General features: G+C 44.0%; 2 protein-coding genes and 1 long non-coding RNA gene across 4 annotated transcripts; 2 read left to right on the forward strand and 1 right to left on the reverse strand.

The window, feature by feature from the left end:
• Positions 1 to 6,402: 6,402 nt before the first annotated feature.
• Positions 6,403 to 311,100, reverse strand: CABCOCO1 (ciliary associated calcium binding coiled-coil 1). 2 transcript variants are annotated; one of them, XM_085608790.1, is made up of 8 exons: positions 311,008 to 311,100; positions 253,696 to 253,808; positions 178,195 to 178,364; positions 153,142 to 153,286; positions 78,169 to 78,241; positions 37,126 to 37,257; positions 22,039 to 22,164; positions 6,403 to 7,267 (listed from the first exon to the last, which is right to left on the reverse strand). In XM_085608790.1, exons 1-8 carry the CDS (start codon positions 311,035 to 311,037, stop codon positions 7,193 to 7,195), a joined length of 864 nt encoding a protein of 287 aa, XP_085464916.1. In that variant the 5' UTR covers positions 311,038 to 311,100; the 3' UTR covers positions 6,403 to 7,192. The 2 variants fall into 2 exon arrangements, with proteins under 2 accessions (XP_085464916.1, XP_085464915.1); XM_085608789.1 differs by lacking the exon at positions 311,008 to 311,100 and adding an exon at positions 310,234 to 310,501.
• A 132,137-nt stretch (positions 311,101 to 443,237) lies between these two features.
• On the forward strand, positions 443,238 to 970,979 carry TMEM26 (transmembrane protein 26). The gene is made up of 6 exons (XM_085608791.1): positions 443,238 to 443,879; positions 814,453 to 814,531; positions 865,893 to 866,018; positions 873,677 to 873,897; positions 889,584 to 889,660; positions 968,572 to 970,979. Exons 1-6 carry the CDS (start codon positions 443,689 to 443,691, stop codon positions 969,015 to 969,017), a joined length of 1,140 nt encoding a protein of 379 aa, XP_085464917.1. The 5' UTR covers positions 443,238 to 443,688; the 3' UTR covers positions 969,018 to 970,979.
• Positions 970,980 to 1,130,675: 159,696 nt separating this feature from the next.
• LOC146868024 (uncharacterized) lies at positions 1,130,676 to 1,132,213 on the forward strand. The gene is made up of 3 exons (XR_014966173.1): positions 1,130,676 to 1,130,729; positions 1,131,292 to 1,131,575; positions 1,131,868 to 1,132,213. It is a non-coding gene; the product is annotated as an uncharacterized LOC146868024 (long non-coding RNA).
• The last annotated feature ends 21,220 nt before the right edge of the window (positions 1,132,214 to 1,153,433 follow it).

Raw genomic sequence — 1,153,433 nt, forward strand, 5'->3', positions numbered from 1 at the left:
TGCCTCCCTGGCAACTTTGAGCATTCGTGCCTGACCTAGAAGTATTCTTTAGAGCACACCCCTTTGTTGAAATCTCAAAAGCCCCATCATTCCTCTTTGACTCTTTGTTGTGCAACCCACTCCTCCTCGGGTGGGGTGGGCATGAAAGAGCTGGTAGCGTATTGTCAGGCCACTGCCAGTAAATATTGTTTTTCCAAATTTTGCCACACCCTTCGTGGGCGGCCAAGTCTGTTTCCCTCCATGTTTCGTCCACATCAAGGGCCATGGGTGCCCTGTATTCATCATCATATAGGGCCCACACATACCCCCCCCCAACTGTGATTTGTGCTTTACGTATGATGTCCATGTATTTAAATATGGCCACACTCCGTTCAGGATACTTTTCATAGTATTCACTGGGGTAAATTAAAAAGGCTGCCGTCCAGTTCTCTATTGCCATATGCACCTGTAGGCATTTTCCCAGTTCATGTTCTTCTTGTATAGAGCCTTCCTTGGCCCTTAATTCTCTGTGTAACAACTTAAACATTTTAACATACTAGCCCTTCCAAATATTCTCTTTTTTGGACAACATAAGATTCACCTGTATGGATTGGCCACTCCTATATAGGGGAGGTTTGTTTTATCTTCAGTCCGTTGCTGTCTTTATCCGTTGACCCCTCTGCCTTCCCTTTCTTGTTCCCAGTGTCTGTTACCGTAACCTTGCCCTTCCCTACCTGCTGCCGCCCGCCCATGGGTGTTCCACTCACTGTGTTATATGCCCCCTTCACTTTTTGTACCCTCAGTTCCTTTTATATCTGTGTCAGTGCTGACCCCTGTATCCTTCAAATACTTACCCTTTTGTAGTCTGCCCTCATTCGCACCACTCATACACCCCAGCTGACACCCTTATAAGGGCTGTTCCTGCAGCTCATATGTTCTTACCTGGTGTTAAGGACGGTGTGCGCTCCAAAGCCTGTAGCCTTGCCTGTGAAGACCTCCTGTCTGCCAACCGGGTGTTGTTAGCTCTTGCTGGTACCATGGGCGTGGCCTGTAAAACACTAGTCAACATTGATTGGCACAAACCCCCCAGCTGATTGCCTTGCACCTTGTTGCCACCACCTCTGTTCCATGTCACCCGGCACATCACTGTCCACAATCTCACCCTCCTCAAGACTGTCCTCCTCATAATCCAATTCTATAAAATCCACCAATTCATACGCCCATTCATTGTGTGTTGGAACCACTACCCCCTGTGGCATATTGCGCCCGACCATGGGGTAACCGCCTACTATCTCCTGAGGGGTTGTAACAAGCCCTCCCAGGCATTCCTTCACTGCAGGTTGTCGTGACCTCCGGATGCTGTCACCCGACGATGCTCTGACCTTGTCCGCTCTGACAAGGCCTCATTGGACCTTCTTGTGTCAGCTAAGGCAAAGTCCCACAACTCCGTCCGTCCTGCCACTCTGCGCCATCCCTTCTCTTAACCTCGGGTGGATGAGCCGCACTGTGCTCTACTGAGTCTGCTTACGTCCTGTAACCTGTAAAAAGGGGATAGATCCAGTGTGCGTGACCCCTGAACCCCCACAATATGAGCTTTGCCACTGAACTCCTCACTACCCTGCATGTCCGTGCTATCATGCCCTCTGTCCTAAATTCCCCTGTCCATCATGAAATGTAAAGGCTCAATGCACCTGCTGGCAATCCCCACTTCAACCTCAGACACCCTTGGGAGCCTGTCCTAACGCTCCCCATGACCCCCACAGGAGTACACTTGTTGGGGCCTCTTCCTCAAACCACTTGCCTCTTCCCTTGACCTTCATTCTCACTCCATTCCAACATTGCAGCCCCTATCGCTGAACCTGGACCCCTTTTCGCTGCTGTGGGGGCAGTCCACGGCGAAAAAGTCTCCGGCCCCCTTGATGCCCTACTTCCTTCCTTTACTGCAATTTCCTCACCTGCCGTGGCAACCCCTCCGGCCACTAAGCCTTAAGGCCTCTAAGAGTCCTCTCTACCCAGTCCCACATTCCTAGGGAGACCTGGGACCAGGCCCCAGCCCCCCTGGCTCTCCGAACGCAGATGCAACCTGCCCCTTTCAGACCACATGCCAGGGGCCGGCCAGCTCCTCAAGCTCCAGCCCCTTTGCTCCCTCCTGCTCCAAGGCACCTACAAGATCGTCCTGGAAATCCCCTTGAAACCCTGGTGTCCCCAGTCTACCTCCTCAGCTTGCATCATATAAAACAGGGCCTGATGCCCCTCCCCTCTTGCCTGCCAGCATGTTCCATGCCTTCAATATCGCCTAATGTGTGCCCTTCTCCCTCCAGGCCTTGTGCGGTTCTCCGACCATCTTGGTCCCACCCACCATCATCGCACAATCCCCCGCGGGCGGCATGCCCTAGTGGGGGGGGGAGACACTTGCACTACGCCTGTTGCTTTTTCCTTGCCGCTCATGCTCTGCGGCTTCACCCCCAAACCGCCCTGACCTTTCCTAGGCCTTGGGGCTGCTCTGTGCAATCGCGAGCGGCCCGCATGCCAGACTGGGCTCCTGCACGCCTGCCCTGATGTCAACAGGGCGGAGAGCAAGTCAATACAGGCACGGCTACCTCGTCCGACAAGCACCAAACCGTCCAGCCTAGCACATTTGCTGCTCCTCCACTGACAGTAAGATGCACGCACCCTGTGTCCTCCAACAAACAAAGCACCTGCCTTACTTTTTCTTCTGCCATACTAAATCGAAATGCTAACTGCGACACAACTGCCAAACCAGAAAAACTTCCTCAAGTATTTTACTGTTCTCTAGAACGAAAAGGGGCAACCCAGTAAACCAGGGACCTGGGCTAGATAATATATATGTAAAGCTGGTCCCCACAGGGGAAGTGTAGCCCTTGACTTCCACTGCAATATTATCAAAACAGAGATAGAGTAAACCCCTTATAAGAGTTGGTTTTCTATAATGCGTTTAGTGCTTTTATTTTTATGTATCTTCTCAGTTCTGAATATATTTATATATTCATTTTTAGCGTTTATTATACATTACTCATATCATCCAAAAGATAAGGTGGTCCTATAAGTGATGGACGGCGCAGTGAGAGATCAATAGTGAAAAAAGTGCATAGGTGCTATGTACAAAAATATATACATGTGGCTGATAGGGATAATAGAGTGTTTGAAGTCAATTGCACCGCTTCCCCAATAGCCCTGTGGGACAGACCTCCCTACGGTCGGCTGTCCCCCAAACCCCTATTCTGAAATATTTATCACACCTTTGGCTTCTTAGTCAGTTGGCAGGGAAACTGATCCGAAAATGATTGCCCCCACTTTCTTAAACTTTTCGGTGAGTAAGTAAACCCCAACACTACTAGGTAGGGTCCAGCTTGCTTTGGCATTCCATGACAATGTTGAAATAATTCATGAGAGCTCCTTCACTGCCTATGCCTTTCTATCTTATTTCCAAAACAATTTCTCAAGAGAGAACCTGATCTACATCTGTGCCCTAGCGGAGGAAGATGTACATCATTGCTTCTTTTGCTGAACTTTGTGGTGGATAATTACAGCCCACCACATTCAAAGATTAGCAGTCGCCACTAATAGTGGGGTCTCCGACATTCTATTTAACCTCTTCATGTGACTGTTCTCACTGAAGTTGCAAGTGTTGTGCAGAGGTGGGGAAGGCAACTAAACCTCCAGTCTGGTTAAGGCTCAATGACTGTCGCTCACTTGGCCCTTGAACTATGGATAATGGCAAGCCTAAATAGAGCTGAGACAAGTCTCCCAAGCATTACCTTTGTCTTTCCCTGTGGCAGTTTTAAAAAACAAAAACGCTAGGCACAGACAGCATAGAGCTCACGGAGCAAAATTTAAAAAGGTTCTTTTTTGCTAGATGTGTGTATCTGCAGCTGAACTAAGCTGCAATTCGCATGTGTCTTTCTCAGCGAAGCCCTGCAGGAAGCCAGTGTGCCCTTTGTCTTGCTGAACAATGGTGCTCACCCACTCCCTCTTTACTGTTATGTCATGGGAAGGCAGAAGTATTAACATAAAAATAACAATAACCCAATGCCTTCCATTAGGCTTAACGTCGTTCAAGAAAGACGATTTGACATGTTATACATATATTGAGTCAGAGACTATTAGCATGTGATACTTGCATTTATTAAACATAGTGCACTTTTTTACTTTTAAGAAATAAGTGAGCATAAAGCATTGTCTTTAGGTGGTAAAGGCACAGACATGGAGATACTCATCCATTAGCTGAATAGTGCAATGCCATTTTTACCCAGGAAACCTGAAATCAGATCAGTTTCCTCTGACCACATTGTGTGAGCCTATGTAAATCAATTTACTTCACTGTACCTCATTGTAATTCTATGTCAAATCTGAAACCACCTGGAAGAATGTCTGTTCATTGTGTTTGCCATATGAAACACACACTTACCTATGGTTCACTGAGCAATAAAGTCAGTGGCAGCTAGTGACATTTGAAAGTGGTGAGGCGTAAAAGCAAATACAACACACAGCTGGAGGTGCCCAATGCACTTTGTTTGCATACACAATGTCACTAACCAGACTGCTCGTATTAAGTTGTCAGCATTAAGCACTTTGTGAAAACTTGCAGCTTTTGAAGTTGGTAATTGAACATTGAGCGGTTCTGTAAAGGCAGTGTTGGAATATAAAAATAAGGAAAATATCACAACTACACCCTACAGGTGAATTGTATGGGCTGATTCAGCAAATGTCTATGGCACCTTTTTTGACTTATATTTCATGGTCACCAAAATAAAAGATGCCTTGGCAAAATCAACAAATCTGGCTACTTCCTAAGCATATGTGCTTCTTCATTGATTGATAGCAGGTCATAGCCTGATAGATTTATGTTTGCGGTTGCGTGTGTAATTTAATGGGTGAATGTGAGAATGAGACGTTAGTTTGGTGGAGGGATGAGCTGGTAATTGAGTACATAGTAACTGGATGAATGACTGAGTGAATGAGTGGAAGAATAAGAGGATGAGTGCATGGATGATGGTTGAATACATGATGAATGTCTAGATCACTGGATGGGTACATGCATGACTGAGTGAGTGAGTGCAGGGATCGATAGAGACATATTGCTCCAGTTGTACAAGCTACAGCATCAGACAGCAATAATAACGCAAAAAAATGCAACGAATTACTAATATTGGGCCACTTCCAGTATTACACGGAATCTAGACACTAATGTTCCACGATTGCCCACAAAAGTTGTATAAAAATACCGTCATTATTACAGTTCACCAATTACACCTGTGATGGGCACCATCAGGTCAGGCATGCCTATAATTTATTCTAATATATGTGTAGCAGTATTTTTTATATATCAGGTCCTCAGCAAAACAGACCTAAGCACGAAACCTGTATGACATGGAGCATCTTAGAGCCTATAAACGGATACAGGGGGGCACAATGATGATACATAAGGCACAGACTCACACATTTTGTCCCCACTCTCGGTTTACTGTCAGCTGAACTATTTAGTCCATAAGAGTGAGGCAAAAGTGCTGGAAGGCGGATCCGTAGTGCTCTTGCCAGGCAGCCTCAAACAGAAGTTGTGTTTTCACACAGGCTGCACCCTCATGACCATGGTTTCAGCACAAGAGCAGCGCCAGGACTGGGTGGAGTAGGCTAAGCCAGCGTTCCTTTTGTGACAGGAGGCCTGTGTCTCCCATCTGTCTGGCTGTTTAAAACAGCTTGGATTTGTGTGTGCATGTCAGGCTGGCCGTGAAGAGACCCAGCCAATCTGACATGTGCACTTTAAGCTTTCATACAATGCTGCTGTCAATCAGCAGGAATAGCTCCGCCCTATCACTCACACTTGAGCTGAAACAGCGGCACAATATTAATCATGGTGAAGTCATCATGACCAGCATTTTATTAATTTGCTTTTGCTGCCTGCTGCTTTTGCAGCAGGTGGGGGCAAAGCTCCTTCGCCCTACAGGAGGAACCGCCGCTGAATAAAGTTACTCCAAGTACAAGAAAAAAATATGGATAATTTATAAAGTTCAAATGGCAGACTGGAAGCTCTCGGTTCACTCATGGCAGCGTTTTCAGGGCACCAAAGGAGGGAATATGAATATGCTTAAAAACAATTATTTTTAACAGATGTCAATGAAGTGATTTACTGTAATGTACTAAAGTGAGAGGAGATTATGAAATAACCTATTTTTAATCAGAAAGAGACTTTGTCAAGTTTCTACAGAACCTCTGCAGGTACCATTTATATGGCAAATCTTTATCTGGCTTGACTAGAATTTTGGCTCCGTCGAGCCAAGCCAGACCCCTATGTCGGACTTCCTTGTGAATACCATGGCTTACCCAACTCTACTTCAGGTTTCATCCCTAGGTATTATAAGCAAATTAGATTGCAAAAAATGAAGACAACTGAAAGCTATCAAATATATGTAAATTACATGCTCACTTTATTGACTCGTTACAGGGCGTTTCAAACTAACCACATACAAACAATATTCACAAATGCACTAAAACAGAGACTTTGGAAAGGCTTTAGGATATTAAAAAATAACAAAATAAATACATGTTAAACAAATGGCAAATAGGATGCATACAGTGAAAATATGAATTAAAAATGTGAGTACAGAGTACACTAATGGCAGACTGATTGTAACTGCACACAATTCTATTATTTTAATTTATACTGATCTGCAACAACTCTGAAATCCCAGATAACACGGCCTTTTGTTAGTCACAAGGCGTTCCTTCCTACCACAAGAGGGACATTGGCCTAGCGTTCTACAAATGTTCACTCTCTTGTGTTCACATCTGTGTAATTAGTATTTCGTATAACTCTTCCTATGATCCTCTTAGCAAATAAAAAAAAAATCACAAACCGACTCATATTTCTGGTTTTCTTACTGCTGCCAAAACGACAAATCAATTTTAAATTATACTATCTCTTTTTCGTCGTGTATTCCCTGGCCAAAACAAACGCCATCCGATTTTCATTCATGCAAACTTAATATGACCGCATTCAACATATTTATTCCCAGTAAAATAAGCACAGCTGTAGCCAGAGTGCAAATCATAAATATTTAAATCATTCTTTAACGTTCGAAAAACAAAGCAGAGTCTATTATTTGACGTGTTCAAAATAGTCTCAGAACATTACTTTAATTTACTATTAATGTTTCCTGCGTATCACATCAATGGAACCACTTTTCCAGAGCTTTCACGGCTTTTTCAGTTTTTCTATCCTTGCAGTGTACGCCTCTTCCTGCATCCGCAGCTTTTCGTTTATCTCAGTCTGCGAGAACAATCATAGAACAGTGGTTATGAAGAGGTTATCTGGTTCTGCACATTGTGTTTAAGGCAGTGACATAAGTGTAGCACAACAAACCAGCCACTATCATGCCCACAACTTCCTGTTCTGCCGACATTGCGCTGCCCAAGACTTAATTCTTGAGATAGCGCGTTCTCGTACGTGTCTACACGCATGGCACCACGCATGGCGCGCCGGACGTGCACAGGAAGTTGTACTGGAGGCAACCAGTTATTGTTGCCGCTTTGCAGTCTGAGATAACCGTGCTAATCGAAATTCCAAAACATAAATTGATCACTGACACCTAATCAGAAACACAACTTTGCGATGTTATCTTTTACGTAATTTCCTTTTGCTTCAAGGGTGGCGTTTTCCATAGAATCTGTAAAAAAGTACCTCAAGATTAAACACTGCTGGGGCTGAAGTGTATCTTTTAAAAACTGTAAATTTTTGATGCTTTACATCTTAACAAAATATCTTTTTTTAAATATGGATTTTGTGGGCAACAGGTCAACGTGATGCCCAAAAAAGCACATGTTTGCAAGTAATGCAGAAATGTATGAACCTTTGGCAATATGAAGCTAGAGGTTGGCATGTAATATTTATATATTATCACCTATGCCTCTGTTATAGTAACGCTATTGCATGAGTAGACAGTATTTATTAGCCCATGTAATTAAGCCAAGCCCCTTGACATATCAGATATAGAATTTATTTACAGTAAGATAAGCACACTGTATTCAGTAGGCATAATACTGATGGTGTGCTCAGGAGTGCAAGAGAATATTTATGAATCAAATTATCTAGTCACACACTTGCGGTGTACATTTAAACCGTGAATGTTGGCTCGTAACAGTATGTTTGTCATGCAAGTTCCCCCACCACGAAATTCAGGGAGGACTTGGCCAGGCCTAGAGACGGTTTCTCCAGGAAACCCATGATCTACCACTTCTGGGAGCTCAATAAAATGCCACATACTCTATCATGGGGTAGCGAGGATGAGTGTTAGACCTGATATCCTTGGCGTGGTTTTCCCATCCAACGTTTTGCCTTCACCCTCCTTTGCCAAATTAGTTTTTGTTGGCCTAAGGACTCGCCATACTTTCCCATTGCTAACCAGTGCTAAAGTGCTTGTGGTCACTCCTCTAAACATGGTAACAATTGGCTTACACCCAATTGGCACATTTAATATACTTGTCCCTACAACAGTGATATTACATGTACCCAGAGCCTGTAAATTAAATGCCACTAATGGGCCTGCAGGACTCATTGTGCCACCAACTTAAGTAGCCCTTTAAAACACATCTCAGATCTACCATTCCAGCCTGTGTGCTGTTTCTATCTGCCATTTTGACGTTGCAAAATAAACCTCTTGCCAGGGTTAACTCTTCCTTTTTAATACATACAAGTCACAGCTAGAGTTGGCCCTAAACAGCCCATAGAACAGCCCATAGGGAGGTGATGTATATTTAAAAAGTTGGGCATATACTTTTAAGTTTTACATGTCACAGTAGTGAAGTATTCTTCAATTTAGTTTTTCCTTACTTTAAGGTCTATCTCTCCCATAGGATAACATTGTGCTACTTTGTTACAATCAATTCAATATAATAGCTTTTCTTTGGGAACAGGTAGAAATATCATGTTTGGTGTCTCAGGAATTGTAATTTTAAACCCTCCTTAATGGTAAAGTCATATTTTAAGCCACAATTCTGAAAATGCCACTTTAAAAAAGTTACAACAAACAAATGATGGACGGAATGCTGACAATGCAGACATTCTCCCCCAGTCAAGAGATCTGGGTTAAATCCATCGTTCTTTTGCCCACTACACCACCCCAGTTTAGACATGGCCATATGCAAATCAGTCTTGACCCTGTGCCTCATGGGAACAGTCCAGCCCGAACTGCCAAGCCATGTCTTCCCTGGACCGGAATCAAGCATCCTAGGACCGGTTTCTGGCTATCAGCCGTCATCGGCCAGGATAGCTTGACTCCAGTGGCGTAGTGAGCACGGGTCCCACGTCTGGGAATACCCATCCCACTTAGGGCGAAAAGCGTTACAACAAACAAATGATGGACGGAATGCTGACAATGCAGACATTCTCCCCCAGTCAAGAGATCTGGGTTAAATCCATCGTTCTTTTGCCCACTACACCACCCCAGTTTAGACATGGCCATATGCAAATCAGTCTTGACCCTGTGCCTCATGGGAACAGTCCAGCCCGAACTGCCAAGCCATGTCTTCCCTGGACCGGAATCAAGCATCCTAGGACCGGTTTCTGGCTATCAGCCGTCATCAGCCAAGATAGCTTGACTCCAGTGGCGTAGTGAGCACGGGTCCCACGTCTGGGAATACCCATCCCACTTAGGGCGAAAAGCGTTACAACAAACAAATGATGGACGGAATGCTGACAATGCAGACATTCTCCCCCAGTCAAGAGATCTGGGTTAAATCCATCGTTCTTTTGCCCACTACACCACCCCAGTTTAGACATGGCCATATGCAAATCAGTCTTGACCCTGTGCCTCATGGGAACAGTCCAGCCCGAACTGCCAAGCCATGTCTTCCCTGGACCGGAATCAAGCATCCTAGGACCGGTTTCTGGCTATCAGCCGTCATCAGCCAGGATAGCTTGACTCCAGTGGCGTAGTGAGCACGGGTCCCACGTCTGGGAATACCCATCCCACTTAGGGCGAAAAGCGTTACAACAAACAAATGATGGACGGAATGCTGACAATGCAGACATTCTCCCCCAGTCAAGAGATCTGGGTTAAATCCATCGTTCTTTTGCCCACAACACCACCCCAGTTTAGACATGGCCATATGCAAATCAGTCTTGACCCTGTGCCTCATGGGAACAGTCCAGCCCAAACTGCCAAGCCATGTCTTCCCTGGACCGGAATCAAGCATCCTAGGACCGGTTTCTGGCTATCAGCCGTCATCGGCCAGGATAGCTTGACTCCAGTGGCGTAGTGAGCACGGGTCCCACGTCTGGGAATACCCATCCCACTTAGGGCGAAAAGCGTTACAACAAACAAATGATGGACGGAATGCTGACAATGCAGACATTCTCCCCCAGTCAAGAGATCTGGGTTAAATCCATCGTTCTTTTGCCCACTACACCACCCCAGTTTAGACATGGCCATATGCAAATCAGTCTTGACCCTGTGCCTCATGGGAACAGTCCAGCCCGAACTGCCAAGCCATGTCTTCCCTGGACCGGAATCAAGCATCCTAGGACCGGTTTCTGGCTATCAGCCGTCATCAGCCAAGATAGCTTGACTCCAGTGGCGTAGTGAGCACGGGTCCCACGTCTGGGAATACCCATCCCACTTAGGGCGAAAAGCGTTACAACAAACAAATGATGGACGGAATGCTGACAATGCAGACATTCTCCCCCAGTCAAGAGATCTGGGTTAAATCCATCGTTCTTTTGCCCACTACACCACCCCAGTTTAGACATGGCCATATGCAAATCAGTCTTGACCCTGTGCCTCATGGGAACAGTCCAGCCCGAACTGCCAAGCCATGTCTTCCCTGGACCGGAATCAAGCATCCTAGGACCGGTTTCTGGCTATCAGCCGTCATCAGCCAGGATAGCTTGACTCCAGTGGCGTAGTGAGCACGGGTCCCACGTCTGGGAATACCCATCCCACTTAGGGCGAAAAGCGTTACAACAAACAAATGATGGACGGAATGCTGACAATGCAGACATTCTCCCCAGTCAACAGATCTGGGTTAAATCCATCGTTCTTTTGCCCACTACACCACCCCAGTTTAGACATGGCCATATGCAAATCAGTCTTGACCCTGTGCCTCATGGGAACAGTCCAGCCCAAACTGCCAAGCCATGTCTTCCCTGGACCGGAATCAAGCATCCTAGGACCGGTTTCTGGCTATCAGCCGTCATCAGCCAGGATAGCTTGACTCCAGTGGCGTAGTGAGCACGGGTCCCACGTCTGGGAATACCCATCCCACTTAGGGCGAAAAGCGTTACAACAAACACTTTTCGCCCTAAGTGGGATGGGTATTCCCAGACGTGGGACCCGTGCTCACTACGCCACCGGAGTCAAGCTATCCTGGCTGATGACGGCTGATAGCCAGAAACCGGTCCTAGGATGCTTGATTCCGGTCCAGGGAAGACATGGCTTGGCAGTTCGGGCTGGACTGTCCCCATGAGGCACAGGGTCAAGACTGATTTGCATATGGCCATGTCTGAACTGGGGTGGCGTAGTGGGCAAAAGAACGATGGATTTAACCCAGATCTCTTGACTGGGGGAGAATGTCTGCATTGTCAGCATTCCGTCCATCATTTGCTTGTTGTAACGCTTTTCGCCCTAAGTGGGATGGGTATTCCCAGACGTGGGACCCGTGCTCACTACGCCACTGGAGTCAAGCTATCCTGGCTGATGACGGCTGATAGCCAGAAACCGGTCCTAGGATGCTTGATTCCGGTCCAGGGAAGACATGGCTTGGCAGTTCGGGCTGGACTGTCCCCATGAGGCACAGGGTCAAGACTGATTTGCATATGGCCATGTCTGAACTGGGGTGGCGTAGTGGGCAAAAGAACGATGGATTTAACCCAGATCTCTTGACTGGGGGAGAATGTCTGCATTGTCAGCATTCCGTCCATCATTTGTTTGTTGTAACGCTTTTCGCCCTAAGTGGGATGGGTATTCCCAGACGTGGGACCCGTGCTCACTACGCCACTGGAGTCAAGCTATCCTGGCTGATGACGGCTGATAGCCAGAAACCGGTCCTAGGATGCTTGATTCCGGTCCAGGGAAGACATGGCTTGGCAGTTCGGGCTGGACTGTCCCCATGAGGCACAGGGTCAAGACTGATTTGCATATGGCCATGTCTGAACTGGGGTGGCGTAGTGGGCAAAAGAACGATGGATTTAACCCAGATCTCTTGACTGGGGGAGAATGTCTGCATTGTCAGCATTCCGTCCATCATTTGTTTGTTGTTACGCTTTTCGCCCTAAGTGGGATGGGTATTCCCAGACGTGGGACCCGTGCTCACTACGCCACTGGAGTCAAGCTATCCTGGCTGATGACGGCTGATAGCCAGAAACCGGTCCTAGGATGCTTGATTCCGGTCCAGGGAAGACATGGCTTGGCAGTTCGGGCTGGACTGTCCCCATGAGGCACAGGGTCAAGACTGATTTGCATATGGCCATGTCTGAACTGGGGTGGCGTAGTGGGCAAAAGAACGATGGATTTAACCCAGATCTCTTGACTGGGGGAGAATGTCTGCATTGTCAGCATTCCGTCCATCATTTGTTTGTTGTAACGCTTTTCGCCCTAAGTGGGATGGGTATTCCCAGACGTGGGACCCGTGCTCACTACGCCACTGGAGTCAAGCTATCCTGGCTGATGACGGCTGATAGCCAGAAACTGGTCCCAGGATGCTTGATTCCGGTCCAGGGAAGACATGGCTTGGCAGTTCGGGCTGGACTGTCCCCATGAGGCACAGGGTCAAGACTGATTTGCATATGGCCATGTCTGAACTGGGTTGGCGTAGTGGGCAAAAGAACGATGGATTTAACCCAGATCTCTTGACTGGGGGAGAATGTCTGCATTGTCAGCATTCCATCCATCATTTGTTTGTTGTAACGCTTTTCGCCCTAAGTGGGATGGGTATTCCCAGACGTGGGACCCGTGCTCACTACGCCACTGGAGTCAAGCTATCCTGGCTGATGACGGCTGATAGCCAGAAACCGGTCCTAGGATGCTTGATTCCGGTCCAGGGAAGACATGGCTTGGCAGTTCGGGCTGGACTGTCCCCATGAGGCACAGGGTCAAGACTGATTTGCATATGGCCATGTCTGAACTGGGGTGGCGTAGTGGGCAAAAGAACGATGGATTTAACCCAGATCTCTTGACTGGGGGAGAATGTCTGCATTGTCAGCATTCCGTCCATCATTTGTTTGTTGTAACGCTTTTCGCCCTAAGTGGGATGGGTATTCCCAGACGTGGGACCCGTGCTCACTACGCCACTGGAGTCAAGCTATCCTGGCTGATGACGGCTGATAGCCAGAAACCGGTCCTAGGATGCTTGATTCCGGTCCAGGGAAGACATGGCTTGGCAGTTCGGGCTGGACTGTCCCCATGAGGCACAGGGTCAAGACTGATTTGCATATGGCCATGTCTGAACTGGGGTGGCGTAGTGGGCAAAAGAACGATGGATTTAACCCAGATCTCTTGACTGGGGGAGAATGTCTGCATTGTCAGCATTCCGTCCATCATTTGTTTGTTGTAACGCTTTTCGCCCTAAGTGGGATGGGTATTCCCAGACGTGGGACCCGTGCTCACTACGCCACTGGAGTCAAGCTATCCTGGCTGATGACGGCTGATAGCCAGAAACTGGTCCTAGGATGCTTGATTCCGGTCCAGGGAAGACATGGCTTGGCAGTTCGGGCTGGACTGTCCCCATGAGGCACAGGGTCAAGACTGATTTGCATATGGCCATGTCTGAACTGGGTTGGCGTAGTGGGCAAAAGAACGATGGATTTAACCCAGATCTCTTGACTGGGGGAGAATGTCTGCATTGTCAGCATTCCATCCATCATTTGTTTGTTGTAACGCTTTTCGCCCTAAGTGGGATGGGTATTCCCAGACGTGGGACCCGTGCTCACTACGCCACTGGAGTCAAGCTATCCTGGCTGATGACGGCTGATAGCCAGAAACCGGTCCTAGGATGCTTGATTCCGGTCCAGGGAAGACATGGCTTGGCAGTTCGGGCTGGACTGTCCCCATGAGGCACAGGGTCAAGACTGATTTGCATATGGCCATGTCTGAACTGGGGTGGCGTAGTGGGCAAAAGAACAATGGATTTAACCCAGATCTCTTGACTGGGGGAGAATGTCTGCATTGTCAGCATTCCGTCCATCATTTGTTTGTTGTAACACTTTTAAAAAGTTGGCCTCTTCTTGCCCTAACCATTTGGTGCCTGCAGCCTGTTTACCGGGTCACATGCCTAGATGTTGTTGGAAACTGGCCTTTTTTTATTCCTTTCAGACAGCCACACAATAGGTAGACTGGGTGTTGGCAGGATGGGAGGGAAGAAGCTGAGCACAACCTCACTTGAACTTCAAAAACACTACTTCAGCGCAAACACAAAGAACTTCACCCTAGCCTTTGTCACTCCAGACATCCTGGGACCAGGGCAGGTAGGCATGAAATTCCAGGTATATTTGTGGGTGCTTCCAGATGCTTCTTTCACTTCAAAGCTGGCACCAGGTATAAAAACAGAACTCTCAGACCTACGCTTAAGTACACCCCTGGACCTGGGGATACTGCAGAACAAAGACTGCCCTGCTTCCAGAGGATTGCCCCGCTGCCTCAGACTGCCCTACTGTCTGAGAAGGATGACTGGACCTGCTTCCTTCATTGCAGGCTACCTAAAGTGACTTCAAGGGTAGGCTGACTGACCGTCTGTTCAGAGCTACACAACAAGCTCCAGAGGCCTCCCTGCAACTGCCTAGTCGACCTGCTGTACTGGACCTGCCCGGGCCTGGAACTAGACCTGACTGACCTCTGTTGGCCTTTCTACAAGAGTGTGCCCCTGATCCCCAAGAGGCACCTCCCCAAGTCCCAGGGCCCTTGGTAGGCATCAGAGTGCGCTCCTCTGACAACATAGGAAACATCGTGAAGTTTTGGGCTCTTTGCAACCACAAATGGGCTTTTTCATGCCAAGATCTTGCTGCCCATGATGACCACCAATGCAAAGCTCTGTGAACTAAAGTTTTCATGCTACAGCAACTGCCAGCAATTACCTGCAATGCAAGATCTGCACTTTGCGCAACAGCGTCGACAGTTTGTGGTGAATGGCAGTGTGAAACTTACACAACGACTGTCCGCGACTGACCACTATAGCGATGATTATCTGTGAAGCTCTCCCTGCTCCTCACTGCCTCCTCCACTGCGTTCTGGACTCTTCCCATCGGACATTGAGAAGGTAACGTTTTTCAGCTGGACTAGCCTGGTCACTGTATCCACCTCGTGCTACATTACTGTCCACCTGAACCTGTGACTTTCACTCAGTCTCGCATTACCAGATAACCAAGAGTGTTGCTATATGCTTTAAGGTGCTAATCTTACCTAAAATCTTTGAAATTGTCAAATAATTGATCAAACTTTACTCTATTTTTCTAAATTGGAGTGGATCTTTCTTGTGTTGTGATTTCCCTTTATTACTGTTTGTGTGCTGCATAAATACTTTACACATTGTCTATAAGTTAAACCTGACTGCTTTTGCGCCAATCTACCAAAGGATCAGCATCAGGTTAATTCAGTGACTCTTTGTGTTTCACCCTGACAAGCATTGTGGCTGTTGCTTGAGAAGGGCTCACTCCCCCACAACGAACAACCCAATTTCTCACAATGAGCAATTGAGGCTTACTGTTGTAGGGTGATGTAGCTTGAAAAGATCTGATATAGGTAACAAGTAAAGAACGCAGGAGGAGCCTATACGTCAGCTCATACACCTGGTAAGAGTTAGCCAGTTCCATAATGTAGCATTGAACATCAAGAAGAAAGACAGGAACCCATCACTAGTATGATAGTTCTCAATTTTCTATGATTTTGTCCTGCTGTTCTTGAACTGGACATGGAAACTGCAGTCTGAACCGGTTCCTTTGTGTTAGACCCATCGGTTTCCGGCTGGCAGGGACGCATTGAAGCCAGTCAGAATCCACCGCTCTAAATAGGATGAGTACTATACACATGTCTGATAACCTGTGCTCACCCTTAGGTAGCTTGGCACTGATAATCAGGCTTATGCTTAGGGCCCAATTGTAAAGTATCGGCACAACACCACCCTCGCACCACACAGCGTATGCCACAAAAAGACTCCACACAGTATGTATAAAACACTTGTCTTTGTATTACACACACACACACACACACACTAAAATCAAAACGAGATACACATTGTATATACACTTTACAATTATATGCCATTGTTATACTTCCCCATTGGAAAAAAAAATGAAATACAAATTGTATATACACTTTACAGGTATATGCAATTGTCAAACTTTCCCATTCGCCGAAATATCAAACTCACAGGTCTTTGACTACACCTTGTGACCCAGACCCTCAGTCACTCAACTACACCAACCAATAATACTTGTTGCACCTGACTAGACAGTCAGAACTACCTAACATGGAAAGAAACCGTTACCTAGTTTCTTTCATCTGGATTAGACCTCCAGGCACCCGACAGCACCTGCACGAGTGCGGGATCACAACCCCCCTGAACACGCTTCAAAGTAGTGTGATCTGCTTTAGCCCTTGACAGAAGACACATAAAACCCCTTCGGCCTCGTCATGATGATCTTTACAGCAAAGTATCATGTGGCATGGATCCTGGGAGAGGGAGCCAACGACCTTGGACAGAGGCTGCAATGTCAGGCACTGTTGTCTTCCCGATCTGGAGGTCAAAGACAGTCTCAGCTCCCAGATCAGGTTCCTCCAACACCCTTTGGACAACACACGCTCTGGAGTGCAAGCTAGCACTGGTCCCCCTGATTGCAACTACAGGTCCCTTAGACTCTGCAAGCTTCCCCCACACTCCTCGAACTCCTCATGCCTCTCCACCTCAGGTGGCTGCTGAGCTTTACAAGCACACTCCTCTGCACAGTATGATGATGGTGGTCATCCCAACCAACAATCATTTCTACCCCTTTCCAGTTCACCCAGTCCGGACCTTACAATTGCATGGAAACTGTGCAATCCTGTGTGCCCCTGAGATCTCATTTACAGGAAACTGGAACAAGATCTCCGACGATCAGCTAACTGCTTTCCTCAGCAGCTCCGCCTAACCACCACGGATGACGACCCAACCACTGCCGCCCGAACCCTGCACAATTGGATCACCGACTGTGCCAACACCATCGCCCCCTTCAAGAAAACTACCAATACACATGCCAAGAGAGCCAGCTAGTTCTCCACCGAACTCCGAGAATCCAGAAGAACCTGCAGACGCCTCGAAAAGATATGGAGAAATTCCAAAACTACAGCAGACCTTGACAACTTCAAAGTAGACACCGCCGCCGACCACAAGCTCATCAGATACACAGGAAGAAAGCACTCCAGGATAGAATCTCAGCCCATGCACTCAACAGTAAGGAACTTTTTGGGATCTTCAAAGAGTTCGCCTATCCCAACAGTGAGAAAAATGACATCCCCCCTCCCATGACCTCTGCGACTGACTCAGCTCCTTCTTCCACCACCTAATTAAGACCATCTACGACAACTTCGAGGACAACAAACAATATGCAGAACCTACACCCTACACCCCCCATTCCCGACACCACACAGCCAACACTTTACAGCTGGACCGCGCTCACCATCGAAGAAACCCTGAAGACTATGAAATCAACCCACTCCGGGGCCCCAACGAACCCCTGTCCCCACCACATCTACCACAGAGCCGCCAACATCATCGTCCCTTAGCTTTGACGAATCAGCAACCGCTCCTTTAAGACCGCCTCCTTCCCCGATGACTGGAAACACACTAAGATCAGCCCTCTCCTTAAAAAACCCTCGGCGTAACCATCCCAGAAATGCTGCTCAGAGTCAGAGGTCTGCTGTTTCCCTTGTGCCCCTAGTTTATGGCCTTCAATCAAGAATGCACAGATGTAGCCGTCCCCCTAGCACCCAGATGTAAATTGGAGACAGGCCGACAGGCACACAGAGCCACAAGCATCAAAATGCCCACTTTCCCAAAGGTGGCATTTCCACACACATAATGTCGGGTCCACTCGCACTATTAGAGAGGATTTGCCATTATGAACTCATTGATATCAAACACGATACTGATACCATTCAGCCAGTAGGAAATACTGCTCAAAGGCCTTTCCCTACATTCCCCCATGCTAATCCAATGTGAGAAGCAGGCCCCGTCATACCAAACACACCACCCCGTACCATTCACGACCTTTGCATGTAACGCACACCCACACATGCCCTACCTCTTCCCAAAACGGCACCCTGTCACCAGGGAGAACTCCGATATAGCGAGAGTCATGCTGAACCTTGGCACATAACTTTTTAAATGCCAACCCAAGTAACAGTAAACTGTGCACACAAACCCCACCAGGGCAAACCTGTTGTACAATCGATGCGCTACCTCTGTGGATGCACAGCCAATTATGCATGCCCTTGGACAAGCATTCTGGATACATGCCCTGGGTATATGTCTTACCCTTTGACAAGGGACTTACAGCTAACTTGAATCAGCCAATCATGTATGATGACCACAGTGCTTTGGCACTGATTTGCAGTGTGAAATGCACTCAACGTCCTAAGGCTAGCATCCAGAGCAGCGGAAAACTGGGAAGGAAAAAAGCAAAATGTCAAGTGAAAGCGCCATAGAAATGGCCATTTCCAACACCTTGCAATTGGTGTTTCCATGGCATATGCTCCCTTAACGTCAGGGGCACAAATGGCTCTCTCATCCATACAGTAACCTTTAAGACTATCACTAGGAGTGTGAAGGATCCCATAATAGGGTTATACCACCGCTAACAAGGAATAAGGGGCCCTTGGGCATTAATAACTCCGTGCGTGCTGATGTATTTTTGAGTGCTCCATAGAACTTCACACACCTTTACCAAGACCCTACTGAACTTCCAAGCAACTGGGACAGCTGGAAGTGGTGTGATATTCTATAGCTATAGTTACCAATTTGGATTCCTTACAGGTTGTGTAATATCTGTTGCCCTGGAGTTCCTGGCACCTAGATACAGGTTTTACTCAAACTAACCCTCTAGAATAATACTCTTTTGCACTGACCAATCTTTATCATTTGGAAAGGGAGCCTTTCTGCCCATCTGGTGCATTAGGGCTGAACGACTACGCTCCCTTCAGTGAAATTTAATTTTCCCCGAAACATAAGGATAGATTCATCATCACCGCTGCTAACCTGCAAGGAAAACATGTAGAGGGTAACTTACCAATGCAGTGTGTAGGGTAATATTTTTCTTAAACCTATCTATTTCTAACATTGTTTCTCAAAGGTGTGACCAAGGTATGAATTCATTATCTTGAAAGAATCTGCACTCCTGCTTTCTTTGATAATGTGTGAAAAATGTGCAGTGTGGTATTAACTGAAATGAGCATTCTGCTAATGAGTTCTGCCTCCCTGTTTGCACGGTTGCACTTTGGAATATCAAGGAGGGAATATCACAATACTTTAATATCAAAGCCAAAATATTGAGGAGCAAAATATCCAAAGATAAGTATAAATTTATCATTCTTAAATCTAAATCTAGGTCCCTTGAAAATATGTTTTTCATACAAGTACATATATGTGGAGTCAGGTCCGGCGTTAGGCATGATCAGCATGGGCAGATGCCCAGGGCATTGTCCTCAGCCCACCAACATGGGGCTTAACACCAGTGTCCCCCTTTATCTGGGACTTGCACCTGTGCTCCAGCACTGTGAGGCCTAGGGAAAGGGCACTTCTCTCTGTTCCTCGCATGCATGTTAGTCCCAGCCCCCTGATACACCTCTGTAAAAAAATGGTGTCCATAAATATCTTTTTTGATTTATATTGTTGGATTATTTTAGAAGAAATTCAGCTTGGGTAGACATTGCTGATCCGGGTTGAATTTTTCTGGATGACATTTTTAAACATGGAGGATGTGTTGCACTGATGATGTAATATTTTAGGGACCATGAGAACTATATTTTTCATTTTGGTGTCAAAACATAGGTTTTGGGGGTCAAGTAGTCTTAAAGACACAGAAAATAACTCCTCAGAACATCCCTTCCGTCATTTTCTAAAATGGCAGCTATAATACAGGAAGAAGAGACATACATAGAACTGAAACAAATAATAATATTTTTTAAACCTTTTATGTATACACCAAAGTTTATAAATTGAATATTTAAAAATGAATTTATCACTCCTGTTTTAGATACATCTTCCTAGTTCACTTTATTTATTTGTCTCGGCAATCGCTCACGTTTGCAGAATGTTGAACATTTGAGAAGAGAATATTGACAGGGACATCATTTTTTAGCACAGGATTTACAAGTACATGTATAGGAAAATTCTGTGGGTACAGGCTTTAGAAATGTTATAGGTTTTAGCACCCCATCAATATCTTCCCAACCAAATTAACACGGATTGTTCTCTACATATGCATTATACAAAACATTTACACATCTTCTAATCAAGTAGAATGCTCGTTTAATGTGCCCACACACAGAATATGACTTTGGTGGAAGGTCACTTAGCGGGACTGATCTCTTCAACTCACTGTACCGAAGATCGTCAAATGTATGACAGCCAAAACTCATGTTTAGCCTACTTTCGGCTTGTTTGCGCTCTATAAATACTGAATACACATATACGTATGTAATGAACTAATCAGGAAACACATTTTTAACATTTGATTGAATTTATAAGTTGTGACTAATATAATGTATTTCCACTTAATTGGGCCCTCACACATTTCCTTTCTGCCCTAGAATCGGCACTGTAAAGAGTCTGTAAAGAAAATCTATACATCCTGGTTAAGGTTTTTCCCTACGATACTAAGATATAACAATCCACACCTAGCGACCATTTTAATAATATTTTTATTATAAAACGGGGACTGCATTTTACGTTCTATTGTCAGCTCTGGTTCATAGGAGAAATATGTTTTTTCAAAGTTTTTAACAGTTGCTCAGTTGGTAAGTCTTTGAGCTCACCATGCCATTTGCCCTCCCTAACTGCTGGAACTGATGTTTAATCTGGCCCGGAGCAGCATTTCTTGGTCTTTGATAAACTAGATATTAATTACTGCTATAACTCTTTTCCAAGCGGGAGAGCGAGCATTCTAGGAGGTTGCAAAAACCCTTCTCCGCACGCAGCAACATAACCCTGTCGACAACGATCAATATAACATTTAATCTGAGCGAATATGTTTTCTTCAGTGTGTAGGGAATATTTGGTCTAGTACTAAATGTGATCTTAGCATTATGAAATGCTCGGGTCAATTTTCATTCTTTTTTTTCTTTTCCTACAGTCGTGAAAAGTATGGTCCCTATAGCTCCTCCAAACATAAACATGAATTTCTGGCCTTTGGCCAGGAATAGCCAGAAAGACTATTTCAGGAAACAGAATCGAGTTACAATGGATATGTGTGTCCTACAACATCCATTTTAAAGTGTTCTCTCCATCTTATCTCGGGTCTCATCTAAAACATTTCAGAGTTTGAAACTCAGGAATCCCGCTCTCATCAGCTTAAACTCACACGCTCTCCCTCTCACTTGCTGGTGCAGTGAGCTTGAACCATGAACAGGTTAGGGATTTAAGGCCACAGGCAGATGGTTTTCATAAACCCACATGAAAACTATTGCAACAGTCACACTGCGGCATGCAGCGTGCGCTGTCTCACACTAGGAATAAACTGAACTGACATTTATTAGGTAGAAACCCCCCAAGTGCTGCGACTGTTTTATAAACAAGAACTTTACTGCGCACGAACTGAACACAATGCTGACAATATAATTTTATAACTATTGCATTTGTAAATTTGAGTGTAAATTGATTGTGAATCGATATACATTTTAAAAAGTGCAAACGCTTGGATCTTAAGGTGAAAATATTGAAAAAATATGTCACTCAATGTGATTTTAGCATGCTTTAGACGAAGGAAAGTTCGAGCTAGTAAAAATGCGCCCCTTGTTAAAATACTTGCACCAGCACATTATCATGACGTGAATGAATTGTATAATCTACTACCCAAATTACCTCAAGATTCCCAATAACTTCCTTTGTCACTTGGCCCAGGGCCGACTTTACATCTTCGATGGTGAATCCAGCAAGAGGATCAATTTCTTCAGCTGCTTTTTGCGTTTTTACATAGTCTTGACTTTCCTAAGAACAGAATTCAAACACAGCAAAAATAGCATTATTGTTTAACATTATTTATGAGGTGTCCCCCTGGAAATAATGCTTTAGACATTTTCTATTATTCATAATGGTGTGAATGAAACAGAAACAAAAAATATAGTTCCGTCACATTTTCTGAATAGGTAAATGTTGATAATCTGTTTAAAAGTAAACATCAGAACAGCAGTACCTACAGAGTAAAGAATGGGCCATGCCAAATTGGCACTAAGCACTACATGTCGAATTTGGACAAAAGCTGAATGCAGAAGAGCTCCCCACAGTAACCAGAGGGCATGGGGTCTGAAATTAGGTCCATTGTCTTTAGCCATGCTCTGTAACAATCAATCATAGGTGTGCCAATCAGTGTATAGGAAATGTTACATAAGACTGATGACTAAAATGTGTCACATGTCATCCATACTGGTGGACAGTATAGTTTAATTGTGCTTTGTCTGTAGAAGCACAAACTCAGAATTTAAAACTTAACACCGTGATTGGGGGTTCTTTTTAGTAACCAGAAAGGATTTCTATCCAAATGAACCCCTTTTCCAACATTAGGATAATGAAAGAATGGAGAAAAAATCATAACGCTCTAATATATACCTTGCAGTTTGCATGCAGCTCTTTGATGACAGTTAATAACTCACTGTTCTATGTTAAGATTCTTCTAGACACTTCTAGACACTTGTTGGACCTGCTGCTGGGGTTGCAGAGTCAGTACTCACTCTGCAAATACGACAGGATGTCCATCAAGAGTATATGAGTCCAGAATCTCCAACACAAGGGCTACAAACTCTGTGTGCACAGCTGTAGTTGTCTTCCCAGGTTTAATTGGCTACATACCGTGTCCAGTTGGGCAGGGTCTGTGAAAACACATACACAGAAATCCTTTTGGAGAAAACAAAACAGGGCCTGGTCATAGGACAGGTCCTAGGGCCAACCCCTGCATGGCAAAGTTGAAGGCCAAGCGCAGTGAGAGTTGGATATCCTTTGGTCAACCTCAGCAGAATGCAGCCGAAGGCTGTGTGTAGTCGAAGTTGACGACTAGTGAGGGTTGGCCAAAAACTAGGCACAGCAGCCAACCCTCACAGCACAAGGGGAAAAGACAGTGTGAAGCCGGTCTTGCCAACCAAGGCGTATTGTGTGCTGAGAACCGTCAGATGTGGTATATGATAAAAAACACAGAACATTTCACAGAAAAAAACAAAGGTTAAACTATGTTTTGTTCAGTGAATTTATGAGCTTTTTGGCTAGTTTGGATCATACTCTCACATAACCCACGCAACTCAAAACTAGAAACTAGAAAATGTAATCTCTCTACATATTTCTGCATATACTGAGCTACAGTGTTTTTTTTTGTAAATTTTGAATTACATTTAACTGATTCTAATGTCGTTGCAAAAAATCACTATGTTTTGGTGTGCTTAATTTTGCACGGCTTAACTGTTCATGTCTACAACCAAATTACACGTGAAAGAGCAAGGCACCAAGGATTTAAGCAGTTTGTGAGTATGGTAATTGTGTAACCATGTATTATTAGGAATAAAATACCCTAGAATGTACATTAAAAGGATATTGCAAATTCCCCTTATTTCCATTACCCCACAAAGAAAGGTAGCCTTTAGCCTAGTTTGTTTTAATGGCCAAGGATCTCCTCAGTGATTTGCTATATCCGTATAATGTATGGAGGGGATTCTTTATTGTGTATATGTGTGTGTGTGGGGGGGGGTGTATACACCTACAAAAAACAGAAAAAGTGTTACTCAACTGAGCACCCAATGTATTTCTGTTGAAGAGCATGCCAGCTGGTCACAAAGGGGTCCCTTTTGAGGACATGTATCCTTGGTTGAGGTGGCTAGAGTGGTCAGCTGTTTTCCATGTTCAGCCCTATTTCACAAGCTCAAAGGGCCCATTCTATCAGAATGACAGGTTGCATGACTTACATTAGTCAACAGGTGAGGATTCTACTTGTGGTGTCATAAGTGGGCTTCCATCTGACAGTTCAAGGAGCGATCACCTGTCTCAGACTAACAGTAATCTGATTTGCTATGTAGCTCTGGGCATAGTTCAACCAACTCAGCAGCCTTAGTAGGGAAAGTTGCAGAAGTCACAGCCATAGAGGCCCAATTGTCAACTGCAATCAAAGGGGAGGCTGAACCAATAGATAAAAAAGAAGCCAGTGAGTGATAGATCAATTCGTTTGTCTATTTACTTTGCCAGGGAAAAATATGTAACTAAATTATTTAACCAACTCATCCCCAACTGCAGATAGTAGGCGACATTTTTTGGTGCCAGACCATCATCATAATATATTATCTGAAACAATTGTAAAGAGATTGTTTTATCTATCCAAGAGAGTGAGAGAAGTCTAAATGAACATAAGGTAAAGAACCCTCCTAGGCGTGCTGCTTGTATTACAGGGGTGGAACTGGATCTCATGGCGGATTCGGGTTCTCCTTGGACCATTACCACCAGAGAGTATTTTTAAGGAGAAATTTAGGGATGTTTTGGGCACAGAACGGTTACAGCTGTCTGATATAATAGTTTTGATAGCTCTACGATTGATATGGATGGATATATATGTGCTAAGTTAGAATTTAAGAGTAGATGTGCTCAAATCAAGCTGTATGTGGCTGTGAAAGAAGTGAATGTGTTGGGTTGGAGAGACCAGTGGAAGTTGGGACTAATGTTGAATCCTCATTGTAAGGAGCCTTTGCAACTTTGTGATAAATTTTATGATGAACAAGTGTTGTTCATTGAAGAGGGCAGTGGGGAAAAGTTGGTAAAAGAACGTGTAAAAAAAGTCTTCACTGACAATTTGGGGAAGTTGAAAGATTTTGCGCACAGAATCAAATTGAAAAGTAACACTATACCGGTGAAGCAAAAGTTGAGGGGTGTACCTATCAGTGTCAGAGAAGAGTTGATGAACATGCTTAATGAGTTAATCAAAGATGGATTAATTGAGGAGATTGAGTCAGCTGAGTGGGTTTCTCGAATCGTTTTGGCTTGCAAGGCTGATCACAACTTTAGGTTATGTGTTGACTTGAGGTGTTTTAAATCAAATATAATAATTGATTGTCATACTTTGCCCAACATTAACCTTGTGGTGTCAATGCTAGAGGGTGCAAAACTTGTTTGGATATTAGGTCAACGCACCAACAAATTGAATTGGCTGAAGAATCTAAGCAGTTAACAGCGTTCATCACTCCAGAAGGATTGCATCAATTTACTAGGATGCCTTTCAGTCTGGCCGCTGCGGCCTCTGTGTTTCAGAGAGATATGTTCCATATATTTAGCGATATTGTATGTAAAATGTTTCCAAGATGACATTTTAATATTTCCAGGAATGAAGAGGAACACTCGCAACATATGATTTAAGTGTGCAACAGGTTGGGGAAACATGGATTGACTCTCAAAGGACACAAATGTAAAATTTTTAAGAAGTCTGTGGAATATCATGGCCACAGTCTATCCGATGATGGAGTGGTACTAAAAAATGTAATGTAGAAGCAATTGTGAATGTACTAACACCTACCAACATAGAAGATTTGCTTTTCTTTGCTGGCATGTGGGAATATTACAGCAAGTTCATAGAAATGTTTACTTCTAAAATGGAACTATTTGGAGAAAGTTTCTGAGGCAAGATGTGACTTATGTGTGGTTGGACTGGCAGCAGGTGGCATCTGAGAACATTAAACAAGGGATTGTCGGAGCTCCCACACTGAGACCATTTTGTATGAGAAAAGAATATGTAATCACAGTAGATTCTAGTATATATGGAGTTGGTGGTGTTTTGTTTCAAGGAGTGGCATGGAGGAGTGGAATGTTGCATTTGCTTCTTGCACTTTAAATGAGATGGACCGCAGATATGCTGTGAGTGAAACAGAACCTGTTTTTGGGCTTTTGAACACTTCAGAAACTATGGGCCTCATTTATGAAAACTGTTGCATCACTGTGACAAAACAGCAATGCAACAGTTTTCACTGCGCCCTCCTCGCGACACGATGGATGTGCCGTATTTAATGTACGGAGCTCCATGTCGCAAGAACTGACACATACGTCAGGAATCCTGATGTATCTGTCAGCGCAAAAGTCACGCATTGCTGGAGTTGTGTCAAAAGCATGACGCAACTCCAGCAAAGCATGGGGTAGGCCTATTCCCATTGCACTGCGTCACCCTTACGCCTGCCATGAGGCAGGCATATGGTTTTGACGCAGTGGAGTCCTAGAAGTGTCTCAGTGAAATCTCATAGATTTCACTGAGACACTTCTATGACCCTTTTTTACATGGGAACACCCATCCTGCATACATTATACCTGACACAGGTATAATGTGGCGCAGGGCTTTACAAGGTGACGCATCTGCCTAGATGCGTCACCGGGTAAATATGGCGTAACGTGGTGCATTGTCTACGCCAGTGCTGCATCATAAAAAGTGACGCAACAGCGGTGCAAAAGTGTTGCAAGGCCTTCATAAATAAGGCCCTATGTATGGGAAGCAAATTTGTTTGGAGGATGGATCACAAGCCGTTAGTTTATCTCATGTCCCCTGTATTGCTAGACTCACCTTGAGACTACAGGAGAGTAGTTTCAGAACAGGATATTCGCCAGTGAAGAAAAATGTGGCAGCTGATTTTTTACCACAATTGGCATGCCAGCAGGATGATATATGTGTCACAGGGGAATGTGAATTGATTGCTACTATTAAAGATATAGTGACAAAGGAGTTTGAGGCTATTTTGGAAGAATTCTGGAAGGCGTGTGAAAGGACAGACAAAGTATGGCAAGCTACAAATAGATGGGTTTTGGAGGGGTGGCCCAAGAGGAGAGAAGTCAAACCAGAATGGCTAATGTAGCATAGGAATTAGACGTTTAGGGTGATTTATTGTTTGAAGGCAGGAAATGTGTTCCCCCAGAAGGGGTACAGGACGGCTGGCTCATAAGTGACATCCTGGTATGTCTGCCATGAAACTGGTATTGTATTTACTTTTGGTGGCCTGGAATGGATAGAGTGATAGAAAGAACCGTGAGAGAATGTAAGGTGTGCTCTTGCTGGGAAAAAATGTTGAAAGTCAGTACAGCTCCATTAAAAAGTGTTGAATGGCCGGAGTTGCCATGGCAAAGAGTAGCTTTTGATATATCTGGCCCATTTAATTCACTTCCCATGGGCACTCGATTTGCTTTAGTCTTAATCGACTATCATTCTAAATGACCAGAGGTGTAGTTTGTGTCACAGGGAAGGCTGCTCCTCTATTTTGGTTACACACAATGGAGTTCAACTCACGTCTGTAGAAATGGAATCCTTTCTCATGCATTGTAACATCAAACATGTGACCACTGCATTATATAAATTGTATGAAAATGTGGAGAGGGTCAACCGTGTGTTAAAAGTATATGTGGTCAGGGACATCTTTATGATCTTGGGGGTCGTGGGCGAAACGTATTTTGGGGGCCTCTGTTCGGAACAGCTTTGAATTTATGATCCAGTTTCAGCTTTCATGCCCTTTTTGACTAGTTCACCGACATTGCACAGGCACACTTGTTCAAATTCTAAATGTGTTTATGTCTAATGTTCAGGGATAGTGATGCATGTTTTCAATTTTGTAACACAGCAGCAGCTCACTAATATTACTGCAAATAATCTCTGAAATCCCCTCCCATTTCTCATAATTGAGGTCCTGTTTTATTCTAAAAGAAACTTTTTTATGGATGTTGCATTAAACAAACACAATATTTCTCTGCAAAATGTATGTAATAGCATCTCAGAAAGAAAGAGTGGAGGAGATTGTGCACATCTCTTATTGTCTAACTTCTCTGTTTCAAACGGTTAGCGTGCTACGCTTTCTATGAGCCTGCCTGGCTTGGACTAAATATGTCTAAAGTACCCAAGTTATTGAAGTCAACTTGGACTAAAACGTGCACTGCTGGTGACCTCTAGTCACGAAATTCTAGAACCTGGTCAAGTCAGTTTTCTTGCATACTTTTCTTTTTCTTAGCATTATTTCTGTTCTTTATAATGCATAACCGTTTCTTTGAGTATAGTAAATCAATCACTTTCCCGCCATCAACTTATATCAAAGTACAATTTGTTACAACATAAGGTAAACAATACAAATCACAATCTTTTAAATAATGTTAACATCATTCAATTCTGACACTCAGTGCATTTCGGGACTGATGTCCCTTCATCAAGGGAAAACCTGTGGGGAACAAATTTATAACTAAATCAAACATATTAATGTGCAGAATAGTCATGTGCAAAATGTGGCTCCACCACATCTGGATGGCCTTGAAGCAGTAGAATGGGCACTCCTTGGACCCAATTTCAACACTGAGAACACTCTGCTAATTTAACTATTGAAGTTCTGTCTACAAAACAGCTACTTTGAATGGCGTGAATGGTATTCTTTGCAACCAAGTGGGACATCCATGGGCTTTCCTGGGGCACCAGCCTATGCAAACACCTCTATGGCAAAATTCTAAAATGAGAACATTTTGTCAAATTCCACTTGGATGAATGATGTGATTTTTTTTTCTCGCAGATTCATCGATTATATCTTCCTTATTTGGAAAAATACGGAAGAATCTCTAATTGAAAACATTAGAGTGCTGAACACAAAGGACTCCAGGATACAATTCATGCACAACATCAGCAACAAAGGACTGGCATTTCTGTACGTCTGGATAGAAGTAGAATCTAACAGGATAACAACAAGTATGTACAAGAAACCGACAGATATAAATAACTCATTACTATTTCAAAGTTTTCACCCACCAAATTTAGTCAGAAACTTACCATATTCACAATTCCTAAGAACAAGGAGATTACCCTCAGAAAATTCCACATGTGCAATAACGATGGAGGCACAAAAGAAATGTTATGTTCAACGAGGGTATCCACCAGAGTTGCTGGAAAGCCGTGCACAACAGGCCACAGCTATGGACAGAGAGTTATTATTGCAGAGGGAACATAAGAAAGATACCAAAAGGATGGTGTTTGTATCTAGGTATTCTACAGCGTCTAAGGAAATCAAAACCATCATACGCCCATGTTGGGAATTACCGTAGGAAGAACCGGATTTTATGGGATTATTTGCAGAAAAACCATGGTTCGCATACACAAGATCACGCAATATCAGGGAAATTCTATCAAGCAACAGGACAAAGGTTCCATCAGGCAAAGCAGGCACAAAAAATGCAGCAATTACATTAATTGCAATAATGTTATCTTGGGGGACACACTCTTTCCCCCGAGAACAGGAGAACGCATGAAACTGAATCACTCTACGGATTGTAATGCTACCAACGTAGTATATGCAATAAAATGCCCATGTGGCCTATTATATATAGGCAAAACTGAACGAAAAATGAAGATACATTTGACTGAACACAAAAGCAAGATGCGGAAAAACAACATCAACTCCAGCTTGGCACTACATTGGAACCAGAATCGACATACAATCGCACAAATGCGATTTCAAATTATTGAACATACACCAATTTTACAAGGCATTGATAACTCAAATAGACTACTGCAACAAGAAGCTTTCTGGATTAGAAAATTAGAAACTTTACCCCAAAAGGGTTAAACAGCAAATTCAAGATGGCTTGTTTCCTGTAATAGCTTCCCTTCACAACACCATCGGCATGAACTCTTAAATTGATATCAGGCTTCACATGGTCCATATTAAAATAAGCTCCTATTTAGCATCTCCAGCCAAAACACTCAGCCCTTATGTCAGACAACACTATAGGGCATGGAACTGATAGTTTATACTAGGCTTACAAGGTGTATATTCAATTAGGTCGACGATGACCACCAGCCCCAAATGGGCATAACACATTGATTCTGATGATGTTGTTGTCAACAAAGAACGTATTGTGAAGCGTGTGACTTCTGTAAAGCACTATTGACAATGTTCTACTTAGACTTATTTCCTTGTCATGCTTGGACCCCGATATGCACACTCAGGACTCCAAAGGCCTGCTACTGGTAGATATCAGTGTTGACACAGACACCAGCAGGCGAGTTTTTTAATTTCATGAGTTGTGAGGCACCATTCCAAGATGGCGCTGCCGTTTTGACACCGGGGGATTGCATGTTTTGCTTTGCAGGCACCTAAGCAAGGACGTTACCATGCAAAGATGTTTCATCGGCTACAGGAACTAGAGGACAGGATATGCATGGTATGGATTTAGTGGGATATGATACAACACCAGTAAGACATGGCGCTCAAGGTTTTGACGGCGAACTCCAGCGAGAGCTCGCCATTATGAATAGTTTCGATATGGAATAGACGTCTTGAGCACAGGCAGTAAAGATAACATGACAGGCCATGGAGCAGGTAGCCAGGGACTTGAAATGGAGGCTGACGATAGGTAATGGGCTTAAGCTGACTGTTGGAGAGTCTTATGATGACTAATGGGTTCCTCGGCTTGTTTTTTGTTACAGTAAAAGAGGAGCACTGACATCCTGCTATGTGACTGCGTGTAACAGGTATGATTATGTTGATAGGATTTTCTGGGTCTTGATTGGAAGGCTCAGAAGAGACACCTAAAGTTTGTGATTTTCCCTACATTATAGGTTCTGGTGCTTGACATTTAGTCGTGGCTAATGACAAACACTGAGTGAGTAGCGGCTTGTTTTCCATGCATTATATTGGTGATAAGGTTGTCACTATTAATGTGGTAGTCTGAATTTTGACACCCTCTGTAGGGGTATGCACAGAATTTCGGTGGCATGAGCTTTGAATCATGCGTTTTGAATCAGGCGTTCAAATGGACATGATGGCGAAATAAGAATAAGTCGTTAAATAGTTGCCAAAAAATTTCTTGAAAGTATCTTGGAACCACATTTTCCACATGAATATTCAGCACATGAATATGTTTGATTTAGTTATATATTTGTTCCCCACAGGTTTTCCCCTGATGAAGGGACATCAGTCCCGAAAAGCATTGGGCGTCAGAATTGAATTATGTTAACATTATTTAAAAGATTATGATTTGTCTTGTTTGTCTTATGCTGTAACAAAGTGTACTTTGAAAGAAGTCGATGGCGGGAAAGTGATTGATTTACTATTCCTAAAGAAACTGTTATGCATTATAATGAACATAAATAATGCTTATAAAAAGAAAAGCATGTAAGAAAACTGACTTGTAGAGTTTCGTGACTAGAGGACACCAGCAGTGCACTTTATAGTCCAAGTTGACTTCAATAACTTGGCCACTTTAGTCATGTAATGGCATCTCAGACACATTACTCACACATTTTCTTTTTTTTAAGGAAACAGTATTTCAAAACAATCTCTAAGAATTATTCAAGGTCATCAGTTCAAGACTTTTCATTTCAAAGCTGGCTCTTTCAGGGGGGCCCCCTGAAAAGATGGTGCTCTGGGCCAGAGCCCACTTTGCCCAGGTCTTAAAACATCTCTGTATGTGGTAGAAGCACATGGACAAGGAGGTGACTGTAAAAATGCGTTGAGAGAAAGATTATGGTTGTACCGCATAACTCCCCACACTCTCTCTGAGGTTAGTCCTATCAAATTTATAAAAGGCACAGATCCTGCTTCCAGTTTATGTCCCTGGTGGTTTAAAGATAAGTGGGTAGGAGTAGAAGAAAGATGTAATGTGAAGGATGTAGCGAACAGAGTGAGAAAGAAACAAAGTAAATTCAAGGAGTGGTATGATGCTAAGTGAAAGGTGAAGCTACATGAGATAAATATTGGAGTCTGGGTGAGGATCCTAAACTCGGGATTCAGTAACAAAGGTTTGTCCAAGTTTGGGAAGGCTATGAATGTACTGAAGGTGTTCACTAATTGTGTGATTGTGTGATTACCCAAGATGGGAAGGTATGAAACATGAAAAGAGTAGCCAAATGTACAGGAGAGGGTTTGGATGGTAATGATAAGGAAGAAAGTGAGGATACAGTGGAGGATGACAATGGATTTCTTGTGAAAGTTGATAATAAAGTCCAGCATAGTTACCAGAGTGGAAGTAATAATGATTGCACTAGCTCATTTCACAATTTAGAATATTTTGGTGATTCTGTGGCTTTTAGAGTCAATGAAGCAGGCAGAATCAGACAACCACCTGCGAAATTTGCTGAATTTGTCAAATAGGAAATTAAATTTTCTGAGCCGTATTTTGTTTGCAATTTTACTGGTTTCTGGGAATTTTATTTATTGGGTATAAAGTCAGTGGTAGTTTTAGTACCTGAATTAGTATTTCATCTTCTTTATCTTCTTTGTGTTTATGAGGGAGATGTGTTATATTTGTATTAACATATATTCTCTGCACATGACATGTTATGTTTGGTAGTGTGTTTTGCATTCCATGAAAGTGTTGATCATGGAATGCAGAGGGCACTGCAGTTGATTTGGGGGACGTCCTGCTTGGAGGATGCATTGCTTTGCTGCCGCAAATAAACCTGTTAACCTTATTGGTGTGGATTGGACTTTGTAACAGTTGCACTGCTGCTCCTGCCCTTTACATGTCTGTGTGCGAGCAAAGATGTCTTGTGTGCACTTTGAAAGTAGTTATTGGACCTCTTTGGGAGGGCAGACTCCAAGCTCATTAAACTATTGGTGTCTTTGCTGAGACCTTACACTGCCCTTGATCCCCATACCAGTGCCCAAAACACCTGTTCCGAGGTGCAAAAGAATGCCCAGGCTCTATGCTCATTCAAACATTGGATTTCGAAGTTGAGACATAACATTGCCTTGTGCATGCCAAACCGTTATCATTCACACCTACTTTGTAGTGCAAGGAGAAGTTAGACATCATGCCCATTCAAACATTTCTTTGCTGAGACTTGATGCTCTCTTGCATACCATTATCCATCACACTTTGTCCAAAATTTAAAAAGGGAGCCTAGACTCCAAGCCAATTCAGCCACTGGAATCTTTGCTGATGCCCAATTCTGCCATATGAAAACTATGTCACTGTCCATCACAACTTCCGTGGGGTGTATAAGTGGAGGTAAGTCTCCATGCCCATTCAGCCATTGGTCTTCTTAGTCAGAATGGAAACATCTGTCAGGATTACTTTATAAAAGAATAATGTCCCTTGTCTGGCAATGTCTATTAAAAAATAAAACAGATCAGCTATGAGCAACTGGCGCTGTCAGTTTTTAAAAAATGTACCTGCTATGTCGAAGAGCTCTGTACCATTAAAGATATAGAAACATTTTGAAAAGTGACAGTATTGTTTTAGTAATTTTATAGTAGTCTTGCTAAAAGTGCTAATAAAGTGATTTTGAAAGAGTAGCCGTGCACCAAAGTATTGAATGTTCTTTTTGATTGTCCTACTTAGGCGTCCTAGAACCGGTCCATGGTTCAATTGTCACGTGGCCTGACTAAAAACAATGCCATCTTTGTGCTCATGTTTCTTAAGTTGCCTTCTTTCTGCAACATGGTGACTTTTGCCATACATTTGTGTACGTGTTAGTGCAGGATAGAATTATCCAAAACTGCATTTGCTTACCTTAAAACTTCGTAGGCACACTGTCATGACAACGTGAATATTCAGTACGATGTATAGAGTTCACAGCACAAATGTCATGACTTATTGTTGCCCAGCAGGTGGCTACGCTATCTAGCTAAAATAAACAATTATGGCCTGACAAAGACCTTGAAATACCAACATGTGCACTGTTTATTATAAATACAAATTAATTCTTGGTTAAATCAGAGCAGCACTCTGCTAACACTTCGAGGTAACAGTACGTCAAAGTTCCAGCTCAGCTGATTCTTGTCCTCTTCACGAGGGATATCCCGCTCTACACCAAGACGGACAGCCTGATGGCACTTGCCCACAGGTAATGGGGAGTTCGATCACCCTGTAAGGATTCTTTTGCAGATCAGCCATTCTAGGTCAAACTAGGTTAGGGAGCTTTAGGTAGGAGCACATTACATTATACTATATTAGACTATGTATTCTCCAGCATATATTCATTGTTTAAGCACAATGGTGGAATTATTCATTCTCTCCACTGTTCATGTATTGCTAATTATGGTGATAAGTTTTGTTCTATTATTAATTGCAGTGCCCGTATTTTACTTAAGACTCTCACTGCTCCAAGAAATATTGAAACTACAGGTTGTGTATTTCTTGCATATTTCATTTGGGTATGCATCAGAGTCTGAACGAAAAGGTTCTAGAATGTTACCACGATTCCTTGGGGAGTCAGGGTTATCATGTTCTGAACACATTTGTGACCCTGTAAGGTTAGGGGTGCAGTTGGTGCACTGTGAGCTAGCAGGACTATAGGCCAACATCTCCTGAGGGAGTGAGGGGAATCAGACTTGCACCATCTCAACGTTCATGTTGTCCAACAAATGCACAGTTTTTACTGAGAAAGTATAAAGACGTACGACACCATGGTAGCCTTAGTGGGCATATAATGGCTAACATATGGTTTGTGGCTCATATTCTGGTTTTAAAAAGGTGGCTGCCCCGACATGGATGGGAAGTATGATAAAGATGCCAGGAAGTCTACATGTAACTTGTTAGTTGGGGCAAAGTTTGCAAATGGGGTTCGATGTTCTGAGTGGTTCGCTTAGTATATAGGGACCATGGGCTTGGGCAACCCTTGACTGCTGGTTCTGGTAAGGAAGGCCAGGGTTCATGCTACTCCATACTCTTGGTGTGTGAGCTGCAACGCTTTGTATTGATTCTGCGGAGCAGATGCATGAGTAAGTTGCAGTGGGTGGTGGGCACAACTTCAGGGTATTGCTGAGAGATGCCTAGGTTGTCTCTCTCTGGGATTACTTGGTGAAGTTTCAGGGTTCTGTTGATATCGGTGACGTCTCAGACTTCTGCTGTCCAATGGGCCAATGGGGTTGGAGATTTTTACCTATAAATGCACAATTTATGCGTCATTTAAAGAAATATTTCCTATGGTGGTCTCTCAAACATCCCTTTACATTTGTCTTTAATCCCTTTCCACTTACGATGCTTGTGTGGGGGCGACTTCTTTTTAACCAATTCCAATTATCTATTTTAAAGGTTTATTGAGATTTGAATTATACCGTTCATGATAGTTGTCTTTGAAGATTACGCTGTACCAATGTGGTGGGTGATTTTGACTTCAAGATGCACTGTACACCAAACATTTTTAGAAAAGTTGCTTTGGAAATGACCCCCAAACAAAGAAGTGTGGGGTTACGGTCACAATTTAGGTTTGATCAGAACTTCACAATGTTTAAAGGAAATCTTCACAACTTCACACAGACCCTTCCATAAATCTCCATTTGGAGTTCTTTCTGAAGCCCATGCACTTTTTTATTTTCCTATAATAATGCAGACTTTAGCCAAATCACAGCCTGTTTTTGGCCCAGAGTAAATGTTTGCGAGTACCAGTTGAAAAGATAATTGATTCATAACGTTGATACTTGCTTAGTATTACCTAAGTTTAGGAGTGGAATCATGAATAAGATCTCCTTACACATTTTCAGATTTCAGCACTCCACTTTCTCTCCATTTCAAGGTTGTAGGGGCAATGATCCCAACGCTTCTGTTGGGATGGGTGAATACGATGTCAATGAATGTCATGATATGTGCAGGTCAGACAATTGCAATATCAGTATATGCAATGTGAACTTATGCCACAGCCTGTGCCGACATAACCTCGACAATGTATGTCAATGCAATGTCAATGTATACCGTAATTTGTGTTCATACAGCAGCGCAGACATCAGCATAATGATACCAATTTATGTCATAATCCAAGCTTATACCATAATGTTATTGTTGCCAATATGAACACTGTCAATGTACACTCAGACCAAAGCAAACATACCTTTGACTACATCAGTAAGAGCAATATCAATGTGCAAGATGGCTGTATGCACAATGTTAGTAATGTCGATAAAAATGATACCAGTGTCTGCCGTATTATTCTTAGGAGTTCCAATAAACTCACATCATTGCTGTTAGATTCCCCCAAGATGACCTCCCCATCAACCCTGAGTCAGAGGTCAAGCAGGTACTGCGACCCATGCACACGCTTATTGAGTAATGAGTCACCCGTGGGATCCCCATAAATTACAAGCAAACACACACACAGAGAAAACCCTAATACAGATAGATAGTTGCACCACAAACAATTCAGAGGTTATCCAATTACCAACCCAATAAAAACTATTTGGCTAAAGGCTTGCGTGCCCCAGACATACCACAAAACTAGATACCACATGTAGATCGGTACACTCAACCAATCAGAACACAACATGCACACCACACGTAGCAATCACACGCTTCTCACACCAGACATCGGGACATAAACACACTGGCCCACATTAGCTCTCCCGTAGGTCAAAAGCCATCTGTGTCCCTATCAGATACGCACATTGATTTATGACTAAGATGCTTTTAAAGAATGCAGAGAACATTTTATTGTACCTCTGAAGTGTATAAACTGCCAAAACATTGTACATCGAGAATTTTTTGCAGATGCATTCTGTCCATGCTCTCCCGGCCACAGCATTTAATTAAGCCAACTTGTTCCTGTTTTGCCAAATGCCTCGTCTTTTCATTTATTTGAGATAAATTCATATCTGAGCAACACTTCAATTTGCGTGGTATTATCTAAGTTTAGGAGTGGGATCACGAGTAATATCTCTGTACACATTTACAGATTTAGGTACACTACTTTCTCTTCATTGAAAGGGTGTAATGGTAGCCATTCCAACCCTTCCACATTTGTAGGTTCTAAGCTAATTTTCCTGGCTTTATCTATTTTTCATGGCAATTTAGTAGACTAAATAAATACAGTAGATATACATCCACCCAGTACCTTAAAAGGTACAGAAACCAAAATAAAAGTAAACACTTTTTGTTTATTATTTATTCAAATGTAACTACTGTAAACAACCAGTGGTGTTGCAATGCTAAATTAAGGTAGAAAGCAAACATATTCAAAATCAGAGTATCAAAATAAACTCTTACCTCTCCTTCTGGACTTTCTATTGGTGATGGAGGTTCTGGTGCTATGAACATTGAATATATTTCATAAGATATACCTTCCTCTAATGGAGCTGGGAAAGTAGTGTCTGCTGCTTGGACAACTTCAATGACTTGCTGTATGAGAAAAAACATATTGTGAATGTTATAAAGTATAATTTCATGTTGTGTATATATGTATATATATATATATATATATATATATATATATTAGTTAGGTTCAGATTTTATACACACACAACAACAGAAAATCAGCAGTTAAAGTTATCTTAAGTAACTATAACTCATGCTCTAAGGGATCCATAACTTGGCCCTCCACATGCACAGTTTTCTCATCAATAATGTCACTGTACATGTTGCAGTGATATTATCAATGATGTCATAGAAGGTGTCATCAATGATGTAATATATGGGGTAATTAGCAGGGCATGGCTAGGACGCGAGTTATGGTTACCTTAGAGCATGAGTTATGGTTACTTGAGATAACTATAACTGCAGAATTTCTATGGTTGTGTGCGAGTAAAATCTGCACCTAACTATAATGTCCATGTAGCCTTTGGCTTTTTTAGTGTATGTCTAAAGTTTTTTAAATTATATTTCCTAACTATACCTTCCCTGTAACCTTTATTTTTTTCAGTGAAATTCTACGGTTTTTAATGCTATTTCCTAACTATAACGTACTTTTTTTAAATTTGTTGTGTCTTTGTATACTATATCTTGCCTTCTTATGACCTGTAAAGCGCTCCGATACTCGCAAGAGTCTTGTTCGCGCTATATAAAACCTTCAAAATTAATAAATAAGTAAATAAATAACATCCCTGTAACATTTTTTTTGTGTGAATTTCACTGTTTCTTTAGGACACATTGTACTGTGATTTGACCCATGAGTTCAATTTACTAATATACATTTTCACAAGTTTATAAATACATTTTATTCACACATTCATTCTAGGTATATAGTTTAAAACAAAAAATTAAGGTAAGATAACGTATGTAGTCTTTCTTTATGTGCAATGCACCAAGTCTTTCTATTTTTAAAATTAATTTTATGGCTCTGATGATCCCTCGTGAATCCTCTGACAAATAATGGGTCTGCCAGTAATATTGCACACATTCAGTACGTAATACAACAACACATTTTAAACAATCATATGCTATTGCAATTTCTTTAAGTGTATCACTGCCTGTGTGTGGGTGTATGAGTGGCTGTATGGGTGTATGAGTGGTTGTGTGAGTGGTTGTGTGGGTGTATAAGTGGTTGTGTGAGGAGATGGCTGTGTGGGTATGTGAGTGGTTTTGTGGATCTGTGAGTGTGTGTGAGTGGCTGTATGGGTGTGTGAGTGGCTGTATGGGTGTATGAGTGGCTGTATGGGTGTATGAGTGGGTGTGTGAGTGGTTGTGTGGGTGTGTAAGTAGTTGTTTGAGTGAGTGTGTGAGTAGGTGTGTAGGTCCATAAGGATCCAGGCAGATCCAGGTGGATCAGAGGATCCTCGCGCTAAAAAATAAAAACATTTTTGGACAGTTTCGTGTTCATGAGGGGTTCCTCAGAGACCCATCCATCATTCCCATGGGGTCAGGGTACCTCTACCCTGACCCCTTCTATCACCTTTACATTTTATTTTTCCCCGGGAACTGTGTCCTGAAGCACAAAATGGCGGCCTCAACTTTCCTCTCAGGTTGTGGCCCGCCAGTCACAGCTTTGCTGTTGATGCATGGATCAGCGTATCCATCCAGATCCACTGCAGACCCGCATCTCTAGCTATACATAAATGTTTTTACATTAATAGCTCCAAAACTACTTAGGAAATTTACACCAAATTACAAACAAAGGACTCTTTCTGGACAAAGATCTAGCTTTCTGCCAAATTTGATATAGTTCTGTTCAGCAGTTCAGGATGTAGTCCTGTCTAAAATCCCTATAGGAAAATGCATGGGGAAAATGCTTTTTGGTACCCCCCTTTTTCTGGGTTCCCACTTGATGGCTCACCTCAAAACTTTCCAGACAGCAGCTGATGTGACTGACAAGCTAGTTCTGAAAGGTTTGTGAAGATTCATCAAAAGGCACCAAAGTGATTAGCAAAATATATATATATATATATATATATAAATTCACTTAAAAAACCATAGGTTTCACATATGTTATAGTTAGCTGGGCATTTCCCTCGTAAAAAACCAATGAAATTCCCCCGTTATAGTTAGTGCAGGCAACTATAACTCACGCGACCGCAATCCTCTGCTGATGACGTCAGATATTACATATTCGGGCACCGTGCGCCCACTTTACGCAGTTCGCGCCGTGCGCGCACGGAGCGCTTTGCGCACCGTGTGTGCACGGTGGGCACACGGTACGCTTCGCGCACCTCCCGGCCTCTTTACAAAGTTTGTGCCGTGCGCGCATGGAGCGCTTCGCACCCAAGGGCCAAATAGATTTTTTTTTTCGATAAATCGCGGAGTGCGCGCACGCTGCGCGAACTTCACAGAATTTTTTCTGTTTGGGTGGTGCGCGCAGGGTGCGCGCACTCGCCGATTTTTCGAAAAAAAAATAAATTGTTTTTTGGCCCTTGGGGGTCCTTCTGGGACCCCCTGACCACGGCTAGGGGGTCAGGAACTGTCCACCGTGCCCCCTTTTCACGTTCTCCACATTTGTTTTTCACCCCCTCAGAGTGCGAGAGACAAACTGGTGGCCGACACTTCCTGGTTTCGACCGATTCGAATGTTTACTAAGATCTAACAACCAATCAGAATTGCGCTCGCGCACGTCAAGGTACGCGCGTACAGATACATATATATTGATTTAAATGCTATTTTCTCTGGAAATACTGAACAGATTTACACCAAACCTGCAAAAGGCACTTCATGGACCTTATGGCTACCTCTCTGCCAAATTTCACATAATTCTGTTCAGCCGTTCGGGCTGTAGCTGCGACTAAAGTCCCTATGGAAAAATCCATGGGGAAAACGCGTTTTGGGACCCCCCCTTTTTCTCGGCCCCCGCTTGACGAATCACCCCGAGACTTTCAGGGTAGGAGCGGAGCGTCCCATTAGTTTTGAAAATTTCGCGAGGATTCGTCAATCGGCGCCAAAGTTATTCAAAATTGAATTTTGAGATTTCCTATGGAAACTCGGTCCTAACTATAACTATCTACTGGCAACCGCCAGTAGATAATATATATACACACACACACACACATATATATACCAACAAGATGCCCTCATAAGGAACAGACCTCTCACAAGAAGGCAAGTTTCCAGCGCTTTTATTAGTTGCAGCAACAGCGCTCATTTGGAACAGGAACACCCAAAAATAAATTAATGTCAATGTGCCCTACGCGTTTAGTGCGAAAACTGCACTTCCTCATAGGCTGACTCGGGCATGAACAGCAAAAGTGATCCCAGCTGAACAAGTACTTGTGACGCTCTCCCAAGTGGGCGGAGACAGTGTGCTGCCTTCTGGTCTCTGTAGTGCTGGGTGATGTATCCACTTAAATCGTTTGCATGTTGCCCGAACATTTCAGAGCCCCAGTGGGTTGGTGAAGATGTCCAAAATTGAGGGCTGCTCAGTGCAGATGCAACCAGCGTGACTTCTTGTTCCATACATCACAGCGTAGGTTATGCTGGGATTGGGCCGCAAAAACACGGCGGGGCTGTTTCTGCGACCGGAGAAGCCGCCAACAAATTACACCAACAAGTTGCCCTCTTAAGGAACAGCCTCTTACAAGAAGGTAAGTTTCCAGCGCTTTTATTAGTTGCAGCAACAGCGCTCAATTGGAACAGGAACACCCTAAAATAAATTAAAGTCAATGTTCCCTACGCGTTTCGTGCGACAACTGCACTTCCTCATGGGCTGACTCGGGCATGAACAGCAAAAGTGATCCCAGCTGAACAAGTACTCGTGACGCTCTCCCATGTGGGCGGAGACAGCGTGCTGCCTTCTGGTCTCAGTAGTGCTGGGTGATGTATCAAACGGCCCCAAAGTGATTAGCAAAAAATATATATATATGTACACATATATATATTCACTTAAAAAACCATAGGTTTCACACACGTTATAGTTAGGAATTAGCATTTAAAAAACCTTGCAAATTCACTTAAAAAACCATAGGTTTCACACATGTTATAGTTAGCTGGACATTTCACTCGTAACGTCACATATTACATCACTCATGACATGGTCAGTGGCATCACTCATGACATCACTGATGACATCATCCTTGTGATAGAGTGGCGGTCGCGCGAGTTATAGTTATCTGAACTAACTATAACGGGGGAATTTCATTGGGTTTTTACGAGTGAAATGTCCAGCTAACTATAACATGTGTGAAACCTATGGTTTTTTAAGTGAATTTGCAAGGTTTTTTAAATACTAATTCCTAACTATAACGTGTGTGAAACCTATAGTTTTTTAAGTGAATTTGTACGGTTTTTTAAATGCTAAGTTATGTATTTATTAATTTTAGTTGCAGCAACTGCGCTCAATTGGAACAGGAACACTCAAAAATAAATGAAAGTCAATGTGCCCTTGAGGCGAATGCAAAGAAACACGGGTGCTGGCAATTGACTTTGGGACTGCCTATAAGAACTTAGCCCGTGATAAAGTGCTCAAGAAGCACGAAACACGTAGGGCATATGCTAAAAGGAGGACGCTGCTCTGACTTGTTAGCTGCTGCTTTCTTCCCTATTAAATCGCTTATGTGGCACCTCTGGCCGAGCGGCTTCATTCAAATGGCCACCTTGTTTATATATATATACATAACATTTTTCAATACCTTAATCAGATTGTTTCAATTACCAAATCAATTTACTTCTTATATTGAAAAATTCCAAATTCATCAATTGATGCATAATTCATATATTCATATCAACTATAGCAATTTGAGAAATCAATAATACTCTAAAAGTTCTAAAATCGTCTAAATTATGGCCAAACAAGTAAGATATGACAGTCTCTCTTATACAACCACTCAAATGACACCTTCTCTCTTGTAAGCTCAATTCCTTCCAGAAGTTGTCCTAAGCGAAATAGCAGTCTCAAAGCCACCACCCCACAACAAAGATTTGTAAACGTATTTATAAACATAACTGAAATTATTATAAAACTACTAGCTCCAATGGAATGCATTCATGAAAAGAACATAGCTTGTTTGCAGAATGAAACACACTGTCAAATAAATGAAAATGAACTGAACATATGAAACAAAACAGAGGTCAACCAATAACATTACCATAAAACATAGTAAGTACACATATTTGTGAGACATTGACCTGAGCTCAACCCTCTGGTAGCTTAACATAGAGCAGTCAGGCTTAACTTAGAGGCAATGTGTAGAGTATGTGTGCAGCACTTCAAACAGTAATAAAGTGAAATAGAACAATATAAAAATCTAATACCAATTTAGAAAAATAGAGCAACATTTAATTAATAAATCAGGACCAAAACGACAAAAATACAATCAGTAGAACCAGAGATATGCGACTTTAAATATTTAAGTGAAAATAGCACCAAAACACCCAAAAAGCCATTTGTGGCTATCAGGTCGTGCGATACCAGGAGAAAGTCACAAGTTCAGGCCAACCACAATGGCGCACGGTCCGGGTAGAGGGATCAGGTTAGTTCTGCTGGAAAGTTACTTTCTCAGTCAAGCACAAAGAATTTTGTTGGTTGCGGGGGGGTCATGAGGAGCAGAGAAACGTCATAGATGGTCATCATTATGGCACAAAGAGCAGGCCGGTCATCACAGACAGGCCTCACTGCAGCGAGAAGATCCTGTTTTTGTCGTGGACAGTTGGGCCAAAGCTTTGTGTTGGAACTCCCCACAAGAGATCGATGCTGTAAGACGAAGGGTCAAGTTGACGGAACTCTGCATTGGGGGGCTGTGCGAACGACAAGTTTTTTATACCAATGGTCCTGCAAAGAGCTCAAAATATTCAACTCAGCTCCACTGAGGCCACTCCAATAATCAATGACCTGAGGGGCACCACTTGGGGGTCAGAGGGTTACTCCAGCTGGATTTGGGTGCTGGTTCATGTGGTTGGGCGCCTGTTATGTCCCTTAAGCTTTGAACATGAGGCTAGCAACCTAGTCGTTGGAGTCACTCTGGGAGTCCTGGGTTCAGGTGGAGGTCCTAATCTCGGACTCAGGCAGGAGGGCAGCAGGGCAATAGGGCAGCAATCCAACAAAGCAACAGTCCAGCAAGGTATTAGTACAGCGGGGCAGAAGTCCAGCAGAGTGGCAGTTCTTTCAGCAGCATAGCAGTCCTACTTCCTGACAGTCTCCACAAGTCCAGAAGTGTACTGAAGAGTTGATGTCTGGGATCCAATATTTATACCAGATGCTTCCTTTGAAGTGGGAGAAGCTACTGGAGCTTTCCCTTTGAAGTGCACAGGTCTCCTGCCTTCCCTGCCCTGGCTCAAGACTAACTACAGGGGGTATGTAGCCCTTTGTATGAAGACAGGACACAGCCTACTATAGTACACGTAGGACTGTGCCCGGCTCAACCCTCCCATTCTGCCAATGATGGCCCATTCAGGCGCACCTAAGTTCTCCATTATGTGTTTTTGTTTACGAGGAATACACAAAGTCCACTGCCAACTATACCCTGTCATGTGACCTATAGACAGGCTGCATGTAGTAAATGACTAAGGCAGGAAAATTACAACTTTCTAAAATTGGCATTTTCAAAATTGTAATTTCTTCACCATAGGAGAGGATTTTTCATTACAATTCAGCAAAACAGGAGGGTTGAATGCAAAAAGTTAGGGGAAATACCATTCCAAGGATGCCAGGCCTAACAATATTCCAAGGATGCCAGGTCTAACAATATTCATAGTAAGAAAAATTAATACAAGGAAAAATACATATGGTAAACAAACCCACCAAACATATGTTCAACAATGCCAAAGAGCTAAAAGCTCCTAACACTAGAGCAAATTACTTTCAACCTTGCACAGTGCAGTCCTTTTCACTCCACAAATGTTTCATTTTTCAAATTTCTCGCAAATGACCATCAACTTTGAATTGAAGGTAATTTGCGTTTCTTAATTGCAAAATCACAATTTTTTTGGGGTAGTTGCATTGCATTTATAGAATCGCAATTTGCGATTCCATAAATGCAATCGCAATTTAAGTAATCGCAATTTTAGCAATTACTTAAATAGCATCTCAAATGCAAAAATTGGGGTCGCAAAGGGGCAGATTCGCAGAATTTGCAGAATCTGCAATTTACAATGATGCATGTGGCCCTAAATATACAAATTGCGAATACTGTAACAAATACTTAATTAACCAACCATTCACCTCAAACACAAAATATGTTGTTTAATAAATGTAACCATAGGACCTGAATTAGCCTTAAAATTGGTTCAAATGGAAAAGTTAGTTTTATATAATTTGGGAGGAGTTGGAGAAGATGTAAAAGATGTGGTCTACATTTATAACTGAACATTTGTTTATTGTTTTAATAGTTGTGAAAAACTGATTATTTTGTTGAATAACAATGAAATAAATTAGTATTCATTTCTTCTACACCTGGATGTTTAATTGGTAATTTGTCTGTTTTATGTGTTAGGTAGCTACATTTTACACAAGGACGCTCATTATTTTACAGTACAATATAGAGAGCTTCCTAGTGACCTATATTTCTTTCACGAATCTAGAACTGAATTCAGCATGGGCTAACCAACAATGTCATGACATTAACAAAATTCAAAAGAAAAAATTGATTTTATCATTGTTTATTTGGCTTCATTTTTTATATATCAAAAATGTCTTTACCCGTTTCGCTGGAGAACGTCCCCGTGGCATCTCCGCGATCCGGCCTACCGCGATATGCTCCATACAGCGATTACTACTTATTTAGCAGAAAACAGCCCCTCGGCTCCCTCGAACATTATCCTCAGGGAGGCGCTCAAGCCAACCGTCCATGGTTATGAAATTAGCTATCGCACACAGGAGAAACGTACACGTCGTGCACAGCTCGACGCCCTAGAAACGCGCCAGGCGGGTGTGGCTTCCCAACTCAGTACCAATCCCTGCCCCATTATTCATCGCAATTTAGTCCTAGTCCAACAGGAATTGCGCCAATATTTGCTGAGCGAAGCCAAAGAGATATGGGAGGCTTCGCAACATCGGATATATCAGTGGGGGGATAAGTCCAGTTCAATGCTACACAGATTGTGCCAGGCGAACGGTGCCCCGGCCGTCATGCCTACTATTCGAGGCTCGGACGGGTCCTTGCATACATCACCGGTGGGGGTCACCGAAGAATTTGCAAATCACTTTACCTCACTCTACGCCCGGAAGGAGCAGATCTCTGCGGAACTCATAGCAGAATTTGTAGCGGATATCCCGCCTCGTAGGCTCTCGGACTCCATCCGGGAGCGCCTGGAGCTTCCAATTACATTGGAGGAATTCACTGGCGCCCTCAGCGTGATCCAGGCGGGCCGGGCCCCTGGTCCCAATGGGTTCCCCATGGAATTCCTCCGATCCCATATGCCTCTCTTGGGGCCACATCTGCTGGCGACCATTGCAGATGCTTCGGACATGGCAAGGCGCCCGAGGGACTGGCGTCACGCGGAAATCGTGCTTTTTCTAAAACCTGGCCAGCCCCCCGAAGACCCGTCTTCCTACCGTTCCATCTCCCTAATAAATTTCGAACCGAAACTGTTGGGGAAAGTCTTGGCCGACCGCCTTCGGGGGTGCATTACCGACTTGATTCAGTCTGGCTTCATGCCACAAAGGGCCACTAGACATAACATCAGAAGAGTTCATGATGCCATTGCGGCAGCCCCCATGTTAGGCCGTCCAGCCGCCCTATTGCTAGCCGATATCGATAAAGCATTCAACTCGCTGAGCTGGGTTTACCTTTTTCAGCTGCTCGAAACTATAAACTTTGGACCCCGGTTCCTGTCATACGTACGCCTACTATACACAGACTTGACGGCATTGGTTAGAATCGCGGGACACCGTTCTCGCCCCTTCCCGATACAGAGGGGTACACGCCAGGGATGTCCACTGTCTCCATTGCTGTTCGCTCTGGCGGTCGAGCCCCTGGCGGCCTGGGTCAGGAGTGACCCAGTGCTCAGGGGATTCGAGTGGTTCCGCTCACGACCAGATCGTATCGCATTATATGCCAATGACGTCCTTTTCTTCATGATGGACCCGTGGTATTCTGGCCCCCGTATATTGGAGATTCTCAGGGTGTTCGGCGGCACCACCAGCCTCCACGCCAATCCTGCTAAATCTATCCTGTTCCCAGTCTGTGGACACCAAGGCCGTGAATCGTGGGCAGTACAATTATCCCGGGCCTCAGAGGGATTTAAATATCTAGGGATTTTTATCTCCCTGTGCCCCAAGATTTCTTGGGCACACAACATCACCCCACCGTTGACCAGCCTAAAAAATGTAACGACGATATGGTCTGCTCTTCCATTATCCCTTTATGGGCACTCAGCCATTTTTAAAATGGTCTCTCTGCCTCTGATCTAATATCGCCTCCAAACTTTCCCTTACCCTATTCCTCGCACGTGGTTTGCCCAGGTGAACGCCATACAAAACAATATTCTATGGGGCGGGGGAGCTGTTCATGTGGCGCTCCGCACCTGCGCTCAGTCTACGTATTGTGGGGGGATCGCGGCTGCAGACATTTACTCATACTACGTTGCATCTCACATTCTCATAATCAACGAACTTTGGTATAATTCTCCCACGGATCCGGCCTATGCTATTGAAAAGGACGCAATGGAACAGGTCCCCCTGCTCCATTTACTCTACAGCTACACAAAGCTAGATCATTTACCGCCTGCTAGTAGACAAGTTATCCAGTTATGGAGGGCCAAGACCAGACAAATGGGATGGAAGGGGCGTCCTTATGCATTGGTACGTACCTGAGAACTGCTGACACTTTGGGAGGGTTCCGGGGCTGGGACCTGGTGGAGATCTCTACTCTGGGTGATGTTGTGAAGGGCAAGACTTTAAAATCATTCCAACAACTACAGGCCTCCACAAGTCGCAATTTTATAAATTTTTACAGCTCCGACACGCACTTTCTCTCCAGATCTGCAATATGGAGGCCCTCCCTGAGTTTCAACCCCTGGAGAGACGCCTGTTGATGGGGGACCTTGGAGTGCACAAAATCAGGCATATATATCAAACGTTGACGACACACACCCCCACCACTCTGGACAATACACAGCTAGCCTGGACGGCAGACATTCCCGAATTGACGGATGACGATTGGGCGGAGGCGATTGCAAGTCCGCGGGGCGCGGCTATTTCCACCCGTTACAGGCTCATCCAATTCAAATACTTACACAGAGTTTACTACACAAGGGTCTGACTGTAGCGAATGGGGGTCATTCAGTCCCCTGAGTGCATGCGTGTGGCAGAGAGGAAGGATATTTCTTCCATACGGTGTGGACTTGCACAGCTATACAGCCCTTCTGGAATAGTTAGGACATGTCTCAATGAGGTGCTGGGGTGGATGCTCCCACTGAACCCTTGGCTGTTCTTGCTACACTCCACTGATGATATTGGGGGGAATAGATACAAACAGCACCTACTGTTCCTCGCCCTTACTATAGCCAAACGGGACATAGCGCAGGGATAGAAGGCATCATCTCCTCCGACTATAGGTAAATGGAAGTCCGAATTGGATAGGTGTAGGGGGTGCCGAGAATGCTGTATTTGAGGCTAGGGGCTGCCCACGGATAAATCGCAAAGTATGGGTGCGATGGACATCTTACCGTGGAATTGACCTGCCCCCCGTCCCTGAGGATGACCCCTGAGTTGCTCTCCCTGCTCTTTGCCATGTGCCTCCCAAGGCTGTATCGATGGACTGCTTTATTATTTCACTTGGTTGTATACTGTGAATCTGCTGAATCATGTATTATACCTAGACACTGGTCCACTGGCTGCATAGTGTTTAGATTATTATTTTACCTGCATGTTCTGCAGGGTTTGTCTCTCTTTATGGAAATGGTTATCGATGCACACATTGTTCAACTGCTTCATTGTGCCATTGAGGGGCCGCGGCCCAATGTATCGGAAAATGACCAAATAAAATTTGTTATTAAAAAAAAAATGTCTTTACTTTTTTCCTCCTTTTTTTAATATAAATATATGTTAGTATACATGTACATACAAATTAACAAAATTGTTAAATAAAATTCAAATTTGAATGCAATACAGTATACATAGGAAAGAAATTCATGCAAACTACAACACAACCATCCAACCTCATACAGACTCATACAGCATTCGCAAATACATATATCTGGAAAAAGGGAGACAAAAGATTACACAGTCTCCACGACCATATTGAATAGATGTGTTCAGCAGGATCTGCAAATATTGGTCGACGCGTGTTTTGGTGGCATATAAGGGATGGTGCCGTCACCTTCCTCAGGACCTTGCCAGATACCAGAGAAACACTAAAACACCCAGGGGATACCTAAAAGGTATGAACAGAATATATTCAGAGCCAATACACTAGAACAGTACAATCAATTGGACCTTAATGCTGGACATACAATTCGAATATTAATCGAAACTATGGAGAGAAGCTCGAAACACCGAACATTGTGCAATTCACACAACAGGAATGTTGAATATGTATCTCCTCATACCTACTGTGGGAGAAATTAAAGGCAAAGTATTTTAAAGGGTACACAAACAGAGTAGATAAGTGAACCAACCACCTTATTGCATGATAGAGAGCCAAGAAAAAAACCACACGAACAAAGAATGAATAAATAGAGTGAAAGACAGGAGCCGCCCTGTGTCTGTCAATGACTGCTATGTATGGGATTTATTTAAAAGTGTACTTACTAGTAGTGTCAATGCAACAGTTGTGTCAAAAGGGATGGCCACTAACTGTAATTATAACATGTAGTAGTGTCTTTTACTGGTAATACACGTTCTGTCAGGACAAGACAAATGGTACAGAGAGTATTGTGAGCAATTGGGGCCAGAGTCAATAAGTCAAAAGATGTTTGTAGGGGGAGCAAGTTATGCCTTACCTAGAACCCTTGCGTATTGTATCCAGTAGGCTAAATTTCATGTGTATAGTGCGTAACAACAGAAATAAATCTCCTGTAAGTAAATGAAACCACATTAGAGCCTGTATGGAAGGAGAGTAATATCGTGACTACATGAATGCAAGAACCCAGATACCAACAAACCTAATTGCGTGGGGTCAAGCACTTATTCAAATATATTGATCTCGTTGAGGTGTGCTAAACTAGACGGCTTCTCAAATGTTCCATTGGGGAATTTCAGCTCGTCAGGGTAAATGCCAGATAGGCTCTATAAGAAAATTACGTGAAGTGCATCACCCCTAAATAACTTAACTTGAAAAAAAATCTACACGAATTAAAAACGAAAAGAAAGTGGGGTAGCACACTGTATGGAAGTTGATAAAGACACAGTGCCATGACTTGACGCACAGCCTGTTCGTAGTCACATGACGTGTAATAAAAACTGAAATAGGGCAGGGGAGCAAAGCACCAACGCCATATTGGAATGGCCTACTCCACTACCATTCCAAGGCAGAGATAAGAAGGAAACCAATATAGGGTACAACTAAATGGAAGTGAATAAACTACCTAATGAAAGAATAATGATACTAGGTACAAAAATATGAAGGGGAAGTACCCACTTCATAATGTATATTGCAATAATGGCTAAACTATACCTTTGTGCAAAAGCCCCATAAAGAGGCTATAAGACGCATGCGCTATCTGCCTACCCGTCCGGGTATATGATGTAATAATTATCAAAAAAGAGATGTTTATAAGGGAAAAATGTTTTGTAACAAGGGGACACCCTGACTAAACGCGTGGGTAAGAGGTATTACAGCTGCAAATGACATCAGAAAAGGTGCCTTAACCAAGCCGCCATACTTTAGTAGGCCGAAAGATACATATAAAAGAGAATGCAAGTATGACGCCAAAAAGGATGCAGTATGTTATAAGTTAGTAATTCTCCTATTAATGGTGTGTTAAGGGTGGTTAATCTAGTCAATAGTGTGACGGACAATTACCATCAACACAGGGCGAAGTTACCAAGCACATATGTTATCCTAAACAGTGATCAAAAAGGAGATGCCAAAGAGTCATAGTGGTCACAGTGACCTATATCACGAGTGTATAGAAACATGAGAGGGGACCTGAGTAAATATAGTTCCAAGGTGAATGGACACAAGGATGGAAAAAAGATTGATAAGTAAAATGAAGGGTCCACTAAAAAGATAAGAGATGTACGGCAACAACCAATGAGGTGCTATGGGGGACTGAATTACCGGGTTCTGGTGACATTCCAAACAATGTCTTCATTGAGTCCACCCTTTACACTATTCAAGGTAAAAATCCAAAAAGATTCTCTTCTTTTTCGAGTAGTTTCTACAGGTAGGCCTACCTGACACTTCACTTTCTCCAGAATACACCACCTAAGGTCCTTTTCTGAGTGTTGTTTTTCTAAGAAATGTTGAACTATATGGGTCGTGGTCTTGCGCGTACGAATAGCAGATTTGTGCTCACCAATATAAGCCAGATCACATGGACACAGTAACATGTATATAATGTTGTGGCTCCTGAAGTTAGTGAGATCTCTTAGCTTTATGTTATTACCCTTATAGGTCAGGAAATCCGTGATTAAGGCCGTGTCACAGACGTGGCATGATCCACATTTGTGATTGCCTAAAACTCGTTTAATCCAGTGATGGTGGTCTGATGCTGGGTACTAGGTGGTAGAGGTCTTGTTTGCACCAGTATATCACGCAAGTTGCGATTTCTGCTGTAGGCCACCAAAGGTGGTTGAAGTTGTGGTTCATTCTCATTCGTATTCAAGATCTTCCAATTCTTGTGAATGATATTCTTTTTTTTATTTATTTTTTTTTTTTTTGAAACCGTTTATTGCAGTTCGTAAAAGTTACAGGTATGGGCCTACAACCATCCGGCCGGCCGCTAGAATGACAAAAACATATTGCACACATACAGTAAAAGTCTCTAGGCAGTGCAGAGCAGTGAAACAGGAGTAATCAATGGTGCAGGCCACACAGCTCCAAGCCCACAGTACGGTTCCCTTTTCTTGAAACAAAACAACACCAAAAAACCACACCCGCAAGGCAACCCGCGATCCAAAATAACAGCACGTGCTCCATAAGTGGGGGATCCAAACCAGTAGCAGAACTCTGGAGGGGGGAATGGGAATAGATCAGGGACTGGGGGACCGCGCGCCCGCGGCTGAGGGAGGGGGGCCGTCTAGGGAGATGGAGCAGGCGAGGCAGCCGGTAGCAGTGGTGGCTCACAAATACCCCCGCGGTAGGCGTTCCAGGGGCCCCAGAGTTTCACCCACGCCCCAGGCTTACCTCTCGCCACATACACCACCTTTTCACGAAACATACACCAATCCATATGCTCTTTCCAGGCCGACACCGCAGGGGGCCTCTGGGATCCCCACAATTGAGCAATGTCGCGCTTGGCTATCATGTATCCCAGAGTCACCCACCGCGTCTGCGGGACCGAATAGTCATTCGGTTCCCATACATTCAGCAAGCATCTCCTCGCTTCAGGCAGCAGCGCAACACGCGTCACCACACGCAGGACCTCATGCACACCACGCCAGAATCGCTCCACCTTCGGGCACTCCCACAGTATATGCATGAAAGTCGCCAACGCACCACAGCCACGCTTACACATTCCGTCACCAGCAAAACCCATACGCAGAAGCCTTGGCCCCGTCACGTAAACCCGGTGAAGGATCTTGAGCTGGACGAAACGAAGGCGAGCCGGCATGGCCACCTCTTTCGGAGAGGCCACCGCGGAAATCCAATCCTCATCGTCCAGCTCCAGCCCGTCGGCAACCCAAGCCTCGCGGAGATTGGTCAGCAGGCACGATCTATCGTTGATCAGTTTTTTGTATATGAGGGAGATCGTGCTGTCCGGGACATGGCCATCTAGGACTCTGTCCTCCAGGGGGGAAGACTCCGGAATGGATGCGACATCCGGGAAGACGGAGCCCAGCGCATGCCGGACCTGTAGGTACCGAAAGTACTCACTGCCCTGCAGCTGGAACTCCGCCTGCAGCGTCTCAAAAGTTTTGAATCCCCCCCTCGTCCAGAGATCTCCCACCGTGCTGATTCCGATCGTGTCCCACTTCTCGAAGCCCTTCGACGTCCACAGGGAGCCCAACCTCTCAGACGCATACAGCGGTGACGCCCGGGTCAAACGGTCCTTCCACCCCATAGCTGCATTAGCCGCGTGCCAGACACGCACCATGACACGCGTCGGTCCCGTCAAACGGGAGTCGGGCGCGCCAGCGTAGAGCGCTCGATTGTAATCGCCACCGGGCAGGAGCATCTTATCCATCTCAAATGCCGGGTTCAAGGCGGGCCCGTAAAGGCCATGATTAATTGCAGCTAGTTGGGAGGCCCAGTAATACCGTTTAATGTCAGGGAGGGCGACCCCCCCATCGTACCACGGGAGCGTCAATTTAGCCAGAGCAATGCGCGGCCTCCCGTCCCAGAACAGGCGCCGCTGGAGGCCCTCCACCTCACGGAAATAGCGTGCCGGGACCAAGTCCATAGTATTCTGGAGGGTGTAGAGGAAGCGTGGCAGGGACATCATTTTAAACAAGGCCGCTCGGCCGAGCGGCGAGAGCGGCAGACGCCGCCAGCGCACCACGTCCTCCCTCAAACGCCGGAGGGGGGGTAACAAATTCCGCTCATAGCGGGCCTCCGGGTCAAGAGTGATATAGATACCCAGGTACCGAAAACCTTGGGAGGCAATCTGGATCGGACAGTCCCGTGGTAAGGCCGGAGCCTCCCCGGAAAGCACATATACACAGGATTTCGCCCAGTTGATGACCAGGCCTGAGTTGCGACCGAATGAACGCAAAACATCAACCAGGACGATCAGTGATTTACGCGGGGAGGCGAGATACAGAAGGATATCGTCAGCATAGAGGGACACACGGTCCTCATGCTCGGGGGTCCAGCGGAGACCACGGATAGAAGGGTGCCACCGCAGCCACTCCGCCAGGGGCTCCAGGGCCAGAGCAAACAGGAGAGGCGACAGGGGGCAGCCCTGTCGCGTACCCCTCCCCAGCGCGAATGGGGCCGAGACTCGCCCATTCACTACCACCTGCGCCAATGGGCCCGAATATAGCAATTTGACCCAGCTAATGAAACCCGGGCCAAACCCGAATTTTGCCAGCATCGCCCAGATGTATGGCCATTCAAGCGTATCGAACGCCATGGTGGCGTCCAAGGACGCCAAGATGGCCGGCTCCCGCACAAATGGGACACGCGCGAGCACCCCGTGCAAGCGCCGCAGATTGAGCGCCGTGTTGCGGTGCGGTATAAAGCCAGATTGGTCTTGGTGGACCAAATCGCCCACCACGCCAACCAACCTGTTGGCCAACACCTTGGCGAGGATTTTGGGCTCCGCGTTCAAAAGCGAAATCGGCCTATAGGATGTGACCCGTTCACGGGGCCTCCCCTCCTTGTGGATCACCACAATTGTGGCTAGACGCTGGTCCGGCGGGAGGGAACCCCGCGAGTGGGCCGCCAGGAACATCGCGCGCAGGTGGGGCGCCAACACATCCGGGCGTAGCTTGTAGAGCTCGATGGGAATACCATTGGGGCCCATGGCCTTGCCGGATGCAACCGAGCGAATAGCCAAGGCAATTTCGTCCGAGGTGGGAGGGGCGTCCAGCGAATCCCTGTCCTCCACCGTTAGGGAGGGCAGTGCGATGTCCCGAAGCAGGGCATGGGAGTCTGCCTCCGAGCAGGGGGAAACCGGGGAGTAGACTTCGCGGAAATAATCCGCGAAGCAGGAGACAATGGCTTCCGGCTCAGTGACACACGCACCATCAACACTCTCAATCAAAGGCACCACACGGCTCGCTCTCTCCCTCTTATCCAACCACGCAATCAATTTGCCCGCCTTATCACCCACATCATACAATCGCCCCTGCTGCTCTCTACTGAGGCCCCTGGCCGCCTCCGTGACGAGGGCCCGATAGGCCGCCTGCTTTAGGTGTAGAACATGCAACTTGTCGTCTGTTACCCCGCTTCCCAGGGCACCCTCCAGTTCTGCAATCTCGGCCTCTACCCGGGTCACCTCCTCCCGCTCGCGCCGCCGGGCATGGGAGATAAAGGAGAGGGCCTCCCCTCTAAGGACTACCTTGAAAGCCTCCCACAGGGAGATGGCCGAAGAGACCGACCCCACATTCTCATCGAAATATCGCTGTAGGGATTTGATCAAATCGGCACGAATGGTGGGGTCGCGCAAATACCATGCATTGATTGGGGCCACCCTGCCATCCCCCCTCGGGAAGACATCGAGGTGCAACAACAATGGGGAGTGGTCTGAGATACCCCGCGCCAGATGGCGCACCTCCCCCACCCTCCCTGCGTGGGCCGCCGGGACAAGGATGTAATCAAGCCGCGAGAGGCTACCATGGGCACCCGAGTGGAAGGTGTACTGTCGCAATGCAGGATGCTTTAATCGCCAGCAATCCACCAGGCCAAGCGTGTCCAGAAGGCCGGGCAGCCACGCCTGTGCCCGGGGGAGGTCCCTAGGGGGATGGCGATCCATAGACCCAGAGGCTACCGCATTAAAATCCCCTCCAACCACCAGCAGGCCACTCGGAAGGTCCAGAAGGAGGCGCCCCAGGTCCGCAAATGTGGTGGCTTGTAACCCAGGCGGGACGTACACTGATATAAAGATAAACACTCTACCCTCCATTCTTCCCACCAGAACCGTGTAGCGTCCCCTCTCATCATGGCGCACCTCATCAATCTCCAACGGGAGCGAGGTCTTGATCATAATACCCACCCCCCGCGAGCCCGAGGTGAAGCCAGAATGGGCCGCCAAACGATATCCCCGCCGGTTCATTGCATGAAAGGAGTTACCTCTAAGGTGCGTCTCCTGCAGAAAGACAACATCTGGTGAAATACGTTTTAAGTACTGCAGGACCACACCACGCTTAATCCTATCCCCCAGGCCGTTAACATTCCATGACAACACAGCCAAATCCCTACCCCCCATCATACGTCGAAACAATCGGTCGTCCCCCATCGAGCATCCTAAAAACAACTACATAGTAGCGGGTTTGCCCTGCGGTGTTAACAAACAACACACCCCCCCACCCCCCGGTCCCAACAAAACTCCCCCCTCCCTGCACCCCTGCATGAGCCCAGACAGCCCCCCCAAAGTGCAGTGTGCCTGTCGCCCCATAGCTAAAATACTAACTAGTCCCCCAGAGGAGGAGGGAAGCCCCCAACAGACCCCGCACGACCTCCATAGGAGGGAAAAATACGCAATCAATAAATGGTGAAGGAACAACGTCCAGAGCAAGGCCTATGCAGTCACCCCTCAATTCTGCTCCGGCAGGCCCTCCTCGCCAGCCGCGCCCACCCCGCCCCCCCGGCCCCGATCTCCAGGCAGAGTGTCCAGCCAGTCCCCAGCCGCCTCGGGCCGGTCGAAGAAGTGCGTGCGACCATCCACCTCTACCCTCAGCTTAGCTGGAAAGAGCATTGAGTACTTGAGGTTCAGGTCCCTCAGGCGACGTTTAACACCAAGAAAGCTCTGCCGCTGCTTCTGGACCGCCGGGGTAAAGTCTGGGTAGAAATGTACCTCCATGTTGTCAAGCTTGACCGGTCCCTGTTGTCTGGAGGTCTGGAGGATAGCATCTCTGTCCCGGAAATTAAAAATCCGGGCAATGAGAGGCCGCGGCGGGGCACCAGTCTTAGGTCTGCCCCCGGGGACCCGGTGAGCACGCTCCACCGCAAAAAGCTTACTCAGCCCCCGGGGCTGGAGATGGGTCAGGATCAACTCTTCCACGAAAAGATCCGCCGCCTCCGCCTCTCGGCCCTCCGGCACCCCCACAATACGGACATTATTCCTCCGGGCCCGACCCTCGGAGTCCTCCAATCGCCGGTCCATCAGGGCGCTCGCCTGGCCAAGCCGGCGCACCTCCTTCTGGAGGGCCACCACGTCTGTCGTGAGGCTCGTCGTGGTGTGGGCCAGGGAGTCGACTCGGTCGTTTGTTTTGGACAAGTCTGCCCTCACAAGGCTCACATCCACCAGGACCGAGTCTATTTTTTGCGCTAAGGTGTCGAAACGCTGGTCCACCGAGGCCTTCATCTCTGCGATGGCGCCCATGACGTCCCGGAGGGTCAGATCCACCGGATGAGCGGATGCCTCCGTCGGGCCCACCGGGGATGCACGCGATGTCTCCGGAGAACCCTTCTGGAGCGTGTAGCGGTCCATACTGTTGGCCTGGTGCGCCGTGCCACGGCGGGTCGTCTTCACCTTCGCCCGGTCGCCATCTTGTTTGGTGGACATGCTGGCTCTTCCACCGTCGTACCAAGCACCCCAAACGGGCCGCTATACCCAGTCACGGGTGCCAGGGGGGGGGCAGGGGCGACCACCGAACCGCGGGTCAACCCACCGCCGGCGGGTCAGCCGGGCTCCTGGACAAAGCCACACCACCACACCCCGCTCCGCAGTCCGACCCCGCTTGAGAGCTAGGAGGGCGCAAAAGCGAAAGTGAAAGTGCGGGGTACGCCAGTCGCCCAGCCCCGTTCGCCGCTGTTATTCACTTTGTCCCCGGATCGCCCCACTACTCCAATCCAGGGGGCCGGCGAGGAGAAGGCCACAACCTTCGATCGATGCTCTCACCGGCGTCCGGGGTCCGATTCGAGCCCAAAAAACGGGTGGCGCCTCAGCTCCGGTTCCCCAACACAGTCCCCTCAACAAGGACAGGATATCGCCAGGATTAATTCAGGAGGTCGCGGAGGTCCTCGGGAGCCTCGCACCTACGCGGCCATCTTGGTTGCGCGCTAGGCTCCTCCTCCCGTGAATGATATTCTTGATTTTGTAGTTGAGTTGGGAATGGTTGATAATACATGTGACTTGGTCTTGAGATGTGTGGTGCGTCCCTTGTAAAAGGGCATCACAATTGTAATGCTTGGCCCCTTGGAACGCATGAATTACTAACCTGTGAGGATAACCCCTGGCCAGCAGAGATAACTTAAGTGCATCTCCATGTTTTTGAGAGTCATCCATATTAGTGCAATTATGCCGCACCCGCAGAAATTCCCCAAATGGAATTGAATCTTTCTGACAGGTGGGGTGAAAGCTTTGGTATTGCAGTATGGTATTCGATCCAAAAAGCAGGATGTTCAAGTATTCAACCTGAACTGAATTTGGCAGTGAACTTTAGATTTCTATCGCTAGCGTTGAGACACAAAATGTACTCATGCAATTTGTCAATGTCACCTTTCTAAATGAAGAAAATGTCATCAATGAAATGCCTCCATGTGCTGTAATTTTCAAAAAAAGGAGCCGTTTCATTTTTCAACTTCCATTCACCCATGTAGGTGTTTGCTATGCTCGGCGCACAGGAAGCCCCCATACTGGTGCCCTTGACTTGTTGGTAAATAAGTTCATTGAAATCAAGGAAATTGTTCATAAGGGCTCTTTGTTTACATTTGCCCGGAGGGGCGGCTCTTCAAGGCACGCTCGCGCAGTTTGCTAGCGCGTTTTATTTTCTACTTACTGTTTTTATTAAGTGTGTTTTTCGATGTCTCTCTATCTCTGCTGTTAGACAGGAGTTCCCCCTTACTCCATATAAAACTGGTGAATCACCGCTCTTTTAGCGGGTCCGGGCTCCCGGGTGGTTTGGCAAAGTAGCGCTCCGACTTTGGGCGCCATTTTGGGATGGGCAGTGGCGCTCTGGCAGCGCCATCTTTAGCGTCCTTGTGGGGCAGGTAGGACCTCATCTGGAGGACCTATTTAAGGCGGTCCTCGTGTGTGCTCGCCCTCTTTGGTTACATTTGCCCGGAGGGGCGGCTCTTCAAGGCACGCTCGCGCAGTTTGCTAGCGCATTTTATTTTCTACTTACTGTTTTTATTAAGTGTGTTTTTCGATGTCTCTCTATCTCTGCTGTTAGACAGGAGTTCCCCCTTACTCCATATAAAACTGGTGAATCACCGCTCTTTTAGCGGGTCCGGGCTCCCGGGTGGTTTGGCATAGTAGCGCTCCGACTTTGGGGCGCCATTTTGGGATGGGCAGTGGCGCTCTGGCAGCGCCATCTTTAGCGTCCTTGTGGGGCAGGTAGGACCTCATCTGGAGGACCTATTTAAGGCGGTCCTCGTGTGTGCTCGCCCTCTTTGGTTACATTTGCCCGGAGGGGCGGCTCTTCAAGGCACGCTCGCGCAGTTTGCTAGCGTGTTTTATTTTCTACTTACTGTTTTTATTAAGTGTGTTTTTCGATGTCTCTCTATTTCTGCTGTTAGACAGGAGTTCCCCCTTACTCCATATAAAACTGGTGAATCACCGCTCTTTTAGCGGGTTCGGGCTCCCGGGTGGTTTGGCATAGTAGCGTTCTGACTTTGGGCGCCATTTTAGAATGGGCAGTGGCGCTCTGGGAGCACCATCTTTAGCGTCCTTGTGGGGCAGGTAGGACCTCATCTGGAGGACCTATTTAAACCGCTCCTGCCCGTCTGCGTCCGTCAGCGTCTCGGAGGCGGCGGAGCGGCGACAGTGCCTGGCTGTAATTCTGTAATTCTCCTCTTTGGGTAAAATGGTTTGCTACACTGCTAGGGAACTACGTGCTTTGCAAAGCACTTCTTGTGCTTGCCGCTCCGTGTTCCCGGGCCGTTACAGGGGTAAACGGTTGTGCCCTGGCTGCGGTTGGTCGCCTGGTTATGCCCCGGCCGCTCCATTTCAGAGAGACGAGGTTTGTGCTAAACAGCTCTGCTTGATGCTTAACACGAGATCGGTAGGTAAGCACGCCTTGGAGATCTTTGATCTCCTTGTCAGAGAAAATCCACTTTGTCTCCTGCTGACAGAAACTTGGTTGGGGGAGACGTCTAATCCGGACATCATGGCGGCATTTCCTTCAGATTATAAAATCTTTCGTCAAGATAGAGTGAAAGGCAGGGGAGGAGGGGTGGCGGTAGTAGTGAAAAAGTCAGCTACCTGCTCTATTTCTTCTTTGGATACCATTGCAGGAGCCGAATCCCTTGCCTTCACTATCAGATTGACCCCGCATCAAGCCTTGAAAGGGCTGTTGGTATATAGATCTCCCGGACCAGTGGGGTCTTTTTTTGACGATCTTCAGGGGGCCATATCTGCCATGGCTTTGAGTGCGCAGCACTGTCTTCTGGCGGGAGATTTTAATTTTCATATGGATGCCGGCGATGATCCGGATGTGAAAAAACTGCTTGACGTTACGGCCCCTCTTGGTCTTGTCCCTTTTTTGGTTGGTTCCACACACGACAAGGGACATACCTTAGATCAGGTTTTTTCCTCGGTTCCTCTCGTCGACGTTGAGCTCCTTCCGGTGCTTTGGACTGACCACAGGCTGGTCAGATTCTGTGTATTGGGTAGTGAAAAGTTACCCAACAGTGCCCCTAGACAGCATGGCGCTGTGCGAAGGGCTCTGCATAGAGTCACGCCTGAGTTGCTAGCCCAGGCTGCTATGGACCATCCTTGCTCTCTTTCAGGGGATTTAGAGCAGGATGTGGAGTCCTTGCAGGGGTGGCTGTTGGAGGGGTTGAATGATCTGGCCCCCGTAATGGCCCCTCGGGAAAGGGCTAAGAGGGTTTCAGCTCCGTGGTTCACTGAGGTATTGTGTGCCACCCGTGCCCAGTGTAAGGTGGCTGAGAGGGCCTGGCGCCTCCACTATGATCCGGAGGCCAGATTGGCTTATAGGACAAAGATCAAATCCTATTATCAGGATATTCTCCGGGAGAAAAAGGAATATCTGGCTAGGAGGATTGAGGCCGCCTCTAACTCTTGTAAAGAGATCTTTACTGTGGTGAGGGAGTTCACGGCGCCCAGATCCAACGTTTCCCACAGTGTTCCACCGGAGCTTTGGGTTTGTGATCTTGCTAAATTTTTCACGGATAAGATAAAGTCTATCCAGGACTCTTTTCCAGTGAGGTCCCCGAAAGTGAGTTCTAGTCCGAAGGCCGGATTATCTTCCCCGTCCATGCAGGGTGCGGTTCTTGCTGAGTTTCCATCTGTCTCTGCCGATGTTTCCCTAGCTCTTCTGGCTAATCTTAAATCGGGCTCGCCATTGGATTCTTGTCCAGCCAAATTTTTGGCCAAGATGGCGTCCGTGGTTAACCCATTGGTCAATTCTTTGGTGAATGTGTCCTTGAGGGAGGGGAGGGTCCCGTTGCCCTGGAAAAGGGCTATGGTGATCCCCCTCCTCAAAAAGCCTGGGTTGGACTCTGAGGTTTTGGCCAACTATAGGCCGATTTCCCTTCTGCCGGCCTTGGCCAAGATCACGGAGAAGCATGTACATGGCGTTCTCTCTAGCTTTCTCGAATCCAATGACTTGTTTCACCCATCGCAGTCCGGCTTTCGTCCTAACTTAAGCACGGAGACGGCACTTCTGGAAGTGTCTGAGATCATCAGGGAGACACTGGATTCTGGAGGAAGGGCCATGCTTGTCATGCTGGATCTGTCGGCGGCCTTTGACACCGTCCCCCATGAGGTGCTCCTCTCCAGACTCTACGACATCGGTCTGAGGGGGTCGGTGTTCAATTGGTTTACATCTTTTCTCGAGGGCCGCCGACAAACGGTCTGGGCCTCTTCGAGCTCCGCCGAGATGCCGCCATTGGGAGTCGGTGTTCCACAGGGTTCTGTGTTGAGCCCGACTCTGTTCAACATCTTTATGACACCTCTGGCGGCACTGGTGGAGTCCTTTGGGGCCCAGATCGTATCCTATGCGGATGATACTCAACTGCTCTTCACGTGTGGGAAAGATCAGGATTTTGATGGAGAGAACATCCGGGGTTGCCTGGAGATGGTCTTTAGCTGGTTCCAGCGAAACAGCCTTAAAGCAAACTCCAATAAATCGGAGGTGCTGTTCTTCGGCTGCTCTCTGGACCCCGATTGGCAGGCCTGGTGGCCGTTAGGTATGTGTCCCCCCGCCCAGGCATCGCTTGTGGCAAAAAATCTGGGAGTGAAGGTTGACAATAATCTGTCGCTGAGATCACATATTCTTGGCCTGGTGGGCACCTGCTTTGGCATACTCAAGATGCTCCGGAAGTTCCTGCCTCTGCTTACAGAAGAGCATAGAAAGATCAATGTGCAAGCCTTAATAGGCTCCAGACTGGACTATGCGAACGTCCTCTATGTAGGTCTTCCGGAGTATCTTGTTCAGCGGCTGCAGGTTGTGCAGAACTCCGCGGCCCGTGCTATTTTTGGTCTCCATAGGCGAGCAAGAGCTTCGGGTCTGGTGCGATCGCTTCATTGGTTGCCCATCCGGAAGCGGATTATGTTTAAAGCACTGACCTTGGCGCATAAAGCGCTATTTGGCGCCGGAGCAAAGTACCTACAACGGAGACTGGCTTTCTACCGCCCAGCTAGATCTCTGCGGTCGGAATCTTTGTTCCTGGCTGTAGTTCCCCGAGTGAGGAAGGCTCGCACTGGGGGACGCTCTTTTAGTTTGAGGGCCCCTCAGTTGTGGAACTCCTTGCCTTTGGACCTACGGTCCTCTTCTACTCTCCTTCTGTTTAGGAAGAGCCTTAAGGCTTGGCTTTTTAACCTTTAGGATGTTTCTTTTCTTTTGTTCGTTGTCTGTTTTATGATGTTATGTCTTATCGAGCTGCCCCGATAAAGCGTCGAGACACTCCTCTGGAGTAGCCGTGCGCTATAGAAATAAAGTTTTAACATAACATAACATAACATCTCCAAACTTTCGAGGATGAAGCCATCAGTTCTCGCTCCTGGGGACCTTTGAAGAAGAGATGCCACTGCCTGCAACGCTTGACACTGAGGGATGTTGGTGTACAACGCCTCAATGTCAAGCATTACCAGTATGTCAGTATTGGGGTTGTATGGCATGCCCTCAATTTTGTTTATGATGTCACCTGTGTCACGGATGTAGGAGGCATAGTTGTGAGTTAGGGGACTTAGATAAGAGTCAACATATTTTAAAAGGGGCTCTGTGCAAGAGCCAATGGTGGAAATAATAGGGCGTAATGGTGGATCAAGCACATTTTTATGGGTCTTGGGAACCCCATGTAAGGCTGGAGTTGTGGGGCACGGTTTGTTAAGAAACGTCTATTCTTCTTGGCAGATGAAATGAGTCCATGATCTAAAGCTCTGTGTGTCATTTCTTGGATTGTGGTGTTCAATTTAACTAGCTCTCTTGGGTGTGATTTTTTGTAATGTTCAGGAACTGCCAACATTTCCAAGATCTTATTGTTATAGTCAGTTTTATTCATAACAACTTCATGTAAAGAGTCAAGGCGCATACTGGGGGCAAATGCGAGGCCTCGGCTGAGGACAGCACGTTCCTCATTAGTAAGATTCACCTAGGAGAGGTTAAACATGGGTACGGTATCCTTTACGCCAGGGTCACAGCAAATGGCCATTCCTTCTATCGCCAATACTGTTGATTGCATGTCTTCAAGTATGGTTGTTGATACTGTGGGGCCATCTGTTGTGGCTACCCCCTGTCTTGTGCCCATCTTTTGTTCCTCCCTCTGTATTGGCCTCTCGGTAAAAAAGGAGACTGACCAGGGAAAGATTATTGTGCCAGTTGTCGGCCCCTATAGGGTCTGGGGTTGTATTGAGCTCCTCCAATTTCATGGGGGTTATCATTGTCCGAGTCTGATGAGTATGTATCAGAAAAGTTAATAATTCTTCTTCTATAGTTGTTAGTATTACCTTGTTGATTTGGACCTTGATTCCAATCTTGATAATAGGACGAATTCAGGTATGGGTATGCATTCTCTTGAGTATACCACCTGATGTCCTTTTTCAATTTTTCAATTTTTTATTGATCAGGTAGGTCTCAAAAATTTTCGTGTCAGTGCTTATGCTCTCCCGTATCGCTTTTGCTTCTTCAAGAGCTGTTGAGGTGTTCAGTTTATCTTCCAGTGCCGCTATTTCTTGGCTCTAAACAGCCATGACCTCTCTTGCTGTTTCAATGATTAAAATCATCCAGTCCCTGGAGCAACGGTTCGCAATAAGGAACCACCGCTCCAGGAACTTGCGGATTTCAACAAATAACGTCGGGACATTGCATATCCTCAAGCCTGACGGTATGACTCCCGCTCGTAGGTATTCAAGCATGTAATGCGCATGTGACTCCATGCGCTTGAGTTTTTTTCTAAGATTCAACAGGTTATTCCATTCCCTAATATCTCCATGTTGTAATGTAGATGAATTATCACTCAACATTGCCTGTCCTATCATTGTCGAAAAGTCCTCATCCGAGAGCCCAAAGGTTTTAAGCCCCTCCATGTGGAAGAGTGTAAAATCCAATTGGGGGAAAGTAAACTACTTCATCTAGCCTCGAAACTTTGATGTAATTTACTTTTGTTTGTTGCACCCTATTGTTCGAAGGGTGGGCACAGACATGGGCACACATGGGTCTTATTCGCACTGTGTCACAGGACTCAAGCTGCAACGCACTGCAGAAGTCTATGCAGTTTTAAACAAGCCTGAGGTTGCTTGCATTTTCATAAGTAGACTGATAGAGATACCTTCAGCTTTCCAGAATAATCACAAAAACACGGACACATTTACTCAAATTCTATTGGCCTACCTGCATTGACCCAGCCGAACATACATTCGAACGCAGCAGAAATCATTTTATTAAGATTTGACTGCAGTGGAGATAAATTATAAACATTTTGGAAATTAAATAAAAAAAATTAACAGAACATTCACTGCAGTGCACATAACTATGTTGCTTTGGATTGTAATGCGATATAGATGAACAGATGTGGGGCTTGAGATTAAAATTAGCCAAAGGTAAGATTGTTTTGCCTTATCGAGGCTCTCTTGAAGGGTTATTTCCCACTCAGGCCATTAAAAAAAAAAACTCAAAATTTAAAGAGAAAATCATTACAAGATTCCAAGATTTTTCAAAAGACAAATGACCAACACAAACTAGTAATGTAAATAAAAAGCAGTTTTATTATATGTAATTGGCTTTCTGAAGCTTTGCTTTACTAATGGAAATATAATATCCAAAAATGCGGAGGATACACAACAAACAATAATTGATAACGAAAGTAGACAAGAAAATTATAGTAAACGGGCGAAGCGTGTATTATAATTACGTTCAACCACTAAAACAATTTCTCTTTAAAAATATGTCAACATTTTTGGGTAAACAAAACACAGCAGGCCATCAGAAAACCCACTGTCGAACTATTTAATATGTTCAGAATTTCATCTTGGGAATCAAAGTGCGAGAATTCATTAACTTAACATTAGATTTCCATAACAAATGCATTCTAAAAACTTATGTTTACAAAATGCTTCTGCTGAAAGAACCATTTAAAATGAAATTACCAGTACTTTGGTGTTCAGTCAGTGCATAAATAATTTTAGAAATTAAGAACCGCATCGTTTAGAAATTGAGATAGTGACAATTGCAATCTAAGTGCACACTGGCTCGTAAACCTAACATTTCAACTGAAGTTATTGCGTGCTGGAATGGTTTCAGCTAGATCAGCTGTAATTTTTGAATTTCAGGAGCAATAGGAGTCCAATAATTCAAGAGTCCCACTGCGGCAGCAGAATTACTCTGCAGGGCGCTGTCTTTATGAATTGATTTGATTCAACCTCACATTCTAACGTTTATAAGATTTAGCCTACTGTTACCTGAAGCAGACAAAATGAGTTATATAAATCAATGGGCGACAAAAAGAATAACACCTTTAACTTGAAACATTTTTAATAGTGAAGTCCTGTACATAATGGGGAGGTTCAGGTGCCATGCACACATTTTCTACAACAGACTTTCATTTCATCATCTAAGCTGTTAAATGTTGCCATAATGTTTACATGCATAATTCAGCCACTAAGGTGTACATGCTTCAAACCTTTACGTAAAGTGCGCACAAACTCACACGCTCATTTATAGGATTTTGGCGTAGGGCAGAAATGAACCGTGTTTATGCAATACCGTGCATTTCTGTCCTTTCACCCCGCGCTGCCTCCTTTTCAGCAGCCTAGTGTCAACGTAGGCATCCTTGCTCCATGGTGCCTTCATTGCATACAGGATTGCTTTTGTGTAGGAAGGGTCACCTTCCTAAACAAAAAAATCTTAAGAGGTGTTTTCCCAATTTAAAAAGAGGAAAAAACGGGGAGACATAAGGATATTTTATCCCCTGGTTACGCCTCACATCGGGAGGCGTAAGGATAGGCACTTCCCCAAGTTTACATGATTTTGTAAATCTGGGGCAGCGCCAACCCACCGCAAAGCCCATGGGACATTGGCGGAAGTGTAAGGTGACACAGCGATATGCCCCGCGTTGCCTTACTCAAGATTTATGAGGGCACTCAAAGCTATGCAGGGTTGCTTTGTGTGGCTTGATAAATCTGATTTAGAACCCTGCGTCACACTTGTAGCACTTTGTGGTGAGCAGTTATCCTTTATTAAGGGTCTGCCATTGCGTGACATCACGTGTGGCACTTGTTTCAGTAACTTATGATCAGTGCTGGAAATATTTTTTGTAGCAAACAGTAAATTATGCAGCAGATAATGATTCAGCTGGCAAATGTGGTCGCCAAATAAATTAATTTCAGGGCTGTTTATGTTATGTTTCAGAGCTGTGTATAGTACTTTGCAGTATTGTCAGAGTTTGAGTGTATTCATGGACTGTTCTCCAGGATTAAGCACCTTATGACTGCCTATACACATATTTATACATATCATTAGAAGCAGCGTGTCAGGTGATAGTATATTTATGTTAAAGTGGTTTGTATCAATGCTTCATAGATCATTTTAAGGTATTAATGGCAATCAGTCAGTTTTGTTGTCTCTGTTATTGGAGGTGAAGTATGGATTAATACTAAACAAGAAATGAAGTTTATATTGGAGGCGCCGCTATGAAAGCTTCTTTCTTTATTGAATAACGGTAGGAAAATTAGAAACTTAACTGAATTACATTTCCCAATGAGAACACAGGAAGGGCGAACCAATAAGGAGATGTCTGTAGTCAGCCAAGCATGTAGGAGGTGATTTATAATCGTCAGCTACTGCCTTCATATTTCTTCTTAGCTTTTATTAACAGTATTAGTATTATTTTCTGTGCGAGGAAGTGGATCACTGGCTGAATCAAGCTTTTTTGTGATCCATTTACCAAAATCATAAAAAATCTGGACAAATACAGCCAATATTCCTCAGTGGATAACAGACAATCAGTGGCTACAGACAGTCACTCTGAATGGCCACTCCGTATAGCTGTGGAAAATTTGTAATATACGTTGACAAAAAACACAATGGATTTGACTATTATTTTACAGTTGATAATTTTACTTTCCTTTACTCTTTTTGTCTCACAGCTATGGATAGGCAGCATAAGCACACATTCTTTTCTGAATATTTAGTTTTGTTGTATTTATGTCTTTATTGAATTTTCAATATAAAAATGAAACAAATGTTCATTTTCAATCTGCGTATAGTAACAATAAATCAGGAAAATATATCAATGATTTCACTTTAACTATTAAAGTAAACAACAAAAAAAGAAAAAGAAATACAACTAACATCATGTGTTTTTTAGTAGGGATGGGCAATAAATTCCGCTCCACCTGCGGAGGTCACGGAGTTTTGCCCACTCCGCATTACACTTGTAACGAAAAGTCCCGGCAAAACTCTGCCAACCACAGGGTAGCAGAGTCTTTTCTTGAGCGCAAGCGAGAATTGGCATCACCTAGCGCTAGGATGGCAGTTGTGACCGTTCATGGTGAGAAAGCTGCAGCGTGTGTAGAAAATGTACTGGAGCGTCAACAAAGCCCTATGGCACACTGCGTAGTGCCTTTTGAGGCACGAAACAAGCTGAGTCAAAGTAAAGGTCAAATGGTGTGTGATGTCACTTCCACTATCCCTGGCATTTTGGTGAATTAACGTCCATGGGTGGCAGCACATGGAGCAGAGATGAAAGCAGAAGAGGAGTGTGCTGCTCGGTGAGCGCAACTCATCACCTTCTGTTCCTCTATTGATTGCTGCCAACCACCTCCAACAAAGACTGTCCTTAGAGAGGGATTTGCAAATTTTATAGCCTTATTAGAGTTTGATGGACAGAGCACTTTGCCCAAAAGGTGGTGGAGTACCCTGTCTACCAAACTTGTGTACTTCCATCTATTTAGTGTCCAGAGAAACAGCATGTTTCCAATGGGGGAGAACACCTAGCTCTGCCAGCGGAAACATTTTGTCTGATAGCCCGACTGACATTGGGCCATTAGTCAATGGACATCAGGCAATAGGGTGGTGGTGCTGACATCATTTTGTCTTGTGTATTAAAAAATGGTCTGTCGTATAAGATTCGTTATCAACTACCAAAAATAATATTAGCACAAATGATTGAGAAGTTGGAAATGTGGAATAATACAGAAATAAATCACACAACATGTAGGCCTGAATAACATAATTATTAGATAAAAGATGTATTTCATGGATATTGAGTACCAATACATCATTTGATCAAACAATAAGGTGGTCCATATGTGCTAAGTGAGAAGATGCTTGTGCAGTACATCAGAAAAAAACAGGTGACTGTACATATACAAAAACAAGACCATAAAACAGTCCAGATGCTAAGATGGGCCTGCCCACTAGATCCAATTTTTCAGTCTCTCAAGTTCAAGTTTCAAAGACTTTATTCGAATAATAAAAATCCATAAAAGCACAAAATACAACAAACAGATATACAGTATGCAGATATTCACAAGGTAAAAACAACAGTTCATTCATGATTTAAGACATAGTTAAGCGGGCACGAACCGCGATTTTTAAGAAGGAACCCACACGGAAAACAAGTTCAAAATCTTCCAGGGTTAATATCATTGAAAGTGCAAGATCCAGGCTAATCGGTTGTAATTTTTAAAAATACGGAGTTAAAAACCATTTAGTATATTTAATATAGAACTTTACAGAAAAATAAAAAATGTAAAATTGATTGGTCACTCCGGGAGTCGCATGGGCACGGCTCGGCAGTTTGAGCGTTATAATTCCATAGCGGGAAGCTCAGAGCATATTTGATGGTGCCCGCCCTGAGGCGAAATAAAAGGCCTCGCTCCCAGTGGCTCATTGGGAGAGTTAAATAACTGGGCATAGGATTGGTTAAAATATTACGGGCAAGATATCTAGTAACACTGGGTTTAGCGGACTCTCTCACAGCCCTTTCCTCACTAAACAGTGTATAGAGAGCTTGTTTAAGTGCGGACTTGGGTGGGAGCTGAGTGGTGGTAGGATTGGAAAAAACAGTTTGGAAATTCACGCTACCAAGAGCGCTCTGCACCCCGGACAGCCAAGGGATGGACATGCCTCTATCTCAACATAAACAATCCTCTATGATGTCCCTAGTCAATTTGGCAGCAGGGTTTTGCCAAATGGCCAGTCAAAAAAGAGCAGGGCGAGCACGAATAAAATCCTCAATGAAATGCAACCCCAATTCTTTATGACAAATATAATGGGGAGAGGAGATAGGGGCACAAAGAAGCTTCCTACAGAATCTATTTTCTTCTGCAAGGATATGCAGACATCTAGATATTCCCCAGACCTCGGCTCCATAAGTTGCAACCGGGACGCATTGGGCCTTATAAATTTTTAACATGGCCGCCAATGCGCCCGTCCTTTTAGGTCGGGGGAGGCTTAGGATGGAATTAATGGCCTTTGAGAACCTACCCCTGGAGTGGGCAATGTGCCCAGTCCAGGAGTTGTTCGCAGCAAAGACCACTCCCAAGTACGGGAAGCTGCTGGTAGACCCCAGTCTCTCTGACCCCACAATGATGCTTCCAATATATCGTTTCTTGGGGCCACAGGACATGACAAAGGATTTCTTAAAATTAGTCTTTAGGTCCAAGGAGTCCATATGGTCAACGAAACCACTCACTAGGATACGTAACGCGTTGGGGGTGCGGCCCATAAGGACCGCATCATCTGCATATAGCAGAGCGGGGAGGTAATTGCCCTTTATTTTGGGAACATCACAGGTTAGAGAAGCCAGGGACTTGTGTAGCCCATTAATATAGATGATAAATAAAAGAGTGGCTAAAACACAGCCCTGTCTTACCCCTCGTTGCACTCTAACCACATCAGTCACCTCACCCCCTTGACCAGTCCTGATACGGGCCTTCAGATCTCTATGCAGATAGGCCAAAAAATGGACCAGAGATTCATCCAGGCCATATTGCAATAGGGCCCTCCAAAGCATCGACCTATTAACAAGGTCGAAAGCGGTGGATAGGTCCATGAAGGCTAAGTAAATTGGAGATTTGCGAGCTACAGTGTATTTACCCAAAATAAGGTTGAGGTTAAGACATTGCTCTACCGTACCAACATTATTACGGAAACCCAGCTGGCAACTCTCCAAGATGTGGATTACGGAAACCCAGCTGGCAACTCTCCAAGATGTGGTTATCCTCGGCCCAGGTCAAGATTTTGTTATATAACACTCTACCTAGTATTTTTAGCGTGTTGTCAATAAGGGAGATAGGCCTATAACAGGATGGTTGCGACCGATCTCCCTTCTTAAAAATTGGCACTATAGTGCTCGATGACCAAGTTGGTGGTGGAGAGGTGAGTGTTATATTGTTAAAAACGTTCAACTAGAGGGGGCCCCACAAGTCAGGATAAGATTTAATAATGTCAATGGGGAGGCCATCCGGGCCTGGGGCCTTATTCCCCGCACACTGGGTGATTGCTTCTTCCACCTCCAGTAATGATATTTCTACCCGCGGGGGGTGGTTAAATACAGGGACAGCTGTTTCTGAATGCGGGGCGGCGTAGATCTTAGAGAAATGATCCACCCAGGCTGCACCAGAAATGGTGCAGTCCATAGGGGTCAGAATCTGGCCTGAGCATCGCAAGTCTTTGACCGCGCCCCAAAAGATGTCCCCCCTTACGCGGTCAGCAGTTCGTGCTAACACCTCCCAACGCTCTTCTAAGATCTCCTCCTTCCTTCTCATAATAGCCAATTTGCAACGAGTCCTGGCATTTTTCACGTCAATCGGGTTCCTTGGGCAGGAAGATAAAACACGCCGCAAATCGCGGTTGGCTAGAGAACACTCGTGATCAAACCATCTCGGGCCAACCGAGACTATGCTCCGCGAAGTCATGAGTTGGGCTCGGCAAGCTGAGCATATTTTGGCAAAGTCCTCAACTGCCTCGGGATTCGGAATAAGGTCAGACAAACATGAAAGGAAAAGGGGTAAGTTATCTCTGACCAGTGTCTGAAGTGTCCCCTTAATGTTAATGCCTCTCCATTTTAGTCTAAGATTGTTTGAAGATATGGAGAGGTTCCTTGCTCCGCATTCCTTATTATAAACCGGGCGGTGGATTGATTTTAGGCAAAGCTTAATGGGGTTATGATCCCCTTGAGGCATAGGAATTACTATGGCCTCACTAATGCGGTCAGCCAACCCAGGAGAAATGAAAATATAATCGATAATTGAAAAATAATCTCTGACTCTGAATGTGGGTACTAGGGGAGCTGTTAACAGACAATTGGCCATTATGTCCATTACATTCTCCAAATTGTGTGAATTCAAAATGGAGGTCAATTCCACACCCCTTTGACACCCAGGACGAGAGCTTCTTTCTTCCATGGAAGGACAAGCCGCTTTGAGTTTAGCATTAAAGTCTCCTCCTAACACAAGCCCGCTGGAATCATCAAAGTCGTGCCTAGATTCCAACGTAGTAATAAATTTAAAAAGATTTATAAAATTTATGTTTGGCGAAGAGCTAAAATCGTTATTATAAAAGTTAACCAAGAAAAAACTAAATTTCTGGGTAAATAATATAGCCTGGAAATTCTGGTTATGCGTTGGTATAACCCTGGTAATACCTCCTGCAGTGATGTTGACCCAGATAGATAGACCTCCAGAGGGACGACCCATTCTAGATTTGGTTGCCAGAGTGTTATAGCAATGGAACCCGTTGGCGTGCAGTTCCATAGTAGCCCATGTTTCCTGTAACATAATTATGTCATGAGTTTGAATTAAGCTGAGCCACTCAGGGTCGGATAATCTCTGCTGGAGGCCTGCTACGTTCCAGCTTAAAACGTTTAAAGTGCCCGCTTTTGACACAATTCTCCCTGGGTGGCTGTCTAGGCTATTTTGGGTAGCAAATACTGGTAATGGGAAAAGAGCAGGGATAGCCTCAATCTGTAACAAAGTAAAGGGTTCAGCAATCACTCTTGGTTGTCAGTCGGGAACATCTAAGTCTGACAAAGCTGAAAAACGATTAACCAGAGGTAAGATCTTGGGCGTGGGCACATGTGCATTGATAATCGGTTTATAAAAATAACCAAGGGTAAACATACATATGTTCGACTGTAGACCCGGCAATAACTCACAGGTTTGCATTAGAGACCGGACAGTGTGGGGGCTACAAAAATTGATAACAATGCAATCGCCTGTGATGTTCTTTGCAGATACACCCACCCATCCCACCCTTCGCACCACTGGGATTTCGTGCAGTCTGGCCGGGTCGAACCCTTTATGTTTCCTCAGCCAATCCACACATTTGTTTCGAAGATCTACCCATGACTCCTTCCTGGAACCTGACAGGCAGGGAACTCCTGCCAGAACTATCACATAAGGATAGGAGGCAGGAGGAAGATTCAAGACCTCAGATTTAGGAAAGGTCTTTGGCGGCAGTGGATCGGTAGTGGGTAGTCTTACTTCGGGATCTGGTGTTCGGGGGGGACAATCATAGAATGCTGTTGCTGTGAGCTACTAGATGGACGCTGAATCCTATTATTAACATTGGCCGACCCAAGACCTCGGTTTGCGAAGTCCCCCTGCGTGCGAGTAGTTGTGATTAGAGGAACTGGCTCCCGGGTTAACAATAGCTCCATACGTGCAAGTCTTTCCTGTAAACAAGAAAAATGTTTGTCAAATAAAGCCTTGGAATGGCTAACTATAGCACTCAGGCCCGACTCCAGGGCAACCATAATATCATCTTTACTTGAGTGGCAAGTTATGTCATCCGTTTGAGTTCCAACGGACGCGGTAGTGGGAGCAACTGACATTTCTGGGAAACCAACACTAAGTGCTCCAGAACGATTGTTACATTTGGATGTGAGGTTGGGTCCCCTTTTGCGTTTAGCTGGTGGTTCCTTAGATTTGAGCACTATAGAAGTTTTGGCGTTGCGGGACCGAGTCCGAGCTTTTTGTCTGCTTAAAGTGTTGACAGAGGGAGAATCCGAGTTTACTAATAAGGAGGATTGGTGGATGGAAGCCTCAAGCATAGGGGAAAGGGTAGGAGAAACAGAGAGCCGGGGATGTAACATGTCTCCCTGGGTTAGAGCTTCCATCGAGGAGCGTCTTTGTGCCGTTAATAGATCTAGGGACAATCGGCGCTCAGTTAGCGCGATCTCACTCGTAAGTAGGCTCTCTGCCCTAATCATGAAAGCATCCAGTGTCCCCACCGTTCCCTTACGTCGATTCATGCTTATGCAGGTCTAAACACACCCTAATGCAACAAGCAACAGTAATTTGCTATAACAGCCGCCCACGTGCATAAACCAGTCACCTGTAGGTATGGGATGTTTTGAACTGCAAGGTCATAGGGGGTGGTCCAGCCCGGCCTCCTCCGTCCGCGGACGGCCACCGACGGCCCGCCGTTTGCCCAGGCTTCGCCCGGCGCATCCCGCGAAGCGGGCCTCAGCGAATCTTTAATGCGCCTCCGGGCGCTGCCGTGGCGTGGACAGAGCGCACCGCCGCAAAGGACGGGCGGTAGGCAGAGACTCCTGGCGGTGTCGGCGGTATGCAGAAACTTCTGGCGGTGTCGGCGGTAAGCAGGGACTCCTGGCGGTGTCGGCGTTTTGTGCACTAATGATTTCCCCCGCTCCGCCGGCCTCAGCAAATCTTTAATGCGCCTCCAGGCTCTGCCGTGGCGCGGGCAGAGCGCGCCACCGCAAAGGACCTCGGGAATTGTATTCCCGTGGCGGCGGCGCTGTTGGCGGTAGGCAGAGACTCCTGGCGGTGTCGGCGGTATGCAGAGACTCCTGGCGGTGTTGGCGGTAAGCAGGGACTCCTGGCGGTGTTGGCGTTTTGTGCACTAATGATTCCCCCCAGTCTCTCAAAGACGGCCACATTTTTCATCTGAAACTGAGCTACCCAAAAGGTGGAGTTTTGGTATAGGCAATGCATGAACTGATGACATTTTTGCCCCCTAAGAAAGTGCGCGCCTTCTGTGCATCTAACAGGGTAATCATGACAAGGTATGGATCAACCAATAGAATGAAATGTATGACCTTCTTGGGACCCACCCAAGGAGCATTTTGATCCAATGGTGAAAAAAGTTGTGCTCTGCTTTCTATCAAATCTGACGGCTTCAGTGACGGTTTGACCCTCTAAGGAAGCGTGCGCCTTCTTTGCATCTAACAGGATCTTCATTAGACAACAATGGGGCAGCCGGTTGAATGACATGTATGACCTTCTTTAGATCCACCAAAAGAGCACTTTGTTCCTATTGTGACAAAGGTTGTGCTCCTCTTTCTAGCAAAAGTGTTGGCTTTAGTTTCTCATCAATTGAAGGGTTTGAATGTGAGGAAAACTTCAATTAAAGTGGAGATGCATGTGGATAAATGACATGTGCTGCACCACAATCAGCATTACTCGTACTAGCTTGGAGAGATCATGTATACTACAAGACCTCTCATAGCAAATAGGAGTAATGCTGATACTACAAGTCGTGAGCCAAAAATGTTAATGCAATGGTACATATTAGACCCAGGACCAACGCCAGACTTTTCCAGTGCACTTCCAAAGCAGTTTGTGCGTATGTGGTCTACTACATGCATGAAATACACTGGGCATGCACTAAAGACTGCCCAACATGGTAAAAGGTTTTCTTTAAGTGTTTGTGTCACTGGTCCAAACCTTCATTGTTCATGCCACCTTTAATGTAGTAAAATGTTTTTCCCAATTATAAATTGTAACATTATATTTACAATCCAGTTCAGAGACCGACATTTCAAATCAGAGGCATCCAACAAATGCACTAAAACAACACAAAGGACTTCAGACTTTTCCAGAGGAACCATGAAGGAAAAATGCATACAGCGTGTTAAGGTGTGAAGAACTGCTCCCATTTAGCTACCTATATAATTACAACAACCTAGGCAAGAGGGAACAGAAACTTTCAGGTGTGCTGACAGGGCAATAATGTTGTGCACTGCATGCAATGTAGCTGTGGATCCTGTCCAGAAGTGCACAGTGTATATGTAAATGTAATTCCAAAAGCACATAAAATGCTGTACTGATACCACATGCACCAACAATTCCACAAAACTTGCTCTTCAGACACCATTTTTATCCCTTTCACAAATAGTATGCCTTTGTATATGGTATATTACACTTGATATAGCGCTCAAATCACCAATAGGCATCTTGGCACTACAAGACAGTAACAGACAGCATCTACCAGAAGAGGACACTATTGGAAGAGGAGAAGCTTTCAAAAATTTCCTAAATTGGCAATACTTCGGACAGATACGGATATGCACAGAGAGCCTATTCCAATAGACAGGAGCCAGGTAAGAAAAGGATCACCCCCCCACATCTAACTAAACGGATGCAGGGGATGCACAACAGGGCTTTCTCTTTTGATCGTAGACTTCTGGTCTTTGTTGAAGATACCTAGGGATATTTCTCTTTAAGACCTTGTAAGTGAGGCAGCATATCTTGAAAATGCTTCTTTTTTTACTGGTAGCCAATGCAGAGTTCTCAATGAAGGGGCCGATGGGGTGCCCAAGGGAAGATTAAGATTAAATCTGGCTGTTGTGTTTTGCACCACCTGTAGTTTAGCAACCAGACACTCCTTAGCTGCAGCCAGTAGAGCATTCTGGTAGTCTAGACTGCTTACTACCGGGGCATGGACTAATGTTCTTCTGGCAGAAATTGGAAAATAGGGAAATATTCTGCGTAAAAGGTGCATAATATGGAAGCACATTCCCGATGAGCTTTCATGAAGACAGTCTGGTATCTTTTTATGCCAAGATTCTTCACTGATGGTTTAGAAGATGGGCAGATCCTAGATGAGAGTGCCACCATTCGCTTGACCACAGAAAGATAGCTTTGCCAAACAGCAGGAACTCAGTCTTACCTGTGTTCATTTGTAGGCAATTGTCAGTCATACAAAACAAAATGGCTAGCATTCCCTTTGCAAAGCAATCTTGGGTTAAAACTAGATCAGAATCAAAAGTGAAGGTCAGCTGAGTATCATCAGCATAAGATATAATTCCAAAGCTGAAAGGCTCAATGATCTTGGAAAGGGGTGTCATATATATATTAAACAAAGTTAGGCTCAAGCATGAGCCCTGTGGTACTCCCTTGTCCAGACGAATCTTGCAGGAGGTATAGGGGCCGAGAGTGATTGTTTGGAATCTGTCATCCAAGAAGTTGTCTCCTAAATGCCTATCTCACGCATTCTCTTTCTCAGCTTAGTATGTGAAACAATATCAAATGCTGCGGAGAGATCCAGGAGCACGAGGGTGGAGTATGGAGTGAGAGTCTCAATGATTCCGTGACTGCCAATAAGGTCATTTCCATGATATGGCCAGGTCTAAAACCAGGTGGCAAAGAGCCCAGAAGTTGATTATTTTCAAGGTAGGATGTTAGTTGGTTGTTAATTAGGCCTTCTAGCAGTTTACTTAAAGGGGTAGCAGAGATATCAGACGGTAATTCAATAAAATGATAGGATCCAGGTCAGCTTTCTTTAGGATCGGTAGGACATGCGCAACTTTCCATTCAGAGGGAATTGTGCCCGTTTCCACTGAACAATTGAATATAGCTTGAATGGCCAGAGCAAGAAGTTTAGATAGTAAAGCCATGACTTTGGGCAGGCAGATATCAAGGGGTGCCTGATTTCACCGAGCCGAGGGACCTCTGGGCCACCTCCAAAGAGAAGATTCAAACCGGATAAGTGAGGGTGTCTCAGCTCTTTCCGTATTTGTCGTATTATAGGTAACACAAGGGTCCATCATAGGCAGGGTATTTAAGTTGAAATAAATCTGTGAGATTTTCTCTTGAAAAAACGTAACAAGAGTCACACAATTCCTGTAACACTAAGGAGGGCTGCAGGCACACCTGAGGGCTTGTGAACTCATGAATAATCTTAAAAAGCGCTTTAGGTGCAATCATTATTTAATTATTAAATAATAAGCAAGTTGGCTAGTGACTGTGGAGTGCTGAACTTTCCATTGAGCAAAAGTGACCACTGAGTATTGTATGAATTTCTTTGATAGTGAGTGCAAAACAGTGGAGATATCATCAGCTGCTAGTGTGGTATCTCCAGAGATGTATATGGCAATCAAAATTGACCACAAACATTAACTGCAAAATAAAAAGATCAATGTCATATTTAATGAGCGAAGTCCCAGAAGTTGAAGGATGCTGTATTCCCTTTTCATTTTAGGGGTTGATTCGACGGATGACAGATGAATCCAGGACCACCTTGAATATATAGATTCCTTCCCACAGTGCAACACAGAAGAGTAGGTCAAGCAATTGTGAGATTCCTTGCTTATTACAACATGACCTTTCCTAATTCTATTTCTTTTAACTCAGACAATGTTGCTTACATCCTCTGAGCATAAAATACTCATCACATTTATACTCAAACACTACACATAACATGCTTGGCTAATATGCTAAGCCATATTGGGAAGTTGTTCCTTTTGTCGAGCTAAATGCTTCCTGTTATATTTCCCACAATGCATTGCATGGCTCATAATAGACAATGAATACTTTATCAACACACTGTCAACTGAATGAAATCCTCAATGACACCTGAGCTTTGCAATAACAAGTGGCATTATTAGTTCCTGCTGTACAGTACCACTGCAAGCAATTCGACAACAATTTGCACCTCAGCAAATTGCCTCTGACTCCTTGAAAAACCTTTATAGGTTTCTCAGTAGAATCAACAACTGCATCAATGTTTAACTGGACATAGTGACAGACAAATAGCAAACTATTCTAAGCATAATGGGCCTTTTCTAGAGTCAGATACAATTGGCTATGAAGGTGCATGATTTCCTAGAGATACGTCATATGACCTTCAATGCACTCTTTCTTGGACACTGATGCAGGGGTTACATTGACTATCAATTACATGAAACAGATCATGGCACAGCTCAATGAGGCATTGGAGAAGCCCCTATGACTAATGCACAACCATGACTGGCATTGCTAAAGCAAAGTTATCCTATTCAATTCCGCAAGGTTTGCCATCCTATCCTAGGACAACAGTGCATACTTGGCCCTGCTTTTATCATGGTTCCTGATGTAGAGCTTCACCTGTACTTTCGACATGTATGTCTTGAGGCTGGTCAATCATCAATTTTGAGGGAAATTGACACTGACCTCTTGGGTCCAATACAGTGTGTGAGTGCATGATGAGTTCAGCTGTGCTGAAATGATCATTCTATCTATACATTTCTTTTTGTCAGCTAAGCATTGTTCCATTACAAAGCAACCCATCCGTAACCAGGGTTTTTACACTAGACCATGTAGCAGGACATTAGATTGTAAGCAAGCTATTCTGTTGTGTTTTAACAATTACTCAAATGCCAAGATGAAAACAAGGCAGCAAACATTCATTTAATAAAGTCTTGGTTTATAGATTAAATGTTTTACATACTCTGCTAAAACAGGTACTTTTAGGCTGGCACTAAAAACTATGGCAAATCACTTATTAATAAAAGAACATTTTTGAAACCATGCTACCATTTCCTGCCGCTCTATATGGGGAATCCAGCTAGGCCACAGTTTCTCTTCGTTTGTCTTCTATTTCAAACACGTTTTCCTTCTACTTTGGCTTTTCTAATGCCTCGTAGTATCTGATATATAAGGAATGACATACATTGTTTACATTTGATTATTTTTTTGCCAAGGCGCTATTTTGGTGGTGAATCAAACTAAATTAAAAATAACTACCAGCAATCGTGGCATTTTTTAGTAAACATCGGTGAATATTTCTATTATTATTTATTATTTCTATAATAATATTTATTATTGTATACATACCTCGGTTCCAACCACAAGTTCATCCCTGGAAGAGCTCACCATGCATTCATACAGTTTATAGTGCTGAAAAAGGCTGCAAAATTACAAAGGCATTTGTGTATCATTTATATATTTTTATAATAAAATATTTTACATTTTTAAAAAGAGGAAAGGAGTATCAGCACTTATCTTCAAAGCGGCTGAAAGTAAAGAAACTGGAGCTTTGGACTAAAGTTAAATCAATTAATAATATATAAACCAATGGCATGCACATTATAATAAATATATAGTGTATATTTCAGCTTGGAACAAACCCAAAATGCAGGCAATAAAGGCAGGAACCTATTAGTATTTAAATATAGAAAAACAGGCAGTCATACCAAACATACTCAACGTGATTGAAGAATTCCCTGCAAATTTGCATTTAATTTACTAAAAAAGAGTTGCATTATTTTTTTCTAAAGCGCACATTGTGAAATGTCCCTCTTTTAGTTGCTGCTGCTCATAATAAAAACATAAAGAGACATTCAGAGCAGGAGGATGGCTCATACTGTACCGAATGGGTGTTCACATTCTCGCTAAGAGAAACCACAAAAGGCGGACAATATTGTCGGAGTGTTCCTGGAAAATTGCTTTTACAACAGAAGAATATCAATCTACTCAGATCACAAAGATTTCCCTCGAAACAGCTACAATTTACAATCCAGTGAAATATGTCTTAGTTGAAAGCGTTTGTACATTTTGTGGTACAATTCAGCTCCTCAGTGAAATTCCCAGAAAGACACACGAACATTAATTAACCAGCCTTGGCAAAACATTGAAAATCCACAGAAAGTCTGAAAGTGAACATTTAATGAACTCGTTTATAATAAACCAGAGCAACAGTATTGCTCACTGCAATGCTTACCACACGCTCACCACATGCTGTGAGAGTGGCCCTTCAAAGTTGGGGGTAAGGAAGTATATTAGGGTAGAAGAGGAGCTGACAAAAATAGATGTTAAGGATATCTGAATGGTCAATTGGTAGCAGTTTTAGCACATTTCAGAAAGGAAAGGGTCTCAAATTTAAGAAGCAGGAGCATGAATATGCTTTGTTGGAAATGTGCAGTTTCTACATTGTCACCCCACATTTTTCGTCTTTTGCTGGAGCCTATACTTTCGCTGACTTTAGAACAATGTACATTTTACCCATATTAACTAGTAGAAAAGTGCATGTGCTCTCCCTTTTAAACATAGTTGTATTGGCACACTCCTAACTGGCATATTTAACTATATTATATCTCCCTAGTGTATGGTACAAAGTGTATCCAGGGCCTGGAAGTTAAATACCACTAGTGGTCTCCAGTACCTATTGTGCCATCCCCTACAGTGGCAATGCAAACATGTTTGCTGGTCTACCCTTGTAGCCTAACCATAACACTGTAAAAACTGAAATTCCATATGTCAAAATAAACCATTTTGACAGGTAAAACCTCCCCTTTAAATATTCATAAGTCACCCCTGTAGTGACTTTTGTGTTATCAATGGCGGAACTCTTTTGGCTTCTGATGGACTCCGTAGAGTGTTAAAGTGGAATTAATTGAGGCTGGTTTAGAATGTTGAGTATGTAGTTACACACAGATGAATAAAGACGTGGAATACTAAGCTTCATGTGTGGTGTAGCCATTGGCATGTTCCAAGGCTGGGCAGGATGCTACAACTGGTGATGAGATAGGGGATACATAACCCGAAGATCGACAGTGGTCTCCAAGAGAGTTTGCCTTGGTCCAAGCAAATTGCTTGATGGATGTGGAGTCAAAGTGCAGCTCCAGCTGCTGTGAAACAGTTGAAGATAATGAAAGCATTGCAAAGAATCTACATGTTGAAGGGTGAGAACCTGCTGGTCAGGACATACATAAAGGTACCGCACTGCTACGCGAGATAACGTTTTATGGTATACAGAGTGTTAGCTTTTATGAAAGTGCTTCATACACGTGGATTTTGAAAGGAGCGATTTATTAGGTCCATGATGAACAACCCTTAAGCAACGATCCATCACCTTGATCAACCGTCCGCCTTCTACCCCTGGGATTCCACAATCCAGAACCCAGTGGAGATGGCACCCTGACGTTGCAAGGTTTTTAGGATGCAACATTAACACTGATACAACCAGGTTTTCAAAGAGCAGCCATTGATAATCAAAAATTGCAAAATAGTGCTGCGAACAGAAGCGCTGTAGGGCGGAGATCACCCTCCCTTTAATAATAACTACAAAGAAAACTGAGCACAAATAATATGATGCAAAATATACCCCAACAAAACAGTCTAGTGCCATAAAGAAAATCATGCACAAATGTAATCTTTCTTCCAGGCCGGTTTATATTTGATGCATTCCGCTCTACGGAGCTCTTGTTTGACATTAGCATCAACTATTGGGACAAAATTGAATTTCTCTTTTAACCACTTTTCACAATCCAACCAGTTACTTAAAGTTACTCTCCGTATGTTCCATGTTTTACCATCCTCCACCCACACTTACCACTTGTTTCGGTTTAGACCATTTTGACAAATTGTTTCCGGAATTCCCATGAGCGAAGTCCTCACCCAGTCACCCACTTTAAATCTAAGTACCTTCCCTTTTAACCTATCATTATGCCTGCACACATACTTTTCCTGCTAATCTTGAACTCTACGAGCTAACACTTTTTTCCTGCACCCTTCGAAATGGACTTGTCCATCCAGGCTGGTGTCACTAAAGTGCATGCTTGCAGCCCTTTGAGAAGGACAAAAAGGGTTTCTTTTGTGTCAGAATGCGGCGTATTCCGATAACTCCACAACATTTCTTTAACTGAATTCGTACACTCTTCTCCACATCCCTCAGCTAATTGTACACACTCTTTTAACACACAGTTGAACCTTTCTACTAAACCATTCTCCCTAGGATTATAAACAGCAGTAGTAATATGAGACACCCCTGACTTAGAGAAATATTTCTGAAATTCATTGCCATTGAACTGTGGCCCATATCAGTTATCATGCAGTCTGGATATCCTTCCCTGCGGAACACCTCCTCGTAGAAGCTTATAAGGGTGGATGACTTGATCTCTCTTACAAACGCTACTTCCAACCACTTGGAAAAATAATCAACAAGGACAATATCTATCCCCTTACAAAAAAAGGCCCACAAATGTCCATTGCCACTCTTTGCCACGGTCTGTCTGGCATTATAGTGGGTGAAATGGAGGACTCTTCACACTTATGGTACTTGTTGATACATATGCATGCCACACAATTATGTACAGACCTCTCAATATTCTTGCTCATGCCTGGCCACTGAAAGTCACTTCTAGCTCTTCTCTTCATGCCAGACATACTACTGTCTCCCTCGTGGAACAAATCCAACAACCTGGTGCTCAGGCCTGATGGTATAACCAATCTGTCAACTCTTCTAATGATGCCATCCACCACTGATAACTCAGCCCAACCCATGCTGTATTCCGCATACTACCTCTTCATAGCCAAGCACTGCCTAGAATCATTGACCAAATCCGACATCATCTGCTCCATGTCATCTTCTAACATCGCTTGCCTTCATTCATCCATGCTCACCGCACCTCCACACGTTTTTTCCACTCTTGCAACTAACCATTCTTCTTTATCATCATCCTTGTTACCGACTTCCAGATTTTGCAATGGTAACCGCAAAAGGCAATCAGCACTTACATTCTTGCAAACAGGAACATATACCAATTGAAAATCATACTCCTGAGGATGGTAAAGCCATTTTGCAATTCTAGGTGTGGCTCTGCCAGCACCCTTAGTAGTAAAAATATCTATAAGTGGGTCTGTGTTCAAATCTTAACTTGGGTTGGTTCCCCACAACTGTGTTTTAAGATAGCTGACGCCTCACCAGCACGCCAACCCTTCCTCCTGTATGACAGAATATGTACCTTCTGCACCCTTGAGAGTACATGAGGCAAATGCAACAACACCTTCCTTTGCATTAATACTGTCCATAACCCATACATACTGGCATCAACCACCACAATAGTCCTGTCACTAGGATCAAAAGGTTTGAGAACCACAGCCTTCACTATGTCAGATTTAATGTTGTCGAAAGCCAGTTGACAATCATTAGACCACACAAACTGGACACCTTTTTTCATTAAGGCTCTTAAACTGTGTACTTTGTCAGGAAAATGCAAGACAAATTTAGAATAATATTCTGCTAACCCGAAAAAGGAGCGCAGTAGTTCCTTATTAAAATGAGATAAAGCATTCTCGAAAGCGTCCAATAGTTTATGTTTTGGTCTGATAGCTTCACCTGACAGGGTATGTTCCAAATAATCAACCTTCAATACATCAAATTTGCACTTATCTGCACTTACAGGCATTACTGCATCTTGCAATCTCTTCAGAGCTTCATTCAAGATTCTATCATGAGTATTCCCATCCGTGGCCCATACCAAAATGCCATCTTGAAACACCCTTACGCTCACAATGTTGTTTAGAATACTGGACATGAGCCTCTGAAACACCGCTGAAGCGGACACTTAGCCAAATAGCATGCGTATGAATTGAACGTTCTTCCGGTGTTACAAATGACGTCAAACGCTTAGAATCCAAATGGCGAATAAAGACGTGTAATACTAAGCTCTGCGTGTGGCATAGTCATTGGTGGGTACCCAGGCTGGGGAGGACGCCGCAACACCCAGTGGCGGCTGGCATCTACAGGGACGGGGAACAGGCACGCGCGCTTGTGAAATAAAATTACAAAAATTAAAACTTACCTGAACGCGGTGTGACGTCCTCTTCTCTCCAGCGGAACTGAAAGCAGGAACTCCCTTGACCAATCAGTGCACTGCTGTCATGCAGGATGAGAGCAGTGCCCTGTTTGGAGGTAGCGGCCTCACTCGGCACTCCTTAGCGCTGTTGAGGCTTCGGCTTGCTGTAGCCCAGCTGTCTTAAGGGAGCTGGGTTAGAGATGTTTAAAGTGTGCATTTGTGGCTGGCTATCTCAAGACAGCCGGCCAAAAAGACATGCACACTTTAAACAGTTCCATACCAGCCCTTCATCCTCCCTGCTGAATGACATACTGCAGTCACTCAGCAGTGGCCCCACCCCCATCCTGACGCTCTGTTCGGGATGGAAAATAAAAATAAAATGGTAATAAATTACCATTTAATTTATCAGCGGTTTGAGGGGATTTTAAGTGGGGTGACACTCTTCCACGCCAATGGAGGAGCAGCCCCTTACAGCACCTATACAGGTTTTGTAGCCCACAAGGCAGGGTGCATGGTATTTAAAAGTAAGGTATGTAGAAATTTAACGTTAACATGTCATTATAGTGATTAGCACCCTAAAGCTATTTTCACTGTAGGCATTCTGGCCCATTGACAACCACCAGAAAGCGACATTAAATACTACTACTGCATTATGGGAATGGGCAAAATAATGAAACAACAATTTTTTTATAATTATTAAAGATCTATTTCAATGCTGAAATCAGATTTAAATAACTATTATGGAAAAGTAACTTTTAAAAAGTAACCCTTTACCTGCCTGAAATGTCAGAATGCTAAATAGCGTATGCCTCTGCCAGCTCTCAGCCTGTGCTCAGCATTGAATAAGTGTAGGCAAGGTGTGAAATGTCTCAGAGGAGCAAACAATAGGCTGATATGAATGGACAGATATTGTTCCTCTGAGCTCCACAGAATATGTAGGGTGAGGGCTGTGGGCATCCTTTGTGATACTAAACTGTAAAATCCTGCTTGAGTCTCAAATCCTGCTTGACAGGTTTACTGGGTTAACATATACCAGTGGGGGTGCACTTAAAAGGGAGAGAACTGGATGCCAAGACAATTCTTTTGAATCCACTGTCTGGTTGCAGAAGGATGTTGCTTTTGTCCTACCAGACTTCGTTCACTGGGCTTGTTGTGAGTACAGAGGCTGCTCCAAACTGGATTTCAGTATTAGGTGTGGGAGATCACAAGGATTTCCATAGAATACTCCCCACACACACACACCTAGCCTTCAGAGTCCTGGTTTAGTGTGGCAGAATACTCTTGCCACAGTGAAAATACCCAGACACATTGCATTTTGGGTGTGCTTGCAGTAAGGCAAAGAGGAACTACTGAAAAAGTGGGTAGGGTTGGACTCAATAAAGTATCAAGCATGCAAGAATGCACGATAAACATTCACGGCGGTCTGAATTATGTTCCACACCACAAAATGGAGACGTAGCAACAAACACAGCATGACGCAATCTTACATTCATAAATCATTAAAATACAAGGTTCCTGAAGAATGCTCATCTCCCCACATACCAAATTGTATGTCAATAGGACAAAATATGTGACATAAACTTGTTTATTGCCCATGTGTTATCCACTTCATCGTTGTTTTACTTCAGCACTGCTCAGTCACCACCAAGTTATAAACAGTACCTTTTGAATCAATAATACAATGTATTAAATGTGTTTATATAAATTCAAACTGCCATAACACTGTTTGTATCCTTAATTACTTGTACTACATTTCTGCGTCTGCATCTCTACAATTTTCTTTTACAGCCACTGTATTAAGCGAAACCTTTTTGTAGCATATTTTGGAAAACCTCCTCTAAAACACAATGTATTCTCCTGAAAACACTCCTATTAGTGAGCCTCTGGATGAGGATTTGTGAGAGGCAGAATTTGTAAGTAATGTTCTCCGGTGAAAGAGCAACAGTTCATTGGCACAGTCATTTGCTTTGACTCTGCTATCTGAGACCTTTCAAATAAACAAGTTATGGTAGAGAAAGGTGGCGAGGAAATTAGAGCTCTGTTATATTTTTTCTTGAATTGCTGCTTGAAAGTTGAGATGCCTGAAGGGGGGACCACATGATATGCCTCAACATCTAGGTGAACACAAATCTGGTAAACATTTATCAGTTTCAGTTTGATTTGTTATAATACGGAACATTACATGACATCATAATAAAACAATGATAAATAATACATATTAAAAACATTCATTGAAAAATATAAAACCTCCGGTCCAATACAAACATAATTTAGAAGCATTGACTGCTATCCTTTATAAAGTGATGACATGCATAGCATAGTACAATAAAGAATATGTTATATGACTTCAGTCCTATAAGTGCAACATTTGAACATGGCATCGTTCGTAGCACAATCAAAAATCATAAACATCACCTAACAATATACGAGACCATAAAAAACTACTTCATTGTATACTATGCAATCTAGCTTCAAACAAATCACTTGCTCCTAACCTCCATAAGGGGATATTGCGCACCATAATTAATAAAGTAAGCAAAGATAACATATAAAACTTGATCAATACATTCATTTTCAGGCCCTTAAAAAGAGCAATATGCATAGTGCAACATGTGAAGTGCAAATAATGCATACATTTGTGAGAATGCATGTAAACATTTAGTACTGGCCAATGAAGCAACTTGACAGCCTCACCCATCAGGTGACAGCATTATTTTTTAAAACAGCTGTACCACTTGATGTTTCTGACCTACAAGCCAGGCTTAGGAGTGTTCAGCTTACATTTGTCCCCAGAACGAGAGGGGCTCCCTGCCCATCCCAGTTGAAGATCTGAGGTAAGGTTATTTAAGTAGGCGATTTTGCATTCTCTCCTTTGCAAACAGCAGGACTGTGGTTTTCTGGTATCCTAGCTACATAAATTACATTAAGCCTTTAGTTTGCCAGATAAAATTCCTCAAAGGTATACAGCTAGTTTTACAAAGTGCAGTCAAGCTCCAGTGGCTGTCAGGACACTGTACAATTTGTGGGCAGATTAGTGGCAGTAGAAATAAAAAAATGCAGATAAGTCATACGTACATATTTTAATGTGACAATTTATTCACAGGACAAGAGCGCTATAAAGTAAGGGAGGGGGGGTCATCCCTCTGGAACAATTTATAGGCACACTATAATATAATTCTATGACCTAATGGAAGCCAACAAAATTAATTAGCAGAGCTAACTATATCTTGCGCCCCGCCATGCACTGCTTATGACCTCACAAATACATCACTCATGACATGTTCTATGATATCATTGATGATATCACCAATGACTTCATCCAAACTTCTTTTGTACACAGGTAAGTACAAAATAGTTCAGAATAATAGAAAGCATCATTCATGCCATCACAAACACAGCTCCCTTATAGCTAGCAAGCATGTGTTATGTGCAACATTAACACTATATCACACACTTCACGGGTAGCCTAGTTCATATTAAAAATCAACCACAGATATATGAGAGACCCTCATTGCACACAGTGTTTAATACGTATGCAACCGTTCATAGAATGCCGAGCTCCTCAAGATACTCAACTTCTGTTCCACAATGAATGCTCTATTACAGGCAGCTTTTATCTGTATCAAACCCCTCACAGTCACTGAACCTACATTGAGAAGTGAAGTTGATATGAGCAGAAAAGTAAAAAAAAGGGGAGTAGGTGTGTGGCCCCCCTTCACAAATCTCATTAGCCCCATGGGACCCGTCCCACTGGGCTGAGTAATTCATAAAGGGAGGAGACATGCGACCCCCTTCTTGAGCTTAATTATGCACTGGGGACCCGATATATATATATATATATATTCACTGAAAAAACCATAGGTTTCACACATGTTATAGTTAGCTGGACATTTTACTGATAAAAAACCAATGAAATTCCCCCGTTATAGTTACTGTAGGCAACTATAACTCACGGGACCGCAATCCTCTGCTGATGCTAATACTGTATTTAGACACTTATTTGCCCATGTCTTCTTCCATTAAATTTTAGCTATACATATATTACAAATATTTTTTTTTCATAAAGACACATATGTCATCAGCAGAGGATTACGGTCGCGTGAGTTATAGTTGCCTACAGTAACTATAACGGGGGAATTTCATTGGTTTTTTATCAGTAAAATGTCCAGCTAACTATAACATGTGTGAAACCTATGGTTTTTTCAGTGAATTTGTACGGTTTTTTAAATGCTAAGTTACTTTACGCCATTTGTGGTGTGCGCGCCCACTTAACGCAGTTCGTTCCATGCGCGCACAGTGAGCTCTCAGGCCCCCCCAGCCCCAGGGACCGCCACCCCTGGGGCTTCTTTAAATTAGGTGTGGGGGGCTTTCAGGCCCACCAGCCCCGGGGACCGCCACCCCCCGGGGCTTTAAGAATTTCGTTGCGTGCACTGCATCCCCAAATGCGATGCAGTGCACACAACAAATTCCGTTTTATTAATTTATATGTTAACTTACCTGTAAACCTCTGTAATCCATAGTTTACTAGTCCCCACCCTGCCCCACCCCCTCCCCACGTCACCGCCCTGCAGCTACTCCTACTACCGACCGCGGCTGCTCTCCGCACTGCCTAAGACGGAGCGATGTGTCTACACGATGTATTTTATGCAGGAGTGTCCTGGTGTAATACGTGCGGTGCAAAATCTTTAATTGCACTAATCTAGGTCGTGATGGAATTGCAGCCTCTCTGGGAGATGTGAGTGTCTCCTGCCAGTCAGCCTCGTCAATGTCTCCCACCTCCCTCTCCCATGCGGTCTTCAGTGACACTGTAGGGTCCGACCGGTTATTGATTATTTTTCGGTAGGTCAGTGATATTGCCTTTTTTTGAAGGTGGTCTGTTAATAGCCGGTCCTCCAGCGGGGAGGGTTCTTCGAGTCTCGTATTCCGTGGTAGTACGGCCTGAAGTACATGTTTAATCTGAGTGTATCTGAATAGTTCTGACTGTACTAAGCCATAGGTGGCCTGCAGATGGGCAAAGGGAATCACCTCCCCTTCTGCCACAAATCCCCAACCTTTGAGATGCCTATTAAGTCCCACCTGTGGAAGCCCTTGGTATTTCCCAGCATTCCAAGTTGCTTTGTATCCCATAGTGGCATTGCTTGTGTGACTAACCCTTCCCAGCCTAATGCGTGTTGCGCCTCAAACCAAATGCGTATCGTGTGTTGCGTTGGGCCCGTAATATTGCCTCGTCTCTTTTTGTTATATAGAGCACCCATGATCCCGGAGGGTGCTAGAAGGTGTCTGTCTAAAAGGAATGCTGGGTCCTCTTGGGGGGCATGGAGCCATTGGTTGACTGCTACTAGTTGGGAGGCCCAGTAATATACTTTTATATCAGGAAGCGCAATCCCGCCATCGTACCAGCTTCTGGTGAGTTTGTGTAATGCTATACGGGGTGTTCTCCCATCCCAAAGCAACGTCGTCACTTCTGCATTTATTGCTGTGAAGTATGTAGGGGGGACAGGGAACAGTGTGTTCTGCAGCGCGTATAGAAACCTGGGGAGTGTCATCATTTTAAAGAGGGCAGCTCTTCCCAGGAGCGTCAAAGGTAGGGTGCGCCAGTGTTTGACATCTTGAATCTTGTCAGGGGTTGGGTCAGGTTTTTCTCGGTGAATAGTGCGTGATCATGTGTTACAAATATTCCAAGGTATTTAAATCCATCTGTAACTATTTGAAGCGTACATCCATGTGGCAGCCACGGCGGGGGACCATGTAGGACATATAGTAGCGACTTTTCCCAGTTGATGGTATATCCTGATATCTGCCCATAAGCTGCGCAGATATCTAAGAGGCAATTGATGGATCGTGTTGGTGACGCTAAATATAACAAAATATCATCTGCGAAAAGCGAAAATTAACTCTCTTTCAATACTGAGGGCCAACTAGCCCAACAGGTATCTCCAGTATGCGCAAGGGAGCTGCGTTGCAGACAGGTGTTCAGAGGCCACGCCCCTTTTTACACCTTTCTGGAACACAGCTCTGTGGCGCTTACTGGAGGTACCTAGTGGGCTAGTTTGACCCTAGGGACCCTTAAGGTTCAAGGGGACTTAATCTCTCAAGTTAGAACGGCCACAGGACGCATTTACACAATGGTGAAGACAGGGGACGGGGCATGAGGTGACGTGTGCAAACACGCCCTGGGTTCGCGTTTTAGGTTGGGGAAATAATTCCCCTTCAATCCTGAGGGACCCTGGGGGCCAACTAGCCCACCAGGTGCTTCCAGTAAGCGCCACTGCGCTGCGTTGAAGAGAGGTGGTGCAGGCTGTGCCCCTTTTTACACCTCTCTGCAATGATGCTTACTGTATGTACCTAGTGGGCTAATTTGCCCCAAGGGACCCTCAGGATTCAAGGGGAGTTAATCTCCCAACTTAAAACGGCCACAGGGCGTGTTTACACAGTGGAGAAGGGAGGGGACGGGGCCTGAGGTGATGTGTGCAAACACGCCCTATGGGGCGTTTTAAGTTGGGGAAATAATTCCCATTCAATACTGAGGGCCCATGGGGGCCAACTAGTCCACCAGGTGCATCCAGGAGGAGCTACTGTGCTGCGTTGCAGAGAGGTGGTCCAGGCCTTGCCCATTTTTTCTGCAACGCAGCTCTGTGGTGCTAACTAGAGATAACTGATGGGCTAGTTGTACCCAAGGGACACTCAGGATTCAAGGGGACTTTATCCTCCAAATTAAAACGGCCACAGGGCGCATTTGCACATGTCAGCTCAGCTCCCCCCCTCCCTTCACCAGTGTGCAAACGCGCCCTGTGGCGCGTTGTAAGAGGTAGTTTTAATCCCCCTGCCCTATTATATACTAGGATCTTACAGGGGAGGTCATGCTGATAACAGGGGTACCCCAACGCATAGTGTTCCCTGATGTATGTAGGTGTTTTAACTGTATTCTAAGAGTCTTTTAGCTTCGCACTGGCTCTAGGACTGGTTAGTCAGAGTCAGTTACTACCAGTACACATCTGAAAAAGTTGAGGGTACAGGATGATTTTGCAACAAAGGCCTCTTTCTGCTCCTCTGTTTGTTCTTTCTGCACGTCTTCCTTCTTCCTGCACTTTTCTTCGTCTTTGAGGACTTCGGTTGCTTCTTTCTGCATTTCTTTTTCTTCTTTTTGTGTGTTTTTTCTTCTTTCTTCACATGTCCTACCTCTGTAGGCATAGTTAGAAACTAGCATTTAAAAAAGCTTTGAAATTCACTCAAAGAACCATAGGTTGCAGTTACATTAAAGTTAGAAATTAGCATTTAAAAAACCTTTGAAATTCACTGAAAAAGCCATAGGTTTCAGGCACGTTATAGTTAGGCATTAGCTTTTAAAGAACCTTAGAAATTCACAGAAAAAAACATAGGTTTCAGGGGTGTTATAGTTAGCTGGACATGTCACTCGTAAAAAACCATAGAAATTCCCCTGTTATAGTTAGTTCAGCTAACTATAACTCACGTGCCCGCAATGCACTGCTAGTGACCTCACATATTACATCACTCATGACATGGTCAGTGACATCACTCATGACATCACTGATGACATCATCCCTGTGATAGAGTGGCAGACCTCCTCTCACCCTAATATAACCTTTGATACACACATTCAAAAATAGAGACTAAAATTAAAAAAATAATAGACATACTAATACCAGTTACAACAACCTATTCAGTAATTCCAAGATCTACATACACATTCACTCATTCACCAACAGTCCTATATAGTCACTCATACATGTACTCACTCATCATATGTACTCATACACCTATACATCCTATTACACACCGCCACTCATTCATAGAGTTACTCACACACAGTCACTCATGCTAATAAAGAATCAAACATCCATTTACTTGCATATATCGTTATACACACACCACACGCACACCACACGCTGGAGGATCCGGTGTTTCGTGCTAACATTGGGTTAGCCATAGAGGACTATTTTCGAATTAACGCCAGTATGGCATCATCCCAGGTGGTGGAATGGGACGCCTTTAAGGCTGTAGTTCGGGGGCGCTGTATTGGCGAGGTAGTGGGAGTGCGCAGAGTGCTGTTGCAGGACGTCCAGTCGGCGGAACGACGGGTGCGCGATAGGGAGAGAGAGAGGCCGGAGCGCCCGGACGGACAGGCGGGGCTGCTTGAGGCTCGGGAGGCGTTAGAAGTCCAAACCGAGAAATTGCGCTGTTTTGACTATAAAGCCTACATGGATAGGGCGCATGTGGAACGCGATAAGGTGGGGGCATTGCTGGCCTGGCTGGCCAAACCGGCCCGCAGGGAGACCCCGATAGTGGAACTGAGGGGGCAGGGTACGGAGGTGGTTTGCACCCAAAAAGACATCAATGATCACTTCCTACAGTATTACGCCGAGTTATATCGGAGTGGGGCAGGCCCTGGTTGCCCGGAGGATGCAGAATTCTTGCCAGGGGCGGGGCTCCCAAAGCTTGTGGCTGCAGATGAGGCGCTAGGTCGGGATGTAGAAGCGGGCGAAGTACGTAGTGCTATAAAGCACATGGCTAGGAACAAAACCCCGGGCACCGATGGGCTCCCCATTGAGTTTTATGCAGCTTATGCAGATGTTCTATTACCCTGCTTGGTGGCGCTGTATAACGGGGCGCGCAGAGAGGGGACCCTCCCTGCTACCACGCAAGAGGCCCTCATAGTTCCCCTTCTTAAACCGGGTAAACCTGCATGGGTACGTTCCTCGTATAGACCTCTGGTGATGCTCAACCTCGACTACAAGATTTTGAGTCGTATTCTGGCTAGTCGGTTGATGCACCATATGTTGAAACTGATCCATGAGGATCAGGCTGGGTTCATTCCAACCCGCAATACTGCAATGAATGTACGCAGACTGATGCGTATCTTGGGGTCCGACTCTCATGACAAGGAGGAGCCCTGCATATTTGCGGTCGACATTGAAAAAGCCTTTGATAGCCTGGAGTGGCCTTATCTGTTTGACGTCTTGCGGGCTTTCGGGATGGGGGAATACTTTGTCCAGTGGACGGCGCTTCTTTATAGTGCTTCCACTGCTAGGGTGCGGACGGGGGGCTTGATATCTGGTGACTGCGCGGTCGCTCGGGGAACGAGGCAGGGGTGCCCGCTGTCCCCCTTGTTATTTGCACTGGCAATGGAGCCCATGGCCGCTCACGCTAGGTCAGGTCGGTATTTTCCAGGGTTATTAGTCGAGGGACGAATGCAGCACATAGCATTATATGCGGATGACCTACTTCTTTTCTTGCCGGATGCTGGGGAGGCCTTGCAGGGGGCGCGGGCTTTGCTGGAGACTCTAGGGAGGGTGGCGGGACTCCGGGTGAATTGGACCAAGTCTTGTCTGTTTCCCACGGGACCGGACGGGATGATTCGCCAGGGGGATGTCCCGTGGGAATCCCGGTGTTTGCCTTACTTGGGGACCAGGATTTATCACGCTCCCGCTGATTTGTTAGAGGGCAAGGTGGGGCGAGCAGTACGAGGGGTGAAAACCTGCTTTGAGTTCTGGGGGACTCTCCCATTGTCGGTGGCCGGCAGGGTCGCCTTGGTGAAAATGGTCATTTTGCCCAGATTTCTTTATTACTTTGGGACTCTCCCAGTCTGGATCCCAGGAAAGCTCTTTGCACAGTTGAACACTTTGATTACAGGGTTCATCTGGGGTGCGGGGAGGCGGAGGGTAGCGCTGCTTACTCTTCAGCAACCCAGGAGTGAGGGAGGCCATGCGTTGCCGGACCTGGAGTCCTATTACCATGCTGCGCAGTTCCAGTGGTTCACACAGTGGGTGGCGGGTCACATCAGGCGCCCAGAAGAACAAAGGAGGTCGGATCCGAGCTGGTCCCAATTATCTTGTGTGTTGCTCCGGGTGCCGGTGAGAGAAGCCTCACTGCCTCCGGACTTGAGGGTGGTTCGGCAGTGTTGGGCGCGGTTGGCTAGGAGGGCGAGTGTTGTCATTCCCTACGCGCCCGAGATCCCTCTACGAATGTGTGAGGCGTTACCCCACGGGGGAGACTGGAGCCGGTTGTTGGCCTGGGAGGAGGCGGGAGTTATGACACTGGGCGACCTATATGAGGATGGTAATCTGCTCCCCTTTGACGACTTTAGGGAGCGGCATGATCTCCCGCGGGGGGACTTCCTCTTATATGCAGCCTTGACTGCGGCCGTCAGGAAGCACTGGCGGAAGGGGATGGTAGAGCCGGACACCTCTCTTGCCTGTCAGTATGTAGTGATGGCGGTGGGTACCTTTAAGGCGGTGACTTGTCTCTACAGGCGGATTACTGGGGATATGCGGCAACCCCTGGCTGCGCTGCGCGTCAAGTGGGAGGCGGACCTGGGGGCGGCTATTGCGGACAAAAACTGGGAAGAAATCACGGAGCGCCCTTGGAAGTGTACACGTAATGCACGTTTCCAGCTCATTCAGTTTTATGTTTTCCATAGGGCATATCTTACACCTAGCAAAATAGCTGAGTACTTTAGGGGGCCGGATGCTTGCCCCCGATGTGGCCATGTTGGGGCGACTTTTCGTCACATGTTCTGGGACCGTTCGCAGGTGACAGGATTTTGGCAAGAAGTGGGGACATTACTCCTGACGGTGACAGAGAGGGATTTGGAGGTGGGCCCGGGGGTATGTTTGCTACATGGGTTTCCGCATACTGCAAAGACTAAGGTCACCAGTAGGTTTATTGACTTGGGGCTGGTCCTGGCAAAGCGGGAGATTACTTCCATTGGAAGGCGAGTAAGGGACCTAATTTCTTACGGTGGGCTAGGGAAATGGAGAAATGGGCGGGAAGTGAGGGGACTTATAGATTGTGTCTGGCTAGACGTAGTGAAAATGAAAGATCGCACGAATGGGCCCGGGCATGGTTGGTGCTCCTGGAATTGTTCAAGCGCTCGGCTGTGGGAGATGGGGGAGATCCGGTGGAGGATGATGGGGCCCCGGTTCCGTGAGCACCCTGTAACAGGCTTCCCCCTATGCTCTTGAGGCACTCTCTGCTGGGATAGCTGGGAGGCGGATCCGACGAGTGGTAGGTGAGGCTTTGATGCACATGTAATTATGATAAGATACTGGTTACATGCTTGGGTGGGTGGGCAGGGGGGGTTACGTTGGGGGGTTGCTGGGGGATGGGGCGGGGGCATATTGGTTTTATCGCACATTCATTGTGAATTACTCCTGTGGATGACCTACCTCGTAGCATAGACGCTGGTGGGGTGAATGTTGTACAGTTGTGATCAGTTTGGTGGACTGGTCACTGCACCACGTTCTGATTTGGTTGGAGGGCGGAGTACGGGGGAAGGGGATTGACTGCATTTTGTTTTGTGACCTAATAAAGTCTGTTTAAAAAAAAAAAAAAATCATAGCCATTGTGCTGCCACTAACCCTCCCGCTTACCATGCATGGTCTTCTGTGCTGCAATGGCCCCTCCCACCTTCCCTGTGTGGTCAGCTAGCTGCCCCTGACCCCCTCCCACCTTCCCTCCATGGTCTGTGTGTATGCCATCATAGTCTCACTGTTGCTCTCCATGGTGTGTCTTGTTTCTAGTGCCCATCCTGCCTGTCCTCCATAGTCATCTTGCTGCTCCTGCCCTGCCCCCTTGCCCCCACCCCCTCTGTTTCCATGTGCAGACCCCTATTCCCTCCCTCCTGGCTTGTCTGTTCCATTGTAATGCCCCTGATCCGTCCCTCCTGCCCTTTATGGTCTGTTATGCTGCAGCTTTCTCTCCTGTCTGTCCATTATGGTCAGCTAGCTACCATTGCCTCTTTCCCCATTGTTCTCTGTTGTCCATGTGCATGGTCCTGTCCCCTCCCTATTGCTTTCTATGGATTGTTGTGCTGCACTCCCATCCTGCATGCCCTGTGTGGTGTATTGTGCTGCTGCAAACCCTGATGCCTGCCCTGTAGGGTCAGTTTGGTGCACCTCTCCATGTCCCTCCTGTCCTCTGTTATCCGAGTTAATGTCCCTACCCCAATTCCTCCTGCCTACCATGATCCAATGTACCATACTTGCGAACATTTTAAACTTGGTAAGAGGGAGATTCTGAAAAAAAACTGGGGTATTGATTTTCTCCTTTGAGTTACATTGAAAAAGAGGAGATTGTAGACAGGAGACAGATCAAATAAAGCCCATTTGAGCTTAAAAACATTGGACGTTTCCTGGCTGAAACGGGTCTGTTGGCATGTATGGTTATACTACCACTGCCTCTTCCTTCTGCCCACAATGGTCTATTATATTGCCACAGCCTCTCTTGCCAGTTCTGTATTGTTGGTTTGTTGCCCCTGCCCCGCTTTCCACTGCCCTCCATAGTCTGTTGTGCTGCCACTGCCCTTCCTGCCTGCTCAGTGTGGTTAAATTGTTGCCTTTGCACCCTCCTACCTGCCTTCAATTTTCAGAGTCCGTGCCCCTGGCCTCTGCCTCTCAACAGTATCCCAATGAACAACTAGATTGCTAACATTCTATATTTATTACAAAAGTGTGGAACGCCTGATGTCATCGTTTAATTCAACGCTTGCAATTGGTCCAGAATGCGGCTGCGGGGCTGCTAATGCATATTCCATTCAAGCACTCTGTCTCTCCGCATCTTCAATCACTTCATTGGCTACCAGTAGCCAACAGGATCAAATTCAAGGCACTCACGTTAGCCTTTAGATCCTTGTTTGGCTCGTGTCCAATATATTTGAGAGATCGGTTGCCAAGATATACGCAGTCCCGCTCTCTTCGCTCCAACTGCCGGATCCAGCTAGCTGTTCCTCGAGTAAAAAAGGCTCGGTTGGGTGGTAGAACGTTCTCGGCCAATGTAGCGATGCTTTGGAATTCACTCCCCCCAGAGCTTCAGCTGGCCCCTTCTGAATCCCGCTTTAAACAAATGCTGAAGACTTGGCTCTTCACCCAACCTCGCTAATGACTTGAACTTCGGTACATGTATTCTCTGCTTGTGTTTAGCGACGGGACACCTCCCTGTGAGGTAGCTGTTCGCGCTCTACAAAATTCTGTATTATTATTATTATTATCTTGATGTAATCAAAACTGTAATACCTAGAGCATTTCCTTTCAAAATTACATATATGAGAGGGTCTTATTTGCATCAAAATTATGGTTAGTGGTCTAAAAAACTAAAATGAGGACATATTTTCTGAGTTTTCAAATAGCGACAAAGAACTTTTAAATGATTTGTAATCTTTATTTTTTTATCCAGTTGACCACTTGATTAAATGTTGCACTTAGGGGAGAGCATGTGGTGTTACTTCCAGAGCTGCAGACTTTGCAACTGGGGAACCAGGTTGGAGTTTCTCTTTCAACATTCTGTGATTCTGGTCAAATCACTTAATCTCCCCATGTCTACAACCAAAATGAATTTGATCTAGTGTGATGTAACCAATGCTCATGTAAAGCACTCCAATACCTGACAAGTCTGCACTATATTATAATGCAAATACATAAAAAATAAGTGTTTTGCACACTTCTGTCATTGGGCTACATGTGGGCTACATCTGGGTGATATTTGTGCTGCATTTGGGCTCTTTTGTCTCTGGTGCCCATCTTGGAAGATGTATTTGTTATGAAGTTTCCTAATTTCCTCATTTGCTGCAGTCTCCTCAGTAGGAAATGCTTTCAGTTTTTTACTTTGATTCCATCAAGAAGGTATTCAGATATGTCACACATTTGCCATAAATTCTGAATGTTAGCACTCTAGTTGCTCATTAGATCACTGTAGTAAATGAAATAGAAGAGGATTTGAGAAGTCACTCAAAATGTGCCCTAATTTTTTTTTCTTCAGCACTAATCATAATTTCTATGGCAAAATGAACCTCCTCATTGTGTTCCTTTTTAAATTAAATGTTTTAAGTGTTACCAGTTTATTCCAATCAAGATGGCTTCAGGTGTGCCATACTTTTGTCATAAGTAAGACAGTAAGCGCACTAGTTGTTCTTAAGAACACTCTGGGACATTCTGTCATTGGGCTATACTTGGGCTACATCTGGGTGATATTTGGGCTACATTTGGGCTCTTTTGTCTCTGGTGGCCATTTTGGGAGACTTATTTGTTATGAAGTTTCCTAATTTCCTCATTTACTACAGTCTCCTCAGTAGGAAATACTTTCAGTTTTTTACTTTGATTCCATCAAGAAGGCATTCAGATGTGTCACACATTTGCCATAAATTCAGAATGTTAGCACTCTAGTTGCTTATTAGATCACTGTAGTAAAGCTACTGCTCACCAGGGAAGTCTGCTGCTGGTATTGAAAGTGCATGTTTCAGTCTGCATGTCAGAATTTTTTTATCAAATAGAAGAGGATTCGAGAAGTCACTCAAAATGTGCCCTAAGTTTTCTTTCTGCAGCACTAATCATACTTTCTATGGCAAAATGAACCCCCTCATTTTGTTCCTTTTTAAATTAAATGTTTTAAGAGTTACCACTTTATTCCAATCAAGATGGCTTCAGGTGTGCAATACGTTTGTCATAAGTAGGACTGTTAGCGCTCTAGTTGTTCTTTAGAACACTCTGGGAAGCTGCAGTAGAACACAAAGGAATCAACTGACAGTCTCTGCCCTTGTTGGATGTACATGTTTTAATGAGAATGTCAGACTTCATTCTCACGACTTAGAAAGATAATGTGAATTTACAGAAGAGAGTTTAGGGGAAGGGGCATCACAACAGACCGTGCGGGGCAGGCAGGAGGAGCAGTTGCAGCACAACAGATCAGGGAGGGCAGAAGGGTGTGGCAGTAAAATGGACCATGGAGGACAGGAGGAAGGGGATAGGGGCATGGTATGTGGCAGGCAGGGTGGAGGTGGCAGGTACAGGTTACAGTCATCTGACAATGCTAGGCAGGTGGGAGAGGAGTGGCAGCTCAACAGAACACTCAGAGTAGATAGGAGTGGCAGGTCCATGGAACATGGTGGGCAAAAAGGATGGAGCAGGGGCATGCGCAAAGACATCGGAGGGCAGGGGGAAGGAGAATAGGGGCTGCAAGCTAAGCACAGAGGCTAAGCAGGAGGTCAATGATGGGCCATAGAATTAGGCAATGGAGGGCAGGAGGAGTGGACTGGTACATCATGCTAAATGGAGGGCAGTGGCAGCACATCAGACTATGCATGGCAGGAGGGAGGAGGCTAGTCCATGGATTCAGACAACAGAGGATAGGGAGAAGGTGGATGGGGCAGCAAGCTAACTGTTCAGAGAAGGTGGGTATTAGGAACTTTATTGATTTTAAAATGTGTGTCTGTGCGAACTACTTAAAATATGAATAAGTATGAAGCATAATCTCACTTTTATTCAGGAAGAAGAGGACGTTTGTGACTGTGACTCCGGGCTCACTTGGCAGAAACACCCCCTGACCCTCCACCCCCCATCGCAAAATGTAATGACCGCGAAAAGGATAAGTGGACGCAGTGGTATATAGAACATAGTCCTGAGAGCACGATTGAACATGAAAACTAGATATAGTATATGGTATAAACTATGCACCAAAAATTGTGATATAAGATGAACCGTGCGTGAAATATAATATGCAATACTTGTGCGCAATGACAGATTCATTGGAGAGCGCGAGATAGCACAGGCACTAGCGTGTGCTATGCGATATGCGCCTTGGAGTGTAATATGCACAGGGCAGTGTTGTGTAACCAAACTAGTCTCTAAAGTTGTAATATAAAATATGTGCTGGGGAGTGTAACGTTGCATATGCACTGTGACAAAGATATGGATCCCAGATTGTAATATGTATGGCATAGCGCTGTGCATTATAACATAGGCATCGAGGAAGGCACGTTAGATGGGGCAATATAAACCATGCAAAGGCAAGTGTGGCATGACATTCACGGGGTGGTGTTACAGTGCACATGGGCTAGAGAGTGTCATAGCATATGCACTAGCTGGTAGAATACAACACAGAGGTGTGAGGCACTCGGCGGTCACTGGTGGGTGTAACACAGCATTGGGCTCAGCCAGGAGCACGCTGTGACTCTCAAGTGAGGTTTGTCTCCTTTCCAGAGAGTAAAATAAAAAGTATTACCTATCCGGCGGTGGATGTGTGTTTTATTAACCGTGAGGGGGGTTTCTTGCATATTTGGTCGAATTTTTGTCGAATCCCCTTTGAATGGCTTGGTGTGCGTGTGTATTAAATGTGTCCGTCAATAGCTACCCATGTTTGTATAACTAAACGACAAGGGTGTCTACTTGGACAGTACCCACTGGCGGGGCGCCGGGATTAGGCACGGTAGGGCGTCAGACAAATCCGAGCTTCATTAGCGGTGTAAATACATTCCACGTGGATTCATTGTATGCATAGTCGCCTTTTAATGAATATCACGCAAATCGTCCTGGTGATAGGTACATACGGTTTGTCCAGCATGTCCTAGGTGTTTCTATAAATATATTTTAAAAACAAATAATAAAAAACAAAGGCCGGCCCCGGGGGATGGGGTCCCCGGGGCCATAAGTGCCCTGAGGAGGGGGGGCAACGCAGCCCCCCTCCTAAAGAATTTTTTAAAAAAAGGCCATGACCCGGGGGTTGGGGTCCCCGGGGCCGATTAAGGCCTTGGGAGGGCCAAATAAAGTTTTTTTCAACAAAAAAAATTAGGGTGCAGGTCCTGGGGGATGGGGTACCCAGGGCCAATAAATTAGAAAAAGAAGGGGGGCCACACAGCCCTCCTTCTTAAAAAAATTAAATAAATAAAAGACCGGCATCGCGCCGGAGGCCACACCCCCTCCTTGCATCACTCTGCAAACGCGCCCCCTGGCCAGTTGTAAGTTGGGGCATTAATTCCCCTTCAATACTGAGGGTCCCTGAGGGCCAACTAGCCCAACAGGTATCTCCAGTATGCTCCAGGGAGCTGCGTTGCTGACAGGTGTTCTGAGGCCGCGCCCCTTTTTACACGTCTATGCAATGCAGCTCTGTGGCGCTTACTGGAGGTACCTAGTGGGCTAGTTTGACCCTAGGGACCCTTAGGATTCAAGGGGACTTAATCTCTCAACTTAGAACGGCCACAGGGCGTGTTTACACAGTGGTGAAGGGAGGGGACGGGGCCTGAGGTGACGTGTGCAAACATGCCCTGTGGCACGTTTTAAGATGGGGAAATAATTCCCTTTCAATCCTGAGGGACCCTGGGGGCCAACTAGCCCACCAGGTGCTTCCAGTAAGCGCCACTGCTCTGCGTTGCAGAGAGGTGGTGCAGGCCGTGCCCCTTTTTACTCCTCTCTGCAATGGCGCTTACTGGACGAACCTAGTGGGCTATTTTGTCCCTAGGGACCCTCAGGATTCAAGGGGACTTAATCTCCCAACTTAAAAAACGGCCACAGGGTGTGTTTATACAGTGGGGAATAGAGGAGACGGAGCCTGAGGAGACGTGTGCAAACACGCCCTATGGCGCGTTTTAAGTTGGGGAAATAATTCCCTTTCAATCCTGAGGGACCCTGGGGGCCAACTAGCCCACCAGGTGCTTCCAGTAGGCGCCATTGTGCTGCGTTGCAGAGAGGTGGTCTAGCCAATGCCCCTTTTTATATCTCTCTGCAACGCAGCTCTGTGGCGCTTACTGGAGGTACCTAGTGGTCTCGTTGGACCCTAGGGACCCTCAGGATTCAAGGGGACTTAATCTCCCACCTTAAAACGGCCACAGGGCATGTTTACACAGTGGGGAAGGGAGGGGACGGGGCCTGAGGTGACGTGTGCAAACACGCCCTGTGGCACGTTTTAAGAGGTAGTTTTAATCCCCTGCCCGATTATATACTAGGGGTTTACAGAGGAGGTCATGCTAATCACAAGGGGACCCCAACGCATAGTGTTCCCTAGTGTATGTAGGTGTTTTCACTGTATTCTGAGTGTGTTTTAACATAGCACTGGCTCTAGGACTGGTTAGTCAGACTCAGTTACCACCAGTATCCGTCTGAAAAGTTGAGGGTACAGGATGATTTTGCAACAAGGCTTCTTTCTGCTCTTCTGTTTGCTCTTTCTGCACGTTATCCTTCTTCCTGCACTTTTCTTCGTCTTTGAGGATTTCTGTTGCTTCTTTCTGCATTTCTTTTTTTTCTTTCTGTGCGTTTTTTCTTCTTTCTTTACATGTCCTATCTCTGTAGGCATAGTTAGAAATTAGCATTTAAAAAACCTTTGAAATTCACTGAAAAAACCATAGGTTTCAGGGGCGTTATAGTTAGCTGGACTTTTCACTCGTACAAAACCATTGAAATTCCCCCGTTATAGTTAGTTCAGCTAACTATAACTCGCGCGCCCGCAATGCACTGCTGATGACGTCACATATTACATCACTCATGACATGGTCAGTGACATCACTCATGTCATCTCAAATGACATCACTGATGACATCACTGATGACATCATCCTTGTGATAGAGGGGCAGACCTTCTCTCCCCCTAATATAACCTTTGATACACACATTCAAAAATAGAAACTAAAATGTTCAAAACAATGGACATACCAATACCAGTTACAACAACCTATTCAGTAATTCTAAGATCCACATACACATCCACTCATTCACCAACAGTCCTATACAGTCACTCATACATGTACTCACTCATCATATGTACTCATACACCTATACATCCTGTTACACAACACCACTCAAACCATAGAGTTACTCACACACAGTCACTCATGCTAATAAAGAATCAAACATCCATTTACTTGCATATACATTTATAGACACACCACCACACTTACTTCTACAGAAACTTACACATACTTGGTCTTTTAAACAATCACTTATAGAAACACATACTTATTCATACAGGAACCCTTTCAATCTCTCTCACATATACTCACTTATATACACCAATAGTCACATATACTAGTTTAAAACATATGTAGTTACTCATAAAGACACTATTGAGACAGTCATTCACTCACTAAGACACCCATGCACACACTCATCCACCCATACAGTCCTGCACACATGCTGTCTTCAACACATACAAACAGTGAGTCACTCATTCATGCACCTATGCACTACGTAATACCCCCCACCAAACCATACAGACACTCATACTGATACTCAAAAAAAACAACTAATAACCTATATAGACACTCGTGTGGCTACTCACCAACCCATGCGGCCACTTATACACAAAGTGAGAGACTGATGCAGATATTTACATATTTAAACGTTACTCACTAAGCCATGTATTCACTAAGATACACTTAATCAGTCAGTTATACAATACATTTTTCAAAAACAAATCATCCATTTAGACACTTATATACCCCTTTATTCTTCCATCGACCTTGAGATATACATATATAAAACATATGTAATTTTCAGAAAAACACATTTACTGGATGATGTCATCAGTGATGTCATCAGTGATGTCATTTGAGATGTCATCAGTGATGTCATGAGTGATGTCACTGACCATGTCATGAGTGAAGTAATATGTGACGTCATCAGCAGTGCATTGCGGGCGCGCGAGTTATAGTTAGCAGAACTAACTATAACGGGGTAATTTCAATGGTTTTGTATGAGTGAAAAGTCCAGCTAACTAAAACGCCCCTGAAACCTATGGTTTTTTCAGTGAATTTCTAAGGTTTTTTAAATGCTAATTCCTAACTATAACGTGCCTGAAACCTATGTTTTTTTCAGTGAATATATATATATATATATATATATATATATATATATATACACTGAAAAAACCATAGGTTTCACACATGTTATAGTTAGCTGTACATTTTACTGATAAAAAAACAATGAAATTCCCCCGTTATAGTTACTGTAGGCAACTATAACTCACGCGACCGTAATCCTCTGCTGATGCTAATACTGTATTTAGACACTTATTTGCCCATGTCTTCTTCCATTAAATTTTAGCTATACATATATTACAAATATTTTTTTTTCATAAAGACACATATATCATCAGCAGAGGATTACGGTCGCGTGAGTTATAGTTGCCTACAGTAACTATAACGGGGGAATTTCATTGGTTTTTTATCAGTAAAATGTACAGCTAACTATAACATGTGTGAAACCTATGGTTTTTTCAGTGAATTTGCAAGGTTTTTTAAATGCTAATTCCTAACTATAACGTGTGTGAAACCTATGGTTTTTTCAGTGAATTTGTACGGTTTTTTAAATGCTAACTTACTTTACGCCATTCGTGGCGTGCGCGCCCAGTTAACGCAGTTCGTTCCGTGCGCGCACGGTGCGCTTCACGCACCGTGCGCGCACAGTGAGCACGCGGTGCGCTTTGCGCACCGCGCGTCCACTTTACGCAGTTAGTGCCATGCACGCACGGTGGTAACGCGGTGCGCTGCGTGCACCGCGTGCCCACTTTATGCGGGATGGGCCATGTACGCACGATGCGCTTCGCGCACCGTGCGCACATGGGGGACATATTATGCGCATCGTTGTGAAATGTTTGTTTATTATTTTCATTTGTTTGATATGCCATGCACAAATGGTGCCCTTCGGGCACCATTTGCATATGGGGTGGGGAGAGTGTGGATAATTTTTTTTTTTTAAACCAATTTTTACCGTACGCGTACGGTAAGCGTAATCGGCGATTTTTAGAAAAAAAAAAACTAATTTTTTTTTGGCCTAGGGGGTTGTTTGGGGGCCCGTATATCACTGCTGGGTGAATATTATCTAAATAAACTGCCCCTTTACACATTTTTGGGCTTCATTTATGCTGCCCCACTCAGAGTGCGAGAGAGAAAATGGCGGCCGCCGCTTCCTGGTTTCGGCAGATTCGAATGTTTACTAAGATCTAAGAGCCAATCAGTATCGCGCTCGCGCACGTCACCGTACGCGTACGGTAAGCGCACCGTAAGCGCACCGTAAGCTGGCTCAGATATATATATTGATTTAAAGGCTATTTTCTCAGAATCTACTGAACAGATTTACACCAAACCTACAAAAGGCACTTCCTTGACCTGAGGACTACCTCTCTGCCGAATTTCAAGTAATTCTGTTCAGCCGTTCGGGCTTTAGCTGTGTCTAAAGGTCCTATGGAAAAATGCATGGGAAAAACGCGTTTTGGGACCCCCCTTTTATCTCAGCCCCCGCTTGACGAATCCCCCCGAGACTTTCAGGGTAGGAGCGGAGCGTAGCGCCCCACCTATTTTGAAAAATTCGCGAGGATTCGTCGACCGGCGCAAAAGTTATTCAAAATAGAATGTTGCGGATTTCCTATGGAAACGTGGTCCTAACTATAACTACCTACTGGCGACCGCCAGTAGGTAATATATATATATATATATATATATATTATCTCCTGGCGGTCGCCAGTAGATAGTTATAGTTAGGACCGTGTTTCCATAGGAAATCTCAAAATTCAATTTTGAATAACTTTGGCGCCGGTTGACGAATCCTCGCAAATTTTTCAAAACTAATGGGGCGCTCCGCTCAGCTCCTACCCTGAAAGTCTCGGGGGGATTCGTCAAGCGGGGGCCGTGAAAAAAGGGGGGTCCCAAAACGCGTTTTCCCCATGCATTTTCCCATAGGACCTTTAATCGAAGGTACAGCCCGAACGGCTGAACAGAATTACTTGAAATTTGGCAAAGAGGTAGTCCTCAGGTCAGGGATGTGCCTTTTGCATATATGGAGTCAATCTGTTCAGTAGTTCCTGAGAAAATTGCAGTTAAAGTACATAAATATCTATAGCCGCGCACCGTGCGCGCACCCTAACGTGTACGAGCGTAATTCTGATTGGTGGTTACATGTCAGTCAACGTTCGAATCGGTCGAAATCAGGAAGTGTCGGCCGCCATTTTGTTTGTTTTGAGTGCGAGAGTGAAAAAGGAAGGTGGCGAACGTGAAAAGGGGGCAGGGTAGAGAGTTCCTGACCCCCTAGCCTTTGTCAGGGGGTCCCTGAAGGACCCCGAAGGCAGAAAAAAACATTTACATTTTTTTTTTTTTAAATCGCGGGGTGCGCGCACGGTGAAAAAACCATTAAAAAAAAACTAACGTGTGTGAAACCTATGGTTTTTTCAGTGAAAATATATATATATATATCAGTAGTCCTAACCAATACAATCGCTGACAGATGATACATATGTACAAACTGTCGTCCCATCACTTGCCGGAACCTATAGTCATGAGAACAATGATATTTTAAGCTTACATGCAAAAGAACCCTAAAACACCCACCATGTGTTTGGCCTGCTTCAGTCTCGAGAATCGCCTCATAGGCACACATCTGCTGTGTGAGGTTGCATTCTGCTCATTAAGTTTGACAGAATTTCAAGGACATCAGTCCGGTAGGGGGTCAATTCCATACTATATGAATAAAGTCTGGGGCCGTCTGGTTAAAGTCCTGAGCAGATGTTAGCCAGACGTGCTGGGAAGAGGTAAGAACAGTGCAAATAGTGGGGTTGTGTGTACTTAAATCGTGCGTTCCTATTCATAGTTTCTCTATATTTCAGTATCTTCCCCAATTCTTTGTCGGATAGGTCATGCCGAGTGCTTGCTGCCATTAGAGTTTCTTGGGGGTCAGTGGGATTGAAAAGAGAGAAGCATGGGTGCCATGCATCAGCAATGCTGCAGAACGCCAGAATGTGGCTGGTCTACTGTTTCTGCTCCCCCGGAAGCCACAGACCGTACCGCACACCACCTCATAGGTTAGAAGTGCCCTATGTGTAGACCCAAATCATATACCAAGGCATGAGTGGTTGACTGTAAGCATATATGTCACTCAGGGTGTTAACGCTCTTCTGTAGCCAGATCTGTGTAATATGGCATACCGCCATAACAGAAAAGCTCAGTAGTGCCCTCAGCAGGAGATAGGGAGAGTATGAGAGCCCCGCTCCCAGTTTCTTACTGTACCTGTCCCAGCATTCCAAGATGGCCCTGAGTGTCCTAGGATAGGTATGCCTCGGCTTAGGCCTCTCATTTGGGAATTTCAGTAGCATCCCCTTTCACAGTAGATGCTCCTGATGTTCTGGGCAGTCTCTACTACCAACTATTGCATCAGCCAGGCTAGTTGAGCTGCCACATAACATACTATCAGGTTTAGAACACCCATGCCTCCTCTGTCCATCTGGTGCATGGCATTATCTAGTGCTAGGCATCTTCGCTGTTTCCCATATCAGTTCTGAGAAGAGGTAGTGTTGCACCAGAAAGAATGCTTTCGGTAAATGGAGAGGTAAAGCCATGAAGAAGTACAACAATTGTTGTAAAACCACCATTTCGATAATGGCCACTCAGGCCAAGGGCTGATAGTGGCTTGCGGAGCCAGAACAGAACTGTGCCACTAATCCTTGCTATGCATTTATCAAGGTTTCTGCCTTTGAAGTTCGATTCTGTGTGGTACATTTGTATACCTAAATATTTAAAAGTGATGGAATATCCCCACGATAGAAGGGCCTTTCTGCCATTAATGATCTTTTCAGGGGAAACATGCAGGACTTTTCTCAGTTGATTTTGACCCCTGATATCTGTCTGAAATCCATCAGTAGGAGCAGTGACCACTCAAAGTCTCTAGGAAATATTAATGCATCATCTGCACAGCAAGTCGCTGCATGATATTTGTTTCCTCCTAAGATTCCTCACACAGGGTCCTTCACTCGTAGCAAACAGGCCAGCAGCGCCAGGGCAAGGGCAAACAGAATCGGGGACAGGGGGCAACCATACCAGGTGCCTCATTTTAAAAGCCATCCGCTGGAGTAAACTTTCCATGTACGAACCCTAGCTAGAGGTTGGGTATAGAGTAAGTTTATCAATTTCAGGAAGCCGCCTCCAAGCCCCATCACCGGCAACACTGTGAATAGGTGCGAACACTCGTTCCATTATGTGTAGGAGGTGGCGAATATTTACATGCGCGTTATGACCAGGGATAAACCCACATTGGTCTTGGTGTATTAACTGTGGTAAATAAGGTAGGAGCCTATTTACTCATATCTTCCCCAGTATTTTGTGTTCTGTGGCCAGTACGAGAGCGGTCTTCCGCCCCTGGTGTCTTGATTCACGCTAGTTGGTCTATGGCCACACACACTTCCGCCGTCAAAGCCTTGGTCCGTGCTGTGGTGAGTCCTGGTATCTGGGCTCCCAGAAAAAAATGTGAAATTGTGAAATCTTTCAGTGGAGTCTCCGTGGCTGAGTGGAGGGTGAGATGATATTCCATAAAGGTGTAATTAATGTCTCCCTGAGTCGTGGCCATATGCCCCCATGCTGATGGACTGCACCTATAAGTTTTCTGTGCAGTCTCTGACCTCAATAGCCAGGCCGACTCGTATGGTCCCCCTCTCCATGTTATCATGTGATGAATTATTTTTTGTGTAAGCAACAAAAGCATTTTATGAGTGACAGGTGTGTTTTCTACCGCCATTCGTTCTAGATCCCTGCGTCTTCGTTCTACACCTAGGAGTTCCCTCACTAGTGTCGTCTTAACTCCAGAGGAGGTTTTAATAAATTTTCCCCATATGACTACCTTGAAGGCATCTCATAATGATTGGGCTGTGAAGTTGAACCAACATTTTCCCTAAAGTAATTATCTATTGCCTCTCCTATTACTTCCCTGAATTGGGGCTCCAATAATGCATCTGGCTGTAAATGCTACATGGGTACAGCTCTTTGGCAGTAGCATCACCAGAAGGGGGTTGTGATATGATTCTGTTCGACATAAATACTCAGAGTGTTACACACCCATGATATCAGCTCAGGGAGGCTCAGTATTCTGTCTAGACGTGTGTGTAGGCTGTGGACACTTGAGTAGTAGAAGTACTCAAGAGTAATGGGGTGGAGTTTGCGCCAGAGTTCCGACAGGGTCTCACTTGTGTTCTATTGTAAAAAGCCACAGGCTAAATTCATGGCCGGGGCGGATGACAGTGAACGGTCCAGGATGCAATCCAAGACCAGGTTATAGTCACCTCCCCACACCCTGTGCATGGCAATGGTTCTGGTGAGATAAGAAGTTAGGGCCTCTATGAATCATAATTAGTCAGTGTTAGGCACATGTATGTTAGCTATAGAGAGGTCTATTCCACCCTGCGCCACCTTCAGTATTATTTATCTGCCTTCTGCATCTATATCAGTTCGTTGTGTTAACAATGGCACCCCCAGGCGCCACCCATATCAGTGTGCCAGTTTGCAAAGGCCAAGTATGTAGTACCATAGATTCTGTCTCTCCAGCATTTTTTCCAAATTGTGTAACTCCACAACTGTCATGTATGTCTCCTGTAATAGGGCTATATGAGTATGTCTGCGTTTCAGGAAATTGTGTTCCCTGTGGCATTTTGCAGGAGAGCTCAGCCTTCTCACATTCCAGCTAAAGAAGTTATATTTACTTGACATGTATACGTGACAGGGGGATATAGTTTCATATGTGCCCCTTTTCCATGGGGGCAGGTGGGGGAAAAGGACCTTGGCAGTGCATATTTTGGGTGAGCGTGTATGTCACATAGCCGTGTGAGTTCCCATACCCTTGTCCACGTCCAATGAGCTTTACAAAAAACAACAAAGAAAATAAAAACAAAAGCTCAGTGACAACAACTGATATAGAACTTGTGTGTTTTTGCCTGTTGGCACTCGTGGGGTGGGTGGAGGGTATGAAGATATAGCAGTGAGCCCTCAGCCACTCTCCTGATGTTAGCGTCTGTGCGCCAGTGCCCTAATGTAGTCAGTTTATATTCAGTAGGATCAACATTCTGTCAAATTTACAGGTGTCCAAGGAGTGACCAGTGTGCCAATCGTCAGTGATCCCCGGTCATCTGTGAGGAAAGCCTCTGTGTCCCCTTTCAAGTTGCTGGATCTCGATGGGGTGTCCTTCCTTCTTATCATGCAAATGTCCTCAATTAAGGATGCTTGGTCCGCTATGCAATTTCCCGTGAGGGGGCCCAATAGGAAGCCATAGGTGACACATCCAGGGCCAGCGGACTTGTTTTGGCTTCTGAGCTTGAGAACGAAGTCCCGAGACATAGTGGCCCTCAGCCTCCAGGTGGGACTAGACCTCCTTCTGGGGTCAAGTCTTATGGTTTGATGTGAGCCTCAGTTTAGTAGGGTGCCACAGGCCATAAGGTGTGCTCAATGCTCTCAATGCCTGTCTACCTGCACGAAAGTCCTTGAGCCATTACTGCACAGTGGGTGTGAAATCCGGAATTTGCATTTTCTGACCAGTCATGTCCCATGAGCCATGGGCTTGCGCCCACAGCAGGATGCGGTCTCGGACTCTGGAACCCAACAGCCACACCTCCATTGGTCTTTGGGTGGTGTCCAACAGAGGGGGCCTGGTTGGTACCCGGTAAGCCCTCTCCACAGTGAAAACCTCGGAGTGTGAAGGAGCACTGGCTAGAGCAGCCTGTCCTCAATGAAAAGTTCAGCTAAGCGCCCTCAGGCAGGCCCACCACCCTGATATTATTTCCCCCTCCGCGTTGTGTGGCCTCTCCTGAAGTGACTGCGCTTCTACATACAGTTCGGTGACATGGAGCAATTACCTCTGGCTGCAGTGTGGTCATGGTGGACTCTGTGTCCCCAACTCTGTCTGCAAATTTTCTGTAATCTGCGTGCAGCAGCCCCACATCAATGGCCATTACATCTATCTTCTGCTCCAGGGTGGACAGCAACAAAGTGGTCCACAGCTGTGTGGTCTCCCTCCTGTTGATGCAGTAATGCCGTAGACCCTGTAGTGCCATGACCTCCCGGCGGTACTCACACATTGTGAGCTGTTTTACTCATCACGTTGCCCATGAAGGGTGCCAAATGCAGCAGGTGCAGTCTTGGTATTATTCACTGCCCCCCTGTGAAGCCTTACCACCTCGCGTGGCTACTGGTTTGGGCCACGGAATCCCTCCTTTGGCTGCTGAGACTGGATCCCTTCAGAGGGTCCAGAGGAATGGCCCTGGGGCTGCCACATGAAGTTCCTCACTCTGTGGGAACCATACACTGCCTTAATGCCAGCATCCAAGTGTGGACACTGGGGAGGACAAAGGCGCAATCCCCACGTACCCCCTGATCAGTCAGCGGGAGTGCACCTCCTTACAGGGCCCAAGGTCAGGAGAGGCCAGGGGGGCTCCTGATGCAGATTCAGTAGCTTAGACACATAGAGGGATATGCAGCTTGGATGCCTCTAGGGCAGATTCTTACTTGTCTTCTCGGCTGCCCATTCTAAGCTGTCCCCTGGGCCAGTGGCTGGAGCTTGCTTCCTCTCATTGGTTTAAGTCAAGGGGGTCCTCAGTGCAGGGCTGCAGGCCTAGGCTTTGTGGGGAAGGGCAGGAAGTGCGGCCACGTTCAGAGCAGTCACTCGCATGTCAGTCATCCGTTCCAGTCTGTCCTCCGCTGTAGCCATTGTCAGAGCAGGGGCAGGGAAGCTAGGTCTCAGAGGAGTCACTCTGGATCTTCCCAGGTAATGTCCATACACAGCCACTGCTCGCGGAGTAGGTCTTCTCTCTCTCTGCTTGGCTTGCCAGCTCCTTGCCGTGCGGTTTTATGGCCCACCGTCCTGCATTTCTTGGCCCGGTGTTCACACTGGCGCTTCGTGTGTTGGGGTCATGCGGCACCTCTAATCGAGGCAGAGAGCGGGTTCACGGTCCAGCGAGCCTTCGGGTGCATCTCACTGCCCACACACATGCTACAGTCATGCCTCACTGCCGCTAGGCCTTGTCTCACTCCCAGGACCAGTTGGTGTTTGTGTGTACGTCACTTTAATGTTAGAGGGCCTGGTGTCCTCAGAAGGTTGCAGTCCCCATGCAAAGCCCTGAATGGCTGTCATGGGCGGCAATGCTGGCAGGATATATGCCTCTGGCTTACGAGTCCGCCATCTTATTTGGCAAGACCAGGCCACGGCCCGCATCAGTTATCGGTAGATTCTCCCAGTGCCCACCAGGAGCACCCACTGAGCAGCACGTTGGGGACCACAGGTGGAGCCTCAGGGCCCGTAGTCCTAGCCAGCACCCCAGGTGGTGCAGGAGCCAGCACTGCTACCGCCCAGAGGGAGCAACTGTTTAATCTGCTCCCCCCAGGTGGGAGTGATCTGTTGCTTTGTTTCCCTGCCTGCATCACTGCAGGCATGGAAACAGATCACACCAGCTCAAATCAAACTTAGTGCTTGCTCCTGTGTGGCAGGAGATTTGAAAATGCTCCTGGCCGGTGGAAGAAAGCAGAAGTTCTCCTGCCCAGGCCGGGGGAGGCAGGGAAACTACTACTGTGTCCTGGGATCGGCTCCCTGGGACACAGAAAGTTAGCCGGCCAGGGGGATGGGGTGTCAGGGGCCATTAAAGGTGGTTTTTATGTAATGGCAGCTGCCATTTGTTTGTACACAATCTTGTGGTTCACGTGCTGCCAATTTTTATATTTTGGTCCCTCTGGGTTCCCTCATGGGGCCTAGGGGAGCAGGGTATACCTACCCCATCCTTAACCAGCACTCTTATATTATTCTTATTTTTAAAGTTCGGGCCAGGTGGCTAAGTCCCCAAGTCCTATAACAGCTGCCAGCAACATTTTTCTCATGTTGCTGGCAGCCAATCAGAGCGCTTGCTCCTAGATGGCCAAAGGGAAAAAACTACCTGCAGTGGTATAACATAAGCCCCGCAGCCCTCACTGTGTGGTGGTCCCCGAGCTCCAGAGGGCCCACTCAGCAAAAGTGGTAGGTGGTGGGCCAGGTAGGGGGGCCGTCACGTTTCGCTATGCCACTGGCTCCCTGGGCCCATTGGAATGCTCCATTTTTAAACTGGCACTCCTGCAAGTTTCTCGAGAGACTCTCAAAGGCCCAAATGTCCAGATCTTCAAATATTTTTAAATCTCAATAACTAAAAAACTGCTCAACGGATTTACACCAAATCACAAAAAGCACAATTAGGATATGAGTGGTGATAGGCTAGTCCCTCAGGGAGTGGCATCACCAGTGTCATCCTTTGTCTTGACAGGTAAGTGCCACTGAATATTGGCCTGCAGTGTGCTTCCCCATCACTCATGCCCTGAATTATTGGGCAGTGTGCAGCACAGAAGGTAGTGATTTTGATGGGGCTTTATTGTCAAAATTACTTCAGTTTCATGGCAATGCTTCTTGGTTTTGAAGAACCGGGGTTTAACCCAGCGGCGTCAGGGGCACGCCTAAGATCTTCGAGTTCACCTGTCTTGGTATACAGAGACACGGAATACTTCTGGATGGCATCAGAGACCAAGTTTATTAGCTGCAGCTAGTAACAGTGATCCTAGAAATACATCTCGGTGTAAATTCTCAGGAGACTGCTCATTTTACTAAGGCGAGACGTCTCCTTTTATACCCAATATTCACATTATAAATGTACACCCACTGCACAAAATTCTAGCCATTAAGGTACATTTTCAAACAAAGTGTCACATAACAAAAACTCAATTTACAGTATCCCAACCCAAAAGTTAATTATTAGGAATGTCCCAAATTCAATCTCCAAAAGCCGGACAAACCTATAATTGAAAGCATAACCCATGTAATGAAGAAACACAAAAAAAGAAACGGTAACAGATGCTGAACAAGATAAGGCATGTGCAAGGAAACTAAAAGTTAACGATGTCCTGAACATTGATTGGCAATCTCAGACAAAGATCGATCAGGGAAATTGGCTTTGCGGGGTCAGTTTCAGGTGCAGAGGTCAGTTTCTTACATTTCATTTCAGAGTCAAAAAGAAACCTAGTTAATGTATACATGAACTAAGAAGGCCAGGCCACTTTATTCGCCAGGCTACCTTCACAGGCCTACGTGAGGGCAACACAAAATGGTGGCACAGAACAAAATGGAGTCAGACTCGAGAATGACAGAACCTCAGACCCTCCTTTTGCCATTACATAGGCAATAACCTAAGACTCATGTTAATCTGAATCTAGGTCTATGTCGATATTCATTAGGTCATCAAGGTGTTGCTGTAGCATCATCCTATTATTCTCTACTTCTCTCGGGACAGGTCTCCGAACACACATAGTAGCACAAAGACTACAAATGGCGGGACCACACTGGATGCAAAGACAACAAGAGAAAAGGATGGTTAAAACCATACCAAGGAACGTCAAAACCTTCCATCCCCATTTGGACAGCAGTCCCCAAAACCATCCCGTCAATGACCAGTCTCCTTCGTCTACATGGATAGACTCAGAGATTTTATACAACCTAGAGATGGCTTGGTACACTGTAGGGGCATTATCTGATATGTAAACACAGCAACTGGATCCAATCAATTTACCTATTCCTCCTCGATCTGCAAGTATGATGTCTAATACCATACGGTTCTGCAAAGTCATAAGGCGGTCCGCTTGATGCTCAACTGTAACATTACTAAGAGCACCTGTTGTCTCATTAATAGTAGCTTCAACAACGCCGACAAGCTATCGAATATGCCTACTATTGATCATAGGACCCCAAAAGGGCAAGAAGCCCTTGAAGAAATCTCCTACTTCGTGTGCTGTGGAATCTTCCTTATTGAAGACACCTCTACCATATCTCGTTCTATGATAGTCTGAAGCAGTAGTGTATGTAGGGGGAAGTAGAAACGCCACATAACACGTTCCTGAAAAATCAGGTGGCAACCATGTGTAGGCTCTGTCATGACAAACAAAATATGTGCCTTTAGCTGGCACAAACGGTGGAGAAGTCCGAGATGAATAGACATAGGTTTGAGCACACACACTCTTACCTAGCTGAGCTTTCGTATTCCGACCATTACCTTGAAAACAAAAGTGGCCTCGGTGGGGTACAATCCAAATAGGGGGAGACCTTTTTCGTCTCTCCTCTGTCAAACTGGTACTATATCCAGTCACGTTCCAACCAACGTAAGCCTGCACCTCATCCTTAGGGATAGCATTATATACATCAATATCTCGGATCAAAGCTACTATTCCCCTTATTAAGGTACTATTGCTCGAGTTATCTTTAAGGGAACGTAAGGGCGTACCTCATTTGCATAGATAAACATGGTCTGAAAAGCTCACACAGACCCATTTAAAGAAAAAGGCAAAACCAAATATGGCATACCTTTATCTGTCGTATGAGGCATAAGACCACAAACCCAACAATTAGTGGTATTTACTACTAACTGATGCTGATGCAACAACTGTATAAACGAGTTGTTGACAAATTCTGATCTCCTTGTCTGTTCATGTTCAGGCAATGTATAAAACTGGTGCAAAGAAACAGTAGTGAAAGAAAGCATAGGTTGGGAGGTGGGTGCAGATGTCTGTTGTGTAGCATAGACAGTCCAACCCACACAAGCTAATGTGATACTTAAAAACATCAAAAAGCACAATATTATTAAACATTTGCTATGTATCAATGTACAAACTCTTGTCTTAAGATCTATTCTCTCAACATCTCTTTCAGTTACAACAGACTCCATCCTCTAACGTGTTGCTCGCGGCAATTTTCCTTCTTCACTCAAGTGTGCGTCCAGGCGTCCTAGACGTCCCTAGAACCGCAGACCTTTCGTCAATACGCGGGCCACCCCTTAAGTTCTTATACCGCGACCCTGCAGCTGAACCCGGATGGTGGATCGAAAAAGAAAAAGAAAAATAGTCTCTTGTCTGAAAGAGTGTAATTCACAAAAAATTTCAAATTTTATTTGTCCTTTTTAGACCTTAAGTTGTAGCGTTCTTTACCAGGCACAGTTTGATCCTGAAATAGTGTCTCTGGGTGCGTAGTATCAAGTCTCAAACACGGCGGCACAGCTTCTTGCAAGACTTTATCATCCGCACGTTCTGACTGAGTCCATTCCAGATGTGCATCGCTAAAAGGTACAAATCTCGGAACCCTTTCACTCTCGGAATCGGCAACACCTTCCCGGACCCACTTATCGTACGGTAAGGGGAAAGGTATCTTCTTACAATGGGTACCATGTACCCAGTTTTTCTTGCCGAACACCTTAATAGCAGTCCGAGTTGATAACAGGACTTGGTATGGACCGGTCCATCTTGGTTCCAAGTTCTTTGACCTCTGGAAATTCTTGGTTAGAACCCAGTCGCCAGGTTGAATCGTGTGGCGTGCGTCTACAGAAACTGAAGGCAAAGTGTCATGGACCTGTTGGTGAAGAACACGTAATTTAGCAGTCAAATCATGTAAGTAGTCAACCAACATAGGGTACTCGATATCACTGTACTTCTTAGGCCTCGGCACACCCCAGACATTCACCGGGCGTCCAAAAACAATCTCGTATGGGCGAAGTCCCACGCGAGAATGTACTGTCGTTCTCGTGGACAAAAGTGCCAATGGTAAGGCATCGGGCCATGTAAGACCAGAGCTCGCTTGCACTTTGCCAACTTCAGCTTCAGAGTGCCATTATAGCATTCGACCAGGCCTGCTGACTGGGGGTGATTTGCAGCGTGATATTTCTGTTTCATACCCAGACCCGCACATACTTTCTTCATAATCTGACCCACGAATTCACTTCCATTATCACTACATACCATCCTCGGCAAGCCATATCTGGGAAAGAATTCTTTAAGCAAAACCTTGGCTGTAGACAAGGCAGTATTATCCTTTAGGGGGTAGGCCTCTATCCATCTGGAAAAGGCACAAACAACCACAAGGACATACTTCAAGTTATTGCATATTTCCTTATGAATATAGTCTATCTGCAGCACCTCGAACAGATACGTTGGATTAGCAAAATGACCTGCTGGAGTTGGGGTTCCCTTTCCAGGATTATGCATCAAGCAAATCATGCAGTGTTTAACCAAATTCTCAGCACACTTGGGAATTCCACCATTCTGCCATACCGGAGCCAACAACTTACATATCCCTTTTGAACTAATGTGAGACAACCCATGAGCCATAGTAACCACCAAAAGCACATATGCATCCGGCAACAACCATCGCTGGTGCTCTGACAACTCAACCCAACAGCCTGTTGAATCCAACATTCCCGTACTCTCTCTCCACATACTCAATTCTTTCTCAGTAGCTTCTACCTGAATCATCTTCACACTTTCTGTTGTATCTTCACACATTCCTCCTTCCACAACCCATCTGGCAGGACCTGCAACATACATCCGACTCGTCACATCTTTCGCCGTTTCTCTCGCTACTTCATCTGCAAACGCATTCCCTTGACCCACATCATCCGTAACCTTCTTATGCGCACTACACTTCACTATCGCAATTTGGGTCGGCAAAGTAAGTGATTCAAGAAGTTCACTCACTAATTGTCCATGCTGACTGGACGGTTGGAACATTCTGTTGGTCAAAATAATTCATAGAATTCTGAGGGGAAAAGCAACGTTCATTCTGGGGAAACGTACCACGTCCCCTACCCCTAGGTACTTGTTGGAAACCACCACGACCTCTCAGACCAGACATACCATTCGCACGCTGTAGCAAGATCGGGCAACTATTCTTGAAGTGACCTTCTTCTTTACAATAAGCACACTGATCAGGGCCTAGCGGGAGTCGTGAAGCAAAAGACTCAGGCTTCTGCAACAGTTTCTGAAACTGTGGGGGTTGCTGAAACTGGGAAGGTTGCTGAAACTGACGCTGATTAGGGCGAGGCGGATAAGCCTGCTGCAGAAGAACTTTCGTTTTTAATTCTCTAGTCTTCTTCTCTACTTTATCCTTCTCATCTTTATCTCTATTCTCATAGTATTGTGCAGTAGCCAATATCTGAGCCGAAGAAGAAACAGCCCATGAACTCTGAGTCCTTAAACTTATTAGAAAGTTCAGGAAGTAAATTAAAAACAAACTTATCTACAAACAACCTCTGACCACCTTCTGTACTCATATCCTGACCACTATGATCAATTAATGTTTCCTCAAACCTAGTGAAGAAATCAGACACACTCTCGTCTTTCTTTTGTTTGCATGCTGCTAACTTGTCCCAATTCACCCGCAGAGGAGGCATCATAGTTTTCATTAAATTAATAATCCTACCAGGTAGTTCTGCAACTAAGGGTTCAGGTTTGGCACCTCCTACCTGCCGACCATCTGCAGCAGTAATATTAACCCACGTATCTCCTAACTCTGGCACGTGATCCTCGTGACGGATCTTCGCCCACAAGGGTTGAGGAACTACATTACCCATCAACATATCTATGTCAGCTAAATTCATAACACACGCATCAACTGTCTGAGACAACTCCTTATAATAACCAGTAGGATTTTTACAGGGGTCAGGCAAAGTCTGCTTAAGAGCCAGGACCTCAGCTCTCTTCCAAGGGACATGCACTCACACTCGCTGAAAATGAGCCGGTGCAGCCGCAATACCATGAGCAGCATCAGCCACAACTGCCTCTCTCCATACAGGGGGAACCTCTCTCATAGGATACTGCTTCACTTTTCTCCTAATAGAAGGGTCAGGTTCGAACAATGACTGAGGTGGAAGTCTAGACCTAAAAGTGAGTAGTGTCTCTACCGCTTCCTCAACATCGGAACCCACTATCGTCCCTTTAGCAAATTCAGACTGAACATTAAGCAATTCCAGTGGAATTGAACCCAACTCATTATCTTCCCACTCCTGACGAAGGAAGGTACACATGACATCAAAAACATACCTTTGTTTTGGTGCCTCCCACCGTAGGAAGATATCCATAACCACTTGTGGACTGTACTTGGAGGTATTCAAAACCCATCTACGAGCAAGGAGATTTAACACTGCCCGCTCTTCGGGACCAGGGAGCTGACTACGTCTCTGCTTACGTTCAGAAACAGGGGTCATATTCAGTGACCCAAAGAAAGGAGACAAAAGACTAGTGACAGTCTCAGTCATTCGTTGCCGAGCAGAAGGAGAAGAAGTTGACATGAGGACAGGAGACAAAGTGTTTTGAGGTGACAGAGACGTAGGGACAGAAATAAGAGAAGTTGAAGATAAAGGAGGGTAAGGCAAAGGAGTTTGAGGCAAGGCTGGTGGCAAGGCTGGCGGCCCTGGAGGGGGCTGCGCCGGGGGAAGAAGAACCACCTGTGAAGCAACGGGTGGCTGAACAACAACAGGGGGTTGAACGACAACAAGGGGTGCAACAACTGGAGGTAACGGAGGTGCAGTAGCACCCTGCACATAAGGGGGTGGTAATCTCAGTAAATGTGACATCAAAGGATCCTTTTCAGGGTCTACAGTCACATTTGAAAGGGGAGGTGGCAAAGCCGGGTAACATTTGTCAATGGCCATGCAATGTTGTCTGACACTTCAATCGCACGATCTTCTTCATCTTCCTTAAAATGCCTAGCAGCTTGCATTACCGATATATTCCTTTCCTTCCTATCTCTCTTAGCTTGCTTAATTTCTCGCTGTTTGGCTTCCTTACGCCAAAGGCGGAAAGAGTCAAACATCGCCGGCCGGGCTTTCTTCTTAAATAGCGCAACTTCTAGGTTATCTAAAACATCTGATTCAAAACTACCATGTTGGGGCCATCGTAAAACACCATCTTTCCTTGTATAACGGACCCATACTTCATTAAGGGTAATGGGACCTACACCATGCTTTGAATAGAGCTCATAAGTTGGAGTTCTAACCGGAGGTATCGGACACAAGTCCTCCAATCGGGAATCCCTATTACAACTACAACAAAACCATTTCCTAAATTTGCTAAAAATAGGCATCTTTTAGCTCACTAGTCTTGCTTCAAACTTCAAAGGGTTATCAAAAATGATACACTCGCAAATATACGAACCCCCCGGCTTCGACTATTGCAATGGCCGAATCAAACCCAAGAAACAAAACAAAGTCGTGGGAGAGACCCACTTATACTTAACCAAAATGTCTGTCACGCCACCAGAAGACCGTCTAACGTCTCGCCTTACAAATCATCACAAGAGGGTCCAAGACAGGGCGACAGTCAGGGCAGCAGTCCTTCGCAGCCGTCGGAAAGGGGAAGCCTCGCAGAAAAAAACCTTCGGTCCACATCGACATGCAGGGGTCGATGAAGTGGCGACCGTCCACCAGAATTTCCTCATGGGGCTCCTCACAATCTTCGGGCTTGGACCAGTACTGCTGAAGTCGCCCCCCGTTGGGCGCCAGTTGAAGAACCGGAGTTTAACCCAGCAGCGTCAGGGACACGCCTAAGATCTTCGAGTTCACCTGTCTTGGTATACAGAGACACGGAATACTTCTGGATGGCATCAGAGACCAAGTTTATTAGCTGCAGCTAGTAATAGTGATCCTTGAAATACATCACGGTGTAAATTCTCAGGAGACTGCTCATTTTACTAAGGCGAGACGTCTCCTTTTATACCCAATATTCACATTATAAATGTACACCCACTGCACAAAATTCTAGCCAATAAGGTACATTTTCAAACAAAGTGTCACATAACAAAAACTCAATTTACAGTATCCCAACCCAAAAGTTAATTATTAGGAATGTCCCAAATTCAATCTCCACAAGCCGGACAAACCTATAATTGAAATCATAACCCATGTAATGTAGAAACATAAAAAAAGAAACAGTAACAGATGCTGAACAAGATAAGGCATGTGCAAGAAAACTAAAAGTTAACGATGTCCTGAACATTGATTGGCAATCTCAGACAAAGATCGATCAGGGAAATTGGCTTTGCGGGGTCAGTTTCAGGTGCAGAGGTCAGTTTCTTACAGTTCATTTCAGAGTCAAAAAGAAACCTAGTTAATGTATACATGAACTAAGAAGTCCAGGCCACTTTATTCGCCAGGCTACCTTCACAGGCCTACGTGAGGGCAACACAAAATGGTGGCACAGAACAAAATGGAGTCAGACTCGAGAATTACAGAACCTCAGTTTCTCCAGAAAAGTTCCCTCTCCTGTACCTGTGTTCACCTGTGGGTTCCAGGGAACAGTGTACCGCTCTCACGGAGGAAGCTCACTTACAGCTTACTCTGGCCTGCATCTCTGCAGGGTTGTTTGGCAGGCCCACAACAGCAAACACGGGCCACCATGTGGGGTGTTGTGTGTGGCACAGCAGTGAGGAGTTATGAGTAAAACACCTCCATGCTGCCAGCAATGATAGTCGCTAATAAGTCCTTTGGTCTGTGCAGCTGCCAATGTCTCGAAGAGAGCACTCACCTATTACAGGAGGGCTATGTCCGCCTTGATTGCCAATATAGTATCGGCGGCCTGTACATAGGGCAGCAGGAAGACACAAGATACAGCACTTTGGTTTGGATACTTTAATAACTACAACACTGTATTTTAAAATATAACATGTTACGAATGTTATCACATGTAATTTAATTTTAAAACATTGCATTATTTATATTTGTTGTTTTAACTGTTTAAATTGGATTTTCATATGAATTTTGTTTCATTGTAAGATTTTAATTAATCAAACAATAAAGAAATTGAATTGGTTTGGATACTGACCACCTCTTATGTCACAGGAACACTACAGACTCTTCCTTACAATTATCTTGGAAAGCAAGTATATCTGTCAGAGAGACAGTTCCTATGATGCTGGCAAAAACAGAATACATTTGAATGTTCCAAAAAAGTTAGGGCCCGATTCACAAAGAGCCTCTGCAGTCTTGGCAGAGGCTTCACAGTTGTGGCGGGATCACCGCGCTCGTGGCGGGATCTCAGCACTGCAGTTTCTCATTGTGGAGATCCCACCACAAGTTTGGAGATCTCGCCACGAATTTGGAGTCTCCAACACGACTGCGGAGGCTCTTTGTGTATTGCGCCCTTAGTGTTAAAAGATACAGGTAGATGCACTAAATGGCTAACTGAGGAAATCTGAGGCTAACTTTATGGAAGGACATTTACATAGTAGTACAAATGAAAGACTAAAACGAACACTAGAATTGGTTAAACATGTTGTATGTCATTGTATGTATCCTAGCAACACTTTTATTGCAAGACTGTACTAGCAGTGATCACTTATACATCCCTTTAGTCACACACACAATGCAGTCAAGAGACGTTTCTTTCCGTACCTAGTGTCAGAGGCTGGGAACACACCTTAGGTAATCTGACACTTTCCAAAAAAGGGTATCTTCTTGTCAAATGGTAGGGCAATTATGTAGACAGTGTGCTGTAAGTCTTTGTAAATTAGATAATCTGGCAAATTCAGGAAAGTGTACCGTGTTTTTCACCACTGGTCTTGGAACAAAGACTATTGCATGACAAACTGACCTTTGGTAGGTGGTAAATTGCGAGTGTTTTGCGCAAGTGCGGTCACAAAACAATAGTACATGGCATTGGGACATGCCTGGACCCTTTTTTGCGCTCGCAAACAGGTCGATCTCCCATTTGTGCCAGCAAAAAAAGGTTGTACTTCTGGCCCATAAAGGTCAAAATGCTTGTCTATAATTGAGAACAACTGATCTAGCAAGATCATGGTGTATCAGTAAAGAAAGAATGGCCCTCAATGCATATCACTTTTAACTCCATGGAGAGAAAAAACTTCCAACAAAGTTAAATGTAGACTTTGTAAAATATTTGGGATCCCTCTTAACATTAATTTAACAACACACACTGGAAATACCAAAGAAGAAGAATTAGGTATTGCCTGCATTTGTCCTGAGTAGACATAGATGGCAGAGATCTCTATTAATTTCTGCTCTGTTTGCACTTATGGTAGCACCAGTAACCAGTCTGATCAGGGCATGATACATGCACAAAGGGATATGTTTTAGTACAGAGGTTAAAACAACTTTTTCAATTTCATGGTAGCATATGCAAGAGATGCTGATGGATAAGAGTTGATCTTGCATCATTTGAACATTACTATTTCCTAATAAGTAATTGAGAGAAAGCAAATGTTTCTCATTGACAATATTCACCACTTTGGGCAAACGTAGAACCAGTGTTTCATTAACCTACATGATTACATATTTATGTCTATAATACTGTACCAGAATATTGAGTTTAAAATATTGTGGTACAAAAATATCTTAGCCAAAGTATCAACTTCCAAAATATTGTGATGGTAAGTATATGTAGTTAAGTATATATTTACTATACTTACCTTGATATATAGATGTACATTGACAATATTTATATCTTGATTGTATGGAGATATGGAGTTAAGAATAGTAAATCTGTAATTCCAGTATATCCTTACCTTCACAATATTTTTGAAGTTGATATTCTCGATGCAATATTTATATAGTGAATATTTTTATGCTCAAGATTCTTACATACAGTTAAATGTCCAAATGACACTGCATTGACTTTGTATTTCAATTTGATGCCATGAACTGCAACATCAAAAGATGGATTGGAGTCTAATCTATGGTTGCTACCAGATAATAACTAAACTGGCAATTCTTCATAAAATATTTTTTTTTATTTAGAGGGATGGGCTTCACTTATCTGCTTTATACTGATGCCTGAAAGCCCCATTTAAAACTCTGTTTTTAATTCCCTTACTGGAGTCCAGTTATGAAGTCTCTTGTGACCAGTAACAACAAAATGACGTGACTGTTCAACTGTAATAATTTACTACAGTTGCTTTCTCACTCATATGCTTGCTACCTGCAGCCAAGGTGAAAGGAGGGTCATAGATAATATTTACAGCACAGGTTCAAACAATGAAAATAAGAACTAGCTTTCTCTTCCTCTGATCCATTTTCGAAAATGAATAGTGATCAGCAAAAAGGTGATATTCAGTGGAACATGTTTATTTGTTGCAAACTATAGGTCATTACAGGAAGGACAGACTCTCTGTCATATGTGTGTATATTTTGAGCTAAGAATTTGTTTTAATCTGGTTTATATTAAACAGATTCTATTATCATTTTACAAAAAAAAGAAATCCAGTTGCTTTCCCATGTATTTAATTTCACAATACAGAATCTATGTCTATTCTTCATGTCTGCAAACATACAAGTGGTTTCTGGGAGGAATGATGGTGTGACCAGATATTATAAGGAACAAAGTACCTTCTGCGATATGCTAAATGAATAATGAGAGACACCGCGGTGTTCCGTGACCTTACAAAGGAATTTGCCCTTCAGCCACAATACTCTATATGGTCGCAGAACTCCTCTATGGTCTTTTCCTGCCTTATAATGTATTGTAGTGGGTACGAGACGCCGTCCCCCCATACAAGTGGTCTAGTAACATGGCTCAGTAATAAGGTGCTTGATATTTCTGTTAACGTTCAGTGTCACCACACCCTTGTCAGGCAAGTCCTACAGATTCCCACATTTTCTGTGCTGATTCTGACTTCATTCCCCATTTGTGGGTGTTTTCACCCAGCACTTTTGCCTTCTTTTTCAGTTGAAATGTGGGGATTAAAAACAGTGTGCCACTGTGTTATCAAGAATTTCACGCATCATGTGTAATCCTGATGTATCTGGTCATTTTGGTACCAGCCACATCAGGCTTGCCAGCCAATTTGTAATAAGGACCTCACTGGCAAAATGGAAATCTTTTGTCGGGGTTTCCAAATGGCTTGAAACTGTACCAAATAAGCTATGTGGCTTAGTTGCACATGTACAATTCACCTAGTTTCTTTACAGTCTAAATATGGAGGTACAACTTAACAAAACTAATAATATTGTGTAGGACACTCAGTAGCATTTGTGATGAATTAAATGAGTTCTACTAGTAGTAACAAGGCTAAACAAAATATTTAAACTGGGTACAATTGTAGCCTCAAAAAGCCTCCTATTGAAACAGGGAACAGCTGAGCCCTTTCTCCTGAGAATCCAAGTTGCATGTTTAACATATTTTGATATGTTCATAGATGTCTCGTTTACGAAGATGGCAAATTTCATGCAGTCTCAGGGATAAGTTGTAGCGACTTCCAAATCAGGATGTATCTCTAAATGATAATATTATTATATCTGCATTTCTATAAATACTTCAACTTAACAGGCCAACAGTGGTATGAGGTCAGCTTCATAACAAAGAAACAGCTATTTCAGTGTTTATTGTATAGAAGCTGGGCGGCTACCTATCCCTGAGATTTCCCACAGGTGTTATTTATGTAAAACAAGTTTATTGAACCATATTTTATCATGCGGTACACCTGTTGGATTCTGAGAAGCTATGGCAAAGGTGTAAGGTGCACTCACTGGATCCTTCTCTCCCTACCCCCCAGTCAACTATGCTGAGAAACCAATTGCAAAGAAACATTTTAAGAGCTTGGAAAAGCATGTTCTAACTTCACACTATAGCCCTTATTGGAAATTGATTGCACAGAATGTGAGCTGCCTTTTCCCCACCTACGAATGTACATATCTTGGGGTATTAGTAACTCCAGATGCTGGGTAAATCTGGCCATTATGAGTTGGACCCTGATGGTTCACTAAAATAACTTGTATTACCGGGGAAGTTGGTAAATCCTTCTCCTATTCCTCCAGTAAGTCCATATTTTTCCCCAAACTTTCAACTGGAGATTTTGGCTGCTGAAACAGTGAAAGTAAACAGATGGATGGTGTTCCAATGGATGATCTCATAATTCTGCTTGTGGTAATAACTGTTGACAGTATCTGACAGAATACTGCACTAGCAGGAGACAGCACCCTGAGAATATATCTATATCTATATATCTACATATCTATATATCTATATAAATATATACATATCTATCTATATACATATCTATCTATACATATATATATATATATATATATATATATATATATATATATATATATATATATTATCTACTGGCGGTCGCCAGTAGATAGTTATAGTTAGGACCGTGTTTCCATAGGAAATCTGAAAATTCTATTTTGAATAACTTTGGCGCCGGTTGACGGATCCTCGAGAAATTTTCAAAAATAATGGGGCGCTACGCTCTGCTCCTACCCTGGAAGTCTCGGGGTGATTCGGCAAGCGGGGGTGAGAAAAAAGGGGGGTCCCAAAACGCGTTTTCCTCATGCATTTTCCCATAGGACCTTTAGTCGAAGGTACAGCCCGAACGGCTGAACAGAATTACTTGAAATTTGGCAAAGAGGTAGTCCTCAGGTCAGGGATGTGCCTATTGCATATATGGTGTCAATCTGTTCAGTAGTTCCTGAGAAAATTGCAGTTAAAAGTACATAAATATCTATAGCCGCGCACCGTGCCGTGCGCGAGCGTAATTCTGATTGGTGGTTACATGTCAGTCAACACTCGAATCGGTCGAAATCAGGAAGTGTTGTCCGCCATTTTGTGTGTGACAGTGAAAAAGAAAGGTGGAGAACGTGAAAAGGGGGCAGGGTACAGAGTTCCTGACCCCCTAGCTTTTGTCAGGGGGTCCCTGAAGGACCATGAAGGGTGAAAAAAACATTTTTTATTTTTTTTTAAATAGCAGGGTGAGCGCACGGCAGAAAAAAAATCATAAAAAAAATAGAATTAAAAATCAAATTTAAGTGTTTATATGTTAGGTGGCTCTAAAAAGAGCCGTTGTGTTAATTGAGGGACAGAGGAACAAAAAAATGGCAAAAATTATAGGGTGCCGCACGTGTGCTGCTGTATCTTGCTCTCTATTAGGGGAATGCTGGTGTCCCCATAAGAGAGAAGAGCATTGCACGCATTGCACCGTATATGCACCCTTTTAAACAGAGGGTGTATATCCAGAGGAGCAGAAGCAGGTGAAGCTGCCGCCGCAGATGAAGTGCTCGGCTGAGCTGCCGATGATGTGCTCTGCTGAGCTGCTGCGGATGTGCTCGGCTGAGCTGCTGGAGGGTTTTCTCTAGCAGCTCGAGCATAAGCCACAGGATGTACATCTCTAACGTGCCTGATCATAGTGAAGATACTAAAAGAGTATTTCTTTTTAGGATCTCCTCTTGATAAGACACGATCACAAAGAGTGCAGGTGACTTTGGGAGCATTCACCTTCTTCTGCCCCACTGGAAAAGCGAAAAATTGCCATATCAAAGAGTTTTTCTGTTTCCTCGGTCTCTATGGCACAAGGGTCTCCTGCTCACTCCCAGAAGATGACTGCTGCTCTGCCATTCTCAAGTACTGGAAAAGCTGCTCAGCTCCTTCTCCCAGGGAATTAGAAGTAATAATGAGGGGAGTGGGTGTGGTGTTGGTGTGGAGCATGCGCGTACGCGCACGGAGCACGCATGCATGCGCGTACCGAGCACGCGCGCATGCGCGTACAGAGCACGCGCGTACGGAGCACGCACGACATACGAATGCGCACGTGGAGCACGTACGCATGCGCACACGGGGCACGTACGCATGCGTGCACCGTGCGTGCACGGTGCGCGCACGGACAGAAAACCCTTAAAAAAAAACAACATTTTTTTAAAGTGTTTATAAGTTTATAGAAGATATTAACTATGCTGTTCAACTCTATCCAAATAATAAAAAAAAAAAATGAGCCATTCCATATTACAGGATAAAGTTAATCTAAAACTATATATATAGGTAGCTTATTGTAAAATAAATATTTAAAAAATATAATAATACATTCAGAAATTACCATTTAAAAAACATTGCAAATTCACTTAAAAAACCATAGGTTTCACACACGTTATAGTTAGGAATTAGCATTTAAAAAACATTTGAAATTCACTAAAAAAACCATAGGTTTCACACACGTTATAGTTAGGAATTAGCATTTAAAAAACCTTACAAATTCACTGAAAAAACCATAGGTTTCACACACGTTATAGTTAGGAATTAGCATTTAAAAAACCTTGCAAATTCACTGAAAAAACCATAGGTTTCACACATGTTATAGTTAGCTGGACATTTCACTCGTAAAAAACCAATGAAATTCCCCCGTTATAGTTAGTGCAGGCAACTATAGCTCACGCGACCGCAATCCTCTGCTGATGACGTCAGATATTATATCACTCATGACATATGTGTCTTTATGAAAAATAAATATTTGTAATATATGTATAGCTAAAGATTAATGGAAGAAGACATGGGTAAATAAGTGTCTAAATACAGTGATGTAATATCTGACGTGTGAAACCTATGGTTTTTTCAGTGAATATATATATCTATCTATCTCCTACTGGCGGTCACCAGTTGGTAGTTATAGTTAGGACCTAGTTTCCATTGGAAAAGCGTTTTTTCTTTTCCCAATAACTTTGACGCCGGTTGACGAATCTTCGTGAAATGTTCAAAACTAGTGACCCGCTCTGGTCAGTTCCTGTCTTGAAAGTTCCGGGGTGATTCATCAAGCAGGGGCCGAGGAAAAAGAGAGGTCCCAAAATGCGTTTTCCCCATGTTATTTTCTATAGGAATCTTTAGACAAAGCTACAGCCCAAACTGCTGAACGGAATTACACCAAATTTGATAGATATATATATATATATATATATATATATATATATATATATATATATATATTTATATATATATATTACCTACTGGCGGTCGCCAGTAGGTAGTTATAGTTAGGACCCCTTTTCCATAGGAAATCCGCAACATTCTATTTTGAATAACTTTGGCGCCGGTCGATGAATCCTCGCGAATTTCTCAAAATAGGTGGGGCGCTACGCTCCGCTCCTACCCTGAAAGTCTCGGGGGGATTCGTCAAGCGGGGGCTGAGATAAAAGGGGGGTCCCAAAACGCGTTTTTCCCATGCATTTTTCCATAGGACCTTTAGACAGGGCTACAGCCCGAACGGCTGAACAGAATTACTAGAAATTTGGTAGAGAGGTAGTCCCTAGGTCAAGGAAGTGCCTTTTGTAGGTTTGGTGTAAATCTGTTCAGTAGATTCTGAGAAAATAGCCTTTAAATCAATATATATATCTGAGCCAGCTTACGGTACGCGTACCGTAAGCTTACCGTACGCGTACGGTGGCGTGCGCGAGCGCGATTCTGATTGGCTGTTAGATCTTAGTAAACATTCGAATCGGCCGAAACCAGGAAGCGGCGGCCGCCATTTTGTGTGTTTCACTCAGAAAAAAAAAGAGTGAAAACAAGAAAAGGGGGCAAGGAGGAGAGTTACAGACCCCCTTACATTTGTGAGGGGGTCAAAGAAGGACTGTAAAGTACAAAGAAAACATTTATTGATTTTTAAAAAAATCACGGGGTACGCGTACGGTAAGCTTACGGTAAGCGTACGGAAGAAAAAATAAATTAAAAAAGAAATGAAATGCAGATTTAAGAGTTTAGATATTAGGGAGCTCTAAAAAGAGCCGTTGTGTTTATGAAGTCATTTTTTTAGTGGTACCTACAAGTAAGTACCGATGCAGAGTCTAAGGTTCAAGAGGAAGACTCTGTTCCCTTCATCATTGAAGTGCACACCATCTCCTCTATAAATGTCTTGCATGTCATAACGCAAGTTGTTGTGGTAAATGGCACCCATACCATAGTCACGGAGGAAAGCAGAAACAGATTTGTTGACGTGCTTTCTTGCTTTGTCAATCTGCGGACAGAAATGATTGGACCAGTTCCATTTTTGCCTTTGGCATATGTTGGAAAACACAAAGGCAGTTTTAGGGAAAAGTGAAAACAGTTGTGCAAAGGTGTCCTTCATAAGCATTTCCAGACCTACCCCAGTCAAAGTGCCTAGGTCATTGCCACCACAGTGCACTATTATGAGGTCAGGGTGTTGGATTTGCATGAAGGATTTCACCAATGGCATCAATTGGTGCCACTTTAACCCTCTCTGACCAATCCATTTAATGTCTACATTTGGCAAAGCAAGGTCTCTCACCATACCTGTTTTCTCTGCAAACTTTTCACTCCAGAAGACATAGCTGTGCCCTACAATCCACACTGTGAACATCTTCAAAGGAGAACTGGATGCACTCAGGAGGTGTCTTTCAGTAGAATGGCAATATGAAAAGAAAGACAGTTTGGAAATGGAGGCATACATATTTTTTTCAAAACAAAAAGAACTGATTGGCTGTTTCATACCATTCTAGAATAAAAACTAGGCTGTATGTGTAAATTAATAGAAGCATGTTTTGTATTGGTACAAAAAAATGTGTTACCAAAGAACAGTACTATGGATTTGCTGTTAGGTTTGAAAAGTCAAGCACTCTTGCTCTGTGGAATTGAAACATTGTGTGGCGAACTTCTGACCTAACTCCACACAGCAGTGTTCCATGAGCTGTTGCTATGGTAGCAGGCAGAAGTCAAGTTGGGGGAAGGGTACTAGGCAGAAGTCAAGTTGGGGGCAGGGTACTTTTGGAAAAGGGTTGGTTTTCAACCAATAGAAATGTGTGATTACATTTGAAAAAAAGGGGGAAGCACTGAGATTTGAAACTTACATGTATATGTGTGGAAAAATAGAGGGAAAGTTTGCCATTATCTGGTTCTGCTGAGAGGAGAGAGGTGTACAGCTCTGAGATCCTGGCTCTGCTAATCTGCTGTTTGAGTGCCACATTTCTTTCACAACTAACTAATTTTAAAGGTGAGGTTAGAGTTTGAGAGGAGATGTATATGGTAAATTAAGAAATGAATAATAGAAATGGAAATCCTTTTGTTGAAGTTGCGTTTATCATTTTCTGTTTTGGGAGAAATTTAAATGTGAGGAACATGTAAAATAATATGGACTATGTTTTCACGATAAATTAAGGTGTACAGGAAAAAAAAAGAATAGTTTAAGGGTTTGAGGTTGGACTCAGTAATGCAAATACATTCAGCATCACTAAGGCTGGTTGCCCTTGCTGGAATGTAGGCAGCCACCCAGGTTACACATGGTGGTGGTCTGAAAAAGCAGTTTGGACATGTGCATTTAAAAAAATCAAAAAAGTGGATTCATAATGTGTCAGTCTGTAAAAGTGATTTTCACTTGCCAAAAAAAAAGAGCAGTAAGTGTGCTTTCAAATTGGCAAAGAAATTTCGTTTTGGGACTAATGTGAAAACATGACTCTGTGTGGAAATAGGAATTACAGGCAGAGATTTATTGCGTTTTTCTCTGGTGATTTCACAGTTGCATTAGTAGGAAAAAGGGGGAGCGATTTTTTGGGGGAAGAAGCAGACTCTTAGCACACACCCAGCTGCTTGCCATGTATAATCATGCACAGTATTTACAAGCGAGTGGGGTTTTCAGGTTTCAGACTGTAATGCAAATACATTCAGCATCACTAAGGCTGGTTGCCCTTGCTGGAATGTAGGCAGCCACCCAGGTTACACATGGTGGTGGTTTGAAAAAGCAGTTTGTACATGGGCTTTTTAAAAAAACTGAAAAGTGGTTTCATAATGTGTCAGTCTGTAAAAGTGATTTTAACTTGCCAAAAAAAAAGAGCAGTAAGTGTGCATTCAAATTGGCAAAGAAATTTCGTTTTGGGACTAATGTGAAAACATGACTCTGTGTGGAAATAGGAATTACAGGCAGAGATTTATTGCGTTTTGCTCTGGTGATTTCACAGTTGCATTAGTAGGAAAAAGGGGGAGCGATTTTTTGGTGCAGAAGCAGACTCTTAGCACACACCCAGCTGCTTGCCATGTATAATCATGCACAGTATTTACAAGCGAGTGGGGTTTTCAGGTTTCAGTCTGTAATGCAAATACATTCAGCATCACTAAGGCTGGTTGCCCTTGCTGGAATGTAGGCAGCCACCCAGGTTACACATGGTGGTGGTCTGAAAAAGCAGTTTGGACATGTGCATTTAAAAAAATCAAAAAAGTGGATTCATAATGTGTCAGTCTGTAAAAGTGATTTTCACTTGCCAAAAAAAAAGAGCAGTAAGTGTGCTTTCAAATTGGCAAAGAAATTTCGTTTTGGGACTAATGTGAAAACATGACTCTGTGTGGAAGTAGGAATTACAGGCAGAGATTTATTGCGTTTTTCTCTGGTGATTTCACAGTTGCATTAGTAGGAAAAAGGGGGAGCGATTTTTTGGGGGAAGAAGCAGACTCTTAGCACACACCCAGCTGCTTGCCATGTATAATCATGCACAGTATTTACAAGCGAGTGGGGTTTTCAGGTTTCAGTCTGTAATGCAAATACATTCAGCATCACTAAGGCTGGTTGCCCTTGCTGGAATGTAGGCAGCCACCCAGGTTACACATGGTGGTGGTCTGAAAAAGCAGTTTGGACATGGGCTTTTTAAAAAAACTGAAAAGTGGTTTCATAATGTGTCAGTCTGTAAAAGTGATTTTAACTTGCCAAAAAAAAGAGCAGTAAGTGTGTTTTCAAATTGGCAAAGAAATTTCGTTTTGGGACTAATGTGAAAACATGACTCTGTGTGGAAGTAGGAATTACAGGCAGAGATTTATTGCGTTTTTCTCTGGTGATTTCACAGTTGCATTAGTAGGAAAAAGGGGGAGCGATTTTTTGGGGGAAGAAGCAGACTCTTAGCACACACCCAGCTGCTTGCCATGTATAATCATGCACAGTATTTACAAGCGAGTGGGGTTTTCAGGTTTCAGTCTGTAATGCAAATACATTCAGCATCACTAAGGCTGGTTGCCCTTGCTGGAATGTAGGCAGCCACCCAGGTTACACATGGTGGTGGTCTGAAAAAGCAGTTTGGACATGTGCAGTTAAAAAAATCAAAAAAGTGGATTCATAATGTGTCAGTCTGTAAAAGTGATTTTCACTTGCCAAAAAAAAAGAGCAGTAAGTGTGCTTTCAAATTGGCAAAGAAATTTCGTTTTGGGACTAATGTGAAAACATGACTCTGTGTGGAAATAGGAATTACATGCAGAGATTTATTGCGTATTGCTCTGGTGATTTCACAGTTGCATTAGTAGGAAAAAGGGGGAGCGATTTTTTGGGGGAAGAAGCAGACTCTTAGCACACACCCAGCTGCTTGCCATGTATAATCATGCACAGTATTTACAAGCGAGTGGGGTTTTCAGGTTTCAGTCTGTAATGCAAATACATTCAGCATCACTAAGGCTGGTTGCCCTTGCTGGAATGTAGGCAGCCACCCAGGTTACACATGGTGGTGGTCTGAAAAAGCAGTTTGGACATGTGCTTTTTAAAAAATTTAAAAAGTGGATTCATAATGTGTCAGTCTGTAAAAGTGATTTTCACTTGCCAAAAAAAAAGAGCAGTAAGTGTGCATTTAAATTGGCAAAGAAATTTCGTTTTGGGACTAATGTGAAAACATGACTCTGTGTGCAAATAGGAATTACAGGCAGAGATTTATTGCGTTTTGCTCTGGTGATTTCACAGTTGCATTAGTAGGAAAAAGGGGGAGCGATTTTTTGGTGCAGAAGCAGACTCTTAGCACACACCCAGCTGCTTGCCATGTATAATCATGCACAGTATTTACAAGCGAGTGGGGTTTTCAGGTTTCAGTCTGTAATGCAAATACATTCAGCATCACTAAGGCTGGTTGCCCTTGAAGGAGTGTAGGCAGTCACTGAGGATACACATGGTGGTGGTCTGAAAAAGCAGTCTGGTCATGGGCTTTTTAAAAAAACTGAAAAGTGGTTTCATAATGTGTTAGTCTGTAAAAGTGATTTTAACTTGCGAGAAAAAAAAGAGCAGTAAGTGTGCATTCAAATTGGCAAAGAAATTTCGTTTTGGGACTAATGTGAAAACATGACTCTGTGTGGAAATAGGAATTACAGGCAGAGATTTATTGCGTTTTGCTCTGGTGATTTCACAGTTGCATTAGTAGGAAAAAGGGGGAGCGATTTTTTGGGGGAAGAAGCAGACTCTTAGCACACACCCAGCTCCTTTCCATGTATAATCATGCACAGTATTTAGAAGCGAGTGGGGTTTTCAGGTTTCAGTCTGTAATGCAAATACATTCAGCATCACTAAGGCTGGTTGCCCTTGCTGGAGTGTAGGTAGTCACCGAGGATACACATGGTGGTGGTCTGAAAAAGCAGTCTGGACATGGGCTTTTTAAAAAAACTGAAAAGTGGTTTCATAATGTGTCAGTCTGTAAAAGTGATTTTCACTTGCCAAAAAAAAAGAGTAGTAAGTGTGCATTCAAATTGGCAAAGAAATTTCGTTTTGGGACTAATGTGAAAACATGACTCTGTGTGCAAATAGGAATTACAGGCAGAGATTTATTGCGTTTTGCTCTGGTGATTTCACAGTTGCATTAGTAGGAAAAAGGGGGAGCGATTTTTTTGGTGCAGAAGCAGACTCTTAGCAGACACCCAGCTCCTTTCCATGTATAATCATGCACAGTATTTAGAAGCGAGTGGGGTTTTCAGGTTTCAGTCTGTAATGCAAATACATTCAGCATCACTAAGGCTGGTTGCCCTTGCTGGAGTGTAGCAGTCTGGACATGGGCTTTTTAAAAAATCTGAAAAGTGGTTTCATAATGTGTCAGTCTGTAAAAGTGATTTTCACTTGCCAAAAAAAAAAGAGCAGTAAGTGTGCATTCAAATTGGCAAAGAAATTTCGTTTTGTGACTATTGTGAAAAGAAATGTAGTAATATATTTAAATAAAATAAAGGAATTTTTTTTTTAGTTTTTTCCAGGTATTGCTGAAGAGCAGTGAACAAAATTTAAGATGCCTACAAAATCCAGAGTTCAAAAAACGCTAAAAAAAAACCTATATTTGAAGACAACTAGAGGACCAAAGTTAGTAGAAGATGCTGATGTTGGGAAAAAGAAAAAATCTTCTGGTAAGCACAAAAAACAATTTCTTAAAAATATATTCAAAAGAATGAAAAATGTACAAAATGTCTGTACTCGAAAGGATGTTTTTAAAAAAAAAGGAGAGGAAAAAGTTGACAATTTAGTTAATGCAAATATACCTTCAGCAACTGAAAAGATTTATATAAATAGAAAAACAGCGTTTAAAGAGATACGTAGAAAAATGTTTCAGAGAAGAGTTATGTCTAATTTGATGAAGGATGTGAAGAAATATAAGAAAAAGACAAAGTTTTATAAAAGAAAAAAAGAAATAGAAGCCATTGCAGCAAAGGCATTAGAATTAAAAAGGAAACTATTCATATTAATTTTGAATAGGATGCGTACATTAGACAAAATGGTTAATGTACTGAAATCACACAGCAAAAGGAAAAGAGTAGTGAACAGAACAAACTTTTGTAAAGTGTTTTTAGGCAAGTGGATGCATAGTTCAAGTAGTGAACCTTTTTTTAATGAAGAAAGCTATTTTCAAAGTAATAGTTTGCTGCATGCAGTTGACACCAGAGGTCGTTCATACGAAGTAAAAAATGGTTGCATAATGGAGAAGGAGATAATGGTTCCAAGAGATGAGGTACAAGTGATGGCAGATGAGGCAATGGGGAGACGTCCTAAAGCCCCAGTGTACACTTGGAATTGTAGTAGTATTTGCACTGTGCGTCAGGAATCTATTGACAAATTTCGAGAGTTTCTAAGAGAATATAGTAAAAAAAAGTATAAAACAGAAGATTAAGGTGCTTCAAAGTCTGGATCCATGCAGAGTGAGAGAGAATACTGGTTTGCAGGGTCATTCTCTGGCTTGTCTATCTAGAAAAGTGTGCAATAGTGTTTTCCATCATTTTAGGATGCTGGCTGTTCATCATACTGAAATGAGAAAGTTTGTGAGACGGTTGTATTTTGCCAAAAGTCCAGCAATAAAGTTAAATGAATTGAATAGGGCTCTGTTCCGAGGAACGGTATCAGATGTAGAGAAGGTTGTTGATGAAATTCAGTTTTGTTACTTTGGTCCTGAACAAAACAGTGCAGAGAAGGACACACTAAATGAGGAAGAAGTGGAAGAGAATGTAGAACCCTCTGTAAGTTACACATTTAATGATCACATTACAAAATTTGCAATTGTCTCTAATGAAAGACCAAATTTTACTTGTATTTGTTGCCGCAGAACTCATTATAGAAAACAAACTAGGAATGTTGATCTCTACAGAAAGAGTGAAAATGAAGATAATTATAAGTGGAAGGATTTTGCCACATATATTTTTCTAGAAAATTGTTTTGATTTGGGTGAAGATCAGCGTATTTGTAAATACTGTTACAACAAGTTAGAGGAAAATAGAATGCCGACCAGAGCTGTACATAATAATTTAGAATTGGATGCTATTCCTGCTGAACTTTCTGAATTAAATACATATGAGTCTATACTCATTCAATGTGTTCATCCGTTCCAGACCATAGTACGTATGGAGCCCAAAACTGGTAAATTACCTCCTTCTGATTTACTGAGAGGTTTAAAAGGTAGAGTGGTGTATTTGCCCTTGGATATGAAAAAAAATATGGAAACTATTGATGCGGATACTTTGGAAACTGAACCATTAGTTATTCTGGTTAATGGTGTACCTACAAAGAATAAGAAGATTTGGCAGGAGCTGGTAGATGTACGGAAAGTACAAAGAGCAAATTTGTATTTGAAAAGGAATAACAAATGGTATGAATCAATTTATATAGAAGAAGAAGAAGAAGAAGATTTACAAGAAGACACAGAAACACCAACTGGACAAATTGAAAAAGTGGACAAGTCAAAGGAAGAAGAAATTTATGAACATTTTAGCATACATCCTCTTCATTCAAAAGAAGTTATGGGAGACAATATTGATCTCTTTCAGATGAAGAAAGCAAAAGGGACTCCCGTGAGTGTATGGGAGGAGAGCTTGGAAGCTCGATGTTTTCCCCAGCTGTTTCCTAAAGGAAAAGGAGGACGATACGATGAACGTCCAGAACAGATTCCAGCTTCTGAGTATCGGACTACAAGACTATATGCTGAAGATCCCAGATTTCGACAAAGTATTCCTTATTTGTTCCATCTTTTATTTGAAAGCGACTTGTCTGCACTGTCTTATGCAGTAAATCACATTTTAAGTAGTGGAGTACATTTACAAAATGTGTCTGCTAAGGATTTTATGGAGAAAGTGCAGCACCGAGATGATCATTTGGAAACACAACTTATCAATCTGATGGCTTGTCAGCGTGGGACAAATGAATATTGGTACCGACGCCATGGTGAATTAAAATGCATGTTACGGAATTTAGGAACACCAACATGGTTCGTTACCCTAAGCTGTGCCGAGTACGCTTGGGATGATTTACTGGATTTTCTACGAGAGGCAAATTCAAACATTAAAAACATTGAATACAAGACAGCAGGAGAACTGTGCTCATTGGATCCGGTTAATGTTTGCAGATATTTCAATCATAGATTTGAGGCTATGATGTCCTTCATCTGCAATAAAAAAAATCCACCTCTTGGAGAAGTAGAGGATTTCTTTTGGAGAAAAGAGTACCAGGCAAGAGGTGCTCCTCATATTCATATGCTGTTGTGGATCAAGGATGCCCCAAAGTTTGGAACAGATACTGATGAAGCAGTGTTATCTTACATTGAAGAATATGCAACATGTGCTATACCAAAAAGCACAGAAGAGAAAAAGTTAAAGGAGCAAGTTTTACGTTTCCAAAGTCATCGGTGTGGAAAATACTGTCGACGGAAATACAAGAGCAAAGATAAATACTACACTAAATGTCGATTTGGATTTCCAAGACCTGTTCTTTCAAATGGAAGAGTCAACAGTTTTATGTCAGCTGTGAGACATACTATCACAAGAAAATCACCTAGGAATACCGACAACCTAAAAAGAAAAGAAGAATCAAAAAATATAAATGACTACAACCCAGTCATTTTATCCATGTGGAACGCTAACATGGATATACAGTATGTAGCTGACAATTCCATTGCTGTTGCTCGATATGTAACGTCTTACATTACGAAATCAGAAAAAACAGAATTGAAGGAAATGTGGGAAGAGATTTCTCACGAGAAGACTGTCAGTAAGAAGCTGTACAGTTTCAGTTTGAAGATGTTATCGCATCGAGAAATTGGATCCTACGAATGTTCAGATAGGTTATCTTCTGCAAGTCTCTACTCGAAGTCAAGAAGAATAATTTGGGCAAGTTTAGGCCTTGCAGCAATGAGAAATCGGGTACTGAAATCTGTAGGAGAAATTGAATATTTGGCCGAGAATGACCCAGAAAGTACAGATATTTTGAAAACAAACATGTTGGACACTTATTATCCCAAGAGAAGTCAACATCTGGAGAACATGTGTCTCTATGAAGTGCTGCAGAACTACATTTATTCACGGAAAGCCGCAGAAGACATCAACAATGGAAAATATAAAGTCGTTGGTGAAGAAGGATGTTTGGTGAAGCAAACAAAAGGAAGTTTGATAAATCACAGGAAGCTGAGTTGCGACACTACTGACAAGAAGGAATTTTACTACTTGGCTCTTTTACAGTTGTTTAAACCATGGCGTACAGAGGATGAACTACTGGGAGAATTTCAAAGCTATGAAGATTCTTTTAATGCTTGCAAAGACAGCATACAATGCAGTACATTCTCAACTTATCTGCAAATGTTAAATGAAGAAATTGAACAGGAAACTACAATTGCAGCAGAAATAGCTAGAGACAGTTCTCAGGACAGCCAAAGTTCAGGAACACTCAGTCAAGATCCCCTAGGACAACCAATCGTTGAAAATGAAGCATCAATAGCCATGAATGAAGTGGAAACGTCTATGAATCAAGCTCAAGAAGAATTTATAGACTTAGAAAATTTGGAAAGACAACTGAATCAAGAGCAGCAACAAATTTATGAAGAGATCAAAAACAAAATTGATCACGGATTTCTACATGAAAAAAAAGAGTGCTCATGCACATCATTTCATCCAATCAGGATGTATGTAAGCGGACAAGCTGGAACTGGAAAAAGTTTCCTTATAAAAGTCATCAGAAGCTACCTACAGCAAAAAACAGATTCTACTTTGTCTTGTGTGGTTACTGCTCCAACTGGGTTAGCAGCATATAACATAAAAGGAATCACTTTACATCGTTTGCTAATGTTACCAGTGGAGCATGAGAACAAAATACAATACAACAAGCTAACTGGAGAAGCATCCTTGGAAGTTTCAAGAATATTGAAGAAGATGCAAGTTCTCATTATTGATGAGGTGAGCATGGTATCAAACTTAATGCTTGCCTTTGTGCATTTAAGAATGCAGCAAATTTTGAAGACAGACTATGACATGTTATTTGGTGGAAAACACTTCATAGTTTTTGGAGATCTTTTGCAACTTACTCCAGTTAAAGGACAACCAGTGTTTAATACTGTCACACATGAAGACACGAAGAAGTCATTAAGAAGCATCGGAAATACAAATATTTGGTCCTTCTTTGAGTACAAGGAACTTACTACTAATATGAGGCAAGCAAGCGATGAAGAATATGGAAGTATTCTGAAAGATATCAGAATTGGACTACTCACAGAAGTTGGCAAAAAAGCATTACAGAGTCGGCTGCTACATAATTTATTTCCAAAGGAAGAAATAGTTGCAGAGAAAATATACAAGAATATTGCAGAAAACAAAAGTGTCATCTGCTTAATGCCAACTCTACGTGAATGCTCAATATTTAATGAGGAGCTTTTGAAATTGGAAAAGGAAGAGATCAGGAAATTGGAAGCAGTGGACAAAATTGAGGATGGAAGAATTACTGTCACAGTAACAGGCAAACTGAAAAATAAATTGGACTCACTAGAGAAGAACATCTCCAAAACAGCTGGATTAGAAAAAAATCTATATGTTTGCATGAACTGTAGAGTATTTTTAAGAAGAAATTTGGATGTTGAAAAAGGTTTAGTTAATGGAGCTATGGGAAGAGTTGTGGGTTTTATTAATTATCAGAAAAAAGATGGAATTGAATGTTTAAAAATGAAATTTGATCAGATAGAAGAAGTTAAAGATATTTGTCGTTGTACAGTTCGTTTCATGCTTGTGAAAGACTTATATGTACGTAGGAAGCAGTTTCCGTTTTCTCTAGCATATGCTGTAACTATTCACAAGTCTCAAGGATTGACTGTAGATTGTGCATTTGTGAACATTGGTTCAACTGTGTTCAAAGAAGGTATGGCATATGTTGCTTTGTCACGAGTGAAAACATTATCAGGTTTATTCATGATAGACTTTGATGATTCAAAAGTTAGTGCTGATACAAACTGTGTAAAGGAGTATAATAGATTAAGAAGAAGCTATGCTCCTCATTTAGGTCAGTATCCTGTGTTGGAGAAACGTGTAGTTTCTCGTAAAAGAAAAAATGAGAATATCTGTAATGAAGATGTAGAGAAGAGGAAAAAAAAGAGGAGTGATGTAATTGCAAGCAAAAAGAAAAAGGAAAATGAAGAACAGGTTGTAGGATGTCATTTTGAAAATAGCTCTGGTGTCAACTGCTACGCAAATGTAGTGCTGAATGTTGCATTTTATCTGGAAAGTTTGCAAGAGCAGATAATAGTAAATCAGGGAAAAAGATTCTGTTCTGAGCTGAGTCTCCTTTTTCAAAAGCTGAGTAAAGATAAAACTCAAATAGAAAGTGCTACTGAAATTAGAAAACTTTTAGATATATGTTCAGGACGAACACAGTTTTCTCAAAATGAACAGCAAGATGCACACGAATTTTTGATGTATTTTCTTCAGGTACTGGAAGAAGAAGGGGTTCCCATTGAAAATGTATTTGGTCTCTCTTATAAATGGGAACATAGTTGTGAAAACTGTTATAATATATGTGGCTCTAATGTTGATAATGAAAGGTTTATTTATTTGACATTGCCAGAGAGTAAAACAGTCACTTTTGCTAAATTAGTTAAAGATGCTAATCATAGCATGCAATGCGGTGAGTGTAAATCTGACATGTTTTCAACTTTAATTTTAAAGGAATACGGACAGTATGTAATTTTAATGATGCAACGATGTAGAGCTGATGGTTCAAAATTGGATACTTTAATAAAGAAGTTTACAGGACAGCAATTATCAATTTCAGGAAAAACTTTTGTAACTTTTGCAATAATTTTCCATGATGGACCTACTGTTACTTCTGGACATTACACAGTTTATCTTAAATGTGAAAAAGGCTGGACACTGTGTAATGATTCCCAATTGATTTTCAAACAACGTTTGCCTTTTGATTTAGCAAATTCCTATCTAATCTTCCTGAAACCTAAATTTTAGAGAGATTTGGCAAGATCTGGACAAAATAATTTTACCATTTTACTGGATTACCATTGGAATTTTGTAAAAAAAAGATTTTTTAAATTATCATTTGGCCTAATGGAAAGATAACCAATTGTAATGTGGACTTTTTTAATTTTTAATGAAACTTTCAAAAACCAATAATTTAGAGATAATCGGTAACATCTGCACAATTTAAATTTTGGAATGTTATTGGAGTGCCATTGGAAATTTTTTCAAAAATGATTTTAAAAATTACTATTTGGCCATGCGGAAAAGTAACCAATTCTATTGTGGACTTAATAAATTATTCAAAAAATTTTCGTGAACCAAAATGTTACAGAGAATCGGTGAGAACTGGACAAATTAAACTTTAGAATTTTATTGGATTACCGTTGGAAATTTATTCCCAAAAAAATTTTAAAATTACTATTTGGCCTAAAGGAAATGGAATCAGATGTATTGTGGAGTTATTTGAGATATAATATTATGATTACACTTCTGAAACAAACATATCAGATGGTATTTTAAAGAAATAAGTATTGGTATTAGATGATATTTTTTTAGAATATTATGCATTTCTATAATGTTAAGTTTAAGTAAAAAGAGATTCTGGGCTTTTTTAATACAATCTTTGAGATTGTTATTTTTTTTTGCCCGCTGTAAAATGATGAATGCAATTGCTTTCACAATTTATAGTGAAATGCAATATATTCTGAAAACAGCAAAAATAAGGCAAAAATATTTTTTGAAAAATATATAAATATGTGTACTGTATTATAAAATGTTTTAAAAATATTAATACTTTTTTCTTTTTTTTCAGATTGATATAGAAAAATTTCGAAAACTAGAACCATTTTTAAAGCAATTTTTTTTTAAAACAAATGAATAAATATTTTTTTGAGTGGGTATGGTAAGTCAATAATAATAATTGTAGTCTCTCAAGGACCTTGTAATGTGATAATTGATTTTTAGTGTTTTAAAAAAAAAAAAAAAAAAAATTACGCGTACCGTACGCGTACGGTAAAAAAAAAAAAAAAAAAAGTTTTTAAAAAACATATGTAAAAAAAAGATGAAAGATAAGGTTGGCTCTTAAAAGAGCCGTTGTGTTCATGCAGGGACAGAGGAAAGAAAGAATGGGAAAATTAGTCAAAGCGACAAGTGTGCTGATCTATTTTGTTGTTCACTAGGGAAACACTGGTCTCCCTATGACAAATTAGATCATGACAAGAGGCGCATCGAATATCAACCCTCAGAAATCGAGGGTTAATTTCCAGAGGGCCAGCAAAAGGAGATGCTCCCCCCACAGATGAAGGGCTCACCTGACCTGCAGAAGAAGGAGTCAGCCCTGCAGATGATGGTCCAGGCTGAGCTGCTGTGGATGTGCTTGGTTGACTTTCTGAAGAGTTACCTCCAAAAAGTCGAGCATGTGTCCTTCTGTGTACATCCTTGAGGTGTCTCTTCATGGTATGATTCCCAAAGGAATACTTCTTGTCAGGATTACCTCTTGAAAGTACACGCTTACACAGCTTGCAAGTCACTAAGGGTGCATTTACCTTTTGCTGGCCTTCAGGAAAAGTAAAATAATCCCATACATAAGAGGGCTTTTGTTTCCTCGCTCTCTGCCTCAAGGTAGTGCTGCTAGTGCTAGCCTCACTCTCAGAAGAGCTCTGCTGTTCTGCCATCGTATCACAAAGACAACCCAGCTCCTTCTCCTAAGGGATCACAAGCAGAAATGAGAGGAATGGGTGTGGTGTAGGAGAGTTCTAGAACTGAAAGTAGTTTCAACCAATCAAAAGTTGTGTTTCATGATCACATGACCTACCGTACGCTTACGGTACGCTTACGGTACGCTTACGGTACGCTTACGGCAAAAGTGCGCATGCGCGTAAAAAAGACACGCGCTTGCGCGCATGCGCATAACAGTCACTACCCGACACTTCCGCGTAACGTGCGCGTGTAGCGTACGCGCGCACGCGTCCCATGCGGAGTACGCGCGGCTACGCAAATTGCGTAACTATACGCAAGCAGCGTAGAAAAATTACGGGCGTTGCGTAAACCGTACGCTTACCGTAAGCTTACGGTACGCGTACTAAAAAAATAATAAAAAAATAGAAAAAATGTACTGCAAATAAATTTTACATGTTTATTTTAAAAAATATATTAAAAAAAACATATTAAAGAATTTTAAAAATTTAACCATAGTCTTTATAAAAGGTAAGAAAATTAAAAAAAAAATATGTTAAAAAAAATAGAAGAAAAAAAAAAAATTAGCATTTAAAAAACCTTGCAAATTCACTGAAAAAACCATGGGTTTCACACACGTTATAGTTAGGAATTAGCATTTAAAAAACCTTAGAAATTCAGTGAAAAAACCATAGGTTTCACACACGTTATAGTTAGGAATTAGCATTTAAAAAACCTTAGAAATTCAGTGAAAAAACCATAGGTTTCACACATGTTATAGTTAGCTGGACATTTTACTCGTAAAAAACCAATGAAATTCCCCCGTTATAGTTAGTTCAGCTAACTATAACTCGCGCGCCCGCAATGCACTGCTGATGACGTCACATATTACATCACTCATGACATGGTCAGTGACATCACTCATGACATCACTGATGACATCTCAAATGACATCACTGATGACATCACTGATGACATCATCCTTGTGATAGAGTGGCAGACCTCCTCTTCCCCTAATATAACCTTTGATACACACATTCAAAAATAGAGACTAAAATTTTCAAAACAATGGACATACCAATACCAGTTACAACAACCTCTTCAGTAATTCTAAGATCCACATACACATCCACTCATTCACCAACAGTCCTATACAGTCACTCATACATGTACTCACTTATCATATGTACTCATACACCTATACATCCTGTTACACAATGCCACTCATCCATAGAGCTACTCACACACATAGTCACTCATGCTAATAAAGAATCAAACATACATTTACTTGCATATACAGTTATACACACACCACCACACTTACTTCTACGGAAACTTACACATACTTAGTCTTTTAAACAATCACTTCTAGAAACACATACTTATTCATACAGGAACTCTTTCAATCTCTCACTCTCACATATACTCACATATATAAACCAATAGTCACATATACTAGTTTTAAACATATGTAGTTACTCATAAAGACGCTATTGAGACAGTCATTCACTCACTAACACACCCATACACACACTCATCCACCCATGCAGTCCTGCACACATGCTCTGTTCAACACATACAAACAGTGAGTCACTCATTCATGCACCTATGCACTACGTCATACCCCCCACCGAACCATGCAGACACTCAGACTAATACTCAAAAAACCAACTAATAACCTATATAGACACCCATGTAGCTACTCACCAACCCATGCAGCCACTTATACACAAAGTGAAAAAATGATACAGATATTTACATATTTAAACATTACTCACTAAGCCATGTATTCACTATGATACACTTAATCAGTCAGTTACACAATCAATTTTTCAAAAAGAAATCATCCATTTAGACAGTAATATACCCATTTATTCTTCCATCGACCTTGAGATATACATATATAAAACATATTTAATTTTCAGAAAAACACACATTCACTGGATGATGTCATCAGTGATGTCATCAGTGATGTCATTTGAGATGTCATCAGTGATGTCATGAGTGATGTCACTGACCATGTCATGAGTGATGTAATATGTGACGTCATCAGCAGTGCATTGCGGGCGCGCGAGTTATAGTTAGCTGAACTAACTATAACGGGGGAATTTCATTGGTTTTTTACGAGTAAAATGTCCAGCTAACTATAACATGTGTGAAACCTATGGTTTTTTCACTGAATTTCTAAGGTTTTTTAAATGCTAATTCCTAACTATAACGTGTGTGAAACCTATGGTTTTTTCACTGAATATATATATATATATATATATATATATATATATATATATTCACTGAAAAAACCATAGGTTTCACACATGTTATAGTTAGCGGAAATTTTACTGATAAAAAACCAGTGAAATTGCCCCGTTATAGTTAGTGCTGGCAACTATAACTCACGCGACCGCAATCCTCTGCTGATGCTAATACTGTATTTAGACACTTATTTGCCCATGTCTTCTTCCATACATTTTTAGCTATACATATATTACAAATATGTTTTTTTCATAAAGACACATATGTCATCAGCAGAAGATTGCGGTCGCGTGAGTTATAGTTGCCAGCACTAACTATAACGGGGCAATTTCACTGGTTTTTTATCAGTAAAATTTCCGCTAACTATAACATGTGTGAAACCTATGGTTTTTTCAGTGAATTTGCAAGGTTTTTTAAATGCTAATTCCTAACTATAACGTGTGTGAAACCTATGGTTTTTTCAGTGAATTTGTACGGTTTTTTAAATGCTAAGTTACTTTACGCCATTCGAGGCGTGCGCGCCCACTTAACGCAGTTCGTTCCGTGCACGGTTTTTATCAACTTTAATAAGCCCTGTACATTTGGTGGCCTTCGGCCACCAAAAGCACAGGGGGTGGGGGTCAATGTGGATAGTGTTTTTTTTTATTTCGATTTTATAATTTCATGTTGCCAAAATTTAGTTTTTTTTACCTATTAATAAGCCCTGTACATTTGGTGGCCTACGGCCACCAAAAGCACAGGGGGGGGGGGGGGTAAGTGTGGATAGTGTTTTTTTTTTTTTTTTTTTTTTTTACCGTACGCTTACGGTAAGCGTACGGTAAGCGTACTCGGCGAAATTGCCGAAAAAAAAATAAAACCGTTTTTGCTCTTGGGGGATGTTTGGGGACTCCCTCAACATGACTATGTGGGAGGGAGTTGTCAAAACAGCCCCGTAACATGTTTTTGGCCATCTTGTTTGATAAACAACACTCAGTGCGAGAGACAAAATGGCGGCCGCCGCTTCCTGGTTTCGGCCGATTCGAATGTTTACTAAGATCTAAGAGCCAATCAGAATCGCGCTCGCGCACGCCACCGTACGCTTACGGTAAGCGTACGGTAAGCGTACCGTAAGCGGGCTCAGATATATATATTGATTTAAAGGCTATCTTCTCAGAATCTACTGAACAGATTTACACCAAACCTACAAAAGGCACTTCCTTGACCTAGGGACTACCTCTCTGCCAAATTTCTAGTAATTCTGTTCAGCCGTTCGGGCTGTAGCTCGTTCTAAAGGTCCTATGGAAAAATGCATGGGAAAAACGCGTTTTGGGACCCCCCTTTTATCTCAGCCCCCGCTTGACAAATCCCCCCGAGACTTTCAGGGTAGGAGCGGAGCGTAGCGCCCCACCTATTTTGAGAAATTCGCGAGGATTCATCGACCGGCGCCAAAGTTATTCAAAATAGAATGTTGAGGTTTTCCTATGGAAAAGGGGTCCTAACTATAACTACCTACTGGCGACCGCCAGTAGGTTATATATATATATATATATATATATATATATATATTTTTAATCTTGATTGAAAGATACACAGGTATTTAGGTCAAAATAAAAGACTCTGAAGTTCAAAGATCTTTTGGTCTTTGATGACTACGTACTAGGAGTAATATCTACTTAGTTGCAATTGTTTGACCTCTGAAAACTTATTATAAGTAAACAAAATTGCTCCTGTGTATGTATTTGTTTTAAGCAGAACTGAGTGAGATAATCTTTTGTACCATTCTGTAAGTCAGTGTTTCTTAATTGGTGGTCTGAGGACCACTGGAAGTCTGTGACACCTCCTCAGGGGGTCCGTGAAGGCTTAGAAAATAAAAAAATATAATATTAACAGATTATTAAAGTGTATAGACATAAAAAAGAACATTTTGCATTTGTTTGATGATTGCTTGTTTCTTTAAATCTGAGATCGGTTTTGAGGCTCAAATCTTTGAAATTGCTTAGACTGCGGTCCCCGGATTACGATAATGACTCAGTACAGATCCCCGGATTCCAGTAATGATTAACTAGAGGGCAGCTGAAGTCAAAAGGTTAAGAATCACTGCTATAAGTTATTGCAGGCCTCCAGAGGTAGATGGACTGCATTTGAGGGGTGGCTGTCCCCAATATGTTGGGGGTCTGGTGGTGTAGAGAAGGGAGGATGATGTAGAATGTCTCTCTGAACAGGCTGTTCTTCAGGTTTCTTTTGAAAGCAGTCAGATTATGTTGATAGGGATGTAGCAAATTGCATGCTCATGGTCCATTTAATTGTACTTCCTTGCATCATTTGGTTTAATCACATCCTTTCCCTAACTACTTGCAATAGCCTTCCCTAGTTTTTGCAACTTGAAGCCAAAAAATAAAACTTATCAAGGTCACATCAGAGGGAGACCCTGCAGTGGGAAAACTGCAAGTGGGTGCCACCTCCATTTTCAATTGTCAGCAGCTCAGAAGATAGTAGAAGTGATAAACATACTCCACATGTGGAATGTGAGAGGAAATGGGAATTATGCAAGAGGGAGGTTGGAAATTTGTGAGAATCAGATAGAGGCCAAACTGACAGCAGAGGCCGGAATGACAGACTGTGTGGGTTGCAAGTGAGCTGAATGTTGGGTGACAGGCAGGTATCGCATGATTTTAGTCAGGGACAGCTAGAGGGACAGCTAGAGGCCCAAGAGGTAATGCCGCAGACTAAGAGCAAAGAGGTGCAGATTTAGAGGGTACAGGTGAAAAGTCCAGGTGTTTCATGTTTGATTAAAGGGGATGCAACAAGATAGGAGGCAAGAAGAAAGCACGGGGACAAAAGTTGAACCAACCTAAGGAGGAAAGTAGTAGACTTCTGACCCTGGAGAGGCAAACTGGAATCTCAGGACAGTCTTATTGGATCTTTAGTTGAGAAGACTAAGAGCCGAAGAAGGGACAGCCTTGGAGCGGAGGCATACAGTCCTTTAGTTCAGGTCAAGATAAGCATTTTGAAAGCAGGGCGGCCTGAGAAGAGCTGTGTGAAGCAATTTCAGGCTATGAGCTACTAAGGTGCAAGCAGTGCATCTAATGGGGAAAAAGAGACCTACCATTTGGGGATGATAAGGGTCACCCATCAGGCATAATTATAAAGGCAGACAACATTTTGGTCCGATTGAATGATGGGGCTTAACTTATTAAGACTAACACTCAAAGTATGAGTCCTATATAAGGTTTGTTCCCAATGAGCTTGACTTTACGCTTGATGAAGTTATATATCAGGGAAAGAGATGTGTACACTCAATGCACCAAAGAAAACATACCATAACACTCAGTTTCAAACCCTAAAGTTAAAGAAGTTTGGCAACTGCTTTGCAAAACCATTTAAAAAGATGTAAATCAACTTATTGTGTCTGCTCAACTGTGCATAGGTGGGGAGCGGCTTATAAATGGTCTGTAATTTTGGTAATGAAAATTGGGTTTAAATGACCCTCATTCAGCTTATTTAATGGGATTGTAAAAAGATCTCAGTCTCATGAATATGCCTACCACCTTTATTTGATAAGTTCATGAGTGTAAATAAGATGGTTCTAATGATATGAAAATTCTAAAGAAGCAAAATCATACATGGACAGGTTACATGCATATACTTTGGAACAGATATAATGTATTTTTTGTGGATAGTTAAATAGCATGGACATAGCCACATGTGAATCAAATTGCTTCACAAAATACTAGCTACTTTACGAGGAACAGTTGCAAAAGAACAAAAGTGGAAGACTATGGGATAACATTCTTCAATCTTCAAGTGTGGTTCAAATAGGAGGGTTTTAAGCCCTTGCAAAAAGCTAGCAAGTTCTGTTTGAATATGAGCTTTTCACAGATGTGGTTTCAAACTTTTGGGATCAAGGAATCAGAAATCATGATTGAGAGATTCTGTTTGTTTGATCTTTGATATCTTCTGTAGCTGAGTGGATTTGACTCTAGTCTCTCTTTCTCCTCCAATGTTGTGCCGTTAATTCTTTATGAAGCTGGGCTGTTCTCAGTTCAATTTTTTGTGCGTGATGCAATCTCCCTTCAAATCTCTTCTGGTCTCAAGGGACGCTAGTTAAGATGTTTCAGGATGCGTGTGATATATTAAGATTCTTTTGCACTTTTGATGAGGCCTGATGTTGCATTATGTATTTAAGAGGTATTAAGGTGGCACTGGGGAAACAAGCTAGAATAGCACTGATGCTGTCCAGCTGCAATAAAACTAGAGATTGTGAAACATTTCTTAAATCAGAAAAAGGGACAGTTGTCATGTGCCCGAGTTAGGCCTGCTAGGAAATAGTGCCAATTTACATGTACACAATCCCTTTCTAAAGTTGCCTTCTCTTTGTCACATCAAATTTTGACACACATTTGCATTTGTGACACTTGGGTTAGTTTCTAAGAAACACAGACCGTGTTGACACAAAGACCTTCATGAGAAAACTATCAGACTGCTTTAGCATTATGTGCAAGGCCCTCTTGGCAGACCATACATTCGCACCTTAGACACATAGGTTAGGGTTTGCATCGTAGGAGTGCGCTAGATTCTTATAATACTGTATATGTATGCATATATAAGTTGTCTCAACAAGATGGTGGAACTCTTTGTTTTATTCATTGTTTTGACACATTATAACTTTGGTCTGCTTCTGTCTATGAATCATTGCAGCACATATTTTCTATAGAAGAATCCTTATGGTTCAATAAATATTGAAAAACCTCCCTTTGTGTATTCTTTGATATATTTCTCTGAGTGCAAGAGAGCACGAGTGAGTGAACGGAAAGTTCTAGGTTTGTCACCATGGTTCCTGAGGGAACAGGATCGTCATGTTCCGTAATTGTTAGAAATGTCCTCTCCCTTTCTCAGTTAGGGGGGCTAACGTAAGGCACTGTGAGCTAGCTGGCACAAGGGGCAACCTATCCTGCAGGGTGCATGGAATCCGTCTGGTACCATCCTAATTTTATGTTGTCCGCAAATGTGCAGTTCCTACTTATTAGTGGAAACTACATGACATGGCACCGCCAACGTTGGTTGGTGTCTTATTTGTGTGGATCAACTGAGTAGTTCAATCGTGCTTACTCAGAGATCCTTACACAGCTTTTAAACTGGAGACGTCTGTGGTGGTTGGGAATATCCTCATCAGCTGAGTAGGTATACCCAATGTATTGGCTGTGGCTGAATACAAGCTTGAAAGAATATTATTCCCACTGTGTTAGCCAAACTCTGCCATTCATTTTTTACATAACATGGCTGAAAAAATCTCAGAGAACTGCAGGCATGGAGTTACACAAAATCTACAACAATTTGGTCTCACACTAGAAGGTAGGGATGTTACCTTTGTGCTAGAGGCATGTGAAGCATTTAGAACAGAGGTGTTTTACTCCTGGGTAAAATTCCTCACTGTAGAGGATTCTACACAGGTATTGCATGAATTTTAAGTAGGTGAAATACCAGAGGAATATTCTCCTTATAAGGAGATATAAAACCCTCTAACCTACCAAAGACATACTAATTGGTTTAAAGGTCCACTCCTCCATAGTATACAAGATGTGAGACTAGGACCACTCAGCAAGGAGGGGGCAACATGGCCAGTTCTAGCCATTTACACACCGCATCCTGGTGTTGATCGTTTGACCGCAGGTCAGCGGAAATCTCCTTAGTAAGGAGAGTTAAAAGGAGGCATTTTAGCACAGATTTTATGGTCAATAATGAAACCCATTGGTTTATGAATAGGACCAATATGAGTTAAATACGAAGTGAGGACAGATGTTCAAAACAGGTTTATATAAATGGATGGGACCACACCATGGGAGAAAATTCTTGTGGTGTGGAGGCCCTTACTTTTATATTTTTCAAAAACAAACTCCCGCATTGGGAGGTTTTTTTTCTAAATGTAAAACTTTGGAAAAGTTTGATGGCCAGCCGTCATGTTTGACAGTGGTTCCTGCCAATGTACAAAGATGTCAGTGAGGCAGACAACGCTCAATTATGGCAGGCAGACTAAAGGCAGGGTGGTGGACATAAAATCCTCTGCCACCCAGTCTACCTTTACTCCACCCCCCAAACCTTAAATCAGTCTTTGCTGAGTTTAATTTTGGGGAGGGGGGCTTAGCTCATGCAGTTCCTAGCTTCTTTTGGAAGGCTTTTAAAGTTGTTAAGTCTGATGACATGAGAGTCTCACATAAAAGTTACCAACACCAGCATATTGATGTATGTTGATTGTCTTTTCATGGATAACTATGTTGAGTCGTCCCGCATAAAGAATGAATAAATACAGAGGTGCCGATTACGATCCGGTAAAAAAATTCCCCGTACGACTCGTATCCGGTCTTTTTACCGTACGAATCGTACAAGTGCCGTACAAACTGCCAATTACGATTTGCATGGCAAAAAGTCCATACGAATCGCATTGGGAATTATTCCCCACACGTCCTCGGGTCGGAAAATGTGTCCGACACGTCCACGGACGATTCACCGTACAAATGTGAAAAGTGAAGTCCGATCGCGGAATCACGATCCATCCCGTGCGTTCGATGTTACAACCGTATGGAAAAAACACCGTCCGCACCGAACTCCCATAGCAACCATGGAGACATGTGCCCGCATACACGCCACCCACCCCCCCAGCCCCCGTATGTACGCGCCGACCCCCCCAGCCCCCGTACGTACGCGCCGACCCCCCCAGCCCCCGTATGTACGCGCCGACCCCCCCCAGCCCCCGTACGTACGCGCCGACCCCCCCCAGCCCCCGTGAGTACGCGCCGAACCCCCCGTGTATGTACACCCGTGTACGTGTCGTACCGCCGGGTATGTACACCCGTGTACGTGTCGTACCCCCCGTGTATGTACACCCGTGTACGTTCGAGTCGTACCCCCACCCGTGTATGTACACCCGTGTACGTTCGAGTCATACCCCCCGTGTATGTACACCCGTGTACGTTCGAGTTGTACCCCCACCCGTGTATGTACAGTGCGTACCCCCAGCGTGTAGCGCTGGGGGTACGCACCGTACATACACGGGTGGGGGTACGACTCGAACGTACACGGGTGTACATACATGGGGGGTACGACACGTACACGGGTGTACATACACGGGTGGGGGTACGACTCGAACGTACAAGGGTGTACATACACGGGGGTACGACACGTACACGGGTGTACATACACGGGTGGGGGTACGACATGTACACGGGTGTACATACACGGGGGGGTTCGACACGTACGTACGGGGGCTGGGGGGGGGTCGGCGCGTACTCACGGGGGCTGGGGGGGGTCAGCGCGTACATACGGGGGATGGGGGGGTACGGCGCGTACCGGGCCACCTACTCTGGTCGTTTCGCGCCGCACTTTGGGTGCCGTGAAAATATCGCCGTCCGGACTGCTGTCGGTTCGAATCGTACTTCCTGGGTCGTGAAACGCTGCCTGAAAGCGTACTGACGTCACGTCGCAGCATTCCCGGATCACATTTGTATGTATATTTTCGGCGGTCGGTGTTTTTTACGATTCGTACGGAAATGGTGTTTCCGTGTGAATCGTAATTCCATGTTTGTAAAGTTTTCCGACCGGGTACGAGTCGGACGGAGAAAACTCTCCGACCGACGGTTCGTACCCGGTTTTTACCGGATCGTAATCGGCACCAGAGTCTGAATCAATCATTGAGGAACACTCATTAATCCGTAATGTGGGAGGTCTTAATAATTTAATCTTTACAAAGTTGAATCTTGTTAACAGGAAGTATAATAACCGTTTCACGACTTGTCCTTCTATTCCAACTATGGAAGACAGGATGGTGAGAAGTATTTTATTGTCAACAGTGCCAAAAGTGGCTAACACATCAAACGTGACCAGCAAGAAAGACAAGGCATGGAATGAGGTCATCCATAGCTTGGAGAATACCATATAGTATTTATTATATCAATGCTACATTTGATCAGAGTCTAGATTGGAAAACATCAATTGGAATATACATGTAAGGAGCTGTAATGAGACAGATGGATCCTTGTACGTAAGAAGGTTCACTTAGAGGGATATGATCTGTCCAGAATTAAGCAAAGATGGGAAATTTATTTTTTGAAGGATGAATTAACAATTTTGAGAATTAGCATCACTATGTCTTGAGTACAATAATGTATTCATTTCAGTGGGATGGGTCATCTGTTTAGATTGATGTATTCAGGCTTATTAAAGACTGACAATTTAGTAGGGATCTTCCTGATATTACTGGAAAGATTGACATCAATTAGAGTTGTTTGTAATCAGTTTTGACTTTTTCATAACCCTCTAGGAGAAGTTGGAAATATGTGAGGTAATAGCTGGTGAGTATGAAATGCTACCTTTCAATAGGGTTGACATAGTGTTTTGTGTTTTGGAAGAACATTTTGGGATGGCTTGAGGCTCAATTGATATGTTTGGTCCTTTTGTGTTTTTCTTTGTAGTTTTAATGCTTGTTGTGATTCCTCAGTTTCAAATTTTCTCCATGCTTTTTAGAATCAAAGTTATCTTTTTGGTTGATTCTGTGTGTGTACCTTAGATTGAAGGTTTACTCTTTTTTGTAAGTGGTCCCATTCAATTTATAATGTTTAGAGTGGCTGATTTAAAATAGTTCAAAAGATCTTCTGATGGCATGTTCTAAAGCTATGGGTCTGACTTTTCTGAGAATTCAACAATGGAAATGTCTCTTATTTGTAAATTATGGTTCATAATTGTTGTTGTTTTTGTTTGTCCTCTTCTGACTTCAGAGGAGTAGTGCAGAAAGTTAGAGAGTAGTGATTGAAACTGTTAATTTTAATTGAGTTTTCAAGGGTAAAGGGATCTGGAAGAGTAATAATTAGGTAATCAAATTTCCATTGTTGTGGGTCAAGAATAATGTGAGTTAGAGAGGTCATGAAATGAGCAGAATTCTGATGGTCTTGAAGCATTTGGATTATTAATAAAATTCAATTTAATGTTAAGTACTCCGAGGAGGAGATTCCTACAACAGTGAATAGCACAAGAGACATGAAATCACTGAAGTTCAGTGGACAAAGAAGAGGAATTAAGTCCAGGATGGCAGTAGGTAATGTGGCATCAGATGCTTTTTTATTAAGTTTAAGCTTGATTGCTATTGATAGCAGTTTGATGGAGGGGAAGAAAGGGGAATCTGCTACATATGGTTCTCATGCATGGTTGGAAACCCCCTTCCATTTCTGTTAGGTCTGTCTTTTTAAACTCTATGTGAAGTATGCTGTAGTTGTATGGTAATAGAATGCCAAACACAAGTGTGGAAGTGATGATGAACAAGGTTTCAGATATGAAACATCAAGCAAGGATGTAAACATCATACAAGTCCCTACTCTACTAAATATGAGGAAGAAAAATAGAAAAATGTTTGTAATACTTGGTTTTCTTTAATTAAATAATACATTGTTGAACTTTAATAGTCAGCATACTAGAATCAGGAAATGTACCAACATATTCAGTTTTCATTGACTTTGTGTTTGTCCGTCTCAATGTCTAGTGACACTTTTAGCTCTTTATTTCACTATCTGTTACTCTACTGCATCTATCAGGATCAAACTCAAGAGACTTCTATCCCAGAAATGCAATAATGTGCTTTGGGTGAACTAACATTTATGAATTGCTTGTCAGCCACTATGGATAGTTTGTTGTCGAAAATCTGTTTATATTTTCTGAATGATGAAACAATGTCTTGTGATTCTGCTTGCATTTGAAAACTGACAATTTAAGACAATCATACCTGCTCTTTAGATAGGTTATTACATCCTTTGCTTGGTCAATGGTGAGAACGTCAAGTTCGTGTTCTTTTTCAGCTCCTGACTGCCCTACTCCAACCATTGCTCTTGCAAGTTCTATTATGCTGTCTTCTAATGACATTTTCTTTGCTGCAATGATAAACATTAATGTTAGTGGAAAATATGTTCCCCTTTATTCTTCAGAGTACAAACAAAGCAGTAGAAAGAAATACAATAAGAGAACCAAAGTGTTTTTATGATACTCTAGAGAGTAAATATTCTATTTGAGGTAAAGAGGTGATTGTATAAATATGATAGCACTTCGTTGTGACTGTAAGATTGCAGGTAAATGGTAACAAGGAGGTTGTAATAAGCATACGCCACTAAGTGATGGCATCCTTCCATTTTATTTCATCTGATAGCCACCAAATTCTAGCCTCCAGCTCACCACATTTGAAAACATCAAAGCATGCTCTCATGTAGTTCCTACCATTCCGTAGGACCTGCGCATTGTTCGGACAACATAAACAAAGGCTTGACTCGGGCATAGGCGTACTCGCCGACGCTGACCTCAGGGACCACTTTTTCATTGGGGGAACACGCTTGGTAGGTGTAGCAGTGTGCGACCAATCAGCTTTTACTTTATATTCAGGCTCCCTTGAGCCGGTGGGGCCGACGGGCTCATGGTGTACGCCCTGCGCGCTACGAGAGGTATTTACCTGTTATTGATTTTAGCAGCTTACACAGCAACCCCATACACTTTTCCTACTCCCTGCTGACGAGAGGCAACAACCTCGAAACACGTGTCCAGGGATGGCACACGCCACGCATACTCGCACTCATGACTCGGGCATAGGCGTACTCGCCGACGCTGACCTCAGGGACCACTTTTTCATTGGGGGAACACGCTTGGTAGGTGTAGCAGTGTGCGACCAATCAGCTTTAACATAAACAAAGGGCTTGGTGTCAATACTGATTCCAGACACACCTGCAGGATATATTGGCCTATAGAAAAGCTAGCTCTCAGTAACAACATAAGCTCCCCTAACCTACCAGGGAACGAATGGTTTCTGGAAACCACTGAACATGACAACACTGATTCCTCAGGAATCACGGAAACAGTACAGAACCTTTCGCTCAGTCACTCGTGCTCACTTATTCTCAGAGAAATATACAGAGAATACACAGTGGGACGTTTTCAATAATATTTATTGAACCAATGTTATTCTTGCATAAAATATGTTTGCTGCAATAATTAGTAGACAAAGGGAGATAAACGTGATTACAAGCACCAAGAGGGTAAATAGTAGATATAGTTCTACTGTGGTGCTAAACAATTGTATATATGCAGGCATATAAACAAGACAATAATCAAGTGTACTCCTACTATGCGAACCCTACTCTAAGTGTACCTGGAGTGTGTGTAGGTGTAAAGCCAAGAATCCCCCCAAGAGACGATCCAACCACACTCACAAGATGTCAAGTTTCTGTGTGGTGATTTCTCAGCCTGCAAGGACCCTCGTGTCAGCGGAAGTACCTCCTCTACTAATCTATCTGGATGCCTATCTTTTATAATAGAAAGCAGCCTTGCAATGTATGCATAGATTAGTGATGTTGTGGATATGTATTTAGCCCTGTCGCCCAGTGGATGAAGATAGTGATGACATTAGTACGTAGTAAGGAACGAGACCTTGTACGTGATGTTCAGGGCGTTCTGATAATGTTGTGTGAAGCTAGATGTAAAACAAGTTTAGTTTCAGAGAAACTAATCCAACATTGTCATGCGTGCAAATGTATGCTAAAGGTCACAGCTTGGAAATGTTATTTGTGAGTACAATGTAAGAAATGAGCTGCTTTGCTACATGGACCTAAACCGGGAATATAACACCCACTCCTCATACTAAGGGTCAATATCTAAAAAGCCAGCAGGCAGTTTTAAAAACGTTAAAAAACTCATCTTTAAAAGCGTCTAAAAGTGGCTTCCCAATAAAATATGTAAAAAGTTTTATAAGTAATTATATTATTTGCGATCCCAAGCACTGAGAAAGCCATGGTGCCTAGAAAAAAAAAGGTTTTGGTAGATTTTGTTTAAAAAGAGACCAAATTGTTCCTACACGGAAAAAGGCTAATTGTATATGTGTTCCAAGTGGTAGACACAACATAGTTGTTCCCCACATCCACAGATGTTCCCAGAGGCGCACCTCATAGAATGTTTATGGAGCAATGGTGTTTCCATCCTGTTCCCACAACAGCAGCTGAGGGTGGTGTTGTGTCCTACAAGTTGTCCGCAGAGGCGTTGTTCACATCACTAGGAGCTGAAGCATCCCAGGGTGGCTCTAAGAATGTGTTCATAATCAATGGAATACGCTGGGGACAGCAATACGCATGGGCCTTTAAGGGGTCCATCAATAATTCAATGTCCGGTGGCGCAACCAACTCTTATCCAAGACAAGTATCCAGGACACCTTCTTGGCTGCAAAGCCGGCAGCAGAAGACAGGTTAAATGCAGTCATGCCAGACCGGCCTGAACAACAAGAACCAGTGCTCATTCAGTTCTTTGAAGTCGAGGTGTGCCGAAGCAGTGTATCATGCGTTCATGGCAACGCAGCACTAACAGTGCCGTCTACATTCTGAGTTGAACTGGGACATCCATTACAGAGCGGATAGAATAAAATCAGTATTCTCGCCACAAGTAGCAGGACAAGCGGGAGCCCTTTAAAAACACCTCCCAACACGAAGAGTATGAAAAATTGCATAACTCCGAATATCATCTGAAAGGTGCTAACCAAACCAGAACCAAAACATTTTAAAAAGTGCACTATTCCTTTCTATTAGACATGTTGAAGATAAGATGGACCAGCTCCCCAAAATGCAGTGGGCAGTTAGTGTGGAGTAGTGTCTGTATCTCAGATGAGGACTTTGCAGCCTGGAGATCAAATTTCTCTTTGGCTGAAGTTAAGGTCACATCCTTCTGTAAAAAAATGGCTTTCAGTTTGCTCAGGAAGTCAAATTTTATGTTGGAAACATTTATCGAAGGACATAGGGCTGCCTCCCTAACTGTACGGGTAGGTAGAAACAGTACTTGTATACAACAAGTGACTATGGAATTAATCGTCACTAGATAAGCGATGCCCAGTTCCATTCCGCTGCAACCTTGATCATTCAGCATCAAATAACTCCCATTCGAGAGCAGCCTGAACACAGGATGAACCACAGCAGCTGGGGTACCCTTCAGATAACAAGCTAAGTTCGCCATTGAAGCATTGCATGCTCCACGGAGAGAAATGTCCTTGCAAACCAAGGAACCGCTTAATGCGTCTTCACATTCAGAGCCACTAAGAAAAACTTCTGGGTCCCCATTCATGCATCTAAATCTGAACTGCAATTCCAATACTTGTGCACATATACTTCCCCTAGCGCTTCATATCTACCTACCTGTTTGTATTGGTGACAATATTGGATTTGAAAGGTTATGACTGGTAGGGTGATGTAACAATGGATTATCCAGTAAGTGGATGGTATTTCTGCAATGGTGAAAGGTAATTGGTCTAATTTATCAATGTGGACCATGGTATATTTCCCATCTCTACGTGCCATTGTCATCTGTCTTTCTGTTAGATGGTATGCTGAAAACAGATTCGTACTGTTAATGTAACGAAAGGCACATGGCCAGAACGTAACAATTGTAACATTCAGTTCAATATTACTATTGACCATAATTGTGACTGTCCATGCTGTAATATAGACATGTCTTGTTGTATTATGTCAATTGCGGAATACTGTTGCCCAGTGAATAAATTCTGGATTACAAAGTGGTCATACCATTGTCAACCACAGCCAAAGCCTTTTCTAAATTAACCCTGGCAATCTCTCTCAGCAGCTTCCTGTTAAGGAATATTTCACAGCTCATTGTATGTTCCGTACACAAAACACTTTTGAACTGGGTTCCGGGGATCTAGTAAAAACTCTGTGAGATTCATGTCATCAGAAAGAAGGGACAAGTGTTGTTTCTCCGGGGACAGTGTTGAGGTCTTTAGGCAATCTAGGCATAACTTCCCAACACTATATGATATCACCACCCGAGTGTTCTGTCTGAACATATGTTTGATAAGGCTTATTGATCCTAAACCCTTCGCTGTTATCCAGGAATCTAGATAGACACCCACGGGCCAAACCTTCCCATTGGGGTCCGAAGAATTGAAAGAACCAATACGTATCACGGTGTCTTATGTATCCTGACTAAAGTGTATAAAGTGCTGCCAATTCTCAAAATGTGAGAATGTGGGAATACGAGGTGTGTTCAAATCCTTTCTTTTTTCTATACCTAGACATGAATTTTGTTGCACTGTCTTGTTCAGAAAAATCATTTGGTGCGGTATGAGGCATGCTTTAAATAAGGCCATGGTCATCTGAACCTGCCAATCTTTTGTCCCCCAGATAGATTTTGCGTCTATTGTGTCTTTCCAAAAGTCGAAGCCCTGTGTAGAAAGTTGGGAAATTAAGGAAGCAGAGTATATCAGCTTGGTGTATATTTGCATATTTTTCTTTGTAGGTGTATGGGCAAGCCTATAGTAGTATGAGGCTGGGTTTGATGTTTCAAAGCCTGAAAAATAAGCAATCTTCTGTGCAAAAGTCTTTGAACTACTTTTTGGCGGTGTTGCGCAGTGTTCCTATTGTGTGTAATTATAAACAGCTTATGGGATACTAGCTTTATGCAAAAAATGGTGACCATAATGCTGGTAACAGAACATGCCTCCAAAATTACTTGTACCATCATACATTTCATTGTTTAAAAACGCAGCTCTAAATCTGAAAGCAAATTATGCACAGTATCTGCATCCCAATCATCAGAGAAAGTACTAGAGGTGAATATGTAATTTAAAGAAATTTTGAACAAATAAGGAATTTTCAAAAGTTCAGTAGGACCATATACATCATACCATACCCTGTCCCATGCTATTCCTTCAGGAACTGGAACCACTGTAATGTTCACCAGGGACAAGTCTCTTAGTTCACGGTGTGATGATGTATGTGGCTTAAGAACTAAGTTCATAAGTTGTACTGCAGAGCGTTCTGGGAGAAAGCGTCCATTCAGAAGTAGGAAAAAGACAGTTACTACACCAATCCAAAGTACCAGGAAAAGTGAGCCAATTGTAATCCATAGATGAATCCAGGGAACAACTAAGTCTTTTTCAGCCAAAGATAGAAAGCATATATTCGCAGATTGAAAAGGAGAGGTGGTATCGGCAGCTTAGGCTCACTTGGATCCGTTGAGAAATTTTCATAATGCACGAAGTAGCCAGACACCATCTGATCTATTCTTGGCAGCTCAACAGATTTTGTAGAACTGGGAGATGACGTGATCTGTGGCATGTTGACATAGACGTCGTCACTTTTTTAAATAGAAATTCCTGTACTTGTTGACTGTACAGTTGTAGTAGTCTCAATAGAGGAAGCATTATTTCATTTTCATTGACAGCTTCTGTTTGAAAAGTGGAGTCTTCAGACATCATTAAAGCTTCCATCTGAACTTCCTGTACGATAGCAAGAGGAGTGCAGTGGGGACCCAGGAGCCTACATGGCCTCCTGTTGAGGCATGCTTTAAATAAGGCCATGGTCATCTGAACCTGCCAATCTTTTGTCCCCCAGATAGATTTTGCGTCTATTGTGTCTTTCCAAAAGTCGAAGCCCTGTGTAGAAAGTTGGGAAATTAAGGAAGCAGAGTATATCAGCTTGGTGTTTATTTGCATATTTTTCTTTGTAGGTGTATGGGCAAGCCTATAGTAGTATGAGGCTGGGTTTGATGTTTCAAAGCCTGAAAAATAAGCAATCTTCTGTGCAAAAGTCTTTGAACTACCTTTTGGCGGTGTTGCGCAGTGTTCCTATTGTGTGTAATTATAAACAGCTTATGGGATACTAGCTTTATGTAAAAAATTGTGACCATAATGCTGGTAACAGAACATGCCTCCAAAATTACTTGTACCATCATACATTTCATTGTTTAAAAACGCAGCTCTAAATCTGAAAGCAAATTATGCACAGTATCTGCATCCCAATCATCAGAGAAAGTACTAGAGGTGAATATGTAATTTAAAGAAATTTTGAACAAATAAGGAATTTTCAAAAGTTCAGTAGGACCATATACATCATACCATACCCTGCCCCATGCTATTCCTTCCGGAACTGGAACCACTGTAATGTTCACCTGGGACAAGTCTCTTAGTTCACGGTGTGATGATGCATGTGGCTTAAGAACTAAGTTCATAAGTTGTACTGCAGAGAGTTCTGGGAGAAAGCGTCCATTCAGAAGTAGGAAAAAGACAGTTACTACACCAATCCAAAGTACCAGGAAAAGTGAGCCAATTGTAATCCATAGATGAATCCAGGGAACAACGAAGTCTTTTTCAGCCAAAGATAGAAAGCATATATTCGCAGATTGAAAAGGAGAGGTGGTATCGGCAGCTTAGGCTCACTTGGATCCGTTGAGAAATTTTCATAATGCACGAAGTAGCCAGACACCATCTGATCTATTCTTGGCAGCTCAACAGATTTTGTAGAACTGGGAGATGACGTGATCTGTGGCATGTTGACATAGACGTCGTCACTTTTTTAAATAGAAATACCTGTACTTGTTGACTGTACAGTTGTAGTAGTTTCAATAGGGGAAGCATTATTTCATTTTCATTGACAGCTTCTGTTTGAAAAGTGGAGTCTTCAGACATCATTAAAGCTTCCATCTGAACTTCCTGTACGATAGCAAGAGGAGTGCAGTGGGGACCCAGGAGCCTACATGGCCTCCTGTTGAGAATTGGCCACATAGTGTGGTTTGATCTGATCAATTGAGACAAACCTTTTGTCTCGACGGGCAGCAAGAAGCGTAAGAAAGACAGTTCAGGTCTTGCCGTTATCGTTTTAACTTCCCCAGTGGTGGCGTGTTTTACTTGGCATTGTTTTGTAAAGCTCTGTATTCTTTTAGGTCCTGTAAAACATCCAAACGATCATTGATGTCAAATGGTGTTTCAGCCGCCACTGTGTTGACACAATTGAGGTCTGGCACCCTCAACCTTACCCCAAACAGGAGCTCTTTGCAGGGATTTTCTCGGCATGTTGTTAAGTCCCCTCTGGACCCCATATAGGTGATTGACCCAAGTGCCACCCAAGCCTAATAACCTTGCTGTTAAAGGACTGCTTTAAGTCACGGTTTTTCCTCTCAACTACCAAATTCTCAGGATGACAGGGGGAGGAGTACCGCAAGGCCACGCCCAAACTTCCCATGGCTTCTTTGTAAGCCCGAGAGCTAAATGCCGGGCCCCGGTCTGAATGTAGTGTGCCAATTGCAAATGTCCCAATAAAGACTAGCAGATCCTTTATAACAGTTCGAGCTTCAGCCGAGCACCGGCGCCAAACCCACAAGAATCTAGGGCATGAATCCACCGCCACCAAGATGTACATGTAAGCCCCGTTAGAGTGTAAGGGGACGCAGTGATCCAAATACACATGTGCAAGAAGTTTGTCTCAGATTAATAAATGCGTTTGTGGTCGACTTGCTACATTGGAGCCCTTCATCTGCTGGCAGATGTCACATTTGAGGACAAAGTCTTGGTCTGTTTAGTTAGACCCGGCCTCCAAAAGCGCTGTTTCAGTAATGAAACTGTGGCAGTGATCCCTGCATGTGTTGAACCCAGACCCTCATGTGCAGCTAGTATTAATCCCAATCTGACATCAGTGTTTAGTATTACTCTATCCCCCACTCCTGGAATTTGAGCATACAGAATGTTTTGCCCATCAAATTTGTAGGAGTGAAAAGTATTTCAGCAGGGCTGAGCTGTTGCGCATGGCATTGACAGCTTTTATAGCTGTTCTATCTATTCCCGGGCTAGAGCCAGTTATTGCAGCAACTGCAGCAATGTGCACTGTTGCCTTGGCAGCCTTATCCGCCATTGAATTCCCTTCAACATGAATGCCAACACGTTGATGACTCAATGTATGAATAACATGAGCCCATGACAGGCCTTCTTTCAGCTTCGCCACTTGTTCCCAGAGCATTTTGTGCTTTACTGTGCAACCTTTGGAATCCCTAAATCCATTCAGGCCCCAATAATGTAAATATTCATTATAGGACTGGACACAGTAAGATGAATCACGCACTCCCCCCTTTCCTCTCGGATCCTACACCAACCACCTGCGGAGTCCGCCAGGGGTCCTCCCTCAGCCCAACGCCCTTCAGCGTCTACATGGCTCCTCTTGCCCCCATCGTCAGAACCTACAGACTCAACATTGTTTCATACGCATCCTCTCCCTATCCACCGAAGCCAACACAGCCAAACACTACTTCCAAGAAGGCATGGAAGCGGTCGCCAAATGGATGAAAAGCAGCTGCCTACAACTCAACACCAACAAAACAGAAGTACTTATCATGGGCCCACACAACGATGCCTGGAATGACACCTGGTGGCCCACTGCCCTCGGTAGCCCACCAACCCCCACGGACCACGCACGCAACCTTGGAATCATCCTAGACTCCGAGCTCAAAATGGACCGCCAGATTAACTCCATCACATACTCCTGCTTACACATCCTCCGCCTCCTACATAAGACCTTCAAATGGATACCCCTAGAGCACAGAAAAACCGTCACCCACACCCTGGTCACCAGCAGACTCGACTACGGCAACACACTCTATGCCGGAATAAACAAAAACCTCACCCGCAAGCTACAAAACATCCAGAACGCCGCCGCAAGACTGGTCCTCAACCTACCACGACACTGTCACATCTCCCAATACCTGCGCACACTCCACTGGCTCCCCATCGAGGCTAGAATCACTTTCAAGATCCTCACCCACACACAAAAAACACCCCTCAACACCAGACCAGCATACCTCAACAGCCGAATCATCTTCCTTGCACCCCAAAGAACCCTACGATCAGCCCAGCTCTCCTATGCCGTGGTTCCCCACACCAGAAAGACAAAATCAAGAGGCCGCTCCTTCTCCTTCCTCGCAGCCAGAGCATGGAACGCCATACCGCTCCACCTCAGCCAAACAACATCACTCCTCATCTTCACGAGAAACCTCAAAACCTGGCTCTTCGAAAGAACCCCTCCTTGATGGACTGGAACCTGCAACTCCCCTCCTCCCCTGCACCTTGAGACCCTTACTGATGAGTAGTCACGCTTAATAAACCTGTGATTGATTGACTATGAGTGTGGGAAATTCATGTTCTGTATTTTGAAGAACTTTTAGTTCCGTCAGCTACGCCGTACAGTCTCTTTGAGACTGTTTGTGTGTTTTTCCAGAAAGAAACTTTCCGTCCTGCATGCACCCTTTTTAAATTGTGCATGCCGCAGAATATTGCTGTTCCATTCCTACAGCCGGCTGGGCAGATCCATCAGTATATATGATACATTCTTATCTATCTAGAGGCATTATTTCATTCGGTAGAGGAATTCTTGTTTGTACTGCAGGAATGCTTGTGTTTGTAAAGTAGAATCAAATCTGCAATCTAATTCTGTTACAGTGAGAGAGTTAGCTCATTGAACCCATTGTGGATGCAGTGCTTTAGCATTTGGAATGCTTGCCTTCGTAACGGCCTCTATGGTCCGTACTGGGGTTACGACAATTATGTGTTTAGCCTGTGCTAGTGCTCTCTCTCTCTCTTTGTATATTTTCTGTTGGTGCAAAACGCAGTTCAGTGTTTGTGTACAAATGTGATTTGTATGCAATAGGTACTCCATCGCCTTCATTAATAGTAATGTAGATGTACCTGGTTGGTCCAGCGACTAAGCAGATCACCAGATTAGTCATGTTGAATGTTTGGAAGCAATCATGTCAGCTTGCATGCAATGTAGGATATCAGTATGTTCCTGTGTCCAATGGTGTACTGATAAATCAGGTCTAACTAAGTCAAAGAAAGGTTTTACCCTTTCTGGGTAATCCAAAATGTCATGCTAAAATTGTAGAATCCTAAAATGGATTGTAGTCTTTTCAGAGTCGTTGGAGGATGGAGCAGAGCACATTTTTCTAAAAACTGTGCGTTAGGCTTTTGCCTTCAAATGACAACTAGCACCTTGGTAATAGGACAGTGAGGTGGGCAATTTTTGTTTTTTTTTAAATTGAATTTGTAACCCAGGTGAGAACACCTAATAGTTATATGGTTCACTCTAGCCACGTGTTCCATTAATTAATCGTCTGTCAGATAGATATCATCTACATAGGACAATGCCTCCTCATCAAAATTTTGAACTAACTCCGTTACCCTGGGGGGCGGAGCTTGCCCGGCCGAAAGATGTTCGCGATCTGCTAGAGCTCCGCTCAACACCGCCAAATATTTTGTCAGAATCCGCTCATAATCCTGCTGCAGCAGCATAGCTGCGACCTGCGCTGACTCCCTGGACAACAGTGCTCCCGGTGAGCGTGGTCCGCTCACAGCTGCCCTCCATATATCCGAGCACTGCGGGGGCTCGGACGCCGCGGCGTGGTTTGGCCTTGAATCCCCGGCCTGGAGTTTGGCATTACCCGAGGCCCCTGCCACCTGGGCCGCGCTTGCTGGTGCGGCACCGAGCGTCCCTGCGACAGCTGCTTGATCTGAAGCGGCGGGGGCTGCAGATCCGGAATCCGCACTTCGGGTGGCCCGAGATAGCTGCCGGATGCCTGCTGTGGCGCCCCCGGGTCCTGCTCCCGACTCGCCGGTGCTCTGCTGCCTGGACCTGTTTCCTCTGCCAGAGGAGCGGTTATTTTGCGCGTCGGACCGGTGAGGACTTGGGGCAATGCTTTACTCTTGCGCTCTGGGGCGGGGTGCTTCCCTTGGCTCGGCGCAGTGTTGGTGTCTCCCTTGCATCTGCCCTCATTCAGTGCCCGCCTGGTGATGCTCCTGACAGTTGGTGCCCTCACTCTTCGTGCGTCCTAGTGTCTCCTGAGTGGACGCTGCCTGCATTGGAACCCTCGTGGTCACGTCTAACGCGAAGGTCAGTTCTCCACCAACTGGCTGAGCTTCGATTCTTTTGCCCCTGGAGACGCTTTGACACTGTGCTGCTCCCCCGATTATGGGTCTTGGCCACTGGTCACGAGGTGGTGATCTCGCCCTTCCGCTCTGGGTTCCCTGTGCCTCCCCTATTGTGTACCACTTACCTGCTCGACTCGGCGATATGGGGAAGGTCGACAGGGCCCAGCCTAAGCTGCAATTTGAGCAACGCAAATCCCAGCGAAACGAGGAGGGCGTGGAGGGGGCCCCCTCCGAGACTGACGCCTCGACGGACGACCCTGTAGGTGACATCAAACAAATCATTGCCTCTATGCAGCGGGGCCTTACTACCTTTGACTCCATGATAGACGCGCTGGCTTATAGAATGGACCGGGTCTCTGAGTGCGTCGACAAACACTCTGAGCGTCTAGACATGGCGGCGTGCCTTATTACCGAGGTGGAGGAGGCCCAGACGAATGCAGGGGACACGCGGATGCAGATGGAGCATGTTCGCTTGTCTCTGCGAGACAAGGCAGAGGACCTAGAGGCCCGGTCGTGCCGCAGTAACCTGCGTATAACTGGGCTAGCGAAGTCCACTGCAACAGGAAACATGGAGCAGTTTGTGGAACGCCTTCTGACCTCCCTCCTAGGCGCAGACACTTTATCCCATATATTCGTGGTGGGGAGGGCGCATCGGTCGCTCGGGCCTCGACCCCAGCCCCTCCCCGTCCTATCATCGCAAAAGTTTTGAATTACCAAGACAGAGACGCTGCGCTGCGAAAGGCGAGAGAACTGGGCCCGTGCAATATGAGGGGTCGGCTATATCTCTGTTCCCTGACTTCACTCTTAAAGTGCAGGAGGTGCCCTCCCAGATTACTTAAACTTCTTCGAAAGGCTCCCACACAGATTACTTGTGTGTCACCCCTGAGGCGGAAGCCGGATGCTGAGAGTGTGCTAACACTTGGTTGTGTGTTTTTAATTTTTACGCTGTGTGCTGTGTTAACAGTCAGCCTGGTTTTTAATTGCATGCGCTTGCCCTCCTCTTAAAAGCGCTCCTTGTACCTGCTTATCGCCCTCTCCTTCCTCAGCGATTCTCCTCGCCCGGCAGATCTGGTGCTGGGTCGAGTCGAGGGTGGCCGCCATCTTGGGAGAAGGCAGGGGTAGCGCTCTAGTCGCGGCTGCCTCCCGCCCTCCTCTCCTCCCATAAAATGCACACTGCCCCCCGACAGCGCAGCGGACGGGCGCAGCGGGCGCGCCGGCGGCGCGCCAAAGGCAAGCCCGTCTGCGCCCGTCCGCAACCGGCCGGGACCAGGGGCCACAAACCCTGCCTCTGCTCTAACGTACACTTCTTGCCAGCTTCGCACTTATCAAGGTACTTGGCCCCTCAGCCCTTTCACGCACCATCGCATTCAGACCCTGAACATTGCTGCCCCTTCCATCCCCTCCCCCGTCGCCTCCTTGCCCAGTCAGCAAGCTACCGTTTCCCCTGTGTATTCTCCCCTTTCCCCCCCCCGTTCTCCGCCGGCGGCCTCTGCCTACCTTCTCAATACCCGCTCAGCAGGCAGGCATCAGCTGGAACTTTACAACCTCCTTGACTCCGAGCTCCCCGATTTCCTGTTTTTGACGGAAACTTGGTTCTCCGTTGATTCCCAGCCTGATGTCCTGTCCGCACTCCCCGACTCGTACTACATACTCCGGGCTGATCGCCCCGACGGTAAAGTCGGCGGGGGGTGGCATTGATCATTCGGTCTACTTTTCAGTTTCAGCCCCTGTCCTTCCCTCCCATACCCAAAATTGATTTCATAGTGGCCCGTTCGGTGAATATCTCCGCACCCCTCACTATAGTTCTTGTATATCGTGCTCCTCAAACAATGCCCCATTTTTTACCCGCTCTGCAAGAACTTTTAGCCACCCTTGTGATCAATAATTCGTCAGTCCTTCAGCTGGGCGATTTTAATTATTGGCCTGGCGACCCTAGGGAAGATCTGGCCTCCAAAGACTTTTCCGACACTCTCCGCTGTCTCAACTTTATTTCCCACATTCACGCCCCCACCCATGATCATGGTCATATTCTTGACCAAATTTGGTCGGCCAATCGGGCTCTTTCTCCGACCACTATTCTTCCCTGTTCCTGGTCGGATCATTCGATCATTTCCTTCTCTATTGATTTACCAGTTATTGACAAGTCGCCCTTGCCCAAGAACGTCCTTGCTGCCTCCATTCCTCTCTGATAACGTCCTCCCCGGATTTATCGGCCCTTCCCCTCGACCTTCAAGTGGACGCCATTAACACCTGGCTATCTACCGCTTGTGATCGGATCGCTCCTCTCAGGACGGTTAGAGCCGGTCGTCTCCATGAAGCCAATAAATGGTTTTCTAGTATCCTTAAAACCCTTAAACTGGCTCTTCATCAGTCAGAGCGCCAGTGGAGGCGCAACTACTGCCCCGCCCGGAGGGATCAATATAGGTCTCGTTTAAACAACTACAAGAGAGCTATTCTCTCGACCAAATCAGATTATTTCTCTGGCAAAATCTTATCAGCAGCTAACAAATCTAAGGAGATTTTCTCCATCGTTCATAATCTGGCCTTATCTGATAGAGTCAACCCCAATCCCATTCCTTCACATACTCTCTGTCTTTCCCTCAATGATTATTTCTTTGAGAAGATTGCTAATATCAAACTGAATATCTCTTCACCTTCTTCCCATCCTTCTCCCTTTTCTTTCCCCCCTCTGTCTTCTTCTCTCACTCACTCCCCCCCCCCCCCCATCTCGAAAGAATCCTTTCTGACCTTGCTCAGAAAGGTCAAATCTGGCTCCCCTGTCGATTGTGGACCGGCCCGCATCCAAAGGGAGCTATTTACTGGTTGTCCCGATCCCCCTTTGTCCCTCCTTAACTCATCTATCTCTCAGGGAACAGTCCCGCCTCAATTCAAATCGGCCATTGTCATCCCTATCCTAAAAAAACCTGGTTCTGACCCCACCCTCCCTGCTAATTTTAGGCCCATTTCTTTGCTTCCGTATTTAGGCAAGATCCTAGAGAGCCATATTACCTCCTGCCTGTCGACATACATCGAGGACAACCATCTTCTGGCTTCCCATCAAGCTGGCTTTCGTCCGGCTCATTCGACAGAAACGGTGGTCCTCTCTGTCCTAGATGAGCTTAACAGCAAGGCGGATTCCAACTGCCCTCAAGCCTTGGTGCTTCTTGATTTGTCCGCTGCCTTTGACACAGTCGACCATTCCATCCTTCTCGACCGTGTCAGGGCAGCGGGCATCCAGGGCACCGCTTTCTCTTGGCTCGCGTCTTTCCTCCAAGGCCGGTCGCAGGCTGTTCAGCTCTCTTGGTACTCTGCCCCACCTCGTACAGTGTCCTGTGTGGTCCCCCAGGGTTCCTCCCTTTCCCCCTCCTTTTTAACCTTTATATTCACCCCCTCATTGTTTCTCTGCTCAATATGGAGGTGTTAGACCTGGCACCTTGGCGTGAGTTTCCCTTCCACTTTTTGATGGTGTGCCTCGACTGTTTTGCTGGTGTTGTCCGCTCAGGGCACTGCGCCACGGCTAATCCGTGCCGCAGTGCAAGTGCTCCCTAAGTAAAGTGTACCTGTAATTGATGTCCATGATTGGTTTATTGGATTCACTGTCAGTCCCCAGTAAAGTGCACCAGGGGTGCCAGGGCTTGTGAATGCCAATGCTGCTGGTGGGCTTGCAGCGCTGGTTGCGCCACCCACGGAAGCGGCCTTGTAAAGTGTGTCTAGGGTCTGCCACCGCAGACCCTGTGCGCGGTCCCGGACCGTCGCGCTGACTGCGCAAGTGCCCCCACTTGCCAGTCCCTAAACCTTCCCGTACCTACATATTAGCCACCCCTCTGGTAGGCCCAAGGGCAGGGTGCATTGTAGGCATAAGGTAGGACATGCCCTGATGTGTGTGGCATGTCTTAGTAGTGAATTACAGCCCTTTCCGTTCTTCACTATTGAAGGCTACCTGCTCTCCATAGGCCAGGATGGGCTGCTGGGATCACGCCAACGCTGTGACCCCAGTGGACTCAGAGAGCATGGTAGAAGTGTCAAGTTTAGTATGCCTGAACTCAGGATGATAAAATACTTCTTGTAGTCAAGTCTATTTTAGTATCCTGGGTTTGTAAATACTACTTTTAGAAAGTTAGTATTTACTGACCTGACCATCTCAGTCCGCCTCTGCTGTGTGTATGTGTTCTGCCTGACAACAGTAAGGAGCAGGGTTGGGGAATCCCCAGAGACAGGTTGGCTGCCAGGTGGTGGGTAGAGAGATTACACCTGGATGGGTGGGAGGAGTACACCTTGACTCTTGAATAGACCTGTGCTCTGCCACCACAAAGCCGGCGCCACCCCCTGTGGGGCGGCTGATGTCTCTGCCCTGCTGCTGAAAGGAAAGAGCAGAGTCACCATAACAAAGTGCTCCAGAACTGGACTGAGCCAGGCCTAGGCCCCCTGGCGCTAAAGAACAAAAGAATCATGGTATAAAAGTAGGAGCCTGGCTCCTAAGAAATCAGAATCCTGTTTACCACAAAGAACCTCTGCCCGACTAGAAGGAGAAGGAGACGCTGGAGGAGCTGGCCTGCTGCCTGCCTTGCTGAGAAAGGAGAGGAAGAGACTATTGAAAAGACTTTGCTACTTTGTGCTTGAACATTCTCCAAGGGCTTGATCTGAGCTTGCCCCCTGAACTGAACCCCAGGACCAGTGGGTTCTCTGTGCTTTTGCTCGTCCTCCAATTCGAGCCGTGTGTGCATCCCGCTGGAAAGAGACTGCGCCCCTCATCGCCCCTCCTAGGGCCGTGACACTCAGAAGCTCGCCTGCCTCCAACCCGTGAGAGCCCCGCTCCGTCCCGAGCCGCTCTCTGTTCCCGGGCCAGGCCGCCTGCATCCCTGTCACCGCCTGCCATTGGAGTGCGCTGAACGCGCTATCACCCCTCCCGCCGGAAGCCGTCCGACGACTGTGATCTACGCCGGGTCATCCAGCTGCACTGACCGTGCCCTGCGACCCCGCTTCGCTCTCCCCGGACACCTCAGGCCGCGCCGCCCCCGCTGTGGAGACCCTCCGGCACCGCCGTGCTAAAGGGTCGCTGGCCGCGCCTGCCTACTTGCCCACACCTGCTGATTGAGGACCCAAGAACACTTCCCAAGCTGAGAGTCGCACCGACCTGTGCCGACTCTTCACATCACGAAAGAAGTTCCAGTATCGGGCTCGGGGCCCGCAACGCCTTATTTCCCCGTTCGCAGGAGCCGATCTCTGTGAGTACTGGAACCACAAGTAACATTTGCAAGAGACTACAAGGTCTCCATTTGAAACTACGAACAAAGAACATTTGCCTGCTTTACAACCTGGTGGCATAGCGAAAACGTTATTGGTCTTGTGATAAGTCTGCTGAGATATATATCCTTATTTTTACATAAAGAATCGTATTTTTATATATATCCAAGTCTGGTGTCCGTTTCTGGGGGGATTGATGTATTTACTGTGTGTACGATTGTAAGTGCTTAACCACCAACGCCTGAGGAATCGCCTTGGCTGCTCACGCCACGCACCTAGAGGGTGAGCAAGGGTCATTCGCGAGGGGTTATCCTGCGCCCTGACGTGGAGGAGAGGGTTCCTGCTTGACACAAGGGCAACCTTGCGCCAACCAGAGATCCCCGACTCTAACAGGAGGTCTCCGTTTACAATTACGCTGATGACCTTCAGTTAATATTTGATCTCTCCTCTTCCACCAATTCCCTTCCTAAATTCCAAACCACACTTGTCTTTATTTCCGATTGGATGAGTTGAAATCACCTTAAACTCAATTCGGATAAAACGGAGCTGATCTTGACTGGCGGGCCCTCCAGCCCCTGGTCTCTCTGCCTCAGTTAGAACCCTCGGCATTAAAATCAGCCAGGACCTCTCCATGCGCCCTCAGATCAGCTCCGTCGTCTCTTCTTGTTTTCTTTCTCTCCGGATTATTCGTAAGATCTCCCGTTTTTTTTCTTTCGATGCCCTTAAAATTATCATTTTAGCCTTGGTTCTTTCCCGCCTGGACTACGGCAACTGCCTGTATGTGGGCATCCCCGCCTACGAGCTGCCGCGCCTCCAGACCATTCAGAATCAGGCTGCCTGCCTTGTCCACCGGCTCCCTAAATTTCACCACACCTCCCCCCTTCTTAAATCCCTTCACTGGCTTCCTATCCTGTACCGTACCCTCTTCAAAATGGGATGCATAGTCTTTATGGCCCATGCCCGTACAGCCCCTCTCTTCATCAACTCGATGGTCACTCACTACTTCCCCAGTCGCAATCTCCGTTCCTCTAGCCAGGCTCTTCTCACTGTTCTTCGCTTCCGCAAGTCTAGAGCAGGTGGCACCAGATTTTCCACTCTTGCCCCTCGCTTCTGGAACAGTCTTCCATTTTCCATCAGATCTATTACCATCTATCTACACTTCCGGAAGGCGCTCAAGACTCACTTGTTCGCCCTAGCGTTTCCCTCTCTTTGATCACCCTTACTACTCTCTCCGCCTCCTGTAATCTCTTAGCGCCAGGAAACCGCTTGGTCACAGTGCACTCTACAAATACTTTCAACTTCAACTTCAGTGTAAACTGCGGGACCAGCACATCGAATGCGCTATGTTATATTCCGCAAGACTCAAGGTCCTCTTTGATGGGAAGCCGCGCATATTTTCAGACCCGCAAACACTTCAAAAGGCCTTCCGCGACTGGGAGAGGGCCAACAAACGCTCGAACAATCAACACGCTTCTCCCTCACAGAATGGAGACGCTGGGACTATGGATGATAACGACTGACTGTCTGGTGATAACTCTACTATATGTTATGTATCTTTCCCGCTTTCATAGTTGATGGTGCGGTCACTTGTCACTGTGCTTTTTGATGGTCTATAATAGCCCTGTGGCGAGTGTAGTGACCCTGACAACACATTGCCCTAGTGTCTGCTTTCTCCTCCCTTATGGAGCTCCTTAATAATATGCCCCTATTGACACCCATAGTGCGCAGCCGGGGTATCGCCCTTTTCCTCGGGAGTTTGCCTATCCGAGGCTATCCTGACTCCCCCGAGCAGAGTTGCTCTGTATGTTCCTTGTTCCTAAATGTACCACAGATAAGCTGCAGTAGGATGGGTAATGGCAAGCGGTGTTTGTGCGGGGGGTTGGCTCAGTTTGTGTAGCTGGGCAACATCTGCCCCACTGTGTTAACCGCTGTTTCACTTTTTGTTGGTGGGTGTTTTACAGGACCGATGGGTGGGACTCCCTCACTCTTGGTTTCCTTTATTGTGAGGGTTGGGTGGGTTGTGGCTTGCCTCTGCTGTGTTGGGGTTAGCAGGGCATGGGTGGGGGGTGGTGTGTTTTTATAGAACGTTTTATTTATGCTTGGATCACCTTTTTTCCTTTTCAGGTTGTAGGGGGCGGTGGGTGGGGCCTGCCTCTGTTTGGATGCTCCGCACTCCTTTTATGTCCTTCTTATGTCAGACATGCAATCCAGGGCGGTAGCACCATGGCGCCTGACCTTTTTGACATGGAATGTGAGGGGATTAAACGATCGTCGTAAAGTGCGTAAAATTCTTGCATACCTGAGGCGCAAGGAGGTAGACGTTGCATTACTACAGGAGATGCATCTGCAGCCGGGCAGTGCTCTCCTTGCAAATCACAAAATAGTAAGCACCTCTCATGCGGCTTACTTTACATCACACTCCAGGGGCATCTTAACTTGGATTAATCCTAACACTGGCCTCCGACTCGAGCCCTTGATTACAGACATGACAGGAAGATACACGGTGACACGATGTTATGGCTCTCACTGGGAATTCCTAGTTGTTAACTCCTACGGCCCTAACTATGATGACCCTGACTTCTATCTTTCCTTGTTTGAACTACTCCGGAGCCGAAGCTCCCTCCCGATTTTCTGGGGTGGTGACTTTAACTGTTTTCAATTTCCCTGGGGCACCCGCCAGGGTTGTCCGCTAACACCGCTGTTGTATGCGGTTGCAGCTGAACCGTTGCTGCAGGCCTTACGTGAATATCACGGTCATAGAGGACTCCGCTTCCCTCGATACAATCTCATCACATCTGCGTATGCTGATGATACCCTCCTCTATGCCAGGGACCCTGAAGTGAACCTTTCCCTGGTAATCCGGGAGGTCCTTCGCTTTGGAGACCTCTCTGGCTTAACGATTAATTGGGATAAGTCTCTCATCTTCCCCCTGACGCCTGCAACGCTGCAATTTCCATTAGAGTATCCACTGCAGTGGACTACGGAGCCCGTATGGTATCTTGACATCCAGATCCACTCCGACGCGGATGTGATCTTGAAGGCCAACTACGGGACAATGGTTGGAAAGCTCACTGTTGACATCGATCGCTGGATACGCCTCCCCCTTTCTTTGACCGGCCGTGTTGCCTTGATGAAAATGATTGTTCTCCCGCGCCTACTTTTTCTCTTCGTTAACATACCCATAGTCCTCCCGCAGCAACTGTTTTGCGACCTCCGATCACTAATGACAAAACTAGCGTGGGCGGGCAAGACCCCGAGGGTGGCGTTGGACACGCTTATGCTCCCATACTCCTCTGGGGGGCTAAATGCCCCAAACCTGGAACTGTATTATAGAGCTGCACAGGCCTCACATGCGTATAGCTGGGTCCACGGCCCCCCGGGATCTAGCCCATCTCCAAGTGGAGTGGGTTGCTGCTGCCCCGCATTCATTGCCACATTTTCTCACACAAGCCCCTTCGCGTAGATGTGGCATCCTTGATTCAATCAATTCTTTTGCTCATGCGTGCAACGTGCTCCTTGATATATATGATGGCGCACAGCTCTATTCCCCCCGACTGCGTGTTGAGTGGTGCCAATGGTTCGTGCCCAGTTCGGATCGGGGGACCCTTGACTCCCTATACAAGCTTCATATTCAGACTATGGGTGATCTCTTTTGGGGGGGGGGGGGAGGGGAGGGTGTGCTCCTGGGGGGAAGCGGCAAGCACTACTAACAAACACTCTGCTCTGACTAAATTTCATTTTTTTAGAAATCGTCATGCCTTGCTGGAAGTTTTGGGTGAGGAGCTACAGGAACCCCAAGATATCCCCCCTTTGTCTCTACTCTTGAGCGCCCAGAGCCCATGTAAATTGATCTCCAAACTGTACACTTCGGCTCTCATCACGAAGATACCCTCCCTAAACAAATCTCGTCAGGCTTGGCAAGTAGACATTGACACCCCCATCATGGACGATGTCTGGTTCTACTGTTGCACAGTGACCCGACAGATCTCTATCAACGGCCGACACCAGCTTGCCCATTTCAAATACTTGCATAGAGTGCATCATTCCCCCTTGAGCTTGTTCCGGTTTGGATTACGTGACACTGACGACTGTGAGCGCTGAAGATCCCCCCGAGCAGGTTTTTTCCATTTGGCATGGCTCTGTCCCCCAGTTGCACACTATTGGGCTGCGATCTTTCATAAACTTAGCGACATATTGGGATCTCCTTTGGCCCCGCATCCTTTAATGGCACTGTTAGGTTATACCAAACCTCTTAAGAAGGCTATGCGCAAATTGGTTGCTTTTGGCATCCTATTGGCTAAACGCAGACTGGCGATGAGATGGATGAGAGGACCGTTGCCAACCCTGGCGGAATGGGAGCGAGATATGTTATATTGTCATACTCAATGGGAGGTTTACAATGAGATGAGGCCTCCGAGTAATCTGGGGTCTCTTTGCTCAATACTGCGCTCTTCAAATGCCTAATACTGATGCCTCTGATGACTAATAACTGTTACTGGCTGTTTTCGGCTCATTTATGCTCTGTGGTGCTGTTGCTGTGGACCTTGCTCCCCTTTAGGCTGTCATCTTACTGTAAGGGTTCTATATGTCGGACAGGCGACCTGCAAATCACTTTGTGAAGTATCGCCTTCTCACCCCTTGGATTGCCACATCCCTTGTGATGCCTCTCCCCACCCACCCTCTCAGTGTCCCGAACTGCCCTCTGGATCATTATTGTTTATTTGATCCATTGATTATGAAACTTGTGATTTGCATCTGTTTTTTGTTGATTCCTGTTTTTCCATCCCTTTCAGATATGTATTGATTCGTGTTTTTATTCTTTTGTTGTGTATTTGAAAATTTAAAAAAATAAAATAATGTAAAATAAGGGGGGAAAAAACTGTTACCCTTGCTGGAAACAACCTGGGGCTGTTCTTATACCTATCGGGTAATCAACAAAATTGGAGTTGAGAGCCTAGCGCCACGAATGCTATCAAATATCTGCTTCCAGACGCTATATTTTGGCTGAAAAATCTATTTGAGATGTTCAGTGTTGTTTTGGACTTTTTCCGCACTATGTTATTCATTAGTGCGGCACTGTGTGCATTCTGTACTGCAAATGTGTGTGCGGATGCGTTCAAATGTCTGCAATCTAAGACTAGACAATATGAATTATCAGGTTTTATTACGGGAAACAAAGAATGTATTCATAGATGAGGTGAAATCCTCAATCACACCGTGGTATTCAAGTTGATCTAGGATCTCCCTGACTTGTTTTTGTGCCTCATGTTTAATTGGGTACTGTCTCTGAGGTTCAGGAATTGATTTTAATGAGATTTCGTGATGAGGTGACTCATCATCACACCCAACATGGTTGCAGTAAAGTGCAGGAGCTAATGCTAGTGCCCACTCCTGCACGTATGAATTTTTAACTGGCTCCGGTACAAGGTCAGAAAAAGCAGGTAAAATAAATTCTTCTCACATTAGGCAATACATTACTAAATCAAGTGGCAAATCCTTTTCGGACAGAAGAATGTCATAACCGTGGGTCAGGTTCTCCTAAAAGAGACCCTTCACTTTACTGGGTATGCCCCCTCCATTTGGAGTGTTATTTCGTATATAAACAATGCGGGACACTTACCCTCGTATAGGTGTTACTACGATGATGTACTCACTCAGCGCTACTACCCCCAGAAAGTCCATTAGGTTCAGGCAAACTATGGTGACTTCGGCCACACTGTCCAGCATCATCATTGCCCATTCCCCGCTCCGAAGCACAGTCCTCAGTAGCCTAGGCATTTCTAATTTTAATCCTGGCTACCTTCTTTTTTTTTTAAATTAATGTTTTGTCTTTTGTTTTTCTTCCTGTTTAAAGATGTAATACGAAGTGCAATGTGTCTCCCTTTTCCACTTGACTCGCTCTTCCGATCTGTACTCTGACCATCCTTCTCTATCCGAACACTTTTCCGATGCATCCTGAAAGGAACAAGATGAACGTGTATCAGTATCCTGATACTTATCAGGCTTTCTAATATTGTCACAGTTTCGCAAGTTATATCTCCAGTCGGTGTGTTCCTGTTCAGGAGACCCTCCCTGTGACCGTGTTTTGTTTATTTGATTTTTTTGTTTATTATCCCATTTCTTCGTTGAAGAATCAGGTGCTTGCTTAGAGTTATCTCTTTCAGATCTACTCTTTACTATTGGTTTCCCAGGTTTGGCTCCCAGATTATCTCTGTCTAGAGAGGCATATGTATCTTCGATAATCTTATGTAATTCGCACTCCTGCTGTGCTGGAGTGAATTCCCTCAGGCGTTGGTGTATGTCCATCACTGCTGCCTTCCATCTAATTATAGATACCTGGGCAAAATTGCCCATCAGTTTCATTCCCAGATCTAAGGCAGACTCTGCCCCGTACTCATTCATAAACTGTTTCAGTACATCTGGTATGACTGCTTTTGAAGGGGTACATGTGTTCTGGTGTATACTGCAGCTGAAGACTGTACCCCATTCCACTAATTGGGGAGCCATCCCCATCGGCAAGCAAATTGTCAGTATTCTGTGTTTTTCCTGTGGGCCTGTATGGGGAAAAACAGATTCAAGCTGTGCTGTTTTTGGTGTTACCCAGAACAGGATTTGCTCCCGGCTGGTGGGAACTTTTCCCATGATTGCATTTAGTGTTTGCGGGCTAATACCTGAGGTAGCCATGTGTGGTTGTGTAGCCTGAGCAGCCCCCACAGGTCTCATTACACATTGAGCAAGATTTCTGTCCATTTTTACTAGATCTCTGTAATGTTTGCGCACTCCTGCTGCTGTTAAGGCAGCAACGTCTGAATGCGGTGTGTATGATGCTAAGACCAGCCAAGACGCTCTGTCTCTGCTGAGCAGACCAAGTCTCACATGTTCTGTTGTATGGGGTAGCACGCCTTTAACCAATTAAGGTGCTCTTGGTATGTTAATGGGACTTCTAAGTCCACATATGGAAAATATTCATCAGGTGGTTCATCTTCAATGTAAAAACCAAAGGAAATGATGGACGGAGTGTTGAACATTGCAAGCACTCACCCCCAGTCAATTGATCTGGGTTTAATCCATCACCGTTCTTTAGCCCACTCTGCCACCCCAGTTCAGAGATGGCCATATGCAAATCAGTCTGACCCTGTGCCTCATGGGAACAGTCCAGCCCGAACTGCCAAGCCATGTCTTCCCTGGACCGGAAACAAGCTTCCTAGGACCGGTTTCTGGCATTTCAGCCGTCTTCAGCCAGGCTTGCTTGAATCCAGTGACAAAGTGAGCAAGGGACTCACGTCTGAGCATACCCTGCCAACTTATGGCGAACAAAGCAAAAACCAAAGGAAATGATGGACGGAGTGTTGAACATTGCAAGCACTCACCCCCAGTCAACTGATCTGGGTTTAATCCATCACCGTTCTTTAGCCCACTCTGCCACCTCAGTTCAGAGATGGCCATATGCAAATCAGTCTGACCCTGTGCCTCATGGGAAGAGTCCAGCCCGAACTGCCAAGCCATGTCTTCCCTGGACCGGATCTTCAATGTATTCATGAAATAACCTTGTGTGTGCATCTGCAGGCGGGAATTTAACACAAGAATAGAATACCTCTCTCCTGAATGCTTCGTGTACCTCAACCACCAAGGTAACATCTCCACCTGTTGCCGGGAGGCCATGTTGTAGTAGTTTCATGGGAACTGCCTGTCTGCAATTTTCGGAAATATTTAGTTCAACTAACTGTTCCCCAACGTCCTCATCTAGTTGTTCGGCCATTGTTAGAGCAGTAGTATTTAGTCAAATTGTTATAGAGATATGGTGTGCACAGTGTGGGGACCTATAATCCTCCAGCTTGATTAACTTTCAGCCAATACAGGGTATGCCTACTCAGCTGAGGCGGATTTGTTTCCCTTCTCACTACTGATGTCTCCAGTTAAAATGTGAGATGGGGTTTCTGAGAAAGCACAACTGAACTACTTATATTTGACCGCTAAATAAGAGCCTAACCAACACTGGCGGCACCATGTCGTGTAGTGCCTACCAATCTGTAGGATCTGCACATTGTTCAGACAACATAAACTAAGGGCTGGGTGTCAAGACTGATTCCAGACACCCCTGCAGGATATGTTGGCCTACAGACCAGCTAGCTCACAGTGCCACTGTAAGCCCCCTAACCTACCAGGGAGCGAATGGTTTCTGGCAACCACTGAACATGACAACCCTGATTCCTGAGGAATCATGGAAACAGTACAGAACCTTTCGCTCAGTCACAGGTGCTCACTTATTCTCAGAGAAATATACAGAGAATACCCAGTGGAACATTTTCAATAATATTTATTGCACCAACATTACTTTTGCATAGAATATGTGTGCTGCGATGATTAGTAGACAGAAGCAGATAAAAACAATTACAATCACCAAGAGCGTAAATTGTAGATATAGTTCTACCATGGTGTGAAACAATTGTATAAATGCAGGCATATAAACAAGACAGTAATCTAGCATACTCCTACTATGCAAACCCTACTCCAAGTGTACCTAAAGTGTGTGTAGGTGTAAAGCCAAGAATCCCCCCAAGGGGCGATCCAACCCCATTAACTGATAGGATAGAGTGACTGTTTTCTGACTGTAATGATGAGTAAACAAAATATGCCATCAAAGTCAATTTCTTGAAAGAACCATTATTTGAACCAATCTAAGAAGAAGGAAGCTAATTTTTACATGAAACAAATGCATGCTTTCAGACCAAGTAATTCATTCATATACACATAAATACACCTGTACCATATGTGGCCACAGGTGCATTTGTATTTAGTTGAATTACTTACTTTCCAGGTTTACCATCAAGGAATGCAATAGGTTCATGAATCCACATAGCTGTGGGGGAGCAAATTTCATGTCCTTGGCCCACCAGAATCCCGAGACATAGTAATCCAGCAGTACTGCTTCATACAAATTATACAGCGGTTCCTTAAATTTCATGAATTCTTCCAGTATCCTAAACGAAAAAGTTAAATATTAGAACATTTTGTTTTTCAAATTTACATTGAGTTCAAGGATTTAAAACGTGACTTGACAATTGTTAAACGTGTAACTATGGTGCATGCAGCAACAACTGCCACAACATATTTAAGGAACAAAAATCATTGGGCCTTATTACGATATTGGGTGGACTTCAGTCCGCCAGACATCGTAGCGTACTGGGATCGCCCCATCTTAGGTCAGCGGTTCTGACCTAAGTATTATAATGCGACTGCCCATAGAGCAGTGGCAAACATCCATTGCTCAATGGAAGCTTGTGCAACAGATGGAAAAGGGCCACAGCAAAAGCTTCCATTGAACAATAGATGCTTTTTAACCGCACGGTGCTTGCCACACACGGTGCTGGGGTGTTTAGGGGGCACCATAGTTGTCACGCAGTCCCATTAGCACATGGTCAGGGGGCGGGGCCCCTACTAGGGGCCCACAATGTCGCTTTCCGACAGCCTTCCCATGTTGGAAAGGCCGACATGGAATGGCTGTCGGGAGAAAAAACAAAGTAGTGCAAATACACCTCAGCGTTTTATTCAAATATATGGAAGTGTACAGGCATAAATTACCATATGTGGAAATGAAATGCTGAGGTGTATTTGCACTACTTTGTTTATTCTATTAAATAGGAGCTAATATTTCCGTGTGAAAACCTCTTCCACTAGATTCCAGCATATTTCGGATGTTTCCTCCCTTTTAACACCTTGAAAAACGATTTACTCTTGTGTCGCTGAAACACAGAATTACTTAAGCAACGAATTTTCAGAAGTGCTCTTAGAATTCTTTGCGAATTCCATGCAAGTCTGAATTTCACAACCTTTCACCTCAAAGGGTCCCTTTAGGAGTTGAATTAGTCCACAAGGTACAGTCTTAACCCCTGCAATTTAGAAATGACACTGTTACAAAAAACGTTAATGTATTTAGATGCCGCAAAGCTATATAAAAATATTATGTATTTTTCAGTTCAAAATCACAAGCAAAATAATCACCTGTGATTTTATTATAAGTGTAAAACAAATCTATCTTCTTAAGAGCAGATGTTCCAAAAATGTGTGAATCATTAAATAGCATCCTTAAGTACACGGCATATGGAGTTTAACTGTGTTGCCCACGTCCTACCTTGATTAGGGCATGATAATAAGGAAAGGAAAAAGATAGCAGATTAGTGTAAGTAACCATAGGTAACCGTATGGGTTTTGTTCGTATGTGGCTAAGTAGCTACGGAGAAATCCAGACTTACGACCTTCTCAAGTCCTAACTACTCCTGTTCTTATTTCTTGCCATTCACAAAGTTTCAAAGCATTGTTTGAAAATATCCGAAAACGTATCTCGTCAAAACACGTATCTTACACTGTTTGCATAAATTTTGCCAGTGGAAATCCTCAGAATACAAAATAATTCATTTAAAATACAAGGACAAAGAAATGAATATATCAATGTCTCACACGACATTTGTATCAAAATTGTAAACTGCGATTAACTAATTGCGATTTTCTGAGAATCGCAATTAGGTAATCGCAATTTTCAATGTATGAAACTCCATGAGTTTCAAATACCGATTCATAGTGGGTCGCAAAGCAACCTACCTCATCATTATTAATGAGGTAGATCACAATTTGCGACCCCCCTAGGAATCGCAAAAATCACAGGGATGGTGGCCTGCTGAGGTCAGCAGACCACCATGTCTGTGATTGTTTTTAAATAAAGCAATCTTCTTTTTCTGTAAAGCAGCCCGTCTTCCTTAAAGGAAAACGGGATGCCTTACAAAAAGAAAAATGAAAAGTTTCCCTTTCATTGTTTAAGAGCAGGCAGTGGTGGTGCATGGGACCACTTTCTGCTCTTGAAAAATGCTTTTACAAAAATTCACAAAGGGGAAGGCCATTTGCGAATGGGTTATACCACCAACTTGAAGTAGGTGGTAAAATGCGAATGTTTTGTGACCACATTTCGGTCGCAAAACATTCATACATATGGATACGATTCGGTATTAGGAAGGGACACCCTAAACACACCCCTTCCTCATACCGAATCGCAAACCCCAATTTGCAAATCGGTAACACGTTTACCAAATCGCAATTTGGGTTTGATGCATGTAGCAATAGCCTTTTTTAGCATGCGTAAACGTACTGATTCTGCAAATCAGCCCGCTTGCAAACTCAAAAAGGCTTCATGCATGCGGCCCTTGGTTGGAAAACAGACATTTTACAGTCAATGCCACCACATGGGTGCATGCCCAATTCCATACACATAGCACATCACCTGTCCAAGAATGCATGTTTATCACATCAGTGATACGTACGAACAATGATACACATTAGCAGCAATGCATAAACATGGGGAAGATGTTCAATCTCTAGAAAACATGAAATAGAAATCCCATGCTTAAAAAGCAAAGACGTGTATGCCATTTATTTAAAGCATCCGACACTGGTGCTTCCCTAATGTATGCTTATATAAAATGTGAATTACTGCACAAAATCTGCATTAGGAATATGTCTTCCATGCATTGGTGTGAAGGACATGCATCTAATCTTATCTAAAACTGCTTTATCAGAGAGAAAAGCAGCTTACCAAAGAGAGGGGACTCTTATGGCATAAATCTTCATATGTGCACACCCTCTATCCATGAGAGGTGAGGAGTGGGAATATGGTTATGTTATGAGATGGAATATTTTTTATACATTTTGTATCCGAATAGAAAAAAATATACATTCTATTCATAGTTTATAGAAAAATAAGAAAATACGTTTAAATATTATTCTTCAGCAGCATGAATGCAATTCTCTTAATTCATTCTGGAACAGATCTGTAAACATTTCAAAATCTTTGAATAATATTCCGTCTTAATGCATTCAATTATTCATATAACATAACCTTATAGATTTGTTCCTCTTTTTCTCACAGTCACTAAAAATGGTGCTAATGAAGGGCTCTATCGGTGCGTAATTAATAAGAATGCAACAGAAATAGCTATAAATATAAATCTCTTTTTTTGATGCTCTAAACCTGGTAGATGCAGTGAAGCATCTTGCAGAAATATATAAGGATCTGGTCTGATATGGTACCTTATTTGTAAGCTAATAGTTTGAAAACCATGAATTCAGAAAGGGTGTAGCTTGTGACAACATCCTATTATATGCCACCAGTCGCCAACAGAATCATCTTCACAATGAAAACAACTTGATTGGGTGTATAATTATATGTCAATTTCGCATACAATTATTTCACCAAAAATTGGCCCCTCAAAAGGATTCACTGCTGAACTGAGATATTTCCCATCCACATTTTGTCAGTTAATTTTATCCTGAAGTTTTTTTCCCATTTACTAACAAGCAGAGCCGGTTTTAGCGCTGGTGGAGCCCAGTGTGAATATGTTTGTTAGCGCCCCTCGTGACTTCCTTCTCCATTAATTCCCTCACTTACCACCCTTTAACAGTGACCCTCAAGTCTTCATAACCACTCTATCACATGTTTTTCTTTTGTTTAGAGCTACTTATACCACTGTAGAGTGTCGTAGCACTTTCCATCACACAGAGACAATGAATTCAACGCTTTAACCAATACGTTGAAGTTTCCATGCAGCTCTTTGATGTCAGTTAATAGCTCACTGTTCTATATTAGGATTTGAATTTATAAATTGCAAGCAATAAAAGAATCTCTCGGACAAAAGCAGTAACCCACTGAACTATTTACATTATATGCACTTCTGTGACCAGCATGGTGCACTTGCTTTGCGGCAGGTATATTAAACCTCTGTGCTACTCCCACTAGAAAAAACAAGATCGATCGCCAGCAGGTCCAATATTCACCAGAATTTTCTTGACATTTTTATTGTTGCCTGAAACTTGTTGAAGGCAAGGAACGAGGCAGCAGGTGCTTTAAAATCCACTAAATGTGTGACAAGACAGCACCCCATGAAGTCAGCAGCCGGTGCAGTGGCACCGATCGCACCACCCTAAAGCTGATCCTGCTAACAAGCTCAGTAATCACAGCTTCCTGGTCGACTTGTGCAAGAGCATGAGCTCATTTACCTATACTTAGGAGATGGAAAACTACTTTAGCTATTTCATGGCGATAATGCCGAGCTTTGTCAAAAAAGGGTTTTAAGAAGCCTCTTATCTTCTGGAAAGTAATATAACATCCAAAAGAATTTTGGGAAAAGCAGTTCTGAATTGCCTCCCAGGATTTAAGCATCTTGGGAGACAAAAAATCTGAAATCAGTTGAAAGCTGGCATCTTCCCATTTGTAAAGTACTCTTAATTCTATACTGAACACCATCTTATCACACTGTTGTATGGTGAAAATTTATTTATATAAGGTATTGAGCAAAGAAACGTTTTTTTCAGAATCCAATCATCTGCAACGTTGTACATATGTTTTTTAGGATATTGAGGAGATTTGATAAATAAGGATGCATTAACAGATGATTCGTTAAGTATTATATTTATCATGGCATTGTTGAAAACTTTAGTCTGGGTAGACAGGATAATGCTATGCAATCGAATTATAAAATTGGCCAGAGGGGATAAATAAAAAAGACTAAGATCCTGAGAGACAGACCATCATTCTGAATACCAAGCTGAATTTTACATAGTTTAATTTGAGGTCTTTGACCTTGCTCTCTAAATGTAAGCATTCGTTTAGGTAAAGAGTCATAACATTATTTTGTGATTTACTAGTGTACAGGACATATTAGAAAATAAAATGAAGGAGGTCTAAATTTACATTTTGATTTGAGCAATTCAACCTATTACCGTCAGAGGAAGATTTTGTCAACTTTCAAACATCTTTGTTATTAATACATACTTATTGCTATTGTAGGAAATTATATATTATATATATATATATATATATATTATATAATATATTATATTATATAATATATATCTAAATAATATATATCAGAGATAATCAGTGTGATCAAGGGAGCTTGACTCTCGAAACGCGTAACAGTGAGAATAAAACTCGTTACTGCATCTGAGAGTGCGTTGCTTATTTGCGAATCTTTTTTGAATCAATTTTGCCGGCGGTAACTCTACCGGCTTAACGCACCACCCAACTACGGGCGAGTTTCCCAGGAGGAGCCGTCTTCAAAAATGTGTATATATATATATATATATATATATATATATATACACATTTTTGAAGACGGCTCCTCCTGGGAAACTCGCCCGTATATATGTATGTATATATATATATATATATATACCGTGCGTGCAGGGTGTGCGCATAGTGAAAAACCAGAAAAAAATAAATAAATAAATAAATACATAACTTAGCATTTAAAAAACCGTACAAATTCACTGAAAAACACATAGGTTTCACACACGTTATAGTTAGGAATTATCATTTACAAAACCTTGCAAATTCACTTAAAAAACCATAGGTTTCACACATGTTATAGTTAGCTGTACATTTCACTCGTAAAAAACCAATGAAATTCCACGTTATAGTTAGATCAGGTAACTATAACTTGCGCGACCGCAATCCACAATGTGTAATTTCAGATGTCATCATTGATGTCATGAGTGATGTCACTGACCATGTCATGAGTGATGTACGATGTGACGTCATCAGCAGTTTATTGTGGGCGCGCAAGTTATAGTTACCTGATCTAACTATAACGTGGAATTTCATTGGTTTTTTACGAGTGAAATGTACAGCTAACTATAACATGTGTGAAACCTATGGTTTTTTTAAGTGAATATATATATATATATTACCTACTGGCGGTCGCCAGTAGGTAGTTATAGTTAGGACCACGTTTCCATAGGAAAACCTCAACATTCTATTTTGAATAACTTTGGCGCCGGTCGACGAATCCTCGCGAATTTCTCAAAATAGGTGGGGCGCTACGCTCCGCTCCTACCCTGAAAGTCTCGGGGGGATCCGTCAAGCGGGGGCTGAGATAAAAGGGGGGTCCCAAAACGCGTTTTTCCCATGCATTTTTCCATAGGACCTTTAGAACGAGCTACAGCCCGAACGGCTGAACAGAATTACTCAAAATTTTGCAGAGAGGTAGTCCCTAGGTCAAGGAAGTGCCTTTTGTAGGTTTGGTGTAAATCTGTTCAGTAGATTCTGAGAAAATAGCCTTTAAATCAATATATATATCTGAGCCCGCTTACGGTACGCTTACCGTACGCTTACGGTAAGCGTACGGTGGCGTGCGCGAGCGCGATTCTGATTGGCTCTTAGATCTTAGTAAACATTCGAATCGGCCGAAACCAGGAAGCGGCGGCCGCCATTTTGTGTATTTCACTCTGAAAAAAAAGAGTGAAAACAAGGAAAGGGGGCAATGAGGAGAGTTACAGACCCCCTAACAATTGTAAGGGGGTCAAAGAAGGTCAGAAAAGTTCCAAAAAAACATTTATTGATTTTAAAAAAAATCACGGGGTACGCGTACGGTAAGCTTACGGTAAGCGTACGGTAAAAAAAAAAAAAAAAAAAAAATGAAAAGCAGATTTAAGAGTTTAGAAATTAGGGAGCTCTAAAAAGAGCTGTTGTGTTTATGAAGTCATTTTTTTAGTGGTACCTACAAGTAAGTACCGATGCAGAGTCTAAGGTTCAAGAGGAAGACTCTGTTCCCTTCATCATTGAAGTGCACACCATCTCCTCTATAAATGTCTTGCATGTCATAACGCAAGTTGTTGTGGTAAATGGCACCCATACCATAGTCACGGAGGAAAGCAGAAACAGATTTGTTGACGTGCTTTCTTGCTTTGTCAATCTGTGGACAGAAATGATTGGACCAGTTCCATTTTTGCCTTTGGCATATGTTGGAAAACACAAAGGCAGTTTTAGGGAAAAGTGTAAACAGTTGTGCAAAGGTGTCCTTCATAAGCATTTCCAGACCTACCCCAGTCAAAGTGCCTAGGTCATTGCCACCACAGTGCACTATTATGAGGTCAGGGTGTTGGATTTGAATGAAGGATTTCACCAATGGCATCAATTGGTGCCACTTTAACCCTCTCTGACCAATCCATTTAATGTCTACATTTGGCAAAGCAAGGTCTCTCACCATATCTGTTTTCTCTGCAAACTTTTCACTCCAGAAGACATAGCTGTGCCCTACAATCCACACTGTGAACATCTTCAAAGGAGAACTGGATGCACTCAGGAGGTGTCTTTCAGTAGAATGGCAATATGAAAAGAAAGACAGTTTGGAAATGGAGGCATACATATTTTTTTAAAACAAAAAGAACTGATTGGCTGTTTCATACCATTCCAGACTAAAAACTAGGCTGTATGTGAAAATTAATAGAAGCATGTTTTGTATTGGTACAAAAAAATGTGTAACCAAAGAACAGTACTATGGATTTGCTGTTAGGTTTGAAAAGTCAAGCACTCTTGCTCTGTGGAATTGAAACATTGTGTGTCGAACTTCTGACCTAACTGAACACAGCAGTGTTCCATGAGCTGTTGCTATGGTAGCAGGCAGAAGTCAAGTTGGGGGAAGGGTACTAGGCAGAAGTCAAGTTGGGGGAAGGGTACTTTTGGAAAAGGGTTCGTTTTCAACCAATAGAAATGTGTGAATACATGTGAAAAAAAGGGGGAAGCACTGAGATTTGAAACTTACATGTATATGTGTGGAAAAATAGAGGGAAAGTTTGCCATTATCTGGTTCTGCTGAGAGGAGAGAGGTGAACACAACAGAGATCCTGGCTCTGATAATCTGCTGTTTGAGTGTCACATTTCTTTCACAACTAACTAATTTTAAAGGTGAGTTTACAGTTTGAGAGGGGATGTATGTGGTAACTTAAGAAATGAATAATAGAAATGGGAATTGTTTTTGTTGTAGTTACACATGGTGGTTTCATAATGTGTCAGTGTGTAAAAGTGATTTACACTTGCCCCGAAAAAAAAAAGAGCAGTAAGTGTGCTTTCAAATTGGCAAAGAAATTTCGTTTTGGGACTAATGTGAAAACATGACTCTGTGTGCATAGAAGAATTATAGGCAGAGATTTATTGCGTCTTGCTCTGGTGATTTTACAGTTGGATTAGATGGAAAGGGGGAGCGAATTATTGGGGGAAGAAGCAGAGGCTTAGCACACACCCATGTCCTTGCCGTGTATAGTCATGCACAGTATTTACAAGCCAGTGGGGTTTTCAGGTTTAAGTCTGTAATGCAAATACATTCAGCATCACTAAGGCTGGTTGCCCTTGCTGGAGTGTAGGCAGTCACAGAGAATGCACATGGTGGTGGTCTGAAAAAAAAACAGCTTGGACACGTGCAATTAAATAAATCAAAAATAGTGGTTTCATAATGTGTCAGTCTGTAAAAGTGATTTCAAATTGTAAAAAGAGATTTTCACTTGGCCCGAAAAAAAAAGAGCAGTAAGTGTGCATTCAAATTGGCAAAGAAATTTCGTTTTGGCACTAATGTGAAAACATGACTCTGTGTGCATAGAAGAATTATAGGCAGAGATTTATTGAGTCTTGCTCTGGTGATTTCACAGTTGCATTAGATGGAAAGGGGGAGCGAATTATTGGGGGAAGAAGCAGAGGCTTAGCACACACCCATGTCCTTGCTGTGTATAGTCATGCACAGTATTTACAAGCCAGTGGGGTTTTCAGGTTTAAGTCTGTAATGCAAATACATTCAGCATCACTATGGCTGGTTGCCCTTGGTGGAGTGTAGGCAGTCACAGAGAATGCACATGGTGGTGGTCTGAAAAAAAAACAGCTTGGACACGTGCAATTAAATAAATCAAAAATAGTGGTTTCATAATGTGTCAGTCTGTAAAAGTGATTTCAAATTGTAAAAAGAGATTTTCACTTGGCCCGAAAAAAAAAAGAGCAGTAAGTGTGCTTTCAAATTGGCAAAGAAATTTCGTTTTGACACTAATGTGAAAACATGACTCTGTGTGCATAGAAGAATTATAGGCAGAGATTTATTGCGTCTTGCTCTGGTGATTTCACAGTTGCATTAGATGGAAAGGGGGAGCGAATTATTGGGGGAAGAAGCAGAGGCTTAGCACACACCCATGTCCTTGCCGTGTATAGTCATGCACAGTATTTACAAGCCAGTGGGGTTTTCAGGTTTAAGTCTGTAATGCAAATACATTCAGCATCACTATGGCTGGTTGCCCTTGGTGGAGTGTAGGCAGTCACAGAGAATGCACATGGTGGTGGTCTGAAAAAAAAACAGCTTGGACACGTGCAATTAAATAAATCAAAAATAGTGGTTTCATAATGTGTCAGTCTGTAAAAGTGATTTCAAATTGTAAAAAGAGATTTTCACTTGGCCCGAAAAAAAAAAGAGCAGTAAGTGTGCTTTCAAATTGGCAAAGAAATTTCGTTTTGGGACTAATGTGAAAACATGACTCTGTGTGCATAGAAGAATTATAGGCAGAGATTTATTGCGTCTTGCTCTGGTGATTTCACAGTTGCATTAGATGGAAAGGGGGAGCGAATTATTGGGGGAAGAAGCAGAGGCTTAGCACACACCCATGTCCTTGCCGTGTATAGTCATGCACAGTATTTACAAGCCAGTGGGGTTTTCAGGTTTAAGTCTGTAATGCAAATACATTCAGCATCACTATGGCTGGTTGCCCTTGGTGGAGTGTAGGCAGTCACAGAGAATGCACATGGTGGTGGTCTGAAAAAAAAACAGCTTGGACACGTGCAATTAAATAAATCAAAAATAGTGGTTTCATAATGTGTCAGTCTGTAAAAGTGATTTCAAATTGTAAAAAGAGATTTTCACTTGGCCCGAAAAAAAAAGAGCAGTAAGTGTGCTTTGAAATTGGCAAAGAAATTTCGTTTTGGCACTAATGTGAAAACATGACTCTGTGTGCATAGAAGAATTATAGGCAGAGATTTATTGCGTCTTGCTCTGGTGATTTCACAGTTGCATTAGATGGAAAGGGGGAGCGAATTATTGGGGGAAGAAGCAGAGGCTTAGCACACACCCATGTCCTTGCCGTGTATAGTCATGCACAGTATTTACAAGCCAGTGGGGTTTTCAGGTTTAAGTCTGTAATGCAAATACATTCAGCATCACTAAGGCTGGTTGCCCTTGGTGGAGTGTAGGCAGTCACAGAGAATGCACATGGTGGTGGTCTGAAAAAAAAACAGCTTGGACACGTGCAATTAAATAAATCAAAAATAGTGGTTTCATAATGTGTCAGTCTGTAAAAGTGATTTCAAATTGTAAAAAGAGATTTTCACTTGGCCCTAAAAAAAAAAGAGCAGTAAGTGTGCTTTGAAATTGGCAAAGAAATTTCGTTTTGGCACTAATGTGAAAACATGACTCTGTGTGCATAGAAGAATTATAGGCAGAGATTTATTGCGTCTTGCTCTGGTGATTTCACAGTTGCATTAGATGGAAAGGGGGAGCGAATTATTGGGGGAAGAAGCAGAGGCTTAGCACACACCCATGTCCTTGCCGTGTATAGTCATGCACAGCATTTACAAGCCAGTGGGGTTTTCTGGTTTAAGTCTGTAATGCAAATACATTCAGCATCACTAAGGCTGGTTGCCCTTGGTGGAGTGTAGCACTGTGGACATGGGCTTTTTATAAAATCTGAAAAGTGGTTTCATAATGTGACAGTTTGTAAAAGAGATTTTCACTTGCCCAAAAAAAAGAGCAGTTTGTGTGCATTCAAATTGGCAAAGAAATTTCGTTTTGTGACTATTGTGAAAAGAAATGTAGTAATATATTTAAATACAAAAACAGATTTTTTTTTTTAGTTTTTTTCAGGTATTGCTGAAGAACAGTGAACAAAATTTAAGATGCCTACAAAATCTCGAGTTCAAAAAACGCTAAAAAAAAAAACTATATTTGAAGACAACTGGAGGACCAAAGTTAGTAGAAGATGCTGATGTTGGGAAAAAGAAAAAATCTTCTGGTAAGCAAAAAAAACAATTTCTAAACAAAATATTCAAAACAAAGAAAAATGTACAAAATATCTGTTCTCGGAAAAATGTAACAAAACATAGAGAACAGCAAAAAATAGAGAATTTTGTTAATGCAAATATACCTTCTGCAATTGAAAAGTTTAACATAAACAGAAAAACAGCATTTAAAGAGATACGTAGAAAAATGTTTCAGAGAAGAGTTATGTCCAATTTGATAAAGGATATAAAGAAATATAAGCAAAAGGCTAAATATTACAAGAGAAAAAAAGAAATTGAAGCCATTGCAGCAAAAGCATTAGAATTAAAAAGGAAACTATTCATATTAATTTTGAATAGGATGCGTACATTAGATAAAATGGTTAATGTACTGAAATCACAAAGCAAAAGCAAAAGAGTAGTGAACAGAACAAACTTTTGTAAAGTGTTTTTAGGAAAGTGGATGCATAGTTCAAGTAGTGAACCTTTTTTTAATGAAGAGAGCTATTTTCAAAGTAATAGTTTGCTGCATGCAGTTGACACCAGAGGTCGTTCATACGAAGTAAAAAATGGTTGCATAATGGAGAAGGAGATAATGGTTCCAAGAGATGAGGTACAAGTGATGGCAGATGAGGCAATGGGGAGACGTCCTAAAGCCCCAGTGTACACTTGGAATTGTAGTAGTATTTGCACTGTGCGTCAGGAATCTATTGACAGATTTCGAGAGTTTCTAAGAGAATATAGTAAAAAAAGTGTAAAACAAAAGATTAAGGTGCTTCAAAGTCTGGATCCATGCAGAGTGAGAGAGAATACTGGTTTGCAGGGTCATTCTCTTGCTTGTCTATCTAGAAAAGTGTGCAATAGTGTTTTCCATCATTTTAGGATGCTGGCTGTTCATCATACTGGAATGAGAAAGTTTGTGAGACGGTTGTATTTTGCCAAAAGTCCAGCAATAAAGTTAAATGAATTGAATAGGGCTCTGTTCCGAGGAACGGTATCAGATGTAGAGAAGGTTGTTGATGAAATTCAGTTTTGTTACTTTGGTCCTGAACAAAACAGTGCAGAGAAGGACACAGTAAATGAGGCAGAAGTGGAAGACAATGTAGAACCCTCTGTAAGTAACACATTTAATGATCACATAACAAAATTTGAAAAAATCTCTAATGAAAGACCAAATTTTACTTGTATTTGTTGCCGCAGAACTCATTATAGAAAACAAACTAGGAATGTTGATCTCTACAGAAAGAGTGAAAATGAAGATAATTATAAGTGGAAGGATTTTGCCACATATATATTTCTAGAAAATTGTTTTGAATTGGGTGAAGATCAGCGTATTTGTAAATACTGTTATAACAAGTTAGAGGAAAATAGAATGCCGACCAGAGCTGTACATAATAATTTAGAATTGGATGCTATTCCTGCTGAACTTTCTGAATTAAATACATATGAGTCTATACTCATTCAATGTGTTCATCCGTTCCAGACCATAGTACGTATGGAGCCCAAAACTGGTAAATTACCTCCTTCAGATTTACTGAGAGGTTTAAAAGGTAGAGTGGTGTATTTGCCCTTGGATTTGAAAAAAAATATGGAAACTATTGATGCGGATACTTTGGAAACTGAACCATTAATTATTCTGGTTAATGGTGTACCTACAAAGAATAAGAAGATTTGGCAGGAGCTGGTAGATGTGCGGAAAGTACAAAGAGCAAATTTGTATTTGAAAAAAAATAACAAATGGTATGAATCAATTTATATAGAAGAAGAAGAAGAAGAAGAAGATTTACAAGGAGACACAGAAACACCAACTGGACAAATTGAAAAAGTGGACAAGTCAAAGGAAGAAGAAATTTATGAACATTTTAGCATACATCCTCTCCATTCGAAAGAAGTTATGGGAGACAATTTTGATCTCTTTCAGATGAAGAAAGCAAAAGGAAATCCCGTGAGTGTATGGGAGGAGAGCTTGGAAGCTCGATGTTTTCCCCAGCTGTTTCCTAAAGGAAAAGGAGGACGATACGATGAACGTCCAGAACAGATTCCAGCTTCAGAGTATCGAACTACAAGACTATATGCTGAAGATCCCAGATTTCGACAAAGTATTCCTTATTTGTTCCATCTTTTATTTGAAAGCGACTTGTCTGCACTGTCTTATGCAGTAAATCACATTTTAAAAAGTGGAGTACATTTACAAAATGTGTCTGCTAAGGATTTTATGGAGAAAGTGCAGCACCGAGATGATCATTTGGAAACACAACTGATCAATCTGATGGCTTGTCAGCGTGGGACAAATGAATATTGGTACCGACGCCATGGTGAACTAAAATGCATGTTACGCAATTTAGGAACACCAACATGGTTCCTTACCCTAAGCTGTGCCGAGTACGCTTGGGATGATTTACTGGATTTTCTACGAGAGGCCAATTCAAACATTAAAAACATCGAATACAAGACAGCAGGAGAACTGTGCTCATTGGATCCGGTTAATGTTTGCAGATATTTCAATCATAGATTTGAGGCTATGATATCCTTCATCTGCAATAAAAAAAATCCACCCCTTGGAGAAGTAGTGGATTTCTTTTGGAGAAAAGAGTACCAGGCAAGAGGTGCTCCTCATATTCATATGCTGCTGTGGATCAAGGATGCCCCAAAGTTTGGAACAGATACTGATGAAGCAGTGTTATCTTACATTGAAGAATATGCAACATGTGCTATACCTAAAAGCACAGAAGAGAACAAGTTAAAGGAGCAAGTTCTACGTTTCCAAAGTCATCGGTGTGGAAAATACTGTCGACGGAAATACAAGAGCAAAGAAAAATACTACACTAAATGTCGATTTGGATTTCCTAGACCTGTTCTTTCAAATGGAAGAGTCAACAGTTTTATGTCAGCTGTGAGACATAGTATCACAAGAAAATCACCTAAGAATACCTACAACCTTAAAAGAAAAGAAGAATCAAAAAATATAAATGACTACAACCCAGTCATTTTATCCATGTGGAACGCTAACATGGATATACAGTATGTTGCTGACAATTCCATTGCTGTTGCTCGATATGTAACGTCTTACATTACGAAATCAGAAAAAACAGAATTGAAGGAAATGTGGGAAGAGATTTCTCACGAGAAGACTGTCAGTAAGAAGCTGTACAGTTTCAGTTTGAAGATGTTATCGCATCGAGAAATTGGATCCTACGAATGTTCAGATAGGTTATCTTCTGCAAGTCTCTACTCGAAGTCAAGAAGAATAATTTGGGCAAGTTTAGGCCTTGCAGCAATGAGAAATCGGGTACTGAAATCTGTTGGAGAAATTGAATATTTGGCTGAGAATGACCCAGAAAGTACAGATATATTGAAAACAAACATGTTGGACACATATTATCCCAAGAGAAGTCATCATCTGGAGAACATGTGTCTGTATGAAGTGTTACAGAACTACATTTATTCACGGAAAGCTGCAGAAGACATCAACAGTGGAAAATATAAAGTTGTTGGTGAAGAAGGATGTTTGGTGAAGCAAACCAAAGGAAGTTTGATAAATCACCGGAAGCTGAGTTGCGACACTACCGACAAGAAAGAATTTTACTACTTGGCTCTTTTACAGTTGTTTAAACCATGGCGTACAGAGGATGAACTACTGGGAGAATTCCAGAGCTATGAAGATTCTTTTAATGCTTGCAAAGACAGCATACAATGCAGTACATTCTCAACTTATCTGCAAATGTTAAATGAAGAAATTGAACAGGAAACTACAATTGCAGCAGAAATAGCTAGAGACAGTTCTCAGGACAGCCAAAGTTCAGGAACATACAGTCAAGATCCCCTAGGACAACCAATCGTTGAAAATGAAGCATCAATAGCCATGAATGAAGTGGAAACGGCTATGAATCAAGGTCAAGAAGAATTTATAGACTTAGAAAATTTGGAAAGACAACTGAATCAAGAGCAGCAACAAATTTATGAAGAGATCAAAAACAAAATTGATCACGGATTTCTACATATCAAAAAAGAGTGCTCATGCACATCATTTCATCCAATCAGGATGTATGTAAGCGGACAAGCTGGCACTGGAAAAAGTTTCCTAATTAAAGTCATCAGAAGCTACCTAAAGCAAAAAACGGATTCTACTTTGTCTTGTGTGGTTACTGCTCCAACTGGGTTAGCAGCATATAACATAAAAGGAATCACCTTACATCGTTTGCTAATGTTACCAGTGGAGCATGAGAACAAAATACAATTCAACAAGCTAACTGGAGAAGCATCCTTGGAAGTTTCAAGAGTATTGAAGAAGATGCAAGTTCTCATTATTGATGAGGTGAGCATGGTATCAAACTTAATGCTTGCCTTTGTGCATTTAAGAATGCAGCAAATTTTGAAGACAGACTATGACGTGTTATTTGGTGGAAAACACGTCATAGTTTTTGGGGATCTTTTGCAACTTACTCCAGTTAAAGGACAACCAGTGTTTAATACTGTGACACATGAAGACACGAAGAAGTCATTGGGAAGCATTGGAAATACAAATATTTGGTCCTTCTTTGAGTACAAGGAACTTACAACTAATATGAGGCAAGCAAACGATGAAGAATATGGAAGTATTCTGAAAGATATCAGGATTGGACTACTCACAGAAGTTGGGAAAAAAGCATTACAGAGTCGGCTGCTACATAATTTATTTCCAAAGGAAGAAATAGTTGCAGAGAAAATATACAAGAATATTGCAGAAAACAAAAGTGTCATCTGCTTAATGCCAACTCTACGTGAATGCTCAATATTTAATGAGGAGCTTTTGAAATTGGAAAAGGAAGACATCAGGAAATTGGAAGCAGTGGACAAAATTGAGGATGGAAGAATTACTGTCACAGTAACAGGCAAACTGAAAAATAAATTGGACTCACTAGAGAAGAACATCTCCAAAACAGCAGGATTAGAAAAAAATCTATATGTTTGCATGAACTGTAGAGTGTTTTTAAGGAGAAATTTGGATGTTGAGAAAGGCTTAGTGAATGGAGCGATGGGAAGAGTTGTGGGTTTTATTAATTATCAGAAAAAAGAAGGAATTGAATGTTTACAGATAAAATTTGATCAGATAGATGAAGTTAAAGATATTTGTCGTTGTACAGTTCGTTTTATGCTTGTGAAAGACTTATATGTACGTAGGAAGCAGTTTCCATTTTCACTAGCATATGCTGTAACTATCCACAAGTCTCAAGGATTGACTGTAGATTGTGCATTTGTGAACATTGGTTCAACTGTGTTCAAAGAAGGTATGGCATATGTAGCTTTGTCACGAGTCAAAACATTATCAGGTTTATTCATGATAGACTTTGATGACTCAAAAGTTAGTGCTGATACAAACTGTGTAAAGGAGTATAATAGATTAAGAAGAAGCTATGCTCCTCATTTAGGTCAGTATCCTGTGTTGGAGAAACGTGTAGTTTCTCGTAAAAGGAGAAATGAGAATATCTGTAATGAAGATGTAGAGAAGAGGAAAAAAAAGAGGAGTGATGTAATTGCAAGCAAAAAGAAAAAGGAAAATGAAGAACAGGTTGTAGGATGTCATTTTGAAAATAGCTCTGGTGTCAACTGCTACGCAAATGTAGTGCTGAATGTTGCATTTTATCTGGAAAGTTTGCAAGAGCAGATAATAGTAAATCAGGGAAAAAGATTCTGTTCAGAGCTGAGTCTCCTTTTTCAAAAGCTGAGTAAAGATAAAACTCAAATAGAAAGTGCTACTGACATTAGAAAACTTTTAGATGTATGTTCAGGACGAACACAGTTTTCACAAAATGAACAGCAAGATGCACACGAATTTTTGATGTATTTTCTTCAGGTAGTGGAAGAAGAAGGAGTTCCCATTGACATTTTTTTTGGTCTCTCTTATAAATGGGAACATAGTTGTGATAATTGTTATAATATATGTGGCTCTATTGTTGATAATGAAAGGTTTATTTATTTGACATTGCCAGAGAGTAAAACAGTCACTTTTGCAAAATTAGTTAAAGATGCTAATCATAGCATGAAATGTGGTGAGTGTAATTCTGACATGTTTTCATCATTAATTTTAAGGGAATACGGACAGTATGTAATTTTAATGATGCAACGATGTAGAGCTGATGGTTCAAAATTGGATACTTTAATAAAGAAGTTTACAGGACAGCAATTATCAATTTCAGGAAAAACTTTTGTAACTGTTGCAATAATTTTCCATGATGGACCTACTGTTACTTCTGGACATTACACAGTTTATCTAAAATGTGAAAAAGGCTGGACACTGTGTAATGATTCCCAATTGATTTTCAAACAACGTTTGCCTTTTGATTTAGCAAATTCCTATCTAATCTTCCTGAAACCTAAATTTTAGAGAGACTTGGCAAGATCTGGACAAAATAATTTTACCATTTTACTGGATTACCATTGCAATTTTGTAGAAAAAATATTTTTATAATTATCATTTGGCCTAAAGGAAAGATAACCAATTGTAATGTGGACTTTTTTAATTTTTAATGCAATTTTGAAAAACCAATAATTTATAGATAATCGGTAACTTCTGCACATTTTAAATTTTGGAATGCTATTGGACTGCCATTGGAAATTTTTTCAAAAATGATTTAAAAAATTACTATTTGGCCATGTGGAAAAGTAAGCAATTCTATTGTGGACTAAATAAATTATTCAAAAAATTTTCGTGAACCAAAATGTTACAGAGAATCGCTGAGATCTGGACAGATTAAACTTTAGAATTTTAATGGATTTCCCTTGGAAATTTATTCCAAAAAAAAAAAAAAATACTATTTGGCCTAAAGGAAATGAAATCAGATGTATTTTGGAGTTATTTGAGATATAATATTGTGATTATACTTCTGAAACAAACATATCAGACGGTATTTTAAAGAAATAAGTATTGTTTTTAGATGATATTTTTTTAGAATAATATGCATTTCTGTAATGATAAGTTTAAGTGAGAAGAGATTCTGGGCTTTTTTAATACAATCTTTGAGATTGTTATTTTTTTTTGCCCGCTGTAAAATGATGAATGCAATTGCTTTCACAATTTATAGTGAAATGCAATATATTCTGAAAACAGCAAAAATAAGGCAAAAATATTTTTTTGAAAAAAATGTAAATATGTATACTGTATTATAAATTGTTAAAAAAATATTAATACTTTTTTCTTTTTTTTCAGATCGATATAGAAAATTTTCGAAAACTACAACCATTTTTAAAACTATTTTTTAAAAAAACAAATGAATAAATATTTTTTGGAGTGAGTATGGTAAGTCAATAATAATAATTGTAGTCTCTCAAGGACCTTGTAATGTGATAATTGATTTTTAGTGTTTTTTTTAAAAAATAAAAAAAAGGTACGCGCACCGTACGCGTACGGTAAAAAAAAAAAAAAAAGGTTTTAAAAAACATATGTAAAAAAAAGATGAAAGATAAGGTTGGCTCTTAAAAGAACCGTTGTGTTCATGCAGGGACAGAGGAAAGGAAGCATGGGAAAATCATTCAAAGCTACAAATGTGCTGATCTATTTTGTTGTTCACTAGGGAAACACTGGTCTCCCTATGACAAATTAGACCTTTACAAAATGTGCAATGAATATCAACCTTCCGAAATCGAAGGTTCATTTCCAGAGGGCCAGCAAAAGGAGATTCTCCCCCCACAGATGAAGGGCTCACCTGACCTGCAGAAGAAGGAGTCAGCCCTGCAGATGATGGTCCAGGCTGAGCTGCTGTGGATGTACTGGCTCGTCTTTCTGAAGAGTTACCTCCAAAAAGATGACCATGTGTCCTTCCGTGTACATCCTGGAGGTGCCTCTTCATGGTGTGATTCCCAAAGGAATACTTCCTGTTAGGATTACCTCTAGAAAGTACACGCTTACACAGACAGCAAGTAACTAAGGGTGCATTCACCTTTTGCTGGCCTTCTGGAAAAGTAAAATAATCCCAAACATAAGAAGGCTTTTGTTTCCTCGATCTCTGCCTCAAGACAGTGCTGCTGGTGCTAGGCTCACTTTCAGAAGAGCTCTGCTGTTCTACCATCGTATCCCAAAGACAAACCAGCTCCTTCTCCCAAGGGATCACAATCAGAAATGAGGGGAATGGGTGTGGTGTAGGAGAGTTCTAGAACTGAAAGTAGTTTCAACCAATCAAAAGTTGTGTTTCATGATCACATGACCTACCGTACGCTTACGGTACGCTTACGGCAAAAAGTACGCGTGCGCGTAAAAAAGACACGCGCTTCCGCGCATGCGCATAACAGTCACTCCCCGGCACTTCCGCGTAACGTGCGCGTGTGGCGTAAGCGCGCACGCGTCCCACGCGCAGTACGCGCGGCTACGCAAATTGCGTAACTATACGCAAGCAGCGTAGATAGATTACGGACGTTGCGTAAACCGTACGCTTACCGTGAGCTTACGGTACGCGTACTAAAAAAAAAAAAAAAAAAAAAAAAAAAAAAATCTGGTAATAAATTTTACATGTTTATTTAAAAAAATATATTAAAAAAAAATATTTAAGGATTTTAAAAATTTAAGCATAGTCTTTATATAATGAAAGAAAATTAAATTAAAAATATGTTTGAAAAAAATGAAGAATAAAAAAAAAAATTAGCATTTAAAGAACCTTGCAAATTCACTGAAAAAACCATGGGTTACACACACGTTATAGTAAGGAATTAGCATTTTAAAAACCTTGCAAATTCACTGAAAAAACCATGGGTTTCACACACGTTATAGTTAGGAATTAGCATTTAAAAAACCTTAGAAATTCACTGAAAAAACCATAGGTTTCACACACGTTATAGTTAGGAATTAGCATTTAAAAAACCTTAGAAATTCAGTGAAAAAACCATAGGTTTCACACATGTTATAGTTAGCTGGACATTTTACTCGTAAAAAACCAATGAAATTGCCCCGTTATAGTTAGTTCAGCTAACTATAACTCACGCGCCCGCAATGCACTGCTGATGACGTCACATATTACATCACTCATGACATGGTCAGTGACATCACTCATGACATCACTGATGACATCTCAAATGACATCACTGATGACCTCACTGATGACATCATCCAGTGAATGTGTGTTTTTCTGAAAATTAAATATGTTTTATATATGTATATCTCAAGGTCGATGGAAGAATAAATGGGTATATAAGTGTCTAAATGGATGATTTGTTTTTAAAAAATTGATTGTGTAACTGACTGATTAAGTGTATCTCTCACTTTATGTATAAGTGGCTGCATGGGTTGGTGAGTAGCTACATGGGTGTCTATATAGGTTAGTAGTTGTTTTTTTGAGTATCAGTCTGAGTGTCTGTATGGTTCGGTGGGGGGTATTACGTAGTGCATAGGTGCATGAATGAGTGACTCACTGTTTGTATGTGTTGAAGACAGCATGTGTGCAGGACTGTATGGGTGGATGAGTGTGTGTATGGGTGTGTTAGTGAGTGAATGACTGTCCCAATAGTGTCTTCAGGAGTAACTACATATGTTTTAAACTAGTATATGTGACTATTGGTGTATATATGTGAGTATATGTGAGAGGGACAGATTGAAAGAGTTCCTGTATGAATAAGTAAGTGTTTCTATAAGTGATTGTTTAAAAGACTAAGTATGTGTAAGTTTCCGTAGAAGTAAGTGTGGTGGTGTGTGTATAACTGTATATGCAGGTGAATGTATGTTTGATTCTTTATTAGCATGAGTGACTATGTGTGTGAGTAACTCTATGGATGAGTGGCATTATGTAACAGGATGTATAGGTGTATGAGTACATATGATGAGTGAGTACATGTATGAGTGACTGTATAGGACTGTTGGTGAATGAGTGGATGTGTATGTGGATCTTAGAATTACTGAAGAGGTTGTTGTAACTGGTATTGGTATGTCCATTGTTTTGAAAATTTTAGTCTCTATTTTTGAATGTGTGTATCAAAGCTTATATTAAGGTGAGAGGAGGTCTGCCACTCTATCACAAGGATGATGTCATCAGTGAGGTCATCAGTGATGTCATTTGAGATGTCATCAGTGATGTCATGAGTGATGTCACTGACCATGTCATGAGTGATGTAATATGTGACGTCATCAGCAGTGCATTGCGGGCGCGTGAGTTATAGTTAGCTGAACTAACTATAACGGGGCAATTTCATTGGTTTTTTACGAGTAAAATGTCCAGCTAACTATAACATGTGTGAAACCTATGGTTTTTTCACTGAATTTCTAAGGTTTTTTAAATGCTAATTCCTAACTATAACGTGTGTGAAACCTATGGTTTTTTCAGTGAATTTCTAAGGTTTTTTAAATGCTAATTCCTAACTATAACGTGTGTGAAACCCATGGTTTTTTCAGTGAATATATATATATATATATATATATATATATATATATATATATATATATATATATATATTTCCACTTCAGTTCGCGCTGATCTCTGCCTCTTCGCAGGTGGCGGGCTACCGGCAGGGTCGCGACCCCTCCAAATAACGATCAATCTTTCATAGTGCAAAGACTGCGCCGAGCCCCAATTCTTTTTCAAAAAGCGTGCTTTATTTCAAGCAAAGACAAACACTGTCCCGACGCGTTTCGGAACCGTAGTTCCTTGGTCACGGGTCGTGAGACGTTTACGTGCATCACATGATATAGTGCAACAAAATAAACAATACAAATAAAGGACTACGGATACAACTCTCTTTGAGTAATGCATCACCGCCATATTGAAATGGTTTCATTGTATCACCTTACACGTTACATAAATTTGATAAAAGAATCTTCTCTGACATAAGAATATATTTCATCGTCAAATGTATCTTTTTACCCAAGTGGGTCGTGAATCAAAATTTGATGAAACATAAAAATAATAACAATATAGCTACGAAAATAACGTGGCAAAAATAACGTTCTCATGCCCCAGTGGGCTAATCACTACTAGTGTGTGATGCAAAAAGTGATACCACTTCAAGGCGTAATATTACTGCAATTCTTCAACAATCAGTTAGACACTCCGTCTCCTACAAAAATAAACCAAATGCACCTATCATTATAATGAACTTATTTTAGAACTATTAAAATTATTACACAAACATCTTACATACAAGGCAATATTTTCAGCTTCATAATATTAAAAATATTAAAAACATAAGATGGACATGTGGTGTTCAAGATCATACTGTTTTCGAGAATCTTCTAGCCAAGGTGGACTGACAATTCTTCATCTTTGTTTATGCCCCCTGGGACCATAGTATCATATTTAATTATCAGTCGAGATTCTAATCTGCGCAATTCTTGCGTTCTGTTTCCCCCTCTTTCAGATTTCACAATTCTGTCCAGGGCACAGAATCTCAATAACCTGCTATCTTTATTGTGACATTCCTTGAAATGTCGAGCAATGGGGTATTGCTTGTCTTCGTTGGTTATTGCACGCATATGTTCTAGAATGCGCAATTTCACCTGGTTGATAGTACTGCCGATATAAACTAACTGGCAGGGGCATATTAATGCGTAGACACAAAAATCCGATTTGCAATTCAGATGTTTCCTTATAGTAAATGGTTTCATAGTTTTGAATAAAATAATCTCCTTACAATTGAAGCTGTTTCTGCAAGCTTTACAGGAGGTACATGTAAAGAATCCCTGAATGGTGGATCTCCCTTCAGTCTCTGGAAGATTATTTTTACACAGTACATCCTTCAAAGCTGGACAGATGCGAAATGTTATTTTAGGAAACTCATCTGTACATTTAACGAAGGTTTCATCAATTCGCAACACTTTCCAAAATCTATTTAAACACTTTCTAACCCCCTTGGCTTGATTGCTGAAAGTGGTAATAAATCTTACTGTTGCGTCCTCCTCTTTAGTGTTCGTCTTAGTCTCAAACATTTCATCTCTTTTTATTTTGACAACTTTCTCACAGGCCTTTCTGATAACTTTTTTGGAGTAACCTCTTTCTTCAAACCTGTCTCTCATCTTATTCATCTCTTGTGTTAATGTGATATCTGAGCTACAATTTCTTCTTGCTCTTAATAGTTCCCCGTAGGGGATACTATTAATAAGAATAATCGGATGGCAGCTTGCCGCATGGAGCATGCTGTTACCTGCCGTGCTTTTACGAAACAGTTTGCTCTCCAAACAATTTTCAAAAGATGTTACTTCTACATCTAAGAACTCAATTGTGTTTTTATTCATTGTATAAGTGAACGTGAGATTGAGATCATTTTCATTCAGGGAATTTACAAATTCAGCTGCCTCTGTCTCATCACCCTTCCAAATGCAAAATATATCGTCAATATATCTTGCCCAGAGGACAACATGATGGTTAAAGGCACTGATGTTTTTCGCCACTTGCTCCTCCCACCAGCCCAAGTACAAACCCGCGTAACTGGGGGCAAAGCAAGTCCCCATCGCTGTCCCCTGGGCTTGACGATATATGACATGATCAAAAATAAAAAAATTATTTTTTAGACATGTTGTCATCATGTTCAGTAGCATCTCTGTGTGCATGAGATAGCAAATGGGTCGATCTTTAAGATAATATCTGCATGCTTCTAACCCCAGATCATGAGGTATGCAGGTATAAAGACTGTTAACATCTAATGTTAGTAATAGATAATCAGGTTCCCAAATTACATCCTTAATCATTCTTAAAAAATGACCCGTATCTTTGATATACGAGGGTAGGGTTTCTACATATGGCCTTAAGAAATGATCAATATATTTTGAAGTGTTTTCTAACATACTTCCTATAGAGGCAACAATCGGACGTCCTGGTGGGACCTCTTTGTTTTTGTGTACTTTTGGTAATAAGTACATTGCTGGTAATTTCGGGAATTTACAACATAGAAATTTATATTCGTCTTCAGAAATCAAATTTTCATTCTTCCATTTCACCAGTTCATTGACAAATATTTCATTACTTCTCTCATAACAGTTACTATCACTTTTGATGTAACTCATCTCATCATTTAGTTGACGTCTTCCTTCTTCCAGATACATATCTAAAGGCCAAACCACCACGTTTCCACCTTTATCTGCCTTTTTGATAACTATCTGTTTGTTACTCTGTAATTCCATAATGGCTACTTGTTGTTTTTTGGTGAGATTATTAGAGAACTTGGGTTTATGTTTGGCCAGTTTTTTAAATTCTTTAAGAACACCTTTTTCAAACACCTCTATAGACTCATTGTGAATCTGTGGTAAAAACACGGATTTTGGTTTAAACCCACTTTTGCCTGAGTCATCAATCAACAATTCCTCCTGTGCTAAGGTATTCAATGGATCATCAACCCAATCATCATCCACCAATTCTCTTAATGTGTGTAAGGTTTCTATATCTCCAATAGATAATGTGGGTTCCTTAACATAGGTTGTATGTGTCTTTGCTTGAAATAAAGCACGCTTTTTGAAAAAGAATTGGGGCTCGGCGCAGTCTTTGCACTATGAAAGATTGATCGTTGTTTGGATATATATATATATATATATATATATATATATATATATATATATATATATATATATATATATATATATATATATATATTCACTGAAAAAACCATAGGTTTCACACATGTTATAGTTAGCTGGACATTTCACTCGTAAAAACCATTGAAATTCCCCTGTTATAGTTAGTTCAGCTAACTATAACTCGCGCGACCGCAATCCACTGCTGAGGACGTCACATATTACATCACTCATGACATGGTCAGTGACATCACTGATGACATCTCCAATGACTATAACTATAACGGGGGAATTTCAATGGTTTTGTACGAGTGAAAAGTCCAGCTAACTAGAACGCCCCTGAAATCTATGGTTTTTTCAGTGAATTTCTAAGGTTTTTTAAATGCTAATTGCTAACAATACACTGCCTGAAACCTATGGTTTTTTCTGTGAATTTCAAAGGTTTTTTAAATGCAAATTTCTAACTATGTGACGTCATCAGCAGTGGATTGCGGTCGCGCGAGTTATAGCTGAACTAACTATAACGGGGGAATATATATATATATATATATATATATATATATATATATATTCACTGAAAAAACCATAGGTTTCACACGTTATAGTTAGCTGGACATTTTACTGATAAAAAAAACAATGAAATTCCCCCGTTCTAGTTACTGTAGGCAACTATAACTCACGCGACCGCAATCCTCTGCTGATGCTAATATTGTATTTAGACACTTATTTGCCCATGTCTTCTTCCATTAAATTTTAGCTATACATATATTACAAATATTTTTTTTTCATAAAGACACATATGTCATCAGCAGAGGATTACGGTCGCGTGAGTTATAGTTGCCTACAGTAACTATAACGGGGGAATTTCATTGGTTTTTTATCAGTAAAATGTCCAGCTAACTATAACATGTGTGAAACCTATGGTTTTTTCAGTGAATTTGCAAGGTTTTTTAAATGCTAATTCCTAACTATAACGTGTGTGAAACCTATGGTTTTTTCAGTGAATTTGTACGTTTTTTTAAATGCTAAGTTACTTTACGCCATTTGTGGCGTGCGCGCCCACTTAACGCAGTTCGTTCCGTGCACGCACGGTGCGCTTCGTGCACCGTGCGCGCACAGTGAGCACGCGGTGCGCTTCGCGCACCGCGTGTCCACGTTACGCTAGATGGGCCATGAACGCACGATGCGCTTCGCGAACTGTGCGCACATGGAGGAAACATATGATGAGCATCGTTGTGACAGGTAAAATATATGTTTTGTTTTGATCTGATAAGCCATGCACAAATGGGTGCCCAACGGGCACCATTGGCGCACGGGGTGGGGAGAATGTGGATATTTTATTTTTTTTTTATTATTTGCTACCGTACGCGTACGGTAAGCGTAATCGGTGAAATTTTCAAAAAAATTAAAATTGCCTTTTTTCTCTTGGGGGATCGTTGGGGACTCCCTCGACATGGCTAGGTGCTTGGGAGCTGTCTAAACAGCCCCTTTACATGTTTTTGCACTTTGATTTTCAACCCCCGGTCAGAGTGCGAGAGAGAAAATGGCGGCCGCCGCTTCCTGGTTTCGACCGATTCGAATGTTTACTAAGATCTAACGGCCAATCAGAATCGCGCTCGCGCACGTCACCGTACGCGTACGGTAAGCGCACCGTAAGCTGGCTCAGATATATATATTGATTTAAAGGCTATTTTCTCAGAATCTACTGAACAGATTTACACCAAACCTACAAAAGGCACTTCCTTGACCTGGGGACTACCTCTCTGCCAAATTTCATTAAATTCTGTTCAGCCGTTCGGGCTGTAGCTCTGACTAAAGGTCCTATGGAAAAATGCATGGGAAAAACGCGTTTTGGGACCCCCCTTTTATCTCAGCCCCCGCTTGACGAATCCCCCCGAGACTTTCAGGGTAGGAGCGGAGCATAGCGCCCCACCTATTTTGAAAAATTCGCGAGGATTCGTCGACCGGCGCCAAAGTTATTCAAAATAGAATGTTGCGGATTTCCTATGGAAACGTGGTCCTAACTATAACTACCTACTGGCGACCGCCAGTAGGATATATATATATATATATATTAATTCACTTAAAAAACCATAGGTTTCACACATGTTATAGTTAGCTGGGCATTTTCCTCGTGAAAAACCAATGAAATTCCCCCGTTATAGTTAGTGCAGGCAACTATAACTCACGCGACCGTAATCCGCTGCTGATGACGTCAGATATTACATCACTGTATTTACACATTTATATACCCATGTCTTCTTCCTTTTTTTTTTAGCTATACATATATATATTTTTTTTTTTCAGAAAGACACATATATATATCATCAGTGATGTAATATCTGACGTCATCAGCAGCGGATTACGGTCGCGTGAGTTATAGTTGCCTGCACTAACTATAACAGGGGAATTTCATTGGTTTTTCACGAGGAAAATGCCCAGCTAACTATAACATGTGTGAAACCTATGGTTTTTTAAGTGAATTTGCAAGGTTTTTTAAATGCTAATTCCTAACTATAACGTGTGTGAAACCTATGGTTTTTTCAGTGAATATATATATATATATATATATATTCACTGAAAAAACCATGGGTTTCACACACGTTATAGTTAGGAATTAGCATTTAAAAAACCTTAGAAATTCACTGAAAAAACCATAGGTTTCACACACGTTATAGTTAGGAATTAGCATTTAAAAAACCTTAGAAATTCAGTGAAAAAACCATAGGTTTCACACATGTTATAGTTAGCTGGACATTTTACTCGTAAAAAACCAATGAAATTGCCCCGTTATAGTTAGTTCAGCTAACTATAACTCACGCGCCCGCAATGCACTGCTGATGACGTCACATATTACATCACTCATGACATGGTCAGTGACATCACTCATGACATCACTGATGACATCTCAAATGACATCACTGATGACCTCACTGATTACATCATCCTTGTGATAGAGTGGCAGACCTCCTCTCACCTTAATATAAGCTTTGATACACACATTCAAAAATAGAGACTAAAATTTTCAAAACAATGGACATACCAATACCAGTTACAACAACCTCTTCAGTAATTCTAAGATCCACATACACATCCACTCATTCACCAACAGTCCTATACAGTCACTCATACATGTACTCACTCATCATATGTACTCATACACCTATACATCCTGTTACATAATGCCACTCATCCATAGAGTTACTCACACACATAGTCACTCATGCTAATAAAGAATCAAACATACATTCACCTGCATATACAGTTATACACACACCACCACACTTACTTCTACGGAAACTTACACATACTTAGTCTTTTAAACAATCACTTATAGAAACACTTACTTATTCATACAGGAACTCTTTCAATCTGTCCCTCTCACATATACTCACATATATACACCAATAGTCACATATACTAGTTTAAAACATATGTAGTTACTCCTGAAGACACTATTGGGACAGTCATTCACTCACTAACACACCCATACACACACTCATCCACCCATACAGTCCTGCACACATGCTGTCTTCAACACATACAAACAGTGAGTCACTCATTCATGCACCTATGCACTACGTAATACCCCCCACCGAACCATACAGACACTCAGACTGATACTCAAAAAAACAACTACTAACCTATATAGACACCCATGTAGCTACTCACCAACCCATGCAGCCACTTATACATAAAGTGAGAGATACACTTAATCAGTCAGTTACACAATCAATTTTTTAAAAACAAATCATCCATTTAGACACTTATATACCCATTTATTCTTCCATCGACCTTGAGATATACATATATAAAACATATTTAATTTTCAGAAAAACACACATTCACTGGATGATGTCATCAGTGAGGTCATCAGTGATGTCATTTGAGATGTCATCAGTGATGTCATGAGTGATGTCACTGACCATGTCATGAGTGATGTAATATGTGACGTCATCAGCAGTGCATTGCGGGCGCGTGAGTTATAGTTAGCTGAACTAACTATAACGGGGCAATTTCATTGGTTTTTTACGAGTAAAATGTCCAGCTAACTATAACATGTGTGAAACCTATGGTTTTTTCACTGAATTTCTAAGGTTTTTTAAATGCTAATTCCTAACTATAACGTGTGTGAAACCTATGGTTTTTTCAGTGAATTTCTAAGGTTTTTTAAATGCTAATTCCTAACTATAACGTGTGTGAAACCCATGGTTTTTTCAGTGAATTTGCAAGGTTTTTTAAATGCTAATTCCTTACTATAACGTGTGTGTAACCCATGGTTTTTTCAGTGAATTTGCAAGGTTCTTTAAATGCTAATTTTTTTTTTTATTCTTCATTTTTTTCAAACATATTTTTAATTTAATTTTCTTTCATTATATAAAGACTATGCTTAAATTTTTAAAATCCCTAAATATTTTTTTTTAATATATTTTTTAAAATAAACATGTAAAATTTATTACCAGATTTTTTTTTTTTTTTTTTTTTTTTAGTACGCGTACCGTAAGCTCACGGTAAGCGTACGGTTTACGCAACGTCCGTAATCTATCTACGCTGCTTGCGTATAGTTACGCAATTTGCGTAGCCGCGCGTACTGCGCGTGGGACGCGTGCGCGCTTACGCCACACGCGCACGTTACGCGGAAGTGCCGGGGAGTGACTGTTATGCGCATGCGCGGAAGCGCGTGTCTTTTTTACGCGCACGCGTACTTTTTGCCGTAAGCGTACCGTAAGCGTACCGTAAGCGTACGGTAGGTCATGTGATCATGAAACACAACTTTTGATTGGTTGAAACTACTTTCAGTTCTAGAACTCTCCTACACCACACCCATTCCCCTCATTTCTGCTTGTGATCCCTTGGGAGAAGGAGCTGGTTTGTCTTTGGGATACGATGGCAGAACAGCAGAGCTCTTCTGAGAGTGAGCCTAGCACCAGCAGCACTGTCTTGAGGCAGAGATCGAGGAAACAAAAGCCTTCTTATGTTTGGGATTATTTTACTTTTCCAGAAGGCCAGCAAAAGGTGAATGCACCCTTAGTTACTTGCTGTCTGTGTAAGCGTGTACTTTCTAGAGGTAATCCTAACAGGAAGTATTCCTTTGGGAATCACACCATGAAGAGGCACCTCCAGGATGTACACGGAAGGACACATGGTCATCTTTTTGGAGGTAACTCTTCAGAAAGACGAGCCAGTACATCCACAGCAGCTCAGCCTGGACCATCATCTGCAGGGCTGACTCCTTCTTCTGCAGGTCAGGTGAGCCCTTCATCTGTGGGGGGAGAATCTCCTTTTGCTGGCCCTCTGGAAATGAACCTTCGATTTCGGAAGGTTGATATTCATTGCACATTTTGTAAAGGTCTAATTTGTCATAGGGAGACCAGTGTTTCCCTAGTGAACAACAAAATAGATCAGCACATTTGTAGCTTTGAATGATTTTCCCATGCTTCCTTTCCTCTGTCCCTGCATGAACACAACGGTTCTTTTAAGAGCCAACCTTATCTTTCATCTTTTTTTTACATATGTTTTTTAAAACCTTTTTTTTTTTTTTTTTACCGTACGCGTACGGTGCGCGTACCTTTTTTTTATTTTTTAAAAAAAACACTAAAAATCAATTATCACATTACAAGGTCCTTGAGAGACTACAATTATTATTATTGACTTACCATACTCACTCCAAAAAATATTTATTCATTTGTTTTTTTTAAAAATAGTTTTAAAAATGGTTGTAGTTTTCGAAAATTTTCTATATCGATCTGAAAAAAAAGAAAAAAGTATTAATATTTTTTTAACAATTTATAATACAGTATACATATTTACATTTTTTTCAAAAAAATATTTTTGCCTTATTTTTGCTGTTTTCAGAATATATTGCATTTCACTATAAATTGTGAAAGCAATTGCATTCATCATTTTACAGCGGGCAAAAAAAAATAACAATCTCAAAGATTGTATTAAAAAAGCCCAGAATCTCTTCTCACTTAAACTTATCATTACAGAAATGCATATTATTCTAAAAAAATATCATCTAAAAACAATACTTATTTCTTTAAAATACCGTCTGATATGTTTGTTTCAGAAGTATAATCACAATATTATATCTCAAATAACTCCAAAATACATCTGATTTCATTTCCTTTAGGCCAAATAGTATTTTTTTTTTTTTTTTTGGAATAAATTTCCAAGGGAAATCCATTAAAATTCTAAAGTTTAATCTGTCCAGATCTCACCGATTCTCTGTAACATTTTGGTTCACGAAAATTTTTTGAATAATTTATTTAGTCCACAATAGAATTGCTTACTTTTCCACATGGCCAAATAGTAATTTTTTAAATCATTTTTGAAAAAATTTCCAATGGCAGTCCAATAGCATTCCAAAATTTAAAATGTGCAGAAGTTACCGATTATCTATAAATTATTGGTTTTTCAAAATTGCATTAAAAATTAAAAAAGTCCACATTACAATTGGTTATCTTTCCTTTAGGCCAAATGATAATTATAAAAATATTTTTTCTACAAAATTGCAATGGTAATCCAGTAAAATGGTAAAATTATTTTGTCCAGATCTTGCCAAGTCTCTCTAAAATTTAGGTTTCAGGAAGATTAGATAGGAATTTGCTAAATCAAAAGGCAAACGTTGTTTGAAAATCAATTGGGAATCATTACACAGTGTCCAGCCTTTTTCACATTTTAGATAAACTGTGTAATGTCCAGAAGTAACAGTAGGTCCATCATGGAAAATTATTGCAACAGTTACAAAAGTTTTTCCTGAAATTGATAATTGCTGTCCTGTAAACTTCTTTATTAAAGTATCCAATTTTGAACCATCAGCTCTACATCGTTGCATCATTAAAATTACATACTGTCCGTATTCCCTTAAAATTAATGATGAAAACATGTCAGAATTACACTCACCACATTTCATGCTATGATTAGCATCTTTAACTAATTTTGCAAAAGTGACTGTTTTACTCTCTGGCAATGTCAAATAAATAAACCTTTCATTATCAACAATAGAGCCACATATATTATAACAATTATCACAACTATGGTCCCATTTATAAGAGAGACCAAAAAAAATGTCAATGGGAACTCCTTCTTCTTCCACTACCTGAAGAAAATACATCAAAAATTCGTGTGCATCTTGCTGTTCATTATGTGAAAACTGTGTTCGTCCTGAACATACATCTAAAAGTTTTCTAATGTCAGTAGCACTTTCTATTTGAGTTTTATCTTTACTCAGCTTTTGAAAAAGGAGACTCAGCTCTGAACAGAATCTTTTTCCCTGATTTACTATTATCTGCTCTTGCAAACTTTCCAGATAAAATGCAACATTCAGCACTACATTTGCGTAGCAGTTGACACCAGAGCTATTTTCAAAATGACATCCTACAACCTGTTCTTCATTTTCCTTTTTCTTTTTGCTTGCAATTACATCACTCCTCTTTTTTTTCCTCTTCTCTACATCTTCATTACAGATATTCTCATTTCTCCTTTTACGAGAAACTACACGTTTCTCCAACACAGGATACTGACCTAAATGAGGAGCATAGCTTCTTCTTAATCTATTATACTCCTTTACACAGTTTGTATCAGCACTAACTTTTGAGTCATCAAAGTCTATCATGAATAAACCTGATAATGTTTTGACTCGTGACAAAGCTACATATGCCATACCTTCTTTGAACACAGTTGAACCAATGTTCACAAATGCACAATCTACAGTCAATCCTTGAGACTTGTGGATAGTTACAGCATATGCTAGTGAAAATGGAAACTGCTTCCTACGTACATATAAGTCTTTCACAAGCATAAAACGAACTGTACAACGACAAATATCTTTAACTTCATCTATCTGATCAAATTTTATCTGTAAACATTCAATTCCTTCTTTTTTCTGATAATTAATAAAACCCACAACTCTTCCCATCGCTCCATTCACTAAGCCTTTCTCAACATCCAAATTTCTCCTTAAAAACACTCTACAGTTCATGCAAACATATAGATTTTTTTCTAATCCTGCTGTTTTGGAGATGTTCTTCTCTAGTGAGTCCAATTTATTTTTCAGTTTGCCTGTTACTGTGACAGTAATTCTTCCATCCTCAATTTTGTCCACTGCTTCCAATTTCCTGATGTCTTCCTTTTCCAATTTCAAAAGCTCCTCATTAAATATTGAGCATTCACGTAGAGTTGGCATTAAGCAGATGACACTTTTGTTTTCTGCAATATTCTTGTATATTTTCTCTGCAACTATTTCTTCCTTTGGAAATAAATTATGTAGCAGCCGACTCTGTAATGCTTTTTTCCCAACTTCTGTGAGTAGTCCAATCCTGATATCTTTCAGAATACTTCCATATTCTTCATCGTTTGCTTGCCTCATATTAGTTGTAAGTTCCTTGTACTCAAAGAAGGACCAAATATTTGTATTTCCAATGCTTCCCAATGACTTCTTCGTGTCTTCATGTGTCACAGTATTAAACACTGGTTGTCCTTTAACTGGAGTAAGTTGCAAAAGATCCCCAAAAACTATGACGTGTTTTCCACCAAATAACACGTCATAGTCTGTCTTCAAAATTTGCTGCATTCTTAAATGCACAAAGGCAAGCATTAAGTTTGATACCATGCTCACCTCATCAATAATGAGAACTTGCATCTTCTTCAATACTCTTGAAACTTCCAAGGATGCTTCTCCAGTTAGCTTGTTGAATTGTATTTTGTTCTCATGCTCCACTGGTAACATTAGCAAACGATGTAAGGTGATTCCTTTTATGTTATATGCTGCTAACCCAGTTGGAGCAGTAACCACACAAGACAAAGTAGAATCCGTTTTTTGCTTTAGGTAGCTTCTGATGACTTTAATTAGGAAACTTTTTCCAGTGCCAGCTTGTCCGCTTACATACATCCTGATTGGATGAAATGATGTGCATGAGCACTCTTTTTTGATATGTAGAAATCCGTGATCAATTTTGTTTTTGATCTCTTCATAAATTTGTTGCTGCTCTTGATTCAGTTGTCTTTCCAAATTTTCTAAGTCTATAAATTCTTCTTGACCTTGATTCATAGCCGTTTCCACTTCATTCATGGCTATTGATGCTTCATTTTCAACGATTGGTTGTCCTAGGGGATCTTGACTGTATGTTCCTGAACTTTGGCTGTCCTGAGAACTGTCTCTAGCTATTTCTGCTGCAATTGTAGTTTCCTGTTCAATTTCTTCATTTAACATTTGCAGATAAGTTGAGAATGTACTGCATTGTATGCTGTCTTTGCAAGCATTAAAAGAATCTTCATAGCTCTGGAATTCTCCCAGTAGTTCATCCTCTGTACGCCATGGTTTAAACAACTGTAAAAGAGCCAAGTAGTAAAATTCTTTCTTGTCGGTAGTGTCGCAACTCAGCTTCTGGTGATTTATCAAACTTCCTTTGGTTTGCTTCACCAAACATCCTTCTTCACCAACAACTTTATATTTTCCACTGTTGATGTCTTCTGCAGCTTTCCGTGAATAAATGTAGTTCTGTAACACTTCATACAGACACATGTTCTCCAGATGATGACTTCTCTTGGGATAATATGTGTCCAACATGTTTGTTTTCAATATATCTGTACTTTCTGGGTCATTCTCAGCCAAATATTCAATTTCTCCAACAGATTTCAGTACCCGATTTCTCATTGCTGCAAGGCCTAAACTTGCCCAAATTATTCTTCTTGACTTCGAGTAGAGACTTGCAGAAGATAACCTATCTGAACATTCGTAGGATCCAATTTCTCGATGCGATAACATCTTCAAACTGAAACTGTACAGCTTCTTACTGACAGTCTTCTCGTGAGAAATCTCTTCCCACATTTCCTTCAATTCTGTTTTTTCTGATTTCGTAATGCAAGACGTTACATATCGAGCAACAGCAATGGAATTGTCAGCAACATACTGTATATCCATGTTAGCGTTCCACATGGATAAAATGACTGGGTTGTAGTCATTTATATTTTTTGATTCTTCTTTTCTTTTAAGGTTGTAGGTATTCTTAGGTGATTTTCTTGTGATACTATGTCTCACAGCTGACATAAAACTGTTGACTCTTCCATTTGAAAGAACAGGTCTAGGAAATCCAAATCGACATTTAGTGTAGTATTTTTCTTTGCTCTTGTATTTCCGTCGACAGTATTTTCCACACCGATGACTTTGAAAACGTAGAACTTGCTCCTTTAACTTGTTCTCTTCTGTGCTTTTAGGTATAGCACATGTTGCATATTCTTCAATGTAAGATAACACTGCTTCATCAGTATCTGTTCCAAACTTTGGGGCATCCTTGATCCACAGCAGCATATGAATATGAGGAGCACCTCTTGCCTGGTACTCTTTTCTCCAAAAGAAATCCACTACTTCTCCAAGGGGTGGATTTTTTTTATTGCAGATGAAGGATATCATAGCCTCAAATCTATGATTGAAATATCTGCAAACATTAACCGGATCCAATGAGCACAGTTCTCCTGCTGTCTTGTATTCGATGTTTTTAATGTTTGAATTGGCCTCTCGTAGAAAATCCAGTAAATCATCCCAAGCGTACTCGGCACAGCTTAGGGTAAGGAACCATGTTGGTGTTCCTAAATTGCGTAACATGCATTTTAGTTCACCATGGCGTCGGTACCAATATTCATTTGTCCCACGCTGACAAGCCATCAGATTGATCAGTTGTGTTTCCAAATGATCATCTCGGTGCTGCACTTTCTCCATAAAATCCTTAGCAGACACATTTTGTAAATGTACTCCACTTTTTAAAATGTGATTTACTGCATAAGACAGTGCAGACAAGTCGCTTTCAAATAAAAGATGGAACAAATAAGGAATACTTTGTCGAAATCTGGGATCTTCAGCATATAGTCTTGTAGTTCGATACTCTGAAGCTGGAATCTGTTCTGGACGTTCATCGTATCGTCCTCCTTTTCCTTTAGGAAACAGCTGGGGAAAACATCGAGCTTCCAAGCTCTCCTCCCATACACTCACGGGATTTCCTTTTGCTTTCTTCATCTGAAAGAGATCAAAATTGTCTCCCATAACTTCTTTCGAATGGAGAGGATGTATGCTAAAATGTTCATAAATTTCTTCTTCCTTTGACTTGTCCACTTTTTCAATTTGTCCAGTTGGTGTTTCTGTGTCTCCTTGTAAATCTTCTTCTTCTTCTTCTTCTTCTATATAAATTGATTCATACCATTTGTTATTTTTTTTCAAATACAAATTTGCTCTTTGTACTTTCCGCACATCTACCAGCTCCTGCCAAATCTTCTTATTCTTTGTAGGTACACCATTAACCAGAATAATTAATGGTTCAGTTTCCAAAGTATCCGCATCAATAGTTTCCATATTTTTTTTCAAATCCAAGGGCAAATACACCACTCTACCTTTTAAACCTCTCAGTAAATCTGAAGGAGGTAATTTACCAGTTTTGGGCTCCATACGTACTATGGTCTGGAACGGATGAACACATTGAATGAGTATAGACTCATATGTATTTAATTCAGAAAGTTCAGCAGGAATAGCATCCAATTCTAAATTATTATGTACAGCTCTGGTCGGCATTCTATTTTCCTCTAACTTGTTATAACAGTATTTACAAATACGCTGATCTTCACCCAATTCAAAACAATTTTCTAGAAATATATATGTGGCAAAATCCTTCCACTTATAATTATCTTCATTTTCACTCTTTCTGTAGAGATCAACATTCCTAGTTTGTTTTCTATAATGAGTTCTGCGGCAACAAATACAAGTAAAATTTGGTCTTTCATTAGAGATTTTTTCAAATTTTGTTATGTGATCATTAAATGTGTTACTTACAGAGGGTTCTACATTGTCTTCCACTTCTGCCTCATTTACTGTGTCCTTCTCTGCACTGTTTTGTTCAGGACCAAAGTAACAAAACTGAATTTCATCAACAACCTTCTCTACATCTGATACCGTTCCTCGGAACAGAGCCCTATTCAATTCATTTAACTTTATTGCTGGACTTTTGGCAAAATACAACCGTCTCACAAACTTTCTCATTCCAGTATGATGAACAGCCAGCATCCTAAAATGATGGAAAACACTATTGCACACTTTTCTAGATAGACAAGCAAGAGAATGACCCTGCAAACCAGTATTCTCTCTCACTCTGCATGGATCCAGACTTTGAAGCACCTTAATCTTTTGTTTTACACTTTTTTTACTATATTCTCTTAGAAACTCTCGAAATCTGTCAATAGATTCCTGACGCACAGTGCAAATACTACTACAATTCCAAGTGTACACTGGGGCTTTAGGACGTCTCCCCATTGCCTCATCTGCCATCACTTGTACCTCATCTCTTGGAACCATTATCTCCTTCTCCATTATGCAACCATTTTTTACTTCGTATGAACGACCTCTGGTGTCAACTGCATGCAGCAAACTATTACTTTGAAAATAGCTCTCTTCATTAAAAAAAGGTTCACTACTTGAACTATGCATCCACTTTCCTAAAAACACTTTACAAAAGTTTGTTCTGTTCACTACTCTTTTGCTTTGGCTTTGTGATTTCAGTACATTAACCATTTTATCTAATGTACGCATCCTATTCAAAATTAATATGAATAGTTTCCTTTTTAATTCTAATGCTTTTGCTGCAATGGCTTCAATTTCTTTTTTTCTCTTGTAATATTTAGCCTTTTGCTTATATTTCTTTATATCCTTTATCAAATTGGACATAACTCTTCTCTGAAACATTTTTCTACGTATCTCTTTAAATGCTGTTTTTCTGTTTATGTTAAACTTTTCAATTGCAGAAGGTATATTTGCATTAACAAAATTCTCTATTTTTTGCTGTTCTCTATGTTTTGTTACATTTTTCCGAGAACAGATATTTTGTACATTTTTCTTTGTTTTGAATATTTTGTTTAGAAATTGTTTTTTTTGCTTACCAGAAGATTTTTTCTTTTTCCCAACATCAGCATCTTCTACTAACTTTGGTCCTCCAGTTGTCTTCAAATATAGTTTTTTTTTTAGCGTTTTTTGAACTCGAGATTTTGTAGGCATCTTAAATTTTGTTCACTGTTCTTCAGCAATACCTGAAAAAAACTAAAAAAAAAATCTGTTTTTGTATTTAAATATATTACTACATTTCTTTTCACAATAGTCACAAAACGAAATTTCTTTGCCAATTTGAATGCACACAAACTGCTCTTTTTTTTGGGCAAGTGAAAATCTCTTTTACAAACTGTCACATTATGAAACCACTTTTCAGATTTTATAAAAAGCCCATGTCCACAGTGCTACACTCCACCAAGGGCAACCAGCCTTAGTGATGCTGAATGTATTTGCATTACAGACTTAAACCAGAAAACCCCACTGGCTTGTAAATGCTGTGCATGACTATACACGGCAAGGACATGGGTGTGTGCTAAGCCTCTGCTTCTTCCCCCAATAATTCGCTCCCCCTTTCCATCTAATGCAACTGTGAAATCACCAGAGCAAGACGCAATAAATCTCTGCCTATAATTCTTCTATGCACACAGAGTCATGTTTTCACATTAGTGCCAAAACGAAATTTCTTTGCCAATTTCAAAGCACACTTACTGCTCTTTTTTTTTTAGGGCCAAGTGAAAATCTCTTTTTACAATTTGAAATCACTTTTACAGACTGACACATTATGAAACCACTATTTTTGATTTATTTAATTGCACGTGTCCAAGCTGTTTTTTTTTCAGACCACCACCATGTGCATTCTCTGTGACTGCCTACACTCCACCAAGGGCAACCAGCCTTAGTGATGCTGAATGTATTTGCATTACAGACTTAAACCTGAAAACCCCACTGGCTTGTAAATACTGTGCATGACTATACACGGCAAGGACATGGGTGTGTGCTAAGCCTCTGCTTCTTCCCCCAATAATTCGCTCCCCCTTTCCATCTAATGCAACTGTGAAATCACCAGAGCAAGACGCAATAAATCTCTGCCTATAATTCTTCTATGCACACAGAGTCATGTTTTCACATTAGTGCCAAAACGAAATTTCTTTGCCAATTTCAAAGCACACTTACTGCTCTTTTTTTTTCGGGCCAAGTGAAAATCTCTTTTTACAATTTGAAATCACTTTTACAGACTGACACATTATGAAACCACTATTTTTGATTTATTTAATTGCACGTGTCCAAGCTGTTTTTTTTTCAGACCACCACCATGTGCATTCTCTGTGACTGCGTACACTCCACCAAGGGCAACCAGCCATATTGATGCTGAATGTATTTGCATTACAGACTTAAACCTGAAAACCCCACTGGCTTGTAAATACTGTGCATGACTATACACGGCAAGGACATGGGTGTGTGCTAAGCCTCTGCTTCTTCCCCCAATAATTCGCTCCCCCTTTCCATCTAATGCAACTGTGAAATCACCAGAGCAAGACGCAATAAATCTCTGCCTATAATTCTTCTATGCACACAGAGTCATGTTTTCACATTAGTCCCAAAACGAAATTTCTTTGCCAATTTGAAAGCACACTTACTGCTCTTTTTTTTTTCGGGCCAAGTGAAAATCTCTTTTTACAATTTGAAATCACTTTTACAGACTGACACATTATGAAACCACTATTTTTGATTTATTTAATTGCACGTGTCCAAGCTGTTTTTTTTTCAGACCACCACCATGTGCATTCTCTGTGACTGCCTACACTCCACCAAGGGCAACCAGCCATAGTGATGCTGAATGTATTTGCATTACAGACTTAAACCTGAAAACCCCACTGGCTTGTAAATACTGTGCATGACTATACACGGCAAGGACATGGGTGTGTGCTAAGCCTCTGCTTCTTCCCCCAATAATTCGCTCCCCCTTTCCATCTAATGCAACTGTGAAATCACCAGAGCAAGACGCAATAAATCTCTGCCTATAATTCTTCTATGCACACAGAGTCATGTTTTCACATTAGTCCCAAAACGAAATTTCTTTGCCAATTTGAAAGCACACTTACTGCTCTTTTTTTTTTCGGGCCAAGTGAAAATCTCTTTTTACAATTTGAAATCACTTTTACAGACTGACACATTATGAAACCACTATTTTTGATTTATTTAATTGCACGTGTCCAAGCTGTTTTTTTTTCAGACCACCACCATGTGCATTCTCTGTGACTGCCTACACTCCACCAAGGGCAACCAGCCTTAGTGATGCTGAATGTATTTGCATTACAGACTTAAACCTGAAAACCCCACTGGCTTGTAAATACTGTGCATGACTATACACGGCAAGGACATGGGTGTGTGCTAAGCCTCTGCTTCTTCCCCCAATAATTCGCTCCCCCTTTCCATCTAATGCAACTGTGAAATCACCAGAGCAAGACGCAATAAATCTCTGCCTATAATTCTTCTATGCACACAGAGTCATGTTTTCACATTAGTGTCAAAACGAAATTTATTTGCCAATTTGAAAGCACACTTACTGCTCTTTTTTTTTTCGGGCCAAGTGAAAATCTCTTTTTACAATTTGAAATCACTTTTACAGACTGACACATTATGAAACCACTATTTTTGATTTATTTAATTGCACGTGTCCAAGCTGTTTTTTTTTCAGACCACCACCATGTGCATTCTCTGTGACTGCCTACACTCCAGCAAGGGCAACCAGCCTTAGTGATGCTGAATGTATTTGCATTACAGACTTAAACCTGAAAACCCCACTGGCTTGTAAATACTGTGCATGACTATACACGGCAAGGACATGGGTGTGTGCTAAGCCTCTGCTTCTTCCCCCAATAATTCGCTCCCCCTTTCCATCTAATGCAACTGTGAAATCACCAGAGCAAGACGCAATAAATCTCTGCCTATAATTCTTCTATGCACACAGAGTCATGTTTTCACATTAGTGCCAAAACGAAATTTCTTTGCCAATTTGAATGCACACTTACTGCTCTTTTTTTTTCGGGCCAAGTGAAAATCTCTTTTTACAATTTGAAATCACTTTTACAGACTGACACATTATGAAACCACTATTTTTGATTTATTTAATTGCACGTGTCCAAGCTGTTTTTTTTTCAGACCACCACCATGTGCATTCTCTGTGACTGCCTACACTCCAGCAAGGGCAACCAGCCTTAGTGATGCTGAATGTATTTGCATTACAGACTTAAACCTGAAAACCCCACTGGCTTGTAAATACTGTGCATGACTATACACAGCAAGGACATGGGTGTGTGCTAAGCCTCTGCTTCTTCCCCCAATAATTCGCTCCCCCTTTCCATCTAATCCAACTGTAAAATCACCAGAGCAAGACGCAATAAATCTCTGCCTATAATTCTTCTATGCACACAGAGTCATGTTTTCACATTAGTCCCAAAACGAAATTTCTTTGCCAATTTGAAAGCACACTTACTGCTCTTTTTTTTTTTCGGGGCAAGTGTAAATCACTTTTACACACTGACACATTATGAAACCACCATGTGTAACTACAACAAAAACAATTCCCATTTCTATTATTCATTTCTTAAGTTACCACATACATCCCCTCTCAAACTGTAAACTCACCTTTAAAATTAGTTAGTTGTGAAAGAAATGTGACACTCAAACAGCAGATTATCAGAGCCAGGATCTCTGTTGTGTTCACCTCTCTCCTCTCAGCAGAACCAGATAATGGCAAACTTTCCCTCTATTTTTCCACACATATACATGTAAGTTTCAAATCTCAGTGCTTCCCCCTTTTTTTCACATGTATTCACACATTTCTATTGGTTGAAAACGAACCCTTTTCCAAAAGTACCCTTCCCCCAACTTGACTTCTGCCTAGTACCCTTCCCCCAACTTGACTTCTGCCTGCTACCATAGCAACAGCTCATGGAACACTGCTGTGTTCAGTTAGGTCAGAAGTTCGACACACAATGTTTCAATTCCACAGAGCAAGAGTGCTTGACTTTTCAAACCTAACAGCAAATCCATAGTACTGTTCTTTGGTTACACATTTTTTTGTACCAATACAAAACATGCTTCTATTAATTTTCACATACAGCCTAGTTTTTATTCTGGAATGGTATGAAACAGCCAATCAGTTCTTTTTGTTTTAAAAAAATATGTATGCCTCCATTTCCAAACTGTCTTTCTTTTCATATTGCCATTCTACTGAAAGACACCTCCTGAGTGCATCCAGTTCTCCTTTGAAGATGTTCACAGTGTGGATTGTAGGGCACAGCTATGTCTTCTGGAGTGAAAAGTTTGCAGAGAAAACAGATATGGTGAGAGACCTTGCTTTGCCAAATGTAGACATTAAATGGATTGGTCAGAGAGGGTTAAAGTGGCACCAATTGATGCCATTGGTGAAATCCTTCATTCAAATCCAACACCCTGACCTCATAATAGTGCACTGTGGTGGCAATGACCTAGGCACTTTGACTGGGGTAGGTCTGGAAATGCTTATGAAGGACACCTTTGCACAACTGTTTACACTTTTCCCTAAAACTGCCTTTGTGTTTTCCAACATATGCCAAAGGCAAAAATGGAACTGGTCCAATCATTTCTGTCCACAGATTGACAAAGCAAGAAAGCACGTCAACAAATCTGTTTCTGCTTTCCTCCGTGACTATGGTATGGGTGCCATTTACCACAACAACTTGCGTTATGACATGCAAGACATTTATAGAGGAGATGGTGTGCACTTCAATGATGAAGGGAACAGAGTCTTCCTCTTGAACCTTAGACTCTGCATCGGTACTTACTTGTAGGTACCACTAAAAAAATGACTTCATAAACACAACAGCTCTTTTTAGAGCTCCCTAATTTCTAAACTCTTAAATCTGCTTTTCATTTATTTATTTTTATTTTTTTTACCGTACGCTTACCGTACGCGTACCCTGTGATTTTTTTTAAAATCAATAAATGTTTTTTTGGAACTTTTCTGACCTTCTTTGACCCCCTTACAATTGTTAGGGGGTCTGTAACTCTCCTCATTGCCCCCTTTCCTTGTTTTCACTCTTTTTTTTCAGAGTGAAATACACAAAATGGCGGCCGCCGCTTCCTGGTTTCGGCCGATTCGAATGTTTACTAAGATCTAAGAGCCAATCAGAATCGCGCTCGCGCACGCCACCGTACGCTTACCGTAAGCGTACGGTAAGCGTACCGTAAGCGGGCTCAGATATATATATTGATTTAAAGGCTATTTTCTCAGAATCTACTGAACAGATTTACACCAAACCTACAAAAGGCACTTCCTTGACCTAGGGACTACCTCTCTGCAAAATTTTGAGTAATTCTGTTCAGCCGTTCGGGCTGTAGCTCGTTCTAAAGGTCCTATGGAAAAATGCATGGGAAAAACGCGTTTTGGGACCCCCCTTTTATCTCAGCCCCCGCTTGACGGATCCCCCCGAGACTTTCAGGGTAGGAGCGGAGCGTAGCGCCCCACCTATTTTGAGAAATTCGCGAGGATTCGTCGACCGGCGCCAAAGTTATTCAAAATAGAATGTTGAGGTTTTCCTATGGAAACGTGGTCCTAACTATAACTACCTACTGGCGACCGCCAGTAGGTAATATATATATATATATATATATATATATATATATATATAGGATGAACCTAGGTTGAATAAAGTCAATGTTAACAATTCAGTAAGGGATTTATTAAAAAAACTTGAGAAAAAAATGAAATCAGAAATGACAAAGTGGTGGGAATCTAAATCATTGCAAGGATATATCGATGTCAATAGGATCCCACGGGGCTTACGCATACTAACGGCACCGAGCTACGATGAACCCAACCCAGAATTAATGAAAGAATGGGCAGAGTGTAATTTAGAATCCTCAAGGAAACTAACTCTCATCCTAATCAAATACGCTGACATTGACAGAGCCAAACTACTGGGGGAAATTGATGAAATAAATGAGGAGTTGGAAAAACATGAATATAAGGATGAACAAAAGAAATTAAGAAACGAAATGATGGCCCGCTTATTAAAAGAGGAGGAAAAAATTAAATCAAGAAAAGCTTATAAATTCCAAAGAGACAGAACTGACTATGAGATGGGTCAAATATTTACCTTTGCCAAACGTTATGATGCACTGAGGAAGTCAAAATTCCGCAATGAGCAAGCACCAGCAGTCCCAAATTTGAATGAAAATCGCGGGGCCAATACCACCCAATCAGAAGGCAGCTCTGGGGCAGGCAGCGAATCAGAATCAGAAATGCGCACCGCTGCGATGATGGGATCAAAGTCGAAGCCATCTCCGGGAGAAGAACTTAATTTTTTATGTCAAGAACGCAGACAAACTCTGCGCCCAAGACCACAGGCAAATCTAGCTACACCAACTACTAACGGAGACAGAGGCGCAAAGCAAATACCAAACGAGCAAAGACAAGGCAAAAGGAGGGGACGGGGATATTGGAGAAACAAACAATAATGGATGAGCAGGCAGAAAATACCATAGTGAACCTATCTAACATCGAGCTCACAACACAGGAGAAAAACATTCTAAGATTGGGTCTATCGTTTGCTCCGCGCAATAACTTTGATTATGCAACAACAAGAATTGATGTATACAAAGGAGTACGCAAACTCAAACTAAAAAGCACTTCCTTATGAATACACCCAATCAAACAGCTATGGGTGAAATCTCTACTTCTGATACCCAACGGGGAACAAGCACATTAACCCAGTCAGACACATCACTTTTACAAATTATGCAAGATCTCAGCAATGAAAGCAACCCAACTGATCTAACTCTCAAAGCAAGTCCATTCAAACCCAAATCCTCCTTTAACCCAATCATGATCAGAGACTCCATCGATATTTTCCACGAAGCGGTGACCACTCAAATGAAGGATTTGAATAGGAAAATACAATCTAAAATGAAGCAATACAATAAAGTTGATCAGCAATACAAGCGGTTAACAGCTAAATTACAAAAAAACAACAAAGAGATTGTAATTCGCAACAGCGACAAAGGTGGAAACATTGTCATTTGGCCAATGAGTGCATATAACAAGGAAGCATACAAGCAACTCAACGATCGCACATGTTATATACGAACTACTATTGGCAACATGAAAATCACCTACAAAGATTTCCACCTTAAGCTCAACAAATGGAAAAATGCAAATCTGATCAGCAACGATTAATTTATATTTCTAAAAAATGACATTCCTACTACACCAACCATTTACTTCATCCCGAAGATTCACAAAAACTACAATGATCCTCCAGGAAGGCCAATCATCAGTGCCAGAAACAGTCTGACGGAACATACAACCAAATACATTGACTATTACCTGCAGGAGTTTGTACAAAAGTTACCATCTTATGTAAAAGATACCAGTGACTTCCTCAGAAAAATTTTGAACATTGTGTGGCAGGACAATTATTTGCTCATTGCATTAGATGTAACATCTGTATACACTAGCATTGAACATGTGTCAGGCTTAGCAGCGATCCAACATTACCTTTCACAAAGATCTGCGCAGCATCTAGAACATAATCGCATGCTGGTTGAAATGACTGAATTTTGTTTACGTAACAACATTTTTATGTTCAACAGTCAACTTTACCAGCAAACTAGAGGCGTAGCAATGGGGGCCAGCTTCTCACCGAGTTACGCATGCCTGCACATGGGCAGATGGGAGGAGCTGGTCCTCAAGAAAGAACACCATGAATATGTCAATACTAATGTCAAAGTATGGTTAGGATATATTGATGATCTTTTTGTTGTTTGGGAAGGTACGAGCCAGCAAGCTAATGACTTTATTGAAAAGATTAATGCTAACAACATGAATTTACAGTTTACTGCCACAATCAGTGCCACACAAATTGAATTCTTAGACACCCAGGTGTATATAAATAAGAACAAAATTGAAACCCGTCTATTCAGAAAGAAGACGGCAGGTAACTCCACACTTCATGCGTCAAGTGCGCATCCTAAACATCTTATCAATAGCATCCCCTATAGGGAAATGCTAAGGATTAGGCGCATTTGTAGCAATCATGATGATTTAATGGCAGCACAAGAAGCAAGCAAACTTCGCTTTAAACAACGTGGCTACCAATCACATGTCATTGACAATGCTATTAAAAAATCCATGATGTGGAGTAGAGATGAAGCCATAAGGGACAAGAAATCTGTAAACATTTCGACTAATGCAAGCTCCACTAATACCATGAGTATTAACACTAAGGAAGACAATGAATTTCGTCTGATTGTGCAATATAGCCAACAGCACAAAGCGTTAAACAAAATTCTTCAGCATAACTGGCCATTGGTACGAAGTGACCCAGTGATAGGACCCCTGCTACCGCAGAGGGTGTCCATCACTTACAGCAGGGCTCCCTCAATGAGGGAATTTACTTGTTAGAACAAGCCCTGAGGTGATTGATAGCAATAGTTGGATACAATCCATGAAAGGATTCTTTCGATGCAAAACATGTAAAGCATGCATCCAGGGAGTGAACACCAACTCATATCAAACTCCTTTCAGCGATCAAAATCACGTCATTTCCAAGCTCCTAACGTGTAAAACTGAATTCGCGGTATATGTACTCTCATGTCCCTGTAATCTGCGCTACATTGGCAGCACTAAGCTACCCGTGTACAAACGTATCCTTCAGCACCTCAGGGCCATCACAAATCAGGACAATACCTACCCTGTCGCACGACATTTTAAAGAACATCATCAATCCGACAATCGCAAAGTAAAATACTTTGTAATTGACACCGTACCACCAAGTAGGAGAGGAGGTAACCGAGAGAACAAACTTAGAAAACTTGAAACTCGGTACATTTTGCAGTTAGACACCAAGCACCCTGCCGGTCTTAACGCTACTGAAGATCTATACACATGCTTGATTTAACTTAAATAGAGGAAATATGTGGTCACCATGGGATTTGATTATATAAACATCCAACGCCACTCTCCATTAAGATCGAGAATATTTAGTTTTAGCACCCATGACTGACACTTGTATACAAAAAATATTTTTTAATTTTTTAAGTCCTACAAATTCGCAAATGGAAGACAATAATTTTTTATGTGGTTATGTATTTTGTACAATTTTTTATAAGGTATTAATAAGATTTTTAATTCTTAGTCTTTTATTATATTTATTGTAAATTTGTTCTTAAATTGGCACCTATCCACATGTCACATTACAGGGATAGGTCAACGGATAGATAGTATTTTTAAGGGTTTTTAAACACCTTTTATCTATTTATTAGCAATTTGCACTATTCTACGACACTGACTCATATGCACTTTATAAACGGCATTTAGTCTAACACGTTTAGTCGTAGATGAACCTTAGTTGAAACTGTACAGACTATGTAATAGCATTGATGCACATATTACATTCTTTTTGATCCAGGACTACATGAGTGTCAGGCAGTATTAAACTTCCAAATCAGAGGGCGAGTGACCTCATTTGAGCATTGGTGCATTAAGGAATGACTATTCTCTAAATAAAACAATTAAATATCAACAATAAATCGGCTATAACACACGAACCCATGGTGATATAATAATAATTCTCTCTACCTTTCCACTAGTCATTCTGCCTACATCAGATCGCACGGGTATTAAAACCATGAATCAATAAACATCAAGTATCCCTTGACCAATGAAACAAATAATTTAACCTTACTGAATCATCGCGCTATCGCGCAGCACATATACTAGGCTCTTTTGCACATATATTGCACTTTACACTTAAGCACTTTTTCAAGAACAATTGATGTTATTTATTGTTATTGATTTTACCATGATCGTGACGCAAATGACAGAAGATAAAACATTAATTATGTTTGAAGACAGCACACAGAGTGAACATACATATGATATAGTTTCTTAATATTTTTAGGAGATTGTTACAAAATATATATTTAGTTGACATTTTATGTAAATTTACCTGTCTCTTCACAAATGTACGCTGTTCTTGTTGTCTATGTCTATTACGAGATTACCGCAGTAAGCTGATCACGTGGTCACGATCACACTGGCACTGTCACTTTAAAAAGGTGTTATCTCTCTTAGGCCACTGTCATGTGATCAAGGCTCAGGCGAGCCGAAACGCGTAATGGCGACAGAGGAATAAAGATTTTTGCACAAACAAGTTGGGTCCGTGCCTTTCTCTTCAGGAGAGCCGCTAGTTTGGAAAGCTGCGGAGGAAAACTCGTGATATATATATATATATGAGAAACAAAATCCCACGGTGAGACCTCGCCGGGTCAAACAATGGGCACAGACTCCAATTGTGGTGCAAAAGAGGTTTGTTTATTTCACAAGCGTGGCAAGAAGGTGCGTTTCAACCGAAAGCCTGCGGTCTTGTTCACATATATATCTGTCAGAGTGATAAGAATCACAATTTGCCCATAGACTAGGAAGGAGCTCTTTTCTAGAAGCATTTAATAAAACCACTTTGGTTTTGTTCTGATTCTTTTTAAAGCCAAGGATTTGTAAAAAATTGATAGTGTTGGTCAAATGCATTATGTATATTCAATATATTCATAGTCTGCTTTTAAATATAAAATAACGTTAGTTTGGCTGTGCTGGTGAGGGATGCAAAAATATTATTGCCAGTACAAATTTTAATCGCTATAGATTTGATAAATAAGCAAACAGAACTGTAGAAGAGGGGAATCTTGCTGGGTTTCCCTAGTAACAGTTACTTTGCCAACCCGTAATACATTGATTATAAAAGTTGCTTGATGTTTCATAGCGTAATTAAAATGGCTTTGAATTCCATGGGCAAACTATGTCTTTCTAAAATAAAAAATGAAGCCTCCAAGTCATGTTATGTTATCCTTTGTTAAAGGATTTATACAGTGCATAGCTGCCCCAGGGCTAGTACTAAAAAAGCACACTGAAAAGCACACTGCAAAAATCAACCTATCACAAAGTGCCGCATGAAGCAGCTAAGAAGAGAATAACCAGGTCTTCAGATTTTTCCTAAACTCACCGCCTTCAACAATTAAAATCACTTTTGACTCAACTCAAAGTGGTTTCAGGAATGAGCACAGCACAGAGCTGGCTCTGATCACCACCAATGAGGAGATCAGATGCACGGTTGATAAAGGAGGTAACGCTGCATCAATTCTATTAGACCTCTCTGCAGCTTTTGACATGGTATACAATAGCTTATTGATTGACTGTATCCACAAGTTAGGAATCAGAGGTTTAGCTCTCTCTCTTCTGAAATATTTCCTACTGGAATGACAGCAATCTGTTGAACCTGGCAAATATGCTTTGCTTCCCTTTAGCATACCCTGCGGTGTTTCTCAAGGTTCTTCGCTCAGCCCTACCCTTTTTGACTTATATGTTAACCCCCAGCAAGCCTCATTAAGTCTTTCGGCTTTGCTATGTTGTCCTATGCAGATGACAATCAGATCGCCATCTCGGTAACCAGTAACATTCAGGACACAGCAGCCAGTTTTCATAACACGAAGCAACATATCACCGGGTGTATGATGGAGAACTGCCTGACACTGAACTCGGGTAAGACCAAGGTCCTTCTTTTTGGCCCCACGAACGTGGCATGCTCCCAACACTTTTCACAAAAGAAAATAATCTGGGAATAATCTTCAATAGAGCTCTATCCTTAAGCACCTGGTTAATGCCACCACTTCCTTCATTTTTTACACCCTAAAAAAGCTCAGGAAAGTCTTCCCATTTATACCTAACAATCTTCAAAAAACAGTGGTCTCCGCGCTTATCCTTTGTAAATTAGACTATTGCAATGCCCTCTTTGTCAGTCTGCAGAAGGAACTTCTTGGTAAGATACAGGTTTTCCAGAATTCCACGGCTGGACTTTTGGTAGGGATTCTCCGGCATCAGTCTGCCAAACAGTCTCCCATCACTGGCTCCCTATGAAGAAACTTATATATTTGAAAGCCTTGTGTAATGTTTTCAGGGTCTTGCTGAACTCTCAATAGGAGTACTTCAAACACCGATTCCACTGGTATACTTCATCTAGAGCTCTTTGCTCCTCCACTGCTAACCTTGTTGAGGATCCTAGATTTTGGTTATCAAACTGGGGAGGCAGAAGTTTTATTACCACTAGAGCTAAATTGTGGAACACCCTTTTCGCACATTTAAAAAATTCCTCTGAACTGCGCCCATTCAGGAAGGACCTCAAAATATGGATTTTTTCTCTTTAGGTATTGATCTGTAACAAATTATAGGATTTATATGCAACTCCTTCTTTCAGTCAGAACACCTCTTCTATCAGGGTATTAGTGCCTAAATGCCTTCGGGCAGTAGTTTGTGCTTTATAAACAAAAACAAAAATATCAAATCACACTAAATAAAATGCCCTTTTTGGTGTCAACCATAATTAGGGTTGTTTTGTAAAGATTAGAGGAAAGGTTATCGATTGCTTCAATCAAATAATTTGTATTTGCCATTATCTATCTACCTGTTAAAAAACATTTAGGTCTCCGTCTATCTTAAGCGACCTAGGTGAGGTGATTGGCTAGAGCTCAGGTAAATAATTTATAATCTGTTTTAAAGAAGCTTATCACTCGATATGCCCCTGTTTCTGTGGGAATGTTGCCTTTTACTTAGCAAGCTAATAAACATTGCCTCAAAAAATGAATTAGGTAAAAGGATGTTCCACTATTATTTCATTATATATATACAGAGCACTTTTTTGAATTGTGATACTAAATGTTTTAAAAATGGTACAGGCAGAGCATCATTGCTGCTTGCCTACTCATTGTTATGACTAGATGTCTCAAGCTGCAGCTTAGATTCTGAAATAGGTTTTATTAAAATTTTAGTTTGTTTAAATGATATTGTAGGTAGTTGATCCAAATATAGTAAAATTTGAGTTTTGGAAGCTTTACGATCAGCTTGACAGAGTGTATTATCATCACTATAAAAAGTGTGCCTATGCCTTGTTGATCATAGATTAGTTATTGAGTAACAGGATCTGTAATCAACTTCATGAAATTGTGATTAGAGTAGACCTTTGAGACAGAAGCTAATATTTTATCAATATGTTCATTCTCCTCATAGGCATCTTGGTCTGCAGTTCTGTTATTTATTATCTATTCTCTTTTGTAAAAATCTTTTAATGTTTGATGTGCTTTTCCCATCTCAATTCATCTTTATTGAATTCTGTACTCAATAACTGGAATGGTGCTAATCCAATGTTGGTCTGTATCTGCTTTAATTGTGATTAAAGCTGTGACTATTATCAAATTCTCCCTGATGTGCAGCCCTATGCTCAAGACAAATGTGTTGATGCCACCCGCTCCAGATTTTAGTTTTTTTTTTTATCTCTTGAAGAAATTAGGCTTAAGATCGTATAGCCATATAAATAATGCCTTATAATTACTAGCATATGGAGACTATTAATTTAGCATAAGATGATCTTTATGAGCACTATCTGAAATTACTATACACCACATGCTGCTTGGTAAGAAAATTGTTTTCTATCCATTTTATTACATTTCCCTCGCTTTCTTGCCCCTTTCCAGCCTGGAGCCAACCCAATGTTATATTCCCTTAACACAATCCTATGGGGCCTAGCCTGCTTAAGACCCTCAATAGCTACCCTGTTGTGAGTTAGTACTATATATTTGTACCTAAGCTTCTTTTCATTAACACTGCCCCTGCACCACACCCAATCAGTTCATGTAACATCTATTACATCAATAATTTATTGCATTGTTATCCCAGCTTAATAAATAACACGTTGACTTATATGATCTAAAATCTTTAGACAAAAGATGGGCCCCAAAGTTCCATTTCCCCATCAAATTCTACACCACACTCAAATTTTATACCAAGTTAATATCAACTTGTTAAACATTTGGAGATATAATTTGTGATGAATCTGATCCAGGAAGATTTGGGCATCTTTGGTGCAGGTGAAACATTACATTTTCATCTACGCAGCACTTTCAATTTTGCTTTTTGAATAATAGTAGCTTTGTAAATAGAGGAATTATGGATCTCCTCTGTGTTCGCTGTGAACTGAGTAAAATTTTCATCAACTGCCCCCGGTTGTCTCTTTAACTGTGAGGCCATATCATTTTGAAACTGCTTGATCTCTTTAATATTGTTCAAAATATTCTCCAGAATCACTGTGAATTTTGTTTGATTCTTGACTACTTAAAGGGCACATTGAACAGCTGCAGTGGATACCTATGATTCTCGTTGTTGTTCATTTAAGCCATCAGTCTCTGTGGCTGCTCATGATTTATGGATCAAAACTGGGCTCAAATGTTTCGTTATTGATTGGCTACTTCCAAAGGACATAAGAGACATAAATGTAAGTCTTTAGTAAAAACAGTCTCAATTTACACAGGAGGAGTTGTAGGTGATATGATTTCATGTGTGTTCAATGTTGCAGCACTTGTTCAAGTTGCTGGCCAGTATCTCTTCTACTTAGCCCTGTATAGAGATGATCAGAAAGAAACCTGCTAAAATGTTTTTGTAAGAATTGGGCTATATTATAGACTTCTAAAGTTTTCATATTAACAGACATTTCAGTATCCTCAATACTGACATGTTGCTGCTGGATTCACAATATTTGCACTAAATGTTGGAAGATCTTGCAGCTGTAAAAGAGTGCAACCCATTACTGTCTGGAGAGAGCTGTAATCCCCCTCACTGTTTATGAAATCTGCAGAGATCTTTTCAATAAGTAAATTGAGTTAATTGTTTAAATCTAATGTCTTTCTTGCTTACCCCAAGATTTGGAAGATTTACTTTCCTCGAAAGGTAGCATCTGTCTATTGGGGTTATTTCTTTAATGTTGCTGTCTGGGCTTGCTTCAACTTGGAAGAGGTTCTGTGAAGCTGGAAATTCAAAGATAAGAAATACTAATGGAGCTCTAGACCCAACCACCATCAGCAAAAAGAATGTAAAAACATTCCCTCTCTTATAGTGGCAAATTAGCATGACCCCACTACCAGCTACTTTTACCGCTGTGTACATTGTCAATCAAATCTTTTCAAGTCTTCTCTAGGTGTTCCAAGCAACCTAACACTTGTACAGCAATGATGAATAGATCCCTATGTAGAGTTTGTAATAACTGCTGCAGTTAATAGCAACTGTAGCAAGCTGTAAACCAATTTTTCACTCAATTCCACAGTTTAAGTAGCATAAACTACAAACCAGTGGCGGCTGGTAGAGGACGGTGGCATGGGGGTAGGGGGAATTAAAAATACTTACCTGTGGATCGCCAGCCGCCGCATCTCCTCCATCCATACTGCATGCTGCCTCCCGGAAGCACCCAGGCTCTCATACTCCTCTAGCCAATCATGACGTTGCCTTACAGTAGTTCTGTTATTGGTCTAAGCACTGTGATCCAGTGCTCAGAGAGGGAGTGGGAACCTGAGCATGTTCTCCACCCAGGCTGTACAATACAGCCGGTGGAGAACAAGCAAAGTGCGCCTGACAGTTTTGCCGGCCCAAGGCGACTGTCCAAACTGTCAAGTGCACTTATGGTGCAGCCATCACTCTTCCCCCTGCTGGCGTCATGCGAGCCCAGCCCCATCCCACCCTAACATGAAGTTTAAAGGCAGACTAAAAATTAAAATGATAATATAGTTTTGTTATCATTTTATTATTACTTTACTCTGCTCCTAGAGCAGTGGGGCGTCGCTTCTCTGCCTTAGTAGAGGAGCCGCTCCTGCTACAAACAATGAAGTAGTATTTTGAAGCAGCCAGAGCCGCATGGGTTAATGTAGCCAGATAATGTTTGTCCTAATTTTTTTAAACTTTTTAAGTCCTACAAATTCGCAAATGGAAGACAATAATTTTTTATGTGGTTATGTATTTTGTACAATTTTTTATAAGGTATTAATAAGATTTTTAATTCTTAGTCTTTTATTATATTTATTGTAAATTTGTTCTTAAATTGGCACCTATCCACATGTCACATTACAGGGATAGGTCAACGGATAGATAGTATTTTTAAGGGTTTTTAAACATCTTTTATCTATTTATTAGCAATTTGCACTATTCTACGACACTGACTCATATGCACTTTATAAACGGCATTTAGTCTAACACGTTTAGTCGTAGATGAACCTTAGTTGAAACTGTACAGACTATGTAATAGCATTGATGCACATATTACATTCTTTTTGATCCAGGACTACATGAGTGTCAGGCAGTATTAAACTTCCAAATCAGAGGGCGAGTGACCTCATTTGAGCATTGGTGCATTAAGGAATGACTATTCTCTAAATAAAACAATTAAATATCAACAATAAATCGGCTATAACACACGAACCCATGGTGATATAATAATAATTCTCTCTACCTTTCCACTAGTCATTCTGCCTACATCAGATCGCACGGGTATTAAAACCATGAATCAATAAACATCAAGTATCCCTTGACCAATGAAACAAATAATTTAACCTTACTGAATCATCGCGCTATCGCGCAGCACATATACTAGGCTCTTTTGCACATATATTGCACTTTACACTTAAGCACTTTTTCAAGAACAATTGATGTTATTTATTGTTATTGATTTTACCATGATCGTGACGCAAATGACAGAAGATAAAACATTAATTATGTTTGAAGACAGCACACAGAGTGAACATACATATGATATAGTTTCTTAATATTTTTAGGAGATTGTTACAAAATATATATTTAGTTGACATTTTATGTAAATTTACCCGTCTCTTCACAAATGTACGCTGTTCTTGTTGTCTATGTCTATTACGAGATTACCGCAGTAAGCTGATCACGTGGTCACGATCACACTGGCACTGTCACTTTAAAAAGGTGTTATCTCTCTTAGGCCACTGTCATGTGATCAAGGCTCAGGCGAGCCGAAACGCGTAATGGCGACAGAGGAATAAAGATTTTTGCACAAACAAGTTGGGTCCGTGCCTTTCTCTTCAGGAGAGCCGCTAGTTTGGAAAGCTGCGGAGGAAAACTCGTGATATATATATATACATGAGAAACAAAATCCCACGGTGAGACCTCGCCGGGTCAAACAATGGGCACAGACTCCAATTGTGGTGCAAAAGAGGTTTGTTTATTTCACAAGCGTGGCAAGAAGGTGCGTTTCAACCGAAAGCCTGCGGTCTTGTTCACATATATATCTGTCAGAATGATAAGAATCACAATTTGCCCACAGACTAGGAAGGAGCTCTTTTCTAGAAGCATTTAATAAAGCCACTTTGGTTTTGTTCTGATTCTTTTTAAAGCCAAGGATTTGTAAAAAATTGATAGTGTTGGTCAAATGCATTATGTATATTCAATATATTCATAGTCGGCTTTTAAATATAAAATAACGTTAGTTTGGCTGTGCTGGTGAGGGATGCAAAAATATTATTGCCAGTACAAATTTTAATCGCTACAGATTTGATAAATAAGCAAACAGAACTGTAGAAGAGGGGAATCTTGCTGGGTTTCCCTAGTAACAGTTACTTTGCCAACCCGTAATACATTGATTATAAAAGTTGCTTGATGTTTCATAGCGTAATTAAAATGGCTTTGAATTCCATGGGCAAACTATGTCTTTCTAAAATAAAAAATGAAGCCTCCAAGTCATGTTATGTTATCCTTTGTTAAAGGATTTATACAGTGCATAGCTGCCCCAGGGCTAGTACTAAAAAAGCACACTGAAAAGCACACTGCAAAAATCAACCTATCACAAAGTGCCGCATGAAGCAGCTAAGAAGAGAATAACCAGGTCTTCAGATTTTTCCTAAACTCACCGCCTTCAACAATTAAAATCACTTTTGACTCGACTCAAAGTGGTTTCAGGAATGAGCACAGCACAGAGCTGGCTCTGATCACCACCAATGAGGAGATCAGATGCACGGTTGATAAAGGAGGTAACGCTGCATCAATTCTATTAGACCTCTCTGCAGCTTTTGACATGGTATACAATAGCTTATTGATTGACTGTATCCACAAGTTAGGAATCAGAGGTTTAGCTCTCTCTCTTCTGAAATATTTCCTACTGGAATGACAGCAATCTGTTGAACCTGGCAAATATGCTTTGCTTCCCTTTAGCATACCCTGCGGTGTTTCTCAAGGTTCTTCGCTCAGCCCTACCCTTTTTGACTTATATGTTAACCCCCAGCAAGCCTCATTAAGTCTTTCGGCTTTGCTATGTTGTCCTATGCAGATGACAATCAGATCGCCATCTCGGTAACCAGTAACATTCAGGACACAGCAGCCAGTTTTCATAACACGAAGCAACATATCACCGGGTGTATGATGGAGAACTGCCTGACACTGAACTCGGGTAAGACCAAGGTCCTTCTTTTTGGCCCCACGAACTTGGCATGCTCCCAACACTTTTCACAAAAGCAAATAATCTGGGAATAATCTTCAATAGAGCTCTATCCTTAAGCACCTGGTTAATGCCACCACTTCCTTCATTTTTTACACCCTAAAAAAGCTCAGGAAAGTCTTCCCATTTATACCTAACAATCTTCAAAAAACAGTGGTCTCCGCGCTTATCCTTTGTAAATTAGACTATTGCAATGCCCTCTTTGTCAGTCTGCAGAAGGAACTTCTTGGTAAGATACAGGTTTTCCAGAATTCCACGGCTGGACTTTTGGTAGGGATTCTCCGGCATCAGTCTGCCAAACAGTCTCCCATCACTGGCTCCCTATGAAGAAACTTATAAATTTGAAAGCCTTGTGTAATGTTTTCAGGGTCTTGCTGAACTCTCAATAGGAGTACTTCAAACACCGGTTCCACTGGTATACTTCATCTAGAGCTCTTTGCTCCTCCACTGCTAACCTTGTTGAGGATCCTAGATTTTGGTTATCAAACTGGGGAGGCAGAAGTTTTATTACCACTACAGCTAAATTGTGGAACACCCTTTTCGCACATTTAAAAAATTCCTCTGAACTGCGCCCATTCAGGAAGGACCTCAAAATATGGATTTTTTCTCTTTAGGTATTGATCTGTAACAAATTATAGGATTTATATGCAACTCCTTCTTTCAGTCAGAACACCTCTTCTATCAGGGTATTAGTGACTAAATGCCTTCGGGCAGTAGTTTGTGCTTTATAAACAAAAAAAATAAATATCAAATCACACTAAATAAAATGCCCTTTTTGGTGTCAACCATAATTAGGGTTGTTTTGTAAAGATTAGAGGAAAGGTTATCGATTGCTTCAATCAAATAATTTGTATTTGCCATTATCTATCTACCTGTTAAAAAACATTTAGGTCTCCGTCTATCTTAAGCGACCTAGGTGAGGTGATTGGCTAGAGCTCAGGTAAATAATTTATAATCTGTTTTAAAGAAGCTTATCACTCGATATGCCCCTGTTTCTGTGGGAATGTTGCCTTTTACTTAGCAAGCTAATAAACATTGCCTCAAAAAATGAATTAGGTAAAAGGATGTTCCACTATTATTTCATTATATATATACAGAGCACTTTTTTGAATTGTGATACTAAATGTTTTAAAAATGGTACAGGCAGAGCATCATTGCTGCTTGCCTACTCATTGTTATGACTAGATGTCTCAAGCTGCAGCTTAGATTCTGAAATAGGTTTTATTAAAATTTTAGTTTGTTTAAATGATATTGTAGGTAGTTGATCCAAATATAGTAAAATTTGAGTTTTGGAAGCTTTACGATCAGCTTGACAGAGTGTATTATCATCACTATAAAAAGTGTGCCTATGCCTTGTTGATCATAGATTAGTTATTGAGTAACAGGATCTGTAATCAACTTCATGAAATTGTGATTAGAGTAGACCTTTGAGACAGAAGCTAATATTTTATCAATATGTTCATTCTCCTCATAGGCATCTTGGTCTGCAGTTCTGTTATTTATTATCTGTTCTCTTTTGTAAAAATCTTTTAATGTTTGATGTGCTTTTCCCATCTCAATTCATCTTTATTGAATTCTGTACTTAATAACTGGAATGGTGCTAATCCAATGTTGGTCTGTATCTGCTTTAATTGTGATTAAAGCTGTGACTATTATCAAATTCTCCCTGATGTGCAGCCCTAGGCTCAAGACAAATGTGTTGATGCCACACGCTCCAGATTTTAGGGTTTTTTTTATCTCTTGAAGAAATTAGGCTTAAGATCGTATAGCCATATAAATAATGCCTTATAATTACTAGCATATGGAGACTATTAATTTAGCATAAGATGATCATTATGAGCACTATCTGAAATTACTATACACCACATGCTGCTTGGTAAGAAAATTGTTTTCTATCCATTTTATTACATTTCCCTCGCTTTCTTGCCCCTTTCCAGCCTGGAGCCAACCCAATGTTATATTCCCTTAATACAATCCTATGGGGCCTAGCCTGCTTAAGACCCTCAATAGCTACCCTGTTGTAAGTTGGTACTATATATTTGTACCTAAGCTTCTTTTCATTAACACTGCCCCTGCACCACACCCAATCAGTTCATGTAACATCTATTACATCAATAATTTATTGCATTGTTATCCCAGCTTAATAAATAACACGTTGACTAATATGATCTAAAATCTTTAGACAAAAGATGTGCCCCAAAGTTCCATTTCCCCATCAAATTCTGCACCACACTCAAATTTTATACCAAGTGTTGGAAATACTCCACTCCCACACCGGAAAGGGGGGTGGTAACGGGGTATTTCCAGACACACACAGTGGTAGCTTGGCTCGAGTGGTCAGGAGTCAGGCACCGTGCTAAGCATACGTCATACCCATACAATAACCATGCGTGCATCCGTTCCAAAAACGACTCTACACCGTAAAAATTATGAAAATCTTTCTTTATCTTCTTTTTCTCTTAGTTGCTGTTGAAATAAATAATAATAATACAATCACCATATACAAGGCTTTTTCTGTGGAAGGGTACGCCAAATAAATACTGTCTTAATGATTCAATAAATAGGGGAGATCATAGATAATTAAGGCATAAATACAAGTGCATTACATACAGGCAATTAAATATTCTGAGGCAATAAATACTGCAAACCAATAAATATTGTGCGACAATAAATACTGTGGAACAATAAATACAGTGAAGCAATAAATAGGTTAAATACAATAAATACAGTGCTCTCAATACATAGTTAAAAGCTGACAGTGACACTCATAGAATCAGATCACATTTAGATTACTATGGGTTGATTTGGCCCAGGCACAGCTTGTGGTTAGGTGGATGGCTTGAGGGTGTCTATTCCCTGGCTTGGACAAGGCTGAGGCCCAAACTGAGGTAGATAAAGGGGAGGAATTCTAGAGATCTGGCTCTCTCACTCTACACAACCCCTCTGAATTAGTCTCAGCTCACCCCTGGCACAATCAAGATGGTTCCAGCACCTCTCTAGCCCCTAGAGTAGTCTCTCAGGATTCCACAGGGCCTTAGGCGCCCTCTATTACACTTACTGCCCTTTTTCTGAAGCTCCGACGCCGCTGGAGTCGTGTCGACGCCGTGAGGCGGTTCCGGTTCGATGTCGGCGGCCTCGGCGCAATGTCAGTTCTTGACGACGCCGGTAGGCGGTTCCGGTTCGATGTCGACGGCCTCGGCTCGATCTCGTCCTCCGGTTCGATGACGTCGGGCAGTCTTGGCTCGATGTCGACTTCGGCGGCTCCGGTCCGATGGCGACTTCAGTTTCGATGACGTCGGCCGGCCTTGGCTCGATGTCGACTTCCGGCGGCTCCGGAGTGCGATCTCCACTCCCGACCTCCGGTGCTCCTCTCCTCAGGTTCCGGCGACTCCGGAGTGCGACCTCCACTCCCGACCTCCGGCACGATTCTCTCAGGTTCCGGCGACTCCGGAGTGCGATCTCCACTCCCGACCTCCGGCACGCTTCACCTCGGTCTCCGGCGACTCCGGAGGGCAGACTTCACTCCCCCGTCGACGCCGCTCACTCGACCTCGGGTGACTTCCTCCTCGACCTCTGGTACTCTCTACGACCTCCGTCGGCGCCCTCTCTCGACCTCTGGTGGCTCCGGGTACGACGTCTGCTTTTCCAGTCAGCGCCGCTTCTCCACCTCGGGCTCCAGGTCTCAGGCTTCTCGACGTCGGACTCCAGGGAAACCAGTATCCAGGTCAGGATCTTGCTGTTCTTTGTTTCTAAGGCCTGTTCCTGCTGTCCAGGTCCTTAAGATGGTTTTTCTTGCTTCTTCCCACACAGGGCTCCAGGCTGGGCTCAGTCAGTAGGGACTAGTATCAAGGGTGGGTTTATGGACCCCACTCCAGGCACAAGTTTCCACCCCTGCTGCCTCACTCCTTCCTCCTTCAGGTTTCTGCTGCTCACTCCTCACCAGTCAGGTGCCAACTGCCAGCTCCAACTGCCAACTCTCTGTCTTAGCTTCCCAACATTCTAAACCGCCTCCAACTGTCACAGGGCTCCAGAATGTTGCAGAAGGTTCTAGTAGGTTCCAGTGGGTTCTGATGATGTCACAGATGGCCACCATTTTGTGCTCCAGGCCCTCAGACAGAAGTTCCAGGGGTAGATAAAATGGCTCCCTGAATCTGCATCAATACGAAAAAGTCTGGTGGTTCCCAAAAAGGAAAAATTCTAACAGGGTTTGAGGCAAAAGTGGGACAAAATAAATAATGATGAGGAGGGACCACCCAAAGGGCTGACAGGTCTAACACGCGTCCCCCCCAGCTGAAAGTGGGGAGAGCTACCCAACCCCTTGGGAGTTCTCATCAATAAGGCGGAAATACCTTGAGAGACCGTCTGCATTGGCGTGGTCCACTCCAGGCCGATGTTCCACCTGAAAGTCCATTCCCTGTAGGGAAATAGACCACCTCAACAACTTGGGATTCTCCCCCTTCATCTGCATCAGCCAACGAAGGGGTCTGTGGTCGGTCTGAACCAGGAAGTGCGAGCCAAACAGGTATGGCCGCAACTTCTTCAGAGCCCATACCACTGCAAAGGCTTCACGCTCTATTGCACTCCACTTCTGTTCCCTGGGAAGTAGTCTCCGGGATAGGAAGACCACGGGTTGATCCAGACCCTCTTCATTGAGTTGCGATAACACTGCCCCAATGCCATGTTCTGATGCATCCGTCTGGACAATGAACTCCTTGGAAAAGTCTGGGGCCCTTAAGACCGGGGCCTCGCACATGGCTTTCTTCAATCTCACAAAGGCCTGCTGACAAGCCTCCGTCCAGACTACCCGTCGAGGTTGTTTCTTGGACGTGAGCTCCGTGAGGGGGGCTACGATGGTACCGTACCCCTTCACGAAGCAGCGGTAATATCCCGTGAGGCCCAGAAAAGCTCGGACCTCGGTCTGTGTCTTGGGGGGTTCCCAGGCCATGATGGCCTCGATCTTCGCCTGGAGGAGTTGCACCGCTCCTCTACCCACCAAGTGTCCAAGGTACACTACCGACCCCTGCCCGATCTGGCACTTGCTGGCCTTGATCGTCAATCCAGCTTGTCTCAGGGCCTGGAGAACAGCTTGCAGGTGACGCAAGTGATCCTCCCAGCTGTTACTGAAGACGGCTATGTCATCCAGATAAGCAGCAGAGAAACTCTCCATTCCGGTGAGGATCTGGTTTACCAGGCGCTGAAACGTGGCAGGTGCGTTCTTGAGCCCAAAGGGCATCACACAGAACTGGTAGTGGCCATTGGGCGTGGAGAAGGCTGACCTTTCCCTTGCTCCATCAGTCAAAGAGATCTGCCAGTACCCAGAAGTAAGGTCAAAGGTACTTAGATATTGGGCAGCTCCCAGCCGGTCAATCAATTCATCCGCCCTAGGGATCGGATGAGCATCAGTTTTGGTCACTGAATTCAGTCCCCGGTAGTCCACACAGAACCTCAGTTCCAGTTGGGCACCCGGTGGTGCAGCTTTTGGTACTAACACCACCGGACTGGACCAGGGGCTGCTAGAAGGTTCGATCACTCCTAGCTCCAGCATCTTAGTGACTTCACCGTTAATGCTGGCCTTCACCTTGTCTGACATCCGGTAGATCTTGGACTTCACAGGTGGGCTGTCTCCTGTGTCCACGTCATGGACGCACAGGTGAGTCCTACCCGGGACAAGGGAGAACAACGAAGAGTACTGCCCCAGGACCTGGCGGCAGTCCTCTTGCTGTTCAGGAGTTAGGGAGGGGGAGAGAATCACTCCCTCCACCGACCCATCCTTCTCTTGAGACGCAAATAAATCGGGGAGAGGCTTGCTTTCCACGTCCTCTCCTCCGTCAGTCACCATCATCAAGATGACTTCGGGCCTCTCGTGGTGGGGTTTGAGGCGGTAGCCGTGCAGCACCCGTAGGGGCTGACGAGGGGTTTTCAGGTCCACCAAGTAGGTAGCCTTACCCTTCTTCTCCAACACTTCAAAGGGTCCTGACCAGCGATCCTGGAGGGCGCTAAGCTCTCCTGGTTCGATCACCCACACCTTCTGGCCAGGCTCCAACTCCACCGGGTGAGCATTGTGGTCATACCACGCCTTCATCACTGCTTGGCTGGCTTCCAGGTTGTCAGAAGCTTGCTTCCACAACTTAGCCATTTGGCTCCGGAAGGCCAGCATGTAGCTCACCACATCCTGGGGAAGCTTCCTGGGAGTTCTTTCCCATCCGTCTCTCACCAGGTTGAGAGGTCCACGTACAGGGTGCCCATACAGAAGCTCGAAGGGGCTGAAACCCACTCCCTTCTGTGGCACTTCCCTGTAGGAAAAGAGTAAACAGGGTAGGAGGACGTCCCATTTCCTCCGCAGGCTTTCAGGCAGACTTCTGATCATGCCTTTGAAGGTTTTGTAAAACCTCTCCACCAGACCATTGGTCTGGGGGTGGTAAGGAGTTGTGAACCGGTAGGTCACTCCACACTCCTTCCACATGGCCCGCATGTACGCTGACATGAAGTTGGTCCCCCTGTCGGACACAACTTCCTTGGGAAAACCCACTCGGGTAAAGATTCCCATCAGGGCCCTAGCCACAACAGGTGCTGTTATGGTCCTCAGAGGTATTGCCTCTGGGTACCGTGTGGCATGATCCACCAGGACCAGGATAAACCTGTGACCAGCTGACGTTGGCGGATCTAACGGACCCACAATGTCGATGCCCACCCTTTCAAAGGGGGTGCTAACGACAGGAAGTGGTTCCAGGGGAGCTTTTAGCTTCACCCCTGTTTTCCCACTGGCTTGGCAAGACACACATGTCCGGCAGTAGGTATCGGACGACACTTTCATCTGAGGCCAATAAAAGTGTGGGACAAGACGGGCGAAGGTCTTGTCTTGCCCCAGGTGTCCTGCCAATGGGATCTCGTGAGCCAACTCCAGAAGGAAGGCTCGATAACGTTGAGGGACTACCAAGGCTCGTGACGATCCGTGTAGGGGTGCCTTGGGTTCACTGTAGAGGAGGCCATCCTCCCAGTAAACACTGTAGTTCCCTTCAACGTTCCCTGCTGCCTGGGCTTGGGCCTGACGCCTTAGCCCCTCAAGGGTAGGGCACTCCCTCTGGCCCTGGCAGAATTCCTCCCTGGACGGGCCTCCCTCCACGTGCCACTCGGCCGGGATGGGTAGGTCCTCCAGTTTGGTAACGTCCCCCACCGCAGACTCCTGGTCCACCACCTCCGGTGGCCTATCCGTCCTACGGGGTGTGGACGCCGAGGCAGGCTCCTCCTGTCCTCGGTTCTTCCCTTGACTGGCAGCTGGCTGGGCCTTTGTTCCAGGCTCCAGCCGAAACGAACTCCCTCTCCGGGTAGTCGCGGACCTTGTGCTAACACAGGCCCAGTCAGGTGTACCCAGCATCTCAGTATGAGTCCGGTATTCCACCTCCTTCCAAGCATTGTGCTCCATGTCATTCCCCAGTAGACAATCGACTGGCACGGCAGGGCTTACGGCAACTCGAAGTGAACCTGCAACCCCCCCCCATTCAAAGGGAACCTCGGCCACCGGATAGTGGCCTGTTCTGCCGTCAGCCATCGCGGCTGGGTGGAGTACATCGGGAATTACCTGCTCTGGAGACACCAGTTGGCTACGTACCATAGTCATACTGGCTCCTGTGTCTCTCAGAGCCTCCCCTCTTTGGCCGTTGATGGTGACCCACTGCCCATACTTTACGGTATTTGCGGGCACCTGGATCTTAGGAACCATCTCCCGTTCTCCCAGGGACACTAAAGTGACACCCGCCCACTCCCTTCCCTTAGTTAAGGGCATCTCCTCCCCGAGCACTGCACTAGCTACTCCGGGGGTCTTTCCTCCAATGGGAGGGGGTGGTCGTTTCGAACACTTCGCGTCTCCCTTGTAGTGTCCAACGCCACCGCACTCGTAGCAATGGACAACCCTTGGCTGCTGACTCTGGCCAGGATTAGGGTTTCTGGGTGGGTTAGCCCTAGGGGTGAATCCTGTTCCCTTCCCTTGGAAGTTATTTTGGGGGCCTTTGGAGAACTCCTTTTTCTTTTCCCCTCCCTCTTTCTTCTGGGGGGCGCCCTGTCCGGCCTTTTGAGTATCCCCTCCAGTCCCCCTTGTGGACACCCGGGTACTAGCCCAAATGTCCCCCTCCTCAGCAAGCTTCCTGGGATTGGTCAGCTTGCTATCCACCAGGTGTTGACGCAGTTCAGGGAAACATTTCTCGAGCAGGTGTTCCTTCAGTACTAGATCAAACAACCCCTCGTAGTTCCTCACTTCACTGCCCTGAATCCAACCCTCTAGTGCCTTCTTTGCATAGTCCAGGAAGTCCACCCAATTCTGTGTGCCCAGTTTGTGACTACCCCTGAACTTCTGTCTGTACTTTTCGGGTGTTAGTCCAAACTTTCTTATGAGCGCCAGTTTCATGGTGGGGTAGTGGGTCTGCTCATCCTCCTCGAGGGCCAATAATGCATCCCTACCAGCTGGAGGCATGTACTTGTACAATCCCCCTCCCCAGTACTTCTCTGGAACCCCATGGGCCCTTAACGAGACCTCATAGGCCGCTAGCCACTTGGCGATATCGTCACCCGCCCCATAGCTAGCTACTATGTCCTTTGGCAGGTAGGGTTTGGGTTCCCTGGTGTACTCTCGTTCTTCGCTGCCACCGTTAGGTACAGGGTGTGCCCCGATTCTCAGGATCTGAAGATCTATCTCTTTCAGCCTTATCTCATGAGCCATCCTCTGTTCCTCCTTCTCTTTCTCCAGCCTTGCTAAGTCCCATGTGAGCTGTCTTTTCTCCCTCCGGTCTGTTAACTCCACTTCAGACAAGCCACCGCTAGAGGCACTGCTGCCCTTCCTGGAAAGTGCCCTGGGCCCCGCTAACAGGTTCCCCACCTCAGGTTGGTACAAACCAGCTCCCTCACTTTCGGGCTCTCTATCCCTGTCCTCCTCCTCAGCCTTGCTTTCTCGGCGTGCCTCCCCCCAAGCCCTTAAGCTGGTTTGGAGTACACCCTTCTTTGCTCCTGGGGGACAATACACCCCCTCCCGCTGACAAAACTCCCTGAGTTGGGCCACAGTGTACGTTTCTAAATCCTCCAGTACAAACTCCATCTTGCCCACTCAGGTCAGAGGACAGTTATTTGCAGTAACTATGCAGGGGGGTACCTTATATAATACCTCCTCCCACCACCAGAGTAAATTTGGAAAAAACAAAAACTCACAATTAGGAAGGCCGCTTTGAGAAAACTCCCGGTGTAGGCCTATGGACTACCCACAGTTATTGCTGAGTATACGCAGGCACAGCTCTATCCCACCACTGAACACCAATTATGTTGGAAATACTCCACTCCCACACCGGAAAGGGGGGTGGTAACGGGGTCTTTCCAGACACACACAGTGGTAGCTTGGCTCGAGTGGTCAGGAGTCAGGCACCGTGCTAAGCATACGTCATACCCATACAATAACCATGCGTGCATCCGTTCCAAAAACGACTCTACACCGTAAAAATTATGAAAATCTCTTTCTTTATCTTCTTTTTCTCTTAGTTGCTGTTGAAATAAATAATAATAATACAATCACCATATACAAGGCTTTTTCTGTGGAAGGGTACGCCAAATAAATACTGTCTTAATGATTCAATAAATAGGGGAGATCATAGATAATTAAGGCATAAATACAAGTGCATTACATACAGGCAATTAAATATTCTGAGGCAATAAATACTGCAAACCAATAAATATTGTGCGACAATAAATACTGTGGAACAATAAATACAGTGAAGCAATAAATAGGTTAAATACAATAAATACAGTGCTCTCAATAAATAGTTAAAAGCTGACAGTGACACTCATAGAATCAGATCACATTTAGATTACTATGGGTTGATTTGGCCCAGGCACAGCTTGTGGTTAGGTGGATGGCTTGAGGGTGTCTATTCCCTGGCTTGGACAAGGCTGAGGCCCAAACTGAGGTAGATAAAGGGGAGGAATTCTAGAGATCTGGCTCTCTCACTCTACACAACCCCTCTGAATTAGTCTCAGCTCACCCCTGGCACAATCAAGATGGTTCCAGCACCTCTCTAGCCCCTAGAGTAGTCTCTCAGGATTCCACAGGGCCTTAGGCGCCCTCTATTCCACTTACTGCCCTTTTTCTGAAGCTCCGACGCCGCTGGAGTCGTGTCGACGCCGTGAGGCGGTTCCGGTTCGATGTCGGCGGCCTCGGCGCAATGTCAGTTCTTGACGACGCCGGTAGGCGGTTCCGGTTCGATGTCGGCGGCCTCGGCTCGATCTCGTCCTCCGGTTCGATGACGTCGGGCAGTCTTGGCTCGATGTCGACTTCGGCGGCTCCGGTCCGATGGCGACTTCAGTTTCGATGACGTCGGCCGGCCTTGGCTCGATGTCGACTTCCGGCGGCCCCGGAGTGCGATCTCCACTCCCGACCTCCGGTGCTCCTCTCCTCAGGTTCCGGCGACTCCGGAGTGCGACCTCCACTCCCGACCTCCGGCACGATTCTCTCAGGTTCCGGCGACTCCGGAGTGCGATCTCCACTCCCGACCTCCGGCACGCTTCACCTCGGTCTCCGGCGACTCCGGAGGGCGGACTTCACTCCCCCGTCGACGCCGCTCACTCGACCTCGGGTGACTTCCTCCTCGACCTCTGGTACTCTCTACGACCTCCGTCGGCGCCCTCTCTCGACCTCTGGTGGCTCCGGGTACGACGTCTGCTTTTCCAGTCAGCGCAGCTTCTCCACCTCGGGCTCCAGGTCTCAGGCTTCTCGACGTCGGACTCCAGGGAAACCAGTATCCAGGTCAGGATCTTGCTGTTCTTTGTTTCTAAGGCCTGTTCCTGCTGTCCAGGTCCTTAAAATGGTTTTTCTTGCTTCTTCCCACACAGGGCTCCAGGCTGGGCTCAGTCAGTAGGGACTAGTATCAAGGGTGGGTTTGTGGACCCCACTCCAGGCACAAGTTTCCACCCCTGCTGCCTCACTCCTTCCTCCTTCAGGTTTCTGCTGCTCACTCCTCACCAGTCAGGTGCCAACTGCCAGCTCCAACTGCCAACTCTCTGTCTTAGCTTCCCAACATTCTAAACCGCCTCCAACTGTCACAGGGCTCCAGAATGTTGCAGAAGGTTCTAGTAGGTTCCAGTGGGTTCTGATGATGTCACAGGTGGCCACCATTTTGTGCTCCAGGCCCTCAGACAGAAGTTCCAGGGGTAGATAAAATGGCTCCCTGAATCTGCATCAATACGAAAAAGTCTGGTGGTTCCCAAAAAGGAAAAATTCTAACAGGGTTTGAGGCAAAAGTGGGACAAAATAAATAATGATGAGGAGGGACCACCCAAAGGGCTGACAGGTCTAACACCAAGTTAATATCAACTTGTTAAACATTTGGAGATATAATTTGTGATGAATCTGATCCAGGAAGATTTGGGCATCTTTGGTGCAGGTGAAACATTACATTTTCATCTACGCAGCACTTTCAATTTTGCTTTTTGAATAATAGTAGCTTTGTAAATATAGGAATTATGGATCTCCTCTGTGTTCGCTGTGAACTGAGTAAAATTTTCATCAACTGCCCCCAGTTGTCTCTTTAACTGTGAGGCCATATCATTTTGAAACTGCTTGATCTCTTTAATATTGTTCAAAATATTCTCCAGAATCACTGTGTATTTTGTTTGATTCTTGACTACTTAAAGGGCACATTGAACAGCTGCAGTGGATACCTATGATTCTCGTTGTTGTTCATTTAAGCCATCAGTCTCTGTGGCTGCTCATGATTTATGGATCAAAACTGGGCTCAAATGTTTCGTTATTGATTGGCTACTTCCAAAGGACATAAGAGACATAAATGTAAGTCTTTAGTAAAAACAGTCTCAATTTACACAGGAGGAGTTGTAGGTGATATGATTTCATGTGTGTTCAATGTTGCAGCACTTGTTCAAGTTGCTGGCCAGTATCTCTTCTACTTAGCCCTGTATAGAGATGATCAGAAAGAAACCTGCTAAAATGTTTTTGTAAGAATTGGGCTATATTATAGACTTCTAAAGTTTTCATATTAACAGACATTTCAGTATCCTCAATACTGACATGTTGCTGCTGGATTCACAATATTTGCACTAAATGTTGGAAGATCTTGCAGCTGTAAAAGAGTGCAACCCATTACTGTCTGGAGAGAGCTGTAATCCCCCTCACTGTTTATGAAATCTGCAGAGATCTTTTCAATAAGTAAATTGAGTTAATTGTTTAAATCTAATGTCTTTCTTGCTTACCCCAAGATTTGGAAGATTTACTTTCCTCGAAAGGTAGCATCTGTCTATTGGGGGTATTTCTTTAATGTTGCTGTCTGGGCTTGCTTCAACTTGGAAGAGGTTCTGTGAAGCTGGAAATTCAAAGATAAGAAATACTAATGGAGCTCTAGACCCAACCACCATCAGCAAAAAGAATGTAAAAACATTCCCTCTCTTATAGTGGCTAAATTAGCATGACCCCACTACCAGCTACTTTTACCGCTGTGTACATTGTCAATCAAATCTTTTCAAGTCTTCTCTAGGTGTTCCAAGCAACCTAACACTTGTACAGCAATGATGAATAGATCCCTATGTAGAGTTTGTAATAACTGCTGCAGTTAATAGCAACTGTAGCAAGCTGTAAACCAATTTTTCACTCAATTCCACAGTTTAAGTAGCATAAACTACAAACCAGTGGCGGCTGGTAGAGGACGGTGGCATGGGGGTAGGGGGAATTAAAAATACTTACCTGTGGATCGCCAGCTGCCGCATCTCCTCCATCCATACTGCATGCTGCCTCCCGGAAGCACCCAGGCTCTCATACTCCTCTAGCCAATCATGACGTTGCCTTACAGTAGTACTGTTATTGGTCTAAGCACTGTGATCCAGTGCTCAGAGAGGGAGTGGGAACCTGAGCATGTTCTCCACCCAGGCTGTACAATACAGCCGGTGGAGAACAAGCAAAGTGCGCCTGACAGTTTTGCCGGCCCAAGGCGACTGTCCAAACTGTCAAGTGCACTTATGGTGCAGCCACCACTCTTCCCCCTGCTGGCGTCATGCGAGCCCAGCCCCATCCCACCCTAACATGAAGTTTAAAGGCAGACTAAAAATTAAAATGATAATATAGTTTTGTTATCATTTTATTATTACTTTACTCTGCTCCTAGAGCAGTGGGGCGTCGCTTCTCTGCCTTAGTAGAGGAGACGCTCCTGCTACAAACAATGAAGTAGTATTTTGAAGCAGCCAGAGCTGCATGGGTTAATGTAGCCAGATAATGTTTGTCCTAATCCCAGAGAAAAAAACTTGAAGTTTTTGAGCTGGACTCTGGCTTATCTTGTCATTGATTGAATAATTACTAGATAACAGCTGCCCAACATGCTTACCGTGCTTTGAATCGGCTCGGACGTTCCCAAACTGGTAGAAAGTCATCACCACTAGTCTGAAGCTTACACCAATAGAGATAGTGTGTTTTAGCAATGTTTCCAGGAATTCCAATAGAATTTCTGGCGGTCAAAAGGCAAAGGAGCACAGTGGCATTTCTTGATTCGGGTGAGATGCAACGGTGGAGCAGAAGCTACTGGTGGGATGCAAGACAGGGGGCATCATCTTCCCATTCCGGGATAGAATGCCACCACTTGGCAGGTTAGAACTCCCAGCAGTGGAGTTCAGGGATGCAGCAGGTTAGGTCTTTGATGGCCCTGAGACTTCCAACAGGAGGAAAGTACACACAACCACTTGGAGAACCTTGGAAAGCAGGATTCAAAAAGCAAAGTCCAGTTCTATGGTAAGGCACTGTGTACTGAGTCCAGGCAACCCTTAGTGATAGTGTTTAGGTTCCTAATAACCAAAGCTCTCAAGGTGTAGCTGTGAAGAGCAGCTAAGGCTTATTCAGGAGGGTGTAATGTGGGTACATTTGCCACATAGTCAGTCAGCAAAGCTTTCACACAAGAAAGAACCACAAAAGAGTTTATAAAAATACTGCAGTATTTATAACACAACACTAGGAACTAACTTGGTATATATCCTACTTGGAGGTATCAAATACACATCAGAAATACTTCAACAAAAGGTAAGTAGCATAGAAGAACACATGGAACCATGGGGGGGGGGCAAACCATATACTAAGAAAGTGGTATAAGAGGTGAGTACCAAAACGTGACCTATACCTAAGGATTGAGAAGCTCAGGGGAAGTAAGGAACCACCAAAGATGAGTAGCTAGGGACCCTAAGGCACCCGGGTAAAGAGTGGTTACACTGGGTCAAACATCCATAGGATAACACAGGGTAAGTTGCAGTTGATATTTTCTTGTTCCAGGACCCTTCCCAAGGGACCCCGAAGACACTAACTTGATCAGAAAAGGTTGGAGAGCCACCCCGCCCGTGGATACCCACTGAACCATGATATCTATACCAGGGAGCACAGGTGTATAGGAGTGAATTGATGTTGGAACTGCCCATTGAAGCCGATGGAGGATCTTGGAAGTACAACGGCTGCAGCGACTCATGGACCAGGACAGTGGAACTCAAACATGAAATCTGGACGAGAATTAACTGAAAGCAGAGGGGACAGAGTACAAACCACCCGGAGGTGTCCAGGAGGCTCCGGAGCACAATGCCACTCCTTGTCAGAGGTACGGCAGTCTTGATGAAGCAGCTGTAGAGCCCAGACGATGGTGCAGGAGCACTGGAGCCGTCCATGAGCTGTCCCATGACACATGAAGAATTCTGGGAGATCAGTGGCTGGCAGCACCACCAACAAGCCTTGGCAACCGAAAAGTTGGGGCAATGGAAAAGAAGCTTGGTTGCAGACCAGCAAGGTCTGTGAGAATAACCCAGCAAGGGCTGGCCCTCAGCATGCAAGATTGCAGGCAGGAATCATCGGAACCCCCTCAAGGACCCTCTGGCAGCAAGCACAGGGAGTCGCAGGGAAGCATCAACAGCCCACAGAAGATGGAGGCCCACGGGGCAGAAGATGCAGGCAGGACATTGTTGTCAGAGCTGTGCGATGCTGGGACTTCTTGGAGCTCTCCTGTGAAGAGAGTCAACAAGCCTTGGCAATGGCAGACAGATGGGGTGTACAGGGAGGTGGTTCAGGTCGGCTTTAGAGGGATTACAGTCAGCCAAGTTGCAGGGAAGACCCAACAAACCACCACCTGTGTTGCAGAGCCGGGAAATGTCCATGAGACAACAGGATCAGCAAACCGATAGTGGACGCAGAGATGCATGTGGATGCAGGGAAGGGATTCCTTCAGTCCAAGAGAGATTCCTTCATGCAGATTCCTTGCTGACTCGGAGGATGCACGGCCACAGAGTTGCAGAAACTTGGAAGAGCATAGAGACAAAGTTGCGGCAAGAATCTGTCCACCAAGAGCAGTCTTGTCTTTGATCCAGCAGAAGAGTTCCAGTGTCCAACAGCAGAAGTATCTTCAGACAAGTCTTGACAAATCTTGGCAAACTCCAGGACTAAGCTAAGCACCCACCCTTAAGGGAGCCTTTAAGTAACCCTAAAAGGGGGAAAGATATCTTCTGCGGCAACCCACCTATTAGGAGAGGACAGAGATGGTACTAGCCAGTCAGATGCTCCCAGGGGCCACCTGGAGGAGCTCTGCTCACGTCCCTAGGAAGGAGCTGGAGAGGGAGGTGGACACTCCCCTGTCCTTTGTGTAGTTTCATGCCAGAGCGGAAGCCAATGGCTTCTGAACTGGGCCAAACTGGTTTATGCAAGGATGGCACTAAATGTGCCCTCACTCTGTCTAATTCTAAAGGAGAGGTGGTCACACCTCACCTTGGCAGAAAATCCATTGTTCAACTTCCCCTTCCTGAATTACGCTCATCAGCTATACAGGTAGGTATTGGGGGGGGTCCTCTAAAGAGCCCCCCAGTACATGGTATCATGCAACTAACACTGTAATCAGTGTAGTTGCATGATTCCAACATGTTTGATACCAAACATGACCATGACTATGTCCATCTACATAAGGAGCAGACATTATGTAGATGGACATCTCGACTTCCCAGTGTCCACTACATACCTTAAAATGGCTGCCCCACAATTACAAAACCCAGGGAATGGAGTCCAGGGTTAGTAGTGGTACCTCTTACCGTCCAAGGGTACCCACACTCTTAGAACCATGCACCTTGCCCTTGGACTGAAGGGCCTATCTTAGGAGTGACTTATAGGTTTAAAGTTCAGTGACCGGGATATAAGGAAAACCTTATATCTAAAGTGAAAGGTGCATGCACCATTTCACGCAGACTGCAATAGCAGCTCTGCAGACACAGTTTGTATGGACTCCCATGAATGGTATAATACATGCTGCAGCCCATGGGAGACCCCTGCTATACTAATGCTCTGGGTACCTCAGTATCATATACTAGGGATTACAGTGGTACCCCAGTATGCCACAGAGAACAAGTTGTCTTATGTGTTTTGAATATGCCATTTTCTTGTTTCCTTTTCGTTTTAACGTTAATCTGTATATTTAATGTTATTTAATGTTATTTGGAAGTCTGACACTTATATGCCAGTAAGTGTGATATACTAGTGAGAGGATTTCCCTATATTAAAATAAGAATTACACTATAACCTTTAACCATTGTTAGCATTGAGAGGTACAAAACCACTACGTAGGCTCTTTAAAATAGTGCATGCATCTACGGTATGAGGAGTCCCCATGTTTTATTTTCTATTTTGAATGATCCCGCCCCGGATTACCTCAACAGGATCTCCCCCTTTTTACGATACAAACACTTTCTAAAAGTGGCATTTTCAAACTTGCAATTTAAAACCCACCTTTACTAAAAGATGTATTTTTAAATTCTAAGCTCAGAGAGACCAAACTCCAAATCTCTAGCTGTTCCCAATTGAAAAGTGCACTTGAAAAATGTTACATGGCAGCTCCAATGATAAACTATGGGAGAGCTAGTCCTTGCAATAGTGAAAAACGAAAATGGCAATATTTCACTATCAGGACATGTAAATTAGGGGTGGGCGGAATTTGCAAATTATCGCGAAATTGCTTAAAATATCCGCGAGCACGCGGAACTTTCGCGAAGATGCAGAGATTGCTTTTCCCGCCCGTTTGCCATGTGTTTTTGCGTGCTCGCAGGGAAAATAATCTCCAACTTGCTCATGCGATGATTATTTCCTGTTCCGGGTCGATTGACGTGTTCGCGATCACAAACTCTCGAGGGATAGCGCGACCGGCTACCAACAATCCAACATCTCGTGGCGCATGCGAACGGATAGGAAAACTCGTCGGCGAACGCAGGGACCCGGTAAGTCGTGACCGCGCGCGCGAGAACGCATTTTTATAGCGCGAACAAGAAAAATACTTCAGTTTGTGAAAGTTTTGACATTTTCGCGCTCTCCGCAGAACACGAAAATGTCAAAATATCGCAAATACCGCGAGCGGAACGAAATTTACCACCCAGGCCTAATGTAAAACACATCAGTACATGTCCTACCTCTCACATACACTGTACCCTGCCCATCGGGGTACCTTGGGTCTGCCTTAGGGATGCCTTACATGTAGTAAAATGGAAGGTAAGGGCGTGGCAAATGGGTACACCTGCCAGGTCGACATAGCAGTTTAAAACTGCAATAACAGATGCTGCAATGGCAGTCCTGAGACAAGTTTACAGGGCTACTCATGTGGTTGGTACAACCAGTGCTGCAGGCCCACTAGTAGTATCTGATTTACAGGTCATGGGCTCACATAGTGCATTTTACTAGGGATTTACCAGTAAATCAAATATGCCAGTCATGGAGAACCAATAAGAATTGCAATATACACAGGGAGTATATACTCTTTAGCAACAAAAACAGGGACAGACAAATAGGAGGCAAAAGACAAAAAGTGAGGGGATAAACCTGCAAAAACGGCCAGGTCAAACAATAATATTGTTATAACTACAGTTTTTATTATTGCTATCATTATTATTATCGTCATTGATTTGATGACGAATAGTATCTATTCACCAAAGCTGAGCATTTTGTTAAAATTAATCAATGTGTAACGTCTGATTACCTGCTGCACTTTCATTGCATTGTGTGTTTTTGCAAATTTGGTGTGCTTGTATAAGTAAATTTGCATTGTCTGACTGGGAGGATGCTTGCAATAAATCTAACTACACGTTCAATCACTTAGGGTAGCATTCCAACACATTGTTATTTTGCCCAGCATGGCAGCTCAGTTTTGACACAGCCCTATGCAATTCAGTCTTGACCCTGCTCCAAAAAAAAAAAATAACAGTCCTGCCCACACTGCTAGACTAGGTCCTTCCTGAGCTGGAACACAAGCAACTCAAGACCAGTCTTGCCATCATTGGGGCTCTTCAGTTATATGTAGCTTGGTTTCAGTGGCACAGTGAGCACAGGCCCCACATCTGGGCTTACCCTTGGCTACATAAGGCATTACATAAAACAGACAAAAGGGGATGCCATATCCTCCCAGGACTAGAACACATGCAATCCAAGACCAGTTTTGCCATCTAAACCAGCCCTGCATTACTTGTTTTCCGGTTTCAAAATAAACGTTTCTTTTTAAAGGCATACCATTTTAGGAAAATGGACAGCCTTTAAAAACAAATGATTTATTTAAAAGCAATCACAGACATGGTACTCCGCTGACCTCAGCAGGGCACCATCCCTTTGTTGCCAGCTAATCGTAATGGGTCACAATTTTCAACCTACCTCATTAATATTAATGAGGTAGCTAGAATTGCAACCCACAATGATTCGGTATTTTGGAAATCAACCTAATAATACAGACATATCTACTTGTGTCTTTCATTTGGTATGTGGAAGGAACGCTCTGGCACATGTCTCAAAAATGCCATTTGCGATTCCTTATGAGCAAAAAATAAGGATTCGCTAATAAGGAATTGAATAAGCTTATGCATGTAGGAATCGCAAAAAAAATAGTGATTCCTACAAATTCCTTAATTGCAAGTCGCAATTAAGGAATGGCTTTCCATTCATTCCTATGGGCCTACAGGCCCATAGGAATGAATGGGAATTGCATGCGCAATTCGCGAGTACCCATTAGTTACTCGCAAATTGCGCATTCAATTTCAAGGGTGCAAAGGTGTCAAAAGGACACCCTGTTGCAGTCCTGAAATTGTAATGTGCACCCATGTTGCGCACACACATGCCCCAAGGGCATGTGTGTGTGTGTAACATGTAACTTTGAAAAATGCACGTTAGTGCATTTTTTAAAGTTTTTGCAAATTACTGACCTGTTTATTTTTTCGGTAATTTGCGACCCCTGATAGCGAAATCGCTATGTTATATTGCTTCTGGCATTGCATTTAAGGAATGGCAATTTGCGATTCCTGAACTGCAATCGCAATTTTCGATTTTTGCATCCCAAATGCAAAAAAACGGTCGCAAAGGGGCAGATTCTGAGAATCTGCCCGTTTGTGACCGATTTTTAGTTTGATGCATGGGGCCCTCTGTCTTATATTGGTGTGGGCACTGTCGTTGTATCAGTGTGGTGTCTGAGCGGCCTGTCCTTGAGTGCCACTATGTAAATCTCCAGAGTGTTCACAATGTTGTCTCACTTTTAGGAAAGGAGTTTGGGATATTTGCGTGGACGGGATTAGGATACTTCTCAGCGTTTTGAATGAAACTCTTTAGGACTTTTGCGTTTAATTTGAAAAAGTTGCTATTTAATGCCCCATGTGAGTTTTTGTCATATTCTGCTTTATAAAAGGGAAAAGTGGTTAGGAGAAGACACAGAGAGATTCCATAGCATGCCTACCATTACTTTGTTGAAAGGGTACATACGTTTGAACTTCATCCACATTCTGTTCTAATAGCATATTAATTTGTGGCACAGAAAATATAATTTCATCTGGAGAATCTTCGTTCTCGTCTGATGGGATTTCATCTTCCTGCAACTGAAAATGATTAAATTTGAGTATTATCTAACAATCAAAATCATGCTTTACATTTGCTGACAAGAGATAACGTAATTGTTTCATCAGAGAAATAAATGTTTACATTTCCAGTGGATTTCACATACATGCTTCAATATTTTATTTACTGAATATACAAAAGTGTGCCCTTAATAGCATGATAATCTACACATGTAAAACCTTACATAAAATATCTTGCATCTAATGTTCTAATCTTGCTAGATAGGAGGCAAATCAAAAACGAATAAGATAAAAAACACAATTCAAGAGTGATCTATTTGAATAATACAAAAAGGAACACAATGAATGAGCATAAAAACATAAAGCTTAATACAACTCATCAAAAACACCGGGAAAAAAACAAAAAAACGACAGGATTTATAGTTACCTTCACGTTTTTAGCAATATTATTGTATGTGTGTATATGGTGCTTGTGTAGCGCAAACCTAACTAAAAGCAGAGGAGAGCTGTACATGGATAAAGACAAGCATAAAGTCAACGAGTAACAGGAGAGGAAACGGAGTTGTGGACAGTTAGGGGTATATTCACAAGAACGTGTGATAATTACGGCAAGAGTAGCTTAACGCAACTCTCAACATCGCAGCCCATCGCGGGAAAATAACCCTGTGTCAATGTGGAATTCACAACAAGGCAGTACCATGCGATATTCTGCCTAAACCGCGGACAATGTCCGCGATACAACGACCTCGATTGAGATAAAAACACAAACCACAACACAAAAAAACCTGCGATGGGCCAAAGCGTGATGAGGAAATCAGCAATAAGCAGCGCCAGGCCTGCAACACACATCTGGCAGGCGGGAAAAATCACCATAAAAGTAGAAAAAACACCCAAACACAAGCTGACCAACATCCAAGCACCATGGAGGCAGCCGGAGCAGGCGCAGAGGGCGAGCGAAACCTCACAAGCTCCCCGGACAACCAGCCCGGGACCTCGGGGACAGGGAAGGGGAAGGACAAGAAGAGGAACACGAAGTTCAGTCCGCAGACAGGATCATAATCACGGAGGTGATGGATCACCATGAACAACTGTTCGTCACCTCCAACGTGTCATTGCACACCAAAACTGGAATATGGCGGGACATCGTGGACAAGTTGAATGCCATCGGAGAGCACAAGAGGACAATGGACGAGGTGAAGAGGAGATGGAATGACATCAAGCGGAAGACCAAGGAGAAACTCGCAGCCAACCAAAAGGCAGCAAGGCAGACTGGAGGTGGGGGCCCAGCACCACAGCTCGTGCTGGATGACATGGAGGAGCTGGTGTCGACAGTCAACAGTGTGGATACTGTAGCCGGAGTCGGGGGACCGAACACTGCTCGAGAGGACACAACACAACAGCAACAGGGTGAGTGACCACCAGGTCCTGGGGGGACGGGTGTAGATGGCCATGATGGCACAATGTACAATGCCATGCTGTCTCAATGTCAACATGTACCATGCGGCTACATACATGTGGACACATTGCAATACACCATCTCTCCTTCACATTGCAGGGCCACCGTCAACACCCCCTACAGAGCAGTCCCAGCCACTCTTCACTGATGACTAGGAGGACAACCCCAGCATCGACGCACAAGCCCTCCTAGACATCAATGACATAATTCGCGACTCACCTCCAGGATCAGGGCTGACCAGCTGCATTGAGGAGACCCCACCCACTACCCAAACCACCCAGCAGGAGGCACCCACGGCCCAAGACCCCTAGGAACAACACACGGCCTTACAACGCCGTGTGCTGGAGGCCGAGGGAGACGGCTGAGCAGGTGCGGGTGGGGTTCGACCTCATGGCCACCAAACTGAATGCCATCCATGGGTGTCTAGGCCCGCTCCATGGTCTCCAACAAGCCCTGACTGACATTGCTGGAGTCCTGACGCAGAGAGAAGAACACCTGTCCGCTCAGAGGGGCACCAGGGATACGAGCTGTGAGCTGGCACACATGCAGAAGCTCATGGAGGACATGGTGCAGATGGAGGCGGAAAGGATGGCAGCCACCGCTGCACATCAGCGAAATGTCGCTGGGATCTTCCATGCCCTGCAGATCATCATCATGGCATTGGCGTGGCACAGATGAATGCTGCTGCCCCCACACCATCCACATCTCCGCCCCCTGGTGTGCCATTGCCTCACAGTCCGGCAGACGTATTCACTCCGGCACCTGATGTGTCTGTGGCACACAGTGCCTCAGCCGGTACTGCAACACCCACAAGTGGGGCAGAGCACACATCCGGGGACGAGGACATGGATGGGTTTGTGATCAGGAGGCACTAGCATTCATTTCCGCCACCTGGCCTGTTTCTGCTTGGTGCCGCACATGGCCTCATGACCTTCCACTGACCCCCGATACACTCTGATGCACTCACCTTGGACACGACATGGACTACCATATCCTGTTTGATGACCAATGACACAGCGAACAGACTGCGGACTGTACCCTTCATCTTCCGCAGTACTGGTCATCCCTGGATGGACTCTGGCTGGCCCTCCATGGGCTCATATTGTGTAGTGTGCTTGGCATTGCTCTGTACCGCTCCATCTGCAGAACTGTACTGGATGTGCAATAAACATCCAGTGACGCACTGCTGTGTCATGTCTTTCATCATTCATGTATGAATGTGTGGATAAATGTAGGGACAGTGATTTCCCTTGCGTCAATGATGCTCAACCTGTGGGATGCCAGTCAGAGGGTGCTACATTGCATATTGTGTACCGGGTCCCGTGAACACTACAACAGGGACACACCCATCAGTCACTTCCATGTCCAGACATGGACTAAACCACGCCCAGAGCCCACGAGTCATTGTTGCAAGCCCTGTGCTGGTCTGGCGTACGGCAGGCTAGACCACTCCGCTTACGCTCCGAGGGGGGGCCCTCATTACTACCCGTCGCAGGCTTACTCGCTGGTGGTGTGCAGGCCACTGGTCTAGTTGTCAGCATGTCACAGCCACTCCCTGAGGGCAGGTTCGCACGCACACCACACCCATCCGGCACAGGCATCACAGTCCATGGGACTCCACCAACATAAGGGGCAGACAACGTCAGATTCCCCTCTGCCGGTGGTGACTGGATGATGGACGCTCCACAGTTCTCAATCATAAAGGGCCCATGAGTTGTTGCGCACAGGGTTAGTGGCACCCGAGGCCTTGCGGCCGTCACGGGCCTTCCACCACGTGGTGCTGACAGGGGTTGCATAGGGTTAGTGGCACCCAGAGCATTGCTGCTGGCAGAGGCACCCCGCCACGGGACGGTGACTTTGGGTGCACTGAGTTAGTGGCACCTTAAGCTGCTGAGCGGGTGTGCAGCCTGCGATGATACCCCGTCCTGGCGGTCCGGACAGCTCAGGTTTTGTGTGCCCTGCTGGACCGCAGTGTAGGCCAGATCCAGCGGGCAGCGGGGGCCTACCGCTACGTGGGGTCGCTTCCGGGATCCCACAGTTAGTGGCACCCATTGGGCTGAGCGGGTGTGCAGCCTGCGATGATGCCGGGTGCACTGGTATGTCCTATGCCATGGAGTAATCAAGACCCAGCACCAAACGTGAGACCTGGTGGCCTGCGGAGTGGGGCTGCATGGTGTGGAGGGTTCCATGTCCGCGAACCCTGGGCTTGTGGCTTGCAGTGGCACATGGTGGGACCTCCTGTCTACACACCGGTGGCGGAAGGTAAGCAGTGAGGCCTGGGTGTGCATAGGCGGGCATGCTCCGATGGGCGGCAGGAGGGGCTGGGGTGCCTCTGCCTGGGTGTGCAAGGGCAGGCAGGCGATGTTGTCTTGTGCAAGTTTGTGTACTGTGCCAATCATGTATCTGGACTCTGTTTCAGATGACAGGTCTGTCTCAGATGTATGACCTGTTGTACTGCTATACATACCAGCAAGTAGTTGGAGACACACCAGTGGCAGCAGGTGAGCTGTGTGGCCTGGGTGCGCAGGGGCGGCAGTCTCTCTCTCCACCTCTCTTCTTCTCTCTCTCTCTCTCCCCCTCTTCTTCTCTCTCTCTCTCTCTCCCCCTCTTCTTCTCTCTCTCTCTCTCTCCCCCTCTTCTTCTCTCTCTCTCTCCCCCTCTTCTTCTCTCTCTCTCTCTCCATCTCTCTTCTTCTCTCTCTCTCTCTCTCTCTCACCATCTCTTCTTCTCTCTCTCTCTCCCCCTCTCTTCTTATCTCTTGCTCTCCCTCTCTTCCTCTCTCGCTCCTTCACTCTGTTTCTGTCCTTTGATGTGCGCAGGACACAACTTCTCATCATGATTTTTGTCTTGCAGGCTGTGACCTACGGATTGTCCAGAGGAGAGCCGCCATGTGTCTCCATTTCATTTCAGTGTTCATTTTAATAAAGTTTCATTTGTTGCTTTGAAAGTGAATGAGTGATGCAAATTTTTGTGACGACACATGCATGTCACCAGTTGTGATTGTGCGACATCAAGCTGATTATTTTGTACATGTTTAGGTGCAGCTGATGTGACATGTCTTTGGTCGGTGGGTTGCCGGGGAGGGGGGGTCCTGGGGGGAGGTGGCGGCGGTTTTGTTGCCCTTTCGGCCCTCCGTGCTGCATGTTCAGTTGCCCGGGTGTATCTGTTGTTCTTCAGGTGTGGGGTCGGGGCTGGGCTCCCTTTTGTGGTGCAGGCTGTGGTCCAACTTTGCACCAGGTCAGAGCAGGTGTTATTTTCCTGCTGCTAACGCGCCTTATCACCTGTTTTGTGTTATTATCCCAGTTCTGGCTGGTCATTGTGAATGTTGTGGAGTGGTGTTGTCGCAGCTTTTGGCACAGGAACGCCTACTCTGCATCTCATTAGCGATAGTTGCAGGGGTCATCTGAGGCGATGTTTTTTGCAGCTGCTATTGCGGGTAAACTGGTGCTGTGGGCTGTTAACACCAGCTTGTGATTGGGGAGATAAGTTTATCGCAACTTTGGCTGTGATAATGTTCTGTTAACTCAGCGATAGCTCCTTGTGAATATGCCCCTTAATGTATTGTGATGAGGGCTGGCTTTAGGGCGGTGCAACCGCAGCTGCACCTGGCGCTGAGCTGGGGCAGGCCCTGTGTATAGAAGTAACATATGGGTTTGAAAGCACCTGATGCAGAGTTCCTTGCGTGTCCAGCGGTTTTCAGGCAACCATACAAATCTCAAGATAGCTCTGGTGATTCATGTTTCTACAGGAGAGAGAATAGAGTTTTATCTAGTAGCAGTTTGATTCACCATAAAGTAGAGCAGGCGGTTAATGTGCCTGCTGCAAAGAGAGTGTACCATGTAGATCAAAGAACTGTATCTTAGGTGGAAAACTCAGTAGGTTACTGGTTTTGTCACAGAGATCCTTTTGGTACATGCAGTTCATAAGTTACTATCCTAATATAGGACATTGAGCTATGAACTGTCATCAAAGAGCTACATGGAAGCTGCATGGTATTCGTTCGAATGTTATGTGCTTCCCAGTCTTTCATTACCATAATGTTGCTAAAAAGGGTTTGTTATGGTATAAATACATTCTTATTAGTAAAGCCAACCCCAACCACTGTGGTACGTTTTAAATCTTGAGTTTGTACTTCGCTAGATCAAATGCTCATAAAATGTACTGCCTAACAGTTAGTATGGATGACATGGGATTCCTTCGCCTTGTAATCCTCATTGTGTTATGTAACATTTCCTATAGACTTATTTACACATGCATGATTAATTATCTTTGTATAGTGTGTGTGTGACGTAAAGGGCTCTGTCACCCTACACTGGTATGAGTAGCGATATAAAACAAATGAAATGCATGTGAGGGAGGGGCGCTGAGGAGATGAGGGGAACTGTTGCAGGGTGGTAGTTAGGGAATCCTTGGAGAATACAGTCATTGGTGGGGTTCTAAAAAAGATTTTCACAGCTGTGCTAAAGGCAGCGCTGGTTGTAATGTAGCATTCTTTAAAGAGGTGAGTCTTCAACTCTTTCCTAAACTGGACCAGTTTTGGGATCTATTGATGTATATGGGGCTGTTTTTCCAGATCGTGGATGCATGGATGTAAAAGGTCTCCTGTTGGTAATTTTCTTTTTTACACTTCTTGGTCTACAGTTTGATAGTATCCAGGCTGCAGATGTGCCAAGAACCACCAGTAATGATGAGCTTGCCTGCAAGATTAGTAAGGGGTGCTGGTCGAGATGGTTTTTTAAATGATACAGCTGGATTTGAAGATGGTGCAGGCCAGCAAGGGGAGCCGATAGATTGCGATCAGGATGGAGGTGATGTGGTCATAATTCTTACGGCCATGGATGGGATTTGCTGCAGTGTGGAGGATGCCCCAAGAGGGGATCCTGTGTGGAGTCTGGGATGTCATGGAGTAAGCATTATCACTATCTCGGCTCAATAGTACAAGGGCTTGAACAGCAGTTCTAAACTTGCTTTCTGGAAAAAACTGTTTGGTTTTCCTTAGAAGTGAGAACTAGTACCAGTCCATTCATATTTTTGGGAAATGTGTTCCTTGAGGGTGAGCTCAGTGTCCAGGGCTAATCCAAGTGACTTTCATTCGGTAAAAGTTGGGGTTCGAAGTTGCTGTCACGGTTAATTTCTTTGAGTCAGATTTGCTCTGTATCTTATTTGCTGCTCTTGGTAAATAACAGGAATTTTGTCTTGGTTGGGCTGAAGTTCAGGTCGGTGGTGCACATCAAGGGCTGGATGATGTGCAATGGTTGTTTGAGGCTTGGGATGGTTAAAGAAGGAGACTTTTAAGAAGATTTGTGCATCATCAGCAAACTGGTGAATCTTGATGCTGTTATCTGTGAGTAGAGAACAATGTGGATCATTGTAAAGGTTAAATATTACAGGGGACAGTACTGAACCTTAGGGGAATGGTCAAGTGATATGGATCTTTTGTGACCTGCAAATGCCCATGTAAACAAACAAATGGACACCACGCCAGTTTAGAAAAATAACCAATCTTTCTCTAAAGAAACAGGACCATAACAACAAAAATCCAACATACATAACTTACAATATCACTTTTAAAAGGTTCAACCAACTCTGTCCATAGAACTCTATGGCTGTGGTGGTTTTACACAAAGTAACTTGGATGCATCAAAATCCACAAGGAAAAACAACCGCAGAAGAGGGAAACGTCGAAAAACACAGCAATGTGTCAGTTCCTGAGTCCCTGAGGAAGCGATGCGTCAGATCTGTGGACACAGAGGAAGTGTTGCTTCGGTTCCAGGCTGTAAGGGGAAGCAATGTGTGGAAATCTGGTCTGCGGGTGAGGGACTTGGTGTACAGGTGCAATGTGTGGAAATCCGGAAGCACTGGAGTTCGAGGCAGCCACAAACAGGTGCTGCATCAATTCTTTCAGCCACGGTCTGGTGATGCACCAATTCTTTCAGCCGCACAGTAGGGGCAGCATCGGAGTCAGTGCAGTGGTCTTGAATGCCGGAGACATGTACGCCAAACTCAGGCTGCAGTAGTTCTTTGAGACACAAACAGGCGCTGCACCGATTTCTTTGGCCGCACAGTGGCAGAGCGTAGAAACTTCTCTTGCATGGTGGTGCTGTGTCGAGAAAATAGGCGCTGGAAAGACAATGCGTCCATTTTGCAGTCTTTTGCAGCAGAAACAACCTCCAAGTGCCCAGAACTGGAATTTGCACCACTTGGCAGGTCAGAACTCCCAGCAGGGGATTTCAGGAATGCTGCAGGTGGAGTCTTTGATGGCCCTGAGACTTCCAACAGGAGGCAAGGACACACAACCCGCTGGAGACACTTGGAAAAACAGGATTGAAAAGCAAAGTCCAGTTGTTTCACTGCCTACAGACAAAAGCGGCAACTGCAGGCCAACCCAGCAAAGCAGCATACAGCAAAGAGGGAGTACTCCTGACAGCTCCACAGCTCTTCTTCTTGACAGCGTCCTCAATCCAGAAGTGTTTTAAAACTATCGGGTTACAGGTGCAATACTTATACCCCTTTTAGCTTTTGAAGTAGTCTTTGTTGTCCGCAAGATCTTGTCTTGCCCTGTCTTGGTTCTAGTCACACTACACTGGGGCAGAGTCAGCATTGTGAGAGTCCAGGCACAGACCTATTCAGGTGTCAGTTACAACTTCTTCCACCACTCTAGCTCAGGAAGGTCCATCAGCCTGGTGGTGGCCCATCAGGATATGCAAGGCCCCCCTCAGCTCTCTTTGTGTGAATCTCTAGAGTAAATGCATAAACAACCCAGCACTCGGTCTAAACCAGACATTGATTCCACAGGCAGGCAGAGACACAGAATGGTAAAGCAAGAAAATGGCCACTTTCTAAAAGGAAAATAAAATACCCCAGATATGTATCTGGGAATACCAGGTGCACTACTGTGATGTCACTATAAAGTGTACTTAATGTTATCAAAAAAAGCCATCAATTGTATCCTGTATTCATAGGTCAATAACAGTCCTCCATCCTGTATTCAATGGATCACAAACTGAAAATCAAATCTTCAAACCATGAAGTTGATGATAATCTGCTTTATTCTTGACAGTCGCAGAAAGTTCCACGTTCAAATGAATGCCAAAATATGTAGCTTATAATCAGCATATATCGCTCAAAACCTTCAAAAGTCCCAATGCATTTCGGGCTTTAAACATAAGCCCTTCGTCAGGGGAATCTGCAATATATCAATGAACTGAGAATAATGACCAGTATACAACAGCATTAAATTAAGCATCAAGCATGTAATCTTATGGATTCACAAGAGTGCGGAAAGAATGATCACCCTTTCATCAACTTCATGGTTTGAAAATTTGATTTTCAGTTTGTGATCCATTAAATACAGGATGGAGGACTGTTATTGACCTATGAATACAGGATACAATTGATGGCTTTTTTTGATAACATTGAATACACTTTATAGTGACATCACAGTAGTGCACCTGGTATTCTCAGATACATATCTGGGGTATTTTATTTTCATTGTGAATTAGGTAGCTTGCAGAGCCCCTGACCTGGTGCACACATTACTTTTGTTGAGATTTTATTGAAGTATTGATAATCGTTTAATTTGTTTGAATTAGATAATTTGAGTGCATTCCAGCTGCCCATTTTTCACTTTCTAAAAGGGGCATTTTCAAAACACAATTTAAAAACCACCTTCACTAAAAGGTATGTTTTGATATTTTGAGCTCAGAGAGCCCACACTCTAAATCTCTATCTCTTCCCAATTGAAAGTTACACATGTGAGATGTTACAAGGCAGGCCCAATGATTACCTATAGGAGAGCTAGTTCTTGCACTAGAGAACAAACATTTACAATGCAATAGGTCTCGCATTGGTGAAAGCTAGAGCTCTTGGTGTTGAAAACGACAATGTTTTTTACATCAGCTTTTTTAAATGCAGTGGAGTGATAATATTTTCATATCCACATCGCCATTCTTATGACCTGGCGGCACTGGAGAACCAGGAAATGAGAAATAGGTGATCAGGGAGGAGAGACGAGTAATATGCTGCCTTGAAAAAAAAAATGGTAACATCCTGTAAACTGCAAACACTCAGAGGGAATGCGAGATTAAAGCATCTGAAATGAAAGCAGTAACAATATATTTACCTTCACCCTGGTTGTGAATAAAAACAATCTGGCCACTTTGCGACCACTATACCTTGCTTCATTTAGTGATTTTTTTTGCATTCTTAACTTTCTTGTTTTCTCACTGCGCCGAAGCTGCACTTTTGAATAGAAAAATGTCTGGAAAAGTCGACACTTGCAGCAAAAGGTTTTGGATCCATTTCACAGGGGGACAAAGCAAGGAAAGCAGAGGAAAGAGAGGGAAAGAGGTGTTTGTTGAAGTTAGAGTTTTCAGCAAGTGAGGAAGAGCGAGACAGACGAAGAAAGTGAGGGGGGGGGGCAACTGCAGAGCAGGAGACGTGAACACTGACTGTTGTTGAAAGAAAGAAGAGAAAAAAAAAGACAGGGAGTCCAGGATAACACGATGATGAAGTTCCCAGCCCTCAGGTTCAACACACTTTTCAGATTTTAACACACAGCATGCCACGAAGATTTGCCTGTGCCAAAGCCTTCTAGATATTTAAAGAGGAAAGTGAAACGTAAACTCGTACAACGTTCACCGTGTGAATCCAGTAAATATAGGACGCAGTGCCACATTATACAAAACTGCGCCAATGCAGTTTTTATCATAAACACAAACAAGCATGCCTTTGATCGCATTCATTACTGTCTTTCATGCAAGGCACAGGCAGTCACAGAGTTATATATTAACATGAACACAAACGGCTGTCTGATAGCAAAGTCCGAGGAAAGGTGTTCAAATTAGTGGATGTGGAGACAAACCAGGAATGATGCGCGTTATCACCTAGCACTCACCTGTGGAAGGCACCTCAAGAATGGTGTAATCACAGTGAGTGCTGTAGGTTTCGTGTATCACAGTGTGCAAGATATCTATCTAAGTCTTCAGTTACAAAAGCAACAACAAAATGGTTTGAAGCTGCCGATGCGATATTATTTAGTTTAAATTCTTGGAACAGTAGCTATGAAAACATCTTAATGGAAAAGGACGGTCATATTCACTACAATTCCGTCAGGGAGGTTGTACTTTCAATTCCCTTTTGGTGAACACAAGCAGTGTATTGCTGCCTAATGAAAGAATACCCACGTTAGATCGCGGTCACGATCGCATGCAAGGTAGCGTTTCAATGTGGCCACATTTACTATGTTTTCGCCAAGAGGACATACTTGCAATTCCCTTTTGGTAATTGGTTTCAGGCAGTATATTGCCGATGAAATTATGTACATGAAACAGTACAAATAAACAAATCGTTGCAGGATCCCCATTCTCACTTACATGTGTTGTTAGCTGGCAAGCAGCGTGGTGCAGCCAAAAGCAGATTCAAGGATTCGCACCAGGGCAGACAGACACAATTTTTAAGCCCTCGGGGATTGGCAACACCTGTGGTTATGTTGAGATGGTTGTGACCATCTTAAAATGTATAACACCCTCACTTGCACATGTAGCTTGTACACAAACTAATCAGTATACGTTAGCCACTAATTAAGTTTAAACAATAAGTGCACTTATTCACAAACCATACATAGTGTATTTAATAAATTGACACGACCTGATCATTATTCGTCTGCTGCCGCCTTTGATGCTTGACCTAAAAACAATATCAGTCCTAACGAGTGTTGGTACCGGTCACCAGTTTAAACAAGAAAGTGCGGCACCGTTAATTAGTACGGTAAAACATTAATTAAGACGAATTCTAACAACACAGATTTCAGCCTGAAGAAGTAGCAGAAAGAACAAGCGGCAGGGATAGCATTAAAAAAAGCCCGCGAGTGGTGTGCGTGCGCCACTGCGAGCCCTGTGCTTTCAATTATCGCGCCCGTTTCTAGGCACGATAATTGAAACCACATGACGGCCTATTGGTGTCTATTACGCGCACCAAGCACGTAATAGACACCAATAGACCATGGGCAGAGCAATGGCCAATTGCGTGCAGTCTTTTATAAAAAGACGCATGCTATGGCCAATCGCATAGCTCAAAAGGAATCGCACACGCACGAGCGTGTGCGATTCCAGGGTCCATTTCTGAACCCCCGGACAAAAGGACCCTCACCTGCGCGAGCACTGCTGCGCAGTGCAACAAAGGTCTCGAGACCTAAAAACGAAATTGGCATTATTTCACTTTCAGGGTATGTAAAACACACCAGTACATGTCCTTCCTTTCATATCCAATGCACCCGGCACATGGGGGTACCTTGGGCCTAGGGGTGCTTTACCTGTAGAAAAAGGGAAGGTTTGGGCCTGGCAAGCGGGTGCACTTGCCAGGTCGACGTGGCAGTTGAAAACTGCACTCACACACACTTCAATGACAGGTTTACAAGGCTACTCAAGTGGGTGGCACAACCAGTGCTGCAGGCCCACTAGTAGCATTTGATTTACCGACTCTGGGCGCACACAGTTTACTTTACTTAGGACCTAACAGTAAATCAAATATACCACTCATGGATAACCAATCATAATCACAATTTACACAGGGAGAACTTACACTTTAGCACTGATCAGCAGTGGTAAAGTGCCCAGAGCACACAAACCAGCAAAAACAAAGTCCAGCAAACCATCAGAAATAAAAGTGGTAGAAGCAAAAAGACAGGACAAACCACGACAAGGATTCCAGGTTTAACTATGTTTGGAGAACAGCTAGCAAATTGAGGACAGGAATCTGGAGCTTCAGTGGCACTATCATCACATGTGAGAATGCAGAGTCAGACGAAAAACTACTGTAAGAAATTTTGATTCCAATGTATTCAATCCAGCGGTAATGTATTGTTTATTCTGACAGTGAGAACCCTGTTTAGTTTCAATGTTAAAATATATTTGGTACTCCTCATTTCACCCTCTTCATACACACCCTACTTCGTGTATGACCTCCCCACATGATCAATACACAGAAACATCTTACCCTTCCCGGTCATTCCAATGGGTGCAAACACAGGACTATTGCCCCAACTTTATTACTTTTTTTCTTGGATGCCAGCTAATGTCTTCACCAGCAAGGAGAAGGACACGCTTCTGACACCTGTTTGTAATATGCAGGGCATACTCACCCTTAATTCTTATCCTTAAACTGAAATAGAATATACTGGTTATGCTGAAAAGATATGCAGAAAGTAGACTGCACAGTTCATCGTTTATTCCTCATAAATGTAAGCAAAAGTGCAGGGACTAAAATATAGACTTTTTTTAGCCTACTTCACAGGGCATCCACACCTCGCTTGATCACCCACTTCCAAGATGCTTCCACCTACACAGAGCCACAATCTCAGTCCAGTCCTTGCCACCCACAGACACCTTGACAACAGCAGCCTTGATGTGGAACCAGGACCAGTGGTCCCTTGGAGTTTAACATTCAGGACATGGGCATCCTTGCCCAAAAGCAGAAGAAAGCCATCTTACCTAAGATGGAGAGAAATGGCAAGACGTTCCTGGCATCTTTCCCAATACCCCTGCTTTCTTGATTATTTGTTCTCCTGTAATGCTGATCCAAAAGCCCAAGTTAACCTTGTCTGAGCCCCTTCCCACCTGCGGGTCCTGCCATGAAATTGGCTCTGACTACCACAAGTTTTTCAGAGATAATAAAAAGGTAACATATACCTCTTATAAGTTATAGATAAACAAACCAAAAAGAAAAAAATATCTGTCTCACTGTGGGAGACAGAGGCCCAACAGCATTTAAAATCAGAGAGAATGGCAATAACTATATCTACACAGTATAATTGCAGAATAGGAGATGGTCCTGCTTCAATTAAGTGACAACTGTTTTCATGGCTTTGACCGAAATTTAAATAATTATGAATTGTGTGGATAGAGAAGATGAGTTTGCTCCACAGCTGAGGCATGAGAACATAAAATAATATTTTATGCCAGCACTGAGCGCATCCCCACAATGGGAAGCAGCAAGTTAGTCCCAGGAGCTAGCTGAAGATGATTTACAGCAATGCTACTTCCATTGGCGGAACCAGTTTTCTTAGTTAGTAACACTAACTATATTTTGTGCCCCACCATGCACTGCTTAAGATCTCACTTATGACATCGCTCATGACATGTTTTATGACATAATTTATAATATCACTGCTGATATCTCACATGACATCATTGATTATATCATTGATTACATTATCCAATCAGTGTACAAGTTTGATTCACAGTTTATATAGTTGCTAGTAACTACCATATTAATTTTATATAATGTTGTATAGCTTATGCAGCTAATGGGTGTAAGGATTTACAAAATGCGTGTGATCCTAATGCACCAGAGCTGTGTAGAGGTACTGAACACAGTATAAATGTTTGCATTTAAGAGTAACTCTGTGTGCAAATAAATAACAGTTGACTTGCATTCATTATGCTCCACACAACATTTTGATTCTGCATAAAAAGTTTCCAATAGGAGAAAAATGTTACATAGTAGATACTAACTTTTGTGAGCAACTGTTAGATTTGGGAGTCTCTAGTTGGCACAGGTATGCACTTGTGACAAATAGGGACCCTCTCCTCTAGTCAGGGTAAGGGGGTACACTCCTAAAATAACCCCTGCTCACCCCCTTGGTAGCTTGGCATAAGCATACAGGCTTATCTCAGAGGCAGTGTGTAAAGCATTTGTGAACACATACAGTAACCAAGTGACAACACTACAAATGGACACCACACAGGTTTTATATAAAAAATAAGTATTCTTTATATAGATTTACCACAAGACCATTAAACGACAAAAACACACAATACTGTTACTTTAGATGGTAGGATTTTGCTTAGTTCTCTTAAGTTCTTAAATGCGACACTAAGTCAATGTACCTTTTAGATGCGACACGCAGGGCAATGAAAGTGTTGCAACGATGTTGATGCGATGAAGTTTTTGGTGCAAAGAAATAAAGACGTGAAGATCTTCCAGATGCGGCACGCTTCTCCGATGCTGCGAGAAGACTTGACTCGATGCGTCAGCTGTAGCGACGACACCCTTTACACGATGCGATGACAGCGGCCTTGGCAGCGGCACTCTTCTACGACGTTTGCGAGACGCTTCCGCTCGATGCGATGTTGCAGCGGCGACACCCCTTTATGCGATGCGACGACAGCAGCTCCGGCGGCGGCACGCTTCTCCGTGGATGCGAGACTCTTCTCTTGATGCGGTGGCATTTTCAAACACAGAATGTTAAAACCAACTTTTCTAAAAGATGGGTTTTATCATCCTGAGTTCAGGCACAGTAAATTCGAATTTCTACCCTGAGTCAGTTAGGATTATAAAATGTAATAACCACACTGCCCATTCTGGCCTATGGAGAACAGGTAGCCTTGCAATAGTGAAAAACGAAAATGGCTGTAATTCGCTATTAGAACATGCCACACACACCAGGGCATGTCCTACCTTATCCTTACAATGCACCCTGCCCTTGGGCCTACCATAGGGGTGTCTGATATGAAGAAAAGGGAAGGTCTAGGGACTGGCAAGTGGGTGCACTTACCCAGTCAGCATGACAGTACCAGACTGCACGCAGGCTCTGCAATGGCAGACCTTAGACACATGTTTACAGGCTGCTTCTGTGGGTGGGACAACCAGTGCTGCAAGCCCACCAGCAGCATTTGGATTACTAGCCCTCGGCACTCCTGGTGCACTGTACTAGGGTCTGACAGGTAAACCAAACCAACCAATCATGGAATCACAAATCATACATGAATTTACAATAGGGAGCACTTGCACTGTGGCACTGGACAGCAGTGGCACAGTGTCCTGAGCAACTAACACCAACAAAAATACATGAGGCACAATGAAAAAATGGAAGGGGGACTCACGCCAATGTGCCAGGTCTAACATGTGTCCCCTCCAGCTGAAATGTGGGGAGAACTACCCTACCTCCTGGGAGTTCTCATCACTAAGGCGGAAAAATCTGGACAGACCATCAGTGAAATCCATCCGCTGTAGGGAAATGGACCACCTTCACAGCTTTAGATTCTCACCCCTCATCTGCATCAACCATCTGAGGGGCCTGTGGTCTGTCTGAACCCGGAAGTGATTCCCAAACAGGTAGGGTCTCAGCTTCTTCAGTGCCCAGACCACAGCAAAAGCCTCACGCTCAATAGCACTCCACCTCTGTTCCCGTGGAAGTAACCTCCTACTGATGAAGGCTACAGGTTGATCTAGGCCCTCCTCATTCATCTGTGCTGGAACAGCCCCCACACCATGCTCTGAAGTGTCTGTTTGTACTATGAACTCCTTGGAGAAGTTGGGTGCCAAGAGCACGGGCGCTGTGCACATAGCAGTTTTTAAGGCCTCAAAAGCTTCCTGACAGGTGTCAGTCCAAATCGCCTTCCTTGGCTGCTTCCTGGAAGTCAGCGCTGTCAAGGGTGCAACAATGTTGCCATACCCCTTGACAAACCTTCTGTAGTAACCCGTGAGTCCTAAAAAGGCTCTCACCTCTGTCTGGGTTTTGGGCGGCTCCCAAGCCAGGATGGTTTCAATCTTGGGCTGTAGGGGCGCCACCTGGCCGCTCCCTACCTGGTGTCCCAAGTACACAACGGAACCTTGCCCGATCTGGCACTTACTCGCCTTGATCGTGAGGCCTGCCCTCCGCAGCGCCATCAACACTTACCAGAGGTGGCGCAGGTGTTCTTCCCAACTGGTGCTGAACACTGCGATGTCATCCAGGTAGGCGGCACTGAACGAATCCAGCCCAGCCAACACCTGGTTGACCAACCTCTGAAAGGTGGCAGGGGGATTCTTCATCCCAAAGGGCATAACCCAGAACTGGTAGTGCCCATCTGGTGTGGAGAATGCTGACCTCTCCTTTGCCCCATCGGTCAAGGCGATCTGCCAGTACCCAGACGTTAAGTCAAACGTGCTGAGGTACCGTGCAGCCCCTAGCCGATCTATGAGCTCATCCGCTCTGGGGATGGGGTGTGCATCAGTCCTGGTGACTGTATTGAGCCCTCTGTAGTGCACAAAGAACCGGAGTTCGGGTGTGGCACCCAGTGCAGCAGCCTTTGGGACCAAGACAACTGGGCTGGCCCAAGGACTACTAGAGGACTCAATTACCCCTAGCGCAAGTATCTTTGAGACCTCCTCTTTGATGCAAGCCCTTACCCTGTCAGTCACTCTGTAGGCCTTGTGCCGCACAGGTGTACTGTCCCCAGTGTCCACCTCGTGGACGCACCAATCAGTGACACCAGGGACAAGGGAGAACAGATCAGAAAACTATCCCAGCAACTGGTGGCAGTCATTCTGTTGCTCAGGGGTCAGGGTGGAAGAGAGGTTGACACCATCCACTGACCCATCTTGCTCTTGGGTTGACAGGAGGTCAGGAAGAGGCTCGGTCTCCTCCTCCATCCCAGCATCTGTTGCCAAGAGCATGCCCACTTGAGACCTCTCCAAGTGGGGCTTCAGGCAGTTGACATGCAGGACCCTCCAGGGGTTCCTTGGAGACCGCAAGTCCACCAAGTAGGTAACAGGACTCTTGCGCTCCACAACCTCAAAGGGGCCGGTCCACTTATCCTGGAACCCACACCTTCTGTCCAGGCTGAAGCTCAACCAGAGTGGCCTTCTGGTCGTACCACCGCTTCATCTCCTCCTGGCTGGCTTCCAGAGTCGCCTCAGCGAGCTGTCTGAAACGCCTAGTCTGCTTCCTAAAGACCAGCATGTAGCTATATACATCCTGGGGAGGTTTCCTGGGAGATTGCTCCCAGCCTTCTTTGACCAGACTTAGAGGTCCTCTTACGGGGTGTCCATAGATAAGCTCAAAGGGACTGAACCCTAGAGATTTCTGTGGCACCTCACGGTAAACAAAGAGCAGGCATGGTAAGAGGACGTCCCATTTACGCCCCATGGGTTCAAGACCCATTATCATGCCTTTAAGGGTTCGGTTGAATCTCTCAACCAACCCGTTTCCTTGGGGGTGGTAAGGTGTGGTAAACTTGTAGGTTACACCACACTCTTGCCACAGGGACTTCATATACTTGGAAATGAAGTTGGTCCCCCGGTCAGACACTACCTCGCGAGGGAATCCCACTCGGGAGAAAATTCCCATCAGTGCTCGTCCCACCACGGGGGCCGTCACTGTCCTCAGAGGTATGGCTTCCGGGTACCGGGTGGCATGGTCCACCAAGACCAGGATGAACCTGTTGCCCATGGCTGTCTTGGTGTCCAGTGGCCCCACAATGTCAATACCCACCCGTTCAAAGGGGTTGCTGACCACAGGGAAGGGCTGGAGAGGAGCCTGGTGCTTCCTCCCACTCTTACCACTTGCCTGGCAAGTCTGGCATGTCCTGCAGTGAGTGTCTGAACTCCTGCGCAATTGGGGCCAATAAAAATGGGTGACAAGCCTTTCAAAGGTCTTGTCCTTCCCCAAATGTCCTGCCAATGGAACATCATGAGCCAGCCCCAGTAGGAAGGCTCTGAAGCGCTGGGGTACCACCAGCACACAGGCTGACCCAGGCTCAGCAACCTTAGGCTCTGTATACAGGAGGTCATTCTCCCCGTAGATCCAATGTGATCCTGACTGATCACCTGCTGCCTGGTCTGCAGCCTGTTGCCGCAGACCCACAAGAGAAGGGCATTCTTTCTGCTCCTTGCAGAATTCCTCCCTGGAGGGTCCTCCTTCTTGCTGCCAATGGGTCAGCTCGAGCAGGTCCCCCAGTTCGGCTACCTGTTCCCCTGTAGGCTCCAGGGCATGCCCCTCAGGGTCTGTTCCCTCCTGGACCATGGGAACTTCGGGGGCCGTCTTCCCGCGCCCCCTGCCTCTACTCTTGACGGCAGGTACCTGGGCCTCCCTCTCATGCTCCAGGTCCTCTTGAGCACCTTTACTCGCTGCCATTGACCGGGTGGTCACACACGCCCAGTCAGGCATACCCAACATTTCTAAATGTGCATTCCGCTCCACCTTCGCCCAAGGTGAGCTCTCCAAGTCGTTCCCTAACAAACAGTCAACAGGCATGGCGGGCCTCACAGCTACCTGAAGAGTACCAGAGACCCCCCCCCCACTCAAAGGGAACCTGAGCCACCTTGCAGTGACTCTCTGTGTTGTCAGCGGCAACGACTGGGTAGAATGCTCCAGGGACAACCTGCTCTTGAGACACCAGGTGACACTTGACAGCTGTCACACTGGCCCCTGTGTCTCTCAGAGCCTCCACTCTATAGCCATTGATGGTCACCCACTGCCTGTATTTTTTAGCGTTATCAGGCAGCTGGGCCCTCGGGACCACCTCACAGTCTCCTAATTTGACAAGGGACATCTCTGCGGGACCCCACCCACTTTGGGCCCCCCTTTTCTCACCCAGGGCTACTCGCCATCTGCCAGGGGGCTGCACCAGTGGGTGCTGGTTTTCCATAAAGGCGACACTTGGTATCATTGGCAAAATGACCCAGTTCACCACATTTGTAGCATCTCGGGGGCCCTCTTTGAACAGGTTGACCTGTCGGGCCCCTGACGGTTTCTGGGGGGGAGGCTGAGAACCTTTCCCTTGGTTCCCTTGGGGATTACTTTGGGGCCTCTTTTGGAACTTCCTCTGTTTACCCTTGTCCCCCCCACTCTTCTGCTGGGGACCATGTCCACCCTTGGAGGAGTCTCCCACGTGACCCTTGTGGACCCTGGTACTGACCCAACGGTCCGCCTCCTCAGCAAGCTTCCTAGGGTTAGTCAGCCTACTATCAATCAGGTGCTGGCGTAGCTCAGGAAAACCGTTACTGGACAAGTGCTCCCATGCAATTAAATCAAGAAGCCCTTGAAAATCATCAACCTTGCTACCCTTCACCCAACCTTCCAATGCTCTGCAGAAAAAAGGAACATACTCAACATACGTACTGTTAGGAATCTTTGTGCAACCCCTGAACCTTTCCCTATACAACTCAGGAGTTAACCCATACCTGGCCATCAAAGCATCCTTCATATGGGGATAAGAATTATAAACATCTGAAGGCAAGTCTAGCAGTGTGTCCCGCCCCTCACTCAGGAACCGTCCCCACAACCCCGCTCCCCAATCCTTCTCAGGGACCCGGTGGGAGGACATGGCTACCTCATAGGCCTTGAACCACTGCCCTATGTCATCATTTGAATGGCAGACCTTAGACACATGTTTACAGGCTGCTTCTGTGGGTGGCACAACCAGTGCTGCAAGTCCACCAGCAGCATTTGGATTACAAGCCCTGGGCACTCCTGGTGCACTGTACTAGGGTCTGACAGGTAAACCAAACCAACCAATCATGGAATCACAAATCATACATGAATTTACAATAGGGAGCACTTGCACTGTGGCACTGGACAGCAGTGGGACAGTGCTCTGAGCAACTAACACCAACAAAAATACATGAGGCACAATGAAAAAATGGAAGGGAGACTCACGCCAATGTGCCAGGTCTAATAGCAACCTTGAGTTATTAAAGAAAATTGTGTCACCATGATAATGTATACTTAACATGGAAGAGTGTGTAGACCAGGCTCTAACCTATGTAGGCATGCGTATCTTGCTTTAGAAGAAGGGTGCAGGTAGTATGATCTTTAGCACCTTCAAATTCTGGTTATTTTTAGCAAATCGTGTCTTTTTTGGCAACTGTGGCATGGACGAACACTGTGTTTAGTAGATTATTTTGAATACTCTGTGGTATATTTCTTCATTGATTGCAAACAGTGTGCTAAGAATGAACTCTCTCCATAGAGTGAAAACTGTTTACAGTGCTCAGTTCTCTACTGCTATCAACTTAATTTATTTAGGTAGCTTTGGTGTGTGTCAGCAGTTTGCTACAGATAAAAGCTGTCTGTAGTAGGGCATTTGTTTGGGAATTGGCATTCACTATTTGGCTTCCTCTGAATAGTTGTATACAGAATGAACAATGAGGGTAGCCCATATAGCTGCGGTTTATTTTTAATGTGAACTATGCTACATGTAAAGCCATAGCAATGTATACAGTAACATATGGAAAAAAGATGCTTGGATGATGTCATCAGTGATGTTATCATCCATGATGTAATTTGAGATGTCATCAGTGATGTCATAAATGATGTCATAGAACATGTCATGAGTGATGTCATATGTGATGTCCTAAGCAGTGCATGGCAGATGCGCAAGTTATTGTTACTGCTACTAACTATAACTGCTGAATTTCTGTGTTTTTTAAGTTTAAAACATTAACATTAACGTTGTGACTGAGGAATTCACCTAACTATAACGTTGCTTTAACCTTTGTTTTTTTCAGTGAATTTCTAAGTTTTTTTAAACGAAAAGAGATATTTTTTATTACACCTAACTATAACATCACTTTAACCTTTTTCCAGTGAATTTCTAGGGTTTTGTTTAATGTAAATTAATTGTTTTTGTGAGTGTATGTATGATAGAATGACTGTATTATATATGTTGTGTTCAGACATTATTTTAGTAAAGGAATGCTTTTTTTACTGTAACAAAACAGGATATGGTTCACAGTTTGCAACATCTTTGTAGAAATGTGTGTGAGAATTAAACAGATAAATAGTTCAATAGAAATTGTTTATTTCCTCAGTTATTTGAACTCTGATATCGAGACATGCCACCAGCAATCTTTTTCTGTGGTATCATTACTCTTGTGAGATGCTCGTAGGACATTCGCAAGATCGCAAAGTTCTAAAATTATTTATTGTCATGTACAGTATATGGTTCCGTATAGTGTTTTCAGTTACTAATTAATGCTAGGCTATAATACAGTAGTGAATAAAAGATAGTTGAATATTTTTTTTAAAGTGCGGTAGCCGGATGCACAATCCCCTGCGTGCACCCTTAGGGGGCTGCACTTCCTGTTCAGCTCTCCCAAACCCCTTGCAAGATCATACATTTAGAATTGAGTTAATTACAGTGTTTTACTATAATTGTAAATAAAAAAAGAACATTACACATGTTGTTTAAAGAAGAAAAAAGAATTGTGTACTGTTCTATAGAAGATATAAAGGAAGTAATTTTGTACAGTCTTGCAACCACCCGCATGACACTCAGCAGAGCTCCGGGAGAGGAAGCACACCATAAGCAAGGATTCTGATTGGATGTCTTTATTTAGAAGAAGAAGATTCCATCCTTTTTGCTTTGTTTCACTATTGGACTTTGGTGTGAGTACACATATTTGGCTTGCTCTCCTATCCTGTTCCCCTTTGAGCAGAAATATGCCTTTATCAGACTCAGATGAACAGCCAGGGGCTTCTGCACAACCTCAGCCTTCACAGCCACCTAAGGAATCTCTGGTGTGACAATTCTTCTAAATGAGGCCGGGTGCCTAGAAGGTATCTACAAAGTAGGTGCCCTGTAAACTTTGCAGCACAGAGGTCAGCCTGGGGAGCAGAAATAAACAATATAGTGTAAGTAACACAGGGGTGTAGAGACACCTTAGATCCATACATCCACATAGGCCTGTACAGGCAATGTTGGCTCGTGCTGAGGAGCTACACAACACTACAGGGCTTCGCCAACATTTGCTCCCGGAGATACTGTGCCATCGCAGGTTCTAAGTGCACAAGTGGGCAATAACCCTGCTTTTTTAAATAAAGCGCTATTTTGCTGCTTGTGCAAGCAGATCATTTTTTTCGTCAGAGAAGCAGGTCTGCCCAGGACACGCTTGCCCAACAGCACAAGTGCCCCATAGGCGGTAGTTTTTTTGGATCATTTTTTCATAAGTTTTTTTCCTTTTTGTTTTTTTAAGGAGATTCTGTTGGTGTTTATTAACACCTCCAATTCTATGTTTTTGTCTAACCCTATTAAAAAAATGTAAAATTGCAAAATTTTCAGAGTTACCCTATAGTTTCATGTTCTTTGTTGTTTGTTCTATGTTTCCCTTTTTTTTCCTTCTTTTCCAAACCTCTCGCAGGACTCTTGCAAGAGCTAGGAGGCAATCCCTTGTGTGCAGTCCAAGCGAGCAGTGCTTCCTGGTTTGCTCTCACAAGCCTCCCAGGAGATTGCATTTTTATAATGGACTTTGCACTTAAAGTGAATATATCCTGATGTAGAATGTATAATTTATATACGCAAGAATAGTAACAGTGTGTTTAGTTTAATCAAATGCAGTCGATTATATAATTTTGGAGGAAAATAAAATCACTTAGCTTTATGACAAACCCCCACTTGTTTCGTCTGCATGAGATGAACATTGGTCCACAGCATACATTGATACTCTTTTATTTACTTTAAATATTTTTGTATTATCACATGTAAGACCTTACTATTTCATAGTAAGTATAACAAGTGCTGGCCTCTCTACTGAGAACTCTCCCCAGGTAAATAACCTTCTATAGGATGTAGGACTCGATTTCAATGTCCAGTCACAGCTATCCCCAGGATGACAGACACATATAGTAGTGTGTAGGGAAACATTCTCCTCTCCAAAAGACAACATGTTTGGGCATTACAGTGTGGCCTCTCTGCTGACACCTATTCCTAGACAAACAGGGATCTGCAATGGTGTCTGAGAAGGGAGTGACATGTCTGCTAACACATCCTACAAGGGTGAGAGGTGTCTGTATTAGGGTTTGCAAAAAATGTATCTCTCTGATCATATGTCTTCCCAAGCTGACAGGTATGCATAGTAGGATGTTGAGAGGAACTGCCCTGTTTCCTAACAGATCTCTCTTGAATGATAAGTCTGCGTAGTAGATTGTGGAAAAAGACTGGCACTGTGTCTTGGATGATGGGTGTGCAAATTAGGGTGTGTAAAGGGGCTTCCCTCGCTGGTCACAGACCTCCCCAAGATGACAGATGTACAAATAAGGTGTAGGTATGAAATTACCTTTATGCTAAGAAGTATGTCTTCCAAAACAACTATAAAGACTATGGCATGGAAACACACTGCCCTGTCACCTGAGACATTTTCCCAGAGTAACATATGTGCAAAGTAGACTGTGGTTAAAGACTATTTTCTCTGTGCATACCTCTCTTCATAGTGAGAATAATCATTCACATAAAAAGCAAAACAGCTCCATAAAAACTTTTATGTTGAATTAGCACAAAAAAATGTAGGAAACTGTTGAAAGAAAACTACTTGATCAGGAAAACGTGCCATGTTGGTCAGAAGTATTGATGCTGGGCAGGCTGAAGCACAGTGGTGCTGTATCTAAGACTTCCGACCCTACATTCACTACATGATATACAAACAATGAACTCTTTTTCAACTGTCCCTAATAGTCAAGATATGATGTTCCTGCATATGCAACTGCTCCTCTTCTCACACACTCTGCAACACCTATGCTTATGTTCCACAACGCCATCATGGTAGTAGAACCTGGGGAGATACAGGGGGATTGTAAAGACACCTACACCCCCATTGGTTCATTGAGTGGCGTGGACACTGAGGACAATAACAGATTTTGTAGTGATAACTAAAGGTCAAATAGTAACATACATAATAAGTCTCTCTGAAGGTATGCTGCACATCACTTTAGTCTCCTTAAAGTGCTGTCACCAGAGGAGCAAACTGTGTGGGGGCTCTATGACCTCTTTATTTAGTTAATTTTTGTTATTGCAGTCATTGAAGGGTTGAGCCTTAACTAAAATAATTCTGTTTGGCAAGCCAGCAGAATAAGGGAAGGCGGTAAATGCTACTCTATGCCAATGGTATAGCTGGCTCAATTGACTGCGAGCCCCCACGAGTTTGCTCCTTAGATTACAGCTCCTCAGGCAGACGCTTACAAAGTGCAGCATGATATTAGACTGGCATGTTCTGCCACTGTGTTTGATCTTCAGTGTCTGTGGAAACATTTCAAACTGAAAAGCACACCTTTAAATCTTAAGCCTATATTCATATATATATGCATGTATAGCGTCAGCTTGATTCATGGAGTGGTAAGTGTATTTAGTGAACTCTATATACTAAAATTAATTGAAAGAATAATTGAGTAACTGAAAAAAAGGCGCTGACCTTTGGTCAGAGAGAAAGCTGTAACAGTACAGTCTCTGAACTGCACAATTTGCAATCTTGGGCTCAAATCCATGCTTCCCCACTTGACCAAATTGTGTGATCCATGGCCCCTCACTTCAAGTATTCATCATTTTTCTTAACCATTTAGTTTGAGAGCAGATTAAAATAATTAAATACAGGATTTGTGCTCTACCGAATTCTTACTGATATGCGGAGCAAGTCCCCTGACCTTGGCCAGGATACTGCTCTTCAATAATCCTAGTGAAAAAATAGGGTTTAAGGGAAAGAAGTATTTATAGACCTGCCCAAGTTCCAATCCCCTACTGATAAACTATACACACAAAACAAGAACTGGGGGTCTAATGCCAAACAGCACAAAAGTGATGAACAGAACTAAACCTACGTGCAACAAACCAAACCAAGCCAAGAGCAGAGCATGGATTACCATCAATCTTACTCGGAGGACAGAGCAAATAGTGAGAGAAAAGTAGCTCTCATGATCAATAATATCATCTGGTGATCCAACTATTGGCAGAGGTGTGTCCCTTGATCATGGGGACTGCCTCGCTAGTTTGAAGCTCTGTTGCTCAATCAGGCTGATGAGTATTAGCCAGTGAAACACCAGATGTAGAGAATTGTAATGAACAAGGATAGTAATCCTATAGTGTGCAGTGCAAAGAAAAGGAAACAGTGAGGACTAAAAAAAGGTTGTGTAGAGAGGATAAACCTTAATATTCCAAGTGCTCTGCACACCTTGATTAAAAGGGTGTAACAAAATTATAGCAGTGCTAACAAGTGACTGCTATATAGAGGTCAACATGTTTCAGCCATCCGGGTTTTACTGCCCACGGCTTTCATCAGGACCAAACTAGCGAGGCAGTCCCCATGATCAAGGGACACACCTCTGCCAATAGTTGGATCACCAGATGATATTATTGATCATGAGAGCTACTTTTCTCTCACTATTTGCTCTGTCCTCCGAGTAAGATTGATGGTAATCCATGCTCTGCTCTTGGCTTGGTTTGGTTTGTTGCACGTAGGTTTAGTTCTGTTCATCACTTTTGTGCTGTTTGGCATTAGACCCCCAGTTCTTGTTTTGTGTGTACAGGATACTGCTCTACCAGGCGCACAGTTCCACCTGAGTGCCTCTGTCTCCTGCTCCATGCCGACCCCGGTTCGAGGCCGGCACCCGCCCTGCCTCACATCCCTGCCTGCCTTTGCTTGATATTTCCTGGTATTTCGCTTGTCATTCTTGCATGGTATTTGTATGTATTTTTGGCATTTCTCTCTTTGCCTTTGTTTCTGCCCCCCCTGCTGTTTGCGGACCCCGACTCATTCCCGCTCTTTTCCCCACCGCTGCTGCCGCCCCTCCCCCATGCCGGTTTCTGCTACTGCCTCTCAGCTGTGTCTCCCTCCCTCCTCCCCTATTTAATGGCGGCACGCCAAAGGCAAACCTGTTTGTGCCCATCCGCGACCCGACCTCGACCAGCGCCACGACCCCTGGTCCTCTGGCCCGCCAGCGCTACAGCTCCTCAGCTCTCCACGAACTAAACCCCGGCAAGAACTTCAACTGCAAGCTCTCCTCACCTCTCGACACCCATGGACCCTTCATCTGCCATCACAGCCACCATTTCTTCACCTTCGCCGAGACCCAGCACCCTCCACCTCCCTCCAACAACTCCATCACACTCCAAACCCTGAGATGCATCCTCCTCAACGTCCGCTCCCTACACAGACAAGCCACGGAAATCTGGGAGCTCCTTGACAGCACCGCCCCAGACATCGCCTTCCTCACTGAAACCTGAACGAACGCCGCCTCTGGCCCAGACATCACGATCCCCATCCCTGAAGAATACAAGTTTACCCGGATGGATCGCCCCAACCGCCCCGGAGGAGGCATCGCCTTCGCCCACAAGCCCAATCTTTGGCTGAGCACCTATTCCAATGGGCCCACAGACTTGATGGAACACCTCCATTTCAAGATCCAGACCAACCCGTCCTCCACCCTCCGAGGAACCCTCATCTACAGACCCCCCCGGACCTGCGCTCCTTTCTCCGACTCCATCACCGACATCATCACGCCACATGCCATCACCTCCACTGATTTCATGCTGCTAGGAGACCTCGACATCTGCCGGAACCCCAACTCCGCCTTCCTCCTGGACAACCTCCACACCATCGGACTCCAGCAGATTGTACCCGAACCAACGCACTCAGCTGGGCACATCCTCGATCCTGTTTTCACAGCAGGGAACTCCATCACCTCTAGCCACACCTCCGAACTTCCATGGACGGACCACCGCTGTGCTCACTTCACCTTCAAATCCAACAGTCCCCGAGGTGGCCGCATCAGCTCCAACACAGGAATTGGAACAAGATCTCGGATGACCAGCTTAACCGCCGCCTTCAGCAGCTCTGCTCCCACCACCACAGACGATTACCCCACCACCGCCGCCTGCACTCTACACAACTGGCTCATCAACTGCGCCAACACCATAGCCTCCCTCAAGAAAGCCTCAAAGCCCCACGCCAAGAAAGACAGCTGGTTTTCCACCAAATTTCGAGATTCCAGACATACCTGCAGATGACTCAAAAAACAGTGGAGGAACTCCAAAACCCCGACAGACCTCGACAACTTCAAAACGGCTACAGCTGTCCACCACAAGCTCATCAGACTCTCCAAAAAGAAAGCACTTCAGGACAGAATCTACACCAACGCTCACAACAGCAAGGAACTCTTCGGCATCATCAAAGAGTTCGCCCAATCCAACAGCGTGTCCACAGACATCACTCGCTCCCAGAACCTCAGCAACAAACTCAACGCTTTCTTACATCACAAAATCAAGACCATCTATGACAACTTTGATGACAACAACCACCAAGACGAACCCCCTGCCACCGCTCCCAGCAGCACGCAACCGACACTTGACAGTTGGACCGCCCTGAGCATTGAAGACACTCTGAGAATAATGAAGACCACCCACTCTGGGCCCCCATGGACCCCTGCCCCCACCACATCTACCGCAAAGTCGCAGAAATCATCGCCCCCAAACTTCAACGTATCATCAACCGGTCCTTCGAGACCGCCTGCTTCCCCGATGACTGGAAACACGCAGAGATCAACCCTCTCCTGAAGAAACCTTCAGCGGACCCCACCAACCTCAAGAATTTCAGACCGATCTCCCTTCTCCCGCCAAAGTCATGGAAAAGGCGTCAACAGCAAACTTGCCACCTTCTTCAAAAGAACAACATCCTCGACTCATCCCAATGAGGCTTCAGGAAGAACCACAGCACTGAAACCACACTCCTTGCAGCAACAGACGACATCCGCGCCCTCCTTGACAGAGGAGAGACTGTGGCCCTCATCCTCCTTGACCTCTCAGCGGCCTTTGACACTTTCTCTCACCGCACCCTAGCCCACAGACTCCACGACGTGGGAATCCGGAACAAGGCCCTAGACTGGATCCTCTCTTTCCTCTCCAGCAGAACACAACGAATCAGACTTCCTCCATTCCTCTCAGAACCGACTTCAACCATCTGCGGAGTACCACAAGGATCCTCCATCAGCCCGACCTGTTCAACATCTACATGGCCCCGCTCGTATTCATCATCAGAGCACACGGACTCAACATCACATTGTAAGCAGACGACACCAAACTCGTCCTCTCCATTTCCAACGAACCCAACATCACCAAACGCAACTTTCAAGACGGAATGGAAGCCGTCGCCAGATGGATGAAGAGCAGCTGCCTTCAGCTCAACACGGACAAAACTGAGACACTCCTCATGGGCCCATAACCCGACGTCTGGAACGACACCGGGTGGACCCCTGCCCTCGGGGACCCCCCCTCCAACCCTACGGACCACACACGCAACCTCTGAATCATTCTGGACTCCGAACTCAAAGTGGACCACCAGGTCAACGCCATCACCTCCTCCTGCTCCCACACCCTCCGCCTACTCTGCAAGACCTTCAAGTGGATCCCCCGAACACAGGAAAACTGTCACACACGCCCTCATCAGTAGCAGACTGGACTACAGTGACGCACTCTACACCGGAATGACAAGAACCTCACCCGCAGACTCCAGAACATCCAGAACGACGACGCCAGACTAGTCCTCAACCTACCGCGCCACTGCCACATCAGCCAACACCTAAAAACCTTACACTGGCTCCCTGTCGAGAAAAGAATCACCTTCAAGCTTCTCACCCACGCACACAAAGCCCTCCACAACACCGGACCCACCAACCTGAACCACCATGGTCCCCAGCTCTCCCTCGCAACAGTACCTCAGATCAAGAAAAGGAGAACAGAAGGGCACTCCTTCCCCCCCTTTGCGGCCAAGGCATGGAACTCCCTCCCTCTCCACTTCTGACAGACTGCTTCGCTCACCAAGTTCCTAAAGTACCTCAAGACGTGGCTCTTCGATGGAACTCAGTGAACCTCCAAGATCTGCGGAACCCCTCCCCCCGACCCCCTCTCCCTTAGCGCCTTGAGACCCGTTCCGGGTGAGTAGCCTGCGCTATACAAACCCTTGATTGATTGATTGACTTATTGATATTATAAAATGATATTTCTTCAAGTTTAATAACAATGTAGGCTATAGAAGAAGAGAGCATGACAAACTGGCATATTTTGGGTAACTCGTGGCAATATTGTAAGGGCATGTTGAATTCTTGAATGTTTTAGGTTTAAAAAAATATTACTTTCATTAAATGTCACTCAATTCAGTAAAATAAGTGTATGTACTTACTTGAGACATTCAAAAATCCTGATTTTATTTGTTTACCTTTTAAAGCCTTCATCATATTTTTTCATGACAAGTTTTGCCTGATTTACATCTTTTAATAGCCCGGCTTTTGCTTTGGCTCTTAGTGCCAAGCCAGATGCCTGGCTTGGATTCCCCTAAAGCTGTCCTTATCTCCCTCAAAAATTAAGGGGCAGATTTATAAGCCCCTTGGGAAACTATTGCGCCTCTGTTACGTCATTTTTGTGACGCAGCGGCAGCGTAAACAATGCGGCCAATTTTCAACCTGACGCATCTAGGGAGATGCGTCACGTTGTAAAGCCCTGCATCACATTACACCTGCATCAGGTTTAATGTTTGCAGGGTGGGCGTTCCCCACAAAGTAAAGCCTTGTAAAAGTGACATAATGAAATCTACAAGATTTCACTGCGTCACTTCTAGGAAGCTACTGTGTCAAAACCTTACGCCTGCTTGAAGCAGGCATAAGGAGTGACGCACTACAATACGTATAGGCCTCAACATGCATTGCTGGAGTTGCGTTATGCTTGCAACACAACCCCAGCAATGTGTGACTTTTGGGCCAACAGATGCATCAGAATTTCTGATGCATCAGTCAATCCTTGCGCCATGGTGCGCCGTATTGTAAATATGGCGCATCCATGGTGGCACAAGGGTATCGCAGGCTGGAGCAGGGAAACTGACGCATCTACACAGGTGCGTCAGTTTCTTGTAAATCTGCCCCTTAGTTTTTCCTGTTTCCTTGCACATTATCAGCCAACATGCACCTCATCAACATGACCCATATTGACCAAACCACAAATAACACCCTTTGAACCATACACTTTGATGGGTGCCAAGACAAGGAACCCAATGTCAGATCGCTTCTGAGCATTTGATGACCTTGCAAAGGGCATTTACAGGGCCACTGGAATTATGTGATTTTGCAGCTACAGCGTTTTCTCCATAATTTTGGATTTGCCACATAATCCATCATCTGCTGCATAGTCTGTAGATTCTATTACAGGACCGGAGGCTTCGGATTATGCTTCTCTTTCTTTTATTTGCTACTCACAGCAGCCAATGAAAAACGTTTTGTATGCAAATAAAACTACATTTCCCATGATGCTCATCCATACATCACATCCTGTACAGCCCTATAAGAGCCACCGAGTCCTGTTTCTGCTCCTCTTTCTTTGCTGCTCACGCAGAAAGTTAAGTGCTCAGAACATTATATTGTGATTTATGTCTTATTTGACTGTTGGATTGTCTTTGACAATGTTACAATTATGTTTGCGCTTATATCGCGCTGGGTTGAATAATTGTGTTTGAGTATGTGCGTTTTTGTGCTGGGGGCAATTATGTGTTCTTTTCACGTTGCCATATGTTTTACCGTTTAGCGCTTGCTGGCGCTGTCGTAATCAGCCTGCGGGCGTCTTGAAGGGCTCCCGCTGGGAGCGGCGAGATCTATGGGGCGCTCCCGCTGGCAGCTTTGTACATAAGCATCGCGGGCGGCCCCTTCGGGCATGCTTTTCCTTCCCCGATGGCCTGCAGGTGCCTTGAGAGGCTCCCGTTGAGAGCGGCTTAATCGGTGGTACGCTCCCGCCCGGAGCAGGGCTTTTGATTTACATTGACGGCCCGACCGGGCTTCGCTCCACTCCCTGCTGGCCTCAGAGTACCGTGCTGCCTTTTATGCATGGCTCAATTGAATCATGCATAGGCGCGCGCCGCCATTTTATTACTTACATGCGCTAATCGCTTTGTTCTCGCTTACTCTGCCTTCCACGGGGGGCATAACACACGGTGTTGTCACGCGGCGTTTCTCCGGGCAAGGGGAGCAGGTTCGGTTCCGTCCTGGTTCCAGGAGGCAAGCCCACATTTATAATATATGTTACACGTTTTTACTGCAGCGAGCCATACTCTGTATTTAGACCATGCGCTCTTCAGTTCGGGCTCCCGCGGGAGCCGGCGATCTCCGCAGTCCGGGCAACGTTTGAACTTAGGAAGTTTCTTTGATTTCCCGCCTATGTCGGGATGAAAACTGACATCGCGGCCCGCTTGGTCTTCTTCATTCAGGTTCCGATTGGGGGTTTTAGTACCTGCGGCAGCGATCATCGGGTAATTAACTCGCTGAGGCTCCCCTCATTGGCCAGACGTGCCCTGCGCCTGCTTATTACATGTTTTTTCCTGTGCATAGACCTGCTGGGTTACTTTTTACTAAGATTGGGCTACGTATTTTTCTACAACAGTTAATAGACAATTTGTGTGCATAAGCGCGACCCCGCGAGGCGCACTTCGTAACTCTAATGCATCGTTGATGTGTTCCTCGGTCGCCTAGTGGCTAAGGCACAGGCCTCCTAAGTCAGTGCTTGTGGGTTGAGTCCAACTTGAAGTGCAAACTACTATCATCCTTCTTAATGCAGCACTGTTGCCAACAGCGTTCCTAACGAGTTATTATGATGTAGTGGTTGAGGTATCTGACTCTGATTCCAAAGGTTATGTTTTCAATACTGTGTTTCCATACTATTGTTTCTGAAGGTAGCACATTTTTAGGCAAGTTCTTTCTCTGATATATAAGCAATTTTTATGTACAAACTACTATCATCCTTCTTAATGCGGCGCTGTTGCCAACAGCATTCCTAACGAGTCACTATGATGTGGTGGTTGAGGTATCTGACTCGGATTCCAAAGGTTATGTGTTTTCAATACTGTGTTTCCATACTATTGTTTCTGAAAGTAGCAAGTTATAGTTATCTCAACTAACTATAACGGGGGAATTTCATTGGTTTTTTACGAGTGAAATGTCCACCTAACTATAACATGTGTGAAACCTATGGTTTTTTAAGTGAATTTGCAAGGTTTTTTAAATGCTAATTCCTATCTATAACGTGTGTGAAACCTATGGTTTTTTTAAGTGAATTTGTACGTTTTTTTAAATGCTAAGTTATGTATGTATTATTATATATTTATTTTAAAGATTTTTCACCGTGCGCGCACCGTGCTATGTTTTTAAAAAAAAAATAAAAAAAAATGTTCACCCTTTGGGGTCCTTTAGGGACCCCCTGACAAAGGCTAGGGGGTCAGGAACTCTCTACCCTGCCCCCTTTTCACGTTCGCCACCTCTCTTTTTCACTGTCGCACCCAAAACAAACAAAATGGCGGACAACACTTCCTGATTTCGACCGATTCGAACGTTGACTGACATATAACCACCAATCAGAATTACGCTCGCGCACGTTAGGGTGCGCGCACCGTGCGCGCACGGTGAGCGGCTATAGATATTTATGTACTTTTAACTGCAATTTTCTCAGGAAATACTGAACAGATTGACTCCATATATGCAAAAGGCACATGCCTGACCTGAGGACTACCTCTTTGCCAAATTTCAAGTAATTCTGTTCAGCCGTTCGGGCTGTACCTTCGACTAAAGGTCCTATGGGAAAATGCATGGGGGAAACGCGTTTTGGGACCCCCCTTTTTTCTCAGCCCCCGCTTGACGTATCACCCCGAGACTTTCAGGGTAGGAGCTGAGCGGAGCGCCCCATTAGTTTTGAAAATTTCGCGGGGATTTGTCAACCGGCGTCAAAGTTATTCAAAATAGAATTTTCAGATTTCCTATGGAAACACGGTCCTAACTATAACTATCTACTGGCGACCGCCAGTAGATAATATATGTTCCTCTTTACTAAGACTTAGCTCTTAGCCTCACAGTTTTCTGACTCCATATTAAGTATCCTTCTGTTTTGGTTTAGAACTTTCCAGGATTATCTTGTTCCCTTGCCCATCGCTGACGGAGTTCTGATTGGGTTATGCACTGTCAGTGTACTGGTGCTATTAGCATCCTTTATCAAAGTTTCTTCTCCCCCCTCCCTTTGTTTCAGTGCTTTCCCACACAGGTCTTTGACATATCCTACCCATTATGCGATGAGACATGGTCGTCTAGGGGATACGATTGCAGAATCAGACTCAAAACCTTCTTAGTTTATCTACACTTGTCCTCTTTGGCCTCTACTTCTTTCTTCACTGTTTCACATTCTCTGTCTGGGGCTCGCGCCGGAACACTCTTCTGAGTATTCACGCGCGTGAGAAATCGCTAACAACATAATGTATCATAAGGTGCAGACTTCTGCTCAAAGATCGCGTGTTCAATTCCTGATATTTTTCTCTGATTTTCAATTTCTTGGCGGTGAGGTCCGTCAACAAGTTGGAAGGTATGAGGTCATCTTCCTGGTGGAGATAGTGCAGGCCTTTAGACATTCTGCCTCAGTCATCTGAGTTAGGTCATAGCTGAATACATTCACAACAGTTGCCCTCTGTGGCGGATTGATATCCCAGGTATCTCCTAGATGGCAGCGGATGGCAGTTTCGAAAGAATGAGATTCAGTGATTGTTGGATTTTCAAGGTCTTTGTCCAATGATCTTTAGCGTCAAGACTACGTCGTCACTTACAACTGTTTTCATCTGAGACCGGATCCATCGGGAACCCGATGGACGCCGTGTCCCGCGATTGTTGGTGGGAATGATCTTTGCTTACCTCCGGGCACTCCAATGGTCGATGAGCGGATACAAATATCACGCCACCTAGTGGTGGCACTCTTAGCATCTCCCTTATGGATGCCCCATCTTGGTTTCCCGTAATCCTTATGACAGGCTGCGTCCTGCTCAGAGTGCTCCGTGCCCCTCCACGATACTCCAGGGCCTTCATGCACAGCGCCCAATAGTCAATGGGGCAGTTATTCCTTATGGCATAGAGATCTTTTCCGGCGCCAATGGCACTGGCCGGGTTTCGGACACGCTGCAAGCCTTCTTTTTTCTTCCTACATCTGAGTCCTTCCGATCACACGATATTCTTCAACGTGGGAAGGATGTTCGCCGGTAAGTACACGACGCGTGGTTCTGTGGAGGCTGAATTCCCCACATTGTGGATGATTTCTCAGCACTACGATCATAGGACTCGGTTCGCAGCGGCCGTTCGGCCGTTTTTTCCTGCAAGTCATCCTCGGATACTGCACAAACCGGTGGGCTTGCGCCGGTAGTCTGTTGGTTATTTAAAGGTATTAGAGTAGCGGATCTTGTTATTTACTTCCTGGATAAACGACCAACTAATATGTTGACAGCTTTTATCGTCCGTCCTACGTTTTAAACCTGGCTACCTGTCGGTATGTTTACGAGAAAGTCCTGGATGTTACAGGTACAGTATCTACTCTAGAGGGAATTTCAATTAGTATTAATGTCAGTACAACACTTTGTCATGAACTGTTACAGATTATGCATTCCAACTATGGCACTTATGTGGGGTTCATTGCCTTAAGGCTTACGAAGGAGGTTCACCCTGTTGGGTGATCATGTTACATGAGTTTCAAAACTGTGTCTGCGGTTTTTATAGGCAGGAGGGTAAGCTCAGCTGACAGAAGTCAGTACTCATACCCTAAGTTTGGGACATTCCCTGTTCGTGGTGCCATGGCATCTCCATATTCTATGATGATTTTACTATTCCAGATTACTGGAGACTTGTTGATTGTTTTTCTCAGCCTACGTTTAAACAGGTGTTATAAACCGGTGGGTGATATAGTTGTAGTTGTGTTTTTACTAAGCGTTAAACTAGCACAATCCGAAGCCTCCGGTCCTGTAATAGAATAAAAAATTAGCTAGCATTTGCGCCAAGAATTTTCAATTCTATTAAGGACAAGGAGGCGAGGATTATCCCACCCGGTTTTATTACAATGTTGATAATAACTTACCCACCCACATGTATTTGATATTCTGTATAAGCAGAAGTTATGGGTTTTTCCATGTCTCATTCCTTTGAGGTTCTGGAAAAGAAGACGGAGCAGATGTACTTCTGGTTTAGAAAATATAAACTTTCCAGTTTGGCTATGATTCTTTCATGTTGTAGGATGATTGTTGAGACTTATGTTCCTTAATTTTGGACTGGGATTGTTAATGTTACTGACCGTCAAGGTTCGAGCAAAGAAAGAGGAGCAGAAACAGGACTCGGTGGCTCTTATAGGGCTGTACAGGATGTGATGTATGGACGAGCATGTGAGAAGTTGGCCTGATATGTAGTGCTCACTATTCTAGTGATCACTGTGTATCATTCCAAACGACCCTTATTGATGATTGGTTGTAAGTCAACCTTATAGACCAGCTATCCTAGTAGCGTGGACAAGAGCAGTCTTCAGGCTAAACTCTAGAGGGCGTGTTAAGCCAGCTGTTTACCATCACATATACCCCTTGAACACCAAGTGAAAGGACACCACACAAGTTGTTATGAAAATAAAGGATATTTATTTATAACAAGACTACCCTGGCTCTTTATGAGTCAGGGAGCTAAGCACAATACAAAACTCTTAGGAGAATACTTCTAGTCGCACAATTCACACAAATGCCCGAAGGCACGAAACCATTTACACTGCAAGTGGAATGGGAGAGGTTAAAGAGTCTAAAGTTACTGATTCCGGAGGAATCCGATCAGTTGGACTAAACGGAAAAGGAGCTGGACACTTGTAGAGTGAACCTACGATGGAGCACCGAGATGCTCGAGTTACCTAGCCAGAGGCTGCGGCTGCGTGGGGTTCAGCAAGATGTCGGGAGTCCTTGTTGTAGTCTCGGGAGCCTGAAAGAAGAAGTTGCTGGCAGGCGACCAGTGTCGATGTTCAGCGAGATCCAAGCCTGGATCGGTGATGAAGGGAACCTGAAAGCAGAGGGGACTCAGTTCTCAACCGCTAACCAGCGATCGGGGGGGTACCAGGAAGGTACCGGCTGAAGTCACCTCGACCAGGTGAGTGGATGACGTCGGACTCGGCTGTTCCTCGGACCAGGAGGCGCGGCGGCGACCAGGATGGAGGGCGAGCTGTCCCACGAAGGTGTCTGCTGTCGATGATGCTGGGCCCAGGAATGGGGCAGCGGATCTTGGCAGTGGCAAGCCCACGCGGTGGAGTCAAGATGGCGTCTGGAGTGGACCAGGAGGGTCCGAGGTACTCCTCTGTTGAAGGGGAGCAAGAGCCAGTCTGGAGCAACCAGACCAGTGATGAAAACTGTCGTGGTGCGTCGTGAAGAGGGCCACAAGCCGGTCGGCGAGTGGTCGGACAACGCGGTGAGCAGCAAGGAGCAGAAGGGCCCCCCACGTAGATCTCGTGGATGCTGGGGAGGCAGACTTCGGTGCTGGAGCCGCTCAGGGTTAGGGCTTCTCAAACCCTAGGTGCACTCACTCGAGGGTCCCTCGGTGGGCGCGCTAGATAAGCGTTGTGCAGGTTCTGAAGATGGCCGGTCCCGCAGGTCTCGTCACACCTACGAATCTCAGCTGGGCTGACGATGTAGGTAGAGGTCAGAGATGGCAGGGAACCCGGGTCTCGTCGAGCTGGGCAGTCTTGTTCCGTAGGAGAGACGTACAGCAAACCGCAAGCGCTTAGGTGGTGCCTGCTGGTGCAGGGTGGCTACTCCTTAGCCACAAGGGAGAGTCTTCAGAAAAAGTCAAGAGTTCCTTTCGTGGAAAGTAGTTCAAGATTCAGAATTATCCGATTATCTGATTATCCAATTTGGGAAGGGGACCCGCTCCCACCTTTATTCTAGGAAAAGGGGCTGGCCCGTGACTAGGTCCTACCTATGGGTGGGGCCAGGAGGGGGGTGGTTACACCCCTATCCTTTGTCCGGCTTCGCCCCAGCTCAGGGGCTGGTGTGCCCCCGAAACTGGTTTGAGCCGGGCTATGCACAGTGAGCACCGGGGTGCCACTTGCAATCACCTTCCTTTCAGCCCTGCCTACCTGGGATACACAAACCCTGTCTGGGATGGTGCTAACACCGCCCTCGACAGGAAACCCTTTGTCCAAGCTCCCCTCGCTGGAAGGTCTCCCAGCAGCAGGAGGTCAGACTTGTGTCTGGTGGCAGCATCCATTTTGTGATGCTGAGGCTTGAGTCAACTTTAACCGGGGTTCAAGGTTACTTCCATGTCGTGTCCCTCTAGAAGGGTGGAATGCTAACCCCGTCGCCAGAATTGGCGAGGGGTTCGTATTCCAATTCGTATGACACCTTACTCGACATGTGTGGGTGATGCGATGCCAAAGTTAGCAAATAACCGCGAGGATTATAATGCATTTTAAGGTAGTTGGCCCGCGTCACCATGGAACGGCTATTAGGACTTGGTTCCGCAAGCCGTCGACGGGCTCAGCTCGCGCCAGAGCACCATCCCACATGATTCCCCGCACTCTGCCTTCAGGATTGATAAGGCCTGCCATAGGAGTGACTGATAGGAATCCATGTGTCCATTTTAGGGTTAGGTATAGGAATACTACACCTACAGCAACGGGTGATTACACCACCTTGCCCCAGCTGTCGTGCAGCCAGTTGTGTCAGATTTGGGTGGCCATCCAGGGGTGGCATAATACATGCTGCAGCCCCTGGTAGGCCCTGGGTACACCGATGCCCTGGATACCTGTGGTATGCTGATACAGGGACTGATAAGGCGGCCCAGTTCCAATTGGTGGATGCACCTAATGTACATGTGTGTTAATTTCGAGAGAGAACAGCTAGGCTGTGGGTCTGATTGGCAGGCCCACAGCCGGGGAAAGTCGTAAACCAATGAAGCAAAAGCAAAAAATCTGGGTGATCATAGGATTGCAGACCCTACTCTCCTACATGACCCCCCCCCCCCAAACTTTGGGACAATAAGCTAACCTTGACCAGGTGAGTCTTCTTGCTCTAAGTGGAAATACCTGGAGAGCCCATCTGCATTGCCATGATCAGTGCCAGGTCTATGCTCCACTGTGAAGTCCATCCCCTGTAGGGAAATGGACCACCTAAGTAGTTTGGGATTTTCACCCTTCATTTGATTTAGCCACAAGAGGGGCTTATGGTCGGTCTGAAGTGAGTGCCAAACAAGTATGGCCTCAACTTCTTCAGGGCCCAAACCACAGCAAAGGCCTCCCTCTCAATAGCTGACCAATTCTTCTCTCTGGGGGTCAGCCTCCTGCTAATAAAAGCTATGGGCTGGTCATGACCATCAAAATTCAGCTGAGATAGAACAGCTCCCACACCCAACTCCGAAGCGTCTGTTTGGACAATGAATGTTTTGGAGTAGTCTGGACTCTTTAGGATAGGTGCTGTGCACATGGCCTGCTTTAGGTCATCGAATGCCTTTTGACAGCTCGCTGTCCACTGAACTTTTTTTGGCATCTTTATACTTGTCAGATCGTTTAGCGGGGTCACAATGGATCCATAATTTCTGACAAATTTCCGGTAATAACCAGTCAGGCCCAAGAAAGCTCGAACCTGAGTCTGGGTGGTTGGAGGAGCCCAGTCCTGGATGGCCTGTATTTTGCTCTCCAATGGCTGAACCTGGCCTCCACCTACAAGGTGGCCCAGGTATACAACCTGTGTCTGCCCTATCTGGCACTTGGTGGCCTTGATAGTGAGGCCTGCCTTCTGCAGAGCCTCTAACACTTTCCTCAGGTGGACCAGGTGATCCTCCCAGGTGGAGCTAAAGACAGCGATATCGTCCAGATACGCCGCACAGAAGTCGTCCAACCCAGTGAGAACTCGATTCACCAGCCTTTGGAAGGTGGCAGGTGCATTTTTCAAACCAAAGGGCATTACCACGAACTGATAATGCCCACCCGGGGTAGAAAATGCTGTTTTGGGTTTGGCCTCCTCAGCTAACCTGATTTGCCAATACCCAGCTGGCAGGTCAAATGTACTTAAGTAGTTGGCCGAAGCCAACCGGTCTATAAGTTCATCTGCTCTTGGTATCGGGTGGGCGTCAGTCTTAGTGACTGCATTGAGGCCTCTGTAGTCCACGCAAAACCTCATCTCTTTCTTACCGCCCTGGGTGTGAGGTTTTGGCACGAGAACTACTGGACTAGCCCAGGGGCTGTCCGAGGGCTCAATGACTCCCAGCTCCAACATTTTCTGCACCTCTGTCTTGATGCAGTCTCTGACATGATCAGGCTGTCGATAGATTTTACTCTTTACGGGCAGACTGTCCCCAGTGTCGACCTCATGGGTACACCAATTGGTCTGACTGGGTGTCAGAGAGAACATATGTCGGAAGGATTGAAGAACCTGTTTACAATCCTGTTGTTGATGTCCAGAGAGGCTGCCACAAAAGACAACACCATCTACTGACCCATCGTCAGGGTTCTGAGAGAGCAGGTCCGGGAGAGGGTCACTCTCCTCCTCCTCCTGTCCCTCATCTGTGGCCATGAGCAAGCCCATGCCCTCCCTGTCGACATATGCCTTGAGCCTGTTTACATGGAGCACCCGGTGGGGGCTCCGGGGAGTTCCCAGGTCTACCAAGTAGGTGACCTCTCCCTTTTGCTCAATGATTGTGTGGGGCCCAGACCATTTGTCTTTGAGTGCTGCTGGGGCCACTGGCTCCAGCACCCACACCTTCTGTCCAGGCTGATACACAGTCAAGACAGCCTTTTGGTCGTGCCAAGCTTTCTGTAATTCTTGGCTCGCCTCAAGGTTTTTAGATGCCTTTTCCATGTACTCAGCCATCCGCGAGCGGAGACCGAGCACATAGTCCACAATGTTTGATGCCGGCTTTTTGAGAGGTCTCTACCATCCTTCCTTTACCAAACAAAGGGGTCCCCTTACAGGATGTCCGAACAGAAGTTCAAAAGGGCTGTAGCCAACCCCCTTCTGCGGGACCTCTCTGTAGGCGAACAAGAGGCAGGGTATCAGGACATCCCATCTCCGCCGAAGCTTTTCAGGTAGTCCATGAATCATCCCTTTTAGGGTCCTGTTGAATCTCTCAACAAGCCCATTGCATTGTGGGTGATAGGGTGTGGTGAATTTGTAGTTGACACCACACTCCTTCCACATAGCAGTCAGATATCCCGACATGAAGTTTGCACCTCTGTCAGAGACAACCTCCTTAGGATAGCCCACTCTGGAGAACACTCCAACTAGGGCTCGTGCCACAACAGGTGCTGTAGTGGTCCTAAGGGGAATAGCTTCAGGATACCTGGTGGCGTGGTCCACCACCACAAGTATAAACTTGTGCCCTGATGCTGTCTGGGGTTCCATTGGTCCGACAATGTCGATCCCCACTCGTTCAAAGGGTACCCCCACCACCGGTAGTGGTATGAGGGGGGCCTTTGTTGTGCCACCTGACTTACCACTGGCTTGGCAAGTGACACAGGAGCGGCAAAACTCCTTCGTATCTTTGGACATGTGGGGCCAGTGAAAGTGGGGAACAATTCTGTCCCAAGTCTTATTCTGGCCTAAGTGACCTGCAAGGGGAATCTCGTGGGCCAAGGTAAGAAGGAAACCTCTCAGAGACAAGGGGACGACCAGCCTCCTGGTCGCGCCAGGCTTGGGGTCTCTTGCCTCGGAGTACAGGAGTCCATCGTCCCAGTACACTTTGTGGGTACCTGTGGCGTTCCCTGCAGCCTCAGCAGCAGCTTGCTGTCTGAGGGGTTCAAGTGAGGGGCAGTCTAACTGTGCCTTCCCCAGGTCTTCCCTAGAGGGTCCCCCTGAGCCCAGAAACTCAACCTGACCAGGTTCAAGCTCTTTCGGCTCAGTTTCCCTCAGTTCTTTAAGGTCAGCCTCCTCAGAGACTTGATCCACGACCTGGGGCAAGGGGGGAGGCGAGGCCTTACCCTTACTGCTCCTTTTCTTAGATGGTGTCTGGTCCGTTCTTCCAGGATCCAGCACCTGTTCAGTGGGGCATCTTTTGGCCTGTGACCTGGTCACAGCAAGGACATGTGCTGGCAAGCCTAACATTTCCATGTGAGTCCTCTGCTCCACTTCTGACCATTGTGACGTTTCCAAATCATTGCCCAACAGACATTCTACGGGGAGGTCTGAACTAACCACAACTTTCTTTGGGCCACTTACCCCTCCCCAGGAGAAATCAACAACTGCCATACTGTGATTGGTAGTGACATTGCTGGCATTGGTCACTAGGTAATCGTTACCTAGCATGATCTGTCCAGGGTCCACAAAGTTAGGCGTCACCATGGTGACACTGGCACAAGTGTCCCTGTAGGCCTGAGCCACTTTTCCATTGATCAAAGGCGTCTGCCTGTATTTGCCCAAAGTATTGGGACTGGCATCAGGGGACATATCCATATCCCCTGTACAGACAAGGACGGCCTGAGTGAGTGTGCTAACTAAGTCGTCACACCCCTCAGTTCCCAAGGTTAACCCAACTAATGCCTTGGGAGGCGCACTACCACTGCTGACTGTACTAGGGGGTGCAGGTGCCTTAGGGGCTGCAGTGGCAGGAGTTTGCCCTCCTTTCTTGGTGCACTCACTAAACCAGTGAGTCTTACTTTTACAGTATTGGCACCACCTTTTTGACTGGCCTTCTGGAGTCTTCTTTTTCTGCTGTGAAGCCTGACCCCCACCCTCTTTGGTTTGTTGGGGGCCTGTCGAAGACTTCTGGTCATTTTGTTCGTTCTTGTTACTACCCTTTTGGTCTGCTTTCTTCTGACCACCCTGGTTCTGAGTCTGGTTCTGCTTGACCCTTGTTCTGACCCATCTGTCTGCCTTCTTTCCCAATTCTTGGGGAGAGGTCAGCTCCGAGTCGACAAGGTGCTGATGCAACAATTGGTTCTGACAGTTGTTTAAAATCTGTTCTCTCATGATAAGATTGTACAATCCTGTGTAATCAGTAACCTTGCTACCCAGTAACCAGCCTTCTAAAGCCTTAGTGGCACAATCGACAAAGTCAGTCCAATCCTGAGACTGAATTTTCTGGGTGTCTCGGAACAGCACCCGGTACTGCTCCTTGGTTAAGCCGAACCCATCAATCAGTGTATTCTTCAGGACTTGGTAGTTGTTAGCATCCTCAGCTCTCGTAGTGAGGAGCTGGTCTCGTCCTTTACCTTCAAAGGAGAGCCACAGTATAGCTGCCCACTGACTTGGGGGGACGCACTGGACAGTGCAGGCCCTCTCCAAAGCAGTGATCCACTTGTGGATGTCGTCCCCTTGTTTAAAGGGGGGCACTATTTTACTCAGGTGTCTAGTGTCTATACCCCTGTCTTTCTCTCTAATGAGAATGCTGCCACCAGTGGGATCTAACCCACTCAATTTCTGTTCTCGGGCCAAGGCAAGTCTTTCTTTGGCGAGGGCAAGTTCTTCCCGCTCGATCCTCAGATTGACTTCCCTCATCTTCGCTTCGTGCTCCCTTCTCTGAGGGGACGTCATTCCTCTCTGAGAAGATGCCTGAGAAACATGTGTTCGAACAGATCTGTTAGAGCCTCTCGAGAGAGACCTAACTCGTCCGTTCCCAAGGTTAAGCCTGCTTAAGCGTGGGCCCGGGGCTCCCCCAGTTCCATTCTCATGCCTGCTTAAGTTGGTCCTTGTGAGCCTACTGACTACTACTGGACCTCCGTCTGCCTCGTCCCCTGCTAACTCTTCTTCCTCTTCCTCCTCACCATGGAGGTCAAGGTCAGGGTCACCAAGGGTTCCCTCTAAGGGAGGCATGTCCCCATCAGGATTAGGGGGGCCTGCGTTAGAAGCCCTCCTAGCATCATAAGTCTCTAAGAGACCTATCAAAAATGTGATGGTAGGGTTAGAACCCTGGTTTAGCTTCCTGGAGGCACACAATTGTCTCATCTCCGTGAAGCTAAGAGCTGCATATCGTGACACGACCTGTGGAGGGTCGATGACCACTAAGGGAGTCTCTGCAGATTCTCCGTGGCCCGACATGCTTTCTAGTGAGGTGTAAGTGATGCACCTACCTACACTATGTGTTTCCCTACTGATCCCTTGCTAAGAGTTATAGTCAGGGTGTGCTAGTCCCTGTTTCACTACAACAGCTGGTTCAGTAGAACTCAGAGTATTCTAAGTTAAGTTATATGTACCTGGGTACTTATGTGATCTTTCAACTTGATATTCTTAGGATACGTGTGTGGTAAAACAACAGCAAGCTCAAATCCCAACCGCTGCTCACCAATGTGAGAAGTTGGCCTGATATGTAGTGCTCACTATTCTAGTGATCACTGTGTATCATTCCAAACGACCCTTATTGATGATTGGTTGAAAGTCAACCTTATAGACCAGCTATCCTAGTAGCGTGGACAAGAGCAGTCTTCAGGCTAAACTCTAGAGGGCGTGTTAAGCCAGCTGTTTACCATCACATATACCCCTTGAACACCAAGTGAAAGGACACCACACAAGTTGTTATGAAAATAAAGGATATTTATTTATAACAAGACTACCCTGGCTCTTTATGAGTCAGGGAGCTAAGCACAATACAAAACTCTTAGGAGAATACTTCTAGTCGCACAATTCACACAAATGCCCGAAGGCACGAAACCATTTACACTGCAAGTGGAATGGGAGAGGTTAAAGAGTCTAAAGTTACTGATTCCGGAGGAATCCGATCAGTTGGACTAAACGGAAAAGGAGCTGGACACTTGTAGAGTGAACCTACGATGGAGCACCGAGATGCTCGAGTTACCTAGCCAGAGGCTCCGGCTGCGTGGGGTTCAGCAAGATGTCGGGAGTCCTTGTTGTAGTCTCGGGAGCCTGAAAGAAGAAGTTGCTGGCAGGCGACCAGTGTCGATGTTCAGCGAGATCCAAGCCTGGATCGGTGATGAAGGGAACCTCATTGGTAGGTATACTTTATTTAGATATAAAAATATCTTTAAAAGGTCACCTCAAAATGAAGGGAACCTGAAAGCAGAGGGGACTCAGTTCTCAACCGCTAACCAGCGATCGGGGGGGGTACCAGGAAGGTACCGGCTGAAGTCACCTCGACCAGGTGAGTGGATGACGTCGGACTCGGCTGTTCCTCGGACCAGGAGGCGCGGCGGCGACCAGGATGGAGGGCGAGCTGTCCCACGAAGTTGTCTGCTGTCGATGATGCTGGGCCCAGGAATGGGGCAGCGGATCTTGGCAGTGGCAAGCCCACGCGGTGGAGTCAAGATGGCGTCTGGAGTGGACCAGGAGGGTCCGAGGTACTCCTCTGTTGAAGGGGAGCAAGAGCCAGTCTGGAGCAACCAGACCAGTGATGAAAACTGTCGTGGTGCGTCGTGAAGAGGGCCACAAGCCGGTCGGCGAGTGGTCGGACAACGCGGTGAGCAGCAAGGAGCAGAAGGGCCCCCCACGTAGATCTCGTGGATGCTGGGGAGGCAGACTTCGGTGCTGGAGCCGCTCAGGGTTAGGGCTTCTCAAACCCTAGGTGCACTCACTCGAGGGTCCCTCGGTGGGCGCGCTAGATAAGCGTCGTGCAGGTTCTGAAGATGGCCGGTCCCGCAGGTCTCGCCACACCTACGAATCTCAGCTGGGCTGACGATGTAGGTAGAGGTCAGAGATGGCAGGGAACCCGGGTCTCGTCGAGCTGGGCAGTCTTGTTCCGTAGGAGAGACGTACAGCAAACCGCAAGCGCTTAGGTGGTGCCTGCTGGTGCAGGGTGGCTACTCCTTAGCCACAAGGGAGAGTCTTCAGAAAAAGTCAAGAGTTCCTTTCGTGGAAAGTAGTTCAAGATTCAGAATTATCCGATTATCTGATTATCCAATTTGGGAAGGGGACCCGCTCCCACCTTTATTCTAGGAAAAGGGGCTGGCCCGTGACTAGGTCCTACCTATGGGTGGGGCCAGGAGGGGGGTGGTTACACCCCTATCCTTTGCCCGGCTTCGCCCCAGCTCAGGGGCTGGTGTGCCCCCGAAACTGGTTTGAGCCGGGCTATGCACAGTGAGCACCGGGGTGCCACTTGCAATCACCTTCCTTTCAGCCCTGCCTACCTGGGATACACAAACCCTGTCTGGGATGGTGCTAACACCGCCCTCGACAGGAAACCCTTTGTCCAAGCTCCCCTCGCTGGAAGGTCTCCCAGCAGCAGGAGGTCAGACTTGTGTCTGGTGGCAGCATCCATTTTGTGATGCTGAGGCTTGAGTCAACTTTAACCGGGGTTCAAGGTTACTTCCATGTCGTGTCCCTCTAGAAGGGTGGAATGCTAACCCCGTCGCCAGAATGGGCGAGGGGTTCGTATTCCAATTCGTATGACACCTTACTCGACATGTGTGGGTGATGCGATGCCAAAGTTAGCAAATAACCGCGAGGATTATAATGCATTTTAAGGTAGTTGGCCCGCGTCACCATGGAACGGCTTGGTTCCGCAAGCCGTCGACGGGCTCAGCTCGCGCCAGAGCACCATCCCACATGATTCCCCGCACTCTGCCTTCAGGATTGATAAGGCCTGCCATAGGAGTGACTGATAGGAATCCATGTGTCCATTTTAGGGTTAGGTATAGGAATACTACACCTACAGCAACGGGTGATTACACCACCTTGCCCCAGCTGTCGTGCAGCCAGTTGTGTCAGATTTGGGTGGCCATCCAGGGGTGGCATAATACATGCTGCAGCCCCTGGTAGGCCCTGGGTACACCGATGCCCTGGATACCTGTGGTATGCTGATACAGGGACTGATAAGGCGGCCCAGTTCCAATTGGTGGATGCACCTAATGTACATGTGTGTTAATTTCGAGAGAGAACAGCTAGGCTGTGGGTCTGATTGGCAGGCCCACAGCCGGGGAAAGTCGTAAACCAATGAAGCAAAAGCAAAATATCTGGGTGATCATAGGATTGCAGACCCTACTCTCCTACAGAGCATCATGGGAAATGTAGTTTTATTTGAATACAAAACGTTTTTCATTGGCTTCTGTGAGTAGCAAATAAAAGAAAGAGAAGCATAATCCTCGCCTCCGTGTCCTTAATAGAAAATTCTTGGCGCAAATGCTAGCTAATTTTTTATTGTAACTAAAAACATTTTCAAAAGGATCAAAAGTTAGTAAAAATGCAGTGACACATTTCGCCCTGCAGTGGAAGCCTTTTGCAAAGGTTGACTGGTCCACTTTCTGTTGCTTATTTAATGTATTTGAGTTTTAAATTGGTACTGATTTGAACCCTTTGCCACGACAATGTCAACTTGTGTATAAATGACAAAAATAAGGAATTAATACTATTACAAATTGTGAGGCATAGCGCCGCATAATTGAAATTTTTCAAACTCAGATATTTGGCTGCGTGCCATTTTTAGGTCTCGCCTTGCTATCGCGTAAGCGATCGCAAAGCGAGACTATTGAAAGCGGGTTTGAAAAGTGCTCCCAAAAAGCAGATTGCATTGCTAGAACGCGCACAATCACGCGCATCGTGCCGCCATGCAATCCGCTTTTGGGAGCACTTCAAAGGGTCCGCTCCCCCGCCTGGAATGCGCTCCTCCGCCCCCAAGCGCGCGCGCGCCACGCTCCGCAGGGCTTGATGCACTTAATTATCTTGTTTTCTTCTGCCCTGTGTGTATCCATTCTGTGCGCCTTTATTTTCCGTGCAACTTTTTTTCTTCTGCCCTGTATGTATCCACGCCCGCCACCACCACAGCAGCAGCAACAAACCTGGCAGTGGTGGAAGCTTACCCGTTCATCTATGGGGTGAAGTTTCCCGGGGCTAATCAGAGTGCAGAGCACACGGAGTACACAAACGACCGAGCGTGCGCCAAATGTGTCGTTACATGAGTGACGGCTGCAACTTCCTCTTTGTCCTGTATTTATGTTACACACAGTCAGTCGCCCGCTGCAGGGTACAGCATACATGCATGCCTCGCATTCTTTTTGTTGCTCTGCTGTGAACTTGTCGGTGTTGAGCTATCAAACCTGCTCTCACTCTGCTTAGCCTACTAGCGCCACAAGGATGTCTGTGTCTCGCCGTCCCGGCCTTCAGTGGGACCTCAGTTGTCATATTGCGCCCCAGGCAAATGACCAGTGCCTTGTCCAAGGACTCGCGCTGCACAGATGGTGCGCGCTGAGTCCGTCGTAATCATACTCCTTAAATGCGGCTGCCACTACCTCTAAAACAGCCATGGGTTCGAGGCAGTCTGGCAGAGGATAATAACTCTCCCTATCTTTGATGCTTACTTGTCTTGCTTCACCTCACTTCATATATCAGCACGGCACGCGCTTCTATGACACCGTGCTTCATGTTTTGGACAGCACGTTGCAAACAATGCTTGCTTATTTTGTCGCAGTTTGTTGAAGTGCCTCGCCTCCCTCGGAGCGCACACGGCCTCTGCAGCAGTGGTCCACCTCAATCCTTTGGCACCCTCTTTTCCGATACCGTACTTAATGGTTTGAGCAGCACGGTGCTAACAATGCTTGTAAATTTTAACACAGTTTGGCTAAAATAAACAGGCATTGTTAGCACTGTGCTGTCCAAAACATGAAACGCGGTAAACTAGGACACCGCCCTTCCATGTTTTGAGCAGCACAGTGGTAACAATGCTTCTTTAATTTAGCGCAGCTGCTGACTTCTACTGGCTGTACCTTAAATCTCCTTCACAGCTCCCATACTCCACTGCATTCACTATTCAGGCGGAAAAAAAGCTTAAGCTCGCAAAGCGCATTCCAGCCTCTTCATGGCAGCAAGAACCTGCTCAAACTGAACAGCTAGCAGAACTAAAATAACGGCTTTGCTATCAGGTAAGAAACGAGGAGTTCAGACCTAGTTGAGACCTAGGTTGCCTCCACGTTGTAAAACGGTGATTATTTCCTGAACAAAATCCTAAATTTCATTCCAGGTCCTTAAACACGTGTTAATTCTTCCTGGTATGCGTGAAGAATCATCCGTCAACATGATATAAAATCAGGCACATAAAAGGTGTCCCAAAAAATATACCAGTGATACTAAATATGCATGTAGTTACTACTCTTACTAAACCATCTCCCTATATTTACCGAAATCACTGCATTGTCAGGGTTTAAAATAAGAGGTGAGACGATGTGTCATAACGGCCAGAGGTGCCAACTTTGAAGTTGGGGAACTAAGTCCAGTCTCGCGCCACCTCAACATTTCTAGGCAAACCACTTATTCTGCCAGTGAATACAAAATACATGGATGTGTCTTGCTGTAATATAACTAGCGTTACAACAAACAAATGATGGACGGAATGCTGACAATGCAGACATTCTCCCCCAGTCAAGAGATCTGGGTTAAATCCATCGTTCTTTTGCCCACTACACCACCTCAGTTCAGACATGGCCATATGCAAATCAGTCTTGACCCTGTGCCTCATGGGAACAGTCCAGCCCGAACTGCCAAGCCATGTCTTCCCTGGACCGGAATCAAGCATCCTAGGACCGGTTTCTGGCTATCAGCCGTCCTCAGCCAGGATAGCTTGACTCCAGTGGCGTAGTGAGCACGGGACCCACGTCTGGGCATACCCATCCCACTTAGGGCGAAAAGCGTTACAACAAACAAATGATGGACGGAATGCTGACAATGCAGACATTCTCCCCCAGGGTCAAGACTGATTTGCATATGGCCATGTCTAAACTGGGGTGGTGTAGTGGGCAAAAGAACGATGGATTTAACCCAGATCTCTTGACTGGGGGAGAATGTATGCATTGTCAGCATTCCGTCCATCATTTGTTTGTTGTAACGTAATATAACTAGAGCTCCGATACCTTCGGGTCCAGCTCGCGCTATATAAAACTCCCAAAAAATTAAAAGTGACCCACCAACTTCCTGGCGTACAGCAACTTAGAACGTTACTTATTTATGTGTGTAAGGTATATTTTTAATATTTAGGGTGTTAAATGCATCCTGGGCTGTAACTATGCAATATCGAGTGCATGGTCTATAAACCTCCATACAAGTCCTGGTTTTACTCACATACACTTTCCAACCGTGGGACATCTGAGAATACATTTTTTATCAAGCCCCTTTGTGACAGTTCTCATTTTCATAATGCACAGACTAATTTAAAATTAGCACATGAAGCAGGGATCTCATGTAAGTTGTTAGCAGCAGGCAAAAACAGGCCTGGAAAAAATACATATCAGTATACTATACATAGATTTGTTGGCTTTCACAATGCTGGTTTGACAAAAAGTGTGAAATAAAAAGGGACAGACATATAGCACATGAGAAACAATTTCTGTATCTTCAGCTGGTTTTAAAGCACATCTATATACTACTGTGTGAAAGATGTATTTTTGGGTTTAAAATCAAGGTAATGTGCACAATAGCAACATTTTGTATGTATTAACAGCACCAGCATGCAGGGCTGGGAACCAAAACCGGCCCTGGTAAGCTACTCGGCCAGCCCACGATGGGAGGTAGGGGGGTGCGGCCGATATGTTTGCCAGGGCCGGTTTCTGTCGATTTTGTTACAGGGGGCAGATATTGCCGGCCACCAGTAACAACAAGCATTTGCAATGCAATAGGTCTCGCATTTGCAAAAGTTTAAGCTATTGGCATTGTTCATGACAATGCCTTTTTTAAGCTATTTTATAAAACAAACACATAATGGCATTTATTTATCATTTACAAAGCCAATAGCTAGTGTTGCATTATTATTAGCAATGCCAGCTGCTCACACTTTTATAATGTGAGACCTATTGCATTGCAAATGCCTGTTTTGTTAATCGCTGGCTTAAGAAATGACAGTCCGCATATGCATAATGTACATCCCACTTGCTCTATAACAGAATGTTAGTAAACATCGAACATCCCGTCTGGCTCTGTTACTGGGACAGGAAACCAGGGTTCGAGCCTCTGGGTCGCGTCCACATCCTGTGATTGTGGGCAAATCACCTAATCTCCCCGTGCCTGAATATGTAATGTAAATACGGTGCTCATGTACAGCGCCCCAATACCTTCGGGTCGAGTTTGCGCTATATAAAAGCTGCAAAAAAACATTTGTTTAAATTCTACGAGATGTGGAACGAAACGACACTGAACTGGCGACTTTACGGCAAGACAGGAAATGTCAGACAGAAAGCAAAGCGGTTGCAATATCCTTCCTCACTAACGGCTGGTAAAACAAGCATTTGCAATGCAATAGGTCTCGTATTTACGCGAGTTTGAGCTATTGGCATTGTAAATGACACTGCCTTTAATTTATGTGTTACTTATCAAATCATATAAATAAGACATTGCCATTTACAATGCTAACAGCTTAAAATCTCACAAATGTGACACCTATTGCATTGCAAATGCTTGTGTTATTAAAGCTGCCTTTCGTTTTCAAACCAAACCCCCAATTTATTCTGCCGCTGTAGGAGGTAAAAAATATGGTGCCTTTTAGTAAAATTTAAAAATTCCATATTACTGCGTCAGACATACTGGAAGGGCGGGGACACTGTCAGTTGCACGGGACGTCCTGCTTAACGTGCAGCTCACTGGCACTGTGAAATAGGAAAAAATATGGTGGCTTTTAAAGAAATAAAAGGAGATACAGTGTTAGTTGCAGGGCAAGTAGTACGTGACGTGCAGCTCATTGCCACTTTAACATTTCTCGTTACTGCAACGTATATACTGGAAGGGCTGGGACAGTGTCAATGGCACAGCAAGTCCTAATTTACCTGCAGCTGACTGCCACTAGCCCATTTCATTTTTCTAACATTTGCCAAAAATCAAGACGTTTCAAACGAAAGCATGTGCAACTGCAATCAATCAATCAGTACATTTATATAGCGCGCTACTCAGCCGCGAGGGTCTCAAGGCGCTGGGGTGAGGGGTGCTGCTACTGCCCGAATAGCCAGGTCTTGAGGTGTTTCCTGAAGGTGAGATGGTCCTGCACGCGCTTAATCCAATCCATAAAATATTCCAATTTAACACGGCCAAAAAGATGCGAACAGGTAGCCCGTTGGTGGACTCACATACTTGAACACTCTCCTTCCCCTAAAAATGCTGCCAAAAGCAGTAGATACCACGTTACTGCGTTGGGAAGACAGGAAGGGTTCGGCGATTGTCAGTAGCAGGGGAAGTCCTGTTTAGTGTGCAGCTGACTGCCGCAGTAAAGACAAAAAATATGGTGCCTTTTAGTAAAATGTAAAATTCCATAATAATGCGCCAGATATACTGGAAGGGCTGGGACAGTATCAATGGCTCAGGAAGTCCTGCTTTACGTGCAGCTGACTGCTACTGCCATATTTGATTTTTATAACATTTGCCGAAAAACGAGAAATTTCAAGATAAAGCATATGTAACTGCACGCGTTTAATGGATGAGCCATGACTGTGTGAAATAAAACAGTAGAAAAAGTAAATAATCCAGTTTTGTAGGGCCAAGAAGCTGTGAACAGCACATTGTTGGACTCCCGAACTCGAACACTTTCCCTCCCTTAAAAAAATTGGCAAAAGTAGCAGATGCCATGTTACTCTGTAGGAAAGACAGCAAGGGCTGGGACAGTGTCAGTGGCACGGCAAATCTTGCGCGACGTGCAACTGACTGGAGATGCCATGATACTGTATTGAAAAGACTGGAAGGGCTGGGGCAGTGTTAGTGGCACTGCAAACCCCTGCTTTATGTGCAACTCACTGCCACTGTAAGAGGTAAAAAATATGGTGCCTTTTAATAAAAGTAAAAAAAGGTCATGTTACTGCGTCGAATATACTGGAAGGGCTGGGGCAATGTCAGTGGCACGGGAAGTCCTGCTTAACATGCAGATTACTGGCATTGTAAAATAATAAAAAAATGGTGGCTTTTAAAAACTAGGCTCTGAGCCTGCCCACGAGCACACAGGTAGGCAGACAGCTGCTCTGTAACCTCTGCCTAACTCATCCACGTGGGCAAACACCAGCAGCAAGCAACTATTACCCAAAAAGAACACACAGAAAAACCTCCCTGCGCACTCATACCGGCACGGTGGTTTCTCGTCCACTTCAGACTGAAAATGAAATGGGTGGCAAAGTGTGATCTAGGGGCTTTCTAAGACGCCCTATAATGTGAATGTTACCGCCGCTTAAACATTATTCTTGGAACTCATTCACACGTGATTTCCTCGATCACGTTTTGGCTTGAGCGCGTCTCTGGAGCGTGGAATTACACGACTGACAAGGGGTGGACAGGTGAGGGAGCACGGTAGATGTGGGAGAAAAAACAAGAGCGAGGAAAGCATGGGAGAGCGAGGAAATCTTGTTCTGCGAGGAGAGGAAAACGCGAGGGAAGAGATTAGCCAGAGACGGCGTTTGAGGGATTGATGTTCGCCGGTGGCAGCAGGCCAAGAGAGGGTAAATAATACATGGGAGGAGGGGGGCGAGGGAGGAGGGGGAAGGGCTAGTAATAATAGACCCACGTAGATGAAGTGCGATGGGGGCGGGCGCAGCCAGCTGCAGACAGGTACACAGAGCAGAGTCCAGATGAGGAACAGACCCCCGCCCCCCTCCCCAACCCATGATGTCAGAGCACTGGGGATCCCTCCTGCGGCCTACACACGGCTGAGGCATGCACTGTGGGCTGGTTTCTAAGGCAACAACATCACAATAAATGCAAATAATCACAAGGCTCGGGGTTGCAAAGGGAGCCGGAAACGGTGTAAGAGTCACCGCGGGATGCAGCCGGGGAAACCCGGGCTGAGGGACGGAGTACGGGACGGAGTACGGTGAGGGGCGGAGTGCGGGGAAAGAGCTGTACACCCCCGTGAGATGACAAAGGACACCCCGCGAGAAACATTGAACCCAGGCTGAGGGAGACACAGGGGACCATGAGAGAGACGCAACACACAAGGAACACACTGTACCCGTTCCCAAGTAAACCAAGCTTTGGCAACGCGGCCGCGAAAGTGAAAGTGATCGCGATTACGATCGTGTGCAACGGAGGGCGCGCGTGCACGTTCACGTGCACTATAGCTTTAGGCCACGGCAGCACTTTGAAAAAGCCTGTTTACAAAATGTCTCGGCCAGATCAGCGCAAGCGCTGGATCAGGTGAGACCTAAAAAACAAGCATTTGCAATGCAATAGGTCTCGCATTTGCGAGAGTTTAAGCTATTGGCATTGTAAATGACAATGCTTTTTATTTACCTGTTTTGATAATTAACACATAAATAAAAGGCATTGTCATTTACAATGCCAATAGCTCAAACACTTGTAAATACGAGACCTATTGCTTAGAAAGTGAAAGCGTGCATGGCGCGCTGAATGTTGCAGGAAAGCATGTCGTCCCTGCAATCGTAGAAACTCATTAAAGAAAATAGTGCTTACAGACCAGGTGCTTTCACGTTCTTTGTTAAGATAAAGCTATATAAAGGTTTATATGATCAGCCACAGATCAGGTAAGTTTGAGTCATTACCAGCCTGTGTTCAGTTTTGTGTTAAATGCCAGGTGGGTTATTGGTGACTGAGGGCCAGACAGAAAAGTGGGGAGAACTCCACCCTCAAATGCCATGCGTGAGTAAATTCAACGTAAATGGGTTGGACGTTGGTCCAGGGTTAGGGGGTATACATGAATTGGCGGCATAAACAATTGGCGGTTGAAGTTTGTGAACTAGTACCTGTATTATAACACTAGCAGCGGTTAGACGATAGGGGAGAATCACCAGATGCTAGATTCCGAGAGCAGGCTTTAGTGGTGTTGAGTGATGTTGAGGTGGTAGTGGTAGTGGTGGTGGCTGGTGCTGAGATGATGCTGAGGTAATGCTGATTGATACTTAGGTTTTGCTGAGTGATGATGATGTGGTTGTGTACTATTGCAAATGCGATGCTGAGTGATACTGATGTGGTGTTGAGTGATGTTGTGGTGCTGAATGATGCTGTGGTAGTGCTGAGTGATGCTGTGGTGGTGCTGAGTGATGCTGTGGTGGTGCTGAGTGATGCTGTGGTGGTGCTGAGTGATGCTGCGGTGGTGCTGAGTGATGCTGCGGTGGTGCTGAGTGATGCTGCGGTGGTGCTGAGCGATGCTGCGGTGGTGCTGAGCGATGCTGCGGTGGTGCTGAGCGATGCTGTGGTGGTGCTGAGCGATGCTGTGGTGGTGCTGAGGGATGCTGTGTTGCTGAGTGATGCTGTGGTGGTGTTGAATGATGCTGTGGTGGTGTTGAATGATGCTGTGGTGGCGCTGAGTGATGCTGTGGTGTTGCTGAGTGATGCTGTGGTGGTGTTGAGTGATGTTGTGGTGATGCTGAGTGATGCTGTGGTGTTGCTGAGTGATGCTGTGGTGTTGCTGAGTGGTACTGTGGTGGCGCTGAGTGATGCTGTGGTGGCGCTGAGTGTTGCTGTGGTGGCGCTGAGTGATGCTGTGTCGGCGCTGAGTGATGCTGTGGTGGCGCTGAGTGATGCTGTGTTGGCGCGGAGTGATGCTGTGTTGGCGCGGAGTGATGCTGTGGTGGTGTTGAATGATGCTGTGGTGGCGCTGAGTGATGCTGTGGTGTTGCTGAGTGATGCTGTGGTGGCGCTGATTGTTGCTGTGGTGGCGCTGAAGGGTGCTTATGTCGCCTTGTCCTGTATTAGCTGCTTGTTTCAGGAGACAGCAAGCTTTTAAAAAGTTTGCTAAATAGATTACTGCCTTGAGCAAAAAAAAACTGTTATTTAATGATTATAACTATACAGCGCTGTAATAAGACCGCTTGAGAGACTCCTTGTCTGGTGTGTAAATGTTTACAACCTGCAGTCTAAAGAGGATGAAAGCGGAGGAGCAAATACGAGAGAGAGAGAGAATGGAAGAGGGAATGGCAAGTGGAGCGAGAGTGTGAGAGTGAGTAAGAGAGAAGAGTGAGCGAGAGGAGAGGAGAGAGAATAAAGGGGGAGAGAGAGAGAGAGAGAATGAAGGGGGTAGAGAGAGGAGACAGAATAAAAGAGAGAGAAAAATAGAGAGGGGGAGAGAGAGAGGGAAGAAGTGATGCGAAAAAAGCAACAGCCAATGTTGCCTTGTCCTGTGTGGAAAAAAGGCATAAATATTAACAGTAAATAATTTGTGAGCCACTCAGAGCGAATAAGGAGGGGATGGACTCTAACTAAGATGAATGCGCAGAAGTGTGAATGGAAGATTGACTGTGAATGGATCGATGGAATGAAAAATTACTACTTTATTACATTGTTAAATGCCTCTGCTTATGTTGCCCTGTCTTGTATCAGCTGCTTGTTTCTGCATAGTCCATACAGATTGTACATTGCATGCTTTTGTAGACTTAAGATGTTTGTAAACTGCTTCAGTCTACAAACACTGCAATTGTCTAGAAACGGATTCACTGTAGCGTAGGCTAGGAAGGTCTTGCATGCGAGGCTTTGCAAACCACCCTCTTGAATCCTGTAAACGGGGTGGGACTGGGAGGAAGGGTATAGGCCATCGTGGAATCCCGCCCAGCGCTACGCATGGCTAGGCCAAACGGAGGGTTTTAAATCCCTCCCCAATGCTTGCTTGTTTACTTTTGTTCGTGACTAATTGCAAGATTAGAGTTACAATTGGGCCGGTAGAGCCTCTGGAAGAGAATTTAAAACCAACCAAGACCAGCTAAAACGGACACACGCCTTGCACTGTCGTGAATTCCTCATTCTAGGAGTTCTCTGACGCATGTTATTATTACATGCAATCTTTCCCACAGAGACACAAGTAACGGATTATTACCACTAACGGTAAAGAAACGTGCTTAAGAGTACAACATACACGTGACATTTCGCGCTACTAAAAAAAAACGGAAGTCATAACTCTGTCTTCAAAGTATTTGTCTGATCACCGTGTACCATTTGTACTAACACCATTAAAGAAGGCCTGGCAAGTGTGCTGTTATCACAATAACTCCTGAGACTGTCTTCTAATTGGATTTGCAGCACATCAGTACTCACAAGCATGGATAACGTTAGACAAATGTCGGACACAATAAGTCCCCGCGGAGCCAACACAAACAAGCCTATCCCTCAAACCAAAACAATTGCAAAAATGTACAGGGGCAGATCATAATGTAAATGAAATGCGAAACTAGAAACAAACTTGTGAGACACTGCTACGCGAGGAATATTAAACGCATCAATGGTGAACCAAACTAAAGCAATTCCAGTAAAATTCCAGAAAATGTGCGTTTTTAGCCATATTCAAAATTACTTCAATCTCATTTAAACTGAATGCATTTTTTTCAACTTAATTGACATACCTCGTTTGATTATGCACAAACACACGCGTCCCTCCCCTCCATCACACAAGCAGCAGGCATCTATGTGTAAGCACAGGAGGGGAAGGTACAGTCTCAGCCGGGCTTCACTTTCAAGCAGTTAATCAGGTGTCAAATAAACCTTTTACTCCTGAACTATCCACTTGTAAGTGGAGATAAGGCGACTTGGACCATCGGGAAATGAAGAGTCACTGCCAATACAACTCGCTGTATGGCACAGGAACTCAACTCTGCTAAATAAGTGCTTACTTCAACGACAAAACAAAATGTTGCATTGAACGGATTAAATACAATACAAATGAAAGGTCTCGCTTTTGGGACCTTATAAGTGTTTAGTTATGCAACTGTTGCATGGCTAAACACTTATAAGGTCCCATAGGTGAGACCTATTGGCTATGCCAATGCTTGTTTAATAGTGCTCCTAATTAGGCTCGTCGGTACAGTTAGTAGTGTGAATTGAATAAGTATCTACCATAGTGAAAGATCCGGTGTCCCAAAATGCGCCGACACATAAATGTAAGAGCTGCATGACCTGCTTTGAGCTGGGTGGAAAGATGCGTCGCAAACTTAGGTTGCGGGTTTCCGGTGTCTGATCCTGTCAAACGTTAAGCACGGCAAGTGGGAACCTGTACGAAGGTGCAGCCCCCGGCCGCCAATCATAGCGCGACCCTAGGCGGGGGCGGACTCGTCCCCACGTGGGCTGAAAGACCCGTAACAAACAATGCGGACTGTGGCCGTCCCTAGTACGTTGTTTGGGCGTGACTGTGGCCACGTTCGTGAGGCTGGATAGGTCCGCGTCAGTTACTGAGACTGGGCGATGGGGCCAATCAATACAGGCTATCCCCCGTTACGTCGCTCCCTGTGTTTGGAGGGGACTAACCCTTAAGGTCGGGGTAAAATTGCAGTCTTGGGGAGAAAAAAGTTATTGTGGAAAAGATTTCCAACAACAGACTGGCCTCAATTGTGTATCAAAGTACATACAGGTTTTGTCAAGCGTAGGTTAAATATGGTGTTTCAAAGAAAATACAGGTTTGTCAAGCGCAAAATAAAAAAATGCGCCCTGGCTTCGGAAAACGAGGGCGAGAGAGGCAGGGGAGTGAGAGTAGAGCAATATAAACAAGCGCGCGTGACGACTTTAATTACAAACAGATGGTCCCTTTCTATAGGTCACTCCTAGAGCAGCGAATACGGCGAATTTTCAACAAAGCAGAACTTCTATTAGAGTTCCACATGTGGTGGCCAGTACCTGAATACTGCTCCTGCTCTTGGTCGCCATGCTGGAGTTGTTAGCTTGGGGTTGCCTCGGAAACCAAGAGGCGGGTGAGTGACAGCCGGAGAGCCTACCATTGGGCAATGGAAGTCACATGACGACAGACGAAGGCCAGTTATTTTTAGGTCTCGCCTGAGACAGCGCTTTAGCGGTGCTCTGGCGAGACTTATAGTAAGCGAGTTTTGGAAGTGCAAACGAGTGCTTTCAGGCCTCCAAATACAGTGCATGTTCGCCGGGCGCGCGCACCATTTGGAGGCCTGAAAGCACTCGTTTGCTTTCACTTTCGCAGGCCGCACGGTGATCGCGATTGCGATCATTTTCACACAGCGCGCGCACCATTTGGCAGCCTACGTGTACATTTCGCTGCCGTTTTGATGTTCTCAGTGAGCCGCGCGGCCACTGCGAACATCAAAGCGCCCGCGAAATGTACATGCCATTTGCCACCCCCTCCCTTATCCCACTTCCACTTATCTCCTTTTCGTGGAGCGAGCTGCATTTCTCTGCGCTTCAAATTACATTGAATATTGTTCTCAGTTTTCATCCTTGCCGTGGCGTGGGCATGGAGCGGGCGAATCCACAGCAACATCCGCTCCCTAGTTAAGTTTTCTGAGTACTTCCCTAATAAAGGCCTTCTTCGGGTTGACAAAGAACCGTCGGGTTCAAATCCTTTCTCGGTGTCAAATCCCTGACCTGCAAGAGGTGTCTGATTTTGGGTGATGCGTTTCCCTCTGGAACAAACGCATTCTAGTTTGACTGGAACAATTCCGGCAGCACTTTCTGCAACTAAAGAATTCTGCTAGAATATGGCTATAAATTCTATAATCCTTATTTAACATCGATGAAGGTCTGCACGCCATCCTGCCAGGTGCACCCACAGTGATTTTAGATACAGGGTCGATCAAGGCTTCACTAGTGGTGTTGGCATGGTGACATTCTGAACCGTAACTTCAGACACTGTCAGAAGTCTTAGGGCCAGTTGAGTGATATGTGCTTTAAAAAAAACCTGTGTCAAGCAGTAATGATTCCTCATACTTCTCAGAGGTTCACCCAGTCTCTGACGTCAATGGGCCTTTCACAGTCCTTGAAACATTGCCAGGGCCTGTCTTTCAATTACACATGACCGTTTATAACCAACTCTGTGGAAAACATAGCAACAAAACATCCTATTTTCAAGGAGCACGGCCGCTTTGATGTGATCGCGATCGCGTTTTTTTCTCCGCCCCTTTCAGCGGCTGCTGTTTCTGAAGCGAGTTGGGGAGTTCGCAGGCGTATCGACATACTCGATAAAGGATAAGGATTGCACGTGTCCCCCAGTTCCCTAAAGTGTGGATTATACGTTTATTTCCATTATAGCTGTAGAGTGAGAAGAGCGATTATTCCCTTTTAAGGTTCAGCCGTGATATACTGCAGACTCAGTCTTATAACAAAAAGAACATTCGGGAGATATTGAGTCTTTCACGTTATCATTTCTTTATTTATTTTAACAGGGAATTTGCGTTAAGTAACTGCGGCGAAAGTGTCAGTCAGTTGCTAGGATGGAAACCTGTCAGTCGCCCTGGAACCTCCAGAGGTGAATCACATGTGGCCCGTGCTACGTTCCCTTTGTTTTGCCCTCACTCACAGATGTTGACGATGTTGACTGTTTCTCCGTGCCAGAAACCGACACTCGAGCAAATAAAAGCTAGATACAGTGAAAACAAGCACCGGCAAAGCCAATAGGTAGGGCGTTGTCCTCCAGCCTTTTGGCAATACTTATTTTTCCATGACTTTTGCAAAACTTTATTGTTTTGGATGCTGCCAGGCTTTTTGTCAATCTAAAACAACAAGCATTTGCAATGCAATAGGGCTCGCATTTATAGGAGTTTGAGCTATTGGCATTGTAAATGACAATGCTTTTTATTTAAGTTTGGTTTTTTTAACACATAAATAAAAGGCACTGTCATTTATAATGCCAATAGCTCAAACTCGTATAACTGCGAGACCTATTGCATTGCAAATGCTTGTTTGTTTTTTGCTTTTAATGGAAATGCGGCCTCTAGGTCTAGGAAAACACGGGAAGTTTCTGAAAGCTAAGGAGGAGCCCAGCAGCTGACAAAGGAAACTAACTTGAGGGCAGACTTTACAGCTGTTCCGTGGTGTGTGGGCGAACCGTTCTTTCTAAATAGTATACGTTTGTAATCGCTAGCTGTGAATAAATGGGCACAGAGTAGTGCACGCATCGCTGAATCTAAACATTCTTTTCCAGGACGCTTTAGTGTGAAAGCTGTTTTTCACCGCATGCTTCTCAGCAAACACAATATTTACCAGTTTAAAAGTAAACCACTTGTGCCTACATGATGATTGTGATAAAAGTATTTCGGTTTATTGGCGATGCAAACAATCGACGGAAGAGGGGATGTGGTGTATGTGTTATGGCCAGAGCTTGCGACTTTGGAACTGGAGAACCAGATTCGAGTGTCTGCGTCCATACTGTGAATCTAGGCAAATCACGTAATCTCCTTCCTGCCTAACAAAATTTAGGAAAAAAAGTGTCCTTGTGTAATACCTTCGGGTCGAGTTTGCGCTGTATAATACTGGCCCCCCAAAATAAACGTTATTATTGCCTTGCTTAGTAGTGCTCATTTTATTGAGCTTAAGAGGATGGCATGCCGGGCACGCAATGAGAGTCCCATTGCCGCCAAGGTTTCTTTTTTATCTTTTTTTATTTTTAATCATTGAAAATTAACAAGTGGTCATGGCACGTGAAAAAGCAAATTATTATGTAAAAAAAAAAACGACAGCAAAATCAGGTAATGGAGCTCCCACAAATCACATTCCCACCACAAGAGAAAAGAAAAGAAAACAAGCATTTGCAATGCAATGGTCTTGGCAATATTATAGGTAGAGCTATTGGTATTGCTCATTATTGTTTTATCATTTTTGTATCCCTAAATAAATGGCAGTCATTTCTATTGGCATTAGCTTTTTTTTGCATATGTGATACCTATTGCATTAGCAGAGAGAGAGTGAGGTAGTGAGATAGAGAGAGAGAGTGAGGTATTGAAATAGAGAGTGAGGTAGTGAGAGAGAGTGAGGTAGATAGAGAGTGAGGTAGTGAGATAGAGAGAGAGGTAGATAGAGAGTGAGGTAGTGAGATAGAGAGAGTGAGGTAGTGAGAGAGTGAGGTAGTGAAAGAGTGAGGTAGTGAGGGAGAGGGATGTTGTGAGGTAGTGATATAGAAGCATAGAGTGATGTAGTGAGATAGAGAGAGAGGTAGTGAAAGAGAGAGTGAAAGTGAGTTATTGAGATAGAAAGAGTGAGGTAGTGAGATAGAGAGCGATTGAGGTAGTGAGTGAGAGAGAGTGAAGTTGTGAGGTTGTGAGCTAGAGAGTGAGGTAGTGATGTTTTGAGAGAGAGAAGTTGTGAGATAGTGAGGTAGTGAGATAGAGTGGAGTAGTGAGGTAGAGAGAGTTATGGAAAACACAAATTATCTAAGGTGAAGATAAATATATACGGGACCTGCAGCGTGGACTTAGATGGCCATAAGGATTTTTAACGTAGTTGTTGACGACTTAATCAGTATTGTAGAGCACGTCATCTGAGTTCACGTATCTGCATGTATAGCGCCAAAGAACATTCTTGAAGTGTTCGCAGAGAACAGCACTTCTTCGTTCAAGACCTCTTCAGTTTAAAGTTATTTATGTGGCAGCCGGGAACAGAGGGCCACAGTTCCACAAGCTCTCAACGAAAAGCGCGCACAAGACACAAACGACTTCAAGATAACAAATACAATACATTGTGCGGGATTACCATAGCTCCTATGACCAGAGACTGCAACTCCTAAGCGCTGTACAGACAGAGCAATAAAGTGTCATGCTCAGTGAATGATAGAAATGCCACAACCTCAAAAGGTATAAATAAAAACTATACCCAACTGGAACCTACTGTGCGTATACTTGTGAACGCCCGATGTAAGGAGATAGAGAGGGGATAGTAAGAAAGATAAGTAATGGGCTTGTACCCTGTTTTAACGAGAGTGATTGCCCTGAACTGTCTCTTATAAGTGTAGCATGGACTCTGCTTTAAACTGCATTATTCATCACTGGAAAGTAAACACAGGGCCTTCTATAAAGGTTGTCATATAAAGATGTGATAATGTTATGTATTTCGGATGTGGTGATCTATACTTTGATGTAAAGTCCAATGCATGAGGACATCTCGATGGTGAATAGTTCACGCATAAAATAGAGGTGGATGTAGTAATAATTTGTGGTAAGGTCAGGTCAATAATGAAGGATACTGCAATAGAAAAGAAACTGCTTAATGTTTGAGAGATGGCTACATGATGGGTCTATAACGAGTAATGGAACAGAATTCACCATTTGTCCTAAAGGATGTAAGAAAAAGATTAAAGGCCCCTAATACTTACATCGTATATTTTTATTTATGTCTGTGTAGATAAAATCGACATACAGGTGTCTGTTGATAAAAAGAAGGAGCCAGAAAATTGGTTTTCTTAGAGATCTGCACTACTGGGCACAAAAATGCACTGTATTCTTTACTCATCTTCCTGCCATCACACACCTTGGCTAATGACCCAAGACAACAGCACCAATCGGCTTGCTTACATAGAACCCTAACATGCTTCCTATGCAGGCCAAACTTGAATTTAACAGTCTCACAACAGAGAAATAGTCTGTAGTGTAGCGGGGTACCCGTTTACAGAATTACTTCAGCACCTCGCCAGGAGTTGGAAAGGTTATATAAAGCGACTACAACACAATAAATGAACCTAAAAAAGGTGCTAGAAAGTCATTACACAGTATACTAGAAGGCAGCTTTGGCAAAGCAACAGTCTAGAATGCTACTTGGCCCTTGCTGAGACTTTAGGTCTGAAGCATAACGGATTACGATACAAACAGCAGCATGTAAAATGGGGTTACACGTGAGAAATGGCGCCATTTATAAATATGAAAAATGGTTGCATCCTTTGTTAGCTCACAACTGTTGGGTCTTGAATACGTAAATGAAGTGGACTGTTCAGTATTAGAAGTATGAGCCTGTCAGAGCTATGGTGGCAGAGGTAGGTAGAGGCTGTGCAAGTTTGCCCCACCTAAATGTAAAATAGGAAACGGAGGGTGGGGTGTAATCCGTCAGCATGACATTGCCTAGATGGACAGCATCCTTATAACTCACGAAGGTGGATTCCAGTTGCCACCGATGGTTGCAGGGGAGGGAGGTCTTCATCAGTCCTCAGAGTATAGCAACTACTACCGCTGGGTGCAAATGAAGACAGTAGTCACTGGATACAGGGCAGATTAAAGGAGGTGGGGATTTGAAGTCATTGAAGGAAACAGGCCATGGGTGCAATGGGGGAATGACAGCAGCAGCCTCTGGGTACCGGTTGTGATTCTAGGGAAAAGCTCCTTAGAGCAGGTAGTAGAGTGGTTATTGAAGGCAGCAACCCTAGGTGCAAAAAAAAAAAATGGGGCAGGGGAATTGAATGCGGTGACCCTGGTGCAGAAAAAGGGGAGTGGGGCAACATTGGGGGAGGAGAATTTAAGGCAGCCACCCTGGAAGCGAGGGATGGGCGTTGATGGCAGTAGTCTCTGGTTGCAGGGGAGTGGGTGAACTGAAGGCTTCAGCTCGTGGGCGGAGGGCGGGTACTGAAAGAAGCAACTGGGGGGGGGGGATGAAAGGCAGCAGCCCCAGGGTGCAGGTGTAAGAGGAAAACAGCAGCCCCTGAGCGTAAGTGGGAGGAAGTAGTAAGACAGAAACAACCTTTGTGCAAGGGGGAGGAAGAAGAAAGTCAGTAACCATCTTGGTGCAAGGGAGAGGAAGAAGAAAGGCAGTAACCACCTTGGTTGCAAGGGAAAGGAAAAAGAAAGGCAGTAACCACCTTGGTTGCAAGGGAAAGGAAAAAGAAAGGCAGCAGCCGCATTGGTGCAAGGAGGCGTGTGGAAGGCAGTCCCCCCTAGGTGCAAGGGTATAGATGGAAAGCAGCCGCTCCTTGACATACAAGGGGGTATTCAAACCAGCTGTCACTGAACGCTAAGAGAGAGGCGAAACAAGGTCGCAGTCGGTGGGCGCAAGGGAGGAAGGTATAATGGGGGTGTGGAAGGCAGCAGCCTCCTGGGTCATGACTGGAGGATGGAAGGCAGAAATCTCTGGGTGCAGGAGAGAGGCTGAAAGACTGCAGCCCTAAGGAAGCATGAGGGGGGGGGACATCCAACCTAGACCGACCGACCCCCCCATCCCCTCCCCCCTTCCCTGGGACACAGACAGGGAGAGAAAGCAGCAGAACCCTGGGAGCAGAGAGAGTACAGCAACCGTGTGTTTAGTACAGCGGGCAGGTTCATGAGACAGTGGTAGGAACAGGTAGGACCCTAGATGGTGGGATGTTTGGTAGAGCAGAGAAAGATTTATCAGGATGAATAAGTCTTTTATTTATTCTCATTTTCCCTTCGTCTTGCCTTTTCTTATGGCCTCATGACACTGACAGTAAAGATGCACCTTACAGTGAACTAACTGCCATGAGGAGGCGGCGTGCCCCGTCTGTGATGGGCACGAGGGTCGTACCTTGCACACACCTCCTTACCTTCGGAAATCGAAGCCCATGGCGCCCCCTCTCTCTTGCCGGGTCTACTCCGCCTCTACCCGGATTCCCCTCTTCAAGCCTGCCGGCTACACACAGACTGCCGGATGTGACATCACGTAGAGACGCTCGGCTGCCAGACATTGGCCGGCAGTGATGCGGCCAGGGTGATAACTTCCGGCATTGATTTAAAGAGACTGCGGGAGGTCCACGTGGGAGCAGCCCATAAGGTACTGACAGAAATGGGCGTGTCTATGAACAGGGGAGTTGAGGACTTTTCGAAAACATGTGTTTACCTCAGTACAATTACACTCGGAGTTTACATTTAAACAACTTGTACCCTCGAGTGCATTGGTCGAAAAATAAACGATCGCTTTTATTTTAGATCTCTAATTACCGCATTTTCACACACGAGTATTCATCGAGTCCTGCTTTTATATTTCCATTGCCTTCTGATACTTGAATGGGCTGCGTTATAAATACAGGGCTACGAGTGAAGGAACATACAGGAACAAGGCAGAGCAAAAGGCAAGCACACCACTGCCTTTCTCCGAGGCAAAGCAGAAATGCCTCGGAGAAACGCAGTGGTGTTTTCAGATTCGGGGGCGTGTTTCTTTTTCTCTCCTCTTGCCATTGGCTGGAGGAGAGAAAAACACGCCTGAGAAAGGGCGTGGCTAAAAAGTGGAAAGAACAGCACGAACACGCCCCCGAATCTGAAAAAGACGGAGCCTATTTGGAGGGACGGCTCTCTTCTCCAATGGCTGGCCTCTGTTTAGGAAGCCAGCCAATGGAGGAGAAGCAAAAAGAGAGGCGGGCTAAATAGCCACTCTAAGAATCATTAAATCTTCGACTTCTGGTTCTGCCTTCGGCAGACCGGACGGTCCTCGACCTAAAAGGAGAGCAAAATCTTAGGTCACAAAGAAGCAAGGAGGAAAAAGAAATTAAGCGATAAAAATCTGGGCGAATATACAAATATACAAAAGGCCAAGCTTAAAGATATTTACCCGATCCAGCTAGCAATTGGCAACCAAATTTTCCTCCCCATTTCCCCTCTCCTGCGCCCTTTCAATCTGTAAACGGCTGACTCCATATTATAAGTAGCTAATAGCTTAGCCCGCCAAGTTATGAATGTAGGAGGGTCAGGGCTAATCCAGTGGGAATTAATGCATGTTCTGGCAATGGCCATTGCTACAAATAAAAATCCACTTTCAGATCTAGACCGAGCCATGGTCTCCTGGCTCCCTTTTACCCACAAGATAATCATATTGGATGTTAAAGAAACTGGTGTGCCGAGTATATGGTTCAGAAACAATTCGATATCCTGGAGGAATTTGGTCAAGTTGGGGCAGGAGAAGAACATATGTATCGTATTGACAGCCCATGCCCCACACCTACTGCATGACTTATCCCGTGGACCTGCCCATTGAGAGATCTTCCCCGGAGTATAATATAAATCAAATACCGACATGAAATGTTGGGTCCTCAGACTACCAGTAATTAAAATCTGGTTGGCAAATTCCAGAGACAGCTCTAAGTCAATACCTTCTTTACCAAACTTCCTTCCCCATCTGTCAGTCTGGGTAAGCAATTCGTCAGGGAGACCAGCCAGCAGCATTTGATAAATTGTCCCAATACGAGATCTATTCCCCATTGTGTCAACCATGGGTATTTTACCCATATTTGCATCTGTTTGAGCCAACGTTTTACCCAGGTAACTCCTGATCTGCAAGAATTTGAAAAAGTGTCTCATAGACAGGCCAAACTTTTCTTGTAAGTTAGAGGAGGAAGTGATTTGTCCCCCGCAACAGACATCTCCCAAAACATTAATCCCTAAATTGCCCCAGCTGGACGCGGTTGGATCTTGAAAGATTGAAGGTAAAAGTCTGAATGACGAAAACAGGGTACAGGCATTAATATTTGGGATGCCGAGCTTCCGCCGTAACTTTTTCCAGATAGAATAGGCTGATTGAATGATTTTAAATTTTTTTTTTTTTATAATAGCTCAGCTCTAGAATTTTTACTAAACATTGACCAGCAACCTCACCAAGTGCTACCTCATAAATGGTAGGTCTGGCAGCAGCGGGGACTACTGCGTTAGCCCCAACCAGCAATATCCCCATATGCTGTAGTAATGCAGCCCAGTGATAGAGGAGAAGGCTGGGCATCCCCCATCCCCCCCTTAGTCTGGGTAAGATAATCCATTTAACTGCTCTTCTGGCTGTGCGATACCCCCAAAGGAATCTAACACATACCCTCTCGGCCTTAGAAATACAAGATGCCGGGAATGCTAAGGGTATGGTCTGAAGTAAGTATAGAAATTTGGGATATGACCCTCATTTTGATGACATTGCATCGGCCGTGCATTGATAAATGCAAGTGATCTAGTCTCTCAAGTGTCTTGTTAATATTTCTTATTATTGGTGAAATATTTAACTCGGGTATATGCTCCACTGAGGCTATAATCTTTACACCTAGATATGTTGCTGCGGATACCGTTGGAACTTCTTCAGCCGCCAAGCTTTTAATTGCTTATGTGTGACATTTTCATAATTTCGGTGTAATTATGAGTGACATTCAATGACTATGAGTGACACTTTATTGTGAGCAAAATCAAGCAAGGAAGACGAGGGAAACATATAAACATTGAAGCAACGAGAAACTCTAAGAAGATCTTAAAAATGCTGCAAAGCACCAGAAATGGGAGGGCACTGACATAGTGCCCTTACATAGGGGTGCTGCATGGAGGCTGTGTGTCGTTGCAGCCAGGCCGCAGATTCAGGGGTTGGGATGGAAGGGGAAGGTGTGAGAAGGCTACATACATGGGCTTGCTGCCTGGAAATTGTGTGTCGCTGCAGTCAGGCCCTAGATTCAGGGGAAGTTAAGAGAAGGCTCCATACATGGAGTTGCTGCCTGGAGACTGTGTCGCTGCAGCCAGGCCCAAGATTCAGGGATTTGAGGAAAGGGGAAGGAGTGAGAAGGCTGCATACATGGTGCTGCCTGGACACTGTGTGTCGCTGCAGCCAGGCCCCAGTTTGAGGTGAGCAGAGGGGTGTGAGAAAGCTTCATACACATAGCTGCCAAGTTTATAGATTGTGTGACATTTCTATGGTTTCAGTACATGAGTGACACTCAACTGCCAAATGTGTGTCACTTAGTGTGACATTTTCCTGCGAGCAAAATCAAGCAATAAAGTGCATGGAAAGAGATCAATATTAGAAATTACACCCTTTTGATCAATGAGAAGCCCTAAAATAGCTTTCAACTGCTTCAGAACACCTGAAATAGAAGGTTAGAATACTGATACAAAACTATTTGAGTGCTAAGAAGATATAAAAGTAAAGCAATCATCATAAAACGTCCCACACCCCCATGCTATTGCACTTTATTGCGTCCTAATAATACAGTTAGGTACGTGCGGCAGAGATCAAATAAACATAGGGTTGATATTTTGATGTTGTACACGAATAAGCCAAAACACAGCTGGTACATATTTTTACAGTTTATCTGTATACCTCACAGAAAAAATATAAATAGAAAGCACGTTTAAATGTGTTCCAGGGCTAATACTTAATGTAAACAAACATAAATTGCATGTTACAAATGAATAAATACGATTTTGTTTCCAGTTAGTATAAGTCACGTCCAGGATCCAGGCCTTTGCAGACTTACCCGAGTGCTGCCATTCCACAGACAGCTGCAGTTTAAAGCTGTCTCAGCACATGGCGCCAGTGGCGTAACGAAAGCTGAGGGGGCCTCCCTGCAAGGGACACAGAGGGGCCCCGCTCCAGATTTAATCCGGAGCTCTAAGGCCTGAGTACTGTGCTGAGGGGGTCCCTTGAAGTTCGGGCCCCCCACCCTGCGGGGGATGTGGAGGCCTGTGTTAAGCCCCTGCATGGCGTGCCACACATAGGCAGCTCTCCTCAACAGTGTCTCACTCTGGCTGGCGGCAGTGATTAGGGGAACACCGAATGTTATTTCCCAGCAGGCCAGCCTTAAGCAGCAGTGATGCCTTCCTGATGGGGCAGGCAGGCTAGAAAAACAGGGGGTGCCAGCCACGCACGCCAAGGACCCTGTAAAGGCTTGTTTATGTGCACACCGAGTGCATTGCCAATTACCTGTTATAGGGACCTGAGCCTTGCACTCTCTCTCGATCTGCGGCGGGATAAGAAAGTGAAAGTTGAATTTGTTTGCCACTCATTCATTGGCTATAATGATCCCAGCACAAACTGATGAAAGTGCCAGGGTGGTGCCGGAGTTGCCAGAATTTAAAACCAACAACATAAAGAGCGGCCTCCCGATTCATTCAGTGCAGGCCTCCTGCAGGGTGATTTTCTCACTTAATAGAAACTGTTGTGTGTTGTTGTCTGTGGAGCCCTGCCATCTGTAACAGCCACGTCATGTGAGGCTGTGCCGTGGCCGGGCTGAGAGTTAGACTAGCTGATTGAATGCAGCCAGCCCCCAGGATGTAGCGCGGAGGATGCAAACTCTAATAAATGATAGTTAGTTATGTGTGCAGCAGAGTGTGGTATGACAGCACACAGTGTGTTTGCAGCACTCTGCCAACAGTGCACAGGCTCATGCTGCTTTACATGTTATTATTATAATACAGCCTACAGCTAGCATTTGGGCTTGACAGGCACATGCGCTAGTATGCGTGACTTCGCATTTCAGTGTGGTGATGCGGACCTCTACACTGAAATGCATTAGCCTAACACCTGATGCGTAGAGTAAGGTCTGTGAGAAAACAACTTAATGCTGCAGGAGGTTACTCCATACTAACTAGCAATAGATTTATACCATTATCTGGGCTGGACTATAATGATTGACTCTCCCCTAGCACTGTGCAGGACACAGCAAGGGGAGCTGCTGTATACCATTTTGAATGTAAAGAGTTTGAAGGTTTATCATTTACAGATGACCCTTAGTAACCATAATATTAAAACTACCCAAGTTACTTACCCATCCTTTCCAGGAATATTAGATTATACTGTCCCCCCCCCCCTCGATTGCTCCCTCAATTCCATTGTATGTTGTTTTAGACAGGGCTTCCCAGATTAGGTCCCTGTGCCAACAAGATTGATGTGACATATTACATATATAATGCATACTGTAGAACAATCAGGAATAGGACAGAATCACTGGTGGTAGAAGAACTGAATGAGCATTTACCTTAACTTCCAGCTTTATTAAGGAAAATAGTAGGGGGAGACTTTAATTGTCAATTTGAACCACCGAATATAGACTGCCATGCGCTGACAGCAGACGAGGATGCTAGCTAGTCTATACCAGTGTTGGAAATACCCCCATCAAGAAATTGTCCCCCTTAGCAGTCCAAATTAATGCCCTTACTTTGAGCCAGGGGCTCCGTGCTTGTAATGAAAGGTCAGTCTTTGATAAATCAGGTAATCACACGTTTAACCGAGTGAATCACACCAGCTTAATTGATTACATAATGTTGGATGTTAAGCTTTGTCCATTTTTTGTGGCCATGGCAGTCATACCACAACTGGACAGCAATCACAATGCCCTGACGAAGCTAAGTCTATCATTTAGTGCATAACATAACTTCTCACGGAAGCCCTTCTATAGAAGACTGAGAGTTACTAGCAACAGCCTCAGAGTCAAACAGAACACTCCCAGGAGACTATCAGTGAGATCTACAGGACGGTTGTGGTAGGTATGGAGAGTATGAGACCATTGATTAGCATAGGGAGGACTCCTGAGTCATTTGGGGAGATAATTGAAATCCACACATGGATGTTTCCAAATCTGAGGAGCTTATTTCTACCTGAAACAGGGTGTTCGGTTGGTAGGAAGCGCCCCAAATCTTGGTTTAACAAAGGATGTTGAGAATCTAAGTCTGCTTGGATCATTGCGATTAGACAGAGTGAAAGACTACTGATCCAGGCCGCCAGGTGGAGCGATAAGCTTGTGTTATTGAGGGCCAAAAAGGAATGGGAGCTGGGAATTTGGGAGGCTCTCCTAGACACTGCCAAAGCGAAAGACCAACGTTCCTTCCGGAACGTGGTAGCAACAGGAAGCAGCGATGGATATAGCATCATAGAAAATAACATCGCAGCAAAAGATGGTGGCACAGTTCACCAGTTTATACACGCAAGATAAACCGGGGGACAGTTGAAGGTAGGGGAAAACCGCAAGCCACTCAGTGTATAAGGTGTGGTGAGTCCCAAGATTGTCACCCCATGGCCCATCACCTATGCACATGAAGAGGAGACAACAGACATTTCCGTGGAGGAAATTAATTTGGCAATGAGGGAAATAGTCCCCAAAAAGGCTCCAGGGATGGACAAATTCCCAGGCGATCTATTCCTGAGTGAAACCAAACTCTGGAGTGCCTGTTTCTCATTGCTGTACTCAGCGAATTTGAATGGGGCACTGTTAGAAATGGGGGTCTCTAGTTGGCAGAGGTAGGTATCTTTGTCCAAGTAGGAACTCTTCTTCATAGTCAGGGTAAGGGAGATACACTTCTAAAATAACCCCTGCTCACACCATTGGTAGCTTGGCACGAGCAGACAGGCTTATCTCAGAGGCAGTGTGTAAAGCATTTGTGCATGCATGCAGTAACACAGTGAAAACACTACAAATGGACACCACACCTGTTTAGAAAAATAAGCAAACTTTATCTAAACCAATAAGTCTAAAAATGACAAAAATCGAACATACAATACTATTAAAATAGTTACTGTGCAAAATAACCTTTAAATTGGAGGAAAAACGTGGAAATACAGTTCCTCCAACTCGGTAGCTCCTTCCGGGGCTACTGCAATACTGAATACGACAGAGTCTAACAATTCCAGCCAACTGTGTCGATACGGGTTAGCAAAAGCGTCAACAGACTCAGAGACAGCACCTTTTGTTGTTGCTGCCGATACGATGGTAGAGCCGGTCCGGGGCAACCATCGCGGTTGTGATGTGTGATGGAAGCTTGCAGTGTGCAGTGTCCTCACGGCTCAGTGCAGGCAGCAGCTTGTTGACAGGGTCGGTGAGACCAAGGCTTGCATTGCAGGGTCAAGCGGTGCTCGATGCGGTTCTGGCAGGTCACGATGTGGCGACGGAGCCAGACGGTGTTCGAGTCGGGAAGCGATGGAGTCTATAACGTTGGTGGAAGCATTTAGCAAAGCGGTGCAGAGTGCGGTGCCCAACAGGGCGCGGTGCAAGCAGTGGCTCGTTGACGGAGTCGATGAGACCAGGGTTGCGTTGCAAAACAAGGCATGGCTTTTTACAGTGCCTTCAGGACACATAATCCTGCGACAGACTCAGTGACAGAGTCGGTTAGCCTTTTCTTCTCCAGGCAACTGAAACCAGCGGTTCCAAAGACGGTGCCCAGAGCTTGGTGAGGTCTTTGATGTTCCAAAGACCTCATGAACAGGGGGCAAGCTCCACTTCAAGCCCTTGTAGATCATACTCAAGCAGGGGACACCGCACACAGCAAAGTCCCTTTCTCCTTTACTTGGCAGCAAGTAGTCACTGCAGTCCATCCCCAGATAGCAACCAGCACACGGGCAGTATTCCTCCTCAGCTTCTCCAGCTATTCTCCTTGGCAACGCTTCCTCTTTATTCCCAGAAGTGATCTGGGCCCCAATATTTATACTACAAAATCCTTTGTTCTCTGGTGGCAAAGAAGCCCTGTTCTTGGTCTAAACCGGTTCTGTCCTCTCTCGTGCAGCTTCCTGGCAGGAGGTGGAGACAGCATTGTAGCAGGCAGACAAGGCCCATTCAGGTGAAAGGAAATCCCCTCCCCCTACCCTAAATGCAGCCCAGGTCTATTAGGCCCAGCCCTGACTCATCAGGCTCTCTGGAGCCACTGCTCCTCCCCAGCCCCTGTCATCCAAAAGCCAGACATGCAATACACAAACCAGGCAGAGGCATACTGGATGGCTCAGCAAACAAATACATTTTCAAACACAGAATGTAAAAATCACCCTCACTAAAAGATGCATTTTAGCATTCTATGTTCAGGCATATCCAACATTATTTTCCTACCTTGTTCCCAGCGTTAGTTATGTTTATAAGATGTTATAAACAAACTCCCCATGTTATCCAATGGGAACAGGTAGCCTTGTAATAGTGAAAAACGAAATTGGCAGTATTTTACTATCGGGACATACCACACACACACCAGGGCATGTCCTACCTGTCACAGACACTGCACCCTGCCCACAGGGGTGCCTTGTGCCTACCTTAGGGGTGACTAACATGTAAGAAAATAGAAGGGTATGGCCTGGAAAGTGGGTACACTTGCCAGGTCTACATGGCAGTACCAAACTGCACACAGGCTCTGCAATGGCAGGCCAGAGTTCCATTTACAGGCTGCTTTTGTGGGTGACACAATCTGTCCTGCTAGCCCACTAGAATCATTTGATTTACAGACCCTGGGCACACACGGTGCACTGTACTAGGGACTGACTAGTAAATCAATTAGCCAAGTATAGAAACACCAATCCATAGCAACAATTTACAGGGAAGCCTATGCACTTTAGCACTGAATAGCAGGGGTAGTGCCTAAAGTAATAAAACCAACAAAAACAGGTCAGAAACAGGAGGCAAAAAGCGGAAAGTCTGGGGATAAACCCTCCGAAAAAGCCAGGTCTAACAGGCACCCATCCCACATACTTGGGCTGGGTCGACATAATCCCCATCTTTAACAAACATTTGCAATGCAATAGGTCTCGCATTCACAAAAGTTTGAGCTATTGGCATTGTCAATGAAAATGCCTTTTATTTATGTTTTGCACTGCGAGAGCTATTGCGTTGCAATAAAGGGCCTTCTCATCAGCCTTAACTGTAATGTGTAAGTCATCAAGAATTTCGAGACAAAGACAAACACGCTTTAAGTCAACTCCAGACTTGTTTGTTACCAATGCGAATGATCAAAGTGTGAGCATAGGAGTAATAGAAGATGCAGAGACAGCTCCTAATGTGTTGCGGCGGCAGAAGTAGCAGGTGGAAAGAACATGGCTGTGCATAAATGTGGTGGAAGGGGTGACGGGCATTCCTAAAGAGATTGCGGGGCGTGGCTGACACCAAAGTTTTCTATAAAATAAGTACACTACAACGTACATAGCTGATGCACAAATCCCATATCTTTAATATGCATCCCAGCCACGCCCCTTCATCTTGTGACATCTGTGCCATTTTGCACACGTTTGTTGTGACTTTAGCGTCGTTCTGCATCTGTTTGGATCAGCGCCTTGTAATATCTGTGCCACCCAGCAACTGCCTCTTGTGAAATTATTTCCAATGAGCGTTTGTCCCTTGTGGTATTGGTTTCACTTTCCACCTGCTCGTGTCCACCTCGTGTGATGTCAGTGCTGCTTCTCTCCTGTGGATTGTGAATGCGCTCAGTTCGCGCTCCATCTTTCTGCACCTATTTATGGTGACATAAGAGCCACTGTCCACCAGTCTCTTGTGACATTAGTGCGACCCTACATGTTTTTGCATCTGACTCTTGTGATATCAGAGGCACCCTCCAATCTTCTGGATTAGTATGTCGTGAGGCCAGTGATACTTTGCACACATCTCTTGTGACAATAGTGTCAATCTGCACGAGTTTGCATCTGTCTCTTGTGACACCAATGGTATGCTGCAACTGTCAGCATTTGTTAGCATCATGTAAGGTCAGTGATACTTTGCACACATCTCTTGTAAAAATACTGTCAATCAGCACAAGTTTACATCCATCTCTTATGATACCAGTGACACGCTTCAATTGTCTGCATTTGCATCTTGTGAGAATGGATACACTTTGCACACATCTCTTGTGAAAATACTGTCAGTCTGTGTGAATAACACGCTGCAATTGTCTGCATTTGCATCTTGTGAGATCAGTCACACTCTGCTCAAACCTCTTGTGAAAACAGTGTCAATCTGTACGAATGACACGCTGCATTAGCATCTTGTAAGATCGGTGACAATTTGCACACATCTCTTGTGAAAATAGTGTCAATCTGTACTAGTTTGCACCTGTCTCTTGTGACACCAATGGCACGCTGCAACTGTCTGCATTAACGGTGACACTTTGTACAGATTTCTTGTAACAATAGTGTTAATCTGCACATGTTTTAAACCTGACTTTTGTGACACTAATGACCCTCTGCAACTATTTATATTAGCATCATAGAGATGTGATGCTTTGCACACATCTCTTGTGAAAATAGTGTCAATCAGCATGAGTTTACATCCATGTCTTGTGATACTAGTGACATGCTGCAATTGTCTGTATTTGCATCTTGTGAGATCGGTGAAACTTTGCACACATCTCTTGTGAAAATAGTGTCAAACTATACTAGTTTGCACTTGTCTCTTGCGACACCAATGACACGCTGAAACTGTCTGCATTAGCATCTTGTGAGATCGGTGACACGTTGCACACATCTCTGTGAAAACAGTGTCTATCTGCACGCATTTGCACCTGACTTCTGTGAAACCAATGACACTCTGCAACAGTTTACATTAGCATCATGTGAGAATTGCACCGCACAAAATGATAATATATTGCGATAGGAATCGAGTTGGGCGCTTCAAGTCCAGCGGTTTTCATCTCAAATTAGAGTATAATGATTCTTGGGACGAAATATGTTTTCTGTTTAATGGCACACCGTTGCTGCTCACACCTGTGACTCAAAAAATAACGAAGTAGTGCTTACATTGAAAGATACCGCCCTGCAGTGTAAGTTTACTGTAGTTGGTCTCGATGCTACTTACGGACTACACGGAAGTTATGAATCGGATCAACAGCCAACAGAAAGCAAGATAAGAATAGAAATGCCACTGTTAAACGAATCGCAAGCAGTATGACAAATTATACGGAGTTTCACCCAACATATAGATTATTTTATGTCTCGCTGAGACAGCGCATGCAGCGCATGCACTGCCAAGGCGAGACCTAAAAAGTACAAATGCTCAAGTGTTCCGTCTGCAAATGTTGTACTAGAAAACAGTTACACTGGGAGGGGGCACATTTTATGTCGTGTTTGTAGACCTCTGCTCTGCCTTTGATTTGGTACCAAGATTAACTCTCTGGTAGGTCCTTTCTGAGATGAGAGAGCTAAGCTATTTGTTAGACCCCATAGTCAGGCTGCATTTTAACAAGAATGTGCAGGCGGGACACGGCAGAGCATGAGAGCTAACCAATCCCTTCCCGTTAATTGTAGGAGTCAGGCAGGGCTGTGTGTTGGCACCCACACTCTTTGAACTCTACATTAATGGCCTCGTTATATTCCTGGACCAATGTGAAAACGACGCGCCTAGATTAGCAGACATGATGGTTCCCACCCTCATGTTTGCTGGTGATACCTTATTGATTTCCAAAACACTGATGGGATTCCAGAAGCTTCTGGATCAGTTTGATTGCTTCTGCAGGATGAGGGGACTGGCAATCAATGTGAGTAAAACTTAACTACATGGTGCTTTTTATCCTTGGTCTTCGACTATGACACACCTCACTCTAGCAGGGGGTCCATTAGAATGGGTGCGTACATATGTGTATTTGGGCCTCACTCTTACAGAAAACCTGGGTTGGCCAGCTCACATTTAGGGGTGGGCGGAATTAGCAAAATTAACTTTTGCAAACTATAGCGAAAATGCTAAAAATCTCCGCAAACACGCCGGAAATATCGCGAAGACACTGAAGTATTTTTCCCGCCTGTTCGCGGTATTTTTTGCGTGATCGCGGGTCGCCAACTTACCCATGCGGTTGCTCACGGGTGCGGCCATCTTGTTTTCACTTGTCCCGCCCTCTCGCGATGCTTACTTCCTGTTCCGGGTCGCGCAATGCATGTTCGCGCCCGTTCTCGGTAGATATTTCCTGTTCGCGACCGCTTTTACTTGATTGCGTTGCTTTTTGCATGCTGGGGGAGAAAATATCGTGCGAACTTGCGCACGTGGTCGCAATGGGCGCGGCCATCTTGTTTTTCACTCTATTGCATGGTTCTGGGGCCTGATTTTGAATTTTCCCTACATCTTTTCAATCCTTTGTTTAAAGCCACTTTTTTTTTATCTTTCTTATTTATTATTTCTCTAACTATTTTCCTGCTTCTATATTTTTGGTTTTTGTCAACTTTTTTGTTTGTTTTTTTAGCTACTTTTTCTCTCTTTCTATTGCCTGCTATTTATTTCCTTTACTTCTTTAATTTTATTACCTTTTCTTTCCCGCCCCGTCCCAGAACCATGTCTAAGGGTAGGGCTGGTCGCCGTTGCAGCCAGAGCCGCGACCGCCTTCCTTGCTGAAGGCGGCGCCCACAAGGGATGCAGGCACGGGCCTTATTTGGGGAGGTGGAGTTGGCTGCACTCATTTTCTTTGTGCAGCGCCACCTCCCCTCAACCCTGGCAGCAGGTGGCAGGCCTGGTTCCGGGTACGGCCTCCGGGAGCATCGGCAGCGGTGGGGGAAGGTGCGCCGGGCAGTGTCGCGCTTCTCTGGGGTCCGGCGCACCCAGGCGCAGCTGACGCACTGGTGGTCCGACATCCTGGACCGTGAGCAGGACCTGCTGGACCTGCTAGGAGTGGAGGTCCGGGGCTTGGTGAGTAACTATTTAATTATTACTACTTTGTGTCTGTTCTTCTGCTCTGTGTTATATATTGCGAATATCATTTTTTTCTTCCAACCAGCTAGAATGTTGCTGCTTACATTCCAGGTTAATTACGTTTAAAAATCTTCTGTGATTATGACACAGGTGCTCTTCTGCGCTACTACTAATCTTACTTGTTTGCAACTTTGCGTTTGCGCTCGCTTAGCGTGATTCTGTAAGAGTTTATTTTAGAGAAATTAAGTTACGTAATGCTACAGTGACTCTAGTCCACTCCTTACTTTGTCCTGTCACTAAGAGATAGGGGCTGATTGATACTTAGGTTTAGGTACTTTGTATGAGTTTCTAATTTGTTAGTGGTATGCGTGATGCCCACTCAGTTACATGACGTGCTGCTAGACTACGGCAGTCTTTATGAGAACCTTTTCTAGTTTGTTCAATGAGTGGTGGTAATTGGCTTAGCACTAGCAGAACATCAGCATCAATCAACCCAAAATTTGGTGTATACAAAAAATGTAGTCATGTGTCCTCCATTTGACCATATGCATTGTTGAGGAAAAAAAGAAGTGGAAATGCATACTTAATGTACAATTGGCATGCCTGGAATAGGTGGGCTAGGTCGGGTGGTACGTCATACTTAGGCTTAGTTGTAACTTAGTATTCTGGAATCAGAATACAAGACTGGATTACTGTTGATAAATAGTAACTTAAGTAGTCGATCCACGAATCCCCCAATACTACTTGTTGACCAGATGAGATCGGTCAATTTAGTTATTGCAATTGTTGTTTACATAAGTGTTTTTTGACCGTTGTTGAAAAATATTGTATTTGTTTGACACCATCCATCAATTTTTCTCTCTTTCTTATATCTTTCAGGGGCAGACAGACAGGGAGTGGGGAGTCGGCGGGACAACAGTCCGAACAGCACCACCAGGAGGACACCAATGAGGGCTCCTCTGCTGGCCCCAGTAAGTCTTCTTGTTTTTAATAATATTTCTTTTTTTTTTGTCCTCATTCACCTCAGAGAAAATATACATTGCAAGGTGTCCTATTGTTTCCACCCATTCCTTTTTTGTTTGAGAAAGGGGGAGTAGTGGGGTTAGTACAAAAGGCACCCGCTTTTCTGCGGCTTTCTCTCTCACACGGTGAAAACATCGTCTCACACGGTGAAAACACCGAATAATATTTCTTATTCCATAACTGTTACTGCACCATATTTTTCACGAACTATTGTTTCAGTTTCCAAATGCTATTTTTTTACCAACAATTATCCTTCGATCTGTACGGTTTCAAAAATCTTGTTATCCCTGCCTCTGCTATGATGACTCTCAGTACTACTACTACTATCAGTCTGTCTTTACTATAGTAGCTAAGCTTGCCCAGTTGGCCAGTGCCACTCTTTATGTGAAAGGTTGTAATAAAACTCAGATTCACCAGTAGCTCTAGCCATTGAGTCCAGTCATTTGGGTCGTCCTCTTGTACTACTTCTAGTCTTATTGATCTTGAGTCTTTGATAATCTTGAGGCTTTGAAAATTCACGGCAACAAATGCCCAACCAGATTTATTACTTTTTTGATATGATAGCCTATAGGACATACTACTACTGTTGTAGGGATCTTGCACATACAGACCTTTGCACAAGAAAATAGGATGTTGGTGATGGTAGGTTGGACCTTCCTCACACACCTCAATCAGAAATTCAGAACCCACCACAATCCCCTGCTCGACTATAGTACTGTCTTGTCATAACTATTAGGTCTCCGAACCCTCCCCCCCAAGATACCCAACAAGTAGACAACCCAGAACATAACACACCCAACCTCTCAGTCGTGGAAGCAATGCAAAATGCACACCCTTACTTTAGTTTGCTCACTCGTGTAAGTTAGTCCACACCAAATACCACCAAGTCTATGTAAGTTCAAAATGTTTATTTTGAATTGAGAAGCTCTGTACATTGTTCTATTATAAAATGCAGCACCAACCGGAAAATCAATAACATTAAAACAATAAACATTGTTACACTTACTTACAGTTGGTAATTAAATCATGATAACTGAACAGTGGTGGAAGGCAGCACCACCATCCCCTAGGAATTTAGTTTATATAAATTTATAAATGAAGATGTGAGTGAAGGGACCCCTCACCTTAGAAGAACCTAGTACTGGTAGTTGTTGCTTCATTCAGAAGCTCTGCAAAGCTCTGGTTCGTAGAAGGGAATCTTCCGTTTCTAATGCGAAAAATGAAATGGTGCGTGTTAGTATTTTGCAACTTGCAAGCATTTCTCAGCCGTGCCAAAAAGTGTAGCATTTATGGATAAGCAATATGGACTAACAGTACACCAGTACTTCATAAAAAAGTGGCTTGTTAATGTTTTTGTTGCCCGCTTGTACGCAGCGCGTAGACAGTAGCAGTGTGAGGCAGGTCATGTGGGCTCAAAGGTGTCTTATACAAAAAGCTGCAAGGTAACGTCACATGTGCAAAAATAAAAGACACAAAGGTAAAATGGTTGCATGATTCGGGCTAACTAAGCAAAGGCTAGAATGACCATATATAACTATTAGTGTCTACTCTACTACTACCTGATTTGTACTAGTGATGTATGTTAGTATTAACTCATTTTTCAACCTTGCTACTGATCAATAGGGGGAGGTGTATATGACGGCTAATAAATGTGTAATGTTTTCTAGGCGCACTTCTGACCACCATTGCCGGGGCCAGCGAAGGCGACGCGGAGGGAGAGGATGTGGCAGTTGCTGCAGATACCGACGGAGCGGTAGGGGGAGTGGCAGCACCAGTGGCGGGCGGTGGTAAGTTAGATTCATAATCCTTAACTATTGTTGAACTTGACAGTACACTCACTGCAAGGGTGTACTGTATGTATACTGTACTGTTGAGACTTAGGGCCCCATTAGGATGGCGGGCGTATTGCCCCCGCCGGGCCGGCGGTATTCACCGGCGACACCGCAGGGGCAAACCTCCCGCCATCCCTGTAGAAAAGAGTCAGACCCCCCACATGTCGACCAGGCGGAAAAGGGTTCAATATGGCGGTGGTGTGTCTCTGAACACACCGCCAGCCATATAATCTGCATTTTGGAATGCCTTTGCGTGGCGGCATTGCCGTCCGCCACGGAAAGGCATGCAGACATTGCAGAGTATGCTTGGGGGCCCCCATGGAGGGTACCTACCTATGCTATGGTACCCCCCCCTGCCTTTCAAAGCAAAACGTGACAGGCTCCGTGCAGGGCCTGTCATGTTGTGCTTGGAAAAGCAGCACAACATGTATTTTTAGCATTGCTTTCGGCACCGCCAACCAGAATGTAAAAAAAACAGGATGCCCCGCCACTGTGCCGGGCGCATAATCCTAATTAATTGTCCCCACGGGACCCCCACCCTTTTTAGTGTGAGGATGGCGAGCGGACAAAGTCCGCCCACCATCCGATGTCCTAAGTAAGTATGAGTTGTTGTGAACGTTTGAAGAGTGAACTAGAAGACTAGAATCTCTTTAATTGGCATAGGAGCGGGAGTATTGAGTAACCAATGGCCTCATCTATCTGATTTCAACTCCGCTTTGAAAGTTTTATGGAGAAGAGCTCCTTGTGCACTGTTCAACTAAAAAGTGAAAGACGGGTGGAAGGAAGAAGGACGGGCGAGATTTAAAATGTTATGTACTACTGTACTTTATAGTGCTACTCTACCATGCCACTATGTGTATAAATAATTAACTTGTCTTACTGTTTTTCTAGGAGTATATTTTAAAATTGTCTTGTTTTTTTCTTTTTGATACACAGCTAAACCTAAACTCAATCGAAAGGAGTTGGTCGCCAAGGCACGGCGCCGGAAGCTGGAGGCAATCCAGCGTGAATACCGCCGGCTGGTGGTCTTGGCAGAGGAGGAGGAGGAGACTGCAACAGCAATTGAAGCCTCCTCCAGTTCCCCGGGCCCCAGCCACCGCCCTTCAGCGGTACAGCACTACCGTCTGGCGGCTTGCCCGCCGCCACCGCAGTGCCATCTCTGGTGTCCCCCCACTGTGGCTGCAACTGCCGCGCCCTCAGACGCCGCGTCGCCCGTTTAGAAGAGCAGATGCGTGTCCTCCTTGAGTCCCGCCCCACACCTTAGTCCCTGTCATCAAGTTCTGCCCCTTTTTTAATTCTTGTTTGGGTGGGTGGGAACTGGTTTGGGCGTTGGGTTTTTGCTTTACGGACTTTTTCTCCTGGACTTTCCTACGGTTATTGGTTGGGGTTAGGGAGGGGGTGGGTCAGCTTTTGTTGGTTTAGTTTATTTTTGTTAGGGTAAATTAAATATATTTTTCTATGTTACATGCAATGTTGTTAATGTTTTGTAGGTGGGGTAACTGTTTTACATCACACTGTTTCCTTGCTGGTGCAGGGCCGCCCATAGCCTGTGTTTGATTTAAATAATTAGCTGACTATGTAAGACACAAACAGATAGATGCAACACACCTCACTGATTGACTTGTCCTTCTAGTACTTTCAGTCTGTCCTCTAGTCTATGCATTCTTTATCTGGACTGGTGTGTGAAATTGAAATCATTGAAAACATGTCCATTATTAATTCTGCCTCCCCCAAACTTGGACAAAGGCTAAGCACATTATCCATTCCAAACATAGCATTTTACAGTTTAAGTTAGTAAATCAATGCACCGCAGTCATCCCACCGCTACACTCTATTCCACTTCTACACAGACATTTCGGTCTGCTGTGGTTGTTGTTGACGTGTTTACCTTTAGGCTTTTAAGTTTTTTGCCACTCATGAAACGTCCTCCTGACTTCATCATCATCTCTGATACTTTTACTGACTGACTGTGAAGATCGGCCTGCAGTAGAAGAAAAATTGTTATTACACAACAAGAGTAGAAATATTATTGACTTGAGTCAGTCTTTAGTGTGTACAGAAAGATAGATTACTAGTACACTTTGACTTCACTTTGTGCACAACAAACAAACAACGAAAACACAAACACCAATCGCTCAGAGTCAGATGTCCAATGCATGCCATTAATTGTCATTACCTGTTCCTTCTCATCTTAAGTTAACGGGCCGTCTATTTCACCATCATCATGGACGGTGCTGTTGTGTCAATCATACTCATTGCGCAGATCGACTGAGTCCCCTTCCTGTATTGAATTAAAAGCAATGTATCACCAAGCTGCAGGAGAAGTACACATTTCTTATTTGCCAGAAGGGGAAAATTTAATTCACCTTGAGTTAATTTAGTGTGTTCTGTAGAAAGATGATTAGTGGCAGTGTACAATTACATAACTTCATGCACAACAAACAGAACAAAATCATTCAGTCTGTGACTCTGCGTACAATGCATGGCATCAATCATTACCTGTTCCATCTTATTTTCAGTTAATGGGCAGTCTCTCTCGGCTCTGAAAGGAGGATAGCTATAGTAGTCATCTGATTCATGCTCCACTTCTTTTGGCAGGACTAGGAAAGTTTGAATTTGTTCTTCTAGTTTACCATCATCCAATCATCATTCATGAGGGCAGGGCAATGGATTTGGGAGGGAGATGGAGCGGAGGAGCTGTATTCGGAGGACTGTACTGTCAAATTGCAGACACCTGAAACTTGTATATTAAATAAGAAGAGTAGAAGAAGGTGGTAATGGATTTGTTGTGATTCACAAGTTTGTAACCGGAACGACAGACACACAAATAAAGGGGGGAAAAAAGGGAGGAAGACAGTAAGTGCAAGCCTAATTGTCAGGGAAGTATAGCTCGTCCTCAAACTCTGGGGGGTCAGCCAGTAGTAGGTAATCATCATGTGACACATTACTTCCGTCACCTGAGCCGCTGTCCTCATCTTCCTCCATTGCTTCATGTATTGTGTAATTCGGTGGTATGAAGTGCTGATTCATTTTGATCATTGTTAACCTCTCCACGTTTTTTGGGCGAGAGACTGGTCCTTCTCAATGTTACAATGGAACCAGCAGCACTGAAAACACGTTCGGAAGTGACACTTGCGACAGGGCAAGCCAGATAGCTTATCGCCAGCCTGCTGAGCAGTGGCCATTCTGACCTTTTCCTATACCAATATTGCAATGGATTTTGATCAATGTACACCTCTGTTAGGTCGTCCAGATAGGCCTGGACCATACGCTCAATGTTCAGGGGTGCTGCTGGTAAGCTTTCGTGCTCTTTTCTCTGTGCATCAGCACTGTGCTTATAAATGCCTAACTGTACATACCAATCGTCTAATGATTGTACTGAGCCTAATGATTCAGTTATTTTTGCTGTTGTCGATAGTGATGGTGAGTGTTGTGATCCAAACGCACTGCCCTCAGCCGACGAAGTTGCACTTGATCCTGCATGGCCTGCTGCAGTACTTCTTGTGGGTTGATCTTGCGGGCTTTTAATTAGCAGCCGTTCGTTTTCCAACTTACTGGCTGCTTCAGCTATACAAGTTTTGTAGCGGGCAACATCAATCTCGGAAAAAGCAAAGAATGTCTTCAGTCCAAATTTTGCACGTGGATCCAGAATTGTGGCACAAATGTAATGTTCTTGTGACAAAATTTTATTTTGTATCCTTACATTTTCAGCTAAGCGACGGGCTAAGCTCTCCACCAAGTGATAGGCTTCCCTTTTGTCCTTTACACCTTTGTATGATTCAGACAAATTCTTCCGCTGATGCTCTGGCACTTGCAATAATGGGATAGCTTGGCCCATTGTACAGTCCTCCTTGCTGACTTCACGTGTGAAGACCTCAAAAGGACAAAGCATCTCAGTCAGGCATTTAATTAGGCTCCATTGCTCCATCTCAAGGTTCATGCCTATTCCAGACATATTCATGGAGTGATCTGTACTGCTCATACAGACGATCAAGCATGTAATACGTTGAGTTCCAACGTGTTGCCACCTCCTGGATGAGTGCCTTGACTGGCATCCTATGTTCACGTTGGATGATCCTCAGCTACTTCCGAGCTTTAAAAGAATGGCTGAAATGAGTGCATATTCTTCGGCAGATGGCCAGTAAATTGCTGACTATGGGTTCTTTTTCAGAAAGTCTTGAACTATAATGTTTATGCAGTGCGCCAAACACGGAACTCTGAAATAGGAACCAAGTTCCATGGCCTTAAGTACATTACTGCCATTGTCTGTGGCAACAAAACCAATACTAAGCCCTCTTGGCCGCAGCCATTCCAAAACCTTGCTGCGAAACTCGTGTAAAATGTTTTCAGCCGTATGAAATTTCTCCATGGCAAACATGGCTACAGTTGTATGTTTCCGAGTACCTTTAAAAATCGCAGCTGTGTCAACAGCACCTCGTGCAGATAGCTTATCTCTAACCCCCACAAAAGAGACCCAGTGTGCAGTGATGCACATGTAATCTGTGGCTTGGCAACTGGTCCACATGTCTGTTGTCAGGTGGATATTGTGAACAGCACTCTGCTGCAAAGCTTGTCCAACCAATTCCAGCACATCATGATGTAGTGCCAGAACAGCAATTCTTGCGAAATAGGACCGGCTGGGAAACTTCCATTTAGGGCAGATGGCTGACACAAATTCAAGGAAACCCACCCCTTCCACAAATGAAAAAGGAAGAAGGTCCGGCGCTAACATTTTAGCCAGCTTCGCATTGTACAACCGTGCCGTTGGGTGGTTGCGTTGGAACTGCCCCTCCAACCTAAACATGCTCTCAATGGTCGGCTGGATTACTTTCCTTTGTGGTGCTGTTTTCATTAACCCACTTAGGCTCAACAACACAGTTTGTCTCATTGCGGTACTCGGTCGCCTTGGTGTCTCAGCCTGACTCTGAGTATGGCTCTTACTGCGGTGCCACTCTGATGTTACTGAGGAGGATGTGAGCCGTACCACTGCACTACTGGGGACAGGGCTAGAAATGCTTCCCTCTGCTTCACCTTCCACCGCAATAATATCGCTCCCGATTCTTCCTGACCAACTTCAATGGGTTGAGTTTTTCTACTTTCTTTTAACTGAAGTAGGTGATTCTCCCAGACGATAGTGTGGTGTATTCTGAGATGACTTGCTTGTCCTCCGGTACTATAGTTTGTACCAAGCTTACCACGCCGAACACCTTGCCGACAAATTGAGCATATAGCAACGTTCTCCTCCTTGGTGCTAACAGAAAAGAAGTCCCAAACTGGGGAGGTGAACTTTCTGGCACTGCTGGATGTGCCACTTTCAATACCTGATGAACTGGAGAGTGTGCTTGAAATGTGACCCTGTGCACCTAGACTGTGACTTTTACTACCACTACCTACTGAGATGGTTGAGCTGGATGTAGGTCCCTGCCGGGCCTTGGAAAATATGGCAGCTGGAGGTAGTGGTGGTGTAACCTGTGTTGGTGATATCCGTGCTACATCCCGCTCAGTAGCAGCCTTTCTGGATAGGGTGAGAATGTTGGTCTCCAATCCCTTTGGGGCGGGAGTAATGTGCGTGATGACTGGCTCGTCTTCATCAACATCACCCCCTCTCTACATCTACCTCCATAACTCTAAGTTTTTCTGGGACCTTTCTTTTCAGAAGCATTGTCTTGTGGCGTATATCACTCTCAGACTGAGCTGATGGGTGCCAAGTGTCATCACGATCATCAGAAGCGGGGCTTGAAGAAGAAGATGATGGACTAAGCCTCCTTTTCCTTGCTGGTGGTCTGGAAGACAATAGATCTTCTGAAACAGTGGTTTGACTTTGCTCCACTTTGTCTGCAGGAAGCTCGATTTCCTGAAATGCCCCTACGTCAGGAGCAACAACTACTATGGTGGGCTGTTGCGGCTGCTGCTGTTCTTGTTGCGGCTGCTGCTGTTCTTGTTGCGGCTGCTGCTGTTCTTGCTGCGGCTGCACACTTATCTGCTGAGTTTGCACCTGCGTTGATTGTGTACTACTTCGCGCTAATGACATTTCTTCAACATGGCTGCTCGTTAGTAGACTGGCTACCTCTGCGACACTAAAGCCCTTGGGCCTAGGTTGGTGGGGTTGGACCGCTGTGCTGCTTCCAGCTTGGTTCCCGGACAACGCTGCTGCAGGCGTAACTTTTTTGGTGCCAAAAAAAACATTGGCCGGCACACCACCAGTCGTGGTTAATGGCACTTCCTTTTTCTGTTCCTTCTTCTCACGGGCAACTTTCTTGGTACTGGACCTGGTACCTTTCTTTGGGGCCATCTTCTTCAGATGTCAGGCAGGATGCAGATGCACAACAAGTTCTGGTCACACGTGGACGTGATGGCAGCAGGACTTCTGTCTGGCTGGCAGTACAACGGGTAGCCGGGTGATGCTGATGACACCTCCTCCTCTGTCTTTTGTGCACCTAAAAGCAAATAAGCCAGGAGAAGAACATCAGTGAAATGTTGCATTTGTTGTTGTGGTTCATTTACTTAGTACTGTACTAGTGCAAACAAAAGATATAGTCTAGCCATTTATGACTTTTTTTTAAACAAGGTCTATGTTATACTACTGTGTACAGTCACACACTACACACTCAGGAAGGATAGGAAAGTTAATAATAACCACCAAAATAAGAAAGTAATGGAAGTGGGGTGGACCCTATTTGCCAATAAATTATTTGAGCATCTCAGCATCCATGGAGCTGCTGCTGGCTAAGGGAGTGGATGGATGGAAGCAGTAAGCCAAATATCCAATAGGAAAACCATGCAGGCCTATGGCAAAAGCAGGATACTAATAACTCCCAGTCCAAACACAAAAAAGGGCCACCAGCCACATGGACACTGACAAATCACAAACAAGCAGGGGGCCTGGGAAACACCAGGAGCAGACAAAAGGCCTATAAAAGCCAGGTAAAGGATGCATGCTAAAGCACACTGCTCTGCCTTTTTAATGCAACAAAATGCAAAAACGAACATTCACAGGCCCCAAAAACGTCTGCAGGGTGCATGCATTGCACACCAACACACCAGACACATACAACAAAAGCATGTCTTTAAGACAACCAACCACAAAAAAACACATTTCCCCAACTCAATCTAATGCCATCCATGCCCTACATGATGTCTAAATTCAACAGACCACACAGAAAACACTTGATTAATAAAGCTGTGGCTACCTGCTCTGATCCTAGTGGATGAAAGCAGGCCTGTTGGCAGACAACGCCAGGCAAGCTTGCAGGCCTAGGCTTCAAAATGGCCACCAGCCACATGACCAGGCCCAACAACATCAGAAAGCCCACCCCAAAAAAACACACTTCCCCAACTCAATCTAATGCCATCCATGCCCTAAATGATGTCTAAATTCAACAGACCACACAGAAAACACTTGATTAATAAAGCTGTGGCTACCTGCTCTGATCCTAGTGGATGAAAGCAGGCCTGTTGGCAGACAAGGCCAGGCAAGCTTGCAGGCCTAGGCTTCAAAATGGCCACCAGCCACATGGCCAGGCCCAACAACATCAGAAAGCCCACCCCAAAAAAACACACTTCCCCAACTCAATCTAATGCCATCCATGCCCTAAATGATTTCTAAATTCAACAGACCACACAGAAAACACTTGATTAATAAAGCTGTGGCTACCTGCTCTGATCCTAGTGGATGAAAGCAGGCCTGTTGGCAGACAAGGCCAGGCAAGCTTGCAGGCCTAGGCTTCAAAATGGCCACCAGCCACATGGCCAGGCCCAACAACATCAGAAAGCCCACCCCAAAAAAACACACTTCCCCAACTCAATCTAATGCCATCCATGCCCTAAATGATGTCTAAATTCAACAGACCACACAGAAAACACTTGATTAATAAAGCTGTGGCTACCTGCTCTGATCCTAGTGGATGAAAGCAGGCCTGTTGGCAGACAAGGCCAGGCAAGCTTGCAGGCATAGGCTTCAAAATGGCCATCAGCCAGGCCCAACAACATCAGAAAGCCCACCCCAACAAAACACACTTCCTCAACTCAATCCAATGCCATCCATGCCCTAAATGATGCCTGAAAATGAAATACATACAAAAAACACCAAAGGAACAGTTGCTTCATCATGCAAACACCCATGAGGCCATGCCCATGACTAGCTCGGGCCCACTACTGACTACTACTACCCACAACATTTTTAAAAAAGGTGATGATAGTTACCAAAAATAAATTGTAGTTACAACAACTGCAATGCCCCCAATCAAACAGACACAGCAACCACTTACTTGTAAAATATCCAAATAAAAAAATCCTCAAATCCAATTGCAATGATGCAGCAGACAAAAAGAGTGATCTTTCCAGCTCAAAATCCAAAGGCAGAATGAGCAGGAGATGGACAAAGCACTGGGAGGAGCCTGCTGGACAGGAACAGGAAGTTGGAGATTCTGTGTCACTTTCTCCCTCTCCCCACCTTTTTAAACACGCATTTACAATGCAATGGTCTCGGCATTGTTAAAGTTAGAGCTATTGGCATTGCTCATGACATTATTTTTGTTTATGTTTCTGTTTTTAAAACATTTAAAGAAACGGCATTGTTATTTACAATGTCAATCCCATTCAGCTGACTAGATGCCAACGCGTCACCCTGTTCCGCACAATGATGTGTATGAAGCCGGCCGTTGGTGCTGCTATATCTCAATATCCCAACATGCTTCCTGTTGTCAGATATCCTTGCCTGCTTCCCATTCTTCATCACTTTTGTCACCGAATATGGGGGGGCGGGGTCACTTGACAGACATGACTAAGAGACATGGCCTCACCAGCAATTGTATGTAGGACCCCGCAACGCAATCCTTGAGCCAATGAAGACTGCTGGATGGAACCAGCGTGCTCAAAGGCCGAGACGTGTTCATGAGGCAACGAGCCGGTGCTGTCCAAGATATATGAATAAACAGGTCCGTTTTTTACCATAAATGACTGTAAAATGAGAGCCACTCTCTCCAGAAAAAGCAGGCCAAGGTGACATTTTGGTAATGCCAGGGTGATCCTGCATATTTTTGGGTATTTCACATTATGCTTGTTGCGTAAAAATCCCGAAAGTATGCCATTATGTCATGTTGCATAATTTCAAGTCTGTTCGGTTAAAAATCCTACTGTGAGAGCGCGAGCGTAACCTGAACGAACAAAACACGAGCTGCTGCTGTTTGCGCCACTTATGGATTTGGCACTGTTTTCTGGTCGCGAAATGCATTCACAATGGACAAGAGGGCGCATTTAAAGCATGCGAGATTTCCATTTTGCATAATTTTTCTAAAATTTTGTGCGATTAAGCAGTCAAAATTGTGTGAATTTTGCACACCCCTTCCTGATCACACAAGTGCCCTCCAACACTGCTTCTTTCTTATTATCCCCCTTTCGCCTGTCTCCTTTCATCTGTTGTCTCATATAATCGCACTGCCCTCAAGATGCCCCCTCCATCAGGCTTCTACAACTTATTTACCCTCAGGGCACCCGATGCCTCTCCTTACCTCTGGTAAACCCCTCGCCCACGTTTCCTGGACCAGCCAACACTCGACCCCTGGCCTGCTTAATAATCGTTGACAAGCGGCCTTGAATCATGTGAAACCGTCAGCCACTGTAAGATTTGTAATCAAGGACAGACTGCATTCTGGGACTTGTAGTTGAGCCTTTACTGTTACAACCTTGTGAGTAAATAGTCATGGTTGCAATACTGAACGACAGTGTGGCCTAACGCCAGAGATGCCTACGCTGCTGGCTTTGGAATTAGGGAACCAGGATCGAGTCTCAGCGTACGTGCAACATCCTGTGATTGCGGCCTAATCCCTTTTTCTCCCATGCCTACAAAAATGAATATGTGCGTAACTGGTGCTCGTGTAAAGCGCTCCAATACCTTTGCCTCAAGTTCACGCTATATAAAAACTGCAACAACAAAAAATATGCTGCAGGCTACAAAGTCATAACAATCTAATTCTGAAGGTGTAAGCAGGGCATGGGACCCCTCGAGAGCGATAGGGAGCAGGTGCCCCAGTCCCCTCCCCGGGTCGTTGTAACCCCCAAACATGTTTGTCACCTTCTCCCCCCGACTGCAGGCCGCCGCCCCTCACCTGCTCTCCATCCCATACAAGATCCTCTTCACCTCCTGTAGCTCCCGCTCAGGAAGGTGCTTCTCCAGGGGCCGTCCAACCGACTCCAGCTCTGCAGCCATGGCGAGGCACTCAGGGGGCTCAGTAGCCCTACAGCCAAGAGTGTGAGTCGAGGGCAGGGGGCGGAGCCACAGGAGGGAAACGGAGAACCCCTGGGGAGTCACTTGGGGCAGAGGCGGGCACGGGGAAGAGAGGGGTGACAACACGAGAGCTGAAGAGGGAGAGAGAGACGGGGACAAGGGTCAGAAAGCCTCGCGCTGAAAGTAAAAAAAAATGTCAACACTATTATCCGTATGCTGCGCGTTTTTTCGCTGATAATATAAGAAACAATGATAGCAGTCTGTAACCGAACCTCAAAAAAACTATTCATGGCGTCCAAGTATCCCATGTCCATGCGCTGAGCTGCTCCAGCGCTGGATTATGTCTCAGAATTTTAGAACTTGTAGTTCTGGTCTTATAATTAAATAAAGTGCAAAAGTGCCAGAAGTGAAATAAAAAAAATTAAAAAAAAGAGGACTGGAGCTGCTATTCATGTATGAGCATGGAAAACAGCTGGGCTGCTTGTTATTGCCACTTTTGATGTGGACCAGGCTGACTAGTCATTTCCTAAAATCGGAGCAGAATCCCATATCACCTAATATATTTCATGCACAGACATTACTATGCTATTTACCACCTTGGGAAACTATAGTTCGTACCTCTTTTAAGTGAAATTTGGTTCTTCTGTAACCCGGTTGCAATATGGCCAGAACAATAACACTCGTTCAGCAAGAAAAGCAGATCTGTCAAAATCTACTACTTCGGTCTGTTCACACGTTTCCGGTGCATCAGCATAACATTCCCATAACTGGATAAAACAAAACATGGCGGAACCCCTAAAAACATACCTTTTTAGTAATCAAACGAAACAGAATAATAACGCACAAAGCTAAATTCAGGAAGTGAAGAAAAGAGGAATACGAATCGGCGCACAGAGTGCACGAGCAGCGACTCCTTCTGCCTTGCCGAGACAGATCTCATGTAGGGACCTCGCCCGGACATGTTCACTTCTCTGGATCGGATCTGTGTGTACACTGACACTCGTCATTTGCTCCTCCCACATAGGGTGGAGCTTACCCCAGGCCGCGGCCGCCACATTTCAAACATTGATCAGTGACTGTGGGACAAGACAACACAACAGGTACAGTGTGTATACTAACCCCCCGCCCCCCTACCGCAACCCCTCCCTGCATTTATATAACATTTGTTCTCCCTCTCTCCGTTCTTGATTTTAGCTCTCCGGCCCCTGGGTGGTAACAATGGTTGAGGGACCCGGCTGTACGCTTAACGGGGAGAAGATCTGGGCGAGGGTGCGGAAGGGACAGGCTGTGCGAGATGTGCCTGATTTTCTTCTCATTCAGGAACATCCTTCAAACCGAGGGAGCCGAGAGCAGGGGGAGAGGACAAGCACACCACTGCCTTTCTCCGAGGTGAAGCAGAAATGCCTCGGAGAAAGGCAGTGGCGTTTTCGGATTCGGGGGCGTGTTTTTCTTTTTCTCTCCTCTTGCCATTGGCTGGAGGAGAAAATGAGAAAAGTAGCAAAAAACACGCCCCCGAATCCGAAAAGGACGGGGCCTGTTCGGAGAGACAAACCTCTTCTCCAATGGCTGGCCAGCATTCAAGAGGCCAGCCAATGGAGAAGAGGGGAGAAGAGGGGCGGGTTCAAGCCCCTCTTCTCCAAGTCATTAAATCTCGGAGCGAGACTGCGCAAGCGCAGCCTTCGAGCCGAGACCTAAAAAGGACTCCTTGCACAAAAATGGACAGCCAAATGTCAATCTGAGGAGTTGTTTTCATCCAAAATCATAATTTGCAGAAGGTTTCATGCTGCTAGAGCTGATATTCTTCTCCAAATTGAAAATTTTACATGTTCGAGTTCTCGAGCTTCACATTACTTCCGCCGGATGTCGATGGCGTGTCGAAAATGACTTAATCGCATTCTCTCGCTCCCTGTCGCGTTGGATATGATGTGTTCGGGGTCTCTTTCTCCTTTTCGCGTTCGATTACACTCACTCTCTCGCTCGCTGTGGAGAATGACGTATTCGAGATCTCAATCTTCTCATACTCGCGCGGTGCATGATCGCGAGAAGAATGACGTGATCGCGCGACAAATGACGTGATCGCCTGACAAGTGACGTTAATGCGGGCGCGAACTGTTGCAAGACAGCGCAAAATGACTACCAACAATCCAATATCTCGTGGAGAACACGACCGGGTCGGGAAAACTTGTCGGCGAGCGCGGGGATTCAGGTAAGGCGATCGGGCGCACGCGAGAATATTTTTTTTTACAGCGCAAGAAAGAAACAAATTACCGCTAAGATGCGGATTGCGGAAATTTTGACATTTTCGCGCTTTCCGCGGAGCGCGAAAATGTCAAATTATCGCAATATCCGCGAACGGAACGGAATTTTGGCCCAGGCCTACTCACATTACACAGCGACGATTAAAAATAGAGCAAGTAGGTGGAGGTATTTTAAAGATGTCATGCAGTTCACAGTATCGCCCTATCCTACCAGTGATTCAAATATATAACCTTAAAGCCCTAGGGAGAGCTGCCTATGGTGCCAAGTTGTGGGGGCATCAGGGTGGTAATTGTTGAAAAATCACTTTATGTAACAGCTGGTCGGTTTACGTGTAAGCACTTCCTTGCTCCCCCTTAGGCTGGACCTTGGGGCTAAAAATATCTCTGACATATTGACATTGTGCCCGTACTTTATTGGAGGAGGATTTGGGCCACCCTTGAACTATCTGCTTATTGACATGGGTTATAGGAAATCTTGTCCCCAGTAGGCTCTAGCAGAATTCCATGGCTAAAGCATTTAAAGCATTTAAAGAGTGAACTAATCACCAGTGACTTTGAGGGTCTTTGGAATGCTCCGGTCAAGGCTGTGGTCATTTCCAAATTACTTATCAAAACTGCATACTGGCAGCACAGAGATAATCGCATACATAGCTAGTTGAGCCATGGATCTGTAACAAATTCTTTTCTCACAGCTTAGGACTCCTTTAAGCTGGAGGACTTCCTGGACTAAATAGAATCCCCTCTAGCCAGGCATCTCTACTTGCAGTTCCAGATTGAACTTTACCCATCCTAGCTTTTACTGCAAAGTGGGAGCACGTACTTTGGGCCAAGGAGCTGCAATGCCCGGCCTGTAGGTAACAAAAAGAAACCATTAAGCACATTATTTTCTTCTGCCAAACCTACATGTCCCAAAGGAGGTGTCGGATAATTCCGCTTTATCAGAATTTGTGAGTTAAGGGAACACAGGGAAGCAATCAGGATTCTGAGATACGATATATGTAGATTGTCAGTCTTTGCTCTCTCTCTCTCTCTCGTTTTCTGATGGGTGTGTGGAGAATAAGGTACAAGCTGAGTATCTCTTAAGTAAACTTGTATGGTGGCGAACAGTAACAAGGCAGCTGGTACAATCGTTTAAGTATAGGAAGGCTATTATTTGTTGTATAACAGGATTCTTCTTAGAGTTTTTATATTCTTTTTTAACCTTTTAACAGTTGATTAACCTATTTAATGTTGAGAAAATTACGCCGCCTAGCTTCAGGACAGCTGGATATGCAATTATGTCTACGATTAATCTTTTGGGAGAGTATGTGGCCTCACAGCAAAAGCGATCGATCTTGACACTGGGGAACCAGGCTCAAGTCTCGGCAGGGATGCTCAACATTCTGTGATTCTGGGCAAACCACTTAATCTCCCCATGCCTAAAAAAAAAAAAAGTGTCCTTCTGTAAGCAACTGGTGCTCATGTAAAGCGCTCTAATACCTTCAGGTCGAGTTTGCGCTGTATAAAACCCAGAAGAAAAAAAAGCCAGGGAGGCACCAGGCGCTCCCTGACACACTGCATAAAACCTTTACCTTGCAGGAGCCTGCTTTATAGGTAGGAGTCATAGGATGCTTCATTGTCTATATTATTGCACACATTTTTGCACATTTATAATTTAAATGCTAATTGTTTTATGTATGTTTTATTTCATGTGCTTTTATGACATACAGCCCAAATAAAGTTTTAAAGTAAGGAAGGGCTTTAGTTCCCTCAATCCCTGTCCTCTCCAGTTGCCTGGGCGGTGGACTGCACAGGCAGTTTGTCATCTGTGGTGGGCTGGGACTAGGCAGGAAATGAAGACTTAGGCTCGGCCTTGCAGGTCTTCAAAAGATAATTTATAAATTCACAGGTCTTTGTGTTTTTTTATTTGCTACTGACCCGCCCTTTGTATCCACTCGTTATGGGCTGTTGCTGCCAGAGTGGGAGAAAGGATGAAAGGTTTTAATTTACAATGCAAACGTGGCCATGTAGCACATTAATGTAAAGTGTCCAGCCATTGGCCTGGTTTGACTCTAAGCTCCAAAACAGGAACCTAGACCTCTACGTGGTATATAATTGATCATTTAAAAATCTGCCAAAGGGGCAAACTCTGCTGATGGGTGGGTGCGTGGCTTGGCAAGCCGACATGGCGGACATGGGCTGAGAGTGCTCCGTCCAGCCCAACTATATATCCTTAAATATCCTGCCTCTCCGTTGATATCCTGAGACCCAAAGCTACCCTGCTGCTGAGTTATATTGGCGGCCCCTACTTGTGACGATTTTGGCTCCATGGATGCAGCTGGGGATGGCTGTGCGCAGGTGGAGAGTCGGTGAGGCCTATGGAGGATGCGTCCTCGTGTGAGGCTGGGGGCGTCGCCTGTATTCTCTACCGACCGGAGGTGGCACCGCTACAGCAGCGGAGTCACCGTGCTGCGGGGCCGAGGCAACTTCAACGCTGGTGAGTGTCCCCGGGTTGGGAGTCCCCCTGGGGGTGGACAGACCATCCCAGCGGCGGATCCCAGAGGGGGCTGCGACGCGGCTCGTCGGCCGTGTCGGGCCATGGCGGAAGTGGCGAGGTCCTGGCTGCTGCCATCATTGCTCCGGAGGTGGGTGTTCAGAACGGGTGGTGACTGCGGGGGTGCATCCTTCCCCCCCGACGCCTTCCTTGGGTCAGTGGCGGGCTGGGGCGCCTACTTGCATCGGCACCCTCCAGGAGTGGGGACCAGTTGACGGCCGGCGCTTAATTCATTGCCTTGACGCCCCGGAGCCTCTCCCCTCCTCCCACCCTGCGCGCCCATCCGGGGGACATCAGTGGTCGTATCGGACCGCGAGGGGGTGAGTAGTGGAGCACAGTAGCGGTTTGCAGACAGGGAGAGACGCAATACACCGGAGGCTTTGCTGGGCACGAAGGGATCGCCGAGCCACAGTCCATTCCCCTTTCCCCCCCCATCGATCCTTGGGGGGTGTGAGTCGGCAGCCTGTCTGGCTGGGCGGGGTATCCTGCTGGAATCGGAGTGTTTTGGCTGCCCCGCCATAGTGAAGAAAGGGTATTGGCCAGTGTCCGGCTCACTGAAGGCCCAGGGGCATTCTCGCATCGGCAGCAGAACCGGTCAGCGCGGGAATCATCGGCGGGGACCAGCTCCGGACATTGGGGTGTGGCCCACCCACCAGGATTGACGCGGCAGCTGTTCTTGATCCTTTCCCCCCCTCTCTGTGAGGTGCTCGAGGGTCTTGTGGTGCCACGGGGGTGAGCCTAGTGGGGGTGCTGGGCAGTGTGTATGCCGATCCGGGGGCCGTTGGATGTGACCATCGCTGCGGCCTGCTACCCAGAGTGGAACAGACCTTTTCTCCTGCTCCAGGAGAACATGCATCGGCGGCCTATTGGTCTCTGCGGGCTTCCCTCGGGTCTCGTGGCTGTGGCCCTGGTCCATAGTGTTTCGCCCTGATCTCTGGTGCCCCGTCGAGATCGATTGGAAGCGGGGAGGAGTTACGTGGCCAGTGTCGGACAGGGGTTCCCGTGTGGGGGCCACTGGGAGTCTGCCTTCTTTTCCATTCCTCCGCCTGCTATTACCTACTCCCGCTCTGCGGCTAAGTCGGGCAGCAGGAGTCCAGTGTGGGGCCCCCCTTTGTTGCACCTCCCGCCCTCCGTCCTATACTTGTACCATCGGACGTCTGCCCGGATGGTGCTAACGAACCCTGAGTCAGCCTTGACAAGAGACAAGGGTGGTGGTGGATCGTCTAAACAGGGCCCTATCGACAAGTTTACGGGCCCGGGGGCTGCTGCGGGATCCTCTTGGGAGCACAGGGAACCATGCCCGACAATGCGGCGCTCATGGCCGCCATCACCCAGTCCAGGGACATGTTGGACGCTAAAATCGGGGAGGTCAGGTCCGATGTTATGTTGTTGCGGTAGGATCTCCGGAACGCCGTATCCCGTATCTCTGAGACCGAGACTCGCTTATCGGGAGTGGAGGACAATGTCACCACGCTGAAGAAACGGGTGACCGCGATGGAGACCACCCAGCAGGGCCTTGCACTGCGGGTGGAAGACGCGGAAGGAAGGGCAAGACGCAATAACCTCCGCTTTGTTGGATTTCCGGAGGGCTGCGAGGGGGGCAACATGGAGCAGTTCCTCACGCAGTGGCTGAAGAGTTGGCTTCCACCGGAATTTATGTCCCGCTGCTTTGTGGTTGAGCAAGCCCAATGAACTCTCATGCAGAACCCCCGCCAGGGGCCCGCCCGAGGCCAGTCATCGCAAAGCTCTTGAACTATCATGACCGGGATGCCATCCTAAAGCAGGCGCGGATCAAGGAACCCCTACATTACAATAATGCTCGCATCCTAATTTTCCCAGATTACACAAGGCTAGTTCAGCAGCAGCAGCAATCATTCCTGGTGGCCAAGGCCCGCTTGAGGGATCTTAAACTCCCCTACGGATTATTATACCCCGCTCGCCTGTGAGTGGTTTACCGCTCCCGCACCTATTTCTTTGACTCGCCAGCAGAGGTGTTTAAATGGACTGGTGAAACGGTGCGAGTGTGTGCTCATACACCTGTGCACATACATAGTGGACCTGCGCTAACAGAGAGAGTGCCAACGATAGATGGGTTGTAAGTTGGGGATCCATTGGTTGGGGCGTGCCGGGTCCTCCTGTTGGGGGGCACGGGCTGCTCCCGCTGCGACAGATGATTCATCGTTTTTGAGGTATTGGGTGGGGGATTTGTTGTGTGGAGGGTTGTTTTGTTTGCTGATCGCACATTATCTGACCGACAGTAGGCTTGTACACACACCGGGTTAGATCCTGCATCCTCGCATTCGCGGACACAGTCCCACATGGTAGATACCCCTATAGGGAGCGAATATCCCTGGGTAAACTTCGCATCATTAGCTGGAACGTGAGGGGAGCCCTTGATAGGGTTAAGCATGGGGCCATACTCCAACAGGCCAAATGGGCGGGGCGGATGTCCTCATGCTACAGGAGACACACCTACTGGGGACAAAGACCCTCTGCTTTCAACGGTATAGGTTTCAGCAGGTGTTTCATTTGGGCTTTGTGAGAGGGTCACGGGGGGTGGCTATATTGTTTCACTGTTGAGTCCCCTATACACACATTAAGCAATGGACTCAGGGGCGCTAAATATTCCTGTAGGACAAGGTGGGGGAGTAATCCCTGGTACTAGGCAACCTAAATGCCCCTCCTCCATTACAGTGTAACCTGGTGGAGTGTCTCATGACTCTTTGGGTGGATATGCCAGATGGGGTGTCTGTGGTTGGCGGGGACTGGAATGATGTGATGGATATGGCCACAGATCGTTGGAGGGAAAGTTGGGCTCCTGAGGGTGGCTGCACCACGGAGCTGTATTCCTTAGTGACAGGGCTTGACTGGGTGGATGTATGGCGTCATTTGCACCGGGACGGCGGAGAGTTCACGTATCTCTCGGCAGTTCACGACTCCTATTCCAGAATTGACTATCTCTTTGTCCCCCGAGCGACTGTGAGCAGAGTGGAGGCGGCAGAGATTCTTCCAAGGGGTCTGTCGGACCATTCCCCAGTGGCCCTCACCACACAGATAGGGCGGAGGAGGCAACCGCTTAGGTGGCGCCTGTCGGTGTGGCACTTGAAAAATGATGACTATAGAGAACACATGTGCGACACCATAGATGAGTATCTGAGAGTAAATGTGGGGTCAGTCTCCGGAGCCGATTCAATGTGGGAGGCGATAAAGCCTACCTTGAGGGGAACGGACATATCCTGGTGTGGGGCAGCTTGCAGAACACGCAGGGAGGCGCTACTACAGGTGGAGGCGGGCATTGAAGATCTTGAGCTTGGAGGTCGAGAGGCCGGAGGCAGCCAAGCCAGGCGGCAATTGCTGTTTGGCCAACAAAATTATGCCGTGCTACTGCTGGACGAGGCCTGGCCAGCCTGGCTGGCGACGCCCAGCAGAGTATACCAGTGGGGGGACAAATCTAGCAAGATGCACCACCAATTCCGCCAGGGAGTGTATCATTCCGAGACCCCTCCAGGCATATTGGGCTCTGTAGGCGAGCCACTCACGGATCCATGGGCCCTGGCGGAGAGCTTCGCTGCCTACTATGCAGACCTATACGCCCCCAAATAATGTTTGCCAGCCATCACGATCGATCGTTTCCTGGCTGACCTCCCACCCAGGGCTCTATCGGATGTGGTGAGAGAGGAGCTGGAGCTCCCACTGGCAGACGAGGAGTTGGGAGCCGCACTAGGGGAAATTAATTCTGGGAAGGCTCCGGGGTCCAATGGGTTTCCTAGTGAATTTTCAAGTGGTATTTTTTGCAGCTGGGACCCCATTATCGCGCAAGACCGTGGCTCTCTCCCCCCGGACTGGAGGCATGCAGAGGTGGTTCTCTTTCACAAACCGGATAGGCCACCAGATCAACACGTATCATATAGACCCATATCCCTTTTAAATGTGGAGGCCAAAATCTTTGCTAAGGCCCTGGTGAATCGCCTACTGTCCAATATTGCTGCTCTGGTCCACCCCGACCAGGCTGGTTTTATGCCTCAAAGGGCAACGAGGCACAACATTAGGCGGGCGCATAAAGAAGTGGCGGCCATCCAGCGAATGGGTACACCGGCGGCGCTATTGTTAGCAGACATGGATAGGGCGTTTGACTCCCTTAGCTGTGTGTACCTCTTTGCCTTATTACATAGGCAGAACTTCGGACCGAGGTTTATATCCGATTTGACTCTTCCTTATACGGACCTCACAGCATCGGTGCAGGTATCTGGCACAGCCTTATCCGTGTTCTCTATTGGTCGGGGAACGAGACAGGGTTGCCCCCTGTCCCCATATTTATTTGCCATTGCAATGGAGTCGCTGGCCGCGTGGGTGCGAAAGGACACGCAGGTACAAGGATTTGAATGGGCTCAGGGATTGTCAAATAGAATTGCATTATACGCAGATGACGTCCTATTCTTCCTCACGAATGTGGATAGAGCGGGGCCTCGGCTCCTACGCATTATGCAAATCTTTGGGGAGACCTCTGGTTTGTATATGAACCCCCATAAATCTACGTTGTGGATGCTCGGAGGACAGGAGGGATTGGGCGCCTGGGCATCGTCGATTCAGTTGGCGACGGGAGGACTGAAATATCTGGGTGTATTTATAACGAACGTGCCCGCGGTTTCCTGGGAGCACAATCTGGACCAGTGTGGGAGCGAGTACGTGAAGATATTAAGACCTAGTCCCGTATGCCCCTGACCATCAATGGCAGATCGGCTATATTTAAGATGGTTGCGCTTCCCCGTCTTCTCTATCAGTTGCAGAACCACCCATAACCGATCCCCCCGATGGTTCCGGCAAGTAAATGCGGCTCTTGGGCAGTTCTTGTGGGACGGGGGCAAGGAGCGTGTGGCCCTGCGGACGTGCTTCTTATCTACCTATTGTGGGGGACTAACATCATCAGACATTCTGTCATATTATCAAGCATCCCACCTGCTAGTATTGAATAAATGGTGGTATGGCAATAGGGAGGATCCGGCTTACGCAGTAGAGCAGCGGCTCATGGGAGATCACTCGCTGCACAGGGTATTATACTCGGCACCGCTGCGGGGATCGTTGTCTTCGGCAACAAAGGTCGTGTTCCAGGTCTGGAGGCAGGCATTGCGTAGTACGGGGTGGTGGAACATGCTGATGCGGGAGACTCCCCTCTGGGACAACGGTCATTTACCGTAACTAGCTGCCTTGCAGGGATTCCGGGGTTGGGATCAGATAGGGATATCGGTCTTGGGGGATGTTATGAAGGGTCCAGTCTTGAAATCCTTCCAGGACCTTCAGACAGAATTTCATATGCCAAAGTCCCAATTCTTCAAGTATCTTCAATTCCGGCACGCCCTATCCCCCAGTCTGGAGGGCTTGGAGTCCGTAGCTAAGTTCAGCCCCCTGGAGGCCAAACTCTTTATGGGAGAACTCCAGGATTGTGAGATCTCCAGGATATACCAAACCCTAGTTATCCATTGATCCTCCACACTAAAGAAACTCCAGGAGGATTGGGAGGGGGATATAGGTCCCTTGGAAGAGGAGGACTGGGCAGAGGCCTTGGCTGCTCCGCGTGGGGTGGCCATAGCGGTGCGTCTGTGCCTGGTCCAATTTAAATACCTACATAGGGCCTACTACACACAAAAGCGTTTGTGGAAGGCAGGGTTGACTGCCTCTCCTGTGTGCCTTAGATGTATACGGGAGGAAGGTACGCTGTTGCACACGGTTGGCAGTGCCTCTTCCTGGATCGTTTATCAGAGGTCCTGGGTTGGGACCTTCCCCGCTCGCCGAAACTTGCCCTATTACACGTCATGGAGGTGAGAAGCGGCAACATCTACAAACGCCATTTACTACTGTTGGGTCTTACATTAGCAAAACGGGACATAGCGAGGGCGTGGAAAGGACCGAGGCCCCCTGCAGTAGCCGCATGGAAGAATGGTCTGGACTTTTGCATGGGCCTAGTAAAACCCATCGCCATTGCCAGGGGGTGTCCCAAAAACATTTTAAAGTATGGAAAAGGTGGGCAGACTATCGGGGATTGCTCCTTGAGCAGGTTCCAGTGGCACGGGACCCGCATTTATAGAGATTAGGGTTCCTCGGGGAGGATCCAGGGAGCGGGGTGGGATATGGAACTCCGGTGGATAGCTCTACTGCAATATTCAAATGGTTTTGTCAAGAGTGAGTGTGTAGTGCGATCGGGGGAAGGGGACGGGAGGGGTGGTTAGATTTTCATTGTATTATTTGTAATGTTTTACCTTGGGTATCACCATGAAAAATGTCAAAGTCAGTATTACATGCTCTGATTGTACAGACGCCTCTGGGTTACAGGGCCCTGCTGTTATTTATGTGCCATTTGACAAATAAAATTTGTTTAAAAAAAAATCTGCCAAAGACCCACATTTCAAAAAGCACATTTCTTTAACTTGTAAGCACTTCATTTATGTACAGTAAAATGAATTTCTGCATTAACTGACATTTATCAGAATTCACAGTTTCCAAATGTAAACTTTGAAACATTCATGCCTGCGATGAAGATGCTATTAGCAGGGCCACTGGAATTATGCGATTCAAGCGTTTTTCGAAAAATATTGGATTTGTCGCATTATCCACATAATCCTTCACCTGCTGCATAATCTGTAGCTTTTGACCAAAAAAAGTTTCTAGCTCAAACGAGTATAATTTACTAAAAACAGGGCGATGCATGCTCCTGCGCTCTGGAAGGCCCTTTGCAAAGGTTCAATGGTCATGTTTTGGTTTCTTAGGGCCTTATGTAGGTGGGCTGGCATTTACCACTTCATAAATACCGAATCATACCGATTCGGTATTTATGAAGTGGTAAATGCAATGTAGGTAATGAGTCGGTAAATATTACCGATTCGGAAAAATTTGGTAATTACCGAATCGGTATTTACCGATTCGGTAATGAGGCATACCTTCCCATTGATGGGAAGGTATGCCTCATTACCGAATCGGTAAATACCGATTCGGTAATGGGGGAGCACATGCAAGGGTGGCAGGGTGTCACATTGACACCCTGTTGCACCCCTGATTCGGCCATGTGTGCACATGTGGCGCACATACATGCCCTAAGGGCATGTATGTCTGCCACATTGCACACTTAAACGTGCACAAAAATGCTTTTTTTCACCTAATCGTCATTTACCACCAACCTTTAGTTGGTGGTAAATAACGAATCCCCACACCCACCACACACTCCCCCTACATCTCATTTCATGATTCGGTATTTACCGAATCGGTAAATTTACCGAATCGGTAATATTACCGATTCGGTAATTTTACCGATTCGGTAAATACCGAATCATGAAATTCTCCCCCTACATCTCAAAAGCCAAAATACCGGTCGGTAACGGTATAATTACCGAAAATCGGCCGTTACCGACCGGTATTTTGCTTCCTACATGAGGCCCTTAATGTTGTATTTAGATGTTAAATTGGTATTAATAAGTGAAATCTTTCAGAGACAGTGTTACCATGTGTAAAAATATCAAAATAATGAGGTGATACTATAAAAAAATGTGCGACATTACACCTAATAATTTGCCTTTTCTTGACGCATATTTTAGTCATCACTGAGCCATAATTTGGCCCTCCTCTGCTGCATAATTCCAGTGGCCCTGGCTAGTAGTGAACCAAGTGGCAAGTCAGTTGTCATGCAAACCCTGCTTTGAAATTTATAACATATGGAACAACAATAAATTCTATTAATACACATTAAAGTGAAGTTTTTGTAGAAGGCACATACTAAATTGACTTTTTTTTAAGGTACTTTTTAGGGCCTATAGAAGACATGGAGGCACAGTGAAATAAGGTAATCACCTAGAGTAAAACAGATTTTGTCTAGCAGGTGAACCATGTTTGAAACTAGGTTTCCTGGTTTAATGGTGCACAATTTAGTCAACAGATGAAGGGGAAGGGGCTTAGTGATTATATAAGGGCGTGGGTGTCAGAATCCACAAGAAGCCTTGGCTAAAAGTTCCAAGAGACTTCTTCGTGAGTCAGGGCTCAGCCTCTGACTCTGGCATTCAATGACTCTTCTACCTCTAGAAAAGTAACTTTCAGCATGTTTGAAAGGATGGCATTTTGTTGCAGGGTCAGCTTCAGAAACCATTGTTAGAATTGCACATGAATCCCCACTTGTCAACTGCCAATGATAAGGTGAACTACTTAGAGTGTCTAGGAATACATAATACTGCATTCACACAGCTCACACTGCACTCACATGGGTTAGCAAGGCACCCCCACTCACAAGGGCTCACTTTTTACTCTTCCCATCCACACACAATATCACACTGGTCACCAAATTCTCACACTGGTACATCACTCATCCTGCACTCTCACATTTCAACCTGTACTTAAAGAGGCATTCCATTCACTCTGCACTCACACTACTCACCCTGCACTTACACCACTCCCATTCACTCAGCACTTTCAGACCACACCTCTAACACAGCACACATTAAACTACTGACCACTTGTGAACATGCACAAATCTACAAAGCAGTCACAGAATATCTGTCCTTCCCACAGTACTAGATGTTTATTCATGTCCATCCGTAACTACAGGTACAATTTAAGAAGGTAGAGTGTACGTAGACTGTGGTATGGTATTGGAAAGGAGACTGAGCTGGGGTTGTGGGGGCTGGTGTGGGAGCCAGGATCAGTCTAAGGCTGTGGGCATCAGCCAAGATGGAGTGGTGAAAGCAGGTGAAGGATGCAGGACTGGGAGCAGCACAGCAGGGTAAAGATGAAGCACCGCAACTGTGACTGTGATACTTTAGGCTAAGGGTGTGGTACAGGTGGGGAAGAATGTACAGCTCCAGAGGCACTTGTTGGCCCTGCACAAAGACTCATTGGCCTTTTTAACAGTCACTATGAAGAAAGGTGGGACGGTCATCGGTGGCCAGAGAAGCTGGTTTTGCTTCTACTAAAGCCATGATGTAGAACAAGATCTGGGCCCTGTTAACCTGCATAGCAATAGAGCTCTGCAGGGGCTGATTTCTGAGGCGAGAGCAAGCTGAAGCTACAGCTGGTATTTAAGATGGGAGCAGTCTGTGGAGGAGCCACTGACATTGAGGAGAGTGAAGAGAGGTTGTAGGTTGATGTAGGAGGGAGTGGGATGAGACTGTTGCGATGGAGGACCACAGGCTAAGGCTGCAGTGAGAAGCACTTCTGGAGTGCAAGGAAGGTCAGGCAAAACAAACATTTTTGTTTTGAATATCACTAGTGCAAATGTGGAAGAGAAAAGCAAACAGCTTTAGATGCCACTGCATCATCACGCTGGACATAGCAACCATTTTGGATGGGAGGGAAATCCCTTGTTGGGAAGCTCTATTTCTCACTACATCTACCAGTTATTCTGCTGCTTGCACACAGATCAATATTCTTAGCTAATACTGTCACATCATTGTGGAGAGGTCTTCTTCTTGCCACGATATTGCATTAGAATGGGGTAGCCCTGATAGTTGAGGGGACACACCTCAGGAGTCAAAAGAAGTGCAACTAGCCATGCACTCTTTCTCGGTATCACCAAACATGTTCTGCCCAATCAAATGCTGTAATCAAGGTAAATAGATGGGAGGAGCCAAAGTCTCTGCTGGTTGTGTGTTTCTTAAACCTTTTTCTGCTGATCACACTTGGTATGGCAGATAGCCAGAACTAAAAAGTACATCTCAGAAGTATTGAAACACATTCAATATGGTGTTTAAAAACTAACATCATAGCACTATACATTAACTTAAGTACATTAAGGCTTCAAGAATAACACAAGGAGTACTGTCATTTGTTGTGGAGTACTGGCGATGATCCAAAAGTTAAGTGATTTTCAAAACAGTATCAGTTTTATAAAAAAAAAATGTTTTAATAATTTTTCTTCAATACCTTTAGTGTCTCTTGCACCATTCCTACCTAAACCCATTGAGTCCTTGACTCCAATTTAAAATGTAGTATTAAATAAATTACACTGACTATATAGACTTCAGTGGCATACAGTGTATAGCTGGTCACTCTGAATATATATCCTTTCTGCTGAGGGTAGATGTCAGATTCAGTTCAGGGGGCATGGGGCAAGCAGAAGCTTCTGGGTCTCAGACGTGGGGTCAGGGGTGGTTGAACTCGGATGTCCTAGAGTCTGCCTTACTTTGGCTTCCCAATCTGGTCCACGTACAACCCCTTCAGCACTTGACTCTCAATGGTAGCACTTTGGAGCATTCACACACTTCTCAGGAAGATACTGTAGGAGTATGGAAACTCAGATCACCCAGTAGAGCAATCTCAGATTGTCCAACCCAGTGCTTTATTTGGATAAGAAACATACTTAAATAGACATGCTTAAAGTGGTATACTGCTGCTGGACTACCAATTAGGCTACTGCACCTTTTGTCTTTACTATCTTCCTCTTCTCTCTTTCACATGAGTCCCTCCTCTTGTGATTCTAGGCAGGTACTTGTTAGATTTGTTTTGGGAGACATAAATCAAAGGTCAGGTACAGGTACCCCAGTTCAATGATGGTTGTGCTGTTCAGGACAGTCTATGTGGTCTGGGCATGCTGGACAGTTGCCCCTGGGCCCCATGAGCATAGGGGCTCCATGCAGACCAGAATTTAGCTCTAATTTTCTGGTAAACATTTTTGTTCCTTTGATTGGTTGTGTAGGCAGGGCCCAGTCCACTGCTTCGCCCGGGGGCTTATAATGCTGTTAGATGGCCCTGAGTACAGTCCACTTGATACAGCCTTACCACAATGCATGTTTCTATGCATTTCAGCATCAAGTGTCTCGTATCATGCCCACTTTTAGGATGAGATGGCATGGTTGCAGGAGTGGCCCTTGTTCTGGGTAGTCAAAAGCAGGCTGGGGCAGCCAGAGCTGCATCCATGAGTTCTTCGGTGAATGCACGTAATGGAATTCAGTGAGGGCTCATGGCAAGCATCAGACCTGATTCTGGGTCAATGGGACACTTACATGGATGTCACAAAAGCACATAAAGAGACATGGGATGCACTTTGTAAATGATGCAATGGTGACTGTCATGTGCACAAGTCTTGGCTACGACGGTGGCGTCTACCGTGGACTGGCGATGTCAGCCACAAGAACAGCTCTAAGTTTCAGTGGCTACTTTCACCATGAGCACAGCTCTTGATATAATCAGCACGGTTAACTGTGATTGTTCCTATTGCAGGGTCGGCTGCCTGCCCATGATTTTCTGGAGAGACTGCACCTACCCTCTCTGGACTCGTAGATTACTTTTTTGCAGTCTTCTTTCTCCAGTAGACCCTCTACACTAGAGTCTGGCAGTTTCTGGCACCACCCGGACAGTCCAGTCCCACCTGCTGCGGCTTGACAGGCTCATTCACTCTCTCAGCAGATAGGCCGGCTTTCAGGCACTTCAGGTCAGGGGTACAGCTCTTCCAGCAAGTAAAGACTCCAGTTCATATACCCTCTCCTCTGGAAAGCTCTCACACCCATCCCCAAGAAGCCCAACTTCCGGCGATCACCAACATCATGTCTTTAGCGAAACTGCTCGAGAAATGTGTTCACACACAGCTCTGCGACTACATCAAGAAATTTCAGTTGCTAGACCAACATCAATCAGGCTTTAGATCAGGTCATAGCACAGAAACAGCTCTAACTCACATTGTTGATGACGCCTTGAGAGCTCTTGACCAAGATACACCCTGTCTTCTTTGATATAGGATGGGGCTATCTGGCCCTGTCCTAAATTGGTTCTCCTCTTTCCTGCATAACTGAACACAAAGTATCAAAGTCAACCAATCTCTGGCTGCCAGCACCTCGGTTTCTTTTGGGGTGCCTCAAGGTTATGCACTTTCGCCTGCGCTCTTCAACCTATGCATGGAACCTCTAACTGCCATTCTGAATGACTCTAACATTCAGTAGCACATGTACGCAGATGACACTTAACTGTATTTGAAGATCTCCTCTCCAGATAAAATTATAACTCTTAAGGAGCGCTTCAAAAAACTCAACAATGGCTAACACATAACAATCTGTTACTTAATTCCCTCAAAACTGAATTTCTCCTGATTACCCCTCGCAACCACGAGGCCCCCACGCAAAACTGGATCAAAAAAATCTCCGCACTCAACTGCACCCCCCATATGGTGGACTCCACTTGCTCTTTAGGTGTCACCCTAGACAAATTTCTAAACATGCAAGGTCACATCAGTGCAACCATTAAGAGTGCCAACCATCAACTCAATACTCTTAGGAAAATCAAATCTTTCCTACCTCCCGAGGTCATCCAATCAGCAGTCCACTCCTTAGTTATCTCACGAGTAGAATATGGATTGGTGACCCTAGTTGGGCTTCCTAAATCTAGGTTAGCTCCGTTAAGAGCTACTCTGAACGCCTCTGCCAGACTAATCACAGGCGCCAGAAAGCATGATCATATTACACCTGACTTAATCCAGTTTAACTGGCTTCCCATTGAAGCAAGGATCCGCTTCAAGGTAGCATGTATGACACATAAAGCCATACATTTCAATAGCCCGGGTTACTTGGCAAAAACACAAGAGCTCTCCGGATCCAGGTGAAACTTAAGAAGTTCCAATACCCTACTACTGTAACCACCGAAATTCAACAAAAAAAGAACTTACAATCGCACCCTCTCAGTCCTGGCTCCAAGAATTTGGAATGCCCTTCCAACGGAGATCAGAGCCAACCCCTAGGCTGGTTCATTCAAAAAACATGTGAAATGGCTACTGTTGGAAGAACTTCATCAGCAATAGCCTCTATGTCATTTGCTAGACACTTACCTTCAGTGCTTGACAATCATTTTCACTTTGTGTGTTGAAATGTATGCTTGACAATTATTTTCACTTTGTATTTGAAATATGTACGTGACAATCATTTTTACTTGGGGTTTAAAACGTATTTTGTCGTTCTTTGGAAGTAACTCGATGAAGAAACTGCTCGCCCCATCTAGGTGTGCTTTTACTTTTTTGATCACTTGCTACCTCTTCTTCCCCTAGCACTCTCATTTACTTTATGCCTCAGGTTCCTCTCATGTTGCTTTATTGTATTGTACTTATACTGTCTCTGCACGTCAACGTCAGTTTTTCCTCTTTGTACATCACTCTGATACCCATCTGGGTCTTGTTGGTGCTTTATAAAACCTTTCAAATAAATAAATAAATAAAGCTGGCTGTCACATAAACACCCGTTCTGATTGCTGTACTGCAGTCCTCAAAGTATGCATGGTGAAAGACCTTGGACCTGGAGCAACAAAGATGTAAGTAACTCTTACTTCTATGATGTCCAAACAGATAAAGAATGTGGATTACCTGTCTGCCTTCTCAAAACAGTGTCCTCTCTAGGCTATTATCCAGACAGAACCTTTGTGTAGAGTGATGCTCTTCACAGCAGGGTAGTCTCCAACCTGAATTACTCACAATAGAGGCACAAAGAAGTGTGCAGGTTCTGCAACGGACATTTCATCAGCCACATTGAACAGTGATCAGGATGAAGACAAAAGATGGTTTTCACCTAAAAGATCTCTCTCAACCTGAACAACAGAGATGACAGTCCCACCCCAAACACCTACCAAATGACAGTACCACAGGAAAACTAACCAGCATCTCCACTCAGCAGGAGCTGCCTGAATTTTATAGGAACCTTGTCGCTTCCCTTCATTTTCAGGGATGACAGCAATACCCTTCCACTGTCTATGAAAACAATCTCACCTACATCTTGTGCACAGGAGCAGGCTAGGGGCTTCCAAAATAGGAATTTTGTTTAGTACATGCACATACTGCATGGACTACACAAGCCACAAATACAAACAATCCACTTGGATGTTCGTACTGGAATCTAGGTTACACATTGATGAAAAACTTTACACAAGTAGGGCCGGATACACAGATAGAAAGTCTGATCATGACTGTGGATTTACAAAGCACAGTATGCTGCACCACCACTGCACTTGCTTAACCCACCACAGGGGTGGTAGTCCACTGTCAGCAAAATTAGTGCACAATTGGTGCACTCCTTCAGATCACAGGAGAGTTGTATTTGTTTCAGGCACAGGGGTGATCCCCTGCACATGTTATATGAGCATGAGCCTAGAGCCAAAATAAAAAACTGGGATATAAGTTCAGAGTCAAGCACTCAGACCAGAGCAACAGGGCTGCACACCTTGCAGGGAACATTCTGAGTCCAACAGGCAATATTATATTTTTCCTAAATTATTATGGTTCATCTTACGATCTTTTCACTACATATATGTCTATTGACTCCTATAAATATGCTATTTTGTGGATACCAAACAAGTGCATATTTGTGGCTCAATATATAATCATGGATTTTAATCATTGTCCATCTCTACACAGTGCACACATGCTGGAATAGCCACACCTCACCCTCTTATTGGTGAGTAGCTTGGGTGTTTAGTGTTCTTTTCTTCACAAGAACTATGAGTTGGTAGCAAGGAAGGCTGATTGAAGCCAGTAAAGTTAACATTCCTTGTGACCTGGTGGGTGACTTGCTCAAGGAAGACCTGCCCTATGTCCTGGAGAGCTTACATACAGCCTGCAGAGCTGAGAGTAGCCACAAGCCCTTAGCACGGGGAAGAAGATTTGAATAGAGAGAGCTGTTGAGGGACCTTCAGACCTAATGAGAGGCCTTATGTTCACAAACAACAGCTTGCTAGAAGATTTCAGATGATAGAAGGTCCGCCAGCCATAATACCTGAAGTGGTAGTACATTAGAACATCCTGATTCCTTGGCAGTACAACTGAAATCCTTCTCACCACTGCCCCTTTGCTGTTTGGAGGGCAAACCTGCATTACGTCTCAACCACCAATTTCACTCTTCTTGCATCCCTTTCCCCTGCTCACTCTCAGTTCCAGAAGCTCAATACAGTTTACCAGATAACAAAACAGAAAAACATCTACAGTCAATCAACTTTAAACTCACCAAGGCTTCATCAATCCTTCATCAATGTTGCAAATGCCTGTGGACTAGCAGAATTGCCTGCAGACCCATGTCAATGACAAGGTCTGCAGCAAATGCAGTCAGAACAGACAACTCATCAATGATAGGTATTTTGTGCTTTACATAAACCCTCTGTAAACCAAACAGGCTTTGAGCCAAGATATGCTTCCAATCCCTGGCCAGTAGGAGACTGTTTTTAGTAAAAGAAATAGAACAATTGGAAGATCCACCTCAAAAGATATCTGCCAACATTCAAAGAAAATAACCTGCTTTTAGATTTCCAAAACAGATTCTAGTTTTGCAGAGGCACGGAAGCAGCATTGATTTCCACATGGAATGAATTTAAAACAACAGTGGATTGAAACTGGAGTACCTCTACACCTATTTCTTGAACTCTCCCTTGCATTTGATACTGTTCACCATCCAAGCTTCTACAGAGACTTGTCAACATCAGAGTGCCTGGCGTATAAATGAAGCAAATTGTATCTTTTCTCTGTGACATATGCCATCTCACTGCTTCCTTCATGTCAATTCCATTAATTCACATCTAATGTACCAAACATCTTTACACCCTCTTTAATATTTACCTTAGCTCTATTTTGCATCCAATCTGCTCCTTCAATCACAAGTGCTACTGTTAAGCAGATAATACATCATATTTACACATGAAAACTCATCTAACTATGATTCATACTCAACTGGACAGTATCTCAAAGCCAAATAGTGGATGATATCTATCTACTGAAAAATAAACATGTCACACGGATCAAACACCACCCATCAACAATATGCCTTAGCAATTAGACCCGCCACCAAATAACTTAGACTAAGGGGCATATTTACTAATAAAGTGATGAAGCGTGTTGTTAAGCCAAAAAGGCTAACAACACGCTCCGTCACTTTAGGAATGCAGGGCTGCACCATATTTACAAGATTATTGTGCAGCTCTGCTTAGTGCCAACGCAGGAACCCTTGTGCAAGGGTGTCTGCTATGCAGAGGAAGATTGTTTATGTGCAGGAAGGTTTTCCTTCCTGCACATAAACAATCTTTAAATGGCATTTTGTAACTTCTATGTGTGCTGCTCAAAGCAGCACACATAGAAGTTGCAAAACATCGTTTTTATAAACAATTGTTCATGTGCAGGAAGGAAAACGCTGTTTCCATGTGTGCTGCTGTTAGAAATGGGGGTCTCTAGTTGGCAGAGGTTGGTACCTTTGTCCAAATAGGGACCCTTGCTTCTAGTCAGGGTAAGGGGGATACACACTTTAGATAACCCCTGGTCTACCCCTTGGTAGCTTGGCAGAGCAGTCAGGCTTATCCCAGAGGCAATGTGTAAAGTATTTGTACCAACACTCACAGTAACACAGTGAAAACACCACAAATGGGCACCACACCAGTTTAGAAAAATAAAATATCTTTATCTAAACTTCACAAGACCAAAACGTCAAAAAATCCAACATACACTGTGAAAAATATGACTTTCAACAGGTTTCAAGAACATGTACCGTAGAAAACTATGGATGCATGACTTTTACACAGAGTACCTGCAGTTGCCTCAAAATTCACAAGGCCAAACAGCCAGAGAGTCGGAAACAAAGAGATGTGTCAAATCCTGAGACCTTGTGGAGGCAATGCGACAGTGCCGCTGCACACACAGAAAGGGTTGCGTGGATTCCGGTCTGTATGGGGAGTGATGCGCTGATACTTCATGACGGTTTTGGTCCGCAGGTGATGCGTCAGGAAAACTTCCCACACAGGTCTGCTGATCTCAGCAGGCCACCATGCCCGTGATTTTTGCGATTCCTAGGGGGTCGCAAATTGCGACCTACCGCATTATTATTCATGAGGTAGGTCATTTGCAACCCCATAGGAATCACAAAAGATGTACTATACACCTTCATACATGGCATTTTTGTGATTCTCTAATTGCGAATCCTTGTGATTCGCAATTAGGGAATCGCAAATAATTATCTTGATACATCTGGCCCTATGCCCCTAAGTGAGCGATCTAGGGATAGATACATACTCCAGTCTGTCACTCATATTTACATTGTGTTTGTCTAAAACATTTAAATTGCAGTTTCGCACTTCTTTTCTTCATATTGGCTATAAAGATATATCTGCCTACATTGCTTGAAATGCTTGTCCTGTCCACTGACTGAAGAGTTAGCACCCCTCCAAAAGTCGGGTCTTGTGGCGCCCCTGCAAACACGTCAGCATTTTAGAAGAGTAAAGAGGGAGATTCTAAAACAATTATCGGGAGAATGCATTTCTCTAATTGACTTGTATTAAAGTAGGGAGAACAAAGCAAACACTAAGATTTGATGGACGGAGCGCTGAAACATTTCCGACACTCACCCCCAGTCACAGATCTGGGTTTATCCATCATCGTTCTCTAGCTCGCTTCGCCACCCCAGTTCAGACCCAGCTATATGCAAATCAGTCTTGACCCTGTGCCTCATGGGAACAGTCCAGCCCGAACTGCCAACTTTTTGCATTAGTGAACTAAAAGTCAAGCAATTTGTCATGTAAACCCTAAACATGACCTACATTCTTATTATAGATTGAGTAACATTTTACTATATTAAATGAAAGATGAAAGTTTTTTGTACACAGCACATCCTGAACTCAAGTACTTATATGTGCTCTCATATGTGATAAAAACAAAAAACGAGGCTGTATGAAATAAAATATTTGCCTAGCATCACACAATTTGGACAAGCAGGGAAGCCGGTATTGATTCCAAGTTATCTGGTTTCATATTTGCAAATTTAACCACCAGACATATATCTCTGTCTCTCTGTCTGTCTCTTTCTCTCTCCTTATCTCTCTCCAATTTTACATCAAAGGTCACTGCTTTATCTTTTCTTCATGCCAGAAACAATATAACACAGACATAGAAGACCCGAATCTGGGACACCAAACCCAACTACCAAGCCAAGAATGCATATTTTTGGGGAGAGGGGAAGGGCTCACACCCCAAACAATAAAAGACCAATGAATGGGAGACGGAGTGTTTGGCTTGAAGATCACATGAACCAAAAGGTGAATGATAATTGTGGAATTTGAACATCACTTGCTACTAGAGTAACTTTAATCTAACATCAATGTACAATTATTGTCCAGTCAGTGCTTTTTCTTATAACAAGGAAAATTCTTTATTACACACATACTACTAAGCACTATGCATTATTTAAAAATATGTATATTTAGGTAGATGGAAATACCTGTGATGATACCCTCAAACAGTTCATATCTCCAGCAAGACCTGAATCACAGAAACACATTATCCAAAGATGAAAAGGAAGCAAAACTGATTTAGCCCTATATTTTGTCACAATCTAGATTGACAGGTGCTGGTTCAGTCGGAAAAATTTGAGTGCGTCTGTACTACCATACATATTGCAACTGCTGCCATTAGTCCCAGCACTCATAGTGTTGTTACCAGTACATCTAATGGTGGTAGTGCACAATATAGGGCACATACGATAGTGATAGCATAAAACAATATCACAACTCATTGTTCTCTGCTGTTTACCTGTCTTTACAGTGCAAACATCCCTTTAGCCAAGTTATGCGTGTACATCATCCTGTTTCCTGACATATATTTTTCACTCTTGACGTGTATTGGTTTGAGCTATTCTGAGTGTTCACCTAGTAGACAAAGAGATGAGTATCCGTCTCTGTTATGTCGGTGTAGCATCAATGCAGGAACTGCTGAGTGCAGGCTGGGGAGAGTGCTGGGCCCCGCAGCCTTTGTGTCACAGGGTGCACCCAACCCTTCAGCGGGCACCCCCAGTCCTTCAGGTGGCCCAGTTGAGCCCAAGGCTAGTGAATATCTGTGAAATAGGTGAGACTCAGAAGCCCCTCATCACATTCTGCAAGGGGCCTCATTATTTTGTGTTATGCAGCTGAGTGAGGAGAATTGAAATCTTCTTAGAGACACTGTGTGGCATATTTATGAGCCCCTTGTGCTGCCAGAGGCTCACTTTCTGTGGCCCTCTGGTGGCACAAACTACAAAATCATATTTATGAGGTCACCCAAAGTCACTTTGTGTGGCTTGGAATGGCCTCATAGATGTGGAATAAGGCAAGGCAGCGCAAGTCGCTGCGATGCCATACTCTGACCTAGGGAGGCATTCTATGGGTGTTGTGGTGGTTGTACCCGAGCAACACCAATTGATATTGAGGCTTCCCCAGATTTACAAAACAATGTAATCCTGGGGATGTGCCAAAACCTTATGCCTCCCCATGAGCAACAAGGAGAAATAACTTTATTTCTCCTCATGTTTTTCCTCTTTCTGTGTGTACTGCATTCATACACAGAAAGAGGAAAAATCCTCTCAAGATTGTTTTTGTGCAGGAAGGTTCCCATTCCTGGCCACAAACTATCCTACCGATAGCACAGGCACCCTTGCACCATGGTGCAAGGGTGCTTGCTTTGGCGCTAGGCTGCTGAAACGGCACCAGCACAGGGGGAAAGGACAGGAATGCACCGTATTGGATAAACACGGTGCATTCCTGCCCTTTCACTTTGAGTAGAGCAGTGCAGCAAGGTGACTTGCTGCGCTGCCCTACTCCAAAACCCCAGAAATAAGGCCCTGTGTGTGTTAGAAAGGGGACAGGATTAGCATATTCTTGAAAGAATTAAGCATCTAATCACACAGAAAATATTTTCATAAATACAATATGTTTAATCTACTGAATGATTCCAGTACGTGTGTGTGCGTGTGTGCGTGCGTGTGTGTGCGTGCGTGTGCACGAGCACGCGCATTTAGGCCGGGCTCATTTGCACAATTCTACAAGAAAATGGTTTACTTACAGTGGTAGCTTGTGAGCTCATTCTCATGTAACAAGATCAAAACACAATGTTCTGTCTGTTCCTTGACTGAAAGCACTGAATTAATAAAGAGGCTGTAAATTATGCTGGATGGAGCTTGTTGCCTAGAAACATGAAAAATTATATGAAATATACAACTTTTAAATGTCAAGCTAATGAGCCACTGGTTGAATCATGAAATTGTTTTTTAATTTTTAATTTGATTTGGAGAGAATAATTGACTAAGTACAATATGTATTCATTGTTTAAATACATTCCTCGCCTTAAATGGCTATACGGATGAATGAGATTTTTACATTATTTAATAATAAATCAGACACAGCAGTTGCAATATTTATTTATGCAATTATGACTCAAATTAATTTAAATTGTGCAAAGCAGAAGAGGACAAGACAGTCAACTAAACGGATTAGGCTACATTGCAGAATAAGGATGTCTGAACAACCGGGGCCTTTCTAATTTCTTTATGCGATTTGTCATCCTTGCAATTGCTTTTCGCAAAAGTTGTCATAACACAGAATAAGCACCTCATCCCGCAGTAACTATTTTATTATTCAGTCTCTTCTTCGTCAGTTTAATTACTTGCCAAACAGGCATAACTTTCTTTGCAAAAAAAATATATGCAATAAAGCAAACTCAAAAAACAAAGAATGTTTAGCAATAATATATTCTGATTCATTAAAATGTTCTATTTCTGGTCTGGCCTGTATTTTTAAGTACTTGTTTTCCTCAGTTCTCACTGTAGACGAATAGTCATGTCTCTTTATGTTGATATGTTGGCTAAGTGTCTTGTTGCTATGTGTAGCGCTCAGGTGCTAGGTTTGTGCTTTATTAAATCGCCCCCAAGAAATAAATCATTATAATTTATTCCATCATAGTCTCCTACAGATTTGTTTGGACTTTGTTGCTGATCCTCTTACACGAACTTCTTCTTGCATGTGCCTACGTTTACAATTTTTCTATGGTTAAATCAAGGACACAATTGTATTTTTTCTTTCCTGCTCAATATTTGTTTAATCCTTTTGGAATGTTCGATGATGCTAAAGGGCTTTCAAAGTCCAGGTTTCAAAATTATCGAGAGTAAAAAGCTGAAGATTTCAGGGCTTTATTAAAAGCCAGGCTTTCCGTGATTTCTTCCAAAAGAAGAGGAAGGCTGCTTGAAAAGGCCAGGACTCTCATTGTGATGATTCTATACTCCCTTTTTGGATTACTAATTGTATTGACTATAAATACAAAACAAAAACACGAAATGTTGAGCATCACTGAGAAATTTCGGGTTACTAGCCGGTTCCTAAACTTTATTCGGCTAGTTGAAACACCCATAAAAGTACATAAACATAAATAATCCTAAGAAAAATTACATTTTGTTAAAATACATCCATTTTATATCCATTAAATAACACGCATTTGCAATGCAATAGGTCTTGCATTTGCAAGAGTTTAAGCTATTAGCATTGTAAATGATAATGCCTTTTATTTATGTGGTTTGATAATTAACACATAAATAAAAGGTATTGTCATTTACAACGCAAATAGTTCAAGGTTGTACGATGGTACAACGTAGGCAATTACTTTGCATGCCTTTGACACGCACTTTTTAGCATGAATGTTTCTACCGCGAATATGCATTTAAAACGCATGCCAATACCACGCATTGTTTTTATAGTTATAAACAATGTATTTGTGGGGGGAGACCCCCCACCCCACCCAACTTACCTGAAATGCGTGTTTTTGGCATGCGTTGTAAATGCATATTTGCGGTAAAAATATGCGTGCTAAAAATGCGTGCTAAAGGCTGTTTCCCATAGCTCAACCTCTTATAAATGCGAGACCTCGGCCGCCATTGTCCCGGGCTGCTTGGAAAGTGAAAGCGCGCATGGCACACTGAATGTTGCAGGAAAGCATGTTGTGTCTGCAGTAGGAGAAACGCATTAAAGAAAATAGTGCTGGCAGACTAAATAAGACGTAATGTATAACAACCGAAGTAAAAGGGCCAGTACTCACGGAGGTTACAAATGAAGACAAGGCGGTACTAAAGAGGGACTAGCAAGCCTATTAACAAATCTTAAGCCAGCATTTACGAAGGACAATGACACAAGCCAATGAAAAATATGGGCGGAGAGTGGGCGGGGCTGCAAGTATACACTCGAATACAGCATGCCTCGCAGAGCAGCGCATGCGCTTGTAAGGCTTGACCTAAAAACCATACAAAAAAAAATGTAAGGTCAGGAGCTAGCTAATATAAAGACTTTTCCTTATATGAATAACTTTCAGAATAAAAAGGGCCACACTGTAACACACAGGTTTGCATAGTGCAATCAAGTATTTCAGTTTCATACGAACTGATGTTACGTCTAACATTAATAGGTTTTAGATAGAAACTCCTAAAATACTGATAAAATATACAGAACAATAAAAGTGTGTCGTGCTTTGCTTACTTCGTCCATCACATGGACATGGGGTCTGGCCTGATAGACAAAACTTCCTGGTTGGAAAACCCACTAAGTGGTGCACAATGACGCTTCTCAGTCTCACCAAGACAAAACAGTGTTGCATACTAGTTACACTAGATAGATAATCGGAACCACCCTCCTCAATCTCATTTGACATATAAAAAATTACCCAGGTTTTTGTAGTATTAGCAGCCAATCACTGTCCGATTCTATATTGAAAAAAAGTATTTTTAATAGTCCTCTTAGTCCAAGATCTGACCATGTGGGCACATTAGACTGCATACTAAAGCAGAAGTTAATATACGATAACCATGGGCTACTCGAAGCCTTATCCAAGGCAAATCAATCTCAGATAATAGATCTCAATCAATCAATCAATCATATAATTTGTAAAGCGCACTACATACCCGGGAGGGTTTCAAGGCGCTGGGGGGGGGGGGAGGGGGGGGGTGGGGGGGGGGGAGGTTGTAGCTGCTACTGGTCGAAGAGCCAGTAGCAGTAGATCTAGTAAAACTAACATCCTCTTTTGCCCATAGTGATAGCCATATTAGCAAATGTCTTATCAAAATAGAGGCATGCTGCTGCAGGTTACACACTTATAATTGCAATTCACATAATACACTTCTAATGCTCCAACAGCTATTGAACTGACAAAACAGCATAAATGTACTGCAACTTAGTCTTGGCGTAAGTGAAGCAGCACACATGGCCAACCATTGGTCCTGCAAAATAATCCAATTGAAATTAAATAACAAGACAGGACATAAACATAACACATATGGATACATATCAATTAAAATAAACGAACATATCATTTTAAAATAGACTTTATTGAAATTATTTTTACGTTTATTATTAAATGCTAATTTTTAGTATACATAATACCTTTTAGATCACAAATAAAACATTTAATATCTTTCATCTGCGCTTGTCACACATTCAACAGCACAAATAATCCTGTAAATGGTGGGGGAGTTAAAATTAACATTATTTAATTAAAACATAATTTAAATAATAAAATGTAATAACATGTTATGTTTTAGTGAAGGTGTGTTGTCCCTTTTTGCTGTGGTAGATGTAGTTAAATGTGAGTTATGGAAACATGTTTTAATACTTTTAATTTATAATTAAGTAATTCTTAGTTTTATAAATGTATTATTTATTTTCTTACAAATCCCTATTACTTTGTGCAGGGATAGCTGTGTGCCAGGTGAGGAGAACTGGTGTAAATCTCCACTTGGAAAGGTGAATTCCATCCATTTCCAGATCCAAAGGTAGGTTTAGATATGGACGTGAGGAGTTGTACACATTTGAACTTACCTTTGTAAATAAGGCCCATTCAAACTTTTCTTTGTCAATAGGATCCTTTGTATATAGGTCTCTCCTAGAGATAGCTGTGGCTTTCTTTTAGAGACCTAATTTGCCATGCACATTCGTATGTATGCATGAAAATAGTACAGAAGAGTGTGCAATGCCTGCTGTATTTTTATTTTACCGGCCCTTCACTCATGCTAGGTATAGCATGAGAGCAGCATCTGGATTGGGTGGGGAGCCTGTGCTTTGCGGCCCATGTAATCATGGGTGGTTCCATTGACACATCATTAAATAAGATATGCCAGGGTATCTACCTTTATACTACATGTCCTGGGGTGGATTGCGGATATTTGACATGTGTAATGAATGGAGTATAGAGTGCGAACAAGATCCTTGCGGATATCAGAGCGCTTTACATAACAAACAACTGTAAGTTTAGACAAACAATAATGTGCAGGTCACCATCATATAATAACAACATTTCATGCAAGAGATCATAGGAGGAATAATCATGGTAATGTATTATATAACAGGCTCTAAAGATAGCCGCGGCCTGTGGAGGGAGACCGTGGGGCGGTATGGCGGGGCGGGGGAGGGGCAGGGTGGGGGGTTCTAAAAACCGGAATATGGATAATTGCAGGTAAGTAAACAATTAACTAAATAAAACGAATTTCGTAGCACGCGCTGCATCGCATTTTGCCGAGTCTGACACATTTTGCTCCATTTGGTAGTGCCCGTTATTGCGTAGATGAAAGTGATCCATACAAGAGTTACTCAAAGTACACAATCTAGTATTCAGTCACTTTCAAACAAAAAGAATATTATATTCATTCTGACAAATCCGTTGAGTAAATATTGCTCAATGTCGTTTATTCTAGTGTTAAATATTGTATTGAGTTTTGTAACATAACATTAACACATACAAAAATTTCAGCAAAATAGTCATGCTACTTACTGTACATTTGAATTGATACTGAAGAAAGTGTTATTCAATACTATTCATTTAGTTTATTCTGGGCTGACATTCAGGGAAAAAAAAAGTCGGCCAGTGAATGAATTCCATACCTACAGCTTTTGTGTGAACTCTGTGGTGCAATACTTTCCAAAGAGACTTCAAGGGGTTTTGAGGTGTGCAAATCGCCTTGGAATGATAAATTTTCTCCTCCTGAGTATTGCAGTAGGTAGCCTGTATGTATGTTGTACTCTGTCCCCATCATGGTCGCGCTGATTTTAAAAAGGTGATTTTCACAGATCAAAACATGTTATTAAGGGGGTCTTTGTAAAATATATTGGCAGTAGCCTGTGCAAACAAGGGCTAAGCTGGAAGCCGTGTAGAATACGTGAGCTAAGGGTGGGGGATATTAACACTTTAATGCTACGTTCCTATCAATTTTCAGTTTAGAAAATGGAAAGAAATTGTTCTTTCGTGAATGAATCACACCTGTAAGTCTTGCAACACAGCCGCAGATACTTTCCATTGGATTAACCCGGCTCTCGCTGCACGACGCACGCTAGGTGGTGATTGGTGAACATTAGGGTGTGTCAAAGAACAAGTCCGCTAGCCATACAGGCGCAATAAAGGAACTGTAGTGCACATCATCTGAAAGTGATGCCTCCAGGCGCTTGAAACACGGGTGCCATTGTTCCGTAATTCCGTTGCATTTATTGGCTTTGCAATGATGAAGGGCCGAGTGGGCGCTTCCCGGACTCGTTTCTGCGACCTGCATGTTTCTGTGGGGGCGCTCAGCCCACTGAGGTATATCGGTGGATTCATGCCCAAACGTTTCCGACTTTCGTTCTCCGTATAGACAACTAGAGTAGACTAACTAGGCATGCTACTCCATTTATATGCACGAAGTCTTCCATCAACCCATAAAGTTCTGCTTTACAACAAGTGAAGCTAAGTGTAGAAGACCAGCATTTGCAAACATGGAGGGCAGCATAAATGGGCAACATGAACAGGCTTGGGAACCTCCTGGCATTTCCACTCAGAGTACAAATCGCGCTGCGAGAGCCCCCTTCCTCCGTGCACCCTCCAGGAGCAATAACAGGAGCGCGCCTCGAGGCGGAGCTGGTGGGCGCTGTATGTGGGCAGACGGGCCTCTGCTGCTGGCTCCTTGTTGGGTTCAGTTACCTTACTTCATGATCCGACCTCGAGCAAGCGGTTCCAGCTTGGAAATAAATGGCTCATACACGACGTGGGAGTTGCTTCTCTGTCGCTTGTTCCTGCAGATGCTTGAATAAATCACAGTTTGAACTTACGTTGTGTGGCCCCGGCCTCAGTGCTGATCACTGCTCACATGGACTCTGCACTGTGCTTGGTGCCTTCGAGTCATCATAGGACAGTAAGAATATCACACGTATTTGCAAAGCTGTGTCTTGTGATTAATTCATCACACAGCACAATTATACAACATCTGACATTGGGGTATCACGGTGAATGAGGGGCGCTAAGACGGGGGACATGGGGTAGTGACTGAGTAGAGATGGCGGGAGGGAAGGAGAAGGAAGCCTGGGGTCACCGGGCTAAAGAGAGGCCAGGGTAGCAGTTCTAAGGGGCAGTAGGTTGGAAAAGATGGGGCACGCAGGAAGTAGGGATGTGGGTTAGCAGGGCGAAGAGGTAGGAAGTGGCGATGGACCTGACGCCGGGGTAGGGAAAGGGTTAACTGCTGTGAGCTTTGTACATGCTAGAGTCCAAAGGGCTTGGAAGCAACCAGTTTAGTTGTTTGTTAAATAAAAAACATCTGTGAGTGAGGTACTCAGAAATGCATTGTATCCCGAAAGTCTGTTATGAAGCTCTGTGGTTATACTGAATAAGCAGCTACCTGTGTTATATGACATCTCTTTATTAATGTTATAACTGTACTTTCACAATTGCTTTATTAACCTTCCTGCTTTCTCAAATTTGCTTGAAAATGCACCATTTTTCTTCTCTTTTTTCAAAATTTTCTCGGGGGGAGAACTCCCTTGAACCCCTCTTATGGTGGTTCGGGATCGCTCGCAACGGTGCAGTATACCAATCATTTTACGCCTCACCACTTTCAAATGTCACCAGCCGCCCCTGGTTATAATAAAATCATTGATAGTTATAAATATACAAATATTTAAAAACCACAATTGATTTCAATATAATAAATAAATTAATAAATGCATAAAATGCAATGTCACAATACAAGCATTATGTTGTGACCTGATTCATGACGTCAAGTGTCGTTTTTACACCAGTTGGTATGTATACATTTTTTCTTCCTTAGTAGGATAGAGTATGTGCAAACGAGGCTTTGTCAATAGATCTTATTATTGGGTTAATATTGCCTAATAGTGGTCATGATTATAATGCCCAAGCCTTAAACTCCTAATTCTAATAATTGCAATATTTTTATAAAATTACATGTGTCTATTTGATTGTGACTGTGTTTCAATGTGCATATAAACCCTAAAAATGACTAAAACCCATAAAAACGACTGTTATAAAAGGGAAAAGGGAGGTAATTACTTAAATCTTGGCATTTTAAATTTATTTGTGCTGATATGTATTACTGATTTATTTTAATTTAAAACTCTTTAATTGTACAACATTTATTATAGGCATGTTTACAGATCCTCCGTTCCGTTGAGACCCGCTGGTTGTTTGCTATCCAGTTCCTAAAATATATCTGGTTTCTAATTTCCTAAGGGCTTTTTCTCTATTGCCTCCTCTTTTGTTGTGAGGTACGCAGTCAATTAGGAAATATTTTAGATCTTTTGAGTCTCCATCGTGTGACTCTTCAAAATGGTGTGCCACAGGGTAAGTCTGATCTTTGTTTTTTATGGCTCTTATGTCCTGGAGTATCCTCTTGTGGCCTTGGAGAACCGTGCTCCCAACATATTGTAGGCCACACGGACATTCCAATACACATAAATTACATATTCTGTTTTGCATGTCAAATTTCTGTATATGGATTTTTCTTTATCACTGAAAGGTGTTTTATAGGAAGATTTATTCTCCCCATGTTGACATGCTTTACATGATGTACATTTGAAAAAACCCTTTCTTTGGTTTAACCAGGTAGTTTTGTTGCAATTCCATGGGTCATTATGGACCAATTCGTCCCTCATCGAAGGCCCTTTACTATATGTAATTTCTGGTCTGCCTGATAATGAATGGCCTATAATAAGATCACTCAGTACGAGGGGCCAATTTTTCTTAATGATGTTGTTGATAAATTTGGCTTGTTTACTATATTCAATTATGAATCTAAACGTTTCTGCAGTTTGCGTAGATTCTTGTTGGTTATTCGTTATATTGGTAGTGTTGGCCCTTGTCTGTATGGTTAGAAGGCTATCTCTGCTAATTTTGTTGCTTCTTTTTATAGCTTTAGCGATTGTTTTCTTGGAGTATCCTCTCCCGAGAAATCGTTTTTGACTTGCTGCCTGAGCAATCTGTAGGTCTTCATCATTACTACTTATGCGTTTTAGTCTGAGCATTTCACCATATGGTATACTTAGTATAAGATGTTGGGGGTGAGCGCTGGTAGCATGCAGGATAGCATTTCCAGCAGTTTTCTTGTGGTATAATCTTGTGGCAATTTCTCTGTCTTTAATATAAACCTGTACATCTAAGAATTCGACTGCCTGATCACTTGTATTAGCCATGAACTCTAAATTCAGGTTGTTGGAATTAAGGTCTTTGATGAATCTTTCTGCCTCTGGCCGGGTCCCCAGCCAGATGATAAAAAGATCATCAATATATCTTAGCCAAACTTTGATGTTTGTATTGACTATTCTTGTATATTCCTTGAGGAGGACCAGCTCCTCCCACCAGCCCATGTGAAGACATGCGTTGCTGGGGGAGAAGCTGGCCCCCATTCGCAACACCTCATAATTGCTGATACAACATATTTCGATACATAAAGATATTATTATTCAAACAGAACTCTGTCATATCTCTAAGCATTTTGCTGTGGTGTAAACATTCTGGTGATCTCTGGTCAAGGTAATATTGCAATGCCTTCATTCCATCCTTGTGATTGATTGAAGTATATAGCGAGGAGACGTCCAATGTAATTAAGAGATAATCCTTATTCCATTTACAGTCCTTAATTTTGGATAAGAAGTCTCCTGTATAACGAATATAGGATGGTAGATGTTGCACAAAGTCCTGGAGGAAATAGTCCACATATATTGAAGTTCGTTCTAGGAGACTGTTTCTTGCCGAAATGATTGGCCTACCAGGTGGATTTTTGGGATCTTTGTGTATTTTGGGAATAAAATACATAATGGGTGTTACAAGATGATCATTTTGCAAGTATAGATATTCTTCTTGTGTCAATAACCCTCCATTTTTCCAAGCAATTAATTTCATCCTATAGATGTTATAGGTATTCCTCTTCCACAGTCCAACACTTTCCTTACTTTTGCTTATTGCCTAAGTTGGAGTGGAAATATTAAATCTGACTTTCCCTACTGTTCGTCAGGTTGGAGCAGGAGTATATATATATATATATGTATGTAGAGAGCGAGAGAGAGAGAGAGAGAGAGAGAGAGAGAGAGAGACACATTGCTACGCTGTTGCATAGACATAATTGACTCCACCACATCGGTACTGGGGTCCGTGGTGTGGGTATTCTTTATCATAAATGTTCAAAACAGTCTAGTAATCCACAGAAGACGGCACTCCATTGCATACGGCCCATTTGTTATGGTAAAGTTTTCGCTCTGCACCCAAAATAAACTGGTGTTCATGCTATAGAGTGTTATTTTCTGTGGATTGATCAGTAGCCTGTTTGGAACATATAGATAGATAGATAGATAGATAGATAGATAGATAGATAGATAGATAGATAGATAGATAGATAGATAGATAGATAGATAGATAGATAGATAGATAGATAGATAGATAGATAGATAGATAGATAGATAGATAGATAGATAGATAGATAGATAGATAGATAGATAGATAGATAGATAGATAGATAGATAGATAGATCCCAAATCCAAAACGAATTTGCGGCCCCTTCAGGTGATTTCTGTCAAAACCCTGTGCTTATTTCACCAACTCATGACGCGTTCCAGTCCCATCTGCAACCTTGATCCCATACATGGCTGTGCGTCACTTCCTTGTTTAAACTGCAAAGTGTGCAAACAAAAAGAGGGCATAGTACTGTAGCCCAAACAACCGCCATCTTTAAAATTGTAAATGTAATGGAAGAGTTTGTAAAGGCCAATTCAAGTAATAAACAATATAGACTATGTTAAGCCCTAGTGGCCACCTTCATTCTTGGAATCCATCAAATAATTTAAATTTCTTACAGAAAATATCATCTAAAACAGCTTACAAAGTAAACTTGTGGGTTGACAACACAAAAGCCATAAAGCTGCGCAATTACTGGATAAATGTCTGTAAAATATCTAACTGTGTCTCGCTGGTCCTCTGAATGAATACGTAAAAAATACATTTCTGTAATCCTTTAAATGCAGTGCAAGCCCCAATAAGATACTTATGTGGGCATCATATGTAATAACCACAGATTCGATGATCTTCAAATCAGACCAATCAAACTCCTATGTGTTCAAAAGACCATTCTAAACACTGACCCAAGAACACTATGTCCAAAATTTATAAACAGACAAAGTAAAGTCTTATCATCAATCCTGTGTTGAAAATCCAAGAAGAAATGGGTAAGGAGTACCTGCCCAAATGCTTTACCGCCTCTCATGCAACGATTGGAATTAGCTTGGTTGAGAGTCCGTTCCTCCTCTCCTGTACAATAAAAGAAGAGACAAGTTTGCAATTAAAAACAGAACTAAACATGTGCTGAACATGATGCCCATTGCTGATCACCATAAGCAGACTTTTTCAATCTCCAAATGGATATTCTTCTCATCAATTCTCTGTTTCCTCCAATGTTATCATATGGAATTTGTTCAATGGCAATGAAACTTAGTAGATTGCTATCACTATAGTGTGCTTCACTGAAATGTCTGGATATGGGATAGTGCCTATCATTATAGTCAATTGGGCTCATGTGCTCAATAATCCTTATCTTAACCGGGTGCATGGTGCTTCCATCATATGTCTTGTAACAGGAACAGACTAATTTATAGATGACAAATTTAGAACTACAAGTCAGGAATTGTTTTATTTCCATGAATCCCTTTCCTATGGTACAGAATAGCTTTTTACCCTATTTAGGGTGGGCTTTTTTCATGCTCACAACTGTCATGCAAGGCTGGGAAAAACCAAGAATGTCCTCATGTGCTGAGAGACAACTATGGGCTATGGGCATTGATGTTCTTTGTTTTCCAGAAACAAATCCCGGCTTTGGGGTTTGTTTCTGAAAAACCAAGAAATGTTGACGGACCTACCATGGCATGGCAGACCATCCAGCACTGCACAGTTGGTTAAACATTTTTCAAACTGAGGTAGCATGGTGTCCAAAATAACAATGGACTGGGATGCGGCCGGGGCAATTACTGGTGCTTTAGATTAATTTGAGCACTCCATCTAGCCATCACTTTTCTGTATTCTTCAGTGTGATGCACTAAGTAGCACAAGCTCTAGTTATCCCTCATGGGGAGTACGGAAGTGTTTCCTTATGTGGCCTCCCAAAAGCTGCTACAGCCCCTCTAAGAGCGACTATCAACGCGGCAGCTAGACTCATCACTGGCTCGAAAAGAAATTCTCACATCTCTCCTGACCTAAAATCCCTGAATTGGCTACCATTTGAAGCTAGAATCCATCTAAAAGTTGCGTGTATGACTCATAAAGCCCTACATCATAACACTCCCAGCTACCTAGCACAGAAACTGACGATCTCTGGTGGTCTAAGGTCCTCTAGCAATGTTGAAAAACTTCTACTGAAACCACAAAGGTTCAACAAGAAGAAAACTTACAAACGATCCTTCTCAGGGATGGCGCCCAAAATCTGGAACTCTCTTCCCCCTGAAACCAGACTGAATGCCTCTGCCGCTTCGTTCAAAAGAGAAGTTAAAGCGTTGCTCATGGTAAAATTTACATGAGTACCATCTAGTCAGGCCTGAGTTCTTTAGAGCCTGTTATATAATACATTACCATGATTATTCCTCCTATGATCTCTTGCACGAAATGTTGTTATTATATGATGGTGACCTGCACATTATTGTTTGTCTAAACTTACAGTTGTTTGTTATGTAAAGCACTCTGATATCCGCAAGGATCTTGTTCACGCTCTATAAGACTTTCTAAATAAATAAATGTATGCCTAGATGTGGGTCCTCTGCACACTGTGCTACTGGAACCAAGCTACACTTTGCTGATGAGCTCTGATAAGGGCAAAACCAGTTCTGGGTTGCTTGATTTTTGGGATGGCCTGGCCTGGCAGTTCAGACTGCACTGTACCCATTTGAGCAGGGTCAAGAATGAGTTGCACATGGTAGGGTGCAAACTGAGGTGGCATGGTGTGCAAAATATCAATGGACTGGGATGCAGCCCTTAGTAATTACAGGTTGAGATTAATTCCAATATCCCATCCATCGCTTTGTTGTATACTTCAAAGGACCAATTTGGGCACACAACAGCAGAAAATCAACACTGTTCAGGTGACAAGCCATACAGTAGATGAGGCCTGCAAGAAGTGATACCACCTATGGCCTCAAGAGAAAGAGAGGCTAGCCACCAGAAAGCTGGAGCCAAAGGAGCAGGCGAGGCACTAAGCACCTACCAACCACCATGTAGGAATTCATGAAAAAAAATGCCATTTCACCATACTGCTAAGTCCTGCTAGCTAATTCTTGATGTTGAGCCAATGCTTTAAGTTCTCTGCTCTAATTGCTTCTTTGAAGCCCGTATTTTAATATCAACATCCCACCTCTTGTTTTTAAAAATCGCCGTTTCCTTATAGCGCTACTTGCACATAAATGTATTTTTAACATTGCTATTTGCACAAATATACTTGGAAACTGTCTTTTGCACACGAGTACTTGCCGTGACCGGTAGCTCCTCCCCGTTCCACCGCGGGTGCAGTCCCGATTGATGTGGAGGGAGACTGCTACTTCCGGTGCTCAGGAGTTGTTGCTCTTGTTGTTGGACCTGTCATACGCTTAAAACGGATGCCCTGGCTAACGCGCAGCGGACGCGCGTAGCGGGCGCGCCAAAGGCAAGCCTAGGGCGCGCCAAAGGCAAGCCCGTCTGCGCCCGTCCGCGACCAGACCGCGGCCAGGGCCAGGCATGCTGCTTGTAGTGGCACATACAAGGAGAGGACCGTGTGGTCGCGAGTTGAACTGTGGAGGCTTAATACAGAGGTTGCGTGTTGCACTCACAGGTTTGACCCAAGTGCCGATCTCCTCGAGCACACATGCGAGACGTGTGGGGTATCGTGGGGTGGGCGGGGCAATGGAGAGGAGAAGGGGCTCTGTAAGTCAAGACCGCTCGGTAATAGTAGTCTAAGAGTTGGGTTGTTGAATTGCAGATCCCTCTCAAAGCATGCCAACGATATCTGGCTGCTACTGGAGGATCATGAGTGGGATGCCCTATTTTTGACTGAAACCTGGCTGAGCGATGACAATATGACTGCAATAGCCTTGGCAGTACCCCTGGGCTATACAATGTGTCTCGCTAATCGAGAGGGTGGAAAAAGAGGGGGAGGAGTAGCTGCTATATTTAAAGAGCAGTTCACATTAACATCCTCTGCCCCCACTCTGATCGCGGGTCTGGAAGGATTACACTTCTGCATTCAGGTGGGCGCTCAGATCTCCTTAGCAGGGCTAGTTATTTACCGCCCCCCTGGTGGGAATGATTCTAATCTTATAGCTCTGTTGGACGTGATAGTGCAGAGCTCCCTCCTCCATCCTTATTGTCTTGTAGTGGGGGACTTCAATATCCATATGGATAGAACGGACTGCGCCCAAGCAGAGATATTAAGAGCCACTCTAGATGCGGCCAAGCTGAGATTAATCAATGAGGGTCCCACACATAGAGCGGGTCATACACTCGATCTCATCCTCTCCAATATCGAAAAGGTGAGGATGGAGGGGACTCTGCCTTTACTTTGGTCAGATCACCTGCTTCTGCCTTTCACAATAAATTTGGCGGCTGACAGACCAGCGCCAAGCAAGCGAGTTTTTATGAGAAGACAATGGAGGAAACTAGTCCCTGCCGTTATGGGCCCAGTGTTGGCTCAGAACAAACCTACTTTAACCCTGAATGCCAACACTGACGCTCTGCGGTTTCATCACTGGATTGGGAACATGTTATCATCCATTGCTCCAGCTAAACGCGCTATGTCCAAGAGGGACTCTCCCTCTGCTCCATGGTTCTCACAGGACCTCAGAACTGAGAAGGCAAAATGTAAACGGTTAGAGAGGCTGTGGAGGGTAAACTATGGGGCCTTGGAAAAACACAATACAAGGTGGCCTCCCATAAATTTCAGAAGGCTGTCAGAAAGGCAAAAAAACTGTTTTTTGCAGGTGCTATTCAACAGGCAGAGCACTCCAGTAAATAATTTTTTAAGGCAGTTCAGTCCTTTTTTAAACCCAGATGTATTGAAAGGGAGATACCGCCTTCAATCACCTTTTGTAATACAATCTCGGACCATTTTGACCATAAAATTAAACGTGTCTATGATTCATTTGGCCTCGAGGAAACAACGGTGAAATCGGATCAGACGGTCAAAGAGTTGACAAGCGGACCGCTGGCTTTTTTTCAACCGATAACTCTGTCCACGGTCAGGAAGGAACTAAGCTGCTGCAAGTCTGGTTCGCCGGATGACCCTTGCCCCCCCAAATTGTGGAGCATAATGGCGGACTTTGTGGCCCCGTCCTTACAGCTCATTTGGAACACGTCCATCTCCTCCGGGGTCTTCCCGGATATATGGAAACATGCGACCCTCCTCCCTCTAAAGAAAAAACCCAATGGGGATCCTGCGGACCTCAGCAACCTTCGTCCTATCTCTTTACTGGCTGCCCCGGGCAAAATGCTTGAGAAAGTTATCCAGCGGCAGCTCAGTAAATATATAGAGGACAACAAGATTTTGCATGAGACACAGTCAGGCTTTAGACCTGGCTTTAGCACCGAGAAAGCTCTGACCGAGGTGGCAGAGTCGATAAGATGGTCGTTAGATTCGGGAGACTCAGCTTTGCTGGTGCTCCTGGATCTTTCGGCAGCGTTTGATACTGTCGACCATGCAAGGCTGATGATGCGATTGGCAGAAGCGGGCTTACAGGATCAAGCGCTGGACTGGATACAGTCGTACCTGTCCCAGAGAACCCAGAAGGTGGCCCTGGGGACTGTTTCTTCAACACCTAAGCCTTTATGCTGTGGTGTACCTCAGGGCTCGGCGCTCAGCCCATTACTATTTAATGTCTACCTGGCCCCACTCTTCACGCTTATTGCTAACTGGGGGGTCAAGGCAGTATCTTATGCCGATGACACCCAGCTTGTGTTTCCATATGCAGAGGTGTCAGCGGCGGCCATGTCTAGTTTTAAAGGCTGTCTTCAGGATGTTGCGCGCTGGATGAATACTAATAAGTTAAAACTTAATGCAGACAAAACGGAGGTGCTCTTTTTTGGTAAAGGTACCCCGCCCCCCTCTGAGCTCTGGTGGCCGAGGGCAATGGGTCCGGCCCCCTCCCCTAGCCTATCGGCAAAAAACCTGGGAGTGCGCTGGGACAACAATCTGTTGTTTGTCACGCACACACAACAGCTGATGGGAAGCTGTCTAGGTAAACTTAGGAATCTTCGCAAAATCCTGCGACTTCTCCCGGTGAACTGCAGGAAAACGGTAATCCATGCGACAGTGACATCTAGATTGGATTACGCGAATGGTTTGTTCCTGGGTCTGCCTAAATACCTAATTCAACGCTTGCAACTGGTCCAGAATGCGGCTGCGAGGCTGTTAATGCATATTCCATTCAAGCATTCTGTCTCTCCGCATCTTCGATCACTTCATTGGTTACCAGTAGCCAACAGGATCAAATTTAAGGCTCTTACGTTAGCCTTTAGATCCTTGTATGGCTCGTGTTCAATATATTTGAGAGATCGGTTGCCAAGATAGACACAGTCCCGTTCTCTTCGTTCCAACTGCCGGACCCAGCTAGCAGTGCCTCGAATAAAAAAGGCCCGTCTGGGAGGCAGAACGTTCTCGGCAAATGTAACGATGCTATGGAATTCACTACCCCCTGAGCTTCAGCAGGCTCCTTCTGAACCCCGTTTTAAAGAATTGTTGAAGACTTGGCTCTTTACTCAACCTTGCTAATGACTTGAATTTCGGTTATGTATTCTCTGCCTGTGTCTAGCGCCGGGACACCTCCGTGTGAGGTAGCTGTTCGCGCTCAATAAAATTCTGTATTATTATTATTATTATTATTATTTCCTAAACGAACTGCAGTAACTCAACGCTGTATCACATAGCAAGCTTTTGGCATTGGAATGCACTAAATACTCCATTCATTACACATGTCAAATATCCACAATCCACCCCAGGACATGTAGTATAAAGGTAGATACTCTGGCATATCTTATCTAATGATGTGTCAATGGAACCACCCATGATTACATGGCCCCAGTATACACATGGAACACGTAAATATTACATGTGAGTATGAATTGTCTGATACAAAATATGAGAGGAACAGCCCTTTGTCATCCGAACACACACAGAGTGAATGCATGCAATGGAAGTTGCACTGCCATCAGAAAGCCTTTTGATGTCCTTGCCATTCCAACTAGCCTATCAACCAATTATGATGCAGACAGAAGAAGAAGAAGACAGCTAAATAGCGTGGACAAGCAGAACTGTAGGAATGTCTATATCTGTGCTAATTGTAATTGCTATTTGGCCCATAACCATCACCAGTAACACCCCACCACCCTTGTCAGCAGAACCTGATTTGACACCAACAACTGTAGCCATTAGGCAGGTGACCCAAAACCAACAAAGGTAGACTCCAGCCACTGGCTGCTGATGATGATATGGTTATCACTTCAGTAGGAGAATGTAGATTCTCCAAGTTTGTGTAGAGAGAATCTGGATTTCATTAAAGACATGGAGTCTATCATTATGCATAAATACTTTTATTGCCACTCCTTGCAGCACTTTAAAGTAATACATCATCATACACAGAAACTCTAGAACATAAAATGTCCAACTCAATATAATCCACAATACAGCAGCCATATTCCTCTTTTAAGCTGCTTCTGAAGATAAATTCAAAACTATCCTCTGTTGCAAAATTCCATCATCTTTTGAACTATGAACATCTGGAAAAAAAACAAAATATTAATATAACTGATCTCCCAACTTAAATAAACACTTCCCAAACAAGAAATATACCAAAACATTCTGTAATACTCTCTCCCCCACCATAATAAAAGGGGAGGGATAATGATAGCCTCTGAGTCTTTAATGAAATCCAGATTCTCTCTACACAAACTTGGAAAATCTACATTTCATGGCAAGTCCGGAGGCTATCATTATGCATGTTCAAAGCTGTGATAAAACAACTGACAAACCATGACCCAAAGGTTTCAAATAAAACTTAGCAAAAACATCCGAACTCGACCAATCTGCTGCATGCAATATCTCCTCCAAACGACCACGAGATAAAAAAGCCTTACTCGCCATCGCACCCCTCACAGAATGCACACCAAACTCTTTCAAATCTAAACCAGCTTCAAACATACAAAACCTCACCTACCTGGCAATGGTGGCTGATGTAATTGGCCTTAATGGACGAACAAAAGAAATCAGCAATTGATCATCTCCATGCCTCCTGAATTCACTCATTCTACCCTCGTACTCTTTCAAGCACCTTACCACACATAACTTTGGATGATCATCAAATTTAGGATACAAAACTGAAGTAGACATACATTTAGTCCTTTTGGTAATGGTAAAAATATCCCCATCCGGTGAAAAACACCTGCTACTGATGTCTAAAGCCCTCACATCTGAAACTCTCCTAAACGAAATTAAACATAAAAGACTTGCCAATTTACCAGATAGCTGTTTCAAACTCAGAAACCTATTGGCAGGCCAACCGTCAAATAATGTTAAGATCTTTTTAACGTCCCACAAACCACGATACCTAGGCTTTGGAGGTCTCCTCAGCTTAACACCTTTCAATACTCTGCAAACTAAAGGTTCCCTACCGATAGAACAACCTCCAAACAAACTATGACCTGCTGCAACTGCAGACCTATAACAATTAATTGTCCTATAACTCAAACCTTTTTCAAACAGAGAAGATGAAAAATTAACCAACTCCATGGCAGAAGCCTCCACGGGATCCAAACCCCTTTCCATGCACCAACTAGTCCACTTCTTCCCAGCTCCCAAATACCATTTCGTTGTACCTGGGGCCCAAGATTCTCTGAGCAACTCTTGACCCTGTATCGAAAGCTCCTTGAACTGCTCTCCTCTCCTGAAATCCTCCATACAAGAAGGCTCAAAGCACCTTCTAGAACCATATGATGAAAAACTCCTCCCTCTCCCTGAAGCACGTCTTCTGAATCTGGAATCAACAATGGTTCCTCTACAGCCAGCACTAAAATACCTGGAGACCATGCCTGACCTGCCCAAAATGGCGTCACTAACACCAGCTGACACGTCTGTCTCCTCACCATCAACAAAACTCTCTATCAGTGCATATTGGGGGAAAAGCATATGCCCGAACCTTCCTTGAATCCTGCTGGAATGCATCCACCTCCTCTGCCAAAGGATCCGGTCTCCAACTGTAATAACGATCCAACTGAAAAGTCAGCCTGGATGCAAACAGATCCACTTCCAATGGTCCCCATACTTGAAAAATCCTTCTGAAAATGTGAACATTCAATTTCCAGTCACTGTAATCCCTTAGATACCTTGAATTCCAGTTTGCTACCACATTACACTGGCCTGGAAAATACACTGCCTGCAAACAAATTTTCTCTTCCAAACAAAAACTCCAAATCTCCTTCACCAACTGAGTCAGATTCTTCAATCTGCTTCCACCCAAACAATTTATGTACCACACCGCTGACATATTGTCCATCTTTAACAGACATTATAACTCTTCAATTTTCTTCCAAAACTCTTTCACCCATATAGCCCTGCCATCATCTCCAAACCATTTATGTGCACAGAAATCTCCTCCACAGACCATCTTCCACCTGTCTCCTGATCCTCCAGGCATGCACCCCAGCCAAAAAGGCTTTCCTCCGTCTCTAACACAAAATCTGGACATATCCCAAAAATCGCACGACCATTCCATGCCTCCAGATTTTCTAACCACCAAACCAATTCCTCCCGAGCCTCTTCTGAAATAAACACCTGATCTCCATACTACAATCCTCTCCTGAGTGAGTCTGCCTTCAACCTCTGCAATGCTCTGTAATGAAGAGGCCCTGGAAAAACTGCCTGAATTGAGGAGGAAAACAAACCAAATCACTCTTGCCAAAGACCTCAAAATAACTCTCTCCTTCTTTAACATACATTTCACTTCTGACTTTGGTTTCTTCACTTTCTTTTCTGGCAAACTTAAAGTCTTCTCTACAGTGTTTACAACGAATCTTAAAAACTCCAGACACTGACTTGGTACCAAAACTGACTTTTCTTTGTTCACTATAAAACCCAAACTTTCCAAAAGACCCATAGTTAAGACTAAATGGTCCTTTACATCCGTCTTGCTCTGAGACTTTATCAGAAAATTGTCCAGATACATAATCATTCGAACACCTCTTTCCCTGATAAACTTCGCCACTGGCCTCAACACCTTTGTGAAATACCTTGGTGCCGAAGCCAGACCAAATGGAAGGGAAGTAAATTGGTACAACTGACCCATCCACCTGAACTGCAAAAAGCTGTGCCTTTCCTCTGCTATCCGAATCGTGAAGTAAGCATCCTTCAGATCCAACTTCACTAACCAGTGCCCTTCCTGTAAAATATCCCTCAAAAGATGGATATCCTCCATCTTGAAATGCCTGTAAACCACATATTGATTCATGCCTCTCAAGTTTATCAGTGACCTCCAACCTTTCCCTTACTTTTCCACTAAAAATATTGTACTTACAAAACACTTCTTTTCCTCTGAAACTACCTCTATTGCACCCTTTTGCAACATCTCCATAAGTTCTGTTCCGTCCACATCTTGCAATTCCCTGTTGAATACCAATTGACTCGGTTCTTTTGATTGAACTGGCAGCTCCACCAACTCCAACACATAACCTTTCACTGTATTTAAAACCCAGCTGTCTCTTGTTATCAATTTCCAATTTTCCACATAAAATCCAACCTTCCCCCTACCTTGTCTGGGGTAGAACCAAAAACTGGCTTCATACTTACCATGTGATCCTTGAGTAAATTGAGCTCGACCTCTAGGTTGCCGACCTCTTCCAGCTGCCCTCCCTCTTTGGGGGTAAAAACCAGTGCCGGACTGAAATCCCCTAAAGGTGGCTCTTCCACCTGACTGATATTGTGCCCTTGAAAATGAGCGGCCAGGGAAATGGGCCCTGCCCTGTCAAAACCACCCCTTCCAAACACAATTTTACGGGATGTTTGATCTTTATCCAGGTTGGTGAAGGTTGAAACATAATTTCCAATCCCCTTCACCAAACCCTCTCCAAAGAGATATCCTTTTTGGATCATCCACTGGCTCTTTCTTTGAGAAATCACCAAGCTTAGGGCTAATTCTCATTAAAACAGCTTTACGTCTCTTTGACGTTAGGGCTGAGTTAGCGTTGCCTAACAAACATACAGCCCTCTGCGACCAGCCTTTTAATAGATCTAGATCAACATGAACTTCTTCATCTTTGCCTCCTCCGCCATATCTAGAATTCTGGCCAAAGGCCCCAAAACGTCCAGTAATCTATCCTGGCACTGCTTTAAAGCTTTTTCCAAACCCTTCTGAGGGTCACGTCCCATTTTAAATAGGTAATTTATCAATTCTGGATCAAGCTCAGGAGTTAAACAACATTTTCCATCTACAACAGGGCGGGAACATTCCGCCTTCATCACTGCCCTTGCTTCCTTCTCTAAAGGCCTCCTTTTCCAAAGCTTAATAAGCTCAGCAACATGCGGCAAAGGCCACCAATCAGCGCTCCTTGGGTGTCTAATAAACTCTGGACTAAACATATCCTCACCTTGAGGATCCTTTATTAAGCCTTTCTCCTTTCTTTCTCTTTCCACCTTATCCTTATCCATGTCCCATCCGTCATCACAATAATCATCCAGTATGAACTCATCTTCCTCATCCCCACTTTCATTATCCAATGAATCATCTTGTGATTCAATTATTTCTGTTGTGTCACCAAGGACACCTTTATTTGTGCCGTGAAGGACACCTTCTTTTGTGGCGCAAGGCTCACCTCTTCCTCCTTTTAAAAATCTGACACCCACTTCAAGATTATTAACTTTCTTTACTCTCTTTCCTCCAACTCTGTTCTCACTACTCCCTTCTTCATCTAAAGAAAACAATTCCTCCTCTGAATTCTCTTCAAATCTCCTTTACTTTTCATAACACTCTTAAGTACATCTTTCATGGAGCTCTTAATCTCCTCTTGAATAAGTTTCCTCCACTCTGCCTCACCTGAGCTTGAACCCTGAGTAATGTCACCAGCCTCCATTTTTCTCTTCTTCAAATATTTTCTTCTAAAACCAAAATATATATAACAGCTCTGCTACTAAACCATTATTTTTAAATATAACCTGTCAAGAATATTCAACCTTTTTAGTTAATAACCCCTAAAATATGCTAACCGCCAATAACCAAAGCCTCTCTCTCCTCATAGAAATCAGCTGATTTATCGCGTGCGCGACCTTCCAATGCTCTCAAAGCATCCAACCAGCTCTAGGCCTCACTCAAGATGGCTGCCATGCATCACCACGCACAAACGTGTGATGACGCACTTCGGCCCTCTCTCTTCAGCTCCGAGCCGCTCCTGACAATGCGCCTGGGAGAACAAGCTCCAATACACGCCGCGTTACAAAATTCAGACGCGCTCGCGGCGCAACGGTATTCCTAATTTTCTTCTTTACTCCTTTTTTTTTTTTAAACCAGCAAACAAAACAAATTATAACCCCAAGCTCACAAAATCGAGTTAAAACTAAACTACCTAAAAAATGGAATGAAACAATCCATAAATTGGGTATAAAGCTAAAAATTATCTAATGATACAAAAAACTACATACAAAGTTATAACCACACTACCCACATCACCCATAACCTTCAAACTCTAAATTAACAAACAGGTAAACTTAATATAAAACTGCTCATTACGAACACATAATAGTATACTTATCTGCAAAAAGCAGCCAATAAAAGAGGAAGATGGCTGCTGTGTTATGGATTATATTGAGTTGGACATTCTATGTTCTAGAGTTTCTGTGTTTGATGATGTATTACTTTGAAGTGCTGCAAGGAGTGGCAATAAAAGTATTTATGCATAATGATAGCCGGTCTTGCCATGAAATCAGGATGCTGGAGAGGGAATGCTGTGGCAACAAAGGAAACTGAGTGTTATTCGGTTTTGGGTAGGATTCTGGATGATATCAACACCAATGTAACAATGGTTCAGAGACCCTGGCATGCAGTGTGACTGAGATGTATGAAGTAGTAACAACCTTACTATGTGGAGCTGTACAGGTTGATTCTGTGGCAATCAAGCATCAATAACATTGTATTGAGAATACCCACTGGTGTGGGATGATGCAAAGAAACTGTGTAGGGGAACAGCCTGCGTGGAGAACATGTCCAGGCCCCCATTCCCTGGCTGGGTGCTGTAATGTTGTATTAGACCTCATGTGTGGGTCACTACGACCCGCAGCTAGAAGAACAACCAAGAAGAACCGGAAAGAGGAAGGGGAGGAAAGGGAGAAGCAAAAGGAATTAATGGTAGGAGTTAGAGATAAGGAGGGAGATAATACAATTCGACTGTATCTGATGCTGCTGTGTCTGTGTCATCTGTATTAGTCACTGAACATGACAACTGGTGATGAAGGTGGTCACGGAACCCCCTGTTGGCACCCATCGCATCCATGAAGCAGGCGAGCCGAGTCGGGAGCCCACCCCGAATGCGTGTTCACTCCACGGAGGAGCGGACTGATCTGCCGTAACGCGATCTCAAGAGTCCACTCCGGTCGTGCAAGACTGATGCTGCTGTGTGAGTAGTTGTTGCAGTGACACACCTTCAGGAGCCTACCCTTGGCACTTTTTGTTCAGCCCTTCAACGTCCTGCGACTTCGGGAACCTACCCTGGTTGCATGCCTTTCCTGGCAGCTGCCTGCTTGTCCGTCTGCCAGCTAGTGAGTGCAGCACTGTGTGCCTGCTGTCCCCGATGAGCCCTGAAGTTTCGCAAGAAGACAGTTCTCCTCAGCGGCCATCTTAAAATCAGGCAGACCACCCAATAGGCTTCCTGAAATCAAGTGTGGCCATTTGGAAGTCAGGCACCCCCGCTTCCCACCCAAGAAAAATTCAAATAAAACTTTACCCACTGGAATTTCTATCCCTCTGGGTATTCCTCCTCATCCTCCTTGCCGGCTTGCGACACATGCTCGCAGTTCAAGCTTCCTTCCATTAACACTTACAGGTCACCACTACAAACTGCACTTCCTGTCCCTGGTGATTTGCTTGTTCACTTCAATGTACCAGCTCGCTCCTTGACCAGCTATTAGTGGCAACGTTGCCTACGCACAGAGAAAAAAAATATGTTTAAATTTCCGACTTCAAGACGAAGTCATGATTCTCAGACAAGGAGAGCCAGGCTGGAGTCCCCTAACTCAATGTATCGGGTGGGGCACAGACCTGCTATGCTGGGAGTTCCTTTTCTGCACCCGCCGGAACCTCTGGCTCTTGTATCAGGTGGAGTTATGGGTCTTCGCTGGCAGCAATGGCAAGAAGATTTCAAAGACTTCATGAAAGGCTCTCTAGTCTCTGACCCCGATCAACAGCTCATTGCACTACGCAATCTTTTCGGGAAAGACGTTGGCCAAATCATCAAGGAATTTCCAGCTGATGTCGTGTCTTATTATCCAGATGTTTGCAAGGTACTCAACAGAAAATTTCTTCACAAACGGAACATTGATTGTGAACGATACACTTTAAATCTGGCCTCCCAAGAAAAAGATGAATCCATGGGAGAGTTAATTTCGTGCCCAAACAGCTAGCACGCAAATGCACTTTCAACACTTTCACGACTGAAGATGCTCTTCACTTACGAATCATTAAAGGATGTCAATCAGAGTCTCTGCACAGATGTCTTCTAAAGAAACGCTACTCCTTGGATAAAATTGAAGAAACAGGAGTCAATGATCAAGCAGATACCATTGGCGCACCCCACGCCATGGATGAGGTGCTGCGCTGACTTTTGGGCTTTTTCGACCACCTTGCATATACTGAGGTCCTGCAGATTATCGGAGTACCATTTATGCCCGCCTCAACGCTTGGGACACTGGCATCTTAATGTGTCCACCTAAGAGAGGCGGCTGCTTCCCTTTATTGCCTTAATTCTAATGTAGTGTAGGCACTGTCTTACATCTCCCCTTCCTTTGCCTGCTCATTTGAATCTGCGTTTGCAGAACTCCACCGTACTGCATACTGAAGTATTTGACCAATTGACCGTTCATCCTAATACGTGTCACCGGCTACCACAATTATAGGTCTTTTATAACTCTACTACCATAACGTTTTTATCATTTACTGCCACTGGTCAGACCATTCTTGGTATCCATTAAGGTTTCATTATTATTATTTACATGGCTTCCTGATGAAGGCACATCGCCGAAACGCGCGTAGGACACTGAATATTCAAGAGCCATGCCAAAGATGATTGTCCTTCAATGAATTGAAGTGATCTGTTTTGTATAATCTATGTTTCTCTTTTTATATAAAAAATATTTAAACTTTATATGACATCTTTACATATAATATTGTGTGCCATTGAACACAGTGTGAATGTATTAGTATGACTGAATATTCACCTTAAGAAATATGGATATCCAATGTAGCGAAATGTACTGAATACATCACCATTGTGCACATTGAGATATTATACTTAGGGGAAAATGTTTTCTCTTTCTTCTCCTTTTTACCATTTATATTCGGAAAAAATTGTCTATATGAATAAAAAAAAAAATATTTTTGTTACCTAATACTTGGGTGATTACAGATTGTTTATGTAAACTCTAGGTCCACGTTTGTAATCAATTTCCTAACTGTTTTGTTTACAACTGATATAGGAGTCAATGATCAAGCAGAAGAACATGCGAAGAAAATGGAAGCTGGAAAAGTGGAAAAACAGGAACAAGCCTTCTTTCTGGCTTCCATCTCGCCACGAGGACCGTCATTCCTCTGTAGGTCGACAACCATCCAAGTCCAAGGATTATCCCCAAAGACCAAGTCATCCTCGCAGTCCCAACCGGATTGACAAGAGATGGGAGAGCCAGCTAAAATCTTATCGCTGTGGACAAGACTTCCCACACACCGAGACATGTCCTGCCTTAGGTCAGAAATGTCTGCAATGTGGCAAAGAGAATCACTTTGAGAAGGTATGCAGAGCAGCACACAAAGGCACTCATAGAAAGTTGAGAGAATCCAGCTCTTGCCATCATGCAAAAGTGATACGTGGCCGAAGAGACACCTCCACCAGCTCATCACGATCAAGCCTTCTATTCACATTTCACCTACAGGTCGCGACGGTCTGAATCCCGGAAGTCGAGGTCTCTCACGCCGGTATCTCAAGACAGTGAGGAATACGTCTGCATGGTTCCAGATCCTGACAGACTAAAGAAATACTCATGACTACATCTCCAGATGTGAGAGCACCAGGCCAAGTTTGTGCTGGACAGTGGAGCATCCCTCAATTACATTTCGGTTGCAGAATAAAACAAAAGGAATCTACAACCTCACCTGCACAAAGCTGCTGCGCGAGTTTAACCCTTCCTTGTCTAGGACAATTTCAGACATATCTCACATACAAAGATAGAACCATTCCAGCTTGCATCCATTTTAAGGGGCCAGAAGCAGACTGACTCCTCAGCTTGCCTACAGCTGAACCACTTCAACTGGTAAAAATATTATACCAAGTGGATGATGAACCCGACATTATCCACATGTTCCCAAAGCTATTCACAGGACTTGGAAAAATGGCTCATTTTCAAGTTTGTCTGCACATCAATGAACGCGTGACACCCATATCCCAGCATCATAGGAAATGCCGTTTCATCTTCAACAGTCTGTGGAGGATGAGTTGCAGGATCTCCTCCGGGCAGACATCATTGAGAGAAGATCAGGACCTACTCCTTGGGTATCTCCAGTGGTCGTAATACCAAAAAAAGGATCTGAAGGCAAAGTGCATCTCTGTGTTGACATGAGAGCTCCAACTACTGCCATTAAAGGGAAAGACATTCGGGACTCCACATCAGTGACATGATCACATTACTGAATGGGGCAAAAATATTCTCTAAGCCAGTGTTTCCCAAACTGTGGTCCGCGGACCACCAGGGGTCCGTGACACATTCCCAAGAGGTCCGCAGGCAGCAGTTTTAAAAGCACTGCAAAGTTACTTCTATAATTAGCAGTTTTCAAGCAACAATAAACGTGTCAAGATAATACCAGTGATTAATGTACCTGCTGGAGAGAGAGGAGAGTTTTGTCCAGTGAAAGCTTTGAGTTATCTAATGTAGCACAGAGCGTTAATATGCCTATTGCAAAGAACGTGTACCATGCATTTTAAAAAACAGTATTTTATGTGCATAGGTGAGTGGCTTACTGCTTTTGTCACAGAGATTCTTTTGTTACTGTGCAGTTCATAAGTGACAACAATAATCTAGCACAGTGACCTGTAAACTTTCATCAAAGAGCTGCTTGCAAATTGCATGGTACACGTTAGTATCTTATGTTTTTTCCCAGTCTTTCATTATCCTGATGATGCAAAACAGATTTATTTGGGTGGAAATACATTTTTATTGTTAATGTCAATGCTAATCAATCAATCAATCAATCAATCAATCAATCAGGTGTTTGTTAAGCGTGAATACTCACCCGTAAGGGACGCAAGGCGTTGTGGGGTGTGGGGGGTTCGCAGGTTCCAGTCCATCAAGGATGGGGTCTGTCGAAGAGCCATGCTAACCAATGTGTTATGTTCTGAATCCAAAGTTTGTGCTTCTCCAGACCAAGCACTCTTTAACAATGCCTATCTTTATGAATGACACGTGAATCCTACACCTTGTAGTCCCCTTTGCCTTATGTAACATTTTGTTTACACTGATTTACACATATGATTCATTGTCTCTATATGTGTGTGATGTAAAGTCCTCTGGCATCCTACAATGGTACGAGAGATGCTATAAAACAAATGAAATACATGTGACAACCGGGGCTATGGAGAGATGAGAGGCACTGTTGGAGGGTGATAATAAGGGAACCATTGAAGAACCCCAAAAAAGATTGTCGTATCCTGGTGCATAGCAAGGACTTCATTTACTATTCGTTAAAAGCTTATACATTTCAATATATAATGATAAATGTGTTTTAGACTGCACCATTGTTTCCTAAATTTCTTAGGGGGAGAGCCTCCTAAAGCCCCCTTTGTAGTAGTCAGGCTCACTCACTGCACTTGGTGTGCACCGTATGGGGACTGGTCTGAAAACAATTGCCAGGGCTGCTTTGGGTTTCCAGTCTGGCCCTGTCAGGATGAGGAGCCTCGTACTGCAAAATAAAACCAATCATTTAAAAGTTAGTCACAGAAATGCAGCACCAATCTTCCCATTATTTTTTTTTGTTTTTTGCAAATTCTTTCAATAGAAAATACTAAGGGGGTTATTTACAACAGAAGTGGCGGAGCGTGTCGTGTCGTTAGCCTCCTTGGCTTAATGACATGCTCCGCCACTTCAGAAACGCAGGACTGCACCATATTTACAAGAATATGGTACAGCCCTGCGTTTCCTCCCGTGCTGGCGCTACACTTAGCAGTGTATCGGCAACGCAGGCACCCTTTGTCTGCGTGCAGGGGAAAATTGTTAATGTACAGGAAGGTCCCCCTTCCTACACATAAACAATCTTGAAACGCAGTTTTGTCACGTCTATGTATGCTGCTTAAAGCAGCACACATGGAAGTTACAAAATGCTATTTAAAAAAAAAATTGTTTGTGTGCAGGAAGGGTCACATTCCTGAACATAAGCAATCTAACGTGTTTTGCTTTATCCATGTGTGCTGCACAAGGCAGCACACATGGAAAAAGCAAAAACGAGGAGGAATAAAGCATTTCTCCTTGTTTAGCCAAGTTAAGACCTGCGTTTCCCTGGTCTTAATTTTGGCGCTGCCTCCTATTTACGCTGCGCTTGTAAATAGGGGGCAGCCTCAAAATCAATGGGTGTTGCAGTGGGACGCCCACTGCAATACCCACTGCCCACCCCTTTCACGCTAAGCATTGCGTGAAACTGGGCCTTATTTACAAAGCAGTGTTAAGCCATGTTAAGTGGCTTAACACTGCCTTGTAAATAAGGCGAAGCCCCTATCGCCACGGGATCATCGCATAAAGTGACGTTCCCATGGCGATAGGGGCTTGTAAATATGCCCCTAAAATCCTTAGTAATTTGAGTATTTGCTTTTTGTGCATGTGTGTTTATTTTTTTTTTAATTACTGTTTTAATGTTTGAAATTTAAATCATACAAATTGTTTGGGGGTCCCTGGCTTCCAGTGGTGACTCAATGGGGGTCCTCAGGAGTCAAAAGTTTGGGAACCACTGCTCTAAGCTGGATCTTAACAAGGGCTATCACTAGCTTCAACTTCACTAAACTTCGAGATATATAACCACTTTCTTGACTCATCAAGTCCTATTCAGATACAAACAGCTCAGATTTGGAGTTTCCTCTGCTGCTGAGATTTTCCAAGAGGCGATCAGAAGAAGCATTCATCATATTCCCAACACCCTTAACTACAGTGACGACATCCTTGTGTTTGGAGCGACTGTAAAGGAACACAACAAAGCCCTGGATCAGGTATGTCACGCCCTCCTGTAAGTAAACCTAACACTCAACAAAGATAAATGCGAATTTCACAAATAAACATTGAAGTTCTATGGACACATTTTTGGGGGGCAGGAATGAGACCAGACCCTGAAAAGGTTGCAGCACTGATGACACACCTCGACCTCGAGATGCTGGAGACAGTCGATCATTTTTAGGAATGGCCATCTACTGTGTGTGTTTTATCATGGATTATGCAACCCTCAGCTATCCCCTGAGTGAACTTACTAAACAAGGTTGCATATTCTAATGGACAACTGGATACGCTTAAAAGCATTTCACTCACTAAAAGCATCTGTTGAGTCACCAACAATCTTGCCTACTTCAACCCTTGTTTGAAGACCAAAATCACTGTGGATGCTAGCCCTGTAGGACTTGGAGCCATACTGGCCCAATATGATAAAGAAGGGGATCAACGTCAAAAAGTAGCTTACACCAGCCGCAGCCTGCCTGACACCGAGAAGGCATACTCACAGCCTGAGAAGGAAAGTCTGGCTGTGCTCTGGGCCTGTGGGCATGTTCACATCTTTATCTATGGGAAACACTTTAGGCTTATCACAGACCATGAAGCCCTGATAACTATCTTCAGAAATCACCAGGACAAGATGCAACCCAGAATAAAGCACTGGGGAATTCGTCTTCAAGAATATTCCTATACAATCATTCACAAGCCTGGACAAGCAGCGAATACAGCTGATTACATGTTGAGACACCCCAAGACATCCTCAAGCACAAAACAATCTCTAGCGGAGGAATATATACATTTTGTGGTTGCTAAAGCAAAACCACCTGCAGTTCCTCTTGAAGCCACTGCAGCGGATGCCACCTTGCAGGATGTGATACAACACATCCAAACAGATAGAGACACCTAGAAGAGCCCGGACACAATCGACAAGTCAACAGCCATGAATTAAGCTCTTTCTGACATGTAAAAGACAAACTGTCCATTGTCAAATATGGCCTCCTGCTAAGAGACAAAAGGATTGTTGTTATGTTCCATATAGGTACCCCAATATAGGCTCAGGTAGTCACCTAACCTTTCACCTATATTCTCCCCTACCATTACACTACATAAAGGTTCTTAGTACTGACCTTTTACCTAGTTACGGTAATGTCCAAAGATGACATGGGGTTTTCTCCAAAAAGCTTTAGCCTCATTCATTATGCATAAGGATTCTTGGAATCACAGCAGGACAGCAGGCCTACCATCTCCTGCATAATAACTATGTATAAGGGTCGTTCCTTCCGTCATCCTAGTCCAACATGACACAGCAAGATATATCCCCAGGGAGTTCCACTTTGGGTATATATACACCATATGCTGCTGAGGTAATCAGAGGAGAAAATGACTTCAATGCCGACACACTGAATCGAGACGCTGAGACTCCTGCACGCATTCTGTGAGCAGTCCGTGATGACAGACCTTCTCTGCTGTGTGCAAAAGGGAGCACAAAAAAGAATCATTCCTCCCTCCAGGGTCACATGTTCCTGGTTGAAGTGTTGGCAGTTTATCAGATCTCTGCACGAGATCGGGAAAATTCGTAGAGGGGTTGCATCCCTAGATATACCATTTTTTTTAATATCTCCAAAACTACTGAACAGAATTACACCAAATAAGGTACTCTTTATGGACCAAAAGCTAGGTTTCTGCCGCATTTGGGGTAATTCTGTCCAGCAGTTCGGACAGCAGTCATATTCAAAATCCCTACGGGAATTTACGTGGGAAGGGCACCTTTTTTTACTCTTCCCTTTTTTCTCAGCCCCCGTCTGACCGATCATCCCAGAACTTTCCATGCACAATAAGACCCACGGGTACACCTTGTTTGGAAAGTTTCATGAAGATTCGTCTACCAGCGCCCAAGATATAGGCAAGTCAAAAGACTCCTTTTCTATGGAAACTAAGTCCTATATAGATTCGTATTTGTAATTTGTAGTACTCTCAGACAATGTCATCATTGAGTACAGTTAAACAGTTAGCTGTGGTCATATGTTTCTTTTGCAATTGTGAATAAACAGGATCATTTTGTTGGTAATGGAGCACCTTTTATAGGTGCTTTTTTGTTACAGAACATTTTGCATACCTCAGGAATAGTTGGTGGTTATTTCTCTTCTAAGAGTCCTACCTCCTACAGTTCTCTCACCATCTGGTCCAGGGGAAGATGCATGAGGGGGTTGTTCAATCATCATCAGGTTTCCTTATCATCTATTACAGATGTCAGTCCCTTCTGGGATGCAACGTTATGCAACATTTGTAATGATTTTGCAACATGTGCCTTGGTTTAAGCATCAATGTCTGCCTTTTAGTATTCCGACCATAAGCTCTATTCAGATCTGCTCTGTTTGTGAGGTGTATTGAATCCTTTATTCCCTAAGTGGCTGTGGATTTAGGTATGATGTCAAGATGATCCATGGTCATACTGCATACACTCACTCACAATCAGTGACAAATGGCTTGCAAGAGTGGTGGACACTCTTCGGAGAACAGTGGTAGTGACTCAACTAACAACCAAACATCTCCAAACCCTTTTTCCGCAAGCCGGATGTATTTGGCGGACTGAATGAGCTGTGTGTGGTCTTTTGGCAATGTACTAAAAGGTCAATGATAAGGCATTCATCACTGCACAGCATTTGGAATCACAGGCGCTACGGGCGCTTATTACTCCTGCAGATGAGCTTGGCTTGGGAGGAGGGCAAATCAATATGTGTGTGTCATCCATACAGCTTATAACACCAGGAACGTTTGCAATCCTGAAATTCTCTTAGTGTGCTTGTGTAATGAGTCTCTCAGTAACTAGGAAGAGAATACTGGTGACACAGCTGCCTGCCTAAGATCACACAGAGAGTCAGAATAGAAATGGGATCCTAAGAGTAAACCCAACGCAAGTTAACAAAGAAGGTAAAAGCTCATGAATCACCAGCACTCAAGAGGAAATTTAGCATTCAGAATACTTGACATCTGGTATGTGCAAGACATAGAGATAACTACATTAATTCTAAAGGGGATGTGGGATACAGCATTTAGGAGCTCCACATGGTGCAACTGAAGCTCAGTTTGTTTCTCCTCACCCACAATCACTGTTACAGATTCTGTCTGCAAAATATCCATCTGTAGGACACAAAATGAAGGAGTTAATAACATTAGCTGTGTTTTAAAAGGGACCATAAAGACAATATACAAAGTGGCCCACAATCCTGGCAATCACACAGGAAAACAAAAAGCAGTACCCGCATGGGTAGGAAACTCAATTCATAGCAACAAAAGACAAGGAGCTACAGAGGAATAGTGCTTAGTTTGAAAGAAGGATACCTTCCTGCACAAAAACAATCAATTCAGGTGATTTCCTCTTCCAGTGTGTGCTTTAGAATGCAGCACGCATTGAAAGAGGAAAACAATTAGGAGAAATGAATGCATTTCTCCTCGTTGTGCCTCGCTACGCCACACCTGGGGTGGCATAGCATTCTGACACATTTCCAAGTTTACGATTGCTAGTAAATCTGGAAATGCATCAGTGGACATGGGTGGTGCATGGGAACACCCAACAGCAACACCTGTGTCACGCCCCTAACACGCAAAGTGTTGCCTGAAAAGGGGCGACATTTACAAGCACACGTAAAGCCGCGCAGAGTGGCTTTACGTATGCTTGTAAATATCAGGTAGCAGGTTGCGCCGCCGGTGTGTCACGCAACATGATGCACCAGCAGCGCAAGGGGCTTGTAAATAAGCCCCTTAGGATATTTTCCCAGCCATAGCTGTTATGGATTAGTAGATTCCAGAGAGTAACTGGAGCAGTGCACACGGATGCCTGGCCTCCACCTTGGGGGTGCCCAGGAGTGGACGCCTCACAGGGAAAGCCAGGATGGGTTCCACAGCGGTATTCGTACAAGCGCCTTGAGACCCTTGCGGGTGAGTAGTGCGCTATACAAGTATCAATTTACATTACATTTACATTACATTACATTACATTTACATTACATTACATTACACGGGACTTGAGCAAGTATGCATAGTGCTTGGCTGGTTAGTGTTTGTCTTTCTAGCACTAGCTGTAGCTCTTTAGTGAGGTTTTAGATGACTTTACTGCAGAGCTTGTACTCGCTTGAACATGCCATACGCTTCCTACCCTATTTGGCGAAAGTGTTTAACTCTGTGCTTGAAAATTCTCTCCGTCCCCTCCTTCAGATCTGCTGGCTCTTATGATTCATATCTGTTTCATCGTGGTGATGCGTGCTTCATTTGGTCCTGCATTTCGGGTCATCTTTTATGCTTTGCACCAGGTTACAACCCGATTCCACCTCATGGCAATGCGCGAGTGCAACATGCTGATTCTGTGACTTTGTGGCTATTCTCGAGTGCTTCATACACACATTTATCAAATTGCTAAAAGTTATTCAGAAATACAAATTGACACTTGCAATTTGCAGATTACTTATATTTTTGATACGCTGTGCTATTTTTATGAAACGGACTTTGGCACACTTCTGTATATTCAAAAACCAGTCACTGCCTGATATGTGATTTGCAAAACTTCGAACATCTGGCCTAAAATATTTGACCATAGTATTACAGATTCTGATCTCTATCACAAGAGGGCAGCAAAGATACATGTATCTGTATTCTTCAGTACTATATTTTAGTCCTATTGTAGCTACAACATTCATTTTCTTTTAGAAGAAGAACATATAAGTCCAGTCTTTACCACTGCTCATTCATTCATATTACCAACTATTGCGATGTGATTGTATTCCTCCTTCGTGTGTTTGACTTAGGTTTTTCAAAATTCCTTATTCTGTTACCAATTGCCTTGGTCTGGATTCAAGCTGTACAAGGCCTCTGTATAAATCCAGTTTTGATTGCTAGCAATCAATATCAAGTCATCTCGAGTTCCTTCTGCATCAATGACAGTTTCTTATTCCAAATAGTTGTATGGCAAATTTTACTGCTTTCTCACTGATGTATCTTTTTCATCCTAAGCACTCTCACACTGGTGAGTTGGGGACCGGGCCTGGATAAGATACTGCAGGCCTGCGTCCTAAGGATGGGGAAACATACCATACGTACGGTCACACCCAGGTTACTTGGTTCGATCTGGAGGCCACGCCTCCGATCCATTTATTTATAACTTCCCCCGCCCCCACGTCACGGTCTTGACCATCAGGGATTGTGTAAGGGGGACGCCACTGAAACACCCCTCTGTGGATTACAATGGTGGGTATGGTCCACCCACATGAACATAAAACACACCCCTTCAATAATGCCCTTTTTGGGGCTGCACCTCCCGATACAACACAGCCATTGAACAGACCTGATGAACTGTAGCTGGTTGCAGAGGAAGAGAGAACTGGATGGGATTCTTGTTGCAAACGCCGGGCTCTGTTTACGTCTCCCCTCAATTTAACAGTTTGATATCAACATCCTCAAACAAGAAGAAAATCAAAGAGTAAAGCCCTTCCATAGAATTACCCAAATTAGAATAAAAGACATAATGGGGAAACAATTACAAATTTACATTTGAGCAAAGGGGGCTCTTCCTCCCCTCCCCAAGCACAGGGAGAACCTAGTCGGTATGTGGTAAAGCTGCAGAAAATGTAAATGGGGAAAATTACATATGACTTACACTTTTAGGAATAATAAACTGTCTAAAAAAACATAGATAGGAAGATTGACATTCTAATCATCTGCTTACATCACATGAAAAAAGACCATATTTACACTAGCAGAACAGATGAGGTAGAATACCGCATATCTGATGCCGAAGACAGTACGAACACTGCGAGTGAGCAGATGCAAGGCATGTAAATCCAAGCCAACTCTAAAATTACAGAGATCGAGACATGGCCCTGTGCCCGACTGGAGGAAAAAAGAGGCTAGAATAACAAGGGAATCATATTCCACTGTTCCCAGATTTCACAGCTGCAGTACAGTAAGCTAGGAGAGCTCTCCTGGAAGTGAAGCAGCGCCTGAGAGCACAAAACATATAATACCCCATGCTGGACCCTTAAAAATGAAAGATCTCGTTGAAAGGTAAACCTCATCTGCTTGTGGATCGAGCAGAAGTGAACACATTCTTGAAAAGTTATCTTGAGAAGATGAAACAAACCAGACAGACGAAAGGGGCTAGCATTCCAGATGACACTGTGGATAACACAGGTATGAAGTAAAGAGGAAAAGAATAGGACATGGTGATGGAGGAGCCGGCATGATCTAAGATGTTAGAGTTTATTGGCAATCCAATGAGTGAGTCAATCATGTTGTCTCAGGCTTACCACTGATGAACAATGATCAGACTGGGTACTCACCATACATGTGAAAAACGAAGCAGTGTGTGCCATATTCTTCTAAGGAGTTGGGAGGGCAGTAGTTACCTAATTGTCTTCAGGTTAGCTGGCACAAATTCACATTTTTTAAGTGTCTATCACTTTTGGATTTCTAAAGTTTTTCCAGGTTAATTAAATGAGATGGCAAGACACGCTGATAGTAGGAGGAATCATTGTGTGTGTACAGGAGGGATGAGAAGCTACTTTTAGTATGATGTGTGGGAACATGGATATGGCATTCCACACTTCAGGTTTGGACCAATTATATGACCGATGAATACTATACTAATAGAACAGCAAACATGCTTGATGGTCACTAATGCAGATTGGATACTTATTAAACTCATATAAAAGAACTTACATGGCCTAAATAACCTAAAAGAATCTGTCAAGTTCTGACATAATTTAAAGGCATAATGATATTTTTATGCTGCCCATCAACACTTTGATATTTACTGGTATCACACTTCTTTACCAGTTTCCCATTTGAGGGTAGAACTGGATGAGGTTGAAATGGGGATTCTACAGGCCATTTTAGCAACCCATCTTGGGAAACTGATGACACGAATTGAGATGATGAAAGCCCAACAGCAATTCTCATGAGACTGGAAGGTAAACCAGGCATTCTCATCTCTACCTGCTTGCTCACCATCTCATAGTAAACAGTATTTGAGGCTTTTTCATTCTGCATTTTACATTTGAGAAATAAATGTTTCTTACTAGAATAATTCTGCATTAACCGATGCATACCTTGTATTTATTGTGATAACCAGTTCTTGGTTGAAAAAATAATGCTGAGTAGTGTCTCAGGCCTAGATTCACAAAGCTTATTTCGGTGTGAAGGTTTGTCTTACTCCACATGTGGGTGTGAAGCTATCCTGAATTTCCAGGTCTGATTCAGAAAACATTTTTGGAACGTAATTGTGTCTGATTTAGCTGTGACATACTAATGAATTTCCATGAGCAAGACTTGCTTCTTCATGGAAAATGTTTTGAGCATACCTGAATGCTCTAATATGTGATGGAGACAAAAATACTGAATGGGGCTGATAATGACACTCAGCATCATTCCAGGATCTGATGATGTGAAACCTAAAGTAAATTTAGATAATCTTTAAATGAAAACTCTGCTTGAACGGAAAAGCAAAAGTCTTCACAACCTTTGTATTTTTAATCTCCCCGAAGAAGTTGACAGAGATTAGTGTCTTGTATGCTTCCCATTCATTTTGCCAGAATTTCATAAATTGAAAATCATTCATCATTTTGGATGGATAAAACACAAACACAAATTTTCTTCGAAATCTCACCCTACCATAGCTAAAAATACACAAAGGGACCTTGATTTACTAAGGACTCGCATCTGTAAAAAGTTGCCTAAAGTGGTGCATTGTATTTGCCATTTTACGCAGGAAAAGTGCCTTTGCATTGCTTTGTGTCACAGGGACATTACTGGGGTGTTACTTGGGTGAATCAGAGCAAACACCCTTGGTTTTGATGCAAAGACCGATCTACTAAGATAGCGACACCGGGCTTTGCGTCAAAACAATGGTTCTTTGAAGCAGGCAGTAACAAGGAGATATGTTTTCATTTCTCAAAACACCCCACACATTGCATGAGTGCTGCTTTGCACAGCACGCACCCAGTGCATGGGATCCTTCTCTGTCTATACATAGGAATTTGTACAGGCAGGGTATGCTTTCTGTGCAAGTCCTATGCTACACAGTGACATCAGCAGCATGCCAATCTTAGTAGAAATGGCTCCGCCCTGTGTTTTCCCTTTGCACGTGCTGCACAGCAAATGTGGTTGCTGCGCCGCATGAAAATTGGTAAATCTGCCTCAGGATCGTCAAAAATTCTTAGGCACCAGTATGACATTTAGACATGTAAAGATTTTAGTTACACTCAGTGGCGGCTCGCTGTGGGAGTGCTGCGGGGTGGTGGAGTGGGGCTGGGGAGGTGCAGGGTGGGCGGGTAGTGGAGTTGGACATCCAAGAGTAAGGTAAGTAAATAAATAATTAAAACTATTTACCTTGCGCTCGCTTCATCGCCAACTCGGCCATGCAGCGAACGCAAGGTAAATAGTTTTAATTATTTATTTACTTACCTTACTCGTGGACGTCATATGTCCGACTCCACTACCCGCCCACCCTGCCCCTCCCCGCCCCACCACCCCGCAGCACTCCCACAGCAAGCCACCACTGGTTACACTTATTCTAATAGATAGTGTTGAAAAAAAAAATCATTGTAAATTATATGCGACCGGAGCAGTGACCAGGCACCAAGGCTTTTCAACAAGTAAAGGATGTGAATTACAAGTTTGGTTTACACAGCTCCACATTAAGCACGCCTCGAATACAGATGTTTACTAAACCTTTACTTACAGGGCCAGCTTTATCCCTGTTGGCGACCAGTGCGACAATCATTTTTGGTGCCCCCACATACTATGACCACCTTCTTGGATTCTCTCATTATCACTGGGCAAAAGTGCCCCTCTTCTCTCCAATCATAAGTTATTGCTGAACACAGTGCCCCCCTGAGGTCAACGCCTCTCCTGCACAGGTCGGCAACCTGTGCAGTCACACCGGTCGCACTGCCCTAAATCCGGCCCTATTTACTAACCCTGCTGAGCTACAAGTTTGCTTGCTGAAATTATAAAACTGAAATGGAGTTTTCTTTGCAACAAACATGCTCTAAACAATTGCTGTTTTGGTGCACATTCTACCTTGTAAATAACATAAACTATTTAACCGGCCTCATTTGGTTCACATTTATGTGATGCGTAGAAGTTGTCTATCAGGTCTGTTGTGGAAGGTGATGTCCGCACTACTCGTGTACAGAGATGTTTTAAGGCAAGGGCAAAGTGGGCAACTGCTCATGGCCTCCATCTCCCAAGGGCCCCCCTGGGGAAATGACGTTTCTCTAGCTCACTAATATATGTTTCTGCCTTAACCTTTAAGGTATAATTCAATATTTTTAGGCAACCTAGGGCTTGAATTAGTAAAACTTGGGTAATAAATTGAAAGTTGGCCCCCAAAATATTTCTTGCACGGACCCCCAGAATCCTTAAAGTGACTCTGCTCGTCTGATTATTTCTGTTTGGCGCGCGTTTAAAAATGTATACATGTCTTTGTGGTTTAGGTTCTATTGCCCACTAATTACTTTTTCAGTCAGCGTGGAATCTGTTTTCCACTTGTGTCCCTGTTTAATTCACATGTTCTTCTATTGAATAATCACAGAGAATCCAGTCGATATTAAAGTAGCATCAGTAAATGTTAATGCTCCTAAGTGTTCTCCAACGAGGAAGAATAATGTTTATATTTTCTCTGCTCTTCATTTTTCGAATTCTTGTGTTGATTGTTTCCAAACATCTTGAGTATTTTGTCTATAGTTTCAAATTTAAAACAATTGGCAACTGAAACAGTTTACTTATTCTCTTGTCACTTGACACTGTTCAAAAACACGTCGGCCTTGAATACAGCTTGGGGTTGTAGTGCATTAACACAAGGAGTAAGGAGACGGTGAACACACCGAGTGCGTGATACTGGACTTGTGCTCTCCGGGTCCTATCTTTTATTCACTAGGTGACGACTGTCGTCAGTGTGTGTGCAGTGCACTGAGAAGGGTGCGAAGTGGTGCCTTACATCCCTCTCCAACATATATTTATTAGACAGCATTCCGACGACCAACAGCTTTACAGGGACATCTGTCACTTACATCCTTACTAAGTTATTAATATGCAATAATGTTTTTCTGACTCTGAGGGGGCACGGTGTTCCCCCTAGAGCTACTGTGTTCTGCAACTTCTCAACATGTCCATTGGTAGGTTCTGGTGTCATCCGGACTTCTGACATTAGCACTTGGTCTGCTGATATAGGATTCCATGGTACTCATGTTGGAACATCTCCAGACAGCCAGCTTGAATTGTTTCTTCTACCTTTTCCTACAGATCCACTCTACTCCCCTCAACTCTACATCCCTCCTACTCCACTCCATGACACTCCAGTCCATGACACTGCACTCAACTCCACTCTTTGCCAATATACTCAACTCTTCACCACTCAACTCCACTCTTTGCCACTCCACTCTATGACACTAACTTTTAGCCATGCTGGCCAGCAACCACTCTGGTGTACAACATGGCTAAAACACATTGGCAAAGCTAAAAGCTCTTGCTTAGGCAAGACATATTGACTTTTCTCAATGCTTGTTTAATCATGGAGAAATTTAGAGTTACTTGCCTCAGACCATAGATGATATTGTTCCTTTTATGGTAGTTTCCATGCAAGGGTCACATGGAAAAGGTTTAAAAAATGTGCCCCCTCGAAGCAGGTATCTGACAAGCACTTAGCCCCAAATACTAATTTCAGGCTGTTTCGCCATTCATCTACAGCTTACTCAATCACTGTTCCTTCACCTTCTGACGTGAATGGCTTGTGGATATAGTGCCTGTGGATTTCATATTAGCTAGGCCTGGGTGAAATTTTAGTTACCCCCGACTAATTGTAGTAATTTCAGTTATTACTCATTACTCTTGTGAGCAAAATTACAGAAATGACATAATTACTCCACCTTGAGTAATTAAGAGTCATTTGGAGAAAACATCTTGTTGCAGGCGCATAGGAACAATGAACTAAGAGAGAGCAAGCGACTGCCAGCTACTGCTGTTTGAGTCCGTAGCATATAGTGCTATTGTCTTAGCGAAAATGCATTCTCTGGCCTATTTTGGATGCAAGGGTGATTTTTGCATAGTTAAATGCTGAATTATGTTTCTAATACAATTAACTGTAATTGTGAGTATTTTTGCGGTAATTACGTGTAAATTACACTAGAGAGAATTATACCAGTTATGCCAACCCCATATATTGGCACCATCAGCAACCTGTCTCAGCATGACCAAACACAACAGTGAGTACATTGGATGATGTATTGCGAAGTATTCTATTAAGGATGTAGCTAATTTTGTGTATTGTCCTTTCAATGTTTTCGCCCTGCTCCAATTAAATACAAATAATTTTATTCCTGCGCATAAAACGATCACCTACGCCTTTCGCTTGGGGCTAACTTGAGGTTATTGTGTGATGCTTTAGTGAATCCTGAAAATCAATTCCTGAAAAAGGAGCCCCATTTTCTGTTTTGAGGACCAAAAGCAGACAACTGTATTATTTTGACCACTGTGTATTTGAACACACATCTGTGAACAACTGCAGTTGTCCACCAGGTAGGAGGCAGTGATCCACCCTCACTTGGGACTAGAGCCCAGTACATGCAGCCACTGTAATAACAAGAGCAGGTCGGTTTGCCGCCTCTGATCAGGGGCGTAACATAGGCCCCTGCAGCGCAAGAGGGGGGCCCACAACCCTTCCAGCGGGCCAAATTCAGTCAAGGCCAATTCATTTTTGTGTGGTGTCAGAGACTTGAGGGCAGCTGATCACATTCTGCAGGAGGAGCCCGTCATTTTGCAGTATGCCACTTTCACTGGTGTTCGGCAAAGTCGATAGCTTTGCATAACTTCATCCACAAGGGCAAACATTTGGGGAAACCAGACTTTCACCCTGAGCTGGGTCTTGATTCTTGCAATGACCTGGCTCGTGGTGTCATGTTGACCAATTCATTCTTGGAGATCTCTTGGAATCACTATCATTTCAATTCTCAGCAGGATGGCTATGTCCAACATGCTTAGCTCATTTAGTACTCTCCACAGCTCTGTGGGCTTGCTACTGTAGCTGCATCCTTGTTGTGATGTCCAGCAAGAAAAGTCTTCCATGAGTTCGACTTAATGGTGGCTGCTGTTAGCTGTGTGTACTCATCATCCGCTGATGCTTGGGCTACCTCGTCCACAGACTCTGCTCTCACTCAAGCACTTCAGGTCACTAAACATAGGTTCTCCATAATGGCCATTGAATTCTTAACGTCCTAGTTGTTCTAAGCTAAAGGGTAGCGATTGTCTGATATTGGCCTGTAGCAGATCATAAAATGATACTTCAGGACTCTGTTTTTGCTGGTTTAGTCTCTCTGCGCACTTTCTCACTGCTGTTCAGTGTTAAAGTGCAAGTGCTCCTGTTGTAAATTGTTATTATGGATTGGTGTTTCCATGATTGGCTGATTTGATTTACTAGTCAGTCTCCAGTACAGTGCACCATGTTTGCTAGTGGGCTTGCAGCACAGATTGTGCCACCCACGCAAGCAGCCTGTGAATGTAACTCTGGCCTACCATTCCAGAGCCTGTGTGCAGTATGGTACTGCCTGGTCTACTTGACAAGTGTACCCACTTGCCAGCCTCTAACCTTCCCTTTTCTTACATATCTGTCACCCCTAAGGTAGGTTCAAGGTACCCCTGTGGGCAGGGTGCAGTGTATGTGAAAGGTAGGGCATGCCCTGGTGTGTGTGGCATGTCCTGATAGTGAATAACTGCCAAATTAGATTTTCACTATTAAAAGGCTACCTGTCCGCATAGGACAGAATGGGGAGTTTGATTATAACATCTTATAAACATAACTACCCCTGGGAACAAGAAAAAAAAATAAAGTTTAGTATGCCTGAACGTAGAATCTAAAGATGCATCTTTTAGTGAAGGTGATTTTTACATTCTGTGTTTGAAAATTCCACATTTGGAAAGTAGGTGTTTTCTTGCTTAGCCATCGAGTGTGCCTCTGCTCGGTTTGTGGATTGACTGTCTGGCTTTGGGATGACAGGGGCTGGGGAGGAGCAGTGGCTCCAGAGAGTCTAGATGGCTCATGGATGGGCTCAATAGACCTGGGCTGCATTTGGAGTAGGGGGAGGAGATTTCCTTTCACCTGAATGGGCCTGGTCTGCCTCTGACAATGCTGTCTCCATCTCCTGCCAGATAGCTGCACCAGAGAGGACATAACTGGATCTGGCTGGGCACAGACACTCTCTGCCCTCAGAGAACAAAGGATTTTGGGATTTAAAAAGTGGGGTCCAAACCCCTAAAGTATAGAACTCTTTTGGAACCAAGGAGACTGCCAAGTTGAAGAGCTAGTGAAGCTATGAGGAGAGACTACCAATTTGCTGTGTGCTTTGCTGTGTTGGCCTGCAGTGTCTGCTTCTGCTTGGGCAGTGAAAGGACTGGACTGAACTTTCAGCAATTTCTTTTTGTGAGTTTCTCCCAGGGCTTGAGGTAGAGCTTACCCCCTGTTCAAGAAGTCTCAGGAACAGCAAAGACTTCAAGTTCTTCTGCCATCAGCACTGGGGACTGTGTGTTTTGTGCTGCAACAGAAGAAAAAACAGCCCTTCTGTGGAAATGTACCTTTTTAGGGGTATACTGGTGCAGGGTCACCCTTTTGACCACGGGTTCAAAGACCAACAAAATAGAGATCTGCACTGGAGTTGGAAATAAATAACAAGTTTATTAATCACTCATGAGTGGGACCACATCCACACAGCACTCTCAAATGCTGCCTGAGGTAGTACACTGAATACACAGAACACAGCTCTTTTTATAGAGGTTTTCTGCAGTGTAAGCATATGAACAGAAATAGGAAGAACAAGTTTTAGAAATAGTTTTCATCAAACAAGGACAGATGAAAAACCACATGGTCAGCAAAGTGGGAGGGGGAGTAGGTGTGCTTATGGCAGCAGTAAATGATTGACAGTTAACATCTGAGACTAGGTGTTCTGGCAGCTCCAAACTCACTACGTACACTTTTTTTTTTTTGTATTATTTTTATTTGCATTTTTTTCCTTGTCACAAAACAAGAACAACCAAACAGACAGGTCATCACTGGTCATCACACCAACTTCACTACGTACACTTTTAGCTGAGTCAGGAAGACAACTAAAATAGATAGCAGAGGCAGAAAAAGACGAGCAGCAGAGGACGGGAGAATTACGAAGGAAACGAAAGGACATTGCAGCCAAAATGGATGTTGCTTATGCCAAGTAAAATATTACATGTTTTCCACACTACAGCATCTACGACGCCGCTGCTGTCTCTGTGTCCTGAAGGCACTGCAGAGGGCACCGCCGCAACGCCTCACTGCAACCCTGGTCTCACCGACGATGCTGCCTGACACCGCCACTGAGCCGCTACTTTCACACGACCTGTGGGCATCGCACTCGGATGCCGCCGCTCCAAGCCGACATCGACGCGCTGCTTGAACCATGGTTCGAGGGCACCACTTGTAAGTTACACAATGCGTTGTCCTCATCCTGCACCGCAGGATTGGCCTACCCAAGCCGGCATCATCGACTCCAGTTCGTCAGCCGACGACAGCTCTTCAGCAACGACACCGCCGCTGCTTGTTCCGTGACCTGCCAGCACTGCGACGGGCACCGCACCACAGCCCTGGTCTCACCGACGCCGCTGGAGGACCGTCACCGAGTCGCTGCCTGCACCGCAACCTGAGGGCACTGCACACCGCACCGCTGCAATTTGCACCACAGCCCTGACGCCTGCTGACGCTGGCGCTCCCGACATCAACTACGAGGAGTTCGATCTGCAACGCATGTGACTCCTGCATTGACCTCCAGAACCGATGCCTTCGGACGCCGGCCTTTCGGGGCTCAGCAAGAGGTCGCCAACGCCCGGCATTTCTAAATGTACTGTTTTGCGGGTCTTCCTGACACCGTAGCTGGCCCATGATGCCATGGTCAGCCAGAACTGTTTGGATTTGTTGTTCACAACACTGTGATAGCCCTAGATGGAGCTATCGACTTCAAGGAACTATATTTCAAGTAAATTTTGATGAATGAAGATATCTAAGTACTGTATTGTGGATTTGTATTGTTTTTGGTCTTGTTTTGGATATATAAAAATGTTGTGTCCTTTTGTAGTGCTTTCACTGTATTACTGTTGGTTATGTGCAAATGCTTTACACACTGGCTCTAAGATAAGCCTGACTGCTCATGCCAATTGTTAGAATTGGGGATCTCTGGTTGGCACAGGTAGACACTTGTGACAAGCAGGGATCCTCTCCTCTAGTCAGGGTAAGGGGATACTCTCTTACAATAACCCCTGCTCACCCTCTAGGTAGCTTGGCGCGAGCAGACAAGACTTATCTCAGAGCGTTACAGGTTAAGCATTTGTGACCATATACAGTAACTCAGTGACAACACCACAAATGGACACCACACTAGATTTATATAAAAAATAGTGATCTTTTATATAAAGACTTAGCACAAGACCAAATAACGACAAAAATGACATACACAGTTCAAGAATGTGATTTCAGAAAGAGTTCTTAGGTTAGCGACAAAATCATTCACCTTAGCGTCAGTTTTAACCCACAGTACCTGGTGATGCGATAAAAGTTCTTAGCGGCGGTCCGGCATTGAAAATCAAGGCGTAGCTTATCCGGTAGAAATTTACTCACTAAGGCACGATGCGATAAAATTCGGCCCGCTAACGAGCGGGGCGACAATTTCACCAGCGATTATCTTGGTTGGGCCTGCGACGATTTTCGCAGCGATAAAATTCCTCACGCTAACGAGCAGTGCAATGATCTTGGCTTGTTCTGCGACGATTTCACACAGCAGCTGCAGGCTCTTCGACGAAGTTCGCAGTGATAGAATTCTTCCCGCTAACAGGCGGAGCGGGGAACTTGGCTGGCTCTGCGGCGATGTCTGCAGCGATCAAATTCGTCCCGCTAACGAGCGGGGCGGCGATTTTTCCAGCGCTGATATGGCTCAGCGGCAGCAGGCTCTGCGACGATATTCGCAGCGATAGAATTCTGCCCGCTAACAGGCGGAGCGGGGATCGGGGCTGGTAGCGATCAAATTCGGCCCGCTAACGAGCGGGGCGATGATTTTCCAAGCGCTGATCTGGCTCAGCGGCAGCAGGGTCTGCGACGATTTCCTCAGCGACAAAATTCTGCACGCTAACGAGCGGTGCGACTGAAAGTTTCTCGCTAAGCCGGCTGTGCGTGAAAAAGTGGAGATCTTTGGTTTCTTTCTTCTTGGCCAGCTTCCCAACAGCAGGCACAACTTCCAGAGGCCCCACAACTGGTTCCAGCACTCTAGGAAGGGCAGAACTCACACAGCAGAGTTCAGGGGGAAGCTGGGGGTGAAGTCCTTTTGTTCCTGGGACTTCTTAACAGGAGGCCAGCTCTACTCCGGAGATCTTTTAAGCACAAGTTGAAGTAAAGTCTTTTGTAGTATTTCTCCTGTCCTTCAGCAGCAAGTCAACCACTGCAGGCCAATCCCCCAGGTCAGGGACAGTACTCCTCCTTACAGCTTTCCCAGTTCCTTCTCCTCATGCAGAGGTTCTTCTTGTCAAGCAGGATCTAGTTTCTTGGGAGCAGGGTCCCAATACTTATACCCCTAATTCCTTTGTTTCTCTGGGGTAGAGGGGCCTTTGCCCAGCCAGAACCAGTTCCTGAGCACTTTGTTGACATGTCTCTGACTTTTCATTCTGGGTGCAGGGCAGAGACATCAGACTCTCCACAGGAGGTGGAGCCAGCATTGTGGTGGCAGAGCACAGCCCTATTCAGAGTCCAGGTGCACTCCTCCGACCAATCTGGATGTAAATCTCTCTATTCACCACCAGGCTACCTAGCCCTGCCCTCTGGAATTCCCCAGCCCTGTCACTCACAGAAACCAGACAGCAGATACACATCATAGCAGAGGCGGGCTGAAATGGTTAGGCAAGCAAACACCAGCTTTCTAAAAGTGGTATTTGCAAACACAGAATATTAAAATAAACTTTACTAAAAGATGTATTTTATTATTCTGAGTTCAGGCATACTAAACTCGAATTTCTACCATGTTCCTTGGGTCTGTTAGGATCATAGAATGTAACAATTCTAACAGCCCATTCTGGCCTATGGGAACAGGTAGCCTTGCAATAGTGAAAAACAAAAATGGCTGTAATTCACTATTAGGACATGCCACACACATCAGGGCTTCTCTTACCTTATGCTTACAATGCACCCTGCCCTTGGGCCTACCATAGGGGTGACTCACATGAAGTAAAGGGAAGGTTTTGGGACTGGCAAGTGGGTGCACTTGCCCAGTCAGCATGACAGTAACAGACTGCACGCAGGTTCTGCAATGGCAGACCTTAGACACATTTTACAAGGCGGCTTCTGTGGGTGGCACAACCAGTGCTGCAGGCCCACTAGCAGCATTTGGATTTACAAGCCCTGGGCACTCCTGGTGCACTTTACTGGGGTCTGACAGTAAACGAAATAACCCAATCATGGAATCCAACTAACACAGCAATTTACAACAGGGAGCACTTGCACCGTGGCACTGGTTGGCAGTGGCACAGTGCTCTGAGCAGCTAACACCAGCAAAACACATGAGGCACCGCAACAAAAAGTGGAAGGGAGACTCACGCCTAGGTGCCAGGTCTAACACCAAGCTACCAAGGGGGTGAGCAGGGGTTATTTAAGGAGTGTAACTCCCTCATCCTGACTAGAAGGAAGAATCCCTACTTGGAGAAAGGTACAAACCCTTGCCAACTAGAGACCCCCAATTCTAACCAGCCCCGGGCGTAGTGGGCGTAGTGAGGCTACGTGAAGCAATACGGAGTGGGGGCAAATCTATGCCCACCCGCACACTTCACGTAGCCCCACTACGCGCCACCCGCCTCCCTCCCGCCCTCATTTTACAACTATTACAAAGGTTAGATAAAGAAAAATTATTTACCTGAGCTGCCGCGTCCCGGGGCTCCATCTTGCTGTTTCCTGGATATCTTCTTCCTCATGAATGCGCATGCGCGGGCGCCCGCGCATGCGCATTCGTGAGGGAGAAGCTGGCCCTGGCCCTGCACCTTTGTGACAAAGGAAATCTGTGTATAAGAGAAGGGGCTGTGACCCCATGAGTGGTATTCTTCTGTGCTGGTCCTGACGCTGGGGGCAGCTGCTGCTGGGCTCTAGGAGGAACCGCCACAAGGGACTGCCTCCCTGCTGAAGGGCCCTGTGTGCTGGCCTGCCTGAGCCCAGCCTTGTGCCCCCTGAACTTTGCCTTATTTGGAGGAGCGCTTTGTCTTCCATTGCCAAGGAGCGCTTTATTTTCCATTCTGAAGAAGCGCTTGATCTTCCTTTCCTGAGGAGCGCTTTATTGTGGTGCCTTTCTGTAGAGGAGCTGTGCTTCTACTTGTTGGCTGCAGCACGGAGCTGCGACCATTTTAAGGGAATCCCCGGGGTGGGGATCCCCCCCTGCAGTTGTGCCCTTCTCGAGCGGGAGCCCACCCCACTGAGTACTGCTTGAAAACGGAGCGGGAGACCACCCCGCATCGGTACCTCCATAGCGGGTGCCCACCCCGCGTTGCGCATCTTTGAGAGGAGCGGGAGCCCACCCCGCATTTGTGTGTCCTTGGCAGCGGGAGCCTAACCCGCTTTGCCGCACTCTTAAAACTCATTATTGGCGGGTGCCCATCCCGCATCGCCGCTTTGTAAGGAAGGAAATTCACCGCCGCGGGCCCGAGGGATGCCGAAGTGTTGACTGGCAACCGGGACTCCCAACCCTACGTCGTCGTGATTCAGAGCGGAGGCAGGAAGTCCCCGTGCCAGAGAGATCACAGGAACAGAATCAGCTCCCGAGAGCGAGGGAGAGCCCCGTAGCGCAGCGGAGAAGTGCTGCAGCTGCTGGCGGGGTTCCCGTGTTGTGAGGAGAGTCCCACGAAGTAAAGGCCCACCGGAGCAATCTGAGCGGAAGGAGCCCGGTAAGTAGGGGCTTCCCTTCTGCTGACTGAGCTGGGGCCAAGTTTCCCTCAGTGGCGCCGCCGTAGCGGGCCACTGCAATGTGGGGGCAGATTGTGTTGAAAAGCCCCAGTGGGGGCCCAGGAGGCACCCGGAGTGCCAGGCTGTATTTGCGCATTCTTCCAGCTGTCCTGCGAGAGCGCAGGCAGCTGCAACGCTTTGGGGCATTTTGTCTGTCAGTCAGAGTCCCAGACGGGGGCTCAGGGGGGCACGCTGGTACCCATGCTCATGTCCACAGCTGCCCAGCAAGTAGTGGGCAGGTGACACGTTTAGGCCAGTACTTTGCGTACTTTCGCTGCCTTGAGAGCTTATGCCCTGACTCTACTGGACATAGGGCGCGGAGTTCTAAAGTGGCGCAAAAGGTGGTTTGCGCCTGATGTGATGCTGATGGCATAATATGTTCTATGTTGCATGCTCTACTACTGAGTCCAGTGTCTGCCAGTAATCACTAGTAGTGTTCCACATTGATTGTATGTCCTATATCGACGGGTGCTCATGCTTTCATGTACTACCTAATGTATTTATGCTTGTGATGCTAAGTGCGTAATGCGTTATGCTAATGGTTTTTAGATCTCAGGTGTTTATGCCTACAGTGATTGCATACTGTGTTCTAGGCCTAATGTGATTATGATTGCGTAGTGTGTTCCTAACTTTTCCCAGTAGTTACTGGTTGTGCTCTACATCTATAATTTATGCTACAGTTAGTGTATGTTCTACATTTGCTAATTTCAATTGTGATTGTTCTGACAGTGGCCCAATTGGCGCTGTCTTGTGTAAATTGTCCCCTGTAGATACTGCCTAGTGCCAGTTGGCACAGTGTATATTATGTGATTATGTTTCTAATATATTTATGACAATACAAAGGCTATTTTATATATAACCTTGTGTGGAGTTCCTTTTGTGGTGTGCCTGGGGTGTTGTTGCTGTGTGCGTGCGCAAACACTTTACACATTGCCTCCGGGATACATCTGACTGCTTGTGCCAAGCTACCAAGGGGGTGAGCAGGGGTTATCTTTGGCGTGTAACTTCCTTGCCCTGACTAGAGTGGTGGTTTCTGCCTGGCTTTGGCGCAAGCCTTAGCCAACCAGAAATCCCATTTCTAACAGTAGGTAAGAATTCAAAAAGGGGGATGACATACGAAGGTGGTTTCTAGGGTACGAGTTGTCTGTTCACATGAATGGGGTCCCTGAAAGGAATTTGTGGCATGGTTGTGGCCTCTCTTTCCGGAGGAAGCAAGGGACACTGATCGCTTTGGGTAAGGGGCAGAACCTCACCAACTCTGACATGAGGGATGCTCTCCTCACTAGGTATGGACTTACTCCTGACAAGTACAGGCATCAGTTTAGGTCCAGTAGGAAAACTGATGCCAACACTTAGTTGGAATGTGTAGATTCTTTCTGCAGGTCACTGGATGGCTGGGTGAAGGGCGGTAATGTGACAGATTTTCAGGGGCTTTACAATTTGATTGCATGGGAGCACTTGTCTAGTCTGTGTTTTGCAGAGGTGCCCCAGCACTTGGTTGATAGTAAGCTGACTTAGGAAGGAAGCTTGTTACGGAGGCAGACCGCTGGGCGAGTACCAGGGTCCACAAGAAAGCGTTTAGGGGTGGGGTCTCCAGCAGAAAGGTGGGGGGACAAGGGTAAAGCACAGGAGTTCTCTAAAGGGCCCCAAACTAATACCCAGGGTAAAGGTTCCCATCCCCCAGGAGATAAGAGACAAGGGGTCTCTGTAAGCAGGTGAGTCACATAAAGGGGGATCCCAAGTGCCCCAAGAGGGACCAGCCACCCACCGGTGGCCAGACCAAGGTGTTGACTAGTGTAGCGCTTGGGGAGGAGGGGTACCCACACGAAGGTGGTCCCAGGAAACCAGGTGCCCCTCAACACAAAGAAATACAGCACCTGGGTGACCATCAATGGGAAAAGGATGGGTTATACTGGAGCCAGTGTAACCTCAGTCCGGTGTCACCTGGTCTTTGAGGAGGAGGTAGTATCCGGGGCATTCCACCAAGTAGTTGCCGTGGACAACTCAGAGCGCCAGTGTATGGTGGCACAGGTTCCCTTTGAATGGGGGGGGGGTCTCAGGTCCCTTGAGGGTGGTTGTGAGCCCTACCATGCCTGTAGATTGTCTGCTAGGGAACGACCTGGAGCAGTCCTTGTGGAAGGATGTTGAGCGCAGGTCTCACTTGTAGATGCTTGGGTTGCCAGAGTGGGCAAGCGTGACAAGTCGGTCAATGGCGGCCGGAAAGGGTGATCAGAAGGACCTGGAGCCTGAAACAGTGGCCCAGGTTCCTGCCAAGAGAAAGGGCAGGGGGTCTGAGAAACCTGCCCCTGAGGTTCCCACGGTCCAGGAGGAGGCTGACCTTGAGGGGGACACCCCGGTACCTACAGGGGAACAGGTAGCTCAACTGGGGGACATCTCTGAGCTGACCCATTGGCAGCAAGAAGGTGGTCCCACAAGGGAAGAATTCTGCATGGAGCAGAAAGAAAGCCCTTCTCTAGAGGGTTTGCGGCAGCAGGCTGCAAACCAGGCAGCCGGTGATCAGTCTGGATCACTTTGATCTGCTGGGAGAATGGTTTCCTGTACAGCAAGCCTAAGGTCGCCGAGCTTGGGTCAGCTCATGTTCTGGTGGTACCCCAGCACTTCAGGAGCTTCCTACTGGGTTTGGTTCATGACGTGCCTTTGGCAGGGCAGTTGGGGCAGGACAGACCTTTGACAGGCTTGTCACCCACTTCTTTTGGCCCCAAATGTAAAGGCAGTCAGATGGACATTGCAGGTCTTGCCAAACTTGTCAGGCAAGTGGAAGAGTGGGTGGAAGTGTAAGGCTCCTCTCCAACCTTTTCCAGTTGTTGGAAATCCTTTTGAAAGGGTTGGGATGGACAATGTGGGGCCACTGGATCCCAAGATGGCCATGGGCAACAGGTACATCCTGGTCTTGGAGGACCATGCCACTCGGAAACCGGAGGCAATCCCTCTCAGGACAACAATGGCGCCAGTTGGGGGCCGGGTGTTAATGAAGATCTTTTCCCATGTGGGTTTCCCCAGAAAGGTGGTTTTTGACTGTGGAACCAATTTCATATTGAAGTATATGACATCCCTGCGGAAGGAGTGTGGTGTAACCTACAAGTTCACTACTCCTTACCACCCACAAGGTAACGGTTTGGTGGAGAGATTCAAACAAACCTTGAAGGGCATGATTAAGGGTCTAACAGAACCCAAGATGCGTAAGTGGGATGTCCTCTTGCCAAGCCTTCTCATACAGGGAGGTGCTGCAGAAGTCTCTTGGGTTCAGTCCCTTTGAACCCCTGTATGGTCACCCTGTGAGAGGACCTCTGAGTTTTGTGAAGGAAGGCTGGAAGGCAGCTCTCAGGAAAACTCCCCAGGATGTGTTTAGTTACATGCTGACCTTCAGAAACCAAACTGCCCACTTCAGGAAACTTGCTCAGGCGGACCTGGAAGCAAGCCAGGAAGAAATGAAAAAATGGTATGACTAGAATGCCACTCTGGTCGAATTTCAACCTGGGCAAAAAGTGTGGGTCATGGCCCCAGTGGAACCTTGTGCCTTGCAGGACAAGCGGACAGGGCCTTTTGAAGTGGTGGAGCGTAAAAGTGATGTCACCTACCAGGTGAATTTGCAGACTCCCAGGAACCCTTTAGGGTCCTCCACGTGAACCGCCTCAAGCCATACTTCGAGAGGTTCGAAGTGAGCATGCTCTTGGCGACAGATGATGGGGTGGAAGAGGAGAGTGAACCTCTCCCTGACTTCCTGTCCCCCAAGGAGCATGATGGGTCAGTGAAAGGTGTGATCCTCTCCTCTACACTGACCCCAGAGCAGCAGAGTGACTATCACCAGTTGTTGGGACAGTTTGCCCCACTGTTCTCTCTGACCCCAAGTGTTACTCACTGGTGTACCCATGACGTGGACAATGGTGACAGCCCTCCTGTAAAACACAAGATTTACAAGTTAACTGACCGGGTCACGGCCAGCATTAAAGGGGAGGTCTCTAAGATGCTGGCACTAGGGGTGATCAAGCCCTCCAACAGTCCTTGGGCCAGCCCAGTGGTCTTGGTCCCAAAGGCTGCTGTACCTGGTGTCACTCCAGAACTGCGGTTTTGTGTGGACTACCATGGGCTCAATGTCATCGCCAGGACTGACGCACACCCCATCCCCAGAGCTGATGAGCACATTGATCGTTGGGAGCTGCCAAGTTCCTCAGCACGTTTGATTTAACGTTTGGGTACTGGCAGATTGCCTTAACCAATGTGGCCAAAGAGAGGTCAGCATTCTCAACCCTAGAAGGACATTACCAGTGATGCCCTTTGGGTTGAAGAATGCCCCTACCACTTTTCAGAGGTTGGTCAACCAGGTGTTGGCTGGACTGGAGGATTTCAGTGCTGCATACCTGGATGACACTGCAGTGTTCAGTTCCAGCGGGGAAGAACACTTGTAGCACCTCCACCTCGGGGAAGTGTTGAGGGCTCTGAAGAGGGCAGGCCTCATGATCAAGACTAGTAAGTGCTAGATCAGGCAGGGTTCTGTGGTGTACTTGGGACACCAGGTAGGAAGCGGCCAGGTGGCGCCCCTACAGCCCAAGATTGACACCATTCTGGCTTGGGAACCCCCCAAGACTTGCACCACAAACTGTGGGCACCGCACTCCGCACCGCCTCGCTTAATGTCGTCGCCCTGGTATCCCCGACGCTGCCGCTCGATGCCAACATCAATGCTGCTGCTTGCACTGTGATTCGAGGGCACTGCTCATAAGTTACACAACACACCGTCCTCATCCTGCACCACAGCCTTGGCCTACCGACGCCATTGACTCCAGTTTGTAAGCCGACGACAGCGCTTTACCAACGACGCAGCTTGCACCGTGACCTGCCAGCACCGTGATGAGCACTGCACGACTTTGGTCTCACTGACGCCACTGGACGAGTGTCACCGTGCAGCTGCCTGCACCGCAACCTGAGGGCCCGCACACCGCACCGCTGCCCTGACGCCTGCTGACACCAGCGCTCCAGTCATCAACCACAAGGAGTTCGATCTGCAACGTGTGTGACTTCAAGGACCCGCTGACTCCTGCACTGACCTCCGGAACCAACGCCTGCTGACGCCAGCTTTTCAGGGTTCATTGAAAGGTCGCAGACGCCTTGTATTTCTAAAGGTGCTGTTTTGCGAGTCTTCCCGACACCGTAGCTGGCCCGCGGCGCCGGGGTCAGCCAGTAGTGTTTTTTGTTTATCTCAATAAAAATGGCCAGATCATCATAAGGATTCAGGGGGATACAACGAGCCCAAGTGTAGATTATGAAAGGCAATGCAGTTGCTAAAGTCCCTGGTGACAAGCTTCAAGAACAGGCCATAGTAGGAAGGACGTGGGTTCATCTGCGAACTCATTGTCCTGAAAGGACTCCATGCTGCCAGTCAGCGCTACCAGCACATCTCCATTTTTGAGCTAATTCGAGCCCAGTGAAGGAATCTGGCACTCAACCTTGAGAGTAGCTGTTCCTCAGAACTCAGAGAAAGACCAACTGTTGGTATTAAAGACTCACATGAGGCTGGGTCAGTGGAGGTGTAGGGGGAATAGGAACTCTTTCATACGTCATTTTTATCTCACAAACTCATGTATTCACTGCAAATATACTGCTGTCTCCACTGCCCACACTCCAGGCTAAGATGGCCACCTGATTTACACTCTCTTACAACATGACTTTTGCCACTTCCTATACGCCCCTTCATGTGACGCGCCATTGCGCATTGATTCGACGCGCAGACCCGCCCTAACAACACGGACGGTGTCACTACGGAGGGTTATATATTGGCAATTCTCACCACCCCTCTCCGTTCCCGGTACACTACGAAGGTGGGGTAGGTCTCCATACCCTTGACAGGTGAGCACATGTAAGTACTGTATGTACCAACGTATATGTCCATTTAGAAGGGCACAATTTAACCTGGTCCGACTCTTGTCGGCACTCGCTCTTTTTAACAACGTACCTATTTTTATCTAGTTATTCAGCCTGCAACCTAGAAGGTGCCAATGGAGCCCGATCTCCAGATTAGAGGGGTAGGCATGTAAAGACGTATGTGTGTGTATGCATGAGTGTTTCCACAACGCCCGTGTCATTGCTATCACGAGCGTTTCACATACTGGTTTTATAACATGCAGTTGCACAGCCCGTTTTCATACCGTTTGCGATACCAATGGGATCAGCTTACCCGCTATACTCACCCTTGACCACGTTACTTATTATCAACGTCTCTCCCTGCTCACTTTAACAGCCTCAGACTATTTTGATCTTTCATCCTACCTCACCCCCATTGTTACATCTAGGTGGTACCATTTATACAGTTGACAATAAGCGTGGATAATTTATAAGGCACTCTATCACTGATAGCGCCTACAGATAACACTCCCATGAACAATGGTCAGCTGCACAGGGGTAATTACACCTCTAACTAGGTCGAAATGATTATATGGACAGACAGTGTGCATGCAAGAACAGCATAGCACACCTTTGTGTTTACCAGCATTATAGACAAACCATGATAATTATGTTTGACCAACATGCTAATACAACTTTTATGTGTGTTTTTCTTGTTTTGTTTTTCTCTCTATATATTTTTTTGTCTCACCAGGTTGGGCATAGGTTCCTACAGAAAGAGTTCCTATCAGCGCTTGGACGCTTTACTCCTTAAAAAATAAGGTATTACAGGTTCACAGGCTCTTTCTTTCCTGGAACCTGTCTCATGTTGTTTACACCTTTCATTCCAGTCCTGACGGAGCGCCACGGGATCCCTTGGGGACCAGCAGCGAGCGCGAAACATGTTGACCCTGTTTTAGTAGGACTTCTCACTACAGCACCCATCCTGAGAGCAGCGGTTAGTTACACATCTGCCCTCTATATTGTTTCCGAATAGGAGCTCCAGGATCCACTTCTTTTTAACTTATCGTATGGACCCTTGAATAAACGTTGGTTCTGGGCTCCATACAGTAATTTTAATACACTCACTCACCTCCCCTTTTTATAGGCCCACACACCCGCATGCACAACTGTGGCGTCTCCTCAAAAGATCTCCGCCAAAGAGCCCTCTCGTGGGGCCCGTGAGGGACTGCAGCGCCACCCCCACGAGGAGCAACGCCCGATGATGAAGCATGACACTCGCAAGGGTGTGTCAGGGCCCTATATTCTAAAGGAGAAATTCCCCCTACACCTCCACTGACCCAGCCTCATGTGAGTCTTTAATACCAACAGTTGGTCTTTCTCTGAGTTCTGAGGAACAACTACCCCCCCCCCCCGAGTACATACACAATATCTTGTGGGAGCACGGGTACTGGACCTCCTTCTTTTCTAACCCCGCTCCCGGTCCCCAATTTTCCTTGAGTTACTACTCAACCTTGAGACCCAGACAAATGCCTGCTTCCCATTGCGGGCTGTAGGCTGATTGGAACACCCACTGGGTATCCAGCATATTTCCAGCAAAGGCCATTGCATCGCGACCACGCACTTTGGAAACATTTGCCGGACGTTCTCCCAGGAATCGAAAATTGCGTTAGGGGATGCCAAATCTCGCTCACACTTGCAAACTTACCGTATTGGCACGCACAAGAGAAAAATTGGCAGAATTTGTCCGCAATTCTGCGTTACAAGAGTAATACAGAGTCACCAAATTTCTGTCCATTCCCCCGGCAGTGCGGAGTATTTTGCCCACCCGTCACATATATTTTATGATAACTTATTACTTAGAAGGCAACATTTTTAACCTTTCTAAAATATTGCATATGGTGTTTAATGAAGCTTAAACAACAAAGTTATAACTAACTAACAATAAAAAAAGGGTATATTTTTACATGTTGCAGTGTATGTTTACACTGCAACAGTCAGGCTACACAGGGTAAACCTGAAGCCATGTTTGCACTGCCACTATAATGGATGGCATTGGTGGGTTCTGCACTCTAAAAGTGGCATTTAACTTCCAGGCCTTGGGTGCACTTTACACACCATATACTAGGTATTTAAAGCCAAGTTAAATGTGTCAGTTAGGAGTATGCCAATTCAATCATGTTTAAAGGGGGCACACAGACACGGTACTACCGTTTAATAGGGGTAAAGTGCACAGAGTTCTCAAGTCAGCAAAAATATAGGCCCTGATTCTCAAAGGTAAACATATATTTTTCTGTGATTTTACAATTTTTGGGGGTATTCACAAACTAAAAGTAAATAGTGAGCTCACGACTGTGGAGACTCCTCAGGCAGGACTGAGAACTGCGCACATAAAAATAGGACTGCCCTATCTTTTTATGTGTGGAGTTCTCCACTGTGACTGAGGATTCCATTGTCGAATGTATGCTAAAACCAGAAACCCGGTTCGTAAATCCATAAACATTTTTAATAAAACTATAACCAATCCAGCATTAGCATATATCACAGGTGTACATTCCACATGCAGAAATGAGATACAAAATATATTTGCTCTTAAAAACGTATTTTTACCTCCTCTCAGTAAAAATGCATCCAATGTAAAGAAATCCCTTCTACTACGACCACATCGTTTTTGGTCAATTTGCCTTCTCCACACATCCTTGAGATAAGACTTACTCCTGCCTTGCCAAGAGTACTTTTCAAGCATTTTCAGGGTGAAGGATTGTTCTGCAAATACATCAGTCAGTCAGTACCCACAAATGTAGGATTATGTGGGTCTTTTACTGAAACACCGCCCCAAAGCGGTCCTACAAACCCACCTTATCAGTAGATTTGCTCCCAAAGAAATTCACCATACTGGCAGGCTTTGTAGGTGAGCAATTCCCATAGGGGAGCAAAATCCTATCATTCCTCATTCTGTGAATCAGGAATGGGATTTTGCATTTGCAAATGCATTTATTTGATCAGCTAAGGTAAACCAACGTGCGTAAACAGATATTTTACCTCCTTATTTGTACATCCCCTATCACTTGACTAAGAATGTGTTGAATTGTGGAATTTCAAAGATTAGTAGGTCTGTTTGAAACCAGTACGTTAGGCCAATTAATTCAGAATATTTATGATATTTTGGAATATCATTACTGATAGAAGACTGACAGTCTGATATCACTTCAAAAAGGTAATAACTTCTCTAGCTTGAAGTACATTCATGTAAACATCTACATTACAAATTGAATAACTTTTTTTTAAAGAAACAGTGTGATGAAGGAAGAGGTCAGCATTTCACTTAACAAAGAAATCTCATTTCCGAACAACTGGGTTCAAGGAACTCAAGAGACCATACCAATAACAACGCAAATTAGCTGGGCCAAGGAACTAGGACAGCTGACCTTCTTTTATGAACTCTAGAAAACGTTTTCCACACCACTTTACAAGCGGCTCAGATCCTTGTTACATTTCATCTGTTGGGCAAAGTCTCTGGTTGTGTGGAAAAGAGTAGTCCCGTGTACACATATCTGTGGCATGCACCAAGATTAAGAGGTTTTGGAGCGAAATCTGTGAGGTTTTAAATACTTTCTTATCAATCACGGTGGTATTAAATCAGATCTGTTAATTCTTAGCATAGTTTTATCTTTTAACATGCCTGGGTGAGTTAGCACATATTTTGTATTTGATTATGTTTGCTAGATGATAATACTTGAGAATATGTTGGAGCAGTAAGCCACCAGTGGGCCATGCAGTCCCTAAGGGCCAGGTGTACGAAATTACAAATTTGCGATTTCCTAATAGTAAATAACAAATTTTGAAATGCAAAACCAACGGTGCCTATAGGCTGAAGGCACCCCTTGATGCACCCCAAAAAACAGTGGTGCACGTGTAAAGCGCACAAATGCCCTAGGGACAAGTGTGCGTTTTATGGCACTTTAAAAAAAGCATTTTGGGTTGCTGTTTTCAAATTGCACATGGTTACCATTGGCTTGGAGTCGATGGTAATAGCATTTCCTAAATGCCCATTTCGCATTTAGAAAATGATTTGTACATGTGGTGAGGAAATTGCTATTTGCAATTTCCTATTCAGAGAATCGCAAAATGTGATTTCTACTGGGTAGGAATCACATTTTGTGATTCCCTATCTGCCTATGTACATATGGAAAGGCAATTAAGCATTTCTTAATGGACCGAAATTGCAATTCGGTCTGTTAAGAAATGGTAAATCTTTACATACATCTGACCATAAGTGAGAGTGGTTGATACAATAAAAGAACTAAGTCGATAGTAAAAGGTAGATCACCCTATTATGTTTGAACCTCAACTCTTTTTGATTATTATTGGAAGGAATTGAACAGGATATAGTGAAACAAGTCCCTTGGGTCGTCACTGACAACTAGAAAGACATAAAGGGCCATAAAGGGCCAGCTGTATGAAGGATTTTACCGGTCGCAAAGGGTCCATCCGCCTGTTTGCGACCAGTAAAATGCATTTTGCCATATACAGAAGGCAAAATGTGACTCAGTTACTTGTTACCGAATCACATTTTGCTTTTGCAATTCAGTATTAGGAGGGGGCGCGTTTAGGGCACCCTTTCCTAATACCGAATAGCACTGGTATGTCAATCAATCAATCAATCAAGCATTTGTATAGCGCGCTACTCACCCGGAGGGTGAGTAGCTTTTAAGTTACTCTTAAAAAATGAAAAGGTAGCAATTCATTTAGATTTTTTAAATGCATACCATTTTCCTTTAAGGAAAACGGGCTGCATTACAAAACAAATATTGCTTTATTTAAAAAGCAATCACAGACATGATAGTCTGCTGACCCTAGCAGGCCACCAACTCTGTGATTGTAGTCATTCACAATGGGTCGCAAATTGTGACCTGCCTCATGAATACTGATGAGGCAGGTCCATTTGCGGGCCACTGCGAATCCCTATCAGTGTCATCGCAGTTTGCTATTTCCTAATAGTGAATTGCTAAAATTCTCTATTAGGGAATCACAAACAGGCAATTTCGTACATCTGGCCCAAAATGTGTCATCGTGCATTTCTTAATAAAATGAGAAGAGGTCTCAAATGTATCTATAACACTGAGCAGTGAGGGGTTGCTAGACCTGTCATCCTTATGGTGGTCTTCCCCCAAATATTTTGCCTTCATCCCTCCTATTTTTTCTGATCTTGTTTTTTCTGGCCTTGGGACTCTGTGCATTTTTCCACTGCTAACCAGTACTAAAGTGTATGTGCTCACTCCTCAAAACATGGTAACATTGGCTTATCTCTAATTGGCATATTTAATTTAATTATAAGTCCCTAATAAAGTGGTACTACATGTACCCAGAGCCTGTAAATTAAATGCTATTAGTGAACTTGCAGCACTTATTGTGCAACTGACTTAAGTAGCCCTTACAAACATGCATGTCTCAGGCCTGCCAGTGCAGCCTTTCATTGCAGTTTAACCTGCCATTTCAACTTGGCAAAATAAAACTTTTGTAAGGCCCACCTACACTTTCCTTTTAAATACATATAAGTAACCCCTAGGGTAGGTCCTACACAGCCCTCAGGGCAGGGTGCACAGTATTTAAAAAGTAGGACATGTCATTTTAAGCTTTACATGCTTTGGTAGTGAAAAACTCTTAAGTTTGTTTTTCACTATTGTAAATCCTGCCTCTCCCTTAGGATAACATTGGAGAAACCTTATTACATTTAATACACTGCAACTTCCAAATGAGAACAGGTACCCAATTCATGTTTGGTGTCTTTGGGGTTGTAATGCCAAATCTTTTATAGTGAAGTTGAATTTAAAATAGCAATTTTGAAAATGCCACTTTTAGATAGTTAGCAATGTCCTGCTTTAATCATTTAATGCCTGCAGCCTGCCTCTGGGTCACATGACTAGGTGTAGTTGACAGTTGGACTTTGTGCATTCCTCCTAGACAGCCACACACACTAGAGACCTTAGGTGTACCTAGAGTGGCCTTCACTGGAAGGGTGGGGGGAGGGCCACCCTGGGCACAGCCCTAATTACACTTTTTTAGGCTGTCTCCTGCCTCGCCTGTAGTTAGTCTGGAACCAGGGCAGTGAAGGCAAGAAACATATGCGCTTCTAAGGGAAACCTCTAGAAGCTTCTCCCACTTTAAAGGAGGCACCTGGTATAAATATTTTGCCACAGCCATCAACTCTTCAGTACACTACAGGACTAGCAGCTCTGCCAGGAAGAAAGACAACTGTGCTGGCGAGAGAACTGGAGAACTGCCACTCTGTTGGGCTGCTGCTCTGAAGGATTGATGCCTTGCTGTGTTGACCTACTGCCCCCTTGTCTGGGTGAGAAGGACTGCACCAACATCTGTTGAACCCAGTACTCCAGAGTGGCTTGAACGGCTGGTTGGCTGGCCTCCTGACTAGAGCCTCAGGGACAGAAAGCTCCAACAACCTTGAACCCAGCACATGGACTCTTCCGTCTGTGACTCCTACCCTGCCAAGTAGCGCCACCCAGTGCTGGACCCTTGGAAGTTGGCTTGAAGGTGCCCTGACATCCCATCTGCGGATCCAACAGAACCAACACATCTCTTCCAAAGTGCGGCACACCTCAACGAGAGAATCTGCAACTCCTTGCGACTAGGATTTCAGATACTCTTGTTCAGCGGGCCTAACTGGGTCCCTGTAGCTTACTCACACTCCACAGCAGTTGACCTAAACTTGTGACTTTGTCACGGTCTAATGTGACCAAATACCCACAGCTGGTGTTTAGTGCTTTTTGGTGGTATTTTGACTGAAATATTTAAAATTGCATATCTCTGGTTCTACTGATTGGATTTTTGTTGGTTTGTTCTTAAAATATGTATTACTAGTTACTCTATTGTTCTCAACTGGTGTGGGAATTTTCTTCTGTTGTATTTCACTTTATTACTACCTGAAGTGCTGCATAAATACTTTAAATGGTTCTGTTGGGAATTGGTAAGCTTAGTTACACATGCAATAAATGCTAAATCTCATTCAGTAACCATTCATTCATGGAGCAAAAAAGGGGGGAGTATACACACATGAACAAAAGAATTCAGAAATTAAATTAGTTTTTACTTTATAATCAGTGTCCGGAAATTTTTCAAAAAGCTGTGCATTTACAGGTCTGACCAACCATAATACAAATACAACATAGAACATTCAGTGCTTACATAGACTCATTAACATAAAATCACATTTGCCATATACACAAATCACAACAATAACAAAAATAAAATGATACAGATAGAGTCCACAAATCAAGAGCATTGACCACAATTGGACATGATTTCCCAATTCTGATTGTGGAAGTGCGTGGACGATTTGGACAGAGCACGTCGACGTTTCGACCCTATATAATAGTGCTGGGTTGTGTGCATCTAGAACGGGTCTTCCTCAGGACAAAAAGTAGGGCTGGCTGCCTGTAAGTACAAATAATTTTACATAAGGGACATGTGTGTATGAAGAATGAAGGAACAATGAAGGTATCCCTCAGTGTCTCAGACGCTCACCTGGAGTCAGGGTAATATGGGATTTTAATTTCCTTGTCTCTCATTAGAGTTCTCTGCCGTCATCTGAATTAATCAGGGATTCTGTAATCAATAAATAACAGAGATAGGCTCTAGAAATCCCTATTGTACACGACGACATGTAACGCAATATAGTTAACAGGTCACGTACCTTCACAGTGAAAGATTCAACTGGAGAATGGTGGTGCCGTCAAAACGATCGCCACTTACTGTAAATAAGAGGGCAGAAATTAGCGCCATAATGGAAAGCCTAGATTGATTTTAACCAGTTACACGGTAGACTAATGTGTTGTACACAGCAAAAGCAGATGCGTATTATGCGCCCATGTGAAAATATTCTTCTACCGTATAGCCAAATGTGTGCAGAATAGAAAGTCATTCCTAACGGGTGGCACTCGTAAAGCCCACTCCGTAATCGACCCGACTTAGAGCTTTTGAGCTGTGGAACGAAAGGGTCCTATATGCATGGTATTTAAATTGGCAACTTCAGAAGTGTTTCTCAATTACGGTACCAATTTACAAATACTATGGTTTTTAAATAAATCCGCGTAGTCTTATAACTGGGGACATTGTTTTGACATTTCGCAGCAAAGTGCTTGTACGTCTAAAAAGAAATCATGTAACGCGGCTGGGCGAGGGGCCAATGGTTTTGAAACTTACATGGTTTTCTCCGCAAGGACGTCTGTATCCGTCTCACGCTCTGCAGCTAATGACAGCGAGGCGAGGGAGAAGCCGGCTATATGACGTTATCCCAATTGGTGTCTACGTGCAGGCAGTCAGCTGCTCGTGGACAAAACCCGGAGCGGATTCTAAAAGTAACCCGGTCACAGGTTCCTGGCGCGTTATCTTATGTATTCATCCGGTCGCAAACAATACTCATAAGTGAGAACACGGAATGTTATATCCCATAGATCCTATCTCTGTGAAAAGTGTATCACATTTAGCCGACCACCGTGTTGAAATGCGGTAGCGATACGGATCTTAATGGGCCAACTAATGGAATTCGTACTGGTTGTAACGTGTACAATGAAAAGCTGTGGTGTAAATGAGCTCCTATGTGTCTTTTCTTATATCCATTCCCGATATAATTCATCGAGGCAGTATTTAGTTGCCTATTAAATATCAGTTACGGAAAGAACTCCTCGTACAAGTGGAATAAATCAATTACATAATTTCAAAGACAAGTCATGTGTACCAAATACTTAGTGGAATGTGGACAAGCAGCAATATTCAAACACCATATTAGAAAGATCGACAGTTTTCTGAATCAGTTTTCAAACAATCTAAGGAGTTATATCCTTCAAGAGAACATGTGTTTTCTGCAAAATAAATTTACGCTACATGAAGATGGATTTAAAACAGTGTTTTCTATATACCATAACCTTAATGAGGTTTGTATTCTCATAGAATTATGGGTTATAAATTAAAACTGACACGTATATTACTGTCTGAACATACGGCGCAATTCATCACATTCAGAGCAATCATATATTGCATATTATACATGCAAAATACTTGTAAATGAGTACACGTTGAATACATCTTTCTGATGGAATATCCATTAATGGGGAGTGTGTCCTACATCCATAGACTCATAAATAGAGATAATGATGTTAATGTATTTGCACAATTAAGACATATTATAACTTACTCATTTGCACATATGTCTCCTCGTGTTCATTGAGGCCATGATTTACAGAATCAAGGGTATGGATCCAACGACATTCCTTATAATTAAGGGAAATGGCAGTGTTCCCACCCCTTTGGTGTAAGGTGATTTTTTCTATTACCCACCACTCTAGATGATTATGAGTGTGTCCTGCGTTCATATAATGTTCTACCATGGGGGCCCCCAAGGTCTTACATTTGATTCTGCTCTGGTGCTGCAGGATCCTGTTTTTTACTTTTTGGGTCGTCTGGCCTACATAGATTAGCTGGCACGGGCATCTGATGGCATAGATAACATTTTGACTATTGCAATTAGAGAATTGATTAAGTGCATATGTTTTCCCACGGTGACTGAAGGTGGCTCCAGGTGTGGTACATTCGCATGCCTTACAGTGACTACATTTGTAGTGTCCCTTAATTGATGGTAGGCCAAGCTGCGATCTAATATCTGGTGTATGCGGAGATTCTAGAAATGAAGAAACTACAAAGTCCTTAATGTTTTTTGCACGTTTGAAGGCAAACATCGGAGTGTCGGTAATACCAATTTCTGAACCAACAAGGTTCCAATATTTTTTGATGACTTTTTTTATTTCGTTGCTTCTGGTATTAAAGGTCGTTACGCATACCAATTTATCCATTGTATGGTCCTTGGGTTGTACTTCAAGTAAAGTTTCCCGTGGCCTATACCAGGCTCTTTTTCTGGCTCTATTGAGAAGTCCTTTGGGGTATCCCCTTTCCCTTAGTTTAGCAAGCAGAATGTCAGTTTCTTTAAAGAAGTCTTTCCTTCTGGTGCAGTTGCGACGTAATCGCAAAAATTGTCCATAAGGTAAGTTATCCCTTAGATTTCTAGGGTGATGAGAATTGTACTGGAGCAGGGTGTTTCGATCCGTTGGTTTTTTATATAGATTCATAACAATTCTGCCATCCTCCGCTTCAAATGTAAGGTCCAAAAAGGGGATCGATTGATCACTGTACGTCATGGTGAATTGGATATTTGTGTTGCGCGCATTAAGCCATGATAGAAATTCCAATAGTTGGTCAACTGAGCCTCGCCATAACATCATGATATCATCGATATATCGTTTCCAGGCAGTGATATTATCGATATAGGGGTTTTCGTCAGAATAAATGTGTTTGTCTTCGAAGTGGTCCATGTACAGGTTCGCCAAGCTCGGCGCGAACCCGGCTCCCATGGCTACTCCTCTGCATTGGTAAAAGAACTCATTTTGGAAGATGAAGTAATTTTTCTCCATAGCAATATGCAATAACTGTACAAGGAAGTCAGTTGGAATCCAGTGAGGTGTAGGGCGGGTTTCTAGTATGTTCCTGATGACATCAATGGCCTCATTCTGTGGTATGCTTGTGTATAGTGAACACACGTCAAGTGTGACAAATAACTGTGTGGTCCCATCAAAAGGTTGGTCTTCAAACAATATAATAGTGTGCATTGTGTCTCTGACATATGATCTGGTCTCCACAACAAATGGTTGCAAAAAACTGTCAAGATATTGGTTCAGTGGTTCCAACACTGAGCCACAACCCGACACAATAGGTCTGCCGGGGGGTTTTTGTAAGTTTTTATGAACCTTCGGGATGGTGTAAATCGTGGGAATCCTAGGATTTGTTTTATTTAGGAACTTACTCTCTGGCTCTGACAGGAAGCCTTGCTCAATGCCATGGTTAGTAAGATCTCTAATTAGTTTCGCAATTTCCTTAGTGGGATTACCAGGAATCCGGGTGTAACTCATAGTACAACCAAGTTGTTGATTGATTTCCAGTATGTAGTCTTCTGTATTTTGTACTACCACCGCTCCACCCTTATCGGCAGTCTTAATAACAATAGTTTTATTGCTATTCAGTGTGTGCAGGGCTAGTCTTTCTTCTTTGGTGATGTTGTGTTTGATATATTTAAAGTTGTTTAACAGTTCCATGACTTCACTCATCACTATTTTCTCGAAGGCTATGAAGGTTGATATTGGGCGGAAGTCTGTTGCTGTCTGTTTTTTGTTGTAATTTTCATTTTTCACAAAGAAGTATTTTAGACGGATCTTTCTGAAGAATTGTTGCAATTCCAATTTGATATTAAAGGAATTGGGTATTGAGGTAGGTACAAAGGACAACCCTCTCGACAGGACACGAATCAGCCTTCCAGCAAGTTCCAACGCATCAATCAAGGACACGCTATCACGATAACTTTGAACCATCTACTTCGTCTTTTTTAGGCGAGCCCACTTGGATCAATCGAGACCAGAACTGGGGGAGACCGACCAGATGGAACCAAGGACGCGGCAACAGACGTGGGAATTCCAGAGTACGGTTTCAAACACAGCCACAACAGAACCACGGAGAGATTCGGACCAGACGTCAAACTTACCGTTGGTAATTAGTAGTCCTAATAATGAACTGTCTATAACCTTGGAAGCATCCACTACAGAACAAGGAACAACAAATGCCATTACAAATATCAAAGATCCCATATTGAATATCTCAAATTACACCTTGAATAAGGCGGAACACGATATCCTGTCGAGAGGGTTGTCCTTTGTACCTACCTCAATACCCAATTCCTTTAATATCAAATTGGAATTGCAACAATTCTTCAGAAAGATCCGTCTAAAATACTTCTTTGTGAAAAATGAAAATTACAACAAAAAACAGACAGCAACAGACTTCCGCCCAATATCAACCTTCACGCCGGCTTCTCACTTGATGAATGAAAGAATCATAGCCTTCGAGAAAATAGTGATGAGTGAAGTCATGGAACTGTTAAACAACTTTAAATATATCAAACACAACATCACCAAAGAAGAAAGACTAGCCCTGCACACACTGAATAGCAATAAAACTATTGTTATTAAGACTGCCGATAAGGGTGGAGCGGTGGTAGTACAAAATACAGAAGACTACATACTGGAAATCAATCAACAACTTGGTTGTACTATGAGTTACACCCGGATTCCTGGTAATCCCACTAAGGAAATTGCGAAACTAATTAGAGATCTTACTAACCATGGCATTGAGCAAGGCTTCCTGTCAGAGCCAGAGAGTAAGTTCCTAAATAAAACAAATCCTAGGATTCCCACGATTTACACCATCCCGAAGGTTCATAAAAACTTACAAAAAACCCCCGGCAGACCTATTGTGTCGGGTTGTGGCTCAGTGTTGGAACCACTGAACCAATATCTTGACAGTTTTTTGCAACCATTTGTTGTGGAGACCAGATCATATGTCAGAGACACAATGCACACTATTATATTGTTTGAAGACCAACCTTTTGATGGGACCACACAGTTATTTGTCACACTTGACGTGTGTTCACTATACACAAGCATACCACAGAATGAGGCCATTGATGTCATCAGGAACATACTAGAAACCCGCCCTACACCTCACTGGATTCCAACTGACTTCCTTGTACAGTTATTGCATATTGCTATGGAGAAAAATTACTTCATCTTCCAAAATGAGTTCTTTTACCAATGCAGAGGAGTAGCCATGGGAGCCGGGTTCGCGCCGAGCTTGGCGAACCTGTACATGGACCACTTCGAAGACAAACACATTTATTCTGACGAAAACCCCTATATCGATAATATCACTGCCTGGAAACGATATATCGATGATATCATGATGTTATGGCGAGGCTCAGTTGACCAACTATTGGAATTTCTATCATGGCTTAATGCGCGCAACACAAATATCCAATTCACCATGACGTACAGTGATCAATCGATCCCCTTTTTGGACCTTACATTTGAAGCGGAGGATGGCAGAATTGTTATGAATCTATATAAAAAACCAACGGATCGAAACACCCTGCTCCAGTACAATTCTCATCACCCTAGAAATCTAAGGGATAACTTACCTTATGGACAATTTTTGCGATTACGTCGCAACTGCACCAGAAGGAAAGACTTCTTTAAAGAAACTGACATTCTGCTTGCTAAACTAAGGGAAAGGGGATACCCCAAAGGACTTCTCAATAGAGCCAGAAAAAGAGCCTGGTATAGGCCACGGGAAACTTTACTTGAAGTACAACCCAAGGACCATACAATGGATAAATTGGTATGCGTAACGACCTTTAATACCAGAAGCAACGAAATAAAAAAAGTCATCAAAAAATATTGGAACCTTGTTGGTTCAGAAATTGGTATTACCGACACTCCGATGTTTGCCTTCAAACGTGCAAAAAACATTAAGGACTTTGTAGTTTCTTCATTTCTAGAATCTCCGCATACACCAGATATTAGATCGCAGCTTGGCCTACCATCAATTAAGGGACACTACAAATGTAGTCACTGTAAGGCATGCGAATGTACCACACCTGGAGCCACCTTCAGTCACCGTGGGAAAACATATGCACTTAATCAATTCTCTAATTGCAATAGTCAAAATGTTATCTACGCCATCAGATGCCCGTGCCAGCTAATCTATGTAGGCCAGACGACCCAAAAAGTAAAAAACAGGATCCTGCAGCACCAGAGCAGAATCAAATGTAAGACCTTGGGGGCCCCCATGGTAGAACATTATATGAACGCAGGACACACTCATAATCATCTAGAGTGGTGGGTAATAGAAAAAATCACCTTACACCAAAGGGGTGGGAACACTGCCATTTCCCTTAATTATAAGGAATGTCGTTGGATCCATACCCTTGATTCTGTAAATCATGGCCTCAATGAACACGAGGAGACATATGTGCAAATGAGTAAGTTATAATATGTCTTAATTGTGCAAATACATTAACATCATTATCTCTATTTATGAGTCTATGGATGTAGGACACACTCCCCATTAATGGATATTCCATCAGAAAGATGTATTCAACGTGTACTCATTTACAAGTATTTTGCATGTATAATATGCAATATATGATTGCTCTGAATGTGATGAATTGCGCCGTATGTTCAGACAGTAATATACGTGTCAGTTTTAATTTATAACCCATAATTCTATGAGAATACAAACCTCATTAAGGTTATGGTATATAGAAAACACTGTTTTAAATCCATCTTCATGTAGCGTAAATATATTTTGCAGAAAACACATGTTCTCTTGAAGGATATAACTCCTTAGATTGTTTGAAAACTGATTCAGAAAACTGTCGATCTTTCTAATATGGTGTTTGAATATTGCTGCTTGTCCACATTCCACTAAGTATTTGGTACACATGACTTGTCTTTGAAATTATGTAATTGATTTATTCCACTTGTACGAGGAGTTCTTTCCGTAACTGATATTTAATAGGCAACTAAATACTGTCTCGATGAATTATATCGGGAATGGATATAAGAAAAGACACATAGGAGCTCATTTACACCACAGCTTTTCATTGTACACGTTACAACCAGTACGAATTCCATTAGTTGGCCCATTAAGATCCGTATCGCTACCGCATTTCAACACGGTGGTCGGCTAAATGTGATACACTTTTCACAGAGATAGGATCTATGGGATATAACATTCCGTGTTCTCACTTATGAGTATTGTTTGCGACCGGATGAATACATAAGATAACGCGCCAGGAACCTGTGACCGGGTTACTTTTAGAATCCGCTCCGGGTTTTGTCCACGAGCAGCTGACTGCCTGCACGTAGACACCAATTGGGATAACGTCATATAGCCGGCTTCTCCCTCGCCTCGCTGTCATTAGCTGCAGAGCGTGAGACGGATACAGACGTCCTTGCGGAGAAAACCATGTAAGTTTCAAAACCATTGGCCCCTCGCCCAGCCGCGTTACATGATTTCTTTTTAGACGTACAAGCACTTTGCTGCGAAATGTCAAAACAATGTCCCCAGTTATAAGACTACGCGGATTTATTTAAAAACCATAGTATTTGTAAATTGGTACCGTAATTGAGAAACACTTCTGAAGTTGCCAATTTAAATACCATGCATATAGGACCCTTTCGTTCCACAGCTCAAAAGCTCTAAGTCGGGTCGATTACGGAGTGGGCTTTACGAGTGCCACCCGTTAGGAATGACTTTCTATTCTGCACACATTTGGCTATACGGTAGAAGAATATTTTCACATGGGCGCATAATACGCATCTGCTTTTGCTGTGTACAACACATTAGTCTACCGTGTAACTGGTTAAAATCAATCTAGGCTTTCCATTATGGCGCTAATTTCTGCCCTCTTATTTACAGTAAGTGGTGATCGTTTTGACGGCACCACCATTCTCCAGTTGAATCTTTCACTGTGAAGGTACGTGACCTGTTAACTATATTGCGTTACATGTCGTCGTGTACAATAGGGATTTCTAGAGCCTATCTCTGTTATTTATTGATTACAGAATCCCTGATTAATTCAGATGACGGCAGAGAACTCTAATGAGAGACAAGGAAATTAAAATCCCATATTACCCTGACTCCAGGTGAGCGTCTGAGACACTGAGGGATACCTTCATTGTTCCTTCATTCTTCATACACACATGTCCCTTATGTAAAATTATTTGTACTTACAGGCAGCCAGCCCTACTTTTTGTCCTGAGGAAGACCCGTTCTAGATGCACACAACCCAGCACTATTATATAGGGTCGAAACGTCGACGTGCTCTGTCCAAATCGTCCACGCACTTCCACAATCAGAATTGGGAAATCATGTCCAATTGTGGTCAATGCTCTTGATTTGTGGACTCTATCTGTATCATTTTATTTTTGTTATTGTTGTGATTTGTGTATATGGCAAATGTGATTTTATGTTAATGAGTCTATGTAAGCACTGAATGTTCTATGTTGTATTTGTATTATGGTTGGTCAGACCTGTAAATGCACAGCTTTTTGAAAAATTTCCGGACACTGATTATAAAGTAAAAACTAATTTAATTTCTGAATTCTTTTGTTCATGTGTGTATACTCCCCCCTTTTTTGCTCCATGAATGAATGGTTACTGAATGAGATTTAGCATTTATTGCATGTGTAACTAAGCTTACCAATTCCCAACAGAACCATTTTTTGCCTTTATCACAAATGCCCAGGTTCTGAGGGTTACTGGGTTACCCCATTATCTTTAATGCATAAATACTTTACACATTGCCTATAAGTTAAGTCTGACTGCTCTGTGCCAGGCTACCAGTGGTTTGAACACAATTTAGGCTTTGCTTGTGACTTCACCCTGACAAGGATTGTGGTACCTTTTGAGGAGGCTTTCGCCCCCCTATACCAGTAGCCCAATTTCTTACAAGGGTGTTTTAAAAGTGGGCTTGCTTGGTCTAACTGAAATTAACACATCTAGGGTAGTTCACTAAATGAAGTCCAAAAATATTCTACAAGCCTCAAGATCACTTCCTTTACTTCATTAGAGATTAACACTGCATTCAGATAGAGACTTGTATTCATTACATTATTACATTTCCTTAATATCTGCTCACAAATCAATCTGATCTGTGAGACGATAACCAATATATGTATTACCAATCAATGATACCAATCCATACATTAATATTTACCAAGTATCCCTAAGGGTTCTCATTTTAATTGTGAACAAAGAGGTCTAATCCACTTCCTTTAAAGTAATACAAAGATTTAACATGCAAAGAAAACATGTTACATTTCACTACAGCAAGACCCCAGGGATCACACTGCATATACCCTATCATATAAATGTGTTTTGCCCCAATAACATGCACAGCCATGACACAATGATAGACTGGCATAGAAACGATCTTCAACCAGTGAGTAAAAACAAATGCTGAAGAGTCTCAAATATTTTTCTCCTTTGTGAATAAATTCCGGAGTAAATTTTGTTTCATGCTTTCCTCACTCAGCATTTCTTCTTATTTAACGACATGCAAGGAATCCTATTCTTCATTAACAAGAGAATATTAAAATAATTAATTTGAATTTGGTGCATCTGCCAAAAATCAGCAGCAGCGCTTTCTTCATTGGAGCGCGGGGCGTTGACTTGCCACCCCTGTTGCCCCCACACGCATTGCCAATAATTGCAAATCAAATTGCCATAATTACTGCGACCACAGCATGTTTCTCACGTCTGTCTGCCCATGTCTGGGTAGTGTAGGGCGTGGCTAATCCTGCTGATTGGCAGTCAGCAGCTAAGAGTCCAGTGTGCATGTTGAGTTGGATAGGTCTGTAACTGTGGCCAACCAGACATGGGTACTATAGGCTTCTGAACTGCAACTGCTAGGGAGCCGGGGGAAACGCACCACAGCTGCCCCAGTCTCCTTTGGAGTGCTGGGTTTCCTTGCTCACACCAATGTGATTTGCTCTCATTCTGTTTACTAGTAAAAACTGCATGAGAGCAAGGTACGGATTGGTTGTTTTTAAAGCAGTGAGCTGCGGTAACGTGATGAAGTTCTCAGAAGGAAGTGCAGGTGGGATTACTCAAGACAGCAGTATGTGTTGACTTCATCTCCATTTCCCATGGTGTGCAAAACGTACAACGTAGGGATTTCCATTGGACAAGGACGGCAAGAACGAGGAACGAGAGCGGCAATGGTGAGGAGGTGGCAGCCAAGCAGGTAAGTGCCTTTTAAAACAAATTATAATTAATTAGGGAGGGTGGAGGGGCCGGCTAACTCTGCTTTGCCAGGGAGTCGGAGTTTTGCATAAACTCTGCATTCGCAACGGAGCGTGGGGTAGGCAAAACTCAGTAAACTCCGCTGACGGAACGGAGTTACCCGCCCGGACTTAATAAAGTGAAGACAATACAAGGAAGTATGTGCAAGAGAGAGTGAAAAGAATGTGCAGAAGAGTAAAGGTATATAACGTTCTAGATATGCAGATGGAGAACATCAATAACCTGGGATGAAAAATGGCGTAAGTGTATAAAAGACAGGTAGCCATGCAAAGTGGTGTGAAGGGAAGAAAGGAAGTGACTTAGACACTCCGAAGACTGCTACCCAATCCCCAGACCTTAATAAACTTTAATTAACAGTCTCATATATTCAGAATTGAAATACTTTGCATTGTAATTATTTACAACAAAATCATCGTTGTTACTCATTTAGCTGATACCGCTAACAAGCATTTGGACAGCAAATAGGTTTGACATGTTTTTTAGCTGCATGTCTGTTACTGTGTGATGTGTCTTCATGCAATAATAGAAAGCTCACAAAAAGACACTTAAAATACTAGATTGGTGGTATGCTATGGAAAGCACAGAATTTTACTTTACGTGTTTAAATCCATGCCCTTACTTTTTTAGGGCACGCCCCTAGGAAAGGAGTCCTAGTTACGCTTTCTTAGGCTCAGTTCCTTTTAGCGCACCCCCAGTTCTTTTTATCAGCTTTTACTACCACAAAAATCAGCAGATACAAAAAAACAGCAGACCCACACCACATATATATGACATGATGCTAAACAGCATCCCTTTTTCAATAAACATTTTTACTGGTCTTTACATACATACCCATAATACATATATTGTATTAATGAGGTTACACACCTGTTGCAAACAGCATTGTGTTGCATATTTACCCAAATTGGGCAATTTATGGCCTCTGGCCCAAAGGAATCCACATACCCACAATTATTCCCTGTTGTCACCAAGTTCTGAGATGTACAACTGTCCAAGAATGAGAAATTTTCCAATTGCTCCTTCAGTATTTATTTTATTCACTCGTAAACACATTAAACCAGTTTTAGAATATCAATGCTTACATTGGTGCAGTTGCAAAAAGAAATATCTACACTTTCATCACAAACTAGCTTTTATTTTTGTAAGTAAAATACAAGACCTGTGTACACTTACTGTTAGAAATTGGGTCTTTAGTTGGCAGTGGTTTGCAACCTGTCCAAGTAAGGACCCTCACTCCAGTCAGGGTGAGAGAGTCACACAGCTAAGATAACCCCTGCTCACCCCCTTGGTAGTTTGGCATGCCTTGAGGCTTATCTCAGAGGTAATGTACATACAGTCGCACTGTGAGAACACTACAAAAGGAGTACACACCAGTTTAGAAGAATAGCCAATCTGAATAAAACAAGACCAAAACAACAAAACACCAACATATACAAGTATAAATATCACTTTTAAAAGATTAGGATTTACAGGCCCTGAGCACAACTGTTGCACTTTAATAGAGACTTATTAGAGAACCAAATATGCCAATCATGGATAAATCAATCACCAATACAATTTAGACAGGGAGCATATGCACTTTAGCACTAGTTAGCAGTAGTAAAGTGTTCAGAGTCCCAAAGTCAGCAAAAAGAGGGTTAGAAAAATATGAGGAAGTAGACTAAATGTTTAGGCATAACCCTGTAAGAAGGGCCCGGCCTAACACTTACCATGACCGGTTATCATTCATAGTTATTGCTAGGGTGACCAACCGTCCGTAAATTTCACGGACAGTCCGTAATTTCAGCCGTCTGTCCGTTGTCCGTGAAGGATTCTTTAACGGACGCCATTTGTCCGTAATTTTAACCGGGCACCGGTCGCACCACCCTAAAGCCGGCACAGCTTTCACCCACCTCCCTTCTGGACTCCGATGCTGTTGAGGTCGGGTGTAACAGACTCTGATGCAGTACCAAAGCTCAGATACCCAGCAGCATTGGAGAGGCACAGCGGGATGGCTACCCTCACACCTTCAGCCCTTGATGAGCTGTTAAGAGGTGCTTGAAGGTTAGGGAGGGGCTGCAGCTTCAGGAGCAGGGGCATCTATTCAGATGCAAACAGCCCTGAATGCGTCATGTTTCTGCAATTTAGAGCGGCTTCACACATTCCCTTTGTGCCCAGGGCCCCAAACATCCTAGAACCGGCCCTGATTACCCCGAGGCAGGATGTGGTTCCCTTCACAGAGCTTAATTACTGTCACTAAATTGTAAGCAAACCTCCGTTCTTCAAACATGCAGTCTATAATGTAATACAATAAAGAAATGGCACAATCGCACCCACACTGGTTAACAAAGTATGGAGGACAATCAGTTCAATCAGTTCTCTTGGAGTATCTCCTTTAAGTACTGTACATCACAGTGGGGGATGGCAAAACTAACATTTTGGAAAGAGAGCCTGTCTTCTCGTTGTCTTGTCCAGGAGGGGCTGAGGAGCCCTACCCCACCCTTGAAGAGACCAAGATGATACTAGAATACTGCATACCCACCCCTGTGCCCACCCTGGTGGATCCTGTTCCCCCTCCTGTGATGGCTCCTGCCCCCCCCCAGTGATGGCTCCTGTCCCCCCATGTGATGGCTCCTGTCCCCCCTGCCTCTGATGGCTCCTGTCCCCCCTGTGGTGGATCCTGTCTCTGCCCTGGGTGGCGTCTGTCCCAGTCCTGGAATGGCTCCTGCAGCGAGGGTGAAGTTCTTGATGGGCCTCTTCTCAAAAAGGCTCAGCTCAAAATTAATATGAAAAGGTGGGCGAGTGAGTAAGTGAAGGGATGGGTGGATGGCTGGATAAATTAGTGAAAGGGTGAATGGATGAATGAAAGATTGAATAGATGGATAATGAGAGAGGATGGATGGATTGATGAGTGAGTGGAAGGATGGATGAGAGAAAAGGTAAATAGCTGGATGTATGGGTGGAAGGGTAGCTAGATGGGTAAAAGGGTGGATGGATGAGTGAAAAGGTGGATGATGAGTGAGTGGGTAGATGGATGAGTGAAATGATGGATGGATTGATGAATTGATAAGTGCAAGGGTGAATGGATGGACGGATGAGTGAAAGGGTGGATGTAAGGATGGATGAGTGAGTGAAAGGGAGGGTAGATGGACAAAAGGATGAATAGATGAGTGAAAGGATAAATGGATGAGAGAAAGGATGGATGAGTGATTGGGTCAATGGATGGATTCATGAGTGGATGAGTAGATAGATGGGTGGGTGGATGGAAGGAAGGATGGCTAAGTGAAAGGGTCGATGGAGCGAGAAAGGGAGGATGGATGGATGACTGAAAGGGTGGATGGGTGGAAGGATGAGTGACTGGGTGGATGGATGGATGAGTAAGTGAAATGATGGGTGAAAGGGTAAATGGCTTGGTGGATGTGTTTATGGATGGGTAGAAGAGTGGATGGATGAGTGTAGAGATGGATAGGGTGAAAGGGTGGATGGATGGATAATGGATAGATGAGTGAAAGGATGGATGAAGGGATGGATGAGTGAAATGATAGATGAAAGGATACATGATGGATAGGTTTGCAAATGGTTGAATATGTTTGGATATGGCTGGGCTTACTTATATACTATTGCGCGACCTCCTCTGATGTGTCTGTAAAACTTACCTATTGTCCTGAAGTTGTGTCCTGAATTTTGACCTCCTGTCCTGAATTTGTGTCCTGAATTTTGACCCTTTGTCCTGAATTTTTACACTCACCGTCCTGAATTGATACCAATGCCAGTTGGTCGCCCTAGTTATTGCATATCCGAGGTCCACGGGAAAATCGTCAAATAAAGAGATTTTGCGGTTTGGGGAACGAAATCCTCAGCAGTTAACGAGTTAAACTACGAAATATACTCAACTACTGTCTGCTTGGCAGACTGAGGTCGTGCAGTAACAGTTCCATACAAAACGTTTTTCTCTATCGGTCAGTGCAGCCCACGTTAACTTCTGCGCTGGGACTGCTGTTGCACCGTCTGAGTTTGATAAAAAAAGCCTTTCCAGGAAGTTTGGGGAGGGGCGTTTTTATACTGTCTTGGGACACTTTACAGACTGTGAACTAGAGGCAAAAGCGAACCGAGGCAGCGCTGCTCCGGGTGCCCGCCGAAGCTTTCCAGGGATCCGCAGCCACGCGCTGCAGGGAAGCAAAACTTACCCAAGAGCACCTAAGCCCCACAGCCTCGCGCTGCAGGGAAGCAACACTTTACCCAGGAGCAGCTAAGTCCCACAGCCTCGCGCTGCAGGGAAGCAAAACTTACCCAGGAGCAGCTAAGCGCCACAGCCTAGCGCTGCAGGGAAGCAACACTTTACCCAGGAGCAGCTAAGTCCCACAGCCTCGCGCTGCAGGGAAGCAAAACTTACCCAGGAGCAGCTAAGCGCCACAGCCTAGCGCTGCAGGGAAGCAACACTTTACCCAGGAGCAGCTAAGTCCCACAGCCTCGCGCTGCAGGAAAGCAAAACTCACCCAGGAGCAGCCAAGTTTGAGGCGGGAGCCGAACAGAGAGAGCAGCATGCTGCTCATAGTGTTTTTAAATGCAATTGTTACCAGGCTTCTCTTCATGCTGCACTCGCTGCTTGCCGTGTGGAGGGTGACGGAAGTCAAGAAGGATAAAACCTACTGGCTCCTGGGACTGCTCAACGTTTTCCTGTGCCTTGAAATGATCCTGACACTGAAATACAAAAAGGGCAGAGATTTGAAGTGGTAAGTCCTTCTACGCCAATGCTTCTTTCTTTCCACCAACTCTTCAGCCCATATCCAGTGAGTGTTTCTGCCGAAGTATGTGTTTTTTTTGGCTGTAGGTATGACATGGGTGGAAGGTTTAGTTTGGGTTTGTACAATAAATCCAGTTAGTGTGTTCGGTCTTGCTATTGCAACAGTGTGTTTTGGAGGCGTTTTGTGATGTCTGCATGGCAGGTATTTTTTGTTTATTTACTCTTTGTCTACTACAGACACCCGCGTATTTGACTGATTTTAATGTTGACTCATTCAGTGGTATTCATTAAGTTGACTAACATAAGACAACCTTCACTTTGCAAATACTCAGTATGTTATGTGATGTTATGTCATTTTTTTGATGTTACAATACCTCGAATCCCGCAGCACCTAACATCTCTGATAAGCAAAAAAAACATAAATGTGAAAGGTTACTGTACTTGACCACTGTCTGCTCCGCTGAGGACCTAATCTACACTTGGGAAATGGATAGCATGTTGTACTCGTTCGCCCATCACAGTTTATTAGCATCTAAAAAGTTACAAACTAGAATTATTACTTACAAAAAATCAACAGTAATTTGCTTTTCTGTGTTCTTTTTTCTGATGTGGTTGTTCATATGCATTGCTGTACTGTACCCATTTGTGTTACACACTCACATCGTATGTGATCTTTGATGATGTAGAGCAATGAAGACTAGACCATGGTTTGTGTATTCTGTGATATTCAATTGGTCCACTGTTCAGGGAGACAGTGGTGCAAGCCAAAAGAAAGGTGTGTTGGGGCCAGTGTCTGCCTCACGTGCCAGCACCGTCTGGCATCAAACTAACGTCACTTGGTACATACTGGAAACCAGTATAACGTTCCATCTTCAACAGCCACGAAGGAAAATTAAACTCATTCCAACTGAAGGGAAGCGTGCTTCCGAAAAGCTGCTATCTTACAGTAGTACTTTGTGAATGAATGAGCTGCAAAAATGAATTGTGTGAATAACTGTTATAGTGTCCTGCTGATTTTTAGACAGATGCAAAAGGAAAAATGTTTCATGGGACAAAACCTGTTTCATAGAGTTTTATGGTCCTTGCCTCCAGGGCTCTGATATATGGCCTGTAAGGGGTCTCCAACAATTTCTGTAGTAAGAGCTACCTATGCTCAGTGAAAATCTTCCAGAGTTAGTAATATCACTAGTGGAGTAATTGTGACCACATCAGGCAAGATTACATTGGCAGGGACGCAATTCAAAACAGTGATCTCCTCAGTGAACCAGACGGGGCTTCCAGCAGTAATGCAAAACGGATGTATCAATGTGTCATGTCTCTATATGGATAATACATAATAGTCATTGCGTAATGCCCCTGGCACAAATATAATAAGCCTACCCAATGCCACATGATTTATCACTCAAATATTAGCTTTAAATAAAACATAACATGTGGATTTGTAAAGCACATGTGCGTGCTGAAGGGTATATTGGCACCAAATTAATATATGTTTATCCTTGCCCAACTCAATGGTTGGAATGTGTGTATTGGAAATTCAACTGAAAATTCAATTGCAATTTTTCTCCGAACATCAGTTTATGAGTCCTGAAAACGCACACATTTTCATCTCAAATGCACGCTTTTCGGTGTTGGTAATTATTTATCATTTTAACCAAGAAAAAGCTTCTAATTTAATAATCTGGGTTGCATACTGGAGAGCTACTTACAGGTCGCTGGAGAACCTGGGCTATAATCATATCTATATAAACAATTTATATAATAGCTTAAAGAAACTCTAATATATCTGCCCAATGAACATCAGAGGAGGGTCTGTCAACATTTGGTGCACTGATTTGATCCCAGGTATGATTGTATTGCATTTGGTATTTATTAAGCAATTTCCAGACTCTTTGCCAGACATAAAGCACTTCCTGGGTGGTCTGATTACATAGTACATGTCACAAGAGTGTGACGTGCTCTGATTTGCATCAGTAGCTTGTGAGACATTCTGAGTGCAAGGCTGAGTTTTAATTGTGATACTTCTATAGGACACACCTAGCTAGAGAGCGGTGGAGCACCATATATATTGTTGGGAGTAGAAACAAGGATGAGTGTCTCATGTTGTCCTTGAGGCGAGACAAGGTGGTCCTTGAAGAGATTTATTTTGAGCTCCTATGTGGTTTGAGTTCCTGTATGGAGTGCTGAAGTTTGGTATCGGGACTTATTTAGTTCTCAATTGAGGGTGTTGCGAGTTGGTTGAAAGCAGAGCTGGATCAGCGGAAAGAGAAAGTTGTCACACAAAACGCCATTGATGCAAGGCAGGAAGCTTCCACAAGTAGCAGAGCTAAGAGGGCTTTAAATGAGGGGATCTTATCACAATCTCTAGGCTAGACGATGTTGGGGACCGCCATGACACTTTAAATCCTTTCAGACACTGTCGGGGGCATTTGGACTTCACTGTTTCCAATTCTTCTGTTATCTTCAATTAAAGACATATTTTTGTAAAATACTGAGTAGAATTTGCAGAACACCCCAAATTTAGGTCTCTAAATGCCAAACTTTACAGCAGATCTATCAGGTAGACATGGGGTATCATAATTATACTGTCCATTAATAGTAAATGAACCAGACAAGCTGGCAGCCTTGTGAACCTGCTGGGAGAGGGAATAGGGCCCCAAATATGACTAGGATTGGACGGAGGCTAAAATGACTCCTCACAAACTTGCTACGGTGTCGTGCCCTTCCTTATCCAGTGTAAGGACCAGCACAGGGACTGTTCTGTACTCACTTTATTGATGAAAGTGGGAAAGACCAAGAAATCATCCTGCAGGAGAATCAGGGCAGAAGAGTGCAGAGTTTTCTGGAGATTAACTGCTTGTGATGGTCAGTAGAACGTGCATAGGCACAGGTTTTATGTAACCCCATAAAGTTATCCTCACAATTAGGCATACTGTAAATAACGGGAAATGGGATGGTGGACGCTGTGCATGCTTACTACCGGGGATAGGATGCCTTCTGTGCAAAAGACCCTTTGGACGACATTGGCCTTGCGAGAAAGCCCCACCTTACACAAAATGGATCTATGAAATGAATTTATTTGCATATACGGAAAAGACAATATATCAAGCAAGGGTATGCCTGAAAAAATATCTAAAGATTTGGGTACCTGGTAGGAACACTCCGGTTTGGCGGGCGATGGCCCTCGGTGTGTTTTCGGGCCAGTAAGATAGCAAACACTACGGTGTTGGGCGTCGCATTGGCTTAGAAACAGACAGCGGGCCAGCGCTTCTTGATTCATCGACGCAGGTATAGTCAGGGAGAGCTGCAATAGATGTGTGGTGACACTGCACTGATTACGAATATTAAGAGAATTTTAGCGCGTTGACTATTATGAGGACTGATTCGGACACTGCTCGATAGATGAAGGATATTTTGCCCCCATCCTTCTCTCTTTGGCATATGTTCATATATCCTTCATACTTGTAAAGTCCTAAATAGGCCTTATGGAAGAGGCTAAAAAGAGTAGACTAGTCCGTTTTGTGCTTTTCCTCATTTTATTTACAAAAAATTATCCTACAGATAGTTTCAACCACAAACTTTCGAGACCTAATACCATTCCTCGAAGGGGTCGAGATTAATATATTTTAGAAACTACCAGGTGGGCTCTTTTGGAAGATTAATTAGGAGACACATTTAACAAATCTCTAACAAGAACTTAATGTTACATGGGATTTGTTTTGTCTGTATATCAAATGTTGTGCCTGTCCTGTTTTATGTACTTCATGCAAATATCCTTAATGCATATCCTTAATTTATTGCTCACAGTAAGTAGAAATACTGTACGGCAAAATGAAAAAAGCAAACTAAGTTGCACAAATAATTAAAATGTAAATTGATACTTGTATAGCGTACTACTTACCCGCAAGGGTCTCAAGGCGCTTGTACGAATACCGCTGTGGAACCCATCCTGGCTTTCCCTGTGAGGCGTCCACTCCTGGGCACCCCCAAGGTGGAGGCCAGGCATCCTTAGCGTTGTGGGGGCCGTTGTGGAGATTAAGCAAGCTATTGCCCAGAGTTGCAGAGTGGGACTCTATGATTGGAATAGGCACCGAGGCGAGAATTATCATGTCCGTGGAATTTTTTGAGCCCAAGATCCACCGAGGCAGGTCATTGAACCCTGGTCCCAGGCTAGACCTCTGCTTCAGGGCCTGCCGCTCTAATCATTGAGCCACACTTCTCCACTAATTCACTGCATGTTACAGTAGTTAGCAACTCCACTATTGTTGAATCCCTTCAGAGATAAACAGAAGCGCTTATCGAGTACCCCCTCATTGTTTCAGGATGGAGGTACTAAGCATGTCAGTTGAATTACAGATTTCTGTGAAGCCCAAGAAGGAACCAGATATTACACTATCTGGGCCAATGATGGTGGCGTTCAACCTTTTGACAAAGAACAGTGAGTGCCAAGAAAATTTTATTTTAGGAGGAGGTCACACACTTTTGAAGAAGAAAGTGTTTGAAAGTGTGTCCTCCAAACACAGTGACTGCTCAGTTCACCTCCTCTTTTGGGGTTGATTTTATGTGTTAACAGTGGCGGCTCGCAAATGTAAAGCTGTGGGGCGGGGCGGGGGGGGGGCAGGGCTGGGTGGGGGGTAATGGAGTCCGACATACGATGGCAAAGGTGAACGTAAAGAAACAAATAAATATCTGCCCTCATATGTCCGACTCTACTACCCCCCACCCAGCCCCGCCCCGCCCCCCCCTCACCACCCCGCAGTGTTACCCACCACTGTGTGTTAGGCATTTTGGCACTCTCAGTCATCATTCCCAAATCCTTCATCTGAGTGTTAGCTTCCATGCAAGGTGAGTAGCAGCATGGCAGGCCAGCAGAACTTTAGCCTAGCATGAAACTTAACGCAATGTTACAGGAAACTTAGATTTCAAGCACATCTATTCATATGAAGTCCTTCAATGTCCTACCAGTGACCTCTGATCTATATGTTCAGTCCATGCCAGTTGAGCTGGAGCCCACTGCCACTTACAATCAGGCCATCTTGAAACCTTAAGATGTTTACACTTAGGGTGGACCATGGTTCAACATTTTGAGGTAGGGGAAGGCCTGTCCTGCTCCCTGCTCCCTGCATGCACTGTAGCACTGGTGGCTAGGTGTCACTCAAAAAATGGTCCCCAAGGTAGGACTTGTAGGACACTTGTAAATCCCCTAAGATATTCCATGAAGAAAACAAAGAAGAAACAAGGATGGATAGTCTTTGAGTTTTTCTTTTCTGTAACAGCATCCATTCTTCATCTTGCTCTCATCAGTTTTTGGGATTCGCTATGATAAACCCTCACAGCAGGTGCACTTGAGATGGTCATGATAATCTTTCATTCATTAATTCCGATGTTCACAATCATTAATGTGCAAATCCATACAATGATTGCCAATGTTATCTTTCATTGCAAAAATACATAAAGGGTCCCTGTCACATAGGCTACTGGGCTAAATTAACTTAGAAGGGTCAGTAGACATCACCCTGAATGCAGTTACTGTTTCCGAAAACTGCTGTTATACTGCTGGTAACAGGATATACGTGTACAGGTGAAAGAGGTACTCTTCTTAAAACTACTGGGTTTCATATGAGCTACTAAAAATGAACCTGAGGAACACTAGACTTGCATTTTGGGATTCCAGTAGAATACAGGCCAAAATATAAAAAAGCTGTGAAACCTCTATGGGTAAAGGAACAAAATGGTTGGTTGGAACCTTTGGCACATCTAGCTGGGAATTTTCTTCAGCACATCTATATTCAAATTAATTTAGAGACAGAAGCAACTATGAAGTAGGTTCAAATCAGTTGTTTCTATTAAATAGCAAAGATGCTTGAATTTGACCCTACTTGTGTCAGAGAACATAATGCGAAATCGAACACAGTCTGTTTAAGTCTGTGTATTTAATAGTTTATGAGTTATTTAAACCTAATTTTCTTCAGAGTATTTTTGAAATATTTTCATACATAAAATTAATAGAAATAAAGTTGTCTGCAAGGATCTCATCTTACTATTGGTTTTGATTTTAGCATGATCTGCTAAATAATATTTGCAATTCTCACATGTTCACATATAAGTGCATATGCCTAAATCATATTTCAGTAGCATTGCTGATGGTCAGTCATCAACATCCTTCCAACCAAGTGCACACGATGGAGTAGCTTTCTATCTGTCTGCTAATGCATTTTAACACCTTGTCAGGAAATGAAGCGCTATCTGGATGCACGTACAGTACAATGCAATACAATAAAATATTGAAATCCAAACATGTAACCACTTAGAACATGACTTGAACTACCTGTAACATGGTATTATGTATCTCCTACACCTTATGCTTCCTGTGAGTTGCCTTCCAATATCAGAACTATAACCAAGTTGTCTTTTCTAGGTGGTCACCTCATCATGTTTTGCATTTTCTTGCCCCCGTGTTTTCTAGTTTGTGGACTTTATGCACTGTTACACTGTCGTCTAATGCCACAGTGCATGTCCTCTGTTCTTAAAATGTTATTATAAGGTTGTTTTCGCTCCATTGGTGTACTGATTTAATTAATTCTCCAGTAAGGACATTGCAGGTTGATTCAGAAACTGTATCAGTGGACTGGAAGTTAAGTATCACATGTGGGCTGCAATATGTTTTTACACTGCCCACATGTATGACAAACATGTAGGGCTCCAATTGGTACATTTGTTCTCCAGATGGACAGCAGCTTTCAAGCGCCATAGTAAATCATGGTAGGAAAACGTGATTTTGCATGAGGAAAACCTATTTTATGCATTTAAAAAGTGGATGTAGTGTGCCTTGCAAGCTCAAAGAGGTTGGTGCCTAATGTTTAATTACACAAAAGCTGTTTTTACTGTGTAGATATAGCTACATTTTCCATTAACTGGCTTAGCTATTAATAAAAGAATGATTTTATAACTCCGTGAATTAGCCCTAGAGAAATAAATTAAATTAAAGTGGGCGCAGGAAATTCTCAGATTACTGGATACAAAACAGTATAAGACTGACACCGCAACATCACCTCCTCAAATACTTCTGCACTTGAGAGAGAAACATCTCAAAAGAAAAAAACCTTTGCCTGAAAGCTTAAAGAAAGAAGAATCAATGACTCCTGGCTACCGCTGGCATGCAGGGTTAGGAACTGCTCTGGAAGTGTCAAGTGGTTGGCCTCCTGTTTCGTGCCACAGAGACATAAAAAGCAGAAGCCTTTGTGACTCCAAAAATACTCAGTTGCCCACTGTGTTCTGGACCTGCATGATAGAGACCTGGTGCCCAGAAACCTGCTCTTAGGACTTGAAGGCTTAATGGACCAAAAAAACAATTCTTATACTGCCTTCAGCCTTCAATCCTCCCTCTACTCAGGATGTGAATTTACAGTCAGAGCCTCTGACTTTGGAACTGGGGCACCAGGTTCAATTATTGGTGTTGGCTGAACATCCTGTGATTCTGGGGAAAACACTTTCTCTCCCCTGTACCAAGAAAACATTTATATGCCCTAATTGGTGCTCCTTTAAAGCGCTTCAGTACCTTTGGGTCAAGTTTGCGCTATATAAAAACTGCACAAAGAGGTTAAAAATAAAGCCTCAACATAATGAAAGACAAATAGATGCCCATTTAGTGGATCATCTGTAGAAAGTGAAACCAGAAAATCTGGATAAATACTGGCTTCCCCCTTTAAATTGTGTGATTTTAGCCAAATGTTTTATTTCACCAAAGCTCCATGTTCTTCATCACACATGAAAGCACTTTAAATATCCGAGTTCAGAATACCAGTTGTAGAAAAACCTATTGTGTTTCATTTAACAGTCTGTAATGTCACTCTATAATTATCTGGGCAATGTACAAGATTTACATGACTTCTGTCTTGCCTCTTAGTTCATTAATGGTTAATGTTTAAAAATTATTACTTTTAAAAAAGCACTTCTCCGTGCAGTGCTATAATGTGACGTATTAATGTAAAAGCTTCCTACATAACACAAGCATTACACTGGGCAGGGTTTATGTACACTGCCATTTAAACAGAACGGGAACCACACTGCATCATTTATGCTGCCTAACCAGAGTAGAAAGAACAACTGCACCAAATGCCCAGTGCAAGCATGGTGCCTGCAAAAATGTACTGGTGTAAAAACTCTGTTCTTTCAGTGCAAATATCAACCTTGCTATAGTCTGGTAAAATGCCCTTGCACCGATCAATCTCTAAATGCAAAGCTGAAGCACTGGGTGCAAAGGTCATGGAACATGGCCCAGACCGTTCCACTCTATATAGAGAAAGGATGCTTCTCACTGCTCCACAGCAGTGTTAAGAAATGTAGGCATGCTTCAAACACACTAATCGTGTTCTGTGTAAAGTGATGAGCAGCACAGCTCACGCGTAAAGCATCCAAGCTGTAGCGCATGTGGGTGCAGACCAGAGGCATAGCTAGAGCTTGTGGCGCCCGGGGCTATCCCTCAGATTGTCGCCCCTGGGGGGGGGGGAGGACGCCAAGCACTTGAAAGAAGTCCGAGAGACACGTAGTATCGCCGCTAATAGTTACCTCGATCATGCAAGTTACATGCACATACATGACACGGTCCAAGGCTACACAGTTGAATACACCGGTGACTGGCAGTACAAAAGAGAACGCACAGACTGCATGATCTATCTGGGGACTCAGAAAAACCGCATGTGACATCCATCAGAGAGATGCGTGAACAATTACCTGGTAATCCCCACAGCACAATACAAACATGCACATACATGACACTGTTCAGGGATCCATCATCTACAGCTGACATTAAATGACCATTCATCATGGTCCCCCCATGAAAGCAGTGCACTTTGTGATCTGCATGGTACATGTTCTTTGCAGCAGGCACATTAACCCTCTGTGCTACCTTTCCAGGAGTCAACCCTTCTACTAGACAAAACTCCGCTTTCTCTCTAGTAAGAACATTAATCACCGAAGTTTTCATGACATTTTTATTGTTTCTGAAAATTGCTGGAAGCCAGGAAGGAGGCAGCAAGTTTTTTGAAAACCATAATATACTTGCAAACACTACGCACCCACCCGAAATAGGTAGCCAGTGCGGTCACACCGGTCGCACCGCCCTAACCTGCTCAAGGTTCATGTGACCTCAGTGACAGAGTTACAGGGACTGGATCACTGTTGCTCTAGGGTGTGCTGCTTCGTAGGCCTGCCCGCAAGACTGGAGATGAACTTCAGTATGGATTGTGGTGGACTGGCCTTCAAGGTTAACCCACAATTGACACCACTAGGGTACATCTGCTTGTGCTAAGACATCAAGCCTTTTAAGGGCAAGTGGGGCATTCTAAGGTCTAGCATGGGACTATGCTCCCTCAATAGAGTGGTCTGGTGGACTGGTCATGAAGGCTGAACCCGGTTTCCACAGTTCCAAATTCGACAGCTCTGGCCATAGTGCCACATCCTCTCCCCCACTGAACACCATACTGCCCACAGCCCCTCTGAGAGAAAATCACACTGCCTTTGGCTACAACCTAATTGTGCCCGCTATAAACACTTGTATGTGGCTCAATTCAAATTATGCACTTGATAAGAGTAATATGCTGCCTAAAAAAAAAGTAAAAGCAAACACTCATAGGGAATGTAAGATTAAGTAAAGCATGTGAAATGTAAGCAGAAACAACATGGTTACCTTAACGATCTCTCACTCACTATTCAGAAATCAGCGAGTGGTTTTACCTGAAAAGTTAAAGGACATGACTACAGGGCCCTGAAGGGAACCATTTCAATGTCCATTGCTTATATCCTTACAAAACGTAAGCAGTGTGGTTTAAAAAGACCACATCCAATAACACAGAGCCATGGTACACATTTTGTTTTCCAATCCACCCATCAACCAGGTATTGCAGTACCTCCAGGAATGGTACATTTCTCTCCATCCCGCTGCACTTTGGAATAGAAAAATGTCAGAAAAACGGCATTTCCCGCAAGAGTGTTTTTCTTTTTTGGATCCATTTCACAGGGAAGCAACTAAATGAAAGAAGGAAAAAGAGGTTGTCGGTGGCGGTGCGTCCATTGGGGGCATTCGGGCGTTGCCCCCCCGCCCGCAGCTCCCTCGGCGTCTCTGAACTTAGTTTACTTGGCTGTCATTGGGTAGCGCTCGCGCACTTCACAAGATTGACGGCCCTGGCTGGGACGGACCAACAACATTCCACTGCAAGCATTACGGTTGCAGCGGCAATTGGCAGCACAGCACTGCGGGCGCAGTTACAACTGACAAGCAGGTCAGGTGCTCTTTCCCGCTTGCTTGTTCCACTTTCAAACAGGGCCGCACGGTACTGGTGGCCCGTTGCAGCAGCCTTTATAATTTATTTGGGGACACTCACTGACACTATTGTCAGTCACAGTAGTGTCAGTGAGTGTCCCCCCAAAAATTATAAAGGCCGCCGCAACATGCCACCAGTGCCGTGTGGCCGCTCCCAAAATAGTGCCGCCTGGGGCGGACCGCCCCCACCCCCCCCTAGCTACGCCACTGGTGCAGACATCTAGGATACACCAGTCTGGCCAGAGGGATGCGTGACACGCAAACATAAACTGCTCAGAGGTACAGCATAATTTCCCTTACACAAGGCCACATTAATTCCTTTGCTTCTTAAAGGCATGGGGGGATTAAGTGGTTTGCTCAGAATCACAGGATGTTGAACTGCCACCAGGAATCGTACCTGCTTCCCTAGCATCCAAAGTAGGCAACTTTTGTTGTTAATGCCACATCCTCTCCCGAAAATCTCCCTCTTCCTACTTGTAAAATATTGGCATTTATGCTTCGGAGCACAATATTTATTTCACTCTGTCTAATCACCAGCAAAGCGAAAACAACTGTAGACTGAACCCACGCACTGAAGGGAAGTCAGAGTTCAAAAAAGTAGATGGGCAATCGATGACTGATTGTGCAATAACCACACTCCACGTTGTTGTTTTAGGGCAAAAGACTATTTATTAGGATAGAGTTGCTAACATTCTATTCAACTCCAAGTCCACCACTTTCTGTGCTGAGCTGATTTGGTAGCCCTGGGCTCCTCCAGGCCCCCAGGGGCCACTGTGTCTTCCTGCTGTCCTGATGATGCCTCCCCTGACCCCCTTCACTGGGCTCAGCACCAACCACTTTCGATTTCTTGAGGGCAGGGCCAGAAGGCCCAGCCCCCAGATCCACTACATTCACGGGGGGCCCTTGCAGAGAGATCTAAGGGCCCCCATGCATGCACTGCCATGCCACCTGCCACAGGAGAAGGAGCAGAAAAAGGCGGGCCGGCATCGGCCCTGCCGCAAGTATGGCGGGGCACCTCCCCCCTCGCCTGCTCTCCCTGGTGCGGCGCGCTCCACGGCGCGCAGCAGCGGGGATTGGCTTGTGGGGGCTCCACCTTGACCCGGTAGCGATTGAGGCGCTTCCGGGGCAAGGGGGAGCAGGGGGCAGGCCAGTAATCCATGATAAAAGGCCGGGGAGCACGGGAGTCGGTCTCTTTGTCCCGCACTCCCAGGTCTGCCGCACCCAGCCTCTAGGAGGCTGTCAACCTTTTTGCCCACCCACCATCCCCTGTAGCAAAAGTGGTTGTTGTGTTATAAAGTTGACAGTATGATTTTGTTCCTTAGACATTTTCCCATTTACAGGTCATCAATCGCCGTATTTATTGCTATTCCTTGGTCAGGCGGTAAGGTCATGACTGGTGAGCAGTAAATTTAAGGTCCTTAGGGGGCGGCGCTATTCTTGGATGGGTTCGCCCAGGGGGAGGGACAAGGGGTCTCTCCTATAACTCCAGTGGCGGTACATCCGGTTGGCTGGATGGGTGCGGGGAAGGGGGGAGTCACGCTTTCTTTAGGCTGGTTGGCCACCCCGCACTGGCATGATGACGCCACTAAATGGCGTAGAGTGCAAGAGCCCCCATTTTTAACGGAGTTCAGGGAGCGTATGGGGGTAACCCGGGGGGGAGTACCCTCTCGGTAAACGGGCCCTCTGCGCATGCGAACTCCTAAGGGAGGGCGTGGCTAATTGATAAGGATCTGACACCGGTTAGAGACCTTGCCGTAGGCCCAAATAGGATACGCATAAAGTAATTAATGTATGATTATGATCCATATGTTAGATTCGGACAGGAAATACTCTGTATTAGAAATATGTTAAGGTTAGCCATCTGATATCTGTACATATGAATTGTAATCAAATGTCATGCTACGTTTCTGCGTAAATTGTGTAAATATTGTTTAATTCAATTTTATTTTGTTTTCATGTTTTAATAAATACGGCCGGAGGTTGTACGACCCCCGCCTCCAAACTCCCCTCTCATGTCCATCATTAATAGATGTGGTTTATATACACAAGGCGGGGGAGGAGGAAGTTCGGTAGTCCCAGGCCATATCCGCGCGACCTTCAAAACAACAGTCCCCGCCTGCCACTCGCTACAGTTGCCTCCCTTTCCTCACGGGGGAGAACCGAGCCGTGAGGCTCTTCTACCTGCCTCCGTGCCTAGAGATGGCTGGAGCACGCTTCACGCTCCTGCCGTGCCCTGTGCTTTGTCACCACTGCCGCAGCAACACCGCCCGACGCGGAGCGCGTCGGCCATTGCATACATACCCAGGCCTGGTCGAGCACACCAGGCCCGAGGCGATCTGCCCTTCCCGCCGCCCCCAGCATCAGTAAAGCCACCAAGACTGCCTCACCATCGGGAGACGCCATGCCAGCTTCACCGACGCTGAGCCCTCCCTAATACCAAAAATTAATAACCCTGACCTGAAACAATTATGCCCCTGTTCTGGTGGTTTTAGGCGTCAGTAGAGGCCAGATATGCATCACTCGATGTCTAAATATCACCCTTAACTCCTGCCCCTTCCTTCCCCCTAAATAGCCTATCCCCCACCCTGTCCTGTGGCCCCCACGAAGCACCCCGGGGGAAGACTGCTCTTCGACCTTCACTTCTCCCGGGGGCCGAAATTCCTGAATCTATTGAGTTGTAAGGCATATGTATGAGGTTTGCATTGGCTAGCATAGCCTGGGTAGATACTCGGAAAGATCTGCAGCACCTACAGCCAGCACTTTCTGGTGCAAACTAAACTTATAGCTGTGCCACACCTACCTTTGCATCTTTTGTGATGCATGTGGAAGCCAACAGGTTGAAACCACGTGCATCAAACCAACATGCAATGAGGCAGGCCCCCCTCCCTCGTATACATATCTGCAGTCTATACTTACCACAAGAGTCAGGTTGTCCGGTCGATGTCTCAACTGCACTGCACACAAGCAATCCACAGCACTTCCTTTCAACAAGGCCAAGCTGGCAGCTCTTGAAGAGCTCTCTCTCTGGCCGCAATGCTCTAAACAGATACACGAGGTGCAGAAGCATGTGCAGTGTATTCTGTTTACAGCACATGACACAGCCTTACAGTGCCATGAGTTAAGTCTTATAACACTGTGACGTCAGACCCTCTTGCAAAGGCTGCCACCCCTCCCTTTTTTAACTCTTTACCCTGTGATGACTTGGGAAAGGGAGGGGTGGTAAGAAGCAGCTGTAAATAATTGCATTGTCAGCATTCCGTCCATCATTTGTTTGTTGTAACGCTTTTCGCCCTAAGTGGGATGGGTATTCCCAGACGTGGGACCCGTGCTCACTACGCCACCGGAGTCAAGCTATCCTGGCTGATGACGGCTGATAGCCAGAAACCGGTCCTAGGATGCTTGATTCCGGTCCAGGGAAGACATGGCTTGGCAGTTCGGGCTGGACTGTTCCCATGAGGCACAGGGTCAAGACTGATTTGCATATGGCCATGTCTAAACTGGGGTGGCGTAGTGGGCAAAAGAACGATGGATTTAACCCAGATCTCTTGACTGGGGGAGAATGTCTGCATTGTCAGCATTCCGTCCATCATTTGTTTGTTGTAACGCTTTTCGCCCTAAGTGGGATGGGTATTCCCAGACGTGGGACCCGTGCTCACTACGCCACTGGAGTCAAGCTATCCTGGCTGATGACGGCTGATAGCCAGAAACCGGTCCTAGGATGCTTGATTCCGGTCCAGGGAAGACATGGCTTGGCAGTTCGGGCTGGACTGTTTCCATGAGGCACAGGGTCAAGACTGATTTGCATATGGCCATGTCTAAACTGGGGTGGCGTAGTGGGCAAAAGAACGATGGATTTAACCCAGATCTCTTGACTGGGGGAGAATGTCTGCATTGTCAGCATTCCGTCCATCATTTGTTTGTTGTAACGCTTTTCGCCCTAAGTGGGATGGGTATTCCCAGACGTGGGACCCGTGCTCACTACGCCACTGGAGTCAAGCTATCCTGGCTGATGGCGGCTGATAGCCAGAAACCGGTCCTAGGATGCTTGATTCCGGTCCAGGGAAGACATGGCTTGGCAGTTCGGGCTGGACTGTTCCCATGAGGCACAGGGTCAAGACTGATTTGCATATGGCCATGTCTAAACTGGGGTGGCATAGTGGGCAAAAGAACGATGGATTTAACCCAGATCTCTTGACTGGGGGAGAATGTCTGCATTGTCAGCATTCCGTCCATCATTTGTTTGTTGTAACGCTTTTCGCCCTAAGTGGGATGGGTATTCCCAGACGTGGGACCCGTGCTCACTACGCCACTGGAGTCAAGCTATCCTGGCTGATGACGGCTGATAGCCAAAAACCGGTCCTAGGATGCTTGATTCCGGTCCAGGAAAGACATGGCTTGGCAGTTCGGGCTGGACTGTTCCCATGAGGCACAGGGTCAAGACTGATTTGCATATGGTTGTCTAAATTGGGGTGGCGTAGTGGGCAAAACAACGATGGATTTAACCCAGATCTCTTGACTGGGGGAGAATGTCTGCATTGTCAGCATTCCGTCCATCATTTGTTTGTTGTAACGCTTTTCGCCCTAAGTGGGATGGGTATTCCCAGACGTGGGACCCGTGCTCACTACGCCACTGGAGTCAAGCTATCCTGGCTGATGACGGCTGATAGCCAGAAACCGGTCCTAGGATGCTTGATTCCGGTCCAGGGAAGACATGGCTTGGCAGTTCGGGCTGGACTGTTCCCATGAGGCACAGGGTCAAGACTGATTTGCATATGGCCATGTCTAAACTGGGGTGGCGTAGTGGGCAAAAGAACGATGGATTTAACCCAGATCTCTTGACTGGGGGAGAATGTCTGCTTTGTCAGCATTCCGTCCATCATTTGTTTGTTGTAACGCTTTTCGCCCTAAGTGGGATGGGTATTCCCAGACGTGGGACCCGTGCTCACTACGCCACTGGAGTCAAGCTATCCTGGCTGATGACGGCTGATAGCCAGAAGCCGGTCCTAGGATGCTTGATTCCAGTCCAGGGAAGACATGGCTTGGCAGTTCGGGCTGGACTGTTCCCATGAGGCACAGGGTGAAGACTGATTTGCATATGGCCATGTCTAAACTGGGGTGGCGTAGTGGGCAAAAGAACGATGGATTTAACCCAGATCTCTTGACTGGGGGAGAATGTCTGCATTGTCAGCATTCCGTCCATCATTTGTTTGTTGTAAATAATTGACATGCATCACCGGAAATACAGGGCTGATACAGTATGCGCCCAGGCTGCTTCCAAATGTGATGCTTTTTGCGTCGTTAGTTGGTGGTCTCAGAGGACCCCCGAGTATTGCAGAGTCGGGTTGGCAGCGGGTCTGCCCGTAGGTCGCTTAATATTCACTGCTGCCACCATAGAACTGGCACATGTGCACTAGACTATGTATCAATGAAAAACTGCCTGATGTCCATTTTTGTTATAATTAAAATAGGATGGTGATTGCTTTGTTTACTCACCATCCATAACACAAATAAGTAGAAGGGCAGAGCCCCTCTGCCCACCCCGAGAAGCCACTGCTGAGGGCTGCAGGAGTGACCAAAATAACTTTCCCAGAAGTAGGAAATCAGTGGCCCTTTTTTCCTCCTCCAGTGGAACTGGACGAGATGCTGAGGCTTGCACTTTTGGCAGGTAAGAAACCAGTTTCATTGTGCTTTCAGCTTTCTTACAGCATAGGAAACTGGTTCAATGGGACCTCGTTGTAATGGTACATCTGGTGGAGCCCTGCCTGTTTAAAACTTCCAGCTTTGATCTGCTGGTGGATTTTAAGAACAAAAAAGTGATTAAATCTGGATAAAATAATTGGACTGGGGCAAAGCAGCAAATCTATGCTAGTGATGAAGGTTCCAAAATCAGACTCCAATGGCTTCAGTGAGAGCTCAAAGACGTTGTATCATAGATCAAGGGACCTTCGATGGTTTCAGCTTTAGACAAGTGTCAAATACTATAATACACTTGTAATATGATGGATGGGACGCCTGCGAGTATCTCATCTACCAAACTCTAAATAAGTCCCTAAGCCCCAAGGTAAAAACTTTGAACAGTGTGATGAGATTAGCTTTCTCCATTGCCGCTATCCTGAAATCATGCCTAGGTCCCAGTCAACCGTGAACTGATACTTTACATTTTCTTGGCACTTTTGTCTTAACATTTTAAAAATTCGCATCTCAGGTTCTCATTATCTGATTTTTATCATTTTAATGTTTTTTGCTTATTTTGTTTTTGTCTATTTTTCTGAATAGGTTTAGTCTATTATGTTGTTTTTTTTTACTTTAAAATAGTTGGAACTAGTTGAAATTAACCCCCATTTATTTTAAGAATTTCAGATTCGAGCTCAGCATGGTAAGTTTTGTGCAGAACTGATGGAGCTGTTGTCCGCTAATCTATCAGCATTTGTAGTCTATGGTGGCCAGATGTCATGTAGTAAAGAAAAGCAACAGCATATATAGTGTTTAGTTTGTCTCATTTTACAGTAATACAATTAGATTTTTTCCATTAAAATTCCATGGCTCTGGTAATGCTCAATGTTGACAGCTCTGCTGAGAGTGAACATTTCCCGCCAAAGACTATGCAGAAGATTTTTGGGATGCGGTCACCAGGTTGATAATTTTTTTGTTCCCTTCATGTTTGCAGTTAACATAATAGAATCCATGTGTTCTATGCCAGATCGTCAAAGACGCTCATGCATATTTTTAAAGTTGAAACTTTTACCATTGGCTTTCTTAACAACATTACAGCCATAACCTTCTGCTGCTCTACAGAAAACAGTAATAATACAAAACACTGATGAGAAGATGCATTGGAGTGCTGCTGTATAAAACACAGAATGAATTAAATAGCATGATTGAAAAAAAACATGTCAGCGGCCCTAAGCAGATGGATAGGAGGTATTTGCTCCCTAAATTGTCCCTCTCTGTCCAGGTAAATCTCAATCTTTGGATCACTTTTTTTGTACTAAATATACAGCCACCAGGAGAGTTTGGCTGTTCCTAAGCTGCTGTACTTTATCTCTGAGGCAACTAAAGGAGACAGAATCTTAAAGTGTGATACTACATCTTGGCTAATGTTTGCTGTGTCAAGATATTTATTATATGCCTGTCGGATGAGAAGTAAAAATTGTTTTTTTGCATTAGGGCCATAAGTGGGTATTGGGATACAAATTTTAAAACATTGATTGTCCATCTGTATATAATGAAATTAATATTTGTATTGCCTTTTTTAGATATAGGATTGTAACATGTATGCACAATCACTTCACAGAAATAGATTGCTATTGCAGCAGGTTAACTGGTTGATAAGTCCCAGAAGCATATATATTTTTATTGCATGATAAGGTTTGGAAACCATGCAACTGCTGGGTTTATCATTAATTCTTCGTATGTAATAAGATGTATGATCTGAGTTTTACCTTGTATTTTAGTGTTTTTTTATCTCCTCTTATTGATGTTATTGTTCTTCATGGTTTTATTTTTTTTGTACTTTTATGGTTTTTAATCAAAACTAAATTAAGGTTATTAATATTACCAGGTATAACAACAAAAGAAGGGCCTGTATTTTACCAGTAGTGGACACACTGTGCATCTATACTTACATGCATGCATAAACATTCAGGCATAAAGATGCACACACAGGTATGTATTCACTCATGCACACACACAAAGACTTGGAAACAGAAGTCTTAGCGTTTTCTTTAAATATGTACCTACCATTCATGGATAGCTCTTGTGATTGCTTCAACTCACTCTCATCCTCCAATCCTTCACAGTGCCCCTTTTTGCACTTCCAATAACATGGCAGACCGAGCAATGCAAGTGTTTGACTCTGGACCAGTCTCAATGTAAGCATGGTCAATGGAAAGAAATGAACACTGATGTACTGTGTTCTGCTAGAGAACTGTATTTTATGTTTTTGGCCCCTCATCATAAACAGCACACTGTTCATCAGCTCTCCATACACTCAAAGTGCACATGTCTATTCGGTTAAGCATGGGCCCTTACCGACTTTAGCAGTGGTGGCACCAGGTGTGACAATATTTGTTGACAGTACTCCTCCCCCACAATGACCTCATTCTTCATAGATTCCCTCCCTATCACACTTCAATGGTGCCTCATTCCCATTTCAGTGTAGAGTGTCAGAGTGCTTTTACATCACAAACTTATTTCTTCAGAGACAAAGTGTGTATATCAATGTAGAGAAACTGTTACTTAAGAAAATGAAGACTACAAGGTGTAAAAGTCACTTGTCACCTATATTGGTGGGGATTATATGCTAAGGGCGCTTGGTCTGGAGAAACCAAGGGGGCAGATGTACAACGTTTTCAGCTGTGTTGACTGAAAAGGAGACAGTACAACTGCACCATATTTAGTAAGATTTGGTGCTGTTCCTCTCTCCTCTAATGCTGATAGACCTCAGGCCACTTTCAACAGTGCGCACACCTGTCTACCATAGTACAAGGGTATGTGCATGATGTCAAGCATAGGTTTTATACTGTAAGGGTACCTTGTCCCACACAAATCAATACACTTCAACAAAGTTTAACACCATTCCACTTTGTATCTGTGTCATTCGGCGCAGCACACATGCAAAGTTAGAAAGTTTGGGGAAAATAAATCTTTTCTTCAACTTTAGTCCTGCCTCAATGAGGTGTATTTTTTATGCAAATCCCTTTCTATCAAAGTTAGTAGATAAGAATTGGCGTCAAAATCTAGAGGTAGGTGCATGGAAACATCCATGTACCACCTATGGTACACCTCCTTGACGCAAAGTAGCACATTGTGTCACTTTAGGGCTACATTCCAATGCAATTCAGAATTTGCGTTGGAAAGCAAACCCCAAAACATCACTTTGCTCCAGTTTTGCACCAATTGTGTTGTGCAAACAGGGTGCAAAATGTTAGTAAATTTACTCATAAACTCAAGATTTGATACTTAACTCAATGATGGGCGGCGTGATACTTATAATACCTAAATGAGCCTTTACTAGCAACCTTAAAATACCAAAAGGTTGAGGAAAAACAAGGTTATGAACATATCATATGCTTGCAATTTGCATGCAGCGCTTTGAAGCCAGATCATTCTTCAATGCCCTATGTCAGAATGATTGCAACTTATGAACTCAAGCAGCAAAATTATCTCTATGACAAAGCAATTACTCACTGAGCTATCTACATAAAACACTTACCTGTGCTCTTTATGTTACACATGAGTTTCTGTGGGCTCATTAAACCTCTCTGCTACTTTATCATATCTAACAACTGTTACTAAACAAATCAAAGATTTATAAACCATGTGCATTTACCACCAGAGTTATCATGCCATTGTCTTTATTAACTAGAAAATGCAGAGCACACAAAGATCTCTGCAGGTTGCTATAATCTCACCTCAGCCTGTCATGCAAATGGCACCCCCACAAACTTGATGCCTGATGCTGTGGCACCGGATGCACCACCCTAAAGCCGGCACTGACCATCAGTTATGCTCAATTTGTGCTTTTCCCACTGTCACCCTAGGGTCTGAAGTTGTGCTGATGTGGCAATACTGCACACTTTTGGAGTCTTGAAGTTATGGGGAAACAGAGGTGGGGTAACACCTATTACATGTGTACTACCCCTGGAAGCTACCACCACCTCTTTTGATATTAAACCTATCACACTTGACACTTATAACCGTATAAATGTTTAAGAACAGTTTTCTCAAACAGTGTGTTGGCAAAAGTACTTGACTTTATACCATTAAATATAGGGGCCGATTCACAGACCTAATCTGAGACAAAATCCTAAAGTTACTACTTTTGGTATTCACAGAAGGCATTTAGTAGTAGTAAAGTTAGGATTGTGTCTTGAGTTTGATTTAAGACACACTTAAGGCAGACTTAAGACAAACTTAAGACAAACTTAGACAGACTTAAGACAAACTTAAGACAAACTTAAGACAGACTTAAGACAGACTTAAGACACAAAATCCTAACTTTACTACTACTAAATGCCTTCTGTCAATACCAAAAGTAGTAAGTTTAGGATTTTGTCTCAGATTACTTCTGTGAATCGGGCCCATTTTGTCTAACATTTTGAAAGTGTACTTCTATTTACTTCTAATATGACTACCCCTAAAGAGTCATAGATTTTCTAACATTATTTTATAAGCCATCCTCAAATCTTGCATAGTTTCCCAGAGTGTTGGGTTATCAAAGAAGTTTCTGAGCAAAACATGCCACAATGGGCTAAAATATTATATTAATACATCTTTATATTTATCTTGTGCTCAGTCACTAGTGCTGAGATAATTTCTGTGAATATGGTACAGGCTGCATCCTAAGGCTTGGATGAGTAAATATTCAGTGAATCCTCTGCTATTTGACAGTGAGAAATAGACTACATTGACTATTTCTTCTGAAACTGAAATTGGAGCATATGTTTGTCTCATAGATGTGGCATCGTAAATTGTTTGGAGGTCCAACATTTTCCCTTTGACATAGCATTGGGTGTAATATTGGGCTGATAAGCATTTGGCCAAGTATACAGATTAGAATGGATCTACACCTATAATCAAGAGGACAAATAAAAGTCTCCATATTGTCAATAATACTAAAATGTATGTTTCCTCTGTGGAGTAAAGCAAGGGAATGGTGCATATTTCCCCATGTTTTACATAGGCTGAAGGATGGGTGACTGGTTCAGGTTCCAACCATGTGGTAGAAGGGGTGGTGCAGGTCTTAGCAAGTGTGGGTATTAGGTCTAGCCTACCAGATAACATAGGCTCTCTGCGAAAGACATTTGTTCGCTTACCAAAAACTTACAGTTTTCTTACAGCCCATTGATTGCTTACCATTTATTATCTCTCCCACTACCTGCTTCTTATTCAATGTCTTACCTTCCTCTTTCGGTGTTTGTCCCTCTCCTGGAGCATAGTCTCATTACAATGACTTCTATTCTTCCACTGCTTACTTTTAGGAAAATACTGTTCTCTTTTTGGAAAAGCACTCCATAAGAATATGTGTGTTATCCAGCTCTCTTTCATATGTTCTTCCCCCCACCAATTACCTGGCCCCATTCTCCATGTTACTCTCTCCCTAATGTGCTGCCCGCTGTCTTGTGTGCATCTCCCCTGCAAACGTTCCCGTCCATGGTCTCTCTTCTGCTGTCACCATCATGTGCTTCTCCCTGTTCCTTGTGTTGCTCTCTCGCCCTTGTGTGTTCTCTTACCTTCCTTCCTACCCAGCTTTAGTTTAATTTTATCCACTGTGCTCTCTGTCCATTGCTTCCCCTCACCTAATTTCACATCTGATCCTCCGTCGTCCCCCACTCCTGCGGTTCTTTTGTTAAAGGTTTTTTTAAGGCAGCCTATCTGCCTTAAAAAATACCTCACACTAGTGAAATAATTTCTTTGTTTTATAAATAAATAAAATGGCACATGAATGCGCTTTGATGATGAAACATATGCGCACATACGTCATCATGAATGCACATGCCTATGGAATGACACAGCTGGTGGGCGCATCATTGAGCCTTCATTAATTGTTTTTTCTTTTATCCCATGCTCCTCCACATTAACAGAAATAACTTTTGCTAATGCTGTGCAGCATTGGCCCACATCATTGTGTGAATCAATAGATCTAAAATGTGTGCCCTATGGGATTTGCCAGTGCTTATTGGATTGGAGACCTGTTCCTACTCATTTTTCATTTAATGGCTTAAGAAGAAAATACTAATTCAAGCCATATGCTATTTTTGACAATAAGACTACTCCCTTTTCATTTAATGGCTTAAGAAGAAAATACTAATTCAAGCCATATGCTATTTTTGACAATAAGATTAATGAGGGTTGAATTTCTTCAAATGCACTTTAGATTGCTGCATGCTCTTTTAGAAGAAGATATTTTAAGTGTGAATCCTATATAGTGTGCTTCCATATATACAAACAGAAACCTGAATGCAATCTTGGAGGTAAAAACAAATGACCAAGAATATCATATATCTAGACTGATGATCTGAAGGGTTGTATGAGGGTCCCTGATTATAACTGCACTTCCCCTTATTCATCTGTTCATCCAGGCTCTTTCCTTCATTAACGTAAGGCATTCAAATGTGAATGTTTCTTACATCTACAGGCTTAAGGTAGGACAAGTCTGAGGTTTTCTATTTTTAGGTAACTTGAGAATTAGGGGCTAGTCTGGAATATTAAACCGGCAAGGTAGATGAAAGTACTAAAATGTGCAAATCTAATATCTAATGACCACTAAAAAAAAACTAGAAATTCTACATCAGCTGTTACTTTTCACTCTATGTTTGTGTGCTTCAAAATAGATATTTTTAATAGAGCAGCCTGGTCCCATCACCCAGTACAGCATGATTCACTAATAATGATTAAAAAAGGTCTGTCAAAAATGTTTGTGAGGCCTTATATTATGGTTATAATATCATGCTGAGAGAATCCGTCACAAAGATGTTCATTGGCTAAATGGTTCAAAGGAGAGAGGCTTTAAAAGACGTCTAATATTTTAAAAGTTTTCCAATTTAAGAGAAGAGTGTCTCAGGAAGTGGATTACTATGGGTTCAGATATATAATCTCAACAAATACTTTAGGAAATCTGAAAAAACTCTTTCATTCCTTGATATTTCTTGAACTTTTATTGCCATGATTACTTGCATGCCCTGATAGTTTTTATTGCCCCTTTCTTACTGCTTGAATTTAAACCCTATGGATCTATGCAAGTCCAAGCTAAGATATCAGTAGGAATTAATTGAAGACAGAATACACACCACTGTTATCAATTCTGACAGGTTGACCAAAAATATACAATCTTCGATCAGCATTCCCGCTTTCAGAGTAACAATTTCTTATAGCCAAAATCCAGAACACATTACCAGGCTAATGATTGCTATTTTTGAACATGCAGTTTCAGTATGGCAAACATTCTAATAAATATTCCCGGTGGTCCTCCTCTTATCTCTAAAATTTAACAAAGTTGAACTTTTGAAAATTTCTTTATCTTGGACTTCCTGAAAAGCAGATTCAAGGGCATATTTTGAGATTCCTGAATATATAGTCTGACCTAAAGGTGACTATAGCAGAGTCTCCTCCGGAGCGGCACTTATTTCAATGTATATATTACTAAGAAATATGTAAAATAGTCACAACTGTATTTGGTGGCAAATAAAAGCCATTCTGTATTCTTACCTGGAAAGAAGTGTAACTGATAGTAAGGGCTTATGTTAGAGGCCAGCACTTTTCATTTTTCCCAGCATTCTATTTACGTGATATTTCTGACTAAGGACCTTATTTATAAGTTAGTGGTAAGGATACCCTTTCACAACTGCAACAGAGTATCCTTACCGTCAACATAATGATCTGCCTGCCCAATTTAAATGCGGGCAGACCGTAGGTTTCTTTGCGGCACTGACTACTTTGTCACCACCAAAGCCAAACCTCTTCAACAGCCTGACAGAGTAAGGGCCATCAGAAAAGTGGCAAAATTGTTGGATGGGCGGACATGTAGTCGTTTTATCACTATCCGTCACCTCCAGGTAAACCCTGGCAGTGAGGGACAGTAAAATTGCAGTGATAGTGGTTCCTGCCAAAGCATTATAAATGACTGCCTGGGCATGGAGTATTTTACTTCATCCCCCTGGTGGAAAGACGGGCCATCGGCCAAATAGTAAATCAGGCACTAAGTTAACAAATGCGTCTGCCCCAGATATCTGTGTTTTAACCTCATGGTCAGAGGCTCGAATTCTAACAGAAGTACTCAGCCTTTCATATTGAGGTGTATAAAGTCAGTACCTTTTATTTGGGTAACAAACATCTGTTATCTTTCAAAAGCACCAAAACAATATCACAGTGTTCCTTTGTGCCATAGATTTCCCTTTTCGTGCTATATAATAGCTGCCTAATTTATAGAAACCAATGGAGTATTGTGGGCCTGTAAGAAATAGAAACTCAGTCTTGTCAAATCTCATTGACCTGTAATTGGAGAACATCAAAAAATGGGTGCAGTTTTCCACCCCTTCTATGAGTTAGTTTTGCTTGGAACCTCCTGAGGCTCAGCCGGGAGTAGACAGCCGTTAGCGCTTGCTGCCTAAATTCTTGTTGCTCTGTTTTAAAAACTTAAAGACCGTTTTAATCTCACTCACCCCCTCTCCTCGTCACTTGCTCTTGGTGTGCAGGCATCCCCCAGCTTAACGTGACGTACGCTGGAAGGGAATTTGCCGTCCCACTCCATCTGCTTCCCCCACGCCCAGACAGCGACACGCCCACTCCGAGGCCACGCCCCTCGCAAATTGTACTAATTACGCGCTGAATCACGAGCGCGACAGTTAGTTTTGCTTGGAACCTCCTGAGGCTCAGCCGGGAGTAGACAGCCGTTAGCACTTGCTGCCTAAATTATTGTTGCTCTGTTTTAGGACCGTCAGAGGACCCGGTCACAGCGGACAGAAATTTCAGAGAGTGATTTCAACTTCCCTGGATTCGATCCTACCCATCAAAAATCGTGAGGGAAAATACGGAAAAACAGGATCAGCTCCCTGGTTTAGCCAGGAGCTTAGAATCCTCCGCAAAGAATGCAAAAAAGCGGAGCGACTGTGGAGAAAGGACTGGCTCCACTCGTGTAAGGATACCTACCGTAAGGCAGTGAGAACTTATAAATCCACCCTGAAACTCACTAAAGCCTCATACTACGATGCCAGAATAAAAAACGCCACTAATTCGGCGAGAGAGTCGTACCTTATTGCCAAAGAGCTTTTGAACATACCAACACCCCCCTCCTCCAACAGCTCCCCTCTGGGCAGAAGCGATGAACTGGCAACTTACTTCGACTCCAAAATCTCCCGCATCTTGGCATCCCTTCCACCTCCCAGTCAGTCAACCCACAGCAACACCGTTCTGTCTACTACTCTCACTGGAAACACCTCTCATCCTCAGCTAACTGCGTTTAGGGCTGTATCCCAGGACGAAGTGGGAAAAACCTTGGCCAAAATGAAAAGCGGATCTCCTCTCGATCCCGCCCCCATGAGATTCCTGAAAACAGTTGCCCAGGTCATTGTACCTCCTATTACGGAGCTGATCAACATCTCGCTGTCTCAAGGCTCTGTCCCCCCGAGCTGGAAGGGGGCAGTAGTCAAGGCCCTCCTTAAAAAACCTCAACTGGACCCCACCGACCTGGCAAACTACAGGCCGATCTCGCTCCTCCCGGGCATTAGCAAAATTGCCGAAAAACTCGTTAATGCCCAATTGTCCCTGTTCCTTGAATCTAACAACCTTCTGCGCCAATCCCAAACAGGGTTTCGCCCTGGCCACGGTACGGACACCGCCCTCCTCACAGTCATCGAGGAGGCAAGGTGTATCCTCGATTCAGGAGGGTCAGTGGCAGTGATCCTCCTGGACCTGAGTGCAGCCTTTGACACGGTGAATCACCGTGTCTTGCTACACCGGTTGGCCAGGGCAGGTCTTAGGGGGACTGCGTTTGCCTGGATAGAGTCCTTTCTATTGGGCCGCTCCTTCCAGGTCTGGGACGGCAATTCCCGCTCAGCCTTATTTCCTCTCTCTAGCGGAGTCCCCCAGGGGTCCTCGCTAAGCCCCACCTTGTTTAATGCCTATATGGCCCCCCTGGAGGATGTAGTGGCCCCGTTCGGTATCAAGATAGTGAGTTATGCGGACGACACGCAATTGGTCGTCTCTCTCTCACATCTTGACCACTGCCCAGACAATCTGTTGAACTGCCTCCAGGAAATCCATCACTGGATGTGCGATTCATCACTTAAGCTCAATGGATCCAAAACTGAGGTCATGCTCATGGGCAAGAAATGGACCACTATTCCTTCTTCAGTTTGGCCTGACGCTTTTGGCGAGGCACCCACTCCGAAGAAGGAAATCAAGACCTTGGGAGTCTGGCTTGAACCTGATCTCTCCATGAAGACCCAAGCAGCCAAAACAGCAGGCACCTGCTTTGGACTCATGCGCTCCATACGAAAGATCCTCCCGCTACTTCCTCCCCTATCAAGGAAACTTCTTGTCCAAGGCTTGATCCTTGCCCGTCTAGACTATAGTAATGCCGTTTATTTAGGAGCCCCCGAATCCACCCTGGTAAAATTGCAGCGAGCTCAAAATGCCGCCGCCCGGCTTATAATGAATCTTCCCACTAGAGCCTCTGCCAGACCAATACTTAAGGCCCTTCACTGGCTCCCTATCCGTCAGAGGATTCAATTCAAGGCCAGGGCCCCTCGATCCTGAGAGACATGGTCACTCCTTATAAGGCTTCCAGATCCTTGCGCTCGGACAATGAACGTTTGGCCAACGTTCCGAGATTCAGGAAGGTGCGCTCTGGTGGTCGACGCTTCGCAGTAAAGGCGTCCTCCGGTTGGAACTCACTTCCACGCCACTTGCGTCTGGAATCCTGCCACCTTCGGTTCCGCAGAGAATTGAAAACCTTGATTTTCCCCAAATAGTTCCTCCTCCCCTCCCCTGAGTATTACTAGCCCTTCAGCGCGGGGATGCCTCCGGGTCACCAGGCTCTATACAAATCGCTAATAATAATTGGGGTGAATTGAGCATCAGGTAGGTTACTCACTTTCTCTGAGTATGAGGTTGGTTGAATTCCATGCGTAGATTCCCAGCAGCCAAAATGACCATTATCAGTTGGTATCTTCACATTGAATTCTGCTAATACAAGTGAGAATGGGGAATAACTGTATGGACACAGAATTACTATGTGGAATTCCACATTGCATTCCCTATCCCGAGGGGTTTAATGTACCCATTTATCACCTGATCTGTGCACATGGTAAATGGTAGCAGTGCATTCCTTGCAGGGTGGAGGTGGTGGAAGTGGAGTAGGGAAGGTAAGGAAGCAGAAGTTAAGGGAAAACATTTTTTTTAGGTGGAAGTATTACATGCTTCCAACTTGCCAATGAAAAACACTTGTCAGGGAGGAGAGGCTTACCTGCTATATCAGCCAAAGCCTCATGCAATTTTAGCAGCTGGCATTCCCATTTCCATTCGGGAAGGGCAGAAGCTGTATACCTCCTAGGGCTACTGCTCTGCCTAGTCTGACTCAATCCCTAAGATGTATCCTTGAGTAAGAATAATTCACTCAATTGTTAGTACTGCTGAAATTGTGGAACAGTTTTTTTTTAAGAGAAATCATTTTGAGCTGAAAGGGGGAAAAAAAAGTAAAAATTTAAATATCTAAGGCAGGGAAAACTAGCGCATTTGATTAATGAATACCTTACACTTAGGGCCTTGTTATGAGCGTCCTGAACCATGGCCTTGTATTTCTCCTTAGAATAAACGATAACAAGAGCATTAATGAGTCAGGGGGCTTGGGATCATGAGGTGTACCCTCAAGGTATAGTCAGAAATTAGGAAATACCTATGAAATGGGAATTCCACATGAGTCCCCCGATAAGTTCACCTTTTGCATTGAGTTTCAAATGCATATTTCGACTACATCAATCAGGCTGATGAGTTCCGTTACCAGCCCCATTTTGGTTACCATGGTACTCGTAAAGAGGCGTCTTTCTTCCAAAGGCAAGTGTGCGTCTTTCTTCCAAAGACATTGTTACACTTGTTTGAGTTTAAATATTTTGTGAATGACCTATACAGGAGTCAAAATCAAGCAGACAGTTGTCAGTACCTGTAGCAAGTCACAGAACACAACAGAGCGAGCAATATTCCAACTGATGTTAACTCAGACTGGCACATAATTAGCCTTACGAACTGTTGCAGCACAAGCACTTACAAACGTAACCCTAACACTCCTACTGGGCCCATATGAGTAGGATTTCTACTCAGGTTCAATGCTTCATCTCAGAGGCAATGGTCCTCTGATGGACCTTTCTCTGTCATAGTGAGGTGTGAGAAAACAGGATGTCCAACTGTCAGCTACCCAATAAGGACTAATTGGCAGCTACCTCACGAATCAGGCTCAGGTATATTACTCTCAAAACCATGCTATAGAAATAAACAATTACAATTGGTAGGCTGAACCTCCGAAAAATGTTTAGTTTAACAAGAATCATGCAAACCAAAAGATCTGCTGTCGCTACACAGAACAAAAGCAAAAGAACCTGATGTTCTGAAAATAATCTCTGACAATCTCTGTTAAGCATTTAAAATCAGCACAATTTCTACGGAAAGAACATTAGACACAATAAGACTCAGACAATTATGGATAACTTGGTTATTGTATTAAGTGTCCAAATTCAAAGCATATAAGTAACATTTTATGAAGTTCAGTCATAAATCTAATAATTTGAAATATGAAACCACATATTTAGTCAAGTACAACTATCCCTAAATAAAAGTATCCATAAAGAGGATGGTTTTTGGAAAACAAAACAATTTCTATCACCAGCAAAACAAGAATTTGTTTATCAAAAGGTTCTCTTAGCATGGCAAGAGGATCAATTTAAAGTCCACTAGGGAAAAACGTCTTTGGGAATGGGCAAGGGAGAATGGAGTATAAATCAGAAAAGTTCAAGTCTGGGTTCTCACCAAACTGCTCTAAAACATCTGATTTTCATCAGAAAGGGCAAAAAGCACGGGGCATAAAGTAAGTCCGGCATGCCGTTTGGAGGCAAGGAAACTGATACTGGGTTGTCTGAGCTTAGGCAAATCTCTCCTCAAAAGGGCTACTCCTCCTCCTGAACGATGAAGTTTTATAGTACATACTTGTCATTATGACATCGAATGGTCGGTACACAATGGTCTGATCATCATGTGGCCATATTTCCATCTTTCCAGGTAAAAATTGTTACTCTGGGATATTTTCTCATACACATGAGAAACTGTCCCTCCACTCTCACAGGTTAGTTGACAAAGAGCTTGTTTACTTTGTTGCTTTCCACAGATATAGTGGAAAGGTATTTTTCCCATCATTCACACACAAAGGGGTACAAAAGAGATCTTTGTTGTCCAAAGGAATGTCGCATGAACCAAGAACAAATAAAGGAACATTTGGGAAAGCATATCAAAGTTCATTGCAAAAGGCTATAAAATAATGCAGCCTAAGGAGACAAGTCATCTCAATAAGTTTAAATTCAACATTTCATATTTGGTAAAATAAACTCATAATTTAATTTAAGCATAGCAGAATAAATAACACATATCACATATAAACATTTAGAATTCTGAATGATTACATAGAAATGTTTAACTTCAAATATGGCCTGCTACCACAATTTCAAAAAGTAGCACTGTGTAAATTAATTTAAAAAATCAATAAAATAAAATTGTTTTTCAACACAAATGTTCTTTATCATGTTAAGCGCTTATACTGAAAACTTCAGACATCTAGCATATTTAGAATTGCACCAATATCCAGTTAGTTAGGACACTACAATGAAGTCAATAGTAGTGCTAAATTATCATTAGTTTTCTTGAAATCTCTGTTAATGATATATGGTAATCAGTTACTAAAACATCTTAAATTCACTATTAATCCTTCTGTTTCTACCTAGTAAAGCACGCTTTTACGGTGCTGTTGCATCAACTTTTCTCAGTTTTTGTGTCATGTTCTGGAGATGTGCAAAGTGCACGTTTATGTTTTCATTGTCACGATAGGTTTTAAGTCCTGTGTAAAGCAAGATCAGCCTTTAAGCTGCATCAGAACTATTGTACATTATTGTCAGCATCAATTATATATTCTGCATAGTCTTTAAGAGGGACAGCTAGTACCAAAGTCTCTGTCTTCAGTCTTCCATACTTCTTCACTCTCCCAGTCTTTTAGTCAGATAGCAGGAGTAAATTGTAGTCTGATTTTGTTCTTTTTATTTATTTGTTTTAATATGTGAGTCTTAAAATATGGTAATCACTCAATACTTTTTCTTTGTGGGACTATCATGCCCACTAGAGAAGAGCCAATTAGTGAAGATTAGAAACTATTAAATATCCACCACAGCACTGTTTCCTCATTCCTTGTGCTAATGTCAGCTGCTAACATTAGCACTTTAATTCACCAGTGGTGGGAGGACTGAGGAGGAGGTATGAGGATTGACAAGAGAGAGATGAGGAATGGGAACTGAGCTCTTAGGAGTGAGAGTTGAGGATGTCTTGAAAGGACCATTGTAGGGTGAGGGATGAAGAGTTTGTAGTGAGCGATGATGAAAGAAGAAAGAAGAGAGAAATCTGGGTAAAGGAATAAGGAGTGAGTGATGAGGTGGGAGGGATGATGGATGAGGATGGAAGGGTGAGAAGTAAGGAAAGAGAGATGAAGACTGCAAGAAAACGTGAGACTTTGATGTGAGATCCTGCATGGAGGAGGGTTTGTAATGTGAATTCTGGCATCAAGGATGTGCTGCTCAGTCGATACAATGCCTCGGTTTTGCGGTACTGCCGGGCTGAAATGTGGAGCCTGACTTGCCAGCACCTGCGCAAAGGATGCGTTGCATAGTGGCAGTTCCGATGGGCTGCAATATGATGTAGGTCTTTGCAACAGCTACAATCCACATGGCAGCGTTGGTGCGTCAAATCTGTTTGGGTTTGCACCGCACAGCAGATGAGATGCATCGGTTCCCCTGGATCTACAGAAGCTAGCAGAGAAACATAAGCCCATTTCCAAGGTTCCAGGACTTGGGGGCAGTGTAGACTCACAGATGGCAGAGTCCAGGGGCTGGTCCTAGGCTATTAAAAGCTTGCTGTGCCCCTTCAGCTTCAGATCAGGAGACCAGCCAACCAGCCCCTGGAGTCACTCTGGGGTTCTGGGTTCAAGAGACGCAGGTCCAGTCTTTCTCACCCAGGCAAGAGGTTAGGAGACAGCAGGGCAGCAGTCCTTCAGAACAGCAGTCCAGCAGAGTGGTAGTCCTTTCAGCTGCACAGCAGTCCTTCTCCCTGGCATAATATCCACAGGTCCAGAAGTGCACTGAAGAGTTGGGGTCTGAAGTCCAATATTTATGCCCAGATCCCAGTGGGGAGAAGCTTCTGCAGATTTCCACCCCCCTGAGGTGTCAGACATCCTCCTTCTCCCTGTCCTGGCCCCAGCTGGTCTGGGGTCACAAAAGACTAGTGACAGGCCCTTTGTGAGAGTGCTCAGACAGGGCCTTTGTTATGTGCAAGTTAACCCTGGGTGTAAAACTCTGCAACGCTCGTGGAGTTTGTGGAGTGTTGGCAACTCCGTGTTCCACGTAGAACGCTGAGTTGCCGAAAAACTACGTACTCTGCAACGGAGTGGAGATTTTTTGTGTTGGCACATCCAGAATGCGTGTTCTCGCACACGAGAGCAACTTACCGGGAGCCTGCGATCGCCGATGAGATTTTCTGAGCCGTTCGTGAGCATCACAAGATTTGCTTGGCATCCGCATGGTCCCACAAGAGTTTGCGGTCGCCAACACGTCATTCGAGCGGGCCAGCGGACTTCTGGCGGGGGTTTTGTGAAGAACGCGAACCCAAACGCACAGAACCTACTGCGACTACAATCTGGAGAAGGTTCTCCTCCCGAGCAGTATCAAATCCCTCTCAAAATGACGATTTGGGGTTAAAAAAAACTCCTCAAATTGACATTTGGTTATACTTTATTGTGCAAGGAGTTCTTTTTGAACTTTTTTTTTCCAAGAGGAAAGAAGTGCCCAGAGCTTCCAATGTCCTGTTCCTGCCCAGCAATCTCCTCCCAGTGCTTTGTCCAACTCCTGATCACTTTTCATTTGGATTTGGAGCTGGAAGGATCACTCTTTGTGTCTGCTGCATAATATATCATTGGATTCGAGGACTTTGAATTTGAGATTTCACAAGTAAGTTGAAAAACTAGTGTTGTTTGTTTGATTGGGGCCATGCACCCAGATTTATTTGTACTTTTAATTTAAAAAAAAGAAATTTATTGTGGCGGGTGGCCTGTAGTTTCAGTAGGGGCCTAGTAGTTTCTTTGCAAGACATTTTCCTTCTCTTATAAAGGAAACATGTTGCACAGTTCACTACATTTTCTACATGTTTTGAAATCAATTTGCAATATTTATTTAATTCACTTTGTAGCCCATTAGTCTGCCTATAGGCCTTTTTCAGCCAGTAGGCCCAGCGCTACTCATGGGTGCATGAAACAACAACTGTTTCTGTGGTGTCTGTTGAATTGAAACATCATTTAGGGCATGGATTGCAATGGATTGAAATACAAAATGTGTGTTTGCTTTTGACATTTCTCTTTCTTTTGTGAGATGTGTTGTTTAGCATGCCTCTTTTGTCCGGCCAGTGTGTGAGTGTGTTTGTAATAGTAGGCCCCAGCATTTGCCTTGGCTCCCCATGTGGAAAGGGGCCATTTTATAAAGTTAGTGTCCACAGGCCTGCTTGTGTTCATTGTTTTCCAGGCCTCCTGCTTGTTGTTGTGACCATGTAGCTGGTGGCCATTTTATGGAGGCAGTCATTGTGCTTTCTTTGCCATAGGCCTGCATGTCTTCCCTTTGTTCCTCTTGGCTTGTTGCTTCTTGTTGTGATGGTCTGGCCATGTGGCTGGCTGCCATTTTGTGAAGGCAGCCAGTGTGCTTTTGCAATAGGTCCGCATGCCTGCTTTGTGGTGGCTATGTCTTCTTGCTGGTTCTCGTTTTGCATGCAATTTATTCTTCTTTTATTCAGCAAACATGAAGCACAGTTCACTACATTTTCTCCATGTTTTTAATAAATTCTCAATATTTATTTGAATTGATTCAATATATTGCCTAGTCTGCCAATGGGTTTTCCAGCCTATAGACCCAGAGCTAATCATGGGTGCATGAAACAACTGTTACTGTGGTGTCTGTTGAATTTAAACAACATGAATGGCATTGGATTAAAATATAAAATATGTTTTTTTGTGGTATTTCACTTTTTGTTCATGTCTGTTAAATTAATTAAATGCCTTTGCTGGATGCATGTGATTGTAACTTGCAAACCTTTTTAGCCCTGTGGATTTTTGTTTTTGCCATAGTTGCATTAAAGATGTGTTGTGTAGCATGCATGTCTCCTATGTCTGACCAGTGTGTGAGTGTGTTTGCTAGTAGGCCAGCAATGCATTTGCCTTGGTTCCCCAGGACCATGTGTTGGGGGCCAGTTTGTAAGGTCTGTGCCCTTCTTAAGCCTGCTTGTGTTCATTGTTTTCCAGTCCTTCTACTTATTGTTGTTGGGATGTGACCATGTGGTTGACAGACATTTTGTGAAGGCAGTCAGTGTGCTTTTGCCATAGGCCTGCATGCCTTCCCTTTGTTCTCCTTGGCTTATTGCTTCCTGGCCATTTGGCTGGCAGCCACTTTGTGCATTCAGCCAGTGTGCCCCTTTGCCATATGCTTGCATGGATGGTTGATCAATTAGGTAAGCAGCTTAATAAATTGATAATTAGATGCTTGAGGGTAATTTTAATTTTTTCTTATTTATAATTATTTCTTTATTTTAATTTCTTTTTTTTATTTTTATGTTTTAATTTTTCCAATTTGTTAATTTTTTTCTTGTTTTATACTTTCAATTTTCTTTTTTTTCAATTTTTCAAAGTCTCCTTCCCCACTGTCCCCGGCACTGGTGGTTGGTATGCCTAGAAAAAGCATTACACATTTTTTAGATGACATATACGCCTCCAAATAGTTATTTATTTTCTCTAGCAAGATTGAAAATACAATACCTACACCACACACATCACTAAAATTCATGTACACAGACTAGAGTAGACAGTATGTCCTAATCAAAAATAATAAAATATCCGGTTGGGCATTTTGTTGGTGGCTTTTTTTTAAAAGCTTCTCAAGAAGAGGACAACCCAAAGGACTGGACTCAGTGTCTAGAGCTATTGGTGAATCTGAGTTTTTGAAAAGAAAAAGAGTGGTCAACTAGGTGGACAATCGGAAATAAGGTATTCTTGGTTGGAAAATGTTATGGTGCCGTCCTCCTCCTCATACTTCCATCCGGCCATGGTATACGATAATCATTTCATCAACAACTGCTGCTAACATTAATACTAGGCCTAGACCAGAAGAAGACAAAACTTTGGGGTGTACAACATGGCATCATTTACTGATTGAGCATGAGGAAATAAAAGAAAGCCTTCTCAGCTCAACAAACATGAGTAGAATACCTTACCTGGGTAAGGACCAATGGGTTCTCTGAGTCTTACAGTACCACCACTAGGCAGTCCACAAAATATATAAGGGGAGAGGGAAAGCTGACTGAAAAACCAGAAGAAAGCAATCTACAGACAGACCAATACAGAGTCAGAGGCAGTTTGAGGTAAAGAAAAACGAACAAAAAAGGCACTAGAAATATAAATAACTAAGTTAGTAGTCAATTAAGGGATAACAAGCATTTAGAAACAGATGGATCGAAGATGATTTGAGAAAAAATAAAATTAGGAACCAGAAATAATATAGTTCATATTAAGGAGCAGTAAAATTTGGGGAAATAAATATTAATATTAACAACAGTAGGACTTACTGGGGCCAGCAGAGCCATCTGACGAGAGGCATTTAAGGCCCTGGGAGGTACCTCAGCTCCCGCACCCGCCTCAGTAGTCCTCATGTTCTTGCCCCTGGATGCTGAAGATCATGTAGGACTTAATTAAAGAGACAAAAATGATTGGTGTTAAATAAATAGTAGATTAGTTCTCCAAAAACAAGTGCTGCCACCTCCACCCCTTCTGGGTGCCGCTTCCGCAAGGAAGGCGGCTCCTCTTTGCCCAGGTCGCACCCTCTGCCATGATGCTTTAGAGGTGGGCGGAAAAGAAAATTTTGAAAGTAAAAAATTAAGGGAGTAGAAGAAGAAAGGAAGTTAAAAAAAATTAGAAAGCAAGTAATATAGAAAAACAGTACAAAAAACACAAAAAGTAGAGAACAACATGAAATATACACTTAAGAAGTCACAAGGAAAGATAATAAATAAAAAAAGATCAGAATTTGTTTCAGAGAAAGTAGGATTGAAATGATTAAGGCAGGATTGAAGTAGACCCCAGCACCATAACAGAGAGAAGAAAACAAGATGACCTCACCCATGCGCGACCGTGTGGTGCAGTTTGCACAATATTTTCCCCCGAACACGCAATCCGCGTTGCCGTATGGCAGGAACGTCACTTGAACGGGCGAAACAAGCAACTTCAACCGCTCGCGGAACTCCACTTAGCACGGTGGAGATTTTTACGCAGAGTTCTGTGTACCGCAGCTACGCAAACTCCAGCCAGGCTTAGTGCAAATGTGGTAGATGACTGCTCCTCCCCTCGTTAACTCAGAGTGGCCTCTCCTGCCAACACCTATCCTCCCTTTCTCTCTCAGTTTGGGAGCAATACACAAAGAGCAACTGGTAGATACACCTAGTCATTTGACTTTCTAAAAGTGGCATTTTCAGAACTGTGATTACAAATACGACTTTACCATTAAAGAGGGATTTTGATTAAAATAAGTTAGAATCCAAAACCGAACTGTCTCCCTGTTTCCAATTGAAAGTTACAGCTCACTAAATGTAATGAGGTAGCTCCAATGTTATCCTATGGGCGAGGTAGGCCTTGCTGTAGTGAAAATCTATTTTAAGAGTTTTTCACTACCATGTCATGCAAAATTTAAAAGTACATGTTCATCTTTTTACCTACACTGCACCCTGCCCTGTGGCCTGCTTATGGCATACCCTAGAGGTGACTTATATGTATTAAAAAGGAAGAATTGGGCTTGGCAAAAGGTTTGTTTTGCGAGGTCAAAATGGCAGTTTACACCCGTACACACAGGCTGCAATGGCAGGCCTGAGACATGTTTAAGTTCTACTTAGGTGGGTGGCAAAACCAGTGCATGAGGCACACTAGTGTGGCAGAACCAGTGCGTGAGTCCCACTAGTATCATTTAATTTGCAGGCACAAACCACTTTAGCACTGGTTAGCAGTGGTAAAGTGTGCAGAGTCCTAAAAGCTAACAACAACGGGTTCAGAAAACAGGCGGGTGAAGGCAAAAAGTTTGGGAATGATCCTGCACAAAGGGCCTAGTCCAACAAGACTAAGGAATGAAGAGCAGGCACTAAGAGATTTAAAGTGATAGATAAGGTAGAGAGTGAAGTCGAATCAAGAGTGACCGATGAGGAATGGAGGCGAGGAATGAAAGTTGAGGGACGAAGACTAAGGGATGAGGAGTGAGGGATGAGAAAAGAGGGTTAGGAGTGAGTGGTGAGAAGTGTGGGGTGAGGGCTGATTAGTGCAAGCTGCAAAGTGACTGATCAGGACAGGAGTGAGTAGTAAAGGAGGAAGGGATGAGAAGGGAGGAATAAAGAATAAGAAGGGAAACCTGTAAACTGAGGTATGAGGAATGAGGGTGAATGAATAATTTATAAGAAGTCATTGATGGGAAACACAGAAAGAGTGACTAAAAGGCATGAGGGGTGAGGAGTGCAGGATCAGAAGTGATGGATATGTAAAAAAGTCTAAAGAAGCAGGAATGATAGATGAGGAATGATGTATGAAAAATGAGTGATGGAGAATGAGAGATTATGAGTGAAGAACTAGGAATGAGGGTGAGGCCTGAGGATAGTGGGGTATGGGAAGAGAAATGAGGATGTCCTAAAATGGGTACTGTACATTAAAAAACTTTAGCCAAGTACAAAATAATGAATCACACATTTTGTGTGAGGTAAATGTCAATTGTGACTGTAAAACAATGTGGTAGTTTATGGGCGCAAATTAAACTGATGGCATCTGGCATTAGTTCCCATGTGATTTAGTGCACGACTGCTTTATCTGAAGTGAATGTTAGGAAAATATAGGACAAGGGCTGCAGAGAAGCAGACTCTGGAAGGGGAGGATGGCGGTGTGAGAAAAGATGAGATAGCAGGGAGGAAGTCACTTCAATGTGGAAGGGCCAGATGGGCATGCAGGAAGAGCCTGGATGGAGAGGGAATGATTTAGCTCTTTGAATTGTGCAGTTAGGCATGCATTGTAAAAACCATAAACCTAAACCTCAGAATGAGGTGGAACAAGAAAAAGTAATCTTGCATCCACATAGGAGTGTTGTCACCGTTATGGAAGTGATCATGCTGGTGCTGCCATGTAAACCACTAGACACAATGTGGTTAGGGAGAGTAATTGCATACTATGAGCTTCACAGTTCATTCAGTTTATGAAATTTAAAAAAAGGTGCAGCTTTTCCTAAGTACACAAATGGGTATGTTTACAAGGAGCAAGCGCCGCCGCTGCATCACTTTTATGGACGCATCGCAGTGTGCAGACCCATAGCTACGAGGCCACGCAAGGTCACTTTACATGGCTTTTCATGCCCTCATAGAAATGGAGTAAGGTAAAGCAGTGCAAGTACCCACGGTGCAAGGGTGCGTGCATCGGTGCTAGGCAGCCAATTGTGCACCAGCATAAAGGAAAGGACAGGGATGTGTTGTATTGCTGTAAATACGATGCATCCCTGCACTTCCATTGAGCCTTACCTCTTGTGTGATAAAAGTAGGTGGGACCGCTTTTTACTCCGGGGAGGAGACTGGACGCATGCAGCACTAGGTTCTCTAGCGGGGAGTACGCCTTGAACTAATGTGGCCACAAGGATTTCCCCCCCTACCCCTCCCATGGGGCAAATAGGTTTTCCAATAGGGTTTTTCTAAACAGGTGGCAGCTGGCTATAGGCCTACGCCCACAGTGGTATGATTGGAGCCCAATATTTAAGGTCCTGACGAATGCCACGTACCCAAGTGGACAATACAGGCAGAAACATGTTGACCCCCTATTAACAATCACTTATTCACAGCGGCGACGGGATGATAAGGTCCCCACTCACCGCACTTATACATTTTAATCCCACATAGTAACCCCATAGAATAAAAATTGTTCAGGTATACTATGGTGGTTTTTAAATTCACTCACTCCTTTTTTTGTTTGGGCCCCCACTTAGTTTAGAAGTGCATCCCTGTCTCCAGGTGTGTGCCCGCCCTCCATCAAACGCGGTTTTTGGAGGGCGAGGACTGGCAGATGATGAAGCATGACACCTGGTGGTGTGTGATGCCAGTCCGTCAATTTTTGTGATTTGCCCCCACTAAATTGGGCATCTCTTAGACACAACTAGGGACGGTCCTTTCTGGTGCTTTTTACTCACCAGGTACTGCTGGACCTATTTCCCTTCTTGTTAGCCTACCCGCGAGTGGGGGAACAGGTGTGTTAATCTTACATCCTGCAGCTGCGACACTAAGTCTCTGCAGGACAGGCTACATTTTATGGTGTTTTGTAGCTTCTATAAAGTATCCAGGAAACATTACTTTCTCCACGTACTGAGAAAAGCAAATTTTACTCAGGTTCGCCCAGCCCTGCACTCATATACGTACACATACTTTTGAGAGATCTTATTCTTTTTATTTTTTTTTTTATTTTTATTGAAAAAGTACACATCGAGTCAAGTCGGTCATTATTATGACAAGTACAGTTGTGTTGACATAACACACAAGGCAACACCATTATGCATAGTAAATGTATCAAATCGATCATTAAGTTTGCAATTCCCATCCCCCCCCCCCCCCCCCCCCCCCCCCCACAGAGATGGTGTCCCATGATGAACACATTACCAATTTATTAGTCACTCAAGTCCGGATCTGAGTCCTCGGGTGGGGGGGCACAAATGTTGCCCCTAAACGTGTTCCACTTTCCCCAGACACGCTGCCATTTTCGGGGGCAGCCCCTATTAATAAAGACTGCTTTTTCCGCGACCATGGGAGATCTTATTCTTAATGTTCTTAGCTTTTTTGAAAGTTGCTGTTAGGTTGAGCAACAGCTGTGATTAAACCCCCTTGGAGAGTAGGACATTTGCTATTTTTTATATCTTTGTAGGACCTTTTTAACTGTGTATTTATTCTATGTAAATTTAAATTGTTGATATTGAGGATGATTTTGAAGTGTGCATCACGGATTGTTTTACTTTTATGGTTTTTATTTCAAAGACCGAATAATGTTTATGTTGATTGATTATTGATTAACTCGTCCCCCCCCCCACTTTTGCTGCTGTATTACCTTCACTGTGGCTCTCAAGATTGTGCCTAAGAACAGTTTGTGGCCCCTGGGCAGGCCCTCTGGCTAACCACACCCTCATTAGGCGGTAGGAATGCAGTTGGAGGTGTTTGTGTGGTGGCAGGGAGTGAAACAGCTGCAGGTATAGCTTCCCCCTGTGGTGGCGGGAATATGACCACATTGATTTGCCTCACCACCCCCACATCTGCATTACAAACTGACCCTGTGGTGCCCTGGTTCATTGGGGGAGGAGGTGCTACATATACTTGCCTGCGGGTGATTTCTAGCCCTCGACACCTGCTCCTCTGGCGTGCCATACAGCTGCTTGTACAGGGGAAGGACCGTCTCTACCAGCATCTCCAGCTCCTCTGGTATGAAGGCAAGGGCCCTGATCCCTGTACATTGAGACATTGTAGCTCCCAGTGGATGTGAACAGCAGCAGAGAGATTTGGAGGTCTGTAGAAGTGCAGTTTCTGAAGGCAAGTGAACTGTATTGCAAAACGCAAAACTTATATCTGGACCACATAGGTGGTCTGCTGTGCAGGGGGTCAAAGGGATAGGTCCGCGTCAGTCTCATTTTTGGAAGTCGTCCAATGGCTCTAATTGCTGCTTGACATTCCGCCTACCGCACGGTTCAAAATAGCCGGGGGTCCGCAAGTAAGATTGTTACATTAGTAATGGAAGTTTACCACGTCAGTCTTCACTGTAGGCGGACACAATCAGGGAACCACAACTGTCACTATAACAAGTTACAGCCTATGGCTGTGTACACCTCCGTTCTGAACCGCCTACCGCGACTTTTGAATGATGATTCGGTTGGTGCCAAAAATCTTTTCAATGTTGCTGTTTTGAACTACACTATGCCTGGATACACTATATTGTATGTTAAAGGAGCATCCAAATCAAACACCCACTCTCCCATAATGAAGTCACCTTGAGAGGACTCTGAAATACTTGTTGGCAGGCTAAACCAACATGAAAGTGCACACTACAGTTTCTGCATTTCCACTTTCTCTCTGGCAGTATGCGGCCCATGTTCCTCAATATGTGTAAATACACCAAATAACAGTGTTGAAAGCCACTGTCATGCAGTGTGTGATCTGTGTGATGTCCAGGTGGAAAGGGGTGGAGATGTCTGATGATGTACAGAATCATTCCCCGAGGGCCAATACTCTCAAAATTCAAGCACCCTACTGATGCATTGCAAATGAATAAAACATTGTAAGTGGTCTTTGTGTACTATACTAAAGTGTACATCTGCATATGAAGAAAGATGTACATTGTCAATGGATTGTGTATGTAATTGTATGTGCAATGCAGACATGACAACATGACAGTGTACAGCATGTAACATTTGTCTGTATGAAGTGCTGAGTGAAACTCAATATGTATGTTGTGTACATAATGCTATATATAACATGATCCTACTGTGTTTATGACAAAACTTGCTCAGTCATTAAATATACCTTAATCATCTGTTCTTGGCTTGTGAGATTTGGACTATGTCCTGCTTGATTTTGCCTTAAAAAATCTGTCACCAGTGATATGAGTCTAGTGTTCTTTCATGATGGAATTTGTGGTCAGTGCAGTGAGCCCTCCTCCCACCCAGCACGCCCAGCCCACCCAGCCCACCTGGGCCTATTGCTTCCAACCAATGAGGGGAAGTTGCAAGGAGAGATGGCTGGTACAGGAGGATGTTGTTCCTTAGGTGGTGTGTGAGTGGCTGATGGTAGGTGTAGTCCTTTCCTTTGGAAGATCTAATGACTTGATGAAGTGCTTGGCATTACATACATGGTAACTATTTACTCTAGTTAAGGGCCGTTTTTTTGGAATGTTGACATAATGAGTTAATGGTTATACGCTAACAACCTACATGTAAGACATTTGTAAATGGGATTGTTTGAGTAATCTTTGATGTTCAATGCAGATATAATGTCTTTCAGCATGGCTGTTTGTATTGCCCTATTGTGTCCCTCCCCTTCTTTTCTGACCAATTAGCGCCGGGACCCTGCAGTTGCTGGTAGCCGAGCGCTCTATAAGTTGCTTGGTATGGTATGGTATGGTTATAGATCTACAATACTTTGCCTACTGCTTCATTTCAAAAGATCATAATTACAAACCTTGGTCCATTGCAGTTATGTGTTCTAAGGTGTTATGGATGACTTGGGGCTGATGTTTGGTGGTCACTTACCAGGCTCCATTGCTTCAGGTATTCCAAACAAGCTCTCCTGCGGTAGAATGGCATACACCTACTCCTAAACACACAAGATGATGGACGGAATGTTGCACATTGGCAAAACATTCACCCCCAGTCACAGATCTGGGTTTAATCCATTGTTATTTTGCTCACCACGCCACCCCAGTTCAGACATGGCCATATGCAAATCAGTCTTGACCCTGTGCCTCATGGGAACAGTCCAGCCCGAACTGCCAAGCCATGTCTTCCATGGACCGGAATCAAGCATCCTAGGACCGGTTTCGGGGTTTCACCCCTCTTCAGCCAGGATAGCTTGACTCCAGTGGCGTAGTGAGCACGAGACCCATGTCTGGGCATACCCTTCCCACATAGGGCTTTCAGCAAAACACACAAGATGATGGACAGAATGTTGCACATTGGCAAAACATTCACCCCCAGTCACAGATCTGGGTTTAATCCATCGTTATTTTGCTCACCACGCCACCCCAGTTCAGACATGGCCATATGCAAATCATTCTAGACCCTGTGCCTCATGGGAACAGTCCCGCCCGAACTGCCAAGCCGTGTCTTCCCTGGACCGGAATCAAGCATCCTAGGACCGGTTTCAGGGTTTCACCCCTCTTCAGCCAGGATAGCTTAACTCCAGTGGCATAGTGAGCACGGAACCCACGTCTGGGCATACCCTTCCCACATAGGGCGAACAGCAAAACACACAAGTTGATGGACGGAATGTTGCACATTGGCAAAACATTCACCCCCAGTCACAGATCTGGGTTTAATCCATCGTTATTTTGCTCACCACGCCACCCCAGTTCAGACATGGCCATATGCAAATCAGTCTTGACCCTGTGCCTCATGGGAACAGTCCAGCCTGAACTGCCAAGCCATGTCTTTCCTGGACAGGAATCAAGCATCCTAGGACCGGTTTCGGGGTTTCACCCCTCTTCAGCCAGGATAGCTTGACTCCAGTGGCGTAGTGAGCACGGGACCCACGTCTGGGCATACCCTTCCCACATAGGGCGAACAGCAAAACACACAAGATGATGGACGGAATGTTGCACATTGGCAAAACATTCACCCCCAGTCACAGATCTGGGTTTAATCCATTGTTATTTTGCTCACCACGCCACCCGAGCATGGTTTGCATTTGTCATCCCCGAGTGGGACGGGTATGCTCAGACGTGAGTCCCGTGCTCTCCATGCCACTGGAATCAAGCTATCCTGGCTGAAGAGGGGTGAAACCCCGAAACCGGTCCTAGGATGCTTGTTTCCAGTCCAGGGAGGACCTGGCCTGGCAGTTCGGGCTGGACTGTTCCCATTGGGCACAAGGTCAAGACTGATTTGCATATGGCTGGGTCCAAACTGGAATGGCATGGTGAGCAAAAAAACGATGGATTTAGGCCCAGATCTCTGTACTGGGGTGAATGTATGACATCATTCTGCATTCTGTCCATCAATAGTTCTTTTTGCATTTGTCACCCCGAGTGGGACGGGTATGCTCAGACGTGAGTCCCATGCTCTCCATGCCACTAGAATGCTATCCTGGCTGAAGAGGGGTGAAACCCCGAAACCGGTCCTAGGATGCTTGTTTCCAGTCCAGGGAGGACCTGGCCTGGCAGTTTGGGCTGGACTGTTCCCATTGGGCACAGGGTCAAGACTGATTTGCATATGGCTGGGTCCAAACTGGAATGGCATGGTGAGCAAAAAAACGATGGATTTAGACCCAGATCTCTGTACTGGGGTGAATGTATGACATTGTTCTGCATTCTGTCCATCAATAGTTCTTTTTGCATTTGTCACCCCGAGTGGGACGGGTATGCTCAGATGTGAGTCCCGTGCTCTCCATGCCACTGGTATCAAGCTATCCTGGCTGAAGAGGGGTGAAACCCCGAAACCGGTCCTAGGATGCTTGTTTCCAGTCCAGGGAGGACCTGGCCTGGCAGTTCGGGCTGGACTGTTCCCATTGGGCACAGGGTCAAGACTGATTTGCATATGGCTGGGTCCAAACTGGAATGGCATGGTGAGCAAAAAAACGATGGATTTAGGCCCAGATCTCTGTACTGGGGTGAATGTATGCCATTGTTCTGCATTCTGTCCATCAATATTTATTTTTGCATTTGTCACCCTGAGTGGGACGGATATGCTCAGACGTGAGTCCCGTGCTCTCCATGCCACTGGAATCAAGCTATCCTGGCTGAAGAGGGGTGAAACCCCGAAACCGGTCCTAGGATGCTTGTTTCCAGTCCAGGGAGGACCTGGCCTGGCAGTTCGGGCTGGACTGTTCCCATTGGCCACAGGGTCAAGACTGATTTGCATATGGCTGGGTCAAAACTGGAATGGCATGGTGAGCAAAAAAACGATGGATTTAGGCCCAGATCTCTGTACTGAGGTGAATGTATGACATTGTTCTGCATTCTGTCCATCAATAGTTCTTTTTGCATTTGTCACCCCGAGTGGGACGGGTATGCTCAGACGTGAGTCCCGTGCTCTCCATGCCACTGGAATCAAGCTATCCTGGCTGAAGAGGGGTGAAACCCCGAAACCGGTACTGGGATGCTTGTTTCCAGTCCAGGGAGGACCTGGCCTGGCAGTTCGGGCTGAACTGTTCCCATTGGGGACAGGGTCAAGACTAATTTGCATATGGCTGGGTCCAAACTGGAATGGCATGGTGAGCAAAAAAACGATGGATTTAGGCCCAGATCTCTGTACTGGGGTGAATGTATGACATTGTTCTGCATTCTGTCCATCAATAGTTCTTTTTGCATTCACCTACTCCTCCCAGGCAGTAAAGGGTATGGGTGGCACAGGAGTGCCACCAACAGTCTGTTGTGCAACCCGGTGGTTTCTTTTGGCTATGATCTCGACCCTCCTCCTGACATTCTACCACCTCTTCCTGATATCTTCCATTGTATGCAGGGTGCTGGCTACTGCATTCACCTTGTTGACTATCCTGTCCCACATCAGGTTTTTTTGGGTGATGGAAGTTTGTTGGACTTGGGTCCCAAATAACTGTGGCTCAACATTGGCAAAACATTCACCCCCAGTCACAGATCTGGGTTTAATCCATTGTTATTTTGCTCACCACGCCACCCCGAGCATGGTTTGCATTTGTCATCCCCGAGTGGGACGGGTATGCTCAGACGTGCGTCCCGTGCTCTCCATGCCACTGGAATCAAGCTATCCTGGCTGAAGAGGGGTGAAACCCCGAAACCGGTCCTAGGATGCTTGTTTCCAGTCCAGGGAGGACCTGGCCTGGCAGTTCGGGCTGGACTGTTCCCATTGGGCACAGGGTCAAGACTGATTTGCATTTGGCTGGGTCCAAACTGGAATGGCATGGTGAGCAAAAAAACGATGGATTTAGGCCCTGATCTCTGTACTGGGGTGAATGTATGACATTGTTCTGCAATCTGTCCATCAATAGTTCTTTTTGCATTTGTCACCCCGAGTGGGACGGGTATGCTCAGACGTGAGTCCCGTGCTCTCCATGCCACTGGAATCAAGCTATCCTGGCTGACGAGGGGTGAAACCCCGAAACCGGTCCTAGGATGCTTGTTTCCAGTCCAGGGAGGACCTGGCCTGGCAGTTCGGGCTGGACTGTTCCCATTGGGCACAGGGTCAAGACTGATTTGCATATGGCTGGGTCCAAACTGGAATGGCATGGTGAGCAAAAAAACGATGGATTTAGACCCAGATCTCTGTACTGGGGTGAATGTATGACATTGTTCTGCATTCTGTCCATCATTAGTTCTTTTTGCATTTGTCACCCCGAGTGGGACGGGTATGCTCAGATGTGAGTCCCGTGCTCTCCATGCCACTGGAATCAAGCTATCCTGGCTGAAGAGGGGTGAAACCCCGAAACCGGTCCTAGGATGCTTGTTTCCAGTCCAGGGAGGACCTGGCCTGGCAGTTCGGGCTGGACTGTTCCCATTGGGCACAGGGTCAAGACTGATTTGCATATGGCTGGGTCGAAACTGGAATGGCATGGTGAGCAAAAAAACGATGGATTTAGGCCCAGATCTCTGTACTGGGGTGAATGTATGACATTGTTCTGCATTCTGTCCATCAATATTTCTTTTTGCATTTGTCACCCTGAGTGGGACGGGTATGCTCAGACGTGAGTCCCGTGCTCTCCATGCCACTGGAATCAAGCTATCCTGGCTGAAGAGGGGTGAAACCCCGAAACCGGTCCTAGGATGCTTGTTTCCAGTCCAGGGAGGACCTGGCCTGGCAGTTCGGGCTGGACTGTTCCCATTGGGCACAGGATCAAGACTGATTTGCATATGGCTGGGTCAAAACTGGAATGGCATGGTGAGCAAAAAAACGATGGATTTAGGCCCAGATCTCTGTACTGGGGTGAATGTATGACATTGTTCTGCATTCTGTCCATCAATAGTTCTTTTTGCATTTGTCACCCCGAGTGGGACGGGTATGCTCAGACGTGAGTCCCGTGCTCTCCATGCCACTGGAATCAAGCTATCCTGGCTGAAGAGGGGTGAAACCCCGAAACCGGTACTAGGATGCTTGTTTTCAGTCCAGGGAGGACCTGGCCTGGCAGTTCAGGCTGAACTGTTCCCATTGGGGACAGGGTCAAGACTAATTTGCATATGGCTGGGTCCAAACTGGAATGGCATGGTGAGCAAAAAAACGATGGATTTAGGCCCAGATCTCTGTACTGGGGTGAATGTATGACATTGTTCTGCATTCTGTCCATCAATAGTTCTTTTTGCATTCATCTACTCCTCCCAGGCAGTAAAGGGTATGGGTGGCACAGGAGTGCCACCAACAGTCTGTTGTGCAACCCGGTGGTTTCTTTTGGCTATGACCTCGACCCTCCTCCTGACATTCTACCACCTCTTCCTGATATCTTCCATTGTATGCAGGGTGCTGGCTACTGCATTCACCTTGTTGACTATCCTGTCCCACATCAGGTTTTTTTGGGTGATGGAAGTTTGTTGGACTTGGGTCCCAAATAACTGTGGCTCAACTCTGGGGATGTCCACCACAAGCACTGTCAACTCCACATTTGAAAAATGTGGCTGCATCTTTTTGGTCATTGTGAATTAGTGAGTGTGAGTGTGAAATTGAATCCGTATACCAGAAAAGAAAGAACAAAAAAATGTGATATGTGAATGATGGTATTGTGGTGCCTGAGTGTGTGAAGGGCTGGCTGCAGTGTAACTGGAAACAGCAATGTGCTTCGTCAGACTCTGCAGGATTGTGATAGCAAAGGATCATGGCCTGGTAAGGGTTTTATCAGTGAATTTGTAGATGTGTCTACTCCCTGAATTGAAATCAGCTGTGTAGCTTTGTGAACGCATTCTATTGTTGGTGTTGTGTTAGTTGGCGCCTGTTTCTCTGATTTACACTTGCCTTGTGGCAGACAAGCCGCCATGGAACCGCAACCACATGGGATGCATCATAATCAGAACTTTATCAGTTCAGTGAGGTGCAGATTTCTTCTTATGGAAGAGTGAGAACTCGAACCACTTCTGGGCATGACCTGTCTGCTTACAAAAATTAACCTAAGCAGCACAAGCGTGATTAATGAAATGCTTGGACAAATCTAGCCACTGGTGTATTCAAATCCACCATTTTTCATCCATTCGCTGCCATTATACATAAGGATCAGTCATATGTAAACCAGTTGTGACCCAACTCACAATGGAGAGTCCAAATAAAACCTGTCTCTAAATGGGAATGCAAGCAACCTCAGACCAATTTTAGTCTTGTTAGACCTCATCTGAGAGGTGCTGCTTGATTTTTGTGGCCTAGAAGCTTGAACCCACATCTGAGAATCCTATTCTACTACGGGAAACTCACTTGGACAAAATGAAATATGGTGGATGGAATGCTTAAATTTATCTCAGGCATTGCCATTTAATCAAAACAGTGTTCCAAACTGCATTTTTCAGCTCATCTGTCAATTACAGATTGGGTCTAACAATTAATTATTGGATACAGCCCTTCATGCACACCTTGATCCACACTATAAGAAACAGCCCAGCCTGAAATGCATGAGCAGGTCATCTCTAAAATGGAAGACAAGCCACCTCAAACTAGTTTTAGATGCTGTAGGCCTCATCATTTAGGTAAGCTTTATTCCTACGGCTCAGTGAGCTTGGGAACCCGGTCTGGGCATATCATTCATGCATGGGGCGGCTCATTTAGCGTAGCAACCATGGCTGAAATATTTGAATCACTCTTCGCCCCTGTAATTACTATGGACTGCTTTCTAGTTCAACATTTTTCAGCGTGTTTATGCCATTACAACAAGGAAAAACAATAGGAAAATCAATCTTGGTCTATCTCCTAAACAGGAACACAAGCAACCAGAGACTGGTATCTGCATATCTGTACTACACATCTCAGCTTAAATGTATTTCTTGCTTTAATGGGAGGTCCATTGAGTGCGATAAGAACAAGTGTTCTGTGCCCATATCTTCGAGTCTCAGGGACTTGCACTTCATCTGCATGATAGGCCACCTTTAAGGTTACCCGCCAGCAGTGCGTTACCACAACTAATCCAATCGCGAGTCCTAGTGATTATTTGACAGCTCTAAAGCCATCCTCAGCGATTAAAGGTTTAGCTTTTTTAAGGGGTTTGCTTTGATACAGCATGACTTTCACTGGGGAATTTATGTGAACATTGTGGCTAAAGCTACTTTCCAGCATAAATCCCATACATTTCATGTAATCAATGATGGTAGGCTTGAAATCAAATATCAAGAGTATCTTGAACTAGGTTGGCACAGGACTGGCACATTGAGGTGGGTAGGCCAGGAGCTAAATCTACTTTTGCAGCTTCATTTTAGATGATGTTTTAACTTCCATGAATGGATATTAGTAAGAATCAGAGCTAAGCAGGCAATGTCATTGGGGGAAGATACTTTTATATAAAACTTAGTGTAATCAGGGAAAACATGATAAAAAGATATTTCAGAGTCATTAGAATTGAGCAAGTAGCTCTATATGCATTTTAAAGAGTGCAAGGTATAGAAACGACCCTTTAGGCATCTCCCAAGAAAGGGAGAAGAAGGGACCAGAAAGCATTTAACCATTGAATATTTCAGAATGGTTCTTTAGCTAAGACTTGTTTCTCTTGACTACATATGTTCATCCAGTGTTCTTAGAAGCCAGAAGTATGTTTTTGTGACCATGTTAAATACTGTTGACAGGTCAATTAGAATGAGAAGGAAATATTTGCCTTATAACTGCACAGTTTTGCATTGAAAAAAGTTACTGTGGATGGACACCACACTACCTCCAATTTTCCCTTTCTTTTCATATTGAAGTATTAAGCACATCATGGGGGTCAGGCAATCCATTTTTGATTAGGGTGAGTCAATGAGCTAGATTTCAGTCCAGAACAGTAGGTCAAGTTTATTACTGTGGATTAGGACATTGATTTAAAGAGCTGTCTGTAGAAGGCGGTTGAAGGAGAAGCAGACATTATTAGAGGTGGGTTTAGTGGTGCTTGGGCTCTCAGTAAGATTTTTTTTTTTGGGGTGAGATCCTTTGATGGAAGGCAGGGACTGTAGTCTTTCATTATCTTTAGTGGATGGTTTAAGGAATACCCCTCGGAATGGCCATTTAGGACTGGGCTTGATTATCCAATAGCAGCTCTTCTGTTTCTATGGAGCAAAATGTTGAAGCGGTTCTATTGGTCTGAGGCTCTTGGTTTCAGATCGCTGAGCCTTGGCATAGGGATTTAGGTACTGATCAAAGCAGTCACCTTGGAGATGAGAGCTGATAACTCGATTGTGGCTAGGGATGTTCAAGCTTTTTGGACGTCAGAAGAGAGTGTCCTAATTTCTGAAGTGAGGGTGTCATGCTTGCGTTAAAAAGACAATTGTAGTTGACACTCTTCCCTTGTATTTCTCGTATTGGGTTCTGCCCATCTGGTACACTGAAAATTCAATAAAATCTGTTGTTAAAAAAAAAACAATTGTGGACAACGCATTTGTGGAAATAGTTGAATTTGTCAAGAAGGTGAAAAGTGACATCCTTAGGGTTGAGTGGAGTGTCAGGAGTAGGATTAGCAGGAGTAGGGAGAGATATAAGAGGGAGTATAATGAAGGTGCTGCTGGGGCCAGTTACAAATTTAACCGGGGAATTTTGAGACAGGCTGGGAGTAGGAGACAGAGTATTAGAAGGGTTAGGTTGGCTCTCAAGAGAGGTTGCTAAAAGTCCGGAAAAGAGGAGCGGAAAATTGTGAGTTTTTAAAAATGTTTTAGGGCGATTGGAAAGGAGAGAGGATAGGAATATATTGCGTTTCTGTATAAATTGGGTTGTTGAATTTGATGCTAGATGATGTAGAGGGGACTTGCTCTCAAAATCTAGATTCTTCTTAAAGTTAGACACATTTGAAAGCACAAACCAAATAGTTTCTGGCTGGTGCCTAATACTTAGGTTATGACTTTACCATTGTGCCTTGAGAGAAAGAGAGGTAACGGTGGTGATTGTCCTGCTATGTGGCATTATGTCACTCTTAGAAATGTGTAGCGAGTTTGTAAAAATGTTGGACCAGCTGCAAGTAGTCTGGGTAAAGAAGGTCAGTTTTGTGTCCCACGTTTTCATGCTGTGATGATAGTCAGAAACAATGGTTTCTGGGTGGTGGTTGAGTTCTGTTTTTTGCAGCATGCTTAGATAATTCAGTGCCCATGTCTATCTCTCACTGCCCCAGTTTCATTTTGTTCCCAGGACCAGTGTGAATGTATTTTGTGTCCACATGTCAGAGGATTCCTTGGCTCGGTGTATGTCTCCCTGCACAATGAACATCCCCTGCTGTAACATTAATAAGTCTCCCCACTCCCAAGTAATGTATGATATCCATTCCCCAGTCTCCATGTCTCAGTGCCTGTTATTTTATAGCTATCCCAGTGCCCATGTTTGTCTCTGGTCCTATGTCTCTGTATTGCCTGTTCATGTGCTAGTGATTCCCGTTTCCCAGAGTATGCATCTCCCTGCCCCAGTGCCTTCCCTGTGCCACTATGAGACGGTTCCAAGTCCCAACGAATGTGTTCAGTTTGTCTTGTGATTCAGTCTCTGTGTACATATCAGTGTCTCTGTGTCCCACTGGGTGTGTCAGTATTTCCTTGTCCCAGTGTCTGTGTCCAAAACAGTCAGTCCAGTGCCTAAGCTTTTTCCACCTATCCCAGTGCCTTTGTCTGTTTTAGCTTCTCCTGGTGTCATTGTATTACACGTCTTAGTTCATTCTCTGCCCTGGTGTCTCTGTGTTTATTCCCTGTGTCAGTGTCAGCATGTTCCCTGTCCCAGTGTCAGTGTACTGCTTATCCCAGTGAGGTTCCCTGTTCCAGTCTTTGTCTGGAACTTTTCGGAATATGAAAGTCTCCCCAGACCGGATGTAAGTGTCTTCTGTCTCAGTGTCTGCAGGTCTGGTTGCTCAGTGCCCGATCTCTCCTACTAGAGGGATCTATTTAGCCCATGGGCACTGGTTCAAATCCCAGCAGGTCTACTCAGCCTTTCATCATTCTAAGATCGATCAAAAGAGTATCATTGAGCTGAGTAACAATAAACGTACATTATATGTCTGTCAAAAGAACCAAGAGACCCCCTGGGGATGAGCGTGCCCTCTACAAATCCTCTTGCGGTGTGTTATTGTGTTTGCCTGTCTCTGTGTACTTCAGTGCAGTGGTGCAAATTAAGAAGCTTGTGAAGGGTGAAATCAAATTCTGTAGTGAAACTGATCTGTGCATCGATGTACACACGTAAATGCATTAGAGGCAGAAATAATTGCCTTTTTATCCCGCATGCACTGTATTCACGTGTATGGTGCAATTATCAATGGCGCATTTGGAAAGGAGAACGGCATCCTCTGTGGCTCGCTGACTGACACTTCCCTGTCCTCAGTTTCCTCTGGAAGGAAAGCTAGAGACATGATTGACACTTCCCTTTACTCGTTTCCTCTGGAAGGAAAGCTAGAGACATCTGGCTGTGGAGAAACGTACTGCGGTGTCCGGTGGGACACCTTTGATGATTGTGTCAAAATGCAACAGACAGACGGCTACAAAACAGCAGTCAGCTGGGATGTGTTTCATTAAGCGCCGGAAACTCAATGTTGTGTTATTCACACTTTCGTTTAGTTGCCAGAGAAGGACTTGGAAAGCCTTTAAATCCACACCGACGTTTTTGCTGAATTTTAAAAAGCATACTTAAGTATTTTGGCAGGCTAGTATTTGCAAAATTATTATATTTGAAAAGAAGAAATACAATCTTGATGTTTTTTACATTGGTAGAAACAATTGAAGGCGCTATATTGAAAGAATGAGGAGAAATGAATGTAGCCATTTTGCCTTTATGTGTGTAATGTGCTAAACGACATTTTGGAATGGTATTAGCAGGTCGCATTTATAAATGTAAGATGAGGTTAGCATTGTGGAACATTATTTGACTAGTAAAGTAAATATCTACTATAGCTTCTAGTAGATTGTGAACTTATCCAATATTCATTGATTGGTTGCACACTCCTGAAATATGTATTATATGTTCTTTCAGAAATTTCTAATAATAAATTGCATGGCACCTGGCCTTCACGTGTGCCCTGAATTAATCATTTTTCAAAACCTCTAATTTGGCCTCACCACGGCATGATGTACCTTACAAATCTCCAAAATTAAATAAATCAATCAATATATAATTAGTAGATGGATAAGCCCATGCAAGCAGATATATGTAATTCTAGACCCGTCTTTGCCCCCCCCCCCCCGCCCCGTTATCAGCCGGGAGTAAAGGCTACTTTGAGAATGCACAAGCAGGTTTTGCTCCTACTCTGCTCCTCAGGGGGCGGGCTACATGCAGGGGTGTAATACAGGCTCCTGAAGGTCGTGAGCAGGATGGGGGCCCGCCCCTCAGGGGCCGCCCATTCAACCTAAGGGCTAGTGCAGGGAGCTACGTAGTCTCAGGGGGGTCTTAAGACATTCTGAAGTTGACTCTAAGATCTCTTATTACATAAACTCTTACATTCCACTTGAGTGAGCAATTTTGCACTGACATTTGTTAGGAGAGACCAGTTCAAAATACACGTTCTAATAATTGCAAATATTCTCTTATGGATAATTTAGTGGAAACATAATATGCACTAGCAGGTCAGGGCAAAATTGCTTCGACAACTGAAAAAAATTAGCAAGTCGTTGATGCCATTAAATGTAATCCAGCGCACAAAATAATGGTGTGGTGTCATGTACTACTCAGAAAAGGAGCAACATTTTAGATTAATTTGATTGAGTTTTTGAAAGTGGCTGAATGGATAAGCTTAGAGGAGAGCCAGTGGGCCCTCAGTGCAAGATAATCTCCCTGATCCAATGGGGATTCTGAGGGAGGTCAGTTGACAGACAACTCAAACACCTGGAGTCTGCTTGTTGTGAATGCTTGCACATCAGATGTGGTGGTGAAGAGGATCAACAGACAGTGCAATATAAAACACGAATAAACAATAATGGGTGTGACAAACTTGGTTAGTAATATATTTATATACAGATATTATTATTTGCTTATTATTTATGATTCGGGGACAAGAACACAAAAATGAACCACCTTCATCAATCAGAAATGTTATGATCCCATTTCGACTCAATGTAGTGCTCATCATTGTGGCTGGTGGTCATCAGTAGATATAAGCGGGGGGATGACACAGGGGAGTGAGGTGTGAGTTGAGGGCATGGTATTTCCACTTGGTCTCCTTCCTGGCTATGTCTGTTATGAATCTTATCACAAATGCTATATTATCAAGTTGGAAGTGGTAAATAATATCAACCTGGAGCATGTGTTTCAGGAATTTTGCATACTTTCTACACGATAAATTACATTAATTTGACTTATTAGGTATGGGGGAAATGTAGTGTTCTACTGGCCTTTCAAGACATTAAATTGATAATGTCAAGAGCTGTGGTTGGAATGAAAGGCAAAGGGATGGAAAAATACCACAGATGGACAGGTGCTGGGCAAGTAATGAAGAAGGTGTGGACAGGTATATAGCATGAAAGACTAGGTGGGTTTTTGTTTCTGGGCTAGGTATGCACATGTCGACATCACATTATTGGCAAACATCAAGCGAGAGCAAGAAACCTAAGAAAAGGATGCAATATTGCAGTCTACTGATACTTTCCTAGAAATCCCAGTAAACTAGTTTTAAGAAAGTGGGTTTCAGTAGCAATTTCTGTTGCAATTTGATGTCTCTGTATTTTGGATTATATTGCATGAATAGTAGTAATGAATGGAGTTCACAATTGCAGAGGCAAAACAAACACTTCTATATACAGATTGAATGCTCCTGTTAGTTTCAGGACCCGAAAAGTCAGTTTCAGGATTTCTAGCTACTATTTACAAATTTGGTACCACGACTGTGTATGTTATCAACTCGGGGAAGACATCTGGTATGGTTATTTTGAAGAATGAAAAAATGTCAGAACGTTCAATGTGGCCATTTGAGTGATTTGAAAGTAATATGAATTACCTAGGAATATACTATCAAAGAAGACCTGTAAAAACCAAGAATGTATAACTCTCTATTTGCCTGTCCTATCCTCTTTCTCTCTCTCATTTCTAACTTTTCTGTCCTTTCCTCCTTACACCTATCTCTCTATCAAAACATCTAGCCAGCAAGGGGGTTACCGCATAAACAGCACTGTACTAATGATCTATGCCAGCTGTGGTTAACCCTGCAGCAGTAATTGTGATTGTATACAATTTATAAAAATAAAATAAAAACTAAAAAAATAGACCTGTAGAGTGATGGAAGAAAATTTGAAGCCACTTTGCAAAGTTGAAAAAGGGCACTGAGATATGTCAATTTTAGCATTTTGGGCTTCAATAAAATTTATAAATACAATACTTCTGATCAAGATTCTGTTTCTTTGTAAGAGTCTATAGGTTCAATGGCTTCTCGTTATTTTGGGGAATTTAATATAATATTTATGGACTTACTGTGTTTAGGAAAAAAAGTTAACAATTTCTATCTAAGGTTTCAAACATCAACATCTAAAGATGGCTTTGCTTTTCCCTGTATTAAAAAGTACTTAGAATGCTTTTTCAGTCAGCAACCATCAAGAATGTCTAAAGACAGAGATTGGGGGGGGCGGGACAGATTTATCAATATTTTATACAACGCAATGAAACAAGTCACCTTTATGCACTGCATGAAAGGGAGAGGGCAGGAATGGTGCCATAGTTAACATTATATGGCACATTTCTGTCCTCTCCTTGCGTTGGTGCACTTTTGGCTGCCTAGCGCAAACGCAAACGCCCTTAAGTCGTGGTGTAAGGGTACCTGCATTGCAGGTGAGATTGTTTTTGTGCAGGAAGAGACTTTCCTGCACAAAAACAATCCTCTGAGGCTTGTTCCTCTTTGTATGCATGCTCCAGAAAAAAGAAGGAGAAATACAGATAGTTCTCCTTGTTACTCCTCCCCTTAAAAGGTGTAGCATTTGGTATATTCTCAGATCTACTACTCATAGTAAATCTGGGAATACCCCAAAATCCATGGGTGGATGCATGGGAACACCCTAGCTCCACCTATGGAACGCCTACCTCAGGCAGAGTGACTCAAGGCAGTGACTTGGCCTACCTTATATTACTCCAGAATTACCAAGCACCACAGGGCCACTTGCGCAGCTTGGTAATTCTGACTTTAGGGTTGTGTTGCCCTTGCGTTACCTTGCGTGATGCAAGGGCAAGGCAACAATTTAATCAATCTGGCCCAGGGTGTTAGTAGTTCCCTACAGAAAAGAACTATCTAAGGGGAATTACTTTAGAATACTTTTTATATGTCAGTTAATATGGAACATTGGAGTTCGAGTTGGAATCCCTAGTCTGAAACCAGAACATATAAATGTGCAGAGTGGCCAGCAGCACACGGATGACCCTGGCTGAGCAACCTTAGGCTCAATAATTAGGAGATCATTCTCCCAATAAATCCAACGTGATCTGGTCTGATCACCTGCTGCCTAGTTCGCAGCCTGCTGGTGCAAACCAGCAAGAGTAGGACACTCCATCTGCGCTTTGCAGGATTTGTCCCTGATGGGACCCCCTTCCTGCTGCCAATGGGTCAGCTCAGGCAGGTCTCCCAGTTCGGCCTTTTTCCCCTGTAGGTTCCAGGGCATCCCCCTCAAGGTCTGCCTCCTCCTGGACCGTGGGACCTTCCCACGCCCCCTGCCCCCCCTCTTTCTGGCAGGCATCTGGGCCACAGTTTCAGGTCCTCTTTATTACCTTTACTGGCTGCCATTGACCGAGTGGTCACACATGGCCACTCAGGCGGACCTAGCATCTCCAAATAAGCCCGGCGTTCCACCTCCTTCCACGGGGCACTCTCCAGGTCATTGCCAAGCAGACAGTCAACAGGCATGGATGGACTCACAATGACCTTCAATGCACCTGAGACCGCCCCCCACTCAAAGGGAACCTGTGCCACCTTACACAGGTGCTCAGAATTGTCTGCAGGAACTACAGGGTGTAGTTAATTGGGGATTACTGGCTCTTCAGACACCCACTGACACTTCACAGATGTCACACTGACCCCTGTGACTCTCAGAGCTCCCACCCTCCTTCCAATGATGGTCACCCACTGCAGGTACTTTTCAATGTTATCCAGCAGGCAGGTTTCATGGACCATCTCTCTATCTCCTAATGGGATAAGGGTCATCACAGCTGGCTCACTGCCTTCACTAGGAACCACCTCCACCCCCAGTACTACACTAACTAACCCTGGTTATGGTGCACCAATGGGTGCTGGTGGTGCCTTGGGGAACTTGGAATCACTCTGCATGTGACCCTCCTGACCAATTGAATAACACTTGTGGGGACCCCGGTTCTCTGGCCTACCCCTAGGTGGCCATGACATCTTACCACTGGGGGGCTGGGAATCTTTACCCTGGAAACAATTGTTGGGCCTTTAAGAGTACTCCTTTTGGTTACCCTTGTCCCCGCTCTTCTGCTGGGGACACCGCTCACCCTTGGCTGGGTTTCCCACGTACCCCTTGTGGACCCTGGTACTTGTCCAGCGTGCCCGCCTCCTGAGCAAGCTTCCTGGGGTTAGTCAACTTACTATCTATCAGATGCTGACGCAGCTCTGGAACACAAAGACTACTCAAGTGCTCCAACCAATTAGATTGTAGAGCCCCTGGTAATCAGTTACCTTGCTGCCCTTTATCTAACCATCCAGTGCTCTGCAATAAAGATTCACACATTCAACCCACATACTTGATTCAAGCTTTTTAAAAGATCTAAACTTTTCCCTGTTCTGCTCTGGTGTGAGTCCATACCTGATGCATAAAGCCTCCTTCATATTGGTATAGGTGAGAGTACCCGCCTCCTCCAAAGGTGTCAGGGTGTTCCTATCATTGGCCTTAAAGTGTTTCCACAGGCCTGCCACCCATTATTTCTCAGGGTCCTCATTCATAAGTAGTGCTGCCTCATAAGATGCTATCCAGGCATAAATATCCTCCTCCTTCTGGACATTCTGCACTAGATCTTTGGGAATGTCGACCTTACCTCCAGAGTGCACTCTCTGTACACTGCCATAATTTGACCTGGACTCTGCCTGTCTGTCTTTGATGTCCAGATCTCTCATGTGCCAAAGCAACTTCTTTTCCTCCAAGACCTGGGCCTTGTCTTCTCTAGTGAGTTTCTCAAGCTCCAACTCATGATTCCTGACCCTCCACCTATCCTCCATTTCCTCTGGAGACAAATTCCTGGAAGACATACTGCTGCCAGCACAGAGGCTGCTCTTCCTACAGGCAAATCCTGGGACACAAAGCTCCCTTCTGGTAAATCCACATCCACAATGGCATCCCCTGTCTCCTCAGCTTCTCTGGCATCCAACTAGGCACTCAAGGCCTTCTGCAGCTGTCCGTTAGGAGGCGACGTGTTGAGTCCAGGACAGCGGAAGTCAGTTAAGTCAGCGGTGAGGCGTTGGTTCCATCGATACAATGCAAAGTTGAAGACTTGTGGGTCACCCTTGGCGGTTATCAGCTCCGTGATAATGGGATGCAGGTGCTGGCGGTGATGGTGTCGGTGCAAGTGCTGGCCTCAGGAAGGCCGAAAATTGCAGGTGTTGGCAGGCGTTGAAGGGCATCAGAGCAGCGGTGCAGGCGGCGGCTGTGCGTCGTATACTTCATGGGCGGTGTCCTTCACCACGGTGCAGATCACGGCGTCACGGCGGCATCACTGGGGGCGTTTGAGATTGTTTTTCTTGCTTCTTTCAGGGTTCTTCCATCTCCCAACAGCAGGAACAACCTCCTCTCTGGCCTAGCCTTACTACAGGAGGTGGAGACAACATCAAAAACACAGGCGGTACGGAGAAAAAGCCATGGGACTCAACACCTAGGACGCCAAGTCTAACACCTGGTATCCCATTTTATGTTGAATTGGGTGTTGCCCTAATGCATTTGTGGAACAAATATAGCACGGATTGTCAATAGAATTAAATGCAGACATAGAAGAGAAGGATTTGGAAGGTATATAGTTTCAGTTCCAAAAGTACTGGTGGATACCTCTGGAATATGAACTGAGCAGAAAATATGTTTTAGAACACACTGTACACCAATAAATATAAATAATCTGAAGTTAATAGATTTAAAGGATTGCTGAAAATGTAAAACTGGAATTGGCACTTATAAACATATGATTTTTAAGTGTAATGGGACTTCAGAATCCTGGAGGTTGTTTGTGGAGCCTATAGGTCTGATATAAGGAGAGGGAATTTCTTTCTACGACACACTGATCTTTTTACTTTTTAAACAATGTCTCAATAGAGTTTTTCTGAAAGGCCTCTGAGTGCAGAAAGCAGTTAGGGTGGCCAAAAATGAATGGAAGGGTAACAGCTTTGCATGTATAGACCTTTGGTTCAATAAACTCTCATAGCAGGCAACTTTAGAAAGAATAAGATACAAAAATAAACACACATTACATTTATTTAATGGGCTTTGTGGAAAATCCCTGCAACCTCAGACTTAAATTATTGTTATTATGTTTTTATTCTCTGCTTATGGATTTAACAAAGTAAGGTTTACAGTAAGAATGAACAGTATATACAATATTGATTTGAACAATATCTGACAATGGTATGCAGGCTGAAGCTATAAAAGAATCATAATGATTGTAAATATATGTTTAGTAACTAGTATATTGATGCATGAAAGTATTTTTGAAAACCACTTTTTCTCTTTGAGTTTAATGTAAGGTATAACTGGAAGAATTGTAAAGGTAAAACATAATAAATATTAGTAAAGGAGAAGAGGATCAAGAGATTCTGGGCAAATAGCACAAGGAGATTTATAGAAAGACAATGAAGGAAAATGCGAGTTGAAGTTGCTGGAACATGGACAGAGAAATACATCAAAGAGGATCTCATAAAGACAAAGTCCTCCATTTAAATTATGAAGCCTCAAGAAGTTTATGTAAACCCAAAGAAAACTTGTAAATACATCTAGAGCATGTAAAAGATGTATCCAAAAATTATTTAAACTTCACTACACACCTCTCCACTGAAACATATAATCCATTGACCTTTAGAAATGTAAAATGTTTGCTGGTGCCATTAACAAACAAAAGACACTTTTTAAGCAATTTACCTTGGAAAGAAATGCATATATCTTGTGTTATTTAAGAAATTGGTGCATAGAAAGCCACTAACTATAACTAATATTAGAAGAAGTTGAATGAAAACCTCATCTATAACGTAAAATACCACCTGCATTTTAGAGGTGAGCAAGTGATGTTATCCCATTCTACTTAAACAGTACTTTTTGGAAGCCCACATCACTGAACTTAGATATTCCCAATAAAAGCAAATCTTACTACACTCCTTTTGAGAGAAGCCTTATATTCCTGTCCCAAATCAAGTATATTCCAGCTCTGAGCATTGGCCATGTTTGCTAATTCAACAGTCTGATGACGCAAAGTAGGACTTGTAGCTGTACAGATTACTGAAAAACAATGAAGACATTACCTCCTCATCTTAATATTTACACTTCTGGAAAACAAAAGCAAAATCAGGCTCTAGCGTAGTATTCAAGGTGGTGTCGTGAACCTTGGCAGAGTAGAATTCAATCCAATAGTAGAGCCTGTGCCAATACATATGTATTTAAGATGGAAGACCAAATTCACTGGCCACGTGGTCTTGTTTCTCTATGCAGATGCTCAAGGCGACAGCCAAACTAGATCCTCTTCCTTGTACTTTGCCATGGATTAACACAGAACACACCTTCAGCCAATACCCTTAGCGCAGCAGATGAACCTCAAAAGTATATAACCTGAATTCTCAACCCAGCAGTAGTCCTGCAAGTGAGGATTTGTGTTTAATTTTGAAACAGGAGAATACAGAAGGGTTCCATGAATGGCAACCGAAATAAATAGCATTTCAACTTTTTCTGCCACACTAGTATTTTCAGAAGAAACAACAGAGATCCTATTCTGAAGGTACAACCTACCTCATTTTTCAAAGAGAGTGATGCCGAAAGGGTTTTTTATGTAAGTATTGTGCCTGCCAGCAGAGTGCTGAGAGATGAAATACTACTAGTCAGAGGGCTGGCATGCAGAGAATGAAAGAGGTATAATCAGCCCTCTTCACTGCAGTTTCCTGTTAGATATGGCTGGAGATTGTTGTCTTTGTAGGGACTTGATGAAAGTTTTGTGTGATCATTGCTTGTTGTGGCAAAGAGGTGTCTCCAACTCAGCCTAGACAAATCATGTGTTGTCATAGAACAGTGAAGGTCAGGGTGAAAAGAGCAGAAACATACTCCCACTGCTTATGTAAGAAATTGCTTGTGACTCCTAAAGGGACTATGTAGCACTAGTATTAGCCATGTTGATGTTCTGGAGGCTCGGTCTACAAGATGAAATAGTCTGAATGGACAAACGACCAGGAGAGTTCAAGTCAACATTAACAATTATTTCAGTATGTATAAAATGCATATGAAACATGTGTTAGAGAATACGTCTGTGTAGAAGCATGCTGAACACCAATGGGAACTTTATGCACATGCTCAGGACTCACATTTGTGCCTGTAAAAATGATCAAGGTCATGCAAAGCAGCAGGTCGGGGTTAAGGGAAAACAGGCCTGGCTCTTATTACTCCAAGACCAACCCCCACAGTCTTTGAGCACAAGGTCAACCATATTGAAGGTATAAGACAATCCCAATTATTTTTAAAGTTTGTAATAATACTGAAGTATCTCATCATACAAAAAAGAATCCACCTCGATCCTGGTCATGTAATTTCTATAAAACTGATCTTTATTTGAATCATTATGCAGCTAACCAACATGTGTTTCAAGTGATGACCCTCTGCTTCAGGGCTGTAAAATTAATTGATCAATGGTATATTAAAATCATATTATTGACGGTCAAATTCATAATACAAAAACATCAAGTTAAAGTCATGATTCATGCCTCAGTTTCTCTGAGATTTTCCACTGGTAATAGTACAATGTAAACTTTCCAAAGTCTGCTGCATTTTTATCGAATGTTTACAACCATCACCATCTAAAGAAGGCTTTGATTAGCCCAGTATTAAAAAGTACTGGGAATATCACAACCATCAAGAATGTTTAAAGGTTGAGATTTGGTGCTAGTAGTGCCAATTTAGGTCACAACATAAAAAACTGTCTAAGGAAAATTTCTTTAGAATCCTTTGTATATACCTTTAATATGGAACACTGGAGTTGGCGTTGGAATCCCTAGTCTGATAATAACCAGGAAAGTATAAAGTGCTAAGTGGTTGTATACTAAGTATAGAGATTATTGACCAATATGGAATATAAGACTGAGCATAAAACAGTATTTTGGGAAGCATGGGCAAACAGAAATATGGACAGAATAGGATAGGTATATGATGTTATTGAACTTTTTTCTGATTTAAGGAAGAGAGTTTATTTGGATCTATCGATATAACAAATTATAATGCACTTTGTTTAAGTTTAGGAGTACTTACACAGAACATTGGATAGATCATAACATGAACAGACTTGGATTATCTCTTAGGAGAGTTCTTAAGGGCATGCAAAACCTCCAACCTTATTGGAGGTATAAGATAACCTCAAATAGTTTTAAAGTTTGCAATAATACTGAAGTATCTAATCATGCAAAAATAATCCACTTTGATCCCGGTCATGTAATTTCTATAAAGTTGCCCTTTATATGAATCATTATTCAGGTAGCCAACACATGTTTTCAGGGATGACCACCTTCTTCAGGGCTGTGCAATTAATTGAGCAATGGTATATTAAAATCATAATCTTGAAGGCTAAATGTATAATACAAAAACATGAAACTAAAATCACAGTTCTTGTCTATCTGTTCTCTGAGACGTTCCGCTGGAAACAGTACGATATAACGTATCCAAAGTCCGACACAATTAGAAAGTATATCAAAACAAGAATAATGGTTATTTCCCATGATTTAACATTTGATTCCATATCAGTAATACCTATTACAAAAATCATGATCCGTAAATGAAGATGGAGACCCCAAATAATTATTCATCTTTATACGTCCCTGATAATCAAATATCATTCTCATAATTTCCACAAAAATCATAGATATTAAGTGTATCAATTTAATGTCTCAAAAAAAAGACAACTAATCTAATGCATCCCCATTGTGGGCTATCAAATTACCCTCATTATATCTCACATTGTTTCTGAAACAAAGCCTCTCTTGGACTAAACATATATAAAAGTTGAGTCCCAAAGGGCCTGATTTAGACCTTGGAGGACAGGTTACTCTGTCATAAGAGTGACGGATATCCCATCCATCAAAATATAACTCCCATTATGTCTTATGGAATTTATATTTTGGCGGACGGGATATGCGTCACCATTGTGACAGAGTAAGCCATCAGCCGAGATCTAAATCAGGCTTAAAGTTTTCAAGAGAAGCTTGACCCTTAGATGAAATGTCATAATGATTTTCTGTCTTAACTGATATTATTTATTGTTGGTTATATCCATTGTGTAGCAAAAGACATTCTTAAGTACAGATCAAGGATTGCCCTATTCCAATATCTAAAAGGAAATAATAACATGTCATCCATTTCTTTACGAGGTTCTGATCTAAGTGATATTGATACTATGAATTCCAATGTGTTCCCTTCAGGCTAAAAGGGATTAAAGATATCTGACAATTCTGATTCAGTCGTATGTCAATCATGGACATTTCTGATTTAACCCACCACTCAAAATCAAAATTTAAAAAAAACAGAAAACCCCAAAAAGTAATGTAAACCTCACCCCTAAAAAACTGAATTACTTGCACTAACACATTCTTTCCCTTTGAAATCTTCCCCCGTGCTATTCAATAAAGGAGAAAGAAAGACAGTACCAATATCCAAAATCTGACCAGATCCATTCAAAAAGCACTGCAGCAATTTGTCCTCTTACCAACAATCCATCCACATAGGCACATCAGCAATCTAAACTCCTTGTTTACACTTGCATATATGGGCTACGCCATCTTGCTCTCTTTTTATACTCAAAAGAAACTCCCATCAACCAGCAACATGCGGTTAGAAGTGTACCTAAGTGGAATATAACATCCAGAGTTGTCAAGCATGCATCTGTTTGAACTATGTGGAGCAGTGGTGGAGCTACAGGCAGCACCACAGCCCCGCTCCCGCTCAAAGCCTGCAGTAGCATTAAAAAAAGCACAAACCTTCCTTGATCCCTGCATTCATCCACCATCCCCATCGTCTCTCCCACTCACACTTTCCACCTGCACAGAGAAGGCTGAAAATGTCAGTTGTTTTCTCCCCAGACCTTGGGGGAAATGCATGGTAAAGGAACCAGTATCTTCAGGTATGTGCTGTTATGCCTCATTCCAGTGAGAGAATGTTTCAATCAGTGAATTGTGGTCAGGAATTCAGTCTCTCCAGTATCTCTGCACCAAAATCCACCAAACTGGTAATGAGGGCCTTAATCTCTAAAATGCCTATAATTCTTTTTCACTCTATTTTCATGAAATAAATTATTTTAAAAAAACCACAAAGGAGATACCTTTAGTGAGGGCCAGTTCAGAGTATTTTTTAAATAATATCTTTCTGTCATCTGGATCAAAATACTTCCGACTTCAGTAGACGTGGTCAGTTGGTTTTAATGCATGATTTAACTTTCCTTTTGCATTTGGCATAGTTCAAGATAGTGGTACTGCTTCTTTACTCACTGGACAAGTTATGGGCGAATCTGAGGCCACATTATTCCCAGGCAGTAACTCTCAAGCATGTTCTTCAGTATGGTAGGGGAATTATTATGCAAAGCTATTCGGAAAGAAACATGTAGAGCAGTTACTGTTGCAAACGCGAAACCCAGTCATTCTTATAGTGCCATTGTCCAAAAATAATGCCAGCAAAGCAGATTTCAAAACTAATCTCAAATGAAGTTTACAGTATGCACTGGCTTTTGACAGATTAAACTCCACCCGCACTCTTGCAGCGGAAATACATCCTATTTCCTCTTGAATCAGACATGCTGATTTGTAGTGTACATTCAACTGGACAACAATATCCACTTAGTGAAAGAGTTCTGTGTTAAAACCCTCTTTTTGTGCAAAGTGCCAATGATATGCTCAGGCACCCGGATTCTCCTTACTTCATTTTCGTGTCAGTAATATAATAATGCCTGTAGGGAAGAGGTAGATAAACAGCTGTATCGTTTGATCATTTCCCTTCCCAGGCTTTGTCAATTCCTGTGCAGGATTATTTACAAACTATCACCTCCTGTATATATTCAAACCTAGTATAAACATCTCACATAGTGCCAAAGCTTGAATATCATCCAACCTACTTCAAAAGTACTTCCAGTGCAGCAAAATAGGCCAAACTTGGACTGTACCATGCAAGATCTTTTCTTTTTATATCGAACAAAGATCTATGATAGTGAGATTGATGGGATGTTAATAGGACATTTCGGAGATGTTTTTGAAGGTTAAGGGCCAGATGTATTATTTTTATTACGTATTTTTGTTTGTTTTAGAAACCATCAAATGTGTTTAGAAATTGTTGCCGATTTGGTATTTGGAAGAGACATGTTTTGGCGTTACTTCCAAATACAGAAATTCTAGTTGTGAATCATTTATATTTACTGATTCCCAAGCCGGGGTGGAAACTCTCTCACACAAGGGAAGAGGGTCCCCTGGGGGTAGGGAGTGGTCCAGGTCAAATCTACTTATAAAAAAAAATAGTAGCCACTTTTCCTTTAAGGAAATAAGACTGCTTTAATGACTCTTCCTAATGGCATTATTTCACCTCTCCCGAGAGTCTATTAATACCCCATACAGAACCTAGTAGGATTTTGTTTAGCTCTTCTTCTGGCTTTGAACATAATATCTAGTCCCTCTTGTATGTGATAGCCAGAAGTATATCATCTAGCTGTCCTGAAGAGTACCCCACCACACTGCGACCTTTGGGGTCAATATGTTAAGGCTCCTTCATGTTGAACAGATTACTTTACACACCTAGAAAACTGTGCTGTGATAGGTGTCACTATAGAACACAAATCAGGATATTTTTTATAGTATGCTGTATTTACTTCACCTCATCTTTTTATACACTTCTCACTGCACAGTTTAATCACTATTTTGTTCTTGTGTATAGCAACAGTCCCCACTTATTTCCTCTAATACCCTATGGATAAGAGGAACGCTAAGACTAAATAAAATACGCTTTCCACCAGATTAACATTTTAGGGTCTCCCTTTCATTTCCATTAATTGATATGTTTACTGGTGGTTTTGTACTGTAACTAACAGACAAAATATATAAATAATCCTCTGGGAACATTAGCTTATTGTTTATTTATTTTATTTGCTCTGTACACGGGGATTTTCTCCTGGATTGCAGTGTTTCAGCTGTCTTTGAGAAGCACAGCTGTATTACACTTGTGAAGACTGGTCATTGTCTTTGCTGTGCCACCTCTGTAAACTTGAAATCCTTCTGGTAGTAAAAAGAGTGCTACCGTATAAGATATTCGATGGCTGTGTTGTGCTCTGTGTTGTTATGTATCCACTGCTTTTGGGATACACAGAGATATTGTACTTGGTGTAGTTTTGAGAGCAGTCTGCACAAAGAATAATCATAGTGGCAACATGTTGCAGTTGTTCTCTGCTTGCTGCTGTTTTAATGATTAGAAATGATTTCAAGGTGCCTATAGCCCAAGAAAGGGCACTGCTGTGCAGTAGATTGCACTGTACTTACCAAATGATGAGAACAATAATGCAGGGTAACTACAACATCTGATGTGGTTTATTTATATAGTATCTGTGATTGTTGTACAGAATAATAATGTAAATTGTCCACGGCCTTCACTGTGCTAAAACCCTTGTGTACTTTGTAATACTGAATACGAGTAGTAATCCAAACCATCCCTTGTATTTATAGTCATCAAAAACGTAAAATAAGTTCTACAACTTATTGAAATAATGTATAAGAAACACCCACAATCAACCATGCACCATTGTCATTGACAGGCTTCCAAGATAAGAAGATGAAGTGACTGAAGTAAATTCTTTGAATAAGTCACCTCAGGAGGTTGTCTATGACATGAACTGTAATGATTTATCTGTGAGAACCTGCAACAAGCAATAAGGTTATGGATAGAATGCTTGAATTAATATCAGCACCAATGTTCACTTGGGTTGCAACCCAGTCAATCATTTTTTACCCACCATGCCCCCCTAGACAGAGGCGCGCCTTATGGAAATCAGTACTGACTCCGCTTCTCATGGAATCAGTCCATCTGTAACTGCAAGCCTTAGGAAAGCTCATAAACAGAACAGCTGGAGCATGTGTCTGCATGTGTAGAGTGATGGAAGAAAATTTGAAGCCACTTTGCAAAGTTGAAAAAGGGCACTGAGATATGTCAATTTTAGCATTTTGGGCTTCAATAAAATTTATAAATACAATACTTCTGATCAAGATTCTGTTTCTTTGTAAGAGTCTATAGGTTCAATGGCTTCTCGTTATTTTGGGGAATTTAATATAATATTTATGGACTTACTGTGTTTAGGAAAAAAAGTTAACAATTTCTATCTAAGGTTTCAAACATCAACATCTAAAGATGGCTTTGCTTTTCCCTGTATTAAAAAGTACTTAGAATGCTTTTTCAGTCAGCAACCATCAAGAATGTCTAAAGACAGAGATTGGGGGGGGCGGGACAGATTTATCAATATTTTATACAACGCAATGAAACAAGTCACCTTTATGCACTGCATGAAAGGGAGAGGGCAGGAATGGTGCCATAGTTAACATTATATGGCACATTTCTGTCCTCTCCTTGCATTGGTGCACTTTTGGCTGCCTAGCGCAAACGCAAGCGCCCTTAAGTCGTGGTGTAAGGGTACCTGCATTGCAGGTGAGATTGTTTTTGTGCAGGAAGAGACTTTCCTGCACAAAAACAATCCTCTGAGGCTTGTTCCTCTTTGTATGCATGCTCCAGAAAAAAGAAGGAGAAATACAGATAGTTCTCCTTGTTACTCCTCCCCTTAAAAGGTGTAGCATTTGGTATATTCTCAGATCTACTACTCATAGTAAATCTGGGAATACCCCAAAATCCATGGGTGGATGCATGGGAACACCCTAGCTCCACCTATGGAACGCCTACCTCAGGCAGAGTGACTCAAGGCAGTGACTTGGCCTACCTTATATTACTCCAGAATTACCAAGCACCACAGGGCCACTTGCGCAGCTTGGTAATTCTGACTTTAGGGTTGTGTTGCCCTTGCGTTACCTTGCGTGATGCAAGGGCAAGGCAACAATTTAATCAATCTGGCCCAGGGTGTTAGTAGTTCCCTACAGAAAAGAACTATCTAAGGGGAATTACTTTAGAATACTTTTTATATGTCAGTTAATATGGAACATTGGAGTTCGAGTTGGAATCCCTAGTCTGAAACCAGAACATATAAATCTGCAGAGTGGCCAGCAGCACACGGGATGACCCTGGCTGAGCAACCTTAGGCTCAATAATTAGGAGATCATTCTCCCAATAAATCCAACGTGATCTGGTCTGATCACCTGCTGCCTAGTTCGCAGCCTGCTGGCGCAAACCAGCAAGAGTAGGACACTCCATCTGCGCTTTGCAGAATTTGTCCCTGATGGGACCCCCTTCCTGCTGCCAATGGGTCAGCTCAGGCAGGTCTCCCAGTTCGGCCTTTTTCCCCTGTAGGTTCCAGGGCATCCCCCTCAAGGTCTGCCTCCTCCTGGACCGTGGGACCTTCCCACGCCAACTGCCCCCCCTCTTTCTGGCAGGCATCTAGGCCACAGTTTCAGGTCCTCTTTATTACCTTTACTGGCTGCCATTGACCGAGTGGTCACACATGGCCACTCAGGCGGACCTAGCATCTCCAAATAAGCCCGGCGTTCCACCTCCTTCCACGGGGCACTCTCCAGGTCATTGCCAAGCAGACAGTCAACAGGCATGGATGGACTCACAATGACCTTCAATGCACCTGAGACCGCCCCCCACTCAAAGGGAACCTGTGCCACCTTACACAGGTGCTCAGAATTGTCTGCAGGAACTACAGGGTGTAGTTAATTGGGGATTACTGGCTCTTCAGACACCCACTGACACTTCACAGATGTCACACTGACCCCTGTGACTCTCAGAGCTCCCACCCTCCTTCCAATGATGGTCACCCACTGCAGGTACTTTTCAATGTTATCCAGCAGGCAGGTTTCATGGACCATCTCTCTATCTCCTAATGGGATAAGGGTCATCACAGCTGGCTCACTGCCTTCACTAGGAACCACCTCCACCCCCAGTACTACACTAACTAACCCTGGTTATGGTGCACCAATGGGTGCAGGTGGTGCCTTGGGGAACTTGGAATCACTCTGCATGTGACCCTCCTGACCAATTGAATAACACTTGTGGGGACCCCGGTTCTCTGGCCTACCCCTAGGTGGCCATGACATCTTACCACTGGGGGGCTGGGAATCTTTACCCTGGAAACAATTGTTGGGCCTTTAAGAGTACTCCTTTTGGTTACCCTTGTCCCCGCTCTTCTGCTGGGGACACCGCTCACCCTTGGCTGGGTTTCCCACGTACCCCTTGTGGACCCTGGTACTTGTCCAGCGTGCCCGCCTCCTGAGCAAGCTTCCTGGGGTTAGTCAACTTACTATCTATCAGATGCTGACGCAGCTCTGGAACACAAAGACTACTCAAGTGCTCCAACCAATTAGATTGTAGAGCCCCTGGTAATCAGTTACCTTGCTGCCCTTTATCTAACCATCCAGTGCTCTGCAATAAAGATTCACACATTCAACCCACATACTTGATTCAAGCTTTTTAAAAGATCTAAACTTTTCCCTGTTCTGCTCTGGTGTGAGTCCATACCTGATGCATAAAGCCTCCTTCATATTGGTATAGGTGAGAGTACCCGCCTCCTCCAAAGGTGTCAGGGTGTTCCTATCATTGGCCTTAAAGTGTTTCCACAGGCCTGCCACCCATTATTTCTCAGGGTCCTCATTCATAAGTAGTGCTGCCTCATAAGATGCTATCCAGGCATAAATATCCTCCTCCTTCTGGACATTCTGCACTAGATCTTTGGGAATGTCGACCTTACCTCCAGAGTGCACTCTCTGTACACTGCCATAATTTGACCTGGACTCTGCCTGTCTGTCTTTGATGTCCAGATCTCTCATGTGCCAAAGCAACTTCTTTTCCTCCAAGACCTGGGCCGTGTCTTCTCTAGTGAGTTTCTCAAGCTCCAACTCATGATTCCTGACCCTCCACCTATCCTCCATTTCCTCTGGAGACAAATTCCTGGAAGACATACTGCTGCCAGCACAGAGGCTGCTCTTCCTACAGGCAAATCCTGGGACACAAAGCTCCCTTCTGGTAAATCCACATCCACAATGGCATCCCCTGTCTCCTCAGCTTCTCTGGCATCCAACTAGGCACTCAAGGCCTTCTGCAGCTGTCCGTTAGGAGGCGACGTGTTGAGTCCAGGACAGCGGAAGTCAGTTAAGTCAGCGGTGAGGCGTTGGTTCCATTGATACAATGCAAAGTTGAAGACTTGTGGGTCACCCTTGGCGGTTATCAGCTCCGTGATAATGGGATGCAGGTGCTGGCGGTGATGGTGTCGGTGCAAGTGCTGGCCTCAGGAAGGCCGAAAATTGCAGGTGTTGGCAGGCGTTGAAGGGCATCAGAGCAGCGGTGCAGGCGGCGGCTGTGCGTCGTATACTTCATGGGCGGTGTCCTTCACCACGGTGCAGATCACGGCGTCACGGCGGCATCACTGAGGGCGTTTGAGATTGTTTTTCTTGCTTCTTTCAGGGTTCTTCCATCTCCCAACAGCAGGAACAACCTCCTCTCTGGCCTAGCCTTACTACAGGAGGTGGAGACAACATCAAAAACACAGGCGGTACGGAGAAAAAGCCATGGGACTCAACACCTAGGACGCCAAGTCTAACACCTGGTATCCCATTTTATGTTGAATTGGGTGTTGCCCTAATGCATTTGTGGAACAAATATAGCACGAATTGTCAATAGAATTAAATGCAGACATAGAAGAGAAGGATTTGGAAGGTATATAGTTTCAGTTCCAAAAGTACTGGTGGATACCTCTGGAATATGAACTGAGCAGAAAATATGTTTTAGAACACACTGTACACCAATAAATATAAATAATCTGAAGTTAATAGATTTAAAGGATTGCTGAAAATGTAAAACTGGAATTGGCACTTATAAACATATGATTTTTAAGTGTAATGGGACTTCAGAATCCTGGAGGTTGTTTGTGGAGCCTATAGGTCTGATATAAGGAGAGGGAATTTTTTTTCTACGACACACTGATCTTTTTACTTTTTAAACAATGTCTCAATAGAGTTTTTCTGAAAGGCCTCTGAGTGCAGAAAGCAGTTAGGGTGGCCAAAAATGAATGGAAGGGTAACAGCTTTGCATGTATAGACCTTTGGTTCAATAAACTCTCAAAGCAGGCAACTTTAGAAAGAATAAGATACAAAAATAAACACACATTACATTTATTTAATGGGCTTTGTGGAAAATCCCTGCAACATCAGACTTAAATTATTGTTATTATGTTTTTATTCTCTGCTTATGGATTTAACAAAGTAAGGTTTACAGTAAGAATGAACAGTATATACAATATTGATTTGAACAATATCTGACAATGGTATGCAGGCTGAAGCTATAAAAGAATCATAATGATTGTAAATATATGTTTAGTAACTAGTATATTGATGCATGAAAGTATTTTTGAAAACCACTTTTTCTCTTTGAGTTTAATGTAAGGTATAACTGGAAGAATTGTAAAGGTAAAACATAATAAATATTAGTAAAGAAGAAGAGGATCAAGAGATTCTGGGCAAATAGCACAAGGAGATTTATAGAAAGACAATGAAGGAAAATGCGAGTTGAAGTTGCTGGAACATGGACAGAGAAATACATCAAAGAGGATCTCATAAAGACAAAGTCCTCCATTTAAATTATGAAGCCTCAAGAAGTTTATGTAAACCCAAAGTAAACTTGTAAATACATCTAGAGCATGTAAAAGATGTATCCAAAAATTATTTAAACTTCACTACACACCTCTCCACTGAAACATATAATCCATTGACCTTTAGAAATGTAAAATGTTTGCTGGTGCCATTAACAAACAAAAGACACTTTTTAAGCAATTTACCTTGGAAAGAAATGCATATATCTTGTGTTATTTAAGAAATTGGTGTATAGAAAGCCACTAACTATAACTAATATTAGAAGAAGTTGAATGAAAACCTCATCTATAACGTAAAATACCACCTGCATTTTAGAGGTGAGCAAGTGATGTTATCCCATTCTACTTAAACAGTACTTTTTGGAAGCCCACATCACTGAACTTAGATATTCCCAATAAAAGCAAATCTTACTACACTCCTTTTGAGAGAAGCCTTATATTCCTCTCCCAAATCAAGTATATTCCATCTCTGAGCATTGGCCATGTTTGCTAATTCAACAGTCTGATGACGCAAAGTAGGACTTGTAGCTGTACAGATTACTGAAAAACAATGAAGACATTACCTCCTCATCTTAATATTTACACTTCCGGAAAACAAAAGCAAAATCAGGCTCTAGCGTAGTATTCAAGGTGGTGTCGTGAACCTTGGCAGAGTAGAATTCAATCCAATAGTAGAGCCTGTGCCAATACATATGTATTTAAGATGGAAGACCAAATTCACTGGCCACGTGGTCTTGTTTCTCTATGCAGATGCTCAAGGCGACAGCCAAACTAGATCCTCTTCCTTGTACTTTGCCATGGATTAACGCAGAACACACCTTCAGCCAATACCCTTAGCGCAGCAGATGAACCTCAAAAGTATATAACCTGAATTCTCAACCCAGCAGTAGTCCTGCAAGTGAGGATTTGTGTTTAATTTTGAAACAGGAGAATACAGAAGGGTTCCATGAATGGCAACCGAAATAAATAGCATTTCAACTTTTTCTGCCACACTAGTATTTTCAGAAGAAACAACAGAGATCCTATTCTGAAGGTACAACCTACCTCATTTTTCAAAGAGAGTGATGCCGAAAGGGTTTTTTATGTAAGTATTGTGCCTGCCAGCAGAGTGCTGATAGATGAAATACTACTAGTCAGAGGGCTGGCATGCAGAGAATGAAAGAGGTATAATCAGCCCTCTTCACTGCAGTTTCCTGTTAGATATGGCTGGAGATTGTTGTCTTTGTAGGGACTTGATGAAAGTTTTGTGTGATCATTGCTTGTTGTGGCAAAGAGGTGTCTCCAACTCAGCCTAGACAAATCATGTGTTGTCATAGAACAGTGAAGGTCAGGGTGAAAAGAGCAGAAACATACTCCCACTGCTTATGTAAGAAATTGCTTGTGACTCCTAAAGGGACTATGTAGCACTAGCATTAGCCATGTTGATGTTCTGGAGGCTCGGTCTACAAGATGAAATAGTCTGAATGGACAAACGACCAGGAGAGTTCAAGTCAACATTAACAATTATTTCAGTATGTATAAAATGCATATGAAACATGTGTTAGAGAATACGTCTGTGTAGAAGCATGCTGAACACCAATGGGAACTTTATGCACATGCTCAGGACTCACATTTGTGCCTGTAAAAATGATCAAGGTCATGCAAAGCAGCAGGTCGGGGTTAAGGGAAAACAGGCCTGGCTCTTATTACTCCAAGACCAACCCCCACAGTCTTTGAGCACAAGGTCAACCATATTGAAGGTATAAGACAATCCCAATTATTTTTAAAGTTTGTAATAATACTGAAGTATCTCATCATACAAAAAAGAATCCACCTCGATCCTGGTCATGTAATTTCTATAAAACTGATCTTTATTTGAATCATTATGCAGCTAACCAACATGTGTTTCAAGTGATGACCCTCTGCTTCAGGGCTGTAAAATTAATTGATCAATGGTATATTAAAATCATATTATTGACGGTCAAATTCATAATACAAAAACATCAAGTTAAAGTCATGATTCATGCCTCAGTTTCTCTGAGATTTTCCACTGGTAATAGTACAATGTAAACTTTCCAAAGTCTGCTGCATTTTTATCGAATGTTTACAACCATCACCATCTAAAGAAGGCTTTGATTAGCCCAGTATTAAAAAGTACTGGGAATATCACAACCATCAAGAATGTTTAAAGGTTGAGATTTGGTGCTAGTAGTGCCAATTTAGGTCACAACATAAAAAACTGTCTAAGGAAAATTTCTTTAGAATCCTTTGTATATACCTTTAATATGGAACACTGGAGTTGGCGTTGGAATCCCTAGTCTGATAATAACCAGGAAAGTATAAAGTGCTAAGTGGTTGTATACTAAGGATAGATATTATTGACCAATATGGAATATAAGACTGAGCATAAAACAGTATTCTGGGAAGCATGGGCAAACAGAAATATGGACAGAATAGGATAGGTATATGATGTTATTGAACTTTTTTCTGATTTAAGGAAGAGAGTTTATTTGGATCTATCGATATAACAAATTATAATGCACTTTGTTTAAGTTTAGGAGTACTTACACAGAACATTGGATAGATCATAACATGAACAGACTTGGATTATCTCTTAGGAGAGTTCTTAAGGGCATGCAAAACCTCCAACCTTATTGGAGGTATAAGATAACCTCAAATAGTTTTAAAGTTTGCAATAATACTGAAGTATCTAATCATGCAAAAATAATCCACTTTGATCCCGGTCATGTAATTTCTATAAAGTTGCCCTTTATATGAATCATTATTCAGGTAGCCAACACATGTTTTCAGGGATGACCACCTTCTTCAGGGCTGTGCAATTAATTGAGCAATGGTATATTAAAATCATAATCTTGAAGGCTAAATGTATAATACAAAAACATGAAACTAAAATCACAGTTCTTGTCTATCTGTTCTCTGAGACGTTCCGCTGGAAACAGTACGATATAACGTATCCAAAGTCCGACACAATTAGAAAGTATATCAAAACAAGAATAATGGTTATTTCCCATGATTTAACATTTGATTCCATATCAGTAATACCTATTACAAAAATCATGATCCGTAAATGAAGATGGAGACCCCAAATAATTATTCATCTTTATACGTCCCTGATAATCAAATATCATTCTCATAATTTCCACAAAAATCATAGATATTAAGTGTATCAATTTAATGTCTCAAAAAAAAGACAACTAATCTAATGCATCCCCATTGTGGGCTATCAAATTACCCTCATTATATCTCGCATTGTTTCTGAAACAAAGCCTCTCTTGGACTAAACATATATAAAAGTTGAGTCCCAAAGGGCCTGATTTAGACCTTGGAGGACAGGTTACTCTGTCATAAGAGTGACGGATATCCCATCCATCAAAATATAACTCCCATTATGTCTTATGGAATTTATATTTTGGCGGACGGGATATGCGTCACCATTGTGACAGAGTAAGCCATCAGCCGAGATCTAAATCAGGCTTAAAGTTTTCAAGAGAAGCTTGACCCTTAGATGAAATGTCATAATGATTTTCTGTCTTAACTGATATTATTTATTGTTGGTTATATCCATTGTGTAGCAAAAGACATTCTTAAGTACAGATCAAGGATTGCCCTATTCCAATATCTAAAAGGAAATAATAACATGTCATCCATTTCTTTACGAGGTTCTGATCTAAGTGATATTGATACTATGAATTCCAATGTGTTCCCTTCAGGCTAAAAGGGATTAAAGATATCTGACAATTCTGATTCAGTCGTATGTCAATCATGGACATTTCTGATTTAACCCACCACTCAAAATCAAAATTTAAAAAAAACAGAAAACCCCAAAAAGTAATGTAAACCTCACCCCTAAAAAACTGAATTACTTGCACTAACACATTCTTTCCCTTTGAAATCTTCCCCCGTGCTATTCAATAAAGGAGAAAGAAAGACAGTACCAATATCCAAAATCTGACCAGATCCATTCAAAAAGCACTGCAGCAATTTGTCCTCTTACCAACAATCCATCCACATAGGCACATCAGCAATCTAAACTCCTTGTTTACACTTGCATATATGGGCTACGCCATCTTGCTCTCTTTTTATACTCAAAAGAAACTCCCATCAACCAGCAACATGCGGTTAGAAGTGTACCTAAGTGGAATATAACATCCAGAGTTGTCAAGCATGCATCTGTTTGAACTATGTGGAGCAGTGGTGGAGCTACAGGCAGCACCACAGCCCCGCTCCCGCTCAAAGCCTGCAGTAGCATTAAAAAAAGCACAAACCTTCCTTGATCCCTGCATTCATCCACCATCCCCATCGTCTCTCCCACTCACACTTTCCACCTGCACAGAGAAGGCTGAAAATGTCAGTTGTTTTCTCCCCAGACCTTGGGGGAAATGCATGGTAAAGGAACCAGTATCTTCAGGTATGTGCTGTTATGCCTCATTCCAGTGAGAGAATGTTTCAATCAGTGAATTGTGGTCAGGAATTCAGTCTCTCCAGTATCTCTGCACCAAAATCCACCAAACTGGTAATGAGGGCCTTAATCTCTAAAATGCCTATAATTCTTTTTCACTCTATTTTCATGAAATAAATTATTTTAAAAAAACCACAAAGGAGATACCTTTAGTGAGGGCCAGTTCAGAGTATTTTTTAAATAATATCTTTCTGTCATCTGGATCAAAATACTTCCGACTTCAGTAGACGTGGTCAGTTGGTTTTAATGCATGATTTAACTTTCCTTTTGCATTTGGCATAGTTCAAGATAGTGGTACTGCTTCTTTACTCACTGGACAAGTTATGGGCGAATCTGAGGCCACATTATTCCCAGGCAGTAACTCTCAAGCATGTTCTTCAGTATGGTAGGGGAATTATTATGCAAAGCTATTCGGAAAGAAACATGTAGAGCAGTTACTGTTGCAAACGCGAAACCCAGTCATTCTTATAGTGCCATTGTCCAAAAATAATGCCAGCAAAGCAGATTTCAAAACTAATCTCAAATGAAGTTTACAGTATGCACTGGCTTTTGACAGATTAAACTCCACCCGCACTCTTGCAGCGGAAATACATCCTATTTCCTCTTGAATCAGACATGCTGATTTGTAGTGTACATTCAACTGGACAACAATATCCACTTAGTGAAAGAGTTCTGTGTTAAAACCCTCTTTTTGTGCAAAGTGCCAATGATATGCTCAGGCACCCGGATTCTCCTTACTTCATTTTCGTGTCAGTAATATAATAATGCCTGTAGGGAAGAGGTAGATAAACAGCTGTATCGTTTGATCATTTCCCTTCCCAGGCTTTGTCAATTCCTGTGCAGGATTATTTACAAACTATCACCTCCTGTATATATTCAAACCTAGTATAAACATCTCACATAGTGCCAAAGCTTGAATATCATCCAACCTACTTCAAAAGTACTTCCAGTGCAGCAAAATAGGCCAAACTTGGACTGTACCATGCAAGATCTTTTCTTTTTATATCGAACAAAGATCTATGATAGTGAGATTGATGGGATGTTAATAGGACATTTCGGAGATGTTTTTGAAGGTTAAGGGCCAGATGTATTATTTTTATTACGTATTTTTGTTTGTTTTAGAAACCATCAAATGTGTTTAGAAATTGTTGCCGATTTGGTATTTGGAAGAGACATGTTTTGGCGTTACTTCCAAATACAGAAATTCTAGTTGTGAATCATTTATATTTACTGATTCCCAAGCCGGGGTGGAAACTCTCTCACACAAGGGAAGAGGGTCCCCTGGGGGTAGGGAGTGGTCCAGGTCAAATCTACTTATAAAAAAAAATAGTAGCCACTTTTCCTTTAAGGAAATAAGACTGCTTTAATGACTCTTCCTAATGGCATTATTTCACCTCTCCCGAGAGTCTATTAATACCCCATACAGAACCTAGTAGGATTTTGTTTAGCTCTTCTTCTGGCTTTGAACATAATATCTAGTCCCTCTTGTATGTGATAGCCAGAAGTATATCATCTAGCTGTCCTGAAGAGTACCCCACCACACTGCGACCTTTGGGGTCAATATGTTAAGGCTCCTTCATGTTGAACAGATTACTTTACACACCTAGAAAACTGTGCTGTGATAGGTGTCACTATAGAACACAAATCAGGATATTTTTTATAGTATGCTGTATTTACTTCACCTCATCTTTTTATACACTTCTCACTGCACAGTTTAATCACTATTTTGTTCTTGTGTATAGCAACAGTCCCCACTTATTTCCTCTAATACCCTATGGATAAGAGGAACGCTAAGACTAAATAAAATACGCTTTCCACCAGATTAACATTTTAGGGTCTCCCTTTCATTTCCATTAATTGATATGTTTACTGGTGGTTTTGTACTGTAACTAACAGACAAAATATATAAATAATCCTCTGGGAACATTAGCTTATTGTTTATTTATTTTATTTGCTCTGTACACGGGGATTTTCTCCTGGATTGCAGTGTTTCAGCTGTCTTTGAGAAGCACAGCTGTATTACACTTGTGAAGACTGGTCATTGTCTTTGCTGTGCCACCTCTGTAAACTTGAAATCCTTCTGGTAGTAAAAAGAGTGCTACCGTATAAGATATTCGATGGCTGTGTTGTGCTCTGTGTTGTTATGTATCCACTGCTTTTGGGATACACAGAGATATTGTACTTGGTGTAGTTTTGAGAGCAGTCTGCACAAAGAATAATCATAGTGGCAACATGTTGCAGTTGTTCTCTGCTTGCTGCTGTTTTAATGATTAGAAATGATTTCAAGGTGCCTATAGCCCAAGAAAGGGCACTGCTGTGCAGTAGATTGCACTGTACTTACCAAATGATGAGAACAATAATGCAGGGTAACTACAACATCTGATGTGGTTTATTTATATAGTATCTGTGATTGTTGTACAGAATAATAATGTAAATTGTCCACGGCCTTCACTGTGCTAAAACCCTTGTGTACTTTGTAATACTGAATACGAGTAGTAATCCAAACCATCCCTTGTATTTATAGTCATCAAAAACGTAAAATAAGTTCTACAACTTATTGAAATAATGTATAAGAAACACCCACAATCAACCATGCACCATTGTCATTGACAGGCTTCCAAGATAAGAAGATGAAGTGACTGAAGTAAATTCTTTGAATAAGTCACCTCAGGAGGTTGTCTATGACATGAACTGTAATGATTTATCTGTGAGAACCTGCAACAAGCAATAAGGTTATGGATAGAATGCTTGAATTAATATCAGCACCAATGTTCACTTGGGTTGCAACCCAGTCAATCATTTTTTACCCACCATGCCCCCCTAGACAGAGGCGCGCCTTATGGAAATCAGTACTGACTCCGCTTCTCATGGAATCAGTCCATCTGTAACTGCAAGCCTTAGGAAAGCTCATAAACAGAACAGCTGGAGCATGTGTCTGCAGCGAGGCACACCCAAATCCCAAAATGACCCTCCATTTTCACTTCGAGAATTTGTGTAAGTGAATTTTCTAAGGACCAGAGACATTGCACAAAAATCCAAAGGAATCCTTGGACCTCTACATGTAGCCACAATATATATTCCTGGTTTATGGAGTCATCACCACTGGTGTCCCCTGAAGCGCCAGACTGTACAGGAGTACTGATCATCCATTCGGTGGTAGGACCAACCATAGAAGTCAGCCAAGGATCCTCACACCGACGATACTGACTGATAATATACTGACAATGAAGCAAAGATACAAGGTAGGAAAACTACTAGAGGTTTTGTCACCATAGTCAGTCTAGTAGAAAAAAAACAACTATGGAAGGAGAGAAAGAGAGGTCTTTATTCAAGCAAATAATAGAACAGAGCAAAAACCTGCAAGTAAAGGAACAGAAAAGCAAAGCATACATAATTTCAGGAGTTACACATATGATGTAGTAACATGTAGCATGTACACACCACTGTTAAGGGACATTTATGAAGAAGTCCTAAGAATTGAAGGAAGACTCAAAGAAAAAGTCAAAATTGCTTGCACCACACATAAAGCGGTCCACACCAACCGACCTCTCTCTCTGCACAATTAACTCAAACTCATAAGGGGAAATCATGAAATGAGAGGGAACGCGCTGCCAAACACACCAAATCTTGCCAGACAAAGGACTTCCAGGACCAGGGGGCCTCGCGGCAGGAGCCGCGTTTCATCTGCGCGCCAGCCAGCGTTTAAAGGCCGCCACTGCCTCCCGCTCTGCGGGACGCACGCAGGCTTGCCCGGGCCAAGGGCGGGCCCGTCCACGCCCATCAGCGACCAGAGTAGGCCGGGCCCTCCCCCTGAGACCTGCATCAAAAAAGGTACAGTGGACGGCTCCTCTACTTATATATTACTCTAAGATAATTGAGTCACCAGTATCTACCCCTTGTTTGATATACATTTGCCGTGGTGAGACAATGCCAAGATGAACAAGCCCGAGGGGAAGGGGAAGGGTGTGCAGCCGGGCGGGAGCATTGTTGGGACTCTTGACCATTTTCTGATTAGGGCTACCTCCGTATTGGAACATGAAATAGTGAGGACAGAACGACGCCTATCCTTGGAGCCTTTTGCAAATAAAAGATCTTCATTGGGGGGTTTGGCTTCCTTCTCTACTTTGGATTGCGGACCTAAAATTGATCAATTGAATGAAATAGTATCAGATGTAGCCCCAGAGATAGTCCCCTAATCACTCACTGAATTGACACCTTGCGAGTCTATTCCCGAAGTAGAGTCAATTTGCACCAACCAAAGAGCTACAACTAGGGCATCAAGAATGTCAAAGACATCGAGCTTGGGTCCAATTCCTGATCCTGTGGTGCAGAGGAAGAGAGGGGGGGTGGCACAGAGACCCAAACCTGCAAAATCTGCAAGGCAATCTAGAAGAGGGGGGGATGATTCAGCTGACCACGGTGCAAGAGTCCAAAGTCTTTCAGAAACACCGATTACTGATACTCCTCAAGCATTCTGCTTGATTACAGATGATGTTTCGTGGCAAAGGCTGGAAACTCTGGTCTCTACTATCTTAAACCCCATTGTATTGAGATTGGTCCAGATAGAAGATAAGCTTAATGGCCTTGAATCATTGGCTAAGACAAACTTTCATGCAATAGAGGCATTATTAATTAAGATTAGGTCTTCTCCAACATCTAATGAAAATGTCCTGACCACTGAAGTTACTTCCCGGAAAGCTAGTAAACGGGTACTCCCCGCTAAACCACCCATTCCATCTATAAGGACAAAGCCTGTACCCCAAACCTTGGCACCACCCAAGAATATTAACCCAGCGAAAACTATGGACGAAATCAACAATCCAGCTGATACTTCCGGCGAATTTGCGCAAACTTCCACGAGTCCAATGGCTGCCAAAACATTAAACAAAGCCGCTGATGTAAACAATCCACCAATGGCCATTATTGATTGTGAAACCACAGGACAAAGCTCAATACATTTGGGGCAGGGAAGCTTAGGTGTTAATAGGAGGATTAAAAGACCGGCCCGAAGTTCAACAAAGTCTGATACCCAGTCTATAACTTTGCACCTGCCACCAGCGGCTGCACCATTGGTGGTGGTATTGGGAAATGTGCCATTATTGCGGGAGGGTCAGGCTGAATCCACAGTTCAACCAATGACTAAAGTCACGCATTGGGTGGAACAAAAGTGGAGGGGGCCTGGGGTGTGGGACAGGAGCATACAAACCCAGTTGATTATGGCTAGAAGAGTAACTTGGATAGGGCCTACAAGGAAAGAAAAGGGGGAAATTGTGTAGTTTTAAATTTTAATAATGGTTTTATTGTAAATTTTCCTCTGGATATGTTGTGCACCGATTTAGACAGGAATCCTAATAACATCACAGTGTTACCAGTGGGTTTTTAATACAGACCTTCCCATCTAAAAACACCACAGATCCATCAACAATGCTTGATGCGGGAGAGACAGACCTGGGTCGCCTCAGGAGGCCTACCAAGGGAATTCAACCTAAACTGTGAAAGTAGATTTGCTCCTCTCTCTGATTTAGAAGCTTGCGATTGACTACAGCCTTCACAATTGCATTATACTGTGAGTAGCATAAGCCAGTATCCAACTGTTTCGCTTAATGGGGTTAGTCGCACAGGATATAATACAAACCCAATCAGAGAGTAGTGGGAACCAGCCTTCTGCCTTCTGCCATTGAGGACATCCTACTACAACCTATTAGACTGGAGGGGTCCCAAAATATGGTAGCCAACGTAGACTCTAGGATTATTTTGGGAAATGACCTAAGACAATGTGTTGAAAATCGGTTACATTTACAGCAAAATCAAGATTGCTCAGAGTTATTTTCTTCTCAGCTGTCACTAGGGATTGCTAGAGCAAAAGTAATGAAATCGAGCAAAACTCTAATCATGCAGGAAAATGTAAATCAAGAGGGCATTGATTCCCCTAATGGTGACCCCGTAAGCCAAAGATTATTAGGCATTGCATCGTGGAATATAGCTGGTCTACAATCCAAGATCGTATCCTCAGATTGGTCTTCCTTTATAGAGGGGCATGATATCCGGGTCTTCCAAGAAACATGGACACAGAATTCTATTTTCCGTCAGGGATTCCTAAACTGTGCAAAACCCGCTATTTCTAACCAAAAAGGGGAGACCATTGGGGGGAATAACTATCTGGGTAAGACAACATCCAGGTTATAGGATTGAAGAGATATCAACGGATAGCCCAGATATTTTAGCCATTATACTAAGATCCCAACAAGATTTAGATATAATAGTGACTAATGTTTATGCAAGAGGGTTGGCGGGTGGAAAATGTTCAAATACTGTCTCCACATTAGATACCCTTATTAAGAACCTTAGGGGGAATAATTATATAGTCATCGCAGGTGATTTCGATGTACTTTTGAACCCCTAGGCTACGAAGATGGTGGTCTTAGCAGTGAAGAGGACTCCCTTTGGGGTATCCCGTTGTTAACTTTACCTCCGATTAAAAAATGGACAGAGGCAGCACTCCAGTTAAAAAGCCTGTGCCTGGAGTGTGGTATTAGGGCTGTAAATGGAAGGAGTCTATCTGATAGTGAAGGCCAGCACACCTTCAATAATGGGTTAAGAAGTAGTCAAATTGACTATTTTCTTATTAGTGTGGAGCTATGGCCCCGACTTATAGATATGGCAATACAACCGAGAACTCAGAGTGACCATAACCCCTTACTGTTAACTTTACAGTTAATGGGTTTGGGTAATCAAGCAGAGCAGACTGAGATAGTGATATCTGATGTAATTATGACAAATGACATGAGAAGGGTAAAATGGATAACGTTATTGGGAAATTACCATAACTTAGAGCTGATGAAGATTGCAGTGGAAAATACATTATTAGCTATTTCAGCTTTAGATTCCGAGGTAGATAGCAATATCGCAATCATAAAAGCTCATGAAGAGCTCTTTGCTAAACTTAAAAGCTTTTTTATTAAGACTAAAAAACCCATCAACCGAGTCTCTAAAAAATCAGCCAAGTGGTATAATAAGGACTGTAGAGTTGCGTATAGGCATTTGTCTCAGGCTATAAGGGGGAAGGCAATAGAGGAGATTAGAATTGCACAGACTGCATATAAAAAAGCTCAACACATAGCTAAAAAGGAGTTTGATGAATTAAGATGGAACGAATTAATGCACACAAGCTCCAGGAAAGATATGCAGAAATTCTAGCAGATTGTAAAATGGGGAAGTGGTGAAATTATGCAAACCCCGGTTAACAACGTAGCACCGGAACAGTGGGTTTCTTATATCCAGGCACAATTTATCTCCCCGCCAGACAGCTCGAATATAAACTTCAATTTAGTCCCAGAGACGACAGTGACTTTTGAGATCAGGGAAGTTGAAATAGCCCTGGATGCAACCCAAACTGGAAGGGCACCTGGCCCGGATTGTATTCCAGCTGATTTATTTAGACACGATAAAGCCAACAGGGTTAACCCTTTCGATGCTCATGACGGAATGGTTCCGTCATGAGCATCGGTGCCCCTGTGCTCATGACGGAACCATTCCGTCATGAGGCCAGGGGCACGAAATCCCTCTGCTGCAGACAGCAGAGGGATTTCTATTTCATGCCTTTGACCTTGGGAGCTGGGGAAGAGCTTCCCCAGCTCCCGAGGCCCCCTCCCTGGTTTCTGTGCAATGAAGATCAGCGCGCAGGTCGCGCTGTCTTCATTGCACAGAAAACGAAACTGAAATGAGCCTTTAGGCTCATTTCAGTTTCACTTTGTATGTGCTCAGGGGGCTATCTCAGCCCCCCGGGCACGTAGAAAGACGGGAGAGGTATCATTGGAAAGGGGAGAATCTCCCCTTTCCAATGGTACTCCTCCTCAGTGGATCCCTGCTTGGGGATCGCCCCAGGAGGGCGATCCCCAAGCAGGGATCCACCCACTAGACACCAGGGAGGGGGGAGCGGCCCCTTAGGCAAGGGCTTTTGCTCCCCCCAAATATTTTTAGTGTCATTTAGTCCTTTTGCCCCCCCTGGGGGGCAGTAGCCCCCAATCTGCCCCCCCGGGGGGGGCAAAAAGCCCACTAGACACCAGGGATATTTACTTTGCGCACATCCTTTTTTAGGGTGGGGGCTGCCCATGAAGCGCATGTCCATGCCCCCACCCCGCATAATGTACAACCTTTCTGACCCCCCTGGGGGGAAGTTGGGGGCAGCAGCCCCTAATCTGCCCCCTCCGGAGGGCAGAAAGCCCACTATACGCCAGGGATAATTTTTTTCTTATAATTTGTGGTGGGGGCTGCCCAATATGGGCATGCCCATGCCCCCACCCACCCTCCGCAAAAATGACAGCCTTTCTGCCCCCCCCGGGGGGCAGATGGGGGCATTAGCCCCAAATCTGCCCCCCCCCGGGGGGCAAAAAGCCCAGTAGACACCAGGGATTTTTTAGCCAAATTTTAATTAGGGTGGGGGCATTGGCATGCCCGTTTTGGGCAGCCCCCACCCTAATTAAAATTTGCCCAAAAAACTCCCTGGTGTCTTGTGGACTTTCTGCCCCCCCTGGTGGGCAGATTGGGGCATTAGCCCCCAATCTGCCCCGCCGGGGGGCAAAAAAACCAAATAGACGCCAGGGAGTTTTTTGGGGCAATTTTGAATTAGGGTGGGGGCTCCCAAAACGGGCATGCCCATGCCCCCACCCCCCTCCCCCGCAAAAATAACAGCCTTCCTGCTCCCCTGTGGGGCAGATGGGGCAGTAGCCCCCAATCTGCCCCACCAGGGGGTAAAAAGCCCACTAGACGCCAGGGATTTTTTAGGCAAATTTTAATTAGGGTGGGGACATTGGCATGCCCGTTTTGGGCAGCCCCCAACCTAATAAAAATTTGCCCAAAAACCTCCCTGGCATCTAATGGACTTTCTGCTCCCCCTGGGGGCAGATGGGGGCTTTAGCCGCCAATCTGCCCCACCGGGGGGCAAAAAGCCCACTAGACGCCAGGGATTTTTTGGGGGCAAATTTGTATTAGGGTGGGGGGTCCCAAAAAGGGCATGTCCATGCCCCCACCCCCACAAAAATTACAGCCTTCCTGCCCCCAGATGGGTAGATGGGACAGTAGCCCCCAGTCTGCCACCCCGGGGGGGCAAAATGCCCACTAGACGCCAGGGATTTTTTGGGGCAAATTTTAATTAGGGTGGGGGCATTGGCATACCCGTTTTGGGCAGCCCCCACCCTAATTAAAATTTGCCCCAAAAAATCCCTGGCGTCTAGTGGACTTTCTGCCTCCTTTGGGGGGCAGATGGGGGCATCAGCCCCCCATCTGCCCTGTTGGAGGGGTAAAAAGCCCACTAGACGCCAGGGATTATTTTGGGGCAAATTTTAATTAGGTTGGGGGTTGGCCAAAACTGACATGCCCATGCCCCCACCCCCTCCCTGCAAAAGTTACAGCCTTCCTGCCACCTGTGGGGGACAGATGGGGCATTAGCCCCCAATCTGCCCCCCCGGGGTCAAAAAGCCTACTAGACGCCAGAGATTTTTCGGGGGAAATTTTAATTAGGGTGGGGGCATTGGCATGCCCGTTTTGGGCAACCCCCACCCTAATTAAAATTTACCCAAAAAACTCTCTGGCACCAAGTGGACTTTCTGCCTCCCCTGGGGGGCAGATGGGGGCATTAGCCCCCAATCTGCCCCACCGGGGGGGGCAAAAAGACCACTAGACGCCAGGGAGTTTTTTGGGGAAAATTTTAATTAGGGTGGGGGTTGCCCAAAACGGCCACGCCCATGCCCCCACCCCCTCCCCGCAAAAATTACAGCCTTCCTGCCTCCCCGGGGGATAGATGGGGCAGTAGTCCCCAATCTGCCCCTCCGGGGGGCAAAAAGCCCACTAGACGCCAGGGATTTTTTTAAGCAAATTTTAATTAGGGTGGGGGCATTTGCATACCCGTTTTGGGCAGCCCCCACCCTAATTAAAATTTGCCCCAAAAACTCCCTGGCGTCTAGTGGATTTTCTGCCTCCTCTGGGGGGCAGATTGGGGCATCAGCCCCCAATCTGCCCTGTTGGAGGGGTAAAAAGCCCACTAGACGCCAGGGTTTATTTTGGGGCAAATTTTAATTAGTCTTGGGGTTGGCCAAAACTGGCATGCCCATGCCCCCACCCCCTCCCTGCAAAAGTTACAGCCTTCCTGCCCCCGTGGGGGACAGATGGGGCAGTAGCCCCCAATCTGCCCCCCCGGGGGGCAAAAAGCCTACTAGACGCCAGAGATTTTTCGGGGAAAATTTTAATTAGGGTGGGGGAATTGGAATGCCCGTTTTGGGCAACCCACACCCTAATTAAAATATACCCATAAAACTCTCTGGCGCCTAGTGGACTTTCTGCCTCCCCTGGGGGGCAGATGGGGGCATTAGCCCCCAAGCTGCCCCACCAGGGGGGGCAAAAAGCCCACTAGACGCCAGGGAGTTTTTGGGGTAAAATTTTAATTAGGGTGGGGGTTGCCCAAAACGGCCATGCCCATGCCCCAACCCCTTCCCCGCAAAAATTACAGCCTTCCTGCCCCCTGGGGGACAGATGGGGCAGTAGTCCCCAATCTGCCCCTCCGGGGGGCAAAAAGCCCACTAGACGCCAGGGATTTTTTTAGGCAAATTTTAATTAGGGTGGGGGCATTGGCATGTCCGTTGTGAACAGCCCCCACTCTAATTAAAATTTGCCCAAAAAAATCCCTGGCATCTAGTGGACTTTCTGCCCCCCCGGGGGGGCAGATAGGGGCAGTAGCCCTCAATCTGCCTCCCTTGGGGGGCAAAAAGCCCACTGGACGCCAACGATTACGCTGGCTTTTTTTATGATTGGAGGTGGGGGCTGCCCAGAATGGGCATACCAATGCCCCCACCCCCCAAAAAATAGCCACAGTGTTTCTGCCCCCCTTGGGGGCATATCGGGGCATTCCCCTCCCCCCCGATGCCCCCCCCCCCCCCCGGTGGCAGAAAGTCAACTAGGCACAGAGTTGTTTTTAGCAATATGCCTACCTGTGGATTTAGGGCCCTAGCGCAGCCATCACATAGGGAAACCTACCACACCCACACATTTCTGAAAACTAGACATCCGGGGGCTTCCAGGGAGGTATGGCTTGCGTAGATCCCCCAACGTTTCCTTACCCAGAATCCCCTGCAAACCTCAATTTTAGCTGAAAAAATCACTTTTTTCACACATTTTGGTGTGGGAAAGTTGCCGCGAAAAGCCGGGAAAAGCCTGCCGCGAGTACTTGGGCCTCCTACACAAGTGAGGCACCATTGTTACCGGGAGACCTGGGGGAACGCTGTGTGGTGGTAAATTTGTGTGAGCCCAGTGATGCCACAACTTTCCCACACCAAAATGTGTGAAAAAAGTGATTTTTTCAGCTGAAATTGAGGTTTGCAGGGGATTCTGGGTAAGGAAACGTTGGGGTATCCACGCAAGCCATACCTCCCTGGAAGCTGCCGGGTGTCTAGTTTTCAGAAATGCATGGGTTTGGTAGGTTTCCCTAGATGGCCGCCGAGCACCGGGCCAAAAACCCAAGTGACCCCCCTTGCAAAACCAGGTGGTTTTGCGATAGGCCATTTTGATGTCGCCTCACTACGTTTTGGGCCCTTGCCTGCCGCGGGTACTTGGGCCTCCCACACAAGTGAGGCACCATTTTTACCGGGAGAGCTGGGGGAACGCTAGGTGGTGGTACATTTGTGTGAGCCCTGTGATGCCACAACTTTCCCACACCAAAATGTGTGAAAAAAGTAATTTTTTCAGCTAATATTGAGGTTTGCAGGGGATTCTGGGTAAGGAAACGTTGGGGGATCCACGCAAGCCATACCTCCCTGGAAGCCGCCTGGTGTCTAGTTTTCAGAAATGCATGGGTTTGGTAGGTTTCCCTAGATGGCCGCCGAGCACCGGGCCAAAAACCCAAGTGACCCCCCTTGCAAAACCAGGTGGTTTTGCCATAGGCCATTTTGATGTCGCCTCACAACGTTTTGGGCCCTTGCCTGCCGCGGGTACTTGGGCCTCCCACACAAGTGAGGCACCATTTTTACCGAGAGACCTGGGGGAACGCTGGGTGGTGGTAAATTTGTGTGAGCCCGGTGATGCCACAACTTTCCGACACCAAAATGTGTGAAAAAAGTGATTTTTTCAGCTAAAATTGAGGTTTGCAGGGGATTCTGGGTAAGGAAACGTTGGGGGATCCACGCAAGCCATACCTCCCTGGAAGCCGCCGGGTGTCTAGTTTTCAGAAATGCGTGGGTTTGGTAGGTTTCCCTAGATGGCCGCCGAGCACCGGGCCAAAAACCCAAGTGACCCCCCTTGCAAAACCAGGTGGTTTTACGATAGGCCATTTTGATGTCGCCTCACAACGTTTTGGGCCCTTGCCTGCCGCGGGTACTTGGGCCTCCCACACAAGTGAGGCACCATTTTTACCGGGAGAGCTGGGGGAACGCTGGGTGGGGGTAAATTTGTGTGAGCCCGGTGATGCCACAACTTTCCCACACCAAAATGTGTGAAAAAAGTGATTTTTTCAGCTAAAATTGAGGTTTGCAGGGGATTCTGGGTATGGAAACGTTGGGGGATCCACGCAAGCCATACCTCCCTGGAAGCCGCCAGGTGTCTAGTTTTCAGAAATGTGTGGGTTTGGTAGGTTTCCCTATGTGCCGGCAGAACTAGGGTTCAAAAACTACAGCTAGTCACTTTGCCAAAAAAGGGTCATTTTTCACTGCAAAATTGAGGTGTGACCACGTTGCGTTTTGCGCCGTTTCCTGTCGCGGGCACTAGGCCGACCCGCACAAGTGAGGAACCATTTTTCTCGTAGGACTTTGGGGAACGCGGGGTGGGTGGAAATTTGTGGATCCACACAGATTCCGGAACTTTCCATCACAGAAATGTGGGGAAAATGTGTTTTTTTGTCAATTTTTACGTTTGCAAGGGATTCTGCGTAACAGACCATGGTGGGAGGCACTCAAGTCACCCCATCCTGGATTCCCCTGGGTGTCTAGTTTTCAAAAATGTATAGGTTTGCTAGGTTTCCCTAGGTGCCAGCAGGGCTAGGGTTAAAAAACTACAGCTAGTCACTTTGCCAAAAAAGGGTCATTTTTCACTGCAAAATTGAGGTGTGACCACGTTGCGTTTTGCGCCATTTCCTGTCGCGGGCACTAGGCCCACCCGCACAAGTGAGGTACCATTTTTCTCGTAGGACTTTGGGGAACGTGGGGTGGGTGGAAATTTGTGGATCCATGCAGATTACGGAACTTTCCATCACAGAAATGTGGGGAAAATGTGTTTTTTTTGTCAATTTGTTTCGTTTGCAAGGGATTCTGAGTAACAGACCATGGTGGGAGGCACTCAAGTCACCCCATCCTGGATTCCCCTGGGTGTCTAGTTTTCAAAAATATATAGGTTTGCTAGGTTTCCCTAGGTGCCGGCAGGGCTAGGGTTAAAAAACTACAGCTAGTCACTTTGCCAAAAAAGGGTCATTTTTCACTGCAAAATTGAGGTGTGACCACGTTGCGTTTTGCGCCGTTTCCTGTCGCGGGCACTAGGCCGACCCGCACAAGTGAGGTACCATTTTTCTCGTAGGACTTTGGGGAACGTGGGGTGGGTGGAAATTTGTGGATCCATGCAGATTCCAGAACTTTCCATCACAGAAATGTGGGGAAAATGTGTTTTTTTGGTCAATTTTTTACGTTTGCAAGGGATTCTGGGTAACAGACCATGGTGGGAGGCACTCAAGTCACCCCATCCTTGAATTTCCCCTGGGTGTCTAGTTTTCAAAAATGTATAGGTTTGCTAGGTTTCCCTAGGTGCCGGCAGGGCTAGGGTTAAAAAACTACAGCTAGTCACTTTGCCAAAAAAGGGTCATTTTTCACAGCAAAATTGAGGTGTGACCACGTTGCGTTTTGCGCCGTTTCCTGTCGCGGGCACTAGGCCGATCCGCACAAGTGAGGTACCATTTTTCTTGTAGGACTTTGGGGAACGCAGGGTGGGTGGAAATTTGTGGATCCACACAGATTCCAGAACTTTCCATCACAGAAATGTGGGGAAAATGTGTTTTTTTTTGTCAATTTTTTACGTTTGCGAGGGATTCTGGGTAACAGACCCTGGTGGGAGGCACTCAAGTCACCCCATCCTGGATTCCCCTGGGTGTCTAGTTTTCAAAAATGTATAAGTTTGCTAGGTTTCCCTAGGTGCCGGCAGAGCTAGGGTTCAAAAACTACAGCTAGGCTCTTCGCAAAAAATGTGTAAATTTTCAGTGTGAAAATGTGGTGTGTTCACCTTAGGTTTTGAGCCACTTCCTGTCGTGGGCACTATGCCTACCCACACAAGTGAGGTACCATTTTTATCGGGAGACTTAGGGTAGTTCAGATTTGTAAAGCAACTGTTATTACCTATTGATTTTTGATGCATTTCTCCCTTCCAAATGAAAGACATTGTGTAAAAAAAAAGTCATTTTGAAAAATTACCAATAATTGTCATGCAAGTAGGAGTATTCCCAATTTCGAAAATGTGCAAATATGCACTGTTTCTAAACTCTGTAATTTGTTCCCATTTCAGAAATACATAGGTGTCTTTCATACCAATTTTTCCATGTATACATTTTCACACTATAATTGCTATATACCCTGAACTAAAAAAAAAACCATTACAAAATGCTGCTCAGTTGTTTACTCTGGGTTCGTTGGGCTCTTGGTGAACCTACAAGTCCTATATATCCCCACAACCAGGAAGGTCCAGCGGATGTAACGGTACATTGCTTTCTTAGAGATGTCATAATTAGAAGAAGTTACAGGTGAAAACGTTGACACAAAAGGCTGCTTTTTTCAACTAATTTTGAATTTTTCCTATATTTAACTGTTAGTTTCTATAAAGAAACCTTGATGGATCTACACAAATGACCCCTTGCTGAATTCAGAATGTTGTCTACTTTTCAAAAATTTATAGCTTTCCAAGATCCATTATTGCTTTTCTACCCATTTCTACCATTATCTGGAAGGAGGTTGAAAGCACAAAAAATTGCAAAAATTGGGTATGTCCCAGAAAAATGTCAAAACTGTGTAAAAAAAGTTGGATTTCTGACAAAAATCTGTCATTCCCTAAAAGCTGGAGAAATGGTGATTTCAGCCCCACAAACCCTTTTTTGATATCATTTGCAGAGAAAAACCCAGACGCTTTCATTTGCAGCCACTTTTCCCCATTTTTCACAAAAAAAACAAAATGTTGCTGTATTTTGACTAATTGCTGGGAACCCTCTAAGAGAATCCACAAACCCTGGGTACCTTTAGAATCCACATGATGTTGGAAGAAAAGGACGCAAATTTGGCGTGGATACCTAATGTGGTCAAAAAGTTACAGGGGCCTAAGCGCACACTACCCCAAATAGCCCAAAAAAGGCTTAGCACAGGAGGGGAAAAGGCCTAGCAGCGAAGGGGTTAAATACATCCATATTTTAGCAAATGCCATAGCCAGAGGGGCACCTATCCCAGATTCTTGGAGTGGAGCTGAGATCATCCCGATCTATAAAAAAGGGGATCACACCTGCCTAAAAGATTACAGGCCAATAAGTTTAATACGATACCAAAGGGGATGATGGACGGAGCGTTTGAGCAAATCAAACACTCACCCCCAGTGAACTAATCTGGGTTTAATCCATCATCATTCTTTAGCTCACTCCACCACCCCAGTTCAGACATGGCCATATGCAAATCAATCTGACCCTGTGCCTCATGGGACCAGTCCAGCCTGAACTGCCAAGCCATGTCTTCCCTGGACCGGAAAGAAGCATCCTGGGACCGGTTTCGGGTTCATAACCCTCATCAGCCAGGCTATCTTGAATCCAGTGGCAAAGTGAGCAAGGGACCCACGTCTGGGCATACCCTGCCAACTTAGGGCGAACAAAGCGATACCAAAGGGGATGATGGACGGAACGTTTGAGCAAATCAAACACTCACCCCCAGTCAACTGATCTGGGTTTAATCCATCATCATTCTTTAGCTCACTCCACCACCCCAGTTCAGACATTGCCATATGCAAATCAGTCTGACCCTGTGCCTCATGGGAACAGTCCAGCCCGAACTGCCAAGCTATGTCTTCCCTGGACCGGAAACAAGCATCAGTTGACTGGGGGTGAGTGTTTCACATTCAGAACAATATAACAATATAAATATATGAAAAGGATACAAAAGATGCAGAGACCAAAAGCCGTACAAACATTAAAGCAGATATCAAAAATACTGCTTAAGTTAACGTGAAGGTCTTAGGCCGCATTAGGTCCAAGCCTCCTGAAGCTTGACTGTGCAATTAAAAAACACCACCCATTCACACATGTTTAAACATCCTTAAGCATTAACAGATACAGCAATGCAGGACACACTTATTTATATTTTAAAACCTATAAAATCAGTAATAAGAATCTTTTTCTTGAGAGAGAAAAAACAGGCAAAAGAAGACAAAATGAACAACAGTCTGTGCTGAGATAATGTCGCACTCACAAGGCCCCAGGGGAACATTAACAGTCCAGCCCTTGGGAAAACCAATGATTTGCAAAAAACACTCAATCTAAACCTAATTAAAAGCTGACGATGATAGACATTGGTCAATTATGACAAACTAGGCTCAGTAGAAATTGCAGTTTTCATCAGTCAGTGAGCAAAGCAGCAGGTTTCTGCAATTCATTATCTTGCCTTACGGCAATGGTATGCCTTAAAAAATCTGTTTCTTTCTTTCTTTCTTTATAATCTTTATTTCGACCATTTTAGATCATAAAAGATATACAACAATAAAAGCATTTAAAATAAAGTTAACATTCAAATAAAAGCACATGACATTTTGAGGAGCATAAATAACAACGTAGTGCAAAATACAATTCATTCAATAGTTCTATTATCCCCAGCCTCAACCTGCTTTATATGTCTTGCTCGAATGTGCCACATTGCTCTTAAAAATTTAGCTACCGCAAACACAACCGGGAGCGAAAGATCTGTTTTTAACACTCTGTATGCATGTAGATAATGCCTAAGACCCAGGTTCTTAAGAAGGGGAACAAGCCAATAATTTCTGGGTCTACAGTATGCTTTACAGAAAAAGATCATATGTAGGTCATCCTCCCGGGTTTGGGTGCATAATGAGCATTGCTCTGATGAGGGGGGATTGGACCATTGCTTCGTAAATGACCCAAGTGGGAGTGAGCTATGTCTCCACTGAAGGAACAATTTTCTGGTGGAGACCGGGCTGATATTGTCAAGAACACTCTCTTGGTGGTACACATCTTTCATTTTAATAAATACGTTAGTAAGAGACCCCTCCTTTGTAGCCCCTATAAGTTTTGATAATTTATATTCATAAAATTCCTTTACCAGGAGTTTCCTAGGGATCCTACAACACGCGCTCCCTGGGTTTAGCCAAAGCTCCGGCCGTCCCAGATTCTCGCATGTCTTTTTCACATAGGATAACCATGGGATAAGAGCGGCTTTTGGCAGAGTTAAAATCTCTTGTAGTTCGGACCTATATGTTGCAAGTTCTGGCCTAGCCCACAATCGACGCCAGAAAGTCAACGGTTTGAGTGCCAGCTCTTCACTAATGGGTCTCAATCCCAGGTCCAACCTCAACGGCAAAAGAGGTGTACTTGTCGGAAGGGCTGCCAACTGCCTAATAAAATTGTTTTCAGTGACTAGTAAATTCTGTGTAGAGGTGTGGCCCCATAGTTCCCCACCGTATACTACTGCCCCACGAGCTTGCATTTTATAAATTTGTAGGGCTGGAGTCAAAGGTTTAAAGGACGAAGTATTCCTCAACCTACAGATACCTCCAGTTAATTGAACAAGTCTCAAATTGGCCTTGTTACAATGGGTATCCCAGGACATTGTTTGATTAATGGTGACTCCCAAATACTCAAATGTACATACTCTCTCCAACTTCTGAGTACCTATGATGGGATTAGGCCGGGTGGAATTTGGGGGATGGAGAATCATGTATTTCGTCTTCATTGCATTGATCTCTAGACCATCTAAAAATCGTTTAATTCCCATGGGGGACTTAGACAGCAGCAGGGTGTCATCCGCAAACATAATAGCGGGCACCCTGCTGCCATTGAGTTTAGGTGCATCGGAGTCGGTCACCCTCAGCAGGTGGTCGATAACCCCGTTGACAAAGAGGCAAAACAGGGTCGGGGCAAGGACACAGCCCTGTCTTACCCCCCTGTCAACCGGAAATCTATCCGTAAGTACCCCATTCCTGCCGCACCTCACACGTGCAAAATTTCCCGTGTGCAGTCTTATCAAAATGGAAAGGATATCTTGCGGTATGGCCAGGTCCGCCAAGACGGACCAGAGTCTTGCTCTTGGGACTAAGTCGAAGGCAGCACGCAGGTCCACGAAAACCGTGTACAAGGTGCCAATCTGTTTCACCCAAATACAATCAGCCGTAGTTATCTTGTCAGGACATTCTAGGAGATTTGGGCAACCTAATATGACAAATTAGGGCTTAATGTAATTTAACCAGGGGATTGCCCTAACGTTATCCAGGGTGAGACAAACCCCAATGATCTGTCTATTCAGGGTTGGCTCACTCTTGTACCATATTGAGATCCACCTTAACAGCGGTCTTAATCTAATGGTGTCCAAAATGTAATTAAGACCCAACTACTCATGGATAACATCGGTTGAGGTGCCTTGCAGAACACCCAGGAGACGCCTAGCAAACCTGGTCTCCTCAAGCTGAATGGCAGAACAGTCCCGGAACACCCAAATGTTGGTGCCATAAAATGTAGCAGACATGCGTTTGCCATTGTAAATATGAAAGAGGACCATCATTGATTTCTTTCCCAACTTGGAATAAAATTCAGGAAGTATTTTGTAGGCAAGTAGGGGGCCCCATGTGTTTCTATCATTTAACAAAATCCCAAGTAGTTTAAGGTGTGAGTTTTGGTAATCCTACATTTGTTACATAAGAAAGATGTATGCTTGGCAGGTTTGGTGCCAACTACCATTATAAAATATTTTGTGTTGTTAATTGACAGGTCAAGGCTGGTCATAAATTCAACAAAGGTGTTAAGTAGGGATTGGAACCATAAAGCCATCCTTGACATAAGAATGGCATCATCTGCATATAGCAGAGCTGGTAATGGATAGGTGCCTACAAGGGGTGCATCACATTGTTTTTCCAATAACACCTATAAGCGATTGATGTAGAGGGTGAATAAAAAAAGGAGTCATGATGCAGCCCTGCCTGACACCCAGTGTAATGAAAAAAGAATTAGTACTAGAACCATCTGACCCAAACCTCACAGACACGGATATATCACTGTGAAGTTTTCCCAAAAACGACACCATGGCTGGGTCAACTCCTAAGGAAAGCACCATTGACCAAAGCTTAGCACGGTTCACCCGATCAAATGTTGAAGTAAAATCCATGAAATTCAAAAGAGCCCTTTTTGGCCATGGTATACTTCTGAATTAATAAATGTAAGTACTGGTCTAAGGTACTAAGACCGGGCCTGAAACCAAACTGCAGATCGGAGATGATGTTACTTTCCTTTGCCCACAATGACAGTTGTATCAATCAAGCAGATATCCCTGCATCATCTAGGGTCTGCCCGATCTCTCTTTTTAAAAATGGGAACGATGGTAGAGTGAGACCATGAACTTCGGGGGCCCAAAGATGTGGCTGCATTTAAAACTTTGGTCAGTAGTGGGGCCCAGATGACTACATCCCTCCTAAAAAGATCTACAGGAACTCCATCGGGGCCCGGCCCTCTCACCTGTTAGGTGCCCAATACCACTTGCCACTTCTTCAATCAAAAAGGAAAACTAAGACCACCCATCTCCTTAACATCATCAAGTTTGGCTGTAGGCTAAGACCCACACTAAAAAGTAATAAATATTAGAAAAATGTTTGTACCACTTGACTTCATCAATTTTGAGATGATTAAGAATTCTCCAAAAGGTGGTCACTAACTTTCAGCAACTGATCCTAAATATCATTCTTAAGAGACTCATTTATGTCCTTTGTGGACTTTATACAAACGGCCCGTAGACAGGCCACCTCTGTTCGGTCCCTAGGGAAACATTTAAGAGCTTTCATCAGATCACAATGAGCTTCAGAGCAAGACTCATCAAACCAGCAAGGCCCCCTAGGAGAAATATGGCCATTGCAATTCCCCAAAGTTGTGGAGGGCAAGGGGAGTGCCATCGCGCTCCGCCTTGAAGGTGGCAGGGGCCCAGGACATCATCCCTGGAGCCCCGGTGACTAGAGGAGAGGAGGGGTGACACCACTGTGCTTCCCCACATGGCTGCTTCACCCCGCTCCCCATGCCCGGGACTGGGGGATCGGAAGGCCATGTGAATGGTGATATTCAGGTGGACTTGGAAGGCCTAAAATGCGTAAATGTAATATTGATATTGCTATGCCCTCTAGAGGCCAAATGTATGGTTGCAATATGATGTCATTACATTGTGATGCTCTCTAGGAGCAATCTTTATAACTGTCATTTGGTACAAAATATATAAAAATAAATGCACAAACATAGGGTCATTCATGACAAATACTTTATTGGTTCACCAAAGTGATTGAAAATGCCTTAGTGGTACATCATAATGATTTATAATGTTTTATTTATTACTGCAATAATAACGATTACGTCTGCAATAGGTATCTAAATGAGGTTTATTACAAAACAAAATGATTAAACTCACTTGATATGTTTGGCTGACACTTCTAGGGGTCACCCAAACAATGTCATCTATGGTATGTTCCATCTGCCAATGTACATATTTGTAAATTATTGCATAGTATTTAGTAGAGTGTGTAATATAATGTGCTTCTTGTTCTAAAGAAAAAATACTGACTGGACAAACATTTATTGAGTGCTATTATTGCATGCCAGTGATTGGTGAATACCCTGTGAGAGTAAAGCACTACAATAGGGTATTTGGTTTCGAGTAAGAACAATAGCAGACCTATTACTTGTGCAGGCCCCACAACTAATAGTCCAATTTCCTACAGGGGGTTTATTACGGCTAACATGACAGCCCAACAACGGGCCACCAGAATTCACTGTACTGGGGACACACTGAGGCTGGTTACTTCATAAAAGTCTATAACCCTTGTATTCGGGAAAAAAGCAGCTCCTCTGACAATATATAAATATTAAAGGCACTCCTCAAAGTCTCTAAGGTAGCTCTAAAACCATCCTGGCATGCAGGTACCAAGATGTTGGGGCTCAGACCAATATCAGTCCTTTCCTCTCCTCCTTCCTCGATAATTGGAGGGTGATGATGGTTAACTGGTAATGAGGATAAACAACAAGACCCATGGTTCGCTATTATGCTTTCCAGATGTGGTCCCCCAGTAACTGGGGCCCACTGGGCAGCATGCAAGATGGTAGAGCCCATGGACCTTACTTCAGCTGCAATCTGTGAAGTCTTAGTAAGTAAGGCTTTTGCACTGAGTAATCTTAGTTTTTGTGTCCTTAGGTGCCTGTACTGCAGATGCGGTTCTTTCATTATTTAAAATGGCTTCAACCTCTACTATTTGAAAGTATATAATCTTTATTCAGTTTAACAAACCGTAAAGATACATTTTGCAAGTTTAAAACATGATAGATAAATAGTATAAAATTAAAATACATTACCGTAAATAAAATAGTTGGCATTTAACAGCTAATCATTCTTTAAAACCACTTTCAAATAACGCGCAAATCCAAGCTATGATTTTTGCAGTAGGAGAAGCAAATACAACTGGTACAGTAATCAGTTCCTAGTTTGACAAATAAAATCCGAATTAACTTCATGATGAAATTAAGTACTTATATATATCTGTGTAAAATATAACACACACATAATAACCACTAAGAATATTAAAGTGCAAATGCAACAACGTTTGTCCAGGAGGAAGTGCATCCCGAAATAGTGCTATAATATCAATCAACTGTAACTAAAGTGCAGATTTCAGCCACTAAAGTGCTGAAGTGCAATTGCAACAACCTCAATAGTCAATTCCTGATGTTTAGCAGACTATAAGTGCTACAAGCTCTTCAGTTCCATTCTACTCAATGTGATATACATGTCGTGACCCAAAAACACATCAGAGTTCCAGACCCTTTCCTTTACGAAAAAGGTTTACTGTGAAAAAATATCTGCTTAGACTAAAACTATTTTCTGGGATGTGTTTGCTTTTAAAATTCTCAATGCTTCTACATGTATCTTGAATCCCATATTCCGACCTATTGGTTTAATCCACCTTTTCCTAGAGATAGCATAAGTTGGACAAAAAAAGAATATTTGGGAGTCATTTCCAACAGCATTTTAGGAGCACAGGGAACAAAAACCATCCCTGTCATCTGTTTTGCTACCTGTCTACTTCAAGGTATTATATTTTATCCGTAAAACATCGAAGCGGAACTTCATATATAGCGATTTGGCCATCGGGGGTTGTATTTCAACTAAATATTCCTCAAGGGCAGGAAAAGGTTTGATGGATATAAACTACGAAGTCAACCTTCCTGTCTTTGGGAAATAATGTATGCAGTTTCCTATGTACATCCAGTATGTGCTTTTTAAAACTGTTTTTGACAGTCGTAAGAGATGCTCGGGAGCCTCCCAACAATTATTCAGGCCTAGTTTATAAAACCAGGTTCTAATATATCTAACCCAAGGAAGCGCAGTACTTTGATCGAGTTTCAATAATTCGATTAGCCCATCTTTGTAGTTTTTAAATTCCTGTGTGATCCACAAGCGGACCCAGAACAACATAGGTCTTAGCGCGGCTTGATGTTCAATGTGCCTAATATTTGTGTCAAGTATGATGGAAATTATTGGTGTGCATGTTGGTAATTTTAATAACGTTCTCAGAAACGTATTTTGCTCCCTGGCAAGCACATTCTGACTAGTGTCTCCCCAAAGCTCTGCACCGTAAAGGGATGCAGATTGTGCCCTATACTTATACATTTCTAGTGCAGGTGACACTGTCTTTGATACACTGCTCTGCTTTTTTTTCACTATTGCCATGGCAGATTGTAAGAAAACTAGCTTAGATTTTTAAATTTTAGATTCTATTGAGTAAGCACACCTGCGAGAGAGAGGAGGAGGAGACTGCTGCTGTTCGTCTCATGAGCGGAGTGGAGTGGACCCGCAGCCGGAACTAAGCTGGGTTTTGGGGCAGAGTTTGGAGCGGACCAAGCTAGCAGGGAGGGAAGGCTCCCCCACCCCCCTACAGCAGGAGATTGTTAGCGGCGCTACTGGTGCTACATGTCTTACCAGTGTTTCCAGTTACCGGTGCGAGTGTGAGCAGGAATTGTTACCGGTGAGTCGGTGCACCCGCGAGCGGCGGAAGGTGGAGACCGCTGCAGGTTTCAAGTCGAGCCGGGTTGAGCCGGGTTGAGCAGGGTTGAGCAGGATCAACTAGCAGAGCGGAGTGAAGGCTATCTCCCTATACACCTGCTTTCCCGCTCCCCTGCTCCACCGCTCCTCTTTGTCCCCTACTCCCCAACAGCTCAATAGCGTCCCTAAGCAGAACGGGCAGGCAGGCAAGCAGGACAGATGGAGCATTTTTCATTGCCACCCATTAGACTGCACCACTGCACCACTGTGGGGTGGAGAGGAGAGCAAACAGCGTTAAGGAACTTTGGGACGCATTTCCACCAGGCTTAGCTCCGTGGGTGTAGCTGCTCTCCCTGTGGCCGGGCTTGCTTCGTATTTTCTCCTGCCCACGTGATTTTACCCGGACTGGGACCGGCCGGGCCTGGCTCCGCCGGTCTCCTGCTGCTAAACTACAAGACCCATCATTCCAGTGGGCAGGTCGCCCTTACCTCTGCGTGCCAGGAGGCGCATAAAGCTGCACCTGGTCCCTCCTCCCGCGAGGACGCGCGCGGGAAGCGCCGGGAGAAGGGCGGGGCCGTCTGTGGCCGTCAGAGGCCGAAGGAGGCCGGGCTGGGCCACCCTATTGACAGTCTTCCATCCGGACTTGCTTCAGTGTAAGGTATTTTAAACAAGCGAAAACCAGTACAGATTTGAAATCCGGACATTGCTGCTGAAATCAAAACTTTCTGGCTATAGGATTCATACAGTAATAACACAAAAAAAATTGTGGGTGGAGGTCTAAGGGAAAAATCTTTTAAGTACAAAATTGTAGACCAGCAGGTTGTAATTCCCCTGAAGAACAATATTTTTAGGGCAGGGCCAACGTCGCTCCAGAGGAAGGAGAAGATCAGCACAGCCCAGTGTACATTGGAGTCCTCCGGCATCTCGGACACGGAGCAATCTGAAAGATCCTCCAGTAGCAGGTCCCAGCAACACGATAGCTTGATTGTGAATCTGAGCAAACGGGTACTCAACAAAGATGAGACCTCTGTCCTTGAAAAAGGACTTGGGTATGTTCCTACTTACAAGGGAGACCCTTTTCAAACAAGACAAGAACTCGCGGGTTTCTTTAGAAAAGTCAGATTACGGGCTTTCTTCAAAGATAAACCACTAGAAGACAACCAAGAAGATGAGTCCAATACTGGTCTACGCCCTAAATCGACTTTTACTCCACCTGTCCATATGGTCCCTCCGGAAGTACTAACGTTTGAGAGGGCTGTCCTCAGAGATGCTGAGATCATTTTTCAAAATGAAAACCGTTCCTTTTCCAACTTATCTAAAAGCGAACGTTTTGCCCTCCGGTCGCTAGCAGATGACAGATCCATCGTCATCAAGTCTGCTGACAAAGGGGGTGCAACAGTCATTATGGATGCGGATGCATATCAATCAGAATGTAGAAGACAACTGAACAACACGAGTTTTTATCGCCGCATCAAGTTGGACCCCACCAAGAGACTTCTTGTGACCATAAAAAACCTGACAGATGAGGCCCTAGAGCAAGGCTGGATCACCACTCATGAGGCTCAGTTCCTCTACACAGCATACCCTGTTATCCCCTACTTTTATGTATTACCCAAAATACATAAAGGGGTTTTTCCTCCACCTGGTAGACCCATAATTTCGGGGATAGGGTCTGTTCTTGAACCCCTCTCTACCTTTGTAGATTTTTTCTTGAAACCGCTTGTGAAAACCATGCCATCTTTTGTTGAAGACACGAAAGACTTGCTACGCATCCTGGATGGGATGCCATTCGATGTCACCCAAGATTTCTTAGTGAGTTTTGACGTGGAGTCATTGTATACATGTATTCCTCAGGATGAGACACTAACAACTATAAGAACGCTCCTTGAAGGTGTCTCCCTGCAGAGCCCTACTCCAGTGGACTTCATTATGACATGTGCAACCATAGCCATGAAAGAGAACTTCTTTAAGTTCGAGGAGGATCTCTTTTTACAAGTCTCTGGGACTTCCATGGGGAGCATTTTCGCACCATCCTTGGCGAATCTGTACGTCCACCAGATCGAGCAGACTAAGATCCTCTCTGACACAAATCCGTTTCTAGGTCATATCTTGACCTGGAAACGTTATATTGATGATATTTTTGTCATCTGGAGGGGCTCGATCGAGACAATCAGAGATTTTCACACCTGGTTGAATAACATGAACAGGTTCCTAAAATTCACCTGTGATTTTTCAAGAGAAGGCATATCCTTTTTGGATCTACGGATCAGCCCTACTAATGACACTCTCAGCACTGAACTTTATAGGAAGCCCATGGCACGTAACTCCCTCCTCCATTTCCAGAGTCACCATCCTAGAGCTCTTAGGGAGAACCTTCCATTTGGACAATTTCTCCGCATTCGGCGGAATTGCTCTGAAATGTCCAAATACAATGAACATGCCTCCTTTCTGTCCACACAACTCCAGGAGAGACAGTACCCTAAAAAGATCATTAAGACATCTATGAAAAGAGCTAGGAACAACCATAGAGAGGCTCTGCTTGAGAGGAGAACACAGGGCCCTATCGAAGACAACAAGAGGATTACTTGTGTCAACACGTTTTGTAACTACTCTAATGCACTCAAGAAGAGCATCCTAAAGAACTGGAGGGTACTTAAAATTGAGGGTAGTTCTCTACCTCCTCCTCTTTTTGCTTTTAAAAGAGGTACGAATTTGAAAGACCAATTGGTACATACTCGCCCTAAACTAGTGAAGAACCCAGAATCAACAACACTGTGGGGATTACCGCCAGTTGTGGGTCACTTCCCATGTGGGACCTGTTCAGTATGTCCACAAACTCGGCATACTACTGAAGTAGATATTGGGACAAATAGACCTTGGTCCCTCAAAGTACATACGAACTGCAACAGTGAAAGGGTGATCTATCTAATTAAATGCCCCTGTAATAAGAACTATGTAGGCATGACATCACGTAAGGTCAAAGTGAGAATCTCGGAGCACAAAAGCACCATTCGGTGCAAGAAAAGTGCGACTAAGCTCACTAACCATTTTTTATCAGTGGGTCATAAGGAGAACGAGCTACAATGGGTCATTCTTGAACAACCATGCATCCCACCTCACATTACTGACATTCAGAAGTTCCTTTTACTCAGAGAGCAGAGGTGGGTGCACAGACTGCACTCAGATACTGCAGGTCTGAATGATGAGATTCCTTGGCTGTTGCTGTAGTATTTCCTTATAATGAGCATTTAGATAAGGATTTATCTGCATATCAGACAATTGATACGATTGGGAGGTCTTGATGTAGGCACACTCACCTTACTGGGACTGTTTATAAATGCCTATTGGTATCTGTATTTGACATTGAGCACTCTTGGTTAGTTTTGGGCTTAGCAAGACACTGCCCAGAGTGGAGGACTCTGGTTATTCACATTGTGAAGGTTACGGCGTCCCGAACACCACTCTAAACCTACTCTGATGTGATCCACTGACTCGTTCGCTATCTGAACGTGTATAGCAACATTCCAACTACACTACGAGCATGAGCGGGCAGGGCACAGTATTGGTTTATTGAGCTTGTTACAGATATCATACATGTACATCGCGGGTGATTCTTATACACCCTCATGTGATCCTTTGACTCGTTTGCTACTTTATCACCCTTAGCAACTTTTTTTCCATACTATTAGTGCCTGGGGGGAGGGCACAATATTGAGTGTGTTACACACCACACACGCGCATCGCGAGTAAGGGACTGCAGCCTAGCGTCCCTGTCTCTGCGCATGCGCCTGTTTTGGAGAAACACGCAGCTTTGAAGATGCAAGTATATTCCGAGTTGATCTTCTACTCGATTACTTATAGTAATATTATATCCACAATACTAATGTTAGCGGGTAGTTCACACTTTAGATTGGCTTACAGAGACTGCACATGCGGGTGAGGGACTACAGATTAGCGTTCCTGTCTCTGCGCATGTGCATTGCTTCGGAGAACAGGCATTGCTGTGGCCACCTAAACTGGTCCACCACACCTGTATCGACTACAGAGAAAGAGGGATATAAGACAGTGCTCGCTCGTCCGCAGATACCTCCGGTCTTGATTCAAAGACCGCCCCGGGGTACCGACGGACAGGTGAGCTTAGACTTTGAATATGTGTAACTTTGTGAACTTTGGTGCGTACTTACTGGGTATTTCGTATCCTGTCACTCTAGTTGTTTGACTTAAGTGTCTCGTTGGTCTCACACACTTGATAACGCAGAGAGATCACTTGTCCTATTTACATCACTCAAGTCTGGTCTTACTTTTTACTTGTAAAGACCTGTATAATTAGTTAAGAGGCTAGTCTCTTTAGGATACTTTTCCATGTGGTATTTCCACTTGCCTAGCAACACCTCAACAATGGGAACGGTATTAAACACATACACCGTTTTCACTAGGCACTTTCAATTTCCTATCTTGCTAACATTTGGACTGACCATTCTCTGCCATCCATTGCACTGTATGGGTGTTTCTCAGTTTTTACACCATGCCTTCAAGAGGAGAGTTTTTTTCAGGTATGGCCAGTTGTTACCTGTTTTCTCTCCTATCTGTTTTTATGTTTAGAGCGGGGCCCCTTTCCCTGAGTTGAGACCATGTTGAGGTGAGGGAAGTGCCCACTTGTTATGGGTAAGTGCAATTCAATTTACTATATTGAATGCCATTCATCATTAATATATGCATGATTTAGGTCATTTATGACTAATGACCCCTGACTATGTTTGTACACAATCGGCCATTGTATTTTTTCACTTTCTTCCACAGGTATCCGGTTTTGATTGTTCCTGACCTGACCGGTGCGGTAGGATTAGTTTATTCATACACCCCTTTTGAATATTTTGTTGACACGTTTTCACACTTAACCACAGCAGTAATCTAGGTCCTGACGAATGCCCTGATACTTTTTGATCTTTTGTGGGCAGAAACATGTTGACCGATCATGCTATGGACAATAGCATAATGACAAAATTATTTATGCCATATTGCCATTTTGCTTCTTAATCTTGACAAGGATCCTCTACCAATAAAGGTTTTTTTTTGAGCATCCTTAGCCATTTTTAAATTCACTTTATTATTTTTACTGCTGATTTTAGGATCTCCCGTTTTGCTCCTTGGGTAGGATTTCATCCCAGACAATACCCGTAAGGGATCAGGTGACTATCCTCCTTTGGTGCTTCTTCCATGCTAGCGACCGGATCACTGCTTTATGAACTGGTCCAGCAGGTTGGAGCATGCAGACCCAGATGATAATAACAAATAACCACCTTAAGTGATTGATGGGTCCTGTTTCAGGAGAGGCTCTCTTATAGAGTTGTCACTTTTTTATTGGGGTTCACCTTGGCTTATTTGTGTACTTTCTTTACTCAGCCCTAGACCCAGGTTGTTTCAGTGTTGTGATATAGGATTCATACACCTAATAATCAACTCCTTTTAGTAATTAGAGTTGCCTAAGTCTGTAGGAAGAAAACTTTGCAAATAGCGTGAGCTTCCTACCCCGCCAGTAAATATGAAAGGGAATGGTAAAAATAGTAAATATCCAAAATCAGTTACATCCCGCCCTATGACCAGGCATCAGACAGCAACGACACAATCCCTCCCAAGTCTTACAGCCATTGACAAAATGCTTCAGAAAACAATCGGGGTGGTGGCAACAGCTATAGAAAATACGGAGAGGCGATTGTCAATCACCCCCGCTAATCTACCTCTCCAATCTGTGGAGGATTCGCCAATTGCTATTACTAATCCCCCTGATTTTAATTCCTCACTTATGTGTTCCTTTGTTGAGTTGCCCTGTGCCCAGCCTATTCTTAACGAAACCAATGCTCCAGAGGTTGCTAAATCTCCACCACACCCCGTAGCCAAAAAGGTGCTTGTAACCCATCCCGCAAGCAGGAAACCTAGGATTGGGAAAAGAAAAGTAACAAAAAAAACTACGCCTTTAATCGATCTTACACCGGTTGATGGCGGCCCTTCTCCTTTGTTCTCTATGGGGGCACCTCTCTGGGCTACCCTTCTGTTACTTGACTTCCAGGCCCATATGGAACAGTTACTTGGCTCACATTTTAAATCTTTGTCATCCAGGTTGGACAGACTAGTTTCTACCATTAACAACGCAGGTCTAGGGCGAGCCCATCTGACTAGTTCATTAGGGAACCCTAGTACTAGTTCTGTTTCCAATCACGATAATCCCCCTCTTAGTAAAAACATTCCACCTGTACCCCCCCAGTTAACTGTCAAGATTACCCCTGACACAACCACATTCCTGTCTGGGGATATAGGCACCGGTAATCTTACACCGCAGAGGGGGGTTACCGAAGTGGGGGTAAAACGCCTGGATAAACAAGCACAAGTGAGTAGAAATACTGTTGGGGAGGGGTCTCAAATTACGCTGCCCTGTATAGATCTCCCACCAGAGTCCTTACCATACGTTGTGGTGTTTGCTGGTGTCCCCCCCTTAAACCAGGGGGACTATTCTGAACTAAAAAACAAATGTGTACATTGGCTTAACTCCAATAGGCCCCTCCCCTCTAGCATCTCTGGTGAAATATTGGGCGTAAGAAGAGTAGACTGGATCAGGACCGCACCTAAAACCATCGCAGGGAATTGTGTCATTATCAACTTTAGACACACACTCGCTGTAGATTATATCTGCAGCAGGGCACCAACCAGGTCTAATACTCAAATTATTCCACTACATCTGTCATATTTCTACCTGGCACCCCAGCTAAGAACAGGGCAGAATAGAGGTGTTTGGTGTGAGGGGAGCAAGAATATTTTGAAGGCCAGAGTACAACAGGGAATGACAACTTGGGAGGACTGGTGGCAAACTACCCCCCTACTCTCACTATTCCCCCAAAAGAACAGGTTTAGCATGTTGGAAGTGACTGATTGACCATATGTGAGGCAGAGCCCTGTACCACATATAGATAACATTTTGGGTACCCAAATAGCGACAGTGGTGGGTAATGGTGGGAGTAGTACCTTTGAATATGCATTAATACCCCACTCACTGAGTAGGGATGGGGGAGGGATGGAAGCGAGAGAAATTATTGAATATGTGGGGGCTCCTCTTTCATCTGAGGTGCCGTTGAGAGAAGAGGTAAGGGAAATGGTATTTGAACCTAATATTCGATCACAAAGAATCAGCCCTAACCAAAATGAGGGTGATTCATCAGCTAGTAATACGGTAGAAGATGGGAAAATAAAAATTCTGTCCTGGAATGTGGCCGGGTTGAAGAATAAACTATCTATACCTGAGTGGGGCACTTTCATTGACAGGCATGATATTTGCCTGATGCAGGAAACATGGGCACTAGAGGAAAATGTAAGGACTGGTTTTGCCACTTTTGACATCCTGGCAGCCACAAGGGGCAGGGGGAGACCCTCGGGTGGTTTGACAACATGGGTGGGTACGCATTTGGGCGCTCAGGCAGCTCAAATATCTACGAACTTCCCTGACGTCCAATGTGTACTCTTAACACTTAAAGATATGTCACAGGTTGCCATAATAAACATCTATTCTAGACCAGTTAAGAGCGGTAAAGAATCTGGCACCATTGATGCATTAAAGCACTTTATAATGTCACTCGACCCTTCAGTGGCTCTATTAGTTGGAGGTGATTTTAATTGCCAATTTGAGCCCCTTGAGAGCTCGGATATGGGAGAGTTGGATGACGAAGACCAGTTCTGGCATGTTCTGGATCCTCAAATCCCTCCTGTTAGAGCTTGGACCCCCCTGGTACTTCAAATTAAGTCCTTCACCCTCGCAATGTCTCTAAGGGCCTGTAACGGGAGGCTGAAACCAGATCGCCCGGGGTCAGCTACGTTTAATAGACCAGGGCAAACTTCCATCATTGACTATATATTGATGGAAACTAGACACTGGGATAAGTTGTTGGAGTTTACGATATATCCCAGACAAGATAGCGACCACTACGCCCTTGTCTTAACTCTTAAACCGGGAAGTTTTGGGTTAACAAACCCTGTCCCCGACCCCAATGGTCTATCGCTTCCCTTGTTGATATCTAACAATAGGCGGAGGGTCAAATGGCCCCATTTCCAGAACTCCCCCGTTAAACTTGCTAAAATATATCAGACAGTTATACCGTTTCTTTCTGATATGGGGGATATAAGCGAAGGTAACTTAGGTGCAGTTCCCCAGGGCACCACCCTGGAAATTCATAAGCAGCTGGTTGCCAAGCTGGTGGATGTGTTCAATCCCGTGGGAAAGGAAAAATGCCACCAGGATCGGACACATCCCTGGAATGATGCCTCCTGTAGAAAAGCAAAAAAGGATCTGCTTTCTGCAATAAAAGATGAAGATGGAGTCAATATTAAGAAATTCCGCCTAGAGTATAAAAAGGCTATCCTCAGGGGAAAGAAGGATTGGGAGGAGCATAGATGGGACGAACTTAGATCAGCTGTCTCTCGAAGGGATCCCAAGGCGTTTTGGGCTATTGTGAGTTTCGGTGTGAGTAGGGGAGGCTCATCCCCAATTGCAAACATAGCATCCGGAGTGTGGGAAGCGCATTGTGGAGCACTATATGGTGATTCGGGTGAAGATACCACACTCCTTTTTAATCCCGATTTACTCTTTGAGCATAGACCGCTGAGTGGGACTGACTTGGCCTTTGGTGAAACCACGATCCGCTCTTTGTTTGCCGTCTCTGAGCCCCAGCAGGAGTATCGATTGCTGGGGTTTTCGAACGGCGGACAGAGTGAGGACTCCCTGGTGGATGGGGGCGATTCTCACTTGGATCAGTCGGAGGTCATTACCCTCAAGGAAGTAGAGTCTGCAATAGCAAGGCTACTACCTAATAAAGCTCCTGGATTAGATAAGATTCCCGGGGACCTATTTCGGTCCCAACCTAAAATATGGGCACCGTATCTGGTGGTTCTATTTAATTCAATCTTTATGGGGGCTGATCCACCAGTCACTTGGCTAGGAGCGGAGATTGTCCCCATTTTCAAGAAAGGCTGCCCGCTAACCCCAGCAAACTATAGGCCCATTAGCCTTCTAGATACTTCCCAGAAACTAATGGGTAGAATTATTCTAGACAGAATTCAAGGGTGGATGGAAGAAAACGAAATATTGACCACACTACAGGCAGGGTTTAGGTCGGGTATTTCAACTATAGACCAAATTTTTCGGCTGCAGGTCCTATTTTGGAAAACGGTGAGAGTGGAGGGTGGTAGCCTCAACCTCATCTTCGTTGACCTGCGTGCCGCCTTCGACCTCGTCCCAAGAGAAAAGTTGTGGAAAGTCCTAGCAGATATGGGTCTTCCACCCTATCTACTGAACATTTTAATTAGACTCCACAACGGTAACTATGCCCAAGTTAGGTGCGGGAGGCATGGCGATCTGACTGCACGTTTTCCAGTCAGGAAGGGTGTACGACAAGGGTGCGTTTTGGCACCAACGTTGTTTAGTCTTTACATCAATGGTCTTGTGGACCATTTAGCCGATGTAATTGACCACGATGCCCCCAGGTTGGCCACCGGCCGAGTGCCCGCTCTGATGTTTGCGGATGACACTTTGTTGTTATCCAAAACATCATCGGGCATTCAGCGTACCCTGGATGGCTTTGCAGCATTTTGCACTGCTCAAGGATTAGAGATAAACTTGGATAAGACCAAGTTTATGATTTTCAATCCTCCGAAGCAGACCCGCCCAAACCCCATTCTCAATGGTTCCGCGCTTGAGAGAGTCAAGACTTTTGTTTACCTTGGGATCAACTTGACGGAGAACTTCGACTGGGATTCTCAAATTTCGAAATCAACGCTCAGGCTGTCCCAAATTATGGGGGGGATTAGTAAAGTTAAGCGAATTTCGGTCTTCAAACCGGCAGCTCCGGTTATAGAAATATATCGATTACAAGCCAGAACGGCCTCATTGTATGGAGCTGAACTCTGGGGCCACAAAAATATATCTAAACTCCTTAGGGCTGAGCAGGGCTTTATGAGAAGCCTCTTGGGTCTGCCGCTAAGTACACCACTCATTCCCTTGCGATTTGATCTGGGGACGGAATCAATCGAAGACTTAGCAGCTGTACGGCCCATGCTTTATTGGAAAAGACTCTGGTCAGTGCCTGAACTGGCACCATACAGAGAGGAATTCCTAGAGGTTTGGGCCCTTATAAAAAATAAGAATATTGCGTGGTTACACCATATTAAGACTCTCAGCATAAGGATTGGCCGGATTGAGCTCTGGGAGTCCCCGGAGGTGTCCTGTTTAGGGATACATAAATTGGAACTCACAAGTCAGCTGAGGCAACAGAAACTACTTGCCCTATATCGATCAAGCTCTTTGGGGAAACTTTCCAGAGAGCCGAACCGCGAGCAGAAGTCTTCCTAGACGTAATCTATCCACCCCTGGCGAGGAAGCTTTATATACAGCTAAGACATGGCAGCTTACCACTCAGAGTATTTACCCATAAATGGGCAAAATCAGAAAATATTGTTTGCCCGGCTTGTAATTATAACCGAGAAGATGTATGCCATGTTATGTTCTTCTGCCCTGCTTATCACTTGATAAGGAAACATTGGTTGATCCCACTATGTAGGAACCTTGGGTTTAGACATTGTATAAAGGCATGCAGGATTCTAACATATGATACTCATCCCCCCATTGTTTTTGCTGTCTCCCGTTTTTTACTTGGTATGTGGCGAAGAAGGAAAAGTTTTGGGTAAATATTGTCGTCCTCTATTGATCTTACCACTTGATAACTATACAGTTTAATTTGCTTTTAATAGTATATTAACTTGCATTATTTATTGTTTTTACGATTCATGCATTTTGTATGTATTTTATTTGCACTTTTATGGTCTTCGACCGAAATAAAGTTATTGATTGATTGATTGATTTTTAAATATGAGCTTTCCATGACAGCTTCGTGTCGAGTGTAATGCCCAAATATAGTTAAAATTCACCACATATTCCAATACCCCTAGATGTTTGCGATATTAGGATCATGTCATCGGCAAAGAGTAATGCTGGGACTGGCACCCCACCTAGTTTCGGAGAGTCATGGTTACATCCCTGAAGATTATACACATAGTAAGAAAACAGGGTTGGTGCCAACACGCGTTCCTGCCTTACACCTTTTTTTATCGGTATTGCATACGTCAGTTTCCCCCCAGGTTCCCATCTGACTTTTGCATAATTATCCTTATGTAGCCTCATGATCTGTATGAAAAGGTCGTCAGGGACTCCCTGACTTTTTAAACAGTTCCATGAGGGTTTTCTGGCTATAAGATTGAAAGCAGCTTTCAAATCTATAAAAGCTATTTACAAATGTCCTCTCTTTAAAATAGTATATTTCCAGGCTATGCACAACAGTCTAAAAACCTGATCTATTGTACTGGTTTTTGTTCTAAATCTGGCTTGATATTGGGATACAATGTTATTTTCCTCCAGCCAATTGTTAAGCTTTGTCAAGATCTGTTTTGCATAGACCTTTTGTAGAGTGTCTATTAGGCTTATTGGCCTATAGTTTGCAGGGTCTTGACGATTCCCTTTCTTGAAAATAGGTACTATTTCGGCCCGCTTCCAAGAATCAGGTATTGGTGCCCTGTAGCCAATGCGTTGCAAAGTAAATGCACATATGGTGCCCAAACTGTTTTACCATGCCTTAGGAGGTCCCCTGGGATTTTATCCGGCCCTGGTGCTTTTCCTGGCTTAATACTTTCTGTTGCTGCCTCTGCATATTCTAATGTGAAAAAGGGGATGCTGTTTGAGCCCTGCCAACTAATTTCCTGAAAATTCATTTCCATAGTAGAAATATCATTAGTTACCGGAACTACAGCTTCAGGGTACAGGGTTGAAAAGTTGTTACTCCATGTACTCGGATCCAGATAGTGGTCTAGGCCATGGTTACCAATTCTGTTTCCATGTGCTAATGTATTCCAGAAGCCAGCATGTTCCTTTTTTTTCTGCCATAATTTCATCATTCTAATTACAATCTTCCCAATCTTTCTTTGCTTGTGCTACTGTTTTCTTATACTTTGTGCTATTATCTCTTATTTTCTGTGTGTTGTGTGATCTTATTGCCTCTAGCAATTGGAGCTTTGCTTCTCGACAAGTCTTTGTAAACCAGGGATTGTAATAGCTATTTTTTATATGATTCGGCCGCTCTTGCTTTTGGCAGTTTTTACTCAGAAGTGGTTTAAATTTTTCTTCCATAATGTGATGATTCTGTGTGATTGGAATCTTACCTGAAGTATTTTTTGTATATGGCAAGAGGACGTCTGAAAATATGTTATAGATCTTAGTCATAATTTCATAATTGCCTAGAATAGCTGGCCATTTTAATGCTCTGCGGTTGTTGCTAACGATTGGTTGTGGTTGGATCCATCCCCAGTTCCCAGTCTTCGAGAAAGGTTCCCTCCAATGTTAAACCTAGTGGATGGTGATCACTATCTTCTCTCAGTTCAACTTTTAGATTTATTAAACTATTCCACATGTTAGCACTAGCCAATATATAATAAATTTTGCTCCTAGCAATACCTCTTTTAAAAGTATACGCACGTGGGCTATCTGACGGTAGCCTACCATTACAGGCCCTTAATCCTTGCCCCATCACAAATCCATCTAGCTGAATCTCTGCAGTTGTGCAGGGAACAGAAGCACCAGCCTCTAGCACCGGGATCCCTCGTGCCATGTTCTCTTCTCCTAAGATGTTCTCGAGGCCTACTATTGGCTCAAACTTAAAATTAAAAAACCTCTATTATTAAATCATTGATTGCCTGCAAAGTACAGTTCTCGGCCGCATGACATCGAGCTGACTTGAACTAGTAACCAAAGAATTATCATCTGCTTTTCTTTTGTCCATTAGAGAGAAAATATGTCACAGAGCAACAAACAAACAAAACAACTAGACAGTAGAAAGTTGAGAGTTGCTCAAGGTTACACCATAGTGACCACAACACCTCCACAAGAAGCTTACTAAAATAACATGTAAAACCAGTCAGTGGTCTTGTGAAGGGCAAAGGGGGGTGGCCCTGCCTCTTTCTGGCACTGACTGGTGCAGGACGGGCCCGGGCTTTACCCGCGGGTGTCTTGCACAGTAGGAATGTTAAATGCGCTTTATAGCGCCAAGGGACTTCTCTGGCAACGCGCCCTCCTTGAAACAGCAGTCTCCTGAACAGGTAGTCCCTGCTTGTAGAAATGTGCGTCATGTGCACTAAAATATTTGGTTTTAGCATTGCGTATGATCTGCATTTTGCTCAACAGTTTCATATTTCTTTCCTTTTCAGAGGTTGTCGACATTGGCTTTAAAAATGGGCCAGTTAGATGGACAGTAAAGTACCTGGTGCACAGCCATATCCCGTCAGTGAGCTCTGGAATCTCCTAATTTTACAGTTCGCCCTTCAGTCCACGTTCAGAAGAAATATTACTAGTGGTTTGTGAGAATACACAGTGTTGTAATTTAAAATAATATCACGCAATATTAATAACACTCTGTAAAAATTGGAGTACTAATGTTTCCTAGTGGAAGTCAGCACAGCATAAAGTATAAATCAAAGGCTGACAGACTTAATTTATGCAAATCCTTAAAAAATAGTGTTATTATCTTTTCATTGTCATTATTCGAATTTAAAGGTTTGGGGGAAGATATACACGTTGTCAATTAATGGGGGTATCAACATGTTATATCATAGCTGAATCATAATAATCACATCATTGATAGTGGTCTGTGGACTAATACCGAGCAAAGTATATGTTCCAAATGATGTTATTGCACTAAAACTGTTTAGTGTATGTATCATCCATGGCCATTTGCCAGGATGCTCATCCTATTTGCATGTAGCTGAGGGAAGAGTTGAGGAGTAATTGCCCCTGAGTGGCAAAGGAAGAAAGACAGAGCAAAAGAGATGGTAGAAGCTGAGGATAGCTAGGCGTTTGCTTAAGGCCAAGATGCACAGATCCACAGTCATGTTTTCTTGTGTTATACTATATTATGTTTAGAGCATGAATTAGTATGCTCTTGCAGTTCTAACAGAGCTTGGGTATCTTTCAGACTTTTGTTCATGGGTTCCATCGTAGACACATGTCTTATTTAGCTTTTAAAATGGAACTATCAGTGGTGTATTTGTGTTTAATGTTGTTTCAGTAAGTGTGTCGTAATGATTCATAATGATTCATAGTGTTGGAGGAACGAGAACCCCTACCTGTCTGAATTACTTAGTATGTGCATTGTCCGGCATTTCCAATGTGATTGAAATGACTGGAGATGGCAGGGGAGGTTAGGGAGCCATGATTGCCCTCTACTGGAAGAGGTTTAAGAGTTCTGTCTAAGTTGTTCTTTTGTGCATTGACTTGTGGAGAAGGTGAATGTTACAGTGTGTCCCTTTGGAAGTACGCATGTTCTGTCTATTGTGTTCTGTTGGATGTTTTTGTGTGTTTCCTATAGTTATGAATGCTTACAGGAGGAATGGTGATACCCAACTGTATAAAATATCTCATCTGTATGGAGACATTTGAGTGGTCTGTTGGTTGCTAGTTAGATGGTAGATTCCTAGCCAATGTTAGCAGATTGCAATGCATTGCTTGCCTGGCTACAATGAGCATTGAGCCTTTAATTAAATCAGTTAGGTGTATCAATAATGAGTGTGGCTGCTCCATTTGAGGGGAGGAGCCTTACCCCACAAAAAAAGCCCTAGGCCAGAGCTGAAAAATAAAATGGTAATAATGTTTATTTATTTACCATTTTATTTTTCTGCAACCGACCTGTCACAAACTGAGTGACAGGACAGGGCGGGCCAAAGTGATATCAGGGAGCTGTGTGCTTTAAAATGTGCATGTCTCTTTGCCCGGCCGTCTTGCAACGGCCAGCCAGACATGCTAATTTTAATCCTCTTTAACCTAGCTGTCTTAGACAGTTGGGTAAGAGAAAACGCCGGCCTCCAGTGCTCTTCAGAGTGCTGAATGAGGCTGCTTTGATACATCGGCCATCTTGGGACAGTAAAGAATGAATAAGTGTAAAATATATTCAAAGATAATCACCTGTGCATGCTGTGCTGACTAATGGAGGTTGACTTTGGATGCTTTCTACATGCATTATTAAAAATCAAGCCTGGAGAAGGCCATTCTGAGATGCTGCAGTTGATACACAAGCATTGACAAACCTAATAGCTGGCCAGATGGTTATTAAAAGGCAACTTTATTACTTTTCCATTGCCTGTATAATATCATTGTGTCAAAGTATACTTCTTTAAATTCTGGTTTCAGAAAAGAATTCTGAATATTGGAATACAATGAGAACATGTTTTGCAGCCATAACTAACTTTAAAATACAATTCATGATTTACACATCTCTCGTCATATATGAGCTAATATCAACAGTAATTATAAATTATCCACTCAGCTATTTAGAAAGTTCTATATCCAGAATAGATTTATTTATTTATTGAGTGATTTCCTTATTTAGAGTTTTGTTAAGCATTGCAAATCTGCAAGAGAGCCTCCGATCCTTTTGCTATAGGATCAATTAGAGGTGGGTCTTCAAAAATGTAAGCTGGCAAAAAGTAGACTGAAAGCAGGAGATAACATAATAAATGGCAAGTAGATGGTACACCATAAAGGGGACAGAAGATGACCCAATAAAATGCCAGAGGCCGGTTTTAGACTTATAACCAACACAGGTAAAACTAAAAAAGAGCAATAAGGAGATTAACCATATGATTGTTCAAAGAGGTACCTTCTTATCAGTTTTCTGAATATGATGATGACATGATCTAGACCCCAATGCTTGGTAACGAAATATCTATTTTTGTATGACCACCCCCATATTTTTTGGATGAATGCAGACATACTTTTAACCTGACCCCTGTATATGTGCTCTCGCCGCTAAAGCATGCCAATATTGATTACACACCTGATTGACATTTCAGCTTACCTATGTCATTAGTATATGGTACAAACAAATGTCTAGGGCCTGTAATTTAAATGTCACAAGCAGCTGCAACATATATTGCGCCACCACTAAAGTGACAATACAGAGCATGCATCCAGGCCTGCACCTGCATTCTGGGTGTGCAGTTTTAGAACTGCAAATTCGACCTGGAAAAAAAAACCTTTTGCCAGGCCTGAACCTTCCTTTTTATTTCTTGTATGTCACCCCTTAGGTTGGCCCTAAATGCACATAGGGAGGGCTTCATGGAATTTACAAAGTAGGATATGCATATTTTATATTTTGCACACCTTGGCAGTGAAAAAAACTGCCAAGGTGTGCCAAAACTGCCAAAAAAAAGTATTTTTTCACTGTGGCGAGGCTCACTATCCCTTAGAGAAGTTCTGGGCTACATTATGGCATCTTATAATGCTTAGTTTCAGTTTGGGTGTAGCTAGAAAAATGATGCACGGACTGATCTTAATAGTAATATAAAAATTAACTTAATGGTCAAGTCGGATTATATATTACTATTCTTAAAATGACACTTTTAGAAAGCTGTCATTTTCCTGTCTGAGCCAAATGTGCCTTTCTGACAGTGTTCACTGTCACCCAGGAGTTGAATGGCTCCTTGATTAGGTGTGAAGTGGCTCCTAGAGCTGAGACAATGGTAGGGGGGTTGTCCTTTCTTGACAGGACGGCCATCTGGACTGGGTAATTAACTTCAAAGTATACCTACCCTGTCAGTGGCAGATTAGCTCACACCTGGACCTGTCTTCTCTATTGTCCTGCTAACCAGCCAGAGACCATTTTAAGTGGGGGAGGTGCTGCCCCTTGATCTGGTTTTGAGTGACCACAAGGAGGTTTGCTCTTTTCTTTATCACACAAAGGGTGGGCACAGAAGTTCTGCACAAGGGAGGAAAGGTTCTGCAATCTTGGTTTCAGATAGAGAAGGCACTGTGGGATAGTTTACAGTAACCCTGGGCGACAAATTCTGTTCCGCTCGCGGAACGTGTGAAATTTCGGCATTTTCGCGTTCCGTGCGGAACGCGAAAATGTCGAAACTCCCGCGACCCGCGGCGGAACGGAAATATGCAGGGCAGGATTCATTCTGGCATGATGCTCCTGTCACTAAACCTCAACCGGAAGCACTTACAGATATAAATAAAGCAGGTGCCCGAGTTGAAGCTCAAATTCAGTAACGCATTAATCAGCACAAAAGATTTGTGAGCACGGTGGAGGCTAGGCAGGTGTGCTTTCCCCCCATATCTACCGTCAACAATTTGCTGTAATCCTTGATGGAGCTCTGTGCACCCATGAGTTTCTCGAGCGCAATCCCCGTGTAGTTCCTGACACCAGGAGGGTCTGTCTCCTCATCTGCTTCCTCTGTATTCACTCTCATCCAATCTCTTACTTTTCTTCTCTGGCCCAAGGTGACGACTGATGCAAACTTCAGTAAGAGCCCACTGATTGCCTCCAGCCTAGGTGCTTCTGCTCAATTCTGACCAGTGCATCTGCCTGCCCACCCTGCCTCTCAGAGCCGCCCTCCCAGTCTGACTCATTTGTGTACCTCCATTCACCATTTATCTGAATCCCGCCCACTGCCACAGGCCCTGTCAATCACATAACACACACAAGGCTTCATCTCCACTCCTCATCTCACACCTCGCCTGTCTCGCAGAAGTCACACTTGAACACCATCCACCTACCCCCATCTCCAGCACTGGACAGGTACATTCACAAGTCACCCCCCACAGCCACCCTAACCTGTGTTGACACGTATGTGCAGCCACTTGCGAGCAGCCATGTTTAAATATAAGCTCAACTCCTGCATTCTCCCCGCCGCGCAATACCAGCTCGTGTGCAGTGCATGTAACTGTAAATATACGTGTGATGCATGCAGCTTAATTAGCACTTCATTAGCAAACCATGACAATCTTTCAATGAATCCCACGTCATATTGATCGTCCACACTAAGCATCCATTATTATCCAGAATGAAATACAAACCCACAAGAGTTAATAAATGCTCTGATCGGTCTCTGGCCCTTTATAAACAAGAGGCATGTGAACTGCATGGAAGCCCCGCCCGTTTGGCCCCGGCCCACACACCAGCGGTGTGCAACGTCTTTCCGCCCTTTCCCCACTATGATGGACAGCTCACTCCAGGGACCCCGCCGCCCGTTGGCGCAGTGGCAACGTTACAGACACACATGGTCGCTGGAGACAACTCTCCTGGCCCTTTACGCAGCTGTAGTGTAGGAAAAGCACTATACATTTACCCAACGAGGTAGCACTTACTGATTAGCCAGCAGAAAGTACTCCAGTTGAGTAGAGGTATTACACAAAACGGTGGCATCTTCTTGGGTAAATATGCAGGGCAGTATTCATTCTGGCACAATGCTCCTGTCACAAAAATTAAACCTCAACTGGAAGCACTTACAGATATAATAAAGCAGGTGCCCGAGTTAAAGCTCAAATTCAGTAACGCATTAAAATCAGCCCAAAATCTCCACGAGCACGCGAAATTTCCCGTGTTCGTGGAGTTTTTTTGTCGTTTCGCGATATTTTGCAAAAGGAAATTTCACAAATTCCGCCCACCCCTAGTTTACAGTAAAACACACAGGAAGTGTACCAAAAGTGTAGGCTCAACCCTGTGAACCTTCCCCCATTTGTTCGGAGTTGCCTGAAGTTTCTCCTAGATACAGGCTGCACTTGGCATAGATGTGGTGCCCCTAGTACCCTCTACAGAACACTGCTGGCCTTATAGAAGACCGAAGTAGGATTATGCCAGCTGTTGTGATCTGTGAGGTGATCCCTAATGTCTGGACCAGCTCCTACTTCCTGAACAATTTCTAAGTCTGAACGTAGGAGGTTGCACCTAGAGTGACGCTGGGTGGAAGCCGATAGGCGTCGATATCGATCTCAGCATGGACACCAGTTTGCCTGCTTGGAGCTGTACTGCCTTCATTGTTGACCACGCCCTGGTCTCCCTTTTCACCGACCCTCCATCATCGAACCCTGATTCGGATCCAGTGTGCAACTTGCCCTGCTGTCAATTCGTTGACGACCACCTTTTCTCCAGAAAAATTAGATTTCTGAAAGTACCTTTTTGACTTGGACCTACCTGGTCTTCTATCCAACCAACGCTCCGTTGTGGTCAGCCTCAAACCTTGCCCGCGTTTCAGTCAAGTACAACCAGTGGCCCACAGTTTGCTGTTTGTAATTTTAATTCAAACTTACAAATTATTTTCTAAAGTTCCCCTTTTTGGATTTTTGTCATTTTGGCGTCATTTTGTAAATTAAAATGTTTCTCATTTTTATAAACAGAAGTGGGGTTTTTCTGTTGCATTTTTGACTTTTTAACTATTTTGGTACTTCTAAATGCTTCACACGTGTTATTGGTTTAAGCCTGAGCAAGCTCACACTGTGACAGAGAGTTGGTTTTACTGCCTAGTTAGGTTGGTGTGTTATGGCCTGCTCTACCTTGACCCCACAAGATAAGGTGCAGTCCAACACTGGACCCGTCCTCATGCGGGAAAACAGGCCACCAGTTAAACGATGAAATGTAGAGTATGCATTTGGTAAGTCGTCTAATGTGGCCCTAGTCTTTCTGAGAGTATCAATAAATGTGCAGCAACTAACACACTTTGAATAGTGGCTCCCACCAAGGAGATTGTAGTGTGTGTGAGAGGAACTGCCTCATTCGTATACCAAGAAATATCCCTCGGTCATCTCTGCATCTTATAATTGTCTCACAGGTGAGAACTAAACATCGAACACTTCACAAGATCATTCGGCCCATTTCTGGGTACATATCGTCCTCACCCTTGTCCAAAATTAAAGCACATGCCTTAGAGAAGAGGCTGCCTCATTTGCAATGGGTACCCTACCCTCATCTGATTGGGGTTCCCCGCACGCATTTACATGAGGTACCCCACAAGCATTCATTTAAGAAAATATTCCCTTTATAATGCATTCTCTGTATCTATGTGTTTGTGCATATGTGAGGGGTATTACGTCAGACAAATGTTGCTTAAAGACACAATATCAGGTTATCTCAGAGTCCTATGACATCACACTGTACTCTTCCACAGGGTCATCCATGAAATCACACAATTCCTCTATTGTGTTACTTTGTGACGTTTTACAGTTAACAGAAGCCTTTTCACAATTGGGCATCTGAAAAAAAAAAAAAATCTGTCCCAGTGGTTAACCATTAGTTAATATCAAATGACCTCAGCATGGGTAAAAATAATAAAACTGTGGAAAATTTGTAAACTCGCTTCAGCTTCTGGTTGTAAACTACCAGGTTCCTAAATAGAGGGCTGCCATGACTGTGCTATTTGAGGTATGGATTGGAAGGGAGCGCTACTTAATTGCTATCAGATGTTTAATAGAACATGAGATTCCGTAAATATGCTTAGAAAAATATCTGTAATTTTTAAGTATGCTTTTATTAGTATTTTCACTCTAGGATGTGAGTTGTGGCCTAAAGAATTTATTTTATATTAACATGTCATGCGTGCAATTTTCCGTAAGAGGAAAAATAATCGCCCCTAACATATTGTTACACAATGTTACACAATGTAGTGCGCGCACAGTAACGTCTAGAGGGGCATTGTGAGAAAGTGAAAAAAGATCACAAAGTACATTAGGGCCACTAAAGAGAGAAACATGTAGGAAATGCTTGGAATAGGCTGTTCTGTTTGAATGCCTTAAATGGAATACGTTTGCCAAAAAATGTCACACAATAGGACACTGAGAAGCAGTGGCCTAGCAAGAGTCCCATAGGCCCACATATAAACAAGGAACATGTCCCCCTCCAGCCACAGTGTAGTAGCAAAAGAAAGCCTTGAGTTTCAGAGGGCCTCGCACACCCCTGAGTCCTGGTGCCTCTGCAGCAATGTTCTTAGCTACGCCCATACAGTACACGTTAGCCATCCAGCCATGAGACAGACATATGTTGCTATAGGGGCAGAAGTCAAGCATTCCCTGGGAAAGGAAGCAGCGTGACGAGAAGATAATGGCATGCAGATGGAGACTGGGAGAATTATCTAGACATGAGATGATCAGATCCGGGACTATGCATTGTTCATGCTCCAGATGTCACAACCATCTAAATTTGCAAGAAGGAGGGGAATATTTTCAAGGCAATGTTTAAGATGATAGTGCTTATCAGAACACATCACACTCCGAGGCGGTTAAGCGAAAAGTCTGCTGCAATTTTTACCCAAACGATTTTGTTCAAGAGGTTACAGGAAGCGGCCTAGCTTGAGTTTTTGGTTGTAGACATCAATTATTCGAGGCAATAAAACAACACTGCTTGTTGTTTTAGTACAAGTTTACATTTGCAAGCCTCAGAACACAGCATTTCCCAGTCCCCTCAGTACCCTTCCATGTTTAATAATCTCTTGGGGATTCCGGCCAATATACAAAGGAACATTAGAGAAAGAAAAACACAATTATGAGGGAGAGAGAGGAGGTCACGTTCTTTGTAGGTCTCATCGCAAGCTGTCTGTTTGGCAAAAGAAGACATTGTCAGTTTACAATAGACTTAGAGCGCGGTTATTGCTTACAATTGGTTGACTTTATTGCTACGCTCATTTGCTTGCTTTTTAGGTCTCGCCTGCAGGCAGCCGGCATATGCTGTCGCTTGGTGGCAATATAATGTGTCTGAAAAATAAATCTTTAAAATGTGTTTTTAGCCAGCCCTATTGCTTACCTTTTGTTGGAATTATTATCCCTCTTCTTGCATGTGAGGTGCCACTTCTTGCAACACTTCTTTTTGTTTTTCTGGAGCATTGACCAAGTACAGATTGATTTATTTTAATTAGTGTCCATCCACTCCTAACGCTGTGATTAAGGTACTATTTCTGCTTTTTTGGGCATTTTTTTATTTAGTGTGAACTCGACTTCTCCTAAAGGTATTGCAGCGCTTTACACTTTAGCACCAGTTACATTACACAAGTTTACATTCATTTTTTTTTAGGCATGGGAGATTAAGTGATTTGCCCAGAATCATAGGAGGGTGAGCTGATGTCGAGACTCAAACCTGGTTCCCCATTTCTGAAGTCGTGAGCTTTGGCCATAATGCCACATCCTTCTCCCCCTCCCACCCACTCCTTCTCCTTTTGACTTCTTAGGGCTGCTTGCATCAGATTGGAAACAATCAGTGTCAAAGCAAATAGGTTTTGCCTATGCTATGAATCGGCGTCCATGCCTGCTGTGCAGCATGGTTAAAAGTAAAATAAAAATACTATGATGAGCTGTCAGTGCTGGCTGTTTTATATCACTTTTTGTTTTTATTTTCAACCATGCTGCACAGCAGCCACGCTGCTGTCCAACATGGCAAAGAAAACATTGACAAACTAAATGGCTCTACTATTTGGCTTTTCAATGTTCTTAGCCGTATTGTAAAGCAGACTACCTGGCTGACAGTATACCAAAAAAAGCTCATAGATCTTTTTCTCTTCTTTCAGCCATGCTGCAGAGCAGCTATTCAGCTGTACAAACAATTTTAAAAGCATTGAAAAGCCAAATAGTAGAGCCATTTAGTTTGTCATTGTTATCTTTTAATGTTGGGCAGCTGCGTTGCTGCTGTGCAGCATGGTTGAAAGTACAAAGAAAAGTCAAAGCGGCCAGAACTGACAGCTCGTCATAGCACTTTTTTGTTTCTTTTACTTTTAGCCATGCTGTACCGCAGGCATGGACGCCGATTCACAAGAATGCCAGCGGTAGTGGATGTGACATCACATGCTTCTTGACTCTGTGACATCACAGCAAAGGAGACAATTTGATCCTAATGAAATCTCAGTAAGTGACATCTCATGATCGTTGACTCTGCTGTTGTCATAGCACAACGAGTGACATCATGCTTCATTGAATCACAGGATATTTCACAAGGTGACATCGTAGTTGAAATACTAGCTAAATTAATTAAAACAGTTTGACATTTCATTGCAACGCCTGCAAACACCCTTAAATAAACTCCATTAATTATAATTAATATCTAATCATTACCAAACAATGTCAGCATTAAAAGATACAGTTGCAATGGAACTCAAAATGAATATGCAAAGATGTTGAGTAATTCTACTCTAATTTGTAAAATATGCATGCCAGGTAGGCATTGGCAACATGTGGTGCTTCAACCTGTGGGGAATCACAACAGTAGTAGCATCAGAGACTTCTTGCTGTTACTGGTATCGTGATCATATACTATAAAGTATTGGCAGTGACGCTTTGCAGTACACATGCAGTGGTCTAGTTGTATGTAGTGTACAGGCTCTATACTCAGGTGAACCAGAGGTAGGAACAGAATGGGTCATGTCTTTTTGTATCTCAATAATTGTATTGGGAAAATATAAATCCTGGAATTCAAAGTGCTCTTCACTTAAAACCCAGCGTAAATGTCATACACATAAAATGAAGCTTATTGGCAGTTGTGTCAAAGGTTGACCAAAATCCAGCTAACGTTGCCTGCCAGATTTCCTGTGTTTCTGCTGGAAGTTGTTCTACTCAGTTGCTCATAGTACACTTACAACTGACACTAACTAAACTACTAAAGGAAAGGGTACCAGGTTCTGAAGTCTAGTGCAAAACAAACCAATGAATATAGAGTACTGACTACAATCCACATCTTCCTCCCACACACAGATACATGGTTACTGCCATGCATTTTAGTATTGAGTAAAAGTATTTTATTGTGACATTTACTAGAGGACATTTTCAACCCAGAAATTATCAGTGAGATAACTGTCCAAAATAATGCAATGTATATTTTTGAAACAATTTCAGACACTACACTATGGAATGCATTTTCTAGCAAAATATATCAAATTGAGTCAAAGTCGTTTCCCAAAAGCTGGCACTACCTGCCACGAACAATGATTTTGGTTTCTAGTGCAGCAGCTACAAGTCATGACAAGCTGAACAAGCTGTCAAGTGGCCTCATCATGTGAAACTGTTAGCCAGTACTGACGTTTTAGCCAATTAGCCCATTTATTGTTATTGTATTCTGGGTGATGTAGTTTAGTTTATCAGCATTGCTAATATTGTGGATTGGCCAAAATGCCATGGCTAGCTGAAGGTATCAATAATGATAGTTGTCTATACTTTACAAAATGAGGTTGCTAATCTTTACTCAGTATAAGGGTAAGCATGAGGGTAGAGTGCTCTTGAAGGTGTGTCTGTTAAGGAAGGAACTTCTTTTAAAATTCAGTAATGTATATGAAGGTGTACTGGTGACTTTTGTAATTACTTGTAAGCAGACAAACACGTGTTTTCAAAACATGTACTTGTGGGAAGTATTGTCGTACTGGACTCATAGTGAGCTGGCAGGCATTGAAGGTAGATCCTGATAAGTGCCTCACACTAAACCCAGCTGTGGTGAACCTGCACAGCACTTGTGGCAACAGAACCCCCTTCCTCTCAATGCTTCAGTTCCTCTCCCCTCTGGATTGGTCATTGACCCACCTGAAAGGCTAGGGCCATGAGCCAGATCCCACTTTGCCCATGTCTTAAAACATCTCTGGATGTAGGTAGACCCTCAGTGGTACGGTGAAACAATTGGGGCTTCTTCACAAACTTAATTTTGACAGCATAGGCCAAATAAATGAACAAGCTTTCTTAAATCCAATAGGGCTAGGTTTAATGTGCTAAAGCATGATGTATTAGCATATTATGACTGGATAGCACATTAGATTCAGACATTTGACTGGCAACCGCAGGAGTGGAGAGAGGGCTATCTTAATAAAGTAGTATCTCATGCAGTTCAGTGCAAGCACTAGAGTGGAAGTAAAAGGAATAGCCAAGAGCATTAGGTGGGACATTTTTATCCATTTCATTGAGCCAAGTCTTGATTGACAAAGACTCAAGCCAACAACTGAAAGAAGCTGGTCAAAGAAAGCCGAAGGTTGAAAAGTATGGACTTAAAGGCTACTTTGACTATTTTGTTAATAATAGATCTGTTTTACTTCTGTGCTGTCAAAACCCAGATCTAAACAGGGTGACCCAAAATCTGACATAGGCACTGCACATTTCAGGTGGTGCAACCACCTTCCTGCTGTGTACATACTGTAAAATTCAGTTGTGCGTGCGAAAAGCCTGTGAATAGTGTATTGTCCTACTGTATGTACTCACTTAGGATGACATATGGATTGGGAAGCTGCCAGAGCGATTGGCAGTGGCTGAGAATAATTCAAGGATTCCATCCATCACCTTGTGTTTGATGACTTAAGTAGGACTGGTATGCCCAGACCTGGGTCCCATGCTCACTGTACCACTGGAAAGGAAGCTATACCTGGCTGCTAAGCTCTAATAACAGCAAACCAGTCCTTTTTGCTTGTGGTCCTGTTCAAAGAGGACCTGGCCTGGCAGTTTGGACTGTAATGTTTCTGTTGGACAAGACTGGTTTGCATATGGCTGGATCCAAACTCAGGTGGCATGGTGGGCAACAAATGGCGTGTTAGGATGTGCCCTATAGGTTGCCAGTGGCTGAGATGAATTCAAGCATTCCATCCATCACCTTGTTTTTTATGACCCTGTGATTAATGCTGGCACAACTGGATCCTTGCCTTGAGATTTTTTAGTTTCTCGGGGTGTACTGAATGGTGCATGCACCTGTTAGTCAGACGAGTAATATTCATCATAAGGTGAGATGCTGCAGTGAGGTGGTTGCGTGCCTGTTAAACTTTTTGTTTTAAGCTAGGGTCTGGTCTGCTGGTGTTTTCGCTCCCTAAACATTATTCAGGGTGGTCATGCAGCACAGAACCAGCCATTGCTATCTATCATCCTAATTCGCAAAACTGAATAAGAATGTCTTGTGATTTTTACCGTCTCGCCTAATACGTTCCAGATCTCATAATGGACATACCTGCTATAGGGTCTCTGAAACTGATGAAAGAATCTCCATTTTCATTTTAAACAGTTGCTTGGGCTTCAAGCCTTGTTATGGAAGGTTAAGATGGCAAGCGAATTAAGGCCATCCTATTGTCGTCTGTTAAAAATGTGGGAGGTGGTACAATGTACTCCACAGTCAATTTGTTTGGAAGCCAATGGAATGGAGCATTGTGTGAACAGTACATGCATTTACCTAAAGGAAGTGATATGGTTAGAAATAAGAATGAGCCAAACTAGGTGGTTGTTTTTGATCATGTGTTGGTTTGATTTTTTAAATCAAGCTGGCCTCTAGCTACACTAAAAATGTAATTTGTTTTGATCTTTGAGCTGCTACCAGTATCTAAAATAGGCAATATGCTTATTTTCATATGAGATGGGAGGCCTCTACTGGCCCTGAATATAAACTGGATAATCTATCAGCATGTTTTTATGCTTTTAATGGAAGTTCTAGAGAATATTTTTTGAGAGAAAACTATCAAAGCTGATTTTGTAATATCAAGCATAAAACATGCACCCAAGAAGAATTGTATTTATTGCAGTGGGAATTCATATTTTGCTTCATATGGTATATGGCAATGTTTGATATTAATACAAAAATAGGGCAACAGGGACATGGTCTAATATTCCTTCTTAACAAATATTGGCTGTGATTCTGAGTAAGTTGGAAAAAGGTGAAGCCTTTACCACACCTAGTAAATACCATTAGCCCTTGGCAGTGGCGCTTGCACAGGTAGGAGCGGTGGTGGTAGGGGGTGGAATTCGACAGACGATGGGCTAAGTAACATTATATAAATAAACAAAACAACTTACTTTTCGCTCACCGCATCGCTGACACGTCGATGCTGCGATCACAAAGTAAGTGGTTTTCTTTATTTATTTAATATTACTTAGCAGGGCATCTATCGAATTCCACCACCCGCCCACTCCACACCTCACCGCCTCACCACTATTACCTGTACGAGCCGCTACTGACCCTGATTGAGGTATTTACAGAGGTGTGGATACCTCCTATTTCACTTTTTTCATGTGGAAATGTGGAATAACCTGTAGAAATTATATTTCAGCACACCAAATGCTACATGTTTTGCCTTTTTTTCTGGGGCGTCTTGTCAATATTTGCCCTAATTACTAATTGTGCCGCAGAGGGTGAGGGATTTACTACACCTGTTAAACACCCTTACACTGGGATAAGCTAAATACTGGGAGTGGTAAATGTCTCCTATTCCAAGTTTTCAAATTGGATTGAGGCATGACATGCAGAGTTCTTATTTAACACACCTAATTTCACTTGTTCTGCCTTTTTTAAAGGCCTCTTCCCACAATACATTTCGACAGGGTTTATCTCCCAAAATCTGTCAAGAGAAACCAACGGGCTGAAACACTTACCGTACATCTCAGCATTCCAATGTCTGCACAGGGATCTAATCTTCCCACAGGGATCTAAAAGTTACTCCAACTCATCATCAGGGCCATTAAGCTGTATCTGTGGAGCTGCAAGCGAAACTTAGTAACATATTCTCTCATCTTGCCTTGCCAGACCAGCTGTAAGTCAAATCTTGAAGAACATTTATATGTTGGGTTGGCACACTGCCATCATGCAAGTTTGTATTTCCTCATGCACTCTAAAAAGAGCAAGTGATTATATATTGAGTCTGGCTATCGCTAAATCTTTAGATATTGATCATACATTGAAATTAATGTTTGGTATTTCTCTTTATATGTTTGTCCACAACGGAGACAGAAACCAAACAATGCCCATGACCACTAAAATGAGCAAGGTGATATAGCTTGAAATGCGGTGCCCCACCTCCCCTCATCTAGCAGTCACATTGCTTTGTCTGCAGCAATCTATCACCTCTGCTGGTCATAAATCTGATTGGATAATGTTAAACTTTTGGAAAAGGTCCAAAGAAGAATCAAGCGAAGGGCCATTACAAAATTATAATAATCTGTATGGTTTAATCATTTTCGCTGTGTCCACTCTTCCTATCGAAGACAGTGGGAGCTTAGTACAAAAGGAGACCGCCTCTTAAAGCCTCTGATACTCCTATTCATGTTGCCTCCTTAAAGTCTATCATCTGTTTGGCAGTCCTGAATACCCAAATATTTGAATGTGTCGGGCCCCCATTTCAGTGTGGCATGAACAACAGTAATTCATGTTTCCAGTCCACAGTTCCCAGTTAATCCAGATGTCTGAAATATTGTCAATATCGTGATCAAAGGGGAAATACTGACACCTCGGTCCATGAGGAATATAAGGGCATTGTCTGTGTACCAGGCCGCTACATGCGATCGTACATCAATGTCATATTCTCTGCCCTCAGCTGGTACGCAAGGGGCTCTGAAGTCAGCACAAATAAAATAGGTGACAATGGGTACCCCTTTCTTGTCCCTCTAAAAATTCACCACTTATCATAAAGTTACGTGTATGGACCCTGGCCAGTGTCAAAGAATGTAGCAGCTTCATCCAGCTCAGATTAAGGCCCAATGTATGCCCTCCCTGGACATCACTATAAATAGGTATGGGCATAGGAAAGAACCCACGCTTTTTCTATATCCAAAGATGCCACTACGGGAGTATCATGTTCAATGCATACAAAGTCCATAATATGAAATAAACAGCATATATTAATGTGGGTGTTCCTACCAGACGCAAAACCTCATTGGCCAGGGTGTAATGAAGCCTGGATGGTATGGGAGTAACTGGTTCACTACAATTTTGCCCGGGATCTTACACTATGGATTTAAGAGTGACAGGGACCAGTGGCATCTGACATCCAGAGGGCCTTGTTTGGACAGGACAGTTATTATAATATTGTGTGTCGTACAACCTCCTTATACATAGTAAGCAGATTATCAGCCAACATCGTCTTGTAAATAGTGTAAAATTTGAGGTGAGGGGCTCATCAAATCCTGGCTATCCATGGGCTATGGCTAGTTTTATGTCTCCTATACTAGTGCAGAGTTCAATGCTGCTTGAGTCTGTTGTGGTGTAAAGACTGGCAAAAGAATCGACTCAAGAAAATCAGTTACACCTGTGTGTCTGGAATTTCAGGTGGGGCATATAATCTCTGATAATAGGGGGAAATGCTGCATTAATTTCAAGTTATGAATTAACAAAAGTGCCTAAAGGCATCCTTACAGCACCTAAATATTGACCTGAGGGTCTTTAAGCAAACCAACCAAGGCAACATCCAGTTCACCCTGTCACCCTCAGCATGTCATCTAGCGGTATATTCCCTGTAACCAGGGCATCAGAGGAACTCTAGCGGGATATGGTAATTTTAATGGCCTCAACCAACAACAATTTTAAACATGCCCCATTCTGTAGCAGAAAGGAACAAAGTAGCCAACATTGTGTTGCAAAGTGGGGAAAATAAAATACATAAATTGCTGTGTCGTGATAAGTAGAAAACTAGACTGGTGTGGAGGAGGAGAGATGAAAATATACATGATTGCTCCACATAAATGTACAAATTTGATGCCTAATGCACAGATCATACAGTATCCATATAGCCACACATTGTATACAGTGGAACAAGTGATAAAACAGTGTGAAAATATGTAGAATACAGATTATTAGTACATTATTCTGTTAAGAATACGTGTAATTCTTTGTCAATGTTCAGACCCTTTTCTACTGCATGTTGTTTCAAAATCCAATTTGTTTCTATCTTTCTCAGGGCTAGCACTCTGCCCCCCCGCTTGGGTTGATGGTTGCTTGTGCTATACTATGAAACTTGATATTGGTTATTTCCAAGGTGGGGTGTGCTGAAATTGTGAAAATGGCCACACTCCATTAGAGGCTAATCTCCGCTTTCTACAATGAATATGTATATCAAGACCTATGTTCCTCAAAATGTGTTAATCATTGCTATACAGCCTTGAAAAAGTCACTGTGTGATGAAACACGTGTCGGCTGTCATCAATGTACTGAAAACTGGATGAAAATGACCTGTGGAACAAGATTTGACTGAGAAATACTCGAATTACGTTTTTCTACATTAAAAAAAATATATTTTTTCAAGACAAATACTTAATGTGTGGATTTTATTTGTTTCTTCAATACTTTGTTTGGAGTACTGTGGTATTCCTTTCTGCTATACTGGCACATTGAGCCCTCGGTCTAATGTGTACTCACACCTTTGGTAGTAGGGTGTGGGGCTACCTTTAAAGTACCATCTCATTGAATAATGTATCATACATACTCAGGGATTATTGTATGCCTACTAAATAGTATACTTTGAGCACAAGGTGCAATTTCTTTCCACTACTGCCTGCTCTCTTTTGCTTCATATGTCCCATTCTATATCAGCATGGGAGCATGGGAGGCTGTGTACTAATTTTCACTGAAATAAGCATCTATGGCCTCCTCTGTTGTGGCCCTGAAAAGGGCGTCCAGGAGAGCACTAGGCTATAACTGCCACATGAGTACTCCCATCATCGCTCACCCAAAAGACGCAGTGAGCATTAAAGGGTTATTATCTGATTTGTTTCTACACAAGTATTCAGCTCTATTCACCATATCCATTGAGTCTACATAATATCCAGTCTAGTAAGAATTCTGGACCACTAAGTAATAAGAGTGCTTTGGTTCTCTGGACGCAGTTCCCTCCAAAGTTCCAATGCCTGCAATAGCATAGCCTCCTGTTCTCTAGAATTGAAATGACTTAGCATTGCTTCATGGACTGGCTAATGTTTTGATAAAGAAATATCTACATGCATGCCCAGCTTTCTTAAGGAATATATTGGGGTAGTGTTTTTGAGTAAGTAAAAGAGTTGCTGAAATGAACAGAATGGCATCTTGGCCTACCAGCACATTTGGTTTACTATCACCAGTTTGATGTCTGCCATTCTTCCTGCAAGATGAGAATGTAGAGTGGCATGGAAGACTGGTCAGATATAGTAATTATTCCAAGATCGAGGTGAAACAATTCACAGATGATGGCATTTGACATAATTAGGAATCTTTCTAGGAACATTGAAACATGGTGGTGAAATGAAAGTGAAATATTTAGATAGGGTTTAGGGTTCGCCACTGGCCATTAAGGTAAATTGCCTTTAGTCTAAGACTACTTCATCGTGTGGATAATTGGATACTTTATGAGGATGACTCCTTTATGATCGCATTAGGAATATTGTAGTTTGTGCTAACTAATCAAATATCATGGGGGTGTGGCTTGCTCCAGAGCAATATGGCAGCCTGATCCATGAGCTTCGGAGCCCATTGGCAACCATTGCCCATCCAGCATGACCTAGAGGCACGTTTTTGGGTTCAAAGGAGGTTGGAATATCTTCTGCATCCACCCCAGACCCCATGCAGCACTAATAACTAACCAAAACAACGTCTGCACTCTCTTTGGCCCAGTGTACGCCTAACGCACAGCAGCCTCAAAATGGTGGCCACATTCAGTTTCCCTGTGAGATGGTCTCTCTGACGAACCAACCAGCCATCTGACAAAGGGTACGTGTATCTGGCTCCCTGACAGAGGCCACGATAGTAGTGATTCCAAAAGAGAACAAGAATCAGCTGGACGTCAGGAATTACTGGCTCATTTCCTTAATCGATGTAGACTGCAAAATATATGCAAAGATCTTACCGTTAAAATGTTATAAAGGTCATATTAAAAGTCATTGCACCCTCCTGGAATGGCTTTGTGAAAGGCAAAAGGTTGGCAGCTGCCAATATTAGGATATTCTATCACTCCCTTGACAAGGCGACCTGCATTGACTTTCCAGCAGGAACCTTAGGGCTCTACGCGGAAAAAGCATTTCAAAAAGGTTTCTTGGACCTTCCTGCAGTCAGCCTCGCAGCAACACCAATTAGGTGAGGACTTAATTTGCATGAAAATAGCATTTTTTTCAAATTCATTGGCAAAGGTTAGGGTCAATGGTCATCTATCTACTCCCTTACAATTAGCCCAAGGCACACAGCAGGGCTGCCCACTATCTCCACTACTATTTTTATTAGGCATTGAACCACTTCTGTCCTCACTCCATTGCAAGAGTAACATTAAGGACCTACAATTTTAATCTGTCAGACAGCTGGTTGCAACCTATGCAGATGATGTGTTGATAGTCACTGAAGATGCAGATCTTGGCATCCCTCACATATTGCTTGAAGTAGTAAGATTTGTTCAGATTTATTTATTTATTCATTTGTAGAGCGCTTGGTAACACCGAACGGTGTGTCCCCGCGCTGAGACATTGGATATTAAGAGTGTTACTATCTTCTGCTTATTCTACTAGGATGCATCGACTCCTTGGTTTAGCCGTTATTCCGTTTTAGTAAACAACCAGGTCTTTAGTTGTTTGCGGAACCTGCTTTCACATGGCTCCGTTCTTAGGACCATCAGTAGGGTGTTCCATGTTTTTATTGCAAGGTATCTGAAGGAACGTGCCCCCATTCTTGCTCTATATATTCTTAGTACCGTCACCAGTGCTTTCCCCGTGGATCTTACACTCCGTCCTGGGATGTATTCGGTTAGCAGTGGATGAAGGTATTTAGGACTGTTCTTTGTAAGAATACGATGACAATGGCACAATGCCTTAAACTTTACTCTCTTTTCCACTGGCATCCAGTGCAGTCCAATCAGGGCTTTCTTCGTGTTAGCTCTTCTCGGCAGACTAAGCACCAGTCGAGCCGCCGCGTTTTGCACCTGCTGTAGTTTGGACAGTGCTTTTTTAGTGGCGTCAAGATATGAAACATTCCCATAATCCAATTGGGAGGTTTTTACCGCATGTAGTATTGTTTTCCTAGCCTTCGATGGTAGAAGATCAAGGATCTTTCTCAGGATTTTCATGGCCCCCATAGCATTTACCCGCTACCTTCCGAATTTGGCTGTCGAATGTCAACTCGGTATCAAACCATATTCCTAGGTTTTTTACTTCTGCTTTTGGGGTGGGTAGTTGGCCTAGTGACTCAGGCCACCACACAGATGACCATGTGGTTGGTGACTTTCCCACAACCATTACTTCTGTTTTACTCCCGTTTAGCTTGAGGCAATGGTTCGACATCCAGTCTGCCACTTCTTCTAAACATTTGGAGAAGCGGATTGCTGCCTGATCATCATTTTGCGACAGCAGTACAATTAGCTGTGTATCATCTGCGTAGGAAACGATCGATACTTTATGTTGCTCCACTCGTTCAGCCAGAGGTCCCACATAGAGATTAAATAGAGTGGGACTCAGAATTGAACCTTGTGGGAGCCCCTGGGACAAGGGAATACTCTCTGATAAGTGTGTCTGTTGTGCCACTTGAAAGCTCCGCCCAGAAATAAACGATTTCATCCATCTCAGAGCATTTCGCCTGATGCCACAAGCTTCAAGTCTTTGAAGGAGTAGCTTGTGTGATACGGTGTCAAATGCCGCACTGAGATACAACAGGATCAGTGCGGCCGTTTGTCCTTCATCTGCATGCTTTCTCAATGCTTCTGTGGCCAGGAGTAGTGCTGACTCCGTCGAGTGGGGCATTCTGAAACCTGATTGAGAGGGGTGTAGTAGGTCATTCATATTGATATGGTCAACTAGTTGCTTATTAGCTACTTTATCAGCAATTTTGGCTACAAATGGTAACAGTGAAATCGGGCGTACATTTTCTAACACTGTGCTCTCGATTGATGGTTTCTTTTTCACTGGTCTGACAATAGCCTGTTTCCATTTAGTAGGGACCACACCTTTCTGAAAGGAGCGAGAAATAAGCTCCAAGATGTATGGCATAATAGAGTCCGCTCCCTCCATTACTATCTCTGGTTGTGCTGGGTCTGAGGGGGAGCCAGACTTTATTCCTTTTGCTGTGGCTTTGAGTACGGCTAGTTCCTGGATTTTGAATTCATCCAGAGTCATGCCTGCAAAGTTAGTTTGGCTTACACAGGTTAGGCTCGTCCCCTGCCTCACCTCCACCGGGAAGGTGTCATCGATTTTTTTCACCTTATCGGCGAAAAATTCTGCCACCTTATTACAGCTCTGTACAGAGGCAGTTGTGTCATTACTATCTTTGTATGTTTTAAGAGCTTTCAGTATGGTGAAGATTTCTTTGGGGGCATTCCTGGCGTTATCTCATCTAGAACCTCTGTAATCCATGATTCCAGTTGGTTATTAGCTAGGTTTATATCTTCGTCTAGTATGAGGTTTTTCTCCATCAGTGCCTGCGTAAAAGAAGCAGAATTGAAATTGTTCCACTTCCTGGTAGTTTCTGGTTACTCTCTGGTTACTCATGAAACAGGACCAGAACCGAGGTATTCCCATTAAATGTACCGAGAACTACTTCAATACTAGGAGACTCGAGCTTGAAATGGCGACCTGAAGCCCTCAAATATCTGGGCATATGGTTTGGTAAAGACCTACATGCCTCTCTAACAATAAATGAAAGGAATATGCTGACTATGATTAAAAGACCCTCTAAATACCTGGTTCCTTAAACATGTTTCCTGTTGGGGGCGCACAGAAACAATCAATATGATGCTATCCCATTGGTTAACTTTTTCACCATTATGGTCCCAATGTCTCTCTCTGCCTCCTTCTTTACAGTAGTGGATAAGTTAATATGTAACTTTTTGTGGAAGGGCAACAGAGCCAGAATCTCTGGTAATATCTTGAAAATGAACAAGAAGAGGGGTGGCATGAACCTACTGGACTTCCCGACATATCAGCTTGTCTTTTTAGCATTTCAAGGTTCCTGGTGGTTCAAGGACCTAGACAACCTCCCTCTCCCCCCATGGATGTGGATTGGAACACGTTTACTTCCCCCAAACCTATAACGTCTGTATTATCCATCCAATGTATCAAAAACTTCCACCTACACCACTCACAACCCATAATGTTAGGCACGGTTGCAGCTCTGTTGCAAGCTTCTGAACAACCGCATATCGAGCTCACAACTAGCTTCCCTGTGGCACAATCATAAGATAAAAATAAGAGGGAAATGTTATTTTGGAATCTGTGGGCTCTCAAAAGTATAAACTCAATTGGTGACCTGGGCACATTCCTAAACCCTATTCTATTCTCTACATTGCGGGCCAACTACGAGCTTCCTGACATAGAATTCTGTAATTTCTTAAAAATAAAGAGCGTCCTATGGAAACTGCCTCTCTCGCACACCCCTGATCTCCCCAGCTTACTGGGCAACTTTAGGAGGCTAGGACAATCTGCCTCACATTTATATAAACTAGTAGAACCACCCAAGATCTCTCCAACTAAAAGTATAATAAAGAGGTGGCAGCCTCTTATCCCACCCTATCAGTCGTCCCAGTTCAAGGACGCTGTGTCGAATAGAATTTGCCAATCTCCCGTTAGGGCATATATCAGCCGCGCACTGGCTCAATCCAGATTCTGGTCAAAACACAAGATATACTGAACCCCTTCCAGGCTTCATAAACTAGGCCTCACCACTTCAGATGTTTGTTGGCATTGTGGGGAGGGGATTTCTTAAGCACATATTTCTCACGTGTAAAAGAACTCACCCCTATTGGACCAGACTACAACACACAGTAGAAGACATCTTCAAAATACCATTTATGATTGACTTACGATAGGACTTAGGACTAATGCCAACCCACTCCCCTTACCACTATCTGAAAAGTACCTGTTATTGCTGGAGCTGATGCTTTCACTAGCAGCAAAGACGATTCTATCACAGTGGAAATCCACATCCGAAACCCCATTCAATAAACGGTGGAATATGCTATTCTCAACCAGACGTGCTGACAACATGATGTACAAAAATATGTGCAGCACATCTAGCGCACTTCGTCGAAATTTGCTGTTGATTTTTACAGAAGTTGCTCTGTCTACGCTCCATTTTATTCAAAACTTCTATAAAATTGGTTGAAATGAAAAAAAAGAAATTAAATATCATCCCATGGTTCTAATCAACCGACATTGGTTGAGAAGTATGTAGGATTTTTAAAGTAGTTTATGCTTGATCATCTTAGACCCTATACTTTCCCAAATGGGCTCTGCCTATCCAAGCAATATGAGTCAATACATATTTTATAACTTCTCTTTATCCATTATACTGTAAAAACTTCCAAAGATTTAACCATTCAGTTAGCTGTTTTTAGCATTCCCCTCCTGTCTTGGTGCTCTACATAGGTGGTGTAAGCAAGGGTGTGGGAATGCTGCAGCACCCCCAAAATAACCATGCTGGAATTCAGAAGGCGAATTAGCAATAAAAATGACTTTAAATTGTGGTTTTATCTTGTCACATTTGCTGTGCATTCAAACAAAGAGATCTGACAAATTAATGCTTATTCATTTAACATGGAAACTGTGTTTCTCGGATTGCAAAATGGGAGGGTTTTGTAAAGTGAAGCAAGTGGCAATCATTCTTGAGTTTAAAAGGAGAAGTTGTATGATATCAATTTTTATAATTCACAACAAAATGAAAATGAAGTGCGCAAATATTTAAAGCAATTCGGGAAACACAAACGAAGCACATTTTGTTTCAATTTTGAAGTGTGATGAAAATAAAGATTTGTATTGCCTCAAATCAAGTCAAGACACTTTGTTATGCACAAAAGATGAATATTTGCCTAAAAGCTCGATTTCCACAAATTATTTTCTGTGCACAATGTGGTTTTATGTATTAGTAAAACTGCAGGCCTGTTCACATTTCGTGGCCATTTCAATGTAAATTGTGCTGCCTGTAAATGACAGTCTGCTACTACACCATGCTTTTTTAATACATTTGTGACAGAGTACTCCAAAATACCTTATATTTATTAATAGTAACCACGCTCCTATTGTCTGCTACTCACGCAAAACAGTGTTTTGAAAACAAACATCGGAAATGTGAGCACTCGTTCAACTCGAATTGGCACTCAGTGAGCGTTTTGTCCCTCAATGGGTAATGTAATGATTGGTGCACGTGGGTGAGAGCAATCATATTAAGAATATCATATTTTCTATTTACACCCGTACTAGTTTGACTGCATCTGCCTGTGCGTGAGTCACTTACGAATGCTTTTTATTGAACTTGCAATTTTAACGGGGTCAACCATAAACCTGCTCGAGGCAGGGGGAGCTTGCGGTGGACTGTACCATTAAGAGATTTTCGTCTCTGAACATAAACGATTTCGCAGGAGGTAGGAAGGTGGAGTTTTGCAGGACGTTTAAACAATGTTTGACACTAGAGATCCCAGCTCTGCCGATGTGACTGAAGAGTTCATCGTTCTTAAATGTATCGGCCCCCCTAGGACGAAGAAGGCCCCACGGAATTCTCTTTTTCTTCTTTGAGTGCGTTTTAAATTTGGAGGTTTAGAAGAGGCGTATTTCTTCTCCAACTCCTCGCAGGTATCCCATTTTGTCGTGAGTCAGGTGCAAGATATATTTTTCTTTTTAAATTCTTACTGTCGGGGAAAGTATTATTTTTTATTAAGTCAGCAATACTGAATTTTTCAGATGCAGGAATCAGTATAGGATGGCGCTCACGCTGCTCCTGGGGTTGAATTTGAGTGATGTTTAGAGATCAATTGAAGACATTAAAGAAAATTATTTTCTTCAAAGTGGAAAGTTAGGGGGTTGTTCTGAAGGGGATGGAAAAATGGTCCGAGGACAATCTAGTCTAACTCTATTTTATACAACAATTATATTTATGTTAAAATTAAAGATGTTAAGTGTTGTCCTTCCTGTGAGTAGAAAGGATCAGTTAAGGTGCGTGGCACTAGCTCATGCTTTCCATGATCGCCTGGTTTATTATTAGCATTCCAAATCCCCATTTTTATGGGGTCAAGCTGTGTAGGATTGTAGGTGCATTGTATTGTACCATTTGCTCCGTGCATAATACTGCTATATGGGGTGCTGAGCAGGAGCGGCCTGTGCAGGTAAGCGCTGTGGGGCCGTGTGAGGGGGGGGGGGGATTTCGACAGACAACCATGAGGGAAAATTAAAATAAATAATTAATTTTCCCTCGTCGTCGTCTGTCGATATCTGCCCACACCTGGCCCCACCTCTCTTACCTGCACGGACTGCTCCTGGCGCTGAAGTGACTACCCATGTGGATAGCATGCTACACCATATAGGATATGTGGATGGAAGAGTGTTGTTTTTCATAGGAAGTCCTTTTATCTTTTGCATGATGACTACCGAGGTCCGGTTATTGTGTTATGGTATGCAGCACCCGGCAGTGTGATGGGTGAGGGATGTGAGGGATAAACGTGGAAATTATAAATATATCATAAAGGCAGCAGGGTGATAAGCGTGTATTTAGCAAAAAAGAGGGTGCAATCACTAATCTATACGGCAACATGAACATTAAATGGTGTTGAACATAGCCATGTACTTTTTTGGAAGTGAAGGATACAAGTTACTGCTGAACAAATACACCTTATGAACGGCAAATGAAGTGGAAGGGCAACCGATGCCAGCAACCTGAACAGAATCTACACCAACTTCAATAAATGATGGAGTTGATCAGAGAAAACTGTATTATGTAATAATCAGTGTCCACTTTTCTGTATTCATGGCACATTGAAATGGATGTAAGGTGTGCATTTTTGTGCTTAATAAATGTGTTGGGGGTCTGGCTAGCCACAAAGCAAGATGGTCGCAGAATAGTGCAGCTCCGCTGAGCCACCCCCGTGAATCCCCTGTAACATCCGACACTGATCCGAAATAGGCATCCAAAGGGTAAAGAATAGTCAGCAGTATCACGGATCGGAGTCCAGAGGCAGCGATGCTTCGTAAAACCATCCCCGACCTGAAAGATTGGCTCACCCGCACTGAAGACAGTAGGCCGTAGAGCGGCGGTCTTGCGTGGTCAGCATCAGAGCTCTGTGCTGGAGGGCGGTGTCCACCAAGGTGAGCGATCAGAAGAACTGCGTATGTGTCTGACGTTCAGATTGGGCCAGTCCCCAGGCGAGTGGGACTCGAGCAGAATGACGTGACTGAGCTGGTGCTACCAGAACTGAAATCAAACAGCAAGGGCAGCAGAGACATCGGAGGTGAACCGGTGAGGTGGCGATTCCTAGCGGCAGTGAGACTGAGCCCCACAGATCGGATGAGAGGTGCGGAGTGGGAAAGAAACATCCCACTAGGGCTCAAGGACACGGCTTGCCCTGGGACACTACGCCGAGCCTAAAAACTGCAAATCTCTGGTGGAGTCCGACACCAGTTACGGAGATGGGAAAGGGGTACAGTTGGGGCCCCGCAAAGCAAAGCGGCAATTGCTACGCGTCAAGACATCAGGAGTGAAACAGGGATATTACGTTGTGCCAACGAGAGGGTCCCTGAGGGCAGACTGAACACGGGGGCCCGCTACGCGAGAGTACTCTTGACCACAAGCGAGGAGAGCCATGATGGGTGGCAGGGGCCCACGAGACACTCAACAAACCAAGTTAGATAAATAAACCCTCCCTAGGGACACATTGGTGAGGCACTCGGTGGGAACAGAATCAGAACCAGAGCTGCAGCCCTTATCGATAGTCTCGGAGCCCTCGCTCCAAGATCTTATGGTAGCCATCCAAGGAGTACGTTAGACCTGGCTAGGCGAATCAATACTGTTTCCTCTGAGGTTTCATTACTGAGGGCCGACTTACGAAACTTGGTGAACCGAGCAAAAGAAATGGAGGAAGTCACGACCACCTTTGCAGCTGATGCCAAAACAGTGCAAAGTAAAGTACAAGAACTCACCAACATAATGAGAGTGCTAGAGACTAAGTTGGAAGATCAGGAAGGCCGCTCACGCCACAATAATGCGCTCATTATTGGAGTTTCGGAGAGGGTGGAGGGCCCTGCGGTTGACCTGTATGTGGAGGACCTCATATTAAACTCACTCAAACCCAAGGGTCTGTCAAAACACTTCTCAGTGGAAAGAGCCCACAGAGTCCCGGGCAACCAGCCAGGTCCGGGGGCCCCATCAAGAACAATTATTGCCCGCCTTTTTAATTTCCGGGATAGAGAAGGGATTCACCAGGCCACCTGTAGCCGCCCCCAGCTCAAAATAGAAAACACAATTATCGCATTTTTCTCGGATTTCACGATGAAGGTCTAACAAGCACGACGGACCTTCTTAGAAGTCAAAATACTCCATGTTCATCCATCGACGCTACTAGTAATGGCCGAGAGAAAAGTTTGGAAATTCGCTGTCCCAGAGGAGGCCTGGGACTGGTTGGACGGATGGCGAATGGTGGGGAAACAATGACGAACACTTAGAGACACAAACTCAGGACCAAGTGCCACAGCTGGTACGGAGAGAAACACAGACAGCAGCTTAAATCAGCCATGGACTCTCCAACTAATTGTGAAAACGGAGGGGAGGCGAGTGAATAACGCAAGGCCGATGAACGACATCACTGCTCGGAGCTGATCATGAGATTAAAACCCAATCCTAACCACCGAAGAGGGTAAGCTGCCCGAACGCAGAACTCCCAGAGAAGAATGCGGACTACAATTTTCCTATATGTCTTACATTTATTAATGTCCCATAATGGATAATATATGCAAACTGGTTAACTAAATGGTAGCAGTATTAAGGGGGAGAACCGGGGAGGTAGGCTGGCGAGCCTAGGCTTGGCTTATACCCACCCCAAGGTTTGATGTGTCAGTTTTAGGGCGACAGGCGCGCTGCAGTTTGGGGATGTGGGAGGTTTTGATTCTGCCTTCCAGGGTAGCAGGGAGGGGGGAGTTTCATGGGGTTTGGTTTCCAAGTTTATATGTTTGCTGGCATCTGTTCTTTGATCAACAGATGGCCTGACGCGTTACACAAAGCAATCAGGGATGGGGAACCTGGAGGGAATGGGACTACACCTCAACGCACATCTAGTCAGAACCAAACTGAGACAATACCGAATGAATCAGACATCCACACGGACAAATGACGCACACCTAAAGACTCAGCTTGCTCAACCCATGAATGGTGAGAATTGTGACCTGGAATGTGAATAACCTAGGCAACAAAATAAAATGCACAATGGTAATGCAATACATCCGACGGCAGGCACCGGACATAGTGCTGCTACAGGAGACACATTTGATCGGGTCACCTGTTGGGCGCTAGATAGATTTGGCTACAAGCTCTAAGCCCATGCTGGATTTACTAAAGGGTCTTGAGGAGTGGGGATACTCATCAAAACCAACACAGCTTTTGTCCTCAAAAAGATATGGCGAGACCACCTGGGTAGATATGTGGCCTTCAGTGGGGTGTGGGAGGGTCGGAACCTCAACATATGCTCAGTTTATATACCACCACCCAGTATGTATGCTACCACAATACCTGACTTAAGCGCATTACTCCTAGAATTCGCACAGGGACGCTGGTTTTGGGTGGAGATTGGAATGCAGTAATGGACCCGGACAAAGATAGGATCTCGAAAGCTGGGAGGGACATAGGGTCAGATGCCCTGATAATTTTTGTTCATGCCTTGGGGTTGGTAGACTTATGGAGGGAGCATAACCCCTCATTGGAGCAATTCACAGTCTTCTCTGCACTACATGGGGGCTTTTCCAGACTGGACTTTTTATTAACACATTCCACTGGGGTAGGCCTCTTTAGAGGGGCAAAGTACAAAGCGAGGGGCATATCTGACCACTCACTGGCTGAGGTTGAACTATTGGGACCTAGTAGAACACAAGCCACACAAATTGACTCGTGGCTCCTCAAAGATGGAGAGGCCTTAGAGGAGATTAGGGTACGAACTGTGCTGTACTTTAAGGAGAACTTGGGATCAGTAGACTCGAGTTGTACTCTGTGGGAGGCCTACAAGGTAGTGATAAGAGGGCATGCACAGGTGATTGCTGGGTTAAAAAAAAAAGAGCAGAAAATGCAAAGCGAAACTCTGGAAGGCGAGATAACCCAGCTAGAGGGAGCATTAGGAGGGCCTGAAGTATCGAACCCTCACACAAAACATTTATTACACCTTAAGCAACAAGAGTTACGAGATATAGCTGAGGAGAAAGAGAGGGAATACTCTAGAGCGTCACAGAGGCAGATATATCACATTGTAGACAAAGCATCTAAATTGATGGCATGGTTGGAAAAGGGAGACCGGAAGAGAAACTGGGTACTACAGATCAAAACTCCAAAGGGAGACTACAGTTGGAGAGGTGAAGAAATGGCCACGGAATTTGCAAACTATTATGAGTGTATATATAGAACCCCCACAACTAGAACACAACTTGATTGTGCAGAGCTCCTGCAGGAGATGAACCTCCCCACTATAACACCTGAAGGCGAGAAGATCTGGATAGAGACATAACTACGGAGGAGATCTGTGGAGCGATTAGCTCCCTACAATCGGGTAAGGCGACAGGTCCTAATGGCATACCTATCGAACTACATAAATGTAACGCAACGCTAATGGCCTCGCAAATGTTAAACATGTGTGAGGAATTGCTGGAACGGGGTCGCATGCCAGAGGATCAGCATCAGGCATTAATTGTAGTTATTTCTAAACAGGGTAAACCCATGGAGGAGTGCGCCTCCTATAGGCCGATTTTGCTAAAATCCTAGCCAAGGTCCTGGCGCTTCGGCTTACCAGGGTAATAACTGACATTATCCACCCGGACCAGTCCGGATTTATGCCTCATCAGAGTACCAGGCTAAACCTGCAACACCTCTATTGAGTTTTACATTCTACGAGAGACGCATCTGAAGAATGTGTGGTACTGATGTCCCTTGATGCACGTATGGCCTTTGAAAGCATAGAATGGCAGTATTTATTTGATATCTTGAGTAGGCCTGGGCAAAATTTCCGTTCCGTTCGCGGAATTTGCGATAATTTGGCATTTCCGCGTTCCGCGGAGAGCGCGGAAATGTCAAAATTTCCGCATTCCGCAGCTTTGCGATAATTTGGTTCTTGCTCGCGCTGTAAAATAATACATTCTCGCGCGCGCGCGCGATCGCCTTACCTGAATCCCCGCGTTCGCCGACAAGTTTTCCCGATCCAGTCGTGTTCTCCATGAGATGTTGTATTGTTTTAGCCATTTGCGCTGTCTCGCGACAGTTCGCGTCCGCAGTGACGTCATGCGTCGCGCGATCACGTCTTTTTTCTCGCGATCATGCACCGCGAGACAACTGAAAACAAGATGGCCGCGCCCGCAAGCAACCACATGGGTAAGTTGGCGACCCGCAACCATGCAGAAAATCTCGCGAACATGCCGGAAAAAAACTTCCGCATCTTCGCGATATTTCCGCTTGTTTGCGGAGATTTTTAACATTTTCGCGATAATTTGCGAAAGTCGCTTTCGCAAATTCCGCCCACCCCTAATCTTGAGACGGGTGGGGCTAGGCCCCAAGTTCTGTGCGTGGGTTCAATTGCTATACGCTGACCCCCTGGTGCGAGTAAAAGTGAATGGTATGGTATCGAGAAAAGTAAGGTTACATAAAGGTACGAGACAGGGCTGCCCGCTCTCTCTCATGCTCTTTGCCCTGGCAATTAACCCACTTGCGGCATGGGTAAGAATGGACACACATATAAAGGGAATCTCCGGGGTTGATGGGAGCTGGGAAGATAGAATTTCGTTGTATGCTGACGATATAATTATCTACGTCACAAAACCCCGTTCCACGATCAACCGCATACTTCACATTATTCACCTATTTGGAAGCTATTCGGGTTACCAGATACATTGGAACAATTCCCTGGTGTTTGGCCTGTCCGGGGAGACACCGAATTTACTGACCACAGGGAAGGAACTAATGTTTAAGGAAAAATTTAAATACCTCGGAATGGTCATCTCCCGGTTGAAGCAGACTTCCTTGACGATAACCTGTGGCCCCAACTGCATAAGCTGCAGAGTGATATTGCCAATTGGAGAACGCTACCACTCTCACTGATGGGCAGAGTGGCTTTCTTCAAAATGATGGCGCTCCCATGTCTGGTATATGTTTTACAGAACACTCCATATAAGATTCCAGTAGATTTCTTCCATCAGAATTCAGACAGCAGTTGTGGAGAGGGGGAAACTCCAGGATAGCACTCATAAACTACAATGAGGAGTATATGAGGGTGGCCTAGAGGTTCCGGACATTAAGAAATATTACTGGGCATCACAGTTGACCACACTAAATGAATGTGTGTTTGCAGACAGGGAGGAACCTGCATATCGGGTAGACAGACGGGCCATGGGACGGAATGGATGCCTGGAAGCACTGTACATTAAAAAACTGGAGAGAGTGCTGCCAGTTCACACACATACCACAGTCAGAGTATGGAGGGAAGCAACTAAATTCCTGGGATGGGATGGACAAATGTCGGAACACACTCCTCTATGGTGCAGTAACCTGCTAAAGGAAGTGGGTGGGTTGCAGGGTTTCCGCAGATGGTCCCTGCTTGGCATAGAGTATCTGGGAGATATCTGGACGAGACAGGGACTGATGGAGTTTCATGAAATACAGGTCGAGTATCAATTGTCAGATACCGAACACTCACGCTGTATACAATTAAAACATGCTCTCAGGTCACATATTCCACCAGGGGATCAAATACCTGAATAGTCACCTCTGGAAGACCAAGTACTAATTGGCCCAATATTAGAAATGGCAAATTCCCTGATTTATAAAACGCTCATGAATAATACAACAGACCCTCTTGATGCTATCCGAGAGGCATAGGAGGGTTAGATAGGGACCCTAGAGGACGATGACTGGGCAGAGTCTATACAGAGCCCTAGAGATGTGGCAACACAAGCTAGATTCTGGCTTATACAAATACTACACAGATCCTACACAACCAGGACCAGGCTTTACCACATGGGTAGGAGTGATACGGATATATGTTTGAGGAGATATGATGGGGTAGGCACTTTTTTCACACATTATGGGACTGCCCCACAGAGATACTGGAATAAAATCACGCAGGTGATTGCCACTGTCATTGAGCAAAGTGTCCCATTAGATGCCAAGTGGCATATACTATGCATTACAGGGGAGACAAAGTGGCCTAAGTATACTATACTATGGCTCTAGATAGCCGACATAATAGCAAAAAGGAACATAGTCAGAAGTTGGGGAACAAAGGAATCCCCCAAAGTCAAAGACTGGTAGGCAGACCTAGACAGCTGTTGTGCAGCTGAAAAAACAATTTACCAGAGCCGAGGTTGTCTGGGGAAATGGGATAAAATTTGGAGCAAGTGGAGAGAGTTCAGAGGGATCTGAGAGGAGGTAAGATGGACGTATCTATAACCTGTGGTTTTGCAATGTTGAGGTGTAAATGATCAAGGCTACTGAAGTTATGTTTTGTGTGTAGTCAAGGTGAATATATTCCAATGAAACCCTGTCCTGACTTGATAAGTGATTTTGATCCGGTTTTGTGTAATAAGCAGAGTTATGTATGATTATAATGCGAATTTGAACATCTAATTGATCAATAAAAAAGAATTATTTTTTAAATGTGTTTATAAATATATATTAATATTTACAGCTGTGTTATGAAAGTTAAAGGTTCCCAATGCTACTCATTTTAATGGATAGAGATCAGAGTGCTAATTCTCATTATTAGGGTTTGACATGTAATGATGCATGCGAACATATTGTAATGTATACTTTGCACATATATAGACAATACAGAGAAAAGACATTGCTTACTTGAAGTGTCATTTACATTTTGCTTCAACCCATAGGGCACAATACATGGAGAGGGCACTGAGTCAGCCCCAATAAGCCATTTGTTTGTAGCCAGAGTGATTAACATTTTAGGCCAGACGAAAGGCCAGTCATTCTGTATTTGGGGCTTCAGTCATAATTACTAATGACATTTTGCTTCTTTACGATGTCTGTCCACTCCCGCAAGAGTTTGACATTGAGAATTCAGGTTCTCTCTACAATGTCACGTACACACCAACAAAACTTGTGTCAGTTCCATTTTATGGTTACCAGAGAGCCTACATCGCAAAAGGCACAAGGCTCCAGTCCATAGCTTTCCTTTTAATCTGTGTAAATCTTTGAATCCTGTGTAATACTACCACAATGCATTATGTTCTGAAATAAAATCCTAGGACTGTAGGAACCTGGTCACAGTGGCATAACAAAGCTCCCGCAGCCCCTGCGGTGCGGGGTGGGCCCCAAGCTCCGGAGGTCCCCTCCAGCACCGACAGGTCCCTGGCCTGAGCTCTCAGGACTGGGTCCGGTACATGTGGGACCCCTGCTTGAACATTGAAAGCCCTGTATGTACTTTGTGGGGCACACCCTCAAGTTTGGTTACGTCACTGCCTGGTCACCTTAAAAATGAGGAGTGTGCTCATGTTGATTGTTTAATTTAAAGTCATTTAGAGATTATTCTGGTCCAATCCTAACTTTTCCACTAGAGACAACATGGTATTTAGCACGTTTTGCTCATGTCTAGTGAATGATAAACACATGTCTGCCAACAAGTCATGATGGGCCACAAAAGCCAGGTCTAGCATGTGTTTGATGGAACTTCCACCCCACCAGCCCCCCCCCCCTTATTGTAATGTGAACATTGAAACTGCATCTCATAGCATCTAAAGTGTTGTTTGATATATCTATATAGTTATATATGTGCAAGTGTGTGCGCATGCACACATGTTTACAGATTTCCTGGTTTATGCAGCCCCCATCAAAACAAATCATACCTAGAGATGGCACTGTGCACCTTCTCTTCATGTTGTAAATATTGGGGCCCTGCCCCCTGATGCAAACTCCCGTGGCTACAGCCCTGGAAGTCAGCCTGTAAACGAGCAGAGCTGGGACCAGGAGACTCATCCTAGGTTTGAAAGCCCTTGTTTCTCAGCCTCTCTCACAAGTGTTCTAAAGCTGGTTCCGCCATGTAGCCAGTTCAACCTGCTATCTAAAACTCAGCCGCGTCCCCTGCAGGTAAGAGCAGTGGGGCCGGGTGGGGGGGTATTTCCACAGATGTCGATGATGGAAAATTAATTGTTTATTTAATTTTCCATCGACGTCGCCTGTCGAAATCCCTCCCCACCCGGGCCTTCCGCATTTACTTGCAACGGCTGCGGCTGCTGAAAGTGCCAGTGATCAGTACTGATTAAGACTCCTTGGTAATCTGCTGGACTGCCAACAAGCAGAGGATGTCGGACTTAATCAGAGTGGTGCCTTCCACTGGTGTAACGAAAGCTGAGGGGGCCCCCCTGCAAGGTACACGGAGGGGCTCCCCATTCTGGATTTAATCCGGAGCTCTAAGGCCCGAGTACTGGGCAGAGGGGGCCCCTTGCAGCTCGTGGGCCCTCCCGCACTGCGGGGGATGCGGGGGCCTGTGTTACGTAAAAGCTGGTATAAACTGCACAGGGTCAGTCACACTGCAGAGTTTGCTGCTGTGTCATTGTAAAAGTATGTAATGGCCGTTATACCTAACATATGTCTGACTGACATTATGAGGGTGTTCTGCATTTGTTAAACTGCTTGTTTGTCTTCCTCCAATCCTTCTCGTCCCATTGCTTTCTTCTTTTAATTCACATACCGTACACCTGCTTTGTCCAGCCCGTTGTTGCTCTGCTGCTCTTGGTGATTGCCACAACCCTGCCTGAGACTGTTAGAGGTAGAAAGTACTGTGCACTAATTAGCGCGCGCTGCCATTATGGCGGTCAAACCTGTCCCCGGGGGAAAGGAGGAGGTGGGAGCACTCCCACCTCCCCCATAAGCATCCAATAGGCGGCGTTCTGCGGGGCGTGAACCGGAAGCACTTTAGTGCTTCCGGTTCACACGGGCATCCGGCGTGGGGGTCCGGCCGGTTTAGAATGGCCTGGCCCGTGCCCCCCCCTTTAAAAGGGGGTGTGGGGAGCGGAACAGTCTCTTGTTCTACGCTCCCCACGGGCACAGCACCCGGGCCACCAGCGGCCTGCAATGTATTTTCCCCACCCACCATCCCCTAAGGCAGGCAATTTAATTGTGTTGGTCAGGAATGTATTTTGATTGTTCTATTAGAACATTTTCATTACAGGTATCTCAGGAGATAGCATTAATGTAAACTTGATGATTGGGTACATTTTAATGGTGTTTATCAGTAATGTATTTGTTTTGTTCTTTTGATTTTATTGCAGGTATCTCAGGAGATAGAATTAATGTAAATTTGATGATCGGGTACACTTTAAATATGTTTGGCAGTAATGCATTTGCTTGGCTCTTTTACTTTTATTGCAGGTATTTCAGGAGATAGAGTTAATGAAAATGAAGTGAATTTATAATAATAAAAGTGTCATTATTGGTAAGTTTGTCAAGTACAGGATTGGTTAATACAGAGTTATGTGATTGAAATGTAAAGTTTAAATAAATGTCAGTATATGTTATTTGATTTCAGGTAATAATGTCGTATTTAGTTGTGTCTCCGGTCAGGCGGTATGGTCATGATTGGTAAGCATAGTCTTCGGTCCTTAGCGGTCAAAACCATGTAACTCCAGGGGCAGTGACAGCCGGTAGGTAGGCTGTCGGGGTGCGGGGGCCAGGGGAGTCATTCCTTCCAGTGGGCCTGTGGCCACCCCCGCACGCGCATGCGCATCAGGGCGCAAGCATGCAGAATTTCTGCCGCCCCCGTTATGGAGTTTAAGGCACAGGGCGTATGGGGGGCCCGGGGGAAAGTATCCGACCGATAAGCTGTACCCCCTGCACAAGCCAACTCCGGCGAAGTAATTTCTCGTAGTTTTCTGGGATCTCGAGGCTGCCAGTCATTGACCTTGCCGTAGGCTCTAGAGGGGACACACAGAAAGTGAATATATGCATTGTTAGATTTACGGTAAGAGTGTCGTGTGTATTAGAGTGAAGGATAGCCATGTGACATCATCTGTCTAACAATGTATCTGGCCTTTCTGCGTAATTGTACATAATGTTAATAAATAATGTTTTTTAATTTTGCAATAAATACGGCCGGGGTGTTACACCCTCTAATCCAAAAATTGGTGTGGTCTCAATACTTGCCTTGAAGGAGGGAGGGAGACCTCATCCGGGCAAGGGCTGTGGGTACCAAAGGTTACCAAAGGTAAAGAGGGGACTTGGGGGAGTACCAGCGATGGCCATTACTGATGCTGCAATGTCAAGTATGACCCTACAAATTGTGCTGAAGTCAACTGTGCATTCTTCGAACCCAAGCATCACTCTTGTCTCACCCATGTGTGGGTATATTTTCATAACAATCCCACATACAGCATGTTATTTACTTATTTCAGTGCACTGACAATGTGCAGAGAAAATCAGCAAAACATAGCCTTGCGTGCACTTGTAAAGCAGATGATATCCTAAATAATTTGAGGATAACATTATGTGCTCTAGTCTGCTGAGTTAGATTGCTGCCAGCTTTTTCTAAGCAGCTCCCAGTAAGCTATTAGCTGCTCACTCATGCTTGGACAGTTGCCACCATTGCCATGTGGGTAAGCAACGATGTACTTCACAATATGCAACATCTGCCTCCATACGCCCCTCTATCGAACTCAAAGTCACACATTTTATCAACCTCAGAAGAATGAATGCTCAATTTAGCCCTACCATGATTTTGGTCTATGATGTGCAGTTTTGTGCACTTGCGCAGATACTTAACTTACTGAAGATGGTCAAGAAGGAGGAATGTAAATGTTACTTCGAGAGAGGAGACAAGAGGCTCTATCGCGCAGACTCTCTATTTTCTTTATTTTGCACAACACTTAAAAGAATAGTACAACTTCCTTAATTCTGCTTCACTGGGCAGGAAATTATCAACACAAAGTACCTCCCCATCTATAAAGGGCAGTACTCTATACATAATTTCATCTTTTCTTGCTACTAGAGAAAAGTGCTATACAAAACATAGTCTGCAAGCATTGGATTGTGATTTACTGTAGACGTATTTATTGTTTGATATTTAAACTGAAGATTTCATTGTTTAAGGCCAATTTTAAGACAGGTGCCTGCTCTCAAGGCTCTATGTGAAATTGCTGTTTTATTTTGAGAGAATTTCACTCCCTTACTTTTAAGGCTTTCATGTGAAATTGTTACTTTCTGTCAGCTTGCTGTGGCTGATTTGTTTAGTTAACGTCGCCTTTGCCTGTTTTCAAGGTTCATGTTTGTAGCAGGGGAAGGCTGCTGGGGAGTTTTGCTTCTATTTTTTTTATGTTCAGATACATTGTATTATTTGTTGCAAGGCAGACTCCGTTCTGCAAGCAGCTGCCTGGCTTTATGTAAATGCCATTTCATTTCTGTATGCCTGTTTTAATATATTTGTTCTAAGAAAATATTGTGAGGATTCAATTCCTTGTTTGCTGATTAAAATGGTTGATCACAATGATAATAATGAGGATGATAAAGTTAGCAAGAAACAATTTGTGAATATTTGGATAATTCAGTTTCTAATTCTATTCATAGATGGGGTTCCCTACATCATCTAGAAGTGTAGCCACCGATATAGGAAATTCCATTGTGAACATTATTACAAGCTCTTTAATTCGTAGAGATTTCCAGCATACGGAATTTTGTAGACACTTGTGGCAAACGAATGATGAAACAATTGTTTTCCCACGTGCATATGAAGGAGATGAATTTGGGTGCGGGAGATAATTATTTGATATCAGTGTGGCAAAACACTATTGTGGGTAATATGGGAGGCCCAAGTAAGAGGCCTTATGAGGATTTATATTCAAAGAATTTCGATGATGGTTATGAAGTCCTGAAAAAGATGAAATCTGGGGTAAAGCCTCATATCGCTATTTTGGATGCTGTAGGTTCTCCCATGTTTGAGCCGGGGCTCATTCAGCATCCAAATTCAGGGTAGTGGGCTCCTTCACCATACACTGATTAATACTGGGACCAAGATAAAAAGTCCATTGGACAGGGGTGTTAGATTTAAAATGAGGGCGGAGTGTCCAGGCCCAATAATAACTCTGGGATTGGGTGTTAAATTTGTAACAGTTTTAAGCAAAGATGAGAAGGACACTGCAAAAGAGGAGGATAGGACATGGTCGTCATGTCAAGATAAATTATTGATACAGTGAGTCCTGCTTCCCATAATCTGTGTGCTGAACCGATGAGGAAGTCAGGGAGTTAACCAGCGGCGGCTCCTTTGCTATAGTGGAGGAGCGTCGCTCACCCTGCCAGCAGCCGAAAAATGAAAAATAGAATGATATTGAACATGTGTTTATTATCATTTTGTTTTTCTCCGTTGTGTCGCCTACTGGACGGTGCCATGGGGATGACAGGCAGAGGGGGGGTGGTAGGTGCACTGGTTGTCAGTGTGCACAATGGTTTGGCCAGCCATCTCAGGCCGGTCAAACGGTCATGCGCACTGAAGCGCGCTCCAACCAAGCTGCGTCGCTGTATTGGAGAGAACGATGGGTTTAACACAGATCTCTTTACTGGAGGCGAAGGTTTGATTTGCTCTGCATTCCATCCATCATCTGTGTGTCTTTTGCTTTCTTGCCCTAAGTGTGCCGGGTATGCCTGGATGTGGGTGCCGGGCCCACTGTGTCACTGGATTCAAGCTAGTCTGGCTGATGAGGGGTGATGACCCAAAACTGGTCACAGGATGTTTGTTTCTGGTGCACGGAGGATCTGGCTAGGCAGTTCAAGCTAGAATGTTCCAATGAGGGACAGGGTCAAGACTGATTTGCATATGGCTGGGTCTAAACTGGGGTGTCATGGTGAGGCAAACAACAATGTATTGAACCCAGATCTCTTTACTGGAGGTGAATGTTTGATATGCTCTGCATTCCATCTATCATCTGTGTGTCTTTTTGGGTTGGAGGGACCAGCAGGCACAGACTCCCAGTCTCCCTGGGAGCGAAAATCATTGGTGCTCAGGCCAATCCTGACGCTGCTTTAATGCAGCGTCAGGATTGGCCCAGGAGATTCTGGGAGCCTGTGCCTGCAGCGGTGACAGAGCCATAGAGGAGCGGCAAACAGGTAAGTTATTTTCTTTTTATTGTTTTGTTTCTCCATCCCGGTCCCCCCTCCCCATCTGCCCCGCCACTTTACACAGACACAGGCCACAAATGGAGTTAATTGGGGCCAAAATCAATTTCTGGTTGGGCCCAAAGTGTGATCAGCTTTTTTCAGGATGCAAATGCAGGCTTTCGTTTGAAAGGTGCAATGGACTTGTAGTGTACTGATCCCAAACTTAGGGAGCCAGCAGGCTCAGAAAAAGGAGCCAATTCTCAAGGGCCTCTGTTTGAGGATACCTTTATTAAAGAAATTGAGTGGTATGTTCAGACTTTTGCCTTTCTGGGCAAGTCACAATCATCCCTGGCCTGTATTTTGGATGATGTATCTCTCGACCGGTGGGTCCTTCTACAGACCATTTCACCAGCAGCTGTATGAATATTCACGGCCAACATTCTTACCACAAATAAGAAGGGGAAGACACTTTGTTATCAGCAGAGGCCAAGCAAGGGAATGGGGAACTAAAGACAAGTGTTGTGTCCTCTGCCCTTATGACAGGTGAAGGCAGGGTGGCCCTTTTTGTTACGTTTAATACCCCTAGGTATTACAGACAGCAAGAGGTTTTCAAATAGTATTCCATACAACCCCAATACAGACCAGATGGCCCATTCCAATACATTTCCCTAAGGAAGGTTGTGTTGTGGTCCCTGTAAAGGTACAGGGGTTGTTTCAGAAGTGAGCTATAGTCCTATGTCACTTACACACCAAAGGATTTGTCAGCAACATCTTCCTAGTGAAGAAGAACAAACACCATCAGCCAGTAATCAATTTAAGGAGGCTAAACCAATTCATTGTTGTTAGAAATGGTGGGGTCTCTAGTTGGCAGTGGTATACATCTTGACATTTTAAGGACTCTTACTTATAATCAGATTAAGGGGATTACACCCCAAGGTAACCCCTGCTCACCCCCATTGTAGCCTGGCATGAGCAGTTAGGCCTATCTTCAAAGGTTGTCTTTGTATTGCACAAGTTCTTGTTCTGCCTGGTCTTGATTCCGGTCACACTCCTGGGGATGGAGACAGCCTTGTGAGAGGCCTGGCACAACCCTATTCAGGTGTCAGTGAAAACTCATCCCACCACTCTAGCTCAGGAAGACCCATCAGCCTGGTGATGGGCCATCAGGATATGCAGGGCACACCTAAACACCATTTGTGTGACTGTCTCGATTGAATGCACAAACAGGCCCTGTCAGTCTAAACCAGGCTTTGATTCCACAGGCAGGCATAGGCACAGGGTGGTCACACAAGCAAATGCTCACTTTCTAAAAGTGACATTTTCAAACACACAGTTTAAAAACATTTTTACTAAAACATGTGTTTTTAAATTCTGAACTCAGGGAGCCCAAACTCCAAATCTCTATCCCTTCTCTATTGAAAGTCCTAAAGCCAACAAAAAGATAGTCAGAAACATAGAAGGCAAACATCTAAAAAAGGCATGGCATAAACCAGCAAAAAGAGACAGGTCCCACATTTCTTTATAGCCATTTCAAAATGGAAACCGTCATATACCTGAGAGACATCCTTCTTTTGGGTGACTGAATGGGTGTATTTGGATTTTAAACATGCCTACTTGACAGTGGCTATATATCGGGAGCATAGGAAGTACCAGCACTTTCTAGGGCAAAGACAGGTGCTTAGATTCAAGTCCCTTCCATTTGATGTATCCTTTGGAGAGTAAAGTAGTAAGCTCGGCCCTGTATGGAGCCGAGCTCTGGGGGTTTGATAACATCGATGATATCTTCAAGTCGGAACATAAATTCCTTAGAGAGCTAGTTTCACTTTCCACTAGCACTCCCCTGAAACCAATTTTATGCGATATGGGCAGGCGCTCCTTTAGTGACATTGCCAGGTCCCGTCCCTTGTTCTTCTGGGCACGCCTACGGCGGACGCAGGAGCACTCTGGGTATGCAGCAGCACTCTCAGAGGTCCTTGCACTCGACCTAGGCAATAAAGTCAAATGGCTGGCGAACCTCAAGAAATTACTAACTGATCTTGGGCTGTCCGGGGCATGGGCAAGTTATATCCCTCCGGCAAAAGAGGAGCTTAAACTACTTTACTGGAACTGGGTAGGTGATCTGGAGTTAAGAAATCCGCATATGGGAAAACTAACCGAGGAGTTCTTCTCGCACAAACAATATAGTTGCTTTGAACCATATATGGACTTTATTCAAGTCCCAAGAGAGAGAACTCTTTATATCCAATTTAGGTTAGGGTCCCTACCCTTAAATTCGTTCACAGCAAAATGGAATCCTCCGAAATCTTCAGCACAATCATGCCCATGTTGCCCAGCGCCGGAGGAAAGCACAGCCCATTTTCTTTTTGCTTGCCCTGTATACAAAACTGGCAAGGGCCAGATGGCTAAAACCAATCTGCAGAAACCTTGGTATAACAAAACATTCTGTTGCCCTCCGAATTCTAAGAACAGACGGCACTCCATCTCTGATCTGCGGAGTGGCAAAGTTTCTAGGCTGTGCATGGAATAAGCGAAAAACAATACTAAAGGAAAGTCTTCTGGAGTGATAATGTTACGCTGCTAAATTAGAATTACCAGGATGTTCTGTTTTATTGTTTTATTCCTATGAATTCTTACATATTTTGTGACATAATGTTTTAGATGGACAAATTCATCTAATAATTTTATACCTATAACTCATTTTTATAAATTGTAGCTCTTATGTTTTGTACGTATGATGTAGAATGCTTTTATGGTATTTTTTATCGAATAAAGCAATATTAACTACTTAACCTTTGGTTCTTGGTGCTTTACCAAGTTGACGAGGCCACTGGCAGTGGCCCATGGAGCACAGGGACTGAGGATGGCAGTGTACCTGGACAATATCAGATTCCTGAGACAGAGTTGATGGAGGTTGGTGAAGCAAGTTCTGGGGACCATATGGTTGATTCAGTCATTGGGGTACCTTATAAGTGCTGAATAATTAGAGTTGGTGCCCTCAAGAAGGATGGATTTCTTGTGGTTTCTAGTAGATTCTGAAAAGGAGATTCTTCTTAAAATAGAAGCAAAGTTAAAGGAGATAAAGACGGAGCCGAGAGTGAAGATGTCACAACATCACATTTCTCTCAGCCATTTAATGAGGCTGCTCTTGTCCTTAATTCAGGTGATTTTTCCAGGACCACATACTATAAGGCTCTCTGGTGCCTGAAGATAAGACACCTTCAGATAAGAAACCTTCAGATAGGGGAATACTCACAAACAGTCATTTTAGATCAGGAGTCAAAAGAGGAGATACGTTGGTGGATAAGTCTTATAGACACATGGAATGGGTGTGTCATGTTCTCTAAGTCCCCAGATCTTGTCTTAGAATCAGATGTAGGTCTTTAGGGTGGGGGGACAAGAAGTGACAGTTACTCGACTGGAGTGGGATTGTCTAGCAAAAAATCCTTAATGCACCAAAATTGTTCAGAGCTTCTTGGAGACTCCTTTGCAATCTCTTTTACAATCCAGAGCTTTGCACAAAACAGAGTCAAATGTGCAAACCTCCTTCACATGGAAATCATTACAGCAGTCACATACATAAACAGACTGGAAGGAGCAAGGTCCAAGCTATTGGTGGTTCTGGCCAGGTCTCTTTGGTAATTTTGTCCACAGAGGAAAATATCTCTGTTGGCAGAATATATTCCTGGACTGAACAATACAGTAGTAGATTGTTATTTGAGGATCAATTATTGCAGCAAACAGAGGAGTCTGGATCTCCAAGAACCTCAGGCTTCTAACAAGACATGGGATCCTTTCAGTGTATACCTCTTTGCACCCCACTTGACATCTCATTTAGGAAGATCTAACAGCTAGAGACCAATGAAGAAACTATAGCAACAGATTATTTTCTTCAGGACTGGTCCAATGGTTTATGGTTTATTATGATAACAACATATATTTCCCAAATTCGCAGACTGGTGGCAAGGGTCATCTTGGTAACTCCATTGTGGAGGGAACAGCTTTAGTTCCCTTGAAGCCTAAAAGTATCACTTGATTGCCCAATAGGTATTCCAACCGGTCCCCAGCTGGTGGCATGGAGCCTTTCAGGATGCTCACCGCCATACTGTGCCTTTTGGATTCAGCTTTTACTTATATCTGAGCATTCTGGGTGAAAAGTACAACAAGGGCCTGTAAGTTAGCATGAAAATACCTGGAGTTGCTGGTGTATGGCTAGAGGTAGTGATCTCATCTTTTCTGATGTTACAAGTGTTCTGACATTTTTGGCATAAATAGAAGCTGGACAGAAGGCTTATAGAACTATTAATGAATATAGATCATATATCATATATAGATCAGCTATATCATCAGGACATCAGAAAGTTGAAGGTAAACGAGTTGGGGAACACCCACTGGTGTGTAAATTATTGAAGGGTATTAGATATATACATCCACCTGAGGATGTGGAGATGGTTCCACACCTTTTTTCTATCAAGAGAGGACAATGAGACGTTGTTTTTTAGGCTGCTGTCAGCAAAATTGTTAATGTTGTTATGTTTGGTTTCTCTTTGAAGGGTATGAGATGCTAGAGCACTAGATATTCCTGTCATGAAGTTTTTCCTGTGGAGCTCAGTTTACAATACCAAGATGTACCGAAAATATCTACCTTTGAGTCCCCTGCCTTTCCTCTACAACCTAAGTTGTCTGTAGTTAGATGTCTCAAGCAGTACATGTAAGTAAGAGAGAGTGTGAGGATATCTGATACACAGCTTTTGATAGCTTTGCACTAGCCATTTAAGTCTGTGTCTTCTACTACCCTTAATCAGTGGTTAAAAGTATAATAATCATGGCAGGGATGGACACAGACTGTTTTATGATTTCACTCGGGAAGAGGTGTAATAGCTTCTAAAACTTTTCAGACCTGGGCAAGGATAGAGGATATTATGCGAACGGCAGATTGATCAATTATATCTACATTTAAATTTTTTAATGCAAACCCATTGAGCATGCGGCTTTAGTGGCTGTGCAAAGGCTTTGAACTAGTATAATAGAGACTCTTGTCTTGTAATAAAATTGCAGATTCTCTAAGGTAATATATAAGGAGAGTCCTGATTTTCTGAAAGACAAAAGAGGCGAAATTATTCAACATCTGATTTTTGTTAGCAGTTCCTTTAGCTGATGGTAATATATCTGTTTGATTACTTCTATTTCCAATCTTGGCTATCCAAGCAGTGGGTTCAAGCATCCAATCGTAATCTGGCTGGAAAACTGCATGCAACGCAAATTGAACATTTGTCCTGAGAGGAGGGAGTTCTTTAACTACTTCTTAGTTTTCTGTCACTGTTTATGATTTGCTGGATTGTTCATGGACTATGGACTCTTACTCATCAAGAAAAGAGGAAAGTTTGTATGAACTACTTCTGGTTATAGTTGAGAATGACCTTTGTTAGTGGTAATAGCATCCTGCCCAGGAGAACAGGATTATGAGAGCTGTAGTTGTGATTGGTAACTAAACAGAAAAGAAAATGTGGAAAAGCATTTTTATTTAAAGTTGACAGGTAGGTGAGCGGAACCAACACAGCGGAGGGTGGGGGCGTCACACAAGCAACACAGGAGAGGGCGGGGGGACATGGAAGCAACACAGTGAAGGTTAGCAAAAAGCAGAAGCAACAAAGGGAGCATGAAAGCAACAAGGAAGGGTTGGAGGGGATGCAAATACAACATGCGGAACGGTGAGAGGAACAAGGAAGCAGCAAGTGCCGTGCATCCTTGTTCCATACAGAGGGTTTCATATAGTAGTTATACCCCATTTCAGGGCGGGACAGGTATAAGCAAGGCGAGTACTATGTGAGAAATGGCTGAGAGACATCACGAGGCAGAAGTTGCCCAGACATGTCAAGATAACTTTGCAGTGGCATGCAGACATATGCTGAGTTGATTAGGTGAAATAGATTGAAGTCATCTAGGTGAAGTTGAGTAAGTTCAATTGAATAGAACCTTGAAGTTCAGGGGTCTTCTACCAAACCATTTGAGCACGGCAGAGCAGATGACAAGTTGACTTTTTAGGTGTCGGACAGATTCTTGACTCCATTGTCAGTGGTGAAGTCTGACAATCATTTTATTTAAAAAACAAAACAACAAAAATGTAGGCCTGGCCATTGAGATGCTTTAGTTGTGTCATCAGTCTACTGTTTTTCAAATGAATCAAGATAATGTCCGTTCATTGAAGGGCTTTTGGTCACCAGGCTTTATTCATTGGCCTGATTTACATTTTATTTTTGTATAAAAGCTTTAAAAATGTCTCTTTATTGTCCCTGTTCCACAGTCGCCTATTTAGAAAATGGTTTGTTTCTTGTCTTCTTTTAGAAGTTGCTGTTATAAAGTGTTTATGTGACAGTGTGATGTTGCAGCTGTTTCCAATTTGCGCGCTTGAGTAGTATGCCATAACTGAAAGTCTTGTGTTATTATTTAATTTATTCCCATGAAAGAGTCTGTGAGATGTTTTACGCTGTTGCAGATAGCTCTACCTACCACAGAACCAGAGATCACGTATGACTGTTATCTTGGGGAGGATACACATCACTAGCATTTCAGAAACACATATTTTAATTATTTAATCTATATCATTCATATCTGCTGAAGGTAGGTGGATTGTCCACCAGAGTGTATGCCTTGCGAAAAACTCACACATTGGTGACTACAGCCATACCCCATACAGCAATATTATCCACTAAAGTGCAGCAAATCTTGCTGTGAGTTCCTTGTTGCTGGTGAATACTCACCCTCTACAGCAGTTGCTATTTTCAGAAGCGTAATCACATTCCTTTTGTATGTTTGAAGTCAACCTGTGCATATTATAGCTTCATCGTTCCAAACAGGTCAGTGGATTCTGGTGCATTGAATCAACATACTGAGTTTACATTGATTCAACCAACATAAATGTCTCTTGTTACCTTCTCATCAACATGTGACACTGTGGTTGTTATACAACCCTGCCACTAGTTTAATGCTGTGCCATCGGCTGTGGCTAGTAACCGACTCTTTGTTACGTGGTGATGCCTTTAATTATGTGGGGCCTGACTTGCAAATGTATACCATTTAGTGTATCTGTATATTGCGGAGTGGATGCACCTACCACACAGACATGAAATCAAACAAGAAAGACTTCACTCCATTTGTGTGTCCTCACTCCATTTGAGTTCTCTATTGGAGATCTGTGTATCTTGATGCTAAGAGAAAATTAATTGGTCATGTGCATGCGGTCTGAGAGCAGAATAAACCTTTCATTGCCCCTTAGATTTATTTTAATCATGCGTTGATGGGACTGCAATTGCCAATTTCATTGTTCATGGTACCCCATATTCTTCGCTTAGGCGTGTCCCTACAAAGTTGACCAGTCTTACTCCTACTAGTGCTAACAATACCACACGTGTCAGCCAGATATGAGCTAATATCTATGGTGAGACTGAGTGAACCCATAAACAGGATATCTCACAACATCGACTAAGCCTTCTTCTCAAAACAACATAAACATGTTGGCCCAGATTTATAAAGTTGTCACAGATGCACCACAGCCCCCAAAGTTGCCTCATTGTGTGGAGTGACAGGGAGAGAGAAGGAAAGGGCCATATCTACAAAGCTATGGCACTATCCTGCCCTCTCCTTAGTGCTGGCACACAGTTAGGCTGCCTAGCGGCATGCACTCACCCTAGTTCAAGAGACGGTGCGTGAGTCGAGCATAGGTTTTGTACTCAAAGGATACCTTTCCAGTACAAAATACTCTGAGCTTTAATCTGAGTACGGCGGTCCTAACATCGACGTACTAGCAGTGGCGGTCTGACCAGCGCCACCACTGCGGGTCCGCACTCCATATTTCGAGTGCGGCAGTTGAACCCCCTCAGGACCGCTGCCTCTGGAGGGATCACAGATACCCTGGCAGTGGCGCAGCAGAAAAGGGCAGGAATATGCTGGTGGTGCCGCTTCAGTATTGGCGAGCATATACTGAGTTGCATTTCCACTGCCCATGCATGTGGATGACCCCCTGGAATTGCATCCCTGTTCCTGCATGGTGTGACATGCACCATGTTGTGCATTCCACACCAAGAAGCAACGTGATGCAGGCGATGTCACGGCGGCGATCTGCTGTTAAGGCTCTCCTTTGAGCCTAACACAGCCACCACTGTGAGACGCCGCAGCACCGCCCGCCCTGGATTCAACTCAGAATCCCGCAGGCGGGAGCACCACAGGCTTGTTGGTCCTCCTGCAAGCGCAATGGTGGCAGTGCTGCAAGAGGACTGGCAAACTTGTAATAAGGCCCTATGCTTACATTAATTTTAAAACTTTTCCCACTTCGGTTGTGTGCTGTATAGTGCAGTACACATACAAAGTGCTCAAAGTTAGGAGAAATAAAAGCATTTCGCTCTTTAATGCCTGCTTCAAAGTGGTTTCATTTTTTGGCACAAAACCCTGTCTACTATTATTAGTAGATAAAGTTTCGCGTCGGGAACCATGGCTGGCTGGTTGCATGGGAATTCTCATATACCACCCATGGAGCGCCTCCTCGAAGCAGAGTAACTCACAGCAGCGATTTACGCTGCTTTGCATTACTTTCAGGCAACTTTCCAGTGCAAAACAAGTTTTGCTCTGGAAAGTAAATAAAAAAGACATTTTACATTGGTTTGAGTCAGTTTATGTGACCCAAACCCAGTGCAAAATGCTTGTAAATCTGGGCCGTAATCTATTTATTGCTATATCAAACATTGTCACTGTTACAGTTGTGCTCCATCTCTTTTTTTTATAGCGGTCAGTTTTAGTATTAAAATTACAAAGCATGTTACAAATTATGAATATGTAAGCTGCTTTTGTATCGAAAATGTTGAGGTTAGTTGTTCACAATGCTTTCTTTGCAAATTATGAGCCGATGAATTTAAGAACGTGAACCAGTTATAAAATTGATGCAACAAGATAAAAAAAGGGGTTATGTTTAACAAAATAAAAAAAAAAATTGCTAATTTTCCAAAATTGTACAATTTTCATTATTTTGCATAATGTCATCTTTTTGTTTCTGAAAGGCAACACGTTCTGATGTTTTCTATGAACACAATCTTAATGGAAACACTCCTCTTTTTCGTTTTCTGCCCTGATTGCGTTTGAAAAAAATGGATTACATCTTCTACCCAAATTTTCTGTAAAAAATCAGTAAGTTCAGTAACTTTTTCGCCTCGGTGTAATTTCCCTTGTAGAAAAAGTCAAATGTCTGTGGAAAAGTGTGCAAGACTGTACGTCATTTATTTATTGTATATATGGTTTCCTGGACTTTTTTTGGTTTGCTCATTCATGGAAATCATTTGACAGAGAAGAGGGGCAGGATGAATTAGAAAACAGCCATGAGAACAGACGTTATAAGGCGTTTAGGGAACAAGAACCTTTGGATTAAAATAAAACCTTAAAGGAAGCATAATGGTCATATTTTTAGTTGAAAGAGGAACAGGATGTAGATTGTTGCTTTGACATTTCTTCTACAGAAGTCTGTTGTCCTGCATGTCCTGCAGGATGGACCCGAATTAACCCAGAAAAAGAGTTATTTGGGTTGAAAAGGTCTCTACTTCCTTTTAGTTTATATCATTTTTTTCGATCAGGTTTGGAAAACATTTGTTTTACATCTGAAAGCAGCAGATCTGCTTTGAATGTGAAATGATAAAATGGCCTGTTCCTCGGCTCTGTGTACTCCCATTTGGTTGCACTCCTGAGTTGTATTTCTTTTATTGTTAACAGCTGCTCTTTGGTTATTGCATCTATAGGAAAAGCAGGCCACTTTTCATTCCAAATTCTTTATGTTTTTTAATCTTTTATGGGTTCAATTTATTTGTATTTGATGAAAAAAACTCACGCATTACCTTTGATTCTTGAAGTTAGTTTAATCTCAAATTTCCTACAGAAAACCATTGAATAACTGCACATCGGTATCCAAACCTGAAATTGAGTGACTGGATAAAGTAGTGAATTGGTTGTAGATCCTCGTCCAAAGGGTACACTGGAATTCAGTGAACATCTACTAGACAACTTTGGAATGCCAGTGTACCCAGTGTTTAACTTTGCCTTTACCGAAATGTATCATTTCTTTTAGAAAATATATTACATACTTGTATCATGTTGCTAAATGATACACCAATGAGCAAGGGCAACCACCATCGGTGTTGAGAAATAATCACTAATCACTAATTTTAATCCTCGGCGAGAAGTCTATGAGGAAAGATTCAAGCAATTAAAGGACCATGGCATCAATGCCCATTTGATCATCAAGCATGTCGAGGAACGTTTCGTGGTTGACCATGTTGAAGGTTGATAATTGATAGAAAAGAAGCAGGAGGCAGGAGTTGCCAGAGTCTAGGTTTCAAAGTGCATTGTTGATCCTCTGTAGTAAAGCTGTCCCTATGCTGTAGCTCTGATTGAAACCGTTGGGGGTTGTTATCTTTATTGTGTTGGGTAAGCAGCTTTGCTAAACAACTTTCAATGATTTTGCGAGTTAAGGCAGGTTGGAGATGGGGTGATAATTGTTAAAGTCAGTAATATCTGTGTAGGGTTTTTTGAGGAGGGGTGAGTTGCCCAGTTTTGAGGCGGTGAGGAAATGTACTTTGGTTGAGGGAAAGATTCACCAATTTTCCCCAGTAAGGGAGCATGTGAACATAAAGGTCTTTGGCAAAGTTACCCAGGATTGGGTCCACCTAGTGGTTCGAGGTTTGTTTTTCATGATCATTTTGAGTAAGTCTTCCTCTGTAATGGTTTTAAATATTTGCCTGTTGTCTTTGGATGTGCATGGCAGGGGAGGGGGAGGGTGGAAGTCTTGTGTCAAAGCACTTTACTTTGGATTTGAAGACCTGTAGAAACTCTTCTGCTTTTGTTAGTGGGTAATCAAACTTGGTTGGAAGTGGAGGGGCTGTTGACAGTTTTCACCAGGTCATAAAATTGTTATGGATGGTTCTCGGCTGAGTCTAGGAGGGATCTGAAGCAATTTGGTTTCTAGAAAAAGATATGCCATTTGTACAGGGACCTAACTTTTCTGAGACATTAGAGGTTAGTTGTAGAAGGTGACTGTCTATGCCTTATGTTGTTTCCTTTTGCTTTGAAGTAGAGCAACTTTATCAGGCAGGTCAGAGAGACATCCAAGATAGTGGTATGTGAAGTCATTGACTTCTGTGATGGGGCTGATGGGAGATAGTACTTTCTGGGCAGTGTTGCTGAGTATGCTGATGACCAAGTTCTTGGTATCTCAAAACCAGGTAATTGCTCTTTTTGCTTGTCCCATTGTCACAGTCTGAGAGTCGTAAGGTTAAGCGAATAAGGAAATGATTGGACCAGTCTGCTGGTATCGGTTCATCCACTAGGAGCAAGTTCTTGTTTGGAGATAAGTAGGTCAAGAATGGAAGCTTTTGTATGTGTTGGTTTTAGGTTATGTTGTATCAGATCGTTGTCAGAGAGAGTGGAGGCAAAGTGATTTACTGCAGGCTCTTTTGTGGTGCCCTAGTGAAGATTTAAGTCTCCTAGAAAGATCACTTTGTGTTGTTTGGTCATTAATGAGGTCAAAACATTCTTTGGTAAAGATGTGTATCACCTTGTGGGTGGCAGATTGCATTTATTCTTAAAGGGGAATTGTGTTGTGTGCGAAGATCCTAAGTGAGGCATTGGAATGTGGAAGAAGAGCATTTGGTATATCCCTGCACTGTAGTGAGTTTCTGAAGGTGGCTGCAATACCTCCCCTAACTCTGCCTACATGATCCTTTCTGACGATGGAGTAATTTGGAGGAAGTAGAAGTTCAAAAGTGTACAGGATTTGTAATTGAACCAGGTCTCATGAAGAATTAAGAGATCAAGTTTGTTGTGTGCAATGGTGTCTGAAATGTCCTGCTTTTTGCTTCATTGCACATCTGTAGCTGTGTAGCATGCAGCATAAAGCTGAGTTAATGGATTTGGTGTGAGGGTGTCAGAGGTTTTGGGTATGATGAGAATAATGTTCCTGTTAGCAGGCTACTGCTTTGGACAGGTCCAGTGTTTGAGACAAGTCAAGGAAATAGTCAGAGTACTGTGTTGGACGGAGTTGTTTATAGAGGTGATGGTAGTGGAAGAAAAGGAAGTAGAGAAGGCTTGGGCTATGGGGTGCTTTAACTTGCAATTAAATAATATATCATACCACACCATACCATTATCGGCAATACCATACTGTATAATGACAGACCATACCATACTAAACACTATACAATGGCAGGCAATACCATACTATACCATACCATGCCATGACAGGCCGTACCACACAACTCTATACAATGACAGGCAATACCATACCATACCATATCATACCATACAATGACAGACCATACCATAGCCATACTACAAAATGACAGGCCATACCATATCATACGATAACATTACATACCATACCATACAAATGTATACTTCCCCAAGAGCACATACAATTCAGGTGTGAATATCATTCTTGTAACTAGTTCCCAGTTTGTGCTGGGAAATAGTGGTATGTAGTTTCTAACCATGTCGAAGCTGATATATAATTTGTTATGATGTCTGTCCAACCACTTCAAGTCACTTCTAATGAAATGTAATCCATCTCTTAGATGTGAGTGGGACTTTTCTGCAAACCAAGCAAAAAATAACCACAAAACACCCTATTAGTTTCTGCTTTTATTGGCATCCTTGGTTCCAGTATGCAAGCGCTTTCTTTGACCTCTAGTAGACTCCAACCCTCCATTGGCTATCACAGTAGGCACACCTTTGCAGTGCAACAGTTAGGTCGGAATCATTTCATGGGTCTGAGAGACATTCCCATCTTATGGTCCCTCCATATAAAGCTGAGGCTAGCATGAATTCTAGCTCCCATCTCAGACTACTTAATTTAATCTCGTCTGTCTCCATTGGCAGACTGCCTTTTAATCTGTATAGGTAGGTACGCACTTCACGCCAGAGTGATTTCTTTGTTCTGACTTTATTTGGGGTATTCACCAATATTGCTTAAACTGACAGGCTCCAATATCTGGCAAATTCATCCATTAGATGATCTGGAATTAAAATGTGCTATATCTTGCTTCCTTTCATAATCTACAGAATTTGACTGACTTAAATGATTTAATGCTTTGTGCACAAAAATGCCTACCTTGAACTGCACACCTATTTTCTACCTGGCCATTGTTGCCCTTTGATGATGTGCCTCAGTTGGTTTCAGCTTTTGATTTCTCCACATGTTGGGAGACTGTGGTGATATGCAAGGTTACTCATGCATGGCAGGGGATTTCTCTCTGGTCTGTCCAATGCTTCTGTGGTGATTCTGAGGTGGGGCGTGTTAGAACTGGTGTTGTCTGACACTACAGTCGCTATTGTACTGAGAAATAAAAAGTGGCTTCGGCACCAGCATGTGGCATTTATATATTTCCTCACTATTGCTGGTGTGTTTAAAGCTAAAATGTTCTGTAGCCCAAAATGAAATAAGATGCACCAATTCACAGGTCTATGTAGATCTCAACAGCAGTTGCTGCAATGGTGTGTTTGGAGATTTAAATATGTGTCTTGAGTAAATCGTTATGGTGTGAGCTGGGTCATTTGAAACGCCTCCTTTGCAGATGAATTTGACTCTTCTCAGGGACCAATTATATGACAACGGGATGCTCATATTTTTGGCTGTCAGCAGGTATCAAAATCTATGTGCTTTCTATGTCAGCTCTTTAGTCTTTTACATGAACAGGACCTAAGAACTAGGAAGTCTGAACTAGGAAGTCTGGAAATTTAGCAACAAATTTCTACTAAGTTACATGTTTATTGCAGGATTCTGCTAAGCAGGTAGCATTGGCTGATTTCTCTGCTTTCTTCTGGAAATAGTGGGCTCCTTACTGCAGTTATTGGGGCTATCATCTACCGAAGATTGTTGGCCCACTCATTGTTCCTTCAGCACAACAGTTGCTTGAGATCTTTAAATGTTGCATTGCTATGCAGGCCAAACAACAACCTGCAGGGACTAATTTACTGAGTATTTGCTGCCCTAAAAATTCTGTCTATCCTTTATTTCTCAGAAATTCAGCTTTTGGCTATTGCCTACTGTCTTGGAAGTAAAGAGTCAATGGTTTAACCCCAGGCAGTGCATTTAGACCCTTATTGCAAGTTCAGGACTGAACTTGCACAGGGATCAAAATTACAAGGCGTGTGATCATTATCATGCGATCACAGTTTTCCAACTGAATGAGGTCTGTAAAAATGTCAAAACAAGTGGAATTGGGAGTGTTAAATATCAACTCAATGTGTTATGCCTCAATAGCTAGTTGAAAACTTTGAATATGAGATATTTACCATGTGTGCTAAATACCTCACCTTAGGATAATGGCATCTACTTGGTGTGGTAGTGATAAATACCTCATCATATTCAGACTAACTTGTATTGAGGACTTATAGTTTTTATCTGTTCTAAATAGTAATGTTGTAGAACTGAGCTGGGTAAATTGAACTCCTAATGTTAGTACCCATGGGCAATTCTGTTCATGTAGGCTCCAGGTGCTCCTTCCTATCATAAAATTAATCATATTTCAGCATTGGTCTATGATCACCGATGTACTAGGGTGTGGCAACTTGATGCAAGGTCATTGAAGGGCATCTATATAAGAGCTTCAAGGAGAAACATATGATCTTACATCATATTGGTTAACCATAAAAATAGGTTACCAGGACTGTCTTCAGTGACCTCTATGTTATGGTTAGCTCTTCACTCATGATATTTACCTTATCTTCTGTGCTTTAACCACTGAGTAGCACTATGGTTTAGCCTTTCCCTTCAGGAGTGAAAACGGTTGGAATACTTGAATATCGAAAGGCAATTTCACGCTGTTGGTGACTGTGACCAGGATTTATGATGTTCTAGTGGTTAGAGATTACTATTGTATCTACTTATGTCTACACTGTGTTATTTTAGCAAGGTCTATATTCACACATTATGATATGCATATCCTTTTGTTGTGCCCCCTTTAGTCTTGAGAAAGTTCATTTACAAATGAACAAAGCATGTGGTGGCTTGAGGAAGACTGACAAATATTGCCTGGAATAAACAAGAATATCTGCATCAGGATCAATAGGATTTCAATTGCAATTGTTTTGACTTTATTTACTTGTCTTTTAATGAAGCAGAATACCTGTAGCATTGACTAACAGTGATGCTACTTTGCTTTGGGATTCCCAGTGTATGACTGAGAAAAGAGAAGATTCAAAGTGACTTTAGCGGTCATACAGCGGCCATACTTAGTGCATCCTTTAATTCCTCTACAAGACACTGGCAATGAGTATTGCTATCAAACTGCTTGCTAATGAGACAATGCCTGGCTCAGGGACCTGAATCAATCACATGTTAGGATAGGTGATCAGTCAACAGGTGGCGCAGTGGTCATATGGTGAAGTGCTTCAATCATACATTCAGTGTCAGTTTAGCATCTTTTGAAGTCCTTAGTAATGGTGCCGGTGCCTATAAAGGCTATGACCAGTGAGTTAACTGATTAAGCCTGCTTGAGGATCAGAAATATCACCTGAAGTGAGAGCTGCACTTTCAAGGTGAGTGTGTCTGATCTAGAAGGCATGTTGACTGAAACTGGAGGAAGCAATAGTATCAAAAATTACTAATTAAGACTGCCTTCCATGACAGCATCTCATGTGGACACCATTGATTAGAGCATCGTAAGAAAGTGGGTTATTAATTGGGGTGGGCAGTCGCCCATCTCAAAGATTCATAATGCTGTCCTATCAATGTGAACCCCAAAAGTCTCTAGATTAACATGAGCTCAACCCCCTGGTAGCTATGGCACAGAACAGACACGCTTAACTTAGGTCAATTTATTTATGCAGTACTAAAACAGTAATAAAGTCAAAATATCACATAATAAAATCCTACCCCGTATCAGAACAATAGAGTATCTTGTAATAAACAAAATGACACCAAAATGACAAAAAGCCAATAAGAAGAACTAAAGATATGAGTTTTTAAATTTTTAAGTGAAAATAGCACTGATAAGCAAAAAGCGCCAAGGATAGTCTATGGTTGCCGTAGACAAGGACCTAGGAGCACTTTGAGGATGGATCCAAATGTCAGACAGGCAAGGATTTTTCGTGCTAACTTAAGGCCTGATTTAGATCTTGTCAGGTTTGTCCATTACAACACTAACAGATATCCCTTCTGCCGAAATGTGAATCCCATTATATCCTATGGGATTTCTATTTTGGCAGGCAGGATATCCGTCACCAGTATAACAGAGTAACAGTCGCGCGCATAGCGAAAAAGCCTTAGAAACTGCAAGGGCTTGGGAGGTGCTTACGCTTTTATTGAAGACAACAGAGGCGGACTCGGATGCAGACTCCGCCGCAAGTGATTCGTCTGACCAGAACAGTTGACAACTTGGTTGACACGCACTTGGGGGTGCGGGGGCTCCCCTGTTGGCTTGTCATCATTCATGGTTTTATTGCAGGCCTGTATCGCCATCCAGTGTAATATTGCATATAGTGGAAAGATGTATTGAGCCTGACTGCCGTTATTATTAGAGTTGTTGTTCTATGTGCCACACCTGTGGGAGGGAGGGTGGGAGGGCGGTGAGGGTGGGAGAGGTCTTCTTTTGGTTGGGTATGTCCCTCATATGGTCGTTAGTCTACTCTATTGTGGAACGTTTTATATTCCGGCGATTATTTCTGGCCAACAGATGCACTGGTATGGGGAGGCGCCATCATGTATGGTTTGACTGATTTCTTATCCCCAATTGCCACCTATACCTTTGTAACGTACTACAGACGTTGGTCTCTTATAAATGCCTGAATGATGATCTGTATATGTCATATGGTTTCGAAGTTCATTGAATAAACATATTTACAAACAAAACCAGTATAACAGAGTAACTCATTTCTCCAAAGTCTTAATCAGGCCCTTAGTCTGCAAAATGGAAGTCAAAATCTGTCAGGTGGGCAAAGGATCAAGCCATATCCAAACAGGTCTCCGCAAGTCTGAATACCTCTCTGAGGTCCCACTGAAACAGATCTACTTTTGTGAATAACCAGGACAAACCTATTGTCTCAGCTCACAAAGTTTGCCCTATTTCCTGGATTGACCCTGTTGTCTGGACCTATTCCCCTGGAGGTATGGAATTCAAAATATTCACCTTTGAGGGCCCATCATTGAGGTATATTCTATTACTTTGCCAAAGACTTGGACCAGTCAGATGCTCACTCCCTCCTATATCCCTTCGGGCGGTGAGAAGTTTGTTTATGTAACGCACTCTCTTCTTTTATTTGTTGCAGCAGTCACATAAACTACTGCACTTGTAAGACAACAGACAACCCGCAAAGATGAATTCTTAACCGTCCCAGGGAGAGCTACCTTGCCAACACAAAGGATCTAAGTAAAAATATACACTTTATGATTAAAGAGTAGTGCACACAATTCTAGTCAGGAAATCCAGTGTGTCCTACCAGCACTACAAGAGAATTTCCTTGATGAAGACCGTTAGAAATTGGATCTGTAGTTGGCAGAGGATTGCACCTTGTCCAAGTAAGGCCCACAATCCTAGTCAGGGTACGTTAGATACACAACCTAAATTAACATGTCAAAAAATCAACTTTATTGTAGGATTACTTAAAATCCTTTACAAAAGCAGAACAGATAAATACAAGTTAAGAAGAAGGTAAAGATAAAATGAATAAAATCTGATGAGGGTTTAAGATGCAAAATGCAATCGTAGTCTCCAGAGAGCAAATAACTTTGTGCGGGAAAAGGTACGTTTATAATTAAAACAGATGTTTGGTATTACATGCAAAGAGTGTGCAAAGCTACATCCCTAGGTCTATTAAATGTCCTGTAACTAGTGAAAGTTAATATAGACAGTAGTAGTGTTAAGAGGGTGATACTGAGCGAGTGCAGGTGTTCCGTGAATCATAAGTTATTTTAGAGTCAGTTCTCAGGCAGATCGTAAAGACATTCCAGCAGACCCATAAAACTTCCCAATTCGTGCGAGCTCCATCGGGACTATGGTGGTGTATATATGCCTTAAGGCCTCTTTGCATGTTCTTACTCCGTGCTGAATGAACATGGTTCTTAAATACAAACGTCTTGGGGACTGCAGAGCTGGACAACAGCAAATGACATGCTCCGCAGATTCTGTGTGGTATTGGCACAAACAGCATCCAGTCCCACTTGACAACCAATTTTTCTAATGAGCTCTATAGTCTTGAATTGGCAAAGTTAAAAGCCTCGTCATTATAACATTTTGTAGAGCATGCCTTCCCAGTCCTGCTTTTAGGTAGGGCTGGCATGCAGTTATTTCATATGAGTTGATAAGTTCCTCTGCACCCTGGACAGATTTGATCCGTTCAATGTCTTGTTGCCTCGAAGATGTCTTGCCACACTTTTTTAGCAGGTTCTTTAAATTAAACTTTGTTAGTGGTATGTCTGTTAAAAGATCGGCTGGTAATCCCAATGTTTTTTTGGCCATTAAGTAATGCCTCGCCCAGCGACTGTTATTGTCTGTGAAAACCACCTGTAGCGCTGCCCTGATTGTGCCCGGACATGCATTAGTCACGTTGTGGTGGAATTTAATTATATCTTTTTTGCATTCAATGTCCATTGCTGTGATGTTAATCTCTAGTCGGATCCGTGGATGCCTAGTTGAGTATGGGAGCTTGAAAACATTTCTATAAGCCATTATATATGAGCCCTCCAGTTCTTTGGTCAGAAAACCAGGGAAGGCAAGGTGGCCGTAGCTGAGTGTAGACATTAGCTTGGCTTGTATTACTCGTCGGATCCACTCCGTCAAGTGGCTTACAAGCTTGTGATGTAATTTACATAAGCCATATGAAACTCCAATGCTTTAACCTGCAGTACTGGTCTACCGGTATCTGCAAATTGAACTCCCAGGTAGGTGTAGCTCTTGGTCGTGACTATCCTTAAAGGGCCCGGTTGCCATACCAATGATAGCTTTTTTAGCTTGTGGCCAAAGATCAACACTTTTGTCTTCGATGCATTAGCTATAAGTTTATTTTCCATATTATAATGGTGTAGCATCTCTAATGCCCTTTTCATACCTATTTTTGTTTGTTCCAATAAAACCAGATCGTCCGCGTATTGCATAATCGGCAGTCTTATGTGACCCATCTTTAGAGGGAAGATATTAGTTTTTAAGAGTGCCTCTCCCAGGTCTGCGATATATAGGTTGACCAGGGTGGGGGCGATCACACAGCCCTGTTTTAGTCCCTTATTCGTGAAGATCTTGGCTGTAGCACATGCGCTTGTGAGCTTTACACGCACCCAGGTGCCAGTGTAGAGTGATAAAATGGCCTCAAGGAGTTTCCTCGGTATTCCCCATTTAACCAATTTTGCCCACAGTATATTTCGATCAACCCCATCAAAGGCGGCACTGTAATCCACAAAACATGCATATAATGGAGGGTTGGTGGTCCCAGTTGCCTTGTTTGCCAGATATGAAAGCGCAATAACGTTATCCAATTAACATGTCCTCACCCTCTGGTAGTTTGGCACAGAGCAGTTAGGCTTAACTTAAAAAGCAATGGCTCCAGACTCACTACAGGGGCGTATGCAGCTCTTTGTGAGGGGGCGGCACAGTCGTATTCAGGTGCAAGTGCCAGCTCCAAAGTTTGGAACACCCTTCCCCTCCACCTCCGGCAATTGCCCACATTGCTCCAGATCAGGAGGGACCTCAAGACCTGGCTCTTCGGATGACCCCAGCACTCAACTAATCTGGGCCCCGCACCCCACACACAGCACCTTGAGACCCTCAGGGTGAGTAGATGCATTTTACCAACCCTGATTGCTTGATTGATTGATTGATTGAGCTCCACCCACCCAATCTACCTCAGGAAGCACACCACTCTGGCAATGGGCCAACAGGATGCAAATGTCACATGCCAGCTCCCTTGGTGTAACTTCTAGAGGGAATGCACAAAGCCAACCCTTCACACAACCCAGACCTGTATTCAGAGACAGGCAGAGGCACAGAATGGTGAAATTAAGAAAATGTCACCTTTATCAGACTTACAACTTAAAATCTGACTTAACCTGAGTTGTGATTTTAAATTGTGAGTCACAAGACACCAAACTCCAAATTTCTATCTTTTAAAAACTGGAAATTACACTTAACAGATGTTTTAAGGCAATCCCAATGTTAACCTATGGAAGAGATAGGCCTAGCAGTTGTAAAAACCAAATGTAGCAGTTTTTCATTACCAGGACATGTAAAACTCAAAAGAACATGGCCTGCCTTTTAAATACTCTGCACCCTAACCTTAGGGTTACCTGGGGAATACCTTAAGGGTGACTGATATGTAATAAAAGGAAATGGTAACTTGCCAGGTCATAATGGCAGTTTAAACTTCACACAGGCTCTGCAGTGGCAGGCCTGAGCCATGTTTGAAGGGCTTTTGAAGTGGGTGGTACAATTAGTGTTGCACGTCCACTAGTGGCATTTAATTTATAGGCCCTGGACACATATAGTGCACTTTACCAGGGACTTATGAGTAAATTGAATATGCCAGTTGTGGATAAGCCAATGCTACCGTGTTTTGGGTGCAGAGCATATGCTCTTTAGCACTGGTTAGCCGAGGTAAAGTGCCCAGAGTCCTAAAGCCAGCACAAATGAAGTCAGCAACACCGGAGGCCAGAAGGCAAAAGGTCAGGGGAAACCACACCAAGGATGCCAGGTCTAACAAAGAATTTCACCTAAGATGTTTGTCCCACATTGAGAAGATTGAAAAGAGTTGGGTTGTATGACACCTGAGAGTGTAAAGGCCACTTATGGGAAGATCCCTTTCAGCACATACAACATGAAAAATTAAATAGCAGTTGGTGGCCCTGAAATGAATACATCTCTTTTAGGGACGGCATGAATTGCGGATGCTTCAGTTCATGAATTGAAATTCAACAGACTGTGTTGGGCACTTCTACATATTTTTGAATTTACTTTTCTTATATATTAACTTTTCTTGTGTATATGTTATAATTCCTAATTCTTTAAAAAAATATTTTTGTGTGGTGAATATGAATTAATTGGGTTTATGGATTGTATTTATGCTATGTTTTGTTGAAATTGAAAATATTGAGCTTTTTCACCATAGTAATGGAATCATACACCTTGACGAAATCCCTTGTTTAGTTTATTTCTGAAAAAGTTTGTTGATATTTATGGTTATTTGGGGTACCCGCTATTGATGACAAATATTGATCCTTTCCCCCATGGACATCAACAGGATCAAACCCAGTTTTGTATCCATGACAAATGAAAAGAAGGCACTGTGAAAAAAGTAATTGCCCAGGATCGCACAATATGGTCAAGTGGAAGCTGGGATTGATTCAAAGCTTTGTGCAATTCACCCACTACACGGCTATCTCATTCTCTTTCCGATTTTAGTTCAAAGCCTAATGCTTTATGTATAATTATTAGAGGCGCTAAATCAACGTCCTTTGTTCAATACATCCTGGCTGTGCATGTTTCATAAGGAGTGTTGGTGTCAGTGTTTGGGGAAGGTGATCTTTTAATGTGAAAGCTAAAAAGCTAAAATAAAAACCAAAGCACCCACCCTTGGTCAGTGCACTGAGACCTTTTGCTCCATGTTGCTAAAAGTCTTTATGTATTGTCAATCATTTTTGTATGAATTCATCCACTCACAGCTCACTATCCAACAATTCATTCATTGAGCCATGCAGCCCTGTCTCATATCTTCATCCATCCATTCAATGATTGGACTAGATTTGGTACTGAAAAAATGTTTTGTGAAATGCACTATATTTGTAATGTTTCCAAAACTTTCTTGCGGGGGAGAAACCCCCACAAACCAAGCTTGCAGTTGTCAGCCTTGTTCAGTGCACTCACTTGTTACATGCTTTTAAAGGCAGAGGGATACTTTTAAGTTTAAAAGAACTTTATTAGGCAAAGGAAAATGAGTATGTAATACAAAATGTCGGGTAGGAGGGGGGGAAGGGAAGGGGGTGGAAGGGTAAGGAGGGGGAGTACAGAATACAATATGTCAAAGAGAGTTTACAACAAAGTAGAATTGGTAAGAGAGAGTTTACAATAAAATAGTAAAATAGCAATCGTGGGTGTATTAAAAGAAGTAAAAAAAAAAAAAAAAAGAAAAAATTGCATCAATCCTATCTAATTAATTAGGTACAGAAAAGGAACAGGAAAGTAAAAACAAAATGGTACAATGAAAAAATTGTGGAATTTTAGAAGGGTATCATGGGGGTTTAAGAACCTCTTGTTGATCAGGCGATGGTCGAGAGGAACGAGAAACACAATTATCTAAATATAACGTAATAGGATGCCATAAGTCTGCACGTTTGGTTGCTGAGTGAACAGAAGAAATAAAAGCATTATCGAGTCTATGATTATGGCAAACAATATACCACCATGCTTTGAAAGAAATTTTGGATGTATCTTTCCAATTAACAGTGATCTGCTGGAAGGCAATGGCAATTAGTAAATCAACAATACGAACATACATGTCTGCATTGTCCCAACTAGGGGATAAACTACCCAAGAACAATTGAGTAAGAGAGAAGGGAATGCAAGTGTGAAAGATAACATTAACTTGAGCCCACACCTGTAGCCAAAAATCACGAACATGCTTGCAATGAAATAGCATATGAGGCAATGTAGCGTTAGGTGAACCACATGACCAGCAATTGTCTGAGGTATTGGGAAATCGATTGTGTAATGTAGAAGGCGTGTGAAGTAGTCTGTTGTAAATAAAAAACAGGGATTGTGTCAGGGAGGCAGCTCTAGAGGTTTTACGGATTTTTGTCCATATTTTGTCCCATAGAGATATCGGCCAGTTTGTTCCGAGGTCAATTTCCCACTGGGATTCAACCTTGGACTTAGATCTGAGTAGCTTATGCGCATGAAGATGTTTATAGATGAGAGATGCTTTGGGAGTAGCACGCAAGATAGAGTGAAGTTGAGAGATAGGGTTAAGCGGAACAGGAGTGAGCGGGGAAACCGAGAGTCGCTCATAAACCTACAGTACCGCAGCCCTGAGTACAAGATACTTGGAAAGAAAGGAAAAAGGCAAGTCAAAGGAGGAACGAAGATCAGGAAAAGAGAGAAAGGTGGAACCAGAGAAAAGCTGCGAGATCCAGACCAATCCTCGGCGTCTCCAAGATTTCCAATAAAAGGGCTTACGACCAATTAAAAGATATTTATTATGCCAAATGGTGGAAGCAAGGAAATCAGCAACCGTTTTAGGGGGACCGGGGGTGGCAGACAATAAAAGCTTAAGGGTGTATTTATGGATAGAAGAAGGGAGCATTGAAGGTTTGCGGGAAAAAGCAAGATATTCTGCAAAGGAAAACGGAGAGAGAAGAGCGCGCTCAACCTTAACCCATAGGGGGCAAGGAGACGTGGGATCTTGTAACCAGAGGGAAGCTTGACGTAACAAAAAGGCCTTCTGATAAGCAGGGAAATCGGGGAAATTGACACCACCTTCAGAGGCGGGGCGAATAAGCCTAGCAAGAGACATTCTGGGTTTTTTAGAGTTCCATAAAAATGAAGATAACGTTGAGTTGACCTTTTTAAAGAATTTCATTGGGATGGGGACAGGAATATTAGAAAGCGTATAAAGAATAATGGGGGAAATCATCATTTTAATAGTATCAAGACGGCCCCACCAGGATAGGTATAAGGGATGCCACCTTGCAGTGAGATCGGCAATTTTTTGTGCGCACTTGGACATACACAAAGAAACCGTGTCCGAAACAGAGGGGGTGATATATAAACCCAGGTATTTGATGTGGGAAGGACACCAAGTAAACTGAGATTCACTAAAATCTTGTTTGAAAGTAAATTTGGTCAGAGGAAGGATCTCACATTTGTCATGGTTAAGTTTGTATCCAGAAATAGAGGAATAGTTTCGGACTTCATTTAGAAAGGCAGGAACGGATTCTGCAGGATTGGAGAGAAAGAGTAAAATATCATCCGGATAGGCAGCAAGTTTAATGTGTGAATCTGCAATCTGAACACCACAAATATCAGGATTTTGGCGCAATTTGGACAAAAACGGCTCTAGCGCAAGGTTAAAAAGAAAAGGGGACAAAGGGCAGCCCTGGCGAACGCCTCGGCCTAAATCAAAATAAGAGGAGATTTGACCATTCGCAAAAACAGCAGCCCTGGGATGAGAGTATAACAGGGAAACTAAGGAAATAAATCTAGGGCCAAAGCCAAACCAGGTAAGGGTATGAAAGAGATAACGCCACTCGACCCGATCAAACGCCTTTTCGGCGTCAAGGGCAATCGCTGCAAGTGAGTGCTGACAACGGGAGGACTTTGATAGGATGTTAAATAAAAGTCTGGTGTTGTCCGTAATATGTCGGCCTTTGACAAACCCAGATTGTTCATCGCCAAGAAGATCGGGGAGAAGGTGATCCAATCGGATCGCTAACGCTTTAGCGAAGAGTTTATAGTCAATATTGACTAAGGATATGGGCCTGTAATTTTTGCAGTATTTTACATCTTTCCCAGGCTTAGGTATTAGACAAATGTGGGCGTCTGAGAATGTCCCCGAGGAGGCGCCATGATCAATAAAAGTATGAAGAAGGGAATGAAGCCGTGGAATCAATAACTTAGAAAAGTGAAGGTAAAATTCAACGGTAAAACCGTCAGGGCCGGGAGCCTTATTGGGTTTGAGATGTTGCAGTGCAGTGAATAATTCCTTCTGTGTGACATCAGACTCTAGAGAGGAAAGATCAATGGGGAAGTTGGGTGGCTTGTGAATGGTTGAGAAAAAATCAGCAAGGGAGTTGGGGGAGGGTTGAGTTTCAGATGTGTATAAGGTCTTATAGAAGCGTGAGAATTCAGCAAGAATATCAACATCCGTGTATTTCAAGTTGTCAGCGGAGTCATATACAGATTCAATGTTTAACTTGTTATGTTTGATCTTCAAATAATTAGCTAGAAGCTTCCCTGCTTTATTCCTTCCCCCATAGAATTTAGCAGTAGACTTCAACAAGTACAGGGAAGCATCCTCTGTGGACTTCTCATTGAATTTCATTTTTGCAGCAACAAGAGCTTTCAAGCTGTCAGCCGAGTGTGATGTAAAGTAGGTGTGTTCCAATTTCTTGATGTCAGAAAGGAGCTGCTTAGTGACCCTACGCGCAGTCTTGCGTTTGTCCGCAACGTAGCGAATAATAAAGTCACGTGCAGCTGCTTTAAAAGCATCCCAGATAATGTGGTCAGGGAGGGCATCGTCTGTGTTGATCAAAAAGTATTCATCAAAGAAAGAGGTAAAAGTGGTTGTAAATTTGGGATCGGCAAGGAGGGAATTGTTAAACCGCCATCTTCTAGGGGCGTCAGTTTTAGGAAGTATGTCAAGACTTGTAAGCACAGGGGCATGATCGGAGAGTAGTATTGGACCTATCTCCGAGTGTAAAAGTGATTGAGCGAGGTTGTGTGAGACAAAGATGTAGTCAAGTCGTGACTGGGAATGGTGACAAGGAGAATAAAAAGTGTACTCCCGTAGCTTTGGATTGCAAAGGCGCCAGGAGTCTACTAGCTTGTGTTGCGAAATAGCATGAGTAAACAACTTGTGTGGTCTATTGGGAGTGTGGGGGGTCAAGGACACCCTGTCGACAAAGGGATCAAGAGGCTGATTACAGTCCCCCGCCAAAATAAAATTGTGATCGACAAATTTTGTTAAAAGTGGGGAAAAATCAGCCCAAAAAGAAGGTTCACCTGTGGTGGGGCCATAGACATTGAGCAAAGAAATTGGAACACCTCTAAGTGACAACTTGGCGTAGACCCATCGGCCGGAAGTATCCGAGTCATGGGTGAGGATCTGAAAGGGGAGAGACTTGCGACATAGGATTGCCACACCATTTCGTTTGCCATCGCCTTGTGAATAGAATAATTCACCCACCCATCCACGTTTAAGCTTAACAGACTCTACATCAGTTAAATGCGTTTCTTGAAGGAAAGCAATATCAACATTCAATTTAGCTAGATGTGTTAAAATCCGTTGACGCTTAATAGGAGAATTGATACCCTTCACATTCCAAGACAATATATTCAATGACATAATAGTAGCTTATTTCCAAAAAAGCTGAAAACGCAAAGCAATGAAAGAAAAACCCATGAAAAGGAGAAGAGATACAAAGAAAGAAGAAAAAACATTAAGGACATGCTGAAGTAAAGGAACCAAAATAGGTAAGCAACAATGCAAGCAGAAGTAAGGAAGAGAGAATAAGTGGCAACAGTATCAAAATTAGCCCATACAGCCACGAATGGGAGGGAGGTTGAGGGAAGAACGTAACTAAAAGAACATGAGCTGTAACTCTTACAAATGCTAAATACGTCAATCCAAGATAAGAAAATAAGATTTAAACATATGTGCAAAAATAGGAACAAGGAAAGAGGAAAGAGGGAGGAAGGAACAAAGAAACAGGGACAAAGAAAGGATAAAGCATATAGGTGAGAAACAAGCTCGTGAGGAAAGGGGAGAAGAGAAAGAAAGTAAAAGTGGAAGAAGGAGGAAACAGATGAAAGAAGGGAGATGAATAGAAGATACATAGAAGTCAGGAAGATAGAAAAGAAAAGACAAGATGGTGCTGAGATCCAAGAAAGCAGAAAATAAAATTCAGAAAAATCGATAAGCAAGTGTGAGTAAGGGAGAGGAAAGAAAAATCGAAGAATGTAATGAAAACGAATGAAACTGGACCGAGATAGCCAATAAACAATGAAAATAAGCAAGGAAAGAGTGCAAAGTAAGGAAAAAGATCGCATGGAGAGTGCTAATACCAATACATTTGAAAGTATGAGAAAGGAGATCAAAGTAAAAAAGACTAAGATAGGAACAAACGTGATATAATAATACTGAGGAATACTCACAAGGGATGGTTGAATAAATGCATATTCAGGTACAGGAACAGACAAGGGTATACGTGGATGCGGGGAGAGGGAGGTAGGGCCAACTGGAGAAGGCAGGACACTCGGGGTCAAGGGAACGTCCAACCAAAGACACGGGACGGAACGCATAACATAGATCTGTGGAAGAAAAAAAGGGGGACAGGAATAAATGGCAACAGATAATAAGGGCGAGAGATATGGAACAAATAGGAGATACTTCTATGAAGAACAAGCCCTCAACAAGAGAATAAACAAAGTGAATCAACAGGATTAAGGAAACTAAAACGAGCAAAAAGAAACTGGAGCATCAATATAAGAATTCAGGGAAAAGTCATGGTGGAAAGGAAGATGATGGACCAGAAAGTTCCATATCCGCCTGTCCGCAGGAGTTTAGGTAACTTCGGAGTCGCTCAGGCTGTTCGTAGGTCGTAGTCTTGTTATTGTGGGTGACTTTAAATAAGCAAGGATGAAAAAGACCATATCTGGCACCAATGGAACGAAGGTCAGGTCGCATATCCAAGAAGGCCTTACGGCGGGCTGCAGTTGCTCTGGCGTAATCCTGCGCGAAAAACAAATTGGAGCCGGACCAGGTGATGCGAGGAGAGGCTCTGGCCGCGGATAGAACTTTCAGTAGGTCAGTGTATTCCAAAAAATACATTATAACACCTCTGGGCTTCACTGACGGAGAAAGAGAGGAGGGAGCTTGTCCCAACCTGTGTGCTCGCTGGATGTTGAGAGGGTTGTCGCCAGGTAAATGCAGAATCTTTGGAAGAAAAGATTTTAAAAAAGTGATGGGGTCGTTTCCCTCACAGCCCTCTGCAAGGCCATAAAGACGAAGGTTGTTGCGCCTGTTGCGGTTTTCTAATTCTTCCACCTGCTTCTGAAGGGTAGAAATTTGCGTGTGCAGAACTGTGACCTTGGTGGCTGAGTCCTGAAGAGAAGAGATGTTACGCTCTACCGTTGACACTCGCTCATCCATTCGGGTCCAGTTGTCCGTGAGAACCTGCAACTTAGCGTTGGTCTCCTCCATGAAGGGGCGCAGGGCCCGTATCTCCTCAAGAATTAGTTCCATCGAGATGGCCGCAGAGGGCTTGGGAGGCGAAGGTGGATCTTTTTTTAACCGTTTAGGTGTTGTCTTAGCTGAGGACTGTGTAGAGAGATCTATATTCAGCGACATCTCGTTGCTGGGTGGAAGCTGAGAGGCTTCCAGATTAGCCAACTCCGTAAAAAGCTTAGAGTTTTTGATGTAGTTGCGTTTCTGGGTTTTGCCGGAGCTTTCGGCCATAAATGTAATTTCAAAATATAGGTGACGACCACCAACAAGGTATGAAGAAGAGCAATAGGGAGATTTGTTATGACGACGTGCCAGTCCAGTCAAGCAGTTCTGTCAAAAAAGCCAGGAGACGTAGGCAAAGAACACAAAATGGCCGCCAGATATGAGGAAAGTAAATTAAGTCCGAAAAACCAATATATTAAGCAATTAATTGAAATAATCACCCATCACTGCTGATTCACTGCAAGTTGTTTGCTGAGGATTCTTAAGGCATGCTTCACCAAGTGCACCATGAACGAGCTGCTGAAGGAGTCACTCGCGGGAAAAAACAAAATGGCGGTCGCGGCCGTTGCCGAGCCGCGAACACGAAGAAAAAGCTGATAAAATGCAATGTAAGTGCATTTCAACAATGAAGAGGGTCTCAAAACAGTCCAGAGCCCTTCCGACGCATCAGGTTCTCCTTCGCGGCTTGCAGCATGCGTGCGAACCGCCCGTAATCTCCGGTGTGAACGGAGCCCTCACACCAACGCCGCCATCTCCTCGGGCGCCTAGCCACGCCCCCTCCAGAGGGATACTTTTAACTAAGCAGAGAGTTGTTGAAATAGAGATCTAGAAACTCTGCCTACTACTTTAAGGCAGAAATTCCCCAATGCTCCTTAATGCATGAATAATGGAAATTTAACAAACTCCTACAACCAAGAGGCTCATTTCGAGGTTGGTGTATGTGGACCTGCCATCAGTGGATGGCTGCCCCGCTCCACCGACTTAGTGGTTCCCCTGCTTCATTTATAGCTAGGAGGAAAACTGCTGAGTTTCCGACAGCAGAGAACCAGCTGCCAACACACTGAAAAAATAAATCTTAAAAAAAGAGGCGAGCACAAAATTGTAGTAGTGAATTTTCTCTCTGGCCATCAATGACAGTCACATTTTCTTTATGAGACTAGCAATTGTAAACATGTGCGCTTTGTGGCTGGCTAATGCCACTTTATTGAAATACCAGACCTGCTCAAAGAAACCAGCTCAAACCTTCTTTGACAAAGCCCTCCAGTGAGCCATTCATGTGTTTATAGTGTGGGTTTCACTGCGGTCTGTACATGACAGACACCTTTGCCTGACAAATGCATTTTATACAAGAAACTGTTCAGGGAAAAGAGAAGAGGAATCTTGCAGCAAAATTGAACATCTGTCACGAAAAAAATCCCAGGCCACCATGTTAAACCATCTACTAAATTAAAAGACGGTGGGTTGACAGAGCTTCACAGTTTTGAACAAAATATACATTCTTTATATAAAAACAAGAACATTTATGGCAACAGTAACAATAAGAAAAATAAACACCAGTATCCAGAACGTCCGTCACAGTCTTTACAAGCAAAATATATTTTGACGAGGGATTATTTTGGTCACTATGGGCCATATGTATCAAAATCCTCCTTTGCGATTCTCAAATAGCGATGTATGTAGGATTTGCAATACATTTTGCGAATCCTACATATTCCTTAATTGCGAATCTCAAATTGCGATTCACAATTAAGGAATACCTCCCCATTCATTCCTATGGGCCTAGAGGCCCATAGGAATGGATGGGAAGACATTCTCAATTTGCGATTAGCAATTGGAGAATCGCAAATTTAGAAGGCAATTTCAAGGGTGCAAGGGTGTCAAAAGGACACCCTGTTGCACCCCTGAAATAAGTATGGGTGCACATGTGGCGCACATACATGCCCTAAGGGCATGTATGTGCTTCACATTGCACTTTGAAAAGTGCAAAAAAGTGAATTTTTCAAAAGAAATCGCAAATTACCACCAACTTGAAGTTGGTGGTAATTTGCGATTCCTTAAGCCCAAAGTGCACTTTTTTGGGGCTTCTTACATTGCATTTAAGGAATCGTGAAATTTGCAATTCCTTAAATGCAATTGCAAAATAAGGAATCGCAAATTTTGCGATTCCTTATTTTGCATGCAGATTTGCCTTCATACATACCACTTAGCAAAATTGAGATCGCAAACGCCGAAATTCGCGATCACAATTTTGCTTGATACATATGGCCCTAAGTATTTTGCCATTGCCACTTCAGAGCAACAGGATTGATGTTGCAGAAAGGAAGGCTACAACGTGTTCTTTCTTTGCTTCACCTTCCGTGTACTGCAGAGCTTTGGGCCCAAATTACAAACGCCCTGGAATTGGTTGTGGTATTTACCTCACCACCCAGTAATTACCATTACACTAGGTGGAGGTGAGTGCTCTCCCTCACAGAGTGAGAAGAGGGCTGGAGCACCTCACCTTTGGCGTGACTGTCGAGGAAAGGCTTATCCAGGCATAACAATGTTTTCCCTGAGAAGAAAAAAGAAGAAAAGGGTGTTTGCACAGAGGGTTCACTTTCCCTTGTGCGACCTTCTCATCTCTGGAGAAGGCCATGCAAAGAAAATAGGAGCCCCAGAGAGTAGTACCATGACATTCCCAGTTTTATGTATGGAAATCTGGGCCTAGTGCAGTTTTCCAGGCGTACTTCTGGGAATGTTTGTGAACAGCTGCGGCTCGTGCAGGCAGGTAGGAGCGGCAGGGCAGTGAAGCCGGGTGGGGGTGGTTTTTTTTCTTTCGAAATCGAATTATTTAATTTTCTCTTGTGGTTGTCTGTTGAAATCCCTCCTCCCCTACCCGGCCTCACCGCCCCACCGCTTATACCTGCACGAGCCGCGGCTGTTTGTAAATCAAAAATTAATACTAAATCTGCACCTGCACATAGTCATAAATCTACAGATTTGCTATGTATTTAGTTAATTGGGCCCATTGAAAAGTTACAAGAGGGTAAAACCAAACAATTCAATGTCAAAGAAAACAAATGAAAATGAGAAAAACAGTATTAATAACTGCAGTCATAAAAAAAGTCTCATTGTGATCTTCTCACGAGATGGTGTCTTGGGCACATTATGGCATTATTCTACTCTTGCTTGGAGTTCATGAAGCTTGAATTGGAACCTCCCAAGCAGAAAAGCAGCATGCGCAAGAGTTTCTATCCTAGAATAAATGCACAAGTAAAGCCCATGTTTGTGCAAATTAGCAATATACAGTGTTTAAATTTGACCAACAAAAACTCAGAGAAAGTTGGAAAACAATTACACAATCTGACCAGGACAAAGCTACACTGCTTGTGGGAAATAGCACACCACATAATACTACATCAATTCCAAGGCCCTGGATTTAGTAGCAGGGGCCAGGTGGCATCTATTTATGGGTGGAATTGGTGCAGGTTTTGGTCTGAGAAGATGCACACTTGTGGGCTAGGCAATGCAGCATAACAGTTCACTTGCAACTGAGAGCATAGCTTCATCTAATGCTGATCAAAAACATAAATGATGCCAAAGTCCATTTGTCTGCAAAACAGATGAATGTCTTTTTGCCTTTGGTTGACCAAGAAAACAGGAAACCAGACGAAATCTGCCTTTTCCAACAAAAGTTACAGAAGGCTATCAAAGAATAAGGATGTCTTGTGCTCAGCATAAGAAAAAAAAGCAAACAAGTTTTGGTTCGCGTAAACGGATCATACTTTCATGTGAGTGATCACCTGACATAAAGTACGTACAAAGAATGTGGAGGCATTGGTGGCTCAATTGTAAGGATCTATTGAAAGGTATGCTGTGTAGATGTTTGAAGATACCAGTTTCTTGGACTTTTCTCCTAAAGAATGGGGTGCTGCTTATTTAATACTCCTGCAAAACTATAAAATGGCTAAGTATTAGATGGGACTGACCACCAGCTCCGAAAAGAGACATACTACTCAGGTTTCATATGTCTTTATTTCGACTTAATATCATAAAAGACGGTACACACAAGGACAATAATATATACATACATTACATTGCATTAAAACATTTAAAAAAAACGCCTATATTCAGCATTTTAAAAAAACATTAAACAAAATATTATAGACTTGATATATGAAGAACCCTTATATTACGACAAAACAAAACAATCAGGCTACCTGGAAATGTCTGGCTCTAATGACCCAAGCCCACCCAAGGAACTTTGCAACACCTACTACCACAGTCTCCGAGGTATTGGTTTGCAGAGTCCACAAGGCCTCTGAGCTCCTTCTCAATTTCAGCATTTGACAGATGGGCCTCATCCATCTATGCCTAGGGGCATGATAGGCAGGGCATGCAAAAAAGAAGTGCCCCACACTCTCCTTGTGGTCACTACACCATGGACAAAATTCATTTGAACCAGACCAATTCCTAGAAAAAGACCTTACAGGTAGGGACCCAACTCTAAACTGATGGTATAATTTTTTATCCAGACTCTTAGTAATAGTGTCCCAATAGTTTTCCAAAGAGGAATGGGTTTTAAATACCAAATATCTACCTGTTAGGGTAGCAGCACCTGACCGTGCAACAGAAAGGGATCTGGCAGAAGCCCAATAAAGTGCTTTAAAATCTTGTTTAGGGGGGAATACATTAGAACCCGGGGAAACCCCAGAGTTGACTAAGACCCATATCTTCCAAAATTAGTTTCACCTCACGTAGCCATGGTATATTCGCAGAGCCCAGAGATGATCTAACTTCCGCCAATTCGCTGGCAAAAAGACTGAGATCCGGCGACGTCCAGAGCCGTCTCCACAGTGCGACTAACCGATATCGAGCCATCTCATTAATGGGCTTACAGCCCATATCTAATAAGAGGGGTTTAATCGGTGTGGATTGGGGGAGTCCTACCAGTTTGCGCATAAATTTGTTCTGGACTTTTACCAAGGGGGTTAAATCCATATACCCCCACAAGTCAGCCCCATACAAAATGGCAGAGCTAATTTTGGCCTCATAGATCTTAAGTACAGGTGTAACCCGTTTAGTTAAGGACATTTTTTGCTCCTGGATTAGACAGCCCGAGAGGCGGGCAAATCTTAATTGAAGGGCTTCAACCTGGTGTTTCCAACGTAGGCGATAGTCTAAGGTTACTCCAAGGTAGGTCATAAGTTCCACTTGTTCAAGACTTACGCCATTCATACTAATGTGGCTTTTAATGGGACGATTTTTCGTTAAGACCATACATTTGGTCTTGCTCACATTAATTTGCAGATTATTAACTTGACAAAACTCCTCAAACCTATTTATTGCTATCTGCAGCCCCCTTCGTGTCTTTGAGAGGAGTAAAGTATCATCTGCAAAGATGAACATAGGGAATCTTGTCGGGGTGTTATCAAAAAACTTCACCATCTGATCAATAAACAATAAAAAAAGGGTGGGTGCCAGAACGCACCCCTGGCGAACACCTCGCGTTAGCGGGAAACTATTTGTCACCTCATGCAATCTAATAATAAGTTCAAGGAGATCCAACGGCATCCCTAAGTTACCCAAGACTGCCCACAGTTTTGCCCTAGGCACAAGATCAAAAGCGGACTTAAGGTCCACAAAGGCGGCATAAATGGATCCTCCGCCCAACAGCACCACCTTCCAGTAAATCAGAGTAAATCTGAAGACCTGGTCGATGGTGCTGGTACCTGATCTAAAGCCAGCCTGTAGTGGGGAGAGAATGTTCTCCATCTCCATCCACCCTTGAACTCTAGCAAGGACCATTCTAGCAAAACTTTTCTGCACAGAGTCGATGAGGCTAATAGCGCGATAATTCCCGGGAGAAATGGGAATGATTTCCGCCAATTTCCAAGACTCTGGGATCCTAGCCCCCCTTGCTATGGCATTTGCAATCTGAGTTATGTAGGGAATCCAGAGTTGGAGATCTGATTTAAAAAGGTCTGCCGGGATGCAATCCATCCCGGGAGCTTTCCCTGCTTGAACCAGACATAGGGCTGACTCTGTATCAGTATTCGTAAACACTAATGGTTTGCCAGGAGAAGTGGGCAGAGATATCCTGTTCCCTGGGTCATTATGAAATTCTAGGTCAGGGTCCTTAAACTGGGATGAAAAAAAATCCACCCATGCTTCCACAGGGGCATAATTTATTGGGGTTTGTGAATCAGGATTCCTACCCCATTTCACTACTTCCCAGAACTTGACCTGATTTGAGGATAGACAAGCCTCGTAGAGGTTGGTCCAATGGTTCTCATCCCACTCCCTCTTTGCCTCCCACTGGGCTTTCTTGTACATTTGGCGAGCTAATTTAATATCAGAAGTCACCCTGGATTTAATAGCTTTTATTAGCCCATTATGTGCTTCCCTACATTTTTTATTGTACCAATTTTTGCGGCGACCTGTAGCATTCGCTTTTCCTTGCTTTATAGGAAGAGTTAAAAGGGCCTTAAGCTTAATAAAGCACTGTTCATGAAGGTTACAGATTTGATTTGGTGCCTCCAAATTTGGGGAAAAATTCAATATGGCACTCAGGGTAGATGCAACTTCCAACGATATGCCATCTAACAGGGCTGGGTCCGCCACTACCCTACACCATTTAAGCCTCCTATCATTAATCAGAATAGCATCTGCTGTAATACACTGGGCTCGAGGGGACCTTCCGGGCCCACCTGGGAGCTTTAACCTTAAAAACAATGGGTTATGGTCACTCTCCGGACGAACCACAACTTCCATGCCCTCCAGGAGGGACCAATACTCCATTTTAACCAGAATATAATCGATTCGACTTTTGCAGACCCCGTTATCAAAGTCGGAAAACCGGCCTTATCCGAGGGGGTGCGACCATTTGCTGCTCTCAAGCCCCACTCCAGGCACAATCCTGACCAGTGTAATGCTGCCTCTGTACCCTTTTTAATATTATTCAGAGACAACGACGGGATATTCCACACTACATCCTCATCAAATCCCAGACTCACATCCTCACATAATAAGGGTTCAAAGGTGCAGTTTAAATCCCCAGCTATAAGAATTATTTTGTCTCTCCCAAGCAATTCAAGGAACGAGTCCAACTCCTCTATGATTTTCGGTGAGCGCCCACCTGATCGTCCTCGGGCGTAAACATTAATAACAATAATGGCCTGATGGTTCTCCTTACATAACCTAATCCCCAAAATATCCGGGTTATTCACTAAAATTTCTGTTGGGCTATAACCAATAGATTGCCTGACCCAGATTACCAGGCCCCCTGACGCTCTACCTCTTGTACCCTGTATGGCTGGTATATAGAAATTTAAGAAACCTGCCCTAAATATTGGATCAGGGGCCCAGCTCTCTTGGAAAACCAAAATATCAAAGGTATCGATGAAATCTGCCCAGTCCTCTGAACCAATCCGCCCCTTCAGCCCAGCTATATTCCATGAGGCAATCTTAAGTACCATATCCTGACTGGCAGGAACTACTAAATTCAGGACACCCGGCTCTATTCCTATCTCCCCACCATCGGAGGAATAGGAGCCACCCCTCATATTGCCATCCATATCACTTGCAATAGCCATCCCCGACCCCTTCTCAGGAGGACCACCCTCCTGACAAGTTGGGCAAGCCATACTGTGGGCACCAACTACCACCTTAGCATGGTTACAGGGGTGGCCCCTCCACCAGATACGGGGGGGAAGTCAATCGATGCCCTCCAAACCAGATAACGGTTCGAAGCGATTACACAATTGGGGGAAAAAAGGAGAATGTAGAACCCCTTCTGATGATAGTCTCCCGACAGCTCTTCGAGATATTAGAGGGTTATAGTGGGGCACACCATGTCTTTTGGGATAAAAATAACTAAGTCCCAGTGACTGCACGTCTCCCAATCTCCCATACCTAGCTTCCCTGCGTATAAAATCCACCACCCATGGGTCTTTAAAATTTATGATAACGCAATCCCCCTCCAGATCCTTCGGACAATGACCTACCCAGTTTACTCTTCTCACGCTCAAGATCTTCGTAGCAGAGAAGGGTGGAAGGGGTCTATGTTTATTTAGCCAATAAACAACTTTATTTTTGAGATCCCCATGAGACTCCGGTAAACTCCCCAAAACTGGAGCTACACCTGTTAAAATGATCGTGTAGGGGGTAGCTTCTAAGGGTAAGTCAGTACTGAGGGGGCCCGGTTTGATGACGTTCTGCGGGTGGATGGAAGAATTTTTTATGACACTCCCCGATGCACCAATACTTGGTTTAGTCTGTGTAGTTGGATTATGGCTGCCCCTCACAGAATCCTGAGGCAAAGTAACATCGGTAGGCTTAGAGGTACTTGGCTGGAGCAGAGGTGTAGGTTTAAAACATGCCTTCATTTGAATCGTATCCTGGGCAGTAGAAACCGATTTGGGCAAAATATCATGATTTGGGCTCCCACCCCTGGAGACCGTGGAACCTATATTATTAGAGGCAGACCGGATATTAGTTGGTATAGCAGAGGCTAAATGGGGCCGCTTAACAATAGCAACAGGACCCTGTGATTCAAAGATACTATATGGAATAGAAATTGGCGATGCAACTTGAGCATTTACTAACTTATTTAACAATCCAGATGTAGTATTAACAACATTCTCAAGTGCATCTAATTTAGAATTCATACGTCTAGTTCTTTCTAGTAGGGGAAGCATAAGAGTTTTTAATAATACCTCCATTTTACCCAAAAGGTCATCAACATTATTATTGCTTCCAAGGTGGGAATCTAAGATCCTAGGTAAATCAAGGGAGGGCGGCAGTGTAGCATTAATAGCCGATACAAACTGAGAGCCAGGTGGCTATGGTGTACTATTTGTTTCAAGAATTTTTGAGACTCCACCCCTCTTGCGGCCCTTACTTCTCTTCCTCTTGCGGGGCAAATTCCTCGAAGATTCCCCGTTGAAGGATGAGTCCAATAACGGTGGGCACACTAATAACGCACTTCCCCCACCCCTACCAACAACAGAATCTCTAGCATTTGAATCACTATCGAAGGAATTAGAAGGCAAATCCTCAGCCTCAGAGTGGACATCCACCAAAACTGTAACCAAAGGAGCATTAGATCTCGTAAGGGGTATTTGGGGGCTAGCCACTGAGGCAATAGGGCCTAGGGAAGAACGTTTCCCTGTAATAAGATCGATCGAAAGTCGTTTCTCAGCAAAGGCAATCTCCTTCTCTAGGATTCCTGTTGCTTTTATTAAAAATGCATCCAAAGGACCAGTAACTACCCCACTCGAAGTCTGCAGTTGGACATTTCGCTCCTTCCCTGAACGTAAAGACATAATTCTAACCGACTAGTATAGCATAAACAACAAAGAAAGATAAATAAGCAAGCAAACCAAGGGGGGTGTCCCAACCCAACCTCGGCCGACCACGGACGGCCACAGACGGTCCCGCCCTTGTCCCGGGCTTCTCCCGGGACGCTCCTGCACGCTTCCGCTCAGCGGGGAAGATGGCCTGATGAAATAGGGGTAGGTAATGGCTGGGGGCGGGGCTATCAGGGAGAGCGGCCCAGGTGTTTCGTAGCAGGGTAGGAGGGACTCATGGGAGATGGAGTCCCTGGTTACAACGCTCGCAGCCCTGCAGCAGCAACCGCACACCCCACAGCAGACTCCAATGGCCCAACCCCTCCCCCGTCCAAAGTCCACAAAATCAATCAGAGAACAAGATGTGGGGCTTTCAGGAACAGCGCTCAGGCAGCAGCGGAAAACTGGACCACAGAGACCCAGCAAGTAAGCAGCAGCAGAGTCCCAGTAAGGTTCTGGAGGCAGTGAATTTTATCACCGTAAGTTGGGGGCGGGGCTATCAGGGAGAGCGGCCCAGGTGTTTCGTAGCAGGGTAGGAGGGACTCCTGGGAGATGGAGTCCCTGGTTACAACGCTCGCAGCCCTGCAGCAGCAACCGCACACCCCACAGCAGACTCCAATGGCCCAACCCCTCCTCCGTCCAAAGTCCACAAAATCAATCAGGGAACAAGATGTGGGGCTTTCAGGAACAGCGCTCAGGCAGCAGCGGAAAACTGGACCACAGAGACCCAGCAAGTAAGCAGCAGCAGAGTCCCAGTAAGGTTCTGGAGGCAGTTAATTTTATCACCGTAAGTTGGGGGCGGGGCTATCAGGGAGAGCGGCCCAGGTGTTTCGTAGCAGGGTAGGAGGGACTCCTGGGAGATGGAGTCCCTGGTTACAACGCTCGCAGCCCTGCAGCAGCAACCGCACACCCCACAGCAGACTCCAATGGCCCAACCCCTCCTCCGTCCAAAGTCCACAAAATCAATCAGGGAACAAGATGTGGGGCTTTCAGGAACAGCGCTCAGGCAGCAGCGGAAAACTGGACCACAGAGACCCAGCAAGTAAGCAGCAGCAGAGTCCCCTCATTTTGAGCTTGGTTACAGCTGATTCTGGGAGCAGAATATGCATATAGGATCCTCGACCTCTCACAGGTATAGTTTTATCCTACACGAGAAGGGACTGGGTAAACTTTAGAACTTTCAACCAACTTCACCTACAGTATTTTGAAGTGGCTAAAGTAGCAAGCTAGCAAAGTGCAAAACTATTAAATGATCGAAATATTAGTGCCGCTTAAGGTATCACTACTGTGTTTGACACAAGATCCGTTCCTCTGATGTACTCAGGTGGTGTGACATTTTAGGAGGTCAATTGTATAGTTTATCATGTAAATAAAGTTGGTTGACTAAGCAAAAAATCTGCCTAACGTAGTAATTCCAAACACCTTATTGGTGCACATCATTTCTAGCTTCTGGCTTCAGGGTTTAAGCACATGTATCTTTATTATTAGAGAAAATTTGAATGCTCGAATTTGAGATGCAATAGAAATGTTTATATTCTTCATAAAGTGAGAATTGGACATCACATCACATCATATCACATCACATCACATCATAGAGCTGAGCCAAGCTAATAATTTAACTTCAGCAATCAAAAAATATTTTGGGTCAAACATGCTACCTCAGTTGGGCCATGCACATAAAAGGTGCATACACTGTTGATACTCATTTTATCAATATTTAAAAGAAGGTGGACTGAGTGGACTTAACTGAAAATCTAACTTCTTCAAAGTAGATCCCACAGAGATATCAGCTATGATCAATTAACTTACTGAACCATTTTACCCCTGTAATAAAATAGATTTGTAATACCGTTGACGCCAACTACAATTTTTTCTTTTGAGTGTGCTTCAGTAGGATGCTATCCCGCATGTAGGAAATGCCTAAAATAGTGAATATTACCCAACTTCTAATTCTTACGACCAGTTATGCATCAAGGGATAAAGTCTAGCCCCAAAGTATTGTTGGGTATTGTAGGAAATTGAGTTGCTTGTTTAGAGGGGTAATACCCGACTCAAGCAGCAATCACAATTCTTGTCCAGGTGAAACACAAGCAAACAACACATTCACCTGTGCTTAGCCCTATGGCACAAAAGCAGTCAGGCTTAACTCAGAGGCAATGTGTAAAGTATTTATGCAGAAATTCAAACTGTAATAAAGTGAAAACACAACACAAGAAAGATACCACACCAATTTAGAAAAATAGAGTACATTTTAATAAATTATTTGAGACCAAAACGAGAACAATCCAATCAATAGAACTGGAAATATGCAATTTACAATATTTCAGGTAAGTAATGTGCCTAAAAGCTCAAATCACCACTCATGGTTCTCTAGTTGTGCGAGACTGGGTGAAAGTCACAAGTTTAGGCCAACTGTGATGGAGCGTGGGCTGGGCACAGGGACCAGGTTAGTCCTGATGACAGAGTTACATTCAAAATGTCAACGCAAAGAGTTCAGTCCGCTGTGGAGGGGGCCACAAGGAGCAGGAAAAACATTGCGGATGGTGTCGCTGTAGTGCAAAGAGCAGGCTGGGTGTCACAGACGGTCATCACTGTAGTGCAAAGATTCCGTCAGGAGTCACAGGTGGTTGTTGCTGTAGATTTGCATTGGCATTCACCGTCGGCTGTTGATGCTGTAGTACAAAGTGCAGATCTTGTGTTGCCAGGCATTGCTGGTGGTCGCCATGGCTCCAAGAGTCGGGTTCACCAAAGCTTCGCTTTGGCGGGTTGCATGGTCGGCAAGATCATGGTCACAAAGAGCCCAAAACTTCAGGATTTCTTCTTTTCATGGGGAGAGTGCTCAACTTATGCCACATCAAGGGTTCAGGACCTGAGGGGCACCTTTTGGGGATCATGCACTCACTACAGCAGAGGCCAGCAGGGCTCAGGCAGGTCCAGTTGCAGGTCCAGCCAGCAGACCAGCTGTGCAGATACAGGGAGGCTTCTGGAGCTTGTTATGTCCCTGTTAGTTCAGGACCGGATGTCAGTCAGCTGACCCTTGTAGTCACTTCAGCCTTGGATGAAGGGTGCAGGTCCATTCTCCCTTCTCAGCAAGCAGGGCAGCAGAATACCGGAGCAGCAAGGTATCAGTCCCTCTGGCAAAAAAGGGACACAGCAGTCCGTTTTCTATAGTATCCACAGGTCCACAAGAGAGTTTTCTAGAGGCTTCAACCCGCAGAGGTGCTTGGAATGTCCTGCCTCCCTGCCCTGGCCCCAGCTTGTCTGGGGTCACAAAACGTTAGAGTCCAACTGCACGACAGGCATCAATGGCAGGCCTGAGACCCGTTTAAAGGGCTACTTAAGTGTGTGACACAGTAATTGCTGCAGGCCTACAAGTAGCATTTAATTCACAGGCCCCATGTAGTATCACTTTACTAGGGACTTACACTTAAATTAAATGTGCCAATTGGGTGCAAGCCAATCTTATCTCGTTTAAAGGAGAGAACACAAGCGCTGGTCAGCAGTGGTAAAGTGGGCAGAGTCATAAGGCGTGAAAAAACAGGAGAAATGAAGGCAAACGTTGGGGGGAAACACCACACCAAGGTTGTCAGGTCCAACATGTATTGACTGCTTCACGAGTGAGAATTCACCCCACTCTTAGTGGCCCAAAAATAAACACCCAAATCAAGGGTGACATGTTATTAGATATTGAAATCCGCTTTTATGATAGTACAGCAATATTAGGTGGACTTGCAGTTGAGGAGTTTGCTGTGAGGGCAGAAGTCCATCTGACTTAATAACTAATCAGTCAACCAGTGGCGGCTCCTCCGCAATGGCGGAGGAGTTCCGCCTCACTGCCTGGCTCAGAGCCAGCAAAGAAGAAAAAAACAATGTTCTAGTATGGTTTTATTTTTCATTTTCCGGCTCTGAGCCAGCTTGTGCAGGAAGGGCGGGCAGGGAATGGGAGGAGGAGTGCTAAGTATGCATATGTGTTTGGCGGGCCGTCTCAGGCCGACCAAAACACACATGGGCACTTAGGTTTCTCCACTCGGGCTGCATTGAACAGCCGGGCTGGAGAAACCCCCACAGACCCTGGCTTGAGCGGAGCATCTTCCCAGCCTGCTCAGGTCAACCCCCCTGCTGCTCTGCAGCTGAGATCGGATTGGAGTCTCTCCCTGGGGCTGCTGGGACCAGGAAGGAGGCGCAGCGCGAAGTGGGAGGAGGACGGCAACTTCAGGTAGCTTCTCTTTATTTATATACAACCAGAAATGTTTCTGAGTTTCTGGTTGATAATGAGAACACCATGACTTAAGGACACAGAAAAAACATTTTATAAATTATCTCATTGTTGCATAGCTCTTTAGTCATGATTACCTGAAATATCCATTATCTAAAAATGCAACCTATATGTGAGTTGATATTTTAAAACTTTATTAAACATTGATAGGCTGTTTGTTGGACTTTCTCTAAGGAAGCTGTTGGCTGTAATTCAGGCAGTGAGGACCAGAGTTGGCCAGATCAATAACTTGACATCAGAGGAAGAATATGGAGTATTTTCCACTCCGTGGTTCATAGACATTCTGAAGTCTGATGGGTACTATATTGTCTAATGGTACTATCATAATTGTTTCAACTAAAGTGGACCAACAGGCATATAAAAGATGTACAGGTGAAGGCACCACGGAGCAATTCTTGATTGTCTGTTACATTTATTTTGACACCAATCTCACAAAACTAAGGAATGGGACAGTTTTGTGAATCAATGAACCTATGATACATTGTTGATGTCATATATAGGACATTATAATGGAGTGTGTAAAAAGAATACTGGTTGGAATCCAGTGCACCTTGATTTTATAATCTAGCCCTAAAATAGCAGCAGTTCGATATGAGGGGAGGCAGTTAGGGAAAATCCTCCAAGCCCCCTATATTGAATGTATGTGATTATGAACTTCTCATCATATCCTTTATTTAAATGACCTCAGTGACTTCATATAAAGCTGCATTAGACATTACGAGTGTTGTGCACATGTTTCAGGCAAATACAGAATCAGCTTGAGTGATTGTTCAATGTGGATGAGGGTTTTATGATGGCCCAGTCATTATACGTGAATGTTGATAGCCCAGGATACGCAGCCCGTTGGCTTTGACCTTCAGTAAAGGCGGTGTTCAGAGTTTAAGGTTCACGGCTAGAGGTAATGCAACCTTCAATTACTTGTCATCACAAAGACAATGTCAAGGGATCCCCATGAAAGTAAAGCATTCAGCACTTTAAGGTACAATATGTATATCAATGTTTATTAAGCCATATGATGGTGGCATTTAAATGCCTGCCTAGAGAGGCAGCTTGAACCAGCTACCTTCATGTGGGAATGACTGGTGATTCTCATACATTAGTCCCTTACAGAGTGCTCAGGAACACACAGAAGAGGGAAAGCTAGATCTCTCAGATTCGCTGCATTGATTATTTAGCATATCAGATACTATCCAGGCCTCTGGCTTAGTGTTTTGTTTGAGGATGAGGACCACTCCCATGCTAAAGATGACATGAGATTCTATTTGGCATTCCCTATTGTGCAAAAACCTCTTACATTCATTGGCTAAGATATAAGATGGCTGACTCTTCAAAACTGGCTTTGAAAATTGGTTTGAATAATTCAATTCAATCTTTATTTCGATCAATTATTATCATCAGAGACATTTTACTATAAAAAAAAGGCACTTGACCTACCATGAATAATAATTTGTGACCAGAGGTGTACCTATTGAGTCGCCATTTCTTTCATTAGAAGTTAAATGGAATTTGGCCATATCTCTCGTGTTCAGTAAGGGAGATATCAGTTACACAGTATTTTCATCACCCCCCGCCCCCACCATTGACAATGGCACGAAGATACTCTTATAGGACTTAAATTAAATGCACTTGCCATAGTTATCATAATACTACTCAATCCTGTGCACATTTCATGTGTATCTTAAAGCAAAACCTGGGTTCGAATATTTCCTCCCATTCTGTTGCAACTCACGGCTTTGTCATTGCCATGGTATTCATAATGATGTTAAATTTAGCCAGCTCTATTCACTCATTAAACATACAAAATATCCACATTTAACTTCACAATAAAATACACCAAAATATCAGCTGACAAAATATTACAATCCTATCTCATTTTTCAAGACACTCTAAAAAGACTTTAAAAGACCACATGCATGCATACGTCATTTTCTTCTGCTAATCAATCGTATGCAAGAAAAAATACACCACGCCTCTTTCAATGCAACAGAAAGCACTAGTGCAAGAACGTCATTGGTGTTTACAGAAATACAAATACCTTAATTCTAGAAAGTAAATGATTTTTACCACTCAACCATATGGGCCAGAAATACACATACACCTTTCCTGTGCACTTAGGCTGTAATCCCTACTCTGACTATTGTAGATATTGTTGATTGGGTGCGATAATTAGGACTTACTACAAGCTTTTCTCCTAAAACAGAGCATACAAGGGAGATTTTTATTGCAACAAAATCCACATGTGAAAGTATTTTCAGTGCCCATTTCTCCCTTTAAATTGCAGCTGGTTTGGCTTGCCGAAACGTTATGGGGATGTGGCTGTGATCACACCCAGCATTTGCCAACTACAATAAAAAATGCAAACTACATAATTCTGATATGTACTGTAACATGGGTTGCAACACATATCTGAAAATATCGAGCCACTCATAATCAGGGCCAAAATGTTGTACTTAACATTTTCACAATATGGGTATGTGGCAGTAAATTCCATTCCATTCTTATGTTAGGTTTGATGCTGGTAATGCCCCCAGTCTAAATAACACATACAATTTACAGTGCCCTGGCAGTGTTCCAGGTCAAACTATATCTCTCACATACTGGCTAACCAACTTGAAGTTACAGTATTCACCATCCATTTTCTACCATTGAACTGTTAAGTATACCCGTTGTTGACTATCTTTATCTTCATTCTTTAACTAGTCAGTGTTTCTGCAGCGTATCATTTACAGAGGGTCTCAGACAAACAAGGGGGCAGATTTACTACTTCTGGCGCATCTCTGCTAATCAGCAGGGATGCGCCAGAAGAGTTGCGACGCATCTGCCAAACCCGTGCGCCACCACTGATGTGCCGCATTTACAATGCGGCGCACGGTGGCGCACAGATGGGCAGATGCGTGTCGCATCTCCCCGCGGAAAGGCGGCGCATTGCTGGAGTTTCGTTGCAAGTTGCTGCGTCAATCCTTACGCCTGCTTCAAGCAGGCGCAGGGTTTTGACGCAGCATGGCCGTAGAAGTGACTGAGTGAAATCTTGTAGATTTCACTCAGCCACTTTTCGGAGGCGTTCCTGCGCCAGAACGCACCCCCCGGTGCAGGAACGCCCACATGTGGCGCAGGGCTTTACAACGTGATGCATCTCCCTAGAGGCGTCATGTTGTAAATAGACTGCAGCATGGCGCTGGCTTTGCGCCGCCGCTGCGTCACAAAAGTGACGCAACGGTGGCGCAAATCTGGCGTAAGGGGCTTCTAAATTTGCCCCAAAGTTTGTTGATCTGTCTCTGAATACTTAACCAGGGCATTGATAATATGGAGTTTCAAGGCACCTTTGTGGGGAATGCATATGCATTGTCCATCAGTACAACAAGGCGACCTCCATAGAAACATACAATACAATTTGAAGCTTTTTTCGGATATGCAAACATTAATCTTTATGCCAGAATTTCTAAAAATTATAACCAAACTTGCTATTAATATGGAATTGCAAAAGTAAGTGAGCTAAACAAAATCCATTTGAAAGAGGACTATGTAGGAACTACAAGCACAACATCAAAAATATTTACCTCAAGATTATATTGTGTCTGATAGAATTTCTTGTGAGTTGCATTAAAGATAAGAGCATAGAAGATTGTCATGCAGCTGGAGATCATGGTTCAATATTTTTTTCAAAGGTAAGCTCATAGGTTCTGATGCTGTGGGTGATTGTTTTCAAGAATTCAGCTTTCAGAAATCCAATATTCTTCTTTTACCACAGCCTTTTCCATTCTAAAACCACACAAATTTGGTGGAGCAGTAAATTGTTGAAATGTCGTTGATGAGGATAATTGTTTTATTCAATGGAGTGACTAAATGTCTGTTGCCAAGAACATTCTAATTTTTACTTAATTCATAGTTTACTGGAGTTTGGGACATTTCATAAAAAATAAGATGTTGCGCCTCCAGCATTTAGTGTTGTCTTTGATTGTTAGTCTATCCATAGAAGATCCTGAGTTGAGTAGGTGAGAGCTGTAATTCAGGGCTAATTACCTAATGACATATTAGGCTACCGATTAGCACATGTGAACTTTAACTTTTAGCTGTGTGAACTTTAACTTTTAGCTGGGTAAACTTTTAGCATTGTGTACTTTTAGCTACGACTGTTTTTTGACTTTTGAATGTGTATTTTCTAATCTGCTCTGATTTTAAATACCGCTTGCATTGGAAACCGCTTCACTCACCTTACTCTTTGCTAAGCATCGGGAGGGGAAGCCGCCATACATAGAGTTAGCTCCTGCTCGTCAGGACGTCACAGCGACTCACCAGAAGCAGCGCAATTGTTGGGGCAGCGCTCTAGCTTCTCGGTCATGGGTGACGTGCTGAAGGCATGCCATTGGAAAGCCCGTCTGCGCCCGTCCGCGTCCTGACTAAGGCGAGCGCTGGCCATGATGCCCGTTCTTCCTCTGGGAGCCTTATTGCTAGGTCTAGAGAGCAATTGCTAAAGATGAATAATAAGGATTATGTCAATAAGTTACAGATAGACACCTGTCTTTTTAAATAGGTTGCGGGCAATGGCAAGTCAAATGATTGTCCATCTACACCAATGCCCTCCGTGAAACAAGTCCAGGTTGAGGGTACCTACATCAGGGCTTGCTTAATTAACTGTAGATCCCTCCCTAAACATGCAGAGGACATTTGGCTCTCCCTGGAATCTAACTCTTGGGAACTAATCTTTCTCACAGAAACATGGCTTAAGGAAAGCTTCAATCCTGATCTGATGCTGGTCATACCTACGGGCTTCTGAATGTCTTGTGCCAATAAGGGAAGCAACAAGATTGGTGGTGGTGTTGCTATCGTTCTGAGGGAGGGCTGGGAAATCTCCTGTAGAAGAGTAGAACATATAGGAATCATGGAGGCAATGTCCTTCTGTGTCAGGGTCTCGTCCTCCCAATCGGTGGTCGGGATTTTGGTGTACCGACCCCCAACACTTCGACATAGCCGCTGATCTCTCATTGAAGCACGCCAGCTTCACTGACTTTAATGTCCATATGGACAGTGGAAAATGCACTAAAGCTATCCAGCTGACTGAAACCCTTGATGGGCTTAACTTGACGCAAAGAGTCACGGCCCCTACTCATGACGCCAGCCATATGCTGGACCTCATCTTTTTGAATGACCCCAACATTATGGTAGAGGCCCCTTTATCTCTGATTTGGATGGATCACCTACTAATACTGTACAGCTTTCATGTCACACACCACAGCATTAGTTTCAAGCTTAACTCACAGACAAGGAGAAATTGGAGGAAGGTTAATACTGATTCTATGACGCCTGTGCTGCAAAAGGCCCCCTCCAGTTGACAGGGAACCCCAACGAAGACATATCCAGCTTCAATAGCTGGGTTACGGACGACTTAGATAATATATATATATATACATTTAACAACCAGTGGTTCAGATGTTGCCTAAAAAGGTCCAAGGGTAAGAGGGGTGACCCAGAGAGTGGCACTGTTTTCTTTCTTAAGAAAAGATGAAATCAATTCAGTAGGGAGCAAATGATGAGTCTGTAGAGGGTCATGTAGGTCAAAGAGATGACAAATATTTATTTTCACGAAATCAATTATAGAGTGCTCACAAAAATAGAAAGCGTGGTGTGAAATAGTGATAGTGAATTTTTTAAAAAGACATCGCATTGACAACAATATAGTAGAATTCCGTAAGTGATTTATGCAATTTTTTAACGGAATTCATGTTGTGGAGTGGTCGACGGCATTTCCAACCCAATTATTGGGGTTCATCTTCAGGACAAAGTGAGCTGGTAACGTGCGTGCTAGGCTGGAAGTCACGGAAGGCGAAGGAAGAATAGGGTTTTTTAATAATTTGACGGTTGTATTGGAAAAATACAATAAATTCGGTAGTTCTTAGTGGTTCTTAGAGGCAAAAATCCAGTGCGCAAGTCAGGGATACGATGAGGACTTTTTGAGCTCCGGATGAATAAATGTTGGAAACTCAATTCTATGTTTAATAGAGCAGCTAGGCAGTATGGAAAACCGCCTGGGTGATTATTGATTTAGTCACGGGGGAGACAGGGCAGTGAATGGGTGCCTGAAGCCGAGCAGTAGACAACGTCCTGCTGCTGCTGGAGCTGGCCGTTGAATGCCAGCATGCCCCTCTCTGGGTCACCCCTCTTACCCTTAGACCTTTTTAGGACACATCTGAACCATTGTTCGTTAAATATTCATCATCACCCCAGGTTCACATATTGGGGTACCCTTGTCTCCCAAAGCCCTAGATAAAAATGGCATGGCACCTCCTAGATCAGTGACATCCTCTAGGAAAAAAACATCTGCCCCTTGGTTTTCAATGGAACTTCGGGCAGATAAAAGTCTTTGTAAAAATCTGGAGCACTACTGGAGACACTCATATGACCCAACGGCCAAGTGCTCCTAGTGAAAAGCCCTAAAAAAGTTCCATAGACTCAAGCGTAATACTATGTAAGATTACTTTTCTCACAAGATCAAATCTGCTGACAACTCAGCCAAAGCACTATTCAAAATTGTTCAATGCTTCACCAAACCTTGGTAGTTCTGTGACTTCCTCCCCTGCCCTCTGTGATGGCCTCTCAGACTTCTTTCAGCATAAGATCCAATCAATCTACTCCACTTTCCCATCCAACATGTCTTTGCATGAGCCTAATCCAATTCCTGATTGTCTTGAAACTTGGTCCAGGTTTCACCCTCTTCCTCTTAATGTGTCCCTCAAGAAACTGCTTAAATGTAAATCTGGCTCTCCGGTCGACCCCTGCCCAGCTCAGTTCTTCTGATTGCTGGCCCCTTGTCTTAATGCCCCCCTGAACCAGATTTGGAACTCTTCTCCGAGTTCAGGTATATACTCAGCGGTATGGAAACAAGCATTCTTTTTTTTTTTTGTAAAACATTTTTTATTAGGAAAGAACAAACATCAGCAATACAATGACAATACAGAGGGAGCAATACTATAGGCTTCAGCGGTACAGTAGGTAAATTACAAAATACAATCATGCATGATGGAAGGTCTAGGGTGAAGGGGGGTCATCCATTGTAGGGGCCAAAGGAGGCGAACACATTTTCCACGATAGGAGTTCCACAGGCTCCATACACGAGACCATTTCTGGGGACATCCACGTGATACATAGACAGTCTTTTCTCTGAACATTGCCCAGTCCAAGTCTTTTTCCCAATCATGTGCTGTGGGTGGGAGCGGCGCCCCCCATCGCTGGGCGATATTCCTCTTGGCCAGCATTAGCCCCAATGTAACCCACTGCGTCAAGCAAACATTTAAATGAGTTGGTTCCCAGATGTTTAAGAGACACCTACGGGCCTTCACACGAAGCTGCACAGACAGAACAGTATTGATGATATCGTGAATGTCACGCCAGTAGGGTTGGATCTGTGTACATTCCCAAACTATGTGGAAAAAGGTTCCCAGCTGGCCACATCCCCGCCTGCAGGCGCCCTCCTCTACCCTTCCCATTCATACCAATTGGGGCCCGTTACATAAATACGGTGGAGAAGTTTTAGTTGGACAAGGCGGAGACAAGCTGGTATTGCTACTACTCTGGGAGAGGAGACTGCCTCCTGCTATTCCTCGTCGTCTATTTCTATGCCATCCCTAGTCCACTTCACTCGGAGGGCCTGCAGAGGGTCCGAGATGTTGTTGGCCAGTTTTTAATATATATCAAGGAAATGGTGCTGTCAGGGAGATGACCATCCAGCACTCTATCCTCCAGTGGGGATGATTCCGGCAGTGTGGTCCCGGGCTGTAAGTGTGTGCGAAGTGCATGTCGAACATGTGTATATCGGAAGCACTCTGATTCGGCCAGGTTATATTGTTGCTGCAGCGCTGCAAAAGACTTAACATTAGATTTGTCCCACCAATCCCATATGCATGCAATACCTATGAGATCCCATTTGTCGAATCCCTTACTCCTCCACAGGTCACCCAGTTGCTCAGAATCCCATAGCGGTGTTGCGAGCGTTAGTTTTCGTCTCCAGCCTAGGCGATTGGTGGCTGAATGCCAGACGTGTACTGCATGTTTGGTGGGGCCTGTAAGTGGATAGCGCCGGGGCCTAGAGTAGAGGGCTCTACTGAAGGTCCCTCAGAGACGAGCCACCTTTCCATATTATATCCCGGGTCGCAAGGTTGGGCATAGGTGCAGTGGTTAATGAAGGACAGATGTGACACCCAATAATACAACTTTATATCTGGGAGGCTGATGCCTCCGTCGTACCAGTTCAGGGAAAGTTTGCTGAGAGCGATACGAGGCTTACCGTTCCACAGTAGGGGAAACAAGCATTCTTACTGCCTATTCTCAAGAAGCCGGATGCCGACCCTGCAGAACATAAAAACTTTAGACCCATCTCTCTTCGGCCGGCACCTGCTAACATTCTTGTGCGGGTAGTTCAGAGTCAACTCTCTGAATTTCTGGAAACAAATAATAGATTCCATGACTCCCAATCCGGCTTTAGAGCAGGATGCAGTACAGAGACCGCACTCCTGGAAGTTGCGAAGAGTGTTCGTGAAACCATAGATCAGGGCAATGCAGCAACGCTGGTGCTGCTTGACCTGTCCGCAGCTTTTGATACTGTAGCCCATGCGATTCTCCTGGAGAGACTTAAACATCTGGGAGTACGGGGTACTGGTCCGTCCTGGCTCCGGTCCTTACTGTTGAACCGCACACAACAAGTTTTTTTGCACCCCTTTGTTTCCGCATGGAAGCCTCTTGTATGCAGGGTTCCTCAGGGATCGGCTGAGCCCTCTACTCTTCAATGTATACCTCACCCTACTTCACAGAGACTCTCGGGTGAAAGTGATCTCCTACGCTGATGACACCCAGTTGATAGTCTCTTTTAAAGAACAATCAGAGGTTGCTTTTGTCAACTTTAGACAGTGCCTGAGTCATATCTCGGACTGGATGACTCAAAACTGCCTAAAGCTGAATACTGAGAAAACCGAGGTGCTCTTTTTTAACCAACTGGTCCCACCTCCCTCTAAGCTTTGGTGGCCGCCAGAACTGAACCCCCCTCCTGTTCCAGTTGAGTCAGCGAGGAATCTGGGGTTTAAATTCGACAATGCTCTCTCTTCTAAGACCCAGGTGCATTAGGTCTCCTCCTCTTGCTTCTGGAAATTGCAAGCCATGAGGAAATTCCTCATTTTTCTCCCGCTGGATTGCAGGAGGACTGTAGTTCATACTTTGGTAACTTTTCGCCTGGACTACTCTAACACTCTCTACTTAGGACTTCCAGCATATTTGATCCGCAGATTACAAATAGTTCAAAACGCTGCGGCCCGACTGATCCTGCAAGGTGCCTTTTCCGTCATTCCATTTCTACCCATTTATGTAGTCTTTTCTGGCTGCCCGTCAGTAGGAGAATTGAATTTAAGGCACTTACTATGGCATACAGAGCCACCAGGGGTCAGGGCCCGGCAAATCTGAGACTCAAATTGCAAAGTTACCCACACGACCGGGTCTTGAGATCCAACCACTTGAATTTGCTCACTACTCCCCACTTTCGTAAGGCCAGGATATGTGGCAGAGCATTTGGGATTAGAACCGCGAAGCTCTGGAATACCACGCCTCTTTATCTTCGAATGACGGAACCTGAATCAGTCTTCAGAAAAGTGTTGAAGACTTGGCTACTCAATCGTACTTAGCCCTTTGTTCGTGCTGCTGTATGGATCTGTCACCTAAGCGCCAAGACACCTCCGTGGAAGGTAGCTGCGCGCTCTATAAATTTCAAATTTCAATTTGTTTTTAATTAGAATATCAGCAATATTTCCAATTAGTTTAAGGCCACTTTCAAGTCAAGTCAAAAGATCTTTATTTTGGCACTATACAACATAGGCCATACAAGCAAATGATATAAACGATAAAATACTATACATCAAGAGACAAGTTAACTATTAAAAATGAGTGCTCCATTCATAATTAAAAATTACCAGTATTAATCCAAAATGTTGGGAGATTCTTTTACTGACAAAGATTGATTCACAGATAAAAGGTGCTACATTAAAACAAATGGTTGGAGACTTCATATCATACAAAAGACGTATAGCAGCTTTGTGGTCCCTGGTGTTATGTGCATTAAAAATGGGTTTTAAAAATTGCTTCCTTAAATTGAAATAAATTTGACAAAGAAGCATAAAATGCAGAGTGCACTGTTTTGAAATTCCATCACATAAGCATGGAACTGTTGTTGTATCCCATTGATTTCAGTTAGGGAAAAAGACAAGGTGGTGTACATTACTCAACCGTAGTCTACGGCAAAGTGACGTTGTAAATTTGTCACCCAGGCTCGGTAAGGTTGAAAGCCTACAGGTAGAGTATAGGAAATGTATGTCACCACCGTTTGTTTCATCACATCTGCAGAGGCTCTCTTCCTTATCTTCGCATCAAGCAAGGCTACCTTCATTACGTATTCCTCAAGCGTTAGAATCTTATCTTACCAATGGCGTTGTTACAACTAGAAATGTATATAGCACTAAGTTAAGGTACTTAGTGTCCCTCTGTTGCAATCCTCGAGTGGTCTAGAAAATCTACCTGAGATACATTTTGATTACCCTGAAGAATGCCTTCTGTATACCTTGAGAAAATCAATAAAGCATTTTGAAATAAAAAAAACAAACCAATTATTAAACAAAAAAAAGAATCTTATCTTACCCGGGTCTTGAAACCCAGGAAAGACAAACACAGTCCTAAGAGTATCGTTGATGGAAGACAGCCACCGGATATTAAGGGACATGATTTAAAGTTAGGCAGTCCTTTATAATAACCTTTTATAAGTGCAGTCTCAGGTTTGTCCCCTATGGAGGGCCAAAAGTATATGGGTTTGGATGAAAAAATGTCTTCCAGATGGCTCAGCCCTACCTCCCAGTGCAGGCTGGTAGACGGTGCTGATGGGGGAGTACACAACAAACGCCTTAAAAGGTGTTTTCCTCTACCTCTAAAGCATTACTAAGCAAGTGGCCCCACACTCCCCACCCCCACCATAGGGTGCAACAGATACAGCCTTTGATTTATAGAGGATAAGCATTACTTTGAAGGGACGACTGCCAAGACTACTAGAAATTCTAAACACCCCCCCAACAGACTCTTTTTATATCAAACCGGGTATTCTGGATATGATCAGCCCAGTAGCTCTTTCCTAAGAGGAGGTGTCCCAGGTAGCAAATGGACTTAACCGTAGCTCTCTGAACGCCCTCAAGATAGAATGGTCTTACATTCTTATTGGTTTTCCCACAGGTCATTATAAATGTCTTGAAGTTATTAATCTTTAATTTCCTGGAATCCATAAAATCTGCGAAGGAGTGCAATACTCTCTGCAACACTACTATGGCCACTTTATTCTAAGGTATTTATTCCAATCTAATTTGTATTTTCATTGCAGGTGATGTCTTTTCATATTAAATTTGTTTCATTCATGGAAGACGCTGAAAGTTCACTGCAGGTAGAAGAAATATTTTAAAATTGAACACGTTTCTAAGACGCTATTAGATTTGCATCGAGGCTGGAATTTTAATAAATATATATTAGAAATTGGATCACTGGTTGACTGTGGTGTGGGCCCTGGTCAAGCAGCAACCATAATCCTAGTCAAGGCAAGGCTCAAGCACATACCAAATGAACCTGTGCTCAACTCCCTGGTAGCTTGGCTCAGTCTCACAGCAGTCAGGCTTAATATATAAGCAATGTGTAAAGTACTTCAAACAGTAACACAGTGCAAAAACACACACAAAGATTCCACATCAGGTTAGAAAAATAGAGCTGAATTTAATAAAAGAAACAAGAGCAAAATGACAAATATCCAATCAGTAGAACCAGCGTTATGAATTTTTAAAGAACATACTGTAAAACAGTGCCTAAAAGCATAAAGTGCCAACCGCGGCAATCTGGTCACGCTGGACCGGGTCAAAGTCTAAAGTTCAGGCCGATGGAGTGCGATTAGTCCAGCTTTAGATTTACCTCCTCAAGTTTTTTGCCAAGAGTCCTGTTTGTGTTGGAGAGGGTCGCAAGGAAGAAGAAGAGCATCGCTTGCTGTAGTCAGCATGGTGCGAAGAGAAGGCTGGGTGTTGTGGAGCTTTGCGTTGGTGGTCCCACGTGGGCTGTTGATGCTGCTGTATGAAGAGATGGGTTGGTGGCAGTTAGCACTGGATTTCGGTGTAAGTGGCCCAGTTCAGGTGCGAACTGGCCTATTTGTGGTCGCGAACAGCCTGAAAGCTTGATTTCAATGGCCTGTGAGCCACACCAATGGTCCAGGACCTGAGAGGCAACACTTGGGGGTCAAGACTCACTGCAGCTGGGTCCAGGAATTGGGTGGGGAGACATTTATGTCCCTGAAATTCAGATCAGAAAGTCAACAGGCTAGCCCTATGAGTCACTTTTGGGTGCTGGATTTAAGATGAAATTGCAGGTCCAGTTCTTCTTCCCCAGGAGAGAGAGCAGCAGGCAGTAGTTCCTTTAGAACAGCACTCCAACAGGGTGTCAGTCCTTGTAGCAGCACAGCAGTCCTTCTTCCTGGCAGAGTATCCATATGTCCAAAGTGTTCTAAAGTGTTGGTGTCTGAGATCCTACTTTTATACACAGTTTTGCCTTTCAGTTTAGGAGAAGCTTTTAGAGACATGCATTTGATGTACACAGATGCCCTGCCTTCTCTGCCCTGGCTCCAGACTAACTGCAGGGGGTATGCAGCCATTTGTGTGGAGACAGCGCACAGCCTTTGCAAGTGTTAGTGGGGCTGTGCCCAACTTCTCCCTCTAATCAACCCAGTGATGGCCCATCCAGTCACACCTAAGTTCCCATTATGTGTGGCTGTCTAGAGCCCAACTGCCAACTACACACAGTTATGCCACCAGAGACCAAATGGCTAAGGCAAGAAAATGCCAACTTTCTAAGAATTATAATTTAAATCCAACATCACCATAAATTAGGATTTTAATTTAGGATTCCAGAGGCACCAAACATAAACCAGTTACCTTTTCCCATTTGGAAATTACACTTATAAAATGTAATAAGGTAAATCCAATGTTATCTTATGGGAGAGGTAGGCCTTGCAGTACAGAAAAATGTTTTTTACTATCAGGATATTTAAAAGTTTAAAGTACACTTTTTAAATACACTGCACTCTGCCCTTGGAAACCTTGGACCTCTGGGTTGACATATGTATTGAAAGGGAAGAGTTGGGCCTGGCTAAATGTTTATTTTGCCAGGCCAAAATGGCAGTTTAAACTGCACACATATGCTCTACAATGGCATCCTTGAGACATGTTTAAAGGGCTACTTAAGTGGGTGACACAATCAGTGCTGCAGGCCTACTAGTAGCATTTCATTTACGTGCCCTGTGCACATGTGCTGCACTTTACTAGGGACTTATAAGTAAATGAAATATGGCAATTGGGTATAAGCTAATGTTACAATTTTTTAAGCAGAGAGCACACGCACTTTAGCACTGGTTAGCAGATGTAAAGTGTGCAGTGTCCTAATGCCAGCAAACACGACGTGAGCAAAACAGGAGGTCTGAAAACAAAAAGTTAGGAGGAAACCACACCAAGGATGGCAGGTCTTACATGTGTCGCCCCCAAGCTGAAAGTGGGGGGAACTTCCAAACCCCTTGGGAGTTCTCTTCACTAAGGCAGAAGAACCTGGAGAGACCATCAGCGTTGGTGTGGTATGTTCTAGAATAGTGTTCCACCCTAAAGTTCTTTCCCTGTAGGGAGATGGACCACCTCAACAGTTTGGCATTCTCACCCCTCATCTGCATTAGCCATCTGAAGAGTCTGTGGTCTGTCTGAACCAAGAAGTGAGCACAAAACAGGTATGGTATTGACTTCTTTAGTGCCCAGACCACTACAAAGGTTTCCCTCTCTATTACACTCCACCTCTGTTCCTCTGGAAATAACCTCCTACTGATGAAGATTATAGGTTGATCCAGGCCCTCTTCTTTTAGCTGTGAGATCATGCTCTTATGCCCTGCTCCGAGGCGTCTGTCTGCACAATGAATTCTTGGGAGAAGCCATGGGCCTGGAGCATGGCTGCTGTGCACATGACCTCCTTCTGAGTGCCAAAAGCGTTCTGGCACACCACTTTCCAGATCACCTGATGTGGCTGCTTCTTGAAAGTCACCTCTGTAAATGGTGCAACGATGGTGCCATACCCCTTGACAAACCCCTGCAGTAGCTGTTGAGCCCTAAGAAGGCCCTCACCTCTGTCTGGGTCTTCGGGGGTTCAAAAGCCAAAATGGTTTCAATCTTGGCCTGGTGGGGCTGCACCTTGCCTCCTTCCAATTGGTGACCACTGAACCCTGCCCTTTCTTGCACTTATTGGCCTTGATAGTCAGGACTGCCTTCTGCAGAGCCCGAAGCACTTCTCTGAGGTGGCACAGATAGTCCTTCCAGCTGGAATTGAAGACTGCAGTGTTGTCTGGATAGGTGGAACTGAAGTTCTCCAACCCAGTCATGACCTGGCCAACCAGGTGGCAGATGCATTCTACAACCAGAAGGGCATTAACTGGACTGGAAGTGCCCTTCTGGAGTAGAGACGCAGACTTCTCCTTGGCCCCCTCGGTCAAGACACTGGCCAGTACCCAGACGTTAAATTAAACGTACTAAGGATCTTGGCAGCGAGTAGCTGATCTCAGAGCTTCATGTACCCCAACATGATGTTGGTACCACAGTCTGACACCACCTCCTTAGGAAACCTCACATGGGTAAAGATCCCCATCAGTACCCTGGCCACTGCGGGTGCAATCACTGTTCACAAAGGGATGGCCTCTGGGTGCTGGGTGACATGATCCACCAAGGCCAGGATGAACGTGTTGCCCATGGCTATCTTGGGGTCAACGGGTCCAACAATATTGCTGCCCACCCTTTTTAAAGGAGGGGCCAATGACAGGAAAAGGTTACAGGGGATCCTGGCCCTTCCCTCCTCACTTGCCAATGTCTTGGCAGGTAGGACGGGGCCTGCAGTAAGCATCTGAGGCCCTCCTCATTTGAGGCCAATAAAAGAGGGTGACAAGACTGCCAAACACCTTGATCTGCTCCAAATGACCTGCCAGGGGTAGATCATGAGCCAGCTCCAGTAAGAAGGACCTGTAGCACTGGGGAGCACCAACACATGGGCTGGACCAGGCACAAGATCTTTAGGCTCACCATATGGGAGACCATTATCACAGGAAATCAGGTGACCACCAGAGGTGTTGCCAGCTAACTGGGCCTCGGCTTGCTGCTGTAGATCCACAAGAGTAGGACATTCCCTCTGCAACTTGCATAACTCTTCCCTGGTGGGACCCCCCTTTCTGCTGCCGGTTGGCCCGCTCAGGTAGGTAACCCAAGGCGGTAACATCCTCTTCTGTAGGCTCTGGGGCATCTTCCTCAGGTGCAGCCTCCTCCAGTATTGTGGGAGTTGCAGGAATGGGTTTGCCATGCCCTTGCCCTTCCCCTTTTGGCAGGCACCTGGGCCATTATTCCAGGCTCAAGGTCCTCATGACTACCCTCTCTGGCGGCCATGGACCATGTGGTCAGACAGACCCACTTAGGCAACCCTCACATCTCCAAGTGGGGCCTGAGCTCCACCTCCTTCCAGATGGTGTGCTCCGTGGTCATTGCCAAGCAGACAATCAACATTCATGGGTGGACTCACAGCTGCCCTCAAAGAACCTGAGACAACCTCCCCCCCCCCCCACTCAAAGGGAACCAGAGCCACTTTGTAGTGACGTTCATGGTTGTCATCTGCAACAACTTTGTGGAATGTATTAGGGGCTACCTGCTCTTAGGTCCCCAGAGGACATCTGACGGTTTTCATGCTGGCTCCAGTGTCTCTCGGAGCCTCCACCCTTTGTCCATTGATGGTGACCCACTGCCTGCATTTTCTTGTGTTACCCGGCATGTTCTCTGCACCATCACACTGTCACTCAGGGACACTAGGGTAACTACACTGTTCCCTCCACTAACTGGAGCAATCTCCTCTCCAAGTGCTACACTAGCCAACCCCAGTAACTGCCCACCGGTGGGGGACTGTGTCTGCTTAGGACACTTAGCATTCCTCTTGAACTGCCCTTCATGTTGGCACTCATAGCACTTAGGGGGTCCCTTCCCATATCATTTATTATCAGGGAACCATCTCTCCTTCTTCTCAGGTGGTGATTGGGAGTCCTGATGCTTGGAATTAGTTTGGGGCCCTTTTGAGAACTCCTTGTTTTTATGTTCATGTCTCCCCTCCTTCTTCTTATTGAGGCCCTGCCCACCCTTATGGTGATCCTTCAGATACCTTCTTGCGGACCCTGTTGCTGACCCAGCAGTCTGCCTCTTTAGCAAGATCCCTGGGGTCAGAGGGCTTACTTACAACAGGTGTTGGCGCAGATCTTCAAAACAAAGACTGAACATGTGCTCCTTTGCAATCAAACTGTACAGCCCCTGATAACCCTTTACTCCACTGCCCTTCACCCAACCATGCAGTGCCTTGCAAAAGGTATCCACACAATCTACTCATGTCTCTATACCAGTTTCTGACTGTTCCTCGCCTTCTGTCTGCACTTCTCTGGGGTCAGACCATACTTCCTGAAATGGGCTCCCATCATGGTAGAGATACCTCAGCATGTCTCCCTTATCTAGGGCCAGTAGGGTGGCTCTCCATTCCCTAGGGATATGCATCCACAGACTACCCTCCCCCTCCCCCCCCCCTCAGGACCTCTTCAGGGATCTTGTGATTCTGTAAGGCAATCTCATAAGCCTCAAGCTGCTTGTCAATATTATCTCCCACAGCAATGTCAGGAGGCATTAGACATTTAGGAATATGGACTCTCTTGTCTCAAGAGTAAACTGTATGTGTGCTGCCATCATTACTGCTGGACTCCACCTGCTTAGCCTGAGGTCCAGCTCTCTGAGACTTAGCTGATGGGCCAGTCTCCTCTCATCCAAGGCTAACTAGCCTTCTTTTTATTAAAGGCCCTCTCTGCTTTCTCCATTGCTGCCTCTATGGCCAGTTTCCTCTCTCCATCCTGAGTTTGGCTCCACTCCAGGGGCCACATCATCCCCCTCAACAGCAGGCTGAATCTCAGGGAGACCCTCTCCTTTTCTTTCCATGACATAATCCCCTTCTTTGGTTTCAACCACTGAGTGATTGGTTTCTGTTGAGGCCATCAGCGCCTTTTGAAACTCCACCTTCTTGGTGTTGCTTTTGCAGGGAGTGCCCTCTTATTGCAGATCTCCGTGAGATGGGCCACAGTGTAGGCATCCATGTTGGCCAGCTCTAATTCCATTCTTGCAGCTGTGGTTTCACTTATAACAGTCAGGGGAAGAATTTAGAAAAGCTGAAAAGAAACTAATTAAGGAGAATTTAACATTCAAATTGGTCTTAGATATGGGATGGTAGTGTACACCAAATCACTGAATACGTACTGCACAAACATAAGTCCAGTGCTCACAGCTTATCACCAATGTTAGGAAATTGGGCTACTGGTAGACTGGGGTGTGAGCCCTGGCCAAGCAGCAATCATAATTGTAGACAGGGCAAGGCACAAGTAAACCTCAAATTAACCTTTGTTCTACCCCCTTGGCACAGAGCAGCAGGGCTTAACTTAGAGGCAATGAATAAAGGTTTTGTGCAACACTTCAAATAAAACAAGATCAAAACAGCAAAAATTCAGTCAGTAGAACCAGAGTTAATTTTTAAAGAATAAACTTTAAAATAGCGCCTAAAAGCATAATGCACTAAAATGGCTATCTGGATGTGCTAGACCAGATAAAAGTCACATTTTCAGGCTGACCACGATGGAGCACAGGTCGGATCAGTCCCAAATTAGTCCATCTGATGTTTTACCTTCTCAAGTCTTGTACCAAGAGTCACGTTTGCTGTGGAGAGGGTTGCGAGGAGCAAGGAGAACATCAGGGCGGTAGTTGGCATGGTGCAAAGAGCAGGCCAGGCGTCGCAAATCGGTGGGCTAGAGCTTTGCATTGGTGGTCTCCCGCAGGCTGTCCATGCTGCTGTGAGAATAGACCGGCTGGCCCCGGCTCGTGCTGGAGTTCTGTGCAAGCAACATGGTTCCTGTGCAAATGGGCCCCTTTGTGGTCATGAAGAGCCCAAAAGCTTGATTTCAAGGGCCCGTGAACCACAACATGGTTCCAGGACCCAAGGTACCACTTGAGGGTCACGACTCACTTCAGTTGAGCCCAGGAGTTGGTTGGGGAGCCTTTTATGTCCATGAGGCTCAGATCAGGAGGCCAGAAGACTAGTCGTTTGAGTCCTGGGTTCAAGATGAAGTTGCAGGTCCAGTTCTTCTTCCCCAGGCAAGAGGGCATCAGGAAGCAGGTCAGCATTCCCTTTAGAGCAGAAGTCCAAAAGTGTGGCAGGCTTGTAGCAGCACAGCAGTCTTTCTTCCTGGCTTAGTATCCACAGGTCCAGAAGTGTACTGAAGAGTTGGTGTCTGGGATCCTACTTTTATACACAGTTGTGCTTTTCAATGTAGGAGAATCTTCTAGAGGCATGCCTTTGAAGCACACAGATGCCCTTCCTTCTCTGCCCTGGCTCCAAACTAACTGCAGGGGGTATGCAGCCCTTTGTGTGAAGACAGGACACAGTCTATTCAAGTGGAAGTGGGACTGTGCCCAGCTCCTCCCTCCCATCTTTCCAATGATGGCCCATCCAGTCACATCTACACTTCCATTGTGTGTGGCTGTCTAAGAGGAATACACAGAGCCCAACTGCTAACTACAATCAATCATGTCACCAAAGACAGGCTGCAGGCACCAAATGGCTAAGGCAGTGGGAGAGCTGAATACAGAGGTCCTGAGAAAGTTTTGTAATGGTTATAGAGCCGCAAGTGCATAAAGTGAAACCCTTTAGAAGCATCCAAAGCACTTCTCAGAAGTGTATCACATGCCCCTTGCATCTGGCAATAAAATTAGTAATGTCTTCTAGGCCAGTAACACTGGTATCCTTTGGAACAGCAATGACCACATTTGCTAATAGATGGCATTAAGGCAGTTGTTTTAGCCAAAGTACATTACCTTACCTGAAAGTGGTCCTTTACGACAAAAATGCAAGACCTCTTCTAATTACCTTTGGTTATGATGATTTATTTTTAAGTATCCTTGACTCAAATAAAAGGTATAGAGAAATTTGCCAGTCCCTGCCGTGTCAATGGGCTCGTTAGCTCAAGGTAACATATTGCAATCTGTCAACTTGTCAGAATTGAGGCTTCTGTGATCTAAAGAAAAGTTGAGGTAACCGCTACCATTTTTAAAATTCAGGTACTCATTAGTGGCTAACACACTTACGGGTCCAAATTCATGGCTTTTTCATTTTGATGGTATTGCTTAACATATATGGTATCCTGCATATTGTATTTGATACGGCCATTCAGTCCCCAGTGCCAAAAACTTTACACAGCCAAACTGTCCTTGTATCAGCTATGCCAAGTCAGAGAATTGCTGAAGTATTTACATATAGTTCCTCTTATGTTTTAAGGCACATTGGATATTCTTTAGCTAACAAATAAGAAGATTAGTACTGCAAAGAAATCATTTCTGGTTAAGAAAACTAAGGTGCTGCAATGGAACAGATTGCCGAGCCAATTACGTGTTGGCTATCTCTCCCACTCTATCTATCCAGCAGGATAGGACTTAATAAAAGGGTCATCGTCTCTAAACTACTTGATTTGTTTGTGAACATACCCATTCCTGTCACTAAGGCCTTTTTCCACTTGCAATTAACCCGAACTGATTACATTGACATTGGTTTCTTATCTCTAAACCATCACTGAGTACCCTGAAGAAGGTGGGTGGTCAGCTGATCACTGGCACCAAAATGCAGGTCGTCACCAGCACTAGAGCCACTGAGACACCAATCAAAGATGAAAGCTTTTTTAAGGGTTACACTATATGTAAAAAGGAAGGGAAAAAGCCGATTTGCACTATATGTAAAAAGATGTTATAATAGATGAGTTATTAGCACACTTTTGGAATTCATCATCCTTGTTATCTTGTTTCTATTACCTTTTTTGGGATGATTTATTAGGATGTTCCATGTTATGGCTCTATACATGTTATGTTTTTATAGTATGAATGATTGAATCTAGTAATTAGGTATGCATGGTATGTTTACATTTTGAGTGATTGTGAGATATGTATGTTGATTTGTTGAAGGTTTAAGATTTTGTTGAAAATATATGATTTATCTCATACACGTGTATTGAGTATCCATATGAATAAGGAAAAAAGAACAATCTGAAGTGTAAATCTAACATATTTGATATGTTTTCTAATACATTATATTGTTTTGTGTGGCCTATATATACTGTCGCTCTATTTTAGAGCTGCTCCTGGAGGTGGGTTTTTTCTTTGTTTTCAGGTATATTTAGAAAATTTGCCAGTGCGGAGTTGCTTTGTGTTTATGTTACTTGAACCAGCAGCGGCCCCCCTCCACAAACACCCGCAAAAAAAAAAACAATAAAAAGGGTTTTAACCAGTTTTATTATTGTTTTATTTTAATTCCCCAGGACTCTGACGAGTCTTTGGGGCGAGTCCAGGAGGGTGACACTGTGGTGGGGGAGTGGTAGAGCACTCCCTTCTCTGCGCATGAGGGCTTGGCCGGCCATCTTATGTCGGGCAAACCCTCATGTGCAGTGAAGCTTTCACCAGCCCCAGCTGCATTGCTGGGGCTGGAGAGAGCGAGCACAAGCTCCCTGTCTGCCTGGGAGCGCACAATCCCAGCGCTCAGGCCAATCCTGACACTGCTTTCATGCAGTGTCCGGTTTGGCCGCAGTGCATTCTGGGAGCCTGTGCCCAGAAGACGTAAGAGCGCGATGCAGCAGAGGGTGGCGACAATCAGATAAGTTCTTTTTTTAAGATTATTATTTTGTGTGAAAGGCTGTTGTTACTGCCTGATTCCAGCCTTAGTTCTGTTAGGACAAAAGGCTTGAGAAACACCCAGGCAGTCACAACAGCCTGAAATAGTGCAACTCAATTCGGAGGTGCACGACTCAAGTCGTTTCTCTCTATGGTGACCACATCAGTCCAAGTCATTAGGGGCACTGTGTCCAGTCTTGACCTTTTCACCTGCAAATCATTGGATCATTGGTTTCAGATGTGTTAGTCTGATTTTGGCAATGGAAACAAAACAAGACTACAATTCCCAAAATTCATTAGGGTATTACACAAAAGTCCAGGATTGGAAACAGTGTTCGTAATGGCTTGGAGGGAGATGTTACCATACATGACTTTTAGCTATTTGCAGCAGTGTAATGGATGTAAGCAAGACAATCTTGGTAATAGCAGACTCCAGCAGAGTGACCAACCCCCAGCAGAGACGTCTCTGTGTTATTCGACCTTAGCAGTATGGCTTTCCTCCAGTAATGCCTTCTTAGAGTTTTAGGAACCCATAAGTGCGACCTTCATCCAACCGTGCTTTCTCAGTGGTGAAAGACTCCATTTTCTTGAGCCTCTTCCAGGTTTGCAATCTCAGTAATAGGGGGGGAAGAGCTTTCTAGGTGGTTGAGGGGTCCAGCAGTTCGGCCTTCCCCGACGGTTCGTCGTCAGAGAAAAAATGAATACTAGCAAACTATCACTATTTGACAGCTATTTCTCTTTCCCTATTTACGTCTAACCCTACATTTGTATATACTTACATGTTAATAGGGGCTACCAGGCTGCAGCACTGAGGCGCATTGGCATAATGAAACTTGAGTGGGCACCCCTGCAAAGTACATGGAGGTCTCCCCCACTCCTCCCCCGACCCTGTCAGGAGCTCTCAGGCCAGTGGCCCGGTGCCCATGCACAGTGCCTGAGGAGGCCCCCTGCAGCTCGAAGCACCCCCATCCCTGCACTGCAGGGGCTAATGTTACGCCACTTCTGAGGCCACCAACCATATGGGTTGGATTGTACTTGAAGCTGTTCTTTTGTCTGACATATCTTTAGTGTCTCGTGCTCTTGAGTGTCAATTTGACAATTCACCAGTCCACATGTCTTAATGGAATCCATAAATGCTGCTTCCAATGAATGCTACTGGATATATTATCCACTACCTCCTGTATGTGTGTGCATGTTGTGGGAGATATTTAAGGCGAACATCAGACTCTTTACAAATGCATCATCAATGATTTCATCATACAACAATATAGTTGATGTTAAGTTTGCGATTTTTTGGAAATCCTGGTGAAGTGCAAAGTTGCAACACAAGAGCTAGTGGTGAACATCATGTCTCTGAAATCCTCACTTTGCAATAGAATGCCTTGTAAGCGGTACACCTTTAATGATTCACTGGAAGAAGAAGCACAATACCAGCCATCGTTTTGCAGTATAGTGCTCAGAGACATACAGAAGAAACAGAGAGAGAGAGAAAGCTACCTGTTAGGGAGAGACAGTGTGAGAAAGCGTCACAGTGAAAAGAAAAGTGAAAGCCAGGGAGAGATATGGATAATATAATGCAAAATATAGAGTAAGAGAGAGCAAAAAAAGACTAAAGGCCTGACTTAGGGGCATATTTGCAACAAAGTGACGGGGTACGGTCTTAGGCTTCCTGGCTTAACGCTGCACTCCACCACTTCAGAAATGCATTGCTGCACCATATTTACAACAATATCCCTGCGCTTGCGCTAAAATTAGTAGCCTAGTGCCAACGCAGGCACCCTTGCACCATAGTGGGGAAGATTGTTTATGTGCAGGAATGTCTCCCTTCCAACAAATAAACAATCTTTAAACATTTATTAACTTTTATGTGCGCTGCTTAATGCAGCACACATAGATGTTACAAAATGTAATTTCTTTATTTTTGATTCTTTATGTGCAGGAAGGGTCACCTTCCTGCACATAAACAATCAATTACTATTTGCTGCTTCTATGTGTGCTGCACAACGCAGCACACATGGAAACTGCAAAAACGAGGAGAAATAAAGCATTTCTCCTCATTTCACCTGTTTAAGACCAGGTTTTCCCCTGTCTTAATTATGGCACTGCTCCTATTTACGCCACCCTTGTAAATAGGGAGCAGCGTCAAAATCAATGGGTGTTGCGGTGGAACGCCCACTGCAAACCCCTTTCACGTTAAGTAAAGCGTGAATGGGTGCCTTATTTACAAGGCTGCATTAAGCCCTATTAAGTGGCTTAACTCTGCCTTGTAAATGAGGCGAAGCCCGTATCAACACCACAACGTCACAGTGAGGTTGTGGTTGCGATAGGCGCTTGTAAATATGCTCCTTAGAGTTTGGTGGAGTAAGAGCATTGTCTTAAATCAGTACTGCCTATTTAGGTCAAGGTCACTGCTTTTCCCTGTCCATTTCCACCATGAGATGCATGTTGGACATGGGCAAAAAAGCAGAAAGGTCCCCACGTGTAGAGAAAAAACACTCTGAGTCAATATGGTCACATATTGTTTTGTTTACCGGAAACTTACTTCTACAATAGGAGTGTGCTTTCTGTAAACAAAACCGTTGCCAGGCTAGCAACATGGTGCTTTAAATATGGCGTCCACTCGACAATGTTAATGGAGCCACCACTGCAGCAGCTCCCTTCACGGCACAGAGATGTCCACCCAGCTGTTGGTGACTTCTATAGAGGGCAGATGGTCCACACCAGTGTGTAGGAGGCCATGGCCTCTGCCTTTCCTGGCAGACCTGTGGTCTGTCTGCCAGGGTCTACGTGACACCCTAAGTGAGCAACATTAAAGCCTTCACCTTAATGCAGGAACCAAACTGAACTCGAATATTGAATATCTAAATAACCCCCCCCCCCCCCCCCCCCCCACCCTAGCGCCTTGAGACCCTTACGGGTGAGTAGTCGCACTTAAGAAACGCCTGATTGATTGATTGATTGACTGAGGTGGGACAGACAGTGTGAGCTTCTGAAAGAGAGAGAAAACGTCATACAGAGACAGAAAATACAGGGCCAGAGTCAGTGAAAGACATGAAAAGTAAGAGGCAGAGTTAAATGCGAAAGAGTGAAGTAAAGAAACACAGGTGAGAAAGAAAATGAGTGAGAAAGAGTGTGGGAGAGGGAAGAAGATAGAATGAGGGAGACTAAGCATCAAAGCTTATTATTAGTTAATTGCTCAAGACCCATTTTTATGGAGTCACCCATTCTAGGTGGAAGGAAGGCTTATCAAGTTTAGGGAAACTAGGGAGCTTTTTAACCGACTTAAATTAAATTTGCCCTAATATGCACCGTGGATGAAGTACTTGAGTGGCACAACTCAAGATAGAAGCTAAAGCGCACATGTGGGTGAGGCTACATTGCACCTGTCCTCAATGAACATTGCCCAATAAACACTTATGCCGCGATGAATAGAAATGGAGACACAGGCCCCCGCTTCCTCTGAATAGAAATGAATAGTCCATTGGATATTTGTTAATGCCCATGACATGTACTTTGTAAGTTAATCACTGAACATCACTAAAGGAGTTTGAGCCTGAAACAGTATTACTGAACAGACCCAGAAGTCTTTGGCACTCAAATGTTACCAGGATTTCCCCTTCAGAAAGCTGTGCCAGAAGGAAATGCAGGTGTCTGAGTTTTGGACTTGGAACAAGAGAAACCATGCGGCATTGCCACATTACCCCCTATTCTGATCTGCAGAACTTTTAATGAGCAGTATTACTGAACCTGGAAAAATTATGTGGTATTCTATATTGTATTCACAATGAGCCTCTAAATCTTGAAGAAACGGGCAAATGGTACATTATTGTCTAACTTAGACCTTGAGAGAAAACAAATATCATACGGAAAGTAAAGGGATGCTTAACTGGGTAGAAGGTCGGATTTTCTTTGCCACTAGAATCATTAGAGGTTTAGAGATTATAGTGAGTGAAAACAGCACGTAATTGGGGGAATTTCAAAGTCCACGAGGGAAAGCATGCCTTACTGCAGCTGGGTAAAATTACACATGTTCTTCAGAAACTGATTTCTGGCAACAGCTTGCCTGGAAAGTTCCAGCCAAAACCCACCAAGTGTATTCAGTAATAAGCATGCTTAAAACTGTTGAAAAAAGCTTACTACAAAAACTGCATTCAAATCCTGTCCAGGGCCAGGAGACCTGCCTGGTACTTTTAATGCAATTAAAAAAATTATAGGGACGCGCTTTACATTTCAGAATTGAACAGTTGGACTATTTCAAAGCCAGACAAAGTATTGTTTTGGTGCAAATGTGACTGCTGCAAAACATTGAAAGCTGACTCTTATGATATTACGTTTTTAATAATGTAGTACAAGAAAACTGGAGACGTTCTGCAAATACTATTACTGAGAAGTGAGAGCTTATAAGGAAATGCATAAAATGGCGAGCAGGCCAGGACAGATGGAAATAGGCAGCTTACTTGAAACTTAGCAGAAAATGTACTGGAGCGGGAAAACAGAAAAGGCCATATTTATTTCTACAATGCTTATAACCTGCTACGCAAAATACTAAATAAACAACAATAAAAGCAGCCTACAGAAGCATGGGAGTTTATGCTCTGGGACTCCCAAACCCCCACAGCATCAATAAAGAAAGTACGAAACATTATTTTATCAAACTAAACCAGAGGTCTAAGTGGGCAGGGGAACGACTCAATTTGACCAAAACAGTTCTCAAACTTTTTATTTAAAAAAAAAAAAAACTGTCCTGAACATTGAGATGCTCAAGGTGGAAATTGAAGAAGATGGGCCTCTACTGTGAAGTGAGAGAAGGGTGATGCAGCTAAGGAAGCACACCATCTCTCCAGGGTCCCTGCTCCTGAAAAAGTGTAAACGTGTGCAAGGGTTAATAGCCAAATCTGGAGCCTGCCTGGGAGCCAGTGTATGTTCTAACTGGTTGATGGAATTTGGAATTTGTCCTTATAAATGAATTCTGTAAACACGTTTGCACCAGGCACAATCACTGCATTAATGAAAACATAACTTTTGAACTCACTGTAAACATGTAAACAAAATATGTTTGTACATTTCGCTGCAGCCTGTGTGCAACCTATCATGTAATGTGTGCAATACGTGTTTTGAACTAATCACTTATTTAGTTCACTGTGCTTTCTGTCACATGCTTGGCCCTCTTGGCTCTATAAATGCACGTCACTATTTCCTCAGGGCACCCACCAGGATTCCAGTCAGTGACCATCTGGTACACCAACAGATATCTTAATTGATCTCATTTACCAACCAAGCTGTCCAACCAAAAAATTGAAGTTTCCAAAGATGCATTTATTTTTTATTTGAGGTGTGCATTATATTTTATTTAGAGTTACCTGGAGGTCAAAGGCTAACAAAATATTTACAGAATAACTTGTCCTTTTAGCCCCATCTCTAACCCGGCCCCACACTTCCTGGCCCTGCCCCATTGTATTCAGGATCACAGTGCCCATGCATTTCTTTATGCACTTCAACGCTAAGCTAAACCGATTTGCTGATGCTCATACCAGAAGAGAGTGGTGGAAAGTGAACGCCCTTCCTCCTCTGCTGTTGTGGTTTTGAAACATGAAAGGTTCTGTCTCTTATCTAGCTCTTCTCTATCGTGTCCAATTCTCCGTGGAAAAGAGAGACTAGTTATCTGTGTTCCTACGGACAGGGCTGGGTAATTGTCTGAAGTGGAAAGAAGACAAAAGCCGCAAATCGCACACAGCAATTTCCATTATAGCCCCTCCCCCTTTGTCTGTAGTTCATGAAGCTGATACAGCTGCCTGCCCCTAGCAGGTAATGAAACGGTCAAAGTTGCACAGGATCTCAATGAAGTATGCATGAGTGTCTATACTTCACTTACAGAAATACATGACTCAGTAGAGTGTTGCAGCTTGGCAAACGCTTCCACCTGCCCAGAGGATAGCCTTTTCCTTCATGGACCGGATCTAACCACAAGCTCTTAGGGGGCAACCCTTGCCCATAGCTAAACTCTGCTTGGGGTAGAGAGAATCTGTGCAGTCCCTGCTTTATGAAAGACAAAAGTGCTTAGAGTTCTCAGGGTCAGGCCTGCATGTGATGTTACAGACTTTCAATATGGCTGCTACCTGTGGTCAGCTCTCTTTTTATGGGGTTTGGTTGCCAGCATTTTCCAAGTAAACTATGTGCTTTATGGTTATCGAAATCACCGTACAATTCCAGATTACCCTGAATATCATCTCAAATTCTGCACTTTTTTGGGACCCATTGGTGCAGCATGTGTGATGAAAGTCCAGTGAGTAAAACAACTGAATCTCCTCTGCTAACCCTTCTATTCTTTCAAAAGACACTCATGGAGAAAGCCACATTATTTTGTTCTGATGCAACCTTTCCTGTTTTGATGGCACAACCACACAGTGACTGCTCTGCCAAGAACAGTTCCCAAGTAAAATCAGAAATATCCATACATCGGCATCTCAACACTACTGCTGGACACTTTGACCAAAAAGCTTGAATTCTCACCATTACCAAGAGATGTAATAAATATGGAGCTGTATTTAGTGGTACTTCTTTTGTTGAATGTAGCCTATCTGATCCGTTGGCATGAAGAATTAGGAAACACACAAAACAAGATTCATTAGTATTTTAAGGGTCAGATGTACGACCCTTCCAATTTGCGAGTAGCAAATTGCATCATGTTGCGACTCACAATTTGTGACTCGCAAATTGGAATTTACAAACGTGTCTCAAACACAGTTTGCGATACCTAATGGAGTCGCAAATTACCTGCCTCATTAATATTCAAGAGGCAGATGCAATTTACTCCCCATTGGGAATGGCTAGCACTCCCATGGATTGTGGCCTGCTGGGGTCAACAGACCACCATGTATGTGAATGCTTTTTAAATGAAGCAGTTTTTTTTTAAATGCAGCCTGTTTTCCTTAAAGAAAAACGGGATGCATTTAATAAAGAAGAATGAAACATTTCTCTTTCATTTTTTAAGAGTAGGCAGTGGTCCTGCTCTTGAAGAAATATTTTAACTGCCAGTCAAAAGTGGAAGGGGTCCCTTCCAGACCCCTTCCCGTTTGCGAGTGGCTTACCACACATTTGAAATGGGTGGTAAACTGCGAGTGTTTTACGGCCGCAAAACAATCTTACATTGAAGTGCGGCTCACTATTAGGAAGGGATGCCCTTGGCACACCACTTCCTAATAGCGAGTCGCAAACCCTATTTCGTGAGTCGGTAATTGGTTACCAATTCGCAAAGAAGGGTTTGTACATAGGGCAGACCTATTTTGCAGTTGCAAATGGACCGATTTCACATTTGTGAGCTCAAAAAATATTCATACATCTAGCCCTATGAGAATTACGGGTCACATTATTATTATTAGAGAGTACTCTTCGTACATGTTAAATGTTAGGACTAAAGAGTACATTGCTATAGAAGAGTAGAAAGGATAGTATCAAGAGACAAAAAAGAAACAAAAAAACAAAAATACCTATCTTCCGTGCTGTCTTTTAAAAAAATAGTCCAAATGTAGAGGTGGAGAGGGATATTTTTATGATGACAATCTTCTTCCCCCCTGTTTTAATTTTACATTGTTTATGATGCTTGGCGAGATGCTGGATCCAGATGAACATTTGTGAGATGAAACCAGGGCTTTCCGCTATCCACCTTGAGGGCAATGGGGGTCACCATGGTCACCATGTGTGGCCCGTCGAATCATTTCTTCTTTCATCCTTGAACAAAATTCCTTATGTTGATCTGGTCTCCTTTGTGCACAATTGGGAGGTCGGCCTCAGCGGTTGCATGCTTCTCCTTCTCTTTAGTTACGTGTTTAGAGATGAACTTTGCAGCTTTCATTAGTTCACGAAAATATATATGCATCTCATCATTTAGGATCTCTGCAGAGCTTTCTCCTTATACATTACTTCTAGTGGCAGGTATTCATGGATCTCGCTGTCACTATCTGATGGGGTATTAAGTGATGGTCAGAACTAGGTGTATCCCTAAGAGAAAAGAGTGTTAATGTTAGGCAGTACAACCACTTCTTGTGCAATGTAGTACATAACTTACTGATCTTAGTCTTCAAGAAGCTGTTCAGGCATTCAGAAACAGAATTACTTTGGGGATGGTACACAGAGGATAATTTATGTTTTATCCCTAACGGTGTAATGATATGCATAAATATTGGGTTGAAAAAATGGGTGCCGTTGTTGGATCTTATCCCTTCTGGAATTCCCCATTGTGGAATTACTTGATAAATTGGAAATGCTGCTGCTGATTTAGTATCACAATGGATGCATGGTCCTGCTTCAATCCATCTATAGAAAGGGCAGACCACAACTATGAGATACCTGTAGTTACTGCACCCATCAATCATATCAAGAAAGTCCATATGAAGAGCTTTAAAGGGACCTTGGGGTCGTGCACTCATAGAATTTAGCACTTTCAGTGTAGGATTATGGGAAAAATGCTGACAGACAATGCAGTTATGAAGATACATGGGATTTCATGCAAACTGGGAACTAGCCAGTCTTGTTGTACTTGCATAGAGAAGTTAACTCTTGAAGTATGGGCTGGTAAATGCAACTAATCAAGAGCTATCATAAGTAAAGCCTGTGGCATCACTGGTTTACCTGTAGACAGCTGTCTACTATACATTAGGTCATCCCCTGACTGGGTGCATCCTCTATCCTCCCATAACTGTTTTACTTGTAGAGGAGCAGCTTCCTGCAGTTCTCGCAGATGCAGGGCCGGGGTGGTGCGACCGGTGCCACCGCACTGGGTGCGTACTTCAGGGGATGCCGAGTTTGCAAGTTTATTTCGGTTTTAAAAGCATCTGCTGCCATGTTCATTGCCTCCAGGAATTTCCATGCAACAATAAAAATGTCAAGATAACTCCAGTAATTAATTTTCTTCCTGAAGAGATATCAGAGTTTGTCTAGTTGAGGTTTTGACTAGTCATAAAATAGCAAAGAGGGCGCAAAAACGTGTACCATGCAGATCACATATAATGTAAATAGGTCAGTGGATTACTGCTTTTCTGAGACATTCTTTTGTTACTTGCAGTTTATAGGTTAAAATCCTAATATAGAACAGTGAATCTACCTAACACCCTTCCAACACCCATCATTCTGTTCAATCTCCCATTGATATTTCAAATGGCAAAGCACATGTCTGCCTCTCTACATCCAGTGTCAGGAAGCACCCTGGAGATATGGGTTAGAGCTTAAGACATGCCAAGCACCATGAATGATATTCCAAATTTGTTTGTGCCGAGTTTATCGCAGGGAAGAAAGGGCTGGTAGCTGTTCCAGAACCTGTTGTTACTGTCTGAGGAGAGACTTTAAATGCTATGTACAATGCAATAGCACACTGATGGCAAAGTTAATTTACCAGAAGACCATGAACTCACGTAGTTTGGGGAGGTGTGCCATCTTGGATTCCTGAACGATATAAAGCAATGGGGTGGCCCAGTCTAGTGCAGGACCTGGGGGTTATTAATATATGTGAAAAAGTGGTTCTGACACTCTTAAAAATCTAAAGAACTTTTTTTACAATTATGTCTCTCCAAACGGATGAGAACAGTCAACAAATGAGAAAACAAGACCTTATGTCCAAACCAAAAAGCGCAAAACTCTTGTTTTATATTCAACGATATATTTTTATCTGTTTTTTGAAAAATCAGTGTAAACTTATTGCAATACATATATTTACATACACACAGAATAGTTCTTCTGAACTAACATTTAGGACTTAGATGTGCACAAACAATGGAATATTTACATGTCACAAAACATTCCACAGAATACATGGACATATACTACATGGAAAAGTTATATTTAAACACAGTGCGAAATTTGAAAGAAGAAAAAAGAAATATCAGCCCAGTAAGCGATTAATCAAATTATTGGTTTGGTATCCTGGGTGATCAAAAACAGATACAAATTTATCGTTGAATATAAAACAAGAGTTTTGCGCTTTTTGGTTTGGACATAAGGTCTAGTTTTCTCATTTGTTGACTGTTCTCATCCATTTGGAGAGACATAATTGTAAAAAAAATCTTGGATTCCTGGGCATAACTTTCGCTGCGGCCTGCAACAACTTTGCTAGCCAATCATGGAACAATGTTGCTGCAATCAAGAACTCAGTACGGGGGTCTAGGATTTCCTTTGTGAAGAAGACTTGCTTTCAGTGGTGATGTTTGAAGGTCATTATAAAAACAGGAAATTATTATTTCTAAACGTTTGTGAAACTTTGAACTATTTGAATACATAATATGAACATTGATAAAGGATGAGGGATTATCACATTCTTCTTTAGGTTTGTCCTGTGATGGAACTCGATGACGTATCAAGTCAGGACTATGTCACTAAGTCTAGGAATATATTTTAATGTGTAAGGTATTAGAGTTCTAATCATGTTTAAAATACTTGCTAAGACTAGAATTGCAGCGGACAAATATTTATTAATCACCTTGCAGTGATGCAAGTGTCAAATAGACTATAGCTCATCTTCCACAGAGAGTGCAAAGTGACAAAGCTTGACATAGATGATTATGTTGATTCACCTTCATTCCTCACTGAAATATCTCTAGGATTTATCCATTCACTGTCATAGTTGGGTGCAGGACATTTATGACAAGTTACTAAAGATTTCTCTACCCCCTATGTACTGCAGACATCAGTGACCAGCAAACGTGTTGGGTCAAAGTGGTGAAGTCAGGTTACTCTGTTACCTCTCTGATCCCATTCCCATTTCTCCATCTCTACCACTTGCCTGGATATCCCTATGTATGTGGTCATTGACAGAGGCAGTGAGTGGCAGAAGAGTGTAGCACTTTCATTGAATCCAGAGCATAAGGCAAGAGCATCTTCACATACAGGCACTGCTCCTGGTTCCAGCACTATAATACCTGTCCTAAGCCAGTACAAACAAGCATTGAAAGTTCTATCATATATATTCCAGACAATCCCATAGTTCACAACACAGCTGTTTGACAATAATTCTCAAGAGTAATGCAACAGTCAGAATCTATGCATCATTGGGCATGAGATCCATTACTCTGCATCTCTGTCACAGAAAATAAATGAACACTGTCCTTGTCAATTTGTAAATTCTTTGTTCCAAGTCAAGTCTTAATCCTCCCCAATAATAATACTAATACTTTCATTCCAATTAAATTGGTACAAAAACAGCCTCTAATTAACATCAAAAGCTAATTCATGGACCCACTGCCTAATGCAGTCAATAAATTAAACAAGTAGTATTAAAATAACTCTATTGCTAATCCTATCCCTAAATTATTTTAATCAAGTTAGATTAAAAAGATAAAAAATAACTTTAACCTACTCCTAAAGCCAATCGGAACTTTGAACCTTTAGTGAATACAATATAATAAATAACCTACCCTACAGTAATGTTAAACCTAAAGCTATTGCTAAACTGCTTGTATTGTAATGAAATGAAACTAAATTACATGGAATTAAATGTAATTAAATTAAAGGTCCATTGGCATTATGTATGTAGGCATAATGTAGGTTATTATTGTAAATAATTTAAATAAAAGGCATCCTTGACTTTAACCTAGTGCTAACACTAGCCCTAATTTAATTGATATATTCACATTAAATTAAATAAGTTACCATAACAAGCCTGAATAACAGTCCTAACTGTAATCCTTACTTAATGTCAATTAACTCAAATTTACCCTAACCTCTTATTTCAATTACATTGCTTCGAAAGTAAACTGAATGCCACTTAATTACCTTAGTCAATGTAATAGTAATAATAATAACAATAATAATAATTATAATTATAATAATAATAATAATAATAATCTGGTATTTGTAGAGCGCAAACTAATCACCCCTAAGGGTCTCAAGGCATTGGGGATAGTATCCTTAGAAGTGGTAATTCTTAAGGAGTGCCTGTATCTATTGATCCATCAATGTAGTGGATCTGGTCCCTTTTATCAAAACATTTCCAAAGAACTACAAACATACAAGCAAATTAACAGAATAACTTTTTCACTGTGATGTCTGTTGCTTTAAATGATTTGGTTAAAAATTCTTCTTACAGTATGATTTCATATATTCTCTGCACAAAGTCAAATTCCTATCATTCTGTCCATTCGTCATTCGTGTCTGTTTGTCACTCTTTATATTTCTGTTTCTCTGCCCACCCATCCAATATGAACATTGATTCACCAAAATACTAGAGGAAACTAAGTGACATTATACATCCTTGTCCATATGTGACAACAGAGGGTTGTACCACCTGCCAGCTTTAAAATTCACCAGTCTACTGTTCGCATTGAAGGGATTCGGGAAGAATAAGTGCAGAAAACTATAGAAATTAAACAGATCTCTTGGAGCCAATTTTAGTCCCTGGTCCTGCCAAGTGTTAATTTGGAGAGAAAAAAGTAGGATGCCAAAGTTTTTTTTTAGGATACCACTTTTGATGTTGCCAAATGCTAAGGTTGCTGAATACCAACCCTGCATAATCATGATTCCATGTCAGGATTAGATGTTTGGCTCGTGCATTGTCTTTTCTTTATATTCTACTGAGCAGTCATATAACAAGCTTTAATTAAATGTAAACATGAAACCACATTTTGTGTCATAACACTAAAAATATCATATTAGGCAAACACCATTCGGAGTCTGTAGTCAGATCTGCATAATCAGCCTTGATCACTCCCACATCCCCTTTTTTCTAGTTAATATCCCTTTTAGTCTATGTTGTTTCTAGACTTGTATTGATACCCTATATTTACTAAGATTTTAAGGGTTACATTTTTTGTCACTCTGTGCGGTAATTGGGTGCCTCTAATAAGGCAAACCATGAATTTAAACTGACTATACCATATCCTTGTACTAGTGTACTATTCTTGCTAGCCACTTTTCCTTTCTCAGCAAGTCAAGCAGATACCTACGCTACAGGGTGATCAAAGATGTAATCCTCATTGCATAGGTGTAGGAGAGACTTCCGTAGAGATGGCAATTGGGCTGCAGTTCATCAGTCGAACAGTTAGAGTGAACTGCAGGGTGTTTCTGTGGGTAAGCGTCATGTATGTGACTACCATAGAGTGTAGCACACAGAGCCTCAAGGGGCCCGCTTGGGTGCGCTTGTGTATTTACTTGAAATTCTTTTCCTACAACTGAGGTGCCAGCTCCCCCTGCCTTACAGCACTGGGAAAACAGACTTGACCCAGTCCGCTTTTGTCCACAGTGTGGCCCTGGGCTTATTTTAGAAGTTGACTGATGACAGAAACCCTACTAACTGAGGACGAAGTGTCCTATTTATGTACTAAACCCGCCAGGTGGAGGTGTAGGCATAATGGCCCTGGTCATGTAGAAGAAGTATCATTCAGGAGCACACTTTTCCCCCTGGTAAAATGTTTATCAAATGCCTTTAGCGAGAGCAGAGGGCCATACAGGATGTGCTGAGGTCTGTGGGAAGGCAAATATCGATGATGGCAGTGCGCCATCCAGCTCCTGGCTACTTGGGAAAAGGAGATGGTGCAGTCCTTCAAGGATCACATGCCATTCCTAAACCATCTAAGGCTACTAAGTAAAGAGCAGATACCTTTAATAGGCTTAGAGGAGTTTTCCTGTCTAAACTGCACCTGAGGGCCTAGTGCCCACTACTCAGGAGGGCAAGAATACCTGTACTTATGGTGACATTGTAGCCCAGGATATCCTGCTCCACATGGACGAGCCCCCATCATGGGAAGATAGTGAAGAGAGCAGTGCTACGCAACCAGAGTTTTCAGTTGATGAGCCCTTTGGGTGTAGGTCATGGTGACCTTTTGATCAGAGGAAGAGGTATACATTGTTTGACCAATCATCGGGGAATAAAATGAGGGAATTTCCTGTGACAGGCTCAAACCCAAAGACATTTAAAATCCCATGTTCCTGGAAAGGGCCCATAGGTGAAACTAGTGGGTAATATTGCCAATAGTATGAGAAAGTCATTGGACAAAGAGGTCTTAGTGAGTCTGAGAAATAAATACCCACAACACTCTTTTGAAAGCAACATGACCCTCACTCATGAGATTGATACCACAATGGCCACATTTCTAAATTACATAAACAAAAAGTGGAGGGTGTCTCGCAAAATAAGCAGTCACTATGCCCTGCTCCTTAGTGCTCACCAGGCACAGTACATGTATTCTTATTGAACCCTTACCCAAATACTAATCATGCATCATGCTTCATTATAAGGTCCTCACCTGGTGAGGTACTCACCACCAGATGGGCTCAACCTTGCAGTAGGAGGGAGCACTTTGATACTCTCCATGTTCTTTAATGGAATCTTTGGACAGAAAACATTTCAATTATCTCCAGAAAACCCTTACCATGTTATTTTTAGTATGAGGGGCCTTGGGATATGGTTAAAAACATAACATGACACAAAGAAGTATTTATTGAGCCGGTGTGTCTATTCTAGGTCAACATGTTTCATCTGCTTCACAAGATGTGCAGATTTCATCAGGACTTCTAAGACCCTTGTACTCCTAACCTATACTGGGCAGGAGTTATGCATCCACGCAAGATCAAGAGATAGTTACCCAACCTTTCTATACAGAGTGAGGTAATTGAAAACTGGATATTATCCACTTCAAGAATCCTAAAAACGAAGACGGAACACAGAAATGAAAATATGTCTGCATTAGAATAAGGGTAGTTTAAACAATGAAATTAGTGCACTGCACTTCACACTCTAACAGTGAGGTCTCAAACCTTAGAGATACCATCTCCTAAAAGCCAGGGTAAGTGACCTGGTGTGACTTACATTACCTGTAACAGTTAGTGTTAAAAACTCACTACCCAAGTGTATTCACGCAGTGCATCACATACCACACACAAAGAGAAGAGTAAATACATGAGTCGCAAAAGTCTCACAATTTACGAGGCGCTATTTTGCGCGTTGTACATCTGGCCCAATGTCTGCTACGTATCTGTTGAGTGCTTTCGTAACAAGGTTCCTCTTTATGATGCTGCCCAGACTGTGAGCATTTCATGTCAGTAGTCTTAATGTATGGGTCATCATGTTTATTGTGTTGAGTCCCTTTTTTTGTTTCTTGGCCCTCCCCCCTGGGTCTTGTTTTCCCCCCTCACATCCTGTGCATTGTGTCGCATGTGTTGACTTATTAACTAGTCCCCAACTACCCTCCTACCTTACCTACTGGGTCGGCGGCCAAGAGCAAGGCCGGCTTTAGCACTGGTAGCACCCGCTGTGGTAATCTTTTTTAGCGCTAACTCCTTCATGACCTCCTTCTCAGATTCCCTGACTACCACCTGGCAAAAGGGCCTCTCATCTCCCCGAAGCCCCTCTCTCACATGCATTTCATTTGTTTTAAAGTGCTGATAAAGGCTGTCTTTACTAATCCTCTGAGCTATCCACTTTTTTTTTATTTTTTTTTATTTTGTTTATTGACAGGGGTGCAATAATACAATCCTTACATATGTCGATGCCAGCCAAATTTTATGTATAACTGAGGAAATATCAGGAACAACTGAACCCCCCCCCCCTCCCTCCCACCAACCCAGCACTTGAACCAATATGTATAATACAATTGTCAGAACAATAAGACCATGTGAGCCCATATGGGTGGTAGTCCGTAAGAGGTAGTTCCAAGTCCAACTAGTCTGGGCCAGACCTAGGAAAAAAGGCATCATATATAAAAACAGGACGAATTACTCAACAGGATGGCTCAATAAATACACCATTAGTGGAGCCCAAAAATCTTTAGAGCGTGAGGCCTCCGGTAACTCCTCTGCATACACCTCCAGTTGTTCCCTACAATATATTAAATCTTTGATTCATTTCTTTACAGTGGGCGTGGATTTTGCACCCCAATATTGTGCCACAGCATCCTTAGCCAACAGGGTCGAAACAGCGACCAATCTCCTATTGCAGGGTTTGAGATATTTCACACTTCCCAGCAGGAACACCTCAGGCTCGCACCGCACACTCTCCAGCACAACATCCGAGAGCACACCCGCAACCCAGGCCCAGACCGTAGCTAACCCAGCACACTGCCACGCCAGGTGCAAAAAATCAGCATCAGCCTGCCCGCACCATACACAATCAGCTGTGTTCCGCAGGCCGAACCTGCGTAACTGCACCGGCGTGTAATATAACTGGTGCAAAAATTTAAAATGAATGATACGCAGATTATAGTTTGCCGTGAGGCGGCCTGTCAGCTCGCAGCAAAATCTCCAGTTATCAAGCAACTCAAACCCCAGCGTAGTGTTCCATTTGAGATATGAAGGGTGGTCCTCCAGTTCCCGCTCACGCTGTGACACATCATACAGCCTAGTGATCAGGCCCTTGCGTTCCGCCCCAGCTAGCAATGCCTGCAGTGCCTTCAATGTTTGTAGTTCAGTGGGATAATTAGGATAAACGGACCTGACCGCCTGCCGCACTCTCACGTAAGTAAATCCTAGCATCAACAAAGAGCCGTGGCGCACCTGTACACTCTGGAGTGAGCGAAACTGACCACCTTCATACAGGTCTTCCATTCGTGTAACACCTAAATTCGCCAGCGCTCGTATAGCAGGGCTCTCCGGGGCTGCCGAAATGTCGGGATGTGCTGCAATAGGGAGCTTCAGGCGTACAGGTAATCGAGCTGCGCCCTCCGGGCAAGAGTCCGCCAGGCCCAGGCAGTGCACTGCACTGGGTTGATTTCCGTCCTGGGGCCTCCACTCCCTCCAGAGAGTGCTGCAGCCACTTCATAGTGCTTGTGTGGAGGAGTGTAGCTTCCCCTTGGAAGCACCGCGTCGGATTCAATCGCCATGTGCGGCAAGAACCGTTGTGGAAAAAAACAATAGTGGGCAAATTGCGCCTGTGCGCGTAAATAATATAAGCGCATATCTGGTGCCTCAAACCTGCCACGGTCGAACAGCTGTACAAGGACATTCCAACTACATCGGGGCTCCTTACCCCCCCCAGAGAAAGGACAGAAGGGCCGATTGCAATGTCTTGAACAGAGCAATATTTAGTCGAATAGGAATATTCACAAACAAATATAACAATTTGGGTAATATAGACATTTTCGTAACGGCGATGCGATCAGGGAGCGACAGCGGCAACTGAGACCACCGCTCAGCCCTGTATGTGATCTGTGCAATGACCCGTCCATAGTTCATGGAGATCACCTGCTCAGGATCCCTATGCAGCCAGATCTCTAGGTACTTCACCGGGTCCAAGTCAGGGGGAAATCAAGCTCGACCTCACTCGTGCCAGCTGTCAGCGGAAACACCATCGACTTAGTCCAGTTGATCCCCAACCCAGAATAGCCCTCAAATTTTACGTACTTGCGAAGTAATTCAGGTAGGTAGGCCTCTAGCTCACGCACATAAGGAAGCATTTCTTCTGCATATAATGAGACAATCAGAAGTCGATGCAGAAAACGCAGCGCAGCGGATGCATGACACTGGCGCAGTTTGCAAGCCAGGGGTTCCAATGCTAGCGCAAAAAGCATCGGCGATATGGGCAGCCCTGCCGTGTACCCCTGCTAATTGGAAAGGCTGAAGACACCCAGCCGTTGACGCGCACTCTAGCAACGGGCTCAGTATATAGCACTCTGATCCATTGGAGAAAGAATGGTGGAAGACCCATTCTGGTTAAAACAATAAACATATAGTCCCACTGAAGGGAATCAAATGCTTTTGCTGCATCCAGCAGCACTGCCACTGCCTGGAAGTCGGGATCAAAGTAATGCAAGGTAGCGAAAATTGTGCGTAAATTGTGAGCAGTGGACCTAGCAGGCACACATCCTGACTGGTCAGGGGGAACCAATAGGGGAACCAGCGGCTGCAGCCGGATAGCGATCATCTTTGCTAGGATCTTGGCATCGATATTAATAATTGATAGAGGCCGGTAAGATTCGCATAGATTTGAAGCCTTATCAGGCTTTAAAAGCATAACCAGAGGCCTCCAAGGATGGGGGGAGATTGCCCGGATCATACGCCTCCGCATATACGTCCAGAAGCCTCGGGCCACGTCATCAATGTAAGTTTTATAAAATTTGCTTGGAAGTCCATCTAACCCTAGGCCTTGCATGTAGGGAGTGACATAATAGCAAGCTTGACATCCTCTACATCAAATGGTTGTGTGAGATATTCTCTATGTCCCGGAGACAGCCAGCCAAGGGCCATGTCATCCAGGTAGGAGTGCATGTCCGTCTCAGGGACTCAAGACTTACACTTGTATAGTCTAGAATAGAACTCAAGGATAGTATCGCTAATCTCGGGAGTAGTGTAGTGGGTCGCCCCGTCGTCATCTAGCATCTCTGTAATGTATTCTTGACTCTGCGGTGCCGCTAGTTTCTGTGCCAGCGAGCGGCTAGACCTGCCCCCCTCCCCATAATACCGTGCCGTGCATATTCTGGACCTGTGTGTCATTTCTTGATCCACTGTATCATTGTGTTCCGTCACAAATTTCCGTATCTTAGATAACGTTGCAGGAGATGGGTCTGTCTCATATGCCCTCTCAAGGGTGGAGATGTCAGCTGCCAACTTATAAATGTGGCGTCAGATATCCCGCAGCACACCAGCCTGAGCCCCCATGCATACCCCCCTGATAGTCACTTTGAATGCCTCCCACAGGACGCCAGTGCTGTCCACCGAGCATTCATTCTCACGAAAAAGATTCCGGATAGCTTCCCCGACAGTGTGTTTGAAGACAGAGTCGGTCAAGGAAGTGGGTTGCAACCGCCATGCGAAGGGAGTTTTCTCACAGGCAAGTACCTGGAGTTCCAAAAGTACTGGGGAGTGATCCGACAATTTACGAGGCATATGGTCAATCCCGATTACCCACGTGTAAGCAACCTTGGTGGCGAGCCACAAATCCAGGCGTCTACACGTCTCATGCACATAGGAGACAAACGTACTCTCACGCGCCCCAGGGTGTCGCAAGTGCGATTCATCATGCATCCCTCCAGTTTCCAGCAGGCCCAACAGAACCTCTGAAGCATTCTTGCGTTGCTTGAGTCCTTGCCCCATGCGATCCATCGCAAGGTCCAAGCACAAATTAAAATCACCTCCCCAAAGTATCTCTACAGTAGGAAACCCAGAAATGCAGCGCTATACATCCACAAAGAAGGATGGGTCATCAATGTTAGGGCCATACACATTTACCAGCAGAACACTCACATCACCCAGCTGGCCGTGCACCAATGCCACTCGGCCCTGGTCATCTGTGTCTGCTCTTATAACAGTGAAGGGAACCCCGCGTTTTACCAAAATCATCACGGCTCGAGAATAGGTGGAATAGGAGGACGCCACTCTCACGCCAGTCCATTGTGCACCCACAGACTTCTCAGAATGTTTAGTGAGATGTGTCTCTTACAGAAAAGCTATCTGCACGTTCATCCTATCCCGGTAGGCCAACACAGACCTAATCCTTCTGGGAGTGTTAAGACCACGGACATTCCATGTTAGGAACTTCAAACTACCACTCATTAAGTCCAAAGGTCATGACAGATTCCCTAAATGGAGAAATCAGGAACATGTGCTCACGTACATAAAGAAAATGGTAAATACATCCACATTTTAAAACACAAGTGCAGTTAACGCTGTTACTATCCCCACCACACAACCCCGCACCCAACCTGCCCTACCCAACCCTTCCAAACAAAGAAAAAAAACAATCTCAGAAGGGGTACTCCCATGTGGGGGCGTCAGATCGCATCTAGCCTCCTAACTAGTAGGAGGTGGCTGAGCATACAAGGTAGCTGTGCCAATCACATTATAGTACTGTGTACCACAACCCCGGGTAAGAGAGAAACTTATTGAGGCAGTGTGACCCAAAAAATGTCACCCTGGGAATAAAAACAAACTCACAGCATTATATAGAAACTGTCGCTAGAGCCACATTACAAAAACAAAGCAGAGCAGGCAATCCGACGCTCACCACTTTTAATGGTCCAAAAGCACCTGAGACACCAATCCCGCATGCAAGCGTGCAATAACAACAATAATATGAGCTTTTGTCTTTTGTGTTTGCACACGTGAATAGTAGGGTAAGCGTGAATATACCAGTTCTAGGGATCCCAAACGCAGCTCGGCCACCCACCGCACATTGTTGCATGAACCCTCATTAGCCAGGGGGCGCATGAGACTACCAGAACACATGTACCCTTAGGGATCCAACCAAAGAAGAACAGTCAACAATCCTGCATAATAGGTATATGCATGGTACATAAAAGTACGGGTCCCCTCCCCTACTGTTCCTCATCCTTGTGTGGTGAACTGGACTCTTGCCGCCTGCGTTTCAGCTGTTTGGCATGTTCCAGAGCCGCCTTGGGAGTGGAGAAAATCTTTGAGTCGCCGTCTGGGCCTATGCACAAGCGAACGGGGTATAACATTGCATACGGGACCCCCTCAGTTTGCAGAAAGTTTTTAACATTGCTAAATTCTCTTCTGGCTGCTTGCATGGCCACTGTAAAGTCCGGAAAGAAGGCCAATGCATTACCCTGGTGTACAATTTTGCCCTTGTCCCTGGCCATCAGCAGAATAGTGCCTCGGTCCCTTTAATTCAATAGCCTAGCTATTATTGGGCGGGGAGGGGCCCCCGGGACAGGCTTAGCTGAAAAAGAGCGGTGGGTACGCTCAACAATAAACATACTGGAAAGCTGCTCAGTACCAAAAATGTCTTGGTTGAGGTTTTCTATAAAGGCCCCATCTTTCCCACATTGGTGGACTCCGGCAGTCCCGTGCTTCTAAATCTTCATTTTTGGCCTGGATAAGGGCCAGGACTCTCTCCATGTTTAGTGCCTTCCCTGCGACCTCACCTAGACCATCCTCCGTAGCAGAGACCCACTGTTCCACTTCTCCCATGCGGGTGTTCTGTTTTTCAAGCTGCGCGGACATGTGGTCTGAATGGTGGTTCACCGCCGCCATTGTGCCCGCAATAGATTGGAGGCTGCGCTGCTTTGCCAACTGCGTGGTTTCAAGTGTGGGGGAGTTGTCACTCTAGGCATCCGCCTCAGAGTCCGATGCGGCCTTCTGCAGTGATTTAGATGATTCACGTGCCTCAAACGTGAGGCACGGTTGGGATTTGTCAGTTCTGCCCATCTCCGCCACGGTTAGGTGCCCTGCTGCGTCCAACCAGTAGCTAGGCACAACACGTAGCGAAATACACAAGCGGACAAGATGGCACCAAATATAAGTCAGAAGTAGGCAAAGATCCCAGCAATGTACTGCCCAGTGCGCCAAGCTCAATGGGGAGTGACAACTGCAACTGAGTGACGCCAGAGGGGAAGAAGTCAACCTAGCCCAGAAAGTTCAGCATCCCTCGAGAAAACAGTACCCCAGCCACAGGTACTCCGCACCACTCTCCACTCGATGCGCAGTTGGCCGGTCTCAGGCCCACAGTATCACCATTTAGCCACCAGGAGCATAGGGCCCGCCAAGAGTCTCATCCCCTATATAAAAGGTCCATGCAATGCCAGCAATACTAGGCCCAGTTACTTCTGAGGGCCAGGCGAGGCACCATCCAGCACCACACCCATTTCCGGCCAGACACCGAATCAGTGTTGCAAAGGGCAGTGTCCAGCAGCCCAGCTGCCGCGATTGTTCACACCATAAATTAATGGCAAAGGAGGATCCAGGCTCACAGGCACAAGACAGGGCCCAAGCACAACAAGCATTACCAGCCTGTGTTTGCAGGACGTCGGGTGACCCAGCGCTGAGTAGCAGTCAACACTAGCAGCCACAATATGCGCCGTGGATTCAGCGCAGTCCTGCGCTGTGCAGCCGCCTGCTCCCTGCCGCAATCGCACCAGTGAGCTGGGAGAGATAGTGAAAGACGATCGCGGCTGCAATCCCCAGGCAGACATCACCATGAAAACGTCCGCCTCGCGTCCACAACAGCCAGAGCAGCAGGCGTCAGATGCCTTCCGGTGCTGGCTCCCCTCGCCAGCACCACTAGCCCGGACCCTACGCCAGCTCGCTCCAGCCGCCAGCCAGGACACGCAGGCCACAGCCAGAACCCAGGACAGCCCCCACCACCGCAGACACCGGCCTGGGTCAGCTGCGCCCCACTCATGCAGACCGGCTCCGGATACGCCTCTGGGTCCCGCAGCAGCCCTCGTCAGTCCAGCAGTCTCCGCAGGCCCTTGCGTCGGCAGCACTCTGCCGCAGCTCCACGCCCAGCAGGAGTCCAGCAACTTTCTCCGCACAGCGGCTCCGAGAACACAGCAGCAGCAATTCCGGACCACACTCCGACTCCGCACACCACTGATGATTAGAGCGATCTGCAGCAGGTAGGTCGGGCGCTAGCCGGACCCCGGTTACTCTTCGCTAGGCGGGTAGGCCCAGCCGTCAGGGTCTCGCGGCAGCCGCCATTTTGTAGAGCCTGCGTCCGTTCTGCTAAAGACAGGGATTTTTCAGCGATGCAGTAGCTCCCAGCAGCCTAAAACTCCGCCGACGTGTGCAGCAGGACTCAGTGGCTCAGGGCACACACCTCTAGGTCGTGAATGCGGATATTTTCTGCAGATATTTGGTGGGTAAGCGCTCAGCCGGGCAGAGCCTCACTAGAGTGCGGCCATCTTGCCGTGCGCCCTTTTGTGTCCCCAGCTATCCACTTTAAATACAGATTTGTTCTTTGCAGCAAGCATATTAACTCACGGTGCTACTTTATGGTGGGTAAAAACGGTCACTAGAGAAAACTCTGATCTCTCTCTCTAGCAAGAACATTAATCACAAGAGTTAGCTTGACAGTTTTATTGCTGCCTGAATTCTGGACGCACAAGGAACTCTGCATCAGATGTTTTAAATAGTAAGTGTTTTTCTAAGCACAGTGCCCCCACCTGAGGTCGGTGCCCCTCCTCCAGGTCAACAAGTGCTGCCACACCAGTCGCACTGCCCTGATCCTCACCTTGTTTTTAACTGGGCCAGGGAACAAATTACTCACTAGGAATAAACTTTCCACTAATTTAGTGACACTGTAATGCTTAGCCCCCTGCAGAAGAATTTTGGACATTTTCTCTCTGAATGGCAAGACCTTTAAAGCCAACGTTTTGTGAGGTAGACTAGAGGATATTATTCAGGCGGCCAATTGGTCAATGGAGTTCACTTTCAAGAAGTTCTACTTCAATCCTGTTCATAGCCTGGCAGCTTTCATTCTAAGTAAGCTTTGAACGAGCATAATACTTTCCTCCATTATTGTTGTAGCATGCATAATTTCATACCTATTGAGAACAAAAGTTTAAATTCTATGAAGGACATGGAGGAGCGGATTATCCAACCAGAAATAACTTTCACCAATCCCTTTCTGATTAAAAAAGATTACAGAGTAAGTAAAGAGTTTATCATTGGTCAGTGGACCTGGAGGAGAGGACTGTCTAACCAGAGAGAACTTTCACTGTGGTCCTGTTTGGCTAACAACGATTACAAACGAAGTAAGGCATTTACCATTGGTAATTTTTTGGGTATATGACTTTTGCTATTAAGTAGTGTGTCTTTTCGAATGTAACAACTAAGGACGGCCTCAGATTTTACACTGGTGAGTTTATTTGTTGGTGGCTGGATTGGTGCAAAACCAAGAGTGACATGCAAGACTAGATGGAAAGTTTGCAGTGGTCCGCACCTGAAGAAAGAGGGTGTGGGCATCCTTGAGGCTGTTTTAGATGAATTTGACTATGAACTCAATAGTTGTTTTCTAATGATCTATTTCTTGTGCCATGCTTGGAAATGAAGTTTAATATTGGCATTCTATTAAAGATTGTTACATGGCTGCCGAGTAGAATAACGAGGAAAGAAGATGCTTAATCCTCGACTGTGAGCATAATAAAATTGATACTTTGAACCTTATTCCTCTTTCATTCACTATCTTGCACGTTCTCTCTCTTTTTCTCACTCTAGCTATTTTTTTCATTGTAGCTTTCTCACTTTCTCATTTTTTCCCTATCTTTCTGTTCCTCTTTTCTACCCTTTTCTGCTTTTCTCTCTCTTGCTTTGGACTAAAGATGGATTATGAACAAAAAATCCTGGTCTGCGAAAATGTTAGTGCCCACAATCTGCAACCACTAACACAAATTCAGTATTTTGCCTACTGATCCCTTAGATCAGAAGTAGAGGTAGGTGGAACTCATAGAGTTTTACCCCAGGGAATTCTGCAGAGTTACATAAAAACTCTGCAGGATTCCACGGAGTTCCACGAGCAGTGGAATTTCAGCATGTTGTGCTGCTCGGGCTCACTTTTGTGCCGGGAGCTTGTTTTGCGCTGCAAAATCAGTGCAAACTGCATCATGGTCTGCTTCTTTCTGGTGCTCGAGTAGAATTTCGACTTGAACGGAAGCTTTCTCAACAGGGTGGTGAAGTGCCGCACCCACCCGTGTTGAGAAATTGCGCCGGGACTCATCCTAGCGCTCAATTTTTCTCACTCGCCAACTTATCATTGGCGAGCTGCACACGAGAAAAACTCTGCATTGTTGCATTTTCTAGAGTTTCTCTGGAACTCTGCAATCCAGGCGGAGGGGGCAAAAGTCCTCGAACTCTACCAGAGGAGTGGAGTTTAATGCTCACCCCTAATCTGCAGTAGGGAAAGAGCAGGACAAGAGAAACCAATGACAGGCTTCGGGCAGCAGGTACTACTTCTGGCTTCTTCTAGTTGCTAACCTTGCTATCTACATTTTGATATGTGCCTCCATATACTGGAGTTTTGTGGACTTTATTAGTTTGGTACTAGTGCATATCAACTTATTGTGATACAAGTGTTTCTTTTTTCTTTTGAAAGAGGCAGTTTTTATAAAATACTCTTTAAGTCAAGAGGTGCAAAAAACGTCCATGTCCCAGAAAGTGAAGCAAAGCTTATGCTTCCGTCATAAGGTTTCTTTTGAAAAGCATAGCCAAATCTGAAACACAGAAAGCTTTCACTAGGTACCATATACAAATACGCCTTACACTTAAGGACGGAAATGATGTAGGGGATATGGTTAAGAAGGTACTCTGAAAGAATATTTATCTGATGCCAGGAAAAAACTCAAGCAGCATTTGGTCAACAGTCTCTAAAAGGTCAAGAGCAGCCTGAAGTACAAGGCACAATTCTTGCACTTATGTACTAAATGGACGCCTCCTTTTTTAGCCCTGTTTGGACCTCATCTGAGGTAAAGGTAATTCATATACTTAGCAGAATATCCTTTGGAATCTTTTTTGACACCATTCCTCTTCAATAGAAAGAGATGAGAAAATATGATTTTCTGTGTAGCACTAAGAAAATGTTTCTGCCTCAAATCAAACTTTATTGCAACATGATAGCACCACTGAAATTAGAGGCAATATGTATTCACTAGAATCGTGATACTTAACCAGTGGTCCCTTGAACTCTTAAAACGTGTCTATGTGTTTTGGAATTTGCTAAAATTAAGTTGGCATTCTTATCTTGATTCATGTCGGCAGCGCAAGTATAGCAACAGAACGAAACGTGGCCTTAATTGAAGAACTGGTGACTGGCCACAAAAAGAAGAGTGCATGCATTTGAGCAAAAAAGACAAAAGGATATACTCATGAACAGCATATCACTTCAATCTTTTAGAAATAAAAGTACACTTTTTAAGCAATCCAACCTTCCGATTCAAGTTTCGGTTTTTGCATTATATTTTTGTAGGTGAATTATATAAAATAAAAATATGTGTATTTGGTTGATGAAAATGTGTTTCTGTGTTTTTATGTATTTTTTCGAAGTTCCAATCATAGGAATTACTTAGGTGGGGTGGAGGGGTGGGGATCCCTGGATTCCCTTAGTGATTCACTGAGAAACCACAGAAGAAAATTTTTACAAACCGCTGCACTAGAACACAAAAAATGTTATGTTACCAGAAGCACTTTCTCTTGGCCACTGTGGATGATTTAGGTCTTCCCCCTACACTGGCTGCGGAAATTTCAATAGCATTGCAGCGGAGGATTTTCCAGCAAAGAATAGGCGTCTCTCGATTTGATTATCAGGGGTCACACAAGGTGCCTCAGATAAAACTGGTGAGCCACCTACAATGAGCCATCATGAAGATTGCGCACAGGTGTGTTATATACACACACACACACATATATTTGTATATAAATACATATATATGTATGTATATATAGATTCACTGAAAAAACCATAGGTTTCACAGACGTTATAGTTAGCTGGACATTTCACTCGTAAAAAACCAATGAAATTCCCCCGTTATAGTTAGTTAAGCTAACTATAACTCGCGCACCCGCAATCCACTGCTGATGACGTCACATATAACATCACTCATGATATGGTCACTGACATCACTCATGACATCACTGATGACATCTCAAATGACATCACTGATGACATCACTGATGACATCATCCAGTGAATGTGTGTTTTTCTGAAAATTAAATATGTTTTATATGTGTATATGTCAAGGTCGATGGAAGAATAAATGGGTATATAAGTGTCTAAATGGATGATTTGTTTTTTAAAAATTGATTGTGTAACTGACTGATTAAGTGTATCATAATGAATACATGGCTTAGTGAGTAATGTTTAAATATGTAAATATCTGTATCAGTCTCTCACTTTGTGTATAAGTGGCTGCATGGGTTGGTGAGTAGCTACATGGGTGTCTATATAGGTTATTAGTTGGTTTTTTGAGTATCAGTCTGAGTGTCTGCATGGTTCGGTGGGGGGTATTACGTAGTGCATAGGTGCATGAATGAGTGACTCACTGTTTGTATGTGTTGAAGACAGCATGTGTGCAGGACTGTATGGGTGGATGAGTGTGTGTATGGGTGTGTTAGTGAGTGATAGACTGTCTCAATAGTGTCTTTATGAGTAACTACATATGTTTTAAACTAGTATATGTGACTATTGGTGTATATAAGTGAGTATATGTGAGAGTTTGAAAGAGTTCCTGTATGAATAAGTATGTGTTTCTATAAGTGATTGTTTAAAAGACTAAGTATGTGTACGTTTCCGTAGAAGTAAGTGTGGTGGTGTGTGTATAACTGTATATGCAAGTAAATGTATGTTTGATTCTTTATTAGCATGAGTGACTATGTGTGTGAGTAACTCTATGGATGTGTGGCATTGTGTAACAGGATGTATAGGTGTATGAGTACATATGATTAGTGAGTACATGTATGAGTGACTGTATAGGACTGTTGGTGAATGAGTGGATGTGTATGTGGATCTTAAAATTACTGAATAGGTTGTTGTAACTGATATTGGTAGGTCCATTCTTTTGAAAATTTTAGTTTCTATTTTTGAATGTGTGTATCAAAGGTTATATTAGGGTGAGAGGAGGTCTGCCACTCTATCACAAGGATGATGTCATCAGTGATGTCATCAGTGATGTCATTTGAGATGTCATCAGTGATGTCATGAGTGATGTCAGTGACCATGTCATGAGTGATGTTATATGTGACGTCATCAGCAGTGGATTGCGGGTGCGCGAGTTATAGTTAGCTTAACTAACTATAACGGGGGAATTTCATTGGTTTTTTACGAGTGAAATGTCCAGCTAACTATAACGTCTGTGAAACCTATGGTTTTTTCAGTGAATTTGCAAGGTTTTTAAAATGAAAATTCCTAACTATAATGTGTGTGAAACCCATGGTTTTTTCAGTGAATTTGTATGGTTTTTTAAATGCAAATTCTTATATTTAACGTGTGTGAATTTTTTTTTTTTTCTTTTTGCAAGGTTTTTTACTTCTTTTTTTTTTTATTTTATATTCTCTTTAAATACTATGGTAAAATTTTTAAAATTCTGCAATATAAAATTTTTCACCTTTTTTTTAACCAAACAGGTAAGATATAGTAGTATAACATAGTGAATATTTTTTTTTTTTTTTTTTTTTTTTTACGTGCGCGTACGGTAAGCTTACCGTAAGCGCACGTGTTGCTTTACGAATGTAATATTTCTACTCTGTTTGCGTATAGTTACGCAATTTACGTAGACGTCCGTACTGCGTACGCGACGCGTAAGCGCATACGTTACACGCGCACGTTACACGGAAGTGTTGGAGCGTGCCTGTTATGCGCATGCGCGCATGCGCGTGTCTTTTATACGCGCATGCGTACTTTTACCGTAAGCGCTCCGTAAGCGCTCCGTAAGCGTAACGTACGCGCACGGTTGGTCATGTGATCAAGAAACAGCACTTTTGATTGGTTTAAAGTACTTTCAGTTCTATAACTCTCCTACACCACACCCATTCCCCTCATTTCTGTTTGTGATCCCTTAGGAGAAGGAGCTGAGTTGTCTTTGTGATACAGCAGTCCTCTTCTGAGAGTGAGCCAGGTAGCAGCATCATCAGAGAGAGAAGGAGGAAACAAAAGACTTCTTATGTATGGGAATATTTCACCTATCCAGAGGGGCAGAAAAAGGTAAATGCTCCTTTAGTCACCTGCTCACTTTGTGAGCGTGTCTTATCTAGAGGGAATCCTAGGAAGAAGTATTCCTTTGGAAATCACTCTATGGTTAGACACATTAAGGATAAACATCCCAGGACTTATGCTAGACATACTGGAGAACATCTTCAGTAAGTCACCCAAGCACACCTGCAGATGCTCAGCCGAGTACTTCTTCGGCAGCTCAGCCGAGCACTTCCTCTGCGGTGGGAGCATCACCCTTTTCTGGTCCTCTGGATATAAACCCTCGTTTTGGGAGGGTTACAATGAGGTGCACAAGATGTCATGGCCTAATTGTTCATGCGGAGATCAGTGTTTCCCTCATAAACAATAGGATAGACCAGCACATCTGTGGTCCTTGTTAGTATTCCCATTCTTTCTTTCCTCTTTCCCTTTATGAACACAACGGTTCTTTTAAGAGCCAACCTTACAACTTTTTTTAAAAAATTTTAATTGACTTTTTTTTTTTCCGTGCGCGTACGGTACGCGCATTTTTTTTTTTTTTTTAAAAACCCCCCAAAATTTAATCACCCTACAAGGTCCATGAGGGACTACTACAGAAATGAAAAAAACATAGACAAGAGTAGTGAAAAAAGTGAGCATTAAAGTAAATGTGTGATAATTCCTGAAATTTCACACTTACCTGACAAAGAAAATAACTAAAAGAAAAATAAGTGATTTATTTTACTTTGTGAAAAGAAGTTTATTTTTATATTTTTCCTTTCTCAATCTGTAAAAAAAGAAAAATGTATTAATATTTAACAATACTTTTTAGAATACAGTGCACATATTTTCATTTTTCATTAAACATATTTTTGCACTTTTTTTGCTGTTTTCAGAATATATTGCATTTTACTGTAAATCGTAAAAGCATTTGCATTCATCACTTAACAGCGGGCAAAAAAAAATAACAATCACAAAGATTGTTTAAAAAAAGCCCATAATCTCTTCTCATTAAAACATACCGTAATATAATCCTCACGTAAAAACAATCACTAATTTCAGTAAATATTGTCCGAAAATTCTGTTGCATAAGCATATTCACCAAAATAATTTTTGTCAAAGAAGTCCACAATGCAAATTATTACCTTTCCGTACGGCCAAATGGTAATTTTTATAATAATATTTGATGACATTTCCGATGGTAATCCAATTAAATGTAAATAATGTTTTGTACAGATGTTGCAATTTCTGTCTAAAATTTTGGTTGCAGAAAAATTAAATAGGAATTTGCTAAATCAAAAGGCAAACGTTGCTTGAAAACCAACTGAGAATCATTACACAGTGTCCAGCCTTTTTCACATTTAAGAAAAACTGTGTAATGACCAGAAGTTACAATAGGCCCATCATGGAAAATTATTGCAACTGTGACAAAAGTTTTTCCAGAAATTGATAATTGCTGTCCTGTAAACTTCTTTATTAAAGTGTCCAATTTTGAACCATCAGCTCTACAACGTTGCATCATTAAAATTACATACTGTCCATATTTCTTTAAAAATAACGTTGAAAACATGTCTGATTTACATTTAGAACATTCCATGTTGTGATTGGCATCTTTAACTAATTTACTAAAAGTCACTGATTTAGTCTCTGGCAATGTTAAATAGATAAACCTTTCTGAATCAACATTAGAGCTGCATGTGTAGAAACAGTTTTCACAACTATGTTCCCATTTATAAGACAGACCAAACATATTTTCTATTTCTACCCCTTCATCTTCAAGTACCAAAAGAATGTACATGAAGAATTCCTGTGCATCTGCTGGACATTTTGTGAAAACTGTGTTCGTCCTGAACAAACATCTAATAGATTTCTAATTTCATTTGTACTTTCTATTTTTGCTTTATCACCACTCAGCTTCTCATAAAGAAGACTTAGCACAGAACAGAATCTTTTTTCATGATTTTCTGTTATCTGCTCAAGCAAACTTTCAAGATAAAAAACAACATTTAGCACTACATTAGCATAGCAGTTGACACCAGAGCTATTTTCAAAATGGAAACCAACAACCTGTTCAACATTGTCCTTTTTCTTTTTGCTTGCAATCACATGACTCTCTTTTTGTTTTCTCTTCTCTACATCCTCATTACAGATATTCTCAAATCTCCTTTTCCGATAAACAACACGTTTCTCCAACACAGGATACTGACCTAAATGAGGAGCATAGCTTCTTCTTACTCTATTATACTCCTTTACACAATTTGCATCTGCACTAACTTTTGAGTCATCAAAGTCTATCAGGAATAAACCAGATAATGTTTTCACTCGTGACAAAGCAACATATGCCATACCTGAACACAGTAGATCCAATGTTTACAAATGCACTATCAACAGTTAATCCTTGACACTTGTGAATAGTTACAGCATATGCTAGAGAAAATGGAAACTACTTCCTACGTACATATAAGTCTTTCACAAGCAAAGAACGGACTGAAGAACGACAAATGTTTATTACCTCTTCAATCTGATCAAATTTTATTTTTAAATACTCAATGCCTTCTTTTTTCTGGTAGTTAACAAAACCTACAACTTTACCCATAGCTCCATTTACTAATCCTTTTTCTACATCCAAATTTCTCCTTAAAAATACTCGACAGTTCATGCAAAGGTATACATTTTTTTCTAATCCAGCTGTTTTCGAAATGTTCTTCTCTAGAGAATCCAGTTTATTTTTCAGTTCGCCTGTTAATGTAATTGTAATTCTTTCATGTTGGATTTTGTCCACTGCTTCCATTTTCTTAATCTCTTCCTTTTCCTATTTCAAAAGTTCCTCATTGAATATTGAACATTCACGTAGTGTTGGCATTAAGCAGATTACAGTATTTTTTTCTGCAATGTTCTTGTATATTTTCTCTGCAACTATTTCTTCACTTGGAAATAAATTATGTAGCAATCGACTCTGTAAAGCTTTTTTGGCATGTTCTGTGAGTAGTCCAATTCTGATATCTTTTAGAATACTTCCATATTCTTCATCGTTTGCTAGTCTCATATTGGTAGTGAGTTCTTTGTACTCAAAGAACGACCAAATATTCGCATTACCAATGCTTCCTAATGACTTCTTCGTGTCCTCATGTGTCACAGTATTAAACACTGGTTGTCCTTTAACTGGAGTGAGCTGCAGTAGATCCCCAAAAACTATAACATGTTTTCCTCCAAATAGCATGTCATAGTCTCTTTTTAGAATTTGCTGCATTCTTAAATGCACAAAGGCAAGCATTAAGTTTGATACCATGCTTACCTCATCAATAATGAGAACTTGCATCTTCTTCAACACTCTTGAAACTTCGAAACATGCTTCGCCAGTTAGCTTGTGATATTCTATTTTGTTCTCATGCTCCACTGGTAATATTAGCAAGCGATGGAGAGTAATTCCTTTAATATTATATGCTGCTAATCCAGTTGGAGCAGTAACAACACAAGACAAAGTAGAATCAGTTTTTTGCTGTAGGTAGCTTCTGATGACTTTAATTAAGAAACTTTTCCCAGTTCCAGCTTGTCCACTCACATATAACCTAATTGGTTCAAATGCTGTGCATGTGCACTCTTTATTTTCATGTAGTAATCTGTGATCAATTTTTTTTCTGACTTCTTCATAAATTTGTCGTTGTTCTTCATTCAGTTGTTTTTCCAAATCTGGTAATTCTATTAAATCTTCCTTTGCTTGATTCATAGCCGTTTCCACTTCATTCATGGCTATTGCAGCTTCATTTTCTACGATTGGTTGTCCTAGGGGATCTTGACTGAGCGTTTCAGAACTTTGGCTGTCTTGAGAACTATCTCTAGCTACTTCAGCTGCAATTGTAGCTTCCTGTTCAATTTCTTCGTTTAACATTTGGACATAATTCCTGAAAATACTGCATTCAATGGTATCTTTACATGCATTAAATGAATCCTCATAGCTTTGAAATTCGCCAAGTAGTTCGTCCTCTGAACGCCATGGTTTAAACAACTGTAAAAGTGCCAAGTAGTAAAATTCCTTTTTGTCAGTAGTGTCACAACTCAGCTTCCTGTGATTAATCAAACTTCCTTTTTTTTGCTTCACTAAACATCCTTCCTCACCAATGACTTTATATTTTCCATTGTTGATGTCTTCTGTGGCTTTCCGTGAAAAAATGTAGTTCTGCAGCACTTCATAGAGACACATGTTCTCAAGATGATAACTTCTTTTTGGGTAATATGTGTCCAACATGTTTGTTTTCAAAATATCTGTACTTTCTGGGTCGTTTTCGGCCAAATATTCAATTTCTCCAACAGATTTCAGTACCCGATTTCGCATTCCTGCAAGGCCTAAACTGACCCAAATTATTCTTCTGGATTTCGAGTAAAGACTTGCAGATGATAACCTATCTGAACATTCGTAGGATCCAATTTCTCGATGCGTTAACATCTTCAAACTGAAACTGTACAGCTTCTTACTGACACTCTTCTCGTGAGAAATCTCTTCCCACATTTCCTTCAATTCCGTTTTCTCAGATTTAGTAATGTACGATGTGACATACCGAGCAACAGCAATAGAATTGTCTGCCACATACTGAATATCCATGTTTGCATTCCACATGGATAAAATGACTGGGTTGTAGTCATTTATATATTTTGACTCTTCTTTTCTTCTCAGGTTGTACGTATTTTTGGGAGATTTTCTTGTAATAGTATGTCGCACAGCTGACATAAAACTGTTGACTCTTCCTTTTGAAAGAACAGGTCTAGGAAATCCAAATCGACATTTTGTGTAGAATTTATCTTTGGTTTTGTACTTCCGTCAACAGTATTTTCCACACCGATGACTTTGGAAATGTAAAACTTGCTGTTTTAACTTTTTCTCCTCTGTGCTTTTAGGTATAGCACATGTTGCATATTGTTCAATGAAAGATAACACTGCTTCATCAGCATCTGTTCCAAATTTTGGAGCATCCTTGATCCACAACAGCATATGAATGTGAGGAGCACCTCTTGCTTGGTACTCTTTTCTCCAAAAGAAATCCAAAACTTCTCCAAGTGGTGGATTTTTTTTGTTGCAGATAAAGGACATCATAGCCTCAAATCTATGATTGAAATATCTGCAAACATTAACCGGATCCAATGAGCACAGTTCTGCTGTCTTGTATTCAATGTTTTTAATGTTTGAATTTGCCTCTCGTAGAAAATCCAGTAAATCATCCCAAGCGTACTCGGCGCAGCTTAGGGTTAGGAACCATGTTGGAGTTCCTAAATTCCGTAACATACATTTCAATTCTCCATGGCGTCTGTACCAATATTCATTCGTCCCACGCTGACAAGCCATCAGATTGATCAATTGTGATTCCAAATGATCATCTCGCTGCTGCACTTTGTTCATAAAATCCTTAGCAGACACATTATGTAGATGTGTTCCACTTTTTAAAATGTGGTTTACTGCATAAGATAGTGCAGACAAGTCACTTTCAAATAACAGATGGAACAAATAAGGAATACTTTGACGAAATCTGGGATCTTCTGAATATAATCTTGTAGTCCGATACTCAGAAGCAGGAATCTGAACTGGACGTTCATCATATCGTCCACCTTCTCCTGTAGGAAACAGCTGGGGAAAACATCGAGCTTCCAAACTCTCCTCCCATACACTCACAGGAGTTCCTTGTGCTTTTTTCATTTGAAATAGATCAATGGTGTTTGCCATTACTTCTTTTGAATGAAGAGGATGTATGCTGAAATGTTCATAAATTTCTTCTTCTTTTGACTTGTCAACTTTTTCAATTTTCCCAGTTGGTGTGTCTGTGTCTCCTACTAATTCTTCTTCATCTTCATCCATATAAATGGCTTCATACCATTTATTATTCCTTTTCAAATATAAATTTGCTCTTTGTACTTTCCGAACATCTACCAATTCCTGCCAAATTTTCGTATTCTTTGTAGGTACACCATTAACCAGAATAACTAATGGTTCAGTTTCCAAATTTTCTGTGTCAATAGTTTCCATATTTTTTTTCAAATCCAACGGCAAATAGACAACTCTTCCTTTTAAACCTCTCTGTAAATCTGAAGGAGGTAATTTGCCTGTTTTTGGCTCCATACGTACTATGGTCTGGAACGGATGAACACATTGAATGAGTATAGACTCATACGTATTTAAATCAGAAAGTTCAGGAGGAACTTCAACCAATTCTAAATTATTATGTACAGCTCTAGCTGGCATTTTATTTTCTTCCAACTTGTTGTAACAGTATTTACAAATACGATGATCTTCACCCAAATCAAAACAATTTTCAAGAAATATATATGTTGCAAAATCCTTCCACTTATAATTATCTTCTTCTTCACTTTTTTTGTAGAGATCAACATTCCTTGTTTGGATTTTGTAATGGCTTCTCCGGCAACAAATACAAGTAATATTTGGTCTTTCATTAGAGATGATAGCAAATTTTGTAATTTGATCTTCAAATTTCTTATTTATGGAGGGTTCTACATTCTCTTCCACATTTTCCTCAATAACTGTGTCATTCCCTGCACTTTCTTGTTCTGGACCAAAGTAACAAAACTGAATCTCATCAGTAACCTTCTCAACATCTGATACAGATCCACGAAACAGAGCCTTATTCAACTCATTTAACTTTAGTGCTGGACTTTTAGCAAAATACAATCTTCTTACAAATTTCCTAATTTCAGTATGATGAACTGCCAGCATCCTAAAATGGTAAAAAACACTTTGACAAACTTTCCTAGATAAACAAGCCAGAGAGTGACTTTGCAAACCAGTATTCTCTCTCACTCTGCATGGATCTAGTCCTTGAAGCACCTTAATCTTCTGTTTTACACTCTTTTTACTATATTCTCTTAAAAACTCACGTAATTTATCAATAGATTCCTGTCGCAAAGTACAAATACTACTACATTTCCAAGTATACACTGGAGCTTTAGGACGTCTCCCCATAGCCTCATCTGCAATCACTTCTTCCTCATTTCTTGGAACCATTTTCTCCTTTTCCATTATACAACCATCCTTAACTTCATATGCTCGACCACTGGTGTCAACTGCATGCAGCAAACTATTACTTTGAAGATAACTCTCTTCATTAAAAAATGGTTCAGTACTTGAACTATGCATCCATTCTCCTAAAAACACTTTACAAAAGTTATTTCTTTTTACTACTCTTTTCTTTTTGCTTTGTGACTTCATTACATTAACTATTTTTTCTAATGTACGCATCCTGTTCAAAATTAAAATGAATAGTTTCCTTTTTAAATTTAAAGCCTTTTCTACAATGGCTTCAATATCTTTTTTTCTCTTTAAAATTTTGCTCTTTTCTTATATTTTTTCACATCTTTTAGCAAATTGGACATCACTCTTCTCTGAAACATTTTCCTACGGATCTCTTTAAATGCTGATTTTCTTTTCAAGTTAATTATTTTAGCTTCTGCTTGTACATTACCATTTTGTAATTTTTCACTATTCTCCTGTTGTTTTCTACTTGAAACAGTTTTTCCAATGGGGGCTTTTTTTAAAATTTTCCTTTTTTTGAATATATTTTTTAAAAATTGCTTTCTCTGCTTACCAGAAGACTTTTTCTTTTTCCCAACATGAGCATCTTCAACTAACTTGGGTCCTCCAGTTGTCTTCAAATAAACCTTTTTTTTCTGTTGTTTTCTTTGTCTTGATTTTATAGGCATCTTTTATTTTCTTCACTGCTCTGCAGCAATACCTGAAAGAAACTAAAAAAAAATACCTTTTTTGTAATTTTAATATATTACTATTTTTGTAATGATCATTTCTTTTCAAATAACACTATCTATCCCTTTCCTACAAGTGAAAAACACAAGAAAACCAACATGAATGTAATCTTTAAGATCAATTCCTGTTTGCACACAGACTCTTGGTGAAATTCTAGACAGAACACGATATTTCTTTTGCAATTCAAAAGCACATTTTTTTTTTTTTTTTGCAATTATTAATTACTCTAACAGTCTGACACATTTTCTTTATAGTTTACAGAGGCAAAAAACCGCACATATGCAATCTGCTTTTTCCGAGCATATACATGTGTAACCTGGCATACTGACGGCACTCCTGCAAAGATAATGAACCTTGGTGATGTTGAATGCATTAGCATTTGTCAGGGGATCCAAAAATGCCATAAAAGACTCATGCTGTGACTTTACGCAGAAAATGAAATTTGCTTGCGAATTTCAAAGCACAGTTACTACTGATTTTTTCCTCCAAGCGTTAATTACTCTAACAGTCGCATACATTTTCATTACAGTTTTCTGAAACAGAAAAGAGCACATGTGCAAACAGCTTTTTGAGACCATGTTCATGTGTGACCTTGGTGACTGACTACACTCCAGCAAAAGAAATCAGCCTTTGTGATGTTGAATGTATTAGCGTTACTCACTGCTTCCATGAAACACCAGTCTCTTGTGAATACTCAGCCAGATTCTACAGGATAAACTGCTGGGTGTGTGCTAACAGTCTGCTTATGCAGACTGTGTATTTTCAGTAGCAAGAGACATACGCATGGTTACTTCCCAAAAGAAACAGAGAGACTCCAAATACCTCTGTGACAGCAATTCCACTATGCTCACAGCCTCATGCTGTGATTTTACGCGTAAAATGAAATTTGCTTGCCATTTTCAAAGCACACTTACTACAGTTTTCTGTGTTTTTAGGCAGAAAACGAAATTTGCTTGCCAATTTCAAAGCACACTTAGTACTGTTTTTTTCCTCCAAGCGTTAATTACTCTAACAGTCGCATACATTTGCATTACAGTTTTCAGACACAGAAAACAACACATGTGCAAACAGCTTTTTGAGACCATGTACATGTGTGCCCTTGGTGACTGACTACACTCCAGCAAAATAAACCAGCCTTAGTGATGTTGAATGTATTAGCATGACTCACTGCTTCCATGAAACACCAGTCTCTTGTGAATACTCAGCCAGATTCTACAGGATAAACTGCTGGGTGTGTGCTGACAGTCTGCTTATGCAGACTGTGTATTTTCAGTAGCAAGAGACATACGCATGGTTACTTCCCAAAAGAACCAGAGAGACTCCAAATACCTCTGTGACAGCAATTCTACTATGCTCACAGCCTCATGCTGTGATTTTACGCGTAAAATGAAATTTGCTTGCCATTTTCAAAGCACACTTACTACAGTTTTCTGTGTTTTTAGGCAGAAAACGAAATTTGCATGCCAATTTCAAAGCACACTTAGTACTGTTTTTTTCCTCCAAGCGTTAATTACTCTAACAGTCGCATACATTTGCATTACAGTTTTCAGACACAGAAAAGAGCACATGTGCAAACAGCTTTTTGAGACCATGTACATGTGTGACCTTGGTGACTGACTACACTCCAGCAAAATAAATCAGCCTTAGTGATGTTAAATGTATTAGCGTGACTGACTGCTTCCATGAAACCCAGTCTCTTGTGAATACTCAGCCAGATTCTACAGGAAAAACTGCTGGGTGTGTGCTAACAGTCTGCTTATGCAGACTGTGTATTTTCAGTAGCAAGAGACATACGCATGGTTACTTCCCAAAAGAACCAGAGAGACTCCAAATACCTCTTTGACAGCAATTCCACTATGCTCACAGCCTCATGCTGTGATTTTACGCGTAAAATGAAATTTGCTTGCCATTTTCAAAGCACACCTACTACAGTTTTCTGTGTTCTTAGGCAGAAAACGAAATTTGCATGCCAATTTCAAAGCACACTTAGTACTGTTTTTTTCCTCCAAGCGTTAATTACTCTAACAGTCGCATACATTTGCATTACAGTTTTCAGACACAGAAAAGAGCACATGTGCAAACAGCTTTTGGAGACCATGTACATGTGTGACCTTGGTGACTGACTACACTCCAGCAAAAGAAATCAGCCTTAGTGATGTTGAATGTATTAGCGTGACTCACTGCTTCCATGAAACACCAGTCTCTTGTGAATACTCAGCCAGATTCTACAGGATAAACTGCTGGGTGTGTGCTAACAGTCTGCTTATGCAGACTGTGTATTTTCAGTTGCAAGAGACATATGCATGGTTACTTCCCAAAAGAACCAGAGAGACACAAAATACCTCTCTGACAGAAATTCCTCTTTGCTCACAGACTCATGCAAAAATCACCACATACATCCCCTCTCAAACTCATAACTCACCTTTTAAATTAGTTAGTTGAGAAAGAAATGTGGCACTCAAACTGCAGACTATCAGACTCAGAATATCAGAGCTGTACACCTCTCTCCACTGAGCAGAACCAATTAATGGCAATGTTTCCCTCTCTTTTTTCACACATATACATGTTAATTACAAATCTCAGTGCTTCCCCCTTTTTTTCAAATGAAATCACACATTTCTATTGGTTGAAAAATTCAACCCTTTTCCAAAAGTACCCTTCCCCCAACTTGACTTCTGCCTGCTACCATAGCAACAGCTCATGGAACACTGCTGTGAGGGGTCAGGTCAGAAGTTCACCACACAATGTTTCATTTCCAAAGAGCAAGAGTGCTTGACTTTTCAAACCTAACAGCAAATCCATAGTAATGTTCTTTGGTAACACATTTTTCTGTACCAATACCAAACATGCTTCTATAAATTTACACATACAGCCTAGTTTTTAGTGTAGAATGGTGTGAAACAGCCAATGAGTTCTTTTTATTTTAAAAAAATATGTATGCCTCCATTTCCAAACTGTCTTTCATTTCATTTTGCCATTCTACTGAAAGACACCTTCAGAGTGCATCCAGATCTCCTTGAAAGATGTTCACAGTGTGGATTGTAGGTCACAGCTATGTCTTCTGGAGTGAAAAATTTACAGAAAAAAGAGGTATGGTGAGAGACCTTGCTTTGCCAAATGTAGACATTAAATGGATTGGTCAGAGAGGGTTAAAGTGGCACCAATTAATGCCTTTGGTGAAAACCTTTCTACATCTCCCACACCCTAACCCTATTATTGTGCACTGTGGTGGAAATGACCTAGGCACTTTAACTGGTGTAGGTCTGGAAATGCTTATTAAGGACACCTTTGTGCAATTGATGTCTCTTTTTCCTCATTCTGCCTTTGTATATTCTAACATATGCCAAAGGCAAAAGTGGAACTGGTCCTACCAATTTTGTCCGCAGATTGAAAAAGCAAGGAAGGACGTCAACAAATCTGTTTCTGCTTTCCTCAGAGACTATGGTATGGGTTCTATGTACCACAACAACTTGCGTTACAACATGCAAGACATTTATAGAGGAGACGGTGTACATTTCAATGATGAAGGGAACAGAGTCTTCCTCTTAAACTTTAGACTCTGCATCGGTACTTACTTGTAGGTACCAAAAAACACTCAATGAACACAACGTCTCTTTTTAGAGCCCCCTAATATCTTAACACTTCTTAATATTTGTTTTTTTTCTTATTTTTTTGTTATTTTCTACCGTACGCGTACGGTAACCTTACCGTACGCGCACCCCGTGATTTTTTTAAAAACATTTAAATGTATTTTTCATACTTTTATGACCTTCTTGGACCCCCTGACAAACGCTAGGGGGTCTGCAACTCACTTCGTTGCCCCCTTTCCACGTTCTCCTCCTTTGTTTATCAGTGTGAGACACACAAAATGGAGGCCGACACTTCCTCATTTCGGCCGATTCGAATGTTTACAGTCATATGACCACCAATCAGAATTGAGCTCGCGCATGGCAGCGTGCGCGTACGGTAAGCTTACCGTAAGCGCTCGGAGCGCGCCTATAGATATATATATTGATTCAAATGCTATTTTCTCAGCAAATACTGAACACATTTACACCAGACCTACAAAAGGCACATGCCTGACCTGAGGACTACCTCTTTGCCAAATTTCAAGTAATTCTGTTCAGCCGTTCGGGCTGTAGCTTGGACTAAAGGTCCTATGGAAAAATGCATGGGGAAAACGCGTTTTGGGACCCCCTCTTTTTCTCAGCCCCCATTTGACGAACCCCCCCGAGACTTTCAGGGTAGGAACGGAGCGGAGCGCCCCACCTATTTTGAAAATTTCGCGAGGATTTGTCAATCGGCGCCAAAGTTATTCCAAATAGAATGTTGTGGATTTCCTATGGAAACACGGTCCTAACTATAACTCCCTACTGGCGACCGCCAGTAGGTAATATACACACACACACACATATATATATATATATATATATATATATATATATATATATATATATATATTACCTACTGGCGGTCGCCAGTAGGTAGTTATAGTTAGGACCACGTTTCCATAGGAAATCCGCAACATTCTATTTTGAATAACTTTGGCGCCGGTCGACGAATCCTCGCGAATTTTTCAAAATAGGTGGAGCGCTACGCTCCGCTCCTACCCTGAAAGTCTCGGGGGGATTCGTCAAGCGGGGGCTGAGATAAAAGGGGGGTCCCAAAACGCGTTTTTCCCATGCATTTTTCCATAGGACCTTTAGACAGGGCTACAGCCCGAACGGCTGAACAGAATTACTAGAAATTTGGCAGAGAGGTAGTCCTCAGGTCAAGGAAGTGCCTTTTGTAGGTTTGGTGTAAATCTGTTCAGTAGATTCTGAGAAAATAGCCTTTAAATCAATATATATATCTGAGCCAGCTTACGGTGCGCTTACGGTACGCTTACCGTACGCGTACGGTGGCGTGCGCGAGCGCGATTCTGATTGGCTCTTAGATCTTAGTAAACATTCGAATCGGCCGAAACCAGGAAGCGGCGGCCGCCATTTTCTCTCTCGCACTGAGAGTGATTTCTAAAATATAAAGCCCAAAAACATGTAAAGGGGCTGTTTAGACAGCTCCCACACACATAGCCATGTTGAGGGAGTCCCCAAAGATCCCCCAAGGCCAAAAACGGAATTTTTATTTTTTCGGTAATTTCGCCGATTACGCTTACCGTACGCGTACGGTAAAAAATGTAAAAAAAAAAAATTATCCACAATCTCTCCACCCCGTGTGCAATTGGTGCCCGCAGGGCACCAATTGTGCATGGCTTATTAGAAATGAGATAAACTAAAATATTTTAAAAAAAAATAATAAAAAAAAAAATTATCCACACTCTCTCCACCCCGCGTGCAAATGGTGCCCGAAGGGCACCATTTGTGCATGGCTTATAAAATATACGAAAAATTAAAATATTACCTTTCAAAACGAAGTGCATCATATGTCCTCCATGTGCGCACGGTGCGCGAAGCGCATCGTGCGTACATGGCCCATCTAGCGTAACGTGGGCACGCGGTGCGCGTAGCGCACCGCGTGCCCACCGTGCGTGCACGGCACTAACTGCGTGAAGTAGGCGCGCGGTGCGCGAAGCGCACCGCGTGCTCACTGTGCGCGCACGGTGCGCGAAGCGCACCGTGCGCTCACGGAACGAACTGCGTTAAGTGGGCGCGCACGCCACGAATGGCGTAAAGTAACTTAGCATTTAAAAAACCGTACAAATTCACTGAAAAAACCATAGGTTTCACACACGTTATAGTTAGGAATTAGCATTTAAAAAACCTTGCAAATTCACTGAAAAAACCATAGGTTTCACACATGTTATAGTTAGCGGAAATTTTACTGATAAAAAACCAATGAAATTCCCCCGTTATAGTTAGTGCAGGCAACTATAACTCACGCGACCGCAATCTTCTGCTGATGACATATGTGTCTTTATGAAAAAAAAATATTTGTAATATATGTATAGCTAAAAATGTATGGAAGAAGACATGGGCAAATAAGTGTCTAAATACAGTATTAGCATCAGCAGAGGATTGCGGTCGCGTGAGTTATAGTTGCCTGCACTAACTATAACGGGGGAATTTCATTGGTTTTTTATCAGTAAAATTTCCGCTAACTATAACATGTGTGAAACCTATGGTTTTTTCAGTGAATATATATATATATATATCCAAACAGCCAACCTCAGTACAATACTGAGAACGCCATGTCCTCGCCACTTGCGACGGCCGTCCGTGGTGAGGGGGCGAGCCTCGTAACACCACGACAATCACTGTCCCAATCCAAAGGAATCCAAAGGAAAAACAGCAACCACGGACTTAAAATCGCTTCTCAAGCAATAATTTATTTTAGCAAGTTTCGGCAACTCAACGCGTTTCGGGACCTTGTCCCTTGATCACGAGTGCCGTCAGTGTACTTTCGTTTCTTTAAATAAACACGTGACTCAATAGTTCATAAAGTGTGAAGACAGACTAGTTCAAATAAACAATAATATTACAGATATTGAAGCCGCTTTTCCCGATCAAAAATGAAACATGTATATTACATTTATTTTGGCCAAAACGATAGTGTGTATATCACCACCAATTCTTGTCCATTTAAAGACCCCATTTCCGACATGCGTCGGTAAAGTAAAAAGAGAGACTAAATATCAACAACTAAACTATGAATAAATGTAAACGCCCCATCTGTACACAGTAATAATTCACATGTATGGAACAAAATCATTAACCGTTTTTGCAGTTAATATGTTTTTGGCGATGGAAAGACATACTAGCAAATCAACATATCATTGCCCAAGTGGACGTTCTGACCGTAAAATCTCAGCTGAGCGCTGTAGTGATGGTCCATATAAACATGCTCCCAAATCAACAGATCATTGCCCAAGTGGGCATTCCAATTGTTTTGTTTTTTTAAGCGCTATATAAATCCATATTGACATACTAAAAAATCACCAAATCAAAAAACCAAAAACCATTGCTCAAGTGGGCATTCCAATTCATGTGCTGGCCTTGACGCAGCTCATTTCTCAACCAAAATAAATGCACAGATAGTCTCAATGACTCAATAATGAGGTCTCAAGATCAAAAGGACTCCCAGTGAGGCCCAGAAACTTTCACTCTTTAACTTTTCTTCTGATACAGTAATGACGGCACCGTCTGTAAAACAATTAAAAAAAATATATATATATAAAAGTGAATTCTTCAAAAACCAAACACCAACAGTGACATCAAAATTAACAGGCAGCTTTCTAAGGCTAAAATTTAGAAAACATTCTATACAATTTATACATTTTACGATATTCTTCTTCATTCCTAATATTTTGCATTTACGGTGGCAATAAAAACTAAACCCCATCTAAAACCGAGAATACTTCTGTATGCTCAAAACCTTCATGGACAGATTGCTGTACAGTATACATAGGCGGAGAAATCGAGCCAAACTCATTGCCTCTATATGATCTAACCTAAATGTACAGAAAGCTCCTCATCATAATTATGCCCTATTGGGGCTAATGTTCTATATTGTACAATCAGTTTTGACTCAAGACAACGTACATTTTGCACTCTTTTGCCTCCCCTTTCATTGAGTTTAGTCGTATCTAGTACACAAAAGCTTAACAGATTGGTGTTCTGACTGTGATGACTCTGAAAATGTTGTGCTATCAGATACTGTTTATCCCCGTTTTTTATAGCACGCAGATGTTCAAGAATCCTTTTCTTAGCTTTGTGTATAGTGCTGCCTATGTAGGCTTTCTTACAGGGACAGAAAAGGGCATAGACCGCATATTCCGTATTACATGATGTATGCTTCATTATCCGAAACGGTGTACATTCTGGCGAACGTCTAACTTCTTTCGTATTTTTGCTGTTTTTGCAGGCTTTGCAGTTTCTACATGTAAAAAAGTCCTGTATTCCTATTGGTTTAATAGTTGATGACTCTACTGCCCTACATAGGGAGTCTTTTAAGGATCTAGCTCTCCTAAAGGTGATTTGTGGGGAGATCTCGACACTTTTTGCTACGTCGGCGTCGGTATGTAAGACTGGCCAGAATTTACTTAAGATCTTCCGTACCCTAAAGGCTTGTCTGTTATAGGTGGTAATACATCTGATTTTTTCTTTAGAATTCACTTTCTCTTTCTCAATTAGAAGTGACGCTATGGATCTTTTAGACACTTCAGCTTTGGCCTTGTTGATCACTGATAGTGAGTATCCTCTCTCTAGGAATCTCTCAGTCATGATTCCCTCTTCTGCCTTAAAACTCTTCATTGTGCTGCTGTTCCGTTAAGCTCTTAACAGTTCACCTACCGGTATGCTGTTGATTAATGAGCTTGGATGGCAACTTCGTGCGTGTAACAAACTGTTACCTGCAGTTGATTTCCTAAAAAGTGTACTTTCAAGTTTGTTATCTTCCACTATGAGTCTAAGATCGAGGAACTCTAACTTTTCTTTTGCCCAATGGTTAATGAATTTAAGATTAAAATTATTCACATTTAATGAGTCAACAAACTCTATGGCCTCGTCCTCTGTGCCATCCCAAACACAGAAAATGTCATCTATGTAGCGGACCCACATGGCCACCTTCTCTTTAAACATAGATGACTCCTTTACTACCTTCTCTTCCCAGTACCCCATAAAGAGACCTGCAAAGCAAGGAGCAAAGCAGGTCCCCATCGATGTACCGAGGGTCTGTTTATAGATTTTATTGTCGAAGAGAAAGTAGTTCTGTGTCAGGCAAGTTGACATCATCTCCAGTAGCATCTCAGTATGAAAGAGATATGAGAGATAGATCTTTCACTGAGGAAATGCCTACATGTTTTCAGGCCTAAATCATGGGGGATGCATGTATACAAACTCATAACATCCAGTGACAGAAGCGAATAAGTGTCTTTCCATTGGAGTTTCTCAAGGCATCTAAGAAAATCTTTGACATAGGAGGGAAGTTTCTGAACTAAATGATCTACATATCTCGAGGTGTTCTCAAGACAACTCCCTCTTGAAGAGACTATAGGTCTTCCCGGGGGATTCTCCTGATCCTTGTGAATTTTTGGTAGCAGATATAACGCTGGAAGTCTAGGGAATTTACATTCAAGGAATTTAAATTCCACCTGTTCTAATAGTCCCTTGTCCCTCCACTCTCCTAACTGCCCGTTGAAAGTTCTCACAGAATGTTCATACTCCATTCTATTGCTTCTGCTGTATTTGGTATTATTTGAAAGCTGTTTCACCCCTTCGTCTATATATTTTTGTCTGGACAGGACTACTACATTCCCGCCTTTGTCGGATTTTTTGATCACTATTGCGCTGTCATTTTTTAAGTTATCTATGGCCTTTCTTTGTGCTGGCGTGACATTACTCCACCCCTTGAACCATTTCTGATTTGAAATTTTGAGTAGTTCATTTGTGACGCATTTTTCAAAAATCTCAATTGTTCTTAATTTGTGGCAAAAAAATCAACTTTGGTTTAAAATTACTCTTAACACTTAAATCGAGGGAAACATTCTCATTAATTAAATTAACAAAGGGATCACTTTCCACGTTATCAACCGCTGCTAAAACGTTCATAGCGTGTAGTAATTCAACATCGGCTATTCTGATATTACTCTGATTTTCCTTTTCTACATCAACTTTATTCAACACTTTCGTCGCATACCACTTCTTTATGTGTAACTTTCTGGTAAAAAGAATAAGTCCAAACGACTTTGAGTATAATTAAAATCACTAGAGGGACAGAAAGTAAGACCCATAGACAAAAGTTCTACCTCCATTTCGGTGAGTGCTCTTTCTGATAGATTAATCACTGTCTTCTTCTCCATTATTTCACCTGGCTCCATGTGCGGCTTCCCACAGGGCTTCCTAGTTCTCCTAATGTTGAGGTATTCTTTCTTCTTCCGCCTCTGTTTCCTCTTCCTTGATTTTGAAATCCCCCTTGCCTGTTGCTCCTTTGTCTTCCTTTGGCAACCATGTCGAACTCCGTTAAAATGCTGATTTTTACTCCTGCTAAATCTGTGCTACTAGAAAAGTCACTACCACTGGTCACACTTCCATCCGTTGGATTATCTGTACTTAATTGCTCTTCAACGACACTACCTGTTTGTATTGTAGGTTGAATCACCCCCCCTGTTGGTACTAATGTTGAGCTTCTCAATTTATCATATTTCTTATATGTGTGTTGGACTTGGTCCTCTCTACAGGGTCTTTCCCAAAATAATTGCCCTAACCATCATGTCTGTTTTCTAAACCCGTTTTTGTTGGCGTTTAGGACTCTGTGAACATTACCACTGCTAAACAGGGCTAATGTGCTTTTGCTCTCTCCCTAAAACATGGTAACATTGGCTTCCACCCAATTGGCACATTTAATTTAACTATAATACCCTGTAAAAGTGATACTTACCATACCCTGGGCCTGTAACTTAAATGCTAGTAGTGGTCTTGCAACACTTTTTGTGCCACCTAGTTAAGTAGTTAAGTAGCCCTCTACACATGTCCCAGGCCTGCCATTGCAGACTAACTAGTAACCCAATTCCTAATATATATATATATATTCACAGAAAAAACCATAGGTTTCAGGCACGTTATAGTTAGGAATTAGCATTTAAAAAACCTCAGAAATTCACTGAAAAAACCATAGGTTTCAGGGGTGTTATAGTTAGCTGGACTTTTCACTTGTACAAAACCATTGAAATTCCCCCGTTATAGTTAGTTCAGCTAACTATAACTCGCGCCCGCAATGCACTGCTGATGACGTCACATATTACATCACTCATGACATGGTCAGTGACATCACTCATGACATCACTGATGACATCTCAAATGACATCACTGATGACATCACTGATGACATCATCCAGTGAATGTGTGTTTTTCTGAAAATTAAATATGTTTTATATATGTATATCTCAAGGTCGATGGAAGAATAAATGGGTATATAAGTGTCTAAATGGATGATTTGTTTTTGAAAAATTGATTGTGTAACTGACTGATTAAGTGTATCATAGTGAATACATGGCTTAGTGAGTAATGTTTAAATATGTAAATATCTGTATCAGTCTCTCACTTTGTGTATAAGTGGCTGCATGGGTTGGTGAGTAGCTACATGGGTGTCTATATAGGTTATTAGTTGGTTTTTTGAGTATCAGTCTGAGTGTCTGCATGGTTCGGTGGGGGGTATTACGTAGTGCATAGGTGCATGAATGAGTGACTCACTGTTTGTATGTGTTGAACACAGCATGTGTGCAGGACTGTATGGGTGGATGAGTGTGTGTATGGGTGTGTTAGTGAGTGAATGACTGTCTCAATAGTGTCTTTATGAGTAACTACATATGTTTTAAACTAGTATATGTGACTATTGGTGTATATATGTGAGTATATGTGAGAGTGAGAGATTGAAAGAGTTCCTGTATGAATAAGTATGTGTTTCTATAAGTGATTGTTTAAAAGACTAAGTATGTGTAAGTTTCCGTAGAAGTAAGTGTGGTGGTGTGTGTATAACTGTATATGCAAGTAAATGTATGTTTGATTCTTTATTAGCATGAGTGACTATGTGTGTGAGTAACTCTATGGATGAGTGGCATTGTGTAACAGGATGTATAGGTGCATGAGTACATATGATGAGTGAGTACATGTATGAGTGACTGTATAGGACTGTTGGTGAATGAGTGGATGTGTATGTGGATCTTAGAATTACTGAAGAGGTTGTTGTAACTGGTATTGGTATGTCCATTGTTTTGAAAATTTTAGTCTCTATTTTCGAATGTGTGTATCAACGGTTATATTAGGGTGAGAGGAGGTCTGCCACTCTATCACAAGGATGATGTCATCAGTGATGTCATCAGTGATGTCATTTGAGATGTCATCAGTGATGTCATGAGTGATGTCACTGACCATGTCATGAGTGATGTAATATGTGACGTCATCAGCAGTGCATTGCGGGCGCGCGAGTTATAGTTAGCTGAACTAACTATAACGGGGGAATTTCAATGGTTTTGTACAAGTGAAAAGTCCAGCTAACTATAACACCCCTGAAACCTATGGTTTTTTCAGTGAATTTCTGAGGTTTTTTAAATGCTAATTCCTAACTATAACGTGCCTGAAACCTATGGTTTTTTCTGTGAATTTCAAAGGTTTTTTAAATGCTAATTTCTAACTATGCCTACAGAGATAGGACATGTGAAGAAAGAAGAAAAAATGCACAGAAAGAAACAAAAGAAGTGCAGAAAGGACCAACAGAAGTCCTCAAATACGAAGATAAGTGCAGGAAGAAGGATAACGTGCAGAAAGAACAAAAAGTAGAGCAGAAAGAAGCCTTGTTGCAAAATCATCCTGTACCCTCAACTTTTTCAGACGGATACTGGTGGTAACTGAGTCTGACTAGCCAGTCCTAGAGCCAGTGCTATGTTAAAAGACACTTAGAATACAGTGAAAACACCTACATACACTAGGGAACATTATGCGTTGGGGTCCCCCTGTGATTAGCATGACCTCCTCTGTAAGCCCCTAGTACATAATAGGGCATGGGGATTAAAACTACCTCTTAAAACAGGCCACAGGGCGTTTTTGCACACGTTAACTCAGGCCCCGTCCCCTCCCTTCACCACTGTGTAAACACGCCCTGTGTCCATTTTTAGTTGGGAGATTAAGTTCATTTGAATCCTGAGGGTCCCTAGGGTCCAACTAGCCCACTAGGTACCTCCAGTAAATGCCACAGAGCTGTGTTGCAGAGAGGTGTAAAAAGTGGCACGGCCTGGACCACCTCCTTGCAATGCAGCTCAGTGGCGCTTACTGGAAGCACTTGGTGGGCTAGTTAGCCCCCAGGGGCCCTCAGTATTGAAGGGAAATTATATCCCCAATTTAAAACGTGCCATAGTGCGTGTTTGCACACGTCACCTCAGGCCCCGTCCCCTCCCTTCACCACTGTGTAAACGCGCCCTGTGGCTGTTCTAAGTTGAGAGATTAAGTCCCCTTGAATCCTAAGGGTCTCTAGGGTCAAACTAGACCACTAGGTACCTCCAGTAAGCGCCACAGAGCTGCGTTGCAGAGAGGTGTAAAAAGGGGCTTGGCCTCAGAACACCTGTCTGCAGCGCAGCTCCCTGGCGCATACTGGAGATGCCTGTTGGGGGCGCGTTTGCAGAGTGCTGCACGGAGGGGGCATGGCCTCCGGCACGATGCCAGTCTTTTATTTATTTAAATTTTTTAAGAAGGGGGGCTGTGTGGTTCCCCTTCTTATTCTAATTTATTGGCCCTGATGACCCCATCCCCCAGGGCCTGTCTCCTAATTATATTTTTTTGACCCCAATCCCTAGGGCCGGCCACTGTTTTTTATTATTTTAAAAAAATATTTATTTATAGACACACCTAGGACATGCTGGACAAACCGTACGTACCTATCACCATGACGATTTGCGGGATATTCATTAAAAGGCGACTATGCATGCAATGAATCCACGTGGAATGTATTTACACTACTAGTGAAGCTCTGACATGTCTGATGCCCTACCGTGCCTAATCCCGGTAGACACCCTTGTCGTTTATTTATACAAACATGGGTAGCTATTGACGGGCACATTTAATACACATGCACACCAAGCCATTCAAAGGGGATTCGACAAAAATTCGACCAAAACTATGCAAGAAACCCCCCTCACGGTTAATAAAACACACATCCACTGCCAGATGTGTAATACTTTTTATTTTGCTCTCTGGAAAGGGGACGAACATCACTTGAGAGTCACAGCGCGCTCCTGACAGAGCCCAATGCTGTGTTACACCCACCATTGCCTGCCGAGTGCCACACACCTCTGTGTTGTATTCCACTAGCTAGTGCATATGCTATGACACTCTCTAGCCCATGTGCACTGTAACACCACCCCGTGAATATGTCATGCCACACTTGTCTTCGCACGGGTTATATTGCCCCATCTAACGTGCCTTCCTCGATGCCTATGTTATAACGCACAGTGCTATGCCATACATATTACAATCTGCGATCCATATCTGTGTCACAGTGCATATGCAACGTTACACTCCCCAGCACATATTTTATATTACAACTGTAGAGACTAGTTAGGTTACACAACACTGCCCTGTGCATATTACACTCCAAGGCGCATATCGCATAGCACGCGCTAGTGCCTGTGCTATCTCGCGCTCTCCAATGAATCTGTCATTGCGCACAATGTATTGCATATTATATTTCACGGCCGGTTCATCTTATATCACACTTTTTGGTGCATAGTTTATACCATACACTATATCTAGTTTTCATTTTCAATCGTGCTCTCAGGACTATGTTCTATATAACACTGTGTTCACCTACCCTTTTCACGGGCATTACATTTTGCGATAGGGGGTGGAGGGTCAGGGGGTGTTTCTGCCAAGTGAGCCCGGAGTCACAGTCACAAACGTCCTCTTCTTCCTGAATAAAAGTGAGATTATGCTGCATACTTGTTCATATTTTAAGTAGTTCGCACAGACTCAATGTTTTAAAAACAATAAAGTTCCTAATACCCGCCTTCTCTGAACAGTTAGCTTGCTGCCCCATCCCCCTCCTCCCTATCCTCTGTTGTGTGAATCCATGGAATAGCCTCCTCCCTCCTGCCATGCATGGTCTGATGTGCTGCCACTGCCCTCAATTTAGTATGATGTACCAGTCCACTCCTCCTGCCCTCCATTGCCCAATTCTATGCCCCATCATTGACCTCCTGCTTAAACTCTGTGCTTAGCTTGCTGCCCCTATTCTCCTTCCCCCTGCCCTCCGATGTCTTTGTGCATGCCCCTGCTCCATCCTTTTTGCCCACCATGTCCCATGGACCTGCCACTCCTATCTACTCTGAGTGTTCTGTTGAGCTGCCACTCCCCTCCCACCTGCCTAGCATTGTCAGATGACTGTAACCTGTCCCTGCCACCTCCACCCTGCCTGTCCACATGCCATGCCCCTATCCTCTTCCTCCTGTCCTACATGGTCCATTGTACTGCCACACCCTTCTGCCCTCCCTGGTCTGTTGTGCTGCAACTGCTCCTCCTGCCTGCCCCGTGTGGTCTGTTGTGAGGTCCCTTCCCCTGAACTTTCTTGTCTGTGCACAGGTCCTGACCCTCCCTTCTATCCTCCATCGTCCTTTGTGCATGCCCCTGCACCCTCCTTCTTGCCCATCATAGCCATTGGTCTTCTGTGCTGCCATGGCCCCTCCCACCTTCCCTGTGTGGTCAGTTAGCTGCCCCTGACCCCCTCCCACCTTCCCTCCATGGTCTGTGTGTATGCCATCACAGTCTCACTGTTGCTCTTCATGGTGTGTCTTGCTTCTAGTGCCCATCCTGCCTGACCTCCATGGCTATCTTGCTGCGCCTGCCCTGCCCCCTTGCCCCCAGCCCTCTGTTTACATGTGAAGACCCCTACTCCCTCCCTCCTGGCTTGTCTGTTCCATTGTAATGCCCCTGATCCGTCCCTACTGCCCTTTATGGTCTGTAATGCTGCAGCTTTCTCTCCTGTCTGTCCATTATGGTCAGCTAGCTACCATTGCCTCTTGCCCCTCTGTTCTCTGTTGTCCATGTGCATGGTCCTGTCCCCTCCCTCTTGCTTTCTATGGATTGTTGTGCTGCACTCCCGTCCTGCATGCCCTGTGTGGTGTATTGTGCTGCTGCAAACCCTGATGCCTGCCCTGCAGGGTCAGTTTGGTGCACCTCTCCATGTCCCTCTTGTCCTCTGTTATCCAAGTCCATGTCCCTATCCCATTTCCTTCCATGATCCAATGTACCATACTTGCGAACATTTTGAACTTGGTAAGAGGGAGATTTTGAAAAAAAACTGGGGTATTGATTTTCCCCTTTGAGTTACATTGAAAAAGAGGATATTGTAGACAGGAGACAGATCAAATAAAGCCCATTTGAGCTTAAAAACATTGGACGTTTCCTGGCTGAATCGGGTCTGTTGGCATGTATGGTTGTACTACCATTGCCTCTTCCTTCTGCCCACAATGGTCTATTACATTGCCACAGCCTTGAAGGAGGGTAGATTTTGTATCACAGGGGGCCCCTGGCCCGTTCTGTCCACACCTGAAGTATGAGACCCTTGTCCTTGCCCTGCCAGCCGCATTTGTAGGCCGTATTAAATTGACCAGTGGGTCCTGTGTTGCTATATAATTATCCTGAGACATCCTTACCACTCAGCCAGCATAAAACCCCTGTGTAGGCCCTTCTGTTCAATATGTAGGCCTCTTTGTTAAATTGACCATAGCTCTGCAATTTTAGTGTATAGCAGTCTGAAGGCAGGTCTGCGAGGCCTTCTGCTCCAAACTAGTAGCCCCCACCCTACCCGAGTGCTCCGTGCTCGGTATCAAAGTTCAACATCCCACTGAAGCTGTCGACATACAGTAGGCTGCATCCTGGACTGGTACTTGCTTCCTGGGCAGGTTTCCCGCTTTTAAGGAAGTGGCAACCGCAGAGCGTCAAGTTAGGAGAACTGAGGAGATTTTGTACATGAATATATTGAATTCCCGTACAATACCCATTATTTTCTGCTTGCTCTATGGAACTTACGATAAGCGATTGGCCTGAGAGACTGACCTTTTCACCCAGTCCATTGTCAGCATTAAGTGGGTAAATGACGAAATGTCTGGTAAAATCTGCAGACGAAGCTTTTGGGTAGCATACGTAGGTAGATGTAGCGTGCAAAGGAGCCCACAAAATGATATAAAAAGGGAGCACCCACAGATATCGACGGACTACCTCGCCGTCTGTATGTAGGTTAACAGGCTGTGCAGTTTTTCCCCAAGAGCTGGGAGCTCTTGTCTTCCTTTGCTTAAAATGTCTTGCTCTGCTTTGCTTGAAGTATCTTATTCTATTTTACCTATATGAAATGTCATGTTATGTTTAACCATTGTTCTCTTTACTTTTGCATTTAAAAGATTTTGTATTGTAATTGCAGGAATGCTTGCTCTAAGAGTAAACGTGAGTGTTCCTAGGTAACATTTTCCTTGGTGTAACTTGTTTCTCATGATGCATTTATAGATGTGTTTTCTCTCTCTCTCTGTCAGTACATTAATTGAGATACAGAGAATATCATGACAGCTGTATGATTATCTGTATTCTGTATTTTGTACTTTATGTCTCTATTCTGCGGTTTCTTTGAAGTTGTATCTTCTCATTAAACTGCCATTGTATTCTGCCACCAATTCCATGTCTCATATGTCTGTTTTCTTCATTTTTGGAGCAAGCGTTCCTAGGCACCCCGGCTCAAATTAAGGTGCCCCTTTTGTCCCTGACTCACTCTCCTGCTCAGTTCTGTGGTGGCTCCCGGGGCTCTGGGGACCGCCTCTAGCTTCCTTGACCCGTAATAGATCTTCCCTCCAACAGCCTCTCTTGCAAGTCCTGTATTGTTGGTTTGTTGCCCCTGCCCCCCTTTCCACTGCCCTCCATAGTCTGTTGTGCTTCCACTGCCCTTCCTGCCTGCTCAGTGTGGTTAAATTGTTGCCTTTGCACTCTCCTACCTGCCTTCAATTTTCAGAGTCCGTGCCCCTGGCCTTTGCCTCTCAACAGTATCCCAATGAACAACTAGATTGCTAACATTCTATATTTATTACAAAAGTGTGGAACGCCTGACATCATCTTGATGTAATCAAAACTGTAATACCTAGAGCATTTCCTTTAGAAATTACATATATGAGAGGGTCTTATTGGCATCAAAATTATGGTTAGTGCTCTAAAAGACTAAAATAAGGACATTTTGTCTGAGTTTTCAAATAGCGACAAAGCACTTTTAAATTATTTGTTATCTTTATGTTTTTTTATCCAGTTGACCACTTGATTAAATGTTGCACTTAGGGGAGAGGATGTGGTGTTACTTCCAGAACTGCAGACTTTGCAACTGGGGAACCAGGTTGAAGTTTCTGCTTCAGCTCGACATTCTGTGATTCTGGTCAAATCACTCAGTCTCCCCATGTCTACAACCAAAATGAATATGTGCTTGTGTGATGTAACCAATGCTCATGTAAAGCACTCCAATACCTGACAAGTCTGCACTATATAACACTGCAAAAACACTAAATAATAAGTGTTTTGCACACTTCTGTCATTGGGCTATATTTGGGCTACATCTGGGTGATTTTGGGCTACATTTGGGCTCTTTTGTCTCCGGTGGCCATCTTGGGAGATTTATTTGTTATGAAGTTTCCTAATTTCCTCATTTACTGCAGTCTCCTCAGTAGGAAATGCTTTCAGTTTTTTACGTTGATTCCATCATGAAGGTATTCAGATATGTCACACATTTGCCATAAATTCTGAATGTTAGCACTCTAGTTGCTCATTAGATCACTGTAGTAAAACTACTGTTCACCATGGAAGTCTGCTCCTGGTATTAAAAGTGCATGTTTCAGTCTGCATGTCAGAATTTTTTAATGAAATAGAAGAGGATTTGAGAAGTCACTCAAAATGTGCCCTCATTTTCTTTCTTCAGCATTAATGATAATTTCTATGGCAAAATGAACCCCCTCATTGTGTTCCTTTTTAAATTAAATGTTTTAAGTGTTACCAGTTTATTCCAATCAAGATGGCTTCAGGTGTGCCATACTTTTGTCATAATGAAGACAGTAAGCGCTCTAGTTGTTTTTAAGAACATTCTGGGACATTCTGTCATTGGGCTATACTTGGGCTACATCTGGGTGATATTTGGGCTACATTTGGGCTCTTTTGTCTCTGGTGGCCATCTTGGGAGACTTATTTGTTATGAAGTTTCCTAATTTCCTCATTTACTGCAGTCTCCTCAGTAGGAAATACTTTCAGTTTTTTACTTTGATTCCATCAAGAAGGCATTCAGATGTGTCACACATTTGCCATAAATTCAGAATGTTAGCACTCTTTTTGCTCATTAGATCACTGTAGTAAAGCTACTGCTCACCAGGGAAAACTGCTGCTGGTATTGAACGTTCATGTTTCAGTCTGCATGTCAGAATTTTTTAATGAAATAGAAGAGGATTTGAGAAGTCACTCAAAATGTGCCCTAATTTTTCTTTCTGCAGCACTAATCATACTTTTTATGGAAAAATGAACCCCCTCATTTTGTTCCTTTTGAAATTAAATGTTTTAAGAGTTACCACTTTATTCCAAGCAAGATGGCTTCAGGTGTGCCATACGTTTATCATAGGTAGGACTGTTAGCGCTCTAGTAGTTCTTTGGAACACTCTGGGAAGCTGCAGTAGAACACAAAGGAATCAACTGACAGTCTCTGCCCTTGTTGGATGTACATGTTTTACTGAGAATGTCAGACTTCATTCTCACATGACTGAGAAAGATAATGTGAATTTACAGAAAATAAGCTCTCAGTTTAGCTTATAGATCACCTTCCAAACCTCTGTGGTAAAAGCATGAGAAAATATTTTTCTCTCAATCATGATATCCCAGCAGAAGGCTTTTTCACATGGTGAAATCACCTTAGAACATACCACAATTCCTAAAATGAGTATGGTACCATCAACAAATGATTTATAATGTAACTAAAGTCTTAAAACCTTCTATTAACTGCAATGCTTTTTAATGAGGTGCTATCATGTATATTGGTCCCAAGATGGCTGCCAACACTTCTTGGATGAAGTGCTGACAGCCAATCAGATCTCAGGATGAGATGTGTGGTTAGGCTCCGCCCACATATATATATGCTTTTAAATGCTATTTTCTCAGGAAATACTGAACAGATTTACACCAAACCTACAAAAGGCACTTCCTTGACCTGAGGACTACCTCTCTGCCAAATGTCAAGTAAATCTGTTCAGCCGTTCGGGCTGTAGCCCTGTCTAAAGGTCCTATGGAAAAATGCATGGGAAAAACGCGTTTTGGGACCCCCCTTTTATCTCAGCCCCCGCTTGACGAATCCCCCCAAGACTTTCAGGGTAGGAGCGGAGCGTAGCGCCCCACCTATTTTGAAAAATTCGCGAGGATTCGTCGACCGGCGCCAAAGTTATTCAAAATAGAATGTTGCGGATTTCCTATGGAAAAGGGGTCCTAACTATAACTACCTACTGGCGACCGCCAGTAGGTAATATATATATCTATATATATATTCACTGAAAAAACCATAGGTTTCAGGGGTGTTATAGTTAGCTGGACTTTTCACTTGTACAAAACCATTGAAATTCCCCCGTTATAGTTAGTTCAGCTAACTATAACTCGCGCGCCCGCAATGCACTGCTGATGACGTCACATATTACATCACTCATGACATGGTCAGTGACATCACTCATGACATCACTGATGACATCTCAAATGACATCACTGATGACATCATCCAGTGAATGTGTGTTTTTCTGAAAATTAAATATGTTTTATATATGTATATCTCAAGGTCGATGGAAGAATAAATGGGTATATAAGTGTCTAAATGGATGATTTGTTTTTGAAAAATTGATTGTGTAACTGACTGATTAAGTGTATCATAGTGAATACATGGCTTAGTGAGTAATGTTTAAATATGTAAATATCTGTATCAGTCTCTCACTTTGTGTATAAGTGGCTGCATGGGTTGGTGAGTAGCTACATGGGTGTCTATATAGGTTATTAGTTGGTTTTTTGAGTATCAGTCTGAGTGTCTGCATGGTTCGGTGGGGGGTATTACGTAGTGCATAGGTGCATGAATGAGTGACTCACTGTTTGTATGTGTTGAACACAGCATGCGTGCAGGACTGTATGGGTGGATGAGTGTGTGTATGGGTGTGTTAGTGAGTGAATGACTGTCTCAATAGTGTCTTTATGAGTAACTACATATGTTTTAAACTAGTATATGTGACTATTGGTGTATATATGTGAGTATATGTGAGAGTGAGAGAGTGAGAGATTGAAAGAGTTCCTGTATGAATAAGTATGTGTTTCTATAAGTGATTGTTTAAAAGACTAAGTATGTGTAAGTTTCCGTAGAAGTAAGTGTGGTGGTGTGTGTATAACTGTATATGCAAGTAAATGTATGTTTGATTCTTTATTAGCATGAGTGACTATGTGTGTGAGTAACTCTATGGATGAGTGGCATTGTGTAACAGGATGTATAGGTGCATGAGTACATATGATGAGTGAGTACATGTATGAGTGACTGTATAGGACTGTTGGTGAATGAGTGGATGTGTATGTGGATCTTAGAATTACTGAAGAGGTTGTTGTAACTGGTATTGGTATGTCCATTGTTTTGAAAATTTTAGTCTCTATTTTCGAATGTGTGTATCAACGGTTATATTAGGGTGAGAGGAGGTCTGCCACTCTATCACAAGGATGATGTCATCAGTGATGTCATCAGTGATGTCATTTGAGATGTCATCAGTGATGTCATGAGTGATGTCACTGACCATGTCATGAGTGATGTAATATGTGACGTCATCAGCAGTGCATTGCGGGCGCGCGAGTTATAGTTAGCTGAACTAACTATAACGGGGGAATTTCAATGGTTTTGTACAAGTGAAAAGTCCAGCTAACTATAACACCCCTGAAACCTATGGTTTTTTCAGTGAATTTCTGAGGTTTTTTAAATGCTAATTCCTAACTATAACGTGCCTGAAACCTATGGTTTTTTTCTGTGAATTTCAAAGGTTTTTTAAATGCTAATTTCTAACTATGCCTACAGAGATAGGACATGTGAAGAAAGAAGAAAAAATGCACAGAAAGAAACAAAAGAAGTGCAGAAAGGACCAACAGAAGTCCTCAAATACGAAGATAAGTGCAGGAAGAAGGATAACGTGCAGAAAGAACAAAAAGAAGAGCAGAAAGAAGCCTTGTTGCAAAATCATCCTGTACCCTCAACTTTTTCAGACGGATACTGGTGGTAACTGAGTCTGACTAGCCAGTCCTAGAGCCAGTGCTATGTTAAAAGACACTTAGAATACAGTGAAAACACCTACATACACTAGGGAACATTATGCGTTGGGGTCCCCCTGTGATTAGCATGACCTCCTCTGTAAGCCCCTAGTACATAATAGGGCATGGGGATTAAAACTACCTCTTAAAACAGGCCACAGGGCGTTTTTGCACACGTTAACTCAGGCCCCGTCCCCTCCCTTCACCACTGTGTAAACACGCCCTGTGTCCATTTTTAGTTGGGAGATTAAGTTCATTTGAATCCTGAGGGTCCCTAGGGTCCAACTAGCCCACTAGGTACCTCCAGTAAATGCCACAGAGCTGTGTTGCAGAGAGGTGTAAAAAGTGGCACGGCCTGGACCACCTCCTTGCAATGCAGCTCAGTGGCGCTTACTGGAAGCACTTGGTGGGCTAGTTAGCCCCCAGGGGCCCTCAGTATTGAAGGGAAATTATATCCCCAATTTAAAACGTGCCATAGTGCGTGTTTGCACACGTCACCTCAGGCCCCGTCCCCTCCCTTCACCACTGTGTAAACGCGCCCTGTGGCTGTTCTAAGTTGAGAGATTAAGTCCCCTTGAATCCTAAGGGTCTCTAGGGTCAAACTAGACCACTAGGTACCTCCAGTAAGCGCCACAGAGCTGCGTTGCAGAGAGGTGTAAAAAGGGGCTTGGCCTCAGAACACCTGTCTGCAGCGCAGCTCCCTGGCGCTTACTGGAGATGCCTGTTGGGGGCGCGTTTGCAGAGTGCTGCACGGAGGGGGCATGGCCTCCGGCACGATGCCAGTCTTTTATTTATTTAAATTTTTTAAGAAGGGGGGCTGTGTGGTTCCCCTTCTTATTCTAATTTATTGGCCCTGATGACCCCATCCCCCAGGGCCTGTCTCCTAATTATATTTTTTTTACCCCAATCCCTAGGGCCGGCCACTGTTTTTTATTATTTTAAAAAAATATTTATTTATAGACACACCTAGGACATGCTGGACAAACCGTACGTACCTATCACCATGACGATTTGCGTGATATTCATTAAAAGGCGACTATGCATGCAATGAATCCACGTGGAATACTACTAGTGAAGCTCTGACATGTCTGATGCCCTACCGTGCCTAATCCCGGTAGACACCCTTGTCGTTTATTTATACAAACATGGGTAGCTATTGACGGGCACATTTAATACACATGCACACCAAGCCATTCAAAGGGCATTCGACAAAAATTCGACCAAAACTATGCAAGAAACCCCCCTCACGGTTAATAAAACACACATCCACTGCCAGATGTGTAATACTTTTTATTTTACTCTCTGGAAAGGGGACGAACATCACTTGAGAGTCACAGCGCGCTCCTGACAGAGCCCAATGCTGTGTTACACCCACCATTGCCTGCCGAGTGCCACACACCTCTGTGTTGTATTCCACTAGCTAGTGCATATGCTATGACACTCTCTAGCCCATGTGCACTGTAACACCACCCCGTGAATATGTCATGCCACACTTGTCTTCGCACGGGTTATATTGCCCCATCTAACGTGCCTTCCTCGATGCCTATGTTATAACGCACAGTGCTATGCCATACATATTACAATCTGCGATCCATATCTGTGTCACAGTGCATATGCAACGTTACACTCCCCAGCACATATTTTATATTACAACTGTAGAGACTAGTTAGGTTACACAACACTGCCCTGTGCATATTACACTCCAAGGCGCATATCGCATAGCACGCGCTAGTGCCTGTGCTATCTCGCGCTCTCCAATGAATCTGTCATTGCGCACAATGTATTGCATATTATATTTCACGGCCGGTTCATCTTATATCACACTTTTTGGTGCATAGTTTATACCATACACTATATCTAGTTTTCATTTTCAATCGTGCTCTCAGGACTATGTTCTATATAACACTGTGTTCACCTACCCTTTTCACGGGCATTACATTTTGCGATAGGGGGTGGAGGGTCAGGGGGTGTTTCTGCCAAGTGAGCCCGGAGTCACAGTCACAAACGTCCTCTTCTTCCTGAATAAAAGTGAGATTATGCTGCATACTTGTTCATATTTTAAGTAGTTCGCACAGACTCAATGTTTTAAAAACAATAAAGTTCCTAATACCCGCCTTCTCTGAACAGTTAGCTTGCTGCCCCATCCCCCTCCTCCCTATCCTCTGTTGTGTGAATCCATGGAATAGCCTCCTCCCTCCTGCCATGCATGGTCTGATGTGCTGCCACTGCCCTCAATTTAGTATGATGTACCAGTCCACTCCTCCTGCCCTCCATTGCCCAATTCTATGCCCCATCATTGACCTCCTGCTTAAACTCTGTGCTTAGCTTGCTGCCCCTATTCTCCTTCCCCCTGCCCTCCGATGTCTTTGTGCATGCCCCTGCTCCATCCTTTTTGCCCACCATGTCCCATGGACCTGCCACTCCTATCTACTCTGAGTGTTCTGTTGAGCTGCCACTCCCCTCCCACCTGCCTAGCATTGTCAGATGACTGTAACCTGTCCCTGCCACCTCCACCCTGCCTGTCCACATGCCATGCCCCTATCCTCTTCCTCCTGTCCTACATGGTCCATTGTACTGCCACACCCTTCTGCCCTCCCTGGTCTGTTGTGCTGCAACTGCTCCTCCTGCCTGCCCCGTGTGGTCTGTTGTGAGGTCCCTTCCCCTGAACTTTCTTGTCTGTGCACAGGTCCTGACCCTCCCTTCTATCCTCCATCGTCCTTTGTGCATGCCCCTGCACCCTCCTTCTTGCCCATCATAGCCATTGGTCTTCTGTGCTGCCATGGCCCCTCCCACCTTCCCTGTGTGGTCAGTTAGCTGCCCCTGACCCCCTCCCACCTTCCCTCCATGGTCTGTGTGTATGCCATCACAGTCTCACTGTTGCTCTTCATGGTGTGTCTTGCTTCTAATGCCCATCCTGCCTGACCTCCATGGCTATCTTGCTGCGCCTGCCCTGCCCCCTTGCCCCCAGCCCTCTGTTTACATGTGAAGACCCCTACTCCCTCCCTCCTGGCTTGTCTGTTCCATTGTAATGCCCCTGATCCGTCCCTACTGCCCTTTATGGTCTGTAATGCTGCAGCTTTCTCTCCTGTCTGTCCATTATGGTCAGCTAGCTACCATTGCCTCTTGCCCCTCTGTTCTCTGTTGTCCATGTGCATGGTCCTGTCCCCTCCCTCTTGCTTTCTATGGATTGTTGTGCTGCACTCCCGTCCTGCATGCCCTGTGTGGTGTATTGTGCTGCTGCAAACCCTGATGCCTGCCCTGCAGGGTCAGTTTGGTGCACCTCTCCATGTCCCTCTTGTCCTCTGTTATCCAAGTCCATGTCCCTATCCCATTTCCTTCCATGATCCAATGTACCATACTTGCGAACATTTTGAACTTGGTAAGAGGGAGATTTTGAAAAAAAACTGGGGTATTGATTTTCCCCTTTGAGTTACATTGAAAAAGAGGATATTGTAGACAGGAGACAGATCAAATAAAGCCCATTTGAGCTTAAAAACATTGGACGTTTCCTGGCTGAATCGGGTCTGTTGGCATGTATGGTTGTACTACCATTGCCTCTTCCTTCTGCCCACAATGGTCTATTACATTGCCACAGCCTTGAAGGAGGGTAGATTTTGTATCACAGGGGGCCCCTGGCCCGTTCTGTCCACACCTGAAGTATGAGACCCTTGTCCTTGCCCTGCCAGCCGCATTTGTAGGCCGTATTAAATTGACCAGTGGGTCCTGTGTTGCTATATAATTATCCTGAGACATCCTTACCACTCAGCCAGCATAAAACCCCTGTGTAGGCCCTTCTGTTCAATATGTAGGCCTCTTTGTTAAATTGACCATAGCTCTGCAATTTTAGTGTATAGCAGTCTGAAGGCAGGTCTGCGAGGCCTTCTGCTCCAAACTAGTAGCCCCCACCCTACCCGAGTGCTCCGTGCTCGGTATCAAAGTTCAACATCCCACTGAAGCTGTCGACATACAGTAGGCTGCATCCTGGACTGGTACTTGCTTCCTGGGCAGGTTTCCCGCTTTTAAGGAAGTGGCAACCGCAGAGCGTCAAGTTAGGAGAACTGAGGAGATTTTGTACATGAATATATTGAATTCCCGTACAATACCCATTATTTTCTGCTTGCTCTATGGAACTTACGATAAGCGATTGGCCTGAGAGACTGACCTTTTCACCCAGTCCATTGTCAGCATTAAGTGGGTAAATGACGAAATGTCTGGTAAAATCTGCAGACGAAGCTTTTGGGTAGCATACGTAGGTAGATGTAGCGTGCAAAGGAGCCCACAAAATGATATAAAAAGGGAGCACCCACAGATATCGACGGACTACCTCGCCGTCTGTATGTAGGTTAACAGGCTGTGCAGTTTTTCCCCAAGAGCTGGGAGCTCTTGTCTTCCTTTGCTTAAAATGTCTTGCTCTGCTTTGCTTGAAGTATCTTATTCTATTTTACCTATATGAAATGTCATGTTATGTTTAACCATTGTTCTCTTTACTTTTGCATTTAAAAGATTTTGTATTGTAATTGCAGGAATGCTTGCTCTAAGAGTAAACGTGAGTGTTCCTAGGTAACATTTTCCTTGGTGTAACTTGTTTCTCATGATGCATTTATAGATGTGTTTTCTCTCTCTCTCTGTCAGTACATTAATTGAGATACAGAGAATATCATGACAGCTGTATGATTATCTGGATTCTGTATTTTGTACTTTATGTCTCTATTCTGCGGTTTCTTTGAAGTTGTATCTTCTCATTAAACTGCCATTGTATTCTGCCACCAATTCCATGTCTCATATGTCTGTTTTCTTCATTTTTGGAGCAAGCGTTCCTAGGCACCCCGGCTCAAATTAAGGTGCCCCTTTTGTCCCTGACTCACTCTCCTGCTCAGTTCTGTGGTGGCTCCCGGGGCTCTGGGGACCGCCTCTAGCTTCCTTGACCCGTAATAGATCTTCCCTCCAACAGCCTCTCTTGCAAGTCCTGTATTGTTGGTTTGTTGCCCCTGCCCCCCTTTCCACTGCCCTCCATAGTCTGTTGTGCTTCCACGGCCCTTCCTGCCTGCTCAGTGTGGTTAAATTGTTGCCTTTGCACTCTCCTACCTGCCTTCAATTTTCAGAGTCCGTGCCCCTGGCCTTTGCCTCTCAACAGTATCCCAATGAACAACTAGATTGCTAACATTCTATATTTATTACAAAAGTGTGGAACGCCTGACATCATCTTGATGTAATCAAAACTGTAATACCTAGAGCATTTCCTTTAGAAATTACATATATGAGAGGGTCTTATTGGCATCAAAATTATGGTTAGTGCTCTAAAAGACTAAAATAAGGACATTTTGTCTGAGTTTTCAAATAGCGACAAAGCACTTTTAAATTATTTGTTATCTTTATGTTTTTTTATCCAGTTGACCACTTGATTAAATGTTGCACTTAGGGGAGAGGATGTGGTGTTACTTCCAGAACTGCAGACTTTGCAACTGGGGAACCAGGTTGAAGTTTCTGCTTCAGCTCGACATTCTGTGATTCTGGTCAAATCACTCAGTCTCCCCATGTCTACAACCAAAATGAATATGTGCTTGTGTGATGTAACCAATGCTCATGTAAAGCACTCCAATACCTGACAAGTCTGCACTATATAACACTGCAAAAACACTAAATAATAAGTGTTTTGCACACTTCTGTCATTGGGCTATATTTGGGCTACATCTGGGTGATTTTGGGCTACATTTGGGCTCTTTTGTCTCCGGTGGCCATCTTGGGAGATTTATTTGTTATGAAGTTTCCTAATTTCCTCATGTACTGCAGTCTCCTCAGTAGGAAATGCTTTCAGTTTTTTACGTTGATTCCATCATGAAGGTATTCAGATATGTCACACATTTGCCATAAATTCTGAATGTTAGCACTCTAGTTGCTCATTAGATCACTGTAGTAAAACTACTGTTCACCATGGAAGTCTGCTCCTGGTATTAAAAGTGCATGTTTCAGTCTGCATGTCAGAATTTTTTAATGAAATAGAAGAGGATTTGAGAAGTCACTCAAAATGTGCCCTCATTTTCTTTCTTCAGCATTAATGATAATTTCTTTGGCAAAATGAACCCCCTCATTGTGTTCCTTTTTAAATTAAATGTTTTAAGTGTTACCAGTTTATTCCAATCAAGATGGCTTCAGGTGTGCCATACTTTTGTCATAATGAAGACAGTAAGCGCTCTAGTTGTTTTTAAGAACATTCTGGGACATTCTGTCATTGGGCTATACTTGGGCTACATCTGGGTGATATTTGGGCTACATTTGGGCTCTTTTGTCTCTGGTGGCCATCTTGGGAGACTTATTTGTTATGAAGTTTCCTAATTTCCTCATTTACTGCAGTCTCCTCAGTAGGAAATACTTTCAGTTTTTTACTTTGATTCCATCAAGAAGGCATTCAGATGTGTCACACATTTGCCATAAATTCAGAATGTTAGCACTCTTTTTGCTCATTAGATCACTGTAGTAAAGCTACTGCTCACCAGGGAAAACTGCTGCTGGTATTGAAAGTTCATGTTTCAGTCTGCATGTCAGAATTATTTAATGAAATAGAAGAGGATTTGAGAAGTCACTCAAAATGTGCCCTAATTTTTCTTTCTGCAGCACTAATCATACTTTTTATGGAAAAATGAACCCCCTCATTTTGTTCCTTTTGAAATTAAATGTTTTAAGAGTTACCACTTTATTCCAAGCAAGATGGCTTCAGGTGTGCCATACGTTTATCATAGGTAGGACTGTTAGCGCTCTAGTAGTTCTTTGGAACACTCTGGGAAGCTGCAGTAGAACACAAAGGAATCAACTGACAGTCTCTGCCCTTGTTGGATGTACATGTTTTACTGAGAATGTCAGACTTCATTCTCACATGACTGAGAAAGATAATGGGAATTTACAGAAAATAAGCTCTCAGTTTAGCTTATAGATCACCTTCCAAACCTCTGTGGTAAAAGCATGAGAAAATATTTTTCTCTCAATCATGATATCCCAGCAGAAGGCTTTTTCACATGGTGAAATCACCTTAGAACATACCACAATTCCTAAAATGAGTATGGTACCATCAACAAATGATTTATAATGTAACTAAAGTCTTAAAACCTTCTATTAACTGCAATGCTTTTTAATGAGGTGCTATCATGTATATTGGTCCCAAGATGGCTGCCAACACTTCTTGGATGAAGTGCTGACAGCCAATCAGATCTCAGGATGAGATGTGTGGTTAGGCTCCGCCCACATATATATATGCTTTTAAATGCTATTTTCTCAGGAAATACTGAACAGATTTACACCAAACCTACAAAAGGCACTTCCTTGACCTGAGGACTACCTCTCTGCCAAATTTCAAGTAAATCTGTTCAGCCGTTCGGGCTGTAGCCCTGTCTAAAGGTCCTATGGAAAAATGCATGGGAAAAACGCGTTTTGGGACCCCCCTTTTATCTCAGCCCCCGCTTGACGAATCCCCCCGAGACTTTCAGGGTAGGAGCGGAGCGTAGCGCCCCACCTATTTTGAAAAATTCGCGAGGATTCGTCGACCGGCGCCAAAGTTATTCAAAATAGAATGTTGCGGATTTCCTATGGAAAAGGGGTCCTAACTATAACTACCTACTGGCGACCGCCAGTAGGTAATATATATATATATATATATATATATATATATTCACTGAAAAAACCATAGGTTTCACACATGTTATAGTTAGCGGAAATTTTACTGATAAAAAACCAATGAAATTCCCCCGTTATAGTTAGTGCAGGCAACTATAACTCACGCGACCGCAATCCTCTGCTGATGCTAATACTGTATTTAGACACTTATTTGCCCATGTCTTCTTCCATACATTTTTAGCTATACATATATTACAAATATTTTTTTTTCATAAAGACACATATGTCATCAGCAGAAGATTGCGGTCGCGTGAGTTATAGTTGCCTGCACTAACTATAACGGGGGAATTTCATTGGTTTTTTATCAGTAAAATTTCCGCTAACTATAACATGTGTGAAACCTATGGTTTTTTCAGTGAATTTGCAAGGTTTTTTAAATGCTAATTCCTAACTATAACGTGTGTGAAACCTATGGTTTTTTCAGTGAATTTGTACGGTTTTTTAAATGCTAAGTTACTTTACGCCATTCGTGGCGTGCGCGCCCACTTAACGCAGTTCGTTCCGTGCGCGCACGGTGCGCTTCGCGCATCGTGCGTGCACAGTGAGCACGCGGTGCGCTTCGCGCACCGCGCGCCCACTTTACGCAGTTAGTGCCGTGCACGCACGGTGGGCACGGCACGTTACGCTAGATGGGCCATGTACGCACGATGCGCTTCGCGCACCGTGCGCACATGGAGGACATATGATGCACTTCATTTTGAAAGGTAATATTTTAATTTTTCGTATATGTTATAAGCCATGCACAAATGGTGCCCTTCGGGCACCATTTGCACACGGGGTGGAGAGAGTGTGGATAATTTTTTTTTTTATTATTTTTTTTTTAAATATTTTAGTTTAACTCATCTTTAACCCCTTCGATGCTGCGCAGATTCCGCCGCTGTGCTGACGGAATCTTGCGCGGGTGTGGTCATGACGGAATGGTTCCGTCATGAGCACAGCTCAACCGTGGGTCATGACGGAACCATTCCGTCATGAGCACTGAAGGGGTTAATAAGCCATGCACAATTGGTGCCCTTAGGGCACCAATTGAACACGGGGTAGGGAGAGAGTGAATATATTTTTTTTTTTTATAATTTTTTACCGTACGCGTACGGTAAGCGTAATCGGCGAAATTAGCGAAAAAATAAAAATTCCGGTTTTGGCCTTGGGGGATCTTTGGGCACTCCCTCAACATTGCTATGTGTGTGGGAGCTGTCTAAACAGCCCCTTTACATGTTTTTGTGCTTTATATTTTAAACATCACTCTCAGTGCGAGAGAGAAAATGGCGGCCGCCGCTTCCTGGTTTCGGCCGATTCGAATGTTTACTAAGATCTAAGAGCCAATCAGAATCGCGCTCGCGCACGCCACCGTACGCGTACGGTAAGCGTACCGTAAGCGCACCGTAAGCTGGCTCAGATATATATATTGATTTAAAGGCTATTTTCTCAGAATCTACTGAACAGATTTACACCAAACCTACAAAAGGCACTTCCTTGACCTGAGGACTACCTCTCTGCCAAATTTCTAGTAATTCTGTTCAGCCGTTCGGGCTGTAGCCCTGTCTAAAGGTCCTATGGAAAAATGCATGGGAAAAACGCGATTTGGGACCCCCCTTTTATCTCAGCCCCCGCTTGACGAATCCCCCTGAGACTTTCAGGGAAGGAGCGGAGCGTAGCGCCCCACCTATTTTGAAAAATTCACGAGGATTCGTCGACCGGCGCCAAAGTTATTCAAAATAGAATGTTGCGGATTTCCTATGGAAACGTGGTCCTAACTATAACTACCTACTGGCGACCGCCAGTAGGTAATATATATATATATATATATTTATATATATATATCAACAGAAATGGAGTCCCAAACGCGCTCTCGGAGACAAAAAATAATCATCAGGGAAACGGAAGGTCACTTAGACACAGGTAGGTTTATTCACGTCATAAACCTGCTGCAACGCGTTTCACCCGCGAACGGGCTTGTTCACACAGCGTGCTCAACACAAATGCCACATTACATACTATTTCGTAAAGATACAGTTGTCATAGAAAGAGGACTTCGTGAAACCCACTCATCAATACAAGTATCAACAAAAAGTAAGTTGCACACAGCGCCATGTTGTACTATGTTTGTACTGCTGGTAAGTGTGGATATATAAACATTGAATACATTAAAGTCTTATCATATCGTAACTTTACACAGAGGAAACTGGCATCCTAGATGGTAATGAACTAGCGTAGCTTAGTAAAGCGGTAAATCCAGAATTTATATTCTTATATATCCTGTGAGGAATTCGATAAACACAAGCTTTTAATTTCGTTGTCGGATGTTGCGTAATTAATCATAAGGTTGTGTGTCAGTTTACTCTGCGCTATGTTTCATTTTCAATGGCCGTGTAAAAACCATTACGGCACTAGGCAGTCGTTTTTTTAACAAGGTTTCTTTCGTTTTGTACAATAAAAACTTTATACAGCCTCGTGGCAAATACACACCACGTTCTTTTCGCCTGATAGTGGCAAGAGACTGCCTGTCATTAAACCAGTTTGCCGCCACATGTGCAAGCATGTCCCCAGGACGTGTATAGTATAGAAACACCCTAGTAAATAGGGGGTCCGTCCAATCATATAGGCAAATGTGCCGATGCAAGTGTAACATGTAGATAAAGAGAAATGCTATATTCGCCTGGTAGTGGCACAACACAGACTATACCCCACTTGGTCATAAACGTATATATATGTGTATAGAAGTCTAAGTGCATACAATTAGGGTTTCCTTCGTTAGAAAATACCAACAGTAAAAAACAGAAACTCGCCCTATAGTGGCATAACAAGTGACACCAACATATTACTCCTTGGTGTACTGTACGGTTTAGTCCATCTAAAGGAATCGCCTTGTAGTGGCAAGGGTCAAGACACCTGTCTAAGGTCTCTCAAACACATGTTATCAGAAGTATGCATTTGGCAAGTTGAGTTGCCCTGTTCAATCTATCTTCCTATAAACACCCATCCGTGTAAGCCAAAATTAAATAATATAGGAAAACGGAATCATATCAGAGAAAAAGAAAAGAGTGCACCTTGGTTTTCTAAGTGGCAAGAGGTCAAATTAGAGGTTAAATCTCTATCATGCCTAATTGGTACATCGTATACAAAATTCATTGTTATGTACTCGGAACCTCAACTTCTAGTAAAGTACTTGATAGTTGTCAAAGGCCCAGTGCCTGGAAGTAGAAACGAAGAAAAGGGTAGGGACCCCCTTGGTCCTGTAGGCATGATGGTCCCTTCCTTTCCTCCTGCAGGTAGAAGAACAAGACAAAAGAGAGAAAAGAAGCAAAGTGAGAGAAGGCAGACGGAAAGCCGTTTGTCGTTAAAATCACAAGGTTATGTACACATTAGTCCAGCAAAGAGAAACATGTCAACATATTGCATAATACATTTCTCTGGAATAACCTATATTAATATCCAAAAGGTTATCATTCTAGTTTATGCATCATAAGTATGGTCATGTAGATATGTCAAAATAAAACACATAGTAGAAACGTGTGGGGAGCTCTGAGGAAAAAGAAGAAGAAGAATAGTACATAATTTGATATTCTCGGCACATCATTCAATCAGATTGTAAGTGGATCGCCATTTCTTCATCCATATTGTGTCCATTTGGAAATCTGGTACACATCCCAATGATGTGTCTTGATTCCCTTTGCCTGAGACGTAGGGTACGATCCCCGCTTCGTTTGTTAGGTAAGATTTGTTCTATCCCATAGTAGGATAGTTTTTTGCAATCTGAGAAATGGAAACTTTCAAAATGTCGAGCGATAGGATATTGTTTATCTTTGTTCGTGATCGCTCTCATATGTTCCAGAATTCGTTTTTTCGCCATATGTGTTGTACTTCCCACGTACCTTAACTTGCATGGGCATTTAGAACATAAATGACAAAAGTACTATTGCATGTTAGAAATTGATTAATGCTAATCATTGTGTTGGTACTGGTGTTCCAGAATTCCTTCACCATGCGACTATTGGCACAGGCCTTACAGTGTCCGCAGGGGAAGAAGCCTTGAATGTTAATGCCTCTCGGGACTGTACCTGTTGTTAAGTCACTATGAATCAGCAAGTCTTTAAAAGTGCGGCCCCTCCTATATGTGATTTTCGGTCTGTCTGGTATGCTGTCGCCTATTATGGGGTCGCTTTTCAAAAGCTTCCAATTTTGTGCCAGAATCTTTTTTATAGGTTCAGAGTTCCCATTAAACGTTAGAATTATACGTGCAGTGTTAGATTCATCATCGTTTTCTATGTGTTCCTTCATTTTGTCTTCTAAGAGAGTGTTTCTCTCAACATTGGATATTTTGTCCATTGCCCTTTTGAGTACCCACTGCGGGTAACCTCTTTCTCTGAATCTTTTTACCATTGTTTTTTCTTCATTCTGGTAATCAGTCAGATTGCTGCAATTTCTCTTGGCTCTGAGAAGTTCTCCGTACGGAATGCTCCATTTCAAATTATCTGGGTGACTACTCATGGCATGGAGCAGTGTGTTGCCTGCCGTACTTTTGCGGTAGAGGATCGTCTGTAATTTATTCTTCACAACTCTTACTTGGGTGTCAAGATAATTGACTTGCTTGCGACTGATGGTGCTCGTAAACGTAAGATGTTTGTTATTTTGATTGAGAGACTGAATGAAGAAACTCAGTTCATCCTCTTCACCCTGCCAAATGAAAAAAATATCGTCTATATACCTTAACCAAAGAGCAACCTTGGCTAAGGTATCGCAGAAAATAGAGCTCTTGTGAAGGTCCTCCTCCCATGCTCCCATGAAGAGGTTTGCAAAACTAGGGGCAAAGCATGTACCCATTGCCGTCCCTAGAGTTTGCTTGTACAAATCGTTGTTGAACATAAAAAAGTTGTTGCATAGGCAAAACTTGATCATGTCAAGAATCATGGCTGAATGACTTAAAAAACGTATATTCCTTCGTTTTAGAAACCTGGCGCATGCCTCTAGGCCTTGTTCATGGTCAATCACTGTATATAACGAGTTGACATCCAGGGTAACCAGACTTTAGAAGGAGTAACTTCGTGGAATGCATTATATATATATATATATTCACTGAAAAAACCATAGGTTTCAGGCCTGATATAGTTAGGAATTAGCATTTTAAAAACCTTAGAAATTCACTGAAAAAACAATAGGTTTTAGGGGTGTTATAGTTAGCTGGACATTTCACTCGTTGTACTAACTACATCTCGCGCGCCCGCAATCCACAGCTGATAATGTCACATATTACATCATTCATGACATGGTCAGTGACATCACTGATGACATCTCAAATGACATCACTGATGACATCATCCAATGAATTTGGTTTGGTTCGTTATTTAAATATGTATTATATATATATCAATTTGCATTGAAGAATGAGTGGATATATAAATATAAATATCTGGATGGAGGATTTAGTAGCACTGTGATTGACTATTTACTTGACTAATTTATAGTGTCTCACTAAATATATTGGATAGTGACTAAATTGTGTGAATATCTGTATCACTTTGTCAGTTGTTGTGTAAACTGCTGCACTAGTTGGTTGCTAGCTACGTGAAAGTCTATATTATTTATTGATTAGTTAACTGAGTATTTTTATGGGAGCGTAAATGTGTGTGTGGTTCGGTGGGGGGGTGTGACTGCCTAAAGATGTGTGAATAGTTGATTCAGTAGGTATATGAAGTTAAAACGACATGTTATAACAGTTGTTTGGGTGAGTGAATATCTTTCTGGGTGTGGCGATGAGCAAATATATGTCTCATTGGTACATGTCCAACAAACTAGAAAAATAAAAGCCAGTGTATGTGTCAGTTGTTGTATATAAATAAGTATACATAAGACTCAGTGATTGTATAAGTGACTGTATGGATAACTATATAGTTGTAATAGTGATTTTATAACACACTAAGTATGAGTTATTATCTATATGAATAGATGAAGTGGTGTTTTTATAAGTGTATAGCTAAGTAAAAGTAAGTATGATCCATTGTTTGCATAAGTGAGTAGGATGACTTCATAAGTGAACTTGCCCACCAGGTACCTCCAGTAAGCACCACGGAGCTGCGTTGCAGAGAGGTGTAAAAAGGGGCGTGGCCTCATTACACCTCTCTGCAATGCAGCCCCCTGGCGCATACTGGAGGTTCCTGGTGGGCTAGTTGTCCCCCAGGGACCCCCAGTATTCAAGAGAAATTAGTTCCCCCTCTGCAAACGCGCAAGGGGGCGCTTTTGCAGAGTGGTGTAAGAAGGGGGCGTGGCCTCCGGCCCGATCCCGTTTTTTTTTCTTCTTTTTTTGAGAAGGGGGCCTGTGTTGTCCCCCTTCTTTTTCTATTTTTTTGGCCCTGGGGACCCCATCCCCCAGGGCCTGCGCCCAATTTTTATTTCCATAAAAAAAAAATCGGGAAGGGGGCCGCGTGGCCCCCCTTCCAGAGGACATAATTTGCCCCGGGGACACCATCCCCCGGGGCATGGGCCTTTTTAAAAAAAAATAATAATAATTTATGGAAGGGGGCTGCCATTGTTTCTTTTTTTTTAATGGTGGAGGGGGCTGCATGGCTCCCTCCCAGGCCACTCATGGCCCCGTGGACCCCATCCCCCGGGGCATGGACTCCGTTGGGGGCCGTGAGGGGGTCCCCTATCCCCCCACGGTCCCAGCCGGCTCCCCGCATCCTGAGCCGGCATTGCTTTTCCACATGGGGAGCAGCTAACATGCCTCTACCTCTGCACCGACGCCTCACCTCCACATCACTGTGCATCATCCATAAACTTTGTTTCCAAGGTACTGTTGTTTGGGGGTCTGCATGACTCCATGCCTGACTCCACGCACCTTGCAGACGGCGCCATACTTTATGCCTGTCACAACGTCGTAATAGCCCCAGGTTGAGCTATTTTGTTTCTAAAAAATCATTTTTTATAATAACTGTTTTAAAGTGATATTTTGATACATGTATGTTGGATGTTTGTCATTTTAGTCTTGTGTGGTTTAGATAAAGATACTTTATTTTTCTAACCTGGTGCAAGGCTGCCTGTTTGCACTAGTAAGCCAAAACTGTACCATAGCAGAGAAAATGACAGGAATGCACCGTATTCTTTTAAGTAAGTACATTCCTGCCCTTCCCCTGTCATGCAGTGCAGCACAGCACGGTGACTCGCTGCACTGTGCTGCACTGCTTGACAATTCTCATAAATATGCCCCTGAGTATTTAAGGTTTTGATTTCGAGCTTAACAAGAGATTTGTATTTTTATATTTGTTATAAAGATTGTTTTGCCTGTGTTTTTATGTGCAATGCATTTAAAAAAAAATGTTTGGACATTTTTATTGGCATATAACAACGGCAGCAGTGTGGGCAAGGATGATATTGTTTGTCACATAAAGTTGTACTAATCATATTAGTTGGCCAAGAGTATAAATAGTCTAATACAGCAATAGCTACTCTCCCCCATAGTAAGGGATTATGGGGCTGATTTAGACCCTGGCTCAGGGCCACCGGCTGCTCTTGTGACGGCACAAAAGGTTTAATGCATCTGTCACGGTTCTTCTGATTTCAATGCACTAAACTTTTTTGTTTTTCTGAAACAAAAAATCAGAAACAAACTTTCTGCAAAGCCAAAAAATAATAAATCTCTAGGACCCTGGGAGGTTTCTCCCAGGGTGCGGTCGTTCATTTTTTTCTGTTCTACAGAAAAAAATCAGGCGTTCTACTGTAAATAGGGTTGGCAGTCTGATGCTCCTACTCCAGCAGCCCATCCTTTGTAGGGCCTTTGGAATACATTTTCTGGTGGTGGTGCAAGTGGCTACACCACCATCGGCAAACTGATAGTCTACCCGAATCGTAATTGAGTGGGCATACCAAGGGCTTGGCAGACAGGGAACTCTGTCACATTTGTGAAGGTTTAACCAGTCTGCCAAAATCTAAATCAGGCCTTATGTCTTTACCTCATTGATAGGTAAAAATGATGCCATCGGGGGTCCTACGGCATGGCACATATGGACCCATACCATTATAGTCAGTGAGACGCGGTTCTAATTGATTCCTAAAAGGAGGGCACTACTGACCTCCATGGTTTTGCAGTATCTCTTTTGGTGAACATGAGTCTTAAACCTACAAGGTTTACTCAGTCCATGTGCATCATTCCTCCTCCAAAATACCCAGGAGCACCATCTTTAAACATACTGCTGCTGATAACACCATGGAAATCCTGGTCCTGTATGGCTAGAGGACTTTACAGTCCTGTGTTATATGCAGATAATCACAAACCTGTATTTTACATCTAGGACAGTTTGAGAAGGAGCCTCTTCCCATCTTCTATAATGTTCAGGTGTAAAATACATCCGGTGGAGCTATTTAAATTGAATAATCTAGGTTTGGCAACTATGGTCCGGCACGTAGAGCAAATAAGAGTCTCTTGCTAATAGTCCTCTAGGTGACCGATGTCCGTAATCTATTTGACCGTAAGGAATAGGAAATGATCAGGGACATTAACAAGCATGGTACAACATATCTGTAGAAAGCTCTTGATCTCCTCTCTAGTTGACCTGTGGTTAACTTAGTCTCTAGAGAACTAAATCCCGAAAGTGAATGCAGATCAGAATTACTCGTGGCATGGGCATGAAACACCAGTAAATATTTTTAGAACCCTGATTTTGTGCTTTGAGAATCCTTTGCTAAACATTTGGAAAGATTTTATATGATTCTGTTTTCACACAGAGATGTTGATGTTGTCTCATCCCTTGAATCCCATCAACTGGGCCATCAGTGCTAACCATGTTTTTTTCTAAAGTGGCGTTTTCTTGTCAACCTGCGGTCCCACCCAACCACTTCAGAGCACTTTCCCAGCATGTCAGTGCACTTCTCATGACAGGGATAAGGGTTGCATTTGCAAGGGCCACCATATAGCAGAAGGAAAGGTACAAAGTGTCATGGGCCCTCAAGCTCCAGTAGGAATACAGGATCGTCTCTACTTCCAAATGTCCATCTCATATCACTAAGTTTTGAGATGCCCAGTAGTACAGGCAGATGTCAGGCACTGCTCAGCCTTCTTTATATGTGCATTACACACATTTGTCAAAGGCCACCCAGAAGGTGCTTCCCACCCATATAATCTCAAGGTAATGTTTGTAAACTTTGCTAAAAAAACTTTTGTAGGACATTTAACATTCATAGCCAACATTTTAACGAGCGCCACTCTGACTATGGTGGTAATTGTAAGAAAAGTTCACCACGACAAATAAGCTTGCAGGAAATTCAGCAGAGGCAGTAAGTTTAGCTCCAGATTATGCTGCGAGCTGGATGTGACATACATTCTAAAATCTTTGAAGGTATAAGATGCCATCTTGAGTCACGGCTCCCAATTCACTGCTCAGTCTCCAGCCTAGATTGGCCAAATCATAGATTTTTCCCACTTAATCATCAGATACCATTACAAAAATGGCCAATATTTTCAAGAGCCACATGCCTGTATGAATGGGCTCCCCAACAAAAAGCATTAAATCATCCTCATATGGGGGTATTGAATCATCAAGTCTATGTTTCCAATTTGCAAGCAGTTCATTATCTAAGGTGAACAATACATAGTGGAACAGACAAGAAACTATTTACCTCCACTGGGGCAGTGAGGTAGTGTAGATGCGTTTAGTGCATGGGGATAATCAGGGATATAAATTCATTCTGAACAATGAACCGAGCAAATAGTCCCAATTAAAGGGATCAAATGATTTTCTCAAAATCTACTAAGATTATTTATGATGAATTGTCCATGGAAAGGCAAGGAGCCCTCTGTATGGGTTATGGCGCATTAAACGGTGTGGCATAAAGCCACATTGATTGGGGTGCACAAAGGCCTGGAGTAGCTTAATGACACAGGTGGCCAGGGATTTTGCCAGCAGTTTAGATTAAAGATTAATGAGGGAAATTTGATAAAAGGATTTACAACTTTCAGCAGGACACTCCGGTTTAAGTACCAAAGTGATAGTAGATGTGCATAGGTCTTCAGTAAGAATACCATTCTCTGCAGCTTCTAAAAGTATGTTTAATCACAACAGGCTGTAGTCACTTACAAAATTCTGTTGGTAGATCATTTGACCAAGAAGGTTTTCTGGATTGCCTAGTAGCAATGCCTCTATTAATTCATCTAAAGAGTACACAAAGTTATCAATCTGCATCCCAGTCCGTTCCGGTCCATTGTTGTTTTGCCACCTCAGTTAGGACCCTACCAAGGCTAATTTGCATATGGATTGTTTTTATACTTTAGTATGCCTCCTAAGTGGGACGGGCATGGCAAGACTTGGGTCGGGTTTACACTTTGCCACTGGAACCAAGCTATACCTGGCTGATGATCCCTAACTAGGGTCAAACTGGTTCTGGGTTACTTGTGCTCTGGTTCAGGGAGGACCTGACCTATCAGCTCGAGCTGGACTGTTCCCATTAAAGAAGGGTCAAGACTGATATGAATTTGGCTGAGTCCAAACTGAGGTGGCATTGTGTGCAAAATTGCAATACATTGGAATGAGGCCTGAGTACTTACCAGTGACTGAGATTAAATCAAGCATTCCATCCATCCCTCTTTTGTATAGTTTACTGTGGCACCCCAAGTGGAATGGGTATGCCCAGTTGTGGGTCCCTGTGCACACTGTATCTCTGGAACCAAGCTATCTCTAGCTGATAAGCCCAAATTAGTGTGAAACGGGTCCTGGGTTGCTTGTGTTCAGTTTCAGGGAGGACCTGGTCTGACAGTTTGGACTGGACTGTTTTCACCGGAGCAGGGTCACGACTTGCATATGATTGGATCCAAACTGAGGCGGCATGGTGTGCAAAATAACAATAGCTCGGGATGCGGCACAGAGTAATAGCGGAGATGAATTCAAGCATTTTAATCGATCACTTTTTTGTATACTTTAGTCTATAGTCGCTAGTCAGTTATAGGGAGATCAAGGGCTGCTCAGAGTCAGCACTAGGCACCACAATGGTAAGTCCTTGATAATGTCATAAGCCACTTGAGGGTCGGATAGTTGACAGGCTGCATATAACCTATCATAGGAAACAGCAAACATTTTAGTGATCTCAGGGGGGTCTGTAATACCATCCTGAACTCCCATATCAGGAACACCCCTTGAAGTCTCACCCCTTGTAGCTAAGCAATAAAGTAATTTGACTGTCTTGCCTACATGTCTCAACCCCGATGGCTAAGCAATAAAGTAATTTACCTACCTTGTCCCCACATGCAGCATCTTTAGCCTTGTCATTGATAGTTTGGTGGGGTACCTCAAATTGAGGAGAGGAACTGGGGCTATGGATAATTTCATATTCCGTATGGAGACGTTCAGTTTCAGGCTCGAATTTGTTCCTTATCTTTGTGCTGACTCTAAAAGGTCAGCGCACAGCCATGTATAGTCACATTGAAAGTCTCCAAGAAAGTACTTTGACATGGCGCCACACCATATAATTGTTAACTGTGAAGTAGGATTTACCTGCTCCCTGAGATAACTTGTCGAAGCAGGGTCTGCTAGAGACCAAGCCCTGAAGTGCCACATACTGCGCTGAGCTCCCCAAACGTGTACATTTCAAGCAGACGTGATCAGATAAACCACTAGGCAGTCTATGTATACCTGAAATTAGATGAACATTGGAGGTGGACTAGCTGATGCGAGCAAAGGACCCATGTGCAAGCAATGGGTAAACGACTTGGCTTGTATGTTTAATATCCTTAAGACATCACATAGCCTGAGTTCATTCTCACACTGTTCACTAAGGAGATACGCTTTAAGAGGTGACCCTCAAACCCTCGCTGATCCAACCTCCAGTCCATGATAGCACTGAAGTGGAATGGGTATGCCCAGTTGTGGGTCCCTGTGCACACTGTATCTCTGGAACCAAGCTATCTCTAGCTGATAAGCCCAAATTAGTGTGAAACGGGTCCTGGGTTGCTTGTGTTCAGTTTCAGGGAGGACCTGGTCTGACAGTTTGGACTGGACTGTTTTCACCGGAGCAGGGTCACGACTTGCATATGATTGGATCCAAACTGAGGCGGCATGGTGTGCAAAATAACAATAGCTCGGGATGCGGCACAGAGTAATAGCGGAGATGAATTCAAGCATTTTAATCGATCACTTTTTTGTATACTTTAGTCTATAGTCGCTAGTCAGTTATAGGGAGATCAAGGGCTGCTCAGAGTCAGCACTAGGCACCACAATGGTAAGTCCTTGATAATGTCATAAGCCACTTGAGGGTCGGATAGTTGACAGGCTGCATATAACCTATCATAGGAAACAGCAAACATTTTAGTGATCTCAGGGGGGTCTGTAATACCATCCTGAACTCCCATATCAGGAACACCCCTTGAAGTCTCACCCCTTGTAGCTAAGCAATAAAGTAATTTGACTGTCTTGCCTACATGTCTCAACCCCGATGGCTAAGCAATAAAGTAATTTACCTACCTTGTCCCCACATGCAGCATCTTTAGCCTTGTCATTGATAGTTTGGTGGGGTACCTCAAATTGAGGAGAGGAACTGGGGCTATGGATAATTTCATATTCCGTATGGAGACGTTCAGTTTCAGGCTCGAATTTGTTCCTTATCTTTGTGCTGACTCTAAAAGGTCAGCGCACAGCCATGTATAGTCACATTGAAAGTCTCCAAGAAAGTACTTTGACATGGCGCCACACCATATCATTGTTAACTGTGAAGTAGGATTTACCTGCTCCCTGAGATAACTTGTCGAAGCAGGGTCTGCTAGAGACCAAGCCCTGAAGTGCCACATACTGCGCTGAGCTCCCCAAACGTGTACATTTCAAGCAGACGTGATCAGATAAACCACTAGGCAGTCTATGTATACCTGAAATTAGATGAACATTGGAGGTGGACTAGCTGATGCGAGCAAAGGACCCATGTGCAAGCAATGGGTAAACGACTTGGCTTGTATGTTTAATATCCTTAAGACATCACATAGCCTGAGTTCATTCTCACACTGTTCACTAAGGAGATACGCTTTAAGAGGTGACCCTCAACCCCTCGCTGATCCAACCTCCAGTCCATGATAGCACTGAAGTGGCATAAAGGCCGCCAAATCATCAAGGTCAGTTCCCATGACTTGTGGGGGTGTTTCGTGAATATTAATAAATGTCCAGGGCCTGCCATGTATCCCCTCCCCTTGAGCACTAAGTAGACCCTGTGTGAAACACCCAGGAGTAACCTTATCAACCTCAAATGTGCAGTTAGAGCACAACAGTTGTGTCTCCTGCAAAATAAGTACAGCCTGTGAGTTTTGATTGACAAACTGAAGGACAGCAATGCAATTAATTGTATCACTAAGCTCATTCATGTTCCAGACAGTATTTGAAACGTATGGGGGTCTTGCAGAGTGTTATCTATCATTTGTGGTTGGGACATGCCTGTGGTGGGATCTATGGAGTTTCATCTGTTGCTGAGTTGCCAAAGTTCTAGAACACATTAACACATTCTGCACAACAACAACCCCCCATCTCCACTCCACCATATACTGCTGCCCCAGCAGTATCTGTTACCCTTAACATTATTCATAGTATAATAGTTAAATAATCAAAAGCACACAATTGGGGTAGTACCCCCTAGGGGTCCCCTAATATAACCAGAGAGCAAGCCATTGGCCCAAACCTCAAGCGACTAACAGTAGAAGTAGGAGCCTTTGCTGCAAAAAAAGCCTGGTCAAATCAGAAAGGTTCATCCCCAACAAGAGTGAGGGAGGAATGTATAGTTACATTATGAAGAAGAGGGCCCTCTCCTTTCTCTGGCACCCCTGAACCTTCCAAATCCTAGAGCAGCCTCCAGGCCCAGATCCCAGCCCAGCTAGCTGACTTATTACTTTCCCAAGAAGACTTGTTGTGTAGTAAAACTCTCTCTGTTCATCCTGCATGGGCAAGTGAAGCACATATGCCAGGAGCTGAGCAGGTGACTAGAAGCTAGCAGAGAGAGAGAGAGAGAGAGAGAAAGAGAGAGAGAGGGAGGGGGGGGGTAGAGAGAGAGAGAGAGAGAGAGAGAGAGAGAGAGAGAGAACAGCTGAGGGAAAAAAGGCAGAAAAAGCAAAAGGACATGCACAATGCCCAAGGACAGAATTTTCTATGCAGAGTTAAATCTCATATAGTCACAGAGAGCTGGTGTCTTGCATCTAAGTAGCAAAGTATTCTCCTTGTTTGATCTCTCTGCCTTGGCCTTCTAGATAGAATTTGTGCAAGTATCCACCTTCTGACTGGGTTGACGAGATGGCTTCTGGACACCTATTAAGCCACCTCCCCTGCAGGGCCTTTGGACCCAAGCCACCACTCCATGACCAACACTACTGCAGGAAAGATCTCTCCTCTCTTACACCCATACCCATGTTGCCATAAGGTTTCAAATAAATGTGCCTTCCTGTTAAGCAGTACTTTTAGCTTTACTGAAAGCATGTCATGTATGGTGCATAGCTTTTGTTTCACAGCAAGGAATAATTTTCGTTATTTCTAAACAAATCTCTTGTAGTGGATGAAAATCATTAGTAGAGCAGAGTCAGATTAGATTTAGCATTTTTGGCGGACCACCTTAAGGATAGTATTGTAGTCATTGTAGTTAAGGATCCACACAATCAGTGGCCTGAAGGCGCTCCATAAACGGTCTTGGGGTCAGCACTCTATATGCGAGCTCAATGAAAAAATATGTTGCCATAGTCTCTGGGGGATCCAGCTATTAAACCAGGGTGAAGGAACTGCTGAAGTCTGGCTCATTTGCCCCTTCTGGGATCCTGACACTTCTAAGGTTATTGCACCTCTTGTATCCCTCCCAACCTCTGATCTCTCATCAAGTTAATATGGCCTTTAGCCTCTGTTACACAATGTAAAATATTGCACACACCTTAACAGAGAGCAATAGCCCTGATTAATTTCCCCACCTTCCCTTCCAGCGAGATAAGGGTTTCTTGAATGGCAGGAAGGGCATTCCCTCCAGCTTCACTGCCAGCTACGCTAGTGGATGGAATAAGTGACTGTTGGGCAGAGCAATGTGGGGCTTTGCATTTGTATCAATCTAACCCTGTAGGGGTGAACCAGTTGCCTTGGCTTTAGCCATCTTGTCATCTCTTTCATGGTAGATGTCCGCCAGCATGCAGGGTGTACTGCTGGACCCAGAGCAGTGACCTGGAAATGGTAGCATGATGGGACAAGTGAGCCCCAGATGGTGGCTCTGATAACAGGGTAGATCAATAGGGCCAAGGAAGAGTCCGTTAGACATTAGGGTACCAGCATCAGTGTCCCATGAGTTCTGCCCTTGTTCATCCACCAGGCGGCATCAGGCCGGAGACAGCCCTCCCCCAAGAAATAAGCTCTGTAAATTGGTGTAATCAGGAGATTGACATGAATGTTTCCAGGAAAGGGGAGGATTAATGCCAGCCCTTCCTCTCCCTCAAAAGCAATTAATTGAGGAAAGTCACAGGTTAATGGTGAAAAGGGTAATGGCATGCAGTCCTAGCGGATAGAGACACAGTTCATGGGCATTAGGTGCCACCAGACAACCCCACCAGCTGCTCTGGAGAAAGTGCGCTTCAGCGGTGTCCATCCCTGCCCAGTGCCTCGTGAATTTCAACAGCGCCGTACACCACACCTCTATGAAATAGGCCCTGTAGCTGCCACAGAGCGATCTCCTCACCTTCTGCCTGTGATGTACCTCACCTGAGTGTCTGCGACCTCTTCACTTCTCAGCCCCCAGGACATGATCTTGTTGTTGGCAAATGAGTTGCGTTGATAGGGTAGATTTGGTGCAAGTCCTCAACTTGGGAGTGGCAACCAACTTCTAACTTAGCGAGTGGGCCACAATGACTCAGAGACTCCACGAGGTAGATGGGTCGCCATGCATCAGGCTCCAAAACTTTGCAGAATCGACCTGGAATGGTCAGTCTGTAGGTGCAGACTGTTGGCTGATCTGATGTGATTAATACGGAATTTTGTCAGATACAAGAGTGCCCAGGCATCTGTCATATTGCTGAGCTTGGACACCAACTTTGTAAATGCTATTTCAATGGTTGATTTGAAACTTTTTATGACTGACCGAGATAAATGTAGGAATGTAGGAAACAATATCTAAGGTGGGATTATGTGTCGGCTCTTATAATATCATTACTGGAGCACGACTTCACCATGTCCCTTCCCTGAGCTTAAAAATACAAGTACATTTAATGGGAGGCATGAAGAATGTTTAATATCATAGTATTTGTGCTCTCCTAAGCAGCTGATGGAGGACAAGAAATGGATGCATGTACACATGAACCAAGGGAAGGAAGGCAGCAGGCTATCAGTTGCCACTTCATGAACATAGTAATACTCAAAGGTTCGGTTCAAAAATCTTTATTCGATTCATACAATGAATCATAAAAGCACAAAGTTAAAAAACATAATACACAAATAAGGTGATCCATCCATAAAACAAAAATTACAATTCAAAAAATCCATCATACAGCATAAATACAAATCCAATGGCAAAGCACAGTTCTACAGCTAATTTATCCATAGCGTTTCCTAATCTGAAGTGAAACTCTTATAAAATTTAACATGGCACAGCAAGTATCAACAGAAGATAATGACAGCAAATAATCATAGCCTTCTTTATAAGTGCATGGTTGCCGCCCCTTCAGGACAGGTTTAATAAATCTAATCCTCGGATCTTGATATAAGGAGCAAAACAGGACAACATGTATAGTACTTTGGCTAACTCTGTCATTACAGGGACAAGGGGGTAGCTGCTCACACCAACCCCCTTGTTTAGGAAAGGCAAAAAGAAAATGAAGGGTATTTACCCTAAACCTCGTGAGATAAAACCGCCATTGGACATTAGTTGTAAAAGTTAAATAAAATTGATGCTGTAACTTAGGTACATAGCCAATAGGGCCTCCCAGACAAGGTGAGCCTAAAAACTTCCAGTAATTTGACTTAATTTGGGTTTTTATGTTTCCCTGGATATTTGCAGGATTTTCATAAACATGACCCAAACCTATCTTATTCAACATGTCCCTGACGTATGACAACCAGGGGATCTTGTTTGCATTATCCAGGCTCAAGCAGTCTGAGAGAATTTCTCTCGAGAGCTGCAAATCGTCAGATAACCATATTTTGCCCCATAATAATAGGGGTGACAGACGAATGATGTCAGTCACTTTGGTCATTCCCATTTCATTATGACAGAAGCTATTCGATGAACCCGATGGGATCAGTAATACCCGTTTTAGGAATTTATTTTCCATCACTTGTACCACTGAGGGGTTTTCGGTCCCCCATACTCCTGCCCCGTAGGTAGCCACAGATAAACATTTAGATATATAAAGAGTTTTAAGGTGCGCAACAGGTTTTTGACCCAACTTACCACAGAAGCGAAAAAGACCTTCTATGGAGCGGGTAGCACTCTGGGCTCGAGCCTTCATTAAAGGGGCCCAACTTAGTTTGCTATTGAAAAGATTTCCAAGGTAATTAAAATTCTCCACCCTTTCAATAGTAGAGTGATTCACCACAAATTTTCTAGGTTTTGTTCCTTTTGGACCACAGACCATTGCAAAAGATTTTCCAAAATTTACCTTCAGGTCAAGATCCAGCATGAAGGTGTTAAAGGCATCTAGGCACAACTGCAAACTGTTTCCAGTGAGGGTCATTAAAACAGTATCGTCTGCATATGAGAGTATAGGAATACTCCTACCGTTTACCTTAGGAAAATCACAACAGTGGTCCAACAAGTACTTCTCTAGTCCATTTGTGTATACTAGGAACAAGAAAGGCGCCAAAATGCAACCTTGACGCACCCCCTCAGTTGAGGGAATAGGTTTAGTTGTTTCTCCCCCAGGTCCGAATCTTATAGCCACGGACGTTGCTGCGTGTAGTCTGCGGAGAAGTGTCACCAGGGGTTCTTCGAAGCCCATATCGTCCATCATCTGCCACAGCCTGCTTCTACAAACAGTGTCAAAGGCGCTTGACAAGTCCATGAAGGCAAGGTAAATTGCAGAACTCCTTGCCTTCATGTACTTGCCAATAATTAGCGCCAAATTCAGGCACTGCTCAACTGTCCCCTTCCCACTTCTGAATCCATACTGGGAGTTCACAATTAGACCAACAGAGTCAGCCCATGTTTCTAATCTGGCCAAAATAACCCTCCCCAATAATTTACATGATGCATCGATCAAGGATATAGGGCGATAGCATCGGGGGTCACACCTATCGCCCTTCTTGAAAATCGGCACCACCACTGCCACCTTCCACGATACAGGGATGCGACCAAGAACAACAGCCCTAAAAACATTCAGTAATAAAGGTGCCCAAGCTTCAATATTATGTTTAAAAAAGTCTAAAGGGACAGCATCAGGGCCCGGGGCTTTTAATGATATGCCCTTCCTCAAAGCTACTTCAACCTCTTCCAGTGTAAGTGAAGAGCTAAGAAGCAAAGCTGAAGATGGTACCACCAAATCCCCTACATCATCCAACAAATCCGAAAGTAATAATGCTTTGGGATTAAAGATTTTACCAAAGTGAACTTCCCAAGATTCACCAGTAATCTGCGTCAGTATACTTTCTTTGGTGTCATTTTTAAACAAGGGACGATTTACTACTTCCCAGAAGAGCCTACTATCTTTTAGCTCAGAGGCCTTCTCTAGATCGTCCCAGGCTCGATTTTTCAATTCCTGCTTCCTCTTTGTGATGGCCTCTTTATAAGCCCTTCTGGTCGATCTTATCAGTTCCTTATTTCTTGGTTTTTGTATAAGGGCAGCTTTTAAGGATTTATGTGAGGCAGAGCATGCGGAGTAAAACCATTTAAAACACCTTAAATTCTTTTTCCCCACTGGTTTTCTAAGGTGCTCAGCCACGTGCCCACATAATTTTTCAAAACTCCCAATGACCTTGTCTGGATCAGACGTCAGAGACAGGCATGATTCGATCTCAGTTTTACAAACATTCAGAATCTCTACCTCAAAGCCTTCAGCATTTATTTTCCCCCACTTCATAGTAACTCCCTGATTTTTATTATATGTTATGGGTTGCTCCCAAACCAAATGTTTTCTACTAGCAGGGGCACTCAAGGATAGCATTAAAGGATTATGATCGCTTACGGCACTTGCGATTACCTCAAGCCTATTAACATAATGAAGAAAGTTACTAGACACAAATACAAAATCAATAGTACTCATTGCACCTCTTGTTCCCTGAAAGGTTGGTATTGGCGATATATTTGGGGCAGCCCAGGGCTCTACCATACATAAATCGTTTAGAATAATGATATTATTTAAAGCGTCCCCCTGGGGCGTGTGTTTAAAATGCATCAAGGGCTGTTCATTTAGATCATTGATACCACAGACATTGCAGCCACCAAATTTGCACAGTGTACAATTAAAATCACCAACCCAAATAACTACTAATAAAGCTCGATCACTACGAGCCTTACATATTGCTTCCTCCGAACTCTGGATTGTAGATACATCATTTCTATCAAAAACATTATGGTACCAATTAATTAACAACACGGGCTCTGGGAACAAATTTTCCAACAAGAGCAACTGGTACCAAGGAGTATCCACTATTTTTGAGGTTATCAGGTTCTTTAGTTTGATGGATAGAGCTGTCATTATCCCACCCCTTGCCCTCCCAGCTAGTGATGGGACCGCCAAAACATTAAAAGATTGGAAACCATCAATTTCCCCACCCACTCTGCTCCATGTCTCCTGAAAGCACAGGATATCCTGACCACCCACATGCTCCAGCCAAGCTTCATCCTCCATTCTACCCGCAAGACCTGCAATATTCCATGAGATTAGACACAGCCCAGGTTCCCCTAGGCTATTGTCCACAAACTTTATTGGAGTTTCCAGGTCAGGCCCAGTAATTGGTGGGTTTAGCTCACAGGCTAAGTTGCTAACAGTTTGACTATCCGAACGCATATTAGGTTGAGCATTGTGGTCGAAAGCGTCCACCACCTGGTTATCCTCCTGCCTTATCCCCCCGTTTTCCCCCATGACCAAATCTGTGGTAGATAAAATGCTTTCCTTTTTCTTGTCTAATGGTCAATCTAAACCCTCCATTCCCACCAGTGGGTCAAATCGGTTTCTTAATGGAATATTGTTATTTGGCATCCACCCTAGGTATTCCTCCCCCTGGAATCTCCTTCTTGATTGGTCATAGGGGGTTTGCCCAAAATTTTTGAAACTTGTTGGCCCCATGAGAGATCCATCACCCTGGTACCACAAACCAGGATGATTTTGAGGGGGTCGAGATATAGTATTAATCTGAGTCCATCCAGAGTAATTATTACCCTGCACTCTCGACCCAGGAAAGCGAGGGTTAGGGGGAAGATGATGCAAGTTGGGATAAAAATATTCAAGACCTATACATTGAATATCCCCCATTCTAGCAAACCTTGCATTGTTACAGATTAAGTCCTTGACCCACCTGTCCCTAAAATTAATTAGGATACAATCCCCCTCTAAATCCTTCTTGCTTGGGCCAACCCAAGGGACCCTTCGTACGTTTAATATTTTTGTACTAGAGGCTGGGGGGAGTGGTCTATTGTTGTTGAGCCAGAATATGACTTTATTTGATAGGTCCTGATTTAATTCATGTTTATTTGGTGCGACCACCGGGACACCTGTCAGGATGGCCATAAAAGGTGCAGATTCGGGGGGTATATTCACACATATTGGTTTACTTGGAGGTGCCATTTCATCCAGAACTAATGGGCCGCTCAGTGGAGTTTGTTTAACTTGAGATGAGGCTACTGGCTTAGATGTAATTGAGCTCGGTGCTGCTGCTATAGCCATAATCGGTATTGACTGAGAGTCCCCATCAGCCACCAGTGCAGGTCTAGTTGGGACTGATCGTACAGGGGTTCGCTGGGAATCAACAGATGCAATAGGCTGGGGCGGATTACTTGGTTTTTGAATAGAGGTTTTGTGAGCCCCCTTCTTTATTTCAATACAATTCCCCTGGGCCTGTGGAAGTTTGCTGTTGTTAGCCAAAATTTCCAGCGAATGTGTGTTAACTGATATTAAGTGCTCTAATTGGTCCAATTTTAGGTTAACTATTTGTGTTCTCTCAATAAGGGGTAACAAGAGATTTTTTACCAGCTTCTCAATATGTGTTAACAAAGCTTTATTGTTGTTGTTTTGGCAGCAATGAGTCAGATCACCAGGGTCTCCCATACGTATTACCCTTCCCTTCAAGTGACCTCCCCCTCTTTTACGTTTACTAGTTTTTGTGACTTCTGGAACAGAGGCCGAAACTTTGGGTTGTAGGGAAATGGGGCCCGACAGGGTCAAATTAGGGTGTTGGATCCCATCCCCAATATTGCTCAATACAGAACAATCTTCTATTGGACCGTTCACTACATCGCCCATAGATATTTCTTGATTATCTGAAGTAACGGCTAAGTCTGGGCTGGCTTCCAAGTCGTTTATTATGCTCTTTTCAGGAGTGACCACAGATGCAAACCGACCCAAAGATGAACGCTTCCCCGTAACTAAGTCCAGAGACAAACGCTTTTCAGTAAGAGCAATTTCCTTATCTAATATCCCCGTGGCACGGGTAATAAAATCATCTAAGGTTCCAGTGGCTTTAACACTACTTGACTTTACTGTAACCCGCCTACCCTTTCTTAGTGATGAGGACATCATAAGACTAAAAATAAGAAATAATGTGTACAATTTAAAATATAAATTAGATAAAAGTTTAAAACTTCAATTACACATTATAACTACATTCAACATCTTATCACATTGATAACTAAAACATCATTTGAGTCCTCGAATCCCGAGAGTAAGAGAAAGGGCCCGGCCCGTCCCTGTACGTCCTTGGACGGCCTTAGACGGCCCGCCCTTTGCCCGGGCTTAGCCCCGGGCGCTCCCGCGCGCTCCCGCGCTGCGGATGAGTGGCTGCTTAAGTTTGGAAATTTGGTAGGTGAGGGGGGCGTGTCGTGCAGGGAGAGCAGCCCAGGTGTAGGCAATAGGGCTCGCAGGGACTCCTGGGCAATGGAGTCCCCTGCTGCTCGCAGCCCTGTACAGATGCGCTCACCCCGGTGAAGGCAACCCCGTCCAGGCGCTCTTACGGTGTTCACTGGACGCTGCGGGACCCGCGCAGCGGGTCCGGCGAGTTGTTGGGCCGGGAAAGGCAAGAAAGTCAACTGGTTAGTCCCACGTCGTTCCTGAAAGCAAAGATGAATCCCAGGGATGGGAGCTTGGTATTGCGCTTTTAATCACAGCTATGCAGGGGGGCGTGTCGTGCAGGGAGAGCAGCCCAGGTGTAGGCAATAGGGCTCGCAGGGACTCCTGGGCAATGGAGTCCCCTGCTGCTCGCAGCCCTGTACAGATGCGCTCACCCCGGTGAAGGCAACCCCGTCCAGGCGCTCTTACGGTGTTCACTGGACGCTGCGGGACCCGCGCAGCGGGTCCGGCGAGTTGTTGGGCCGGGAAAGGCAAGAAAGTCAACTGGTTAGTCCCACGTCGTTCCTGAAAGCAAAGATGAATCCCAGGGATGGGAGCTTGGTATTCCGCTTTTAATCACAGCTATGCAGGGGGGCGTGTCGTGCAGGGAGAGCAGCCCAGGTGTAGGCAATAGGGCTCGCAGGGACTCCTGGGCAATGGAGTCCCCTGCTGCTCGCAGCCCTGTACAGATGCGCTCACCCCGGTGAAGGCAACCCCGTCCAGGCGCTCTTACGGTGTTCACTGGACGCTGCGGGACCCGCGCAGCGGGTCCGGCGAGTTGTTGGGCCGGGAAAGGCAAGAAAGTCAACTGGTTAGTCCCACGTCGTTCCTGAAAGCAAAGATGAATCCCAGGGATGGGAGCTTGGTATTCCGCTTTTAATCACAGCTATGCAGGGGGGCGTGTCGTGCAGGGAGAGCAGCCCAGGTGTAGGCAATAGGGCTCGCAGGGACTCCTGGGCAATGGAGTCCCCTGCTGCTCGCAGCCCTGTACAGATGCGCTCACCCCGGTGAAGGCAACCCCGTCCAGGCGCTCTTACGGTGTTCACTGGACGCTGCGGGACCCGCGCAGCGGGTCCGGCGAGTTGTTGGGCCGGGAAAGGCAAGAAAGTCAACTGGTTAGTCCCACGTCGTTCCTGAAAGCAAAGATGAATCCCAGGGATGGGAGCTTGGTATTCCGCTTTTAATCACAGCTATGCAGGGGGGCGTGTCGTGCAGGGAGAGCAGCCCAGGTGTAGGCAATAGGGCTCGCAGGGACTCCTGGGCAATGGAGTCCCCTGCTGCTCGCAGCCCTGTACAGATGCGCTCACCCCGGTGAAGGCAACCCCGTCCAGGCGCTCTTACGGTGTTCACTGGACGCTGCGGGACCCGCGCAGCGGGTCCGGCGAGTTGTTGGGCCGGGAAAGGCAAGAAAGTCAACTGGTTAGTCCCACGTCGTTCCTTTCTTTTAAAATGCTGGCAAGTTTGCTGACAGTGACTCCTCACCACGGTGACTCCACTTCTTTTCCACAGCCAAGCCTTTACTGCCTGCAGCCAGGCCTTTTTTGGCATGTGCGAGCTAGGCAAACGTCCAGGGTGGCCACAGTTAGAGAGGCACACCTAGATCACCTCCCGAGTTACCTCTGATTAGCCCCCACCCCCCTCTCACCTACAGTTTAGCAACTGAATAAGCGATTACGGTGAGGTGATAAGTGGCTGCTAACAGGCTGTTCACTGGTCTGAGGTATTCAGCCAGGACTGACGAGTGAGCACAACGGGGTCCCCACCAATAGCACGTATGAGAGCCTAGGAGCCGTTAGGGAAAGGGTGGGGGGTCAGATTGAGCTTCGCCCAGGGAGCTCTTGGGGGAAAGGCCGGTCCTGCCTGCAGCAGAGATTCTGGGGATCCTCTGGTATGCAAGCACGCTGCCTTGTGTGGCTTCGAGCTCAGTGAAGCAGCTGCACTTCCGCTCCAGTAGTAATACTCTTTTTTGTCTAGCAATATACAATATTTTATTCAAAGATGATATATGGCTTCCTTACAGGACCGAATTCTAAGTGCTTTCGTTCTGATTCTAAGAAGCCTGAAGAATACTAAAGGGATCTTAGTGATTTCTGAGAGTGAAATTTGATGGCCTGATGTATGCACAGGCTGGTCTCAAAGAGAAGATGAAATATGTGTACCCACGTTTTGTGTCCTGCCTATCATTTTGCAATTCAAGTTCTGTACCAACATGTCACATTACAAATGTCCCTTCATAGGGGGCTTCAAAATAATACCTAGTGATTGTTAATTAAGCAGTTCCCAATTTTAAAACGCTATGATTAGATAGGAACCAATGATGGTGGCATGCAGGGGACAGCAGATCTCTATGCCTGCTTTCCTAATTTCAAATGGGAAATAGTTTGTTTTAAAGCAGCCCATGTTTCCCAGAGGAGCAGGTGCTGCTTTACAAAAAAAGGTTTCCCAGAAGCAGGCAGTGACACGAATTTTTCTCATAAACCACTGATGCATATTTTTGCAACTTGTAAATGAGAGGAGGATGTCCCTTTCGAACAACCTCCAATTTGTGATTTAAAGTAATAAAAACCCTTTTATAAATTTTCTGACTTGTAAAGGGACTTTTAGACATTGTATGCTTGCAATTTGCCGAGTTTCTAACCACTAAAGAGCTTTGAACATCAGCCCTTTTATCTCTGGGGTTGTAATAATGTTTTGGTTCCCTTCCATTCCTTGCAAAATAAGGCTGTTGCATGACAGAAGAAGCATTTGTGAATGGATTTTTCCCCTTCACCTTACCCCTGCCCCAGACATCTCTTCCACCACAGCAGCCCAGTCTTCGGGGCAGGGGGCCGCGCCCCCCCCCAACTTTTTCCCACATAAAGAGTGTCTGTTAAGCTGAGGAAAGTTCTGCCTGGCAGAATCTCTTTATGTTTAGGTAAGGCATCCAGGTGCTATGCATGCTCTAAATGCATGGGGGCCTAGCTGCCTGACCTGAACTTAACCAGGGTGAAGATGTCACAGCTCCTGAGGGCATGACCTCTTCAGCCAGGCAAAGTGCTTGGAGGACCTCCACTCATGACGAGGGGGGGCGACATTGATAGCTTCTGACCCGGGTGCTTCTTTTTTAAGCTCGGAAGTGCCCATGGCCAAGTGTCTACCACTGACACTTGGTCACGGGGTGGGGTGGGGTCAACAACTCTCACTGACCCTATCCCACTCTGTGACGAGATTCGGGCTGCCACCTCTTCTCAATGGCTGACCTAGAGTCAGCCAAAGAGAGAAGGTAATGCCAGAAGGCAGTAATCCCAACCTTCCTGGAATCTCCAAAGTTTCCCCTAAGAGATGCTGCAGAAGCTAAGTGTTATGTTTAGGTCGAGCTTCGATCGACTGGTTATATCTCTTCTGTGGGGCTTGACAAACTCACTGATTGTCATTAGTTACTATCTGTGGCATTGAGAAATATTGGCTTCTTATTGGTTTATTTCTGTAAAAGTCCTCCTTTGTTAAGCTCTCTTTCCGGCGATTTCACTCAGAGAGCATTTTGATTGGCCACCACACAGTACAGCCTGTGCTGGGCTCTCTTGCCTCCTCCCATCTGGCTACTGCAGACCGAGATCAAAGGCTTCTCTCTGTTAGAGCTCCTGCTTCCTCTTCCCTCCTCACTACATAGATCGTCTTTCAGCACTGCTGTAATTATTTACAGCTTAAAACAAAGGATTCCAAGGACTTTGGTTTGGATACAATGCCGCAGCACGCGGGCTCTTCTTACTTATGGTTCCGTTCCTGCACAGTTCAAATATTGCTGTAGCCACATGTCATCGTTCAGGGGATTTGTTTGTTTTTAGGTGAGCTTTTGTGTAATGGTGGGCTTCCTTTCTTGTCCTGCTGGGCAGCTCTGAGCAGCACCATGTGCATGGTGGGGATGCTTGCTTCGGTGGCCCAGGAACCAACGGGAAGGAGCACAGACACCTGGAAACAACATTGGGTGCATACCGGGCCCTGAGCTGCCTGCTATCCGGGGGACAGAGCAGCTGCTGAAGACAGACGGAGGACCTCGGCACACCAGCAAGTAAGACGGTCCTGTTGTTCACATATGTAGAATGTGGAGGAAGTCCCTGGGACCAGCGTGGACTCTTCAGGCAGCATGTGTTGCTGAACACTGTCACGAAGCTTTTAGCAAAAAGTGCTGCGTCAGTGGTCAGAGGCAAGCTGAAGAGGGCTCGCCTCTGACCGTTGACACAGCAGTTTCTGCTTAAAGCTTCATGACAGTGTTCAGCAACACACGCTGCCAGTCACAGCTTGTGTTGCTTCAGACGTGAGCAGCACAGTTCCGGGATTTGGGTGTCCTTGTTGTAACTGGTGCTCATGTATAGCGCTCCATTACCTTAGGGTCTAGTTTGCGCTATATAAAACTGCAGAAAAAAAGATGCATAAAACTGCAGGTACGTCCTCATGAGCAGACTTTTTATTTTAATTATTATTTGCTTCAATACATGTTCCACACTTCGCCCGTGCACAAGTCCACTGCGCCCCTCTTGGTCTGGTGGAAAGGTGGGATACCACCAGGCCAAGCCAGCGACAGAATGCAGACCGAATATGAAAAGTGTCTGCAGTGTGGACTTAAGCCACAATTTACAGACTCTTTAGAATAATTGCAAGTTCTTAAAAGAACTCTGTGCACACATTTAATCAAAAGGTGCACGCAGTTTCTCCTTTTGCCCCTTTGGGGTAGATGTACATTTTGAAGAGTGTTTTAAGCCCAGTGCCCTGCAGGCTTTGCCATCTGTGCCCTTAAAACTTTGAATGTGAACGGCTCTTAACTCGAAGTTCTGATCATGGCCCCACTTCAGCCCCTTGTACAACTGTGGGATTTCTTATGTACAAGAAAATAACTTTCAACTCAGGTTTGTGACCTGGCTGTCGCAGCGGAGTCATCTGAAGATGTGGCATGGCCTCTTCTTCTCAAAGATGCCAGGGGCAATGGAATTGATATTAGATACCCCCTGACTGTGATTGCGTTATAGGATTGGTATCTTGTTTACCCTCACTCTCCACATCCTTCGGTTTGCTGCCAAGAGGCAGTGAGTGCCTTGTGCAGAGAGGAATGTTTTGAAGTTAGAGCCTGCTGTTTGGTTCTGGAGGGCATATTGTAATAGCGTTACCTTGTGACCTGCTGTAGGGGTCTGGTGTCCACACTTTTAATGAGAAGGTTCAGTAATGTCAGTCACTCTGCTGTTTTTTGCTATCAAATTAATGTGGTGCTATATACAAAGAGGAAAGGAGTTGGATTTCTAAGTTGTTATGAAAGGGGTTTTCATAGCCAAGTTACAAGGCCTGGCAATTGTACACTGACTGTTCAGAGCCAGTGATTATTGTCATAATGTGTCCATGTTGCAGCAAGCAGCTCAGCTGCAGTCTTCAAAGCAGGTGTAAAATCATGTAGGATGTGAGGAGATTGTGCAAGTTATTGGGAGGGTTTTCACTTTTAGAGAAGAGTGTTTGATAGTTTTACATTATGAAACCTGATTCGATATTGATATCACTGCATATGTGTGTGTAACTGGGAGAGAAATTAAACTGTATCCTGTTTGGCACAGGGGGTGTTTTATCTGGCTTGTTTATTTATAGTCCTATGAGGTGCCAGCCTGTGACTGAAAGCACAGTGAATCTGAAAGTAATTATTTTAAAACTGCATTACACACAGTATATGACAGGTTGCCTCAAAATATGCAAACAGATTTACTCTTTTATGTCAAGTGGGTTAGAGGAGAGGCACTACATTTTGGGGGGCTTTCCAACAGTATTAATATTCTTTTATAGCTTTTTATTGCTCAAAAGTATGTAATTTCTGATTTCATCGCTTTGATAGGAAGTCATTGCTTTGGTTTACCTGCAAAAAAGAGTCACACATTTGGCTGCTTAATGTCACTCATAAGTACACTGAAACCATAAAAATGTCTCATATAAGCATTCTGAAAACTTGGCAGCTATATTTGACCAAAGTGTCCTAACTGTTTATAGAAAGCCATATATTGTTTCCCACTGTTTTTAAAGGGCTTAGTATGTAGGTGACCACAAGTGTCATAAATCAAAGCATACTTTCTTTGAATATGTGCAATACAAGCATAATATAATGTCCAACTGTTTCTAGGACCAAATAATTCCACAGCACACAATGCCACATAATTCCAATACACAAATCCACTCCACACACAATTCCACGCCACACAATTACACTACTAACTAATCAAATCCACATAATTCCACAACACTCCACATACATAGACTCTATAATACATAATTAAAAAAATGCCATTTACAATGCCACTAGCTCTAACAAATACAAGATCTATTGGATAAGTAAAAAACATTGCCATTTACAATGCCAATAGCTCCAACTCCAACAAATGCAAGACCTATTGCATTTCCAATGTTGAATATTTGGTGATTGCGTGTATGTATGAATGTATGTTTATATGCGTGATGTGAAAGTGTGTGTGTGTGTGTGTGTGAATGCATGGGTTTAAGTGAGTGTACATGTGGGTGTGGCTGCCCCCATTCTCCAATTACTGGCCGCCACAGCCTTTCATTGCAGATGACTATCCTTAATTTCTGTAAGTGTTTGCTGATGTTGGGCACCCAAACTCTTTTCAAGGGACCGGGATTAGTTTTTCTTCATCAGACTTTGACCAAACGTGCAAGAGTAATAAAGGTAGAAAAATGAAAAAGGATTAAAAGAAAGATAGGAACACAGTGGTAAATATAGAAAAGAGGGATGAAAAATAAGAAAAAAACCTGCAAGAGTGAGGTAAATTTGTTTTTTTGGAGATGTGAGACGAAATGCAGACTAGAGAGTCTTGGTATATAGTCACACTGGCATTCAGTAGGGCCAGCGCTGGGCTTCTACAAAAAGCTGTTAGCTCTTGTACTTGTGTTTTCTAAAAAAAATAACCACTGAGAATGACCTTTTTATGAGAAGAGTTTGTTTGGCATAGTCTGATGCACCACAATTCCACTCTATTCTGTTGCTCTTGCAATCGGTAAAGGAAGAAAGACGATGAATTATTTACTTCACCTAAATGTTCAAATTACCAGAACACTTTTTCCATTCCCGTGGTGCCCACAGGGACATCTTAAGGATTTTGAGGGCCCTGTGCTAAACATATTTGGGGGTCCCTCGTTCATATCGGCTTTAAATATATGATCCAGTTTCAGCTCTTTCATGCCCTCTTTGGCCAGGTCCCTGACACTCATCCAAATTCTCAATATTGTAATATAGCAGCAGCTCAGTGGTATTACTGCAAACTATCTCTGTGACACCCTTCTTTCATTTATTGCATATGGGGTCCGGATATGCTCTAAAAGAAGCGTTTTTTATGAGTGTTACATGAAACATAAATACAACATTTATCTGCAAAATGCCTGTAATAGACTCTCACGCATAGCCCACATTAACAATAAATGTACGGAAAACGGCTTTTAAAACAATCTGTTTAAGAATTATTCAAGAGGAGGAGCCTAGCGCGCATCCAAGATGGTCGCGTGAGCACAGGGCTCCCCGGTCCCTCGCTGCTCCTCGGAATTTATCCTGACTCTATCCTGACTTGGTTGATGGAATCTGAAAGACGAATGCTGGCTGAACACTAAACTCCTTTCGGAAATCAAATCGGACCTGGCAATCCTGAGTTATGGTGGTTTGAACTTTTGAGGCCCAACCGATGGCTGTGCCCGATGCGAAGGTGATCTGTGGAGCCGGGGCGTAGTTGAACAACAACGGCAGCGGGGCTGTGCCCGTGGCCGTCACATCACTTTCGGTTTCACTTTTGGATCTCTGAGGGGCTGGACAGTGGACTTGCTTGGTGCGACTGGGCTTTCACTTTGCCTTCGCTTGATGCCTGTGTCTTCGCCTGCTACCAGTGTGCCCATCGACGGTGGTCCCTTCGCTCCGCCACATTGCGGCCTCTGGTGCGGCCCGCGTCTGCTTGGCCTGTGCCCCCTCGACGCTTCCTCGGTGGTCCCCTTCGGCGAACGTGGTTCTCATGGGAGGCAAGGGAGACCCTGAGAGGCGTAAGACCAAGACATCCCTACGTGGGGGACCGGTCCAGACGAACAACATGGACCGCTACACTCAGGGTAAAGGATCCCCTGGGACGGCCAGTGTCCCCCCGGATGATGCCAGTGGTGGCCCGTCCGTTTCTCCGGATCTGTCCCTGCAGGACATCATGGGCGCCATTAATGGCATCAGGGAGACCATCGCTACGCAGTACGAGGCCTTGGCCCGTAAAATCGACACGGTGGCCATTGATGTTACGCTAATCCGGGCGGATCTCTCTAAGACCAACGAGAGGGTTCAATCGCTGGATGTGCGGACGTCCTCCCTTGGTACGGACGTGTCGGACCTGCAGACTACTCTCGGCGATCTCAAGTCGGCCAACGATTTGATGGCCCGGCGGCTGGAGGACTTCGAGGGACGGGCTCGACGCAATAACATCCGCGTCATAGGCGTTCCGGAGACCTCCGACAACCGCCCGGTTGATCTCATGGTTGAGGAGCTCATCCTCGAACAGCTTGCCCCCGCTGGCCTGAGTAAGTTCTTCGCCGTGGAGCGGGCCCATCGAGTTCCAGGTGGTCGGCCGCGACCGGGGGCCCCCCCGAGGCCTATTGTTGCGAAACTTTTTCATTACAGAGACCGAGATGCGATTCTGCAGGCCTCACGGGTCCATGGCCCGGTCCGATATGAGAACTCGTCCATTAACTTTTTCCCGGACTTCACCCAACTTGTCCAGAAACAGCGGATGGGCTTCCAGGGGGTGAAGCGTCGTCTCCGGGACCTCGGTCTCAAGTACTCTATGCTTTTTCCTGCAAGGCTCCGGGTGGAATATGAAGATCGGACTACCTTTTTTGACTCTCCTGCGACTGTGAGTGACTGGCTGGATTCGCTGCCGGACCGGGGTGACCGGACTGGGCCCTCTGCCGGTACCGAGGGTGGCGGGTCTCCTTCGGAGTGACTTTTGGTCCTTGACTTTGCCATTTTGTACTGTTCGGCTGGGTTCTACTTCTTTTGTGCATTTTGTTTCATTATGATCTGTGTGGGGGGCGGGAGGGGACGGGTCCCTTTCCTCCTCCGGGGTCTTTTCGTAGAATGGGGTTTGTAGGGCGACAGGCACACTGCAAGTTGGGGGGGGTTTTTGGACCGCAGGGGTGCAGGGTGGGGGGTGTTGGATTCGGGGGGGGGTGGGTGGGTGGGTGGGGTTGTTTGGATTTGTGTTTTTTGTTTTCAAGGCGAAGTATTGGCTATGGTTCAGTTTCGGGTGTTGCGCTATTTGCTAGGGGACCTTTGATCTACTGGAGGGGATGGGGGGGGGACGGGTTGAGCTTGATGTCTTGGAACGTCAATGGATTGGGGGACCGTATCAAACGGGGTGTTGTGCTGCAATATTTGCGTCGTCTGACTCCTGATGTGGTGTTCTTACAGGAGACGCATCTGGTTGGTAATGTTTGTCATGCCATGAACAGGGGGGGATACCGACTCGTGGCCCATTCTGGTTTCACCACTGGTATGAGAGGGGTAGGCATTCTCCTGCGATCTTCACTTCCGTTAGAGATCACCAGGGTAGTCCTAGACGATAGAGGGCGCTATGTGGCTCTGACTGGGAGGTGGGAGGGGCAGTCCCTTTCCTTGATCTCGGTCTATGTTCCCCCGGGCCTCCAGAACTCCACTTTCTCAGACTTGGGTCGTATGCTGCTTGGGCTTCCTGACAGTCTTTTGCTTATGGGTGGGGACTTTAATTCGGTTGTCTCGGGTGACCTGGATCGCCACCCGCCCAGGGCCCTCCCTGCTGCCCAGGCGTGGCTCGGCGGACTTCTGGAGACCTTCGGTCTGGTGGATTGTTGGAGGTTAATGCATCCGACACAGTGTCAGTACACATTTCACTCTGGGGCCCATGGGAGTCTCTCCAGATTGGATTATTTCCTTATGCCCGCGGCCCAGGCTGCTCGGATTCGAGAGGTTAAACACCTGGCCCGGGGTATCTCTGATCATTCCCCACTGTGGTTGCTTTTTGACACTGGGACGCGGTCCGCTGGGCGGATCGCTCCTATTAACCCTTGGTACCTGCGAGACCCCAAGATCCGTGATAGCCTGATTAAGTCGATTGATCAATATTTTCTTGAGAATGAGGGGTCGGTGTTGTCCTCGGTATCCCTGTGGGAAGCTTTTAAAGCAGTGCTCCGCGGGCATGCCCTGTCCCAGATAGTGGAGGCTAAGAGGGTTAAGAGGGAGGCGGTGGTGACGCTGGAGACTGAAATATCGGGGCTGGAGGCAGCCTTGGAGGCGGGTGTCACTCCGGATGGGCTGCATGCCCTCAGCCTGAAGCAGTTTGAATATAAGTCTCTTGTTACTGACGCTGCCAAGACCATGTATAGGGAGCAGCAGGGTAGGTTGTATGATGCCGGAGACAAGGCGGGTAAGCTGATTGCCTGGTTGGACAAGAAGGAGAGAGTGAATCGTGTGGTCCCGGAGCTTCGGGCTTCGGATGGAGTGTGTGTGACTGAACCTGGTGAGATTGTGGAGTGTTTTGCTGACCACCTCCGGGCTGTGTACTCCCCGGTGTCTGATAGAGATGAGGACGACTCTCGTCTTCTGCTGCGGGATATTGCCCTGCCCGGCTTATCCGTCGAGGACCGCGAGCTGATGGATGCCCCTTTGTCTGTCGACGAGATTGCTACCGCGATTCGCTGCCTTTGCTCGGGCAAGGCTATGGGCCCCAACGGCCTGCCGATTGAACTGTATAAATTACGCCCGGATAAAATCGCGCCTTTCCTCCGTCATATGTTTCAGGAGTCGCTCGAGAGGGGTTCCCTTCCCGACGACCAGCGTCTGGCTACTATAGTGGTGATTCCCAAGGATGGTAAGCCACGTGACCGCTGTGCCTCATATAGGCCTATTTCCCTACTAAATGCCGAACCCAAAATCCTTGCTAAGGTCCTCGCTAATCGCTTGCTGAGCGTTATATGTGACTTGATACATCCGGATCAATGCGGCTTCATCCCACATCGTAATACCGCTCTCAACGTACCGCGTCTGCACGGCGTCCTCGCTAGGGCGGAGTACTTCTCTGAACCGGCCATATTGGTTTCCTTAGACGCCACGATGGCCTTTGATACCATTTAGTGGCCATTCCTTTGGGCCGTCTTGGCGAAGTTTGGTTTTGGGGAGGGGTTCCTTAGCTGGGTGAAGCTCCTTTATGCTGGACCAATGGCTCAGGTTGTTGTCAATGGGCGGGTTTCTCGGCCTTTCGCTCTCGGGAGGGGAACTAGGCAGGGGTGCCCGTTGTCCCCGCTGCTCTTTGCTCTCGCCTTGGAACCGCTCGCTGCCTGGCTCCGTTGGGAGCCCTCGATTAGGGGGCTCCGGTGGGCCCCGGGCTTCGAGGATCGGGTCTCATTGTACGCGGATGATATTCTCTTGTATCTCACCTCTCTGCGGAAGTCGCTCAATGTTCTCTTTGATGTCCTTACTTCCTTCGGGAAAAATTCGGGTCTGATAATTAATTGGTCCAAATCTTGTGTGTATCCTATCTCTGGTGGCCTTCCTCTCTTGCCGCCTCGGCTTCCGCTCCAAATATCTCAGTCCGGCTTTAAATACCTGGGGGTGTACGTTTCGTTGGATCCGGCGGTCCGCTATGAGCAGAATCTCCTGTCTCCACTCCGGCGTTTGAGGGCGGATACGGCTCGGTGGTGTAAGTTGCCCTTGTCTCCACTTGGTCGCGCGGCGCTGTTTAAAATGATGTCCCTTCCCAGATTTCTTTATGCACTCCAGAACTCCTTCGATGTCATTCCGGCGGCCTACTTTAGGGAAGTGGAGAGTTTGCAGAGGAGACTGGTTTGGGACGGGCGAGCGCGTATCGCTTTGGCAAAGCTGACTCTCCCCTGGTATGACGGGGGCATCGCGCTTCCTGATATTAGACGGTACTATTGGGCCTCCCAGCTGTCTGCCATTAACCATGCTACGTACGCTCCTGGTTTGAACCCGGCATATGAGATGGATAAATTCCTGCTTCCCGGCGGTAACTATAACAGAGCGCTTTACTCTCGATCCGCTGGTAGGACCCTTACGGGCCCTACTAGGATTGCGGTACGTGTGTGGAAGGCGGCGAACGTAGCGATGGGCTGGAGTGAGCGTTTAACGTGTGCCACTCCTTTATTCGCCTCAGAACGCTTGGGAAGCCTCTGGACAACGAAAGGCTTCGAGCACTGGGACACGATCGGCATCAGCAGAGTGGGGGACCTGTGGGTTAAAGGTGCGGTTAAATCCTTCGCGGTGCTCCAGAGCGAGCACGAGCTTAGTGAAAGAGAGTTCTTCCGTTATGCACAGGTTCGGCACGCCCTGCTCTCGGTCTTTGGGGAGGGGACCACGGTCCCTGCTTCTTCGCCTCTCGAGGACCGCATACTCGATGGTCACGTCCCCGACAGTACTATCTCCTTGATTTACAAAAAACTGATAAACAATCGGGCTGACCTCTTGGTGCGTCTTCGGGAGGCATGGACGGGAGATGGGGTGGAGTTGGACGACGAGGACTGGCAGACTGCACTGTCATCCCCTAAGGAGGTGGCCATCCCGGCCCGTCTCCGTCTGGTCCAGCTTAAGATTCTCCATCGTGTATATGTGACGGGCCCCCGCTTGGTCTCGATGGGGTTCTCTGACGACGGACTCTGTAAGCGTGGCTGCGGGCTCAGTGCCACCTTTCTCCACATTCTATGGGAATGCCGCGAGGTGGCGGAATATTGGCGCCAGGTGCATGATATTATGAGACGAGTCACCGGGGTCGCTCTGCTGCCGGAGGTGCGTCGCTGTGTTCTGAATGTATGGGAGCCCAATGACTATAATGCGGCTCAGGCTCGGTGGGCGGCCTTGGGGAACATGATCGCAAAGAGAGATATAGCGCAGCTTTGGGGTTCCCAACGGCCTCCCACTGTGTCCGTATGGAAGGAGAACATGGACTGGTGCATGTTCAGGGAGAAAACTGTGTATGTGGCTCGTGGTAAACCGGGGGCTTGGGGTAGAATTTGGGGGCAGTGGAACGTGTATCGCGGGTCTATCTGTGCTCCCCCCCTGGTGGATACGTCTGGGGTTGCCTCGTCCCCCTGATCCCTGAGGGTTCCTTGCTTATCTCGTACTTCGGAGTACAGATTTGGTTCTCCCGTGGCCCCCCCTCCCTCTCAGGCCTTCTATTATTGACCGCCCTGGGGTGGTCGGGTGTGGACTCCCCCGGCTGTGGTTCGACGCCCATTTCAAGTAGTTTCGCCTTGCTTTTTGTTTTTCTTTATTTTTGTTGTTATTTATATTAAAAGTGTGTATCCTGACTTCCCTTATGTGCAGTCTGATCTACTGTGACATAGCGGAGCCCCTGTGGGCCAGTCATTGTTTTTTGATCTGCTTGACCACTTTAACTACTAGCGGCCGGCCCTGGCGGTTGTAGGCCCGTGCTTGTAACCTTTTCTCTGCACAATAAAACTTTTTTCAAAAAAAAGAATTATTGAAGGCCATCAGGGCAAGACTCTCTGCAGAGCAGAGCTGGCGCTATCAGGGGACCCCATGAAAGGCTGGGGCCCTGGGCCAGATCCCACTTTGCCCACGCCTTAAAACGTCTCTGGGTGCCCAGGCGATGCCATTTCTCAATTTAGAGTTCTGTGCCGTTCCCTAATGTACTTACAAAGGTCTATGGAAGTACCACCTCTTGGTGGCCAAGTGTCTGAGGCTGTATTTTTAAAGTACGCACGAAAAAGAAAACTCCAGGAAGGAAAATGTGTGAACCCATGAGTCATAAAATGCCTGAATCCAATGTAAATAAGCCGACTTGTGAGCCCTCAAGATGGGACTGTTACTTTGAGAAATTTATGTCTACTTATATGTTCTGTTTTCTTCCAAACTCCAAAGCACTGCTGTTCCGCATGATGTATAGTCTGCACTGGGGTATCCCTTCTAGGTGAGTTGGAAAGAACGTGCAGACGTTGTAGCAACCAAGTATGGAGTCTACAGATGTCTTATTTTATTATCGCTATAATGTAAATGTTACATCTTTGTTAGATATATGGCTCGTGAAATAAACTGACGCTGATCTGAAAACACTACATTCCTAAAACCCATAAAATGCACTAAAAAGATGCAGAACAAAGCTGCGCTCCCTAAAGAGAACCAGGGATTTGTAAGAAAGCATTTTAAGTTCTATGAAAGCGTGCCAGTTATGGAATTGAATAATATCGTAAACTTGTGGTAGAATTGGCTCAAATAGTCATTTTATGTCTATGAAATTGTTATTGCAAATCCTCAGGCCCGTGCACGCCAAGGCTGAGTGTACTCGGCTGTTCTCAAAGCCTCTCTCTCGCGCTGGGAACGCCCTCTGTTTAGTTTTATTTACTGTCGCTTTAAACTTTTGTAATGATTTCTCGTGTCACGAAAGATTTTATTTTATTTCCAATTCGATCCTTCTAGTAGAAAGCAAATGTTCAGTTGCATTTAACGATATTTATTATTTTATTCTGTGATGGTGGAGTTATTGTTTTATTCATTTTACATTGTTATTTTGTTAAGTGTTCTTCGTTCCCAGCCTTTTTTCTCTCTCTATTTACTTCCATCCACGTTTTTTTCTACATAAGTGAACACAGTGGCTTCAGTTGTTTTCTCTTCCTTTAAGTTCTTCCTTTCAGTTCAGTTCAGTTCAGTTAATCTTTATTTCGCTTTAACAAACCATAAAACATACACATTAACAAGTAGCGCATCACAATAAAAACACTTCATAAAATAATCTTTCAAAAAGGTACCGCTAGACCAAAGCATACATTTTAGAAACATGTTTCTAATCAAAGATCTTTGTTAATCCTTAAAAGATAAATATAATTAAAACTCTTTTTAAAAGTTTTAGAAAGATCATAAAAACAATAATACATTGAGGGGTTACAGCAGTTTTCATTATAAAATACCAGCAACCAAGCTTACTTCCTGAATTTTAGAATACTATTAGTACAAAGCAAAATTTATATTCCCAATATAATATTCCAACTGATTTTTCTTTTTAATACTTTATAGCAAATATAATAATGCTAATAGTATTCTTCATGTACTAGCTATAGTGCAAGTGCAAAAGACCAGTGTGATTTTGGGATATTGAGTTAAAATTTCAAACCTTCCTTTCTTCTTAATAAACTTAGTCCAAACAAGTAGCTACTAACACCTAAAACCACGTTTGAGATGTGTCCGTTTTTAATATTCTTTCTGCCTCATAGCAGGATCTTATACCTAACAACCGGCAGATTGGTTTGATCCATTTACTTCTATATTTTTTATAAGCTGAGCAGAAGAACAGTATATGTACATCATTTTCTTTTGCACCTGTATGGCATAATACACAACACCCCAAGCCTTCATCCCCTTGTTGTTGGACCCATTTTGATGTATTCGAGTTTGTCTGTAAAACATCGTATCGGAATTTCAAGTATAAGGATTTTGCTAACTAGGGCTAAACCTCATCCAAAAAGGGCTTGAAACTCCAGGTCGGTTTCATCGAGGGAAACCGTATTGTTAAAGTACCAGTGGTTGAATCATGATGAAAGCTGAAAGCTGTCTTGAATGTAGGCCCAAAAAGTTAGCTTAAGTGCTTTCTTTGATGCCATAGACCGTCCAGCACCTTCCTCCCAAAAATGGTTAAGTCCTAAATTATGAAACCAGACATGGACATGCTTCAGCCATGGCAACCATGCACCATTTTTAGGTCTCGCGCCTAGCGTTGCAGTGCTCAGCAGTGCTCGCGCATTGAGAGACCTCTTGTACGGGGTTTGAAAACGGACCTCGGAATTGCACACGCTCGTGCGTGTGCTTTTCCTTTTGGGCCACGCTATCGGCCATATGTGCGTCTTTTTATAGAAGACAGCATGCAATTGGCCAAAGGCGGGTGCATTGCTCCGCCCATGGCCTATTGGTGTCTAATACCCACACCGCTGCCATGTGGTTTCAATTATCGTGCCCAGACACGGGTGCGATAATTGAAACCACATGTCTCGCTGTGGCGCGCATGTCAATTATTATCAATTACATGCATTGTAATTTGATAGTTATGGATTCCAGTTTCAATGATTCAATGGTGTCTCAGGAGCACAAAAAACGGAACATGTCTAGATATTGGATATAGGCTTTGTTTAGAACGTGCTGATGGTAGTTGTTTTATTTTGCGCTGGAAGGGTCACCTTAGGAAAGCTTAACAAATGGCAATCGTGCAGCCGAATAACGTGTTGGAAGGAAACGATAAAGTGCACTCAGATAAACCCTCCCACCAGGTCCAAACCAACCGCTATGCATAAACAGTCACCCCCCCAGACACACAAATCCGTATATCTACATATCTACTCACAGCATGAGGGAGAGGGGCACTTTAGGTAAAGGCAGGCAAGTAACACACCGGTAAGAGCACAAAAAGCAGTCAGCCCCCTCACACTGGTGTGCATGAAAAACGCAAACATTCACTAACGCCATATATACAAAGGACAGAGGAGCATAGCCACGAGAAACGCTCAATGAAGACAAGTATGCAGACAACGAGGCAGTAATGGCACGCTCTTCCCACAGGCACGTGCGTGCACTCTAACTATGCCACAACCCCCCGCCCCCAGCCACTACTTACCAGGGACAGGTACACGTAGGAGGCGTGGGATTTGAGGTTGATGGTGCGGTTGAGGCCGGCTTCACACTCCTGGTGGAAGTTCTGTCTGACTTGTGACTCCATCTTAGGTGGCTCTGCATGTGAAGCGGTGGTTGAACGAGAAGCTGGTTTTCTACCCCTCCTCTTGCCAGCAGGACCCTGCAGCCTCCCGCAAGCTCTGCCCTCTCTGCGAGCGGCATTCAGAGGCCTCTCTAATCACACTCTCACAGACACAGCCAGCCCAATGACAGTCACCACACCCACACCAACGGTATTTCTAAGATCTCCCGCTCGTACAGACACCCAAGTCACACACAACACCCCCGTATTACAGACATAACAAGCAGAACACTCCTCAAACACCCCAACTGTCAGCGTTGTGGAACACTAGGTCTATGCTGTGCTACTTTGTTTTCATGTTTTTTACCTTTGAATTCTGGGACTTGCAGTTCTGTTTTCATAATAGAATGAATTAGACTACAAGTCCCAGAATTCACAGAAAAAAGCTGGCCTTGAGTGGCACCTCACTCCTGGACCTTTTTTGTTGCAGTTTTATATAACTCGGACTAAGGGCATTGCATCGATGTACACGAGCACCGGATTACACAGACCACGCTTCCACTGCACAGACACAGCAAGCACCCTTACCCACCACTCTCTCACCAACACGAGTGCTGTCAGTCAGCACATGACGCAATTAGCTTCTTATCTCAAACATTCAATAGCAGCCCTCAACAAGCATTGAAAATGCAATAGGTCTCGCATTACTGAAAGTTTGAGCTATTGGCGTTGCATTATTGCTTGCAACAGCAATAGCTCAAACTTTCAGTAATGCGAGACCTATTGCATTGCAAATGCTTGTTTAATCTTAGAATTTCCTCCAGCCGTTCCTTATAATGTACGACCTCTACTGTTGACCACAGTTTCACCCAGAACAATGGTGGTCGTAAAATTGCCTGGTAGTCTATATGGCGTATATTTAGGTCCATTACAATAGGTATGAGCGGTGTACGCACTGAAAGGCTTAACAATTTTCAAAAAAAGTTATTTTCTCCAACCACAAACGTATTACTGCTTGAAGGTCCCCATAGTTCTGCCCCATATAGGGCTGCCGATTGTGCCCTATACTTGTATACCTCAAGGGCAGGGGATACCGCTTTAGATAAACTGCTCTCATGTTGCTTTACTATTGGCTGAGCGTTTTGTAGTAGGATAGACTTACTTTTCTCCAATTGCGGTTTCCAAGTCATTTTGGTGTCCAAAGTAATACCTAGATAATTAAAACTCTGCACATACTCTAACTTCAGATTTTTGACACTTAAGCACTTTTTAAAAGACTTGTGTGGATTAGTTACCATATAGTTTGTTTTGCTAGAGTTTATTTCCAGACCATTACCTTCACAATATACCCCAAAGGTGTTTATTAGACATTGTAAACCTTTGGGCGTTTGGGAAATTAGAATAGTATCGTCCGCAAATAAGAGCGCAGGTACAGGCACCCCCCTTAGTTTGGGAGAATCGTGTTCGCAGCCCAATAGATATTCAGGAATATCATTTACATATAGTGAAAATAGGGTGGGTGCCAGCACACATCCCTGCCTTACGCCGCTGTTTACCTGAATTGGTTCAGTAATGATCGCTCTCAGATCTATCTTCAATTACCAAATCATGTAAAATTGGCCCCAGGCCAATATATACCAATATGTAGTCTATATAACTCTTAGAGTTGCTTCTACTAAACGTGGCAGCATTCGGACTGTCAGAGGGCAGGCGACCATTACAAGCCCCAAGTCCATGTCTCGAAACAAGTCTTATCAATTGTGCAACGGCACATGTACAGGGTACTATCGGACTACTTTCCAACATGGGAATATTGTTAGACATGTCTTTTTCCTCGAAGATATTTTCGAGTCCTGCCACAGGTTCAAATTTACGGTTATAATCAAGAATTGGTCTAACTGTTCAATAACCTCAGATTCATTACTCGCTGGGCTAGGGCTGTTATAGATATGTATAATGCACAATTCGTTTTTTTCTGGAGTTATGATCTTTACCCCCGCTATATCCTTGGTTAAAAAATCCACCTGGCTTATTTCAATGCCTAGAGTAACTTTTACCCAAATAACGAGACCACCTGAGGACCTCCCTCTAACCGAAGGAGTCGCAGCTACACTATGGGCCTCATGTAGGTAGCCTAATACCGGTCGGTAACGGCCGATTTTCGGTAATTATACCGTTACCGACCGGTATTTAGGCTTTTGAGATGTAGGGGGATCATTTCTGCATTCGGTAATTTACCGAATCGGTAAAATTACCGAATCGGTAATTTTACCGATTCGGTAAATACCGAATACAGAAATGAGATGTAGGGGGAGTGTGTGGGTGTTGTCTGGAGTCGGTATTTACCACCAACTAATAGTTGGTGGTAAATGAAGAATGGATGTGTAAATGCATTTTAAAGCTCTTAGAAGTGTGCAATGTGGCAGACATACATGCCCTTAGGGCATGTATGTGTGCCACATGTGCACACATGCAGGGATCAGGGGTGCAACAGGGTGTCAATGTGACACCCTGCCACCCTTGATTGTGCTCCCCCCATTGCCGAATCGGTAATTACCGATTCGGTAATGGTAACTGGCTCCCCATTGATTCCTATGGGCCTCCTGGCCCATAGGAATCAATGGGAAGCCAGTTACCATTACCGAATCGGTAATTACCGATTCTTAAATACCGACACATTCCGATTCGGTAATTATTACCGACGGATTACCTACATAGCATTTACCACTTCATAAATACCGAATCGGTATAATTCGGTATTTATGAAGTGGTAAATGCCAGGCCACCTACATAAGGCCCTATATGTTTTAAATCCCACTTTGTGTGGTGTATCCAAAGCCCCTGTTTCTTGTATTAAAATAATCTTGCTTTGACTGATGTATTCCTGCCACACTACATCCCCTTGGTTTCTTTTCAGCCCTGCAATATTCCAGGATGTCAATCTTATCTCTGTTTGACTTTCCTCCATGCTGTGCTCATTAAATACTCCTTCCATTTCATTTATAGCTCCTAGAGCTTCCTGAAAATCATAAGCAGAATTAAGATTATAGTTACAGTCAAAATATCTCCTCCATTGTTCTGAAGTGTAGAGTCTCAGTTATTACCTCAATCTCATCAGGGAAGAGTGCTAGTGGTACGTCTAAAGTGTCGCATACTTTAGCTTTCTCACATTTGTTTGTAGCATGTTACATCCTGATGACTATTCCTCCTATAAATTCTTCCTACATCGTCATTTAAGGTACCTGAGTCAATGCCTAAATTGTCATCCTCTGCAGTAAATTTAGCAGCTTCACCATAGTCAAGAGAAGTGGGCACCAAAACTTGTGCATTATCCACAGAAACCATTTTATGTTGCAGTGTGGGAAGTTGTCAGTCTTGGGCATCTAGATCTGACAGAATCTGAAATCTATTAAGCATGGAGATCGGAGTGGGTTTACTTACAAAAGGCCCAGTTGGCGGTTTATAGAAATATCCCAAGGGGAGTGCACAGATACTAGTATATAAGCTACAGGTTGACTCACAGCAAATTAGTAAAGAGCGAACCATCTGTGGCCTGCGGAAATTAATTACAATGCAGTCGCCGTTTATACCCTGAGATGATTGTCCCACCCATCCCACTCTACGAACCATTAAAATTTCCTTTATATTAGATGGGTGGAATCTTTTATTTTATTTTTTACCAATCTGTAACTTTCTTACACAAATCAACCCACGTCTCTCTCTGCTCCTCCCTAAGGGCAGGAACACCAGCCAAGATTAAGACATAAGGGCATGAGGCAGGGGGTAAGCTCAACACATCTTCATTAGGTTTCAAACGGTTACTAGTTAGATCAACTCTCATATCATTATTTGAGGGACTTGGTACAATTCCTAGAGCTAAACGTTCAGTATTATTTTGTGTACCCACACATTTCAGCCTCTTGAATATATCTTGCATTCTGCCGTCCGTACTAGTATGAATAGAATTTAACATATGATTTTCTTTAGTTTTCCCATCTGGAACTACAGATAGAGTCTTATCCACCGTTACTCTCAGTTCTTTTCTTTCTGTTTCATTCAATTGTTTACCTAATATTTCACTACTTAAATTTTTTATAGCAATATCCACTTGATCCAATTTTCCCCATAAAAGGGCCAAGTTCTTTTCGACCATATCATGGACACGGGCTAACCCTAAACCTAATGCAGAGTAATCCACGGTGGCTAAGGTTTCAGTCATAACATCCACATTATTAATATTCCTAGGTACAGAGGGAACAGAGGCTAATATGACCACATCAGTTTGAGTACCAACAGAATTACTTCTCTGTAAAACAGCTTTTACATTATTAGCACGATTTATTACATGAGATACCTTTGCATTATTTGACTTTTGTGCCCCAACCCCCCATTTCCGTTTTGCTGGTGGTTCTGCTACCTTCCTCGCATCTGGGTTATTTAAAGTCCGTGTCCTGGTAGCTCTACAGGATACTTCTAGTGCAACAGGTGGTGGAGGGTTTAAGTCTGCCGCAGAAGAGGTGGGTAGCCCATTTGTAGAAGTTGTGGGCGGGCATGTTTGTTCAAAGTCTCCCGGAATACCCAGTGATAGTCGTCTCAGGAGAATAGAAGGGTCTAGGGAAAGACGCCACTCAGTTATTTCTATTTCGTGCTTCAGTAGTGATTCTGCTCTAACTAGAAATGCTTCTAGGGTACCCACAACACCCTTTCTCTTGTCCATATTGGAATACAGGGGCTATTTGCCAAAGAGGGAACCTACAGATACACAATTGTATATAATATATCACAGACAGATTCACAGTACCTTCCCACATGAGTTGTCAAGTCGATGTTCAACAATAGATCCAGATTTCAGGGGGTTGGCCCAGCCCAGCCTCCTCCGGGCGCAGACGGGCCTGCCCTTGGCCCGGGCTTTGCCCGGGCACGCCCGCGCACGTCCCGCGCTGCAGGAGCCCTGCTCTCTTCTTAAGCGTCTCCCGACGCTTGAAAACCGGCGTGGGCGGCGCTAGGGCTGCTGGGGCTTGTAGTCCCTGGCCGGCATCCTCGCTCGCAGCGGGACCTTCAGGAATGCCCAAGTTACTCTGTTGGCGGTGGTGGCACAAGTGGCAGAAACACGGCACCAGGTGAGTTCGGCTCAGTACATTCGCTTCCTGGATCCCCTCTCCATTGGTATGACAAGCGCAGCTAGGGGTCACAACTCTGCCCAACTAAGGGGATTCTTTATGAGAGGCTTGCGCAAGAGGGTTTTTTACGCTCCAGCAGCTCAATCCTCTCAGTCATATCTATAAGGCAACGCAAAGCCACGCAATGTGACTTTGGATGGCTTCATAGTTATGGAGTAAAACAAAGCAGCACAAGTCGTTGCGTTGCGTTGCTTTGCTCTTCGTCAAGGAGCCATTCCATGGGCGGTGCGGTGGTGGTTCCCACGCAGCACTCATGAATTTTGACACTGCCCCAGAGTTACCTAATCATGTAAACCTGGGACAGCTTCAAAACCTTACGCCTTCCCAGTGCTGGCGTATTCTCCTTGTTTTTTCCTCTTTCCATGTGTGCTACATTCTGCAGCACACATGGAAAGGGGAAAACACCTCCTGGGACTGTTAAAAAAACATTCCTGCCCGCAACTGAGGCACCCCTACACCATGGTGCCGGGGTGCCTACATTGGCACTAAGCAGCAAATTGTGCACCAGTGCAGGGGGAAAGGACAGAAATGCGTAGGGCAGAGCAGCAAGAAGACTTGATGGGCTGCCCTACGCCAATTCCTTGTAAATGAGGCCCTAAAACTTTTACATTGTTTCAAGCAAACCTGTGTCAGATACAGTCGCCACCATGGCGGGACTGGAAACACAAAGCAGCCCTGGCAAATTTTGCCAGACCAGCCCCCATACGATGCATAGCGAGTGAACGCAGAGAGTGAGCCTGACCACGATAAGGAGGATTGGGGGGTTCTCCCCCCTAGAAAGTTTGGGGAAAAATGGCAAAAATGGTGCATTCTACAATACATTTTTCATTATATATTCAATTGTATTGGTTTGTAAAGCATAGTAAATGATGACCTTACAGTGCACCAGGATGCAACTATCTTTATTAGGGTTGCTCAATGATTTCCTCACTATCACACTCCAACAGTGCCTCTCATCTTTTAATTGCCCCCCTTTCACATGTATTTCATTTGTTTTATAGCGCCTCTCATAGGCTTTATAGGGTGTTGGAGCATTTTATCATCACACACGCATAAAGAGACAATGTATTATACGTACATAAATCAGTGTATAGAAAATGTTACATAAGACAAAGGAGACTACAAGGTGTCGGATTCACATGTCTTCCATACTGGTAGGCATTATTTAAGAGTCCTTTATCTAGGGAAGCGCAAATTCAGGGCCCAGAACGCACAGTGGTTAGGGTTGAGTTTAGTAATAAGAATTTATTTATACCCAAACAAACCCCTTATAGCTAAATTACGATAATGAAATACTGGTCGGATTGTAACTTATGAACTGCACAGTAACAAAAGGATCTCTGTGACAAAAGCAGTAACCCACTGAGCTATGCGCTCAGCACATAAAATACTGTTCTGTGATCTGCTTAGTACACACTCTTTGCAGAAGACATATTAACCCTCTGCGCTACCTTAGATGAGTCAAAACTGCCTGTTAAGAAGACTCTAGGGTGACCAAACGTCCTGGATTTTCCTAGACAGTCCCAGTTTTCTGAGGACTGTCCCGGCATCCCAAAGTTTTTCTGAAAACGTCAAGTTACCCAGCCAAGCAGAATTCGAATATATGCTCTAGGAAGGTTCTATTCTGGCAAATTTTCTTTTTGTCATATTAATGTAAAAGTTTTATTTTTTTACGCAGAATTCTCAAGTATTACTCAAGAACTCTTTGTTAAAAAGCAAACTATGGGGGATATGTACAATAGAAGTGGCAGAGTGAGGCGTTAGCCGTCATGGCTTAACGCCTCACTCCACCCCTTCTGAAACGCAAGGCTGCACCATATTTACAACGATATGGTGCAGCCTTGCGATTCCCCTGCGATGGCGCTACACTTAGCAGTGTAGTGCCAACGCAGGCATAGTGCAAGAGTGTCTGCGTGCAGAGGAGGCTTGTTTATGTGGACAAAGGTTTCCCTTCCTGCACATAACCAATCCTAAAATGCGATTTTGTCACTTTTATGTGTGCTACTTCATACAGCACACATGAAAGTCAAAAAATTGCATTTTGTTTTTAAAGATTGTTTATGTATAGGAAGGGGTACCTTCCTGTACATAAACAATCCATGGCAGTTTGCTTTGTCCATGTTTGCTGCACAAGGCAGCGCCCATGGAAAAATAAAAAATTAGGAGAAATATTGCAGTTCTCCTCGTTTTGCCAACTTACGACCAGGTTGTACCTGGTCTTAATTTTGGTGCTACCTCCTATGTATGCTGCCCTTGTACATAGGGTACAGGTCAAAGTCAATGAGTGTTGTGGTGGAACACCCACCACAACACCCACTGCCCACCACTGGCCTTATTTACAAGGCAGCGTTAAGTGGCTTAACACTGCCTTGTAAATAAGGCTAAGGCCCTATCGCCACCACAATGTCGATAAAAGTGATGTTGTGGTGGTGAGAGGGGCTTGTATATGCCCCAATTTTTTTTTGCAGTGCAAATAGTTTTGCTAGAATAGGTTTTTGCCCGTCTATGTTTTGTGTAAAAAAAAAAAAAAGCAAAACTGAATGCAAATACACTAGAATACGCGGATATAGACTTTTTAGTTGTAAAAATGTCAAGACATTAAGAGTGAAGGGTAAATAACATTGTGGATATATTTATACATACACATATATATGCAAAGTTTGCAGTCAAACACATCAAGAAGACGCTCACACAGAGTACCAGTATAAAATCGCTGTACTTACTGCAAGACATGTTTCGGCCAGCTCAGTGGCCTTGATCACATGTACAAGTATAGCCAATCACATCGTTTAAGTACTAACGTAATAAAGATAAACAATGGACTTCACAAGTAAGCATAAAGAAATACTGAGCTTCGTTTGGTATCAAAACAAGTTGCCACATCAATATGCATCATCTATATCATGAATTCATGAGTGCGCTCCCATGCATAAGTAAATAACAAATGAAAAATAAAATGATAACATAAACCATGTAGGGCTTTAGTTGCGAAGCCATCACACACTAGGCTGTGCAAACGTCTACATGGGTACATTGAACAAATTATTGGGATATGTTGCCATATCAATACGCCTCAATATTCTTAAATTTATGTATGCAGATAAATAACACTCAAAGATTACAAACAATCTGCCAGTCTTGTGTAATTGACACCGTACTGCACTTGACCGCGCAGTGATGTGCAAGGGTGCATGGCATACGTAACCTTGTCTCATACAGATATTCGTGAACCTGTACCCCCGACAGTGTCTCCTAATGAGTAGAGCCTGACAATACAGAGGGAGGCGCGGGCCTGTAGAGACCTGATTCAAAGCATTGTGGTTGCTGTAGTGTGTCCCCGGTGCGGTATAATCATGTGGTTACAGGGTGCAGCCAATATGTGACTGAGACCAGGGTCCCCCAATGGGCATGGATGTGGACTAACTAGTGTCTGGTGGTCAGTGGGAGAATCGCACAGGAGGTGCCGGCAGCCTTACGTGACACAGGGACTGGGAGCACAAGGTCATGGGAGGCTTGAGCAGGGAGAGTGTGGCAGCAGTGAGAGTAATGCAGCTCCAGAGTATGGCAATAGATGTAGGAGCCTTCAGAAGGAACAGAAATGTCTCCAATAGCCCTAATAGGTATGCCTTAACATTATGGGAAAATGCAATGGCCATGATGGGCAAGGGAGATCCACACACAATAGGCTGCATAGTGCATGGGCATGGTGTGCTAGGGTAGTGTCTGCATGATCATGGGCAGTGGTTATCAATCAGTTGCTCATGATAAACTGACAACAGTAAGGGAGCTCATGTCATTGTGGTGCAACCCGCTCCTGCTCAATATGTACAAAACGTGCTCATAAAATGTGAAAAAAGGTGCAATAAAGTCTTATTGTAGGCGTGAGAGAATACAGTGACAGTAGTAGGTAGGGTACACAGTTTGTATGTCCTTGAGTTCCTCTTCCTTTCCTCCTGTAAAAAACAAAATACACTGCGATTAGTACTGAGAGGTGCAAAAGTCCACCCTTACAAGACAACTGTACATAAGTGCAGTAAATAACAAATGAAAATCAAATATACAGAAAAGACTTTCAAAAGACATTAAAAACAATGGACAACTGTAACATCATCATTAGTCATTGTACAAATTGATGCTCAATTCTTTGTCCTGAGTCAGCCCTTCTGGATAAAGTGATTTAAGATCACCAATCAGATGTGACTCTCTCGTCCTCAACCTCAGAACTCTGTCCCCCCGACCCGGGGCCCATGGGGATTTGTTCAATGACGAAAAAGGTGAGCAAATTATGATCACCACAGTGTTTATTGGGAAACTGCCTTGCTATGGTGTATTTAGGGTCCTTGTGCTCAATGGGCCTAAGATGTTCCAAGACCCTCTTTCTGGCTGTGAACATAGTGCTGCCGATGTGTCTCAAGTCACACGGACACACCAGGGCATAAACCACCTGATTCTTGCTGCAAGTAAGAAATTGGTGGATATTGCATGTGTTACCATTAAAGATGGTGTAGATCTTAGTAATGCTGCTGCCTCTGCAGGCCGTGCACTGACCGCAGGGTTGGATGCCTTTGAGATTGTGGTGACTCGCCCCTCTGGTCAACTTAATGTCACTCTTGGCCAAAGTGTCTCGGAACGATTTGGTTTTCGAAAAGTGATGGGGTGCTGTTCCACATCCCTCCCAATGACAGGGTCGTTTTTAAGAATGGATCAGTTTTTGGTTAGGATCTGTTGAACCCTCCTAGAGCTGTTGTTGAATGTGAGCATGAATCGTGGAGTGGATTCTTCTGTCTCAGTAATGGTGTTGGTAAACAGTAAATGATCCCTCTGCATGGTACCTACAGATGTGACTGCTTTCTTCAAAACCCACTACGGGTACCCCCACTCCCTGAATCAATTGTTCTGCTCGAAATGCCTCATCTGTGCTGCAATTCCTCCTAGCCTGGAGATGCTCTCCGTAAAAGACATTCCTCTTCAGGTTGGCCGAGTGCCCAGTGAGAGCCTAGAGGAGACTATTACCAGCTGTGGTTTTCCTGAAAAGCCTGTTATGTATGTTATTGTTAACAATTTCCACAATGACATCGAGATATTCAATGCTGGTGTTGTTTGTGGTGTCTGTGAACACTAAATTGAGTGTGTTTCTGTTTAGCTTGAACAGGAACTCTGTGGCCGAGGCACTCAACCCCTTCCAGATGATAAACGGGTTATTGATGTACCTCAGCCACAGAACTACCCTTTCCATGTCATTAGTCAAAGTGGTATCCTCACCCAACTGCTGGTCCCACCAGTCCAGGAAAAGATTCGCTTGGCAGGGGGTAAAATATGTACCTATTGTAGTATTGGGGATTTGGTAGTAGAGGGCGAAATTAAACAAAAAGATGTTGTTCAGATAGTCTCATATCATTTCAACAATCATTTTGGTGTGTGCTCATCATTTCATGGATCTGGCTCTTAAGTAGTACTCACGACAGCAATGCCCTTTTCATGGTCAGTGACCGTGTATAAGTAGCCCATATCTAACGTCATCAAACGTAAATCTTGTGTTAGACCTGGCATCCTTGGTGTGGTTTTCCCTGACTTTTTACCTCTACCTCCTGTGTTTTTGATGCTGTGCTGGATTTTGTTTTGGCGGGCTTAGAAGCTTTGGGCACTTTGCCACTGCTGATCAGTGTCAAAGTGCAGGTGCTCACTGTGTAAATTGATATTGTGATTGGTTCCCCCTGATTGGCATATTTGTTTTACCAGTAGGTCCCTAGTAAAGTGCACTTAGTGTGCCAGGTCGGGTAAATCAAATGCTACTAGTGGGCTTGCAGCATTGATTGTGCCATCCACATGAGTAGCCCTGAAACGATGTCTCAGGCCGCCACCGCAGTGCCTGCGCGCAGTTTGTTAACTGCCATGTCGACCTGGCCAGTGCACCCACTTGCCAGACCTTACACTTCCCTTTTCTTACACATAGGACATCGCTATGGTAGGCCTAAGGTACCCCCCTAGGCAGGGTGCAGTGTATGTGAAAAGTAGGACATGGGGAATGATTTGTAACATTTTATAAGCATATCTTCCCATAGGGATAAGATAGAAAAATAGAGTTTGGTACCCCTGAACTCAGAATTAAATAACACATATTTTAGTAAAGATGGGTTTCAAATTGTTTGTTTCAAAATACCACGTTTTGAAATTGGCTATTTTCTTGTTCAACCTTCCTGTGTGCCTCTGCCTGTTTGTGGATAGGCTGTCTGGCTTTGGAGTGACAGGGTCTGGGGAGTTGCAGTGGCTCCAGAAGTCTGGATGAGTCAGCACTAGGCTGAATAGGCCTGATCTGCATTTGGAGTGGTGGGAGGAGTAGCACCTGTACCTGAATAGGGCTGTGCCTGCCTTCCATAATGCTGGCTCCGCCCCCCTGTGGTGTGTCTGGGACCAAGGCCCACACTAACAAAGCAAGTTGGAGTGCACTGGCAGAGTGCCCCCAGAACTGGTTTGAACTGGGCTCAGAGCCCCTTGCACAAAGAGAACAAAGACATTTTGGGGTACAAGTATCAGACCTAAAACCCCTGAACTTTTAGATCAATCCTGGAATTCAAGAGGAACCTTTGCCAACGAGAAGAGCTGGAGAGACTGAGGAGAAGTACTGCCCTTGCTGTGTGTCTGGGGTTGGCCTGCAGTTGCTGTTTCTGCCAAGGAAAAAAGGACTTTGCTGTGTCGCCTACTTGAAGGAGATTTCCAAGGGCCTGAAGTGAGCTGGCCTCCTGTTCTGAAGTCTCAGGGACACAAAGACTTCACCCCCAGCTCCCCTGACCTCTGCTTTTGTGAGTTCTGACCTGCCTTGAGGTGCCTGTGCCATTTTTGGGCCTCTGGAGGTTGTTGCTGCTGTTTGGGAGCTGGAAGAAAGAAGAAACTCAAAGAACACCAGAAACTAACGCATCTCTCTTCTTGTGGCTGTTTTTGCAATGCATTTTCATGGCGCAAGAAGAATTTCCACGCATCGCTGTGCCATTGTGAAAACTGTTGCAGCGCCTGTCATTGCTGCAAGAATCGACGCATCAATGGATCGCGGCTGAAGAGGACCGACGCAGCGCCACCGCATCGATTGCGGACGCATCCCCAAGATCCACGCATCGTACCGGTGCGATACGCTTTCACCACACATCACCTGTAGACTGGAACTAGCAAGAAGAATCGACGCATCCCTCCCCATACAGACCGTAATCGACGCAACCCTTCCTCTGCGTGCAGAAGGGACTGTCACATCGCCTCCTCAGGGTCCCAGGAGTGTCGCATCTCTTTGTTTTCCGACGCTGCGGCTCTTTGGCTTGGTGAACTTTGACGCAACTACAGGTACTTTGGTGAAAAGTCAAGCATCCATAGTTTTCTGTGGTACAAGTTCTTGAAACCTTTTTAAAAGTAATATTTTTAACTGTGTATGTTGGATTTTTGTCCTTTTGCTCTTGTTTAGTTTAGATAAAGATAGTTTATTTTTCTAAACTGGTGTGGTGTCCTTTTGTGGTGTTTTCACTGTGTTACTGTGAGTGTTGGTACAAATACTTTAAACATTGCCTTTGGGATAAGCCTGTCTGATCGTGCCAAGCTACCAAGGGGGTGAGCAGGGGTTATCTAAAGTGTATATCTACCTTACCCTGACTAGAAGCAAGGGTCCCTATTTGGCCAAAGGTACCTACCTCTGCCAACTAGAGACACCCATTTCTAACATCTTGTCCCTATGCCAGGCCAGGGATTTTACCTAACAAATCTTTAGGGTCTTTGAGATAAGAAGGTAGGGTGGTGACAAAATCTTTAAGTATGGAATCCAGATACCTGGATATGTTCTCAAAGGCAGTGTCTCTTGAGGACACTATTGGTCTGCCCGGGGGGTTGATGGTACTCTTGTCTACGTTCTGTAGAAGATACAATGTGGGCAGTTTGGAATAGTATTTCATTAAAAAACTGTACACATCCCAATCAATGAGACCACGGTCTCACCAGTCTGTCAATTTATCACAAATGGCCACAACGCTGTCAACGTAGGTAAATTTATTGATTACCTTGTAAAAGGTTTTGTCATTCATTTGTCTCATTGCCACCTTAATGTAAGTGTCTCTATCCAGGATTGCAATGTTAAAACCCTTATCTGTGGGGTGTATGATGATATTTTCATAATTGGCCAATGAGTATATCGCTTGCCAGTCACTAAGGGCTAAATTGTGTTTGTTGTCATCTTGGGGTTGTTTCCTCAGTCTCTTACATTCATTGGTTATCCTATCATTAAAAGTGTTGATACTGTCATGAGGCATAGCAGGGAGGAACACTGACTGTAGTTTATGCATATGACCTCCAAAGCAAGTAGGCGCAAAATCAGGTGAGGGGTGCAAAGGAGAGCAGCCACGGATTACCAGGAGCAAGAGAGGCAGCCATCACAAGTACATTTGAACAAAATGACCATAGTGAACCTGTTGGATCGCCAACTAACTACCATGGAATACACAGTGCTGCAAAAAGATGTAACTTTTTGTCCTACCAAAGGGTTGGACTATACACAGACATGCATTGATCTCCACCAGTTTATCAGAAAACTTAAATGAAAGAAAATTGATATGCAGCATCCTAAATGCAAAGTCGGAGAGACCACTAACGTGGACATCGATGGATGTGTTGACCGGAAGAGATTTGGAAACTGCAAATCCTACAGGAACTCCAAGAGCTACCTTTATCCACGGAGATACAGAAGGCCGATAGGGTGTCAGTGTTTCTAGATCAGATAGGCATTGAGCAAAAAAGTAGGAGGAGCAAATTCAAAGCAAAATCAAGATGTATCATGAAGACCTCCTTTGATGCTATAGATTGCTTCCACGATGCTGTTATCAGAGAACTAGATAAATTGAGGACAAAAACAAAGCCGAAAACAATTCAAAGGAATGCCTAATCTGACAAGAGAACAATGGGAGACTGTTATGTTACTCAAACATGATACGTCTTCGGTTATCAAATCCTCAGACAAGGGTTGAATTGTCCTATTGATGACCAAAGAATTGTAATAGGAGGTCAGTAAAAGAGTTAATGGCAAACTAATTGTGGACGAAAAGTGAAGCAATGAGCTTTGTACCGCAGTAAAGATAGGCATCCATCCAGCCTCCCTGGAAAGCTAAGCCTTCATAGCTACTTATGCCTCATATTTGCTACATAGGCATATCAGCTTTTTCAACATCTGAGGCCACAAAATCATCCACTTGTTCTGATGTGCACTTGATGGTGCATTGCTTGTGCTAAACTATTTAAAAACCATTCTGTAACATAGCAAATTCACGGAATACATGGAATTTAGCTATATTAATAATTATGGATACCTGGAAGACTTTGACTGCAACCATGGAAATGTCAGAAGACGTCCCTCCAGGATACTGTACATTTTGAGCAGATTGATCTGATGGAAAACAAGGAAGGGATTTTCATGCAATTATAACAAGGTTTCCTACTCTCCTCGATGCCTATCTACTGTGGTATAAAGCTCATTGCTTCACTTTTCGTACACATCTAGTTTAACATTAACTCTTTTACTGACCTACTGTCCCCTGGATTAAAGGCACAACTTTCCTTGCCTTTTAATTTAAACGGTAGCTCCACTACCTTCAATTGTTCACTAATTGGTGATTATAAGTTTTTGGGTGTTTGTTTCTGATTATACCATATCTGAATTCTTGTATGATCTTGCTACCCTCAATCTTTCTAAATCATTCTGGTTCAGACTCATAATAAAATACTATCAGTTTGAGGTTTCAGATCGTTCCTCGACCTCTGATTCCATTATCATCCTCTAATTCGGTCCAATCACATTGTTATTTCATTCTCAACTCCTCTTATGGCAAAAACGTAAAGGTTAAAAATATTAACTTGGACGTCGTCACAGTGTCTGCAGCCATCTTCCGCGCTATCTTTGCTTCTTTCTCCGAACAATATATGCCCTTAAAATTGAGGAAGTCTTCAGTTTAATAAATTCTTGGTGAATGCTAAAAATAAAACCTGCCAATTAGAATACCTCTGGCAAAGTATTCACAACATTGAGTAAAGCAAAAAACACAAAGCAGCCATCAATGCTTATGAAAAACACATTAATAGTAAAGGATTACTATTCTGAGAGAATCGTAGAACTTAAGACTCACAAAACCCGTCTTTCAAACATGAAAAGTGCTGTCTGATTCTCCAATTCAGCAAGTTATTATAGTACGTAATTTTCATACTCTCATGACTCAATTTTCATACTCTCATGACTCAAACCATCACTCCAATTTCTACAGTTTCACCTTTCGTACCATTTGTAACAAAAACTATTTTCTTCTCTTGATCATCTAAAATCATGATCCCCCGGTCCTTGTCTGACAACCATTCTGAAACAAATTGATAAAAACAAATCTTGAAATTACACACAGTTCACTTAAACCTCTCTATCATTTCAAGAAGAGCACCAGAAAAATGTAAACATCTCAGCTGTTAAATAAACAAATTAATGACATATGGTAAAGAACTCTGTGCATTCTGCCAATCCTCTCATGTAGAAAAACAAGTACAGGCCAGAATCCATCCAGGACATAGTACTGAGTGCTATCAGCCATTGATGACCTCAGGATGAGGTATTGTCTGCAAATTGGTTCTCATCAACCTGCTTCATTTGACACTATCAGTCATTCTGTCCCTTTGAATATTTAGAGAGCTACAGGCTCCTCCTGCTCAGAATACTCCTGGGGCCAGATTATAGAAAGCACCCTGGGGTGCAACGCCCATGTGCCCATGCTTTCTTTGCCCCTGTGGCACTTTGGTATTACAGAAAAGGCCGCAGACGCTTGTGCAGCCTCTTCTTGTTAATACAGAAAATGTGTGACAACACTATTCCAAGAGGGCTTTTCCTCATGTGCATGGGGGCGTGGCCCCATGCAAATGAGGGTTTTCTTCACCTCTGCACCCACGGATGCCGGCGCACAGGCAAGCAAGCTGTCAGGTGACGCACTGAAGGTGTGCCACAAAAAGGTGCTGCACTATCAATGTGCCCACTGATGATTGCCCCTGGAGGGGGAAAAGGGGGGTCCTATGGACTACCCAGACATCTGTTTGCAGGCGGGTGCAGTCACTCACTGCACCAGCCTGCAAGGGGTTCTCTAATCCCTCTTGCCACCTGCACAGGGAAACACAGAGTGGCATTGAAGCAGTCCCTTCATATTTCATTTAATGCACCGCCCCGAGGGCAGAACGAGTTTATGGCTCCCCTGAGGGCAGTGCATTCTTCATAATAAGGTGACTTTCCCTGTTTGCACAGTGCGTACCTATTTAAAGGTGCACCGTGGGGAAACAGTAAAAGCACGCCCTATCTATAATATGGCCCCTGCTTTGAATTCTTGCTGGTGAGTTCCATGCAATTATTACGTCTTTTTTGGCACATGAGCCTGCTATCCACTTTTGGGTTCCCCAAGGATCAGCCCTGTCTCCTCATTTCTTCAAACTGTAAGTTGGATCTCTGTCTAACCTCATCCACTTCAAAGGTATGGACTTAAACATATATGCCAATGCAACCAGATTATTATTAGACCGAGAGGTAATCTGTCATTGAAAATGCAATCTCAACAGTGTGTGAGGTTCATCTGGAAATGGAAGGGGAGCCGCAGTCTGAAATTTCATGGAGACAAGACAGAGGTGATGGTAATAAAGTGGAAAGCATATCAATGCTAATGTAGGTATTATTGATAATTAATATTTGCGCAGTACACCATCTGAAATTAGTCTGGCATTACCTGCTGGTCAAAGGTGACATATACTTAACCACCCACTGTGAACTTGGTCTGCAATGTTGAAGTTCGATCTGACTCCATGGTAGCACAAATTTCTGTCTTAATTTCCTCTGGTTCCTTCAATGAGCGTAGCCTAAAGAAAATGTCCCATTCCTCACTAGGACTGGCAAAAGCCTTGCAACCTTTGTTGTCGTCGGCTCTGAAATAGATATGCACATTCCTTATATCTTGGCCTCCCTAACCATCTGGTGTTTCATAGTAATGTTCTCAAAAACAAAGCTGTGTGATTGGTCAAGCGAGCAAATAGATGTAGCTAATCTCCGCTTCTTCCTAATGTTGTCCCTTGGTACCTATCAAGGAGAGAACTACTTTTAAATCTCTTTTTACAGTATAGAGAAGCCTGTATGGGCACTCTGTGGCTTAATACAAAAATGCTTTTTCTCCGGTGTCCCTGCTAGATTCTTAAAGTCCTATTCAGATTATCTGCTTGTGGTCCCCAAAAGAGTTAGGAAAGGTGTATGCTGTTTTCTGGTTAAGCCTCAATGCTGTGAAGTAATTTGCGACCTGAACTGTTTAAATGCCAGCCAAGCTACTTCAGAAAAGACCTGAAAAACATGAGTATTTTCAGTTGCTGAAACTACCTGAAGGTGTTTCTTTTCTGAAAAGAGCTAAGGAGCTATATGGTGAACTTGCCCCGAACAGACATCTTTTAATATAGCATAACATTCACGTCAAGTATTTGAAGTCACACAAATTGAAATCTAAGCTGCTAATCTTCTAGATAAACAACCTGTAATCCTAATTACACAAGCAAGTTATGCAGTGGCCAATATCAAAATCCCATATGGTTGTCCTATAAGTAGTAGATTTGTATATATTCTGGATGTTTTGAGGTGGCAATGCTTTCGAGCTTAGAAAGAGAAGTAGAAAACCAAGGTGAGGACACTCATGAGAGAAATAAGAAGGAAAACATTTATAAAGAGAAGTATTAGGGGAGATTGTAAAATGGGAAAAGTAGAAGAAGAACAATCATATAAGATCACCAAGGAACCTTCTTGGATGTTTAACATTCTAATCTCCATGAAACGGGAGGGGAGATTGAGAGAAAGGTGCATGAGCAGAGCAGTGCAGGTGTGCTGCGTCAGACTTCCCGGGGGTTCCCCTACGCTAGCTTGAAGATAATAATTATGCTAGTGATCCAGCGCAAGACTGGGAAATGGGGAACAACATATACCGATATCCTCCCTGCGTCGCAGACCCGTCGTCACGCACACTCATTCATACATGCATTCATTGGTGGGGCCCATAACACCAACTCACACACGTCACCATTCACGAGTCTACACACACAGGAGGGATGAGTAATTCAAGCGCTGGACAATCTGAGGGAACACCTTATAACCTATAGGGAGAGAAAAGTTATTTTTCAAAATATACATTAACATCCGTCGCCTATAGATTCCTTATCCTAAACATCAAGGCACTCCACCCACTTGGTCAACGGACCAATTAGTTGGATTGGTTGATGGTGATTTAGAACCAGCTAAAACACATTTAAGACTCAGAATCCTTATTTCCCTTAATGAAAAACCACAAGCTCATATTTCTTGGTAATCAATATTTGTTTATCTAAATTTCCATAATGATTTATATTTGCATTTGTCTCGTCAAAGTTTAGAATTTCTAGATCAATTCAAGTAAATCGCAGAACATCATATTTACCTATTCTGGCTATTTGGGATCCTCTAATTGATTGGCTCTGCATAACTGAGTCTGTCACAAATTGTCCGAATGAAGCAGGCCAAAGCTCAAAGTCCTCTGCTCAGCACGTTACAGTCCCCAATTTTATCAAAGGACCAGAAATCGTGCAAGCATCTATCATAGCCCGCGGATTTTGAAAAAGTTTGCAGTCATCAAGCGGTCGGGCAGCATCTGGACCATCAGGAAAGGCGTCCCGAACCAACTACTCTCTATTCTACCACCCTTTTTATAATGATTTCACATTAAAGAAGATACATTTTTAGGCCAAGAACAGTGGTGATTGGCTGGTTGGGATCGTCCGATTCTTATTCCCAGATTCTCAGTACAGTTCGAGGGGAGAGGTCACTTGTCAGCCAAAGTGTCGGCTTGTTCCGGTTTACAATTTAGGTTGATTGTTCCCCTATCTTGGCAAACCACCAATTTCATATCCTTGACCAGGAACATGATGAGCAAAGGTCGCTAAGAGGTTCACGATACTGTTCGCACATGCGTAGTTCACTCCGCGCCTCACGAGACAGTGGCCACTTCTGCGTGCGATGTCAGCGGCCATATTGGATTAGGCCCAGATGTCAACTTAAGCGAAACAAACACAAAAGAATAATTAATACATAGAAATGGTGATTCTAATGTTAACCCCTCTATGTGCTTGTATTTATCTAGCATATAGCGACATTCAAAGCCATTATATTCACCTTTTTCGATACTCCTCGATGATGCAACTTCACAAAGCAACATAAATCATGCAATATTCTATTACCACATATACTACTCATTAATATGCGTACAGATTTTAGTTATAAAAGTTATTTAGCCATGCAAATAGCAAATCCCATGTGTAGTTTAAGTTTTAATAATGTTGATTAGTATACATGCAACACTTGTTTAATAATATTATAGTTAATAGATTATATAATTAGTATTTTCATGCAAGAATAGAGAAGGTATACAAAATTTTGCACTACCTGCTCCATCACTAGCTTGAAGATAATAAATACATACTCAAAAACGTGTGTACCGACCCTCACTTTCACCATCCATGCACCTTGCCGCATAACTGGTGCATCATCAAAAATAGCTCAATCTCGACTGATAGATATCTTGTTGAGTAGCAGCCAGGGGCGTAGCTTCACAGAGGGTGTCTGGGGTGTTACACCCACCAATTAGATGTATTTTCTGGAAAATGGTTGTGTATAGGTGCTTTCAGTCAAGTATGTTGAGATGCCTGTCGGATTTCACCAGGAATTTTTACATACACACAGACAAAAAGACAGACACATCCTCTCCCTCTCTGTTTTGAAAGTCTTCGACAATGTTGCTTATTTTGCGCATTATTGTGTTTTCCCTCCCTTAGTACACCTACCAATCAGAATGAGTCTCCCTTTCCACTGCCCCTTTAGTCCCTCTAATAGACCCTGCTTGTTGTACAATGTATTTTTGCATTATATGCTAGCGTGATTGTTGGAAAATCTGAAGCACACCCACCCCCCATCTTACTCACCAAGCTACGCCCCTGGCAAGAGCTCTAAACCGAACTCTCTGCAGTCTGCTCCATGTGCAGTGTCCCTCTTGCTGTCAAAGGGTGAGCTCTTAGATACAGGCCGGAAGCCTCAGCAGCCATTCCACATACTTTTGGAACCCAAACAGCACACTTCCATTCTCGTTTAATGGTGAAAGCAAAGAAGAGCAATAGATTTTCAAGCATTAAGCCCAAGTTTGGCCAATGCAATTGTAAGTTCCAATTTGAAATGCATCAGACAGATGTTTGATATTCTCCTTGGTGTACTCTGGTCTATTCCTCTGAGGGAGGAATCACTCCAGCCCTCAGAGTCACAAAGGCACAACTTACACCATGAGGTACTCACAAAACAAGCAAATCAGTAGATTTGCAGAGGTTTTGCAAGGGTACGGTGAGGAGATTTTCTCAAAGAATTTTCCTAAAATTTCAGTAAAGATACTTTTCTAGTATACATGTGTTTACATTTCTACCCATCTCCAGGCATCTCTAAACCAACCTATGGGAAACATATTTGGAATTTGTCTTGTGTGTGAACCTTTGTCAGCAGTCCCTAGACAGTCAGGGATTACTAGGGACATGGGGGCTTATATATGAGCCCTTGCGTCACTTTTGCGCCACCAGTGCGTCACTTTTTGTGACGCCCCAGCGGCGTAACAAATGCACCATGTTGCATCATATTTACAAAGTGACGCATCTAGGTAGATGCGTCACTTTGTAAACCCCTGAGCCACATTATACCTGTGCCAGGTATAATTGATGCAGGGTGGGCGTTCTGACGCAAGTAAGCCTCGTAGAAGTGACGCAGTGAAATCTATGAGATTACAGGCCGCAAATGCGTCAGTATCTTACGCCTGCCTCACAGCAGGCGTAAGACTGACGCAGGCACATTTGAAATGGGACTTGCCCATGTGAAATGACCCATTGCTGGAGTTGTGTAACTTTTGGGACACACTCCAGCAATGCGTCATTTTTGCGCCTACAGATACGTCAGAAATGCTGACATATCTGTAACTCCTTGCAACATGATGCGTCATACTGTAAATATGACACATCCAGCATGTCTCAAGGAGGGCGCAATGAAAAGTGACGCATCGCAGTTTTTACGTAGCAATGCGTCCCTTTTCATAAATGAGGCCCCTAATGTATAAACATGTGCCATTTACCACTGACGTCCATTTGCCTAACACTACTATTAGTCCCAAAACTGATCACCAAGTACACCTCTTTAGAACTTGACTTTCAGGGTAGTTGAGTCAGGCAGTCCATGGCTTACACTGGAAGAAGGTGTGTGGTTACAATTTCTGGACTCAATAAGCCACAAACACAGGTCAAAAATCTCCAGTCAGTGCTTGGTCTTTTAAAATAAGTACTTTCCTATAAATCACCAAAAATGCAATACATAAAAGGTTTAACACAAAAAAACGAATTATTAAGGAGATTATCATTATTTCAAAAAGAAACAGTTAATCGTGAGAGTGGTATGAACCACCCTTGTGTGTGACATCTGTGCCAGATGCTCTTATTCCACAGTCACTGGGATTCCGTGGGTCAAGAGAGGAAGCTCAGGGAGTCATTCTGGTATGGTTCGAATTACGCCCCAGTTCGTCATCTGGAAAGTTGGGTCTTACACTGTTCACCCTACTGCGGGTTCCTCTGGGGCTCACAATACCTTTAGTAATGTCCACAATTCTGACAAAGGGCGTACCATATGTTGCCTTTCAGGCTGTTCACAGGGTGTTCACTGCATGGCCCTGATGATGGAGGAGCAGTGATCCTTTTACCAGCCTGACTGGCTGGTGTGCAGTAGGATCTGCATCTCCAGCAGATCAAGTGAAGGCAATGTCAGTACAGGTCAGGGAGGTGAGCTCATATATGGATGAACTCGGTGGTTGAAAGTCCTTCCTTGCATCCTATCTCAAAGTCACCATCCAAATGGCAAGGTGCCCATCCCATTTCTTAGAGGCTGGCACTGAACTCTCCATCACAGAAAATTGACTTTTTGATGATTTTGAGCTTCTGAATGTGGTCTAACCTGTTGCAGTGCATCACAATCGCATGCGCTTGGATGCTTTCTTGTAACACATTGTGACTTCACAGACATAAGTTCCCAAATAAACTCTGACCGTAAAAGCATACAGTTGAGTTGTGAAATCATGGCTCCTCAGTGACTCATTCATTTTATCCTTGTGAAGTGGCACAAGTCTCACTCTGACACAAAGAATACTTCTCCTGCTTGTCCCACCTCTGCTACCTACTTTGTAGACTCACTCCTCCTATGTCCCACATAAGTTGTTGGTCATCTCTCCTTTTTAGTTGAGTCCAGACAGCTACTCCCAGAATTTAAAATCTGAATTTCCTAGGTTTATAGTCCCAAACCAGCATTTCAAAGCAGAGTTTCCGAGGTATGTTAGCCTTTACTTGGCTAGAGGACTTGGTGGTGAATACCCTGGGTAGAGAATAAAATCTTGGCACACCGACTGGAAGTTTCTACCATCTTTATATTTACACTGCAGACAGACTGGGTCCACACTGAGGTGGAACGGGGAGCAAAATAACGGGTTTGGATGCTACCCCGAGTGATTGCCAGTGGTTAGACAAATTGCAAGCATTCCTCCCACCACCTTTTGTGTGTTTATTAGAAATGAACAAATATAACTTTGCTTGACTTTGTGCTGCAGAATGAACAGTCCGCACGCCAGAAGAGACATCCATTTTGAACAAGAAGGTGGTGAGGCTTCACTTAGGCCAAGTTAACATAAGCCAGATAAATGCACTTTTGCAAGTCATTATAAATTTGTTTCAAATGCAATAACACAATGTCAATGTATTAATGTAAATTAGAGAGTACATCCATGTTCTGCACACTATTAACAATGCACAAAATATAAACTGCACAAAGATCTAACAGTGGTAACACTCTGCTCCATGTCCTCCCAGACTCCACCCCTTAAGGGCACCCTACACGCTTTAGCACAGGCAAAACACCTCTCAGTTCTCTTGTGCCCGGCTTACTGGTCTGGCATTATATTTGTTGTGCAGTGCTATAAGGTTGGACACTTATTGCAAAATAAATGGAATATTGGGATTATGAATATTCACAAGCAATAGGCTCATGAATCTTGATAGGCTGTCTGTTGTAAGACCTTAGCCGGGCTAAAGTACAAGTTGGTCAAGAAATAGTTTGGTCTGGGAAAATGAGAACCCTAAAAATATAACCTTGCCCAGGATAGGAATTAAGTTAATTATTTAGGTATTTATAGACTGACACTCGTAGAAATTGGGTTTCTGGTTGGTTGACTGGGGTATGAGTTCCGGTCAAGCAGTAACCACAAATCTAGTCAGGGTAAGAAACCAGAAAACCTCAAATTAACCTGTGCTCACCCTCTGGTAGCCTGGCAGAGAGCACTCAGGCTTAACTTGAGGGCAATGTGTGAAGTATTTCTGAAACACATCAAACAGTAGAAACAGTGAAAACTCCACACAAAAAGATCCCACATCAAATTAGGAAAATAAGTGTATTTCAATAAATTAAACATGACCAAAACAACAAAAATCTAATCAGGGAAACCAGAGATATTGAATTTCAAAGATTTAAGTACAACAAGCACAAAGCGCCTACAAGGGGTATCTGGTTGAGCAGGACGGCTACAAAGTCACAAGTTAAGGCTGACCACGATGGCGCATGGGCCAGCTACTGGGACCAGGTTAGGCCTGCTGAATAAAGTACCTTAAATCCTGATTGTGAGGCACTGTATGGATTCGAGACACGAAGCGCTGCGCAGTCGAAGCGACGCATCGGATGATCTACGCAGCAGCGGTGATGCCTCAGTTCAGATCCATGCAGCAGTTGCGATGCTTCGGTTCTGATCCATACAGCTGCACCATTGCGTTGATTCGGCAGGTGATGCGTTGTGTCCCCTGGAGCAAACACCTTAGGCCCACTTCCGAGTTTCCAGGTACTGCGGTGGCACCACTTGGCAGGGTAGACTCACATATGGCAGAGCCCAAGTGCAGCTGCAAGGTTGTTGGAACCCTGTTATGTCCCTGATGCTTCAGATCAGGAGGCCTGCCAAATAGCCCTTGGAGTCACTCTGGGTACTCGGGTCAGGGATGAAGGTCCAGTCCTTCTCACATAGATAAGAGGGCAGCAGGTGGCAGGTCAGCACAGGAAAGCAGGAGTCTAGAAGAGTAGCAGTCAAGCAGAGTGGCAGTCCTTTTAGCAGTACAGCAGTCCTCCTTTCTGGTAGAGTATCCACAGGTCCAGAAGTGTAATGAAGTGGTGGTGGCTGAGGTCCAGTTCTTATACCAGTAGCAGCTTTGAAGAGGGAAAACTTCAAAGAGATGCTTTTGAAATGCACAGAAGCCCTCCCTTACTGCCCTGAATCCAGACTCACTACAGTGGGGTATGCATCCCTATTTGTGTTTAAGGACAAAGCCTATTCAGGTGTAAGTGAGCTTGTGTCCAGTTCCTCCCTCCCATCGTGTCAGAATTGCCCATCAGGTCACAAATAAGATCCAAATGACCTAAATATATACACTTTCAACAATATTTTAAGTTGCCAAATATGGCAGGTCTAACTGTAACTTTATTGAGCAGTATGAGAGCTCTCTACAGTTGATTACCATTAAACAAAACTAAGGGCAGGAGTAGTCCGGGAAGGAAGTCAGCTTCCTAGAACATGAAGAAACTAAGGGTCACCCTGGGGGTAGAGTGGATGGATGACATAATGGCTTTCAAGGTTAAATTTACTTTGAAACAATGGCTTTTCAACGCCTCCCTAAAGAAAGGTTGGAATTACTTCTACTCCCTTTCATGCCAAGGGCAGGCGACAGTCTGAGAAACCACACGACGACTTATTAGCAGGTTTTGCCTCGTCTACTCCAACTCTAATGTTCCTACAGGAGGCAAGATTTTGGAAATCCAAAAAGGACAGAATTTGCATGAAATGGAATCCTCTTCGCATTCAAAATACGATCTACAGAGAAATTGAACCATTACGTGAGTAAAAGGTGAAGCAAAAAATACGCTATAAATCTATTCCTGAAGCAGACTTTCAAGCAGGTCTCTACAAACCTTCTTTGTCTCTCCACACATGTGCTTAGTTGCAAGTTTATTCTTTTAAAAGTGAACCTTAAATGTATTCGTATCTAATCATTTCTTCGATGCTACATTTTTTCGATTCTGTTTGCGCGAAAGGTTCTTGTCATTGGAGAAAACTACGCATGATAGCCCATGATGCTCTAAGGGCCTTATTACGAATTCCTCGAAATATTCCAACAATGAGCAAACTCCTATTTACGCATGAGTCGGAATTACGAGTTTAAAGGTATTTACCTCATTTTATAATAATCGGGTGCATTAAATAACTCAACCTTCCCAAAATTTCGGCCAGTCAAGCCTTCTGAAATATAATAGTGAAAACCATATGAGATTTAGATACACATGAGGGTATTGATGCGTTAAACACCTACATCCGCATGTTATTCCCCATGAACCTGTAATAGGTGTTATTTACCCCACCCGAGAAATAACGTACCTCATGGTATTGTTCTTTATCTAAACTGATAAATAGCGCCTTAGCTCATAATCATACCCTAAATCGGGAAATTATGCTCAACAGATTAGGGGTTGAGTTGGGCATGGCTGTGAGGCCCACATGTTTGTTATTCCACCCGCCGAGCATACCAACTTGTAGTTAAATGGGGTTATAGAAACGCTAACCATGTTCCAAACTTGTTAATGATGATAACACGAGCATTAAACCAGAAATAAATGCCTTTCTGTACTTCATTCGTTGAACTAAAGATATATTGTTGAGCAATTGCTGTTACTCATGCATTAGTCAAACATGTTGAGAAAGCATACACACACAACTTGGAATCACTACCGTAAAATGTTACTTAGGAATGACATAATTCGCTAAAGAACCAGTTCTGAATGACAAATTTCAAATATTGCAAAACCTTGCTTCCCAAATAAGGCTGTGGCATTTACTGTGCAGAAAGCAGGCCAGGCCTGCACTGGGCTTGCTTTCACTACAAATCTGCTTTCAGCATCGGGGCCCAGTCACTAAGACATATACAAATGTGCTCCTTGTTTTACTTCTATGAATTGAGTACATTCAGAACTTTATAAGATTCATAAAAATCCTAAAGCACACACACCTAAATGTACGAAAATTGTTGGAAGTTTCCATTGTGGAAAATGTCACCTGTTTATGGTTTTTCATAAGCCTTCTTGTACTTTTTCCATCACAGGGAAAGTTATCCTGCTCATGGTGCATGCCCCAAACTCCTATAATTCAGGGTCATAGTCTTTAAATGTGATCAGAAATAAGCTGGTCTACAGTGTCCCTGACAACACAGGGTACTGTGGTTTGGTAACTTAAGTTGTGTGTCTAGTGATGCAGCCAACGACACCTTGACAGGAAACACGCGTAGTTTTAAAGCTTGCAGACACACTGATGTGAGGACTGGGCAAGGCTTAAATAACTGATGGGTAATACATGGCATTATTCAGATACCCTTTGTTTCGTGAATAAGCCACTGGAATGTAACCCAAGTGAAGTTTCAATAGTCTTTGTAAATTTTACACTTGGGCATGGGTAGCCTCATCAGTTTGGTAAAGTGTGGCCGTGTTTCGAGGTTGGGACATTTTGAGGACTAACAAATGGCTGCATCTCAGCAAAACTCGGAACACTCAAAATCCCTCGAACCCAAACGCCATGCATGGGCAGCGAACACGTGCAGGGATCTGCTGGCCCCCTAGCAATAGCACAGTTGAGACAATGAGCACATAGGGAGAATATAAGGACATCACGAGAGGAGCCACTAGTGTGCCGACATGCTTCTCATGGGCCACTCTGTGGGGTAACCACTCACATACAACCGCACCGTTGAAAGCTGTAGCAGTGCACTGCTTTGCCCGATGGCTTATATTGCTGTTAAGACAGACATAAATATGGGTAATGACCGAAAAGGCTGAAAAGTGCTGTTGTAATTTGTTCGCATGAGTGTGAGCAGCGGAACCTGATACCCAGGTGGATCCATTCAGAGGGTCAAGGAGCCTTCCCGTGATTTCCAAGGAGCCAAACATAGTCTGACTGTTCCCCCATTCCAAAAGAAAAGCCTAAAAGAAGTAGCAGGATAAAGGCAAGGAAAGACTGAAGGAAATAATCTGAAAAGAGCTTTGTAAGTGCTGAGGTGCAATAGGGTGTTTTGGGGATAAATATGGCAGTCAGACCATGACAGCAATGAGTGGCAATGAGATTGACTCCCAATAAGAATATAAAACAACCAACAGAAACAAATCAGAAGATAGTTACTTTGCTGCACTCATTGTAAGGGATCAGTCCTATATGTGTAGATACTTATTTGCCCTTATACAACTAGGGCGATTTCCTTCCCTTATTTTCTCAGCCTAGAGATGGACAAAGGTTGAATAAGGCATTGCCTTAACATCTGTTGGAGCCATACCATAAGAATTTCTTTAGCTTACATTTGCCATTATTTCAAACCTACTTAAACGTGCAACACACATTACTCAGCCATGTACAGCTTCTTCAACAGTATTAACCTTGTTCTTACCTAAAAAAAGGAGATAAGAATCTTATGCAGAAATTGATAGAAACCTTTCCTGTTAGTCAAATTATGTCACTACTCTTGTCTGTCTCAGAGGTGAGCCATTCCCAAGACTGGGAGTGTGAAACCGAACAACTTTTTTGTAAATGACTTAATATTGCTTGTCAATATCAAAAACAAATCAAAACTTTCCTAGTGATGTGTGACAAGGCGGATACATCACCCTTAATACCTATTATATTGTAAACATTCTTTTTATTCACACAGGGTAAAACTATACATAAAATTGGAGGGTATTTATACCAATGGCAGTGCGTATCAGTACTTTATACAGCTTTATGTTGTATTAAGTTTAGAGTAAGGTGCAAATAACAATTGATAAAATAATTTATACAACTAGGAAATCGAATATTAATTCAATAATTTACACAATAAGATCCCTATAACGATAAAACAACCAAATATTATTCAAAAGAACCTATCAAAAATATCAATGGTCAAAGTTTGCAATTAATTAAGGCCTTCTTTCTTTGATTCCCTGCACAATAAAGGTATCGAGATACCGCAAAGACTTTGTTCTCTTGGATCACTTTTCAATAGCCTTGCAGCTTCCCAATAGTGCCTCGCTCCCATGAGTTTGAACATGGCAAGTATCCATTTCTTACGTGCTATCTTGTAAAAAGGGCAAGAAAAACAAAAAATTATCTTCCATCTCAACAATTTGTGGACAGCTAGGACAAAATCTGGAGTTGAGACATATATTACACCATTTTGAAGTATCGACTCTCAACGGGATCAGACCAAATCTATATTGTACATATAGGCATTTGACCTGAAAGGAATAAATTCTATTCATATAGGGCTCCAACCTTGGTACACATTTATGATACAAAAACTGACCAGTTATACTAACCTCCTGGTGGATTCTCCATGTTTGATTCAGGACTTCCTCCCAATATAGGTGCTTTGCTTTCTGTGCATCTGCTTTGGCATTCTGCTCTTGTAACGTCCACAGTTCCCCCATTCCTGTTCTATTTGATATTTCCCTTATTGCCTTCAGCCAGGGAATGCTCGCATCCTTGTCAAGAGCTAGCAAATCCTTTACAGAATCCCTGTATATTGCTAATTCTTGAGTAGACCAAAGTCTAATCCAATACAGCAACGGTTTAAGCAAGTTGGTTAGATGTATTGGGTTTATAGCTAGTTCTAGTCTCAGTGATGTAATGGGTGTGCTGAGAGGGAGTTTAAAAAGACCCCTAATGAAGTTGTTCTCAACTTTATTCAAGGTTTCAGATATGGCGTAGCCCAATATCTCAGCTCTATAGACTGCCGCTGATACCGACAAAGCTCTATATACTGTAATGGCAGGGGACACTGCACCCCCAGAGGCGGCCTTATATTTCCTCCCTATTGCAGAGCCTTTCAGTTGGCTTTACTTTTTTCCAACTGGGCTCCCCATGTTAGATTATCTGTTAGTCTGACACCCAAATAATTAAAGTGTGAAACCTTCTCTAGGTGCACCCACTCTATTGTCAAATTTCCTCTGTACGATCTGTGGGGAGTTACAGTCATAAATTTGGATTTAGTTAGGTTCAGTTTAAGCCCTTTTCCTCATAAAATGCAAAAAGCATTTAATTTGGATTGAAGCCTCGTTGTTCTCAAAATTAGTAGATTGTCATCCGCGAACATCAAGATCGGGGTAGATGCTCCTCCTAGTTTAGGGGCGTCATGCCTACATTCAGACAACTTTCTCAAATCTCCATTGATATGTGGTAAATATTCTTTTCACCTAAACTGAATTTCATACGGAATCTTTAAAATAAAGTAAAATAGCTCAGAATAACAAGAGGCAGAATCCGTGGTATAAGAGGGTTTCTAAATGGGCTTTATTCCATCCAAAATGGCCGACTCGAGTGGCGGCCTTCAGGTTCCGTCACCACGAGGGTTCAGGAAGTGAAGTACAATACCTTATTGACAAGCAGTAACTTTTATAATACATACATTACAATGAAGTGAATACAGTAGGCGTAACAATTGATAAGGACATTGACGTGTAGTGTGCGTAGCTGAAAATGGGTGTAATAATGAGTAAAAAGGAACATGATTGGCTATGATGTAATACATAGGTGGATCTATAAGATAATACTTAACATAGATGCGCGCGCAGCAGCATGACGTGTGATTGACGTGCAACTAGGGGGTAAAGGGGACTTGACATTTAGCTCTACATGTGGAGACGAGAAGTCTGGGGGGTCAAGTCAACCTAATCCCAAATCATATCTAACATCCTATGTTTAGAGAACTATGTTATCCACAAGAAGAGACTCTCGGACAGAATCTATTCTGACTGTGTGCGTGTACAAGCGTCTAAGTGTCTATATGAGATGCGAGGGGCAGAAATATTCCATGGTAACAGGGCTATGAATTACTTGCATGAGGACAGAGAAGATGGGCCTTTTTCGCTTGGTAACTGGAAGAATGTTTACTTAAGCTACTAGGCAGGAATGCATCGGCTGAGGGGGAAGCAGATAATTCGAAGGTGAAATACAGCTTCTTGGCAGGCAGGCGAAAACTGGCCGAGGCAGGCACCGTTAGCTGCACAGGGAGTAGGACAAAGTTCATGGATACAGATGCGAGCTCAAGCTGAAGCTGTCAGAGACAGAGAGCAGGGAAGGCTTTGAGGACAGAATCGGGCCTACTTGCCTGAACTGTAAAAATAGAGTAACTTAGCCATATAAAGTCGGTGGCCTTTCATACTTAAGAATCGAATATCCAGCCCATTGATGGCGGATCTGACAGAGAACATGTTGACGGTGGACGCACATATATTTGCGTTTTGGAAACTGGAACTGGAGGGAACATACATGTACTTGTGACATGCACATAGAACCGTTGGGGTCCAAGATAGGGGACATAACTGACCAAAGAAATCCACATTTCCACATTCCCTCCTTGTCCCCTTCTTGCCCTTCACGAGATATCAATCTTCATCAATCCATTGATCTGTTCATATAGCATCATTTGTTCTTCTTTCTTCTTCCGGGATCTTGAACGAGAACCTTGATATGGAATGCACGATGTGGCACACAGACCACAAATCGCTGGTCCACATTGCAGGCATAAACAACAACTGAAGAGCATAAGAAGGCCAATACCCAGGAAAGATAGAACTCTCCATCCCCAGGCTGATATCACACTCCAAAACCACCCGGACCACGTCCAAGTGCCTGGATTTTCGTGTATCTGGCTCACAATCTTATGAAGGCGTGTTATAGCTTTATATACAGATGGCGAATTTTCTGGTATGAATATGCAGCAGCTGGATCCGATGACCCTGCAAGCTCCGCCCCTATCGGCCAGGATGACGTCAAGGACAAGACGATTCTGGAGAACAACAATTCTCATCACTGATTGTTCCTCTGTCAGATTGCCTAGGGCGGCTATAGTCTCGTTTACTACAGCTTCAAGAGTCTTGGTTAGCCTACGTATCAGCTTACTATTTGATATTGTACCTATATAGGGAAAGATACCTTTATTGAAATCTACATACTTGTCCCATGCCGTCTCAGTATAATCGACAACTGGGAGATCTCTACGCTCTCTTTTGTGTAATAAATGAACATTTCGATAATAATCAGGTGGAGCTAGGAAAACAGGTGGCAGAAGGAATGCTATGTAACAGGTACCATCCCAATCTAGAGGCAGACGCATATATGCCGTCTGACCACATATAAAGTAAGAATGGCGAGAAGCTCTAAATGAAGATTTACCTTGATCACTATATTCTACTGTAGTAACGCATTGGCTATGGCCCATATGTATGGAACCAACTTTTCTTACACATAATTCACCCTTAACTGGAAATACTGACATAGTGGGCAGAATTAGTTCAACTTCGGATTTGACATTCAGAATCATAAGATTAGGTGTGAAATTACCTAATTTATACACTTCATTTTCTAGATCAGTTCCTGTTCTACTGGGGCGACCCTCCTTATTAGGATGACAGACTTTGAATAAAACTAGATTCAGATTTCCCCATATCCAATGTTGTTGATAAACTGCTGTGTCTGGGTCTATGGAATTTAGTAAGCTAAACCATGCTCCACAGGAGCCATTGTGTGTGAACGGATGTGGAAAGAAAGGCAGAACTCCTTTGTTATTCTGATAGGGAGGGAGTCGGCCACACACCCAACAATTGGTGGCATTACTAGTCTGATGGGAATGATGTAACATACTAATGAAAGTGTTATTGCGCAGCGCAAGTCTATAAGATAATTCATGTGGCGGTAGGTCACTAAAAGAATGTTCAGCAGTAATATTATAAACATGTCTAGAAATAGGATGATATATGTGCAAAATCACACTCGTAATGATCATTAAAACACTCAATAAAAACAGAATTAATAATGTCCTCACACAGTAGCTACGCAGTGATTTACAATACGCCTGTCGTTTCAACATTTCTCTGGTATTTTCTCTACTCAGGTCCAAGGGATACATGTCGGAGACAATTCAACCGCTTCACCTTGGAGAGGACTTAAACAATCAAATTGCTCGACTGTTTGGGCCTAAGCTTTAATTTATAGTTCTGAGAGTCATTCCTTTCAACAAAGGGAAGTTTTGAATCAGTCTGTGAGGGAGTGCAGGGCACAGTGTCTATATCCGAGGATAGTCCATGAAATTTCTTTACGTGGCTGGAGTGTATCCATCCTTTGCGTCCCTCCACTTTCACGGCTGTTCTTGTGGTCAGCAGGACTAGCTTCGGTGTTTTCCACCTGGGCTCCAATTGGGTTTTCCGATCGAAATTCCTTACAAACACCAGATCCCCCGGAGCAACGTCATGGGGTTTCACCTCAGTGTTGTCAGGAAAAGCTGCAGCTACCTGTGAACGACAAGATTGTAGTGCAGACATCAAGGAAGCCAAGTAATCTGCCAGCATATTACAATTAACATCAGTTATTTTACGTGGTATAGGCGTCCCCCACATATTTGGTGGTCTTCCGAAGATCACCTCATACGGGGATAGCCCTGTTCGAGAGTGTGCTACCATTCTTATGTAAAATAGTGCAACTGGTAATGCTACTATCCAGTCAACACCTTTCTCCTTACATATTTTAGACAATCTGATTTTCAAAATTTGGTTATGTCGTTCCACGAGACCTGCTGCCTCGGGGTGTCGGACACAGTGGAATTTCCACTGATATCCCAACAAGAGTGAGACATGTTTCATTAATTCGGATGAGAAAGGCTGGCCGTTATCTGAATATACAACACGTGGTAAACCGTACCGTGGGAAGAATTCTCGAACTAACTGTTTGGCAGTAGTCGGGGCCGTGTAATCTGATACTGGGTACGCCTCAGTCCATCGGGAGAGAGCGCAGACAACTACCAGAACATATTTGAATCCTCGACATCGTTCCATCTGGATATAATCCATTTGGAGCACTTCAAAAGGATGATCAGGAGTCTGGAATCCACCCTGTTCTACGGGAACACTTTTTCCCGGGTTGAACTGACAACATATCATACAGGTACGGATCTTTTGTTTAGCTGCTGCTCGTAAATGTTTATTGAACCAAATGTGTTGAATGCTATCTAGCATAGCTTTCTCTCCTAAATGCGCTGGGCTGTGAATTGTAGCTATAATGGCTTGGACCATAGAGTCAGGAAGAAACCATACAGATTTCTCCTTCGTCATCCATCCCTGATCTGTCTGGATCCCTCCTAGTTCAGTCCATTTCTTTAATTCTTCTGCAGTAGCATGTGTCTGTATGTCAATTACGTCAAGTGCGGGATCCTTAATTGTCATACACTGTGTTGGTGTCTGAACTATTGGCTTTGTCCTGTCTAACGTGTGATTCTGAGCAGTCTGTTTAGCTGTTCTGTCAGCTAAATCATTGCCTTGAGAAATGATATCAGTAACCTTCGTGTGTGCTTTACATTTCATAATCGATATGGCAGTTGGCAGATGTATTGCGTCTAACAAGGCATGAATGAGGGTTCCGTGCTGAATGTGGGCACCATGGGAGGTTAAATAACCTCTCTCTCGCCACAGCACGCCGAAGTCGTGTACAACTCCGAATGCATAACGTGAATCAGTGTATACATTAACTTTCTTATTTGTGGCTTGAATACAGGCTTGTGTTAGAGCAATAAGTTCTGCTGCTTGGGCTGACAAAGTATCTATACAATTTGTCTCAATAACTTCGGTGTCTGTTGTGACTGCATACGCGGCCACTAAGTCTCCTGTACTTGCTCTCATGCACGATCCATCTACATACAACGTCAGGTCTGGATCTAACAATGGAACGTCTGTCAAGTCTTGTCTAGGTTTCGTCTTTATTTCAATAATTTCAACACAATCATGGGCTAGTGGGTCTGTTCCAATTACAGGTAATAGTGTAGCAGGATTCAATGTATTACACCGTCGGATCTCTATGTGTGGCTGAAACAATGTCAGTTCATAACCGGTAAGTCTTGCTATGGTCAAGTGTTGTGTCTGTGTTCGGTTCACAAGAACTTCTACTGCATGTGGTACTTGTACTGTCAATGGATGTCCTAACACTATTGCATCGCTTTGTCTGATTGCTAAAGCTGTTGCTGCCACTGATTTCAGGCACGCGGGCAAAGCCTGAGCTACGGGATCTAATGTACTGGAAAAATAAGCACATGGCTTGCGTGATCCTGCTTGTTCCTGTGTGAGTACTGACAAAGCAGTACCTTCGCGTTCTGTAACGAAGAGTGTAAAATGTTTGCTATAACATGGTGTTGCTAAAACAGGTGCTTGACATAAAGCTTCCTTTAGGCTTTCAAAAGCTTGTGTATGTTCCTGAGTCCAAGGGAGAACAGTCGATGTGGCTGCCTCCTGTGTGGTTAACTGAATGAGTGGTTTTGCTAGAAATGCGTACTGAGGGATCCACTGCCTACAATATGAAGTGAGGCCTATAAAAGCCCGCACCTCCTTTTGTGTCTGGGGTATTGACATGTTAGCAATTAACTGGATGCGATCTGGTGTAAGCTGCCTTCCCTCCTTGGACAACGAGTGACCAAGATAAATAACTCGCTGGACACAGAATTGCAGCTTAGAAGGAGACACTTTGTGCCCCTTGTCGGCTAGAAAATGTAAAACTGTCAGAGAAGCCTTTTCACATTCAGGTTCGCTTCTCGCGGTGATCAGCAGATCATCGACATATTGAAGCAGTGCAGTATTGACTGGCATGTGGATACTGTCAAGTTCTCGTTTCAGTGCTTGGCTGTAGATGCTGGGGCTTTCTGTGAATCCTTGGGGAGCGCGTGAGAATTTAAAGCTGCGCCCATTTAAACTGAATCCGAACAAATATTGGCTTTCCGGATCTATTGGGACGCTGAAGAAGGCATTCTTGAGATCAATTACAGTAAAGAATGTTGCTTCGGAATCAATTGCTGTCAATAATGATGATATATCGGGGACCACAGGAAATTGTGGCACAATGCACTTGTTTAGTTCACGCAAATCAATAACCAATCGGTATACTGGCGGAGCAGTAGGGTCAGTTCGTTTAAGAATCGGAATTATCGGCGAATTACATACATTGGAGTCTGTTTCTACAACTACTCCTTGGGCAATTAACTCATCAATGATTTTCAGCAAAGCCACTACAGCATCTTGTGGTAACTTGTATTGTCGCATTCGTGGTAATACCACTCCTGCCTTGAGTGTAACTCGGTATGGTGTAATGTTCATGCAACCAACATCAGTAGGGCCTTGTGCCCATAGATGTGTTGGTAAAGTCTGTAGTCGGGGATCCATGTCTCTAGATACATAGTGACCTTTAAAATCACGTAAAAACAATCTTACTCCTTCCGGAGAACAACATATTATGGCTCCTAGGGCTTTCAGAGTTTTAATTCCTAACAGATTTTCTGGGCATGATTTGGTAAGCAATAAATCTGTAGTTCGTGTCAAAGGTCCTATCGTGAGTGGAAGAGGCTGTGATACTTCATTAACAATAGGTTTTCCTGAAAAACCAAGGGAAACATTTTGAGAGCCTGAGAGGGGTGCCCCTGGAACTTCACTACGTTTTATAGTTGTACGACTTGCCCCTGTATCGAGTAAGAATTTCCTATCTTGGCCTAATAATTCACTATGTACATAAGGTCCTTCTTGATCTACAGGAATCTCGATAAGCGGTAAGTCAACTTCCCTCTCTAGGCTGGTTCATGCGTAACGCTGATACTCAGGATATTCATACTGTGCAGTCTGATACATTTGTCGTGTGGTGGTTTGTGTGGCAGTAACAGGCAACGGTGGTGCAGCTGGCACAAACTGTATTGGCTGTTGTGCGGCTGGCATGGCCTGGGAATGTGGCATAGCTCCTTGTTCATTCTGATCTTGTCTGAGTGGCCGTGATCTTTCTTGTGTTTTACCTATGGCGATATTATGTTTTAGAACTGGACAATCGTGTACGTAATGACCTGGCTTTTTGCAATAATTGCATGTCCCTTTTACCGGTCCTGCTGAATCGGACTGTGTCATACCCTTTTTATGTCCTTCAGCCGGTACTGTCTGAGACACTAGCATTTTCATTTTTGTGTCTTTCATACGTCTTTGTTCGTGTTCTTGTTCATCTCTAATTCTATTGTGATGATACTGTAACATTTGTAGCATTTGTGACGGAGTGTTACTTTGCCAGGTACTCTCGAATTTCAATATTCTATTCTTTACTGGAGGTAATGCATTTTCTACTAATTTTGTCACAAATAAATGTGGATACGACTCACTACTTGTTTTTATACCACTATTTATTCCAAAACATTTTTCAAATCGGGCATAATAGTCACTTGTGTCTTCATCATGCTTTTGTTTACAGGCCGTAATTGCACCCCAATCTTCCTTTTTCGTAGTTAATAAACGTGGCAGTACTTGTACTAGTAAACCTGGTAATGCTTTGACTTTATCCCCGAGCCCTGAACCTGCAGCTCGGGCCTTTTCTTCCGTTTCTAATGCTGTCCAATCTATCCTTTGGTCTCCCACTTCCCACTCTTTTTCTTTCAGTTTTTCATAAATACCAGCAGGTAAGAGCACCTTTAATATCGTCATAATATCAGGATAGGTATATTCTCCCATCAGCAACATGTCCTTAATTTCTCGGTGGAAACCCGCTGGGTCTTTGTCATGACTTGGTACTACTTTCTTCATTTCTAATAATTCAATTTTTGATATGGGTGTGTATACAAATACACGGTGAAACTCATTGTCTTCGCCTTTTATTGGGTGCACCTCCCGTAAGGGATTTTGTCTATCCATATAATACGGCGTTCTTTCTCTGCGGGGCAGCGGGAAAGAATCCGGATTTACAAAAAGGACATACTGTTTACGTGACACTAATATTTCTTTAATTAATTTGTTACTAGAACCTCTCCATCTGTTCGTGAGTAGTTCCGTTAATATATCAGGTAAAGGACCAGGGTCAGCATGTTGGCTCTTATATAGTATAAGAAGCTGCTGAATCATATAGATTCCAGCTAAACGTTGTTCATCTATACTAAGGTTAAAAAACGTGTGTGCTACGGTCTCATCACCGTATTTTTCAGGACTGTCAATCCAGTGAACGGCTGATCTGGCTAATTCTTGCTCATCCAGGGAATCGAGGAGATGGTAACCCCTTCGTCCTCGTAGTATTTTATCTGCGGTTTGGAACAAATGTTCAGGAGACTTTAAATTTATTATAGGCGTCGGATACGTTCTGCTATTATTTGGACATTCTGAGTGTATGGGATCAGAAAAGTATCTAGTATTATCACAGGATCTTCCTCTGCCTACGTATGCTATGGTTTCTGACTGTCTTGCGGAATTCCCTGATTCGGATACTTCATCTTGCTCAAACTCGTCTGTTTCCAATCTTTCTTCGTGAATACGTTCTATTTCTCTACGGATTTTTCGGCACATGGCTATTATACAGTTTTTCTTATCGTGTCTCCCTTCTGATATATTCTGGCTCCATTTTGTAAGAATTAGCATTGTATTCGGGTCTACCCCCGGTCGGTCTTGATTTCTGATCACACAGTTTATGAGGAAACGTAACAGTTCCCCCTGTATCTCTACTTTCTGGAATTCCATAGCTCTGTTAATACATTCTGGGTCTCGCCCTGTTTGGACAAAATGATATATTTTATCTAGATGCGTAATCATTCCTGGTAACCTCGCTAAATACTCTGCAGCTCGTCTGATACGTAAGGATGCCAGGACCATTTCGTCCTCTTTACCGACCACCGGGTCATATCTACAATCTATAAGGAGTTCCTTAAGCGTACGTCCACTTACGAACTTGGGTGTACGTGAATGCGCTGATTCTTGAAAAACAAGTTTATTTATTCTAGGTGGCGTAAAAGTATTGCTTGCACCTCCCGTGGCCCCTTCAGGGGCGTCGGGTGTGAATGGATTCGTCGAACGTGATACAGCAACTATAGGAGTCGATACCACTGTAGAATCGATTGCGGGGACAGATGCGGAAACAGATGTGCTTGCCGGAGCTCGTGTCGGGACTTGTTGTTGCACGGGGACAGATACCTGATCCTGACGTTGAACCCCTCCGCCAGGCGGTCTATGTGGTGTGGGGTTAGCATACTCGGGAGCTGCGTCGTCTAGATATGAGGAAAGAAAAACATCTTCTGCGGTTCTGGGATGCCCTTTTGGATGTACCTTAATTGGAAATAATGGGGGTGGCAAGTCTTTTGGCATTTCTGGAACAGCCTTAGGTAGTCCTTCGGCTAGGAGGGGGTACATACCACTCATAAGAGCGTTTCTTTGTCTATCTACTTGTTCTGATTTCACTCGGATACCTTCCTCAATTAACATATTTTCTTGAACTTCCTTTGAACTCTCTTTACTCCTCTCTTCTTGTCTACGTGCTTTTTCTGTACGTCTATGAGATTCTTTACGCCATAACTCAACAGCGTCTTTCTGTGACTGTCTGACTTTTCTTTTCCATAACTCTTCCTCGACTTTCATGATGCACTCTGCATCCCAAGTTCCCGCTGCGGGCCACTTTTGACTTTCTGGTAATCCCTTGGTATAGTCTACCCATAGATCAAGGAACAATATGGCATCTAAGCCATGCTTGTGGTACATAAAATGCCCTGGAGTGTCCCTAGGAGGAATGGGAACTGCTTCTTCAAGCACCCCTTTTCTGGTAGTAATCTGTCTTAACTTCGAGAAGAGCGGTATATTGACAACTGATTTGATACTTACTCTTGAATTTACTTAATACGAAAAACACAATAATCAACGGTGAACAATGAACAATCATTCATACCACAATATGCAAGACATTTGAACACTTTAAACATTAAACATTAAACATTTTAAAAAAATGACCGACGATGATGACAGTCTGCATAACTAATCACCAAGCTGAATTCTTGACAATAACTGAATACTTCGGAATACTTGATATACTGCTAAACAGTACATATACACTGCTAAACAGTGCAGACCGGATTTGTGTACCCAAATCCGTCTTGACCGGCACAACCTATGTGCTGTCAACACGCCTCCCCGGCGATGGTACTCACCGAGTAGCTCCTTGAAACGGAAGGCCTCAGAGAATGAACGGGACTCGATGACTGCGGACAGCGGACCCTCTGGACATCGGGATTTCGAAAACCTGGTGGGCCTCTGTATACCTCGGATCTTGCTCTCTCAGCTAGGCTCTGGTCGGGATACTTCGCACTTCTCACCGCCTCGTCTGGGTTGATCGCAGCCTCAGTCGCCCCCACTTGACCGGAGGGAGCTTACAGGAAATCCTGCTGGTACGCGTTTATGGTCCGTCCAGCTGTGGCAGGAGACCGGGCCTGCAACGCACCGCCGGCGCGTGAGATGAGAAAGTGTCCCTGTTCGGGCGCCATTATGTGGTAAATATTCTTTTCACCTAAACTGAATTTCATACGGAATCTTTAAAATAAAGTAAAATAGCTCAGAATAACAAGAGGCAGAATCCGTGGTATAAGAGGGTTTCTAAATGGGCTTTATTCCATCCAAAATGGCCGACTCGAGTGGCGGCCTTCAGGTTCCGTCACCACGAGGGTTCAGGAAGTGAAGTACAATACCTTATTGACAAGCAGTAACTTTTATAATACATACATTACAATGAAGTGAATACAGTAGGCGTAACAATTGATAAGGACATTGACGTGTAGTGTGCGTAGCTGAAAATGGGTGTAATAATGAGTAAAAAGGAACATGATTGGCTATGATGTAATACATAGGTGGATCTATAAGATAATACTTAACATAGATGCGCGCGCAGCAGCATGACGTGTGATTGACGTGCAACTAGGGGGTAAAGGGGACTTGACATTTAGCTCTACATGTGGAGACGAGAAGTCTGGGGGGTCAAGTCAACCTAATCCCAAATCATATCTAACATCCTATGTTTAGAGAACTATGTTATCCACAAGAAGAGACTCTCGGACAGAATCTATTCTATACTGACTGTGTGCGTGTACAAGCGTCTAAGTGTCTATATGAGATGCGAGGGGCAGAAATATTCCATGGTAACAGGGCTATGAATTACTTGCATGAGGACAGAGAAGATGGGCCTTTTTCGCTTGGTAACTGGAAGAATGTTTACTTAAGCTACTAGGCAGGAATGCATCGGCTGAGGGGGAAGCAGATAATTCGAAGGTGAAATACAGCTTCTTGGCAGGCAGGCGAAAACTGGCCGAGGCAGGCACCGTTAGCTGCACAGGGAGTAGGACAAAGTTCATGGATACAGATGCGAGCTCAAGCTGAAGCTGTCAGAGACAGAGAGCAGGGAAGGCTTTGAGGACAGAATCGGGCCTACTTGCCTGAACTGTAAAAATAGAGTAACTTAGCCATATAAAGTCGGTGGCCTTTCATACTTAAGAATCGAATATCCAGCCCATTGATGGCGGATCTGACAGAGAACATGTTGACGGTGGACGCACATATATTTGCGTTTTGGAAACTGGAACTGGAGGGAACATACATGTACTTGTGACATGCACATAGAACCGTTGGGGTCCAAGATAGGGGACATAACTGACCAAAGAAATCCACATTTCCACAGATATATAAGCTAAAGAGTGTGGGGGCGAGAACACACCCTTGTCTCACCCCTCGCTTAATATCAATCCTGTCCGTCATGCCTCCTGTCGTATTCCATCCATCCCTGGGCGTAATTCACGGGCGTTTGCGACACAGAACTCCACGAAGTGAAAAAAAGACCCAGCGGAGTTCTGCAAGTGGTGGAGTGCAGTGAGAACTTCCGTTCACGCTGGTCTTCCAGCCGCTTGGGTAGAAATTCTACCCAAGCTTCAGATCACGCTCGCAAACTTACTGTTCGCGAGCACGAGTGGGGAAAATACTCCGCAGCACTATGCGGAGCAGAGTTTTCTGCACTCCGCAAGCTCAGCGTAGTGCAGAAAACTCAGTAAACGCCGTGAACAGAGTGGAGTTCACTGCCTAGGCCTGATTCCATCTCAACTTAGCCTAGGTTTTTGCATGAAGAGCCTTCAGTATCCTTAATAAGTATATAGGCATTCCATACCCATCCAGAACTTCCCATAAGGTTTCCCTCGGTAGCAGGCCAAATGGTGGTCTCAAATCAATGAAAGCGACATATAGATGGTCTCTCTTCAAGGTGACATATTTCTAAGATACCACCTTCAAGTGAAGGACCTGCTCCAAGGGACTGATCTTGGTTCTGAAACCTGCTCGTGCATCTTCAAGAATGTTATTCTCTTCTATTCAGTCATGAAGCCTAAATACCATCTGCCTGCAAAAAATATTTTGTGTGTTATCCAGCAGGCTTATAGGCCTGTAATTAGAGGGGTTATCTCTTTCACCCTTTTTATATATGGGTATGATGCCATGTGGAGGGAATTGGGTCACCTTTTAAAATGCTGTTACATACTGTATTTACGTATGGGGACCAAATTTCGGGTTGTGGTAAGAACAGATCACCTGGTATAGGAAACAGTGTTTACAATGCTGTCATTACATCGCATTACCATTACAACGCGGTCGTTACAACAAACGTGTTGTTAGTACGCGATGCATTTGCATCGCAAGTCATTACAACGACTTGCATTAGGGGGCGCTGAGGTATTGGAAATGAATTCCAACACCTTCCCTACTGTTGCACAAACTGGAGTAGGAATAGTAATTAATACTATTCCTAAGTCCAGCGCGTCCCCTAGTGTAAGTTGTTGTAATGACTTGCTATGTAAATTCATTGCGTACTAACAACAAGGTCGTTGTTATGACCACATTGTAAAAGCAAGCGATGTAGTGCATCGCAATGTAATGAGAGATATTCCCTGGTATACCTTCCACTCCAGGCACCTTTTCTTTTTCAACTGTTTTAATGCCGGATCAGTTTCAGCTAGAGTAAAATATAGTTGAGCTGCATTGGGAGTGGGTACGCCACTCTCCCCGTGTGTGATGTTCCCCACAGTCTCATCCATTTCTTCCACAGGAGAACTATTAAATGTTTTTAAATAGTCCTGACCCTTGTACAAACTACTAAAGTGGGTGACCCATATATCTTGGTTTAGAGCGTGAGTTAACTGCTTTTAGTTTCCCAAAAACCTTTTGGTCCCCTATCTCTAGAGCTTCTGTAATTACTGATCATTATTCTGCTTCTCATTCCCCATTAGCTCTAGATAGTGCGATCTTGTACCGATTCCAAGCCTTGGCAATTTCTAGTCCTTTGCCCTTTTTTTTATATCTCTTAAAAGATTACATTTTTCTAACCAACACATTTTTGTGTACCAGAGGGGTTTGGCAAGTACCTCTCCTCTGTTCCTTCACAAAGCATGCTCTTAATAACTCCATTTGTTCACAGTGGATACTATCAAAATTGACATTCTGAATGTTCGTGAGGTCAGCCTGTGTTAGTTTCATACAAATGCTGCTCTTGTATGCATTTCTTTAGTTATTGGTCATTACTAGTGAGTCCATTATTATAACATGGGCCAATTTTGCATCTCTAAATGGGGCATAGAGAAAGTCGCCCTTAATGCTTTGTGGTCGCTGTCAGTTCTGGGAGTTACCATTATATAAAATAGATCTGGTCATTTATCGTTGTCCACCAATATGTAATCTATTCTTGAGGGGCTTAAACCTCTTTTAAAAGTTGGACATGGTGGGCAATCAGATTGTGTATTGCCATTTGCAATTTTCAGGTCATGGTCAATAATTAGATTTACAAATTGAGCTCCTACCTTTGATATGTTCTTAATAAGCTGCCCCAGGTATTGTTTATTACTGCCAGGCAATTGGCTTCAGGAGCATTGCAACCAGGGACAGACAGAATGTGTGTGAAACAGTCTCCCTGCTACAATTTTGATGACTCTCTGATTAAACTGCCCCATCAAATCATCCATTTCTCTACTATGGGAGATCAAATATATAACATTTTTTATTTCAAGGGAAAGCAGATCTCTCGAATCAGATGGAACAAGTCTCGACACTGGAAACAAATCTAGACTAAACCTTATCAAGAGTCCTCCTGACGGACGCCTTCCCAGAGAAGGGATTGCATTTTCACTAAAAGTCAGAAAGCCACATTTATATATTGAGTTAGTAGCCCGTGTTTCCTGAAGGAGCATAATATGGTGCCTATCAATAAACAAACCCCACTCTGGATCTGAGAGTTTGGGTTCAATTTGCACTACGTTCCAGGATAGCATATTTAGGGAATCACCCTTTTGTCAAATCGGGCCCTTGATATTGGTATAGATTTTGGAGGGTTGACTCCCCTTTGACAGTAAGTGTACTTTGGAATTTAGGGCACCTCTTCCCTCAGTCCTTGCAGTGGGGTTTGTATGGTTAAATGGGTTACACAGTACCCCTTCGCCTGTAGAGAAAAAATGTCTATTATGTTTAGAGGGAGACACGGAATTATGCTCCTCTTTGTCAGCTCCAAGTCAATTAATATCTGATGTGTCCATTGAGTGTGAAAACTCCCTAGATTTACACTGCATTTACTCTTAATAGGTCTGCTGTATGCCCAGGAGGGTTCAATTTTAGTCTTATCTGTAAACTGCTGTTAGATCCATATCGCAGTTCAAGGGCAATTACCTTCTGAAATAGCCTTGTTTCTAAAAAACACACCTATGTAATCCAGCCGTGAATCCTCAACGGCAAATCGTTCAGTAGCAGCTCCTCGAGTGAGTGCTGCGGGGCGGTGAGCCAGAGCGGGGGAGGGTCAGGGTGGGGGGTAGTAAACTGCGGCATACGGCCGACCGGAGTTGAGTAAATAAATAAATAAAAACAAATTACATTGCGCACGCTGCATCAATAAAATGTATTGATTATAAGTTATTTATTAATATTTGTTTAATTGCAATGTTATAGTGATAAATGTGTAAAGTAATTTATTATTAATTAAATAGTAATTGGTTGTTAATTAATTTTAATGAATTAATTGGTAATAAATGATAGCAATGGTGTGATTAATTTTAGCTGTGTGTTGTGGTTCATAGGTGTAAAGGTTGGGAAGTAATTTATTTTTAATTTATGAATGAATATTTGGTTGTTAAAAAAATAATTGGTAATTAATTATGGTAATTGTGTAATTAATTTTAGCTGTGTGTTGTGGCGTTTATAGGTGTAAAGGGTGGGAAGTAATCTATTTTTAATTGATGAATTAATAATTAGATCTTAATTAATTGTAATTAATTAATTGGTAATTAATTATGGTAAAAGTGCTATTAATATATTAGGTGTGTGTTGTGGTATTTATAGGAATAAAGGGTGGAAAGTAATTTGTATTTAATTAATTAATATATAGTTGTTAATGTTAATTATTTGATATTTATTTTGAGTAATTGTTTATTTTTGTGTGTTGTTTTTACTTTTAAAGGGGTAAAGGGTAGGTATTAAATACCTTTTATTTACTTTATTATTAGTTGTTAATAGTAATAGTTTGTAATTTAACAATCTGTTTTAATTGTGTTTTATTATGTTATAATTTAATTTAGGTGTATGTTGTACATATTATAGTGTTAAAATGTGTGTAGTCTATTAATGTTTCTTAGTTGTTTTTATTAATAATTTTTTTTATTGATTATTAATTATGTTAACTATGGGGGAAAATATAATTAAAAATGTTGAAGTGTTTTGTTATTGGTGTGGTGTTATAGGATAGGAAATAAAATAAATACATTTATGTATTAATTCATTTTTTGTTTGTAAATATTTTCTAGTTTAAAAGAATGATTTTTTATAAATGTATTTGTTATTTTATTTTATATATTATTTGTAGGTTTTTGTCTTATGTAATTAATATTATAATATGTTTTCTTTTTATATATTTAATATATTTGATTTTCCCGTTTTTAAATAGTGTTTATTTAATTTTATGATTTTTAAACGTTTTATTTTTGTTTTAAGTGTTTGAGTGTGAATAGTAATTTTTGTCTCTCTGCTATCCAACACTTTCCCTAATGTTGCAGAGTACAGTTACAGGCAGCGGTGGACGCAGTGACCGCACTCCCCTGCTGTGTTCCCTTTGTGTTTGGTTCAACAATAAGTCCAGCTGGGTGTGCACAAGCTACTCCAGCACCTGCCGTTGTTGGGTGTCAGCTGCGAAGCAGACACAAGATGAGCCCAAGACATGGAGTGGTGCACCACCCGTTAAGTGAAGATAGTTTTTCAATAAAGCATATAGGGCCATATGTAGGAAGCCTAATACCGGTCGGTAACGGCCGATTTTCGGTAAATATACCGTTACCGACCGGTATTTAGGCTTTTGCTATGTAGGGGGATCATTTCAGGATTCGGTAATTTACCGAATCGGTAAAATTACCGAATCGTTAATTTTACCAATTCGGTAAATACCGAATCCTGAAATGAGATGTAGGGAGAGTGTGTGGGTGTAGTGTGGATTCGTTATTTACCACCAACTAAAAGTTGGTGGTAAATGACGAATGTCTTAGTAAAAGCATTATTTGGCCCTTAGAAGTGTACAATGTGGCAGACATACATGCCCTTAGGGCATGTATGTGTGCCACATGTGCACACATGCAGGAATCAGGGGTGCAACAGGGTGTCACTGTGACACCCTGCCACCCTTGATTGTGCTCCCCCCATTACCGAATCGGTATTTACCGATTCGGTAATGGTAACTGGCTTCCCATTGAATCCTATGGGCCTCCTGGCCCATAGGAATCAATGGGAAACAAGTTACCATTACCGAATCGGTAAATACCGATTCTAAAATACCGACACTTACCGAATCGGTATTTTTTTACCTACATTACATTTACCGATTCATAAACACCGAATCGGTAAAATTCCTACCTACATATGGCCCATAGTCTTGATTAGGTTGTCTCAATAGACCCTTTATTTTCATCAGAATCCAAATACAGAAAATTACCAGCCAATGCGTTTCGTTCATATGCAATGAACTTCTTCAGGGCAAAAAGTGATGTGAGGTCCTTGGAGAGAATTAACATGTACAGTGTGACCGCGTAGGCCTCCTTGATAAGGGCCGGCATACGATGAATCTGGAAGGGAAGAGAAACTGCAGCCGTCAACTCCGTCTGATAGTCTAATGTTGCACTCAATGAAGTGGGAGTAGTAATTTTTTCCTTTCCGCTATCCAGCACTTTCCCTACTGTTGCACTCACTGGATTTGGAATAGTAATTTGTACCCATCCGCTATGCAATACTTTCCCTACTGTTGCACTCACCGGAGTCGGAATACAATTTTCTACCCCTCCGCTATCCAACACTTATCCTACTGTTGCATTCACTGGAGTGGGAATAGTAATTTTTACCCCTCCGCTATCCAACACTTTCTCTACTGTTGCACTCTTTCGAGTGGGAATAGTAATTGTAGCCCCACCGCTATCCACCACTTTCCCTACTGTTGCACTCACTGGAGTGGGAATAGTAATTTTTACCCTTCTGCTATCCAACACTTTCCCTACTGTTGCACTCACTGGAGTGGGAATAGTAATTTTTACCCCTCGGTTATCCGACACTTTTCCTACTGTTGCAGTCACTGGAGTGGGAATTGTAATTTCGACCCCTCCGCTATCCAACACTTATCCTACTGTTGCATTCAATGGAGTGGGAATAGTAATTTTTACTCCTCCGCTATCCAACACTTTCTCTACTGTTGCACTCTTACGAGTGGGAATAGTAATTGTAGCCCCATCGCTATCCACCACTTTCCCTACTGTTGCTCTCACTGGAGTGGGAATAGTAAATTTGACCCCTTTGCTATCCAACACTTATCCTACTGTTGAACTCTCTGGAGCGGGTATAGTAATTTTTACCCCTCCGCTATCCCACCCAATTTCCCGACTGTTGCACTCTTTGGAGTGGGAAAAGTCATTCTTACTTCTCCGCTATCTAACACTTTTCCTACTGTTGCACTCTGTGGAGCTGGAATATTAAATTTAATTCCTCCCCTATCCAACACTTATGCTACTTTTGCACTCAGTGGAGTGGGAATAGTTATTTTTACCCATTTGCTATCAAACACTTTCCCTACTTGCACTGATTGTATTGTGAAATTTAAGTTTAAATATTTTTAATAGTTGAATGTTTTAATTTATTATTGATTTTTGTTTTTTTAATATTTTAAATCATGAACATATATTGTTATTTTGTATATTATTTTGAACTTTTAGCATAAATTAAAAATAATAGTTTATTAATTGTTTTAAAGTAAATATATATGTATAGATTAGGGCAGTGCCTATGAAATAGGCACCACAATGGGAACATCAAAGGCAGTACCTGCATGGTAAGGACTGCTGTAGTCCATGCCGTGCAGGTGCTGGTGTGCACGCACACAGAGGGCACATGTTGTGCCCCTCTGTGTGCATCCACATGATGTGAGGCACAAGGGGGAACTGTTAGGCCTCTTTGTTTCCTCACCACCATGGCAAGTGTGGCAGTGAGGAAACTCGTAATATGCTTGGCTGGGCCGCAGCAGCCCTGCCACACATATTGTGGCCTCAGTATCGCTGCACCACCACCAGGGATCTCCGATTTCTGGTGGTTGCAGTGGTCCAAGGGTAGCCCAACAACCCTGGTTGTTATGGGGTAGTCAGAAGTCCGCCACCAATGCGCCCGAGAGTCTGGCTGCCCATGGACTGCCAGACTCGTAATAAAGGCCATAAGCTGGTATATGTGCAATGATGTTGAGTTACAACATTGAGGCTCCTCTTTGTCCCTTTTGTCCTTAGAAAGCATCTGCCTGAATTGATGTAATGTGCTATGCTAGGGGCCTATTACTACACGTATTGGAATTCTGAGTAATGCAGTATTTTCTTCGCTATTCCACAATAATATTGACTCAAAAATATCTTCTTGCCATAATATCATGGTCAAAATACTGTGATTACAATAACATTGTAAAATAAAATATTGAAGTTAAGAAAAGGTTTTTTAGTTTGTTAGTATAATGTCGAACTTTAAAATGTAATTTACTATAATATTGTTTTTTTAAAATATATTATATGTGTATTGTATTATGCTTTTATTTCTTAAAGGATTTTATTGTGACTTTTTTTATAATAATTATTTTATTAAACTTTAGAGTATCCTTTAAGGTATTTTTTTTTAGCTTACTGGGTTTATTGTGGAATTGGGATGGTAGTTTTTTAAGATATATGTTAATTATTCTTAATTGAATAATATGTTAATCTATGTACATTTTTAAATTGTTATTCATTTGTATACATGATTATTTTTTAATTTGTTGATTCATTTTATTTCCGGGTTGTACGGTTCATTGAGGGATTAGGTGGGTAGTATTTAAAATAAGTAGATATTTTATTTTAATCATTATATTAATCTTGTTAATGTTTACATTGGTAGTATTTCTGTACATGTTTATTTTACATTGCCTAATTATTTTTTAATTTTAGGTTGTGAAATTTATTATGGGATCCATCAATAGTTAAAATAAATATTAATTAATAATAAATATCTTTTTAAAATTGCACATTTATTAAATTGTTTTTTTAATAGTGTAATTAATTTTAAATTACAACTATTCCTATTAGTATTAGTCCCTTCCACAGTGCTTGTTGGGGCTGGATTTAGAATAGTACATCTGCCACTTTCCCCAGTGTTTGCTGGGAATGGGCATTAAATAGTAAATCTGCCCCTGCCACCAATTTATGAACTTTGTTGAATTTAACAACCCCTAATATATGGATTGTCCCCACTGTTCCTCGAGCTGGAGTTTGAGCAATTCTGCCCTCCGCAAATGTAGGCACTTTTCCAGATGTTTGTTGGATTTAATTTAGAATGGTAAAACTGACCCTTGCAAACACAGGCACTTTCCCCAGTATCTGTTGGACTCAAGTTAAAATAGTAAGTCTGACACATCCTCGGCTTATGCTCCCTTCTTTAAGTTAGTTGGATGATGTTAGAATAATAAATCTGACTCTCTTAGATATATGAACTTCCCCTAATGTTAGTTGAACTGGAATGAAGCTCAACATAAAAAGGGAGGACAGTGCAAAGATCCTGCACTAGTCAAAAGTACCTTATCTAGGCTCTATTTCCTATATTGAGATAGGTGTAAAAGGCCTAGGGCATGGCCTCCATGTGCCCTAAAGAAATGACATACAAGTCACTTAAACAGAATAAGCAGAGGTTGGCCAAGCACTCAAATAAGTAACTGTAAGTGACAATTTGTAATAAATCTTATTCACAATATACAAGACGCAGTCCATCAGGATCTTCCCAAACAAAGAAAAGCGATGGCAGAGTTTGATTGTAGATACAAACATTCTTTTATTCTTTATTGGTATACAAATTCATAAAATTCATGATCGCTGACGCATTTTGTCCTCATGCGGACTTCTTCAGGGCTTGCTGTCGTAAACAATTACTAGAGATGTAATATTTAAAGTGCAATTAGGTCAAATTTGCAGAGTAAATCATTATCATTTGGTTCTATCAATTGTGTGCACCATATGAAAGGATGTGATTAGCACTTGCAGTCCTCTATTAACCAGTTATGTGGGAAATGTATCTCCTGTGCTTCTGTGAGGTCGTCCGGTTCCGAAAAGAGAATCGAACTGGGACATAAAAAAAAATTGTATCTAAAATCAAACTCTGTAAGCGCTTTTCTTTGTTTGGGAAGATCCGGATGGACTGCATCTTGTTATATTGTGAATAAGATTTATTACAAATTGTCACTTAAATTTACTTATTTGAGTGCTGGGCCAACCTCTGCTTATTTAGTTGAACTGGAGTTAAAATAATAAATCTGATCACCCTAAGTGTATCCACTTTCCCAATGTTTGTTGATGTATTGTTGGAATATTAAATTGTACCCCTCAAGGTACTGCACCTTCCTAATGTTAGTTGGGCCAGAGTTAAAGTACCAAGTCTGCCCCCTCAAATATAAGCACTTTCCTCAGTGTTATTTGGACTGGAGTTAGAATAGTAAGCTTAGACTCCCAAAATATACACACTTCGCACAATGTTAGTTGGACTGAAGTTAGACTAGTAAATCCGACCCCCCAAAAATATATACACTTTGAACAATATTTCTTTGACTGGAGTTTGAATTTTAAATCATCCTACAAGTTAATGTTTTTCCCTCAATGTTCGTTGGATTGAAGTTAGAATAGCTCATATGACCTCCTTCCATCAAATGTGTGCAATTTCTGCAACATTCACAGGTCTGTTGTTAGAGTAGTAAATATCAGCCCCTCCAAATAAATGCATGTACTTCAATTTTAGCTAGACTTTACCTAAAATAGTAAACCTTACCACCACCCCCCCCCAAAAAAAAACATATGCACTTCCCCAAAGTTTCTTGGAATAGAAATTCTGCCTCCTGACCGTCACACCCATTTCTGCATTTTTCTTAATCTTTGTTGGATTGGATTTATATTACTGTATTTTAAATATGTTTTAATTTGAGCTATGTTTATTATACCTTTTGGATTGGGGTTAGATTAATAGGAATTACTTACCCTTGTTTTTGTTTTCATATTTTTTCATCTTGCTAAATTTAAATGCATAGTTTTATACATTTCTTTATTTATTGAATATTTTTCTGGGTTTGTTTTTAGTATTAAAAATCTTTGAGCTTCTTTCAATGTTTATGGAGTATATAAATAGTAGTTTCTGTTATATTTTCTTTAATTTTTTTTACAATGGTTTAATATTTAAAGAATGTGGACCTGATTCACAAAGGTAAACTTACACTTTTGTGTAAGCTTACAATTGTTTGCTATTCACAAACAGATTCATGAGTAGTATCTGTATGAATACAGAGAGGCCCATTAGGATGTAGGGCGGATCGCCTCCGCCCGCACGGCAGAGGCGATCCGCCATACATCCTTCCCCGCCCGCCACCCATTTACCCCCCTCCAGATTAGTATGGCAGGGGTACCGCGGCGGACGAGAAGACCATCCACCGCTTTTCTGCCCGGAAAAGGGTTTAATAAGGTGGCAGTGTCTGCTAGACACGGCCATCCATATTAGCATGGAGGCGGAAACAACGCCACCATGGAAAGGCATGCAGAATTCTCTTCCGGGGGCCCTTTGCGGGCCCCCAGGGTATTGGGGGGGGTGGTAGGTGCACAGGGGGGGTACCTATGGTACCCCCCTGCATTGTCATGGACGTGGTGACAGGCACCTCGCGGTGCCTGTCACCTTGTGCATAACAATGCACGCAGTGCATTCCCAGCATTGTGGCAGGCGGTGCTCACAGCACCGCCCGCCACAATGCTGGGAATGGAGGATGCCACGGTGGCGGTGGCATCCTAATCGCCGGTGCGGTCCGCATTGTGTTAAAAAAAAATTATGTTTAAATTGTTCAGTTTTTTAAAAACTATTGATAATGTTATATTTGTTTTTATTTAAAAATGATTCCGAATGTAAATTATTTATTGAGTTTCAAAATATTTAATTATTAATCCATAACAAATAGGTTATATGTATTTGTACAAATAATGTATTACAATTTTGAAATGTATGTATATATATTGACAAATCTATTTGTTTAAAAAATATATTTATCATAATAATGAAACTTGTATTTTACATTTTAAAATGGTTATTCATATATAGATAGATATCTACTAATATAATATCGATATTTTACACCCTGATATTTTTATAATCAATATTATGGTACAGCATATTAGATGTGTGTAAAGTCAATCTTTTTTATGGCGATAGTTTAACATTGATATTTTTGCACAACAATGTTTTTGGGGCCATACAACCAATTTCTGCATTGGGAAAACTCAGAATGTGCTGTAAAAAATGCATCCTGCACACTTTTTTTGGAGGGTATATTTCAGCAAGTCCATTCTGCCGAATTATAGTGTGTGAAAATGCCCTTGAATTACTGTGTGCGTGCTGATTCTGATGTAGAGAGCACCAAAACCTAAATGTAACTTCCCACTGTAAAGGAAAAGTAAGAATAGGTTTAGTTTATTATATTTAGAAAATTCTGTGGTACAGGTATCATATTTTATGAGTATGATAAATATTGCGATCACCTCTGAGACTCTAGTAAACATGGCCTAAGAGAAAACATTTAAAACAAGTACTGAAATGAGCTTCAAATTAAAAAGGAAATGTGTTCAAGAAAGCCCCTGCAGGTGAAATGCCACTAGACTCTTTCATCCTTTTTTTCCCCACTTAGATTTCCGTTGAGTTTATTATCCCCGGTATGTTTTCCAATGGGCTTTTATGTTTAGCAAATTCAGCAGTGACCCGTGCAGGTAAGAGGGGTGGGGCGGTGGGGTCGGGTGGAGGGGGGATTTCGACAGACGATGAGGAAAATTCATTATTTATTTAATTTTACCTGGTGGTCATCTCTTGAATCCCCCTAACCCGGCCCCACTGCCCCACTGATCTTACCTGCATGGGCCGCTGCTGAGCAAATTGCTGGAAATTCAGTACAATATATCTGTTAACTGAACTCTCAATATCGTTAATGATACCAGGCCAGAAATGTAGTTTGCCTAGACTATGTTTATATTTTATAAAAATGAAGTTTAAAAAGTTGGTTGAATTTTTTAAACCCAGCTCTCAGTCTAGAATTATCCTAAAATGAATGTATTACCTGCAATTCACTGCACCTATTTTTTGTATATCTATATAAATTCATGAAGAACAACATTATAGTAATAGTGTGTGAAACATAGACTGAAAAAGAATGCCTTAAAAAGTATACAATGCCAAAATATTGACAATACATTATCTTTTCCCTGCAAAAGCTTTAACATGCATCTAATTTCAGTGTAAAGCTCTTTCTCCCAAAATGTTAAAAACTGAGGGCTATATGTATGAACACCTTTTCCTGTAGACATAGAATGGGTAAAACCCTTTGATACATCTGGCCCGGAGTCAGATGGTAAACCACCCCATTAAAAATGAGGTAGAAAGTGAATTTGGGTATATTTATGAACTAAAAAGGGTTAACTTTTAGTTGGGGGCATTTGTTTTATGTATACATTTTTCAAGCTTATATATTTGCAATTTCTAGTTTTCTAGTCTGTTTTTTCTCATAGAATCAACAAATCTGTATTCCAGAACACAAACTTAAATGTTATGTAACATAGAATGAACATTTGATTTGGCCCAGCCTGAAAGTGCTTGTGGTTTTCAGTATGTCAAATTGGAGTTGCCCTCAAAAAAGGGAATTTGGGTCACTTTCTAAATTGGCCTCCACATGGAATAATGGAACCAGAATGAAATTGCCATGTTTAATTTAAAGTTACCAGAGGTCAGAAATAACAGTATGAAATCGTGCCCTGATGGCCCTTCATTGAACATTTGATGATTGTGTATGTATGTATGTATTGTAAATGTGCCCCTTACATATATATTTTTGCATCCATTATTTTACTCTCTTCATTTTGTTTTTGTTAACAGGTTTTCACCAGCAATCTTCTTCTACTTGATCAGTGTGGTCCCATCGCTGTGGCTTCTAGAAATTAATTACATCCCTGAGGTATTTTTATTATAATGTAGTAAATTATACAGGCATGTGTTATTTAAATAAGGCGGGGGAAATAGTTCTCTTCAGATAAATCTTCTCTCCTTCATTTCCTATTTAAATTGAAACATACAGAAAATCCAACTAATTGGCAGTTTTTACGCTGTTGTAAGTACAGTTTTCAAGCTTGAAATTCCACCTAATCTTATTCTGTGAATCAGGATGAACAATTTACTTTCATAGTTGCACTTTTGTGCACCTCATCACAACATATTTCCATAAAAATATTTGTCAAACTATTTGCTTGCTGATTATGTGAGTGTAGCATTACCTAATATTGAGAAATAAACAGCTTTGTAGGACTACCATTTGTTAAAAACCGTAAACCTGAGTTACATACCCAGCCACACATGCAGGCCTATAACGAAGGAGATGGCTTATCACAAACAGTGTATCCCGAGACTAAAGAGCTATAAGGTTATATAAATATTACACCCACTGAAGCCAGACTGTTCTAATTTAAAATGGAGAAACAGAAAAACAAACATTATAATGTCGGAGCAGAAGGCTTTTATAGCAATTATTAACACTGAGCAACTTAATTGTCTAGTATAGCGCTTCAAACATTATAATGTTCTACTGTAATGTTATGTAAACTATACTGTGGAATAGCATGTGTTACCATTATGGGGCTCATTATAATTTGGGTGCGGAATCAATTCCGCCCTGCATGACTCGGTTATTGGACCAAACGACACCCAGTCGGCGATCCCGGCTCCCCCATTAGGATGCAACTGAACACTGTTCGGCCGCATTCCTATATTTCACTATGGAAGCATGTATTACAGCCATAAACCAGCCGTAATGCATGCTTCCATAGTGAAATGGGAGGTGCATTTCACACCTGCACCCTGTGGCAGGCACCTCACGGTGCCCCCCCGGCCTCTCAGCTGAGGCTGTACACCAAAGGAGGGCTTCCTGGGGGCCCCCTAACACGCTTTCCGACATGGTTTCCGTGTCAGACAGACCACTTGGAAACCATTCCAGAAAGCGTGATCGTAATCTCAAGGGTAGAAAGAGACGCTCTTGAGATTACAAGCCGGATTCTGACTGGTGGACGGGCTCTCCAAGACAAAAGCCAGCCGGATTGACCGTCCGGTTTCCTTTCTGACCGCCTCCATCATAATAAGTCAGTCAGAAAGGAAACCGACTGGCCCATTACAATGCAGTCGCAGCCTTTAGGGCTGTATTGTAATCATCCCCTATGTGTGTCTTATTTGCTCCCAATTGAGACTTCACAATTTAACCAGTTGAATTGAGTTCTAACTGAGCTCAGCAGAGTGTTTTAAGCGAAAAGCTTTTTGATACAGACACATTTTGAATTTCAATCTAACCATTGTGTGATCCCACGCTTCTAACTATGCTCTGCTTCCTGTGTTCTCCTATTTTGTACCCTATAACATTTCTCAGTCCAGAATGCATACCTTGGTACAAAACTTCTATCATAAATGTTCCCACTGTATAGAAATTCTAAATTTTGTCCAGATGACATGGGAACTCATGCTTCTTTATGAACATCATACCTCAGTTTGCAGAAATTGTACTGGGAAGAGTTAAATAGCAGATATGGGCATGATATACAGGAAGTGCTTCTGCCTAAAGAAATCAAACTAATTTATCAATGAAAGTGTATCAGTGTCATATCTCATTATGAACAGTGGTGGCTGGCTAATTAGGGCATTCATATCACAGTCCCACTAATTTCTAACCGCCACCTATGTTCTGTGATTAGCTAAGCGGAGGATCTGAACACAAACACTTGCCTTAATTAATGTCATTCTTGCCCATGCACACCGCCTGTAGCTGGAGGGCACCTGAGCCATCATCCTCTTTCAACTTGCACTGTGCATGTAAAAAACACTGCAGTGAGGAAAGGACTGCCCTTATAAACCCTCCTCCCCTTTAATTGCTTCACACTCGCAGCCTTGGACAGAGGAGTTAGGGACCTGACGTCGATAATCTTACAATCTTAACAGCTTCTTGAGCCTGTTCCTGCTAAAGTGCTATGACATCTGTTGGGGGTAGGCAGGGGATTTGCAATGGGTTCTGGCATAATGCTGTCCGTGGCATAACTTGCACCCCCATTGGCCATAAATGGCATACTGACAGCTCAGCATAGCAATGCCCATCATTGACATGTTGCCAGCAGTCTCAGGATAATGGAGGTTATGGTGTACTTGGTATTATATTGGTCTTCATTATCATATTACGGGCCTTCTTGCCATTACTGCTGCAATCCATGACATTTTGGCAGCTTTAGCATATTGATGTCTATGCCAATATATTGTGAGCATTAGTGGCATAATTCTGGTCATCAGGGGAATAATGTTGGCCCTGGGATAATTCCATTCTGTGTTCAAGTAATTCAAGGAGGCTGTCATGTTTGACCATGTCAAAGGCTGAGGATAGGTCTAGAAGGATTAGGAGGCAAGATTTGTTCTGATCTAGCATTTTAAGCGCGTCTTCAACAATGTGGGTAAGGACAGTTTCCGTGCTGTGACCCTGACGGAAACCGGATTGGAATTGGTCAATAAGGTGGAACTGATCAATGTGATTGCATAGCTTGGTATGTACACATTTCTCAAGGAGGTTTGCCAGAGAGGGAATGGTGGAGATGGGACAGAAGTTATCGGGGTTCGTATGATCCGCTGTGTTTTTTTTTAGAATGGGGTTACCTGCCCTGATTTTATGCAGGCTGGTAACGCCCCTTTGAGTACTGAAGCAGTCACTATCTTAGTCCAGAGAGGGAGTAAACAGGTTTTAATCTCATTGAAGATGTTAACTGGTAGAGGGTCTCAGAAGTGGTTTGACGGTTTAAGTGTTGTTAAGATATTAAGAACGGCATTTTCATCAAAGATTTTGAAAGTGTCCCACAGCGCGTTGTTTTTGAGGTAGAGCCCATGTAGGTCTGGGTGCTGAACGATCATATGCTGGCCAAGGCTATTCGGGGGTATCATCGGGAGGAGCTCAATTGCTGTTTGGAGATCACTTTCAATCTTTTTAGACTTTTCAAGAAAGAATGAGTCAAATATGTTGCAGTTTGGTAGCGGAAGGGATCCCATTGTGCAGAGGTTGGGTTTTTGAGTAGATTGATATTTGATCATTTTGAACAGTTTTCTTGGATGATTTTTGGCTTTGTCTAGTTCAACGCTAAAGAAATTTGCTTTGGAGTTTCTGATGTGATTATTGTAGGTGTTCCTGAGTGATCGCAGGTGCTTGAGGTGGTATAGGGACACTCGTTAGGCTAGTCTCAAATTGCGTCTTTCTTCATTTAGGCTCCCATTGTACCATGGTTTGGAGTCTCTAGTGGAGAATCTTTTTAGCTGTAACGGCGCAACTGTATCAAGATGGTCATCATGGAGTTGTTGCAGTGGTTTGTAAGGTCATGTTCATCTGACATGTCCGCTGGAGAAGGCAAGGCGTTATTGCTGAGGGATGTCAAGTCATTAAGGTCTAAGTCACGAGGGATCCTTTTCCATTGTCTGGGTTTCTTAAGTTGTGGTTTATGTATCCTCACTGGTTCAGTGATGAGAAAGGGGATGCAGTGGCGATTTGTCCAGTAGCATGGGATGATAGATTCGAGTTGAATGGAGTTTGATTTAGGAATGTTTAGGTCTAGGGTTGCACCCAGGTTGTGTGTAGGGCTGTCACAGATTTGGTTCAGGTTAAGGTCCACTAGAAAGGATTTTAGGCTGTTTTCTCAGAGATCATTGCGGCCGTTCCAATGAAGGTTGAAGTCTCCTAGGAAGATCTGGTAGCAGTGTTGTCCTACGTTGGTAGTGATGATTTCCAGGATTTGTTCGATGAACGTGAGGTTGTCTCGTGGAGGGTGGTAGATCATGTGTAGTGTACATCGGGGTTTGTTGTTACTCACAAGGTTTATGCAAAGGTATCCGCAAGCGGATAACTCGACGGTTTGTAACTGATTCACCGCGAGGTCACTGTGGTGTGTGCAGGCAATACCTCCACCCAGTCCATTCAGTCTGTCTGATCATATAATGTCATAGCTAGGTGGGATTAATATGTCCTTTAGCCATATTTCTGTTAGGAGTAAGAGGTCAAGCTTGTGGGCAAGGATGAGGTCAGCAATGTCCACTGCTGTTTCTTTGCCGATCTGCAGTTTAGTAGCATGCATTTCAGGTGTGGTTTGGTGTCTACTGAGGTTGTCGGTACAATGGGACCTGCTTAAGGTTGGACTTATTTACTTCTCTGGAGTTAGGGCAAGGCTCTCTGTGTGGGTTCGAGGCAATTGTTAGAATGGTAGTCAGGTTAGCTTATTTATACTAAAGAAAAAGTTTGTGTTTGACAGCAGATTGTGTGGGTGTCCTCAAACTGGAAAGCTGATGCTTGGGTACACAATGATTGTATTTCTGCCTTATATTGAAAACTGATATTTGATTTATACTTCAAGATGGGTTTAGGAGGCTTATGTCTAATCTTGGTGTATTGGTTACAGTTGGCAGTTATATCTATGGCTGTTATTTCATGACTCACAAGGAAGCAATTCATCATCAATACTGTTAAAGGTGTTGATGATGTTATCTCTAATGCCGTGGGAGGCCAGAGCATGTACGATTTGTGTAATCTACCTACTGTTTGATTCTGTGAGATCTCTGTAAAATGCTGTATTTGTCTTGGGTCCTTTTTTAAATCTAACTCTACAACTTGTGGTTGCGAGAATTGTACAACGCTTGCTTTTTCCACCATTCACCTTCAACAGTGAAGAGGTACTTGGAAGGGTCATGTTGAAAAAATTAAAAGAAGTGGCCTATAGAGGTGCATACCCAGGTTCTTTTAACTACCTGTAATACCTACAGTTATGTAGCCATTTTGTGAAATTGTAAGAAATAAATACAACATTTTTCTACCATTTTTCCCAATGTTTGTTGGGAATGGTTAAACTATATAACAACAAACACATGGCTTTCACCTCAATAAATTGTCAGCTTGTGTATTTTCTACAGTTTTCGAGCTATATATGAAAGGAAGTGAAACTGTAAAATTAGTTTACAGAATGTTCAAGTAATGATGAATTGGAAAAGTAGTATTTACATTGCAAAATACGTTTTTTATTTTTGTCTTCATATTTTTTTATTTTTCTGTTTCATGTGTTTCTTGCTGTGTTTTAAATTATTTTACCACCTTGCTAAAAGTTTCATAGGAGAGAAACATGTGTCCTGTGAATTACAGTGTAATCATAATACTAAAATGCTGTTCTTCACAGGAAAGCAATGTTAGCAACAACTGTTTATGTGTTAATTGCAATGTGTTTTCTACATTTAGTTACATTTAGTGCAAAAACGCAGTGGTCTCAAATCCCATATTTCACATGAGGAGATCTTGTTTCAATGATATAATAGCCCTAGATTCACTCTGATCTCCTATACTCCAGCTAATTAGTCATTAATTTAACTCTCACCAGTTGAATTGTTGTAAGCAATTTCCATATCAGTAGTAAATAATAGTTAAGAAAAGATGACATTGGACACCTGCTTACATGTTCTGCAACTGTTTTTCTCATCTACCCCTTGCAATGATAAATGAAACATCATAAGTATATTTCTATCAACTTGAATAAAGGAAGTCTGAAGTAACTGTTGGATTTTGAGATCAAGTTTCTCAGTCCGGGGGAGATAGCCAAGAATGTGCCTTTGATGATAACATACATTAGTCAGAGAAGACAATGAGTTCTTACATATTGTTCAGCAGAAGTGAGCAGGCTGTTTTCATCCTGAATTGACATAAGAGTCATAAGAGCCAGAATGAAAATAACTTACTGGATCTGATCATGAATAAGGAGAACCAGCCAACTTCTAGTGCTTGCACTGAGCAGTAAATTCAACTTACATCCAGAATTCAGTTTTCCAGAAGGAACTTTGACAAATGTTCATATTTGTGTAAGAAGCAGGATATTGCACAAAATGTGAAGCTGTGACCTTCAAAGCCTGCAGTTAGCCACTGGGATACACAGAGATAACTATGAGCCACAAATTAGTCAAGGGCGATACAATTACCAGTGGAAAACAACATATATGATAGCCTCGTTGATGTGTTCCTTTTTTACATCACTGCTATTCAAACCGTATGTGAAGCTGATAGGAGTCTTGCTGAGCCAGGTGGATAGCTCTACTCCCTTGTGTTTGGAGGCCACTGAACTGCCTCACAGGTCTTTACTATAGTGAGCCACAGGCAACTCAAACATGTCATTGGGTGCATTAGAAACTAGAAGATGCTGAGACCCATCCTGGAGATGAAACCATTAGTGACAGATTTCCTGCTTCTGGCAGGGAAACTTAAATATATGCCCATAGATGCATGGCTGAAGCAGTCTTTTGAAGGGTTCAGGCTTCACTCTCAACATCTGCAAGATCCCTGAATTTCACTCTTAACCCTTGTCTATCATCATCTAAATTGAACTGAGTGATTCTCTAATCAACAAGTTATCAGCTCCATGAAATCACACATAGATGCAGAGAGAAGGCATAAAGTGTCCCAGATGGATGCTATGAAGTAGGCTAGTTTTGCTGCTGCAAGGGGATAATATTCATATGTACTATAGCAGACCATGATGTAAAAGTGCATCACTGAGTCCCATCTTCAGAACAAATAAAGATGTGAATATCCCTTCCCTACAAATCCTACATGGGTGTACACTCACCCTGTTTGGCTACATGTGGGGCTGACATTGCAGAAGGTTTTAGCGGGTCTTTATGATCCAGTTCAGCTTGGCACTGAATCCTATAAGGAAAATAGAAGATTAACTTCATGAAGTCCACTATAGGATTGTGAATTAAGACATTTTACCTACCAAGGTGTGTTGAATCAACATTAGTATTGCTAGCTCGCCTAACTCCTCCCTTGCTTTCCTGGATAATTTATTGTATGTACACCTCGTTTAACATGCAACGTGCTGGCGAGAGACTGCATTACAGAAATCCTGAGAGGAATTCTCTGCCTACTCCTGTCGGCCAGTCTATGTTCAGGAAATTGTTTCTGGTTCACAAGATGCTACTTCCAAAATTCCAAGCAAACCACGCCAAGAAGTTACAAAGCTCAGATGCTGTAGTTGTAAAATAGCCACATCATTGAAGTCCCAAAAGTTAGGGAAAAATTATGCCAAGTCATAGGCAAGGCCTAAGATCTGCCAAAGGCCTTCAGAACCCTCCCTATCTACATAGGGTCTGATTCAAAACTTATTTGAGCACATATGTTACACAAAAAGACGAATTTATCAAGCAATTTTAGGTTTGTGACTTAAGAACCTGATTTTTCACTTGTGAATAGATTTACTCATACCGAAATTTACATCAGTCTTGTGCAATGCTATCTGTTAATTAATCTTCTCACAAGAGCAGAGCATGGGTATTAGTTAGTGGTGAGGGCCAAAAGGTAGAAAACAGGCGCAAATTTGACTGTTTGAGGACAATCAAAAACATTTTTCAGATTGCTTTCAACTTATGTGAAGAGCAGAAGTAAATGCATTTCAAGGAAGTAATGAGGGGGGAACACATTCGAATTTGGGAAGGATTTAAGAGAAGAGATTTCTGGAGAAACAGTCAAATAGATTCATGGTTGAGTACAAAAGCACATGTGAAAATGTCCACTTACTACATTTTCGAATAAGTAAGAGCTTATGTATTTGATCCTTGGAAGACATCACAGCCTCAGCCTCCCAGCAGCACACTTAGAATTATCAGCAAAAGTCGCCTGACTATTTCTGCACTGCACATGCTTTTGGAGCAGCATTTTTTGATACAGTAACTCCTGCTTTAAAGGAAGGCACAGTGCAGATGAAGAAATTTTGAATAATATGATGCTGGATTTGTTTTCGAGCCACACTTCCCTTCTTGACTCTCACTCTCCCAATACATACAGAAAAAAGTAAGGGGCATATTCACAAGAAAATGTTGCAGTTCAGGGCTGCGCCAAATATGGCAGTGCGCCGCTGCAACATTTTCAAAACTCAGGGATGCACCGTATTCACAGGAATACAGCGCACCCCTGTGTTTCCCCTAACGCTGGGTCAAAAAAAGCTGCATAGCGCAGGCACCCTGACACCATGATGCAACGATGCCTGCGCATGAACAATCAATTATGGTGATTTGCATCCTCTGTGCGTGCTGCAGAATGCGCACACATGGAAAGAGCAAAAAAAGTGGAAGAATTGATAATTTCTCCTCTTTGCACCATTCTAACACCTGGAATTCTATGGTGTTAGTTCTTGGGGCTGCCTCAACCTTGTAAATCTAAGGCAGCATCAAAAAGCAATGGGTGTTGTGGTGGAACACCCACAGCAACACCCATTCCAAGTCCCTTTTCTGCAAAGAACTGTGGCAGAAAGGGGCATATTTACAAGGTGGCGTTAAACCACACAAAGTGGCTTAGTGCCACCTTGTAAATATGGAAAATGGTGCTGCGCCACCAGAACGCCAAAAACGTGATGCTCTTGTGAAGCTGAGGGCTTGAAAATATGACCCCCTCTTGATGCGGGGGCTCCTTTTGTTTTGCTGCACTCACTTTTAAATGTTTTTGAGCCTTAATGCATTCATGGACAGCAGTGGACTCCTAATATATGTCCTCAATTGACCACAAATGCTGCTCCACTAAACATCTTACTGGATATCTTTTACGAACCTCTGAGTGGCACATCACCTGCCATTTGTTCATAACTGCTCAAAAAGCATTTAAAGCAAGCATAATAGAATAAAATAAAAAAGCACCCCTTATTAACTATGCCATGGAACCCATTAGGTTTCTCAGTAAAACGTCAATTTCACCCTTGCTTTTACAATGCAGTTTGGCATGAAAATAATCCCAAGACATTATATCCCTTGCAACTCCTACCACTTCCACTAAGGGCATCAGTCATCCGTCAGCAAATGGGAGACCTTTGAAGGGCAAACCGAGTTGTTCAGGTTTTAACCAACTGCGGCCCGTACAGGTAAGAGCGGTGGGGCCGGGTTAAATGGGATTTCGACGGACGATGACCAGGGCAAATTAATTATTTATTTAATTTGCCCTGGTCATTGTCCGTCAAAATCCCCCCTCACCCGGCTCAACTGCCCCACCGCTCTTACCTGTTCGTGCCTCGGCTGGTTTTAACATCTCTTCAATGCCTCATATGAGTGTGACTTATAAAGCAGTTGTTTTCGGGTGCAGCCTCCTAAACTAAACCTTGGCCGAAGGTGCACATTTGCGCTAAATGTATGAGAAACCCAAATGGAGCTAATTTCTGACTTACTTTGCAAATAGGACACATACAATTGAGGATGCAAACCTTCTACTTGTATATTTTTTCAGGTGATTTTGTAGGCATTCTTTTTGAGGATTTCCTTTTTCTGCTGAGAAAAGTTTAAAAAAAAAATCAAAGATTGTTTCCTTTGTTTTGCTACTAATATTTTATAAATAGATAAAATAAAGTAAATATTTTGGCTAAGAAATGCTAGACGTTTGGCTAAAATAAGGGATATAATGTGAATTGGAAAATATAGGCACATAAACAGACTAATATTGATACTTGGATACTAACATAAAGGCGTTGTGGCATTGTGTTTGAACTGTGCACTAATGGCCAGAACTACTAATCATTTTAAAGATCACAAATGCTTCGATTAAGCACAAAAATGGCATTTCCGAAAAAGGTTTTTTGATGCCTAAAATAGGATTGCAAATGTATACCAATTCGGTATCTGAAAGGGGCGTGCTGTAGATGGTCCTTCCAAATACTGACTCGATATGTTATGTATCGATGGGGCAGATGTATCAAACATTATGCAAACAGGCAGATTCGCAAAATCTGCCTGTTTGCAAATGCAAAAATTGCTTTTCCGATGCAGCAAACCTCATTTTGGGTTTGCGATTCGGTATTACGAAGGGGTGTGTTCCGGTTGCCCCCTCTATGTATGAATGTTTGTGACCGCAATTGCACTCGCAAAACATTCACATTTTATCAACTACTAGGTGGTAACCCATTCGCAAATGGGAAGGGGTCCTCTTCCCCTTTGTGAATGGTTGTAACACCATTTTTAAGAGCAGGCAGTGGTCCCACGGACCACTGCCTGCTCTTACAAAATGAAAAGAAAACTTTTCATTTTTCGTTTTGTAAAGCATCTTGTTTTCCTTTTAAGGAAAACTGGCTGCTTTACAAAAAAAAAACAGATTGCTTTATTGAAAAGCAATCACGGACATGGTGGTCTGCTGACCTCAGCAGGTCACCATCCCTGTGATTTTTGCGATTCCTAGGGGGTCCTAAATTGCGACCTACCTCATTAATATTCATGAGGTAGGTAATTTGCGACCCCCTAGAAATCGCAAAAGGTGTACTATACACCTTCATACATTGCATTTTGTGATTTCCTAATTGCGAATCCTTGTGATTCGCAATTAGTGAATCGCAAAATGCTATCTACATACATCTGGCCCAATGTTTTTCAACCAATATCTGGTTACAAAACATTGGTAAGTTACATAGACCATAGAGGATGTGGTAACCTATTTGTAAAAGTGCCCCTTAGGACCCCTTTCTCTTTGTGAATTAAAGAAAAAATGGAGGGCTGCGTGGCAGCTGCCAACTCTCAAACAAACCAACCTTTGAGAAACATGGCGTGAATTATTAAACAGTTTGCTTTATTTAAGGACTTCATAGGCATTGTGGTCTATATACTTCAGCAGGCCACCATCACTTCAATGGCCTCCAATTGTAAAGTGCTGCAATTTGCTACCTACCTTAGTAAAATTCTTATGGAAAAATCTAAGTTAATATCCACATTCTTCATATATTTTAAAGTATGTGAGAAAGCTTCTAGGCACTTGCAATTTTCACTTTAGTAACTGAGATGTAACCAAATTAAATGCATTGTCCAGGATCACACACTATGGGGAGTGAATACATTGTCATGGGTCAAACACAATGGGGAGTGAATGTAAGCTTATACATTTAAAATGTATAAAGCAGAAATGGTTTGATGTTGACCAGATAAAAGAGACATGCTTACACAGAAGTTCTGCCACTAAGGTGCAATCTCAGTGGCAGTATATCCGCTCTCAGAGCAGAATTTCTGATGTTCCAGGGTGGCTTAGTAAAGAACCAAATATTGTGTATTCATTAAACCTCTTCGGGTAGTAATCCACTCGAAATATACTTGCAGAATTAATCCTACCAAGGCATTAGAAAGTGTGAATTTAGGGAAGGAACTAAGAAAGAAAATCCCCAAAATGCACGTGCGTTTGTTTCCCAGGTAGAAATAAGAGAAGCTTCAAATGCAAATACACTTTTGTCTTCCAAATATGCGTGGGAAAATGTACACAGATACCCATTAATAGTCCAGGAATTATGTGAGAATTCATAAAACTTCAGAAATGCACTCCAAACGTAGGAGTTAATTTCTGCCTATTTCCTCTGTAATTAGTGAATTTGACCGTTTATGTCTATTATTATTCATTGTAAAATAATCTTGGCATTAAATTTGAAGGGACAAAAAGACAATTTCAATGTTTTTTTATTATTTAAAGTGGCCTGTGGATTAGTCTACAGAACATCCACATCTTACCACATATCTACTGGAATGTACCCAAGCACAAGTCCTTGCCATCGTCAGGCAAAGAGCCTAGGAGTGCCATCTAGGCAACTTCGGCTTTGTACTCTGGTATCCAAGTCGAGGACACCCTTAGTTAGATGAGCCCTAGGGGATGTGCTTTAGCACCATGAGGTGATCTCCTCATTAAATTCGAACACCTCTGCCCTCCTAGAAGTGACCACAGTCAATGAACACCCTTCCAATAAGCAGCAATTGTCTGCCATCAGACCAGTGATGGCTTTAAGGCGGTGCAACCGGAGCTGTTGCACTTTACGCCAAGGTTCAAGGGGTGCCCCCTAAACTGAGACAACAGCAGTCTGCACAGATCTTTGTGTGTGTGGCATTTTTCAGGGCTTAATTACAAGGAGAGCTGCGATTTGTCCTGTGAGTTTTTAATCATGATATAGTACCATAGAGTGTTACTGTTCCTGCTACCAAGCACAAGGTGTGAGATGCTGATCACAGGTTAGTATTTTACATAAATAGCTTAGATGGTTATTGCCTTTGTCACTGATCATTTTGTTACTTGGAGTTCATAAGTAGCAAGCATTCTAATATGGCACAATGAGCTATGAACTGGCATAAAAGTGAAGTATGCATATTGAGCGGCATATGTTCAGAACCTTATTGTTTTTCCCCCTTCAATCTCAATCTTTCGTTTTTCTAAGATTGCCAAAAGGAGTTCCTTTGTGGAGCAATTCAATTTCATTAGTTTGACATCCCAGTAATGCAGTTACATTTATGGGGCGGATATACTAACACTCAGCACTTGGTTTGCATCACAAAAGCGATGAAGCCTGGTGCAAAGTGTTGTTTTCAGGTTTACTCTCAGAGCAAATCATGAATTGCATTGGATAATAGCCATAAGTAGCACAATCTATCACAATGTGCTACTTTACATTATGAAGGCATGCCATATTGTGGCACATGTACGTTGCCATGCAGTCAACCAGATTTAGACGCTATTCCCTATCTACTGTGTTTGGTAAAGAGGAATTGGCATAAAATTACAACTCCTAGAGGCAAGGGTAAATTTTTATTCTCCGAACCTTTCCAATGTTGCCTGTGTGCTGCATTGTACGGCATATATACAAACTGGTAAAGTGTTAAACTTTGCGAAAGCACAGAATTTTGTGGCCGATAAGTACCTTCCGGTATGAAACCTAAGCTTGTCATCACTCAAACACCCTTGCACTAGGGTGTGTACATTTTTGAAAGGTAGACTAAGGCACACCAGCACTAGAGAGAACAACAGCACCATATCTTTGAAGATATGGTGCTGTTGTGCTCTCTCTTTTTAACTCAATGCAACATGGCAACGTTGGTTCTTGCACATCTTAAGGACTTAGCTAATCTGCCTCTTCGTTTCTCCAGACCAAACACACTTAACATATCATGCCTACTAGTATGGATGACCCGTGACTCCTATGTCTTGCAGTCCTGATTGTATTAAGTAATGTTTCTGATATATTTATGTACAGTCTTGTATGACTGTATAATATGTTAGTGATTTAAAGCTCTCTGACAGTCTACATTGGGATGAGTAGCACTCTAAAATACATAGATGTGATAGGACCGGATTCTTGCCTGCCTGGTTATCTCCAAGAATCCTCACAGGTCGCCAGGATCTTTTTATCTGCCGAATAGCGTAGAGGGGATGAATACAATTATCAAAATATATTTACCAAAATTAGATTTCATTTGGAAATGACCACTGACTCCGAATCTCAAATGTGTAAGATTTTATTACAACCAAAAACAACTGAACATACAAACACCTCAGTACAAGGTGTTGAAGGTAAATGGGCACTAACACAAAAGCAAGCCTACGCAGGATTCTCATTCGACTCAAAACAAAAAGAATTACTGATTCTAAAATCATCAAAGAAAACGATAGTTAGACCAATATCTATTTTAGGAATCATCAGTCAAAGGAAAAAACAAACATGTCTATCCTTACACTGTCTCTAAGGTGACATCCCTACTTAGCATTCCCCATCCCAGGCAAGAGAATCAAAAAGGTGTCAGAAGTGAAGACTCCCTTAAGAAGTACATTCACTTAGTCAGAGCTCGATCTAAGATGCTCCTTCTAGCTTCCCGTCTAAAACTCATCTGCTCAACCCACGGAGCACTATCCCTAATACAAAACCCCAAAATCATAGAACACGCCCTTCGGCACACCTCTTCAGCCAGGGCTTCTCTCGGTAGTTTTCCACAAATTTGTCTGGCGTCCAACAACGGTTAGCTTGGCCTTGGGTCCCAGGCACCTTCTCCCCTGAAAGTATCATCTCCACATTCCAATGCACTCCCCTGTTGGCTTTTTACAGCATCCTAACTCCTAAAACAAAGACCTAGTCTCTCTAACGAGCTAAATGTCCTTGCACCTGAAACAGAAACATGGGAACGAAAAACCATTTCACGTCTTTAAGATTTTACATTTCCCTGCAACCCAAAGCCTTTTCCGAGGGAATCATTTTCGGCCTACAACATTAGCTAACATAAGGAAATGAACAGGCCCTTCTCTTCTAACGTATATGAGATCAGGCCTTCAGAAAATTAAACACACTATTAAATCACACTCTAAGCATTAGTTCATGGTTCTTATATGCATGAATAAGTAACCTACGGGTGTAACTTTAACATGGCACACGTTTAGCCTAATACATTGCATTACACGAAAACTAATCATTATGCATTTTACTGAATACATTCACGATAGCTTGCAATGTTGATCTTCACTAAAGCATTATTACATTTCTAATCACCTCTATGTTAAACGATTACAGCAATACAATTTTATGGCACTTCTAAACATACATCGATTAATATGTGGGTGCTGACTAACGGTGATGCCCCCTACAAATTTCATAATCTCATGACGCTCTATCAGTTCCCCCCTTTGATGACAAATGTCATCCCACCACCACACAATTTCTTCCCTTGGAGAAAGAACCGACCTAAACAGTACTTGTTGCCATCCTCCCCTGTCGGAACCTCTCCATTCTCTTAAGATTCTGATATTGACTGTCCTGCAGTCTAGCCATTCGCCTCTCACTCGCTCTGAGAGCTCTTTCAATCCTGTTCCCTCTGTACCACTTATAGGGCCATATGTAGGAAGCCAAATACCAGTCGGTAACGGCCGAAATTCGGTAAATATCCCGTTACCGACCGGTATTAAGGCACTTGAGATGTAGGTGGCTGATTTCTGGATTCGGTATTTACCGAATCGGAATTTTAAGAAATCGGTAAAATACCGAATCCAGAAATGCTATGTAGGGGGCACTCAAGTGAGTGCATAATTGGTGTCTGGATTCGTTATTTACCACCAACTACAAGTTGATGGTAAATGACGAATACCTTTAAAAAAGCATTTTTGTGCAATTTGTGAAGTGCCATGTGGCAGACATACATGCCCTTAGGGCATGTATGTGTGCCACTGCACACATGCACGAATCAGGGGTGCAACAGGGTGTCAATGTGACACCCTGCCACCCATGATAATGCCTCCCCTATTACCGATTCGGTATTTACCGAATCGGTAATAGTAACTGGCTTCCCATTCATGAATCAATGGGAAGGGATGCATTATTACCGATTCGGTAAATACCGATTCATAAATACCGATATTTACTGAATCGGTAATGATTACCGATTAATTACCTACATACTATTTACCGATTCATGAATACCGAATCGGTAAAATTCGGTATTTATGAATCGGTAAATGTTATGCTACCTACATATGGCCCATAGTCTCTAACAAGACCCCACAAGCAGATCACACAAACCACAACAATAATGAGAGGCATCAACACAAACCCAAGGAACCCTTTTCCCAAGCTCGCAAACCAATTTCCCACATGACCAAATCCTTTACCAATCTTCTCCCACACGCCATCGTCAGTCAGATCCGCAATCTCTTGGTGAATCGTAGTGATGTTATCTATATATTTCTCCAGATCCTTGCTATTGTCTGGAATATACGTACAGCATTCCTGAACTTTCCACAATTTACAGAATCCACCCTCTTTCGCCAATAATACGTCTAAAGCAAGTCGATTTTGCAAAACCATCGTCCTTATCGACAACATCTCTCCGTCCACCAACAGCAAAGACCTTGCAGTATTCATTGACAACTCATCAACTACAGTCGCCAACTTTCTTATCTTCACACCATTCAAAATCACACCCAAACTCGGTATCATCGCTCCAAAGATATCACCAACCACTGCTCCTGCACTTTAGAATGATGTCCAGTCTCCAAAAGGTTCAAATCTTCCGCATGATAAATCTTCGTAAAAATGATAGCCAAGTAACATGTACCATACCAATTCGCGGGCAACCTCACATAGGCATTCCTTCCGCACACATAATACACAGTTGGAATCACTTGCACCGAACCTTGCAAGAAGTTCTTAGCAGAGTCCTCCATGGTAAAGATTTGGGGGCATATGTATCAAATGATTTTTTAATCGCAAACGCTGCGATTCGCAAAATAACAGCGTTTTCGATTAAAAAATCGCTAATCGGGATGTATGAGCCAATATCTCATCACAAAATTAAGGAACTGCTAATTTAGCGATTTCTTAATTTTGCGTAAGCATTTAAGAAATCGCAAAATGCGATTTCTTAAATGATATGTAACACGCACCCAAGTTGTGCGAATTATCCTTAAGAAATCGCAAATTACCACCAACTTCTAGTTGGTGGTAATTTGCGATTTCCTTTCAAAATGCACTTTTTTGAATTTTACAAAGTGCCACGTGGCGCACATACATGCCCTTAGGGCATGTATGTGCGCCATATGCGCACACATGCTCATTTCAGGGGTGCATCAGGGTGTCATCATGACACCCTTGCACCTTTGAAATTATTCTCAAATTGCGATTAGCAAATTGCGAATCGCAATTTGAGAATTACTTCACATTCATTCCTATGGGTCTCCTGGCCCATAGGAATGAATGGGAAGGTATTCCTTAATTGCGATTTCGCAATTTGCTAATCGCAATTAAGGAATTTTAAGAAATCGCAAAGGTTTTGCGATTGTTTAAATACATCCCGTTTTGCAATTCTCAAATAGCGATTCTTTAAAAATCGCTATTTGAGAATCGCAAATGGAGATGTTGATACATATGCCCCATGGTCACACGTACTCTGTCCTACCGAAACTTTTTCATAATAGGTCTGTGGACGTCTCACACACAACTTCCCCTTCTGCGTCTGATCTAACGCTATAGGTCCATAACTTCCCTTAGATCTGTGCAATCTCTCCTCATCAGTCCAATCTACTGGACTCTCACCTGTGTTTCGCGTCTGTGTCAGTTTTCTATATCTATCTTCTACTTGACCTATAAACTTCTTCTCTGTATCTGACAATGAACATGTCAAAATATGTCGGTGAGCATAAGCTGTATCCAATTCCAAAGTCGGTATGAAATACTTTCGAAGTCTGGCTTCTGACTTGTAATAATCGTACTTATTCAAATGCTTATAGGCTGGAACTTCAGGAAGTACTGCATCATAATTGGAAAAGAAATACTGAAATTGTCTTCTCTCATAAAAGATACTAAGCAACAAACTACAAGAAATTCCATGGGTTGATGGAAGGTGATGGTATCTAATACCCTCATCTACAGAAGAAGGTAGCTGCATGCACACATAACAGTCTTTCGCATCCATTGCATCCACATACTCATACAACAGCTTGGCATAAGCATTAAGCTTAAAGTCACTTCTAGACAGATCTATGTGAAATCTACGACTCTCTTCAAGTATCAAAGCTCTTTGAGCTCCTATAGTAACCTCTTTCTGGCTAGAGGTGGTAGGTGTAGGTGTCCCCTGTACCTCCCCCTCCTGCTCATGTGAAACAATATATGAGGCTACAAATATAGCAACTATTGCAGCTATCACTACCCCTAAAAGTGTACCTATCACTAATTTAGCTCTACAGTGTGTGTTTCCAGCATCTGCCATTTTTACAAAACTCTCAAAATTTAGTTCAACAGCAAAATGTAAGAGTCTCTTTCTCCTCCGGGTGTTGCTTTTCGAACCAGTTCAATCACCACCTTGAAGCTGGAAGTCCCCCTAGCAATTTTCAGTTCCTTATTTACACAGTCCACAAAAGACTTCCCTAGCTCTCCTTCATTCGTTTCGACGGAAAGTCTCTAACTTTGTTCTTCTTCCACTCGGGCCTAGGTTATCTTCTTCTCTGGACCTTTATGTACAACAAAGGGTTTACCATCAGTCCAGAACAATATTTGCTCCCAAGATCTGTAAGACCCCTTGCAAAATTTCAAGATGAAGTATCACCAACTCCTGATGTGGTGGCACGATACCAAAAGTCGGAAAAAACAGCGTCTCCAAAATCAACTCACAAACTTTAGTCAGAAGCGGTGGATTCAGAATATTGAGGGCCGGTATTCCTTCGATTTCCAATCCTGGAACTCGTAACAACTCTTCTATTTTCAAGTTCGGAGAATTGCTGATCAATGTCAAGGATCTCAGCCACCCTGTGCTCGCTATGCCTGGCATCAGTCACAGCGTATGTCCACTCTGGTGAGGCGTACCTTTGACACGGCACTCTTACTCTCCTTGACCTTCTCAGATTGCCTCGAGTTTAGCCGTCTCTGATTCACCGGCCAAACTCTTTCTGCTTCTGCGACACCTCTGCTCTCCCTTTGACTACCCTGTGCACTACTTCCCTCTTCGGCAGAATTTTACTCTACTCCACCCACAGCAACACTTTCTCCGTCTGAGTCAAATTTGGGGCTTTGATTTGCACAACCCCTTTCTGCTCGATCTAGTGCACAACCAACTGCATCAGCAACCCTCACAGCTTGGCTTGCCCTCTCAGATGGCCCTGCCACCTCAGCTGGATTTTCATTCACGAGAGGGGCTGTATCTTCCAAGGGTGCTGGAACTCTGCGGGTATGGGAGGCATGCACCCAGTTCGGCAGTCCCCCACATTTCACTGCCGTATTCATGACCAGTATTACTTGGTACGGACCACGCCAACGAACATCCAGGCAACTCTTCCTCACGTGTTTACGCACAAGCACCCAATCTCCTAGGCACAAGTCGTGGCACAGGTCACTTGCGGCTGGAACAGCTGCTGCTTGCACCTGCTGAGACACAGAACAGACTACGTCAGCTAGGCCCTTACATTACTCGAGAATCAAGTCATCAGTGATGTTAATCAAAGCAATAGCAGGTATCGCTGGTAATCGCATCGCTCTTCCCATGAGTATCTCATGAGGTGACAACCAAGTCCTCCTATCAGGAACACTACGGAGGCTCATGAGAACTAAGGGTAGTGCGTCGGGCCATTTCAGGGATGTCGAAGAACACACTTTTGCCATCCGTGCTTTCAAAGTCCCATTAATTTGTTTCACAATCCCAGAAGCCTCTGGTCGATAACTGCAATGCAGTCTCTGGTCCACATTCAAGGCAGCACAGAGCAATTTCATGATCTCACTATGGAAATGTGTCCCTCTATCTGACTCGGGAAACCGAACCTCGGAATAAGCTCTCTCAGTAACAGCTTAGCTACAGTGAGTGTGTCACATCTGCGTGTTGGGTAAGCCTCCACCCATCTCGAAAAAACACATACCACAACTAAGATGTACCTCAACCCATTGCACTTTGGCATCTCAATAAAATCCAACTGCATTCTATTGAAGTCACAGCAGTTCTCTTTCCTGCATTCATCTGCTGATATGTAACACACCTCTGACACACAGCTTCAGCTACTGCACGAAACTTCGGATTGTACCATGGCTGTCGAAACACTCGCACCATCGCATCTCTACCAAGATGTACTGCACCATGTATCAATCTTGCCATTGGGCTCAACAGACATTCTGGCAATACAGCTCGTCCATCGCTTGAAACCCACACATCCACATCTCCCTTTTCACGTCCTGCTTCTATCCAGCCATCTCGTTCCTGATCAGTAACCTCATCCTACCGTCGCTTTAGCTCCTCCCATGTATCAGCCACGGCCAACATCATGCTGAGATCGGTTCTTTCTTGGCTTTCTCCAGTATACCCTCCAGTAAACATGCATGCTTGTTCTGCACAAAACAGGGCAACTTCATCCGCGTAGCTGTTTCCCAACGACACAAAATCATTCCCCTTGATGTGCGCGGAACATTTGACAACTGCAATTTCTTTGGGACATTGCAATGCTTCCAACAACTGTCTCACATACTCCCCGTTTCTGATGGGTGAACCAGAAGATGTCATGAACCCTCTCTGTGACCATAACTGTCCAAAATCATGAACGACACCATACCCGTACTGACTATCGGTATAAATCTTTATCCGATTCTGATCAGCAGCCAAACAGGCACGGGTCAAGGCAATGATTTCAGCTACCTGTGCAGAGTGTACTCCCTCTAAACAAGCAGCTTCAACCACCCCGTGATGGTACACACAGCAAACGCTGCTCTCAATCGACCAGCACTGTCTCTTAGGCATGAACCGTCCACAAAGAAAATTTCATCAGGGTCAAGGAGCGGTTCATCAATAATGTCTGGTCTCGGTTTGGTGCACAGTTCAGTCACATCGAGACAGTTGTGATGCTCACAATCTTCGTCATCTACATTTGGAATAGGCATCAATGTCGCAGGATTTAAAATAGAACACCTCTTCAAAGTCACATTTTCTGCAGCAAGTATAACTTGCTCATAACGCGTCAATCGATTGTTGGTGAGGTGCTGTGTTTTAGTCCTTGTCATCAACAATTCAACAGAGTGTGGCACATAAACTGTAAGTGGATGTCCCTTTACAATACTCTCACATCTTTCAATACTGACACCTGTTGCAGCAACGGATTTGAGACATGCGGGCAACGCAGAAGCTACTGGATCTAAAGTAGCTGAGAAGTAAGCAACTGGTCTACGGACACCTCCATGACTCTGAGTCAAAACTGCCAATGTGCAACCTTCCCTCTCGCAGCTGAATAGTGCTAATGCCTTGTTATAATCCCGCATCCCACAAAGCTGGAGCGCAACACAAGGCTTCTCTCAGCCTCAAAAATGATCTCAAACAGTCTTCTTCCCATGGTACCGGATCACTCACATCCTTGCGCGTCAGCCGTTGTAACGGCTTTGCTTCAAAGGAGAAATTGGGAATCCATTGGCGACAATAGCCAACTATCCCCAAGATCATTCGGACTTCTCTCTGAGTAGTGGGCACAGGCATATTCATAATAGCCTCAATACGATCTGGTGACACCTTTCTCTTGCCTTTCTCAATTCTGTGACCCAAATACTGCACTTCACTGCAATTTGCTCGGTGACACCTTGTGTCCATTCTCTGCTAGATAATTCAGAAAGGCAATGGTGTCGATCCTGCAAGCGTCTTCTATTTCTGACGCAACGAGCAAATCGTCCATGTATTGCACCAGAACAGAGTTCTGCAGCAATACAAGACCTTCAAGGTTCTTCTTCAAGATCTGAGTAAGGATCGATGGACTCTCCGTATACCCCTGTGGGATACGACACCACGTTAACACACGATTCTCCAGCCGAAAAACAAAAAGAAATTGGCTCTCCTCATGTAAAGGAATCGAAAAGAATGCTTGACACAAGTCAATCACTGTGAACCACTCAGCTTCACATGGGATCTGAAACAGGATCACAGACGGATTCGGTACCACCGGACAACATGGAACGACTATCTCATTAATTTTTCGCAGATCTTGTACAATCCTGAATTTCCCACTCGGTTTCTGTAGACCCATGATAGGTGAATTGCATGGGCTACCCATGATCTCCTTCACAATTCCCTGCTTGATCATAGACTTAATTACAGGTTTGATCCCTACAATCGTTTCAGGTGACAGATTATACTGAGGTGTCCTAGGAAATTCTACATTCGGCTGACCTGGATTTTTACTGGGTCTATGCCTTTGACCAATCCGATCTCATCTCCACTAAGGTCCCACACATCAATTGACACAGAATCCCTCAGATCAAGTGGAAATTCCTCCACTGTCAGCGCTGGCTACATTTCTATGCACACACGCTGATTTGCAACCTTAAAGGTCGCGTCATCATCCCTCGTCTGTACTTCCACTCCCTTCGGGGTACAATAGATGGTGCAATTCAGCTTGCATAACAGATCTCAACCTAACAGGCAAACTGGACTTGAATCGCACACCACAAACTGGTGTCGATCTCTAAACGTTCCTATTCTCACCGGAATTGGCTCTGTCAATGGACTAGTCAGTTCCTTATTTGCTACGCTAACAACTTGGATTGATTGTCCCGAGAGGGGTAGGTCAGGGACTACTGCAGATCGTACAGTAGACCGGGTAGCACCAGTGTCAACCAAAAATGTTGTAGGGTGACCATCAATGTCTGCTTCCACAAATGGTCCCCTCTGGTCTACCTCTAAGACTGCTCCGAGCGTGCAGTCCTCCTCCCCTCTCTGGCACCGTCATGCCAATGGATCTGGGCCGAATTCCTCACTCCCTTCAAACATGGGCATCTGCATGTAAGTTCGTACTCCTTGTTGCATGTTCTGAACCCTAGGTGGTTGAGGAACCTGCACTTGCGGAACACTAGGCCCCCCTTTGACCATCTTGGGTCGAGTCACTGTGGGAACCATCTCAGATACAGGTACCTGAACTATCTCTCCTTCTTGCGGTATCTGATTCAAAGGGTTCAAGGGACACTCACGTTTCCAGTGTCCAATCTGGTGGCAAAGATAACACGCGGTGGTCTTATTCAATGTCGCCACATCCATCCCTGTTTTCGGGTCTATTGACTAGGGTTATTTCCCTGTTTTCTTCCTAACGTCCCTCCACTAGACTGTCCCTGAGCTGTTTGCATCTGAACAAGCATCAATTTGTCTTTCAACTTCCTGTGCTTTGATTCTATCTCATCACTACAGTACCTAGCATACCGTAAAATCTCATCCACAGGTTTGTTCTGCCAACAAATCAAATGCTGCTGTATCATGAGACTAACCTCTGGCCTCAATCCCAGCACAAACTTCGAAACAAACTGACCCATGTCTTTTGTATCTAACACGTCTAATCCACTGTACTGTTTGAAAGCCTGCAAAAGTCTCTCATAAAACTCATGCACTGTCTCTTTTGGCTCTTGCACTGTTCGATCTATCTTCACCCAATCAATATCCTGAGGTGAAATTTTCAGTTTTAGCCATGTAATCACCTGTTCAAAATTTTTCATCACTATGGGCGACGGACCATTCGAGATTGGGTCCCTGTCAGGCTCTGAGGTTGGCCACTCTACAGCAATTTTACATGCTGACCACAAGTCACTCGGAACCATAATGTCAAACAATGTATTCATATCGACCCACAACACCTTCGAGATTTTAACAAACCGATCAACCTGCTTGTACCACTCCACAGGCTTCTCCCTTAGACGGGGAAAGTCGTTCGTGAATGCAGGCAAGTCATTCCTACTCCAAGGCACATGCACATATCCTCCATTCTGTACCTCTCGTAAAGGGAAATTACCTACCTCCATCATCCCCCCACCTGGAGGTGGTGTCTCTCCTATCGTTCTCCTAGAACTTTTCTTCTTAGACCATCTTTCTTCCCACTTATCAAGCATGATCCATGCGCGCATTGCTATGATCAAATCCTTGATGTGGGTCCTCAATCCCATGATCCTTTTCTCTTCCAGTTCTTGATCACTGTACTGTAATCTATGACTTCCCTGCAATGATTTCGTTTTGGACAAATCCACATCATACCTTTTGGCCAATTCTGACAACTTCTCATGTGCAGTTCGTGCCTTGCGAGTGACATCCTTCGCTACAAAGAGTAAAACATCCTGCTCATACATGGATGTCCTCTCAAGAGGCAAGTTCCCGCTTATTATCTCATCTACCTCTGCTTTCAACCTTACAACATCTAACATTCTTCCTTTCAAAGCTCCCTTCAGTACTTCTCAACATGCTGCTCCATCTCGTTCATCATAATCACATTCCCGTTCCTGAGACCTGCTCTCTTCAGACATACTCATAGGAACAGAACGATTCACTATTGTGCCTCGTTCACTTTCTGCGGTTCTCTCACTCTGATTCTGGTTTCTCACTGGCGGTGCCCACATCCGCAAGTCTGATCTTGACTCAGCCAAAGACCTCGGCCTCACTGGTCTTGCTTCTGCCTGTCCCCGAGAGGGTTCTGCTGTGGCTGGTAATGGCGTACTCCAATCTATAGGCTTTGGAGTGTGCTCCATTCCGCTCACTAATCCATTACCCTCGACCACACTCCTCGCTCCTACAACTGACTGCACTGACTCCCAACCTTCTCTTGATCTGGGTCGTAAACAGAAACAATAGGTCCAATGGTGACCGGTACCTTTAGAGCATCCGGTAACCTCACACCTCTTCCAACCTCTGTGCTAGCTACAGGCTGATTTCTAGTACCCTCAGCTCCTGTCGAGATCTTCCCTTCTACTCTCACTTCTGACTGAGTCGGTACTCCACTAGCCCCTTCTGACTGACCTGACCTTCCTTCGCAGGGATCGGGATTGTATGGAGGTGGTCTCTCAGACAACAACCTCTCTAGTAGGCTATCATCTGTATCGCTGTCATCATCATCATCCGCACCCTTTACCTTTGAACCATCAGTCTTTACCAATAACGGGCACAACCTGTCTCCCTCTATTGTTTGTACTCTCCATCTTTTCTCTTCTGCATCCCATCTCGCATCCTGAAATGCCTTAATCGACTTTTTCACCCTTTCCTGATTTCGATCTCTTTTCCTGTCATGCTCTGCTCTAATCCATGCATGCAACGCCTCGAACTGTGTTGGTCTCGGCAAAGGTCATAAAGCCACCATCACAGATTTCAACTGGTACAACACTTCCAACCTGAAAGAGCCATATCGCGGGAAAACCAATTCACCCTCACCCTGAGTCATTTTATGCCAATTCTCAACCCCACATTTCTTGCCATATAATGTGCCGGAGTTCCTCGGGAGGGGCTTCTTCTCCCCCGCGAGTAACCACATGTTTGTCACCTCTACATGATTCTCGGAAAACTTTAAAACATTTCTTGATGAGCAATTTTCGATCACACACAATGTTTTCGTTTACTTCCTGATGTCAACCCCACCAATAGCAGCGCGACTCACACCAACCGACCTATCGCAGCGCGGCACCTTCTGACGTCACTCTTCCTCCGCTTGCAGCAGTTCCCCTCCTACACAACTCACATCTCACCCTTGCATTCATCTCATTCATACGCTGAAATAACCGTTTGTCCCAAACAAGTTACTTCTCTGACTGTCCGTCCACAGTCTCTCGAAATTGTCGACCTCGGCTGGCAACTGTCTGTCCACGACCGACCAGACAATCACCTCTGATAGGTTACAAATACTCAAATTCCACGTACAACAACCCACGACCAGTGTCGGTTCCTCACGCACTCACACATTCGCTCCCCCTATCTCGGTCCAGGTGATCGATGACTTCTCACGATCTCCTTTCTGTGGTCAACAAAATCTACCTTGGGTGTCTTCTACACCACAATCGCTTAAGCTACTCGTCGAGCCTAAGACTTTCCCGGGCTGCGCACGCTCACAGCCTGATCTCACAATCACTCAACATTCACTCCAACTCCCCAAGACATCACACAACAAATCAACACCGCAATCTACAAACATCTCACCCTATTCATACTCACTCCTCCACAAATTGCTGCTTTCCGCCGCACTGCTACTCTCCATCAATCTCCATTAGCCGCCGTCGTCCACTGTTTGCCATCCGATGAGTCACCATCACTTGACTTCTATGGGCCTCAAGACTCTCTTATCCTAATCTAGATCTCCCCTCGCTATCGGAGATAACCATCCTACTCTGCTACCAATTGATAGGAACGGATTCTTGCCTGCCTGGTTATCTCCAAGAATCCTCACAGGTCGCCAGGATCTTTCTTTTTATCTGCCGAATAGCGTAGAGGGGATGAATACAATTATCAAAATATATTTACCAAAATTAGATTTCATTTGGAAAGGACCACTGACTCCGAATCTAAAATTTGTAAGATTTTATTACAACCAAAAACAACTGAACATACAAACACCTCAGTACAAGGTGTTGAAGGTAAATGGGCACTAACACAAAAGCAAGCCTACGCAGGATTCTCATTCGACTCAAAACAAAAAGAATTACTGATTCCAAAATCATCAAGAAAACGATAGTTAGACCAATATCTATTTTAGGAATCATCAGTCAAAGTAAACGAACATTTCTATCCCTACACTGTCTCCAAGGTGACATCCCTACTTAGCATTCCCCATCCCAGGCAAGAGAATCAAAAAGGTGTCAGTAGTGAAGACTCCCTTTAGAAGTACATTCACTTAGTCAGAGCTTGATCTAAGATGCTCCTTCTAGCTTCCCGTCTAAAACTCATCTGCTCAACCCACGGGGCACACTCCCTAATACAAAAGCCCAAAATCATAGAACACGCCCTTCGGCACACCTCTTCAGCCAGGTCTTCTCTCGTTAGTTTTCCACAAATTTGTCTGGCGTCCAACGGCGGTTAGCTTGACTTTGGATCCCAGACACCTTCTCCGCTGAAAGTATCATCTCCACATTCCAATGCACTCCCCTGTTGGCTTCTCACAGCATCCTAACTCCTAAAACAAAGACCTAGTCTCTCTAACGAGCTAAATGTCCTTGCACCTGCAACAGAAACATGGGAACGAAAAACCATTTCACGTCTTTAAGATTTTACACTTCCCTGCAACCCAAAGCCTTTTCCGAGGGAATCATTTTCGGCCTACAACAATCGCTGACATAAGGAAATGAACAGGCCCTTCTCTTCTAACGTATATGCAATCAGGCCTTCACAAAATTAGTTCATGGTTCTTATATGCATGAAAAAGTAACCTACGTGTGTAACTTTAACATGGCACACGTTTAGCCTAATACATTGCATTACACAAAAACTAATCATTATGCATTTTACTGAATACATTCATGATAGCTTACAACGTTGATCTTCACTAAAGCATTATTACATTTCTAATCACCTCTATGTTAAACGATTACAGCAATAGATTTCTATGGCACTTCTAAACATACATCGATTAATATGTGGGTGCTGACTAACGGTGAATATGATGCACCCCTACAAATTTCAGAATCTCATGACGCTCTATCTGATGTGAGGCACCATTGGAGGCTGGTAGTGAGGGAATCCGTGAAGAAGAGGGTCATTAAACGCAATCAACCAGCAACTCACTGAACACCTGGAACACAACAACCGCCTGGACCCCTCTCAATCTGGATATAAAGCCAATCATAACACTGAGACAGCCATGATCGCAGACACTGATTACATCAGAGCCCCCCTGGACATGGCGAAATGACAGCCCTCATCCTCCTGGACCTGTCAGTAACCTTTGTCTACATCTCCCATCACATCTCGATCAATAGATTCAACCACATCGGAATCCAGGGGGATGCCTTCAAATGAATTGCCTCATACCTCACAGGAAGAGCCCAGAAAATCTGTCTTCCATCATTCACCTTGGAACCCAAGAAGATCATCTGTGGCACCCCCCAAGGATCGTCCATCAGCCCCACCCTCTTCAACACGCACATGAATCCCCCCTGGCCAGCACCTTCAGAAAACACAGACTACACATCATTTCCTATGCATCATTTCCCAGATCATCCTCTTGCTGCCAGAAGACCCCTCTATCACCAGTGTCAACTTTTACAGGTGCATGATTAAAGTCAACGAGTGGATGAAGCACAACAGTCTCAAACTCAGCATGGATAAGACAGAAGTAGTCGCTTTCAGGAACAGCACCTCACGATGCTTAGACGCATGGTGGCCTGCTGAACTCAGGCCTTCCCACGCCCTGACAAGCCATGCCTGCAATGTCAGCATCATCCTAGACAGCAAGCTATCCATGAAGAAATCGGTAAACGCACTCTCATCTGCCTGCTTGCACACCCTACTCTAGCTCATACAGATCTTCAGGTGTCTCCCAGTCAACTCCAGAAGGACTGTCATGCAGGCCCTCGTCACCGGCAGGCAGCGGCAACCCCTCCATTAGGGCGGAGGAGCCACTGCCCTGCCACTGGTCGCAAATAAAACGATAATAAAACGGGTTTCTAACCTGTTTTATTATCGTTTTATTTTAATCCCCCTGGACCAGCTCCCAGGACTCTGTCGAGTCTTGGGGGCGGGTCCAGGGGGATGACACTGTGGTGGGGGAGTGCTAGTGCACTCTCCCTTGTCCATTCACTGCCTGGGAGCGCAAAGTTGTAGTGCTCAGACAAATCCTGACGCTGCTTTCCTGCAGAATCATGATCAGCCGCAGTGCAGTCTGGGAGCCTGTCCCAGAAGCAGGCAGAGTGGAATGGAGCAGACGGCGGAGGCGGTGGCTATCAGGTAAGTTTATTTATATATTTTTTTTGTCCCCTGAGTCCACCCCCAGCTCCCTCCTCCAGCCCGCCCTGCCACTTTGGCAGGGGACCGGCTGTGACTGCCAGCAGGCTGGACAACAGGAACACACTGTATGTAGTAATCACCGCACGCCGACTGAAGAGACTACAGACAATACAAAACTCAGCTGCAAGACTCATCCTTGTTCTGCCTAGACAGACCTATATCACACCCCACCTCAAGAAGCTACACTAGCTCCCGATCCTTAAGAGATGTCAATTCAAGATGTTGACCCAGGAATACAAAGCCCTGTACGAGGGACCAGTGTACATCAACAAGCGTATGACCTTCCACCAACCGACCAGACACCTTCGATCCACCTCTTCACCTCATCACCTCATCGGCAGAAAAAGGAAATCCTCACCCCCGAATCCACTGAGCCAATAGCAGAGGAATATGTTCACACCTGTTGGCCAATGCTTGGATCAACCATAATAGAATGGCATGTCAAAATCTGTGACTGCCCACTCAATTACAATTAAAAAGGATTCATCGGGGGAGGAGCCAAGATGGCGACCGGGACGGCAGCGTAGACTCCCGGCTCCGTGAACCTCCGCATCCCGCACGGATATCCTGCCTGAGATCCTCAACCTGTGCTACGTGGTCGTGTTTCTGAAGGAGGGGGGCTCCCGACTGTCTGACTCCGAAGTTGCTAGCTGCGGTATCGCCGGAGAAAATCGCATCTGAACTTTGCGGCCGACGCGGCCCTGGAGCCGGGACATCGAGTGGACGCCGTGGCCGGGTGGCAGTGCGACAATAGCGGCCAGTGGTGACTGGGTGGAGTCGGTCACCGGAGCGGTGCCGGACTCGGCCTACATTTCGACATGGTCACTTCTACTGTCCAGCGTAGCGGACCGAGTGCATGACCGGGGGTGTAAATTTTGGATCCTCCGGTGGCTGCCCCTGCCTTGCTGGTGAGCTGCCCGGCCGCCGTCCGTATCCTGCCCCGATCGCGGCGGGCCGCCCCCGGATTTCTGCGGGGGCTGGTCCGTGGTGGGGACGACTGTTGCCCGTGACCAAGGATAGTTTTTTGCTTGCCCCCGGAACCCGGCCACCCGCGACGTGGACACCGCGACGTTTGTCTCGGCCCCGGTGAGGGTCGGGCATACTTGGCGGCCATCTTTGGGCGATGAAGCCTACCATCCTGTCCGCTGGGTCGCGGCGGGCCTGTGAGCGTACGACTTCTGGGAGTATGGCGGCAAGAGCGCAGAGAGCTGAGCTGGGGTACGGCGACCTCCTCGAGGCTCTTGGTACTCTTCACTCCTCCTTTGTTCATGGTTTCGTGATCCTAGGGAATAGGCTCGATGGTGTTGCGTCGGAGTTGGGGCAGTGGCGGCCCGCCTGTTCACACGAACGCAGAGACTACCCACACTGCGCGCAGGAGGATGCTGTGGCGGCCGCCCCTGAGGTTAGTGCACGACTAGACGCCCCGGCCAGTAAGCTACAGTGTGTTCGACCTTCCGAGGGCCTGATCTCTCCCGGAGGCGATGGACCTGTGTGTGCTGTGGTGGCCTCGTCCCGTACATGCCCTCCTACGACTCAGGGACAACTCCAGCAACTAATGTCTGCTTTGGCTGCTTCTGCCTCCCTGAACCCTGCATGCAGTACAGATCCTAGGGCAGCCCTGGGAAGCCAGTTTCTTCACGCGGCGGACTGTGTTCCTCAGAGACTTCCACCCCACCTGTGTGTGTCGCTTCTCTGTCGTTGTTGGACATTTCTCTGCCTGGGGACATTGGGTGTGATGCTGGGTCGAGGGGTTGGCGTGGGCAGAATTCCGAAGAGTGGTCAGGGATGAGGCCGCCCCTCTGGGGTGGTCGCCTAGTGGACGGGCGGGCTTAGGGGTGGCGTGCTCTCCTGACGTGGCTACTGGCACAATAGGTGCATAATGCTCCCCATCGTGGTTTGAGAAGATTGTCTTGGTGCTGTTCCTTGTTCACTTTAGGGGAACCTTACCGTGCGGGAGGGAGAACGCCGGGGGTCTGTTATGAAGGCCCTCCTCCAAGTTTATAAATACTTTCTCTACCCCCCCGCCCGGTGGGGGTCTTTTCCTACCTCTTTTTCCCTACTCTTCTATATTTCGGGTCTGGTTCCAGGGCGACAGGCACACTGCTGGGGGGGGGGGGCCGTACTCATTTGCAGAGGTGCAGGGTGGGGGTTGGGGGAGGGGATTCTGTATTCTTTCATCTTCTTTTCCATGGCCTCCTTTTTCTTCTCTGACTCTTTTTGTTTTTCCTTTTTCCGGGATCAGCGTGATACACTCCCTGTTGTTATGCCTCGTTGCCGTTCCATGTGTTCACAACTTCCGAGGTGTTCTTGGGGAGTTTTGGCGGGGGCCTGCGGGCGCAACTGTATATTATGTTCTTCCCCATCCTGATGTTCTTGTGTTTGCGCCATCGACCTAACAGATTGCTGTAAATCGCTAACATCCATTACTCTGCAGATCCGTGATTGTTGTTTTAAAATTGCTTGTCACCTGATCCTACTGCCTTGTCTCATTATAAAATGAAAACCTTTTCTCCTGGTGCCCTACTTACGCTGTTCACAGTAATAGTAGTACGATTTTGCTCCCCGAAGTGCTGCCTGTGTTTGTACTTGTCGTTATTGCCCTGATTGCTTAGCGGCCGGCCCTGGGGGGTTGTAGGCCCATACTTGTTCTTATTGAACTGTTCAATAAAGGTTTTCAAAAAAAAAAAAAAAAAAAAAAAAAAAGGATTCATCATTTATATTAATGGTGATTTATACTGATGGACATTGTAGAAATACACATTAGAAATGAACCACAAGCAGTGACCATTTTTACAATCCACCCCTCATTATGTAATTGTCAAAACATGGTTTTTAGCACTGTTTGTGATAAAATCCACGGGACAATCTATTTATGATTGTCTGTATTCTTGACATGCTTTCTATACAATAAAGGTCAATGGTACTGTCGAAGCTACCTGATTATTAAAAAGATTTCTGATTATTCAGGACTAAGATTTACACTTGGCGCCCAACGATTGGAGCAACCTTACCCTGCAGCTCAGGAACACCCAAACGCTCCAGCAATTCAGTATAGGAACCAAGAACTTGGCTGTTCGAATGAACAGATGACCACAAATCAGTTGCAACCCCAGCGCCTCTAGACCTCTCAGTAGATTTGCAGTGCTTTATAAATCCTGATTGATTGACAGTGGGGGGTGCCAACAAAGATTGACGAGTCAGGCTCGACCAATCCAAAAGCCTGCCTTGCATCAGACACCTTACAGTATCATCAGTGGCAGCTCGTCCAGGTAAGCTCGGTGAGGAAGTTGGACGGGTTAAGTCAGCATACAATGGGATAGTGAAAATAAAATAAATAAATAAATGTAACCACTTACCTTGCTCTCGCCACATTGCCAAGTCAGCCGTCGAGTCGGATTATTTATTTATTTTATTTTCACTATCCCATCGTATGCTGACTTCACTCCCCCACCCCACAGCGCTTACCCACACACGCCGCGCCTGAGCATTATTCACCTAATAAGAATGTATGACGTTACATCGCGGTCTTTACACCTCGATATGTCTACAACGCAGTCATTACAACTCAAGTCGTTACAACGACTTGCGCTGGAGGGCGCTGGACTTAGGAATAGTATGATTTACTATTCCAACATCTATCCTACGTAACAGTAGGAAAGGTGTTGGAATAGTAAATTATACTATTCCTTAGTGTATAGCGCCATCCAGCGCAAGTCGTTGTAACGACTTGCGTTGTAATGGTCATGTTGAAAACGTATTGTGGTGTAAAGATCGCGTTGTAACGGATGTTTCCCACCTAATAATATTCACTGCATCACATCTTTTCAATTTGCTGTATAATTTGCAGTTCTACAAAAGAACATGCTATATATACCCTCTGAAGTACTGTATAAGGAAATGAGCAGTGTCTGGGAAATACTGACTAAGAGGGGGGGAAGGGGAAGAACAGGTCTTTCTTCGAAATGCCCTCACACACCCCAAGGGATGTCATGCTTCATCATATGGGCATTTGCCCCTCGTCAGGCCGGCGCTGCAATGCCTGACGGGCTCCCGAAACCGGGGCTCTTTATCGGGGATCTTTTGAAGAAGCTGTATGGGTGCGTGTGGGTGTGAGGGCTGGGTAGTGCACAAAGAGTGAGGTACGTAAAAAGGTATAGAGCCGTCCTTCTTAATTTGCTTTTTAATTATTGAGGTAGCTCCAGCCTTATTAAAATTATGTAGAAGCCCTGTATAGGAATGATGTTCCGTGAGGGCTAATCAAGCGTGGATGTGGTCAACATGTTTCGTGCCCCAGCTGCCCCAGAAGGGGTCAATGGCACTTCGTCAGGACCAAGTTGAAAGTGTGAGGTGAGTGCACTACCGTTTAGCACTAGTTGCTAGGAATGGTAAGGGGAAATTAAGTAGGAACTGGTACTGGGATGTAGAGAGACCTGAGGGAGAAGGGAGATAAAGGGGGGAATAAAAACAAGGAAAAAAGAAACACAACCAAAGGTTAGACCAGCCTATAGGCATACAATACAAACACTGGACTTACCGGGTCCCTGCGTTCGCCGACGAGTTTTCCTATCCGTTCGCGCGCGCCACAAGATGTTGGATTGTTGGTAGCCAGTCGCGCTATCCCGTGAGAGTTTGCGAACACGTCATTGCGATTGCGAACAGGAAAGCATGACATCCCTTGGGGTGCGTGAGGGCATTTCGAAGAAAGACCTGTTCTTCCCCTTCCCCCCCTCTTAGTCAGTATTTCCCAGGAACTGCTCATTTCCTTATACAGTACTTCCTTGGTGCCTACGAGCAGGACCTCATAAACTTGGCTCCGTGTCCCTCTTTGGTTTAAAAATATATACCCTCTGACAACATCAGGCTCACAATAAAGCACCAAAACCATTTAATTTGCAAAGCCCTGCCTTGCAATATCACGACCCTGCACCGCATCAACATTCATACAACATACATCATAGAACTACTCAGATAAGGTTTGGCTTAAAACATAAAACATTACAAGTGCACAAGATTGCATCTTCAACATCTAGAAAACAATCTGCAGAGGTCAGCCTACACACAACTAAGGGTGGGCGGAATTTGAGAAAATTGCCTTTCGCAAATTATCGCGAAATTGCACAAAATCTCCGCGAGCATGCGAAACTTTTGCGAAGATGCGGAGATTGCTTTTCCCGCCCGTTCGCGATGTGTTTTTGCATGCTCGCGGGGAAATATATCTCCAACTTGCCCATGCGGTCGCTAATGGACGCGTCCATCTTGCTCGCGATGCTTATTTCCTGTTCGCAATCGCAATGACGTGTTCGCAAACTCTCACGGGATAGCGCGACTGGCTACCAACAATCCAACATCTTGTGGCGCGCGCGAACGGATAGGAAAACTCGTCGGCGAACGCAGGGACCCGGTAAGTCGCGATTGCGCGCGCGAGACTGCATTTTTAAAGCGCGAACAAGAAAAATACATCAGTTTCGCGGCAGATTGCGAAAGTTTTGACATTTTTGCGCTCTCCGCGGAACACGAAAGTGTCAAAATATCGCAAATTCCGCGAACGGAACAAAATTTACCGGCCAGGCCTACACACAACTGACCACCCATATAACAGAAAGATGGCAAAGTTGTTCAGCACAACCATCCACACACATAGCACTCTACACATATCTTGAGCAGGTTTAAACTCATTTTACTTTTATATTAAACAACATGAAACATTACTAAATTAGACATTTTGAAAATTGCCACTCACCACAAACAATCAAGGAAAATAGCATTCATATTAAGAAACCGCAGTGATCCAATACTAATGGTAACGGGATCTCAATAAATGCTAACATAGCAAATTGAAAACATATAAAATAGTTTGAGACAAACGTCAGCTTTGCAGATCAGTTTCCAGTAAAATAAGTGAATCGAGTCCCGAAAAGAATAGGGAGCTTGCAACTATATCAGGCATTTAAATTGTCTGCAAATGACAAAATTATCGGTTATGCTATAACTCTATTCTATGTGCACTGCGATTAAAATATATTTACTATTTTGAGTAGGCACTATTTGGTAATCTTAGTCAGAAAAGGAACTAAGAAAATGTTTTTATCATGTTTCATAATAGAGTGGCATGTCAAAACCTGTGACTGCCCACTCGATTGCAATTAAAAATGATTCATCATTTATGGAAATTGTAGAAATACACATTAGAAATGAACCACAAGCTGTGACCTATTTTACAATCCCGCCCTCAATATATAATTGTCAAAACATTTTAGCTCTGTTTGTGATAAAATACACGGGACAATCTACTTATGATTGTCTGTATTCTTGACATGCTTTCTATTCAATAGAGGTTAACGATACTGTCAGAGCCACCTGATTATTTAAAAAATGTCTGATTATTCAGGACTAAGATTTTCTCATTTGCTGCCTTGAAATAAGCAAAACTTTAAAAAGGTACTTGTACTGAATCAATAATTGGCATACTTTAAAAATCTACCAAAAATTGGGGAATACAAGTGTTGAGCTTTAATGAGAGATTCTATTTAATCAGTAACAAAAGATACGCTAGAGGACTGAAATGTTTGGTAATATTAAACTAAAGAGCTATTGGTTCCATACAACAAATGAATTAAAAAGTACTTACAATTATGTAGCCTATGAAAAATATTATTGTGCATTCAGATTTTGATTTAAATTTTCGGAGCGATGTCATTGAGTTGAAGCCATTATTATATTTGGTAAATGGTGGTGAGCAAGATCCCTCTTGACATGTGCATTTAAAAAGAGATTTAGTTCATGTTTTTTTCTGCAGATGTACAGGAGGCTTAAGAGAGATTTGATAATCCCCACCATTAGAGATAATGATATTACACAATGTAGGACAGTGGTGCAATTCTTGCTGAAGACTACTGAAATGACTAATCTTTGCAAATTACCTAATTATATAAAGAGTGAATGAGAATAATTTACAGTATTTGGAGCTAGAAAGTAGCATGTGAAATCAAAGTACTTAAGCCATGTCTGATGCCAATTTAATTTTCCATAAGAAGTAGTTAGAGAAACCTGTTTAAATGCATATAATCCTATTTTGTTTTTACTTTGAGTAGGAAGCCATGAATATTATGTATAGAAAACAAGGATTAACGGCGGACTCCAAATACCGCACCTCCTTACTATGTTCCCATAAGGTGTAATTATAATATAGTTGTGTGGTGTGCACAAAACTGCTCCTGCATCCGCCGTTAAAAGACGCAAACTGCCAAGCAGATCAACGGAATTTCGAAGAAAAGTGAGAGCGGTGCACTACCAAATTGTTATTTTATGTCACACCCAGTGGTCAGTTTTTTTCAATAGAAAAAGTCTTTATTTTGATTATCCAACAGTAATGTAAGAACAGTCTCATAGGCTGAGACTGTTCTTATATTACTGTTGGATAATCAAAATAAATACTTTTTCTATTGAAGAAAACTGACCACTGGGTGTGACATAAAATAACAATTTGGTAGTGCATCGCTCTGACTTTTCTTCAAAATTCCATGAATATTATGTATATTTATACCCTCAAGCACAAACCTGTGTGCGATCAGCATCACTAGATCCCACTCTTATACCCTTGTTTGACCATTTCCTTCATCTGAACTCCCTCTATGATCACACAAACGCACACTCTCTGCCCATCTACTCAACAGGAATAATCTCAACTTCATTCCCTTCTCAAACAGTATCCATTTCTGTTCCTGAAGAGGTGACCCACCTCCTGATTCTCTACCATTATTTCTGTCTACGGCTTTTACTGTTACATAGTTATTGATTGCATTTAAACTATATGTTTCTTATCCTTTTCCTAACTTGTCACACTAGTTCAACATTATGTTGTGAACTGTCCCACCACTATCACATACTGGAGAGCATCAAATTGCCTTATACTGCTAAAACAGAAACCATATGCATTTGTTAAATAGTTGCTCCTGACAGGTTCCTCTTTCTAATATCATTCTCTTAATAAGATCCTCAATAGAAACCTTTTGGTCACCTGTGACAGTCACATGTGTCTCTCCAGGGTATTCACATGAGCAGCAAACCCATCCATTCTACTCACCAAACATCTGAAAGAATAACCCTGATCTCTTATTTTACTTTGCTAACCTCCTGATAAAACACTAGTTGGACTACAGTGAGAGTCTCCCTATAAGCCTCCCAAGCTATTTATTTTGACCATTAAAAAAGTTCTTAATTTATGACAAGTATCTTGTCGAACCCCACATATTCTCTCCTCTATACCCCTTTTTCTAGCACAAACCTGACCTACTGTCTATACTCAGAAGGATACTGCACAAATTCCTCACTCTTACTTTCAATTAGTCCATGGTCTATCCACCCCAAGTGCAAGACATCTGTTACTCAGTCGACAATGGCCACTCGACGCCGAAACACAAAGGTGCCTCCTCACTGCCCCACTTCTATATTCAGGTGTTGTGCTTCTAACTTTCAAAGAAAAACCCTTGACTGTATGCCATCTATCTTGCTGTCCTTAAAAGGATCCCTTGAGAGTCAAGTGCCTTTATGGGAGGCTCTGCAAAAAATACTGAGCTAACAATGCCAGGCAGCACTATCTCTGGCAGGAAAGCATATCACATCCATACACACATAGGCTGTGATGAACTAATGTCAAATGATTCTTATGCTTTGCATTGTCCAACCTCAGTCTCATCAATGAATCACCGCATTCATAATATACTAGTAGTGGTGTAGGAACTTGTGGACTTTTACTCCATGGAATGCCACAGTGTTAAATGAAAACTCTGCATGATTACCATGAGTTCCACAAGAGTGCGGAATTAGGCACTCTGCGCTTCTTGCGCTGATTATTAGCGCTGGGAACTTGTTCCACGTAGAAAAATCAGGGTGAATGGCACCACATAGCGTGCCAGAGGGAACCAATTCTTGAGATGATTTTGCTGCCACTCAAGTAGATTTTTTCAATCAAGTGGCAGCTTTCTTTTTTTTTTTTTATTTCAAGTCATTTTTATTGAAGTAACAATGACAATACAGTAACTCTTCCGTACAAAAGGTTCAAAGTAGTCCATGTCCAATAATTACAAATACAAAAATGGAAAATAAGTAGCAAAGACAAATGATATAAAGAAAATCACCCTGGCTCGCATCATCAATATACAGGTACATCCATATATATACTGCTCAATGTGTGGGCGCGGCGCCCCTGGGCTCAAGAGGTTAATCACGACCTAACTCGCAGCCAACCCCAATCAGAGGGACCCAACCACCTTATACATCTCAGGGTGGCTCATAATGAAAGGAGGATGCATCCAATGATTTCCAAAGCCTACCATTAGTAGGGCTCGAGGCAGAAGCTTGCAGAGCCGGATTACTAGACCCCCTCAAGAAAGATAACCATTCCTGCCAGATTTTAAAACTCACCTCATTCGCATTTTTCCATTTGCAAAGAATCACTTTACATGCCATTGTTAACATTAAGTCTAACAGCTGACGATCGTGGACTGTTGTAATTTGCGGATCCAGCGCCCCCAAAATAACGTAAACAAATTCCTGTACAGGCTTTATCTTGAACACGTGACAAATGCAGTCAAATATCTTCCCCCAGTAATCCCCCAGCGAAGGACAGGAAAATAGCATGTGTGCAAGATCACCAGAACCTGATTGGCAGTTCCAACACATAGGAGACTCTCTTAATTTACATCTGAAAAGCTTGTCAGGCGTCCAAAATGTCCTGTTGAGGAGCATATATTTCGTCTGAAATAGGATGGGTGAGACTTTGTGTGTAAGGGCCAACATATGGATCACCTCCCAATCAAAAGGTATGCCTGTTAGGTTTGGTTCAGCCTCCCATATGACTTCCACCCTTTTGTGTTTTTTCATGGGTAGAGGTAATAACATGTTATACACCCTCGATACGAAGTGGCCAGCGTATATAAGACGAGGGATATGAAGTAGCAACCATGGGGTATAAGGAGAGAAATTACTCGCTGTCAGCATCGTTTTAATTCTTAGGAAGGCGCCCTCTTGCTCCCGTCTGTGCTGCCTGTGAGGTGTGGGGCACAGTGGCATGGCTCCCTTCCTGGGGCCTGGAGAGTTCTTCAGGGCCCATGCTGTCGTCTGACGAGGTGTCTAAGGCTCGTAGCCTGGCTGCTGAACGCCTCCTCATTCCCACACCTGCAAGCGGAGATGTGGCCGGTGATTCGAACATGAGTGGCGATGCTGGCTCTGGGTGAGGTGATGCTGGCTCTGGGTGAGGTGATGCTGGCTCTGGGTGAGGTGATGCTGGCTCTGGCTGCGGCGAGGCTGCCTGTGTTGGTGGTGCGGCTGCCAGTGGGCCTGCTCCCTGGTCTGAACTTGTGCTGGCTAGAGGTGATATTTGTGGCCGGTGTGCCGTCTCTCCTGCAGCATGCCCTGTCCTGCATGATGTCACATCTGTGGACAGAAATACAACATTGGCTCAGTGTCCCCGAAGGGCTGCATTGAAAGCGTCACAATACATAATTTCACATTCCAAAATGTCCTCTGTCTCCTTGTGCCTCGAGTGCGTGACATGCCTTGTTGCCCTGTAACATTTACGTCATGGTTGGTGTTTCCCTGACTACATCTCCCGGAATGCATTGCCTGTCTGCACTGACACGTGTGGACTGCAGTGTGATTCTCGTTTCACATTGGGGGATGTGGGATAGGGATAGGGGGTGCTACATTGCTGTGCTTTCGTCTTACCTTGTTGTGTGGCGGCTCTGGCAGAGCTGTCGGCGTCCCCAAGACCCACGACGCTCTCTTGCTCGATTGTGGCCCCCACCAGCTCCTCCAGTTCGGTGAGGGCAGGTGCCCTGTTGGTTCCACCTCCAGTCTGGCTGGCCTCCTTCTGGATGTCGCCCATCTTCCTCTTGGTTACAATCCTCAGGTCATACCAGAGCTTCTTTAGGACCTCTATGTCCCTGCGGGTCACTCCCACGGCATTCACATGGGCCTGGATGGCCAGCCATATGTTGCGCTTTTCAGCCTCAGGCACTTGCAGGGATTGCCTTCCAAACAGCTTCTGGTGCTGCTTCACCACCTCCTCCACCAGCACCTGGAGTTCCTTGGGGCTAAATTTCAGCTTCCTCCTCCTTTCCCCTCCGTCTCTCTGTGTTCTCTGGCTGGACACGATGTTCGTTTTCCCGCTCGCACAGGCACCGGCTCCCTGCCTCTCTTCTGCACTCCAAGCCTCTCCAGGGTCGGCTAATTATGTACACCTGCCTGGGTGTGGCCACTTCCTGGTTGGGTGGGCTGTGGTTGCACAGGATTAGCTGTTTTGTAAAGTCATGTGATTTTACTTAACGGTTCCGTACATACCGATTCGGTATTTTCCGATTCGGTATATACCACCTCGGTATTTTCCGATTCGGTAAATACCACCTCGGTATTTACCGATTCGGTGAATTCCGATTCGTGATTACCGAATGTTACCAAATCGGTAACTGTTACCGAATTTTTACCTACATATAACTTACCGATTCTAATTTACCGATTCGGTACGGCTCGGTATTTAAGAAACGGTAAAATTTATTTACCTACATGAGGCCCCAAATCTTTATCGAAATCTAGCCCAAGGTATTTAAAACACAGAGGCTGCCATGTGAGCCCGGAATCCCCGATAATCCCTTTATCCCCAACACTGTTCAGAAGTTTGACCTCCGTTTTGTCTTTATTGAGTTTATACCCAGAGACTCTGGAAAAGTCCTCAATATCAGTCATGAGCGCCGGAATTTCCTCATCCGCTCTTTCTGACACAATAAGCACATCATCCGCGTAGGCCGTTAATTTAACAGTGCAGTCACCAAACGGTATACCAGCTATCTTGGGATCATTCCTTATATGATACTAGAACGGTTCAATTGCCAACAGGAACAGCGAAGGGGACAGCCCTGTCGCGTGCCTTGCTGTAAACAAAAGGGGGAGGAAAAAGATCCACCAGCCCTAACTCTTGCCGAGGGGCAGCAATAAAGGGACATTACCAGTCTAGTGAATGACTCCCCTAAGTTGAATTTATGGAGGACAGCGCGGAGGAAGGACCAATCAACCTTATCGAATGCTTTTTCAGCATCTAGTGTTATTGCTGCAGTTGGCGTGTCTAGGAGTTTCGCTTTTTCTAATACGTGCGCCAAAATCCTTGTATTGTCACTGGACAACCGGTTTTTAAGGAAGCCTGCTTGGGATGGGTGGATCAACTGTGGGAGAACCCCCTGGAGGCGAGCGGAGAGTATCATAGCCAAGAGCTTGCAGTCTATATTAATCAGTGAAATTGGCCTATAATTTTTCGGCAGCGAGGGGTCTTTCCCATCCTTAGGAAGTACAGCTATTATGGCTTCTGCCAAAGTACCTCTAACCTCACCTGATTTATTAATACCTTGAAATAACTGTAGGAGGAGTTCGACCAAAAGGGAGGGGAAGGTTTTATAAAATTTAGCCGTGAACCCGTCAGGGCCTGGAGCTTTCCCTATTTTTAGACGTTTAATTGCAGTCTCTATCTCTGAAGTGCTAATTGGGCCATTAAGAGTGACCCGGTCCTCAACCGAAAGCTGTGGGAGATCACATTCATCTAAGTATTCCTTAATCCTGGATTCCTCCACCGCCTCATTCTTTGCATAGAGATCCTCGTAGAATACTCTGAACACCTCTGTTATTCTGTCTGGGTCTGAATGCGAGTGCCCCAATGCATCTTTAATGACACTAATAGAATTCTTCTGGACCTTGAACTTCAAGTATGAGGCTAGGGACTTTCCTGCCTTATTAGACTCACAAAGTGTCGAGCTGTACCCTGGGTTTTCTCCTCGGGATGACGCTGATGCTATAGAGGGGTCCCCCTCCCATCCGTCCCCTGCCCGGATTCGTATAAAGACCCTCGGGCGCAGGAGACAGGTGGGCGAGGGAAGGACGGGACGGAGACAGCCGGAAGGTTTATCTGTAACGAGACAAGGGAGAGAGGGGTTAGCGGCAAAGTAATCTTTCCCTCTCTGTAAGGGGAGTCTCTCTGAATGTACGTTGATATACCTGTCTCTTGTGTTGTCCCGGGAAGGGTTGATCAGGGGTCTTGTTATTGATTGGAGGGTCAGATCCAGTTAACTGCACTGGTCCAAGCCTCCAGAGGTCGGCGGGGGGTTCGTGCCTGGAATCGTTCACGGTAATGTAGAATGTTGCAGGAGCCTTAGGATGCGCTACGACTTTCAGCCCAGGTATCCTTGGGGCTGAGGAGCGCTAGTGCGTTGGTTCCTTTAGGCAGGCGGAGAGTTGAGGAAATCCCTGGTATCTGTGACAGCGCTGCTACTTCCAGCCCGGGTATCCGTGGGGCCGAGGAGCGCTATGATTGTTGGCACGCCCAGGGCGAAAACAAGGTTGCGGTATCACCTACAGTGTCACCGGCGCAGCATCTCATTCCCAGGTATCCTTGGGGCTGAGGAGCGCCTTGACCGTAGGTTCTGGAGAGAAGGGCGAGCACACAGGTGGTCGATCCGGGGGCCTCACGGGGTCACCGGGAGGTGGGGGAGACACTCACCTCTCTCTCAGTATCTCGTGTCGTCGGTAGATAGCAGGTTTTCGGGAATCAGAGCAGCGAGCGCAACCTGCACTCTGGCGGTGTCCTTTGCTTCAGCCGGAGCGAACGCCGCCGGTTGACGGGCCGTTGAAAGTGTTCAAAACGAGCGGGAATCATTGGCACCGCCCCCTTGTGTTGCGCTGGTTTTATGGGCGGCCGTGCTTGTGATCAGGGGGCGTGTCTGGTCGCGGTGCCTCTTGGGGGTTGTAGTTTATGCTGTATCCCTACCTCCGGCGGGAGCATGACACAAAGCTTAAACCGCCTGCCCTTATCAAGCCAGACTCCCGCTCTCTCGCTAACTATTTTATTATATTCATATTTTTTGTTTGCCAACGCAGCAAGAGACAAGGCATCCCTATCCTTTAAATGTCTAATCTCTAGTTTCCTAATATCCATCTCCAAGGCCTCCAACTTCGCAATAAAATTTTTATTCATCGCTGATCTAATGTTGATACACACTCCCCTTATAGTACTTTTCAAAGCTTCCCACCTAGTTAGATCGGACGTGTCCCCCTGTTTATTGATCTGAAGGTAGGAAGAGATCGTCTCTTGGATTGTTGACCGGTGCTTATCACTATTTAGGATTTCATCATTCAAACGCCAAGATGTCTGACGAGAGGATGGCTTGACATTAGCAATTGATAAGGAGATGCACGAGTGATCAGACAATACACGAGGTTCAATGGTTGTAGATTCTATTCTAGGGACGCCATTCTGGGTTATTAGGAGAAAGTCAATCCGGGAATACGAGTCATGCGGGTAAGATTAAAAAGTATAGTCCCTCTCAGTGGGATTTTGGAGTCTCCAAGTATCCACCAAGTTAAAGCGTTTACACAGACTGAGAAAAGCTTTATGTGCTTTTGTTGACTTAAAGGGGCAATGTGAGTCTCTATCTAAAGTTGCATCCATTGGAAGATTGAAATCCCCAGCTAATATATGCACCGCGTTATCCGGAATAGTTTCAATGTGTTTATTCAGTTTGTCCCAAAAAAACAAGTCGCTAGTGTTGGGGGCATATACGTTAGTAACATAAAACTCTGTATTATCCTTACTCATTTTGGCCGTGACCCACCTACCATCTACACTCGCTTCAGAGAACAAGATCTCCACCTTAGATTTCCTTGCAACAAGTATCAGAACACCATTCTTTTTGTTCACTGCCTCAGCCCCCACAACCTCATTATAAAATTTATTCCTCAGGTGGAAAAACTGCTTCGCCTCAAGCTTCGTTTCCTGAAGTAAAACAATATCACCCCTCAGTCTTTTTACATAATCTAAAATCTTCTGTCTCTTGACAGGCTGGTTCAAACCCTTAACGTTAAACGATAATATCTTCAATCTGTCCATATTACATACTCCCATCGGAGAGCTAATTGAGCTATTTAGCATCAGAAGGTTGCATCAACATTTCGATACTTATATATTCCACAATGTAAGCACAGTTAAAGCCGCAGTAGAGCCCGACACCACCCCCACCCATGAGCACCAAAAAGATGAAGATCATGCAAGCCAGAGAAAACAAAAAACAAAGAACACATACCCCTACCCATAAAACCCCCAGCCCCCCTCCCTCCCCACCCCAACTGTACGATGTAGGCATGGTGACTGGAAAGAGATTACGTCGGAATCCCCCCGTGCATGACCATTACCGAATGATGAAAAACATGGAACAGAGGAACTAACCCAATCGAACTGAAGCCTGTTTCCACCCCCTGTAACAACAACCATCCTGCCCAAGTAGTACAACCTTCAGGGACCTCTTCAGCCGGCCTAGAGCCAGCAACTGAGCAACAACCCGCCCCCAACATTCTTACAGACCCACATGAGCAAGCTTGTGATACATGACCATTAGCAATCGTAGCCAGGTAAACTGGCACCCATCTAGCCTAGAGGCATTAATCTAAAACATAGTATGTGTCTAGGTACCAGGAACAACTGCATACAGCCAACAGAACTGTCCTTGGGAAATGTCTTGAAACAGAGATCGTGCTGTTGGTAACCTTCCACCTTAAGTAGAAGGAGCTCATACAGAGTTAGGATTGGCAAAAAATAGCAGGGAACGATCACTTATAACCTGAGGCCGAGGCCTGCTCAACTGCCCCCATTGAGGAACTGGTTTCCATGTCCAAGTCTTCCGGCCCATCGAGCATGCATTTCAGTTTCATAGGATCCAAGAAAAAATGCGGAGAGCCATGGACCATCACACGATATTTTGCAGGGCCTGCAAACCCATATTGGAAGCCCCTTTTCTTTAGCAGCGGTTGAAGAGCCAGGAACGCCTTCCTAACTTCCACCGTCTCTTTACTGTAGTCCTGTGAGATGTATATTTTGACCGATTTCCATAAAATATGGTTGTTTTTCCGCATGAAGTCAAGAATCTGCTCTACATGTTGATACCGCAGAGGCTTACACACAATTGCTCTAGGACCTTTTTGGTTTTTACTTATCCTGCCTGGCACTCTATGAGCCCTATCAAACTCCAGAGGATGGTGAAAGGACAGGTTAGTAGCCTGAGTAAACCAAGACTCCAGGAAGGCCACACAGCTCGCATGCTGATCTTCCGATCCTTCCGGAATGCCAAAAATGCGGAGGTTTCCCCGTCTATTTCTGTCTTCCAACTCCGCCAGTTTCCGCATAGTTTGATCCGTGGTGATGCATAAGCGCTTGACGGCTGCACACGATTTTACTTCTAGATCTTCGAGTCTGCTAATCCTCGACTCTGCTTCCAACAATCTTGCATTAGTCTCGCGATTATCTTGCCTAATAGCCGCTACCTCATCTTTGGTCGCTTTAGCCAACTCCCTTACTTCATCCAGTTTATTAAGTATCAGATCCATTGGGTCCGGAATGCTTTTCCCTCCCTTGTTGGGTGAACTTGGATTCGATTGATCAGATTTGAGCCTCTTCATGCTTTTCACAGAATCCTTACTATCAGCCATGTTAGCCAGTCGAGCAGATTCCGTGGCCGGTCACAACTGTCTTATGCGCTTCAACCTTCACTTGGAGAGTGCCTTATTAACACCGCCACCTCTGATGACTTGTAGTAGCCAATTCGGGTAAACTCACATTAATCCAGTACACTACCACACGTGAGAACATGAACGTATCACCTGGCACCTCCCTGACCGTTACTACGCGATCGGTGGATCGCCGAACGGTAGCACTTGTTCTTCATCTAAGGGCAGAGACGTGTGACCACATCACGGAAATCGGCATAAAAGAACAAGGCCAGGCCGCGCCGTCACCAGGAGAACCGCGTATCAAGGCAAAGAGTTTGCAGGTGAAATCTCAGGTTAACAGGGTAGCCGGTGAAGTCTCAGGGTAGCAGGGTAGCAGTATGGGAGACTGACCCCTCACAGCGTAGTGTCTGAATCACTCGCAGCTCCACAACCCCATACACAAGTCGCCGAATTAGACAAGCAGGCCTCACTGCAGGTGGTGTTTCTGGCTCGGCCGCGCTAGCTTAGATCTACCTCGGAAGGAGTAGTCTGTCACAGTCACGCCCACACGCCGCCATTTCCACCATTTCACGTGTAGCGTAGCACCAACCGTACCGTGAAGGATAAGACACGGTTTTGAATCAGACATCCAGCCCTACCAGGACACGATCCAGAAGGCAGTCATACTCCCACGATGCCGAGTCCTCAATCGACTCCGTACACCCCACAGGCGCCGTAGTAGCAGCACAAAGGTTCTACATTTATGCAGCGGGTGCCGCTATCTTGCCTGCGCGATAGGCGCCAACGACTCCTCTCCGCACCAAGCATCTCATCCGCCCCATCTGAAACGCGCTCCTGTCCACATACCAGCTGGTCTCTGCCTCGAACCACACATAGGACCGATCCACTCCGGTCACCATCCGACCGCCGACACACCAGCAGTCACGCGGTCCCGTTTCCTGCCGTAGCCCTCGCAGTCATCAGGCGGGTTTCTCAAACGACGGTAGAGCCGTTTCCCAGCAGCGAAAAACCTCCAAACTTCTCCTCGGAAGCCCCCTCACATTCCGGTCACTGATTTCCACTTTCTGTAGCGTTATAGGAGCGGTGAGACCTGTTCCTCCGCCCTTATACGTTACACGCACGGGCAGAGAGAATCACCGAGCCGCCATCTCTCTCGGCGTCCAAACCACGCCCCCGAATTGGCAGCTTTCTGACCACGAATGGTCGCACCCTCCTGCATTGGGGAAATTTCACAGGTTGCCCTCCTAGTGAAACAAATTCAAGCTAGGTGATGCCAAATCACGCTTGTGCTCGGCAACTTACAATTGGCAAGCCATACACCAGAAACATGTGGCTGTTGGCAGTTTTGTCAGGAACTTGTTCAAACCTCCGCGAATTCCCCCAGCGGAGCAGAATTTATCTCCCACCTCTATAAACTAACCCCTTAAATCCTTACATGTGGCTCCTTAAGCAAGGCCAGACTGGCCGTACCTGGCATCAGGCATTTCCCGGGAGGCTGGAATGGTGGGGGGACACTTTTGTTAATGGGGCGGGTTTTGTAGCAGTGTAGCAGTTTTAAAAGCACTACAGAGTTCTTTATATATCCAACAGTTTTCAGGCTACAGTAAAAGTTCCAAGATACATTTGGTGATTAATGTACCTGCTGGAGCAAGATTGGAGCTTTGTCTAGTGGTAGTTTTGACTTACCTAAGGTTGGGCAGAGGGTTAATGTGCCTGGTGCTAAGAATGTGTTCTATGCAGATCACAGGTCAGTATTTTATATACATAGTTCAGTGAGTTACTGCTTTTGTCACAGAGTTCATTTTGTTACTGTGCTGTTCATAAGTTACAATCATAATCTAAGTTAGAAAGTCATGTTTTTTTTGTCCCAGTTTTTCAATATACTAATTTTACTAAAAAGGGTTTGTTTGGACATTAGTAAACTCAACTGTTAGACCCAGCAATTAACGGCTGGCTGCGATGAATCGGAGCCAGTCAGAATCCTACAACCTAGAAAGGATGAGAATGATACACAGGTCCAATAACCTGTGTTCACCCTTGGGTAGCTTGGCACAAATCAGTCAGGCTTTTCCTCAGGGTAAATGTGTAAAGTAGTGGCACAACACCACCCTTGCAACATACTGTGCACGCTACAAAAAGACTCCACACCCTATGTATAAAACACTGGTCTTTGTATTACACATATACATTGAAATCAACATGATATATACATTGAAATAAAAATGATCTGTACATTGAACATATACTTTCCATATTTCCATTAGCAGCAGAACGGCATAACCCTATATGCCCTATTCAGAGGTAATCAACAAACATGACATTCCCAATGCTGCATACCCAACATTTGCAATGGTCAAGAAGTCGCAGGTCTTTGACTAGACCTCGTGACCCAGCACCTCAGTCACTCAACTACACCAGCCAACGATACACGTTGCCCCTGCTGGCGCCACATTGACTAGACTGGTGAAACCAACTAAAACAGAAAGAAACAGTTACTTGGTTTTGTGCATCCGGATTAAACCTCCAGGCGCCATGCAGCACTCACCCGAGAGTGGGATCCCTATCCCCATAGACAAAATGTTAAGACTCAGGAAGATGGTGCACTTCCAAGTCCAGAGAAGTGATTCCCCTCAGGTGGAGGTGTGAGCTCCCATAGCTCTCGACAGCCAGATGTAAGTGCTGACAAGGCACAACAAAACCCCTCGGGCCCCGTCATGATGTTCTCCACAACAAAGTACTTTGTTGAGTGGGTTCAGGGAGAGGGAGCCAGCGACCTCAGATGGAGGCTGCGCTGTCAGGCACTGCCCTTGTCCCATCCGATGATCACTTCCACCCATTTCTGCTGCACCCTGCGCGGTCCTTACAATCTTTTGGAAACAGGGAGATCCTTTGTGTCTTTGTGATCTGGTAGACAGAAGGCCAGCCAACCGGCCATTAGAGAGTACTTAGGGACCCGGGTCACGACAGTTGGCACAAGCTGAAGACCAGCAGCGTTCAGGCAAAATCCACCACGTGATAGTCCCAAAATCCACCAAGTGATAGACCCCTTCCTGGAGCATAACAAGCTCCAGGCCCCCAAAGTCTATGGAAAATCCAGTTGCAGTCCTTCGAGCCATAATGATTCCGCATGTCGATGTCCCAGTGTCGAACCAGCGTAGTATGGTTTCAAATCCAGAGGCGCCTCAAACTTCTGAGCCCAGAGCCTTAGTTATTATACCAACAATGGCGTTTGCATATGCAATCAGTTCAGAAGGCCTCCTTCGAAATGCACAGGCCCTCTCTAAATTCTGTTCTGTCTGCCATCCTATTTAAAGAGGTTAGATTTTTAAGGGGCCCAAGACTCTGCCCCTTGGTATGCAGGTGCCAAGTACACCTCCATGTAACCGTCCGAGAGAGTCCCCTAAGAGTCAGAGGTCTGCAGCTTCCCTTGGGCCCCTAGTTTATTGCCTTCTGTTAGAAATGGGGGTCTCTAGTTGGCAGAGGTAGGTACCTTTTTCCAAATAGGGACCCTTGCTTCTAGTCAAAGTAAGGGGAATACACTTCTAAAATTACCCCTGCTCACCCCCTTAGTAGCTTGGCACGAGCAGACAGGCTTAGCTCAGAGGCAGTGTGTAAAGCATTTGTGAACACATATAGTAATACAGTAAAAACACTACAAATGGACACCACACCAGTTTAGAAAAATAAGTAATCTTTATCTAAACCAAAACAAAAGAACAATAATCCACAATACAGTTATCAAGATATCCTTAAAACAGGTCATTCACTCAATTAAAGTTTCTAGCAACAAATTTTACAGGCTGCTTCTGTGGGTGACACAATCAGTGCTGCAACCCACTAGCAGCATTTGATTTACAGGCCCTGGGTGCACACAGTGCACAGTACTAGGGTCTGATAAGTAAATCAAATATGCCAATCATGGAATCACTAATCCATAACAACAATTTACAAAGGGAGCACTTGCACTTTGGCACTGAACAAAAGTGGCAAAGTGCCCAAAGCATTTAGAGCAGTAAAATAAAGTCCAACACACAGCAAAAACACAGGAGGCAGAGGCAAAAAATGCATGGGAGACCCACGCCTCTGGTGCCAGGTCTAACACCTTCTATCAGGAAAGTACAGATGTAGCTGTCCTCTCAGCACCCAGATGTAAATGAGAGACAGGCCGACAGGCACACAGAGCCACAACCATCGAAAATGCCCTCTTTCCCAAAGTATCATTTCCACACACGTAATGTCGAATCCACTCGCACTACTGGAGATGATTCACCATTCTGAACTCTTCAATGCCAAACACTAATCTACTAGTTACTAATCTGCCACTTGGGAATCCTGCTCAATAGCATCTCCCTACATTCCCCCATGCTAATCCAATGTGAGAAGCAGGCACAGTCATACTGAATACACTATCCTGTGCCATTCATGACCCTTGCATGTAACGCACACGCCCTACCAATTCCCAACACCGCTCACTGTCACCAGGGGGAACTCAGACATAGCAAGAGACAAATGCTGAACCTTGGCATGTAGCTTTTCAAATGCCAAGCCATGTAACAGTAACATGCGCACACAGGCCTCACCAGGGCACATCTGAGGCACGATCAATGAGCTACCTCTGTGAATGACACAACTAGTGCTGCAGGCCCATGGAGTTGAATTCGAGTTACATGCCCAGGGTATATGTCTTACCCCTAGACAAGGGACTTACAGCTAACTTTAATCAGCCAATCATGTATTCACCAGTCACCGGTATGTATAGGACGAGCACAGCACTTTGGCACTGAATAGCAGTGTCAAATGCGCTAAACATCCTAAGGCTAGCATCTAGATCAGCGCAGAACTGGGAAGGATAAAGGCAAAAAGTAAAGGGAAAGCACCCTAGAAAGGGCCATTTCCAATATCAACCCTAACCACTGTGTTACGTTCTGAATCCCCAGATCAAGCACTCAAAATGCCTACCAGTACGTACGACCTGTTAATTCGGCATATTGTAGTCCCCTTTGCATTATGTAGCATTTTCTTTACATTGATTTGGACATGTGTGATTCATTGTCTCTGTATGTGTATGTGATGTAAAATGCTCTGACATCCTATGAGAGGTGCTATAAAACAAATGAAATCATGTGAGATAAGGGCTATGAAGACAAGAGAGGCACTTTTCGAAGGTGATAGTGAGGGAATCATTAAAGAGCCACAATAAATATTGTCGTATCTTGATGCACTTTAAGGTGATAATTTACTATGCTTTAAAAACTACTACAATTGATAATACAATGAAAAATGTGTTGTAGAATGCTCCATTTTTGCAATTCTTCCCCTAATTTTTTCAAGGGGAAACCCCCCCCAAGCCCGCTTGTAGTGGTCTGGCACGCTCACTGAACTCACTCGCTGTGCACCGTATGGGGACTGGTATGTCAAAATTTGACAGGACTGCTTTGGGTTGCCAGTCCGACCCTGTTCTTAAGCATACAATGTACTTAGAGTCCGGTACAAACTGAACCTAGAATTTAAGTTTTGAGAGTTGGTTCTAATCTGTAAGGATCCATTTACATATCTGTTAGCTTGTGGAATGAAAACTTCATTTGTTCCAATATTGGACTTCTTTTTGGAGAATCAATATGTGAAGCACATAAATGTGCTTTTACAACTAACAACTCTCATGGTGTTTTTTTTGTGTAACTAAAATATCTAATGCTGTATCCAATTTGACATCAGGAAATAAAAATGTCTACTTGGGCCATCATTACATTTGGGGAGGCAGTCCCTATGGTACCGATGGCATTAGCTATTGGCCACATAGAAATTCCAAATTCCACAGGAACACCCTAGGGTTGTGTCTGTCAAACAGGCACTTTAGGGTATGCTAACAAGCCCCTAGTGCTACCAGAGCATCACTTTTTTTACGCTCTGGTGGTGCTGTGTGCTGCCCATATTTACAAGGCCATGCAAAGCCACTTTGTGCGGCTTTACATGGTCTCATAAATATGGCCCTCTTTCATGCAGTAGTCTACGTCACAGTGGCGGGTCATGGATGTTGCTGTGGGTGTTCCCACGCAACACCCATGGCTTTATGCCACTGCCCAGGATTTACAAGTATTCGTAAATCTGAGGCAGCCCCAAAAACCGAACGCCTGTTCAGAGGAGGCGTTAAAGTTGTGAAACGAGAGAAAATACTTTTATTTCTCGTTTTTTGATCTTTCTATGTGAGCTGCGTTCTGCAGCACACTTAGAAGGAGCAAAACGCCATTGATCATAGTTTTTGTGCAGGAAGCTGACCCTTCCTGCACATACACAATCATCCCTGCAATGCACCCTTGCACCATGGTGCAAGGGTGCCTGCGATGGTGCTAGGCTGCTGTTTTAGCGCCGGCGCAGGGCAGAGCACAGGGGTGAGCCATATTCTTGTAAGTTGGGCGCATCCATGCATTTTTTAAATGACACAGCCAAAATTTCTTGTGGGGCACCGCTGCGCCATTTCATTGTAAATATGCCCGTTCATCTCCTTACTGGTAACAAAGTGACCAGCAGAAACACCGTACGAAGACATATATGCAGGAATCGTTGATGAAGCACAGTTTCCCGCATTTTATTCCCTAAGAACGGCCCTCCTATGGAAATCCAGACACTTCTTTCATCAGTAATTCCTGCCCATTTCAAATGTTCCCCATTCGATCTGCTACAGTTCGTTGTGAAGGATATGTGAGGAAATGCCTCTCAGGCTAATTTTTGTTTGACTTCACTTTTAGGCTTGCAACAGTGAAAAAGGTTTAGTAAACGAAACCACTGTGTCTGAGGCGAGGGCTGGAAACTGGACTCAGTTTGATCATGACCTGAACGACCAGACCTTTGGGGAAATAGCAGTAGTGCAGCAGGTAAGATTTATTTTACTGTGTTGGGAAGTTACGTGACATAGGTGCCTCACAATGTAGATAAATGCGAACTAATATATTTGCAGTCGGTAACATGAGAGTGGAAGTGTTGCAAAGATGCATTATGACAAACTTTGTTATCTGAGCCTTGTCAAAATGTGGGTACAGACGCCATCCATGCCAGCAAGCCTGGCAAGAACTTTACTTCCCGTTTAGCCATGCTCTATTTTTTGAAGAGACAAGGGGACAAATAATGCACTGCACAAAATGATAATTTCAAACACATGTAAAATGTAGTGCAGATGCATATTTGCTCCTGTCCTACCCGGCAGGTGTCACCCAACACAGTTTTGTTATACAAGAACGGTGGGAGAGAACGAAAGAATCAGCATCATATCATTATAACTTGATCATATATTTTGTTGTTGTCATTATGGAGTATGAGCTACAGCTTGGATGTTTAGACCTTTTAGATTCTATGGGGCATATTTATGAGCCCCCTGCACCACAGTAGAAACACTTTTTGTTGCTCCACGGTGACGCAAACTACAAAATCATATTTATAAGGTCATGCGAAGACACTTTATGTGGCTTTGAATGGCCTCATAGATATGCAGTAGGGCAAGGCAGGGAAAATTGCTGTGTTGCTTTACTCTGCGCTAAGAAGGCATTCCACTGTGTTGCGGTGAGTGTTCCCACGTAACACCCATGGACTTTGATGCTTCCCCGATTTACAAAATTATACAAACCTGGGGATGGCGAGACTTATTGAGAGGGCTCCAAAAAGTGCTACCAGGCCAGCCTAGAGCTACAGTGCATGTGCGCGGGCGCGTGCGCCGCGCTTTACAGCGATTACTTTCACTTTCGCGGCCGCTTTGATGTTTGATCGCGATCGCAATCACTTTCACTTTCGCGGCCCCACGGCCGCTTTGCATAGCCAATAGGTCTTGCTTTTGAGACCTTATAAGTATTTAGTTATGCACTGTTGCATAGCTAAACACTTATAAGGTCCCAAAGGCGAGACCTATTGGCTATGCCAATGCTTGTTTTTCTTCCCATGTGTGCATAGAAAGAGGAAAATGCCTCCCAGGACTGTTTTTGTGCAGGAAGGCCCCCTTCCTGCACAAAAATAATCCTGCCAACAACACAGGCACCCTTGCACCTTGATGCAAGGGTGCTTGCGTTGGCGCTAGGCCTCCGAAATTGCGCCAGCACACGGGGAAAGTACAAGAATGCTCCCTATTGGATAAATAGGGTGCATTCCTGCCCCTTTACTTTGACGTAGGGCAGCGCACCAAAGTGACCTGCTGCACTGCCCTACATGAAATCCCCATAAATAACGCCCTAAGGGGCTTATGTACAAGCCCCTTGCACAGCCTGTGTGTCACTTTTAATATGGGAAAAGGTGACGCAGCGCAAGGGACTTATGAATCAACCCCTTAGTGTGGCTGTAGCAGCAAAACAGACTACTCACCTGCACAACAGGTTGGAAAATGGCCTTGAGTTCGAATTGGGCTGTTAGGTGTATTTCTCAGCATTTCCAGCAGGCTAGGCCAGGCTCGAGACAAATATCTAGTCTTTTTGTGTGCTTTACCGGTGATAAAGATTTCCCTGCGGTAAAGTATATTAAAAAGTACAAAAAGTTTATTAAATGTTTGGAAAAAATTAGGAACAATATTTTTGTGCCAAATTATTTTTCATATTCATTTTAATGTAGTACAAAATAAAATGTGTTATTTTGAATGAAGAACAAAATTAAAAAACATGTTACAGCACTGCTAACTTTAGTTTAACTTAAATTTATAATTAATTTTATATATATTAAATTAAATTCATATTCCTTTTCTGAAGATAATATCAACCCCCAAAGTAAAATATACAATATATATATTTATTATGTATTAAAAATGAATAAAATTATGTGTAGAGTAATTAAAAGGAATATGAATAAATTATAATTCAAATTAATGTTAGGTTAATTGTTACATCCTATTAGATTAATTTTTAGATCAAAAAAGTTATTAAACTATGTTAAAATAAAATAGGCTTTCATTTTAAATACTTTTTTATGCATCAAATTAAATGTATTTTTAGTTTTAACAATTAAAATGATGCAATTTCATTTAACACTAATTCACAGGGGGGTTTATTTTAATTTCTTACCTCTATTGTTTTGTATAGGAGAGTGTTGCAGTACCAGTGCTTGGCCATGTGTGGTGCTGGGCATACTCCTGTCCTGAGTAGGAGTACATTTACTACTGTTTTGGGTCCTTTTTACCTGTAGTAATTTTAGAATTGCAGATTGTGGGTGGGTGTCTGTATCTTCCTCAACCCCTTCTTAGTCCTCCCTAACCCATACCTATCTTGTAGAAAAGTACGCAATATTTTTCACCCCTCCCCCTTTTCCCTCCAACAGTTGCTATTAAGAAGTAAACTATTAAATGTACATGTGTGAAGATCACTCCATAGGAGAGTTACGGTTGCTGGAGGTGGGGATTTACAGTTGTTGGTTTGTGAACAGCATTTTGTAGTACCTTAAGTAGCACTACTGCAGAACTGGTAAATGGACTACACAATGCAGTTTGTGAATAGACTTCATAAACTCTTCAAATGCATGCTAAACCTAACCCTTCTATCCCTTCCTTTTCTTCCTGCAGGACTGGTTAAAGATCTTTGGAAGCTTTGCTGCTCACAAATCACCATCAGGTGCTAAATTAACCATAGCTTAGATGCTAGATATAAATCTTAGATTAAGCCTGTTGCTAGTAGAGACACTTGAAGGTGTGAATACTCTTGAAGATCTAAAAGATGTTAACAGATCACTCCCCTTTGATTAGGTGGCAGGAGAGGATTTTCTGCCACTGGAATTTTATGAGACATTTACAGATGTTTTGACACTTGGGCTACTTACAGTCATCCTTTAGGTTGATCAGGCTCCTGGAATCATACTAATATTGTTATCTTTCTTAAAAAGGATATGCCAACTGAAGAGAAGGGGTCTTATCGGCATATATCAATAATTAATTTGGATGTTAAAGTATATGCTAAATTATTGGTTACAAGGCTGGCTTCCTGAATTCAAGACGTGGTATGTCCACAACAACATGGTTTTATCACTGGCAGGGACTATATTAATCATATAAATGACGCTATAGTGTTATTTGATGCAGCTAATACTTTGGATATATGCAAAAGAATGATTTGATTAGATGCCTAGAAGGCATTCAATAGGATCTCATGGTCTTTTCTGAGAGAAACCGTGCAGCGGACCTCGGGATAGGTGTGTTGACCGCATGCAGTGCTTATATCGAGTCCGAGTAGCCCGTGTGGTTCTAGACAGACATTGTTTCTCAATCTTTAACAACTCTTAAAGTACACTGCAAGATTATGGTCTTCCTCATAATAAGAAGAGGAAGGAAACCTGGGTCCAGATTTATCAAGGGCTTGTGTGGCTATTGAGTCATAAAAGACGAAGCAAGGCATTATGAGCCATAAAGTTAGAAATTACTATGCCACGCAGAGCCATCTTGCAAGGCTCTGGGTGGCATAGTAAATGTAGAGCAAGGCAAGACAGCACAAGCTGCTGCCTTGCCTTTCTCTGCATGGAGAAAGTGTTCTATGTGTGGAGCGTTGGTGTTCCCACATCCACCCATGGTTTTTGGTTCATTTCCAGATTAACTAAGACTAGTAAGCCTGGGAATGCATCAAAATGCTACGCCTTCCCAGGTGAGGCGATACAAGAGGAAATGTCTTTATTTTTCTGTGTTATTTCCTCTTTCTACATGTGCTGCATTCTACAGCACACAAAGAAAGAGGAAAATGCCTCTGATGATTGTTTTTGTGCAGGAAGACGCCCCTTCTGCTAAAGAACAATGGTGGCTGTTACGCAGGCACCCTTGCACTATGATGCAAGAGTTCATGCATTGGTGCTTGGCAGCCACTAGTGCCGTGCCCCGTGGCAGATAGAGAGCAGGAATGTTCCACATATTAGTAATTATGGTGCATTCCTTCCCTCTCCATTTCACGCAGCGCAGCAATTTGTCCTGTTGCGTTGCACCAAATGTTCATAAATCTGGGCCCTAGAAGCAAATGGAATTGATATGAAAGCCCTGTCGTAAGATATGGGCTGACCCAAAGCAGACTGCAAGTATTCATGCTGCTCACAGTTAGTCTTCTGACAATAGACAGCTAACGCTTACTGTGAGCGAGACCTAAGTGCTGCTCTCTCTTAGTATTTCTAAAAGTTGTGTTAGATTATCCTAATAAATAGGTATGGTTTTGTTTATTAAACTAAATGTCTATTAGACTACATAAAAAGTATTGGTAAATGATAAAAATAAAATGGAATATACCTGTAAATATCCCTCCATTACATTTGGATAAGGGGAAATTTGGGTGAAAGCATTGCGGCAGAGAGCAGAGGAGCTAGGAAGTGAACAGAGGGTTTCATAGTGTTAACCAGGAACCAGGACTTATTCTTCACCACTTGGCAGCCAGTTGAATTCCAGCACACAGCACACTCACCTCGATAGAGCAAGAGGCTGCCTGAAGTAATGAACCAGAACAGTGTCAGCAGAAGAGGCTAGCCAGGACTTAATTCCTCTCATGAGCCAGTGGGAATGAGCAGAAACCGTCCGTCGCACTTCCCCGCTGTGCAGAATATTTAATTACACATGCAATGTGAATGTGTGCGGCTCTCTGCCCAGGCAGAGCATAGGCCAAGAATTTCCCCTTGTGGGACAGATCACAGACACAGGGCTAGGCCTAAATATCGATCTTGCATTTTACGTTTGCTCAAACTGATGTCAAGTTTTCTGCTGTAGGAGGCGTCAGGGGGTCCCAGTACAGAAAGAAAGGAAAAGGTTACATTTTCAAACTGGGCTGCATTTTTCTAATGCATAATCCTGCACAAAGTGCAAACAGCACAATGGAGGAAATGGGGGTCATTAGGATGGCGGAAGGACAGCCACTGCCGGGCCGGCGGTGGCGGTCCTTCCTCCATCACACCGCGAATTACCCACCGCTCAATTAGGATGGCGGTGAGTACTGCGGCGGACGCAAAGTCCATATGCCGCTTCACCGCCAGCGGATGGTGCAGGGTGCCTAAAATGGTGGCGTGCCTAGCAGGCACCATCCACCAAATTAGGATGTGGGTAAAAAAAGGCCTTTCCATTACAGCGATGGAAACATGGAAAGGCTGGCGGTGATTGAGTTTGGGGGCCCGTTGCAGGCCCCCCTTGTTTGGGGGCTGTTGCTGCACTGGGGGGTACCCATGGTACCCCCCTGCATTTCCCTGCACTGCGTGGCAGGGAAATACAGTGCATGCCATTTTGACATTGCGAACGGTGCTGCATCCAGCAGCACCGTCGGCAATGTTACTGGCCAAAGATGCGCCCGCCATACTGGCGGGGGCATCGCAATATGTGTGGTGGGACCGCCGGATTACTGGCGGGTGATCCCTACCACCGCATTGATGGCGGGCGAATTCATGTCCACCCGCCATTATAACGAGCCCCTTAGTCACTTGCCATTCTCTGTAGTACACCCAAAACCTGCTTTCCAGGCATACTAATGGGACTGTTTGTGATTTCCAACAGAAAATGCAGAAGTAAGTTCCAACAGGAAAGGAAATCTCCAAATGTATGTTTGCACTTTTTTGTGGATTGATCGCCTAGTCTAACAACACTTGAGGGCCTGGTTAATGGCCAGTCTTTTTCAAATACATACAGCATCTAGGGCCTGATTCACAAAGGACCTTCGTACTCGCGGCGTAGGCCCTGCAGTCGTGGGGGAGTCTCCGCACTCGGGGCGAAATCTCTGCAATGAGAATTTTCATAACGAGATTCCTCCCTGAGTGTGGAGACTTCTCGATGACTGTGGGGCCTCTGCCATGATTGTTGAGGTCCTTTGTGAATCAGGTATCTAGGGGCATATTCACAAAGAAGTGACGGAGCGCAGCGTTAGCTTTCTTGGCTTAATGCCACGTTACGCCACTTCTGAAACGCAGGGGTGCACCATATTAACAACAATACTGTGCAGCCCTCCGTTTCCCCCTTCGCTGTCGCTAAATTTAGCTGCCTAGTGCCAACACAGGCATTTTTGCACCATAGTGCAAGGGTGCCTGCGTTGTGGGGAATGATTGTTTATGTGCAGGAAGGTGTCCCTTCCTGCACATAAACAATCAATATCTTAAATGGTGATTTGTAACTTGTGCAGCACACCTCGACATTGCAAATCGTCATTTTTAAAATTATTGTTTATGTGCAGGAAGGGACACCTTCCTGCACATAAACAATCATGAATGCCATGTTTCTGTTTCTATGTGTCCTTCACAATGCAGCACACATAAGAACTGCAAAAACGAGGAGAAATAAATCATTTCTCCTCATTGTGCCTTGTTAAGCCCAGGTTTTCCCTAGTCTTAATTTGGCGCTGACCCATATTTAAGCAACTCTTGTAAATATGGGGCAGCGTTAAAATCAATGGGTGTTGAGGCGGAACTCACACGCAACACCCATTGCCCACCCCTTTCACGCTAAGTATTGCTATTGCCGTGTCCACTTATGACTTTCATCCTGCGTGTTACATACACCTGCCTCTCTTTTCCTCGTATGTACATCAAGAAACCCAAATGTGCAGCTTAATTCTTTAACATTGCTATTGCCAGATGTGCTTGTACATAGTGGCCCACAAATATCACCATACTTTTCCTCCACATTGATCAAAGCATACGAGGCCTCATATAGAGTCAAAACTTTTGACAATTGTATTACTACGTTGGAGCAATTTGTCTGGCCTGTCATTGGCTTACAAAGGTCAGTGAAGAAGCTGAAGGGCTAGATGTGTATCAGTCTCTTAAATAGATGCATGGGGGATGGGAACATCTGAGTGTTTCGTAATCTGCAGACCTGCCAACTCACACAGCGCCACCCTGTTACACCCGATATCAGGTTCCATCACAGGGTCATACGATAAAGCTGATATCACAAGGTGGCAGAGAAGTGAGCTGAAAACCACTGTAAACAATGGGTTTCTAGCTCGTTTTCAGAGGCTGACTATGTCTATCAAGGGGAGTGAAAGCACCCCAGGACATCATATCAGCACTATCAAGCTTTTTTTTATTCTTTGAAGGAGGGGATTGGGGGCAGGGTTTGGGCAAAAGGGCCTCATATTTACCTCACCGCACAAGACTCGCCCCTCCTCATCCCTGCCCCCTCCACACCCCATTTTTTTTTCCAGTGGCAGGTCTGAATCTTTGTTGCTTCTACTTGTGTCTCTGTTTATGGGAATACTATCTCTCTTCTGCTCCAAATTAAGTATGCATAATGTGATTTTTCATCTATATGTTACGAAGTCGAACCTTAGCAGAAGCACCTGTTTCCACAATTAGGAATTTACAAAAACATCTCTGTCTTGTAATATATCCGAAATCTGTAGAAGCCAAGCGTGTCTATTTCCTAAGAAGCAGTAAAGAGTGCTTTGGGGGTTGTCGCCGGACACTTCAAGCACAGATTCATTTTCATTGGTGATTAATTGCTACAATGCCATTGTAGTATTTTACTTATATGTGGAAACAAAATGAAATCAAATATGTATCTAATCATTGTAAGGGCAGAGATTAATGACTTAACTTCGTCCTGTTTCTGTTTCTTCACAACCAGGCTGTAGCCTTAGTGAGCACACTAGCCTCAGTGTGCAACACTGTATGGACATTAGCACTGCATCAGACCTTCCTGCTTCTTCTGGTCATCGGCAAATGGTTCCTGCCCACTGATGCTGGCACCACCCGTGAGCAACTGTCCCAGCTACTTCTGCTGTTCGTGGGGACTGCAGCGGATATTCTTGAATTCTCCAGTGAGACTCTTGAACTAGCAGATGTAAGGTAAGGTATACCTTAGCATACATGTAAAAAATGCAGGCCTGCAGACTTGTCTCTGAGGGACACTCTTAATCACAATGTGCCAGAATTAATTACACACAGTGTAACTAATAATGTTTTCATTTCAAAAAGGCAAAGGACAGCAGGGTAAATGGCAACTGCACTACCTAGGCTAGTCACGAAAAGTACTTTCAACTCGTATTGCCCACCTCTAATGGCTAGCTGCGGCATTACCACAAATCAAATCAAGAGAAAGGCTGATGAGAGGCAATACACAAAATCAGCAAATTAAGGTGCACACAAAGCAAAGTTCATTCCCCAGGCGTTATGAGTTTTGTTGCAAATATTTATTTTTCAAAAGTCCTTTGTACACATTTGGAAAACAGCCAACGCGTTTCACCCTTCACAAGGGCTTCTTCAGGGCTGTGAATTCAAACAATATAGGAAATATTAGAATCCACTATTCAATAAGATTTACAATCTTTGGTTAAAAAGACAAAAGCGTTAGAGAAAAAAAGGGGAAAAAGTGAGCTTGGTCAGTCAAAGTCCAAAAGAGAAGCACGGAGCAAATGTCATGACAGAGGAGGAAACAATCATACTAAGTGTGATTCAAGGAGAGTCAAAAAGTTATGAAGGTAAAAGAGAGCAGCTAGATTGCAATTTGTGACCTTCGTGTCAAAAAAGAAGAAAGACAAAGCTTAAAGGATACCGAAAAAAACGATCCCCAAACTAGAGTAAACACCCTAAGTGCAATACCGTATTGGAGACTGTCAAGACGCAAAAACTACCTCTTACAAAAGATAAGGTAGCCAGATTTGTGTGTGAGTTTGATGAATCCAGAAATAAGTATCATTGCAAAACGTCCCTGTTAGTGGACGTTGTCTTCACAAGTGAGGCCTAGATAAAAAAAGATAGTATAAGTTTTCAAAGCACTCACTGCCACACAAACTGAACTCAGTTCAAAAATGTGGTTCAAAATGTAAAGAAAGACGAAAAGGGAAAAGAGCAAATTGCTCAACAGTAAGATTACTGGAGGCTTATTATTGCCATATGATTTTTTTCTTAGCCATTGGAGGCAACTTACCTTTTAATTGGACTAAGGACCCAATGGTACTCATTACTAGCTTTAGGTATGCTCTACTTGTTTTACCCATCAATAATATGGGTGACATTAGTTATGGTTGAGCACCACTTTCAGCCTTTATCACGTCTAATCTTACTGTTGAGCAATTTGCTCTTTTCCCTTTTCATCTTTCGCCTGCAGAATGAACTTTGCTTTGTGTGCACTGTAATTTGCTGATTTTGTGTATTGCCTCTCATCAGCCTTTCTCTTTAATAATGTTTTCACTAGAGTTTATGCTACTAAATGAAAGGATCATGTGAGAGTACTCTGCCAATCACTACCACAAGTAAATTACTTAAAATGGACAGTTTCCATGGCACATTTGCAAGTGGAGGACTTCAGTCTTGAATGCAAAAACATTATTGGAACACAAACCATTCATTGTTTTCCTGTACATGATGCAATCTCAGCTGAAGTATATAAGAGGCAGTGATACATTACATGCTTTTTACCCCGATGACATCACAGGAAGCAATCGCCGATGGGCATTGTTAGATCTGGGGGTCTCTAGTTGGCAGGGTAGGTACCACTGTCCAAGTAGGGACCCTTGCCTCTAGTCAGGGAAAGGGGGATACACTGTTAAGATAACCCCTGCTCACCCTCTAGGTAGCTTGGCCTGAGCAGTCTAGGCTATCAAAGGCAATGTGTAAAGTATTTGTACCAACAGATTTACTCCACACCAGTTTTAGAAAAATAAGGTATCTTTACTAAAAACTTCACAAGACCAAATACTACAGACAAACCAACATATAATTCAAAAAGGTTACTTTAAAGATAGTTCAGAGTTTGCAGAAAGTACTCCAGGATGTAAAAGTCAGTGTCCTGCACAATGCGACTCTCAATGCACAAAATGCGACACTTTCGTGCCCAACAGTACCTGTAGTTGCGATAAGGTTCCCAAAAGCTATAACAAGGAAGCTTGCAAAGGCGATGCGATACTCCTGAGATCCTGGGGAGGCTTTGCAGCAGCCCTGCTTCACGCAGCAGAGGTGGATGCGCCGGCTCCGATCTGTAAGGGGAGGATGCGATGACTTTGGCCTTCGTTGCGTAGGTTTCTTAGGGGGAAGCTTCACGCACAGGTTCGATACGACACGCTTCGATGTGGCACGATGCGCGGCGCAGCGTTGACTTCCGGCGCCGCAACTCTCGATGCGCCATGGAACGGGACTCTGCGTCGACGCACACGATGACTGGAGACTTTTCAAGCACCGGCAGTGGTGCGGCCCGCAAACTGGTTCTGCGACGACCCTCGCAATGTCAGGAATCTTCACGCTTCGGGACGATGCTCGACGCACTCGGTGATGCGGGGACCCTGCGTGTTGCGATGGTGCCGCAATGAAATTTTCCACGCACTCTCGTTCTTGCGACACGCAATTGGATGATGCGTTGGGTACCAGTTACTCTTTTCACGCTTCTGCTTACCAGCTCCCAAAACACAGCAAAACGACCTCCTGAGGCCCCAAGACTGGGCAAGCACTCCAAGGCAGGTCAGAACTCCCTCAGCAGAGTTCCAGGGGAGCTGGTGGTGAAGTCCTTTTGTTCCTGGGACTTCTTAACAGGGAGCCAGCTCTTCTCAGGCCCTTGGAGATCAGAATCAAAAGAAGGGGACACAGCAAAGTCCTTCCCCTCTCCTTGGCAGCAAAGCAAAACAGCAAGCAGGCAGTCTTCTCCTCTTCAGTCCTTTTCAGCTTTCTCCTTGGCAGAGGTTTCTTCTTAGTTCCAAAGTGATCTAAAGTTTTAGGTGTCTGGGGTCCTCTTCTTATACCCCTCCAAGTCTTTGTCTCTCTTTGTTCCAGTGGGGGGATTCCCCTGCTCAAACCGGTTCCTGGGTGTGCTCTGCTCTGGAGCACCTGGTTCCTTTCAGAGTGAGGGGCAGGGTCGTTAGACGCTCAGCAGGAGGTGGAGCCTTCTTTGTGCCAGCAGAGGCAGAGTCCTCAGCCTGGCCAGCAGGGGGTGGAGCCAGCATTGTGTTTGTCAGGGGCAGCCCTATTCAAACCCAGGGACTACTCCTCCCACCCATCTAAAGCAGATCTCCCTATTCACCCTGCTGCTGACTCATCCAGGCTCCTGGAGCCACCTAGCCCATCACATGACACCAGTCAGCCAACCAGCACACAGGCACACAGGAAGGTTAAACAGGAGAATAGCTACTTTCTAAAAAGTGCTATTCTCACACAGTGAATTTAAAAATCATCTTGCTAAAAAGATGTATAATTAAATTCTGAACACAGAGATACCAAACTTGGATTTTCTATCTTGCCCTTATGGGAAGATAGGCATGTAAACAGCCTTCCCCATTCTATCCTATGGGCAAGATAGCCTCTCAGCAGTGAAAAACGAAAATGGCTGTAATTCACTACCAGGGCATGTTACACACCTCAGTACATGCCCTACCTTTCAGATACACTGCACCCAGCCCAGGGGGGTACCTAGGGCCACCATAGGGATGCCTGACATGTACAGAAAGGGAAGGATAAGGCCTGGTCAGTGGGTGCACTGGCCAGGTCGGCATGGCAGTCCTGGACTGCACATAGGCACTGCAAGCAGGCCTAAGACATCATTTTAGCGCTACTCCTGTGGGTGGCACAATCAGTGCTGCAGCCCACTAGTAGCATTTGAATCACCAGCCCTGGCACACGCAGTGCACTTTACTAGGGGCTAACAGGTGAAACAAATATACCAATCATGGATAACCAATCAATATAACAATTTATACAGAGAGCATATGCACTTTAGCACTGATCAGCAGTGGTAAAGTGCCCAGAGTCCTATTGCCAACAACCACAGGTCAGAAAAAATAAAGGAGGAAGAAGCAAAAAGTTTGGGGATAACCCTGCAAAAAGGGCCATTTCCAACAGGCATGTTAGGAAACCAAATGGGGTTGCAAAGCAGACTACTCGTCCTACATGTGGCGATATTTGCATGCAAATGCTACGCCAAACTGAGACCTGATTGGTGCTCTGAACTGCATAATTTAATATTTCAGATAGTCTAGGTCCAGTCTAATACATTAATAAACAAACACAAGGGAAAGCCCAATACACCAAGCAGAAATCAGGGGCAATAGTACTCAGAAACAGCATTCACCTTTTACTCGTTTTAACTGTAATTTTTTGAATAAGAGAGTGCATAATCTATCTATATCTGAATACATTGATATGGACAATTTTCAAAACACTAACCAAAATAATAGAGCACTTAATGCAGTTATTGTCCCATATAGAAATGTACTCAGTATTGAAGTGCTCACACTAGAGATCACACGGTGCAGGAAAAGTGAGTGAGTGAAAAGTGCGTAATCATAAAAAGCCATGTATCTATTGACTCCAGAGGATATTTTACAAATAACGATCAAAAAGTCTATGTGTAGTTTATTGTTGATGGCATTTCGACCTCTATGGTTAATGTGAGGTCATCATCAGAACAAGGAATTATTATAAAGCACTTGGTCTAGAAAATAAATAAATAATAAAGGCTCATTAAAGTAATAATGAATAGGTTGGATAAAACAAGATTGAACTGGCTCGGGAAAAGGTCAGAATAGAAAAACCTAACAAGGGCCAAATTTCCTGGGGAAATGAGCAGAAGTTGCAGGATGGCTAAATACGGTACATGCAAGGCATTCAATGAGTGGTAGGACCACAACATGGGGAAGGAAACTGAAGTGAAGGTTGGTGAATGAGTGAAAACTTTACTCACCCCAACTGATGAGTGATTCAATCTAGGATTGGGTGGTAAGGTGTCTATATAATGAGTAATAACAAATTGTCAGATGACTCAGTGAGAGAAAACACTGGTTACACACATTTGCAATGATAGAAGCTTTCATAAAGGGATATCATGAGGGTTTAGCAGTTGGCCAAGTAGAAGAATAAGGAAGAAGAGTAAAAAACCCCAATGCCAATAGTCTATACATAGACTCATTGACCCTTATTTGTAAATTATCTTCAGGAGTCAAGAGTTGTGTGTCTTTTTATGCATATACACGTGACTCGCTCGCTTTTTCTCCACTGTGGGATCACGGTTTTGAGCACTTTTCTATATGTGACAATAAATTTATTAGTTACTCTCTGACTTTTGTTATGTTTTGTAAAATCCTCTACATGATTGTATTCATATTTGGATGGATTATAAACCCTCTTATTCAGAAATATTACTGTGAAAATTAGCCTACATTGAACTACTGTTGCTTAATACTATTGGTACAACAATCCCCAGACTTCTAGGTGGACATGCATACCGCTTTTCAAATCAGCCTTGAGCAAGGCCAGTTGCTACATTTCACCTCATTCTCTAGGAAGTTTTTAATTCCCCAAGAACTCCATGGGCTTTGTGGCTATTAAATATCAGTGGCATTGATAGAAGGGGACAAGGTGTGGCTAAAACTGTATTTGTGTGCCCCCTTGTGCCCCACCAGCTGGCAGCCAGGCCAGTGACAAAAAAAACTGACAATGTTGTGGGAATGGCGCACCGCGGTGACTTGCCGGTCACAGGCCTGCCATCTGACCAAAAAACTGTGACGCAGTCACACTAAATACTGGGTATCGCCGAGTGACCACGAGCAATCAACCAGACCTTTATTTATCCCATCTGGCTGTGCCATATCCTCTAGCTGCATGCTTGTTACATTATATAGTAGAGATCAGATGGCACACTACAACCGTTATGCCGCCTGGCCTGTAATGTGTGCCAGACATCAACCGACACAAGTGTTGGTTACACCCTACCAACTGCTGTAACCCGCTCTGTGAAAGTGAAACAAACATACCAACCTGTCACACCCATAGCAGCTAAATGCTGCTGAGCATGCATCATGCAGAGGCTGGCCTGGAATTCTGGGAAGTGGGTTCCTAGGATTCTTGTTGTTCAGTGCGGGCGGCTTTGGCTAGAGTGTGCTGTTGCTTGCCCTGTCTACCCAGCCAGCACCAAGGCTCTCAGCACTAACAGCCCAGAACTAATGAGTGGCTGGTTCAAGGCAAGCTGACATTCTCTTGAACTTCTCAAAGGCCCCGCCTCTGCGTGTGCAGATAAACAGTAGTGCAGCGGAGGAGGCTGCGAGTGACACCTGAAGAGGATAGCAGATCCATCTTCACCCAACCATTGATTCCTGATTGCTCTATGTGCAAAGGCAAGGATAGAGCAGAGCAGAAGCCTAGCAACAGGGAGCTTACAATCACTAGTAGGGGAGAATATCTCTCAGTTGTGAACCACAGCGCTGCGATGTGCAAGGGAAGGCAGCAAAGAATGTGCAGCCGGAAGCAGGGAGCATTCCCAAGGTAAATGAATAAATACATGGCTGCCAAGTGTTCAGAATGCTTATGTGTAACGTTTACATTTTTCTTAATGGTGTGCTACGGTGTGATATTTCTGTGCCATATGTGTGACACTTTTGTTCATTGAATCATTAAAAAAATTATCCACATTATCTGTGCAATGTAATGGATTAGCAAAAACATTAAGCAGCTGCATTGAATCTGAATGGCCTCTTCCTCTAAATTATTGTATTACTTTGATAAAATTGATGTTTTCTTTATAGAAGGGTGTAAGTACCACAACCTATCAGGACATCGATAAATCACTTGTTCTGCAGGGGGTTGGACCTCCCGTGAAGGGTTGCCTACGCAGCAGCACTACTTCATGATAATGTAGACGGGCTGCTGAACAGCATAGCAGGCAACTCATCTTCATTGATGACACCCGCAGCCAGTACTGGCCTGTTTAGCCAACAGCAAGTTGCATTGTAGGTTACCCTTTAACATTAAAAGCATAGGCTTTTAACTTACTAGACAGGCATAGCTGACACAAGTACCACACCTGTATTAGTCTAACCTGGAAGTTCTATAAGTAATCATTCCAAGGGTGGCCACAAAGAAAAGATCTAATTTTGTGAATTACATTTATAGCTAGTGTTATTTTTACCCATGTTGATCTTTTGCAAGGATGATATTTATTTATTAGTACTGGATATAGTGACTTTTTTTATATAGTGGAAGAATTTTACTGAAGTACATTTTGAATGTTGCAAATGCATCCGCACAGAAGGTCCTTAAACTGTATGATGCATATAATTTGGGTTGCTGCCTGGAACTTTATTCTTTGCCAGTGCCTCCTTTTTTGAGTGAAATCACTGCATTGGTCAATACTTCCTGTTTTTCTTTGATTCTGGGCAGGTACTTTAGAGGCAGGCAAGCCAGCAAATTAAGTAGGAGAGCTAGCTAAGGATGATTTGAGATGTAGTCAGTGATGCCATAAATAATGTAATTTAACATGTCATGAATGATGCATTATGTGAGGTCATAAAGAGTGCATGGAGAGGCATAAGTAATACTTACTTTGGTGAAGTATAACTGGCGAAAATAGTTTGACATTTGAAGAATCTTCACAGAAATTTCCAAAGCAAAAGTTCACCCGCCTCAGCTCCTTCCTTGACATTTTCTGTGTGATGCATCAAGAGGGGGCCAAAAAAAGAGGGGTCCCAAAACGCAGTTCCCCAATACAAGTTCTATAGTGAATTTTAGACACCACTCCAGTCAAAATAGCTGTACGGAATTACATCAAATTTGGCAGAAAGTTAGATCTTTACCCAGAAAGCATGCTTTTTGTGATTTGGTGTAAATCTGTTTGGCAGTTTTTGAGAAATGAAGATTTAAAATCTATAGATACCTGGCCCAATACAGGAATCAAGAATTTGGGTCCCAGGCAGGGTAGGGATACCCTGACCACCTGGCCCTTGTGCCGTGCCCCCCCATTCCCCAGGGCCCAAAATTTAAAAAAATGTTTTAGGGTTGCCACAATCCCACTGGACTCCTTTGGGACTCCTGAAGGATACGTCAAATGAATTACAAAAAAAAAATCTTTCCAGGAAGGAGCTGAGATGCATGAGCTATTTTTGGAAAGCTTAGTGAAGATTCATCAAACGGAGAAAAGCTTATTGGCAAAATAAACAAAATCTCTTCCTATGGATATTAACTGAAAAAAATAAATGGTAAAGTGATGGTATAGTTTGATGTTGAATTAAGATAAAAACAAATGTCTAAGGACAAAACCAAGACGCTGAAATTCACAAGTAATCGTTTACTGAGCTAACTATAACTTGTGCCCCAGCGATGCACTGCTTAAGACCTCACATGTTACATTGTTCATGGCATCATTGATATATATATATAGATATATATATTTCAATCGCAAACGCTCACACGTGTGAAGACGCCACACCCAACGTCAAGTTTTAACCCTTTTTATTCAGTTGGCAGCAGCAAATCTGGAACCAGCTTACACAGTTGAAAAATAACGCCAATATCTGCCAAACGCGTTTCAGAAGAGTTCCTTGTTCACTGGCTTGGCGTATTCTGGAGGCAGGAACAAGGTGCAATGTTCGTTTCTTGATTTCAGGTGTTTCTAATCCCGCCCCACTGGGCGTGTACTTGCTATGCACGGTGGTACTCGTAGTTCGTGTTACGGTGATATTCAGGATCAGGTAGGTGTTCTTGATTCGAAATGCTGTTCCGCTCTGCCTTCCACTCAATAACATCCGTTGGGCCACTGTGGTCTGCGGGGTCAGATGGCTGCTTTATTTGCGCCTCGCTGAATGGGTGCGTTGTTCCTTACGGTGCCTCTCCAACGAAGCACACGGACCTGCACTGCTGCAGGGGGGCATCTTCGTGGCCAGAGCGGGCCACATATATTCCAATCGCAAACGCTCACACGTGTGAAGACGCGACACCCAACGTCAAGTTTTAACCCTTTTTATTCAGTTGGCAGCAGCAAATCTGGAACCAGCTTACACAGTTGAAAAATAACGCCAATATCTGCCAAACGCGTTTCAGAAGAGTTCCTTGTTCACTGGCTTGGCGTATTCTGGAGGCAGGAACAAGGTGCAATGTTCGTTTCTTGATTTCAGGTGTTTCTAATCCCGCCCCACTGGGCGTGTACTTGCTATGCACGGTGGTACTCGTAGTTCGTGTTACGGTGATATTCAGGATCAGGTAGGTGTTCTTGATTCGAAATGCTGTTCCGCTCTGCCTTCCACTCAATAACATCCGTTGGGCCACTGTGGTCTGCGGGGTCAGATGGCTGCTTTATTTGCGCCTCGCTGAATGGGTGCGTTGTTCCTTACGGTGCCTCTCCAACGAAGCACACGGACCTGCACTGCTGCAGGGGGGCATCTTCGTGGCCAGAGCGGGCCACATATATTCCAATCGCAAACGCTCACACGTGTGAAGACGCCACACCCAACGTCAAGTTTTAACCCTTTTTATTCAGTTGGCAGCAGCAAATCTGGAACCAGCTTACACAGTTGAAAAATAACGCCAATATCTGCCAAACGCGTTTCAGAAGAGTTCCTTGTTCACTGGCTTGGCGTATTCTGGAGGCAGGAACAAGGTGCAATGTTCGTTTCTTGATTTCAGGTGTTTCTAATCCCGCCCCACTGGGCGTGTACTTGCTATGCACGGTGGTACTCGTAGTTCGTGTTACGGTGATATTCAGGATCAGGTAGGTGTTCTTGATTCGAAATGCTGTTCCGCTCTGCCTTCCACTCAATAACATCCGTTGGGCCACTGTGGTCTGCGGGGTCAGATGGCTGCTTTATTTGCGCCTCGCTGAATGGGTGCGTTGTTCCTTACGGTGCCTCTCCAACGAAGCACACGGACCTGCACTGCTGCAGGGGGGCATCTTCGTGGCCAGAGCGGGCCACATATATTCCAATCGCAAACGCTCACACGTGTGAAGACGCCACACCCAACGTCAAGTTTAAACCCTTTTTATTCAGTTGGCAGCAGCAAATCTGGAACCAGCTTACACAGTTGAAAAATAACGCCAATATCTGCCAAACGCGTTTCAGAAGAGTTCCTTGTTCACTGGCTTGGCGTATTCTGGAGGCAGGAACAAGGTGCAATGTTCGTTTCTTGATTTCAGGTGTTTCTAATCCCGCCCCACTGGGCGTGTACTTGCTATGCACGGTGGTACTCGTAGTTCGTGTTACGGTGATATTCAGGATCAGGTAGGTGTTCTTGATTCGAAATGCTGTTCCGCTCTGCCTTCCACTCAATAACATCCGTTGGGCCACTGTGGTCTGCGGGGTCAGATGGCTGCTTTATTTGCGCCTCGCTGAATGGGTGCGTTGTTCCTTACGGTGCCTCTCCAACGAAGCACACGGACCTGCACTGCTGCAGGGGGGCATCTTCGTGGCCAGAGCGGGCCACATATATTCCAATCGCAAACGCTCACACGTGTGAAGACGCCACACCCAACGTCAAGTTTTAACCCTTTTTATATATTTATAGAGAGAGAGAGCGATAGCTAGATAGATAGAAACATATGTGTGTGTATATTTATATATATTTATATATAAACACATGTGTTCTGTCTTGACATTTGCCCATTGTAGATTGCCCCACCAGTTCTATCTGTGGTTCCCTTGTGGCCCCCTAAAAATCACGTCTAGAGATACCACTGGTGAAGATAAAGATGATACCATCAAAGTCAAACAAATGCACACACAAAATCCATGTTCATGTTTTTCCACTATAATGCCGTAAAGTTCCGTAGCAGCTTTGGAATTGTTTTTAAAAAATCAGTTGCAGAAGCACTGGAACAGCATCAGACTAATGTGGTCATTGATTAATATCCAGAGTAACATTTGGACTAATTGCTAAAGCTTGCTTTGTAAATTGTGTATGAGAGCATTGCAAAAAGACATGAAACCAGAACTGCAGTGTTTTCAGGTTTTTAAATCAGCATTTGGTTTTAGATGTCTCCTATGTGTCAGAAAAAGAAACAGCAACCTGAAGCCAAAAAGGATTGTGTAGATCTGCAGACCAAGGATAACATACGTACAACACAGGGTCAGGGCTTGTGATACAAGTGAAAACATACACTACAGTGCTCTCCTTCAGCTCTGGGAAGACTGTAAAACAAATTAGGCCTCAGCTCATCTAACATATTTTCTAATATCCTGATTCACTAAGATACTTTCAATGAGTAGATGTGACTTACACCCAGAAATATTGAAATATGCAATACGTAAGTCTGGAATAACTCATGCTTAAAGAAAATAGACTTTTGAATCAGACCTTTGACTGCTCACATGTGACTGCCAAAAAGTGTAAATACCCTTTAGGAATGGCACCAAACAAAATGTAAAGTTAAGTATCACAACTTCATCTACAAGTTCCTGTAATAGGATTCAGAGAGGTGCACCTTCCCCTGAAAAATCTTTGAAAAAATGGACAAAAATCCATTGGTTCTTGACAGGCACTCATAATATGTAGCTATACTTTCAAAGTGTGCTAAGGTACCCTGACCATGACAATGAATGTTGGTTTTTCGCACACCCCATGGAAAGTCTGAGAAAATGGTGGTGAAACAGTACGTCTTTCAGCACAATTTACTACAAAGGAGGACAAAAAAACAAGCTCGGAAATATCATTTCCGTGCAGTAATTGTATTATTCCATGTGGTTTTATCTCCCGATTTTGATTTTCCATTCAATGTTGTTCACACTGACCTGTAAAACCACAAAGTTTTCACTGTACGAATTTCTCCTAGTTACATGTGAATGGATTTTCTTGGGAGGGGGGGCATGGGTGAGGGAGACCTAGGGCTAGATTTACTAACATTTTGCATTAGGTTGCATCCCTTTTTTTACGCAGCCCCAACACAAAATATGTGTCAGGAAACACTATGCCATGCAAAGCCTGATTTGCCTGGCTTTGTGTGACATAGTAAAAAAATGTAGTGCAAGGCAGTGCATAGCTTGCTGATTTGCATTACCTTGCATCTGGGAGGCGTTCCATGGGTAGAAGATGGTCATTGCCGTGTATCCACCCATGGATTTGTTCACAAACCCAGATTTACTCCTGCCTGTAAACCTAGCCTTGCACCAAAATGGTGACCCTACCCAAGGCTGGCGTAACAAAGGAAAATAATTTGATTTTTCCTTGTTACTTCCTCTTTCTATGCGTGATGCGTTCTAATACAAAAGTAGAGAGTAAATTGCTTCCTGCACAAAACAAGCCTTCCTTTTAAAGCAGGCCACCTTGCACCATGACGCAAGCGCGTCTGTGTTGGTGCTAGGTAGCATACAGTGCACCAGCGCAAGGAGGGAGCAGTATCTTAGTAGATATGGCACATTTCTGCTTTCTCCATTTCACTCAAAGCAGCATTTTAGTTTACCTTGCTGTGAAACTTTAGTAAATCGCGACCCATGAGTTTGTGTAGTGGTGGGCTGAGAGCTAAAAGTAACAGTGAAAATGTGCTCAACCAAGCTTCACAGGTTACCAACTGAGGGTCTGATTTGCAAAGGTAAATTTACACTTTTGTGTAAGTTTACAATGTTTGCTATTCACCAAGGTATTTTAGTAGGAATATCTTTACGACCGCAGTCTACCCACATAAAAAGATAGATAGGACAGTCCTATCTTTTTATGTGCAGAGACTGCAGTCGTGAAGATGCTACTAGTAAAGTACCTTTGTAAATAGCAAGCAATCAAAAACTTGAGTTTCCCTTCGTGAATCAGGCCCTGATTGTAGCAAGTGAATCCTACTGTTTCGAGAAGCATGGTAGGACAAATTATATATGTGTCTATGTTCACTCATGATTGTTTTCCAGGCTGGATGGCTGGTAGTTCCTCCACCAATTCACCCCTAAAGGCAGCCCCTGGTTCTCAGTCATCCGGGGTGTTTCCTCTGTCCCACATGTGTTCAGTCATGGATATGAGTGCAATTTGCAAATTTGCACCCAATTAGTATTCTGAAATGGGGAAGAACTCATTTGTGGCTGATTTTAGATTAAGTGTGCAGTGGAAAAAGTCTAAAAAGGCATAGAGGATACCCACAGATTAAAGAAAGGTCTATCTTTTTTCATAGCAGCTTTCTTCAATTCTACATTTAATTTCTGTACCTTTTCCTTCGTACTTCTTTCAAGTAGATTCTGAACGTGTTATAAAAGACCAGCATGGACAAAAAATATTACCTAATTTACATTGTCTTACCAGAGCTAGACAAATACAGGCTCATTCACTGGTCCTAGCTAACAGGTTACCAATACTTTACAGGCTAGCATAAAGGCTACACAAATCTTACAGGCTAGGCTCTCATACAGCAGTAGTGAATACCAATCAAATATTTGGAAATACTGTCATTTTGTTCCAAAACATCAGATTTTCACTGCATGAAAATGCATGTTTTGCTATGGAAGACAATGATTTGATTTTGAAAAAATACACCCAGTTCCTCAAAACCAAAGCTTACCATTTTAATGAAAAGTTACTGTTTTCATGAAAAAACACAGGATTTTATCTCAAATCTAAGCTTTAATTTTTACTAAATTCATGTTTTGACCAACATTAGTTTGTTGTTTTCATCAGGTACTCACATAAATAACTGCTGCAAATGGGTGTATTTTGGCTGGCATGCCCATATTATATCATTCAAATCAATGGACGCCAATATTCTGCCAGCTATTACCACATTTCGCCAAAGCCAGCTTTATACCAGATATGGGCACTGTCGATGTGGAGGCCTTGTACACAAGCATACCACAAGAGGCGTCTCTAGAGGTAATAGAGGCCTTATGTATTGAGAAAGAGTGGGTCTCAATTACACCAAAAAGTTTTGTCCTAGACTGTGCACACATGGCATTAACGAGGAACTATTTCCAATTTGAAGAAAACTTTCAGTTGCAGACCCATGGGACATCTATGGGCAGCACATTTGCCCCAAGTGTAGCCTGTCTGTATGTTCATGATTTCGTACAAAAAAATATATCACAAATATAAACCCATTCACAAGGAACATACGAACATGGAAAAGGTTTATAGATGATATATTAGTAATATGGAGAGGGACAGAGACAGAAGCTAAATATTTCATGGACTGGCTGAACACCAGAGACACATTCCTAAGATTCACAATGACTTTAAACAAATAATCCATCACTTTCCTAGATTTAAGGATTTGGGCAGAGTACTACGAACTGAAAACTGAGGTATTTTACAAACCAACAGATGTGAACAATCTACTGCGCTATGATAGTTTTCACCCGAGAGCACTTAGAGATAACCTCCCAACTGGCCAATTCCTTAGGCTCTGGAGGAATTGCACAGAAAAGGCAATCTATGACAACCATGCTCTAAATAGTCGAATAATCTAGAAGAGAAACTATATCCTAAACCATTGATCAGAAGAGCGATGAATAGAGCCAAAATAACCAGAGAGAGTCTCTTCTGGAAACATATGCGAAACCACAGAACAACAGACTCATGTGTGTCACCACATATGGAGTCCATGCAAATACATTGAAGAGAAACTAGAGAGACCAATGTTCTCCTTCAGGAGAGGAAAAGCGTTGAGAGATCTCTTGGTACATACAAGACCAAAAAGGAAAAAAACTGGAGCTCGCACGCTACAATCAATGTGGAACCTGTCTGAGGTAGCGGGTCACTACCTGTGTGGCAGTTGCAACGTCTGCCCACTCACAAAAACAAGCAAAGATATAGATCTGGAACTACATATTCCATGGATTCTCAGGAAACACACAAATTGCAACAGCACAAATGTGGTGTACATCATCATATGCCAATCTGGTTTGAAGTATGTGGGTATGACAACGAGGAAAGTCAAACTGTGCATCAATGAACACAGAAGCACTTTCTGATGCATAAACACAACCACGAAGCTAATGCACCATTTTTTGCCCTTACCAAACTGTTAAATGTTTTATGCCCTGATGTTATGGAATGTAATTTTTACCCTGCCTTGTCAGGATAGCAGGTATTATTTCGGGATTCACATTTGTTTGTGTAGTGATGGTGTTTTCATGATGTGTGCAACATATGAGTTGTTATCTTACTGCATTAACTGTGATGTTATGACAATTGCCTGGTTGGTAAAGTGATTACTGGTTTATGTTGTGCTGGTCTATGTTTATACAAAATACAGAAACATATTTTATATAATACTGTGTGAAACCTCTTTTGTTGTGTATTTATTATGTCACTAGTGTGTGTGGTTTGCGCAAATGCTTTACACATTGCCTGTGGGATAGCCTGAATGCTCATGCCAAGCTACCAAGGGGGTGAGCAGGGGTTACCTTGACCACCCTGACTAGAGTGGGGGGTCTGCCTGGCTTAGGTGCATACCCTAACCAACCAGAAACCCAATTTTTAACAGAATGCTACCACATTCGTTTTTCTGAAGCTTTAAGTCGTAGGGACAGTGTTCTGCAAAGGGGGTTAGCTCACTTTCAGGAAGAGGCATCTAGAACTGTTATACATTTGAATTTTTCTGCAGCATCCCTAAGTCAATTCAACCTAATAAATTTTAAGTCCTTGGCACAGCTTCAATGGAAGGGAAACATCATGAAGTCAGGAAAGTACCACAGTAAAAATACAACGTTTTAAATGAAAGGAGATTTCCCCATGCAAACGTGGTCAGTGTTTCACTGTTATTAGAAAGTTGGCACTGGACTGTAGTATTCAGATTAATAGAATTATTTTAAGTTGAGTTGATAAGTTCATTACCACCCATATTCTTAATAATGTTCCATGTATGTTTTTACCTTTAGAAAGGAAGCAGTTCTTGTGTATTCCATTCTATCAGTATGGACATGGAGTATGTTGCAGTTTCTCTTGGATGTTACTGGTGAGTATCTGAATCATGGATTTTGACGCTGGATGAGTCTGCAGAAACCTGTTTATCTTTATTCTTGCTATCTTTTCTTTCATGGGTGTGTAAAACCAAACTTTTTCCAAAGGTGGCTTGAACTTCACTTGGCAAAAATGTAATGAACATTTGTTTGTGAAAACAACCAGTTGAGATGTTTCGACCAGTGTTAGAAGAAAATGAATATCAATTTGGAAAATTTGATCAGCATGAAATTCAAAAGGTTGCAGACACGGTGCCTTTTTAAGATTTGGTCCAGGGTACGTAAATCGGAGTAGTACTGCTGGACAATTGATGTCAAACATTTCCACACTGTATTGCCAAACCAGTGACTCCCCCCCCTTTATTTATAGTCCTGAGATGTGCTTAATTTACTCCGGCTGACCCTCCACTGGAGTCAAACTTTGATCTAACAGCCCATCTGTCAGTGGGCTGTAAGGTCAAAGTAACAGTCATCCTGTCCTATTTAGGGCGGGACAACGGCCACTTATTTTCTCAATGTGGTCCATGGATGCCTGTCATGGCATCCCTGGGAAGGAAGAACACACAATGGCCCCCCATGCACAGGAAAAACCTCCCAGCATGTCAGGGACTTTGTGTTTTTGTTTCCAAGAAACAAACTCCCAGTTTAAGAGCTGGCTTCCTAAAAACAAGAAAATAAATGGTAAAGTTGGCCGACCGACCTCCACAGGGTTACAGAGGTCAAAGGGTGCTCTGACATGGCGGTCTAACAAGCCATCTGCCATAGACTTGCCTTACTTTGTATTGAACAAGAACATTGCAAAAATGTAGATTTATTTTCTACTGGGGTTTATGTTCATATGCCTTCATCACCATTAATTCTACAAAACTAATATGATCACATATTAAAGATGCCACTCTTGCTTAATAGAGTAGGGAATAAAGGAAGATATTGTCATTTCTGTCTTTTCTCTCTTTTATTACAAAGAACAGTTGCTAAAAGCCTACTCTCTGAGTCATGTGTTTTCACATGTTTAACAGCATACATGTCATTTGTGACAGGGCACCCAGTGAGTTGTTAGAAAGTCTCAGGCTTAGGCTAAAACTGTTGGGGCATTATGCTTATGTTGATGGCTCCCTAAAGGATATGTGATGTGAAAAACAAACAAGAAAAAGAAAAAAATCACAATCTATTATTTAAGATGTTATCAAATGAGAAAAGGACAAACCTTTCAATACAAGCAAACCATGACATGAATCTAACAAAAAAACAAAAGGTATTCAGTGAAAGCTTTGCTTGAAAGTTTTGTTTTCCCAGTTGCAGGCATGAACCTGGAAGTATGCATTAGTGAAACAATTGCCAGAAGACACATTATGGTTCATATAGCACCCTGATATAGTAGCTATAATGTTCATAGTACTTAGCAAGTCGAACTTCCCAAATGATTTGCCGAACTTTCAAATATTGATTCTACACACTACTCATTAAATACTGAGGAACTGGATTTAATGAAATGATAGCCAAAAATATAAAATAAATGATATGATTTATGCAATCAAAGTAGAATCCTGAGAATTGTTTGTCTAGTATTGATGCTTTAAGGAGATGGACAGAACGACAAGATTGTATTATATTTATAATGTAAAAGTCTTGGAGGGGATTTTGTTAGTCATAAAGTGAGAGCACATAAAGTGGCCAAAGAGCAGACTGATTAATTTAATTGGTGTGTGTTGTAATAGGAAGGTTACCTGCATGTCTCGGTAGAGCATGCCCCCTTGGCTGAGTCTCTGTAGGTTTTTGTTTTTTCACCACAGCATACACAAGCTTGATACGAGCTCACTGATGGCATAATGCATAATGGCTTGAGACACAAAGTGATTTCTGTAGTTCAGAGGGTCACTAGAAGTGCACCCCTAATGTTGGCATTGCCCCAGGATACAAAATACTGGCAGTAGTAGGTGCATTTTGATTAACATATAATTATGGGCCTTATCCCCCTTTCCTTCATTGCTAGAGTGATTCTAGCCCTCTTAAGATACATTTCTCTGCCAGTTTGCTTCTCACCCAAGTCTTGGGTCCCTTCGTGTGGGGCATTGATGGTGAATGTGTGTGTATTTTGCATGCTGTAGGGTAAGCATGGAGTGAATTCATTTGCTTGACTGTATGAAGATGGAGATCTATTTAGTGACACCTATGTGACTGGCAAAATGGAGGACAGAGATGAGGTTTCAAGACAAGGATTTGAACTGGAGAAAGACCCCACAACATTCCCGAGGTACCTTTGAAGTGGGCCTGGCTCCTCTGAAAGAAATATTAAAGAGTCTATTAATGTACACAACTGTCCCAGAACCTTGCTCCTTCCCCTCTTTCCCAGAGGTGTGGTGCAGAAAGCTTTGACTAGTGGCCATGTAAGGAAGGAACCTATCTCCTTCTGTGTGTTTATTCTTTAACCCCAGCCAGGGTCTACCCTGCTCCGCTCAGCTTTTCTGTCAAATGCAACTCTCAGAAATACACTGTTCTAGCATGCTACGCATGGACAAATACTGGGTAAAATTCTCATGTCATTGTTTCAGGGATGTCTCACTGACTGATGTCTGACCAGCACACATATTACTGAGTTTGATTGTTAGTGTCTTATCAGGAACCAACCTAAAATCCAACTCGAATCCTGGTAGAAGCTTGTTTTGAATTGTACCTTTTGTTGGACCTGCATGACTTGCCTGGCGGCTGCAAGAATACCCCAAAGCCAACCTGTTTCCCCAGAAACTTGAGGATACTAACCAGCATCACTTCCAACACCACAGAGCCATCCTTGTACTCGACCTCCCAGTTTAGGCTGCTGCATGCAGAAACTGCTAGCCCCTGCACATTCTCAGAGGTAGAGGCAGCTGGAGTATAGGAAACTGCAAAAAAAGGGGCTGGATCAGTAGCCCTAAGTATTACCTTCAGAATGAACATTTTCTCTATAAAGTTGGTTTTGTGGGGAGCAAGTTTGGCATAACTCTGATTTTGACCCTGTAGATAATTTAGGGCTTCAGGTACTATTAGTCAATTAACAAAAAGTGGTTGCATGAGGCGCACTGACTTTTGAGCATGGAAAAGTATTTTGCGAACCGATTTATGTACAAATGGTTCAGTTCACAAAATACTGATTCACAGGAAGTCAAAAAATGAGCTGCCTCATTTCAATCATTAAGCACATCACAATGTACGGCCCCCTGCAATTGACCACAATCACAGGGTTGGTGGCCTGCAGGGCTCATCAGACCACCATGTCTGTGATTGTGTTTAAATTATGAAAAACTTTTTTAATACAACCCATTTTCCTTAAAGAAACATGACAGTGTTTAAAAAATTGATCGGTTGGAAAACTAACACCTCTTCCTAAAACTTTTCTCAAGTTTCACAAAGCGTGAGATATTCAGAGGGTATCCCATTTGAAAATCAGAAACCAACTTCTTTGAGGTGTTGGTATTTGATCAATGGATTGCCACCGCAATTGAAGTTACAAACCATTGATACATTCCTCTCTGTCTAGTAAATCGGAGAGGGACTCCCCTTTCAAGGCTGTGATTCAGAGAGAGTCACAACAGCCCTTTATCTAGTCATTGTTTTTAATTCGTAAAAGGTCTTTTTTTAAATAAAGTAAAGCTGCAAACCCAGAGATTTTGCAAATCACTAGCTTTATGATCACAAAATGGTTTTGCACTTGAGGCCCCGATTGTTCTATTATTTACAACTTGGAAGCTGATGTACATTTTTGTGATACGCACAAGACACGATCAACTCTCTTATGTAAAGTGTAGTCTATGCTTTCATCTAATATATTCCATTTAATACGTTTTTAATTTTCGTTCTTATCGTCTTATTTCACATTGTGTTCATTTATCGTTTAAGTAGTCACAAAGGTTTGTTTTGCTTGTTTGAAGTATTTATTGAGACTAAAACTTTTTACAAGCAGCATTAATGAGAACAAGGAGTGAATACATTATGTACTTATTTACGTCTATTAGTATGAAACTACATGTATCGACATGTTTCCAAATGGCGGTGCAATTATGAATTTGAAAGAGGTCCAGATATTTTCAGAGCAGATGGGAATAAGTGTATTTGCTTGGAAAAAGATGACTAGATATTTCAGTCTGTTGCATAAAATCAACATCTTTTTAACTTTTTGAACATTTCTTATATTGCAACCATTTATATATATTAAACTCAAGAAATGGAGAGGTTGATATATTAAATGATGAAATATTAACTGTCCAAGATCTAAATCTGAAGCTATGGAATATTAACATATGTTGGCCACTTACTCTAAAATGAAAAGCTGCTTCACATTTTCAGAACCACCAGAAAAGCATTTTGAGAAAAGTTGTAGTGGGACTGGAGTGGATGATGTCGACGGGACTCTACACAAATGAAAAGATCCCAGTGTGAGTTCTTTATATATAGATGCCGCAGTGACTATGGTGACAATTATGACCCCAATTCTGAACCCCAGCAAGTTATTAGTCAGAAACCGACTCCCATATCTTTTATTGTATAGTTGCAATATTTTTCAGATTTTTATGAGATTCGCAGAGTCCCTAATACGTCTGGATATCTACAACAGCTGTTCATGTCCAGGCGTGCTCCAATACACAAAACGTAGGTGGACAGCTATATTAATAAATCATGTGGCATGGCGCATTTGAACAGTAACCTTGTTTGGTCTGCCCTGTTGCTTCCGCCTGCCTTTTAAAAGAGTCAATCTGTATGTTTTTCCCTTGGAGGAACTAAGGAGAGAAACTCCCAACTGAGGTTATGTGCTTATTCACAGCTCTCCTAGTTAGTAAACTTTCACCTGTTTCTGGAGCCTGCCCCGCCCCACCCCAACCCTAAGCCTATGTAAGTGTCAAGGGACTATACACCTTTGAACGGCGGGAGCACACCCTGAGGTTGACGTTTTCCCAACCTTGGATCAAAGAGCAGGATGGCCTTTGGTTTCAGCATTCTCACTTGGTTGAGAAGCATGGGGCTATTATTATTTTCAAATCTAGATATTGAACCATTTCAGAGCTGATCTACCATGCATATATGGCGGCGACACCCACAGATTGTTTTCTACTGATCTACTAGAATCAAAACGTCTTGAGTGCACGCATTAAATACTATCATGTCATGTTCTATACGGCTTGTTGCTTGTAGGAACAAAGAATAACTTATGTAAATTTTTGCTCGTTATATATTAATATTTGCTTCACCTGTGACCTTAGTAGATCGGTAGAAAAAAAATTGTGGGTGGCGCCGCCATATATGCTTGGTATATATAAAATATGAGAACTTGTAGTGAATAGACACGTAGAAACCATTCATATATTTGTTGATGCAATAACGAGCTTACTTGGGTAAAAGGGTCAGTCCTGTGATATTATAGCCTCCTCACTGCAAATCACAGTAATATGTATCAATGTTCTGCGACCTCAATTGCAGTCACAAACCACTGACAGGTTACACACACTTGACATGGTTTGGTAAGCCATTTTAAGGTGGAAGATGACATGGACAGTTTCCACTTTGTCTTGTCTGTATAAGCATGGCATCAAAAAGCAAAGTGATGGATGGAATGCGTGAATTAATCTCAGCCACTGGCAATCACTCGGGCTGCATCCCAATCCATCATTTTTGTCCACCATGCCACGTCAGTTTGGACCCAGCCACTATGCAAATCAGCTTTGACCCTGCGTCAATGGGAGCAGTCCAGCCTGAACTACCAGGCCAGCTGACCCCTGAACTGGAACACAAGTAACCCAGGACCGGGTTTGCCCTAATTATAGGCTCATCAGCCAGGTATAGCTCTTTTCCAATGGACATTGAACACGTCTGGCCATACCCATCACACTAGCGCATCACAGAATAAAGGGATGTATGGAATGCTTGAATTAATCTCAGCCACTGGCGATTGCTCAGGGCCACATTACAATCCATTGTTTTTTTCTAACTATGCCACATGAGTTTGGACCCAGCCATATGCAAATCAGCCTTGACCCTGCTCCATTGGGAGCAGTCCAGCCCGAACTGCTAGGCCAGGTCCCAATGTTCTCATTGTGATGGGTATGCCCAAAAGTGCTCACTGTGCCACTGTAATGAAACTATACCTGACTCATGATACCATAATAAGGCCGAAACCATTCCTGTTTTTTTGTATCTTGGTTCAGGGTTGAACTGACCTGACAGTTTGGGCTGGATAGTTCCCTTTGGAGCAGGGTCGAGGCTGTTTTGTATATGGCTGGGTCCAAGCTGAGGTTGCTTGGTGGTCAAAAATACGTTGGGTTGGGATGCGGGCTCGAGCGATTGCCAGTGGCTAAAATTAATTCAAGCATTCCATCCTTCACTTAATTTTTTCTGTTCAAGGAGGCATTCACAGTGGGTCCAAAAATGCCTCCTTCTTAACACATATTACAGAGGCAAGAGGCTGTGTGACGTCTTGCATATGTGCATTTTGTGACTTAGTATGTGTCACATTGCAAATTGAAGGGCGTGTCACAAACCAGTTTATGTGTAAAAATGCAGACTGATATGCACCCTGCATAAGCACTTTCTAATTTATCTTGTTGCAACATGATTTGATAGGTGATATTCTGAAAGATCATGGGCCAGATTGAAAAACGTTTCCCACAACGCAGCAAAGCAACTTGCTGCGCTGCACTGCATGAAAGGCGAAGAGGAGGAATGCTAGGTAGTTCTCAAGTTTAGCTGGAAAGCAGCTCCTGTATAGAGCACCAGCGACACTCTAGATCTGCTCACCTCAAATGTCTGCTTTTCTATCAAAGTCTTTAAGCATAGGATTAGCACAGTGCTATCCACGCCGAGATAGAAATGGACAAGGTCTTTTGCCATTTCTACAGCAAAGTCTGTAAGCATAGGACTAGAACAGTGCTGTCCTTGCCGAGCTGTAATATTACAAAAGCCATTTACCACTCCTGGCACAGTATTACAGCTTTGAATTGGTAAAATACCAACCAAGCCAACCTGAAATGAGTAAAAGCAACCCCATCGCTGGGGTTGAGTGCTCTATACAGGAGCTGCTTTCCAACTAAACTTGAGAACTACCCAGAGTTCTCTGCTTCTTTTTTGCATAATTTATTCGTCACTCTATGCCTGAAAGGGTATTTTTTTGATTATATATATATATATATATATATATATATATATATATATGAAATAAACAAGATGCCCTGTACCATCACGCAGCTTCACCTCCCAACTCCGCCTTTCACCATAATCTGCCAACGCGTTTCAGGGCCAGAGCCCCTTCTTCCTGGGCGCAAAACACCACACGTGAAGTCTGCATTATTCATTTCCGGTTTTATTCAGGCCAAGACCCACCCTCTCGTGGGCGTGTACTGAAGTCAATGTCCCTCGGTGTTTTATGGGGCATGGAGTCCTTAATGTAGGCAAAGATTCCCTTTGAGTAAGTTCATGCGTGGTTTTGCCATTTGTAAGTTCAATTAAATCCTTTAGTAGGTAGCAGAGCGTGAAGGAAAGCTCTGTAAGCGTCTGGAGCACTGTGCCGATTTCAGCCCTGACTCATTCAGAGCCCCGGCCTCTCCCAGCCAGTGATTGACTTCAGTACACGCCCACGGGAGGGTGGGTCTTGGCCTGAATAAAACCGGAAATTAATAATGCAGGCTTCATGTGTGGTGTTTTGCGCTCAGGAAGAAGGGGCTCTGGCCCTGAAACGCGTTGGCAGATTATGATGAAAGGCGGAGTTGGGAGTTGAAGCTGCGTGATACTGCAGGAGGGCAGAGCACTGTCGAGTGCTCTCTCAATGCTACAGGGCATCTTGTTTATTTCATTTCTACGCACTACGCACGGCAGCCCGGCCGTGGAGAGAGCACCCTCACCAGCTGGAGAATATTGCAATCACTGGCTGGGAGAGGCTGGGGCTCTGAACGAGTCAGGGCTGAAATCGGCATAGTGCTCCAGACGCTTACAGAGCTTTCCTTCACGCTCTGCTACCTACTAAAGGATTTAATTGAACTTACAAATGGCAAAACCACGCATGAACTTACTCAAAGGGAATCTTTGCCTGCATGAAGGACTCCATGCCCCATAAAACACCGAGGGACATTGACTTCAGTACACGCCCACGGGAGGGTGGGCCTTGGCCTGAATAAAACCGGAAATGAATAATGCAGGCTTCACGTGTGGTGTTTTGCGCCCAGGAAGAAGGGGCTCTGGGCCTGAAACGCGTTGGCAGATTATGATGAAAGGCGGAGTTGGGAGGTGAAGCTGCGTGATACTGCTGGAGGGCAGAGCACTGTTGAGTGCTCTCTCAATGCTACAGGGCATCTTGTTTATTTCATATATATATATATATATATATATATATATATATATATATATATATTCACTGAAAAAACCATAGGTTTCACACATGTTATAGTTAGCTGGACATTTCACTCGTACAAAACCATTGAAATTCCCCCGTTATAGTTAGTTCAGCTAACTATAACTCGCGCGACCGCATTCCACTGCTGATGACGTCACATATTACATCACTCATGACATGGTCAGCGGCATCACTCATGACATCACTGATGACATCTCAAATGACATCACTGATGACATCATCCAGTGAATATGTGTCTTTCCGAAAAATAAATATTTTTTATATATGTTTATCTAAAGGTTAATGGAAGAATAAATGGGTAAATAAGTGTCTAAATGGATGTTTTTTTTTTGTAAAATTAATTGTATAACTGACTTATTAACAATATCTTAGTGAATACAAGTATTAGTGAGTAATATTTAAATATTTAAATATCTGTATCAGTGTCTCACTGAAGTACTGGGAATTTTAAGCCCAGCGGTGCAGGGGAACACACCCTATGACTTCGGGTTCTTCCTGTTTCAGACCTACAGAAACACAGAGTCTTCTGGGTGAAGTCAAAGATCAATTTATTGGCTGCAGACCAATTACAGGTATCCTAGAAGTACAACAGCGTGTATGTTCTCAGGAGACTGCTGAAAATTACAGAAACGGGCTTCTCCTTAAATACAAAATATCATGCTTCAGGCACACATTCCTTGGTTTACGATATGGCCATATAAAGGTATGCATTACAAACGAAAAAGCAGAGTCATGATGACCATCCCACATTCCAGTTAAGCCAGCCCGCAATTATTTACCCAGCAAGGCTCAGATCCCACATCAGATATCGATAGGCCCCAATAAACATGAGCATCTCCTGTTTGGAAAACAAGCCATAAAGCAGGAACACTCAGGTGTGAAAGAGATTAGCTGGAGGCTCGTGTTTAATGTAAAGGCTTTATGGTGTGTCAAGCCCTGATGCTAATCACAGGTGGCCAGAGGACGGGGAGCTCGTGAGACCGGACTGACTTGGGGCAGCGGAGCCAAGCTGCCCAGGTCACAGAAAAGTCAAAGGAAGGCACATGTGCTCTAAAAGGCCCGTATTTGCTTCATGATATGTAGCCTATGTGAGGGCAACCATAAGATGGCCACCGCTCTAAGATGGAACCCACGTAGTGATGTATAATAACGTATACACAGTGCATTCATAGCTAAAACGTTACACAAAGCACTTGTACATACCGCATTAACCATTCGCGGTTCACTAATACCGGGATAGACAGGGGTAGGGCCCTGCCTCCTACGCGGTCCCAAATTTCAAAGTACGATATCACTTTGAGTATAAGTGGCTGCATGGGTTGGTGATTAGCTACATGAGTGTGTATATGGGTTATTAGTTCGTTTTTAGAGTATAAGTATGAGTGTCTGTATGGTTCAGTGGGGGATGTTACTTAGCGTATGTATGCATGAATGAGTGACTCACTGTTTGTATGTGTTTTGAAGACAGTATGTGAGCAGGACAGCATGGGTGGATGAGTGTGTGTATGGGTGAGTAAGAGAGTGAATGACTGTCTCAATAGTGTCTTTATGAGTAAGTCCATATGTTTTGAACTAGTATATGTGAGTATTGATGTATATAAGTGAGGATATATGAGAGTGAGAGATTGGAAGAGTTCCTGTATAAATAAGTATGTGTTTCTATATGTGATTGTTTAAGAGAGTAAGTATGTGTACGTTTCTGTAGAAGTAAGTGTAGTGGTGTGTGTATAGCTGTATATGCAAGTAAATGGATGTTTATTTGCATGTGTGAGTATGTGTGTGAGTAACTATGTATGAGTGTAGGTGTGTAACAGGATGTGTAGGTGTATGAGTACATATGATGACTGAGTACATGTATGAGTGACTATATAGAAGTGTTGATGAATGAGTGGATGCGTATGTAGATTTTGGAATTACTGAATAGGTTGTTCTAACTGGTATTGGTATCTCTATAGTTTTCAAAACTTTAGTTTGTATTTTTCAATGTGTGTATCAAAGTTTATATTCGGATAAGAGGAGGTCTACCACTCTTACACAAGGATGATGTCATCAGTGATGTCATTTGAGATGTCATCAGTGATGTCATGAGTGATGTCACTGATCATGTCGTGAGTGATGTAATATGTGACGTCATCAGCAGTGGATTGCGGTCGCGCGAGTTATAGTTAGCTGAACTAACTATAACGGGGGAATTTCAATGGTTTTGTACGAGTGAAATGTCCAGCTAACTATAACATGTGTGAAACCTATGTTTTTTTCAGTGAATTTGCAAGGTTTTTTAATTGCTAATTCCTAACTATAACGTGTGTGAAACCTATGGTTTTTTCAGTGAAAATATATATACATATATAAACATATAAATATAATCTGCATATCTATATAAATATAAATTCATGCAAACATATACATATACATATATGCATACATATGCATGGTATGTACATGAAAGTTTGAAAAACTCTAATACAAGCAAAGCTAAAAAGCCACCTAATTACAAACAGAATTGCTTTAACTTAAACGAGGGCTCTCTCTACCTCTCTCTACACGCACACATATGCACATATATGCATATGCATTTATATATATGTATGTGTACATATATATATATACATACATATATAAACATATATATAATCTGCATATCTATATAAATACAAATATAAATGCATGCATACATATACATATATGCATGTTATGTACATGAAATTTTAAAAAACACTAATAAAAGCAAAGCCAAAAAGCCACCTAATTACAAACAGAATTGCTTTAACTTAAACGAGGGCGAGACCTATTGCATTTTCAATGCTTGTTTACTTTGGTTCCATCAAGAAGGCATTCAGATGTGACACATTTGCCATAAATTCTGAATGGTAGCACTCTAGTTCCTCATTAGATCACTGTAGTAAAGCTACTGCTCACCAGGGAAGTCTGCTGCTGGTATTCAAAGTGCATGTTTCAGTCTGCATGTCAGAACTTTTTAATGAAATAGAAGAGGATTTGAGAAGTCAAAAAGTGCCCTAATTTTTCTTTCTGCAGCACTAATCATAATTTCTATGGCAAAATGAACCCCCTCATTTTTTTCCTTTGCAAATTAAATGTTTTAAGTGTTACCACTTTATTCCAATCAAGATGTCTTCAGGTGTGTCATACTTTTGTCATAAGTAAGACTGTTAGCGCTCTAGTTGTTCTTTAAAACACTCTGGGATTTCTGTCATTGGACTATACTTGGGCTACATCTCGGTGATATTTGTGCTACATTTGGGCTCTTTTGTTTCAGGTGGCCATCTTGGGAGACCTGTTATGAAGTTTCCTAATTTCCTCATTTACTACAGTCTCCTCAGTAGGCATACTGTCAGTTTTTTACTTTGATTCAATGAAGAAGGCATTCAGATGTGTCACACATTTGCCATAAATTCAGAATGTTAGCACTCTAGTTGCTCATTAGATCACTGTAGTAAAGCTACTGCTCACCAGGGAAGTCTGCTGCTGGTATTGAAAGTGCATGTTTCAGTCTGCATGTCAGAATTCTTTAATGAAATAGAAGAGGATTTGAGAAGTCACTCAAAATGTGCCCTAATTTTTCTTTCTGCAGCACTAATCATACATTCTATGGCAAAATGAACCCTCTCATTTTGTTCCTTTTTAAATTAAATGTTTTAAGAGTTACCACTTTATTCCAATCAAGATGGCTTCAGGTGTGCCATACGTTTATCATAAGTAGGAGTGGTAGCGCTCTAGTTGTTCTTTGGAACACTCTGGGAAGCTGCAGTAGAACACAAAGGAATCAACTGACAGTCTCTGCCCTTGTTGGATGTACATGTTTTACTGAGAATGTCAGACTTCATTCTCACATGACTGAGAAAGATAATATGAATTTACAGAAAATATGCTCTCAGTTTAGCTTATAGATCACCTTCCAAACCTCTGTGGGAAAAGCATGTGAAAATAGTTTTCTCTCAAACATGATTCATGATATCCCAGCAGAAGGCTTTTTCACATGGTAAAATCACCTTAGAACATACCACAATTCCTAAAATGAGTATGGAACCATCAACAAATGATTTATAATGTAACTAAAGTCTTAAAACCTTCTATCAACTGCAATGCTTTTTAATGAGGTGCTATCATGTATATTGGTCCCAAGATGGCTGCCAACACTTCTTGGATGAAGTGCTGACAGCCAATCAGATCTCACAATGAGATGTGTGGTTATGCTCCACCCAGATATATATGTGATTTTACTTTTGATTTTCTCAGGAACTACTGAACGGATTTACACAATATATGCAAAAGGCACATGCCTGACCTGAGGACTACCTCTTTGCCAAATTTCAAGTAATTCTGTTCAGCCGTTCGGGCTGTACCTTCGACTAAAGGTCCAATGGGAAAATGCATGGGGAAAACGCGTTTTGGGACCCCCCTTTTTTCTCAGCCCCCGCTTGACGAATCACCCCGAGACTTTCAGGGTAGGAGCTGAGCGGAGCGCCCCATTAGTTTTGAAAATTTCACAAAGATAAGTTAACCGGCGCCAAAGTTATTCAAAATAGAATTTTCAGATTTCCTATGGGAACTCGGTCCTAACTATAACTATCTACTGGCGACCGCCAGTAGATAATATATATATATATATTCACAGAAAAAAACTGCATTGCGGGTGCACGAGTTATAGTTAGCAGAACTAACTATAACCGAGGAATTTCTATGGTTTTGTACGAGTGAAATGGCCAGCTAAAAATAACACCCCTGAAACCTATGTTTTTTTCTGTGAATTTCTAAGGTTTTTTAAATGCTAATTTCTAACTATAACGTATCTGAAACCTATGGATTTTTCAGTGAATTTCAAAGCTTTTTTAAATGCTAATTTCTAACTATAACGTCTCTGAAACCTATGGTTTTTTTCAGTGAATTTCAAAGGTTTGTTTAAATGCTAATTTTTAAGTGTGATAGTAGTTATACCTATTTTTGTACTGGTTTTCTACAGTTTTTTAACTGTTTATGTATAAATATTTTATTTATTAAATAACATTACATATTTTTCCGAAAACTGCAAAAAAAAAAAGAAATTCAAACTGAAATATTGATTAATTTTTTTGTTTTCATTTTTTATTTTAATATATTTATATTATTTTCTTTAAAAAAAAAATGTTTCCACAGAGTCACACTCTCAAAGCGTACACATCACGGTGGGTGCGTGGATTCTAGCCACCATTTTAGAAAAGTCATGAAGGATCCCCGAACGGTGTGCGACGGCTGCGTGTTTTTCAGTTACATCATATACATTTAATATTACGTGATGTGCGCCGTTCGTATGTGACCAGTCCGCGACTCCTGCTCCCGCGCATTCGCGACACATGCGCATTACGGTACGAGATGCTAGCGCGGTGGCGGGTCCCGCGTGACGTCACGTACGTGCTGGGGCGCGCTGGGTGCGCGACTCCAGCAAAAGAATTGTTTGTTCCAAAATGATTTGTATGTGTCTTTAATATACATATTAGGGCAAGAGATTATCTAAGATATTCATAAAAATAATATATTTGTACTTATAATACACTTCGCGAAGTCTGGTGCGTGCATCGTGAGCGCAGAGAACCCGGTCAGCAGAGCTGCTGTAGAGCCAGAGAAACCAGGTCAGCAGAGCCGTTGTAGAGCCAGAGAACCAGGTCAGCAGAGCTGCTCTAGAGCCTAAGAAGCAGGTCAGGAGAGCTGCTCTAGAACCAGAGACCCAGGTCAGCAGAGCTGCTTTAGAGCCAGAGAACCAGGTCAGCAGAGCTGCTCTAGAGCCAGAGAACCAGGTCAGCAGAGCTGCTCTAGAGCCAGAGAACCAAGTCAGCAGAGCTGCTTTAGAGCCATAGAACCAGGCCAGCAGAACTGCTTTAGAGCCAGAGAACCAGGTCAGCAGAGCTGCTCTAGAGTCTAAGAACCAGGTCAGCAGAGCTGCTCTCGAGCCAGAGAACCACGTCAGCAGAGCTGCTGTAGAGCCAAAGAAACCAGGTCAGTACAGCTGCTTTAGAGGGAGAGAACCAGGTCAGCAGAGCTGCTCTAGAGGGAGAGAACCAGGTCAGCAGAGCTGCTGTAGAGCCAGAGAACCATGTCAGCAGAACAGCTTTAGAGCCAGAGAATCAGGTCAGCGGAGCTGCTCTAGCTGACACTGACTGACTGACACTGACTGATTGACACTAACTGACTGACACTGACAGACACTGATTGACTGACACTGACTGACTGACAATGACTGACACTGATTGACTGAGACTGACTGACTGACTGACACTGACTGACTACTCTCTACTACTCTAGTACTCACTCTCTACTACTCTCTCTCTACTACTCACTCTCTACTACTCTGTACTACTCTCTACTATTCACTCTCTACTACTCAATCTCTACTACTCTCTACTCCTCTCTCTCTACGACTCACTCTCTACTACTCACTCGCTACTACTCTCTACTACTCTCTCCCTACTACTCACTCTCTACTACTCACTCTGCTACTCTCTACTACTCACTCTCTACTACTCACTCTCTACTACTCACTCTACTACTCGCTCTCTACTACTCACTCTCTACTACTCTACTACTCTCTACTGCTCTCTCTACTACTCACTCTCTACTACTCGCTCTCTACTACTCACTCTCTACTACTCTCCACTACTCACTCTCTACGATGCTCTTCTACTCTCTACTACTCTCTACTAATACTCTCTACTACTCACTCTCTACTACTCTACTACTCACTACTACTCTCTACTACTCCCTCTCTGCTACTCACTCTACTACTCTCTACTACTCACTCTCTACTACTTACTCTCTACTACTCACTCTCTACTACTCTCTCTGCTACTCACTGTCTACTACTCACTCTCTACTACTCACTCTACTGCTCTACTACTCTCTCTACTACTCACTCTCTACAACTCACTCTACTACTCTCTACCACTCACTCTCTACTACTCTACTACTCACTCTCTACTACTCTCTCTCTCTACTACTCACTCTCTACTACTCACTCTACTACTCACTCTCTACTACTCACTCTCTACTACTCACTCTCTACTACTCACTCTGTACTACTCTCTACTACTCACTCTCTACTACTCACTCTCTACTACTCTCTACTATTCACTCTCTACTACTCAATCTCTACTACTCTCTACTCCTCTCTCTCTACTACTCACTCTCTACTAACTCGCTACTACTCTCTACTACTCTCTCTCTACTACTCACTCTCTACTACTCACTCTGCTACTCTCTACTACTCACTCTCTACTACTCACTCTCTACTACTCACTTTACTACTCGCTCTCTACTACTCTCTACTACTCACTCTATACTACTCACTCTCTACTACTCTACTACTCTCTACTGCTCTCTCTACTACTACTCACTCTCTACTACTCACTCTACTGCTCTACTACTCTCTACTACTCGCTCTACTACTCACTCTACTACTCTCTACTACTCACTCTACTACTCTACTACTCACTCTCTACTACTCTCTACTACTCTCTCTACTACTCACTCTCTACTACTCACTCTACTACTCACTCTCTACTACTCTCTCTCTACTACTCACTCTCTACTACTCTCTACTACTCACTCTCCACTACTCAATCTCTACTACTCGCTCTCTACTACTGTTTACTACTCACTCTACTTCTCACTCTCTACTACTCTACTACTCTCTACTACTCGCCCTCTACTACTCTCTACTACTCACTATACTACTCACTCTCTACTACTCCCTACTACTCACTCTACTACTCTCTACTACTCACTCTCTACTACTCTACTACTCTCTACTACTCTCTCTACTACTCACTCTCTATTACTCACTCTCTACTACTCTCTACTACTCACTCTCTACTATTCACTCTCTACTACTCGCTCTCTACTACTCTCTACCACTCATTCTCTACTACTCACTCTCTACTACTCTCTACTACTCACTCTCTACTACTCTACTACTCTCTACTACTCTCTCTACTGCTCACTCTCTACTACTCACTCGTCTACTACTCACTCTACTATTCTCTACTACTCTCTACTACTCACTCTCTACTACTCACTCTACTACTCTCTACCACTCACTCTCTACTGCTCACTCTCTACTACACACCCTCTATTACTTGATCTCTACTACTCACTCTCTACTACTCACTCTACTACTCACTCTCTACTACTCACTCTCTACTACACACCCTCTATTACTTGCTCTCTACTACTCGCTCTCTACTACTCACTCTACTACTCACTCTGTACTACTCCCTACTACTCACTGTGTAATACTCTCTACTACTCACTCTCTACTACTCTACTACTCCCTACGACTCTCTCTACTACTCACTCTCTACTACTCTCTACTACTCACTCACTACTACTCACTCTCTACTACTCTACTACTCACTCTCTACTACTCTCTCTACTACTCTCTACTATTCACTCTACTACTCACGCTCTACTACTCTCTACTACTCACTCTCTACTACCCACTCTCTACTACTCACTCTACTACTCTCTACTACTCACTCTCTGCTACTCTCTCTACTACTCTCTACTACTCACTCTCTACCCTCTACTCTCTGTTACTCATCCTCTACTCTCTACCTATCTACCTCTCCCTCTCTACCTCTCTACCTCTACACCTCTACCTCTCTACCTCTCTCTACGCGCACACATATGCACATATATATATGCATATATATGCATCTATATATATGTAAGTGTATATATATATATATATACATACATATATAAACATATATATATAATCTGCATATCTATATAAATACAAATATAAATGCATGCATACATATACATATATGCATACATATGCATGTTATGTACATGAAAGTTTGAAAAACACTAATACAAGCAAAGCTAAAAAGCCACCTAATTACAAACAGAATTGCTTTAACTTAAACGAGGGCGAGACCTATTGCATTTTCAATGCTTGTTTACTTTGGTTCCATCAAGAAGGCATTCAGATGTGTCACACATTTGCCATAAATTCTGAATGTGAGCACTCTAGTTGCTCATTAGATCACTGTAGTAAAGCTACTGCTCACCAGGGAGGTCTGCTGCTGGTATTCAAAGTGCATGTTTCAGTCTGCATGTCAGAATTTTTTAATGAAATAGAAGAGGATTTGAGAAGTCAAAATGTGCCCTAATTTTTCTTTCTGCAGCACTAATCATAATTTCTATGGCAAAATGAACCCCCTCATTATGTGTCTTTGCAAATTAAATGTTTTAAGTGTTACCACTTTATTCCAATCAAGATGGCTTCAGGTGTGCCATACTTTTGTCATAAGTAAGACTGTTAGCGCTCTAGTTGTCCTTTAGAACATTCTGGGACATTCTATCATTGGGCTATACTTGGGCTACATCAGGGTGATATTTGTGTTACATTTGGGCTCTTTTGTCTCTGGTGGCCATCTTGGGAGACTTATTTGTTATGAAGTTTCCCAATTTCCTCATTTACAACAGTCTCCTCAGTAGGAAATACTTTCAGTTTGTTACTTTGATTCCATCAAGACGGCATTCAGATGTGTCACACATTTGCCATAAATTCCGAATGTTAGCACTCTAGTTGCTCATTAGATCACTGTAGTAAAACTACTGCTCACCAGGGAAGTCTGCTGCTGGTATTGAAAGTGCATTTTTTAGTCTGCATGTCAGAATTTTTTAATGAAATAGAAGAGGATTTGAGAAGTCACTCAAAATGTGCCCTAAATTTTTCTTTCTGCAGCACTAATCATACTTTCTATGGCAAAATGAACCCCCTCATTTTGTTCCTTTTTTAAATTAAATGTTTTAAGAGTTACCACTTTATTCCAATCAAGATGGCTTCAGGTGTGCCATACGTTTGTCATAAGTAGGACTGTTAGCGCTCTTGTTGTTCTTAGAACACTCTGGGAAGCTGCAGTAGAACAAAAAGGAATCAACTGACAGTCTCTGCCCTTGTTGGATGTACATGTTTTACAGAGAATGTCAGACTTCATTCTCACATGACTGAGAAAGATAATGTGAATTTACAGAAAATATGCTCTCAGTTTAGCTTATAGCTCACCTTCCAAACCTCTGTGGGAAAAGCATGAGAAAATAGTTTTCTCTCAAACATGATTCGTGATATCCCAGCAGAAAGCTTTTTCACATGGTAAAATCACCTTAGAACATACCACAATTCCTAAAATGAGTATGGTACCATCAACAAATAATTTATAATGTAACTAAAGTCTTAAAAACCTTCTATTAACTGCAATGCTTTTTAATGAGGTGCTATCATGTATATTGGTCCCAAGATGGCTGTCAACACTTCTTGGATGAAGTGCTGACAGCCAATCAGATCTCACGATGAGATGTGTGGTTAGGCTCCACCCAGATATATCTATGATTTTACTTTTGGTTTTCTCAGCAACTACTGAACGGATTTACACCATTTAAACAAAAGGCACGAGTGTGAACCAAGGGCTACCTATTTGCCAAATTTCGTGTAATTCCGTTCAGCAGTTCGGACTGCAGCTGTGATTAACGGTTCCTATGGAAAATTGCATGGGGAAAACACGTTTTGGGACCCCCTTTTTTCACAGCCCCCGCTTGACGAATCACCCCGAGACTTTCAGGATAGGAGCGGACCGGAGAGCCCCACCAGTTTTGAAAATTTCACGAAGATTTGACAACCGGCGCCAAAGTTATTCCAAATAGAATGTTGCGGATTTCCTATGGATAATAGGTCCTAACTATAACTACCTACTGGCGACTGCCAGTAGGTAATATATATATATATATATATATATATATATATATATATATATATATATATATATATATATATATATATATATCCACAAACAAAGTTTGGCTCAATGAGGAAACGCCACACAACGGGAAGTTAATCACCTTTTAATTGCGGAAAACCAGCTCAGCGAAAGGACAGACACCTCCTCTTTCAAATTCAAAAGCCCAACGCGTTTCGAACACTCCTGTGCTCTTGTTCACGGGCAGAGTAAAGATCAGCAAACGGCAGTTCAAAGGAGTCTTTTACCCAATACAAGTCCCGCCCATATGGGCGTATGCCTCCTGGCATGCTGGTACTTGTGGTCCTTTTAGAAATTAAATGCCCAAGTGGGTGCCGTGCTAACCCTAAATTATTGCTCACAGTGTTCCCCAAGTGGGTTCGGCAGGCTCTGGCCATCTCACCAAGCTGAACGTAGATGTTCCGTCAACATGGCCCTCTCGTTCCATAGTGGTTGAAATTCAAACACCCGGTCCGCTGAATTTCTCGGCAGGGCGTCTCCGCGACCTGAGCCAGGCCGCTAAACATCCACAAACAAAGTTTAGCTCAATGAGGAAACGCCACACAACGGGAAGTTAATCACCTTTTAATTGCGGAAAACCAGCTCAGCGAAAGGACAGACACCTCCTCTTTCAAATTCAAAAGCCCAACGCGTTTTGAACACTCCTGTGCTCTTGTTCACGGGCAGAGTAAAGATCAGCAAACGGCAGTTCAAAGGAGTCTTTTACCCAAGACAAGTCCCGCCCATATGGGCGTATGCCTCCTGGCATGCTGGTACTTGTGGTCCTTTTAGAAATTAAATGCCCAAGTGGGTGCCGTGCTAACCCTAAATTATTGCTCACAGTGTTCCCCAAGTGGGTTCGGCAGGCTCTGGCCATCTCACCAAGCTGAACGTAGATGTTCCGTCAACATGGCCCTCTCGTTCCATAGTGGTTGAAATTCAAACACCCGGTCCGCTGAATTTCTCGGCAGGGCGTCTCCGCGACCTGAGCCAGGCTGCTAAACATCCACAAACAAAGTTTAGCTCAATGAGGAAACGCCACACAACGGGAAGTTAATCACCTTTTAATTGCGGAAAACCAGCTCAGCGAAAGGACAGACACCTCCTCTTTCAAATTCAAAAGCCCAACGCGTTTCGAACACTCCTGTGCTCTTGTTCACGGGCAGAGTAAAGATCAGCAAACGGCAGTTCAAAGGAGTCTTTTACCCAATACAAGTCCCGCCCATATGGGCGTATGCCTCCTGGCATGCTGGTACTTGTGGTCCTTTTAGAAATTAAATGCCCAAGTGGGTGCCGTGCTAACCCTAAATTATTGCTCACAGTGTTCCCCAAGTGGGTTCGGCAGGCTCTGGCCATCTCACCAAGCTGAACGTAGATGTTCCGTCAACATGGCCCTCTCGTTCCATAGTGGTTGAAATTCAAACACCCGGTCCGCTGAATTTCTCGGCAGGGCGTCTCCGCGACCTGAGCCAGGCCGCTAAACATCCACAAACAAAGTTTAGCTCAATGAGGAAACGCCACACAACGGGAAGTTAATCACCTTTTAATTGCGGAAAACCAGCTCAGCGAAAGGACAGACACCTCCTCTTTCAAATTCAAAAGCCCAACGCGTTTCGAACACTCCTGTGCTCTTGTTCACGGGCAGAGTAAAGATCAGCAAACGGCAGTTCAAAGGAGTCTTTTACCCAATACAAGTCCCGCCCATATGGGCGTATGCCTCCTGGCATGCTGGTACTTGTGGTCCTTTTAGAAATTAAATGCCCAAGTGGGTGCCGTGCTAACCCTAAATTATTGCTCACAGTGTTCCCCAAGTGGGTTCGGCAGGCTCTGGCCATCTCACCGAGCTGAACGTAGATGTTCCGTCAACATGGCCCTCTCGTTCCATAGTGGTTGAAATTCAAACACCCGGTCCGCTGAATTCTCGGCAGGGCGTCTCCGCGACCTGAGCCAGGCCGCTAAACATTCACAAACAAAGTTTGGCTCAATGAGGAAACGCCACACAACGGGAAGTTAATCACCTTTTAATTGCGGAAAACCAGCTCAGCGAAAGGACAGACACCTCCTCTTTCAAATTCAAAAGCCCAACGCGTTTCGAACACTCCTGTGCTCTTGTTCACGGGCAGAGTAAAGATCAGCAAACGGCAGTTCAAAGGAGTCTTTTACCCAATACAAGTCCCGCCCATATGGGCGTATGCCTCCTGGCATGCTGGTACTTGTGGTCCTTTTAGAAATTAAATGCCCAAGTGGGTGCCGTGCTAACCCTAAATTATTGCTCACAGTGTTCCCCAAGTGGGTTCGGCAGGCTCTGGCCATCTCACCGAGCTGAACGTAGATGTTCCGTCAACATGGCCCTCTCGTTCCATAGTGGTTGAAATTCAAACACCCGGTCCGCTGAATTCTCGGCAGGGCGTCTCCGCGACCTGAGCCAGGCCGCTAAACATTCACAAACAAAGTTTGGCTCAATGAGGAAACGCCACACAACGGGAAGTTAATCACCTTTTAATTGCGGAAAACCAGCTCAGCGAAAGGACAGACACCTCCTCTTTCAAATTCAAAAGCCCAACGCGTTTCGAACACTCCTGTGCTCTTGTTCACGGGCAGAGTAAAGATCAGCAAACGGCAGTTCAAAGGAGTCTTTTACCCAATACAAGTCCCGCCCATATGGGCGTATGCCTCCTGGCATGCTGGTACTTGTGGTCCTTTTAGAAATTAAATGCCCAAGTGGGTGCCGTGCTAACCCTAAATTATTGCTCACAGTGTTCCCCAAGTGGGTTCGGCAGGCTCTGGCCATCCCACCAAGCTGAACGTAGATGTTCCGTCAACATGGCCCTCTCGTTCCATAGTGGTTGAAATTCAAACACCCGGTCCGCTGAATTCTCGGCAGGGCGTCTCCGCGACCTGAGCCAGGCCGCTAAACATCCACAAACAAAGTTTAGCTCAATGAGGAAACGCCACACAACGGGAAGTTAATCACCTTTTAATTGCGGAAAACCTGCTCAGCGAAAGGACAGACACCTCCTCTTTCAAATTCAAAAGCCCAACGCGTTTCGAACACTCCTGTGCTCTTGTTCACGGGCAGAGTAAAGATCAGCAAACGGCAGTTCAAAGGAGTCTTTTACCCAATACAAGTCCCGCCCATATGGGCGTATGCCTCCTGGCATGCTGGTACTTGTGGTCCTTTTAGAAATTAAATGCCCAAGTGGGTGCCGTGCTAACCCTAAATTATTGCTCACAGTGTTCCCCAAGTGGGTTCGGCAGGCTCTGGCCATCTCACCGAGCTGAACGTAGATGTTCCGTCAACATGGATATATATATATATATATATATTCCTGGTCGTTGATCCTATCTCGGATCATGAATGAGGCGCACTCCATGGGAATATCTTCGTTGAGATTTATTCGGCAACAGAACACAAAAACATCCGACAGACGCGTTTCGGCTACACGCCTTTGTCAATGTCGGTAAGGTTTACATTTTTTCATCATTTTAAATAAAACAATAAAGTTTCATCGACATCGAGAGAGGGGATCGCTCTTTCTATATCATTGAAATAGAGGAGGGAAACATTTTCTCATTCTACAAGATCTCTTTAACCCCTTCGGTGCTCATGACGGAATGGTTCCGTCATGACCCACGGTTGAGCTGTGCTCATGACGGAACCATTCCGTCATGACCCCGCCCGCGCAAGATTCCGCCAGCACAGCGGCGGAATCTGCGCAGCATCGAAGGGGTTAAGGGCAGACATCTTGTAACGTGTTATGATATCATGTAAAGTTCGATGTATTTACACAGTTTATGGTACATGTATACATTAGATGTTAATTGTAATTCATGAAATACATCTTTAGTATACTTTGGATTTCAGCCCTGAATGGGCATAAACGCGTTGGGCTTTTGAATTTAAAAGAGGAGGTGTCTGTCCTTTCGCTGAGCTGGTTTTCCGCAATTAAAAGGTGATTAACTTCCCGTTGTGTGGCGTTTCCTCATTGAGCCAAACTTTGTTTGTGGATATATATATATATATATATATATATATATATATATATATATATATATATATATATATATGAATTCAGCTTTTCCCATAGGGAGGTTTTTTCCTCATGCACTCCCGTGTGACGGAGTCAAAAACCACACCGGGTTTTAGATCAAATTACAGTTTCTTTATTTCAGCATACAGCAAAACCTAACGCGTTTCGGTCTCTACGGAGACCTTGCTCACAGGTAGTGTGTTTGACAAAATTTGTGCTTTTAAATAAAGGGGAAGGGGGAGAAACCAATTGGGTTACATCACTTCCTGTAAGTTGTACAGGCATTCTGGGACATGTAGTTTGTTGATTCAAAAAATAGCGCAAAACGTTGATTTTTATCTTTTTCACAAAAAGCATACTTCCAAAATTAAAGTTTCTTATAGTTTTTGCATTTAACTCATGCATTTGTTGTCATACTAGGTAACATAAAGAGTTAAATTGACAAACCTCCACGAAATCATATCAAGGCCCTCCAGTGGGCAAAACCTATTTCACACTAAATTCTTTTCGTCAATTTAGATGCTAGTGCAAGAGTCCACCAATTTTATAAAATTATAATCATACATTTCAATTGATGTGTTATTTGAACAACTTAGATAAGTATAATAAAGCCCTCTAGTGGGCGAACCATTCCACACCATAATTCGTAATTCAACGTTTCACTGTGCAAAATAAATGATTGTTCAAACATGTCCAGAATGAAGCAAAATGTGTGAGAAAAAATGTGTGAATTTGCAAAGAGTGAGCAACAGTCATTATCTGATAAGTATGTAAGTACATCTTTACAGGTGGCAGTGTAGTTCTTCATCTTGATTATGCCCGAACGGGCTCAAGGTCCGGAAATTCATAATATGTTTGGACTCTTTTTGTCTCATCACCAGTTCACGATCTCTGCCTCTTCTATTTGGTCCAACACTTTCGATTCCATAGAAATTTAAGGATTTCCAATCACCTTTGTGTTCCTTCTCCATGTGTCTAGCCATGGCATTACTGCGATCAGAGTTAATTGTCGCACGGACATGCTCCAAAATCCGTAGTTTGAGTTCTTTTTTGGTGCTTCCAATATATTTCTTTAAGCATGGGCACTCAAGGGCGTACACAACAAACTGAGTTTTGCAATTAATTAATTGTTCGATTTTCCATGTTTTTTTGTTTGCCATCTGTAACTCCTTAGTTGTCTTCGCAATGCAACAAACTTTGCATCCTGAACATTGATAGAATCCTTTTGGTCTACGCCATACTTCTGTTTTTTTTGGTTCCTGAAAATGACTATGAATCAATTTGTCCTTCAGGTTTTTTGCCCTTCGATAGGTCACATTTGGGTGATCTCCTACAATTTGAGACACTGTAGGGTCCATGTGGAGAATGTGCCAGTTTTTTTTAAGAATCCTTATGATCGCTTGGTTGGCCGTTGAGTGAGTGGTGATGAAGCGTATTTTATCTGATTCGTCCTTTGTTGATTTATATTTATCCATCAATAAATCAGTTCTATTAATCATTGTAGAGCGATTAGAGGCAATTTGAATCCAAGCTGGGTTATATTTTCGTTTTAAAAACCTATTTTTGGCTAGGTCTTTTTGTTGTTGCCAGTCGTTTTCGTTTGAACAAATTCTTTTGATTCGGAGAAATTCTCCATACGGGATGTTTTGTAGAAGACTAGGTTGATGAAAACTCTGAGCATGTAGGACCGCATTTGTCGCGGTGCTTTTACGGTGTAATGTAGTATGCAATACATTGTCTTTAACGAAAATCTCCGTATCCAGAAACACAACCCTAGAGTCACTGATTGTATAGGTGAAGTTTAAACCAAAATTGGAGTTGTTCAAAATTTCGAAGTACCTTTCAAATTCCTCATTTGTTCCTTCCCAAATTAGCAATAAATCGTCTATATACCTGAGCCAAGCTATGGTTTTTTGGACCGCTTGATCGTTTTCCGATCTCCATGCCCATGTCTTTTCCCATTGCCCCATTGTCAGGCAGGCATACGACGGGCTAAAAGAAAAGCCCATTGCGGTGCCTTTTGCTTGCCGGTAGATTTCGTTTCCAAATAAGAAGATATTTTGCTCCAGGCACATCGAAATCATCTCCAACAGCATGTTATTATGATCAGTCAGTTGTATACTTCTGTCCTTAAGGAAAGATTTAACTGCTTCAATGCCAATTTTATTTTCAATATTGGAGTATAAGGATATTACATCCATTGTGATCAATTTGTACGTTGGTTGCCATGGAGTGTCCTGTAATCTTCTTAGCATGTCACCCGTGTCTTTTATGTAAGATGTTAAGCCCTTTACATAGGGTAATAGAAACACATCAATGTAGTTGCTAATAGGTTCTAATAATGCCCCTTTGGCGGAGATTATTGGTCTTCCTGGCGGTCTAGTGGCGTGTTTATGGATCTTAGGCAAAAAGTAGATTGTTGCCATTTTGGGGTGTTTTGTTTGAAGATATTTGAATTCATCAATATCCAATAGTTTTTGTGAGAACCACAAATCCAATTTTGTATCCAAATCTTCTTTTAGTTTAGGTAAAGGGTTGGTTTTTAGTTTTTCATAATATTCCTTGTTTTCTAATTGTGAATGAGCTTCCCGCATATATGCCTCCTTGTCTAGAACAACGACATTGCCACCCTTATCAGCAATTTTAATTTCGATGGTATCATCTTTTTGCAGTGAGTTGAGAGCCTGGCGTTCTTGTTTGGATAAGTTATCTTTAGTGAATGGTATGTTTAGTTGGTAAAGATCTTTTACAACACATTCCTGAAAGAAATCAATTTTGTTCCCAGGAGGGAGTTGTGGATAAAATCTGGACTTTGGTTTTATGTTGGAAATTCCAGCTCCTAACTGTACACAATATGTTTGTACTTGTCCACCTCCTTCTTGGGGCGTTTGGCTTAGTTCCATCAAATTTACAAAGTGTTCCGCGTCCTCTATGGGAGTTTGGAGGGTCGGTTGAATGATTTTTTTTCTGTAATTAGCCATGTCCGGTTTGTCAATAAATAGTTTGGCAAGTTTAATCTTTCTTATAAACTTGTAAAGGTCAATTCTAGTTTCAGCTAGATTTATGCCACTGGTGGGGCAGAAATTCATGCCCCGTTTGAGAACCTGTAGTTCCAATTCACTTAGTTGTTTCGAAGATAAATTGATAACTTGTAATTCTTGATCATTAGATGTCTCATGTTGATTTGTATCGGTGTTTGCCATGTTTTGATTTCTTTCTAGAGTTTCATCATCTGGGCTTATGCATTCCATTTTTTCCTCATGTTGCGTGTCATGGTACCTACGCGGTCTGGGCCAGAAGCTTGTGCCGTATTTTCGCTTGCCTCTCCTTGTTTGTTTTGGGGTGTGTTTCCCCGTCCTCTTCCCCTCCCTCTTCCTCTTGGATTTGTATACCTGGGGGGACCCATTGTTTTTTCCCAAGTTTTTTGGTTGAAAGCCAGATTTATTGCTAATTTGGGAAGGAACAAATGAGGAATTTGAAAGGTACTTCGAAATTTTGAACAACTCCAATTTTGGTTTAAACTTCACCTATACAATCAGTGACTCTAGGGTTGTGTTTCTGGATACGGAGATTTTCGTTAAAGACAATGTATTGCATACTACATTACACCGTAAAAGCACCGCGACAAATGCGGTCCTACATGCTCAGAGTTTTCATCAACCTAGTCTTCTACAAAACATCCCGTATGGAGAATTTCTCCGAATCAAAAGAATTTGTTCAAAGGAAAACGACTGGCAACAACAAAAAGACCTAGCCAAAAATAGGTTTTTAAAACGAAAATATAACCCAGCTTGGATTCAAATTGCCTCTAATCGCTCTACAATGATTAATAGAACTGATTTATTGATGGATAAATATAAATCAACAAAGGACGAATCAGATAAAATACGCTTCATCACCACTCACTCAACGGCCAACCAAGCGATCATAAGGATTCTTAAAAAAAACTGGCACATTCTCCACATGGACCCTACAGTGTCTCAAATTGTAGGAGATCACCCAAATGTGACCTATCGAAGGGCAAAAAACCTGAAGGACAAATTGATTCATAGTCATTTTCAGGAACCAAAAAAACCAGAAGTATGGCGTAGACCAAAAGGATTCTATAAATGTTCAGGATGCAAAGTTTGTTGCATTGCGAAGACAACTAAGGAGTTACAGATGGCAAACAAAAAAACATGGAAAATCGAACAATTAATTAATTGCAAAACTCAGTTTGTTGTGTACGCCCTTGAGTGCCCATGCTTAAAGAAATATATTGGAAGCACCAAAAAAGAACTCAAACTACGGATTTTGGAGCATGTCCGTGCGACAATTAACTCTGATCGCAGTAATGCCATGGCTAGACACATGGAGAAGGAACACAAAGGTGATTGGAAATCCTTAAATTTCTATGGAATCGAAAGTGTTGGACCAAATAGAAGAGGCGGAGATCGTGAACTGGTGATGAGACAAAAAGAGTCCAAACATATTATGAATTTCCGGACCTTGAGCCCGTTCGGGCATAATCAAGATGAAGAACTACACTGCCACCTGTAAAGATGTACTTACATACTTATCAGATAATGACTGTTGCTCACTCTTTGCAAATTCACACATTTTTTCTCACACATTTTGCTTCATTCTGGACATGTTTGAACAATCATTTATTTTGCACAGTGAAACGTTGAATTACGAATTATGGTGTGGAATGGTTCGCCCACTAGAGGGCTTTATTATACTTATCTAAGTTGTTCAAATAACACATCAATTGAAATGTATGATTATAATTTTATAAAATTGGTGGACTCTTGCACTAGCATCTAAATTGACGAAAAGAATTTAGTGTGAAATAGGTTTTGCCCACTGGAGGGCCTTGATATGATTTCGTGGAGGTTTGTCAATTTAACTCTTTATGTTACCTAGTATGACAACAAATGCATGAGTTAAATGCAAAAACTATAAGAAACTTTAATTTTGGAAGTATGCTTTTTGTGAAAAAGATAAAAATCAACGTTTTGCGCTATTTTTTGAATCAACAAACTACATGTCCCAGAATGCCTGTACAACTTACAGGAAGTGATGTAACCCAATTGGTTTCTCCCCCTTCCCCTTTATTTAAAAGCACAAATTTTGTCAAACACACTACCTGTGAGCAAGGTCTCCGTAGAGACCGAAACGCGTTAGGTTTTGCTGTATGCTGAAATAAAGAAACTGTAATTTGATCTAAAACCCGGTGTGGTTTTTGACTCCGTCACACGGGAGTGCATGAGGAAAAAACCTCCCTATGGGAAAAGCTGAATTCATATATATATATATATATATATATATATATGAAGGCTCCCAAGGTTGCACCGGCAGCCGGGTCACTCGCAGGCGGGTGCTATAATGTGGCGGTGCCCCACAAGAAATTGCAGCTCCCAAAGACTCTCGTTGCTCACGCAGAGTTAAGCACTCACAGGAGGGGTTCCGTATCAGTTATTTCTTTATTTCGGCAGAAATCAAATCAAATAGCAGCAAGACAGACGCGTTTCGAATCAATCTTCGTCAGTGTCTCGACGGCAAGACCGCGCGCTTACATTTAAATACAGATTACGTCATGTATTGCGCGACAGCGTGAGACAGAATCAACTGACAGCCACTGAAACAGAAGATGGCTCAAATCCCACTATTTACAATATTCTTAGGGCGGCCATCTTGGAGTGATCTATTCACTCATCATGTCCATACAACTTAAGTCTCTTAATCAAAGGAGTCATGATGAAATTAGCAGTCATGTAAAACATAATTCATTAGGTAATACTGCAGATTTAAATAAATCAGCAAATCGTCCTACAAAGGTATATACCATTATCATGCGAGAAACCATATAACGCCATGTATTGGCCGTAGCTCCCTATACATTCAAGGAGACAGGTGATGGACAGAAATAAAAAAAGAAGAAAGAAACTGGAGAGAAGGGATGGGAAACATGGGAGACAATGTGCGGGAAAGACAACGAAAATAGAGGGATGAAAACAATATAACAGTAGTAAGCATTACATGTTGGGATTTCAAACTCATTTCACAATTCATACGTATATGAGAGCCAATTATCTCCAGTGTTAAAACTGATCAACGAGGGACGATATGTAGTTCCCCGCCCATAAAGTGTGCTCATCTGCCCAGGTGTACACTCAATTCTTCCCCACTATTGAGACCGTGTGGGGCCTTTGTGTATAAATCTATGATGTAGCGGGATTCCAGTCTACGTAGTCTTTGGACTCGGTCACCCCCCCTAATGTTAGCGGGTACATGATCGAGACCGAAGTACTGTAGAAGATCCCGGTTACTGTGGTGCATGATGGCGAAATGCCTGGCTACAGGGTAATTTACATCATTTCTATTGATGGCACGCTGGTGTTCCAAAATGCGCATTTTAACACTATTGATAGTGCTACCAATGTACTTAAGCCCGCACGGGCAAGTGAGACAATACACCACATGGGTGGTCGAGCAAGTAATGAATTTATCTATGCGCCTTGGTTGCCTGACCCCTGGGATGTTAAATGTGAGAACTCTTTTGCAATTTTTGCAGGCTCTACACTTCCCACAGGGGAAGAATCCGTGCAGGGCCGTGAGAGTACCCATAGGTTGTGGCAGGGGTGACAAGTGACTCTGTACCAATTTATCACGAAGTGATCTCGATTTTCTGAAAGTGATCATTGGTTCTTTGGGAATATCCTTGCCGATGACTGTGTCGGTTTTGAGGATATGCCAACTTTTTCTGACTATCCTCCTCAGTAGATTTGCGTCATCTGAGAAAGTGGTTATAAGGCGAAATTTGCCCTCATGTTCAGCTGTATTCCTATTGGCTGTATTTTTGTATGTCAGAAGTTGTTGTCTGGGTATTTTTCTCACTTTATTAAGTATAGAGATCAGGTCTGTATAATTGTAACCCCTAACTTGAAACCTTTTTATGCTTTGAATTGCTGCTTGTTCAAAGTCAGCTTCCCTTGAGCAGTTCCGTTTCAGGCGAAGCAGCTCGCCGTACGGGATGCTGCGAATCAATGTGGGTGGATGATTGCTATGGGCGTGCAAAATGGAGTTGCCCGCAGTGGGCTTCCTGTATAACTCAGTCTCGAGGGCACCCTCTCTAGCAAACACCTTCAAATCAAGATAATTCACCGTTAGGGAACTAATCTCAGATGTAAACCTGAGGTTGAGTTGATTATCATTGAGCTCGGATATAAAGGTTTGAGCCTCGTCTGATGACCCCCCCCATACCAAGAAGAGGTCATCTATGTACCTGTGCCATGGTACATAGATGACCTCTTCAACTCAACCTCAGGTTTACATCTGAGATTAGTTCCCTAACGGTGAATTATCTTGATTTGAAGGTGTTTGCTAGAGAGGGTGCCCTCGAGACTGAGTTATACAGGAAGCCCACTGCGGGCAACTCCATTTTGCACGCCCATAGCAATCATCCACCCACATTGATTCGCAGCATCCCGTACGGCGAGCTGCTTCGCCTGAAACGGAACTGCTCAAGGGAAGCTGACTTTGAACAAGCAGCAATTCAAAGCATAAAAAGGTTTCAAGTTAGGGGTTACAATTATACAGACCTGATCTCTATACTTAATAAAGTGAGAAAAATACCCAGACAACAACTTCTGACATACAAAAATACAGCCAATAGGAATACAGCTGAACATGAGGGCAAATTTCGCCTTATAACCACTTTCTCAGATGACGCAAATCTACTGAGGAGGATAGTCAGAAAAAGTTGGCATATCCTCAAAACCGACACAGTCATCGGCAAGGATATTCCCAAAGAACCAATGATCACTTTCAGAAAATCGAGATCACTTCGTGATAAATTGGTACAGAGTCACTTGTCACCCCTGCCACAACCTATGGGTACTCTCACGGCCCTGCACGGATTCTTCCCCTGTGGGAAGTGTAGAGCCTGCAAAAATTGCAAAAGAGTTCTCACATTTAACATCCCAGGGGTCAGGCAACCAAGGCGCATAGATAAATTCATTACTTGCTCGACCACCCATGTGGTGTATTGTCTCACTTGCCCGTGCGGGCTTAAGTACATTGGTAGCACTATCAATAGTGTTAAAATGCGCATTTTGGAACACCAGCGTGCCATCAATAGAAATGATGTAAATTACCCTGTAGCCAGGCATTTCGCCATCATGCACCACAGTAACCGGGATCTTCTACAGTACTTCGGTCTCGATCATGTACCCGCTAACATTAGGGGGGGTGACCGAGTCCAAAGACTACGTAGACTGGAATCCCGCTACATCATAGATTTATACACAAAGGCCCCACACGGTCTCAATAGTGGGGAAGAATTGAGTGTACACCTGGGCAGATGAGCACACTTTATGGGCGGGGAACTACATATCGTCCCTCGTTGATCAGTTTTAACACTGGAGATAATTGGCTCTCATATACGTATGAATTGTGAAATGAGTTTGAAATCCCAACATGTAATGCTTACTACTGTTATATTGTTTTCATCCCTCTATTTTCGTTGTCTTTCCCGCACATTGTCTCCCATGTTTCCCATCCCTTCTCTCCAGTTTCTTTCTTCTTTTTTTATTTCTGTCCATCACCTGTCTCCTTGAATGTATAGGGAGCTACGGCCAATACATGGCGTTATATGGTTTCTCGCATGATAATGGTATATACCTTTGTAGGACGATTTGCTGATTTATTTAAATCTGCAGTATTACCTAATGAATTATGTTTTACATGACTGCTAATTTCATCATGACTCCTTTGATTAAGAGACTTAAGTTGTATGGACATGATGAGTGAATAGATCACTCCAAGATGGCCGCCCTAAGAATATTGTAAATAGTGGGATTTGAGCCATCTTCTGTTTCAGTGGCTGTCAGTTGATTCTGTCTCACGCTGTCGTGCAATACATGACGTAATCTGTATTTAAATGTAAGCGCGCGGTCTTGCCGTCGAGACACTGACGAAGATTGATTCGAAACGCGTCTGTCTTGCTGCTATTTGATTTGATTTCTGCCGAAATAAAGAAATAACTGATACGGAACCCCTCCTGTGAGTGCTTAACTCTGCGTGAGCAACGAGAGTCTTTGGGAGCTGCAATATATATATATATATATATATATATATATATTCACAGAAAAAACCATAGGTTTCAGGCACGTTATAGTTAGGAATTAGCATTTAAAAAACCTCAGAAATTCACTGAAAAAACCATAGGTTTCAGGGGTGTTATAGTTAGCTGGACTTTTCACTTGTACAAAACCATTGAAATTCCCCCGTTATAGTTAGTTCAGCTAACTATAACTCGCGCGCCCGCAATGCACTGCTGATGACGTCACATATTACATCACTCATGACATGGTCAGTGACATCACTCATGACATCACTGATGACATCTCAAATGACATCACTGATGACATCACTGATGACATCATCCAGTGAATGTGTGTTTTTCTGAAAATTAAATATGTTTTATATATGTATATCTCAAGGTCGATGGAAGAATAAATGGGTATATAAGTGTCTAAATGGATGATTTGTTTTTGAAAAATTGATTGTGTAACTGACTGATTAAGTGTATCATAGTGAATACATGGCTTAGTGAGTAATGTTTAAATATGTAAATATCTGTATCAGTCTCTCACTTTGTGTATAAGTGGCTGCATGGGTTGGTGAGTAGCTACATGGGTGTCTATATAGGTTATTAGTTGGTTTTTTGAGTATCAGTCTGAGTGTCTGCATGGTTCGGTGGGGGGTATTACGTAGTGCATAGGTGCATGAATGAGTGACTCACTGTTTGTATGTGTTGAACACAGCATGTGTGCAGGACTGTATGGGTGGATGAGTGTGTGTATGGGTGTGTTAGTGAGTGAATGACTGTCTCAATAGTGTCTTTATGAGTAACTACATATGTTTTAAACTAGTATATGTGACTATTGGTGTATATATGTGAGTATATGTGAGAGTGAGAGATTGAAAGAGTTCCTGTATGAATAAGTATGTGTTTCTATAAGTGATTGTTTAAAAGACTAAGTATGTGTAAGTTTCCGTAGAAGTAAGTATGGTGGTGTGTGTATAACTGTATATGCAAGTAAATGTATGTTTGATTCTTTATTAGCATGAGTGACTATGTGTGTGAGTAACTCTATGGATGAGTGGCATTGTGTAACAGGATGTATAGGTGTATGAGTACATATGATGAGTGAGTACATGTATGAGTGACTGTATAGGACTGTTGGTGAATGAGTGGATGTATATGTGGATCTTAGAATTACTGAAGAGGTTGTTGTAACTGGTATTGGTATGTCCATTGTTTTGAAAATTTTAGTCTCTATTTTTGAATGTGTGTATCAAAGGTTATATTAGGGTGAGAGGAGGTCTGCCACTCTATCACAAGGATGATGTCATCAGTGATGTCATCAGTGATGTCATTTGAGATGTCATCAGTGATGTCATGAGTGATGTCACTGACCATGTCATGAGTGATGTAATATGTGACGTCATCAGCAGTGCATTGCGGGCGCGCGAGTTATAGTTAGCTGAACTAACTATAACGGGGGAATTTCAATGGTTTTGTACAAGTGAAAAGTCCAGCTAACTATAACACCCCTGAAACCTATGGTTTTTTCAGTGAATTTCTGAGGTTTTTTAAATGCTAATTCCTAACTATAACGTGCCTGAAACCTATGGTTTTTTCTGTGAATTTCAAAGGTTTTTTAAATGCTAATTTCTAACTATGCCTACAGAGATAGGACATGTGAAGAAAGAAGAAAAAATGCACAGAAAGAAACAAAAGAAGTGCAGAAAGAAGCAACAGAAGTCCTCAAATACGAAGATAAGTGCAGGAAGAAGGATAACGTGCAGAAAGAACAAAAAGAAGAGCAGAAAGAAGCCTTGTTGCAAAATCATCCTGTACCCTCAACTTTTTCATACGGATACTGGTGGTAACTGAGTCTGACTAACCAGTCCTAGAGCCAGTGCAATGTTAAAAGACACTTAGAATACAGTGAAAACACCTACATACACTAGGGAACATTATGCGTTGGGGTCCCCCTGTGATTAGCATGACCTCCTCTGTAAGCCCCTAGTGTATAATAGGGCATGGGGATTAAAACTACCTCTTAAAACAGGCCACAGGGCGTTTTTGCACACGTTAACTCAGGCCCCGTCCCCTCCCTTCACCACTGTGTAAACACGCCCTGTGTCCATTTTTAGTTGGGAGATTAAGTTCATTTGAATCCTGAGGGTCCCTAGGGTCCAACTAGCCCACTAGGTACCTCCAGTAAGTGCCACAGAGCTGCGTTGCAGAGAGGTGTAAAAAGTGGCACGGCCTGGACCACCTCTCTGCAATGCAGCTCAGTGGCGCTTACTGGAAGCACTTGGTGGGCTAGTTAGCCCCCAGGGGCCCTCAGTATTGAAGGGAAATTATATCCCCAATTTAAAACGTGCCATAGTGCGTGTTTGCACACGTCACCTCAGGCCCCGTCCCCTCCCTTCACCACTGTGTAAACGCGCCCTGTGGCTGTTCTAAGTTGAGAGATTAAGTCCCCCTGAATCCTAAGGGTCCCTAGGGTCAAACTAGACCACTAGGTACCTCCAGTAAGCGCCACAGAGCTGCGTTGCAGAGAGGTGTAAAAAGGGGCTTGGCCTCAGAACACCTGGCTGCAGCGCAGCTCCCTGGCGCATACTGGAGATGCCTGTTGGGGGCGCGTTTGCAGAGTGCTGCACGGAGGGGGCATGGCCTCCGGCACGATGCCAGTCTTTTATTTATTTTAGTTTTTTAAGAAGGGGGGCTGTTTGGTTCCCCTTCTTATTCTAATTTATTGGCCCTGATGACCCCATCCCCCAGGGCCAGTCTCCTAATTATATTTTTTTGACCCCAATCCCCAGGGCCGGCCACTGTTTTTTATTATTTTTAAAAAATATATATTTATAGACACACCTAGGACATGCTGGACAAACCGTTCGTACCTATCACCATGACGATTTGCGTGATATTCATTAAAAGGCGACTATGCATGCAATGAATCCACGTGGAATGTATTTACACCACTAGTGAAGCTCTGACATGTCTGATGCCCTACCGTGCCTAATCCTGGTAGACACCCTTGTCGTTTATTTATACAAACATGGGTAGCTATTGACGGGCACATTTAATACACATGCACACCAAGCCATTCAAAGGGGATTCGACAAAAATTCGACCAAAACTATGCAAGAAACCCCCCTCATGGTTAATAAAACACACATCCACTGCCGGATGTGTAATACTTTTTATTTTACTCTCTGGAAAGGGGACGAACATCACTTGAGAGTCACAGCGTGCTCCTGACAGAGCCCAATGCTGTGTTACACCCACCATTGCCTGCCGAGTGCCACACACCTCTGTGTTGTATTCCACTAGCTAGTGCATATGCTATGACACTCTCTAGCCCATGTGCACTGTAACACCACCCCGTGAATATGTCATGCCACACTTGTCTTCGCACGGGTTATATTGCCCCATCTAACGTGCCTTTCTCGATGCCTATGTTATAACGCACAGTGCTATGCCATACATATTACAATCTGGGATCCATATCTTTGTCACAGTGCATATGCAACGTTACACTCCCCAGCACATATTTTATATTACAACTTTAGAGACTAGTTAGGTTACACAACACTGCCCTGTGCATATTACACTCCAAGGCGCATATCGCATAGCACGCGCTAGTGCCTGTGCTATCTCGCGCTCTCCAATGAATCTGTCATTGCGCACAATGTATTGCATATTATATTTCACGCCCGGTTCATCTTATATCACACTTTTTGGTGCATAGTTTATACCATACACTATATCTAGTTTTCATTTTCAATCGTGCTCTCAGGACTATGTTCTATATAACACTGTGTTCACCTACCCTTTTCACGGGCATTACATTTTGCGATAGGGGGTGGAGGGTCAGGGGGTGTTTCTGCCAAGTGAGCCCGGAGTCACAGTCACAAACGTCCTCTTCTTCCTGAATAAAAGTGAGATTATGCTGCATACTTGTTCATATTTTAAGTAGTTCGCACAGACACAATGTTTTAAAAACAATATAGTTCCTAATACCCGCCTTCTCTGAACAGTTAGCTTGCTGCCCCATCCCCTTCCTCCCTATCCTCTGTTGTGTGAATCCATGGACTAGCCTCCTCCTTCCTGCCATGCATGGTCTGATGTGCTGCCACTGCCCTCAATTTAGTATGATGTACCAGTCCACTCCTCCTGCCCTCCATTGCCCAATTCTATGCCCCATCATTGACCTCCTGCTTAAACTCTGTGCTTAGCTTGCTGCCCCTATTCTCCTTCCCCCTGCCCTCCGATGTCTTTGTGCATGCCCCTGCTCCATCCTTTTTGCCCACCATGTCCCATGGACCTGCCACTCCTATCTACTCTGAGTGTTCTGTTGAGCTGCCACTCCCCTCCCACCTGCCTAGCATTGTCAGATGACTGTAACCTGTCCCTGCCACCTCCACCCTGCCTGTCCACATGCCATGCCCCTATCCTCTTCCTCCTGTCCTACATGGTCCATTGTACTGCCACACCCTTCTGCCCTCCCTGGTCTGTTGTGCTGCAACTGCTCCTCCTGCCTGCCCCGTGTGGTCTGTTGTGAGGTCCCTTCCCCTGAACTTTCTTGTCTGTGCACAGGTCCTGACCCTTCCTTCTATCCTCCATCGTCCTTTGTGCATGCCCCTCCACCCTCCTTCTTGCCCATCGTAGCCATTGTGCTGCCACTAACCCTCCCACTTGCCATGCATGGTCTTCTGTGCTGCCATGGCCCCTCCCACCTTCCCTGTGTGGTCAGTTAGCTGCCCCTGACCCCCTCCCACCTTCCCTCCATGGTCTGTGTGTATGCCATCACAGTCTCACTGTTGCTCTTCATGGTGTGTCTTGCTTCTAGTGCCCATCCTGCCTGACCTCCATGGCTATCTTGCTGCTCCTGCCCTGCCCCCTTGCCCCCAGCCCTACTCCCTCCCTCCTGGCTTGTCTGTTCCATTGTAATGCCCCTGATCCGTCCCTCCTGCCCTTTATGGTCTGTTATACTGCAGCTTTCTCTCCTGTCTGTCCATTATGGTCAGCTAGCTACCATTGCCTCTTGCCCCTCTGTTCTCTGTTGTCCATGTGCATGGTCCTGTCCCCTCCCTCTTGCTTTCTATGGATTGTTGTGCTGCACTCCCGTCCTGCATGCCCTGTGTGGTGTATTGTGCTGCTGCAAACCCTGATGCCTGCCCTGCAGGGTCAGTTTGGTGCACCTCTCCATGTCCCTCCTGTCCTCTGTTATCCAAGTCCATGTCCCTATCCCATTTCCTTCCATGATCCAATGTACCATACTTGCGAACATTTTGAACTTGGTAAGAGGGAGATTTTGAAAAAAAAACTGGGGTATTGATTTTCCCCTTTGAGTTACATTGAAAAAGAGGATATTGTAGACAGGAGACAGATCAAATAAAGCCCATTTGAGCTTAAAAACATTGGACGTTTCCTGGCTGAATCGGGTCTGTTGGCATGTATGGTTGTACTACCATTGCCTCTTCCTTCTGCCCACAATGGTCTATTACATTGCCACAGCCTTGAAGGAGGGTAGATTTTGTATCACAGGGGGCCCCTGGCCCGTTCTGTCCACACCTGAAGTATGAGACCCTTGTCCTTGCCCTGCCAGCTGCATTTGTAGGCCGTATTAAATTGACCAGCGGGTCCTGTGTTGCTATATAATTATCCTGAGACATCCTTACCACTCAGCCAGCATAAAACCCCTGTGTAGGCCCTTCTGTTCAATATGTAGGCCTCTTTGTTAAATTGACCATAGCTCTGCAATTTTAGTGTATAGCAGTCTGAAGGCAGGTCTGCGAGGCCTTCTGATCCAAACTAGTAGCCCCCACTCTACCCGAGTGCTCCGTGCTCGGTATCAAAGTTCAACATCCCCCTGAAGCTGTCGACATACAGTAGGCTGCATCCTGGACTGGTACTTGCTTCCTGGGCAGGTTTCCCGCTTTTAAGGAAGTGGCAACCGCAGAGCGTCAAGTTAGGAGAACTGAGGAGATTTTATACATGAATATATTGAATTCCCGTACAATACCCATTATTTTCTGCTTGCTCTATGGAACTTACGATAAGCGATTGGCCTGAGAGACTGACCTTTTCACCCAGTCCATTGTCAGCATTAAGTGGGTAAATGACGAAATGTCTGGTAAAATCTGCAGACGAAGCTTTTGGGTAGCATACGTAGGTAGATGTAGCGTGCAAAGGAGCCCACAAAATGATATAAAAAGGGAGCACCCACAGATATCGACGGACTACCTCGCTGTCTGTATGTAGGTTAACAGGCAGTGCAGGTTTTCCCCAAGAGCTGGGAGCTCTTGTCTTCCTTTGCTTAAAATGTCTTGCTCTGCTTTGCTTGAAGTATCTTATTCTATTTTACCTATATGAAATGTCATGTTATGTTTAACCATTGTTCTCTTTACTTTTGCATTTAAAAGATTTTGTATTGTAATTGCAGGAATGCTTGCTCTAAGAGTAAACGTGAGTGTTCCTAGGTAACATTTTCCTTGGTGTAACTTGTTTCTCATGATGCAATTATAGATGTGTTTTCTCTCTCTCTCTGTCAGTACATTAATTGAGATACAGAGAATATTATGACAGCTGTATGATTATCTGGATTCTGTATTTTGTACTTTATGTCTCTATTCTGCGGTTTCTTTGAAATTGCATCTTCTCATTAAACTGCCATTGTATTCTGCCTCCAATTCCATGTCTCATATGTCTGTTTTCTTCATTTTTGGAGCAAGCGTTCCTAGGCACCCCGGCTCAAATTAAGGTGCCCCTTTTCTCCCTGACTCACTCTCCTGCTCAGTTCTGTGGTGGCTCCCGGGGATCTGGGGACCGCCCCTAGCTTCCTTGACCCGTAATAGATCTTCCCTCCAACAGCCTCTCTTGCAAGTCCTGTATTGTTGGTTTGTTGCCCCTGCCCCCCTTTCCACTGCCCTCCATAGTCTGTTGTGCTTCCACGGCCCTTCCTGCCTGCTCAGTGTGGTTAAATTGTTGCCTTTGCACCCTCCTACCTGCCCCTGGCCTCTGCCTCTCAACAGTATCCTAATGAACAACTAGATTGCTAACATTCTATATTTATTACAAAAGTGTGGAACGCCTGACATCATCTTGATGTAATCAAAACTGTAATACCTAGAGCATTTCCTTTAGAAATTACATATATGAGAGGGTCTTATTGGCATCAAAATTATGGTTAGTGCTCTAAAAGACTAAAATAAGGACATATTTTCTGAGTTTTCAAATAGCGACAAAGCACTTTTAAATTATTTGTTATCTTTATGTTTTTTTATCCAGTTGACCACTTGATTAAATGTTGCACTTAGGGGAGAGGATGTGGTGTTACTTCCAGAACTGCAGACTTTGCAACTGGGGAACCAGGTTGAAGTTTCTGCTTCAGCTCGACATTCTGTGATTCTGGTCAAATCACTTAGTCTCCCCATGTCTACAACCAAAATGAATTTGTTCTTGTGTGATGTAACCAATGCTCATGTAAAGCACTCCAATACCTGACAAGTCTGCACTATATAACACTGCAAAAACACAAAATAATAAGTGTTTTGCACACTTCTGTCATTGGGCTATATTTGGGCTACATCTGGGTGATTTTGGGCTACATTTGGGCTCTTTTGTCTCCGGTGGCCATCTTGGGAGATTTATTTGTTATGAAGTTTCCTAATTTCCTCATGTACTGCAGTCTCCTCAGTAGGAAATGCTTTCAGTTTTTTACTTTGATTCCATCATGAAGGTATTCAGATATGTCACACATTTGCCATAAATTCTGAATGTTAGCACTCTAGTTGCTCATTAGATCACTGTAGTAAAACTACCTGGTATTAAAAGTGCATGTTTCAGTCTGCATGTCAGAATTTTTTAATGAAATAGAAGAGGATTTGAGAAGTCACTCAAAATGTGCCCTCATTTTCTTTCTTCAGCATTAATCATAATTTCTATGGCAAAATGAACCTCCTCATTGTGTTCCTTTTTAAATTAAATGTTTTAAGTGTTACCAGTTTATTCCAATCAAGATGGCTTCAGGTGTGCCTTACTTTTGTCATAATGAAGACAGTAAGCGCTCTAGTTGTTTTTAAGAACATTCTGGGACATTCTGTCATTGGGCTATACTTGGGCTACATCTGGGTGATATTTGGGCTACATTTGGGCTCTTTTGTCTCTGGTGGCCATCTTGGGAGACTTATTTGTTATGAAGTTTCCTAATTTCCTCATTTACTGCAGTCTCCTCAGTAGGAAATGCTTTCAGTTTTTTACTTTGATTCCATCAAGAAGGCATTCAGATGTGTCACACATTTGCCATAAATTCAGAATGTTAGCACTCTTTTTGCTCATTAGATCACTGTAGTAAAGCTACTGCTCACCAGGGAAAACTGCTGCTGGTATTGAAAGTGCATGTTTCAGTCTGCATGTCAGAATGTTTTAATGAAATAGAAGAGGATTTGAGAAGTCACTCAAAATGTGCCCTAATTTTTCTTTCTGCAGCACTAATCATACTTTTTATGGAAAAATGAACCCCCTCATTTTGTTCCTTTTTAAATTAAATGTTTTAAGAGTTACCACTTTAATCCAAGCAAGATGGCTTCAGGTGTGCCATACGTTTATCATAAGTAGGACTGTTAGCGCTCTAGTAGTTCTTTGGAACACTCTGGGAAGCTGCAGTAGAACACAAAGGAATCAACTGACAGTCTCTGCCCTTGTTGGATGTACATGTTTTACTGAGAATGTCAGACTTCATTCTCACATGACTGAGAAAGATAATGTGAATTTACAGAAAATAAGCTCTCAGTTTAGCCTATAGATCACCTTCCAAACCTCTGTGGTAAAAGCATGAGAAAATATTTTTCTCTCAATCATGATATCCCAGCAGAAGGCTTTTTCACATGGTGAAATCACCTTAGAACATACCACAATTCCTAAAATGAGTATGGTACCATCAACAAATGATTTATAATGTAACTAAAGTCTTAAAACCTTCTATTAACTGCAATGCTTTTTAATGAGGTGCTATCATGTATATTGGTCCCAAGATGGCTGCCAACACTTCTTGGATGAAGTGCTGACAGCCACTCAGATCTCAGGATGAGATGTGTGGTTAGGCTCCGCCCACATATATATATGCTTTTAAATGCTATTTTCTCAGGAAATACTGAACAGATTTACACCAGACCTGCAAAAGGCACTTCCTTGACCTTATGGCTACCTCTCTGCCAAATTTCAAGTAATTCTGTTCAGCCGTTCGGGCTGTAGCTGTGTCTAAAGGTCCTATGGAAAAATGCATGGGGAAAACGCGTTTTGGGACCCCCCTTTTTTCTCGGCCCCTGCTTGACGAATCCCCCCGAGACTTTCAGGGTAGGAGCGGAGCGTAGCGCCCCACCTATTTTGAAAATTTCGCGAGGATTCGTCGACCGGCGCCAGAGTTTCATCATCTGGGCTTATGCATTCCATTTTTTCCTCATGTTGCGTGTCATGGTACCTACGCGGTCTGGGCCAGAAGCTTGTGCCGTATTTTCGCTTGCCTCTCCTTGTTTGTTTTGGGGTGTGTTTCCCCGTCCTCTTCCCCTCCCTCTTCCTCTTGGATTTGTATACCTGGGGGGACCCATTGTTTTTTCCCAAGTTTTTTGGTTGAAAGCCAGATTTATTGCTAATTTGGGAAGGAACAAATGAGGAATTTGAAAGGTACTTCGAAATTTTGAACAACTCCAATTTTGGTTTAAACTTCACCTATACAATCAGTGACTCTAGGGTTGTGTTTCTGGATACGGAGATTTTCGTTAAAGACAATGTATTGCATACTACATTACACCGTAAAAGCACCGCAACAAATGCGGTCCTACATGCTCAGAGTTTTCATCAACCTAGTCTTCTACAAAACATCCCGTATGGAGAATTTCTCCGAATCAAAAGAATTTGTTCAAACGAAAACGACTGGCAACAACAAAAAGACCTAGCCAAAAATAGGTTTTTAAAACGAAAATATAACCCAGCTTGGATTCAAATTGCCTCTAATCGCTCTACAATGATTAATAGAACTGATTTATTGATGGATAAATATAAATCAACAAAGGACGAATCAGATAAAATACGCTTCATCACCACTCACTCAACGGCCAACCAAGCGATCATAAGGATTCTTAAAAAAAACTGGCACATTCTCCACATGGACCCTACAGTGTCTCAAATTGTAGGAGATCACCCAAATGTGACCTATCGAAGGGCAAAAAACCTGAAGGACAAATTGATTCATAGTCATTTTCAGGAACCAAAAAAACCAGAAGTAAGGCATAGACCAAAAGGATTCTATAAATGTTCAGGATGCAAAGTTTGTTGCATTGCGAAGACAACTAAGGAGTTACAGATGGCAAACAAAAAAACATGGAAAATCGAACAATTAATTAATTGCAAAACTCAGTTTGTTGTGTACGCCCTTGAGTGCCCATGCTTAAAGAAATATATTGGAAGCACCAAAAAAGAACTCAAACTACGGATTTTGGAGCATGTCCGTGCGACAATTAACTCTGATCGCAGTAATGCCATGGCTAGACACATGGAGAAGGAACACAAAGGTGATTGGAAATCCTTAAATTTCTATGGAATCGAAAGTGTTGGACCAAATAGAAGAGGCGGAGATCGTGAACTGGTGATGAGACAAAAAGAGTCCAAACATATTATGAATTTCCGGACCTTGAGCCCGTTCGGGCATAATCAAGATGAAGAACTACACTGCCACCTGTAAAGCTGTACTTACATACTTATCAGATAATGACTGTTGCTCACTCTTTGCAAATTCACACATTTTTTCTCACACATTTTGCTTCATTCTGGACATGTTTGAACAATCATTTATTTTGCACAGTGAAACGTTGAATTACGAATTATGGTGTGGAATGGTTCGCCCACTAGAGGGCTTTATTATACTTATCTAAGTTGTTCAAATAACACATCAATTGAAATGTATGATTATAATTTTATAAAATTGGTGGACTCTTGCACTAGCATCTAAATTGACGAAAAGAATTTAGTGTGAAATAGGTTTTGCCCACTGGAGGGCCTTGATATGATTTCGTGGAGGTTTGTCAATTTAACTCTTTATGTTACCTAGTATGACAACAAATGCATGAGTTAAATGCAAAAACTATAAGAAACTTTAATTTTGGAAGTATGCTTTTTGTGAAAAAGATAAAAATCAACGTTTTGCGCTATTTTTTGAATCAACAAACTACATGTCCCAGAATGCCTGTACAACTTACAGGAAGTGATGTAACCCAATTGGTTTCTCCCGCTTCCCCTTTATTTAAAAGCACAAATTTTGTCAAACACACTACCTGTGAGCAAGGTCTCCGTAGAGACCGAAACGCGTTAGGTTTTGCTGTATGCTGAAATAAAGAAACTGTAATTTGATCTAAAACCCGGTGTGGGTTTTGACTCCGTCACACGGGAGTGCATGAGGAAAAAACCTCCCTATGGGAAAAGCTGAATTCTTGTATTCGCAGCGGGTCCTGCTGCGCCTCGCGTGCACCGCCTCAGAGCACCCGGGAGCCTCCGAACTTGGGCCAGACGGAATTGATATATATATATATATATATATATATATATATATATATATATATATATATATATATATATATATATATGTATAAATCTTCAACGTATGATTGCCAATAAACAAATAACTAAATACATAACTTTACTTAAATTTGATACACATCAAATACAAATAAAAATGTTATCGAGGGTGGCTAATAGTTTTACTATTGATTAAAATATTATCTTTATACATTAAATTAATGTATTTAAATATTTTATTATATAAATCACAATCGAGTATTTGATGTACTCTAATTTTCTTTTTTAGTTTAAGGTTAATATTAATTATTTGACTCTATTTGGCAATTATAGTACACATTAAAATATTAAAAATAATTATAAAAATTAACTTTTTTAAGTTTCCCTCTACATTTCTAGGGAGATCTCCATCTCGGTGGCAGAGAGATGCATCAGTAGGTAACAAATTCTTAGTAGTAAATTTACATTTTTAAATTCTGTTTTAGGAGGCTCCACTCCCTCATTTTAGGTGGTGGGAAAATGTAAGTTTAAGTGAATTTCCACTCTGAAATGGTGACCAGTAAAAAAAGTGAAAAGTTACACATAGGTCTAGGAGTGGATCTACATACAGGTGAATCTACATGTGATTTACCTTTGTGAATCAGGCCCTATATTTTGCATAATGATGTACATTTGTCTTTAAAAGTAACATGTTCTGTGAATATCCACATGGCATGAAACTAGGAGCCTTAAACTGAACAATAGTTCAGTCAGTCTTTGAACAATAGATTAAAAATGCATTAGAAGAGAATTTTCTTTCTGTTGCTGCATGTTCTCATCATTTTTTTCAATCTGTAGGTAGATAGTGGAAAACTTAGGGTCTCATTATGAGATCCCCGGTTATTCTGATTCGGCCGCTAATGAGAGTTACCAGTCCGCTGAAGTAACTCGGTGGAGCCACAGATTTTTCACCTGGAAACTGAGGCTGCTGAAAGGTGTAAACTCCTGTTGGGGGATGAGGACTATCAGTATTTCCAATTCTGATAGTTATTCCTCATTTCTTAGTGGACCTAGTAGCTCTGCTCCCGCAGATATACTGGTACCCCCGTTATTGGTTGCTTGGCGGGAGTGGAATTATCGCACCTGGGTACTGGAATAAATTACCTATAAACCTCTGTGAAACCCCCACATACAGCAAATTCAGAAAACTATGAAAAGCATATTTATACTAACCTTCTCTGATTCGCTCCGTCTGTCAGGATCCGAAACAGCGCCGAGATGCCCCCGGGTGAGACGTGCGCTATAGCAAATGTCTTTAACATAACATAACACCGACATGGAGGAACCTCATAACGAGGACTGTAATCAGGGAGGGTTTTTAATTTGGGAGGAACAATGCCCAAGTTCTTGTCACACCATCCTCCAACAGAGGAATGCACTGTTTGCTGTTTATTAAACACTACCACCATGAGAAATCATCACTTTCGCCTACCGAAGTTGAGACAGAAATCAAAACCAAAATATTTTCCTAGGAAAGCTGACAGCAATGAGTTCATAAAGAATGCACACTGCCAGCACTGATATTAAACAGGACAGCAATTGAAGTAAAGCCGAATTGGAGCTAATATCTTGAAAATCTGTCTTCCAAACCAGGTATTACTGTAACTGTGCATTTATTCCTCAGAAATCTTCTTTTGTTTTCTGTAATGTCTTTCAAGTCAGCCCCATTTTGTGCTACATTTCAGTGGACTTCTATGCTAACACTAACCTTTGTGTTTTTCCCCCCCAAAATACTCCTTGGATGTTGTTTATCGAGGAGGTAAATAGGGCAAGAATGTCTCTTTTTACCTGCCTCAAATGGTCAGGCTACCAGGTACCAGCATAGACAATCTACAGATGTTGTCCCATTGCAAAGTTGTCAGTGCTAAGCCTGAATGATAGATTCAACATTTTACTTTTCATGAAATCTATCATTTTTGTATGCCATACCTGTCTATTTTTCCACTCTTTCATGGCTAAATAGTGGCTTGTGTTCGCTACTTGTAATGCTGATGTAATTGACAGCGTTGTCAATGGAACTGGATCTGGTGGTGAAGTGGAGGTCATTGATGAGGTCCCTCCTCTCTCCTGGTGTTCTCTGTGGGGTTGCGGGTTCCCGTGTTTTATTTTATTTTAATGAGACCCCGGGGTGGGTAGATCCCGGGGGCATTTCTTAAAAAATAATAGCGGGTGCTTGCTGGGGCTGCGGGTGCCTGCTGGGGTCCCCATAGTCTCGGGGCTTCAGTCATGTTGGGAGGGGGGTTGCGCGGCCCCCCTCCTGGGGCTCTCCATCTGCTTATAACTTTTGCGTCATTTGAGGATTCTTTACGAAATTTTCCTTAAAGTTTCTCTTTTTTGATCAGCTCCTATCTTGAAAGTTTAGGGTTGATTGGTCAAGGAGGGGCTGAGAAAAAACGGGGGGTGAAAACATGTTTTCTCAATGGATTTTCCATAGGAAACTTTAGACAAGGCTACAGGTCAAACTGCTGAAAAGGAATTACGCCAAATTTGGCAGGGAGAAAGGTCTTGGTCCAGAAAGCGCGGTTTTGTTGAAATGGTGTAAATCCGTTCAGTAGTTTTTGAGATATTAAAGAAAAAATATATATATATATCTGGTCGGTGCCTTGAGCACGAGCTTGCCTCTGATTGGCTGCTAACGCTTGAAACTAGAAAGTGTTAGCAGCCATCTTGAGGTTTAAGATTTATTAACAATAAAGGAGAAACAGGTGAGCGCCAGGCAGCACGACTTCCACTCAGGACACTAGTAGGAAGATAACCCTTTCACGCTCCCTGTGACCAACATCACCACTTCGGAAGTATGCCTTTAGAAGCCAGTCCGTCAGCGCGCAGCTGTCTACCTTTGCGAGCTCGTACGCTGCTGTGCCTGTACCTCTGCGAGCTACTACGCTGCTGTTCCTTTGGGAGCGGACGGCTCGTAGTTCTGCCTCTGTGAGTCTAGCGGACGGGCCACAGTTGTCCCTCTGCGAGCCTGGGTATGAACTGTTCATAAGTCTTACTATATGAGCATTGAAAAGCCATTTTGTGATTCAGTCCGTCAGCTGGCCATCTGTCCGAGGTATTTCTGAAAACATACAGGAGCTCTGTTTGTGAGAGATACCCCTTTCACGCTGCCTCTCCCCACATCAGCAGGTAACGCACCCTCTTCCTACATCACTAGTATACCGTCAACAACCTTCTTGGGCTCGCAAGTCTCCCTCTGCGAACCACTGGTGGGCTCGCAGCATTTCCGGTGCGACTTCTTGGGCCCTCACTTTTACGAGCCAGGCCACCGGTTTATAGGTCTCTGAGAAGAGATGCAATGGAGGCAACGATGATGCAGGTCAGACACCCAACAGTACTCTGACATCCCCCAGCAGCAGCTGCTTGTCCGCCATCCCCGCTCACCCCCACAAACAAATGTGACAGGAACGTTTTTAAATGTGGAGCCTAACAAATCGGCTGCTGTTGCAGTTTTAATAAAAAAGATGCTTGTGAGGTTGGCCAAATAAGAATCTTAGTCATGTATGGATTTACATATAAAACATTTTACTAAAACAAAACAACAACAAATAAAAGTATGTGTGTAAAATATTTTATTGAAGGAAAACAACAACAAATAAAACTATGAACAGCCATGGTGTGTCATCCCTCGACAATTTGTGAATCACAGCCTGCAAGACAAAAAGAAAAATAAGATGGTGCATTATGCATCCAGCAAAGGAGAGAGGAAGAGTGAGATACAAGGAAGCTAGAAAGAGAGAAACAGTGTGAGAGAGAGGAAGAGAGAGAAAGAGTGGAAAGGGAGGAAGACAGAAAGAAAGAGTAAGACAGAGGAAGACAGAGAGAGGGAAAGAGAGAGATACAAGGAAGAGCGAAACAGTGTGAGAGAGAAGACAGAAAGAGAAAGAGAGGAGAGAGAAAGATTGATAGAGGAAGAGAGAAAGAAACAAAGTGAGAGAGAGGAAATGAGACAAACAGTGTGAGAGAGAGGAAGAGAGAGAGAGAGAGAGGAAGTGAGACAAAGAAAGAATGAGAGAGAGAGAGAGAGAGGAAGAGGCAGAGAAAGTGTGAAAGAGAGAGAAAGGAAGAGATGGAGAGGGAGTGTTAACACTGGAAAAAATCTTCGCAGCTCAGCTTTGTGTCACCAGTGTGTCTCCAACCACGTGCCGGGACATACTGCACCCTCAAGTTTAATTATCTGAAAGATAGTATAGAATTAGTAATTGCAGACTAAATACAACTGCACATGAGTAATTCTCTGTTTCGACTCTGCGCACCTAGGCTGCTGCATCCCATCCACTTCCACTGCCCAGAGGTGTCTAACATCCGCTGCGCAACCAGGGCCATATTATCAAGAACGGCGATAACATTATCACCGCTTTAGCGGCAGGAAACTGCTGCAAAAGCGGCGACAAGGGACTTGATAATATGCCCTTGTGAATTCCCATAGAAGCCCAGGTTTGATGTTCTTCACACCAGAACCTGGGCTTCTATGGGAATTCTCAAGGGCATATTATCAAGTCACTTATCACGGCTTTAGCGGCAGTTTCCTGCCGCTAAAGTGGTGATAATGTTATCGCCGTTCTTGATATTATGGTCCCCAGTCTGCTGTAGTCCATACACTTGCACTGCCTTGAGGTGTATAACAGTCGCTGTGCACCCAGGCTGCTGCACCCCATGCACTCCCACTATCCGGAGCTGACTGCCTGCCGCTGTGCATCCAGGCTGCTGCACCCCATCCACTCCCACTGGCCGGAGGTGAGTGCCCGCTGCTGCGCAAACGGTTGTATGACATAATTTCGAAAGACAAAAATTCGACCTACAAAAATATCCCAACAAAAATATCGTGGTCAAGAATATCGACATCCTATCTACAACATGGTAAGTACAAAAATATCGATAATTTAATATCGATGTCAAAAATATCGTAATTCAAAAATATCGGGTTTTTTTTTACTTTAAAAATATATGTAAAATAAACCAAATAATACTTATAAATCAAAGAAACATAATTAAATATATTTTATAATATGTAAAATGTATAATAAATATATATAATTAAATGAAACTTTAATTAAACATATATATATAATATATAATATATACACTTACTTAATAATTACTTTTAATAATAATTTCTGTAACATATAAATTATTAAATATTTATTTAAATTACCAATACATCTATACACATAAAACAATAACATTAATAAATATTAAATAATTACATATAGCAAATAATAATCAATATTTTTAATTTGAATAATTTTTATTATTAATTATATATTACAATAGCTAAAATATTACAAAACATATTAAATATCAGACACAATAAAACTACTAGTCCAACTTCAACAAAAACAACAGTAAGGAAAATGTTGGATAGCGTAGGGGTAAATATAACTATTCCAACTCCCGAGAGTGCAACAGTAGGGAAAACATTGGATAGCGTAGGGGTAAAAATTACTATTCCAACTCCAGAGTGCAACAGTAGGGAAAGCGTTGGATAGCATAGGGGTAAAAATTACTATTCCAACTCCAGAGAGTGCAAAAGTAGGGAAAGTGCTGGATAGCGTAATGGTAAAAATTACTATTCCCACTCCAGACAGTGCAACAGTAGGGAAAACGTTGGATAGCGTAGGGGTACAAATAACTATTACAACTCCAAAGAGTGCAACAGTAGGGAAAACGTTGGATAGCGTAGGGGTAAAAATTACTATTCCAACTCCAGAGAGTGCAATAGTAGGGAAAGTGTTGGATAGCGTAAGGGTAACATTTACTATTCCCACTCCAGAGAATGCAATAGTAGGGAAAGTGTTGGATAGCGTAAGGGTAAAAATTACTCTTCCCACTCCAGACAGTGCAACAGTAGAGAAAAGGTTGGATAGCGTAGGGGTAAAAATTACAATTCCAACTCCAAAGAGTGCAACAGTAGGGAACGCGCTGGATAGCGTAGGGGTAAAAATTACTATTCCCACTCCAGATAGTAAAACAGTTGGGAAAGCACTAGATAGCATAGTAATTCTATGAACATTATAACCAATTCAATAATTTCTTATAAAAAAATTGCATGTTAACAATGTTTTAAAAAAAAAATTATTATTAAATACCAATTATGTAAAATAAATATTTAAATAAATAAATTTAAATTACATTCCACACTATTCCCCCTTTAACACACAACACACTACACATACAAAATACACAATAGATTTAAATATCAATTTATCTCTTATTTACAATTAATAATACATTCTTTATAATTAATATAGTTATTAATTGACTGATTAATACATATTAACTACGAAATTACAAATATTCACCTATTAATTATTAATTAACAATACATTAATTTTCAATAACAACAGATAAAATACAATAATAAATTATTTATATTTACTATATTTAACTAACTAATAACAATTAATTAATAATAATTACAAATAAATAAAATATATCATTATTTATTTTATTTTAATTACATCCCACCCTATTCCCCTATAAACCCACAACCCACTACACATAAAAATTCACATAATTAATTTAATTATGAATTAATCACTTAATACAATTAAATCACCAATTAATTACTAATTAACAATTAATTAATTAACTATAACAATAAATAAATATTATTAATAAACTAATTATAATGTATATAATTAACCAAATAATACAATAATTTTACAATTAATAATTAATTACCAATTAATTAATCTATTAATCAAATTAATTACCAATTATTAATTAATTGCCAATTAATTAATCATAAATACCAATTAAACAATACATATTAATTCATTAATCATAATTAAATTACTTCCCACCCTATTCCCCTATAAACCCACAACCCACTACACATAAAAATTCACATAATTAATTTAATTATCAATTAATCACTTAATAAAATTAAATCACCAATTAATTACTAATTAACAATTAATTAATTAACAATAACAATAAATAAATAATAATAAACTAATTATAATGTATATAATTAACCAATTAATAAAATAATTTTACAATTAATAATTCATTAACAATTAATTAATCAATTAATTACCAATTATTAATTAATTACCAATTAATTAATCATAAATACCAATTAAACAATACATATTAATTCATTAATTATAATTAAATTACTTCCCACCCTATTCCCCTATAAACCCACAACCCGCTCTGATACTAAAACGCTAAATTAAATTTAAAATAATTATTAATCTCTAAACATTTATTTTTAAATGTATTAAAATACATTACAATAATCTTTAACATACAAATAAAATACATATTAAATGACATTACACTAAATAAATATCGATATTATTGACATCGAAATTTTTACTTACGATATTACTTACATCGATATTAATTACTTTGATATTATTAACTTCGATATTACTTACCTTGGGATCGATATTCTGTCCGTCGATATTCTTGACTTCGATATTCTGTACCTACGATATTAAAAACACGATATTATTGTAGGTCGAAATTTAAAACTCGATATTTTGGCTAAACACCTGCGCAAACAAGCCTCTCTGCTCACCTTCCGTCACCGGCGTGTGCCGAAGAGAGTCGACCATGTGCCGAAGGAACCTCCTCAGCCTCAATACACGGGGCAACGGAGCTCGCCTTTCAGAATGGATGTTGATTGCCATGGTGGCCACGTATCATCGCAGGTTCTACATGTGTTCAGCTCTGGTGGTGTTGGGCGGGGGACGTCAATTTGTGAATCAGAGTCTGTTAGATAAAAATCAAGATAAGATTGTGCGTCATGCGTCCATCAAAGAGAGAGAGAGAGAAAGAGTGAGAGAGTGACACTGGAGCAAATCTTCGCAGCTCACCTTTGTGTCACCAGTGTGTCTCCAACCAGGTGCCGGGACATAGTGCACCCTCAAGCTCCCACATCTGAAAGATAGTACAGAATTAGTAATGGTAGGAAAGACCAGTATGCAGGAATGAAAAGACAGAGGTGCCGATCACGATCCGGTAAAAAATGTCCCCGTACGACTCGTATCGGGTCTTTTTACCGTACGAATCGTACAAGTGCCGTACGAACTGGCAATCACGATTCGCATGGTAAAAAGTCCATATGAACCGCACTGGGAATCATTCCCCACACGTCCTCGGGTCGTAAAATGTGTCCGACACGTCCTCGGACGATTTACCTTACAAACGTAAAAATCCAAGTCCGACCGAGGAATCACGATCCATCCCGTGCGTCCGAGCCTACAACCGTATGGAAAAAACACCGTCCGCACCGAACACCTATAGCAACCATGGAGACATGTGCCCGCATACGCGCCCAACACTCCCCCCAGCCCCCGTACGTCCGACACGTACCCCCCGTATATGTATACCCCCACCCGTCTAGGTACACCCCAGTACGTTCCAGTCGTACCCCCACCCCAGTACGTGTCGTACCACCGTCAATGTACACCCCAGTACGTTCCAGTCGTACCCCCACCCCAGTACGTGTCATACCCCCGTGTACCTACACCCCAGTACGTTCCAGTCGTACCCCCACCCCAGTACGTGTCGTACCACCGTCTATGTACACCCCAGTACGTTCCAGTCGTACCCCCACCCCAGTACGTGTCATACCCCCGTGTACCTACACCCCAGTACGTTCCAGTCGTACCCCCACCCCAGTACGTGTCGTACCACCGTCAATGTACACCCCCCCCTGTACGTGTCGTACCACCGTCAATGTACACCCCCCCACCCCTGTACGTGTCGTACCACCGTCAATGTACACCCCCCCACCCCTGTACGTGTCGTACCACAGTCTATGTACACCCCAGTACGTTCGAGCCCCACCCCAGTACGTGTCATACCCCCCGTGTACCTACACCCCAGTACGTTCCAGTCGTACCCCCACCCCAGTACGTGTCATACCCCCGTGTACCTACACCCCAGTACGTTCCAGTCGTACCCCCACCCCAGTACGTGTCGTACCACCGTCAATGTACACCCCCCCTGTACGTGTCGTACCACCGTCAATGTACACCCCCCCACCCCTGTACGTGTCGTACCACCGTCAATGTACACCCCCCCACCCCTGTACGTGTCGTACCATCGTCTATGTACACCCCAGTACGTTCGAGCCCCACCCCCACCCCAGTACGTGTCATACCCCCGTGTACCTACACCCCAGTACGTTCCAGTCGTACCCCCACCCCAGTACGTGTCGTACCACCGTCAATGTACACCCCCCCCCTGTACGTGTCGTACCACCGTCAATGTACACCCCCCCACCCCTGTACGTGTCGTACCACCGTCAATGTACACCCCCCCACCCCTGTACGTGTCGTACCACCGTCTATGTACACCCCAGTACGTTCGAGCCCCACCCCCACCCCAGTACGTGTCGTACCACCGTCTATGTACACCCCAGTACGTTCCAGTCGTACCCCCACCCCAGTACGTGTCATACCCCCGTGTACCTACACCCCAGTACGTTCCAGTCGTACCCCCACCCCAGTACGTGTCGTACCACCGTCAATGTACACCCCCCCCTGTACGTGTCGTACCACCGTCAATGTACACCCCCCCACCCCTGTACGTGTCGTACCACCGTCAATGTACACCCCCCCACCCCTGTACGTGTCGTACCACCGTCTATGTACACCCCAGTACGTTCGAGCCCCACCCCCACCCCAGTACGTGTCATACCCCCGTGTACCTACACCCCAGTACGTTCCAGTCGTACCCCCACCCCAGTACGTGTCGTACCACCGTCTATGTACACCCCAGTACGTTCCAGTCGTACCCCCACCCCAGTACGTGTCATACCCCCGTGTACCTACACCCCAGTACGTTCCAGTCGTACCCCCACCCCAGTACGTGTCGTACCACCGTCAATGTACACCCCCCCCCTGTACGTGTCGTACCACCGTCAATGTACACCCCCCCACCCCTGTACGTGTCGTACCACCGTCAATGTACACCCCCCCACCCCTGTACGTGTCGTACCACCGTCTATGTACACCCCAGTACGTTCGAGCCCCACCCCCACCCCAGTACGTGTCATACCCCCCGTGTACCTACACCCCAGTACGTTCCAGTCGTACCCCCACCCCAGTACGTGTCATACCCCCGTGTACCTACACCCCAGTACGTTCCAGTCGTACCCCCACCCCAGTACGTGTCGTACCACCGTCAATGTACACACCCCCCCTGTACGTGTCGTACCACCGTCAATGTACACCCCCCACCCCTGTACGTGTCGTACCACCGTCTATGTACACCCCAGTACGTTCGAGCCCCACCCCCACCCCAGTACGTGTCATACCCCCCGTGTACCTACACCCCAGTACGTTCCAGTCGTACCCCCACCCCAGTACGTGTCGTACCAATGTCAATGTACACCCCCCCACCCCTGTACGTGTCGTACCACCGTCTATGTACACCCCAGTACGTTCGAGCCCCACCCCCACCCCAGTACGTGTCATACCCCCCGTGTACCTACACCCCAGTACGTTCCAGTCGAACCCCCACCCCAGTACGTGTCATACCCCCGTGTACCTACACCCCAGTACGTTCCAGTCGTACCCCCACCCCAGTACGTGTCGTACCACCGTGAACCTACACCCCAGTAGTTCCTGGCGCACCCCCAACACAACCTCCTAAGTACGGAGCGCACCCCATGCCCCAACATCACAACCGCATGTACGAGTCGTACAAAGCCACACACAAGGACATAATCGTACAACCAAATGGCCCATGTACACACCGTACACACGCTCAAAACGCACGTACACAACCAGGACAAAATAAAACAACACAAGAATACACCATTCGAAAGGCACACAGCCACTAAACATGGCCAACAACCACTAAAATAACATAATCACTGACCTGCAACTGCCAAAAACAAACAGAGGCCCAATACACCACCACTCCTTATAACACACCCACCCAAAATTCAAAAACTGCCACACCCACCCATGGACCAATAAAAAGGGCCCACACACACAAACCATGAGCCTTTGCAACAGACTCACTGCTGCCAGACACCACAGAACCAGACTACAAGCTACACCACACCTTACACTTGCACACCTTCACACGACCACCCTCACAAACACCCTCTCATCACATTCACACACACACACAACCATCCACACCCCCCCCCAACATCCACACACCCCCCACACCCACACCATCCCCACCCACACCCCTCACCATGCCCACTACCAAGAATCCAAAGTTCAGTCACCGAGAGTTGGAGGTCCTTGTTGATCAAATCCTCAGAGTCGAGCCACAGATCTTTGGAACATTGGTCAGAAGCACCAGCCAGGCAGCCAAAACAGCCATGTGGCAGACCATCGTCGATGCTGTGAATGCTGTTGCGGACACCAGGAGGACCAAGCAGGATTGCCAGAACAGGTGGTACGATCTGCGGAGGAGGGTCAGAGCCAAGAGGCAGGAGGAACACGACCAGGCCAACGCCACCGGAGGAGGGCCCTCCCGCAGAGCCGTACAGTACCATCCCTGGGAGGAGAGGGTGATGGCCATACTGCCGGTGGAGGCAGTTGAAGGAGTAGAAGGACTCCGAGACCCGGGTGAGTACACAAACAACGCACCTCACATGGGGGGGAACTGCAACCACAACCAAAATTACTAACAGGCACGCAACCACCACAAGCCATCGCATGACTCAACCACACTCCATGAGCAGGCACATGCCACTGCTGCCACCATGCCCCATGCACCCAGCTGGACAATGTCAAGTCACAGGCCACAGAAGACAACAACACATGACACGGTAACCCGGATGGCGGGAGGCTGGGCACCAAAAATCACATAGTGCGACTCCAAAGCAGACAACAATGCCCTCTGCCCATATGGCCTAGGTCACAGCCAGACAAACACTGTGTCCCAACACAGGAATGACTTGCCAGCAAATGGCGGACGCCTTGCATCAACATATGGGGGTGAAGGCACTGTTTTGCACATGACAGCAGCTAATGAACAGCCAACATTGTGAAAGAGTGGCAGCACACACCACCACAGCAGCAGCGCACAGACACACAGCAGACAAAATGGGTGCCTGGAGATCAGAAACAAACTCACATCAACAGGCCAAGGGCCACTCAAAGATCTGCTAACAGTGTGTGCCCAGGAAGCTGGGCCAAGGTGACAGAGGGTGACACACGGAGGGAGGGAGAGGGGGACACAGAGGGAGGGAGAGGGGGACTGAGAGGGAGGGAGACGGACAGAGGGAGGAGGCTGACACACGGAGGGAGGGAGGAGGCTGACACACAGAGGGAGGGAGAGGGGGACAGAGAGGGAGGGAGAGGGGGACAGAGAGGGAGGGAGACACAGGAAGACGGACAGAGGGAGGAGGCTGACACACAGAGGGAGGGAGAGGGGGACAGAGAGGGAGGGAGAGGGGGACAGAGAGGGAGGGAGACACAGGAAGACGGACAGAGGGAGGAGGCTGACACACAGAGGGAGGGAGAGGGGGACAGAGAGGGAGGGAGAGGGGGACAGAGAGGGAGGGAGACACAGGAAGACGGACAGAGGGAGGAGGCTGACACACAGAGGGAGGGAGAGGGGGACAGAGAGGGAGGGAGAGGGGGACAGAGAGGGAGGGAGAGGGGGACAGAGAGGGAGGGAGAGGGGGACAGAGAAGGAGGGAGACACAGGGATAGCAAATCAGTCCTTTGGTGTGTGGGAATGTCTGCTCGTCAGCAGGTGGACTGCGTGCATGTAGACAAGGGTGGCCAGTGCCAGAACCCCCCCTCTTCATCATGGCAAAACGCAGGGCCATGTCACAACCTGTACACGAGCACAAGGACAGCCACCTGCATCATATAAGTGTGTGGATCCACTCCATGTGCACATGTACAGTGCTACAAGGAAGGCGCAAATGTATGGCTCGCCACACCTGCACACTCCACTGCTGACTGCAGTCACACTTGACGCAGCAAGTAAGACTGTGCCACACATAGTTAAAGGGGCCAAATTGGTGCCCAAGGGACACACCCATGCACAAGTGCACTGTGAGTGGAATGCAAGACAGATCCTAATTCCAAGAGGAAATGTGCCAACTTTGAAACGGATGAAACATGGATGTTGCATGGACCAAAATTAACATTTTCTCTTTCACACACAGGTCAACGTCGTGCTGCACCCCCCAACACTGGGGGGGAACACTCACAGGACCCGGATCTGCAGGAGACCGATCCCACCGGCAGCGACCACTCTCACCACTCTGCGGACGACCCCGACCGACCTGGCCCCTCTGGTGTCCAACCACCTGCAGCACCTGCGTCAGGTACAACCGTGCCAACCACCACCCCCACTCCTGCCACATCCCAGGAGACACCCAGGATCCCTGCCCCAACACCACAATGCAGCCAGGCTCGCCAGGAGGGACACGGTGTCCCGGGCACCCAGGAGGAGGCAGGCGACAACGCCAATGCCACCCCTCAGGGGTCCCGGAGACCCGATGTGCCCACAAGTGCAGGCCAGACGCAAGTGGGCAGGGGTGGTGGGAGTGGAGGACGGCGGAGGCGCGAGCCTGACCAGTTGGCTGGGGATCCGGTATTTTCCCATGTCCGTAACATCCTGGACTCATACCGGCAGGACACCACGGGCATGGCCCAGGTTGTGTCCGTCCTCGAGGGGATCAAGGTCCAGCAGGCCCAGCAACATGCGGAGCTAATAGCCTGTCTACAGGTACACCAACGGAGGATGGAGGACAGACAGGCTGAGCAAGTGACGGCGTTCCAGGGGATTCACGCTACACTCCGTCGGATGGCCGACACCATGGCCGACCCTCCCTGTGCCAGAAGGCGGAGAACATCACCACCCACAGGGAGGGATCAGGAGGAGGAGGAGGAAACATCCGACGGAGCATCCCAGACGTCGTCACGGCCTGCTGCTGAGGTTCCCCGCAGGAAGCCGGGTCGTCCACGGAGAGGACCGTGAGGGTGGCTGCTACATCACCATCTCCCAGGACACCTGGCCTGGCACCTGGCCCACTGGAGCAACAGCATCACAGCATCAAGAGACATTCTCTGCCACATGGCCCTGCTGGTCACTGGCTGACCAATGTTGACAAAGACTGTGGCATGGACTCTGAGGATTTCCAATGGCAAGGACACCAACTCCCCTACTGAACTTTGGATTCCCTAATCCCGGAAAGCCCCTCACTTTGTCCCCCCCCCCCCCCCAATAATAAATCACACTATTAAGAGTAGATGCCTGCTGGTAGCATTATTACCTAACATGTGTCTTGTACAGTCTAAACATGCCTGAGTCATCTGTTCACTTCAACCATCCACACCCTGGGGCCTGAGTCTGGCACAGGACACATGGGTCACAGTTTATTAGGCAAGACAGACATGGAGCACCATACACACCCGTGATGGGCAGAACCAGCTGAGGGGGTGGCCGAACAACCGTGCTGACAGACACATTGAGTACAGCAACAGTCATGCGCAGAGGTCCGGGATCCTGGCCAGTGTCCTGGGGGGCACCCAGGTATGTGTAGACAGGTGGCAGAACCATGTCCTGCAAGCTTGAGTCCGGTGGATGCAGAGAATGGGGTCATGGACAACGTTGGATGCATGGGGATGGCACATGTCACAATACCCACACAGTCATGGACATCATGCCCAATACACAGTCTCAGCACACACACACAGCTTGCATCTTGCCACTCGACACATTGACACATAGCCACAATCAGGGAATACCATGCCAGACATGCAGGATGCACCGTGCCAACACACCAGCATTGACTGAGAAGAGTCACCTTGGAGGCATAGGGACACCTTTATTAGTCATGTTTTTGGGATTGCAGAGGCAACTTGAAGTACACATGAACACATCATGTGGAGTAACATGTGGGTCCAACACTGGCACCCCCCTTCTGCAGCACAAATGCGTGATAGCCATGGAACTGGCACACAAGTGTCGGCTAACAGCTAAAACCCACAGCTGCACACGGAGAGCCTGACATACACCATAGATCCGCTGATGTGGAAGTCCCACGCCATGTCAAGACAGTGTCAACCGTATGTGTCCGAGGGCAGTGTCACACACATTGATGCCATCATCACAATCCACTATCCCATCACTGATGACTGACAACCAGGCAGCCCATCTATTCAGGTGTACCCAGCTGCATGTCGTGTCCCATGGGGATGCCACATGACTGCAGAGGAACCAAACCCCGACCGGGGCAGTGTGCACACATCGTGAACAACTGCCACACCCAATACACCCCAGATGCATCCCTTACCCCATGGAGACTTCCAAACGTGTCCGTGCCTGTAACGCTGAGTCAGCCCACGATGTCATGTCCATGAGGAATAGCAGTGCCACAACAATGCAACCAGCAAACGGCATGCGCAGGTACCTGGGGAAGAGAGACACACAAGAAGTCAGCCACAAAAAGCACAGCCACTTGCATGTGCATTTACTCGACACATGTATGGATGACAACATGCTAGGTCACAATTATGACTGGGGAAATACTACCATCACTGCCACCATCACTCCAGTGACACACCCACACACACCTCTGACCCACGTGCCATACATGCAGGTGGAGACACACATCACAACGCATGCCACACGGGGACCAATGCGTGCACACTCAGACCCTGGTACTCACCACTAAGCAAAGAAGTCGCGTATGAGCCGAGTCCGGATGTCCTCTTGCGGCTCCACATCCTCCACATCACTAGCCCCATTGCCAAGCCCTTCGTCCTCCACGGGTGGATGGTCCTCGTCATGTTGCTTCAGGATGAGTGGCACAGCTCTTTCAACTGCCATGTTGTGCAGCATGCAGCAGACCATGAAGATCTTGCAGACCTTCGCCGGGGCATAAGGGAGTGCACCGCCGGTCTTGTGGAGGCACCGGAATCGGCTCTTCAGCATGCCAAACGTCCTCTCTATCACTCGCCTTGTCCGGCCATGGGCGGTGTTATAGCGGAGCTGGGCCGGCGTGATGGGGTTGCGGAGAGGTGTCAGCAGCCAAGGCATGTTGGGATAGCCAGCGTCCCCTACATGGGAAGCACATGGACATCGTTAGAACTGGTGAAGCGGTCGTGCTGGTCGGCTATACAGAATACAGGACAGACAGACTGTACCCACCAACAACACATGCCCGTTCGTTGCGCAGCTGCATCATCATATCAGGCATCCCGCTACGCCTCATGATGTAGGCATCGTGTGCTGACCCTGGGAAACGAGCACAGACATGTGAAATCACCATATTGGACAGACACACCACAAGGGCATTGATGGAGTGGTAGTGCTTCCGATTGCGGTACGCCACCTCCCGTGCGTGTGGTGGTACCAAACCTACATGTGTCCCATCTATGGACCCAATGACATGGGGCATCCCTCCCAGGGCATAGAATCCACGCTTGACCTCAGTCATCTGTTCAGGGGTTGGGAACTTGATGAAGTCATCCAGGTGAATCAACATGGCCTCCAAGAAATCATGCAGCACACCGCTGAACATGCTCTGGGACATGCCACCAACATGAGCTATGGTATTTTGGAAGGTACCCGTGGCAAGAAAATGTAGGGCAGCCATTACCTTCAGCTGGGGTGTCAGTGCCGTAGGATACCTGTGCTGCGGTTGCAGGTGTGGTGCCAGTCTCGCCGTCAGCTCCAGAATCAACGGTTGGGTGAAGCGGTAGAGCCGGATCCTGTCATTCTCCTGCATGGTAGCCAAGTCTGGAATTCTTCGGGCAAGAGGCGGCGCTCTGCAGTAATTTGGAAGTGACAACGAAGAGTGAGTGCACTACGAGAACAACTCATGTCTACTGAGCACATGTAAATCTGGCAATACACACATGCTACATAGGGAGTCAGGTATGTGCTACATGCCCAGGACACGTATGGATGCAAGGTGACACTCCTTCCAAGACCCAGCTACACACGGTGATTGAGAACCTCCCCATGCCACGCATGGAAATAGCTGTGTCCCAGTGCAAGTGCACAGCCCGACGCAAGACAGGAGTGACATACACCCACACATCAGCAGAAGTGGGATGCCGATTGCAGAGACTGGTAGCGGAACACTGGAGCCACAGGTCACATGACATTACACTAGTCCAGCCCACACACCTTGCCATGAAGGTGCACATGTCATGACTCACCACACATTCCTTGTGAGGATGCTGACATGGCCTTGTCACGCTACTCCGTGTCCCATGCATACATGTGCACCTCACATCCGATAACACATGTGGCATGGTGTGCGGAACAGTGTGCAATGACAATCTACACACAGCCACATGTTGGTTGCTGCAACGGCTGCAGCTTTTGAGGGTGCTACAACATCAACCTGATGTAAATCCCGGACACATATATGACATAGTCACATTGTGCACTGTGGGTAGTGACAAGTCATGTGTCATGACCCCTGTACCGGGCATCATGGGACACTTCCGTGTGTTGGTGTCCGTGCCATGCCAGTGACGCTCACCCCAAGTGCGCAGTCCCACATGCACACATGTCAAAGGAGTCAAGGGCATGCCTGGCACACATTGCACCCTCACACAGTACACCTGTACACATCTCATCATACATCTGGTGCCTTCTCCACTCAGGAGGCATGTTCCACATCACAGCCTGTGACACCTGTGCCCCACACATGTAGTAATGCACAGACGATGCCTTGATGTCCATTCCTGGACAAGTATGTCCATCCATGGACAAGTATGTCCATCCATGGACAAGTATGTCCGCCCTATTCCTACCTGTGTGTCGCCTATCACCACAGTGATGTGTAAAAACCGCCGTACTGCTGCTGAGAGGGCCTGTGCATGTTCCCAAATCACTGTGGGAGTGCTGCCGTATGTGTACCCATCGTGATGGCGAGCGTACAGGCATTTGTACGGTCCGTAGCACTACGAGTACGCATACGCGTGCAGACCCATAGTGATAGGGCCGTACACACGCATGTACGCTCACTATCACTATGGGTCTGCATGCGTATGCGTACCAGTAGTGGTACGGACCGTACACTCGCATGTACGCTCACTATCACTATGGGTCTGCACGCGTATGCGTACCCGTAGTGGTACGAACCGTACACACGCATCTACGCTCACTATCACTATGGGTCGGCACGTGTATGCGTACTCGTAGTGATAGTGAGCGTAGATGCGAGTGTACGGTCCGTACCACTACGGGTACGCATACGCGTGCAGACCCATAGTGATAGTGAGCGTAGATGCGAGTGTACGGTCCGTACCACTACGGGTACGCATACGCGTGCAGACCCATAGTGATAGTGAGCGTAGATGCGTGTGTACGGTCCGTACCACTACGGGTACGCATACGCGTGCAGACCCATAGTGATAGTGAGCGTACATGCGTGTGTACGGTCCGTACCACTACGGGTACGCATACGCGTGCAGACCCATAGTGATAGTGAGCGTAGATGCGAGTGTACGGTCCGTACCACTACGGGTACGCATACGCGTGCAGACCCATAGTGATAGTGAGCGTAGATGCGAGTGTACGGTCCGTACCACTACGGGTACGCATACGCGTGCAGACCCATAGTGATAGTGAGCGTAGATGCGTGTGTACGGTCCGTACCACTACGGACGCAGTGGGTCTCCTGCAGCGCGACCTCCCCCCACCTACCCCTGCCCCATCCACACTTCCCACTCCCAAGCCTGTCCCACGTACACCCAGACGTCGGCATGCACCCACATCAACGGACACGGGGACCACACCAGCAGGGAAGGTCCACCGCACTCCTCCTGACACGCACACACAGGGTGAGGTAGGCACACCCACTGGGTCGGGGGGCAAACGTGTGACACGCAGCCATAGTGGGAGTCCGCATTCCACCCAGTCCACTCCCTCCAAATCCCCTCCCCTCAGCTCTCCTGGCCACATCTCCCCCAAGGACTCCTTCATGGCCGCTCTGTCCCTGAGCCCCACAGTTACACCACCACGCAAGCGGTCAAGGAGGTCCCCGGTCAGGGTGGTTGAGTCTCCCCCCCTGTCTCCACCCTCCCCCGGTGGCGCTGCGACCCATCCCTCTGACCCCCCCCCCCTCCTTGGGGCCTGAGGTCCCTTCGGGTGCAGGGGACTCCCTGGAGGACCTTGCAAAGGTGTGTAGTGCCATCCTGGCCTCCGCCTTTGGCACTGACCCACCCCCTGTGGTGGAGTCCTCCATCCCTGCACCCACAACGCCGCCCCTTTGCCCTGATGTCCCTGCGGTGCCTGTTGCTTCCCCCCCCCTGATGCCCTCACCAGTGTGGAAGACGATGCCATTTGACTGTGCAGGCAAGGTAGGGGACACGCATCCCACTGTGTCCCCCATCCAGCTGAGAATCATTGACTGCCCTATGGGCTTTGTGAAGATTGTACTGCCTGCGATCCACGGACATTGTGCTCATGCTGAATAAAGCTTAATTTTGTTTTCATTATCACACTACTGCTATGCTGGTATTGGTGTTGGTGGGGCTGCTACATGGTTTTGGGTGGTGTGTAAGGGTTTGGGTGTGTGGGATATGTAGTAGTGTACTGCTCATTGGTGGGACCCTGTGATCTGTGTGCCATCACAAGGTGTTGGCTAACTTTCTTTGTTCATGTAAGCAGTTACTGCATGGTGCACTTGTCCCAGGGTGTATTCCTTCCTCTGTGTACCCAGCTTTCTTCCCTGCAGGGTGTTCCCAATGTTTAGCGCAGAGCTGTGTCTACATGAGCTGTGTGTGTGACGGAGCCCTTCTACTTTGGCCATGCATGCAGGGCCATGTGTCCACCTGCAACAATCGTGGCATCCTTGGTGATCACTGTACTTGTGTGTGGAGTCTGTTGACATGAGTTCATGGGGACATGTTCCCTTGTAGCCAGTATGCATGTGGATAATTCTGGCCTCACACACATGTGTTACACCCCTCCTGTCTCAGGGCACTGCTGGGAGGACTCCACACCCACCCCTCCTGTCTCAGGGCACTGCTGTGAGTGATAGGCCCCCACCCCTCCTGTCTCAGGGCACTGCTGGGAGGACTCTGCACCCACCCCTCCTGTCTCAGGGCACTGCTGGGAGGACTCCGCACCCACCCCTCCTGTCTCAGGGCACTGCTGTGAGTGATAGGCCCCCACCCCTCCTGTCTCAGGGCACTGCTGGGAGGACTCTGCACCCACCCCTCCTGTCTCAGGGCACTGCTGGGAGGACTCTGCACCCACCCCTCCTGTCTCAGGGCACTGCTGGGAGGACTCTGCACACACCCCTCCTGTCTCAGGGCACTGCTGGGAGTGATAGGCACCCACCCCTCCTGTCTCAGGGCACTGCTGGGAGGACTCTGCACACACCCCTCCTGTCTCAGGGCAATGCTGGGAGTGATAGGCACCCACCCCTCCTGTCTCAGGGCACTGCTGGGTGGACTCTGCACACACACCTCCGATTTCAGGATATGTACGCTTGGAACATACACGGTGGGGGTACGCTCAATGCATTCGAGGTGAGGGTACGAGTCTACTTACACTGGTGTGGTGGGGGTACGCTCCATGCATACGCGGGTGAGGGTACGGGTCGAACTTACACTGTTGGGTCGGGGGGTACGCTCCTTGCATACGCGGGTGGGGGTACGGGTCGTACTTACACTGTTGGGCTGGGGGGTACGCTCCTTGCATACGCGGGTGGGGGTACGGGTCGTACTTACACTGTTGGGCTGGGGGGTACGCTCCATGCATACGCGGGTGGGGGTACGGGTCGTACTTACACTGTTGGGCTGGGGGGTACGCTCCTTGCATACGCGGGTGGGGGTACGGGTCGTACTTACACTGTTGGGCTGGGGGGTACGCTCCATGCATACGCGGGTGGGGGTACGGGTCGTACTTACACTGTTGGCATGGGGGGTACGCTCCATGCATACGCGGGTGTGGGTACGGGTCGTACTTACACTGTTGGGGTGGGGGGTACGCTCCATGCATACGCGGGTGGGGGTACGGGTCGTACTTACACTGTTGGGCCGGGGGGTACGCTCCTTGCATACGCGGGTGGGGGTACGGGTCGTACTTACACTGTTGGGCTGGGGGGTACGCTCCTTGCATACGCGGGTGGGGGTACGGGTCGTACTTACACTGTTGGGGTGGGGGGTACGCTCCATGCATACGCGGGTGGGGGTACGGGTCGTACTTACACTGTTGGGCCGGGGGGTACGCTCCTTGCATACGCGGGTGGGGGTACGGGTCGTACTTACACTGTTGGGCTGGGGGGTACGCTCCTTGCATACGCGGGTGGGGGTACGGGTCGTACTTACACTGTTGGGGTGGGGGGTACGCTCCATGCATACGCGGGTGGGGGTACGGGTCGTACTTACACTGTTGGGCTGGGGGGTACGCTCCTTGCATACGCGGGTGAGGGTTCGAGTCGTACTTACACTGTTGGGGTGGGGGGTACGCTCCATGCATACGCGGGTGGGGGTACGGGTCGTACTTACGCTGTTGGCATGGGGGGTGCGCTCCATGCATACGCGGGTGGGGGTACGGGTCGTACTTTCACTGTTGGGGTGGGGGGTACGCTCCTTGCATACGCGGGTGAGGGTTCGAGTCGTACTTACACTGTTGGCATGGGGGGTGCGCTCCATGCATACGCGGGTGGGGGTACGGGTCGTACTTTCAATGTTGGGGTGGGGGGTACGCTCCTTGCATACAGGGTGGGGGTAGGGTCCGTACATATCCGTCCCCACGCTATGTGATGTTTGTGCGGCCCGTACCCAGGCCTTTGCCACGTGGGTGCGATCCGTCCCGCCATTGTTGGGGTGACGTGTGTGGGCGTGGTCCGACTCGTACCCACGCTCTTCAGGCGTGGGTACGGGACGTACCTGTCTGGTTGTGTTGCCGGTTCGCGTGGTGACGGACTTCCGTTGTGGCGGTCGCTGGCTTATCAGGACACGCCCCCACCCCCTCGTGGTGACCAGGGCATGGGAGTCAGGTATGTCCAGGCCATGTGTGGTGTGTGACTTATGTGGTTGTTTTGTGGCCTGCCCTGGTCCTGCCACCCCCACCCCACCCCACTTTCCCCCCTCCCTTAGTTATTCTGACCTTCTGCGGCGTCTGCGTCGTAACCTGTAGAGGAGGTGGACTGCTATGAGGGCAGGGATGACTCGTAGGTTCGGGTCCATGTCTGTCCGTCGCGTACTGGTACTCCTTGCTCGCGTCGTCCTGTCGCGTACGGGTCCTCCTTGATCGCGTCGTCCTGTCGCGTACGGGTCCTCCTTGGTGGCGTCGTCCTGTGTGTCCGTCACGTACTGGTCCTCCTTGTTCGCGTCGTCGTCTGTCCGTCGCGTACTGGTGGTCCTTGTTCGCGTCGTCCTGATTTCCCGGCAGTTTTTGGCTGACGCAAAATATTCACCGTGCGGGGTGACGTCGGTGCGAATCGTGATTCCTGGGTCGTGAATGGCTGGCTGCGAGCGTCCCGACGTCAGGTCGGCGCTTTCCCGGATCGCATTGGTAGGTGTTTTTCTGTTCGGTCGGGCTTTTTTACGATTCGTACGGTAATGGTGTACCCGTGCGAATCGTGATTCCTTGTTTGTAAAAATTGACGACCGGGTACGCGTCGGACGGAGATTATGCTCCGTCCGACGGTTCGTACCCGGTTTTTACCGGATCGTGATCGGCACCAGAGACGGTAATTCTCTTGATGTGGTTTAATCGTCAGAACATGTTTTGTAAGCAGCAAGTATAAAGCAAGAATGACTGAACCCCCGTTAACTTCTACCTCCTAACCTTCTCACATTCAAAACATAACATTCCCAAAGCGATGCGAGGCAGCCACGAGCTGTGAGAGGAATGTCACGCTCGTGTCTGCATGCTTTGATGCTCCCAACACACCTTACCTCTTTAAAAAAAACAGAGAAAGGAAAGTTCATCAAAATTTGATGGTAAATTTAAGGGTACAAAGTATGAAAAAAGAAATACTCAACTACTTTGCTACAGATGTGGGAGCGACAGACATTTGGCCGACTGTAAAAACTGTTCTGCTGTTGGAAAACTTGTGCAATAAGAAAGGGTAATGGCAGGGTATATACGACTGCACACGCCTAAATCCCTGTGCAGCCTTTCTGCATCCAGGCTGCTGCACCCCATGCACTCCCGCCACCTTCAGGGATCTGCCTGCCACTGTGCACCCAGGCCTCACTGCTCACCTTTTCGTGGTCACAGCACCCTCCACATCATGCAGCTCCGTTCTGGAAGGTAATAGGTCTCACATTGGGTACTGAGTCTTGATATGGCCATGGCGGAGGACATACTAGTGCACCTATCATCATCGCAGGTTATACATCTGCTCTGTGCTTGCGGTGCTACTAACTCAGTAAGAAGTGAGGCCATGTATTCTAAACCCTAAAATGGCATAGGGCATGTGTGCTCGGTCTTTTATATTAGCAGGGTCACATGTCCTGTGACGCCTGTGCTGGATGGGTGTGGTGTGGTTGTATACCAGATGTTAGGGAGTGGTTGTGGCATTATTGTTGCCAGATTGGGCTAGATCACGCACAATTGGGCTATATTTTTCCGGTTGTGTGGTAAAAGTTTGGTTTGTGCTAGTTGCCAGATTGTAAATATATATACAACGCTTCAGCAAAGTAGTATGTTAAAGCGCTTTATTAGACAAATATTTACTTGGCATACTGCTGCAACATCAATTCCAATGCATTCACTGCCTGCTTGATGCTGTCCCTGCCCCTCCTTCCCTAAAGTAGCAATTTTGGGCTACTTTTTGGTTGGCTTTGGGTTTTAGAAAGCTTAAAAAATCAGACAACACTGGATGCGGGTGTCCGTGTTGGAGTGCTACCACCCGGGTTGCAAAACCAAAGTGCCACAATGTGAGCCAAGTCCCACAATATGGCCAACATGGAAGGTACGGGGAATTACTGACCCTATATTCATCCATAGTTCCACACAAGAAAGATGGTGCACATGAGACATCTGTGTGGATATGAATGTTTATTGCACATTCAGTGGAGTGTTGCAGCTGTAGTAATACTGGGCCATAGAAAGTTGAACTTTCAGTTTTTGGCACATGGAGGGCAGTCAATTAGAGACAAGCTCGTTGTCACAGTTAGGCTGCGCCAACATATGTACTTATACAATCGCTGCGATGAGCCTCACGCACTTATAAATTCACTAAACACTCTGCTTTCAGTACTCTAATGATGCAGTCTCTACGTACGTACTTGTACAATGACCGAGACAAAGTTACATAACTAATGTTTTCACCCACTGTCAAAGGTAAGATGGTTGCATTCGCTGTTCAGAGCACTATGTAATGTGGTAGGGTCTAGGGGCAGCATGTTGCACACATAATGAACACACGGACACAGACAGATAGTGGAACTGGGTACGGGCACGTGCGCTCGACTCCTTTTTATTACCAGGGTCACATGTCCAGTGACGTCTGTGGTGGATGCGTGTGGGGTGATTGTAAGCTAACCCTCCGGGAATGGTTGGTGCTGGCAACAAGTACAACAGTAATCATTGGATCAGACACAGATATTCAATCATAAAGGGTCAATGATTTGTGCTGCAGTAAGGGACGGGTACCAGATATGAAATCATACAGAAAAGATTCTATCGTAAAGGGTACACGACTTGTGATACACTGTGGTAGGACAGCAGATGTGAAATTATTCACAAAATATTGTATGAGAAAGTGTGCATGAGTTGTGCTGCACTGAGATTGGGGCATCAGAAGCATTTAGCGTCTGCGCAGCCAGCGATGTTGCGTGGTCTGGGCCGGCCGCACTGGGAGCAATTTCTCTTGCCTACTGGACTGCGTCATCTGCAATTGCGACTCAATGTGAATTGTGAGCCCTGCTATCCGCAATGTAGATGGAAGGCAGTAGTCAGCACAGACATCGAGGAATGCTTTTTGTCACTTCCTCTTGACAAAATCCGAGGACATAGATTACAATTCTGTCTGCAATTAATAAATCATGTCTTAATGTAAATTGTGAGCTCTGCTGACCGCAGTGTAGGTAACAAAAGATGAAATATGTATGGAATACATTGTCGAAATGTGTAGGTTTCGGGGACGCTATAGTTAGTTGCCTAATGGACTCTGAAATTCATGAATCAAGACTGAATTCGAACTGTGAGCTCTGCTGGCCGCAGTGTAGACTGCCATTCAGTGTTCCTTTGGACTTGCAAGATGAATTTCGTGGTTGTCCTAAAGCTATAATTGATATCAAAAAAGTTCTTGAAGTAAGGATACTAAAAGGATATTATTTAGGTTTCGAAGACGTTGTAGTTAGTTGCCTACTGGACTCTGTAATTAATGAATAAACACTCAATTTTAATTGTGAGCCGTGCTGACCGCAGTGTAGGCCAGAGGCAGTGGTCAGCAAGAGCCCACAGCCACGTGGCGTTCAGTTGAGCTGCACAGTTATTGGCAATTCAGTGTGTGTGCAGCCAGCAATGATAAGTGGTGCACTGAGTTAGTGGCACCTGAAGCAACCAGCGTGTGCGCACCCTGCGATGATGCGTCATCCGGGCGGGCCGCACTGTTAGCAATGTCTTTACATGCATTGAAAGAATCTTCATAGCAGTCAAAATCTCCAAGTAATTCCATTTCAGTCTGCCAAGGTTTGAAGAGTTGCAGAAGAGCTAAATAGAAAAACTCTCTTATCTGGAGTATCACAACTTAATTTCCTGTGATTAATCAAATTTTCCTTTGGCATGCTTTACGAAACATCCATTAGATCCAATTACAGCATATTTCCCTTCATTTATTTTTTCTGTAACATTTTTCTTAAAACTATAATGTTACAGTATGTCATATAGACATATGTTTTCCAGGTATGGACTTCTATTTGGATAGTATGCGAGGAACAGCAATTGAGTTATCTGCAACATATTGTATGTCCATATTTGCATTCCACATCTTCAAAATTACCGGATTTTAATCATTAATGTACTTCGATTCTTCTGTTCTTTTTATATTAGAAGTATTTTGGGGTGATTTTCGAGTGATAGTATGCCTCACTGCTGACATAAAACTGTTCACTCTTCCTTGCGATGACTTATGGTGCACTTAGTTAGTAGTACCTTTGGTGCTCAGCGTGTACGTACCCTGCGATGATGCGTGGTCTGGGAGGGCCGCACATGGACCAATGTCTTTTGTCTATTGAATTCTGCCTCAATAAGGCCACGTGGCGATGACTTATGGTGCACTGAGTTAGTAGTACCTTTGGCGCTCAGCGTGTACGTACCCTGTGATGATGCGTGGTCCGGGGGGCCGCACTCGGTGCAATGTCTTTTGTCTATTGAATTTTGCCTTAGTAAGGCCACGTGGCGATGACTTGTGGTGCACTGAGTTAGTGGTACCTATGGCGCTCAGCGTGTGCGCACCCTGCGATGATGCGTGGTCCGAGAGGGCCGCACTGGGAGCAATGTATCTTGCGTACTGGACTACGTCATCTGCAATCGCTACTCCATCTGAATTGTGATGCCTGCTGTCCGCAGTGTAGATTGAAGGCAGTAGTCTGTACAGACATAAGTCTGCAGTGCTGTGCCGCTGGGTTCGCAGGGGACCTGTGTCGAGGAGACCCGCGGTCATAGCGGCAGCCTCGTGGCAGGGTGAGGCCCGCCGCTCTGGCACACTCGTTGGTCTTCACAGTTAAAAAGTGAACCACGCCCAGAGCCCCGGCTCATTTATTCATACTCTTACGCTGGAGTGGCGTACGTTGGACCAGTCCACTGCGCTTCCGCTCACAGGGGACGAGGACACAGGTACATCACTACTGTCTGAGGTAACATGGTTGCGTCCACTGTCCACAACAGTACAAGCACCAGCAGTATATGTACTGATGGAGAGGTTTATGATCTGTATAGTGAGGTCTGTCCAGCACATCGCCGCTACACTTGGTATTGTGTGCATTATTGTTATTGATGGATGAGTTGCGTCCTTCACACATATTTGCTTGCCATATCTGCCAACATTCAAGTATTGTGTGGCTGAGGGACCAATGCCGTTTTTGGAAGGTCCGCTGTCCTGTTCTGCGCTACCTCGGTGGTAGTAGGGAGGGGGGTGGTCTGGGGGGGGAGTCCTGAGGCTGGTGGTAGTGTGTGTTGTGGCCTCATGATGTCATCAGTGATGTCACTGACCATGTCATGAATGATGTAATATGTGACGTCATCAGCAGTGCATTGCGGGGGCGCAAGTTATAGTTTGCTCTACTAACTATAACGGCGGAATTTCTATGGTTTTGTATGAGTGAAATGTCCAACTAACTATAACGTCCCTGAAACCTATGTTTTTTTTCAGTGAATATATATATAAATATAAATATCAGCTAGCTCTCTTCATCTATTAATCTGTTCTAGTGCCATTCACATTATTCTTTCCCCAGCTTCTGCATACAGCATGGGGAAATGGGTCAGCTATCTTCAACCATTGGCTAACTGCACTCTGAGTGATGGCATTCTCATTTTGACACAAAGAGCACATCCACAAAAAATAGTTCCCTTCAGCGTCAAGAATTACCATTACAATATGGTCTTTTTGAGACCCAATTTTTTTGTGTGCTTTTAGTCAAGTTTTTTTTATATTGGTGAGGGCCTGGCAGCTCCCCCCAACAATAAAGATTTATATTGCTCATGAGAAAAAATAAAACAAGCAATGGCACAGCCAAAAGGCTAATGGTCAATGTAAGACCTATTTCCTATGACAATGCTTCTTTTTCTTTGGTTTGCTTCATTTCTCTGGCTACAGCTGTTTTAGGTGAGCCATCTCCTTTGCTCTTTTACGTATGCTTGTGTGTGTGGTATATTTCTTGTGATTTTTTCTTCTTGTGATTTCCCATCTAATGTTTTGGATATAGTAACCACCTCAGAGCATGTGACCTTCTGTATAATATCCGCTGATATTGTACTGGTTGTTTAATCATCATAAGGAGTGTTCAAATTTGGTTTGGCCTGCAGTCTGAATTTATATTGGTGACTTTGCCACAGAGTTCCGAAAGTTGCATGCGGCCTTTGGGCTCCCATCGTCCAGGGGCCCCCTTTTTTGTGTCCAGCTATGATATAAACAGATAGGCAGGAGTTTACATTGTATGAAATGTATGTTTTTTGCCTTATACATTAGTGCACATGTTGGAGCTAAAGTGTATATACCGTGTGTATCCATTTGTGTCCATTACCTTCGAGCGATTTTACGATCTGCCTAATTTCTGTTAGTCACCATTTTTGACCAGAAAAAAATTATCCTTCTGTTCGCTCACCTCATTCTACATGGTCTAGGTTTCCCATGCAAATGTGTCTTTTCTATTGTTTGTCCATTTGACAAAATAGCTGTTGTCTTGCATGTATTTTATAAAACCCTTCACTGCTGGGCGCTTATGTGAGATGAGCATAAGTTGTGTGGTTGAATGGGTGCATTTGTGTCATCGGCACATACTCATTCCTTGTGGTAGTGCTTTCATTTCCTTTTGTGGCGCTGTGGTCTACTTTGCATACTCAGCTGTCTCCTTTTGTTTCTCGCATGAACAATTTTTAGGAATAGATGTGTGTTCAACCACTCTCTTAGTGCTGAAATCCTTCCTTCGAGCTAGAAAGCAAATCAATGAATACCAATCTTTAAAAAAAATGAATGCAGATCCTCCCAAGCTTTCTGACTACAGGCCGATATTGCTGCATCCGTTCCTTAATAAGGTAATAGAGACTTTGGTAAACAAACAATTTTCTTCTTTTCTATAAATCATCTCCCTTTTGGACTCTTCCCAGTCAGGATTTCGTGCCTTCAACAGCACAGAAATTCTCCAGAGACTCCTTGAGATTGGTGTTGGTGGAAAAGCTCATGGATGGTTTAAAAACTTTCCTAGTAACCAAACTCAAAACTGCGCACCTAGAGTCCTTCAACTCCCATACCAATGCCCTAGACAAGGGGGTGCCACGGGCACCTCCTTCAGCCCTAAACTTTTTCATATCTACATAGCCCCCTTGGCTCAAGTGGTAAGATCCTGCATCTTTCACGCAGATGACACACAATTGATCCACTCCATGGGACCCAATCCCAAATCTATCAAAATTAGATTTAGAGATTGTATGAGGAATATAGCAGCCCGGATGATGATTCTGATATTCTGCTTATTGGTAAGGCCAATGTTCACTGGTCAGATGACTGGTGGCCCATGGAACTGGGCACCCATCCCTAAAAAGGTAGTGAATAATCTGGGCATCCTGATAGATGAGAATCTTTCCTTGAGACAGCAGGTTAGCTCCACTTACCGTGCCTGCTGCCGGATCATGCAACTGCCCAGGAGGGCTTTTAAATAGTTGCCCCTCCAATCCAGGGAAACCCTTACTCAGGCACTGCTTGTTAGCCACCTAGACTATGGCAACATCAAATGAGACTCCTGTGGCTAAACTTCAGGAGGTTCCGAACACAGCTGCCTGCCCGGTCTGTAAACTCCCTCCTCATACTCCTTCCAAGCCCATTCTGAAATCCCTGCACTGGCTGCCGGTGAGAAAATGCTCCGACTTCAAACTTCTCTGCCTAGTTCACAAGTATCTGTCTGGAAACGTCCCCCTCTACTTATAAAAGAACTTACAGCTCTATCTGCCCATTCGCAACCTCAGGTCCAGTGAACAATCTCTGCTATGCCTTTGCTGCATTTATCCGGCCAGATGTTGTGAGAGAGCTTTCTCGTATCTCACTCCTCTCCACTAGAACAGAGTACCTTTACATGTCTGGTTCTGTCCTGATTTTGCCAACTTTAAAAAACATAACATAGCAAATCCTGTCTGCAAACATTGATGCAAACCTGCAAGCAGTGATCAAGGGCCAATATATGGTTTTTTACAATAATGATGAACCTGTGTCAAAAGAAACAATGGACAAAATAATAAACAAAGTTTAAGGCATGGTTAGAAAATAAGATAGGCCTTGGAATTGTAAGACAAGATCTTAGAACTTGCCAAAGATTACAAATAAAGGAAGGGTCTCTGTCTCTGGATTGCATCAAGGTTGGCTGTGGAAATCAAGAACTTACCAGAGATCCTGGCGACTAATAATAACTTGACACAGAAGTGCTCTTAACTGCAAATCGTGTTGGACAGTCCTCACTACAAACACCAACAACAAATAGTTATAATCATTTGTAATGCTTACAAATTATTTTACTATCACTCATTTTAACCCCTTCGCCGCGCCACGAATTCCGCCGCGGCGCTGGGGGGGTGCGGGGTGAGCACGGCGCCGCCATGCTCATGACGGAACCACGCCGTCATGAGTCACGGGCGAGCTGTGCTCATGACGGTGTGGTTCCGTCATGACTCCGCCCACTTGCATTGATCGCCCGCACAGGCGGGGAATCAGTGCCGCGTGGGCGGAGCGGCCGCCAACGGCCGCAGCATGACGGAACCACTCCGTCATGAGCACACGGCGCCCGTGGCTCATGATGGAGTGGTTCCGTCATGAGCAGGGAACGGGTTAATAAGTAGATTTTTTAACCAAACTAAAAATAGAATAGTCCATAATACATGCTATATAGATGCTTTCCCTACAACCCTTAATTTATCCCAGTTACTGACCATACCCCCAGAACATGGAAAGCATGATGCTTTCAAGAAGGAGTATTTATATATTTGTATTTCAATAGTCTGTACAGGCAAACCATAACCGGTTGGTATCAGTTACACTAATGCTCTTACTTTCTTACTGTCTCAGTCGTGGCAAAACGTCCATTGAAAAGAAAGGGGCATGTAAGATCTTGTGCAAAGGGTTGTGGTAGCAAGGCTCGATTTATTGGTGTATCAAATTTGTCATTTATAGTGGTAGATAAGCATCTTAGATATATTGGAAGAAACCACGCAGCTTATAGAAAGATCCATTTTTCCTGCTAAAGACTTTCCTGAATGACGGGGTGTGGGAAGACTCCAAACAGAGTCATATCCAGGAAAGGTGATGTTATTTTTCGCGTAGGATCATTTTCCCACTGAGTTCTTTATAGCAGAAGTACTCACAAAAGGGATATGACTCCCTGCGCAAAGGCACTTTAAAAAAAAAATTCCTCCATGCTGAAAATTATTTTTTACCTGAGTAGAAGGTCTTCCCTTATAGGCCCAACAAATCTTGGGCTGATCTAGTTCCTTTTCCAACCTTGAAAGATATTTACACCATGCCTGCTTGGAAGAAATGTTCGACAGAACTCCCACTTTCTGTTTATGGCACTCTGTGAACTCTACACCTGTAAATAGCTTTAAGTAAGTCTCCTAGGAATCACTTACTGAATTCCTGGAAAGTGTGAAATGGTGAATGTGGTCTTAAATATGTGTTTATGACTAAATATACATTTGTATATAGGCCAATGTGTACTTGAGAAGAGAACAAGAAATTGGATTATTGCTTGAGAGGGGTGGAAGCCCCACTCAAATAATTACCCCAGTCTTTGTCAGTGTGAACCGCAGAAGTCACTAAACTAACCTGTTCTTTAACCCTTTGATAGCTTGTCACAAAAACAGCCAGGCTTAACTTAGAGCTGATGCTTAATGTATTTATGCAATACTCAAACAGTAATAAAGTGAAAACAAAACACAAGAAAAATTGCACACCAATTTAGAAAAACAGAGTAATGTTTAATTAATAAAATTGCACCAAAATGAAATAAATCCAATCAGTAGAACTAGAGGTATTGAGTCGCAAGGTTTTAAGTATAAGCAGCGACGAAAAGCAAAAAGCAGCAACTGTGGTCATCTGTTTGTGCTGGATCCGGACAAAGTCACAAGTTTAGAGCCTACTGCGATGAAGGATGTGCTAGGTACAAGCCCGAATTCGGCCCTCTGGAAAGTGTACTTGGTTGTACTTGGGGCTGAGATGCAGAGTCCGGCGCCTATCTGTGTCGCATTGTATCAGGTCGCTGATCAGGAGCTGTGAGGTGCTGCTATGCGAGATCCTTTTCTGAGTTGCACCATGCTGAGTCGGTTACAATAAGGCCCCTGATCAAGAGTTTTGAGGTGCTGTGATTCAAGGCCCTACATTGTGTTGTATCGTGCTACACCGATTCAGGACGAGGCTGCCTTTCAGGAGCTGCAAGGTGCTGTGATGCAAGGAACTGTCTCGGGTTGCATCATGCTGTGTCAGTTTTTAACGAACTCTGAGTTGGACATGGAGGAGTGGGCTCTCTCAGCCAATGGTCCAGGACCTGGGGTGCACCTCTAGGGGATCAGACTCACTCCAGCAGAGGATAGCAACAGGGTTCAGGCAGGTCCAGTTGGGTCTGGTCAGAAGGGTAGGGATGCAGTACAGGTCTCTGAAGCTTGTCATGTCCAAGACGGTCACACAGGAGGCTACTTCCCTTGGAGTCACTCTAGTCCTGGGTTCAAGGGAAGAGGTCCAGTCTTCCTTCCTCAGGCAGCATCACAGCAGTGCAGTCCTTACAGCAACAGGCCAAAGTAGCAGCCCTTGTTTTTGGTTTTCTACAAGTCCAGAAGTGATGTGATGAGTGTCCCTGGAGGTCCAGCATTATATACCTAGTGCCAGCCTTTGAAGTGGGGGATTCCCTATACTACCCCCATATCTGGTTCTGAAAAGTTCTTCCCTTTTCCTGTCAGGGCTCCAAGAATTCTAGGGTGACAAAAGACACCGTTCCTTTGTGTGTGCAGGCGGCAATGTCCTTTGAAATGTAAATGGGACAGGGCACAGTTCAGCCACCCATCCTGCCCATACCTAGCTCCCTTTTGTATCGGTGCTTGGAGGAATACACAGTCCCCAACAGCTGAGCCATTCACAGTCATTTAACCCGGGATAATAGTAGAAGACACAAATGGTTAATACAAGAAAATGGCAACTTTCTCAACGGAAGCATCAGTGATACATGAACCTTAGTAAATTATACAAAAGAACATTTTGGAGAGTGATTCAAGAATGAAAATAAAGTTGTTTCCTTGTGCATAACAGTACTCAAGTTGGGAGTGGTCCCCCTTTTGAAGATACAAGATACACATGAACCACCACTAGCCCAAGGCCCTGATGAGAACGCTGAGCCACCAGTGGTCTGAAATGCGTTGGCCAGAACCATCGGGGATCCCATTAACTTTTTATCAATATGGACAGTGTAGACAGAAAGTACAATCAATGATCCATCCATATTAGATGGAGTTGGAACACAATCGTCAATACCGAAAGGCCAGGCTTCCTTCGAGCAGCCATAATATAACCCTTCGGTTTATAAGCACTGGACTGATTCGAATAGTTGATGTGTGTCTCTAAATACACTATGGGCCCGATTCACAGAACTAACTTAAGACAAAATCCTAAACTTACTACCATTTTGGTATTCACAGAAGGCACTTACACATTTTGGTATTCACAGAAGGCACTTACTCATCAATGAGTAAGTGCCTTCTGTGAATACCAAAATGAGTAAGTGCCTTCTGTGAATACTAAAATAGTAGTAAGGTTAGGATTTTGTCTTTAAGTTTGTTCTGTGAATTGGGCCAATATTTTTTGTTTTCTAATTATGTTTAAAAAAAAGTAGCACATTCAGTTTCAAGATATTGCACTGCCAAGTTTGTCCCAGTATTATTATTTTGTTAATGAATGCACTGTCATTGTTTTTGTGGTACATTTGATTTATGTTAAAGAAGAGTGTTTTTCCTTTTGATGAATTGTTAAAAATGAAATAATCGCATCTAATGAATTGTGATATGAAGACATGGGTCGAGTTTATTGATTAACTGATCCTTTAGTAAAATGTTTTGAATCAAATCAACCACCTCTGCTACAGTTTTTGGCACTTTATCAGAGGCCCCTGGTGGTTGTTGTTAAGGGCCCAATCCCGTAGTATTTCAAACTTTCTAAAAGTGGCATTTTGAAAATTGTGACTCAAAATCTGACTTTACCCTTAAAGAGAATTGTAAATTACAATTCGTTTGTGTAAACATCAGTTTCCTGTCTGCTCCCAAACTTAAGTTATCAGTTATTGAGCATAATAAGGTAACCCAATGTTATCCTATGGGAGGGATAGGCCTTTCAATAGTGATAAATTACTTTAGGAGTTTTTCACTACTAGTACATGTAACACATAATCCCACATGGCGTACTTTTTAAATACCATGTCCTGCCCATGTGGCTGTTAGGGTCTACCTTAGGAGTGAGTTATAGGGATTAAAAAGCAAGGCTAAGGCCAGGCAATTTAAAACTGTGCTACAGGCTGCAGTAGCAGGCCTGAGACAAGATTTAGAGTGCTACATCAGTAATGGTGAGGTGGGATGCGGCGTGGTCTGTAGAATGCCTTTAAGAGGGGCCAGTTTATTTATATATGGGAACCGGGAGGGAGTCAAATGAGTGAGGGAGGATAAGGAAGGGCATCCTTTGTATGCCTCTTGCAAAGCTTGCCCATATGTTGAGCCGCCGGTGGACATGCTCTGTGGAGGTGAGGGCATACACAGCATCAAGTTGGAGGTTGGCAGCTGTCACTTACCTAGAGATTTCCACCTTAGGCTTTTAAGTGACTTCATAGACATCTCAAACTTTATTCTCATTTTCTATGACGGGACTTGCACCAATTAATAGAAGAGAACCTCATAATTCCCAGCCACCCATATATAATTCAATACGCTTTTGCTGCTTGCTACCATACATTTATTATTAGTATGCGTGAAACATCAGGTGTCACTGTTATCCAGTTTGGAGGCACTCAGTGCATTGACCACGGGAATATGATAGTATCAGTTGACCATGCCATAATTCAAAACTGAGATCTCAAGTTGCAGAAATGCACAGTACCAACTGCTTATTCAAACAACTGGTGTCACCCCTTGCTTGGTCACAGTTCTTGCAACCAGCATAAAAATACTTTTATTCAGCTGCAATTATACTGTTTGCACAGACTACAGAATTACTGTATTACACACCTTAATCCTATTAATATTAATTTAGAATTATTGATGAATGCTCTATCTTAGCAGCAGCAAAATTGCAAGCGTTGGTACAAAGAGTTATTAACTGTGCATTGTAGTGTTTTGTGTGTGTTAAATGCGCGTGACCCAAATAAATGTGCTTGTGATAACCTTGGACTGACAATATTGACAATTGTATTTACAGTGAAAAATGTCGATCGCCATCAATCTCCAGCTCCTCAAGGACGATGCAGTTTGCTGTTGACGCGATACAGTGCAGACCTCTGGAACATTGGGATCAGCCTTTTTATACAAGACGGCCCTTTCCTCATAGTCCGCTTGATACTGATGATCTATTATAAAGTCATAACTCAGATGCTGGTATTTTTTGCTGCAAAGAATATCCTTGTTGTGTTGTTGCTTCTTTACCGCCTAGTTGTCCTTTGTGTCGATATCCAAGCTCGTCCGTACCAACAGGAAAGTCTGAATGAAAAGAACTGCTACCCGAAGGAAGGCGGGTGTGCCTGTCCATGCGAACCTGTGCCAAGTGTTCTGAGCCACCCAATCGGCGAGGATGTTACAAATATGACCGACACAGGAATTGTTGCTGTACCTATGCAACATTCACCTCTCAAGCCAGACAGTCTGTAAATGACACTTCATTAACAAGAGCAACTGGTTTGGTCTGCTTTAGTAGGTTGGGATATTTTACTGCAAGCAAATCTTCAGAAGCAGGCAGTCTGTTATACTTTTCCAGAAATAACAAATGTTATATTTATATGGAAGTACTTGAAGTCGAATCACAGCACTACAGGGACACATTAAGCCTCAATTATGGGTTAGGATAAACTGGTAGCAAGAAACTCCCCCTCACCAATATAATTTGTACTTTGTGCTTGTCAAGTTGTTGGGACTGAAATAAAGTTTGGCATTAAAATGGATCAGAAAGGGAACACATTTTCTACCTATTATTTCCTCTACCTTGTAGTTGGTAATAAAGCTCTAAATCAGAGTATGAGTGCAAGTAGCGCTCAATTGATAATTAGCCCTTGTGCTAAAATATTTTCAAAAAAATTTGTACCCATTTTTGCCCAAACCCTGATCTCTAAGGGGGTTATGTAGTTAAGAAGTCAATTCTGGGCAAAAAAAAGCACAATGCTCTCAGTATCTTTGCACCTGATTACAAAATAAGAGGCTCATTAAGAGTCTGGCGGGTAACCTGCATATCCTCAGGTCAGCATAGGCTACGACCCACCCTCCTCTCCCAGAGGATATCTTGCCTGTTGTCAAATTCTTGTCTGACTGATGGGGATCTCATTTTCAAAGTTGGAGTTTGTTTTTCAAAGCCAATTGCCTTGATATTCAGGCAGTTTTCGCCAGTGCATGTTTTATTTCTCTACCCTGCTAGTAATGGTCAAACAGCTCTAACTAGTGTAGGGCATTTGTCACTATGTCCTGGCGAGTCTGTGTCAGGTAGCCGCCATTTTAAGGGCTTCTACTGCTCCATGTTATTGGTAACTGCCAGCGGCGGTCGCCATAACTAAAGGGTGGTGGGGTCGCACGGGGAGCTTACAAATAAAAAACAAATTACAAAAAAAAAAAAAAAACTTACTGTTTGCCGACGGCTACCTCCAGCTTTCATATCTCGTCATGTCACCTCTCCTCTTCTTCCTGGGTCCCAGCAGCCCCTGGTACCCAGACTCCCATCCAAATCCCCTTGCTGCATAGCAGCGCGGGGATTGGTCTGAGCAGGCAGGAAAGACGCCCTGCTCAGACCAGGGAGTCTGTGGGGTTTCTCAAGCCCAGCTGCTCAATGCAGCTGGGCTGGAGAAAACCTAAGTGTGCATGTGTATTTTGGTCAGCCTGAGACGGCTGACCAAAACACATATGCGCACCTAGGAAGTGGAGTGCACGTAGCACTCCTCCTCCCCCTCCCATGCCTAGGCCCTGCCCCTCCCAACACCGCTGGCTAAGAGCCGGCAAATGTAAAATAAAATGATGCAAGAGCATTGTTTTATTTTACATTTGCTGGCTCTGAGCCAGGCAGTGGGGCGACGAGCCGCCACTGGTAACTGCCTAGGGCAAAGCTCTTTTGAGCTCACTTTCTGCTCAACTCCTAATGGGAACAAGTAATAAATGGTGGGCGTATGCCTTTCACGCCTATTTTATCACTAACTCACAGGCCTAAATGGCCCTTTAAATAATGTGGCACTAACAACAGTTTGCTACTTGGCACAATCTTATTGAAGTAAAACATTGTAAAAGTAAATTATGGTAATTTTGAGAAAAATCACATACCTCAGAACAATAAGTGCTGTTGACAATCATGCATGCCTAATACCTTTTTATAAATGTTTCATAATGTGTAGCTAGTAGTAGAGTTCACAGTAGACATGTCATTCAAACAAAAAGAGGTTCAACTACTTTAACAATAGTGGAAGATGTATTGACTCTTGGTTGAACTTACTATTCAGCTGTTAAATCCATTTCAGTATTCTGTAAAATGTTTGTCTACGTTGAACGAAATATGTTGTTTTTCTTTTAATAGTATGAGACATAGCACAGAAAGAAAATAAATAGTTTTTTGTAAATATGTTACACTAAATAAACTTGTAAAGTATAACAATTTCTGTGTTATTAGTTGATATCATGTTCAAAGAATATGTATGAATTTGGATCCATTCTTTTCAATTCACATTGTTTTGTACAGTGAAAAAGTGCCACAGATTCTTCCTCCACGCAAAAGATAACAGACATACAAATCAGTAGCAGCTCCTGGAGGGAGTGCTGTGGGGCGGTGGGGCGGGGCGAGGGAGGAGCAGGGTGGGGGGTAGTAAACTACGGAATCCGGCAGAACGGAGGTAAGTAAACAAATAAATAAATAAAACGAATTTCGTTGCGCGCGCTGCATCGTATTTGGCAATGCAGTGGGCGCAATGAAATTCGTTTTATTTATTTATTTGTTTACTTACCTCAGTTCGGCCGTATGCTGTAGTTTACTACCCCCATCCTGCTCCTCCCCCGCCCCGCCCTACCGCCCCGCAGAACTCCCTCCAGGAACCGCTACTGATACAAATACACATACACCCAGTCAGCCGCGGCCCGTGGAGGGAGTTCCGTGGGGCGGTAAGGCGGGGCGGGGGAGGGGCAGGGTGGGGGGTTCTAAAAACCGGAATATGGATAATTACAGGTAAGTAAACAATTAAATAAATAAAACGAATTTCGTAGCGAGCGCTGCATCGCATTTTGCGATGCAGCGCGCGCTACGAAATTCGTTTTATTTATTTAATTGTTTACTTACCTGCAATTATCCATATTCCGGTTTTTTTAAGCCCCCGCCCCGCCTTACCGCCCCATGGAACTTCCCCCACGGGCCGCGGCTGCACCCAGTGACCTGTTAAAATAGCCAGATTTCCCTTCTCCAGTTACACATAATAGCACATCAACAAGAGACATAGGAAGGAATTAAAGTCACTAGATAGCTTACAAACATGTGGCTGGGAGATGTATGAGGATGGAAGGGAGGTGGGTCTACAGCTATTCTTTAAAAATATGTGCTGTAACTAAAGGGTTTGTCTTGGAGATTTGTGATGGAATCCCGGCGTGTTAAGAAGCCTCTAGACAGAAGCATAGCAGAAACCTGCTTGGTAAGAAAAAACATTAGCATTCAGTTGGAAGGTCATGTTGTTTTCTCTGACAGCGCCAGGCTATATTTGGCCCTGGTATCTGGAGGATGGAGTGTCTGGCAAGAAATGACATTATTTCTGTGAGGTATCTCACTTTTGTATGTGGAATGGAAGGACTTATGAGCAAAGCAGGGTTTATGAACTTCATCTGTCTGATCTTTTGGGAACTGAAAGACTGTCACAAATCATTCTCTTCAGAGGAATACAGACACTTTTTCATTGATAAAATAAGTTGGTTTGTGAGTGAAAGATTGAAATTCAATCCATTCAACTTCTGAGTGCAGTTCAGTTCACCGACTTGTTCTGAGCACATTAAACTATGACATGACATAACATTTATGAGAGAGACATCTAGCTGTATTGCAATAACATTTCCTAGACACAGAGAGAAAGGGTTTTGATTTTGCCTGAGTTACTGGAGGAAAGGAAATGGACTGCCCCTGCCTAACTGCACCTGGGTATAGTGACACAGACCATGTATAATAATGGAACAACAATAACCATGCACATGATGGAAATTAAATACACACAGCTATATTTTGTTTGATAGAGTAAGCAAAAACCATACTGTGAAAGTCTGAAAGCATATCACCAAACAATCTAGAGCAATGCTGCTTTATTGAACTCATTCGGTCTGATTCACAAGGTAAATGTGCACATGTATATTTGTTCACATGTATATTTACGCCTGCACCAAGGTGTAGCTCACCTTTTGATTGCTATTCACCCTTTCAATGTCGAGATTTACACTTAGGGGTCGGCATATAACTCCACCCTTTCCAATGAGGGGGTGGCCCCTCCTTCCACAGAAATTACAAGAGTAATGCTATCGCTAGTAACTTTTTATCTGGTGATAGAGATCTATGTCACTCAGCTGGAGATCTTCGTAAGGGAAAATATAAGGAAATGTCAAATTTAACTATTTTATTGTATACTATAAATGTAAATGAAATTAAAATATGTATCGACTTAGAAATAATAAAATTAAAATGGTAGCCTATTAACCCATCAAATTCAATATGCATTAACTAATAAAATAGTTTTAATATTTTAATTTCATTTATTCATATTACGTTCTGATCAATAGTTTTAAAAAAATTACCCACCCTCACGAACATTTTAATTTTTATTACATTTTTAGTCAACTTTATTAAAGGTTAAATACTTGATTAATTAAAAAAAAACATTTACATTTTTCTAAACAAAAATTAGAAAGTGTAATTTAATTCTTTTAAATTGATGTATTAAGAATTAAAAAAGAATAATTATGTATATTTTTGTAAACATATATAGAGATAGACATTTTTTACATATGTAATTTTTTTTTAATGTAGGAGTACCGCAGTAGAACTACAAATTACTGCACTACTTAAAATTATTTTACTAATATTAAGGTGCCAATTCCGATCCGGTAAAAACCGGGTACGAACCGTCGGACGGAGCCTTTTCTCCGTCCGACTCGTACCCGGTGCGAAATCCATCCGAAAATGCAAGTACGATTCATACGGAAACACCATTTCCGTACGATTCGAACAAAACACCGACCGAACAGAAACTAAACACAATTCCGATCCTGAAAGGAGCCGACGTGACGTCGGTACGCATCCAGCCTACGTTTCACGAACCAGGAAGTACGATTCGAACCGACGTCATCCCGCACGGAAAATATTTACCGGCTGCCAAAAACTGCCGGGAAATCAGGACGACACACGCAAGGAGCAGCTGGACGCGACGAACAGACATGGACCCGAACCTACGTGCCATCCCTGCCCTCCTAGCAGTCCACCTGGCGTACAGGAACCGACGCAGACGCCGCAGAAGGTCAGCACAACAACCAGGGGCAAAGGGGGGGGCAGGGGCAGGACACACAACACCAACACATGGTACCAAATCACACATGGCCTGGACATACCTGACCATCAGGGCCTGGTCACTTCCAGGGGGTGGGGGCAAGGCCAGCAACGCAAGCGTCCGCCACAACGGAAGTGGATGGTCACGCGAACCGGTACGTACCCTACCCAGGCCGCAAGAGCGTGGGTACGGAACGTACCACGCGTCCCCCTACGTCACTCCAACAATAGCGGTACGGCCCGTACCCACGTCAGAAAGGCCTTGGTACAGCTCGTACCAGCATTGCTGGGGTCATGTAGGGGTACGCGTGGTACGACCCGTAGCCACGCCCCCAAGGCCTGTGTACGGTGCGGACCCCACGGCCCGCAACAATGGTGGGACGCACCGTACCCACACACCAAAGGCATGGGTACGGCCCGTACCCAGGCACGCAGAGCGTGGGCAGGGGTATGTACGGACCGTACCCCCACCCGTGGAAGTACGGCCCGTACCCCCACCCGTGCATGTACGCCCCGAACCCCCACTCGTGTATGTACGCCCCGAACCCCCACCCGTGTATGTACGCCCCGAACCGCCACCCGTGTATGTACGCACCCAAGCGCCACCCGTGTATGTACGCCCCGAACCCCCACCCCACCCTGGTATGTACGCCCCGAACCCCCACCCGTGTATGTACGCACCCAAGCGCCACCCGTGCATGTACGCCCCGAACCCCCACCCCACCCTGGTATGTACGCCCCGAACCCCCAGCCGTGTATGTACGCACCAAACCCCCACCCGTGTATGTACGCACCAAACCACCACACCAGCCGTGTATGTACGCACCAAACCCCCACCCCAGCAGAGTATGTACGCCCCGAACCCCCACCCGTGTATGTACGGACCGAACCCCCACCCCAGCAGAGTATGTACGCCCCGAACCCCCACCCGTGTATGTACGGACCGAACCCCCACCCCAGCCGTGTATGTACGCACCAAACCACCACCCGTGTATGTACGCCCCCGAACCCCCCCCCAGCCGTGTATGTACGCACCGAACCACCAGCCGTGTATGTACGCACCAAACCCCCACCCCAGCCGTGTATGTACGCACCGAACCACCAGCCGTGTATGTACGCACCAAACCCCCACCCCAGCCGTGTATGTACGCACCGAACCACCACCCGTGTATGTACGGACCGAACCCCCACCCCAGCAGAGTATGTACGCCCCGAACCCCCACCCGTGTATGTACGGACCGAAACCCCACCCCACTCGTGTATGTACGCCCCGAACCCCCACCCGTGTATGTACGCCCCGAACCGCCACCCGTGTATGTACGCACCCAAGCGCCACCCGTGTATGTACGCCCCGAACCCCCACCCCACCCTGGTATGTACGCCCCGAACCCCCACCCGTGTATGTACGCCCCGAACCGCCACCCGTGTATGTACGCACCCAAGCGCCACCCGTGTATGTACGCCCCGAACCCCCACCCCACCCTGGTATGTACGCCCCGAACCCCCACCCGTGTATGTACGCACCCAAGCGCCACCCGTGCATGTACGCCCCGAACCCCCACCCCACCCTGGTATGTACGCCCCGAACCCCCAGCCGTGTATGTACGCACCAAACCCCCACCCGTGTATGTACGCACCAAACCACCACCCGTGTATGTACGCACCGAACCACCACCCGTGTATGTACGCCCCCGAACCCCCACCCCAGCAGAGTATGTACGCCCCGAACCCCCACCCGTGTATGTACGGACCGAACCCCCACCCCAGCCGTGTATGTACGCACCAAACCACCACCCGTGTATGTACGCACCAAACGCCCACCCGTGTATGTACGCACCAAACCACCACACCAGCCGTGTATGTACGCACCAAACCCCCACCCCAGCCGTGTATGTACGCACCGAACCACCACCCGTGTATGTACGCACCGAACCCCCACCCCAGCAGAGTATGTACGCCCCGAACCCCCACCCGTGTATGTACGGACCGAACCCCCACCCGTGTATGTACGCACCAAACCCCCACCCGTGCATGTACGCACCGAACCTGCTATAAGAATGGGGTGTGCAAAACACCCCCAGCAGTGCCCAGACACAGGAGGGGTGGGTGCAGGGTCCTCCCAGCAGTGCCCAGACACAGGAGGGGTGGGTGCAGGGTCCTCCCAGCAGTGCCCAGACACAGGAGGGGTGGGTGCAGGGTCCTCCCAGCAGTGCCCAGACACAGGAGGGGTGTGTGCCTATCACTCCCAGCAGTGCCCAGACACAGGAGGGGTGTGTACCTATCACTCCCAGCAGTGCCCAGACATCGGACAATATACCCCATCAACAAGTTCAGTGACCTACAAGGGTGATACCCCAGATGCAGGCGGAGCCATCGCTGAGCCAGCATGGCTATATTGAAAGGCAACCCTCACACATCCAGGAAATGTAGACACAGCACAGCACAGCATTTGGGAGACACCCTGCAGGAAAAATGGCCTGGGCCACAGAGGACGGAACACACCTTGGGACAATGTCACCATACAGTGAGAGCAAACATGACCAAATACCATTTGCAGAGACCTTTGTGATGGCACGCAGATGGCAGGGTACACCCCATGAGCAGCACACTCCAACATTTCACAGACCCCTAACACATTATCACCACCCCAACGCAGGGAGCACCAGCACCAACAGCAAGTCCAGGAAAGCATCAGTGTGCAAAACAAAAAGAAAAGGCTTTATTCAGCAGGAAAATATATCAGAGAAAATGTCCACTATGTACAAGGGCCATGGGCCAGCCCAGCAGCAATGTCCGGGGGGGGGGTACACATCGGGACGTGTGTCCCCTAGCTTGCCTGCACAGTTCACAAGTCCATTTCATCCACAGAAGAGGGGGCATCAGGGGGGAGGGTGGAAACAGGCACCGCAGGGACAGGAGGGGAAAGGGTAGGTGTTGTGGGTGCAGGGAGGGATGAATCTGCCACAGGGGGGGTGCCAGCGCCAAAGGTGGAGGACAGAATGGCGCTGCACACGTCGGCAAGTTCCCCCAGCGACTCCCCCGTACCCAATCCAACCACAGGCCCCAAGGAGGGGGGGGGGGCAAAGGGATGGGTCGCAGCGCCACTGGGGGAGGGTGTGGACAGGGTGGGGGACTCAACTCCCCTGGCCGGGTCCCGCCTCCACCGCTTGCGGGGTGGTGTCATCCTGGGGCTGGGGGGCACACTCGCAGTGGATGATGCTGTCACTGACTGTTGGCCAGGAGAGCTAAGGGGAGTGGATTTGGAGGGAGTGGGTTGTGTGGAATGCGGACTCCCACTGTGGCTGCGTGTTCTACGTTTCCCCCCCGACCCAGTGGGTGTGCCTTCCTCACCCTGTGTGTGCGTGACAGGAGGTGTGCGCTTCGACTTCCCTGGTGGTGTGGTGCCTGTGTCTGTTGGGGTGCGTGCACGCTGACGTCTGGATGTGCGTGGGACAGGCACGGGAGTGGGAATTGTGGATGGGGCAGGGGTAGGGGGTGTTACGCAGCGCTGCAGGAGATCCAGTGCTGCAGTCAGTGTGGAGTCTATGGACCTCAGCAACTGCCGTTGGTCAGACTGCGCAGCCGACATGCCCTCCATGTATGCCTCCATCTGGGTCAGCACCTGGGTGTGGGCATGGAGGACATTTAGCATCGCAGTCTGACCAACCTGCAACTGCCTCAGGATGTCCACAGACTCCGCACTCACCGCAGCAGTGGTGACAGGGGCAGGGGGTGCGGTGCCTGGCAGGAAGGAGACATGTGGGGACCGAGCACGGAGGGAAGGGCCACGAGCATGTGGGAGGCCGGTGATGGAACCTGAGGTGGCGGGGGGATGTGGAGGGCTGCCATCAGCTGGGGGGGCAGACTCCGCCACCTCTGGGAGCTCAGCCTCGGACCCGTCTGCGTCATAGTCTGTGTTGGCAGTCAACAGGTCCTCCGCCTCACTCCCTTCGGCCTCCGTGCCACTCCATGTGCCAGACAGGACAGCACTGCTGGTACTGGTGCTCAATCTCTCCTCCCGGTCCGTGCTAGTGTCTCCTTCCGTGTCCCCCGGCGATGCTGTGGGCAAGGTGAAGAGACAGGAGAAAATCAGACACCTGTACACTTATGTCACATGAGTCAAATATACATAGGTCACATTGCATAGCCTGAAAAGCAACAGGAGTAACACCTACAAAACAATGTACACATGTAGGCCATGGAACACACAGTTTTTCTACCCACCATGCCACTGAGACACAATGGAGATCATGACACAACAGCAAATCACTGCACCTGAAATTTTAGAGAGGAGTCAGCCTCTGGGGACAAATGTGCACAGCACCTGCACCACACTGCGTCGTCAAAAAGGGATGAGCATGAATCATATCCATTTACTCTTGCCGCATGCTGCAAAGGCAATACATGAAACCAGGCCACACATGACAGGGTCACTGCACCTTGAGCGTATGTCCAGTCAAACATCACACACAGGCTAAACCCAGCAAGGAGGATGAAGCTTCTGACATGTAGGCCTTGTACGCACAAACCACCCACACCTGAGACAATCTCATTGAGACGGAGAAAGTATGTACACCTCTTACTCTGGGATGGAAACACATGGCCTCCACTAATTCATGACTGTAAACACACAGCCCCTGGTGGCCATGTCCACACATCATTGACAGGCAAACATCATCAGATTGTCTCAACAACACACACAGGTAATGCCCACTGTGAGTATGCACAAGCAAAATGGGTCCCCCTGTACAGTGGACACATGTAGCAACCTGTAGGTCCTAACAGTTGAGCCCAGGGTACAATGCCACCCTACGCAACCCATGGCAAAGACACAGTGAATGGCCATATTGTTGGATGACGCACATGATACCTAGGAAGAGGTGCCCCAGGGCACAGTAGTGCCCACACTCCTCCATGGTCCAGGATGGACATGACTGCAAATTAAGCAACCGTCCCTGCACTTAGCAGGCCTCCCACTCAGGCACATCATGTCAGAGGGCACACAATTGGACATGCATGCTGGAAGGCTGTACATTTTGGAGACACACCCCTATGTCGTGATTCACAATCAGTGCCAAGTGACATGGACACCACAATGACTGAAATTGGCCATGGCACACGCAAGGTCCCCATACCTGTGGCACATCACCCCCACACATGATGCTGATAGCATAGGGCACCTGCATGAACTGCCTGCATAAATAACCTTGTGCAAGAGTGGCGACAGACCAGGGAACACATTGCAAGGAGGGGAAGGGAGGGAGTGAGAACAGCACTGTGCTACTTTGTGGAGAAGTTGACGCACTGCACAATCAAACCCTGGCAGTGTATCCATGCAACTGCACACTTACATTGGCTGGGGACACACAACTGACACACATGTACCTACCCCCTTCCTGCTGCTGCCTCTCCTGTAGGCGCCTGTCCATATCGGGGAAGACCACCGCCAGCACACGCTTCTGGATGTGGGTCAGACGACGGCGGCCACGGTTCTTACGGCTCTCAGGTGAGTCCCCCAGCAGGAGCCGTGCAATCCTCCTCGTCCAGCACCGGATGTCCTGCCAGCGTTTCCTCACCTGAGACAGGCTCCGCCTCCGACCCTCTGTACCCCTCACGGCACTGACGGCTTCCCTCCAGATCTCCCCCTTGGCAATGGCGCCTACCTGTGAGGATGCAAAAGAGAGAATACATTAATCCACATGAGCAAAGACACAGAGACACACATATAGAACAATCCTCATTATGAACAGGCCATGGTATGCATGCAACTAATTGCACCTTTGTCATAGGGACATTATCCACTGTGGAAGGCCAAATGCACTACGTGCCAGTGGAAGCACACGGGTGGCATGAGGGGTACCACACACTCACTGACCAGGGATCACACTGTGCCTCACAGGCTACACCAGGATTATGTACAGCACCTCACAGCAGTCACCTGCCCCAGCACACTGATGCTACCTCAGCAGAGTACACAGACACACACAGGTACAGGACAATCACATGGCATTGCCAACTGCGGGTACACACCTCACTCTGCCCATGTGCCAGTAGACGGGGGTGTCACAGGTGTGGGGCTGGCTCAGCACGGCATGCACACAGCACTGCTCCCTGCTCACATCCGATGGCCAGGCCATATCCATCCCTCATGCTGCTTGTGTGCAACACTCCCCATATGCACTCACCCACATGACAGGGGACTAACACACACACCAATGTGCAGGGGACGAACACGGCCTTTGGACACTCACAGCACAGGTACACTGAACAAACACACATCCATGGGTACTGACACCTGTCACACTGGGGGGAACACAGGATCACATCAGGACTGTGGAAACAACATCCCCAGGAGGAGTATGCAGGCAGAATGTGGCATGCACCTTGCATTCATTGTCACAGTAGGCACTATGCAAGTGAGGAGTGCACACAGGAAACACAGCATGCTCTGCATGGGTGACATGAGGCCTTCCACACCCTGGGACCCACTCCAAACAACAGTGCATGTCTGTCACACATGGACACAATGCCAGAAGTCACTGTCACACAAAAGGGGCACAGTCTAAGCTAGTGGAGTCTGCACTCACCTGAACCCCTGGTCGACCATACAGGCTCTGGAACTGTGGGAGGATCACATCTATCAGGGCAAGGTTCTCCTCCTGGGTGAATGGCTGTGACCTCTCCACAGTCCTGGACATGGTGCCAGAGGAATCACTATCAGCAGCAGTGGTCAGGGATGAATGGATGTGCAGGCAAGTGCTCTCTCATGGGACCTGGCTGCCTTATATATGCCTGGCTGGCCTGTTCATGTATAGGAGTACAGATTGATTGGTCAGTCACATTAGCATCCTACGTTTCATCCAATCCCTTCAAACCTACCCCAGTGTGTGGCTTTGCATGGTTTCAGTTTTGATAATGATGTCAAGTCAACATCCACATTGCAACAATGTAGATTCTTTCAAACTGACTTCTGCTGTGCACCTGGTGCTCAAATTCAAAAATTTAACTCAGTCTCCATGGCAACCATCAGGCATTTAGGCCCTTATACTTGTCCCTCATGTGTCCCCTATGTGTTTTCATACATTTACACACAGGTACGGTGCGTTCCACGCCCTAGGGCACCCCACAAGCAGTGATACCGACCGTACATGCGCTTGTACGGTCCGGATCACAATATGGGCGCTGGCGTATGCGTACGCCACAGTAGTACGGACTGTACACGCGCTTGTACGGTCCGGATCACAATATGGGCGCTGGCGTATGCGTACGCCACAGTAGTACGGACTGTACACGCGCTTGTACGGTCCGGATCACAATATGGGCGCTGGCGTATGCGTACGCCACAGTAGTACGGACTGTACACGCGCTTGTACGGTCCGGATCACAATATGGGCGCTGGCGTATGCGTACGCCACAGTAGTACGGACTGTACACGCGCTTGTACGGTCCGGATCACAATATGGGCGCTGGCGTATGCGTACGCCACAGTAGTACGGACTGTACACGCGCTTGTACGGTCCGGATCACAATATGGGCGCTGGCGTATGCGTACGCCACAGTAGTACGGACTGTACACGCGCTTGTACGGTCCGGATCACAATATGGGCGCTGGCGTATGCGTACGCCACAGTAGTACGGACTGTACACGCGCTTGTACGGTCCGGATCACAATATGGGCGCTGGCGTATGCGTACGCCACAGTAGTACGGACTGTACACGCGCTTGTACGGTCCGGATCACAATATGGGCGCTGGCGTATGCGTACGCCACAGTAGTACGGACTGTACACGCGCTTGTACGGTCCGGATCACAATATGGGCGCTGGCGTATGCGTACGCCACAGTAGTACGGACTGTACACGCGCTTGTACGGTCCGGATCACAATATGGGCGCTGGCGTATGCGTACGCCACAGTAGTACGGACCGTACAAGCGCGTGTACAGTCCGTACTACTGTGGCGTACGCATACGCCAGCGCCCATATTGTGATCCGGACCGTACAAGCGCGTGTACAGTCCGTACTACTGTGGCGTACGCATACGCCAGCGCCCATATTGTGATCCGGACCGTACAAGCGCGTGTACAGTCCGTACTACTGTGGCGTACGCATACGCCAGCGCCCATATTGTGATCCGGACCGTACAAGCGCGTGTACAGTCCGTACTACTGTGGCGTACGCATACGCCAGCGCACATATTGTGATCCGGACCGTACAAGCGCGTGTACAGTCCGTACTACTGTGGCGTACGCATACGCCAGCGGCAATATTGGCCCAGGGACCCTATACACGCGCTCCGAGCGTATGTACGGTGCGTATAACAACTGTCAGTGGTGACAGGCGGCACACAGACAGGAATGGAGCGGACAGGTATTGCCAAGGGTGGACACCAATGCATTGTCTGTGCAATACCACCTGTGTGTGACACAGGTGTGTCAGGATGTGATGTGGCACTTTACCCCTGAGGTGTGGGCAAAGCACATGTACGATGAGCTGTGTACACATGTCGTGTGTGATGGTGCGCATTGTACCACACATCCCCTGCACTCCTTTGACATGTGTGCATGTCGTACACACTAGTGGAGCCATGAGTCACTTGCATGTCCCAGTCACGGACACCCGCACCTGTCCCCTGATGCCAGGTACACGGAATATTACATATGACACGTGTATGGCTGCGTTGCATGCTGCAACCATGTCATGTGTGTGGCATGTCTTTCCATGATTTTGCTGTAGGTGTGTGATTCAATGTGTCAGCAGTTGCTGCTGCCAACATGTGTCTGTGTGTCGATGGGCATGGCACACTGTTCCGCACACCAGCCCACATATGTGATTTGCCATGAGGTGTGTATGTATCCAACTACACGGAGTATCAACACAAGTACATATCCACATGCTCCCTATGTATGTTCTGTCTCGACATGTACTCCTCAAAGGCAATGTGTGTGGCCTGTCCTATTCCTATGACATGTGACCAGTGCATATCGCATCCAACTACCTGTCTGTACCATACGCATACTACCTCTGCACATGTGTGGATGTCTGTGAATCCTGTGATGCGTGTGCATGTTCACTTACACTGGCCCACAGCTAGTCTCATGCCATGTCATCGTGATCTTGCCCCCCTCCGTTAGTGGCTGTCCCTTGGTAGGAGTGTAACCTGACTGGCGTTCGTGTCCAGGAACTGTGGCACAGACCTGACTCACAACGTGGCATATGTGTATTGGCTGTGTAACATGTGCTCAGTGCATTGACGATGTTGTTGTACAGTGCTCACTCTTAGGTGTTCCTTCCATTTCACTGCAGGGCTCCGCCTCTCCCTCGACGTATGCCAGACATTGCTGCCCTGCATGAACGGGACTGTATACGCCGCTACAGATTCAGCCAACGGTTGATTGATGAGTTGACTGGCCGGCTGGAAGCACAACTCCTCCCGCGCCACAGGTATCCAAGTGCACTGACACCCAAGTTGAAGGTGATGGCAGCCCTACATTTCCTTGCCACGGGTACGTTCCAACATACCATTGCTGATGTCGGGGGCATGTCCCAGACGATGTTCAGCCGTGTTCTGCATGATTTCTTAGAGGCCATGTTGGTTCACCTGGATGAGTACATTAAATTCCCAAATCGTGAGCAGTTGACAGATGTCAAGCGTGAGTTCTATGCCCTGGGAGGGATGCCCCATGTCATTGGGTCCATAGATGGGACACATGTTGCGTTGGTACCACCACAGGCACAGGAGGTGGTGTATAGGAATCGCAAACATTATCACTCCATTAATGCCCTTGTGGTGTGTCTGTCCAACATGGTGATTTCACATGTCTGTGTTCGCTTTCCAGGATCAGCACACGATGCCTTCATCATGAGGCGTAGCAGGGTGCCAGAAATGATGCTGCAGCTGCGGAACGAGCGAGCATGTATTGTTGGTGGGTAGACTCTGGCAGTTCTGTGTTTGGCGTCATCTTCCAATCTCACTGCCTGTGCTGACACACTTCTGTCCATGATGTTTCCTTGTAGGGGACGCTGGCTATCCCAACATGCCATGGCTGATGACGCCTGTCCGCAACCCCAGCACGGCTGCCGAGCACCTCTACAACAACGCACATGGGCGGACCAGGAGAGTCATTGAGAGGACGTTTGGACTTCTGAAGAGCCGATTCCGGTGCCTCCACAAGACCGGCGGAGCACTCCCATATGCCCCGGTGAAGGTGTGCAAGATCATCATCGTCTGCTGCATGCTGCACAACATGGCAGTGGAGGAAGCTGTTCCACTCATACTGGATCAAGATGACCAGGACCATCCACCCGTGGAGGATGAAGGGCTTGGTGACGGGGCAAGTGATGTGGAGGAGGAGGAGGCTGTGGAGGACATGCGGAGTCGGCTCATACGCAACTTCTTTGCTTAGTGGTGAGTTCCAGTGTCTGAGTGTGCACGCATTGGGCCGTGTGTGGCATGTGTTGCAATGTGTGTGTCCATCTGCATGTCTGCCAAGTGAGTCAGTGGTGTGTATTGAAGTGTCACTCAAGTGATGGCGCAATGGAAGGATGTTGTCTGAGGGTCATCATTGTCACCTGTCATGTTAACAACATGATACGTGTTAAGTACATGCTTGCGGATGTGCTCCTTTGTGCTGAATCCTTGTGTGTCTCTCTTCCACAGGTCCATGTGCATGCTGTCTGCTGGTGGCATTGTTGTGCTCCTGCTACTCCTCATGAACACAGCGACATGTGCTGATTCAGCGTCACATGCACGGGCAAGTGTTGAAATCTCCTCAGGGTAAGGGATGCCTCACGTCGTTTTGGGTGTGTGAATTGTTTGTAGTCTGTGTGCACTTCTCCGGTTCATGTGTGTTCCATTTGCATACATGGTGATCCTACATGGGGAACATGACATGGGGCAGGCTTCACCTGGAGCCATGCTCAGACTTGGTGACTGTCATGTGGCAGGGGATTGGGGATTGTGATGAGGCCATCATTGTGTGTAACACTGGCCTCGGAAACATACAGGTTGCACCGGGTTGACATGGTGTGTGATTGCCCCATCAGGGCCTCAATGGTGTATAGCGGCCTCTCCGTGGCAGCAGGGGGTGTTTAGCTGTTATCCGTCACTTGTGTGCCAGGTCAATGGGATGCCAGCATCTGTGTTGCAATGGGGGGTGCCAGTGTTGCTCCCACATGTACATCCACATGACCTGTGTATGTGTTGACAGAGTATCATTGTCATTCCAACACACATGACTAATAAATTTGTCCCTCTGTCTCCAAGGTGCCTCTTCCCTGTCAATGGTGCCCTGTTGCCACTGTGCGTGCCGCAGGTCTGGCATAGTTTTCATAGGTGGTGCATATGTGTCTATGTGTAGAGTGACAAGATGCTAGGGGTTTGTCAGGGAGTGGGAACTGTATTATGCACAAGATGCACAGTTCCATCCACCTCAAGGCAAGAGAGACCATCCCCCAGGGAAACTACAACATCTGTGTAGAATCCTACCCTGCAGTCTACGGACATGTGCCTCACGACTCCCATGGTACTTGTCCATATCCGGAGTGCATCTGCACAGCTCTGCTACTGCGTCGGGCAACCAGGCCACATCAACGTCCTAACGGGATGGGGGGAATGTTTCACAGCCAGCTGCAGGATGACCTTCTAGATCCACGCCCACACTCATGATGCAGCCCACAACCCCAACACAACCATGTGGCACAGTGATCCTAAACTGCATTCTGGCATCTCCATGCATCCAACCTTGGCCTAGCCACCATTCTCAACATCCGCCTGACGCAAGCATGCTGCACATTGTAGGGACACATGTCTAGACATACCTGGGAGCGGCAAGCCAGGTCACTCCACATGATCCCTGACCTCTGCGCATGACTGTTGCTCCCCTGAATGTGTCTGTAGCCACAGTTGTGCGGGAACCACTCAGCTGGTTGGGCCCAGCACAGGTGAGTTTGGTACTCCATGTCTGTATCAGATGAGACATTGGGACCCATGTGTGTCCTGGGCAAGACTGCGACCCCACGGTTTGGATGGTTGGAGTTAATTCTGAGATCAGGCATGCTTTGACTGTACGACACACACATGTATTGTAATAATGTAGAATCACGGCATCATCTTGTAAGTGTGATTAATTTATTTGTGGTGGGGTACGGGTTTGTGGGGATGACAAGAGGTGCACAGCGGGAGTGTAGAATCCAAAGTTCACTGGGGGAGTTGGTATCCTTGTCGTAGCAAAATGTCAGAGTCCATGCCACAGTCTTCGTCAACATAGGTCAGACAGTGACCAGCAAGTCCATGTGGCAGACAATGTCATGTGCTGCTATTGGGCCAGAGGGCCAGGTGCCAGGCCAGGTGACCTGGGAGATGGTGATGTTCTGCTGACTCTCACAGTCTTTTTCGTGGACGACCCACCTTCCTGCGGGGACCCTCGGAAGCAGTCCGTGACGATGTCTGTGACGCTCCGTCGGATGAATCCTCCTCCTCCTGATCCCTCCCTGTGTCTGGTAATGGCCTTCGCCTGGTGCCACAGGGAGGGTTGCCCATGTTGTCGGCAATCCGACGGAGTACACCGGTCATTTGGGTTTGCACCGCCACGAGCTCAGCCTGTCTATCCTCCATCCTTCCTTGGTGTTGCAGTTGACAGGCATGTTGCTGGGACTGCAGGGTCTTCATCTCCTGGAGGGTCCCCTTGATGTCATTGAGGGTGGACGCAATCTGGTCCATGCCCCTGGTGTCACGCCGGTATGTATCCAGGATGTTGCTGACCTGGGACACTACCGGGTCCTGAGCTGCCTGGTCAGGTTCGCGCCTCCGCCGTCCTCCACTCCCGCCACCCCTGCCCACGTGCACCTGGCCTGCCGTTGTGGGTGCATCGGGTCTCCGGGACCCCTGAGGGATGGCATCTGCGTTGCCGCCTGCCTCCTCCTGGGTGCCCGGAGGACCGTGTCCCTCCTGGGCAGACTGGCTGGGTGGTCGTGTGCGGGCAGGGCTCCTGGACGTCTCCTGGGATGTGGCAGGAATGGGGGTGGTGGTTGGCACAGTTGTACCTGACGCAGGTGCTGCAGGTGGTTGGACACCAGAGGGGCCAGGTTGGTCTGGGTCATCCACGGAGTGGTGAGAGTCATCGCTGGCGGTGGGGTCATCATCCCGCGGAGCCTGGTCCTGTGTGACTTCCCCCCCAGTGTTGGGGGGTGTTCGTCGACGTTGACCTGTGTGTGAGAGAGACAATGTTGACAGTGTCACATGTGGCATCCATGTTGCATGCATTTCTGATTTGGCACTCTTCCTCTGGGTAGTTGGATCTGTCCTGCATTCCTCTCACAGTGCACTTGTGCATGGCTATGTCCCTTGGCCACAGCTGTCAGGGCTTTACGCATGTGTGAGACACAATCTTAGTTGATGCATCTATTTGGGTACACAGTCAGCAGTGTGGTGTGCGGGCGTAGCGAGCCATGCAGAGGCGCCTTACGTGTTGCACTGTACGTGGCCAAATGGTGTTTTGGCAAGGCAATTTGATGTTGCAGGTAGGGGACTGAAGCATTTGTGACAGGGTTCTTACCGACACGGTGGGTGGGTATACTGGGTGTGTGGTTAGGTCTGTGCCTGCAGCACGGATGGACTCGTGCACAGATTGACACATGGACCGGTCTTCATCTACGGAAGGGGGGGTTGAGGCACTGCCAGACCTGGTCTGCATGCACACAGTCCACCGGCTGACGAGTGGACATGGCCACACCACCCAAGGGTGATTTAGTCTCCCTGTGTCTCCCTTCCTCCCTCCCTCTGTCACCCTCCTCCCTCCCTCTGTCGGTCTCCCTCTGTCACCCTACTCCCTCCCTCTGTCTGTCTCCCTGTGTCCCCCCTCTGTCTCCTTCCCTCTCATTCCCCCTCTCCCTCCCTCTCTTTGTCACTCTCTGTCACCTCAGGCCAGCTTCCTGGCCACACACAGTTAGCCGGTCTTTGAATGGCCATTGGCTTGTTCATGTGAGTTAGTCCCTGTTCTCCGGGCACCCATTGGGCAGTGTGTCTGAGTGTAGGCTGCTGCTGTGGCGGTGTGTGCTGAGACTCTATCAGAGCGATGCATCTTCATTGTCTGCTGTTATGTGCAAATTGTGCCTTCAGACCCATGGCATCCTGCATGGCAGCCATCATTTGCAGGCAAGACAGTACTGTGTGGGTACACACAGTTTGTATGGCTGTGCCCTGGGCCATATGGGCTGAGGGCATTGTTGTGTGCTTGTGAGTTGCTCAATGTTAGTTTTGCTGCCCCCACTCCCAGCATCGACCACATCCTGTGTTGTGTTGGTGTATTGTGTGGCCTGTGACTTGGCATGGCCCTGATTGATGCATGGGGCATGGAGGTGCCAGTGGCATGTGTGTGTTTGTGGAGTGTTGTTGTGTCCGGTGGTGGCTTGGGGGGGGTGGCATGCATGATTGATTGTGTATGGCATCCCCCCCATGTGAGGTGAGTTGTTTGTGTACTCACCAGGGTCTGGGAGTCCTGGCAGTCCGTGTAGTCCCTCCACCGCCAGCGTGGACATCACCTTCTCCTCCCAGGGATGGTATTGTACCGGTCTGGGGGGCGGCCCTCCTCCAGTGATGTTCCCCTGGTTGTGATTGTCAGTCATCTTCCTCTTGACCGTCCTCCGCAGATCGTACCACCTGGATTGGCACTCGTGCCTGGTCCTTCTGGTTGTCCCAACAGCATTCACAGAATCGACGATCCTCTGCCACATGGCGGTTTTTTCGGATATGCTGGTCTGTCTGACCAATGTCCCAAAGAGCTGTGGCTCGACTCTGAGGATTTCGTCGACAAGGATCTCCAGCTCCTCCTTTGTGAACTTTGGATTCTTGGTGGTGGACATGGCGTGGGGTGTGGTTGTGGGGGTGTGGGTGTGGATGGCTGTGGGTGTGTGGGTGTGGTAGTGGAGGTGTGTGTGTGAATGTGATGAGGGGGTGTTTGTGTAGGTGGTTGTGTGAAGGTATGCAAGTGTGAGGTTCAAGTATGGTGGTGTGGGTCGTCTGTGGGCTCTGGCAGCAGTGGGTCTGTTGCAAAGGCTCATGGTTTGTGTGTGTGGTCCATTTTTATTGGTCCATTTGTGGGTGTGGCTGTGTTTGAAATTTGTGTGGGTGTGTTATGAGGAGTGATTGAGTTTTGGGCCTCTGTTTGGCAGTTTGGCAGTTGCAGGTGAGTGTATGTGATGTTTGTGGGGTTGTTGGGCCTGTTTGGTGGTGTGGGGAAACTCTACTTGACTCTCCTTGTGTAAATATGGTTTGTCCGGGTTCAGTACGTGTTTTTTTGGCGTCAGTACGGTCCGTACATGCACTGGTGGGGGTGCGGTCCGTACATTCCCTGGTGGGGTGGTGGTTCGGTGCGTACATACACGGCTGGGGTGGGGGTTTGGTGCGTACATACACGGCTGGTGGTTCGGTGCGTACATACACGGCTGGGGGGGGTTCGGGGGCGTACATACACGGCTGGTGGTTCGGTGCGTACATACACGGCTGGGGGGGGTTCGGGGGCGTACATACACGGCTGGTGGTTCGGTGCGTACATACACGGCTGGTGGTTCGGTGCGTACATACACGGCTGGGGGGGGGTTCGGGGGCGTACATACACGGGTGGGTGTTTGGTGCGTACATACACGGCTGGTGGTTCGGTGCGTACATACACGGCTGGGGGGGGGTTCGGGGGCGTACATACACGGGTGGGTGTTTGGTGCGTACATACACGGCTGGTGGTTCGGTGCGTACATACACGGCTGGGGGGGGGTTCGGGGGCGTACATACACGGCTGGTGGTTCGGTGCGTACATACACGGCTGGGGGGGGGGTTCGGGGGCGTACATACATGGGTGGGTGTTTGGTGCGTACATACACGGCTGGGGGGGGGTTCGGGGGCGTACATACACGGCTGGTGGTTCGGTGCGTACATACACGGCTGGGGGGGGTTCGGGGGCGTACATACACGGGTGGGTGTTTGGTGCGTACATACACGGCTGGTGGTTCGGTGCGTACATACACGGCTGGGGTGGGGGTTTGGTGCGTACATACACGGCTGGTGGTTCGGTGCGTACATACACGGCTGGGGGGGGTTCGGGGGCGTACATACACGGCTGGTGGTTCGGTGCGTACATACACGGCTGGGGGGGGGTTCGGGGGCGTACATACACGGGTGGGTGTTTGGTGCGTACATACACGGCTGGTGGTTCGGTGCGTACATACACGGCTGGGGGGGGGTTCGGGGGCGTACATACACGGCTGGTGGTTCGGTGCGTACATACACGGCTGGGGGGGGGGTTCGGGGGCGTACATACATGGGTGGGTGTTTGGTGCGTACATACACGGCTGGTGGTTCGGTGCGTACATACACGGCTGGGGTGGGGGTTTGGTGCGTACATACACGGCTGGTGGTTCGGTGCGTACATACACGGCTGGGGGGGGTTCGGGGGCGTACATACACGGCTGGTGGTTCGGTGCGTACATACACGGCTGGTGGTTCGGTGCGTACATACACGGCTGGGGGGGGGTTCGGGGGCGTACATACACGGGTGGGTGTTTGGTGCGTACATACACGGCTGGTGGTTCGGTGCGTACATACACGGCTGGGGGGGGGTTCGGGGGCGTACATACACGGGTGGGTGTTTGGTGCGTACATACACGGCTGGTGGTTCGGTGCGTACATACACGGCTGGGGGGGGGTTCGGGGGCGTACATACACGGCTGGTGGTTCGGTGCGTACATACACGGCTGGGGGGGGGGTTCGGGGGCGTACATACATGGGTGGGTGTTTGGTGCGTACATACACGGCTGGTGGTTCGGTGCGTACATACACGGCTGGGGTGGGGGTTTGGTGCGTACATACACGGCTGGTGGTTCGGTGCGTACATACACGGCTGGGGGGGGGTTCGGGGGCGTACATACACGGCTGGTGGTTCGGTGCGTACATACACGGCTGGGGGGGGGTTCGGGGGCGTACATACACGGGTGGGTGTTTGGTGCGTACATACACGGCTGGTGGTTCGGTGCGTACATACACGGCTGGGGGGGGTTCGGGGGCGTACATACACGGGTGGGTGTTTGGTGCGTACATACACGGCTGGTGGTTCGGTCCGTACATACACGGCTGGGGGGGGTTCGGGGGCGTACATACACGGCTGGTGGTTCGGTGCGTACATACAGGGCTGGGGGGGGGGTTTGGTGCGTACATACACGGCTGGTGGTTCGGTGCGTACATACACGGGTGGGGGTTCGGGGCGTACATACGCGGGCGGGGGGTGGTGGGGTGTTCGGCGCGTATGCGGGCACATGTCTCCATGGTTGCTATGGGAGTTCGGTTCGGACGGTGTTTTTTGCGTACGGTTGTGAAATGGGGAGGACGGGAGGGATCGTACTTGCGCAGTCGGACTTTATTTTTCCGCACGGTGGGTTTCTCGCCCGGGGACGTGTCGGTGACTTTTCCCGACCCGAGGACGTGTGGGGAAATCTTCCCAATGCGATTCGTATGGACTTTTTTCCGTTCGAATCGTACTTGGCAGTTTGTACGCTACTTTGACGATTCGGACGGAAAAAAATCCGGATACGAGTCGGACGGGGAATTTTTTTACCGGATCGGAATTGGCACCTAAGTATGTTAAAACATTGAAAAAAACACTACTACATTCTATTCAAGGGTAATTATAGTTTATTTTTTTTTTCAACTCCTCTCATATGACCTCCATAGCTATAGCACCCATTCGATCTGTACCACCACTGATGCCTATTACCTTGGTGGTTCCACTCTCAGCTGCTGTTCTTTACGGGGATACCCATAACATACAACTTGAGCTGACCAGAGGTTTTAATCATTGGGTCATTGTCCTGTCCCTACACTCAACCAGATGTCGCATCATCCAGAAGATCCCAAAACTGTCCCTTCTCTGAGCTTTCCCTATAAACATTTACTCTTTGATCCAGGGCTCTAAAATATCTAACAGAACTCCACCAAGCATTCCAAGTGGGTGGTGTCATCTGGCGCCACAGTTTACAGATCTCCATCCTAGCCAGCAAAATCATGTAGAAGGCCAATCTTTGTTGAGGCCCTATCGGGTCCAAACTCCCCCCAATACTGGAGTAAAACCAAATAATATAAGAGATGGGCTTACCTCTATATTGCAACCCAAGGCTCTAGAAATAGTCTTACCCACATCTATCCAGAATTCTTGCATCTTGGGGCAGGATACAAATACGTGGACATCATCCGCGTTCTGATGGCCGCATCTCATACAACTGGCTTCTCCACCACCCTTTACCTTGGATAACTTGAAGGGAGACCAATAGATTCTATGGAGTGTAAAAAAGTGGTTTTTCCTGAGTGCAGCAGATTTAATCAAGGGGTAAAGAATGTCTAGAGATACTTGCCATAAGGTTTCCAGCTCTTCACTCGGCATATAACTCTCCCAGGTTCTTGACAGGTCCACCCTTAGAAATCAGGTAGCATTACCGCGGGTTAAAGCTTATCTGCTGGCCATACTGAAAAATGTTAACCTTATTGATGTATGGTGGAAAAAAATGGGTGAGAAGAGGGAATACTCCTTTTATAGTAGGAAGAACTCTAAATATTCAAGAATAGATTATATGTTTATGGAGCATTCTGATCTTAACAAAATTCGCACAATAGAATATCTGCCCGTACATTTATCTGACCATGGCGCTATACTCCCTACGGAGTTATTTTTGACAAGGTGGACTTTAAATACAAGATTTCTCTTACAGCCCTCAACCCCAGGCTTTTTAAAGCTAGAATCTTCTCGGTTTTTCCAGGAGAATTTGGGGTCAACTAGCATACACGTGGTATGGGATACTTTCAAGGCCTGGCTGAGGGGGATATTAAAAGGAGCGGTAGTGGGTTGGGATAGGGCTGGGAAAAAAGAACTAGCTGACTTGGAGGTAGAATTATCGGGGGCGGAGACAGACTTAAAAGCGAGCGGCTCTTCTGGAGCAGATAATATAAATTTAATTAAGAAAGTTGAAGAACTACAGCTGAAGTTTAAACTTAGGTCTGAGGAAATCTTGCATCAAAAGTGGGAGACAAGTAAAATGAGTGATTTCGAACAGGGGGAGAACTGTGATAAACTCCTTGCAGTGAAAAGCAGGGTTGTTAGAGCCAACAATTATATCACTAAAATTAAAATGGGTTCTCAAGTCTCAGAGGACAACGGTAGTATAGAACAAGCTTTTACACAATTTTTTCAGGAACTCTACGAGGATCATCTTCAGGTGGAAGAAGATCATATTGATGGGTGGCTTAGAGACAAACACCTCCCTACATTAGCCAAGGGTAGTCATAGAATCCTCACGTTAGAAATAACAGGACCAGAGATCTTAACTATCTTAGATGCTGGGAGGAAGGGGAAAGCAGCAGGCCCCGATGCAATTCCGATTGAGGGCTATATGATCTTGAGAGAGATTATTCCGGTCTGGTTGGAATTGTTCCATGGTATCCTATACGGTACTTCCCCCCTGCCTGATTCGTGGAGTGACACAGTCATTGCACTGATTTTAAAGTCAGGGAAGAACCCAATTCAGTGTCAGTCATATCGACCAATTTCTTTGCTAAATGTGGACTATTACGTTTTTGCTGGAATCCTAAATGAACGGCTTAGTAAAGTTGTTGGGCCGATAATCCACCTGGACCAAAAGGGTTTCTTGCCAGGCCGACAGATGTCAGATTTAACACAGGTAATTATAGTGTAAACATTTAATGTTTCAAAAGAATTTGCACTTATTCTGCAGTCTGGGTTTTAAGGTAAAATATAGTGTAGTACAGTATACCTAAAAAATGTGAAATAAAAATGAAATATGTAAAATATTTTCGAAACACTGTACTACACTATATTTCCACTTACAACCCAGAACACACACTAAGCGTGGTCTAAACTATATTTTGCACTTTTAATTTTGGAAGGGCAAAATAGTGCTTACATCACAACTTAGGGGCTTTTTACGATGTCGGACACCGTTACATATACGGGTCCGAACGATCCCTGGTCGGCGGTCCTGACTGCCGAATTACGATGCGACTGCACGTGGTATGGTCACATACTCACATTTCCCTAAGGGATCATGTGCTACAGGCCACAAACAGCACGTAGCACAAGCTCCCATAGGGAAATGGTAGGTTGTGTTCATCCCTGCACCGCGAAGCAGGCACCTCAAGGTGCCTGTCACATGGTGCAGAGATCAACAACCGGAGGCTGCCAACAGAAAGGAGCCCTGCTAGGGACCCCCAAACTCTCTTTCCGACAGGCGTTCTATGTCAGTAAGCCCGACATGGAGAGTCTGACGGAAACCGAGCATCGTAATCCAGATGGCATAAAATGCCATCTATGTGGATTACGGGCCAGTCTCTGACTGGGCGACGGACTCCTTGAGCCTGTCGGAATCCAACCAGAATGACCGGTCGGTTTCACTTCCGATTGCCTAAATTGTAATTAGGCGATCGAAAGTGAAACGATCTCGGTCGGAAAGCCTCTGACCTAAGGTCTAAAATATTCTACTACACTCTATGCCCCTACACTCAACTGTACAACACGTTACTCCACTGTATGTCACTGCACTGCACTCTACTCCAGTGTGTGCTGCTGTATGATACTCTACAAAACTCTACGCAACTCTCTGTATGCCACTCAACCCCACTTTACTCCACTCTACTCTATAACACCATACTCCTCTGTACTCCATGATACTCAACCACTCCACTGTATGCCCGTCCCATCTACGCCACTCTATGCCGTTTGACTCTATAACACTCTATGCCTCTACACTCTACCACACTCTACAACAGTCTACTCTACTGTACACCACTTGACTCTACAACACTACTCCACAGTAGGCCCCTCTACTCTAAAACACTTTCCAACACTCTACAACACACCACTCTATTCTACTGTACGATGTGCCACTGCAACTTAGGACAGTTTACTCAACTGGATGCTACTCTACCCTACTGCACTCCACACCACTCTACGCCATGCCACTTCACTCTGACACTTTACTTTACTTTACTCTGACACTATCCAATTGTACTCTACTCTGATCCACACTATGCCAGTCTAAGACACTCTACTGTACAATACTGCACTTTTCGACACTCCACTCAACAACACTCTCTGAATGACACACCATTGTACGACAATATTTTTTACAACACTCCACTCTACCAAAGCTTTCTCCACTCTATGACACTCCACTGTACTCTACAACACGCTACTTCACTCTACACCTCTCCACTCTAAAAAACTCTGCCCCACTGTGTGCCCCTCCTTTGTACGCCACTGTACTCCACTCTATGACACCCCACTGTACGACACGCCACTTCACTCTATGACACTGTGCTGTACTGTACAACATGTCACTTCGCTCTACGCCACTTTACTCTAGAAGACATTACTCCACTGTATACCACTCCACTCACTCAATGTCATTTTACTCCACTCTACGCTACTGTACGCAACTGTACAACTCTCTAATGTACGAAATGCCGCTATATGACACTCCACTCTATGGGACTATACTATATGAGACTCTACGTAACTCTACCTTGTAATACTCCACTCAACAACAATTCACTCTAAGACACTATACTCCACTCAATTACACTTCACTCTACAACATTCTACTCTACGCCACTCTACAACACTCGTCTTGACTGCATTCCACTCCACCACACTCCACTGTGTGACATTCAATTCTACAGTATGATTGACCACTCCACTGCACATCAAGCCACTCCACTCTATGATACCCCCCTCCACTGTACAATACACCAAGCCACTCTACTGTATAACACTTTAATCCACTGTATGCTGTACCACTCCACTCTAGGGCCCTGCACTCTATGACACTCTCATCTATTGTACTCTACAACATTCCACTTAACAATACTCCACACAATGACATTCAGGTCTACTATTTGAAACATTTTTACGAAGAAATAAAAACCATCGAAATTCAGGGAAAAGAACAAAGGTTAATGATAAGTTATAGATAGGAAATCGTTATTTATTCTTTCTATACAAACCAAACTTAAACTACACAAACATTAGAAATTCTAAATGTATAGTTATATCTTAAATGTATAATTCTATGCTATAACACATGCACCTCTGTACACAGTTAGCCATACTACATTAACTATAACTCGTGCCTTTACGATACAATGCTTATACCTTTTCATATTACATCACTTATATTATGGAAAATCACAGCATTCATAATGAAAGGGCCCTCATATATTAGTTCTAGACTTTTCTAGAGACTCACTCTAATGAATCTTTTCAGCAACATGGAAGTGTAAAGGGGAGAACATCAGCACTTCATGATCAGTTTAATAGCATCACTCCTTAAGACATAATAATCAAAGGACTATTGAGTAAGGTTAGTAAATGTATTACAAAGCCAAAAATAACTGAACATAGAGACACCTCAACACGAGGGTATAAAAATACAAATGAATTAGCATGAAGCCAAATCTATGCCCCCAGTTCAAACGGTGCAGCATGAACAAAACTATTAGTTCAAGAAGGAGAATACTAACAATCAAGAAGCATGAATCCAAATTTCTCTGCATCGAGGGTTGAGGAATGAAAGGAGTAAATCTATCCCTATTCTATCACTAAGGTGATATCTATATATAAGCATTTCAAAAAAGGAGGAAAGGTGTCTTCCTCAGAAGTCTCTCCACCATCAAATGGTCAAGCAGCATGAAGCCACAAACTCAAGAGAAAGAGCTCATTCTGAGATGCTCCCTCTCCGAAGGCAAGAAAGAAGTTGGGCCCTTTCCCTAACTCCAACAATCAGTTATCCACAGGTAGCTTCCCCATAATGCACAGCCTTCATGGACTCCACAATGGATACAGTCATGAGCATACTTTTCCACTATGTACTCCATGTACTTCCTGTGCAACAATTTGTCCTTGATTCCCATGCCTTCTCCCGTGTGAAACCAACTTTGTTCTTTATTACCTCCAAGCCATGTAACTGTAACTTCTTCGCTCCTCTGGCCTAGTTGCTAAAACAGTGACATTTTTCTACAAAAATGCTTCCCCACCTGCAATGCGAAACATGAGAAAACACAGCTTCCACAGTGCACATGAAATTCAGAACAGAAATCTTAAAGCGAGAGTTTATCAGGGGCTTGTATTTCAGGCCTACAGCTTCGGTTAACATAAGAACGTCACTTAAGCGTTACATATTTGCATAACTAATAATACATGTTGACTAATACCTTTACCTACTTATGAAAACATTATCGCTAATAAACTCATTTAGTACATGAGTAATGTCAGACTTCACAACACAAGTTCTTCATGTTGATGCGTTCTGCTGGTTACATTCATTTCCTACGATAATTCTCCTTACTACATGTCAGCAACCTAAAATATGTCACGTAGTTATGTCAATACAATTCTAACACCTCACATTTACACAGTAGAGGATAATATGTGGGTCCGCTCTACAAGTGATTATGATGCACCACTACAAATGGAATGATACTTCAGCTCCGTCAGTTCTCCCTCTGATGACGCTGAGTCATCACAAAAATCTTCAAAACCCCCTGCAGAGTAGACCGATCTAGACAGATGTCGTAGCCAACCTTCTCTGCCTGAACACCATTTCCTTCAAATTCCCCCAGTAACTGTCCTGCAGTTTTTCCATCCTTCTTTCTCTTAATGTGTTCTTCAGCTGCCTTGCTTTGTGCCATTTATATGCCCTTATCATCACAACCAAGACAATGATACAGATTATTGCAATCATTAGCGGTTTTAGGATGCATCCAAAGATTCTACTTACTAGATTTGTAAACCATTTTCCAACTGCATCAAATCCTTTACCAGTCTTATCCCAAACTCTTTCTGCTGCCAAATCCTGTATCTCATGATGTGTATCAGTGATATTACCAATATATCCTCTCAGATATTTACTTGTTTCAGGGATATAAGTACAACATTGTTGGACCTTCAACATCTGACAGACTTCACCCTCTTTTGCAAGTAGAACGTCTAATGCAAGACGGTTCTGCATCAGCATCGCTCTTATCGAGACCATTTCCCCATTAATAAGTTATAAAGACTGCGCCGTGTTAACATATAACTTATCCACTATGGTAGACAGTCTTCTAATGTTGATATCATTCAACAATACTCCCAAACTAGGCTTTATCGCTCCAAATATGTCTCCCACAACCTCTCCAGCACTCAGTCCATGTTTTTCCCTGCTGTTTGATCTTCCTTCAGAACTCTCCAAATCCTTTACATGGTATATTTTCGGAATCACAACTGCCAAATAACAAGTACCATACCATTTATTTGGCAAGTAAACAAATGCATTCTTCCCACATACAAAACATGCTCCCGGTACCATTCGAAGTGACTCTTGAAAAAACGTCTTCCTAGGACCATTCACTAAGAAGATATGATCACATACACTCTGTCCCACAAATAGTGAATTATAACTACTGTCACCTTTTTGTATGCAAAGCTTGCCTCATTGTTGCCAATCCAAAGCTATAGGAACAGAACTTTCCTTAGCCTTGTGAACAAACTCTTCCTTTGTCCAATCAGAATCCTTGTCATTGTTATGAACATTGTTAACTAATCCCCTACGTCTATTTTCTACCTTATCTATACATTTATTTTCTATATCTGTTAGTATGCAAGTTAAGTTATATCTATGCGCATAAGCAGTGTCTAACGTTACAATTAGTACGAAATAATTCTCCATTCTTCCTGCTTTCTTTTGGACATCGTACTTATTCAAATGTTTGTATGCAGGTATTTCCGAAAGTACCATGTCATAAGAGTACTCTTAATGACCCTTTCCATAGAACATACTAACAAGTAAACTACAACTAATGCCAGAAGTCAAGGGAAGGTGACGGTAAGTTATTCCCTCTTCAACTGATGTGGGTAATTGCATGCACAAATAACAATCTTTAACTTCCATAGTATCTAAATACTCATACAACAACCTAGCATAAGCCTTTAATGTATAATCTCCTTTGGACAGATCTATATGAAGGAAGTGACTAGTTTGCTCTATTAAGCCACGCTCAGACCCTAGTGTACCCTCCTTTGAGACAGCAGTAGTAGGCATGGATGTTCCGTGCACCCCAACCCCATGCGCCCCGATTTCAGGTGAACTTAGAATTGATTTTATGATGACTACAGCTATCACTATAATCTCCCCAATAATGAGTGCACCTACAATACATTTGTGCTGCCTGCGTTTTGAATTTCCAGACTCAATTTTGGAGTAGCTCTGATCACAGTTCAAAGAGAGGATTAACACGCAGAGTCTCTTTTCTCCTCCACTCTTCACATATGACACAGTTATTGAGCAATTTTTGAAATCTTGTAAAGTTCTTTCGCAGCAGTCTCTGCTTTTCAGTATTTACACAGCTCAGAAGACCTCCCTAGCCTTCTTTCTTCTTCTTCTCCTTCTTCCTGGCAGAATCCCTACATTTATTCTTCTCCCCACTCGGGCCTAGGTCATCTGCTTTAAGCAAATTATTTACATGTCAAAGTTTAATTTACATCCCTTATCAATCTCCACAATAACTCTTTCTAACAGTTCAGCTCTTAATGCTGCAATCTCTTGAGGAGACTGTGGTGCCCCGAAGCTTGGGAATTCCACGTCTTCCAGAATCAGAGTCCGTAATCCACTTAGCCTTGGTGGGAAAGGAACAGTCAACGGCAGAAGTGCATTTGCTTCAACCCAAGGAACTCTCAGTATTATCTTGACAACCAGCACCGAGATCTCGGACCTCACTCTCCCCGGTATTTGCACCCAAATAAGTGCTCTTGGAAGAAGAATATTTCTGACAATGCAGTCAAGGTCTCCTAGATCTTCTCGCACTTTCTGTGTTCTGCTCGGTCTCACTTAGATCCAACTCCGAAGATTTGCTTATTGGTGTTATTTCAGGTTCTTCCTCCTCGGTCTCACATGCCAGGTTTCACCTTCAGCCTCTTTCGTTCTTAACTGCACATGAACACTTGTCACACAAGTCTCTTTCACTGAGTCAGATTCTCTATCACTCGCAATGGTACCGTCTCCCTCAGAGTCTATGCCAGGGTCTTGTGTAGCTTGACCCCTCTCAGATGGACCTGGTGTGTATCCCGCCTCTTCAGGTACCTCTACAGGTTGGCTGGTCCCCTCCCATGACCTCACAGTCATGTCTGGAATTTCTTCTGGGAGAGGAGCTGTTTCATCAGCGGGAACTATAACTCGTCGGGTGTGAGAGGCATGGATCCAATTCAGCACTCTGCCACTCTTCATAGCAGTCATAGTCACCAGTTTCACCTGGTATGGACAACGCCAACGAGAATCAAGACAGTTTTTCCTCACGTGCTTTCTGATGAGAATCCAATATCCTTGGTTCACATCGTGGCAGAGATCCTTTGATGTCTGTGCAGTCGCTTCTTCAACCTGATGAGACACACAACGAACCATGTCAGCCAATCCTTTACACTGTTGAAAGACTAAGGGCCTGATGTACGACCCTATTTTTCATGCGCAAACAGGTTTGTGACCCATTTGAGCATGCAAAATGTGAAAGGGCTATGTACAATTCCTAAATAGTGAGTTACAATTTATTTACAACTCGCTACTTAGGAATTGCGAGTCGCTATTAGGAAGATACATTCCCTTCCTAAAAGCGACCCTACCCCATGTATGAATGCTTCTGCGACTGCAATTGCGGAGCAAAACACTTGCAAATGATCACCCTCTTCAAGGGGGAGGTAATGCGCTCGCAAAAGAGAAGGGGTCCCCAGGGGACCCCTTCCCCTTTGCAAATGCAGGGGGAAATAGTTTTTAGGGGCAGGCAGTGAGCCCTGGGACCACTGCCTGCCCTTAAAAAATTAAATGAAAACGTTTCATTTCTTTTTTTTAAATACATCCCGTTTTCCTTGAAGATCTGCTGAGCCCAGCAGGCCTCCATACCTGGGAGGGCTAGCCATTCCCAATGGGGTTGCAAATTGAAAGTGGCTCATTAATATTCATGAGCCTCACATTTTGAGACCCCATCGGGAATCGCAAACAGTGTCTGAGATACTGTTGTACATTCATTTTTGCGACTCGCAATTTGCAACTCGCAAATCTGAATGGTCGTACATCTGGCCCTAAATCATCTGAAATGTTTACGAGCGCGTTGGCAGGCACGCCAGGCAAATGCATTGCTCTTCCCATGAGTATTTTGTGGGGCGACAACCCAGTTCTCCTGTCAGGGATGCTCCACAGAATCATTAGCACTAGTGGTAATGCATCAGGCCACTTCAATGTCGAAGCACATACTTTAGCTAACCTCGATTTCAAGGTACCATTGATTTGCTCCACCATTCCTGACACCTCTGACCTGTAGCTACAATGGAGTTTCTGATCCACATTCAGAGCTGTGCACAGTAACTTCATGACTTTGTTATGGAAATGTCTGCCTCTATATGACTCCAATGTAGTTGGACATCCGGATCTAGGAATGAGTTCTCTCAGCAATAATTTAGCTACAGTGAGACTATCACATCTCCTAGTCGGGTAGGCTTCGACCCATCGAGAAAAGATGCACTCAATAACCAGAAAATACCTCAAACCATTACACACAGGCATCTCAACAAAATCCATTTGGATCCGATTAAAGGGACCCCTTGATCTGCCAATGTGGCTCAAAACAACAACAGTCTTCTTGCCAGCTTTCATTTGTTGACACGTGACACATCGATGACACACAGCTTCCGCAATCACTCAAAACTTCAGATTGAACCAAGCCTGCCTGAACGATCTTTCCATCGCATCTCTTCCTATGTGAGCTGCTCCATGAATTAGCATTGCCCTTGGGTGTAACAAACAGTCCGGTAATACTGCCCTGCCATCAGCTGACAGCCAAATGTCGTCCTTAACTTTCTCACAGCCTGCTCTGATCCAATCTGCTTGTTCCTCCTCTGTGACCTCCTTTGCAAAGCCTCACTTCATTCCATGTGTCAGCAGCTGGTAGCATCATATTGAGTTGGTCTTCTCTGTACTCTCGCCAGTATATTCTCCATTGAAAGCACATACATGAAAAGCACAGTATCGTGCAACTTCATCAGCATATCGATTTCTAGTATTTACAAAATCATTCCCCTTTCCATGGGCTGTGCACTTAACGACAACCACTTACCTTGACAAATGTAATGCTTTCAACACTTGTCTCACATACTCCCCATTTTTAATAGGAGACCCAGATGGTGTTAGGAACCCTCTGTGAGACCATAGGTGTCCGAAATCATGAACCACACCAAAACCGTACTGGCTATTGGTATAGATCGTGACTCAGATTTGTTCAGAGACAAGACATGCATGTGTCAAGGCACTGATGTCAGCCACTTGTGCAGAATACATTCCCTGTAGCCAAGCAGCTTCCACCACTCCAGAAATGGCACAAACAGCAAACTGGGCTCTCAGATTTCATTCATTTTCTCTTTAAGCATGAACCATCAATAAAGAGGACTTGATCAGGATCAGACAATGGCCCATTGACAATGTCAGGTCTTGGTTTCGTACAAAGTTCAGTGACATCCAGACACTCATGGTCTTCACATTATTGCACTTCAGCACTTGGAATGGGTAACAAGGTTGCAGGTTTTAACACAGAGCACCACTTCAGGGTTACATTTTCAGCACCTGCTAGTACCTTGTCAACCTGTCATTTGTCAGATGCTGTATTTTGGTTCTCGTCATCAGAAGCTCAACTGAGTGTGGTACATACATTTCAAGAGGATGACCCATCACAATGCTTTCACATCGTTCGATCCTGACACCTGTTGCATCCATGGATTTGAGGCATCTGGGCAACACTGAAGCTACAGAATCTAGAGTAGCTGAGAAAGAGGCAACTGGTCTACGGGTACTTCCATATGTCTGTGTGAGTACAGATAGAACACAACCTTTTCTCTCATCGAAGAACAGCGAAAAAACACTTTGTTCTAATCAGGCATTGCTAAAGCCAGAGTGCAACACAGGCACTCTCTCAACTCCAGGAAGGCAAATAGGCAATCGTTATCCAAAGAATTCAGATCACACACATCTTTGTGAGTTAGCATCTGCAAAGGTTTGGTTATTAGGGAAAAGCTGGGAATCCAATGTTGACAGTAGCCAACCATTCCCAAGAACATTTTGACCTCTTTTTAGGTACTAGATCGATACATTTTTATGATCGCCTCCTGGTGGCATCTTCCTTTTGCTATTTAGATAAGTGACTATAGCAAGTGGATATACATAACTAGGTGTATAGTAAGGAACTGTCCATAAACTGTAAAAAAGTGATATAAAAGAGAGAGAATATATTTTCTTACACACACAAATATTGATTATGAAAAAATATATTTAATATTGATCTTTTCATTTTTATCCCATCATTCATTTTGTTACTTTTTTACATACAGTACGTATTGTTCAGACAATTATGTAACCAATATAAAATGAAGTCAATCAGAGCAGTACAGTAGATGTTGAACAAGCAAGGCGGTAGATGGAATACTACGCGCGTTTCGGCTTTTCAGCCTTCGTCAGGAAACCGTCTATTTGCTTAAAGCTGTAAAATATATAGACAAAATATACAATAGGGGTTACTTTTTTATATATCGTTATAATACATATACACCTAGGTTATAGATATTTACACTTTTTTTTAAAGACAATTTTATAGACATCTATATAGAATTATATACATATATACATGTAATACATAAAAAACATTTATTGCATTTAGTGCCATATGTTACTGATACAAATGAAAAAGACATAAGAAAAGGACATAAGAAAAATACATAAAAAATAAACATCAGATTATTATTTTTTTTAAACCATATGTATAAGACATAGATTAATACACAGTTATCAGTTTAGAAAAGCAATAACAATTTCTCCATCACTTGTGTCTTGTGCAGGTCGAATTGAAAGTCTCAAAAACCACCCGTCCCAGCAAGTACATAGCAACCAATAATACAGAATCAGGTAACTCACTTGTGTTATTAAAGTATAGATCTTTATAGTAGACTATCGAGTCTGGTTATCTCCAATAGAGTAGTGAACTAGAGCAGGTACATGGAGGACTTACTGCATAAGCGATATATAACGATATATAGAAAAGTATAGATAGTTAGATAAGGTAAAAATACTCAATAATGTGTCTAATAATAAAAAGAGACAGAAGATGTATAAGCATTGAAATGTACTTACTACTGGATGAATGTTTTTAACTGTCGGTGATCTTATGGATATGAGATTACGCGAAGACACCCAAATAAATATATATTCAAATGTGGGATCTCAGTAGGGATGAGCATTAGTACTGAAAATTCCAAAAAAGATAATAAGGATGACACTAAATACTTTGAATAGTTAATACGGTAAAGAAGTTTAGCTTCATGTGAGATATCACAGTTATGTCTCCACTTACGTTGAAGAAGAGATTTTTGGTGCGTGTCAGTATGCTTTGAGACTCTGTAGCGTCAAATAACCAGGTATAGTTGCGATGGTTTGTTGAAGGGTAAGAGGATACCTAGAGTGATGGCCCCCAGACCTAGGAGCAAATAAATGAATGTTTAAGTAGATAAATGAGATATATATAAAGACTAAGCCACCTTTGGACTAGGGTGTACCAGCAGACTACATGTAAGGCAGACGTACCTTAGAGTTGTTTATCAGTCGATATATAGATGGACTCTGTAGCGGCAGTTGACCAGATACGATAATGGTAGTAAGGTAGAGAGAGGAGGATATATCTAGTGATAACCCCCAAACCTAAGAACAAATAGATCTTTAAGTAAGTGAGAGTTGTATAGATTCAAACGTCTCTAAATTACAACGTCTCTAGATTAAGGTATAGAAACGTACTAAATGTTAGGCAGACATACCTTAGAGTTGTTTATAGGTCAAACTTTAAGTAGTACTGATAAGATTCACGGCTCTGTAGCGGTGGTCAGTCAAAATGCGGTTCTTATTGTAGGCAGAAAGCAGGATAATGCAAATATTGCCGCCTGAATTTAAGAAAATATAATAAAGGCATAGTATGGATATAAGTAGATAGGTATGGGAGTAAATCGTATCTATTCTGAAGATATAGCTCGATACTATATTAAGCAAACGTACCTCCAATAGATTCCGAATCGATATACGGTCAGCGCCGCTCAGTGTGAGAAAAAATCTCTGCTAAAGGGTGAGCTTATGTGGAAGTCTTTTATAGGCGTCTAGGTTTAGATCGCGCGCCAAAACAACAGAGATACCATAGAGTCAGAAAGGATAGACCGTATCTACTGGACTAGATCATAGAAACAGAAAACGGACATTCGGTGTCACGTAGAAATGGTATAAGCGTTAGTTAGTAGATAAAGCAGAAACAAATATATGAGATACGGCCCCCAAAAGGATCAAATGGGGTCAAACAAAGCGCTAAATAAATATAGATATAAAGGTAGGGTGGCATATATAGGACCACTGTTAGAGTTTCCAACAATAGGTAGACACAAAGTTCAAACCAGCCATAATCAAAACAAACAATTGTTTTACGAAAAATGGCGCCATATTAACATGAAGCAAACCTCACCCAAACCGGGAAGGTAGTGCTGATGATATCGGACCATATGTATCAAGTATCAGTTAGTATAGATAGCATCTATAGAGAGAAAGAAAGAGATAAAAAAAGATTAAAAAAAGGGGAGATAAAAAGGAGAAGGAAAAAATGTCCATCAGAGCTTATATTCGGGATTCAAGGACCCATAGACTCAAGAAAACCCTAAAGGCGAAATAAGCACCCGCCTGCTATAGTAGGAAAGACAGCCAGCATAGATACTATAACCAAGACGATATCTATAAAGCTTAGGTGATAGCCTGATCCCAGGGTATCTCCAAATTCAGTCCCTTTTTGACTGTGTCAAGATAGAATATCCAAAAAACTTCGCGTTTTTTTCTGATCTTTTCTGGGCATAGTCCTTCTTTATCTATGATTTTTTCCAAGATAAACCAACGAATATTGTCCGCATTGTGGTTATTCTCAATAAAATGTATAACCATAGGGGAGGTTATTTTTTTGTTTCTGATTGCCGATCTGTGTTCGGTCAGTCTGGTGTTGAGCGATCTGGACGTCTCGCCCACATAGCCTTTGTTGCATGGGCATATTAGTAAGTAGATGATGTTTTTAGTTTTACAATTATGCATTCACTTCACGGTGATGTTTCGTTCATTAAAGAGGAGTTCTTTGGATTCAATTGCAAGAGGGCACACTATACATGTACCACATTTATAATTACCCTGAATGGGTAGCATGTCATCAATACTTCTCTGTACTGGCTGTTTCTTACTTGGCATGCGAGATCTTACAATAAGATCTTTGAGATTTTTATTTTTTCGGTAAGCGAAAAGAGGTTTCTCCACTATGTCAGCCTTGGTTTTGTTAATGTTGAGCAGGTACCAGTTAGAGCAAATAATTTGGCGGATCTGCTCATTTAGTAGTGAATGTCGTGTAACAAATACCAGATTTGCTTCTTTTTTGCAGCTATTGTCTTGTAGCAAGTGCTGGCGATCATAGAACCTAGCACGTTTATAGGATTCTCGTACGATTCTGTGAGGATAACCTCTATCCAGGAACTTCCTTTTCATTTCAGTTGCTTTAATATCATAATCCTCAACTTTAGTACAGTTGCGCCTAAGGCGAAGGAACTGGCCAAAGGGAATGCTACTTTTCTGTTTGGTAGGGTGAAAGCTTTGATAATGAAGCAAAGTATTGCGAGCGGTAGGTTTTGTAAACAAATCTACATATATCTGGCCTTGGTCATGCTTAATAAGGATGTCCAAAAACTCTATATAGGTATTGCTGATATGGGATGAAAATTTGAGATTGGGGTCACAAAGATTCAACCATGTAGTGAATTCAGCCAAAGTGTCTTCATTGTCATCCCATATGAACACAATATCATCTATATACCGAGACCAGTGTAATATAGATTCAAAGAAAGGCGCTACTTCATTAAAAATGAATTGTTCCTCAAATTTAGACATATAGATGTTGGCTATTGTAGGGGCGCAAGATGCGCCCATACTTACTCCCTTTATTTGTCTATATAACTCGCCTTGGAATTCAAAGGTATTGTCATGGAGGATGATTTTAAGACAATTGATGATGAACTCTGAATTACATTCGATGTCATAGAGACCAATAAACCATTCAACGGCTTCAATAGCTCCATCACATGGTATATTTGTGTACAAACTTTCCACATCTAATGTGACAAGCCATTGTCTTTTAGGATTAAACGGAGTGCCTTCCATGAGGTTGATTATCTGGCGGGTATCTAGAACATATTCAGGAATTTTGTGTATAGATGGTCGTAATATTGCATCTAAATATTTAGAAATAGGCTCAGTGATGGATCCAATTGTGGTGACAATTGGCCGAAATGGAGGATCCACCTCATTTTTGTGTACCTTAGGGGTACCATAAAGACTAGCCATTCTAGGGTTGTTTATATTGAGATAGTTGAACTCTTTTTCACAAATGTGACCATGTTGTAGGGCTCTTGTAGTTAATTTAAAGATTTTATTCTTAACTGTTTGAGTAGGATTTCTTATTATTTTGGTGTAAAACCTATTGTCCAAGAGCATATCCTCAATTTTATCGATATACTTAGCTGTGTCTAATATAGCTATCCCTCCTCCCTTATCACAGCTTTTAATCGTTATTTCAGGGGAGTTTTTAACACATTGAGGGCTTCATGTTCTTCAACTGAAATGTTGTATGGTGTTTTTGGGACATATTTGGTAGCAGTAGTAAGTTTGTTAAAGACTACTTGCTCAAAAATACTCACCTCTGGGGCGATCTGTTCTAGAGTGGGGGTGAATGTTGATTTCGGCGCCAGTCCTGAACGATTAATGTCAAAGACCGCAATTTCTGTGTTTGAAAAGAACCATTTTAAACGGATTTTTCGAAAGAAAGACATTAGGTCATTGAAGAGCTCAAATTTGTTCAGGCCCGAATGTGTCACAAACGATAAACCTTTAGATAAGAGAGTATAGGATGCTAGGCTAAGGGTACTGGTGCTTAAGTTAAAGATAGGGATTTCTTTCATTGTCTCCAATACCGAGCGTTCCGGGTTTCTAGGTATTGGTTCTGGTTCGCTGGTTGATGGCCACGAAATGGTGTCTGGTATTGTGCACGAGGTTGATACTGTTGTTGGAATTGTTGTGGAGGTTGATACTGTTGTTGGTAGTGCGACTGATATCGAGGGCGCCAATTGCCTCTGCTCTGGTTTCGTCTCCCTAAAAAAGGGCGGTAACTTCGATTATATCGTGGACTATAGTTATTACCCCTATTTTCAGAAGGCAATATTCTATCCTCGCTATCGGAGTCTGTTGTATCCGAAAAGGTGGTGACTTTTTTATTAAATGATCTGTACTGTTGTTGATAGGGGTTCATATCTGACCTGGACAGATCTAATTGGGAATAATAGCCATCTGCAAGGTATGGGTAAATGTATTCTTTGTTGAAATTCCTCACATCTTTTTTTAGCTTGTCTGTTTTACGTTTCAGAAGGTAATCGTTATAGGAGCTTAATTCAGCATCCAGTTCCTCCAGTTTCTTTTTAGCATCCTCAATCGCTGTTGTGGATTTAATTTTATTCTCTAGTTCTAATATTTCGTTAAGTAACTGTGAGAATATTTCCTTAGCCGTCTCAACTATGAGCATCATCAGATCCCTTGAGCATCGGTTGGCAATGAGGGACCATTTTTCCAGAAATTCTTTAATTTGGACAAACAGACCTGGGACGTTCTTGATCTGTAATCCGGTTGGAATGATTCCAGCCCGTAAGTATTCTAACATAAATTGGCCATGGAGTTCAATCCTTTTGGTCTTCTTTTTGAGTGCAAGCAGTTTTTGAAGATCTTCATTATGGTTAGGGTTAGACAGGGGTCTGTTATCAAAATTAATGGCGGCTCCTACCATCGACACAAAGTCATCGTCAGAGAACCCAAAGGTTTTTAGATTTGACATATTTAGTTAGAGAAGTGAAAAGATTATTATATATCTGCAGGGTAAGTACCAGCAAGTGGATAGGGGTAACGAGACTTTCAAAAGAACCTGACTAAACAACAAAAATAATAAACGATAATTAGACCAACATTGTAAATATATCTAAGAACTAAACTCTTTATATTGACAAATATCAATTAACAATAGACGAAGAAACACACATGTCACAACAGTTCGATGGCAAGTGTAAGTGCTAGCCACAACTAGGTATAGATAACTCACATACAATTCTAGAGACATACAATTCTAGAGACAAACATAGAATTCCCCTCATAGACAGGCTACGAGATTTACTATTTGGAAAAACAGGGGACCCCTACTTGACTAATAGACTTGCTATATGTAGGGAAAAAGAGCTATTTAGATAAGTGACTATAGCAAGTGGATATACATAACTAGGTGTATAGTAAGGAACTGTCCATAAACTGTAAAAAAGTGATATAAAAGAGAGAGAATATATTTTCTTACACACACAAATATTGATTATGAAAAAATATATTTAATGTTGATCTTTTCATTTTTATCCATCATTCATTTTCTTACTACTTTACATACAGTACGTATTGTTCAGACAATTATGTAACCAATATAAAATGAAGTCAATCAGAGCAGTACAGTAGATGTTGAACAAGCAAGGCGGTAGATGGAATACTACGCGCGTTTCTGCTTTTCAGCCTTCGTCAGGAAACCGTCTATTTGCTTAAAGCTGTAAAATATATAGACAAAATATACAATAGGGGTTACTTTTTTTTATATATCGTTATAATACATATACACCTAGGTTATAGATATTTACACTTTTTTTAAAGACAATTTTATAGACATCTATATAGAATTATATACATATATACATGTAATACATAAAAAACATTTATTGCATTTAGTGCCATATGTTAATGATACAAATGAAAAAGACATAAGAAAAGGACATAAGAAAAATAAATAAAAAATAAACATCAGATTATTTATTTTTTTAAACCATATGTATAAGACATAGATTAATACACAGTTATCAGTTTAGAAAAGCAATAACAATTTCTCCATCACTTGTGTCTTGTGCAGGTCGAATTGAAAGTCTCAAAAACCACCCGTCCCAGCAAGTACATAGCAACCAATAATACAGAATCAGGTAACTCACTTGTGTTATTAAAGTATAGATCTTTATAGTAGACTATCGAGTCTGGTTATCTCCAATAGAGTAGTGAACTAGAGCAGGTACATGGAGGACTTACTGCATAAGCGATAGATAAAGATATATAGAAAAGTATAGATAGTTAGATAAGGTAAAAATACTCAATAATGTGTCTAATAATAAAAAGAGACAGAAGATGTATAAGCATTGAAATGTACTTACTACTGGATGAATGTTCTTAACTGTCGGTGATCTTATGGATATGAGATTACGCGAAGACACCCAAATAAATATATATTCAAATGTGGGATCTCAGTAGGGATGAGCATTAGTACTGAAAATTCCAAAAAAGATAATAAGGATGACACTAAATACTTTTAATAGTTAATACGGTAAAGAAGTTTAGCTTCATGTGAGATATCACAGTTATGTCTACACTTATGTTGAAGAAGAGATTTTTGGTGCGTGTCGGTATGCTTTGAGACTCTGTAGCGTCAAATAACCAGGTATAGTTGCGATGGTTTGTTGAAGGGTAAGAGGATACCTAGAGTGATGGCCCCCAGACCTAGGAACAAATAAATGAATGTTTCAGTAGATAAATGAGATATATATAAAGACTAAGCCACCTTTGGACTAGGGTGTACCAGCAGACTACATGTAAGGCAGACGTACCTTAGAGTTGTTTATCAGTCGATATATAGATGGACTCTGTAGCGGCAGTTGACCAGATACGATAATGGTAGTAAGGTAGAGAGAGGAGGATATATCTAGTGATAACCCCCAAACCTAAGAACAAATAGATCTTTAAGTAAGTGAGAGTTGTATAGATTCAAACGTCTCTAAATTACAACGTCTCTAGATTAAGGTATAGAAACGTACTAAATGTTAGGCAGACATACCTTAGAGTTGTTTATAGGTCAAACTTTAAGTAGTACTGATAAGATTCACGGCTCTGTAGCGGTGGTCAGTCAAAATAAGGTTCTTATTGTAGGCAGAAAGCAGGATAATGCAAATATTGCCGCCTGAATTTAAGAAAATATAATAAAGGCAGAGTATGGATATAAGTAGATAGGTATGGGAGTAAATCGTATCTATTCTGAAGATATAGCTCGATACTATATTAAGCAAACGTACCTCCAATAGATTCCGAATCGATATACGGGCAGCGCCGCTCAGTGTGAGAAAAAATCTCTGCTAAAGGGTGAGCTTATGTGGAAGTCTTTTATAGGCGTCTAGGTTTAGATCGCGCGCCAAAACAACAGAGATACCATAGAGTCAGAAAGGATAGACCGTATCTACTGGACTAGATCATAGAAACAGAAAACGGACATTCGGTGTCACGTAGAAATGGTATACGCGTTAGTTAGTAGATAAAGCAGAAACAAATATATGAGATACGGCCCCCAAAAGGATCAAATGGGGTCAAACAAAGCGCTAAATAAATATAGATATAAAGGTAGGGTGGTATATATAGGACCACTGTTAGAGTTTCCAACAATAGGTAGACACAAAGTTCAAACCAGCCATAATCAAAACAAACAATTGTTTTACGAAAAATGGCGCCATATTAACATGAAGCAAACCTCACCCAAACCGGGAAGGTAGTGCTGATGATATCGGACCATATGTATCAAGTATCAGTTAGTATAGATAGCATCTATAGAGAGAAAGAAAGAGATAAAAAAAGATAAAAAAAGAAAAAAAAAGGGGAGATAAAAAGGAGAAGGAAAAAATGTTCATCAGAGCTTATATACGGGATTCAAGGACCTTAGATATATTTACAATGTTGGTCTAATTATCGTTTATTATTTTTGTTGTTTAGTCAGGTTCTTTTGAAAATCTCGTTACCCCTATCCACTTGCTGGTACTTACCCTGCAGATATATAATAATCTTTTCACTTCTCTAACTAAATATGTCAAATCTAAAAACCTTTGGGTTCTCTGACGATGACTTTGTGTCGATGGTAGGAGCCGCCATTAATTTTGATAACAGACCCCTGTCTAACCCTAACCATAATGAAGATCTTCAAAAACTGCTTGCACTCAAAAAGAAGACCAAAAGGATTGAACTCCATGGCCAATTTATGTTAGAATACTTACGGGCTGGAATCATTCCAACCGGATTACAGATCAAGAACGTCCCAGGTCTGTTTGTCCAAATTAAAGAATTTCTGGAAAAATGGTCCCTCATTGCCAACCGATGCTCAAGGGATCTGATGATGCTCATAGTTGAGACGGCTAAGAAAATATTCTCACAGTTATTTAACGAAATATTAGAACTAGAGAATAAAATTAAATCCACAACAGCGATTGAGGATGCTAAAAAGAAACTGGAGGAACTGGATGCTGAATTAAGCTACTATAACAATTACCTTTTGAAACGTAAAACAGACAAGCTAAAAAAAGATGTGAGGAATTTCAACAAAGAATACATTTACCCATACCTTGCAGATGACTATTATTCCCAATTAGATCTGTCCGGGTCAGATATGAACCCCTATCAACAACAGTACAGATCATTTAATAAAAAAGTCACCACCTTTTCGGATACAACAGACTCCGATAGCGAGGATAGAATATTGCCTTCTGAAAATAGGGGTAATAACTATAGTCCACGATATAATCGAAGTTACCGCCCTTTTTTAGGGAGACGAAACCAGAGCAGAGGCAATTGGCGCCCTCGATATCAGTCGCACTACCAACAACAGTATCAACCTCCACAACAATTCCAACAACAGTATCAACCTCGTGCACAATACCAGACACCATTTTGTGGCCATCAACCAGCGAACTAGAACCAATACCTAGAAACCCGGAACGCTCGGTATTGGAGACAATGAAAGAAATCCCTATCTTTAACTTAAGCACCAGTACCCTTAGCCTAGCATCCTATACTCTCTTATCTAAAGGTTTATCATGTGTGCCACATTCGGGCCTGAACAAATTTGAGCTCTTCAATGACCTAATGTCTTTCTTTCGAAAAATCCGTTTAAAATGGTTCTTTTCAAACACAGAAATTGCGGTCTTTGACATTAATCGTTCAGGACTGGCGCCGAAATCAACATTCACCCCCACTCTAGAACAGATCGCCCCAGAGGTGAGTATTTTTGAGCAAGTAGTCTTTAACAAACTTACTACTGCTACCAAATATGTCCCAAAAACACCATACAACATTTCAGTTGAAGAACATGAAGCCCTCAATGTGTTAAAAAACTCCCCTGAAATAACGATTAAAAGCTGTGATAAGGGAGGAGGGATAGCTATATTAGACACAGTTAAGTATATCGATAAAATTGAGGATATGCTCTTGGACAATAGGTTTTACACCAAAATAATAAGAAATCCTACTCAAACAGTTAAGAATAAAATCTTTAAATTAACTACAAGAGCCCTACAACATGGTCACATTTGTGAAAAAGAGTTCAACTATCTCAATATAAACAACCCTAGAATGGCTAGTCTTTATGGTACCCCTAAGGTACACAAAAATGAGGTGGATCCTCCATTTCGGCCAATTGTCACCACAATTGGATCCATCACTGAGCCTATTTCTAAATATTTAGATGCAATATTACGACCATCTATACACAAAATTCCTGGATATGTTCTAGATACCCGCCAGATAATCAACCTCATGGAAGGCACTCCGTTTAATCCTAAAAGACAATGGCTTGTCACATTAGATGTGGAAAGTTTGTACACAAATATACCATGTGATGGAGCTATTGAAGCCGTTGAATGGTTTATTGATCTCTATGACATCGAATGTAATTCGGAGTTCATCATCAATTGTCTTAAAATCATCCTCCATGACAATACCTTTGAATTCCAAGGCGAGTTATATAGACAAATAAAGGGAGTAAGTATGGGCGCATTTTGCGCCCCTACAATAGCCAACATCTATATGTCTAAATTTGAGGAACAATTCATTTTTAATGACGTAGCGCCTTTCTTTGAATCTATATTACACTGGTCTCGGTATATAGATGATATTGTGTTCATATGGGATGACAATGAAGACACTTTGGCTGAATTCACTACATGGTTGAATCTTTGTGACCCCAATCTCAAATTTTCATCCCATATCAGCAATACCTATATAGAGTTTTTGGACATCCTTATTAAGCATGACCAAAGCCAGATATATGTAGATTTGTTTACAAAACCTACCGCTCGCAATACTTTGCTTCATTATCAAAGCTTTCACCCTACCAAACAGAAAAGTAGCATTCCCTTTGGCCAGTTCCTTCGCCTTAGGCGCAACTGTACTAAAGTTGAGGATTATGATATTAAAGCAACTGAAATGAAAAGGAAGTTCCTGGATAGAGGTTATCCTCACAGAATCGTACGAGAATCCTATAAACGTGCTAGGTTCTATGATCGCCAGCACTTGCTACAAGACAATAGCCGCAAAAAAGAAGCAAATCTGGTATTTGTTACACGACATTCACTACTAAATGAGCAGATCCGCCAAATTATTTGCTCTAACTGGTACCTGCTCAACATTAACAAAACCAAAGCTTACATAGTGGAGAAACCTCTTTTCGCTTACCGAAAAAATAAAAATCTCAAAGATCTTATTGTAAGATCTTGCATGCCAAGTAAGAAACAGCCAGTACAGAGAAGTATTGATGACATGCTACCCATTCAGGGTAATTATAAATGTGGTACATGTATAGTGTGCCCTCTTGCAATTGAATCCAAAGAACTCCTCTTTAATGAACGAAACATCACCGTGAAGGGAATGCATAATTGTAAAACTAAAAACATCATCTACTTACTAATATGCCCATGCAACAAAGGCTATGTGGGCGAGACGTCCAGATCGCTCAACACCAGACTGACGGAACACAGATCGGCAATCAGAAACAAAAAAATAACCTCCCCTATGGTTATACATTTTATTGAGAATAACCACAATGCGGACAATATTCGTTGGTTTATCTTGGAAAAAATCATAGATAAAGAAGGACTATGCCCAGAAAAGATCAGAAAAAAACGCGAAGTTTTTTGGATATTCTATCTTGACACAGTCAAAAAGGGACTGAATTTGGAGATACCCTGGGATCAGGCTATCACCTAAGCTTCATAGATATCGTCTTGGTTATAGTATCTATGCTGGCTGTCTTTCCTACTATAGCAGGCGGGTGCTTATTTCGCCTTTAGGGTTTTCTTGAGTCTATGGGTCCTTGAATCCCGAATATAAGCTCTGATGAACATTTTTTCCTTCTCCTTTTTATCTCCCCTTTTTTTATCTTTTTTTATCTCTTTCTCTCTCTCTCTATAGATGCTATCTATACTAACTGATACTTGATACATATGTTCCGATATCATCAGCACTACCTTCCCGGTTTGGGTGAGGTTTGCTTCATGTTAGTATGGCGCCATTTTTCGTAAAACAATTGTTTGTTTTGATTATGGCTGGTTTGAACTTTGTGTCTACCTATTGTTGGAAACTCTAACAGTGGTCCTATATATACCACCCTACCTTTATATCTATATTTATTTTGCGCTTTTTTTGACCCCATTTGATCCTTTTGGGGGCCGTATCTCATATATTTGTTTCTGCTTTATCTACTAACTAACGCGTATACCATTTCTACGTGACACCGAATGTCCGTTTTCTTTTTCTATGATCTAGTCCAGTAGATACGGCCTATCCTTTCTGACTCTATGGTATCTCTGTTGTTTTGGCGCGCGATCTAAACCTAGATGCCTATAAAAGACTTCCACATAAGCTCACCCTTTAGCAGAGATTTTTTCTCACACTGAGCGGCGCTGCCCGTATATCGATTCGGAATCTATTGGAGGTACGTTTGCTTAATATAGTATCGAGCTATATCTTCAGAATAGATACGATTTACTCCCATACCTATCTACTTATATCCATACTATGCCTTTATTATATTTTCTTAAATTCAGGCGGCAATATTTGCATTATCCTGCTTTCTGCCTACAATAAGAACCGCATTTTGACTGACCACCGCTACAGAGCCGTGAATCTGATCAGTACTACTTAAAGTTTGACCTATAAACAACTCTAAGGTATGTCTGCCTAACATTTAGTACGTTTCTATACCTTAATCTAGAGACGTTGTAATTTAGAGACGTTTGAATCTATACAACTCTCACTTACTTAAAGATCTATTTGTTCTTAGGTTTGGGGGTTATCACTAGATATATCCTCCTCTCTCTACCTTACTACCATTATCGTATCTGGTCAACTGCCGCTACAGAGTCCATCTATATATCGACTGATAAACAACTCTAAGGTACGTCTGCCTTACATGTAGTCTGCTGGTACACCCTAGTCCAAAGGTGGCTTAGTCTTTATATATATCTCATTTATCTACTGAAACATTCATTTATTTGCTCCTAGGTCTGGGGGCCATCACTCTAGGTATCCTCTTACCCTTCAACAAACCATCGCAACTATACCTGGTTATTTGACGCTACAGAGTCTCAAAGCATACCGACACGCACCAAAAATCTCTTCTTCAACGTAAGTGTAGACATAACTGTGATATCTCACATGAAGCTAAACTTCTTTACCGTATTAACTATTCAAAGTATTTAGTGTCATCCTTATTATCTTTTTGGGAATTTTCAGTACTAATGCTCATCCCTACTGAGATCCCACATTTGAATACATATTTATTTGGGTGTCTTCGCGTAATCTCATATCCATAAGATCACCGACAGTTAAGAACATTCATCCAGTAGTAAGTACATTTCAATGCTTATACATCTTCTGTCTCTTTTTATTATTAGACACATTATTGAGTATTTTTACCTTATCTAACTATCTATACTTTTCTATATATCTTTATCTATCGCTTATGCAGTAAGTCCTCCATGTACCTGCTGTAGTTCACTACTCTATTGGAGATAACCAGACTCGATAGTCTACTATAAAGATCTATACTTTAATAACACAAGTGAGTTACCTGATTCTGTATTATTGGTTGCTATGTACTTGCTGGGACGGGTGGTTTTTGAGACTTTCAATTCGACCTGCACAAGACACAAGTGATGGAGAAATTGTTATTGCTTTTCTAAACTGATAACTGTGTATTAATCTATGTCTTATACATATGGTTTAAAAAAATAAATAATCTGATGTTTATTTTTTATATATTTTTCTTATGTCCTTTTCTTATGTCTTTTTCATTTGTATCAGTAACATATGGCACTAAATGCAATAAATGTTTTTTATGTATTACATGTATATATGTATATAATTCTATATAGATGTCTATAAAATTGTCTTTAAAAAAAAGTGTAAATATCTATAACCTAGGTGTATATGTATTATAACGATATATAAAAAAAAGTAACCCCTATTGTATATTTTGTCTATATATTTTACAGCTTTAAGCAAATAGACGGTTTCCTGACGAAGGCTGAAAAGCCGAAACGCGCGTAGTATTCCATCTACCGCCTTGCTTGTTCAACATCTACTGTACTGCTCTGATTGACTTCATTTTATATTGGTTACATAATTGTCTGAACCATACGTACTGTATGTAAAATAGTAACAAAATGAATGATGGATAAAAATGAAAAGATCAATATTAAATATATTTTTTCATAATCAATATTTGTGTGTGTAAGAAAATATATTCTCTCTCTTTTATATCACTTTTTTACAGTTTATGGACAGTTCCTTACTATATACCTAGTTATGTATATCCACTTGCTATAGTCACTTATCTAAATAGCTCTTTTTCCCTACATATAGCAAGTCTATTAGTCAAGTAGGGGTCCCCTGTTTTTCCAAATAGAGGCATCTTCCTTTTGCCCTTTTCATTTTGATGGCCCAAGTATTGTACTTCATTCAGCCAATACTGAAGTTTACTCGGAGACACCTCATGCCCATTGTCAGCCAGATGGTTTAGTAGGGCAATGGTATCGTCTCTGCAAGCATCACGCATCTTAGGCGCAATGAGAAGGTTATCAGTGTGTTAAACCAGTACTGAATTCCGATGGAACATCAGACGTTCAAGGTTCTTTTTCAAGATCGGGCTGAAAATGGATGGACTTTAAATATACCCTTGAGGTATATAACGCCACGTTAAGACACGGTTTTCCAGACGGAAAGCAAATCAAAATTGGCTTTCCTCATGCAATGGAATAGAGAAATACGTCTAACCGAGGTCAATCACTGTGAACCATTCAGCTTTGCAAAGAATATGAAATAAGATTATAGAGGGGTTCAGTACCACGGGACAACATAAGATCACTATGCTGTTAGTTTTCCTGGGGTCTTGGATGATGCGATATTTCCCGCTAGGTTTCTGCAAACCCATAATAGGAGAGTTGCACAGACTTCCCATGATCTCCTTTAGGATGCCCTGCACCATCATGGACTCAGTTTCAGGTATGATCCCTGCCACCGTTCCTGGGGTCAGATTGTACTGTGGTGTTTTCGGATATTCTGCATTTGACTTGCCCTGTACGTTCCCATAATCCACACCTTTCATGCATTCTGCAATGGGTACTGTCATGAACATAATTTTCCACTGTGTTCTCCATTTACATTCTTTGCAATAATTCGTCCTTGATTCCCATGCCTTCTCTAGTGTGAAACCAACTTTGTTCTTTATCACCTTCAAGACATGTAACTATAACTTCTCTCCTTCTATTGCCAGCTGCTGAAACAATGACATTACTTTTCTACAAGAATGCTTCTCCACCTGAAAAAGAACAGTTTCCACAGTGCACATGAAATTCATAACATTAACCCTAATGCTTTGGCTAACATAAGAACATCACTTAGGCATTACAAATTCGCATAAGGATTATTACATTTTAACTAATACCTTTACCTAGTAGCAGTAGTAAACTTTATTTGGTAGCCATGCACCATCCATGTATACTTGCACAATATGTAACAATATATAAGATTAAAATACAATTTAAAACAAGCATAAGATAAAATCAATGCCGTTTCGAATCCATTCCTACATACAAATAGTGCAAAGCTAAGCTTGGGCTGTGTGCAAACAGACAGAAGAAAGGACCACAATTTTTTGACACAAAGTTAAAACAAACAAGTGACTCAATCATACAGTAAAATCAATACCACTTTGAGTGATTTCCTATACACAGTTAGTACAAAACTTAACTAAAGTTGTTAAAAATATTTACAAGTTAAAATTCATTAGTGTTCAAAAATACATCATGTTCACTGAGTTTCCCTGACTACAATTTTTCATGCTAGAACCAAACCGCCTATAAAAATGTACGAATAGCAAAAACAATTAAAGGGGAGATATCACTCTTTAAAATTCTATAGGCAACAAGGTACCTGGTCACACAAAGATGTCGACATATTTGGCCGATCCATTTCCGGCGAGGCCCAATATACCCAGAGCAAAAAACAGTATATATAGATCTCTTCTTCGCTATCCAAACCACAAGCCGGACACAAAGTAGAGACTAAATCCTTGTTCCATGTAATAGTGAAAGAACTCAAAGGGAGAATGCCAAATCGAAAATGGATATACAAGCTTTTCGCTGATGGTGGAAAAACAAAATCTAAAAATTCCTCAAAGCGAGGGAAAGACTTGATATCTAGGAACCTGCTAGTCAGGGAGCCAGTTAGCTTGTTGGTAGCGTAACCCTCCTGGATGTGTGACCAATAACCGGTTTTCAGAACATTGAGATAAACTTTACAAATGTTTATTGGATCATCCCATAACCTTTGCAATCCCAACCTACTCAACCAATTGGAAACACACTTGACTCAGGGAACTGACTTGGCGCCATCTACATTTACTAAGTCTACAAGAGAGTCTCTAAACTTGCTTAGCTGTGGAGAAGCCCATAATTGAACCCAATAAACGATTGGCCTAAGTGCAGCCATATCTGCAATTCTTTTTAGTCCTAAGTCAAAATATAGGGGAATTAATGGTGAACTAGTAGGGACGAAAACCAACTGTCTCGCAAATGTATTTTCTGCAATAGATAGTAGAGAAACATAAGTGCAACCCCAGGTCTCAGCACCATAAAGTGTGGCTCCTTGGGCCTTAGCATGATACACTTCAAGGGCCGGTGAGACCAAACTCGAGCTCGCTTTCTTATACAATCTGATAATAGCATTTGATCTATGCTTATTTAGTAGTGAGCTTTTACTAAGTTGTCCTTTCCACTAAAGATTCTCCATTACTTTTATCCCCAAATAATCGCAGTTCCGCACCCTCTCCAAGGATTCTCCACCTACTCGAATAATCGAGTTTTTAGCCACTCCCTTTCCAAGCACCATATATTTGGTCTTATTAACATTGAGCTCCAAGCCCCTGGACATGCAAAAGCCTAAACAATTATCAACCAAGAGCTGAAGCCCTATGGGTGTCTTGGGAATAAGGAGGGAATCATCTGCGTATAATAGAATAGGAACCATTTTATTGCTCTGAGCTGGAGATTCAGTTTTGCAGTTCATCAAGGTGTCTACTGAGTCATTCATATAAAGGGTGCATAGATTGGGTGCGAGAACACACCCTGACGCACACCACGATGAATAGGAATGCATTCAGTTTTCCCATGTGCCCACAGCGAACCTGGGCAAAGTTGTTATTATGAAGTTGAGACATGAGGTGAATCAAATTCCCAGGGACCCCCATAGTTGAAAAGACATGCCACAAGTTGGCATGTGGAATAAGATCAAAAGCAGCTCTAAGATCTATAAACGCCTCATACAACTTTTGATGACGTAATAAAACATACTTTCAATTTAATGTGGCGAGTCTTAAAATGTGATCAGAAGTGCTGATTGTTGATTGAAACCCAGCTTGAAGAGCAGGCCAGATATTATTAGATTCCACACAGTTGAACAGTTTCTCAAGAACTTGTTTGTGCATTATCAATTCAACTAATTGGTCAATAGTTTGAGGGAGCACAAGTATCTCTTTTTTTTATATGTTTAATGATCTCAGCACCTCTCCAAGAGTCTGTTATCTCGCTCTCTTTTGTTATGGCATTTAAATGTAAATTTAAATAGACTGTCCAGATCTGGGGCTCTGATTTAAAATAAATCTCCAGGGATTTTATCCATGCCGGGCGCCTTAGCAGATTTTAGCACGCCAATGGCTCTAGCTGTATCGTCTAAGCGAAAAACAACAGCTTGGTCAGATGCTTCTGTGACAAAAGAGCTAAATGTGTCTAGAGTAGTTATCTGGTTCCAGCAGAGACCTGTGTTAGTGTGAACTTTGACCTTATAAAGATCAGTGAAGTGGGACACCCATTTTTCCGCAGAAATATGATGGTAGTAGCTTGACATTTTTTCTGTTGTGGATTGGGCCACTGTGCGCAAAAAAGAACAACTGTCATTTGTTTTCACAGCATATCATTCCAAATGTGATCATCCCAATTCTTTTTTGCAGAGTTTAGTGAAGCTTTATAGATATGTCTAGCTTCGGCTATTAGGGACCTGTCACCACCTAAAACAGCTGATCTCAAGGAACACTTAGCCTGTCTACAGGCAAGATAGTACAATTTTACTTCTTTGCCCAATGATAGGTTGCTGAGAACCACATCTTTATAAAATACCTTTTGTAGCTCCTTAAATAATAAGCTATGTGTGTTTAGAATTGGAATTTCTGCTTCACTTAACCTTACATAATTCGACTGAAACTTAACAAACAACCCATAAATCTGGAACAACAATTTGTGATTAAACAGAGCACTAGGCCATGAGACATAAAATCGATTGCTAGATAATGTGGGTTCTGGCACTATTGTGTTACAAATATTTGTATTTCTTTCCAGAGGTGCCCTGGCTAGTATTAGGATCAGGGAGTCATGGTCACTATCTGGTCAGTGATCCACTTTCATATAGACCAGAAGTGGCCATAATCTCACATCTAGAATAACAAAATCAATAAAACGTGTATGGGAGCCGCTCCTGAATGTAGGGTCTCTATCTGGGTCAGAAATAGTGTGACAGTTGCAAGCCCTAAAATCCTCTACCAACCGTTATAGAGGCTAGTTTGAGTCCAGTGGGCCTAAAATTAACCCTGAGTTCCCCTGTTAGTGATGGAATGCCCCACGATTCATCCTCCATTTCTATGATCTCATTAATATATGTTGAAGGTTCATAAAATGTATTAAAATCACCAGCCAATATTATTTTTGTGTTTGTGTGTGAGCAGTCGAGAAGTTCTTCTAAAATGGATAAGGTAGGAGATTCATTACCTGCAGAGGTCGTTCTTACATACATGCTTACAAATATCAGAATAAACCCTATGGGGAGAGTAACACTAACCCCATTGGGTCAGTAAATCTTAGCTGCAATACAGTGCATGTGTTGCAGCGCGGAACATCAAATTCCCCCTTCGGCACAGACTAACTACCTCAGCATCAAATTCACTCATATACATTCATTGTTGGGGCCCATAACACCAATACTTACTCTCAGTTGATCTGTTTTCTGAGGGAAATATGCTTCCAAACGCTGACATGAAAGGAATACCTTTAGCTTACACTAAACACATTGACCTTAGACCTAAGATATCCCTCTCATAAGGAGATAGATCATTTAGTTGTTTGCAGGTTTAGATTCACAGTCATTTATCTAGTCTTTAAATCTCATTAAATTCTCTTCCTAAATATTCGACACAACACATTTATCAATTAATCAAATATTCTTTATCTAAGAAATATTGCAAGAAACGTTAGAAATCATTGTCAGCATTTCAAAGCATCATATTTACCTAGTCTGGCTAAAGTCGCCCTCTAAGTCAGTCAGTCAAGAAGAATTTTATTCAGCCAAGTTAGACCGCAATTCAGTCTTTCAAAGATTCAGGATAACAGCTGTCCAGCAGTGTCACCGTCCTCTCCGTCAGCATAACGTAAGGAAATCGAGTTCATCAAAGAAGAGCAAGCGATAATAGTTCAATTCCCTACCTACTTTTATAATGAAAATAATGTCAAAAAGTATCAAGATCGGGGTTTAGAAAGTCCTGATTGGTCCACTTGGGGTCGAGAGGTACAGTTCTCAGGGTGTCAAACGATGAAGTCATCAAACTTGCTTGTTCCGGCTTTTAAATCGAGCTTTGTCTTTGGTATTGGATAGGTTCCCGGAGCGTCCTTGAAGGGTACATGTTCTCCCGGGGTCAGGTCCAGGCCACTGCTGCTGGCGGCGACGCCTGCGCACTTCACCCAGAACCTCGTGTTGTCAGGGCAGTCACATTTAACGTCTTGTTCAGCCATCTTGTCTTGGCGGAAATGGTCAACTTAAGCAAAGAAACACAAAACGTAATTAAAACATAGAAATGGCTAATAAAATGTTATCCCCTTGCTAATACCCATATGTGTGTGTATTTATCTAGCAGAAGCAACACTCAGAGCGGTTTATACTCACTGAATAAAGTACAAATCACAAATTCATCACCAACGCGACATATAACATGAAATATTCTAGTTTTCTACTATTAATATGGGTACTCAAGTTAGTTTACAATTAATATAGCCATGCAAGGTGCAATTCCCACGTGTAATTCTTTTGTTAATATAATTGGTGAGTTATCACTTCAAACGGATTAATAATATTACAATTAATTGATTATTCGGATTAATATAAACATGCAAAATGGGGGGGTATACAACATTTTGTATTACCCGCTCCAGCAATCCCCCCTTTGGTGATTATATCACCAAACTAATTAAAATTTTTGTATCCCTTTTACGGAAATTTAAATTGATTTCTTGTTTCGTTCATATTTCAGTTTTCCCTGTTTCTTCTCTTTTTGCTGTTTTATACATGCTATCCTTTAACTCTTCTAGTTCTATTTCTTCAAATTCTCTTTCTTGTTTCTTATCCCTTCTCCTTAAGTTTTCTCTTTTTATTCTTTTCTGATTAGTATTCTTTCTACAACAAATACAACCTAGTCTAATTATTAATACTAAGGAAATCGCACAAGTTAATGGAAATAATATCTTACCTATAAATGTACTACCTAATTTTACTACAAAGTCTTTAATAGCTGATATTTTCTTACCAATCTTCTCCCAGACACCTTCAACCTCCAGTGGTACAATTTCGTCATGCAATTCTGTAATATTTTTAATATAAATTTTCAAATCTCTACTTTCGTCAGGAATATAAGTACAACAATGTTGAACTTTCAGCATTCCACAGACTCCACTCTCTTTTGCCAATAAAATATCAAGGGCAAGTCGATTTTGCATTACCATAGCCCGCATGGCAACCATTTCAGTATTCACCAATAAGAATCCTCCAGCGGTGCTTGTTGACAAGCGATCCACTACTGTTGAAAGTTTTCTAATTTTGTTTGCATTCAGAGATATTCCCACTGCGGGTATCAGTGCTCTTAAAATGTCACCCACAATTTCAGTCCAAGATTCTCTCTTACTACGTGCTAAATAACTACCTAGACTATGTACACCATCTTCTCCTCTATCCATGTGAAAAATCTTTGGAAAAACCAGGCCAACATAACATGTGCCATACCAATGGTCTGGAAAACGATAATATGCCCTGTTCCCACAAATGAAATACAGTCCTGGAAAGACTGGATCTCTTCCACCTTTAAATCCCCATCCTCCCATGATTCGGTATGTATCATGGCACTCACTATTCCCTAGAAAATAATTGTCATACACCGTCTGATTCCTTCTTATACACAATTTCCCTTTCTAAGGCCAATCTAAAGCCATAGTTGGACTTGTTTCCCCTCTTAAATGTTTCTTCGCTTCTACATCCCAAACCGTTTTCTCCACTTTCCCTTCTGAAACCTTCCTTTGCATTTTCAATCTCCTTTCTTCAACCATATCCAAAAATGTCTTCTCCTCTTTCTTTAAACTGCAAGTCAAGTTATTTCTAAATATATATTCTAAAGTTAGTTCATTTGTCTCTAAGAAAAATTCACCTAATACCTTTGCAGGTTTTACCTTGTTTAGTTTGTTAATTGCTGGTACTTGTGAAAATATAGTATCTACATCTGAAAAATAATACTCTAATTTACCAGTTTGATAAAATAAACTAGCTATTACACTACATGTTATTCCATATGTTACAGGAAGGTGATGATAAGTCACTCCTTCAGATACAGATGCAGGTAATTGCATACAAACGTAGCAATCCCTTACGTCCATAGTTTTTACATATTCATACAACAACTTTGAAAACACATTGTTAGAAAAATCTGTTATTGACCTGTCTTTATGTAAATAATTTTTATCTATTCTAGTTGGAACTACCTTTTCAACTTTACCTATATTCGTTATGTTATCACTATGTCCTTCTAATGTATCAACAGTAACTTTAAATGAAATTAGTAGAGCAAGAATACTCAAAAGAAGCATTAATAATCCTGTACAACAACAACACATTTTGCACCATCTTCTAAGGAAGGTACATTTACTTTTGCTACTTTCTATGTTTGCCATCGTTTCTAAAATGAGCCGTGTCTTTTGACTTAGCCTCTTCTACTTCACAACTAGTTTCTAACCCAAGGCTTCTAAGCACCTACGTGGTTCTACCAGTTTTTGTCTTTTTCAGTATTTTATTGTCTTTCCATCAGTAATTTCTTCTCTCATTCAGCTTGGCATCTCATCATCTTTCACCTTCCCTTCGTTTTCAACATGCAGGTTGTCCTGAACATCCGATTCTTCTCCAATATCGGACGAGATAACTCTCAGGATTTCCGATTCTTCGTCTTCCTCAACCACTTCCTGTACAACCACCTCTGGATTTCCTTGGCTATCCGCCTCTTCTTTCACTTCAGGCAGGGCCACATATGTCCATTCCGGTGATTTATACTTCTGGTTAGGTTTTCTTGTTCGTTTGTTTTGTTTGACTACTGTCTGTTCTTCGTCTTTCGATTTTTCCTGACTCGTTACTTCATTCACCTGTTCAGCTCTTGGCGAATTTACACGTGTCAGTCGATATCTCAGTCTCTTTATTTTGTTTGGCCACACCTCGTCTTTTGCCTCTCTTTTCAATTTACTCCCTTTATCATTCTTTTCAGTTCTCCAAGCTCTCTTTCTCAGAACTCAGCCTTCTGGTATTTCATCTTCACTTTCCTCAGACTCTGTTTCAACTTGCTTTTTACCTTCAACGATTTCTTTTTCCACCTCTTCTTTTGTTTTCCCTACTTCTGTCCCTCCTCGAATATCCGTCACACAATCTTCCTGCTGACTACTTGTCCCTGCTTCTAACTGGATGTTGGAGTTCCCTACACTTCCTCGGGGGTCTTCCGCAATAATCTTTTCCTCTCTCTCTGTATCTGGCACCTGTCCATCTAAAGGTGTTGTTTCAGGTGGAATTTCTCTCAATCTTTCATCTGGCACTTCCTTCTCACGGATTTTTTTTATTGTCTCTCCACTTTCTTTTTCTTTGTTCCTCCTTTGTTCTTTCTTGGACGAATGTGCTCTTTGTTCTGTCTCTGAGTCTGAACTGGATTCAGAAATCTGTAACCTTTTCCTCAGGGAGTTACTTCTGGGGACCAACGTTAACCTTGGCTCTGTCTCCCCCCTTTCAGAGTTTTCTCCTTCCTTATCTTTTGGCTCTCCATCATCTGACTCAGTACTGGATTCTGATTCATCAAAATACTCTTTTTCTTTAACTGGATTTGGAATTCTCAAAGTATGACTTGCATGGATCCAGTTCTTCAATCCAGCACACTTCACAGCTGTTGTTGTAGTCAAAATGACTTGCCTTGGTTTTCCCCACCTGGGAACCAAACAGTTTCTTCTTCGGTGTACATTTATCCTTACCCAGTCCCCTGGGCTTAGATCATGAGCTGGCTTCTTTTCAAGAGTGGTGGCATCCGCTCCAACCTGATGAAACACAGAATGAACTGCGTCAGCCAGGCTTTTACAGTATTCCAATACCATGTAATCAGTTATTGTCATCAGCTTGTTGACTGGTATAAATACATGTCTCATTGCGCGTCCCATGAGGATCTCATGAGGACTCAAACCAGTAGTTCTGTATGGTATTGATCTAATAGTCATGAGTACCAAAGGCAAGACATCGGGCCATTTCATACCTGTGGCTAAACACATTTTCCCTATTCTGTTTTTGATAGTACCATTAATTTGTTCTACTACACCAGAAGCCTCTGGTCGGTAGGCAAAATGCAGTTTTTTCGTACATTCAATGCATCACAAATCAGTTTTATAATCTCATTATGAAAATGTCCTCCTCTGTCTGATTCAATTGTTACTGGGAACCCAAACCTAAGTATAAATTCCCTCAACAATAATTTTGCCACTGTCATTCCATCATTTCTTCTTGTTGGGAACGCCTCTACCCACCTAGAGAATAGGCATACCATCACCAAAATATACCTCAACCTGTTACAAGGAGGCATCTCAATGAAATCTACCTGCATTCTGGTGAAAGGCCCTCCCTCTCGACCTATTGTTCTTAGACTCACCACTGTCTTTCTTCCTGGATTGTATTGCTGACAAATTAGACATCTTTGACAAATACTATCTGCTCCAAGTCTGAACTTGGCATTATACCAAGTTTGTTTAAAGGACCTAATCATGGCGTCTCTCCCTGTATGTCCCTGTCCATGATACATCTGTGCCATGGCAGACATCATGCTATCAGGCATAACTGGTCTTCCATCTCGATAGACCCACACATGATCTTTCTCTCTTGGTGCACATCCTGCTTTCACCCACTGTTTAACTTCTTCCTCTCCTGCTTCTTCCTGCAATTGTCTTACCTCTTCCCATGTTCCCACAGTGTTAGTAAACATTGGGAAACAAGAAATCAATCTTTTCCTTTGCCCGATTGATTGAATTCTGATTTCGTGCACAATATTGCGCCATGTCATTGGCGAATTTATTTCCAGTGGCAATATAATCACCACTGCGACTATGAGCAGCACATTTTACCACAGCCAATTGCCTAGGCAGCTGTATTGCCTCAAGCAACTTTCCAACCACTTCAGCATTCTTAATGGGAGTTCCACTTGAGGTTAGGAAACCTCCTTGCAGCCAAATTTGGCCGAAATCATGGACCACCCCGTAGCCATACTGGCTATCCGTTATCACAGTTACTCTCACACTTTTTCCAATCTTACATGCTCTGGTCAGGGCAATCAGTTCAGCTACTTGGGCCGACCTTACTCCTTTCAAATAGGATGCTTCCATCACTGTTGCAACTGTACATACCACATATGCTGCACTCAGCACTCCATCATCTGTTCTCAAACAAGATCCATCAACAAACATGACATAATCACTTTCTGGTAAAGGTTCATCTTTTATGTCAGGTCTTGGTTTTGTACAGAAATCAAGTACATCCAAACAATCATGATCTGCTTCATCTCTTACCTCCACATGCTCTACATCAGGCAACAATGTTGAAGGATTCACATTCACGCATCTCACAAGACTCACCCAAAATGACCTTTTCATACTTAGTCAGTAGGCTGTGCGTCATATACTGAGTGCGACTCCTTGTTAAAAGAATCGCCACATCATGAGGTACAAACACTTTCATAGGATATCCCATCACAATTCCTTCACTCTGTTCCAAACTTCGGCATGTAGCAACTACTGCTTTCAGACACCCTGGAAGGGCTACAGCTACTGGGTCCAACATGGATGAAAAATATGCAATTGGTTTCCTCAGTTTTCCATGCTTCTGTACTAGAACAGAGAGCGCACATCCATTTCTCTCACTGCAATACAACTCGAACTCCTTATCGTAGTCAGGCATACTTAATGCAGGCGCTTCACACAATCCTTCTCTTAACGTCTTGAATGCTGCCAACTCGTCTTTGTTCAAATCAATTGGATCTCTTACATCACTTCTTGTCAATCGTACCAAAGGTTTTGCAATCAATGAAAAATGTCCTATCCACTGACGACAATATCTAACCATTCCCAGAAACATTCTCACTTCTCTTTGGGTCATGGGTGGACTCATTCTTTTCATGATCCTGATTATGTCTATTGTTATTTTCCTGTGTCCTTTCTCAATGCTGTGTCCTAAATATTGGACTTCTTTCTTACAAAATTGTAATTTTGATGGTGACACTTTTAATCCTCCATCTGCCAAATGATTCAGCAAAGGTACCGTGTCTACCTCACAAGCTTCATGAGTTTTCGATGCCACAAGTAGGTCATCTATATACTGGACTAGTACTGAATTTTCAGGCATTTCTAGACTCTCTAAAGACTTTTTCAATAGCTGATTACATATTGAGGGGCTTTCCGTATACCCTTGAGGAATTCGGCACCACGCCAAAATACGCTCGCCGAAACGAAATGCAAAAATTTGTTGGCTGTCATGGTGCAATGGGATGGAAAAGAAAGCATGGCACAAATCAATCACTGTGTACCATTCTGCGTCATGAGGGATCTGATATAAAATCACAGATGGATTCGGTACAATGGGACAACATGGTACAACAATTTTGTTTATCTTTCTCAGATCTTGCACTATTCTGAACTTCCCATTAGGCTTTTTCAGTCCCACTACTCATTATTTCTCTCAAAATTCCTTGTTTTATCATTTTCTCAATCACAGGAGTAACTCCTTTGATTATTTCAGGTGTCAATTTAAATTGTGGGACACTTGAGTAACATACTCCTTCTTTTACAGTTATTTTTACTGGATCTACATTTCTCATCAATCCTACATCTTCTCCTGTGAAGTCCCAAACTTCTGCTTTTACTGATTGTTTTAATTCTTTTGGTAGTTCGTCAGGGTTGAATACAGCATAGGTTCCTGCAACCTCTTTCTCTCTGTTTGCCATTGTCATTTTATACAGCACATCATCATCTGGTGTTTCAAAGGCTATTCCATCTGGAGTACAAAATATAGTGCAATTCATCTTGCACAATAAATCTCTACCTAACAAGTTCACAGGACTGGTGTCGCACACTACAAATCTGTGCATTTCAGAAAATTTCCCTATACTAACTTTCACTGGTTCTGTAAGGTAAGTTTTAATCTGTCTGTTGGATACACCAACTACTTGGATCGTTTCATCCGAGAGAGGAAGATTCTTAACATCAGCTGATCTAACTGTTGATCGAGTAGCACCAGTATCAACTAGGAAAGTAATATTTTCATTATTAACCTTTCCATCTACAAATGGGCCTGTCTGGTCTACTTCTAGAGTTGCGCCAAGTACGCACTCTTCTTCCTCTCTTCGGCACCGTCAATTACCCTCTTCTGAATTGCTTTCATCGCATTGCAGCTAATACTGCGAAGCAGCGCTAGCGCGTTGCGACTTATTTACCTGTTTTTCGTTGTAGAATCCATTCTCCTTACTAAACTTCTGGCAATTTTTGTTCTGTGGAAAAGGTGGTTTTGGCACCTGATTCTGTTGTGTTACACCCTGCTATTGTCGTTGCTGTTGACCACTCACCTCATTCTGCACCTGTGGATTCAAGGATGAATTTTCATCGTTAGTACATGGTGGATTCTTACACTCGGATTTCCAATGCCCTATCCTACCGCAATTATGACACGGACATTTTTTCTTATTTCCTCAATATTCCCTTTATTTTTCCCAGGATTAAATCTCTGTTTTGACTCAGTTGTTCCACTAATTGTGCTTCCCGTCTCTCTGCTACTTTTACCTGTGCCCACATGGCCTTTTCCTTTCGTTTTCGCTGTTTTGCTTCAATTTCATCACTGAAATATTTAGCATGTCTTAATACTTCGTCTATTTTCTTATTTTGCCAATCTACCGTATGCTGTTTTATCATTTCACTAATTTCTGGACGAAGACCATATACAAATCTGTATATGAAATGACTCAAATCCTTGTCCCTCAAATTTTCATCTCCACTGAATTGTTTAAAGGCTAAAATTAACCTCTCATAATAGGCATGTACTGATTCTTTGCTTTCCTGATGTGTCCTGTCAATTTTCACCCAATCTGTCTCTTTAGGGGGTACCTTGTTCTTCAAGAATGCCATAACCTGTTCATATTTCTTCATTACTTCGGGGTCTGGAGCTCCTGCCTTTGGATCCCTTGGGTATTCCTGTGTCGGCCAATCTATTACTATTTTGCATTCTGTCCATAGATCTGCTGGTACTATTATGTCAAACAAGCTATTCAGATCAATCCACAATACTTTCGATATTTTCACAAATCTGTCCACCTGTCTATACCACTCGACGGGTTTTTCACGCAGTCGAGGGAAGTCATTCGTAAATGACAAAATATCCTGTCTGGTCCATGGGACATGTACATATCCTCCTCCCGGAATCTCTCTCATGGGGTATTCTGTCACAACCTTCTCTTTTTCTCTCATAGGATAGGCTGAAAACGTTTTGTCTGAGACTTCGTCTCACTTACGATACCATCTGCTCTTCCATTTATCCACATCTCCCCATTTTCTCAACAAAATAATTATATCCTTAATCTGACCTATTCGTCCTGTGGTATTCATGTTTTCAATGTCTTTTTCGGTGAAATCTACTCGATAGGGTTTCTGTAATGCTTTTACCTTTTCAATATCAATACCCATCTCATTTGCCACTTCTTCTAATCTTTCATGAAGACTTTTCGCTCTCCATGTTACGCTTTCGCACAGAAATAACAACTCCTCATCTTGATAAGTTTTTAACTTCTCTGTCGGAATAGTTGTTACTATTAATTCTTCCAGTACCATTCGTAATTTAGCTACATCTATTGACTGGGATTCCTTGTCTTTCTTTTGCAAGCTTCTCAACCATTCACTCAACTCCTCTATAGACGGTCCTACTGGCTTCTCTACATTTTCTTGTCTAAAATCTTTTTGAGTTTCTGACATTGTCTCTATCATTGTCATATGTTTTTCTGCACAGTTTTGACCGACAAACGGGTTATTTGAAAAATTTGGTTCAATCATACTCATAGTCTGTCTCCATGGATTCTCACTCTGACTCATTCTTGGTTGTTCAACCGGTTTATTACTTTTATAAGGAACTGTCAAACAATGTTCGCTGTCTTTCTGCTTGTCAAAAATAGGCATTACTGGACCTATCGTTACTGGTACAGTTACCGCTTCCAAATTCTTAGTCAATTCTCTTATTTTCTCGGTTAATTCTGCTGAATTTTCTCCATCCAATTTTTCTCCAGACTTCTTTTCTACCTCTCTAATGAAATTGTTTCTTCCTAAATATTGGAACTCGGTTCCGATTTTATGATTCGTACTGTTTCTTTCATTGGGGCGCTTGGGGTTAATATTTCTGGTTCTGGTTGGTATGGTGGTGGATTCTTATAGAACATATCATCAAGTACATCATCTTCTGATTCATTCACTCCATACCCTCTCGATTCCACATTATGCCTCTTTTCTACACACTTTCGTCCTTCATTCTCTCCTGCAGTTCTTACGGTAAACAAACCCTCAGTCATACTCGCATTTCGCCACCTTCTCATTCGATCATCATGCGTCTCATGTCAGTATGATCTGCCAAACAGGTACCTATATCCTCTACCATTTCTCTGTCTTTCTCGGTCATGCATTTCGTCTTCCCACACCGTCAAAGCCTCAAATTGAGTTGGTCTAGGTCTCGGTTCTAAATTCATTATTTTCTCTCTCAAATTTCTCAAAACAGCCAAATTAAATGATCCATGCGCTGGAAAAGCCAATACTCCATCCTTTTCAGTGTATTTAACCCAATTATCTAACCAAATGCAGGTGTGATATCCATATTTCGCAACCATAAAGGATGCAGGGGTTTTCGGTGGAGGAAGTAACTGTCCTTCCCTAGTTATGATCGGTTTGTCCTTCATAAACCACTTATTAATTTTACCAAACCGTGTCTTTTTCTCCTTTTCTGGTGGATCGTAATACATTTTCCTTTCTTTTGTGTCTCACTAGTTTATCCTTACGACTGTACCGCTATTCTGTCCAATTGCAGCGCGACTCACACTAACGCACCAATCTGGAACGTCTACGTCACTGTCACAATTCTCAAATCCCAGCGCGACTCACACCAACGCACCATTAGGGAGCGTTTACGTCACCCTGTATTTCTCCACTCCTAGCGCGGCGCACACTAACGCACCAATCCGGAGCGTTTTACAGTTCCGACCGACTGTCCAATCCCAGCACGATTGTTCTGACGTCAGCAGCCGCTGTGGCAGCTCCTGCTACTGTCTACCCCTCCTTTACAAATCTACTCAGTAAGCTTTTGTTTCAATTTCTACAATTCTGTTAGTAACAACATAAAAACGTCTCCATTGTCCGCTTCGCTAACCAAGGAATAGCAATAGACCTTTCTCACGAGAATTCCGTCTTTCCCGAGAGCAGCGCTTACCTCTGCCCTACTACGGAATCGTTACTTCCGTTGATAAAGTAGCACATCCCTCTACTTCACCCTTCTAACAAGCATTAGCTAACCGTTTCTCCAGAATTAAGACACATAGTTGGAGACCCAATGCTCCTGGGAAATAAAACTAGAGTTTCACAATTAACCCGAATGCCTTCACATTCACGCACTTTCACACATGAAAAAGTAGTACATTCACACAGAATCCTGGCTTTCCCGAGAACAACGAACAGTCTGTCCTACTACAGAATTATAACATGCGTTAACAAAGCAGCGCTTACCTCTCTTTTGTCCTTCTAACAAGCTCAGAGAGTACCTATTACCTTTCCAGTGATAAGCGGTATCGGAATGGCAATTGGATCCCTGGTACCTAAGACCAGAATTTCACAGGTAACCTTCGCTATCATACACACTTCTCTCACACAGAAAATGTCTCTAATGGCAACACACGACGATGTCACCGAATCGAACCCAGACAATGCGTCGTGCAACTTCAATCCTTACACGTTTCTCCTGTGTACCTACAGGATAACAACAATTCCGTCTTTCTCGAGAACAGCGCTTACCTCTGCTCTACTACGGAACCGTTGCAAACTTCCGACTTCCTACATCCCAGAAGCCGTGCAAACAACATAAAACTCAACGCGACTCAACATAGAGTGTTAGTACATAAACCAATATCAAAAACCAATAATCAATAAGCTATTTACAAGCAATAATCACCAAACCAAAACAATAAAAACCATTGTCTTGCTACCAGAAAAACTGTTGCAGCGCGGAACATCAAATTCCCCCTTCGGCACAGACCAACTACCTCAGCATCAAATTCACTCATATACATTCATTGGTGGGGCCCATAACACCAATACTTACTCTCAGTTGATCTGTTTTCTGCGGGAAATATGCTTCCAAACGCTGACATGAAAGGAATACCTTTACCTTACACTAAGCACATTGACCTTAGACCTAAGATATCCCTCTCATAAGGAGATGGATCATTCACAGTCATTTATCTAGTCTTTAAATCTCATTAAATTCTCTTCTTAAATAATCGACACAACACATTTATCAATTAATCAAATATTCTTTATCTAAGAAATATTGCAAGAAACTTTAGAAATCATCGTCAGCATTTCAGAGCATCATATTTACCTAGTCTGGCTAAAGTCGTCCTCTAAGTCAGTCAGTCAAGAAGAATTTTATTCAGCAAAGTTAGGCCGCAATTCAGTCTCTCAAAGATTCAGGATAACAGCTGTGCAGCAGTGTCACTGTCCTCTCCGTCAGCATAACGTCAGGAAATCGAGTTCGTCAAAGAAGAGCAAGCGATAATATTTAGGGGTGGGCGGAATTTGCGAAATCCACTTTCGCAAATTATCGCGAAAATGTTAAAAATTATCGCAAACACGCGGAAATATCGCGAAGATGCGGAAGTTTTTTTCCCGCATGTTCGCGAGATTTTCTGCATGGTTGCGGCTCGCCAACTTACCCATGTGGTTGCTCGCGGGCGCGGCCATCTTGTTTTCAGTTGTCTTGCGGTGCATGATCGCGAGAAGAAAGACGTGATCGCGCGACGCATGACGTCACTGCGGGCGCGAACTGTCGCGAGACAGCGCAAATGGCTAAAAACAATACAACATCTCATGGAGAACGCGACCGGATCAAGAAAACTTGTCGGCGAACGCAGGGATTCAGGTAAGGCGATCGTGTGCGCGCGAGAATGTATTATTTTACAGCACGAGCAAGAACCAAATTATCGCTAAGCTGCTGAATGCGGAAATTTTGACATTTTCGCGCTTTCCGCGGAATGCGAAAATGTCAAATTATCGCAATTTCCGCGAACGGAACGAAATTTTCGCCCAGGCCTAATAATAATTCAATTCCCTACCTACTTTTATAATGAAAATAATGTCAAAAAGTATCAAGATTGAGGTTTAGAAAGTCCTGATTGATCCACTTGGGGTCGAGAGGTACAGTTCTCAGGGTGTCAAACGATGAAGTCATCAAACTTGCTTGTTCCGGCTTTTAAATCGAGCTTTGTCTTTGGTATTGGATAGGTTCCCGGAGCATCCTTGAAGGGTACATGTTCTCCCGGGGTCAGGTCCAGGCCACTGTTGCTGGCGGTGACGCCTGCGCACTTCACCCAGAACCTCGTGTTGTCAGGGCAGTCACATTTAACCGAAATGGTCAACTTAAGCAAAGAAACACAAAACGTAATTAAAACATAGAAATGGCTAATAAAATGTTATCCCCTTGCTAATACCCATATGTGTGTGTATTTATCTAGCAGAAACAACACTCAGAGCGGTTTATACTCACTGAATAAAGCACACATCACAAATACATCACCAAAGCGACATATAACATGAAATATTCTAGTTTTCTACTATTAATATGCGTACTCAAGTTAGTTTACAATTAATATAGCCATGCAAGGTGCAATTCCCATGTGTAATTCTTTTGTTAATATAATTGGTGAGTTATCACTTCAAATGGATTAATAATATTACAATTAATTGATTATTCGGATTATTATAAACATGCAAAATGGGGGGGTATACAAAATTTTGTATTACCCGCTCCAGCACATGAACTAAATACATTATTCTTGATTAGAATCAAAAGACCACCAATTGCCCTCTCATAGTGCTCGGTAGTTTTGCTTCCACACTTAAGGTGGTAAACCCATCTACAAACATTTTTTTGATAGCCCAGGTCTCTTAGAACATGCAGATATCATGCTCGCCAATATACGACAATCAGTTGGGATCAACCAATTTTGATGCAATTCCTGCCATATTCCCAGATAGTAAGCTAATACGAAATTGTGAGTGATTGACCCCAGCTACCTCAGATTCCGAGTTACGAGATAGGGATAGAGATAACTCTGAGTGCATGATGATTGTGCCATCCACATGTCTACACACCCATTGGATCTGTGTCTGGCTCTAGCAGGGATTTTGTCAGGACTATTCATATCTGACAGGATGACTACTCTTCCTTTTTCCCTGCTAATAGCCTCACATCTGACCAAGTTCTCCATACAACCAGGGACATCCAATATAGGGGTTCTGTTACCAATAAAAGAAGAGATGGCAGTAACACCAATTTGACCAGATAATACACTCTCAGGTACCACGCTCTCGAACAGAGAGCAAAAAGACAATGTGGTCTGAGTATTCAGTCAATCAGTTGCATCCAGATTTGACACATCGGAATACAATGGAGTGGTATTACCCAGCTGAGTTAAGATGGTGGGATATACATGAAAACCTTCCGAAAATGCTTTCAATCTAATTCCCAGCGAGTTGCCCTCCAAAAGATGGAATGTACAAAGTTCAAAATTTATAAGGTTCTCATCCAACTGATTTGCACACAGTGTAACCTGGATGTAATCTTAGAGTGATGTGATGAATGAACACTGTCTAGCATACAAGATGTCAGATCTAATCACAGAAAGACAGTTTTGCTTAGCCCTAAGCCAAAAAATTACTTTGTTAATTAACAAGTCTGTATCCTCAAATACTCCAGCCTTCAGTTTGGGCACCAGTGACATATAGATCATATTTCTGGAGTTGCGTACTGGTCTCCCTTGTGCTTGAGGGGATAGTGCTTCCGAGGAATAAAGTTGGGTTGAGTGGGTGGCGAGTAAGTTCATTAGGGATAACTGATGTGTAATGAGTTCTTTTATCGGCACAGTACCTAGAGCCCAAATTGTACTCTGCATATGGTGGTCTAGTGATCTTGCTATTAGACTTAAATTGTGTATGGGGCCTTGTGGGCCTTATGGGATTATTTTTACAGGTGACCCTTTTAGATTGTCTGTTAACCACCTCTGATTTAGCAGATTGAGCAGGACATAAGTTTGCTGCAGAAACTGGTGTCTGATTTGTTTTTGTAATGTCTACTGATTGAATAGTGAAGTTCTGGGCTTCTTCAGCACTCAGATACAGCCCCGAGATGCCTGTGCTACAGACATGGTTACAATAGCAACAATGATTTTTAGACTGTAGGGTAGTGACCTGACCCAGTAATGAAGGAATGAAGCTACTAAGATGGTCCAATTTAGAATTTAGTACTTGCAAAGAGGCTTCATCACCTGGTTCCCCTAGATCTTGAAGAGACCTCTTATCAATTTGATCAGAGCTGTTCTTATCAGATGGCTCCTTAGATACATGGGACCCTCCGGTGTCATCAATACCTGATAATGGAGCAAAGCAATTATAGCAGGAAACATTGGGAACAATATTGATTTCGGAAAGTAACAGGCACGGTAACGAAGTAAGTGGTTCAATGAGTGCTAATTCCTTCAAATTGGATGGAGTAGGCTCAATAGGCTGAATAGACTCTGTAGACTCTATGAGTTTGGGATGATTTTGGTCTGGTGCGGAGGGGCTTGTGACGTGGGCTGCAGCGCCCACAACTGTAGCCAAGACAGATGATTGTTTCTTTTTTTTAAAAACATGTCAGTAACCCTTGAAGAAATGCTCTTCCCTTTGTTGGTTCTAGTGTTAAAAAGGGACTCCATCTCTTCAAATAAAGAGTCAATGTCTGCCAGCGTATTAGTATCACTAAGTGAGGGAGCCTCAGAGTTTTTGCTTACTGGCTTCAGTGGTTTCTTGGCATTGGTCTCCAGATTAACTATGTCTCCTGCTTTCCGTTTGCCTATGGTGTAACGTGACCACACACCCTCGCTCAGTAAAACACAGGGAATAGAGTGTGGTATATAAAATCACATCCTACTAAGTCCCGGAGCAGTGATGAAAGAGAGTGGGCCTTGCCCGGCCTCTTGCATGTGATGACGGGTGAAGACGGGCCCGGTCATGGCCCTGTCTAAGCCCGGGTCCATGCCAGGTCGCAACCCGCACGCGTCGCGCGCTGTGGGACTGCTTTGGAGGTTTTGAAGGTGCTCCTGGCTCCACCTTTAGCCCAGTAGGATGCTGGGGGACCAAGTCCCACCTCAGCTGCAGGGAGCACACCAACCACGGTGAAAATGCTGGTGAAAGGAAAAGAGCAGCCCGTGCTTCGGGATTGCTTCAGTGGTTTTGAAGCTTTTCTACAGGAAGATGTTTCTCCTCTGTTACTGACAGTTATATGTTGAATGGTTAATTTCTGATGCGCGATGTGAAAATTAAAGAGTAATCACAATAATTAAGTTATGTGATCACAAATTGAAATCATTTTGATGTTCAAACAGAGTCAGTACTGATGCTTGTTTGTTTCTTGGATATGATAGTGGCCTAGCCTTGCTGATGTTAAACAGGCCAACCCCCTTATTAGGTATTGCCCTTTCTTAAACTGGCATTCCTGAAACAATAATATTAACTCCAACTTCACCAGTATGGAGGATTCATCATTACCATTTCAATTATATGAAACGTGAAAAAAATCTATTCCTCTCTGATCAGGAATTACAGCTTAAAGGTGTAATAAGGAATATGAGAGGGGTAGGCGTCACAGTAGTGAAAAACGAAATAGGCTATTTATTACTACCAGGACATGCAAAACATAAAGGTACATGTCCTACCTTTTACTTACATAGCACCCTACCCTTAGGATTACTTAGGGCCTACTTTAGGGGTGACATATGTCATAAAGAGTGGGTTTAAAGCTTGGCAAGTAGTTTTAAATGCCAAGTCGAAGTGGCAGTAAACTGCACACGCAGGCACAGGAGTGGCAGGCCCGAGACAGGTTTGCAAGGCTACTTATGTGGGTGGCACAATTAATGCTGCAGGCCCACTAGTAACATTTGAAGTACATGCCCTGGGTATATGGTATACAACTTTTCAAGGGGTTTCCTTGTACCTCAAAAATGCCAATCAGGAATGCATCAATGTCATCATGTTTAGGGGAAAAGCACATGAACTTTAGCAGTGGTAAAGTGCTCAGAGTCCTAAGGCCAACAAGAAGAATCAGCAAAATGATGAGGCAAAAGGCAAAATGTCTAGGGCAAGACCACCCTAAGGATGACAGGTCTAACACACCCTGCATCAGGTGAGACGTTGAGCCGATGACTGTGTGGCGATGCTTGAAGTGTTCTTCTCACTCTCTCTTTCCCAGATTATCCCCGCCCTCTACAATTCTTTGGATTTTGATTTACAAGCACCCAGAGGTATGCCTAAGAAGAGAGAGCTGGGATGAACATTATTTATTGAGTAATCCAATATACTCCTGTGGGCCTGGGTAACAAAATTCTTTCAGGGTAAAGGTGCCTACAAGGGATTTTGTTTAAACGTAAAGTTTTTGTTTAAAACTGTTACTTGTGAGTGCCCAGGTAGTAGCCTCGACAATATAACATTTTCTAAATCAATTTAGGCAAATAAAAGCGAGTAAATCAATGTACCGGCTTTTGATTACTTTTACATGTTTTGATTACTTTTATGTTTAAACAAAACCCCTTGTAGGCACCTTTACCTTAAAGGGGTTTACTATCTATCGCAAATCAGGTTTCGCACTGAATAGTTTGCCAAAATAACACAAAGTTGCTGTATGTCCTACTATGCATTACTTTGTGCTAACGGACATTCCATGGGTGGTGCATGGGCGTTTCCATACAAGCACTCAACGGTTTTGATGAAGATCCCCATCTACAAACATTCATAGACAGGCATTTGCACCAAAACCTTGCCATTGGCAACCTCATAAAAGAAAAGTAACTGGAAAAAATATAATGCTTGTAAATTCATCTGTAAACCTGCAAACCGAACTACATACATCAAAGATCCATTCTACCACCATGTCCTAAAATTGAAATAATCTCAAAATACTCGGTAAATCAGGCATTATCTGTCGAAAATGAGTGTTCTGTTAAGTAATTTGCTAACCTGAAGTGGCAATAAACAGGAATTATTGTATAGTGCTAGTCTGTCCTCTTTTCTTTCCAAATTTCCATTGAAAGCTCTCATTCTGTAATATATGCACACAGCCTCTGCCAAAATTTCCCAGGAAACTTCCCCTGCCCAGTAAAATGATAAATATAAGCTCTAACTTCTGGTTCTTTTTTCCAGCCATCCTGTCTTGGTAGACTGGTCCTGGACTTTAGAAGCGCATTCTTATCTGCGGTGCCATTTCCTGCTTCAGATTAGTCACAAATGGAAGAAACGTTTAAGATGTTTTGTCTAAATATGGTTAAAATTAATTACATCTGAAGCGTGTTTTTAAAACAGAGAAAGATAAAACAGATGAGTCAAAACTGAACACAACAGACTCACGAAATAAAAGTTTCATTACCAAGAAACCGGGAAGTCTATATTATTTAATTCGGATTATTTATTTATCCAACAGTTAACAACTGCATTTTTTACATTAGATTTTATTTCGTATACCATAAAATAAGTAGCATGTGGCCCATTTTGCAAGGTAGGTTTCATTACTCCAACAATGTTCAGGTACACTCGTCACACTTTCAGATACATTCCTTGTCCCGATTATAGGTGGACGAGTAAAATCTGATTCCTGTACAAACACTTATCTGCACAGAAATTACAGGTCCTAGATTTGCAGGAAAGTTTCGCACAGATGCATTTCCCCAATATCAAACCTAGAGAAAGTTATTGAGAGAAAAAGTGTGATATCTCCAATACATATGGGTTTAGGTGTAGAAAACAACAATTCTGTATGCCTTACTCATTCGCAGCACATGGTAAATACTGACCTTTGCTTTCATTTAATATTTGAAATAGAAATAAACCTGCTGTAACCTGTGATTGTTTTTATGCATTCTCTCCATAGTTCCCAGTTTCCTACTGCCCAGATGTAAAGGAATGTCGATGAGCGCCTGGTTGGTATGAATGTCAGTAGGAGACAGTGGGCTGAGTAGCAAGGAAGCTGCTCTTGGTGGGGTTATTTAGACTTAACCTGTAACTTGTAACTAAGATATTACTTATACATTAAACTTACATCTTATAATTAATGTTACTTGGCTACTAGACTACCTACAAGATAGTATCTTCATTACAATACTGGGGACGACTGGAAAAGAAACCTCGCATGAAAGGAGATGAAGATAAGGTAAACCTACTAAAGAAACCAGGAGAATGGAGATTAAAGCCTGAAGTAAAGAGGAGCGCCCTGGAAGCCCTACCAGTGTCTTTCACACTGGACAGCCTGTAGTCAATGGAACAGTTGTGTTGGGCATTTGATCTGCTTAATTTTCAAATGGGCACTGATGAACTGAGTTGAGCCATGTCTGTTTTGTTGGTCCCGGTGCACAAAATTGATGATGCTGGTCTGCTGCAGACACTGAGGGTTAATTATACATCATGGACGTCGAATCACCAATATCCCTGGGGTAGTGTAAGGTGACATTGCATGCCTTTTGACCCAAGTGACATCACAGGAAGTGACGTTATATGGCCTTTTATGTGTTCCCGGCAGTGATATCTTGTGACCTTTGACCCTGGAGATATCACAGGAAGTACATCACTAAAGGAATAAAAGTTAGTACAACATTAATAAAATAGATATACCATGCATACCGTTATCATATTCACCCATGTCTCTTCCATTACCCATCTCTACCTATCACAGCTCTGCCTCAGAATCCCTCTCACCCCCATAGCTGCTATCTTCTTTCGCCTTCCTTCCCAATCTTCCTCTAATCTTCAACTTTTTGTGTTGTACTCATCACTTTAACCGTCTTTCTACATCACCCTGTGATGTGTTCTCCTCTCCCAGTTCACCTTTTAACCACACTTTTATAAACAACTCGCTTTCTCTTATTCTCACAGTTGTATTGCCTGTTCTCTCCCACTACCAGTTCTAATTAATATTGTTCACATGTTTCCCATCGTAGCTCCCTCTTAATCTCTTACCTCTCTATCAGACAGGTGCTCTCTCTTCTTTCCCCTTTCTCTACACACCCTTCACTCTAATTTGGGTTCAGAATGTGACTCTTACTTCCAACTTCATAAACATACATATTTCATGTTCACCAACATCTTTCCCATTTTCCCTCCCAAATCCACCTCTCTCATTATCACCACCATTCCCTGCTCTGTTAGATCAGCTGTCTTGAGTTCTCACAGTTCGATGCCATACAATCTTCCCCCTTATCTTCAAGAACTGTAGCTATCCACTGATTCTCCCTCTCTCTATTCGTCTGCTACACCTTCCCCACCATCCCACTTATCTTAAACATTTTCTGATGGTTGTATGACTTAACAACACATGCATTTATGACACATGCTGTTACCATGCATCCATTACCGCGCAATACTGTTATCACGCATTGCCTTTACAATCCAAGCCTTTACGATACATATGCCTTTACCATGCATGCCTTTTCAACGCAAGGTAAGTATACATAATGGTAAGTGAAATCCGTATATGAATGTAGCATGTTACAACGCGTGCTTTTACCACGCCGTAGGTAACAACGTGGTTGTTACAACGACCGCGTTGTTACCACACGTGGCATTACATCGCAATTCGTTTCAACTACTTGCGCTAGGTGGCACGCTGGACTTAGGAATAGTATGAATCACTATTCCTAACCAGTTAGCGCAACAGCAGGGAAGGTGTTGGATTTAAAGTCCAACACATTCCCTGGTGTTGCACGCCACCTAGCGCAAGTCGTTGAAACGTCTTGCGATGTAATGCCACGCATGGTAACAACACGGTCGTTGTAACGACCGCATTGTTACCTACCTGCGTGGTATTGACAGCGTTGTAAACGCTGTTTCCCCCTATATGCCCTATATATATGTGTATGTATGCGTGTGTGTGTATATGTATATATACATATATATACACAGACACACTTTTTTTTAATTGGTGGGAAACCCCCAAATCCCACCTTATTAATTACCTGTGCCATCTAATACCCCTACTGACCCCTAAACCCTAAATACACTCTCACCCTCCTATACCCCTACCCACCCCTAAACCCTAAAAACACACTCACCTCCCTACCCAACCCCATAACCCTAAGAACATCGTTACCAGCCAATACCCCTACCCATCCCAAACCCCTAAATATATATTTTTTAAAACACACACTTACCTTACATATACTTGCCTTGTGATGTAAAGGCATGTATTGTAAAGGCATATTTGTGGTAAAAGGTTATGTTGTAAAGGCAATGCGTGGTAAAGGTATTGCGAGGTAAAGGCATTGCATGGTAACGGCATTAAAGTTGTAATGATCGCTTTGTAAAGGCTGTTTCCCTTCTCTGACATCATTCTTCCATATTCCATCTTCCTCTGTTATGCCACTTGTTCAAAAACTCCCTTCTTTCTGCCACCTTTCCTACTTTTCATCTCAGCTCACTCTTGCTCCAGTTTCATCTCACACTACTCTAGGAAATTAAAAGCTTGATATCCGCAGAAGGCACTGTGGTCTAGGGGAAAGATGTCAGCCAGGATGCCTTACCATCTCATGGACACCATGCTGGATGATCTGGGCTTGTTGCACTCCATGCACCCTCACACTCATCAAAGTCAAGCCCTAGATTCAGGGAATTACGCTTCCTGAACCTCAGAATTACAGATACTCCATTCATGGGTAGATCCGTGAGGTGGTGTTGGTGCCTATCCTGAACATTATAAAGGTGTAAACTGAGGATACCTTCAGAAATGAGGAATAATGGAGACACCCTATTCCCCTTGTAATTCCCTATTTCTATGCAACATTTCACCCAGTAATTCCAGCTATTATCATTGGCTGAAATTTCAGAGTCACGTGCACCGGCTCCACGAAGTTACCACAGATCTCGTAATCTAAAGTAGGATGGTTGCCGGATGCTACTGGTCCTATACAGATTACCATGGTGTTTGCAATGAGGCTCTCAAATAATTTTCTTACTGGAATTTCATTCATCTACAGGCAGCAGAGAAAGTGAAAATGCACTGGCCATGCATGTGGGTTATCAACCACACTTCAGAATGTCTCTATACCTTCCTTGTAAGAATATCCACAGCATGAGGGTCTATCCAGCCCTCCCTGCCTTCTGCTTATCAATGTATCATTTGCTTTTTCAGAAAAAAGGCAACAATACACTTTGGAAACATGCACCTTGGGGGCTGCTGTGGTGAAGGTTGTAGCACCTTTGCATGACAGCATCATGTTATTTCATTAGTTTGTGTATTGCATTTCAGAATGTCTTTTTTACAAAGTTATAAGTTTTTAAGTTTTTGAGCCAGTCTAATGAATTAAAAAGTTCACTTTCGGGTAGGGCACTGGAAAATAAACAGGAATAATTAGCGCCCCTCTTTCTTTCTGCTACTGGCATTTCTTTTTCATCTCAGGGGTTACAAGGGGCGTGCCAGGGTTCACAATGGTACCTTTAAGGACATCAAAGGAAAGTCTTCCTGACCTTGCAACAGACTCCAATATTGATTTGGCATTACTCTTTTGGACGTGCAATTAAGTGTTAAAAACTAAATGAACCCTCAAGCGGTTAAAGGTAATCCTGCTCAAAAGTAGCTCAATTGGTATTCCTGGTCACCAAAAGGCCTGTCCCTCAAGGGTGGGATTTCAAGTTGCGGGAAAACAGGAGCATTGTTTTAACATCATGAAGTCTTAATGCATACATATCATACTATATAAATATTTTGCTAACTCGTTAAGGAGTGTGTGGTGGCTGAAGACTTCAGGCTGCCATGAAGGCCACAAGAAAGTCCCCTGCTGTTATGTAGGATCTGGGTTTTTTACCCCCTTTATTTAAAAAAAAAAAAAACTTACCAGCTTTTTGTTTCATGAAGCTTTCACAGTTGTAAAAACAGTTTTTAGAGCCTCCTAACAACTTTCTCACAACTGAGTGATTAATTACCACTAAAAGACCCTCATTATGGGTTGAATGGAGCAGATTTCCTATGTGGAATTACCTGTACTCAATCTGGATTAGGCGGGATTTACCATGTGCTGGGACATATGACCATATTTTACCAGATGGAAATCCTGCTGTTAAATTGGATTAGGAAAATACTGCATTGCAGTCTGGACCTATTTCCTGGCCAGCATGTAATGGTAATTTTCCCCTCCCACCCCACCCTTCCCTTCACCTCATCGTTCAACACTGAAGCCCCTGTATGTATCTACCAGCTGCTTAGAGCATGTATTAAATGTGTGTGTTACACATCTTTGAATAGGAAATATTGTGCAGAATTCTTCCCTGTAATTCTGGGTGTGCAGAATTATTCTCCATTTCAGGGGTTTAACTCAGAATTGCACCCACATTTACGGGTAAAGAGTTTGCCGCGGGTGTCAATATGGCCAACTACCGACCAGAGACTGAGGGAAGCAGTGCAGAACGGATCAGACAGAATAGACCCATGCCTCAGAGACACCCAAGTGGAAGGCGTCAGAGATGGCCGATCAGCCCAGTGAAGACCGGGGAGACAAAACACCAATAACAAGCATTGGCATAGCCAATAGGTCTCGCCTTTGGGACCTTATAAGTGTTTAGCCATGTAACAGTTGCATAACTAAACACTTATAAGCTCCCAAAAGCGAGACCTATTGGCTATGCCAATGCTTGTTTTAACTGCTGCAATCTATTGAAGCCTCACGGAGAACATCAAATCGGCCATGCGGCCGCGAAAGTGATCGCGATCAAACATCAAAGCGGCCGCGCGGCCGCGAAAGTGAAAGTAATCGCGGTAAAGCGTGACGTACGCGCCCGCGCACGTGCACTGTAGCTCTAGGCTGGCCTGGTAGCACTTTTTGGAGCCCTCACAAAATGTCTCGCCAGACCAGCGCATGCGCTGGGTCAGGTGAGACCTAAAAAGGCCGAAGATGTGCTGCGGAAGGCTTCAGTGCCAGTAAGATCCGTGAGGCCCCACTGCCTGCACGGGGCTGGGCTGGCGGAGGGAAGAGGGGTGGGAGGCGAGAGCCACGGCAGGTGGCGCTGCCGGCTGAGTGAGAGCAGGGCCCTCTGCTGAGGCAGCCCAGCAAGGCCTGGGTGCGGCTTCCGGGAGGCCTGAGAAGCTCCTGCTCGCCTCCACGCCCAGACCCCAGGACAGAGTGTGCTTGGAGCGGGCGGCAGCCGCAGCCCTGCCCGCTTCAGAAAAAGAACTAGCATCGAGCAGTATCCTCCTCACGACAATAAATCAAACCCAACGATCGATGCACATGGGTATATGAAGCCTGCATACTGCATAATAGCTACCACGAGGAAGGCCCAAAATCACTGATGGCAGGCTCGCTTATGAGCTAGTATAGAATTTGAGAGTGCAAGAGAGGCTGGAGCCTGTAAATACATAAGAATACTAGTGAACTGGGAAGCGTCTTATTTGGCTGCCACCTGGTCTATGCCCTATGGCTCATGTGAATATATGACCTAGCACTGAAACCTAGTTTGCATACCCGCGTAAAAACACCGGCTCCCCCCTGCAAATCATATGCGGTGCAGTTAGCAACTTTCGCCCCTGTCACGGTAGGAGTAACCTACATAAGTGGATGAAGAAACGACCCATACTATCACTAGGAATGAGGCCACGCCCGCAAAAACATCCCGACCGGCACAAGGTCTGGTAGATTGGAGGTACCATTTTTAGAGGAGGCCCTTGCTTAATACCACCCTTGGGACGGAAGAAGGAACGCATTGCCTTAGGCTGGACCTGCAAAGGCGTACCTTTAACGATACGGGGGATGTTGCTCTCATTCAGACATAACCTCAAGTACTACCGGATTGGGCAAGAGAACTGCCCCCTCTCTTCTCTTGCTGTCAGGAGACCCTGAGCTACTCTACGCCATCCACACAAACTGAAGAAATGAGGCAAACGGACGGCAAGCAATCTAAACTGCCCTTTAAGGCTCGTAAATTGACTGGGCCGGCAGGGGAACAGCCATAGATACGCCAGATGGCCAACACTCACTATCTCATTTAGATGACCTTGACATGCATTCCCTGCTACTGGCCATGCACCACAGCTTGAATTCCATAGAAGCAAAAATGGACACCTAAAGTATGCGCATGGACTTTATTACATAGAGACTAGAGAAGCAGGATGGGCACATAAGTGAAGTCAAACAACGTATATTCAACATCGAGGACACTTCTACGCAGCGGGGGGACCAAATGCAACAAATGGAACGCCTCCTACGAACCATTACTGCCAAGAACGAAGGCGAAGATCCAGGGGGAACAACCTCCGCATCCTAGGCCTTCCTGAATCCACAGTGGTGGGACTAATGGAGAACTATGTGGCGAACATGTTGATAACACTGTTCGACGCCTTGCTGCTGTTTAAGCAACTGATAGTGGAGAGGGCGCACAGATCGTTAGCAGGAAGAACCCCGCCAGGCGCTCCCCCTCGACCCATCATAGCCTGGTTACTAAACTATCAAGATCACAACACAGTACTCTGACTAGGCAGGGAACGGGACGCCTCACGTATGAAGGAAATGTAATATCCTTCTTCCCCAATTTTACAACAGCGGTATAGGAAGCGCGCAGAAAATATCTTCTTGCAAAGCAAAAATTACAAAGAGCAAATATCCATTGCGCCATGCTGTACCCGGCCAAATTACGCATCACAGTGCAAGGCAAACACCAAATCTTCACTCACCCACAGCAAGCCCAGGACTATCTGTGGAGGGAGAGTAGACGGTGAGTCCCTGCTGCAGGAGAGAACCTGAATTCCATTGGGACCCCAGCAATGAACAATTACGAGCCCATTCACTATACAATAACATGAGACTCTGAAAAGAGGATGAAACATGATACACAAATGGAGATGTTATCAACTAAGCACAGCCTATATAAGTCAAACACAGATCCCCGGAGGCGAAGGAACACTCTGCGGGGAATTGGTGCAACCTGGAAGATACCGACATCTAATCTTCTCCCGGGCACCATCGTTTGATCGAGGGCAGAAGCCTGGACCTCCAGCAACACCCCCAAGCAATAATTCCCAATTGATCTGATAAACCTATACGGACTGTGGCATGAATGTCATGCTTTACTTCTCTGTCTTTTCCTATAAACCTTTGTTCCATATCCCTACTTTCTTAGGGGCAGATTTATGTTGGACTTGCGCCACTTTTACGCCGCTGTTGCGTCACTTTTGTGACGCAGCGGCGGCGTAAACCCTGCACCACGTTGCGCCTTATTTACATTGTGATGCATCTATGGAGATGCGTCACGGTGTAAAGCCCTGCGCCACATTAAACCTGCGTCAGGTTTAATGTATGCAGGGTGGGCGTTCCATCGGAAAAAGGCTCTGAAAAGTGACGCAGTGAAATCTACAAGATTTCACTCAGTCACTTTTCCAACGCTGCTGCGTCAAAACCTTGCGCCTGCTTGAAGCAGGCGTAAGGCATGACACAGCATGTTAGGTATGGGCAGCCCCTAAACATTGCTGGAGTTGCGTCGTGCTTGCGACACGACTCCAGCAATGCGCCGCCCTTACGCCATCAGATGCGTCACGCATCTGTTTATCCTTGCGCCACGATGCGCTGCATTGTAAATGCGGCGCATCTGTGGTGGCGCAAGGGTAAACTTGCGTGACGCATCTTTCCTGGCGCATCACTGCTGATTTTCAGGGATGCGCCAGGAAACATAAATCTGCCCCTCAGTGTTCTATTACGTTTAGCACTTCGTTATCTTGAAGATATGTGTTTCAATAGGGTGGGATTCGCTGACGGTATTGGGCCATTGGTGTGGGAGGAGAGAACATGGAAGTGGGGTAATGTTCATATTTTTAGATTGGACTAGGTTACTGTTCTTACAAAAAAGACAGACCTCAGCTACGGACCGAAAGACTCCCACCCATTTATGGTTTAGCACACAGCACATCGATTTCATGAGTGTACCAGAGACCACTAAGAGGCCACACTATAACCTCCTGTCCTGGAATGTGAGGGGGCTTAGGGATCCTTATAAACGCAGGCCCATACTAGGCTACATGGACAGACATAACAATCATATCGCGATTGTTAGACCTGGCACCTTGGCGCTCCCTTCCATTTTTGCTGTTGCCTCATGTGTTTTTGCTGGTGTTAGATGCTTTGGGCACTGTGCCACTGCTGTCCAGTGCCACAATGCAAGGGCTCCCTATTGTAAATTGATGTATGAATTAGTGATTCCATGATTGGTTGGTTTGGTTTACCTGTCAGACCCTAGTACAGTGCACCAGGAGTGCCCAGGGCTGGTAATCCAAATGCTGCTGGTGGGCCTGCAGCACTGGTTATGCCACCCACAGAAGCAGCGTTTAAAAGTGTGTCTTAGGCCTGCCATTGCAGAGCCTGCGTGCAGTCTGGTACTGTCATGCTGACTGGGCAAGTGCATTCACTTGCCAGTCCCTAAACCTTCCATTTTCTTCATATCAGACACCCCTATTGTAGGCCCAAGGGCAGGGTGCATTGTAAGTATAAGGTAGGACATGCCCAGGTGTGTGTGGTATGTTCTAATAGTGAATTACAGCCATTTTCGTGTTTCACTATTGCAAGGCTACCTGTTCTCCATAGGCAAGAAAGGGCAGTTTGATTATTACATCCTATAATCCTAACTGACTCAGGGAACATGGTAGAAATTCGAATTTAGTATGCCTGAACTCAGAATGATAAAATACATCTTTTAGTGAAGTTGCTTTAATATTCTGTGTTTGAAAATGCCACTTTTAGAAAGTAGGTATTTTCTTGTCAAACAATCCAAACCTGCCTCTGCTAGGTTGTGTATTCCTTGTCTGGAGTTTGAGTGACAGGGCTGGGGGATTCCAGGAGACAGGGTGAGTCAGCCCAGTGGTGAATAGAGAGATCTGCATCTAGATGGGAGGGAGGAGTTGCACCTGGGACCTGAATAGGGCTGTGCCTTCCCTCCACAATGCTGGCTCCAGCTCCTGAGGTGTGTCTGATGTCTCTGCTCTGCTCTCTGAAAGGAAAGAAGGAGTCATGTAAACAAAGTGCTCCAGGACTGACCAGAACTGGTTTGGACTAGGCAAAGGCCTCTCTGCCTTCAGAGAACAAAGAGAAACTTAGTATAAAAGAGGGGTCCCAAACTCCAGAGAATTAGATCACTTTTGTACAACAAGAAGAAACCTTTGCTGAGGAGAGGAACCAGAAGAAACTGAGGAGAGACGATCCTTAAGCTGAAGTGCTGCTTGGGGGATTGGCCTGCAGTGGTTGCCTGACTGCCAAAGAAAGGAGAAAGGAACTTTGGGTGCTTTATTTCAACTTGTGAAAGATTTCCAAGGGCTTGAGAGAAGAGCTTGCCTCCTGCTGAAGTCTCAGGGACAACAGACTTCAACCCCCAGCTCCCCAAGAGTTCTTTGGAAGTGCCTCCAGTTGTTTGGGCCTTCTGAGGGACTGCATATCGCAAGGAGCTGGGAGCGTCTCGCAACGAAGAAGAAGCGTGTCTCCGTCGCAGCCGCTGCCGTCGCATCGAGGATGTCGCCGCTGTAGCTGTCGCTTTGCACCGCATCACGAGAAGCGTCTCGCAATGAAGAAGAAGCATGTCGCCGTCGCAGCAGCTGCCGTCGCATCACGGAACAAGGTGTCACCGCTGTAGCTGTCGCATCGAGCGGAAGCGTCTCGCATCGTCGGAGAAGAGTGTCGCTGCCAAAGCCGCTGTCGTCGCATCACAGAACAAGGGTGTCGCCGCTGCAGTTGACGCATCAAGTCGAGACTTCTTGCAACATCAGAGAAGCGTACCGCATCAAGAAGAAGACGACATCTTTATTTCTTTGTACCAAAATTTCATCGTATCATGGCGTTGCTCACCGCATCGCCCTGGAAGCGCAGTAAGGAATCAATGCATCACCATCGTTGCAACACTTTCGTTGACCTGCGTGTCGCATCCAAAGGTACATTGACTCAAAGTGTCGCATTTTAAGATCTAAAAAGAACTAAGCAAATTCTACCATTTTAAAGTAACAGTATTGTGGATTTTTGTCGTTTATGGTCTTGTGATAAATCTATATAAAGAATACTTATTTTTGATATAAAACTTGTGTGATGTCCATCTGTAGAGTTGTCACTTGATTACTGTATGTGTTCACAAATGCTTTAGACACTGCCTCTGAGATAAGCCTGTCTGCTCGTGCCAAGCTACCAAGGGGGTGAGCAGGGGTTATTTTAGGATTGTACCCCTTACCCTGACTAGAGGCAAGTGTCCCTATTTGTCACAAGTGCCTACCTGTGCCAATTAGAGACCCCCAAATCTAACAGCGATTCTACAAGAAACGCACTTTGAACCCAGTAAAATACCCAACTTCGCAGCAAGGTGGGCCACACATACATGCTTTGCATCATACTCCACATACGCTAGAGGCACTGCTATACTGATCAAGTGAGGCATCTCATATAGCCATGGAGACTCCCATCAAGATTCGCAGGGGCATTACTGTCTGATGTGAGGGAAGATTGCCACCCAGTCGGTCATGCTATTCAACTGTTACGGACCAAACACAGATGACCCCTTTTTTTATGACAAACTTTGGGGCATCATTCTCAATGTCGGTTCCATGCACCATATCTGGGGGGAGACTTTAATTTAACACTAGAACCGAGCAAAGATAGATCATGCAGTGATTCAACGCAACGCAGCGGGGAAGCATCTAAGAGGCATTATACAAGACCACCTCCTGATGGATGCATGGAGGACGTTACACCCGACAGACAGAGAGGGCACATTTTATTCTGGAGTAGGTGCCAGCTGGTCACAAATCAACTACTTGATTATTTCGAGAGGCCTAGGCAAGCGGCTCACTAGCGTGGAGTACTTGGTACATACATATACTGATCATTCACCAGTACTGATGCAACTGCAGCCCCCAACATCTATCTCTCCCTTTGAAGCATGGAGATTATCCCTCAAACGTCTCCTAGACACCTGCTTCAGGGAAGAGGTCAGGCAGGAAATTAATGACTTCTTTCAAAGAAATCTAGACTCAGTGCTGAGTATCGTAACCATGTGGGAAGCATTTAATGTAAAACTACAGGGGCGATGCATGGCAAAAGGTGGAGGAATACTACGGGATATTCGGCAAACGCTACACAAATCTGAAATTTGTATTAAAGACACAGAGAGCCAACTCAAGGGTGGTCCAGGGGGACACGTGAAAGCCAAACTCCGCACCCTGAAGACTGAATACGGAGAAGGGGAAAGACCTGGCAAAGCATTAACAGAAACAATTCAGCCACCTAGGTTCTCTAGTCACATTTTAGAAGTGGAAACCTCTGCGGGCTGTGTTGCAAAAAGACACTGCAGTTATTCTCCAGACATTCATAGCTTGCTATACAGACATGTACACAACGCGCAGAAAACGACCAGTAGAAACAACCACATACTTAGAGGATATTGCACTAGCATGGATCGAAGGGGCCCATAGGGAGTTTCTGGCTGCTGAAATAGAAGAGGATGAAATCAGAGCAGCTTTTAATGCAGCTAAGATCAGGAAGGGCCAAGGGCCCTGATGGTTTACCAACTGATTTTTATAAATGTTACACAGGAGTCTTGGTGCCCATATTTAAGAAAGTCTCTGCAGAAGCCAACACGTCTGGCATATTACCACCAACCACGCGTGAAGCCATGATCATCTCCCTTCTGAAACCAGGGAAATCAGTAATCAAGTACGAAGCATACAGGCCTCTTCCCCTCATAAACTGTGATGCCAAAATACTGGCTAAAATGTTAGCTAACAGGCTAAGTCTGCTGATAGAAAACTGATATTACCAGACCAATCTGGATTTGTGCCGGGGTGTGCTACCTCCCACAATTTGCGTACCCTATTTGCAAAAATACAGGCTATAGATCCCGATCTCGCTGCGTGGCTGTCTTTTTAGATGCCACCAAAGCTTTCGATTCACTAGAGTGGGACTACCTATTCGTCTTATTGAAAATAATGGGTTTACCCCCTTCTTTCCTCTCTTGGGTCACTTTACTGTACAACCAGCCACGAGCGATAGTGCAGATCAACAGTTGCTGCTCACCTCCCAAAAAGATATCACGTGGCACCAGGCAGGGGTGCCCACTGTCACCTTTGCTATTTGCCCTTGCAGATGAGCCTCTGGCAGCGAAGCTGCAGCAGCACCTTAGGGAACATGTGCTGAGATATCCAGAATGACACTTAATAGTGTCCATGTATACAGACGATATCATCATACATCTCTGCAAGCCGTTTATATTCCTAAACCCTGTTCTCCGATAGTTTATACGGTTTGGGAGGATATCAGGAGTTACTATTAACTGTGATAAGGCTCAGATGTTCCCTCCCACACCGAACACATACCAATTTCCTTTAGACTACCCCCTGAGATGGTGCAATTCTGATCTTAAATACTTAGGGATAGTAATCTCCAGAGGCAAAGAAACTACGCTGAGGGCCAATTATGGCACTCCAATTGATACCATAATGAAGTCAGTGACACGTTATTATTATTATTATTATTATTATTATTATATATAGACTTATTAAGCGCACAGCTACCCGTAGGTTTCCCGGCGCTGGAGGCACAAAAAATGGCACGGGCCAGCAACAGTGTCAAAGCAGGTTACAAGGAAAACAACCAGGTTTTAACTCCTTTGCGGAATTTAAGATAGCAAGTTTCCGTCCGCAAAGGGATGGGAAGCGAATTCCAAAGCGTGGGCGCCAGATAGGCAAAGGAGCGGCCACCAACTCTAGTACGCTTGAAACGGGGAACTGAGAATCTACACTGGGAGGAGGATCTGAGAGTACGGGAAGGACAATACTGATGGACTAAGGTGGATAAATAATGGGGGGATTTGCCAGCTTTAATACGATGCATAAAGCATAAAGCTTTGAATTTGGACCTCGATTCAATGCGTAGCCAATGCAGGTCGCGAAGAGAAGAGGAAACAGACATGGTTCTAGACAAATTACAAAGTAAGCGGGCGGCCATGTTCTGAACCACTTGAAGTTTGCGGGAAACCACCTTGTCGGCACCCAGAAGTAAAACATTTCCGTAGTCCAGCCGTGAGGTCACTAAGGCATGGACCACTGATTTCTGCGTGTCGAGAGGAAGCATCCATGTGATCTTCTTCAGCCACCTGATGATGGTAGTACAGGTGGCTGCGACTTTCACCACATGTTGCCTCAAGGATAGTTGGTTATCAAGGAGGATCCCGAGATTACGTACAGTAGTTGCTGGAGCCGGCACAGGACCCATTTGCTGAGGCCAATGTTTAGGGCCCCAGAGAGACGCAGCTCCGTTTTATCGCCATTGAGCTTCAATTTGTGCGTTAGCATCCAATTGGCGATAGCAGTAAGGCCAGAGCGCAGAGAGGAGGAGGAAGAATGTTGATTAGAAGAAAGAGAGAAGATGATTTGAGTATCATCTGCGTATGAGAAAATAGACAGTCCAAATTGCTCAGCGAGGAAAGAGAGGGGTCTGACGTAAAGATTAAAGAACAGCGGACTGAGAATAGAACCCTGGGGGACACCAAAAGGAGCGTTATGAACAGTAGACACCGAAGAAGAGGAGAAGACCTGAAAAGTGCGATCCGAGAGAAAATTAGAAATCCAAGCAAGTGCAGAACCACATATCCCAACGGACTTTAGGGCAGACAGAAGTATGGTATGGGAGACGGTGTCAAAAGCCGCACTCAAATCCAGAAGGATGAGTGCCACCGTCTCCCCACCATCAACCCGACGTCTGACTGTCTCCGTGACACCTAGAAGGGTGGATTCAGTGGAAAAGCCCGCCCGAAAGCCCGATTGGGACGGGTGCAGGATGTTAGCTGATTCTATATGAGCGGTTAAGTGACGATTAACATGGAAATGCGCCCTGTAAGTGACTGACGGGTTGGATTACACACCCGTCAGTCACTTACAGGGCGCATTTCCTTAATAAAAATCATAATCTTGCCGAAATTGCTTTCTCTATTCATAAACGTACCATACTCTCCTGGGCATCCATTCTTTCGCACATTGCAAACACAACTAATTAAACTCACATGGGGGGGCAAACAACCCAGGATACGGTGGAGTACACTGACCCAACCCATTGAAAAAGGCGGCTTTGAGGCTCCAAACATGGAACTTTACTACCTCTGTGCGCAAGCACATTTCGCATGTGTACTGTTTCCAACCACCACCAAATATGCCACACTTAGCAGTAGAAAAGGGCTACATGGCCCACCTCCACACCACAGCATTTCTAGTGGCTAAACCTCCCTGCGACAGACACTCACACACAACTGTGGGCTGCACAGGGCTGGCCTGGAAAAACCTATGGAAAAAATTATATAAGCCACACTGTACTCCCTGCTGCTACCCATGCCCTACAACCCACACATTCTGGTTACTCATGAAGCGGCTTGCAGGACTATGCTACAAAATAGGGGTGTCACAACGTGGGGAGACCTCTACCATGACGGGGAATTCAAAGATTGTACAATGTTTTTTCAGGAGAGCACACGCACCCCACTGGAGACTTTCATGTACATTAGAATCAGACATGATGCCAAAGCGCCTCACGAACTTTTCTGAAAGAACCCCTCCACGCTTAACACACTACATGTACTATTACAAAACCTGAAACCTATATACACAGGGTCCAGACTATACAGAGCTGCGCTAATGGAGCCCTCCAGCGGAGACTTGAGGGAAGCGCAGGGGGTGGGACTCGGAATTAGAAACCCCAGTGACAGACAAACAATGGGCATACAGTTGCAATCAAACAGAGGCAATAACAGCCAGTAGCCGCTTAAAAATTATACATTATAAATACTTGCAGCGGATCTATAATACCCCAGCAAGCCTGTATAGATACCAGCTGCGGCCGGACCATTGATGTGCGCAATGCCGGAGTACAGGGGCAGACTTCCTACACCTAGCTTGGGGGTGCAAAGCAATACATGACTACTGGCTGGAGGTACTAAACGCCTTATCACATATGTACGAGCAAAATAAACATCCTGATCCGCAACCGCACTACTAGGCTATACAGAGAAGATAGCAATACCATACAGGAAGCTCAAATCACTGGGATTGTTGCTAGCGAAACAACGGGTTGCTTACAGATGGGGGAGAGGACGAGACCCCAAATTCAATCAATGGCTGAACGATATGACCCATTGTAAAGATCAACTCACCACACCAACCAAATCCATTGCATGAAAAAAATACACCAGCACCCCTTTTCACTACTCCTCAAAAACAAAACATATCACACACACCAGCACAACAAGATCTTCAAAGCGAAACACCTTGAAATACATACCATCACAAAATGCAAACATACACCCACCTTTCCAACCACACAAAGGAACAAACTCCAATGCCAAGCTTTCTCTCCTCCACCATACCTAACACAGATACAGCAACACAGCAACTCTCTTCTAACCGCCTCTCATCCATTGGACAATTTAGAACCTTACTACATGACCCACATGCTGCACCACCACCCCTGACTCATACACCTTCCACCAAAAACACACGCAAACAGCATATGCGACGTGCCACACCTCACAACTTTGCTTCCCCATGTCTACTGCACAACAATGTTACACCACAAAAACAACATAGCACACCAACTCACTCTCAAACCCCATCTCCACCACATACACACGCAGACCCATCAAAATGCCTTCTTAGCATGCTGGATGAGGAACATGATACAGAACAGCTACACAATTGCTATCCTAATACAGCTAATACCAGCACTAAGACACACACCTGCTACAAACACACAAAATACAGTTCACTCTACTACGAAACAAAGTCTCACTATCACCAAAGGCCATTTTCTAAACTGTCTACTAATAAATGCACGATCCCTCTCTAAAAACAAACATCACATCTACGACCTTCTCACAGATGCAAAACCAGACATACTATTCATAACTGAATCATGGTTGGGAGATGATATGGTTCCAGTCCTGCATGAAGCCATTCCTCTAGGCTATCAAATGATCACCCAAAATTGTATACGCAAAAAAGGAGGTGGTCTAGCTGTTGGGTTCAGGCAAACATTACATATCACTAAAGTTGATAACATCTCCATAAAGAATTGTGCGGCTCTTCTAACAAGATGCAATACTACACCGTCTTCATCCTGTAACTTCCTGCTCCTTTACAGACCTCCACCTAGCAAGGCGACATTCCCAGACGCACTTCTAGACACAGTTTCTAACCTGATAACAATACACTCCAACTTATGCATTCTGGGTGACCTCAACATTTGGTTTGACAAACCCAATATGACCCATCCAAAAACAATAATTACTGGCCTAGAGGCACTGAACCTGCATCAGATTGTCCACAAACCCACACACATCGCTGGACATATCCTAGATGTCATTTTTGCTAATACTGAACTAGTTACCTTTCAAACTATAACTCCAGTCACGTGGTCAGATAATCACTCGCTTGCTTTCCAACATAAAACAACACTAAGGGACTCACCTGAAACTAGCTTACATCCATCCACCTATCAGCCATGGAACCGACTCAATTTGGAACACCTAGAAACACAACTAACATCAACTACAAATCTGGAAACAATAACTTTGGTTAAAAATCTATATAAGTGGCAACAGGAAGCTTTTGACATCCTGATACCACTCAAAACCAAACAACAGCACAAAAGAAAAAAACATGCCTTGGAGAAACTTACAATAAGAGACATAAAATAACAAATTAGAAAGCAGCAGCGTACCTGGCTCAAAACAAACGCCAAACAAGACAAACTTCACCTACAAAAAATTAACAGATTATACAAGTCAGCTTTCAAAAAAGCTAAGAAAAGGTACTATTCAGACAGAATTCAAAATGCTAAATGCGCAAATAAAGAATTCTTTATAATACTCAATGAATTTCGCAAATCAAATTGCCAAGAAGGAACTCATCCTGTTACTCAGGATTTTACAGACATACTGGCAAATCATTACACAGACAAAGCGGACACATTGGACTCATACTTAGAACAGAAACAAAGCACCAGCACTAACCCCTGTACAAAACAACAATCCAAGAATACTCTAACCCAGCCTCTCTGTTCCTTCCGACACATCTCACACAATGAATTTATGGACCTGGTCAAAGCAAGCAGGCCTGCCGGCAGCCCTTCTGACCCCTGTCCACCACAAACTTTCAAGACAATTCTTTTAACAACCTCTGCTGCCACTCCAGTACGAAGAATCATCAACGATTCCTTAACTACCTGAATATTTCCAGAAGAACTCAAAAAATCACACATCCGCCCTTTACTGAAGAAAACAAACTTGGACCCGCTGAACCCTGACAACTACAGACCCATTACAAATGGACCTTTCCTGGGCAAACTAATAGAAAGAGCAGCGTTCGCCCAGATGTCACAATTCATTGAAGAGAATGACATACTCTCAGACTTCTTTCCAAACAGGATTCCGTCCGGGAAGAGGCACTGAATTTGCCCTCCTCGCCATCTGGGATGACCTGAAGAATACAGTTGACCGCAGTGGGGTTGCTGCACTACTCCTCTTGGACCTCTCAGTTGCTTTGACACGGTTGACCATGACACTCTGAAACAAAGACTCTATGAAGCCAGCATAGAGGGAACTGCTCTAGATTGGATCATGTCCTACCTTCGAAACAGAACTAATGTTATCCATACCCCACCTTTCTCGTCCAAACCATACTCCACAAAAGCGGGGGTCCCTCAAGGTTCTATCATCTCGCCCATGCTTTTCAACATCTACATGAAGTCATTTCCGGTACTGATCAATCAATTTCACCTCACGTGCTATAACTATGCAGATGACACGTAAATACTCCTTCAATTGGAATGCCCCAAAGACATTAAAAAATGCCCAATTTTCAGTTGTCTCAGAGCCGTGGAAATACTCACGTGTGGCGATTGGAAACATTACGACCCGCTTGCCGCCTGGCCTGGTGTACTGGGATTACCACCTAAATTATCGAAGGAAGTAAGAAACCTCGGAATAATCATGGACTCCAAGCGGTCGATGAATGCCCGAGTGTCACTATATAAACGCTGCAACGAATTTTCCCACATTTGGGATTTCCACACAAGGTCCAAGCTACCATCTCCCTTGTTCTGTCCATACTCGATTTCGCCAATAGCCTCTATCATGGATCACCTTTAACGACCATGAAAAGACTACAACGGATTCAGAACTCGACTGCCAGACTACTCTTGCATATCAAACCGCGAGACCAGATCTCACCTGCCTTGAAAGCCCTGCATTGGTTACCAGTTGCCAGAAGATCCACGTTCAAGCTACTTTGTATCACCCACAAAGCAATACATGGGATGGGACCGCTCTTCATCAGGAATAAAATCACCAAACACATTCAGCAAAGGAACCTACGCTCTAAAGGGGCATCTTGCCTCAAAATCCCAAGATACAAGAAAAAAAACATGGGTGGCACATCCTTCTCTGTTCAAGCAGCCAACCACCTTATCTTCAGAAAACTACTCAAGAATTGGCTCTTCCCCACATAAGCACCTTACGCAAACAGAAATTTACAGCATATTCCTCTGTATATAAGCATTTATTTTCACTATAGATATATACCTATCTTTGTGTATTGCTTTGTATAAACATGTAGAATAATTATGTTGTTGTAAATAAATAAATAAAAAAAATTAAAAATCCTCTTTGGTCTACATGTACTTACTTCCATTGTGCATCTATGTACCTTCCATGTACTTGGATCTGTGTGTCGATTACCTTTCTCCTGAAAAAGCACATCCAATGCACTACTGTATTTCTCATCCTGGACCTCTATCAATATCTTTAATCTATATATACTCACCTCCTTTATGCATCTATATACTTTCAATGTACTTATGGATCTATATATTTATCACTTTCTTCTAATTTAGCATTTCAAATGCACTACCCTATTTCTAAGCCTATACTTCTCTCAATATATCCTCTGGCCCAACCTTCTGACTCATCTCAAACTTCTTTCTACTACTCTTTCCAATGCACTACCCTATCTCTCACCCTATACATCTATCAATATATCCCCACATAAGCACCATACGCAAACAGAAATTTACAGCATATTCCTCTGTATATAAGCATTTATTTTCATATAGATATGTACCTATCTTTGTGTATTGCTTTGTATAAACATGTAGAATGATTATGTTGTTGTAAATAAATAAATACAAAAAAATCATATTTGGTCTACATGTACTTACTTCCAATGTGCATCTATGTACCTTCCATGTACTTGGATCTGTGTGCTGTTACCTTTCTCCTGAAAAAGCATATCCAATGCACTACCCTATTTCTCATACTGTACCTCGATCAATATCTTTAATCTATATATACTTACCTCCTTTATGCATCTATATACTTTCAATGTACTTATGGATCTATATATTTATCACGTTCTTCGAATTTAGCATTTCAAATGCACTACCCTATTTCTAAGCCTATACTTCTCTCAATATATCCTCTGGCCCAACCTTCTGACTCATCTCAAACTTCTTTCTACTACTCTTTCCAATGCACTACCCTATCTCTCACCCTATACATCTATCAATATATCCTCTACAACCACTCTCTCTTTTATCCCAACCCCCATACCATTACTATGATCCCAAAATAACCCTTTCTAGACTCTCTCCTACTCTACCCCTCCTTGCATCATCTGACACCTATTTTCCTATACCGATCCCCCAAAACAAACCTTTATAAACTCTCTCCTCTGACTCTTCCCCTCAAAAACCCCTTTTTACTCATCCAAAAGCCTCCTCCTACTGCAATGACCTAAAAAACAATAAAAAAAATCTCACACTTCTGTCCCTTCACAATCCTTTTCAATCAAAATAATAGATTAACATGTTCACTTCTCAATTTCCATATTCCACTATAGTAATTCCCCACTGATCCTTTATGTGTTCCAGAGTAGCGTGCTACTCGCCAATGAAGCGTTTCAACACCCCATCAGGGTTACCAGCGCTATATAAATGCAAACCTTTTTCCCTTTTCTACCCCTCCCCAACCCTTCTCAATCCAAATAACTGACTAACATATCCACCACTCAAATTACTTTCATGTTTTGCCATATTAGTTCAACAGTAATCCTTATGGGTTCCAGAGTAGCGTGCTACTCGCCAAAAAAGCGCTTCAAAACCCCATCGAGGGGTAGCAAGCGCTATATAAATACAAACCTCTTTATCTCTTCTATCCCGCAACCTACCCTTCTCTATCCAAATAACTGAATAACATATCCACCACTCAAATTACTTCATACTTCACTATACTAATTTTTAAGACTAATCCTTTATGGGTTCCGGAGTAGCGTCCTACTCGAGAGAAAAGCGCTTCAATACCCATCAGGGGTAACAGGTGCTACATGAATGCAAACCTTTCTTCCCTTTTATCCCTCCGTTACCCTTTTCACTCCAAATAACTGACTAATATCCACCACTCAAATTACTTTCATATTTCACCATACTAATTCAGCACTAATCCTTTATGGGTTTCTGGAGTAGCGTGCTTCAATACCCCATCAGGAGTAACAAGCGCTATATACATACAAACTTTTTTTTTTCCCTCTTCTATCCTTCTGCTATCTTTCCGAATCCAAATAACTGACTAACCTATCCACCACTTAAAATTTACCTGCATGTTTCACTATACTAATTCAACACTAATCCTCTATGGGTCCCGGAGTAGCGTGCTACTCTCCGAAAAAGTGCTTTGACGCCTCGTCAGGGGTAGTAAGCGCTATATAAATGCAAATACAATACAATACAATACTTATGCTGAGTTACTACCATCCACCTCACTACCCCGTAACATATGGGAGCCGCTGCAAAGATATCTGCTAGAACAGGACAGCGATGCGGTGGACAAGGACACCCTCTAGGACCTGTAGAGCCGCAGGCACAGCTGACACGGCATGGTATGGACGGAGGGAGACTGGGGGGGGGGCATGGAGGGTGCACTCGCAGGGAACAATGGATGATACATGTGACAGATATATGCTGAAAATGTGCAAAGCAAATATGAGTCTATGGCCCATAAACTGCTGTAACTAAGACAAAATGGCCTGCAAATCAGGACACATTTATGGACAACATTATATATCAGTGCGTGCAATCAACTGTTGTTTGATTGTTCTATGCTGAAAGTCTCATTTAAAAAAATGCCTGTTCCTCGATTCCTATTGCTTCCTTTGCTGTCTCTGAGGCCAGGGGGCGCAAAGGAAGTGTAAGGGGCAAGCTAGGGGTAGCAGCTTCAACCCATGGCCACCCCTAAATGACTTCCATGCTGTACATACTGAATGGCAAGATTAATAACATGATTAGCACTGACTACGTGCATGCTATTGTAAAGATTCTCCAAGACGTGCAATCACCTGCATGAGGAGTTACTGCAGGTTTGCACTAAGGAGTGAGGCGTACACGATTTTGCAGTTGTTATCAGGATCTCAACTCCAGCCCATAACTCACCCGCTGCACCGACTCAGAGGGAAGATGACACTCGAAGGCAAGTGATAGTGTTTCATGACATGCCTGCTGCCACTGTGAGCAACTTTAAAGGTGTTTTTTTTTTTTGGGGTGGGGGGGGGGGGGCTCACCTCACGTTAAACAATTGGGGTGCGCGAGCATTCAGACGCGCGAGACTGTGCCGCTGTCCATTGGCATTGGAATGTGAAGCACGTTACCAAGGCTGGCGCATGTATGGTGTGTGAGCAGGGAGAAGCGTAGCCGTTATCTATCCTACGGTTCACTGCTGCCATGGTTTCCTATTACAAAAGAAGGAATAAACCACATTAAAAAAAATTTGTCTCAATGTAGAGTATAAACGCCAGCCAAAGTTGATAAGTAGAAGTATTTATTCTTAATACCAACACGGGGTCCAGGGGAACGCCCTGGACGCAGAACAGCGTATGGAGGGCAGGGTGATCAGCTGTCAACTGTCAACGGCAGCTGACGGCTGGTGACCTCACCAACAGTACGGGTGCCCAGAGGTGACACCCAAGTGCACGCGAACTACAGTGTCCGCGCAGGGACATAGCTAAACACAACACTCAATCACAGACCCTGTAAAATTACATTTTTTTAAGAACCAGGTTCTTTCTCTGATTTTGATTGGCCCACAACGTATACTACGGCTATAACGTTATCTGCGTCAATACATATCTTTCAATTACATGTTTTTAGTATTTTCAGAATAAAATAGGAAAACAAATTTTCAAACAAATCAAACCCATAGCGAAAAAGCAGCACATCCCTGATGGTAAAAATCTGTATCCCGTCTTCATTTTATCATCTCATATTATCACAAAGTTTCCCTTTCATACTTCAAACAAACCAGCACATTTTTGGTAGATGCAGGAACAAGGAGGCAAAATCGCTCCTCCCTCAAATTCACAGCGCTGTTGGATGGTAAGCATTACACCATATAATGGTATGCTCGATTTCATACATTTCAGCATAAATACAATGGCCCTCACTCACAAAACGATATGTCCACCTGAGTCTGACACGCATAAACAGCAATTTTTCGAGTCAGTAACTTTCATTCTCTGGGTGGGAAGTAGGTTATTCAGGTCCATGTACACGTTTGTAGGTGTTCCAAAAGCACCGTGTGATTCCTCGCACACTGGAAAAAGTTAAGATATTTATTCATGCTAGAAAAAGGAGTACATCCATCCAGGTCACTGGTGAGGCGAGGAACAGTGGTCAAAAGTGGTGGGGATGCAGAGCAATTTCTTCCTCAGTTTCTCCACAGAGTAAATGTCTTGGACGTGAAGAAAAAACAAACAAGCATTTGCAATGCAATAGGTCTCGCATTTACGCGAGTTTAAGCTATTGGCATTGTAAATGACACTGCCTTTTATTTAAGTTTTAAAAAAGAAAACAAAAATAAAAGGCATTGGTATTTGTAATGTGAATAGCTCAAACTTGCGTAAATGCGAGACCTATTGCATTGCAAATTCTTGTTCTGCAAATGTAGAGGGGAGTAGAATTACGTGGTGTCAAGTAGAGTGGAAATATGCAGAGTGAAATTATGATGTGTGGGGTGAAATTATGTGGCATGAAAGTATGTTGAGTGGCTTGGAACTGTGTGGCATGGAGCTGAATTGTGAGATGTGGAATTGATTGGCGTGGTGTGGCATAGACTTCAATTGTATGGAAATTAATTATGTTACCTGGAGTTAAATTATGTGGCATGGTGTGGAATTAAGGGATGTGGTGTGGAATTAGTTGGCATGGCGTGGAGTAGGATTATATGGTGTGGAATTGTGTGGAGTGGAATTGTGTGGCATGGAATTGTGTGGCATGGAATTGTGTTGAGAGGAATGGAAGTATGTTTCATGGAATGGAGTGGAAATATGTGGCATGGAATGAAATTATGTGGTGGAGTTGAATTATGTGCCGCTTAGTGGAATTATGTTATTGAGTGGATTCATTAATAGTGGAGTGGAATTATGTGGCATGGATTTACGTGCCATGGAGTGGAATTATGTGGTATGGCATGGAATTAATTGGTGTGGATTTGTGTGGTGTGTCCTAGAATTGTGGGGTGTTGAGGGAAATTGTGAGACATGGAATTGTGTGGCGTGGTATGCAATTGTGTGACATGGAGTGCAATTCTGCGGAAAGGAAGTATGGGGGTGGAGTGGAATTATGTGATGTGGTGTGGAATTATGGGGTGTGGTATGGAATTATGTGGCATGGAATTGTGTGCCATGGAATGGAATTATGTGGTGTGGAATTATGAGAAGTGGAGAGCACTTTATGTGGCATGGAATTATGTGGAGTGGAATTATTTTGCATTCACTGAGATAGACATGTTACTGTGTGTCGTGAACTACAATTATGTGATGTGGTGTGCAATTGTGTGTAGAGGAATTCAGTGGGGTGAAGTGGAATTATGTGACATGGTGTGAAATCAAGTGGTGTGGCATAGAATTAGGTGGCAAGGAGTGGAATTATGCTCCGTGGAGTAGAATTATGAGATGTGACATGGAATGGTCTGGCATGGAATTGTGTGGTGTGGAATTGTGTGGTGTGAAATTATGTTGGTTTGGGGAGATTAAATTTAGGTGGTACAGTGTGGTACAATGTGGAATTATGTGGTAAGGAGTGGAATTATGTCTCATGGAGTGGAATTATGTAGCATGATGTGGAGTCATGTGATGTTGCATGGAGTGAAATTATGTGGCATGGAGTTGAATTGTGTGGCATGGAATTGTGGGGTGTTGACTAGTGGAATTATGTGGTGTAGAGGAGAATTAGGTGGCGTGAAATTATGTGGAGAAGAATTGTGTTGCCTGGAATTGTTTGGCATGGTATTGTGCGGCATTGAGAGGATTGGAATTATGCGATATGGAGTGGAATTATGTGGCTTGGATTGGAAATATGAGGGTGGAGTGCAATTAGGTGCATGGAGTTGAATTGTGTGGTGCAGAATTGTGTTGCATGGAGTGTAATTGTGTTGACTGGAGTGGAATTGTGCAACGTGGAATTGTGTGGCGTGAAATGCAATTGTGTGATGTGGAGTGCAATTGGGTGACATGGAGTGTCACTGAGTGGAGTGGAAATCATATAGCATGGAGTGGAATTATGTGACATGGTAATGAATTGTGTGGTGTTGAGTGGAATTCCGTGCCGTGGAATTATGTGGCATGGAGCCGAATTATGTTGATTTGAATTGTGTGGCATGGTATTACATGCCATGGATTGGATTTAAGTGGCGCAGAATTATTTGGCATGGAATTGTGTGGCATGGAATTGTGTGGTGTGAAATTGTATGGCGTGCAATTGTGTGCCATGGAGTGAAATTTTGAGACATGGAATTGTGAGGAGTGCCACTGTGTGACATGGAGTGCAATTGTGTGGAGTGGGATTAAGTGATGTGGAGTGGAATTATGTGACGTGGTGTGGAATTATGTGGTGTGGAGTGAAAGTGTGTGGCATATAGTAGAATTATGTGGCATGGATTTATGTGATGTGCAATTGTGTCGCATGTCAAGGAATTGTGTTGAGTTGAGTGGAAATATGTTGAGCTGAATTATGTGGCACGAAAGGGAAGAGGCATTATGTGACACAGAGTGGAATTATGTTGTAGGGAGTGAAATTATGTGGCATAGTATGTGGCATGATGTGGAATTATATGTTGTGCACTGAAGTGGAATTATGTGTTATGGAGTAGAATTATGTGGCATGGAATTGTGTGAGTGGAAATTTGTGGCATGAGTGGAATTATGAGATGTGGAATTGTGTGGCATGAAACTGCGAGGCCTTGAGTGGTGTGGAATTGTGTGGCATGGTGTGAAATGATGTGGTATGGAGTGGATTGAAAATAGGTGGAGTGGAATTATGTGACTTGGAGGGGTAATATATGGCATGAAATTATGTGGTGTGGAGTTGAATTACGTTGCGTGGAACTTGGTTGCGTGGGATTCTGTGGCGTGGAGTCGAATTGTGAGACATGAAATTGTGCAGCATGGAGAGCAATTGTGTGGCATGAAGGGCAGATGTGTAACTTGGAGTGCAATTGTGTGATGTGGAATGCCATTGTGTGGAGTGTAGTCATGTAGTGAGGAGTGGAATTATGTTACACTATTGAATTATGTGGTGTTCTGTCAAATTATGTGGCATGATGTGGAGTGGCATTATGTGGTGTGGAGTATAATTATGTGACATAGAATTGTGTAGCATGGCGTGGAATTGTGTTGCATTGAGTGGTGTAAAATTATGTGGCATATAATAAAGCGTAATTATGTATAGAGGATTTGAATTATGTGGCATGGAGTGGAGTGGAATAATGTGGCATTCAGTGAAGTTCTGTGGCATGCAAGGGAATTATGTGGCATGGAGTGGAGTCGAATTATGTGCAGTGGAGTGAAATTGGGATGCGTAGAGTGAAATCATGTGGCGTGGAACTGTGAGACATGGTATTGTGTGGTGTATAATTTTTGGGCGTGTAGTGGAACTGTGTGTTGTGGTGTGGAATTGTGTGGTGTGGATTTGTGTAGCGTGGAATTGTGTGGCATGTAATTGTGGGATGTGGAATTGAGTGGTGTGGAATTGTAAGGCATGGAATGGCATGGAGTAGAATTGTGTGAGATGGAGCAATAAATATAGGTAGTCAAATCAAACTGCAGATGGTGAAAATACGAGTGTTTGTTTATAAAGAAAACGTGTTGGTGGAATGTGGCTTCGACACTGAAACTAAAGGGAGCGCCATGTGTTGTGTGAAATATACTTCAATAAAGGTATCCTGGCTATTACAAATAAGAAGAGAGGAATATATTCAAACTCGCGCCTCCAAGGGGTCCCTCAGTGCAGCCCAACACCCCTTCCCTTTCCCCTCCTCCACCCTTCCTCCCTCGAGGTCATTTGCTGAAACAGCAAGTTAGGAATGTGTCACAAACACCCGTTAACCACCCCGGTAATGGCAGATCCAAAATGTGAGGCTGTATTTATTTATTTTTTTATCAATTGCTGGTAGTTCAGCAGCTGTAAATTCGAATGCATCTGAAGGCAAGGGTGCTGTAAATGTCTGCATTTGCAAAGAATGTTTTGATGTTCCTAATTAGTCTTTCCCAACTTTTAAGAAGCACAGGCCTGCAACTGCGAAAAGACAGGGAAGTCATTCATAAAGAAGCAGGGATTAAATGTCCCCAGCATTTAGCAAAACAATGCTACAAGCTCCGCGTCGGGTGATACTCACAGCTGACGCGGAGAAAGCAGATGGCATAGAGCAGCTGTCTCAGAGACATCCTGTATGCAAGGTAACAGGGTCATTGATTGTTTACAGATATACATAAAAATAGCAATCTCTCCTTTGTATTGTGTATTGAATATATTCCTCACAGCAGACAAATAATTGTAGTGTGATAAAAATTGCGGTTGCTTTGTACTCGCCGATATTATTAACATTCAAAAATAATTCTGCCCATACTTTTGTTTACCTTCCTAAATTATCCCTATTGCGTCTAAGCGCTGGCACGGTCGGCTGACCCGTTTGTGAGGTTAAAGCAACACATACCTAAATAAATTTCCAATAAAAATACATAAATCCTAAAACCTGTCACCCCTGTTAGTGCTATACGGAGTCGGAGTCCCAGCAAAAAGAAAACAGTGTTCAAAGTTCACGTCGGGGGAGAGAGCGGCTGTGAAAGTGAAAGTGATCGCGATCGCGATTACGATCGCGTGCAACGGAGGGCGCGCGTGCACGTTCACGTGCACTGTAGCTTTAGGCCAGGCAGCACTTTAAAAAAGCCTGTTTACAAAATGTCTCGGCCAGATCAGCGCAAGCGCTGAATCAGGCGAGACCTAAAAACATTTGCAAGTACAATTGCAATTGCTGAGCTCATGTTTTTTGCTGGTGCAAATAGGCATGTATATAGTTTCACAAGGGAATGAGAAAACCACAGAACGCTTGCAGAGGTATGCTTGGAAAGTTTCAGTTGGTGCGGGTCCACAAATTGTATAAAATGGGGGGGGGGGGGGAATATTCCATTCCGTTGTTGGAACTGGCGGAATTTTGGTGACTCCAAGTTATTTGTGTAATGGGGAGCTCTGGGCAAATTTCATCGATCGCGGCCTGGCAGAATCGTTTCTCCTGAGCACGCCAAAACAGTACGTTGGCGAAGGAGATTTGGCACCCCTAGCGTGATGTTCGATGCTAGGAGGACATCCAGCGAGATTTTTCCAGCTCGGGCAGCCACGACCAATCGTGGACAGAAGGCTGCGTTTGAGAAGAAAATCTAATTGAGAAGCAGCAAAATCAACTTGAATAGCTGTGCCCTCTGGCGTACCGCGTGCTGCCATTCGCGCTTATTTTTCAGCACAGAATGCGCTCCTGGTGCTAAATCAGCGTACGAGCAGCTTGGCGTGCTTATTTCTGCCTGTTGGCGAAACTCTGCAGAATCTCAAGGAGTTATTTGTAACTCCGTAAAATTTAGTGAAGTCAAATCCCGTGAGTTCCGCCTACCCCTAGTGTAAATCAGTGAATAATACCAAACAAAAAAGTATAAATAGGCCTATTAAAATTGAAGTGTTACTCATTAAAAGGATAAAGAGGTAATACTCAGTGGAAGAGAGTGCATGATCACGGGCTGGATGCATGTATTCTCTTACTTTTAGATACGGTCTTTTAGAAATATCATATCCAAAGCCATTTACATAGTCAGTGGTTATCCTAAAATTATAGCATTATACTTGCCCTTGTCATCAAGCAAAGGACGCACTATCCATAAACTCCTACGGTATGCCACACACAGGTCTTAACTCATAACATCTAGTTCTTCAGTATACCACAAAGTAGTTCAAACATAAATGATTATGTTGGCAGTCTGGATTATTCATATATTTTGTTTTTATTTCTTCGAGTCTTTGAGTTGATAATAAAACAGTATTTATTTCCTTGTGCAATGTCAATGCATTTAGAAGCTGCTTAGACATGTATTTGACTCTTAGGTTGTCTCTGATTGTACATTTCTTAATTTTTAGCAAGTGGCCAAAGTTGCTTTTCATTTTAGTGCCTTATGGTGATCAAATATGTTGAGCTGACAGTGAATTCTTTTATACAGTTTTACAATCCCATTTCCTTTCAGCTTTGCTGGGCAGTTGGTGGGACTTCAGTAGACCACACAATAGTGAAGTAGCCAAATCAACCTTATAAGGGATGTTGCAACTTGTTCTTTGGTTCACTATGGTGCAAGGGTGCCTGCGTTGGTGCTAAGCAACTTAATTTAGCACCAGTGCTAGGGGAAATGCAGGGGTGTACCGTATCTTTGTAAATAATGTGCATCCCTCCATTTACGGAATGGCGTTAGCGAGTTTTGTTTAACGCTGCACTACGTCAGTCAGTTGTGCATATGTCCCATCATTTGTTAAGGATATACTCACAGCTGAAACATGTTTTAGAAGCCTTAAAGATACCTCAGTAAGACTGCTTTAATAAATGTACCTTCTTCTATTTAAAAACAAAAAATCCATATCTGATTTTATATTATCCACTAGATATATTATTCATTTCTTAGATATGCTATTTCCCAGATATATGGTGTTCTTAGATAACTAAGGTCCCCATTACGAGACTCTCAAGATCTGGTATTACAGTTACCAGCCTCACTTATATTGGAAGCTTTGCTGCAAACCTAGATATGAGGTAATACTTACCCAGGGACTCCCGTTGCTCAAAAAAGTCAAAATCAATGGGAAACTACAGAAGATAGTGAGGATTAAGAGGGGCAATTAAACACAGAATTACTGATTTCCTCAGTAGTCCCTATTCCTTGGTAGAACCTCATGGTTCCACTTGTAATCCCTAGTAATCCCACACCCCCAGAGTAAATTGCACCCATAGTATCATTAAATCCAGGGGTGCATAATTACTACCTCCAATACAAGGCCATTCCTAAGGAGAGCCTTGGTAATAATGCTTACAGGACAATTTGACAACACAGTCAACCAAAAGAGGTGAGGAATTGCCTTTTTGTGTCATCTCAATCTTAAAAGTGCAAACTTTAGTTGTTTCGAAAATGAAAGTACCAGGACATTAGAACTTGGTTTATAATAAAGCAAGTTCAACAGATGGTTCCATGACAAAATATCAAATACAAAAATATCAACACATCGAAACATTGTCAGAAAAATATTGTTGGCAAAAATATCATCTTCCTATACTTATAATAGAAAGGAGAAAATTATCGTAACAAAAATGCCATGGATGAGAATATCATCAAAAAAAGGTAAGGATTTACCTAACTGAAAGATAATATTTTTTAAATGCTATTATAGTTAAACATGCAATCAAAATTACAAACTTTTGTTCAATTTTATATCTGTATATATATTCACTCAAAAAAACAAACATCAAAGTAATCTTGTAGTTAGGTGAAACAGTAACGTTTTGAACTAAAAAAAATGACAGAAATGTACTAGATATAATTAGCAGAGCCAACTATATTTACACCACTGCCATGCACTGCTTATGACCTCACATATTACAATGATCATGACATCTTCTATAACATAATGTATGAGATCACTGATGACAGCCCAAATGAGCCGAATGTTGTCCCATGAACCCAATCCCCCGGGGACTTAACTTATTTCAAAGTGGAGGGGGCCACATGGCTCCACTCCCCAATCTTATTTTGGCCCGAGGGACCCCATCCTCGGGGCCCGCATCAATTAAAGGTGGGTGACCAAGTGCCCACCCACCAAGCACATGTTGGGAGCCTCTTGGGGAGCCCAGGGCTCCCACATCCCCAGCCTGCCCCCTGTATGGTGCGGTATCCAGCATTGTTCCTACCCGGAGGGAGGGGCTATTATGCTGCTTCCATTGGATGCAACCAATCCATTGATCTGTCTCCCTTTCCGCATCAGTGTCAGCAACAAATCTCAAGTCTGCATTTTTATAGCTCCCACCTGCTGAGAGCCGACTTAGGTGCCAATTCCGATCCGGTAAAAACCGGGTACGAACCGTCGGACGGAGCCTTTTCTCCGTCCGACTCGTACCCGGTGCGAAATCCATCCGAAAATGCAAGTACGATTCATACGGAAACACCATTTCCGTACGATTCGAACAAAACACCGACCGAACAGAAACTAAACACAATTCCGATCCTGAAAGGAGCCGACGTGACGTCGGTACGCATCCAGCCTACGTTTCACGAACCAGGAAGTACGATTCGAACCGACGTCATCCCGGACGGAAAATATTTACCGGCTGCCAAAAACTGCCGGGAAATCAGGACGACACACGCAAGGAGCAGCTGGACGCGACGAACAGACATGGACCCGAACCTACGTGCCATCCCTGCCCTCCTAGCAGTCCACCTGGCGTACAGGAACCGACGCAGACGCCGCAGAAGGTCAGCACAACAACCAGGGGCAAAGGGGGGGGCAGGGGCAGGACACACAACACCAACACATGGTACCAAATCACACATGGCCTGGACATACCTGACCATCAGGGCCTGGTCACTTCCAGGGGGTGGGGGCAAGGCCAGCAACGCAAGCGTCCGCCACAACGGAAGTGGATGGTCACGCGAACCGGTACGTACCCTACCCAGGCCGCAAGAGCGTGGGTACGGAACGTACCACGCGTCCCCCTACGTCACTCCAACAATAGCGGTACGGCCCGTACCCACGTCAGAAAGGCCTTGGTACAGCTCGTACCAGCATTGCTGGGGTCATGTAGGGGTACGCGTGGTACGACCCGTAGCCACGCCCCCAAGGCCTGTGTACGGTGCGGACCCCACGGCCCGCAACAATGGTGGGACGCACCGTACCCACACACCAAAGGCATGGGTACGGCCCGTACCCAGGCACGCAGAGCGTGGGCAGGGGTATGTACGGACCGTACCCCCACCCGTGGAAGTACGGCCCGTACCCCCACCCGTGCATGTACGCCCCGAACCCCCACTCGTGTATGTACGCCCCGAACCCCCACCCGTGTATGTACGCCCCGAACCGCCACCCGTGTATGTACGCACCCAAGCGCCACCCGTGTATGTACGCCCCGAACCCCCACCCCACCCTGGTATGTACGCCCCGAACCCCCACCCGTGTATGTACGCACCCAAGCGCCACCCGTGCATGTACGCCCCGAACCCCCACCCCACCCTGGTATGTACGCCCCGAACCCCCAGCCGTGTATGTACGCACCAAACCCCCACCCGTGTATGTACGCACCAAACCACCACACCAGCCGTGTATGTACGCACCAAACCCCCACCCCAGCCGTGTATGTACGCACCGAACCACCACCCGTGTATGTACGCACCGAACCACCACCCGTGTATGTACGCCCCCGAACCCCCACCCCAGCAGAGTATGTACGCCCCGAACCCCCACCCGTGTATGTACGGACCGAACCCCCACCCCAGCCGTGTATGTACGCACCAAACCACCACCCGTGTATGTACGCCCCCTAACCCCCCCCAGCCGTGTATGTACGCACCGAACCACCAGCCGTGTATGTACGCACCAAACCCCCACCCGTGTATGTACGCACCTAACACACACCCCAGCAGAGTATGTACGCCCCGAACCCCCACCCGTGTATGTACGGACCGAACCCCCACCCCAGCAGAGTATGTACGCCCCGAACCCCCACCCGTGTATGTACGGACCGAACCCCCACCCCAGCCGTGTATGTACGCACCAAACCACCACCCGTGTATGTACGCACCAAACGCCCACCCGTGTATGTACGCACCAAACCACCACACCAGCCGTGTATGTACGCACCAAACCCCCACCCCAGCCGTGTATGTACGCACCGAACCACCACCCGTGTATGTACGCACCAAACACCCACCCGTGTATGTACGCACCTAACACCCACCCCAGCAGAGTATGTACGCCCCGAACCCCCACCCGTGTATGTACGGACCGAACCCCCACCCCAGCAGAGTATGTACGCCCCGAACCCCCACCCGTGTATGTACGGACCGAACCCCCACCCCAGCCGTGTATGTACGCACCAAACCACCACCCGTGTATGTACGCCCCCGAACCCCCCCCCAGCCGTGTATGTACGCACCGAACCACCAGCCGTGTATGTACGCACCAAACCCCCACCCCAGCCGTGTATGTACGCACCGAACCACCAGCCGTGTATGTACGCACCAAACCCCCACCCCAGCCGTGTATGTACGCACCGAACCACCACCCGTGTATGTACGCACCGAACCACCACCCGTGTATGTACGCCCCCGAACCCCCCCCAGCCGTGTATGTACGCACCAAACCCCCACCCGTGTATGTACGCACCTAACACCCACCCCAGCCGTGTATGTACGCACCGAACCACCACCCGTGTATGTACGGACCGAACCCCCACCCCAGCAGAGTATGTACGCCCCGAACCCCCACCCGTGTATGTACGGACCGAACCCCCACCCCAGCCGTGTATGTACGCACCAAACCACCACCCGTGTATGTACGCACCAAACCACCACCCCAGCCGTGTATGTACGCACCAAACCACCACCCGTGTATGTACGCACCAAACGCCCACCCGTGTATGTACGCACCAAACCACCACACCAGCCGTGTATGTACGCACCAAACCCCCACCCCAGCCGTGTATGTACGCACCGAACCACCACCCGTGTATGTACGCACCGAACCCCCCCCCAGCCGTGTATGTACGCACCGAACCACCACCCGTGTATGTACGGACCGAACCCCCCCCCAGCCGTGTATGTACGCACCGAACCACCAGCCGTGTATGTACGCACCAAACCCCCACCCGTGTATGTACGCACCTAACACCCACCCCAGCCGTGTATGTACGCACCAAACCCCCACCCGTGTATGTACGCACCTAACACCCACCCCAGCCGTGTATGTACGCACCGAACCACCACCCGTGTATGTACGGACCGAACCCCCACCCCAGCAGAGTATGTACGCCCCGAACCCCCACCCGTGTATGTACGGACCGAACCCCCACCCCAGCCGTGTATGTACGCACCAAACCCCCACCCGTGTATGTACGCACCAAACCACCACCCCAGCCGTGTATGTACGCACCAAACCACCACCCGTGTATGTACGCACCAAACGCCCACCCGTGTATGTACGCACCAAACCACCACACCAGCCGTGTATGTACGCACCAAACCCCCACCCCAGCCGTGTATGTACGCACCGAACCACCACCCGTGTATGTACGCACCGAACCCCCACCCCAGCAGAGTATGTACGCCCCGAACCCCCACCCGTGTATGTACGGACCGAACCCCCACCCGTGTATGTACGCACCAAACCACCACACCAGCCGTGTATGTACGCACCAAACCCCCACCCCAGCCGTGTATGTACGCACCGAACCACCACCCGTGTATGTACGCACCGAACCCCCACCCCAGCAGAGTATGTACGCCCCGAACCCCCACCCGTGTATGTACGGACCGAACCCCCACCCGTGTATGTACGCACCAAACCCCCACCCGTGCATGTACGCACCGAACCTGCTATAAGAATGGGGTGTGCAAAACACCCCCAGCAGTGCCCAGACACAGGAGGGGTGGGTGCAGGGTCCTCCCAGCAGTGCCCAGACACAGGAGGGGTGGGTGCAGGGTCCTCCCAGCAGTGCCCAGACACAGGAGGGGTGTGTGCCTATCACTCCCAGCAGTGCCCAGACACAGGAGGGGTGTGTACCTATCACTCCCAGCAGTGCCCAGACATCGGACAATATACCCCATCAACAAGTTCAGTGACCTACAAGGGTGATACCCCAGATGCAGGCGGAGCCATCGCTGAGCCAGCATGGCTATATTGAAAGGCAACCCTCACACATCCAGGAAATGTAGACACAGCACAGCACAGCATTTGGGAGACACCCTGCAGGAAAAATGGCCTGGGCCACAGAGGACGGAACACACCTTGGGACAATGTCACCATACAGTGAGAGCAAACATGACCAAATACCATTTGCAGAGACCTTTGTGATGGCACGCAGATGGCAGGGTACACCCCATGAGCAGCACACTCCAACATTTCACAGACCCCTAACACATTATCACCACCCCAACGCAGGGAGCACCAGCACCAACAGCAAGTCCAGGAAAGCATCAGTGTGCAAAACAAAAAGAAAAGGCTTTATTCAGCAGGAAAATATATCAGAGAAAATGTCCACTATGTACAAGGGCCATGGGCCAGCCCAGCAGCAATGTCCGGGGGGGGGGTACACATCGGGACGTGTGTCCCCTAGCTTGCCTGCACAGTTCACAAGTCCATTTCATCCACAGAAGAGGGGGCATCAGGGGGGAGGGTGGAAACAGGCACCGCAGGGACAGGAGGGGAAAGGGTAGGTGTTGTGGGTGCAGGGAGGGATGAATCTGCCACAGGGGGGGTGCCAGCGCCAAAGGTGGAGGACAGAATGGCGCTGCACACGTCGGCAAGTTCCCCCAGCGACTCCCCCGTACCCAATCCAACCACAGGCCCCAAGGAGGGGGGGGGGGCAAAGGGATGGGTCGCAGCGCCACTGGGGGAGGGTGTGGACAGGGTGGGGGACTCAACTCCCCTGGCCGGGTCCCGCCTCCACCGCTTGCGGGGTGGTGTCATCCTGGGGCTGGGGGGCACACTCGCAGTGGATGATGCTGTCACTGACTGTTGGCCAGGAGAGCTAAGGGGAGTGGATTTGGAGGGAGTGGGTTGTGTGGAATGCGGACTCCCACTGTGGCTGCGTGTTCTACGTTTCCCCCCCGACCCAGTGGGTGTGCCTTCCTCACCCTGTGTGTGCGTGACAGGAGGTGTGCGCTTCGACTTCCCTGGTGGTGTGGTGCCTGTGTCTGTTGGGGTGCGTGCACGCTGACGTCTGGATGTGCGTGGGACAGGCACGGGAGTGGGAATTGTGGATGGGGCAGGGGTAGGGGGTGTTACGCAGCGCTGCAGGAGATCCAGTGCTGCAGTCAGTGTGGAGTCTATGGACCTCAGCAACTGCCGTTGGTCAGACTGCGCAGCCGACATGCCCTCCATGTATGCCTCCATCTGGGTCAGCACCTGGGTGTGGGCATGGAGGACATTTAGCATCGCAGTCTGACCAACCTGCAACTGCCTCAGGATGTCCACAGACTCCGCACTCACCGCAGCAGTGGTGACAGGGGCAGGGGGTGCGGTGCCTGGCAGGAAGGAGACATGTGGGGACCGAGCACGGAGGGAAGGGCCACGAGCATGTGGGAGGCCGGTGATGGAACCTGAGGTGGCGGGGGGATGTGGAGGGCTGCCATCAGCTGGGGGGGCAGACTCCGCCACCTCTGGGAGCTCAGCCTCGGACCCGTCTGCGTCATAGTCTGTGTTGGCAGTCAACAGGTCCTCCGCCTCACTCCCTTCGGCCTCCGTGCCACTCCATGTGCCAGACAGGACAGCACTGCTGGTACTGGTGCTCAATCTCTCCTCCCGGTCCGTGCTAGTGTCTCCTTCCGTGTCCCCCGGCGATGCTGTGGGCAAGGTGAAGAGACAGGAGAAAATCAGACACCTGTACACTTATGTCACATGAGTCAAATATACATAGGTCACATTGCATAGCCTGAAAAGCAACAGGAGTAACACCTACAAAACAATGTACACATGTAGGCCATGGAACACACAGTTTTTCTACCCACCATGCCACTGAGACACAATGGAGATCATGACACAACAGCAAATCACTGCACCTTAAATTTTAGAGAGGAGTCAGCCTCTGGGGACAAATGTGCACAGCACCTGCACCACACTGCGTCGTCAAAAAGGGATGAGCATGAATCATATCCATTTACTCTTGCCGCATGCTGCAAAGGCAATACATGAAACCAGGCCACACATGACAGGGTCACTGCACCTTGAGCGTATGTCCAGTCAAACATCACACACAGGCTAAACCCAGCAAGGAGGATGAAGCTTCTGACATGTAGGCCTTGTACGCACAAACCACCCACACCTGAGACAATCTCATTGAGACGGAGAAAGTATGTACACCTCTTACTCTGGGATGGAAACACATGGCCTCCACTAATTCATGACTGTAAACACACAGCCCCTGGTGGCCATGTCCACACATCATTGACAGGCAAACATCATCAGATTGTCTCAACAACACACACAGGTAATGCCCACTGTGAGTATGCACAAGCAAAATGGGTCCCCCTGTACAGTGGACACATGTAGCAACCTGTAGGTCCTAACAGTTGAGCCCAGGGTACAATGCCACCCTACGCAACCCATGGCAAAGACACAGTGAATGGCCATATTGTTGGATGACGCACATGATACCTAGGAAGAGGTGCCCCAGGGCACAGTAGTGCCCACACTCCTCCATGGTCCAGGATGGACATGACTGCAAATTAAGCAACCGTCCCTGCACTTAGCAGGCCTCCCACTCAGGCACATCATGTCAGAGGGCACACAATTGGACATGCATGCTGGAAGGCTGTACATTTTGGAGACACACCCCTATGTCGTGATTCACAATCAGTGCCAAGTGACATGGACACCACAATGACTGAAATTGGCCATGGCACACGCAAGGTCCCCATACCTGTGGCACATCACCCCCACACATGATGCTGATAGCATAGGGCACCTGCATGAACTGCCTGCATAAATAACCTTGTGCAAGAGTGGCGACAGACCAGGGAACACATTGCAAGGAGGGGAAGGGAGGGAGTGAGAACAGCACTGTGCTACTTTGTGGAGAAGTTGACGCACTGCACAATCAAACCCTGGCAGTGTATCCATGCAACTGCACACTTACATTGGCTGGGGACACACAACTGACACACATGTACCTACCCCCTTCCTGCTGCTGCCTCTCCTGTAGGCGCCTGTCCATATCGGGGAAGACCACCGCCAGCACACGCTTCTGGATGTGGGTCAGACGACGGCGGCCACGGTTCTTACGGCTCTCAGGTGAGTCCCCCAGCAGGAGCCGTGCAATCCTCCTCGTCCAGCACCGGATGTCCTGCCAGCGTTTCCTCACCTGAGACAGGCTCCGCCTCCGACCCTCTGTACCCCTCACGGCACTGACGGCTTCCCTCCAGATCTCCCCCTTGGCAATGGCGCCTACCTGTGAGGATGCAAAAGAGAGAATACATTAATCCACATGAGCAAAGACACAGAGACACACATATAGAACAATCCTCATTATGAACAGGCCATGGTATGCATGCAACTAATTGCACCTTTGTCATAGGGACATTATCCACTGTGGAAGGCCAAATGCACTACGTGCCAGTGGAAGCACACGGGTGGCATGAGGGGTACCACACACTCACTGACCAGGGATCACACTGTGCCTCACAGGCTACACCAGGATTATGTACAGCACCTCACAGCAGTCACCTGCCCCAGCACACTGATGCTACCTCAGCAGAGTACACAGACACACACAGGTACAGGACAATCACATGGCATTGCCAACTGCGGGTACACACCTCACTCTGCCCATGTGCCAGTAGACGGGGGTGTCACAGGTGTGGGGCTGGCTCAGCACGGCATGCACACAGCACTGCTCCCTGCTCACATCCGATGGCCAGGCCATATCCATCCCTCATGCTGCTTGTGTGCAACACTCCCCATATGCACTCACCCACATGACAGGGGACTAACACACACACCAATGTGCAGGGGACGAACACGGCCTTTGGACACTCACAGCACAGGTACACTGAACAAACACACATCCATGGGTACTGACACCTGTCACACTGGGGGGAACACAGGATCACATCAGGACTGTGGAAACAACATCCCCAGGAGGAGTATGCAGGCAGAATGTGGCATGCACCTTGCATTCATTGTCACAGTAGGCACTATGCAAGTGAGGAGTGCACACAGGAAACACAGCATGCTCTGCATGGGTGACATGAGGCCTTCCACACCCTGGGACCCACTCCAAACAACAGTGCATGTCTGTCACACATGGACACAATGCCAGAAGTCACTGTCACACAAAAGGGGCACAGTCTAAGCTAGTGGAGTCTGCACTCACCTGAACCCCTGGTCGACCATACAGGCTCTGGAACTGTGGGAGGATCACATCTATCAGGGCAAGGTTCTCCTCCTGGGTGAATGGCTGTGACCTCTCCACAGTCCTGGACATGGTGCCAGAGGAATCACTATCAGCAGCAGTGGTCATGGATGAATGGATGTGCAGGCAAGTGCTCTCTCATGGGACCTGGCTGCCTTATATATGCCTGGCTGGCCTGTTCATGTATAGGAGTACAGATTGATTGGTCAGTCACATTAGCATCCTACGTTTCATCCAATCCCTTCAAACCTACCCCAGTGTGTGGCTTTGCATGGTTTCAGTTTTGATAATGATGTCAAGTCAACATCCACATTGCAACAATGTAGATTCTTTCAAACTGACTTCTGCTGTGCACCTGGTGCTCAAATTCAAAAATTTAACTCAGTCTCCATGGCAACCATCAGGCATTTAGGCCCTTATACTTGTCCCTCATGTGTCCCCTATGTGTTTTCATACATTTACACACAGGTACGGTGCGTTCCACGCCCTAGGGCACCCCACAAGCAGTGATACCGACCGTACATGCGCTTGTACGGTCCGGATCACAATATGGGCGCTGGCGTATGCGTACGCCACAGTAGTACGGACTGTACACGCGCTTGTACGGTCCGGATCACAATATGGGCGCTGGCGTATGCGTACGCCACAGTAGTACGGACTGTACACGCGCTTGTACGGTCCGGATCACAATATGGGCGCTGGCGTATGCGTACGCCACAGTAGTACGGACTGTACACGCGCTTGTACGGTCCGGATCACAATATGGGCGCTGGCGTATGCGTACGCCACAGTAGTACGGACTGTACACGCGCTTGTACGGTCCGGATCACAATATGGGCGCTGGCGTATGCGTACGCCACAGTAGTACGGACCGTACAAGCGCGTGTACAGTCCGTACTACTGTGGCGTACGCATACGCCAGCGCCCATATTGTGATCCGGACCGTACAAGCGCGTGTACAGTCCGTACTACTGTGGCGTACGCATACGCCAGCGCCCATATTGTGATCCGGACCGTACAAGCGCGTGTACAGTCCGTACTACTGTGGCGTACGCATACGCCAGCGCCCATATTGTGATCCGGACCGTACAAGCGCGTGTACAGTCCGTACTACTGTGGCGTACGCATACGCCAGCGCCCATATTGTGATCCGGACCGTACAAGCGCGTGTACAGTCCGTACTACTGTGGCGTACGCATACGCCAGCGGCAATATTGGGCCAGGGACCCTATACACGCGCTCCGAGCGTATGTACGGTGCGTATAACAACTGTCAGTGGTGACAGGCGGCACACAGACAGGAATGGAGCGGACAGGTATTGCCAAGGGTGGACACCAATGCATTGTCTGTGCAATACCACCTGTGTGTGACACAGGTGTGTCAGGATGTGATGTGGCACTTTACCCCTGAGGTGTGGGCAAAGCACATGTACGATGAGCTGTGTACACATGTCGTGTGTGATGGTGCGCATTGTACCACACATCCCCTGCACTCCTTTGACATGTGTGCATGTCGTACACACTAGTGGAGCCATGAGTCACTTGCATGTCCCAGTCACGGACACCCGCACCTGTCCCCTGATGCCAGGTACACGGAATATTACATATGACACGTGTATGGCTGCGTTGCATGCTGCAACCATGTCATGTGTGTGGCATGTCTTTCCATGATTTTGCTGTAGGTGTGTGATTCAATGTGTCAGCAGTTGCTGCTGCCAACATGTGTCTGTGTGTCGATGGGCATGGCACACTGTTCCGCACACCAGCCCACATATGTGATTTGCCATGAGGTGTGTATGTATCCAACTACACGGAGTATCAACACAAGTACATATCCACATGCTCCCTATGTATGTTCTGTCTCGACATGTACTCCTCAAAGGCAATGTGTGTGGCCTGTCCTATTCCTATGACATGTGACCAGTGCATATCGCATCCAACTACCTGTCTGTACCATACGCATACTACCTCTGCACATGTGTGGATGTCTGTGAATCCTGTGATGCGTGTGCATGTTCACTTACACTGGCCCACAGCTAGTCTCATGCCATGTCATCGTGATCTTGCCCCCCTCCGTTAGTGGCTGTCCCTTGGTAGGAGTGTAACCTGACTGGCGTTCGTGTCCAGGAACTGTGGCACAGACCTGACTCACAACGTGGCATATGTGTATTGGCTGTGTAACATGTGCTCAGTGCATTGACGATGTTGTTGTACAGTGCTCACTCTTAGGTGTTCCTTCCATTTCACTGCAGGGCTCCGCCTCTCCCTCGACGTATGCCAGACATTGCTGCCCTGCATGAACGGGACTGTATACGCCGCTACAGATTCAGCCAACGGTTGATTGATGAGTTGACTGGCCGGCTGGAAGCACAACTCCTCCCGCGCCACAGGTATCCAAGTGCACTGACACCCAAGTTGAAGGTGATGGCAGCCCTACATTTCCTTGCCACGGGTACGTTCCAACATACCATTGCTGATGTCGGGGGCATGTCCCAGACGATGTTCAGCCGTGTTCTGCATGATTTCTTAGAGGCCATGTTGGTTCACCTGGATGAGTACATTAAATTCCCAAATCGTGAGCAGTTGACAGATGTCAAGCGTGAGTTCTATGCCCTGGGAGGGATGCCCCATGTCATTGGGTCCATAGATGGGACACATGTTGCGTTGGTACCACCACAGGCACAGGAGGTGGTGTATAGGAATCGCAAACATTATCACTCCATTAATGCCCTTGTGGTGTGTCTGTCCAACATGGTGATTTCACATGTCTGTGTTCGCTTTCCAGGATCAGCACACGATGCCTTCATCATGAGGCGTAGCAGGGTGCCAGAAATGATGCTGCAGCTGCGGAACGAGCGAGCATGTATTGTTGGTGGGTAGACTCTGGCAGTTCAGTGTTTGGCGTCATCTTCCAATCTCACTGCCTGTGCTGACACACTTCTGTCCATGATGTTTCCTTGTAGGGGACGCTGGCTATCCCAACATGCCATGGCTGATGACGCCTGTCCGCAACCCCAGCACGGCTGCCGAGCACCTCTACAACAACGCACATGGGCGGACCAGGAGAGTCATTGAGAGGACGTTTGGACTTCTGAAGAGCCGATTCCGGTGCCTCCACAAGACCGGCGGAGCACTCCCATATGCCCCGGTGAAGGTGTGCAAGATCATCATCGTCTGCTGCATGCTGCACAACATGGCAGTGGAGGAAGCTGTTCCACTCATACTGGATCAAGATGACCAGGACCATCCACCCGTGGAGGATGAAGGGCTTGGTGACGGGGCAAGTGATGTGGAGGAGGAGGAGGCTGTGGAGGACATGCGGAGTCGGCTCATACGCAACTTCTTTGCTTAGTGGTGAGTTCCAGTGTCTGAGTGTGCACGCATTGGGCCGTGTGTGGCATGTGTTGCAATGTGTGTGTCCATCTGCATGTCTGCCAAGTGAGTCAGTGGTGTGTATTGAAGTGTCACTCAAGTGATGGCGCAATGGAAGGATGTTGTCTGAGGGTCATCATTGTCACCTGTCATGTTAACAACATGATACGTGTTAAGTACATGCTTGCGGATGTGCTCCTTTGTGCTGAATCCTTGTGTGTCTCTCTTCCACAGGTCCATGTGCATGCTGTCTGCTGGTGGCATTGTTGTGCTCCTGCTACTCCTCATGAACACAGCGACATGTGCTGATTCAGCGTCACATGCACGGGCAAGTGTTGAAATCTCCTCAGGGTAAGGGATGCCTCACGTCGTTTTGGGTGTGTGAATTGTTTGTAGTCTGTGTGCACTTCTCCGGTTCATGTGTGTTCCATTTGCATACATGGTGATCCTACATGGGGAACATGACATGGGGCAGGCTTCACCTGGAGCCATGCTCAGACTTGGTGACTGTCATGTGGCAGGGGATTGGGGATTGTGATGAGGCCATCATTGTGTGTAACACTGGCCTCGGAAACATACAGGTTGCACCGGGTTGACATGGTGTGTGATTGCCCCATCAGGGCCTCAATGGTGTATAGCGGCCTCTCCGTGGCAGCAGGGGGTGTTTAGCTGTTATCCGTCACTTGTGTGCCAGGTCAATGGGATGCCAGCATCTGTGTTGCAATGGGGGGTGCCAGTGTTGCTCCCACATGTACATCCACATGACCTGTGTATGTGTTGACAGAGTATCATTGTCATTCCAACACACATGACTAATAAATTTGTCCCTCTGTCTCCAAGGTGCCTCTTCCCTGTCAATGGTGCCCTGTTGCCACTGTGCGTGCCGCAGGTCTGGCATAGTTTTCATAGGTGGTGCATATGTGTCTATGTGTAGAGTGACAAGATGCTAGGGGTTTGTCAGGGAGTGGGAACTGTATTATGCACAAGATGCACAGTTCCATCCACCTCAAGGCAAGAGAGACCATCCCCCAGGGAAACTACAACATCTGTGTAGAATCCTACCCTGCAGTCTACGGACATGTGCCTCACGACTCCCATGGTACTTGTCCATATCCGGAGTGCATCTGCACAGCTCTGCTACTGCGTCGGGCAACCAGGCCACATCAACGTCCTAACGGGATGGGGGGAATGTTTCACAGCCAGCTGCAGGATGACCTTCTAGATCCACGCCCACACTCATGATGCAGCCCACAACCCCAACACAACCATGTGGCACAGTGATCCTAAACTGCATTCTGGCATCTCCATGCATCCAACCTTGGCCTAGCCACCATTCTCAACATCCGCCTGACGCAAGCATGCTGCACATTGTAGGGACACATGTCTAGACATACCTGGGAGCGGCAAGCCAGGTCACTCCACATGATCCCTGACCTCTGCGCATGACTGTTGCTCCCCTGAATGTGTCTGTAGCCACAGTTGTGCGGGAACCACTCAGCTGGTTGGGCCCAGCACAGGTGAGTTTGGTACTCCATGTCTGTATCAGATGAGACATTGGGACCCATGTGTGTCCTGGGCAAGACTGCGACCCCACGGTTTGGATGGTTGGAGTTAATTCTGAGATCAGGCATGCTTTGACTGTACGACACACACATGTATTGTAATAATGTAGAATCACGGCATCATCTTGTAAGTGTGATTAATTTATTTGTGGTGGGGTACGGGTTTGTGGGGATGACAAGAGGTGCACAGCGGGAGTGTAGAATCCAAAGTTCACTGGGGGAGTTGGTATCCTTGTCGTAGCAAAATGTCAGAGTCCATGCCACAGTCTTCGTCAACATAGGTCAGACAGTGACCAGCAAGTCCATGTGGCAGAGAATGTCATGTGCTGCTATTGGGCCAGAGGGCCAGGTGCCAGGCCAGGTGACCTGGGAGATGGTGATGTTCTGCTGACTCTCACAGTCTTTTTCGTGGACGACCCACCTTCCTGCGGGGACCCTCGGAAGCAGTCCGTGACGATGTCTGTGACGCTCCGTCGGATGAATCCTCCTCCTCCTGATCCCTCCCTGTGTCTGGTAATGGCCTTCGCCTGGTGCCACAGGGAGGGTTGCCCATGTTGTCGGCAATCCGACGGAGTACACCGGTCATTTGGGTTTGCACCGCCACGAGCTCAGCCTGTCTATCCTCCATCCTTCCTTGGTGTTGCAGTTGACAGGCATGTTGCTGGGACTGCAGGGTCTTCATCTCCTGGAGGGTCCCCTTGATGTCATTGAGGGTGGACGCAATCTGGTCCATGCCCCTGGTGTCACGCCGGTATGTATCCAGGATGTTGCTGACCTGGGACACTACCGGGTCCTGAGCTGCCTGGTCAGGTTCGCGCCTCCGCCGTCCTCCACTCCCGCCACCCCTGCCCACGTGCACCTGGCCTGCCGTTGTGGGTGCATCGGGTCTCCGGGACCCCTGAGGGATGGCATCTGCGTTGCCGCCTGCCTCCTCCTGGGTGCCCGGAGGACCGTGTCCCTCCTGGGCAGACTGGCTGGGTGGTCGTGTGCGGGCAGGGCTCCTGGACGTCTCCTGGGATGTGGCAGGAATGGGGGTGGTGGTTGGCACAGTTGTACCTGACGCAGGTGCTGCAGGTGGTTGGACACCAGAGGGGCCAGGTTGGTCTGGGTCATCCACGGAGTGGTGAGAGTCATCGCTGGCGGTGGGGTCATCATCCCGCGGAGCCTGGTCCTGTGTGACTTCCCCCCCAGTGTTGGGGGGTGTTCGTCGACGTTGACCTGTGTGTGAGAGAGACAATGTTGACAGTGTCACATGTGGCATCCATGTTGCATGCATTTCTGATTTGGCACTCTTCCTCTGGGTAGTTGGATCTGTCCTGCATTCCTCTCACAGTGCACTTGTGCATGGCTATGTCCCTTGGCCACAGCTGTCAGGGCTTTACGCATGTGTGAGACACAATCTTAGTTGATGCATCTATTTGGGTACACAGTCAGCAGTGTGGTGTGCGGGCGTAGCGAGCCATGCAGAGGCGCCTTACGTGTTGCACTGTACGTGGCCAAATGGTGTTTTGGCAAGGCAATTTGATGTTGCAGGTAGGGGACTGAAGCATTTGTGACAGGGTTCTTACCGACACGGTGGGTGGGTATACTGGGTGTGTGGTTAGGTCTGTGCCTGCAGCACGGATGGACTCGTGCACAGATTGACACATGGACCGGTCTTCATCTACGGAAGGGGGGGTTGAGGCACTGCCAGACCTGGTCTGCATGCACACAGTCCACCGGCTGACGAGTGGACATGGCCACACCACCCAAGGGTGATTTAGTCTCCCTGTGTCTCCCTTCCTCCCTCCCTCTGTCACCCTCCTCCCTCCCTCTGTCGGTCTCCCTCTGTCACCCTACTCCCTCCCTCTGTCTGTCTCCCTGTGTCCCCCCTCTGTCTCCTTCCCTCTCATTCCCCCTCTCCCTCCCTCTCTTTGTCACTCTCTGTCACCTCAGGCCAGCTTCCTGGGCACACACAGTTAGCCGGTCTTTGAATGGCCATTGGCTTGTTCATGTGAGTTAGTCCCTGTTCTCCGGGCACCCATTGGGCAGTGTGTCTGAGTGTAGGCTGCTGCTGTGGCGGTGTGTGCTGAGACTCTATCAGAGCGATGCATCTTCATTGTCTGCTGTTATGTGCAAATTGTGCCTTCAGACCCATGGCATCCTGCATGGCAGCCATCATTTGCAGGCAAGACAGTACTGTGTGGGTACACACAGTTTGTATGGCTGTGCCCTGGGCCATATGGGCTGAGGGCATTGTTGTGTGCTTGTGAGTTGCTCAATGTTAGTTTTGCTGCCCCCACTCCCAGCATCGACCACATCCTGTGTTGTGTTGGTGTATTGTGTGGCCTGTGACTTGGCATGGCCCTGATTGATGCATGGGGCATGGAGGTGCCAGTGGCATGTGTGTGTTTGTGGAGTGTTGTTGTGTCCGGTGGTGGCTTGGGGGGGGTGGCATGCATGATTGATTGTGTATGGCATCCCCCCCATGTGAGGTGAGTTGTTTGTGTACTCACCAGGGTCTGGGAGTCCTGGCAGTCCGTGTAGTCCCTCCACCGCCAGCGTGGACATCACCTTCTCCTCCCAGGGATGGTATTGTACCGGTCTGGGGGGCGGCCCTCCTCCAGTGATGTTCCCCTGGTTGTGATTGTCAGTCATCTTCCTCTTGACCGTCCTCCGCAGATCGTACCACCTGGATTGGCACTCGTGCCTGGTCCTTCTGGTTGTCCCAACAGCATTCACAGAATCGACGATCCTCTGCCACATGGCGGTTTTTTCGGATATGCTGGTCTGTCTGACCAATGTCCCAAAGAGCTGTGGCTCGACTCTGAGGATTTCGTCGACAAGGATCTCCAGCTCCTCCTTTGTGAACTTTGGATTCTTGGTGGTGGACATGGCGTGGGGTGTGGTTGTGGGGGTGTGGGTGTGGATGGCTGTGGGTGTGTGGGTGTGGTAGTGGAGGTGTGTGTGTGAATGTGATGAGGGGGTGTTTGTGTAGGTGGTTGTGTGAAGGTATGCAAGTGTGAGGTTCAAGTATGGTGGTGTGGGTCGTCTGTGGGCTCTGGCAGCAGTGGGTCTGTTGCAAAGGCTCATGGTTTGTGTGTGTGGTCCATTTTTATTGGTCCATTTGTGGGTGTGGCTGTGTTTGAAATTTGTGTGGGTGTGTTATGAGGAGTGATTGAGTTTTGGGCCTCTGTTTGGCAGTTTGGCAGTTGCAGGTGAGTGTATGTGATGTTTGTGGGGTTGTTGGGCCTGTTTGGTGGTGTGGGGAAACTCTACTTGACTCTCCTTGTGTAAATATGGTTTGTCCGGGTTCAGTACGTGTTTTTTTGGCGTCAGTACGGTCCGTACATGCACTGGTGGGGGTGCGGTCCGTACATTCCCTGGTGGGGTGGTGGTTAGGTGCGTACATACACGGCTGGGGTGGGGGTTTGGTGCGTACATACACGGCTGGTGGTTCGGTGCGTACATACACGGCTGGGGGGGGTTCGGGGGCGTACATACACGGCTGGTGGTTCGGTGCGTACATACACGGCTGGGGGGGGGTTCGGGGGCGTACATACACGGGTGGGTGTTTGGTGCGTACATACACGGCTGGTGGTTCGGTGCGTACATACACGGCTGGGGGGGGGTTCGGGGGCGTACATACACGGGTGGGTGTTTGGTGCGTACATACACGGCTGGTGGTTCGGTGCGTACATACACGGCTGGGGTGGGGGTTTGGTGCGTACATACACGGCTGGTGGTTCGGTGCGTACATACACGGCTGGGGGGGGTTCGGGGGCGTACATACACGGCTGGTGGTTCGGTGCGTACATACACGGCTGGGGGGGGGTTCGGGGGCGTACATACACGGGTGGGTGTTTGGTGCGTACATACACGGCTGGTGGTTCGGTGCGTACATACACGGCTGGGGGGGGGTTCGGGGGCGTACATACACGGCTGGTGGTTCGGTGCGTACATACACGGCTGGGGGGGGTTCGGGGGCGTACATACACGGGTGGGTGTTTGGTGCGTACATACACGGCTGGTGGTTCGGTGCGTACATACACGGCTGGGGGGGGGTTCGGGGGCGTACATACACGGGTGGGTGTTTGGTGCGTACATACACGGCTGGTGGTTCGGTGCGTACATACACGGCTGGGGTGGGGGTTTGGTGCGTACATACACGGCTGGTGGTTCGGTGCGTACATACACGGCTGGGGGGGGTTCGGGGGCGTACATACACGGCTGGTGGTTCGGTGCGTACATACACGGCTGGGGGGGGGTTCGGGGGCGTACATACACGGGTGGGTGTTTGGTGCGTACATACACGGCTGGTGGTTCGGTGCGTACATACACGGCTGGGGGGGGGTTCGGGGGCGTACATACACGGCTGGTGGTTCGGTGCGTACATACACGGCTGGGGGGGGGGTTCGGGGGCGTACATACATGGGTGGGTGTTTGGTGCGTACATACACGGCTGGTGGTTCGGTGCGTACATACACGGCTGGGGTGGGGGTTTGGTGCGTACATACACGGCTGGTGGTTCGGTGCGTACATACACGGCTGGGGGGGGTTCGGGGGCGTACATACACGGCTGGTGGTTCGGTGCGTACATACACGGCTGGTGGTTCGGTGCGTACATACACGGCTGGGGGGGGGTTCGGGGGCGTACATACACGGGTGGGTGTTTGGTGCGTACATACACGGCTGGTGGTTCGGTGCGTACATACACGGCTGGGGGGGGGTTCGGGGGCGTACATACACGGCTGGTGGTTCGGTGCGTACATACACGGCTGGGGGGGGGGTTCGGGGGCGTACATACATGGGTGGGTGTTTGGTGCGTACATACACGGCTGGTGGTTCGGTGCGTACATACACGGCTGGGGGGGGGTTCGGGGGCGTACATACACGGGTGGGTGTTTGGTGCGTACATACACGGCTGGTGGTTCGGTGCGTACATACACGGCTGGGGGGGGTTCGGGGGCGTACATACACGGGTGGGTGTTTGGTGCGTACATACACGGCTGGTGGTTCGGTCCGTACATACACGGCTGGGGGGGGTTCGGGGGCGTACATACACGGCTGGTGGTTCGGTGCGTACATACAGGGCTGGGGGGGGGGTTTGGTGCGTACATACACGGCTGGTGGTTCGGTGCGTACATACACGGGTGGGGGTTCGGGGCGTACATACGCGGGCGGGGGGTGGTGGGGTGTTCGGCGCGTATGCGGGCACATGTCTCCATGGTTGCTATGGGAGTTCGGTTCGGACGGTGTTTTTTGCGTACGGTTGTGAAATGGGGAGGACGGGAGGGATCGTACTTGCGCAGTCGGACTTTATTTTTCCGCACGGTGGGTTTCTCGCCCGGGGACGTGTCGGTGACTTTTCCCGACCCGAGGACGTGTGGGGAAATCTTCCCAATGCGATTCGTATGGACTTTTTTCCGTTCGAATCGTACTTGGCAGTTTGTACGCTACTTTGACGATTCGGACGGAAAAAAATCCGGATACGAGTCGGACGGGGAATTTTTTTACCGGATCGGAATTGGCACCTTTGTGTCTGAGATTTAAAAATGCTCCCGCCGGTGGGTGAAAACACACATTTCAATGCCCACACCACTGTGACAGAGTAAGTGAGCTAGCCTCAGGGGATGGGGTCTCTGGGGTCACTTAAGGCTCAGGAAGGGGGGGCCACATGGCCCCTTCTCCTTTTAAAATACAGTGGGGTCCTGGGAGATGGGGTCTCTGGGTCGAATAGGCTTGAGGAGGGTGACTTATGCCCCCTTCTCCTACTAATTAAATTGGGCCATGGGGAAATGGAGTCCATGGGGCCATAACTGGCTCGGAGAGGGAGGCCGCAGTCCCCCTCCCCTTAAGAATTTCAATGGGTGTCGGGGTGGGGTCCTTGGCCTGAAAACGTCTCTGGGAGGAGTTCTCCTGCGCCTAAATGGAGTAGGGAATGGGAACCTGCTAATACTCCGTTCCCCATATATATTATAATGGCAGCAAAAAAAATGTTCTTGCAGCAATCCCTCTGGAGTCCCTTGGGTTTGCGCCAAAATCTGCTGGGCCTGGGGTGCAGGGTAAACCTACCAAGCACCCTATATCTCTTTTTTTTAAACCTTGAGGACAGAAGACTAGGACTAAGTCCCCAAGTCCTGTAATGGTTGCCAGCAACATTTTGCTCATGTTGCTGCAGCCAATTAGAGCTCTTGCTCCAGCGGGTGTCAGACTCACACAGGAGCGAGATGTCCCAAGTAGAAAAAAATCTCCCTGGCCAATCAGAATGCTCCAGTTTTAAATTGCCACTCCTACAAGACTCTCACCTGCCTCTCACAGACCCAACCACCCAAATATACAACTATTTTTAAACCTTAATTTTGCAAAATGTACTACACAGATTTACACCAAATCACTAAAAGCACAATCTGCAAAATGTAATTACATTTTTAATGAAATTCACACAACTCAAAAAAATATTAATAATTTTAAATATTAACATAAACATAAAAAATTGTTTTATTTAACACTTTAAATTGAATATATAAAAGCAAACATAGAAATGAAACATAAAACACACTACCCAGAAAATATATTTATTTTGGCCCATTTCTGTTGGCTTGTAGTCAACTGATATTGCCTCACTGGTGATGGCAAATCAGAATTGGGAAAAGAGACAGATCTACAGATATACATATATACTTATATTACAAAGGGGCTGTAGCCAGACTGTAGTTATAGTTAGATGACCAAAGGTAGGGATTTTTTAGATTTTTGTTGCCTAATAACTTTGCACACGTTTGATGAATGTCCTTGAAACCTTGTGACCTGCTGCCCATGTTTCATTCTTGGGGTTCTAAATGTTTTGTGGTATTTTGTAAAGGGTTGCAAACAAAAAAGAGGGTCCCACAACAGGCATAATATTCAATGCATTCAATATAGACTTTTGTATTTTGCGTACCACAAAAGTTGTCAGTTGGAATTTGATGAAATTTAGAAGAATTATTTATTATGGTGCACAGATGATTCCTTGGGGTACTGCACGTAAGTAGAGTAAGTATTTCATAAGTTTTAAGTGGTTTTAATTTAGCTATATCTGTGGCTGCTGTAGTACCACAGTACACCCAATATATGTAGTAATGAGAAGTCTTTAGCGGATTAGCTAGCAACTGCCTTTACAAACGTGAAAGGCATCCATCATAATCTTTTTTTTAAAAAAAAGGGTTTTTTACTATTGTTGCCCTCATTTGCCATCCAGATTCCAACTGAAACCTCCAGACATTATCTATCCAATCGTACAGCCTCTGAGATCGCAGTTTTATGGAAAAGGGAATCTTGACTTCCTCGTCCTCTCCCCAAATGGCTGTAATCATTGGACCCACCTGAGGCATATAAACTTTGATCCCTCAAAAGGCATCCATCTTCTTGTCAGCTTGAGTTACATTGTGTTCTGCATCACACCATTCAATGTAGGTACGTCTTAGGTTTGGAATTTTTCCTATACCTATTACCAAGTTAGTAAAGTGGAAATAGGTAAGGAAAAATATGAATACATTTTTAGACATATAGGGGTCTATTTGGATGGCGGTTGGATGACCGCCGCCGGGCTGGCAGTGGCAACCGCTGTGCCAGCGGCGGTCATCCGCCTGCGATCGCAACCCAGAAAACCGCCGGTCCCATTAGCATGGCGGTGAGGACCGCGGTGGTGAGATTTTCCACCCGCCACTTTTCAGCCGGTAGCAGTCCGCACGCTTGCCTGGTGGGCAGAGCTGGACCGCTAAAATGGTGCCGGTGCAGGGCCAGGGTCTGCCGGCCTGATTATGATGCTGGCGGTAGCCAGCCTTTCCGCGGCGGTGTAACCGCCATGGAAATGCATGAGGAGCATGTCTCCGGGAGCCCTTTGTGGGCCCCCAATGTGTTTGGGGGTGTGTGGGTGCACTTGGGGGGTACCCATGATACCCACCTACATGTCCCTGTACCAAGTGGCAGGCACTCTGCCATGCAGTTCCGGGGTATGCTGGACATGCTTTTTTGGACATCGCAATGTTAAATGACACGTTCGTACCGCCGCGGTTGTATTTAGACTACGGAGCATACTAATTGGACCGGCGGTCATGCTGCGGTCCTAGCGGGAGGTGTTTTACCACTACCATGGCGGTCGGAGTGATTTTCCGACCGCCATCCTAATAGACCCCATATTCTTTTTTAAATCAGGAGTATGGCGTTACCAAAAAATAAGAAAAATAAAGAAATAAAAAAAAAAACTCTATAAGATATGGCATTTTATCAATATAACGTGCTAAAGTGTGTTGAAGTGTTGTTTCAGTTTTTTTACATATTTATATATGCACATAAATGTGTACGAAGTAGTGCTCTAAAGTTTTTTTAAACACACCTTACCATGGTATAAAAATGTAGAACAATTTATAAACAAAAATGCTAACCTTGGTAAAAAAGCTTTGGGGTACTCCATCATTTAAAAAAAATGTATATATAAAGTTATAACTATTTTACTCTATCCATTACCACTTTACTGAATTGATAATAGGTGGAAAATATCAAACCAAATACTTACTTACATCGGTAGGCATAATGCACAACAAAGGGAAAGTGTACATAAAACAATAACTTGTCTGCCTTTAACTTTTGTAAAGGCAATCATCATCTAATCAGCTAATGACTAATTATAACTATGTGCCATGGACTACTGCAAAATATTTTCACATTTGGCAAAAATACTACAATAACAAATATTACTATCGTTCGGTATCTTAAAATTTATTAAAACATTACATAACTTACCTGCACTACACAAAATAAACACGTTCGCATCATAATATGTAATACGGCCAAATTGAAGCAAAATAAGACTCACGCGTTTTGCACAACACAAATTTTAAAAGTGTACCTTAAATATATTCGATTAAAGCATGTTTTGAGACCTCCTTTTTTCTTTAGAGCTCCTTCAACCAACCCCACAAACATTTTACTCCTTCCACAACTAAAGCAGAGGAAGAAGACTGCAAAAATTCGTCGACATTCCTCAAACCGGTGCAAAATTATTAAGATATTCTGGACCCTTCTCGGAGGCAGGGGTGCTTACCCAGGGCTTGCCACATTTGCCTGTGACTTTCTGTTGCTGGAGCAGGTGCTTCTAAAGACCGAGATAGCCCAAATCCTACCAGGCATACTGAGGGGAGTCTAACACCCGTCTCTACTCTCTCCTTGCCTGTCTCTGCTGACCTTAAGCCGAAACAATAAGTGAGCCTTCCTGGGAACCTACAAATTGACTCTGGGGAAGGCCAGAAGGAGCACCTAGCCCGTGTCCGCACCATCTGCACTGGGTTGTTTCAGCTCTAGAAACCGGTGCTGGGCCTCCACTAATGCAGAGGTAGCCCAAAACCTACCATAAGGAGCCCAGCACTCGTCTCTAATGCCCCTGTCTGCCTCTAACCTTAAATCCCACCAGAACTCACTCAAGAAATTGCTGGACCCCCTGAGAGGCCGGGAAGGGTGCTTACCTGATGCTGTGACTTGATGTTGCTGGAGCAGGAGCTGCTGAGGACTCTACATTGTATTGACAGCCCAAATACTACCAAAGCTGCTAGGAATCAAGCCCAAATCGCCATCCTAGTAATAGCCCAAATTCAACCAAAGCTTCCATGTGGCCAGACCAAATCCTACTAAGGCCTCTAAGCCCAGTAGCTTGCTACCAATGCCTACCTGCATCTCTGCTGACCTTGGCCCAGACTTCGTACTCTCTGTATACCCGATGGAACACATTCACTAATTTCCTTGGCTGAATGTTAGAAACTTGCGGTGTTGCCAAAAAGCTGGAAGCTGTTGGATTACCTCTTGCACTACTTAGCCCTGCTCACCCTCAATATCCTCATAACTGCCTGCACAACCTCATGGCCCCCTTATACCCTCTGTCATCTCTAGCGTCATCTCACTCACCCCACGAAGGTACGCACTACTGGTTTGGTGATTTGGGGAGTGCCTGTGCCCCAGAGCAGGACCGCAAATCAGCATCGGATCTCCCTGACAGCTGCCGGGGCGCCCAGTCTAGACTCCTTTCGTGCCTTTTTCTGTTGGGACTGCCATTGCCCCTGGGTGGAGTCGCTCGACACACGATGAGGGTGTTAGCAAAGCCACGGAGAACCCTGTGTATGTCTTGGGCTGACCCTGCCGGTGAGCCCTTTGAGAGTGAGGTGTTGCTTTTCGCTCCTCTATTCTAACATCCTTTCCTTTCCCATCTTGCAGTTCAATTGTAACAAGATACTAATATTTTTCCGCAATGTACCTCCATAAACCCCTCGACATTGCCCTTACCAAATATGGCCCAAACTCATGGAGCATCACATATCTGAAAAATATCTCAAAGAATGCTAAAAAGAATCTCAAACACACGCTATTGAACAGCACCCGGAAACACTAATAGCTGATACTTACCACAACATGACAAATGGTACAAAGAAAATTGACTTTCTCTTCTATTCCAAATGCCCGGCTAAATGGAAAAACATCTTCCTTCTCCTCCTTCAAGTAACTAAGACAATCAAAATACCCTTTGGAAGAAAACTGACGACATCCCCCTCCCCTTCTTTTAGAGGGTAAATTGATATATCCATTTTCAGGACAGGGAATATGCTCATACAAGCCACTGACCCTCACCTCAACATCTTTAATAGACACTTCTGTTAATTGTTCACATCACTCAGACAACAGGGTCAATCACCCAAATGCCTCTCTACCCCGTACCACAATCCATCAACCCAGAACAGCCCACCTTCTTCCTCCTAAGGATTCACCATCTAGCTCCATGTCACCCCTGAACACTTCCATCAACCTTGCCTCGCCCACCAACACACACTGCCAAATAATGCCTTCAAGAATGACTTCTCATGCTCCCACCCATCCTGTAATCTCACGAAAACAAACCCAGATGATACTCACACCAAGCCTAGGGACGTGGACCCCTCCCCTAGTCCTTCATCCACTGATCTAACAGCAATGCCCTTCCTTCTAATGATAACCCTACTCAGACTGACTATAGACAATCCCAGGCTCTTTGACACTGATCACCCCTTAGCGCTCTCTGATCCCTTTTACTGAGGACTGGCCATGTATTCTCCCACTGTCAATGTATCCAACTCTCGGACTCCCCCGGACACACACAGCAACCTTGACACCCCCTCCAACACTCACCACAGATAGTTGCCTACCAGAAGGACCCGCCTGCTCCCACCCTTACATACACACTCTCTATAACTAATCGAGATGATGCCCACTGCAAACCTAGTGACAAGGGCCCCATCCTTAGACCATCTTTGACTAAATACACAGCTGACACTCCCCCCCCTTCCGAAGGCAGACCCTACACATCCCACTCTGACTGTCTTCAATCCTTGTCCTAACAACACAGATCACCCCATTAGAGCTGTGATTTTTGCTTCCTCATACGCAGGTCTTACTGTGTTTTCCTCCAACCTCAATGAGGGATGCACCTCTAACACTTTCTCACAGATTCTAAACTGAATGGAGCATAAACTCAACTCTCTTGCTGCAGACTTAGCGCATCTTAGATTGGATCTCTCAAACCAGCCCATCCTTGCCCGCTCTCACACACACAAGAGTTGAAAATTGCCTCCCCATACAGGTTCTTTGACTTCTTTACAATCCCCCCTAGGCCCTCCATTCCCCTATGCCGGCTGGCCCACAGGCCCCACCACTCACACTGCCCTTTATCTGCACTGGAAGCGGATGCTCTCAGTGAATCTTACCTCCCTAAGACCCAGATGCTGGTCAATAATCCTCCCTTTACAATCCCAGTAATAGTGGGCAAAAATAGAACCCTGGTAATGTTCAACTCGCCGAGACCTCCTGCTCAATACACCACCATTCATACTCTAATATCTGCTAAGGATAATCCCTGCCCTCTATCTTGCATGCTCGTCAACTGTAGATCAGCAGCACAACACGCTACAGCTATCACTGAAACCATTTTCAGTGAGGGAATTGATATAGCTTTCCTCACTGAATCTTGGCTCAATGACCATTCTACTGCCATACTCGACCAACTTACTCCTCCTGATTACGCCATCATTAGACATGACAGACCTGAATTAACAGGTAGAGGTCTAGCCATAAACCACAAAGCTGAAATTCAACTTTCCTTTTTAAGAATGTAGAATGCTCGACTTTTTAATACCTCTGCATTGAACTTAAAGGTAAAGGCTCCTGCCGATCAAACTTCACACCATTTACCACCTGCCTCGGGATTGCCCCCTCTTCGCTGAAGAGTTATCTGATCTACTTAATCAGTTCTCCCTTACTGACATGAAGGAGGTGTTTTTGGGCAATTTTAACATTCATTGGAACAACGCAGAAGACTACATAGTCAGGCACCTCATGAGCCTTCTTGAAATGAATGACCTAAAACAACTCTGCAATGAACCAACCCACATCAAAGGCCCTACTCTAGATGCAATTATCACTAGAAACAAACTGGTCTCTCTCACTGCCATCATACCCATTGACTGGCCTGACCACCACCTCATACTGTTCAACATCGATACCATCACAAACCTCACTCATACTTAACAAACAAACATAAGCGGACCAGAAACCTCAAACAAGTACCATCTACAGATCTTGAATACATGATTCGCGAACAACTTCAACGTCTCCCTCACACTCAAAATGTAAATGATCTCACTGCCCACCTCAACAAGGCGACAACGGAAGTTCACAACCAAGTTGCATCGCTTAAATAAAACAACTTAGATCAATCAAATCAAAATCATGGTTTAACTCTGATCTTAACCACAAAAGAAGACAACTCAGACTAGCAGAAAGGTCATGGAGACAAAACCCCTTGTCATTACATATAAACCTTCTCAGAACTGCTAGGTTAGCATACAAGAAACACATTTTCAGAGAAAAAGCCTTTTCTTCTGCATCCAACTCAACCGAATAGAAAGAATGGGTCCAGGGAACTCTTTAACATTGTCAAGCGACAAACCACGTCTTCCTTCCCACATGAAGTAATAGCCTCTAAAGAACAATGTGTAAAAATTGCCAGCTTCTTCACAAACAAAATCGCTAAGATTGAGCAGTCCTTCCTTCAAGTCACAACCCTACATACCCTGCTAACTACTTTCACTGACACACCTCCCTCCTGCCACCCGAACTTATCAATAATCAATTAACCTCTAATGGAACAAATGACAACCTTTTTAACACCCAATTGAAAAATAACGCCAATTGGTCGGACTTCAAACCCATGACTGAAATAGAAGTCTTCTACATTATTGCAAAGTTAAAGCCCATGTCACACACCAAAGATCCCTTCCCTGCAAAGGTAGTACATAACCTAAACCACATCATCTTCCCGTGTTGGACAAAAATCATCAATACTTCTCTCGCCTCTGGTTGTGTACCGGAGTCCCTCCAACTGGGTCAAATCGCACCAATCCTCAAAAACCCCAAGGCAGACCCTAACGATCTCAACAACCTCAGACCTATCCTAACCTCCTGTTCCTAGCCGAAACTATGGAAAAATGCATCTCAGAACAGGCATATAGGTGAATCCAACCTACTTGACTCCTTTCAATCAGGGTTTAGGAAGGCTGCAGCACACAAACCACCATGCTCAATATTGCAGATGACATCCATAGATCCTTACAGGTTGGAGATGCTTGTCTACTTATCCTACTTGACCTATCAGTGGCTTTTGGTACAGTCAACCACCCAGCCTTACTGGAGTCACTGAATATCCGCTCCAGTATCAATGGCACAGTTTTAAAATGCTTCACATCTCACCTACAACACTGATCAGAACATATCAAAATCAAGTCTTGCCTCTGGAAACCCACACCTGTCACTCTTGGTGTCCCCCAGGGCTCAATCCACTCATCCCCACATTTCAACCTCTTCATGGAACCCCTTATGATCATCCTGAAACAAGCAGGGATCAAATACCTGCTCTATGCAGATGACACGCCACTCTACTACAAAATCAAACCAACCAGTGACATCCTACATCTTAAAGTCACACTGAATAAGATACAGTCTTGGTTTAACTCTAACCATCTAAAATTAAACCCCAGCAAAGCAGAAGTTATTCTGTTCTCCCGCAAAAGTACCCACCTTTCAATCGAAGACTGGAACAGCGACCTGAAAGCCCTGAATTGTTCGCTCACTCTATCCAATTTGGCTAAATCCTTATGCTTCACATTGGACAAAAACTTGTCAAGGAAGGATCATATCAAAAAGTTAGCCAAAGGAGCATGGAAGTAAAACACCTCAAAAAATTAAACCATTAATTCCCTCTGATGATTTCAAATAGGTTGCTCAATCCCTGGTCCTCTCCAAGCTTGACTACGGAATGCTATCCTCACAGGGACCCCAAACGCTCACCTCGCCCTCCTCAAATCAGTACTAAACATGGCAGCTCGGTTCATAATAGACATCAAACGGTATGAACACATCACGCCTACCCTCAAGTCCCTAACCTGGCTTCCCATCAAAGGTACATGCATCTACAAGACTGCCTGCATCACCCACAAAGCACTCCACTCACATTCCCATGACTATTTAGACAACAAACTCACAAAAGCAGGAAGAACCAGACCTCTGAGAAGCTCCACCACACTTCTTCTAGTTTCTCCCAAAATAAAAAAAAAGGAAAACAACCCAGGCTCGCTCTTTTTCAGGTAATACTCCCAGCATTTGGAACTCCCCCCTGAGGGACCTACAGTGCAACCCCTCCTTCCAAGGCTTCAAAAGCGACCTGAAATGCCATCTCCCCAATAAGTACTGGAACTCATGAGCAAACTAAACTCGGTTCTAATAGGCTGTCTGCTCAAATCAGACTCCGTTGATCAGTTGACTGTTTTATTTTTTTGTCTTTCTCTCCATGGACTCTAATGTTTTGAATTGACCACAATTTCTGTAATCGATCCACATGGCCAAACATTTTTCTGTGTATAGATTTTGATTACTCCTCCCATTCGGCCTAACTATTTTTCTTCTGTATATATTTTATGTACAAGCAAACAAATTGGACGGACCCACTAGCAAAAGCGACTCACTCGTATTTTGATTAGGATGAGTACCAGAAACCCATTGGGTTTATTAAAAGACCCCTCACCCACCAACCTAGTTGGTGGCATGCTTCCTCATTGGGGTCCCAACTGGGGTCCCAACTGGGGTCCGCTTCAACGCCTGATTACAGCGGAGCTGGTTTTGTGTATTTGTGTTGGAAGTGGAGCAACTTAAAATTATCTCTGGGATTTCTTACTAAATAAACTTTATTCTTAGCGGCCCAGGATAAGGTTAAAAAATGAAGAGAGGACAACTTTGCGGAAAAAATGATCCGGGTTGTCACAGTAATAGGTCTACATGTTTCAGCCCCATAAAAAAGTGGGAGGCTTTCGTCAGGACCAAGTGAGTGAAGGAAGGGAGTGGCAAAATTAAGCCACGTGTATCGTGATTATCGACACACACGCTAAGGTGTGTTGTGTGATGAGTGGTGTCTGTATACTTACGGACCCACTGAAAAAAACCCTGTAGGGAGAAAAAGACAATGAGACAAGACACGCAAGACATAAACAGCAACATAAAATGCAATCATTATAGCAATCTTAATCTGCCACTAAATTTGTCTCAAGTGACTAGGCACTGGCATGAGTCGATCAATAGTTCAACCAGTAGGTTGGCGGCAAATGTATGCTGTGCATATATATTGTGTTATCTTGGCATGCAACAATCTGCTGGTTGTGGCGTACTGGTGGCATGCTAGTGCGGTGTAATAACTGCCAAAATAAGGGGCCTGTGAGGCCCTGTGGGGTGCCACATGTGCCCTTAGCCTTACTGTTAAATGCTCAGGGAAAAATGCAAACGCCTTCTCAATGACACCAATGACTGCTTGTAATAACATACTAACTCTTAGGGGTGAACAATGGCTGAATAGTATATCATTTATTGCCAACAATATTGCTATGTTGCATATGGTTTAGAAATGTGATATGAATCTTCTATGGGACTCTTTTTATTTTATTTTATTTTAATTTTATGTTTTGTCCTCATTTGTGCAATAAGTGACTTGAAAGAAAACAGGGGGTCCCAATCTTCCTGTCCTATATGGTCCAAAAGAGAGAAGAGAGAAGTTCTGGAAACTCCAGCCCTAGTCTCTAGTAAATGGGATTATTGCAATCTTGATTAATCATTGGACTTCCATACTATTTTGCCCAGTTCCCTATAACCTGAGACCATAATTGTGTTCCCATATTTCCCAAAATTCATACCAATAATTTTGCACCCTGCTCTGGTCCAATTTCCATATCCTTTGGACCGAGGCCTACCACTCACTTTTCTTAAGAGGGTTGTGGGATACCCACTTAGTCCATATTTCTCATCTAGCTAAGATTATTAACACAAATAGCAAATTCTTCTGATTATTTCTTAATTTAACTCTTAGTCCTTCCTCATTAACAACCCCAAACAAAACTAGACTTGTGCTTACCTCCAGAGTGGACCCCAACACGGTTAGAAGGACTTTGCTTACATCTTGCCAAAATACCTGGAGTAGAGGGTATTGTCGGAACATGTATATGTCATCAGCTTCTTTCTCCCCACACTTGGAACAACACTTCACTGTTTGCTGACTTTTGTCAGTTTTTTCAGGGTCCAGTACGCCATGTGCATCGTAAATAAATGTTTTTTTCTGAGTGGAGCTGAACTGATAACATACCACAAAGTAGACATTGATACTTGCCAGAGATTTTGTAATCCCAGTGATGATAGGTCTTTTCCCCAGTGCACTAACAGAATATCCAGTTTAAAATGTCAACATACACAAATATCAAGTTTAAAATACCGTGATACAGAATTATCGACAGGAAGAATATCGTGGTCAAGAATATCGACTTGCAGGTAAGAAACATTGTTTTTGGAAATATCGAAGTTGTTAATATCATTTGCAAAAATATAGGGGCCGATTCCGATCCTGGATAAACCGGGTACGAACCGTCGGACGGAGCGTTTTCTCCGTCTGACTCGTACCCGGTCGAAATACCTTACAAACATGCAAGTACGATTCGTACGCAAACACCATTTGCGTACGAATCGTAAAAAACACCGACCGAACAAAAAATACCCACAATTCCGATCCGGGAAACCGCGGACGTGACGTCCGGAAGGAGTCAGGCAGCGTTTCACGTACCAGCAAGTACGATTCGTACCGACGTCACTCCGCACGGACAATATTTTACGGGAGCCAAAAACTGTCGGGAAATCAGGACGACGCACACTAGGAGCACCTGTATGCGACGGACAGCCATGGACCCAAACCTACGTGTCATCCCGGCCCTCATTGCAGTCCACCTGGTGTACAGGAACCGACGCAGATGCCGCAGAAGGTCAGAACAACACCCAGGGTCAAAGGGGGGGAGGCAGGGGCAGGAAACATAACCCCCACCCTAGTCCAAAATCAAACATGCCCTGTACATACCTGACCACCAGGGCCTGGTCACTTCGGGGGTGGGGGCGTCTCCACCAAGGCCTGCGTCCGCCACAACGGAAGTCAACATGGACGCGAACCGGCAACACAACAATTGTGGTACGCACCGTACCCACGCCGTAAGAGCGTGGGTACGGGTCGTACCACGCCCACCCCTACGTCACCCCAACAATGGCGGTACGGCCCGTACCCACGTCCCAAAGGCATGGGTACGAGCCGTACCGCCATTCTTGGGGTGACGTAGGGGTGGGCGTGGTACGACCTGTACCCACGCTCTTAAGGCGTGGGTACAGTGCGTACCCCTACGGCACCCCAACAATGGTGGTACGGCTCGTACCCACACCCCCAGAGCGCGGGTACGGCCCGTACCACGCGTACCCCTATGTCACCGCCACAATGGTGGCACGGCTCATACCCACGTCCCACAGGCATGGGTACGGCCCGTACCACCATTGCAGTGGTGATGTAGGGGTACGCTTCGTACCAGCCGTACCCACGTCCTAAAGGCATGGGTACGCCATTCTTGGGGTGACGTAGGGGTGGGCGTGGTACGACCTGTACCCACGCTCTTAAGGCGTGGGTACAGTGCGTACCCCTACGGCACCCCAACAATGGTGGTACGGGCCGTACCCACGCCCCCAGAGCATGGGTACGGCCCGTACCACGTGTACCCCTAAGTCACCACCACAATGGTGGTACGGCCCGTACCCACGTCCTAAAGGCATGGGTACGGTACATACCCCTACGGCACCCCAACAATGGGGGTACGACCCGTACCCATGCCTCAAGGACGTGGGTATGACTCGTACCAAGCATACCCCTACATCACCACTGCAATGGTGGTACGGCCCGTACCCATGCCTGTGGGACGTGGGTACGGCTCGTACCAAGCGTACCCCTACATCACCACTGCAATGGTGGTACGGGCCATACCCAGGCCATAGGATGTGGGTACGAGTCGTACCACGCCAGTGGACAGACACATAGGGGTGTGTGGGCATCAGCCCCAGCAGTGCCCAGACATAGGAGGGGTGGGTGCAGAGTCCCCCCAGCAGTGCCCAGACATATGAGGGGTGTGTGCCTATCACTCCCAGCAGTGCCCAGACATAGGAGGGGTGGGTGCAGAGTCCTTCCAGCAGTGCACAGACATAGGAGGGGTGTGTGCCTATCACTCCCAGCAGTGCCCAGACATAGGAGGGGTGTGTGCCTATCACTCCTAGCAGTTACCAGACATAGGAGGGGTGGGTGCAGAGTCCCCCCAGCAGTGCCCAAACATAGGAGGGGTGTGTGCCTATCACTCCCAGCAGTGCCCAGACATAGGAGGGGTGGGTGCTGAGTCCCCCCAGCAGTGCCCAGACATAGGAGGGGTGTGTGCAGAGTCCCCCCAGCAGTGCCCAGACATAGGAGGGGTGGGTGCAGAGTCCCCTCAGCAGTGCCCAGACATAGGAGGGGTGTGTGCAGAGTCCCCCCAGCAGTGCCCAGACATAGGAGGGGTGGGTGCAGAGTCCTCCCAGCAGTGCCCAGACATAGGAGGGGTGCGTGTCTATCACTCCCAGCAGTGCCCAGACATAGGAGGGGTGGGTGCAGAGTCCCCCCAGCAGTGCCCAGACATATGACACATGCATACCCACCCCTGGTGCTGGCAGCACAATACACACAATGAGAGCATGCAACAAGACTGTATACTCATGTACATTCCAGGACTGATAGGAATGTACAGGTGCTGGGGCAGCCAACAACTTGTTGCCTCCCATGGAAGGAAAAGGGTGGAGTACCCACAGATACAATGCCCACAATTGTCAGTCAGGTGACCAAAGACCCTGCAGAACACGTAACACATGTGTGCGAGGCTGGGAGTACACACATGCATAGGGCGTAAAAGGGAACATGTCCACATGAAGTCATGTCAATATACTCCATACACTAGTACAGTGACCACCAAGGATGCCACAAATGATGCAGGTGGAGACATTGCTGAGCAGGCATGGCCAAAGTTGAAGGGATCTGTCACACATCCAGGATATGTAGACACAGCTCAGCACAACTATGGCGTACGCCTACGGTGACACAACCATACTGATACGGACCCTACACACGCGTGTACAGACCGTATCACTATGGCGTACGCCTATGGCGACACAACCATAGTGGTATGGACCCTACACATGTGTGTACGGACCGTATCCCTATGGCGTACGCCTACGGCGACACAACCATAGTGATAAGGACCCTACACACGCCCTCAGAGCGTGTGTACGGTGCGTTTCACACCTTACACTGGTGACAGGCGGCACACAGTAAGGAATTGAGCTGTCATACTTGGCCGAGGTTGGACATCAAGTCATTGTCAGTGCAGTCCTACATGTCTCGGGCCTAGGTGTGTCAGGCTGTGATGTGGCACAAATCTCCTCATGTTTGAACCCAGTAGATGTGTGATGAGCTGTGTCAAGCTGCACTATGTGCCACACATCCCCGTCACACCTTTGACATGTGTGCATGTAGTACAGACTTGTTGAGCACTGCGTCACTGGCATGGCACAGTCGCCAACACCCGCAACTGTCCCCTGATGCCAGGTACACGGACAATGACACCTGACATGTGACTACCAACTTTGCACGATGTGAGTATGTCATGTGTGTGTCATGTGTTCCCATAAGCTTGCTGTTGGTGTACCGTCCAATGCATCTGCAGTTGCTGCATCCAACATGTGCATCCAACATGTGCATGTGTGTGGATGGGCATGGCACACTATAATGCACACCAGGACACATGTGGAATCAGACGTAACGTGTGTATGTATGCATCGAACATGGACTTGCGAGACAAGGACATATCTGCGTAGTATCAATGTATGTGTGATCAGTTTTGACATGTACCCCTTCATGGCAAGGTGTGTGGTCTGTCCTTTTTTCAGGGACATGTGACCTGTGCCTCTAGTGTTCCGCAACCTGTCTGTATGATAAACATCCTTCTCCTGCACACATGTGGATGTCTGTCACTCCTGTAATGCGTCTGCCTGTTCACTTACACTGGCCCACAGCTAGTCTCATGCCATGTCATGTTGAGCTTGTGAATCCACGTTTGTAGATGGCTCTTGGTAGGAGTGTCACCTGCCTGGCATACGTGTCCAGGATATATTGCACAGACCTGACTCTGCATGTAGCATATGTGTATTGGCTGTTCAACATGTGCTCAGTACATTGACAGTGTTGTTGTACTGTACTCACTCTTCGTTGTCCCTTCCAAATTACTGCAGGGCTCCGCCTCTCCCCCGACCAATCCCAGACTTGGCTGCCCTGAGGGAACGTGACTGTATACGCCGCTACCGCTTCACCCAACGGTTGATTCTGAACTTGACAGCAAGGCTGGCACCACACCTCCAACCGCTACACAGGTATCCTACTGCACTGACACCCGAGATGAAGGTGATGGAAGCCCTACATTTCTTTGCCACGGGTACGTTCCAACATACCATTGCTCATGTTGGTGGCATGTCCAAGACCATGTTCAGCCGTGTCCTGCATGATTTTTTAGAGGCCATGTTGGTTCACCTGGATGAGTTTATACATTTCCCAACTCCTGAGCAGTTGACAGGTGTCAAGGGTGACTTCTATGCCCTGGGAGGGATGCCCCATGTCATTGGGTCTATTGATGGGACACATGTGGCTTTGGTACCACCACAGCCACAGGAGGTAGCCTATAGGAACAGGAAACATTACCACTCCATTAATGCCCTTGTGGTGTGTCTTGCTAACATGGTGATTTCCCATGTCTGTGCTCGTTTTCCAGGATCAGCACACGATGCCTACATCATGAGGCGTAGCAGGGTGCCTGAAATGATGCTGCAGCCGCGCAACGAACGAGCATGTCTTGTTGGTGGGTATACTCTGTTACTCCTGTATTTAGCGTCATCTTTCTGTCTTACTGCTTCTCCTGACCCACTTCTGTCCATGATGTTTCCATGTAGGGGACTCTAGCTATCCCAACATGCCATGGCTGATCACACCTCTCCGCAACCCCAGAACGGCTGCCGATCACCGGTACAACAACGCCCATGGGCAGACCAGGCGAGTGATAGAGAGGACCTTTGGCCTCCTGAAGAGCCGCTTCCGGTGCCTCGACAAGACCGGCGGCGCACTCCCATATGCACCGGTGAAGGTCTGCTATTCCTCATGAATACAGCAAAGTGTGCTGAATCAGCGTAACATGCACGGACATGTCGAAAAATCACCTTAGGGTAAGGGATGCACCACGGCTTTTTGGGTGTGCTATGTGTTTGGAATGTGTGTGCACTGCTCCTGTTCATGTTTGGTTACTTAGCATACATGTAGAATCACCATGGGTCACATGACATGGAGCTGGATTCACCTGAATTGATAGTCACACTTGGTGACAGTCATCTGTAATGTGATTGTGGATTGTGATGAAGGCATCAATGTGTGTAACACTGCCCTCGGAACCATACGGGATGCACCGGGTTGACATAGTGTGGGACATCCCCATTAGTGGTTCAATGGTGAATTGCAGCCTCTCCGTGAGCAGCACGGGGTGTTTGCCTCAAACCTGTCATTTGTGTGCCAGTTCTATGGGTTTCCTGCATCTGTGGTGCAAAGGGGGGTGCCAGTGTAGGTGCCACATGTTCATCCACATGACCTGTGCATCTGTTAATATAGATGCATTTGCCTTCCGGCAAACATGACTAATAAAGGTGTCCCTCAGCCTCAAAGGTGCCTCATCTTTGTCAATGCAGGTCTCCTGCCACTGTGCATGCGGCATGTCTGGCATAGTTGTCACAGATTGTGCATATGAGTCTATGTGTAGAGTAGCAAGATGCAAGATGTTTGTCAGGGATTATGATATGTATTGTGCACGATGTACATGGCTGTGTAGGTATTTTGCCATCTCAGTCCCCACAATGGCCACTTTGCTGCATGTCCATCCATTGTCTGTGTGTGTGCCATGTTGAACCAGACACTCCTCCCTTCTCATACACCTTTTGCAGTAGTCCTTTCTGACATGCTTGTGTTAGTGTGCAACTTGTGGCATGGTTTCCAGGACATGGCGCCTGCTGCTGCAGGCCCTGCAGCAAGGGCACACAGAGTTTCGAGATTTGCCCTCACACACACGCCTGTAAGACGCACCCCCCTTCCTCCCTCCACCCATTCATTTTGGTGTAATCTGCTTGTGTGTGACACAGTTGCGGTGGCAAAGGCTGGACCGTCTGCACATGCTATGTGCACATTGCACGTGCCTCATGTCCTTGCATGTGCCACATTACGCTACACCATGATGTTGAGGCCACCCACCAAGCAATGTCCATCCAATACATCTGTTGCATGCACTCAGGCATGCACTCATCGCCCACACAACACCTTTGCATAATGAGTGTGCAAATCCAACTGCCTACACAGCGCTAGCACGCCTTCCAGGCCCTGTCACACCAACCAGGTCATGTCCCTCCTACTCCCCACCGGCTCTGTACCCCAACATGGCCATGTGAGTGGTACTCCAGGCCTCTGCATGTGGTATGGTGTCGTTGTGGGACACATGGCACAGGTATCATGTCTCAGTGTGTCAGTCTGCAATGTGTCCAGGATACCCCTCTACACCATGACATGCGCACTGCATCTCATCATCATCTGGTGTCCCATTGACAGGCAGGTGCTCCTCACCCTCCCCAAAGACGCAGTCCTTGCCAGTTCCCATATTGAAGAATGCATGGTAGCCATTGGCAGATGGCTGCACGTTGGCCACCTGATGCTGGACTTGTACACGACTGAGGTGTTCATCTGCGGATTGTCCCCTTACAGCTGGGTCAACTGCTTGTGTCCCACCCGCAAGGGCCCTGCACAGGCACACAGTGTCCACGCACACGAGCTGGTGTGAATCATGGAATGCTTGCTCACATGTGCTATGCTGATCACCAGCATCTGTACCTCAGGCCTCAGAACACTCTGCATTATGCACACGGTCCACTGTTCTATCCACCTCAAGGCAAGACAGACCATCCCCCAGGTCAACTTCGACATCCATGTCCAATCCTACCCTGCACTCTTGGGAGAAGTACCTTACAACTCCCAAGACACTTGTCCACATCCAGGGTGCATCTGCACAGCTCTGCTTCAACATCCGGCAACCCAGCCACATCACCGTCCAACAGGGATAGCGGCAATGGATCACTGTCATCTGCAGGATGACCTTTACAATCCACGGCCACACTCAGGATGCAGCCCACGACCACGCACCCAACACAACCATGTGGCACTGTCATCCAAGACCCCATTGTGCCATCTCCATGCTTCCAGCCTTGGCCTGGCCACCATTCTCCACATCCACCTGACTCCTGCTTGCAGGACATAGTTCTCCCACCTGGCTACACATACCTGGGACTCCCACCCCAGGACACTCCACATGATCCCTGACCTCTGCGCATGACTGTTGCTCTTCGAAATAGGTCTGTCCGCACAGTTGTGCAGGCACCCCCTCAGCTGGTTGGGCCCATCAGTGGTGAGTATGGTGCTCCATGTCTGTATTGGATGATACATTGTGACCCATGTGTGTCCTGTGCCAGACTCAGACCCCAGGGTATGCATGGTTTGAGTTACTTCAAAACTCAGGCATGGTTTGACTTGCCAACACACACATGTAATGGAATAATGCTAAATGACGGCATCATCTCGTGATTTCTAATATTTTTATTGGTGGTGGGGTACGTGTTTGGGGGGATGCAATTAGGTGCTGTACCGGGGGTATAGAATCCAAAGTTCACAGGGGGAGATGGTATCCTTGCCATTGGAAGTCATCAGAGTCCATGCCACAGTCTTTGTCAACATTGGTCAGACAGTGACCAGCAAGTCCATGTGGCAGAGAATGTCATTGGATGAGGTGCTGCTGTTGCGCCAGAGGACCAGGTGCCAGGCCAGGTGACCTGGGAGATGGTGATGGTCCGCTGACTCTCACGGTCTTTTGCGTGGACGACCCACCTTCCTCCGGGGACCCTCAGATGCAGGCCTCGACGATGCTGGGGACGCTCCGTCAGATGAATCCTCCTCCTCCTCCCTCCCTGTGTCTGGTGCTGGTCTACGCCTGGTGGCACAGGGAGGGTTTGCCAGGCTTTCAGCGATCTGACGGAGTGATTGGCTCACGTCCCTGTGCACCGCCAGGAGCTCTGCCAGTCTTGCCTCCATGCCTCCTTGGTGTTGTTGATGACTGGCATGATGCTCTACCTGCAGATTCTTAATCTCATCGAGGGTCCCCTGCATCTCGGAGAGTCTTGACACGACCTGGTCAATGCCTCTGGTGTCACGCCGGTATGTGTCCAGGATGTTGCGGACGTGTGACATAACCGGTTCCTCAGCTGGCTGGTCAGGCTCGCGCCTCCGCCGTCCTCCACTCCCACCACCCCTGCCCACTTGAGCCTGGCCTGCCCTTGTGGGCAAGTCGGGTCTCCGGGACCCCTGAGGGATGGCATTTGCGGGGTCGCCTGCCTCCTCCTGGGTGCCCGGGGTCCCTCGTCCCTCCTGGTCAGACTGGCTGTGTTGTGTGCGAGCAGGGCTCATGTGTGTATCCTGGGATGTGGCAGGAATGGGGGTGGTGGTTGTCACAGTTGTACCTGACGCAGGTGCTGCAGGTGCTTTGGCACCAGAGGGGCCAGGTTGGTCGGGGTCATCCACGGTGTGGTGAGAGTCGTCGCTGCCGGTGGGATCATCGTCACGCCGAGCCGGGTCCTGTGTGTCTTCCCCCCCAGTGTTGGGGGGAGATCGACGACGTTGCCCTGTGTGTGAGAGAGAGACAATGTTAATGGTGTTACATGCGTCATCCATGTTTCATACATAATCAAGTTGGCACAGTTGCTCTGGGTAGTTGGATATGTCTAGCATTCCTCTCACAGTGCACTTGTGGATGGGTATGTTGCGGGGGTCAGATTGATATGTACTCCTGGTTATTTGGCCTGTCTAATGAGTGTTGGGATGCTTATTTGGCTATGGATTGGCCTTGTTGTGTCACATATCCATTTTGGGAGTGGCAATTTGCGTTGGCTGCCCCGGGGGTGTGTGCTTGTGTAAGGGGGGGAGTGTGTGTGACCGGGCATGCTGTTGGTTGTGGTGTGAATTGTCATTGGGTCTACCAGGTGATGTGTCTATCCCCTCATGGTGCCTGCTGGCATGACAGTGAATGTGAGTTCCTGTGGTAGGCAGGTGGCATGTGGAGTTGGTGTTTGAGTGTACAGTGGTCACAGGTTTGCCTTGTGCTGTCTACAGCAGGGCCAAGTGTCATCTACCTTGTCTGTACTTGGCAAGTCCCTGTTCATTGTGCATGGTGCATGGGTATGTCCCTTGGCCACGGACGGCTGTCAACACTTTCCCTATGTGTGACACAATCTTTGTTGTTGCATCAGTTTTGAACACAGGGAGCAGTGTAGCAAGCGTGCGTAGCGAGCGCTGCAGAACCGACTTATAGGTTGCACTGTACACGGCCAAATGTTGCTTTGTCATGTCTATTGGAGTATGCAGGTAGGAAACTTATGCATTTGTGACTGGGCTCTTACAAACACAGTGAGTGGGTATACTGGGTGTGAGGTTAGGTTTGTGCCTGCAGCGTGGATCGACTCGTGCACAGTTTGACACATGGGCCAGTGCTTTCCAAACGGATGAGGGGTGTTTCACGCACTGCCAGACCTTGTCAACATGCACACAGTCCGCCTGCTGATGAGCGGACATTCCCACACCACCCAAGGGCGATTTTGTCTCCCTCTGTCTCTCTCTCTCCCTCCCTTTGTCACCCTCCTCCCTCCCTCTGTCTGTCTCCCTCTGTCTCCCTCTGTCTCCCTCCCTCTCTCTCCCTCTCTCTCCCTCCGTCTGTCTGTCACACTCTGTCGCCCTATGTCGCCCTCTGTCTCCCTCCCTCTCTCTCCCTCTCCCTCCCTCTGTCTGTCTCCCTCTGTCTCCCTCCCTCTCTCTCCCTCTCCCTCCCTCTGTCAGTCTCCCTCTGTCTCCCTCCCTCTCTCTCCCTCTCCCTCTCCCTCCATCTGTCTGTCACCCTCTGTCGCCCTCTGTCTCCCTCCCTCTCTCTCCCTCTCCCTCCGTCTGTCTGTCACCCTCTGTCGCCCTCTGACGCCCTCTGTCTCCCTCCCTCTCTCTCCCTCCCCCTCCCTCTGTCTGTCACCCTCTGTCTCCCTCTGTCTCCCTCCCTCTCTCTCCCTCTCTCTCCCTCCGTCTGTCTGTCACCCTCTGTCGCCCTATGTCGCCCTCTGTCTCCCTCCCTCTCCCTCCGTCTGTCTGTCACCCTCTGTCGCCCTCTGTCGCCCTCCCTCTCTCTCCCTCCCCCTCCCTCTGTCTGTCACCCTCTGTTGCCCTCTGTCGCCCTCTGTCTCCCTCCCTCTCTCTCCCTCCCCCTCCCTCTGTCTGTCACCCTCTGTCGCCCTCTGTCGCCCTCTGTCTCTCTCCCTCTCCCTCCCTCTGTCTGTCTCCCTCTGTCTCCCTCTGTCTCCCTCCCTCTCTCTCCCTCTCCCTCCCTCTGTCTGTCTCCCTCTGTCTCCCTCCCTCTCTCTCCCTCCATCTGTCTGTCACCCTCTGTCGCCCTCTGTCGCCCTCTGTCGCCCTCTGTCTCCCTCCCTCTCTCTCCCTCTCCCTCTGTCTGTCTGTCACCCTCTGTCGCCCTCTGTCGCCCTCTGTCGCCCTCTGTCTCCCTCCCTCTCTCTCCCTCCCTCTGTCTGTCACCCTCTGTCGCCCTCTGTTGCCCTCTGTTGCCCTCTGTCTCCCTCCCTCTCTCTCCCTCCCCCTCCCTCTGTCTGTCGCCCTCTGTCGCCCTCTGTCTCTCTCCCTCTCCCTCCCTCTGTCTGTCTCCCTCTGTCTCCCTCCCTCTCTCTCCCTCTCCCTCCCTCTCTCTCCCTCTCCCTCCGTCTGTCTGTCACCCTCTGTCGCCCTCTGTCGCCCTCTGTCTCTCTCTCTCCCTCCCTCTGTCTGTCTCCCTCTGTCTCCCTCCCTCTCTCTCCCTCTCCCTCCCTCTCTCTCCCTCTCCCTCCGTCTGTCTGTCACCCTCTGTCGCCCTCTGTCGCCCTCTGTCTCCCTCCCTCTCTCTCCCTCCCCCTCCCTCTGTCTGTCGCCCTCTGTCTCTCTCCCTCTCTCTCCCTCCCCCTCCCTCTGTCTGTCACCCTCTGTCACCTCTGCCCAGCTTCCTGGGCACACACACTTTGCAAGTATTTCAAAGGCCATTGGCTTGTTCATGTGGCTTTGTATAGAATCTCCCGGACCCCATTGGGCAGAGTGTCTCTGAGTCTGCGTTGCAGCGGCGGTGTGTGCTGACACTCTTTCACAGTGTTGCCTCTTCATTAGCTGCTGTTATGTGCGAATTGGGCCTTCATACCCATGTCATCCTGCGATGCGGCTGCCATTTGCAGGCGACAGAGTACAGTGTCGGGACACACTGTTTGTATAGCTCTGCCCTAGGCCATATGGGCTGAGGGCATTGGTGTCTGCTTATGAGTTGCACAATGGGATTTTGGAGGCCCCCCCTCCCGGCATCACGGACATCCTGTCTTGTGTTGGTGTTTTGTGTGGCCTGTGACTTGGCATGCCCTTGCTTGGTGCATGGGGCATGGAGCCGATAGTGGCATGTGCGTGTTGTTGGAATGTGGTTGCATCTGGTGATGGCTTTGGGGTAGTTGCGTGCATTATCGGGAGTTGGGTTGTGGATGCGGTTCCCCCCATGTGGGGTGATTTGTTTGTGTACTCACCAGGCTCGGAGAGTCCTTCTAGTCCGTGTACTCCCACCGGCGGCAGCGTGCGCATCACCTTCTCCTCCCAGGGATGGTAGTGTACCGGTCTGCGGGCCGGCCCACCTCCAGTGATGTTCCCCTGGTTGTGTTCGTCGGTCATTTTGCGGCGGACCGTCCTCCGCAGATCGTACCACCTGGCTTGGCATTCATGCCTGGTCCTTCGGATGGGCGCAACAGCATTCACCCTCTCGACGATCCTCTGCCACATGGCTGATTTTTCTGATACGCTGGTCTGTCTGACCAATGTTCCAAAGAGCTGTGGCTCGACTCTGATGATTTCGTCGACAAGGATCTCCAGCTCCGCTGTTGTGAACTTTGGATTCCTGTCTGTGGGCATGGTGTGGGGTGTGGGTGTGGATGGTTGTGGGGGTGTGTGTGTGGTTGTGAAGGTGTGTGTGTGAATGTGATGAGGGGGTGTTTGTGAAGGTGGTTGTGTGAAGGTGTGCAAGTGTAAGGTGTAGTAAAGGTTCAAGTCTGGTGCTCTGGGTTGTCTGTGGGGTCTGGCAGTAGTGGGTCTGTTGCAAAGGCACATGGTTTGTGTGTGTGGGCCCTTTTTGTTGGTCCATTTGTGGGTGTGGCTGTGTTTGAACTTTGGGTGGGTGTGTTATAAGGGGTGGTTGTGTTTTGGGCCTCTGTTTACCTGTTTGGCTGTTGCAGGTCAGTGTATTGGGTGTATTTGGGCTTGTTGGACGTGTTTTGTGGTGTTGTGCGATTCGAATTGACTCTCCTTGTGGTGTTTTGCAGTGTCCTGGTTCAGTACGTGTGTTTTTCGCGTCTGTGCGGTGCATACATCGGCCATGTTGTACAGTGCTCACATTTGCTATGGCTGGGTGAGGGTGCTGGTGTAGTGGCCCTGGGTAGGGTGCGTACAGGCACGGGCAGGGTGTGGGGGCCTGGAGGTACATGCCGTACATACGTGAACCCAGGGTACATGGGGGGGCTGGGGGTACGGCACGTACATACGGGGTGCTGGGGGTACGGTGTGTGCCCCCACCCCAGTATGGACGGTGCGTACCCCCAGCCTCCGTATGTAAGCACCGTCCCCCAGCACATACCCCCACCCCCATATGTACACGCAGTACCCCCAGCCCCCGTATGTACGCGCCGTACACCCACCCCCCCCGTATGTACGCGCTGACCCCCAGCCCCCCCTATGGACGGAGCGTACCCCCACATCCCCCCCTAGGTACGGAGCGTACCACCACCCCGTAGGTACGCTGTGGACCCCCCAGCGCATAACGCACCATACATAGGGGGGTGGGGGTACGCCTCATACCTATGGGGTGGGGGTACACTCCGTACTTACGGGGTGGTGGTACGCTCCGTACCTACGGGGGGGTGGTGGTACGCTCCGTACCTACGGGGTGGGGGGGTGCTGGGGTACGGCGCGTACGTGGGGGGGTATGCTGGGGGAGGTGTTCAGCGCGTATGCGGGCAACTATTTGGATGTCTCCATAGTTGCTATGGGAGTTCGCACCGTACTGTGTTTTTTCCATACGGTTGTGCATTCGGACGGACGGGAAGGATCGTACTTGCGCGCTCGGACTTCAGTTTCCCGATTCGTAGGTAAAACTGTCCGGGGACGTGTCGGACACTTTTTCCGACCCGAGGACGTGTCGGGGTATTTTCCCAATGCGATTCGTATGGATTTTTTCACATACGAATCGTACTTGCCAGTTTGTACGGGACTTGTACGATTCGTACGGTAAAAAAACCGGATACGATTCGTACGGGGAAATTTTTAACGGATCGGAATCGGCCCCATAGTTGTTTAAAATGTTGATGTTTTGACTTGTGTTATGTATTTTAGTATGTATTTTAAAAGTATGTGATCTCTTTTTTTGTATAAGAATTTCTTTTTAAATATGTTACTTTTTATTAGTTATTAATTTGACCTTAATTAAATTTTGCGTTTTTAAGTTCTATAGCGGTTTGTGGGTTTATAGGGGAATAGGATGGGAAACAATTTAATTATAATATATTAATGATTATTTTTTATGTATTAGTATTTATTTAATTTAGATTTTATAGTGTCAATTGTTGGAATTAATTTAGTATTCATAAATTATTAATTAGTTGTTAATAATTAATTATTTGACAATTATGTTAATTGTGCTTTTTTGTATGAGTGGGTTGTGGGTTTGTAGGGGAATAGGGTGGGAAGTAATTTAATTATAATCAATGAATTATACTTTTTTATGTATTAGTATTTGTTTAATTTATATTTTATAGTGTTAATTGTGGAAGTTATTTTATTATTAATTATTAATTAATTGGCTAAGTATTATTAATTAATTAATTAGCAATTATGGTAATTGTGTCATTTGTTTAGAAGTGGGTGGTGGGGTTTATATGCAAATTGGGTGGGAAGTAATTTATTTATAATTAATTGTTAATTGTGTGTTAATTAATGCTAAGTAATTAATTCAAATTAAAATATGGCAATTGTGTAATTAATTTTTGATGTAAGTTTTGGGGTATTATAGTAGTAAAGGGTGGGAAGTAAATTATTTTAAATTAATAAATACGTTGTTAATTTATATTAATTTATTCATGTAAAATTAGATATGGAAATTGTGTGTTATTTTTAGGGGTGGGTTGTGGTGTTTATTGGGGTAGAGGGTGGAAAGTAAGTTATGTTTAATTAATTAATAAATAGTTGATTATTAATATTAATTTATCAATTTATAAATATTTATGGTAAGTGTTTATTGTTATTTTGTGTGTGTGTTTTGTTTTTATAGGGGTAAAGTTTGGGGACTAAATACATTTTTATTTGTTTTAAAAATAAATAAGTTTATAATATTTGTTTAATTGATAATTAATTATGTTAATAATGGAGGTACATTTAAAAAATGTAAATGTGGGTTGTGAATTGTGCGGTGTTATAGGGTAGGAAATACAAAATATTACATTTAGGTAATAAATAATGTTTCTGTTTATAAAAAATGTCTATTAAAAATAGTTTTTTGTTTTTAAATTATTTAAAAAAAAATTATATAATCTTTCTTGGTATTAAATCTTTTTAACATTCTAATCTGTTTCTATCTTTTGTAATATTTAAAACTTTTATATATGTTTTATTTTTTAGTTTTTTAAAATCGTTTGTGTTGTTGTTGATTTGTTTGTTTTTAATTTTGAACTTACTCCAGTGGAAGTATTAATTTTCACCCCTCCGCTAGCAAACACTTTCCCTACTGTTGCACTCACTGAAGTGAGAATAGTAATTTTTACACCTCCGCTATCCAACACTTTCCCTACTGTTGCACCCACTGGAGTGGGAATATTAAGTTTTACCGCTCCGCTAACCAAACACTTTCCCTACTGTCACACTCACTGGTGTGGGAATAGTAATTTTTACCCTACCACTACCCAACACTTTCCCTACTGTTGCACTCACTGGAGAGGGAATAGTAATTTTTACCCCTCCGCTAGCCAACCTTTTCTTTAAAATTGTACTCACTGGAGTGGGAATAGTAATTTTTACCCCTCCACTATCCAACACTTTCCCTACTGTTGCACTCACTGGAGTGGCAATAGTAATTTTTACCCCTTCGCTAGCCAACATTTTCTTTACTATTGTGCTTACTGGAGTAGGAATATTACGTTTATTAACCTCCGCTATCCAACACTTTCTCTACTGTTGCACTTACTGTAGTGGGAACAGTAATTTTTACCCGTCCATTGTCCAACATTTTACCTACTATTGCACCCACTGGAGTGGAAATATTAATTTTTACCCTTCCACTATCCAACATTTTTTCTACTGTTGCACTCACTGGAGTGGGAATAGTCATTTTTACCCCTTCGCTATCCAACATTTTCCCTACTGTTGCACCCATTGGAGTGGGAATTTTAAGTTTTACCCATCCGCTATCCCACACTTTCCCTACTGTTGCACTCACTGGAGTGGGAATAGTAAGTTTTACCGCTCCACTATCCAACACTTTCCCTAGTGTTGCACCCACTGGAGTGGGTATAGTAATTTTTACCCCTCCGCTATCCAACACTTTCCCTACTGTAGCACTCAATCGAGTGTAAAATTGAATTTTAAAGACCATTAAATATTGTAATGTTTGAATTTGTATTATAATGTTTTTTGTTAGATTTTATGTTATAAGTGTATGTAAATATATATATTTATTTATAAATTTGTATATATTTATAAAATTATGAAATACATTGAAATTAATAGTTTAATAATTGTTTTAACAGAAAAAGATAGATATATATTACATTTCATATATGTATGTTTAAATATTTTTTAAATTAAATTAATTTTATATGTTAAAATGTATATTAAATCTAAATAAGATTTTTTTAATTTAATTTTATTAGTTGATATATTTACCATTTATTTTTATTTAAATAAAAACATGATATTTTTTTTTACATCTTCATTTTTTACATCAATATTTTTGTTTCAATATTTTTGTACTTACAATTTTAAATATAGAATGTTTATAGTTTTTTTATATAGAATATTTTTGCATTGATATTTGTGCATGGGGAAATTTTTTAAATCGATATTCTATCAGTGAACCCTTTTTCCCAATTCACTATAGGAGGGTAAACTCATCTTCCCTAGCAAGTATAAGCATCCAGTACCAGCCTGATATCCCCTTTTTCTGTATTGAGCTACCAGGTTAGCATTTTCTTCATCATCCTTCTCCAGTGATTTACCCCAGCTAGCCAGTTGGTAGTTTTTTAATCTAGAGATATTACGATTTGTTCTTAATAACACATGTTCCCAATCTACTAAGGCCTTCCCTTCAAGCAGACGGCCCTATCTTGTTATACCCCCTTCTGCTAATGGACTTGCAAGTTTTTCCTTCAGACACTGAGGGGTTCCTAGGAACGCCCATACTGGGGCATAGCCACTATAATAAGGGAATTTTAGGGCTTTTCTGATCTGAAACCAGAGTTTCCATGCCGCTGATAGAATCTACAGTTTCACGTTCTTGAAAAATTTCGGATGACCAAACTTACAAAGGAAAAAATCACCCTCCAACCGTGTCATAGCCTGAAAATATGGAGCACATACTTGATGTTCTTGAAGCAAAGGTCTCATATTGTTAAATTTAAATGCCTTGCAGTATTGGAAGAAATCTGGACTTGCGATTCCACCCTGCTCTTTCTTCCTTCAAAGCTTTTTCCAAGCAATTCTTGTTGCTTTGGAGGCTCAAATAAAACTGATCAAATCACCTTGTAATTTTTAAACCAAATGTGTTTAACCCCTTGGCTGCGGCAGGAATTCCGCCGCAGCGCTGGGGGGGGTTTGGGGGCAGCGCGTGGCGCTGTGCTCATGACGGAGCCACTCAGTCATGAGTCACGGTTGAGCTGTGCTCATGACGGAGTGGTTCCGTCACGACTCCGCCCACTGCGCTAATCGCCCGCACAGGCGGGGAATTAGCGCCGCATGGGCGGAGCGGCGGCCAACGGCCGCAGCATGACGGAAGCACTCCGTCATGAGCACACGGCACCCGTGGCTCATGACGGAGTGGTTCCGTCATGAGCGGGGAAGGGGTTAAAATCTAGAGGTATCGAATTAAACAAAAAAGTTAATTTTGGTGGTATAGTCATTTTTAAAATGTTAGTTCTTTCTAAAAATGATAATAAAAGCCCTGCCCAGGCTTTTAATAGTTTACTAGATTCCGTTACTGCTTTCTAAAAGTTCAGATGTGATTCATCTTTAAGATCTTTTGTTACCATGGTGCCCAAATATCTTATCTCCTCTCTTACTAGGGGGTTATTTCTTTTGGAATTCCGTTCCATAATTTCTGTTTTCTGCCAGTTTACTTGATAACCTGAGACTTCCCCAAATCTTTCTAGGATGCCGATATTATAGGAAGAGAGAGTGACAGGTTCTTTGTAAATAGCATTAGGTCATCTGCATATAAGGCAACTTTCTTCACCCAGCCCCAATACTCAAAAGAGGGGATTTGTGGCTAGTCCTGATATTTCTTGCTAGTGGTCCGATATATAGATCAAACAGGAGGGGGGAGAATGGGCAGCCCTGCCGTGTACCCCTTGATTTGCCTATTTTCTGTGTGAGATTACCATTAATCAATATTCTTGCCGAGGGATTTTTGTAAATCAATTTTAAAACCCCCTTAAACACCTCCCCTAACTCATACTGCTCCACGACGTTTGAGAAGAAAAGGCCAACTGACCCTGTAAAAAGCCTTTGCCGCGTCAAAAGTAATTATCAACAAAGGGGACCCTCCTTGTGCCACCATGTCTATTGCCTCAAATAGCTCATCTGTTAGCTCATACATCTGCCTGCCTTTAATAAATCGTTTTGATCACCAACCTCCCCATTCTCTCAGCTAGGATATGAGTGAAGATCTTATAATCACTATTTAGCAGTGATATGGGTCTATAAGATTTGAAACACCTTAGTTCTTTCCCTGATTTCTGCAAAAGACAAATAGTTGCCTGCTCCCATTACTTCAGTATGTCTGACCCCGCCAAAAAATTGAATTGAAAAGTTTTGTCAAAAACGGGGCAACCTCCACTTTTAGCGGCGTATAGATCTCGCTTGGATCTCACTTGGTAAAAAATCTGTTTAAAAAGATCAGTAGTGTGGGCAAGAGTCGGCTGCACCAGTATAATTGTTCTCCATCTATCTGCTACTGAAATAATGCTCAACCTGACATGACCCCACTACTTAGAAGTCATATATGAGAGAAAATCTGTTCCTCTATCAATGAACGAAATTTTGTCCGGATGCTTTCCCTCTTTTTAGTTTCTCTATCACTCCCATTATCTCCTCAATTGTAATTTCTGAATTTAGCTCCTCCTATTGTTCATTTGGCAGTGTAGGGGTAACCATGCCCTCGAAATATGAGTTAATTTGTACTTTTGTTGCAACTATATCCTCTGTGTATAGGTCCTGGAAGAAATCCACGAAAGCACTCTAATCTTACTATCATCTGAGATGAGAGTTCTCTATCCCGCCACCCAGATTTCTGGAATCCTGTTCTGACTTTGTTCCATTTTTAATTTCCAAGCCAGTAGTTTACCACAACCCTCTCCATAATCATAGTGTGAAAATGTACTCGCTTCCCATTTCTTCCTGACTATTCCCCCTGGATATCAGGCAACTCTTCTTTTTTCGCTTTCCTTTCAGACTCAATCTCACCCACACAAAGAGCCCCGTGTCTTTGATCTCCCAATCCGTCCAACTGTTGTAATCCATTTTCTATTTTTTGAAAACAGCAGTACTAATCAGCCTGCCTTACATGCATCCCATATCATTTGAATGGATGTATCAATATCATTTATACGCAAATATTCCTCTGTTGCCTCTTTCAGATTTATCACTACTTGTTGGTCCAGAACTAAAGTTCTATCCACAGTCCACATCGAGGAGATGCCTATCTCATCTATCTTCAGTTTCAAGCAAACTGCTGAATGGTCCGACAAATGAGCTGGTAGATTCTAAGCTTTTTATGTTCTCACCTCTCCACCAGAGAGCAGTATATCCTGGAGGCATGCCTATTTTTCTTATTTCTAAATGTAAACTTATGTTCCTCTGCCCCTTTTTCTCTCCAGACATCCGCCAAGCCAAACTCTTCCATGCAGCATTTCAACCCTGCTCTCATTCTAGATAGTTTAGGCTCAATAAAGGTTTTCCTGCTCAGCCATTGTCTTCTTCGGGGTCTAATAACAAGTTAGGATCGCCTGCCAAGACTATAGGTGCGGTAGCATCTAGTAACTGACTATATAAAGACTGCAAGGGGGCAGGATCATCTACGTTAGGGCCATAGTAACCTGCGATTACATATATTTTCCCCTAAGGGTCTGTATACACTTCTTCTACTGACGCTTTAACAGACTTCTTAAAAAGGATAGCCACCCCTTTAACACAGCAAGTCTGATTTGTACAAACATAAGCATCTATTCACTTTTGCTTCTTTATTATCTACCCCCATTCTGCCTTTAATAGATGTGTCTCCTGGAGGATGATAATCTCACTGTCAACTATTCTTAAATATTCCAGTATCTTTTGCCTCCTACTTCTTATCCTTAGACCATTCACATTCCAGGATAAGATATTAACCGACATCCGGTTTGTAGTTGCTGCATCTATTCACCCCCTGACCCTTCTCATATTTGTTCTTTAATTTATTCCACAAACTCGGACAATTATTTTATCCCTATATGCTCCTATAGCCCATGTGAGTGTGTTAACAAACTGTGCATTCCCCCGCCAACCTTCCCTGGAGAACCTTCCCTAGCATCTCTGGGTGAAATATATCCACCCTTTGAGATCCCCCCTCTCTAGCTTACAATCTTACTTGTCTTGCTGCAATTTAATCTGCTTTCTGAGTGACTACACTTCCTTTGGCTCTCTTATATTGTACATCTGGTTCTTCCACATGATCCTCAAAGAGTCTGGGAAGCACATTGGTGCTGTTACCCCCAGTGATCTTAGCTCTTGGATGTGTTGGCCTAACTCCCTTTGCCGATCTTGGGTGACTTTTGATATGTCTGAGCAGAACCTGAATGACCAATCCCCTTAATTATATATACAAATTTTAGTGCTTCAATTAAGATTCTCTCTTTTAAAGCTCTTGAAGTTGATTAGGATTCTTTGTGGGTTCTTTCTTATCCCTACTTTTCTGAATGGATCCCGGTGAACCCTCTGAATGTCTTCTTCCAATAGTGCTGTCTCCAGCCCAGGGATACATTTGTTTAGTAGACCCACCACAAAACTCTTGACATTTTTCCCTTCCATTCCCTCTGGGATATTTAACAATATTAAGTTGTTTCTTAGTGCATTGTTCTCTAGGGATTCAATTTTGTCTCTAGGGGGCATATTAACAAGCCAGGCGATAAGATTATCGCCGCTTTAGCGGCAGAAAACTGCCGCTAAAACGGCGATAATGGGCTTGATAATATGCTTTATGGAATTCCAATTGAAGCCCATGTTAGATCTCCTTTACATCTAACATGGGTTTCAATTGGAATTCCATAGAGCATATTATCAAGCCCATTATCGCCGTTTTAGCGGCAGTTTTCTGCCGCTAAAGCAGTGATAATTTTATCCCCTGGCTTATTAATATGCCCCAAAGATCCTTCTCATTCGCCTTCGTAACCTAATTTCTGCTCCATTCACCTCAAATTCTCTGCTTAGATCCTCTAATGCGGTTTCTACAAAGGCCACACGTCTTATCAGCGTATTAATTTTCGCTTGAAGAGCTTCGCATGTCCCTTGGATCCTGCCCTGACGTTGCAAAGTTTGTTCTCATCTCCAAAAACATAGATTCCATAAATGTTTCCACTCCAGAGTGTGTTGCTGCGCTATGGGATTCTGTGACTCCTCCGGCGCTCCAGCACATGGATCACATTGACTTTGACTATGATTTTGCTCTCTCTGTGACCCGGAGACTGGTATTTCTTCAGGGTCTTCGATTGTTGGAACTTGAAATGTATTACTTACTGTAATCCCTTCCCTTACTATGCTGTCTCCCCCCATTGATATTTCCTTTGTGTATTTGGACGTGGGCACTTGCTTTCATCACAATCCACTGGAGGTTGTTTGGCCTGGACTTTGAAAAATGAAGGCAATGAGGGGGTGATTTTTAGTTTAGTACTTATATTTCGTCCTCTAGATGGCAAAACTTGAGGTGGATCAGAACTCTTAACTTGCCTCCCCATTTGGTTATGAGATGTGAGCACCAACAGTGGGTTCTTGTAGGAGGCTGGGGTAATATGAACACCTAAATTCCTATTTCTTAAACAGTAGCTTATACCATGCTTTGGGATGGTTTCCTGCAGTTGTGGTTCCAAAATGTTGTTTTTCTTTCCCTTTGCCGAATTTCTAGGGTCCAGCCCCTCCCCTCCCTTGCTCGAGACTCCAGGGACTTGTGCTCTCTTCCTACCTCCTCCTTGAGCACTTACCGGAGTCATGTGCGCCTCTGCCACGCTCCTCTGATTTTCCTGTGCCTCTCTCCGGCTCCTTTCTCCTGCTGCCAGCGGGAACCTGAGCTTACTCCTACACCTCCCCCTGTGCCCCGGAATAAAAGCAATACGTGACCCTCCGACTTCGCTTCACGCTTGCGGCTGTTTCCGCCCACAATGATCCCAGAGGGCTACAGCGGCTCACCGTGCGCCATGACTGCCGCGTCTCCCAGCATGCAGCCTTACAAAAGAACACAGGTACGTTTTTCAAGCATTTTCTAAGGGGGCCCTTCCTAATCACTAACTATGGGGCTCGTTAGGATGGTGGAAGGATCGCCACGGCCAGCCATGCGGTGGCGGTCCTTCCATCTTCCGACCGTGATTTTCCCCCCGCCAAATTAGGATGGCGGGGGAATCTCACCATGGCGGTCGCAAAGAATGTCTGCCATGGAACCACCACAGGCAATCCTCAGGATTGCCTGACGGAGCGGTCTACAGCAGTAAAATGGCAGCAGTGCCTAGCAGGCACCGTATCACAAATTACAAAGATGGATGTAGACAGCCTTTCCATGGCGGTGGAACCGCCATGGAAACGCTGGTGGAGATTGGGTTTGGGAGCTCGTTGCGGCCCCCCCTTGTGTTGGGGGAAGCGAGGATGCCCAACATTTCACAGCACAATGTGGCAGGCACTGCATGGTGCCTGCCACGTAGTGCTGTGAAATTCATAACATGCTGCTTTAGCATGGTGGCGGTTGCTGCTGTCAGCAGCACCCGCCGCAATGTTAAAGGTCGAGATCCGACCGCCATGGTGGCGGGACCGCCGCCTGCATGGCAGACGGTCCCAGTTTACACCAGGATGGCGGACGGACCTGAGTCCGTCTGCCATCCTAATGAGCCCCTTTGTGCGGAGAGTGGAATCGAAAAGAGAGTAACCAACATTGTTACATCTTCAAACAACTAGAGTGGATGAGAGCTCCCGACCGGACCACCATTAGCCGTCCGCCATTTTCTGCTGCTCTGCGCCGAGTCTTCCTTCTATGGTACTCTTAAGCAAATTTATGTTTCTAATAAAATACGATAATTTCAGTTGAATATTCGATCATGCTTAGACATCATGCGGATTTAAACACTATCTTTATATGCTACAAAGAATATGAATACGTAAAGGAGCTTGGCTTGGATGAGAGACCTGAGTTTATTTTATAACTACTATGGAGTTAAAGGAAAGATATAGGTAATATAATAGCTATGAGATACATGATTCTATCTTTGTGGGTATAACAAAAACAAATCTAAACAATCTTAATTCTATCACTGAAGATCATTTTAACCCCTTTAATGACTATAATTAATTTTGTCATAACTCACCTTCTACGATCACATTAGCCTGTTTGGCCACAACGGGTGAAGTAATAAGCCATACAGAGCTATAATAGACATAAAAGAAACTTGCCTCTAAATCCAACAGCTCTATTAAGGGAAACAAAGAAATTCTCAGACTGCCATTTCACAAGTTTCCCAAAGATAAACTCAGGTGTAGATTGTGTATATGAGTGGGCTGGAATTGAATAAGGATTTTACCACACCTGGTAAATACTGAAACCTGGGTGAGGAATTTATCAGGTGTGGTAAATACCTCCTATTTTGAGTTTTCTCTTGGAAAATGGAGCTTGACAGACAGATTTTGTGTTGCTTAGTGCACCAAATTCTTCAAATATTAGTAGTTACTGCACATTTCCACCAGGTAAATTTCGGCAGGTTTCACCTACTGAAGTTTACCAGAGGAAATTGTGTGGGGTGAAGTCATTTCTGGGGCACTCAGAATTTCAATATGTTTGGTGACTGGAGTAACTGCACATATTGGAAGTCACCATCCCACTAACAATCTGGACATTAGCATTTTTTAATTTCTTATACTCTGTGGCAATTAAGATATCCACACCTTCAGGCATGTCTGTCATTACACTAATAATAAACAGTTATAGATTTTTATGTTTTGGGGTAAGTAGTTATAGTTTGGTGATTCACTTAATATTTTGTGGGATGTGATTCATACTAGGGCTTGTGGTCGGAAGTAGAATTTTTAATATTATAGCTTTTTTCTTGTACATTTTTGGTGTTTTGGGTGATATTAGGGGTTACTTGCTTAGTGGATGTCGTTTATTTTGGCGGTTAATGCAATTTTTATTGTTATTTTGGGGGGTTTGTAGGTCTTGTTAGGGCTTTGGGTGGATAGTTTCGTGACTTTTTGGAGGTCATGTTAGAGTCAGGGTTGTGGGATTACACGTGCTGCGGGTAGGTATTGTGCTTAGTGCTTTTTGGGGGTGTCTAATTTCATTTGTGCAATTAGGCTATGCTTTTTGGATTGTGGATTCTATTAGGTTTTTGGAAGGGGACCTTGTTTAATGTTACAACGTTGCGTGGGTAGGTTCTTTCAGTTTTCGTTTTTGGGATATGGAGATTACATTTTAGAGTTCAGGTTATTTTTTCAGGAGCTGTGGGTTATATTATGGCTGTGGATAGGAAGTGTATAAAGATTAATCTTTTGCTTGATCAGTTTTATTTTTGGAATCATTTTTTTGGGATAAATAGTGTGTTTAAGTTTCACTTTTTTACATGATCAGCCATAATTGTGGGGATCAAAATAGTTTTTGGGCTTGGGGATTTGTAATGGCCTTGAGTAGGTATAACTTTTAATGTTGATTCTTTGGTCAGCTTACTTTTATTTGTGAGATTTACATTATATTTCGTGGTCTGGTTATATTAGGGCTTTGAATGGGTAGCATGTTAAAATGTAATTTTTGGGAGTATGCAGGTTAAGTTTAGGGTTTAAGGATTTTTCAGAGTTGTAGTTGGGCGCTGATTGCATAGTGTATTTAAGTTTCACATTTTAGTATTGGCAATTGTAGTTTTGGAATTCATGTTAGTTTTATGGGTTGTTGGCTCTTTTAGGCCTTTGGGTTGGTATATGGTGTAATGTTTATTTTCTGGGATGTTTAGCACAAAAATAAGGACCCCCTGTAACTAATAAATATTCCTAGGACAGGGAAAATGCAATTGGCAATACAAAATCACTAGGCAACATGTAGGTCAAATGCTAATAAAATCAGACCTAAATTGAAAAACTAATGCAAGAACAACTTAGGGGCCTATTCCAATCCTGGAAAAAGGCTGTACGAATCGTTGTATGGAGCGTTTTCTCCGTACGACTTGTACCCGGTAAACTTTCCTTACAACCTAGGAAGTACGATTCGTACAGAAAGCCTCTTTCCGTACGAATCGTACGGGTAAAAAAAAACAACGATTCGGATCTGGAACAGCCTGTACGCGAAGTCCGGACGTATTTAAGCAGCGGTTTCCGGCCCAGCAAGTACGATTCGTCTCTACGGCACTCCGTGCGGCTCGTTTCTTACGGGAGCCAAAAACAGCCGGAAAAGCAGAGTCCGACGCGAACCGCTACGAAACAGAGCCCCGGTACGCGACGTACACGCCATGAACCCTATCATTCCGGTCGTACAGGCCCACCCCCCCTCCGCGAGGCGTATGTACGGTGCGTACCCCACCATCGCGTATGTACACACCGTACATATGCATGGCATATGCACGACTCGTACCCCTGTACGACTCGCACCCCAGGAACAACTTATCCCGGGATACGAGTCGTACAAAGTTCCTCCTACAGCAATCAATGTATTTGCAGTTTACCAGGATATTCTCACATTCTTCCGTAAGGTACGTCTTAAAAAATATTTTGCTACCATCTACACCCCTATATCTGGATCCATCAATCTATCGGGTCTTTCCAAATCCTCTTATTTTACTCCAACTCTAGACCTAGTTGGCCCTGAGGTAGCTGTGTTCGAACATGCTGTTCTTCACCACTTAGACAGAGCCACCAAATATATTCCAAAACCATGTCTGAATCTCAACAAAGACGAATTTAAGCCAGTACAACAACTATCACATGACAAATCCCTCACAGTAAAGAACTGTGATAAGGGTGGTGGCATTGTAGTGATAGATATCGCTCAATATGGACTTAAAATGATTTGTCTACTGAGTAACACTAGTTTTTACAACGAAATCACTCAGACCCCATAGTTAAAACTATATCTAAAATCCAGCGTCTGACCAATGAGGCTTCATTGGTTGGCGATATAAGCGAGGAAGAGTTTGAATTTCTCAACATCAAAGATCCCAAAATGCCTTGCATTTATGGTATCCCTAAAATCCACAAAAACGTAATGGATCCACCTATCGACCGATTGTGACAACCATCGGATCGGTCACTGAACCACTGTCTAAATATATAGACAATTTTTTATGACCTAACATACAGGCCATTCCCTTGCATATTAAAGACACCAGAGACTTCATTAACAAAGTAGAAAATCTTTCATTTTTCCCTCAAAGTCATCTCTTGGTCACTTTGGACACTGAGGTGTTGTATAGCAATATACCCCAAATAGAGGCAGATGACGCCATAGCATCGTTCATTGACACATATAACATCAGCTGCCCTAGAAACTTCATAATAGATTGTCTCAAGATTGTGCTATCTGAGAACACCTTCCAATTTGGGAATACTCTGTACAAGCAAATCAAAGGGGTAAGTACTACAGTCGCCGCGTCAGTAGCTAATCTCTACATGGCCCTCTTTGAAAAGAAATTCATCAATAACGAAGTTGCACCTTTTTATGAATCGGTGAATGACTGGTCTAGATACATCGATGATATTTGGACTGACACAGCTGAGTTACTATCTGAGTTCCTGGGATGGCTCAGCTTGTGTGGTAGCAATTTAACATTCACGGCCCACACGTGTCATTCCCAAGTAGTGTTCTTAGACATTGGGATCTTAGAAGTAGATCTTTTCGTTAATGCATAAATGGGGACCCCCTCTAGAAAGTTTACTTTCAGGCCAGGGAGAAGAGGGGAAAACCCAAAATACACTAAGAATGCTCCCTCGAGCCCTATATTTCTATTATCCTGAGGACTGAATTACTACTGGGCTCAATAATCAGTTAAATCACATCAGTGACACTTGACAATTACAATTTGATTCTCATTTTCTTTATTATTTCATTTCTTTATATCATTTATAACATTTCATTTTTCTTTTTTTAAACTTTTTCTGAAGGTGTATACATTACAATAAAAAGACCCATGCTGTTATTACATCAAATACAAAAAAACCCATATATTGTATTACATAACAAAAAAACCCTGAAAAAAACATATAAATGCATCAATTTCACAAAACTCATTCAAACACATTCAAACTCACACAACCTGCGTACAAACTGCATCTGAACAAGGGGGAGATTGTAGATAGCAAAAATCTCCACAACCAGATTGGATCAATATGTTCAAAAAGGGTCTGAACATAGGGTTGACGCGTGTTTCGGCGGTGTATGAAGAGTAGCCAAACCACCTTCATCAGGACCTTTCCAGACACCCACATAAATCTCACAACACCCAGGGGACCTGAACCGACATCAAAAAATAACTGTTATGAGCCCATAACTTCTCCTTTAATTTATTGATTGGACCAAGATTCAGGAAACACAAAAGAAATTTGTTCAAAAGAACACACAAACAAACTGACAATTAATAGAACCCACACCACCAAGTTCTCTTGCTCCCACTACTCACCAATAGGAGTATTGAGTAAATTTCAACAATAATTAATTAATATGGGAAAGACAACACACAATATATCCACAAGTGCATAATAGTAGTCCCTTAATTACCCTTCAACGTTGCGTAAGAAGTCACTGAAGCCCAAAAGAGTGTAGCAGACCCTACTACTAAATTAGCCAAATATAACCTACGAAGTGTGTTAGTGTACTGGTGACTATATACATAATAGTACTTACAAAAATGAATGGCCAACAAACAATTATTACACTTATGGATTCAGCTAGTGGTCTATTTTTAGAGAAACGATGTTCAGCCTATGTAAACAAGATATTAAATAAACAAAAGCACTAGGTAACAGAATTCCCTAATATAATATTATCAGGTCTTGGACTAGCGCTGCCTAAAAAAAACTCTTCTTGTAGCGCCAAACTCATTAGGCAGCCATATTTTTCTCAAGAAAAACATCCCATCAGGGACAGAATATTCTAAACAAGAATAAGCATATTTTGGTGAGACTCAGAAAAATATCTAAAAAATTAGCTCAATACCAAGAACCCAGAGCTTCCAAGTGAATTGCTATAAAAATACGAACCGAGTAATGCGTCGATATAATCTGTGAAGAAGTCTTTGTTTTACTTTCCTCAATACATCAGTAGTCCAAATCTTGTTTTTTCATCATGTATAACAGTTTTAATGTGGAGAGCGACCTCCTCACGATAATAGGCTTTTCGTTAAACCTACTGCTAGAAACACCTTGTTGCATTTCGAGAGTTACCATCCTTGCAGTCAGAAACAAAGCATTACATTTGTGCACTTCCTTAGACTTCATCGTAACTGCTCGAATCTGCAGGATTTTGATCTACAAGCTTCCAAAATGACAGAAAAGTCCTTGCAAGAGGTTACCTGAAACGCCTCATAAGGGAATATTTTAAACTAGCTAGATTCTATGATAGAGGTTCCTTATTAAGATCGCATCCTGCAGCACAAGTGACCCAACTTGTTTGTGTCACAAAACACTCAACGATGAACGAAATAGCGACAGATTATAAATTCTAATTGACACATTCTTAACACCCCATGACACAAGAAACCAAATTGCCAAAACCCCTATATGCACATCGGCGTAACTAGAGCATTAAAGATCTTATTGTGCATTCGCGTTTTACCACAGGCTCGGACTTTGTTCAAAAGACCATTGATGGGGTGGCGCCCATCAAAGGTACGTTTAAATACAATCAATGCAAAGCTTGCGACACTGTTATTGAAGGAGACATGCTTACTCATAATGGATATACTGTAAAAGCCAACAAATTTACTAACTGCAAAACTAAGAACTTGATTGGTCTTTTACTATGTCCTGGCGACCTAGGTTATGTTGGCGAAACTTCACACAATTTGTCGATACGCTTAACTGAACATTGTTCAGTGATTCACCCATCGAAATTAACTGCGCCATTAGCTAAACATTACCTTGAGAAAAACTATCATGCAAGTGAAATTCAGATGGCATGTTCGGGAAAAAATTGGGGTGATGCAAGAATCCAAAAGAACAGATATACGTAAAAGACGTGAAGTCTTTTGGATTTTTGTTTTGAATACTCATAAAAAAGGATTGAACAATGAGATCCTATGGGAGAACACAATCAGATATAACACCTAGCTTAGCATTATCTCCCGCCGATAGCTGGTTTGTTCCAATCCTGTACTGTGACTCTTTCATTCTGGTTTGTTTTGTCATAGGTGACTAGACTCTTTCATACATATGATAACCCCATTAGCTTATTGCTCTGTTTATGGTGCTCTTTTACAGCCGTTTATGTGATCTAGATGCTAGCTTTCTATCCCCCTATTACACACGTGAAAAGTGCCATCGAGTTCGATCTCTTTAGCTTACCCAACTCAAAGATTGAATTAAAGCATTTTCACTTCAATCCCCATCTTTATCACTAATATCTTATTAGGGATTAGAATCCATCATCCCATTATGCTTCCTGTCAATTTTCTTTATGATTTAGTTCATATTTCATTTTTTATCTATAGACTCTCTCCTTCGAGCCTAACAACGAGTCTTTCCACTGTGTTTTCTATCAGCCAGCCTCGAAGTTTTATGGGTTAATTTGTGTATCCTCCGTCGAGCTGACGTAAGCACGCTGCCTTTCAAAAGCTGTACCAGTCGGCACCACTTTGAATCTTTCGAAATATCCTCTGACTACTACTCGCATGACCAAGTAAGTAATCTGCGGCGATAGTGTATGCATTTTTGCGCAGCATTGAATCGCTACATGTTGAGCAGACATTTTGCTTTAGTCACACCGTGCTTGAATATTCCACTTCCCTGTTAGATGTGCATATCAGGCACGTTTCATGTTTTCATGGTTTCGTACCGTCCAAACCGTAGATAGATCGAGTAATGCCCCCTGTGTTGTGCAGCGCCTACTGGAGTTGCACTTAGAATTAGTTTTGATTACTATTTCTCACCCTTGTTGGCCCGCTTTATCATCCAGCCAGTAGCATTTATGTGCTTAACACGATTGGCATAAATGTTGTACGATACAGACATTTACATTTCCTTTCCCCTCTGTCATTCCACTTCAAGGGACAGGTACCTGCTTTGGCTCCACGATCATTACTTTTGACCAGCAGATCCTAGGCATGATGACTGTGTTTCCTATAATTTTACCAATTTACTTGTGACGGCATTGAAAAGGCCTGATTCGAGGCAGACAGTCACAATACATGCCTACCAAAATTTTAATTTTAAGGTATGTTTCTACTTCATTTACTTTTCAGCCTCCCACATACTTAAATGGTTTTAAGTATTTACGGGATTCCATGACCAATGTTCGTAGAAGCCTTTCTGGTTTCAGGGACCGCTTCTATATTTGTGGACCCGGCCCTACATGATCGCATCTCCTGGTATAATTTCAGGTACTGGAGATTAAATCGATGTCTCTTTGAACATCCTCAAGTTGAATTCTGCTCATGCATTGTTGTTTTTTTAAGCACTCACTTGGACTACTCACTCCTGGAGGCAGCTATAGGAAGCAACCTACTTCCTGTTTCTATTGGTCTTGGTGAGCAAGGCTGTGACATTTATTATACAGGTTTCTGGTTTTCACACTTTCTCTTTGGCTTTGGATAACATTCTGATGCCAAACAAGTTTTGAGTCTATAGATAAAATTCCTATTTCTATATATTCCTCATTTTGTCCTATACTCACTAAAGCACAATTATTTTCCTATTCTGTTCACATATCTGGTTGATTAGGTATCTCAGGTCTTGCTTTAGGTGTGGGTGCACCAATAATTTATTGTTCTCACGAGAGATGTGTTTTACTTAATGTACCTTTTATCTTATTTTTATAGATAATACTTCTTAATGTGGTTTCCTGACAACGGCGGCACGCATGCAGAAACGCGTGTTGATACCTCCAAGAACCAGTTCCACATTTTTTATATTTGATTGCATGTTTATGTATAATCTTTGTGCTTTAGTGTGGTAAAGCATCTGTACGTCTGTATTGTTTTTATGTTTTGTGACATCTTTAACATTGTAATGAATACCATGATGTACATCAGCTGTTGTCAAGACTCGTAAAATAACATTGAGAGCTGGAAAACTACCTACAGGCATTTAATCCTTAGGAGTGGCCACTGACATTTTCATTTGTCATTGTGACAATGTTTAAGTTATTGTTTGACGAACTTTGCCACCTTTTTGTAAAAATAATAAAACGAGATACATTTCTATTATTGCTTGGTACATTAACTTGTTCTTTCATTAGTTTTTCAATTTAGTTCTGATTTTATTCTCATTCAACCTACATGTTGCCTAGTGATTTTGTATTGCCAATTGCATTTTCTGGGATGTCTACTTTTATTTGTGCGACTTACATAACATTTTGGGGGTCTCAGGTATATCAGGGTTGTGTGTGGGTAGACAGTTAAAGTTTCTTGTTTTGGGGTATTAGTTTTATTTTTGGGTTCATGTTATTTCTCAGTGATTTGTGAGTTAGCGATTGAGTGGGGATTCTGTTTATGTTTTATTTTACAGGGTGTTCTCTTTTTAGTTTTGGGACAGGTCACTTTTGGAGGGTTGTGGGTTATATTAGGGCTTAAGTTGGTTAGTGGGTTAAAGTTTCAAGGTTTTTGGGGTGTTCAATTATAGGTTTGTGGTTCAGGTTACTTTGGAGGTTGTGACATATGGTAGGTCTTTGGGTGGGTATTGTGTGCACAGTATATACTTTTGTGTGATCAGTTAACATTTTTGCGTTCAGATTATTTGTTTGGGATGCTGTGGATAATAATAGGTAAGTCTATGTGGTAAACTCACTATGGCATCAGAGTTCACTGAGTTTTGCAACACATCACTCTCCCCTGGATAATTTATGAATTGAGACTAATGCACAGTGCGCTTATGTGCTTCTCAGTCAGCATAGTCAATGCCATCACGAGCATCAGAAAGGCTGCAGCTGTCAACAGATGGTGTCACTGGCATGACGAGGATTAAAGTTTGTGTTACCAATCAGGGGGTAGAGAAATTCATACATCAAAGGAAGACTAGAGCAACCCATGACGAGGATTAAAGTTTGTGTTACCAATCAGGGGGTAGAGAAATTCATACATCAAAGGAAGACTACAGCAACCAAATAGGTGTCTAGGTTCCTTCATTACCTAGTCAGCCTATAGGGTAATGCCAAAGTCTTCCGCGCTGGCACTGCAACCAATTGGTGGCTTTTACTTGACTTGGCGTGCAGGTTTTGTTTTGTGAGCGGATTTGGTGCTAAAAAAGCAGGGCAGACTGCGAGTAATCTGAGGGGACAAGACAGCTAACCTGTGCTTGCAGCAAAATTGAGGAGGTGAGTGTCAACTCAGCTGCCCCCCCCCCCCCCCCCCCCAGCCAACACTAGTTTCAAAGGTGGGGAAAGGGGCCCAGTATGTGAAAAGACTTACATATCAATCATGCCGGCCGCATCAGTCATCATGTAGTCCGCATCTGCACCTTGCCTTACCTTCCGTCGCCACATTACTTGTTGAATTTCATGTTCTTGTAGTGAGGACTGAGGATGGAATGGTCTAGTGCAGTCTTTCTCCTAAAAGTTGAAGACTGCAGATGAGTGAGGCGAACAGCATGCTAATTGTACTCGCACGGTTACTACACTAAGCTTGCTTTTGTGGTGGTAGTCAAAGAATCATTAATTTGCATGTATTTCTTTAGCGAGTGAGCACAGGCTGTGGGGGTTGCTGCTCGCCGTAATTGTAGACATAGCTGATCTTGTCGTGTTGCTTGTTATGCAATTATTGGGCCACAACCACAACATTTGTTCCTGGCAGTCTAGGCAGAGCAAGAAATACGACAATACATCAATGCCATTCTAGAATAAGTGTTTTAGTAGCTGTTGTGCACTTCACTTCTGAGGACAGCTCACTTGCCACATGAACTAGTAAACACGAATTTGGGCGTTAGTGACATGTTAAATTAGAAGCAGAGTGATTTGGTCAAAATAAGATGGCAGTCGATGCTTACAAAACAAAAGTGGTGTGCATGCAAGACTGATTCTGAAGTATCAGATAGCTAAGCGAACAGCCAACAGATGTCTGCAATGAAGCAACATCGTAACTCCTAAATATCTTGTTAATTAATTCACAAAAACATTCTTTTGGAATATATTAAACCATGACTGATGTTGCTCTATGCCAGCAACAAAAGTGGAGTTAGGCGAGCTGAGTGTGCAGGGAAAACAATGACTACTCTGCTCTCTTGTTACTTTGCAGAATTCCATTCCATTTTTCGGTGGCTCCATGGAATTCTGTAGAGTGGAACTCCGCGAGCTACGCCCAGCCTTAAAAATAGGTAACCCTGGGTGGTGAACTACGCTACGCTCGCGGAGTTTGCGGAGTTTCGGTAACTTCGCGTTTTTCGTAGAACGCATAGTTACCGAATACTACGTAATCTGCAACGTAGCGTAGTTGTTTTTCTTCCTCGCACACTCAATATGCGTTCTCGCGCGCGCTGTAATGACTTACTGGGATTCTGCGTTCGCCGACGAGATTTCCTATCCGTGCGCGTGCGCCACGAGATTTGGAATCCAGCCGCACGATCCCGCGAGACTGTGCGAACATGTCATTTGGACGCGCCATCTGACCTCCGGCGGCAGTGTTGGTAAGATCGCGATCCCGAACATGCAGAAATTGCAATCTGGTGAAGAATATCTCTCGAGCATCATAAAACCTTCTCGAAAATGATCATTTTGCTCAAAAAAACTCCTCAGATTGTGAGTTGGCGGTAGTTTTTTGTGCAAGGATTCCTTTTTCTTTTTTTACTTTTTTTTTCAAGAGGGAAGAAGTGCCCCTGAGTCTCCAACTTCCTGTTCCTGTCAAGCAGGCTCCTCCCAGTGCTTTGTCCATGTGCTGTTCACTTTCATTTGGATTTGGAGCTGGAAGGATCACTTTTTGTGTCTGTCTGCTACATCATATCATTGGATTGGATTTGAGGACATTTGGATTTGAGATTTTTACAAGTAAGTTGGAGAATTGGTGTACTTGATTGGGGCATTGTTTTTACCTACATTTTTGGGGGATTTTCATTGTTTTTAAAATGTATTGTTGTGGGTGGCCTGTAGTTTCAGTTGGGGCCTAGTTGTTTTTCTTTGAGCCAGTAGGCCCAGAGGTACCCATGGGTGCATGTTTCTGTGTTGTCTGTTGACTTTAAACATCATGTAGGGCATGGATGGCAGTGAATTGAATTGCTAAATGTGGTTTTTGGGGTGTATTTCACTTTTTGGGTGTGTGTTAATAAATAAATACCTTTGTTGGATGTGTGTATGTGCTTGTTGTGTAACTTTCCAACCATTCGTAGCCCTGTGGATTTTCGTTTTTGCATTTTTGTATTAAAGCTGTGTTGTTTAGCAGGCCTCCTTTGTCTGGTCATATATAGGCCTGCTTGAGTTCATTGTTTTCCATGGCCTGTTGTGACTGTGAGTGACCATGTGGCTTGTGGCCATTTTGTTGTGGTAGTTTAGTAGTGTGCTGCTTTTGCCATAGGCCTGCATTGTCTGTCTTCACTTTCTTGTTATTGTGGATGGCCTGGCCATGTGGGTGGTGGCCATTTTGTGGAGCAAGGCAGTGTGCTTGCTTTTGCCATAGGCTTCCAAACGTGTGGCCCAGTCTGCCAGTAGGCCCAGAGGTAGTCATCATGGGTGCATAAAAACTGTTTCTGTGTTGTCTATTGAATTTTAACATCATATATGGCATGGATGGCATTGAATTGAATTGCAAAATGTTGTTTTTGGGGTGGTATTTCAGTTTTTTGGTGTGTGTTAAATAAATAGGCCTTTTCAGCCAGTAGGTAACCCTGGGCGTTCAACTCGCGGAGTTTTGGCAACTCTGTACTGTGTGACAACGCGGACTTACACTTTTTTTCTTCTTCGCGCGCTCAAAATGCGTTTTCGCTCAAGCGATAAAGACTTTTTGTGAAGATCACGATGCCAAACATGCAGAATTTGCAATCTGTCGAAGAATATCTCTCGAGCAGCATAAAACCTTCTCGAAAATTATGATTTTGTTCATTTTGCTCAAAAAACTCCTCAGGTTGTCATTTGGCTGTAGTTTTTTGAGCAAGGAGTCATTTTTCTTTTTTTACAATTTTTTTTAAAGAGGAAGGAAGTTCCCCAGATTCTCCAACTTCCTGGTCCTGTCCTTTGTCTTCACTTTCTTGTTATTGTGGGCGGTCTGGCCATGTGGGTGGCGACCATTTTGTGAAGCCAGGCATTGTGCTTTTGCCATAGGCCTGCATTGTCTGTCTTGTCTTCCTTTTCTTGTTGTGGGTGGCCTGGCCATGTGGTTGCGGCCATTTTGTGGGACCAGCCACTGTGCTTTTGCCATAGGCCTCCAAGCTTGTGGCCTAATCTGCCAGTAGGCCCAGAGGTACTCATCAATCATCATGGGTGCATGAAACAACTGTTTTTGTGTTGTCTGTTGAATTTAAACATCATTTAAGGCATGGATGGCATTGGATTGAATTGTAAAATGTGGTTTTTGGGGGGAGGTCACTTTTTGGGTGTGTGTTAGGCCTTTTAAGCCAGTAGGCCCAGAGGTACTCATGGGTGCATGAAACAACTGTTTCTGTGGTGTCTGTTGAATTTCATTTAGGACATGGATGGCATGGGATTGAATTGCAAAATGTGGGTTTTTTGGGGTGTATTTCACTTTTTGGGTGTGTTAAATAAATGCCTTTGTTGCATGTGTATGTGTTGTTGTTGTGTAACTTTCGAACCTTTTTAGCCATGTGGATTTTTGTTTTTGCATTAAAGCTGTGTTGTTTATAAGGCATCCTTTGTCTGGCCAAATAGGCTTGCTTGAGATCATTGTGCCTCTGGGTGACCATGTGGCTGGGGGCCATTTTGTGGTGGTAGTTAGTAGTGTGCTGTTTTTGCCACATAGGCCTGCGTGTCTTTCCATTGTTCCTCCTGTCTTACTGCTTCCAAATCGCTCCCCATTGCCAGCTGCAGCTCCCTGATGCTACATCCATCCCATGTGATGCACAAATTAAGACCAAACAGGCTCCACTACATTTGTATTTTTGTTTTTGTTCTTTGCTATTCTTATTCTTCCTGAGTGTACACAGTACACCATGAAAGCCCTTGTTGTCAACATCTCATAAATGGCCACACTGTTGTTGTTCAATGAGTTACTAAAATTTTATGATTGTGACCACCACACACTAAGTTATATATTATATATTATATATTATATTTGTTTGATTGTACTATTAGTAATTTAAGCACAACAAATTCCACGTTTGACTGATGTTCTTCTGGCTTTTTTGCTTTTAGGTGCACAAAAGACTGAGGAGGAGGAGTGTCATCATCGCCCGTTGTACTGCCAGACAGACGTCCTGCTGCTGTACATGACGTGACGTGTGACCTGACCAGACATCTCTGCAACTTGTGCAACTGAGTGCTGCTGACATCTGAAGAAGATGGCCCCAAAGAAAGCAGGTACCAGGTTCTCCAGTACCAAGAAAGTTGCTATTGAGAAGAAGGAACAGAAGAAGGAAGTAACACTTAGGTCTGGTGTGCCGCCCAAAACCTTTTTTGGGAAACCAAAAATTACGCCTGCAGCAGCGGTGTCTTGGGGCAAGCTGGGGGCAGCACCTCCGCATCAGTGGGCCCAACCCACCAACCCAGGCCCAAGCACATGAGTGTGGAAGAGGTAGCCAGCCTAATGATGGAAACCAGTGATGCTGAGTCAGAGATAAACTTATTGCTATCTCAAAGTAGTACCCAATCAACGCAGGAGGAAACACAGCAGATAAGTGGCCAACAACAGCTCCAACCACCGCCCGCAATAGTAGTTGTTCCTCCTGAAATAGAGGCTGTTCAGGAAATTGAGCCTCATGCAGAGGAAGAAGAAGAAGAAGCCACTCACTCAGAAGATCCATTGTCTTCCAAATCCCCAGCAAGGAAAAGGCGGGTTAGTCCATCGAGTCCTTCACCAAGCACCTCTTCTGATGATCTAGATGCCACTTGGGAGCCACAAACTGAGTCTGAGAGGGAGACACGTCCCAAGACCAGGCTAGGGAAAAGGAAGGTTCCAGAAAGTCTTACACTTATGGAGGTCGATGTAGAACAGCAGGATGATGATTGAGCCAGTCATCATGGACATTACTCCCGCCCCAATGGAGACCGACATTACCTCCACATCCCAAATTGCTGGGAGGGATATGGTATGGATAACACCAACACAGGTAACACCAACACCACCTACAGCTTCCATATTTGCATTAGCAAAGGCCCGGTAGCGACCTACATCCAGTACAACCACCACCTCAGTAGAAGAAGGTAGTGGTACTGCACAGAGTCAAATTCAACGCACACCCTCCAGTTCATCCGGCATTGGAAGTGGCACCTCCAGCAGGAGACAAAAGTTAAGCTCCCCAGTTTGAGACTTCTTTACAGTTAGCGAAAAGGAGGAGAACATTGCTATATGCTCCATTTGTAAAACCTCTGTTAGTCGGGGGTGAGCTTGGTACAAACAATGGTACCGGAGGCCAAATAAACCATCTGAAAAAACACCACTTGATCGACTGGGAGGACCACCTTGGCAGCATAAAAAGTAAAACAGTAAAACTTTTCCCGCGACTATATAGGCGGGAAAAGGCGTGGCCCCTTTTCCCGCCTATATAGTCGCGCTGATTGATTCGCGCGCCAGAACTTTGTAAACACTCCTGAGGCGGAAGCCGGGAGGTCTGTTTGTTATTGCTTTTAAAACTTTGTTTTCGTTGTGTTTTAACTGAGCACTTACACCCTGAGCACCCACTGACCTGCTAGCCCTGGGAATTCGCGAAGCTCTGCTCTGCTGTCCCTAGCGTTGCTGCAGGGAGGAAACGCGCTGATACCTTCGCGCGCCCGATACCGCAGACACGCCCACTTGGGAGACCACGCCTACTTAGGCCACGCCCCTTTCCCCGCCTATATAGTCGCGCTGATTGATTCGCGCGCCAGAACTTTGTAAACACTCCTGAGGCGGAAGCCGGGAGGTCTGTTTGTTATTGCTTTTAAAACTTTGTTTTTGTTGTGTTTTAACTGAACACTTACACCCTGAGCACCCACTGACCTGCTAGCCCTGGGAATTCGCGAAGCTCTGCTCTGCTGTCCCTAGCGTTGCTGCAGGGAGGAAACGCGCTGATACCTTCGCGCGCCCGATACCGCAGACACGCCCACTTGGGAGGCCACGCCTACTTAGGCCACGCCCCTTTTCCCGCCTATATAGTCGCGCTGATTGATTCGCGCGCCAGAACTTTGTAAACACTCCTGAGGCGGAAGCCGGGAGGTCTGTTTGTTATTGCTTTTAAAACTTTGTTTTCGTTGTGTTTTAACTGAGCACTTACACCCTGAGCACCCACTGACCTGCTAGCCCTGGGAATTCGCGAAGCTCTGCTCTGCTGTCCCTAGCGTTGCTGCAGGGAGGAAACGCGCTGATACCTTCGCGCGCCCGATACCGCAGACACGCCCACTTGGGAGGCCACGCCTACTTAGGCCACGCCCCTTTTCCCGCCTATATAGTCGCGCTGATTGATTCGCGCGCCAGAACTTTGTAAACACTCCTGAGGCGGAAGCCGGGAGGTCTGTTTGTTATTGCTTTTAAAACTTTGTTTTCGTTGTGTTTTAACTGAGCACTTACACCCTGAGCACCCACTGACCTGCTAGCCCTGGGAATTCGCGAAGCTCTGCTCTGCTGTCCCTAGCGTTGCTGCAGGGAGGAAACGCGCTGATACCTTCGCGCGCCCGATACCGCAGACACGCCCACTTGGGAGGCCACGCCTACTCAGGCCACGCCCCTTTTCCCGCCTATACAGTCGCGCTGATTCATTCGCGCGCCAGAACTTTGTAAACACTCCTGAGGCGGAAGCCGGGAGGTCTGTTTGTTATTGCTTTTAAAACTTTGTTTTCGTTGTGTTTTAACTGAGCACTTACACCCTGAGCACCCACTGACCTGCTAGCCCTGGGAATTCGCGAAGCTCTGCTCTGCTGTCCCTAGCGTTGCTGCAGGGAGGAAACGCGCTGATACCTTCGCGCGCCCGATACCGCAGACACGCCCACTTGGGAGGCCACGCCTTTCCGCCCTCTATCAATGTGCCCTTTCCGGACGCGCCGAAGTCGAGCCAAAGTCAAGCCCGTCTGCGCCCGTCCGCCATCGTACGCGGTCCAGGGCCATACCCCTTGCCCCCCGGAACGACCACATACGATGGAGCAAGCAGGATTTACTTGCCTTACGTCATACGGTCACCGTGTCATGCATGCACAAGCTACATGTAGGAAACACTGCAGGTTGTGAACACTGCCAATTCCACTATGTCCTTGACAAGAACCCGAACACCAGCGACCACATTATACACTGTGGACTACTCAACGTGCGTTCACTAAGGAAACATAAGTTGGACCTACATGATCTTCTCTCTGAGACTAATTGGGACCTTATGTTCCTTACAGAAACATGGCTAGATAATGAGTCTACAGCCGATGCCCTTGAGGCATTACCAGTGGGATACACTATATATAGACAAGATAGACCCACTGGTAGAGGAGGAGGCATCGCAATTATTGCCCGTGAAAGTCTGCAATGCCAATTTGAAAGTGCCCCTATCCTGGACAGCGAGGCTGGGAAATTCACCATTAAAGTGAACAACAGCTACACGCTAAAGGGCATGCTAATTTACAGACCCCCTGGTCCCATTGCCAAGTTTGAGGAAAGCCTAATAGAAGATATCATGGAGATTGCTTTATGCAACAATACATTTCTGGTACTGGGTGATCTCAACTTGCATCTTAACAACCCATCAAACAGTACAAGCACGAACTTCAGCCAAGCATTAGGTGCTCTCCAGCTGACTCAAATAGTGAACGGCCCTACACATCAGTTGGGTCATCTTTTGGACCCCATATTTGCAAATTGGGAGGAAGTAGAATCTAAACCCCCTATTCCTATTCCCTGGTCGGATCATTATCTAGTTCCCTTTACCATTCGGATCCCTGGATATAGACCTCCGCAGCCGGCTTTGCTATATCATCTTAGGCGTAACTGGGCCACCTTTTCCCAGCGTAAATTCTGCGAGGCACTGGTTAATGGGGGAAGCCCGGGGGGGGCTGACGCAGATTCAGCCAACACTAATCTGTGCACACGTATCACCGAGGCACTTGATTGCACGGCTCCTCTTCAAAAAATCAAAAAAACTAATTCCGGGGGCCGTGTACAAAAAACAGCTCCATGGTTCAATGATGAACTTAGATCCTTGAAATCTGCACTGAAGAAACTCGAAAGAGAATGGCGCAAGACCTTCTCTAAAGAATCTAGAGCCACCTACCTAACCGAGAGGCGACTCTACCACGGTTAAATTAGAAAGTGCAAAACTGCATACTACACGCTTAGAGTTAGTGAAGCCAGTAACTCTACTAAAGAGCTGTTCTCGCTTTACAAAACCCTTTCGAGCGGGAAATCATCCAGTGTCCCAGATGACTGTTCCCCCGACGCTTGCAACAGAATCGCCAATTTTTTCTCCGAGAAAATAGCAACAATATACGCAGCGTTCCCAACACAACCTAGAGCGGGTGCAGAATTCATCGAAAGCCCCAGGGAATGGAGCAACAGAATTAGACTGACCCACTTTGCTATCCCTTCACCCGAAGACCTTGTAAAGATCTGCAAATCAGTGAAGTCGGGTTCTCCTCGAGACCCCACTACACCTAAGCGCCTGGCAGACAGCCTAGTGGTATTAGAACCCTATATCAGGCACCTACTTAATACATCTTTTAGTAGCTCCACTGTACCTAAAGATTGGAAAAAGGCGGTGGTCCTACCCCTTAGGAAAAAACCGACCATCAGTTTCGAGAAACTTGAGAATCTTCGCCCTATTTCTCTTCTCCCCTACTTGGCCAAAGTAGCCGAAAAATTGGTCAACTCACAACTGATGGACTTCGTCGAAAAAGCGGCATTACTGCACAAGACACAATTCGGTTTCCGTCCCCGTCATTCCACAGAATCTGCTCTCTTAACTGCAGCGGAGGCTCTTCGTCAGGGGGCGGATGAGGGTCATACTATGGCTCTCATCCTATTGGACTTGAGTGCAGCATTCGACACTGTAGCTCATGCCAACTTGCTACAGTGTTTAAATGATGGGGGAATATCTGAAGCTGCACTCTTATGGATCCAATCCTTCCTGACTGGAAGAAGCTTCCAAGTCCGTCTGGGCGACCATTACTCGAGAGCCATGGGTCTGGGACAGGGCGTTCCCCAAGGATCGTCCCTGAGCCCAACCCTATTCAATCTTTACATCTCCCCAGTGGCTTCGATTGCCGTGAGTCATGGCCTGGAAATCGTGTCATACGCAGACGACACGCAACTGGTCATCTCCCTATCGCGAGAACCCGGACTTGCTTCAAGTAGTTTTAAGGCCTGCATGCAAGATCTTGCTACATGGATGTCTACCAACTGCCTTAAACTAAACGGAAGCAAGACAGAGGTGCTCGTGGTGGGGGGGAGCCCCTCCGCTTGCTCGTCTGCGTGGTGGCCCCCTTGCCTGGGGGAGGCTCCGGTGCCTCGTCAGGAGGTCAAGAACCTTGGTATATGGTTTGATGCTGATATGTCTTTTGGTCCCCAAATAAACCGGGTAGCGGGTGTTTGTTTCAGCGTCTTAAAAATCTTACACAGGGTCCTTGCCCTCCTCCCCATGTCCGCCCGGAAAACGCTGGTACATGCCCTTGTGACATCACGCCTGGACTATGGCAACCTACTTTATCTAGGTGCCACCTGTAAGGCAGTAAAACGCCTCCAGGTATTACAGAATGCGGCAGCCCGCCTCATCTTAAAACTCCCCAAAAGATCAGACTCCAAAGCTGCTCTTCATAGCCTTCACTGGCTACCTGTAAGACGCAGAGTGGAATTCAAGGCCCTCTGTACATGTCATCGCATTCTTGCACGGAAAGCGCCGGCACCGCTCCACAACCTTGCCATCAAGCATGTACCCTCGTGTGCTTTGCGTTCCTCTCACGGAGGTCTATTGGTGGTCCCTAGAATCAGAAAGGCTCGCATGGGTGGACGCTCTATCCGTCACTTGGCAGCTAAATGCTGGAATGCTCTGCCTCTTAATCTCCGCCTAGACCCCTCGGAATCCAGTTTCCGCAAGAACCTAAAAACTCACCTCTTTTCAAAGTAACCGAACCCCTCCTCTCCTCTGCTCTGAGTTTTTGCAAATGTAGCGCGGGGACACGCTTCTGCGTAACCATGCGCTTTATAAACTTTCCTAATAATAATAAGTAAAACCTCTGTTAGTCGGGGGTGAGCTTGGTACAAACAATGGTACCGGAGGCCAAATAAACGATCTGAAAAAACACCACTTGATCGACTGGGAGGACCACCTTGGCAGCATAAAAAGTAAAACAGCAACCATTGGTGTTGGTGGGGATAAACGAGTAGAAGATCCGATCACGGGGGAAGAGGAAGGACAGGGAGACATTCTCTCTGGTAGTGGTACACAAAGTAGCCCTGTCCCCAGCAGTGCAGTGGTATCGCCCACATCCTCAGCAACCTCTCAGTGGCACAAGAGTAAGAGCCAGCCTGAGACAGCAAGGAGTACCACAATGAAAAAAGTGCATCGTTGAGCCTAACAGAAAGGAAAACCATGCAGCCTACCATTATCAGCATGTTTAGGGTGAAGGGGCAGTACGAACGCAACCACCCAATAGCACGTTTGTACAATGACAAGCTGGCTAAAATGTTAGCACTGGACCTTCTCCCTTTTTCTTTTGTTGAAGGGGTGGGTTTTCTGGAATTTGTGACAGCCATCTGCCCAAAATGGCAGGTTCCCAGCCGCTACTATTTCGCAAGAGTTGCTGTTGCAGCACTACATCACGACGTGTTGGAATTGCTTGGAAAAGCCTTGAAGTAGAGTGCTGTTCAGAGTATCCACCTGAGAACAGACATGTGGACCAGTTGCCAAGCCACTGATTACATGTGCATCACTGCACACTGGATCTCTTTTGTGGGGGTTAGAGACAAGATATCTGCTGGTGTTGACGCTGCTGAGATTTTTCATGCCACTCGCAAACATGCAACTGTAGCCATGTTTGCCATGGAGAAATCTGAAAACATTTTGGATGAGTTTAACAGCAAGGTCTTTGAGTGGCTGCGCCCAAGAGGGCTTAACATTGGTTTTGTTGCCACAGACAATGGCAGTCATGTAGTTAGGGTCATGAAAGATGGTGGCTATTTCAGGGTCCCGTGTTTGGCATACTGCATTAACATTGTTGTTCAAGACTTTCTGAAAAATGAATACGAAGTCAGCAACTTACTGGCCACCTGCAGAAGAATATGCACACATTTCAGCCATTCTTTTAAAGCCCGGAAGCAGCTGAGGGTCATTCAACGTGAGCATAAAGTGCCAGTCAAAGCACTCATCCAGGAGGTGCCAACACGTTGGAGCTCAACTTATTACATGCTTGATCGTCTATTTGCGCAGTACATACCACTCAATGCTTATGTCATGCAAAGATTAGCGGATCCTACTGTGAGAGGCATGACCGTTGAGATGGGCCAATGGGACCTCGTTAAAAGCCTGACAGAGATGCTACTTCCAACAGCTGAAGGAGGTGTCTGAAATGTACGCAGGTGTGGATAACAAACAAGACACATATTATTTGGCCGACTCCTTAGCCGTTCGCTTATCTGAAAATACAAGGATTTAAATTAACATTGTGTCACATCAACATTACATTACTGCCACAATTTTAGAACCACGGTACAAAGTATTTCTGAACAGTAAGGCAGTAATTGCTTTTTTCGGAATTGGATGTTGCCAAGTACAAAACTTTGATAGCTGAGGAAGCCACTGACTTCGAAAACAAATGGCTCGTAATTAGAGGCCCGCCACCCCAGGCCAGAACAAGTACTACAGGTCATCCAGACTCAAGTTCTACTTCAGAGCCTGAGGGCAGAGTGTTTGCCTTCCAGCAGTCACCAACAACACCACTAACATCAACAACAGCAAGAACAGGATCATCACCAGCCACACTACAATCTGCAACTGATTGGTTTCTACGGCATGGGTATGGTAAGTCCAGTGCTGATGCACAGGCAAAAGAGGCCAGGCAAATCGGAGCTCCCCTGAGCATTGAGCGTACAGTCCAGGCCTATCTGGATGACACAACAGAGGTCTTCATGGATTGGTGTATTGGTATGGGAAAAGAAGCCAATGGACAGTGCTCAGCAGGCTGGCGATAAAGTATCTGACTTCCCCTGTTGCAAGTGTCTCTTCTGAGCATGTTTTCCGTGCTGCTGGTGCCATTGTAACTGTGAAAAGGACCAGTCTCTCACCCAAAAGCGTGGAGAGGTCAACCATGATCAAAATGAATCAGCACTTTATACCACCAGAGTACAAAAAACCTGAATCACAGCAGGAGGAGAGCTACTTAGGTGACGGAAGTACTGTGTTAGATGACCTACTTCTGATTGAACCACCAGAGTTTGAGGACGAGCTCCTCTTCCCTGACAACTAGGCTTTCAAATTGTTACTTTCTTCCTTCCTTTATTTGTGTGTGTCTCTGTCTTTCTGGTTCGAATCACAACAAATCCATCACCACCGTCTTCTCTTTCTCTTATTTCCATATTGGAGTTGCACCTCTGTGCATTTAACAGTCTACTCCTCAGAGTCCTGCTCCATCTTCCTGACTCGCCCTAAATACATTTCCCTCAAGCCAGACATTGGATGGAGAATAGTACAAGAAATGTTTCCTCTAACAGTCACTCCAGAAGAAGTGGAACATGACTATAGCTATCCTCCTTTTGTTTCCAAGCCGAAACTCATCACTGTCAGAACTAGGCTACCGCCTCGGCAGGCATCAAAAGCTCATCAATGTCAGAACAGAAGGTACTTGGCAGAGAAAGAAAAGACTCTTCGAAGAAACTTGCTGACATGTCACATTTCTGCAAACTCAATTGACCAATGACCACTACCTAGGCCGTGGCACATCTCACAGCGCTTACCATGTGAACCAACCTCTACTGCGACAAAGTGCCACAGATGAATAAGAAAACCGAAACAGCGACTAACACTCAAAAGTAATGTGGAGTAGTAATGAGGCCACTGCCTCGGTAAAAAAACACACACCTGTCAGAACTAGGCATCTGACAGCCAAAGAGAAGAGCAAGACAGGTAATGATGATGGCATGCGTTGGATGCAGACTCAGAGTGATTGCTGTTTTTTGTGTTGATGACGTTGTGCATGAAGTCGAACTGTACTAGTAATTAATCTACCAACTAAAAGTGACTCAAGTGACAGTCAATGTTTCCCTTCTTGTTGTTTCATAACCAAATTGTACTCCTACTACTGCAGGCCAATATCCATTGCATTTTTTAATATGCAATATAGACTTAGTCGGAGTCGTACTCTGTACACTACAGACTGAGTTGGAGTTGGACAACACGTACAACACCATGATGATGACCATACTATCTTCGCAGTCAGTCAGTTGGATCAGAGATTATTGATGGAATAACTCGGGGCATTTCAAGTCAAGTGGCATAAAAGGTAAATAAGTCAACAACCACAGCAGACCTACATGTCTGTGTAGTGGTGGAGTCGAGTAGTCATAAGTGTAGTAGTGGAGGTATGACTGACAGCCATGTGTTGATTTAGTTACTTACTTTGGAAAATGCTATGTTGCTGTATATGTGTCCTCCTGTAACTGTTTCTGGTTAATGCTGCAAACAGACTTGTTGTTTCATAAAATAATTGTACTTCTACTGCAGGGCAATCCATTGGATATTTGAAAATGGACTCTGGACTCACTCGGTACACTAAGGACTGAGTTGGACACCATGATCATGATGACCACATACTATACTCTTCGCAGTCAGTAAGTACTTAGGATTGGAGATGATTGATGGAATAACTGCGTTTCATGAAGTGGCATAAAAAGTAAACACAAGTAAACAAGAACCACAGCAGACCTACATGTCCGTGTAGTGGTGGAGTCCAGTGCAGTGGTATGACTGACAGCGGTGCATTGATTTAGTCACTTAATTTTGAAAATGCTAGGTTGCTGTATATGTGCTTTGTCTGGCTCTATTTAAGCTAAATTGAGGTTCCGTGGTTCTGCTCTGTCCTGTTGTTGTTGTTGTAGCTTAAAATGCTGTAAACACAGTATACATGATGTATCCATGCCGCCTCAGTCTGAAAGTGTTCTCTTCTCTTGTTGCACTCCACCGTAATTGATGCATTTTTTTTATTCATTGATTTTTCAATATCCCATTTGTTTTTCAATTTACACTTACAGGCTGGCTTTTAGCCTGTGCTATACTTGGAAAAACAATGCACACTTACCTTACCAATGAATCTACATCTGCCAGGCAGGCAGTGGCGTCACCCAAGATTGATGGACGGAGCATCCATGGAAGGGACTGAGGACCAAGAGGAATACCGAGATGCAACTCCCCATTTTGACAAGGATTACACAGTGACAGTATCAACTTTCATAATCTTTTAAATAATTTGATTAATTTTTTGTCTTCAATCCTTACTACAGTGTGCTGTTGTTATTATCAATTATGTTTGCTCTCTGCTTATAATTCATCCCTACAGCTGTTTTTAAATTTTCTTTGCTATCTTTAAAAGTAAGCCTGGTACAACAGAACAGAACAGAACAGAAACTGTATGTAATCCGTGTCTCTATGAGGGCAGACAGGCAAGGCAAATTACATAATATTAATATACTGATGCCCTGTACTGTCTAATTGTCTAGTAGTAGTTAGTTTACTGATCAATAACCATCAAGTTATCATCATCATGCATGCATTTCCTTTTTCACCCATAACAGATTTATGGATTATGATAGTCTACAAAGATTGTGTTTTATTTTGTTGTTTGTCCATTCGTACTGTTTTTCTTTGTCAAACCTTTCACCCAACCCCCCTTCTCAACCATTCATCGAACCCTAACCCTCTTCCCCCGGGCTGTGTGATATATTGATGTGTGACTAAATTAAATGTAGACCAATAATTGATCACATGCTTGCTGGGGCGGATGTCGCAAAAGCAACACTAATTCAATTTCAAGGCAGGGGGAGGATCTTCTTCTGCTTGCCCACCCATGATCAGTATATTTGAGAAGTAACTTTTTTAACAAAGGAACCTAATCCATCATGATTAATTGCCGGCATCGATTGCCATCCTATTACACACAGCAGGATACGCTTGTGTCGAGTTTAGGCCTAGTTGAGTGACTCGACGCAACTACAGTTTGTAACTTGTTGTACTAGGCTATCCCCTCCAGCATTATGTTTTATTTACTTCGCTCTACTACTCCTCCCAGAGTCTCTCTCAGGTGACTGACTGTCTCATTTTTTTTTGTTGTAAATGCTACTGCAAGTGTCTACTACTACCACCACAACCATGGCATCTCCATTGTCTTCGGAAACCCAACCTGCATCGTCATGCAGCCATCGCTGTGCCTAACTTAAACATCAATCACAGGTAAGAAAAGATGTTTGGGGGAGGTATAATAATGGACTAGAAGGAGAGACTGACATTACTAGTAGGACAAGTCACTCAGTGAGGGGCACCGCATCAATCTGTTTGTGTCTTACAAAGTCAGCCAATTATTTAAATCAAACACTGGCTGTGGCACTGCAGCAGCAAGGAAACAGTGTGATGTAAAACAGTAACCCCACCCACAAAACATTAACCACATTGTATGTAAAGTATAAATATATATAATTTAAACCCCTAACAAAAATAGACTATGTAAACAATCCCACAACATCTCCTGACCCACCCCTCTCCCTAACCCCAACCAATGTCTAGAACAAAAAGTAAAAAAAATCAAATATCCAATTGTCTATGTTGTCCATAAAAACCCCAACGTCCGATTCCCACCCACCAAAAGAACCTATAAAAAAGGGGCAATTAAACAGGGTCTTTTTGCAGCGGGCTCTTCAGATGTCGATCTCCAGGACCTTAACCCTCTTCTTAAGCTCCTATACCTCCTCCTCCAGTCGTGCATTCCGGAGGAGCATGCGCAGTTGCATCCACGGGGGGGCAGCAGTAGTGCTGGATGTTGTTGGTGTGAGGCAGTGGGTGGCAGCCTGATCGCGGCGCCGTACCACTGGAGGGACCTGGCTGGGACCCGGGGCATTGGAGGAGGATGAAGCTGCTTCCGCCTCCTCCTCCGCCAGAACCACTAGCCACCGGTAGATGGCCTCCAGCTTCCGGCACCAGGCCATGGCTGCCAACTCCTTCCTGGTTGGTTTTGGAGGAGCTATATCAAGAAAGAAAAAAAGACTATTACCAATACTCTTAGCAAAACAGTAACAGAACAACACATAGTGGCAAAGTAGCAGTAGCACTAGCAAGCACAGTACATAACATTTGTGGTATGTATCTGTCGTCCACTTCCTCGGCCTCTAACATTTGTGGGAGTTTCAGACATTATACTAACACTATGGACTCCAGTACACAGTACACTAGTCTTCTTTTCTCTCTAGTTTAGTGAAATTACATAACCATGTTGTAGCCGGCATGATGCCAGCTCAGTCAGCTTGCGCCCAAGACAACCATACTAGAGTCATGGCGCAGACTTACATTAGTATTATTTACTACTGTCTGCAGGTGGGGAAGCCCGTATTTTTCTATTACGGGTGGCACTGGCCATACTCTCTCTGTTACATCAAGGGCAATTGCTCAATTTTACTTCCACCCTGCCGTGACTACTACAAAAAGGCAGATTATATATCTGATCCAATGATCATTGCTTATATATGGGACGACAGGAGGTACGTTGTTTTGATTAATTGTGTAACCAACAGAAAGGCCACCCCCCATGGCAGGCTGGCTAACACACTCGAATAAATGAACATAGGTAGGGAGTGGTCTCGGAGGAAGGCGCTTTATAACTACATACATACACAATATATATATATGATGTGCTTGCAAACTACTGTGAGTCAAGGGAGTATTTTGAAAATACAGCTTATATTCCCCTCGGCTTTGCTACTGTGGCGCGGTTTCTTTTACATTCTCTTCAAACTAAGACTCTGGTCTGCATCCAGTGACAGTCTCCACCAATGCTATCTATGATGGATACATCCAGGCATCCATCCATTCAAAGTAAACGTCTATCATTCTTCTTAATCTCTCAACAAACCTTAGTTTGTTTCACCAACAACAACCCATAAGTCCTTCCTTGCTTGCATTGGCTTTGAGTTTGACCCAAACACTGCTGACGATTCTTGCTATCCTATCCACCCATACGGTGTCGCCCACCCAGGCAGGCATCTTTTCTTTCCACCCATCCTTCAACAACCCATGCATCTGATTCCTATCAGCCACCTATGCATGCTTCCAACGTATCCTTCTCTGCCAGTCACATTACATCTCGCCCGTCCTTCCTCCTTCCACCCTTCTTTCTCTTTTTGTTCAACACAACCATCAAGGTCATCTGATCTGACTTTTAGTCTTCTCCATAAAACTTTCACAGCTGAGTCAGATAGAAGGGTGTCTTCTTCAACCGTTGTCTAATGTTCACTACAACTTCATACTTCACTAAGTCTCAACAGTACAGTGAGTACACACCCTTCCCGCTGTAATGTCAATAAGTAAGGAATATAACTTACCACCGCCCGCCACTGCTGCTGGCTCACCCCCTGTAGCTCCTGCAGGTGCCGCATCTCCTGATCCCTCCGGATTGGCCGTATCGCCATCGCTGCTGGCTCCGGCACTGGTGGTCGGTAGTATGCCTAGAAAAACACATTGTACATTTTTAGATGTTTAATATACACCTCCCCTATTTATTCTTTTTCACTAGCAAGATTGGAAAAAAAAGTTAATACATACATATACAACATACATCACTAGTCCAAATCGGGTACTAGAGTAGAGTTGACACTAGTAGTGTTATGGTCCCTAGGGTCATTCTAGTCTACTCTACTCTTTGCAAAGTTAGCCTGAGCCATGCAACCATTTTGGCTTCATGTCTTTTGCACACGTCCCGTTACCTCGCAGCTTGTTGTGTAAGACGCCTTTGAGCCCACATGAGCTCATACAGCTACTGTCTGAGCGATGTGTACAAGAGGTTGAAAAACAAGCCACTTTGCTATGGAGTTCTGGTCAGTCTTTATTGCTTAGCCATAACATGCTACACTTTTTGGCATGACTGAGAAATGCTTGCATTATACTATCTAACGCGCACCATTTTTCTCATAACAGGCGGAAGATTCCCTTCTACGAACCAGAGCTTTGCAGAGCTTATGATGTAACCAGTACTTCCACGTTCTAAGGTGAGGGGTCCCCCAGAATTCGCACAGAGATCTTTTGTCTTCGATGGACTTGTAACAATGTTTATTGTTTAAATCTTATGCATTTTGCTGTTGGAGCTGGCTCGTATAGTATACTGAATTGAATTGTAGAACAACGTACAGAGCTTGTTAGTTGAAAATAAACCTTTTGAACTTACACATAGACTCTGTGGTATTTGGTGTGGTGGACTTACACGAGTGAGTGAGCAAAATGGTGTTATTATGTTCTGGGTTGTCTAATCATTGGGTATCTTCGGGCGGTTCGGGGATCTAATGAGAGACTATAGCTAGTCGGTCAGGGGATTGTGGGTTCTGACAGAGGTGTGAGGAAGGTCCAACCTCCCATCACCAACATCTTATTTTCTTGTGCATAGTTCTGTATGTGGCTGTGCAGAATGCTGACAACAGTAGTAGTGTCTAGTATGTACTATATCCTATCAAAAATAGTCAAATATCTCGTTGGGCATTTTGTTGGTGGGAATTGTCGAAAAGCCTCAAGATTAAGAAGACCAGAAGAGGACAACCCAAAGGACTGGACTCAGTGGCTAGAGCTACTGGTGAATCTGAGTTTTATTTAAAATCTTTTAAATAAAGAGTGGACAACTGGGCAAGCTTAGCTACAGACATACTAATAGTAGTAGTACAGAGAGTCATAGCAGAGGCAGTTAGAGGCAGGGATAACAAGAATTTAGAAACAGTCTAGATCGAAGAAGATTTGGAAAAAATAGAATTAGGAAACAGAAATAATAGTTCTGAAAAAATAAGGTGCAGTAAAAGTTAGGGAAATATAATTATTAATATTAACCACTGGAGGACTTACTGGGGCCAGCAGCTTAGCCCTCGGTAGAGGAGCGGTCCTGTCCCTGGGAGGCATCTTGATCTTGTCCCGCCGACTGTGACCCCGGCTTCTTGCCCCGGGTGCTGATCATGTAAGATATAATAAAGAAAGAGACAAACATTAATAATTGGTGTACTGTGAAACAAATAAAATATTTACAAAAACGCTCAAAAAACATTTTCGGAAACAACAATTGCAATAAAATTGACCTATTTAATCAGATCGACTAGTAGTATTATTGCGGGATTCACGGACCGTCTACTTATTATTTATGAACACTAATCCAGCGTTCCATTCTGATTCCAGAATACTAACTAAGCCTATGTACCACCTGACCTAGCCCACATATTCCAGACGGACCAATTGTTCACTAAGTTTGCATTTCAATTTTACCCCCCAAAAATGCATACATGGAGGACACATGCATACATTTGTGCATACACCAAATTGTTGGTTGGTTGCGTCTGATGTTCTGCTAGTGACACTGCTATGCCTTACCACTCACTAAACAATCTACAAGGGCGGCCACCTCCGCCTCGCCGAAAAGCTCCCGGGCCTGCACCCCTGCAGGGCGCAGTCTGCCGCAAGGCAGGCAGCTCTTGGGTGCAGGCGCCTTGCCCTTGGAGCCGTTAGTACCCTTAGGCATGGTTCTGGGGTGAGCGGGAGGCGGGAAAAAAAATTTAGAAGGAAAAAATAAAGTTGGGGGAAGAAGTAGGAGCTTAAAGAAGGAAGTAATATAAAACAGTACAAAAGTGAAAAAAACGCAGTAAAAGTAGACATAAAATGCTAAATATAGACTTAAGGACAGAGAGGGATAGATAATAAATAAAAAAGATCAGAAAAACAGTGTAAAAAACTAAGGATTGCAAAGATAGAAGGAGGATAGAAAAGCAGGCCCCAGAACCATAGCATAGAGTGAAAAAACAAGATGGCCGCGCCCATCGCGACCACGTGGGTAAGTTTGTGCGATATTTTTCCCCGAGTACACAAAAAGCGTCGCGAACACGTAAGACGCGTTCCTGAACATGAAATGCACTTCGCGAACACGCTATAAGTGACCCAGAACAGGATATAAGGCATCGCGAACTGGCGGAACTAGTGAAAAACAAGATGGCCGCGCCCATAGGCGACTGCATGGGTAAGTTCTCGAGATACTATCCCCCGAGCACGCAAACAGCGTCCTGAACACGCAATATGCATTGGCGAGCAAGAAAAACGCATTGCGAACGGGTGGGACAAGCAACTACGC

This window comes from Triturus cristatus, chromosome 1_2 (genome assembly GCF_964204655.1).
Source record: "Triturus cristatus chromosome 1_2, aTriCri1.1, whole genome shotgun sequence".
In the NCBI taxonomy this organism is placed as follows: domain Eukaryota; kingdom Metazoa; phylum Chordata; class Amphibia; order Caudata; family Salamandridae; genus Triturus; species Triturus cristatus.

Excerpts from the sequence above, each read along its gene's own strand:
- CABCOCO1 (XM_085608789.1), bottom strand. The coding sequence starts at position 310,290 with ATGCAGCTCTTACATTTATGTGTCGGCGCATTTTGGGACACCGGATCT. Across the intron at positions 37,258-78,168 it reads AACTTGTGGTTGGAACCGAG|CAAGTCATTGAAGTTGTCCA; the intron begins GTATGTATACAA and ends TTTCTCATACAG. Across the intron at positions 7,268-22,038 it reads AAGTTATTGGGAATCTTGAG|ACTGAGATAAACGAAAAGCT; the intron begins GTAATTTGGGTA and ends TTGTTCTCGCAG.
- TMEM26 (XM_085608791.1), top strand. The coding sequence starts at position 443,689 with ATGCTGCTCATAGTGTTTTTAAATGCAATTGTTACCAGGCTTCTCTTC. Across the intron at positions 814,532-865,892 it reads AAATTAATTACATCCCTGAG|GCTTGCAACAGTGAAAAAGG; the intron begins GTATTTTTATTA and ends CTTCACTTTTAG. Across the intron at positions 873,898-889,583 it reads CTTGAACTAGCAGATGTAAG|AAAGGAAGCAGTTCTTGTGT; the intron begins GTAAGGTATACC and ends TTTTACCTTTAG.